A 1,153,433-nucleotide genomic window follows, 5' to 3' on the forward strand; every position below is an offset into this window, starting at 1 on the left:
CTCTAGTAGCGTGTAACCTACACTACTGGTCATTAAAATTGCTACACCACGAAGATGACGTACTACAGGCGCGAAATTTAACCGACAGGAAGAAGATGCTGTGACATGCAAATGATTAGCTTTTCAGAGCATTCACACAAGGTTGGCGTCGGTGGCAACACCTACAACGTGCTGACATGAAGAAGGTTTCCAACCGATTTCTCGTACACAAACAGCAGTTGACCGGCGTTGCCTGGTGAAACGTTGTTGTGATGCCTCGTGTAAGGAGGAGAAATGCGTACCATCACGTTTCCGACTTGGATAAAGGTCGGATTGTAGCCTATCGCGATTGCGGTTTATCGTATGGCGACATGACTGCTCGCGTTGGTCGAGATCCAATGACTGTTAGCAGAATATGGAATCGGAGGTTTCAGGAGGGTAATACGGAACGCCGTGCTGGATCCCAACGGCCTCGTATCACTAGCAGTCGAGATGACAGGCATCTTATCCGCGTGGCTGTAACGGATCGTGCAGCCACGTCTCGATCCCTGAGTCAACAGATGGATACGTTTGCAACACAACAATCATATGCACGAACAGTTCGACGACGTTTGCAGCAGCATGGACTATCAGCACGGAGACCATGGCTGCGGTTACCCTTGACGCTGCATCGCCTGCGATGGTGTACTCAACGACGAACCTGGGTGCACGAATGGCAAAACGTCATTTTTTCGGATGAATCCAGGTTCTGTTTACAGCATCATGATGGTCGCATCCGTGTTTGGCGACATCGCGGTGAATGCACATTGCAATCGTGTATTCCTCATCGCCATACTGGCGTGTCACCCGGCGTGATGGTATGGGGTGCCATTGGTTACACGTCTCGGTCACCTCTTGTTCGCATTGACGGCACTTTGAACAGTGGACGTTACATTTCAGATGTGTTACGACCCGTGGCTCTACCCTTCATTCGATTCCTGCGAAACTCTACATTTCGGCAGGATAATGCACGACCGCATGTTGCAGGTCCTGTACGGGCCTTTCTGGATACAGAAAATGTTTGACTGCTGCCATGGCCAGCACATTCTCCAGATCTCCCACCAACTGAAAACGTCTGGTCAATGGTGGCCGAGCAACCGGCTCGTCACAATACGGCAGTCACTACCCTTGATGAACTGTGGTATCGTGTTGAAGCTGCATGGGTAGCTGTACCTGTACACGCCATCCAAGCTCTGTGACTGAATGCCCAGGCGTATCAAGCCGTTATTACGGCCAGTGGCGGTTGTTCTGGGTACAGATTTCTCAGGATCCATGCTCCCAAATTGCGTGGAAATGTAATCAGATGTCAGTTCTAGTATAATATAATTGTCCAATGAATACTCGTTTATCATCTGCATTTCTACTTTATGTAGCAATTTTAATGGCCAGTAGTGTATGAAGAGCTGCCTATTTACGGTGATCCTCTCAACCTCACACTGACGATGCGACACAGAAATTGCCTTGTGATTAGATACTACAGGTTCCCTGCCGACGTATCTACAAAGAGTCTAATAACCCCCTCAGAACTGTAGTAGCTTGTAAACGATGAACTGCTGCACCTTTACGAAGATCCTCGCCCTCTCACAATAATCATGCGAGACAGAAACTGCTTCACGATTGCTCCCTGACAACGTAACTAAAAAGAGTCTAATTCCGCCGTCAGGACTCTAGTAGCTTGTAACAACTGTTAGTTTACTGTTATTGTCGCACCCTCACGTCGACAATGCGACACAGGAACTGCTTCGGGATTGCTTATTAAAAGTTCCCAGCTGAAGTATCTAAAAAGAGACTAATACGGCACTCAGGACTCTAGTAGCTAGAAAGCGATGACTGCTTCCTCTTTACGGTGATCCTCGCATCCTCATACTGACGATTTGACATAGCAATGCTTCGCGATTGCATACTACAGGTTCCCTGCCGATGTATCTGAAAAGAATCTAATACCGCATCACGACTATAGAAGGTTGTAACCGATGAACTCCTACCCCATTACGGTGATTCTCGCACCTTCTCACTGACGATGCGACAGACAAATTGCTTCGCGATTGACTACTTCCCGACGTACCGCCAAGATATTATTGCCGCACACAGGACTGTAGCAGCTTGTAACGGATTCACCGCTGCCCCTCATCTGTAGCACTCCCAACGTCACAGTAAAGATGCAACAAATAAATTGCTTTCCGATTATATACTACATGGTCGCTGCTGAACTATCTCCAAGAGAATAATACCGACCTCAGGGCTAGAGTGCTTTGTATTCGACGAATCGCTGCCTCGTTACTGTGACACTCATACCCTCACACTGCCGATGCGACGTATAAATTGCTTCGCGATTACATACTACAGACTCCCTGCGCACGTTTCTCAAGGAGACTAATACCGACCTCATGTCCCTAGTACCTTGTAACTGATGCACCACTGCAGTTTACTGTAATCCTCTCACCCTCACACTGACGATAGCACACAGAAATTGCATCGCGGTTGCATACTACAGGCTCCCAGACGAAGTATGTGAATGAGACTAATAATTCCCACAGGAATCTAGCAGCTTGTCACCGGAGAACGGCTGCCCCATTACTGCGATCCTCGCATCCTGACACAGACGATGCAACGCAGAAATGGCTTCGCTATTGTAGACTTTAGACTCTTTGCCGACTTAATTCCAAGAGGCTAATACCACCCTCAGGACTCCAGTAGCTTGTAACTGATGCACCGCTTTCCCTTTAATGTGATCCTAGCACCCTCACACTGACGATGCGACAGAGACATCGCTTCGTGATTGCAGACGACAGACTCCCTGCCGAGGCATGTCCTAGAGACTATTACTTCCCTCAGGACTCTAGTGGCTTGTACACGATGAACCGCCGCCCCTTTACTGTGATCCTCACTCACTCACACTGACGATGCGACACAGAAATTGCTTCGCGATTGCATTCCACAGGGTCCTCGCCGACGTATCTCCAAGAGACTAATACAGCCCGTATGACTCTAGTAGCTTGTAACCGATGAACGCTGCCCCGTTACTTTAAACTTCACACCCTCACATTGACAACGCAATGCATAAATTACTTTGCGATTGCATACAGAAATCTCCCTGCCGACGAACCTAAAAGAGACTAATATGTCCCTCAGGACATTAGTAATTTGTAACTGTTGCACCGCTGCACTTTACTGTGATCCCAGCACACTGACACTGAAGATGCGGCACAGAAATCCCTTCACGATTGCATACGGCAGCCTACCTCGGATGTAACCCCAAGAGACTACTACCGAACGCATGACTCAAGTAGCTTGTAACCGATGATCCACTGTCCGTTTCCTGTGATTCTCGTATCCTCTCACTGGCGATGGGACACTCAAATTGCGTTGCGAATGCATTCTACAAGGTCCCAGCCGACACAATTCTAAGAGACTATTACTGGCCGCAGAACTCTAGTAGCCTCTAACAGATGAACTGCTGCCCATATACTGTAAACCTCGCACCCTCACACTCACTATGCGAATGAGAAAGAGCTTCGCTATTAAGTACGACAGGCAACTTGCCGACGTATCTCCAAGAGACTAATGCCACACGCAGAGGTCTTGTAGTTTGTAAATGATCCACCACGGCCAATATACTGTAGCCCCTGCATCCTCACACTGACGACGAAAAACAGAAATTTCCACGCGATTGCAGACTACTGGCTCCATGCCGCGGAATTTCCAAGAGACTAATACCACCCTAAGGTCTCTAGTAACTTGTGCCTGATGCACCAATGCTACTTTGCTGTAGTCCTCTCTCCCGCACACTGACGATGCGACACAGAAATTGCTTCCCAGTTGCATACTACAAGGTCCCTGTTGATGTATCTCCGAGAGAGCAATACCACCCTCATATTCCTAGTAGCATATAACTGACGCACCACTGCAACTTTATTGCAGACCCCGTACCATCACACTGATGATGCGACATTGTAGTTACTTCGCGACGTATCTAAAAGAGCCTACTAGTACCCTCAGGTGTCTAGCAGCTTGTAATGGATGTTCCGCTGCTACTTTACTGCAGTCCCCGCACCATCACACTTTCGACGCGACACAAACTTTGCTTTCTGACTGCATACTACAGGATCCTTGCCGAAGTATCTCGAAAAGTCTAATACCGCCCTCAGGGCTCTAGTAGCTTGTAACTGATGCACCGCTGACACTTAACTGTAGTCTCCACACCCTCACACTGACGCCAGACACAGAAACTGCTACGTGACTGCATACTGCAGGCTCCCTGCTAATGTGTCTGCAAGAGACTGATATCGCCCTGAGGTCTCTTGTAGCTGTAACTGATTATTTAGTGCTACTTTAGTGTAGTCTCAGCGCACTCATACTAAAGATGCGACACAGAAACTGCTTTGCGATTGCATACTACAGGCTACCTGCCGACGTATTTCCAAGAGACCAATACAACCTCCAGGTTTCTCCTAGTAATTAATTGATGCATCGCTGTCACTTTACTCTTTGCCCCACAATCTCACACTTACGAAATGACACTGAAATTGCCTTACGATCGCATACTACAGACCCTACCGACTTATTTCCATGAAACTAACACCGCCATCACAAATCTAATAGCTTGCAACTGCATACCGCTGCCACTTTACTGTAGGTTCTGTACTCTCACAGTAAGCATGCGACACATAAACTGCTTCGTGATTACATACTGCAGGCTCCCAGTTGACATATCTCCAAAGCAGGACTCTAGTAGCATGCAACTGATGCACCGCTGTACACTTCACTGTATTCTCTGCATCCTCACAGTAAATATGTGACACAGAGATTGCAACGCAATTTCATACTACGGGCTCCCTTCCAATGTATCTCCAAGAAACTATCTCCGCCCTGAGTCTCTAGTAGCTTGTAACGGATGATCCGCTGCAAATTAACTGTAGTCCCCAACGCTCACCCTGATGATGCGACACAGAAATTGTTCGCAATTTGCATACCACAGGCTCCCTGCCAAAGTATTTGCAAAAGACTTTTACCGCCCACAGTTATGTTGTAGCTTGTAGATGATACACCACTGCCACATTAATGTTGTCCCCACATCCTCATGCTGACGATCGGACACAAAAAATTGCGCCGCTTTTGCGTACTACAGGCTTCCTGCCAACGAATCTACAAGAGGCTAATACTGCCTTCAGGACAATTGCAGTTTGTACCTGATGCGCCGCTGTCACTCTACACGATTGCACATGCATGCTGCCTGCGGATGTATCTCCAACAGACTAATACCAGCCTCAGTTCTCTAGTAGCTTGTAACTGATGCGCCGCTGCCACTTTGCTGTAGTCCCTGCAACCTCACACAGATGAAGCTACACAGAAAGTGCTTAACAACTGCATACTAAAGGCTCCTTGAAGACATATCACCAAGAGACTCATACTGCCTTGATGTCCCCAGTAGCTTGCAACTGATGCATCGCTGCCACATTAGGGTAGTCGCCGCACACTCTCATTAACGATGCAACACAGAAACGGCTTTACGATTGCATACTACAGGCTGCCTGCCGACGTACCTCCAAGAGACTGATACTTCCCTCATGACTCTGGTAGCTTGCAACTGATGCACATCTGCCACTTTGCTGTAGTCTCTGCACTATCACACTAAACATGCAACACAGAAATTACTTGGTAATTGCGTACCACTGGCTCCCTGCCGACGTATCTCTAAGAGAGTAATAAACCGTCAGGTATCTACTAGCTTGTAACTGGTGCATCATTGTCACTGTACTGTATTCCCCACACCCTCACACTGACGATCTGACACAGATTTTGTATCACGTTTGCATACTACAAGCTGAGTGCCAGTGTATCTCAAAGAGACTAATACCACCCTCAGGTGAGCAGTAGCTTGTAACTGATGTAACACAGCTTCTTTAATGAAGACCCCACACCCTCACACTTACGATGCGTCACAGAATGTGCTTCACGACTGTATACTGCAGGCTACCTGCCAATGTATCTCCAAGCGACAAATACCACCCTCAAGTCTCTAGTAGCTTGTAACGGACGTCCTGCGGCCAGTTAACTGTAGTCCCTGCAACCTCACACTGACGATGTGACACAAAAATTGCTTCATGATTGCATTCTACAGTCTTAATGCTGACATATCTCCAAGAGACTAACACCGCCTTCCGGACTCTATTAGGTTGTAACTGATGCACCGCTGTCACTTTGATGTAGTCCCCACACCCTCACACGGAAGATGCGACACAGAAATTGCTTCGCATTCACATACTACAGGCTCCTTGTTGACCTATTTCCAAGAGAGTAATACCACCTTCCAGAATCTACACTCCTGGAAATTGAAATAAGAACACCGTGAATTCATTGTCCCAGGAAGGGGAAACTTTATTGACACATTCCTGGGGTCAGATACATCACATGATCACACTGACAGAACCACAGGCACATAGACACAGGCAACAGAGCATGCACAATGTCGGCACTAGTACAGTGTATATCCACCTTTCGCAGCAATGCAGGCTGCTATTCTCCCATGGAGACGATCGTAGAGATGCTGGATGTAGTCCTGTGGAACGGCTTGCCATGCCATTTCCACCTGGCGCCTCAGTTGGACCAGCGTTCGTGCTGGACGTGCAGACCGCGTGAGACGACGCTTCATCCAGTCCCAAACATGCTCAATGGGGGACAGATCCGGAGATCTTGCTGGTCAGGGTAGTTGACTTACACCTTCTAGAGCACGTTGGGTGGCACGGGATACATGCGGACGTGCATTGTCCTGTTGGAACAGCAAGTTCCCTTGCCGGTCTAGGAATGGTAGAACGATGGGTTCGATGACGGTTTGGATGTACCGTGCACTATTCAGTGTCCCCTCGACGATCACCAGTGGTGTACGGCCAGTGTAGGAGATCGCTCCCCACACCATGATGCCGGGTGTTGGCCCTGTGTGCCTCGGTCGTATGCAGTCCTGATTGTGGCGCTCACCTGCACGGCGCCAAACACGCATACGACCATCATTGGCACCAAGGCAGAAGCGACTCTCATCGCTGAAGACGACACGTCTCCATTCGTCCCTCCATTCACGCCTGTCGCGACACCACTGGAGGCGGGCTGCACGATGTTGGGGCGTGAGCGGAAGACGGCCTAACGGTGTGCGGGACCGTAGCCCAGCTTCATGGAGACGGTTGCGAATGGTCCTCGCCGATACCCCAGGAGCAACAGTGTCCCTAATTTGCTGGGAAGTGGCGGTGCGGTCCCCTACGGCACTGCGTAGGATCCTACGGTCTTGGCGTGCATCCGTGCGTCGCTGCGGTCCGGTCCCAGGTCGACGGGCACGTGCACCTTCCGCCGACCACTGGCGACAACATCGATGTACTGTGGAGACCTCACGCCCCATGTGTTGAGCAATTCGGCGGTACGTCCACCCGGCCTCCCGCATGCCCACTATACGCCCTCGCTCAAAGTCCGTCAACTGCACATACGGTTCACGTCCACGCTGTCGCGGCATGCTACCAGTGTTAAAGACTGCGATGGAGCTCCGTATGCCACGGCAAACTGGCTGACACTGACGGCGGCGGTGCACAAATGCTGCGCAGCTAGCGCCATTCGACGACCAACACCGCGGTTCCTGGTGTGTCCGCTGTGCCGTGCGTGTGATCATTGCTTGTACAGCCCTCTCGCAGTGTCCGGAGCAAGTATGGTGGGTCTGACACACCGGTGTCAATGTGTTCTTTTTTCCATTTCCAGGAGTGTAATAGCTTGCAACTGAACACCGCTGCCGCTTTACTGTAGGTTCCGCACCCTCACAGAGTGGATGACGTAAACTGCATCTTGATTTCATACTACAGGCTCTCTCCCGACGTATCTCAAGAGACTAATACCATAATCAGAACGCTAGTACCTCGTAACTCATTCACCTCTGCCACTTCAATGATGTCTCCACAGCATCACACTGACGATGCAGCACGGAAATTGATTCACGATTTAGTACTGCAGGCTCCCTGATGCCATACCTCTAAAAGAATAATACCACCCTCAGGTCTCTGGTAGCTTGTAACTGAAGCATCTCTGCCAGTTTAGTCTAGTCCCTTCACCCTCACACTGACGATGTGACAAAGAGATTGTTTCGCAATTGCATGCTGCAGCCTCCCTGTCGATGTATCTCTAAGAGACAAATACTACTTTCAAGTCTCTGGTAGCTTGTAACGAATCACCATGCTTATCAATTGCATTCTACAAGATCTCTGCCGACGTACCTCCAAGAGACTAATACCATTCTCAGGTCTCTAGTAGCACGTTACTGTTGCACCTCTGCCATTTTACAGTAATCCCCGTACCCCAGAACTGATAATGCGAAACAGAAATTGCTTCACGATTGCACCCAACAGGCCCATGCCAACGTATCTTCAAGAGACTTATACCACCTTCAGGACTATAGCAGCTAGTAACTGATGCACCGCTACCACTTTATTGTAGTCCCCACAACCTCACTGAGCATACGAGACACAGAAATCGCTTCGCGATTACATACTGCAGGCTCCTAGTTGACATATCTCCAAGAGACTAATACCGCACTCACGTCTCTATTAGGTTGTGACTGATGCGATTGACGCACCGCTGCCATTATACGTAGTTGCCAAACCCCCACAGGGACAATGTGCCACAGAAATTACTTCGCGATTGTATACTGCTGAGTCCCTGCCAAAGTATCTCAAGAAGCTAATACTGCTCTCAGGACGCAAGTAGGTGAAAACTGATGCGCCGCTGCCACTTTAATGATGTCCCTGTACCCTCACACTGACAACGCAGCACAGAAATTGCTTCACGATTACATGCTACAGGCTTACAGCCGACACGTCTCCAAGAGACCAAAACCGCTTTCTAGGCTCTAGTAGCATGCAACTGATGCACCGCTGCCACTTTACTGCATTCTCACAGTGAATATATGATGCAGGGATTCCATCGCCATTTGATACAAAAAGCTCCCCTCTGATGTATCTCAAGAGAATAATGCCTCACTCAGGATGGTAGTAGCTTGTAATGGATGCACCATTGCCACTTTACGGTATACTGACAATGTGGCACAGAAATCGCTTCGCGATTCGTTAATAAGACTCCTTACCGTCGTATCTCCAAGAGAATAATACCACCCTCAGGTCTCTAGTAGCGTCTAACGCATGCACTGCTGCCAGTTTACTTTAGTCCCCACACCCTCCCACTGACAATGCGCCACAGAAACTCCTCGCAATTGCATAGTACTGGCTTCCTATCGACGTATGTCCAAGAGACTAATACCACTATCATATTTTTAGTAGCTTGTAGCTAATGTACCACTGACACTGTACTGTAGTGCCTGCACCGTCACACTGATGATGTAACAAAGAAATTGAATCGCAATTGAATACTACAGGATCCCTGCCAACGTATCTCCAAGAGACTAATACCACCCTTAGGTGTCTAGTAGCTTGTAACTGATGTACCACTACCACTGTACTGTTGACCCTGCACTCTCACACTGACGATGTGATACTGAAATTGCTTCGCAATTGCATATTACATACTCCCTGACGATGTATCTCCAAGAGACTAATACCGCCATCGCGTCTCTCATACCTTGTAACGGACGTTCCGCTGCCAATTAACAGTAGTCCCAGCATCCTCACACTGACGATGCATTTAGAAATTGCTTGGCTCTTCGATACTACAGGCTCCCTTCTGTTGTATCTCCAAGAGAATAATACCACCCTCAGTTGTCAAGTAACTTATAGCTGAGGTACCCCAGTCATTTTACTGTATACCCCGAACCATCACACAGACGATGCGACACCGAAATAGCTTCTCGATTACATACTACAGGCTACCTGCGGACGTTTCTCCAAGATACTAATACCACTGTCAGGCCTCTAGTAAGCTTGTACTGCAACTTTACTGCAATCTCCCTGGCAGCGTGTCTCCAAGAGACTAATACCACCATCATTTTTTTAGTAGCTTGTAACTGATGTACCGCTGACACTATACTGTAGTGCCCACACCCTACCAAACACGATGCGACACAGAAATTACTTTGCAATTGCATACTATAGGCTCACTGCCCACGTATCTGAAAGAGATGAATACCGCCCTCAGGTCTCCAGTAACTATTAACTTATGCATCCCTGCCACTTAATTGTTGTCCGTGTATTCTAACACTGACAATGCGACAAAGAAATTGTTTTGTGATTGCTTAGCACTGGCTCCTTGCTGACGTATTTCATTGAGACTAATAAAGCCCTCAGGACTCAAGTAGCTTGTTACTGATGCAACATTGCCACTTTGGTTTTGTTCCCGCACTCCCACACTGACAATGCACAAAGAAATGGCTTCGCGATTTCATACTACAGGACACCTGCTGATGTAGTTGAATGAGACTAATACAGCCCTCAGGATTGTAGTAGTTTGTAACTGTTACACCACTGCCACTTTACTGTGGTCCCCGCACCCTCACACTAATGGTGCAACACAGAAAAGTTCGCGATTGTACAGTAAGGGCTCTCTGCTTACTTATCTCCAAGAGAGTTGTTGTGTCTAGACAAGACAGCCTAGACACAATGAGAGGAAGCCGAAAGGCACGCGCTACGCTCACGCAGATGGGCGTGAGGTCTGAAACAGGATAAGTAATGAATGCTATAAAGAAAAGCCGGCCGAAGTGGCCGTGCGGTTAAAGGCGCTGCAGTCTGGAACCGCAAGACCGCTACGGTCGCAGGTTCGAATCCTGCCTCGGGCATGGATGTTTGTGACGTCCTTAGGTTAGTTAGGTTTAACTAGTTCTAAGTTCTCGGGGACTAATGACCTCAGCAGTTGAGTCCCATAGTGCTCAGAGCCATTTGAACCCTTTTGCTATAAAGAAAAGTACGTAGCTTCTGGAATACTTAACTTTAATCCATCCTTTTGGTACATCTGGAGATTGTGGCGATACAAGTGAGACTCTTTAGATACATGCAATGTTACTAATGGCGCGTTGCTAGGTCGTAGCCATTGACTTAGCTGAAGGCTATTCTAACTATCGGCTCGGCTAATGAGCAATGCTTCGTCCATGTAGTCGCTAGCAAAGTCGTCCGTACAACTGGGGCGAGTGCTATGCCGTATCTCGAGACCTGCCTTGTGGTGGCGCTCGGTCTGCGATCACACAGTGGCGACACGCGGGTCCGACATGTACTAATGGACCGCGGCCGATTTAAAACTACCACCTAGCAAGTGTGGTGTCTGGCGGTGACACCACAAGAGTAATACCGCCTTGTGGACACTTTTTTTTCACTAGCTGCTTATATTTTATGACCCACCGTCTAATTTCTTATGGTGGGTCGTATGTTGCCACTTAGCCGCTGTGACTGGGTCCGGGGTCCGGAGTAACTGAAAGTAACACCACCCCGGCTCCCGTCCCCACTCACACCGTTGCCCGTGTCCCGCCACGAGGACATGGGCTCTATTTGTTTGGATCCAATTTATATCATTTTTTTTTTGCAGCATTAGAAAAACTTATAACTAATACAAAATCAAGTAAGACATTAATAAACAAAACGAAATTAAATATTTAGAAATAAGGAAGGAAGAGAACTGAATAGTCACCTGGTTGTGGGCGGCGGCCCGGGTCTTGGAATGACCCTCAAGACGCTGGCCGTCGCTCACCATGCCTTTAACATCTACCATCCTAAAAATTAACTTAACTAGAAGAGATTAGAGTACATTAAAGCTAGAAACTAAGACTAAGACCTCCATGTCCAGCCTGTTAAACTATTTACGATATACAATAGAGAGGTAACTGATTTTGTGCTTGGCTCAAAGTTGCTAATGAAAGGGTACTTGTGGTAAAAGTAATAAGGCAATGACGCTACCGGTTTGTGTTGAGCCTACAAGGCTCCTAGTAGAGTACATCAGGCGCAAGCACCTCCCGGCCCCGCCGACAACACGACCTAAACGGTGGTTTTCCCCGATCTACCATAGGTATCCGTCGGGTTGGGCTCAAAAGAGAGGGACCACAATTAAGATCCTTCCATCCAGACTGTGCGCCGCCTCTTAACGGAAGGCGTAGGTCCCTTGAAGAGGTACCCAGCTTTAAGCTCTTATTAGACATGGAGATGCTGTTAACTATTCACATATAAGGTGCAATCTGTTTTTAGGATTGTGTGTGACTTGTGCACCTCTTGTCGGTTGTTCCACTCTGTTCTTTGAATTTGACTTGGTTGACACTATGGATCATCCGCGCTGGACGCTTCAATATCTGTGTTGCTGCCCTGGTCTGTATCTGTTTCTTCTTCATCACTCGTGGTGCTAATCATATCAGTGTCCCCCTGGGCATCGTGACGTCTGTTTGGACCGACTTGCCTTCGGTAGGGTCTGTTGCGCAAGTATTCTATTTGTTGGATCTTGGAGATTTCGTCCGTTAGTTTGTTCAGTTCAGTCCACCTCTCCGGGTCGCGTATTATGGCATATAGTTCGTTCTGTGTGTTCAGGCGATTTATGTGTACTGTGTGTCTTATGTTCGTGCGTTGTCCGCAGAAGAAGACAGTATGTTCAGGGGAACCTTCCTCCCCGCATGTGCATCTATTAGTCTGCTGCAGACTCACGCGGTACAGGTGCGTGGGATAAGGGCCACGTCCTGTGATGAAATGTACCATACCGCGGCTGGGATCAATATGTTTTAATTTTAGTCTTTCCCGGATGTCAGGGAAGAAGTTGTATACACGGCGGCCCTTATCGCTGTTGGCCCACTCGCTCTGCCAGGTATCCAGTCGCCATGCTCTGAGTTGGCGTGTTGTCTCAATCGGTAAACCACTGATCTGCCGAACCTGATCTATTCTCCCTATCCTAAGCCAGTACATTGCTGCGCGGTACCTAATGGTGATATCTATGGGGAAGATTCCCATGACGACACATAGTGCGTCATTTGATGTTGTGTTGAATGCTCCTATTAGTCGAAGTAGAACACTTCTTTGGCCTCGACGTACAATGGTTCTGTTGGTTGAGAGATTTAACCTGTGGGCCCACGTACTGGCAGCAAGGCATAGTACTGACTCGAAGAGAGCGCAATGGTATGTTCGTGTCACTGACAGGGGTAGTCTGAATTGTTCCGAATTTAGCCTAGCCAGTTTGTGTAGTATCTTTTCTGCTTTGTTTGTGCATATTCGCATGTGTTCGTGGAAGTTCAATCGTTCATCAATGTATACTCCTAGATAGCGTGTGACTGCTAGCTTTTTTATGTTTGTGTCCCCGATTTTGACTATTGGGTTCCTGCGCAGGATACCCTTTAGCAATGTGTAAGTTGTTTTGTTTCCTGCTATCTTTAATTTATTATCTGTGCACCATTGAGTTATTGTTCTAAGTGTTCCATTGGCTCTTTCTTCTAACTGGGCACGGTTGTTTGCTGAAACCACGACGAGTAGATCATCAGCATAAGCGACAACTCCATCTGTCAGGATGTGCTCCTCTAGTAACTGTAGGAGCGGTTCTATAACTATGTCCCAGAAGATGGGGCCGCAGATCGACCCTTGTGGACAGCCTTTTGTAATTCGTTTAATCACTTTCTGGTTGTCCACTTGCCAAACGACCGTTCTGTCTCTGCAGTAGCCCATGAAACTATTATACAGAGACTCCGGTACCTGCAGGTGTCTGAGCCTCTTGAACAAGGCCGGCCACCAGAGGTTGTCGAAGGCACCTGAGATGTTCATAATTGCAAGTGTGTATTTGGAGGGTGTGTCGTGTACTATTTGGAGTGCTGTGTTAATTGCGTCGTCTATACATTTCCCTTCCCTGAAGCCGTATTGGTGTGGTGTCAGTCCCCGTAGTGTTCGGTGTGCTTGTAGTCTTCTGCAGAGTAGTTTTTCTTGTACTTTACCGAGTGTATTGATAAGGCAAATTGGTCTGTATGACTTGGGGTCTGATGGGCCTTTGTCTGGAGCCTTTTTGATGATAACCACCTTCGAGGTCTTCCACACTGCAGGCACACGGCCCAGCCATAATGCATCGTTTAACAACGTTGTGAGAAACGGGGTGATCTGCGGTGCAATTTGTTTCAGTACCTCAGAGTGGATACCATCCGGTCCAGGCGCCTTTTTGTTTTTGAGTTCTGAGATCGCTGTCGTCACTTCTTCCTGCGCAAATGGACAGGTGACAGTTGGTGTGGTGTATACTGTGTCTACTTTTCGTCTCAGTGCTGCAAGTTGTGGTGTGTCTGTGTCTGCGATGTCGTCGGGCAGGAGTTTGCTCAGCAGGAACTCCGCTGTGCGTCTCCAGCCCTTAGTCATCTCACCATCCTCCTGTCGCAGCGTTCCCAGAACCAGTGGGCTCTTAATCTTCTCTGTCAAGATTTTGTATGGTTCCCCCCAAATGTTTAGTTGTGTTTGTGCTGCTACATGGCTGTTCCAATGGTCTTTCCTGGTCTTATTCAGCTCAAGTTTATATTTGTCCTTGGCAAGCCGGTAGTCGTGTAGTCGTAATTGTCTTTCTCTATCTGAAATTGCTCGTTGGTAAAGCTTACGTTTACGTTTTGAGTCTTGTTTGAGTCGTGTTAATTGTGTAGTCCAGGGAATATTTTGGTGTTTTGTCATTCTTTGTGTGGGTATGCAGGTGTTCAGTGTGTGTGTGATGATATCTGTCAGCATATGTGCTCTGTAATCAACACTGCCGGTGATGGCTTGCGGTATGTGCTCATGTATTTTTTGTCTGACCCTGTCCCAGTCTGTTTTGTCAAATAATAGTCTTTTTGGTAGTGTTTCAGTGTTGACATTTGGTGTACCACTTAAGGTTAGTGTGATGATGTTGTGGTCGCTAGGAGTGATCTGGTCATGTACGGTCCAGTCTCGTACGTGGTTGATGGCGGCATTATTAACGAGGGTGATGTCTATGTTTGATGAATGACCGTTGTGTCCGATGTGAGTCGGGTGATGTCCTTCCTTGTTGAGTAAGTGTAGTCTGTTTTCTTGGATGATGTCATTTATTATTCTACCTCTGTCGTCAGTTCTGTCTGAATGCCACAGGGTTGATCTGGCATTTATGTCTGCACAGATGAGAAGTTTTTTGTTGCCAGCGTATTAGCCGGCCGGTGTGGCCGTGCGGTTCTAGGCGCTTCAGTCTGGAGCCGCGTGACCGCTACGGTCGCAGGTTCGAATCCTGCCTCCGGCATGGATGTGTGTGGTGTCCTTAGGTTAGTTAGGTTTAAGTAGTTCTAAGTTCTAGGGGACTGATGACCACAGATGTTAAGTCCCATAGTGCTCAGAGCCATTTGAACCATTTTGAGCCAGCGTATTGCGCAACATCTCTGATGAGGTCTGCGTATGGTTTGATGCAATGACAGAATTGGGCGTACAGCGATGCGATGATCCAAGTATCCCCCTTGTGTGTGACTTCAACTGTAACTAGGTGCTCGGAACAGAGTTCTGTAATTTTGACTGGATGTATTTCTTTGTTTAGGATTATGACAGATGCCATGCAGCCTGTCCCCTCCGCAACTGTCACCGCACTTGGAGGAAAGTTGGGGATATGCCCTTGTCTAGTGTAGGGCTCCTGTATGCACAGAATGTCACTTTTTAGTTCACGTAGGACTCGTGGGAGCTCCGAATTTACAAGTATACTCCGCATAGCATTAAGCTGTGCTATTACCAGTTTGGGTGTTTAACGGTGATGTAGCACTTGCTGCCAGTTTGACTGTAATCGAAGTATGTTCTCCCATGAGCCCTTACGTGATCCTTGTAAAGCTTGCCCATATCGAATGGTTCCTCTCTGCGGGCGCACACCTGCGTGAGCAGATCTAGTAGGCTGTCTGGATCTGTTGGAATATTCTCCGTTTTGAGAATCAGTCGATCGGTTTGCTCTGATGTACGGAAACAAACAGATTGGCCGTACGGGTGTAGGGTGCGGATGAGCATCCGCTGTGCCGTCTCTAAGATGTCTCTTTTTTCTAGCCTACTTAATTTTACATTTATGTCTAGCTTGTCGTAACTAAAACTATCGGTGTCGATGGCGTGTGTTGGCGTCTCTGCAGCCGTGACGTGTCGTGATGGTGTAGTGGCGTTGCTGTGCGCCTCTGCGGGGGGCGCTGGATTGGCTTCCTCGTTGGTTGTTGTGGGGGTTTCCTTGGGCGTCGGCATTGAGGTTGTTGGTTGGGGGGCTGCGAAGGTGTTGGTATCATCAGGGGTATGCACTTTCGTATCACTAGGTTTTGAGGCAGCCTGCGACTGCCGCGATTGGTCGTCACACGCTTTCACTTTCTTGACTCTCATAGGCTGTTTGGGTTTTCTATGCGGTTTTAGTTTCTTAAAGGCTGTGATGATTCGTTTGTTTTTTGTGTGTGTTTCGTTTGTGCAGTCTTGATGTGTATCAGATGTGTTGGTTGTTTGTGCCTCCATTCTACATTGATTTGGTTCCCACCTGACTGCTCGTCTACGCTATCTGTGACAGACATAACAGCTTTTGGTATGTTATGCGCACTGTCGCCTCTATTGCCAGACCCTCCGTAGACTTTTGTTGCGGTTGTTGCTGCGGCTTTTTGTGTGGCATTCGTGGTGTCTGCCGGCACTGTGGCCTGTTCAAGGTCGGTATTACGGTTTCGAATATCATTGTTACGAACACTACAATCTCTGGCGTAAGGGCAGTAATAGACGTCGTCTTCTTCCTCTGTCAGTGAGTCAGAGAGAGCTATTTTTCGTTTGATTTGATTACAGTCTGAGGTGTCTGATTTGTCCATGTTTTCCGTTTCGGCTCCAGTTGTGCTGGCTTGAGTTACGGTTGTGTTTAGCACAGTTGGGTTCAAGGTCTCACCTTGTATGAATTTGATTGGTTTGACACGTCCTTCGCATTTTGTAGTGTCGTATGTGCGTCGTTGTGCTGGAGTGGACGGGTGATCTTGAGTCGTTAGCAACGCTGTTTTGTGCAGTTGCTTTGGTTGGTCATGTGTGGTATGGTTTTCTGGTCTGTCGGTATCAGGATTTTGGGTTATCATGTCTATTCTCAGTAGTTCGTCTATCCTGTTCATAAGGGTCGTCTGGAATGTCATCCAGTACATTATTTGTCTTTTGATTAGTTTGGCGGCTTCTGGTGACATTTGTCCTGTGAGTGGTAGGTCGTCTATGTATTCAGTGATTGCATGATGGCTGTCCTCCAGGTTTGTATTGTGTATCAAGCCTGGAATGTGACCATTGTTGGGGTAGTCGTCAGGTAATAGTTTTTGCCTCTTACGCCAGAGTATTGCACGTAGATGGTTTCTGTGCCTGGTGGATGGTGACTTGTATGATCTTGTTTCTTCAGGGGTTGATTTATGGAGCATGTTGGTTGACTCAGGGGGATGTTCAGTTGTCATAGTCAGTACTGTCAATTAGTCTATCAGGCAGCTGTTTGTATGTCTGGCAGACGCCACCCCTGCTCTTATTGCAGATTCGGTTTCTGTTCCTGCAGGGAATGCAATCGATGGGCTCTGATGCTCGACAGTCCGCGCGTTTGTGGCCCTTTTTACCACACCTTGAACAGGTCGTACCTGTGTCTGCGCAGGCTTTGGTTGTATGGCCAAGGTCACAACAGTTGTAACACTGGCTCACTGACGTAAAGTCTTTGGCAGATGGGGATGGGAAGTCTATGTACACCCTTCCTTTTTTGGTGAGGTACCAATAAATTCTGGGTGTGACTTCCAACACTTGATGGTTGTATCCCTTTCCTTTGGGCCATGTTTGGAATCTGATTTTCACGTCTTTGTCGAATTCGTCTTTTGTGAAATCGTCACTGAGATTTTGGTCGTATAGACACTCAAGAAATTATCTATCCGAGATAGTGTCTGTCACTCGATAGTCTATCACCAAAGGTTGCCGCTTTCTGGGCCCCTCACACGCGATATTCTCAATATCTTTCGTCTTTTCTATTATTTTCCTACAGTCCTCCTGTGTTGCGGCTTCGACAATCACAGCTGTCTTCGTGTTTCTTATTGACTTAATGTGTAGGTTGTCTTGTCTTGGGTTCATGTTTTTTGTCAACGTTTGTTTTATTGTTTTCGTGTCTTGGTTGTTGGTAGACTTTATGAAGAGAGTGGTTGCCTGCTTGGCTTTTGCCACCTCAGTGCGTTTATGTTCTTTGGGTGCGGTGGAGAGTGCCGCAGCGTATCTTAGTGTCTTGGCCTGTTGCTGTGCCTGTTCAGTAACCTTTCCTATCAGATATCTAATTTGGTCCCTGAGCTCTTGGTTTATTTCAGCGAGTTTTGTATTGTCTTCCTCGAGTTTGTTGACCTGTTCTGTGAGAGACTCAATTCTAAGGTCCTTAACTGGGTCAGCTGAGTGCTGAAGTTCGCGCAGTAGATCTTTGTTCTGCTCTTGCAGCAGCTCGACCTTTGCTTCTGCTGACGTGAGTTGGAAAGCCAAAGGGAATATTTTATTCCTTATCGTATTCAGTACACTACTCGATACGTGTTTGGCCTTTAATTCCGCCCCAATGTCATTTAATAGCTCGTCAATTTCAGCGATCTTCTGGCTCGGTGACATGACGGCATATTCGTGGGCACCAGACGCCATGCCTATAGGCGATACTTTGCAACTGGTGCTGCTCTGCGCTCTACTAAGCGTCCCTTTCAAGGACTTGGGTGTGGTGTTAGCACCACTTAGTTGGCGTGCTCGATCCAGGATTGCGGATCTGTGTTATTGTTCTTAAAGAGTGGCCTTTATTTGGTGTGTATTGCGTGTGCGGCACCACATTGTGACACGTTAAGTCCCAAAAGCGATACGTCACAGAGCGAGGCCGAATGTGGGCTGGGTGGCTGCGACGGCGATGTCCGATCGACACCGAGCGCCGCGGTCAGCTCCGCACGTCAGCCGGCCACATGGTTCGCGGGACCAGGTGGGGACTGTGAGCTCGCGTAAGCTGCTGACTCCGCGGTTGGGCGCGGAAACACGAGTCGTGCTAAGTAACACCGGTTCGCTGTGGCCAGCGCAGTTTGGCCTACTTGCGAAACTCACGCGTAGTGCGTGTCAGCTGGCGCACTGCGACCTACTCTCGGGACTTTGCGTTCCGTCGCTCGGCGTATCGCTTTACGTTACTCGTAATCAATTTTCCTCACTTTCGACAGTTTATGACTTTTACCTATAATATGTCTATAATTCAGAATTATGCTCGTTTCCCTTCACTGTATGGGTATTGTTCACACTGGTTTTCTTCATATTAAGCTAGTCTTTTCTGCGAGATTTGCTACCATATGTTAGTCTTCGTTTTTAGTCTAAATCCGTTATTATCAGTTTTTTTTTTTTTTGATTCGGGACACTTTTGGAAGCTACCCTTCACTGTGCTAACATGTTATCGTAAGTTTGGTGGATATTTACCGTCTAATTACGGAGAAAAATCCTACCATACGTTACTTTGATCATTCGTCACACGGTAACTTTCCTTTCATATTGTTTTTAACAGTTTCACAGCACTACGGTTAGTAATGTCAAGCGTTCCTAATCGTATTAGTAGTGTTTGTGGATGTTAGTTGTAGTGAAATACCTTTGATGAGGTACGACATGCTGTAAATGTGCCCGCGAAGTCACTAATTGCACTATTTCTCTAGTCGAAACACGAGAAAATTTTGTAGGACTGCTTCACTTCACTATTATCCATCACTGATCACTGTTTTTTCGTTCACTGGCGTGATTATTCCCAATAGAACCGACAAAAAGACCGTAGTTGCGGGACCGCGCGCGAGACACGTCCGTACGCGCTTGTGGTAGAACAGGCCAGTGTGGACACTACTAGCTTGTAACTGATTTACAACAGCCAGTTTATTGCAGTACCCGCACCCTCACATTAACGATACGACACAGAAATTGCTTCGCTATTGCATACTACAGGCTCGCTGCTGACGTATATCCAAAACACTACAACCACACTCAGGACTCTAATACATTGTAGCTGATGCACTACTGCCACCTTATAGTAGTTCTTGCACTCTCAAACTGACGACGCGACACAGAAATTGCTAAGCGATTTCATACTACAGGCTCCCTGCTGAAGGATCTCCAAGATCTAATACCACACTCAGGACTCTAGTACCTTGTAACTGATGCACCACTGCCACTTTACTGTAGTCCCTGCATGATAACACAGACGTTGCGACACAGAAATTGCTGCACAATTCTATACTACAGGCTCCATGCCGACTTATCTACAAAAGACTAATAACGACCCCAAGTTTCTAGTAGCTTGTAACTGATGCATCGCTGGCACATTACTGTAGTCCTCCTATCCTCAAACTGAAGATGCGGCACAGAAATTGCTACGCCATTGGATACTTCAGTCCGCTCCCGACGTATCTCCAGGAAACCACTCGTGTAAGGAGTGTGAGGGTGCAGGGACTACAGTAAGGTGACAGTGGTGCATCAGTTTCAAGCTACTAGAGTTCTGAGGATGCTATTAGTCTCTTGGGGATACGTCAGCAGGGAGCCTGTAGTGTGCGCCATGAAGCAATTTCTGAGTCGCATCGTCAGTGTTAAGGTGCAGGGACTACAGTAAAGTGGCAGCAGTGCATCAGTTACAAGCTACTAGAGTGCAAAGGGCGGTATTACTCTCTTGGGGATAGGTCAGCAGGGTGTCTTTTGTATGCAATCGCGAAACAGTTTCTGTGTCGGATCGTCAGTGTGAGTTTTGAGGTCTATAGTAAAGTGGTAGTGTTGCATCAGTTACAAATTACTAGTTTCCTGAAAGTGGTATTAGTCTCTTGGATAAACGTCAGCAGGGAGCCTGCGGTATGCAATCGCGAAGCAATTTCTCTGTCAATTCGTCAGTGCGAGGGTGTGGGGTCTACAGTAAAGTGGCTGTGGAGCATCAGTTACAACCTACTAGAGTCCTGACGGAGGTGTTAGTCTCTTGGAGATACGTCGGCTGGTAGAATGTTGTATACAATAGCGAAGTAATTTCTGTGTCGTGTCATCTGTGTCAGGGTGCGGGGAATGCAGTAAAGTGGCTGCGCAGCATTAGTTACAAGCTACTAGGGTCCTGAGTTCGATATTAGTCTCTTGGACATACATCAGCAGGTAGCCTGTAGCATGCAAACGCAAAGCAACTACGGTGTCGTATCGTCAGTGTTAGGGTGCGAGCCTACAGTGAACTGTCAGTGGTGCATTAGTTACAGGCTGCTAGGTTCCTGAAAGCGGTATTAGTCTCTTGGATAAACGTCAGGTGGAGCCTTTAGTATGCTATGGTGAAGCAGTTTCTGTGTTGCATCGTCAGGGTGAGGGTGCAGGGCTAAAATAACGTGGCAATGGTACAGCAGCTACGAGCTAATAGAGTCGTGAGGGCGGTGTTAGTCTCTCGGAGATACGTCAAATGGGAGCCTAATGTATGCAATCACGAAGCAATTTCTGTGCCGCATCGTCAGTGGCAGGGTAGGGGACCACACTAAAGTGGCAACGATGCATCAGTTACGAGCTACTAGGGTCCGCATTTCGGTATTAGTCTCTTGGAGATACGTCAACAGGGAGCCTGTAGTGTGCAATCGCGAAGCAATATCAGTTTTGCATCTTCAGTTTTAGGTTTCAGGGAGTAGAGTGTAGTGCAGCTGTGCACCAGTTACAAGCTATTAGAGACCTGAGGGCGATATTTTTTTAATGCAGATACATCAGCTGGGAGACTGCAATATGCAATCGCAAAACAATTTCATTGTCGCATCGTCAGAGCTGAAGTAAGGGGACTACAGTAAAGTGGCAGTGGTGCATCAATTTCAAGCTAGTGGAGTCGTGAGGGCGGTAGTAGTCTCTTGGAGGTACGTCAGCAGGTTGCATTTTAAATGCATCAGGAAGCAAATTCTGTGTCGCAATGTCAGTGTTAGCAACCTGGAGTACAGTAAAGTGGCAGCGGTGCACCAGTAACAAGCTATTAAAGAAATGCATACGATATTTTTCTCATGGAGATACGTCAGCAGGGAGCCTGTAGTATACCATAGCAAAACAATTTCTTTGCGCATCGTCAGTGTTAGGGTGCGCAGACTTGAGTAAAGTGACAGTGGTGCATTAGTTTCAATCTACTAGAATCCTGAGGACGTTAATATTCTCTTGGAGATACGTCAGCAAGGAGCCTGTAGCTTAAAATCGCGAAACAATTTCTTTGTTGCATCGTCAGTGTGATGCTGTGGGGCTACAATAAAGTGGCAGTGGTACATCAGCTACAAGCAAATAGAGTCCTGAGGGCAGTATTAGTTTCTTGGACATACGTCAAATGGGAGTCTATAGTATGCAATCGCCAAGCAATTTCTGTGCCGCATCGTCAGTGTTAGGGTGCAGGGACTACAGTAAAGTGGCAGCAGTGCAGCAGTAACAAGTTACTAGTCATGACTGCAGGAAAAGCCTTTTGGGTTTACCTCGGATGCGAGCCTGTAGAGTGCAATCACGAAGCAATTTTTGGGTGCGGGGACCACAGTGAAGTGGCAATGGAGCATCGGTTACAAAGTACTAGTGTCCTGAATTCTGTATTGGTATCTTAGAGATAAGTCAGCATGGAGCCTGTAGTATGCAATAGCGAAGAAATTACTGTGTCACATCACCAGTGTGAGAGTGCAGGGACTACAATAAAGTGACAGAGGTGCATCTGTTACAAGCTAGTGGTGTACTGAGGGCGGTATTATTCTCTTGGAGATACATCAGCATTGAGCCAGTAGTGTGCAATCACGAAGAAATTTCTGTGTCCCATCGTGATAGGGAGCTTGGACTATAGTAAATTTCAAGTGGTGCATCAATTTCAAGCTACTAGAGTCCTTAGGTAGGTAAAGTCTCTTTAAGATACGACCACAGATTGCCTGTAGTATGCAAACGCAAAGCAACTTCTGTGTCGCAGCATCAGTGCTATGGTGCAGGGACTACAGTTAAGTAGATGCAATCACGACTGAATTTAGTTGACGCATCGTCAGTGACATTGTTCCGGGACCGCAGTAAAGTGGTCACAGTGCATCAGTCACAAGCTACTTGAGTTAGAATTTAGCTATTATTCTCTTTGAGATACGTAAGCAGGGAGCCTAAAGTATGCGATAGTGAAGAAATTTCTGTGTCGCATCGTCAGTGTGAGGGTGCAGGGACTACAATAAAGTGACAGAGGTGTATCAGTTACAAGCTAGTAGCGTCCTGAGGGCGGCATTTGTCTCTTGCAGGTATGTCAGCAATGAGCCTGTAGTGTGCAATTACGAAGCAGTTTCTGTGTTGCATCGTCAGTGATAGGGTGAAGGAACTACAGTAAATTTGCAGCGGTGCATCAGTTACAGCCTACTACAGTCCTGAGGGCGGTATTAGTCTTTTGGGGATACGTCGGCTGGGAGCCTGTAGTATGGAATCGTGAAGCAATTTGTGTGTCACATAGACAGTGTGAGGTTGTGGGTACAACAGTAAAGTGACAGTGGTGCATCAGTTGCAAGATCTTACTGCCCTGAGTGCTGTATTAGTTTCTGGGAGGTATGTCAGCAGGGAGGCTGTAGTAAGGAATCGCTAAGCAATTTCTCTGTTGCATCTCAAGTGTAAGAGTTCGGGGACTACACTAAAGTGGCAGCTGTGTATCAGTTACAAACTACTAGAGTCCTGACGGCGGTATTAGTCTCTCGGAGATACGTCGGCTGGGAGAATGTTGTATACAATAGTGAAGCAATTTAAGTGTCGTATCATCTGTGTCAGGGTGCGGGGAATGGAGTAAAGTGGCTACGGAACGTGAGTTACAAGCTTCTATGGTCCTGAGGTCGGTATTAATCTCTTGGAAATACATCACAAGGTAGCCTGAAGTATCCAATGGCGAAGCAATTTCTGTGTCGCATCGTCAGTGTGAGAATGCGGGGACTACACTAAAGTGGCATTGATGCATCAGTTACAAGGTACTACAGTCCTGAGGGTGGTATTATTCTCTTGAGGATACGTCAGCAGGGAGCATGTAGTATGTAATCGTGAAACAATTTCGGTCTCGATTCGTCAGTGTGAGGGTGCGTTGTCAACAGTAAGGTGGCCATTGTGCATCAGTTACATGCTACTAGAGTCCTTAGGCCGGTAACGGTCCCCTGAAGAAACCTCGCCTGAGAGCCTGTAGTATACAATAGAGAAGAAATATCTGTGTCGCACCGTCAGTGTGAGGGTCTGCGGACGACAGTAAAGTGACAGTGGCGAATGAGTTACAACCCACTACAGTCCTGATGGCGATATTAGTCTCTTGAAGATACATCGCAAGGGAGCCCGTAGTATAAAATAGCGAAACAATTTCTGTGTCGCATCGTCAGTGTGAGGGTGCGAGGACTGCATTAAAGAGGCTGCGTTACATCAGTTACAAGCTACTGCTCACCTGAGGGTGGTATTAGTCTCTTTGAGATACACTGGCACTCAGCTTGTAGTATGCAAACGTGATACAATTTCTGTGTCAGATCGTCAGTGTGAGGGTGTGGGGAATACAGTACAGTGACAATGATGCACCAGTTACAAGCTAGTAGATACCTGACGGTTTATTACTCTCTTAGAGATACGTCGGCAGGGAGCCAGTGGTACGCAATAACGAAGTAATTTCTGTGTTGCATGTTTAGTGTGATAGTGCAGACACTACAGCAGAGTGGCAGATGTGCGTCAGTTTCAAGCTACTAGAGTCATGAGGGAAGTATCAGTCTCTTGGAGATACGTCGGCGGGGAGCCTGTAGTATGCAACTGTGAAGCAATTTCTGTGTAGCATCATCTGTGTGAGGTTGCAGGGACTACAGTAATGTGTCAGCAGATTGCAGTTACATGTTACTAGAGTCCTGAGGGCGGTATTAGACTCTTGGCGGAACTTTGGCTAGAAGCCTGTAGTATGCAATCACGGAGCAATTTCTGTCACGTATCTTCAGTGTGAGGGTGCTAGGACTACAGTAAGGTGGCAGCGGTGCATCAGGTACAAGCTACAATTGTCCTGAAGGCAGAATTAGCCTCCTGTAGATACGTTGGCAGGGAGCCTGTAGTACGCAATTGCGGCGCAATTTTTGTGTCGGATCGTCAGCATGATGATGTGGGGACAACATTAATGTGGCAGTGGTGCATCAGCTACAAGCTACAACATAACTGTGGACGGTAAAAGTCTTCTGCAAATACGTTGGGAGGGAGCCTGTGGTATGCAATTGCGAAAAATTTTTGTGTCGCATCATCAGTGTGAGGGTTGGGGACTGCAGTTAATTTGCAGCAGATTATTCGTTACACGCTATAGAGACCTCAGGGCGGTGATAGTTTCTTAGAGACACATTGGAAGGGAGCCCATAGTATTAAATCGCGATGCAATCGCTGTGTTACATATTCACTGTGAGGGTGCAAAGAATACAGTGAAGTGTGCAGCGGTACATCAGATGCATGCTACTGGAATCCTAACGGCGGTATTAGTCTTTGGAGATATGTCAACTGGGAGCCTGCAGCATGTAATCACGAAGCAATTTATGTGTCGCATGCTTACTGTGAGGGTACAGAACCTACAGTAAAGTGGCAGCGGTGTGCAGTTGCAAGCTATTAGGTTTGGGAAGGCGGTATTAGTCTCATTTAAATATGTCGGCAGGGTCTGTAGTATGCGATCGTAAGGCAATTTCAGAGTCGTTTCGTAAGTGTGAGTGTGTGGGGCAAACAGTAAAGTGACAGCGATGCATCACTTACGTCGCGAAGCAACTACAATGTCACATCATCAGTGTGATGTTACGGGGTTTGCAATTAAGTTGTAGCTGTGCGTCAGTTATATGCTACTAGGAATATGAGGGTGGTATTAGCCTGTTGGAGATACATCAACAGGGAGCTTGTAGTATGCAACTGGGAAGCAATGTCTGTGCCGCATCGTCAGTGTGCGGGAGAGAGGACTACAGTAAAGTGGCATCGGTGCATTAGGTACATGTAACTAGGGACCTTAGCGTGGTATTAGTCTCTTGGAAATTCCGCGGCATGGAGCCAGTAGTCTGCAATCGCGTGGAAATTTCTGTTTTTCGTCGTCAGTGTGAGGATGCAGGGGCTACAGTATATTGGCCGTGGTGGATCATTTACAAACTACAAGACCTCTGCGTGTGGCATTAGTCTCTTGGAGATACGTCGGCAAGTTGCCTGTCGTACTTAATAGCGAAGCTCTTTCTCATTCGCATAGTGAGTGTGAGGGTGCGAGGTTTACAGTATATGGGCAGCAGTTCATCTGTTAGAGGCTACTAGAGTTCTGCGGCCAGTAATAGTCTCTTAGAATTGTGTCGGCTGGGACCTTGTAGAATGCATTCGCAACGCAATTTGAGTGTCCCATCGCCAGTGAGAGGATACGAGAATCACAGGAAACGGACAGTGGATCATCGGTTACAAGCTACTTGAGTCATGCGTTCGGTAGTAGTCTCTTGGGGTTACATCCGAGGTAGGCTGCCGTATGCAATCGTGAAGGGATTTCTGTGCCGCATCTTCAGTGTCAGTGTGCTGGGTTCACAGTAAAGTGCAGCGGTGCAACAGTTACAAATTACTAATGTCCTGAGGGCCGTATTAGTCTCTTTTAGGTGCGTCGGCAGGGAGATTGTTGTATGCAATCGCGAAGTCATTTAAGCATTGCGTAGTCAATGCGAGGGTGTGAAGTTTAAAGTAACGGGGCAGCGTCCATCGGTTACAAGCTACGAGAGTCTTACGGGCTATATTAGTCTCTTGAAGATACGTCGGCGAGGACCCTGTGGAATGCAATCGCGAAGCAATTTCTGTGTCGCATCGTCAGTGTGAGTGAGTGAGGATCACAGTAAAGGGGCAGCGGTTCATCATGTGCAAGCTACTAGATTCCTGAGGGAAGTAATAGTCTCTAGGACATACATCGGCAGGGAGTCTGTCGTCTGAAATCGCAAAGAAATTTCTGTGTCGCATCGTCAGTGTGAGGCTGCGAGGTTCACACTAAAGTTGAAACGGTTCATCGATTACAAGTTGCTAGGTTTCGTGAGGGAGGTATTAGTCTATTAGAGATACGTCGGCAAAGAGCCTGAAGTCTGAAGTTGCGAAGCAATTTGATCGTCAAATCGTCAGTGTGAGGATGCGAGGATTAGAGTTAACGGGCAGCGGTGCAACTGATACAAGTTATTAGACTCCTGAAGCAGTTTCTTGGTCGCATCGTCAGTGTGAGGGTGGAAGCGTAACATTACAGGGGAAGCGGTAAACCCATTACAAGCTACAAGAATGCTGAGGGCGGTAAGAATCTCTTGGCGGTACGTCGGAAAGGAGACTTTAGTATTCAATCGCAAAGCAATTTTTGCGTTGCATCATCTTTGTCAGAATGCGAGGACCACAGTTCAGGGGCAGCATTTCATCGTTTAGGAACTACTAGAATTCTGAGGGTGGCATTGATGTCTTGGAGATACGTCGGTAGGGAGCCTGTTGCATGGTATCATGAAGCAATTTCTGTGTTGCATCGTCAGTGTGAGGGTGCTAGGATCACATTAAAGGGAAAACGGTGCATCAGTTACAAGCTACTGCAGTCTTGAGGGTAGTATTAGCCTCTTGGAGTTAAGTCGGCAGAGAGCCTAACGTATACTATAGAGAAGCAATTTCTGTGTTGCATCGTCTGTGTCAGGATGCGAGGATCGTAGTAAAGGGACAGTTGTTCTCCGGTGACAAGCTGCTAGATTCCTGTGGGAATTATTAGTCTCATTCACATACGTCATCTGGGAGCCTGTAGTATCCAACCGCGATGCAATTTCTGTGTGCTATCGTCAGTGTGAGGGTGAGAGGATTACAGTAAACTGCAGTGGTGCATCAGTTACAAGGTACTAGGGATATGAGATCGGTATTAGTCTCTTAGAGAAACGTGTGCAGGGAGTCTGTACTATGCAATCGCAAAGCAATTTATATGTCGCATCGTCAGTGTGAGGCTATGAGGATCACAGTAATGAGGCAGCGATTCGTCGAATACAAAGTGCTCTAGCCCTGAGGTCGGTATTAGTCTCTTGGAGATAGTTCGGCAGCGACCATGTAGTATGTAATCGGGAAGCAATTTATCTCTTGCATCTTTACTGTGACGTTCGGAGTGCTACAGTAGAGGGGCAGCGGTGAATCCGTTACAAGCCGCTACAGTCCTGTGGGCGTCAATAATCTCTTTCCGGTACGTCGGGAAGGAGCCTATAGATACGTCGGGAGGGAACCTGTAGCATGCAATCGAGAAGCATTGCTATGTCAAATCGTGAGTAAGAGGATGCGAGGATCACCGTAGAGAGGAAGCAGTCATCGCTTTCTAGCTACTAGAGTCCTGAGTGCCTTATTAGACAGTTTTTAGATACTTCAGTTGGGAAGCTGTAATAAGCAATCCCGAAGCAATTCCTGTGTCGCACTGTCAATACGAGGGTGCGACAACAAAAGTAAACTAACAGTTGTTACAAGCTACTAGAGTCCTGAGGGAGGTATTAGACACTATTTAGATGCGTTGTCAGGCAACCTGTGATATTCAATCGCGATGCAATTTCTGTCACACATCGTCAGTGTGAGGGTTCGAGAAAGATAGTAAAGGGACAGTAGTTACGAGCTACTTGAGTGCAGAGGGCGATATTAGACTCTTTTAGATACGTAGGCATCGAGCCTGCAGTATGCAATGGCAATGCAATTTCAGTGAAGCATCGTCAACTTGTGTGTGCGGGATAAAGGGTAGAGAGCGGCTCATCGGTTACAAGCTACTAGAAACCTGAGGGCGATATTAGACTCTTTTTAGACACTTCGGCAGTGAACTTGCTGTAGGTTTCCGCGAACCAATTTCTGTGTCGCATCGTCAGTGTGAGATTGCGAGGATCACTGTAAATAGGCAGCTCTTCGTACGCTTCTGGCCATTAAAATTGCTACACCAAGAAGAAATGTAAATGATAAACGGGTATTCATTGGACAAATATATTCTACTAGAACTGACATGTGATTACATTTTCACGCAATTTGGGTGCATAGATCCTGAGAAATCTGTACCCAGAACAACCGCCTGTGGCCGTAATAACGGCCTTGATACGCCTGGACATTGAGTCACAGAGCTTGAATGGCGTGTACAGGTACAGCTGCCCATGCAACTTCAACACGATACCACAGTTCATCAAGAGTAGTGACTTGCGTATTGTGACGAGCCAGTTGCTCGGCCACCATTGACCACACGTTTTCAGTTGGTGATAGATGTGGAGAATGCGCTGGCCAGGGCAGCAGTGGAACATTTTCTGTATCCAGAAAGGCCCGTTCAGGACCTGCAACATGCGGTCGTGCATTATCCTGCTGAAATGTAGGGTTTCGCAGGGATCGAATGAAGGGTAGAGCCACGGGTCGCAACACATCTGAAATATAACGTCCACTGTTCAAAGTGCCGTCAACGCGAACAAGAGGTGACCGAGACGTGTAACCAATGGCACCCCATACCATCACGCCGGGTGATGCGCCAGTATGGCGATGACGAATACACGCTTCCAATGTGTATTCACCGCGATGTCGCCAAACACGGATGCGACCATCATGATGCTGTAAACAGAACCTGGATTCATCCGAAAAAATGACGTTTCACCATTCGTGCTCCCAGGTTCGTCGTTGAGTACACCATCGCAGGCGCTCCTGTCTGTGATGCAGCGTCAAGGGTAACCGCAGCCATGGTCTCCGAGCTGGTAGTCCATGCTGCTGCAAATGTCGTCAAACTGTTCGTGCAGATGGTTGTTGTCTTGCAAACGTCCCCATCTGTTGACTCAGGGTTCGAGACGTGGCTGCACGATCCGTTACAGCCATGGGGATAAGATGCCTGTCATCTCGACTGCTAGTGATACGAGGCCGTTGGGATGCAGCACGGCGTTCCGTATTACCCTCCTGAACCCACCGATTATATATTCTGCTATATTCTGCTAACAGTCATTGGATCTCGACCAACGCGAGCAGCAATGTCGCGATACGATAAACCGCAATCGCGATAGGCTACAATCCGACCTTTATCAAAGTCGGAAACGTGATGGTACGCATTTCTCCAACTTACATGAGGCATCAGAAGAACGTTTCACCAGGCAACGCCGGTCAACTGCTGTTTGTGTATGTAATCGGTTGGAAACTTTCCTTATGTCAGCAGGTTGTAGGTATCGCCACCGGCGCCAACCTTGTGTGAATGCTCTGAAAAGCTAATCATTTGCATATCACAGCATCTTCTTCCTGTCGGTTAAATTTCGCGCCTGTAGCACGTGATCTTCGTGGTGTAGGAATTTTAATGACCATTAGTGTAGGTTACACGCTATTAGAGCGCTGAGGATGCTTTAGACACTTTTTAGGTACGTATTCTAGCAGCCTGCACTATGTTATCGCGAAGCAATTTCCGTGTAGCTTCGGCAATGTGAGGCAGTGGGGATCACCGTAAAGGGGCAGCAGTTCATCAGAAACAAGCTGCTAGACTCCTGAAGGCGGTATAAGACTCCTGGAGATGGGTAGGCAGTGAGCCTGCTGTATGGAATCGCGAAGCAATTTCTGTGTCGCATCGTCAGTGTGGTGGTGCGAGAAAAACGGTAAAGGGGCCGTGGCACATCTGTTACAAGCTACTAGAAAGCTCAGGGTGGTGTTAGACTCTTTTTTGATACGCTGGCAGAGCGGCTGTAGTTTGCAATCGCGAAGCTTTTCTGTGTAGTATCGCCACTGTGAGGGTGCGAGTATCACCGTAAAGGGGAAGTAGTTAATCGGTTATAAGCTTCTAGAGTCCTTAGTGCGATATTGGTTGGTTGGTTGGTTTGAGGGATAAAGGGACCAAACTACAGGGTCATCAGACACTTGTTCCTGACGCAAACAATGCTTTGGGTAAAACATCTCCGAAAGTACGATGCGAAAAGTAAAAGGGGTAAAACCAACGCATCAACACAGGTAAAAAAAAAGAAAAAGAAAAAAAATAGAAAACGGATGGAAGGAACTAAAAACGGGGAAAACAGACAACATAACAAAATGTAGAAGGCATTAAAACCATAGAGCATATGGCCCGGGCTGGCTGATCACAAGAATAAAAGAGGACGAATCAAACACTCAAAGATACCTTAAAATTTCCCCCGCAAATAGATAAGGCGAGATTAACACATGAAGGGAAAAGACAAACTCCAAAACAAACACATGCAAAGTCTAATTTGTTTTTGGTAAACATTTTTGGAATACAGTGATCAGTATATTATTATATTTTGACTAAAGTTCAGTCTTGATCACACCATTTATGTTTCAATGACATAGGTATACGAAGTCAACTGATCAGTTGGCCGGTCGCGGTGGTCGTGCGGTTCTAGGCGCTGCAGTCCGGAACCGCGGGACTGCTACGGTTGCAGGTTCGAATCCTGCCTCGGGCATGGATGTTTGTGATGTCCTTAGGTTAGTTAGGTTTAAGTAGTTCTAAGTTCTAGGGGACTAATGACCTCCGCAGTTGAGTCCCATAGTGCTCAGAGCCATTTGAACCATTTTGTTAAGTCCCATAGTGCTCAGAGCCATTTGAACCATTTTTTTGAACTGATCAGTTGACTTCGTAGCAGCTGAGGAGAGCTCCGCATACCATCCTAAGGGAGCCATGGGTCTGCTGATGGTTGTGTAAAAATAACCGAAACCGGTTACCTATGTCACTGAAACATAAATGGTGTGATCAAGACTGAACTTTAGTCAAAATATAAAAATGCAAAGTCACCGAGTTAAAATGGAGGGAGGGAGGAAGTCTCGGAGAGAATGACAGATGTCCACCCTTAGATGGTGCTATAATAAAAACCCTCAAGAATAATGCCTACGACTATATCTGCTGTTGAATTGTCGCCCAACAGCGAAGGTAGGGTGCTGGGAAGGTGAAAAGTCCGCCGCAGAGCGGCTAAAATTAGGCAGTCCAGCAAGATGTGGACCACAGTGAGAAGTGAGCCACAGGGTGTCTGAGCTGGATTCTTGCAGCAGAGGAGATAACCATGCGTTAGCCACGTATGGCAAATGGAGAGCCCACAAAGGACAACAGATTCCTTGGGAGTGGCTAGCATGGATGACCATCAGACATTCGTCATCTCCTTGATAGCACAGAGATTATTTGTTGTTCTCAGGGTACGTCATTCAGTGTCTCAGATCAAGAAAACTTTGCGGCGGAAGGATGCTCGCAAATCGGTCTCTGGTAGGACAATCTCTAGACGTGGTTTACTGGTGGCCTGTTTGGCCAGGCGGTCAACATGTTCATTGCCCGGTATCCCGACATGGCCTATAGTCCAAATGAAGGTCACTGAGCGTCCACTGGTGCAAAGGTCATAGGGAGACCCCTATATTAACAGTACCAAAGGATGCCTATGGAAACACTGGTCGAGAGCTTGTAGGCTGCTTAAGGAATCACTACAAATGACGAAAGACACACCAGAGCAGAAGCGGATATGTTCAAGAGCGCGATAGATGGCAACCAACTCTGCAGAGAAAACGCTGCAGCTATCCAACAAGGAGGTTTGTTCTCTATGGAAAACGTGACCATAAGCGAAGCCAACAAGGCCGTCGACCAGTGATCCATCTGTGTAGACTATTTCTGAGCGTTCAAACTCACCAAGAACAGAGAGAAAATTCCGGCAGAGGACCTCAGGTCGGACTGAGCCTTTGGGGCGTTGCTATAGTTCCTACCAAAGCTGTGGCCGAGGTATAGACCATGGAGGTGTACGGAAGTGGGCCTGCAGGGAAGGAGGTGACGGGGAAGCGTCGAGTTCATGAATAAGTGACCGGACACGGACAGCAAAGGGATTCCCAGTTCTGGACCGCTGTTGTGGGAGATGGACCACCGTGTTGGGGAAAAGAAGACGGTAATTTGGATGGTGAGGTGAACTATGTACGTGGGCGGTATAATTTGCGAGTAATATTTGCCACCGGAACCGCAATGGAGGAACAACAACTTCTACAATGAGGCTTGTCACGGCGTTAGATTGGAAGGTTCCCTTTGCAAGGTGAACTCCACAGTGGTGGATGGGGTCTAGGAGACTCAGTGCAGAGGGGGCAGCTGAACCGTACACCATGCTCACATAATCAACACGGGACTGTACAAGGGCTCGGTACATTTGTAATAGTGTACGTCGATCAGCACCCCAGTCGGTGTGGCTCAGGCATCAAATAAGATTAAGGTGCCTCCAGCACTTTTCCTTAAGCTGACGAAGATGGGGAAGCAAACTTAAGCTGGCGTCGAAGACCAGTCCCAGAAAGCAGTTAGTCTCCAGTACATCGAGGTAAAGTTCTGGATGGGGGTGGACGGTACGACGACGACAGAAGTGAATCACGCAAGTTCTGGCGGCCGAAGACTGAAAGCCGTGAGTGAAGGCGCACGACTGTGCTTTCCATATAGCTCCCTGCATACGGCGTTCAGTCACAACAGTAGAAGACGAGCAGAACGAAATACAAAAATCGTCAGCGTATAGGAGGGGAGAGACTGACGATCCTACTGATAATGTGAGGCCATTCACGGCAATTAAGAAGAGTGGGTCAGTCAGGACAGAGCCCTATGGGGCCCCATTCTCTTGTATATGGGGTCACCATGGGAAGCTCCGACGCGAACTCTGAAAGTGCGGTATGATAAAAAGTTCTGTATAAAAATCTGGAGTGCGCCCCCAAGACCCCACTCATGCACAGTAGCGAGAATGTGGTGTCACCTTATGGTATCGTAGGCCTTCGTGAGATCGAAAAAGAAGGCAATGACGTGTTGTCGCCGGGAAACAGCTGAGCGAATGGCAGACTCCAGATACACCAAGTTGTCGATGATGAAGCGTCTTTGGTGAAACCCACCCTGGGACGGAACCAGAAGGTCCCAAGACTCAAGGAGCCAACACAGCCGCCAGCGCACCATACGTTCAAGCAGCTTGCACAGAACGTTGGTGAGGATGATGGGACGATAGCTGTCAACATCTAGTGCATTCTTCCCAGGCTTTAGCACCGGAATTATTACACTTTCCCGCCACTGCGATGGCAAGTCGCCATCGCTCCAAATGCGGTTGAAGACAGCAAGGAGGCGGCTTTGGAAATCTACTGACAGATGTTTCAGCATTTGCGAATGGATGCGATCGGGATCAGGCGATGTGCCAGGATAGTCGGCAAAGGCACTGAGGAACTCCAACTCTGCCCGAATCTCGTGGTCGTGCGGTAGCGTTCTCGCTTCCCACGCCCGGGTTCCCGGGTTCGATTCCCGGCGGGGTCAGGGATTTTCTCTGCCTCGTGATGGCTGGGTGTTGTGTGCTGTCCTTAGGTTAGTTAGGTTTAAGCGGTTCTATGTTCTAGGGGACTGATGACCATAGATGTTAAGTCCCATAGTGCTCAGAGCCATTGAACTCCAACTCACTAAAGGGAGCGTTATAAGGCTCAGGGCGGTGTGGAGCAAAAGAAAGGATTTGTCGCTCCACCCACTTTGAGAGACGAAAGGTGGGATGATAATTTTCCGATACAGAGATGCGAGCATAATGCTCAGCAAGATGCTCTGCCATTACGTCGGTATCGCCGGATACGGCTCCACTTTTGTAAATTTCAGGTACACCTGCTGGGTCCTGAGAGCCATAAAGTCAGCGGAGCTTGGTACAAACATGGGAGGCGAAGGTTCCTGTTCCAAATGGTGGAGACATAGCGTTCCGAACACTCCTGCTTCCTTCGTTTGATGAGGAGGCGAATCCGCGCTCGGAGCCGTTTGAAGGCAATAAAGTTTTCCAAGGAGGGGTGGCGCTTATGCCGTTGGAGGGCCTGCCTACGATCTCTAATGGCCGCAGCGATTTCGGGCGTCCACCAGGGCACTGACTTCCGCCGGAGGCTACCGGATGAGCGAGGGATTGCTGATTGAGCTGTGGAAACAATGCTATTAGTGATGACATAGATCACTTCATCGATGGTCGTTCAAAAATGGGTCAAAAGGCTCTAAGCACTATGGGACTTAACATCTGAGGTCATCAGTCCCCTAGACTTATCTACTTAAACCTAAGTAGCCTAAGGAAATCACACATATCCATGCACGATTCAGAATTCGAACCTGCGATCGTAGCAGTAGCGCGGTTCCAGACTGTAGCGCCTAGAATCTCTTGGCCATCGATGGTGGCATGCAAGGGATATTTTATGTTGGTAGCGGATGTGAAAATGTTCCATTCAGCCTTGGGAAGAACCCACCTGAGCAAGCGTCGAGATGAGGACAACTGTAAATTACAACAAAAATGCACTAAATGCCAAAAAATACTCGAAATTGGGACTGTGCGTGGAATTTTACTGTATTTCCTTTATCACTTTCGGTCTGATAAATACGAAGTTAGGTCTCATCGTTTATTTTGGTCATGCGTAAATATTTTATCTTCATGTGACGTAAATGTTATGCTTTATTTGTAAAGTATATGTTCTGTTGTCTCATGAACATGTTGACTGGAATGTACCCCTGTATTTATAAATGCAGTGGTAGTTTTACGTACACGAATTTTATTTTTCGATGTATAATAAACGTTTCTAAGTTCTTTTCTCATGAATACACATATTAGGAAATTGTGATCAGATTGTGCTAGATTGTGATCGAGCTCCAGTATTGTTCCTTTCATTTTTCGAAGATGTTTACCGATAAGTATCCACACGTAAGTAAACGCTGCATTTAGTTACCCTACTGCTGGATGGTCAATCTTACGTACGATTGGTGTGGTGGTTCGAACAGGTGCGAATGTGTCAGGATGTATTTGTGTTATACAGTGTAGGTTGGCGAGAAGTACTTTTCCTTCTTAACACAATTTTTCAGATCAAACTGAACGGTTTCGCCAACTGAGTTAACGACCAACTAGAAAAAGAAATTTACGGATCAACGATACTAGATTTTACATACTGTATCATCGACTGGGCAATTTTATTGAAATAAAAGCTGGTAATTGAAAGCGTCGAAGCTGTGAGGTCTGTCTTCTACTTGTGGAACGTTAATATTCAGTCTAGTTACATGTTTGATAAGCAGGTTAGGAAACTTGATTCTCAAAGTACTTACAATTTCTGCAATGGAATTTGGGGAAACTGCGTAGAAACTATTACCATTTGCTATATAACGACACTGATTTAATATGTGATTTCTTTTCTACTGTATTGATTTGTGTACTTGTATGTAGTCCTGATCTTTACTGTGTACGGCGAGCTGCGTTAGTATCGGAGCAGACAGGACATTCCACCAGAAGAACTGTCTTACCATTCCCCCCCCCCCCCCCCAAAAAAAAAATCACCCCCAGGCTGAGGACGAGGGGAAGCTGCCGTGGCATGTACAGGTTGATCTCGATGGGTCCAGAGCCGCACTTTGCGCGCCACTTGCTTCCTGGAGAGACTCATGTCAGGCAGTTCAGTCTTACGTTTTACTGCTTGGACATCCACAAAACGTCTCTATTGCAAGGAGTATTCCTGGGCAGAATAGCGTGTTTTTTCTGAGTTACTCTAGAGAGCAACTTTCAATACTCAAAGATATGTACAGTTTCTGGAAATATGTTCACACAGTTCGAACGACAGATTGATGGTTAGCCCAGAATTTTCATTTTGTGTTGCCATGCTAGAAAATACACCAGAAGCTCTAAAATGTAAGACGCGCATAGGCTGGAACATCGAACTAGACACTATTGCAATAGCTTTTTTTCTAGCTTTTGTGAGAGTATAGTACCGTCAGTTTAAATATATCGTAGGGAGGAGACTAGGCCGGCCGAAGTGGCCGTGCGGTTAAAGGCGCTGCAGTCTGGAACCGCAAGACCGCTACGGTCGCAGGTTCGAATCCTGCGTCGGGCATGGATGTTTGTGATGTCCTTAGGTTAGTTAGGTTTAACTAGTTCTAAGTTCTAGGGCAGTTGACTCCCATAGTGCTCAGAGCCATTTGAACCATTTTTTGGAGGAGACTATATGCAACTTTTCTTAGTCGCAATCACTAACTGGAGGTGGAAAAACGTTCGCTCTGAGCTCTTGAGACGCTGAGCTCTGCTTTCAGGTGCAACACAGTTTGGCTCTCAGCAGACACTTTGGATTCTGTTCCGAGTTTGGGCACGTCGCTCAGGATCATTCAGACGGAGACTCACCACGTACTTCTGCTGCAGACCTCGTCCGAAGAAGGCGCAGCAGCTGTGCGCAAACAGGCGTCCTGCAGCGTCACAGACACCACCTGCAACCAGCACATTCGCACTTTAGGGATCTTTAAATTCGCAAGCAGTGCCAGCTGTATACTCACTTATACCGAGCATGATGATCACTTGTCAAGTTACAGATTTTAGAAAAATTTTAATATGTTCAGGAGCTGAATGTACGAAAACATATCTTTTCCTTGAACTTTGCCCGTCTCAGGTTATCCCAGAATTTCTTTTCTTGGTTTTATTGTGATTGTTACACCAGGAGTAAGCTTTCACTGAATTTGACAATGTTTAAAGCTCAAAGAAAGGCAGCACATTTTGTATTACCGTGAAATATACGAGAGAGAGTGACAGAAATGACACAGGATTTGGGCTGGACATCACTAAAAGGAAGGCGTTTTTCGTTGTAACGGAATCTTCTCACGAAATTCCAATCACCAACTTTCCATCCGAATGCGAAATTGTATGGTTGACACTGACCTACATAGGGAGGAATGATCACCACGATAAAATAAAGGAAATCAGAGCTCGTACGGAAATATGTAGGTGTCCACTCTTTCCGAGCGGCCGGCCGAGGTGGCCGAGCGGTTCTAGGGGCTGCAGTCTGGAAACGCGCGACTGCTATGGTCGCAGGTTCGAATCCTACCTCGGGCATGGATATGTGTGATGTCCTTAGGTTAGTTAGGTTTAAATAGTTCTAAGTTCTAGGGGACTGATGACCTCAGAAGTTAAGTCCCATAGTGCTCAGAGCCACTTGAGCCTTTCTGAGCGCTATATGAGTTTGGAATAATAGATAATTTGGAAGGTGATTCAATTAACCCCTTGCCAGACATTTAAACGTGATTTGCTGAGCATCTATGTAGATGTAGAAGTCAATTATAGTTAAAATTTAGATTTATTATATCTCAGAATTTTGATTTCTTAGTCGTACCTTTGCATAGTTAGCGAAAATTTGTGGTTATGCCCATCCATTAATCTATTGCTGGGACGAAAATTCGTGTAACTCTGCTGCGCACTGTGTAATTAGCATGTTTGTCAGAAATTAAGTAGGCAACTAGCTAGCATCTCTCCAACAGCTTCAATTTGACAATGGTTACTTTAGCGGAGGATTGGAATAGAGTGTCCGCTAAGCGTAGATTATTTGATGGGCTGAAACCACACAACGTTCAATCTTTCAGCGCAGGCACTGAAGGTCTAAAGACAACATACACTCCTGGAAATTGAAATAAGAACACCGTGAATTCATTGTCCCAGGAAGGGGAAACATTATTGACACATTCCTGGGGTCAGATACATCACATGATCACACTGACAGAACCACAGGCACATAGACACAGGCAACAGAGCATGCACAATGTCGGCACTAGTACAGTGTATATCCACCTTTCGCAGCAATGCAGGCTGCTATTCTCCCATGGAGACGATCGTAGAGATGCTGGATGTAGTCCTGTGGAACGGCTTGCCATGCCATTTCCACCTGGCGCCTCTGTTGGACCAGCGTTCGTGCTGGACGTGCAGACCGCGTGAGACGACGCTTCATCCAGTCCCAAACATGCTCAATGGGGGACAGATCCGGTGATCTTGCTGGCCAGGGTAGTTGACTTACACCTTCTAAAGCACGTTGGGTGGCACGGGATACATGCGGACGTGCATTGTCCTGTTGGAACAGCAAGTTCCCTTGCCGGTCTAGGAATGGTAGAACGATGGGTTCGATGACGGTTTGGATGTACCGTGCACTATTCAGTGTCCCCTCGACGATCACCAGTGGTGTACGGCTAGTGTAGGAGATCGCTCCCCACACCATGATGCCGGGTGTTGGCCCTGTGTGCCTCGGTCGTATGCAGTCCTGATTGTGGCGCTCACCTGCACGGCGCCAAACACGCATACGACCATCATTGGCACCAAGGCAGAAGCGACTCTCATCGCTGAAGACGACACGTCTCCATTCGTCCCTCCATTCACGCCTGTCGCGACACCACTGGAGGCGGGCTGCACGATGTTGGGGCGTGAGCGGAAGACGGCCTAACGGTGTGCGGGACCGTAGCCCAGCTTCATGGAGACGGTTGCGAATGGTCCTCGCCGATACCCCAGGAGCAACAGTGTCCGTAATTTGCTGGGAAGTGGCGGTGCGGTCCCCTACGGCACTGCGTAGGATCCTACGGTCTTGGCGTGCATCCGTGCGTCGCTGCGGTCCGGTCCCAGGTCGACGGGCACGTGCACCTTCCGCCGACCACTGGCGACAACATCGATGTACTGTGGAGACCTCACGCCCCACGTGTTGAGCAATTCGGCGGTACGTCCACCCGGCCTCCCGCATGCCCACTATACGCCCTCGCTCAAAGTCCGTCAACTGCACATACGGTTCACGTCCACGCTGTCGCGGCATGCTACCAGTGTTAAAGACTGCGATGGAGCTCCGTATGCCACGGCAAACTGGCTGACACTGACGGCGGCGGTGCACAAATGCTGCGCAGCTAGCGCCATTCGACGGCCAACACCGCGGTTCCTGGTGTGTCCGCTGTGCCGTGCGTGTGATCATTGCTTGTACAGCCCTCTCGCAGTGTCCGGAGCAAGTATGGTGGGTCTGACACACCGGTGTCAATGTGTTCTTTTTTCCATTTCCAGGTGTGTATTTGTGTTAACGGTTCCTGAAGAGACTGGCTAATGAAGATCCAATGAAGATCTAATTTCAAGTACTGGTCGGCTTTTCTAATATAAGGGAATGTACAACAGCGGGCTACAAAGGGCTGAAGCAATCGTTATCTATGTGGTTAGATCAATATTTTGATTCTTCTGTGTTGATATATTGGTATTTAATATCGTTTTTGGTGTGTCTTCCAGTAAATGACACTCAGGATCCATTCCAGACAGTTAATACCAGTGCGAGTGTGGTGGCAGCCGTGTTAGAAACTACTTCCTATTCTATATAAACCTACAACTTGCCAATCACTCGCTTGGTTAAAATCCTATTCCATACTTTCACCTGCTAGCGCAGTCTTACCTTCGGTTATGGAGACTATCTGAAAGCCAAAGTTTGAACACAGAGCCTTATCAATCGGTCTCGTCGCTAGGCCCCTTGATTACAGTTCAGCTGACTCACAGGCACCCAGACAAAGTAATTCCTTCCTAGGCTCTGAGCCAGTGAGGCTATCTACACGTCCCCTTTATGCTCAGGTTTTTGTAGAAGACCACACTGCATTGTGGATTAGATAGGCATTTCTTAGATGCAGCTTACAGAAAGTTTGGAGAACATTTGTTTTCGCTACATTTACACAATTACATTTTAACTATTTTCTGGTATAACGGTGTACCATTTGTAGAATGTTAGGCCTCAGTAGCATTCAGAGCTATCTAAACATGCAGTGATCAATAATGGTTCGTCATTGTCTTCCGTGCATGTAGGTCTACGTCAACGTCACTCATCCGTCGATTAGATTAGTACTTGTTCCATAGATCATGAATACGACACTTCGTAACGATGTGGATCGCGTACGGTTAATAAAAGGTGTCTATACAAGATACTACATTACACAAAATATTACATGACAATATTTTTAATTTTTTTGTGGGTTAGGGGAAATTACCCAGTTACTACATCCAAAAATTGATGAAAGGAGTAGGAGGAGTTGCCATTAAGAAATTCTTTTACTTTCCTTTTAAATGCTATATAGGTATCTGTCAGACTTTTGATGCTATTAGGTAAATTATCACAGACTTCTGTGGCAGCATAATTTACCCCCTTCTGTACCAAAGTTAGATTTAACCGTGAGTAGTGAAGATCATCCTTTCTCCTAGTGTTGTAGCCATGTACACTGCTAATACTTTTGAATTAGTTCGGATTGTTAATAAATTTCATAAGTGAATATATATACAGTATATTGTGAGGCTATAGAGAAGATCTCTAGCTCTTTAAATAAGTGTCTGCAGGATGATCTTGGATGAGCTTCATCAATTATTCTGATTACACGCTTTTGTGCAGTGAATACTCTTTTACTCAATGATGCGTGAGCCCAGGATATGATGCCATACGAAAACAGAATGAAAATGGTCGTGGTAAGCTAATTTACTGAGACGTGTATCGCCCAAAATTTGCAATGACCCTAATAGCATAAGTAGCTTAACTCAAACGTTTCGGCAGATCTTCAGCGTGCTTTTTCCAGTTCAACCCCTCATCAATGCATACAAGTAGAAATTTTGAATATTCTGCCTTAGCTACCGCTTTCTCATCGAAGTCTAAATTTATTAATGGTGTCATTTCATTTACTGTGTGGAACTGTATGATTGTGTTTTGTCAAAGTTTAATGATTGCCCATTTACAGAGAACCACTTAATGATTTTCTGAAAAACATCGTTTCCAATTTCACCAGTTAATTATTGTCTGTTGTGTGATAGCTATACTTTTATCATTGGCAAAATGTACCAGCTTTGCATCTTCGCGAATATAGAATAGCAAGTCATTAATATATATTAAGAACAGCAGAGGACCCAAGACCAAACCTTGCGGCACCCCATTCTTGATTGTTCCCCAGTTTGAGAAATCACCAGTTTATTGCATATTATGTGAACTGTTTATTTCAACTTTCTGCACTCTTCCAGTCAGGTATGATTTAAACCATTTAAGCGCTGTCCCATTCATACCACAGTACTTGATGAGCTTATCTAGAAGTATTCCATGATTTACACAATCAAAAGCCTTAGAGAGATCACAAAAAAATCCCAACAGGTGACTTCTGGTTACTCAGAGCATGTAATATTTCATTAGTGAAAGTATATATAACATTTTCCGTTGATAAACCTTTCTGGAAACCGAAGTGACATTTGGTTAAAAGTATTTTTACGAAGTTGTGAAGCTACTCTACAATACATTACTTTTCAAGAATTTTCGATAAGGCAGTCAGAAGAGAGATTGGGCGATAGTTTTTGACATCAGACGTATCCCCTTTTTTATGCAGTGCTTTAACAATCTGGGAAAATACCCTGCTTCAGAGAGCTATTACATACGTGGCTAAGAATCCCACTTATCTCTTGGGAACAAGACATATCCTGCTGGAAATGCCATTAATTTCACGTGAGCTTTTATTCTTGAGAGTGTTTATTGTCTTCCTAATTTCAGTAGGAGATATTGGCGGAATTTCAATTTTATCAAATTGTGTGGGTAAGGCCTTTTCCATTAAATGCCTTGCATCTTCTAATGAACATTTATATCCTATTTTCTCTACAACATTTAAGAAATGATTATTCAAAATGTTTTCGACTTCCGGCTTCTTGTTTGTCAAGTTTACATTTGCTTTGATGGTAATGCCGTCATCCTGTACTCTTGGTTGCCATGTCTCCCTTGTAATAATATTCCAAATTGTTTTGATTTTGTTATCAGAGGTATGAATCTTAGACATGATGCACATGCTTCTGGACTTTTAAATAACCTTTCTAAATGTAGCACAGTTTTTATAATATTTGGCTGTTTTTAGGTTATTACTCTTTGTCAGATACAGTTCCCTTTTGTGGTTACAAGATATTTTTATTCCTTTAGTAAGCCAAGGTTTTTTGCACGGTTTCGTATAATTAGATTTAACTACTTTCTTGGGGAAACAGTTTTCAAATTCTCTTACAAGTGTATCATAAAATAGCATCGGGTTCCTTGTACACCTCATCCCAGTCTAACTGCTGAAGATTTTCCCTGAAATTTGTAATTGTTGAGTCATTAATTAAACGCACAACTTTGGAGGGTAGTTTTGAGTAACTGAATGGAGCTATGTCACATACTACACTCCTGGAAATTGAAATAAGAACACCGTGAATTCATTGTCCCAGGAAGGGGAAACTTTATTGACACATTCCTGGGATCAGATACATCACATGATATCACTGACAGAACCAGAGGCACATAGACACAGGCAACAGAGCATGCACAATGTCGGCACTAGTACAGTGTATATCCACCTTTCGCAGCAATGCAGGCTGCTATTCTCCCATGGAGACGATCGTAGAGATGCTGGATGTAGTCCTGTGGAACGGCTTGCCATGCCATTTCCACCTGGCGCCTCAGTTGGACCAGCGTTCGTGCTGGACGTGCAGACCGCGTGAGACGACGCTTCATCCAGTCCCAAACATGCTCAATGGGGGACAGATCCGGAGATCTTGCTGGCCAGGGTAGTTGACTTACACCTTCTAGAGCACGTTGGGTGGCACGGGATACATGCGGACGTGCATTGTCCTGTTGGAACAGCAAGTTCCCTTGCCGGTCTAGGAATGGTAGAACGATGGGTTCGATGACGGTTTGGATGTACCGTGCACTATTCAGTGTCCCCTCGACGATCACCAGCGGTGTACGGCCAGTGTAGGAGATCGCTCCCCACACCATTACGCCGGGTGTTGGCCCTGTGTGCCTCGGTCGTATGCAGTCCTGGTTGTGGCGCTCACCTGCACGGCGCCAAACACGCATTCGACCATCATTGGCACCAAGGCAGAAGCGATTCTCATCGCTGAAGACGACACGTCTCCATTCGTCCCTCCATTCACGCCTGTCGCGACACCACTGGAGGCGGGCTGCACGATGTTGGGGCGTGAGCGGAAGACGGCCTAACGGTGTGCGGGACCGTAGCCCAGCTTCATGGAGACGGTTGCGAATGGTCCTCGCCGATACCCCAGGAGCAACAGTGTCCCTAATTTGCTGGGAAGTGGCGGTGCGGTCCCCTACGGCACTGCGTAGGATCCTACGGTCTTGGCGTGCATCCGTGCGTCGCTGCGGTCCGGTCCCAGGTCGACGGGCACGTGCACCTTCCGCCGACCACTGGCGACAACATCGATGTACTGTGGAGACCTCACGCCCCACGTGTTGAGCTATTCGGCGGTACGTCCACCCGGCCTCCCGCATGCCCACTATACGCCCTCGCTCGAAGTCCGTCAACTGCACATACGGTTCACGTCCACGCTGTCGCGGCATGCTACCAGTGTTAAAGACTGCGATGGAGCTCCGTATGCCACGGCAAACTGGCTGACACTGACGGCGGCGGTGCACAAATGCTGCGCAGCTAGCGCCATTCGACGGCCAACACCGCGGTTCCTGGTGTGTCCGCTGTGCCGTGCGTGTGATCATTGCTTGTACAGCCCTCTCGCAGTGTCCGGAGCAAGTATGGTGGGTCTGACACACCGGTGTCAATGTGTTCTTTTTTCCATTTCCAGGAGTGTATAAGTAGCTGAGCACCATGATGAGAAAGGCCATTCTCAACAGGACAAGAATTTATGTTTTTAAAGTTACCTTGGTCTATAAGAGTGTTATCTATCAATGTGCTGCTGTCCTTTACTATCCGAGTAGGAAAATTAATGACGGATGTCAAATTGAAAGAACCAAGTAATTCTTCCTATTATACTCTTTCAGTGAATCAACATTGAAGTCCCCACAAATAATAATTTGCTTTCCCCTATCTGACTGATAGCACAACAAGGCATCCAAGTTTTCCAGGAATAAATTTAAGTTTCCTGAAGGGGACCTATATACTGTTACAATTACAAAAAAGCCCTCCTTCAGTTTGACAGGCACATGCTTCTATATGTTGCTCTAGACAATACTTTTTGTATCCAAGCTTTTTACACGGTTCTAACTTAACATATATGCAACTCCACTCACCTTATTCGCTACTCTTATGTGCAGCTAGTTTATAACCACTGATATTTCACTTTACCGCATCAGACACAATGTGATTCTCAGACAGGCATACTGTGTCTACTACATTATCAGATTCAATGTAATTTAAACAAACCAGGAACTCGTCTACTTTATTCTTGAATCCCAGAATATTTTGGTGAAAAACGGTTACATTATTATTTACTTTCCTGTTGTGAGAATCTTTTGAGTTTTGGATCTCTTTAGCACCTGCCTTCTTATTGGACACCGATATTAGTCTAAAAGAAGAGGAACATCAATGAGTACGTGTCATCCCCCCCCCCCCCTTATGGATTTCGCTAACAACCCTGCCAGTTTACCCTTCACTTTCCTATTGAGGTGTAGGCCATGCCTCGCGAAATCCCCAGCATCAATAGCCTCGACAGGAACCAATCCAATGTCTGACGGAGTGGCCGCCCTGCACAACTGATCCAACTTCATATTTACCCTCCTGACAGTGGTTCAACTGGGGCTGGTCACGCTGCACGAAACCAGGCACCAGCCCAACGTTGATAAGGAACCCTGCAGAGGCTATTTTCAGCAGGTCACACTCAATACTGCAGCCCTGATCCCTATTGATACTGTTTTCCACTCCACCCACTACTATCACATGATCCTGCTTTCTGAAATCCTTGCACAAGGAACCTATATCCTCTACCACCTGGCTAAGACATTCACTTTGCTTGATAAAGTTTGTGACCTGGTACCTGTCACCTAATTTTTCCTGCAAAATCTGGCTCACCTCTTCCATGGCTGCAACCTAGCAACAGAATTCTTACTTTCCATATTTTTTTGCAACCGTTGCTTTCCTAGTGAGATTCTGTTGCATCTTAACTAGATATACTTCTACTGGAGCCTCTTCCTTACTTAACTGAGGTAGCAAGGCAAATCTATTGGTGGTGCCAATTGGGAAACTGTCAGACACTGTCCTCTTTCTGTGGCCCCTGTTCCCAGCTACCACTTCCTACCGCTGTTTACCCTCCTCCCCCCTTAACCTTTTCAGTTCCACCCTCGCTCTGTCCAAATCAGCCTGAAGGGCTCTAGTTTTCTCCTCCTGTTCAGCTATAATCCTATGTCTTGAGCGAACCCTGCAAAAGAATGGACGAGTCGTTTGCTTCCTCAATTCCCACGCCGCTACAATTTCCCCAATGGAACCACCTGTCACAACAGCTGCACAAAACGCCTGCACTAACTTTCCTACTGCAGCTCACACACTTAGTATCCATGGTAGTTTGGAAATTAGTTGAGAGATTTACTAAGTGGTAACGCTAATATATTAAATACAGGTGCAAAAGGACACTGAATATGTTTTGGAAACTAGTATGTAAGTAAACTATTACCAAATGCATTTAAATTTGTGGTATAACGCTAAACATGGACGATCGAAAATTAGGCCTTAACAGCCCAAAGTAACCAAAACCAACTTTTCGTGATTACTGGAACAATATGCAAATAAAAGAACTTTTAATGCAGAGCCTGAGGAGTACAATGAACGTATTAAAGTAGTTAAAAGTGTTCAACTACAATTAATTACAAACTAAATTACTTATCTTTCACGAGAGCTCTGCCTCCGTACGTGCGGCCTTGTGCAGGGCTACCAACAGCAGTTAGTATTACAGGTATTTTAGGGTGTATGTGATTTTCTCCTCTGTTAACGTTATATTTTATTTCCAAATGGTCCATCTGGTGACTTACCCGCTGTACTGGAAACCTTGTGAATATATCAAATTAATATTTCAAATTACTTCCCACCTGCAATGTTCAATTTACGACGTCTTGTTCTCAACATCACATGTGCTTCTTTGGTCTTCAGTAGCAGTAGCAGCTGGTGGTGGTAATATACCATACTACAAATAATTCGACTGCAGCAGAAATCCACTACGAACCGCGTTCAGCATGCTGTTTCTAACTTTCTCTAGAAATTGCAATCCAGTTCACAGAAGTCTCGAGTTGCAGAGAACAAGACTATACCCAGCGAATCCATCGGAAATATGGTTTAGTGATAAGCAAGCGAAGTCAGTTTTACGATGTTTCTAATTTTACCGTCTGTGTTTGCGTCCTTTATGAATCCCTTTAAGCTATGGTAGTTTCCTCATATTTCGTTCGCTATGAACATACGCGTTGAAATTTTACAGAGATCAATGTTTTCTGTTTATTTTTGCCGGAGTTACCAGCTATGCGTTCTTATGTTGAATAATAGCGAGAATTATGTACTTTCCTGTGGAACAGCCTACGTTCTTTGAAATATCTTATTTCATGGATTGATCTAGTACCGAGCTATATAACTACCGTAGGTTACCGTAAGTGTAACCTAGGGTAGTCTTCCTAGTAGAGCTAGGCAGTTACGTCGTATCCACGTTCCCCGCACGTTACGTGTGAGATACATATCGGGTAATACCTCGTATCAATCCCGTATTCTGTGTATGCGATTATTGTCGATAGATCTCCCTAAAAACCTGAAGCAGGTGACTGTCTAGGAACAGTGAGGATATATAAAGAACTGGGAAACCTACAGAACATTTGAATTCTGCATAGTTGTGTTACTTACAAGGGAACCTCCCCATCGCACCCGCCTCAGATTTAGTTATAAGTTGGCACAGTGGATAGGCCTTGAAAAACTGAACACAGATCAATCGAGAAAACAGGAAGACGTTGTGTGGAACTACGAAAAAAAAAGAAAAAGCAAAATATACAAACTGGGTAGTCCATGTGAAGTATATGCAACATCAAGGAAACTGTGAGGTGAGTAGTGCCGTGGTCCCGTGGTTAGAGTGAGCACCTGCGGAGCGAGAGGTCTTTGGTTCAAGTCTTCGCTCAAGTGAAAATTTTAATTTCTTTATTTTCGCAAAGTTATGATCTGTCCGTTCATTCATTGAACGTCTCTGTTCACTGTAATAAGTTTAGTGTCTGTGTTTTGCGACCGCACCGGAAAACCGTGCGATTAGTAGACGAAAGGACGTGCCTCTCCAATGGGAACCGAAAACATTTGATCGCAAGGTCATAGGTCAACCGATTCCTCCACAGGAAAACACGTCTGATATATTCTATACGACACTGGTGAGGGCATGTGCTCCACATGACAGGAATATGTTATCGACCCACCTAACTTGTGCACTTGGCGAATTGGTAAAAAGATTCTTCTACCTTTCCCGATTTAGGTTTTCTTGTGGATGTGATAATCACTCTCAAAAAAGTGATGAAAACAGAGTTTGTCACAAACTGCAACAAATGAATGCAACAGTTTCACAGTCTCACAGTTTTCCCTGTGCTCTGTCAAAACATATGTTTTCAACGTTTTCAAATTTTTCCGTCTCTAGACCGTCAAATCCTGCATACGTCCAAGCAAATCTGAACATGCCCTGGAATTTTGGAGGGCGAAGTTGATTATGTGCGAGTGCCTGAACTCTGATAATTGTCTGAAAACAAAAAATTAAACTTTTCACTCGGGGAAAGACTTGAACCGAAGACCTCTCGCTCCACAGCTGCTCACGCTAACCACGCGACCACCGCGCTTCTAAGCTCAGTGTCCCCTTGATGTTGCCTATCCTGCACATGGACTACTCAGTTTGTATATTTTCCTTTTTTTTCCATAGTTCCACAGAACTTCTTCCCGTTTTCTCGATTGATCCGTCTTCAGTTTTTCAAGGCCTATCCACTGTGCCAACTTATAACTAAATCAGAGGGGGGTGCGATGGGGAGGTTCCCTTGTTAGAAGTGAACAGTATTTGTAGCCAAATTCAGACTGGCCATGTTTAATACAGATTTTATTCTAAAACCTTGTTTGTAACAGACGGATGTTTCAAAAATACAGATGTACCACAGCGCTAGGAAATGCAGTTTTCTCAACCAAAATGTGAAACTAAGAACCCTGTAAAACAAATTTTTCAAATATCGCTTTAACAACTTGTCGAAGTGATTTAAAATATTTTTTTCTGTTACTCATACCTTTGATCATGAAGAAAGTTCTGCTGAGTAATGAACAATATTTATATACTTCATGTTTGTACGTGTAAGCTGTACGTAATTCAAAATTGATTACTCTGATGTCGAAGTGCAGAAGTTATGCCATCTAATTTTTATTGCTTACAAAATTAAGTTCATATTCTGTAAGGATATTAAATACACTATCGATTGTCCTGTGCAGTTATAATGTGAAGAAACTATACTTAAGTCTTCGGCTCTTTTCTCTTACACATTCATTTACGTTTCTTTCGATGCCAATGCTACCAGGAATTCTACCATTTACTGCGTCGTCTATGTAGTTTACCGAAACTACGAAACCGTAGTTTTGGTAGAGCTGAACTATTAGCGACATTGTTCAGACTAGACCACTGAGGAGTTATTAGTTATCTTATTTGGACAATTGTCATTTATTACAATTTCAGAAGGAAACAGGAGAGGGACTGCCATATAGCTTCTACTTAGCATTGTTCAATCATAATGGAAGAACGTTTCGTTTCTGTGAGTATGCATTGAGAAGTTTTAGTAATATGGAGTAGAGTAAGTTCACACCAAACGGCGTAACTAAAATTCTAAGTAACTTTATTGGACTAGAACACTAACTGTAATTAAATACATTGCCTGCAATGAATTGAGTTTTTATCTTATAATATGAAAATCAGAGCTAGTACTTACAGTATCACATCAGAGCTTAAAATTTAAATATGCAGAAGCAATTTTTAAAAATTAAAAATTCATTCAATTATCACTAATTATTCTCTATTACAGTCTTGCCATTTTACTCTTGTCAAAAGAAACTTGGGACCTTGTGTCGAAAGCACATTTAAAAAATAAATTTTAATAACTAGCACTTTTTCACACTGGGCACACGATGTTTGCCATGGGTTACGAGTCGTCGTCTCTCCTGGCGTTGGTCGGGGTCCACCGCAGGCCGAGGACGTCTCCATACTGCGCTGCAGTGACGTCACTTGTTGCTGGCCTCAGTGTTTCTGGCGCTGCAGATATCGTATGGGTTAGTATATACCTCTCTCAGTGTCAACACCATTCAAACGAACATTGCAAAATTTGAAAATACAGTTTTGTCTTTGTATAAGGAACTTTAACAGTTGATAAAACATCTTCAGCATTTAAAAATAACCAGTTTCTGATTTTAACAGGGCCGTTACTTATGTTCCTTGTTTCGCTGGTATTTCAGTATTTTCCTTATGCAGTGGCTTTTGCATGTATAACGAGTGTTACCTTGCAGGACATGTGCCGCTAAACAATTGTGGCTATGTAACCGTCGGTGGTATGAAGCAGTACACTGTGGGAGAAAGTATCTTACGTGGACTCGTTGGGGGATGATCAGAATTCTAAATAATGATACAGGAAGTGTCTGGGGAAGCAGCAGCGCCTGGTCGTAATCGTCGATTTATTGAAATGCAGTAAATTACAAGTTATGCTAAACGGAAGGCGCGTTTAGAGTCCCAACAACATCAAAAACAGTAATCAGTACAAGGTTCATCTATGGCGCTTAGAAACGATCGAGCCGATGTCTGTTTTGAGGAGAGTGACCTCCTCCGGTTTTGGAGCCTATCATGCCGACTGATATCGTAAGTGGATTAGAGTGATGTTCAATGAGTTTAATAATGAACAGCACTTGACAACCAAATTATGACTACCCACAATTTAAGAAGACACTCATTATGCAGCATAATGACACCAACAATCACCAAGGACTTCCTGATAACTAACATTGGAATTAATGCTTGGTCACAATGTTAGTTCCGAGGTGAACTAAGCTGAACTTACCTTACACTTAGAAGCAGATGGACGTGGGGAACTATTTCGTTCTGTCTAACGAAAGTATGGCATATCAACGAGACATACGCAGCAATGCCACCTCTTCTGACCCAGACAGGACATACCACTGCTATTGTCTGTCTCACGATCGTTTCGACAATTATGTTGAACAATGAAGTTTGCTCTCCATCTGTTCATTTTAAATAAACGATACCCGCAGAAATAATTAGGAGATATGAGTAACAATGTAATGAATACTGAATTAAGAAGCCTGGAGATACAAATTTCAGATAGATAATGGTACGACAGATTTATGTACCAGGTTTTAAATTGTAAGACATTTCCAGGGGCAGATGTGGACTCTTGACCACAATCTATTGGTTATGAACTGTATATTAAAACTGAAGAAACTGCAAAAAGGTGGGAATTTAAGGAGATAGAACCTGGATAAACTGACAGAACCAGAGGTTGTAGAGTTTCAGGGAGAGCATAAGGGAACAATAGACAGGTATTGGGGAAAGAAATGCAGAAGAAGAAGAAGAAGAAGAATGGGTAGCTTTGAGGGATGAGGTAGTGAAGGTAGCAGAGGATCAAGTAGGTAGAAGGACGAGGGCTAGTAGAAATCCTTGGGTAATAGAAGGAATATTGAATTTAATTGATGAAAGAAAATATAAAAATGCAGTAAATGAAGCAGGCAAAAAAGGAATACAAACGTCTCGAAAATGAGATCTACAGGAAGTGCAAAATGTCTAAGCGGGGATGGCTAGAGGACAATGTAAGCATGTAGAGGCGTATATCACTAGGGGTAAGATAGATACTGCCTACAGGAAAATTAAAGAGACCTCTGGAGAAAAGAGAACCACTTGCATGAATATCAAGAGCTCCGATGGAAAAACAGTTCTAAGAAAAGAAGGGAAAGCAGAAAGGTGGGAGGAGTATATAGAGAGTCTATACAAGGGCGATGTACTTGAGGGCAATATTATGGAAATGGAAGATGTAGAAGATGAAGTGGGAGATACGATACTGCGTGAAGAGTGACAGAGCACTGAAAGACCCGAGTCGAAACAAGGCCCCGGGAGTAGACAACATTTCATTAGAACTACTGACGGCCTTGGGAGAGCCAGTCCTGACAAAGATTTACAATCTGGTGAGCAAGATATGAGGCAGGCGAAACACCCTCAGACTTCAAGAAGAATATAATAATTCCAATCCCAAAGAAAGCAGGTGTTGACAGATGTGAAAATCACCGAACTATCAGTTTAACAACTCACAGCTGCAAAATACTAACGCGAATTCTTTACACACGAATGGAAAAACTGTTAGAAGCCGACCTCGGGGAAAATCAGTTTGGATTCTGTATAAGTGTTGGAACACGTGAGGCAATACTGACCCTACGACTTATCTTAGGAAAAAAGATTACGGAAAGGCAAACCTACGTTTCTAGCATTTGTAGACTTAGAGAAATGCTTTTGACAATGTTGACTGGAATACTCTCTTTCAAATTCTGTAGGTGGCGGGGGTAAAATACAGGGGGCTAAAAGCTATTTAGAATTTGTACAGAAACCAGATGGTAGATATTAGAGTCGAGGGGCATGAAAGGGAGGCAGTGGTTGGGAAGGGAGTGAGACAGGGTTGTATCCTCTCCCCGATGTTATTCAATCTGTATATTGAGCAAGAAGTACAGGAAACAAAAGAAAAATTCGGAGTAGGTATTAAAATCCACGGAGAAGAAATAAAACTGAGGTTCGCCGATGACATTGTAATTCTGTCAGAGACAGCAAAGGACTTGGAAGAGCAGTTGAACGGAATGGACAGTGTCTTGAAGAGGATATAAGATGAACATCAACAAAAACAAAACAAGGATAATGGAATGTAGTCTGATTAAGTCGGGTGCGCTGAGGTAATTAGATTAGGAAATGAGACGCTTAAAGTAGTAAAGGAGTTATGGTATTTGGGGAGCGAAGTAACTGATGATGGCCCAAGTAGAGAGGATATAAAATGTAGGCTGGTTGTGGCAAGGAAATGTTTCTGGAAGTAAATGTATGGAGAGTGGCCATGTATGGAAGTGAAACATGGACGACAAATACTTTTGACAGGAAGAGAATGGAAGCATTCGAAATATGGTGCTACAGAAATATGCTGCGGATTAGATGGGTAGGTCACAAATAATGAGGTATTGAATAGAATTGGGGAAGAGTTTGTGGCACAACTTGACTAGAAGAAGGGATCGGTTGGTAGTACATGTTCTGAGGAATCAAGGAATCACCAATTCAGTATTGGAGGGCAGTGTGGAGGGTAAAAATCGTAGAGGGAGACTAAGAGATGAATACACTAAGCAGATTCAGAAGGATGTAGGCTGCAGTAGGTACTGAGAGATGAAGCTTGCACAGGTTAGAGTAGCATGGAGAGCTGCATCAAACCAGTCTCAGGACTGAAGATCGCAACAACTGAAATAACAGATGTTCTAATGGTAGTCTTCGTAAGCCCTATTTAACTATTAATTTGCATCACAGCCGTGTCGTTCTGACCAACACTTCATGTCTGCCCCAAGTGAGGATATTCGCTAGTTTATTTCACTACTCTGTAGTATTTTTCATTCAAGAGTAAACCCCGTAGCAGTGGACGGCGGATGAGTAGGATACATATGCCGAAAAGCTGATTTAGCGGGTCCTTGGAACCAAACGATACCACCTACTACAAAAACACCTTCCTGCCCTTTGTGACTCACGTAGTTTTACTTCCAAGTAATACACGGACTCCAGCAGCGTACAAGTTGATTTCTTATAATGCTATTTAAGCCAGTGTATACCATTTAACATGTCGTGCTTGAAGTCAACCGATACCACAAACGTTGCGTCACTTCGATATCAACAAATGCAGGGACTCAAATCAGGTTTGTTGGAAAAATATTTGTCTGATACGATGTAAGTTGCTTTCGCTACAGACCAGGGGACCTACTGTTACAGGCAATCTTGCACATGCCCACTGTTGACGCCGGCGCAGCAATTCGCACTGTTTTTCCAATGCTCGAAGCAGCTGTGCAACAAAGAGGTAGCACCAATCTTGTTGCAGTTTTCTGTACATCTCCCACTGATTAACGATTAAGCCCATCGCACCAGTCAACTTGTTCACGAAAATGCCACATTGGATCAGGCAACCTGGTGGGTTGGAAATACTTCAGCCTTTGCTTACTGTCCTCTCGTTGCTGAATACGAGAAATGATTCAATGACGCAAGTGATGTGTACAATTTTTCAATCTCTCAGATAGTATTGCCTGTACCGATAACCTCTGCTGTTTAGAAAATGTTGTCAACGAATACCGTTATTTTTGGCTGCATCATTTTTATGATCGATTCATTACGCAGCTCAACTACGCAGCTGTGAATGGAAAGTCTCAGAGGAACTACGGGTTGTACCACGGATGTGAGAGCAAACTAGCAATACAGTTCGCTCGGGAACTGTTTTTCCCACGCTAGCGCGAAGGACTGCACTAACACACTTGCGTGAGAGCGTTCTGATGTGCACCTCTAATGTTACCGTGTGGAAGTATGCACCCACTCCACGGCAATATGTACCATCATGGCATTATCATGTCTATTTCAAATTGTGGCAAACATTGTCGATTCGACGAATTGTTACCTGGTGTAGTTTTCTACTCGGCTATTCATTTAGAATGTAGCTGACCGCCTCCTGGAGTACCTACCATACTAGTAATTTCAGCAAAAGGACTTTATACTACTTACCGAAAACTTCTCGCACCTAGATGGTGCCACCTCTAAACTACTGCCTTTACAGAATCTTAACAAATAAAAGCAGAAGTTGGAAAATAGAAGAATCTACTGATGCTCAACAAATTTCTGCCTGCCAGAGATTTCTTTTCCCGACTTGACGCTACTTCTGTGAAGTCTGTGCATATAGAGGCTGCATATCACACAGTGTTCTAGCAGCCAGTAATGGGGAAAGCAGATGTGGCCTTAAAGCAGCTGCGTTGGACGTCTCCCTTCTCTTCCGACAAGATCATCCTGCCTTTAAATTGCTGCAAAAAGTAACTGACCACACTGCCGTTCTATGTAAGCTTTTTAAGGGATTTTCTGTCGTCTGTACAATGCCTCCACTGTGACTTCGTTTGTCCACCTGCACTGAGTAGCAGCCTCGGATGCAATTAAAATTATATTTAAGTGGATGTAACTGGCCCGCGATGTTCCAACACCAAGGAAACTGCGTTACTGCCTTACCTGCTGGCCTTTCGTGACAGTTTTGTCGAAGTCGAGCGACTACATCTAAGGTTAAGTTACATCCTTATAAATTCCGAAGTGTTCTGTTCGAACGGTTTGTAGATATTCAGCCCTGTACCATGTGCCACTGTAGGCAGATTTCGAATAAATGTCATACGTTCAGAGCCTGGTGGATCCACTGCGTCACCTAAGCCAGGTGAGGAATTACATTATTAAATGCTGCTTGTGGTTTCTGAAGTGGTCAATCTTGTTCCGTGAGCTTATCGATTCTGTTTCAAGACCGAGGACTCGTGTAAATCCTAATGATGTGTGTTAAATTCAGTGCATTAATTACTACTTTTGCTTCAGAAGCTTTTTACACGAACACTGACTGAAGCCTGCCTACCACTCCTATGCAATAGTTTGTTTTATGGTAAAACAATCACGTATTAAGGAGACTTTCTTTGCACATACGTAAACAGCCTATATCACTTCTGTGGTAGTTGTTTGACAGTACAATTTTCAAATTATTTTCTGTTAGCCACTTTCTACTTGCTAGTCAGTAACAAGCAACGTTCAGATCAACTGAGTGATCATATCGCCACACAGCATTCAGATCAGTCTACGAGCCATGTGGAACCATTTACTAACTGGTTTTCCTTAAAACTTTAGATTTCGTGTATCAACATTTAACTTGCTCTCGCTCATTTTTACGGGGAGTTTTGATGTGGACATATGGAGAGAGAAGTGTCATCGTACATTAAATGGAGCTAGGTTGCTTTATGAACGACATATCATCGCATACAATTTGGTCAGGGCGCCAAAGGTGGGTGGTTGCTATGTTTATTACATAGCGTGGCTTGCAGCATGCACTAAAGTGTTACAAGCGAAATAAACAGCAGACATTTAAGTAGATGTTTGCCAAGTGGCTGCAGTAGAGTGCGGTAATCAATTGGGTCTTCTGAATGTGCTGTTCAACGGCAATGCAGAAGGGGGCAGGACGGCCGCGTCCCTTAGTTTTAATGACTTCCGAGGGACCGGCACTCACTAAGCTGATATGTAAAAATCCCGCCAAAAGTTAAGGAAGGCAGCGGATGAAAGTTGCACCTGCTGGAATACAGGAAAGGTGATGCTTTCGTTCCCAGGTTTCCTGTCCGCCAAGCACCAGTCCTTGCAAACGAGAACTTTCTGTATCAAACTTCCTCTGAAGAAAGGGCTGCTCAGGTTGTTAGCGTTCAGTAGCCAACGCCGGCAGTCTGGAGAAAATTCGAGACTTATCCTATCGAAGGAAGGAACGTTGCCCTCAACAGAGGTCAGTGAGCATAAGCTCCGGTAACGAGAGGGTGGAGAACAAAATCGGTCGTGCGCTTGTCCAAGGTGCCATCACGGGATTTGCCTGCAGAGACGAAGAAGCATCACGAAATTCAAACCTGGATGGCTGCACAAGGAATTCGAAGCGTCGTCGTCCGAAATGCGAGGCTAGTGTGCTAACGACTGCCCTACATCGCTCAGCCAATCTTATCATAGATAGGTTTCTTGATTACTGTTCTGAAATACTGAAGAGTGTGGCTTTAATTTTCTTATTATTCTCATTTTTCTTTGAGAATAAAGCAGCATGCTAAGTCAGACGGACATCGAAATATAAACAATGGAACATCCAAGTTTGTTTTAACTAAGTGATCGGTAATTTACAGCACAACACACGAATTTTATTCGGGTTCTTTGTAATATGAGGTCACGCGAGTATTCGCGATAGACGTCGAAATTCACGCTTTAAATTCCGTATCACAACCTATCCCGAGGCGAATGTACTAGTTTACTCATATCGCTCTATATCGCACATAGGGCAGCCACAGTTAGAGAAGTGCATTGTTAATATTTACGGCTCTTAAATGTTTTACTAAGAATGGTCTGATCTGATAGGTGTTTCCCATACCGGTTCCACACCCACCGAAGGGAAACTTTAGAGGAATGCTGTTACTTATTTTATGCGATAATTTTTTTTTGTTTTTTTTTTTTTTTGTGGTGGTTTTAGGGCGCACAGCTTCAATGGTCATTAGCGCCCTGACTACTCTAAGAATGCACCGCGAGGCACAAGTTGACCACAACAACTAAAAGGGAATACACGATAAAAGACAGACTGACAGGCATAGGATTAAAAAACAGCATCATCAAATGTCCTTAGCGAGGTGTGTCAAATTGATAAAACGAAGAACACGAGCAACTGCTCGTGGGTCATCCGCTAAAATGGCATCGAAAGTATTTGGCAGGTTAAGATCGAGGCGCAGTGTGTTAAGATCTGGACAGGACATTAAAATGTGTCTAACCGTCAGCAAGTGCCCACATGGGCAGAACGGCGCCGGCGCAGCCGTCAGCAGATGGCGATGGCTGAACCGGCAGTGTCCAATTCTTAACCGGGCTAAAACGACCTCCTCCCGCCGAGAAGGGCGTGAGGAGGACGTCCAAGCCACGGGAAGAGGTTTTAAGGCCCGAAGCTTGTTGTCGGTAAGTGCAGCCCAATCGGCATGCCACAGAGATAAGATGCGCCGACAAATCACCCTGCTAAAATCGGACGAAGGGACGCAACAAGAAGCTGTTCGAGGCTGGAGGACCGCAGCCTTGGCCGCGGCATCTGCAGCTTCGTTCCCAGGGATACCGACATGGCCCGGAACCCACATAAAGCTAACTGGAGAACCGACGTCCGCCAGCTGCTGAAGAGAGCGTTGGATCCGGTGTACGAAAGGGTGAACCGGGTACGGATCACTGAGGCTCTGGATGGCGCTCAGGGAATCTGAGCAGATGACATAAGCAGAATGTCGGTGGCGGCAGATGTAAAGAACAGCCTGGTAGAGGGCAAAGAGCTCAGCTGTGAAGACCGAACAATGGCCATGGAGCCGGTATTTGAAACTTTGTGCCTCGACAATAAAGGAACACCCGACCCCGTCATTGGTCTTAGAGCCATCTGTATAAATGAAAGTCATGTCGATGAACTTCGAACGAAGTTCCAAAAAACGGGAGTGGTAGACCGAATCGGGGGTGACCTCTTTTGGGAGCGAGCTGAGGTCAAGGTGAACGCGGACCTGAGCCTGGAGCCAAGGTGGCGTGCGGCTCTCGCCCACTCGAAAGGTTGCAGGGAGGGAAAAAGTAAGGTGTTGAAGGAGGCGACGAAAGCGAACGCCAGGGGGTAGCAGGGCAGAGACATACAACCCGTATTGACGGTCAAGAGAGTCGTCAAAAAAAGGAACGATAAGACGGATGGTCGGGCATTGACAGTAGCCGACAGGCATACCGACAAAGCAGTATATCGCGCCGGTAGGTGAGTGGCAATTCGCCAGCGTCAGCATGAAGACTCTCTACGGGACTGGTATAAAATGCTCCGATCGCAAGTCGTAAACCCCGATGTTGTATGGAGTTGAGGCGGCGTAAGATGGATGGCCGTGCAGAGGAGTATATGAAGCTCCCATAATCCAGCTTGGAGCGGACGATCGACCGATATAGACGAAGTAGGACGGTTCGATCCGCTCCCCACGACAGACCACTGAGAACACGGAGGACATTTAAAGAACGGGTACAACGGGCGGCCAAATATGACACATGTGGAGACCAGCTAAGTTTCCTGTCAAATGTAAGGCCTAAAAATTTGGTTGTCTCCACGATTGGGAGAGCAACGGGACCGAGTCTTAAGGACGGTGGGAGAAACTTTGTATCGCCAGAAGTTAATACAGACCGTCTTCTCGGCAGAAAAACGGAAGCCATTGGCGACACTCCAGGAGTAAAGACGGTCAAGAGAACGCTGAAGACAGCGCTCCAGGACACGTGCACACTGCGCGCTGCAATAGATGGTAAAATCGTCCACGAAAAGGGAGCCTGATACATCAGCTGGGAGGCAATCCATTATTGGATTGATCGCGATGGCGAAGAGAGCGACGCTCAAAACTGAGCCCTGTGGCACCCCATTCTCCTGGCGAAAGGTGTCGGACAGGACAGAACCCACACGTACCCTGAACTGTCGATCCATTAAAAAGGAACGAATAAAAAGAGGGAGGCGACCGCGAAGGCCCCATGTATGCATGGTGCGGAGAATGCCTGCCTTCCAACAGGTGTCGTAAGCCTTCTCCAAATCAAAGAACACAGCCGCGGTCGGGCGCTTCCGCAAGAAGTTATTCATAATGAAGGTCGACAAGGTAACCAGATGGTCAACAGCAGAGCGGCGCCTACGAAATCCACATTGTACATTGGTAAGTAGGCGTCGAGACTCGAGCAGCCAAACCAATCGAGAGTTAACCATTCGCTCCATCACTTTACAGACACAGCTGGTAAGCGAGATAGGTCGATAACTGGAAGGCAAGTGCTTGTCCTTCCCCGGCTTAGGAATCGGGACAACAATAGACTCGCGCCAGCATGCGGGAACATGTCCCTCAATCCAGATGCGATTGTATGTACGAAGAAGAAAACCTTTACCCGCAGGAGAAAGGTTCTTCAGCATCTGAATATGAATAGAATCTGGCCCTGGAGCAGAGGACCGTGATCGGCCAAGTGCGTTTTCGAGTTCCCGCATGGTGAATGGGGCATTATAACTTTCACAATTCGAGGAGCGGAAGTTAGGTGGCCTAGCCTCCTCTGCCTGTTTTCGGGGGAGGAAGGCAGGGTGGTAATGAGCAGAGCTCGAAACCTCTGCGAAAAAGCGGCCGAAGGCATTGGAGACAGCCTCAGGGGCCACAAGGACGTCATTCGCGACCTTCAAGCCAGAAACTGGTGAGTGGACCTTAGTGCCAGATAGCCGGCGCAGGCTACCCCAGACAACAGAAGAAGGAGTAAAACTGTTGAAGGTGCTTGTGAAAGCAGCCCAGCTGGCTTTCTTGCTTTCTTTGATAATACGACGACACTGAGCACGTAATCGTTTATAATTGATACAATTCGCCACTGTAGGGTGGCGTTTAAAAGTGCGTAAAGCACGTCGACGAGCACGTAAAGCGTCTCTACATGCTGCGGTCCACCAGGGGACCGGTACGCGACGTGGAGAAGGAGGGTGAGGGATGGAATATTCAGCAGCAGCGAGAATGACTTCCGTGAGGTGTGCGACCTGACGATCGCAGCTTGTAAAGGTTTGATCCTGAAAGGTCGCCCTGGAAGAGAAGAGCCCCCAGTCTGCCTTGGAGATGGTCCAATTAGAGAAGCACGGAGAGGGGGTATGCTGCAGGAGATGGATAACACACGGGAAGTGGTCGCTCGAATATGTATCAGAAAGTGCATACCACTCAAACCGGCGTGCAAGTTGGGGAGTACATATAGAGAGGTCTAAATGGGAATAGGTGTGAGATGTGTCCGAAAGAAAAGTAGGGGCGCCAGTATTGAGGCAGACAAGATCGAGCTGGTTGAAAAGGTCTGCTAACAAGGAGCCCCTCGGGCAGGATGCTGGAGAGCCCCAAAGGGGATGGTGGGCATTGAAGTCTCCAGTTAACAAAAATGGTGCAGGTAGCTGAGCAATAAGTTGCATCACGTCTGCCCTGGTAACGGCAGATGACGACGGAGTGTAAACGGTACAAAAGGAAAACGTAAAAGTGGGGAGAGTAATGCGGATGGCAACTGCCTGCAGGCCGGTGTGCAACGTGATGGGATCGTAGTAAATATCATCCCGGACCAGCAACATAACCCCTCCATGAGCTGGGATACCTACCACAGGGGGTAGGTCAAAACGCACAGAGGTGTAGTGTGCCAAGGCAATTTGATTGCATGGGCGTAGCTTCGTTTCCTGGAGGGCTACAAGCGGATGGTGCAAGCGGAGCAGCAACTTCAAGTCCTCTCGGTTGGAGCGAATGCTGCGAATATTCCAGTGAATAAGTGCCATCGTAAGAAAAGAAAGATGAGAGAAGTGGTCACCTCGAAGGCCGCTTAGGGCCTGGCTTCGAGCGAGCACTGCCGCCGCTATCAGTAGGCGGAAAGTCATCGTCCATTGGGTCTATAGGGTCATCGGCCATCTCGGGAGGATGGCCGGGAGGGGGAGCTTCCTCCGCCAGTGAACGGCCAGATGTACGGCGACCAGCGGTGCGGCCAGGCGAAACGGATGACGGCCTGGGGCGGCAGCCGCTGGGTGGCGCAAGAGAAGAAATGCGCCGTGGCGGGGAAGGAGAACTGTGCTTCCTATGCGCCTTTTTGGAAGGACGTGTAGTGGAAGTACCGGTCGAAGGCTGGGAGGTCGAGGTACGGAGGAAGTCTGCACGGGATGGTTCCTTCTTGAAGGCCCGTGCATCTGACTTCGGTGTCTTCGTCTTAGCAGAAGCTGAAGAAGGTGCTCGTGGCTGTGGGGTGATGGGAGGAAGAGGAGACGTCGACCGCGCGATCTTAGCACTGGCCGAACGGACGACCGTGGTGCTGAAGGTCAGATCGCATGTCTGGGTTGCTACCTCCCGGGTAGTCCGAGGAGAGGCGAGGACAGTACTGTATTTCCCCGCTGGGAGCAGCGTGGGCTTCCTACTAGCCAATAGCTTGCGAGCAGCCGAGGTGGACACTTTCTCTTTGACCCGAATTTCCTGGATACAGCGTTCTTCCTTATAGACAGGACAGTCGCGGGAGGATGCGGCATGGTCACCCTGACAGTTCACACAACGAGGAGACGGAGGTGGACAGTCACCCTCATGGGCATCCCTGCCACAAGTGACACATTTAGCCGCATTGGAACAAGACTGTCGAGTGTGATTGAAACGCTGACACTGGTAGCAGCGCGTAGGTGTCGGGATATAGGGGCGAACAGAAATAACCTCGTAGCCCGCCTTGATGCGCGATGGCAGCTTAACACTATCGAAGGTCAAGAAAATTGTCCGGGTCGGTACAAGGTCATTGTTGACCTTTTTCATGACCCTATGGACAGCCGTCACGCCCTGCTCAGCGAGGAATGATTGAAGCTCCTCGTCAGTCAATCCGTCGAGGGAGCCAGTATAGACCACACCACGAGACGAATTCAAAGTTCGGTGGGCCTCCACCCGGACAGGGAACGTGTACAGGAGGGTGGCCCGAAGCAGTTTTTGTGCCTGAAAGGCATTCTCAGTTTCAAGTAATAAGGTGCCGTTACGCAACCTGGTACAGGATTTGACAGATCCGGCTATGGCATCTACGCCCTTCTGAATAACGAAAGGGTTGACAGAGGAAAAATCCTTTCCGTCCTCAGTTCGAGAAACTACGAGGAACTGTGGGGCAGGCGGTAGTACTTTTGTCACTGTTGGCTGGTCACGTTTCCGTTTTTGGGTCGAAGTCGAAAGAGATGGAGTAGAATCCATTGCGGAGGAATCCCCCATGATTGCCAGCGTCTCCGATGGCGCGCTCCTTCCTTGTGGGGACCCTCTCAGAGGGCACTCCCGCCTTAGGTGAATGTTTACACCTCAGGTCACACCTCCCGAGAAACAGACGGAGGGACCAATCGGCATGGTCAGAAGGTATCAGCTCAGGCAATCACCCCTCCCCGGGCCTGGCCTTTACCAGGGGGTACGCGCGTGCCTTACATGTCTACCCAGGGCGGGGACTTACGCGTTACCCCGTCACCGGCTACGCGTGCGAACGCGTGGGTCGGCCTTCAGACACGCACAGGGAGGAAGGAAGAAGAGGAAAAAGAAGAGAGAGAGGGAGAAAGAGGACAGACTGTCTCAAACGCCGAGGCGGAGACCAGAGAAGGCAAGGAGAAGAAGGCAATGAGAAAGCAAGGGGAAGAAGGCAATAAGAAGGCAAGGAGAAGAAGGCAATGAGAAGGCAAGGAGAAAAAGGCAATGAGAAGGCAAGGAGAAAAAGGCAATGAGAAGGCAAGGAGAAAAAGGCAATGAGAAGGCAAGGAGAAAAAGGCAATGAGAAGGCAAGGAGAAAAAGGCAATGAGAAGGCAAGGAGAAAAAGGCAATGAGAAGGCAAGGAGAAAAAGGCAATGAGAAGGCAAGGAGAAGGCAAGGGAAAGAGTAAGGAAGACAGTGAGGTGGAGAAGAGCAAAGAAAGGAACCAACAAAAGGAAGGAAGAAACGAGAAGTGAAAAAACCAAAAGGACCACGATGATAGGTCGTGGAACCGTCCGTCTCCGGACGCAGGCGCGAACTACCCCCATGAGGGGGATGGACTCCTTTTAGTCGCCTCTTACGACAGGCAGGAATACCGCGGGCCTATTCTAATCCCCGGACCCGCAGGGGGGTTATGCGATAATGAGGGCCTCAGCAAAATATCCAAGTTAAGTAATGTACCTTTCAACTTTAATGGCAATTGATGTAAGTTTACCGTAACGATTGGCCGGGTGTATTTGAAGCGGTTCCTTGACATAGGCTCATTCATTTTCACCATTTTCCACCACAGAGAAACATGACTTGTTTTATAAAATTCGTGAAACAAGTGTCAATTTAAGCTAATAGATCACCACTAGTTACCCGCCCGTAGCATTTGCTTAACAACGTATCAGGATTTCTCAATTTGCTTAATGCTGATTAATGCTTAAATGTAGTAGTGCTTTTGGTATGTTCCCAATCTATTTCCGTAAAAAGAGCAGATGTTACGTAACGCAAACATTAAGTGTTTACACGATCTAGCCATAAATTTTGATGGCCGATTATTTATACTATGTTTGACGTTCACCAACTGGTGGTACTGAATATTTTACTATTGACTACATCCAGTAATATATTTCAGATGTAAGGTTTCTGAAAATTCCGTTTTTCGTTTAAAGCCCGTTTGACATTTGTTTGAAGGAATTACAACATATTCCCTTTTTATAGAATCATAAAAATTCCACTTGAGTTAACAGTCCATCACGTGAGGATGCACTCTGTAGTGTCTGCAATGAAGGATTTGTAAACTGCTGAAGCGGCTTGAACAGTACTCATCCACATTAGTAAGAAACTGGTTCAATATTCGTAAATATTAGCAGGGACTCATGTAACTTGTACTCCACACCCACACACCCACACACCCACACACCCACACACCCACACACCCACACACCCACACACCCACACACCCACACACCCACACACCCACACACCCACACACCCACACACCCACACACCCACACACCCACACACCCACACACCCACACACCCACACACCCACACACCCACACACCCACACACCCACACACCCACACACCCACACACCCACACACCCACACACCCACACACCCACACACCCACACACCCACACACCCACACACCCACACACCCACACACCCACACACCCACACACCCACACACCCACACACCCACACACCCACACACCCACACACCCACACACCCACACACCCACACACCCACACACCCACACACCCACACACCCACACACCCACACACCCACACACCCACACACCCAAGCCTTTCATTGATATTCGCCCAACACCTAAGCAGGTGCATAGATGCCTGCCACCAACAAGAAAACGCAGTTAAGGAATGGAACTAAGATGATTCATTACCTACAGGAAGCCGAGAAGTCTGCAGAAATTACATCCACTGCCGCGGCAAAATCTGTACGGAGGTTTGTTCAAACAGCGTCATCATCTGATCTTCTGCAGTCGTAGTTGTCTTCTCCACTCTGTGCTGCCTGATCACCTGGAACTGAGGGCTCGTAGGGGCGTTGAATCCCATTCCCTGGCACTGTCTACTCGAATTGTTGAGCGGCACGAGAGACATTTGTCGTACTGGTTCGAAGCTGAAGCGTGACTTCGAGCAACCGCAATGTGAAGGCGGTCCGCACTGCGAATCGCGACGGGAGGGCGATATCATCGACAGTTCGCACTGAAATGACGATGTTCTTGAGTGGCCGTGCTGAGAGAACGAACTGCGCGAATGATCGCAGTGCGAAGGCGATTTCCGCACATAACGACACTGGCAGCACGAATTCCGCCCTGAATCCGCCTGGGACAGCGCTCTCCACGGCGAATCGCACTGGCAGCACGATTTCCGAATAGGGCTGCACTGAAGGATGGAATCTCTCAGTGTTGATGACAATGGACTGCAAGCGGATGAATGCTGCATCTTCGATATCCTGTTGGGCTGACCAGTTGTCTCCTGGCGATGCGAATCTGGAAATATCGTACTTCGTTAATGGTTGCCTCCAATATAACAAAGAAGTAATTGTGAGGCATTGTCACAGTGCATATTTTGTTACGCATATCTGCCCACTTATCAAGAAACGGAAGGCATCTTAGGAACACCATTGTATTTTCCTTCGACCCGAACTATTATCACACTATCACATACACGCGAGAAAAACGAGAACGCTCATCTCAATGTAAAGATGAAGTCCGAAGTTTTTCAATCAGTCACACTAAGCCCTATTTCTGACCTACACGCCCGTTACTTTATTTTTGGTGTTACTTAGCTGTCAAAATAATTAAACTACTGGCGAAGGAGCTGACAAATCTTGGCCAATAATTTTTAAAGCTGGCCCGTGCAAGCAAATCCTGGATTCGATATTTTTTTAGCTCCATGATTACTTTAAAATTTACTCCGATACAGCCTGCACTATCAAAATTACCCTTGACTTGCAGTGTTTTTGATCAGGTTCTTAAATTTATGATTTAACTAAAGACTTCAGAAAACTACGAAACGAAGTTACGATGTTGCTGAACAATCTTAACATATATGGGAAAATTGTAACGCTGTGTCATTAAAAGCAGTTCTGTTAAATTGTCAGGTTTAGCTAAAGATAATAACATCTAAGTAGCTACTATGGTTCATCTTTTTATCCTCTCCTACTGCAGCAGCTAATTTTGTATTCACAGGGGCTGATCGAACGCCATTTAAGCATTACTATAACAGTTCATTATGTAACGTGCCAATACAGTGCTCTCATCAGTTGTCTATTCAGTTGGCATCAAATCTAATAGCAGGAGGACCGCTTTTTAAGTGAAGCGCATCTCAGTACATACACATTAAGTAGCACCACTACGTACGACCGAAGGACTAGTGCACTCCTTATGGCACCTTTGGACTGCCAAAATTGGTTCAGCATTAAGAACATACTTTGCATTAACGTTAAGTACGCTTTACTTTTGTTGCCATATTGATAGTGATCCTGCACCCCTTTGTTTCACATCAGTAACACAAGTATAGTAAATTTTATCTGCAAACTCTCGTTCGGATTTGTTTCCAGATGCTGTACCATCGAAGTCGCTAGGATACCCCATGAATCTCTTCAAAGCAGATATTTGCACAAGAAATTCCTGACAGTTTAGATGGCATCTTACATTAACAACAGACTCTTCCAGTCATGAATTCAGAATAATTTAATAATTATGCTATTGCGAAATTTACAGAGTATGATGTACCGACCAGTGTGTGCCCTGTGTTACTGAATTTTAGTGTTACTTTATTACACAGTAATTTATTACCAAGTAGCTTTAGCAATGATGATGCATGCAGGGAAGATTAAAATTACCTAGGGAAGTGACGTAACTAATTTTCTGAAGGATATAGGCTATCTTCAGGTGCATCAGCCTCCAGCTAAATCTAGTGTCTCGTGTTGAAGGCATTACCAACTTTTAGAAACGTTACCCAGAAGTGAAGATAAAATTAAGTTTTTCAAAAATTCTGAAGCGATTAGATTTTGTGGCTTTATGCATTCCAACAGTCCACATACTTACCGTTTTTTGAGCAGTGCTTGCATTTTTTCCATGGCAAATTATCATCTTTCTCGGAGCTTTGTAACACCATCATTGGGCAGCAGAATGACCAAATTCGTAGGATCACCAAATTGAAGCTATGTCGCTTAAGTACAAAACTGTCTAATTGATCGATTGATTTATTTCAAGTCTTCTCGATTAGAAAAGGAAATATTTTACGTGGTAGCATTAACGTTGAAAAGTAAGTAGTCTTGTGCAATAAGTGCATATTTTCTTTCAAGATCGAGAATAGATCAGTTTATCAAGATAATCTTTTCTGTCATTAAATTTGAATTATTGAACTGGGAGCAATTTCCATTTGAAGTGGTTGTGCTAGCACCCTACGATGATACTTTTCCCTTCCATACTTTCTGGACAGGCCTAATGTATAGGTTAAGCATTCATCCTGTGCATTCTTTTGTACAAACGCTCACTTTCCTAGTCTCAATACCATGTACGTTTTAAGAGACATGCAATACGTGGTTCAAATACTGAGCTTTCCTGACTGTTTAGCTCGAAGAAACCGATACTTCTGTCATAGCCTTTAAATAACTACGATATGAAAGAGCTGTTTCACTATGGTAACATATTTAAGCCTCTGTATCCAAATGCCAATGAATTGCAAAGCTAGCATCGCTTTTTTTTTTTTTAAATATTGCTTCGCAGGAGGTAGGTTCGAGGGAAAGAATTTAAAATTGGTAGAGTACCGCGACGTTTATAGAAGTCGATGGTGGAATGTTAATGTTTAGACACTGCTCTAAGATCGAAGCCTTAAGAATGCTTACGGGGAGAATGAAGCTGACAATTCACAATATTCACAATTTTTGAAGCAATTTGTCATGATTGTGAGCATGGCAGGATTTCACTGATGGAAGGAAGTTATCCACAGAAAAATTTTGCTTTCCGTCACACTGCTGCTGCTGCCGCCGACTTCGTTGAGCGTCGTAGGTACTGGCTGTTTCAGAGAAACATCCTTTTTGGAAAAAAATACGTATACTTATTTTGGACGAGATGGTTGGGACATACCATCAACTAAATGATTAAAGCTACATCTTCCATGGTAATTATTTGCAGCGTATGGAAAATTAAGGTACAGTGTCTTTCGCCGAAGTCTACGACACTGATTTGGCGTGTTTATGCTCGTCGTTGTGGAATCTGTAACGTTAAAAATTCAGCCTTACCAGAACTTTTAGATTTAGTAGTAGACAGCGTTTAAAGATGGAACAACTTGGCCGTTATTCCATTATTTGGCAGGCTATCAACACTGCTTAAAAAGCCAGTTGGACATATGAAGAGATTCTCAAGTATTAAGAAACCACGGCCAGATGATGTAATATCGATAACGGATAAGTTATGATGAACCCATCCAAGCAATGCTGTCATCTGTTTCCAATGTTTGGTTTGACAAAATCCTTTAAAGGGCATTTTTTGCTACGGCAAGCAGATCAAAGCCTTTTGCTTTTGACAGTGATACCTAATGAAGACCAGATACTTGATGGGAAGACTTCACCGTCTAAAACACCACACAATTCACTCCAGTGTTTCTATGCTGTGCCAATATTTTAATATATTTACAAGGAGAAAAATGATAAATAGCACAGAAAATATAACCACTCACTGAAGGATTTGCACCTCACAAAGTAGCTGATAAATGAAACATTTTACGTTAACTTTTAGAAAGCATGAAAGGAAAAAATCATTCCTGATATTTAGACAGAATTAGTCAAACGTAAATACACTTACGATTAAGGTAACCAGTTTATCACCTCGGTGAAACAGTATGAAACAGGCTTCTTTCCTCTATTCAGAAACGTTTCAACCAAAGAAAGCCAACCAAAGCTTTACGTTGTGAATTTACAAATTTAAGTATTTTGCATGTGCTCTTGTGCTGCGTTTTTTGTTTCCAAAGAGATTTGTTCTAATAATTACATATTACCTAAGTTTAAGATTACTTCATTTTAACTGTATTTTCGAAGTTCAGTAAACAATGTGTAGACGTTTTAACTCTCGATAAAGCTCCCAAGATCGTAGTAACTAATTTGAGACCGATGTATTGCGAACTACCATCACAGCATTCAATACTCTCAACTGCGGATTTCCGCGTTTGTGTTTATCTTTCGTTCGACAGTGACACCTAGGCAGGTAGTTAATTCGGCGGCATAATCACGTCACAGCACATGCGTTAAGGCTTTCTTTTCTGAATGGCGATGGCGGAACACAGCCAACTCCACAACATTTGCGTGCATCGCGACAGGAGATTGGAAACAAATCTTATACAAACTGCACTGCTTCATCACCCAAAATATTGCTTTCACAATCACAGATTGTCTTAGATATGCGAATGGACCGTCATAACCGAAAAGGCCGTTATTTGTGAATTGTACAGAAGACAACAGCCGATTTAGCGTTGAGCCGTGAAACTCAATCGGCTACTAGACAGTGGAGCCGTCTGGTAGCTATGTACATCTCGGGGGTTGCCGTCAAGTATTGTAATTCGTATGTTGGTTGAGGTAGTTACTGCGTATTTCTAGACTACGTAAAAGCTGTGATAATACGGAAATAACCTAACAGTTTCAGATTTCACTATCTGCTTTCATTTCGATGTTACTTGATAATATTTAGCACAATCGCTAACTACACCGACAATGTTTCATGAACAGGAATAGCAACGTGCTCTGAAGCTGCATCTTATTCCAGCAGGGACTACGGGAAATACTGGCCCTGTAACAGACTTCTGTCCTCACAGAAGTCTCCCCTGCAGACATCACGAACGCTCATCTACATCTGGGGCCAGGCAGAGGTGTCAATGAATGAATTACATCCGTCACTGATGTGTGATCTATAGCGTGTGTAAACGTGCAGCTACGGAGCACTGAATTATTCACGAATACCAACACTTCCTGCTGGATACTGTGGCAGCAGCTCCAAAAAAGCCCAGTAATGCCACGTGCTGTGACGTACGCACCGCAGTCTGCCTCGTGGGCCTCACGTTCCAGGTGGTAACTTCCCTTGCAATACGCGACACCTTGAGACGCATGGCGTCACCGAGCAATAGAGACTTAGAATGCACGTCGATCAGTGCCACAATAACCGAGTCTACTCGATGGTACTCATTACTGCAACATCATATTAACCCTTGACAGAAATTCTTAAGGGGATTGACGATATTTCAGACAAAATACCAGAAATAATTTTGATATAGTTTATGTACCCGGCTACGTTTGGGCTGTTTCACCTTCACGTTCTATCTTCACGAACATACCAATATATGGCATTCCTAGATGCCAAAGGAAGGTAGTGTGACATCCTTAACTATCGACCCATTTCACAATGAAGTTTCATAAATGTTTGTAGAAGGTAAAAATTTAGGATGGCGTAGCCCTGACGCAAGCTGAAATCGTTAGTGGATTCTGGCGGGTTTCTTTAGAACATGCCATTCACTGTTCTACCCGCTAAGTATTAAGACTTCGGAGTAATTGCTCACTTACCGAGAATTTTATGATCGGTGAAGCACTCTGCTTTTGAAGTTCTAAAATTCGTTTAGAGGCACGAACTATCTTTGGAAGCATCAACAGTAAGTCGTTTTCCATGTGCGTCGTCTGAGTGGGGAAAAATTCCTATTGGCGTTCCACACAGTTTAATGAAGAGACTACTTGTGTCCTTCCTGTGTATGTACGACTTCTGTAATAGAAGTTTTTATCTCTGCTGATCCTCTAACTAATAACAACAAATACAAGGCACAGAACTACACAAAGAATGAATTGTGTGTGACTAAGTTGTTCGCAATGTAGATGTAACTTGCCCATTCACCTCTGTGCAGTGCGGATTCGTTAGCAGTCTAGTATGGGGTAAAGGAAATTTGTGAAAATCTAAATGGGTGGATACTCATCGGAACTATATTATTGCACTTAAACCTGTATTACCCTTGTTTGCTCAAGGTGTAATAGCTGATTTTAGTGATTTAAGTATTATGTTGGCTTCCTCTTCCAAATTAGGGATTAAGTGCATCATCAGAGACTTGCGATGTTACGCGTTACTCATCCTATATGTAGCCCATTAAGCATATAACGAATCAGCGACTTTGCCAGTAACAGCATCCATAAATGTTAGGGGGCAAATAGCGACGACTATTACACGAACAGTACATTATGCAGGTACAACGCTGTTAGCCTCTTTAGGGAAGTTCTGGAAGACAAAAACGCATCAAAGTTTCAATTTGCCTTGGTTGTCATTACTTCCGTAATTTCGCATCTAGTATCGGTGTAGTGGTTTTCCATTTTTTGGAAATCATTATTGTTAAACATTTGTTTAACAATTGTAGGAATTAACTTCACTAAAACATTACCGTAATGGTAACCTAATAGTCTCATACGGAATTCTGCATATCCGTAGAACAGACAAGTATACTACGCAGAACGTACTTCACGTATTATTCAGTCACCAGCACTAAATAGATGGCTCAACACCACGTAACTGTGCGCCCGTTCTACATCACAGTGTAGATTTACTGTACCGAACAACAACTGCTCCTTTATCAGTAGCCTTATTTGTGTTACCATTGACAAAATTAACCCTTACTAATGCGATCTGTTTGCACATGCTGGTCAGAAATGCAGTGCAAATATATTCATAGCTACAGCCAACGACATAGGCTCATTACGTCGCATTCTACATAGTGGGGTTGTCTGGGTCAAGTGCTCGATGACGAAGGCGATGTTTTGATTTCCTTTACATGAGGCGATTTTAAACGAGTTCGCAGTAGGTTGCGTGTTGCTTAATATAGTAACAGCCCGTGTCTTACTAAACCAAGCTCCGGTAATCACGTAGTGACTTACGGTAAACGCGGAGAAAAAACCTGCTCCTTTGCAGAAACGTACCACGATTAAAAACCAAATCAGCATTGTTACACTGCGTCGTATCACCGTGTTGCTACCGGACAATCAAGGGAAACAGCCTTCACCGAAGTATTATCGATCAACATTTGAATTTTAACACTATGTTTAAACTTTTAGATACTAAGTTCCCTGCGTGTTCCTGCTCTGCCAGTGACCCGCAAACTGTTTCCTAGAATTCAATCCATCATTTACCGTCCTATAATATGTCACGGGAGGATCTCCAGGCTCCCTCAGTTAAGTCTGATTATAGTGACACGTTCCTCAGTTGCAAATTACCTGGGAATTGCTTTATACGTAAGATCTTTAATGTGTTGCTGAATCTTAAATGGAAGAAGTGGAAAGCCATCTTGTTTAATTTTCTATTTGTCTTGTCCAATTTAAATTCATTGAAGTAACTTAAAATAATTTTCAACCGAAGAAGTAGGCAGCTCTTCTAGGGAATAGAAGTGAAGGCCTTTTTAAACGGCAACCACAGGATAATATCTGTGCAAGTCAGATTGGACACGCAGTTTCTCAGTGTTTGTACAGTTCAAGAAGACTGATTAGTTATTTATTCTACGTCAGGTGTAAGATTCACCCCACGGAAGCAGTTACTATAGAAACCAGTGCCAGTGTTCGAAGAACGGAAGCTCTTCCTTGAACTATCGTTTTCTTCCTAATACAGAAAGATTTGCAGAGTTCGTTAGAACGTAAAGGTCTTACCAACAAAAGGCTCGAATGATTAGCGTTATCTTTGTGGGATAACGTGAATGAAAATTTGAGGAATATCTCAATTCCTGGAGACAACGTCCTCCGAAATGCTTCTGTTAGCAAGGAAGTAGAGCTAACCGTTTCAGCATCTACCATAATCACATTTATGAACTACCATATATTCCTAAGTATTTGTCTAGGAAACAGTTCACCGAAGGTGTTTGGTTTGGACACCTGGAGCAGCAAAAATTTCCCATCCGCGAAAATGCTGCGTAGATGTGTAAATGCTAACCACAGCAGTTAGAATTCAGTATTGTCAGTGTATCTGAAACATTTTTATGTCTTCAGTGCCAGTCCCATTGGAGAATGGGGACCACTTAGTACTTATTGGTTTCCACCTAACGCGATCTTTGGCCTCTTCTAACCAACTGATCAAATTCGGGTAGCACTAGTGCTTCGAATTAGTTGACCCTTACTACATATCTCCCAAAATCCCATTAATACAGTTTGTGACAATATAAGCCGAAACTAATCAGCTTACGCGGTACAGCTGATCTAGTCTAAAATGTTATTTTCACGATTCTCTCCCCATGTAGCCAGGAAAGGCTTATTGCTGTAACGATAGTTTTCTGAACACTGCTTCATGGAGGTAATGTCGAAAATTCTGATAAATCAGCAGTTCACAAGAAACTGCTAATCATTTTAACCTGTTAAAATTGTGTACCCGTTAAAAGTCAAGTAACTAACATTACTAATGCTGTAACTGGAAACCGTTGCTGAAGGCTACAGTACACGAAAACACGAGTTATCTGCCACGTGAAGCTCGTGAAAGAATAGCTTGAAACTTCTTTTCTGAATGGTCGTGTTATCCGAGCCGCTTCACGATTTTTGTCGGCTCCGCCAACCAATCTATAGCCTCTTCCCCAGACTACGATAACGACATATCTTACTTTCTAAATACAAGCGAAATTAATGTTTATGTCTAATCTATTCACTTTCAAATATCCGAAAAAAAAAGTATCAGGTTGACTGTTATTTGAAAGTTAACAGAATGTTGCATCACTGCCACCTAGTTTCTCGAACCTAAATCCATTTAAGTCAAAGGGACAGCTAAACCAACGAAGAAAAATTCAGTGTATAACAGTGGAAAAAGTCAGTTTGCACTGTTTCTGAGTACTACGGCACAAATTTTTAACAACTGTACATCCCCCTCAGTTCCACTGAACACCGCTGGTCGTTAAATTAACAGGTTACTACGACGAGCAAAACAGCGAGCGCCGCTTTGGATCCTTCCAGCGTGAGCTGACATTACGCTGCAGGGGTTCTAATTTAATTTGTAATTTATTAGATTTAAAAATAGTTATTAAGCGAATCATTTATGAAACACTTATGAATTAATGTACGAGTTAAGTGACTCAACAACAGTAGCCTTAATGTGGATTTTACAGTGATTTGGGTAAGGTTAATTCATATATACTTACTCCACGGTTACAGTAACTTCGCTTTTATTTGTCTGGTAAAGCCGTGTAGAAGTCTAGTCCTGGCCAAGAGGAGTTTATTTACGGTCCCTTAAAAAATCACTGCAAACGAAGCAGTGAAACAGGCCAAGAGTTTCTTGCAATTATCAAATCTTTTCTAGAACAGCCTTGCCTTCATGGAAAGCTATTACTGCAGACACTCTTGCTGCATGCCATGCAAAAATTAAGTCTCTTCACGAAGTAGAGAAAACGAAATCACTTACACCTAGAAACTACACTGCTTTACTTTCACATCATAATCTGCAGCTTCAATGACACTTTAAAATTGACACCACAGCGACGCCTTCCATTTCACGACCTAGAAACAACATATATATATACTGTAATTTAATATGCCTTTGAAATTTGTCAGGGTTGTCTCAATATATGGCTTCCTTTTCGTACTAGTATTCGCAGCAATCAGCGAAGGAAGAAAAACCATTTTTCAGGATTGTTACTGTAATACTCCCCACTGCATTAAAATTTCGTTAAATTGAACGCTGTTTTACCCCTGGTATTAAAATAAGAAATGCCTATGTTAGTTAAACATTTAAGCTACGCTACTTAATATTCATGACGGTTGGCACATCATGATACGTAATGAACATTTACTATTTATTTTTCCATTTAATGCTCGTTCGAATAATCCACGCAATTAACACGTATCAACGTAAAGGGCACCATTTCCATCGTTCACCTAAATAGGAAGATTAGTTCGAGAAATAACGCCGTCACTTAATGAGATACAAGCTTGTCCACAAGTACGTTCCCCTCGCATTCCAAAGGAATTATACAGCCTTACAATGAACAGCGAAAACTTTCTACCTGAAATAACACTAAACTCATTTTCCTGTAAACAGGACTTACCACTACAAATCCAACTTCCTCTCAAGTAAGACGAATCTCCAACACCGCCTCTGCAGTAACTGACAACGTCTCCCTTGTTGACTAAAGGAAGGTATTGCCAAAGATTACCTTAAGGAGGCGCCCTATGGCAAAGTTTATAGTTTGCTTTTCAACACACTTGATTTTATAGTTTAGTTTATCTTAGGGAGTATGATCTAATTCGTAATTACAAACAACGTAACTACTGACAAACGTACATAAATCAGATTACTTATTACTTCAGTATTACGGAGTAGATAATATTTGCCACAACCACACTGATATACCAATTTGCTATCAAAAGACTTTAAAAAGTCACTGGGAATTTCAGGAAAGGTTGTAAAGCTTTAAAAACATCCAGACAGTATTTTAGATTATTTACAGAAGTCGTTGTGACATTATTTCTTATGAAGTATAGCCTTCTCTCTAGCGATGGGTGATCATAGCTGTGCTTTCGGCCCAGAGGTGTTAGTAAGGGAGAGGGGCCAACCGACCGACCGAAAAACTGAACGAGTGTAGGCTTTTTGACCGACTGGCCGACCGACGGACATTCCGTAACTCCCCACTCCACGCAACAAATTGTAGTGTGGGTAGATCTGTCGTGCCAATCGCCCGACAAAAATTCATCTTCTGTCCTTACGCGCGTGATTAAATTGCTGTTCTACTATAGGCCAACAGTACATGACAAGGTGTGAGGCGGATGAAACCTGTAGGACAGAATTTCTGGAGAAATTTGAAGACTGCAGATTTTTGTGCGACATGTCGCGAGAGGAGTATAACAGGAGCATAACAATATAGATTCAAAATATCAAGCACTATTTTTAAATTTCTTAGCACATCCATAAAAATTTAGTGTGGCACGTGGAGAGAATTAAAGTCTGATCTTCTGTATTTCTATTTCTACGTTTTATTTCCAATACTTATCGAAAACTAAATTTAGAAACCGAAATATTGACGTTCAATGGACATTAATTATAAAACATACTTGCTTCTCAGTTATAAGTGTTAAATATGTCCAGCCTATACAACGTCCTCTACTAGGAGGAGCAAAGTGTGGCATTTAATTACAGCTCGAACAGTTGTTAAATGCTTCATTTCTTATGTATCTGTTGTTCTATTTATAAGATGATGTGCGCTACCATTGTGTGTGGTCTTTCTTCTTCGAATCCGAAATGCATTCCTTAAACTTACAGGTCATCTTTTATGCTACATACAAAAATAAATTAGTAACGTTTACATGAATGTCTGTTTTATTTATTTTGTTTACCGTGACATATTTCCTCAATGTACTATAAATCATGTTGCAGGTTTCAGGAATCTTTTTAGTTAATAATGTGAGGACACAACTCCACTGAATTTGAGGTCCTCTTAGCTTCTGCTATCCTGATAAATGAAGAAACCGCAGGATAGCTGCAGAATTCACGATCTTTTATTGTGTACACGACAAGTTTCACAACACTTAAAGTTCAACCGAATGATGTAAAACATAAAATCACTTAATCACCTGAGGTCATCTTCACCCCAATGTTGTCATGGAACCAAAGGTGTGTCAGAGTTCTGCCAATGTTGTCACGGAACCAAAGGTGTGTCAGAGTTCTGCCAGTGGTTAGAAATCATAATGTAGCTATCAGCCTATCCTCGCAGCCTACAGCCTCCGTCACGACAGCACTCTTTTTCGCTAAGAATGGTTTAATGACGTTCAGCAGTCCGAAATACATGATTCGTCCAAACCTAGATAATTACGAAAATCGTCGGATCCCAGCTGCTTAAGTAACAGAATGTGGGTCAACTTCTTTCCTTTCATTTGCCACATCTTTGCCCACAGATTACTCTCGGCATTTTTTGGCCTAGTTACCTCCAGAACAGTCAAGGAAAACCCGTTTTTGTTTCTGCCTAAAAATCAAGCAGGATCTCGTAGAATACAAACACAATGAACGTAAGATGAACAGATGACAACAGAGGGGCAGCGCTCTAATCGCTGAGAAAACAGTCGGTTGGCCGGTAAACTGTAGGGGCCTTATGAGTTTAATTCCCATCGACGAAAACGTTATTAGAGATGGAGCAGACGCTCACAGAGGACAATAATAGGGAAGGGAACAGGTCAACTCATTTTAATAAATAACGTCACGGAAGTCTCATTAACAGATTTAGGAATACCATGGAAAAATCTTAATATGTATGGTCACATCCGGATTTGAAATAAACTCCTCATGAATGTGATCACAGCACAACCCATTCTGCTGTCTCGTTAGCGGAAGACAGTATGATTATTCACGGTGGAGGGAATGTCCTGCTTCCAGAGTCGAGGAATGTGTAGCTGCAGGTGGCATCTGCATCTACATATGAATCCCGTAAGCCATTTTTTAGTGCTTGGTGGAGGTACTTCGCACCAATATTAACCAATTTCTTTCCTGTTAAACTGTCGTATGGCGCGAGGAAACATTGACTGTAGGCTTCCGAATGCGCCTTAAACCTTATTATCTTATCTTCATCCTATATGGAATAATAGCTGAAGGTAGTTTGATCTGTGCACAGTGTGCAACGATTACCGGTTTTCTATTTATTATGCAAGTTTTCATTGTACCAAATATTCTCAGTAGAGTTACCAGTTTGCGTGGGCTACACTTTTATTTCCTAGCTGTCCGGCCGCGAGCTCATTCAACGTCATTAAGTTCTCCGTTCCGTTACAATAATTCCGTGACACTACATTCCTACAAACAGCTGCATAGTCAGATAATAGTACTGGAGCGCTTCTGGCCCCATCTGAATATCCAATATTACTTTCGTTTGCGTTGAATTTCCTCCATTCCACGTTGCAGCTGTTAATAACTATAATTTTATTATATAATCACAGATTTTCTTATAACAGCAACTTGTTTATCAATAGCTGTCCGACACTTTTCTTATGAAAATTTTAGGAAGACCGAATTTAGCCCCCTACAATTACTATCTGCAAGATAACAAGTTGTAACTCATCGTATTACATCTTGCCATAGCGGTGTTGGTTATGTCAGAAACACTTCATATCCAGAATAATTGTTCTTGTGTTCAAACTTAATACATCCTTAGCAAGTTTGATCCAAGAAACATGCATTTTCATACCAAAACAGTCCAGCGACATTGGACTAAGGCGTATTGTGTAAGTCCTTTATACACAGTGACGTTCCTTTGGACGGCCGGTGTGGCGCCACGATCAGCCCGAAAGCGATAACAAAGTGGATCAACCTGGGGTCACTTAAGGCCAAGTTTTGACGACAGATTGTAAGAGGCTTACATATTTAATAGGCTGAAATCAGTTAGCTGATGTCGCTAGTTAAAGGAGGCCCCCTTAAGTGTGGAACACGGAGCTATCTTTCGAAGACCTAGAGAGATTTTTCCAGCAGAAATACGTAGAATTCCTAGTGAAGCACATGAACTGTTAATTCGCCTCGAATCTAACGGTATATACACTTACTCGTACATGTAATGTTTCATTTAAAGGGTTGGCTTGGTATCAAAACACTGAGAGGGCCAAATATTTAGGAGTTGTGTAGGATTGTATGAGTGCGAAATTAATTATTTTCATCTACAGCTCTCCCATTCCAGACTACAGACCCATGAACAGTTAGCACTGTGTTTAGCTCAGTCCTTTAAGGGCCAAATTGAGTTTGTGTTGTGCCTGCAATATTGATATCCTCACTGACCCTAAATGGAGAACATATTTTCAGTACGTCTAATTCAGTATGACAACTGATACAGATGGAGGGCTTTCAAACTACAATGCAGAGAAACATTATCATACTCACAGATAACAAATCCATAGAAATTCTTTAGACGAAACCATTGTGTGAAAAAAAGTAATAGTCCATCACATTGTATTGTCCAAACAGTTAAAACTTAAAGCAAATAATGCAAAAACAAACCCAAAATTGGAATAACAAATATTTCGAGATCTCAGTCCATCCACATTATGAAGGTCTGAGGGCAGTATCGAAAGGAAGACTTTGGCAGTAAGTCCAAAACACAAAAAACGTCGATGTCAAATGAGAAGGAATGAAATGGGGATTTGAGATACAAATTCACCTTTGATTTTTGGGTTGCTTACATGCAGGGCATGGCAACGATGTCACAGTCCAAGGCAGCAGTAAGCCACTTCTCCCTTTCTTAAGCCAATTGCCTTTTTTTTGGAATAGGCCAATTAGAGAGCTCCACACCCATAGATCTCATCACTGTACACTATTTTGGCCGTGATTAATGAAATACGCAATTACATACCAATCCTTTAACTGTCATTAAAGTAAAAGAGCCAATCACAGCTCAGTTTTCTGAAACAGAGAAGCACAATGTAACCCCAGAGCCACAGTCTGGCCATGTACATAACTGTAGGAATGTTCTGAATTTAGCACCATGTGCAAAAGTGTTTGAACGACCTGTAATATTTATCGAAAATATGTAATGGGTGTAGCGTACAGGCTAACATGCACTTATCAATGAGCATAGTTCAATTATTGTACCACACTTGTTGTAAAGCACAATGGACTATCAAATTAAATATTTTCACGTATCAATTGTTCTATAAAAACAGAAACACATGCATCTGAAAATAAAACGCTGTAGTAATTGTAAACATTTTGCTCCTAAGCCAAATTAAGCTGTGATACCAGTAGTACCAAAAATATCGATTATTTATCAAAAAATTTAACTAGGTCTAAAATTTCTGTATTACTGTTCTTTAAAACACATGTTTGCTAAAACGACATGTCAACAACAGGGAGAGTGTAGTTATTGTATAATTTACATTTGGCGCCTAAAAGATGACTGTAGACTCTCAAATTAATTTCACCAATAATATTTCCACAGTTACATTGTCCTCTAATACAAAAAAATACGTGCAGCTAAAACTAATGTGGTGCTGAAACAGTTGATACTCACTCCTAGGCCTAAATGAGGCTGTGTTACAAAAACTTACTGACTAAGGAACATTTTAGGAGGTTGGTGGAGGGGGGGCAGAAGATAATGCATCACGAAAAATCTAATGTCAATTGTTGCCATATATAAAATGTCAGTATTATTTTTCTCTGAATCTAATGTTAGCTAAGTAATGTGACAGCTACTGGGAGAGCGCTATTACTATATAACTTAAATTGATGCGTAAAACATTAATGAGGTCTCTCAAAATAAGTGCCTTAACAATATTTCCATTTCTTAAATTATATGTAAACATACAAATACACATACTCTGCTAAAATAACATTCTGCCTTGGACTGTGACATCGTTGCCATCATGTTAGGTCTACATGAGGTTATATTACAAAAAGGAAATCACTAAGCAACATATTAAGGGGGAAGAGGATATTAATAATGTTATCGACAAGCCAACATAGAAATATTTTTATTACTTTTGATCATGAACATACTTATGGTAACATCTTTAATCTCTGATGTTATACAGTCTGCCACTCTTATCACAACAAATTATACTATAAAAAAAGCATTTTACTGAGCACTTTCATAGGTTGTATCATTTATAATACATGTTTCCGTAATACGCGAGTATAACTTCGAAATGTATCAAATATGAAATACATATACAGTGTGGTCTTAGAAAAAGATGGATCAAACTTCCACACAGAGAAAGAAGTTCGATATCTTGACAACACTATCACTACACCAAAATTAAATTGCTTATTTAAATACAGGGTTATTACAAATGATTGAAGCGATTTCACAGCCCTACAATAACTATTATTTGAGATATTTTCACAATGCTTTGCACACACATACAAAAACTCAAAAAGTTTTTTTAGGCATTCACAAATGTTCGATATGTGCCCCTTTAATGATTCGGCAGACATCAAGCCGATAACCAAGTTCCTCCCACACTCGGCGCAGCATGTCCCCATCAATGAGTTCGAAAGCATCTTTGATGCGAGCTCGCAGTTCTGGCACGTTTCTTGGTAGAGGAGGTTTAAACACTGAATGTTTCACATAACCCCACAGAAATAAATCGCATGGGTTAAGTCGGGAGAGCGTGGAGGCCATGACATGAATTGCTGATCATGATCTCCACCACGACCGACCCATCAGTTTTCCAATCTCCTGTTTAAGAAATGCCTAACATCATGATGGAAGTGCGGTGGAGCACCATCCCGTTGAAAGATGAAGTCGGCGCTGTCGGTCTCCAGTTGTGGCATGAGCCAATTTTCCAGCATGTCCAGATACACGTGTCCTGTAACGTTTTTTTTCGCGGAAGAAAAGGGGCCGTTAACTTTAAACCGTGAGATTGCACAAAACACGTTAACTTTTGGTGAATTGCGAATTTGCTGCACGAATGCGTGAGGATTCTCTACCGCTCAGATTCGCACATTGTGTCTGTTCACTTCACCATTAAGAAAAAATGTTGCTTCATCACTGAAAACAAGTTTCGCACTGAACGCATCCTCTTCCATGAGCTGTTGCAACCGCGCCGAAAATTCAAAGCGTTTGACTTTGTCATCGGGTGTCAGGGCTTGTAGCAATTGTAAACGGTAAGGCTTCTGCTTTAGCCTTTTCCATAAGATTTTCCAAACCGTCGGCTGTGGTACGTTTAGCTCCCTGCTTGCTTTATTCGTCGACTTCCACGGGCTACGCGTGAAACTTGCCCGCACGCGTTCAACCGTTTCTTCGCTCACTGCAGGCCGACCCGTTGATTTCCCCTTCCAGAGGCATCCAGAAGCTTTAAACTGCGCATACCATCGCCGAATGGAGTTAGCAATTGGTGGATCTTTGTTGAACTTCGTCCTGAAGTGTCGTTGCACTGTTATGACTGACTGATGCGAGTGCATTTCAAACACGACATACGCTTTCTCGGCTCCTGTCGCCATTTTGTCTCATTGCGCTCTCGAGCGCTCTGGCGGCAGAAAACTGAAGTGCGGCTTCAGCCGAACAAAACTTTATGAGTTTTTCTACGTATCTGTAGTGTGTCGTGACCATATGACAATGAATGGAGCTACAGTGAATTTATGAAATCGCTTCAATCATTTGTAATAGCCCTGTATATAATGATTTCGAGTATAAAATACATGCAGGTTGATTTTCGAATACACAAGTGTATCTACAGGTCTGTGATCACAAACTAAAATGCGATCATTACACATAAATAAAAGTGTCTATATTATTTATCAAAATAAAGATTTCGAGTACAATTCGGTATGACACAGCTTATGTGTTCCATAACATACACATGGCTCCGATATTAACGCCACTGGTATAACTCACTGGTTAAGATACAAATCGTGATGAGCTTATTTCAGTTTTTTTACTACATTGTAAAGGAATAAAAAAATATGTGTGTTATTTACCATAGTATTTAAAAAATTTGTCTGCAGTATTAAAAGGCACACATGGCCCTACTGTCAATGTAACTTGCAGCTTAAAGTGCACTTGTGGACGAGACTAGTTCAGTCATTGGACTACACTTTAAAGCAACCACAAAAGTAGCTGTATTATCGCAGAAGAAGGTGACTAGCACAGTCAGCGTGGTGTAGTGGTTGTGGTACTAGACTGTTGCATGACGGATCGTGAGTTCAAAGCTCAGCCGGACAGTACAATTTTAGTATCTATATTCGGTTCAAGTACATTCTAGAAGTATCAACAAATGTCAAGAATCATTGCACTGGAATGTTCTGTAACTGTATGTATACAGTATGTGTTCTGGCCGGAGGCACTTCGCTACGCGCTTTTGTATGTTGTTAAGTGATGTTAGTGTTCGTCATTCATCTAATTACAACTTCTTGTACGTGACATTATTCTGGTGGAGACGCTGGGTATTGGAACTTGTGATGGTGCACATTATCTTCTACACAGTGGCTCCCATCAGGCCACGACGCAGCTGCCGTTCACGTGGTGAGAAACCCGAGTTCGAGCCAGATCGCAATCTATCGGTGACAGAAGAAGAGGAGGACGTTACGATGACAGCAACATCCTTGCGGGTTCTCTGGTGACGATGGCCAAGAGACAAACAAGTGGCCGAAAGTATATGAGCGTATAGCCAAATTTAACAAATGGGATGACACCGTGTGTTTGGCTAACGTATTTTTCCACTTGGAGGGCACGGCAGAGTAATGGTATGAGAACAACGAGGAGAAGTTCACAAGCTGGGAAGTATTCCAGGCGGAACTACGCAAGTATTTCGGCGGCACACAACGACAGAAGTGCAAGGCTGAAGATAAATGAAAGTGCAGGGCACAGCGTCCAGCAGAAACGACAACATCCTACATTCACGACGTCTTGGAGCTGTGCAAAATAGTGGATCCTAGAATGAAGGAGGAAGATAAGGTTGCACATTTCATGAAGGGTGTTGCTGAGGACAAGTATCAAGCCCTACTGCTGAAGGAGGTTTCGACAGCAGATAGCTTCATAAAATGGTGCCAGTATATCGAAACAATGCATCAAAAAAGAATTACACGCAAGACGTTTGAACGGCTTCCAAACGTCGTACCAATGTCTGTGATGGAGGAAGGAACTGATTTCACAATTGTTCTTCGTCAGATAGTGAGAGAGGAAGTTCAAAAGGCACTTGGATTGCACGGCGAGCAAAATGCGAGACGCTTCAAGAAGTCATAATGGAGGCAGTGGAACATACATTGAACCCAATCTCCTTCATTTCCATTTAAAACGCTGAAAAGTCGAGACCCAGGCGAAGTTACGTTCCTACAATGCCGTATGAGGAACCTCTTTGGGCACCAAGGAAGACTGACGTCTGGAGGCACCAGGATAACCAACCAGTATGTTTCCACTGCAGACGACCGGGACATGTGGTGCGCTATTGTCGAGAAAGGTACGGATATTTGATGACGCCCGCGCCAGAAGACAGCAGACCGATCTTAGTCGACGTCAAGTCTGCGACGACGAAGATGAACAAGAAGATGTGGGTGCAGGACGACGTAGGTCACCATCGCCGCGAGCTAGCCGCTGGAGAGGACGCTCCCCAACACACCGATCAAGGTCTGCATCGCCGTTTAGAAGCTCCAGCCGATCACCTAGCCGCCGCAACCTGGAAAATTAAAGGGTGCGACCTTCCTTGGAGGTGAGGCCGCCGATGAGAAAAATCTTCCGGCGTCGATCACTACAAAAATTATAGGAAACTACGTCGATATCCTCATGGATGGCCGCAGCTCTTGTGGACTCTGGAGCATCATATTCAGTCATTTAGGAGAAGTACCGTCGCCAGTTGCAGAAATCCGTATTCGTTGACAGCAAAACATCTCTGCTGAAGGTGGCTAATGGGAAATATGTGGTGTCACCGCCGGACACCACACTTGCTAGGTGGTAGCTTTTAAATCGGCCGCAGTCCGCTAGTATACGTCGGACCCGCGTGTCGTCACTATCAGTGATTGCAGACCGAGCGCCACCACACGGCAGGTCTAGAGAGACGTCCTGGCACTCGCCCCAGTTGTACAGCCGACGTTGCTAGCCATGGTTCACTGAGAATTACGCTCTCAATTGCCGAGACGATAGTTAGCATAGCCTTCAGCTAAGTCAATTGCTACGACCTAGCAAGGCGCCATTTATCCTTTGCTATGTATCTAATGAAGCATGTACATCAACAAGACCATTGTTCACCAATTGTGGATTAAAGTTATGTATTCCAGCAGCTACGTACTTTTCTTTATAGCATTCATTACGTATCCTGTTCCAAACCTCACGCCAGCCTGCGTGAGTTAAACGCGTGCCTTTTGGTTACCCGTCACTGTGGATTGGCTGTCTTGCCAGTCCACTACATTTTTGGCGACGAGTCTCAAAAGAGAATTTAGCGTTCGTATTGCCCTAATTTACTTGTGTCATGGCTTTGCCACAATCTCCAGATGTACTGTCCGAATTTTATCGCTTGCAGAATCAGCAGACGCAGGCGTTATTGGATGCCCTTGGACAGCTCGTCCAGGGTCAACATGCAATGCAAAACGATGCGGCAGCCGCCGCTCCACCGCTACCGCAGCCACAACACGCAGTTGCACCACCTTTCCGACAATTCAATAAGGCGATGGAAAGCTGCACGGAGTGGTCACGCCAATTTGGATTTCATCTCGCCGCCTACAGAATTCAAGGTAACGAGCGGCAGCCTCACTTATTGTCGTGTGTAGGGGTGCAAACGTACCGTGTGATAGTGAAATTATTTCCCCGACGCGACGTAGCAACTCTGTCCTACGAAGACATTTTGTCTGCTTTAGATGCGTATTTCAAGGAATCAGTTAATGCAGTTGCAAAACGGTATACGTTCTTTCGTACAAAACGTACGGCCGGTCAAACTAATCGGGAGTGGGTTGCAACTTTGCAAGGCCTTACAAGGGATTGTGCTTTTGAGTGTGAATGTGGACTCCCTTATTCAGATACTATGGTGCGTGATGCAATTGCACAGAACGTTTCTGATGTTCGTATACGGGAGAAAATTTTGAAACCAGTCAATCCCTCCCTTCAACAAGTGATAGACATATTGGATAGGCAAGAGACGCTTGACTTTGCTCAGGAATCGTTTGAAACTTCGCCAGCTGTGTGTCACATTAACCGGCCCGCCGGGCGAGCTGCACGGAACTGTAAACAGCCCTCGCGCACGTCCGCATAGCCACGTGTCCCTCGCCAGCATGCAAATGCAATACTAAAGTCATGCCCGCGGTATGCTACTAGACATTCGCGTGAGAATTGCCCGTCACGCCTAGCTATTTGCTTTTTCTGTAATAAAAAAGGACATGTTCAGAGTGTTTGCCAGAAAAAGCTCAGATCGGACACACACAACCATTCCAGGCCCTTTGCTTCGCGCCGGAATCGAACCAAGAATACTCCGGCTCGTGAACCTTCGCCCATGGACATTCATGTAGTTAATTCCACTCCGCCCAGTGCCACTCTCTCTAACAGTGACGGTGTTCATCCCACAAAAAGTGTGCGTCGACATCGACGGCAATCACGTCAGTTAGCAAGTGATTCTGTACCAGTGTCTGTTCAAATTGCACGAGATAGTCGCTCTTGTCGTCGGCAGGACAATAAACTTTTTGTAGATTTGGCCATACATGGCAACGTGATACCATTCCAGCTCGCGACCGGAGCTGCAGTTTCATTGCTCAATAAAGACACGTACAAACAACTGGGCACACCCCCGTTGCGTGCCGCAAATGTTACGCTAACTACATATTCAGGTCACAAGATCCCTGTGTTAGGACAGTGCAGCCTTCTTGCAACATACAAGGGACAAACAAAACTTGTGTCATTTTACGTACTTCGTTCTTCTTCTGCAGTGAACTTGTTTGGTTTAGATTTATTTCAGTTGTTTAACTTGTCTATCGTAAATCAGGTCCTATCAGTGAACCAGACTATGCCTTCAGCCAGTGTTTCTCGTCTATGTGAAGAATTTGCAGACATTTTTGCACCGGGCCTTGGTTGCGCTAAGAACTATGAAGCACATTTGGAACTGAAAGTAAACGCACAACCGAAATTTTTCAGAGCGCGCAATGTTCCCCACGCATTGCGTGATGAGGTCGCAAGATCATTACACGATTTAGAATCACAAGGTGTAATTGAACGTGTGCAGGCTTCTCTCTGGGCTTCACCCTTAGTAATTTTGCCAAAACCTTCCGGATAATTGAGACTTTGCGTGGACTTCAAAGCTACAGTGAATCCACAACTCGTGATTGCAACTTTTCCTTTACCCCGCCTGGAAGATCTTTTTGACAAACTGTGCCCGGGTAAATATTTTTCTAAGTTGGACCTAGCAGATGCGTACTTGCAAATACCAATGGACGACGAATCCCAGCGCGTATTGGTGGTTAACACGCATCTTGTTTTGTACAGATTCAAGAGACTGCCATTCGGGTGCGCATCCGCCCCTGCATTGTTTCAGCAGTATTTACAAACTGTTTGTGCATCGGTCCCTACTGCAGCCAACTATCTGGACGATATTGTGATCTCCGGAAAGACAGACGAAGAACATTTCGCCAACCTCCGAACATTATTTCACGTCTTGCGACAAAATGGTCTTCGTTTGCGGAAGGACAAATGTGTGTTTTTTGCTCGTTACTTACCATATTTGGGACACGTAATCAATGCACAAGGCATACATCCCAGTCCAGAGCACCTCCGTGCCATACAAGACTTGCCTTCGCCGCAGAATTTGAAGCAGCTACAGAGTGTGCTGGGAAAAATTAACTATTATCATAACCATATCCCACATGCCTCTTCCATTTCAGCTCCGCTTCATCGCTTACGCCGTAAAGGTGTTCCGTTCGTCTGGACGACGGAATGTGAACGCGCCTTTCGCCAGTTGAAATCGGCGTTGCTTTCCACTACTTGCCTTACGCCATTCGATCCCCAGAAACCCCTTTTGTTGATGGTAGATGCATCGGATTTCGAGATCGGTGCTGTGCTTGCGCACAAAGATGGTTCGCATGATCGCCCAATTGCATTTGCGTCCAAATTGCTCTCGTCCGCGCAAAGAAATTATTCACAGATCGAGAAAGAAGCTTTGGCTCTCGTGTTTGGTGTTACAAAGTTTCAAGATTTCTTGTATGGTCGTCCCTTTACCATCATCACAGACCACAAACCCTTGACGTCGCTTTTTCATCCGAACAAGCCTGTACCTCCCCGTACAGCGCATAAATTCATTCGCTGGTCTATTTTCCTCTCGCATTACCGCTACGATATCTTGTATCGGTCCACTGCTAAGCACGGAAATGCCGATGCGTTGTCCCGTTTGCCTGTTGCTGAAGATAGAGCATTCGATTCCTCCGAACTTGCTTGCATGTTCATTGATTCGGAAACCGATGACGTGGTCGAATCGTTTCCGATTGATTTTCGTCGTGTAGCTACAGCCACAGCTGCTGACCCTGTCCTTGCTACAGTTTTGCGTTTTGTTGCTACGCAATGGCCCTTGTCAAAGTCACGGATAGAGGATCCGTTGGTTCGCCGATTTTTTGCTCACAAGGAGAGACTTTTTGTACGACGTGGTGTGTTGTTGTTGCGTTCTGATAATGATCAGTCCAGGGTCGTGGTCCCACGTTCGTTACAGTCCTCTGTCTTACGGCTTCTCCACCAAGGACATTGGGGTATAGTGAGAGCGAAACAACTTGCTCGTCAGCACTGTACTTGGTTCGGAATCGATGCTGCGATTACGAATATGTGCTCTTCTTGCATGGCGTGTGCCGAACAACAATCCGCACCGCCGCGGAAATTCTTTGCATGGCCGAAAGCCACTTCGCCTTGGCAACGCTTGCACATCGATTTTGCTGGTCCATTCTGGAATGCTCGATGGTTGGTTGTGGTGGATTCCTTCAGTAATTTTCCTTTTGTTGTCCGGATGTCTTCCACGACGTCATCTGCCACCATCCAAGCGTTGTCCGCTATCTTTTGCATCGAAGGTCTTCCACAGACTATTGTTTCCGACAATGGCCCACAATTCATGTCCGCAGAATTTCAGTCATTCTGAAAGGCCAATGGTATTCAACATCTGACATCCGCGCCGTTTTCGCCTCAGTCAAACGGTGCCGCTGAACGATTGGTCCGGACTTTCAAGTCACAGATGTTGAAGTTGAAAGAGTCGCATTCTCGGGAGGACGCGTTGTTGCTTTTTTTGTCATCGTATCGCTCTCAGCCCCGAGATGGTCGCTCGCCGGCTGAGTTGCTCCATGGTCGTACTCATCGAACCTTGATGTCTTTGCTGCATCCGCCGCATCGGGTTCCTGTGCAGCGGCAGACGCCTGCTTCTGCTCCAGGCGACGTTGTATACTATCGCAACTATCGAGGTTCACGGCGTTGGCTCGCAGGGCGCATTCTTCGCTGCCTCGGCCGCGCTATGTATCTGGTTTTGGGGGCCTCTGGTGAGGTGCGTCGGCATCTCAATCAGCTGCGCCTCTGTCGTCGCCTGGGTTCTGCCGCTCCCCGTCTGCTTTCAGCGACGGTGCCGTCCGGTCAGCGCCCTGGGGACCCATCTACTGGCTCGCCTCATCCCCAGGTGTTCCCGACGCTTCCTTCCCTTTTGCCTCATGGCGACGCGCCGCCGCCGCAGCCGCCGCCGGCGCCGCCCGCAGTGGACGCGTCGCTGCAACCGCCGGGCGCCTCCCTGGGTCGCGCGCCGCCGATCGCTTCCCGTGACCGGTTGTCCTCCGACGTGGAACTCTTGCCCGCTCCGGACCAGATGTCGTCTTCGCCAGTCGGGTGCCCCGACACGATGGAGGTCGACCCGTCGGCCCCTCCTGACTATCTTAGGGCGCATACACCGCATGTTGGCGTGCACCCTGGACTAGGTTTTCAGGAGTTTCCTAGCTCCCCTCGGACCGAATGGCCGGGTGCGGGTGGCACAGCCTCGCCTGTTGTTAGGCTCCCCACCTCGTCGCATACGTCAACATGGGGTCCTCCCCACGGCGGGCGGAAGCCTTATAATACAACCGTTCGCCGATTTGCGGGGGAGGAATGTGGTGTCACCGCCGGACACCACACTTGCTAGGTGGTAGCTTTTAAATCGGCCGCGGTCCGCTAGTATACGTCGGACCCGCGTGTCGCCACTATCAGTGATTGCAGACCGAGCGCCACCACACGGCAGGTCTAGAGAGACGTCCTGGCACTCGCCCCAGTTGTACAGCCGACGTTGCTAGCCATGGTTCACTGAGAATTACGCTCTCAATTGCCGAGACGATAGTTAGCATAGCCTTCAGCTAAGTCAATTGCTACGACCTAGCAAGGCGCCATTTATCCTTTGCTATGTATCTAATGAAGCATGTACATCAACAAGACCATTGTTCACCAATTGTGGATTAAAGTTATGTATTCCAGCAGCTACGTACTTTTCTTTATAGCATTCATTACGTATCCTGTTCCAAACCTCACGCCAGCCTGCGTGAGTTAAACGCGTGCCTTTCGGTTACCCGTCACTGTGGATTGGCTGTCTTGCCAGTCCACTACAAAATATGTAAAACCTACAGGAAGATGTGACATTCGTGTGGGTGTAAGTGGCCATATACAGCCCTTAGAATTCATCGTCTTACAAGAGTGTAGTCATGACGTCATTCTTGGATGGGACTTTTTGAAATCTTCTCAGGCAGTTATAGATTGTGGTCGCTCGAAGAATATCCTAGACGAGACGAGATACTGTGGATAGGAAGTTGCGCTTCCGAGTGTGTGGAGACTGTGCTGGATGAAATTGGCGCTGCCACTACGAGACAAGATCTTCTAGCTCGACTGTCACCAGATCTCACTAAGGAACAACAGAAGAAGCTACTTGCAAATTAGACAAATCGACAGTGAAGCACCGGATTAGCACTGGAGGCCATCAACCAATAAGCCAGAGAGCATATTGTGTGTCAGCAACGGAACGTCGAATAATTCGCGACGAGGTAGAGAAAATGATGAAGACTGACATCTCTCAGCCTTCGCAGAGCTCACGGCCGTCACCAGTGGTTCTCGTCAGGAAGAAGTACGACAGTTGGCGCTTTTGTGTTGATTACAGGAAGCTTAATATAACTAAAACGGACGTTTACCCCCTTCTACGAATTGACGATAGACTAGATTGTCTGAAAAATGGTTCAAATGGCTCTAAGCACTATGGGACTTAACATCCGAGGTCATCAGTCCCAAGGACATCACACACATCCATGCACGAGGGAGGATTCAAACCTGCGACCGTAGCAGCAGCGCGGTTCTGGACTGAAGCGCCTAGAACCGCTCGGCCACCGCGGCCAACACGAGATTGTTTGAAGGAGGCTAAGTTTTTCTCAACCACGGACATGTACTCGGGATACTGGCAAATCGAAGTAGCTGAGGCTGATTGTGAGAAAACAGCATTCATCACCCCTGATGGCCTGTATGAATTTAAGGTAATGTCGTTTGGTTTGCGTAATTCACCAGCAACTTTTGAACGGATGGCGGGTAATCTTCTAAGTCACCTGAAGTGGACGATGTGTCTTTGTTATTTAGATGATATTATAGTGTTCTCAGAGACATTTGATGAACATGTAAAGACTTAGGGCCGTTCTTAAGTGTCTCCAACAAGGCGGGCTGAAACTTAATCCAAAAAGCAGCTCTTTGGAGCAAAAGAAATCAAAGTACTTGGACTCCTTGTGTCAAACGAAGGTGTGCGACCAGACCTCGAAAAGGTGTGATCTATAACGGAATTTCCTATTTCTAAAAGTAATAGAGATGTGAGAAGCTTCCTCGGATTATGTTCTTATTACCGTCGTTTTATCAAAGACTTTTGTATCAAAGTCAGGCCACTCCAAGATTTGTTAAAAGCCGATGATAAATTTATCTGCGGTGGTGCTCAACAAGATTCTTTCGATGTGTTGCGAAAAGCTCTGCCGATTGACCCTGTACTTGATATGTGTGACGAGAGAGCACCTACAAAACTACACACAGATGCCAGTGGGTATGGGATCGGTGTTGTTCTGGTGCAGATTTCGGATGGAAAAGAGAAGGTTGTAGCCTACGCATCTAGGACACTTACAAAAGCCGAGAAAAACTACTGAACTACAGAAAGAAAATGAGTTGCTGTGATCTGGGCCATGTGCAAAATTTGACAGTATCTGTATGGAAAGTCATTCACAGTTGTTACAGACCATGATTCACTTTGCTGGTTGACACGTCTTAAGGATCCAATAGGACGACTCGCCAGGTGGGCACTACGTTTTCGCCAGCCGTTGTGGCCGAACGGTTCTAGGCGCTTCAGTCCGGAACCGCGTTGCTGCTACGTTCGCAGGCTCGAATCCTGCCTCGGGGATGAGTGTGTGTGATGTCCCTAGGTTAGTTACGTTCAATTAGTTCTAAGTCAAGGTGGACTGATGACCTCAGATGTTAAGTCCCATAGTGCTTAGAGCCATTTGAACGACTACGTCTTCAAGAGTATCATATTACCATAGTGTACGAAAGTGGAAGAAAACACCAAGATGCCGACTGTTTCTCAAGAAATCCTATGCGAGACCATCAAGACTTCGATGAAGATAGTGACTGTCTCGCTGCACTTCAGGATCTCTCCGCTGAGCAGGAGAAGGACGCAATGATATCTCAAATTATGCTTGCCATAATTCGGTCAGATGATGTGAAAGGACAATTTAAGGTAGTTAATGGGTTACTTTGCAAGAAAAACTTTGATGCGATTGGAAAGAGGTGACTACCAGTGATTCCTAAACACATTCCCTTTGATGTTCTGCATAAATCCAATGACACACCTTACACTGGATATTTAGGATTTATTATGACATACAATAGGATCGGCAAGAGATTTTTCTGGCCAGATTTACTTAGGAGTGTCGGTCACTATGTATCGCACTGCCGAGAGTGCCAGAGGAGAAAGGCAGTATCTCAGAACCCACCTGGCCGACTCATACCAATTTCACCAGCCGAGCACTTTTCCAGCATGTTGGGATTGACTTCCTCGGACGATTTTTAACGTCTGCTAGTGGCAATAGATTGATTATTGTTTGCACTGATTATCTGACACGCTATGCCATTACAAAAGCCGTGAAAACAGCCGAAGCAATTGAGGTAGGATCTTCACTCCTGTTCAGAAGGTTGGTCCCTCTGAGAAGCTCCTCAGGCGCTAATAAGATTGTAAAACAATTGTTTAATGTTACTTATGAAGTTGAAGATTTCGACCCCAACACAAGACGACGAAAGATCACAGATACGGTCCACGTCCTTCGAATGAAGCCCTATAAGGATCCTGCAACCCAGGGTAAATTCGAAGCTCCCGTGACAGGTAAAAAGCGGATAGGTGACGAAGAGCGTAGCGGCAAAGGAAGTTCCAAGAAGATCATCGCCAGGGCGAACATCAGTCATCGGGAGTCAGAGTATGCAAGACCGGTGGCTCGTTCCCCGACTAGGAGGACGTAACACCGAGACGCTGTGTTCTTAAGGCAGGAGCAATGTCGCAGAAGAATAGAAATGGCACAGTCACCATGGTGTAGTGGATATGCTAGTAGACTCTTGCATAGAGGGTCGGGAGTTCAAAACTCACCTGAAGTGTAAAGTTTTAATTTCTATATTCGGATCGCGTACATTCTAGAAGTAACCACAAACGTCAGGAATCAGTGCACTGGAATGTTCTGTAACTGTATATATACTGTATGTGTTCTGGCCGGAGACAGTTCGCTCCGCGCTCTTGTATGTGCAAGTGCTGAATAAACCTTCGTTAAGTGAAGTTAGTGTTCGTCATTCATCTAATTACACCTTCTTCTGCGTGACAGTATTATTTATCCAAATGTGTATAGTTTTCTTGTGTGTCAGTGCAAAACACATATGGTTCCAAAATACCGTGTTTAAAGGGATTTGTACGTGCAGATGGTCTTTCTGCAAGGGTTACTCGGAGGGGGTAGCAAGGTTATAAAAATAACAAGCATCACTATAAAAAATTGTTTACTGATAATTGCATATAGATGTACACAAGTAAAAAATCTATGTTATTCACCTTTAACTATTTTTCGTACATTCTGATTTTTTTTTTTTAGCAAACACACTAGTAGTATCTCCTTTATACAATGCTGTTTGTAAGGTCTTAGTGTCCCAGCATATGGAAAATGGTATATGTTCATTTCTCGGTCCTTTATCAGTATAGTGCCTCTCGATTACTTCTTTGTATCTGGAATTCTTTCTGTAGTGCCTGGGTATCTTTAGAAACCACAGTTCTAGGAATTTCTTTCCAAGTTTTCCATCTTTTCAGAGTTGGAATAACGAGCTTCAGCTTTGCAACAAGTTTGTGGACATCCTATATTAGTTGACTTCTACCAATAGTGAACCAAGTTAGGAACCAAGTTTCTAATTGATCACTGAGTACACATGATGGCGAAATCTGTCCATGAACAGGGTATGGCCACAATTTTTATACATCACAGCTGTTTTGGGAGCTCTGCACTTGGCATGAGCATCTGCCCAAGATGGTAGCTCTGCAACTACAGTGTGATTAACTGTTTTGTTTTAATGGCTAGTACAGTACTGCAGTGCAATTGGCTGTTTAGTTTCAATGGCCGGTAAAATGATAGGCTGTGATCAGGAGATCTTAACATGGATGTGAAAGCTCTCTGACTCTCTTGCTTCCAAGCATAAGGGACAAGTGTTAGGAAAGGGGGACTTCTCTTAACGCCATTTCGGATTGTGATATTATTGCTCTCTCTCTGCAAGTAGGCAATCCAAAGGTCAAATATGAATTATTATCTCGAATCCACATTACATTCTTACTCAAATGTAAAATATTTTTACGAATTTCAGCACCTTCTCTGATAGTTCTTCTCCACACAAGACTTTCATTACTAATTAGCAATTTGTTTGTCCAACTAATGATTTATCGTGAGGTGCAGGGGGCAAGTTTTGTGCCATCTGGGAAAGTGTTGGTGCTGTGGAATGTATTTCGTTAGTCGGTAGACAGTGATATTCTGTGATCAAGGAGCTGTTTTTCCATTTAAGAAAATTTTGAAAAAGTACACATGTCTATTTCTGTCCATAGGTGTGGGTACCAGCTTAGTTGAAAATGGCTCTGAGCACTATGGGACTTAACATCTGAGGTCATCAGTCCCCTAGAACTTAGAATTACTTAAACCTAACTAACCTAAGGACATCACACACATCCATGCCCGAGGCAGGATTCGAACCTGCAACCGTAGCGGTCGCGCGGTTCCGGACTGAAGCACCTAGAACCGCTCGGCCACAGTCATTTTTCTATTTTCATGGAGTGTTTTGCAGTTCACTGGGCACATGTGGGCTTTGTAGGAAGTGGTTACATACAGAGCGTGAAGCCATTAGATATCTGGAGATTAAAATAGATCAGCGAAATGCATATAAAACCCATGCAGACGACAATCCATAAGTTTAAATCAGCATAATCAACAATGTAACTTAGGAAAAAATTTAATTTATTAAATTTTTCCAGGAATTTATTGACATAATAGGAGTGAACCATGAAGAAAGTCTTTAGTTTTGACTTGAAAGTGCTTGGATTACTGCTAAGATTTTTGAATTCTTGTAGCAGCTTATTGAAAATGGATGCTTGAGAATCCTGCACGGCTTTTGCACAAGAGTCAAGAAGTTGTGATCCAAATGCAGAATCGATTTCTGCCTAGTATTGCCTGAATAAAAGCTGCTAACTCTTGGGAATAATCTGATATTGTTAACAATGAACACCATTAATAAAAATATGTATTGAGAGGCCAATGTTGGAATTTCGAGACTGCTGAACAGGGATCGACAAGAGGTTTCTGAACTTACACCACACGTTGCTCAAAGTGCCCATTTTCAAGCCAAAAGTACCCTTTTTAAATCAGAGGAGTAATCAAAAGTGAATGAAAATAAACAGAGTAGAACACTTTTCATATTGAATTTTCAGTTATTTCAGATACAATGGCTGTTGCTTTTCAATTTATGGATGGAAATTTTGACTTCAACGCGTCGGAATCTTGGGTTCGTCGCTTCAAATCGATGCATCGAATATCTCAACGGCACGTAACAAAATATGTCAGCGAGAAAGACAAGAGAACTTTCGACGAGCTTCTGGAAATCGCTACGAAATATCAGCAGCAAACAAGCAATATAATCAGGAGATTCAACCCTGATTATATCATAAATACAGATCAAACAGGACGTGAATATAAAATAAGCAGCAGGCGCACTTTGTCCCACAAAGGTGAAAAAGTCACCGAAATTGCTGTGGGACAAGTAACTAAATTGACGCCCTCAGACACTGCTCAATATGCAATCACATTTTCTGGAAAACTGCTACCTAAAGTATTTGTTTGCCTGCAAGAAGTGACTGACGTCGACGGATACATGGAGAAATACCAGATGTTCACATCACATCGATAAAGTCTGGAAAACTGCATAAACAAACGTACGTAGAGTTTTGGGATTAATTCAACCATACGAGGAAAATATTCAATTCCTCTACATCGTTGACTCGTGGGGTGCACAAACCTCCACGGACTTGCATCAAATGAAATTCAACGATGAAGATGGCCTACCAACTTGTACTCTGTCAGTGATACCACTGCGATGTATACCGTTTTGTCAGCCATGGGATATATACTTTTATCGCCAAGTCAAGAATTACATTCGCCACTTCCAAAACACTCCGAACCTTTTGCAAAACAACGTAGAAATCACATCCAGGGAGGACATGGTAAAAATCCATTCGCTGGTACATGCCTAACTGCAGGCTCCGATATATACACTACTGGCCATTAAAACTGCTACACCACGAAGATGATGTGCTACAGACACGAAATTTAACTGACAGGAAGAAGATGCTGTAATACGCAAATGATTAGCTTTTCATAGCATTCACACAAGGTTGGCGCCGGTGGCGACACCTATAACGTGCTGACATGAGGAAAGTTTCCAACCGATTTCACATACACAAATAGCAGTTGGCTGGCGTTGCCTGGTGAAACGTTGTTGTGATGCCTCGTGTAAGGCGGAGAAATGCGTACCATCACGTTTCCGACTTTGATAAAGGTCGGATTGTAGGCTATCGCGATTGTGGTTTATGGTATCGCGACATTGCTGCTCGCGTTGATCGAGATCCTATGACTGTTAGCAGAATATGGAATCGGTGGGTTCAGGAGGGTAATACAGAACGCCGTGCTGGATCCCAACGGCCTCGTATCACTAGAAGTCGAGATGACAGGCATCTTATCCGCATGGTTGTAACGGATCGTGCAGCCACGTCTCGATCCCTGCGTCAACAGATGGGGACGTTTGCAAGACAACAATCATCTGCACGAACGGTTCAACGATGTTTGCAGCAGCATGGACTACCAGCTCGGAGACCATGGCTGCGGTTACCCTTAACGCTGCATCACAGACAGGAGCGCCTGCGATGGTGTACTCAACGACGAACCTGGGTGCACGAATGGCAAAACGTCATTTTTTCGGATGAATCCAGGTTCTGTTTACAGCATCATGATGGTCGCATCCATGTTTGGCGACATCGCGGTGAACGCACACTGGAAGCGTGTATTCGACATCGCCGTACTGGCATATCACACGGCGTGATGGTATGAGGTGCCATTGGTTACGCGTCTCGGTCACCTCTTGTTCGCATTGACGGCGCTTTGAACACTGGACGTTACATTTCAGATGTGTTACGACCAGTGGCTCTACCCTTCATTCGATCCCTGCAAAACCCTACATTTCAGCAGGATAATACACTACCGCATGTTGCAGGTCCTGTAAGGGTCTTTCTGGATATAGAAAATGTTCTATTGCTGCCCTGGCCAGCACATTCTCCACATCTCACCAACTGAAAACGTGTGGTCAATGGTGGCCGAGCAACTGGCTCGTCACAATACGCCAGTCACTGCTCTTGATGAACTGCGGTACCGTGTTGAAGCTGCATGGGCAGCTGTACCTGTACACCCCAGCCAAGCTCTGTCCGACTCAATGCCCAGACGTATCAAGGCCGTTATTACAGCCAGAGGTGGTTGTTCTGGGTACTGATTTCTCAGGATCTATGCACCCAAATAGCGTGAAAATGTAATCACATGTCAGTTCTAGTATAATATATTTCTCCAATGAATACCCGTTTATCATCTGCATTTCTTCTTGGTGTAGTAATTTTAATGGCCAGTACTGTAAAAATTTGATAAGGTACGTGAATAAAGCATTATTTTCAGTTTTCGATTAACTTGCTTGGATTTTCAGATATACTACAAGTTCATCGTTAATATTGTTACAGATATGCCTGGCGTGCCGCGAAGCTAGATCCATCTCAAAAGGAAGTATTCCATAACGTCAATGCAGTGGCGTTTGCTGCCGACTTGAGAAAATAGATGCGATTGCGACGAAAATGAACGTGCATTCGTAGCATGTTCGTGGTGTCGAAAGTACAAATGTTTTGACTGTTTTTATAACAAGTATCATCCGCCGGAATGTAGTTGTCAAAATATAGGAAATATCGATTAACTATCTATTAAATGAAACATTTTTAATCCCTCATTCGTTGGTATTTTTTTTTTTTTTTTTACTGTTCCCTATCTCAACGGAACAAAATTAAAAATACAACGAATAAATTGAATAATAAAATATTTCAAGAAATTACATTACGGTTAATTTCCTGTTAAAATAAGAAAACGCAAAAGATTGAAACAAAATTTGACAGTCAATGTTTAACTTTTATTTATAGAGGCTTGTAACTCTTTTTAATCAGTTCCTTGCGGAATTTTCATGATTAATTATAAATTAAAACAGGCATTTGAAAAAAAAGGAAACAAAAGTAGCATAGACAGGCTCGAACCAAAGTCGTCTGGACGGGAGTCTCGCTCACTTGCCAAAATAGTGAATCTTTTCTGTATATAAAGAGCTGCCCAAACTTGAACAGGCAATATTTCAAAAACGTGGGCGCATTGACACCTCCAATTTTAGGGTGTGATGGGTGCCTACCCACACTACAAGCAGGCGAAGTGGGAGCTCATAACTCGATGCACCTCCTAGAAGGTCCCCTCGTGGGCAGTCCAATAGCTATTACTGATTTCAAAATACTGAATTATATGCTGGCAGAGGGACCGCATGTTGGTTGGTAGCGCTGCAACCAATACTCCATACCCGCTCATTGGGAATAGTGTAGACGTAAGTCTTAAACGATTGAGGATATTAAAAAGAGGTGGTGCTGTGGTGCTTTTCTTTTTCTTCTCAAATTGTAGCTCATAAATAGTCACGTATTTTGTTGCATGATAAAGACAAACATTTTTTATCTATCGAGATATGAAATTATTATTTTTTTTTATAACGGATAGATGTACTTTTTAAATGGCATTTGAGAGCAAGTGAAATGAGAAGTACAGTGACATGGAACACAATATTTACAATATTTTGTTTAGGCATGCAGAGTTTAAGCCGAAACCAATTTGCTGATCTGTCATGACATGTACTTGCTAAGTACAAAGTCTTTAATTTTACCATAAGACATTTTGTGTCTTTGTAACATTTCGAATACTTTACAACTGCGTGTAATAACACTAACTTGTCAATTATTTTGCCGTGCATCACTAAAATATTTTTTTACAGAGATGATATATAGCCTCAGTATCTTTTACTGAAAGATTGTACATTCCTGATCGCAGCCTTGTGGAAAACAAATTGACAAAGTACCAAATACAATATTCTGTGCTTAGTCTTCAATATCCGTAAGTTCTGGAGGACAATACATCATACTAGATTTAGTTGTAAAGTGCAGTTCATAACCAATAAATTATCTTAAGCCTACATCCCCAACTTGGAAATGTCTTACAACTTATAATCTGGCTCCCAAAACTCTATCCCACAAACTTACCCTTCTGTCACAATACTTAGATAAAATGTTAGCAAAGATTAAATTATGCTCTGTGCAAAATACCCTCTGCTTTCTCGTTTCATTCCTTCCACAAGCCCATGTTCTCCTGTTGTCTTTTTCTATTGTTGCTTTCTAATTCCAATCTCTCATCACATTTTAAATTTTTGTCTCTTACTGTATGAATAATTTCTTTCACCGCACATTCTTTCAAATTGTTCATCTGTAGGGTCGTTAGGCATGTAAACTACCACTGGTTTGGATGGTTGTTGGGTATATGTCTTTCTCGGCTATGATGTTAGTGGTAATTTAGAGATCGAATTGAGTATTATGACTACTTCACTGTTTCTATAACGATGCCAGAGTGGTTAAATTATGTGATCTTAAGACAGATTCTGAGGGTCAACTTGCAGACATTTTCAGTTATAAATAAAATACTGCATAAAACGTTAAGTACTATCACAGTAAACTGCATTTAGATGCTGCAATACTGAAGGCTTTTATGAGAGTCACAGCAGGTTTTACATCTACATCTATCTACATCTATACTCCGCGAGCCACCTTACGGTGTGTGGCGGAGGGTACTTATTGTATCACTATCTGATCCCCCCTTCCCTGTTCCATTCACGAATTGTGCGTGGGAAGAACGACTGCTTGTAAGTCTCCGTATTTGCTCTAATTTCTCGGATCTTTTCGTTGTGATCATTACGCGAGATATATGTGGGCGGTAGTAATATGTTGCCCATCTCTTCCCGGAATGTGCTCTCTCGTAATTTCGATAATAAACCTCTCCGTATTGCGTAACGCCTTTCTTGAAGTGTCCGCCACTGGAGCTTGTTCAGCATCTCCGTAACGCTCTCGCGCTGACTAAATGTCCCCATGACGAATCGCGCTGCTTTTCGCTGGATCATGTCTATCTCTTCTATTAATCCAACCTGGTAAGGGTCCCATACTGATGAGCAATACTCAAGAATCGGACGAACAAGCGTTTTGTAAGCTACTTCTTTCGTCGATGAGTCACATTTTCTTAGAATTCTTCCTATGAATCTCAACCTGGCGCCTGCTTTTCCCACTATTTGTTTTATGTGATCATTCCACTTCAGATCGCTCCGGATAGTAACTCCTAAGTATTTTACGGTCGTTACCGCTTCCAATGATTTACCACCTATGGCATAATCGTACTGGAATGGATTTCTGCCCCTATGTATGCGCATTATATTACATTTATCTACGTTTAGGGAAAGCTGCCAGCTGTCGCACCATGCATTAATCCTCTGCAGGTCCTCCTGGAGTACGTACGAGTCTTCTGATGTTGCTACTTTCTTGTAGACAACCGTGTCATCTGCAAATAGCCTCACGGAGCTACCGATGTTGTCAACTAAGTCATTTATGTATATTGTAAACAATAAAGGTCCTATCACGCTTCCCTGCGGTACTCCCGAAATTACCTCTACATCTGCAGATTTTGAACCGTTAAGAATGACATGTTGTGTTCTTTCTTCTAGGAAATCCTGAATCCAATCACAAACCTGGTCCGATATTCCGTAAGCTAGTATTTTTTCCACTAAACGTAAGTGCGGAACCGTATCAAATGCCTTCCTGAAGTCCAGGAATACGGCATCAATCTGCTCGCCAGTGTCTACGGCACTGTGAATTTCTTGGGCAAATAGGGCGAGCTGAGTTTCACATGATCTCTGTTTGCGGAATCCATGTTGTTTAGATCTGGGGCGATCAGTTTTCTAAACATTATCAACCACATAATGAGACAGGGAACATTCATGAATAGTAATTCAACAAATCAGTTTGTGGTGCAATAAGAAAAGATGTATCCTGAAATATGTGAAAGACTATATCATAAAAAAGTTACAATTTGGTATATCTTCATCCTACTTCGTCTTTTTTCGTATGGGTTCATGGCATAGTTAACCAAATGCACCGCATGCTTCAGTGGGTCCCCACCCATATCTCAGCAGCAGTCCATCATTTGTTACCAAAAGCGTATGCCGCTTACGGGTGGGAACGCAAACTATGCAAGCCACCGCGTCACTATGGGAAATGCTTGCCGTTGAAGCTGATTCGCTCCTCACAGCCATATAGTGAGAGCCGACGTTAAACAATAGACGAGCGTCCGCGTGCGATGAGTGCGGAGCGTGGACCATTATTGTAAATGTGCAACAGGCCTCAGTGGATGTCATATTAGCAACATTCGTTTTCTACTGCCGTTCTGGCGTCACGATCAACACGAAATTGATAGCTCTGTAATGGCTGTTTATAGGCCATTGATTGCTGATGAGATTTTCATTCTGCTGGTTGAGAGAATACACAGGTCGATTTTCACTTCACACCATTGTTACCAGAAACAGGATGGGAAACAACATATGGTGACGCATGTAAGTGGTAGTGTAGTGAACAGATCTTCAGTCGCTAAAGGACAGATTTTGATGATGTGTTGTAAGATGATTAGGTATTTTGCAGAATAAAATCAGTTAAGTATTTCTGCTTGAAGCGGGTTCCCGGAAGAATAGAAGATGAGGAGTGCAGTCAGATATCTCAAAGGGAATTTATCAACAAAAGTGAATAAAATCAAAGCTGAAGGAGATGAAATATTGAAAGACCTGGCCACTATCAGTATTTGTATCTCAGAGCATCATTTATGTAGAGAAAAATACTAAGGTTTGCTATAGAGGAGAGCATCTATGTTGCTTTACATGTAAGGTACATTTCTGAAATGAGAGAAGGCCTTTACCCCACACAATGTCTCATCAAATTTATTGACATGGTATCTAAGAATCGTTTGGAATAAATATGTGAGGTCTGTGTAGGAGTATATGAATGATCGAGTAAAACGTATTTAATTATTGTCCTCTACAGCTTTTCCATAACAGGCTGTAGGGATTGGCTACGTAACTGGTGTGCTAAGTTAGATCTTACGAAATATATCAAGTTATTTTCATGCTCGAGTTACTATATTAACCTTTTAACCGCCTCACAGGGAGAATAAAAATGTGAGTGTGTCTTCTTGTGTCCGACAAATGATACAGGTGGAGTTCTTTCCATCTGAAGTCTATGGAAACAAAGGCTCAGTCGCAGGCAATATCTCCACAGAATTTCTAGATGAAATTCTTTAAAAAAATACACATGTCATCTGCTATGGTGCCATCCAATCTAAACAGGGGCACGCCCATGGGTGCCACCCAGCCACACGAAAGACTTCCTGGCCAGTAATCCATTGCTTGGAGTCCCCATGTGCCAGTCATGATGAGTCCATACCCCTTGACAAGGGGAGGTGTCAGCTCTGAAACCAACAGTCCGACCCTGCCTGTTCAGGGGGGCTACTACCATGCTGGATTTTCGGCATACCACCCTATTGGAGAGGAAGAGTGCTAGGGTGGGAGGGGGAAAAATGGAACAGACACCACATTGGACAACCTTCTGTACACGATCCACATTTCTGAAAAATTTGGAAAAGTGGTGGCAGGTCGAACCCAACAATGTCGACCCTGTATTTTCTAAAGGTGTAGAGACCGCTGGAAGTGAAATGGAAAACCTGGGTCCTAAATCATGTACCAGGTCAAAGCAGGGTCTACACTAGAAACTCCATCCAATGGAAAGGCAGAGAGGGTAGGGGTGGGGGGGGGGGGGGGAGAGGATTGTGGAAGTATAGGCCTTGAGACAAGCGTACTCACAGAAGAGTTGTATTCCTGACGTAAACAATTGTGGTCATTTCCAAAATCGATACACTGCCAGTATGTGTGCAGATACGGATTCTTCATCGCTTGGCGCAGTGAGTAATGAGCAATATAAATTCTTGGTGGACACAGTGTGCATGTGTCGATTGTCAGTCTGGACCTCTTGGGTAGGAAGAAACTAGTCTCCACAGCACAGGTTACGTGCAATGGGTAACAATGAGGTGGACTCAATGAGAGCGACACAGCTCGCGTTTAGCATTGGGCCTAAGAGTTTTAAGGAATATATGAAAGTTTTGGCACACGTTGGTGAGCGGTACCATGCAATTCTCTAACTATTTTCTGGACAACATTCAAGACTGGTGGAACTATTTCCATTGGGGATGAGAGCTGCCAGTGAGAATTTCGAAAGGTGCACCTGTCATGAAAGTGTTGCCAGCTAAATTGCGCGTAAGTACAGTAAAGATCAATTCGTGGGGTGACATACTAGCACGTCAGGAAAATTGCTCTGGGTTAATGTACTATGGACTTACCGAGGAAATTTATTGTGCTTGGTGTAACCATTGGAGTACAGTGAGGGATTAGACATACCTCATTGCGTGGTGCACAGGAGAGCAGTGCATAATGTGGATACAGATGGACACTTTATGGTTCCTGTGAGTCAGACAATTTTGGCATGGATGAAGTTACTCTACCGAAAAGCCTAAAATTTGTCGGTTTGAGTGTCTTAGAGGAAGACTATACTGAAGGCCTAGTGCACATCAAGACGTGTAGTTCTGTATTAGATGACATTACGCACTCAGAAGATAGGGAAGGCTTGAAAGCCCTATTGCTTAAACTTAGATTTGTTCAACACCACCTAGAACATAATAATGGATGCCGACAGGAAGCAACAATCTGGTGTATAAGAAGCCATACTGAGTCCCAAAAAGCATTAACATCCATTGATGGAGCAATCAATCGACCAGCAGTTCACTGAGTTATTGAACATAGTGATAGTCCCTGAAGTGAGTATTGTCATGCCCAAAAATATATTCAGATGGTATCAAGAATGTATTTTCGTAGCTATTACCACTACCTCAATGCATTGACTGTCACTGATGACTAACCTATACCTGACATTACGAAAACATTCGATTATTTGGGTCAGCGTAGATACTTCAGAGCCACAGTTTTGATGAGTGTCTACCTCTCGCTTGAAGCAATTCCAGAAGACCGGCTGATGACCGACTTTACCACACCTGGGGCATTACCGGTACCACAGCATGCTATTTGGACTTAATAATGCACTGGCTACGCTGCAGACTCTGATGGAGTGTTTCGAGGATTGAGACCTGAAAAATGTGTCTTCTACCTTAACGACGTAACCATCTTCAAATAACATGGATGAACTGTACGCCATGTGTGCAAAGAGTAGATCGTAACTACCTGTGTATTCTATTGCGAAGACTGCGAGAAGCATCGGAACTTTATGAAACACTCTGTGTATTTCCCGAACCACTTAACAGGGCAGCAACTGGAAACCAATATATTCTAACAGTGGTATGCGTGAAATGTTCTCGTTTCCGAATATGGATAACCATCAGCTGTACAATGAAATGACATTTGTGCAAGACGTTGACTCGAGCCCATATTTCCCGCTTGTCGCGGGCGGTCGCCTTACCATTTTTCTTTTCTCCGCAGTTTTTAGGGATGGACTTTATGACAGCCGTTCCAGCTGACCGTTGAATAATTCAGTCAGTTTTCGTTTTCTGTATTACAGAGACCAGCGAGCCCTCTGCCCGAACACGCTGAGGTACAAAGCCGGCAGCGATGGGCTATCCGAGCTCGACTCTGAGAAAGACCCAAACCACCTCATGTCGCCAACCATACCACAGCAACTTGCACTCTTACATTAATTTTCATTGAAAGTCGCTTGACTAGAGTCGGCAGTATTGCAGTAGCCATGTTGTTCAGATGTACGATACGCTGTTCCTAAGCTCATGAATGCACGTCAGAAGCAATATTCCATCATATTTCTGAAAAACAAAGTGGCTGCAGTATCGTATTCCTGGATGGCGTTTTGTACTGAGCCCGAGTCTAATCACATCGAAAATTTTAAGCAGTTGCACATTTAAATGTGTGAAAAAGCTATCAGATGATTGTCTTCATACCAATACTTCTATGTATCTGAGGAAAGTACTCTTTAGGCTCAGTATGCTACACCGATTGGAAGTTCCACTCTGACAGCCTTCACAGAGCCTTGTGCTTTTTGGTACCTGAAAACTCTTGAAATGTTACCAATGGTCACAAGATTCTGCACTCTTACACTATACATTACGAAGGGTCCACGTCGTAGTGAAGTAAGTGTCATGGGTAGACTGGCTAGTGGGCGTCACATAACCCACGGAAACGGCCCTTTCGACAGCACGCTAACTTCACTGATAGGAACATCAGCATTATCGTGTATAACATACTTCATGGTGCATTTAAGTGATGTGATTGTGTGCAGTTCTGCAGGGTTAAAGTACTAATTTTTAACACGAGTGGTTTCATAGTTAATGTAAAATCCAGTCGTTTCCAAACCCACGCTATTTAAATGAGAATTCATTTTTACGATTAATTCAGAATTTTATAAATGAATTATTTATTTAGAAATTTGTGGCTAAAATTTCTGTGACATTCGTCGTAGCTGTAAGGAGGAAGTTTAACAACAAATTCTCATTAATTCATCTTGTCATGTCGTGGATAAACCATCTGACAATTACCGACATATTGCTGGAAATATTCACCTTAACAGAGTTTGGTGACTAATGGAAATAGCGTGAAGTTTTGGGTTAATCTGTGACGTTGAGGAATTAGAACAAGTGAGTGCTATACACCTGCTTTTCACTATTACCCAGTCGTAATGGAGTAACGAACGCTTCTTTTCTTGTATGTGTTAAATGAAATTTTAACGTGGACCAAAATAAATTCACATTAAACATCTTAAAATTCGAGGCATTTTATTGTTCTAAAAACTTCGTGTTACTATAATAAAATACATTGCCTGCAATAAAATACATTTTTAGGTTAATTTAATTAATATGAGGAAATTATAAAATATACTAAATGAAAATATCACATTGAACTGTTTTAAAACATTACTTAGTTGTACATATTTTAGTTAGTCTCAAAATAGAAAAAAACAAACTTTACCATAAAATTTCAATATTAGACTGAATATTCACCACTAAAATCTTGCCGTTTCAACAGTAGTAGAAGCACAACACACAAGAATCCAAATTTCCGAAGCTGAAACATATTTTCATCTTCTGATTAGGTTGGTACAGTAGTTCCACATTGGTTCACGAGGTACGCATTGCATAGCGTTGGTAGCTGTCCCCCGCGGCTGGAAAGGAAGTGGTTGGAATGTTTCATCACAGTGCGATGATTTCCCTGTATGAAGGAGAAGCGGCATCGCCTGCAGCTGCTCGGCCTGTGGTGTTTTCTGGCGCTGCAGAAAAGGAATGGATTAGTAGTGACGTAAATGTGCGCGCAGCAGGACAATATTACTACATTACGACATTAAAATCAGGTAGTTCTTTCAAAATATTGGCTGCTAAGGGTGGCTGTTCTCACAGTCTCTCCCAGTCGCCCTCAGCCACAGCCATTTAAATTTAAATACGTATTTCATTCTGCACCAACACCACGTAAATAATGCACGTAAAAAATTATCTTATTTGTGGATGATCGCTTTAGTGATTGGCAATTGCGACTGCAGGCATACCTGAAAAAGTTTATGTTCATTTATCACAAGTTTCGCTGTCATCTTGACCAGAGCAAATGAGTTTCTGGCGTATCGCAGTTGTGTAGAGGATGCCTAGGCCAACAGCCATAAAGCACACTTTCCTATGAAGCCGGGACACTTCAAATATGCCTACAACAGCCATCTAAGCTATAGCACATGCGCGACAAGCAAGATTTTGAATATCCTCGCGCGCTCTTACGACACTGGCTTCGTCGGCTATTTTATCATTATGTGAATCTTTTCATGATGGTAGTGAAAGAAGAAACTTTTGTATAAGTTATGTAAAAACGAAATACATTTTTGGTTCGCTTTTAGCTTAACCCTTACAAGCAGACGGTCTTAGAAGGCCAGAGAAATAAGAATTGTTAATTTTATGGTATAAAAATCCACGGAATTCTAGGGTAATATTTACGCAAAAGTCATTTTTACCTTTTGTAAGTACAAGAAGTTGCGTTTAGTATTTCAGAACTATTTTAGCGAGAAAAAAGAATTTCGAATGGTAAAGAATGACAGGCGATGTAATAAGGAGGTGTATATTCAAAAATCACGCTGTGCTGCTACGCCGTATATTAGGTGGCTTTCGTAGCGTATTTGAGGTGGTTTCCAGGCTTCACTGACAAGTGTCGTGCCAGTTTGTGCCTCTACTTCACCTACAACACTGTGCTACATTATAAATAGTTACTGTGTACCACACTGTGGTCTAGTGATACCAACGTGGAAGAGTATCTACACATTTGCAAATCGTGGAATAGGCTGTACACGGATACCAACGATGTTAATTTTTGAGAAATGCTCTTACATGAAAACTCCAGTGCAGCTGTCCTCCCTCTTGAAAAATGAATTATTAGATGTCTTTTCGTAGTAGTCGGTTGAGGGAAACACTATAAACCCCATCCATGCTGGATGGTACACAAGCCCTAATCTTTAAAACGCCGAGCGAAATGTATCTGGAGTGCGCCATCCCCGAATCCCGAAAGCGGTGTGCTAATGCGCTCGGCTATCCGGATGGGTCTGAGAAAAACTAGCATTTAAACTCTAATACGGCTGAAGTTTTCAATAGCACAGGACATTTCTGGTTATATCCGTAGATTTTGCTATCTATGCAGCGAACAATTTAACTTTTGAACTGTGTTTATTTGCTGTCTACTTAGAGAGGCGGCCGTGTCTTTCTCGCGCAACACCTGCATTCTCGCCAGCACGAGAACACGAGGTCTTCAGGAGCCGTCAGTTGACTTTCCTGTCACCCGATTCTTCCCGATTTTTCTGTCTAACTTAAATTTGTTGCCAGAAAATTGTTCAGAATCCTACTGTCAACTTACGGCAGTAGACGATGCCGAGTCACTGTAAGGGAGTACTAGCGTACTCAACTCTATGCTAACATGTGAGACAACTGAGGATACTCAGATACTATTTACAATTGACGTGAAGTCAGTAGAGGTATTTTGCACTAACATCGTCAGTTTCCTTCCTGCTGCTTTAATAACTGTACTAATACATGTAGTGTCCAAATGGGCCACGTTTCAGTTCAGGTTAGATGGAAGGCTACAGGAAATGGGAGAAATTGTTACGTCAGTAGATCTCCAGAGTTGACTGAGTTTAAGGCCTTGTTGAGCTTCAGCCGCTGGCGAACTCAAAGCTGAGCGGAAAACAGACTGCGTCTTTTACCTAATTTGCCGTCCTCGCAAACGTTAGCTACAACAGCTACGACACAAATCAGTTAACAGAAAAATCAACATTTACTAAATACAACGAAATCAAAGATGCCAAAGACGGAAAGAAGAAACTTACCGCTGCAATGAACTTTACGACACAAAAAATTGGGATCAAATCGATCCTGAGGGCAAATGGCATTGTCCTAGGGGAAACGTTAACCACAAAATGGTTTAAGGAAGAGCTAAACACAAAAGTAACATTTGCTGTGAATCACGGATGGAGTGTACAATGTGTCGAACGATCTAGACAGCTCATACTAGCTTAACCTGTGGAAGTACATGCGAAACAAGTAATCTGAAGAAAATGTTCAAGGGGTTTTGCACCTGTGCCAAAGAGAAAATCCATATTAAGCACGTAATGGGAACCACCCCTCTTGTTCATAAGCTTTTGAAGAAAAATTTTGATGTCTCCTCCCCTCTAAAGATCAACGATTACAACATATTGTAGATGCAGTGACTCAGACAACACGAAGTTGTACAATTCCGAGCAGCGATGATGTTGATTGTGTGTTTAAAAGGCCTGAAGTACTGGATCATCAGTCCCTCCTTATGAGAGAAACACACAGAAATGTAAAAGTAAAAATTTAATTGGCTGCTCCTACCATGTAAGCAGTGTAAAAGGGTGAGAACGGTCTAGCCACGCGGTATCAGCCGAGCGGTCTGGGGCGCTGCAGTCATGGACTGTGTGGGTGATCCCGGCGGAGGTTCGAGTCTTCCCTCTGGCGCGCGCGCGCGCGCGCGCGTGCGTGTTTTTGTCCTTAGGACAAGTTAGGTTAAGTTGTGTGTAAGTTTAGGGACTTATGACCATAGCAGTTAAGTCCCATAATATTTCACACACATTTTTTGAACAACGGTCTATCACGATAAGTAGAAAAAACAGAACCTAAGCAGCATCTTGCACAATAGGGTCTAAGCACGCTAAGTTAAGGGGAAATAAAGTGACATGCGGTCGCACTGGGTGTACCCGCCAGAGGGAGGCCGCCCCCTCCTCCCCAGAAGTGCCTGTAACACTGGAAGTGGAGGAGTAGTATAGGATAGTGTAGAATCCACTCTCCTTCAGGTAATTTTAGACTTTGGTAGTGGCTGTCTTGTCATCCGCAAGTACCTGAGGAAATGAGGTAAGCAAATTGAGAGCGTGCCGCAAATCGGCCATCAGGGGGCACTCAACAACCTGTACAGTAGTCAGTAGGCTACCACAGCTGCAGAGGAGGCTCCTCCCGACGCAGAAGGAATCCGTGGGTGAGTTGCGTGTGGCCAATGCATAGTAGGCACAACTCAATGGCATCTTTCAGAGAGGCCTGGAAAAGATTTATTCCGAGCCTTAGTTTATATTTATTCGCTCTCAAATTGTTTTGGGTCCTAGTATCCTGCCATTCCAATTCCCTGGGCCTCAAAATATTGCGTTGAATTTGCAATCCTAAGTCTTCAGTATTCCGACAACAGGCTCATCTCCTGTAGTCGCGTCTTTAGCTATATGGTCAGCATGTTCATTTCCTGTAATTCCTACGTGGCTCAGTATCCAGACGCAGGTCATTTTCTTTCAATGAGCTGTAGTGGTTAAGTAGATTCTGGATGTTGGCGATCAAAAGATTTTTGGGATAGCACACTACTACACATTTTTAGGAACTCATGGAACTGCTACAGATCAGGAAGTTCGTCATAGCCTGGGATTTGACATACTGCAAAGCCTGAGATATGGCAATCAACTCTGCAGTGTATACACTGCAAGCACTTCGCAGATAGAGCTTCTTGTGGCCCTTTGCATGTGCAAAAGCGTAACCGACCCTGTCGTTTACTTTCGATCTGTGTATGTAGATGCATATCGAATCAATCATCGTGGAGGATCAATAGGAATAGGTTTCTGAGAAGGGTAGGATCAGCATCCCTCTTGGTGCCACATAAGAGGTCCAGTCGCATCAAAGGACAGTGTACAGACCACAGGGGTGTCGAGAGGCAGCTCTGGGAACATTAATGGAGGCTGCTGTAGGTCCTTCAGTAGAATATCGAGTCAGAACCCAGCTGGTCTACCCAGGTTTGGGCGATGCACAAACTGGTCTGAACAGATGGGGTCGTGGAACATAGTTGAATAACATGGGTGAGTAGGCATCTGACTGTGTGACTGCATAACTTGACAGAAGCTGCTGTCTAACCTGCGGCAGTGGGACACTGGCTTCCGCCAGGAGGCTGTCAACAGGGCCCATACAGAAGGCTCGATTGCCAGTCACATGCCAGTGTGGTAAACAGGGTTTAGCAAGCTCAGTAGACAGTGCCGCCGACCCATAGGCAACACATCCGTGGAGTACAAAAGTGGGATAAAATCAGCACTTTGTAAAATCTCATAAGAGCTTTGGTGTCCGCAGCCCACGAGGAGTGACTAGGAAAATGGAGACCATTCAGCTTGTCAGCTTCTTAATGTAAGTTGGCTTGAGCTGCCGGACATGCAGCAGGCAAGTGAGGTTAACAAGAGACATAAGAATTGAAAAGTTTCAACGACTTCAAGTAACAGGTCACCAAGATAAACTTCCAGGTGCAGGTGCAGTACAGAGTCGACAAAATCACTTAACTCTTGATTTTGCAGGAGAAAATTCATAGGTGCGGGTCAGTGTCCCGTCATGGACTGTCCAGAGCCCCCTGACAATGGCACTGAGTGGTTCACAGTGATGCACAAGCATAGTACAGGCAAAGATCACCCATGTACATTGATACACACACTAGGGCTCACCACTGATGGGGATGGCGAACCGTCACACTCAGAACCGATCCCTGATTGACGCCAGTTTCCTCTTCATATTGATTGCTGACAGTCTAACCTGCCTGAACCTGAGAAAGTTTGAGAGATAGGAAATTCTGCATAAGAATGGGTGAACTGGTCCGGAAACAAAACTCATGCAGTATAGAAAGAATGTGATGGTATCATATGCCTTCTGTACGTGAAAGAGCAGAGCCATCAGAGGTTGGCGACTGACTAAAGCATAATGAACTGCAGCTTCAAATCGAATCATGTGATCTGTGGTGTACTGGAAAGCCCAGAAGCCTCTTTGGAATGGTGATATACACCCCCAGACTTCACAGCACCAACGAAGATGGCGGTTGACCATTCGCGCAAATATTTCAGACTGGCCGGTAGTTAAAATATGTGGGTCCTCTCCTAGTCTCAGGACTGGAATAATACCTTCCCACCATTGAGAGGGCGGTACTCCTCCCTGCGAAATGCTATTAAAAAGGGGGCTCGAAGGTGTTTGAGCATTTGGTTGTGGACTTAGTCAGGTCCAGGGGATTTATCTCTACACACTGCCAAAGCACTGCGAAGCTCCCATTCACTAAAGTGGACATTGGATGATAAAGAGCCATTTATGGAAAGAAAGTAGACGCCGCTGAAAAAGGTGTTGGGTCAGGAATTGAGGATGGTAATTACTTCAAGTCGACCCTTCAGCTAACTGTGCCACATGATATTCGTAAAGAACCTTGGCATCATTGCAGATGCTACCAGTAATAAACCTTGCAGGTACCGCCATGGGTGGTAGATGGCCGCAAATGCTGCGGAGTTTAGTCCGTATATGGGCCGATGGGGTGTGGGATCACATAGTTGACACACATTTTCAACTAACTCTCCTGCTTCCTTTTCTTTATTAAAATAAAAACCGTGCTTTCGTCCGGAGTCCCTTGAATGCTATTAAGTTATCCATGGAGGCATGTTGCTTACGCCGTTGGAGCACCCAGCAGTGTTTCCTGATAACTGTTGCTATCTTCAGACCACCGTGGCACTGGCGGTCGTCGGGATGAGTTGGAGAAGTATGATATCGTGCCTGCTGTAGCATGAGTAATAAAATCAGTAACGTCTTGTACCAATTTGTCGATGTCCATCACACAACTGGCTGCAAAGGTGGATATAGAGGAGAAGGAGGAGGAGGAGGAGGAGGACTGCCAGTCAGAGTTATGAAGCTACCAACATGGAGCGTGTTCCAAATGTGAGTGGAGAGGGAGAGAACGATAGGGTAATGGTCGCTCTCACGAAGATTGTCATGCACACGCCACTGAATCAGAGTAAGATACTCGGGCTGTCAACTGCGAGGTCAATAGTGGGAAACGTTCTATGGGCCACACTGAAGTGGGCTGCACCTCCAGTGTTAATGTTTGGTTTGTGGGGCACTCAACTGCATGGTCATCAGCACCTGTACAAAGTCCCAAATTTTACACAGACCAATGTGTAACTCAATCCAGTATAGCCACTGTCGCGAATGATAAAATGATGAGGACAACACACCCAGTCCCCAGGCAGAGCAAACCTCAGCCTGGCAGATAATCGAACCCGGGACCCTGTGATTTAGTGGCAGCAATGCTAGTCAGACCACGAGCTGCTGACAGCTCCAGTGTTGAGTAGGCAGACGTCCAATTCTGGAAGGAGGTGATCCAGTACTCTGCCTCTGACAGTGTCACCGCCCGTCACTAGACTCTCAACATTGACATGATTGGTGCAGTATGCTTTTTAGTTTTTTCAGAGCAGGGCGGGGTGTTGCCATAAACCACGTTTCTTTAAGCACTATGCCTATTAGAGTAAGTAGCCATTAAATAATTGAGTTAAGTCAAATAGTGACGGTAGCTGTTATAATTCCATTGAAGGAGCGTTGGTGTGAGGTCTGAGAAAGTGGCGAGTGGAAAAAATGGGTGTGGTCCAACTGATTGCCTGATCCGTCGTCCATGTGCATAGGCTGGATTGCTGCAGGGCTGAGGAGTTGAACATCTGAAGCCTCACAAATTAATTTACCTTATTACATATCCTTCAGAGACTTTGATTTCTGAGAAGATTTCCCGAGTTTATCTTCCAGGAGCGAAGAGGACTGTACTTAAGCCCACAGCTTCTGGCTGCTGGTCCTTGTCTTGAGAGGAGAAGAACCTTAAGGTTGGTTGGTTGTTTTAGGGAAGGAGACCAGACAGCGAGGTCATCGGTCTCATCGGATTAGGGAAGGACGGGGAAGGATGTCGGCCGTGCCCTTTGAAAGGAACCATCCAGGCATTTGCCTGGAGCGATTTAGGGAAATCACGGAAAACCTAAATCAGGATGGCCGGACGCGAGATTGAACCGTCGTCCTCCCTAATGCGAGTCCAGTGTGTAACCACTGCACCACCTCGCTCGGTGAACCTTAAGGTGTCACCATTCCTGACGCCAGAGGATGCCTAGGCATCTCTGGCCGCACTACCCGTGTTGGAACCACCAGTGCTATAGCTGTAGGGAGCGAGGGAGCTGAAATTCCCTCGCCAAACTTTGGGGCAGGCCCTGGAATACGACCCGGGCTCGGAGGTGGTGTGAGACATCGTCATTGTGTGGGGTGTGGACTGTGGAGGAAGTCGCAAAATTAGAGACGATATTAGTTGGATGACGTCTTTCAAAATTTTTCCTTGCACCTTGGTAAGACAGGCAGTCAAGCGTTTTATTGCCTGTAATTTTCGCCCCCCTCTAGCTCTGAGCATTGCAGTGAACGAGGAGGGTGGAGTTCTGGACAGTGCACACATTTAGAGGGTTGGTCGTAAGGGCTGCCCGTCCATATGCCTGGCAGCTTCATTAGAGCAGGGGGAGGAGATGTGTCAGAACGTTTAGCACTTAGAGTATCTCATCAGATGAGGAAAATAAGGCCTGACATCACACCTATAAAACATGACAACCTTCTCAGGCAAATTGTTGCCGTCGAAAGCTAGTATAAAACATCCAGTCTCCAATTGTGTTATCCTTGTGTCCTTTCTGGGTGCAGTGAACAAAATGGACTCCACAACATGTCAGGTTAGGTTAGGTTAGTATGCAGCTCATCAGTTTCTAGCTTCGGGTCCTTAAGTTTATTGAGCTTCTTATGGGGAGGAATGGTGACTGGTCTATCTTGACAAAGTGCCCGTGATTGACTTACGAGGCTTTTTCATCAGGGAAGATCCATTTCCAATATTTTCTATTGCTGCTATATCCCCAGCCTGATCAGTGTTTCCAACGAGAAACTGGCTGCGTTTTCAGGGCTACCACCGAGAAGGTGCATGAAAACCACATCACAACGGACTGACTACCGCGATGGATTTCAGGTGCAAAGGTAGATCCACTTTCTTGGTAGGTGTAAATGGAGAGTTTTAATGCACCCCAGTAAGGCGTCCCCCAAACGGCCGGCACCTCAAATCTTTAAAGCGGAGGCGAAACCTACAACAGGGACCAAAATTTAAAAGACAAAAAATGTGTGGGGGAAAGCATTCATAAAAGCAGAAACAGTGAAAATTTTCAAAAGTCCAAAGAATAGTAGAAATACATAGGTAAAACCGTGAGCAAATATCTTTGCGTTGGCAACGAAGGGCCGCGGGACTATTATAGCTCTCGACATCGCAAGAGGGGAGTGTCGTCTTGGAAGACAGCATCACCATTGGTAAACATTGTATCATGAGATGGACCTGATCAGCAAAAATCGTCATGGGGCTCATGGACCACAACAATACAGCCCCCTTTATCATCACTAAAACCGTCACTTCTCACTCTTGAGACAAACTCTGCTAGAAGTTGGGAACAGCGTGAAACAACTCTCACACGATCGAATGTTCTTCCATTTGCTCCCTGCAGCACGTTTTCCTGTCACGGACATTTATATCATTGACGTATGGATTTTTAATTCCATTTCACACTGCAGTTCACAGCTAATGGAGCTCCCTTGTTTTGATGCTGACGGGATTCGCGAGTCCGACATTAAGTTCTGCAGTGTATTTTCCAGGTGTCGTCCCCGTATTTTTAGTCACATGCTTTTCAATGACCGTCCCTTAACGATCACTCAACACACCTTCGTCCACGTGGTGACTTAGCGGATGATGTTTTTTCCCGTTTCCCCTGTATGTGGAATGCGTCTTCGATATTGTGCTTCTTAACACTAAATGTTTGGGCTACCTTTGTTACGGAAGAATTCACAATACGAGCATCAGCAATTCACTCCCGTTCGGATCCACTTACCTCCAGCATATTTTACTCAACTGCACAGAACACTGCCGCTCCTGGTCAAATACAACAGCACAATGGCAGACTTGGCTAGCATTGGCATTTATGTTCAAGTATACATTCGTCACGGTGTTTCCGCATTTTTTGTCCAACCCATGTAGCATTACATTTTAGTGCTATAAACCGTGGTTTGCTAAAATCGCTGAACTTTTATGACAGGATGCACAATTTGAATATTTCCTACACCATCCTTGTTCGATACCCCTTCACCAACGTAACATACATTAACTCTCCAAGCAGAACATCTGATGTCAGATACTAGGGTGTAATCTCTCTGTGGCTCCGTATGTGGCCACGTAGGAGGGGAAGTTCCCACGTTGTATGTTAATCCATGTGACAGCACTCTATATCACCCTTTAATAGCTGTCATTTTCTTACAGTAGTGCGACAATACACGCTGAAACAGCAATTTTTCTAGCAGTATTAGTCTCTGGTACACACGTCACCGACGGTGCCGGTACAGTTCACATTCTGCCACTCACCATACGAATCTGAAGTGTATGAGCGTGTGAATATCGAAAATGCAGGATATCGAATGAGTCTGGGCCAAGAAACAGCATTTTCTGAAAGTTACCTCACATTCCTGCCAGGAGTTTGCAGAAGCGAAAGGTTTCTTGCCACCCCAAATTCATCCCCAAAGAATGTATCTTCTCTGAAGTCACCACGAATTGAACAGGATGCAACATGGTTAAGTAACAGTGCTTTTTCCACTACCCAAAATATCATTGAAAGAAATATTCAATTCGACCTGTATTTGGCTCTATGAACAGATTAACACAGATTCGTCTGAAATGAGATTCGACATGATCACTACCCTCTCCCATCCATTCTCCCAGTCTTCTGACATTGCAAGGCATCAAGGAAAAGCCGCTCACATCCACCGCCGCCTCACCACTGATTTCGAGGTCTGAAGGTCAGAGTTACGACAGGTTTCCTTTTACTTTTGTGTGTGTAATCTAAATTCCCTCCCCCCATGAACCATGGACCTTGCCGTTGGTGGGGAGGCTTGCGTGCCTCAGCGATACAGATAGCCGTACCGTAGGTGCAACCACAACGGAGGGGTATCTGTTGAGAGGCCAGACAAACGTGTGGTTCCTGAAGAGGGGCAGCAGCCTTTTCAGTAGTTGCAAGGGCAACAGTCTGGATGATTGACTGATCTGGCCTTGTAACAATAACCAAAACGGCCTTGCTGTGCTGGTACTGCGAACGGCTGAAAGCAAGGGGAAACTACAGCCGTAATTTTTCCCGAGGGCATGCAGCTTTACTGTATGATTACATGATGATGGCGTCCTCTTGGGTAAAATATTCCGGAGGTAAAATAGTCCCCCATTCGGATCTCCGGGCGGGGACTACTCAAGAGGATGTCGTTATCAGGAGAAAGAAAACTGGCGTTCTACGGATCGGAGCGTGGAATGTCAGATCCCTTAATCGGGCAGGTAGGTTAGAAAATTTAAAAAGGGAAATGGATAGGTTGAAGTTAGATATAGTGGGAATTAGTGAAGTTCGGTGGCAGGAGGAACAAGACTTCTGGTCAGGTGACTACAGGGTTATAAACACAAAATCAAATAGGGGTAATGCAGGAGTAGGTTTAATAATGAATAGGAAAATAGGAATGCGGGTAAGCTACTACAAACACCATAGTGAACGCATTATTGTGGCCAAGATAGATACGAAGCCCACACCTACTACAGTAGTTCAAGTTTATATGCCAACTAGCTCTGCAGATGACGAAGAAATTGAAGAAATGTATGATGAAATAAAAGAAATTATCCAGATTGTGAAGGGAGACGAAAATTTAATAGTCATGGGTGACTGGAATTCGAGTGTAGGAAAAGGGAGAGAAGGAAACATAGTAGGTGAATATGGATTGGGGGACAGAAATGAAAGAGGAAGCCGCCTGGTAGAATTTTGCACAGAGCACAACATAATCATAACTAACACTTGGTTTAAGAATCATGAAAGAAGGTTGTATACCTGGAAGAACCCTGGAGATACTAAAAGGTATCAGATAGATTATATAATGGTAAGACAGAGATTTAGGAACCAGGTTTTAAATTGTAAGACATTTCCAGGGGCAGATGTGGACTCTGACCACAATCTATTGGTTATGACCTGTAGATTAAAACTGAAGAAACTGCAAAAAGGTGGGAATTTAAGGAGATGGGACCTGGATAAACTAAAAGAACCAGAGCTTGTACAGAGATTCAGGGAGAGCATAAGGGAGCAATTGACAGGAATGGGGGAAAGAAATACAGTAGAAGAAGAATGGGTAGCTTTGAGGGATGAAGTAGTGAAGGCAGCAGACGATCAAGTAGGTAAAAAGACGAGGGCTAGTAGAAATCCTTGGGTAACAGAAGAAATATTGAATTTAATTGATGAAAGGAGAAAATATAAAAATGCAGTAAGTGAAACAGGCAAAAAGGAATACAAACGTCTCAAAAATGAGATCGACAGGAAGTGCAAAATGGCTAAGCAGGGATGGCTAGAGGACAAATGTAAGGATGTAGAGGCCTATCTCACTAGGGGTAAGATAGATACCGCCTACAGGAAAATTAAAGAGACCTTTGGAGATAAGAGAACGACTTGTATGAATATCAAGAGCTCAGATGGAAACCCAGTTCTAAGCAAAGAAGGGAAATCAGAAAGGTGGAAGGAGTATATAGAGGGTCTATACAAGGGCGATGTACTTGAGGACAATATTATAGAAATGGAAGAGGATGTAGATGAAGATGAAATGGGAGATACGATATTGCGTGAAGAGTTTGACAGAGCACTGAAAGACCTGAGTCGAAACAAGGCCCCCGGAGTAGACAATATTCCATTGGAACTTCTGACGGCCGTGGGAGAGCCAGTCCTGACAAAACTCTACCATCTTGTGAGCAAGATGTATGAAACAGGCGAAATACCCTCAGACTTCAAGATGAATATAATAATTCCAATCCCAAAGAAAGCAGGTGTTGACAGATGTGAAAATTACCGAACTATCAGCTTAATAAGTCACAGCTGCAAAATACTAACACGAATTCTTTACAGACGAATGGAAAAACTAGTAGAAGCCAACCTCGGGGAAGATCAGTTTGGATTCCGTAGAAACACTGGAACACGTGAGGCAATACTGACCTTACGACTTATCTTAGAAGAAAGATTAAGGAAAGGCAAACCTACGTTTCTAGGATTTGTAGACTTAGAGAAAGCTTTTGACAATGTTGACTGGAATACTCTCTTTCAAATTCTAAAGGTGGCAGGGGTAAAATACAGGGAGCGAAAGGCTATTTACAATTTGTACAGAAACCAGATGGCAGTTATAAGAGTCGAGGGACATGAAAGGGAAGCAGTGGTTGGGAAGGGAGTAAGACAGGGTTGTAGCCTCTCCCCGATGTTGTTCAATCTGTATATTGAGCAAGCAGTAAAGGAAACAAAAGAAAAATTCGGAGTAGGTATTAAAATTCATGGAGAAGAAATAAAAACTTTGAGGTTCGCCGATGACATTGTAATTCTGTCAGAGACAGCAAAGGACTTGGAAGAGCAGTTGAATGGAATGGACAGTGTCTTGAAGGGAGGATATAAGATGAACATCAACAAAAGCAAAACAAGGATAATGGAATGTAGTCTAATTAAGTCGGGTGATGCTGAGGGAATTAGATTAGGAAATGAGACACTTAAAGTAGTAAAGGAGTTTTGCTATTTGGGGAGCAAAATAACTGATGATGGTCGAAGTAGAGAGGATATAAAATGTAGGCTGGCAATGGCAAGGAAAGCGTTTCTGAAGAAGAGAAATTTGTTAACATCCAGTATTGATTTAAGTGTCAGGAAGTCATTTCTGAAAGTATTCGTATGGAGTGTAGCCATGTATGGAAGTGAAACATGGACGATAAATAGTTTGGACAAGAAGAGAATAGAAGCTTTCGAAATGTGGTGCTACAGAAGAATGCTGAAGATTAGATGGGTAGATCACATAACTAATGAAGTATTGAATAGGATTGGGGAGAAGAGAAGTTTGTGGCACAACTTGACCAGAAGAAGGGATAGGTTGGTAGGACATGTTCTGAGGCATCAAGGGATCACCAATTTAGTATTGGAGGGCAGCGTGGAGGGTAAAAATCGTAGAGGGAGACCAAGAGATGAATACACTAAACAGATTCAGAAGGATGTAGGTTGCAGTAGGTACTGGGAGATGAAAAAGCTTGCACAGGATAGAGTAGCATGGAGAGCTGCATCAAACCAGTCTCAGGACTGAAGACCACAACAACAACAACAATCTGAATTCGATGCTAGTAAGCAAGAATGCTCATACAATAGTTTGCTTGTGGTGAGGGCAAACCAAGTGGGTGAAATATTTTCAGTAATTAAGACCCTACTAATAATGTGCGTTGGTAAATTCTTAAATCATTTTCTTGGAAGAAAACGCTTCTATACAATATTTTTCCCTATTCCTGAGAGCTAGTCGGGCTCGTAGCCCCCTTTGCCTCCGGTATGGGCGTCCTTGCTATCAAGAATTTCATTCTTCAGTCGCACTATCACGACCACTATTTACTTAACACGCTATCATGCATATCCTGACTAAGTTAAAATTTCATCTCCTTCCACTATTTGTACAGTCGTTCGTCTTTTCCATTACAATTGGAGAATTTACTTATGTATCGTGACTCAGTTTTGCTTCTATTCTGTTAAGACACTCAGCTTCTCTTCGTGGTACACCTTAATGCTATGTGAATTCCTACCAACCTCGCGATCCTGGTGGGTATCTCGAGAGGAGATTATACCGTTCCTTGTTACATTTTCCTGTAGTTACTCCGAACACCTCGAAATCAAAGACGTCGTGCGGAGTACTTACGAGCATTGTTTTGGGACAATGGATTCTCGTAATTTCGAATCCGGCCAGCACAGTTTTATGTCTTACGTGATAACTTTTCAGCAGAGCTGAACCAACGTATGCAGCTTATGAAACGCTATTGACATTACTCCCAGAGCAGGCGTGAATACTTGAAATTAATTATGACAGTAAAGGAACTTGCTCTTCGTGTGACATGAGATAGCTAGTGGATCAAGTTACGTTAGTGAATTTTTGTCAGACAATAGCGCCTTATCTATCACTCACTTCCTTCGTCAGCATATTTTACTAGTGAAGGCTTACGAACCCTTTTAACGAATATTTTACCAGGAAGAAAGCTCAGTTCTAGGGACTGCGGAGCATGTTAGCCACTTCGTATGTGTGCTTTTCTAGTGTTCCAGTATGTCCAGGCAATTTATACGTACCTCATCTCAAAATATTGCTCTCAAGCCCTCCCAACTGAAAGAGGACACTGATCTCCGAACGAGACAACAGTGAATATTACCATAACAAGTTTGGGATTGAGTCGAGCGTCGTGGATTTAGATATTCGTTTATGTTATCAGGCGAGTGATTACCACCATTGTACTGCTCATACTGGCCCGTCTATGCAGACCATTTTGAAAACTAGAACCAAGTAACTGGCCAAAGCTGGAGGAAGGTTATCAGATCAGTTGGCGATGGTGCTGTCAGAGTAGCAATTATAAACCAAAGCTATTCAAATCTCATGATAATCACATATAATATAAGCTTCATTTGACAGCCTGAAAAACGCACGAGCCCACACGGTGGCAGAGGTTGTGCGTTCGTAACTACGAAATTTACCTAGACCAATTAGCTAGAATAACGAAGTGAAACTACCTCGACCAAGCAGTAAGCCACTTCCTACTTCAAGTTTACATTTCTAATGGAAGCCACCTTCAGGTACAACGTTGTCACTTATCACACTGTAATTGTGGAACTTTAATGGCTGCATAAGAGCCAACTTTAGCTACTGCAACTTCTCCATTGGAAAAAATCTGCACAGAACCCAAATTTTTGCTGTGGAAAACAGCAAAAACTCGGGTATGTACAGATCTGGCAGCCAGCTGATACCCCATTGCGATACACGTGGACCTAGAAGTGAGTTCACAATGCAATAACTACAAGAGAATCATTCTTGTGAGTCCCATCTGCTGGGCCGAGAAGGTTTCATGCTGCACTCTTGAGTAGCAAACAGTGGTAATACATGTCAACCATCATTTAGTGACACCTTAAAAGTCAAGACAATTACTGAACATTTAAAATTTATTACCACCAGAAAACTGCAGGTGCTGCAGAAGTTACAGCCATCGACGAGGCGGAATCAGTGCAATTGGCGAAATAGGCGTGTTCGGCGTGGTCGGACAGATAGGTGAGAGCAGAGATGGGCACTGTTGGATTGACATCTCTTGGTATTCTGCAGCCAGCAAATCGTTCTCTATTGTTATCAATGGACGCTGTGGGCTCGGATTTGGAACCTGTAAATGCAATGTATGTGATGCTGGTTTGAAGCTACTCTGATATTTCGTTGGACTGCGCTGCGGCGACAGCGCAGCACCCTTCGTGGAGTCGCGCTGCGGCGACAGCGCAGCACCCTTCGTGGAGTCGCGCTGCGGCGACAGCGCAGCACCCTTCGTGGAGTCGCGCTGCGGCGACAGCGCAGCACCCTTCGTGGAGTCGCGCTGCGGCGACAGCGCAGCACCCTTCGTGGAGTCGCGCTGCGGCGACAGCGCAGCACCCTTCGTGGAGTCGCGCTGCGGCGACAGCGCAGCACCCTTCGTGGAGTCGCGCTGCGGCGACAGCGCAGCACCCTTCGTGGAGTCGCGCTGCGGCGACAGCGCAGCACCCTTCGTGGAGTCGCGCTGCGGCGACAGCGCAGCACCCTTCGTGGAGTCGCGCTGCGGCGACAGCGCAGCACCCTTCGTGGAGTCGCGCTGCGGCGACAGCGCAGCACCCTTCGTGGAGTCGCGCTGCGGCGACAGCGCAGCACCCTTCGTGGAGTCGCGCTGCGGCGACAGCGCAGCACCCTTCGTGGAGTCGCGCTGCGGCGACAGCGCAGCACCCTTCGTGGAGTCGCGCTGCGGCGACAGCGCAGCACCCTTCGTGGAGTCGCGCTGCGGCGACAGCGCAGCACCCTTCGTGGAGTCGCGCTGCGGCGACAGCGCAGCACCCTTCGTGGAGTCGCGCTGCGGCGACAGCGCAGCACCCTTCGTGGAGTCGCGCTGCGGCGACAGCGCAGCACCCTTCGTGGAGTCGCGCTGCGGCGACAGCGCAGCACCCTTCGTGGAGTCACACTGGCAATACCATTCTGTGTCATAATCACACAGTGGGCATAGGAAGTCTGGTTCTATCTCCTCAGGTAACAGATTACTAGAGGCTGCAGGCTGGATATTCGACATCCTGTAGTTTCAGATGCCTCGTAATGCTGTGGATTTAGAAAGAATGTGTTACCATTACTTCATTGTCACATAAAATAGAAGTAACACGCTGCTATGGTGAGTACCCTAGATTTATTTTAACAACACTGGGCAATTGTTTGTATAAGAAAAATCATAATTATAAGGTGCTCAATGCCTTTGTTATGAGCGACTTTGCTGGGTATGAATGTCAGCATTATATTTACTGATCGAGTTCTTTCCTTACAAAGCATGTTATAATGGTGTATCATTAAAATATCTGAAAGTTTGTAGAACACAAAACGTCAGCTATTTTGGTATATGTGAAGGGCCACCCCTCATGTCAAGGTTTGTTGCAAGAGACAACACCCAGCAATACAGCTGTCAGCTACACTGAAGCACCACAGAAACATGCATATTCAAATACAGAGATATATATAAACAGACATACGACGCTACAGTCGGCAACGCCTATATAAGACAAGTATCTCTCACAATTGCGAGATCGGTTACTGCTGCTACAATTGCAGGTTATCAAGATTTAAGTCCGTCTGAACGTATACAGCTGACGCACTAACGATGGGACACAGCATCTCCGAGATAGCGATGAAGTGGTTATTATTCTGTACGACGATTTCACTTGTGTACCGTGAATATCCGGAGTCCGGTGAAAGGTATGCGACATCGCTGCAGCGGGAAACAGATCCTGCAAGAATAGGATCAACGAGACTGACGAGCATCATTTGAGGTTTTTTAGGGTGCAAAAACTAGTGTCATCCGTGCCTGTGTCAAAACAGTGGAACGGGGAAGGCAAAGGGGAATTAAAAGCGACTATACGTCAATCCCAATAAAAAATATAGCTAAAAACGGGGACTGAGGAAAGTCTATATATTACGCCATAGAGAAGCAGAGGTCCAGAACTAAAAATTAAATGGCCTTCGCAATATTGCTATGACGGATCAGAAGTGAAACGCGGTTGACAGCCCGCGCGTCATCCGCTAACACGGCCAGTAACTGACGGCAAACCCTGACGGGAACGTAAACTTTTTTAAAAAACAAGCATTCCATCAGGAAATGGCGGACAGTTAAAAGTTGGGCGCAATGTGCACGAAGTGGTGGGTGAGCGCAGCTGAAATGGCGATGGCTAAGAAGGCACCACCCAATACGCAACCTAGTTAAAATCACCTCCTCGCGGCCTAAAGACAATCTATCAACGTGACAGAAGTGCAACCCTCCTGCAAATTTCTGGGCCACCAACAAGTGTCATTGAACCATTCAACGAAACATTGATATGGGCTTTCAGATCCGAAGGCCCACTCGTGTACCCTTGACTACACAATACAAAGGTCTACACTTTGCTTGGGCCTGTCGACACCGACATTGGACCGTTGACTGGAAACATGATGCGAGGTCGGACGAGTGTCATTTCAGATTGTATCGACCAGATGGACGTGTACGGGTGTGGAGACAACCTCATGAATCCATGGACCATCCATGTCAGCAGGGGACTTCTCAAGGTGGTAGAGGCTCTAACGGTGTGGGGCGTGTACAGTTGGAGTGAAATGGGGCCCCTTCATTATGAGCATGAATATCCCAATGTCCCTCATTACTAATTTCAATACGATGACCACAGTATACTGCTGTTCTTTGATGGATTTGAATTGGAGGCACGTTTTCTGCGGTCAGGAACAATTACAGCACGCTGTTTCTCAAGCACTGAATTACGTTACACAGTGTCGTTTTACACACTGTTATTCAGAGACCTCTCCCGGCAGATGGCTGTAGCTCGCTTCAGCGAAACGGGAATATAGGCTGAATAATATGCGTATCTTTTAATACTTCGTGCGATATTGAGAATAGAAAATTCTGTGTCATTACGTTTCAGCATGCCCTCGTATATTGGAAGAGTTAATCTTCCACTGAAAAACTTTGGTTTCTTAATAATTACCATACATCATTCGAGGTTTAAGTATATCAAAACAATGAACGAAATATAGGTATGTGATACCACTAACACTGAAGCACAAGTACTCCATGTTAACATACAGTATTTCCTCCAGAAGTAATTAGTTGGATAGAAGAAATTAGCTTCTTGAGATTCCAGCTCTTCTGTCCTCGTTTTTGTCGAAAAGAAAAAATTTAGTTTTCTTAAGGCAGTCCCATTTTAAAAGGAACTTTCTGCTATCATAACTGGCTGACTGGTAACATAAAAAACGAAAAAGAGCCAGGCAATTATTCTGTTACACAGCAAATGGACATCTTTCATACTACACAAACCACTAAAGTTTGAGGCAAATGGTACTTCTGACTACCTGTTATTGTTTGTTACCGTTCCATTGAAGGATGAAGTGCAGGAAGGATGGTTGGTTCGTTTGACAGAGAGGGAAAGGGACCAAACTGGTTGGTCAACGGTCCCTTGTTCCGAATAAAACGGTATCACAAGGGGGAGAATAAAAAACGAAATGTACAACACAAAACGGAAAGAAAGGAAAAACCACAAGAACGAGGGGAAGTTAACGAACACTGAAAGGCACAAAAGACCACAAGAAAACAGACGCAAGAAAGAAGAGTAAAAAACATTACAGTGGTTGGCACACCACGAGAACAAAAATAAGAAGCCAGCCACCCCGAAACACATTAAAACCACCCTTAAAACACTAGGGTGGAGGGCACAGAGGGACAAAGGACATGCGCCAAAACAGCAAATGATAAAACCCACCCTCATGAATAAAATGTAAAACTAAAAGCTACTGTTGAAGTATTGTCAGCCAACAACAAAGGCAGGGTGCTGGGAAAGTTTAAAGTCCGCCGAAGAGCGGCTAAAAGTGGGCAGTCCAGCAGGAGATGAACCATCATTTGTGAGTCACAGCAACGTCGAGGAGGGCCTCGTGACAGAGGAGGTAACCATGCGTTAGCCTCATATGGCCAATGCGGAGCCAGAAATGGACAACTGATTCCCTGCGAGAGGCCAGCATTGAAGACTTCCGCACATTCATAGTCTCCTTAACGACACGCAGTTTGTAGAGCGTACTGTTACGCCATTGTCTCCCAAAGCCGAAAAACCCTGCAACATAAGACAGAACGCAATTCAGGTTCAGAGTAGCCAATCTCCATAAGCGGTTTCCGCGTGGGCTGCTTGGCCATCCTGTCGGCAGTTTCGCTGCATGGGAGTCCGACGTGACCTGGGGTACAGAAAAATCACCAATGAACGACCGGACGGTTCCAGGGCATAAATGGAGTCCTGGATGCTCGCTACCAAAAGATGTTGAGGGTAGTACTCGTCGACAGCTTGTAGGCTGCTCAAGGAGTCAGTACACAGAAGAAACGACTCCCCAGGGCACGAACTGATGTATTCAAGAGCACGAGATATAGCTACCAGCTCTGCAGTGAAGCAATGCTGTTCAATGTCCTCTACGGACATACGCGAAGCCAACGTGACCATCCGCCATCGAGCCACGGTGTAAACCAATTCATGGCCACAGTACATGTCGAGAATCAAAAGGAAGTGAAAGAGTCGCATGGTTAACTGAGTCCTTCAGCCAATGTGAAAGGTCCAGGCGAAACCGCGGCCTAGGTGTACACAATGGAGCTCTACGTGAATGGACCGCAAGTATAGGTGCTAAAGGCAAGGACTAGTTCAGAAAGAAGGGCTCGGACACGAACTGCAATTGGAAGCCCTGACCTGGGCCGCCGACGCAGGAGATGAAACACCGTGGGCGGGAAAAGGAGACGGGAATTCGTAAGCGCAGGAGAACTACGAACGTGAGCAACGTAACTGGCCAGCAGCTGTGCATGTCTAACCCGCAATGAAGGGACTCCAGCATCAACAAGGACGCCGCTCACCTGACTCTTACTACACGCTCCTATCGCTAGTCTAATGCTGCATTGGTGCGCTGGGTCGAGTAAACGCAACGCTGTGGGCGCCGCCGAACCGTAAATTACACTCCAATAGTCAAGGCGGGTTTGAACAAAGGCTTTGTAGAGCTGCAGCGGAGTAGAGCAATCTGCACCCCAGTTGGTGTTGCTCAGGCAGAGGAGGGCATTGGGGTGCTGCCAGCACTTCCGCTTAAACTGACGAGGGTGAGGAAGCCATGTCAATCGAACGCCGAAATCCAGTCCTAAGAATCAATATATCTCCACTATAGTGAGGGGATCGTCAGTAAGGCAAATTTTGGTTCTGGATGAACGATACGACGCCGACAGAAGTGCATAACGCACGACGTTGCGGCAGGAAACTGGAAACCTTGTGTTAGAGCCCGTAACTGCGCCTTGTGGATGGCTCCCTGTAGGCACCGCTCATACTGGTTAAGCAGTATGAAATGCAGAAGTCTTCTACATACAGAAAAGGTGAGACGGACGGCCCTACAGCTGCTAGACCATTAATGGCCACTAAAAACAGAGAGGCACTAAATACGGAGCACTGCGGGACTCCATTCTCCAGGATATGGGGGAGAGGAATATGGGAGGCACCAACTTGGACATGGGAAGTACGAAGCGACAGGAAATTATGGATAAAACTCTGAAGTGGACCTCAAAGATCCCATTCATATAATGTGGCAATGATATGTCGCCAGGTGGCGTCCTACATTCTGTAAATCAAGAAAGTCGGCAAGAAAGCGTTGGTGTCTGGAAAAGGCTGTTCAGATGGTAGCCTCGAGGGACAAGGTTATCAGTGGTAGGGCGACCCTGGCGGAAACCGCACTGGCACAGAGCCAGTAGGCCACGTGACTCCAGGACCCAATCTAACTGCCGACACACCATACATTCCAGCAGCTTACAAAGTTTGCTATGCTGACAGGCCCCTAGCTATCTACATCAAACGGGTTTTTGGCGGATTTGAGCACTTATGATGGTGCTCTCCCACCAGTGCGATGGAAAAATGCCATCGCACCAGATCCGGTTGAAGATCATGAGGAGATATCGCCTGCAGTCAGACGAGAGGTTTTATCATCTGACTGGATCTGATCTGGCTCAGGAGCTGTATCAGGGCAATTTGTAAGGACACTAAGGAGCTCCCATTCTGGAAATGGGGGGTTATAGGGTTCAATGTGGATTGTAGTGAACGAGAGGACTTACCCTCCCATCCACCATTTGAGAATGCGAAAGGCTTTGCGTCGGTAGATAACACGCCATTTACGTTAACACCGAGAACAGCTGTTGGGGCCTGGTACCCAATAACTCGTTTGACCTTTGCTCAGACTTGGGAAGAGGATGTATGGCACCGAATGGTCGAGACGTATCTCTCATAACACTCTTGCTCCGCCGTTTGATAAGCTGGCGAATGCGAGCAGAGCTGTTTAAAGACTATTAGGTGCTGTATAGTTCGCCGACGCTCTTTACTTGCCTCAGTGACTTCCGGAGATCGGAAGGTACCGACTTTCGCCGAGGGCACCCCAAAGAACGAGGGACCGCATTTTCCGCAGCAGAAACGATCGTTGCACCATTGTTACCTGCTCAACCACAACATCGATGGCACCATGTGGTGGCGGGAGGAAGGGGGAGATGGTTTCAACAGTGACAGCAGACGTGAAGGCTTCCCAGTCTGCCCCTTGTTGAAAGCCCACCTGGGTAGGCGTCCATAGGCATGACGCTGGGGGAGTGACAGGAAGATGGGGAAATGATCACTACCACTCAGGTCGTCATGTGCTCTCCAGCGGATAGATGGAAGAAGACCTGTGCAGCAAACTGATGAATCAAAGCGAAACCAATGGCCGAGGAACTACCAATAGTCACAATGAAATGTGTTGCAGCCCCTGTATTTAAGACGCAGAGGTCGAACGGACACTAAAGGTTAGACATCTCTGCCTCAGTCAGTAAGCACAGTGCCACCCCACAAGGCGCATGAGCGTTATGCTCTCCCAGAAGTAGGAAAGATTCAGGGAGTTGAGCAACCAGTGGCGCCAATGCGCTCAGGGGTACTACATCATCTGGAGCCAAATATATGTTGCAGACTATTTCCTGCATCGACCTTATTCTGACAGCCACAGCTTCTAGAATGTTTTGAAGGGGCATAGGTTCACTACAAATCTAGTTCAGCACATAAACTCCACCTGACACACTTATAGTCGCTACAGTTCTTTTAATATCCCCTGTAGCCACGAAGGGCAGGTCTGCATTGCAAAGCAGGTGTAAAGCTTAACAATTGCCATAGCTCAGCCAGGCGGTGGAAAAAACCGCAACCATTCCACTGGAAGATAATATGATCGTGAGGGTGGGAAGGCATCTAACATTCAATGAGGCAGTTTATGCCTCAGGGTCACCTTCCCCCACCGACTTATTGCCTGAGCAGTCTATATCCTTTGTATCTGAGCGTCTGGCGAGATCTAGGTCCTCAGATGCCGCCAGTATCTCCACCCCATCCTCAGATGCAGAGCCTGTAGGTAGCTGTGGTGTGGGTGCCACTACAATTCCCTTTATCTTGGGGTTCTCTGGTTGGGAGGGCTTCACTGATTCAGTCTCCGTGACTGAGGATGATCGTGAAGCCCTACGACCAGCTGCTTTTCGGCACTTCAGCCACTGGCGGGTGTCGTGGAAACCTGGGAAGGGAGGGACCCTTGGGACCCCTTCCTAGCGAGAGGAGCCAACGATGACTTACGCTTCTCCAGCTGAAAAGTGGGGACTGGTGTCCCAGATGGTTGGGGGACAGTGCTCCCAAGGTAGGTGGTGTGGGAGCAACAGGGGGGGAGGGGGAATTGCCCCCACATCAAGGGGGCAGGTGATGTCTTCAGGCTCTTAGAGCCGACTGGAATTCGTGTAACTGATGGGGCTGGAACTTCTAGTAGTTGCGGCGGAAGTGGTCATAACCACAGGATGGAGGCCCTTAAATTTCCTCTTAATCTCATTGTAGGTCAGTCCATGGTCTTATATTCCATTATTTTCCTTTCTTGCTGTAAAACCCTGCAGCCTGGAGAGCAAGGTGAATTATGCTCTCTGCAGTTGACATAGACGGGAGGCAGGGCACATGAAATATTGGGATGTGACAGGCATCTGCAATCTCGACATGTGATGCTGACGTGCGGCCAAACTTCCAGCATTTAAAGCACTGAATTGGGGGAAGGGTATAGGGCTGTACATCACAGCAGTAGACCATCACCTTTACCATCTCTGCTAATGTGTCACCCTCTAAGGCCACATTGGCACCAGTGGCCATTTGATTATTCTCGGACCCCAGTGGACACACCGAACAAAATTTACACCTCGATACTCTAAATTGGTGCACATCTCATCGTCACACTGAAAAAGAAGGTCCCTGTGAAATATGATACCATGGATCATATTTAAGCTCATATGGGGCGTGATTGTTACAAAAACGTGCCCAACTTGTCACGAGCGAGTAACGCCACTGACTGGGTAGAGGATGCCGTTTTGATGAAGACCGACGCATCTCATTTTGGACAAGCCTTCCACCTCCCCAAACTTGTCCTCTAAATGCTCAACACAAAAGTGAGGCTTCATCACGAAATATTCCCCATCAGCTCCCTAACATACAAGGTACTGGGTGAATAAGGGCCATTGCCATCCTTAGCCAGATGTTCCTCCCATGGTGTGACCTGGCATCATACTTCTATGCATTTAATTGAGCCTGTGATCACTTAGAGACTGCTGGTGTTTGACCACCAGCAAGAGATGATGTACTAAACTTCATGTGTCATCCACCCCGATGCCACCCACTCCGACCAGGGGCCCTCCCCACAGCCGCCACCCAGCTGCAGCGAAGGCCACCTGGCAGGATGGCCATTCCCGTCAGTCCCAATGCCCCAGAGTGACGGGCATCTACTCCTTGGAATATGTGGGGAGTTAACGGCACAGACGTCAGCAGAGTAATCCTTGTGTGGTCAGAAGGCTACAACCAACAGGGTACATGGTGGCCTCACCACAAGGGACTAGCTACTGTGCTGGATATCAGGTGCAACCAACCGAACAAGTCCATTGTCATCGTCGGAGTAGAAAATGATATTGCACAGTTGATGGAAAAATACGCACCCAGGAGGTGGACCTCGCCCAACAGCTGCAGAATAAGCAGAAGTGCATATCCACGCCGACAAAGGATGTGATAGGTCTCAGAGCATGATGGACATTATGCACCATGTAAGGTGCCCTACCCCAATTGGTTCACTCTGGGAAAATTTCGAAAAATGGAGGTCAGACCCTACAGGGGACCATCACATAAAAGTAGAAACCTCTGCAACTCCCTTTGGTCGCCTCTTCGACAGGCAGGAATACATTGGGCCTATTCTAACCCCTGGACCCGCAGAGGGCACAGTGGGGAGAACAAGGCGGAATATCGCCCTCGTGTGCATCCCTACCACAGGTTACAAATTTGGCTGGGTGTCGAGAAGACGTTCTATTGATGTTGAACTGTCACTGGTAGCAGCCCATCGGGTTCAGAATGTACGGACAGACTAATAATTTCATAGCAGCGCTATCGAAGGTTAGGAAAAGAGTGCAAGTGGGCACTAAATAGGAATCTACCTTTTTCATTACATGGACAGAAATGACACCCCGAACGGAGACGTAAAATTTGATTTTGAAGTCTGTTAAACCGTCAAAGAGCCTGATGTGAATGACACCACATGAAGAATTCAAAGTTCTATGGGCCTTGGCACAAGCAGGGTAGCCGTGGAGAAGCGAGGCAGTAAGCAGTTGCGCTCAAGAATCAGAAGTAGTCTAAAGAAGCTAAGTGCTATTCCATAAACGAGAGCAGAATTTCACAGGGCCCGGAATTGCATCAACACCTTTCTGAATAATAAAACGATTTACCATGGCAAAGGACTGACCATCTTCAGTAGGTGATACCATGAGGAACCGTGGTGCAGCGGGAAGTATCTTTGAACCATTAGCCTCATTACGTTTACATTTCGTAGATGTTGATTGTAAAGATGATTGAGTCATTGTGAGAAAATTCCCATGATTGCCACTGTCTCCAATGGCACACTCATTCCATCTGGGGGCTCCCTTCACAAGGGGATGCACCCACCTTAGGTGATTGTTCACTCCTCAGGTTACACTTCCGAAACACCTAACAGGGACCAATCGGTAATTTGGGAAGGCTGCAACTCAGGCAATCACCCCTCCCTGGGCCTGGCTTGTTCCAGAGGGTACAAGTAAGCCCTACCTGTCGACCTGGGGCTGGGAATTACGCAATTACCATGTCACCTGTTACGGATCAGACGTGTGGGCTGGCCTTCAGGAGCACACAGGCAGAAAGAAAAAGATGAACCTAAAACGCCGAAACAGAGGAATGAGAGGAGAAAGGAAAGGTGAGGGAATAAGGAAGGTGAGACTGTTCGTACATCAGCGACAGACAATGCAGAACATTCCCAGTAACATCCCAGACATGTTCCCCAAGGAGGGGAAATAGGATAGCAAGAGGATAGACATGTATGGAATGAAAAATGCTGCGAAGGTTGGGGCCCATGGTAACCAAGCATGCACTTTTTTTTGTTTTGGTTTTAGGGCGCAAAACTTCTATGGTCATTAGCGCCCGGTCCGTGACTTCGGAAACAGTATAAAGCCGAAATTTAAAACCAGCAGCAATGGGAACGAAAATAACAAAATTGGAGAAACTAAAAGCAGAAGGAAGGCTTAAAAATCCACTACAGAAAGGGGGTTGGTTGTCCCCAAAAAAAAGCTTCAAATGACTGACGTCATTTCACTGGCACTAAAACTTGAGAACGCGGTCGGCTGAGCGCGTGTCATCTGCTAAAATCGACGATATATCAGGCGATAGCTGTAGACGGGAGCGTAACAGATTAAAATAGGGGCACTCAAAAGGTGTCTTACCGTCCACAGCTGAGAGCAGTGGGGACAGAGTGGGGGAGGATCGCCGCTTAAAATACGGCGATGGCTAAAAAGACAGTGCCCTATCCGGAGTCTAGTTAAAATTACCTCCTCCCGACGACGCGTTCGGGAGGAAGAGGTCCAAGCACAAGGAAGAGCTTTCACGTCCCGCAATTTATTATGGGTAAGTGTCGACAATGCGTGTGCCATAAATGAACAACACGTCGACATAGAACGCTCCGTAGATCAGCGAAGGGAATCGATTGAATAGCTGGCCGAGGAAGAGAGACTGCAGCCTTGGCTGCAATATCGGCCGCCTCATTTCCACAGATACCAACGTGTCCCGGGAGCCAGAGGAACGCCACCGAGACGCCCCCCAGGTGGAGCAAGCGCAGACAGTCCTGAATCCGGTGGACCAGAGGGTGCACAGGATAAAGAGCTTGGAGACTGAGGAGAGAGCTGAGAGAATCTGAGCAGATAACGTACTGTATCCGCTGATGGCGGCGGATGTAGTGGACAGCCTGGAGAACAGCGTAAAGCTCCGCAGTATAAACCGAACACTGGTCGGGAAGCCGAAAGTGATTTGGGGTGTCGCCAACAATATAGGCACTCCCTACACCTAACGATGTTTTCGAGCCGTCGGTGTAAATCCATCCTTGGGAAATTGACAAAGGTCACGGAGCAGGCAGATCCGGGGACGGAGCCAAGGCGGTGCTGTACACCAAGTTGTCAAGAAGGTTTTAGGAGAGCGGAAGGAAAGAGAATTGAGCAGTTGACGGAAGCGGACTCCCGGTGATAGTAGGGAGGAGGGGCGGCCTGCACACCCTACATCAAAGGAGGCGTCGAAAAAAAATGTCATGGGCTGGATTAGCAGGCATTGAAGACAGATGGCTAGCATAACTACTCAGAAGGACTGCTCGCCGATTGGACAGTGGAGGTTCAGCAGTCTCAGCATAAAGGCTTTCCACAGGGCTGGTGTAAAAAGCTCCAGACACTAAACGTAATCCACGGTGGTGGATAGAGTCGAGACGCCGAAGAATAGACGGCCGAGCAGAGGAGTAGACTATGCTGCCATAGTCCAATTTCGAGCGCACTAAGGTGCGATAGGGGCGGAGAAGGACCACTCGGTCCGCTCCCCAGGAGGTACCATTCAAGACACGGAGGGTGTTGCGGGATCGCAGCCAGCCGAAAGATAGGAAACGTGGGAGGACCAGCACAGTTTTCTGTCAAACATAAGCCCCAAGAATTTAGCGACGTCTGAAAACGGAAGGTTGACAGGACCTAGATGTAAGGAGGGCGGAAGAAACTCCTTACGTCGCCAAAAATTAACACAAACGGTCTTACTGGGAGAAAAACGGAAGCCGGCTTCGATGCTCCAAGAGTGGAGGCGATCGCGACATCCTTGAAGACGACGTTCAAGAAGGCTGGTCCGTTGAGAGCTGTAGTAGATAGCAAAATCGTCCACAAAGAGGGAGCCCGAGACATGAGAAAGGAGACAATCCATAATTGGATTGATGGCAATGGCAAACAGTACAACACTCAGCACTGAGCCCTGGGGTACCCCGTTTTCTTGGGAGAAAGTACAGGAGAGAGTAGTGTTCACCCGCACCCTAAATGTGCGCTCTGCCATAAATTAGCGAAGAAAAAGGGGCAGCCGACCTCGAAAGCCCCAAGAGAACAGTGTGCGGAGGATGCCTGTCCTCCAACAGGTATCGTATGCTCTCTCCAGATCAAAAAATATTGCTACTTTTTGGCGTTTCCGGAGAAAATTGTTCATGATATAAGTGGAGAGAGCAACAAGATGGTCAACTGCAGAACGATGCTTTCGGAATCCGCATTGGGCAGGTGTTTAAAGACTGCGGGATTCCAGCCACCACGCTAAACGGTAATTCACCATACGCTCCAAAACCTTACAGACACTACTCGTGAGAGAAATGGGGCGATAGCTAGAGGGGAGATGTTTGTCCTTTCCAGGTTTCGGAACAGGAACGACGATAGCTTCCCGCCATCGTCTGGGAAAAGTATTGTCGGTCCAAATTCGATTATAAAGGCGAAGGAGGTAGCGCAGGCTATGGGTTGATAAATGCAGCAACATTTGGACGTGGATACCATCCGGTCCTGGGGCGGAGCGAGAAGAAGAGTGCATGTTGGAGTTCCCTCAAGGAGAAAACAGTATTGTAGCTTTCGCGATTTTGAGAGGAGAAAGCAAGAGGTCGCACTTCCGCTGCACGTTTCTTCGGCAGAAACGCTCGCGGGTAATTTGAAGAGCTCGAAATCTCAGCAAAGTGCTGACCCAACGAGTTAGAAATTGCGACTGGGTCCACTAATGTGTCACGCGCGACAGTGACCCCAGAGACCGGGGAGAAACTAGGCGCGCCTGAGAACCGTCGAAGCCGACTCCAAACTTCCGAGGAGGGAGTGAAGGTGTTGAATGAGCTAATAAAGAATTTCCAGCTTGCCTTCTTGCTATCGCGTATGACACGACGGCATCGCGCTCGGAACTGCTTATAGCGGATACAGTTGGCCAAAGTAGGATGGTGGCGGAAAACGCGGAGAGCACGTCGTCGCTCACGTGTTGCATCAGGGCATGCCTCGTTCCACCAAGGAACTGGGGGGGGCGCCGGGGCAATTCGGAGGTGCGTGGTATTGAATGTTCCGCAGCTGTAAGAATAACGTCGGTAATATGTGTGACCTCATCGTCGACGCTGGGATAGTGACGGTCATCGAAAGTCGCTAGAGACGGAAAGTGTCCAATCGGCTTGGGCAAACTTCCAGCGTCGCGGGCGCATGTAGGGCATTTAAGGCTGCAGTCTAAGAACACATGGAAAGTGGTCACTCGACTGTGTAGCATCAAGGGCGAACCATTCGAAGCGCCGAGCTAGCGGAACAGTACCGATCGCAAGGTCCAAATGAGATAAATTTGTCGTGGAGGCAGACAAAAATGTAGGGACCCCAGTGTTGAGGCAAACTAGATCTACTTGGTGGAAGACGTCTAGCAATAGTGAGCCACGTGGACAAGGATGTGGAGATCCCCAAAGCGGGTGGTGGGCATTGAAGTCCCCAACCAGCAAATATGGGGGTGGAAGCTGACCAAGAAGATGAAGGAGATCAGCTCGTGGCATTGGTGTGGACGATGGAATGTCTACAGTACAAAGAGAGAACGTGTATCCGGAAAGGGAAAGACGGACAGCGACAACTTGGAAGGAAGTGTTTAAATGGATTGGGTGATAATGGAGAGTTTCATGGAGAAGAATCATGAGTCCTCCATGTGCTGGAGTGCCTTCAACAGAGGGGAGATCATATCGGATGGACTGAAAATGAGGGAGAACAAAGCGGTCATGGGGACGCAGCTTTGTTTCCTGAAGACAGAAGATGACCGGCAAGTAGGAACATAAGAGAATCGACAATTCATCCCGATTGGTTCGAATACCGCGGATATTCCAGTGGATAATGGACATAGGGTGAACAGAAAATGGAGGAATGTGACCAAGGTCGCTGTCAACTCAACGACTGCTCAGAGCTTGCGACCGACAGCATGGAATGGCATTCAGCCGAAGGCAGAAGATCCTGATCCATAGGTTGGTCAGGAGCAGCTCCTGCCACCAGCGATCGGCCGGTTGAGCGGCTGCCAGCAGTGCGCCTCGGCGACACAGAGGACGGCCGAGGGCGATTTCCGCCAGGTGGTGCTGTAGATGGGACACGCCTTGGCGGAGAAGGAGAGGAACTGGGTTTCTTTGTAGCCATCTTGGAAGTATGATATTTAGAGGAAGGAGGAACCGATGGTTGGGAAGTTGCCGTATGTAAAAACTCTTCACGAGTATGCTCTTTTTTCGAAGTCTTGGTGTCTGACTTTTGGGCTCGATATTTAGCAGAACTCGACGAAGGGTGAGCCAGAGAATGGGCAGGCGAAAGTGGTGAGGTTGAACGGGCGATCTTTGCGCTGGCCGATCTGACGACCGTGGCACTAAAGGTGAGGTCGCAAGTCTGCGTGGCCGCCTCCTTTGTTGGCCGAGGAGAAGCAAGGACAGTGCTGTATTTTCCTTTCTGAGGCACGGTGGGCTGTCGACTGGCGAATAATTTTCGAGCAGCAAAGGTCGACACCTTTTCCTTTACTCTAATTTCCTGGATGAGCTTTTCGTCCTTGAAAACAGGACAATCTCGAGAGGAAGCAGCGTGGTCACCCATACAGCTGATGCAGCGAGGGGATGGAGGTGGACAAGCACCCTCATGGGCATCCTTGCCACACGTAACACATTTGGCCGGATTGTAACAGGACTGGCTGGTGTGATTGAACCGCTGACACCGATAGCAACGCGTAGGGTTTGGGACGTAAGGGCGAACGGAAATTATCTCACAGCCTGCTTTGATTTTCGATGGGAGTTGAACTTTGTCAAATGTCAAGAAGACAGCACGGGTTGGAATGATGTTCGTGTCAACCCTTTTCATAACCCTATGAACAGCCGTTACGCCCTGGTCAGACAGGTAGTGCTGAATTTCTTCGTCAGACATTCCATCGAGGGAGCGTGTAGAAACCACTCCGCACGAGGAATTTAAAGTACGGTGCGGTTCCACCCGGACAGGGAAGGTGTGTAGTAGTGAGGTACGCAGCAATTTTTGTGCCTGGAGGGCACTGACTGTTTCTAACAACAGGGTGCCATTCCGTAATCTGGAACAAGACTTTACAGGACCTGCAATTGCGTCGACACCTTTCTGAATAATGAAAGGGTTGACTGTGGAGAAGTCGTGACCTTCGTCAGACCGAGAAACAACAAGGAACTGTGGCAACGATGGAAGTACTGACTGTGGCTGAGACTCAGTGAACTTACGTTTGTGAGCAGACATAGTGGAAGGTGAGGAAACCACTGCGGAAGAATCCCCATGATTACCGGCGTCTCCGATGGCGCGCTCCTCCCTTGTGGGGGCCCTCTCTGAGGGCACTCCCGCCTTAGGTGATTGTTCACACCTCAGGTCACACCTCCCGACAAACGGACGGAGGGACCAATTGGCACTTTCGGAAGGTATCAGCTCGGGTGATCACCCCTCCCTGGGCCTGGCCGTTACCAGGGGGTACGTACGTGTCGTCCTACCTGTCTACCCGGGGCGGGGAATTACGCGTTACCCCGTCACCGGCTACGCATGGAAGTGCGTGGGTTGGCCTTCAGACACGCACAGGGAGGAAGAAAGAGAAAGGGAAAGGAAAGAAGAGAGGTCTCAAACGCCACATCGGAGAAAAGGGTAAAGAGAAGAGGTAAGGAAAAGAGAAGGACAAAGGAAGGATGAAGACATACAAGCAAGGAAGGCGAAGAATGCCGTACATTTACAAGCGTCCGTCTCCGGACGTAGGCACAAACCATACTCCCAGAGGGGGAGAAAGGGAAGGAAAGAGCCAGAGGTGAGGGGGGGGGGGCGAAGATGGGGGATGGGGAGCGATGCGGAAAGGGAAGGTATGCGGCCGGGAAGGAAGGCCACATTAGCTCGGGGTCCCGTGCTCGCTACGCACATATCCACAAAAGAGTTGTGGATCCCCTGGGGGAAGCATGAACCTGCCAACGAGTGGCAAGCCCCTGGGAAGGGGGAGGGGCGGGTGGTTTGATTTGAAGGAGGCAACCAAACGGCGAGGTCATCTATCCCATCGGATTAGAGAAGGATAGGGAAGGCAATCGGGCATGCCTTTTTAAAGGAACAATCCTGGCTTTTGCCTGATGTGATTTTGGGAAATCATTATAAACCTAAATCTGGATGGCCAGATGCGGGTTTGAATTGTTGCCCTCCCAAATGCGAGTCCAGTGTGCTAACCACTGCGCCACCTCACTCTGTCGTTTCACGCGTATGAAGGCGTCATCATAATGGACAGAGCTCGAGGTCTCTGCAAGCTGCTGGTCCAAACCTAGTTAAATGATTGAGCAACAAAGTCATCAATTACTTTTTATATCTGGTATTCACCGTCATTTAGAACTTAAAAGATATTTACGCCAGTGACACTACTTCAGGATTGCAATTTCGGCTTTAGGCCATTATCAAGTGCAGCTTTTTAGCTCGTTTTGCTGCCGTGGAGGTAGCTTTAATTTTCACGTTGATGTATTTTGGGAAAATATCCTTGCACTGTTTGTTAAACTTTATACATTCTGTTGTCTTTAGCAGTAGCACACGGGTTGTTGCTGCATTACCATCGAATGAAGATAAATCTACTAAAGACAACAGAATATATAAAGTTTAACAGACAGTGCAAGAATAATGAAGTTTTCCCAAAATACAGCAACGTGGAAATTAAAGCTACCTCCACGGCAGCAAAGGAGCTATAAAGCTGCACTTAATGGCCTACGGCTGAAATTGCAATCGTAAAATAAAGTGTTAATGTCACTGGCGTAAATATGATGTAACAAGGCCATCAGTTCCTCAGTCCAGAGCTAGTTCATCCAGAACTAGCTATTTCTGCCACAAACGTGTTCTGGAGCTTTAAGTACATTGGAGTGAAAAATCCAAGCATTAAGGGCTATACTGGTGTCAGACCTGTGAAATGATTTACAGACAATTAGATAGTGTCAGTACATACGTCATAGCTGACTAACAGCCTTCCAAGGCTCACTCACGGCGGGAATAAACCCATTCGCCTTTTATCCCCGCCAACCCGATTAAGAGCGTAGACGTCTATGAAATTTGTAAATTTGAATTCATTTACATTCGTGCACCTACCACCAGCAAGATCGTGAGGTGCTAATTTTACGCCAGAGCAATATCTGAACTAACTGACCTCTACATCCCCATTACGATGTGCCCCGGCCCCGTCTTTATTTGAATCCCGTACGCAGACACGACGGCAAACCTTTATTTTACTAACTGCAGTCATTAACTACCCTACGACGAGTAAATGATAAACGAAAAAGTGCTGTAACACTATCACTGCATAATCTTGCACGCTATGTAGAATTTGCGCTGAACGAGTGTTCCTGACAACGTGCAAACACACGAGACGTGGCCTGTGCTTATTTCCGACACTATCATGCACGCACTGGGAACGTTATGCACAGGGTATGGTAGTTAAATATTCCTTGCACTACGAGTAAACTGTAAAGCCATCATAGGTGCGGTGAAAGGCTCTTTATATGAAGTACACAAAGATCGTGAACTGAAAATATATAAAATTTCACGTTTCATAGCCTACACAATCAGGTAAGCAAATTTACAAAACAGCCACACAAAGCATTGCAGTTTATAAAACGAAAGAAGTCTAAAATCACAAAAAACTAGGAAGAAACTGAACAATGTCATACGTGATTTGACGAATGTGGTACATATAGTTTTAGATCACACAGTTCAGGAGAAAATCACGGCGCGGCGACATTAACTGATTTCCCCGACAGATAGGACCCAACATGAGTCTTTTACATGTAAGAAGGCGCTAACGCAACGTATCACATTATTGTACGTGACTATACACGGTATCAATTGATATGACCGCTTCCTAATACCATGAACATTTCCAACAGAACTTACGAACCACCATACTAAAATGTTTCGAGAAATTTATCAGTGCCACAAGGCCTACCGGTAGAATTTTATATGAAATGTTGGCACCTAGTTAACGAACAGCCTACGCGTATTTACTGAGCATTCTCGCAACGCATTCTACAAGTTACAGATTTGGGTATCAATAACAGTGCTAATATAATAAAACAGTAAATCTATGACGAACATCCTTAATTGTGACTGAACACTGCACAAAGTGTCTCGTATCGCCTTATATTTTAAATTCCTTTAAGTTTGTGACGTAAAAACGTAAAGACGATGTGATAGCTGAGTAGTTTGTTAGCTTCCTACACTCAAACGCCCCTTTGAGTAACCTTGACTTTGAAAGCCTTGTTATAGAATACGAATATATTTACAACAATACCATACATAGCTTTAGTTTCCACACTTCCTAGATATTTAGCCTTCCAGGTGCTCTAAACAGGATGACGTTAATGGAATATATTCCTACTCCACGGGCTTTCAGACAGGGCTGTCTCCAGTCTTGCAGTTGATACGCGATTGTAACGGAACTTATCTATGGTAAGATTACTCCAGACCAAGGAGGTACCAATTTGTTCAGTTTCAAGACTGATACACGCTAACGCGGACGGTATCTAAGTCAACTGCAACTGATGATACGACAGCAGCACATAGTTAGCAAATATCAAGTGACAGTGGAGCAACCTTAAGGAAAAACAAATTATCGCCTAATGTTGCGAACGGAGGATATTGCGTCCGACCTGCCGCCACGAAGTTACCTCGAGGACGCTGGACTGCAGTTCACATCAAATCCTCCAGAAACGCTTCCTTCCTAGTAGCACCTCGAGACAGAGCAAGCATACCCCCGAGAACATAATTTGCATCCCGACCTAACGGCTCCGTTTTAACTTTCTAGCGGAAGTGCAACATACTGCGGATGTCACCCAGTGCCATAGGCAACTGACCAATGACAGCTTGTTGCATTCTGAGCGTAAAATGTCTGGGAACTACTCTGCGCAAATAGGTAAAGAAATGGATACAGGTAGGGTCAACTCAAGAAACGATTAAGTTTCTCACGGTGAAAATCTTAACATTAACACACACTGAACCGCTCGAATTCAGAACGTTGAAACAACGCATAACACCGTCCACTAATTATACCCCAGAAAATTTTGTAGGCTACTGTATACCATCTACAGCCCAATTTTGTCTCGTCTTGGAATTTTTCTACATTTCCGAGAAACTAATTTCGCATAAGGAACTGGACTCAAATTTGCACTAAGGAAGACATCCCAAACGATATTCTTAAGATGTTCTGCTACAAGATTGGAAACATTTTAAATTCACGAAACCCTGCTGGCCATGACAGTTTTTACAGCAGCATTGAAGAGTAAGAGTTACACTGTAACTACATCACATAGCGAAACTTTCGTTTCATCCACTCCATGTTATATTTACTTTAATGAAAGAAAAAGTATTATCGACAGAATTAACAGGCCAATGAGAGTAATCAGAAAAGTGGTAGAGTAGAATTTAACACAAATTCGACAGTGAGGTCATAGACGGAGCGTAAGTTTTAATCACAGAACGATGAGTAAAGGAAATCGGCCGTGCACTTTTCAAAGAAACGATCCCTGCGATTGCTTGGAGCGATTTAGGGAAATCTCAGAGAACCTAAACCTGGATGAGCAGGCGGGAATTTGAACCGTCGTCCTTCCGAACGCAAGTCCGGTGTGCTAACCACTGCGCCACCTCGCTCGGTGGGAGTAACCCGTCTTCCACTTTCCGTTCATACTAACAAAGGTACCGTTTATTTGTAAATTAGTACTTGATTTGCACAAGTTATCGATTGACACTACCTTAATTTGGAAAAATATCCTAAGTAATTTTTACCTTTTAGTGACTTCACATTTAGTATATTAAATGGCGGAGAATGGTAAGGCAGAAAGGAAAAAGACGCGAGCGAAAGGAAGGGATGAAGGAGAGGAGACCATAGTTACAAAGTGGCTCATTGGTTACGTGCCAGGCGTTAAATCTAAAGGTGTAGGCTTCTAGTCCGAGTCCGTTCCGGTATATTCGTTACTTTTGGCTTCTTTCAATGTTCCACATTCGTGAGTGTGCAAATTGAGAATCTGGAAATCATATTACAAACTTATTCGTGAGATCAGCACTTTTTCTACATACAATTGCTGTGGCTTACTTTGGATATGTAATTGCACAATAGATTAATTATTTGCTGCAGTAATTCCATAATTAGATATTCATTGCATGGCATTACACTCATTACTTGATGCAAAGTCAGACTCTTTTACATTTTATACAAATGGCCGAAGAACATACACTCTTAATGTATCAAAGAACAAGTCAGTTTGACAACCGCCGTGAAATATAGCTCTACGGACAAAAATAGCTCCACTAGGGCACAGATGAGTGCGTTACGCAATTTTGCGTGCCTTCTCCCTTGTGAATTTAAGATGCTGGTAATGAAAGATAGCTGCTCCTAGAAAACTCAAATTTGTATATTTCACTTGTGGGTGTGATAGGTGTCCATTCGAAACAGAACTGCACTTTAAATGGATTCATACCGAACGTAAGTGCTCTTCAGTTAGGCAGTATACACTAAAGAAGTTTACGAAAAGAATTCTTTAAGAACTACGTTTTATTGTCCCATACAGTGAGTGGTAATGTAGTACTCTGCGCTTTCCCAGTTGCCTGTGGGTTAGTATTCCGGTCGGCCATAAACTATTTTATGATCACCCGGTTATTCGTAACAATTACGTCTTCCAATTTTTTCCACGTGCTGTTCCACAGAAGAACAGTCGATAAAATCTCTAAGTGGTTCTATAAAGTCCCTGTCAAACACAGGTGAAAGCTACAGAGTAATCGTGTACATGTAAGGAAAGCGCGGTAAATGTGGCAGAAAAGATGCGCACTCGGCTCAAAAAATTAAGTGCTGTTACCACTGAGTCATTTCATTCAGTGTTGTACAAAAAAACCTGATGAATACAGCACTGAAGTATTTGAAATAAGTTTTACAGTGCACCCAATCAATGATTAAGATGACACTAAATTCTTGTAATGGTAAGAGTTCAAAACAATGCAAAAACTTTACCGGTTATGCCAGGTGCTCACGTCACGAACTGCAGTGACGAAGTGGAAATTTGGGGCATAGTGCGGAAACACCCCTTGCGTGCTTACATCTTTTGGTACCTAAAGCGGCAAGATTTTGTCCCGAGTTTCCTCAATAGCAAATGGAACTGATTACTTTGCAGGAAGTGAAAGATACGACACACAGCGTGCAATATTTTAGAAATCTGTTTTTAGCATCTACCAACTGACTTGTCAAACACGAATTGTTTGAACTACGACTGATCAGATTTCTCCATGTTTCCTCAGTGTTCTCAAACCTGTGCCAGGGAAATCGTTCCATGATGTTACGGCAGGTACTTCGCAGACCTTCCAGAATCTGCAGATTAAGAAAGGAATCTTCCCAATGGAAAATGTGGGACCGATCATTGAGCACGATACTTTTACGATACAGGGAATAAAGCTAACACTAACAGCAAACAAACATTAGAAATAATAACATTACCAGTAACGCAAAAATGAAATACAAGTGGGTATTAAGTGCCAAATGGCATACCTGATGAGCCATGTATAACCGAAGGTACACTAAGATTTAATGAACTAAGTGACTTCAGCTCGTTTCTCAATGAGTAAATATCACAGCTACTGCATAATACTGTATTTACTGGATTTGCATTTGAACTTTAGATCTTGGGCTACGGTACAGCGATCATCCCAACCGGCATTCGAATAATACATAGGGGAAAATTAAGTTTGTTCTGTCCATCCTCTTTCAAACACTCGACAAGCATGTCTCAGGCAGACTATTTGAACTATTTTCTATTTTAAATTCTCGAGAGAAGACGTTATCACTGTCTATGGAGTAGCTAACATCCATTCCTTTCAGATTAAGGTCAGTTGACTTAACAAGGAAAAAAAACCAAGTGCTCAACTTATACTGACAGTATCGGCCATGTTTCCTCAACATTTCAACAGCATCGCAGACTTCCGACTGTATTATAGCTGGTGTAAGAAGTTTTCAATTGGCACTACTGAGCACTGGAACAGAAATAACATGCTATCTTTGTACAATCCCGTGGAAATTTGTTGGCCGGGAAACTTACAGCCGGTTAATTCGCCAAGCAGAGGGAAACAGCTTTCGTTCCTTCCAGACTAGAATTGTTTAAATTTAATCTCCATTCTACTAGGATGGAAAGTCGCGACTCGGTAAACAAGCGAATGACTTGTGGATAGATAGGCGACGCGAAGATCTAAATGCTGGATTTACCCCATATTTTAGAGGAAGAAGGTTCAAAGTCAGCCAATACGCTTTCTCCATAGATTCCATAAATAAATGCGTCTCAATCATATTTTCGGCACGGCTGATTAAGAACACTTCCCAGGATAGCGGAGTTCTTCCTTTCCTCAACAATAAGAGAGAGTATAACGGGCCCATAGCTGTTCGTCTTTGAAAATAATTCAAGAGTCACTGAATACATGACAACGCAGTATGCCACATACAGACTCCGATACCTGCCTACCGCAGTCTATTACTACACAACATGCTAAATGCGCTGGAATCGTTTCTTTCCCCAAGTTTATAACCAGTGTACAGAGTGACAGCAAGAAACGGAATGTACGATGCACTGATTTATAGTACAAGATCCAATTTCCGTAATTCAGAACAGGCATTACCAAAAAGAAACGTGCAAACACGCTCTCTAGTTGCAACAAGTGGGCAATACATGATTAAGCAGCAACCTTCCCGCAGTGCCTGAACAAATATATTTCTAATTCCTATTATAGTTCTCAGCCATCAAGCTAAGATTGAAAATCCATCTTTAAATTGATTGCAATTAGTGATACACTCGCCTTCTTCTAAATCCAAATTTAGTGTACCCACAGGCGACAGACTTTTACCCAGATAAGGTGAATTTAAGGCATTTAAGATTTTCCGTAATAGTTTCCACCAAGCGATAGATACAGGGTTGTAAATGAACGTATTTAAAAGTTAAAAATAATTCGCTCCACCATAAAGAAAAATATCTGCGACTTATTGAAGCATGAAGCTGATCACTGAAAATGACGCATAACTCTGGAAACAACATTACCTACAGGCCCTCTTACATTACACAGTACTTGCCAAACGTTGGATGCAGTATCCAGCACCGTTTTTGCATTTAATAACATTACACTCAATTCATACCACAGGGCGAACGTAACTTACCGTAAACAAGCAGTTACTTTTCGTCAACTGTCAACTGCTCCTAACGCTCCCTTACAAGCAACAGACAGGTTGTTGACAGCAAGAACGTATTGTCAAAGATTACTATCACCAGACACTCTGGAGGCAAAGTTTATAACTTGTCTCTTAAAGAGGTTCATGTAGTAGATCTGTTTATCTCAGTAAGCATGATACGATTCGTAATTATAAACAGAGCGACTGCGGAAATTTTACTTAAATCACTTCTTTTGTTTATTTTTAATGTTACACAGCAGACAATATTACCAGAACCGCACTGAAGTTTGGATTTCCTATTGCAACACTTTCGAAAGTTAGTGCGATTTTCAGAAATGGATACATAGCTTTAAATGCAACCAGAAACCATTTTTCAGCTAATTCACAGGGTCGGGAGAGGCATTATTTTAAGGTCTGTATTACACTATCGAAGTTCTTGGCTAGATCTTTTTTTAATGCTAGAATGACGCTCTAATATTTATAAAAGATACGATGAAAGTATGCAGACTCCGTCACAGATTTTATAAAACGTATTTTACAGAAGATATTTGACGAAGTTGTTTTGACGGTGTAATACGGGCCTAAAGAAAAATAGCAGCCTCAGTAGCCGTAATGGCGAAATCACGATGAGGTTGAGCCTTTCGATCCAGCAGTAACCGATATGAAAGGTCAAAGGAAAGAAGGTTACGGTTCAATTCCCGTCGACGACGAGGTTATTATAGACGGAGCACAATCTTATTTAGTACCGTTGAAGCGTGTCTTTCGGTGACGCATCTGGTTAGAGATCGGTGCTGGTGATGAAGATATCCATAAAAATGGGCTATCTATTAACATGGAAGGCAGGAAGACGATATCTGGACATAAATGAAAGAAAAACCTTTGATGTTGAGATGAACTGAGTTTGCCGGATCTGCACGTTTATGACAGTTGAATAAATATTAAATAAATAACTTGGCCATATTTACCTGCTGCACAATGGATAGCAGTAGGACGTAAAGTGGAAGCTTGCAAGGGAATTCGATAGCATGTGCTCTGGCAAAATATCACATTTATTCAAGAACAGCTGAACAAACTAGTACGCTAAACACTAATAAATAGGTGATGGATGCTGTTCTTCATAACATTTTCGGCTGAGTTACAAAATTACATTTTCAGCAGCTTGTTGGAGACCCTAGCACGATTTATCATTAATTATTAATTATGCAAGGGGCAGAGAAATCTTTCATTGGCGATATTTACACACAGATACACGGAATATAGAGATTGAGCACAGATATCAGAATAAAGAAAAATTTCACCAGTATGCACGTGGTTGGCAGACGGTCGTTCTCTTGGCTTGAGTGCACGAAGCAAGTAAACTAGAATTCATCGATAACAATAAGCTTTTAATACACTACTGGCCATTAAAATTGCTACACCAAGACGAAATGCAGATGATAAACGGGTATTCATTGGACAAATATATTATACTAGAACTGATATGTGATTACATTTTCACGCAGTTTGGGTGCATAGATCCTGAGAAATCTGTTCCCAGAACAATCACCTGTGGCCGTAATAACGGCCTTGATACGGCCTTGAGTCAAACTGAGCTTAGATGGCGTGCACAGGTACAGCTGCCCATGCAGCTTCAACACGATACCACAGTTCATCAAAAGTAGTGAGTGGCGTATTGTGTCGAGCCAGTTGCTTGGCTACCATTGACCAGACGTTTTCAATTGGTGAGAGATCTGGAAAATGTGATGGCCAAGGCTGCAGTCGAACATTTTCTGTATCCAGAAAGGCCCGTACAGGACCTGCATCATGCGGTCGTGCATTATCCTGCTGAAATGTAGCGTTTCGCAGGGATCGAATGAAGGGTAGAGCCATGGGTCGTAACACATCTTAAATGTAACGTCCACTGTTCAAAGTGCCATCAATACGAACAAGAGGTGACCGAGACGTGTAACCAGTGGCACCCCATACCATCATGCCGGGTGATACGCCAATATGGCGTTGACGAATACACGCTTCCAATATGCGTTCACCGCGATGTCGTCAAACACGGATGCGAGTATGATGATGCTGTAAACAGAACCCGGATTCATCCGAAAAAATGAACCGCAGCCATGGTCTCCTAGCTGATAGTCCATGCTGCTGCAAATGTCGTCGAACTGTTCGTGCAGATGGTTGTCGTCTTGCAAACGTCCCCATCTGTTGAGTCAGGGATCGAGACGTGGCTGCACGATCCGTTACAGCCATGCGGATAAGATGCCTGTCATCTCGACTGCTAGTGATACGAGGCCGTTGGGATCCAGCACGGCGTTCCGTATTACCCTCCTGCACCCACCGATTCCATATTCCGCTAACAGTCATTGGATCTCGACCAACGCGAGCAGCAATGTCGCGATACGATAAACCGCAATCGCGATAGGGTACAATCCGACCTTTATCAAAGTCGGAAACGTGATGGTACGCATTTCTCCTCCTTACACGAGGCATCACAACAACGTTTCACCAGGCAACGCCGGTCAACTGCTGTTTGTGTATGAGAATTCGGTTGGAAACTTTCCTCATGTCAGCAAGTTGTAGGTGTCGCCATCGGCGCCAATCTTATGTGAACGCTCTGAAAAGCTAATCATTTGCATATCATAGCATCTTCTACTTTTCGGTTAAATTTCGCGTCTGTAGCACGTTATCTTCGTGGTGTAGCAATTTTAATGGCCAGTATTGTAGTTGCTGCATAGATGAAGTTCTGAAACTAATTTGGAAATTTTGCCCTGAGAATCAGTAACTGTGACTTGTAACGGGAGGCGCGAGACAGGAGACACCGACCAAGTGTTAGTGTGCCTATTCATAGTTAATTAATTATCTTACTTTTGTAGATTTCAGCTCCAGTCAAAATTAACATCTTGCTCTCTTCGCTCATTGCTCGTTGAGTGGTATATTGATTTTTTCTGGTTATTTTCGGAACTTTATAACCAGTTGCACTCGACCACGCATGCAAGCCATTGTTATGCTCTACCTCTGTTCAAACATGTGGACTCGTGATGTATCTTCTCAGTACAGACTGATTTAGTTCGTTGATGATCTCACGAGTGTAGTATAATTGAACAGATTCCTGAAACGACGCTAATTTCGATTTCAGTTCGGAATCTAGTTTCCACATGTCTTTGTTGTCTCAGCACGTGTTAAGTACGCAGACTGTGACTCACAGTGCTGTATCCTGTCCAGTTTGGTCAGTTATTCCGAATTTTACCTCTCATTTTATGCAGAAATTTTGTTTGTGACGACCATATGTTCGCGGATCGTGAGAATCGTTACATGTCACAGATACTGATTCTCGTGGTAAAACTTCCAGATTAATTTCAGAATTTATTCTATGCTACAACTATTAACAGCTTATTCTTATCTATGAATTCTTGTTCTCTTGCTTCGTGCACTCAAACCAAGGGAACGATCGTTTGCCAACCACATGCTGGTGAAGTTTTTCTTTATTCTTATATTTGTCCAGAATATCTATTATACTAGGGTGTATCAAAAAGAATCATCCGATCTGGCACGTCTATATTTCTGAAACTAATAAACATATACAATGAATTTTGTATTTTGATGAACGGGAAACTCGAGAAGTTTCTTTTCATACCTTTTTCATAGGTGTTCAATATGCCTTCATTGAGATGCACGACATATGTCAATGCGGTATTCAAATTGTTCCCACACGGCAGCGAGCATGTCTTGAGTTACAACTTCCTCAGCTGTTGTTGTGCGATATCTCGCTTCATTCATTCATTGTAGTTGGTAAAGGAGACACATACACAGAGTCTTTTGTTAACCCCCACAAGAAATAATTACATATAGTCAGGAACGCTGACCTTGGAGACCAATAATGTAAGGTCCAGTGCGACCGATCCATCATTCAGTAATCCTTTGCTTTAAAAATTCCCGCACTTCCATATTCCAGTGTGGCGGTGCCCCATCCTGTTCGTTAATGAAGTCGTTCGAATCAGTCTCCAACAGTGGGAGGAGAAAGTTCTCGAGCATATCGAGATATGTGCTTACTGTAGCAGTATTCTCGGCAAAGACACCTTTTCTCTCGAAACTGCACAAAACACATTAAATTGTGCAGAGTCCCTCTTATGTTGTACAACTTCATGTGGTTGTTCCGTACCCCATATTCTCACATTATGACGGTTCACCTTTCATTTTAAATGGAATGTTGCCTCTTCACTATACACTAAGCGTGGAAGAAAACTGGCATCCTCCACCGTGCCACGAACGAAATTACAGAGCTCCACAAGTTGTTGTTTGTCACCTTCACGAAGAGCTTGGTATCATGTGTAAACGTCGAGGCAACACACGCCAGACGGACATCGGGGGCATGTTGAGCCGTAGAGCTGCACGGCGAACTTATTTCTGCGGACTCCTTGTGAAGCTATGGTGGATGCGTTCGACGTCTGTGTTAGACACTTGGGGATGGCTCGGCGATATGCCTTTACACAAACAATCCGTTTCTCGGAATTGTTCATCCCATCGTCTAATGCTCTGTGCTGTAAGAGGATCGCCACCATACCTAGTACGAAAGCAACTCTGAACAGTTATTACAGATCCGCACTGTGCGAAACGTAGAACACAAAACACTTTGTTGTCCCGACATTTTTACTAGAACTGAAGTGGGCGCACACTACTGCTACCTAGCGGGAACCATGTAAAACTCGAGAGTTTGCTCTTCCCAAAAGCGTGTTGTTCACACAGATATCTCAAATAACATAACAGTTATGACTTTTTTTTTTTTCCTTTTAATCGGATGATTCTTTTTGATACACCATGTATGTGTATACGTGCGTGAATGTCGCCATTGAAAGATTCCTCTGGCCCTTCCATGATTAATAATTAATGATAAATCGTCCTGGCGTCTCCAAGACGCTGTTGTAAATCCAATTTTGTAACTCAGCCGAGAGTGTTATGAAGAACAGCAACCGTCACCCATTTATTAGAGTTTAACTTACTAGTTTGTTCAGCTATTCTTGAATAAACGTGATATTTTTACCAGAGCACATGCTTACGTATTCCCCTGCAAACTTCCATTTTACGTCCTACTACTATCCGTTGTACAGCAGATAAATATTGCCTAATTATTTATTTAATATTTATTCAACTATCATAAATTTGCAGATCCGGCAACTCAGTTCATTTAAACATCTAACGTTTTTCTTTCATGTATATCGAGATACCGTCTTCCCACCTTCCATGTTAGTAGATATCTCATTTTTATGGAAATCTTTATCACGAGTACCAATCCCCAGACCCTTCACCGACAGGTACCCTTCACCGTCGTAAGAAACACTTTTAAACTGAGACGTGGCGTCGTTAGCCTTAATCGATTTAGGAAACCCTACAATACTGAGAAGACTATGGCCTTACGGAACCCACTTCTCACGAAAGGGTGAACAGTGCCTTACCCGCTCTCCCTTCTCGTTGTGGAGAAGCCATTCGATTATTGGTGTGGAAGACAAGTATGTTCCCACAGTTGAGGAAGGTGGGGCAGGTGGACAAATCCAAATTTACATCTGTACTCAGCAAGCCACTGTTCACTGTATGGAAGAGAGTATTTTCGATAGTTATTTGCCAATCTTTGTCCTATTCCGTCCGAGTACTGGATGTTTTCGTATGTCCTTATTCCCTATTAACTTATCATGGTCCTTTTCCGGAACATTCGTTTGAGCATAGTGTACCGTTATTACTGGTTCTCTGTTTACCTGTCAAGTGTAACAGGATCAAAATCGACATTCTACCACGTATTCTCATTAAACTTACCTGAGCAACAGCGCTACACTTTCGTATGGATGACACAAAACTTTTAGGATCCTAGCTGCGCGTCTCTGAAGTCTTTCGATATCTTGTTGTTTTGCAGTTTCTTACAATAATCAAGAAACGGCACTTCCCTGCAGACAACGACATAGTCAGAGGACGGTATGCGAGAGCTATTGACTCCATCTTGGTTCAAATGGCTCTGAGCACTATGGGACTTAACATCTCAGGTCATCAGTCCCCTAGAACTTAGAACTACTTAAACCTAACTAACCTAAGGGCATCACACACATCCATGCCCGAGGCAGGATTCGAGCCTGCGACCGTAGCGGTCGCGCGGTTCCAGACTAAATCGCTTAGAACCGTTCGGCCACCAGCGGCCGGCTGACTCCATCTCATAATGCGTTTGTGTACCGGTTGTTCCAGATACGGCGTTTTTCTGTAACTCAGAAATATTTAGTTAAAGCAGTACTTATTTCGATAGGCAAGTGTAAAAGATTTTAAGTTTTGTACAAAGATATAAACATATCCTATGTAGTTATTTTCCAAAGAGATGCAGCAACGAGGTGTAATATTTTAAATAGAACAGTATTCTTTTATATCATTCTGTGCATGTAATTCAATTCAGACATCAGTTTTACTTAGGGAACTAGAAACTTCCTACATTTTTGCAGTGGATACAACTAGCTGTATATAATTTGCAGAGTTTAGATGGCTGTCCTGTTGGCAGAGAGAGTCTCCATTCCTTCCAAGCTAATTATCTAAGTGTAGACCAGATATGGCTCAAATTCAGAGACACAGTATCGACAACAATAGATAGATTCATACTGCATAAGTTAATAACAGACAGGACTGATCCGCCATGGTACAAAAAACGCGTCACAACACTGTTGCAGAAGCAACGAAACAAGCATGCCAAATTCAGAAGAACGCAAAATCTCCAAGACTGGCTAAGTTTCACGGAAGCTCGAAATTTAGTGCGGACGTCAATGCGAGATGCTTTTAATAGTTTCCACAATGAAACATTGTTTCAAAATATGGTAGAAAACCCAAAGAGATTCTGATTGTATGTAAAGCACACCAGTGTCAAAAAACAGTCAATGCCGTCACTGCGTGATTGCGATGGAAATGTTACCGATGATGGTGCCACTAAAGCGGAGTTACTAAATACAAAAAAAAAGATGTTCAAATGTGTGTGAAATCTTATGGGACTTAACTGCTAAGGTCATCAGTCCCTAAGCTTACACACTACTTAACCTAAATTATCCTAAGGGCAAACACACACACCCATGCCCGAGGGAGGACTCGAACCTCCGCCGGGACCAGCCGCACAGTCCATGACTGCAGCGCCTTAGACCGCTCGTACTAAATGCAGTTTTCCGTAATTCCTCCACGAAAGCAGACGAAGTAAATATTTCAGAATTCGAAACCAGAACACCTGTTAGATTGAGTGACATAAACGTAGATATCTTAGGTGTTGCGAAACAACTCAAATCACTTAAGAAAGGCAAGTCTTCCGGTCCAGATGGTATACCAATCAAGTTCCTTTCAGAGTATGCAGACACTATAGCGCCTTTCTTAACAATCAAATAGAACCGCTCACTTGACGAAAGGTCTGTTCCTAAATATTGGAAAGTAGCACAGTTCACACAAATATTCAAGAAAGGAAATAGGAGTAACCCATTGAATTACAGACCCATATCACTGACCACAATTTGCAGTAGGATTTTGGAACATATACTGTACTCGAACATTATGAATCACCTTGAAGAAAATGACTTATTGAAACATAACCTGGCCCGCACCTCGTGGTCGTGCGGTAGCGTTCTCGCTTCCCACGCCCGGGTGCCCGGGTTCGATTCCCGGCGGGGTCAGGGATTTTCTCTGCCTCGTGATGGCTGGGTGTTGTGTGATGTCCTTAGGTTAGTTAGGTTTAGGTAGTTCTGAGTTCTAGGGGACTGATGACCATAGATGTTAAGTCCCATAGTACTCAGAGCCATTTGAACCATTTTGATACATAACCAACACGGATTCAGAAAATATCGTTCTTGTGCAACGCAGCTAGCTCTTTATTCCCATGAAGTAATGAGTGCTGTCAACAAGAGACCTCAGATCGATTCCATATTCCTTGATTTCCAGAAGGCTTTTGAAACCGTTCCTCACAAGCGACTATTAATCAAGTTGCGTGCATGTGGAGTATCGTCTCAGTTGTGTGACAGGTTTCGTGAATTCCTCTCAGAGAGGTCACAGTTCGTAGTGATAGACGGTAAATCATCGAGTAGAACAGAAGTGATATCTGGCGTTCCGCAAGGTAGTGTCATAGGCCCTCTGCTGTTCCTGATTTGCATAAATGATCTAGGTGATAATATGAGCAGTCCCCTTAGATTGTTTGCAGATGACGCTGTAATTTACCGTCTAATAAAATCACCAGAGGATCAATTCCAATTGCAAAATGATCTAGAGAGAATTTCTGTATGGTGCGAAAAGTGGAAATTGGCACTAAACAAAGAATAGTGCGAGGTCATCCACATGGGTACTAAAAGAAATCCAAAAACAATTTTGGGTGTACGATAAATCGCACAAATCTAAGGGCTGTCAGTTCGACTAAATACCCAGGAATTACAATTAAGAGCAACTTAAATTGGAAAAACCACACAGATAATATTGTGGGGAAGGCGAAACAAAGACTGTGCTTTGTTGGTAGAACACTTAGAAGATGCGATAAACCCACTAAAGAGACAGACAGCCTACGTTACGCTTGTCCGTCCTCTTCTGGAATATTGCTGCTCGATGTGGGATCCTTACCAGGTAGGATTGATGGAGGATATCGAAAAAGTGCAAAGAAGGGCAGTTCGTTTCGTGTTATGGCACAATAGGAGTGAGAGTGTCACTGATATGACACGCGAGTTGGGGTGGCAGTCGCTGAAACTAAAGCGGTTTTCTTTGCGGCGAGATCTATTTACGAAATTTCAATCACCAACTTTCTCTTCCGAATGCGAAAATATTTTGTTGATACCCACCTATGTAGGGAGAAATGATCATCATAATAAAATAAGAGAACTCAGAACTCGAACGCAAGGATTAGGTGTTCCTTTTTCCCACGCGCCATTCGAGAGTGGAATGGTAGAGAAGTAGTATGAAAATGGATCGATGAACCCTTTGCCAGGCACATAAGTGTGAATTGCAGATTAACCATGTAGATGTAGATGTAGATGCAGATCTAAATGAGGTGTAATGCGTGTCCATTACATTATGAAAATAGGAAGATCTCGGAACAGATTTAAAACAAAATTATCAGTCTTGAAAGAAGTATATGGCTGAAGGTGCATGTTCAAATAATTTATTTTCAACAATACCTGACAAGATGAATCAAAGCTGTAGTGGTACCGGCAAACACGCTGAAGTTTTGTTGACAGAGTGAGTTACGAGGGCATGCTGGAGAGTAATGTCTCCCAATTTTTAATGTGAAAAATAACATTCTTCATCTTTATTCTTCATGTCTACATATTTATTTCTCATCGTAACCACCCTGACGACGAACACGTTTCTCCCAACGAGAGACCAGTTTTTTGATGTCGTCCTGTAGAATGTTTCACTTTGTTGACAGAGCCACAACTCAATTTGTACTTGCACCACTTCATCACTATCTAAGTGAAGTCCTCGAACATTTCCTTTGGTTTTTGGAAAGAGATGAAAATCAGGGTGGAGGCAGGGGACAAGTCGTGAGTGTACGGAGGATGATTGAGGGCAGTGAACTCAAGGCATTACATTGTTGCAGACGTTGTAGCGTTCGTGTGTATTGTAGTCTTGTCATGCTGTAGAAGAGGGTACTCCAAGTTTGGACGAACTCTTTGAATTCGTGCTTCTAGTTTTCTGAGGGTCTCGCAGTACCTTGCAGAGTTTATTGTGTCTTTAGGCACCACACCTTGAACATTCCATAGCCGGCCGCGGTGGCCAAGCGGTTCTAGGCGCTTCGCTCCGGAACTGCGCGACTGCTATGGTCGCAGGTTCGAATCCTGCCTCGGGCATGGATGTGTGTGATGTCCTTAGGTTAGTTAGGTTTAACTAGTTCTAAGTTCTAGGGGACTGATGACTTCACATGTTACGTCCCATAGTGCTCAGAGCCATTTGAACCATTTTGAACATTCCATAAAACTGTGAGCATGGTGATGGCATGTTCTTGAACTTCTTTGGCGTCGGTGATCCTAAGTGGCAGACCTCTATTGCTGCTCATTTGTTTTCGGGATCAAAATGGAGAACCTAGTTTTCATCACCTGTCACAATGTTGTTAAGGAATCCATCATCTTCACGCTCAAAACGTAAAAGCAATTATTGAAAAATGTCCAATCTCTTCTCTTTCATATCAAGAGTAAGCATTCGAAGCACCCACCATGCACACAGCTTTCTGTACCACAGTCCTGCGATGATGGAATGCATACGCTCTCAGGACATGCCACACTTACCTGTGAACTGTGTCTGTGTTATTTCACGATTTTCTTTGACGAGTTCATCAAACCGTACTCGATGAGACTCTTCAGTTGGCGTATGCGGTCGTCCACTCAGCGCTCTCTCACACATGATGAGGTTGCCACCATCCTTTCCTTCGTTACGAGCACGAACAATCCAACAATCCAACGTCACCCATTACTGATGTCGGTACAATCACCACCATACACACAACTTCCGTTCTTCCATAGATCTGAACGGAGGCACGTATTCAGCGTTTATCATCTTGATCCTGCACACTACTTCTCGCGCACCAACATACACACACACACACACACACACATATATATATATATATATATATATATATATATATATATATATATATATATATAAATTTGCATCACCTCGGTTCCGAGAGTTTCGGAACCTGTGCAGAAAACTGGAATAAACATCATTTCCGCAATTTTTATTATTCATGAAAACCACGCATTGCATGCTCTATCATCATACAGCGAGACCTTCAGAGGCGGTGGTCCAGATTTCTGTACACACCGGCACCTCTGATACCCAGTAGCACGTCCTCTCGCATTGATGCATGTCTGTATTCGTCGTGGCGTAATATCCACAAGTTCATCAAGGCACTGTTGGTCCATATTGTCCCACTCCTCAATTTCGATTCGGCATAGATCCCTCAGAGTGGTTGATGCATCAATTCGTCCATAAACAGCCCTTTTCAATCTATCCCAGACATCTTCGATAGGGTTCATGTCTGGAGAACATGCTGGCCACTCTAGTCGAACGATGCCGTTATCCTGAAGGAAGTCATTCACAAGATGTGCACGATGGAAGAGCGAATTGTCGTCATGAAGACGAATGCCTCGCCAATATGCTGCCGATATGGTTGTACTGTCGGTCGGAGGATGTCATTCACGTATCGTACAGCCATTACGGCGTCTTCCATGACCACCAGCGGTGTACGTCGGCCCCACATAATGCCACCCCAAAACATCAGAGAACCTCCACCTTGCTGCACTCTCTGGATAGTGTGTCTACGGCGTTCAACCTGACCGGGTTGCCTCTAAACACGACTCCGACGATTGTCTGATTGAAGGCATATGCGCCACTCACCAGTGAAGAGAACGTGATGCCAGTCCTGAGCGGTCCATTCGGCATGTTGTTGTGCCCACCTGTACCTCGCTGGATGGTGTCGTGGTTGCAAAGATCGACCTCGCCATGGACGTCGGGAGTGAAGTTACACATCACGCAGTCTACTGCGCATAGTTTGAATCGTCATGTGGCTGTACGAAAAGCATTAATCAACATAGTGGCGTTGCTGTCAGGGTTCCTCCGAGTCATAATCTGTAGATAGCGGTAGTAGCCCTTGCGCAGCCTGAGCGAGGTATCTCATCGACAGTTCCTGTCTCTCTGTATCTCCTCCATGTCCGAACAACATCGCTTTGGTTCAGTCCGAGACGCCTGGACACTTCCCCTGTTGAGAGCCCTTCCTGTCACAGAGTAACAATGCGGACGCGATCGAACCGCGGTACTGACCGTCTAGGCATGGTTGAACTAAGACAACACGAGCCGTGTACCTTCTTCCTGGAGGAATGAAACTGATCGATGTCGGACGCCCTCCGGCGCTGCTCAAAAATGGTTGTCTACATCTTTGGGCGGGTTTAGTGACATCTCTGAACAGTCAAAGGGACTGTGTTTGTGATACAATATCCACAGTCAACGTCTATCTTCAGTTCTGGGAACCGGCGTGATTTGAGTAGCTCTGTGGTGTAGTGGTTCTCATACTAAACTGTTGCATGGAGGGTCGTGAGTTCAAACCTCACCTGGACTGTACAGTTCTGCCGGCACGGTAGCTCAGCGTGCTCGGTCAGAGGGTTAGCTACCCTCTGTAATAAAAGACTGAGTGAACGGTCAACAAAGAACCTGAACGGGTGTCATCATCGGACGTCCGCCCCGAACAAGATCAACGAACAATATAGAACAAAATGAGATCTAAAAGAAGAAGAAGAAGAAGAAGAGAAGTGGCTAGCGTTGCTGCCTCTGAATCACGGGGTCCTGGGTTCGATTCCCGTCCAGGTCGGGTATTTTCTCTGCCTGGAGACTGGGTGTTTGTGTTATCCTCATCATTCCATCATCATCATCATCATCATCATCATCATTCGTGACAGTGCATAATTGGATTGAGGTAAAAAAATTGGACTGTGTGAAAAATTGGGACTTTGTATGGGCGCAGATGACAGCGCAGTTGAGGGCCCAACGAAACCAAACATCATCGTCATAATTCTGAGTAATATAATTAGGTGAGGAATAGTCCTGTTAGTGTTTGAAGATTTCTGTAACCGACAGATATGAGCATGCCTCATTGGAAACGGCAACTGAAGACATTATCGTGTTTATAAATAGCCAGAAATGCAGAATCATCGTCACTGCCTCTGTCATCTGCTATAAACTAAAATCGCCAGCCCTGCATGCCCTTCCGGCAGCCGCACTGTTAGCGGCGATTTTGCACCCATGTCGCATCATAGGAATTTAATGTACTTCTGTACGCATTTCACTGAAGTTGTGGTTCAAGGTATGGGACGGCCTTCACACAAGGTGTGGTCTGACTTTCAAGGAACTACGGCTTCCGTTAAGGGGGTCACATGCAGGGAGTCAGAAGCTTAAGTGCAATTGTCGTTTATAAAGAGCATCACAGCCATGTTCACCTTCATGTACAGAATTTTACTGGATGGTTTATAATTAAAGTGCAGCTATTCACGGAAGTCTAGTGTGAACTATAGTTATCATAAGACAGCGAATCTCGGTAGATATGTTAATGCGTTACTGTGGAACCGATTTAGGCTGGGAAAGAATAGTTCCAGTATTGGCCACCAGGTGTAAATCTAGCACTCTACACAGTTTGTATGACAGTATGACATCTACGATGTCATTTGGCGAGCCATAACGTGAGTGAACAGATGGCTATCAAGAAGAGAGATGGTGCATTGTTAGTGAAACTGTTTTATGTGAATGGCAGTAATTACAGGATTGTATTGAAAGAGCATCGCCGATTGAAAGGTATGAGGAGAGACCCAATATCGCAAACGGTTTAAAGAAGATGCTAATGAAATTCGTATACAGGGTGGTCCATTGATAGTGAACAGGCCAAATATCTCACGAAATAGGAATCAAACGAAAAAACTACAAGAAACGAAACTCGTCTAGCTTGAAGGGGGAAACCAGAAGGCGCTATGGTTGGCCCGCTAAATGACGCTGCCATAGGTCAAACGGATATCAACTGCGTTTTTTTAAATGGAACCCCGTTTTTTATGACATATTCGTGAAGTACGTAATGAAATATGAATGTTTTAGATGGACCACTTTTTTCGCTTTGTGATAGATGGCGCTGTAATAGTCACAAACGTATAAGTACATGGTACCACATAACATTCCGCCAGTGCGGACGGTATTTGCTTGGTGGTACATTAACCGTGTTAATATGGACCGTTTACCAATTGCGGAAAAGGTCGATATCGTGTTGATGTATGACTATTGTGATCAAAATGCCCAACGGGCGTGTGCTATGTATGCTGCTCGGTATCCTGGACGACATCATCCAAATGTCCGGACCGTTCTCCGGATAGTTACGTTATGCAAGGAAACAGGAAGCGTTCAGCCACATGTGAAACGTCAGCCACGACCTGCAACAAATGATGATGCCCAAGTAGGTGTTTTAGGTGCTGTCGCGGCTAATCCGCACATCAGCAGCAGACAAATCACGCGGGAATCGGGAATCTCAAAAACGTTGGTGTTGAGAATGCTTCAACAACATCGATTGCACCCATACCATATTTCTATGCACCAGGAATTGCATGGCGACGACTTTGAACGTTGTGTACAGTTCTGCCACTGGGCGCAAGAGAAATTACAGGACGATGACAGATTTTTTGCACGCGTTCTATTTAGCGACGAAGCGTCATTCACCAACAGCGGAAACGTAAACCGGCATTGTGGTGTCACTGCCAGACACCACACTTGCTAGGTGGTAGCTTTTAAATCGGCCGCGGTCCATTAGTATACGACGGACCCGCGTGTCGCCACTGTCAGTGATAGCAGACCGAGCGCCGCCACACGGCAGGTCTAGAGAGACTTACTAGGACTCGCCCCAGTTGTACAGCCGACGTTGCTAGCCATGGTTCACTGAGAATTACGCTCTCAATTGCCGAGACGATAGTTAGCATAGCCTTCAGCTAAGTCAATTGCTACGACCTAGCAAGGCGCCATTTATCCTTTGCTATGTATCTAATGAAGCATGTACAGTAACAAGACCAATGTTCACCAATTGTGGATTAAAGTTAAGTATTCCAGCAGCTACGTACTTTTCTTTATAGCATTCATTACGTATCCTGTTTCAGACCTCACGCCAGCCTGCGTGAGTTTAAGTGCGTGTCTTTCGGCTACTTCCGAGTGGCGTGGCTGTCTTGCTACGCCACTACATGCATAATATGCGCTACTGGGCAACGGAAAATCCCCGATGGCTGCGACAAGTGGAACATCAGCGACCTTGGCGGGTTAATGTATGGTGCGGCATTATGGAAGGAAGGATAACTGGCCCTCATTTTTTCGACAGCAATCTAAATGGTGCAATGTATGCTGATTTCCTACGTAATGTTCTACCGATGTTACTACAAGATGTTTCACTGCATGAAATGGCTCAAATGGCTCTGAGCACTATGGGACTCAACTGCTGAGGTCATTAGTCCCCTAGAACTTAGAACTAGTTAAACCTAACTAACCTAAGGACATCACACACATCCATGCCCGCGGCAGGATTCGAACCTGCGACCGTAGCGGTCTCGCGGTTCCAGACTGCAGCGCCAGAACCGCGCGGCCACTTCGGCCGGCATTTCACTGCATGACAAAATGGCGATGTACTTAGACATGATGGATGTCCAGCACATAGCTCGCGTGCGGCTGAAGCGGTATTGAATAGCATATTTCATGACAAGTGGATTAGTCGTCAAAGCACCATACCATGGCCCGCACGTTCACCGGATCTGACGTCCCCGGGTTTCTTTCTGCGGGGAAAGTTGAAGGATATTTGCTGTTGTCAGCGCAGTGAATGTTATGCGAACATTACGGAAGGCGAACTACTCGCTGTTGAGAGGAATGTCGTTACACGTATTGCCAAATGGATTGAGGTGGACATCATTTTGAAAATTTATTGCATTAATGTGGTATTTACAGGTAATCACGCTGTAACAGCATGCGTTCTCAGAAATGATAAGTTCACAAAGGTACATATGTCACATTGGAACAACCGAAATATAATAATCAAACGTACCTACGTTCTGTATTTTAATTTAAAAAACCACCCTGTTACCAACTGTTCGTCTAAAATTGTGAGCCATATGTTTGTGACTATTACAGCACCATCTATCACAAAACGAAAAAAGTGGTCTAACTGAAACATGCGTATTTCTTTTCGTACTACACGAATATGTAATTAAAAAATGGGGGTTCCTATTTAAAAAAAACGCAGTTGATATCCGTTTGACCTATGGCAGCGCCATCTAGCGGGCCAGCCATAGCGCCATTTGGTTTGCCCCTTCAAGCTAGACAAGTTTAGTTCTTTGTAGTTTTTTCGTTTGACGCTTATGTCGTGAGATATTTGGCCCGGTCACGATCAATGGACCACCCCGTATACGGGTGAGCTTGGTGTGGCACTTGGAAGATGAAGGCGTCCTATCCCAGTAGAAGTTATTGACAAGCTTACAGTTGCTGTAACTGGTCAGGCAGTGCGTGCCCTGGATAGTGCCAGTGTTCGTGCAGTGTCAAGAGAATTGTCCATCACATGGTCAACAGTGCGGAAAGTTCTGTGGTGTAAGAAACACTGGTACCCAACAAGACCCAAATGGTGCAGCACCTGGAACCTCATGACCCGCACCAACGTTCTAAATTTGCTCTTCAGTTTCTGGCACGGATCGAAGTTGATAAAATGTGGCTGAGCAATATTTTGTGGAGTGAAGAGGCGTATTTTACACTGTAGGCTGCAGTGGATACACAGAACTGGCGAATTTGTGATACTATTAAACAGCGAGTTGAACACAAAGCGCCATTTCATTCGTCGTATGTGAATGTTTGGTATGAATTCACAAGCACATTTACTCTCTGGCACTTTTTCTCTGAAGAGACTAAGCCCAGAGGGTCTCCATGAACGTGTTATCTCCAGAGGTTTTCTCGATACATGACCTGCAAGGTCACCTGATATGAATACAAGTGACGTATGGCTCTGGACATACCTAAAAGGCCGCGTTTACCAGGGACACGTTCGGTTCCTATCTGATCTGAAGGCCAGTACCAGTATACAAGAACACATTGCTCCGATTCCACAGGAACTGCTACAGGCAACCGTTGATCACGTCGTTTTACTGATGCAGCACCTCGTCGACGTCTCCAGTGTTCATACTGAACAAATTGTGAAAGCGGCAGTTAATAATAAAACCAACTTTATATCTTCCTCACTTGTTTGGCCTTTTTTTGCCCACGTCTCGTTCCTAATCCATTATATATATGGAAACATTTTTATACGACTCTTTTGCATTCACAGCGCCATATTTGCACCTGGGGCCAAAATTCCAACTATTTTTTGCCAGCATAAATCGGTTCCGCATTAAAGCATTAGCATATCTACCAAGTTTCGCTGCCATACCATAACTACAGCCCAAACTGGTGTTCCATAAGTAGCTGCACTTTAATTGTAGCCGACAGCTACATGGGTGAGCTAAGTGAGGCGATTTGGGCATCTAAATCAGCAAGGATCTTCGTGTAGTCGGTGCATCTAAATTTGAAATAGTTGTTAATGGGACTTCATGCCATTCCTCGGAGAGGAACTGTGGCAATTCTTTGAGAGATTCTAGAGATTGTAAACTAAGCCTATTAAAGACAAGATGAAAAATTTTGGGCCTACTGTAGAGGTGGTGTTGATATCAATGCTTATTTTGTTATAATGGTACGAGCGGCGAAATACCAAAAATCGACTGACAATTTGCGGGATAGCTTCGTTTATATGTTTTTCTGAAGCAGACTAATAATATTTTGTGTGTTTCGACGAAAAGAACAAAGTGGGATACCACACCATCAAGGTAGCCTTAATTTTATGCGCATTTATCGCCAACGGAAATCCATTAAACGTTGGTAAGAGTCGGTAGAGAATCTGTTACCTCATTTCAGCACTTGCGAAACGGGTTATTCTATTGAAATGCAATTTTTAAGAACGTTCCTCGTGGGGAAACAGTAATCTGGCTACATGCACTTCAAAAATGGATTACAAAACAGTTTCGCCCTCAAAAACATTTATTTCGATGGTAACCGGTTCCGGTCGGTGTATGACCATCCTCAGACCGTCGTAACATGATGGGTCTGAGGATGGTCAAACACTGACCGAAGCCGGTTATTATCGAAATAAATATTTTGTGGTCGACACTGTTTTTTAATCCATATTTAAATTATTGAAACGTGCTCGTACGTATCGTGATGATGATCCAAGTTAAGTATCTACCTAAACTGTAACAGCTAATGAAAACAACGAGAAAGTTTTCGATATAGTACTGAACGGACTGAGTCTGGAGGCTGTTGTACGATTAGATGTTATTACTGGTAGCAGCTTCATTCTTAGTGTATCACTTTTACAAGGCTGTTGGACATGTCTTAATATCACAGTTTAAGAACAAAAACATAATTCATAGATACTGGCATTTACGCGGTTATAGGTCTAGTCTGACAAGAATGGGCAGGTAGTCGGTCGTTTCTGGAAAAGCTATCACAATAGGAGTATCAGATGAAAGTGTACCACATATTTTACCTGTAGAATACACTATGAGAATGAATGTGAGTGAGCTACATTCCAACAATGCTGACCAAAAGCAAATGCAAAATGAAATTTTTGCGATTATATGGCAGTTTTGGAAAGTGCCGAAGCTATTGTATACTTGTATGGTACTGTGGATTAGATATGCATACAGCACATGATGCCAGACATGAAACAATCATCGCAGCAGTAGATGAAAGGCAGTGGCCCGCCACCACAAATGGCCAATTAGAATTCATTTACCAGAAAGAAAGGCCGGTATTTTCCGGGATGCAGAAGGGATTATTTATACTGATCATATCGCAAAGAATACCATAATAACTGACAGACACTACTCAAGTATATCCACTGCCTCAAAATGTTATGTGAGATCAATATGAAAACATGAAACTTAGTGGCAGGTTAAAACTGTGTGCCGAACCGAGACTCGAACTCGGGACCTTTGCCTTTCGCGGGCAAGCGCTCTACCATCTGAGCTACCCAAGCACAACTCAGGCACCGTGCTCACAGCTTTACTTCTGCCAGTACCTCATCTCCTACCTTCCAAACTTAACAGAAGCTCTCCTGCGAACCTTGCAGAACTAGCACTCCTGAAAGAAAGGATATTGCGGAGACATGGCTTAGCCACAGCCTGGGGGATGTTTCCTGAATGAGATTTTCACTCTGCAGCGGAGTGTGCGCTGATATGAAACTTCCTGGCGGATTAAAACTGTGTGCCGGACCGAGAGTGGTTAGACACTGGACTCGCATTCGGGAGGACGACGGTTCAATCCCGCGTCCGGCCATCCTGATTTAGGTTTTCCGTGATTTCCCTAAATCACTCCAGCCAAATGTCGGGATGGTTCCTCTGAAAGGGCACGGCCGACTTCCTTCCACATCCTTCCCTAATCCGATGAGGCCGATGACCACGCTGTCTGGTCTTCTTCAATCAACCAACCAACCAACCAGACCGAGACTCGAACTCGGTTCGCAGGAGAGCTTCTGTAAAGTTTGGAAGGTAGGAGATAAGGCAGTGGCAGAAGTAAAGCTGTGAGGACGGGGCGTGAGTCGTACTTAGGTAGCTCAGATGGTAGAGCACTTGCCCGCGAAAGGCAAAGGTTCAAAATGGCTCTGAGCACTATGGGACTCAACTGCTGAGGTCATTAGTCCCCTAGAACTTAGAACTAGTTAAACCGAACTAACCTAAGGACATCACAAACATCCATGCCCGAGCAGGATTCGAACCTGCGATCGTAGCGGTCTTGCGGTTCCAGACTGCAGCAAAGGCAAAGGTCCCGAGTTCGTGTCTCAGTCCGGCACACAGTCTTAATCTGCCAGGAAGTTTCATATCAGCGCACACTCCGCTGCAGAGTGAAAATCTCATTCTGAATACAAAATCATGATCATGACAACACTTCTTGTTACCTAATGGCACTGACATATATGGATTGTCTTTATTGCAACGGCCCTGTTGGGCTATTTTAACAAATTAGACGTACACTGGATCGAAACTATTGTGGACTGGGGGCGTCCACTTCGATGACAATCCTGCTGCCGCTGAAAAAGTGTAATATAGGTGTCCAACAAAAGTAATACAGAATAGTGCATAGTAAAATACAGGGTGGCGCACGAAATGTGTTACCATTTTTTTTAATATAAACTTTATTGTCAATACAGGCTGAAAGGAACATATACTACAATGAAGAGTCGTCCATGGAGATTTGTTCTGACTCAGCAGATGCTCAATATGTCCACCATTTCGTTTCCTAACTTCCTTCAAACGAAGGCTGCAGTCAGTGATTACCCTACGGCACATGTCTTCCGTAATTTCACTGCAAGCTTGAAGAATAAGTCTTCTGAGCTCCATTAAATCACGTGTAAGTTTCGGGAAAAATTTTCCTTTAGGTACCCCCAAAGGAAAAGGTCACATCGATTGAGGTCTGGACTATTGGGGGCGCAATTTTGTCCGTCATTGAAGCGACCTGGAAACCTGAGTGAAATGATCCGCATGTCGAAATGCTCGTGTAAAAACTCCAATAGTCCAGATCTCAATCCATGTGACTTTTTTCTTTGGGGGTACCTAAAGGAAAAAAGTTTTCCCTAAACGACCACGTGATTTAATGGAGCTCAGAAGACTTATTCTTCAAGCTTGCAGTGAAATTACGTAAGACATGTGCCGTAGGGTAATCACTAACTTCAGTGTTCGTTTGAAGGAAGTTAGGAAACGAAATGGTGGACATATTGAACATGTGCTGAGTTAGAAATAATCTCCATGGACGGCTCTTCATTGTAGTATATGTTCCTTTCAGATTGTATTGACAATAAAGTTTATATTCAAAAACAAAATGGTAACACATTTCGTTCGCCACCCTGTATATTACTCAACTTCGGTAACCCTGGTTACAGTAATTGTAGAATGCAGGTTGAGCTGATCCGTCCTGCACTGACTGCAGTTCCATGAAGACAAACTAAAGTATGTTCTCGAAACTAAAGTCGGAAGAAACCTAATCTTCTGTCTTGATGTTCTGTTCGAAAACCAGTTTCAAACTAACAGTGCTTAGTTAAATCTCTAGGCCGGTGGCATCTGTCTATACACGATAATTCTATTCACTGTTGTGTTCCACTGAAGACTAGTCACTGTCTATCTATCGGACACTGTTTCTGTCACACTCGACGACTTAAAGATTTGTAGACATGACGAACGTTCTGCAGGAATCTCTAAGCAAGATTCGGAATAACTAACAACTTGGAGCTGACAACTCCTATTCGTGCACGGTTGCTTAAGCCGCGTCTCTCTTCCTGAGTGAGCTGCCGCTCCAGGAGACGTGATTCTCGCGGGCAACGTGGATGGTTTGTGCTCAGCGACGTTCCCGCTGCGGACGGACGTCCACGGCACTTGCGGTACTAAAGCCATCGGCACACGGACCGCGCTGTCGAACGTTAACGTTGAGCGTGCCAAGTTCAACGTGCTGCTGAACGCTCAGGAACGATGCGACTTGTGCACACGGTACGTGAGCCCCAACGTGGTATACGCGATCGCAATGCACTCCAGCGGCAGCTGCGGAATGTTTCTAGTTCGTAAATCACACTGTTTACTCAACGGGCGCGCGTAAAATTCCCACGTTAGCTCTATTAAAACGCACATTTCCTCCATCGTCCACGAAAAGGAAAGTACAATGTCCAATCAGTAAGGACACAGGCTTATAAAAGTTCGACTACAAACAGTGCGGGGCGAGCGGTTCTAGGCGCTTCAGTCGGGAACCGCGCGACCGCTACGGTCGCAGGTTCGAATCCTGCCTCGGGCATGGATGTGTGTGATGTCCTTAGGTTAGTTAGGTTTAAGTAGTTCTAAGTTCTAGGGGACTGATGTCCTCAGATGTTAAGTCCCATAGTGCTCAGAGCCATTTGAACCACAAACATTGCGGTACAAATTTGGAATACTTCTGCGCATGAGATTTACATTATTTCATCATTGCCACATTTTAGTAAAACCCCAAAGTCAGTCTTGCTTGATCACTGTTTCTACCTAGTAGCAGAATCTTTGCAACATGTGAATTACGAAGCGTAAAAGAAAAAGGAGCAAAACATACAAGTAGCGCAAGCTGTCCTGTAGATTAAGGCAATCGAAGAAAGTCACCGCTCAAAAAAAGGTGAAGCTGTATTTACATAACATCAAATATTGTAGCATATACTTATATTAAACTAATAATAAAGTATCAGAACCTAATAAAAACGCGAATGTTAGAAAAAAAAATTTGTAAAAGTCAAGACGCGAACCACCACCCCAACCAACAATTCTACGCTAAACCAACGTCACATCTTCTATAACTAATCATACTGTGTTACGCCATGTTGAAAAGCTTAATGGTAGATATGTTACTGATTGAAATTTAATTATAACAAATTGTACCAAGAACAATGCGTTTTGCGTGGATCTTCAGTGTGTCGCTGCCTTCTAATAGCCTACTCTCATAATACGCAAGTTACTGTAATTCTTCTGCCACGAATATACTGTTTCTCATTATTTTATTGGAACGAATCACACACGTAACAACCGGTTTTGCAGTGATTGTCAATTTGCTGGTGCTCAGAAACGGCATATATGCATATAGGCTTGAAATGAATGTCAATATGGCGCCTCACAACTCTGTGCTGAAGGGAGACGGCGTGCGTGTGACGTAGGTGGCGTTGTGCCATCTCGTTGGTCAACGTTCAGACGCACGCTCGGAATATCTGACATACCAGATACTGCTCTGCACGTTCGGAAAGACTCCCGAGCGTGATATTCCACGCTATGACGTCAGAAACTCGGCGCGCTCAACGCTCAACGTTCGGATGCACGGTCCGTGTGCCGACGGCTTAACTGTCGCAAACTCTTTTTGAGTGGTCTCTCAGTGCACCACAGAAACCACATCCCACTAACTCCAGAGTTCTCGGAGCTTATGTGGTGTCAACAATCTGATAGCTTGCAGAGCAGTTGCTGTGCTGTGTTTAACACATGACCAGAATGCTGTGATCTCGAATCTTTAAAGTACATAAGGACCCTTGGTAGCTACATCTGATCATTATTTTGTGGTATCGTGAAGTATTAACATTGCTTCCTCCATAGTGCTCAAGATCCCGCAGTTATTAGGTAAGAAGATGAGAGCAACTGACAATAACACCATTGTGGTTATTTTTAGAGAAACTGGACAGTTTTATCATTAACATTGGTCACATATGTTTCACCAAAAATTACATGCTCCTTAGGAAAAATGATATAAATGTGCTTATGACCTCTACAGAACCGTTTTGCGATAACTGTATGATGGGTGAAATCTGTGTATTGCCAAGACACCTAGAGAATGTGATATCACAACAAATATACTTGTGTAAATTAGAGAAGGAGTGGTCTGTAATTTTAAAGAATCAAATGTGTCGTTCATTTGATTGTTATCTACGTGATAAATTTTCCAGGTCTATCTCTGCGAGAAACATTGTTAGCATGAAACTACACTACTGGCCATTAAAATTGCTGTACCACGAAGATGACGTGCTACAGACGCAAAATTTAACCGACAAGAAGAAGATGCTGTGATATACAAATGATTAGCTTTTCAGAGCATTCACACAAGGTTGGCGCCGGTGGCGACACCTACAACGTGCTGACATGAGGAAACTTTCCAACCGATTTCTCATACACAAACAGCAGTTGACCGGCGTTGCCTGGTGAAACGTTCTTGTGATGCCTCGTGTAAGGAGGAGAAATGCGTACCATCACGTTTCAGATTTTGATAAAGGTCGGATTGTACCCTATCGCGATTGTGGTTTATCGTATCGCGATATTGCTGCTCGCGTTGGTCGAGATCCAATGACTGTTAGTGGAATATGGAATCGGTGGGTTCAGGAGGGTAATACGGAACGCCGCGATGGATCCCAACGGCCTCGTATCACTAGCAGTCGAGATGACAGGTATATTATCCGCATAGCTGTAACGGATCGTGCAGCCACGTCTCGATCCCTGAGTCAACAGGTGGGGACGTTTGCTAGACAACAACCATCTGCACGAACAGTTCGACGACGTTTGCAGCAGCATGGACTATCAGCTAGGAGACCATGGCTGCGGTTACCCTTGACGCTGCATCACTGACAGGGGCGCCTGCGATGGTGTTCTCAACGACGAACCTGGGTGTACGAATGGCAAAACGTCATTTTTTCGGATGAGTCCAGGTTCTGTTTACAGCATCATGATGGTCGCAGCCTTGTTTGGCGACATCGCGGTGAACGCACATTGGAAGCATGTATTCGTCATCACCATACTGGCGTATCACCCGACATGATGGTATGGGGTGCCATTGGTTACACGTCTCGGTCACCTCTTGTTCGCATTGACGGCACTTTTAACAGTAGACGTTACATTTCAGATGTGTTACTACCCGTGGCTCTACCCTACATTTCAGCAGGATAATGCAAGACCGCATGTTGCTGGTCCTGTACGGGCCTTTCTGGATACAGAAAATGTTCGACTGCTGCCCTGGCCAGCACATTCTCCAGATCTCTCACCAATTGAAAACGTCTTGTCAATGGTGGCCGAGCCACGGTCTCGTCACAATACGCCAGTCACTACTCTTGATGAACTGTGGTATCGTGTTGAAGCTGCATGGGCAGCTGTACCTGTACACGCCATCCAAGCTCTGTTTGACTCAATGCCCAGAAGTATCAAGGCCGTTATTACGGCCAGAGGTGGTTGTTCTGGGTACTGATTTCTCAGGATCTATGCACCCAAATTGCGTGAAAATGTAATCGTATGTCAGTTCTAGTATAATATATTTGTCCAATTAATACTCGTTTATCATCTGTTTTTCTTCTTGGTGTAGCAAGTTTAATGGCCAGTAGTCTACTAATTTTCCTATACGGGAAGGACAGTGAGACAGTAAGAGGAATATTGTAAAAAATCGTTAAGGAAGCACTGTAAACCATTCAGGAAATATAACAATCTTGTGGCTATACCATAATGTAAAGTGGAATTGTCTGTCGTTAAAATGGCTGTACTGACAGATGAACTGCCTGGGATATTGCAATAGCTCCGTGTAGACGACTGTTACTTTATGGATCTGGATATAACGCCAGGTTTTGCTGGGATTTTTAACAAAATGAGATATGTGATTACCTGACATCAGACCACGACTTCCGTGTGCAAGAAGCCTACCAAGAAAACAGCATCGCGATTTTGAATAACAATAAGACTGTTTGATTATACAATTGAACGCGGATGATTGGTTCAAATGGCTCTGAGCACTATGCGACTTAACTTCTGAGGTCATCAGCCGCCTAGAACTTAGAACTAATTAAACCTAACTAACCTAAGGACATCACACACATCCATGCCCGACGCAGGATTCGAACCTGCGACCGTAACGGTCGCTCGGTTCCAGACTGTAGCGCCTAGAACCGCACGGCCACTCCGGCCGGCCGAACGCGGATGAGCTGCAACTGCAGAATAAAGATATATTATAAACTTATACGTCAAATCACAAGCCCAGGAGTGAACTAGTGTATAGGTAACCATTTTATCTGTTTTATTAAGTGCCCTGATATGAGTCCACGAAAAAGTTTTATGTCTTCCGTGGCTAAAGAACAGGGTATAACCAAATTTGAAGCTACAATCTATAACTTGAGAACAGAGGGTGTGTTTGATCCTGTGGAAGATTGTCTAAAGTGTTAAATGCCGAAAGACACTATTTACAATGTGTCCCATTGTAATCTGTGGCAACTGCTTCTACGTGGCGCAATTTATCTGATAGTTTACAGATGAATTGCTGTGTGTTGTTTTACAGTTTGTCTCCTGGGGCCATACGAATGCACAAAAGTTGACTGGTGTATAAATAGACCTTCCAGACAATCAGGTCCGAGAAAAGATTGTAAACTACACTCCTCCGCAAAACTTAAGGACTAGCTAAATAAAGTATCGCAACATACTAGCAATTCGGGTGAAGCGAATGAAAGTGTGGGTGCATTTTGCCGGAAGTCTCCTAGTCATGGGCAGAGAGCTGGGCGTCACAAGGCATGAGGTCAGCATGACTACAGCGTCAAATTAGCGTGTGTCAGTCTGCGAGCAGTTACGATACACTGTGAAGGTGTTCTTCATCACAACATGGCATGGAGACAACACCTGGTTGACTTCACATGGGAAAGAATTATCGGGAAACAGGAAGAAGGACAAGGTGAGGCAAGTATAGCCCAGCCGTCATCTGTTGCTCACAGCTTTGTTTCGCGTGCAGAGGGAGTGTTCCGAAGCGCAGCACAACTGCGTAATGGAGAGGAGGTGATCGACGACGGTCACCTACAGCAGCAGATGATGTCTGAATTGTGCAACAAGCAAGAAGAGACCCTTTCCGAACAGCAGGTACAATTGCGACCACATTTAACAGTACTGCAAGGCATGCAATCTCACACTCCATGGTGGCTCGGCGACTCCGTGTGATTGGGCTCTATGCCTATTAATCAGTGTGATCTCTTCCGTTGACACTGACCTTTGGCAGTACCCTTTGCAATGGTGCCAAGAACATAGGGACTAAACCAACGGGTATTGTGGTCACGTCCAACCTTTGGATTAGAGCAGACTCAGTCTGTGTAGTCATTCTGGACATATCCTGGTATGGTGAGATGGGGAGATATACACCGAAGAGCCAAAGAAACTAGTACACTTGGGTAATATCGGAGAGGTGCCGCAACACGACGTGGCATGGACTCGACTAACGTCTGAAGTAGTGCTGGAGGGGATTGACAAGATGAATACTGTAGGGCTGTCCATAAATCCATATGAGTACGAGAGATCGAGATCTCTTCTGAGCAGCACGTTGCAAGGATGCCCAGATATGCTCAATAATGTTCATGTCTGCGGAGTTTGGTGGCCAGTGGAAGTGTTTAAACTCAGAAGAGTGTTGCTGGAGCAACTCTTAGCAATTCTGGTCGTGTGGGGTGTCGCGTTGACCTGCTGGAATTGCCCTAGTCCGCCGGAATACACAATGGACATGAATATAAGCAGGTGATCAGGCAGGATGCTTACGTACGTGTCACCTAAAAGAGTCGTATCGTCGTATCAGGGGTCCCATATCACTCCCGCGGCACACGCCTCACACCATTACAGAGCCTCCACCAGCTTAAACAGTCCGCTGCCGACATGCAGGGTCCATAGCTTCATGAGGTTGTCTCCATACCTGTACACGTCCATCCACTCGATACAACTTGAAATGATACTCGTCTGACCAGGCAACATGTTTGCAGTCATCAACAGTCCAATGCCGGTGATGACAGGTACAGGTGAGGCGTAAAGCGTTGTGTCGCTCAGTCATCAAGGGTACACGAGTGGGCCTTCAGCTCCGAAAGCCCATATCGATGATGTTTCGTTGAATGGTTCACACGCTGACACTTGTTGATGGCCCAGCATTCAAATCTGCAGCAATTTGTGGAAGGGTTGCACTTCTTTCATGTTGAACGATTCTCTTTAGCTGTCGTTGTTCTCGTTCTTACAGAAAATTTTTCATGCCGCAGCGGTGTCGGAGATTTGATGTTTTGCCGGATTCCTGACATTAACGGTACACTCGTGAAATGGTCGTCATCGCTGCATCGGAGATGCTGTGTCCCATCGCTCGTGCCCCGACTATAAAACAACTTCCAGACTTGCTTAAATCTTGATAACCTGCCATTGTAGCAGCAATAACCGATCTAACAACTGCGCCAGACATTTGTTGCCTTATATAGGCGTTGCCGACCGCAGCGCCGCATTCTGCCTGTTTACATATCTCTGCATTTGAATACGCATCCCTATACCGGTTTCTTGGGCGCTTCAGTATATAACGCAATCAACAATATAGTCAAACGTGACCGTTTTGGTGGTCCGAGTGTTATGGTCTGGGAGGCGTATGGGTGTACTGATCTCCAATCTTTGAACACAGAACACTCACTGGTCAACATTATTGTGGCCCTGTACTCCTTCTGCGATGTGCGTTTTTTCAAGGGTGCATTTTCCTCTGCCTTCATTTTTATGGCTGACACTGCGCGACCGTACCGAACAGCGCAGGTAGAGGAGCTCTTGGAATCAGAGGATATTCGACAAATGGACTGGCTGCCTGTTTCATGGACTTAAATCTCGTTGCGCGCATGTGGTATGCGTTGGGGAGACGAATTACAGCACGTCCACACACACCAGTGACGGTACAGTAGTTGTGAATCATGCTGGTGGGCGAATGGCACCCACTCCCACGAGAACTCCTTACGAACCATGTGATCTGCATGGGAGCTCATTTCAGCGTATGCATAGCCGCCGTGATGATCATACACTGTATTAAGAACCATGTCCTTCCTATTGTAATGTCCAGTGGACCATCACAAATAGCTGTGACTTCAGTCCAATTATCATCTTTGGAAAAAAAATGTCAGTTCTGTTTCTCTCGCTGCATATTTTTGCAACTACGTCCTCTAGTACACTGTAGTAGTTTTTTGTATGTAAGGTCCAAGTTTCATTGGGCTATGTTATTTGAAAGTGACACATCATGCAAAGTTACTTCGTCCTTAAGTTTTGCATATCTACAAATACACTGTATGCCTACAGGTTTGTTATTTACCTGTAAACTATGTGAAAATCGCCAACACAGACTTCGACAAAGACAATATAAATATTACACGTAAATGTTACATTAAGGTTTGAGAAACATGATTTTTCGAAATTCGGGACATTGTTCTCCACAACATCGTGAAATACAGGTACTGGTGATTGAGGATTGGTTCTCAGACCATAAGAAAAAGAACCAACGAATCACACAAAAAAATGGTTCAAATGGCTCTGAGCACTATGGGACTCAACTGCTGAGGTCATTAGTCCCCTAGAACTTAGAATCAATTAAACCTAACTAACCTAAGGACATCACACACATCCATGCCCCAGGCAGGATTCGAACCTGCGACCGTAGCGGTCTCGCGGTTCGAGACTGCAGCGCCTAGAACCGCACGGCCACTTCGGCCGGTCGAATCACACAGACATAAACCATTTCACATTAAAAGGTTATTACTTCAACTGTAGTTAATGCGTTATTTGTGTGAAAAAGAAAATTGTAAATCGAAGCGACCAAAGGCAAAAAACGGAAACTGAAGTATCTGATGGAAAAAAAATTGCCATGGAGGAATAGTATATACAGCTGTTGAAAAAAGGACATGCTACTGCATATGTGCAAGCAACAATTACAGGTTCCTTTAAATGCAGTATATGGAAAAGCAGTATATGACTGGGGAGTACAAGATATCAGAATTTACTGTAAATGCGAATCAAGTATATTAAAGGATAAATATTAAATGTGTGAACAAATGTAAAAATATTTAATTAAGAAAAAAATTGTACAATTTAAACGCTGAGTATCCCTTGTCATAGATAGAATGCATATAAATGTGCACAGTTAACCAAGTATGCATCTAACTATCTTTGGAACGTAATCTTTTTTTTTATAATTAATATTGGATCTAGAGTACCTTTCTTTGAGTTTTTCCTGTCCCATTCTCTTTGTAATATATTTCAAAGACAGAGATGAAATTTGCTGCTGATTAGGTCGTACGGTACTTGACATAAACAGTAAGAAAGAGAGAGAGAGAGAGAGAGAGAGAGAGAGATGAAGTATATTGATAATGAGATAGTACAGTATCTGAAAAACATTATCTGAATGTGAAAACAGAGAGAGAGAGAGAGAGAGAGAGAGAGAGAGAGAGATGAAGTATATTGATAATGAGATAGTACAGTATCTGAAAAACATTATCTGAATGTGAAAACAGAGAGAGAGAGAGAGAGAGAGAGAGAGAGAGATATGAAATTTACTGATGAAGCCGATGTGACATAAAATTTACTGCCAAGACAGTACAGTGTGTGTGCGCATGAATGCGTTAACTATGTGTTTTCGAACATGAGTTTTGGCAATAAAAATATACTGTGCTGTCATTGACTGTCAAAATTTTTCCTGCCACCGACATCTTGCACCTTGTTTTAAAATTTCCTGCCAACATGACATAATTAAGAAGAAAGTCATGACTTGTGACATCATCGCCATGACGTGGCTTCTAATTGTAAACAAAACTTTTGACTTGCAAACAAAGTGTACCAGGTCCTCACTGATATACTATCGAAAACCACTTTAGAAAAAAAGGAGAAAAAGCAAATAACAGCAGATATTTTCTTTCACTTGACAAAATATTTGATGGCATTGACTAAGTGATACAACTGCACTAGGTACAGCATTACAGAATGCATGTAGAAGTTCCCTAACAGTCACTTTTGTATTTAAGAAACTGGAGGCTGAAGTCTGTCCTTCAATGTAAAAAAGAAAAAAGAGACTTAGAACAAATGTGAATGTGAGAGGAGTGCTATAAACTGGCGCAGGGTTCAGCATTATCTCCAGTGCTCATATACATAGTGTAAACGATAACTGTTTACAATATACCACAATGGTATAGATGAAGTCGAGACGGAGAAATTAGTGTAAGACACTTTTGATATGTCAAGCCAAGGAACAACCTCAATTTAACTTATCTAAGCCACCTGGGCTGCAGCACATCAGCGCCTCGTGAGATTTCGAATATCGGGTAATTGGAGATATATTCGTGATAAATTAATTATTTTGCCATTTACTACTGATGTTTATGACATTAATCTTTTATGAATACTTGCCTGTTAGGAATCTAACGTAATAAAACGGTTTTAGACTGTATTTCTTATTTAAATAGTACTACTGAATATACATTGCTTTATCTTCCAAACGATAAAAATTATGTAATTTCGTGACGTAGGTAGGTAATTTTGTGATATTAGTAATCTAATTTCGTGATAAATCGTAAGTACGATAATTTCACAACAAATTTATTGGATTACTTCTTTTTTTTTCAAACTAACAAAACAAATGGTCATGCAGGTGAGAGTAGTCTTCATTATTTTTATAACATACTGCGAAGCATTGTTGTTTACAATGTCTGAATCCTTGAACAGTAGTCGCAAATATAAACGTCCTCCTCTGCGCCGGAATGCTGGCAGAGCACATTGTATGGTGTTAAGCAAAACGAGCATTCGATCCATTTAGCTCCATTCCTTTTGCGAACATCACTTGAGTAAAGCCTACACGCTATGATTACTTGAGTATGGTTTATGGTATGTACCACGAAGCCAATCATCTTCTGTCTTGTCTTTCTTGCGTGTGGTTTTTGTCGTCTCTGATTTCGATGTAGAGGCCCTTAGTTGCAGTTCTTCATTGAGACACTTCGCTCCTGAATCTTTTTTAATTCTTTTCTGATTCACAATAGGCCTATTGGATTCTATCGCTGCTGTTGGCAGTATCAGCAGATCGTTTTCCATGTCTTGTGCCATAGGCCTATTTTGTGTGGGTTGAACAGGCTTATTTGTTAGCTGTGAAGGAGCAACAGCCTCTCCAGAAATAATCGTTCTGTTGAAGGGATAATTTCCAGCTTTTCTGAAGGCGTTTTTGGTATTCTTCGCGCAAAAACTCTGAATAAATTCTGGATTTAAAATTGTATGAAAGTTGCTACTGTTCAGCTTACCAGCCGGATTTTCTTTTATGTATTGGTCCAATCTTTTGGCACAGTGAGTCTTCAGTTCTTTAGCACGTCGCTCCACCGAACTCCTTTGAATATAATCATAGGTGGAATCCACGTTCCATTGGCACTGAAGCAACCTAAAAGTGTATGCGATTCTCCACGATCTGCGTAAGTTCTCATGTAAACGTATCGCTTTCCTACTGACGTAACGACTTTATTTGCTTTCACGGCATAGGACGAAACAGTTTCGGTGCAATTCCGTAATCGATCAGACAAGTTCTGAATTTTTAAATCTTTCACCAATTTCTTTAATTTGGAAAAGAGGTGACGAATCATCTCTTCATTTGCTATAGAAGCCCTGTAAGCGGCAAGGTTGTTAGGAGGTCGCAAAGTAAGATAGTACCTCGTCTTGTAGCTCAACCACCACCATTCCTTTCGGAGTTCAAGAAATTTCCACGACCAGTTCGTTCCGCTAATTCGTATGCCACTTTTCTCACCATCATAACTCAACCCGAAACCCAGTTCGTGCCTCTTTATAATGTAGGTGTATAGTTATATCTCAAGATCTGGTGTTAGAGCAAATGGTCTTCCTAATTTGGGAGGGTCTTGACTGTCTTTCACATTTCTGTTGAGGTAGTGCCCCCCGGAAAATCCATTTGCTTTGAAGCTTGGTATATAGATACATTATTAACTTTCGCTGACTCATCAGCGGCTAGAAGTTGCTGAATAGTAGGCCTATACATATGGTATTTTAAATGCTGCTTGGCACTTTGTACGTGACCTGCAATAAAGTAGGTAATTTCGTGACATGTCAAAACATAAATTCAAAAGTACAGACGTGTAGAACACACTATTAGTAATAACTTTGCTTTAGCACACTAAGCTGATATCTAACTTACAATTTATGCAAGTGAGCAAAATACGAGAGCATGCAGAGTCACCATTCTGTTGAGTGGAATTTGCTAATAAATTCACTGTTCCCCTTAAGCATTATCACGCGTAACTTACGCCGCACGAGTAATTACAATGTATTTTTATGTTCACTAAATCACTGACTATAACATACCATAAAATAAATCGTTTACACACAATAGTTTCCACTCAGTATCAAAAATACACAGACGATGCAATAACCACCACAGTATTTCACGAAACGGCAAGTAGAATGAGAAAAAGTCTTGTATAGTTGACTTTAAACTTGGTGGAACAGAAACAGACATATGGTGCCCTCTAGTGGGAAGCACGGGACTGCCACAACACGAGACAACCTTCTCCTTGCATAAGGATGTCACGAAATTACTGATCTAGTACCACGAAAATATCTCCCTTTAACCTCCTCTTGCCCACTTACACCAGCAGCTTAATTATGCGATTAGAAATGGTAAAACTGATGTTTGTGTAAGTTTTACCTCACAATTTTGTAAATTTTAGCAACATGAAAGTAACAATTAAATCGCTTTATTTCGCTTGCCTCCTTACTACGATACTGTGTTTGTAAGCGTTAAGTTTAGATGGAACTGGAAATGTAATTACTTTTTGCGCAATGTGTTGAAAACCCTTTTCCTTTCATTATCCTCACAAGAATGGTTAACTTACTAATGTTAACGAATGCCTATGGCATAAGGGGGAACGTACATTAAAAATCTCGTGACAGCTTCCACTCACGCAGGCATACGTTGGATCAGGTGCTGGAAGATTTCTTGGAGAATGACAGCCCATTCTCCACGTAATGCTGCACTGAGGAGAGGTATCGATGTCGGTGGGTGAGGCCTGGCACGAAGTCAGCGTTCCAAACCATCTCAAAGTCGTGGGATTCACGTCAGGACGCTGTGCAGGCTAGTCCATTACAGGGATGTTATTGTTGTGTAACCACACCGCCAAAGGCCGTGCATTATAAACAGGTACTCGATCGTGTTGAAAGATGCAATCGCCATCTCCGAATTGCTCTTCAACAGTGGGAAGCAAGAAGGTGTTTAAAACATCAATGTAGGCCTTTGCTGTGATAGTGCCAACCAAAACGACAAGGGGTGCAAGTCCCCTACATGAAAAACACGGCCACATCATAACACCACCACCTCCGAACTTTACTGTTGGCACTACACACGCTGGCAGATGACGTTCACCGGGCATTTGCCATACCCACGCACTGCCATCGGATTTCAACATTGTGTACCGTGATTCGTCATTCCACACAACGTTCTTCCATTGTCCAATCATCCAATGTTTACGATTCTTACACAAAGTGAAGCGTCGTTTGTCATTTACCGCGTGATGTGTGGCTTATGAGCAGCTGCTCGACCATGAAATCCAAAATTTCTCATCTCCCGCCTAACTGTCATGGTACTTGCAGTGGATCCTATTGCGGTTTGGAATTCCTGTGTGATTGTCTGGGTAGATGTCTGCCTGTTACGTAGTGCGACCCTCTTCAACTGTCGGCAGTCTCTTTCAGTCAACTGTCGAGGTCGGCCTGTACGCCTTTGTGCTGTACGTGCCCTTAACGTTTCCACTTCACTATAAAATCGGAAACCGTGGACCTAGGAATGTTTAGGACTGTAGAAATCTCGCGTACAGACGTATGATACAAGTGACACCCAATCACCTGACCACGTTCGAAGTCAAGTCCGTGAGTTCCGCGGAGGGCCCCATTCTGCTCTCTCACGATGTCTAATGATTACTGAGGTCGCTGATATATAGTACCTGGCAGTAGGTGGCAGCCCAATGCACCAAATATGAAAAATGTATGTTTTTGAGGGTGTCCGGATGCTTTTGATCACATAGTGTAGAATAAAGGGAAGGTTGGAACAGATTGCGATGAAGTATCGGTGCCGCTTACGTCTGCAAGCTGTGCTGAAACATTATCACAATGTATCTGCATCTGTATTCTTAAACGTTTACTGTCGTGCGTGGCTTAAAGCGACCAACCACCTTTCGAGTGTTGAGTTCTGCAGGTGGTTTCTGAGTGAGATGTAATCAGGACCTTTTCGATACTAAAATCTTCATTTCTTCAGATGAGTCCTGGCTTAGCCTGTCAGGGTACGTGAGCTCACGGAACATGCGCCATTATGCGTAAGAAAATCCCCATCAGCGTTGTATAATCTCAAGATTGATGTTTGGCGTGTAATATCTCATGTTAGCATCGCAACACAATTCTCTCACCAGATTGTTAATCCTGTCTAGTATGTCTAGAAACTGTTATCCCATATGTGCATCAACTCACAGCAGGTCAAAGATTGTATTGACATTCCTAGCACACGGGATAACAGTATACGCCGCCTTGACAACTTTGTCGCGAGTGCATGGGGTTCGGCGAGGAGACGGCATTCAGCTGAGGCAGTGCATCTGCTAACCATCTCGATAGCTTCTACATCTATATCTACATCTACATCCATACTCGGCAAGCCACCTGACGGTGTGTGGCGGAGTGTACCTTGAGTACCTCTATCAGTTCTCCCTTCTATTCCAGTCTCGTATTGTTCGTGGAAAGAAGGATTGTCGGTATGCCTCTGTGTGGGCTCTAATCTCTCTGATTTTATCCTCATGGTCTCTTTGCAAGATATACGTAGGAGGGAGCAATATACTGCTTGACTCCTCGTTGAAGGTATGTTCTCGAAACTTCAACAAAAGCCCGTACCGAGCTACTGAGCGTCTCTCCTGCAGAGTCTTCCACTGGAGTTTATCTATCATCTCCGTAACGCTTTCGCGGTTACTAAATGACCCTGTAACGAAGCGCGCTGCTCTCCGTTGAATCTTCTCTATCTCTTCTATCAACCCTATCTGGTACGGATCGCACACTGCTGAGCAGTATTCAAGCAGTGGGCGAACAAGCATACTGTAAACTACTTCCTTTGTTTTCGGATTGCATTTCCTTAGGATTCTTCCAATGAATCTCAGTCTTGCATCTGCTTTACCGACGATCAACTTTATATGATCATTCCATTTTAAATCACTCCTAATGCGTACTCCTAGATAATTTATGGAATTAACTGCTTCCAGCTGCTGACCTGCTATATTGTAGCTAAATGATAAGGGATCTTTCTTTCTGTGTATTCGCAGCACATTACACTTGTCTACATTGAGATTCAATTGCCATTCCCTGCACCATGCGTCAATTCGCTGCAGATCCTCCTGCATTTCAGTAAAATTTTCCATTGTTACAACCTCTCGATATACCACAGCATCATCCGCAAAAAGCCACAGTGAACTTCCGATGACATCAGCAAGGTCATTTGTGTATATTGTGAATAGCAACGGTCCTACGACACTCCCTGCGGCACACCTGAAACCCCTCTTACTTCGGAAGACTTCTCTCCATTGAGAATGTCATGCTGCGTTCTGTTATCTAGGAACTCTTCAATCCAATCACACAGTTGGTCTGATAGTCCATATGCTCTTACTTTGTTCATTAAACGACTGTGGGGAACTGTATCGAACGCCTTGCGGAAGTAAAGAAACACGGCATCTACCTGGGAACCCGTGTCTATGGCCCACTGAGTCTCGTGGACGAATAGCGCGAGCTGGGTTTCACACGATCGTCTTTTTCGAAACCCATGCTGGTTCCTACAGAGTAGATTTCTAGTCTCCAGAAAGTCATTATACTCGAACATAATACGTGTTCCAAAATTCTACAACTGATCGACGTTAGAGGTATAGGTCTATAGTTCTGCACATCTGTCCGACGTCCCTTCTTGGAAACGGGGATGACCAGTGCCCTTTTCCAATCCTTTGGAACGTTACGCTCTTCTAGAGACCTACGGTACACCGCTGCAAGAAGGGGAGCAAGTTCCTTCGCGTACTCTCTGTAAAATCGAGCAGGTATCCCACCAGGTTCAGCGGCCTTTCCTCTTTTGAGCGATTTTAATTGTTTCTCTATCCCTCTGTCGTCTATTTCGATATCTACCATTTTGTCATCTGTGCGACAATCTAGAGAAGGAACTACAGTGCAGTCTTCCTCTGTGAAACAGCTTTGGAAAAAGACATTTAGTATTTCGGCCTTTAGTCTGTCACCCTCTGTTTCAGTACCATTTTGGTCACAGAGTGTCTGGACATTTTGTTTTGATCCACCTACCGCTTTGACATAAGACCAAAATATCTTAGGATTTTCTGCCAAGCCAGTACATAGAACTTTACTTTCGAATTCATTGAACGCCTCTCGCATAGCCCTCCAGATATTACATTTCGCTTCGCGTAATTTTTGTTTGTCTGCAAAGCTTTGACTATGTTTATGTTTGCTGTGAAGTTCCCTTTGCTTCCGCCGCAGTTTTCTAACTCGGTTGTTGTGCCACGGTGGCTCTTTTCCATCTCTTACGATCTTGCTTGGAACATACTCATCTCTCTTCCAGTGATTTTTACCTGTGGGACAAACTGGGGGTTCAGGTATCCTCTAATAATCCTACAACAGTGACGGGGTTACAGCTGAACGCTGAAAATGCTATCGCTGCTATCCCTCAGGCAGAGTTGCTACGTGTGTGTCACAGTTTGCTAGATCGTGTACAGCGCTGCATCGACGTCAGTGGTGGCCATTTCCAGCATCTTCTGTGATGTTCATTAATCAGGGCCAGTCTTGAGTCAGCCTAATTGTAAATGTTTTTCGGACTAGATTTGTAGACTCTGCCCCTGAATATGACTGATGATTCAAAAGTTTACGATTGGCAGATGACGGGAGTGTGGTGATAAATGATGTGGAATGTAATGCAGGTGACTAAGCGTTTGGATTTTGGTCACTTGATTACATCTGGTCGTGCCTCGCGATGTCTTCATCGCCATTAAGTTGTAAAAAGACATCGCAAGTTTCTGATGCGGAACTCCTGTAAAAATGAAGCTTTTCATTCACAAGTTGATCAAATAAACAGTGAAGTCATACGAACATTTTAAATTCCTAGCATCCACGCTCTCTATTCAAGTTCATTCAGTGGGAAATATATTCAGACATTCAGATTTTTTTGATTTGTATCTCGGTTAGGGGATAGGTTACTGTATTAACAAGAACGTGCTCTGCTGATTGTAGATGCTGAAATTTTTCTTTTACGTAGGAAAATAAAACATTGTGTCAAAATAAAATAAAAATTAAGGCAGCGATCATTTTCGCGAACAGAATTTCAGTTATAGGCCTAATCATTTCAGGGAGCCTAACATCTGTTGAATTCTGCACTATAGTTCAAATAACAGATACACTATCGAATCAGTTAACACAGAGGAAGGTATCAGTGATCATAAGGCTGTGACAGGATCTATGACGACGGGTCCTACAAGGAAGATATATTTACTGAGCAAGGGTTTCAGGATAAAAATTTCAGAATACCTTAGCAGTCAGCATCAAATATTCGGTAATGAGGACGAAGGTGTGGAGAACAAATGGAAAAAAAAAAACGAAGGCATCGCTCAATATGCCCTAGACAAGTATGTTCTGAGTAAGGTTTTAAGGAATGGGAAAGATTCATCATGGTTTAACAGCCATGTTAAAAAAGCACTACGTACACAAAGAGCACTTAATCTCAGATTCAAGAGAAGTAAAAACCTAGCTGACAAACAAAAGCTGAAATAAGTGAAAATGAACGGAAGGAGAACAATGCGAGAAGCGTTCAGTGATTTTGTAAGTAAAATGTTTTCAACCAACCTGAGTAAGAACCCTAAGAGATTTTGGTCGTATGTAAAATCAGTAAGTGGGTCGAAATCATCTATTCATTCTTTTAGTCGACCACACCGTCACCGAAACGGAAGATAACATAGATAAGGTCGAAATACTGAATTCGGTCTTCCGAAGTTGTTTCACCGCGGTAGATCGTAACACCGTCCCTCCTTTCAATCGTCGTGCGAACGTCGAAATGGCAGATAATGAGACAACCGATCGCGGAAATGAAAAGCAGCTACAATCGCTTAGTAGTGGAGAGGCGTCAGGACCAGATGAGATACCTATAAGATTCTATAAAGATTATGCGAAAGAACTTGCTCCCCTTTTAGCTGTAATTTATCGTAGCTCGCTTGACCAATGAAAGATACCTAACGACTGGAAAAAAGCGCAGGTCATTCCCGTTTTTAAGAAAGGCCGTAAGACAGATCCCAGAATTATAGACGTCAATCTGTTGTAGAATTATGGAACATGTTTTGTGCTCAAGAATTATGACGTTTTTGGAAAATGAACATCTCCTCTATAAAAATCAACATGGATTCCGCAAACAGAGATCCTGCGAAACTCAGCTCGCACTGTTCCTCCATGAGATCCACAGCGCAGTGGAAAACGGCGCCCCAGTTTGATACTGTGTTCCTTGATTTCAGTAAGGCATTTGATACTGTCCGACATTCCCGTTTACTGAATAAAATACGAGCTAACGGAGTATCGGAGCAGACTTGCGATTTGACTCAAGACTTTCTTGCAGATAGAACTCAACACGTCGCTCCTAACGCTACTAAATCGACAGATGTGAAGGTAATCTCCGAGGTACCACAGGAAAGTGTGATAGGACCGTTGCTGTTAACGATATATATAAATGATATAACAGAAGTCGTCGGATGCTCTTTAGGGCTATTCACAGATGATGCAGTTGTCTATACCAAAGTAGCACTGCCAGAATATAGTAAGAATTTGAAGAACAACCTGCAGAGTTGATGATTGGTGCAGGCTCTGGCAGTTGACCCTGAAGGTAAATAAATGTAACATATTGCGCATACATAGGAAAAGAAATCCACTACTGTACAGCTACACTATTGATGACAAACAGCGGGAGACAGCGTCTGCCTTAAAATATCTAGGTGTAACTATCCAAAGCGACCTTAAGTGGAATGACCATATAAAACAGATAGTGGAAAAAGCAGACACCAGACTCAGATCCATCGGAAGAATCTTGAGGAAATGTAACTCATCCACGAAAGAAGTGGCTTATAAGGCGCTTGTTCGCCCGATTCTTGAGTATTGTTCATCTACCTGGGATTCCTATCATGTAGGACTGATAGAGGAGATAGAGAAGATCCAACGAAGAGCGGCGCGTTTCGTCACGGAATCGTTTAGCTGACGAGAGAGCGTTACGGAGATGCTAAACTAACCCCACTGGCAGACGTTACAAGAGAGGCATTGTGCATCACAGAGAGAGTTACTTTTTAAATTTCGGGGCAGCACTTTTCAGGAGGAGTCGGACAACATATTGCTTCCCCCCACATACATCTCGCATATTGACCACGAGGAAAAAATTCGAAAAATTAGATCCAATACAGAGCTTTACCGACAATCATATTTCCCACGCACTATTCGCAAGTGGAACATGGTTGGAGGGATCAGATAGTGGTACCGAAAGTACCCTCCACCACACACCATTAGGTAGCTTGCGGAGTATAATGTAGATGTATATTCCAATTTACAACATAGTACTTGTAAAGAACAGCCAGAACATGCTACCAAACCTTCAATTCCTCGCCAATAGAAATCCGCTCCTTAGTCACGAAGCCGGTTGAGAACCGACGTGTGAACGTTCTCATTGTCGGAAAATCTGTGATTGCTGCGACTCAGTTCCTCTATGCCTCGACATTGTCGTCTGTGGATGATGTGGATGGCTCTCCTTCCTATTTGGCATTATCCAAGTCCGTCCGTTGTTATTCCAATAGTTGGCATCATTTCACTGTGGTTGCACGCGAAACAGCATTTGGTCCATATACCATCAAAATTTCACGAAGAATCTGTGGGCAGTTTATATGTTTTGTTTTTGTGCCGTGTAATTTAACTTTGGACTACGTTTCCGAGAATCTGTCCTCTCTTCCAATAATGCGCCACTCCTGTTGCGCAGTTGTCTTAGAGTAAATCGACGTCTATAACTAACTTTGAGTATCCCCTCATAGAAGCGCAAAAAGTTTTATTGTTTGGTTCCTGTGGTCGAATTCTCGTGTCTGCATCGGTTGAAAGTATGTGGAAACTTGGGATAAGTTCTCTAGCACGAAGGAAAATTGACACTGATTGTTGCATAGAGATTAATTATTGCGACAGTATCAGCACACAGAAAAGACTTGCAAATCTATAATCGTAATTTTTGTTAAAAAAACATGGAAGGTCTTCCTTATTGACCGAATGGTCAGTGCGTCCAAATCTCATACTGAGGACCCCTGGTTGAGTTCCTGGTATGGCCTTGGTGCCTGCCCGGTTAGTCGTGCAGTCTTAACGCATTGCTTTCCGGACGTGAAGGCGTGCCGGTCCCCGGCACGAATTCACCTGGCGGATTAGTGTCGAGGTCCGGTATGCCGGCCAGTCTGTGGATGGTCTTTAAGGCGGTTTTCCATCTGCCTCGGCGAATGCGGGCTGGTTCCCCTTATTCCGCTTCAGTTACGCAATGTCGGCGATTGCTGCGAAAACACTTTCTCCACTTACACGTACACCATAATTACTCTACCACGCAAACACTGGGGTTACACTCGTCTGGTGTGAGGCGTTCCCGGGTGGGTCCACTGGGGGCCGAACCGCACAATAACCTTCGGTTCGGTGTGGGGCGGCGGTTGGGTGAGTCGACTCCTGTAGCCTGTTGTGAGGTTGTGAACCACTGAGGGCCCAGCTGGGGCCAAAGCCACTCTGTCGTTTCTAGGTCCCCTGTTCCATACAATACAATGCAATACAATACAACGGCCTTGGTTGTTAAGTGGACTGGAACTAGATACTCTCTGCCTTGCGATACCAAATGACGAGCTACTAGAAATAGAAGTAGTGGCTCCAAGGTCTGAAAAGTCGACAAGGTTGGGAGGGCGCTGTGCTGAACCCACCGCCTTCCATGTCGCATCCGCATGACGCAACATGGATGAGGATTAAACGGCCGCCGGCCGACACCGTATGGTCTTCAGGGTCTGACATCATGGAATTTTGGTTTTTAGACACAAGAGACTAATTTAAAGAAAATACAGCGTACGTTACGTTGCAGTAACCGCTATCGACAGCAGATGCCGCTTCTCTTCCGTGCATGTGCTCTTTGAGAGCACTTATTTATTGATTCTTTTAGTTAAAAGTCTCCACTGCCAACATTTTGCCCGAAGCGGCTACAAGAGGGTTCCTTATATCACTTTTGTTTGCAATACGACTGATTTTAGTGTTGGAACGTCAGCTAATCCACAAATATTCAACACGTGACTCCTATCTTCAGCTTTTCTGGAGTGTTTACAGTAACCAGATATAATTTGTGGTACTGTTCTTAGTACCACAGTCCTTTAAAAAGATAGAATTGTTTTTGTTTACATATATACTCGGTAAGGTTTAAATGGCTCTGAGCACTATGGGACATAACATCTGAGGTCATCAGTCCCCTAGAACTTAGAACTACTTAAACTTAACTAACCTAAGGACATCACACACATCCATGCCCGAGACAGGATTCGAACCTGCGACCGTAGCGGTCGCGCGGTTCCAAACTGTAACGCCTAGAATCGCTCGGTCACGCCGGCCGGCCATACTTGGTAAGGCACCTTTTGGTTACTCCACATACTATTGTTTCCATTCCCAATAGTTTTACCAGCTTTCGCGCACGTTTGCTTTCAGCATATTGATTCATCATGTTTCCCATTCTTCCTTCAATGGAGTGTAAATCTCCAATACTATCCAACTCATTGCGCAGTCCATACAAGCAGTGACTTACCTTAGTGTCTTATGGTTTAAACTGTTGTTCGATTTTGGACTGTAGCTTCGGATGTGCTAGGTGTGACGTTCCAACTATGAAGGAAGTCGGTGATATAAATAAAATCGTCGATATATGAAAAAATTTAATGTTTTCATTGGGAGCAGAATAAACTGTTACTGAATTATTTCGTTCTGAACAGCACGAAAAACTGTTCAGCATTGTGTTTTGTTTAACTTAACTTTGGATACAACGTTTAGAACGGGATAAAAAACACTATTTGATGGAAAACAAAATTCATTTGTTGCTGAATACCTCCGCAGCTGTGTTGTTTTTTCATTGCTCCTAGAAAACGAAGATATTTTCACATTAACTTAGAGCAGATGTTCCTCGGATCAACCAAAAATACGTATACGGACGTTTAAACGTCGTATGGAAACGCGCAGATGGCGCGTGTGACTGCGCTTAGCGTGCGTAATAACCGCGTCTGAAGATGCGACAACCGCGCCTATGCGACAAGTGGATTAATTAAAGATTTGCTCAGAGCTTTAGAGGTAACAGGATGGCCGCACTCCTACTGAACACTTGTTACCCTAATAGCCCGTCGATTTGCTTGCTCTGTCGACAGAGAGCAGCACAGTTAAACATAGTGGCGAGCGAAATAAATTCCCATACGTATCTCTGATTTATCTAGTGCCGATTTAAGGTCCATATCAAGATCAAGATTGGAAATTTGTATTGTATAATACGCGCGTCCTCTCGCTGACATATCCGTGTACGGCGTAGCTCACTCAGTCACACGATTCCGTTCCACATAAAGTAATTACGTAACTGTGAGAGTGCAAAAGCACTCAAAGAGAGGAAGGTGTACATGATCAAGCGTACTACTGTGATGCAGCCTGTCAAGAATAAAATTTGACTAGGGCTTCATTTGATTTCCTTACAGAATGACATGTTACTAAACCATAAGTTCCCTGACCGCAGAATGGATCCCTCTATATTTTATGTATTTCTGGGTCTTCTGTATTGAACCTTATGCGTTTGTAAATTCTATTTGTCTGCGTGGTGGACGATGAATTGAAACTGCTTTGAAGTAACTGAAGCCTAAGAAAATAAAACGACCATTATTATCGAATTACACGAGGGCGCTATACTTACAGTTGTCAAAAATTATTTTCATATTTGTTTATTGACATTACAATACTGCTTAGTACTCAGTTAGCGGGCAGATTACCACGTATCAGTAGAAACAACGGTTCACCAAAAGAAGCATGTGTTCTACACAAAACACCAAACGCCGTGTGTGAGCAGTACAGACTTCGAGTTTCTGGTGTCCTACGTGTAACAGATGCTCCGTTTTGTGAACCACTGAATGTGCTGATATGTGGTGTGCTACCAGCCGTCTGCTGAGGGCTAATTGAAATGCTCTGTCTCAATAAAATAAAATAAATATGTGTCTGAACAGCTGTAAAGTAAACGACCATGTTTAATAACTACATAAAAGCTACGGACACACGTTTCACTACACTACTTACTATTTAAGCTACTAAGATACTTTACCAAACCACGTCAAGAGACGCTTGCGTCAGTTTATGTACCTTGTTTTTAGAAGCAGTGATTATTCTAAACTGAAGTATTAGGAACAAAGTGATCATTAAAAAAAAGTTATGTTTAATGTGTGCTAGTCAGAATTGTAGTACCAGTAAGAACACAGGTCACTGACCTACGTTAATGTCAGTAACAGAACTTTCGAAGACTTATTAGTCCATTATTGCTAATTTTCGTACTACATAGATTTTTTACACTATGAAAGTAGAGTTTCTAATAACCTTTATTGTGTTTCTGTACTGCATTGAGGACCGATGACCGTAGCAGTCTGGTCCCTTTAATCCCACAAACGAAGGTACTGTATTGAGACATACATCATGTGAACACCCATCCAAGCACTATCCGATGGTAATCTACGCCTTCCTTTGGACCTTTTTTTACAAATGTTACTTATTGTGTAAGGATTTTTTCCAACTGGCTTTTGTTACACTATGTGCAAGGTGGTCAGAAACAGCCCGAAAATCTTGTAAGATGGTTACACGGTAGGTTGTGCTGAGAAATAACTTAAAACAATTCGATACGTTGCGTCATTTCTGAGTTAATTAGCACTGAAATTAGCCAATCAGGCCGTTGCACGCCCAAATTCGAGCGGCCCGCCAGACACAATTAACGCCAATTCTCACAGCGTAGATGATAGTGGACGAAACTGTTCAGCCTTTTGCTCGGGGTCGTTCCTTACCATCGCCCATGTCCAGTTTTTGTATTGCTCTCTTGTTCGGTTTTAGGTAACCAAAGGGAAGAACACATTTGGCGGCACCGTTTCTGGCGAGCCGCGTGAATTTGCGTGCTCAACGAGCTCACTGGCTTAATTCAATGCTAATTAACTCTGGAACGGAGTAACGTTAGAAATTTTTTTCTTGACAATTCTTCAGAATAACCTTCCGTGCAGCACGCTTCCAAAGTTTTCATACTGCTTATGACATTCTTCTGTATGTAGCCGAGCACCATTGAATAGATACACATTAAACATTCTAAGATAGCGGTGGTGTACACGTGAGCAATTTAGAGAGACCTGCTTTGTTTCATATGGTGTCCTTTTAGCACCATGGTGAACAGAATTGTTTGGCATGTCACGTGACTCACCTGCCATGGACACTGTCTGGACAGCAGGGCTGGGCTACACGTGACGGCATCAGTCTGACAGTTGCCAAAGGTGAGATACTCCATATCCGATATCGAGAAGACAGGGGAACGTCTTAGTTGCCACCGAGTCTATGACGTACTCGGGGAAAACCGCTGCCGTAAGAATCAAGAGATCTGGACAGTTTTGTTCCCAGAGGTCGTCGCCAACTGTTAGACTGCAATAGCAGGTGGGCGAACAACACAGCAACTCGCCTTTCGCTAGTTCATTGCCGTGCAACCGCCGTGCTGCCAAACCATCCAAATCCGTCTATGACAGGGGTGAGCCGATAGCGACCACCGGCCCACATGCGGCCTGCCAAGATAGTCAGAAAAATCCGCCTTAAACCACAATTTCCGTCCCGAGTGTGACCAAAGTTTTCTACTAGAACGCCCACGCCATTACCAATGCACTATGTAGATACTGATCACGCAGAAAAAGTTGACATTTGGCGCGAGGTTGAGGGTAACAGCCCGCATCTCGTGGTCGTGCGGTAGCGTTCTCGCTTCCCACGCACGGGTTCCCGGGTTCGATTCCCGGCGGGGTCAGGGATTTTCTCTGCCTCGTGATGGCTGGGTGTTGTGTGCTGTCCTTAGGTTAGTTAGGTTTAAGTAGTTCTAAGTTCTAGGGGACTGATGACCATAGATGTTAAGTCCCATAGTGCTCAGAGCCATTTGAACCATTTGAGGGTAACAACCGGAACTACATTTCCCAGTTACCCTCTCTCCCATCAACTATGGTGCCGAATGTCAACTTGCCTTGCGCATGTACTACGATGCGGACAGTTTTTCTAGTTGTTCTGGTTTATACTTGTGTAGTAGGTGAATGAGGTTTCCAGCTCAAAACACATTTCCAAGTCAATTTCCGGGATATTGTTCAAGAATCTAACTTCTCAGTTTCCCCCAAACAAAAAATCTCATATCACTGTATCGGAAAACTATATTTCTATTTTCTCAATTAAAAATTTTCAAATCTAATAAATTTTAATCTCTATAAATAAGAACCATCAAAACTCGTTTGCCTGTACTGAAGACAAACAAATAAAATTTTATCATTTACAAATTTCCGTATTTAATTAATTTAATTCTTTCTAAATAATAACCATAAATATAAAAGGTACATTATAACAGTAAACGATTTAAAAAAAATTTTAAAAATCAAATTTCGTTATCTACTAATACAATGAAAAAATATGACAAACAAAGCTGAGCTATTTGAGAGCTTGGTAAATTTTTGTAAAGGAAAGTATGAACTGGATTTGAAAAATTTAGAAAATTATTGTAAAGATAATGGTTACTCAAATATAACTAGAGAAGATTTGTGGGAATTTATTGATTATTTTAATGTGAAAGAAATGAATAAAGAAATAAAGAAGACGGAAGTAAAACATAAAACCTTAAAAGAATTTCGTTCAGTTGTTAAAACAGAAAACTTGAAGAATTATTAAAGACTTAATATTCAAAAATTAATTGTTCTTATTTTAAATCCTGTTGAAAATGTTAATAAAAATCATAACGAAAATAAATTGAATAAAAAATCTGTAATAGAACTTAAACAAATCTGTAAAACAAAAAAAAAAACAATTATTCTAAATATGAAAAGGACAATAAATTGATGTTAACAAAGTTAAAATTAATAATGATAACGATTTGAGTAAAAAATCTTTAAGTGAACTTCGTAAAATCTGTATAACAAAAAATTTGAAAGGCTATTCTTACAATAAAAAACATCAATTATCGATCTTATAAATAGATCTGACAATAAAATTATTAATATCGACAGTAAAAATTATTTTCAAAAACTTCTAGTAGAATATAAAAAAATTTAACAAAAAAGTTATCAGATAAATTTACCAGGTTTCCATTATCTAGATGATGAGGATTTTTTCAAACAACTACACAAATCGATAGAAAAGCTTTTGATTTCGAATCAAGAATAATAACTTATGGAATTAATAATATAGATAACATTGAGGAACCAACAACAATTTTTTAATCAAATTAAAGAAGATATAGTCACCCAATTATAGAATATTTTAATTCAAAGACGAACAATTTAAGTTAATATGAAATTTCATTGTAATTTTGAAACTCAAAATAAAAACCAAGAATTTAATTTTAAAAAATCTAATCTATTCTGTGAACATTAGATAGAAAAAAATGATAAACACATGGATAATAATTCCTTAAGCATTGTAAGAAATGTGTGCATTATTCAGTAGGTCTCCAGCAGAAGTGAAAAAACTGAGTGATGTACCTTAAGTATTGAAATCTAGGCTGAAACACTGTACAAGAGTTTCTCACAGTAATTGAGAACTACCCTCTTCAATTTGTAATTTATTTCTGTACTCCCTTTTTCATGTTTTATTAATTATTTAATTCCTTGTTTATAAATTTTGTAATCAGCATTATGTAGACTATGCACTGACTTGTTCCATGACCAAGTTGCTTTGGATCACAGAATAAATGTCTATGTTACAGCAAGAATAAACACAATGTATGGAACATAGTACTTTATAGAACCACATAAGATACAATGAAGTACAGACTGCAAGTAGCACTGAACACACTGAATGAACCACAGAAATGCAGGGCCCAAATGTCTCAGCTCAAACCAGCTTAGGAAACAATAATGTATGTCTCAGTTGTTTCAGCTTATATGTGTTTTTTTATTGTTTCCAGTTTGATTTTGTCTCCTTTCTTCTGGCAGGGGAAGAGGCAAGAGAGAGGAGCTGGTGACTGTGCTGTGCCAAATGGCACAGCTATTTTCCTTACACCATGTTACACTTGTTTAAACATGGCTGAAAACTGATACCATGAATGTTCGTCTTGAGAATACTGCCCAGTTTGGAATAAACATTGTTTGTTCCTGCCCTCTTGTACCCATCAAAATTGGTATTACAGTTATCTACATAAAATGTGGCAATCTTGTCAACTACATTTAACTTTTTTTAAAACATCCAAAATATAGCTAGGTAATAATTCTACCAGTTCTCCACCAGTGTTATGAAGACAGATAGCGTTACCCTGAACACCTATGATAGGAATGAAGTACCTAGTTGGAACTGACATTAGCTTTAAGATTTTGTGATTTGAGGCATCATCTGTCACTGACATATACTTACCATTCTTAAGTTCTGACTGAACTTCATGCATTACATATGGCAATAAAATTTTCACTAAAATCGACTCACTTTTTGTCCTGGAACATGCGAAGTTCTTCTCAAACAGGTCTCTGATGAGAAGAGCCATGCAGTCCATTGAATGGAAATAATGATTGTGTTTTGTTGTATGGAATGCAAACAACCCTTCTTCTGCAATGGTATGTTTATCTTCCTCTGTGTGCAGTTTATTAATACTTACAAAGGAAGTTATGCTGCTAGAAGTTCTCACAGAAACTGCCAACAAGTGCTTCTTTTTCTTTATGCACTGTGTTATATCAGCACATCCTCCATGTTCAATGGAAAAAACTGATTGAAAAATGTACATTCTACCTTTGTACTTATGGTTTCCTACAAGAAATGGAACTCTTCTTGCATGGTTTTCAAGAAAGAACACTTTCTCTTCCCCACATTAATGGGCACAAGTTAGTTTCACACACCCAAATCGGTTTTGAAACTGCTGCCTACTTCTCATTGTTGTCTGTAACAACCTGAAGACATTGTGTTAGTTGCATCTACTGCAAATTTATGTCATCTAACAGTGAGTAGCTAATTTGTAGCTACAAATACAACTGAATATTGATAGCCCTATAACATTCTTTAATGAACCCTTGTTACATGCATGTGTCATTTAGACAGTAGAAAGTAATTGATACGAATTGCGAAGCTTATGCGTAAGTCACTGTTACTGAGCATTATGATGGAAAATCGTCTGTTCACACCCCTCCTCATCCCATGGCCATAATAATGCTTCTTTATTTTATATTTGCCTTCAAGAAAAAGCAAGACTCAAGAAAATGTTAAAAAACTATATATGTGACACTAAATTGACATAAGAAGAAAATTAAAAAAAAACTAGATAAAGTTACTGCTGACTATGAAAAAATGGGCCATTTCATGACCTGTTGAATGTTTTGTGGGACAATGGAACACAGAATGAAAATATAGGACAGTCTTGTTAAAAACGGCGCATCTGGTCACCCTAGTTTAGGAGGAACCTAAGGGGTTTATTGGTGACAAACTTCTACTCCAATGATTAATTTCTAATTAGTACCAACTTCTGTGTAAATGTTACTAATAATATTAAATAATTTGGCCAATAGTACTTCTACACAAATTCAGAACAATTATGTGATCACTGTAAATAAATATTTAAAATGGCTATTTGATGATGCTTAGCTGTGTATAACTGAACATTTACATGTTTTGTGATAAGTTATTTATTACCTTTTAAATTAAATGTGTTTAAGAGTTTTTGACTTCTTCCACATGCATGAGGACCATTTCACTTGTGATCTGTGGAAGATACCTCAGTGTATTTGTTTTTCATTGTAAATATTTACTGTGTATTCCTGTTTTTCTGACATGTGCTACATCCTGGAAGATCTCTTCACTATGAATCTATTGGCACAAAAAGCGCATCTAATCTAATCAGTAATTTTTAAAGTAGAGCAATTGTAATCTTCTTATTCATATTTTTTGTTGTAAAATTAAATTGGATGAGTGTTTTATATGTCTCAGTTATCATTAATTTCAAAATTTTTGTGTAATATGTCAATGATTAAATGTAAATGTTGCACTACTGTTCATTTTACATTGGATTATTGAGTCAGATATTTTTTGTACCTTTCTGTAGAATCCATGGCAGGTTGATAAAACCTACTAAAGTGGAAGTAGCTCAGTTTGCTACTATTCTACTACATTAGATAACTAATTTTACTTCTTTCAAATTGCTATCTAAGCAGCATTTTCTAAAAATTCATCGTTCACTAGATTATTTGAGTGGTGCCAGTTCCAATGATAATTTTAGTTTTACACAAAACCCCTTCTTTTAAGAGTAATTGGTAATTGACTATGCTCCCATGCAACAAAATCACAAAAATGTTGTGATCTAATAACTGTTTGTTCATGAAAATGCTTAGCAAAAATTCATTAAGTAAGAAATTATTCATAAGTAAAATTTTGACCCAATTGAAGTCACTTCTGTTATTTGAACTTCTGCACTTATTTAATTCCCATGTGTTATACTTTTGTCACCTAATTTTTGTGACCCTAATAGTAAATCTGATTGTCCAAATAAGTCACTAATTAAGAAATTGAATAAGTCAGGGAAATGATGAACTTGAAACTTTCACATGAAATTCAGTAAACCACTGAATAGGTATATCAATCAATAAGTTCATCACATTTTGCTACTTTTGCATTTAACCAAAACAGTTAAACCAAATTACAGCTTCATTCAATAGGATTGTATCACTACAAAATTTGAACCTTACATTATTATAAAGTAAAGTTTAATTACTGATTTCTTTAATTATTCATGCATCTGTCTTTATACACAACCACCAGACAATAATTAGGCAGCCAGGGTCTACATATCACCTAGGTAACATTTCTATGTCAGTTTGTGTAGTCACCAAACATCAGTCATTTATTTGGTGCATCTGAGACAAATGTTTTGGCTGAAGTCACTTGATTAGCATATCAGTACCAAACTCAGTACCTTAATACAAAAGTTTGTCAGAGTAATAGTTTGCATTTAGCTGCCAACTTCCAAACATCTATGAGTAAACATCTTTCGTGAAATATTTTTGAGTATGTCATCAGTATCCATGTGACTTAAAGATGGGATTATGTTTTGGACAAACTGACACTGTTTAAACCCACTATGACTGCTAACTAAATTAGGTTAGTAGTATTACTGTGACAGAAAGTGGACAGGTCAGAGCAGATTTAATAATTGCATTCTTACTGGTGAACTATCAACAGTATGATGACATTGATTGTGAACTGGTAATCAACAAAATGTGTTAATATAAATGAAAGTGAAATGACCTCAAACTTAAATCAGTGTGATTGTTAGTGAACTGAGAGACCGCCAATTAAAGCAATGTCAAGGTATGAAACTTCAGATCATAGTGTGCCCCCAAGGACTTGTAACAACACAACCAGGTTAGTACCATTCCTATACACAAAACCGAGATAATGTAAGAGTTCTTCATAGCACACCATCTTCAGGCCATGAGTGGCCTACTGGGACCATCCGACTGCCGTGTCATCCTCACAGGAGGATGCAGATGGGAGGGGCGTGGGGTCAGCACACCACTCTCCCGGTCGTTATGGTGGTATTCTTGACCAAAGCCGCTACTATTCGGTCGAGTAGCTCCTCAATTGGCATCACGAGGTTGAGTGCACCCCGAAAATGGCAACAGTGCATGGCGGCTGGATGGTCACCCATCCAAGTTCCGGCCACGCCCAATAGCACTTGACTTCGGTGATCTCACGGGAACCTGTGTATCCACTGCGGCAAGGCCTTGCCTTAAGAGTTCTTCATAGACACAAGTTAATTAAACTGATTGTCATTTAACTGTGAACGTTTTGAAATAACAAAAGAACAATAAATTTTGTTAAAAATAATTTTATTTCAAAATTAGTAAAAGAAAGAAAATTGCAAATTTCTGAAGTTTCAAATAGCAATTTAAAACTAACTGAAATGACAAAAAAAATCATATTACAACACTAAAATAGTTATTACAAAAAATTTGTATTTTTGATATAACTGATGCTTCAATTAGGAAATTAAAAAGGTGTAATTTTCTAAAATGTTCTTGCATATATAGGGAGGTTTCATTAAGGAATAAATATATTGGGAAGCAGTAGTTAGTATCCCCAGTTCCATAAACAGGCTTCTGCAGGATGTTCTTGAGTTCACACCACACATAACTCTTATTGAATGTTTTTGTGCCCAGAAAACTTTAGCTTGGCTTGATGAATTACCTCAAAAAATAATCCCATATGACATTATGGAATGAAGGTAAACATAGTATGCAAGCGTTTTCATTTTTATATTCCCTATGTCTGACACAATTCGCATTGCATATAGAGATTTGTTAAGACACTTCGGCAGTTCTGTGGTGTGCTCCTCCCAGTTAAAAATGTAAATGTCATGTGACTAGGGCCTCCCGTCAGGTAGACCGTTCGCTGGGTGCAAGTCTTTCGATTTGACACCACTTCAGCGACTTGCGGGTTGGTGGGGATGAAATGATGATGATCAGGACAACACAAGACCCAGTCTCTGAGCAGAGAAAATCTCCTACCCAGCCAGGAATTGAGCCTGGGCTCTTAGGATTGACATTCTGTCATGCTGACCACTCAGACTTCTAAGACTACACTTGATTTGCTATTTATTGCAATGTTTGTATCACCAGCAAACAAAACGAACTTGGCATCTGGTAATGTTACTGATGAATGGTCATTGATATATATACAAGAAAAAGTAAGGGCCCTAAGATGCAACCTTGTGTAACCCCACATGTAATTAGTTCCCAGTTGGATGATGCCTGATAGCTTAATACATGTCTCTTTCCTAATAACACCCTTTGTTTCCTGCCAGAGATATAAGATCTGAACCATTTCGCAGCATTTCCTGTTGCACCACAATATTCTAATTTACTTAAAAGGATATTGTGATTTACACAGTCAAATGCCTTTGACAGATCACAAAATATACCAGTTGTCTGCAATTTTTTGTCTAATGAAATAAGTACACTTTCACTGTAAGTGTAGATAGCCTTCTCGATATCAGAACCCCTTAGAAATCAAAACTGTGACTTTGACAGTATATTATTTGTATTAAGATTGTTATAAGGCCAGTTATACATTACTTTTTCTAAAATTTTTGAGAATGCCGGCAAGAGTGAAATTGGATGGAAATTTGATGCTATTTCTTTATCTCCCTTCTTAAACAGTGGCTTAACTTCAGCGTATTTCAACCATTCAGGAAATATTCCACTGATAAACAAATGGTTACACAGATAGCTTAATATGTTACTTAACTCAGATTCATGTTCTTTAATTAACTTTGTTGATATTTCATCATACCCACTGGATGTTTTTGATTTTAAAGATTTTATGATGGACATTACTTCTGTTGGGGTAGTGAGGGTCTAATTCATATTATGGAAGTTACTTGAAATGTCTGGTCTGAGGTATTCCACAGCAGCATCTACGGAATCTGACAACCTCATCTTTTCAGTAACCGTTATAAAATATTTGCTAAAAAGTTCAGCAACACTATACACATCTGTCACCAATGTATCATTTGTCCCTCTTCCTGTTTGGTTCTACTGGTCTCCTCCTTCACTTTATCCCATATTGTCTTTATTTTGTTATTTTATATTACTATCTTTTCCTTGTAATATATTTGCTTTGATGCCCATATTACAGTCTTTAATATTTTGCAATACTTCTTGTAAGGTGCTATAGCATCAACATCACAACTGTTTCAGATTGACAGATAAAGTTTTCTTTTTGTTTTGCAAGATAGCTCTATTCCTTGAGTAATCCATGGCTTCTTTGTAGACTTTGCTCTATTCTTGGTTAGTTTTGGGGGAAAACAGTGTTCAAATAAGGTAAGCACTTTATTAGCAAAAGTGTTATATTTTTCTTTCATGCCATGAGCACTGTAAACATCACTCCAGATCCTAAAATAATCAATTTTTGTCTTATTGACTACCCTCTTGAGCTCAGATTTAACAGATTTTATATCTTGTTTAGTGTTAACATTTAACAGAAGGAACTGCATGTCATGGTCTGAGGGGCCACTGACTATTGGTTTTGTAATATAATGTTGTTCATTGGACTCTTCTATAAAGATGTTATCAATGGCTGTTTGTGAGCAATTGGCTACCCTAGCGGGGAACTTTATAGTGGAAATTAAGTTGAATGATAGTGTTACTAACTCGAATAAGTTCTTATTGGGAGAGTCTTTAAGGAAATCTACATTGAAGTCACCAGCAACCACTATTTCTTTGTTTCTGGTTGTTAAATGGGCCAGTACAGCTTCGATGTGGTTCAGGAACAGATTAAAGTTACCTGTAGATGCTCGATACACACTTAATATTGTGAAGCATTTTTTGTGAAATTCTACTTCTGTTGCACACGCTTCCGTATGCTGTTCTAGGCAAAATTTATGAATGTCTGTGTTCTTAAATTTATGACAGTACCTGATGAATGCGGCAACTCCTCCTTTCTCCATTTCTGCTCTACAAAAGGGAGATGCTAACCTAAATCGTGTAACACTTAAAAGTTCAGTAACAGTGGTCACATGATGTGCAGAGAGGTAGATTATGTCAGCTGGGTTTGAGGACTAATTCATCTATGCAGATAATTAATTCATTAATTTTATTTCTCAGTTCTCGATTATTTTGATGCAATAAAGATAGCTGACATTTCACATTGACTGAGTTAAAATTGGGTAGAGTTGAAATTTCTGCTGATTGTTGAAAATTCTTAATGTTTTTTGGGTTCTTTCTCAAACTGAAAGTTTGTCTCAATCCTAAACTCTCTTAAAACTTGCTTTCTTTCTGTCCTCTCTACCCTAAAAAAGGCTCTTTTCTGAACCCTATAACCACTGGTATTTTATCAATCATAATAGTGCCTCCCCCCTTTAACTTTCCTGCTACTTTCCCAGCCAGTTTATCCTTGCCTTTCCTGTTGAGGTGAAGGCCATTCCTAGTATAATCCCCCCTACTGAGAGGATCAACAGGAACCACACCAATGTGTGACCATGCACCCGGCAAAGCAGTCATTCCAACTCCAAATTAACTCTCTTGACAGAAGAGTTCAAATGAGGTTGGTCGTGGCACCCAAGAACAGGTACAAACTCAACACTAGTATGCTTTGATGCTGATGCAGTCTTTCCAGGTCACACTATATACTGTTCCCAGGACCTCTGTCAATACTATTACCCGGCCCACCCACTATAACCACTTTTGTTAAAGTAATATATGTTACAATTGTTTCTTGGGACAAGTATTTTCAAGAAGAAGACTTAAGAAGAGCTTCAAAGAAAATTGATATCAAACAGTCAAAGAAGTAGTAAGTGTTCCAATCATAATTGAAGCAAACTTGCCTCACTAGACAACAACTCCTGTAGTTATCTGCAGATTATCAACAAGACAACATGTTCAGGTAAGTCCACATATGTATTATTTCCCACCATGCAAAGCTGGCTCTTAAATAAGTAAAAAATTCACCTATAAGCCATGTTGGATTTAATGCTATTTGGCTACATGACAATATGTGGAGCCCTTTGCAGAATGAGACATTATGATTTATGTAGCTAAGCTGGGAATAAGTATTACAACTCATATCTCTAAATCTTTTGTTGATTACTCTGGGACATGACTCTGTCTTGATTCCTTTCAGTTTTGTTATTGTGCATCATGATCTTATAGTCCATACTAATTTTTCTCTCTTTGTACCCATCAACTAAAGAATAATCTATGAAGATATTGTCTGTGATCATGCTGCTGTTTCCCTTAAATCTAGTTGGCAAGTATACTGTATGTACCAGGTTGTAAGGTTTTAGTAAATCCTTGAAGTTTCTTTTTTCTGGAGAATCAGTCTGAAGGTTTATATTCAAATTCCCACACAAAATCAACCACAGGCCTTTTTGTAAGAATTCAGCTGAGTGCAGTGTCAGGTCTGAAGATCAAAGCTCTGTAGTTTGAACTGGGGTATCTGTAGAGCCCTATAATGAAATTATTTTTCCCTGAAAACTTATAATCTTCTGCATAGTATTCAAATCTTTGACCTTTACAATACTTTGGTGTTAGTATTTCTTCACTGCATAAATAATGCTCCAAGATAAAAATAATGTCTTGGTCAAGATCTGATAGCAGTTCATCTACTTTACCTTTAGTTCCTCCAAGATTTTGATGAAATATGCCTACTGCACTGACTGATCTGCATTTCCCATTTACTGAACTATCTTCCAGCACCAAAGAAGCCTTCTTCAAGGTCTAGCCCTTTACATATTTTCACTGGAATTTGGCCTCTAGTGAGGCGAGATCTACCTATTGTATTGTCACCAACCATCCCTTCCCAGTCCTGTTTTGATGTAAACCATGTCTAGTATACTTGGCCTATGTGTACTCTCAACTGGCACTACCAAAATATGTGACTCATCAACAGTCATCAGCATCCTCCCAAGTCCCATATTAATTCACCTCACAGCACTGTGAAGATGAAGTTGAAGTTGATCATACAACTGGAACAGCTACACAAAGAAAAATTTAGTGGTCTGAATTGGAAGCTACTGAAGCTACTGCTACACAGTGCTTCTGTCACCAAATTGAGCCCAGTACTCCGTTTAAGAAAGCTGGGGACTGGTTACCTAACATCTCCTGAAACAGTGGACCTACACCACACCCACGACTACTACCTAGCAGCAGAATCCTCCTCTTATTAGCATTTTCCCATTTAACTTTTTCATCCTAACAATGTTAGGTGTGTATTGTATATTACCTACTCCTACAACTACTGGAAGCTACTCTGCACATGACTGACAGCTAGTTAAACATTCCAAAAGAAACTATTGGAACATGTTTTCTTCTTAATGACCTTACTACCAACTGCCAGTTCCCACTTTTCCACCCTCTCGACTGAAGCCTCTCCTATTCCTGTCTAACCTTCTCTAACCATGCCTGAAAGGTACTCTTTTTATAAATGTGTGTTCGTCTCTGACATTTGTCTATGTGCAAACACATCATATTCCATCATTTTCCTAGGGGAAACTAGGACAGATCAAACGTCAAGTACCATCCTTATGGTGTAGCAAGTATTCATGAATTAGAGAAAATCTGCTTTCATTTCGAAGTATCTCGCTGCAGTATTACAGGACAGACAATTCTGGGAAGCGGGTTGCTCAGATTCACAAGGCCAGTTGTAAAGATGCTTGAATAAGTACTGCTGTTATTAGTCACATACCATAAGTAATGTTATCACAGAACCAAACTAAGCCATTACTGAACTAAAAACCAGTTAGCCAAAATAGGTTACAGAAGTAATTCTTGTAATAAAAGTGATGATAATGATAAGAAATGCTTTTTTAAAAGGCTAAATTTGTTATGTATATCATGTTCATCATCAGTATGTCAACTCCATACATGTATACATATTCTGTGTACTAAGGAGAACAATTCATAGAATATAATGCTTAGCTTATGTAACAAAATTATGTAAAACAGGCTCATGAATTTAATTGGTCACATCTGCACTGTATTGGTAGGATTATCATATTACTGTTTGACACATAATGCTCTTTCAAATATTTAGATATTGTTCTATAATCGATCTTGATAACTGGAATGATATTGAGTGAATGAAAACAAACATTAGAAAACTCATTATCAAAAGAGTTTATTGATTATACACAGCACTTGGAACTAAAAAAATGCCTTTAACAATTAGTACCAATTTTTACTATGGTAATAACCATTGTGGGAGCACTATTGTTGCAGTACCAGTACTCTAGAAAATTAATACTGTCACCTAAGAATCCCTATGTATCACAAGATTGCCTTTTGGTGTGATTATAAAACTTTCCAACAATGATCTGAAGCAGTTTTGAAACATCCAGGGACTTTGCATTTTAGTTGCAGTTTGGAATCAGAATTTTAGGGATACCTGTGATAACTGGTACAATCAGCATTTTGCGACATAAGGTTGTGAACAATCTGTGTAGATTCATATATATTGCCTCCACAGTATGCAGAGAACTCAGTATGTCCCTCCACCTAAGATGATTTACACCTTTAGGATGTATTATAATTTACAGAAAATTTTAGAATTAAGATAAAAGTTTTCAAATAAAGTTTTACAAGGAAGAAAAACCACCAGAAAGGATGACTCTTACCAAAGTGTGGTCAAGAACAAGGCTGACCACCTAGCAGTACAACATCCAGCTGAGTACAACAAACTTGACTCCAATGTCTACCTCACAACCTGTGCCATCTGGATCCTTCCCTCCACCACCACGTTTTCTGAACTAGTTTGTAAACTGTTCGTGTGCAGCTGTAGTTAAAGTACACTATGTATGGCAAAATGGCACTATCCAAAGCAGGTGCTGAGACAAGTGTGGTGTGCTATGGACAATAAATGACAGAGGCAACCGACAGCTGTGGAGATGTGTATGGGTGAATAAACATGCAACTATTGCACAACTGACCACCCAGATGAGCCATGGGGCTGACAATAGCGTCTCCTCAATGGCCATTCAATGACTGTTGCTGCATATGGGCCTCCACGGCAGGCACCTGGTTCTTGCACACATGCTGACTGCTATTCATTGGCGGCAAAGGTTGGAATTTGCATGCCAGTACTGCATCTGGATGTCCACCAAGTGGCAACAGGTGCCTTTATAGATGAATCACATTTTACGCTGAATGAGACAGATGGCTGTTGGTATATACAGCTTGCAACAATCGCCCGAGGGTTCCCACGAGAGGACGGGGTGCTATGGTCTGGGCAATGTTTCCATGACATTCCCTGGGTGATCTTGTTATTGTGGGAGGCCCATACACAGCAGCAGTCATTGAATGGTCATTGAGGAGACACTGTCGGCAGCCCCATGGCTCATCTGGGTGGTCAGTTGTGCAGTAGTTGCATGTTTATTCACCCATACATTTTCTATGAAAGTACAAAGAGACAGGTTTCCTTATTACAGAACCGACATTGAAAGTTAAATTTTCTACCACCAGTGCATAATTTTTTCTGAGCACATCTTCTGCATTCAAATTTCTGATTTTCCACATATTTTTAATCGGAATTAGAATATAGTGTGGTAGCTACAAATTCAAAAAATATTTATAAATGTATCTACAATTTTCATAAAACTTAATTACAATAATTTCATAGGAAGAAAACAGTTTAAAGCACACTTGCATGACGTCACTGCTAAGATTGTGCTTTAAATTTCACACTCATTTTGCAGTGAAATCTTTCCTGCAATTTTATTGTAGTCTACATTTTCCTTCATACTGATACAAGTTCTAAACAACGCGTTACTGGACATTGCTTTATTAAGAAAAATGTTTAATTTCATGTTCTCTATTATTTCAGAAAACTACAAATATTTATTACAATATACCTTGTATAATGTACTATTACAGTCAAAACCATTTGGAATGGAGTGAAACAAAAAATAGTCATAATCTACGTCTGCAATTTCCCACTGTGGTTTTGAAAGAACACACCAATCAGATGAATCACGAATGAGTGTGCAAAGGTCAAATACAAGTATATCGAGAAATAATACCAGCACCATGATGCTTCCATGAAGTAAGAGACTGAAAGGATAGTAATAAATACTGGTTTCAAAAGTAGTGATGAAGGCAGTTATCAGGAACACAAGACAACAAAAGCTATAGAACTAGATATTAGCTCTACTGAGGCCTTCATGGCAAGAGAGAGAAAAAATATGAATGATGAACTTGACAAGTTTGACTTCAGATGCTACTCAATAATGAATTATTTTAAAATGTAAGTATGCTCTATTTAATTTTTTTAAATGGGTTTATTTTGCTTTATCTTCACTTTAAAACAAAAGGCTAATCATTATACTACTTTGAATATCAACAAATCGTCTGCTCCTAATGACGTTGCAATTGGAGTGTTCTGGTATGCCCACACATTTCTGTAGACAGACATCAGTGTACTTGCATGTAAACTGCAATGTGTAGCATACTATAATTTACTTGCTTGTTAACACTGTGAAGGGTGCTTTGTGAGTCTTTCATTCAGCAACTGTTTGAATCACAGCATAAACCCCAACTGTCATGTCAAAATATATTCAGTTGTCAAGATCCCAAAATCTGTGAGCCATTGATGCATAGTAGATATGACACAGTTTTTGAAAAGAACCAGAGTGTTGAATGACCTTTCTGTTTCAGGCACAGCCACAGAAGTGTATAAAAGATATGCATAGCTACCCATAAGTTTGGAAATGAGCTTGAAATCTTAAACTTGTGCATCTTATTCTAGGGGTCTAATTGTTTCAAACTGGTGTATACATAGAAGCATGAATAGTTTTCAAATATTTAATTTCTTCTTCTAAATCCATCATGAGCATTATGGTATTCATTGATAAATAGCTTGCCTGCCTCAGAGACCTAATCATCAGTCACCTTTGTGTATTTCCATAAAAACTCATGTGTTTCATCAGTGTTTCAGATCAGGTTTTCAAGTTGGACACTATATTGTCAGTTATGACATAAAAACATGTATTGTGAATAAATCCTCTGAATTTATATCTGTCGCTTCATACCTGGTTTCATCATGAAATGATTTCCTCTTCTTACTGCACACCTCTGGAAATTCGGGATTGGTGTTAATTTTACTGGAAACAACTTTAGATCCAGGGAGAATGGTGTTCCACCTTTTGTGAATATATTTTAAGTTATTTAACAAGCTCTCACAAGATGTCTTACCTCAATATGAATGGCAGTATTTCAAGCTTGTAGTGATCTGATTCTGTAGTCTGTTGGTACCAACAACTTTAGCCAAATTAATGTCATGACTCTTACTTTTGTCCATGCATTCACTGACATGATCTGAGTGTTTCACAATTATTGATGAATTAAATGTAGAACAGCAACTCATTTTCTGATAACAATATATGAATTATGAAGCCATTCATTTATTTCTTGTTTATACTCCTAAATTTCTTCATTGAAATAAATACAATGGCAGATGAATGTTGCCTGTTCAACATCATTTGAATCAGGAGCTGCATTAACGATAATTGTGTAACACTTCTCATTTCCTGCTGCTATAAGGTGGTACTCCTGATGCAATGGACACAACCAGAAACAAATTCATTCAGAGTATCACTTGACAGTTAATGCACTTTAAACATTTACCTGCTTTTTGTCGGTCTCTGACATGCTAATGTGTTTTTCGATAACTGGATCATAGTGACTCAAGAGCTCTAATATTCTTAGGAAATTTGTGTTATTTGGATCCCCTGTTTTCTGATGTTAACATCGGAAATTCAAGCTTCTTTGACCAAGAAATAATGTCACATCAAGCAACATGAGGTTTCCCATGCGAGTTAGCTATTCTATGTACAAAAAAAGAATATTACCTCTTTATGTAAGTCAACAGGCTTTTGTGGCCATTGTCACTGAAGTTGAAATCTTCTGTATTGTTAGGCCACATAATATTTCTTCAAATTATTGACATTTTTACCCCTCAGCTGGGAAAATCTTCAGGATCTTGTGGTGTCCACTGTAGATTGGACAATGTCCGAGGCCATTGTCATCTTTTCTTATAAAGGGGAGTTTTCCTATGCTTGAGCTGGAGAAGTGAGATTAATGGGTAAAAATCTTGTGGCTACCATCGTCATTGGATAGTAAGAGAAGTACTCCTGCACTAATGCTGAGGAAGGGGTTACTGCCAAAAACTCATGTGGCTACCTATAGTTGGCCAACATCATTAGTTAGAATGGGACTTTTCCTGCACTTATTCTGGAGATGAGTTATTGATTAAATTTACTCCAGCTGATATCAGTCGACCAACAGAATTTGCTTGAAGCAAAATGGGCAGAGCAAGAGAGGGAGAATGCTTATCCAAAATATTATTCCCCACAGAGGTGACTTCCATAGTGTTGTTAATATTGCTTGCACACCATGTCTTGATGACAGACAGCCACAATGCTGGAAGCCAATTCCCCATCCTCTCTATTGAAGTTACATGCATTCTTAGAAATTCTGATCTCTTCTCAGACTTTTCTCCTATAAATATTGATTTCCTTAGCCAGCACTTGTACATTATTGAAATCAGTGTTAAGATCACAGCAGTCATGATTCTCTGCTACCACAGATTTTATACTTTGTTTAAGGTACATGTACTGGTGTTCCTTAATACTTTCTTTAATAGTTCTTCCTGTTTTGCCTATATACACTTTGCCGCAGCCACGGATTTTGCAGGTGCTCTCAGTGCGGAGGTAATCAGATGCATCCGTTTTCCATAGGAAAAAGTATTTTATTTGTTTTGACAGAAGAATGTCGTCTGAATACCAGTTTTCTTCAGAATTCTGATTATGTAGTCAGTGAACCCAGAAGCAAATGGTAATTTAACAGAGTGAGAAGGCAATTACTCACCTTTCTTAGTAACAGAATTAATACAAGGGTCATCCACAAAGTAAGCTCTATTTCTATTTCTACCTGTGGCAGCATGACGATCACAGTTCCAAGCATGCGCAGCAGTTACTCTGACACAAGGAGAAGACATGTATGCCATTTTCAGATCGCTGCCACTGACTTGTGCTATGTAGTGCTTCTTTACAATGTCAGCCATAATCGAAAATGCCACATGTGAAATCAGATCTGTGATTCATTTTCTAAATGCAAAGAAAGTTAAACCATAGGAAATTCATTGGCAAATCTGTGAGGTTTAAGGACAAAATGCTGTGAGTGATTCAATAGTTAGAAGATGGGTCAGATTGTTCAATGACGGACGTGATCAAGTGCACAATGAACAACGAAGTGGACACCTGTCTGTGGTTGCTGATGAACTGGTTCACACAATTGAAGAGAATATTAAGCACAAACATAAGTTTACATGTAGTGCCCTTGCTATGGAAGTTCCACAAATGTCATGGTCACTAATTCATGAAATTATTACTGAAAAACTGAAATTTCAATTCTTACTGAACAGCACAAAAAACAACGGATGGGCAGTGCATTTCAGTTTTTGCACGCTACAATGAAGAAGGTGATGGTTTTCTTTCTCAGATAGTCACAGGGGATGGAACAAAATGGCAATCAATGGAATGAAGGCACACTTCATCCCCAACAAAGCTTAAGCCTAAGCTAATCTCGACACTTCGAAAAGTCATGTGCACAGTTTTTTTGGACGGAAAAGGCATTTTGCTGATTGATTTCCTACCACAAGGCCAAATAATTAATGCACATAGTTACTGCGAGACCATTAAGAAATTGCACCATGCAATACAGAACAAGTGCCAAGGATTACTTTCAAAAGGGTTGTTTTTTTTTTCTGGATAATGCCCGACCTCACACGGCAAATGTAACCAAAGAACTCTTATGTGGATATCACTGGGATGCATTTGATCATCCTCCATACAGCCCAGACCTCACTCATAGTGACTTTCATCTATTCTTACACCTAAAATCTGTCCTTGGTGGCCAACATTACAACGATGATGACGAGCTGAAAGAACATGTTACCACATGGTTGAATACACAGGCAGCCTTCTATGAACAAGGCATACAAAAACTTGTGCCATGCTATTACAAGTGCCTACAAAGTTTTGGAAGTTATGTAGAAATGTAGTTTAACAGTTGTAGATTTTTGTACAATAATTATTTTTTCTGTATCTGTACACATTTGTTTTATATAACCAAATGGAACTTAGTTTGTTGACATGCCTCATATTTTGTTTAAAAGCCCTTTCTATGGACTTCTCTTACTATCCAATGTTGATGGTTGCCACAAGATTTTTACCCAATAATCCCACTTCTCCAGCGTAAGTGCAGGAAAATTTCCTTTTATAAGAGAAGGCGACACTGGTCTCTGACACTTCCCAATCTACAGGGTGCACCGCAAGATCCTGAAGAAGTTCTGGGCACAGAGATGAAATGTTGATCATTTGAAGAAATACGATACGGCCTAACAACCTAGACAAGTTTAATGTCATTATCTTTCTACTTCTGAGCATTAGCATGGCCAATGCACCTCTCATATCATTTCATTTCTTCACTTTTATGGTTTTTCCAGGGAAACTACATACACATAGATATAATTTATTTTGTATTTACTCGTGAGTGCAAAATATTTTCTGCAGATTTCATGTAAAATCACCATGTGATGGAATCAGAAGTACCTTAACTTTGGAATTTATTGGCAATTCTACGAAATTGTAACAAAATTTCACAGCATTTGCCAATGGCCTTGCCACAGTGGTAGCACTGGTTTCCGGCAGATCAGCAAAGATAAGCGTTGTAGGGGCGGGCTGGCAGTTGGATGGGTGACCCTCTGGTCTACTGAGTGCTTTGGTATGCAGGGTGCCCTCAGCCTTTGTGAGGTAAACTGAGGAGCTACTTGATTTAGAAGTAGCAGCTCCAGTCCCATAAACTGGCATGCGGCTGGGAGAGCGGTGTGCTGACCACATGCTCCTCCATATCCGCATCCAGTGATGCCTGTGGGATGAGAATGACACGGCAGTCGGTTGGTACTGTTGGACCTTCCAAGGCCTGTTCGGATGGAGTTTAGTTTAGTTTCACAACTTTTGCTGAGTACATTATGTGTTGTGGGAATGTTTAACTAGGTTTCCCAACAAGGTTTAAAGAAAGCACAGTTTAGACGCCATCATAAGGTGGCTTTAATGCACAATGTCTAAAGAAAATGTTGTGCATTCAAGATTAAGCACCAAACAGAACTATATGCAACTGAGCTACAAGAATCAAAGTGAAAAGCAGGGGCTAGGCTAGCTATGCTGGTGCTGGGGTAACGTTCTTTTATTTATTATATGATACAAAATTTATTTTACAATAGCAATCTGATATTTGCCAACTGAGCTCCCTGTGTGATCAGAACCCTTGAGAGGCTTAGACCCAGGGGACTTAGCCACCCCCGCCCCCCCCCCCCCCCCCTCCCCACCTCTCTCATTTGGCCTGCATCTATCCTTGGCAATGATGTCCACTTCTACATGCAGTTTGTATTTCCTCAGCATGATGGCATCTACCAGCAGGACAGTGCAATGTGCAACACATCTCGCAGCATACATGTGCAGTTCAAAGAGTACCAGGATGTGCTTATCATACTCTACCAAACTCCCCAGATTTAAACCCAACAGAGAATCTGTAGGAATGTCTCAGTCTGGCTGTTCATGCTATAGATCCTCAACAGAGAAATTTGGTGTAGCTGGCCATAGCATTGGAGTTGGTATGGTTCCACATCCCTGTTGATACCTTCCAGAACCTCACTGACACTTTTCTTGCATACTGGCACTATGAAAGCTGGTTCTTCAGGCTTTGGCTAGTGGTCATGTTAATGTGATTGGACAGTGTATATTTTATGAGTACATGAATATGCTGCATGGGATGTTATTGTAAAGTGGGAAGTCTTGTTGTTTACATGAAAATCATGATATTTCCATTAATAATGAGTTAATAAATCTCTTGTACAGTAAATTGCAAAGTTATTTCTTCCTCATTCAGGGTAAATAAAAATACATAGTTCTAAGGCACTATTACCTCAGTGGTAGATTCTATACAGAACAGATACCCTTAATCCCATTTGCAGCATCTTCAAGTATGCTTCATTATGATATCAATTTCAGTCCTTTGTAACCCATGCACACATGGAGCAAAAGGGAAAATATCTATTTCAAAATATATAAACACAAATACATATTTATTTAAAAAAGTTAACTTCCATACAAAAATGGGAATTTATTAATAAAATCACACATGTCACAATAAAAGAAACAACATACATGGTATGAGGCCTTGCTAAGAAGTCCATAGTTGCTACTGATGTTACATTTGTGAATATGTTCAAGATGCATCATGTTTAAAGCTTTAGTCTTCCCAATTTACTCAAGCTAAGAAACACACTTATTTACATAACTGTTACATTTAAGTGAATTACAAGAGCAAAAGCTGACTCCATAAGAAAACTACAATTTAAATCCTCATTATATATTCACTATACATTATCTGAGACATAAATGCTATTCCCTGGTATTATGAACTTGAAGTGTATAATACATCAATGTGTCATCAGTTTGGAATTTGCTCAGCAGTACAAGATACAAGCAAACATTCCACAAGAAAATTACTGGTTTTCAAATATATATTAAAGTAATGCTTTTGTAACATAGATGTCCATTGACAAATAACTTATTTTCTCCTTTTTCCTCATTTCAGAGCTTATACACAGAAAACGTCTTTTCCTTTGGTGAACAGAAGTTACTGGTGTCACAAGTTGACTCTGCTGAGAGTTTGTTCATCTCTCATGGCTTCTTGTGACATTATTTTTCACCCTGAAAGGCAGGCAATTCTGATTCACTTACAAGCATTACAAAGATAGAAAAGAAATTTACATTATTATGAAACTACTTGTTTGCTATTTATGTTAAAAGTGATTTGAACTTAATGAAAATTCTTTCATTTCACCATACGTTACTGTGACTTGTATTCGCAAAACCTTTTACTGCAATCACTTTCAGTATCCTCAGTAAATATAATGAGTAACAAAGTGTGTGCAGTTGCTCATAGCCATCTATTTTACCAGTAAGGTGATATGGTAATGAAGCATAAAGTGCAAATAAAAAATTTTTGATTTAATGACTGAGATCTGGAGCAAGTACCACTTTACATTCTTCTTTCTATCTGAATGAAGTAATTTTACAGATACCATATTTATCATACTGTTTGGATGACATACTACATAATAATGTGTATTATATTGTAGCTGCAATTATGCCAAAAGCTTTCTACTGCTAATAATTTATCACCTATGTACCCTGTTAATTTTCACAGAACAACAACTTCATTCTAATATTATTTTTAATTATCATTATTACTCAAGGAGCATGCCCTATATTAATGTAGTTTCCAAAAGAAACACAAGAAAAATACAAGTATGTGAAAAATTGTGTTTGTGAAAAGGAATTAAAAATCTAACAGCACAAGCATGGAATGATAGTAATTGTACAGGATTCCATGGCTGTTTAAGCCCTGTTCAACTATTAGGACAAAAATCTTAAAATCAGATACAGTTTAAGGCACACTTAGATCGTTATATAAGAGAAGGAAATACTGGTGGACATACTGCAATTTTGTCCAGGAAACTGAAATGATCCAGTTATGAATATAGTGAAGTGTTTCCACATAATTTTTGTTTTAGTATCAACTTTAATTTTGTCCATTTAAGTATATTGCAACAGTATCTGTGTAATGAACATAGCTCATAGCTGGGGAGAACAAATATGAAGTTTCAAATTTGAACTTATTGTGTGGTTGTGTAAAAATAAAGATGAATTAGAAAGTTAACACTCTCCTATCAACAGATCTGTAAGTTATTGAAAGAGCTCATAATGAATCAATAATAATACTGATCTGCTGATAATAAATTAATGAGTAAGTAACCAATGTAAATAAAGAAATATTTAATGATGAATGAAGGAAGACTGCTTGAAATGTTCAAGTTATCTAGTTATAGTCTATCACATGGCTGTTGTATGCCACTCAACCTCTTCTGGGCTGATTTTTCCATTCTGTGAATCAAGTTTGTCAGCATCAAGTATTGCTGGCATTGCCATTTTCTCAAGTTCCCTTTTGCTCAAGTGGTTCACAATTCCAGCTCCAAGTGAATCTCCCAAAACATTTATGGTTGTACGGAAGCGATCCCTGAAATAAGAGTTTGCATTTAGAAAAGGAAGCTTCCATAACACTTAAAGTAAGCATATACTTAGATATTTGAAGTACCTACATATTATTATTTAAATGTAATAGGTAATTCCTACCAGTAACAAATGTTTGTCATCATGTAGTTACCAAAATTTGCATAAATAAACTATTTATTGCAATTTGATATTGCACATGAGGTAAAATATTTTTCACCCATCACTTTTACAGTGAAGCAACAATAAAGAAATAGTTGGAAAAATGTGCTCTGCATGATGGATAAATACATGATGCATGACACAAAAATTTTTATAATGTTTAATAATAACCCATTACTTAGTTCAGTATGCGACCATCTGGTTCTCTCATTTTCTAGAATTCACTGGAACACTGACAGTTATATTTAGAAATCAACTGTTTTTGTGTCTCCATTATTCTGCCTGAAGGTTTGTGGGACTTCAGCTGTTCACTTATGTAATAAAATGAAACACTGGCAGCTATCCTTTGGATGTTATTTATTATGTTGCAACCAGTTTCGGTGACTCAATATACCATCTTCAGGTCTAAACATATGCTGAGTGGGTGAACTCCATTATATACATGATTCCATCACTGGCCAATGCCTGTGAACTTGCTTCCATAGAGTACTGTAACAGTTATGATAGGTCTGCTTGGTTGCAGACACAACATCACTGTTACAGTTTTCTACAGGAGTCAGGAAAACATCAAAAGGATGGCTGCACATGTTTAATTTTATTACATAAAACCCACTGTTGTGCACTTCAGTTGATATATTGTATATGAACAGGAGGTGCCATAACAGTGATAAATATAATGCAGTTGGGGAAACATCTTCCCCACATCATTCACAAATCTATACCTCTTGTTTGTTCACAGGATAACTGTCTGCAGCTAAGAGCAAAGCAAAAATTCTGAAGATTTAAGGGTCAATACATATTCGGAGTAGGTATTATAATTCATGGAGAAGAAATAAAAACTTTGAGGTTCGCCGATGACATTGTAATTCTGTCAGAGACAGCAAAGGACTTGGAAGAGCAGTTGAATGGAATGGACAGTGTCTTGAAAGGAGGATATAAGATGAACATCAACAAAAGCAAAACAAGGATAATGGAATGTAGTCTAATTAAGTCGGGTGATGCTGAGGGAATTGGATTACGAAATGAGGCACTTAAAGTAGTAAAGGAGTTTTGCTATTTGGGGAGCAAAATAACTGATGATGGTCGAAGTAGAGAGGATATAAAATGTAGGCTGGCAATGGCAAGGAAAGCGTTTCTGAAGAAGAGAAATTTGTTAACATCCAGTATTGATTTAAGTGTCAGGAAGTCATTTCTGAAAGTATTCGTATGGGGTGTAGCCATGTATGGAAGTGAAACATGGACGATAAATAGTTTGGACAAGAAGAGAATAGAAGCTTTCGAAATGTGGTGCTACAGAAGAATGCTGAAGGTTAGATGGGTAGATCACATAACTAATGAGGAAGTATTGAATAGGATTGGGGAGAAGAGAAGTTTGTGGCACAACTTGACCAGAAGAAGGGATCGGTTGGTAGGACATGTTCTGAGGCATCAAGGGATCACCAATTTAGTATTGGAGGGCAGCGTGGAGGGTAAAAATCGTAGGGGGAGACCAAGAGATGAATACACTAAGCAGATTCAGAAGGATGCAGGTTGCAGTAGGTACTGGGAGATGAAAAAGCTTGCGCAGGATAGAGTAGCATGGAGAGCTGCATCAAACCAGTCTCTGGACTGAAGACCACAACAACAACAACATGAGACTAACAAGGATATGTCGGTTCAGCACAAAGTTTTCATCTGCCAGAAAGTTTCAAATCAGTGCCTACTCTATTTCAGAGTGAAAATTTATTCTGGAAGAGGATTCATTGTCTTCAGTTTTATTCAGTACAGTATTATAATTAACAAAATAACTGAAAATTTAAAAGGTATTAAAAGTGGCATAGGCTCTGCAACTGAAGAGCAAAATTAGTGTTCTCACATATACTGATAATATTACCCTATTAGATGACACTGGAAATGAACTACAAGCTCCTACAACACAAATATTAAATGTTATTAAAATCATAGGTTCTCAGTCAGAGAGAGATAAAACAGTATTTGGTACTTCATTTTTACTTCGCATAAAAACTAATGCACTGCAACTTAGGAATGAGAACATAGCTTTCAAGGATACCAATGAATTTAATTAGGAGGATGAGATTAGTGTCTAACATCCCACTGACCATTAGATTATTATGAATTTAATTAATTTGGCACCCTAATAACCTCAAAAACATCTAAAAGCCAAATAAAACCAGGAATGCAAAAAAGTCAGACAGCTATAACTATTATCACACAACTGTTTTCTGAAGCAGTTTAATTTATGGGAGATCTTAATTACACTCCCATAACTAATTAATTGCATCAGTTTCAATCTACAGATCTGACAGTGGTATTCTTCAAAAAAAGAATAAATAAAATTACAGATGTCTTAATCTGATGTCAAAATCTTATGAAAAATATTTGGACCACAAGTGATAGAAATACTAATGACTGTATAATACTATAAAATGTTGAACTCTGTAATTCATATGAAGAATCAAACATAGTTGCAGAGCTTAAAGCCAGAAGACTGCAATGTCATTAGAACACAAGCAAACAGGACTATCAAGATCAGAACACTAGTGTTTCCCACTGAAACTCAACCTCTTTGACACACACATAAAAGAAACTGTAACAATATTAAAATTGGTATGGGAAAGTTAAGGCAGTGTAGAGACTGGGAAATAACTTACGAAGACAGAACTAAGAGGCTCAGTGTTGATCTTTATGGAGAGGAGAGCCATATGGCTTGCAAAACTTACCAACAACAATAAAAATAACAGCTCTACCCATGATCGTGGACGAACTGTAAGATTTTTAACTTAAATTTTCCAAGGAAACAATAGATGAAAAATGGAAAAGAATGTTTTCACCATGGAATCAAATTGTACAATAAACTGCAGATCCACAATCAAGGGTTATTTAATTAACCCTTCAACTGCTCTGGATGTATTAACACACATGCCTTTGTACCTGTCCCTGTGTGCTCTGAACGTGTTTACACATGCCACCAGTCCTCCTAACTGGTACTCTGAACGTGTCTACATGGGAAAAAAATACAATTCAACAACAAAATCGATAATAAGGAACCAATGCATTTTCCCTGTTCTTACCAAGGCCTCTTTCCACATTAGGAAAACAAATTTCTTCCACATACCTATTTTAGAAAAAATTTCACTTGCTCTGTGCTGCTCATATAGAAGGCATGTGACTAGTTTAGTAATTATTACTTTCAGGGGAAAAGATATTAAGAAATACAATAATAAACTTGCTGTCAGGCATATACTTACAGCAGCCAGTCGACAGCTATGATAAGTGTCACATCTTCTGGAGGTAAACCAACTGTGTCAAGAACCATTACCATAGTAACCAGACCAGCTTGTGGAATTCCTGCTGCACCAATACTAGCTGCTGTTGCTGTTATGCTACAATTGCAAAAAAGTATTCAAGCTTATTATATGTACACTGTATAAAAATAAACTATATTTACTTTGATGGACCCACATTATACATCCTCATACAATAAGACGATTTCAGTATAATTATAATGACTACTCAAGGGATATGTATGTGAAAATAACAGTAACTGTATCACTAAAGAAGGAAATATAGAATTTTAACATGGTGTTAACCTGTTTTTATCAGTCTTCCTCATGCTTTCCTGTCATAACCCTCCTACTTTGTGTTCAACATTTTTATCCATATAGCCCACTCAGTAACAACATATCTAATTGCACAAACATTAGGATTACTTTGGTTTAATTTGCAATTCAGACTAAGATATTCACTCCTGTCCTCAACAGTAAGAGTTAGGAACGGTGCAGGCATTCTGCATCACTGTTCTCAGTAAGGTCCTAGTGGAAGGCATGTGCCTTCAGCTCCCTCTAACATCTTATGAAGTTGTAACTCTTCACGCTTTCCTGGTGATCTAATGACATCTTGGGTTGTCGCGTGTTCTGCCGGATATCAGCATCGTACTTGCACGATATTTCGGTCACGTAGCTCGTGGCCTTCATCAGGTGCAACCTGAGACTGCTCCTCGAGTGGACCTGGTCCAGTATTTATGCCTATGGCCTATGACCCCCCATGAGCGGGTTTGGTGGGCGCGGACCGCAGAGGGAACACCTAGAACTGCAGTGGACAGAAAACGGAGCAGCAACACTCCAGCAGGTCGCAGGGAATGGGCGCGGACCACAGAGGAAGCGCCTGCAGCCGTTGGTGGAGGGGGAGGCCATAGGCATAAATACTGGACCAGGTCCACTCAAGGAGCAGTCTCAGGTCGCACCTGATGAAGGCCACAAGCTACATGACCAAAATATCGTGCAAGTATGACGCTGATATCCGGCAGAACACCCGACAACCCAAGTTGTCTTATGAAGTTTCTAGTGTGTATCTGTTTTACATAGATGTTATATTTGTGTTGTATTGTTATGGACAGGTGTGGGGCACAAAAAAAGGAATAAGATGGACAAAGGCCAGCAGATAATCTACACAGTTTTAATAGAATTAAGAGGCAGCAGATTTTAACATCCCTCAATCATCCATCAAAATGCCATACACTCTCACGTCATGATACACTGTGGAGAGGTTTGGGATACTATCAGGTACTTGGTATATAACACAGTAAAATTAAAAGTTTTGCCACTCCATTCCCCAGTGGACAAATACTGGGGAATAAAAATTCAAACAAGCTAACAGAATATTTACATTAGTTCAGGAATTTCTTCCATGACCTCTTACTGCTCTCTTAACTAGCACATAAGTATCCTAGCTCCTACAATATTCTGCACAATTTGGTTTCCAGTTGAACCTCCTCACTGATGCATGTATGTGCTTGGGAACAAGGAAAGAAGGAAAACTACAGATTAACATCCCACTGATATCCAGGTCATTAGAGACTGAGCACAAGCTCTGTTTCAGGGATGGGTAAAGGAAATTGTCCAAAGGAACCATCCTGGCATTTACATGCAGGAATTAAAGGAACCATCCTGGTATTTACATGCAGGAATTTATGGAGATCACAGAAAAACTAAGGAAGCATAGCTGAACATGGATTTGAAGTATTGTCCTTCTGAATGTGAGTCCAGTGTGCTAACCACTGTGCCACCTCATTCAGTTGCCAGTCTGGTAACAAGCTGCATTTAAAACTGACCAGAAGAATGTAGAATGGATGCTTCAGTAGTGCAATGGAATACTCTTTGTAGCTACTAGATTTTATAGCAACCAGGTGATTGTATTAAGTATAAAATTTGGGGACTTCATTCTGAGATATATTTTGTCCGGAAGGTGTATTCAGACTGAGAAGTGGTGATGGGAAGAAAAATCATTTATCATTATCCACTGTGTAGCATCTGTGAACACTGGTGACAATAGAGATATCAGTGGTGGGGAACATCCCTGTAAAATTGTACAGTGCTCATTGCTGAGAAAACTTATGTCTTGTTACAGTGTGATGCTCCCAACAGCTCGACATTTGCATCAGGTAGTAAAAGAGAGGCTTCATAGCCTATTTAGAGAAGGCTGTATGCTTTGTCACAGATGTGCTTTTTGCAGTTTACTTGACTACACTTATGATATTTTCCTGAGGCTGGAACATTTAATGGCGATTTCTTACACACAGAACAAAATAAAGTCACTAACAACAAAAGATTTGTTTGTGTGACACTATTGATCTAAAGAAATTAATAGTTACATTTTCAGTGGGCACTGAGACATTGTGATTGGCATACAGACCAGTGGATATGAATTGCCTGGTAAAATGAATCGCATTTTATGACATATTTACAGCAGTGCAGTTCCACACATTCATCTGGGTATGCAGACAGAGAATTTATGGTAGTATTATGCTATGGGAGATTTTTATTTGGCGCCATCTGGAATCTGTGGTTTGAAAGATGGCACAAAGAGACCTGTAATTATCTAAGTATTGCTGCAACATTAAGGATGTGGTCAAAACTTCAACCAGGAACTTAAAAATTACATTAATTTATGTAATTTTATCAGTTAAATACAGGATTGGAGTTTTTATCCTCATACAGATTTAGAATGAATCACACTTAAGACCTGAACATAACCACTGTATTATAAATTTCGACCTTGATTTCTTATGCACTTAGTGCTTCCAGATAAAGAAATAAACTGTTGATACCTAGGTAATTAGAGACGTTGTATGTGAAATAGTGATAGGGAAATGTAGCAGCTCTGAGTAGTCAAGAACATGGCTGGGAATCAGTCATACCATTTTGAAGGAACTATACTCCCATATACTAAAAGGAATGTATGGAAAATATAAATCTGGAAGACCCCCAAAGGGACTTGAACCCTACTGTTCATGAGTACAAACTCAGTGTCTGAACCATTGTGCTATGTGCTTTGGTTGTGCTATATTTGGCATAATGTGTGCACTAAACTATTCTACAAGGAAAATTAAAAACAAACATCTTGAAAGATGTCAATGTCCACATACATAATCTGCACACTACTCTGAAATTTGTGACAAATGGTGCCACATGTTAAGGTTTTTTTTGTGTTCCTTGTATAGAGAATGCAGAAAAACTGATTGCTTAAATGCTTCTGTGCTTGCTGAAATTATTCTAACCTGGTCTTAATGGTCCCTATGGGTCCAATACTTTTGGGGATGAATAATATATTTAGTTCATTGATGTAATACAGTTTGTTGAAAGTAAGTAGGCTTTTGCAGAATAATTAGTATCTACATTCAAATGTGTGCCAGTTTGGGTTTTCCATCATTTCTGCAACACTTTCTTTTACTCAAGCAAACCTATAGCCAATCATGCTACCATTCCTTGTGTACATTCATAATAGCCTTTTAGTCTAGTTAGGTGCTGGGACTCAGATACTTGAACAATATTTTAAGATGGGAAGCACGGATAATTTGTAAGCTGTCTCCTTTGTGCACTAACTCCATTTTTTCAGTATCCTACCAAAGAATCAAAATCTGCCACCTATCCTACCTCCAACTGAGCTTATGTGACCATTGATTCAAATGCCAACAAAATGTTACACTCAGTTATTGGCATGAGTTCACCAATTTCAACTTTGATGTTCAAGTCATAGGATACTAGTTTTCTGCATTTTGTGAAGTGCACAATTTTATATTTCTGAACATTTTTTACCAAGTTACTGATCTTCATACCACAATGGTATCTTAACAAGATTGGACTGAATATGAGGAACTCAGGTTCAGAAGAGGCTTTGTCCACAAAATAAAAAAACAAAGAGTGAAGTACAGTTTTCAGCATATTAGATTCATTCTGTGGTCTCAGTACTTTGTTTGGCATCAAAAAATTTTTGTCACTGTCATATTGGTATCTGAAAGTTGACTGTTCATTAAGAAAGCAACTCTGACCACTGCTGTATTCATCAAAATGGTTCAAATGGTTCTGAGCACTATGGGACTTAACATCTGAGGTCATCAGTCCCCTAGAACTTAGAACTACTTAAACCTAACTAACCTAAGGACATCACACACAGCCATGCCCGAGGCAGGATTCGAACCTGCGACTGTAGCAGTCGCGCGGTTCCGGACTGAAGTGCCTAAAACCGCTCGGCCACCACGGCCGGCTGCTGTAGTCATCAAAGAGTACTATATAACCTACAGCCAATCTGACTACTACCATCATGCAGTGCATCATCAGCTATAGTAGAATCAAGTAGAAGCAAATATTACAGGATTATTATTCATGTGAACCTTATTAATATGGATTCTTGTGAACAGTAGTTATGTGGAGAATGCAGTAAAGGTACTAGAAAGACAATCAGTTTCATCAGTAAGATGAGCAGAAAAAAGAAAGAGGTAAGGAAAGGTTTTGGACAAACTATTCATTCCTTTTACACAAAACAAAAAAATCACAAATGTTTTTGTGTAAACAGTTCAAACCTTCAGATTTTTCCTTTGTAAGGAAAAAGTATCATTCCCTGATAAAGTCTTTCAAGATAATTTTATTGCATCCAAACTTATCATTGGATGAATTAATAGAAGATGACGTTGACAAACAGTAAATAAAGAACCACAAGCATACAATCTGAAATTTGTCTTATCAACAAAACTTGGAATGCCAGTGAATGCTTGCAAGAAATGTTTTATGTCTCTGCCTTTGGTATAACCAGAAGGACTAAGAAATATTGGACACAAGGTTAAATGTGGTGAATCTTTAACAGAGAAGTGAGGTGGTAACAGAATGTCTAGCAAGATTATACAGAAGAAGTAAAGTATGTATCATATTTGAAGAACCTTAAAGGCCATGAAAGTCATTACAATATCCAAATGTTGAAGAGAATCGAGGATATACTTAGATTGTTCACTTAATACAAGCAAACTGTACAAAATGTGTATCAGAGATTCAGTTGTTGTACTTAAAGACAGCTTTGTAATATTTCACCAAATTTTTTTATTAGGATTCAACCTTGGTTTTAAAACACCAGCATCTAATATTTGTAACTATTGTGTAGAATTAGCATTCTTTATCGAAACCACCGAAAATCCAGGAAAATCTAATTACATGATAGAAAAAAGAACATTTTGAAATTACAAAAACAAGTCTTGCACACACAATATGTAAAAGAGGTCACAGGGAGCACTGTCGTCTTCTTTTTTCCAGACTCAGAATACTTACAACTATATATTTAGACATTTGTGTGTCTGCACCCTATATCAAAAATATTATTTCAGAATTTGTTGCCAGATGGGAGATACATGAACACAAAACCAGAGCTAAGGGTAATTTAGACATGCCACGCCACAGATTAGCAAGAACAGGAAATTTCCACGAAGTAAACCCACTCAAATGTTCAATGAACTGAAAATTCATTTCAGTATATGGATACTTTTTTTTTATTAAGTGGTACAGATGGGTGTCAGATCGTCCATTTTATGACATTAAAGAATTCTTCGAGATGCCTGAGGAGGATATTAGCATTTATAAGTTTTCTGTAGTTGAACATATTATTTTGTGGTTTGGTTAAGTCATGTGCAATTACATAGTGTGTACAATACAGAATACACTACATAAAGGGTATACTATACTATACTACACTTTACTATATTATAATATAGCTTACTGTATGAACTTTTAGAAACTATCCTGGTGTAATTTAGTACACTGTCATGCTTAAAATGTATACTATAATGTATTGACATTAGTTTATTTTATTATTGTGTATGTACTACTACATCCTGTATGATGAAGCCAATATAATTGTAAAATGGTCTATGGTGAATAAAATTCTTGATTCAAGTAGTGACTTGGTGGATGTTGATTTTTCCATTTTTCCCTGTATGCAATAAATAAATAAATATATATATATATATATATATATATTTTTTTTTTGATTATTTGAGATATTTGCCATTCATTTGAAGAAGCTCTGCATCTTGGAAAGTATGGTAGCTGATATAAAACATTTTACCGGAGTAAATTATAGGAAACTTAATGCAACGCATGTAAAGGTCTAAGTCCATTTTGTCGTGGACTGCATGGGCAACAGTAATAGACAGAACACTAAAATACTTGCAATTTATTTATTTTTTTCACCTTAGTACAGGGTTCTAGATGTCGAAAACTTTGATTCTACACTACTGACCACGTGTATATAACATACAAAAGGTTCAGAAAATTCGGACTTTTGTGACCCTCTCCTCCACCTATCCCATCCCTTCCCCTTTTCGAATATCCGCCTACTGGACTATAAAGGCAGTAGGTATCAGCGCCGCGTTCCTTGACTTTCGGGATATTTTCGGTACAATTCCGCACTGCTACCTAATTAACGAAATTCGAGTATACAGAGCATTAGACTAGCTTTGTTATTAGGCTGTGGGGTTCCTAGGAAATAGAACACAAAATGTCATCCTCAACAGAGAGAAACCCTCAGACGTAAAAGTAGCTTCGGGCGTACCCCATGAGAGTGTTACAGGAACATTACTACTCTCATTATATGTAAATGTCATATCTACATCTAAATGCATAACTCCACAACATATCACATGATGCTTGGCAGAAGATACCTTGAGCCACTGCTGGTCTTTTCCTTTCCTGTGCCAGTAGCAAATGGAGGGAGGGAAAAACGACTATCTACATGCCTCCGTAAGTGCCCTATTTTCATACATTCTGCAGTCGATTTCAAATACCGGTTCCACAAGTTCTCTCAATAGTGTTTCGCGAAGGAACGTTGTCTTCACTCCAATGATTTCCATTTGAGTTCACGAAGCATCTTCAGAATACAAGCGTGTTGTTCGAACAGACCGATAGCGTATCTAGCAGCCCGCCAGTGAACAGCTTCGATGTCTTCCTTTAATCCGACCTGGTGGGGATCCTAAACACTGGAGCAATAATGAAGAATGGGTCGCACTAGTGTTCTATACCCAGTCTCCCTTACTTTCATAAAACTCGCCCAAAAACCCGAAGTCGACCATTCGCCTTCCCTACTAATGTCCTTGTGTGCTCAATACATTTCGTATTTCTTTGCAACTTTACACCTAGACATTTAACCGACCCGACTGTGACAAGCGGCACATTACCGATGCTGTGTTGAAGCATTAAGAGATTGTTTACCTTGATGATTTGCATTAACTTACATTTTTCTACATTTGGGGCAAGCTGCCGTTACAACTAGAAATTTTATTTTTACAGCTCGTATTCTCCTACAGTCACTCAACGACGACACCTTCCAATACACCATAGAGCCATCACACAACCTCAGATTGCTGCTCACCCTGTCCGGAAGGTCATTTAGGTTTATGGGGAGCTTCCATGGGGCACTCCTGATGAAACGCTTGTCTCTGATGAACACTCGCAGTCGGGGACCACATACGGGGTTTTATTGGTAGCCTTCAAGCCAGTCATATATCTGGGAACCGTACATGTATACTCGTACCTTCGCCAACAGTCTGCGGTGGGGAACAGTGTCAAACACCTTCCGGAAATCTAGTAATGTGGAATCTGCCTGTTGTCGCTTGTCGCAGGCTAAGGTGTGAGCAGGGCCGGCCTTAGCCATCCAGGTGCCCCGGGCGAGTCGTCTAGTTGGCGCCCTTTATTGTATAAATAGCGAACCTGGCAGTGCTTTGCAACACGGTATTTGACTGTTTTCTAGAAATCGTCTTAAGTGGTTAATGGCGTCGTCTTATGATCATAACATGGTTTTTTCCATCGTAAATTTGAGTATTTTATTTTTTTAAATGGAAATGAAATCCAAATAATCTGGAAGCCCGCTAAGACGCTCCATGTGAGTCTTGTGTAGCCTGTGACGTCAGTCCAGCATGCTGCTGTCGCTGCCGTAACAGTCAGTATAGCAGTGATATATTGTTTGGGCATTCACGTTTTGGGAAATTGTCTAAAAATATTGCGTAGTAATGCACTGTACCTCTACAACAACTCCAGAAAACTGTTTCTGCGTGTTCCAAACAAAGAAAAGATGCGTAAAATGTGGTTGAAACATGCTCGTATATCCCAAATATTTCTTTTCTTTTCTGAAGCACCCCTGTACTAAAGCGAACAAAACAAAACAAAAATTATTCAAATTGGTCAAGCCATTTCTTTGTTTTGGTGAGACTAACACACAACAATTGAATTTTATATATAGGAGGTATTATGTATAACGAAAAAACACTAATTTTGAATTGGGTACCATATTTTTATTGAATTTAATATAACTGTAAGCCATAAACCTATATTTTCTGTCAGTCATCTGAACACAAAACATATTACGCCTAATGAAAAACAATTATAAACGACTAAAATTTTACTTTTCTCGCTTTTCTGTCGGCAAAGTCTCTGATCAGATTAGCAAAGTCCAGGTTTTCTGCAACTTCATTTTCAATGGACAGTGAGGCCAAACTGGTTAGTCTTGTTTGAGACATCGTAGACCGCAAGTACGTTTTTATCAGCTTCGGTTTGGAAAAACTGCGTTCGCCGCTTGCGACAGTCACTGGTATTGTTAGCAAAATACGTAACGTTATCCAGATGTTGGGATATAACTCTTGAAGATTATGCTTTTTTATGAAGTTTAAGGCTTCAATAGGCGTTGCCTGGCTGTCTTCGAGATAGTGTTGCAGGCCTAAAATTTCGTCGCACAGCAAATTTCCATCAATATCTGACTTCATGTTGACAGTTAACTTTTCTTGTAATTTAGAACAGCATTGTATTAGTTCTTCTTTATTTTGATTTTTTTAATGTCAAATAAGAAACTCCACGTCGTAGAAAATTCTTGCATCTGTTCAAATCTTTCTTTCATGGATATGTGCACGGTGTCCAACAGTGCATTGAAAAACTCTACTTTAAACTTCTTTTTTGGGTCAGTTATTTGATCATCAACAGCCTCTTCACCCGGCCTGCGTTTAATACGTCTTAATCGCATTTGTGGTTTAAATAATGGCTGCGTATCAAGATCCGAAGCCAGTTCAGTTGTTGTTACAATAGCTTGTTCGAAACCTGTTTGTCTATATGTTTCCAAATAAGAGCAACATTTGTCAAGGATTCCCATAAACTCGACAAAGTTGATTGTGGGTGACTGACTTGCTTTACTCACAACGTTAATTTGAAACAGAACATCATACCATGTCACGAGAGAAACAATGAAGCTGAAGTCTTTTAATTGTCCTCCTAGTGTTGTCGCTTCGTGTGACACCGCAGCATCGCTTTGTTCAGTAGCATCGGCCAAGGAAACCAAAGCGTCATGCATTTCGCATAATTGATAACGAACCGCTTTGACGCTATCAATTCGAGCTTCCCAGCGTGTGTCACTTACATTTTTTAGGGTGTATATCTTCAAATGGTCGGTCAAAATTTTCCATCTATTTACCGATCCAGCGAATAGATTAAACATTTTTTGTAACATTCCGAACAGTGTCACGGATTTTACTGATGATTTTGCCGCATCACACAATACCAAATTATAACTATGGCATCCACATGGCACAAAAAAAGCTAGTGGATTTAACTTCTTAATTCTGTTCTGGACGCCTTTATTTTTCCCCTTCATGTTCGCGCCGTTATCGTAGCCCTGTCCTCTGCGGTCATTAATGTTAAGGTCAAGATCACTCAATGTTTTTAAAATTCTTTCTGTGAGGCCTTCACCGGTTGTATCATCTATTTGCAGAAATGAGATGAAATGTTCTTTTACACTTACGCCATCCTCTGTTATGTCGGCGCATCTTAAAGTTATCGAAAGTTGTTCTTTGTGGCTTATATCTGGAGTACAGTCAGCTATGATTGCATAATACTTTGAACCCTTTATGCGGGATACGATTGTAGACATAACGTGTGATGCCATGAGTTCTATTAATTCATTTTGTATATTGTTGCCGCAATAATGGTCAGCCAAATCACCATTCAATGCCAGTCTGACGTGCTCTTCCATGATTGGATCAAACTTTGCCAATAACTGTACAAGACCTAAGAATTTTCCATTATTTGGGGTAAATAATTTATCTGATAACCCTCTGAATGCCATATTATTTTCAGCCAAATACAAAGTAATGTGCATCAATGTTTGAAGCACATTGCTCCATCGTAAACTTTCTTTAGAAATTAGCTTTTGTTCTTCCTTGTCAATAGTTAATCCAGCTTTAAACCTGATTTCAGCTTCAGTCCATTGAGTAAATGCTTTTTTGTGGTTATGACTATTTTCATGCAGTTTCAGAGCTTCACTTAAATGTTTCCAATTTCTGAAACCCACAGTGGTAGTCAAATTAGTAGTTGACTTTAAATCAAACAGTCGACAACAAAAGCAAAAGACACTGTCGTTTGATACAGAATTAACTAGCCACCATCGTCTGATAGTTTCTTCGTTTGATAGTTTTCTTGTGTAATGAGTTGAAGAGAAATGACGCCCATTTTCATCTTTTGGAAAGTTATTTAGACATACTTGTGAGGGTCCACATATTATAATGCGATCTATATCTCTAGCATTAAGTACTTTTGGCCACGTACCTACATCAGAAACATTGTATTCTTTTATTGCAAGAACGTTGATACTTTCATCGACCACAGATGTCATGCGTTGATTTTGACTTGGAGAAATATCAGAGGATTCATGCAATGATGTACTGCGCTGGTCAATTTGATCACCTTCAATAGGTGATTGTATATTTTTTGTGTATAATTGTTCACAGTCTGAAGAAATATTTGCTGATACATGGACTTTTGATTCAATATCTGAAGTATTTGCCTTAGAATTTCCTTTAAGGTACTTAGAAATATTCATGTGCTTTTTAGTTTCTTCAAGAACTTTTTCTTTTTCAGCTTTTCTTTTCCGATTTTCTGAACCAGAAAGCTTTTTTTTAATCATTTCCTTCTCTTCTGGCATGATTTAATAATTTGACAAATTATTGCTTGGACACTGCTCTATTTCGCGACCACAATATTCGATCTATAACAAATAAAGAAATTCACCTATCAGTAGACGTAACTAGAAAAAAACCTGAACTGAAAGATAAAAATGTTTTTCGCACCTACCAGAAAATTAAAATGTTGACACAGTCACGACACTCGTTTCACTCACAATTATTCAGCCACGAAAACATGACCGCTGCCTCCGACTCTTACTGACAATTACTGACATGCGGGTGCAAATCGTAGCGCTGCCAACATATGCAGTCTAACAAACATTGTGTGGCGCTGTATTATTTCAGTAAGTTAGGGGAGAATTCTCTATGAATGCAGTGCACGCATTGCATGATCTATTAATTAATGTACACGAGTCATTAAGTCACAAATATTCGATATAAATACATTCGTATTAATTAAATCATAATGTAATGTATATTTCACAGTCTGTATTTTCTTTTATTTGGAGCGACCGGTAGTTTCTGTTGTAAACGAGAGATGGTGCGGCTGCATGGGCTCTTCCTTGTTGCAGTTCTTGAAACAAATAAGAGAGGCGCTAGCCCGCGTCAAACATGGATGGTTGCAGACAATACGAAGATTGCATTCAGCATGATTTCTCTTCTGCTACCCCGAATTCATCGCGCATTCGTGAGATTAGCGACGTATGTTGAATGAGACTGAATAATATTTTAGTTTCGCGAAATGGGTGATTGTAAATTGTAATTTTTTTTTTTACATGCGTTTAGTACGTGTCGCCCCTTGGGCCCCGGCGCCCTGGGCGACCGCCCGAGTCGCCACACCCTAAATAAAGCCGGCGCTGGGTGTGAGACCCGGGAATAAGTGTATGGAGTGACTTAATGTGGAACGGCCATATTGTAGGAAAGACAGATGTTAGACTGACATTCGTTGGAAGAATGAGGAAGTGTAGCCCATCCACGGAGGAGGTAGCTTACAAAACTCCTGTTCCACCGAAAGTTTAGTATTGCCATCAGTCTGGGAGACGCAAAACAAACAATTAATATAAGAAATAGAGAAGATACAAAGAATAGTAGCTCGCTTCGCCACAGCGCTACAGGTTCGTTCAATAAGCGCGAAACATTCACGGAGATGCTCATTCAGCTGCCGTGTCAGACTTACAGGAAAGGCGTTGTGCATCAGTGTTAAAATTCCCAGAATAATCAAACAACATATTTCTTCCTCTTACGTACTGGTGTATATCGCGAGAAGATAATGAAGATAGAATTAGAGAGAATCGAGTTCACACGGATGCTTACCAACAATCGCTCTTCTGTCGCACCATTCGCGACTGGAAGAGGAAAGGGAAAAGTGCCAGTGCGACACAAAGCGTCCTGCACCACATACCGTAAGTAGACTTGAGTAATATAGGCCTATGTATTGATGCAGAATCCGCATCATCGTTTGGGAAACCACAGCCTTTAACTGCCCTACACTTCTGTGTTTTTTTTGGATCTCTGAACAATTTGTGATTCACTGATACCGTCATCATTGTTAGCCTTTCTTCGAAGTCAGGGGGTCATGATCTTCTAGCAGAAGGATGCCCACGCGCTCACTACTTGCGTTACTCAACGAATTTTTCCAGATGTTTATCAACTCCCCCCAGTTGCACGATCACCAGACCTGTCTGCCATTTAGGATGAGAGACGTCTCAGGAAGGCGATGTATTCCGGTGACATCTAGCCAATTACGACAACACGTGGAGGAAACGTTAAACACCATCACCTTAGAAGACATCAGGTACCTCTAATTGTGTCGGAGGACAAGGGAACCACAACTTTGCAGCCAGAAGTGGTTTTACGGGATACGGAAATCATTGTCAAAGACAATATGTCCACGAGTCTGTGACCATAGTATTACGAATATACTGCATATAATCCGTACAATATGTAAACCAAAAGTTATACAGGTGGGATCATCGGTACAGGGTATCATTTTGCGCAAGTGTGTTTGCTGCCACGTAATGTTAAATGTCAATGACAAACGTACCTCTGCCTGAATGAACATAGAGAGCAAGATACCATTCTCATAAGGTTACGGTACTTTTTTCCTCACCAATCAACAACACCTTGATACCAGGCGTAAATGTGAGGGTGGTTTCGCCGCGCGGGATTAGCCGAGCAGTCTGATGCGCTGCAGTCATGGACTGTGCGGCTGGTCCCGGCGGAGGTTCGAGTCCTCCCTCGGGCATGGGTGTGTGTGTGTGTGTCCTTAGGATAATTTGGGTTAAGTAGTGTGTAAGCTTAGGGACTGATGTCCTTAGCAGTTAAGTCCCATAAGATTTTACACACATTTGAACATTTCTTTGAGGGTGGTTTCGTGCTTCTAAGTGGTACTGAGAATAATAGCGTAAATAGTACTGCTGTGTCCAAACTTGTTTCTATGGAGTCACGAAAAACCCATGAAAATAAATAATCAATTCAACCCTTACCGAGATAATTGTGGAAAATAGTCTCAAGTATTATTTCCTGCTAACATGTCAGACTTCAGAAAATTGCCCTGGCTGATCTCATATCATCAATCAAAGGATAACTCACATAATTAAAACTTTCAGCTACTCTAAGAAGTCATAACAATAACATTTACTCATCCACAGCTAAATTTAAATTGAAAGAAAAAGAAGCAACTTCCTCTCAAATTCGTTTCCGTCATTGCGGTGATGTACTTACCTCACTGCAATTAGCTGGCCAAGACTGAGTCCAACGTTTCGAACTTGTGAAATAAAAATGGCAGCAACTGCTTCATAAAGGGCCGTGCCGTCCATGTTTATTGTTGCTCCAATCGGCATAACGAAACGAGACACTCTAGTATCAACATCGTTCTTCGTCTCCAGTAATCGCATGGATACAGGAAGCGTTGCATTGCTGAAAGGTTTTTTGTGTAATTAATTATTTTGGTTTACTTACTCACTTGGTACTAGGTCGGAAAGTACTACAAACTCTATAGACTTCCAAACTAACATAAATGAATGTCATTTATCTCTGAAATTCCTCTGGTATTTCCTCTTACCTTGAAGCAGTACCAAATGCGGTGAACAAAGCCTGGCTAAGGTTTGCAATAAATCGGAAAGGAAGCTTCCTAGTAGCAAGAGTGTAGTAGATTGGCAAGATAATGAAACCATGGATAAACAGCCCAAGCATGACAGTCATGAAGTACATTCCCAACTGCCCAACAATAACTTCAAAGCTTTCCATTTCCAATAGTTTTCCAGCAATCAAGAAAAATACACCAATCGGTGAGATCCTGGGAACATAAAAATTTTTCATTTGGTAATTTCACTAAGCAACTTATAATTAGACCGTTAATAAAGGAGGTTCTGTGAAACATACCAGATAACCCAGTTTGTTATGATCATCATGGCAGCTCCCAAGGAACAGAAGAAGTCAAGAAGGGGTCTTCCTGAGTCGCCCATCCTGCTAAGAGTTATTCCCATAATGACAGAGAACACAACGAGACCCATAAGATTTGGTTGTTCTTCAGACTTCTTTGTTATTTTCCAGTCATACAACGTCAAGTTTCGACCTGTAAGTAACAAAATGTTTCTTTTATTAAGTTTTGAAAATAATTTTGTAACCAGAGAATAATAAACAAGAAAAAACAATTTAACAGCAATTTTTGTAACAGTTGGGAATTTTGGCTCTGCATGTCACTGTGCTTACTACAACAGAAGTAATACTGAAAGAAGTAAAGGTCATGTAATTACATACGTGTATCATTAAAGCTATTGCCGGCCGGTGTGGCCGTGCGGTTAAAGGCGCTTCAGTCTGGAACCGCGTGACCGCTACGGTCGCAGGTTCGAATCCTGCCTCGGGCATGGATGTGTGTGATGTCCTTAGGTTAGTTAGGTTTAATTAGTTCTAGGTTCTAGGCGACTGATGACCTCAGAAATTAAGTCGCATAGTGCTCCGAGCCATTTGAACCATTAAAGCTATTCATGTAAGATAACATGAACTATAGGCAAACTGAAAAGTCAAGGGACTCAAACTGGTATAAAAATGTTCCATCTTTAATTATAGACATCGCTAAGAAGTCGTCACAAAGGAGCAAGCGGGATTAGCAAGGAATTTGAATAAAATCCCATTTTGCCTTAGGCTGCGTTATTATGAAAACCTAATGACGCTGTCAAATACGATTTTATTCATATTGATAACGGACGTGGAAGCCTCCATACTTATAATAGCGAACAGAGTTTTTGGATAAGGCGAGGGAAACGACGGACTTCCTTGCGAGGAAATTCTCAGCGTAGTAAGCAGTAATGCGAAGGACGAAATTATGGAAGACCAAACGTTCAGTTACCCGGGAGAATAGAACTGGGTGTATCAGGAAAGTTGACACTGAAGACTTGGATCCGTGAGCTAGAGGAGGTGTACCAGTTAGCCAACAGCATCTGACCACTGACTTTGCTGACCACCAAAGTCAAGCACTTCACAACAGACATACGCCCAGAAGCTCTCCAACCCCTTGAACGTCTAACTTTGAACAGTAAAGGATTGGCAGGGTAAACTCCAGAAAGGGAAGATATTTAGGAATTTCCTGCAAACAATCAGGAGCCAAGGGAGTTTGGGAGACCACCCAACCGCGGTCCTACACGTGCACCGAAAAATTAACGGACAGTACCAGGAAGAATCGTATAATAGTATTAGTATTAGTAGTAGTAGTAGTAGTAGTAGTAGTGTGGCTCCGTGGTTGAGTGCAAGTATTGCAACTGCGTGTCTATAACCTACTCCAGTTACCCAGCCAGAGAACAGGGTGATCCAAACCACGTGCCGTTCCTGGCGACTCCTTACATCGTTGATAGACGAAGGTTAGATGAAAATCAGACTGAAAATTCCCGTGGTCAGACCGGGATTCTATCGCGCGACATATCTGTTTCCAGAGTCCGTTCCCTTAGCTGAGTGGCCAGGGTGTCTGCTTGTCTTGCAGGGGGCCAGGTTCGATTCCTAGCCAGATCGAAGATTTTCTCCGCTCGGGGACTGCGTGTTGTGTTTTCTTCATTACCGTTTCATCATCATCAAATCATCATCATCATCATCGAAGCATCATCGACGTGCAAGTGGCCGAATGTGGCGTCAACTGAAAAGACTTGCAACTCTGCGGCAGAACTTCGCCAGCTTGGGACTCCCGGCCCTCTACATCTTTATAGATACTCCGCAAGCCACCGTGTGGTGCGCGGCGGAGGATATCTTGTGCCACTAATTGTCATTTCCCCTCCTGTTGCACTCACGAATAGAGCGAGGGAAAAACGACCGTCTGTACGCCTCCGTTTGAGCCCTAATTTCTCGTATCTTATGTTCGTTGTCCTTACGCGCGATGTATGTTGGCGCCAATAGAAACCTTCGGCAGTCAGCTCCAAATGAAGGTTCTCTAAATTTTCTCAATGGTGTTTCTCGTAAAGAAAGTCGCCTTCCCTCCATGGACTCCCATTAGAGTTCCAGAAGCGTCTCCGTAACACTTACGCGTTGTTCGAACCTACTGGTAACAAATCTAGCTGTTCGCCTCTGAATTGCTACGATGTCTTCCTTCAGTCCGACCTGGTACCAAACACTAGAGCAGTACTCAAGAATAGGTCGCACTAGTGTCCTATATGCGGTCCCCTTTACAAGTGAACCACTCTTTCGTAAAATTCTCCCAATAAACCGACGTTGACCATTTGCCTTCCCTACCAGTGTTTGCATATCGCTTTGCAGATATTTAAACGACTTGACTACGTCAAGCAGGACACCTGTAATACTGTATCCGAACATTACAGGTTTGTTCTTCCTACTCATCCGCATTGACTTACATTTTTCCATATTTGTGTGTGTGTGTGTGTGTGTGTGTGTGTGTGTGTGTGTGTGTGTGTGTGTGTGTGTGTGTGTGTGTCCCATCAGACCTTACCACAAATTTCCAGTATCAATTACACCAACTGGAAATTTTGTCTAAGTCGTCTTGTATCTTCCTACAGTCACTCAACTTCGACACTTTACCGTACACCACGGCATCATCAGCAAACAATTGCAGATTTCCGCCCACTCTGTCCGCCAAATCATTTATGTGCATAGAAAACAACAGTGGTCCTATCACACTTCTCTGGGGAACTCCTGACAATACCGTTGTCTCTGATGAACGCTCGCCGTCGAGGACAACACAGTCGATTCTGTTATTTAAGAAGTATTCGAGTCACTCACATATCTGTGAAATTATTTCATATGCTCGTACTTTCATTAACAGCCTGCAGTGAAGCACCGTGAAAGATGTTTTCCGGAAATTTAGAAATATGGGATCTGCATGTTGCCCTTCATCCGTAGTTTTCAGTATATCACACGAAAGAAAGGGCAGTGTCATACTATCATTTTTCTTTTTGTTTCCAGGCACGCGCTTTACGACTAGACTGCCAGGCCCGACAGAACAAGTTGAATGACGCTTTATGGACAGATCTGAACGCTGAATCCCACCTACTAATCAAGGAGCTTCTCACTGACTGTAAGAATAAAAATATCAAAATACTATGATTCAGAAAACTGGCTAAAGGTACGTTCAAATTCTACATAACGGAAGGTTACATCAAAAACTGAATGCCACCATGAGAGTTCTCGGGAAGAGGAGGTTCCAGATCAAATTACACCGTAAGAAGACAGGCGCCCGCTGGACTCAAGAGAGAAATATACTACGTAGCTAGAGAATACGTGATTTCTGGGCATATATCGAAGCCCAATGCTTGCAAAAGCAGAGTGAAATGTCGCCATCGCTGAGACACTCTAGTTGAAAACAGGGGGAGCGAAGTTCAGATGTCCCTCTGTATATCCAAATTTTCTTATGCCGTTGTTTTTCATTAAATGGATTAAGGAAACTGACGACATAGTTTCCTCTTATCAAAACGAGGCCATTCTCCTTCCCCAAGCTTTTGAGTTTCATTTCACAAGGCCTCGTCGGAGAAGGAGCGTTATTTCCCTCCCTTCCTTATTTCCGAGCAAGAAACTTTAATATCATGAACCTTCGGATGATTACAAAATAATGAAATTAATAACTGGCTGACACAACGAGCTTCATAAAATGTCATGAAAGGAGTGCATTAAGGCTGGCTGCAACCAAAAATAAGGTTACCATCGTCGCTTTCCAGCTGGATTTAAAGCGAGCGATACACAAGAATCATTACGTGCGTGCTTTTAAATCGTCATAAATTTTAATCACACATGTTCCCCAATAGAATTGGCAGCGTTGTTCAATCCATTATCTCCTGAAGGGTCGTTATGATGATAAGATCGAGCAAGAGCAACACAAAAAAATTGCCTACAAACAATTTTGAATGAATTTTCAATGTATGTAACTGCGTTTTCGCTGGCTTCCAGCGCATTCCAAGCAATTTATGTAGAACAGCTAAGACTCGACCCTCACCCCCTTCTCTTTTTTAAACAGGTGTTTGGTTGTTTGGTAACTTCTAGATCTCTGTGTGAGGTATAGAAACTTTGTTTTGTTTTAGCGATGTCGAAAGGGAATTATACACTTAGTTTTTAAATGGCGATTAATGATACATGGATTGGAAAACGTATGAAAACTTACACTTTGTAAGTTTACTGGATCGCAGTGTGGCAGAAACCAACGGCCAATATGAAAAAAAAAATTACACGTACGGCTAGCTTCCTGTTAGTAACTTCGTCTCCATAGGTCACGGACGTTACGCTGCAGTAAGAGGCGGCACAACGACGACTTTCGTGTAGTGATATTTTTTTAGCGACCGTCCCGGCTTCACACGAGTAGCACTAAATCCACTATGTGATCAAATGTATCCGGACATCTGGCGCCCTCCATCGGTAACGCTGGAATTCAATAAGGTGTTGGCCCCACCCTTAGCCTTGATGACAGCTTCCACTCTCGCAGGCATACGTTCAGTCAGGAGCTGGAAGGTTTCTTGAGGAATGGCAGCCCGTTCTTCACAGAATGCTGCACTGAGGAGAGGTATCGATGTTGGTCAGTGGGGGCTTGGCACAAAGTCGGCGTTCCGAAACATCCCAAAGGTGTTCTATAGGATTCAGGTCACGACTCTCTGCAGCCCAGTCCGTTACAGGCATGTTACTGTTGTGTAACCACTCTGACACAGGCCATGCTTTATGAACAGGTGCTCGATCGTGCTGAAAGATGGAATCACCATCCCCGAATTGCTCTACATCAGTGGGAAGCAAGAAGGCGCTTAAAACATCATTGTAGGCCTGTGCTGTGATAGTCCTAAGCAAAACAATAAGGGGTGCAAGCCCCTTCCATGAAAAGCACGACCACAGCATTACACCACCGCCTCCGAATTTTACTGTTGGCACTACACACGCTGGCAGATGACTTTCACCGAGCATTCGCCGTACCCACACCCTGCCATCGGATCGACACATTGTGTACCGTGATTCGTCACTCCACACAACGTTTATTCCACTGTTCGATCGTCCAATGTGTACGCTCCTTACACCAAGCGAGGCGACGTTTGGCATTTACCGGCGTAATGTGTGGCTTATGAGCAGCCTCTCGACCATGAAATCCGTTTTCTCACCTCCCGCCTAAATGTCATAGTACATGCAGTCGATCCTGATGCAGTTTGGAATTCTTGTGTGATGGTGTGCATAGATGTCTGCCTATTACATATTACGACCCTCTTCAACTGTCGGCGGTTTCTGCCACTCAACAGACGAGGTAGGCCTGTACGCTTTTGTGCGGTACGTGTGCATGTTTCTACTTGACTACCACATCTGAAACAGTGGACCAAAAAATGTTAAGGAGTGTGCAAATCTCGCGTACAGACGTATGACCCAAGGGACACCCAATCACCTGACCAAGTTCGAAGTCCGTGAATTCCGCGGAGCGCCCCATTCTGCTCTCTCACAGTGTCTCATGACTAATGAGGTCGCTGACATGGAGTACCTGGCAGTAGGAGGAAGCACAATGAACCTAATATTAAAAACTTATGTTTCTGGGGGTGTCCGGATACTTTTGATCATATAGTGTATCTAAGAACAGATGACTTGTCAGGTGTAGTGGTAATCAACTACGTACATAAGCATTCCGCGTGAATCGGTCTATCTATTAGTGACAAAAGCGCTCCGTCCTCAGGCCACGAGTGGCCTACCGGAACCATCCGACCGCCGTGTCATCCGAGGAGGAGGATGCGGATAGGAGGGGCGTGGGGTCAGCACACCTCTCTCCCGGTCGTTATGATGGTATTATTGACCGAAGCCGCTACTATTCGGTCGAGTAGCTTCTCAATTGGCATCACGAGGCGGAGTACACCCCGAAAAATGGCAACAGCGCATGGCGGCTGGTTGTCACCCATCCCAATGCCGGCCACGACCAACAGCGCTTAACTTCGGTGTTGTCACGGGAACCGGTGTATCCACTGCAGCAAGGCCGTGTCTATTAGTGACAACCGTCTCAAAATCCCTACAGTAGTTCCTGAATAAGCCATCACACACAGGCAGAAATCGTGGCGGGGACTTTACACTGAGGTGACAACAACACTGAATACCTCCTAATATCACGTCGGACCTCCTTTTGCCCGGCATGGCATTGACTCAACAAGCCGTTGCAAGTCCCCTGCGGAAATATGGACCCATGCTACCTCTACATATGTCCATAATTGCGAAAGTGTTGTTGGTGCAGGATTATGTGCTCTAACAGACCTCTCGATAAGTCCCATAATGGGATTCCGGGCGATCTGGGTGGCAAATCCTTCGCCTGAATTGTCCACAATATTCTACAAACCAGTTGCGAACAATTGTTGTTCGGCGCATGGTTATGCATGAAAATTCCATAGGTGCTTGGGAACATTAAGTCCATGAACGGCTGCAAATGGTCTCCAAGTAACCGAATATAATCAGGACGCAATCCATTCCATGTGAACACAGCCCACGCTATTACGGAGCCACCACCAGCGTACCTTGCTGACGACTTGGTCCATGGCTTCGTGGAGTTTGCTCCGCACTCAGACCGTACCGTCAGCTCTTACCAACTGAAATCGGGACGTCGTACGTCCTACGTTTATTTCTGGGGTTATTTCACGCATTGTTGCTTGCGTGTTACCATTGTCAACTCTACGCAAACGCCGCTGCTCACGGTCGTTAAGTGAAAGCCTGCGTTGCCCTTGGTAAGAGTTAATGCATGAAATATGGTACCCTGGCACACTCTTGACACTGTAGACCTCGGAATAAGAAACTTCCTAACGATTTCCGAAATGGAATGCCCCATGCGTCTAGATCTAACTACACTCATGCTCATAAATTAAGGATAATTGCAGAACGTGGTGCCACATAACGTGGCACTACACAAAACTGGCGCTAATAGCATAGGCACATAAGGAACGCACACGAAACAGATCTGTAAGTCCACAGTATTGGTGATACGTTGAGAAAATCGTCCCGAAACACATGTGCTACAAAACGCCACTGTTTCCTGCGCATGTATCCCGACATCAATATGTGATATGATCACCATGTACACGTACACCGGCCGCAAAACGGGTTGGCACACACTGTATCAGGTGGTCGAGCAGCTGCTTGGGTATAGCCTCCCATTCTTGCACCAGTGCCTGTCGGAGCTCCTAAAGTGTTCTAGGGATTTGAAGACGTGCAGCGATACGTCAACCGAGAGCATCCCAGACGTGCTCGATGGGGTTTACGTCTGGAGAACAGGCAGGTCGCTCCATTCGCCTGATATTTTCTGTTTCGAGGTACTCCTCCACGATGGCAGCTCGGTAGGGCCGTGCGTTATCATCCATCAGGAGGACGATTGGACCCACTGCACCCCTAAAAGGCGGACATACTGGTGCAAAATCACGACCCGATACACCTGACCTATTACAGTTCCTCTGTCAAAGACACGCAGGGGTGTACGTGCACCAATCATAATCCCACCCCACTCCATGAAACCACAACCTCTATACAGGTCCCTTTCAAGGACATCAAGGTGTCAGTATCTGGTTCCCGGTTCACACCAGATGAAAACCTGGCGAGAATCACTGTTCAGACTATACCTGGACTCGTCCGTGAACATAATCTGCGACCACTGTTCCAATGACCATGTACTGTGTTCTTGACACCAAGCTTTACTGGCTCTCCTGTGACCAGGGTTCAGTTGAATGCACCTTGCAGGTCTCTGGGCGAATGAAACATGTCTGATCAGTCGTCTGTAGACTGTGTGTCTGGAGAGAACTGCTCCAGTGGCTAAGGTAAGGTCCCGAGCAAGGCTACCTGCACTACTCCGTGGCCGTCTGCGGGCACTGATGGTGCGATATCGGTCTTCTTGTGGTGTTGTACACTGTGGACGTCGTGCGCTGTAGCGCCTGGACACGTTTCCTGCCTGCTGGAATCGTTGCCATAATCTTGAAATTAGACTTTGTGGGACACGGAGGGCCCGTGCTACGACCTGCTGTGTTTGACCAACCTCCAGTCGCTCCAGTATTGTACCCCTCATAACGTCACCAATAAGTGTTCTTTGAGCCATTTTCAACACACAGTCACCATTAGCACGTCTGAAAACATCTGCACACTTACTCGCTGCACCGTACTCCGACATGTACCAACACACCTCTGCGTATGTGGACTGCTGCCAGCGCCACCGTGCGACGACCGCAGGTCAAATGCACCGCGTGGTCATACCCCGAGGTGATTTAAACCCGCAAACCGCCCACCAGAGCGTTGTTTCACCATGTATCAGCATTATCCTTAATTTATGAGCATGAGTGTACAATTCCGTGTTGAAAGTGTTTATTTACATCTTGCGTGCATAATCGCGTCGGAAACCTTTTCACACGAATCACTGGAGTACAAATGACAGCTCCGTCAACGCACTGCCCTTTTATACTTCGTGCCCGCCATACCACCGCCCTCTCTATATGTACAAATCGCTATCCCATGACTTCCGTCACCTCATTGTAGTAATATGTACAGATGAACAGATATGTCGAAGTGTTCACTCACCCACATTACCTCTGCGTCACAGTCGCCGAGTCTGCGTCCAAGCAAAGCCAGTTCTAACCCACAGGCAAACTAGTCAGTCACCACAGCGTCAAAATTCGGCAGCCCAACACTTTTGATGCATATCCAGAAATTTTCACACAATGGGGTTTCTGGCCACTCATGCTGTCCGCAGTTTTGTACCCTGCCCGGAACGCTACTTTAAAAAAAAAACAGTATTACGGTTGGCGTCTCTCAAACACCGAATGTATTTGACAGTGACGACACTGGCTCAACTTCAGTTCCGCCCTACTCTAAGAAGGCCTCAACTCTTACGGGGGACGAAAGATGATGACTTTAATTTGCGAATGGGCAGTTCCGGACATCCTGTATCCTTCCTTCCCTCCATTATATACGTATCCCGCCGTACATTGCACTTCTGTATGACAAACATGAAGTATCTACAGTTCAGTCACGGAAATTCTGTTATTTTGTTTGCACAAAAGTGTGTTTGCAGTGTGGATGTGATAGGATTTCATTTTTGTGGTGAAAATTATGTAAGAATATCTCTCATTTTCTTAGTCATACATCTGTTAACTCATTATAGGTTGTGCAACAATACAATCATGTTGGTGGGCTTCTCTGCGAGAATTTTATGGAGAGGCAAGGAATCTTTTTAACTACTTGCATAATATTCCCATTTATTGGTCGACCAGCCAAAAACGCTTGAGTTTATGGGGGCGCCAGATCACGATATAAAATCCTCAAATGAGTGCCTGCGAGATTTGAAAATAAGAGTTTGGTACTGTGGTTGGATCACATATTACATAAAGAAATTAAACTTTCACGATACAATGCAGTATTTTTATTTATCTAACGTAGGTAAATTCTTTGTAAATACAAGGATTCCCAGCAAGAATGATCAACATTCAGGGATATGAGAAGAACGGTCATTCGAAACGAGGAAGTCTAGTACACACAGGCTCTGGAATACATATCTTAGGAGCTCTGAGCACTACATCTTCAGTACTGTGATACACATACCCTCTATGAACAAGTGCTCAAATCAATGTAGGTATGTATTTCAGAGCCCACGTTTACTAGCCTTTTTTGCCTCGAATGATCGTTTCTGTCAAATTCCTGAATATTGACCATTATTCCTGGGTCACCCAGTATATTTGTATGTATTTCAAATGAATAAATTTTAGGAAAAATCCTAAATTAGGAGACTCGTCGAACTGCAGTTATCAGACTTTTACATCCATTAAATTTACAAAGAAACCAGGAATTCTGACGAGTTTGCAAACAAATTCTTATGTCAGAGTTAAGTTGGAAACATGGGTATTTTATTAACTGACACTTTGTTAATTTGCTATTGTGCTGCTATTCCGTTTCCTTTTAAGAAAATCTTGTAGACTGCTACTAAAGTAACTTCTGAGTTTGAAGAAAAGACATTTTAACACAAAAGCTGCTGTTCATCTACTTTCCGACTAATTCCCCGTTTAGCCCATTTTCTCAAGCGACAGAGAACAAAATTTGTCGTGAGGGTACGTGTAGAATGTGGATAATAAAGGTACCAGTGACGAAATGGTTCATCTTGTTCTACGTAATAAGTGGCGTGTGAAAATGGGCTAAATGCGAAATTAGTCAGCAACTAAATAAACAGAAGCTTTGGTTCCAAAATGAATTTCCTTCTGTATTTCAGAGCTGCAAGACGCGACGTTCTGGGAACGTTCTGACGTGTTACAACCGTTGTATTATCTATCTAAACAACAATGTAAGGTTTTGCTCTCGGTAAAGGTGAGGGGAAAGCCGTAAGACGAGATAAACAAACGTTATTTACCATATCTGAGAAAAGAGGAAGCCAGAAATTTAAAAAAAGGAAAGTTGAAATTTAAAAAAAGGAAAGTTGAAATTTAAAAAAAGGAAAGTTGCAGCCTGTATGGTCTTAGAACAGGCCGTCCTGTCACATACTGCGATTGTGAATATGTATACATTTTATATTACATTAATTGCAATTGAAAAACAAAAAAAGAAGTACACACAACGTCTCGTTGGTATCTTATGGTGTGAGGACATCACAAACATTCAGTGTACTTCATTTTCTGTTTGTAGCAAAAACATGACACTTGTAGCAAATAATTAAACTACCGCACGAGGCTGCAGTTGGTTGATTGTTTTTTTGGGGGGGGGGAGTGGACTAAACAGAGGGGTCATCAGTCCCATCGGATGAGGGAAGGATGGGGAAAGAAATCGGCCGTGCCCTGTCAAAGGAATCATCCCGGCACTTGCCTGAAACGATTTAGAGAAATCACGGAAAGCCTAGGTCAGGGTGGCCGGACGCGGGTATGAACCGTCGACCTCCTAAATGAGAGTCCAATGTGCTGACCACCGCACCACCTCACTCGGCGAAGCTGCATTATTTACAACAAAGTAATTGAACGGCATCAAATAAGACAATATCATCCGGCAATTTGTAACGTGTTTTCCCCCATGTTGCTTTGTCGCATGACAGAATGTTAGTGTTACGAATATTGCTGTTCTTACCTGAACTGGCTGCAATGGCAAGTTCCTCTTCAGTGGGAGGGATGAGAGCCGTTTGCGTCTGAAAAAAGAAATTGCAGTGATATTAGTACCATCAGAGATGGAAGCGCGAATGGCAAGAATTCTATAGTTGATACTAAAAACAACAAAAAATCTTGTTGACGGTACTATCGTGACACACGAAGGTGGCAATGTGGCATATCCAATGCTACGTGCACATGAATGAATAAGTCAAACCATGTGAAATAAACGCCACCTTCCACATCTGCATGGGCTTAAACACCAGCAGAATACACATAAAATACACATATCAAAAAAAGTTTTGCATCACCGCGGTTCCAAGAGTTCCGGAACCTGTACAGAAAACTGGAGTAGAGATCAATATAAACATCATTTCCACCTTCTTTATTGTTCATGAAAACCACACATTGCATGTCGTACAACCGCAAAGCGAGACCTTCAGATTGCTGTTCACACCGGTACCTCTAATACGCAGTAGCACGTCCTCTTTCATCGTTGAACGCCTGTATTCGTCGTGGCATACTATCCACAAGTTCATCAAGGTACTGTTGGTCCAGATTGTCCCACCCCTCAACGGCGATTCGTCGTAGATCCCTCAGAGTGGTTGGGGGGGCCACGTCGTCCACAAACAGCCCTTGTCAACCTATCCCTGGCATGTTCAATTGGGTTAATGTCTGGAGAACATGCTGGCCTCCCTAGTCGAGCGATGTAATTATCCTGAAGGAAGCCATTCACAAGATGTGCATGATGGGGGCGCGAATTGTCGTCCATGAAGAAGAGTGCCTCGCCAATATGCTGCCGAAATGGTTGCACTATCGGACGGAGGATGGCATTTACGTATCGTACAGCCAGTACGTGGGCCCCACATAATGCCACCCCAAAACAGCAGGAACCTCCGCCTTGTTGCACTCCCTGGACAGTGTGTCTAATGCGTTCAGCATATGCGACACTCATTGCCCACAGTTTGAGTCGTAACACGAAGTCCTTTGGCTGCACAAAAAGCGTTATTCAACATGGTGGAGTTGCTGTCAGGGTTCCTCCGAGCCATAATCCGTAGGTAGCGGTCATCCACTGCAGTAGTAGACCTTGGGCGGCCTGAGCGAGGCATGCTATCGACAGTTCCTGTCTCTCTGTATCTCCTCCATGTCCGAACAACATCGCTTTGGTTCACTCCGAGACGCCTGGACACGTCCCTTGTTGAGAGCCCTTCCTAGCACAAAGTAACAATGCGGACGCGATCGAACCGCGGTATTGACCGTCTAAGCATGGTTGAACTACAGACAACACGAGCCGTGTACCTCCTTCCTGGTGGAATGACTGGAACTGATCGGCTGTCGGACCCCCTCAGTCTAATAGGCACTGCTCATGCATGGTTGTTTACATCCTTGGGCGGGTTTAGTGACATATCTGAACAGCCAAAGGGACTGTGTCTCTGATACAATATCCACAGTCAACGTCTATCCTTAGGAGTTCTGGGAACCGGGGTGATGCAAAAGTTTTTTTGATGTGTGTATGTCTGTATATAGCAATGTATCCGTGTGAACGGAAAATTGCCAAGTGCTATAAAGACGTTCCTTGTTATGATACTTACACAGCAGTAAGTGTGTGCACCGGTTGTAAATTACAATTTCAAATAAGTCAGATTGAACAGAGGAATATTGTAACCGTGTTATGTATTTTATTTGTATATTTTCCACCTGTGAACAACTCTCTAAGCTTTAGATTACCTAGATATCTTATGAATGCAGGTCTTATGAAATCAGTAACACAGTTTTTGTGTACGATACGTAAGCGCCATTCCTCCGTAACAGAATCTATGCTTTTCAACAACGATAAGCAACAATAAGCCAGGAGGTCAAGTCTGATTATTTGCACGTCTGCCTCCAGTACAGCCGGCCGGAGTGGCCGACCGGTTCTAGGCGCTACAGTCTGGAACTGCGCGACCACGGTCGCAGGTTCGAATCCTGTTCCGGGCATTGATGTGTGTGATGTCCTTAGGTTAGTTAGATTTAAGTAGTTCTAAGTTCTAGGGGACTGATGACATCAGAAGTTAAGTCCCATAGTGCTCAGAGCCATTTGAACCGCCAGTACACTATCTGCTAAAAATTATCCAGACAACAGCATGTAATACGGAATTGACCAAGATGACTAGAGGCCACGAGAAGCGGCCATGCCATGTAAAAGGTGACAGCGAGTACTGTGTTTTCAGTCGAGAAGCAGTAATAGGAGAATGGGTCGGAGAGCTCAGTGACGTCAAATGTAGACTAGTCATTCGGTGTCATCTGAGTGTCCAAACTCATCAGGGACGTTTCAAGCGTATTAAAGCTAGACAAGTTAACTGTGATGGTGAAGTGCAAACGCGAAGAGGAAAACCGTAGCCAAGCCAAGACCAGGCACACCGCACGTACTGACGGACAAGGACCGTAGAGAATCGCCGTGGGTGTTTGAAAAAAATCGCACGAAACCAGCGAAAGGAATAATTCCTGTGTTCCGAAGTCCTACCAGCCGTCCAGCTAGCACAGTGACTTTGCGTAGGGAGTTAAAAGGAACGGGGAGCAATGGTCGAGCAATTTCTCATAAGCTACACATTTCTGAAGTCCATGTTAGGCGGTGCTTGAGGTGGTGTAAGAGTTTGGGACTAGCAAATTCCTGGATGATGTTACATGCGATCATGGGTACGGCCAACAGGGAAGTACAGAGAAGTTGGTGTTACGGTATGGGGGTGCTTTTCGTGGTCGGAGTGTAGTTTCCTTATTGCGCTTAATAAAATGCTAAGCGCGGAAGGATAGGGACACATTTTATAGTACTGTGTACTGCCTAGAGCAGAGGAGTATCTCGGAGACGACGATTGACTGTATCAGAGTGAGACTGCACCCTGCCGTAAAGCAACACATGTGAGGCAATTGTGTGTGGACAGTTTCCTGAAGTGGACTGTCCTGCCCAAATTCCCAACTTGGATCCAATGGAACACCTTTAGGTTGAGTTAGAATGTCAACTTCGTTTCAGGCTCTAGGGTCCAACATGACTTCCTCCTCTGGTTACGGCTCTTGAGAAAGAATTGGCTGCCATTCCTCCGCAAATATTAAGACAACTCATTGAAAGTGTACTCAGCGGAGTTCAGGCCGTCAAAGGAGAAGGGTGGACACATCCAGTGTCTTGGTTTTCACCTTATCATACTTTCGATATGAAATGTGTGTTTTCTTTGATACATTAAATTACTTCTTAAATCTACTTTGAAATTTGCTTTTGTGCACGGTTATCCGAGGACTGAAGTTTTCGACGTCGATGAATGGTTGGGACCATAAAATTGCGGGAAACTGGTGAATACGGTTCCAGTATGAGTTCCTAAGAACATTCTAAGAATCCAATTTCAGGTAGTAATATTCGTAAGACCCCTAAATATCGACTTCGTATCAGTCGTGAAGACGAAATTATACTATTGGTGCGTAAATTCGAAGCGTTTCTCCCTAAGTTTAATAGACACAACAGATACGCATAGCACAGACTCAGTATTTACAACAATCTGCCAACGCTGGGGTAACATTTCCATTCTTCGGCTGCAGAAATCACGTGGTTTTGAGGCCAAGAACTCGTCGAGCCATAATCGCAGCGTATTTTCATCCGGAAAGGAAGCTCCTTGAAGGTTGTTAGACAGAGAGCGGAAGAGATGAAATCCTGAGGGTGCAAGATCAGGTGAATAAGTTGGTGTGGAATGACTTCCAAACCTAATTCCTGTATAGTGTTTTTTTGTGAGTGTAGCAGAATGCGGGTGGCGTTTTCGTGGGGTAGCATCACTTCACTCAGTCTTCCTGGTCGTTGTTCTTGGACTGCGTCTGCAAGACATCTCAGTTGTTGACAATAAATATTAGCAGTGATTCCAGAATGAGATTTTCACTCTGCAGCGGAGTGTGCACTGATATGAAACTTCCTGGCAGATTAAAACTGTGTGCCCGACCGAGACTCGAACTCGGGACCTTTGCCTTTCACGGGCAAGTGCTCTACCAACTGAGCTACCGAAGCACGACTCACGCCCGGTACTCACAGCTTTACTTCTGCCAGTACCTCGTCTCCTACCTTCCAAACTTTACAGAAGCTCTCCTGCAAACCTTGCAGAACTAGCACTCCTGAAAGAAAGGATATTGCGGAGACATGGCATAGCCACAGCCTGGGGGATGTTTCCAGAATAAGATTTTCACTCTGCAGCGGAGTGTGCCCTCGGTCGGGCACACAGTTTTAATCTGCCAGGAAGTTTCATATCAGCGCACACTCCGCTGCAGAGTGAAAATCTCATTCTGGAAACATCCCCCAGGCTGTGACTAAGCCATATCTCCGCAATATCCTCTCTTTCAGGAGTGCTAGTTCTGCAAGGTTTGCAGGAGAGCTTCTGTAAAGTTTGGAAGGTAGGAGACGAGGTACTGGCAGAAGTAAAGCTGTGAGTACCGGGCGTGAGTCGTGCTTCGGTAGCTCAGTTGGTAGAGCACTTGCCCGCGAAGGGCAAAGGTCCCGAGTTAGAGTCTCGGTCGGGCACACAGTTTTAATCTGCCAGGAAGTTTCATTAGCAGTGATGGTTACACCTCGGTGAAGCAATTTGTGGTACACCACACTGTCACTCTTCCACCAGATGCATAATGTTATCTTTTGTGAATGCTCGCAGGTCTTCGTACGCAGGAATTGCTGCTTTGTTTGGGTTCACTCTACCCATACACCCGATTTCTGAACCTCCCCCATAGCATGCAAATGTCGCACGATGGTGGTTGATCACAGTTCATCACATGCGCCAATTTTCGAGTACATTTGCGTGGATCATTGTGGATTAATAGTTTAACAATCTTCCTGGACGTGGAGAGTCACTATTGTCAAAACGATCCACCTTAAAACGAGAAACTTTTCTTACCGTGCGCCGTCCAATGACATTATCCCCATACACGGCGAAAATGTTTAAGGTTGCCTCCGTTGCAGTCACCCCTTTATTGAGCTCAAACAGAAGAATATGCCGGAAGCTTTCGATTTCTCCATTTGGCACTCAGTTTCCTAGCATCCATAGCTCCACTCACTATTTCCAAATAACAAAATGACAGTATTTACCTCGAAATGACAAAATGGCCGTATATAAACTCAAATAGCAACAGTGAACTACAGTTAAAAATTAAAATCGATAAATAAACCCATAGCAACCGGGTACCAACATCTAAAACAAAAAAGTTACGAATATTAGCTCCCAAAGAGGTGTATAAGCACTCATTCTGCCCACGTTCTGTCCGTGAACTGTCCCTCAATATGTGGTACAAACAGAAGTAATCTCTACTGCACACTTCACAGACCACAGGCGTAGAAAAGGATCTCATAAATTTATCGACCAAGCCATTTCAGTTTGCTTGCATAAATGTATTCTACTGATCATACAGAAGGTGCCAAGGTGTAATAAGAGCGATACCTACATTTTGACATCCCATCGACGTCGTCAGTTACACAGCAGTAGCTTAGTTGATTAAGAACAGGAAGAAGAAATCGACACCGTGACCTTATTAAGAGTTCTATTACGGCAAATAACTGAACTGTTTGTGAGAAACTGAGGAAATGTTGCATATGAATATCCGGACGGAAGAGGAGTGGTTGTTTAATGTTCAACGTCCCACCGAACACGATGTCGTTCAAGACGGACCACAGGCTCGGATTGGGGAAGGAAATGAAGCATGTCGTTTTTGAAGGAACTCTTCTGGGATGTGCCTTAGCGGTTTAGGGAAACCATAGTAAAATCTCAATCTTAACCGGCGTCTATTTAAATGTGGGTCGAGTGTTTGACCACTGCGCCACCTCAATCAGTTGTCCTGAATGCGTTTCACCTCTGCCTTTGCGGACTACAGTTCCAGTCACTTAGCCAATGCATAATCTCACTTCAAATGCTCAAATTATAAAATAAATGGAAAAAAATCATGTAGATTATTATTTATCAATACATCTACGTATAATGCTAAATTCAAGTTCAGCACCGTTCAAATGATTCAAATGGCTCTGGGCACTATGGGACTTAACTTCTGAGGTCATCAGTGCCCTAGAACTGAGAACTACTTAAACCTAACTAACCTAAGGACAACACACACACATCCATGCCCGAGGCAGGATTCGAACCTGCGACCGTAGCGGTCGCGCGGTTCGAGACTGAAGCGCCTAGAACCGCTCGGCCACTCCGGCCGGCTTCGGCGCCGTGTTTTTCTGTCTGTATGTAAACGCTAATATCATGAACTATTGTAGGGATTTTGATGTGGTTTTCACTAATAGAGAGACTGAGGCACGGGAAAGATTGATGTGTATAATTTATTACCGCGACGTCAGACAAAACGTCCGGCCGTAGACACATTTATCTCATCAAAAGTATCTCGATACCCATTAGCAAACATTAATATGACGTCTGTCCATCCATTACCTTCATGACAGTTGAACTCTGTTGGGTACATTGTCAATGGGGTGTCAATGCCTTGGGAGGAATGACAGCCCTTTCCTACTCAAGAGCCGAAACCAGAGAAGATAATGACTTCGGACGCTGGGATCTGGAGCGAAGTCGACATTCTAACACATCCCAAAGGTGAACCACTGGTTTCAAGACGGGACTCTGGGCAGGCCAGTGCGCTTTAGGAATGTTGTTGCTCGCAAATCATCGCGTCACAGATTCTACTTTACGACAGTGAGCACTGTCGTGGTGGTATAATCATCGTCTCCGAACTATCGCTCTGCCTTACGCATTACACAATGCTTTAAAATGTATTCATATGCTTCCACGTTTGGTGTTTTCTTAAGCGCAATAAGTGTATCACACCCTAACCACAGTAAGCACCCCAGTACCGTAAGACTACCTCCTCCAAACTTCAATTTCAACAGTACCAATGATCGCATGTAGAGTTGTCTAGGCGTTTTCTGAACCCAAATCCTTCAATAGGATGGCCAAAGATCATAGCGTGATTCATCACTCCAGATCACTCGTTCGAAGTCGTCCGTTGTCCAGTGCCGTCGCTCTTTACACCTTTAGCACTGACTTCAGAACGGTATAACTTATGAGGCGCTGTTCGACCATTTCCCTCCATTCTTTTTAACTCCCTACTCACAGTCATTGTGCTAGCTGGACTGCTGAAACCAATTTGGAGCTCACGGGGGATTTCTACCACTGATTTTATGCGACTTTTTACAAACACCCTCCAAAGTGCTCGAAGCTCCCTGTCCGTCAGTTTGATCACATAGTTGATAAACGTGAACGTGGTCCGTAGTAGGCCGTAATGTTATGTTTATTTACTCGTGCGATTAGCTAACTTCGACTAAGCGTCATTGTCAAGCACATTTGTAACATCTGTATTTCATGTCATTTTCAGATCACTCTTAATTTCAAGTGAAACGTAGCCATATTTAGAATTAAATTACATGTAACTGTGAGTGATTTGAAAATGATATGAAATACAAATGCTGAAAATGTCCTTGACAATGGCGCTTGGTCGAAATTAGCTGCCGCGCAGGATTAACCGAGCGGTCTAGGGCGCTGCAGTCATGGACTGTGCGGCTGGTCCCGGCGGAGGTTCGAATCCTCCCTCGGGCGTGGATGTGTGTGTTTGTCCTTAGGATAATTTAGGCTAAGTAGTGTGTAAGCTTAGGGACTGATGACCTTAACAGTTATTCCCATAAGATTTCACACACATTTGAAAATTTTTTGAAATTAGCTAATCGCAAGATTAAATAAACATCGCATTACAGCCTACTACGTACAATGTTTACGTTTATTAAGCATGTGGATCCATACGAATACGACATTTTGATCACATAGTGTACTTAGTGCTACCCTTGCGAAGACGGGGCGTGTCGCTAGTATGTAATAAAATGAAAGATGTCCCTGGCATACTGACCTAAGCCAAGAAATATTATAAAGAATTTCCCAGAAAATATTTGTTTCTACGTTGAACACCTTAGAGTTCGATACAAAACATCATACGGCCAAAATAATTATAGTGATCAGTCAACAAAACACTACAGCCCTCCCGAACAGGCTTCACCCCGTTAATAATAATAGTCTGAACTAACTCCGTGCCTTAGAATTATATTAATGCCTTCAACTACTAACGGGCGATAATATACAGGGTGATTCACCTAACGCCCGCATCTCATGGTCGTGCGGTAGCGTTCTCGCTTCCCACGCCCGGGTTCCCGGGTTCGATTCCCGGCGGGGTCAGGGATTTTCTCTGCCTCGTGATGGCTGGGTGTTGTGTGATGTCCTTAGGTTAGTTAGGTTTAAGTAGTTCTAAGTTCTAGGGGACTGATGACCATAGATGTTAAGTCCCATAGTGCTCAGAACCATTCGAACCATTTGATTCACCTAACATTACCGCTGGATATATTTCGTAAACCACATCAAATACTGACGAATCGATTCCACAGACCAAACGTGAGGAGAGGGGCAAGTGTAATTGGTTAATACAAACCATACAAAAATGCACGGAAGTATGTTTTTTAACACAAACCTACGTTTTTTAAATGGAACCCCGTTAGTTTTGTTAGCACATCTGAACATATAAACAAATACGTAATCAGTGCCGTGTATTGCATTGTAAAATGTTAATTACATCCGGAGATATTGTAACCTAAAGTTGACGCTTGAGTACCACTCCTCCGCTGTTCGATCGTGCGTATCGGAGAGCACCGAATTACGTAGGAAGCCAAAGAGAACGGTGATGGACCTTAGGTACAGAAGAGACTGGAACAGCACATTACGTCCACAAGCTAACACCTTTTTATTGGTCTTTTTCACTGACGCACATGTACATTACCATGAGGGGTGAGGTACACGTACACACGTGGTTTCCGTTTTCAATTACGGAGTGGAATAGAGTGTGTCCCGACATGTTAGGCCAATATGTTCAATGTGGTGGCCATCATTTGCTGCACACAATTGCAATCTCTGGCGTAATGAATGTCGTACACGCCGCAGTACATATGGTGTAATGTCGCCGCAGGCTGCCACAATACGTTGTTTCATCTCCTCTGGGGTTGTAGGCACATCACGGTACACACGGTACATGATGACCACCACATTGAACATCTATTGGCCTGACATGTCGGGACACACACTATTCCACTCCGTAATTGAATACGGAAACCACGTGTGTACGTGTACCTCACCCCTCATGGTAATGTACATGTGCGTCAGTGTAAAAGACCAATAAAAAGGTGTTAGCATGTGGACGTAATGTGTTGTTCCAGTCTCTTCTGTACCTAAGGTCCATCACCGTTCCCTTTGGATCCCTACGTAATTCGGTGCTCTCCGATACACACGATCGAACAGCGGAGGAGTGGTACTCAAGCGTCAACTTTAGGTTACAATATCTCCGGATGTAATTAACATTTTGCAATGCAACAAACGGCACTGATTACGTATTTGTTTGTATGTTCGGATGTGCTAGTAAAACTAACGTGGTTCCATTTAAAAAAACGTAGGTTTGTGTTAAAAAACATACTTCCGTGCAATTTTGTGTGGTTTGTATTAAACATTTACACTAGCCCCTCTCCTCACGTTCTGTCTGTGGAATCGGTTCGTCAGTATTTGATGTGGTTTACGAAATATATCCAGCGGTAACGTTAGGTGACTCACCATGTATATCAACGGGGACAGGTGAAAATGTGTGCCCCGACCGGGACCCGAATCCGGGATCTCCTGCTTACATGGCAGACACTCTATCCATCTGAGCCACCGAGGGCACAGAGGATAGCGCGACTGCTTGGACTATCTCGCTCACGCCTCCCGCGAGACCCACATTCTCACCTTGTATGTCCACACACTACATTCGTAGTGTCCCATCCCAACACACTCATTACTCGTGGAAGACATTCTTTCCAAGTCCTGTAAGAGTTCGGGGAATATGTGTGCATCTGCACAGAAGGAGGAGGCACATGGCTGGTGTTGCCAGAAGTATATACTTAAATGGATATGGTGTCTGTTCTTTCGGACATGTCCGAAAGAACAGACATCATATCCGTTTAAGTATAAACTCTGTACCTTCGTCCATTGTTATGATAGACTATTTCGCAATCCGTGTAGCTTTCGCGGAGGGCTTTAATAAGAGCCAGACGCCTGGGTTGTCCATTCTTCGAGTGTGATGATGTTCTAAGGGCTAACGGTCTCTGGATGTACCGGTTTTGTACTTTTCTGAGACAGTAGTGGAGCTTCAGTACATCGGCAAAGTGTCATCGATGCTTACTAAGGTAGAAGTTTAAATTTTTTTTCAGAACCTGGACTAACTCGGGTACTGGGAAAGCCAATATTAACTTAGACGTTGCAGAATAAAATGAGTTGTCGTGTAAGAGATGTAAGCAGAGTTTGTCGTAGCGGAAAATTTACTAACCTACCACTCTTTTATTATCAAAGCCAATAATTATAGCCACTTTGTTACTAGTAGTTGCTTACAGAACCTAATAGATGGGTAAACAGCGAATCAGCGAATGTTTTCGTGTCTGTTCCATCTACTGTGCGAAATTTAGTTCTCCCATATTAAGTTTGTAAAGCTATTGTCCATTTCAAGTATCATCAGGCATACAGCTTTACACTATTGCGAGGGTCTACACGAATTTCTGTTGCGTACTGATTCTTTTCCGCTTCACTTACGCCTACGTTTCGTGTGTGACACATGCTCCTGACATAAATGTTTTCCAAAGCGGCGTTACGTCAGGCTGAATCTCCTCCTCCTCCTAGCCCTCAAACATTGTAGTGATGACCTTGTATGACTCAGACTTTTTGTTGCGAGTAAACGTCGCGTGACGCTGCTAAGCGGAGTACTCGATGTGATGCATCCACAGTTCATCACGCGTCACAGTTGAGCCCAAGAAATAGTCATCTTTAATCTCGCCACGCTTACAGCTAGAAGCAGACGGTATTCATTGATTGTTTATTGTCCAAAACGTTCATTAGCAGCCCATATTACACACAAAGGACATTTACTACAGCGACGTGAAGTTCGACGGGTAACTGCTTATTTGCTCATCAGCACGGGTAGTAACAGCGGCGCTCGTCGTGGTTACGGTTTTCCGTACATTAGACGGCCACTCACAGCTTGCAAGATTAGAAGCAGCTCCTTCACCGCCTTCTGATGATGTAAGCAGACCCGCTCACCGACGTGCAGTGTTTTTATATCTGGCCTTTATCCTGCAGTCGTTCTTCATACGTCGATGGACATCACAGATGTTGTCTTGTGACGGAAATGCGACTGAATCCACTTTCTTTTACTGGAATTTCAATCCTCTTTTCTCCAAAGGGAGCTACAAAATGATAAATAAAAATGAGACATATGTAGGATGACTGAAAATGTACCGAAATCATTAATGTACGCCGTTGGACATAGAAGATGTATTTACGTCACATGTTGATTGTGAGCTAAAAATAATAAATGAAAAATGCAATCACATCACAGTAAAAAACAAGAACTTCATGACACAGCATCGAGCTGTAGTAATAATTTCTCGAGTCTGATGTAAATCTACCAGGCTGTTTCAGTACCAGTCTGCATTTCACGGATAGTGAGTCCTGGGGGCCAGTGACGGCTATTTTCCATGTATAAAGGCAACAAGTAGGACGAGGAAGAACCGATATGCTGTGTTGCGAAGAAAAAATGGGTCAAATGGCTCTGACCACTATAGGACTTAACATCTGAGGTCATCAGTCCCCTAGAACTTAGAACTACTTAAACCTAACTAATCTAAGGATATCACACACATCCATGCCAGAGGCAGGATTCGAACCTGCGACCGTAGGGGTCGTGCGGTTCCAGACTGTAGCGCCTAGAACCGCTCGGCCACCCCAGCCGGCATAACGGAAGTTAACTATTGAATAAAGTCATTCAGGATAACTATGAAAACTTAACATCACAATTCTAGAATGATTCTCGCCCCCTTCCGAATGAGAGTCCATTCCAGTAACTATTGTATCACATCCTCTCAGTAGTTCATAATGTTGATTTATAACAGTGGTTCCCAATCTTTCTTAGACCATTGTCCGTGAGTTTTTCACAGTTTTGCTCATAAGGGAAGGCCACGACATTGGGATCAAAGATTTACTTCAAATTTTGTAACTTTTAGTAGGCTATAACATGCAATTAGTAAGGAGCATTTCTATGGCAATTCCGAGAAAATCGCGAGAGAAGTTTTACGCGTCTATTATGTATCTGTGAGTAGGTGCCGGACATTAGAGCTGATGGTGGTCCAGTGGAGCCGGCACGGTAGCTCAGTGTGTACGAGCAGAGCGTTAGATGCCCTCTTAAAAAAAAATTGAATAAATGGATCTACGATGAATTTGAAGGGGTTTCATGGTACGTTTGCCCCGAACATATCCAACGAACAATAACGAACAGAAATGAGATTAAAAAAAGTGGTTAGCGTTCGAGCTTCGTTAGATTAACGTGTATGACAAGAGGGTTCGACTCTTGCTCAAACTTAATTTTTAATCTATACTATCGGAACAAAGAGAAATTTTTCAAAATGCCAACGAGGTGTGTTTTCCCTTAGAAACTGTGAACACTCCCTTTAAATGCGGGACAACTGCATTCATTCGGTGTAGTAGATGCCGTTTCAATTTATGTTTACCATGTCAGTGTGACAAATGCCACCCTTTAACGTGTGATGTCGTGAGCACATCCGACGAGTAATTGTACATTACTCTTGTGGTCTAGCGCATTGTGACTTACTATATTACTGAATAACGCCATTCGCATCGTTATTTACCGAAGTTTGACTTGGAATATCCAAACCTGTCCCTCATCCTTGAAAATTTCTTTAAAAACAGTTATAAGATAAATAACGTATGAAATTCACTATAACTTAATGGAAATACAAGTGGGTTTTTTTCTTTCATTATATTACCTCTTCAATGTCGTATAAATTAATTAATGTGACCAATGATGAAAAAAATATATTAAAGAATAACTTTAGCAGGATTCGAATCTTACCCTCATATACGACCCTCTTACTTTGTGGAATCGCTAACCACTTGACCACAAAGACTACTTACAGCCAGCACCTTCGCACAGATAGATCAGTTACATAATAGGCGCGTAAAATTTCTTTTACGATTTTCTCGGAATTGCTATAGTAGTGCACCTTACAGCTAGCACATTATGATGTTTTAATGGCCTACTAAAGGTGTACAAAGTTTGAAGTAAATCCATGATCCCAACGTCGTGGTCTCACCTTGTCAGTTGGTGTACATAATAAAGTATACTCCATACTCATACATTCATACATTTCTTGTTTTCGTTTCGATTGTGACTATAATCAAAAATCTTCTTTCACATCCCGAGGCAATTCCTGGAGCGTTGGGAGGGCTACCTATAACGCCTCCTCAGATAAGAAAGCTAACTAACCACATTGAGGAAGAGACTTGTCACAAAAAATTCTTCCCCTACACCACACCTATCTCTAGTGGCAGCCTACATCCCCATCTAACATCAACCAGACTGAAATGTGCCACTTTACTTACTGTTTGTAATTCACTTGATTGCTGCACACATTTTGTGTGCAGGACTACAGTAGGCCTTATGTAGTTACTGTCTTGTCGTGCATTCAGTTTAGTTCATTTATTTGTTTCAAAGTAAACAAGCATTTATGGTCTACTGCAGGAACTATCCACGACTTGGAAAAGACATTTTCTTGAGATATTTAGCGTTTTTTGCGTATGCGTTTTACTTTTCTCAACATCACTGATGTGCGGCACAAAGCACAAAGTATGTGTGTAGTGGGTGGACTACGTGAGGAACCTGTAACGTCCGCCACACAGTGTCACGTGTAATGTTGGTAATAGAGAAAAGTAATTATTGATAATTTATATAATCAATATTAGAGTCTAAAAATGGTATCTACTAATGATATTATAAAAATAATTTAGTTTCGTAGCACACGTGAAACATAATGAAACCTTTTCGGTTTTTACCCGGCAGAAAATTTCCATGTACCCCTCAGGGGAGGGATTACCTCCAAGCTGGGAACCATGGCGTTAGATAGTAGTGCAGATCTGAAGTCTTGAGCTAGATTCTGAGAAACTTCCGTTGCTGTTTTGTTTCTTCAATCTCAAAACCAGCTTCCTTGCTGTTGCATTTAATTTATTTTGAATGAAGACAATGAACACAACCTTAAATTGTTTAGTTAACGGGGTAAGGCACGGTGGAGAATTTACGTTTAGAGCGGACAATACGTAGAGCTCTCTTAGAGACTTGGAAATAGCCGTTGGCATTCTGAATCAGAATCTAAGATCTGTCAGTTCAGCTGAACTAGAGAATTTATTAGCATTAAATAATCCAGACAATGTTATTTATAGATCGAATGATTTAAAAATTGTGTTGCAAATAACGCAACGAAGTGACCCTCCCGAGGCCCGCATTTTAGTCAGTTTCTTATGAAATACTGAAGTATAACCATCAGTCGTGTCTACTTTCAATAAATAGAGCCACGACGAAATTCTGAAAGGATTTTTTAGAGAATCTGCTCCACACCTTGTTTCCACACAACAAGGAGCTGAATTTAAAAGTGCACACGTGCTTCGAAACGCATGTAGTTGAATCGTATCCCAACAACGATGTCACTATTTGTTATGTACGATAACAGGTACAATAGGCAATACATGAACCGGGACGGAGTCTGGCTCTGTTGATATCAATCTAGACACAAAAAAACATCGATTGTCCCAGTCTTAACAAAAATCGTAAATGAGTTTTTAATACTAGGAAGAGTAACGGCCGTGTGAAAGACAGTTGGCTGCCATAATCAAGAAAACTGCTAACAAATTCTACTGAGCCAAAGACTTCCTTAAAAATTGTCTGACAAAGGTCCAAGAGAACCTTTGGTACCGCCGTTTTCAAGCACACTGACAGCTCCTCGAACTAAGAAAAACAAAAATTGGATTCGGAAAGCAATAGCTTTTTATAATGCCGACTCTCTCACAGGTGAAGTGGGTTATCGACGTTAACTGTAGCAGAGGCATTTGACAATTTGTGTTGCTCTTCTACTTTTCATATTGTTACATAGTCTTCGTTTCCTTTCTACCGCATATTATGGAGTTTCCGTTATTGCAGTTAACTTGTTGTTAAATGGAAAACATTTTCCAATGAAATGCTTCTCCTCAAGGTCCCATATCTGGACCTGTTTCATGGAACTTAGCCGTTGGCCATTTGCTGGAAACCTTGGGGTTGGCAGGGCACTGTTGTTCAGGTAAATGACATTCAGCTGATTGTCTCTGGAGACTCCTAAGCAAAGATGGGAGTCGACGGGGGGGAGGGGGGGGGGGGCAGGGGGTTCATTAGAAACGAAGCCAAATCTCGATTGGGACGAGCGTAAGTAACGAAATATACCGTGTCCATTCCGAAGGAACCAGTACGGCACGCCTTTCGCCTTACTCGACTTACAAAAACCACGAGAAACGTAAATATTGATGGCCGAGCGAGAATTTCAAGCCTTCTCCTCTTGAACGACAGTGCAATATGCTGACCTCTGTAACGGACACCTCGCTAGGTGTAAGCAGAAGATACAACTGCAGTGAAACTACAGAACTACGCAACAGTTTATAATACAGTTATTGTCAAAATATTTGCATAATATAGTACTATAAGTGATACAGAACATGTAAGACCACAGGACACACTTTGAAATACGAAGCGGAAGAACCGCATTGAAAGACAAAGAAATAAATGTTTCCAAATGTAGACGGAACGCTGTATTTCACGAGGACAAGTTAGTTTTACAAGCTGCTTTTGGGCTTTGAATACAAGGGAAATTCGACTGCAGTCCTTTCAGACGACTTCGGTGTACCAACCAACAGTGGTTACGGTATAAATTCGATTTTGACATATGTTCAGTAAGATATACCTGAGGCTGTATATAACAATCCTTGTACAATGCGCCTCCACAGATTCGCTGCAGAGGCAACAGCAGGCAATAAGCAGTGATCTTGGAACGCATAAACATTAGGCGTTGGCGTGGACTACAGCGGCTGAGATATTTTTTGTACGTAGTACTACTCATCGGTATAAACAGTCACATTAGGGAACACAGTGTTTCTGTATGCAGTACTGCAAGCTTCAGTGTGTCGCTCTTATAGATGATGATTAGAATTGCACGACGAAAAATCCGTCAAGTAATTGCAATTTAATGACATATTGTCTGCAAGCCTACTTACCCAGGCAGGGCGAATGTTCAAAATGCACTTGCTTTTCAGCTTTAACTAGGCACATTTCATCTCTGTAGCGTGATTGTATGTGGTCTACAAAATATCCATCTTCGACTGATAAAATCCTTTGGATGCTACGTGTTTCCCAGATTCATATTTCTTTAGTTGGGGTTAGAGATGTAAATCGGCAAATATCACATATGACGAAAAGATGGCTCTTCCGACAATTTGTACTTTAAATTCCTCACAATTTGAGTGCATTTTCGATATGAAAAATGCTTTCCGAATTTTTATATCTAGAGGTCTACACATCGTATTTTTTCACCCATTTGACAAAGAAACTTGCGTGGTTCAAATGGCTCTGAGCACTATGGGACTTAACATCTGAGGCCGGCCGGAGTGGCCAAGCGGTTCTAGGCGCTACAGTCTGGAACCGCGCGATCGCTACGGTCGCAGGTTCGAATCCTGCCTCGGGCATGGATGTGTGTGATGTCCTTTGGTTAGTTAGGTTCAAGTAGTTCTAAGTTCTAGGGGACTGATGACCTTAGATGTTAAGTCCCATAGTGCTCAGAGCCATTTGAACCATTTTTGAACTTAACATTTGAGGTCATCAGTCCCTTAGAACTTACAAGGGAACCTCCCCATCGCACCCCCCTCAGATTTAGTTATAAGTTGGTACAGTGGATAGGCATTGAAAAACTGAACACAGATCAATCGAAAAAACAGGAAGAAGTTGTGTGGAACTATGAAAAAATAAGCAAAATATACAAACCGATTAGTCCATGTGGAAGATATGCAACGTCAAAGTGAGTATGAGCCAAAGAGCGCCGTGGTCCCGCGGTTAGCGTGTGCAGCTGCGGAACGAGAGGTCCTTGGTTCAAGTCTTCCCTCCGGTAAAAGTTAATTTTTTTTATTTTCAAACAATTATCAAAGTTCACGCACTCACACATAATCAACTTCGCTCTCCAAAATTCCAGGACATGTTCAGATTTGCTTGGACATATGCAGGATTTAACGGTCTACACAAGGAAAAATTTGAAAAAGTTAAAAACTTACGTTTTGACAGAGCACAGGGAAAACTGTGCGACTGTGAAACTGTTGCATTCATTTGTTGCAGTTTATGTGACAAATTCTTATGTTTTCATCACTTTTTGGGAGTGATTATCACATCCACAAGAAAACCAAAATCGGGCAAGGTAGAAGAATCTCTTTACCCATTCGCCAAGGGTACAAGTTAGGTGGGTCGACAACATATTCCTGTCATGTGACGCATATGCCGTCACCAGTGTCGTATAGAATATATCAGACGTGTTTTCCTGTGGAGGAATCGGTTCACCTATGACTTTAGATCAAATGTTTTCGGTTCCCATTGGAGAGGCACGTCCTTTCGGCTACTAATCGCACGGTTTTGCGGTGCAGTCGCAAAACACAGACATTAAACTTATTACAGTGAACAGAGACGTCAATGAACGAACGGACAGATCATAACTTTGCAAAAATAAAGAAAGTGAAATTTTCACTCGTGGGAAGACTTGAACCAAGGACCTCTCGTTCCGCAGTTGCTCACGCTAACCACGAGACCATGGCGCTCCTGAGCACGGACGATCCTAGATGTTGCGTATGTTGCACATGGACTACTCAATTTGTATATTTTGCTTATTTTTTTCATAGTTCCACACAACTTCTTCTTGTTTTCTCGATTGATCTGTGTTCAGTTTTTCAAGGCCTATCCACTGTGCCAACTTATAACTAAATCTGAGGGGGGTGCGATGGGGAGGTTCCCTTGTTAGAACTACTTAAACCTAACTAACCTAAGGACATCACACACATCCATGCCCGAGGCAGGATTTGAACCTGCGACCGTAGCAGTCGCGCGGTTCCAGACTGAAGCGCCTAGAACCGCTCGGCCAACGCGGCCGGCAACTTGCGTAGCGCTCGCCCGTTGTCGTTATGTCTTTTACAAGGTAATTGACAACATGAATCCTTTTGCAGCCCAGAAAACACTGGCTATAAACACTCCAGCAGATAAAATAGACTAACCTGTTATTTGGTTCTGGGTACCGGGATTTAAGGTTTCCGATGATTGCTGTTTCGTTTATAGCGTCAAGTAGTGGAGCCCTGCCATACTAACACAAATCAGCACTGCAAAATCAATTGGATTCTTTTTAAAGAGCTCCAAATATTTCTGAAAATATGTTTTCACTTTTACTGTTGGTCAGTACTGAGCAACACGGCATAAATCTTGCACAAAGATTTCTCATACATATTTTTTTAAAATTATAACCGACAGTACTCTTTCTTATGTATGTATGTTGTCATCTATTGTACACATCTTTAACCACGAATTGTCCAGTACCGCAACGCGCACTTTTTCGAGGTTTTCGTCTGTGGCTAAGGTTTTGGGATTGCCTTCTCATGGATCTTCCTCAAAATAAAGACATCCAAGTTTCAGTTCAGCAACCCATTTCTTAACTGTTGAAAATGAGTTTTTGTTAGCTCGGTACTGCTGTTTATACATTTGAATGAAACAACACAGATAGTTTAAAAAGCCACCTAAGCAAAACCATTACACAGACTACGTTAACGTTTAACTAATTTTTTTGACAATATGTGGCAAGATATCAAAAAAAGTTCATGTATCCTAAACGTACTTGCAGTCAGGGCGGCTAGCAAACGTTACCAGCTGCACCTGTTTCCGAACAGACTAACAGTGGGCGACGGAAAAGCGATGTATATCCACAACTTGGCCAGTCATTGTCAGTGCCAACACCACCACCGAACAACAGAGGCGGCAACTGTCGCCGTGGAGACAAGTAATTATTAGAATTATTACCTTTCTGGTAGTATACGGATCACCTCAACGTCATCCCATCCTGGGAGATGCAAGCAGCCTTATGTATCCGTCTACACATATTACTAAATTATAGCCCCAACACCGTGTTTTACTGTCTGTATGTAAAGGCTGATCTCAGAAATTAAACAAAACTAAGCTCCACCCGAACAGGCCATGAAGGCCCAACAGTACCGTTACTGACTGGCTGTCGTGTCATCCTCAAGACCACAGGCGTCAATGGATGCGGATACGGAGGGCGTGTGGTTAGCACACCACTCTCCCGGCCGTATGTCAGTTTACGAGACCAGAGCCACTACTGAATCATGAAGCTCCTCAGTTTGCCTCACAAGGGCTGAGTTCACCCCACTTGCCAACAGCGTTCGGCAGACCGGATTGTCACCCATCCAAGTGATAGCCCAGCCCGACAGCGCTTAATTTCGGTGATCTGACGGGAACCGGTGTTATCTCAGGAACCAGTGTAGGGATTTTGATACGGTTTTCCCTAATGGATAAACTGAGTCACAAAGAAGGATATAATTTACTAGCATTCCAGGCCATACTTCATAGTTGGTAAATATGTATGGGAATAGGATATACATCCGGAACTCCTTCCCTCTTTCTCTCTGCCCTCCCTATCCCGTACTATCTCTCTCTTTGTCCATCTGCTGCTGCTGCTGCTGCTGCTGCTGCTCCTCCTCGACGTCCCCCCATCCCCCCGCCTCTCTATGTGCGTTCACCGCTCTGTCCATCTTCTCCCCTCCCTCTATGTTTATTTCCTCCCCGCCCCCTCTCTCTGATCTTCAGCCTATTGGGGTACGAGAGAGACCGCTACAACCGCTGGATCTGTGAAGATAGTAGCTTGAATGACAGTATTTCTCATAGTTTTAATCTGCGGGTAGATAGGATTACAAAGTTTCGGCCAATTTAGACTCTGTAGTAGTATTCTTATCAGAAGTCAATAACCCACAATTGCAACTTTGTTTTCTATAAAACCGACGACAAAGGGAAAAAAATTGTTATTTGAAAATATACGTAAGTAGAACGAATAATTTGGGCGAAACAATTTGTCTAATGATTTCCGTGACGTTCTATCATAGCTGAAGCCGAGTGCGAGAGATAAGTCGAAACCTCACATTGTCGTAGCATAACGCATTTTCTTTCTCGCAGTTGGTTTTAACAGAAAACCTGTGCATCGTTGTTATGGCCTATGTCCGTCTGAATTTTCATTGGAGTTCTGTGTAAAAACTTAAAGTAAGTCGATCGAGTACTTTTTGAAATTTTTAATAACCACGTTAAACAACGATTTGTCTTTATATAGTAGTATAGATTCAATGTGTGTGAATTCCTAAAAGATCAAACTGCTGAGGTCATCGGTCTCTAAACTAACACACTACTTAAACTAACTTAATGCTAAGGACAACACTCACAACCATGCCCGAGGGAGGACTCGAACCTCCGGCGGGAGGGGCCGCGGCCAGTATAGATTACTGCTGTGGCATCGGACCATATAATTAGTGCTACCCTTGCGAAGCCAGGACAGGTCGCTAGTTAATTACGGTGGAAAATGTGCCCTAGATGGTGACAGTGCGATCGCTTTCAGTGGCCGTACTCTCCTTTGTGGAACTGAAAGATCACGCGGTCTCATTTGAGCACTAGACGAACCTACTGTGCATCCAACGAGAGGTGCGACATGGGCAAAATCAAAGACATCCCTGAATATCACTCAGCTGATGTTGTCCATGAAGTTTCATATGATCACACCCAAATAGTGCTCGCCTCGAATACACAACAAATTATCATTCCAGGACGCCTTCAGACTGGCTAGACTAACTGCGACGTATAAAACCATAACTCATATGCGTCTAATTGTTCAGCTGCCAGCCGACGTCAACACCAACGTCGATGAAGTCACCCATCACTTTATTCCTGCAAGTCAAGAAGCAGTGATAACTTCCATATTATAGACATCACAGCAAAGAACCGAGAGACGTCATGCAGCATTACCTCTGAAGATCCTACAACTTATAAGAGAGAAAAACAGACTTAAAAAACAATGGCACCAAACAAGTAGAGGGCAACCAAAAATAAAGTAAAAATCATGCGACGGCAGATCGAAGCAGCCTTTGTGTCGTACCGTAACACGAGATGGTCAGAAAAAAATCACCTCGTGGCGAGCATGTGGACTGCCGTGGAACGCATGTGTTACCTCACTAAGAAGAAATCAAGACTGCCACCAGTTACTGGTCCTGATTGCTTTTTATGCATTCCAGGTGAAGGAGATTATGCAGTAACATAGTTCTGAAAGCAATTTCCGAGTCACTGAAGACTCATCGATCCCCACTAAGTGCAACACGTGGGATATCGGTTCAGGGTGTAACCTCGCTGCTCAGGATTAAGATGACGAGGTGACAAGGATAACCGGAGAGGAACTGGAAAAATACATCATGAATGTAGCCATCAAGAAGGCTCCTCGGCATGACGAAGTCAGTACGAAGATGTTTAAATTGCTACCTGCGGATGCCGTCACATATACTACATGGGCCTCAAAGCAGATACCTCACCAGAGGACCTAACCTACGTTATTGCTGTACCGAAGGCAGTAAAAAACATAGTAGACCCTAAGAATTACAACCCAGTCAGCTTTCTACGAATTATGAGCAAATTAATTGAACACTTCTTTTAAAGAGACTCAAACTGAAGACCGACACGGAACCAAAACTGCTCATCTGGTAAAATGACGTTCTATCTGGTATATCTAAGACTGTACCAGCCAATAATAGTTTCTGAGGATGTAGCAATGAGTTCAGACATTAGACAACACCACGGCATGATCCTATTGTATGTTGCTCGGACCTTTGACAGCGTTTGGGACCACGAATTTCTTCACAAACTCTTTCGTCAAGGAATACCAACTACTTAAGTGGGCGAACATTCGCAATGAGAATTGTAGAAAGTGAATTCTCTCACGGAGAGATTCGCGCAGGAATTCCCCATGGATTGGTGATACAGCTTAATTTTTTTTTATTTTGGTTGGTTTCTCGGTAGTGTAAATTTATTCAGGGTTGGTAACGATTTAGAAGGAGCCTATTCATCCATTTTCAACAGTTAATAAATGTACACCGGAGTGAGAATGTGATCACAGTTTCTCTCGAAGATTATAGGCGTGGTGGGTTTCCTTAATTGTAGCCACAGAGGAAAACATCGAGAACACAGGTATAATGTGGCATTGGACCATCAGCAGTTACTGACACTTGAAATATGAGACCCCAGGAAAATCAGCAGAAAGAATACATGAATTAAATACGAGTAAGTTCAGTGCAACATGGGCGCGCGCACACACACACACACACACACACACACACACACACACACACACACACACACACGCCAAATTCATTGTATCTGAATGGCTATGCTCAATGTTTTGTGGCAAGAGAATGAGGTTATTCTGAACAACAGACGGGGGGGGGGGGGGAGGGGGGAGGGTTATAACCACAGTCTTGTGGATCAAGCAGATGAAAGTAGGAGGCCTTGCTGAAAAGTAATGCCACCGAATTTTTTTATTTGAAAGCTCTTATAGTTTTTTAAATAAAACAAATGTTTTTAACATTCTGCATCTTTATTATTCATGTCTACATATTTATTTCTCAACGTCTTTTGACGGAGCTGCAACCTCATCTCAGCTTGTATCACCTCATTACTATCAAAGTGAAGTCCTTGAAGGTCATCTTTAGGCTTAAAAACAGATGAAACTCGGATGGAACCAAGTCAGGACAGTATAGAGGATAATCGATGGCAGTGAACCCAAGTCGTCGCATTGATGTAGATGTCGCTGCGCTCGTGTGCGGTCTGGCATTATCATGCTGAAGGAGAGGGTGCTTACAGCACGCTGCTTGTCACGCACCGACACAGTTACGTTACACACCGCCATGTTACACGCCGGAATTCGGAGCCCTCTAGCGGCAAAGAGCGGCAAATATGCAGACATAAAGAATAAAGGTGTAGAACGTTAATGAGGTTTTTCATTTAATGGTTTTTAGAGTTTTCACATATAATATTAGGAAGTATTACTTTTTAGCACACCCTCGTACGTATGATCAGAGGCCTGGTATAGAAAAGAAAAAGGTCAGTACAATAAACCTGTCCACAAAGGAGTTGGGGCAATCAGAAAGTTGAACTACTCTGAGTAGTATTTGTTAGACTATCGACCTATTTCATCTAGTTTAGCATCCTCAGACTTGCACATATTCCCACAGTTTATGAAATATATTGGATTGAAAGCGTTTCCGGTCCAGTGCAGAGGTTTTGTAGACCTGAATGGTTTCCCCTCGATGGTTGGAACCTACTGTCTATAAAAACGTTACACGAAGTATCTCATCCGAAAAATGGTTTACGCAAAAAAAGTGCATTTTTAGACTGAAATTGCAGCCTTTCAAAGTCAGTATGATAATGTTAACTTTTTCTTGCAGTACTTTATTTTACTTTGGATATAAAATTATTTGCAATTTTATGTTGGAGACTAAGTTAAGTCTCAGAAAGAAGTCTTTAGGTTGTCGGTTAGCCTTCAGTGTTACTATCAATGGGACAAAGACACGGCAATCATTTCAGGTGCGCGATATACTATGTCATGTGCCAGACAGTCACTTGAGGACTATAAATATAAATGCATTTTACTGCGTTACTGAATCATCACCGGAAGCAGCGCTATACAATGAATCATCTTTCGCGGGCTGCTGTCACTTTGCGTAAGCGTATTGATTCGGTGAATCACAGTCACGTAAATTCATTTACTGAATCTTTTGCGGTGTTAATTTTATTAACATATCCCTGCCCTAGTCAGACACAGTCGAAATCGCAGGAGTAGATATAGACTCTTTAAAACTGGGTATCACCATGTGTGCAAGAACATAGCCATCGAAAGTCATAACCATGACAAAAGACGAACTTGTGTACACACTGGTGCACGCCGAGGCTATGGTGCAACTGAGGAACCCGAACATCCATTAGTTCACACAGATATGAAGTATGTCCGACCTTCGCCTTTACGACGGACTGAATTCTGCTGGGGACAAAAATGGCTCCGAGCACTATGAGACTTAACTTCTGAGGTCATCAGTTCCCTAGAACTTAGAACTACTTAAACCTAACTAACCTAAGGACATCACACACATCCATGCCCGAGGCAGGATTCGAACCTGCGACCGTAGCGGTCACGCGGTTCCAGACTGTAGCGCCTAGAACCGACGGCCACACCAGCCGGCTGCTGGGGACACTTTCAATAATATTTCTGAATGTCTGTGAAGGAATGGCAGCCCATTCTTCCTCAAGAGCCGAAAAAGAGATGGTAGAGATGTTACATGGTGGGGTCTGGAGTGAAGTCGACGTTCTAACACGTCACATATGTATTTCATTAGATTCTGGTTGGGACTCTGCGCAGATTAGTTCATTTCTGGAATGTCACAGCCCACAAACAACTACCTCACAGGCGACGATTTATAACAGAGTGCATTCTTGTGCTGAAACCAACAATCGTCGTCTCCGAACTGTTCCTCTATTGTACGCGGTACACAATGCTATAATGTATTCATATCCATCCGCTTCTGACTTTTTCTTAAGCACAATAAGGCGACGATACCCAAACAACGAAAAACACCCCCTAACGTAACGCCACCTCCTCCATATTTATTCGCTGTCACATGGTATGACGTCATTCATCACTCCAAATCACTCGTCTCCAGTCATCCACTACCCAGTGGCGTCCCTTTTTACACCATCTTAAGAGTCACTTAGAACTTACTTCAGAAATGTGAGGACCTGTTCGACCATTGTAACCCATTATTTTAACTCCCTACCTACAGTCATTGTTCTAGCTTCACGTCAAGCGTCGGCACGCCAGGCACGACGGTAGAGCAGAGAGGGCTGTGAAGAAGACGTCAGCCAATGGTACGCTGACCGACCCCTCTCTAGGACGACAACGAGGCGACAGCGGCATCTACACGAAGAGTACGCAAGCGCCGCGCCGCCTGGCAGCGGCCCAGTTGAAGACTGGCCGTTCTACGAGCTCTACAGCAGTGACTTAGGAACTGTATAATTTCACTTGTATTGTATTGTAGTGTATGTTAACTGGGGACCTAGAAACGACGGAGAGGCTCCGTCCCCGCCGCAGCCGCAGTGGTCTACAACCCCACGACGACTACCGCAGTCCACTGCACCCCTTCGCCGCCCCACACCGAACCCAGGGTTATTGTGCGCTTCGCCCCCGGTGGACCCCCAGGGAACGTCTCACACCAGACGAGTGTAACCCTTATGTTTGCGTGGTAGAGTAATGGTGGTGTACGCGTACGTGGAGAACTTGTTTGCGCAACAATCGCCGACATAGTGTAGCTGAGGCGGAATAAGGGGAACCAGCCCGCATTCGCCGAGGCAGATGGGAAAACCGCCTAAAAACCATCCACAGACTGGCCGGTTCACCGGACCTCGACACAAATCCGCCGGGAGGATTCGTGCCGGGGACCAGGCGCTCCTTCCCGCCCGGAAAGCCGTGCGTTAGACCGCACAGCCAACCGGGCGGGCCTCACTTGTATTAGGCGTTGTCTATACTGATGAGATTTCTTATTTTGTCTGTCGCCCATTGCTTGCAACACAACATTGCAAATTCTCGAAGTACTGTCACTTATATTACTGTAATAAAAATTCATTAATACGATTTCCTTGAGCTGCTGTCTAGTGAACCGAGAAAGCAGGTTTCCTAGGTACCCCACATTCGACGAGTAGGCAGGACACAACAGTCCTTGTGCTTGCATGACTACTGGTACCAATCTGGAACTCACCAGTGCTTCTTTCCGCTGATTTCATGTGATAGTACATAGGATCTGTCAGGTCGTGGTTTAGATGTGGTTGTTCCTTCGCGTTTCTACTTCACAATGACATCACCAACAATCGACCTGGACAGCTTCAGAAGTGTTGAAATGTCCCCGATTGATTTATTACAAACAGCCCGAGGCAGTGCTACCAATTCGGCAACGAGGCGCCGTTTGGGAAGATGTTAGACGTGTGGTGATATTCAAAAAATGGTTCAAATGGCTCTGAACACTGTGCGACTTAACATCTGAGGTCATCAGTCCCCTAGAACTTAGAACTACACTCCTGGAAATGGAAAAAAGAACACATTGACACCGGTGTGTCAGACCCACCATACTTGCTCCGGACACTGCGAGAGGGCTGTACAAGCAATGATCACACGCACGGCACAGCGGACACACCAGGAACCGCGGTGTTGGCCGTCGAATGGCGCTAGCTGCGCAGCATTTGTGCACCGCCGCCGTCAGTGTCAGTCAGTTTGCCGTGGCATACGGAGCTCCATCGCAGTCTTTAACACTGGTAGCATGCCGCGACAGCGTGGACGTGAACCGTATGTGCAGTTGACGGACTTTGAGCGAGGGCGTATAGTGGGCATGCCGGAGGCCGGGTGGACGTACCGCCGAATTGCTCAACACGTGGGGCGTGAGGTCTCCACAGTACATCGATGTTGTCGCCAGTGGTCGGCGGAAGGTGCACGTGCCCGTCGACCTGGGACCGGACCGCAGCGACGCACGGATGCACGCCAAGACCGTAGGATCCTACGCAGTGCCGTAGGGGACCGCACCGCCACTTCCCAGCAAATTAGGGACACTGTTGCTCCTGGGGTATCGGCGAGGACCATTTGCAACCGTCTCCATGAAGCTGGGCTACGGTCCCGCACACCGTTAGGCCGTCTTCCGCTCACGCCCCAACATCGTGCAGCCCGCCTCCAGTGGTGTCGCGACAGGCGTGAATGGAGGGACGAATGGAGACGTGTCGTCTTCAGCGATGAGAGTCGCTTCTGCCTTGGTGCCAATGATGGTCGTATGCGTGTTTGGCGCCGTGCAGGTGAGCGCCACAATCAGGACTGCATACGACCGAGGCACACAGGGCCAACACCCGGCATCATGGTGTGGGGAGCGATCTCCTACACTGGCCGTACACCACTGGTGATCGTCGAGGGGACACTGAATAGTGCACGGTACATCCATACCGTCATCGAACCCATCGTTCTACCATTCCTAGACCGGCAAGGGAACTTGCTGTTCCAACAGGACAATGCACGTCCGCATGTATCCCGTGCCACCCAACGTGCTCTAGAAGGTGTAAGTCAACTACCCTGGCCAGCAAGATCTCCGGATCTGTCCCCCATTGAGCATGTTTGGGACTGGATGAAGCGTCGTCTCACGCGGTCTGCACGTCCAGCACGAACGCTGGTCCAACTGAGGCGCCAGGTGGAAATGGCATGGCAAGCCGTTCCACAGGACTACATCCAGCATCTCTACGATCGTCTCCATGGGAGAATAGCAGCCTGCATTGCTGCGAAAGGTGGATATACACTGTACTAGTGCCGACATTGTGCATGCTCTGTTGCCTGTGTCTATGTGCCTGTGGTTCTGTCAGTGTGATCATGTGATGTATATGACCCCAGGAATGTGTCAATAAAGTTTCCCCTTCGTGGGACAATGAATTCACGGTGTTCTTATTTCAATTTCCAGGAGTGTACTTAAACCTAACTAACCTAAGGAAATCGCACACATCCATGCCCGAGGCAGGATTCGAACCTGCTACCGTAGCGGTCGTGCGTTTCCAGACTGAAGCGCCTAGAACCGCTCGGCCAGAACGGCAGGCTGTGGTGATATCCACAGGAGATGAAATGGGGTACGTGATAATCTGCCATTCTCTCTCATCAATCAGAGGTTAATGAAGAACCTGCTGTTCTGTCATGCACATCTATTTTTTCGATTATATATCCTCACAGGTGGCCTGTGCCATCAACAGGACAGTGGTCTCGAATGGTGTCGTAATGGGCTGAAGAATGTTCCACGAACAGGAGCGTGTTTGTGTAATACCCCACATCACCTTACTTCAGTCAGGTTGGGGGTATGTAAAATACCATCCAGATTGATTTGCGCGTGTTTGTCCTTGTTCCGATCAATCTGCGTGACTTGTTAGCAGCACTTGGGTGGTCATGGATATGCCACGCTTTCGGTGTCTTGCCGAGTTCATGGACACGACTCGTAGCCAGTATCATCACGTGTAAATGAATTGGGTTTCATAGGCGCTCAACAATGTGTTTATTGGTTCGTTAGTCCTTATAATCACCGAATCATCAGGAGAATTTTACGAGTAATAGATGATGATGGTTGTGGTGGTGGTGGCGGTATGTATAGGGCGCTCCACAGAGAGGTCATTAGCGCCCAGTGAGTAATAGACTTATGAAGAAGGGTGGACAGAGAAAATCAGTAAAAGGTGATGTAGGCTCAGCACATCAGCACAGATGAAGGTACAGCACGAGTAAAAGGTTTGCCAGAACAAGAACTTGGGCAGAAGGTGTAACCCGCAACTCACTCACTCTCTCTCTCTCTCTCTCTCTCTCTCTCTCTCTCTCTCTGGATGATAAAGACAAATAGCACAGAATTATCTGAAGTATAGGGAGATAAGATTTGGATTTCGTCTGCCCAGACGTTAATACCAATTTCTTACCTCCCTATACCTAAAACATATCTACGCGTTATTTGTCCTTAGCATCCATAACACATTGAATGACTTTTCCTTTTTGTGGTAACCTCTCCTGGTGTCAGTGCTGAGGGGGGGGGGGGGGGGGGGGACGAAGTCGTGGATTACATCTCCCATCACGGCAGTTGTTCTGGGGGGGGATCTTTAGCAGCGCACTTGGCTGGGCAGAACAAGCGGCAGAGGGCATCCCCTTCCCAACCCCAACCTATAAGTCGACTACCAAAATCAGTGCTTTAAATCATGTGCTAATATCTATTTCCCGTAGGAAGATGAACGAAGCTAAGGAGGATTCTACACATTATGATATGTTATGTTACCCGGGGACCTAGAAACGACGGAGATGCTCCGTCCCCGCCGCAGCCGCAGTGGTCCACAACCCCACGACGACTGCCGCAGTCCACTTCACCCCTCCGCCGCCCCACACCGAACCCAGATTACTGTTCCAAGCCACATCTAGCGAACGCACATGCACAATGAAGCTGCCGGCGCTGGGGAACAAATGCGTGTGTAACAGATCTACGATGGCCAGAGCCGAGAGGTTACTTAGTTTTGGTGTTCCTAAGGCATTAGTTATCCATCTCCTCATTCATATGTTTGTAAGTCGGTCTAATTGGGCTAAGAGCATACGAGGTACTCGTCGAAAATTCTGTTTTCATTCTTTCACTCTCTTGCTCTAGAATCTGGATTCGTGAACTGGAACTCTGGGGAATCAGGCATGTCTTCTGCACTGATTTTATGAATATGCACAATCCCGTTATGGTCATGTTGTCTGTCGAAGGACTGCTTGTCCAAATTGTGCGATTTTAGAATTTTCCGGAATTTTCCGTGGATTTCCTGCGCCTGTTGTAATGTGTATCCTAGCTTTGAGCTCCTTTCAGGCTTAATTTCTGCTGGCTAGCCAGTTTGTAAGCCTAATGTCTGCAGGACACCTCTACTTCTGTCTCCTGTCCTTTAACAAGGCTTTCTCAATAGTAGCTTCTCAATATGTTGTGGAAAAGCTCTACTAGAGATAGTAAACGAGACTGGTGTAGTTTCCATGTAACATTCTTTTGTGACATGAACAAAGTAAGAGCATATGGACTATCAGACCAGCTGTGTGATTGGATTGAAGAGTTCCTAGATAACATAATGCAGCTTGTCATTCTAAATGGAGAGAAGTCTTCCGAAGTAAGAGTGATTTCAGGTGTGCCGCAGGGGAGTGTCGTAGGACTGTTGCTGTTCACAATATACATAAATGACCTTGTGGATAACATCGGAAGTTCACGGAGGCTTTTTGCGGATGATGCTGTGGTATATCGAGAGGTTGTAACAGTGGAAAATTGTACTGAAATGCAGGAGTATCTGCAACGAATTGACGCATGGTGCAGGGAATGGCAATTGAGTCTCAATGTAGACAAGTATAATGTGCTGGGAATACATAGAAAGAAAGATCCCTTATTATTTAGCTACAATAAAGCAGGTCAGCAACTGGAAACAGTTAATTCCATAAATTATCTGGGAGTAGGCATTAGGAGTGATTTAAAATGGAATGATCATATAAAGTTGATCGTCGGTAAAGCAGATGCCAGACTGAGATTCATTGGAAGAATCCTAAGTAAATGCAATCCGAAAGCAAAGGAAGTATGTTACAGTACATTTGTTCGCCCACTGCTTGAATATTGCTCACCAGTGTGGGATTCGTACCAGATAGAGTTGATACAAGAGGTAGAGAAGATCCAACGGAGTGTAGCGCGCTTCGTTACAGGCTCATTTAGTAATCGCGAAACCGTTACGGAGATGATAAACTCCAGTGGAAAACTCTGCGAGAGAGGCGCTCAGTAGCTCTGTACGGGCTTTTGATGAAGTTTCGAGAACATACCTTCACCGAGGAGTCAAGCAGTATATTGCTCCCTCCTACGTATATCTCGCGAAGAGACCATGAGGAAAAAAATCAGAGAGATTAGAGCCCACGCAGAGGCATACCGACAATCCTTCTTTCCACGACCAATACGAGACTGGAATAGAAAGGAGAACCGATAGAGGTACTCAAAGCACGCTCCGCCATATACCGTCAGGTGGCTTGCGGAGTATGGATGTAGATGTAGACATCAGTGGTACGCTAAACGGCCTTATTCATGTCATTCTTTGTGCAGAGTGGACGCACAGTGGAATGTTTTTCTGAGCCGTCAAGTTGAATCTGGTATGGTTTCTCTGTTTCGTCTACGTTTGTCGGTTGTCGTGGAGTCTTACTTCATCTACATCGACATCATTAGTCTTCAATTCACAATTAAGTACCTGGCAGAGGGTTCATCGAACCACATTTAAGCTACTTCTGTACCGTTTCACTCTGTTACAGAGTGTGGGAATGATGAACACTTAAATATTTCCGTCCTAGCTCTGATTTATTTTATTAGGGTGATCATTTCTCCTTATGTAGGTGGGCGCCAACAAAATGTTTTCACATTATGAGGAGAAATTAGGTATAACTTATGATGAATTTGAGCAGCTGTAAACTTCATAAGCAGGTCTCGCCGCAGTGAAAAGAGCCTTTGTTATAATGACTGCCACACCAATACGTGTATCATATCCGTGGCACACTCTTCCCTATTTCGCGACAGTACAGAACGACCTGCCCTTCTTCGTACTTTTTCTGTGTCCTTCGTCAATCCTATCTGATACCGATCTCTCTCACTACATAAGAGGGCTGACAAGCGTGGCGTAAGCAGTCTGTTTAGTAAACCTGTCACATTTTTTAAGTGTTCTGCCAAAATATCGCAGTCTTTGGTTTGCTTTCCTCACAACATTATGCATCTGATCGTTCTATTTTAAGTTATTCGTAATTGCAATCCGTAAGAACTTAGTTGAGTTCTCAGCCTTCAGATTTGTGTGATTTATTGTGTAACTTCAATTTAGCGGATTCTTTTTAGCGCCCGTGTGGATGACTTCACACTTTTCATGAGTTAGAGACCATTTCTACTTTTGGTACCATGCAGATGTCTTGTCTAACTCATTCTGCTATTCGTTTTAATTTTCTGACGACATCACATGAGGGCAGATGACAGCATCATCTGCAAACAATCTGAGAAAAATGCTTAGATTGTCTCCCAAATCGTTTACGTGGATCGAGAACAACAGAGTGCCTGTAACACTTCTTTGGCGAACACCAGATATTACTTCTGTTCTATTCAATGACTTTCCGTCAGCTATTACGAACTGTGACATTTCTGATAGGAAATCACGCATCTAGTCACAAAATTGACACGATCCACCATAGGCACACAATTTACTCAGAATTCGCTTGTAAGGAACTGTGTCAAAAGCCTTCGGGAATCTAAAAATACAGAATCAATTTGACGTCCCTTGTCGATAGCAATCATTACTTCGTGAGAATAAAGAGCTAGTTGTGTTTCACAAGAACGATATTTTCTGAATCCGTGTTGGCCGTTTGTAAATAAATCGTTTTCTTCGAGGTGATTTATAACCTTGGAGCACAATATATGTTTCAAAACCCTACTGCAAATCGACGTAAGTGATATGGGTCTGTAATTTAGCGGATGACTCCTATTCTTGGATATTGGTGTGACTTGCGCAACTTTTCAGTCTCTGAGTAGAGATCTTTCTACAAGCGTTGTATATGACTGCTAAGTATGGAACTATTGCATCAGCATATCCTGAAAGGTCCCTGACAGTTATACATTCCGCACTGGACTTTGTTTCATAGGCCTAGATTATTATTATATTTCATTTGATCGAAGAGTTTTTTTCGAACCTTTACCGAGTAAGAATATTTGAGAAAGGCATGCCCAAAATATTCGATCGACTCCTGGAGTTTAAAGGTAGTTTGTTGGCTGGAATTAAGATATAACTTGTGTCTAGATTTACATCTAGGAATGAGTGCAATACTTCCCCATTTGCATTTCTCGCTTTAATGTTGCGAGGACGATATTTGGAATTGCAGTTTTAGTGGTCATGTGAGTTTGAGTTATCGTTGCCTGTGCTGCGATGACTTGTTTAGAGCTAGTCTAAAAATGTTGGTTTGCTGCGGATAGTATTTTACATTCTATTTGGGATCCAGACACCGAAAACATCCAATTTCATCGCTCGCAGTGTCAGAAGAAAATGAATTGCCAATCACCGAAACATTGTGCACAATCATTTTTAACCTGGCAGTAAATACTTAAATACATCTTTGAAACTGAGTAAGTATAGAAAGGAATAGTACGGCGTTTATAGGTGTCTGCACTAGACTATTTAACGGTGAAAGTAGCTAAAAATTTCGGCCAAATTTGGTTCCACTTCCCTTGACTGCTTTATCGTGTTATACCACACATACACTGCTTTATGTTCTGAGTGCTCACTAAGCATTGGCGTTTCGGTTGCTTCAGTTGCACATGAAAAAGGTTTGATGGATATCGGCGTTGTGTGGGGAAACTGAAAGTCCTGTTACGAAATCCAGGCTTCCGCGTATTGAGAGGAAATCCTGCGCCGATAAAGAGCGTCTGAACTTAGTCACACGGCCCCAGTCGGCAGCAGCGCCCAGCATGAGGGGCTTCGTTCTCTTACTGGCTCTTCTCATACCAGGTAAAGCTCTCGATCAATTTATGCAAGTGAAAACATTAGTTTTAATCGCTGCCGACTTGCGAATACTCACTAAAATGTACTATTTCATGTGACTAATTTAAAAAATGGCAGGTCAGGGAACATCTGTGTTTTGTAAGAGCTTTGAGGTATTATTCAATATACAGTGACACACTGATTTGATGCTTCTACAAAGCAGGAAGTATTGATTAGCCACACGCAAACGAATGCACGAAGGGCACGGAAAACACTTCTCAGCGCACCAGTGACAGTGTTTATTAGGTCATAAGTGCATTTATTTTTAGGACGTAACTTCTTTTAAGTTGTTAACCTTTTCCAACCTTTTTCTGTGAGTGGATTTCATCCCTGAAACACGACTGTGAGACATCTGTACAATATTCTTCTACGACTGCGATTTCCAGTCACAAATTTCTTGAGACGTAAGAACGGATGGAAGTCAGAAGATACCTTATCTGGTGGACAGGACAGATATTACTATAATTCGTATTTCAGATCACTGTTTCTCCACTGTCAAACCGTATTTGTGGGCATAAGCATTGTCGCGATGTCATCTTTTGTTCCTTTTTTTTCCCAAGAAGAGTATTTTCTCTCTTAATTTTTCGTCCAATTGGGCCAAAAAACGTACGTAGTATTCGTAATTTATTATTTTTTACAGTTTTTTCTGCCGTGCTATATCAAACCAACTGTTATACAATTTTCGCAAGACGGCATATTCACATTAAACGCTTACTGGGAAGAAACAATCGAATGCGTATGACACCAGTACAATTCAAAACGCAATCCATAAAATAATCTACATGGGATAAGTTGACACTGACAGACGGTATGCTATTTGCGCATGTATTTCCACAGTTGGTTTTCCTGCACGGTAGCACAATCACAAGGAAATTAATTTCCTAGCCGTTTCACAAACTGTATAATTAAAAAGTTGTTCTACTTGGATATCAAATCAACGGTGTACGTTTTAAATATGCTGTGTGTGTGTGTGTGTGTGTGTGTGTGTGTGTGTGTGTGTGTAATAGAAATGATCATATATGCGTGATGTATATAAATAAGACAAGGGTAATGCAACCTTAGAGCGTGAAGAATATATGTAAGTATGGTGTGACAAAGAAATACTGTATGGCCTCACTTATGAAACACGGTTAGAAAAATGATATAAAATAAAACGAAAAATAAATCATCAACCAGTAAGTTTCAGTTTACAATTTGTGGAGCAGGCCTGTATCAGACGACAGTTTTCCACGAGGTCAATTTTGGATGGCACTTCTCAGTTTGTGCCTACTCTGAGGAATAAGTGAGAGCACCAATTGTCAATCAGATCGGTCTGGATACTAGGGCTTCCCCTCCTTACTTCATCATGCACATTTATACGGACACATTTAAAGTCTCGACAACATTGTCTAGCTTTCCTTTCACTCTTTATTGTAGGCTCATAAATTAGGTATAACTTATGATGAATTTGAGCAGCTGTAGTTCCTCTGCCACAAAAAAATCTAATTACAGTAATCACTTGGCATCTGACTGGCACAACATTTTCCGAAACCACTGTTGTCTGCTTTCACCCATATTGCGGTATCTACAGAATAAAAAAATTAGCTACATAGCTTCCTTAACAACCAACAGGTAATGATATATTCGTACAACTTTTTCTGAGCTTCCTACCTTTAAAGGTAAGAAATCTGCATTTAGTTTCCGAATGCGCTTCCTATATATCTCGTCTTCGGATCACCATGATTGCTCATTCCCTGAATATATGAATTCACTTCCTATCAGAGTATACCTTCGAATTCCGGGCGGGAAGGAGCGCCTGGTCCCCGGCACGAAACCGCCCGGCGGATTTGTGTCGAGGTCCGGTGAACCGTCCAGTCTGTGGATGGTTTTTAGGCGGTTTTCCATCTGCCTCGGCGAATGCAGGCTGGTGCCCCTTATTCCGCCTCAGCTACACTATGTCGGCGATTGCTGCGCAAACAAGTTCTCCACGTACGCGTGCACCACCATTACTCTGCCACGCAAACATAGGGGTTACACTCGTCTGGTAAGAGACGTTTCCTAGGGGGTTCACCGGAGGCCGAACCGCACAGTAACCCTGGGTTTGGTGCGGAGCGGCGGAGGGGTGAAGTGGACTGCGGTAGTCGTCGTGGGGTTGTGGACCACTGTGGCTGGGGCGGGGACGGAGCATCTCCGTCGTTTCTAGGTCCCCAGTTAAAAAAAAAAAAAAAAAAAAAAAATTGTTCAAATGGCTCTGAGCACTATGGGACTTAACAGCTGTAGTCATCAGTCCCCTAGAACTTAGAACTACTTAAACCTAACTAACCTAAGGACATCACACACATCCATGCCCGAGGAAGGATTCGAACCTGCGACCGTAGCGGTCACGCGGTTCCAGACTGAAGCGCCTAGAACCGCACGGCCACAAAGGCCGGCCCAGTTAACATACAATGCAATGCAATGCAATACAATACAATAAAATACAATACAACATCTTCGAAATTATCAAAGAAAATTCTGTGATTACATCCACCTTTCCATAACACAGCTGCCAAAAAACTTTTCTTTCTTTAATTGCTGCAGGGCATATTTTCTCATCTCTCATCAGAGGGAAACGTAATCGTCGACTCCCAGCTGGACAAGACATATGTGTCTCATAATTCACAGAGAAACATTCTGTTCTCTTCTACTTTTGATGACAACTGATTTAACCTGGAATCAATCCACATTGAGACAGAGGGAAACTGTTTAATTTGCGACACATGATAGCGCTGGAGGCCTGCACAGATGTTAGTAGAGTTATCACTGATGTCATTCCTTGCATCAAATTTTTTTCTGATATGAGGTGGGCTGTGGCAGAAACGCGTCAGTAGCGACATGCATAACCCTTAAGAGCATTCTCAGTTACTAAAGAGACACGTTGCAGTTCACTGTTTGTCTATCATGACAAATTATGAGTCAAAATTTCTGGTTTACCGTTATTACATTACATTTTAGGCGGCTACATTTAACAAATCTTCCCATTTTCCATTAACATTCTCTCCTCATGAATTATAACTAAATTTTTATTTTCACACCTGCACATTCATAATGTAACTCCGTTTTCAGTTTTTGCTACAAAACAAAAATGAACTACACTGTCTGACAAAACAAGTGAAGCCCTCAGAACAGAAGGAAAATTGGAAATGAAACTACAGGAGCTTAGAGTGTATGTTGTTGTTGTTGTTGAAGTCTTCAGTCCTGAGACTGGTTTGATGCAGCTCTCCATGCTACCCTATCCTGTGCAAGCTTCTTCATCTCCCAGTACTTCCTGCGACCTACATCCTTCTGAATCTGTTTAGTGTAATCATCTCTTGGTCTCCCTCAACGATTTTTACCCTCCGCGCTGCCCTGCAATACAAAATTGGTGATCCCTTGATGCCTCAGAATATGCCCTACCAACCGATCCCTTCTTCTAGTCAAGTTGTGCCTCAAACTCCCCTTCTCCCCAATTCTGTTCAATACCTCCTCATTAGTTATGTGATTTACCCATCTAATCTTCAGCATTCTTCTGTAGTATCAGATTTCAAAAGCTTCTATTCTCTTCTTGTCCAAAATAATTTCTCTTCTTCAGAAATGCTTTCCTTGCCATTGCCAGTCTACATTTTATATCCTCTCTACTTTGACCATCATCAGTTATTTTGCTCTCCAAATAGCAAAACTCTTTTACTACTTTAAGTGTCCCATTTCCTAATCTAATTCCCTTAGCATCACCCGACTTAATTCGACTACATTCCATTATCCTCGTTTTGCTTTTGTTGATGTTCATCTTATATCCTCCCTTCAAGACACTGTCCATTCCGTTCAACTGCTCTTCCAAGACCTTTGCTGTCGCTGACAGAATCACATTGTTGTCGGCGAACCTTAAAGGTTTTATTTCTTCTCCATGGATTTCAATACCTACTTCGAATTTTTCTTTTGTTTCCTTTACTGCTTGCTCAATATACCGATTGAATAACATCGGGGAGAGGCTACAACCCTGTCTCACTCTCTTCCCAACCACTGCTTTCCTTTCATGCTTCTCGACTCTTACAACTGCCATCTGGTTTCTGTACGAATTGTAAATAGCCTTTCGCTCCCTGTATTTTACCCCTTCCACCTTCAGAATTTGGAAGAGTATTCCAGTCAACATTGTCAAAAGCTTTCTCTAAGTCTACAAATGCTAGAAACGTAGGTTTGCCTTTTCTTAATCTAGCTTCTAAGATAAGTCGTAGGGTCAGTATTGCCTCACGTGTTCCAATATTTCTGCGGAATCCAAACTGATCTTCCCCAAGGGCGGCTTCTACCAGTTTTTCCATTCATCTGTAAAGAATCTGCGCTAGTATTTTGCAGCCGAGACTTATTAAACTGATAGTTCGGTAATTTTCACATCTGTCAACACCTGCTCTCTTTGCGATAGGAGTTATTTTATTCTTCTTGAAGTCTGAGGGTATTTCGCCTGTCTCATACATTTTGCGCACCAGATGGTAGAATTTTGTCAGGACTGGCTCTCCCAAGGGTGTCGGTAGTTCTAATGCAATGTTGTCTACTCCCGGGGCCTTGTTTCAACTTACGTCTTTCAGTGCTCTGTCAAACTCTTCACGCAGTATCATATCTCCCATTTCATCTTCATCTACATCCTCTTCCATTTCCATAATATTACCCTCAAGTATCTCGCCCTTTATATGTTATTTTAGGTATTACAAAATCGAGTCAAATGTACGAAGAACTGGACACTACGGATGCACTTATCAATACAATGTTGCACCACGTCTGGCGTGAATGCATGCACTGTTTCGGTTGCGAAAGGTGTTAGAAAGCCATTATATGCTGTTAGGAGGAAAGCTGGACCTCAACTGCTGTAAACAGTCCTCGATATACTGGATACTGGCACTGGCACGGATTTTACGTCCGAGCTGGTTCCACGCCTGTTCTATTGGGTAAAGATCTGGGCCTCATGCTGGCCAAAGGAGTACTTCAGTATCGTAAAGACAGTTCGGAGAGACAAGTGCCATGTGAGAATAAGCAGTCTCCTGTCGAAAAATGACAACACGATACTGTCGCATCAGAGGTAAGATACAAGAACAAAAAAATGGTTCAAATGGCTCTGAGCACTATGGGACTTAACAGCTATGGTCATCAGTCCCATAGAACTTAGAACTACTTAAACCTAACTAACGTAAGGACATCACACAACACCCAGATACGAGAACACAGAATATCTATTAGGTACTGTTGTTCCACTCGATTTCCTTCAGTAATTACATGCTGTGACCTGAAATCATACCTGACATCTGTGCACACTGTAACACTAGGAGTGACATCGCTGTACCTTAGAAAAGCATTGGAATAATGAGATCTCTCCTAGGTCGCCGCCATACTCGCTGGCGATGGTCATCCGAGGTATAGTGCGCACACAATGCCGTGGCCGCTAGATGCGCAGTTGGCTGGCGAAGTGTGGCATTGGTGGGGGGGGTTGCTCAGAGCTCTGTTGGGGAAATGCTGAGCGCTTGACGGGAAAGTGCCGATCCAAACTGAAGCCTACACTCACATTCTTTGTAAATATTAAGTGGGATCCCTACATGCCCACACTCGCTTGGTGACCATTCAAAAAGATCTACTGACACCTCTACTTTTGTTAGTATCTAAACAGAATTCCGCCTGGCTTGTTAGCCATTTGTAACTTTCAGAAAAGCACCATGAGTGGCGAATTTTGAATAAAACCTACTCATTTCTCTGGTTGCCATGTCAAAATTTGCTTCTTTTGCCAAAACACAGCGGAGATTACACTGTCTCACCTCACTAAGATGTTGAGACACAACTACGAGAGATTTCTGCAACAGTGGTTTATTAAGTTTAAGTGAGGAACTGAGGAAAAGTAAAGTCAGCAGCTTCTGAAAAAGCACATCCTCGGTACAAAAAAACGTGTAATGACTGCACATACATTCAATAACCCACATCATTTCTCAATCAGCTATCGATAGCCCTTAAAAAATTACATTCTTTGACCGAAAAAGCCTTTAGTTATTGGAATAATACGGTAGTTTTACACAATAACGATATGGTAAAATATTCTCCTCTTTGCGTGCTATCATTTGCCAAAATCTCATTTCGATGTACAAAACAGTTTATGACATATGAGAAATGTTGTGGATATTTCGCTCTGGCTCTATCGATGGCACAGCGCGATCGCCAATGAGTGTGCTTCATCAGATCAATTTTCTCGAGATTGGTGTCTGGCAGACCTCTAACCAAGTCTAAAGAAAAATTTAATATGTTAGCTACATTTAGTATGCAACAACATATTATGTAATATGCACCAAATGCAAAAGCATAGCGATCTCTGCTTTTTATTGGACACTTTTCCGAATTTCGCGCAGTGTCTTACTTTCACGTGAACATTACAATAACTGTGACCGTTAACAAAATGATGGGCACATCATTATGAACGTGACATATAAAGCTGTAAGTAAAGAGAAACGAAATTATTGTACCGAATAGTTTCTGTAAAATCGTTTGAGAAAGATTGCAGCGTGCGCGCCTCGTTTTTGCCATCGCTGACCGGCCGAAAGGTGAGGAATACTTATCGGTCTCCCCTTCTGAACAAACGAATGAACTCTCCTGGCATTTTGGACGAAACCTGGTCACTGCACATCGACCACCGTATCCTCCGCGAGCTGTAGTGCAGAATTACGATTCTTCGCTGAACACAATGTGACGCCATTCGTCAGCAGTCCGTGCTTCCTGGTCGTGGCACCACTCCAAACGTAACCATATGGTTTGTGGTGTTAACGGCAGCCGATATTTGGGAAGTTAATTCTCTAGTCCGGTTGCTGCTAGTCTCTGAGCTATGGTGGGTGATGACAGAGAATGTTACAGGGATCCATTATTTGCACTTGGATAGCAGGTGCTGATGTGAAGGGGCTACGATGTGCTCGGTGCACCGTACGGCGATCCTCTCTGTGGTCGATCGGGACCTTGACGATGAGTCTGCCTGCCATGAACTCCAACATCGAACCACTGACTCACCCGAATGCTTCACAAATCTGCATACTGCACGATTCGGTCAGCCACTCAAATGGAAACCCACAATGGGGTCCCTTTCAAGCTATCAGGTGGTGATAACGCTGACTCACACAAGCACGCAACATCTCAGTGTCCTTCACAGTAATCACTCATCTGATGCTATTCGCGCTCCTTATATGACCTACCAGGAGAATGATATTAATGCACTGTGTTGGCTGTTCTACGTCTCACAGAGAATTGCGTCTCCAATCCTTTACATACTGTGTACGTATACGGAATGCCATTGACCTATAATCTTTTTTTTCTGGACGTTTCACTTTTTTTGATACGCAGTGTATATAGTGAGAAACCTCTCTTCTTGAAAGATCGGTTCTACACTGAAGATTCCTAGGAATACAAGTAATGAGCTTATTTCATTGCACAATGGAAACACTATCAGCTCTGACATAGTAACGAATCTCATTTAATTACCAGGGCACAAACTGAGTAAAACAATCGCTTTACGAAAGACTGCTGTGTTGCACGAAAGAGACATTTGGCGCATGTTTGTTAAAAAATGCGCGAACTTCAAAGACGGAGAGCAAATGCAGCTGGCAAGCATTTCTGCAGGAAAGCTTCCTGGCACTCGCTTAACCAATTACTTGCCTGTCACTCAAAGCTCTTGGCACAACTCCAACACGCGCTGCACGTTCATCTCTCTATGCTTCCGTTTACTTCGGCCACTACTGCCGACGAATGGCCATCCCTTTCTCCTTTCTGAAGCGTTTAGCGTAGATCCGTGTACAAAGACGCCGCCAGTAACGTTCTGAGAGATTCTAAGTACGTAATACCGACGGTGTTGATGAATGACGTCTTAAAACACAGGAATGGGCCCTTTGGACGGCCTGTCGAAGAAGAAGGTGCATCATTAAGATGAACAGTCTTGCCTTCTTGAAAGCTGGTCTAGTAAGTCATGTACAAGGACAGCGTGGTTTTTTATGGTTACAGAGTCATACGAGGGCTTCCTGACAAGACGCAACCTGTAATCTTTGACAGTTTGTAAACATGAGACTTTTCTGTGATATGTAACATACAGGTGGAGAGGCTTCAGTGGCTGTCTAGCCCAGTCCGTTACGAAGGCTGAGTACTTAATTACTAAATACTCAATGTTTATAATCAGTTATTAATACAGAGAACTGAATTACATATCCAGTGATACCACTCACGGGCGGACTGTATAATTAATTTACAAGCTACAAAACATAATTAGCAAGTCTGTATTATAAAGACCTAAGTCGAAACAAGGCCCCAGTAGTAGACAACATTCCACTAGAACTACTGACAGCCTTGGGAGAGCCAGGCCTAACGAAACTCTATCATCTAGTGAGCAAGATGTATGAGACAGATGAAATACCCTCAGACTTCAAGAAGAATATAATAATTCCAATCCCACAGAAAGCAGGTGTTTACAGATGTGAAAATTACCGAACCATCAGTTTAATAAGCCATGGCTGCAAAATACTAACACGAATTCTTTACAGGCGAATGGATAAACTGATACAAGCCGCCCTCGAGGAAGATCAGTTTGGATTCAGTAGAAATGTTGGAACACGTGAGGCAATACTGACCCTACGACTTATCTTCGAAGCCAGATTAAGGAAAGGCAAACCTACATTTCTAGCATTTGTAGACTTAGAGAAAGCTTTTGACAATGTTGACTGGAATACTCTCTTTCAAATGGCAGTGGTAAAACACAGGGAGGGAAAGGCTATTTACAATTTGTACAGAAACCAGATGGCAGTTTTAAGAGTCATGGGGCATGAAAGGAAAGCAGTGGTTGGGAAGGGAGTGAGACAGGGTTGTAGCCTCTCCCCGATGTTATTCAATCTGTATATTGAGCAAGCATTAAAGGAAACAAAAGAAAAATTTGGAGTTGGAATTAAAATCCATGGAGAAGACATAAAAACTTTGAGGTTCGCCGATGACATTGTAATTCTGTCAGAGACAGCAAAGGAACTGGAAGAGCATCTGAACGGAATGGACAGTGTCTTGAAAAGAGGATATAAGATAAACATCAACAGAAGCGAAACGAGGATAATGGAATGTAGTTGAATTAAATCGGGTGATGCTGCGGGAATTGGATTAGGAATTGAGACACTTAAAGTAGTAAATGAGTTTTGCTATTTGGGAAGCAAAATAACTGATGATGGTCGAAGTAGAGAGGATGTAAAATGTAGACTGGCAATGGCAAGGAAAGCGTTTCTGAAGAAGAGAAATTTTTAACATCAAGTATAGATTTAAGTGTCAGGAAGTCGTTTCTGAAAGTATTTGTATGAAGTGTAGCCATGTATGGAAGTGAAACGTGGACGATAAATAGTTTGGACAAGAAGAGAATAGAAGCTTTCGAAATGTGGTGCTACAGAAGAATGCTGAAGATTAGATGGGTAGAACACACAACTAATGAGGAGGTATTGAACAGAATTGGGGAGAAGAGGAGCTTGTGGCACAACTTGACTAGAAGAAGGGACCGGTTGGTAGGACATGTTCTGAGGCATCAAGGGATCACAAATTTAGAATTGGAGGGCAGCGTGGAGGGTAAAAATCGTCGAGGGAGACCAAGAGATGAATACACCAAGCAGATTCAGAAGGATGTAGGTTGCAGTAGGTACTGGGAGATGAAGAACCTTGCACAGGATAGGGTAGCATGGAGAGCTGCATCAAACCAGTCTCTGGACTGAAGACCACAACAACATGTTATAAACTACCCTGAGCCTTCTTGACGTAACGATGCATTGCCTAGCACAAGAGCATCGGATCGCGAGGGTGGATTAATTTTAACGTAAAGTGTTCAATTTATTTAAGAAAGCTACAAGATACTATAAATCAGTAGAAGACGGGATTATTGCATTTAAATCTTGGCCCAATGCACGCCAGTTCGGAAGACGACGTTTTTCGCGCTGGAATCGCTCTTAAGGAACAATCACAGTGCCCAACCTAGCATCGAGGTGTTGTCTTGAACCACCGCCCAGAATGTCATAGAAACGGTCAACGCTGCACCTCGCCTGGAATAACAAGACTTCCATAATACTTCGCGGCTTCTTTACACGCTGATTCACATCAATGTTTCGTATATCGCATGTGCAAGCCGAACGAAAATCGTTTTTTAGTGTTTTATAGCGTGCCAAGGTTAGTCTTGCAAGAGACTATGACCTTCTGCAAGGAGAATTGATTGTACGCATTCTTTAGTTCATAATGGTAAATCATTCGACCACTATCACTCATGACAAAGTCATACAAGGACTCGAGCCTGGATCAAAGACTTTCGCGGGTTATGTTTTTCCAGCTGAGACAGATTTTTGTGAAAGATCAGTAGAGGTCACAAATACCTATGATGTATAGGCACACTCCAATGAAAACTGCACATATCAATTCGAAGTACGACAGTGATTCATTAAGTTAAGAGACGGAAATATATTAACATTCATATATGGAAAGCATTTTCGAATGTCTTTATGTAGGTACCCACGACATCGTTTTGAAACAGTGCGTTGGTCGTTGTTTCAGCATAAATACTATCCATCAACAACTTGTATTAAACACTAATAATTACAGTGTTACGCAGTTCGAAGACGCAGCACGCGAGAATCGGATCCAGTGCATCATATTAACCGCATTCTAATGTCTGTTCATGACACAGTGATTTATGACATAATTCAGACGTATATCCGAGAAGGTAGTGGAAACCGAGACCTCCATTTTAAGAAACAGTAATGCACTATCTATTACGTTATAGTTAAATAGCACGGAGTTCAGTATATGGGGTAAATGCACACCCACAGTGTCAGCTGGCAACCTGTCTTCATCCAAGTGATGCGGAAGTGAGAGGGAAATGCGAAGAATCTTCTGAAGCTAAGTCTGGGGTAAACTTCTCACTCATAAATCTGTTAGCGTGCAGAGAAATTACAGCGAGAAAGTTTTCTGAGAGTACGGGAATAACTTTGAGGAACAGAATGAAGTAAGTAAATTTTTCGGCCCATGGCGGAGGTGACATGTGTCTCAACAAAGTTTCGACCATTTCAAATATAATCTGATTAGGGCGCCTTTCTGTAATTATGGACGTGTCTTTGGTCTACTGCTTCACGCATTAAACAAAACAGCAATGTAGTTAGTGGGTTTCAGCAGGTGGCTCTTCAAGAAACTTGTTCGGAAACGTTATGGATAGCGTATAGTGGCATGAGAAAGGGTTTATACCTTTTTATTACCTTGGAAAAGATAACACATTATGCGGGCAGACGATGGTAGAATGTTTTTAGCTGGTTTAATATGATCCTTAGAGTGTCCAGTTTTACGATTCATTCATATGAAGTGTTCATAAATGTTAAGATATGTTAAAACCGCGATTTATTGCGTAGGGGCCTGGCGCACCCGAGCGCTCGAATGGAACCGCTGTAATACTCGGATAGTATCACAGAGGGCATAAGTATAAAGTAAAATACTATTCTCAACAAGATTTCTCTTCGTCACATGATTCGTTGGCGGTAAACAGTCTGAAAGGACGTGCTTGTCTCGCAACTTGTGGCTTACATGAAGTAAAACGTGAGTGCTTGCAAAGGAGAAATAAAACGTGAGTGCTTGAAAATGACAAACAAACGTATTTATAAGGACAGAAAAAATTCGTAAATTGATCTCAATCGTGCGAAACGCGCTTCGATTGGTAAGCGGAAGCTAGTTAATCGCTATAATTTCATCAAAATGAGAGAGTTCCGTCATTGGCGAAAAAGAGACCAACTGTACGGTGCTGGCATTGCCGGTTTGAATATTAAAAAACACAAGTTGAAACTGTAAAAGGTTGTTTATTCAAAACATCGTTTTTCAAGTTGGCAGGAGCTATACTTCATGAAATATACGTGCAATTATATTATAACGTTTTGTAGTTTATGAGTCTGCGTTTCTTCTTTGTAGTACGGAGGATTGTTGCGATATATTTTAATTTCGATTTTTGGTGCACGGTTTTGTAACGACTTTGTTGTTAAAAACCATTTTTAAAATATCTCTACGTATCACTTTAGACAATATCATCAGTTTCAAAGAAGTTTTTGTAATTTTGTTCGAAGTTGAAAATTGTGGCGTTGAGAGCTCCCACGTACCGCCCACGCACTCCGTGAAGGCCTTTCATCGCTGTCGTGTAATGTCCTCTGGGTATAAGATTTTTACTTAAAAAATACATAATACATTCTTAAGGGTGTACAATAAAGGTCTAAGGTCAGGAATATCGGTTCAAGGATCTAGCGTCATCCTGGTCTATTCCCCGCAGTGGCGAAAACCACGCATGCCTCCTTGACTAACTGGACGAACAAAATACTCGAAAAGAGGTCTGAACTTTAAATGAAAAATACTTTTCTATCGGGGCAATACACCTATTTACAAATTTCGTTTGTCGACGGAAAAACATGAAAAAATGGAGTTTAATTATTGGAATATCCAGCCTATCACCAGATCTGGTCTCAACCTACTTCAGCACTGATAGAAATTGGGGACTGGAAACAGTTCTGGATCGTCTGAAGAGTTGACGAAAGCTGTGGACGGGCGTTTTGTGGCTCGTGTATGGAAGAAAGGTAGATACAGCTCACTGACCTAAAAGGAGAAAACGTCCACAAACGTGTTCATTTTTAGCTAAAAAATGAATGTTTCGTAGATGGATAAAATCTACAAGTCGCACCTGTGAAGAATAGTCGAAAATAGCACTGTGCACATGCTATTGTAACATGGTAGGTGTACGAGTGTAGATGGCATTACGTTGTGCAGGAGATGTGGCGCGAGCGACCGCCGAGCCGGAGGTGCTGACGTGCTTCCACTGCGGCGACGAGGCGCAGGACGGGGAGCCGCCATGCAACACGCAGCCGCCTCAGGTGGCCACCTGCCCCGAGGCCAACTACTGCCTCAAGATACTCTTCCAAAACGGTAACCGTCAGTTCTACCTCATCTTCCTAAATTATTTCTGTCTTTAGTTTTATGTGGCATTAGGCCACCTAGCCAGATCATTACACTACTGGCCATTAAAGATGTTACACCAAGACGAAACGCAGATAATAAACGGGTATCACTGGACAAATATATTAGAACTTACATGTGATTACATTTTCACGCAGTTTGGGTGCATAGATCCTGAGAAATCAGTACCCAGAACAACCACCTCTGGCCGTGGTAACGGCCTTGATACGTTTGGACAGTCAAACAGATATTGGATGGGGCGTACAGGTACAGCTGTCAATGCAGCTTCAACACGATACCAACAGTTCATCAAGAGTAGTGACTGGCATGTTGTGACGAGCCAGTTGCTCGGCCACCATTGACCAGACGTTTTCAATTGGTGAGAGATCTGGAGAATGTGCTGGCCAGGGCAGCAGTCAAAGATTTTCTGTATCCAGAAAGGTCCGTGCAGGACCTGCAACATGCGGTCGTGCATTGTCGTGCTGAAATGTAGGGCTTCGCAGGGATCGAATGAAAGGTAGAGCCACGGGTCGTAAAACATCTGAAACGTAACGTCCACTGTTCAAAGTGCCGTCAATGCGAACAAGAGGTGACCGAGACGTGTAATCAATATCACCCCATACCATCACGCCGGGTGACACCCCAGTGTGGCGGTGACGAATACACGGTTCCAATGTACGTTGACCGCGATGTCACCGAACACGGATGCGACCATCATGATGCTGTAAACAGAACCTGGATTCATCCGAAAAAATGACGTTTTGCCATTCGTGCACCCAGGTTCGTCGTCGAGTACACCATCGCAGGCGCTCCTGTCTCTGATGCAGCGTCAGAGGTAATCACAGCCACGGTCTCCGAGCTGATAGTCCATGCTGCTGAAAACGTCGCCGAACTGTTCGTGCAGATGGTTGTTGTCTTGCAAACGTCCCCATCTGTTGACTCAGGGATCGAGACATGGCTGCACGATCCGTTACAGCCATGCGGATAACATGCCTGTCATCTCGACTGCTAGTGATACGAGGCCGTTGGGATTCAGCACAACGTTCCGTATTACCCTCCTGAACCCACTGATTCCATATTCTGTTAACAGTCATTGGATCTCGACCAACGCGAGCAGAAGTGTCGTGATACGATAAACCGCAATCACGATAGGCTACAATCCGACCTTTATCAAAGTCGGAAGCGTGATGGAACGCATTTCTCCTCCTTACACGAGGCATCACAACAAGGTTTCACCAGGCAACGCCGGTCAACTGCTGTTTGTGTATGAGAAATCGGTTGGAAACTTTGCTCATGTCAGCACGTTGTAGGTGTCGCCACCGGTGCCAACCTTGTGTGAATGCTCTGAAAAGCCATTCATTGGCGTATCACAGCATCTTCTTCCTGTCGGTTAAATTTCGCGTCTGTAGCACATCATCTTCGTGGTGTAGCAATTTTAATAGCCAGTAGTGTAGTTTTTTAGGTCCGGGTCACCTCTTACCTACGCATCCGACATCAATAAGAACATAGGACAAACGTTACAAGCAGGAGAAGCCACTGTAATGCCGTGAAACACCGCCTCTAGCCATTATAATGGCCTTAATTAGATAGCATCGAGCTATCAAGTTGCTGGGGTGTTGACTAGTACGTTTCTCCAGCTGTTACAAATAGCCGCGCAGAGTGGCCGCACGGCCTAGGGCGACCAGTCACGGACTGCGTGGTCCTTCCGCCGGAGATCAGAGTCCTCCATCGAGCATGAGTGTGTTTGTTGTTCTTAGCGCAGGCGCGAGAGACCGTACAGATGACAAACTTAGATGCAGCACCTACATGTACGCCATAGTGTGGAGGATGAAAACCGAGACAAAAAGAAGACAGACAGAAATGAATTAGTCTAAACATAACGTACAGGTAAAAAATGGTTCAAATGGCTCTGACCACTATGGGACTTAACATCTATGGTCATCAGTTCCCTAGAACTTAGAACTACTTAAACCTAACTAACCTAAGGACAGCGCACAACACCCAGTCATCACGAGGCAGAGAAAATCCCTGACCCCGCCGGGAATCGAACCCGGGAACCCGGGCGTGGGAAGCCAGAACGCTACCGCACGACCACGAGCTGCGGACAATGTACAGATATCACAATATATTACATATAACTAAAGCTCAACGTGAATAGATGTAAACAGTGTCGGCGCATCGTCGTAATTGCCACAAGTAAACACGGCACTTTAATCATGTCAATAGCGTAATTATCTTAGTAACAGCTTTAGTAGTTAGCATAGTAATTATAGATTAGCATAGATCTTCATGGTTAAAGGTAAGCAAAGGATTGAAGACTGAGGATCAATGACCTGGTGACTAATTCCAAGGCTTTCAACCTCAGTTCCCCAGGGTGGAGGGACTATAAACTTCTTCCTTTCCTATCTTCTTTCCTCTTCTTCATTCTAAACTATATTTTAGTATTTCTTTTTCAAAATTAAATTTCTTGTAAATTTTTGTTAAACGATTTGGGAAAGCTGCCATAAAGAAAAGAAAAGAAAAAAGAAAGACAAATAGCAAACAAAGATAACCAAGTAAAAGAAAACAAACCACGATCAACTATGACCCGCCTCCACGTGGCGGGGCATGGGCAAATGTGCGATCGGATGCGGGAACTGGTGTGGAGGTTCAGTCACATCAGCGCCCATATACCGATCGCAGCGGCCAAGTGGTCAATAAAAACCCACCTTAAGCAATTAGGTGGTGGGTCATAAAATCAGGGCGGCAAGTGAAAAAAAAGTGTTCTTAGCATAAGTTATTTTAAGTTAGTGTAAGTAGCGTGTAAGTCCAGGGGCCGATGCCCTCAGAAGTTTGGTCCTTTAGGAATTCACACTCATTTTTACAAATAAGCCCAGACATTTTGTGCGGGATTAAGATTAAAAGATTCGGTAAGCAGCCGAGGTACGAAAGGGCGTTAGAGTTTTCGCCAAATAAGGAACGTATGCGTGTAGCTCTAGAACATGGCTGGTCTTATCTTGAAAGTCGAGAGAGTGTACAGCATAATCATCATCGCTATTGTTGAAATAACTATCCTGGTTCATATTCACAGTAATGTCAATGAGTGACAACAGTCACGGATTGATAAAGCCCCCAAAACATTACGCAACCACCTTCGGCGTGAACTAGGCCCACCACACCTTGAGGGTTGAACGCCTCACTCGGCTGTCGCCGCATTCGCCGCCTTGCATAATTTTTAAAACAGGCAAAATAGCGATTCGTCGGACCACATTACACAACTTCAGTCAGGTGAAGTCCAATCATTAAAACTTCTCGAGTGATCAGCATAGTGGTGGCGTCTTCTTGCCACAACGTTTCAGTAAGATCCGTGCCCATCATCTACGGCTGAAGATCACTTCGAAAGTGCACTAGCCATTGAATATCACCTGAGTAAAAAATCCGTCCGGGACATTTCAGGCCCTATGAAGCCAACCTAGTCGACTGTCGATTGGTTGGTTCATTTGGGAAAGGGGACCAAACAGCGAGATCACCGGTCCCACCGCATTAGGGAAGGATGGGGAAGGAAGTCGGTCGTGCCCTTGAAAAGGACCGATCCCGGCATTTGCCTGAAGCGATTTAGGGAAATCACGGAAAACCTAAATTTGAATCTCCGGACGCGGGTTTGAACCGTCGTCCTCCAGAATGCGAGCCCGGTATGCTAACCACTGCGCCACCTCGCTCGGTAGTCGATTGTTGGTCATATGATTGTGAAATGCGAAGTAACAACCGCAGCTAACAAAGACCAGGCACACCTCATGCACTGACGCACAGGGACCGCGGAGAATTGCGTAGGGTGGCTGCAAAACATCGCACGAAATCAGCGAAAGTAATAATTCGTGAGTTCCAAAGAGATATCAGCTGTCCAGCTTATATAATAACTGTGCTAGGGAGTTAAAAATAACGGGGTGCAATGGTCGAGGAGCCACACATTTCTACAGGGTGGTTCACTGATCGTGGCCGGGCCAAATATATCACGAAATAAGTGTCAAACGAAAAAACTACGAAGAATGTGCCGGCCGAAGTGGCCGTGCGGTTAAAGGCGCTGCAGTCTGGAACCGCAAGACCGCTACGGTCGCAGGATCGAATCCTGCCTCGGGCATGGATGTCTCTGATGTCCTTAGATTAGTTAGGTTTAACTAGTTCTAAGTTCTAGGGGACTAATGACCTCAGCAGTTGAGTCCCATAGTGCTCAGAGCCATTTGAACCATTTGAACAAAGAACGAAACTCGTCTAGCTCTAAGGGGGAAACCAGATGGCGCTATGGTTGGCCCGCTAGATGGCGCTGACATAGGTCAAACGGATATCAACTGCGTTTTTTTAAATAAGAACCTCCATTTTTTATTACATATTCATGTAGTACGTAAAGAAATATGAATGTTTTAGTTGGACCACTTTTTCGCTTTGTGATAGATGGAAACGTCAAATGGTTCAAATGGCTCTGAGCACTATGCGACTTAACTTCTGAGGTCATCAGTCGCCTAGAACTTAGAACTAATTAAACCTAACTAACCTAAGGACATCATACACGTCCATGCCCGAGGCAGGATTCGAACCTGCGACCGTAGCGGTCCCTCGGTTCCAGACTGTAGCGCCCAGAACCGCACGGCCACTCCGGCCGCCGATGGAAACGTCGAAGTACGTGGTATCACGTAACATTCCGTCAGTGCGGACGGTATTTGCTTCGTGATACATTACCCGTGTTAAAATGGACCGTTTACCAATTACCGGAAAGGTCGATATCGTGTTTATGTATGGCTATTGTGATCAAAATGCCCAACGGGCGTGTGCTACGTATGCTGCTCGGTATCCTGGACGACATCATCGAAGTGTCCGTCCGTTCGCCTGATAGTTACGTTATTTAAAGAAACAGGAAGTGTTGAGCCACATGTGAAACGTCATCCACGACCTGCAACAAATGATAATGCCCAAGTAGGTGTTTTAGCTGGTGTCGCGGCTAATCTGCACATCAGTAGCAGACAAATTGCTTGAGAATCGTAGATTGATACAACAACATCGATTGCACCCGTACCATATTTCTATGCACCAGGAATTGCATGGCGACGACTTTGAACGTCGTGTACAGTTCTGCCACTGGGCACAAGAGAAATTACGGAACGATGACAGATTTTTTGCACGCGTTCCATTTAGCGACGAAGCGTCATTCACCAACAGCGGTAACGTAAACCGGCATAATATGCACTACTGGGCTACGGAAAATCCACGATGGCTGCGACAAGTGGAACATGAGCGACCTTGGCGGGTTAATGTATGGTGCGTCATTATGGGAGGAGGGATAATTGGCCCCCATTTTATCGATGGCAATCTAAATGGTGCAATGTATGCTGATTTCCTACGTAATGTTCTACCGATGTTACTACAAGATGTTTTACTGTATGACAGAATGGCGATGTACTTCCAACATGATGGATGTCCGGCACATAGCTAGCGTGCGGTTGAAGCGGTACTGAATAGCATATTTCATGACAAGTGGATTGGCCGTCGAAGCCCGCACGTTCACCGAATCTGACGTCCCCGGATTTCTTTCTGTGGGGAATGTTGAAGGATATTTGCTATCGTGATCCACCGACAAGGCCTGACAACATGCGTCAGGGCATTGTCAATGCATTACGGAAGGCGAACTCTTCGCTGTTGAGAGGAATGTCGTTACACGTATTGCCAAATGCATTGAGGTTGACGGACATCATTTTGAGCATTTATTGCATTAATGTGGTATTTACAGGTAATCACGCTGTAACAGCATGCGTTCTCAGAAATGATAAGTTCACAACGGTACATGTATCACATTGGAACAACCGAAATAAAATGTTCAAATGTACCTACGTTCTGTATTTTAATTTAAGAAAACCTACTTGTTACCAACTGTTTGTCTAAATTTGTGAGCCATATGTTTGTGACTGTTACAGCGCCATCTGTCACAAAGCGAAAAAAGTGGTCCAACTAAAACATTCATATCTTCACGTACTACACGAATATGTAATAACGCAGTTGATATTCGTTTGACCTATGGCAGCGCCATCTAGAGGGCCAACCATAGCGCCATTTGGTTTCCCCCTTCAAGCTAGACAAGTTTCGTTCTTCGTAGTTTTTTCGTTTGATGCGTATTTCGCGAGATATTTGGCCCGGTCACGATCAGTGGACCACCCTGTATAGAAATAGCTAAGCGGCGCTGGACATGATGTGAAGAGCGGTGGCACTGGACAGTGGATGACTCGAAAGAGTGACGAATCACTCTGTACCCTGTGACAATCCGATGGAACGTCGGGTTTAACGAATGACTGTGAAAGGTTACCTGCCATAATGCGTATTGCCAACACAGCGTGTGCAGCGCACGGTAGCCGCGCGGTCTTCGGCGTCTTGTCACGGTCCGCGCGGCTCGCCCCGTCGGAGGTTCGACTCCTCCCTCGGGCATTGGTGTGTGTGTGTCCTCCTTAGCGTTAAGTTAAAGTTAGATTAAGTAGTGTGTAAGCTTGGAGACCGATGACCTCAGCAGTTTGGTCCCAGAAGACCTTACCACGAATTTCCAACACAGGATGTTTTTCACGATTAGGAGGTGGTCCCCTTATTGCACTTAACAAAACGATAATTGCGGAAAGTAGTAAATATCTTCTACAACAATTTGTACTGCGTACAGGAGCACTATGGTGACGATGATTGAATCAGCATGACAACGCACCCTGTCATACATATACATCTACATGGATACTCTGCAAATCACATTTAAGTGCCTGGCAGAGGGTTCATCGAACCACCTTCACAATTCTCTATTATTCCCATCTCGTATAGCGCGCGGAAAGAATGAACACTTATATCTTCCCATACGAGCTCTGATTTCCCTTATTTTATCTTGGTGATCGTTGCTCCCTATGTAAGTCGGTGTCAACAAAATATTTTCGCATTCGGAGGAGAAAGTTGGTGATTGGAATTTCGTGAGAAGATTCCGTCGCAACGAAAAACGCCTTTCTTTTAATGATGTCCAACCCAAGTCCTGTATCATTTCTGTGACACTCTCTCCCATATTTCGCGATAATACAAAACGTGTTGCCTTTCTTTGACCTTTTTCGATGTACTCCGTCAGTCCTATCTGGTAAGGATCCCACACCGCTCAGCAGTATTCTAAAAGAGGAGGGACAAGCGTAGTGTAGGCAGTCTCCTTAGCAGGTCTCTTACATTTTCTAAGTGTCCTGCCAATAAAACGCAGTCTTTGGTTAGCCTTCCCCACAGCATTTTCTGTGTGTTGCTTCCAGTTTAAGTTGTCCGTAATCGTAATACCTAGGTATTATGTTGAATTTACGGCTTTTAGATTAGACTGATTTATCGTATAACCGAAGTTTAACGAGTTCCTTTTAGCACTCATGTGGATGACGTCACACTTTTCCTTATTTAGGGTCAACTGCCACTTTTCGCACCATTCAGATATTTCTTCTAAATCGTTTTGAAGTTTGTTTTGATCTTCTGATGACTTTATTAGTCGACAAACGACAGCGTCATCTGCAAACAACCGAAGACAGCTACTCAGATTGTCTCCCAAATCGTTTATATTGATAAGGAACAGCAAAGGGCCTATAACACTACCTTGGGGAACGCCGGAAATCACTTCTGTTTTACTCGATGACTTTCCGTCAATTACTTCCAACTGTGACCTCTCTGACAGGGAATCACAGATCCAGTCGCATAACTGAGACGATATTCCATAAGCACGCAATTTCACTACGAGCCGGTTTTGTGGTACAGTGTCAAAAGCCTTCCGGAAATCCAGATTCACTACGAGCCGCTTGTGTGGTACAGTGTCAAAAGCCTTCCGGAAATCCAGAAATACGGATACATCTGAAATCCATTCTCAATAGCAGTCAGGACTTCATGTGAATAAAGAGCTAGTTGTGTTTTATAAACCCATGTTAACTATGCTTCAATATACCGTTTTCTTCGAGGTAATTCATTATGTTCGAACACAATATATGTTCTAAAATCCTGCTGCACATCGACATTAACGATATAGGCCTGTAATTTAGTGGATTACTCCCACTACCTTTCTTGAATATTGGTGTGACCTGCGCAACTTTCCAGTCTTTGGGTACGGATCTTTCGTCGAGCGAACGGTTGTATGTGATTGTTAAGTGTGGATCTAATGCATCAGCATACTCCGAAAGGAACCTAATTGGTATACAGTCTGTACCAGAAGACGTGCTTTTATTAAGTCATTGAAGTTGCTTCACTACTCCGAGGATATTTACTTCTAGGTTACTCATGTTGGCAGAATCTGTGAGGCAACGGCTGTGGACAACAACATTCCTGAAATGGACTGGCCCACCCATAGCCTGGACGTGAATCCAGTGGAAGACCACTGGCATGAGTTAGAGCATGACCTTCGCTCCAGACCCCAGCGTCCTGCACGACTACCTTTCCTGGTTTCGGCTTTTGAAGAAAAATGGGTTGCCACTCCTCCTCAGGCCTTTAGACACCTCTCTGATAGTGTCCCCAGCGGAGTTCGAGCAGATAGTAAGGCGACGGTGGACACATCCTATATTAATCTCCACCAAAAGGTGTCCGGATAGTTTTGATCAAATGATGCAGATGATGCTGTCATTGTCCGACAGCAGTAGTATTGGAGAGAAGAATTGTGCAAGCAGGTTGTCGCTGGCTCAGGTGGACGTGCTATTTTCGGCAGGATCCGTCCAGCGCGGCTGCGCGCCACGGGCGACGGCGTGGGGGCGTCGCGTGCGGGTCGGCTGCGTGGAGCCGGTGCGCGATGACACCAGCGTGCTGCGATACTGCGCCTGCGACACGCACCTCTGCAACGGAGCGCCGCCACAGCCGACCGACAACTTGCTGCTGCTGGTTTTGTTATTCTGGGCCTGTCTGCTGTTCTTCACGGGCGGACAATAACCAACCGCGTGCAGTACCCTCCGTGTCTAATTACTGTGTAGCGGTTAACACCTCTGCTTGGAAACGTGACTCAAAGATTTCGAAGCCCATAAGGTAACTGAAAACCAGACTTTACCTACTGAAGTGCCAACGGCGCCATCGTCTAATAACAACTTTCTACAAGTACTGGGTGTCTCAGTGCTTATGTCATCACCAGAAATTTTTCTACATAAATGACAACTTTCAGGGTAGGTGGTGTTAGGAGTGTGAAAATCTTCCGCGCTAATACGCAATTGTTGCGTGAATTACCTTAGAAATCTGAACATTTGAGCCCGTCCACGGAAGGTCGACCGATGAATATTTAGCTCGATACTGACTGAAATGGCTTTTCGCTGCAGCGTACGTCTACATGGAAACGTGACTTCGTGCCAAGCTCCTTAAGTTGTCAGCAGGTTTACAGTGCGCCAGTATATTATCCCCCGCCTGGTACAACAGTGTTCATGTGGTTATGTTGGATTCCCGCTGAGGGGATCGGATTTATATCAGGAGAACTTCGGACAACACAACACCAAGGTCTTCTAACATATCGAAATTGCTCGTATTATAAACAACATTAGACACAACTAAGACGAACTCTGTTTTTTCTAAATACGAAAGCCTCACAAACGCCCTAATCGTTTTACATCAACATTCTCTCTCTCTCTCTCTCTCTCTCTCTCTCTCTCTCTCTCTCTCTCTCTCTCTCTCTCTCTCTCTCTCTCTTTTTCTCCTTTTTACACACACACACACACACACACACACACACACACACACAAACACACACACACACGCAGGTGAAACGCCAGAGAACTTTTATGCAAGACAGGAAATGAAGAGGATTTGATAAAAATCCTGACCCAGGTTTTATGACGACGAGGTCAGTGCCACTTAAAAACTATCGGTGGTGTTGAATGAACTAATGGAGGGAGAAAATGACAGCATGGGGTCTGCAATATGACCCTCTTTGTAACTACTGAAAGACGCACTGCATGGTACATTTATTGTGGCGCTATATATATATCGAATGGAGAGTGTTTTCTCTAGTGCAGTGTTGTCAGAGATAATTTATGTGATAGTGCTGAAGTAAAGGATGTTACATAATGTTTCCTCAGGATAAGTATTTTTGCTATGTGAATTAAATGCATTCTTTTCTCATGCTGAACGAGTAAATAAAAAATTTAATCTATCATAGTATCCTCTCATGCCTGTCGAAAATTTGTTTTCAGACAGATTTTTGTCTTTTCCTGGATGCAAAAGTGTTCCGCTACAGCAGATTTATCAAACTACTCCCGCTTTGCAGTTACCTTATGCTCCTGATTTTGTTAATGCAGCACTCTCGATGTTGTACCGACGCACATCTGACCAAAACTACAATGTAGTTGCTACTTTATCCACATGACTGTTACAAACCGTAAACATCCCTCTGTCTCATTTCTATATTACATGGATAAATCGTTTATGTAATGTGTTTTTTAGACAGTCAGTCATGTGGATTGTGCAGACGGCTAATGTGTTACTACAGAGTCTTCGTGATCATCGTAATGTACTTCTTACGTCAGAGGACCCCTACTCTTTCTTTATTAAGGCGTTCTTGAGACATTCCACTTCACTTCTCTTCCACTCTGGTTCATGCCTCTAAGCGGATGTACGCTGCAAGTCACTTCAGTCAGCGACTCTCAGTGTGCAACTATCCGGTATCAAGGGACTAGTCCCTTGAAAATGTCCTCCACAGACGGAGATACAAAGCTGAAATATTCAAATGTGTTCATTTGCCTACGACAGGATAGCTCGGAAAATTTAATCAAGTTCTGTCTCTATTTTTGATGTTAGCCTTTTGTCCGGACTGAAGAACGTCGTAGTAACAACCTTTCTTCTAATGAAGGTGTCATACAGACTCCTTTGCTACATTTTTCTGCTTAACACAGTATTGTATTGCATGTTAACCGGGGGCCTAGAAACGACGGAGAGGCTCCGTCCCCGTCGCAGCCGCAGTGGTCCACAATCCCACGACGACTACTGCAGTCCATTTCACCCCTCCGCCGCCCCACACCGAACCCAGGGTTATTGTGCGGTTCGGCCCCCGGTGGAATCCCCCTCCCTCCCCCCCCCCCCCCCACACCCCTTCCAGGGAACGTGACGAGTGTAGCTCCTACATGTGCTTGGTAAAGTAATGGTGGCGTATGCGTACGTGGAGAACTTGTTTGCGCAGTAATCGCCGACATAGTGTAGCTGAGGCAGAATAAGGGGAACCAGCCCGCAAGCGCCGAGGCAGATAGAAAACCGCCTAAAAACCATCCACAGACTGGCCGGCTCACCGGACCTCGACACAAATCCGCCGGGTGGATTCGTGAGGGGGACGAGGCTCTCCTTCCCAATCCGGAAAGCCGTGCGTTAGACCGCACGGCTAACCGGGCGAGCTAGCACAGTATTACACTCCTTCAGTGCCTCAGTATTTGATACTAACAGACCTACGTTTGTTGAAGAAAGCTCTGTGCGTTTGCAGCAGAGTGAATTTAATGTCTTCCGGATTCAAACATCGGCAATTTTTTCTTTTAAGATAGCAGTACGGTTTCACTTCTGATATGGGGTCTCTTCGAATTTTGATTCTTAAAAAATCTGTATTTGATTTCCTACTCTCGTACTTTTATTCATCTACTGGTATTTTCTTTTAATAGCGTTACTAACGCTTGGACACACAAACTATATTCACTGCAAGCCTCACTCTTGCCTTACACACTTCAGAGCACAAAGAAATCTCTCCGAATTTTCCACTTTCGCTACTCCCACTTCATTTTAGTAGAAATAAATTAGCGGTTCCCCTGCCCCCTCCTCTCTCTCTCTCTCTCTCTCTCTCTCTCTCTCTCTCTCCAGCCCCCTCTTTTACCTTCTTCTAAGTATACGGAATATCTTACTACCCTAGGAGTTTGTATTTATTAATATGATAAGAAAATATCTTAAAATGAAGGCTGCTGTGAAACTGAGGAGAGAATCACATGATTCCCTTGCAGCCATGGAACGCAAAAGTGCACAAAGAACAGAAAACAAACTGTAGACAATTGTATGTTCTCAAACTGCAAAATCATAATATAAGTACTCTAATACGTTTTGTGTGTCAAATCCTTTCAGGAAACACATTCATTCTATATTCTTCCTGAACAATGATTCACTCGTGTGTGTGTGTGTGTGTGTGTGTGTGTGTGTGTGTGTAGTAGATAGCAGTCACTTTCTCAATGCGTTTAAGTTTGACCTTTAATAATTACATATGTCACACTTTAAATGTATGTCAGTGTATAGAATGTGTGCCACGGATGCCTCATTTTATCTAAAATGTGATCGATGTCTGTGTAAAATATTGTAATAAAACGTAAACTATAAATAAAATTGTTTTGTGTAGGTTAGGGTATCATTAAGTGCAATACAGTTCGTAGCCTAACTGTGCATTTTCAATATTCTGTCAACAAGCAAATTTCTGCTTCAACCCTACTCAGTCTATGTAATCATTTTATTTCATATCCTATGTTCTTTCCCCAGATGACCTCTAGTCTAACTCCAGTGTTAACTCATGAACACCGTATTCAAACGCATATTTTAGTGAAGAAGAGAACTCTGCGTTACGCACTCCGAGTGTGCTGCTGATAATAGTTTATGTCTGGAATATTAAAGCTTGACTGTATATTTCTTCGGTTTTCTCACAACACCACGTCGTTACTGATTATTTCCTTATCTGCGACAACTGTGGAAAATACTAATCTGAGGCTACTAAACCTCTTGAGTTGACTAGAAGCGAAACAATGCAGTATTACTGACACTTTACATTTTCAATGAATGTGGCGTGATAAAATTTCAAGAATGGCAACTTTACGCCTGCCTTCCGATTTGCTAATTACAGGACCGCAACGTAGGCAGCGGACTATCTAGATGCTTTGATGGCGGAGTTTGATTGATTGCAGGCCACATCTAGTTAAATGACTGCGAAGCCGTACATCTCGTCATGCCAATTATTGTTAACTATGTTCCTTTCCTTAAAAAGCGATGGGTTTTCTGAAATGAAAACAGCTTACGCAAATATTAAACTTACTACCATAGCGCCCGCTCCTTCGCTCGCGTAGACTGTATGGTCTTCTTTAATCGAATTTATGTGGTATTCACATAATGCACATCTGCTAAACTATTCACTCTAATTAAGGTCACAGACACCTGGTCCACTATCGCATGTGTCCTTAGAAAAGTATTCCTTACCTTATCTTCGTCATAATTACTATTACGTATACCTGCAGTTCCGCGGGCAGTCATTTTAAAACATCACTGAATTGAGTACATCATTCCTCGCGTCTGCATACTTGACACATGAACGTTCACGACAGATGACAGCATGCGATTCACTGTTCTGCCCAAGCTCTACTGTACAATATTGAAAGCCGTCAAGAATGTTTTATTACATTAAAAGATGACGCTTAACCCATACAAGAACTTTCTAAAAACAACCACAAAAACGAAACAAACTAACCTACCCTGCAAAGAATCTAGTACCGCCATGTAATGTATTCTTACAAACTTTTGAAACGAAAACAATTTTTTTTTTCACTGTGATGACAAATGCTAAAACACCTGCTGTAGCTCTCATCCATTCGCTAGTGTTTCATACAAACGTTCATGAAGAACTTGGAAGAAGTAAACACGTCGCATTTCAGCTGTAGCTCAATGGAATTTGCCCTCTCTCAGATTCCTACTATTGTGTCCAGATATGGATTCTCAGTAAAACCTTGGCTATATGTTGCTGAAACCATTTCCTGATGGCAAAAAATGTGGAAATGCGGGACCTTGGAGCAGTTCGGCAAAGCTGAACGCGTTTTGGATCTTTTAGAATGTATATGGAGAAAATTTGCCAAGTTATCTTTGACTGAAATAAGGCACAACGAATAAACACTAAAATAAGTTGAAGATAAAAATACATTAATTGACAACACAGAGAAGAAAACGTAAATTAACTGCGTATCTAATTTGACATAACAGCTACATTAAAAAAGTGTTAGAAGTGAACATCCTGGAAAAAAAATCAAGACACAGACCCAGAACACCTGTGTAAAAGTCTGTTTTTAGGAAAATAAATTTCAACAACTGTAAGCAAATAAATTTTTTTTGAAAACATTATCAGCAATCTTATATTAATAAGATAATTAAAAAACAGTCTTAGATCGAAAATTTCTTTTGATTGGAGTTATTAAAAAACCGTCTTGATCGCAAATTTCTCTTAATCGGAGTTACTCCGATTAAAAGAAATTTGCGATCAAGACTGTTTTTTAGTTACCATATAACCAAATAGTATAGAGAGAGAGAGAGAGAGAGAGAGAGAGAGAGAGAGAGAGAGGAGTTGTGCCGCATCATCACTATCAAAATGAAATCCTCCAAAGTGTTCTTTAAGTTTTGGAAATATACGGGGCCAAATCGGGACTGTATGAAGGATAATCAGTGACAGTGACAGTTGCAGATGTAACAGCGCTGTTGTGTGATCTGGCATTGTCATTCTGAAGGAAACGGTGTCCATTTGTGGACGAACTCTTTGAATTCGAAACACTATTACAGCTCAATGTTTCTCACGCACCGACACAGTTACGTTACTCACCGCCATGTTACATGCTACAATTCGGAGCCCTCTAGCGGTAAAAGGCTGCAAATACTTAGACGTGAAGAATAAAGATAAGGAACGCTAATAACGCTTGTTTTATTTCAAAATCTTTAAGAGTTTTCACATGTAAAGTCTGAGTCATTACTTTCCAGAACGCCCTCGTACATCAATCGTGGAATCACTGGTAGAATAATGAACATGTATTGCAAACTCATTTATTCTCTACATTCTTAATTTCAAGAAAATCATACGATAAATTTTAATGGTCGTCACCGTCTACCTCTATTGCTAGACTCATTAATCCAGTATCGAATTCAAGATAAATTGCGTTTCATTATGGAAGCACATACAAAAATATCCAAACATCCAAAACACAGCACGTTGTTATGCCTAATAAGTTGTAAGAAAACCGTTGGTGCCCGCATCTCGTGGTCGTGCGGTAGCGTTCTCGCTTCCCACGCCCGGGTTCCCGGGTTCGATTCCCGGCGGGGTCAGGGATTTTCTCTGCCTCGTGATGGCTGGGTGTTGTGTGCTGTCCTTAGGTTAGTTAGGTTTAAGTAGTTCTAAGTTCTAGGGGACTGATGACCATAGATGTTAAGTCCCATAGTGCTCAGAGCCATTTGAACCATTTTTTGAAAGCCGTTGGCAATCGTCTACAAATGGATAAATACAGGCCCTGTATGGTTTTCAACGGAATCTTACATAATTCTTCCTGCAAACTACTGGCAACGATGATAGAGTTGGATAGCGATAACATACCCTTCTCTCCAAAGACCGAAAAGGCTCAATAATGTTGAGAACGGCGACTGTGGTGGCCAGGCCAGATGCGATATTTATTTCTAGTGGTCACAAAACCAGTTTTCGACGATTCGAGCTGTGCGAAAAGAGCTCCTCTCGTCTTGGAACACAGCGTCACCATTGAGGGATAGACGGCCCGGGTGGCCGAGCGGTTCTAGGCGCTACAGTCTGGAACCGCGCGACCGCTACGGTCGCAGGTTCGAATCCTGCTTCGGGCATGGATGTGTGTGATGTCCTTAGGTTAGATAGGTTTAAGTAGTTCTAAGTTATAGGGGAATGATGACCTCAGAAGTTAACTCCCATAGTGCTCAGAGCCATTTGAACCATTGAGGGATAAACAATATACCATGGAATGAACCCGATCAGCCAGAGCGGTCACCTAATTCTTGGCAGTAATGTTACTTTGCACATCAAGTATGGAGTCCATGCAATACCACGATATGGCTGTCCAAATCATCATCGAACGTGAACCACCACTAAGTTTCACTCTTGGGACGTCAACTCGGCCAGAAGTTGGAAACAGTGTGAAATAGGACACATCCGACCACACTATTTACTTGGTTTACTCCAGAGTCTAGGTTTTATGGTTTCGAGATCGCGTTTTCCTGTTAGGGGCCTTTGCATCACTGATGAGTGGTTTTGGAATCCCAGCTCATCCTACAGTTAACTTGTGGAGCTCTCTTCATGTTGTTTTGGTGCTGACAGGGTTCGCGAATGCGACATTCAGTTCGGCACTGATGTCCTCCTATTTTTCGTCACAATCCTCTTCAATGACCGTCAACACACACTTTCGTCCGCATTGTGACTTAGCGGATGATACTCCTCCGTTTTCCCCGTATACTGTATAAATCTTCGACAGTGCGCCCTTTGAAACACCAAACTCTTCGGTACCTTGGTTACTGAAGCACCCACTATATGAGGACCAACAGTTTGTCTGCATTCGAATTAACTGATCTGCGACATAATGAACTACACAGAACACTGTTCTGACTACGGCAGACTCTTTTACCATATTGAAGAGGTTGCACAGGGGCCGTTTTTGCCTAAGCACAACACTGCAAGCTGCAGGATTGGCTAGTGTCTGCATTTATATTCAAGCATGCATTTCTCGCGGTGTTCGCATATTTTTGTCCAACCCCTGTATTTATTCTAATTCAATAGTTGGTCTAGTGTAAGCTGTATTTGTAATGGTATCCTGTCTCTCTACATTTTATACTGAACATTTCGGATTCTGAGTTAAATCTCTGCATTATTTTCAACCCACTGCCATAAGCAGAAACGCGCCAGTCTAGGAGCAGCCGTATCAACGAGAACCCACGTTTTTCTTATAACAGTAAATCATTCTTTCTCCAGGAAGAGTGCAGCATATTCAGGCGTACTGTAATGCCTCCTGGAAAAATTTAGCGCAAAGTATAAGTGAACTGTGGTAAAAACAGAGACACAGGACATAGGAATTTTATCGGAGTTTGCAAATGGATATACAAGTTGAATCTGTGATGCGACCAAATCAACAAATACTTAAAGATCATTGTTTATTTTGTAATGTAGAGACTATAGCCTTCTTTGTGATCATTCTGCTTTGTGTCTTATCACTGCACGGACTCCTATATCTGGATTCTCTCATTTTGCTCTTTTGATAAAAGCTCTGTACTGCTGGAAATTAACAAAAGTAAGTTATACTTCAAAGATAACAAATACGTAAAGTGATATGGTAGTTTATTTATGTGAAAATTAACATCTTCTCTCTGAGTATTTGCAGAATTAATTTCAGCCGTAAATTTCCATTGTTGGCAGCCATTACTGCCTGGATTACTAATTTCTTTAAATATGGCAGCAGTGGCCAGCTTATTCAGAGAACAACTATGTCTTTACCCACGACCATTTATTACACAATTACTACTATTAAGATTTTCCAGAATTTCAGCAAATTTTAGGTGCACCAGATTGCAGACTGCCGAGTATGTTCTAGCACTGAAGCAGCTAACACATTTATCTTCTGTTAAAAGTATTAAATGTTCTATTTAGGCTCAAGCAAATCTGCATTACATCACAAACACGTACAAGGCACCATATTTTCTCTGTAAATAAAAGAACATCATGCTCTTGACTGAAAAACTTCTGTTATGTGGTGAGGGCAACGTATCACCTGGATAATTGCTAGTCATTTCTTAGGAAATCCTACTTACTGTGAGACGAGCAAGTTTACATTAGGAATTCATTTAACAGTGTTGCAATTCAATTTCTCTTATAGCTACGCGGGCACTAACTGTTGGCACTTCGTGCGTAGAAACCCGCAACTACAAATAACGTTAAACTATACTACGAATATCATTTCATATTATTATATTAGTAAAACCTTTTTTATAACTACAGTACCAAAGGGCAGACTCCTACGAACGTCAGCTAATCCGCAAATTTAACTGTCCAACTTACATTCGCCGGAAATTATGTGACCTCCAACTTCTCCTATAAGAGATAAAGATATCATACAAGATTTATTATGGTTCAAATGGCTCTGAGCACTATGCGACTTAACTTCCGAGGTCATCAGTCACCTAGAACTTAGAACTAATTAAACCTAACTAGCCTAAGGACATCACACACATCCATGCCCGAGGCAGGATTCGAACCTGCGACCGGAGCGGTCGCTCGGCTCCAGAGTGTAGCGCCGAGAACCGCACGGCCACTCCGGCCGGCCAAGATTTATTAACCCTCCTACAAATAAGAGCTTCTCAGAACAAAATATCTATTAAACTGCCTATGTGGAAGTCTAACAGCTGTAATAAATTCACCAAAATACGTTAATATCAGAAAATCTTATCACTTCTACCAATAACTAATCCATAAATGGCGAACATTGTAGCAGTAGGAAACCTTGAAGTCCTATCCAGGAACGCATCAGAAGTACAAGTTTCCACTATCGTATCTTCACCTGTCGTAATATTATTGAATGGAACTCACTTGCGACCTTCGGAAATTTTGAAAATCCTACGATTTAAATGCTACTTCACTGATAGACAGCTCCGACGATACGGCAGCACTGCCATTCTCGTCCGGCAAAACCTACAGCAATGGGAAATATTTTTGCTAGAGGCAACGGCTTTTAAGATACGAACCTGTGTGGACCTAAAAAAGCAGTAACAGTAGCGGATGATCTGAATTCTATACATCCACTGTAGAGTTCAAACACAACAACCCAGACAGGACTATATTATTCGACCCCTCTAATAACTCCAATTTAGCTGTTACTTCACCACATGAACTAACTATTATCCTACTAATATAGCTTTCTTGGTGGACTTTCTGAACATCGTTCAGTATATAAATGTACTGATCCTTATCACTGTAAATACTCTTCGCATTCTAAATTTCCGTTGTTAGTATCAGTAGGAGTTACATCGCCATCTTACTCTTCCAACACACTAATTCGTTAGGAGAAATGGAAAACCACATTTATAACTTTTACGGACATTTATAACTGTTCATCCTGCACCTTAGCACATAATCGCGTCATGTATCTAAACTTAGGTGGTAAGGTCTAGTTACCACCTGTTTGAAGATATCTGTGTTGGTCCATGTCACGTTCTATGTGAAACGGGAACTATCCAAATCTGGCTACAAAAATGTAACGCATCTATTTAGGAGAGATGCGAGACAAATGTCGAATGTTTTCCACGAATTAATTCTGATGGTAAAGTGAAGAGTTTATCTCGCTCAAAATCTCACGCGTAGGCGCGGGCGAGGATCGGACTGATGTGACCCTGCTGGATGTAATACGGGCGGCCAACAATAGCACCATCTATTTTTGTTTGTCCAACACTTCGGTCGTCCAATCGGAACGTTTGCTCACGTGTCGCGGCGTGCCGAGGAAGAAATTGGACGACATTCTCTACTTCACACGCATTATTCTGTATAAAAATCAGTGTTCACAGCCGTTAATAAGAACGACAGTACTCCAGGGATGAGGTAAGTACCACCGGCTTCTCCCAACTCGGAACGCAGGTACGAGCATATCTTCGCGTGAAGCTGACCAGACAGCAATGGTTAACTGCCAGACATGTTTGCCACATGACAATTACTAGCGTCGATTACATTTCGTCGGCCTAAAGAAATTTTACCTTTCGTTATAAATACGTACAAATGTAAGTAAATGGAAGGTGTACTTTAAAATTACATTAACGAATTTTCACTCTGCAGCTGAGTGTGCGCTGATCTGAAACTTCCTGGCAGATTAAAGCTGTATGCAGGACCAGAACACGGACTTTGAGCCTTTGCCTTTCGCGGGCAAATGTTCTATCTATTGAGCTATCCAGGTACAACTTACGACGTGCCCGCACATCTTCAGTTTCTGCTCGGCACATAGTTTTCATTTTCCAGGAAGTTTCATACTGTAAAATCGTTCAGAAAACTTCTTATAGAACCTGACGGGATATCCACTAGCCACTATATGATAAACACAGCCGTACACGTCTAGTGCGTACGTGCGTGTGTGTGTGGGGGGGAGGGGAGGCACAAAAAGGGAAAGGATGGGAAGAGAAGACATTAACTTTTACTACAATTAGTATTATTAATAACGTTTAACACAATTAGTTGCGTTGAACGAGCGTAAGAAGTGATGTCAAACTAAATGAATGAATGAAACAGTTGTAAATGAGGTATAAGAAGCTACTGTTCTTCGGGGGGGGGGGGGGGGGGGAGGGAGAGGGAGAGAGAGAGAGAGAGAGAGAGAGAGAGAGAGAGAGAGAGAGAGAGAGAGAACGAATTAATGAATCGCCAGCAATCTTCTCAATCTTCTTCAAGAACGTTGCAATTGCAAAATAATGTCACACTGACCGAGAAGATTCACTTAATTGCTTCACAGAATAAATACTTATTGCACAATAATACTGGCATTAGAGGCGCGCAAATTTCGTTAAGGCGTTTTCAAGTTTCAAATGCAAAATTGTTAAGGCTCTCGTGGCCACTTGTTGACAAACTGCCAGTAGGCAATTTTTCAAATGCAAACCGGTAGAAAATAGATAAACAGTGTCTTACGGACATACACATGTTCTGTAATGGGTCCGTGCCTGAATCAGTGGAAACGGAACTCTTATAGGATTAATTTGTTGTCTGTCTGTCCGACTGTTTGAAATCCTTTTGCTGAGGAACGGCTGGACGTATTAAGTTGAAATTTGTCTCGTACTACGGTCTATTGACAGTGTAATAAATGTAAGAATCTAAGCCAGTGCAATAAAAAGATACAGCGATTTAAGGTAACATATTTTGATATTCGCAAACTCACTCATCAAAACCTATAGGGTACTTCCCGTTGATCTAGAATCATGAAATTTGGCAAACAGTAAGCTTTCACTGGTAAGGTAAAGGAAAAATCTAGATAGTGTAAAATTGTAATTATAACACACAAAAACATTTCCTTTGTCATTTGTTAACCGAATTCCTACTTGAAATTAACATTCTAGAAAGTATTGGAATTCTTGGGACTGATATCTTTCCAATACCAATGTCGATAATAGGTAAAATTCGTCGAGATACTCGATTTCCTGTATGGGTGAACTGTCTATATACATGATTAAGTTTGTACGGAACCCTTCAAGAGCGAGTCCTACACTCATCTGGCCAATGTTTTTTGTTAAGGAAAAAATGCAGCTTATTTTTCACCATGATGGGTAGAATACTTGTATAAGTCTTCATCAGGTGCAGTACTTCCACGTTGTGTCTCTCAACGTTATGAAAATCGGTGGAAACAATTTGCAGGGAAACTGATGACAATCAGTTTTTGCAATGGCGGTGTTAATGTTGGGTTATAATATCGAAAAACGACCTCTTCAGATACTAGTTCAAGCCCTTTGATTTCACTGCAAGTCTAAAACTAGAACTTTTGGTGGCAGTATTCACTGTTTGCGCATATTCCTTTATGATAGCTCATTGTTCATCTAAAAATAGTCAGTCTACTTCGACATCTATGTATATACTCAATAAACCAACATATCGTGCGTAACAGAACATACCTTGAGCCACTGCTAATCGTTCTCTTTCCTGTTGCAGTCGCGAACGGAGCGAGGGAGAAATGACTGCCTATGCGCCTCCGTAAGAGGCCAGATTTCTCTTATCTTGTCTTTGCTGTCCTTAGTTGAGGTTTATTGAACGTTGGTGGCAGTGGGATCATTTTGCAGTCTGTCTCAAATGCCGGTTCTCTAAAATTTCTCAATATCATTTCTCAATATCATTTCTCAAAAACGCCGTCGTCTTTTTTCCAGGGATTCACTTCTGCGTTCACGGAGCATTTCTGCAATACTTGAGTACTGATGGAATCTACCGATAACAAACCTATCAGAACGCCTCTAAACTGCTTCCACGTCTTCCATTAATTCGACGTGAAGGCTATTCCAAATACTCAAGGAGTACTCGAGAATGAACCGCACGTGTGTTCTTTACGTAGTCTCCTTTATAGATGAGCTACACTTGCCTAGAACTCTTCAACTAAACCGACGTCGACCATTCAGCCACTCTAAAACCGATCTTGTGTGCTCGTTTCATTTTATCTCTCTTTGCAACGTAACGCCTAGATATTAAATCGACCTGATTGTGTCAAAAAGCTCTCCACTAATACCGTATTCGAAAATTACAGGTTTTTTTCTACTTATATTCATTAGCTTACACTTTTCTGCATTTAGAGCGAGCTGCCATTCATCACACAAAACTCTAATTTTATTCAAGTTATTCTGTATCCTCCTACAGTTACACAAAGACAACACCTTCCCACATGCTACGGCGACAACAGCAAACCGTCTCAGACTGCTTGCCGTAAGAACATTTGCTTTAGAGCGTTGATGTGTTCGAAACATCTTAGATCACTGTGACATTCTTTCATCATGCTGCATCTTTCCGGATCGTGAAACCATCCCAACTTTACGGTAAAAAATAAATAAAGAAAGAAAGAATCGTAGTCATATCTTACAAAAGCAGTAAAGGGATCACGCCGAGTAATACTTAAATTAATCAAATAATACGTAGTAGAAACAAATTCCCTATATAATGAACGTGAATAAAGTTGAAATTAGCTACAGTTTCATTTACATTTACTCGGCTGTTCCCCTCAAGTATTCGGTCAACTGCTGATGTGTTTTCTGGAGTGACAACTTAATGCTAATTCTAACAAGTTTCTTCTTACAGTGAATTCACTTCGTTTGTTAAAATGAAAAATCGCGTTACGTTATCCGTTAGAAGATACCATTGGCTACGTTCCAGAACCCTTCCTCCTTTCGCCAACACTGGCATATTTCCTTCGTGAAGTGCGGCCTTTGTATGACCTACGTTATGTACGATTCTTTAACTGTGTATGCAACGCGTCGTTGTCTTTGTATTGTTGATGACAACGCGTGAAGGTTCAAAATGGCTCTGAGCACTATGGAACTTAACTTCTGAGGTCATCAGTCCCCTAGGACTTAGAACTACTTAAACCTAACTAACCTAAGGACATCACACACATCCATGCCCGAGGCAGGATTCGAACCTGCGACCGTAGCGGTCGCGCGGTTCCAAACTGTAGCGCCTAGAAGCGCTTGGCCACTCCGGCCGGCCAACGCGTGAAGGGATGAAGATAAAAATCCGGTGGCAGGCTGTAGTCTAGTCTACTTGAACAGCTTCAAGGAGATAATCTTAACGTTACTCGATGGGAGGATGACCAGCGTTATGTGCTTCACTCCATGTGTACCGAGCGATATGGCGCAGGGGTTGAAGCACTTCACTCGTTTTCGGAAGGGCAGCGTTCAAATACCAGTCCAGAGCTGCAACTTTCTACTGTCAATGGCTTAAAGGGAATGTCGTGAGAGTTCTTTTGGAAACTACGCCTCCGATTTTCTTCCGACTATCACCTACACATGAGCTTGGGCTCTGTCTCTTGGTTGGTCGATTGATTTGGGGAAGCGGACGAAACAGCGAGGTCATGGGTGCCATCAGAGTAGGGAAGGATGAGGAGGGAAGCCGGCCGTGCCCGTTCAAAGAAACCATCCCGGTGTTTGCCTGAAGCGATTTAGGGACATCACGGAAAACCTAAATCGGGATGGCTGGACGCGGGTTTGAACTGTCGTCCTCCCAAATGCGAGTCCATTGTGCTTATCACTGCGCTATCTTGTTCGGTGCTCTGTCTCTGACGACCTCTTCTTTTATTTTTAATTTTTTTTTTTTCATTCCACGAGAGGCTAAGTAGGGTCTGTGGACGTCTGAAATACCCAATTAAAATCTAGTATTTAGTCGCACGATATGACATCACGTAACCGGGCATGACTTGGCGGGAAATTCTCTCATCACTGTATTATCTCCAGATGGTTACTCAAGCCAAAGACCAATACGTGAACCAGGGCGGTAGTGTTCACCGTGTATTGATAGCACGCTAACTAATCAGGTAACTTTCCGTCAATTTACGTCATATTACTTGTCACTACAGGACTGTGATTGTGTCCCAATCGACCTTACACGCCTTACAGTTTCACAGAACCTTAGGATTTTACCCACGATGTTGGTGTATAGCTTGGGGATCAAGTATTGTACGTTGTCATCTCTCATCCCCTTGTCGACAATATATTGGTGATTAGAACTTCCTCCGCCAAAAAGATTCTAACGGCTGCTTTCCATCTGGATGGGACACGAGTTTCTCTCACACACGTTAATTTATCGAACATCAGCAGAGTATGCGTGCATCACCGTCGGCCTATTTCCGGGACGCGTGACATGTCCAGTCTTGCATGCTGCACAGCTACCTGCAGCTATCTGGCACTCGCTCTAAACACGCGCTTACAGTTGCTACGTACTCGCAGTACGCTTCGCATGGAGAAACCAAAGTTCTTCCACCTCCGAAGCCAAATTTCGTCCTATTCGCCATTCCTTCCCTCTCCCCCCGACCCCTCCTGAAGTGCTGCGACCTTGCTAATAACTCTCATTGCTAATCTTACGCTATTGTGAAAGCTGTTCTTGCAATTTCTCTTGTAGAGAAACACAATACAACTGTGAAATACCTCAAGTGTCAGAATGTGAGGGAAGTTCCGCATATATAAAGTTAGAGAAACCTTTTGACAGTATTGACTGGAAAGCACTGTTTGAAATTTTGAAGGTGGTAAGAGATAAAATGAAGGGAGTGAAAAGTTATTTAATTCTTGTACAGATACTAGACTGCAGTTGTAAGACACGAAGGAATGAAAGGGAAGTAGGGATTGAGAACGGAGCGAGATAGGATTGCAGATTATCCACCAAGTTATTAAATCGGTACATTTAGCAAGCAGTAAAGGAAATCGAAATTTAGAAATACTATTAAAGTCAAGAGAGAAGAAAAAATAGCTTGAGATAACCTGTCACGGACGACGAAGGAATTGGATGCACAATTTAACAGAATGAATAATGTCTTGAAAAGCGATAATAAGATGAACATCAAATTTAAAACACAAGTAATGGAATACAGGGTGAGTCACCTAACGTTACCGCTGGATATATGTCGTAAACCACATCAAATACTGACGAACCGATTCCACAGAGCGAACGTGAGGAGAGGGGGTAGTGTAACTGGTTAATACAAACCATAAAAAATGCACGGAACTATGTTTTTTAACACAAACCTAGGTTTTTTTAAATGGAACCACGTCAGTTTTCTTAGCACATCTGAACATATAAACGAATACTTAATCAGTGCCGTTTGTTGCATTGTAAAATGTTAATTACATCCGGAGATATTGTAACCTAAAGTTGACGCTTGAGTACCACTCCTCCGCTGTTCGATCATGTGTATCGGAGAGCACCGAATTACGTAGGGATCCAAAGGGAACGGTGATGGACCTTAGGTACAGAAGAGACTGGAACAGCACATTACGTCCACATGTTAACACATTTTCATTGGTATTTTTCACTGACGCACATGTACATTACCATGAGGGTTGAGGTAAACGTACACACGTGGTTTCCGTTTTCAATTACGAAGTGGAATAGAGTGTGTCCAACTGGAAACGCGTCGATGAATGTGGTATCAGCATGATGGTGCACCTGCAGATTCCGCAATTAACACTAGGCTGACCCTTGACAGGATGTTCGACGGGCGTTTCATAGGACGTGGAGGACGCATAAATTGGCCAGCCCGTTCTCCTGATCTTACACCTCTGGACATCTTTCTGTGGGGTACGTTAAAGGAGAATGTGTGCCGTGATGTGCCTACAACCCCAGAGGATATGAAACAACGTATTGTGGCAACCTGCGGCGACATTACACCAGATGTACTGCGGCGTGTACGACATTCATTACGCCAGAGATTGCAACTGTGTGCAGCAAATGATGGCCACCACATTGAACATCTATTGGCCTGACATGTCGGGATACACTCTATTCCACTCCGTAATTGAAAACGGAAACCACGCGTGTACGTGTACCTGAATCCTCATGGTAATGTACAGGTGCGTCAGTGAAGGAGACCAATAAAAAGGTGTTAGCATGTGGACGTAATGCGCTGTTCCAGTCTCTTCTGTACCTAAGGTCCATCACCGTTCCCTTTGGATCCCTACGTAATTCGGTGCTCTCCGATACACATGATCGAACAGCGGAGGAGTGGTACTCAAGCGTCAACTTTAGGTTACAATATCTCCGGATGTAATTAACATTTTACAATGCAACAAACGGCACTGTTTACGTATTTGTTTATATGTTCAGATGTGCTAACAAAACTGACGGGATTCCATTTAAAAAAACGTAGGTTTGTGTTAAAAAACATACTTCCTTGCATATTTTTATGGTTTGTATTAACCAATTACACTAGCCCCTCTCCTCACGTTCGCTCTGTGGAATCGATTCGTCAGTATTTGATGTGGTTTACGAAATATATCCAGCGGTAATGTGAGGTGACTCATCCTGTATAGTGGAATTAAATCAGAAGATGCTGAAGTAATTAGATCAAGAAGTGAGACACTAAAGGCAGTCGTCGATTTTTGCTATTTGGTCCGGAAAATAAAAGGCGTTGGCCGACGCAGAGAGGATAAATAAAATGTGGTGTGACTAGGGGCCTCCCGTCGGTCAGACCGTTCGCCGGGTGCAAGTCTTTCGATTTGACGCCACTTCGTCCACTTGCTCGTCGATGGGGATGAAATGGTGATGATTAGGACAAAACAATATCCACTCCGTGAGCGGAGAAAATCTCCGACCCAGTCAGGAATCGAACCCGGGACCTTAGGATTGACATTTTGTCGCGCTAACCACTTTTTTTTTACCACTCAGCTACCGGAGACGGACGCAGAGAGGATATAAAATGCAGATTGTAAACAGGAAGAAAGTAATTAAAGGAGAGGAGGATTAACCAGATACGTCATTCTGACATCGAAATAGAGCGTAACGAGGCGGCACCCTTACGTGGTTAGATTACTTACATACTAGCATCGGGAGGAGCACTATGAGATTTCTTCCTCTGTATTTTTTCATTATCAAGGGCATGCGTCCATGCATTCCTAAGTGCATATCCAGTGTACCTCTAGTAGTTCTTATCACATGGTCAAATTTCCGTAACTTAACAAATTATACAGTCCCAATAGTTAGAAGTATGGGTTAGAATTCTTGTATGTTTTAAACATAACCTTGTGCTCCTTTAATAGGCTGTGCTCAGCCACCGCTGATATTTCAAAATTCCTGCACTTCACGTGATGCTGATTATCGATGCAATGATCCGCAATAGTCTGCATGGGCTTCCCCACACATCTGCAGCAACACTCGCAAGGAATATTATAAATCCTTGCCACTCTCACGCTGAGATTAACTATAACAGGTCGAACATTTCCTTAATTTTCCTGAATGAGCCAACACCGGTCTGCGTTATTAGGACTGCATCTATCTTAGTCGGTGTTACACCGTAGAATGGAAGCCGCGCCCGTGTTTCGTCCAACCAGAAAAATTAAAGAAATGTTGCGACCCGTTAAAGACAATCTCGGCCTAAGCGTGCCAAGGTTTGATAATACTCCTTACGAGTGCTATAGCAGTAACGTAGAGCAGCGTGTAGGAGCTGTTGCGCGCTTCTGTGTTGAACATGAGCGTCCCATGAAGTACAGGAATTCTGAAACATCAGAGGTGGCTCAGAATAGCCTCGTAAACAAACACAAGATTGTGCTTGAACATACGAGAATCGTGGCCCACACTTCGAACTATTGAGACCCTATGATTAGAGAAGCAGTGGGAATTAGACAACATGATGCAAACTTCAAGACAGACACAGAAATGCCATGAAGACGGGAAGCAACAAACTTAGATCTGTCAAGCTTCCATGTCCAAATTATTAGGATTTCAGTTCAACCAGCGGCTCTCTCATTGAGCAATAATTTCTTAATGTTGTTTGTTTGAGCAGATGGAGTAAGAAGAAGAAACATTCGCGAGCACATGTCATAATTCGTTAGCGGCTGGATTGTGGGCTATAGAAGCTGTTGTTCATTGTTTCGTGCTACTGCTGCAGTATGGTCGGGATCCGATAGCTGCCATGTGAATATGGAATCGAGTTTAGAAGGGCCGTACTGAAGGCCGTGCTGGACTCCAACTGCTCAAAAATGGCTCTGAGCACTATGGGACTCAACTGCTGAGGTCATTAGTCCCCTAGAACTTAGAACTAATTAAACCTAACTAACCTAAGGACATCACAAACATCCATGCCCGAGGCAGGATTCGAACCTGCGACCGTAGCGGTCTTGCGGTTCCAGACTGCAGCGCCTTTAACCGCACGGCCACTTCGGCCGCCTGGACTCCAACTGCCCAACGCGACTAGCGTACGAGAAAATAGACAAATTGTACGCTGGCCTCGGCAAGTTCGTAAAACTACCGAACTACCTTATGTACCTTGAGTTACGATATGTGCTCAGTTGCAGCAAGATAAGTATCCACAAGGGCAGTGCGACGTGGCATGTAGCGATACAAACTGATTGCACGGCGATCGTTTTTGCGGCTTCCCTTGACGTTCCAGTAAAAAGAGGTGTGGCGTTAGTGGTGCGCACAACATCTCTAGTGGAAATTGCACGCATACCATATTTCTATGCGCCAGGAATTGCATGGCGACGACTTTGAACGTTGTGTACAGTTCTGCCACTGGGCACAAGAGAAATTACGGGACGAAGACAGATTTTTTGCAAGCTTTCTGTTTAGCGAAGAAGCGTCATTCACCAAGAGCGGTAACGTAAACCGGAATAATATGCACTGTTAGGCAACGGAAAATCCACGATGGCTGCGACAAGTGGAACATCAGCGATCTTGGCGGGTTAATGTATGGTGCGGCATTATGGAAGGAAGGATAATTGGCCCCAATTTTATCGATGGCAATCTAGATGGTGCCATGTATGCTGATTTCCTACGTAATATTCTACCGATGTTACTACAAGATGTTACTACAAGATGTTACTACAAGATGTTACTACAAGATGTTACTACAAGATGTTACTACAAGATGTTACTACAAGATGTTACTACAAGATGTTACTACAAGATGTTACTACAAGATGTTACTACAAGATGTTACTACAAGATGTTACTACAAGATGTTACTACAAGATGTTACTACAAGATGTTACTACAAGATGTTACTACAAGATGTTACTACAAGATGTTTCACTGCATGACAGAATGGCGATGTACCTCCAACATAATGGATGTCCGCCACATAGCTCGCGTGCGGTTGAAGCGGTATTGAATAGCGTATTTCATGACAAGTGGATTGGTGGTCGAAGCACCATACCATGGTCAGCACATTCACCGGATCTGACGTTCCCGGATTTCTTCCTGTGCGGAAAGTTGAAGGATATTTGCTATCGTTATCCATCGACAACGGCTAACAACATGCTTCAGCTGATTGTCAACGCATGTGCGAACATTACGGAAGGTGAACTACTCGCTGTTGAGAGGAATGTCTTTACACGTATTGCCAAATGCATTGAGGTTGACGTACATCATTTTGAGCATTTATTGCATTAATGTGGTATTTACAGGTAATCACGCAGTAACAGCATGGGTATTCAGAAATAAGTTCACAAAGATACATGTATCTATCACATTGGAACAACCGAAATAAAATGTTCAAACGTACCTACGTTCTGTATTTTAATTTAAAAAACCTACATGTTACCAACTGTTCGTCTAAAATTGTGAGCCATATGTTTGTGACTATTACAGCGCCATCTATCACAAAGCGAAAAAAGTGGTCCAACTAAAACATTCATATTTCTTTGCGTACTACACGAATATGTAATAAAAAATGGGGGTTCCTATTTTTAAAAAACACAGTTGATATCCGTTTGACCTATGGCCGCGCCATCTAGCGGGCCAACCATAGCGCCATCTGGTATCCCCTTTCAAGCTAGACAAGTTTCGTTCTCTGTAGTTTTTCCGTTTGACGCTTATTTCGTGAGATATTTGGCCTGGTCATGATCAATGGTCCACCCTGTATATTGTACGTGCGATCAGTGTGTTTCCACGAAGTTATTCCGAGTTGTCGACCGCATCGTAATGAAAAACAAATCGACGTCTCAGTCAAAATTGTCGTGGCCAACATGTTAAATACTGATACATTCTAATGTCAACGTTAGTGGTGTTTCTCCTGTGCGTCAAGAGGTGTGATTTTAATTGTGTACTGCCTTGAGGTTCGCCGTCAGTGTTTGTTATGTGCTACGCCATCCGTCGATACCTTTTATGCTCCAGTCATACTGTGCCTTGTGTTCTTTTAATTGTCGCAGTGTGTGGCTTTTTGTGTGTGCTACTTTTAAACAGTTTTAACGGTTTTTATCTCCATTTTACGGTCACCCCGTTTTTTGTCTATTGCCTTCCATGATGTTCCCCTGTTTTATATCTATGTTCACCATATTCTCTCCTTTGTTATTTTTAAATGTCTCGTATTGTTTGTTCTATTTCTTTCGACTGAAGAGCAGCGCATATGCTGCTGCCAGCCCGCCCCGATGGGGAATTGAAATACAATAAAGAAAAAAAAAATGTCAACGTGTACTTGTGGTCAAAACTTCGGCTCGTGTCCAAGGCGGAAACGTTTTAGGTCCACAGAGAGTAACGACTATCACACTTCCTTGAGGATACATCGGACGTTACTGTAGCCTCTGACATCTTCCGGTTAGGACCGACATACTGATTCCTGTTTGCCAGGAAATCTCTAACGCAGACGAATACTTGTTCCGGCAGATCATAAGCACGTGTTTTATGTGCGCGACTTCGTGGCTTACATGAAGTCAAGAAATATGGCATTAACCTGCGCACCGCTATCTTACAGTCTTCTGCATATCGCAAACGAAAACATGAAACAGTTGCAAACAGTCTATGCTTGCAGACTCCGCCTCTAGTAATACACAGCAATTGTTCAGTGTCCAAAAAAAGAAAAATCATCATAGGCGAGTATAAGTAAGCACGCGGGAAGAAAAAGTCAGTTGTCGCTAATATCATTGAACACCTCTCCTAGCGTTGGCAAAGACCTCAATTCGGCGAAGAGGAGTGTAGACAAGTTTCTTCAGGTATTCTACTGAAACCAGCCATTGATAATACGATCCCCCAGATTCACTGATGTCGGGGATGTTGATTTTTACATTTCAACCACTGCTGCAAATATTTCCAAGCAGTTTCTGTAGGATTAAGATCGGGTGATTCAGCGGTCCAGTCGAGGTGCTATAGGGTGCCTGGAAACCCCGTGAACGGAGCTGTTACCTGGGAAAATGGAAGTGTCCACAGATTACCAGTAAGAAAAATGTATGAGAAAGGCCATCTTTTGATCAAAAAAATGGTTCAAATGGCTCTGAGCACTATGCGACTGAAGCGCCTTTAACCGCACGGCCACACCGGCCGGCATCCTTTGATCACTGTGGACATTGAAGTAACAACTGAGTCCAATTCAGTTGTTACTTCAATATCAACAGTGATCGAGGGATGGCTTTTCAAAACACACCAAAACATAATGTCACCTTCGGCCAGAACTACAGAGTCCACAGATCGCGAAAGGCCTCATTCGGTCGTCGGTGCTGTCGAGGTCTTGTATTGTTTGAAAAGATGCAAAATATCTTTTTCTCGGACCACCCTAATCGCCTCCAGTCAGCTACTATCTGTGATCTGTGTTGTTTGACCCACTAAAGACGTGCAGCTGTATGTGTCGCTGGAAGCAATGACCTTTTAGGAAATACCCGACCCGAACTGTCTATTTTATGCAGTTACCTCCGGTAATTTTCACTCGGAAACTGATGAAAGGAGCCTGCATTTACTGACAGCAGCAATTCCTGACAGATCTGATATCTATCACCACTGACAAGACGTGACAGTCATATTCTGTCCACCGAGCGAGGTGGCGCATGGTTATGACACTGGACTCGCATTCAGGAGGACGACGGTTCAATCCCGCGTCCGGCCATCATGATTTAGGTTTTCCGTGATTTCCCTAAATCGCTCTAGGCAAATGCCAGGATGGTTCCTTTGAAAGGGCACGGTCGACTTCCTTCCCCATCCTTGCCTAATCCGATGAGACCGATGACCTCGCTGTTTGGTCTCTTATAAAAAAAAAACATTCTGTCCGTAACAGTTAGGATCTTTCTACAACTGTTCTTATGCCGTTTTACATGACTGGATGTGGTACACCGTTCCTTGTAGGTACGCTGGACAGTCCACATTGACGCACGACCAAATCTGGCAGCTTCGTTCAGTCCGCGTCCACGGTCACGTCCGAACAGGATAGCTCCTCCATGATAATCTTTCACGTCTCCACGTCGATCATGTGCTATGCTGCTTCCATACAATCGACTGGCACGTACACTCCACTTTACAACATGACTTATGTCAGCGGTGGATATTTACATGACAGCCTAGTACTACGAGTATCACAGCACCATTTACTGCGTCGACTGCGCTCTTTTAAATGAGGGGGGGGGGGAGATTAATATTTTGTCCGGCGTGCTTATGTGTAATTGTACACAACTCTCGATGACGTAGGCGTGGAGAGCATGGGGGCTCGCACTGGGGCAGCAGGAAACATTCCATTCAGAGCGTTAGGGATATTTATTTCCTCTTTAGGGTATGGGATCTTGACCCAGTTGGGCGCACCTTAGCGGCTCCTGGCGGCCACAGCGCCGCGGCAACGAGCCACATCCGCACGGCTCCCATCCGCTCACAGGCCGAGCCGTCGCGCCACGCAGTCTTTCCCAACGCTGCGTGCAGCGTGCTCCTGCCTACTGCCTATTGCCTGCTGCCTACAGCCCGTGCTGCGACAGCCCGTCCTCACTGAAGCCTGCTTTACACCGATATACTAGGTAGCGAAACTCGTTTCTTGAAACAAGCGTTGCGAAACTAAATGGATGGCTATTCAGCAACATAAATATACACGTCAGATTCGACATGCTGTGAGTGTCGGAGCTCCATTATCATATCTGAAATTAAAATCGGATAGTTAAATTAGCAGTGGTGGAATTGATTGTTGTCTTTTTGAAATCATTACAAAAGAAAAAGAGCAAATGTGTTCTGATTCGTGATTGGTTAATGACAAGACATCAGCTCTGGGGTTCAGCGAGCTTTTTGAAAGAAACTAAGCTCTCCGGACAAGAAATTAGCCACCTCAGTGCGTGTGCGCAGATGAATATTTAAGCCTTTCCAGATGGTGAAGCGAACGAGTCATCTGCTCAATCGCACGAGCACTGCCTCTATGCGCCTCCGATGGGGGGTGCCGCGCTAACCGTCTCAAGGTGCCTTAGACCTAGCGGCTACCCCACACGGCACGAGCATAGGGAAGTACCGATCAGTGTGACATTTACACTGAGGTGACAAAAGTCACGGGATACCTCCTAACATCCAGCATCTCGATGTGACATGGACGAAACAAGTCTCTGGAAGTCACCTGCAGAAATACACTACTGGTCATTAAAATTGCTACACCACGAAGATGACGTTGCTACAGACGCGAAATTTAGCCGACAGGAAGAAGATGCTGTGGTATGCAAATGATTACCTTTTCAGAGCATTCACACAAGTTTGACGCCGGTGGGGACACCTACAACGAGCTGACATGAGGGAAGTTTCCAACCGATTTCTCATACACAAACAGCAGTTGACCGGCGTTGCCTGGTGAAACGTTGTTGTGATGCCTCGTGTAAGGAGGAGTAATGCGTACCATCACGTTTCCGACTTTGATAAAGGTCAGATTGTAGCCTATCGCGATTGCGGTTTATCGTATCGCGACTTTGCTGCTCGCGTTGTTCGACATCCAACGACTGTTAGCAGAATATGGAATCGTTGGGTTCAGGACGGTAATACGGAAAGCCGTGCTGGATCCTAACGGCCTCTTATCACTAGCAGTCGAGATGACAGGCATCTTATCCGCATGGCTGTAACGGATCGTGCAGCCACGTCTCGATCCCTGAGTCAACAGATGGGGACGTTTGCAAGACAACAATCATCTGCACGAACAGTTCGACGAGGTTTGTAGCATCAGGGACTATCAGCTCGGAGACCATGGCTGCGGTTACCCTTGACGCTGCATCACAGACAGGAGCGCCTGCTATGGTGTACTCAACGACGAACCTGGCTGCACGAATGGCAAAACGTCATTTTTTCGAATGAATCCAGGTTCTGTTTACAGCATCATGATGCTCGCATCCGTGTTTGGTGATATCGCGGTAAACGCACATTGGAAGCGTGTATTCGTCATTGCCATACTGGCGTATCACCCGGCGTGATGGTATGGGGTGCCATTGGTTACACGTCTCGGTCACCTCTTGTTCGCATTGACGGCACTTTGAACAGTGGACGTTACATTTCAGATATGTTACGACCCGTGGCTCTACCCTTCATTCGATCCCTGTGAAACTCTACATTTCAGCAGGATAATGCACGACCGCATGTTGCAGGTCCTGTACGGGCCTTTCTGGATACAGAAAATGTTCGACTGCTGCCCTGGTCAGCACATTCTCCAGATCTCTCACCAATTGAAAACGTCTGGTCAATGGTGGGCGAGCAAATGGTTCGTCACAATACGCCAGTCACTACTCTTGATGAACTGTGGTATCGTGTTGAAGTTGCACGGGCGGCTGTACCTGTACACGCCATCCAAGCTCTGTTTGACTCAATGGCCAGGCGTGTCAAGGTCGTTATTACGGTCAGAGGTGGTTGTTCTGGATACTGATTTCTCAGGATTTATGCACCCAAATTGCATGAAAATATAATCTCATGTCAGTTCTAGTATAATATATGTGTCCAATGAATAACCGTTTATCATCTGCATTTCTTCTTGGTGTAGCAATTCTAATGGCCAAGAGTGTATTTAGCAATGCTACCTCTCCAGCCGTCCACAATTACGAAAATGTTGCTGGTGCAGGATTTGTGCACAAACTGACCCTTCGATTATATCTCATAAATGTTCGATGGGATTCATGTTGGGCGACCTGGGTGGCCAAATCATCCTCTAGAATTGTCTGGAATGTTGCACAAACCAATCGTGAACAATAGTGGCCCGGCGACAAGGAGCATTGTCATCCACATAAATTCCATCGTTGTTTGCAAACATGAAGTCTATGCATGGCTCCAAATGGTCTCCAAGTTGCCCAATATAATCACTCCCGCTCAACGATCGCTTCAGTTGGACCACAGAACTCAGTCCATTCCATGTAAACACAGCCCACTCCCTTAAGGATTCACCATGAACTTGCAGAGTGGCTTGTTGCCAACTTTGGTTCATGGCTTCAAGAGGTCTGCACGACATTCGAACCCAACCTTTGGCTCTTTTCAACTGAAATCGGGACTCATCTGACTAGGCCACTGTTTTCCAGCCGTCTAGGGGCTAGCCAATATGGTCACGAACCCAGGAGTGTCGTTGCAGGCGCTGCCGTGCTGTTAGCAAAGCCACTCGTGTCGGCCGTCTGCTGCCATAGCCCGTTAACGCCAAATTTCGCCGCGCTGTCCTAACGAATACGTTCGCCGTACGTCACACATTGGTTTCTGTGGCTATTTTACGCAGTGTCGCTTGTCTGTTAGCACTGACATTATTTCACAAACGCCGCTGCTCTCAATCGTTAAGTGCAGGCAGTCGTTCATTGCGTTGTTCGTGAAATTTGGTATTCTCTGCATACTCTTGACACTGTCAATCTCGGAATATTGAATTCTCTGACGATTTCCGAAATGGAATGTCTGTCCCATGCATCTTGTTCCAACTACCCTCACGCGTTCAAAGTCCGTTACTTCCGGTCGTGCTGCCATAATAAGGTCAAAAACCTTTCAACCTAAATCACCTGACTACAGGCGACAGTGCGCTAATGTACTACCCTTTTATACCTTGCGTATGCGATACTACCGTCATCTGTATATGCGCATATTGCTATCCCATGAGTTTCATCACCTCAGCTCGTGTTTCAAGCGGATATTGTTCGTACACGCGGCTAAATGCAAGGACGAGAAAGAATGGCAGAAAGGAGCAATCAGGTCAGGCCGTGCCCATGTCCGGTGTGTGAAGTTGCTGGATTTTTTGGCGTTTCGCGCCGGACTGTTCAATGTGCAGCGGTGTAACACACGTGGCTACCGAACACAACCTCAACATTGTGTGGTCTGTAGAAGATCCTGACACAGAGATCGAAGACGCGTTTCATGGCTTGTAACTCAAAATCGCTTGCGAATCCGACAGGAATTTCTGCAGGCAGTGAGTGGAGGTCAATCTTTAGGATTGCACTGCAACGGTAGCTGCGTGCAACGAACATTTGGGGTCGGTCTTCTAGCATCGGCCATTGCTCACTCAGTATCAGCGAAGTTCATTGGGCCCGAAGAATATGAGATTTTATTTCTGAACACTCCTCGACCCGATTACATCTTTACATGCCTGCAATATTAACTGACTCGAACCCCATAGAAAAACTGTGGGACATGGTAGAACAGTGAGTAAAACGCGAACATCAGCTTCCCAGCAATTTGCGTAACTGCGCGATCAAATCGTTAGAGAGGGGCTTACCCTGGATGCGACGTAACTGCACAGCCTTGTGGTTTTACTTCCTAATCTAATCCAGGCACCTGTCAATTCCAGTCGTGGAGATAAAGGATATTAACCTCGTGAATGAAGCTTGTAATGATTTCTCTAGGGATGAGTAGCTTTTTTGTCCCGTGACCTTGTTGTTGTTGTTGTTGTTGTTGTTGTTGTTGTTGTTGTGGTCTTCAGTCCTGAGACTGGTTTTATGCAGCTCTCCATGCTACTCTATCCTGTGCGAGCTGCTTCATCTCCCAATACCTACTACAACCTACACCCTTCTGAACCTGTGACCTTATTATGCAATAATCCTAAAGCTACTTCAACCACCTACGAATGACGTCAGAAGAATTCACAGATCATCTTCACAGAATTCAAGACGAATTAAAAAATTAAGATACTGAATTCGAGAGGGATTGTCGTCGGAATGGAAGCTGCAAATCATATTGCGTTTATTTTGGTGAGTAGATTCTCATTCGTCTCTGAAGTATCCATATCGCATTCTAAACTACGCAATCGGCAAATTCGTTCTAGATGTTTGTGATGCCACCTGTTTAGGAAGTTTGTCTTCCTCTTTCGGACATCAAATTTTTCGTTTCGTAGATATTATATTTTGTATTTTCACCGCTAGTTGCACATTTTCTTCTTTGGGTAACTTCCCCATTTGTGCATCTGTGCCATTATCGAAGCCGTGTATTTCTTAAATATCTTCATGATTGCTTCATAGTGACATCAGAATTTTTTTCAACCGCATATAAGAATATTTTTTGATCTCTCATATATTACTTCTCCTAGAATGTATGTTGTACTGCATCTCCGACATCGTCAATTCTCAAATGTTTGTATCACGAAGATCCTGTCAATTGCAGTGCTATGTCGCACTTTATCCTGGGAATGATTGTCATTAACGTCCCTCAAGCACCTACCTAGAGTTTAATGCCCATAAGCCAATAACTTTCTTACTTTCCCACTTTATGTAGCGTTTTTTGAAACGCAACATAACCTAAACACACACACACAACTGAAATTGTCGTATCACAGAAGTTGAAAGTCCCCGAAATCGAATAGTTTCGCACAACTTTCGCGCCTGCGCGCCACGCTTGCGCAGTGGCTGGTATGGTGCCATGTTAGCACAAGAACGTCGCTTCGCTTAGCCCACTAGCCTACGGTGAATTATGAATTACCATCCGCGATTCAAAAACTCGGAATATGGTATCGGAATTAACGAACAAGGAATCTTGAAGTATGTTACTGGTCGAAACAAAGTTCATAATGGATGTTCTTGACGTATGTACGGTGAAGAGATGAGATTCTGAAGAATAAGGAAAGTGTTGTCCAGACGTTTGAAATCGTCCACATTCATTCTCTAGAGAAAATACATGTAGAAATACATAAAACGGTTTGTCGGAGGCAATGAACAGAGCTTTTTATCTGATACATTTTGTTTAGTTTTCTTTCGAAGCAACAAATAACATCAAGATTGCTAGTTTTTTCCTTTAATACAGCTGGCTTTTTATTGTTATAAATGATTGTTTCAAGGAAAATTGTTTCATCGGTGTGTGTTCTTATTTATGCTCAGTGTAGTAGTTCTCTTTGTACAAATGTTGTAAAATCTACACTCCTGGAAATTGAAATAAGAACATCGTGAATTCATTGTTCCAGGAAGGGGAAACTTTATTGACACATTCCTGGGGTCAGATACATCACATGATCACACTGACAGAACCACAGGCACATAGACACAGGCAACAGAGCATGCACAATGTCGGCTCTAGTACAGTGTATATCCACCTTTCGCAGCAATGCAGGCTGCTATTCTCCCATGGAGATGATCGTAGAGATGCTGGATGTAGTCCTGTGGAACGGCTTGCCATGCCATTTCCACCTGGCGCCTCAGTTGGACCAGCGTTCGTGCTGGACATGCAGACCGCGTGAGACGACGCTTCATCCAGTCCCAAACATGCTCAATGGGGGACAGATCCGGAGATCTTGCTGGCCAGGGTAGTTGACTTACACCTTCTAGAGCACGTTGGGTGGCACGGGATACATGCGGACGTGCATTGTCCTGCTGGAACAGCAAGTTCCCTTGCCGGTCTAGGAATGGTAGAACGATGGGTTCGATGACGGTTTGGATGTACCGTGCACTATTCAGTGTCCCCTCGACGATCACCAGTGGTGTACGGCCAGTGTAGGAGATCGCTCCCCACACCGTGATGCCGGGTGTTGGCCCTGTGTGCCTCGGTCGTATGCAGTCCTGATTGTGGCGCTCACCTGCACGGCGCCAAACACGCATACGACCATCATTGGCACCAAGGCAGAAGCGACTCTCATCGCTGAAGACGACACGTCACCATTCGTCCCTCCATTCACGCCTGTCGCGACACCACTGGAGGCGGGCTGCACGATGTTGGGGCGTGAGCGGAAGACGGCCTAACGGTGTGCGGGACCGTAGCCCAGCTTCATGGAGACGGTTGCGAATGGTCCTCGCCGATACCCCAGGAGCAACAGTGTCCCTAATTTGCGGGGAAGTGGCGGTGCGGTCCCCTACGGCACTGCGTAGGATCCTACGGTCTTGGCGTGCATCCGTGCGTCGCTGCGGTCCGGTCCCACGTCGACGGGCACGTGCACCTTCCGCCGACCACTGGCGACAACATCGATGTACTGTGGAGACCTCACGCCCCACGTGTTGAGCAATTCGGCGGTACGTCCACCCGGCCTCCCGCATGCCCACTATACGCCCTCGCTCAATGTCCGTCAACTGCACATACGGTTCACGTCCACGCTGTCGCGGCATGCTACCAGTGTTAAAGACTGCTATGGAACTCCGTATGCCACGGCAAACTGGCTGACACTGACGGCGGCGGTGCACAAATGCTGCGCAGCTAGCGCCATTCGACGGCCAACACCGCGGTTCCTGGTGTGTCCGTTGTGCCGTGCGTGTGATCATTGCTTGTACAGCCCTCTCGCAGTGTCCGGAGCAAGTATGGTGGGTCTGACACACCGGTGTCAATGTGTTCTTTTTTCCATTTCCAGGAGTGTACATCGTTTTCACTGTAAGATACGTGGCTCCTTTTGTGGAACAGCACTCGTTTGAAAAAACATCCAGGAGCTCATGGACCCTTTGCAATGCGTCACGAAAACAAATCAGACACTAAAATAAAGATTAGTAAGACACACAAGCACAGCATTCGTTACTGTAACAAGAATAAGCGTGGAGAGAGTAGATTAACGTTCAGTGTTAGCAGACGACACCACTCTCCCCTACCAACCTCAAGGTCAAAAACTTTCTTTCCGAGGACCTTTACGTTGACGTGCCGTTCCGTTCCGTTGACGGTTACAGAGCGAGGCAGCGCAGTAGTTAGCACAATTGACTCGCACTCGGGAGGTCGATGATGCAAATCCTGATTACCCTAAATCCTTCCTTCCGCTGACGATCTGTGTGAACCCTACCACTTGAAATGCATCTGTGGAATATTTTGACATTCCGTTAACTATGAATCGACTTAATGTGTCAGTCTCCGACAGTGCTATCCCAATAGATCAGTTGGTCGAGATGACTCACCGTTGCTGCCTGTAAGTCCTAGTCTTAAGAATTCAAAGTGGAAAGTTCTAGACTTAGCACAGAGGTGTGTTGACAGCAATGAAAATGTATTTTTGTAATTTTGGTAAACGTTGCAGAATAACGCATGCAGCCTGCCAATTTTATTTGCTGAATAATTTTATTTAAAAGTAATTTTAAAGTAATTACTTGTATTTTCTGTGAGTTTCGTTCAAATAAATGAATTGGAATATTGTGGTATTATGAAATTTATTGCCAATCAAAACAGATTTAACGTAGGTGAAGGTTAAGGAGTCTGTTTCTAAATTTCCAGCAATTAAAATGGGTGGTTGAATTAAATTGTAGCCTGGGACAGATTTCAGGTGGACGTTCCGAAACTACAGCCGCTGATGATAATATTGAGGAAGTGCGCTATAGGGTACTAGAGTATCGAGGTTCTTGTGTGTATACAGAGCTGACGCCATAGGTATACTACCCATTTCAACTATGTGAAAGCATTGTACGAGTTGGATGGTGACCAATAAGATAGCTAATTTGTCAGCAGTATTAGGAAGAAAATTTACTTTTCTCTTATTTTTATTCATTTATTATTTTTTGCATATGGGGCATGGGTCTGCGTCTCCGCACTATAAGTGTAATAGGTGGTCCTGTACCAAGATAGGCGAAATCTCTATCTTTACATCTAAAGGAATGGTATCACTTATCTTCTGCAGTGCAACAAGGATTCTTCTCATTGTGCTAATGGAAAAACACTACGCTACGAATATTGCACTGTCTTTTAGAGAACTGGATGAACCAATGCGTGAGCATAAGCTTAATTAGGAAAGAAGCAAAATTTTTCATCTAGCGGTGTACCTGCCCAGATAAATTTACTGCAGTTGGAAAGAGATCTGAACTACGAACTCTAGGAAGCTGCGCCATGCCCACTATCTTTCGCACCATCTGGATTCCGCACGAAGGGAGTGGACATTGATATAGTTTTCCTCGTTTTGTATTTATTGAAGGGATGGGGGGATGAATAAGTGTGTGTGAGTGTGTAAGTCACTCAGTCACTCAGTCACTTGGAAAGAGATTTCAGTTTTGAGGAGAAACGAACAAGAGACTGGGCTAGCTGGTCGTCTGGTGAGCGAAACAAAAAACGGGCGTGGCGAGAAGTTTCATATGGCTGTAGAAGATCGCAGTAGTTAGTGTTTTAATAAAGTTAAAAGAACTAAAGCACACATTTACAAGCAATATCGGCAACTAAACAACTTTAACATATTATTATAGTGACAGTATGTGATCATCTAACTCTGTTTGTGCGAGACAAGCCATCTCGTACAAAAGAAACCTAGGCGAAGAGGTAGATTCATTCTCTTTAGATTTCCGAAACGCGTCGAATACTGAACCGAACTATTATATAAACGATGAAAGGAATTTAAGCTTTAACGTCCGGTTGACGATGTCGTCACTGGGGACAGCGCTCAAGCTCAGGTGTGTGTAGGACGAGGAAGGAAATCGTCTGTGTAGTTTCCAAAGGATTTTTCTTGGCATTCATGACACGCGATTATGAAAACCGTATAAAACCAACATCTGTAGCACCATCCTGGGATATGAACCTCTTTCATCGAAATCAGAGACGGATATAACTACTGCTCCATCCCTCTCGACCACACACTCGAGTGCTAACAAGATGCGTTCATACAGAGTATCTTCTGAAAATTCAGGCTGGTGGATCCCAGTAAGTGTGAACGTGTGTCACACGAGACTTCTCCTAATTGAGAATAAATAAAAAATAATTCGCATGAAGCAAAAGAAGATTCCTATTCTGTAAGGTTATTACATTAGCAGAAAACGCTTGGAGTTTGTCATATATTTTACACAAACAGAGCTATCTCTACAACTAGCGTGGAACAGCAGCAGAGAAAGTCAATGGAAAACTTTTCGAATGATTCTGGGAAATTACGGTGCATTTTTAAGGTTCAAAATGGCTCTGAGCACTATGGGACTTAACATCTGTGGTCATCAGTCCCCTAGAACTTAGAACTACTTAAACCTAACTAACCTAAGAACATCACACACATCCATGCCCGAGGCAGGATTCGAACCTGCGACCGTAGCAGTCGCGCGGTTCCGGACTGCGCGCCTAGAACCGCTAGGTCACCGCGGCCGGCGCATTTTTAAGGAAATGGCATTCAAGGGCGTAATGCAACTTTTTCCTAAGTCCTCATCCACCATTTAGGGACCTTATAAAATATACATCGGACGGTTTCGGAGACTCGAAGTTAGGAACTGTGAAACTCATGCAAAAATGTAAGCGAAGCTATGGAGAATCTTTATCGGGGATCGTCTTAACAAAGCTGAGGTTGTCCAGGTGAAACCCAGTCGAATGAGTTTAAAGAACAGATTTTCGGAGTACACTGTGCATCAATTCTCCTGGCTCTTATCTGGGGATGGTATGAATAAGATGAAATGTAAGAAAGTATACTAAGATATAAAAACGATACAATTTTGTTTCCTTCATGAGCGAACGGAGTATGAGTTCAGATATAGATGACTAATATACTTTCTGGAAGCATTATCCTTTTTGTCATATTTCATCACTTGCAGATTTGTGGCCAGATAACTCTTGCCAATTAGCGCGAACCACTAAATGCAAGACACAAGGACAACTAAGTGCAGGAGTAAGAATTTTAAATGCCGGTTCCGAGTTCTCAAATCGATATGGTCGGAGTTACGGTTGTAAAGGGACTCGTGCGATGATGAGCAGGATTTTTCATACGGAATGCAACTGATGCCCTCTGACTAGTACCTCTTCATTTTCCGAAACACATATAAGATCACATTATTTTGAAAGATAATGCAATGCAAAACTGCACCACTGATTGAGGAGAAGCATAGGCCCAAGTGTAACGTGAAGCAGTAAGACGGGTGCTAGTGCACATGCTGACTGTCCATATGACTCTGTAGAAAAACAGACAACAGTGGCATTGAGCGTGTTATGTGCTTCACAGTCCGTAATTTAAGTGACGTAGAATATTTTCATTGCGTCTTATTTTTAACTGATTTTAACCCATTCTTTACGGTAAATGGTGAACTGCAAAGCGAGCACTACGATTAAAAGCGCAATGAGAAAGAGATTGACTTAGCATCTAGCGTCACAGCAACATGTTCGATACCAGAGTATTCTATATATGATCATTTTGGTAAAACCATAATGTTTTTGTTCTAAGTTGCTTATATAACGCTGAATGCATTTCTACTACTAAACACGAGACTTAGCCACCGGCGTTAACACGTCATAAATGTAACGGCTGCTGTACAAAAAAAACCAGCTATGTGAACTAGATATTTCTGTATTGTGTATCTAAACTAAAGGGCCAAAGAAACTGGTAGACCTGCCTAATATCGTGTAGGGCCCCCGCGAGCACGCACAAGTGCCGCAACACGAAATGGCATGGATTTGACGAGGGCTGTCAATAAATCCGTAAGAGTACCACAGGTGGAGATCTCTTCTGAACAGCGCGTTGCAAGGCGTCACAGATATGCTCAATAATATTCATGTATGGTGAGTTCGCTGGCCAGCGGAAGTGTTTAAACTCAGAAGAGTGTTCCTGGAGACGTAAATTCTGGACGTGTGGGGTGTTGCATTGTCCTGCTGGAATTGCCCAAGTCCGTCGAAATGCACAATGGAGTCACAGTCGTATCTAGACGTATTAGGGGTCCCACATCACTCCAACTGCACACGCCGCCTACCATTAGAGAGCTTCCACCAGCTTGAACAGTTCCTTGCTGACATGCAGGGCCAATGGACTCATGAGGTTGTCTCCATACTCGTACACGCCTATCCGCTCGATACAATTTTAACGACACTCGTCCGACCAGGCAACAAGTTTTCAATCATCAACAGTTCAATGTCGGTGTTGACGGGCCCAGGCGAGGCGTAAAGCTTTGTGACGTGCAGTCATCGAGGGTACACGAGTGGGCCTTCGGCTCCGAAAGCCCATATCGATGCTGTTTCGTTGAATGGTTCACACGCTGACACTTACTGATAGCCCGGCATTGAAATCTGCAGCAATTTGCGGAAGTGTTGCACTTCTGTCACGTACGATTCTCTTCAGTGGGCATTGGTCCTGTTCTTGCCGGTTCTTTTTCCGGCCGCAGCGATGTGGGAGATTTGGTGTTTACCAGATTCCTGACATTCACGGTACACTCGTGAAATGGTCGTACGGGAAAACCCCCCTTCATCGCTACGTCGGAGATGCTGTGTCCCATCGCTCGTGCGCCGACTATAACACCACGTTCGAACTCACTTAAATCTTGATAACCTGCCATTGTAACAGCAGTAACCGATCTAGCAATTGCGCCAGACAGTTGTTGACCTATACAGGCAACGCCGTTTTCTGCTTGCTTACATGTCTCTGTATTTGAATAAACATGCCTATAGCAGTTTATTTGGCGCTTTAGTGTAATATTACCAGATACCATAACGGTATGTGTTGTGCTCGTATCATGATAAATGTAATACCCTAACGTTTGTTCCTCTCAGACACTCCAAACATGGACAGGTCCATGTCGACGATGGAAGCAGAACCGGGACTCTTCCGATGAGACTACGTGATGAAACTCCAGTGTCCACTGGTGGTGTTGCGCGCACCACTAACGCCACACCTCTTTTTGGTGGAACGTCAAGGGAAGCCGCAAAAACGATCGCCGTGCAAACAGTTTGTGTAGCTACATGCCTCGTCGCACTGCCCTTGTGGATTTTTATCTTTCTGCAGCCGAGCACATTTCGTAACTCAAGGTACATAAGGTAGTTGTACAACTTGCCCAGGCAAGCGTACAATATGCCTATCCTTTCGTGCGCTAGTTGCGTTGGGCAGTTGGCAGTCCAGCATGACCTTCAGTACGGCCCTTCTAAACTCGATTCCATATTCACATGTCAGCTATCGGATCCCGACCATACTGCAGCAGTGCCACGAAACGATGAATAGCAGCCCCTATAGCCCACAATCCAGCCGCTGACGAATTATGACATATGTTAGCGGATGTTTCTTCTTCTTACTCTATCTGCTCAAACAAACAACATTAAGGTGTTATTACTGAATGAGAAAGCCGCTGGTTGAACTCAAATGCTAATAATTTGGACATGGAAGCTTGACAGATCTAAGTTTGTTGCTTCCCGTCTTCATGGCATTTCTACTGAAGTTTTTATCATGTTGTCTAATTCCCACTGCTTCTCTAATCACAGGATCCCAACAGTTCGAAGTGTGGGCCACGATTCTCGTATGTTCAAGCACAATCTTGTGTTTGTGTACCAGGCTATGCTCAGCCACCTCTGATGTTTCAGAATTCCTGTACTTCACGTGACGCTGATGTTCAACACAGAGGCCCGCAACAGCTTCTACACGCTGCACTACGTTACTGCTATAGCACTCGCAAGGAGTATTATCAAATCTTGGCACGCTTAGGCCGAGTTGTCTTTACCGCGTCGCAAATTTCTTTAATTTTCCTGGTTGGACGAAACACCAGCGCGTCTTCCATTCTACGGCGTAACACCGAGTAAGATAGATGCAGTCCTAAATAGGCAAAGAATCAGACCGGTGTTGGTTCATTCAAGAAAATTAAGGAAATGTTGCGACCTGTTATAGTTAATCTCGGCGTGAGAGTGGCAATGATTTATAATATTCCTTGCGTGTGCTGCTGCAGTTGCGTGGGGAAGCACATGCAGTCTATTGCGGATCATTGCATCGAATATCAGCATCACGTGAAGTGCAGGAATTTTGAAATATCAGCGGTGGCTGAGCACAGCCTATTAAAGGAACACAAGGTTATGTTTGAACATACAAGAATTCTTGCCCATACTTCGAACTATGGGGACTCCATAATTTGAGAAGTTACGGAAATTTGACTATGTGATAAGAACTACTAGAGGTACACCGGATATGCACTTAGGAATGCATGGACACGTGCCCTTGATAAAGAAAGAATACAGAGGAAGAAATCTCATAGTGCATCTCCCGATGCGAGTATGTACGTAATCTATACACGTTACGCACCATTTCTATGTCAGAATGACATATCCGGTTAATCAGATGCGTCCTTTAGGCTTAGAAGTGGGAGCCTCGCCTGTTTCACTCAAGGCCTTTCCTACACCGACCATCCCGGGTACAGTCTAGTTCGCTTTTTGCTGCTATCCTTTTCGCACAGGCTGGCAGCAGCACTCCCCTACGCTTCGCGTCAGTATCTCTTCGTCTGTGTAGTTGCTTGTGTCATCTGGGTGTATGCGAGTGTGCTTATCATTTCGTATGTCTCATCGTTATTGTCACCGTCTCCGTATTGCTGCACAACAACCGTCCCCGTCGCCGTTACAGCCGTCTCCCTGCTGCCACCGCCGGCGTCGTCGTCGTCGTCGTCGTCGTCGTCGCCACTGCCACCGTCGCATTCTACTCGCCGCCTCTATTTTCGTCGCCGCCGACCCGATACTCATCTGCTTGTCATTACCACTTCACACCGGCCGCCGCTGCGACTTAACCCTTTGCCCATCCCCCACACTGCCAACTTTTCCCCACACTGACCACTTCTACTGCCCATTGCAACTCCAGTTAAAACAACTGCCGAGGTATCGTGTCAATGCCTGAAACCACAAAATGGCTCTGAATACTATGGGACTTAACTTCTAAGGTCATCAGTCCCCTAGAACATAGAACTACTTAAACCTAACTAATCTAAGGACATCACACACATCCATGCCCGAGGCAGAATTCTAACCTGCGACTGTAGCGGTCGCGCGGTTCCAGACCGTAGCGCCTAGAAACGCTCGGCCAACTCAGCCGGCTCCTGAAACCACACTGCAATCAAAACAAAACTGAACCAACTAATGCCAACTGGAAGGACCTGCATATACCATATCCCACCTTCGTCAATTGCTCAACCGTCGCTACATTCCATTGTCTGCCCCCCCTCCAAAAAAAAAAAAAAGAAACCTCCAGAGCGCTGAGAGCGCAGAGCGCCCTAATCCAGACCCCACTCCCAGCACTTAAACGGAATACCCCAAACAAATCCCGATCCTACTGAATACATGGACACTGCTCCCTCCCCTGCACCTTCTTCCCTGACTGTTCACATCTTCATTCTATCCCACTCTGACTACAAATTCCTAAATGCGAAACACCTCACCATCGAAATCAGGAAATATGTCTATCGCATTCCCATCACCCAAATCATAACTAGCAAAGATTCTATCCTAATCAAGTCCGCAAATCCCATCTTCCATTCAGACCTCCTCCTAAAAACCCCATTCATTACCTTTGGCCCTCGTGCCTCCCTTAAACACTGCCCCTCCATCTAAACAACCCAAACCACCTACTTCCGAAACAAATTCCACTTCATTTTCACCCATCTCAACACATTCATTTAAATTTCTCCATCGCCTCACCCACACAACCCGCTCCCTACGCTCTCATCACCACAGCAATACAGCATCCTGAAACACATCATCTGCTGCCTACTCACCAAAAACCCGTTTTAATGCATACCCTGTCCCTCACTTCATCTGATCCTCCCCCCTCATCCTCCACTATACAGATAATCCCATTGCCCTAGCAAGAGGTGCGATTGCGATCGGCCACCACACAAGAAAATTCCTGTTTGGCCACAATCCCTACTTAATGATCCTGCCTAACACCTTATCCATAGCCTCTTCTTCAGAACACTCACAGTTACTCATGTTACCATCAACATATGACTTACTAATCCCTTCCCCTATGACATCTTCAGCGACATCGACTGTTCATTTTCCACCTTTATTATTACCATTGACCTCAACATCCATCTTACACCTCTTGCAGGACTCTGGTGGTGTTATTAGTTTACAGTATTGCTCCAAGGTGACATTGTTCCTATCCTACTGCAAATCCACAGTGAAAGCAAAACCACTCCAATGTCGTCCTAACCTCACCCAACCTTCTCATATATCTAGCTGATGAAGCTCTCGAACCAGCTGGAAGTGATCCCTTAATTGATCTCCTCATCATCTCTTACACAATACTACACACCATGCACCCAATACCAATCTCTGTCCAAAAGCTTTCCTGGACTACTCCCGTGCCAACTGGAATACCTACTGGGAATCCATAGATACCCAGACTGGAAGCCATCCCCTAACCTTCCAGCAACCTGATGATATCCCTCATGCTAAGACTTTCCTGCAACAGGCCTAATCGGTTGCTATATCTGTCCACAGCCCTATCAAGGCCATATATCCACATCGTCCCGCTCTCTTCCAACAAGCCATCCTCCTCCTACGAGAACCTCATCACTTCTACTGTTCTTTCCTAAGAACTCATTCCTGGGATACACTCAAACGCAAATACGGAGACACATCAGGAATTTACTCAATTCTAAAAAAAACTCTGGGACCGGCATAATACATGCAGCAGTCTCAATGCTACCCTCCCCATTAACTGTTTCAACTAGCGGAACACATTCCACCGATTAACTTACAATAACCCCACCAGGAAATATTCTCTCCCCCACAACAACCATCTCCTGCCTGACAACCTGAGAAAAACGGGTCACTTTGTGCACTATCAACGTCATTTCCATTCCCGATGACTGTCATATCAATTACTCCCTGTTCCCTATTATTCATTACGCACAAACACCGCTGTCCCACCCCTGCCTCCCAACTTCCAGTACTTGCACAAACCAGCAGAATTAAATACACCAATCACAGCACAGATCATAAAACAAATGCTCCATAAAAAACGCAACATTTCCCCAGACACAACTGCATTACCTGTCGATGGCTCAAAGTATGCCCTGTCTCCTTTCTCGTCTCCCTTGCAACCCTTTGTATCACTATCCTCTTTATAGAGTACTATCCTGAACAGTGTTAAACTTCCAAAATCCCCCTCTTCCTCAGCAAGCAAACCCCCTAAGGATACCTCATCCTGCCACACCATCTGCCTCACCTCAGTGATAACCAAGGTCTTCGAATCCATCCCCTCCCTGTGCATTCATCGACACCTGACAGCTTTCTGTCCCCCCCCCCTCCTCCTCCTCCTCCTCCTCCTCCTCCTCCTCCTCTGATGATGATGATGATGATGATGATGATGATGATGATGATGATCAGCTCTTTTACCCCACCCATTTCCTGTCCCATCAGCTCAACTCCCTCACATCCACTATTTTTGTCTCCCTCAACCTGGAGATCGCTTAAGACTGTGTGTGGCGTTCTGGTCTGCTTTTCAAACTCCAAACTTACGCACTTCCTAATAACTATGTCCATTGTATTGCATCCTTCCTATCTAACAGTTCATTTTTTGTCACAATTAACAATACAAATTCCCATATCTTCCATCCCACTTCAGGTGTGCCCAGATCTCTGTCCTTTCTCCTCTGCTTTATCTCCTCTACACCGCTGCCCAAATCACCTCCACCAGTCCACCTCTCGCAGTATGCTCATTACAACGCTTTCCTCACCCTCTACCCTGTACTCCAGAAATCCCAATGAACCTTCCAAATCCACCTCAATCAGTGTACCTCCTGGTGTAACTAATGGCTCATCAACATCAACCCTTACAAAACCCAGGCACAAATTATAGGAAGCACCACCTAAACATTCCAAAAATGGTTTAAATGGCTCTGAGCACTATGGGACTTAACATCTGAGGTCATCATTCCCCTAGAACTTAGAACTATTTAAACCTAACTAACCTAAGGACATCACACACACATCCATGCCCGAGGCAGGATTCGAACCTGCGACCGTAGCAGTCGCGCGGTTCCAGAACGAAGCGCCTAGAACCGCTCGGCCCGTATCTCAGTATTTGGCATCATATCTCCTGAACTGTGTATCGTACAACGATTTATTTTTGTGGGTATTAGGTTGGTGCATAAGTTCTTACGGTTTTAGTTTTTCGTGATGGTATTCCACTTACCATGGGTTTATTTATCGATTGTCATTTTATATTTGTGGATCACTGTTGCTATTTGAGGTTACATATGGTCATTTTGTCATTTGGAGATAGTGAGTGGAGCTGTGGACAGTAGAAAATGGAGTGCCAAGTTGAGAAATCTATACATTTCCGACATATTCTTCTGTCTGAGTTCAGTAGAGGGGCGACAACAGCGATGGAAATCAAAAACATTTGCACCGTGTATGTAGATAATGCCACTGGACAGATCACTGCAAGAAAATGTGATTTTCTCGTTTTAAGGAAGTTCGTTTTGATATTAGTGACTCTCCACTTTCAGAAAGACCTTCAGGATTTCATGATGATCGTTTGAACTCATTAATCCACTATGATCCACTTCTGTGTATTCGATAACAGCCAAATGCTTCCACCATCGAGCGAAGTTTGCATTCAGTGGAGAAGGTTCCAAAATCGGGTGTATGGGTACTGCTTGCCATAAGCTAAAATGACAAAAATCAGTTGGTGACTGCATGTGCATCTCTGCTTCCTAGTCATCAACTGGCTCGTGAACAACACCGACCATTCCTATACCGTATTCTTACTGGTGACGAGAAATGGTGTCTTTAGGCTGACATGAGGAAAAGAAAGGAGCGATTAAACCCAAACAAAGGGGGATGACGTACTACAGACGCGAAAATTAACCGACAGGACGAAGATGCTGTGATATGCAAATGATTAGCTTTCCAGAGCATTCAAACAAGGTTGGCGCCGGTGGCGACACCTACAACGTGCTGACATGAGGAAAGTTTCCAACCGATTTCTCATACACAAACAGCAGTTGACCGGCGTTGCCTGGTGAAACGTTGTTGTGATGCCTCGTGTAAGGAGGAGAAATGCGTACCATCACGTTTCCGACTTTGATAAAGGTCAGATTGTAGCTTATCGCGATTGCGGTTTATCGTATCGCGACTTTGCTGCTCGCGTTGTTCGACATCCAACGACTGTTAACAGAATATCGAATCGGTGGGTTCAGGAGGGTAATACGGAACGCCGTGCTGGATCCCAATGGCCTCGTATCACTAGCATTCGAGATGACAGGCATCTTATCCACATGGCTGTAACGGATCGTGCAGCCACGTCTCGATCCCTGAGTCAACAGATGGGGACGTTTGCAAGACAACAATCATCTGCACGAACAGTTCCATGACGTTTGCAGCAGTATGAAGTATCAGCTCGGAGACCATGGCTGCGATTACCCTTGACGCTGCATCACAGACAGGAGCGCCTGCGATGGTATACTCAACGACGAACCTGGGTCCACGAATGGCAAAATGTCATTTTTCCGGGTGAATCCGGGTTCTGTTTACAGCATCATGATGGTCGCATCCGGGTTTGGCGACATCGCGGTGAACGCACATTGGAAGCGTGTATTCGTCATCGCCATACTGGCGTATCACCGGACGTGATGGTATGGGGTGCCATTGGTTACACGTCTCGGTCACCTCTTGCTCACATTGACGGCACTTGAACAGTGGACGTTACATTTCAGAAGTGTTACCACCCGTGGCTCTATCCTTCATTCGATCCCTGCGAAACCCTACGTTTCAGCAGGATAATGCACGACCGCATATTGCAGGTCCTGTACGGAAGTTTCTGGATACAGAAAACGTTCGACTGCTGCCCTCGCCAGCACATTCGCCAGATCTGTCACCAATTGAAAACGTCTGGTCAATGGTGGCCGAGCAACTGGCTCGTCACAATACGCCAGTCACTACTCTTGATGAACTGTGGTATCGTGTTGAAGCTGCATGGGCAGGTGTACCTGTACACGCCATTCAAGCTCTGTTTGACTCAATGCCCATGCGTATCAAGACCGTTATTTCGGCCAGAGGTGGTTGTTCTGGGTACTGATTTCTCAGGATCTATGCACCCACATTGCGTGAAAATGTCAGTTCTAGTATAATATATTTGTCCAATGAATAACCGTTTATCATCTGCATTTCTTCTTGGTGTAGCAATTTTAATGGCCAGTAGTGTAGATCTCTGCACTTCGTTGGCAGGAAGCAACCAATTGCGATATCAGAATACGCATCAAGAACCGCTCCAAAGCTGTTGTTTACCTATTGTTCCTATCCACAAGTTACTGATTACACAGCCCCTGCCATTCTGCCGTGGGGTTAGACAGGGATCGGACTTCGAACCCCGGTTCAGAACACTCTTAACGAGCTGCAAATATTCATTCTAGTGGGTAATGTTGATAGCTCTGCGAGGCTATTCGCAAAAGTTGCAGTTGTCGATAGGGAGGTTGCAGACTCCAAAGGGCTGCAGTAAAGAAGACCAGCAGAACATCTATGACTGGTGCAGAGCTTGGCATTGGGCCGTGAACGTAAATAAAAGTGTTATATTGCGTATAAACAGGCAAAGAGACCAATTACTGCTCGATTACGCTGTTGGCGATACACCAATGGAGATGGTAGCAATTGAAAATTCCCTGGGAATAACCTACAGTGAAATGACCACATAAAATTAGTTGTAGGAAAAATAAGTGCCTGACGGATTTATTAGAAGTTCCACTGACAGACGTCCCAACAGATGCGGTGTGCATCCTCCCTATTAAGTCTCGTGACGACAAATTCAGATAAATTAGACGCATACTGACCATCCACCATCTGCGTGTGTAACAAGAAACCGAGAAACTGATAGTCTTACACTGTAAGGTGGCTTACACGTTGTAGATGAATCTGTTGCTGTTTTGGTGGCTATTTGCCTGGGAAACAAAAGTATGCGCTTCTCGTGGTATGTGTTTCATATCTGATGACTAATGGGGATAATGTACGCTAACGACCGTGGACACAATAGTTTCCAGAAATGAGTGCCGAATGGATCCAAACCCGAACGACGTGGAGTACAGTATAATACCAATAAGTAATTAAGTTCGCAGGAGAATGGAATATATGTATCCTTAGAGGCGCGCACATGTGTTTCATTGGGAAGGTCATTATAACCCCAAACTAACTTACTGAAGAGACATCCAATTGGAAACGTGTAATGAAGTGCCAGTATGTGTTGTCGAAGTCAAAGAATGAAAAGCAGCATGTAAGCAAAAGAGACAGATAGATGGGTCTCGAGGAAATGGGTTTTGGCTTGAACTGAGCAGGCTGCTATAATAGAGATGTCTGTGTAAAACGAAAAAAAGATTATCGTTTAAATCCATGTGAACGAGGAGGTAATTGGGAATGGAGCACGAACTCGAAATTGCGAAAGTTGGGAAAGGGAATCGGTCGACTCCTGTTTAAAGCAACCAAATTTGTATTCCTTCGATTACACTGAGGAAACCTAAATCTTGAGAGCTGGACAGGCATTTGAACCAAGGTCCTCCTGAATATGAGGACAGTGTCTTACCACAGTGTCACCTCAGTGCGATACATGTCCTACGCAAATGACAGAGTAGGGTTATGAACAGTGATACTCGCTTCAGTAGCTGAGGTCGCTAACTCGCGTGTGTGCGGTGACGCTCGATTTGGACGTAAGCCGGTTCGAATTCTGGTGGTAGATGAAATTTTCACTGTCAGTATTTGGCAGGCAAGGAGAGAACAGGTGGCAGCGTAATGCTGCTGATCACCAGTGTCCTGGATTAAATACCAAACCGCTTGGCAGTGTCATGATTTAGGGGCATGTGACGCTGTTGATATTGATCCGTCAGTCGGATTGGGACGATAAAATCGGTGGTCTCCTTGCTGCTATTCCAGAGTAGACAATGTGCCGGCACTAGATTTCAACGTCTCCCTTCTCTCATTATCATCGTCGTCACCACCACCACCACCACCACCACCACCACCACCATCACCATCACCACCACCACAAATACGAGGGTCACTCGAAAAGAAATGCACACTATTTTTTTTTTAAATCCGTCTTTTATTCTACATGTTTTAAAGTTTTACGGTGTGTAGATACATCGTTTAGGAACAATATTTTCATTTCTCCACTTAATTTCCATCCCTCTTAACTGCCTTACGTCATCTTGGAACCAGCGCCTGTATACCCACACGGTAAATTCTGGACCAACCTGTTGGAGACACTGTTTGGCAGCGTGCACAAGGGAGTCACAATATTCAAACATTGTTCCACGAAGAGAGTCTTTCAGTTTCCCAAAGAGACGATAGTCACATGGAGCCAGGTCAGGAACGTAAGGCGGGTGTTTCAGTGTTGTCCATCCGAGTTTTGTGATCGCTTCCATGGTTTTTTGACTGACATGTGGCCGTGCATTGTCGTGCAACAGCAACACATCCTGCTTTTGCCGATGTGGTCGAACACGACTCAGTCGAGCTTGAAGTTTCTTCAGTGTCGTCACATATGCATCAGAATTTATGGTGGTTCCACTTGGCATGATGTCCACAATTAAGAGTCCTTCGGAATCGAAAAAACACAGGAGCCATAACTTTTCGAACAGAAGGTGTGGTTCTGAATTTTTTTTTCCTTGGGTGAATTTGCATGATGCCACTCCATTGATTGCCTCTTCGTCTCTGGTGAAAAATGTTGGAGCCATGTTTCATCACCTGTCACAATTCTTCCAGGCAATTCATCTCCACAAAAAGTTCGCTGAGCCACTGTCAACATCCCTCGAACCCACTTAGCACAAACCTTGTTTAACGCCAACACTTGCAATATTCTGCAAACACTTCCTTCCCCTATCCCAACGTAGCGTGACAATTCGTTCACTGTGATGTGTCTGTCAGCAGTCACCAATTCGTTAACTCTCTGCACATTGTCTGCAATCTGTGCAGTACGAGGCCTGCCGCTGCGAGGACAATCCTTAATATTGCCGTGCCCGCTTTCATCACGTAACCTGCTTGCCCACCGACTGACTGTACTGCGATCGACAGCAGCATCTCCATACACCTTTTTCAACCTCTTGTGGATGTTTCCCACTGTCTCGTTTTCACAGCACAGGAATTCTATGACAGCACGTTGCTTCTGACGAACGGCAAGTGTAGCAGCCATCTTGAAGACATGCTGTGACGGCGCCACTCACGGGAACAGCTTGAACTAAGTTTGAAAGCAAGCGGGAAGGATGTATCTACACACTGTAAAACTTTCACACATGCAGAATGAAAACTGTATTTTTACAAAAAATAGTGTGCATTTCTTTTGGAGTGACCCTCGTATAACACTGCATTGTACATACATCCATATTTCACTCACCTACAATCCACGAACACACATACAGCACAATTCTCACATACAAGGAAAGGGACCAATGTGCGCGGATAAAGAACACCCTGCACCAACCCCTTTGGAAATCCCAGCCGACAATGCAGTAAGACATTTTCATTAATCCCAGCTGGCATCTACTGGTACACTTCATGTGAACGCAGCCTAGAATAACAGCAGTTTATCCGAACGGCCATGGTGGGTCATACAGCCTCTACCACACTGTTAGCTCGACAATGGAGTAGTGCAACGTGTTTGGGCCTGTCTGTGTCGACGAATGATATCCTCTGCTGTGTGCTGGTCAGGTGAAAAGCATGCTATTGCGTCGAACGGCAAGGCGAGAAGTCACAGATGTCTCCGACTTCTACGGGCAAGTCCAAGACGTCGGGGCGTGCTGAGTAACAGACTAGTTTTATCGCGCGAATCTTGTCTCACTCAGTCTGGCGTACAGCGATGGCCTCTCACGTTTTAGACGCTATCGTGGTGGTTGCAGTCTGGCAGCCTTCAGTTCTGAGCATCACGAAGGGCAAGCAGTAAGTGTGAAACACTGTAGCGTCATTCGGTACAATATGCGATTATGACACCCACAAATTTAAAGTAATACAAAACATTCCTGATATCATTGTAAAATGAAAACTTTCACGGCCGGAAATGTCACAGTGAATAAAATGTTCCGCACTATGTCGTGGCTGAATGGCTTTCACATTTAACCTAACGTTTCGTCCCATCTGTGGAGGTCATTATCAAGGGCGATCGTAGCTTCTTTTAGTGTCCAATTCACACCCTGACTCGCTGACAGTGGCGAGCCAGGGTGGGAACTAAAAGAAGCTACGATCCTTTTTGAAAATGTACTCCGCAGGTAAGGACGAAACATTAGGTTTAAATGTGAAATAAATTCGACCGCCACATAATAGCCTGGAACATTTTATTAACTGTGACAGTTCTCATATAGCAATTGGTTTTCAGAGCCCAAAACGGGACAAGCATTTTACAAACCTTCTACGGAGAGTGACAGGCACCAGAACTCCCCTAGTCTGAATGTTCGCCTAGGTATTCTTAGTTGACAACTTGATCGTCGCAGTCCTCGAACCGTCACTGCATTTAAGTGGACTTAATGTAGTTCTGAATACTCGAAGTACGAGTTCATTTACAGTTCTGTAAGCTTAAGCAGTTTTGTACTGTCAGATATGTAATCTGTGAAACAGAAGTGCGTTTTAGTCTCATGCATCGTTGTTGATGTTAACATTTTGACAAATCTGTACTACTGTATAAAGAAAAGACGATCTTTAACGTTGGTACTACAATCTCAAGAATTTATCGACCGATTTACTTCAGGTTTTACATATATACGTATAGGGTGGCCCATTGATCGTGATCAGGCCAAATATCTCACGAAATAAGCGTCAAACGAAAAAACTACAAACAACGAAACTCGTCTAGCTTGAAGGGGGAAACCAGATAGCGTTGTGGTTGGCCCGCTAGATGGCGCTCCCATAGGTCAAACGGATATCAACTGCGTTTTTTTAAAAATAAGAGCCCTCATTTTTTATTATATATTCGTGTAGTACGTAAAGAAATATGAATGTTTTAGTTGGACCACTTCTTTCGCTTTGTGATAGATGGCGCTGTAATAGTCACAAACATATGGCTCACAGTTTTAGACGAACAGTTGGTAACAGGTAGGTTTTTTAAATTAAAATACAGAACGTAGGTACGTATGAACATTTGATTTCGGTTGTTTCAATGTGATACATGTACCTTCGTGAGCTTATCATTTCTGACACCGCATGCTGTTACAGCATTACTGCAATAAATGCTCAAAATGATATCCGTCAACCTCAATGCATTTGGCAATACGTGTAAAGACATTCCTCTCAACAGCGAGTAGTTCGCCTTCCGTAATGTTCGCACATGGATTGACAATGCGCTGACACATGTTGTCAGGCGTTGTCGGTGGATCACGGTAGCAAATATCCTTCAACTTTCCCCACAGAAAGAAATCCGGGGACGTCAGATCCGGTGAACGTGCGGGCCATGGTGCGGTGCTTCGACGACCAATCCCCCTGTCATGAAATATGCTATTCAATACCGCTTCAATCGCACGCGAGCTATGTGCCGGACATCCATCATGTTCGAAGTACATCGCCATTCTGTCATGTAGTGAAACATCTTTCAGTAACGTCGGTAGAACCTTATGTAGGAAATCAGCATACATTGCAACATTTAGATTGCCATCGATAAAATGGGGGCCAATTATCCTTGCTCCCATAATGCTGCACCATACATTAACCCGCCAAGGTCGCTCATGTTCCACTTGTCGCAGCCATCGCGGATTTTCCGTTGCCCAATAGTGCATATTATGGCGGTTTACGTTACCGCTGTTGGTGAATGACGCTTCGTCGCTAAATAGAACGCGTACAAAAAAATCTGTCATCGTTCAAAAAAATGGCTCTGAGCACTATGGGACTTAACATCTATGGTCATCAGTCCCCTAGAACTTAGAACTACTTAAACCTAACTAACCTAAGGACATCACACAACACCCAGCCATCACGAGGCAGAAAAAAACCCTGACCCCGCCGGGAATCGAACCCGGGAACCCGGGCGTGGGAAGCCAGAACGCTACCGCACGACCACGAGATGCGGGCTCTGTCATCGTTCCTGTAATTTCTCTTGTGCCCAGTGGCAGACCTGTACACGACGTTCAAAGTCGTCGCCATGCAATTCCTGGTGCATAGAAGTATGGTACGGGTGCAATCGATGTTGATGTAGCATTCGCAACACCGACGTTTTTGAGATTCCCTATTCTCGCGCATTTTGTCTGCTACTGATGTGCGGATTAGCCGCGACAGCAGCTAAAACACCTACTTGGGCATCATCATTTGTTGTAGGTCGTGGTTGACGTTTCACATGTGGCTGAACACTTCCTGTTTCCATAAATAACGTAACTATCCGGCGAACGGTCCCCACCCTTGGATGATGTCGTCCAGGATACCGAGCAGCATACATAGCACACTCCCGCTGGGCATTTTGATCACAATAGCCATACATCAACACGATATCGACCTTATCCGCAATTGGTAAACGGTCCATATTAACACGGTTAATGTACCACCAAGCAAATACCGTCCGCACTGGCGGAATTTTACGTGATACCACGTACTTACACGTTTGTGGCTATTACAGCGCCATCTATCACAAAGCGAAAAAGTGGTCCGACTAATCGTATTTCTTTACGTGCTACACGAATATGTAGTAAAAAATAGGGGTTCCTATTAAAAAAAACGCAATTGATATCCGTTTGACCTATGGTAGCGCCATCTAGCGGGCCAACCATAGCGCCATCTGGTTTCCCACTTCAAGCTAGACAAGTTTCGTTCTTTGTAGTTTTTTCGTTTGACGCTTATTTCGTGAGGTATTTGGCCCGGTCACGATCAATGGACCACCCTGTGTATATCAATCAAGAAGTTTCCCTTTGAGGGCGTTACTGCAGCCTACACGCAACGAAGCGTGCCTCCGATGCGGGTACATAAGCACCGACATGTAGACAAGGGTTTGTTGTGGCATTCGTGTCTTTTCGAATTGCGTGTGGTGATGCAGAAACGTGAACTATGACGACGCTGTTACCGAATACGTCCAAACAGGACCGATGTGTTGCTATTCTTTTGTTGGCTGCCGAAGAACAAACACCGGTAGATATCCACTGGAGAATGAAGACCGTGTATGGGGCAGCATGTCTGTCGGAAACCATCGTTGTGAAATGATGTGCGACAAGGGATGCTGCTGTTCCACGGTAACGCACGCCCCCATATCGCAAACACTGTAACGCGGAAGTTCAGCCAGCTGAAGTGGGAGACATTCGAACACCCGCCCTATAGTCCTGGTCTTTCCCCAGGCGATTATCACGCCTCCAGTCTTTTGAAAAAAAACCTTGAAGGGTCAACAGTTCCTGTTGGACAAGTATGTGTAGCAGGAAGTTACGAACTTCTTCACGCAGCAGTCTTTAATCTGGTGCGTACCTGAGATGATTGCCACAATACTCACGGCGATTTTGCCTGATCGTCATACCGACTGTGAACTGCACGACCTTCCATCGGAACTTTCTGATCTCCCCTGGTACAAAAAGTATATAATGGATAATAAATAGTCCCATACGCATGATATGAGCAAAGCCCTAGTCGAAGTGTTAAATATCTCTGTCGTGTGGGCGACTGTGATGGTGTTTCTACACTATAGTGTTGGGTTTTTGTTGTGATGGTATGAAACTCAGAGCCGGCGCGTAGCCTACTACTCGCGGATAGTACCAGGGAGGCCGTCGAGCTTAATGTCACCATCTGGCGGATGGATGACCATCAGCAGCCTCACATGCCCTTACTTCATTGGACACTGCGGAGAGGTTTGGAATTTAATCCAGAACATAGACGGAAAGGCTGGTGATCACGAATTTTACGTCGCCACCTCTCCTCTCCTTGCCGGCCAAAATACTGGCTATGAAAATTTGAGCCACCATCGACTCTAGCGCCACACAGGCATGCGTCAGCAACGACGGCTGCAGTGGCGGGTATATATTATACAGGTTGAAGCGAAATTCGCGCACTCGGGCTTCGCAGCGCGACTCCTCACATGCCAGCGATAAAAAAAAGTCTCTCACAAAATTTCGTCCCGCGAGTACATGCGGCAGAAAAGGGCTGTTAAAGAGTAGCATTCTGGCAACACTGTAACCACATGTATCGTAACTACCTCTGACAGCACATTTTAGTTGTGCACTACAGTTGGTGCGGTGTATAGGGTTTTGGGTTAGCATGCAGGATATCGATGGTTCTATCCTGGGTCGAGGCATATGTTTTTTATTTGCTAAATGTAGCCCAGGTGGTATGGCATCTGGCATCTTAATCGTCAACAGCGATTGCAGCGGGTCCTCTAGAAAACAGTTGTACTTGCATACTACAATCGTGTAAATGAAGACTGCTCAGCTTTGAAAAGAGCTCTTTCCACTTCATCTACTCCATGCGAAACCTGTTTTCTTTGTACCCTCCTCCAGTGTTCCCATAGATTAGTACCAACTACTATTCTTGCCTCGTTCGGATACATTCACGTCGTTAGGGCCTTACGTTACCAATAGGACTAGTAACGTGCTTTGTGAGTAATGTCCAAACTCCATTACTAGTTGTATGTGTTATCACCATGGTCCCACTAATTATGCCTTTCAACATTCAGTCTGGTAATCGCGTGCTGTTTAGTACGTTTCTCAATGCATTGTTATTATTATTATTATTATTATTATTATTATTATTATTATTATTATTATTCTATCGATGGAATTGTGAAAACATCACGTCTATTACCACTAGGGAAACAGTGTAATTTGAAACTGAACATTTCACAATTAGCGGTGTCTGGATGAATCATACAGGACAATATCTGTCAGAGGGGTTATGCCGTTACCGCGCAGGACTGACGGCGTGTTTATACTATATGCACCGTACACCAGACAGGGACTAGTTGCGAGCGAAGTAATGCGCCCATGACAGATTGCAACGTACATGCGCACACGTATCGATTTTTCTCATTGTAAACCTCTAAACCAGTTTGGCAGACGTATGGCATACACAAACGATGAATATGTGGATATGCTTCTGATAACCGGGATGGTGTTTCCACTCGCGAATATGCTGCTAGATATCCTTGTCGACGCCAACCAGATAAAAATGTGGCCAGTCGCTGTGGCTGAGCGGTTCTAGGCCCTTCAGTCTGGAACCACGCGGCTGCTACGGTCGTAGGTTCGAATCCTGCCTCGGACATGGATGTGTGTGATGTCTTTACGTTCGTTAGGTTTAAGTAGTTATAAGTCTAGGGGACTGATGACCTCATATGTTAAGTCCCATAGTGCTTAGAGCCATTTGAACCATAAAAATGTGTTTCGTCGTCTGGAGCTGCGCCTTCGGGTGTCAGGTTCTCTCCTTCCACCATCGCGACACAAGTCGTCCACGGACTCGCCATACTCCAGCTACTGAGGAGGCTATTCTGGAGGTCATAGGCCAAGAACCTCAGCGAAGTACACGTAGCATAGCAAGCCAGCTGCGTGTCTCGCAATGTACGGTCGTTAACGTGGTGCACGAGCATGGGTTGCACCCCTATCATTACTCTTTCACGCAACTCCTTCCTCCTACAGATCGCCATCAGCGGATTCAATTCTGTGAATGGTTCCAACAACAACAGGAAGCCAACAATGGCTTCGTGAACACCGTAATATGGTCGGATGAAGCTGCATTCACTCGTGAGGGTGTCTTCGACACGCGCAATGCCCACCATTGGTGTGGGGTTAACCAGCATGTTACCCGGGACCATGGATATCAAGTTCGATTTAGTATCAACATCTAGGCCGGAATATTGGGCGGTAGGTGTTTGGGCCCCTACATGTTGCCAGACTGGTTTACTGCACGAACGTATCATGCATTCCTCTCAAACTATCTATCTGATGCTCTGGAAGATGTTACAGTTCATGTTCGGCCTAGGATATGGTTACAACATGATGGTGTAACTCTACACTCTGAAATTAATGTGCAACAGTATTTGGACAGAACATTTCCGGGGAAATGGCTCAGACGTGAAGGTCCAGTTGTATGACCACCACGTTCACGTGACCTAAATTCCATGGGTTTCTTCCTGTGGGAACACCTGATCAAGCACGTGTACTCTACTCCCCCTATGAATGTGGAAGAATTGGTACGGCCTGTTCATGCTGCTATTGTTACTGTGGATGCGCCTTTGGTGCGAATGGGCCAGAGCTGTATGATACGGGGTGTTGCGCAATGTTTGGACGTGGAGGGAGGTCGCTTTGAGCACTGTTGTTCTGACGACAACGCATTCTGTTGTGAAAGTAATACGGTCATTATACAGACGTTATTATTGTCACTGGTTTCTAATGTACATCTGAGCGCTCATATTACGTGTAGTGTAAATGACAAGTAGATATTGTGTTATTGTATTGTGCTATCACCTTTAACATCTCGAAACTGATATTGATTTTGTAGTTATTCTGACAGGTTATTTGTTTCAATTGTCTTTTTCTTATTTGTCTAACCACGTATTTGTTATGTTCAGCGGTTCAAAGTGTCGTAAATTTAGGATACATGTGACCTAAGAAACGGTGCATATAACAGCAGGAAATGTCAGTATGAAATAAGCAAATAAAAAAAAAAAAAATGCGCCCCAACGCAGGATTGCATCCTCACACAAAACTCTGTCCATTGCACCAACTGTACAACACAATTCAGATATGACAATAAAGATAGTTACCATGCATAAGGTTACAGTGTTGCCAGATTCTCATTCTTTAACGTCCTTTTTCTGCTGAATATACTCGCCGGACGAAATTTTGTGACAGACATTTTCTTATCGTTGGCCTGTGAGGAGTCGCGCTGCGAAGCCCGTGTGCGCGAATTTCGCTTCACTCTGTATAGCATGGTGAAAAATGTTGCCGGCCGGAGTGGCCGAGCGGTTAAAGGCGCTACAGTCTGGAACCGCACGACCGCTACGGTCGCAGGTTCGAATCCTGCCTCAGGCATGGATGTGTGTGATGTCCTTAGGTTAGCTCGGTTTAAGTTGTTCTAAGTTCTAGTGCTCAGAGCCATTTGAACCAATTTTGAAAAATGTTGTTACCGGAAATCTAGAAAAATTTCTTGATAGATTTACTTCATATTTTTGCACAGTGCTTAAATGAACACACTGACCGAAATAACTATGTATTTTTAAACATATATTATATATATTTATAATATTATGGGGAAACGTTGTTATCAAAAATCTCTTGACCGATTTACTTCAAACTTTTACGCGACACACTAATAAACATTCACACGAACACAGACTATATATTTTTTGAAGAATTATGTACAGTTTTTGTTAAAATCAACTACGGGAAAGAAAATGCTTTGCTGTTCTGAGAAAATGTGACATTTAATTCAAATGGCTCTGAGCACTATGGGACTTAACATCTGAGGTCATCAGTCCCCTAGAACTTAGAACTACTTAAACCTAACTAACTTAAGGACATCACACACATCAATGACCGAGGCAGGATTCGAACCTGCGACCGCAGCGGTCGCGCGGTTCCAGACTGAAGCGCCTAGAACCGCTCGGCCACACCGGCCGGCCCATTTAATTCTTTCTCGTAGTCACTTAACTACGATAGCAGGGCGTATATTACACAAATCGTTTCCCCCATATATTTTCTTTCTTCTTATTTATAACTTTAAACAAAAAATTGTATACATAACATTATGTTATTTTGTTTTCTTCCTCGCAGTCGGTTTTAACGGGAATTTGAGAAGTTTTATTGGTGGCTTATCGATTTATGATTTGAAAACCACTAAGGAACCTAAATCGTCCCAAACTTTGTAATCTTGCACATCTGCGAATTAAAACTATGGGAAATACTTGCACTGAAGCTACTATCCTCACAGATCCAGTAGCTGTAGAGGTCTCCCTCATATCCCGTTATACCTATAATACTCACTCATTTCAAGTGAGGAGAAGGAGGAGGAGGAGATGACGGCACCTATCTAGTTTCAATACATATTTAGTTATCGCAAAGCATTATCGGGATCGATAGCGTTAGCATAATTTGAATCTGTAGTTCTTCTTCTTCTTCTTCTTCATGTTGTTGTGCATGCCTTTCCATCTGTATGTAACTATTGCAGCTTACTTCCACTGCAGTCAAGTCTCTCTCTACAATTTTATCCCCCACACTTCTCTCCCACCGATGAAGGTGGCGCGGTGGTAATAGATAAATCTTACATCGGTTCGATTGCCCCTTCGGCCATCCAGTATTAGGTTATCCATGGTCTACACAAATATTTTAAGGCAAATGTCGGAAAGTTCCTTTCCGTAGGTCGTGGCCGATTTCGTCCCCCAATCAGAGCTTGTGGTCCGCTTCTAATGACCTCGTTAGCATGGGACATTAAACCGTAGCCATCTTGGCTTCCTTTTTCACTTCCATCCATCACCAGACAACGATTCCTTGATGCTTTGAACGCATCCTATCAACCTGGCTTTCCTTTAGTCGAGTAATGCCATAAAGCTCTTTCCTCTCCAATTCGACTTTGTGTGACTATCAGCTACTGGATCTAATCTTCAGCATTTTTCTGTAGCACCACATTACAATAGCTTCTAGCCTCTTCTCGTCAATACTGCTTATCTTCCGCGTTTAATCTCCGTACACAGCTACACAACAGGCAAATATCTTCAAAATGGCTCTGAGCACTATGGGACTTAACATCTGAGGTCATCAGTCCCCTAGGACTTAGAACTACTTAAACCTAACTAACCTAAGGACATCACACGCATCCATGTCCAAGGCAGGATTCGAACCTGCGACCGTAGCGGTCACGCAGTTCCAGACTGAAGCGCCTAGAACCGTACGGCCACTCCGGCCGGCTGCAAATATCATCACAAAATGCTTGCCGATTGCGGGGGATATTCGATTATTAAGGTCCGATTGGTGGTGAAATGGAAACCACAGTGAAAACCAAATTTTTTTTAGGACAGAAAGGAATTACATGACGTTGGGTGCGAGTGGCCATAAATTTAACCAGTCAGGAAGTTGAAAATTTGTGCCGGACAGGGAGTAGACTGCGGGCTTACTAGGCAGATGCTCTGACCATTGAGCCATGCGCACACAATGGTCAGCGCAGCTGTACGGACAACCCAAGCACGCCTCCCATCAGACCAAATTTTCAACTTATCCACACAGCCTCGAATGTAGTGCCTCTTGCCCATTATCTTCGTTACTCGAGGCATTTTGCCGATTCCCGTAAGAGTTCGAGCCTGGTGTGCATCTGCACTGAAAATATCATCGGCCTTAGCTATACACCGGGTGATCAAAAAGTCAGTTTAAATTTGAAAACTGAATAAATCACGGAATTCTGTAGATAGAGAGGTACAAATTGACGCACATGCTTGGAATGACATGGGGTTTTATTAGAACAAAAAAAAAAAAAAAATACAAAAGTTCAAAAAATGTGCGACAGATGGCGTTTCATCTGATCAGAATAGCAATAATTAGCATAACAAAGTAAGATAAAGCAAAGATGATGTTCTTCACAGGAAATGCTCAATATGTCCACCATCATTCCTCAAAAATAGCTGTAGTCGAGGAATAATGTTCTGAACAGCACTGTAAAGAATGTCCGGAGTTATGGTGAGGCTTTGGCGTCGGATGTTGTCTTTCAGCATCCCTAGAGATGTCGGTCGATCACGATACACTTGCGAATTCAGGTAACCCCAAAGCCAATACTCGCACGGACTGAGGTCTGGGGACCTGGGAGGCCAAGCATGACGAAAGTGGCGGCTGAGCACACGATCACCACCAAACGACGCTCGCAAGGAATCTGTCGGACATTTTGTGAACTTTTTTTTTTTGTTCTAATAAAACCCCATGTCATTCCAAGCATGTGTGTCCATTTTTAACTCTCTATCTACATTATTCCGTGGTTTATTAAGTTTTCAAATTTATACTGACTTTTTGATCACCCTGTATATGTGGCGTCTCTTCTTTCGGGCATGGGCACGGGTCACTACATTCGTAGCGTGTGGATAACTTGGGAATTTAAGTCTGACGGGAGGCGTGCTAAAGTGGTCCGTGCAATTGCGATGACCATTCTGTCCGGATGGACAGCATGGTTAGCGTATCTGCCTAGTAAGCAGCAGACCTGAGCTCGAGTCCTGGTCCACTACAAATTTTTACTTTTCCCTTTGATTTAAATCAATATCTTCGCAGCAAATGTCTCTAATCCTTTTGTAACTTAGTTCATAGAGGCTGTTGGATCACAATGGTCTCTGTTCTTTCCATCATGTTCGAAAGAACAGGCATCACATAAAAATGTTTTACTTGCAACAATTAGCTACAAAATTTGACAGTCAATGTGTAATTTTGATTTATAGGGGCTTGTAAATCTTTTTAATCAATTCCTTGCGGAATTTTAATGATTAATTATAAATTAAAACAAGCATTTGAAAAAAAAGAAACAAAAGTAGCACAGATGGGTCTCGAACCAGGGTCGCCTGGACGGGAGTCTCACTCGCTTGCCACTCGGTTACTCGCTCACTTGCCACAACAGTGAAACTTTTCTGTACGTAAAGAGCTGCCCAAACTTTAACAGGCAATATTTCAAAAACGAGGCCGCATTGGCACCTACAATTTTAGGGTGTGATAGGTGCCTATCCACACTATAAGCAGGCGAAGTGGGAGCTCATAATTCGATGCACCTCCCAGAAGGTCCCCTCGTAAGTAGTCGCCACTCCAGCTTAGACGTTTATCGTAGTGTGACGCCATCTTTCCAACACTCTCATCATAGAACTCAGCTTCCTGCACTTTCCACCAATTCTCTACTCTGGTCTGCAGCTCGTTGGCTGTGCTAAGACGTTGTCTTCATAGCCAGGGGTTTATGTGAGCAGAGATCAAACTCAGGGGGAATTAGGTCCGGGCTGTGAGGTGGATGATCAAACACTTCCAACCGAAAACGCTGGAAGAGCGTTTTCACTGCCTATGCAGTATTAAGAAGGAAACCAATGAGACTTATTGTGGGCTGCATGATATCTGGCGAAATCTCTAGGAAGGCTCTCATACCTGGCGAGGGGCAGTATTTTCTAGTCATCTTCGCCTGCTCACTGTGCTCTCAGAACTGAAAGAACGACGTGACGAGATCGATGGGTATACTAGAGACCTATCAAAAGCACCTGTGCAGAGCTTCATCGGATTTTCACTGTGGTTTCCATTTCGCAACCGATCGGATGTTAAGCAACAAATGGCCCTCGTATTTTCACTGCATTAGACATTATCGACTTAATGTTGCCAGAAAAGCTTTATTTACTCTTGCCAGTCAGCCTCTCATACACTGAAGCGCCACAGAAACTGGTACAGGAAAGCGTATTCAAATACAAAGGTATGAAAACAGGCAGAATACGGCGCTGCGGTCGGCAACGCCTATACATGACAACTACTGTCTGGCGCAGTTGTTAGATCGGTTACTGCTGCTACAATGGAAGGTTATCAAGATTTAAGTGAGTTTGAATGTGGTGTTATAGGGAGCACAAGAGTGATGGGACACAGCATCGCCAAGGTAGCAATGAAGTGGGGATTCTCCCGTACAACCATTTAACTAGTGTACTGTGAAGCTGGCCGGGATGGCCAAGCGTTCTAGACGCTACTGTCGCACGTTCGAATCCTGCCTCGGGCATGGATGTGTGTGATGTCCTTAGGTTATTAGGTTTAAGTAGTTTTAAGTTATAGGGGACTGATGACCTCAGAAGTTAACTCCCATAGTGCTCAGAGCCATTTGAAACATTTTTGTACTGTAAATAAGGAATCCGGTAAAACATTAAATCTCTGACATCGCTGCGTCCGGATAAAGATCCTGCAAGAACAGGACTGAGGACGATTGAAGAGAATCGTTCAACGTGACAGGAGGACCACCTTTCCGCAAATTGCTGCAGATTTAAATTCTGGGCCCATAAGAAGTGTCGGCATGCGAACCTTTCAACGAAACATCATCGATATGAGCTTTAGGAGCCGAAAGCCCACTCGTGTACCCTTGTTTGAGTATCCAATACAAAGTTTCACGCCTCGCCTGGGGCCGTCAACACCGACATTGGACTGTTGATCACTGGAAACATGTTGCCTGGTCGGACGAGTCCCGTTTCAAATTCTATGGAGTGGATGGACATGTAATGGTATGGTGACAACCTCATGAATCCATAGAACCTGCATGCCAGCAGGGGACTGTTCAAGCTGGCGGAGGCTCTGTAATGGTGTGGGACGTGTGCAGTGGGATCCCTGATACATCTAGATACGACTCTGACTGCTCACACGTGCGTAAGTATCCTGTCTGATCACCTGCATCCATTCATGTCCATTGTGCATTCTGACGGACTTGGGCAATTCCAGCAGGACAATGCGACACCCCACACGTCCAGAATTGCTATATATTGGCTCCAGGGACATTCTTATGGGTTAAACACATTGACTGCAACGTGAGTTAAATATAACTCACAGGAAGTGATCTCCTCGGGCCACGTGAAGTAAATACAACTCACGGACATTTTTCCATTTAAAGCTCCGTGGTGCAGTTGGAACTCACAGGAGCGTGCTGTGACTCAGTATTACAGTAGGTTATGGCCCCAGTAACAAATCATGTTCGTGGCCTACGGTTTTCAAGAGCTCAAGAGTAGTTATTGACATTTGAATTCGTGAGTGACATGTAACTCACATGGCTCAGTCGTATTGGACTTTTATTCTTTTTACTATTTATTTATTATTTAGTTTGACATATTACTTACACAGTAGATTGCAAATCACATAAAGTTTTCAGAATGAGATTTTCACTCTGCAGCGGAGTGTGCGCTGATATGAAACTTCCTGGCAGATTAAAACTGTGTGCCCGACCGAGACTCGAACTCGGGTCCCGAGTTAGAGTCTCGGTCGGGCACACAGTTTTAATCTGCCAGGAAGTTTCACATAAAGTTTTATTGACAGCCTTCACTTCTAATTGCAACAACAATGAAACAGAAAAATTTGGGTCATTCCACTTTGTTTCTCTAACACCTGTATGCCCTGTGCTTTATGAAAAGAAACACTCTACGCAAAAATATGAGTCACAATTCTTACATTTCCACGCAGTTTGTTTGTATTTCTTGACAGCTTGCTCTCGTCCAAATTCATTCTTCTTTTTTTCGTAGCACATTTTACACCTACGTCTGGTTCCTCCCATGTTCACAAGTGCACAATCTGCAGGTAACGTGGTGGCTTTGGTGAGAGATTTCTCAGGCTCATAGGCATCTTTTGTAGTCTCTAAGTCACTTCCTCTTTGGATTCTGTGATTGAGATCATCTTGTTGATGTATCGGTAAATCACATGAGCAATTCATTTGCAAGCTTCTTGTATCATTTCACACCCCGCCTTAGACAGCGCGAGTACGACTTCATTTGGTCAGGAAGATCTATAAAAGACTGACTGATTATAGTCAATTATCATTGCTGGTTTTTTCTTTGTGCCCTTCCTGGTTTGAACATCTTATTCTTCTTCTCCATGAACGGTGCCCAGGATCAGAGCATCCCTCTAATCTTTCCATTTCAGTACTACTACACCTGTGGTACTTTCCTTTGCTTTGTGTTCCCCCTTCTTCAGTTTTGCCTGTACAACATCTTGAGGATTCAGTTTTCTGTTTGATCTTAGAGTACCTACTAAATGTGTTGATTGTTCAAGAAGCTGGTGTGCTAGATTAACACTTGTGTAACAGTTGTCTGTATATAAGATTCAACAACAGAAGTGGCAAGAGGAACACCAGGATTCGCATTCTTCCCACAGTAAACTTCCATATTCCAGGTGTATCCACCCTTTAGACGAAGTTTGAACAATTTAACCCCGAATTTATGGCGCTTATTCCTTATATACTGAATGAAACTTAGTCTTCCTCGAAGTGGCACTAGTGTTTCGTCAGTGCAAACTTCTTTCTCCGGCACAACTGCACTTTGAAATCTCTGCTATAATTTATCAATAAGAGGCTTAATTCCGATTAAGTGGTTTCCGGGTGGGCACTGGTTGTTATCGGGAAAATACCACATACGTAAAAGCAGTTCAAAACGATTGCGTGACAACATTTTTTACATTGTTGTGATAGAGCATTTAGTGACATCCATAACAAAAATCCTAAAAATTGATCAATTTCAGTTTTTCTGACATAAGTACACTTTTTCAGTCGTGAAGCTACAGTTACTGAATGACTTTCTAAGACTTGTTTTGCGTACAAATTAGTTTGTTGAGTCACATATTCTAAAATTTCATCAGTTACAAAATATTTGAAGAAATCGTATGGTGTCTTACCTTTGAGAGTTAGTGCAACAGAAGTATTTACGCCGCGCGGGATTAGCCTTGCGGTCTAAGGCACTGCAGTCATGGACTATGCGGCTGGTCCCGGCGGAGGTTCGAGTCCTCCCTCGGGCATGGATGTGTGTGTTTGTCCTTAGGATAATTTAGGTTAAGTAGTGTGTAAGCTTAGGGGCTGATGACCTTAGCACTTAAGTCCCATAAGATTTCACACACATTTGAACATTTTTGAAGCATTTACACCAGAACTGGAATGAATAAATGTAAAGTTTTTCATATTTTTACCCGTAACGGATCCCCAGACAATCTCATTAGAATTTGTTCTAAGTGTGTCATATTCATCTTCAGAACTCTGATATTACACTTACTTCAGCTGAACCTGAACCAACTGCAGTAGTTATGGCACTAACACGGTTAGAGGTGCTTTGTTGCCTGGTTCCTACAGCTGTGAAGTCTGGTTCTTTGACTGAATATGGACGTAAAACTCTTCTTCCTACCTTCACTGACGTGATTCCATCATCAGAACTTTTGGTTTCGCTTCCGGTCTCCTCTGGTAAAAATTCGTCTGAGCTATCACCAAATAAAGACACAAAACCTTTAACACTTATGTCCATAACTTCATCTAAAACCTTTGTTCATCTTCATAACTTCTACGAGACACTTTCTTCTGCCACAATATCACTTTGTTATGGAGCAAACACTGAATAAAGACTGCAGCAACAATGCAGGAAAGCAATAACTAAACTGTGCACAAATTCATCGAAAAATCTCTCTTACTTATGAAGAAAAGTGTACCTATAGCAACAAATGCTGCCATTAGTAAGTGAAAAAAATGATGAAATTTCACATGTAAAAAAAATTTATTTTGTTATGTTTCCGAACTTCCACTGCTGTGAGTGTAAATTCTGAATCCTTTCTGGTCCTGCTGACAAAGTTTTATGAATATATTTGTAAAAGTATAGACAGTGGAAATTAAAATGTCCTGTGATGCCTCTCCTGCTCCAAGTCGGCCCGTTTGACGTCCTACACCCCTTAAACACGTCCGCTGGCCACCAGACATGAACGTTATTGAACATAGACAGCCCTGCAGGATTCATGGTGTTATTTCCATCCAGCACTACTTCAGACATTATTGGAGACCACGCCACGTCGTGTTTCGGCACTTCTGCGTGCTCGCGGGAGCCCTACACGATATTAGGCAGATGTACCAGCTTCTTTGGCTCTTCACTGTATATTAGTTACTTATTCAATCGTGTTTCTTTTTTTTTTTTTTTTTTTTTTTTTTTTTTGCCTGTATAGTAAGCTTGGTCGACTACTTTTGATGTCTCATTTCTTAATGCAATTTCCATACACTTCACAACCTTGAATGAGATTTTCACTCTGCAGCGGAGTGTGCGCTGATATGAACCTTACTGGCAGATTACAACTGTGTGCCGGACCGAGACTCGAACTCGGGACCTTTGCCTTTCGCGGGCAAGTGCTCTACCAACTGAGCTACCCAAGCACGACTCACGCTCCGTCCTCACAGCTTTACTTCTGCCAGTACCTCGTCTCCTACCTTCCAAACTTTACAGAAGCTCTCCTGCCAACCTTTAATCTGCCAGGAAGTTTCATATCAGCGCACACTCCGCTGCAGAGTGAAAATCTCATTCTGGAAACATCCCCCAGGCTGTGGCTAAGCCATGTCTCCGCAGTATCCTTTCTTTCAGGAGTGCTAGTTCTGCAAGGTTCGCAAGAGAGCTTGTGTTAAGTTTGGAAGGTAGGAGACGAGGTACTGGCAGAAGTAAAGCTGTGAGGACGGGGTGTGAGTCGTGCTTGGGTAGCTCAGTTGGCAGAGCACTTGCCCGCGAAAAGCAAAGGTCCCGAGTTCGAGTCTCGGTCCGGCACACAGTTTTAATCTGCCAGGCAGTTTCACTTCACAACCCTGTTTTACTTGTGTTGACATTTATGTTGCAACATCTTTTCAGGACACTATCCGTTCCGTTCCACAGATTTTTCACGTTCTTTGCCGTCTCAGCCAAAATTGCAATGTAACAGACGAAACCTGAAGTTTTTAGTTCTTTTCCGTGGACTTTAATTCCCTTTCCAAATGACTCCGTTCCGCTTACTGCTGGCTCTGTGTAACAGCACAGAATAGCATTAGGGGGATATGTTTCAACCCTACTCCACTTCCTTCTCGAGGACTGCCTCCCTTCCGTGTAATGGAGTGCAGTCTGGTTTCTGCTCGAGTTGTAGATAACCTTCGTTCCACAGTATTTGTTTTGTGACAGCTGCTTCCCGGAGAGCGCATTCCAGTCGACACTGGAATTTCAAGTGGCCGCCTCGCTAGGCCGAGGGACGCGCGGCGAGCAGCGGGTGGCTGTGAGCAGATTCCTTGGTTCGGGAGCGCGGCGGCCCCAGCGCGGCTGCTGGTGGGGCGTGCAATGAGGCTCTTCCCGTGCCGCCGCGCTTCCTGCCTGCTGCTTGCGCACCCTATACCAGTACCCACGCTGGCGCTCCAGCTGCCCGTGCCACGCATCTCCCTTCCTCCACTCCACGCTCTTCTCGTTTGAGGGTGATTTTCTGCTACGCTACTTCCGTGACGTTAAGCTGCTCGACCACCTGATCCGTACCCATTCAGTAATTTCATTGTCCTGTCTCCCATCGTCAACGAAGACGGCTGTTTGCTACACTTCCGCATTCTCCTCAGTTCAGAAACACATTACCCAATATACCGGGTGATCCAAAAGTCAATATGAATTTGAAAACTTAATAAAGCACAGAATAATGTAGATAGAGAGGTAAAAATTGACACACATGCTTGGAATGACATGGGGTTTTATTAGAACAAAAAAAAGTAAAGTTCACAAAATATCCGACAGATGGCGTCGTTTGGTGATGATCGTGTGCTCAGCCGCCACTTTCGTCATGCTTGGCCTCCCAGGTCCGTGCGATTATTGGCTCTGGGGTTACCTGAATTCGCACGTGTATCGTGATCGACCGACATCTCTAGGGATGCTGAAAGTCAACATCCGACGCCAATGCCTCACCCTCGCTCCGGACATGCTTTATAGTGCTGTTCACAACATTATTCCTCAACGACAGCTATTGTTGAGGAATGATGGTGGACATATTGGGCAGTTCCTGTAAAGAACACCATCTTTGCTTTGTCTTGCTTTGTTATGATAATTATTGCTATTCTTATCAGATGAAGCGCCATCTGTCGGACATTTGGTTGAACTTTTGTATTTTTTCGTTCTAATAAAACCCCATGTCATTCCAAGCATGTGTGTCAATTTGTACCTCTCTATCTACATTATTCCGTGATTTATTCAGTTTTCAAATTTATACTGACTTTTTGATCACCCAGTATTTCTTGAAACAATTAGCACTTGTAGGGTATTGATATTAAGAAATAACACATCAAAGGTAGTAGACGAGTCTCGCTGTTTGGGCAGGAGAAAGATATCAAACGCGAACGGAAAATAGCAAGAACTACATTTCTAAATAAGGGCAGTCTTTCCTGGAGCTATTTATCTGAAGGAAGTCTGCATCTACATTTATACTCCGCAAGCCACCCAACGGTGTGTGGCGGAGGGCACTTTACGAGCCACTCTCATTACCTCCCTTTCCTATTCCAGTCGCGTATGGTTCGCGGGAAGAACGACTGCCGGAAAGCCTCCGTGCGCGCTCGAATCTCTCTAATTTTACATTCGTGATCTCCTCAGGAGGTATAATTTGGGGGAAGCAATATATTCGATACCTCATCCAGAAACGCACCCTCTCAAAGAGTCAAGCATTATATTGCTCCCTCCTACGCGTATCTCGCGAAGAGACCATGAGGATAAAATCAGAGAGATTAGAGCCCACACGGAGGCATACCGACAATCTTTCTTTCCACGAACAATACGAGACTGGAATAGAAGGGAGAACTGATAGAGGTACTCAAGGTACCCTCCGTCACACACCGTCAGGTGGCTTGCGGAGTATGGATGTAGATGTAGAAGTGTTTCCTTATGCAGAAGTGAAACGTGGAAGATGAATCGTTCAGATAAGTAGAGAATACAAGCGTTTGAAATGTGGTGCTACAGAAGAATGTTGTAGATTAAGTGGCTATATTAGATAACTAATGACGACGAACTAAACCGATTTTCTGTTAAAAGTATTTTATGGTACAACTTGTCTGAAAGAAGGGATCGGGTGACAGACATATCATGAGAAATGAAGGAATCTTCAGTTTAGTAATAGAGGGAAGCGTGGGGGTAAATATTGCAGAGGGAGACGTAGACTTGACTACAGAAAGAATGTTTCAACGGATGTATGTTGCAATAGCTATCAAGAGATAAAGAGGCTTACACCGTGGAGAGCAGCACCAAACCTGTTTTCGGGATGAAGGCGACAATGGAAACAGGAACAGGAACAGCAACAACAGTATATTTCAGGCGGAACATTAAGAAAAAAATGGCTCTGCGCACTATGGGACTTAACATCTGAGGTCATCAGTCCCCTAGAACTTACAACTACTTAAACCTAACTAACTTGAGGACAACACACACATCCATGCCCGAGGCAGGATTCGAACCTGCGACCGTAGTGGTAGCGCGGTTCCAGATTAGCGCCTAGAATCGCTCGGCCAAAAGGGCCGGCCGGAACATTAACAGATCGAGGAGCTGTGGTGGAGGAAATAACAAATGAATGGAATTCCATGGTACGAAAACTGTAACATCCAGTGATCTACACTGCGGTGACAATAGTACGGGAATCGCCTAATATCGTGTCGGATCTCCTTTTATCCAGTGTAATGCAGCAATTAGACGTCTCATGGACTCAACAAGTCGTTCGAAGTCGTCTGCAGAAATATTGAGCCACTCTGCCTCTACAGTCGTCCGAAACTGCGAAAGTGTTACCGGTGTAGGATTTTGTGCACGAACTGACCTCTCGATTATGTTCCATAAATGTTCGATGCGATTACTGTCGGGCGATCTGGGTGGCCAAATCATTCGCTCGAATTGTCCAGAATATTCTTCAAACCAGTTGTGAACAATTTTGGCCCGGCGACACGACGCATTGTCATCCATAAAAATTCCATGGTTGTTTGGGAATGTGACGTACAAGAATGGCTGCAAATGATCTCCAAGTAGCCGAACATAACCATTTCCAGTCAATGACCGGTTCAGTTGGACCAGCGGACCCAGTCAGTTTTACATGAAGACAGCCCACGCCATTATGAAGCCACCAACAACTTCCACAGTGTTTTATTACATCCTACATCTACATCTAAGTGATTACTCTGCTATTCACAATAAAGTGCCTGGAAGAGGGTTCAATGAACCACCTTCATGCTGTCTGTACTGTTTCACTTTCGAACGGCACGCGGGGAAAACGAGCACTTAAATTTTTCCGTGCAAGCCCTGATTTCTCTTATTTTATCGTGATGATCATTTCTCCCTATGCAGGTGGGTGCCAACAGAATGTTTTCGCAATTGGAGGAGAAAACTGGTGATTGAAATTTCATGAGAAGATCCCGTCGCAACGAAAAACGCCTTTGTTTTAATGATAGCCACTCCAACTCACGTATAATGTCTGTGACACTATCTCCCTTATTTCGCGATAATACAAAACGAGCTGCCCTTCTTTGTACTTTTTCGATGTCATCCGTCAGTCCCACCTGATGCGGATCCCACACCGCACAGCAGTACTCCAGAATAGAGCGGACAAGCGTAGTGTAAGCAGACTCTTTGGTAGACCTGTTGCACCTTCTAAGTGTTCTGGCAATGAATCGCAGTCTTTGGTTTGCTCTATCCACAATATTATCTATGTGATCGTTCCAATTTAGGTTATTTGTAGTTGTAATCCCTAAGTATTTAGTTGAATTTACAGCCCTCAGATTTGTGTGACTTATCGCGTAATCGAAATTTAGCTGATTCCCATTAGTACTCATGTGAATAACTTCGCACTTTTCTTTATTCAGGGTCAATTGCCACTTTTCGCACCATACGGATATCTTATCTAAATCATTTTGCAAGTCCTGGGCCTTTGTATGACATTCTAACCCTACCATCAGCTCTTACCAGCTGAAATCTGGATTCATCTGATCAGACCACGGTTTTCGAGTCGTCTGGGGTCCAACCGATACGGTTACGAGTCCAGCAGAGGCTCAGCAGGCGATTTCGTTCTGTTAGCAAAGACACTCTTGTCGGTCGTCTGCTGCCATAGCCCATTAACGGCAAATTTCGCCGCACTCTCCTAACGGATACGTTCGCCATACGTCCCACATTGATTTCTGCAGTTATTTCACGCAGTGTTGCTTATCTGTTAGCGCTAACAACTCTACGCAAACGCAGCTGTGTTGTCCGTGGTGAGAGGTAATGCCTGAAATGAGGTATTATCGGCAGAGTCTTCACACTGTGGATCTCGGAATATTGAGTTCCCTAACGATTTCCGAAATGGAATGCCCCATACGTCTAGCTCCAACTTCCATTCCGCGTTCAAAGTCTGTTAATTCCTGTATTTTGGCCATAATCACGTAGGAACCCTTTTCACATGAATCACCTCAGTACAAATGACAGTTCCGCTAATGCACTACTCTTGCACTCCTCGTGTACACGATACTACCGCCATGTGTATATGTGCATATCGCTATCTCACTAGTTTTGTGAGTGTATATAATATTCATGTAGATTCTTAATAACACCGCACCAGTTTGGACCTCTCTCAAGACATCCCCTCACGGGTCATGAAATCGTTGGTGGACGAAGAGCTGGTCGTGAACACAGCGTGAAATATCACGTTCCACTATACCGTGAAGCATGAAAGCAAGAATTTGCTAAGTCAGATTTATGCCTTGTGGAGACTAACGCGGTCAGTGGGATGCAACATCATTTTTAAGTCACATGCAGAACTTAGGAACCACCATATTGGATTCAGTCAAACTGCGCTTAACTCCACATTTGGTGATTTTTATTTTACGAAGCATGTGCAATGAATATAAGTTATTTCAAAGCACCAGACGTCTTTAGTGGGTAATGATTGTTGTAATAAAATAACGGCAAACTACATATCAGTAGTTTCAGGCTTCTCGTATTTGATGCTTTTCGTATTATACCTTGCGCGCTATGAAAGTATGACGTCGCAGTGCTTCGGCACGTTGAGGATTTACCAGAAGCGCGTCGTTTTAGGTAGTTTGTTATAGTTAAATATCAAATAGCACATCTGTAGCTATCGATCTTAGACGTGCGGCACCATATGCTTAAGAACTTACTATCGCCTTAGAATCGTAACGTAGTAATTGGAGTCTTCAGATGTCGAGGGGAAGGTAACATGTTCGCATCTCACTGCTTGCATGTATATGTAGACACATTTTTTTCACCTAAAGTTTTCTAGATGATTATAGGTCTTTCTCATTAGTTTAACCGAAGTATCACCTGCAGTAGTATATACATGAGCGCTCTTGGGCCAGGAAACCGTTTATTCGATTTTGAGAAGGCAGTTCTGTGAAATTTTCAGATGAAAATTATATGGCGCATATGGGTAGTTAAGAACGTGGCTGGGTGACACATGATGAGCAATGTAATTTGCAGAGCTCTTTGCGTTCAGAAGATGGTGTTACTGCAAGGGGCTCCACCAGAAAACTAAAGAAAAATAACGAGTCACTTTAATGCAGTGCAAGTAATAGCACCAAATTTAAAGCAACGTAATAATGAAGTCGACAGCTTCGTGATCTTTTTTGCACTGATCCAATTATTTGAAATATACAAAAAACCTGGTGGTGGTCAAACAAAATTTGTTGCCATTAAATAGTGTTTATTTTAATTTTAAAATATGAATTGTTTCTCACAAAAGCGATTAAATCAAAATGCCAGCATCACAAGTCTTATACTGAGATGACCAACTTAGAAAAATTAATTACTATGCTGTCCGATTATGTTCAATAATGTGATTAATATGAGTGTACTATTCTGTAAGCAGTCTAATTACGTAGCTGAGCACTGTAACTGAATCACTTTTTACATGATTATTCTAAAGAACGGTGTACTAGGGTGTGAAGTGATTTTTCTGACCGCATTAGCATTATGATTACACCTGAATCAGTTCTGGTATTAATTCATCTTATACTTATACTGCTTTGCAGCAGTTGGTGAAATGCTATGTTTTAAACTAATATTCGGGAATGCTTTATCTTTTGTGTCAAAAATGGTTCAAATGGCTCTGAGCACTATGAGACTTAACTTCTGAGGTCATCAGTCCCCTAGAACATAGACCTACTTAAACCTAACTAACCTAAGGACGTCACACACATCCATGCCCGAGGCAGGATTCGAACCTGCGACCGTAGCGGTCGCGCGGTTCCAGACTGTAGCGCCTAGAACCGCTCGGCCACCCCGGCCGGCTTTTGTGTCATGCCATCGACGAGTCCACAGCCTTCCTCGCGATTTCTCTACTAATGATTCGGAAGCACGACGGTACGCTGATCGATATTTACACTCCTGGAAATGGAAAAAAGAACACATTGACACCGGTGTGTCAGACCCACCACACTTGCTCCGGACACTGCGAGAGGGCTGTACAAGCAATGATCACACGCACGGCACAGCGGACACACCAGGAACCGCGGTGTTGGCCGTCGAATGGCGCTAGCTGCGCAGCATTTGTGCACCGCCGCCGTCAGTGTCAGCCAGTTTGCCGTGGCATACGGAGCTCCATCGCAGTCTTTAACACTGGTAGCATGCCGCGACAGCGTGGACGTGAACCGTATGTGCAGTTGACGGACTTTGAGCGAGGGCGTATAGTGGGCATGCGGGAGGCCGGGTGGACGTACCGCCGAATTGCTCAACACGTGGGGCGTGAGGTCTCCACAGTACATCGATGTTGTCGCCAGTGGTCGGCGGAAGGTGCACGTGCCCGTCGACCTGGGACCGGACCGCAGCGACGCACGGATGCACGCCAAGACCGTAGGATCCTACGCACCGCCACTTCCCAGCAAATTAGGGACACTGTTGCTCCTGGGGTATCGGCGAGGACCATTCGCAACCGTCTCCATGAAGCTGGGCTACGGTCCCGCACACCGTTAGGCCGTCTTCCGCTCACGCCCCAACATCGTGCAGCCCGCCTCCAGTGGTGTCGCGACAGGCGTGAATGGAGGGACGAATGGAGACGTGTCGTCTTCAGCGATGAGAGTCGCTTCTGCCTTGGTGCCAATGATGGTCGTATGCGTGTTTGGCGCCGTGCAGGTGAGCGCCACAATCAGGACTGCATACGACCGAGGCACACAGGGCCAACACCCGGCATCATGGTGTGGGGAGCGATCGCCTACACTGGCCGTACACCACTGGTGTTCGTCGAGGGGACACTGAATAGTGCACGGTACATCCAAACCGTCATCGAACCCATCGTTCTACCATTCCTAGACCGGCAAGGGAACTTGCTGTTCCAACAGGACAATGCACGTCCGCATGTATCCCGTGCCACCCAACGTGCTCTAGAAGGTGTAAGTCAACTACTCTGGCCAGCAAGATCTCCGGATCTGTCCCCCATTGAGCATGTTTGGGACTGGATGAAGCGTCGTCTCACGCGGTCTGCACGTCCAGCACGAACGCTGGTCCAACTGAGGCGCCAGGTGGAAATGGCATGGCAAGCCGTTCCACAGGACTACATCCAGCATCTCTACGATCGTCTCCATGGGAGAATAGCAGCCTGCATTGCTGCGAAAGGTGGATATACACTGTACTAGTGCCGACATTGTGCATGCTCTGTTGCCTGTGTCTATGTGCCTGTGGTTCTGTCAGCGTGATCATGTGATGTATCTGACCCCAGGAATGTGTCAATAAAGTTTCCCCTTCCTGGGACAGTGAATTCACGGTGTTCTTATTTCAATTTCCAGGAGTGTAGATTTTCCGTGATTTCCTCCAACCGCTTACTGCAAATACTGAAATGCATCGTTTGAAATAACACAGAAAATATCCTGCCTCATTCTTCCCCCAATTCAGACTGTGTTTTGTCTTTAATTTACTCGTCGTCGACGGGATGTTAAGCCCTACTCTCCTTTCCTTGGTGCAAGCAAATATTACCATTTTCATAGAACGTCTCCGCTGATAAAGTCATATCTCGAGATTTACCAAGTAAATGTACCAGAATATTTCCACTACTCCTTTATTGTAGGCGAAAACAGGCGAAAACGATGGGTGTACACAGAAACACTAAAATGGAAAGCACTATTATATACATCGCGACGTCTGAGCATGAAAAATTATGGTTCCTGATTTTTTATGTGAAAACTCTTAAAGCTTTTTTAATGAAACAAATGTTATTAACGTTGTACGTCTGCATGTCTGCATATTTATTTCTCAAAATAGTCACCCTGGCGACGAACAGATTTCTCCGAACGAAAAAGCAGTTCGTTGGTACCGTCACTGTAGGATGTTTGACTTTGTTGCCGAAGACACAGCCTCATCTCTGCTTGCACCGCCTCACAATTATCGAATTCAAGTCCTCGAAGCTGTTCTTTATGTTTGGAAACAGACGGTAGTCGGATAGAGGCAAACTGGGACCGAATGGAAGATGATCGATGGCAGTGAAACCCAAGACGTCGAATTGTGGCAGATGATGTGGCGCTCGTGTGTGGTTTGGTATTGTATTGAGGATGCTCCATGCGTGTACCAGCTTTTAGAATTCGAAATTAGATTACAGCACGGTGTTTCTCACGCACCGACATATACTGTGTGATCAAAAGTATCCGGACACCTGCCTGAAAATGACTTACAAGTTCGTGGCGCCCTCCATCGGTAATGCTGGAATTCAATATGGTGTTGGCCCACACTTAGCCTTGATGACAACTTCCACTCTCGCAACCATACGTTCAGTCAGGTGCTGGAAGGTTTCTTGGAGAACGGCAGCCCATTCTTCAACGAGTGCTGCACTGATGAGAGGTATCGATGTCGGTCGGTGAGGACTGGCACGAAGTCGGCGTTCCAAAACATCCCAAAGGTGTTCGATAGGATTCAGGTCAGGACTCTGTGCTTCTCTGTCCATTACAGGGACATTATTGTCGTGTAACCACTCCGCCACGGGCTGTGCATTATGAACAGGTGCTCAATCGCGTTGAAAGATGCAATCGCCATCCCAGAATTGCTCTTCAACAGTGGGAAGCAAGAAGGTGCTTAAAACATCAATGTAGGGCTGTGCTGTTATAGTGCCATGCAAAATAGCAACGGGTGCAAGGCCCCTCCATGAAAAACACGACCACACCAAAAGACCACCGCCTCCGAATTTTACTACACACTCTGGCAGGTGACGTCCACCGGGCATTCGCCATACGCACACCCTGCCATCGGATCGCCACATTGTCTACCGTGATTCGTCATTCCACACAACGTTTTTCCACTGTTCAATCGTCCATTGTTTAGCTCCTTACACCAAGCGAGGCGTCGTTTGGCGCTTACCGGTGTGATATGCGGTTTATGACCAGCCACTCGACCATGAAATCCAAGTTTTCTCACCTCCCGCCTAACAGTCACAGTACGTGCAGTGGATCCTGATGCAGTTTGGAATTCCTGTGTGATGGTCCGTGTAGATGTCTGCCTATTACACATTACGCCTCAACTGTCGGCGGTCTTATCAGTCAACAGACGAGGTCGGCCTGTACGCTTTTGTGCTGTACGTGTCCCTCCACGTTTCCACTTCATTATCACATCGGAAACAGTGGACCTAAGGCTGTTTAGGAGTGTGGAAATCTCGCATACAGACATAGGCCTATGACGCAAGTGACACTCAATCACCTGAGCACATTCGAAGTCCGTTAGTTCCGCGGAGCGCCCCATTCTGCTCTCTCATGATGTCTAATGACTCTGAGGTCGCTGATACGGAGTACTTGGCAGTAGGTGGCAGCACAATGCACCTAATATGAAAAACTTATGTTTTTTGGGGTGTCCGGATACTTTTCATCAGATAGTGTAGTTGATTACACACCGCCACGTTACACGCTAGTTTTCGGAGACTTCTAGTTCCGGGGGGTTGCAACTTACGTCAGCGAAGCGGGAAAGTCGACCGACTATTATGCATGGCACGTAACACCTCAACCGATGTTTAGAATAGAATAAAAAAATCCGAGGCATTACTTTTCAGCACACTCTCGTGTAACACTAACAGCGGACACAACTTTCTTCTTCATCCCTATGATTCACAACCTGTCAGTTGACTGTGCGATTGGAGGCGGACGCATACTCATGCCTTGCGGGAACTTGGCACAGCGGCCGCGTTGCAACTCATGCTAGTGGCATTAATACACCAGCTGTTTAATCTCCGTGCCAACGAGCCTCCTGCTACTGTCTGCCAATGTATGAGCGCGCCAAACACGCCTCTGCCTCGTGCTCTGCGAATCTAGTCCATACTAGAAGACGACCATGGAGGCAGGCCCCTGAACGGACGACAGTTTTAGTTAACTTTTGTGAAAACTAACACAGCTGAGGATCAGTTATCGTCGAAGAAATCGATTTCCTTCCTAACGGGTGTCGGTAAAGCACCTATTTCTTAATTTAGCTCACGACGCACAAGTATCAGTGACGAGAAGCTAATTTACTCTGTACGTCCTCGATACATAAATCATCATCTTGGAACGAAAAACACTTTGAAGCTTAGTTTAAGTTTGTCCATCGTTGAAACAGAACGTAGAAAATAACTCCCCCGAATAGAAAATAATATAACTAAGACTATTATCAAAATTTTTAATTATATATTAAACAAATTCTGATCATGAGTAGAATTTTTTGTCGCTCATAACGAATGTCTCTTTTATAGAGCTGTAGCAATCTGAATTTGGGGAAGCCAAACAATTATTGTAGAATATTACACCAGGGTCGAGTGTGTTTTCATTCATAATGTATAAAATATTCTACCAAGAACCGACGGAACAGTTAATCAATTCAGTTATTGTTTCTACAACTTGCTCATGTTACTCTGGTTTTTACCTAGATTACTCCTTTCCACTTTTCGAAACAGTGAGAAAAGTAACTTATGTGAAGAAGCAGGATCGCCTATTTAAAACTTATTTCTGCTGTAAAAATAATATTTAAGAGCATACGTGCTGTTACTTTGTTAGAGACTCAACCGCTGAAGGGGAAGCTGCTTTGTGGAAATGAGTAGTCTCTCCACCATTATTTTACGGAACGACTGAGGTTCAAATGAAATGTTCTTGTTTGAGTGTCTTACCTGTGCAATAGCTGCCTGCACCAGATTTGGAGGGAACATGTTTCTGGAACAAGAAGATCATTCTGTGAAGCTGGCGCATTACGAAAACCTTGTCCTTAAAAATAAGAAATAAATGCTTATGCTATTGTGTATGATAGCTGCTTTAAATATTTCTTACGGGAATAATATCAAAGCCTTCATATTCAAACGAAGATTGGCACTGTGATGGTAGAACCAATGGCCTAAGAAACGACAATACACACATAATTACGTACTGTATTCCATTGCAAGGTGTCAAAAATGGAATACGATAAATTTTTACATTTTTGGTTTAGTGCGAAATGGAATTACAGCGCTCATACAGCATTACCGAGAATAAAAAATGTGCTTTTATTTTAATGAAGCAAGAATTCTAAGTGACTTCCTTCGATTTAATGATGAAAGGTGTATATATATATATATATATATATATATATATATATATATATGTATATATATATATATATATATATATATATATTTGTTTATTGAGCGCACTGATTATGCTGCAATATATCAGACTGATATCTAACTGGTGATGTTATTTTTAAAGCCAGTAATTAGACTATGAATCTGGGTTGTTTAAGCATGAAGTGGTTGACAAATTTGCTCCGTTACACTGTCATAAGGACTATCTAATCGCAAACGTTTGTTTAAGTACGTAAGACGGAACACCAGTTCCGAGACTTAATAAGGAAGTTGACTTACTTTATGTTTCTGTATGTTATATTGTTTCTTCTTAGCACAATGGTTCTGTCACTACAGTTTCAAGACATCTTCGGACATAAACGACTGTGATATTTTCCCCGCTAGTATAGTTTTGTTATCAGTGTCAGATTCGAAAAAAAGTCACCAATTTCACAAGTGTAACTTAAAATTTAGAAAATCCAGAGTGGGGAGTCACGGGCTGTCTTCTTTACTTTCTCGGAAGACACAGAAGCAGTATTTACTGTTTGTAGTCCCAGAAATAGCCGGAGCATCGAAGGTTTGGTGGTCTTTCTTTGTCTTCAAGTATGAAGTTAGTGAGAGCTCACATATTTCCCATCAGAAACTGTCAACCCTGCAGTGCTGTTGTCCGCATGTTAACAGAAACTGGCAGGCGCGTGTCCCCGCAGTGCCTGCTTCCCGCAACACTTGACGTAACAGTCGGCAAGCGCCAGGGCTCCTGCGGATGGTTACTCTCAAACTTTTCTTGTTCTACTACGGACTATAGGTAATGCGAAATTCCAGTAGAAAATACTTCGTGAATTAAAGTGGTTTAAAACTTGAAAATGAGCCGTTTATCCTAGATTACTCAGCGGAAAACATAAGGGTCCTATTGTGTTACTTAAACATTCAAAACTGAGAAGAAGACAGATCTTATAAAGGAAATAATTTTTCTCATAGCTTTGAAACCGCTCATTTTTCCAGCGTTGAACCAATCGGCAATATTCTTTTATTGCTCCTTACCCTGTATGTGTTTACAGGACCTATGGAACGCATGAAACAATACTCAGAGAGTGACAGAGACCACGTTCAGTTTAGTGGACATGTGAACACGTGACCGAAACCGTCGAGCCATTTTCCCAATAAATTTCCCCGTATAATCTGACTCACTGAGGTCACAAAGTAGAGCTGATAGATGAATGCACTTAACAAAAAAATCTGTATTTCTAGATAATGAGTGAACGCCTTTTCTTTTTGGCTGCTGTGGGTGAAGCAGAGGTAATGAGAGATTGAGCACAGGACATGGCGGTTACTGTGTCATTAGACTGAAGACAGAAGTTGCACTTTTCCACTGCAGAGACCAGCAAACGCGTAGTACAGGATAGAAGAAATATGTGATTCTATAGAGGATACCGAACGTTGAGGCGCAGCGCCAGGACTCGCTCGGGGGAGTTGGTTTGTTGGTTGGTTGGTTGATTGATTGATTGATTCGGGGAAAGGGACCAAACAGCGAGGTCATTGGTTCCATCGGATTATGGAAGTATGGGGAAGCAAGTCGGCCGTGTCCTTTCAAAGGAACCATCCTGGCATTTGCCTGAAGCGAGAAATCACGGAAAACCTAAATCAGGATGGCTGGACGTGGGTTTGAACCGTCGTCCTCTCGATGGCGAGTCCAGTGTGCTAACCACTGTGCCACCTCACTCGGTGCTCGCGGGAGTAAAGAGGTTCGTATTTCCTTAAGACATTTAGATCTACATTATGCAGGGGTTCTTCAAATCGCTTAAGAAAAATCCCTGCCAGGGACTACTTAATTTCATGATATAAATTCAATATTATTCATGAGCCTCTTCTCTTGCTTTAATGGGAGTAAATGAGAAAACAGTAATTTGACTGCCTCTCTTAAGAAAAGCAATAGAAAAGAACAAGCTTGTTGTTAAGAATTTTGCATTTCTAGTCATTCTTAGTCGAAGTCCAACAGCTGTTTCATCTGTCTTTCATTACTGTTGTCCACATTTACATGACCTGCATGCTTGTTGACTGAAATTCAATAGCAATCAGACGCAGTAACCTTTGCCAAACAACTCGTCATTTCTGTTTCTCCGAAACCGAAATCCGTTCTACTGTCTATGTTTAAGGTATGTTTACTTAGGAATTTCATACTTTATCACGAATAAGTAGATTTACTTGGGATATCCGACAATTTGACACACAAGAAATCAAACCTACTTCAAATACTCTGTAGTTTCGTCCACTTTCTGTTCAAGCGGAAGTAGTCTGAGGCTTTGCCATTGCCAAAGAGGAAATAATTTCATGAATATCTGCTGCTTGTGAAAAGAAAGGTGGATGCAAGCCTCAAATGTTGAGACATTCTCCATTAATATTACTGTTGTAGCTCACGATGAGGGCAGAAGTTTAAACATATCCTGCAAAATGTCCGAAAGGCCAACTGAAGGCTGAAGATATTTGTTGTTTCTAAATTTCACTTGCAACCTCGCTGGTCGTGAAGAGAGCATCGGAGAATAAATTGAGTAAAAGCCCGTATCTCCTGGAGACCTACCGTTCAGTGCTATAGGAAAAAACACGTGAAACGATGTGATCAACACATCCATGTCGGCTGAGAGAAAGTGCGACAGAAGTTTTGTGTGAGTATTGGAAGCTTTACACTTGCAATGAACAGAATATCAGCATTATACGGAATACTGTCGAAATAGCAAGTGTTCCCAAAAGTGAAAATTGAGTTTTTTGCTTAATGAAAGGCAAAAATTCCTGATCGATAGCTATAACATGTACATAATCAAAAATGAAACTGCGATTATGAAGTGCGGGGAAGGTGGACTTGTTGAATGGCTAAATCTTAAACTAGCACCACAGACTATCGAAAACTGAATGTATAAAGAAAGGAGACGCAAGATAAACATAGTGGCAATAAGCAATCAAGGTAAAATTGGTTTCTATGAAAAGAAGCAGCAGCAGCAGCCAAGATCCTAAAATACTGATCTTGAGAGTAGAGAAAGATTGACAAGAATCTGCTGTTGGGGAACATCTTTGTACGTGAGTTACAAATGAGCAATGAGGAAGGTAGAAATAAAATAATTTTAAACCTTTGAAATTCGTACTCTCAGGAGAGTTTGTTGAAGATCAGATAAATTGATCAAGGTTGAAATAAAGACAATGTGCCACTAGTCAATGAGAAAAATGCCTAAAACAGATCATATCCACTGAAAGAGACATACCTGTTGGGAACGTACATTATCTGCCAAAAAAGGAAAGCACCCAGAAAGAGAGGAAGAAACTAAATGCAGCTTCACAGGCTGAGAGGGTATCTGATGTTATTTCAGTGATTACAAAATCTAATCAAATTTACGAACAACAAGATAGTTTTAGCTGACTTATCGTTATGACGTAGCAATACATCTGGCTTGGATGCTTGCGCTGATTTGGTTGGGTAGAGTGTAGTAAAAACCGGTGCTCATTTCCTGGCCCACAAATATTTTAACTGATGCTTGATATCTTGGATACAGGCATTGGATCGAAGATTATGTCCAACCTGGTCTCTCACGCGTTTTACGGGGACACATCTGAGAATCTATCTGCTCACAGGAGTGCCTCAGCAACATGCAAACAGTTCATACAGGCCCGTCACACGAGCTGGCGAGCAGTGTCATGTTGAAAAATAACAAGAGGATACTGTCGCACGAAAGGTAACACATGAGGACTCAGAATGTTCGCGATGTACAACTGTGTTGTCAGAGTTCCGCCTATCTCAACCATCCGTAACGTGAAGTCATACCATCTCTGTTGATCCATGGTGGACGCGGGACAACGGCTGGTCATTAACAAGGCAAATCATCAAGCAGCCGTATATTTGAGAAGTTATTTTATTTTCTCAACAAGTTTCGGTAATTCAATGTGCCATCTTCAGGCCCCATATGCACCTCACATATAGGCATTCAAACGTGTGTTGTTATTTATGAAATCATACCCGATGGCTCCCCACACCGTTACCCGAGAAGTAACACCGGCTGTGCCTCTCAAAACATTGGAAGAATGGCACCTCTCCGCATGTTGTCGCCATACTCGCCGAAGATCGTCATCTGTAGTAATGCAGAACCGCGATTCATCACTGAACACAATGCAATGCCATTCATCAGCAGTTCATGCTTGTTTGTCACGCCACCGCTCCAAACGCAGCCGTTTGTGTTGTGTTGATTCTACCAGCCGGTTAAATGGAGACACACACTGAGGTCCCTTTCAAGCTCCGCCAGGTGTTGATAACACGGAACCTCCGTGTACTTCAGATTTCATTTGCCCTTCACTGTAATTCATGAATATCTGATGCTGTTCATCCCCTACCAGACTTGGTAACAAGACTAAACATGAACTACATTAAGGCACAACCACGACAATACTGCACGTTTCAGAGACTTGCAACTCTCAATCATTCACATTACCGCAGATGGCGTGCACCATGTCACACTGACATCGGACCACGTCTTCTAGGTGCCTCACTTTTGTCAAACTTTGTGAGTCGTCCCTCCAAACTGTAGTTGAAGGACTGGCAGCAGGAAAGAATCACAGCGGCAGATCTAATGGCCAGTGACGTTGGTTGCAGTACTTAGGATGGAAAGAGAGAGAACTGGCTGGCAAACGTTAGCGGTGGGTACCGCAGCAGATGATGAAATCAGCAGCAGCTTGCTAACTAGTGGAGCAACAATATTCAATACCCATTGCTAAACCGTGTAATAGTAACGAAAGAGGATGCGGACCGCCGGTAGAGGACGAGTCGCCTGCGTGTAATGTGACTTTTGAGACTGTACTTTTCGTATGTAGCTTACCGTTGTACACTTGCTACATTATCATCGATTACAAGCGTCATAATTATTAGGGCCACAGCAGTCTACTTTCTCTCTGTGGTTTATGTTGTTTGGAATACATTTCTTCTAGCAGTATCGAAACCACTAGTGTACCGATGTTCCTAATTTAACCATTATTTACCTGTCACCTTCTACACGCCATAATTTTTTCTAAGGAAAATTTAAAATCACATTACATATGGTCACCAAGATATGTATGCTCTCCAACATTACGTCTCTTGTATAACAACTTGCCAATGAATGTGTTCAGAACACAAAAAATAGATAAAATGTGTACTAGCTGTGTTTATACTGATCTTTACGCCTGATCCGAGGTTCGTAACTCGTAATAGTGTGTCGTAAAAGCCGGGTTGCTCCACAATAGATCTGAGATTCATCTGAGCTCATGGAGGAGACCCTAGCTCAACCTTCTGTAGCACTTAAGGGACAAACTTTGTTTTTCCGTGACTGTGTCTAAAATGAAAATAGAAACCCCAAAGTAATCAGCAGCAAACTTCGAGATTTTTACTTAATACGTGTTTCGCAGTCTTTGCTCCATTAGGTGGAGGATCAGGTATTCAGCTGAGAGGCACCGGTCCCGGGAAACCGTGGGTGTCAAATAACCTAGAACATTTCATCGCTTTGATTGCAGATGAATTTGGTATATTAATAAGAAATATTTAGGAACCGATGTGACATACTAGCAATTCTGTACGTCCTTGTTGCGTACCTTTCTTGACATTACTGCATTTGGGCTTTGTACTTAACTGTTTACAAACTTTACGAGAGTTGTTACAAGTATTTATCGTCTTCTGGCTTAGAGAGATATTATACTTCTTTTTTTCGTGTTGTGATGAACAAAGATTATATGAGAACGTAATCTTTCGCGACGGAGCTGTTGTATAAAACAGCCTCGGACTTCTTACCGCGTCAATTCAGGGTAAAACATCGAGTTTTCGATGATTAGCGCCATCGTTTACATTGGGAAAAACTGACAGTCGGGCCTGCTGTCGTGTGGTGGTCATATATAGTCCTGGGAGGACGAGGTATCAGATCTGCTTTCCGACCGCCTAAGGAGACAACGGAGATGCTACAGCCTGTTAAGGACAGTCTCGGTCCCAGGATCCCTGGGATTGACAGCATTTCTTGTAAGTGCGGAAGCTATTACATCGGCCAGTCCATCCGTATCGTTTCCGACCGTTGTGGAGAACACCAGTTCGTGTTAAAAATCGACGACTTATGAAATTTATAGTTGCTGAACACAGCCTCACAAACAAACATAAATTACTGTTTGACGAAACAAAAGTTTTTCCCAAGGCTCCTACATACTGGGTTCTGTAACTAAAGAGGCTGTATAAATAAGAATTTTTGAGAAAAGTTTTAATCGTGGCAGCGGGTATAATCTTAGCGGTGCATGGAAGCGAGCTCTCAATGCAAAGAAGAGCCAGAGATATTCGTCGCAATGTTTAAGCTACTGCAGGAGCGGTGACGCCACCAGCGCAGACGTTGACACCATCTGCGACAGCATGACGTAACTACCGACCAATCAGAAGCCGTCATTGGGTTGTATAAGGCTACCACAGTAGCAGTGTTGACAGCCAGTTGCTCCTGACGAAGGCGATAGAGGTAATCGTCGAAAGCTCTAGATTTAACCCTGAATTAGCATGGCAAGAAGTCCGAGAATGTTTTATACAACAGAGATTACAATAAAATTTTCATCATAGGATATTGTTCTCTATACACAGGGCTATTAAAGAAAAAAGGAACAAATTTCAAAAATTTATTGCTTCCAAACTACAAAACATAGAAACACAATTCCAAGGTTCCTGGAAAGAGAATAGTTAAAATGTTTATGCATTCAATGTGAGCACCATGTGTTACACGACAAATATCAAAACGGCGGGTGATTTCCTGCCATACGCGAAGCAGCTGGCCTCTCTTTATCGAATTCACAGCATTAACAATGCGACGTCGACGTTAATTGAGTGACACCATTCAGGGACGTTGGAATGGACGAGGAGGAGCAGAAGATGATGATCATCACCGGTGGCCTCCCATGTCTCCAGACCTCACATCTTCCGGCTTTTATCTGTGGGATTACGTAAAAGACTGCATTCTTATTCCTCTTTGCCTGACACTAATTGAAGTCTGCGACATCGCATTGTTGAAGCTGTGAATTCGATAACGAGAGAGCGGCTACTTCGTGTGTGGCATAATGTGTGTCACCCTTTTGATATTTGGCGTGTAACACATGGTGCTCCATAAATGAAACCTGCGCCTAATTTGTTTTACAAATGAGTTACATGGGTGACATATCTGCAGAATACACTAAGCACAGATCTCATGTACAAATACCGTGTGATCAAGAAGTCAGTATAAATTTGAAAACTTAATAAGCCACGGGATAATGTAGATAGAGAGGTAAAAATTGACACACATGCTTGGAATGACATGGGGTTTTATTAGAACCACGCCATATTGCTACACGCGTGAAAGATCTCTTGCGCGCGTCGTTTGGTGATGACCGTGTGCTCAGCCGCCACTTTCGTCATGCTTGGCCTCCCAGGTCCCCAGACCTCAGTCCGTGCGATTATTGGCTTTGGGGTTACCTGAAGTCGCAAGTGTATCGTGATCGACCGACAGCTCTGGTGATGCTGAAAGACAACATCCGACGCCAATGCCTCACCGTAACCCCGGACATGCTTTACAGTGCTGTTCACAACATTATTCCTCGACTACAGCTATTGTTGAGGAATGATGGTGGACATATTGAGCATTTCCTGTAAAGAACATCATCTTCGCTTTGTCTTACTTTGTTATGCTAATTATTGCTATTCTGATCAGATAAACACAATATACATAAATGAACTTGTGGATGACATCGGAAGTTCACTGAGGCTTTTTGCGGATGATGCTGTGGTATATCGAGAGGTTGTAACAATGGAAAATTGTACTGAAATGCAGGAGGATCTGCAGCGAATTGACGCATGGTGCAGGGAATGGCAATTGAATCTCAATGTAGTCAAGTGTAATGTGCTGCGAATACATAGAAAGATAGATCCCTTATCATTTAGCTACAAAATAGCAGGTCAGCAACTGGAAGCAGTTAATTCCATAAATTATCTGGGAGTACGCATTAGGAGTGATTTAAAATGGAATGATCATATAAAGTTAATCTTCGGTAAAATAGATTCTAGACTGAGATTCATTGGAAGAATCCTGCTTGAATACTGCTCAGCAGTGTGGGATCCGTACCAGATAGGGTTGATAGAAGAGATAGAGAAGATCCAACGGAGAGCAGCGCGCTTCGTTACAGGATCATTTAGTAATCGCGAAAGCGTTACGGAGATGATAGATAAACTCCAGTGAAAGACTCTGCAGGAGAGACGCTCAGTAGCTCGGTACGGGCTTTTGTTGAAGTTTCGAGCACATACCTTCACCGAGGAGTCAAGCAGTATATTGCTCCCTCCTACGTATATCTCGCAGAGAGACCATGAGGATAAAATCAGAGAGATTAGAGCCCACGCAGAAGCATACCGACAATCCTTCTTTCCACGAACAATACGAGACTGGAATAGAAGGGAGAACCGATAGAGGTACTCAAGCTACCCTCCGCCACACACGGTCAGGTGGCTTGAGGAGTGTGGATGTAGATGTAGATGTGGATGAAGCGCAATCTGTAGCACATTTTTTGAACTTTTGTATTTTTTTGGTTCTAATAAAACCCCATGTCATTCCAAGCATGTGTGTCAATTTGTACCTCTCTATCTACATTATTCCGTGATTTATTCAGTTTTCAAATTTATACTGACTTTTTGATCACCCGGTATATGGGTATTATTTAGAAATGAGTAGAAAACAGTATACACTTATGTGCAACTTATAATCTTCGTACACCGTGAGACGAAAAAGAATATTACAATTCGGAAAGCCAGGGACGCTAAGTTTCACGTAATGTTTGTAAACATTGAATACATAAAGCTCCAATGCAGCGCTGTCGTGGAAAGCATACACTGAAGACACAGATGACCGCAGGTACGCCACATCAGTTTCAAGCATTTCTTTAGTAACCTCCCAAAAGCATACTGCAATTAAAGTGACAAATCGTTCTAGATATTTAGACATCGTTAAGTTCCAGGGCTCAGTGGACCAGAACTAAAAACCTGATCTGCTGCCTAATGGAGCAAACTCTCCAAAACGCTTCATAAATAAGAAACTAAGTTCAGTCACTTGTTATGTTGTTTTTATTTATACGATTAATGCTTATTTTGGAAACAGTTAATCACGGTGCTAGCTAGAAAATGCACCTTTGTTGGTGAGACAATTGAAAGAAAACAGCCTTTGGTCACTGTTTTTTACGAGTTAGCCGGGTTTCAACACTGCTAGGAGTGTCTTCCTCAGATTTTAAATCAAAAAATGGTTTATAACATGGTCACAGAATTATGACCAAAAACGTATGCTACAGAGTCTAAGTACAGAATCATCGTGAAAGACTGGCAGTACTTATGTGTCATTTATAAAATAATAAATATGTCAAAAGGGCATTAGTCACAAAGATATTTAAGACAAAAATCGTGATGGCGAGCCACTAAGGGCTGCTCGTTACTTACGCGGTTACAGGTTGCAAACGGACTTATACGTTTTTAGTCATAATTCTGTGACCATGTTATAAACCATTTTTTGATTGAAATTCTGAGGAAGACACTCCTAGCAGTGTTGAAACCCGGTTAATTCGTTAAAAATAGTGACTGAGGGCTGTTTTCTTTCAGTTTTAACTATTCGCGGTATCTGAACGTGCAGCCATGTACAAAATTTTGATGGTGAGATTTTTCCGAACGATAGGACTGATAAGAGTGAGTGAGGCGTGCTTACCTTATGAGATCCATGAGGGTGTCGACGGTGGTGACGTTGCGGGAGCTGCCAGAGCGCGCGATCTCAGACGTGTCGCCCCTGCCCGGGTGGATGGCGGACGACAGAATCATGCCGAGGATCACAGCCGATACGGTCGTCGTGAAGTAGTAGCCGATGGCACGCGCGCCTATCTTGCCCGACAGGCTGAGATCCAGCGTTCCGATGGCGGTGATGATGGACGACATGATGAGCGGCAGGATGAGCGACTTCAACATCTGCAGGAAGATGTCTCCCACGAAGGAGACGTACATGATCTCCCTGGGAGTCCATTTCTCGGAGCGGGAATGCCTGAGGATGACGCCGAAGGCGACGCCCGAGAAGACGCCGATGACGGTGAAGATGGTGAGCAGGTTGCTCTTGAGAAAGGCGATGATGTGGCTGCGGAGCGCCCGGGGCGGCATGGCGAACTGGCTAGACGGCCGAGGGCGCGGTTGCTTGTCGGCGGACAGGGGGCTCCTGCAACACACGCCGCACACCGCTTTCTGCAGCTTAACGTCTCCTCCACATACAGATAATGCATCGCTTGTTATTGCATAGCAATGGAAAGGAAACACACTGCTGGTCAGCACCGTGGAGGCGGCGTGCAACAAATGTCATATCAGCATCGAGTGTACCACAGGTCTGCTGTGGCCGAGCGGTTGTAGGCGCTTCAGTCTAGAACCACGCGACCCCTACGGTCGCAGGTTCGAATCCTGCCTCGGGCATGGATGTGTGTGATGTCCTTAGGTTAGTTAGGCTTCAGTAGTTCTAAGTTCTAGGGGACTGATGACCTCAGATGTTAAGTCCCATAGTGCTCAGAGCCATTAGTACACAGCCATAGTCTAACATTCTTCCTCCAGACAGACTGCCACAACACAATGGTGAATTAGCGACACCGGTGCCTCTTTCTCAGTTAATATCAACCACCAACCGAACTCTTAAACCAACGCAGGCAGAACATACGTTGCTACCGCTAAATATATGATTCTGACTGACGTATTACATATTAATTATTTTGATATCACGAAAAAGGTTTTCCGTTTTTGTTATTTTTTATGGCTGTATTTTCGGCTTCAGGGATTCCCTTGTTACAAGTTTCGAGTACTGCATACTTGGCGCCAAATATCTTTTGATTAAATTTTGCTTTATTCTGCAAATCTCGCGCTATTCTCGGGATATGCTATCTAATCTCTTGTTTACTGCTAACTTTCGGCATTCGCAGCACTTTGGAGTTAACAGTAGATATCGTCAATGCAGCTGAAGGCCAAGAACGATCAAGTAAAAGTCATAACTGGGTTTAGGACATGCAACAGAACCTAAAATTTCCGTGTAGTTTTTGAGACAATAGAATCGTCTTCAAAATTCCCCATTTTTAATTAGATTTTCCACACTTTTCTATATCACTCCAGTTGAATTGCAATACTTCTTCAAATAGTAGAATAATTTGCCACCCTCGCTAATAACCAATGATGAACATTTTATTTCACACAGTTTCCCGTGTTGTCATAGGCAGGTGTATATACTCTCCAATCGCGCCTTTCTCATAACTGACAGAATAGTACCTATAAAAAAGGAATGACTATGGTGTTCCTGAAATTGCATCGAATTTTCCCATAATTACTCAGAGTAAAATAGGAATGAAGGACCTCCCGTTTGGTCATCTCTTATGACGTCACTTTAGATGAGGCGGTGAATGTTTAGCACTTTTCTGATTAGCAGCGCAGAGATTCATCTTTACGTCACCGCCTTCAGCCTACGCCTAGTCCCACGAAACATTGAAATGTACCTTTTTAATGAAGAGAGATTCACCTAAATGTTGCTGACTGAGAGACCGGGTGGCGGCAGGGGCGGGAGTGGGAGTGTTGGAGAAAACTTTGAATACCAAGAGAACCTGCCACTAGAAGAAATCCCTGTTCTTTGCCACGCCTTCTATGAAAGACAGAGAGACTCCAGAATGTTTCACAACAGCAACAGAAACATTAGGCACAGAGATCTGGCACTTTCACTACCGCATAACCCGCAAGATCCTACCCGGCATATCTCTCTGCTAAAATACGATACATAGAACAGAGAGCCACACAGTACATAGTTAAACGCAGAAATTTTACGTAAATATCATTCTAGTACATCTCGGTTAATTAAGGCTTCAGGGTGGGTTTATTGTCAGCATGAGCGTTTCTTTGTGGTTGATTGGATCGAAGAGGCGCAAAATTCCTGTGTAGTTATTACTGCTTTCATACTATAAAATCGTTAGTAAATTATACGACATAGAGTACAATACAGCTGGAGGTATTCGTGTAGCGTAGCAATAACACAGCGTTTTGTTATATGACGCAAGGGTCACAGTCACCCACGTGATATTATTACCTGAGAATGATAATGTGTAGACCCATGGCGTGAAACATCGTATAGTCTCAATTGAATGTAAACTAAATGACAGTATTATATTAATTAATTGCATAGTGGCAAAACTGTAGCTTGGAAAAAAAGTTTCTTACAGAACAGTTGTTCGACCCATAATGAAATATAGCTCATGTTTGCAGGATCCACTTCAGATAGGACTACCAGGATACACTGAGTGTATACCAAGAAGACTGGTGCGAACGGTTACAGGTCTGTTTTACTGCCGAGGGAAAGAGAAATATAAATGCTGAAATATATTAATTGGTGAACACTTACAAGCATTGCTGTGTATCTAGCGAAACCAAATGGTTCAAATGGCTCTGAGCACTATGGGACTTAACTTCTGAGGTCATCAGTCCCCTAGAACTTACAGATACTTAAACCTAACTAACCTAAGGACATCACACACATCCATGCCGTAGCGGTCGCGCGGTTCCAGACTGAAGCGCCTAGAACCGCTCGTCCACTCCGGCCGGCCTAGCGAAACCCTTCTTAGATAATGTCAAGAAACGGATTTCGTAACGCAAACTCCAAAATTTATCTGTCCACTATACGTCGACCCCGCAGTAATTGCAAAGATAAAAAAATGGCTCTGAGCACTATGGGACCCAACATCTTAGGTCATAAGTCCCCTAGAACTTAGAACTACTTAAACCTAACTAACCTAAGGACATCACACACACCCATGCCCGAGGCAGGATTCGAACCTGCGACCGTAGCAGTCCCGCGATTCCGGACTGCAGTGCCAGAACCGCTAGACCACCGCGGCCGGCGAATTGCAAAGATAAAATTAGAATTAGAGTAACAGGTGCTCACAAAGAGAGTACAGTCAATCATTTGTCAAATGCATCATTATCGAATCAAACAGAAAGAAACCGTAAAACACTGTACAGCTCTCTGCCTCATTGTCCGCAGCTAGTGGTCGTGCGGTAGCGTTCTCGCTTCCCGCGCCCGGGTTCCCGGGTTCGATTCCCGGCGGGGTCAGGGATTTTCTCTGCCTCGTGATGACTGGGTGTTGTGTAATGTCCTTAGGTTAGTTAGGTTTAAGTAGTTCTAAGTTCTAGGGGACTGATGACCATAGATGTTAAGTCCCATAGTGCTCAGAGCCATTTTTTTTCTCTGCCTCATTCTTTAAAGCACTGTCCAGTTTGTAGATGTAGACCAATACATTCGAGACGCTAGACGAGATCGGTACCCTGCCTGAGCATCTGCGTAGTAATCGTGTCACCTCATATCATTATACGTAGGAGTCCGCCCCCGGTAGCTGAATGGTCAACGTGACGTGCCACAGGGGAGCGTTATGGGACCATTGCTTTTCACAATATATATAAATGACCTAGTAGATAGTGTCAGAAGTTCCATGCGGCTTTTCGCGGATGATGCTGTGGTATACAGAGAAGTTGCAGCATTAGAAAATTGCAGCGAAATGCAGGAAGATATACAGCGGATAGGCACTTGGTACAGGGAGTGGCAACTGTCCCTTAACATAGACAAATGTAATGTACTGCGAATACATAGAAAGAAGGATCCTTTATTGCATGATTATATGATAGCGGAACAAACACTGGTAGCAGTTACTTCTGTAAAAGATCTGGGAGTATGCGTAAGGAACGATTTGAAGTGGAATGATCATATAAAATTAATTGTTGGTAAGTAGGGTGCCAGGTTGAGATTCATTCGGAGAGTCCTTAGTAAATGTAGTCCAACAACAAAGGAAGTGACTTACAAAACACTCGTTTCGACCTATACTTGAGTATTGCTCATCTGTGTGGGATCCGTATCAGGTCGGGTTGACAGAGGAGATAGAGAAGATCCAAAGAAGAGCGGCGCGTTTCGTCAAAGGGTTATTTGGTAAACGTGATAGCGTTACGGAGATGTTTACCAAACTCAAGTGGCAGACTCTGCAAGAGAGGCGCTCTGCGTCGCTGTGTAGCTTGCTGTCCAGGTTTCGAGAGGGTGCGTTTCTGGATGAGGTATCGAATATATTGCTTCCCCGTACTTATAGCTCCCGAGGAGATCACGAATGTAAAATTAAAGAGATTCGAGCGCGCACGGAGGCTTTCCGGCAAGTCTTCTCCCCGCGAATCATACACGACTGGAACAGGAAAGGGAGGTAACGACAGTGGCACGTACAGTGCCCTCCGCCACACACCGTTGGGTGGCTTGCGGAGTATAAATGTAAATGTAGATGCAGACGTATTGTCAATTCTCTGGGCCCGGGTTCGATTCCCGGCTGGGTCGGGGAATTTTCTCCACCCAGGGACTGGGTGTTGTGCTAGCATCATCATCATCATCATCATCATCCAATCACCCTCATCGACTGCAGGTCGACGAAGTGGCGTCAAATTGAAAGACCAGCACCCGGCGAACCGTCTGCCCGACGGGGGGCCCTAGCCATACGATTAAATAAATACATAAATTATACGTAGGACTACTTTGTTTCATTCTCTGTACGTCAAAATGGTTCTCATTTTATGTAGTGCAATGAGGACCCAGTGATTTATGAGTCATTTCATTTCGACAAGCCATCCCATTGAGAATAGATGGGGCCGGCCGCGATGGCCGAGCGGTTCTAGGCGCTTCAGTCCGGAACCGCGCGACTGCTATGGTCGCAGGTTCGAATCCTGCCTCGGGCATGGATGTGTGTGATGTCCTTAGGTTAGTTAGCTTTAAGTAGTTCTAAGTTATAGGGGACTGATGACCTCAGATGTTAAGTCCCATAGTGCTCAGAACCATTTGACTATTTTTTTGAGAATAGATGGAAATCGCTGCCAAAACGCTGGCTATACATCGTTTCAGTCGAGAGACATGTTCGCCTTGGCTGTTTACCGCTGCGTTACAAGTTCAGTGGGATTAAAGCCGCCGCTGATGAGACACAAATGTCGACTGTGCTGCCAACTTGCTGTCTAACTGTGGATCTAGCAAGTTCTGTCAGACTTTTGACTCAGTGGTTTGCTGCTGTGCTACTTACTCTGTGGGGGGCAGCAGGGTTTAAGCTTAAGCTACTGCTGACGGTGAAGCGTCTTTTGTATGGGGACTCAAGGCCTACAGACTCTTTGGTTGTTTTCCGGAGAAAGCACACTCACTGCCTTTTCTCTATTAAAAAAGTTACCGAGTAATTACATCTGAGAATACATCTTATGAGGAACTGTTGTACTTTGTGAAGGAAATGAGGTAATGGTGCACGTGTACTGTCTAATTTGATGGTCTAACTACCTGTACGCCGGTCAGTGTGGCCGAGTGGTTCTAGGTGCCTCAGTCTGGAACCGCGCGACCGCTACGGTCGCGGGTTAGAATCCTGCCTCGGGCATGGATGTGTGTATTGTCCTTAAGTTAGTTAGGTTTAAGTTGTTCTAAGTTCTAGGGGACTGATGACCTCAGATGTTAAGTCCCATAGTGTTCAAAGCCATTTGAACCATTAACTACCTGTACGACTCTCCCAGACAAAAATGTTACAGAACATTTCTACCTCCTTGGTAACGTACAAACGAATCTGGAAGAGAAATGAAAGACTGGAGCAGTTTAAAAGGATACGTTACGTTATCGCGGCAGCCTGCTCAATTAAACAGTTGTTAGTGAAACATTGAAATGAATTTTAGGAAAGTTTGGTTCACCTGCAAAGCAGACCGCATAGTCACCAGTGCGATTCCTTCTTGAGTACTGCTCGAGTGTTTGAGATCCGCACCAGATCGGGATAAAGGAAGACATCGAAGTAATCCAGGGGCAGCTGCTAGATTTGTTACCGGTACAACACGAAAGATTGAACAACACAAAATTATTTCGGATATGCTTCGGGAATTCAAAACGAGGATCTCTGGAGGGAAAGCGACGTTCTTGACGTAGATGAATTTTATTGGACATGTTACTGATGCCACACGGAGACTTCATTGTATCGTGGCAATGGCAGAATCACGCAGGCCACTGTGCGTGTTTCTTTGGGGAACAGCGCCGATTGCACTTTTTGGGAAAAATATTCATAAATGATGTGTGTGTCTTTTTGTAATGCATACTGACTCACTCTGTGTAACAGCTCATTTAAGGCTGTGAAATTCCGCGGTCCTGCTATGTTTCGCTGTGTAACTATTGTGTGTTAGAACTTTTTGCTCATTGTAAGTCACGAAAGTTCTGAGTATTAGAATATGTGCGTAGTAGCATTTTCGTTAGCATTGAAGCGTGAATGGAAGGGTCGCGTGTTTTTGGGCTACTTAGGATCACCGTGTCCAACAATGCGCACGAACCTAAAATCTGCGAACATGACAGCATTACAAATGTAGTAGTTTGGATCAAGTTACTGATAAATCACATGAAACGTAAAATAATGGCATTAGTGCCGAAGCAGATAGATTGTTTCTTATGGAAGACTATTAACGCTATATATACAGGGCTATTACAAATGATTGAAGCGATTTCATAAATTCACTGTAGCTCCATTCATTGACATATGGTCACGACACACTACAGATACGTAGAAAAACTCATAAAGTTTTGTTCGGCTGAAGCCGCACTTCAGGTTTCTGCCGTCAGAGCTCTCGAGAGCGCAGTGAGACAAAACGGCGACAGGAGCCGAGAAAGCGTATGTCGTGCTTGAAATGCACTCACATCAGTCAGTCATAACAGTGCAACGACACTTCAGATCCACCAACTGCTAACTCCATTCGGCGATGGCATGCGCAGTTTAAAGCTTCTTGATGCCTCTGTAAGGGGGAATCAACGGGTCGGCCTGTAGTGAGCGAAGAAACGGTTGAACGCGTGCGGGCAAGTTTCACGCGTAGCCCGCGGAAGTCGACGAATAAAGCAAGCAGGGAGCTAAACGTACCACAGCCGACGGTTTGGAAAATCTTACGGAAAAGGCTAAAGCAGAAGCCTTACCGTTTACAATTGCTACAAGCCTTGACACCCGATGGCAAAGTCAAATGCTTTGAATTTTCGGCGCGGTTGCAACAGCTCTTGGAAGAGGATGCGTTCAGTGCGAAACTTTTTTCAGTGATGAAGCAACATTTTTTCTTAATGGTGAAGTGAACAGACACAATGTGCGAATCTGGGCGGTAGAGAATCCTCACGCATTCGTGCAGCAAATTCGCAATTCACCAAAAGTTAACGTGTTTTGTGCAAACTCACGGTTTAAAGTTTACGGCCCCTTTTTCTTCTGCGAAAAAAACGTTACAGGACACGTGTATCTGGACATGCTGGAAAATTGGGTCATGCCACAACTGGAGACCGACAGCGCCGACTTCATCTTTCAACAGGATGGTGCTCCACTGCACTTCCATCATGATGTTCGGCATTTCTTAGACAGGAGATTGGAAAACCGATGGATCGGTCGTGGTGGAGATCATGATCAGCAATTCATGTCATGGCCTCCACGCTCTCCCGACTTAACCCCATGCGATTTCTTTCTGTGGGGGTTATGTGAAAGATTCAGTGTTTAAACCTCTTCTACCAAGAAACGTGCCAGAACTGCGAGCTTGCATCAACGATGCTTTAGAACTCATTGATGGGGACATGCTGCGCCGAGTGTGGGAGGAACTTTATTATCGGCTTGATGTCTGCCGAATCACTAAAGGGGCACATATCGAACATTTGTGAATGCCTAAGAAAACTTTTTGAATTTTTGTATGTGTGTGCAAAGCATTGTGAAAATATCTCAAATAATAAAGTTATTGTAGAGCTGTGAAATCGCTTCAATCATTTGTAATAACCCTGTATTTTAGGACTGTCTTGACAGAATCATATTCATAATTTCGATTACGTCCTCTTGAAATGTTGTATGGTGTTAGGTAAAATGTAATTAATTAATGTCACACGCCCATTATCCATATCTGAAAGGTCAGTAGTATTTTGAAAAATGATGGGATATCAAATAATTTCTAGTTGATGTAACTAGCTTTAATTGTAAGATTTCGCCGCTATAAGAACCAACATACAGTTCGATGGAAATTCCAATAAAAATTTCGTATCTTGTACTGTGGCCTTCGTATCACGTGCTGCTCCTGACTACTTTTAGCTGTAATACATAGCAAAAAAATCCTTTTTCTGAATTTTCAAACTGCCTTTGTAAGAGGTAAGCAACATACCGTGGTCATAAATGTAGATGTTTGTTTCTCGGTAACATAAACTCATTATAAACTTCTTGTCTGCTACTCAGGGAAACAGTCACATTTATATATCTACACTAAAACAACGATGGAGTAAAATCCCTTACTGTATTATCTACGTAACTTTTTAACCCGGTGCTGTATTCTCTGTTGAACTGAAAATTCTGTTTAATCGCATTTTTATTACACGGACTACATGAATTCAGTGGTGTCTACTGCTGGACCTAAGACTGTTTCGTGAGCCAGTAACGACTATTGTACTGTCGTGGTGTAGAGATCGAGCGAATGATCACCGGCGTACTCTATAGTATTTACCAGAAAGTGCTGGATCCATTTATGTTCCGACAACTACAGTTTTTTCCTCCTGGTTTCTGTGAATTACTGATGACGCATGGCGAGATTCTGTTTCACAATACTTATGCTAACTTTATCTTGACTAACTTAAGTCAGTGCAACATCTTATAGGAATTCAGCGAGAAAATTACGCATTGCACTGTACGTAATGAATGGAATTTTTACAGTGCGGCACAGCTAAATACATTGAAGTTCACGAGATACGAGATTTTCGAGATGAAAGGAAGTGTGTTTTCTGATGACAGTGAGAATAAATTATAGCAGGATAACTTGGAAAAACACGACGTACATTCCACAGTAGCAGGGCTGCAACAGTCCATATGGCCAAAATGATTTAACACCGTGGTTCTGGCTGCCTGTTATGTGCAATTGATTTACCGAGTCTGCGTCGAAAGGAAGCGGGACAGAATAGCGAACACATCTGAATGGCAGTGCGTCTATCCAATGCAGCGCATGCTCTGGCTAGAGACTTCGAGGTAGGTTCTGGACCGCACAGCCCTGGTCATCATTTGTTTCGAGAGATTTTACTGTATGATCGGCGCTCGGGCTGACTTATTCACCTCATACAAAGGCAGACCGCCACTCTGTGAAGGTACCTGGAATAAATAAATTTATTACATGAAATGTATTCGCAGCCTTGAATATGAACCACCATCGGCTGTTTACTGGAATAATGACAATGAAAATTTGTGCTGGACCGGGACTCGAGCCGGCCGGGGTGGCCGAGCGGTTCTAGGCGCTACAGTCTGCAGCCGCGCGACCGCTACGGTCGCAGGTTCGAATCCTGCATCGGGCATGGATGTGTGTGACCTCAGAAGTTAAGTCCCATAGTGCTCAGAGCCATTTGAACCATTTCTTTGAACCGGGACTCGAAACCCAATTTGCCACTTTACAAGAGCGGTCAGCTTAACCGCTTCTGCTACGAGTGCACGAATCTCCTCCAGACCCAATCTCCGATATATCGTCTTCTGTCACAATCTGCATTCGTACGTTACGTATATTTCAGTCTGGGAAGAACAGATTTATTGAGAGTCGAGGGCCTGATATTGGCTAATAAATGCAAAATAACAGTGCATGTCGGAAGGGACATTGCATCGTACTTCTTAATAACGCAGGCACTGCTATTTCGTACCCGTATATCAACTTTTTGTTTGGAGATACATGTCTGTAACTCTTGTACACATTGCAATGCCGTATCACACACAACAGCTCGTCGATAGATTACCAAATGAAAATGGCACAGCCCTATGATAAAGTGGTATATTGTGCGGTAATTTGTTTTCTGCATTTGAAATGGAACAAAGCTGCAACAAGATGGTGGAACTGTACAGTAGCGATACATCATCGCGTGACACAGTGGTTAGTTGGCGCAGACGTCTCCTGTGTGGTGAGACAAATGTGAATCAGACAGACAACGTCTATGAAGAGACGTGGAGACGCTGGTGCTCGAAGACCGATGTATCAAAATCGTAGCGGATGTGTAAATATTGAAAAACAAGCCATGAATCAGTTTTCAACCTCTTGCGCGTCATTTTCAACACGATAAAGGTCACTGCTCTCTGGGTTCCGTAGCTACTCAAAACCATTCAATGAGCCCGACGAACCTAGGTAGGTAGCAGAAAAACGCCAATCCAGATGACCTCTTTAGAGGCCTAATCACGCTGGATATATCACTATGACCTCGCGACAAAGGGGAAAAGCAACGCGTAGAAACATGTGGATCCACCGCCACTGAAAGTGGCGAAATCCACTCATGATCGGATAGAGCGATCTTTACTGTTGTTTTGCGACTGTCAGGATGTGACACCATCAGATTACGCTTGTTACGGGCAAGCCGTCACAGGAGTATACTACCGAAACCTCTTTGGGAGGTATCGGAAAGCTGACACGGTAAAGCGTCGTAGAAAGCTGCCCAAGAGTGTGTTTTACTCCACCTTACCCCAGCTCAATGCGCACGTGACACAGTCACACATGTAGCTTCTTTGGACAATAAGTCATTCACCGTTGCGAAAAATGTGTCGCACTGAAGGGTGAGTATGTAAAGAAAAGCTAACATCACCGTAAATTTCATTGTCACTACTTTTTCTCCCAGGTGATAGTAAAAACTTCACTCTCCCACTTTCTTCGCTACCACGACTGCTCCCAGGAACACTGAGTCAGGCCTGGAGAATAATTCGCATAGTCTCTTTACGTAGTGCCCCCTCCCCCCATTCCTTGGGACACGTTACAACCTTGCCAAGTTTGTGGACAAGGATTGACAGGGCAGCGACAGTGTTCTCTTCTGGGGCAGCATAATGTCAGTGACATATACGCCGTGTGTTTCATAAGGCAAAGCGCCCATCGGACTGCAGTTTTAAGTAACGTGGCGCGTGTCATTGCACTAGGTTGGTTGGTTTGGTTGTTTGGGGAAGGAGACCAGACAGCGTGGTCATCGGTCTCATCGGATTGGGGAAGGATGTCGGCCGTGCCCTTTCAGAGGAACCATCCCGGCATTTGCCTGGAGTGATTTAGGGAAATCACGGAAAACCTAAATCAGGATGGCCGGACGCGGGATTGAACCGTCGTCCTCCCGAATGCGAGTCCAGTGTCTAACCACTGCGCCACCTCGCTCGGTCCATTGCACTAGGCTTGACTGGAGCTTGCTACTACATTTACGTCTACATCTGCATCAGTACTCTGCAAGCCACGTGACGGTATGTGGTGGACGGTACTTCTGGTGCCATTATCTGATCCCGACCTTCCCTGTTCCATTCACGAATGGTCTTGGGAAAAATGATTGTTGGAAAACCTCTGTATTAGCTCTAATTTCTCGAATTTTCTCGTCATGGTCATTTCGCGAGACTTACGTGGGTTAAATTAATTTGTTGTCCGACTGTTCCCGATACGTGCTCTACCCGAATTTCAATAGTAAACAACCACGTGGTGCACAACGCGTCTGCCACTAGTTTACTGAACATATCTGCAACGCTCTCGCGCCCACTAAACAACACTGTGACGAAGCGGACTGCTCTTCGTTTGATCTCCTTTCTCTTCTGTTAGTATCCCGTCTCCGGCCATCCAGATTTAGGTTTTCCGTGATTTCCCTAAATCGTTTCAGGCAAATGCCGGGATGGTTCCTTTGAAAGGGCACGGCCGATTTCCTTCCCAATCCTTCCCTAACCCGAGCTTGCGCTCCGTCTCTAATGACCTCGTTGTCGACGGGACGTTAAACACTAACCACCACCATCTTCTGTTAGTCCTACGTGAAGTGGCTTCCAGAGAGACGTGCCATGCTCAAGAATCGGCCGACCAAGTGTTTTGTAAGCCTTTTCTTTCGTGCATTTCCTTAAGAATCTTCCTATGAATCTCATTCAAGTGTCTGCTTTTCCTAATATTCGTTTTATGTGGTCATTCCACTTAAGATCTTACCCATAGCTATTTTACGGTAGCTACTGTATCCAGCAATTTGTCATCAGTGGTGTAGTTGTACAGCAGTGGATTTCTTCTTCTACACTACTGGCCATTAAAATTGCTACACCACGAAGATGACGTGCTACAGACGCGAAATTTAACCGACAGGAAGAAGATGCTGTGATATGCAAATGATTAGCTTTTCAGAGCATTCACGCAAGGTTGGCGCCAGTGGCGACACCTACAACGTGCTGACATGAGGAAAGTTCACAACCAATTTCTCATATTCAAACAGCAGTTGACCGGCGTTGCCTGGTGAAACCTTGTTGTGATGCCTCGTGTAAGGAGGAGAAATGCGTACCATCACGTTTCCGGCTTTGGTAAAGGTTGGATTGTAGCCTATCGCGATTGCGGTTTATCGTATCGCGACATTGCTGCTCGCGTTGGTCGAGATCCAGTGACTGTTAGCAGAATATCGAATCGGTGGGTTCAGGAGGGTAATACGGAACTCCGCGCTGGATCCCAACGGCCTCGTATCACTAGCAGTCAAGATGACAGGCATCTTATCCGCATGGCTGTAACGGATCGTGCAGCCACGTCTCGATCCCTTAGTCAACAGGTGGGGACGTTTGCAAGACAACAACCATCTGCACGAACAGGTTGGCGTCGTTTGCAGCAGCATGGACTATGAGCTCGGAGACCATGGCTGCGGTTACCCTTGAGGTTGCATCACAGACAGGAGCGCCTGCGATGGTGTACTCTACGACGAACCTGGGTGCACGATAGGCAAAACGTCATTTTTCCGGATGAATCCAGGTTCTGTTTACAGCATCATGATGGTCGCATCCGTGTTTGGCGACATCGCGGTGAACGCACATTGGAAGCGTGTATTCGTCATCGCCATACTGACGTATCGCCCGGCGTGATGGTATGGGGTGCCATTGGTTACACGTCTCTGTCACCTCTTGTTCGCACTGACGGCAGTTTGAACAGTGGACGTTATATTTCAGATGTGTTACGACCCGTGGCTCTATCCTTCATTCGATCCCTGCGAAACCCTACGTTTCAGCAGGATAATGCATGACCGCATGTTGCAGGTCCTGCACGGGCCTTTCTGGATACAGAAAATGTTCGACTGCTGCCCTGGACACCACATTCTCCAGATCTCTCACCAACTGAAAACGTCTGGTCAATGGTGGCCGAGCAACTGGCTCGTCACAATACGCCAGTCACTACTCTTGATGAACTGTGGTATCGTGTTGAAGCTACATGGGCAACTGTACCTGTACACGCCATCCAAGCTCTGTTTGACTCAATGCCCAGGCATATCAAGCCTGTTATTACCGCCAGAGGAGGTTGTTCAGGGTACTGATTTCTCAGGATCTGTGCACCCAAACTGCGTGAAAATGTAATCACATATCATTTCTAGTATAATATATTTGTCCAATGACTACCCCTTTATCATTTGCATTTGTTCTTTGTGTACCAATTTTAATGGCCAGTAGTGTATCTATGCGCAACTTTTTACACTCATTTACGTTCAGAGCCAAGTGCCAGTTCTGTGCAGGTCCTTTTGCAAACTGTTACAGTCTTCTAACGTTACTGTTTTCTTCTAGACAACCACATAACCGGCAATCAGCCTTATGGAGCTGTCGATTTTTCCACTAGATCATTTATAAGTATTATATACCGTAATGCTCCTATCACAATACCCTGTGGTGTACCTGAAATTACCTTTACATCTGTCGATCTTGTTCCATCAAGAGTGACGTGTTGAATCCTCTCAGCATGATGTGGTCCGATACTCAGTAATAATATTTTTTTCGCTAAAGAGCAGTGTGGGACAGTGTCACATGCCTTCCTTCAGTCTAGGAACAGGGCATTAATCTTTAAGCGCTGATGTCTACAAGACTACTGCAGATAGGACATAACACAGTCTAATTGAGCAGCCCCTACCGGACTGACCACACGTATTCATATACTTATATGGATGTGGTGTCTGTTCTTTCGGACATGTCCAAAAGAACAGACACCACTAATGACCTGCAGCCGTCGAGAACGAAATTAGAATTATATATTAATACCTTCAGCTGCTGACGGGCATTGATATATATCAACGGGGACAGGTGAAAATGTGTGCCCCGACCGGCAATCGAACCTGGGATCTCCTGCTTACATGGCAGACGCTCTACCCATCTGAGCCACCGCGGGCACAGAGGATAGTGCGACTGCAGGGACTATCTCGCGCACGTCTCCCGCGAGACCCACATTCTCACCTTATACGTCCACATACTACATTCTTAGTGCCCTACCCAACATGTCCGAAAGAACATACACCATATCCATATATGTACAGGGTTATTACAAATGATTGAAGCGATTTCACGGCTCTACAATAACTTTATTATTTGAGATATTTTCAGAATGCTTTGCACACACATACAAAAATTCAGAAAATTTTTTTAGGCATTCACAAATGTTCGATATGTGCCCCTTTAGTGATTCGGCAGACATCAAGCCGATAATCAAGTTCCTCCCACACTCGGCGCAGCATGTCCCCATCAATGAGTTCTAAAGCATCGTTGATGCGAGCTCGCAGTTCTGGCACGTTTCTTGGTAGAAGAGGTTTAAACACTGAATCTTTCACATAACCCCACAGAAAGAAATCGCATGGGGTTAAGTCGGGAGAGCGTGGAGGCCATGACATGAATTGCTGATCATGATCTCCACCACGACCGATCCATCGGTTTTCCAATCTCCTGTTTAAGAAATGCCGAAAATCATGATGGAAGTGCGGTGGAGCACCATCCTGTTGAAAGATGAAGTCGGCGCTGTCGGTCTCCAGTTGTGGCATGAGCCAATTTTCCGCGGGCTACGCGTGAAACTTGCCCTCACGCGTTCAACCGTTTCTTCGCTCACTGCAGGCCGACCCGTTGATTTCCCCTTACAGACGCATCCAGAAGCTTTAAACTGCGCGTACCATCGCCGAATGGAGTTAGCAGTTGGTGGATCTTTGTTGAACTTCGTCCTGAAGTGTCGTTGCACTGGTATGACTGACTGATGTGAGTGCATTTCAAGCACGACATACGCTTTCTCGGCTCCTGTCGCCGTTTTGTCTCACTGCGCTCTCGAGAGTTCTGACGGCAGAAACCTGAAGTGCGGCTTCAGCCGAACAAAACTTTATGAGTTTTTCTACGTATCTGTAGTGTGTCGTGACCATATGTCAATGAATGGAGCTACAGTGAATTTATGAAATCGCTTCAATCATTTGTAATAGCCCTGTATATAGTTCTGGAAATACCGGCCATGACCTTCCTCTTCTGTGCGGATGCACACATATTACCCGAACTCTTATGGAACTTGGTAAGAATGTCTTCCACGAGTAATGAGCGTGTTGGGTAGGAACACTACAAATGTAGTGTGTTGACATATAAGGTGAGAATGTGGGTCTCGCGGGAGGCGTGCGCGAGACAGTCCCTGCAGTCGAACTATCCTCTGTGCCCTCAGTGGCTCAGATGTCTTCTACATCGATGTCTTGTACCTCGAACTCAGTTACGTTCGACTTGCCTTATCAGCGGCTCAACTGGCGACGGCAAAGAAGGTTTATCGGACCCTGCAAGGTGGATGACTCAATAACGTCGTGGAGAGGAGTGTGGAGGACAATTCACCACGTAACACTGGACACTGACGTCACGGCGATGTGGTATATCACCGTCAACGGTAAGCAGGTGACCAGATCAAGGCTACATGCGATCCATATGGTAGACTCACCCACGTGCACGAGCTGTGGTGTTCGAGAGAACGATGAACACCGTCTTAGCTGTGGCGAGTCTACGGCAGTGTGGCACTTAGTGAGGCAAATGTCAGCATACTTCCTTCGAAGAACGCCGAATCATATCGACCCCAATACTGTCTTATTCCCGGATGAGACGTATTACTCACGCACGAAAACTAATGCCATGACGAGGCTTCGTGGACATGCCGTGCATTATTTGTTTCAAGACGGCACTAAGGGCACTTTAGACTTTCGGAACTATTTGCAGGAACGACATTGCAAGATCCTCCGTAACCCAAAGAATCGAAAATATTTTTCCAATTATATGTGGAGTGCGTTCCTCGACCCTCCACGTAGCTGCCGGCCGCGGTGGTCTCGCGGTTAAGGCGCTCAGTCCGGAACCGCGCGACTGCTACGGTCGCAGGTTCGAATCCTGCCTCGGGCATGGATGTGTGTGATGTCCTTAGGTTAGTTAGGTTTAAGTAGTTCCAAGTTCTAGGGGACTGATGACCACAGAAGTTAAGTCCCATAGTGCTCAGAGCCATTTGAACCATTTGAACCTCCACGTAGCTGGAACATCACAGGTAAGAGAAACTAAAATTACAAGACGATGGTAGAACACTACACGGTACAACGTGGGATCTACCTTGGTCATTACGGGAAGTCATATCTGGATGATGCAGATGGAGAGTTTCGTCGTGAACCCTCGCACTCTATAGCAGTATTTGCCCCATTTTCTCTTTTTGTCCCCGGTGCGAAAAGGTCTTCGCAGTTTTTGTTTCCCATCCGGTGCAGGATGTAGCACCGGTTAATGGTGGTATGGATTCCACCCTTAGGTTTTGTTTCATGACTTCCTTAGCCCCGCACTTTGCTCTTTTTCTTTATGCCTTTTGCTACAACTATAAGCATGTTTTAGCTATGTGCGTCCCCAACTCGACGCAACGAGTGTACTTACTGGTTTTAAGTTACTTACTGAAAAAAAAATAAAAAATTAAAATAAATAAAATAACAAAACATTCACTATAATACACCAACTGCATCCTTTGTACCACATCTCCAGGATAGGAGGGAAGAGACATCGTGGCCAGGCCTCGGGTTGCGATAAAATAAAGAAAAAATGGATAGAGCGTCTGCCATGTAAACAGGAGATCCCGAGTTCGAGTTCCGATCGGAGCACACATTTTCACCTGTCCCCGTTGATATATATCAACGCCCGTCAGCAGCTGAAGGTATTAATATATAATTCTAAAGACGTAATTCAGTCGTGTGGCAGGCCACAGTCAGTGGCACACGAATGCGTCAACAAACACGTTACGTCGGTGCTAGTGATAGTTTACGAAGGTTCCTGCTTTGATAGACGATCGTGAGTTCGGTATTCATTTTGTTGGTCATGTGTAGAAATATTTATGTATTCAGAATCACAGCAGTACTGAATACACCAACACGAACGTCCAAGATAAAAAGTGGAAAAAATATCAAGTGCAATAACAGAGACAGGTAAAGTAATTGAAATTCATATAATTTGTGTGTGGAAGAGAGAGAGAATAGAAGTAAACAGAATTACGTAATAGGGGACAGGTCCCCTTAAAACATGCCTGCAAATATTTTTACAGATTTGCTGGGTGTCATGTTAACGTGGCTCTCTCTAAAAATATGTCTACAAATTTTTCACTGAATTCATGGGGCGTAACATGACATCACATCGTCACGGTATCTAGCTTCACAGTCTTTGTTCTGCCAAGATAATGGATCACTTGGGCTATGAATGAATTTACTGAGCCGATTTCTCAGCTTCACAGCATTGTTTGTGCGTCTTTGTTGGTTTACTGGGTTTTGATGTGAGTTATTCACGGAGTGGTCTACAATGTGCTGCACAAATGACTTTGCGTGCACTGAGACTCTCAGGATGGTAAACGGTTCCGATAATAATGGTTCAATGTTTCCAAACAATAAATCTGAAGTCTCCTTGCTCATGTTGTAAAATAACTGAAATCTTGCTCTTTACGCAATTTAGAAGTACCACGTTCGCTCACGTTTCCGTGCTTGTATGAATGTATCCATAAAGTCTTTTAGACTCCTGTTGATTACGGTTAATTAAGTTGACTAAAGCCTTAAAACCATCTTCCCAATACGCAAGTGTGCCACGTTATTAACGCCGAATCACTTCTGGCGTCGAGTAACACGCATGGCACGGTACGTTTCACGACAGTTGTCATGCCACGTCGGTTGGCCTGCGGCACATCGCTGCCTACGGAAGGCAACTTCAAAAAAAACACTGTTGCAATAGGTGATGTCGTAGGTCTGTTACTTCGAGATTTGGATCGAAACATAATTTCCTGGGACTTAACAGTCGATCCAACGGCCAATCCCAGCAAAAAACCGGTACTCTCGTATACCAGTTGGGAGTCATTCAGCTGACAGGGAACTGGAGAATCTGGCTGCCAATAGACACGTCAAGTGTGAATACCACATTGAATTACAGCTCGTGTGGAATATCAAGAATAATAAGCACACTCTAACCCGCAGGACTGTACACGCACAATAACCTGAACCGTTAAAATAACTGAGGATTGCCAGTAAAAACTTAGAAAACAGAAGGCAAATAAATGGTGACCGCTGTGTTAGAAATTACAAACAAAACGTCCAGTACTATTATGTGTAACTCGTATTGTAGGAGTATACGCTAGTCAAATCGATTTGTATTCTGAAATTGACTCTGAATCGTGTCATTTTCATCACACTATGCGACTATTCTGGCAGGTTATTGATCTGACGACAGCGTAACAAATGCTCAAAATTGTACTACTTTTGTTCTACCTTCCTAGGGTAAGCGGCTATTTTGTGTAAGACTACAACGCTGTCGTTCGTAGCACAGTTTTCTCTCTGATATACACACATCAAAAAGGCTTTCCGTCACCTCGGTTTCTAGAGTTTTGGAACCTGCACAGAAAATTGGAATAGAGATCAACATAAACATCATTTCCGCCCTTTTTACTGCTCATGAAAACCACACATTACGTGTCGTACCACCATAGAAAGAGACCTTCAGAGATTGTGGTTCAGATTGCTGTACACACCGGCACCTCCAATACCAAATAGCACGTCCTCTTGCATTGATGCATGCCTGTATTCGTCGTGGCATACTATTCACAAGTTCATCAAGGCACTTTCGTCCAGATTGTCCCACACCTCAACGGCGATTGGGCGTAGATCCCTCAGAGTGGTTGGTGGGTCACGTCGTCCATTAACAGCCCTTTTCAATCTATCCCAGGCATGTTCGATAGGGTTCATGTCTAGAGAACATGCTGGCCGCTGTAGTCGAACGATGTTGTTATCCTGAAGGAAGTCATTCACAAGATGTGCACGATTGTGGCGGGAATTGTCGTCCATGAAGACGAATGCCACGCCGATATGGTCGCACTATCGGTCGGAGGATGGCATTCATGTATCGAACAGCCGTTAAGGCGCCTTCCATGACCACCAGCAGCCTATGTTGGCCCCACGTAATGCCACCCCAAAATAGCAGGGAACCCCCACCTTGGTACACTCCGTGGACGTTGTGTCTAAGGCGTTCAGCCTGACCGGGTTGCCTCCAAACACGTCTCCGACGATTGTCTGGTCGAAAGCATATGCGACACTCATCATGCCAGTCCTGAGCGGTTCATTCGGCATGTTGTTGGCCCCATCTGAACCGTGCTGCTTGCTGTCGTGGTTGCAAAAATGGACCTAGCCGTGGACGTCAGGAGCGAAGTTGCCAATTATGCAGCCTACTGCGCATAGTTTGAGTGGTAACACGACGTCTTGTGGCTGCATGAAAAGCATCATTCAACATGGTGGCGTTGCTGTCAGGGTTCCTCCGAGCCATAACCTGTAGGTAGCGCTCATCCACTGCAGTAGTAGCCCTTGGGCGGTCTGAGCGAGGTATGTCATTGACAGTTCCTGTCTCACTGCATCTCCTCCATGTCCGAACATGGCTTTGGTTCACTCCGAGTCGTCGAGACACTTCCCTTGTTGAGAGCCCTTCCTGGCACAATGTAAAAAATTCGGACGCGATCGAACCGCGATATTGAACGTCTAGGCATGGTTGAGCGACAGACAACACGAGCCGTGTACCTCCTTCCTGGTGGAATGACTGGAACTCATCGGCTGTCGGGCCCCCTCCGCCTAATAGGCGCTGCTCATGCATGGTTGTTTACATCTTCAGGCGGGTTTAGTGACGTCTCTGAATAGTCAAAGGGGCTGTGTATGTGATACAACATCCACAGTGAACGTCCATCTTCAGGATTTCTGGGAACCGGGGTGATGTAAAACTTTTTTGAGGTGTGTATTAGACTAGGATTAGGCGCAAAGAGTAGTGTTTTGAAAGCCGATACAAAAACACGCGTTTACGGTCGATCTGGTAGCAGGGTATCCGAAAATATAAGCTGCCGAAGATGTCTATTTCCGTATTACATTCGTAACATTTAGCCGGCCCTACGTGACAAGAGTATATCTGTGTGATATCTTTGTATAAAGGGTTTTCCACGCCGTCTGTTACTCGCTACTCACTACTTATGCAATCACGCTACAAGTATCTTAAGGCGGAAGCTGCCAAGCGCTTTGGACGCATTTCAACTAAATGCGCGCCAAGTAAAACTCTAATTTATAGTCACTGTGGTTTTCATCTCTGAAACTATAAATCGTTCGTCATCCGTAGCGCCGTTCGTGGCGCACGGGCGTATCACAACTCAAGTCTATTTGAAGTCCTGGCAACGGCAAGACTACCGCTGCGTCGCGTTCTGCTTGTCCTTCAACGGTATCCTACTGCTTCATGTACATGTGGAGGTCAATGTCAAAATCTGATAAAAATGCAAAAATGCACATTTTAACGTTAGGGCCAACGTGAATGTCTAAAAAAAGATTATGAATACATATTTAAAGTCAAATTAGTCACAACTGATTTTATCATCATTGTACGAAACGGTTCAACATTTAATCGTTGATATGTGGTACGCTTGGTCTACGCAGTCTGTGCTGGTGTCCATATGGATGACGTTGTGTTGTATTCCATTTAAATATGAAGAAAGCGTGATAGCAGTAAAGATGTAAAACCCGCACAGTTGCTTTACAGAACCGTAATGTGGTGGTCTTCAATTGACTTCTTACATTCCCTAGATCCACAGAGCCAGTTCACAGCGGACTTTAGCTTAAAGAGCAATACAGGTCTCTGTAGGTTCAAACGTAGGTCGAAATATGTATGCGAACGTCACCAGAATTGAATAGCAGACAAGGTTTTCACTTCTCCTCTCCCTACCTACGTTCATAGTAAATGTGTTTCCAGACTAGTCGAGCACATAGTTATTAGGTAACACGTCACGCGGGAAACAGCATGGAAATTTTCAGAAAGAAAATTTTCTACAGTAATTTAGTGCTCTTCTTTCGAGATCTTCTGCACGGGTGTGGGGTACACATAATTCTGATAAACTGAAGTTGTAAAATCTTCCCAAGGTACGATGTATTCAGTATATACCATTCTTTGTGGTAACAGTTTATTATGTAAATAATATATCGCTAGAATATTACTGAACAACGTTCCGTAATTTCTAGACATCTGGTAAGCATGTAGTAGATTATTACCCTATCATAATATGGTTGTGTACTCTCAGTGAACATCTTACATGACCTACGAACTAAGTGCTGTTGACATTCACTATTTTATGAAATAAATATTCAAATTCAGTACGGAGTCTCTGTCTTAACGGAATGACAATGCGAAGATGTATTCCGATTTTTTTTTTTTTTTTTTTTTTTTTTTGTATCGTGCATTTTCAACGCCCCGACGACGAAGATGTCATAAGGGGGGGGAGGGGGGAGGGGGGCAGGGGGGGAGGGGGGAGGGGAGGAGAGGGAGAGAGAGAGAGAGAGAGAGAGAGAGAGAGAGAGAGAGAGAGAGAGAGAGAGAGACCATTTCTCATTCATTTCCGTCCAGTTGAATTAAGGCCATTGGAATCTTAGTCGGAAGTATTACGGTGCAAGGATGGAAAGACTGAGTTTAGCATCCATTAAAAACGACGGACTCAGCTTGAAGAAGATCTGACAAGAAACCTGCTGCAGAGGGACCACGCTGAGATTGACCTGAGACGACTTAGGCAAACCACGTAAAACCCAAATCAGGATGATCTGACTGGGAATCGATCTCACTCCTCTCGAATGGGATTCGAGTGCTTAACGTGTTGTTGGGTTTCAAATCCCCACACGGTGACACAAGTATAAGTTTTAAATACATCACTGTAAGCATTTGTTAAGAGGATTCGTTAGATAAAGCAGAAACCTATTCCCCTTCCTTCACCGCCCTCCTAATATATTCGGTGCTGTATCGCTAATAGTCTAGATTATCCGTTTTGCCCTGCTACTAGTCACATTATTTATATATTTTACTACGCCTTTCTAGCATTCTTCTCTGATCAAGTTTTTTGTTGCATGTATATGGAAACAAAAATTACTGAAATGATCTAAAAATAACTATTTGATAGTTTACTAACAATATCTGGTTTTCAAAGAACATACTGCAGGGAGAGCTAAATAAAAATACACTTTTGGTAAAAACCTCATTCAGAATAAGAATACGATACGAGACATTGGGAATACTCTTGAAGGTTTGCCTATTACGCCTAAGGCTCCGCTGATGAATATGTTAGAAGAGGCAGAAATCTGCAGTCACGTGAAAAGAATAGCGGGTAATTTACCCAGTGATTAAACAGAGCTTAGGAAAGGCAATTCCTTTAACTATTTATGAAATTGATATAAGGTGCTTCATCGTGCCTATTACTGGATCCACTTTTGATGCATAATTTATTAATCTTGTTGACAATCTCCCCATCCCTATCACCAACGTTTCATCTTTGACTTTTCCTGCCAAATTTTATCTGTTTCTCTTTCCCCTACACCACTCACACTGCACATTCCTTACGTCCTCTCCCGTTCACCCCTTACCTCCTTTATGACATAACCTATACAATATTACGATAACCAAATGTATGGTATTTAGTCTAATATGCCCCCTGTTTACCATGTTCTAAGTGATTGACTTCAAAAATGGTTCAAATGGCTCTGAGCACTATGAGACTTAACATCTACGATCATCAGTTCCCTAGAACTTAGAACTACTTAAACCTAACTAACCTAAGGGCATTGCACACATCCATGCCCGAGGCAGGATTCGAACCTGCGACCGTAGCGCTCGCGCGGTTCCAGACTGAAGCGCCTAGAACCGCTCGGCCACCCCGGCCAGCATATTGAGCTTAATCTTGTTGATTCTGGAACTGACAAAATATCTTTAAGCGCCAACACAGGCAATAAACAGCAAGATGCAGCCCAGCGAAACAACACCAAGAACAAAACTCCTCAAAAAAACAATTTACTCATAATTGGCGACTGTGTCAAGATTACGGTAGACATACTAGCAGTCCGTAAATAATGAATTAGTTAATTTTACATTGTATCAACAACTTTCTAGTTTCGTAAGCACTTAACAGAAACCTCTGATGGCTACGAAAACATGCTGAAAAAACGCATATCGCTGTATTAAACTACAATCATACATATTATAAAAATGGCTATACGTAAGTTTTATTTTATTTTATTTTATTTTTTACACACGTCTCCAAAACAACTGGACCGATTTCAACCAAACTTTGAACACAAGTCACTAATTGCCTGGAAAGAACAGCTGTGGGTAGGAACCACCGACCTATCAAAGTGGAGAGGGTGAGAAGACAATGTAGCCCACGAGGCGCGAATACTCCGACACCCTTTGCAGACAGTATTCGCACGTACCACTGAATATACCAGCAAAATGGCATCATTGTACGACTCAGTTCAGGAGATACGACGTCATTAAGAATGGGCTTCGTGACATTGAATTTACAGGACGAAATTCGTAGATATACTTGTGAAATGCGTGTATACATACGTGTGGAATATGTTAAATGTATGTGCAATAAGCGGGGAAAGCCTAGGGATAAAAACGCTCCTCCGGAACCCCTGAAATGATTTCAGCCAAATTTGGTACGAACGTTAGTTGTGATCTGGGACCCGCCACGGTAGCCGAGCGCGCTAACGCGCTGCTTCCTGGACTCGGGTAGGTGCGCCGGCCCCGGATCGAATACGCATGGCGGATTAACGACGAGGGCCGGTGTGCCGCCCAGCCTGGATGTGGTTTTTAGGCGGTTTTCCACATCCCGCTAGGTGAATACCGGGCTGGTCCCCACGTTCCGCCTCAGTTCCCCGCGTCGCAAGACATTTGAAACACGTCTGCACTATTTCACGATTTACTCTAGACGCAGACAGTTGGGGTACACTGATTCCGTCCTGGGGGGTACAGGGTGGCTGCAGGAAGGGCATCCGGCCATCCCTAACACTAACACTGCCAAATCCGTTGTAACCACGCCGACCCTGCGATCGCTGTGGGACTATGGCGTAAGCGAAAGAAAGATAGAAAGTTAGTTGTGATCTGGAAAGAAATACTGTGGGGGTAAGAACCACCAGCCTCATATTGGAGTGGGGTGATAACAGGGAAAAGAAGTCGAGAGGAGGAGAAAGAGACAGAGAGAGAGAGCGATGGAAGAGATGGATACAAATTGTGGGGAGGAGGTGGACAGAAAGGGAGTGGAGGAGGATACGAAGAGAAAAAGGGAAGAGGGGGAGATGAACAGAGAGAGGAGAGAGATGGTGGTGAACAGCGAGATGGGGAGGAGGTGATGAACACAGAAAGGGGAGAAGAGGAGACGGACGGAGAGGGGGGGGGGTTGCAATAGGTGGACAGGGAGAGAGGATGGAGGATATGGACAGAGAGAGGGGAGGAGGAGATGGACTAATAGAAGATGGAAAGAAATACATACCCTGCAACACCGGGGCTCGGTCGGCGTGGCCGAGCGGTTCTAGGCGCTACAGTCTGGAACCGCGCGACCGCTACGGTCGCAGGTTCGAATCCTGCCTCGGGCGTGGATGTGTGTGATGTCCTTAGGTTGGTTAGGTTTAAGCGGACTGATGACCTCAGAAGTTAAGTCCCATAGTGCTCAGAGCCAACACCGGGTGTTCAGCTACTAACAAATGAACATGGTAACTGATAGCAGAACAAAAGATGACTTATTCATAACACTGTACAGACAGTTAGCTGCTGCGGCCACAGTCGATTGTAATACTCTGGCTGTTGCTTAAGTGCTTGTTGTGAACCACCACTTGTATTTCCTTCAACTGGGCGAAAATAGGGATGCAATTCAGCCAGGGTATTGTTACAGGAACCATCCTCTCGCTGTTAGCAGCGACTTAAGACGACGAGAAACTGGAACAGAATATGTAGGTGGGTTGAAGCCTGGCGTTTCGAGTGTGTAGGAGCCCCTCACCCTACCTACCCATACCAGTCGCAGCCTGGAATCTGCACGCAGCAAGGTATCGGCCGACAAATTTGTTGAGCTCGCAGCAGTCGCTATGGAGCGAATTGGAAAACAACGGAAAACGTCAGTCACTATTACAGGAGGCAGAGAGGACCTGCGGTAGCGCGAGGTGCCGCCCGGCTGCGGACGGACGGTGCGCCGCTGCAAGGAAGCACGCTGCCAGGCTACGGGGACCACGATCTGTGCAGCACGGCGCTACTACAAATATAAGGAAGAGTGAGGAGAGAGCACTGGAAATTTACGATGCGCATATAAAAGTCATATTGTTGTCATGGTCTTCAGTCCATAGGCTTGTTACCTCTCTCCACGCTCGTCTATTCTGTGCAAGAATTGTCTTCTCTGCATACCTAATGCAGCCTACATCCATTTCAGCCTGCTGTCTGTAGTCAAGCCTTTCTCTCCTCTTAAATTTTTACCACCTCCCCCAAACTTCCCACCATAACCAAAGATTTGTCCAATGAAACATTCCCTTCATTTAGTCATGGCTATAAGATTCTTTTTCCACAATTCGATTCAGTACTCTGTCCACCCATCAAATCTTCTGCACTCTTCTGTACCACCACATTTCAGAATCTCCTATTCTCTTCTAATCTCAACTGCATACCGTCCACGTTTGCCTTCCGTGCAAGGCTAACTCCAGACAAATACCTTCAGGAGTTCCTAGATAACAGATCGCAGCACGTCATTCTCAATGGAGAGAAGTCTTCCGAAGTAAGAGTGGTTTCACGTGTGCCGCAGGGGAGTGTCGTAGGACCGTTGCTATTCGAATTATATATAAATGACCTTGTGCATAACATCGGAAATTCACTGAGGCTTTTTGCGGATGATGCTGTGGTATATCGAGAGGTTGTAACAATGTAAAATTCTACTGAAATTCAGGAGGATCTGCAACGAATTGACGCATGGTGCAGGGAATGGCAACTGAATCTCAATGTAGACAAGTGTAATGTGCTGCGAGTACACAGAAAGAAAGATCTTTTATCATTTAGCTACAATATAGCAGGTCAGCAACTGGAAGCAATTAATTCCATAAATTATCTGGGAGTAGGCATTAGGAGTGATTTAAAATGGAATGATCATATAAAGTTCATCGTCGGTAAAGCAGATGCCAGACTGAGATTCATTGGAAGAGTCCTAAGGAAATGCAATCCGAAAACAAAGGAAGTAGGTTACAGTACACATGTTCGCCCACTGCTTGAATATTGCTCATCAGTGTGGGATCCGTACCTGATGGGGTTGATAGAGGAGATAGACAAGATCCAACGGAGAGCAGCGCGCTTCGTTACAGGATCATTTAGTAATCGCGAAAGTTTTACGGAGATGATGGATAAACTCCAGTGGAAGACTTTGCAGGAGAGACGCTCAATAGCTCGGTACGGGCTTTTGTTGAAGTTTCGAGAACATACCTTCACCGAGGAGTCAAGCAGTATATTGCTCCCTCGTAAGTATATCTCGTTAAGAGACCATGAGGATAAAATCAGAGAGATTAGAGCCCACACAGAGGCATACCAACAATCTTTCTTTCCACGAACAATACGAGACTGGAATAGAAGGGAAAACCGATAGAGGTACTCAAAGTACTCTCCGCCACACACCGCCAGGTCGCTTGCGGAGTATGGATGTAGATGTAGATGTAGATGTAGAAAGTCATCCTAACACATTTATACACTCTTTAAAAAAAGAGAGAAAAAAGATGACGCACTACGAAGGAATTACCCAAACTGGATGGAAATCAGTAGATATGATGTATATGTATAGACAAAGCAGTGATCACAATTCCAGAAAAATTTAATGGTATATTCAAGAGAAAGAGCTTCACAAACTGAGCAGTTATTCAGCTTGGCATTGATTTATGGAGTTGTTGGATGTGCTCCCGAGGGATATCGTGCCAAACTCTGTCCAACTGGACCGTTACATCGTCAAAATCCCGAGCAGGTTTGGGGCACCCTGCCCACAACCCTCCAAACGCTACGGCCTACGTGGGATTTGGCCAGCGCGAAGACAAGCAGTAGAAACTCACTCCGTGTGCGGGCGGGCATTATCTTGCTGAACTTTAAACCCAGGATGGCTTGCCATCAATTGCAACAAAACGGGGCATAGTATCGTCGACTTACCGCTGTTCCGTAAGGTTGCCGCTGATGACTACCAAAGGGCTCCCGCTTTGAAAGAAATTGCACCCGAGACCATCACCTCTGGTTCTCGGGCCACATAAAACAATAACCGAGTATCGACTGTTTCTGAAAATCTCATTTCGATACTGAACAGTTGTTAACACTCCCATTCTGAGTCTCAAACTGTGCTTTTCTCAAAGCACTTTTGGGGTGCAAAGTCACTTCTTTGATTTGATTCAGTACGTGATTAACAATCACGCTGCCATTAAGGATGGACTTGCAAATCAGTTTTAAATCTTCACGAAGGACAGAAATGTAGTAAAATTTCCTGAAATATTAAAACTGTCTGCCGGACCAGAACTTGAACCTGCGCTCATGCCATTTTGATAGCGATGTGGGCTATTCAAGCACGGATCCCATCTATCCTTCACAGCTGCAATTCTACAAGAATCTCCTGCGAACTGATTGTGAGAGAAAAGAGATTCAGCAGAGTTCAGAACGTAGTGCAGAGGTACTGAGAGGACTCAGGTTACGAGACGGATAGTTAGTATTGCCTGGATAGTTCGGCCAATAGCAGCGTTTCTCGCCAATAACAAGAGTCCCGGTTCGGGACCCGTTCCCGCACGCTGTTTCAGTTTACCAGCAGGTTTCGCAGAAATGCACATTCCGCTGTGGAATGAAACATTAATTCTCTATTAACGAAGTACTTTTTATATCCAGAGTACATTTGTCTCATGGCAGGGCTACGGCACACGTTTATTTACAATCAAGTTACTGCTGACAGCGAACCACGGATCTCGAGATCAAGCTCAACACTGACATTCGACTGGAAACTTGATCATACCATCAACTCACTAGATGGATGCAAGTCTCCATTTTAATCGAAGCACAGAGAGGATATGGTCGGATATCGATGCAAATTCGTACACGTGCACACCAATGCAGGACATGTAAATGATTAGAGTTGCAATTCTCTGAAACATCTAGGACGGCCAACGGAGTGCATTAGAAGTGATAGTGTTTAGTGTTCTTACTAGACCTGGTACAGCATATAAGGGGGCGCGAACAGCGCCAGATTATTGTGAAGGACACCCAGAAGCCGTGTACTCTTGTGAGGCAGCGTTACCAGCGCGTAACAAGGTTGGAAGAGGCCTCATTTTAGGTCTCCATTTCACCGGCTGGTCAAATCGCGTGATATTATGATTTTTGGAGAATTCGGATGTGACGATGGCCAGATGTTGGCAAAAAATGGCTCTGAGCACTATGGGACTTAACATCTGAGGTCATCAGTCCCCTAGAACTTAGAACTTCCTAAACCTAACTAACCTAAGGACATCACATACATCCATGCCCGAGGCAGGATTCGAACCTGCGACTGCAGCAGCTGCGCGGTTCCAGACTGAAGCGCCTAGAACCGGATGTTAGGTTGCATGAGAACGTGGTATCAGGTACACTCTTCGTCCAGTCTCCGCTCGACCACGTCTAACCACAACAAGGGGGGGGGGGGGGGGGGGGAGAGATCGCCGTATTGTGCACCGAGCACATCTTAACTCCTTCAAAATCTGCGCTTTTCATCCGAGAACAAGTAATGGACTTCCTGAAACATTACGCGTCGTCCTTTTTTTTTTTTTTTTGGTAGGGTTTAAGGGCGCTCAACTGCTGAGGTCATTAGCGCCCAGTCACTGGTGTTAGAGCACAAGGAACCTGCTAAAACTCAAGGGGATGGGGGGACATCAAAAGGACCGGACAAAGAAGCAGATGAAATAAGTAAAAGGTTAAATGTCTTTGGTCAAGCCAGTTAAAGTTATAAAACGCAGAAGACGAGCAGCTGCTCGAGCGTCATCAGCTAAAACATCCGGTAAGGTAGATGGCAGGGACAGGACAACACGAAATTGACTAAAACGGGGACACGACAATAAAACATGGCGCACCGTTAATGCCTGACCACAAGGGCACTGTGGGGCTGGGTCACCAGAGAGCAGGTAGCGGTGGCTAAACCGGCAATGCCCAATCCGCAACCTGGTCAGAAGGACCTCCTCGCGCCGAGATGGTCGGGAGGAAGTTGTCCAAGCAGTTGGGAGCGGTTTTACTGCCCGGAGCTTGTTTCCTTGGAGGGATGACCAAGCATCCCACCACAAGGACACAAGCCTCCTACATACATCCCCACGAACGTCAGATGACGGGACACAATGGGAGGCTGGGCGAGGCTGGAGGACTGCAGCCTTGGCTGCAGCATCCGCAGCCTCATTCCCAGGCACTCCTACATGTCCGGGGACCCACAGAAGGCTGACAGAACCGCCATTATCAGCGAAACAATGGAGGGACTGCCGTATTCGGTGAATCAAGGGATGGACCGGATAGGGAGCCCCAAGGCTCTGAAGAGCACTGAGTGAGTCAGTGCAGAGGACATACGATGAATGGCGGTGGCGGCGGGCATACTGAATGGCCTGATGGAGAGCAAAAAGCTCGGCCGTAAAGCTGGAACATTGGTTGAGGAGCCGGTATTTAAAGGTGGCGGTCCCGACGACAAAGGCACAGCCGACACCATCGTCAGTTTTGGAGCCATCGGTGTAAATAAAGGTGTGACCAGCAAGTCGAGCACGAAGTTCGACAAACCGTGAGCAATACACAGCAGCTGGAGTACCCTCCTTCGGGAGTGAGCTGAGGTCGAGATAAATACGAACCGGAGCCTGGAGCCAAGGTGGTGTCGGGCTCTCACCCTCTCTGAAGGTGGTAGGGAGGGCAAAATCCAATTGTCGAAGCAGGCGACGAAAGCGGACTCCGGGGGGCAGCAGGGCAGACACATATAACCCGTACTGACGGTCGAGAGAATCAGCGAAGAAGGACTTGTAAGAGGGGTGGTCGGGCATAGACAACAGCCGGCAGGCATACCGACACAGCAGTATGTCGCGCCGGTAGGTCAACGGTAACTCGGCAGCTTCAGCGTAAAGACTCTCGACAGGACTAGTGTAGAAGGCTCCGGTCGCAAGACGTATCCCCCGATGGTGGATGGAGTTGAGCCGGCGTAAGAGGGATGGCCGAGCGGACGAGTAGACGAAGCTCCCATAATCCAGCTTCGATCGGACTATGGACCGATACAAGCGAAGCAGGACAGTGCGATCCGCTCCCCAAGATGAACCGCTAAGAACTCTGAGGACATTAAGGGAACGTGTACAACGGGCCGCCAAATAAGAGACATGTGGAGACCAACACAGTTTCCGGTCCAACGTGAGCCCTAGAAACTTAGTGGTGTCCACGAATGGGAGAACAACGGGACCAAGATGTAAGGATGGCGGAAGGAACGCTTTATATCGCCAAAAGTTGATACAAACCGTCTTCTCTTCAGAGAACCGGAAGCCATTTGCCACGCTCCATGAGTAGAGGCTGTCTAGACAACGCTGGAGGCAGCGCTCCAGGAGGCATGTTCTCTGGGCACTGCAGTAGATCGCGAAGTCATCGACAAAGAGAGAGCCTGAGACATTAGGTGGAATGCAATCCATAATTGGATTGATCGCGATGGCAAAAAGGGCTACGCTCAAGACGGAGCCCTGAGGCACTCCGTTCTCCTGGAGGAAGACGTCGGACAATACGGAACCCACACGTACCCTAAACTTTCGATCCGTTAAAAAGGAATCAATAAAAAGGGGCAGACGACCGCGTAGGCCCCACTTGTGCATAGTGCGGAGGATACCTCCTCTCCAACAGGTATCATAAGCCTTCTCCAAGTCGAAGAACACGGCGACCGTTTGGCGCCTTCGCAAAAAGTTGTTCATGATGAATGTCGACAAGGTCACAAGGTGGTCAACAGCGGAGCGGCGGCGACGAAAGCCGCATTGGACATTAGTAAGTAGTCGTCGAGATTCAAGAATCCAAACTAACCGAGCATTAACCATGCGCTCCATCACCTTACAGACACAGCTTGTAAGAGAAATGGGGCGGTAACTAGAAGGAAGGTGTCTATCCTTCCCGGGTTTGGGTATAGGAACAACAACGGCGTCACGCCAACGCATGGGGACCTCACCTTCGGTCCAGACGCGATTGTAGGTACGAAGAAGGAAGCTTTTGCCCGCCGGAGAAAGGTGGGCCAGCATCTGAACGTGAATGGCATCTGGCCCCGGAGCAGAGGACCGGGACAGTGCAAGCGCACGTTCGAGTTCCCGCATGGTAAAGGGGGCATTGTAAGTCTCCAGATTCAGCGAGTGGAAGGAAGGTCGCCGAGCCTCGTCTGCCTCTTTCCTGGGAAGGAAGGCAGGATGGTAATGGGCGGAGCTTGAAACCTCCGCGAAAAAGCGGCCAAAGGCGTTGGAGACAGCCACAGGATCAACAAGGACCTCATTACCTGAGGTCAGGCCAGGTACTGAGGAGTGGGCCTTAATGCCCGACAGCCGGCGCAGGCTACCCCAAACAACGGAAGAGGGAGTAAAACTGGTAAAGGAGCTCGTGAAAGAGGCCCAGCAAGCTTTTTTGCTGTCTTTGATGACTCTACGGCATTGCGCACGGAGTCGTTTGTATTCAATACAATTCGCCAACGTAGGATGGCGGCGAAAGGTGCGTAAAGCACGTCGTCGAGCACGGATAGCGTCCCTACAAGCCTCGTTCCACCAGGGGACGGAAACGCGACGGGAAGAAGAAGTAGTACGAGGTATGGAACGTTCGGCAGCATTGATGATAACAGCCGTGAGGTATTCGACCTGACTGTCACAACTGGAAAAATCGCGGTCCGGAAAGGTCGCCAGGGAGGAGTAAAGTCCCCAGTCAGCTTTCAGTATGTTCCAGCGCGAAGGACGTGGGGATGGGGTGTGGTGCAGGAGACGAACGACACAGGGGAAGTGGTCGCTCGAATAGGTGTCAGAAAGGACATACCACTCGAACCGACGGGCAAGAGTGGTAGAACAGATCGAGAGGTCCAAGTGGGAGTAGGTATGAGTAGAGTCCGAGAGGAAAGTCGGGGCGCCGGTATTGAGGCAGACAAGATTGAGATGGTTGAAGACATCCGCCAAGAGTGAGCCTCTTTGACAGGATGCAGGAGAGCCCCAAAGGGGATGATGGGCATTGAAGTCACCAAACAATAAGAACGGCGGGGGAAGCTGATCGATCAGGTGCATCAGGTCAGCCCGACTAACAGCAGATGACGGTGGAGTGTAGACGGTACAAACGGAAAAAGTAAAAGCAGAAAGAGTAATGCGGATAGCTATTGCTTGGAGTGGGGTGGTCAATGGGATGGGATGGTAATATACATCGTCTCGAACGAGCAACATGACCCCACCATGAGCTGGGATACCGTCCACAGGGGCGAGGTCATACCGCTCCGAGGTATAGTGGGAAAAGGCAATACGGTCAGTCGGGCGCAACTTTGTTTCCTGGAGACCAAGGACGAGCGGACAGTGCAGGCGGAGGAGCAGTTGTAATTCCTCCCGATTAGATCGAATACCCCTTATGTTCCAATGAAACAACGCCATTGCTAGTCAAAAAGTTGGGGGAACGAGACTGGGAAGAGCTGGTCACCTCGATGGCCGCGGAGGGCCAGGTTGCGAGGCAACAACGCTACAACTGACGGCAGGCGGATCCGGTTCCATCGACTCGTCGCCAGCTGCGGCCGCTGTCCCTGAGTGTGTAGGAGGGGCCGCATCATGTGCCGACAAAAGGCCGGCGGAACGCCTGGCAGCAGAGCGTCCCGGCGAAACTGAGGACGGCCGGGAGCAGCGACTCACGGATGAAGCGTCAGATGAAACGCGCCGGGGTGGAGAGGGGGATAGAGATTTCTTCTTCGAGGCCTTCTTGGAAGGCCGAGGAGGTACAGGGATGGTGGGCTGGACCCGAAGAAGGTCCTCACGCGCGGGGTCCGTGTTGGAACGCCGGACCTCGGAAGCCGGGGTCCGGAACGTTTCCCCGATGGACGCCTGAGAAGAGGATCGCTTCTCAGGTGGCGTGGGGGGAGGAGGAGGAGGAAGGGTGGCCCCTGGGGCAGGGGGGGTGGGGGCCGCGGGGGAGGAGGATTTGGAAGGGAGGGATTTGGGAGGCGGAGGCAGAGCCCCCTGACGGGCAGAGGAGGCGGAGGGGGGACAGGATAGAGGTGAGGATACAGCGGAAGGAGTGGACACAACGGAGGCAAACGCGTCGTCCTGCACCATTGGTCGGAGACCAGCAGCAGCCAGATTACGGAATTACCGTCTCATGCGTGAGCTGCGTTTGGAGTGGTGCCGTGGCCGGGAAGCGTGCACGCCTGATGAATGGCGTCACATTGTGTTCATGGTGAGTTGTGGTTCTGCATTACCTCGGATGACCATGGTAGAAGAGTGGCGGCGACCTGGAGTGCGGTCGCATTTTATCAATCTTTCAGAAATGTGTGTGTCGCACATTTAAACCTGGTTTAGTTCCCGAGGGGCCGGCCGCTGCGGCGGAACGGTTCTAGGCGCTCCAGTCCAGAACCGCGCTGCTGCTACGGTAGCAGGTTCGAATCCTGCCTTGGGCATGGATGTGTGTGATGTCCTTAGGTTGGTTAGCTCTAAGTAGTTTTACGTCTAGGGGACTGATGACCTCAGATGTTAAGTCCCATAGTGCTTAGAGCCATTTGAACCATTTTTGGTGCCCGAGGCGGAACTCGACACAGAGATCTCTGCTTCAGCAGGTAGCGGCCAGCGACATTACACCGAACCCACAGAATTTGACAAGTGAAATGATTTTTCCCTCTGCCTTCCGTCGTAGCGTATTTCCGCGTATATAGACTGAATACTCTATGTTTTTGATTTTTATTTCACGGACAAATTACGAGTACACACAGCGAATTATTTCCATAACATATTTAACTGCAGACATTCAGACAACTCACTGAAGGGATTGAGGAAATGCTGCTGATCTTTACTGTTAATCCCCACGATATCTTCTGTGATCGAATGTGTCCCTGAAAAGTGCAAGTCACAGGCGACGGAAAACCACAGCGGCGCACACGACTCAGGTTACAGGAAAATGCATCGCGAACCTGGCAGCACAGAGCAGTCAGAATATAGTAGTACAGTTGGACGGGAGTTCTGCACATTCTACAAATTACGAGAAAAAAACATAGTAACTTTAAACAGAAAATGAAGACTGAAATTAAACGAGTTGTTGAGCTTAGCGTCACATGACACAAACAGCAATAACTCAGCCGCCACTCGTGATCCAGCGCTTTCTTCGATGCGACTCGGTGATCATCGACAATGTTCGGATGATGACACGATACCCCACGACACTCTGACCATAGTGCGGTTATGGATAAACGGTTGTGCTATTTACACTATCTATACCTGTAAAGAGCTTCAAGTTATCGTATTTTGAAGCAGTAAACATCGCAGAATCTATTCATTCGTCTCCGAAAAAGCTCATTGTCCCTCACTGTAGAAGGCTCGTTAGGCACAAGATGATCAACTAAACCACGGCTAAACGGCCAAAAGATTGCAAAAGAAAGAAGAACCAGCCGTTATAACCTGAACTGTGTGAATAAATGCAATGTGAGTGTCGGCGACTGATGAATGCCACGAGAGTGTAATGTAAAGAATGCGCCGGCCGTTGTGGCCGAGCGGTTCTAGGCGCTACAGTCTGGAACCGCGCGACCGCTACGGTCACAGGTTGGAATCCTGCCTCGGGCATGGATTTGTGTGATGTCCTTAGGTTAGTTAGGTTTAATTAGTTCTAATTTCTAGGGGAATGATGACCTCAGAAGTTAAGTCCCATAGTGCTCAGAGCCAATGAGATGTTGATGAGGTGAGATAAAGTGATCTTCAACCCCGATGGTAGCTCACTGACGGTCACTTGTACTGCAGAGCATCGAAGGAGCCTCTTTGAGATTTTTGATGACACAGCGGCGAAAGTGTTACATGCTCCCATTTTGAGACGAAAATTTTTGAATTGTAACCATGTGATCAGAAAGTACCTCTCCTTCTTCTTGAATTGAGAATTCTTTACACGATAAGGACTCCCTCTGCATTCAGGCGTAACGAAGTAGGGCACATTAGCGAACTCGACTACGGGAGGCAGGTTATAATATAACGCTTTTATTCTGTGGAAGCATTTGAAATGTATTATGTAGCTCTATTTAAGACACTGGGAAGAAAATGTACAAATTATGCGACTATTCGCCTCTTTTGGGCAATCTTACCATAAACAACTGCTGTGGTGGTGTAATGGATTTAACCAGATTCAGGAAAGATGCTATAAAAATCTTTTGTAAACAGATAGCAAAGGTAATTTACGTAAATAAACGGATTCTAAAATTATTGATTGTGCCTGCGTACTGCAAACAGGGGAAAGCGACATCGTGGTTAAGACAACCGTCTTCTATTTGGTTTAATATCAAATTTGATTTAAGGAAGGTCTCTCTATAAAGTTATTTGATTTGCAGTGTTTGTGCACCTTTGCCCCCGTTCCTCTTACCTGTTACTTTTCCTACGAAGAGCTCACAAAAGTAGGGTTATTGTCTCGTCATTCATCGGCACAAGCTGCAGTGGTGGTGGTGGTGGTGGTGGTGGTGGTGGTGGTGGTAAGGGGGATGTTGCTGGAAGTAGTGTTCCGAAAAGTGTGATCCGGAAATCCTGGGAAATGTAATCCAAACGACAGACACGTCATCAGAAAACTGTCCTGACTGAACAAGAACGTCGAAACACATTGCAGGAAAGTTCGACAAAATCGTTTTACCGATTTACTGTACAAGTGGGAAATGAAAAATAGTTGGGTCAGAATATCGCAAAAAAAGTCCTGCATCTTTTGCCGTACAATTTTCTGTTGCTTACGATTTATACCTTCCAGAAGAAACTGCATGTACAGTTCTGTTGATGCTTTCTAAATGATATTCTGAGGGAACATTTGGCTCCCTGGCTTTTAATTTACGGAGACGGGACCTGGGTCAGTCTATCCGGGTAGATGAACTGACGGAATACGCCACCATTATGCATCTGACAACAGCAGAAGATTGAACAGTACTTGATAACGTTAAAATATGATTTTGGGGCGCAACTTCCGAGCTAGTTTTATTTGACCACACTTTATTATTATTATTATTATTATTATTATTATTATTATTATTATTATTAGTAGTAGTAGTAGTAGTAATTCTTGTTTTTGTGGTTGTTTAGAGCGCAATTCAGAGTTAGAATACGGACATTAGCTCAATCCGGTTGGTTAACGGTATCTGTTTACCTACAACAACCATTCTTACTTCCCTCATCATTTGTACACGAGAACACTATCTCACCAAACGTATCCAGGTATTCCTTTGTAATGCGGAATTGATGACTAAATGTCAGCAGCGGCGGATCCGCCAGAGGTGGCGAGAAGTCTCTTGTTCTGAGTAGAGAAGTTGATCTAGTACTCTCCTTTTTCCCTTGAATAGGGCTGTTTATCATAATGAAGTATGAATGACCGACGTTTCTGTTTCGGGGACAAGTAAAAAGTGACGGGAGGGCTTAAATCGGAAACTGTTTGATGAAACTGAAGTTTTTCCTAAAAAAAACCTGGAAACGTACCCACATTTGAATCTGTTTTCCTGAGCTCCATAAGCCACCACATGCCGTAGCTCCATATACAGAACTCGTTGCTGACCCCGTATCTATGTCGTATGGGAAATGTAGTTTTATCTTAGTAGTGTACGTCTAACTTGCTGCGTATAACGTCGTTTATGAACGACGGTTATGTAAATTTACGTAACATGCATACTGGGCAGCTGAAAATGCACGCTTGTCTGAGTTTATAGCGCAATAGCTGTCTCTGGCCACACTGCTTCCCAATTTTGGAACACTTCTCGGATTCTTTTACGAAGAGTTTCAACTAACATTAACAAGCATTATACCACTACATTCTTCTTTTCAAGAGCTTTCAGATGCCGTTAAAAAGTACATCATTCTATTTCAAAAATCTTATTTGCTTCAAAATCTATAACGATAAAAGAGTTACGACACTTTATCACATAACAAAGTACGTGCCCCTTAACGTATTATCATTTGTAGAAAACCTCGTTTCATTACCTCGAAGAGTTCAAAAGGGGTTTTACGTCTTACGTGACTCACCTTGTGTACAGCGGAATGGCCATGAATTGAAAATTAAATGTATACACATGAGTATCAACAACGCTACGTTGGGCGTAGTACTCCATTATTTCCAGTATAGCTAGGCACCGATGCGTCAAGAAATAAGGTAAATAAAACGAGGGAAATTAAACAGATACAGAGGGTAATTAAAAAGATACAATGTCTGGAAATATTAATTGAAAAAAAACGCTTACAATTTTTTTTGTTTTTTGCACCAAGTGCCCGAAGGCAAGAATACTCTGCCTGGGGCTTTTGCGAAAACAAACCCGAATCATGTTGTAGTGTGCCCATAAAAGAAGAAAAAAACAGTCAATTGCCTTAGTCCAAAAGGCAATGAAATTCATCCGTTCCACTTTTTCTCCCCCTTTACTAAGTCGCTAATGAGCACAGTGAGATAAAGTGCGTAGCCTCATTCACGCTAAATTAAAATGAATATTCGCCGGTTAAGCAACGTTAGCTGCGTAACTCTAGCCTGAATATCACCACTCGAGCAATTCCATATGTAAGAGGAGACGCGGCTGATTAACGATGACATCCTGACACTGTTGTTTGGAACAGAGACGGCATGATGTAAGAGCGAGCCGCCCTGCAGTTGTCAAAACGTGATGCAGGTCAGCTCAAACGAACGCCGCCGCTCTGGTCCACAAAGAAGGCACAATTAGATTGTATTGAATTGAACAGTCTATATCACTGTATGTATTTCAATTTTCTGTTCGAGGAAGGCTGCCTGGAGTTCACATGGGGCTTAACGCGATCTCGCATACACACAGCATTCGCAGAATTGGAGGGAAAAAAAGTTGGACATCTCATTCGTATAGTTCCTATATTTGCGATCCGTGTAAGGTTTTCTATGAGAACTCGACCTTAACTACAGTCTAGTGCATACCGTTTCTGGCTACTGACGTGGCCCCATGTACGATTGTACATGTCTCTCTTGAGTTTTCCCGAAATTGGAAGCTCTGAATCGGTGTCCACTACGTCTTTCGAGGCCAATGTAGAAGTTTCCTGAGTAAACAAACGGTGCATCTGATACGCAAAACGCCGGCCGCAGGGGCCGTGCGGTTCTAGGCACTTCAGTCCGGAGCCGCGTGACTGCTACGGTCGCAGGTTCGAATCCTGCCTCGGGCATGGATGTGCGTGATGTCCTTTGGTTAGTTAGATTTAAGTAGTTCTAAGTTCTAGGGGACTGATGACCTCAGATGTTGAGTCCCATAGTGCTCAGAGCCATTTTTTTGATACGCAAAACGACTGTCCCAAATGGGCGAAGAAAGCTTTCTGAAATGTAATTGTAGACTGGTTCTCTAGCACATTAATGAGCTATTGGGTGCGCTAATATGGAACTTACAATCAGATTAAAACTGTTCCGGACCGTGACTCGAACCCAGGTTTAGCACTTGCCCGCAAAAGACAAAGTTTCTGAGTTCGAGTCCCGTTCTGGTATATAGTTTTAATCTGTAACGAAGTTTCAATGAACCCGGGTTCGAGACCGAGTCGGACCACACATTTTAAGTCCGCAGCTCGTGGTCGTGCGGTAGCGTTCTCGCTTCCCACGCCCGGGTTCCCGGGTTCGATTCCCGGCGGGGTCAGGGATTTTCTCTGCCTCGTGATGACTGGGTGTTGTGTGGTGTCCTTAAGTTAGTTCGGTTTAAGTAGTTCTAAGTTCTAGGGGACTGATGACCATAGATGTTAAGTCCCATAGTGCTCAGAGCCATTTGAACCATTTTTTTGAAGTTTCAATACAACAGCTTATTTCTTAAGTGGTGGTGGTGGGTAGTGTTTAGCGTCCCGTCGACAACGAGGTCATTAGAGACGGAGCGCAAGCTCGGGATAGGGAAGGATTGGGAAGGAAATCGGCCGTGCCCTTTCAAAGGGGCCATCCCGGCATTTGCCTGAAACGATTTAGGGAAATCACGGAAAACCTAAATCAGGGTGGCCGGAGACGGGATTGAACCGTCGTCCTCCCGAATGCGAGTCCAGTGTGCTAACCACTGCGCCACCTCGCTCGGTTTATTTCTTAAAATAAGGCGTTTATCCAAGTCAAAATTTAGTAGTAGTATGTACCTATTTGGTTTTACTTCATTTTCATGGTTTCTTCAATCCAGTTTAAATGTTTATGTGAGTAAATAGTTCACAGTTACCAATAAACCGGTTTCAGGAAGTCTCATCATAGTCATCCATGTAATAGGTATTGCACTACCTAAAATCCATTTATTCGCTCCGTATGCTGTAAACATCAATTATGTGGATGGCAATGACACATCATACCACAGTTAAATGCGAACTCACGTTATATGCTTCACACACTGCTCATTTGATTACGATTTTATGACATTTCGGCCAAATTGTGTTTTTTCTGTAATCTCAAATACGAGGATTGCCCAGAAAGTAATGCACCGCATTTTTTCCTTCAAAAATTCATTATTAGACACAATGAGAATTACACGCGAAAGAATGGTGTTTCATTTACACACCCTATTTTTCCACGTAATCTCCATCCCGTTCTCTGGCCTTCCTCCAGAGCGAAACAAGGGCGTTTATGCCCTGACAGTACTAACCCTTGGCCTGGTGGCGGAGGCAGAGCTTCACTGTGTGAATCATGTCCTCATCATCCTCAAAATTTCCTCCACGAATGACGTCCTTTAATGGCCCAAACATATGGAAGTCCGAGGGAGCTAGGTCAGGGCTGTCAGGTGTGACAGCAGTGGATGGTCTCCCCGACCCCTGTAAATCATAGAGCTCCGCCGAACCACCTTCTGATGATGACCTCACCCTCCGTGCCCAGCGACTAACTGTACTTCTGTCAACAGCAGATGCTCCACAGACTTTGCACAAGCGTTTGTGAATGTTCGCCAGTTCCTTTCTCTGCAGTGACAAATTCAATGACGGCACGTTGCTTGTAACGAACACCACCTACAGACGCCATTTTGAGACTGTCCCGCAGCTACCCTATCTGTCGGAAGTGATGGAAACTTGGCGCGCTCACTTCAAATAATACATATATATCGTTTCGCAGTCATAGCAGTATTTCCGACTGAGAAAAAAGATGTTGTCCATTACTTTCTAGGCAACCCTCGTACTTAAGAGAAAACAGTGTTCGGGTCACCATAGAAACTAACTACACTTCTTCAGCCACATTTGTGACCTGTACACCATTTTCTGTCTTTTCCTTGGTAGTACGCATCAAATATATGCAATTTCGCAGATTTAAAAATTTTAGTCCCATAACATTGAAATATGGGATTGGGATTGGTTTAATAGTTCCTGTGAACTTTGATGAAATTTTAATGGGTAGTTTTATGTGATTGCAGGCTTCTTCGGCGTGTTCCAATGACAAAATCTTCTCGGGTGATCAGCCTAGCGGTCGCTTTGTCTTGTCGCAAGTTTCAACAAATAGTAATAAATGTCGTGTGAGTAAGCCCTCCCGTCGGGTAGACCGTTCGCCAGGTGCAAGTCTTTCGATTTGACGTCACCTCGGGGACTTGCTCGTCGATGGGGATGAAATGACGATGATTAGGACAACACAACACCCAGTCTGTGAGCGGAGAAAATCTCCGACCCAGCCGGGAATCGAACCCGGGCCCCCTAGGATTGACATTCTGTCGCACTGACCACTCAGCTTCCACGGGCGGACAACGTTTCAATGAGTTTAGTACGCGAAGATGTCGCCTTCAGATAATGGGTACGAAACTCATTGAAACGTTACACAAGATGACATCACCACTCGGCTGATCATCCGAGAAGATTTTATCCTTAATAGGTGGTTTGCTGCAATAATTTCTGACTTTCAGTCTTTGCAGCGCAGTTATCAGGTCATCTGAAATGAAAGGTATCTTATTTATTTCTAGAGTTTAATTTCTCCAAGACTAACTTCATGTATAGAAATGTTTCAGTTTAAACCACAACCGAGAGACAGACGACTTCAGGCTCTCGTCAAAACAGAGGTCACAGAAACGAAGCACTATGCATGGAGAGGTGTCTAACTCTTTCATCTCAAATGACGTATGAGTCGTTAAAGATATTTGTAATCTATTTTGAGCTAGGCAAAGAGTAACCAGGGACTTATGAAATAAATATCAACATTTCAGTTATTTCACTACCATACAGAACGTTACACAGCCGTAGGGTCATTTTGCCAGAATATCAGTGCACCATCCCGTCCTGAGGGAATTCTGCAGAAGTGGTATAGATCTCTGTTTCGTTCAGGAATCCAATAAATGTGACAGTGTTTAATGTAAATGAAAGAAAACTAATACAACCACGTAGTATGCTCTTCAGCTCGCTCTGCCTCGAAGATATTGCAAATTTTAGTAGCCTGTACTTCGGATTTGATTGTTTTGCCACTATCGTTCATATGATATACAGGGTGCACCAAAATTCGTACACACTGACGCCACAGCATGATAACAGGATAAAAATGTCTACGAAAATTACGTACCGTTCGTATCTTCAGTAAAAAATAGAGGACAAAGAAAGGCAATTTGGCCACTCTTTAATAACATGTACAATTGTCTTCATTCAGTTCTGTGTTGTGCAGTGCGTAAAGTTTTGTGTTAGAACACTAGAGTTCAGAGTTATATTTCAGGTGTAGGTGTATTTTTTCATTTTTATTTTAATCTGTGAATAATGTTGTAGTATACTATGCATATCCTACAAAACTACAGTTTTTTAACCTTAATATAACAATAATTGATGAGACACGTCATAAATATTTTTGAAGGGTAATAATCATTTGAAAAATAAATTGTGCCTCGTAGGACAGAAATAGCTACTAAGCTTATCAATGTGGAGATGTTAAAAATACTTACTGCATTCAGTAAGTGGGTTCAGTTGTAATAGTTTAAACTTCTAGTGAAAGCATGTAAATGGCCCAGAAAAGCATGGGGGGGGGGGGGGGGGTATTGTGTGAAACAGAACAGAGTGAACGCTTGAAGTCAAAACATGTCTTTAAAAGTGGGATAATAAGAACGACTGAACTCTAATTTCTGTGTTAGTATTAAATTATTGCATGTGTTTTGTGTAAGACCTGGTTTAATTTCTGTACAACGATTAATCACTCAGGTACATATCACACTGTTTAAAATTAGAAAGTAAAAAAATGCATTTAGATCCAGGCTCAAACTCTAAAATTCTAACGTAACACTCTACGCATTGCACTAACTATGCAGTGCAGCTAAGGTGTACTAAATGGCGACACTCGTCGCACATAATATTACAGCGTTGCCATATTGCCTTCCTTTGGCGTCCATTTTGCACTGAAAATGTGCATGGGACATAATTTTGGTAGATCTATACCTGCAATACTATCATGCAAGGAATCGCATTGTGGTGTCCCTTGCTCGAATTTTGATTCGTCCTGTTTAACACAATCGTTTCACTTTGGAAAAGTCTCAAAAAGAGCGTTATTTATCGATTTTGTTTCACCTAATTAACATTCAACAATGAGAATATCTACGAACATCTGTCGTATTCTTACAGACGCGATATTGTTTAAAAGACCCGAGATGTAAACAGGCTTTTGACGTTCTCCATAGAGCTTACAGTGAAAAGCAATGCACCAAGAAGATTTCGTTGTTGAATTCTACATTTCAACTTTTTCACGTGTGTCATTTAAAATTATCTTAATTAAAAATCTTGTATTGGAATGGTAACCCACTTCTCACGTGACCTCCTAAAGAATCAAGAACAAGCTACCTGCAAAATGCTAACAATCTCTCATGTATGTAAACAATGTCCTTATCTTCGTCAATCAGGTCAGCTTCAGGGTAGAAGTAGCAGGAGGAGGAGTGAAGCATAGTATGTTTACTGCAGTTTCTAGTGGGGGAAGATTTCCAAAGACTTACTTTTCTCTCTCTCTCTCTCTCTCTCTCTCTCTCTCTCTCTCTCTCTCTCTCTCTCTCTCTGTGTGTGTGTGTGTGTGTGTGTGTGTGTGTGTGTGTGTGTGTGTGTGTGTGTGCGCGCGCGCGCGCGCGCGCACGCGCGCAGCAAAACGTATCGTTTGCATTAGTGAAAAAGTCAGCTGTAACAGTGTTTATTCTGCACATTTATCAACAGGACTCTTCGAAGAGGATTTCAGTATAACACTAAGTTAAGCTGATTTCGACGCATTGCCAACCGAACCCGTGGTGAAACTTTTAGCGCTAGAGGACTTTCAAGCTTTATCTTCAGGTTGAAGATAACTACATCAACATAATTTTTTATGAACCTTTAGGTTTTAGTGTTTCAAATGAAGAGTGTAGCAGAAATAATTACAGGTATGGGACGATACTGATTAGCAAAACTCAAGGTCTTCTCAAATTTCTTCATGCAAACAAATTTCAGCATGTAAAGAGAAAACTTATACTTATGTGTCAATTCGGATAAAATCCTTCTGTGTTTTAGTTTAGTGACCTCGACGAGAGCCGCTGCAAAGAGGGTCCAAACATCGGACCCATGCTTGTTTTTCAGTGTTTCACAGTGTCATAGCTTAACACGCAAAATTTCTTCATAAAGCGTATGCGTGTGTGTTCTACTACCACTTACTCCACGTCTGCAATTTTGAGATATATTTGAATGATAACAGCGATGACGTGAAGTCTGGCCCTACTACCTTTATCTTTGCTACAGTTACTAACCCATCATTTATATCTGTTGTTTTTTTGTTGTTGTTTGTACATTTACTATTTATCCTTTGGAAACTAAAATGGGGTAAAATCTCCTAAGATGCATTCATTGCGTATTAACTCATACCTAAACGTCTGTACTATTTCTAGAAATGTATTTCTACTGTTAAAGGGGTTGTCTGTAATTCAGCATGTTTGTTTATGTATTGAAAGATTAACTGATGAGAAGCTCTGTAGTTTCAAATGGAACTTAACCATAAAGAAATATTTGGTGCCGAAAACTTGCACGATAACAGGACACAGAATTCTTAGAGTGGTTTGATAAAGAAAATTTTTTAAGGGGCAATGCTCGTATTTCAAAACTAAGAAGAATATAACTGGGAAGTAATATTTAACCAAATTAGTGCCCAGAAAATAACAGTTAAAGATCAAAACTGAAATTAGTGGAAGAAGAAGTATATTCGAATTTTATATACATGAAAAACGTGATGATCAATCAAAAAATGACCGCATCTTATCTATAATTATAGCTCTCTCACAGTATGGAGCAAAAATACAAAAGTTTGTTACTGGGAGATACTGGTTAGCAACTGAAATTAGAACAATAAGAAATTGCATCAGGAAGGGAACTTCTGAATGATAAAACTGGGAACCCAGAATAGAAGACGTTATAAGCAATAAGTGGACTAAGGCTACATGTTTTTAGGGAATCTATTTGATTCTTTTTCGAAGACTATAATAAGCAAGTAGATTAATCTTTCATTGCGTCGTCTAGACTCAAGCCTGTTAGCAGACCAAAAGAAAGACAAATGCTGCACAGCTCTGACGGAAGATATACTACAAAACTTGGCTTCCTTTCATATTGCTTTAATTTTTCACTGGTGATCTCCTGATACGTGTATTAGTGTCTGTAGACCTATCAGAGCGACAGTATACAAACTTTAAATCGTACTAAGTTTAATTTTTTCGTGCAGAGGCAATAGCTACGTACAAGTCTGACGAGAATCTCAAACTACTAGGAATCTAACGAATTTTCTGTTATTCATCTCAACTACGGACCACATACAACCAAAAGATTTCCCAGAGCATCAGGATGAAAACAGAATTACCATTCTTCGTTGAGGAGACAATACAGGAATATTCAGTGCAGGAAAGGTACTCCATCACCTAGTATATTCGAACTTCAGTATCATAAACATTTCCTAGAACCAATCAAGCATGAAATGAAACGGCATTGTATTGACAGTCGAGGGTAACATTTACCTTGCCGCATGGACAAAAATATTAATTATCAAGAAGAATTTTACAGTTAATTATTAGAACAACTCATCATGTAGAAACTTCCCACTACGGCAGTGGTGTCTCATACAGGAATTACGATCTTCCATTCAAACAGAAGCTTTACTATTCAATGGGTTATAAAAAGACACCACAGATCGCTTACAAAGTAGTTAATAAATTCTTCTCCGAGAAGTAGCTTTATTAGCATTGTCTGTGTGCGTGCAAGTGTAGCAGACAGTTGTACGTCCTTAAAGTAAATCTGTTGTCTGTCTGTCCACAACACTGTACACTCCTACAAATATCAGAAAAAATGTACAGTATAGGTATGTTAGAATAAATAGATATACAAAAGTAGTGTCTGCAATCATGTTGTAAGACTCACATCCATCCGTGCATGCACGTATTTCTGTGACTTGATGAGTCAGCAGCATTTGTGACTGTGCTCAGATAGTGACAACTCTTACAGCCACGGCCAGGGACAGTGCCATACACATTTTACTGTCTCCGTACGATGCAAGTCGCTGCAAACCTTCCTCTAGTCTTCAGAGTAATGTAGTCTTTCCACGGCCAGTTACCTTACAGATAGTTACGAATACTTTTTTAAGTTCTTTGTACTTTATTTAATATATTGCTAAATTTGGGGTACCCCTCTAAGAGTCTACCTGTGGAATTAGTCTCCAGGTAAACGCGTTTGGAAACCACGTACACACATACATATAAATTAACACTAGATAATGTCCGTACATAAGGGTAAGGGGAGGGGGCGGGGGGGGAGGAGAGAGAGGGAGAGAGAGAGAGAGAGAGAGAGAGAGAGAGAGAGAGAGAGAGAGAGAGAGAGAGAGAGAGAGATTGGTTTCAGGCTCTATCGTTAGTTTCTTTTCCTCTCCAGTAAACCAAGAAACTTTGTATGCTACTGTGACAGAGTTTCCACCAGAAGTTCTTCAAGGACATAACACAACAAAGCTTGAAGGACCATCAAATTTCTTCCCTTGCGAATTTATAGTGATAATACGTTATATTACCACGTTTCCCTATTTCTGTTGATTCGAATAAGTTTGCATAATACAGTGAACATAAAGTGTATTTTAATTTAGCACACACACATATATCAGCTACGAATCATTTATAGAGTATCTTTCTAAGTTCCTTGTGATGCAATATTTTTAGCGAAGATGATTCCTTTGTCTCTAGATTGGTTATCTTTGAGAGTTGTAGCATATACAATGGATCGTGATATGAAACACACTGGAGCACAAATGAATCACCCCAGAACATAGGTTCTAACAAGCCTGAGAGGACGTAAGAGGTTAAATGTCTTGCGTTAATAAATGAGAGCTGATCCTTTTATTGCAATATGTCTATTAAATTAAGTAAGTGGCCATTTCTCCTCTGGTCCTAGTTAAACTTTATTAGCCAAATTTGATGCAAAAGGAGAACAATCTTTCATATAACTCAATGTTTTCCACATCTCAACCTATTTTTCTTCAGTTCTGTAGGAATCTCAGTGGTCTACAACATATATGACTAATATAATTGTTTTATTGGTATAATTACTTAACATAAATGAAAAGTGAAGCCAAGTTCCTTCTAAGAAATAGTATATTTATCAGGTTGCCCTCCATTCAGAGGCTGTTGCACGCAGCGACCGTCATTGACTTGTAAATAATAGATTTCAGCTATCAGTCGTACTTTTGAAATTTTATTGGCAGATCTAGACTTCAGCTAGAAACTAGCCATTCTCAATACACTAACATTTTTGATCAATGCAAGTAATGCCTGTTGGTCAAGCTTCATTCAATGAGCTGTGAATGAAGCCCGACCAACAGGCATTACATGTATTGACCAAAAATGATAGTGCATTGAGAATGGCTAGTTTCTAGCTGAAATCTAGACCAACCAACAAAACTTCAAAAGAACGACTGACAGCTGAAATCTATTATTTACAAAAATAGTATATTTTCAAACTAAAATACTCAAAACAATAAATTTGTAATAAGGAGATAATTATAACCATCATCGCAACTGGAGACTACCGAAATATGTCTGTCAGAGCTGCTACAAGTTTTGTTAAGAAACAAAATTCTGTTGTAAAAGGCAGTAACGTCTACAAGATCAACAATATCATCAACGTCCGGTATCTGTGTATTTCGGCACTGAAACTACGATACTTTTTTGCCTCCAAACTTTTTCTTTATTTTTCAGTTCCCTATAATATGCCACTGTAGCAACGCATGGGCGACAGTGTATGCAACAGATTTGAAAGTGTTAGAAATTATTGCTATTATTGAGGTATTATACTGCGTTGAGCAACGCATGGAGCATTTTGCATTCATTTAGTATGGATAACTAATATATTATGGAAACTTAAGAGAAAGAATATTTTGTTACTTTATATATCATACACTCTAAGGCAAGAAAAACGCACCACAAACGAATTATCCGAGTGGGACGGAAATCTGTCAATTAAATAATCATAATTTCAGAAAAAATTATAATTTATTAAAGAGAAAGAGGTTCACAAACTGAACAAGTCAATAACGTGATGCCCCACCTCTGGCCCTTATCCAAGCATTTATTCGGTTTGTAGTTGGTTTATAAAGTTGTTGAACGTCCTCCTCAGGGATATCGTGCCAGATTCCGTCCAATTGGCACATTACATCGTCGAAAGCCCGAGCTAGTTGAGGGAGGAACCCCGCCCGCAATGGCCGGGGAGAGTGGCCGTGCGGTTCTGGGCGCTACAGTCTGGAACCGAGCGTCCGCTACGGTCGCAGGTTCGAATCCTGCCTCGGGCATGGATGTGTGTGATGTCCTTAGGTTAGTTACGTTTCATTAGTTCTAAGTTCTAGGCGACTGATGACCTCAGAAGTTAAGTCGCATAGTGCTCAGAGCCATTTGAACCAACCCGCCCGCAATGCTCCAGTCTTAGTTGGGGAGAGATCCGGCGACCTTGCTGGCTAAGGTAGGGTTTGGTAAGCACGAAGACAAGCCGTAGAAACTCTCTCCATGTGCGGGTGGGGATTATTTTGCTGAAATGTAAGCACAGGATGGCTCGCAATGAAGACCAACAAAATGGGGTGTAGAAAATTGTCACGTGCCACTGTGTAAGGGTGCAGCGGATGGCAACCAAAGGGGTCCTGCTAGGAAAAGAAATAGCACCCCAGGCTATCAAGTCAGGTTATCGGGCCTTATAGGGGTCGCCAGTCACATTGGTACGATATCGCAGTCCAGGGCGTTTCTAGACACGTCTTTGGCCTGAAATGTCATTTAATAGGGTAGAATTGTCTTCAGTGATATTTCCTCTTCGAAGTGAGCCCCGATGAACAGTGGAGACGTTTATGGAGACGACTCTGACAGTCATGGGATGCCATCCTGACTGTCGCTCGCCATATGGCGGTCTGGGGTGCCATTTCTTTTCGTAGCAGGACCTCTTTGGATGTCATCCGCGACACACAGCTGTACTCCACGATATTTTGCGCCCCGTTGTGTTTCCCTTCATTGCAATCCATCCTGGGTTTAGATTTCAGCAAGATAATTCCCGCCCGCACACAGAGTTTCTATTTCTTGCCGCTGTGCTTGCCAAACCATGCCTTTGCCAACAAGGTCACTGGATCTTTCCCCAACTGAGAATCTCTAGAGCAATGTGGGCAAGACCCTCCAACCAGTTCGAGATTTTGACGCTCTAGCTCACCAGTTGGACAGAATTCGACATTATATACATCAGGAGGGCATCAAATAACTCTATGAATCAATGTCAAGCCAAATAACTGCTTGGATAAGGGCCAGACGTGGACCAAGGTGTTATTGACTTGCTCAATTTATGAAGCTCTTTCTCGTGAATAAATCATCGGATATTTCTGAAATTGTTATCATTTGTTTGTCTGTACACGTACGTCAAATTTGAAGACTTACGTCCCACTCGGGTAATTAATTTATAATGCACAATTTTTTCTGACTTGGAGTGTATTTCGAATGTGGCAATAGATGGACTGAAACTACTTTCCACGTTGGCTCGCTGGCACATTGCTGCCAACTCAGTAGCTAAAAATAAAACAATGGCTCGATCTGTGCCAACGGCTGGTTACTACTACTACTATTACTACTGCCACCACCACCACCACCACCACAACTAGGTAGCGCTTAAGTTAATGTTACTCCCACAACCAACAAGACACGTGAGGATAGCATCGTGTACGTTAAGAACGAGAGAAGTTAACAAGAAATCCTTTGAACGATGCTGAACAGAAATGTTCATTTCTAGGAAAAGAGCGTAAACAGTCCATTCGCTGATAAATGATTTAAAAATTTTGTTTAATTTGAAAACGATGACGCATGGCAGGGCACAGAGCGCGCTCACGCACAGACGCCACACACACACACACACACACACACACACACACACACACACACACACAGAGCGGACAGAAGTGTGTGAATTGCCGCTAAGAGCTTGGCAGTACAACTGAATACAGAGATGAAGCAGCGCCTGTCATTTTGCGCTTCTTTGTGGAAGCACTCGCCTGTGATCCAGCGGACGGCTAGCAGTGACCTCGGCGCTGACCTCAGCAAATTGCAGCCGTCAAGTGAATCACTCCAGCAGGCGCCCACGGCTAGAGTCCGCAAAATTCACGATCTTGGGTGAAATCTGGAGGCATGTGTTATGTATGTCTGAGATGCTATTTGATATCTCAGTTTCAGCCAGTGCGTCTGCTAAAGATCAGCTGTCGCCAACTTAACACATCTCACCACGTCCGTAGGCATTTAAAAATGCTAGCTCGATCAAAGGAAACATACGTTAAATGCTTATTTCCATATACAACTAATGTGGCAAAATACTATTTCACAACTCGCAAATAAGGAAACTAGGTTTCCGTTAAGTGGTTAAATGCAATAAACAATGGTTTTTCATTAACCATTATACAAAGATTGCAGTAATGCTGTGCGTGTGTGAATCTGAGGTTATTTTTTATAGAAAATGAGTAAGTAGCGTTATTAATCATATCTTAATTATTGTATCATTTGGTTAAATACGTGTTTCTGGGATTCATTCTAATTTTGAAATACTTCATGCTTACACTTTTAATTTGGTCAGCGACGTGTGCTTTTCGTCCAAAGTGAGGTAAGAACTTCATGCTTTGGTTTGTTTTTGCTGCTCTGCAAGGTGGCAGATTACCTAAATGCATTTGCCAACTGAATTTCTTTGTGCTCTACCAGAAAAAAATAACTATTGCTTACTAACATCGCAAGAACCTACTTCTGATAATTTTTTATGGACTAAGGTACTGTATTTAGTGACATTAGAGTGTTATTGGCATGAGAAGAATGGCAACAATGTGTTTGTTAATTTCAGTAGAGGAAGGAAAAAAAAAAAAAAAAAGAAAAAGAAGACACGCTACGGCGATAGTAGCAAATGTGAGAACCACTGCTGCTGAGACGGCACAGTTTCAGCACCTCCACTGGCACGTAAACATATACTATTTTTAACTGGCTCTCCCAAAAACCTGATTTCGTAAAACAATTTCCCAATACCGCTCCTGGTTGATCATGTAAACATTTCAATACCGACTCTGGAAATGCGGTTCTAGCTCCGTATTTCCATTTCCACGATCTATTTTCGCTTCATCGTACATCAACATCTACATTTATTCTCCGCAAGCCACCCAACGGTGTGTGGCGGAGGGCACTTTACGTGCCACTGTCATTACCTCCCTTTCCTGTTCCAGTCGCGTATGGTTCGCGGGAAGAACGACTGCCGGAAGCCTCCGTGCGCGCTCGAATCTCTTTAATTTTACATTCGTGATCTCCCCGGGAGGTATAAGTAGGGGGAAGGAATATATTCAATACCTCATCCAGAAACGCACCCTCTCGAAACCTGGACAGCAAGCTACACCGCGATGCAGACCGCTTCTCTTGCAGTCTGCCACTTGAGTTTGCTAAACATCTCCGTAACGCTATCACGCTTACCAAATAACCCTGTGACGAAAGTCGCCGTTCTTCTTTCGATCTTCTCCATCTCCTCCGTCAACCCGACCTGATACGGATCCCACACTGATGAACAATACTCAAGTATAGGTCGAACGAGCGCTTTGTAAGCCGTCTCCTTTGTTGATGGACTACATTTTCTAAGGAATCTCCCAACGAATCTCAACCTGGCACCCGCCTTACCAACAATTAATTTTATATGATCATTCCACTTCAAATCGTTCGGTACGCATACTCCCAGATATTTTACAGAAGTAACTGCTACCAGTGTTTGTCCCGCTATCATATAATCATACAATAAAGGATCCTTCTTTCTATGTATTCGCAGTACATTACATTTGTCTATGTTAAGGGTCAGTTGCCACTCCCTGTACCAAGTGCCTATCCGCTGCAGATCTTCCTGCATTTCGCTGCAATTTTCTAATGCTGCAACTTCTCTGTATACTACAGCATCATCCGCGAAAAGCCGCATGGAACTTCCGACACTATCTACTAGGTCATTTATATATATTGTGAAAAGCAATGGTCCCATAACACTCCCCTGTGGTACGCCAGAGGTTACTTTAACGTCTGTAGACGGCTCTCCATTGAGAACAACATGCTGTGTTCTGTTTGCTAAAAAACAGACACAAAACACTTTTTGAAACGTGCTTGGGTTACCAGGATATGTCTCGTTCTTAAAAAAATTCAGCTAATCTCGACGGAGTGACTTTTTGTACAATGAAGAAGACGTGAGCATGTATTTGTCTGGCTCTAATATTTAACTGAAAAGAAACTGCCATTGTACTGGCTGAATCAGAAACCGGGAAATCTGAATCTCAGACGCTATATTTGACCTGTCCAGGAAAGCAGCTTCAGGCGTCGTTATATAAACATGACAGCGAAAATCTGTTTCCGATAGTCGGTTTTTGTCTCCGTATGTTGTATCGCATGTGAACCCAGTGGCTGCTGTCTGCTGTCCGTCTACCCATTTGCTGTATGTTTCATTGCGAATATTAATTTGAAGTGATATGTCAATGCTCTTGTGTTTTAAGTGTTCTCGATGCTGTTAGAAAAAGTATATTGTTCTAGTGTAAAAACATTGTTGCTTTATTGTCTCGATGGTTAAAAAATTATGGTTTTAACTATACTCAACTTTGTGTTCTGCCTCTAGTGGAAAAACTTATTTTGCCACCTTGAACAGTTTATGAAATCACAGTAGGTTTCAACGTTCTGATTACAGAATGCTCAAGATGTTACACTTGACAGGTATGAGGATAGGAATTCGGTTGTACCTTCTCAAAGTAAACGTCCCCGTCGATTTAGGTGAATCACAAAAAACTTTCATCGGAATAGCCAGACAGGGATTTGAGCTATGTTTAGAAAATAACTGTTGTGTCACCGGTATGTGTAACACACTGCCTAAATTTTGCTGCAAAATCGCCAAGTATTCTGACTTACGGAACTAAGGATTTCTAGTAAATTTCCAATAGTTTATTCTCAGAAGGCACTAAGAAAGGCCTGGAACGGTAATCACGTCGCAGAGTATGCTGTCAGGAGAATCGAGGAAGAATCGTGTGGAGCATCCCGTCAACGATGTGAAATAAAGGAGGGGCAGTCACGGTATTAGAATGAAGTGACTTACGGAAATAGAGGAATACAAAAATCATGGAATTGGTATCCAACTCCTATTGGCTGGGAGTCTAGTGCCTTCACCATCACAAAATAACGCTGTTTTTCGAAACAAGCCGTACATCAGCTTCTGTAACCCTGACGAGCCGCTGTCAGACGATAACACTCGCGACTAAGATTAAAAGAAATAATAAAAAACGAATAGCTCGTTTCCTCCGAAAAGGAACAAATTTATGTATCTATTACATTCTGTTCATACTTAACTTTCTTATTTATCTTACTTATCCGTTTCTGCAAGTACCATACAGATTTTCTTCACGCAGTATGTCGTCGGTAACTTTATTTTATACATCGGATATGAATTGAATTAGATAACAGGCACATAGGCAGTTGTCTCGTGCTTTCATATTTGCCCCAGTATTTACTATCTGAAAGGCGGCTACAGTGAAGTGTCTAACCACTACCGCTCGTATATATGGCTATGTAAGAGACAAAGAGACATACTTCTGAAGAATCCAAAAAGTTAAACTCTTATATAGAATTTCATTCAGTTCCAGTTAGACGTAAAGTACCGTGCCAATCAATATGTGAGTTTGCATTTCAGCTTTCCGTCAGTGAGTAATTACAAGATACATTCTGGTCAAAAGTGACGGCTTGACCGCTCCTGGGGACACTTTTGGTGTCTGAATGTCTGTGAAGGAATGGCAGGCCATTCTTCCTCAATAGCCGAAACCAGAAGGTCCTGTCTAATCCCGAAACTGTTCCATTGGGTTCAGGTCAGGACTCTGGGCAGGCCAAACCATTTCAGGTCTTTTATCGTCTACAATCATTGTCTCACAGGCGCTTTATTATGATACGGTGCATTGTTATGGTGATACAATAATCGTCTCCGAACTGTTCCCCTACCGTACGCAGTACAAAATGCTGTAAACAGTGTTCGTAGCCTTCCGTATTTAGCGTTCTGTTAAGTGCAATAACGAGATCGTGCCGTAACCACAAAAACCAATCCCACGCAGTAACACCTTTTCAGTACACTGTTGGCGCTACACAGAATGGGACGTACCTTCCTCAAGGTAATCGCCGAATGCAAATCCTTTCATTGGAATGCCAGGGGGTGTATCTTAACTCATCACTTGCTTTCAGTCCACCACGCTCCAGTGGCGTCGATCTTTACACCAGCTTCGAGCGTCGCTTAACACTGACTGCAGAAGTGGGTGGCCTATGAGGGCAGATCGACCAGTCTACCCCAGTCTTCTCAACTTATTATGCACAATCATTGTGCTATCTGCACTGCTAGTAACACTTTAGAACTTCCCAGCGATTCCGTCCGCCGATTTCGTGCGAATTTTCCGTTTCAAGTTACATGTCAGCAATATATATAATATGGACAACCCGTGTACCGAAATTTCGCGTCGGAGAAAAAGGTCATTATTCGCCTTAATTATGTCGGATCTTTAACTTTAGGATAAGAATGAAACGTCGTTCTGTAACCTTTATTAATAGATACCCATGCGAACAATATGTTACACGACTAATATTTACACATTGAACAAATGGTATTAAACGGAGTGCTGGAAATGCCCGTTCTATGGATAACGTTTACCAGATTAATTCTACACACTGTAGAACAAAATTCTTTGTGGGGTGACTGCTGAAACTATCACATTGTGGCAATGAAAAACTCTGGCAATGACTTATTTTTCCACTTGGGGAAGGCCTGTTATTAAAATGTAATGGAAAACAGTAATGTATCAGTCAGATTTACACTTTTGTTGTGACAGTTCTGCAGTTTCCGAGAGAAGTTTGCGATGTAATTCCACAAAGATATAACTTGGAGCCTTCTTTTTAGGGTAGAATCCTCGTACGTCGTTAAGCAGCTAAGAGAGAGTGCGCGCTAAGCTATGTTAATGTGTCACAAAGTGTCAGTTTTTGTTGAAGAGAATTTGCTCCACAATAGACCTTAGCAGCACTACGAAATCTGACAGTATTTGCAGTATTTCCAGTTGCCTCGGCGTCTGTATTTTCCCAAACAATCAGTGCGTGTACGTTAATGTTTGCCAGTTGTGTTCCCTGTACCTGGTAGTGCTGAGTCAGGTGCTTTTGTGTGTGTGTGTGTGTGTGTGTGTGTGTGTGTGTGTGTGTTCCTAAGGGACCGAACTGCTGAGGTCATCGGTCCCTAGACTTACACACTACGTAAACTACCTTACTCCAAGAAAACACACACACACACACACACACACACACACACACGCCCGAGGGAGGACTCGAACCTCCGGCGGAAGGGGCTGCGCAATCCGTGACATGGCGCCTCTAACCACGCGGCCACTCCGCGCGGCGCTTTTATTGTTTGTTTGGTTTGTGGGGCGCTCAACCGCTCGGTTATCAGCGCGCGCTTTTTTTGTGTGTGGGACCTACACCACAGAGTTTGGAGCGTGAATGAATGGGAACCTTTTCGTAGCTGACTACCGCTTCATTCTGAGAAATTATTTCAGGCAGGAATTGTTTTATGGGAAATTAGTCCCCAGCTCTATTGCAAGAACACCAAGGAAAGATACTGGTTATGTCGAGTGTTCCTTTTGTCTAGTGTTCCTTTTGTAGAGAGGCGGCATGGAGATTCACATGCCAGTGGGCGATCGGAGAAATATTGTAAAAGCAAAGAGATACAGAGACGAAGCACTGCAGCCACAAATGCGCCCTTCTAGAATTTTAGTTGGTCCTGATTTCCTCATCGAATTGCGCCGGTGGAAAATTTCTTGTCGATGAAGGCATATACTGCACAGAATGGACATCGTGAAGTACGTTATGAGAGGGCTTCCAAGCACGTGTCCCGAAGTAGAGGTGACCGCACCTGCGATCAATAATTTTGTTGTAGTAAACGAGATTTGTTAGGTATTTTTAGATGTGTGCCTTCGATTACAAACCTTTGCTGTTAACACACTTTAGACACCGCTATGTGTTAAATATCTTATAATTGATCTTTATCTTGTTCTCTAACTATAACGATATCCTGCTCCGGATATACACTGTTGTTGTTGTGGTCTTCAGTCCAGAGACTGGTTTGCTGCAGCTCTCCATGCTACTCTATCCTGTGCAAGCTTCATCTCCCAGTATCTACTGCAACCTACATCCTTCTGAATCTGCTTAGTGTATTCATCTCTTGGTCTCCCTCCATGATTTTTATCCTCCTCGCTCCCCTCCAATACTAAATTTGTGATCCCTTGATGCCTCAGAACATGTCCTACCAACCGATCCCTTCTTCTAGTCAAGTTGTGCCACAAATTTCTCTTCTCTCCAATTCTATTCAATACCTCCTCATTAGTTATGTGATCTACCCATCTAATCTTCTACATTGTCCGCCCCAGTAGCTGAGTGGTCAGCGTGACGGATTGCCGTCCTCTGGGCCCGGGTTCGATTCCCGGCTGGGTCGGAGATTTTCTCCGCTCAGGGACTGGGTGTTGTGTTGTGTTCATCATCATTTCATCCCCATCCGGCGTGCAGGTCGCCCAATGTGGCGCCGAATGTAATAAGACCTGCGATATGGCGGCCGGACCTGCCCCGCGAGGGGCCTCCCGGCCAATGACGCCAAACGCTCATTTCCATTTCCATCTTCTACATTCTTCTGTAGCTCCGTATTTCGAAAGCTTCTATTCTCTTCTTGTCCAAACTATTTATCGTCCACGTTTCACTTCCATACATGGCTACACTCCATACAAACACTTTCAGAAACGACTTCCTGACACTTAAATCTATACTCTATGTTAAAAAATTTCTTTTATTCAGAAACGCTTTCCTTGCCATTGCCGGTCTACATTTCATATCCTCTCTACTTCGACCATCATCAGTTACTTTGCTCCCCAAATAGCAAAACTCCTTTACTACTTTAAGTGTCTCATTTCCTAATCTAAATCCCTCAGCATCACCCGACTTAATTCGACTACATTCCATTATCCTCGTTTTGTTTTTGTTGATGTTCATCTTATATCCTCCTTTCAAGACAATGTCCATTCCGTTCAACTGCTCTTCTAAGTCCTTTGCTGTCTCTGACAGAATTACAATGTCATCGGCGAACCTCAAAGTTTTTATTTCTTCTCCATGGATTTTAATTCCTACTCCAAATTTTTCTTTTGTTTCCTTTATTGCTTGCTCAATATACATATTGAATAACATCGGGGATATACACTATGTAATCAAATGTATCCGGACACCCCTTTGTAATGCGGATTTTACCGCCACCTGTCAGGAGAGGCGGACCCGCTAGTATGACAGGATGTGAGGAGGATCGTATTGTCAGTACAGAAGCAGTAATCACACAATGGGTCGGTCAGGAGGCCTTAGTGGCTATGAACAATGAGTAGATATGGAGGAGTCCGTCAGGGAAATTCCAGCCATTCTAAAGTTGCCGAAGTCGATAGTTGGTGATGTGATCGTGAATAGAAAACGTAAAGGTACAACCGCAGCTGATCCAAGACCAGGTGGAACTGATGTACTGATGGACAGGAGCTGTTGAAAATTGTGGAGGGAATAAATCGAATGAAATTAGCGGATGCAATCACTCAGGAATTTCAAAATGGCACCAGCAGGTCAGCTAGCACAATGACTGTGCGTACGTAATCACGAAGAATGGAGTACAGTGGTCGAGATGCTGCTCGTAAGCCACACATGTGGGTGGTCAGGGCTAAGCGGCGCTTGTGGCGGTACAAAGAGCGACGCCATCGGACTATGGTGGAATGGAAACGGGTGATTTGGAGTGATGAGTCACACTATACCCTGTGGCAATCCGATGGAAGTGTTTGGGTTTGGCTGATGCATGGGGAACGTTACCTGTCATTGTACGCGCGACTGCTATGGTCGCAGGTTCGAATCCTGCCTCGGGCATGGAGATGTGTGATGTCCTTAGGTTAGTTAGGTTTAAGTATTTCTAAGTTCTAGGGGACTGATGACCACAGATGTTAAATCCCATAGTGCTCAGAGCCATTTTTTTTTTTTGTCATTGTATGTAGTGCCGACAGTGAAGTACAGAGATTGTGATGCTCGGTATGAGAGGCGTTTTCGTTGTATGTTCTCTGCTTGATAACAATGGAGATACTGTCGAAGACAGTGGTCGTTACGCAGAGTTACTAAACGTAGCCTTTCGAAATGCCTTCACAAAAGAAGACGAAGTAAATATTCCAGAATTCGAATCGAGAACAGCTGCCAACATGAGTAACGTAGAAGTGACTATCCTCAGAGTAGTGAAGCAACTCAAATCACTTAATAAAAGCAAGTCTTCTGGTCCAGACACTATACCAATTAGATTCCTTTCCGAGTATGCTGATGCATTGGCTCCATACTTAACAATCGCATACAACAGTTCGCTAGACGAAAGACCCGTACCCAAAGACTGGAAAGTTGCACAGGTCACACCAATATTCAAGAAAGGTAGTAGGAGTAATCCATTAAATTACAGGCCCATATCGTTAACATCGATATGCAGCAGGATTTTAGAACATATATTGTATTCAAACATAATGAATTACCTCGAAGGAAACGGTCTATTGACACACAGTCAACATGGGTTTAGAAAACTTCGTTCCTGTGAAACACAACTAGCTCTTTATTCACGTGAAGTGCTGAGTGCTATTGACAAGGGATTTCCGATCGATTCCGTATTCCTGGATTTCCGGAAGACTTTTGACACTGTACCACACAAGCGGCTCGTAGTGAAATTGCGTGCTTATGGAATATCGTCTCAGTTATGTCACAGGATTTGCGATTTCCTGTCAGACAGGTCACAGTTCGTAGTAATTGACGGAAAGTCATCGAGTAAAACAGAAGTGATTTCAGGCGTTCCTCAAGGTAGTGTCGTAGGCCCTTTGCTGTTCCTTGTCTATATAAACGATTTGAGAGAGAGTCTGAGCAGCCGTCTTCGGCTGTTTGCAGATGACGCTGTCATTTACCGACTAATAAAGTCATCAGAAGATCAAAACAAAATGCAAAACGATTTAGAAGAAATATCTGAATGGTGTGAAAAGTGGCAGTTGACTCTAAATAACGAAAACTGTGAGGTAATCCACATGAGTGCTAAAAGGAACTCAAACTTCGGTTACACGATAAATCAGTCTAATCTAAAAGCCGTAAATTCAACTAAATACCTAAGGTATTACAATTACGAACAACTTAAATTTGAAGGAAAATACAGAAAATGTTGTGGGGAAGGCTAACCAAAAACTGCGTTTCATTGGCAAGACACTTAGAAAATGTAACAGACCTACTAAGGAGACTGCCTACACTACGCTTGTCCGTCCTCTTTTAGAATACTGCTGCATGGTGTGCGATCCTTACCTGATAGGACTGACGGAGTACATCGAAAAAGTTCAAAGAAAGGCAGCACGTTTTGTATCATCGCGAAATATGGGAGAGAGTGTCACAGAAATGATACAGGATTTGGGCTGGAAATCTTTAAAGGAAAGGCGTTTTTCGTTGCGACGGAATCTTCTCACGAAATTCCAATCACCAACTTTCTCCTCCGAATGCGAAAATATTTTTTTGACACCGACCTACATAGGGAGAAACGATCACCACGATAAAGTAAGAGAAATCAGAGCTCGTACGGAAAGATATAGGTGTTCATTCTTTCCGCGCGCTATAAGAGATTGGAATAATAGAGACTTGTGAAGGTGGTTCGATGAACCCTCTGCCAGGCACTTAAATGTGATTTGCAGAGTATCCATGTAGATGTAGATGTTAAGGCGTGATCCCCTTATTACGCATAAGAAAACGCTAACTGCGTAAGGATGTAACGCATTTTGTAGCATTGGGCACTATGTATAGTACAGGAATAGTTCATAGGCGATGACTGATTGTATCAGCATGACGTGCACCTCGGCATAAAGCAGCTATCTGTGACGCAATGGATTGTGAACAGTAACATTCCTGAAATGGACTAGCCTGCGCAGAGTCCCCCCCTGAAGTCAGTGGAACACCTGTGGAATGAGAACGTCGAGTTCGCTCCAGGCCCCGGTGTACATCACTACCTTCTCTGGTTTCGCGTCTTGAGGAAGCCTAACCGCCATTCCTCCAGTGACGTTGAGACAGCGTCCACAGCAGAGTTAAGGCGTCATAAAAGCGATGAGTGGATACACCCCATATTAATTTTCATTAATAAGTGTCTAGCTGCTTTTTATCAATTATTAGACTATGTACTATTTCATCATTACCCTTAACGTCCGATAAAAATGTAAATAAGACAGCAATCTGCGATTTCGCGCTGTGCTGTAGTTTTCTCAGTTGCTGCAAGGAAATCATTTTTTACCTCACGTTTCATCCTCCTCGAGTCCTCAAGAATAACTGAGATGAGCATCCACGAATGACGCCGCAAATAGTCAGCGGGTGGCTTCGAAGCCTTAACGCTTGCGACTCCTATCAACTCTAACGCTTAGATGATGTGGGACTCATCACGTCCATCTTTACTACTCAGATGATGGGAATACGTAACGCGTGCTAAGTTTAGCTGTGAGCCATAACGACTGTTGGGTTGGGGTGGTTGGAAGATATAACTGGCCGCGGGAACATGTGGCGAACAGAACAGGGCCTGCCATGTTTATGGGTCACTGGGATGCTCTTGTTGCGCACTTCAGCCCAATTGCTGCCCTGTTCTCCCCCTAAAAGCTGTTTATGGCTCAGTTTCCACGTCACAACCTTTCAGAGTACTCACTGTACTGTTAATGAAAACGTTACTTTTGTATACACATATGCGTGATACAGCATCTGTCTTTAGAAAGCAGTCTTATTTTATCATTCACTCCACTCTTGTAAAGTCATCAGTAGGATAAAGTAACTACATACTAAGCCGGCCGGTATGGCCGAGCGATTCTAGGCGCTTCAGTCTGGAACCGCGCGACCGCTACGGTCGCAGGTTCGAATCCTGCCTCGGGCATGGATGTGTGTGATGTCCTTAGGTTAGTTAGGTTTAATTAGTTCTAAGTTCTAGGCGACTGATGACCTCAGAAGTTAAGTCGCATAGTGCTCAGAGCCAGAGCCAGAGAAATCCACAGCTGTTAATAACGTATTGGTGCCCTTTGCGGAGCGCATTATTATGGTTCCCAATACGTCGTAGAAGATGGCCCATACTTCTCAATACACTCTCAGTGTGTATGAGCTACAGGCCTCATGGAACATGTTGTCCGCGCCATATCGCAAGCTTACCGCCTGACACTGCAGCATGTCACGTGAAAGAACTTGAAAATAGAGGAAGTGGCCCAAGACACCCTTACGAATAAAGTTATTGTTTATGCAGACACAAATCACTATTATCCAATCGTCAGTTATAAATCATCAAGGATCTCGCGTAATTCACAATGTACGTTGAACAACTTTATATATCGTGAAATCGAACTCCTGCGACAAAATTTCGGTGGTTGTTCAGGATATTTTCTGAGTATTTTGGCAAAGGCACCCGTATTTTCCAGTAGTTCGTTTGAGATTAATTATGTAATCACACTGTATTCAACAACAAAAAATACAGAGTAATGCAATAACACTCACATGCAGAAGTGCTATGCTGTTGCTGCGTTACCGCCAAGTATACTGTCATCGTGCCGCCCCTTCTACTGCATTCAATGAACCCATTACACGAGACACATGTTGGCCAACACTTCGTTAGTTTATCTATCCATTGCGCTGTCTATCGCTGTTAGCGCATAACTAAGACCTAAGACTGCCGTAAAAAAAGAAAAGAGAGAGAGAGAGAGAGAGAGAGAGAGAGAGAGAGAGAGAACGAAACAGTATTGAATAGGAGTTTGAGGCCGAGGAGTAAATTGGACATTATTGTTGCCAACAGCAAATATTTCTAGTGAATGAAATCGCATACCGCCCCCATCTGCACTGGTATGCAGATATTTTCAGTGCAATGCAGATACAAAAGCAAATCGAATAATAAACAATAAAATGAAATTTCAGTTTAGCATGTCACGGGAGACCAAATGTCCCATATACCAAAATATTCAGCAAACATCCCAGAACAACCTGCACAGCGTTGTAGGTAGACTTCGGAATCGCTCTATAGGTAGCAATACTTCCCAGTCGTGGGGTAATTACTCCTTGAGGGGTAAAATGAAAGTTTATGAGGGATAGAAACGTAAGGGTTCGATTGTGCTTCGATCATGAAACTAAACTGTTTTTAAAAGATCATTACTATTATCACCATTTCATAAGATTGTGATATTGGTTGTATAAATTACCAATAACTACATTTTTCTTCAAATACTAGTATTAACATGTAGCACAGTATGGTGGAGGCTACAGCTTCTGAAACGAATGTATTGACATCATCTCCCTCACGTTGTTTACTCACGACACACATACCATGTACTTTGCAGCATGCATCTATGTCAGTAATATTGAGACATATACGTCACCTATCTTCGAATATCTGATAAAAATGCCTCCTCTAAGTTTTAGTTAATTCCTGCAATAGATTAGAAATTTGCTGCATTATTTACTTTGGTAAATTTACAGCACACCACAACAGTAACTGCGTAATGGCTCCTAAAACTGCTGCAAATTCTACGCAATGTCGTCACCGTCATCCATTATTATTATTATTATTATTATTACTAGCAGTGGTTAGACAGACTATTAGCACTGTAAAGTCTTTCAGTTTCTGCTATTATAGAAGTGAGAAGTCCAACATTCAAGTGATTTACAAACGGTAAATATAGTGCATAGATTTTAACTTGGTTGATTTTAAGTGGGGATGCAGGGTGTGGGCGAAGTAAGTGCTAGTAGAGAGAGAAGTGGTGAAAAGGAATCATGTTTTGTAGCAAATGTCCATCCTCAATGTGGATAGCTAGCTTTCTTTTCTGAGAAGTGTTTTAGGTAGCACTCGCGATACACTGGCAATTGCTTCGTAATCCTATAAAAACAAATTGTTAGAGAAAAGCAGTAACAATTGTCTCATTGAACTCATTAGCTCGCCATTTGATAAAACACCTACAAAAACTAAGTATCATTTGTTCTTTTAAAAATGAATGTTCTAAAAAATTCTCTCTCATTCTGAAATTTAGATGGATGCTAACACTGATGGTGGGAGGAGTGATGGGGAGGGGGGGGGGAGGTTAGTAGCTAGTATTTGATTACTCTCAGGAATAATTGTTTCAGAGAAGGTATGGAATCACTAATATGAGCTATACGCTCATCAACGTGCGGACGTGGGTGCCTCTTAATGACAGGTTAAAAAGGTTCATGCTCCTCAGTGTAGACTGCGTGGATGAGATCCCTGATGCTGCGGCTACGTGTGAAATTTGGGGACGGTGTAACCGTCTTTACACCATTTACTTGTGTGGATTTCCGCCGTCTCTGTTGTAGCCAGTTGCTTTACTGATGAAGACAAATATATTGTTTAAAACGTGGAATGATACGCTATACTGATGCCAACATTTCCACATAGATTTTTTTTCTGCAATAAATTCGCCGCGAACGAGTTCCTGGTCGCTAGCACAAAAGAGCCAACCGTAGGCATTTCTTAAATACGAATATACTTATGAGGGAGTTTGACTATGATCAGACCTGCAGGCCTATTAGCCTAATTGCTTTTCTCTACTGTGATGCCGGCCGAGGTGGCCGAGCGGTTCTAGGCGCTACAGTCTGGAACCGTGCGACCGCTACGCTCGCAGGTTCGAATCCTGCCTCGAGCATGGGTGTGTGTGATGTCCTCACGTTAGTTAGATTTAAGTAGTTCTAAGTTCTAGGGGACTGATGACCTCAGAAGTTAAGACCCATAGTGCTCAGGGCCATTTGAACGCTCTAGTGTGACTCATGGCGAACAGCCGGGTCTTAATCATCGTTCTGCCCTGGCGGCTACAGCTTCAACCATTGTGCTGTACAGCCAGATACGAATTCACCCACATAAATGTGGAAATCGCGCAAAACTCTCGCGCAACAGTAGCTTTTCTGTTAAGCCACAGGTCTAAGGCCACCCACGACATACTTCCTTGAAAGCAGGAAATGTTAACCACTTATTGCGCGCAGGCAAATGTTCAGATTCGTCGCACATGCGGCGTTAGAGAAGAAGGAAGTAGTTGAAGTTACGGTAACTGGAAGTGAATCGCAAAGATGTGTAGAGTTATTGTTTCAAGTAGCCTTATTTCAGGATGGTGTTGTAAATCAGAATCAACGGAACATCTAAAAGTAATAAGACAACTGATACATGGCAGAGGAGTAACCACTGAGAACTCTCAGAAAAGGAAATTGCGCTCTTTAAGTAAACAGCTTCACGCTGCACCGTCGATACACTCATCTGTTTGGCTTGTGTTGTAGCCGGACCTACCTAGATTAATGCGTCAGACAACGACCAGTTCTTTTTCGGTTTTGGACCTCTAAACAATAAGGAAACGTACCGAAGGTTTAGTGATAAAAACGCAAAGCTTCATAGAAGGTAAAGAATGTTTTCAGAAGTTTCACACACTATATCATCCACACATTTATTTTGTGGGGCTGGATGCACGAAGCACTTTGCCTGTTTGCTTAACATGGCAATATAACATTTTGACAACGAGTCACCATCGTCAATGCCAGAACTTGCCATTTAATAAGAGAGACGGTTTTGGTTACTATTGGGATAAAAACGCAAAGCTTTATAGAAGGTAAAGAATGTTTTCAGAAGTTTCACACACTATATCATCCACACATTTATTTTGTGGGGCTGGATGCACGAAGCACTTTGCCTGTTTGCTTAACATGGCAATATAACATTTTGACAACGAGTCACCATCGTCAATGCCAGAACATGCCATTTAATAAGAGAGAAGGTTTTGGTTACTATTGGGACATTCTGGTGTGGTAATTACTAAGTGAATTCTGTTTGGGCCAGTGTTTATCAGTCTTCTGATTGGTTCAATGCAGCCCTCCATTAATTCCTGTCCTGTGCCAATCATCATCATCATCATCATCATCATCATCATCATCATCATCATCATCTCAGAGTAGCACTTGCACCCTGCATCCTCAATTATTTGTTGGATGCATTCCAATTTCTGTCATACCGTACTGTTTTTCCCTCTACAGCTCCATGGGAGTTACTCACTAACGTCTTAAAAACGTATTATTCTGCCCTTTTTATTATCAATGCTTTCCACAATTTTTTCTCTTCCGATTCCGTGAAGAGCCTCCCTATTTCTGATCTTATCAGTCCCCCTACTTTTTAAGATCCTTCGGTAGCGACACATTTCACACGCTTCAATTCTATTATTTTCTGGTTTTATTGTAGTCGGTGATTCACTACAATACAGTACTGTGCTCCAAACGTACATTGTTAGAAATTTCTTCCTCAAATTAAGGCTTATGTTTGTTGTTAGTTGATTTCTTTTGGCAGGAATGTCCTCTTTGCCTGTGCTAGTCTGCTTTTTATGACCTCCTGCTTCGTCGGCCAAGCATTATTTTGCTTCCGAGGTAGCAGAATTCCTTAACGTCGTCTACTTCGTAGTCATCAATTCTCACGTTAAGCTGATAGATTTTTTTCTCTAACTCTTCATTGCTTTCGTCTTTCTCTGGTTTACACCTCAGTTCATATTCTGTGCTCATTAGATTGTTTATTCTATGCAACAGTTTCTGTAATTCTTCGCTTTTAGTGAGGACAGGAATGTCATCAACGAATCTTGTCATTGATTTCCTATCACCACGAATTCTTATCCCACTTCTGAACCTGTCCTTTATGTCCGTCATTACGTCTTAGGTGAACAGATTTAACAGTAGGGGCGAAAGACAGCATCCGTGTCATACACCCATTTTAAACAGAGCACTTCGTTCTTTGTCTTCCGGACTTACCGTTACATCTATGTTCTTGTTCATATTGTATATTATCCGTCTTTCTCAATAGCTTACTCCGATTTTTCTAAGAATTTCGAATATCTTGCAACGATTTACGTTGCCGAACATTTTTTCTACTTCGACAAATCCTATGAATGTGTCACGATTTTTCTTCATTCTTGTTGCCACATAAAGTGCAATATCAGAACTGTCTCCCTGGTGCTTTTCCCTTTTCGAAAGCCAAATTGATCATCACGTAACAGATTCTCACTTTTCTTTACCATTCGTCCTTTTGTTGTTCTTACCAGCTAGAATGCATGAGCCGTTACGCTGACTGTGTGATAGTTCTCGTACCTATCTACCTTCCTATCTTCCGAATTTTGTGGATCATATTTTTCCCGAAAGTCTGAAATTATATCCTCCAGTCTCATAGACTCTACCTACCAGCACGAATAGTAATTTATTGACACTTCTTCGAATGAGTACAAAAATTTGGAGAAATGTTACCTATACACTTTCCTTTATTTCATCGTAAGTCTTCCATAACTGTGTAAAATTTTGACTCTAATACGGGACCTCCTATGTCTTTCATATCAGTTCCCATTTCTTCTTCTACCACGTCATCACGCAGCTGCTTCCCTCGTAGAGGCCCTCAATATACTTTTTCCAGCAATATGTTCTCTCCTCTGCGTTTAACAGTGGAATTCCCATTGCAGTCTTAATGTTGCCGCCATTGCTTTTATTTCATCGAATGCTGCATTGGCGTTTCTACAGTATATGCTAACTCATCCGTTCCGATTACCGTTTCTTTTTCGATGTTTTCGCATTTTTTCTCCAGGCATTTCGCTTTGACTGCTCTGGACTTCCCATTTATTTCATTCCTAAGCGACTTGCATTGTTGTATTCCTGCCTTTTCCTAGTATTATAATATTTTCTTTTTCGTCGATCAGTTGAAGTTTTTTCTATCACCCAAGGTTTATTTGAAATTATCTTCGTTCTACTTATGTATGTCTGTCCAGCTTCTGTGATTGCCCTTCTTAGAATTGCCTATTCCTTTACAGCCGAACTGCCTGCTGTGATGTTCACTATCGCAGTATCTACAGCCTTTGACAACTTCCAACCCGTAGCAAAATTCGTCAGTATTTTAACATCGCACTTCTTTCCACATTTATTCCTCTCCGCGATTTTCTTGAATTTCAGTCTCCTCCTCATCATCACTCAACTGTGATATGAGTATGCAAACGCTCCTGGGTGCGCCTTCCAATCCAGGATCCCATTTCCTAATTCTGCCTGGTCATGATGAATTCCAACTGGAATACTACGTTACGTTGATAATTTTTACTTTTTCGACCGTCTAATTACAACTGAATTAAACACAATTTTTGTGCCATACGCGTTTCGTCTTTATTCTTTCCAAGGCATCTTCAGTGGCCTGGAATATGTACATATTTTTGTTTACACTGTTTAGAATAGATTTTGGGACAATGCACGTCGGTGATATAATCTTCCCCTTTCCCAGGCCCTTTTCGAGTATGCATTTTCTCTAGTAAGTCTTGATCAGTGCTTTCGCTATTACTAGCTGAAATTTATCGCAAAACTCAACTAGTCTCTCTTCTCTCATTCCTTCTACCAAACCTGCTGCAGGTGGAAAAAGTATGTGAGAACCAAAAATGCAGAACATTACCATGCCCAGTACGGTGCAGAAAACCTGTTTGCATTCGAATCAGCTACCAGGCGTCTCGAAATGGATAAATACAGGTCCTTTATGGTTTCCCAGGGAATCTGAGACCATCCTTTCTGCAAAATACTGGGCAGTTCAAGTAACGATAATGAAGGTGAATAGCTACTAGGCACCATTCTCTCCAAAGTAGACCATAAAGGCTCCATAATATTGAGACCTGATGATTACGATGGCGATGGGTGACGCAAAGATTCACCCTTGTCCTCACAAAACCAGTCCTGGACGATTTTCCGTTCGCTCTCCAGTTATGCCTTCATTGGAGAGATTCTCTACTGTGTTTTCCTAAAAAGAAAAATTCCGTTGTGCACTGTCAGTACTTCTCCTTCCCGTTTTTTGTGTTGCTTCAGGAACGGAAGTAACAAAGAAATGATGTATATCTTCGTGAAGTAAATTAAATTCAACGTATCCTAAGAAAATTGTAATCATCCTCCTTGTTAGATTTACAAGTTAGTCCTTCATACCGAATAAACCGATCTGTGTCTCTCTTCTATTAAGACAAATAACCCCTTCGTAAGACGAAAAAAATTTAAAAGAAAAGAAATTGTAAAATTTACGTCCTCTCGACAGTTTGAGTTTTTTTATCTTAACTTTTTCGAGCATATATATATTATATATACTGTTACTCGACAAAGCAAACTGTTTACTTGGAGAAATGCATGGTAAGCACTGTGCTGTCTTACTATATACGAGGATTGAGACTTTACTAGCCGCAACTATTTATTTACAGCTCGTACAAAGTACATACGTGTCTCAAAGTCTTACTGACTTTCAAAGTAGTCCTGAGCATAATGTATAACCCGTTGCCAGCGATGTGGAAGTCGTAGGATACTCTTAGCAGTGCCAGTTGTGTTGACAGTTCGAGTGGCGCGGTCTACTGCCCGACGAATTTGTAGCAGTTCTGATGCGAATGCTGTGAAGTGTTCCTTTCAGTTTAGAAATCTAGTTGAACTCACGAGGGCTTATGTCAGGGAAGTGCAGTAGGTGGGCCGGCCGGAGTGGTCGTGCGGTTCTAGTTCTACAGTCTGGTTCAAATGGCTCTGAGCACTATGGGACTTAACTACTGTGGTCATCAGTCCCCTAGAACTTAGAACTACTTAAACCTAACTAACCTAAGGACATCACACACATCCATGCCCGAGGCAGGATTCGAACCTGCGACCGTAGCAGTCGCGCGGTTCCGGACTGCGCGCCTAGAACCGCTAGACCACCACGGCCGGCTCTACAGTCTGGAACCGCGGGACCGCTACGATCGCAGGTTCGAATCCTGCCTCGGGCATGGTTGTGTGTGATGTCCTTAGGTTAGTTAGGTTTAAGTAGTTCTAAGTTCTAGGGGACTGATGACCTCAGAAGTTGAGTCCCATAGTGCTCAGAGCCGTTCTTTGCAGTAGGTGGTGTAGCACTTAGCAGCCCCATCAGTCAAACGCTACAAATTCGTCGGGCAATAGACCGCGCCGCTCGAACTGTCAACACAACTGGTACTGACAGGAGTATCCTACGACTTCCACGTCGCTGGCAACGGGTTATACACAATGCTAGTGACTACTTTGAAGGTCAGTAAAACTTTGAAACACGTATCTATTTTGTACGAGCTCTAAATAGTTGCCACTATCAAAGTTCCAACCCTTGTATTTCTTCACAACCGGTTTCGATCACTGATCATCTTCACAGCGGAAAAATATTGTGACAACCTCACATGTCATACATGCTATTTAACCAGATAAGATACCATAGCTGACTTGTAAACATCAGAAAGAGATACTTCACGCCATAGTACCGGCTTAAGCAAACATAAAACATTGCCTGGCTAATAGTGCTCTGCACTTATTGCTGTCAAATGGTTTCATTTTTCAATGTTTTGGGTTTTTTTTAGCCGATATTATGGCATGAAGTATCGTTTTCTGGTGTTTGTAAGCCAGCTATGGCATCTCTTCTGGTTAAATAGCATGTATGACGTGTGAAGTTGTCACAATGCTTTTCTACAGTGAGGATGACCAATGATCGAAACCGGTTCTGAATAAATGTACTGTAAGACAGCACAGTGTTTGTCTCGCATTTCTCCAACTATATTGATGCAGTTGACAGTCGCCTGAAAAAAATTTAAAATTGTATGCCCAACCTTAGGGTGAACTTAGATGATCAGGTGGCAAAATACAATCGCGTTCCAGTTTAAGTACCACGCCTTTTTACCTATCGCAACAAATAGGAAAGTGGTTGTGGAATATGTCTTCCCGAGCAGACGCAACCGCTCTCTATTTGAGTCATTAAATTTAGTGGAGCAAAGAGCGGCCTTGGATAAGGAGACTGTGATGGAATGTGTTTTGCATATGCAATCAGAAATTTTTGCTAGCGAAAGTGAAATCTGAATTCGTTTCCGGTGCTTTTCTGGTCGCAACCGTTGGTTCTGGACAAATTTTCGACAAAACCATTGATCTCGTCGACAAAACCATCGATCTCGGTAAAAAACGCGCAAAAATTTCGTATATATCGATTACTAAATACCAAAAAAAGTGCGAGAAGTTGATAAAGTAACCCGTCCGGATAACAGTGCGTGTTGATGCGCCGGTTATGGGACGGGGAGGTGTGCCGGCCCACGATGAACAACGAACATTGGTGTGCCGACCAACCTGTATGAGGGTTGTAGGCGGTTTCCCACATCCCACCATCCCACTAGGTGAATACATCGCTGATTCACAATTCCCACGTCAGTTGTACGATTCGCAAACATTTGCAGAAGTTTCGCCCACTTTTACAGGAATAACACCGTACGTAGGTAGTTGGGGAATACATATTCCGTCGGTGGGAGACGGGGGGGGGGGGGGGGGGGGGGGTGACAGGATGGGCATCTGATCACGCTTTAAATTTAAATTTACTATGCTAAATCTGTTAATAACCATGCCGATGCAGAACAAAAGCACAAGAAAAGGAAGTGCTTAGATAATAATCAACAAATTACGGTTTACGGAAGGGAAACACGAACGTCATCAGAATGTTAAGCACAAATGTACTACTAGGTACTAATTTCAGTGAATACTGCTGGTGTAAAGGAAGGATAACTCTGCGAAAAACGTACAGATCTCTTTCTGCACAGAACTAGACTCTTTATTGACGAACAAACTCTCTGAAAAATTACCTCTAGGGAATTCAGTTTTTTAACTGTCAGATTAAATTGGTTCAAATGGCTCTGGGCACTATGGGACTTAACATCTGAGGTCATCAATCCCAGAGAACTTAGAACTACTTAAACCTAATTAACCTAAGGACGTCACACACATCCATGCCCGAGGCAGGATTCGAACCTGCGACCGCAGCGGTCGCGCGGTTCCAGACTGAAGCGCCTAGAACCGCTCGACTACACCGTCCGGTTCAGATTAAATGAAAGATCATGTATGAATGACCTAACATCAGTGTGAACATTCGTTTTTCACGAAAAAAATTATACATCGCTTCTCACATGATCAGTGATTTATTGAGACGAGGCATGGGCGATGCACAGTGCACAGTGAATAAACCGTGTCACAGTTTTAGTTTGCGAGGAATATTGTCGAAGAGAAGTGACTTCAGTGATTAATTTGCAATTGACATTTAGCAGGTGACAATATTAAACTTAAAGAACATCTGAGTGTACGTTGTTGCCACCTCTCTCTCTCTCTCTTTTTCCAGTGGGCACAAGCAAACGCAACAGTGTTGACTTGGTTGACCAGAACGCCAGTTTTTCTTATCAAGGAATACTGTAGCTCGTGTTCTTGTCAACGTGACATTTAAACACGAGTTTTGTCTTCAACGAGCAGCTGTATCTAATACGTTTATGGCTGCAAGAACAGTGCATTAAGTTAATATAGAAACATAAATATTAAATTCTTTGAGAATTGCTTGTGCTTTAAAAAATTTGAATTTTTCCTTGAGTCTATGCATCGATTTATAAACCGTACAAGTAGGGATTATTGTAAGAAGCGATAATCCGCTGTAGATCCGTTAGGAGACAAGTGACTTCACAAAGTACGCAATTACCTTCTCGGGGATTTCCTCGTGGGACGTTACGAAAGACCGTCTCTTTGCACATCTTATTAGCGACTCAATGAAAAGTTTTCCTAGAATAGTAGAACTAAATACGTAGATATATAAATGAAGTGCGAAATGGGCAATCTTAAGCGTGAAGCAAGAATAGGTGAGAGAAATTTTTAAATATTAATAGAATTGTAGGATCTAATTATTGGCCTACACAGTGCCGAAATGACAAGATCTAGAGGCACGGACGTTGCCCAGCAGTTTCTGTTCCGTGAACTCCGTAAAAAATGCGTTGTGAGCATTCCACAGTACGCCTTTGCACAGATACTAGACATGTTGGTTGTCACATTTGTGGATCACTGCCATTACATATCAATGGCTGTATCCATCTACAGGCAACAATTCTGCGACCCTGGGGTACTTCTCAGCACTTCTCATCTCAGAAGTTTCACAGTGATGTTGAAAATAGAAAAAATTAAGTAGAAATTCTGTCGAGTAAGAGACCGAAATCTTCGGTTATATTTTAAAAAATACGAGTAACTGAGTGAAACATGTGCAGTGGAAATTTGTGAACTCATTCATAACTTAAATAAAACAGATGAGGAGGACAAGGATTTCCATTTAACGCCAGTCTTAATATTGCTCTCCTATGAAAACACTGCACACAAATTCAACTCATTATAGATTCAAATCCACTCGTATGATTTCATTTCTTCAGTTACATTTCATTTGCTGAATTTGAAGCAAGTGATTGTGGTTGATTCATGCTATTTCTGGTCTTACCGAGGCCATAGCTTGTACGGATGGTGGCAGATTTTCGTCTGCAAGACTATCCGTTTCGCGATCAATTACGAGGCCGTCAGCACTTGCCTGCCAGGTAGATGACCACATTTCTCAGCCTGAGGTGCTCAATGGTATCGCATGCTTGATCTGACAGTGTTTTGCAAGTACTAGATTCACTCTGTTGTATCTGCTCTCTGAAGCAGAAACACTACATAAGTCACTGCAGACGCCGCAAAGGTAGGTAGGTAGGTAGGTAGATTAGAGGTTCTACATCTATGTACATACTACGGAAGTCACGTCAAGCTGCGTGGCGGAGGTAGTGGTTGTAGGTACCACTACTAGTCATTTTCTTTCCTGTGTCACTCGCAAATAGAGCGAGGGAAAAACGACTATCTATATGCCTCAGTACGAGCCCTCATTTCTCGCATCTTATCGTGATCCTTCCGCGAAATGTATGCTGGCGGCAGTAGAATCGTTCTGCAGTCAGCTTCAAATGCCGGTTTCTTAAATTTTCTTAATAGTGTTCCTCGGAAAGAATATCGCCTTCCCTCCCGGGACACCCATACGAGTTCCCGAACCATCTACGTAACAGTTGCGTATTGATCGAACCTTCTGCTAACAAATCTAGCAACCCGACTTTGAATTGCTTCGATGTTTTCCTTTTATCTGATCGAGTACTGGTCCCAAACACTCGAGCAATAATCAAGAATAGGTCGCTCTAGCGTCCCATATGCGATCTCATTTACAAATGAATCACACTTCCCGAAAATTCCCCCAAAAAGTCGAAGTCGACCATTCACCTTCCCTACCACAATCCTCATATGCTCGCTCCATTTCATATCGCCTTGCAACGTTACAGACAGATGTTACACGACGTGGCTGTGTCAAGCAGAACACTACTAATGCCATACTCGAACATTTGGGGTTTGTTTTTTCCACTCACCCGCATTAAATTTTTGACTAAGTTATCTTGTATGCTTCTACAGATACTCAACGACATCTTCCAGTACACCACATCATCTTCAGCAAACTACTGCAGACTGCTGCTCACCGTGCCTGCCAGATCATTTACGTATATAGAAAATAATAGTGGTGCTGTCATACTTCCCTGGAGCACTCGTGACGATACCCTGTCTGTGATTAACACTCGCCATCGAGGACAACATACTGGGTCCTATTACTTAATAAGTCTTGGTGCCACTGCTTGTATCTGGGACCAGTTCCGTACGCTCGGACCTCTGTTAAGAGTCTGTAGTGGCACACCGTGTCAAATATCTTCCGCAAGTCAAGGAATATGGAATCCGCCTGTTGCCGTTCATCCATAGTTCGCAGGATACCATGTGAGAAAAGGGAAAGCTGAGTATCGCACAAGTGATGTTTTCTAAACCCATGCTGTTTCTTAGTCTCAAGAAAATTTATCACATTCGAACTGAGAACATGTTCAAGGATTCTGCAGCAAACCGATGTTTGTAATTTCGGGACCGTCCTTTTACCCTTATTATACAAATGAGTCACCTGCACTTTTTTCCAGTCGGCTGGAGGCTAAACAACGATATCATTAGTCCCTCGGTCAAGATATATTTCATCTGCTCTTAGGAAAACCCACCATAAACTTGATCAAATTATGGAAGTGCGTAGGAGCGGTAAAATCGAAACACTGAAACCAGTGTTGATGCCAGGCAAGAGAAATAATTTCGGGGAAGTAAAAGTATACGATTCGCACTGGTGCGTAATTCAGAGAAAACTAGTGGTCTCCCAGAGCTCGTCTGTCGCGAGAGAAAACCACCCTCATCCGAGTTCCAGCCAACCTGATTAAGGATGAACGCACTTACAGAGTAAGGAATGCCTTCTGGCCGGGAGATTCGTTATAGTAAAAGTGATAAGGCTAAAAGTAATGGACGTCAGTTGTATGGGCAATAATGGAATAAGGCCAGAGACAATCAAGTCAGTAGGTGGATGTGGTCAGGCGAGTGTCCCCGCGGATCCGCATGCAGCGGAGGTCGTTCACAGTCGTTTCACCCCCGATCCGTCATAATCAAAATTCAGTTCATCGGAGTGCTGCCCCTAGAACGGAAAATAGAGTGCGGCAGAAAAAGAGCGGCTAACAGCATCTAAAAACAAAACAGAGAAACAAGGTGTCAAAGGCAGCTGGAAGAGAAGGTCAAAGGGTGGACTTGGGAGGAGGGCGGACCGGGGGGGGGGGGGGGAGGAGGAGCTCAACGGTGCAACGGGCACTAAGCAGTATTTTAGTGGGAAGCGCCTCTGTGATGTAATGTAGAGTTAATCCTGTCAACCAGAAACGTTTATTAGAATAAGAAGAAAGTCATTTCCTCCAGTCAGTCTATTACCTTGCTATGACTATCTCTGAAAAGCGCCTTCAGGCCGCAAGTGGCCCATCGGGACCATCCGATCGCCGTGTCATCCTCAGCTGAGGATGCGGGTAGGAGGGGCGTGTGGTCAGCACACCGCTCTCCCAGTCGTTATGATGGCTTTCTTTGACCGGAGCCGCTACTATTCGGTCGAGTAGCTCCTCAGTTCGCATCACGAGGCTGAGTGCACCCCGAAAAATGGCAGCAGCACATGGCAGCCCGGATGGTCACCCGTGCAAGTGCCGGCCACGCCCGAAAGCGCTTAACTTCGATGATCTGACGGGAACCGGTGTATCCACAGCGGCAAGGCCGTTGCCTTGACTATCTCTGAGCACTCCATTAATTATAGCACGCGACTTGGCGTGGAAAGCGGAGTATTTAGAAGAATAATGACTACTCTCCTGTAATTGGGTAATTGGTGAAGTGAATGACTTATGAGACTCGTTAAAAAGACGAGCAATAGCTTTCGGATGAATGGATGCATTATTTCTGTAGGGCAGTTCCTCGTTAGTCAGCGAAAATCTGCACAGTAGGAGCCTCGAAGCCCACAGTCAAAATGAGAGGTTAGCATGCGTGTGCTGTGAACAGCAGTTATGAAGAACCTGTTGCATACAGGTTCAAGACGGTGAGTACAGACCATACCATGAAGAATGTGCTGGGGCATAAAACAATTCTGTTTCAGATTTTTCTTTAAACTGCCTTGCGGGTATTCAAATGTCAAGAAAACGAACAGAATACAAACAATTTATATGGGAAATTCCCCCTTACCCCTTATGAAAGGCACTATTAATTTATCTTCACTTTACTCACAGAAGTCTCTGTGCTCTCTTCGGTGGTTATGCTACATTTCATTTAGCTACCTGAAAATATTTGCAAAAAAAGTAGCGACGGATCATACACTTCGACTCTCAGTGATTTCTATATATCAGGTATAATATTTGTTGCTACAGTGTTACACGCCTTTGGCGTCGGGCGTCATTGCATCGCAATAACCGGGAGGCGTGTGGCTAGCAAGTGACCTTCAACATCCGCGACGGTTACCAACAGTGTGTCGAACCAGAGTGACCACTGTTCCCAAGTTGAGTAAACGACGCCTGGAGAACATTGCTCCAGTTACCTCCCGAAGGAAAATCCTAGGGTGTACTGGGAAAGTTCCTTGAATCGAACAAAGTTTGGACAATGAGAACAAAACTCTTTTAGCTATTCACATTTCGTCTATTTAGGCCAATACACACCTGCCATGAGAGACAGACTGCTAGCTAATGCCTAAAGATAACATTGCAGCTACGTTAAGAAAGGATAGATGACCATAATGACGTACTCAACAACTGGCACAGGTCTTCACGAGAAAAGAAACGAACAATGGCTTTCCATTACCTTTCCATCGCTTCTGGAGATGGCGTGACGTTTTAGTAACTGCTGGTGTCTGCCTTCCAACTGTGTCGATGCTTCGTGCATAGTTCCGTACAACTCACTGACCTCACTGGCGGTGGATCAACATTTCCTTAAACTACGCTAAAATATGTGTAAGTCTTCTGACAAAATAAAAGTGACTGATGCTGCAAGTTTGAGTAGTTACCAAATATGTTTAATAATGGTTCTCGCCTTCAACTTAGGAACGTCATGAGTTCACACACTCCCGTATTAGATAGATTTACTGTCCAGAACAAGTCTTCTTGTTCTGCGTCAGATATGCACGAACGCTGCGTTTTTTTCTTCTAGCGGAGAGCAGAAATCCGTCTGCAGTAAACTGCTCGTCCACTCCTACGTGGTTGATCGACGTTTATGAAAATTGTTGTGCCTGCAAGACGCAGTTCAATGTCCATAAATAGTCTGCCATCAATACATTATGGCAAGTAGATCCTTAGTAAAGCGAGAAGTCTCTTTCTCCTTTTGTCGGATACTGTTTATAAATGGTAATGACCAATAATGTGAACAGGTTGAACTGCACGTTGTCTTGCGGAATATGTACACTCTCTGATCAAAAGTAATCGGGTGCCTCTCTGTAATGCAGAATTGACCGTTAGGTGTCACGAGAGGCAGACCCAACAGTATAAAAGGAGGAGGGGAAACTAGCATTGTACGCACGGAAGTACTAACAGCAGAATGGCTCGGACAGAAGAGTTCAGTGACTCTGAACGTGAACTAGTCATTGGATGTAATAAATCCATTAGCATCATTTGTATCCCTCTAAAGCTGCCCAAATCGACTGTTGGTTATGTGATTGTGAAGTGGAAACGCGAAGGAACAACTACGTCTATACCAAGACCAGACAGACCTCACGTACTGATGGTTGGGGTATATAGAGCATTGCAGAGGGTGGCTGCAAAAAAAATCGCATGGAACCAGCAGAAGAGACCACTTGTGAGTTCCAAAAGTGTCCGCCCCCGGTAGCTGAGTGGTCAGCGCGACAGACTGTCAATCCTAAGGGCCTGGGTTCGATTCCCGGCTGCGTCCCCTAGACTTAGAACTACTTAAACCTAACCAACCTAAGAACACCACACACATCCATACCCGAGGCAAGATTCGAACCTGCGACCGTAGCAGTCGCGCGGTTCCGGACTGAAGCGCCTAGAACCGCTCGGCCACAGTTTTTTTGTCCAGACGCTGTTCGATTTAAGGAAAATTTCAATAGACCCTAGGAGTTTCCTTCACTGGATGATTCAAGCAATTTCCTCTTGGCCTTGCGTGCCCAATTCAGGAACAGTGGTCGTTCTGGTTTCTGCTCACTGTCATTAACCAACGCGGATGCTTAAGGTCATGTGCTAGCCAAATGCCTCTCCGGTATTGCGAATCAATGACGCTCCAGGCAGAGTATGATGAAGCAGATAGCGTTCGAGGAAAAGGATGGAGGGCGGGGAGGGAAGAGGAGATGTCCTGTGGGACAGGTTTATCAGTCACCCATCAGAAGACTTTTTCCGTCTATCTTCAACATCAGTAACAAATTCTTCCATGATGCTTTATCCGTGCTGGCCGCACTGACAGAACTGAACAAATGTTTTGGAACTGCCAGGAAGCTACTGTAGCTACAAATCTCTTGAGAAGTAGCAGGTGCATCGTGTTGACGTACAGAAAACTAAATATATCATCCTTCCACAGAAATATGGAAAAACATCTGTCAAAAAACTTGTTATTACATGAATGTTCGGCCAGGAATCCCACTGACTAGAATAGGATTGTCTTCAGTGATGAGTTGCGCTTCGAATTGAGCCTCGATGACCAGTGAAGACGCCTCTGGAGACACACAGGACAGCGGTGCGATACCAGCCTGACTGTCGCTCGCTATACGCCACGACAACCAGGAGTTACGGTCTGGAGTTCCATTTCATTCCGTATCAGGACTCCGTTGGTTGTCATCCGCGGAACCCATACAGCACAGCGTAATGTCGACGATATTCTGCACCTCGTCTTGTAGCCCCTTCATGGCAAGCCATTTCAGAAAGGTAATGCCTACTCATTTACGGTGAGAGTTTCTTTCTACTGCTCCTCTTACTGCTTCCCAAACCCTACCTTGGCCAGCAAAGTAGCCGAATCTCCCCCCAGCTGAAAATGTTCGGAGCGTTATGGGTAGGACACTCCTACCCACTCGGTATGTTGATGATCTAACGCGCCAGTTGGCCAGAACTTTGTACGATATCCCTAAGGATGACGTACAACAACTCTGTAAATCAATTGCAAGCCGAATAACAGCTTGCATAACGACCAGAGGTGACCATCGTGTGACTGAGTTGTTCAATTTATGAAGCTCTTTCTCGTAAATAAATCATCTGATTTTCCTGAAATTGTTATCATTTGCTTGTCTGTACAAGAACGTCAGCTCTACATATTTCCATCCCATTTACGTAATTCTTTCGTGGTGCGTCCTTTTTTTGTCTTAGAGGTTATTTCTTGTGGGATTAAATTTTGTAAGCGATAAGAATAGACCAAGGATTATTTGTGAAAGAACATAGGTTTTCAACTGATGATTTCTTTTTCGTAGAGAAGTACTCACGAAATACAAGGATTCGGACTCGTGTCCAGACCCTGCACGCAATTTTAAGGTGCCAGAAAGTTTGAAAAGCCGGCCGCAGTGGCCGAGCGGTTCTAGGCGCTACAGTCTGGAACCGCGCGACCGCTACGGTCGCAGGTTCGAATCCTGCCTCGGGCATGGATATGTGTGACGTCCTTAGGTTAGTTAGGTTAAAGTAGTTCTAGGTTCTAGGGGACTGATGACCTCAGATGTTAAATCCCATAGTGCTCAGAGCCAAAGTTTGAAAAATAACCAAGAATCGAAGTAAAAGTATGGTTAGGTCAACGTGAGTTTAAATATACAGGGGGATAATAATTAAAGCCACAATTTCAAAACGTTGTAGAAGACGTACTACTTACTGCTCACTGGAAACATTATGGAAAGACAAAAAAATAAAATAAAGAAATTAAAAAATACAAATTTTACCACTAGATGGCGTTGTAAGCGGCAGAACATGTAAAATAAAAGACTTAGGGTGCACGTGTGTTTCTCAGTTTATGTTCTGAGACGCTCGCCGTAAGTGTCTCAAGTAGGATCGCGCGCTGCTAAGGTGTTTTTGCAAGAACAGTGGCTGCGCGCCTGTAGCTCTGCAGAAGTACCGGACACTCATTGGCAGGAAAAAGAAATCATTGGTCCGATGTCTGCCAAAGGTCTGGAGAAAATAAGTACGAAATTGGAAAAGACAGGTCTTTTTCAAGTGCAGTGTGGCAGACGCAGGAAAACAATTGGAAATGGAAATGAGCGTTTGGCGTCATTGGCTGGGAGGCCCCTTACGGCACGGATCCGGCCGCCTTGGTGCAGGTCTTCTTACATTCGACGCCACATTTGGCGACCTGCGCGCCGGATGGGGATGAAATGATGGTGAAGACAACACAACACCCAGTCCCTGAGCGGAGAAATTCCCGACCCAGCCGGGAATCGAACCCGGGCCCTTAGGACGGCAGTCCATCACGCAGACTTTTTTTTAAAATCTCATTTTGTTCGCTCTTGTTCGTTGCATCTGCTCGGTGCGGACGTCGTAAGACATCCGTTTAAGTTCGTTGTTGACCGATTAACTCAGTTTTTTTTTTCTTTTAATTACAGCGGGCAGCTAACACAATGACCGAACACGCTGAGCTACCGTGCCGGCTACCATTCAGCTATCGGGCCGGACAGGAAAACAATTGGTACGACGTCAGTAGAAGATATGGCGACAGTGCTGCAGGACGGGTCTAGCGGTGGCGTGCATGCATGCATGCAATTTGATATCTGTGAGTACGGTGCACTCTACGAAACATCCTGCATTTCTATCCGCACAAAATTACCCACATTTAGGAGTTCTTTCGTGCTGACCTGTGTACAGACAAAGTCCTTTCCCCGGACGTGTCAATATATAAAATTAAAGAATATGGGCAACGAAAAATCCATTGGTAAAGGTAACTGTGTGGTGCGGTTTCATGGCATCGTTTACGTCGGGCCATGTCTTTTCGAAGAGATGGGTCCTCCAGGACCTATTACCTGTACCATCACTGGAGAACGCTATGAAATTCTTTTGCGCACCAACGTCATTCCGACCTTTCAACAGCAGGGATCATTTTTATGCACGATGGCGCTCTCCCGCATATTGCACAACCAGCGAAGCAGCTGCCGTATACACATCGTGGAAATTCTGGAATTATCAGTCGTCATTTCAATACAGCCTGGCCGTCCCATTCATCTGTCATTAATCAGTGTGACGTCTGGCTGTGGGGTCATCTGAAAGATGCTGTGTGTACTGGTCCGATTACAAAGGTAGCTGAACTGAAAGCACGCATTGCGCAGTGCTTTCTGAACGTGACTCCCGATGCACTCCGATGTGTTGTAGGAAATGACGTTTCTCGATTTCAACTTGTGACGAAAACCGGACCACAGGATATTGAAAATGTCATGAGCCAGCCTCAAGACAATTAAAAATCGATGTCATTGTTAGTTATCGTGCGGTTTTTCTGAATCAGGAAAATTAAAAACCGATTTTTCCACTACTGATGTCGTACGAGCTGGCCGTGATGGATGGGCATACAGAATTAATAGTGCCAGAACTGTTCAATGCGGAACTTGTGAGGTCATGCACATCGCACAGTACCGTTGGTTTATTGTGCAACTCTCACAATAGAGATCGTATTGTGATTATACGTCATTTGCAGTCGAGCCCATTTACTTTGCGACGTTTATATCGACATCTACTGTGAAAAAATTTCGTTAGTTTTTTTGTGTTTCCATAACATTTACCTCTTCTTCGATAATATTCTGTTCAAATTTGACGTCATTGTGAGCAGTGGCTCTTTTCCCATAACGTTTAGAATCTGGAAATTTAATCATAATCACATTATATTAGTGATTCAGAGTGGGCCAAGCGACAGAGTATGGAGTATTGCCAAACAACTGTACCAACTGGTCAACCACGAAGTCTGCGACATCGGTTTATTGCTGATAACCCTACACGATTCTGAAATGGGAACTTCAGAGAGTCACTAGGAATCGGGCATATAGAACAAATAACATAAAATAATCCACAGAAGCCCAGCTTCTTTCGGCGTCCTGTTTAAACTCAGAATTGGGTAACACCATCTCGGGAACAGTAAACTGCACTCTGGTTACGTACGTGATTAACATGTGTATACATGCCTTTGCGTCGCAAAAATCTTGTTGTACTACTGTTATTTAATAGAACAAGAACCTTTGGTGATGTTCTGCGAATGTATTATATAGCGTTTTGCAACGAAAAAGCTGTAGCACGCCAGCCATGGTACAGTGTTCTTTGAGATCACAGACTAATCAGTCAAAATCATTACGGAACGCAAGCTCAGATTGGACATAGATGGAACTATCCACACATTCGCCTTAAGCGATTTGCAGAAATTATGCGACACACAAATCTGGGCAGCCAGCCGGAGATTTCAACCCGCTCGTCTCGAATGCTAGTTTAGCGCTTTTATCACTGTGCCGCCTCCCTCGGGTTTCTGCAGCAATCCGCCCGTTACATCTGTGAGCATTTATTTGTCTAGCGGCGCGTGTTAGTGGTCTTACGGCCATCGGACCGTACGCGGGCTATATTGCTCTCTCTCCCTCTCTCTCTCTCTCTCTCTCTCTCTCTCTCTCTCACACACACACACACACACACACACACACACACACACACACACACAGTTATAAACACGCGTTACTGCCGTTGTGAATGGGGCCACTGTCGGCTTTGTCGGACACAGAACACAGCTGGCTTACTGGAGCGTCATTTCCGAATCTTTCGACTCAGCACTACACGTACTCTTAATATCGAAAATAAATCGTAAGGGGTATCAAGCGAAATTTAAGAATGGATTGAAGATTTCTTGCCAGGGACAATATAGTATGTTATGTTGGATTCGACGACAGATGCAGAAGAAACTTCAGGTGTGACCTAGGGAAGTGTATTAGGACTGATACGGTTCATGTTGCATATTAATGATCTAGCAGACATACTTTCTGTTGATGATGCAGTTATCCGTAATGAAGTACTGTTTGAAAAAAAAATTGCACAAACATTCAGTCAGATCTTAATATTTCAATGTGATGCAAACATTAGTAACTTACTTTACTGTGCCCATAAAAAAAAAAAAAACCTAGTATCCTGTGACAAAGATGTCAGTGAGTCACAGCTAAAACCAGTCAACTCATACAAATATCTTGGTGTACCATTTTGTAGGGATATAAAATGTAACGATCAGGTAGGCTCAGTCGAACGTAAAGAAGGTGGTAGACATCGGTGAGAAACTAGGAAACTACGAAGGACATTGATTACAAAACACTCGCTCGACTCGTCCTAGTACGCTGCTCATGTGTGAGAGGCCCGTGTCAGATAGGACCGAGAATGGATATAGAACTTTTACGAAGAAGGGCAGCATGAATTCTCACCGTTCGAATCGCCTTATGGGAGTGCACCGAGCAGATTCTGAACGAACTAAACTGGCAGCTGCTTGAAGATAGGTGCCGAAACTATGCCGTGAACACCTACTTACAAAGTTTCAAGACTGAGTGTCAAGTGAGTAACCACGGCATATACTGCAACACACTACGTGTTGTTGCTGTAGGGACCGTGAAGAAAATATTAGATTAATTACAGCGTGCAAAAAGGCGTTTAAATAATCAGTGTTTCCACACTCCATATGTGACTGGAACGTGAGATGCCCTAATAAGACGTGGTTGTTGTTGTTGTTGTTGTGGTCTTCAGTCCAGAGACTGGTTTGCTGCAGCTCTCCATGCTACTCTATCCTGTGCAAGGTTCATCTTCCAGTACCTACTGCAACCTACACCCTCCTGAATCTGCTTAGTGTATTCATCTCTTGGTCTCCCTCCATGATTTTTATCCTCCACGCTCCCCTCCAATACTAAATTTGTGATCCCTTGATGCCTCAGAACATGTCCTACCAACCGATCCCTTCTTCTAGTCAAGTTGTGCCACAAATTTCTCTTCTCTCCAATTCTATTCAATACCTCCTCATTAGTTATGTGATCTACCCATCTAATCTTCTACATTCTTCTGTAGCACCACATTTCGAAAGCTTCTATTCTCTTCTTGTCTAAATTATTTATCGTCCATGTGTCACTTCCATACATGGCTACACTCCATACAAATACTTTCAGGAACGACTTCCTGACACTTAAATCTATACTCGATGTTAACAAATTTCTCTTCTTCAGAAACGCTTCCCTTGCCATTGCCAGTCTACATTTTATATCCTCTCTACTTCTACCGTCATAAGTTACTTTGCTCCCCAAATAGCAAAACTCATCTACTACTTTGTGTGTCTCATTTCCTAATCTAATTCCCTCAGCATCGCCCGACTTATTTCGACTACATTCCATTATCCACGTTTTGCTGTTATTGATGTTCATCTTATATCCTCCTTTCAAGACACTGTTCATTCCGTTCAACTGCTCTTCCAAGTCCTTTGCTGTCTCTGACAGAATTACAATGTCATCGGTGAACCTCAAAGTTTTTATTTCTTCTCCATTGATTTTAATACCTACTCTGAATTTTTCTTATGTTTCCTTTACTGCTTGCTCAATATACAGATTTAATAATATCGGGGATAGGCTACAACCCTGTCTCACTCCCTTCCCAACCACTGTTTCCCTTTCATGCCCCTCGACTCTTACAACTGTTCAAAAATGGTTCAAATGGCTCTGAGCACTATGGGACTCAACTGCTGTGGTTATCAGTCCCCTAGAACTTAGAACTACTTAAACCTAACTAACCTAAGGACATCACACACATCCATGCCCGAGGCAGGATTCGAACCTGCGACCGCAGCAGTCTCACGGCTCCGGACTGCGCGCCTAGAACCGCGAGACCACCGCGGCCGGCTCTTACAACTGTCATCTGGTTTCTGTACGAATTGTAAATAGCCTTTCCCTCCCTGTGTTTTCCCCTGCCATATGAAAGAGAGTATTCCAATCAACGTTGTCAAAGGCTTTCTCTACGTCTACAAATGCTAGAAACGTAGGTTTACCGTTCCTTAATCTATCTTCTAAGATAAGTCGTAGGGTCAGTATTGCCTCACGTGTTCCAATATTTCTATGGAATCCAAATTGATCTTCCGCGAGGTCAGCTTCTACCAGTTTTTCCATTCGTCTGTAAAGAATTCGCGTTAGTATCTTGCAGCTGTGACTTATTAAACTGATAGTTCGGTAATTTTCACACACTTGTCAACACCTGCTTTCTTTGGGATTGGAATTATTATATTCTTCTTGAAGTCTGAGGGTATTTCGCCTGTCGCATACATCTCGCTCACCAGATGGTAGAGTTTTGTCAGGACTGGCTCTCCCAAGGCTATAAGTAGTTCTAATGGAATGTTGTCTACTCCCGGGGCCTATAAACGTAGATATTTCTCATAAAAATATCACGCTAACACCAGGCAGTATCGATGTGAGAGCCAGGCTAAGTACTCGCACAGCAGAAGCACGTGTAGCCACTTACGGCGTCACGCCTGCTGCTCCCGGCTGTTACGCCACACCGACGTTATCGCGCCACGCTTCACAACACAGATGGCGTATTTCTGCGACTTTTAGTACCCAACTTCAGGCAGAGAGACTGACATGTTACATACAACATATTTCAATCAGTGAAGTCTCCAAGTTAGTCTCCTTTGAGCAGGCAACTCCTATTTCCTACGTGGATTTAGCCCGTGGTCTAGGGTTAGCGTCTTTTATTCATAATCAAACCGTCTTAGGTCCCAGGCTCGATCCCCGCCACTGCCTAAATTTTGATAAATAATCAGCATTGGCGGCCGAAGACTTCCGGCATAAGAAGTCAGCCTCATTCTGCCAACGGCCTTGTCAAAGAGGGCGGAGGAGCGGATAGAGTTTCAGGGCACTCTCTTGCCCTGGGGGGGGGGGGGGAAATTGCCCCTAAAGGCGGAAGAATCAGCAATGATCAACGATATGAGGATGCAGAAGGCAATGGAAACCGCTGCAGACACGTAACGTGTATCCACAGGACATGTGGCCTGTAATTGAAGAAGTGTCATGATGATCTCTCCATTGGCAAAAGATTCCGGAATAGTCCCCCATTCGGATCTCCGGGAGGGGACTGCCAAGGGGGAGGTTACCATGAGAAAAAGATTGAATAATCAACGAAAGGATAACGTTCTACGAGTCGGGGCGTGGAATGTCAGAAGCTTGAACGTGGTAGGGAAACTAGAAAATCTGAAAAGGGAAATGCAAAGGCTCAATCTAGATATAATAGGGATCAGTGAAGTGAAGTGGAAGGAAGTGTGGTGTCACCGCCAGACACCACACTTGCTAGGTGGTAGCTGTAAATCGGCCGCGGTCCGCTAGTATACGACGGACCAGCGTGTCGCCACTGTCAGTAATTGCAGACCGAGCGCCGCCACACGGCAGGTCTAGAGAGACTTACTAGAACTCGCCCCAGTTGTACGGACGACTTAGCTAGCGATGCAACACTGACGAAGCCTCGTTTATTTGCAGAGAAGATAGTTAGAATAACCTTCAGCTAAGTCAATGGCTACGACCTAGCAAGGCGGCATAGCAATTGATAGTTATCGTATGAAGCATGTCTCATCAAGAACGATGTATACAAATGATGGATTAAAGTTAAGTACTCCAGCAGCTACGTACTTTTCTTTATAGCATTCATTACGTATCCTGTTTCAGACCTCATGCGTGAGCTTATAGCGTGCATTTCGGCCTTCGCTAGCAATATAACAGGAAGACAAGGATTTCTTGTCAGATGAGTATCGGGTAATATCAACTGCAGCAGAAAATGGTATAACAGGTGTAGGATTCGTTATGAATAGGAAGGTAGGGCAGAGGGTGTGTTACTGTGAGCAGTTCAGTGACCGGGTTGTTCTAATCAGAATCGACAGCAGACCAACACCGACAACGATAGTTCAGGTATACATGCCGACGTCGCAAGCTGAAGATGAACAGATAGAGAAAGTGTATGAGGATATTGAAAGGGTAATTCAGTATGTAAAGGGGGACGAAAATCTAATAGTCATGGGCGACTGGAATGCAGTTGTAGGGGAAGGAGTAGAAGAAAAGGTTACAAGAGAATATGGGCTTGAGACAAGGAATGAAAGAGGAGAAAGACTAATTGAGTTCTGTAACAAGTTTCAGCTAGTAATAGCGATTACCCTGTTCAAGAATCACAAGAGGAGGAGGTATACTTGGAAAAGGCCGGGAGATACGGGAAGATTTCAATTAGATTACATCATGGTCAGACAGAGATTCCGAAATCAGATACTGGATTGTAAGGCGTACCCAGGTGCAGATATAGACTCAGATCACAATATAGTAGTGATGAAGAGTAGGCTGAAGTTCAAGACATTAATCAGGAAGAATCAATACGCAAAGAAGTGGGATACAGAAGTACTAAGGAATGACGAGCCGTTTGAAGTTCTCTAACGCTATAGGTACAGCAATAAGGAATAGCGCAGTAGGCAGTACAGTTGAAGAGGAATGGACATCTCTAAAAAGGGCCATCACAGAAGTTGGGAAGGAAAACATAGGTACAAAGAAGGTAGCTGCGAAGAAACCATGGGTAACAGAAGAAATACTTCAGTTAATTGATGAAAGGAGGAAGTACAAACATGTTCCGGGAAAATCAGGAATACAGAAATACAAGTCACTGAGGAATGAAATAAATAGGAAGTGCAGGGAAGCTAAGACGAAATGGTTGCAGGAAAAATGTGAAGACATCGAAAAAGATATGAGTGTCGGAAGGACCGATTCAGCATACAGGAAAGTCAAAACAACCTTTGGTGACATTAAAAGCAACGGTGGTAACATTAAGAGTGCAACGGGAATTCCACTGTTAAATGCAGAGGAGAGAGCAGATAGGTGGAAAGAATACATTGAAAGCCTCTATGAGGGTGAAGATTTGTCTGATGTGATAGAAGAAGAAACAGGAGTCGATTTAGAAGAGATAGGGAATCCAGTATTATAATCGGAATTTAAAAGAGCTTTGGAGGACTTACGGTCAAATAAGGCAGAAGGGATAGATAACATTCCATCAGAATTTCTAAAATCATTGGGGGAAGTGGCAACAAAACGACTATTCACGTTGGTGTGTAGAATATGTGAGTCTGGCGATATACCATCTGACTCTCGGAAAAGCATCATCCACTCAATTCCGAAGACGGCAAGAGCTGACAAGTGCGAGAATTGTCGCACTATCAGCTTAACAGCTCATGCATCGAAGCTGTTTACAAGAATAATATACAGAAGAATGGAAAAGAAAATTGAGAATGCGCTAGGTGACGATCAGTTTGGCTTTAGGAAAAGTAAAGGGACGAGAGAGGCAATTCTGACGTAACGGCTAATAATGGAAGCAAGGCTAAAGAAAAATCAAGACACTTTCATAGGATTTGTCGACTTGGAAAAAGCGTTCGACAATATAAAATGGTGCAAGCTGTTCGAGATTCTGAAAAAAGTAGGGGTAAGCTATAGGGAAAGACGGGTCATATACAATATGTACAACAACCAAGAGGGAATAATAAGAGTGGACGATCAAGAACGAAGTGCTCGTATTAAGAAGGGTGTAAGACAAGGCTGTAGCCTTTCGCCCCTACTCTTCAATCTGTACATCGAGGAAGCAATGATGGAAATAAAAGGAAGGTTCAGAAGTGAAATTAAAATACAAGGTTAAAGGATATCAATGATACGATTCGCTGATGACATTGCTATCCTGAGTGAAAGTGAAGAAGAATTAAATGATCTGCTGAACGGAATGAACAGTCTAATGAGTACACAGTATGGTTTGAGAGTAGATCGGAGAAAGACGAAGGTAATGAGATGTAGTAGAAATGAGAACAGCGAGAAACTTAACATCAGGATGGATGGTCACGAAGTCAATGAAGTTAAGGAATTCTGCTACCTAGGCAGTAAAATAACCAATGACGGACGGAGCAAGGAGGACATCAAAAGCAGACTCGCTATGGCAAAAACGGCATTTCTGGCCAAGAGAAGTCTACTAATATCAAATACCGGCCTTAATTTGAGGAAGAAATTTCTGAGGATGTACGTCTGGAGTACAGCATTGTATGGTAGTGAAACATGGACTGTGGGAAAACCGGAACAGAAGAGAATCGAAGCATTTGATATGTGGTGCTATAGACGAATGTTGAAAATTAGGTGGACTGATAAGGTAAGGAATGAGGAGGTTCTACGCAGAATCGGAGAGGAAAGGAATATGTGGAAAACACTAATAAGGAGAAGGGACAGGATTATAGGACATCTGCTAAGACATGAGGGAATGACTTCCATGGTACTAGAGGGAGCTGTAGAGGGAAAAAACTGTAGAGGAAGACAGAGATTGGAATACGTCAAGCAAATAACTGAGGACGTAGGTTGTAAGTGCTACTCTGAGATGAAGAGGTTAGCACAGGAAAGGAATTCGTGGCGGGCCGCATCAAACCAGTCAGTAGACTGATGACAAAAGGGGCGCCACAACTGCTGACGTGACCGAAAAAAGTAATTTCTTTCTCTGCTTTAGTTAGTATCTTCACTTTTGTGGCCATAAGGAGGGAACGAATGGTGGAGACCGTAAATAAAATGCAGTCGTAAGTAACGACAACCATAAGGTATTTGGGAAATACAGAATTGTACCAGAACTCCATCAACAAAATTTCGGAACTTGTTCACGGTTATTTTCTGAATGTTTTGGCATCAACTGGCTCGTTAGAGAGCAACTGAATTTCGTTTGACGTCCTACCCCATTCACCATATCTGTATTTTGCTTAAAATATCATCCCAATAGTACAGATGTCTACGGTATTCGCTGTATATCTTTTATGGAAACCAAACTATTCCATTCGCTCACTCGCGGTACTTGCTCTTGAGAACCATAACGCGGACATCACCAAGCGCGCATTCTGCATTGCTCGGATCTGTCTCTGGTTTGTTTACGTCGTAGTGTTAGTTGTACCTTAACAGTGATACACAGCAGTATGGGTAATTAAAGCCGGCCGGAGTGGCCGTGCGGTTCTAGGCGCTACAGTCTGGAGCCGAGCGACCGCTCCGGTCGCAGGTTCGAATCCTGCCTCGGGTATGGATGTGTGAGATGTCCTTAGGTTAGTTAGGTTTAATTAGTTCTAAGTTCTAGGCGACTGACGACCTCAGAAGTTAAGTCGCATAGTGCTCAGAGCCATTTGGTAATTAAAGTGACGATGAGTTGTCCGATATGACCCTCGTATATGAATTCACTCAATGCAATGGAAGAGCGACACAATGACGCTATGCTGAGCTGTTTCCGTGGCGACGGCAACCACGTCATAGTACTTTTGCAACTGAAGTCTGTTGCATTACTACATTTACTGTTGTACGTTTTGGTGACACTATATTGCAGGCTCTATCACAGTTTCGAAGTTATTTCCGCAGAATGGAAGGGAATTGGTGTAATAAACCGAACAAATATAAATAAATTATTACTCTGTATCGAGCCAACGGACACCACGGGTCGCTTGTACAAAAATACTCGGAAAATAGCCGTGAACCACCTTCCAAATGGTTCAAATGGCTCTGAGCACTATGGGACTCAACTGCTGTGGTCATAAGTCCCCTAGAACTTAGAACTACTTAAACCTAACTAACATAAGGACATCACGCACATCCATGCCCGAGGCAGGATTCGAACCTGCGACCGTAGCGGTCGTGCGGTTCCAGACTGTAGCGCCTTTAACCGCTCGGCCACTCAGGCCGGCCCACCTTCCAAATTTTGTCGGTGTAGTTCAGATTCAACTTGCAGATGTTCAATAGGCCAAGCCACCCTTCGTAAAATTAGTTATGCCTGGTTTATCCGAACATTCTGTTTAATCAGCGAAAGTGGGACGAAAGAAAATTATCATAAGGCCTAACATCCAGTTTTTGCCTCGCGGTAGATGAACATAAATTAGTTTCTTCGCTGAATCAGCAATGGAGAGCCTGCTGTCTTAATAGTCTGCGCTAAACGGTTTGCGTATTAGTCACTTGCTCTGCAACTCAAAGGCTTGCTGAGTATGTACGCCACGTATGTATACAGTGTACACATTTGTCAAAAAAATTACGACATCATTCAAGATATCCTATATTAACAGGAAGAAAGCACGTGTATCTGAATGCTTGGAATATAATCGCTCAGTTATACCACTTGGAGAAAAAAGTAACTGTTCCGTTCGCCCAGATACTTCAACTAGACACCCAAACAGAAACTGCAGCATTCCTGAAGTTTTGTAAATCCAAGTGTCGTCGGTTTTGCTGCTTGCTCAGTAGTCGTAAAGGCGGAACAATGGTGCAGATTTAATAGAAACTGTGACATGCCAAGCCGTTGGTGGGATTCAAGCTTGTTTTACAGAGCACGAGATAAATTCCACTGGAGTTTACTTAATGATGATATCACTAAGGTGCACTCTCTTTCAGAAAAGGAGAGTTATTTCATGAAAACTACATAAGGAAAAAAGTCGAAAGCAGAGACTATTTACTTCTTTTTCTGTGCCAGTCGGAAAACATGCCAATAACCCCAGATGTTTAATGGACGTGCTTGCTTCGAATGATTGCCGAACAATTGTGTAATCATACAACAATCAATCTTTACATTTGTTTATGCGCAGTGTTTTACATTTTTATATGCTGAGGGCAAGTGCCAATTCTGCACAAATCATAGACTTGCTTAAGGTCTTCCTCAACTTCAAGAAAATTTTCTACTGTTGCGACTTATGTACATAAAATGCGACAGCCGGTATCAGCTTCATGGAGCTTCTACGTTATCCAACATGTCATTTATATACACACTATCTTATCACAAGTATCCAGACACTCCTATGTAATGTCCGCAGCTCGTGTTCTAGTGGCTAGAGTTGCTGACTCTGGATCACGAGGACACGGGTTCGATTTTCGGCCGAGTTGGAGATTTTCTCTGCCCGGGGACTGGATCATCATTCGCGACAGTTGCTGGATTGGATTGAGTTAAACATTGGACTGTGTAAAATTGGAACTTTGTACGGATGCTGACGACCGCGCAGTTGAGTGCCCCACAAACCAAACATCAAACTCCTATATAATGCGGGACTGACCACTAGACGTCAGGAGAGGAGGTGTATAAAAGGAGGCTGGGAGTATTGTGTTGCTAGTAGACAATCAGCTAACAGTATAATGGGTCAGCCAGAAGAACTCAAAGACCTCGAACATGCACGGCCGGCCGGAGTGGCCGAGCGGTTAAAGGCGCTACAGTCTGGAACCGCACGACCGCTACGGTCGCAGGTTCGAATCCTGCCTCGGGCATGGATGTGTGTGATGTCCTTAGGTTAGTTAGGTTTAAGTAGTTCTAAGTTCTAGGGGACGTATGACCACCGCAGTTGAGTCCCGTAGCGCTCAGAGCCAGTTGAACCATTTGAACATGCACGAGGCACTGGATGTCACCCGAGTAACAAATCCATTAGGAACATTACAGTCCTCCTAAAGCTGCTCAAGCCGACTGCTGGTGATGTGTCTGCAAAGTGGAAACGCGAAGGGACAGCCACAGATAAACCAAGACCAGGAAGATCTCAGATACTAACGGGAACCGCATTAACTCAGCAGCAAGAATCACTCGTGAGTTCCGAAGAGTTACCAGAAGCCCACCTAGCACATGACAGTGCGCAGGTAGTTAAGAAGAATTGGTTACAATGGTGTAGTAGCCCCCCATAAACTACACCTTGCTATACTCAAAGCTAAGTGACACTCCAAGTGGTATAAAGAGGGACGACACTTGATAGTGGGTAACTGTAAACGAGTGAGGAATCACTCTATACTATGTGTCAATCCGATGGACTTCGGTTTGGAGAATGACTGGAACGTTACCTGACATCGTGGATAGTGTCAACAATGAATTACAGAGGAGGTTGCACAGTGTAACGGTATGGGAGTGTTTTTCCACGGTTACAGATTGTTTCCTTTGTTGCGCTTAAGAAAACGCTAAAGGTTATAAACACATTTCACACCTTTCTGTAATGCTTACAGTATAGGAACATTTCAGGGACGACGACTGTATCAGCACGACAATGCAACCTGTCACAATGCAGCATTTGTGAAGCGGTAGTTTGTTGATAATAACATTCCTGAAATGGACTGATCTGTCCAGAGGGGTGTCTTCGCGCCAGGCCCCAGTATTACCATCACTACCTTCTGTGGTTTCGGCTCTTGAGGAAGAAGAGGCTGCCATCTCTCCACAGACACTTAGACACCTTACTGATATTGTCCCCAGCAGGGTTCAAACCGTCATGGAGACGAAAGGTGGACGTACACCATACTAACGTCACTTAATTGGTTTCCAGATACTTAGATAATGTATTGCGAACATTAACAGACCCTTCGCCAATCTACAATGCTATCACAGGAGGTGAAGCGTGAACGGGTAAGACGGTCACTTGACCTTTTCGCAGTAGACTGACACTGATTGTTCCAGAATACAGAGCGGTTATAATTAAACTTTCAGTACTTGAGAGGACCCACAAACAAAACGAATGCTCGTAGGACAAAGAAACTTTGCGTAAATATTTGACAGGACATGCGGAAGAGAAATAACGATAAAACATTGAAACAAAGACTTTTTTAATTACACATGAGAGAGTAAGATTTGTTAATTGCGTGCCAGGCTACAAACGTTGCTCAATGTGACTACCATCTGCATCCACGACAGCCTGGAACAGCACGATTGTTCAAATCACTTTTCGAACGGTGCACCGTGGAATGTTCAGCTGTCGTGACACACCACGTGCACTGCTTGAACATCGCACATTGCGCCCAGCATTCTAAGCCATGGCAACAGTAACTTCTTCAACAATTTGTGCCGCAACTGGTCCTCGGCCTCTGATAGGAGCAATCCCCAAACTGCCAGTTAATTCGAATTTCCGAATCATGTTCTTCAGCCCCGGTGCAGAAAGAGGAGCTCTCCGTATTCCTTTAATGCGGCGATACTCGCGAAGAGCAGCACACCATTGCTGAAGTCGCCATCCCAGTACGGCCGCCTAACGCAAATCATTAACACTACTAAAAATGAAAATCTTCTTCAGATAACTTACGGGTCTGCTGCCGGGTGACGTCGTCGACCACCGCCGATATTTCGACAGGAGCACACCCTGTCATTCTCAAGGTACAAATGCAAGGAGGAAGCAATGTGCAAGGGAATTTAATACCTCGGTTCACAGAGGAGAAACAAGGAAGATACCACACACAGAACAAGTGTCAGCACAAACAAAGATAACCAACATCAGAAATATCGAAGTGACTATTAATCAACAGGTGAGGTAGCACTAATTCTGTCCCTCTGTTTTTTGATGAGAGACAGAGCCGGATTCCAAGCAGCATTTAAACAAAATCCACGATCTCTGTTTATCAGGTTGCTTGATAGTTTGATTTCAACAGCTTCCTTAACAACACTATCCCAATAGCTGGATGTGAAAGGTAGAATCTCCGTATTGTTGTATTTCATAGGATGACCGGTGTTCAAAAATGGTTCAAATGGCTCTGAGCACTATGCGACTTAACTTCTGAGGTATTCAGTCGCCTAGAACTTAGAACTAATTAAACCTAACTAACCTAAGGGCATCACACACATCCATGCCCGAGGCAGGATTCGAACTTGCGACCGTAGCGGTCACTCGGCTCCAGACTGTAGCGGCTAGAACCGCACGACCACCCCGGCCGGCGATGACCGGTGTCAAGGCAATGTTCTGCATTAGCGGATTTGCTCGGTTGTTGTAAGCGTGTGTGACGCTTATGTCCAATACACCGGTCTTCCACAGTCCTGACTGTCTGACCAATATATGACATGCCACAACTGCAAGGGATACGGTAGACACCAGCCTTACGCAAACCAAGATCATCTTTTACGGACGCCAACAGGGCCTTAATCTTAGAAAGTGGTCGAAAAACACATTACACATCATATTTCATCACAACACGGCCAATCATGTTGGAAATGCTTCCTGCGTAAGGTAAAAAGGTCGTAGACCCTGAAAGTTTGGCAGTTGAGCTGTCACACCTCGATGTCACCTTTTGTCAGAATGGTTACAGTGAGAGGCAGATCAAACGTGCGTTGCGCTATCAGCCTTCTGTGCAACGCGTGAGTGACGATAGGAACGAAGTGGCACCTAAATCTACGGCTTTTTTGCCTTACGCAGGAAACATTTCCAACAGGACTGGCCGTACTTTGATGAAATATGATGTGAAATTTTTTTTTTCGACCACCTTCTAAGATTAAGGCCCTGTTGGCGTCCGTAAAAGATGATCTTGGTTTGCGTAAGGCTGGTGTCTACCGTATCCCTTGCAGTTGGTCAGACAGACCGGTGTATTGAACATAAGCGTCACACACGCTTACAACAGCTGAGCAATTCCGCTATTGCAGAACATTGCCTTGACACCGGTCATCCTATGGAATACAACAACGTGGAGATTCTGGCTTGCACATCCAGCTATTGGGATAGTGTTATTAAGGAAGCTGTTGAAATCAAACTATCAAGCAACCTGATAAACAGAGATGGTGGATTTTGTTTAAATGCTGCTTGGAATCTGGTTCTGTCTCTCATAAAGAAACAGAGGGACAGAATTAGCCCTACCTCACCTGTTGATGAATAGTCACTATCGATATTTCTGATGTTGGTTATCTTTGGTTGTGTGTTGACTCTGCGGTTACTTGTTCTGTGTGTGGTATCTTTCTTGTTTTTCTCCTCTGTGAACCGAGGTATTAAATTGCCTTGCACATTGCTTCCTCCCTGCATTTGTGCCTTGAGAATGGCAGGGTGTTCTCCTGTCGAAATATCGGCGGTGGTCTAGGACGTCACCCGGCAGCAAACCCGTAAGTTATTTGAACATTCAGTTCGCCGGGAAAAGTTAAGGTCTCACAATGGAAATCTTCCTCGCACAATCTGATCATCATTCCTCTAAAGCTGGGTACCCGTACAGACAACAGTTCTCTACTTACACTGGCTCAAATAGCCAAAGTTTAATTATAACCATCCTGTATTTCTTACACAAGGGCTTTATCTGTCCCAAATGGTCGCTGCAGAATCACGTAAAATTAACGAAACTCTGCGCAGGGGACGAGACAATGCCGACGACGGCCGGTGTGCCGGCCAGCCTGGATGTGGTTTTTAGGCGGTTTTCCACATCCTGTTAGGTGAATACCGGGCTGGTCCCCACGCCCTGCCTCAGTTACACGACTCGCAGACGTTTGAAACACATTCACACTATTTCACGATTTACACTCGACGCAACAGCTGGGGTACACTAATTCCGTCCCCAGGGGGGTATGAGGTGGCGGCAGGAAGGGCATCCGATACCCCTTAAAATTCACCATGCCAAATCCGTACTTAACCCTACCGACCCTGCGTGCAATGCGGGATAAGGGCAGTAGCAATGCTAAGAAACTTCGGCTGTGCACCCGGATCCCGTAGACATTATGTCACAATATTTCGGCCCAGAGACGTCCGGCCATCTTCTGGTGGGTAGAGAACTACTGAAGAGAGCAGGCGCATTCGCGACATTTATGCCGAATCTCGCTGGTGCGAAATGTGCCGGCGTCTTTCGTCGCATGCGTCAGATGATGACATGAGAGGGGCAGCCGAGTTGTGTGTGCTGCCCTCGGTGTTGTAAATGAGAAATTATCTATCGAATGTCCCCGCCGATTCCGTTGTGACTGGATAGTTTTAATTAAAAGATTCCAATTTTTAGCCAGTTATCAAGGGGCTGATATCGCACAGTGCAGTATTACCAATGCCATATGGTCTTTCCAAGATTCACAAGGATGATGTCCCACTACGATTAATAGTGAGTAATAATGGTGCCTCTACTGTGAAACATCTGGCCTCTCTACACAAGCCGTATGTGGGTAAATGTTATCACCATGTACGTAATTCTGTGGATCTTGTCAGTCGTTTGAAGACAGTTAACGCTTAGCAGTTCGGATTTACTAGTTAGCTTTGATGTGGTCTCAATTTTTAATACACTCGTTATATCTTATTGATAACTAATCCAGTGTTCTTAGTACTTTGATACATCGGGTGCACGTAATATCGGACGATGAAAACCTCCACGCTGAATTAGAACACTTGGAGAAGAATTTTAAAGAGAATGGCTTCACGCCAAATAAGGAATGCCACGCACAGCTATAATGATAAGAAGCAACGCACTGAGGATACGGATGATAATTAGAAATCAATTCCATTTGTCCCATATACCGGGAATGTGTCTTCTAAAATTGGCAGACTGCTTAGGGAAAATAAAACCAAGATTATCTTCCGTCTATCAGCTCTGGTTGGATCCGTTAAAGACGATGTACAACTGAAAAAGTGCGCGTTTACAAAATTCCCTGTTGAGTGTGGTGCTGCATATATAGACCAGACGACACGAACTGTCGAGGAGCATTCTACAGAACCGAAAGAAACACCCGTCTTTGGCGACCGCTAAAATCAGCAGTAGCAGAACACTGTGTTTCCATGAGACACTCAATGGTATACAACAGAACAAAAATTTTAGCTCCAGTTTCCGGTTTTTGGGATTCAGTAATCAAAATAATCTTATAAATCGTGACATCGGCTTTCAACTGGATAAAAATTGGAATCCTACAACTAAAATTACCCAGTCACAACGGAATCGACAGGAATATCGGACACTCGATGATTAGATCATTTCTCTCTTCCGCCACAGAGGGCAGCACACAAAACTCTTCTGTCTGGCGCAAGTCATTACCTGACGCATTCGCCGAAAGACGCCAGCACATTTCGCATGCGTGAGATTCGGCATAAATACCGTGAATGCATCTGGGCTCTTCATCATACGACCACCAGTATCAGTACCTATATTGTTGTGATACCTATTGCCTACTACCCCGCCACACCTTCAACGTACACTCCAATGTCATTGGAATGACATCGTTGTAGGATAGAACAAACTTAACCTTACACCAAGACAGTACGACCGAGATCCACCGGTGAAGCTGTATATCAACTTAAAAAAAAATGGGCTCTTCAGTGATTGTCTACTCACCTAAGGATGGTCTGACGTCTCTGGGCCGAAATATCGTGGCTGGAAGTGAACGGAAACCGGGTGCGCAGCTGAAAATTATTACAAGGAGAAACACGCCGGGAAAATTTCAGACGTTACAATATTGAAATGATGTTACACCCACAGTGAGTATTGCTAATGAAAACTGACTGACATGTTACTAGCCGGTGAATAATTTCATTATTCGACAACTGCTATTACGGGACTGAAATAATAAATAAGAAAATGATAAGATAATGTGACGAAAATCCATTTATTGAAATTTTATGAGCCGATTGTTCTATTCGGGCAACGGCCTTGCCGCAGTGGTAACACCGGTTCCCGTCAGATCACCGGAATTAAGCGCTGTCGAGCTTGGCTAGCACTTAGATGGGTGACCATCCGGTCCGCCGAGCGCAGTTGGGTGCACTCAGCTGTTGTGAGGCAAACTGAGGAGCTACTTGATTGAGAAGTAGCGCCTCCGGTCTCGGAAACTGACATACGGCCGGGAGAGCGGTGTGCTGACCACATGCCCCTCCATATCCGCATCCAGAGACGCCTGTGGGCTGCGGATGACACGGCGGCCGATCGGTACCGTTGGGCCTTCGTGGCCTGCTCGGAAGGAGTTTAGTTTTTTATTGTGCTATTCGAGAAAGTGAGAATACATTATCAATATCTCTAGCATGTCAGAAAGTACCTGAAATGAAAGAGACGTCTCATTCTATATACTGTTTTCCAAATAGTGAAGCAACCCCGTGACCACAGAGGCAGGTTGTCCCAGCCTCCGGAGAAATCGGTCCGTGAACAGCGCTACAGGTAGGTATTTTTATCGTGTCGCTTACAAATGAATATAATTATAGTATAATGATATAATGGATTATATTGCACTCCAAGTTAAGTGTCATTTTCTGCTTCGAGGCGTCATGAGGATACGGTATGGAGGGGCATGTGGTCGGTACACCGCTTCCCCTGGCCGTTTTGCTTACTTCCCAGACCGTGGAGCTGCTAGTACTCAGTGAAGCAGGTCCTCACTTGGCATCACGAGGTTGAGTGCACCCCTTACCAGTCGTCCCATCAAGGTAAGTTCCTTGGCAGTGCCGGTATTCCAGAACGGATCCTCCGCATGGCAGGCATCTATACTGACCACTAAGCTACGGTGGCGGAATATATATGTATCTGCTTGTGGTTGAATGGCCTTGTGCACGTCTTTCAATTAGATGCCACTTAAGATAATGTAATGTCCCTAAACTACCCAGAAATCCTACCTAGGAAAGGTAAATCACAGTTCGACTTAGAATTCCATCCATGTGTCGTTCCTACCCAATCTTTACAGCTGTGTGAAGTGAAGGTTAGGTTGAAGGCAGACTGTCCGGCTTTCATTTCCGCGGCCTTTCGGTTTGCTAAGCCCGGTAGTATACACTGATGAGCCAAAATGTTATACCCATCAACTTAACAGCGGGTTGGTCCACCTTTCGAGCGCAACGTAAGAGCACTTCTGAGGGACATTGATCCGACAAGTCCTTGGTAGATTTCCGGAGTCGTGTGGCACCAGATGAAAGCGCTCAGGTCATGCAACTACCGCAAATTACAGGTCGCTGGTTTGTGAGCGCTGAGCTGGAGACCAATGGCGTACCAGACGTGTTCCATAGGTGTCAGATCAGAGTAATTTCGTGGTTTAGACATCAACGTTAGTTCATTATCGAGCTTTTCGAAACACTGCAGCACGGTAACAGGCTTTTGACACAGGCAATGACCCCGCACGACGGTGCCATAGCAGCTGGAAAAAGACATCAAGCATGAAGAGATGCAGGTCGTCTGCAATGATGTTCACGTGATCCACAGCTCTCATGGTGTTTTCGACTACCACTACAGGCCCCGTTGATATCCAGATGAATGGCATAATACTGTCCCCATCACCCTGCGTATGTGGTACGGCTCATGCTTCCAGCAGCCGTCAGCCTGGGTGTCAGCATAACCGGACACGACGACCGACCTGGTGTAGCAAGAAATATGATTCATCCGGCAGGCAACACGTTTGCATTGATCCACGATCCTATCTCGATGATCCCGTACCCAGCGCAATAGTAACTGACTATGTCGTTGTGTCAACGTAGGATCGTACGCTACGGAACCAGATGTCCAACAACCTGCACTGAAGAGAGTGGTCCGAATTACTGGTGCCTACGTCAGCGTTGTATTCTGTAGTGAGATTTTCCACAGATTTTTTACGGAATGACTCTCTCAGAAAAAAATTATTTCACCTTTCAAAAGTAGGAAGATCTCTCTCAAAAACGTCAGTTTGTGGAGCAGCTATAGGGCGAGGAACACCTTCAGAACTGCGGAAAGACAGTGACAGTCTCACGACGTGAAATCGTGCATGAAATGCAACGGCCATCGCTCTGACACGAAAACAGAGAATAGAGACGCTGTGCCTTGTGAGTGAGAGGGATAGCAGCGTCTTCCAAAAACAGTGCGCCGCTGTATATGTCAAGGTATGTGAAGAAATCGAACACCGTTCCCTTTCGAAACGACTGCAGTCTCCTAATGTATTCGACAAAGCTTTCAGTGGGATAAACGATGTCTCCTTACCCATATTTGGTAAACTGATTTGCAGAGTACATCACCTAATAAGCATAAAAGTAGAAGAGACCTAATTGTTGAAGACTGGTACCTGGAGCCGAATATTAGTCTAGCACATGGTTTAACTTTTCACAAATATTAGAGTTCAACTGTTCTTTCGCAATGGTGGCTCACTTGGTAGGCATTATACTACAAATGCAAAATTTCGCCTTTCATCTCCTTGGTTCAGGTTGACCCGAATTATTTCTGATTATTTTCATCTTCGAAAGTGATTTAGTACGTCGGAAATACCAAGTTTCTCTATGATACAGATCGCATGCTGAACTATAGCTCTTACTGTTTAGACATACATTGCGTATGTGAGGCAAAGGCATGCCATTTCCAATGAGACGACAAACACAAAATCATGTACATCTACATGGATACTCTGCAAATAACATTTAAGTGCCTGGCAGAGGGTTCATCGAACCACCTTCACAATTCTCTATTATTCCAATCTCGTATAGCGCGCGGAAAGAATGAATACCTATATCTTTACGTACGAGCTCTGAAAAAAAAGTGTGTGAAATCTTATGGGACTTAACTGCTAAGATCATCAGTCGCTAAGCTTACACACTACTTAACCTAAATTATCCTAAGGACAAACACAAACACCCATGCCCGAGGGAGGAGGACTCGAACCTCCGCCGGGATCAGCCGCACAGTCCATGACTGCAGCGCCTCAAACCGCTCGGCTAATATCGCGCGGCACGAGCTCTGATTTCCCTTATTTTATCGTGGTGATCGTTCCTCCCTCTGTAGGTCGGTGTCAACAAAATATTTTCGCATTTGGAGGAGAAAGTTGGTGATTGGAATTTCGTGAGAAGATTCTGTCGCAACGAAAACCGCCTTTCATTATGGTATCCGAACACTCATTGCCGGTAAATTTGTTACATTTAGATAACCAACACCGGGAACGAACAGAATCTGTGAAATACTGTTCGGTCATGCGATTACTGAGTAAAAGGAGGATCCACATATCTGTCTTGTCAAAAATGACAAACACGTAGCGCGCTGTGGAGCAACAGGCGAGAAGCTTGGCGAGGAGAGCAGCTAGTAACTAGCAAAGCGTGCTTGCCAAGGTCCCTCGTCCAGTTTTGTTCTATTTGCTGTGTAACGTGTGGCAAGGCCCGTGCTATACTAACGCTCTTTCCGCGTCGATTACCTTTTGTGCTGCAGCTTAGATTTTGTAGGTACACTGTCGTACAGTCTCACAGTGGGAAAAACGTAAGTCAGGCAAAACGTTACAAACAACCGGCCCATCCCTGTTCCAACAAACTTCTCAGTAGACGCACCTAGTTGTTCTAGACGGCACTGCTCGTATCCACTGGCAATCAGCTGTCGAAAAATCGAATACATTTTTCGCTGGTTTTTTGGAGATCAGTCTTGTCTGTAACATTCAGTGTGGGGTTTCGCAGGCTAGTATGTGTAAAACTCAGCTTCCTATCTCAGATCCAGAAGACAGCAGATAGCGGCGTCCGGGTTTATTGTGCGTCTTTAACTTCTCGGAGGTATTCGATGCAGTTTGTGATGTTGTCTAATGAAAAAATTTCGACATCAGCAAATGCGACTGTGTGGAAGACTCCCTACCAAACAGAACTCAGTACTTCATTGAGACCAGGAAGAAAGTTTCAGATATGGAAGTAGCTTCGACTGCACCCCAGAAATGAGTTATACGGTTGATCCTATATATTACATACAAAGGAGATGGTAGGTAGCACCAGGTTTTCCATTTGCCTGTTCTCGAAGAATGATGTTCTGTACTGCAAGGTCGCGGCGCCAGAACATTGTACTGAATCGTAGGTGGATCTAATAACGATCGACTGTTGATTCATGGGATAGTAGATGACTATCACAAATCAAGACTTTAGCGCATTTAAGCAGAAGGACTGTGATATACATGTTGTGTGATAACAGATGGTTCAGATGGTTCTAAGAACTATGGGACGTAACATCTGCGGTCATCAGTCCCCTAGACTTAGAATTACTTAAACCTAATTACCCTAAGGACATCACACACATCCATGCCTGAGGTAGGATTCGAACCTGCGACCGTAGCAGCAGCGCGGTTCTGACCTGAAGCGCCTAGAACAGCTCGGCCACAGCTGTGTGATAACATTATTGATCCATTAACTGGAGCCGGCCGGGTGTCCGAGCGGTTCTAGGCGCTTCAGTCTGGAACTGCGCGACCGCTACGGTCGCAGGTTCGAATCCTGCCTCGGGCATGGATGTCTGTGATGTCCTTAGGTTAGTTAGGTTTAAGTAGTTCTAAGTTCTAGGGGACTGATGACCATAGCTGTTAAGTCCCATAGTGCTCAGAGCCATTTGAACCATTAACTGGAAGCCAACACAAATGGGAAAAAATTCTAGAATTATGCGACTGGAGTGATTTTAGGTAGCACGCCTACATAGAACTATTCATAGGAAATAGTAACACCAGAGTCATAGGAAGGATTATTCCATCATCCGCGTAGAAGACATCTTAGACCGATTCTTGACAGTCGAAAGTCTGGAGTCTTCACCAGAGCGTATAAATGGCTAATGTAGAGAAGATTCAAAGGTACTTCATCCTGCTTCGCGTGTTCGTTTATTAGAGTCTAGTGTCTAACGGAGACACTTATCGTGAAAATACGAAGAATCAGATTACCATGAAATTTAAGACTTAATATTACTTTCTGTGATATCCACTTCATAAAATAACAGTGAGTGTTAACTAGAGAGGTTATAGAAATGTTTCGCAAATATCGTTATTTCGACGTGCCATTCAGGAATGGATCAGGACTGGGTACACGATGTACCTCCAGCCACACACAATGTGTTTCGCGGAGCTGATATAGGGGGTGAACTACTACAGCACAGACGAACTTTCAGAGACGGTAGTATGGACCAGAACTAGAAAAAAATGTCCAGTAAACATGGGCTCTACTGTGTCTACCTTAGGAGCTGCGAGTACTTTTATGGTGGGCATTTCAGAGCACATGTTTGCTGGACAATTTTTTTCTTGTTTTGGTCCACACTACCGTACAGAAAGTTTCATGATGGAGTTCTGGTTCGTCTTGTATGTACGTGGTGCTTAACGGTAAGAATGTAACAGCATCTAGTACTAAGCATTTAGTGAAACCCTTATGCAGAGAATGCGAAAGTTGCTAATTTAAATTTGTTTCCTATGCAGAAAAAACGCAATTCCAGTATCTTACGAGAATATGGTTTGTGAGCTCTCAGTTCTACCTTTATATACAGTGTGGCGACAAAAGTCATAATTCCTAATATCTCCTTTTGCCCGGAGTAGTGCAACAACTCGACACGACATGTACTCCACAAGTCACTGGAAGACCCCACAGAAATACTAAGCCATGCTGCCCCTATAGCCGGCACTAATTGTGGAAGTGTAGCCGGTGCAGGATTTTGTGCACGAACTGCCCCTTCGATTATGTCCCACAAATGTTCGATGGCAAGTTTCGCAGCACTGCACTAAAGGATTCGTTCGTCGTACGTCCACATTGATTTCTGTGGTTATTTCAAGCAGAGTTTCTTGTCTGTTAGCACTGACAACTCCACGCAAACGCCGCTGTTCTCGGTCATCAAGTGAAGGCCGCCGGCCACTGCGTTGTCCCTGGTAATGCCTGAAATGTGGTATTCTCGGCACACTCTCGACACTGTGAATTTCGGAACATTTAATTCCCTCACGATTTCCAAAATGGAATGTCCCATGCGTCCAGCTCCAACATACATTCCGCGTTCAAAGTCTGTTACTTCCCGTCGTGCAGCCACAATCACGTCTGACACCTTTCCACATGCATCACCTGAGTAAAAATGACTGCTCCGTCAATGCTCTGACATTCTATATCTTGTGGAAGCAATTATAACGCCATCTGCGTACGTGCATTCGCTATCCCATGACTTTTGTCATCTCAGTGTAATGCATATTTTTCGAAGGGTTGATACCTGTAAAAAATGCGACTCACGACAACATAACAAATCACCACCCTGCAAATCATAATGCCGTAGACATACACCTATATTTCGACATGGAGAATCTTGCCTTTGGAAAATGCCACGCCCAGTACGAGACATCAACCACGAAAAGCAATAATACTAATTTAACTCACAATACCTTCCGTAACGACCTCATGTTCCATGGAGACACAAATAAACGTAGCCCATAGCGTAATATTTCCATCATCAGATTTGCTGGATCAGCTCCTTTTCGACGCACTCCTATTCCCCGTGCGATTCTGGATAGACACCGGTGCTAGCATGCGATATCCACGAGAAATTACAGCTCTTGAAAGGAAATGGGTGATTTAGTTAAAAAACAGAAAGAATGAGTCAGTGGCCTTGGACTCAGTGGCGTAAACGACAAAAGTATACATAAAATAACGGAAAAAATCGTAACACCAAAAATAATAAATGTAGAGTAATAATATTTCGGGAATACATTGGTCTAGGTAAAATATTGACAAGCACTCCGTCTACAAGCCACGAGTGGCCTACCGGGACCATCCGACCGCCGTGTCATCCTCCGTGGAGGATGCGGATAGGAGGGGCGTGTGGTCAGCACACCGCTCTCCCGGTCGTTATGATGGTATTCTTGACCGAAGCCGCTACTATTCGGTCGAGCAGCTCCTCAATTGGCATCACGAGGCTGAGTGCACCCAGAAAAATGGCAACAGCTCATGGCGGCCCGGATGGTCACCCATCCAAGTGCCGACCACGCCCGACAGCGCTTAACTTCGGTGACCTCACGGGAACCGGTGTAGTCACTGCGGCAAGGCCGTTGCCCAACATATTGACAAGGGTGAGAGTTATTGAACAATTTGAAATAAAATCGTTGTAACCTCTGAACCGTTTGCGTTAGGACGTTCGAGCTGCACGGTTGGCCGCGGGCATGATGGGAATTAGTTTGAGCATGGTATGGTTTGGTAAACGACGATGCCCATTTTCATTGGGATGGGTTCGTCAACAAGCAAAATTGACGCATTTGGGGGACTGAGAACCCGCGTTTCGCGAACGAAAAGTCGCTTCACCCTCAACGGGTGAATGTGTGGTGCGCAGTGTCCGGGCACGGAATAATCGGTGCGATATTCCTTGATGGCACGGTGAATACCGAACGGTACGTGTATGTTTTGGAAGATGATTTCATCCCCATTATCCAAAGTAACCCTCATTCCGACAAGATGTAGGTCACGCAAGACGGAGCTCGACCCCATCAAAGCAGGAAATGAACAATGAAACTCCTTCTTGTGGGACTATAGTAAAGAAAAGGTGTACAGCGATAGCTTCAAAACCACTGCTGAGCTGAAAACAGCCATTCAGGACGTCATCGACAGCATCGATGTCCCGACACTTTAGCAGAATTCCGCTGTTCGTCTGCGCCACATCATCGCCAATGATGGCAAGCATATAAAACATGTCATAACCTAAATCCGAATATCTATGGTGACGTTTACATGTTGAATAAAGTGTGTGCACTCCGTAATTTGCAAATAATTTAAGTTTTTTTTTCATGTAGCTCAATAATTGTCACCGTGTAAGCGATTAACATTGCAAGATTACAGGTTAATGTAAGTGTGAGATAAGCCCTTGGAAATCTGAAATGCCAGTATATTAGTAACTGGTGTAACAGCCAGACTGTTGAATGCATATGTGCAAACGGGCATGCGTTGTGTTGTACTGGTGCCGGATGTCAGTTAGTGAGATGAAATTCCATGCCTGTTGCACTTGGTCGGTCGATAAAAGGGACGGTTAATGCTGTCTGTGGATGTCGCTAGAGTTGTCCCCCGATGATTTCACATATGTGCTCGATTGGAGACAGATGACCGAGCAGGCCAAGACAACATGTCGATACTCTGTATAGTACACTACTGGCCATTAAAATTGCTACACCAAGAAGAAATGCAGTTGATGAACGGGTATTCATTGGACAAATATATTATACTAGAACTGACATGTGATTACATTTTCACGCAATTTGGGTGATCCTGAGAAATCAGTACCCAGTACCACCACCTCTGGCCGTAATAACGGGCTTCATACGCCTGGGCATTGAGTCAAACAGAGCTTGGATGGCGTGTATAGGTACAGCTGCCCATGCAGCTTCAACACGATACCACAGTTCATCAAGAGTAGTGACTGGCGTATTCTGACGAGCCAGTTGCTCGGTCACCATTGACCTGACGTTTTCAATTGGTGAGATATCTGGAGAATGTGCTGGCCAGGGCAGCAGTAGAACATTTTCTGTATCCAGAAAGGCCCGTACAGGTCCTGCAACACGCGGTAGTACATTATCCTGCTGAAATGTAGGGTTTCGCAAGGATCGAATGAAGGGTAGGGCACGGGTCGCAACACATGTGAAATGTAACATCCACTGTTCAACGTGCCGTCAGTTCGAACAAGAGGTGACCGAGACATGTAACCAATGGCACCCCATACCATCACGCCGGGTGATACGCCAGTATGGCGATGACGAATACACGCTTCCAATGTGCGTTCACTGCGATGTCGCCAAACACGGATGCGACCATCATGATGCTGTAAACAGAACCTGGATTCATCCGAGAAAGTGACGTTTTGCCATTCCTGCATCCAGGTTCGTCGTTGAGTACACCATGGCAGGCGGTCCTGTCTGTGATGCAGCGTGAAGGGTAACCGCAGCCATCGTCTCCGAGCTGATAGTCCATGCTGCTGCAAACGTCGTGGAACTGTTCGTGTAGATGGTTGTTGTCTTGCAAATGTCGCCATCTGTTGACTCAGGGATCGAGACGTGGCTGCACGATCCGTTACAGCCATGCGCATAAGATGCCTGTCATCTCGACTGCTAGTGATACGAGACCGTTGGGATCCAGCACGGCGTTTCGTGTTACCCTCCTGAACCCACCGATTCCATATTCTGCTTACAGTCATTGGATCTCGACCAACGCGAGCAGCAATGTCGCAATACGATAAACCGCAATCGCGATAGGCTACAATCCGACCTTTATCAAAGTCGGAAACGTGATGGCACGCATTTCTCCTCGTTACACGAGGCATCACAACAACGTTTCACCAGACAACGCCGGTCAACTGCTGTTTGTGTATGAGAAGTCGGTTGGGAACTTTTTCTCATGTCAGCCTAGTATGAATGCTCTGAAAAGCTAATCATTTGCATATCACAGAATCTTCTTCCTGTCGGTCAAATTTCGCGTGTGTAGCACGTCATCTTCGTGGTGTAGCAATTTTAATGGCCAGTAATGTATTTTGAGTTATAACGGCGGTATGTGACGGAGCGTTATCCTATTGAAAAACACCCCCTGGAATGCTGCTCATGAATGGCAGCACAACAGGTGGTATAACCAGATTGACGTACAGATTTGCAGTCAGTCTGCGTAGGATAGCTACGGAAGTGCTCCTGCTGTCATGCGAAATCGCATCCCAGACCCTGATTCCACGTCCAGTGTGTCTAGCACGCAGACAAGTTTGTTGCAGGCCCTCAAATGACATTCTTCTAACCAACACACGGCCATCACTTGCACAGAGGCAGAACCAGCTCTCATCGCAAAATACAACAGACATCCGTCGTGCCCTCCAATGAGCTTTCGCTTGACACCACTGTAGTCGCAAATGGCGGTGGTTTGGGGTCAGTGGAATGCACGCTACAGGGCGTCTGACTCGGAGGTGTCCTTGAGGAACCGATTTGTAGCAGGTGCCATTGGGGTGCCAACTGCCGAGCAGATTGCTGCTGCAGATGCAGTACGATGCGCCAGAGGCATACACCGGAAACGACGGTCTTCCCTCCCGGCAGTGCAACGTGGCCGTCCGGAGCCCGGTCTTCTGGCGACAGTACATTCTCGCGACTAACGCTGCCAGCAATCATGTACAGTGGCTATTTTCATGCCAAGTCTTTCTGAAGTATCACAGAAGGAGCATCTAGCTTCTCTTAACCCCATTACACGACCCCGCTCAAACTCACTGAGGTGTTGATAATGGCGTTTTTGTGGGCTTAAAGGCATTCTTCACTATCAACAACTCACCACTTCCAATCTCAAAGATAACTATCGCTCTCGACCGTTACAGCGTGTATTTAAAGCAAACCTGATTTACATCGTCGTAATGGGGCTACTAGCGCCGCTCTTATGCAAAATCTGAATAGACATCTTTTAGACGTAGAAACACGCCTACCAACTTTCTTTTATGTCGCAGAATTCCTTCTTGGTGTTGTGATTTTTTTCTGTCAGTGTGTTTATGTTATTTGAAGAAGGAAGGAAGGAAGGAAGAAGATTAAACTTTTAAGTCCTGTCAATGATGAGGACATTAGAGATGGAGCACGAGCTCAGACTGTGAATAATGGGGAAGGAAATCGGTCGTACCCTTTCAAATAAAGAGGTGCGGTATTTTTCTTAAGCTGTTTAGGAAAATCACGGAAAACCTATATGTGGCTAGCCGGACGGGAACTTGAACCGATTAATGGGTTAGGGGGAAGGGGAAGTAAGCAATATCTTTGCTGTTTCAGGTAAACCCACCGAGTGGGACAAGGCTGCCATCAGTTTTTGATAAATTAGTCGCTTTTAGCGTCTCTTGATTAAAGAGAAATATGACTGATTATGCTGGAGTTCGTACACAGATCTGTAATTAGAATGAGATTTTCACTCTGCAGCGGAGTGTGCGCTGATATGAAACTTCCTGGCAGATTAAAACTGTGTGCCCGACCGAGACTCGAACTCGGGACCTTTGCCTTTCGCGGGCAAGTGCTCCACCAACTGAGCCACCGAAGCACGACTCACGCCCGGTACTCACAGCTTTACTTCTGCCAGTACCTCGTCTCCTACCTTCCAAACTTTACAGAAGCTCTCCTGCGAACCTGCAGAACTAGCACTCCTGAAAGAAAGGATAAGCTTCGCAGGAGAGCTTCTGTAAAGTTTGGAAGGTAGGAGACGAGGTACTGGCAGAAGTAAAGCTGTGAGTACCGGGCGTGAGTCGTGCTTCGGTGGCTCAGTTGGTGGAGCACTTGCCCGCGAAAGGCAAAGGTCCCGAGTTCGAGTCTCGGTCGGGCACACAGTTTTAATCTGCCAGGAAGTTTCAGATCTGTAATTATTAACTATAAGAAATAAGCTTGATGTTCAAGTTTATATTTCCGATGAAGGTATTGTCTTCTAGCAGGATGTTCTTGTTATAGAGTAGCCAGATTGTAGCAGTTATCTCCTTTGGCAGGAAGCTAAGTTAGTTTCTCAAAAATTGGTTCAGATGGCTCTGAGTACTAGGGCACTGTTCAGTCGGCCAATGTTTACGCTCCTTACACTAAGCGAGGCGTCGTTTGGCATTTACAGGCGTGATGTGTGGCTTGTGAGCAGCAGCTCGACCATGAAATCCAAGTTTTCTCACCTCCCTCCTAACTGTCATAGTACTTGCTATGGATCCTGATGCAGTTTGGAATTCCTGTGTGATGGTCTGGATAGATATTTGCCTATTACATATTACGACCCTCTTCAACTGTCGGCCGTCTCTGTCAGTCAACAGACGAGGTCGGCCTGTACACTTTTGTGCTGTACGTATCCCTTCACGTTTCCACTTCACTATCACATCGGAAACAGTGGACCTAGGGGTGTTAGGAGTGTGGAAATCTCGCGTACAGACGTATGACCAAGTGACACCCAATCAACTGACCACGTTCGAAGTCCGTTAGTTCCACGGAGCGCCCCATTCTGCTCTCTCACGATATCTAATGACTACTTAGGTCGCTGATATGGAGTACCTAGCAGTAGGTGGCAACACTATGCACCTAATATGAAAAACGTATGTTTTTAGGGTTTCCGGATACTTTTGATCACATAGTGTATCGTAATACTGTGGCGGACAAAGCAGTGGCTCAAAGATTGGCACAGACACAAGGCAGGACGTGTGTAGTCTTCTTTATTTTGAAAGACGTGGGGTTTTTATAAGGCGCTAATTTATGAGTTTCGAGATATGACCGGAGAACTTGGCACTGGTTTGTTTTTCCTTTGAAGATACCGGCGGTTGAAAGCGTAGAACCGCGATGCAAATAATGCTCTCGTTATTTAGACAAACGTATCTCTAACTTCACATCATTACTAAATCTCAGTGCTTAGCAAGTACTGGCGTTGTAAGGAGAGTTAATGACATCTTCTGTCCATTGAATCTATGTAAAGCCTCTAATTTACTTTTAATACCCTTTTGTTTGTTTGAACACTGAATTTTTGGGAAAATTCCATTACGCAAGCTGTCAGCGAGTCACATTTCGGCACTCTTAGTTAGTTTATTGTTGTTTGGCTTTATTATTTTTGTTACAAGAAACAAGAGAACAGCGTCAAAGTTAACAGCCACTGCTATGTAGTAAAAATAGTGTTTTATATCGTGTATTATGGGTGTGAAACTACATCTCAAGCGGTAACGTAGACGAATCCTAGCAGCTGGCTACGTCTTCTCCTCTGCAGTGCTTCTTGTATTTCGTTTGTTTTTAATTGCCTCATTCGTCGACGTACGTTCGGAGGGAAGTGTTGTGTGCCATCTGTTGGTGTAGTATGTTACGTATTTTTTAATTTAGTTTGCATGTTATGTATTTGATACAGAAATTGGGAAATGTATCGATCGTCTAAGAGGGTATGGGAAATCTCCGGAAAGCAACATTCTTTTTCGGTAATGCATAGGAGCAACAATCGTAAATCCGGTACGAGGCTAGGTTATGTGTTTACTTCCATAAACTGTGAGCAGATGGTTCCCGCACTTGCTTATTTGCGTATGAGTTTGTGGCAAGCGAGCTAATAGCTACGTGTTATGGAAAGTGCACACGGGGAGTGATCAGGACACTCCTTAGTCTGCAGACAAAGAACTTTGCTAAATTTGCATCCTTGAGAAATCCGAGATACATGGTACGCATTGTAGCTTCATACAACTCTGTGTATCTGGTGTTATTTCTCCGGAATATTAGTCGCGACTGAAAACCTAATGGCCAAGCGGTTCTAGGCGTTTCAGTCTGGAACCGCGCGACCGCTACGGTCGCTGGTTCGAATCCCGCCTCGGGCATGGCTATGTGTGATGTCCTTAGGTTAGTTAGGTTTCAGTAGTTCTAAGTTCTAAGGGACTGAAAACCTCAGACAAGTCCCATAGTGCTCAGAGCCATTTGAACCATCCTGCTAAGTGAGATACATAATTCTGACTGCTGCTAAGAGAAGTAACATCTCAGTCAGAGGATGGATTAACGGTGTTTGACTTATTTAGCACCAATATCCACAACTTGTCTCCTCTGCGGAATGAGGAATCCACGTTTTTTCTTGGACTTTTTTTCCCCAACTGAAGTAATTACAAGGTCACCTCTTCGTGGACATGTTATCGACGCTCCTCGTGTTGTTTTGTGGATCTTGAAAATCTCTTGTCTTACGGACACCAGTATACGTAACCTCGGTGACAGCAATGCAACCCAGTTTTATAAACCTGATCTTCTTCTTTCCTTTGTATTGCACTTTGTACCTTTGGCACAGAGTGTAGTTACATCGCAGATCGTTTCGCTGTTTCATTAAGACATTCGGATCGCTGTGTTGATGCTTTGAATGCGTCAACATTACTTGGGTCAGTGCCTCAGGTTATCGAGTGGAGCGTCCGAATGGCAGATGCAAGACGAGCGCCCCGACACTCTTGCAGGGAGAAGTGACAGCAGCCTTCTTCTGTGGCAGAGTTCCGTACCTAACTCCAAAGGATACGTATCTACGTGTCAATTATGAGGGTATACAAAACAGCAAGGATAATGTGTGTTTGCTCGTAACTCCTTATGGGAAAAGCGTCTCAGACGGGAAAGTAGCAAATGATAGTTTTGGAATGAAAGTAACGTTCCTAAATATAATTTGTAGATGTGTGAACAAAAATTTAAGTTTTTAACCATGGAAATGTCGAAATAACGGTGGGAAAAGGGATTTATTTTTCAGGCACTACGAATATTTTTCAGCCATAAATTTATGTTACACTTCTTCGGTATGTGCATCTGTCAAGGAAAATGTCTTGCTAACGATTAGATCATAGCTTACTGCTGTTGTGGAGGAAAATACTCTGAGGTCTAGTTTGTGTAGATTTGCAGGTAATTTGGTGCTGGTGTTCAGACAGCAACCGGCCTCCGAATTTACTCTATAGTTTCAAAAACTCACTGTAGCCGTTATTGTTGCTGAAGGTAAGGAAAATGTCATTTCGAAAAGGAACTTGACTCACAGAATTTAATTTGGCGGTGACTTCAATCTACCTTTGATATGTTTGAGAAAATATACGTTTAACATCGGTGATAGGCGTAAAACATCGTCCGAAATAGTGCTAAAGGCTTTCGCCGAAACATGTTTTGAGCAGTTAAGACGACCTACACGAAGTGCAAATTGGTGCGATAGTACAGTAGACATCTTAGCAACCAACAATCCTGTTCAAACAGAGAGCGTCATGACGGATAAAGGGTTCGGTGACCGTAGGTCCGCTGTACCGAGACAATTCCGTATCGATCACACTCACCAAAAACAATTGCAAAATGGATCTATTTAAAGAGGCAGTTAAATATTTGCTTGACATATTGCTAAGGGACACTCTATATTCCTACAAAACTGTAAGCATAGACCAAATGTGGCGTAAATTCACAGAAATAGCATTGACAGCAGTTGTGAGATTCATGTCAAATAAATGAATAAGAATGGACAAATTCTCCGTGGTACACAAAACAGGTCAGGCCACACTCGCAGGAGCAAAGATTTAAAAGTAATCAAAATCTCCAGGAGTGGCGATGTTTTACAGAAGCTCGAAGTATAGTGTCGAGTTCACTGCGACATACTTTTAATAGTTTCCGCAATTAAACACTGTCTCGGAATCTGGCAGGAAACCCAGAGTTTCTCGTCGTATGTAACATACAGCAGCTTCAACGCACAATCCATACCTTCACTGCGTGACAGCAATGTTAATGTTGCTCATGGCAGCGCCACTAAAGTGCAGTTACTAACCATGGTTTTTAGGAAATTCCTTCACAAAAGAAGGTGAAGTAAATATTCCAGAATTCGAATCAAGAACAGGTGTCAACATGAGTAACAAAGAAGTAGATACCCTCAGGGTAGCAAATCTGCTTCAATTACACAGTATGTCGGGAATATGTTAAATCACTTGATAAACTCAAGTCTTCCTGCCCAGACTGTACACCAGTTAGGTTTCTTTCGGAGTACAGTAGGCACATGTAATAATTCCATATTTAGCAATCATATACAACGCTTCCCCTATGAAAGATCCGAACGTAAGGACTGGAATGTTGCACACGTCAGACCAATACACGGGGAAGGAAATAGGAGAAATCCGCTGAATTACACACCCGTATCACTGTTATCAATTTTAAGTAAGATTTTGGAGCATATTCTAGTTTTGTGTATCTCGAAGAAAACAATCACTTTACATATAGCAAGGACAAAGAAAATATTGTTCCTGTAAAACCTATATGAACGATTTGGTAGAAAATGTGAAGCAGTTTTCTCACATTATTTCCAAAATGATTCTGTCGTTTGCTGCCCAATAGAGTCACCACAAGATCAGTGAAAGTTTAGACAAAATGTTACTGTGACAGTTGACCCTAAACGATAAAAAGAGAGACGTCCTCCACATGAGTTGTAAGAAGAATCCGTTGAATTACGGCTACACGATAATTAAGACGTTGTAGATTCAAGTATTTACCTACGGTTTATAATGACTAACAACTTGAACTGGAACGATCACATAGATAGTAATGTGGTGAAGGCTAATCAGAGAATGCGTTTTATTCGGAGAATACTCAGAAAATGCAACAACTGTACTAAAGGGACAGCCTACACTATGCTTGTCCGTCCTCTGCTAGAGTATTGCTGAGCGGTATGGAATCCTTACCAGACAGGATTGACGGAGGACATTGAAAGAGTGGAAATAAAAGCAAAATATAGAAGAGTGTCACGGATATGATGGGCGAGCTGGGGTAGCATCATTAAAAAAAAAAATAAATAAAAATAAAAGGCATTTTTCGATGCGGCGACATCTTTTACAAAATTTCGGTCACTACCTTTCTTCTCCAAATACGGATGTTTTATTCACTCCCATCTACATAAGATATGTGTAAGGACGTTGATAAATCTAGCCCTTCAGTGCCTGTAAGCTCCAAACACACACACACACACACACACACACACACACACACACACACACACACACACACACAAGCAGCCAGCTAATAAAATAAGAGAAATAATAGCTCACGAGGAAAAATTTAGCTGTTCATTTGTAAATCGCACTGTTCGAGAGTGGGAAGGCTGAGAAATAGTCAAAGTGGTTTTGTCAACCCTCTGCCAAGCATTTAATTGTGAACTTCAAAGTACTGATATACTGGTTTCGAATATCAGACATTCCATCGTCTGTCGCAACCCATGTCGGTGCTTGCTGTAACTGAAGATCAAGTACACCGAGCTTCGGAAGAACTGTCTCATATTCGCATTGCTTCGTATTACATGTCACTCAACATTAATAAAACTTTGGCGTCCGTTAAAGGAAGCCTGCTTCTGAGAACCGTACGTTCCAAATTGTTCACTTTAGAAGCGATGCCGTCAGTCACCGCACCGGATGTGCAGCGAAGTAAATATTTGTATCGAGCAGTCTACATCCCATTATAGCAGACTGTGATTTATGACAGTGTACGGGAAAAAGATGATTCTGTAGAATAGTTTTGTTGACACTAATGAAGGAGTGGTGCACAAATCCGGCAGGTAATGATTATCTGAGTTTCATGAAGCAGTTTGTGGTGTCACCGCCAGACACCACACTTGCTAGGTGGTAGCCTTTAAATCGGCCGCGGTCTGGTAGTATACGTCGGACCCGCGTGTCGCCACTATCAGTGATTGCAGACCGAGCGCCGCCACACGGCAGGTCTAGAGAGACTTCCTAGCACTCGCCCCAGTTGTACAACCGACTTTGCTAGCGATGGTTCACTGACGAAATACGTTCTCATTTGCCGAGACGATAGTTAGCATAGCCTTCAGCTACGTCATTAGCTACGACCTAGCAAGGCGCCATTATCATTTGCTATTTATCTTGTGATGCATGTACCGTCAGACCGATGTTCACCAATTATGGATTAAAGTTAAGTATTCCACAGCTACGTCCTGTTTTTGCTAGTTCATTTCCGTGTCCTGTTCCAGACCTCACGCCATCCTGGGTGAGCTTAAACGCGTGCCTTTCGGCTACCTGTCATAGTGGATTGGCTGTCTTGCCAGTCCACAACACAGTTAATTGTAAACTTCACAGTATTGATGTAGATATATTGGATTCGAGTGTGAGACATTCGTCGTCTGTGGCAACACATGTCGGTTCATACAAAGAGTACTAACCTTCCACCCGGAAAAAAAAGAAATGTTTCTTTTGAGTGTGCAGCCGCCTCCGTAGGGCGCAATAAACGGCCTCAATTGAAACAAAACACTCTTTGCCGTGTCGTTCATTTGGCCAAGAGCAACCGGATGCAGCGGTGTATACAAACAATGCGACGTGCCAGAGAAAAGAGACTTTCTAGCACTCGCCCCAGTTGTACAGCCGACTTTGCTAGCGATGGTTCACTGACAAATTACGTTCTCATTTGCCGAGACGATAGTTAGCATAGCCTTCAGCTACGTCATTAGCTACGACCTAGCAAGGCGCCATTATCATTTGCTATTTATCATGTGATGCATGTACCGTCAGACCGATGTTCACCAATTATGGATTAAAGTTAAGTATTCCAGAAGCTACGTACCTTTTTTGCTAGTCTCTATTCCTTTAACTGTTCCAGACCTCACGCCAGCCTGCGTGAGCTTAAACGCGTGCCCTTCGGCCTCCCGTCCTCGTGGATTGGCTGTCTTGCCAGTCCACAAAAATACATTTAATTCACCACTTGCTGTTCAGTTTGGAACGAAGGGAGTTTAGCGCGTAACTTATTACTGACGATCTGTAACATAACAAATGATTCAAATGGCTCTGAGCACTATGGGACTTAACATCTGAGGACATCAGTCCCCTAGAACGTAGAGTTACTTAAACCTAACGAACCTAAGGACATCACCCACATCCATGTCCGAGGCAGGATTCGAACCTGCAACCGTAGCGGTCACGCGGTTCCAGACTGAAGCGCCTAGAACCGCTAGGCCACACCGACCGGCAGACTAATAGTGTCTACAATCATTTGTAATCTTTCTGATTTGCTGATAATTTATTTTACATTCTGAAGCAATCTTCCTGCATTGCGTTTACCTAGCTCTTGATATCGGAAAAATTATTTACATTATTTTATTTGATTGTATTTCTGTTTTCGAGCGACAGCTAAAGCGGAAGATTAATTTAAAACCTCCGTTATCCTGTAATCCTCAGTTGCAAGTAATTTTATACTGATAATTTCCAGGGTAAGTACGTCTATGTGCAACTGACAAAACCAATTTTATGACGCCATACGCTTTTCGCCTTTATTTATTGAAAGACATCTTCAGTGGTATGGTTTGTAGCTGCTGCTCTACATGTGTACTTGATTTGTTGTTTCTAAAACTGCTGTTCTGTTTCAAGTTTTGCTAGTGAAATTCGAAAGACTGGAAACAAAAGAATAGCTAAAAAACTGGCAATATTCAGTTGTAGGGGAAGGCGGGGCAAGACGGGGAGGTGGGGTAAGACGGGGAAGGGCTATACGCTACAGTTAGAGTGCTGCCATTTGTGGATAGCTACGTCAACATCATCAATACACAGGTCCCAGTGTGTTGACATTGCTGAACCTTAGTTTCGCGCGGCGGTTTCTGTGAGCTTTGCAAGGTACGTACAATTGTTATACTGATTTGCAATGGTTTATACCTTTCTAGGTCCTAAAACATGTGCTTCGTGAACATTTGTCCAGACCCTATATATTAACAGTAAACTGCTGTGTCAGTAGTCAGTGTTCAGTAAATAGTGTTCATGTAGGCGTAACATAACCTGACAGCATGGTAGGGGGCAAGACGGGGTGGGGCGAGATGGGGAGCTTCCCCGATTGCCACTACTATTTGTCCAACCATTACGTTCTTATCGTCTCATGTGTTTACCTCGCTGCGGGTTTTGAACACGTACATTATACGTTGAATACAATTGTAAAGAGAATGGTATTCGTTATTCCAACGTTTCCTAATTAATTACAAAATATGCCTTAGGCTATATGGTGAATAAAAATACACAAAACGTGCTAAGTCAGTATTCTTGCTATGCTTTAACGACTGACTATTGGAAATATGGTATTTAGTATATAATATAGATCACCAGGAATGATCTGACTCAATAGTACTTCCACGCGTTTTATTTCAGATGGTTCGCAAGTACCGTCGACAAACGTCTAGGCAAGATTGGTCACTGAAGTCAATGGAAGGCGCTGTAAATGCTGTTATTGAATGTCATATGGGTTCTTTCAAGTCTGCTCGACAGTTCAACGTGCCACAGACAACGATTGAACGACATGTGGCAAAGAAACATGATAATCCTGGCTATACAGTTGTTAAAAAGGTAGGACCAATCACTAGTGTGTTTACCCCAGAATAAGAGGCAGAACTTAAAGACTACTTAACACAGATGGAAGGACAGTATTTTGGCCTAACATAATACTGCAGCCAAATCTGTTAGAAGAGACTGATTAAATGGGTTTCTTGCACGAAAACCTACCTTAACAATACGAAAACCAGAGGCCACATCAATCGCACGAGCAATGGGGTTTAATCGAGTTGCTGTAGATCGGTTTTTCGATCTGTTAGAAAGTTAATTAGACACATTCAAGTATACGGGAGACAGAATTTTCAATTGCGATGAGACAGGTTTAACAGTCATTCCAAAAGGTCATACAAAGATGGTTGCCTTGAACGGGTGCAGACAGGTGGGAGCAGTTACTTCCGCAGAAAGAGGCCAGACTGTGACTGCAGAAATCTGTGTTTTAGCGTCGGGGTGCTACGTACCACCTATGTTAATTTATCCTCGAAAACGAATGCAACAAGCGTTTGAGACTGACCTGCCCCCTGGTACCTGGGCAGAAGTCCAAGAAACTGGTTGGATGCCGAAAGAACTATTTTTGACTTGGTTTAAGAAGTTTATTGCATTTACTGGAGCGTCAAAGGAAAGACCAATACTTCTCATATTGGACGGCCACAAAACGCACACCAAGAATTCAGACCTTATAGATGTGGGCCGCGAAAATTGGGTAGTCTTGCTGTATTTGCCGCCTCACTGCTCACACCGTCTTCAACCATTGGACGTGGCATTTATGAAACCTCTCAATGAATTTTACGAAGATGAAGTAAGATCGTGGCTTCGCACCCATCCTGGAAAAGTTGTTACGCTGCATCAGATCGCAAGTTTATTCGGCAAAGCCTTCATTCATTCAGCTAGAATGTCCACAGCAGTGAACGGGTTTCTAAAAACAGGCATTTGGCCTGTAAACAGAAATGTGATTCAAGAAAGTGATTACCTTCCCTGTACAACTACAGACATTCATCAAACTCACACATCTGAAGTTACAGAAACGGAAGACCAAATACTAGAAATGTTGTCAAGACGTAAAACACCTGAAAAATTAACAACTGACGATCAAGTCTCTGTTTCGTCTAACTTTCAGGTTACCAGCCCTGAAATGGTTCTAGGTATTCCAAAGGTGAATAAAGAAAACAAAAGGAAACAATCTAACAGGCGTGTAAAACACGTTGTTTTAACCGAATCTCCTTATAGGAGTGAACTATCTGAAGAAATTAAACGAAAAGGAGTTCCCAAACGTGCTGCATGTAAACGAAAACTCTTCTCAAAGACGTTTAATAAACCTGGGATACAACCAAAAGGACATAATGACAACGAAAAAGTGACGAACGTTACTGACGTCTTAACCACCCCTTCATGCTCAAGGGATAATAAAGTGAGGTCGAATGACAACGAGGAAGAGAGTGAAGAATGTTTATACTGCTATGACTTCTCTGAAGGAGGCTGGATACGGTGTATTAGCTGCGGACGCTGGGCCCACGACGCTTGTGCAGGGACAGAGAGTGATGATGACGAGGCTGTCCACACTTGTGTACTATGTGAAAGTAAGAGGCCTGAATAAATCGTAATACCTTATTATACAATTCGCAGAACCATGTTTCGAAACCTTATCGTCACATGATTTCGTTATTCCAGTCCTTATTTAAGCTTTAGAGATGAATACATGCTAGTTCCCCATCTTACCCCGCATATGGGGCAAGACGGGGAATTGATAGTTTTTGCTTGAAATCGAGATATTTCTAACTAAATGTAACAAGTTTGGAGGTTTCTTTGCATGCTATTGTAATTCAATGGTTAAGTAAACAAATGATAATCAAACCTACTTGAATTTGTTTTTTGTCCCTTTTGTAAGGGTTTACAGTTAGCTTCCCCATCTTGCCCCGCCTTCCCCTACAGAGACAGACCTAACCTGTTAATTAGAAACATAATAGAAGATTCATCACTAGCAAAATAAACAGTATACAAATGCCCTATAATTTATTTCATGAATTCCGTCCATACACCTACAAAATTGCAGCTGAAGATACAATCACGCTACATAGTTTTACACTGAGTGCTATATGAACTGAAAGATAAATTTAACTGTTTTTACTTGACGGCAAAACTTTTCTGTGGATAGAATGTAATGGACTATGTTGATCTGAAATAGTTTTGGAGGAAGAAAAGTCACACCTCCCCTGATTGAATGAGAACAGCAAATTAAATCGGTCGTGTCCGCTTCAAAAGACCTATCCCGACGTTTACTTAAGTGAATTAAGTGAAGCTTTTCCTTATCTATATAAACTATTTGGGAGACAATCTGAGCACCCTCTTAGGTTGTTTGCAGATGACGCTGCCGTTTATGGACTAGTAAGGTCATCAGAAGATCAAAACAAATTGGAAAACAATTTAGAAAATATGTGTGTAGGGAATGAAAAGTGGCAATTGACCATAAATAACGAAAAGTGTAAGATCATCCACGTGAGAGCTAGAAAATATAACAGGTCTACTAAAGAGACTGCCTACATTAAGCTTATCCGTCCTCTTTTAGAATACTGGTGCGCAGTGTGGGATCCTTACAGATTGGATTTTTTCGATGTACTCCGTCAATCCTAAGAAGGGCAGCGCGTTTTGTATTGTCCCGCAATAGGAGAGAGTGTGTCACTGAAATGATATAGGATTTGGAATGGACACCATTACACAAAGGCGTTTCTCGTTGCGGAGGAGTCTTCTCACGAAATTCCAATCACCAACTTTCTCCTTCGAATGCGAAAATATTTTGTTGACGCCGACCTACATAGGAAGGAACGATCACAATAACAAAATTAAGGAAGTCAGAGTTCGCACGGAAAGATATAGGTGTTAGTTTTTCCCGAGCGCTATACGAGATTGGAATAATAGAGAATTGTGAAGGTGATTCGATGAACCCTCTGACAGGCACTTAAATGTGATTTGCGGAGTATCCACGTAGATTTATATGGGAAACAGAAATCTGAATGTGAGTGGGCAAACGTGGATTTAAACCTCGCTCGTTCAACTTTGTCAACTGTGTCACCTCTCACTATTTTCGCATGTAGTACATAGACTGTCAAAGAATATTTCCGATTTAAATCTTAAATTTGGTCGTCTGTCTCATTTTTACATCTATGCGAAGGCTGTCAAAAAAGTGAAGCTCCAAGAAGATATGGTCAGATGTCAATGAACCTTCGTAGACGAACGCACCATCGACAGGTACATAAATGACTGGAGTTCCAATTGAAACTGAGTGTCGGACCGAGACTCGAAATCGGGACCTTTGACTTTCGCGGGCAAGTGCTCTACCAACTGAGCTACCCAAGCACCACTCACGCCCCGTCCTCACAGCTTTACTTCCTCCAGTACCTCGTCTCCTACCTTCCAAACTTTACAGAAGCTCTCCTGCGAACCATGCAGGACTAGCACTCCTGAAAGAAAGGGTATTGCGGAGACATGGCTTAGCCACAGCCTAGTAAAGCTGTGAGGACGGGGCGTGAGTCGTGCTTGGGTAGCTCAGTTGGTAGAGCACTTTCCCGTGAAAGGCAAAGGTCCCGAGTTCGAGTCTCGGTCCGGCATACAGTTTTAATCCGCCAGGAAGTTTCGTATCAGCGCACACTCCGCTGCAGACTGAAAATCTCATTCTGTAGTTCCAATTCTCTGTGACATATGTAATGGCCACCATAGTGTATTAATGTTGTTCGTGTTTAGTCTTGTTACCAGGCCTGCTAAAGTAGCTAAGGGACATGAGAAGCGTCAGATAATGAGTAATCGCAGAAGGAAACGGTAGGTGCCGCGTACTCGTGGGATACAGCATTATCACCTCCTGACAAACTTTGAAAGGGGCCTCATTGTAGATCTCCATTTGGCCGGCTGGTCGAATCATGCAGTACCCAAATTTGTGGGGCATTCGCATGTGACAGTGGCCCTATGGTGGTTTGTATGTCCATTATCCGCTCGACCACGTCTGACCACAACAGGGGAGGGGGATTGCCGTATTGTGCACCAAGTACATCGTGTCCCCTACAAAATCTGTACCTCTCACCCGAGAGTATGTAATGGACTGCCTTCAACAGTCTGTGTCATCCTTAATCATTTGCAAGAGACTATCAACAGCCGTTCTAGGTACTTAGTGTCCTTCACGTAGGCTGCCATTAACACAACACGAACGGCTACGTTTGGGATTGGTATCGTGGCTGGGAAGTGCAGACTGCTGATCAACGAGTCACATCATGTCTAGCGATAAAATTGTGGTTGTGCACTACTTCAGATGATCATCGTCGCCTAGTTTGGTGAAGACATGGAGAGATGTCTCATTCTTCCTATGTTTTGAAGAGGTCCCGAGATGTTACTCCTGCTGCCATGGTGTGCGGAGCCATCGCGTACGTTCAGATCAGTGCTGGTTGTGACTGAGTTAACTGCGACGGCGCAACGGTACGTCACAGACACCCTGCATCCTGATGTATTATCTACATCTACATGATTACTCAGCAATTCACATTTAAGTGCTTGGCAGAGGGTTCATCGAACCACAATCATACTATCTCTCTCCCATTCCACTCCTGAACAGCGCGCGGGAAAAACGAACACCTAAACCTTTCTGTTCGAGCTCTGATTTCGCTTATTTTATTTTGATGATCATTCCTACCTATGTAGGTTGGGCTCAACAAAATGTTTTCGCATTCGGAAGAGAAAGTTGGTGACTGAAATTTCGTAAATATATCTCGCCGCGACGAAAACGTCTTTGCTTTAATGACTTCCATCCCAACTCGCGTATCCTATCTGCCACACACCCTCCCCTATTACGTGATAATATAAAACGAGCTGCCCTTTTTTGCACCCTTTCGATGTCCTCCGTCAATCCCACCTGGTAAGGATCCCACACCGCGCAGCAATATTCTTACAGAGGACGAACGAGTGTAGTGTAAGCTGTCTCTTTAGTGGACTTGTTGCATCTTCTAAGTGTCCTGCCAATGAAACGCAACATTTGGCTCGCCTTCCCCACAATATTGTCTGTGTGGTCTTTCCAGCTAAAGTTGTTCGTAATTTTAACACCCAGGTACTTAGTTGAATTGACAGCCTTGAGAATTGTACTATTTATCGAGTAATCGAATTCCAACGGATTTCTTTTGGAACTCATGTGGGTCACCTCATACTTTTCGTTATTTAGCGTCAACTGCTACCTGCCACACCATACAGCAATCTTTTCTAAATCGCTTTGCAACTGATACTGGTCTTCGGGTGACCTTACTAGACGGTAAATTACAGCATCATCTGCGAACAACCTAAGAGAACTGCTCAGATTGTCACCCAGGTCATTCATATAGATCAGGAACAGCAGAGGTCCCAGGACGCTTCCCTGGGGAACACCTGACATCACTTCAGTTTTACTCGATGATTTGCCGTCTATTACTACGAACTGCGACCTTCCTGACAGGAAATCACGAATCCAGTCGCACAACTGAGACGATACCCCCCTAGGTCCGCAGCTTGATTAGAAGTCGCTTGTGAGGAACGGTGTCACATGCGACAATATCGTGGTGCCATTTTTCAACAGGACAAGGATCGTCCACACGTGGCACGTGTCTCTATGAACTGCCTGCGTGATGCTGGGGTACTCCTGTGGCCCGCAAGATCCCCCAGATCTGTTCCCGACCGAACATTCGTGTGAACACCTCGGGCGTCACCTCAATCCCGGTGCCTGTATCCAAGATGTCAGGGACCAGTTATGGACCTCTGAGTACTATGGGACTTAACTACTGAGGTCATCAGTCAGTTATGGACCACCTTGCTTCAAAAGATGATACTGTGGCGTTATATCACCATTCTCAAACGAATCAGGCATACATGCAGACCAGAGGGGTTAATCGTCATACTGACGATGGACTCACAACGCCAATTTTTTTTTTTTTTTTTTTTTTTTTTGTAAATTTGACTTAATTTTGCCATCGCTGAAATAACATTCCATACCCTCTCAAACCCTGAAATTTCATTTCATTTAGTTTCTCACTCCCCTTCTGCGCGCTGCACTAATTTTAGTCAAGGAGTGTTTTTTTCAATATTACGGAAAGCAGATAGTGGAGGGTAATGCAGTTCTATCTGTGTTATAACAATAACAATTTCTCGTTCTTCCTTCTGTCTTATCCCTAATGGCCGAGTTCTACAAGTATTTATGAACAAATTCATACTACTGAAATCAGTGTTATGGAAGAATATGTATGTTGAAATGTCAGTTACTAAATTTCAATCTTGGAGCTGAAACTTTATTTCGTGTTTTTCACCGCATTGCTCTGATGGTCCATGTTTAGCTTAAAAGGATTGTACATGGAATGGATTCGCAGATACGAGTACGGACAACGCCAGCTGTTTAATGGAATGACGGCTGCGTAAATTTGTGCCGGACCGGGAACCGAACTCGAATTTCCCGCTTATAGCGAGCGGGCGCCTTACCATTAGGCTATACAAACACGACTCGCGACCACACCCAAACTTCCATATCTCGTCAACCATGTGTCAACAAGGCTGTAGACACATGGTAGGTATGTATACCCCGCACAGGGGAGACATTTTACTTTAAAGTCGCTTGCCCGCTGTTGGCGGGTAAATGCGATATTGCAGTATGTGTGTGTTACTCCGAATTACGAAGGAACTTTGAATCGTAATGCGGGATAAAACAGGCACTGCAACATCGTGAAAGGATCGTTGTTTACTTGGACTAAGTCACTCCAACGTGTAGCAATATGAAACTGGTTAATGCAGAGCATTAATGTCGCGAACGGTTGATCTCCTAAAAGACGTACCAGTCCTCACTTTCAATGAACTGGAACTGCCAGGCATTGAACACACCCTTCGCTGTGCACAAGTTTCAACAGCCTGCACGTCGGCCCAGAAAAAAATCCTTAACATTTATTTCACCTTATGGTCCTTTTACGTTTACAGCAAGGGACCTGGAAGAGCAGTTGAATGGAATGGACAATGTCTTGAATGGAGGATATAAGATGAACATCAACAAAAGCAAAACGAGGATAATGGAATGTAGTCGAGTTAACGCCGGTGATGCTGAGTGAATTAGATTAGGAAATGAGACGCTTAAAGTAGTAAATGAGTTTTGCTATCTGGGGAGAAAAGTAACTAATGATGGTCGAAGTAGAGAGGACATAAAATGTAGACTGGCAATAGCAAGGAAAGCGTTTCTAAAGAGGAGAAATTTGTTAACATCGAGTATAGATTTAAGTGTCAGGAAGTCATTTCTGAAAGTGTTTGTATGGAATGTAGCCATGTATGGAAGTGAAACATGCACGATAAATAGTTTCGACAAGAAGAAAAAAAAGTTCAAATGTGTGTGAAATCTTATGGGACTTTACTGCTATGGTTATCAGTCCCTAAGCTTACACACTACTTAAGCTAAATAAGCCTAAGGACAAACACACACACACCCATGCCCGAGGGAGGACTCGAACCTCCGCCGGGATCAGCTGCACAGTCTTTGACTGTAGCGCCTTAGACCGCACAAGAAGAGAATACAAGCTTTTGAAATGTGGTAGATCACGTAACTAATGAGAGGGTATCGAACAGAACTGGGGAGAAGAGAAATTTGTGGCACAACTTGACTACAAGAAGGAATCGGTTGGTAGGACATGTTCTGAGGTATCAAGGGATCATCAGTTTAGTATTGGAGGGCAGTGTGGAGGGTAAAAATTGTAGAGAGAGACCAAGAAATGGATACAGTAAGCAGATTCAGGATGTAGGTTGCAGTAGGTACTGGGAGATGAAGAAGCTTGCACAGGATAGTGTCGCATAGAGAGCTGCATCAAACCAGTCTCCGGACTGAAGACCACAACAACAACGTTTACTGGGGGCTAAATAGGAAACGCAAACGCTGTGAGTTTTGATTACATAATGTTTTAAACCATCAGGTTTAGTTTAATTAAAATAGGAATACTATCGTTTAAATGTTAAAAACAAACAACGACGCTTGTGCTAAATATCTGAAGATAAGTTGCTCAGGCGATATTCGCTTATTCCACTGTCGATTGTGACCCAGACTTAAACGGTGAAGGAGGCAACTGCCAAACGATCTCGAGGCTCTCACATCTCTTAGGCTCACAAATATGTATTACAAGGAATCTAAGTTTGAGCCCGTTATGAAACCAGAGTGCTACTAACGTTATCAGAAGAACGAGGTGACCGTTAATTAGAGTTAAAATCTTTGGACTAATCGCAATGACCAGAGAAATGAAGACTGCCCGATCGTGAGATGTAACGGTGATGATAAGTCAGGATGGCACTTCCTGGAACCGTAGACCTTAACATCGGACATCTATTTCAACCTGAGGCCTCTACCCTTTCATGGCAAAAGAGAGAACGTAACAGACGGACAGACGAACGGAGAACAAAGCGAACTATATAAGGGTTTCGTTTGTACCGATTGAGCTACGGGAAATAAGATAGTTCAATTTTTTTTTTTTTTTTTTTTTTTTTTTTTTACATTTAACTCCTCCTCGCAAAATTTATAAGCTTTACATTCTAAAGTTTGCTGCCGAGTTAAAGTTCACAGTTTTCCCAAGATTCATCTTTTGAATAGAGTCCAGAATGCTATTAACAGCGGCATACCTCAAGAAGATAGCTGTAGAAAAACCGTTAAGGAGAAGAACAAAAAAAAATGTTCAAATGTGCGTGAAATCTTATGGGACTTAACTGCTAAGGTCATCAGTCCCTAAGATACTTAGCCTAAATTATCCTAAGGATAAACACACGCACACCCTTGCCCAAGGGAGGACTCTAACCTCCGCCGGGATCAGCCATACAGTCCACGATTGCAGCGCCTAAGACCGCTCGGCTAATCCCGCGCGGCGGAGAACAACATTTACTCGGCTAGAAATTCAGGTTAGTAATGAGTCGATATAAACTTCAGATTTCGAAATTTTTAGTACCATCTTCCAGTTGTTTCGTTAAAAGGGTCTTAAAACTAGTGTAGTTATGTAACAATCCAAACCATGTAGTTCACTACATACTACATTTGGAACGGAAGTCAAGTTTTCATGCCATGCAACACACCCACGGAAAAAATATGCTGTCAACAGCTTCGACTCAAACATCTAGTTTCTGAATTAACGGAAAAATAAAGAGAGATTGTAGCTGAATATGTACCAGCAGCGATTTACTTCAGCCAAATTACCCTTGACCCACTGAACGAAGAAACTACGTAGTATACTGACAAACTGCCAGACAACGCGAAGAAAATGGGCTTCGGCGCAACGGCTAGACTCACATAATAGCAATATATGAGGCTGTGTAGCGAAACACTATAAATATTCCAAAAGGCCCCGGCGACCGCCTTTCTATATTTACTTGCCACCTGCTAGCGCTTCGTTAAGATAGCTCGGGGGAGTCGATGATGACGCCGTCTTCTTCGTGCCTCAGACAGTGTTCTTCAGTGGGAATTCCTGGCTGAGAAAGACTTTGTCGTGATTATGCACACGCAGTTTCATACCAGCAACTGACATCGGTAGAATCTAGTGTCGCCACTGTTGAGAGTGATGTGAAATGGAACTAAAAGTATATCTTGTATTGACGAAGATAAACTCGCATGATACTTATTCCAGACACTTTTTTTTTAATTACTGCTATGCGTGTGTCATATTAAATAAGTCCGAGAGACAGGAGGAGGTCGAAAAGAAACGCAAAAAATTTTAACTGATCAGTTTGGCCTACCTAAGTCTGTTACAGATAGCTTTGGAAGAATTGGATACAACACATCATCAAGCGTCGTTAATTGTCTGAAGAGCTATACTTTAAATACAGAAACCTTGTAAGGCTCTCAGTGTTGCAGTAAGAGAAACTAGTGAACATATATGAAGGTAGAGGGTTTCGGTTTACCATTCCGTATTCGTAAATAGGAGGGCCTGCTGAAGAGTAATGCCTCAATTTTCTGTCTGGAATCCCAAAGCTTTTTACATAACACAAACATTTTATTTTTCATGTGTACGTATTTATTTCTCAATATAGTTCTCCTGCCGACGAATACATTTCACCCAACCAGAACCAGTTTGTTGTTACAGTCACTGCAGAATGCTTGTTGACAGGGACTCAGCCTCACTTCTGCTTGCACCGCATCATCAGTATCAAAGAGAAATCCTAGAAAGTGTTCTTTAAGTTTTGGAAACAGACGAAAATGTAATGGGACCAAGTCGGGACTGTGTGGAGGATGATCGATGACAGTGCACCCAAGGTATCGGACCGTTGTAGATGTCGCAGTGCTCGGGTATAGTTTGTCATGCTAAAGGAGAGGGTGCAGACGAACTCTTCGAATTCGGAGCTGTATTGCAGCACGCTGTTTCTCGCACACCTATTCGCACTGGTGTCAGGGCGATTCGTCCCAGTTTGATTCACTGTGATGATACGTTGGCAATGAAGAGGTTTCAACAACGTTACTGAAGCTGAGACAGGAGAGCGGTCAAATAAAAAAAAAATTACATCCGAGAGAGAAACTTGCCGGCCTGTGTGGCTGAGCGGTTCTAGGCGCTTCAGTTTCGAACCGCGCGACTGCTACGGTCGCAGGTTCCAATCCTGCCTCTAGCATGGATGTGTGTGATGTCCTTAGGTTAGTTAGGTTTAAGTAGTTCAAAGTTCTAGGGGACTGATGATCCCAGATGTTTAAGTCGCAAAGTGCTCAGAGCAAGAGAAACTTGAGTTTAGTTCCGCATCCGTCCATATTTCTTTAGAATTCCCACTATTAACTCACACTTGTATCTTGAAAGACCTGGCTTCAACACTGCATCCTGTCCTGCTTATTTATATATTCCACGTTTTATTGACAGTCGCTTGATTTAACTCCGTAATAATTGATTCTGTTCATCTCACTTGTGCGGCAGCAAAGTTGGTTTCGTTGTTGACTAAGAAAAAGGACAAACGGAGATTAGCATTTAAAGTCCCGTCGACAAAGAGGTTGTTAGGGACAGGGACGGAAATCGATCGTGTCATTTCAAAGTAACCATGGCGGAATTCGCCTCAGGCGGTTCAGGGGAATCACGGATAACCTAAATCTGAGCCTCAGGACGGGAATTTGAACAGCCGTACTCCAGACTACAAGTCACGTTTATTAGTGCTGCGTCATATCACGCGGTGGTGGCTAAGTGGTGGACCATTCAGCAGTCAATATCTTAGTGACAAACTGTGAGAAGGAAACTGTGGACATTCTCGTACCAGAAGCTCCAAGTTTGTTACAAAAGACTGTGGTGCTCTCTCGGAGAAACAATGGCAAATGTGAGGGCAAAGTGAAAATTTCTCGGCGTGGGACAGAGAACACGTTAATATCAACAACATTTTATAGGGTTATGCTGATATATTTTGCCCAATAACTAAAGTCAAGTACCAACTACATTTGCAGAATAGTTTTGTTTATATGTCTATAAGTAGTCGTGTAGTGTATGCTTCCTCCAAATGGATGAACTGAAATATAATCATGAATGCCGTCATAAATTTCTTTGTGTGGGTGGTTTGTCGTCCGTGACATTTCATTTCATCAAATGTTGGTCTATTCCTCTATTCTGAATCTGTTAATGAAAAGGTGGCTGATCTTAAATATGGCTATACATCTCCCGAAGATGATCCACACAAACGATGTCCCAAAACATCGAGAATGTGCTCATTATGTTACTGTACAATCTTGGACCAAAGTTTTACGAAAATCTGTCGTGATAGTCATATCGTATGAATGGGATGAACGAGTACGGCACAGTTTATATGAACTAAGAGAAAACCTTGCGCAAGATTGATATTGGGTATGTGGAAATACTAATAAATTGCAAATGCAGAAATTAATTTCTCAGCGGTGGTTGGAACCTTTTATAAAGAACACAACTCATGCATTTAAGGTGGCTTCTCCACTTCACACGAGAAACGAAATAGTCATAAAAGCAAGGAAGTCATTTGCACTGCACCAAAATAAGAAGTGAAGTTGATTTACAGTTGATTTACTCAGCATCAGCAAAAGAGGTGAACCAGATTTAATCAGGTAGACAGATTGCAGCCAGTGTGTCCTGAATGCAAAAAGGAACACACTTACTACTGTCCTTGCAAAGGATAAAATAGAAATTTCTGAGTACTAAGCAAGTCTTCTGAAGCAACCAAACAAAACAATAAAACATAAAATAAAAACCGGAGACTATTCCAGGAATACAAAAGAAAATCCAGCTTTGTGGCTGCAAAATGCTTTGAATCAAATGAGGAGCGTTATGGCAGCTACAGATCAGTATTTTGCAGAGCTCTCAAAACCTAACTTAATTCATGGAATCTACTCATTGGAAAATCGTTGGATGTTATGCCTGGACTCAAACGGAGGCACCTCGAAGACCGAGTACAGTTTCAGAATTATAAAATCGAATCTTTCGTCGCCCGGTCTAAAGTTTCACCATGCTCTGGCGTCACTCTCATTTCTTGGCTTTTTCTGATGGGTTTTCAGGACTAATTGTATCATCTGTTCAACTAGTGCTACGCCAGTACTGAGCTTCCGCAGTGAGATAGCGGATTTGTTTCATTCACGTTACAAAGACAAATATACTATCTGGAGACGTGGCAGAAGGTGTTGCTGAGGATTTAGTAAGATCGGAGTAATCTCTACGACTTCGAATATCGAAGGTAACAAAGTAAGCGCTCAAACACTCTTTTCTTTGTGTCCTTGCTAGTGCGGATCTCGCAGCCCATTGTCCCTATGGAAAACATCCACCATAGCCTTTCTTAATATTATGTCTCATCTCTATGGAAAAAACTCTCCAACATAATTTTTGGTACTTTCCTATTTACGTCCGATTGCCCCTCATAATTTCTAACATTAAAATAATAATCTGGAATTGCATTTCTCTGAAAAAACTTTAACATCGAGTTCAAGTCGACAGAATGAAACGTACATTCGTCTACTTAACAGTTTGACATTAATGGACTTACAGGCCAAGGGATAAACCTATTATGTTTCGCTTATACATATTCAAAGTATGTATTACAACTTTAATCAGCTGCTAAGATAATCGATGTAGACAGAAGGCATTTTGAATTCGCTGTACTGTATTAATATCCATTGCACCAGTTGTCACAATGCTAGCCACCATCCACATCCACATTCAGTGCCTCCAGTTCTCCTCTAGCTTAAACCATCTTCTTTCCTCAGTTGAGCCACTAATTTCCCACCAGAAGTATTTATATAATTTTGTAGTTTTATCACCCACAGCAAAGGATAGGGTGCGTAACTCTTCATTTACTCATTAATATGTAATGCACTGCTCACTACAGTGTTTCCATAGATTGAGTGCGAATTCTTAAAACGTTATGTCGGGGCTAAAGTTGGTGGCTTCCAAGAGAAATCTGAAAAAGGCGGTGCACAGATTACTTAGTGAAAAGATTAATTAGTTTGTTCACAGCATTAGTTCCAGCGCTGTTTGACAGATTATTTCGATGCAAACTGGAAACCTAGTGCCAACAGATTGGATTGAAATGATTCAGATTATCTTCGTTAATTTTCCCGTAGTTTTTCTGAAGCACTTGAGGAGGATTTCTGGGTAGTTTTTACGATAACATCAGGGCCAGTATCCTCGATTTCCAATTAAGTTATTGTCTCGTCAGTAACTAAACCCAAATCAAACGTAAACTCCTACCTTCCTTTTTTACTTTCAAGCACAATCTTAGCCGAGCAGATCTTCGACAGGCATATATGATCCCTTAATGCCCTACCCTGAGACGAAAATTCAAAAAAAAGTTATCAGAGTAAACGATCTAACGAGTATCGTGGTCAAATATCTGAATTCACGACTGCGTCGTGAGTAAAAAATATTACTTCTGTAGGCAATCATTATGTAATTATTTAGTTCCTTTTGACACGTTTTTTAGTTGTTATCCTGTCCACTTAACGGAAATAAATGTTTTGAAGAACACAGCCTCGGAATATATCGTATGTACTCCATACAGTAGGGTACACAGAGTATAGACATATCATCTCTCTCTTCCCTATTCTATTCGTGGATGCTTAGTGAGAGAAAGCGTCTCGCTGCTTCTCTGTGTTTGCCTACATTACAGCGCCTAGATCCTTGTGGCAATTAATCTAGATGGGTGTTGGCGGAAGCAAGATGTTTGTTGACGAGGGCTCTCGGATTTTGAAAGGAAGACTCCCCGTGACGCACAGTGCCTTTCTTATAGTGTCTACTAGTCGAGTTTACCATTTCAGTGACAGTCGTAATACCTAAAGAAATAAAAATGACTAACTCAGTTTTCATTTGAATTTTTGTGTATCTCCTGGTAATCCAACTTGGTGAGGGTCCCAGGCCGTCAAAAATTGTCGGCAATTGTTCCTCTGCTTGTAGTGTAAGTAGTCTCCGATTGAGATTTACACTTTCCTTAACATCCCACCGACACTTTTCAGTCCACTATCAGCCTTTTACACTACTAGATTTGCTTGATAGTTGCATCTTAAATAGCTCCAGATGTACACTACTAGGCGTTCATTATCTGTAAATTTTCCTGCATTTCGTAATAACTTTCTCAATACGAGGGTTCCCAGCATACAACTGCTTCGTTTGTTAACAATCTTAGGGGATGCGAATGTCAGTGAAGCGTTTCATACAGATACATATCGCGAACAGAAATCGGTCTTGATGCACGACGGTGGTTGCATCCGTACCAAGTCCTGTTGTTATGAAGTCGCAAACCTGTTCCGTTATTCCATAAACACGTATTTTCTTTAAAAGGTGACTATGTTGAGCTATATTAAGGGCTTTGAAAGTCACGAAACATTCCGAAAGCGTCTATCGCCCCAGTAAGGAAAATCGTCTGCGGCAAAGGTGAGTTGCGGAAGCAACAGGTTTCACCAAGCGACGCCGCAGCGTCCCCTCGGTCACGCGTGCACTGTCCGTCTGACAGCACTTTAAGAGCATTCCTTGTTCTGGTTCATTTTTTAAAAGTGAGTCGAGAGAGGATATTCTCTAGAACCGTTCGTCGGTATAAAATAGAAAACATTGGAAATAAACGTAGATAAACACGTCTTTAGGGGTGCCATGATTATGCAGCACTATTTCATTACAAACTGCTGTGGACATTAAGTGAAACGTGAAGACAACGTGCTGTATTATCGTGCTGTTACACCGAACTTTAAGCTGCTAGTGCAATTAGGAATTTAAATGGGAAACATGATAAGAATAAACTCGTAGACGTCGATGTACAGCTTTAGTCAGTACACATCCCGTACACCGAAAGGGATAAATCTCATCACGACGTGTAAGATACGTTTGCCTCTCCGTTGCAATCTCAAATAATACTGACGATTGTGAGGCCTCTGCAGTGATTTGTCTTTCGTAAAAATCAGTGTGAATTTAGTGGAAAGATTATTATTGTTAGTAACAGCGCTATGTTTTGGGATAGGCGAAGTGGCGTAGCCCATTGTCTCTAGTAACCAATGGCTTTATATAATTAAAATGAAAAAAAAAACACTAAGAAAAACCAAATATTTTCAATTACGGAATAATTATACCGCTTTTCTCTCGTAAGACGACATTGTTTCAGCCGAATTTAGCTATCTGTGAGTATTTAAACCCACTATTGTCTAATTTCTGCTGTACAATCATTTTCAAGGAGTTAAGTCCAACAATATGCCATAGGACTTCCGAAAGTCGCCAATAGTAGTTCAAGTGTACAGTGGTGGCGAAAATAACTTACTCTTGCATGAAATTTCAAAAGACCGTGGAACCAAACTTGAGAAAAGTAATGTAATCCTCTTGTTTTACTAACAGTTCTGTATGATGCGATAACTGAGAGCTCATGCCGCGGAAAAATTTGTGCTCGATGGGTGGCCAAACCTCTGTTTGGCGACCGTTACACCCACAGTAACGGCTGGTCTCTCTCGTTCCTGCCAGAGGCCGCAGACGAATGTGATGGCCTTCTCGATGATATAGCTACAGCAAATCAGACACGATTTTCGTACGTGAATGTCGAGGCAAAATGGTAAGGTATCGAGAGGGCTTGCCACAGATACCTACGAAATACCGCCAAATGTTACAGTCACTGTCTTGGGACATGTAAAGCGTAATACCGGCTCAATTCGTAGAATGGGGCACAAGCGTTATCGCGACAGCGTGGAGAGGAACTTTAAGAAAGTAGCGAAGGGCGGTTTAAAACAAACGTCAAGAGAGGGTTAGTCTCACCGAGGTTCCTGAGTACGACGACGCACATCTTCATATCGCCACGGAAACTGGAAAATCTTTGACAAATTTTGAATATAGCCATCGCAAATATTTTATGATGAAAGAGATAATGTATCCAAATACTGAAACTGGCCTAAGGCTGTGTATATAACAGCACAACAATAATAATGATTTACTGTAGCAGGCATCAAGGAGCCGTAACAAAATCATCCGTACAGTGTTTATATTATTTTCTGTTTTCACCTCTCGCTTAACACGAAAATACTGGCCACATCGCAAACGATGAAGACGCCGTCGAAGCACGGTTAACGTCGATAGCAGCAGAGGATGTACACAACACTATGTTAAGTGAGTCGACATCACAGGAAATTACATCGACAAGTAGCTTACGGCTGTAGCTTGAACATGCATAGCGTAAAATGTCGTTAGATGCGTTAACATTTCCTCAATAAGCGTACGGAAGTTATTGGCGCGGTAGAGCTGCAGAGAGTGGGAAGCGCGGTTGGTGACAAACCTCGTCCGTAGCGGCTGAGCTGTCGGCGCTGGCGCGGCGAAGCGACTGACTGACTGCCAGCGGCAGAGCAGCTGGCAGGCTCGGTCGGCGCCCCTCCCTCCCCCACCTCCGCCATACGGGAAGCCGCCGCCTCGGGGGGGCCTTCCGCCGTTTGCGGCACACCCCCGCTTCGCGAACGGCACCCACCGTGCGCTGCGGGTCACATACCCACAGCCTACAGTAGGGGCGGCGCGCGCCGGACAGGGCTGGATCTGCGAGCTGTTGACAGCTCAGTAGGTCCGTTTCGTCACTTAGCGATAGCAGGAAGCCGGCCAATGACGGACGACTCTCGAGCCACGCTGCCGCGCCCCAAACAGACGCGACAGCTTATCAAACATAATAGTCGGTTTCCTGCTCGTCCAGTGCGAGGAGCGATGAACGTACAACACGTGAATCATACGGCGGAATGAGAGTGTGTTACACAGCCTGGACAACTAATGCGTGTTCGGTACGGCTTTACTTTGAGAACGAAAGGACGAATGGAAAGCGTTTAATTCTCGTTTCTCAGGACGTAAAGAGAACTGTAACATCTTTGAAAATCAGTAATTTCACTATTATAACCGGTAGGAACAGAACATCTCAGTGTACAACGTAACGTGACTGGAACAACTAAGTTGTAGACACCGGGTAAAAAAACAGGCCGAAGAGGAGCACGTGACAGCTTTGAACGATAACGATTCCCAAAAAGACGCCATCTGCTGTCGTATACGTAGCTTTTTGAAGGAATAGGAACCTCCTACGATTTCAGAACTTTTCGTATCGCTCCAGAAAGGCGATCTACCGGGTGATCAAAAAGTCAGTATAAATTTGAAAACTGAATAAATCACGGAATAATGTAGATAGAGAGGTACAAATTGACACACATGCTTGGAATGACATGGGGTTTTATTACAACCAAAAAAATGCAAAAGTTCAACCAAATGTCCGACAGATGGCGCTTCATCTGATCAGAATAGCAATAGTTAGCATAACAAAGTAAAACAAAGCAGAGACGATGTTCTTTACAGTAAATGCTCAATATGTCCACCATCATTCCTCAACAATAGCTGTAGTCGAGGAATAATGTTGTGAACAGCACTGTAAAGCATGTCCGGGGTTACGGTGAGGCATTGGCGTCGGATGTTGTCTTTCAGCATCCCCAGAGCTGTCGATCGATCACAATACACTTGCGACTTCAGGTAACCCCAAAGCCAATAATCGCACGGACTGAGGTCTGGGGACCTGGAAGGCCAAGCATGACTAAAGTGGCGGCTGAGCACACGATCACCACCAAACGACGCGCGCAAGAGATCTTTCACGCGTCTAGCAATATGGGGTGGTTCTAATAAAACCCCATGTCATTCCAAGCATGTTTGTCAATTTTTACCTCTCTATCTACATTATTCCGTGGTTTATTAAGTTTTCAAATTTATACTGACTTTTTGATCACCCGGTATTTAAAGATCGAGAAGGAGCAGTAATATTTCGGAGAGTGTCGAAGAAAACGGTTCGCTATCAGAAGTTGACAGCGATGTGAGAACAGTTCTTCCATCATCATAATACAACGCAGTCAAATTTATGAGCAGAGGGTGCCATCGAAATATTATGAATTAGAAGTACTTTTTGTCAGAGTGTACAACGTAACGTGACTGGCACAACTAAGTTGCCGACACCGGGTAAAAAAACTGAGGCCGAAAAGGAGCACGTGACAGCTTTGAACGATAAAGATTCCCAGAAAGATGCCCTCTGTTGTCATATACGTAGCTATTACAAGGAAAAGGAACATCCTACGATTTCTGAACTTTTCGTATCGCTCCAGAAAGGCGATCTATTTAAGGGGGGTAGGACGTCAAACGGGTTGACTTGGAGCAGGAGAGGCACCACAGGACATTTTAATTTCTACTGTCTATACTTTTACAAATAAATTCATAAAACTTTGTCAGCATGACCAGGAAGGATTGAGGATTCACAGTCATAGCAGTGGAAGCTAAAAAACGTAGCAAACTACCTTTTTTTTACATGTGAAATTTCATCATTTTTTCACTTACTACATCTACATGATTACTCTGCAATTCACATTTAAGTGCTTGGCAGAGGGTTCATCGAACCACAGTCATACTATCTATCTACCATTCCACTCCCGAACAGCGCGAGGGAAAAACGAACACCTAAACCTTTCTGTTCGAGCTCTGATTTCTCTTATTTTATTTTGATGATCATTCCTACCTATGTAGGTTGGGCTCAACAAAATATTTTCGCATTCGGAAGAGAAAGTTGGTGACTGAAATTTCGTAAATAGATCTCGCCGCGACGAAAAACGTCTTTGCTTTAATGACTTCCATCCCAACTCGCGTATCGTATCTGCCACACTCTCTCCCCTATTACGTGATAATACAAAACGAGCTGCCCTTTATTGCACCCTTTCGATGTCCTCCGTCAATCCCACCTGGTAAGGATCCCACGCCGCGCAGCAATATTCTAACAGAGGACGGACGAGTGTAGCGTAAGCTGTCTCTTTAGTGGACTAGTTGCATCTTCTAAGTGTCCTGCCAATGAAACGCAACGTTTGGCTTGCCTTCCCCACAATATTATCTATGTGGTCTTTCCACTACTGGCTGCATTCGTTTCTGTGGGTACACTTTTCTTCGTAAGTAAGAGATTCTTCGATGAATTTTGCACAGCATACAAGCAGTACTTACAGATGTATGAAACTCTAGAAGTTTCCAAATCTAGTAAAAACTGTGGTAAAAATTGAGATAATTAACTATAAACGTATTATGACGTTCTTAGATAATACAAATCTCCTTCATCATAACCAACATGGATTCCGCAAACAGAGATCATGTGAAACTCAGCTCGCCCTATTTGCCCAAGAAATTCACAGTGCCGTAGACACTGGCGAGCAGATTGATGCCGTATTCCTGGACTTCAGGAAGGCATTTGATACGGTTCCGCACTTACGTTTAGTGAAAAAAATACGAGCCTACGGAATATCGGACCAGGTTTGTGACTGGATTCAGGATTTCCTAGAAGAAAGAACACAACATGTCATTCTTAACGGTTCAAAATCTGCAGATGTAGAGGTAATTTCGGGAGTACCGCAGGGAAGCGTGATAGGACCTTTATTGTTTACAATATACGTAAATGACTTAGTTGACAACATCGGTAGCTCCGTGAGGCTATTTGCAGATGACACGGTTGTCTACAAGAAAGTAGCAACATCAGAAGACTCGTACGTACTCCAGGAGGACCTGCAGAGGATTAATGCATGGTGCGACAGCTGGCAGCTTTCCCTAAACGTAGATAAATGTAATATAATGCGCATACATAGGGGCAGAAATCCATTCCAGTACGATTATGCCATAGGTGGTAAATCATTGGAAGCGGTAACGACCGTAAAATACTTAGGAGTTACTATCCGGAGCGATCTGAAGTGGAATGATCACATAAAACAAATAGTGGGAAAAGCAGGCGCCAGGTTGAGATTCATAGGAAGAATTCTAAGAAAATGTGACTCATCGACGAAAGAAGTAGCTTACAAAACGCTTGTTCGTCCGATTCTTGAGTATTGCTCATCAGTATGGGACCCTTACCAGGTTGGATTAATAGAAGAGATAGACATGATCCAGCGAAAAGCAGCGCGATTCGTCATAGGGACATTTAGTCAGCGCGAGAGCGTTACGGAGATGCTGAACAAGCTCCAGTGGCGGACACTTCAAGAAAGGCGTTACGCAATACGGAGAGGTTTATTATCGAAATTACGAGAGAGCACATTCCGGGAAGAGATGGGCAACATATTACTACCGCCCACATATATCTCGCGTAATGATCACAACGAAAAGATCCGAGAAATTAGAGCAAATACGGAGACTTACAAGCAGTCGTTCTTTCCACGCACAATTCGTGAATGGAACAGGGAAGGGGGGATCAGATAGTGGTACAATAAGTACCCTCCGCCACACACCGTAAGGTGGCTCGCGGAGTATAGATGTAGATGTAGATGTAAAATTTGAGTTTTTTTCTAAACATGGAGTTTAAAATATAACAGTTCACTCATTTTTTCATAAACTAAATAAACTCTTGAGTTTCATCCACATGTAACTATAGTTTATATGCTGTGCAAAATTCATGGAAGGATCTCTCTTACTTAGGAAGAAAAGTGTACCTATAGCAACAAACGCAGCCAGTAGTAAGTGCAAAAATGATGAAATTTCACATGTAAAAAAAATGTGTTTTGTTACGTTCTCGAGCTTCCACTGCTATGAGTAGGAATCCTGAATCCTTCCCGATCATGCTTTCAAAGTTTTATGAATTTATTTGTAAAAGTATAGACAGTGGAAATTAAAATGTCCTGTGGTGCCTCTCCTGCTCCAAGTCCGCCCGTTTGACGTCCTACTCCCCTTAAAGACCGAAAAGGAGCAGTAATATTTCGGAGAGTGTCGAAGAAAACGATTCGCTATCAAATTCAAATGGTTGAAATGGCTCTGAGCACTATGGGACTTAACAGCTGTGGTCATCAGTCCCCTAGAACTTAGAACTACTTAAACCTAACTAGCCTAAGGACATCACACGCATCCATGCCCGAGGCAGGATTCGAACCTGCGACCGTAGCAGTCGCGCGGTTCCGGACTGAGCGCCTAGAACGGCTCGGACACCGCGGCTGGCGATTCGCTGTCAGATGTTGACAGCGAAGTGAGTGCATTTCTTCCATCATCATAATGCAACACAGTCAGAAATTTATGAGCAGAGGGTGCCATCGAAAGATTATGAATTACAAGTACTTTTTGTCAGATTGTAATTGTAAATATGCTCATACATTCTCTCATTGATTATAAATATTGGAAATATTTAAAATACTTAACAATTAAAACAAAAACTGCAGAAATATGAAAAATTACGAAAATATTACGCTTTGCTTTCCCGCTCTGAAGTGTTAAAAAGTAATTTCAGGATAATGTGAGACCTGAGTTGCTCCCGGCGTATACGATGTTCAAATAGTGCTGCCGGATGACGTCGTCGACAAGCGTCGATACATCGACAAGAACACACCCTGCCAGTTTCAAGACAGTTTTGCCTTGAAAATGGCATGGTGTGCTCCTTTCGGAATATCGGCAGTTGTTGACGTCATCCAGCTGCTTCCTGTAAATTATTTGAACTTCATGATAAAATGGTTCAAATGGCTCTGAGCACTATGGGACTCAACTTCTGAGGTCATCAGTCCTCCAGAACTTAGAACTACTTAAACCTAACTAACCTAAGGACATCACACACACCCATGTCCGAGGCAGGATTCGAACCTGCGGCCGTAGCGGTCGCGCGGTTCAAGACTGTAGCGCCTAGAACCGCGCGGCCACAACGGACGGCGAACTTCATGATACTTTAACGTACTACACAATGAAAGGTTCTTTGCAGTTTTTCGAGCCCATATGTTAAAACTAGTAACTGTAAATAAACTAAGGCATATATATACAACCTGCTTCTTGTCGTATTTATCTCTTTTCCCGCTATATTACACGAGACTTAGTGACCGGCGTGCCCTACCCCACCTGTGTCAACATTGCACTTCGGTCGCCTAAATTGTCAATACTAGTCATTCATCTCACGGGCTATAGTCGAACTTTCGAATATCCACGTACAACAACTGTGACAGCATACGAATTCCACCTACTGACAGATCTAAAGTGATACTGGTCCAGAAAACACTTTCAGAGCAATGAAGAAATTGTTCTGCGGCGTTCGTCAAGAAGGCATTGCGGAGGTGCTATAAATCTAATCATGTCAACTGTATCACGATCTGTGTAGGAACAGGAATTCTAAACCATCACTTCTCCTGTTCATTCAGTTTAGGAAACTGATATAGTCCAATAGTCCAACTTCGTTTCTAACACAGTTTTGAATTCCTTTAATTCGTCTTTAATGGTATTATACCAAAGAGTACCTGTCTTAAGAAAAACACGTGGCCAGGGGGGACAGATTTAAGAGACTGTATTGTTATCGGCAAACATTTTTAACAAACAAAATTAACCGCGACAATGCACTCTTGATTTTCGTGTATCACTTGTAACGAGTTCCAACGTCATGCTCCATACTTTGTGAAATGAGCTAGCACCGAATCTCTTGTCACCATGACTTCGAATGTGCGTAGAACCACAGTCAAATTCGTGGGTACCGCTTCTCTTGTAATAGCTCCACTTTAATTTTCTGACAACATATAAACTGAGTTATCCCGCGTATTAGGAGGCGTTCTGAGAACGAGTGTTATCTGGCTTACGCTATCGGCGTCATTTCCTAGAGTGAATGGCGCTTCTCGTAATACAGAGCGTCTGACTACTGATTTGAGCAATAAAAGTTTCCTCCCATCAGTATACCCGCTAGCCGTATCTCTACCCGAAACAAAAAGTCTCTGAAGACATCCCTTGACCTGACCTCACTCCTACGTCACAGTAGCGACGGAGGCGATACCGCTCATAGACGCTAACGCATTACGGAATGGAACTTCCTACTGCCGATAACGAAGGATACCTACGAGAATAGTTGGCGTAACTATTTCTTGAGCTGGGTGCTCAGGCTTCAAAGCCACCACTAAAGCCACTGACAATATTTTACATTTTTCAGTCCGTGGGAACGTCAGGTAAAAATTCGGAATATAAAACCGAAATATTCCTTTGCTTCAGTCTACAACAGCACCTTTATTTTACAAAATGTTTGCCTATTTTAGTACTAAGTATCGTGATAAGGCATCCTATGTTCAGAAAATGCTCATTACGCGGTACAATGACATAAATTAAAGCCAAAAGTGCCGAGGCGGTCTTTTAAAAACCTAAATGTGCGACTGTAGACTAAAGGAAATAAATACTTTCTCCTTGTGTTGGTTGCTGCTCCAGTTCCAGACTTTTCGGGAATATGTAGCATACAAAGAAGTTCGAAAGACTTGTATCTGGTATCTTATGAATTATACCAGCTTTCTCAACAAATTATCTGATAGTCCCTCCTGTGATTCCTCGGTGTGGTTATTCTACTCTCTTGTATTTCTTTCTTTCTTGACGAACTACGAAATGAATTATGAAAGACGAGAATGACGAACGTAAATGAACTCCGGACTTAAAGCTGAAAAACCGCTCCCCTCCACGTCCTCCTGCGAGCAACAATTCAATGTACACACAGTTTTTCAGCCTCAGCGATCACTCTACTTTCTCCAGTTGTATTCAATTCCTTCGATGTCCTACATAATCTAACCGATATAATGACCTTGGTGGACCTCCTACACTTTTCTCCCTCCCAAACCTTCCAGTACGATGTGTGGTAGTCTTTTCTGCCACTAGCGCAGAGCACATCGTACACTACTGGCCATTAAAATCGCTACACCACGAAGATGACGTGCTACAGACGCGAAATTTAACCAATAGCAAGAAGATATTGTGATATGCAAATGATTAGCTGTTCGGAGCATTCACACAAGCTTGGCGCCGGTGGCGACACCTACAACGTGCTGACACGAGGAAAGTTTCCAACCGATTTCTCATACACAAACAGCTGTTGACTGGCGTTGCCTGGTGAAACGTTGTTGCGATGCCTCGTGTGAGGAGGAGAAATGCGTACCATCACGTTTCCGACTTTGATAAAGGTCGGATTATAGCCTATCGCGATTGCGGTTTATCGTATCGCGACATTGCTGTTCGCGTTGGTCGAGATCCAATGACTGTCAGCAGAATATGGAATCGGTGGGTTCAGGAGGGTAATACCGAACGCCGTGCTAGATCTCAACGGCCTAGTATCACTAGCAGTCGAGATGACAGGCATCTTATCCACATGGCTGTAACGTATCTTGCAGCCACGTCTCGATCCCCGAGTCAACAGATGGGGACGTTTGCAAGACAACAACCATCTGCACGAACAGTTCGACGACGTTTCCAGTCATGTAGACTTGAACTGTACTGTAGTCGCCTAGTGTCATCATATTAAATAATTCTAAACTCATCAGTCTATCGAAACAAATTCAGAAATTACGCCTTTCATAATTCACACAGTCTGCTGAACTGCGAGTGTGCTGTTACCAACGTTACAAATGTCACTCGGAGACCATGGCTGCGGTTCCCCTTGACACTGCATCACAGGCAGGAGCGCTCCGATGGTGTATTCAACGACGAACCTGGGTGCACGAATGGAAAACGTCATTTCTTCGGATGAATCCAGTTTCTGTTTACAGCATCATGATGGTCGCATCCGTGTTTGGCGAAATCGTGGTGAATGCACATTGGAAGCGTGTATTCGTCATCACCATACTGGCGTATCACCCGGCGTGATGTTACGTCTCTGTCACCTCTTGTTCGCATTGACGGCACTTTGAACAGTGGACGTTACATTTCAGATGTGTTACGACCCGTGGCTCTACCCTTCATTCGATCCCTGCGAAACCCTACATTTCAGCAGGATAATGCACGACCGCATGTTGCAGGTCCTGTACGGGCCTTTCTGGATACAGAAAATGTTCGACTGCTGCCCTGGCCAGCACGTTCTCGAGATCTCTCACCAACTGAAAACGTCTGGTCAATGGTGCCCGAGCAACTGGCTCGTCACAATACGCCAGTCACTACCCTTGATGAACTGTGGTATCGTGTTGAAGCTGCATGGGCAGCTGTACCTGTACACGCCATCCAAGCTCTGTTTGACTCAATACCCAGGTGTATCAAGGCCGTTATTACGGCCAGAGGTGGTTGTTGTGGGTACTGATTTCTCAGGATCTATCCACCCCCATTGCGTGAAAACGTATTAACATGTCAGTTCAGGAATAATATATTTGTGCAATGAATACCCGTTAGTATCTGCATTTCTTCTTGGTGTAGCAATTTTAACATCAAGTAGGGAACTAGGCCATTAGAGCTCCTGTTCGAGAGGTTGTATACCAGACGTGAAATGTGATCACCTATAATTTACACAATTATTAGTCGCGGTTCAACCACTGAAAGTAGTATCAATGAAGAGGCGTCGGCGATATTATAAACGCTGATACAATACTGCTGCAGGAAATCAAGTGCTTTTCGTGGTAACCTACCTGTTATTCATATTAAGTGATTTAGTAGAACCTGAAATGGGACACCCGGAAGTGTATCTCAACCCTGCTCGTGCCGAACGAGACACTAGAGTGTTCACGACTGTGCCATTTTGGTTGACGATTAACAATAACAACCACGCGTTTCGGCAAATACGCTCGTGTGATCAGGGTTACCACCAAAGAACTTGTTTCTTTCTGAAACATAGGTTTTCCGTTATTTCAGTAATCATTTGTGAATCTCTGATTAGAATCACTATATTAATACAGTTACATGTGATAGAAAAATAAGCAAACGTTTTTATCGTAGAGCTATAGCTGTCGAACAATGGGTGAGACGTTGTGGGCACAGTAAATTACTGCCAAATTGGCAGACAAAATTCCAAAAATACACCAAATTTACTTCGATTCGATGTGATGTATGAGAGAAGCTTGGGGTAACTTCTAGGAAAGCACATTTTGTGCCATGACTGAAGAAGTGACCAAGTGTAAACTCTTTCATAGCTTCGTATCATTTAATTTCGTGTGACGCCAGTTGCCGGACTTTCTCATGATCCGTTGATGATTTGGCAGTTTCTGTGCCAGGCTGTGTAATGGGATGATTCAGCTAGAGTTGCTGACTAAATGGTGGAAGTTGCCTTAAATGTAGCTCATCCATTTGTAGCAACAGACACGTGGACCAGAGAAGGTATTAGAATGCGCTGGCTATCCTTATACGTCAACACCAGCAGCACTTGTTAGACGAGGTGAATCCTTGCCGAGAAGCAGAATTCCGGTCTCTGAAGAACGAAACAGTTCTAGAATTAATTATAATTAAAAGTATCAACGATGGTGCTAATTAAACAAAAACAGCTTTCTGAGCCCGAAATGCAGATACATAATAATGTCTGCATTGTTTTAAGCACGGCCTCTCGCAAAGAAACACTGCTCTGCTGTCAATCAAGCTGTATTGTACAACTAACAAGTTAAGTGAGTCCACTGTTACACAAATGGAGTAATGCCGCGCGGGATTAGCCGAGCGGTCTGAGGCGTTGCAGGGATGGACTGTGCGGCTGGTCCCCGCGGAGGTTCGAGTCCTCCCTCGGGCATGTGTGTGTGTGTGTGTGTGTGTGTGTGTGTGTGTGTGTGTGTGTGTGTGTGTGTGTGTGTGTGTCCTTAGGATAATTTAGGTTAAATGGTGTGTAAGCTTAGGGACTGATGACCTTAGCAGTTAAGTCCCATAAGATTAAAAAAAAGAAAAGAAAATTGAGTTACAACTCCATTGAAAACGCCGCAACTATTTACGAATTCTTAAAAGTTTCGTAGCACGATGTGGGTTACGCATAGTACACCCAAATAGGCCGTGATATTAAAAAGGATGTTTTTAGTTTGTCTTATATTGTGATTTGGTTTTAAATTGGACTAAACAAATGGCATTCTAAGTGTCTACTAAACGTGGTTCTCCATTCCGTTTCTGAAGCATCTTCGGTGGATTCCAACAAATAATTTGACTCTATACGGTTTTTGGAGACGTGGAAAAATTTCGAATATTTACATTAGACATTTTACGTTGTCCTCTTTTTGGGTTATTAACAATTTTTGGCACGCATTCTTCTGCCATTTGTATGTCTTGTTAGCTGTATATACGGCTTTTGTGTACATTTTCGTATACACGTGATGCTGTGGAGCTATCAGAGCTTGGTTTTTCAGTCCAGCGGCTCTTCTTTGAGTATTTGCACGCATATTTAAACTGTATGTTCACGTTACTCTTTCTCTGTTGTAATGTGTGTTGTGGTGTCAGTGTACTGTTCTTTTTCTGTCTGATTCTGGTGTGCGGTGCGGAAGGGGGAAGGATGCGGACTAAAATCACGAATGTGATTCGATGGCGGTGGGAGGCGCAAACGGTACCATCAGTTGTACGGGGGAAAATCGCTTAAACTGACTCTGTGTGTGTGTGTGTGTGTGTGTGTGTGTGTGTGTGAGAGAGAGAGAGAGAGAGAGAGAGAGAGAGAGAGAGAGAGAGAGAGAGAGTCGTACTACTGGACGAACGGACCAAGAGCAAATATTCTGAATTCTGTACTTTGTGTTAATAAATCTTCTATACTAAAGATTTTCCTTCAAGTCATCAACAACTCATGTAGCTGCTTGTAAGAAGTCTGCCTGTATGAATTTATTTCGTATTTGTACTAACTGATGATAACATAAAATAAGGAAGGACAGAACGTAATTATCTCAAGATATGAGATGAAACGTCAGAAAGAATTCTTGAAGGTTTCAAGCTTTACATCAAAGTACTTTTTTGTTATTACGTCCAGATTAACACATTTAGGACCGAATTTCAGTGTGGAAGATCTTCGGTGATGTAACGTAACGTAGATGCAGCTTAAATGCAAAAGCTATAAGCGTTATCAAGGAGCACGCTCAGTAACGTTTAAGTAGCCGATCGTCTGTGCAGCTGACTACCGAATCATTCTGGTTACAGCAAGCCAGAACCTACAAGAAGCGGAGTCGAGAAACCTAGTTTTTACTGGACTAGGCGGCGTACACAATGCTTACGAAATGTTGTTCATAGCAACTGATAAATAATACAATATTGCCGATGGTATGAGCGTCTCGCCACTCAAATCAGCGTTCAGCACAGACGTATGAACAGGAGGGAGCTGAAACTGATACCTCCTGGGTCTTCGCACAATATCAAAACTTCGGTCTTCTGTCCGCTCCACACGCATCCATGCTAAACGATATAGCACAGCTATGACAGTCGACATTTATTCAACAGGAGAGTTGGAACCCAGGTCCGGCAACCCTGATTCTGATTTTGCGTCGTTTCTCTAAATAGTTTAAAGCGAATTCCGAGATGATTCCTTTGAAAAAGGCTCTTCCTATTTTACTCCCCATTCTTGTCGAACAAGAGCTCATGTTTCGTATGTCATTAACTCCTCTTAGGCGAGCAATTATTTCATAATCTTCCTCCTTTCACATGCAGTCCGGTTGATTTCAACAATGTTTTGTTCACTGGTGTTCAGAGATACACTGATGTTAAACACCGCCAGTAGTTGTGAATACGGCCTAGAAGATCTTGTTGCTTCCATAGTACTGGAAGCAATAGGGATGTCAGACTTATTACGGAAAATACAAACTATCCATTCCTTTACATTACTATTTTTATCTCCAACCAGCTGTTTTTATTGTTTTTCGCCACATCCCTGTAATAAGAGAGTATGTCATCTTCAAAATTTGTATATTTTCTGGTTACGATTCAAATTGACTGAATTTAAGGTGTTTAGAAACGACTCACAATTTGACAAAAGATCAAGACGCATTCGTGCTTTCTTGTTTCTATATTTAAGTACAGAATCAGAAAACTGTAGTCTCTCCTTCGCCCCATCCCAAAGCTTGCGTAAATAATTATGCTACTGATTAAGAAAGCGCTTAAGATACCAGCATATAAGGCGGCTAGTAGGACAAAATTGACGGCGATGAGATGTTGCCTGTTGGAAGATATTATTTATTTGTTGATTAGGAATACAAGCAAACAACGCTGGCAGCGTGATCCACAGTCTGTTTTGCTACACTTTCGAAGGTCATCACTACCCTCTGCTATCGACTCTCACAAATTGCAGTCTGACAGATGACAGTTAAGTAGGCTCACTAATCAGAATTATTCAAAATATTGTCTGTTACTGTCATTATTTAGCACTGGCACCTCCAGATACGAGATCAAAAATCTCCAAGAAGTTTGCTGCACTTTCGCTCAAGTTCTTGACGCTTCTGTTACATTCTTTCTTCTTCCTTTTTCATCATGTTAATTAATATAGGTGAGAAGCTGCGTCAATATTGGTCACAATTTGTTACTTCGGTTCGTGCCAATATTCCAAATATTGTAAAATACCAACCCAGATAAGTACTTTATTTCACCTCATTTCAATAGGTGAATGTCTAATTTATTCTACATACCTAAAAACAGCGTATGATGGTTCCCGAAGTCACTCCGTATAATGTACAATTGACAGTAGTTTCAAAACCTTTTATTTCAATACTTGTGCAGTGAAGCGTGTAGTTAGACTTCGTAAGTTATGCATCCTGTCATTTCTCCCAGTGACTGGGCGGGTGCTATTCTCCCTTATGTACTACGGCCGACGCTTCTTTCGCAAAAGAAGGGGGGGGGGGGGGGAGAGGAAGGTTGAGGAACGATTTTTGCCTATGTGATGAACGTTATTTTGCTGTGTAGCTTTCGGGTTGTAGGCCAGCTGAAGTAATTCAGAAGTTGGCTGAATCGATTTACAATAATTCAGGAGAATATCAAGATTACATGAGCTGTTGTCGATGTCACCGATAAGTTCACTGGGTTTCCTCGTGTATAAACTGGGGAGTTCTGTGGATAATAGTGTTTTGTACATAACGGGTAAAGGGTAGCAATGCGCAAGATTTTGTTTTGTATTATTTGTACATTTCGCAGCCATATTTAATTAGCGCATTAAATATTTTTGAATGGTTACTGACGCTGAGCCATTCTCTCTTATCAGTGGACAAAAACGATGTACCAGATCGAACTCATTTGTTCCAGATGTATTCAGAACGCTTTTCGTTGCTACGTCTTATATCAGTATTGATCCTAAATATTTCATACTCGTTTGCCATGGTACTGCACTTTTAGTTATATCCGGACTGGATCATATATTCTTTCATCTGCGAAGAGGATGGCTTTTGTTTTGTTAACACTGATAGTCATTTTACAAATCGAAACCCATTTCTGAATGTCCTCAAAATTCTATTCTAATTCACTGAAGATATATTTTAAAATGGATCTGCTCCTGTAGAAACGGCGACGTCAACAGCTTCCGGGTACATTAAGAATATCAAAAATGGTTCAAATGGCTCTGAGCACTATGGGACTTTACATCTGAGATCATCAGTACCCTAGAACTTAGAACTACTTACACCTAACTAACCTAAGGACGTCACACACATCCATGCCCGAGGCATGATTCCAACCTGCGACCGTAGCGGTTGCGCGGTTCCAGACTGAAGCGCCTAGAACCGCTCGGCCACACCGGCTGGCCATTATTGTGGTCTCTTGAGTGGTTATCAAGTGACTTCATAAAATATATCGAGTCTCCCTGAATAACTTCACTATTTTACAAACGAAAAAACCCGAAGATCTTATTCCGATTGATATTAATGTGGAAGGCGACAGCGTTTTACGGCTAAATGGAGGATTGAAAAGACCGGTTTCCTGTTACGGACAGTGAAGTGTCAAATAGCGGTCCGAACTTCCTGGCATATGGTCCACATAGTTTTCAACAAGAACTCAAGTCTTCAGTTAGCTTATCTTTATCGTTGTCATTGTCTAGATCCTACATTTTCATCTTTATTTTGCTCCCGAGCAAAGCGACCTTGGCTGAGAGCTGTGGTATATGATCCCTGGGCTGAGCCAGATGGTACCAGTTATCGTTTGTACACAGCACACTACTCCCGTCCATTAAGCAGCGCTTGACATTTACAGCCCCTCTTAACGTATGTAGTGGGTGTGGCCTGGAGCATCGACCTCATTGTTATCTACTAGGTACTCTAGTTAGCGTGCCTAGTTCACAGTAATCCCATCATTATAGGCTGAAGTTTATTTTTCGGTTCTACATTTACATACATACTCTACATACTACTGAACAATGCATGGCAGAAGGTACTCCGTACTCTTAGGGCTATTTCATTCGCATATGGGAAGAGGGAGAAATGAGTTATTCCTTTACACCCAACACAACATAATTTTATCTTCACAGTACCCACTGCAGATATATGACAGATACATTGCAATTAGCGCTCTATCTCCGTCGCATACTAGTTCTCTGAATTTAACTAATGGGAATTGACGTTATTTCCAAAAGTCTCCACCTAACTTCTCCACTCAACTCGTACATTTTTATGAAGATTGTGCCGCTTTGTTACGAACCTCGCGGGGCATATCTGAATTTCTTCGATTTCCTTTAGAGACGAAATGGATTGTCACCGTCTATGTTATTATACTCTAAAGTATTACGCTAGACATTTAAGCAAAGAGAAAAGATCTAAAAATTACTCGAAACTTGTAATCGCATGTTATCGAGTTCTCTTTATTATGTGCCATAGGTTGCATTTCTCCAAACTATTTAGTGTATGAACTAGAAAAATACTGTCGTTCGGTATTTCCTGGAAATTTGCACTGGCGACACTTTACTGCGAACATTAGCATCTACAGCGAATAACCCGAGATTGCTAGTATCCCATAAATTGCGTATTTATACTGAGAGTATTAGCGGCCATTTTAAGCTTTTTTCGGGTTTACAAGATACTGTTTTCAGTTCTGTCACAAATTAGCCGCCCAATACAACGTACATCGTTCAGTTAGTCGAAATACATCATTTACATGTTTGTACGATACAGAGAGGTTGGACAAAATTATGGGCCAGCCACAAGAAATGCATGGCTGAACATACACTACTGGCCATTAAAATTGCTACACCAAGACACAATGCAGATGATAAACAGGTATTCATTGGACAAATATATTATACTAGAAGTGACATGTAATTACATTTTCACGCAATTTGGGTGCACAGATCCTGAGAAATCAGTACCCAGAACAACCACCTCCGGCCGTAATAACGGCCTTCATACGCCTGGGCATTGAGTCAAACAGAGCTTGGATGGCGTGTACAGATACAGCTGCCCATGCAGCTTCAACACGATACCACAGTTCATCAAGAGTAGTGACTGGCGTATTGTGACGAGCCAGTTGCTCGGGCACCATTGACCAGACGTTTTCAGTTGGTGAGAGATCTCGAGAACGTGCTGGCCAGGGCAGCAGTCGTAAATTTTCTGTATCCAGAAAGGCCCGTACAGGACCTGCAACATGCGGTCGTGCATTATCCTGCTGAAATGTAGGGTTTCGCAGGGATCGAATGAAGGGTAGAGCCACGGGTCGTAACACATCTGAAATGTAACGTCCACTGTTCAACGTGCCGCCTATGTGAACAAGAGGTGACCAAGAAGTGTAACCAATGGCACCCCATACCATCATGCCGGGTGATACGCCAGTATGGCGATGACGAATACACGCTTCCAATGTGCGTCACCGTGATGTCGCCAAACACGGATGCGACCATCATGATGCTGTAAACAGAACCGGGATTCATCCGGAAAAATGACGTGTTCCCATTCGAGCATCCAGGTTCGTCGTTAAGTACACCATCGCAGGTGCTACTGTCTGTGATGCAGCGTCAAGGGTCTCCGAGCTGATAGTCCATGCTGCTGCAAACGTCGACTGTTCGTGAAGATGGTTGTTCTCTTGCAAACGTCCCCATCTGTTGACTCAGGGATCGAGACGTGGTTGCACGATCCGTTACAGCCGTGCGGATAATATACCTATCATCTCGACTGATAGTGATACGAGGCGGTTGCCATCCAGCACGGCGTTCCGTATTACCCTCCTGAACCCACCGGTTCCATATTCTGCTGACAGTTATTGGATCTCGACCAACGCGAGCAGCAATGTGGCGATACGACAAAACCACAATCGCGATAGGCTACAATCTGACCTTTATCAAAGTCGGAAACGTGATGGTACGCATTTCTCCTCCTTACACGAGGCATCACAACAACGTTTCACCAGGCAACGCCGGTCTACTGCTGTTTGTGTATGAGAAACCGGTTGGAAAGTTTCGTCATGTCAGCACGTTGTAGGTGTCGCCACCGGCGCCAAGCTTGTGTGAATGCTCTGAAAAGCTAATCATTTGCATATCAAAGCATCTTCTTCCTGACGGTTAAATTTCGCTTCTGTAGCACGTCACCTTCGTGGTGTAGCAATTGTAATGGCCAGTAGTGTATATCATTTACATGTTTGTACGATACAGCGGTTGGACAAAATTATGGAACACCCACACGAAATGCATGGCTGAAAATAAATGCAGATACTAACCAAGGCTGCAGATTGCGCCATTATTTTTTACCATGAACGGCACCTGTGCAATTGTCTCAATACGTTGAAAGCGTCAGTGATGGTGAGAACAATGCTCCGTGTGGTTGTGAGAGCTCTACGTTACAGCTAAGTGAATTCAAACGTGGGAAAAGTGTTGGTGCTCGTATGGTGGGTGCATCCGTTATCCAAGCAGCCACAGCGTTTGGTGTTCTAAGAGGCAATGTATCGCAGATTTATACTGCAGATGGGGAATGCGGGAGACATAATCCGGTAAGTCACAACGCGGACGAAGGTGTACGTATGTTGACTGATCGTGACGGACGGTCATTGAAGATGATTGTGACTAAAAATAATGGGACGACAGCTGCAAAAGTCACTGCAGAACTGAACATCGCACTCGTGACCACTGTCAGCACCGTAATCTGGGAACTTCGGGGAGAGTTGGAATTCCAAAATCACTTATCAGTGATACAAGTGCCCGCAATAGGAAAACGTAGAACCAAGGCCATAAACATTTGGTCGGATGGGTATTGCTTCACACTGTTTCCAACTTCTGGCCGAGTTTACTTCCGAAGGGTTCGGTGATGATTTGAGCAGCTATATCGTGGCATTCCATGGGCCCCATGGTTTCCCTGCAAGGTGGCTTTACTGCAAAGTATTGTATGACCATTTTGGCTGATCAGGTCCAGCCCAGGGTACAGTGTTTCTTCACCAATGTAGGAGCAGTGTTCCAAGGTGACAGGTCCCCTGTTCACACAGCTCGCATAGCAAAGGACTAGTTTTTGAGCATCAGGATGAGTTGTCGCGTCACCCATGGCCATTACAGTTACCAGATCTCAATTATTGAGCCCTTGTGGTCTACCTTGGAGAGAAGTGTACGCGACCGCTATCCATCTTCTTCATCGTTGCCTGAACGAGCCACTATTTTGTAGAAAGAATGATAAGACCCCTTGAAAACCATTCCGAGACGACTGGAAACTGTATTGAAAGCCAACGGGATTCCCATACCGTATTAGGCACGGTAACGTGTTGTTTCCGTATTTTTGTCCAGTCCCTGCATACGATCGTATCTTGGTTATCAGTAAACGACGTATTCGAGTAATCTGAGCAGAAGGAATCTGCTTGCTAATCTTCATCTACTCTTTACAAAATATCTTGAATTACAAGGCGAGCTGTGTACGATAAGAGTGGTGTCTCACGAACCAGCGTTGTGTGTGAGAAGTGTCTTTATCGCCGAAAATATTATAGCTTATATTATATACAATCCTCCAGAAGGCGAACATTGAGGATATCCTACGCAGCCATTCCCTAGGCTTTTCGCGATCAGGGCTTTGTTACGCTCATTTTGAGACACTGGAGTAGTTGAGAGTTAACTGATGCCTGTTTGTGCAGTGCACAGTTATTTTCCCCAGTACTCTGCTATAGTTGACTGTGGGCACAAAAGTAAATTAAAAAATGTTAGCCAATTCGCATCCATTAACACCAGCGAATATCGCCAGCTCACTGTTCGATTAACCGATCATCACATACTGTGTCACGCTCTCGCTCCGTAAGACATTGCGGAGCGACATTTGATTCAATCAAGGACACTGGTGGCATATTGTGTTCAACCATCCTACAAATTTTCTTGGTGGCACTGTTTTACACCACAAGAGCTGCATGGTGTTCCGGATGTAAAGAACGTCTCTCGGAAGTTTCGCAGTACCTTTTGTTTCACTCGTTTTGTGTACATTCTGTCTCGCGAATTAGATTTCATTCAAGTAATACCATTGTCTAAGGCTTCTCATTTTTCATTTTCGACCAGTGTACGTCTGAAACTTTTGCAGCGTTGAACATCAGTTCCTGCAGTTTAGTCTTTACGTTGAAGACTAGCTTCATAGTCATAAAGAAAGAGCTCTCAGGCGTTTGGAAGGCAGACAAAAACCGTCGTCCTGTCTGTCTTCTGTACAGTATTGGTTAAAAAAGTCTTGGTTGCAATTTTAGTTTTTTTTTTATTTTTCACCGACGCGTTTCGCCTTATTTAAGCATCTTCAGGTTATCTTAATTTGGTATTTATTAAGAATCCTTTAGTCAGTGTAGCCAAAGGGCATCGTCGAATATATCAGGCCAACATCGCCTTCGTTAAACTCTGTACTTAACCAATACTGGTAAGTACTGGTTTGCTGTTATGCCACATATGGACTGGAAGAATGTCTTCTGTACTGTTCTACGGTACGTCAATGTTTCTTGTTCAGGTGCTGCACGTCGTTGTCGCCTTAAGTCTGTAAACTGGTTTTATGCAGCTCATAACACTGGTGTATCCTGAGCAAGTTCCTTCATATCTGCGTGACTCCTGCAGTCTACACACATTACAACCTCCTAGCTGTAGTCAACCGTTGGTCTAATTCTACATATTTTACCACCTACATTTCCCTCCACTTTCAACTTCACGGTTTCTTGATGCCTCAGATTGTGTCCTGTGAAGTAATCCCTTCTTATAGTCGAGTTGCTCCATAAACTTCTGTTCTCCCTAATTCGATTCACTACCAGTACCTTGTCAGTAATAACACAATCCAGTCATCTAATATTCAGTATTCTTCTACAGAACCGCATTTCAAAAAAATCCCTGTATCTTTTTGATTGAATTGTTCGTAGTCCTTCATTTCACTAACCTAAGTATTCACGCCACACAAAATCCTTCAGAAAAAACTTGCTAACACTTCAATTTGTATTAGATGTTAGCAAATTCCGCTTTTTCAGAAATGTTTTTCTTACTGTTGACTGTCGGCTTACTTCCTCTCTACTTCAGCCACTGTCAATTACAGTATTTTTCTGCTCAAATAGCAAAACACATCGACTTATTTTAGTGTCATCTCCTATCGAAATTCTCTCACCACTGCTTGACTTAATTCGACTATATTCTATTACGCTTGTTGATATTCATTTTGTAACCAATTTTGAAGACACTGTCCATTCCATTGAACTACTTTTCCAAGATCTTTGCCGTCTGACGGTACTACTATGTCTTCGGCAAATATATGTTTTCTATTTCTTCTCTCTGAACTTTTATTCCACTTCCAAATTTCTCTTCGGCTTTCTTTTCTGATTTCTCGGTTAATAGAGTAATTAAGCCAAAATAAATCAACAGGATCAGAGCGGGACTTGAGGTAGGGACCTTCCATCTCAGATCCTGGCCTTGCACCGATGCAACTGTTTGCCCTGATTATGTAACAGTTAACATACATTCTCAGTGCGGAGGAACACACGAGAAGAATCCAGAATCAGGCTATTGTCCTTATAGGGTTTAATTTTCTGTACTTACTGGAAGTAGCGAAGAAAGGTACTTAGGCAGCAAATACTCACCTGAAACAATAAAAAAATACTTAGAGCGACATAGTCAGTAGACACTAAAACTATATTAATTGATCTGTTGCTTAGTGGCTATGCTACGGAGATTGCCAGCTCACACACACCAAACCTGGCTGACGAAAAAGTAGTTGCAGCATTAGAAAATTGCAGCGAAATGCAGGAAGATCTGCAGTGGATAGGCACTTGGTGCAGGGAGTAGCAACTGACACTTAACATAGACAAATGTAATGTATTGCGAATACATAGAAAGAAGGATCCTTCATTGTATGATTATATGATAGCGGAACAAATACTGGTAGCAGTTACTTCTGTAAAGTATCTGGGAGTATGCGTACGGAACGATTTGAAGTGGAATGATTATTTAAAATTAATTGTTGGTAAGGCGGGTGCCAGGTTGACATTCATTTGGAGAGTCCTTACAAAATGAAGTCCATCAACAAAGGAGGTGGCTTACAAAATGTAGTCCATCAACAAAGGAGGTGGCTTACAAAACACTCGTTCGAACTATACCTGAGTATTTCTCATCAGTGTGGGATCCGTACCAGGTCGGGTTGACGGAGGAGATAGAGAAGATCCAAAGAAGGGAGGCGCGTTTCGTCACAGGGTTATTTGGTAAGCGTGATAGCGTTACGGAGATGTTTAGCAAACTCAAGTGGCAGAGTCTGCAAGAGAGGCGCTCTGCATCGCGGTGTAGCTTGCTGTCCAGGTTTCGAGAGGGTGCGTTTCTGGATGAGGTATCGAATATATTGCTTTCCCCTACTTATACCTCCCGAGGAGATCACGAATGTAAAATTAGAGAGATTCGAGCACGCACGGAGGCTTTCCGGCAGTCGTTCTCCCCGCGAACCATACGCGACTGGAACAGGAAAAAGAGGTAACGACAGTGGCACGTAAAGTGCCCTCCGCCACACACCGTTGGGTGGCTTGCGGAGTATAAATGTAGATGTAAAATTTCATTGTGAATATTTGCGAGGAACAGTTCCCTTACTTGACATGAAATAAGAAATGGAGAGCGGAGAGAAAGTATACCACACTGTAGGAAAATTGCATATTTTTCTTTGCTTGATGGATTCCAGGACGTAATTATTGTACGGGAATATTAGAATGTAACATATATTTTACACAGTAATGCCAAATGTGGCCCAGCTACTTCGTATACAGAACGACACTAACTGTGATCTTAAATTTAACATTTTTCTTTCGGTATTCCTAGGTCCTGCTTATGGAGATAGAGGATACAATAATCCTGTGTAAGTCATTTAAAGAGAATTTATCCATGTTTTTTGTTCTTTCTTTCATCGTCCATTGATTATTTTCCAGCTCTGGCATTCATCTCACGACTGAAGACTTGCTATAATGTTATTGAGATAGTGGCTATTGAATATTTTCTTCTTTCTCTAAAATATCATCTTTGGTTTCTTCTTTAACTGGCCGTCTGTTGGCGCCCCTATTTATTTCACAGAAGAGTACTTTGACGTAATATATGCTCACCGAACAAACTACTAGTCACGCTCTTAAAAGAGCACGTTTTAGTTCTAGTGATTTTGCAAAACTGGTACGAAGTACATATGCTGCCCTCCAGCGCTGACTCAAATCATGGCAGTGAAAATACCGATCGGCTGTAAAATGTAGGAAGGAAGGGCCAGTCGACGGCGCGGTGATATTAGAGCCCGAAAACAAGCTCGGATTATGAAAGGATGGGGAAGGAGATCGGCCAAGCCTTTTTCAGAGGAACCATCCCGACATTTGTCTGTAGCGATGTAGGGGAATCACGCCAGCCGCTTGTATGCAATCAGAGCAATGAGATGGGCCGATATGAAGGTGTGAGAGAATGGAGAGGGAGGGCGGGGGGTGGAGGAGGAGGAGGAGGAGGAGGAGGAGGAGGAGGAGATGAGTGTTTAACGTCCCGTCGACAATGAAGCCATTAGAGACGGAGCACAAGCTCGAATTAGGGAAGGACGGAGAAGGAAAGCGGCCGTACTCTTTCGAAGAAATAATCCCAGCATTTGCCTTGACCGATGTAGGGAAGTCACGCATAACCTAAATCAGGATGGCCGGACGCGGGTTTGAATCGTCGTCCTCCCGAATGCGAGGCCAGCGTGCTAAACATCGTGCTAGCCCTCTCCGTGAGAGAGAATGGAGCTATCGTGTTGGGACGAAACCCACGACCACGTCGTAAACGTTGCCATTGCTGTTGTCTTCAGTCCGAAGTCTGATTTGGTGCACATCTCAGCGTTAGTCTATTCTGTGCAAACCTGCATCTCTACGTAACTACTGCAACCTACATCCATTTGAATCTGCTTACTGTATTCATGTAAAGGTCTCCCTCTACAGTTTTAGCCGTACAGTTCCCTTCATTAGCAAACTGACTATTTCTTGATGTCTCAGGCAGTATTCTGCCAACAGATACCTTCTTTTAGTCACGTTGTGCTTTAAGTTTCTTTTCCCCCAATTCAGTTCAGTGCCTCCTCCTTCGTTATTCGATCTGCCCATCTAATCCTCAGCATTCTTCTACAACACCACGTTTCAAAATATTCTACACTTTTCTTATCTGAAATGATTATCGTCCACGTTATATTTGAGTGCAAGGATACACTCGGGACGAGTACCTTGTGGAAAGACTCCCAAGCGTACAAATTTTCATTACTTGTTAACAAATTCCTCTTCTTGAAAAAATGTGCTTCTTGCTGTCGCCAGTCTGCATTTTATATCTTCTCTACTTCGACCATTATCAGCTATTCTGATGCCTAACTAGCGAAACTCGTCTACTACTTTCAGTATCTCATTTTCTCATTTTATTCTTCCAGCATCACCTGATGTAATTCGACTAATTCAACAATCCTTGTTTTGCTTTTCTTGCTGCTCATCAAGTAACCTCTTTTCAATAAACTATCCATTCCACTGAACTGCTTAATGACAGAATTGAGTCACTGGGAAACCGAAAAGTTTTTATTTCTTCTCCCTAAACTTTAATTCCCTTTCCAGATTTCTGCTTGCTTTCCTTCACGGCTCACTCAATGTACAGCTTGAATAACACTGGGCAGAGGCTACAACTCTGTCTCACTCCCTTCTCAAGCAGTGCTTTCCTTTCATACCCTACGACACCCATAATTGCAGTCTGCTTTCTGTACAAGTTGTAAATCCTGTCCTCTAAGACAAGCCTTAGGGCCACTACTGCTTTACCTGTTTCTACACATCTCCGGATCGCAAACTTATCTTCCTCAAGATCGGCTTCTCCCAAATTTTCCATTCTTGTGTAAATAGCTCACGTCAGCATTTTGAAACCATGACTTATCAAACAAGCAGTGGCCTCATTTGGAATGGGAATGACTGCGTTCTTCTTGAGTCTGAGGGTATTTCAATATCTCGTGTATTTTGCATCGCAGGTGGTATTGCTCCCTCAATGATCTCAACAGTCCTGAGGTGCTCCATAATTTGGAAAGCTAGGTTTAGCACGTAGATACTCGTCAGCCACGAGTCAACAGTTTATTAAGCTTGTGACAACTTTGTTAAATAACAACCTTTAGTCCATTTCTGCAAGGGCAAGTTATAGTGAACATACAGGGTGTTACAAAAAGGTACGGCCAAACTTTCAGGAAACATTCCTCACACACAAAAAAAAAAAAATATGTCATGTGGACATGTGTTCGGAAACGCTTACTTTCCATGTTATAGCTCATTTTATTACTTCTCTTCAAATCACATTAATCATGGAATGGAAACACACAGCAACAGAACGTGCCAGCGTGACTTCAGACACTATGTCACACGAAATGTTCAAAATGTCCTGCGTTAGCGAGGATACATGCATCCACCCTCCGTCGCATGGAATCCCTGATCCGCTGATGCAGCCCTGGAGAATGGCATATTGTATCACAGCCGTCCACAATACGAGCACGAAGAGTCTCTACATTTGGTACCGGGGCTGCGTAGACAAGAGCTTTCAAATGCCCCTATAAATGAAAGTCAAGAGGGTTGCGGTCAGGAGAGCGTGGAGGCCATGGAATTGGTCCGCCTCTACCAATCCATCGGTCACCGAATCTATTGTTGAGGAGCGTACGAACACTTCGACTGAAATGTGCAGGAGCTCCATCGTGCAAGAACCACATGTTGTGTCGTACTTGTAAAGGCACTTGTTCTAGCAGCACAGGTAGAGTATCCCGTATGAAATCATGATAACGTGCTCCATTGAGCGTAGGTGGAAGAACATGGGGCCCAATCAAGACATCACCAACAATGCCTGCCCAAACGTTCACAGAAAATCTGTGTTGATGACGTGATTGCACAATTGCTGCGGATTCTCGTCAGCCCACACATGTTGATTGTGAAAATTTACAATTTGATCACGTTGGAATGAAGCCTCGTCCGTAAAGACAACATTTGCACTGAAATGAGGATTGACACATTGTTGGATGAACCATTCGCAGAAGTGTACCCGTGGAGGGCAATCAGCTGCTGATAGTGCCGGCACACGCTGTACATGGTACGGAAACAACTGGTTCTCCCGTAGCACTCTCCATACAGTGGCGTGGTCAACGTTACCTTGTACAGCAGCAACTTCTCTGACGCTGACATTAGGGTTATCGTCAACTGCACGATGAATTGCCTCGTCCATTGCAGGTGTCCTCGTCGTTCTAGGTCTTCCCCAGTCGCGAGTCGTAGGCTGGAATGTTCCGTGCTCCCTAAGACGCGGATCAATTGCTTCGAACGTCTTCCTGTCGGGACACCTTCGTTCTGGAAATCTGTCTCGATACAAACGTACCGCGCCACGGCTATTGCCCCGTGCTGATCCATACATCAAATGAGCATCTGCCAACTCCGCATTTGTAAACATTGCACTGACTGCAAAACCACGTTCGTGATGAACACTAACCTGTTGATGCTACTTACTGATGTGCTTGATGCTATTACTGTATAGCAATGAGTTGCATGTCAACACAAGCACCGAAGTCAACATTACCTTCCTTCAATTGGGCCAACTGGCGGTGAATCGAGGAAGTACAGTACATACTGACGAAAGTAAAATGAGCTCTAACACGGAAATTAAGCGTTTCCGGACACATGTCCACATAACGTCTTTTCTTTATTTGTGTGTGAGGAATGTTTCCTGAAAGTTTGGCCGTACCTTTTTGTAACACCCTGCATAATTGTTCTAAAGAAGCAGTTCAGGAACCACCGCATTGTTTCAATTCAATTGCGAGAAAAATCGCTGCAGCTCTATTGAACCACTTTGATAGAAGAAATGTGATACTGAACTTACTGTTATCCGAAAAACATGAAAATTTATGAAGGTTCACAAGCTTTCATATCGAGCTGAAAAAAAATATCACTACCTAGTGTGTCTATATAAAAACCTACTAGTCGTCCAAGTCATGGCTCCTGACATAGCGAACGAGGGACGAGGTTCATCCGTTAGAATACTGGGCAGTTCTTTGAGATAAAGGATATGAAGTTATCAATCAACCATACGAACTTCAGTTGTTTCGCCAATTAGCTTTTGGCGAATGCCAGGTTTCTTTCTTCGACATGAACACTGATAACTGCTTCCTTTCCATTTGGACACATGAGTCGTTACCTACAAATATACAGTAACCGACCAAGCACGCTAACCACCACCATTGTCACATCCTTGTTGCCTTGAGATTTATTGACAATGTTCCTACCTCTGGTTACAGGAAGAGTGGCGGGTTGCCTATATCTATACCCGATAGTTACGCCAGATCGGACTTTGCAGCGAAACATTACTAGTAATTCCTCATGATGATGTCAGTATCGAATGAGGAAACGTTATAAATTACAATACTTGATTAACCGAGATGTATTGACCCAGAACATGGATCAAAGCAGCGTGCTATAATTATAATAACAACAATAATTCATCTGTCAGGTTGTCATCACAGCTACAAAGTTTTTAAAATACTTACTGAAACAGTGTCAGCTGAAATTTGTCTCTCATGGTAACTAATTTCTATCCTCAAATCTGATTCATCACAAGTGAGGAAAAATCAAATTTTTATAAAAGAAGAAAGTCATTAGCCGTAAAATAAAAGGAATAGCACACTTGCGATGGCATTCAGCGAAGTACTACACTTTTTCCATGAAGTAATATAAAAATTAAGAATAGCAAAAATGATAAATGCTTTTTACTTCAGTTCAGTCAAAAATTTCACTGATAACATAAAACAAAAAAAATTACGGAATTTAGAAAACAAACATTTATTCGTTAACTTTAGCCGATATACCTGTTAACATCAAACTGAGTAAAATAAGCGTAATTACATTACGTAATCCATCTCCAGAGGTCAACAAGTATTTTCAAACTTAGTGAAACCATTGGCAAACAGCTAAACCGCTCTTCGAGAGCTGTACACCTGTCACTTTGCTTACGTGCCAAACTTGTAATCTCTCCTCCTCCTCCTACAGCTAATCAAGGATAGCAAATTCAACTGAAATGATGGAAACAGTCATTATTCGTAACAAAATGAGGTTATGAGGTTATAGGTTGATAAGTTTCTGGAAGATTTTCTTAGGATAAATTTTGACCAACACTGAATATAAAGACATGTCCTTATAACCATCTGAAGGAGTAAGTTTAAGATTTCTAAGATGACATTGGATGCAATCTGGCGGGTAAGGGGTTGGAGGAACTAGGTCGGGGAAGGGGGGGGGGATGTCATGTGGGGAGGGGTGGGTATCTTTGGGAGGGGGAAGAGGAACAGATTGCATCTGATGGGTGACATGGCGTCACTGACCGAAACTGGTTTGCGCCTGAATATGGCGAGGGAACATCGTTGTTGCTGTTTAGTGACTATTTACACTTGGCGCTTCTCATGTAACGTCAGTCCAGAACTCTTGCAAGCAACGCCTTGACAAGTTTGCATCTGTGAAAGAAACGCATGCGCTGGAAGGTCAAGCGCACGTGCAGACGTAATCCTCAAATTACGATGGGCGTTAAAGATACGGGCGGTTTCGAGAGAATTTTACGTCAATTATCGGAAAGCTTGAAAGTTTACCAGAAACAAGCTTTGTCACTAAATGTCATTTCAGTTACCTGACAAAATAGTGTTGCACGATGTACGGATATGCCGGTCCGAGAAAACGCACGCTGTCACTATAGGAGAAAGTTAAAAGCCTGCGAAAATGCATTTAGAATCTTTCCCAAACGACATGTTTTGCCCATTTTTCTGCGCCGAAAGGGGTATTACTAGCCATATAAATCTGAATCTAGAGCCATACTTCACACTACAACCAAAACTTGTTGGGTAGTAGCCTGTGTTTAGTATCGAAAAAATAAAAAATAAAAAAATACTAGTCGCATCGAGGTCTTAAGAGACAACGTAAGAATAAGCGTAAGGCAGTACCTAAGTCGACACCTATACCCTATTTCAGAATGATTACTCAGTTCAGCATCAGTAATCCAATTTGTCGTTCCCGTCTTTAAATTTAAAATTGTGCTTATAAACAGTGTTTGTAAATTGCGTTAAACACACAAAGACTTCACCAAGGATTTTGCAGTGATTGTATTATTATTTTCACTGCAAGTTTCGCTGAATATGTACAAGAAAGCAACGAAATCCATTTGGTTCCGAACCGTAATTTTTGGTACCTATTGTACACCTTTTATAGCTTGATTCTATAAGTATATCGTACTGTTGAGGCGAAACACAATGATTAATGAATGAGAATATCAGGAAAACGTGTTTAATATGGTATCTGGTTCATCTTTGGAACACAATACAGTAGCACTTCTGGGTTGCATACATTCGTCAAGTCCTTGGATTTCCGGAGGCATATGGCAAGAGATGTCTACTCACAGGTCACCCAATTCCCGGAAATTACCGGTCGGTGGTTTGTGGGTGCGGAGCTGGCGCTCGATCGATCTGGTTCACATCAGGCATCAGCGTGAGGCCAATGTCGTGCTCCTTAAAACACTCTAGCACGATTCCGACTTACAAGGGGAGGCCACGACGTTTGGAACGCGGATTTACTGCAAACTTCTTACACTCGTAGTACTCCATTAGGACAACAAAATGTGTAAGCAGTAGCGCCTACTTCTCAAACGTTATTGAGAAAATCGCAAGATAATTTCGGTCGTCAAATATATATCTGTGCGTGGCCATTTTTACCATGAAGCGCCTACAGCCGAGTGGTGATGCCGCACAAGTACGTGGTTGGCATCATGGTGGATATCAGTGGCGCCTCCGACAACCTGTAGTGGCCTTCGCTCTTCTCCTGCTTGCGGGAGGATGAGTGTCCAGGGCCGCTATACGATTGCCTGAGGAGCTATTGTAAGGATCGGGAGGTCTGGCTATCATCCCCTAGCGAGAGAGTTGTAAAAGCAATCACTAAAAGATGCCCCCAAGGATCCGTTTTAGGTCCCCTCTTCTAGGACAGCCGCATGGAGCCACTACTGGACACCTTACAACAAAGCGAAGAAGTGCTAGATGTGATAGCCTACGCAGATGACCACCTCCTGTTGGTCGGCGGCCGCAGCCGGGAAGACATAGAACCGAAAATTGAGAGAGCCATAGACAAACTCCAACAATGATGCCACATGACTAAAATGACAATCTCACCCAGAAAATCCACATACCTGCTGTTAAAAGGACATCTAATTAGAAATCCCACTGTCAGAATTAACGGCTCACCAGCTCTCCGGCGACGTGAGACACGCTTCCTAGGAGTCATCATTCATGAGAGGTGGAACTTCGGGAAACACATTGACACCGTAACCCAGAAAGCTCTCCAGATATTAAACAATCTCATCTCGATATGACACAAAAGATTCCATCTCCCCCACACCTCATTAAACTTTACCATAACAGCATCCTAACCACAATAGTGGGTTACGGCTCGGGAGTCTGGGCGCACAGGCTCACGAGGGTTGTGCCCGCCATGACAGTGAAAAGGGTCCAGAGGAGTATGATATTGAGACCTGTGGGGGCCTACAAAACATCTCCAGGGGGGCGGGGGGGAGGCGATTAGTCATAATGGGGCTCTGCCCTCTGGACATCAAAGTAAGGGAACAAGCGGCTTGGTACTGGGCAAAAAAGGGGAATTATGAGAAAATTGTAGACATCATGGGTGTAAGGGTGGAGGACAAAAGGGAAATAATGAAAAGAGGGGAGGAACTATGGCAGTGGTCTTGGGAGGTAGAAGAAACTGGACGTAGAACTTTCCAGTTCATAACAGATGTGAGGGAGCGCTTGGACATGAAATATTTTGAGCCAACACGAGGACTGATCCATTTTCTCACTGGCCATGGACCCTACCCGACATACTTATGTCGATCTGGGAAGAAGGGCTACACCCGCGTGTGACTGTGGCGTGTCAGAGGGTACTCCTGACCATGTAGTTTACGAGGGCCCCCTCTTGAATGATGTTGCGACTACATTTCGAGACAGACTTCCAAACCACGACACATATCAACTGCTTAGACGTGAGGACACTTTTCAACTGCTAAATACATTGGCCAACGAGGCCAATTTTTACAGAATACTTGAGGGACATGAACAGAATAACTGAGACAACCAACACTGATTGCGTCCAGAGCCCTATTCCCTTACCGCCTGTGCGTGGACTGGCCGACTTTCCATCATAGCTGGAATCCGCCACGTGCAGGATTAGGGGGAGTGGGGGTCAATGCTACCGATAAGGACATGCACCGGATATGACGTAGGATAAGTTAGTTTGTAGGACTTAGTTTAGGAAAATTAAGTTAGGGAACTGCAGCGAATCAACATCGTGGCCTGCCCAGTCCCATGGGCACTCTCTTCGGGTTTAGCTCGATGAGCAAGGCTATCAAAGTAGGTTTATATCTCTCACTGGCACACATGTGACGCTGCAGGTGATAGGAATTAGTTATAAGAAACAGATGTAAGTCCTAGGTACTACACATTAAATGCCCATTGTATGTAATACTAACTGTAGCTCACCTGAAAATTGTATCTAGCTGCAATATAAGTACCAGTTGTATAATTATTATGACCCACTAATCAGGTAAGGAAGTGGGTTAATATTATATAATTATGATGGTTTGTAATAAAGAATTTAAAAAGAAATAGAGCCAGAGGTCAAGTAAATTCTTGTGGCCGTCACGATAGAGGTAATGGACAGCATCCAAGTGACGGAGTTGGTCCGAGTCTTGGGGTAAAATGTCTCATCCGGAAACAATAACGTGCGTGCAGATATATGCTACGGCCTAACTCGCAAGAGATAAGCCAGCATCTGCCGCACTAGGTGCCAAACCCGTTCCGCCTCTCCACAGCTGAGGCGGTGCACGTCAGAATCTACTGTATTACAACCCATACAATTGGGAGATTCTGCCATGTGGATATTGTAGAGACGTTCTTGTGTTACCAGCTTCCCATTAACGACTACGTACGATTGGGAAACTACATCGAAATCAAGCATGGCATCGTGTACTGCCTTCCACACCACGTACACCGTACGTCTAAAAAATGATGATGGACAGACAACACCCAGTCCCCTGCCGGGAATCGAACCCCGGTCCCCTGCGGTTGGCCAAGCACAGGTGTATATTTTATATATTTGACGACCGAAATTATCTTGCGATTTTCTCAAATAACGCTTGAGAAGTACGCGCTACTGCTTACACATTTTGTTGTCCTAATGGAGTACTACGAGTGTACGAAGTTTGCAGTAAATCCGCGTTCCAAACGTCGTGGCCTCCCCTTGTTAGTGACATGAATAGTTATTCCGCTGGAAGTTGCCCTCGCCTTCTGGGAAGACATCAGGCTTGAAGGAAAACAGGACCTCCGCAAATAATGTTCGCATAGTTCACAACTGTTACGATGCCTCCGATTCTCCGATTACTGGTACAGATTCTATGGAAGCCCATACGAACGCCGCCCATAACGTAACACGGCCCCATCTACCTGCATCCGCCGCGCGATGCATGTTTATAGTAGTCGTTCGCCTATACAACGGCGAACCTGCAAACTACGATCCGTCTGGCGTGATAAGAAACGTGATTCATCCGAACGGGCGACACGTTTCCACTGATCTACGGCTCTGTCTCAATGATGACGTGTAAACTGAAATCTTAAATGACGGTGTCGTGGGTTCAACATGGGAACATATAGGGACCACTTGCTGCACAGCCACAAGTTTAGCAACACGCGCTGAACGCCGTGCCCCAAAACTCTTGTGCATGCACTACCAGTGTGTTCTGTCGTCAGATTTGGCACAGATCGCCGCCTAGCCTGGTTTACAGAACTGGCAAGCTTCCGACCACCATGTTCTGTGATGGGCGCGGACACCCAACGAATTATTGTCACCGACTCGCGCTTTCGCCGTCCTTCAACCTCTTTTCATAGATGCTCACGATACCAACACGCAAACAACGCACTAGCCTCTCCATTTCCGAGATGCTCTTGCCTGTGCCATAATAATCTGTTCTGTGTCAAAGTGACTTTTGTCGCTGAATTTTCTCATTTGCGACCCGTATCGTCACTACAATGATTCTCCATTCATCTCTCCACCGCTTGTATATCTTCCATACCGCGTGACGCTCCCAAAACGCCTCCAGACAGATTTAGTTTAGCCGGCCGGAGTGGCCGTGGGTTTCTAGGCGCTACAGTCTAGAACCACGAGACCGCTACGGTCGCAGGTTCGAATCCTGCCTCGGGCATGGATGTGCGAGATGTCCTTAGGTTAGTTAGGTTTAAGTAGTTCTAAGTTCTAGGGGACTGATGACCACGGATGTTAAGTCCCATAGTGCTCAGAGCCATTTGAACAACAACCTCTGGCCGTAATGACGGCCTTGATACGCCTGGGTTTGGATGGCGTGTACAGGTACAGCTGCCCATGCAACTTCGACATGATACCACAGTTCATGAAGAGTAGTGACTGGCGTATTGTGATGAGCCAGTTGCTCGGCCACCATTGACCAGACGTTTTGAATTGGTGAGAGATCTGGAGAATGTGCTGGCCTGGGCAGCAGTCGAACATTTTCTGTGTCCAGAACTGCCCGTACAGGACCTGCAACAAGCGGTCGTGCATTATCCTGCTGAAATGTAGGGTTTCGCAGGGATCGAATGAAGGGTAGAGCCACGGGGCGTAACACATCAGAGATGTAACGTCCACGTCAATGCGAACAAGAGGTGACCGAGACGTGTAACCAATGGCACCCCATACCATCACGCCGGGTGATACGCCAGTATGGTGATGACGAATACACGCTTCCATGTGCGTTCAGCGCGATGTCGCCAAACACGGATGTGACCATCATGATGCTGTAAAGAGTACCTGGATTCATCCGAAAAAATGACGTTTTGGCATTCTTGCAGCCAGGTTCGTCGTTGAGTACACCATCGCAGGCGCTCCTGTTTGTGATGCAGCGTCAAAGGTACCCGCAGCCATGGTCTCCGAGCTGATAGCCCATGCTGCTGCAAACGTCGTCGAACTGTTCGTGTAGATGGTTGTCGTCTTGCAAACTTCCCCATCTGCTGACTCAGGGATCGAGACGTGGCTGCACGAACCGTTACAGCCATGCGGATAAGATGCCTGTGAAAATGGTTCAAATGGCACAGAGCACTATGGAACTTAACTTCTGAGGTCATCAGTCCCCTAGAACTTAGAACTACTTAAACCTAACTAACCTAAGGACATCATCACACGCATCCATGCCCGAGGCAGGATTCGAACCTACGACCGCAGCGGTTGCACGGTTCCAGACTGTAGCGCCTAGAACCACTCGACCACTCCGGCCGGCAGATGCCTGTCATCTCGACTGCTAGTGATACGAGGCCGTTGGGATCCAGCACGGCGTTCCGCATTACCCTCCTGAATCCACCGATTCGATATTCTGCTAATAGTTATTGGATCTGGACCAACGCGAGCAGCAATGTCGCGATACGATAAACCGCAATCGCGATACGATAAACCGCAATCGCGATAGGCTACAATCCGACCTTTATGAAAGTCGGAAACGTGATGGTACGCATTTCTCCTCCTTACGCTAGGCATCACAACAACGTTTCACCAAGAAACGCCGGTCAACTGCTGTTTGTGTATGAGAAATCGGTTGGAAACGTCCCCCATGTTAGCACGTTGTAGGTGTCGCCACCGGCGCCAAGCTTGTGTGAATGCTCTGAAAAGCTAATCATTTGTATATCACAGCGTCTTCTTCCTGTCGGTTAAATTTCGCGTCTGTAGCACGTCATCTTCGTGGTGTAACAATTTTAATGGTCAGTAGTGTTTATGTCCGCAGGTTCCTCATCGCCTATTCAGCCAGAATCTCGCACCTTCATACTACCATCTGTTTGGTCCAATGAAGGATGCATCTGCGGGAAGCGTACGTGAATAATGGGGAGGTTATTGATGCAGCAAGACGTTGGCTCCGACGTCGGTCAGTAGAGTGGTACCCTGTGGGCATACAGGCCCCCCTACTAAGGTAGCGTAAGGTCGTCGCACTGAAGACACATTATGCTGAAAAATAGGGATTGGTAGCCAAATGAGTGGGGAGTAATATGGTGTATTGGAATCCTGAATACAACCAACCTGCGTTCGTAAAAAATGATTGCTGCATTACTTACTGAACGCCCTCGTATATACGAAAATAAGGAGAAATGAATTGCAGCTTGGTTGGAGTCCTTATGCATTTCATGCACCCTGTGGTTTCTTTCTGTGGGATTACATCGTGTTTAAATCCACCCAACTCCAACGACGTTGTAAATGTGGAGTACTACTTCTATTTAGAGACTTCCGTAACACGGACATCAGAGAGCTTGAAGAAAATTCCGACCTCGATGATGTCCGTAGTAGTACCCATGCGACCTCTCACAGAATGCATCGAAACTCAGTGTAAAAAACACTTTAATTTTATCCTTTGACAGGGTGGTAAGGTCATGTATTTATCTTCATTGCTGGTCAATGTATAGCCTTCTTCCTGCCTCCATGATTTCTGGTTAAAGCCGCTTGCCTCGTAAAGCAGAAGTAGTGGGTTCGAGTCCTGCTTTTGGCATGGGTGTGGATTCATGTTGTCGTTGTTGTTGTTGTTTGGTGCAGCTCACCACACTAGCCTATTCCGTGAAGACCTATTTCTGCGTCACTGCTACGTCCTTTTTAAATGTACCTTTTAATATTAAACGTCCCCCCCCCCCCCAAAAAAAAAAAGCGCGCGCGCATACACACACACACACACACACACACACACACACACACACACACCACTTACCGAGGCAACGCAACTTCGAGGCCCAGAAAACCGGCAAACTTGAGATATGCGACCGCGCATCTTTTTCCGCGTCCAGCTATATGCTTCCCCTGGGATGCTATTTGCTGGTCTGCAAAGTACGTCATTTGTTACGGTCAGTGATGGATAGCCGTCACCTACATCCTGGCGTAGTTTGTGTCGTTTTCATATTCGGCTATCTGTTATGGCGTAAGGTGCCAAACGCGGTCAGCTGACTAAATGTGCTGTCTGTCGTACAGAGTCATTGTGAATTATTGGATAATTTCGTAAGATTATACTTTTTGAATATGTTGACTTTTCCCAGCAAAAGCCCAAAAGCAATCAATTGAGTTGCTACACACGATACATACTTGCATATTAAAACTGATTTTCCATAGTTTCATTCAACTGGATATGTCAATGATGGATTCAACATAAAGTCAGTTTGGTAATGGAGGGAAGTGTATTTTCTGGAAATGAGAGTGCAATGGACGATTTATTTCACCAAACGTTTTTAGATAACAGAAAGATACTTTGCTCTCATTCGGAATGTAAAATTCATTCAGGTACTGGCGAACTTACTGCATGGGAAAGCATTGATTTCCGATACTAATTTAATGAAATGCACAAAGCACTGAAAATAATAATCTGAAAATCAATCAAAACTACAAAAAAGTTGAAGCCTTGTCCATACTCTGCTCAGAATTTATAGACTATCTTAGAGTATCGCATCAGTCGGCATCACACTTGAGGTGAAGAAATGAAAATTAATGCCGCAGGGAACACTAACTCGGAGTATCTGTATCAGTTACTAAACTTTCCAGGCACTGATGGCTAGGTGACTTATCACGAATCATAAATGTGTGTTTGCTGTGAAGAATATGCAATGTTTTTGAGAAAGAATATACTGTCAGAAACAGCTATTACGTTATTTTTTCTTATTTTCCAACCCTATTTCTCATAAATGTTACACGGTCAGCAAAACTTAGGGAGCGGCTTTCACAGTATTTGACAGTCAGTGGTTTCATTTCAATAGAAGGTACCGTCAGCAGTGGCTCGTATAAGTATTCGGGTTTATCGTTTCGTAGAAAAACGAAATGTAGCGTTACAATTAAACAAATCTTATTTCTAACCTCACGCAATGAGTAACTGACTGATGCATATACGATGTCCACTCGAAAAGAAATGGACACTACTTTTTTTTAAAATCAATCTTTTATTCAACATGTTTGAAAGTTGTACAGTGTGTAGATACATCCTTTAGGAACAATATTTTCATTTCTCCACATAATTTCCATCCCTCTCAACTGCCTTACGCCATCTTGGAACCAGCGCCTGCATACCCGCACGGTAAAATTCTGGAGCAACCTGTTGGAGCCACTGTTTGGCAGCGTGCACAAGGGAGTCATCATCTTCAAACCTTGTTCCACGAAGAGAGTCTTTCAGTTTCCCAAAGAGATGATAGTCACATGGAGCCAGGTCAGGACTGTAAGGCAGGTGTTTCAGTGTTGTCCATCCGAGTTTTGTGGCCGCTTCCACGGTTTTTTGACTGACATGTGGCCGTGCATTGTCGTGCAACAGCAAAACATCCTGCTTTTGCCGATGTGACCGAACACGACTCAGTCGAGCTTGAAGTTTCTTCAGTGTCGTCACTTGTGCATTAGAATTTGTGGTGGTTCCACTTGGCATGATGTCCACAAGCAAGAGTCCTTCTGAATCGAAAAACACCGTAGCCATAACTTTTCCAGCAGAAGGTGTGGTGTTGAATTTTTTTTCCTTGGGTGACTTTGCATGATGCCACTACACTGATTGCCTCTTCGTCTCTGGTGAAAAATGATGGCGCCGTATTTTATCACCTGTCACAATTCTTCCAAGAAATTCATCTCCGACATTCTCGTACTGTTCCAAAAGTTCGCTGCATACTTGTTTTCTTGTTTCTTTGTGAGCCGCTGTCAGCATCCTGGAAACCCACCTGGCACAAACCTTTTTTAACGCTAACACTTTCAGTATTCTGCAAACACTTCCTTCCCCTATCCCAACGTAGCGAGACAATTCGTTTACAGTTATGCGTCTGTCAGCAGTCACCAATTCGTTAACTCTCTGCACATTGTCTGGAGTGTGTGCAGTACGAGGCCTGGCGCTGCGAGGACAACCCTCAATAGTGCTGTGCCCGCTTTCATCATCACGTAAACTGCTTGCCCATCGACTAACTCTACTGCGATCGACAGCAGCATCTCCATACACCTTTTTCAACCCCTTGTGTATATTTCCCACTGTCTCGTTTTCACAGCACAGGAATTCTATGACAGCACGTTGCTTCTGACGAACGTCAAGTGTAGCAACCATCTTGGAGACATACTGTGACGGCGCCATTTACGGTAACAGGTTGAACTAAGTTTGAAAACAAGCAGGAAGGATGTATCTACACACTGTAAAACTTTCACACATGCAGAATGAAAACTGTATTTTTACAAAAATTATGTCCATTTCTTTTGGAGTGACCCTCGTAATTAAATGCAAAATCCTAACAGTGTCCAAAATCACGACCGAATTCCCATTACACACTATTCCTGTCAGAGCGGGTATCGTTTTATATACGGAGGTGTTGTTAAGAAGCCCTTAATTTGTGTAATGGGTATTTATAAACTTGATATGTACGTATATGAAAGAGATTCAAAACTCTGTGTCTTCTAAATGAATGAATGAATGATTGTAGAACCTTGTAAAGTTTGAGTTACGCATACAACTATAGAGTTATTTTCAGAAGAACTATCCAGTTTTACTACGGTACACCTTTTACATGCTTGCACATACAACCTTGAGGAATTCCACGGTCAGAATCAATTCAAAAAATTCTACATGTCGTTTATCACAAGCATGAGTACTCTGTAAAAATTTAATGTTATTTATTTTCTTAAGTACCAGAAACGGCCTCGTCACCGCTGTAAAAGTACAGTATCACTCAGTAGGAAATGATGTGGTGAGCGATGGAACAAGTTGCAGTCCCGAGTAGTCGTTAATGACTGAAGGTGCATTTGCATGGGCCATATTTTATGGTGTGTTTGCTTGCGGTGGTGGTACCATCAATATTGCTGCAATGTGGCTTCGGCACACGGCAGCATTATAGTGTGGCCCGGCATTACTGCTGATGGAGCAGTTTCTTGTAGATAGTTACCGAAATGTTGCCGTTGTTGTCCACCCCAAGCAGAGAATATTTCGTGTGGCCGGGGAGCATCAGCGTCTGTTCTTGTCTATAAATGCTTCCTGTTACTCGCTCTCTTGCTGCTTCTTTGTCTCCCCGAAAGCGCTCCTGTGTCATGTCACGTAATATGAAGAGTGAAACAAAATTATTTGTCTTCAGTTTGAAAGCTGGCACTCTTACGTAGAGGCAATCTATTTGTTTATTGTCTGAAGAGATGTAGAAGAGGCCAAACGAGAGAACCATGAATTTCATAAATATGATAAATCTACGACTAGGACTATGGAACATAAACGTAGTATACAGAAAAAACCACAACCTGGATACAGATATTCTCTCTGCTACCGTCGTATTAAAAGATCTGCAGCAGTGAACTATGTAGATCCTTAAGATTTCAAAAATCTGTAAGATTCAAGACGTGTATTTCCGTGCTCATGGACAGAAATTTGTGAACTGCCCTATTTTTGATTACTGTCTTTTTATACATTAATTTCCACATTTCGTAGCTCTCATCTTAGTAATGCATTTACGAAATCAAAAGTTCTTTCACTATACTGGTTAATTACAATAAAATGTTAACAAAGACTTGTTATCGCACATTTATCCTAATGAACTCCTGGAGTGCTTCTGCTGAAGCATTTACAGCTTCTGGAAACAAGAGGCATATTGGTGAGAAGTGCGCTTTAGATGCTGGCCTGCTAGTAAATCAAATTTTAGTGTGACGCCAAAAACTCAAGGGAGACCGGCAATCTGGTTGTAACTGTTAATACAATATTTCATACTTTTATTGATCTCACCAATTAGCAGATCAGTTATTATACAGAATTTGGCCAATCACAGACCGCTTAGAACTTCCTTACGCGTTGATTGATGGCCTGCCTCTTATCATTTGACATCACCCACATACGTCGTGGTTTTTGTTGTTTGACAGAAATTTCGCAGTGTTGATCAGTTTGATCAGTAGCCTGAAATTTTCCGTGTCCTATATAGCGTATTTTGTGGCGTTAAGTTTCCTCAAACTCATTGCCTCTTTCAGACCTCACGTGGTGTTCTATAATTTGGAAATGCAATTAAAAAGTTTAGGACTAAGCCTTGACGTGGAGGGGAGCTCACTACTCAATGATCCAGATGACCAATACAGGACGCTCTGGTGTTACTGTGGAAAAGGTGGTTATCTAGCAACAGTTCACTCGATAAACTTTCAGAAATAGTTTACTCACTTAAAAAAAAAAAATTCAGACACCCGGTTTCTTTTTCTTTTCCTCCACTAAAGTTTTGCCTAGTGGAGTGCAAAGCCAGGAGTGCCGCATTCTCTTTCACTAGTTCGCTCTCGCCCATGCCCCATTTAAACACTTCAGACCCAGAAATGTACTGCCGCAAGCACTGCCGGGAAATAGCGGCTGCCAATGTTGCAGAACATGTGGCTGCAATTTATGTAATCGGAAATGTTGCAGGAGAACGTTTCCCAGTCATACTGTCGGCAACATGCAATGTCTATTTTCCGTGTAAATGTACCTTTTGTTTACGCAATGAATTTCTGGATAGAAACGGAGTCCGAACCACCGTTAGGCCTTTGTAAGCTTACAACATAAATCCAGAGTGAATGCTGAAAGACAGAAACGTATAACAAGCCTCTATCAAAGGGAGCATGATGATGATGATGATGTTTGGTTTGTTGGGCGCTCAACTGCGTGGTTATCAGCGCCCGTACAATTATCCAATCTTTGCTCAGTCCAATTTCGCCACTTTCCTGGATGATGATGAAATGATGAGGACAACACAAACACCCAGTCATCTCGAGGCAGGTGAAAATCCCTGACCCCGCCGGGAATCGAACCCGGGACCCCGTGCTCGGGAAGCGAGAACGCTACCGCGAGACCACGAGCGGCGGACTCAAAGGGAGCAGTCCGCATGCTTCGAGAGATAAGAGGCAAGTGTCTGTAAGCGTACTGAAGCGCAGGACTCGCGCCTTCTGCTTGCACCGTCTGCGGGGTTGCGAGTTGCCTATATTGCCGAGCAACTTACCAGGAACGAGTTGCAAATTGCCTGTCCAAGCAAAGCCTTCTAGATACAAGGCCTCCGCACAGCGGCCATACAGGCACGTGACGTCACAAACAGTTGGCCATCTTATCTTTAGTCAGCAGTCCTGTTGGCGCGTATGTTGTGTTGAAAGTGTGTGCCACGTGAAACTGATATAGATTTCATACAGTATTCGCCTACAGTTCTTCGAAATATGGGACACAAGTGTTGCGTTACCTTTTTGCCAGGGAAATTATAAATCCCAAAAAGGCATGAAAGTGCACATGTTTCGATTTCCCAAATGTGTGAAGTTGAGAAATCGCTAGATTGCAGCTATTCCCAGACAGGAATTTGTGTCTACGCATCATTCAAGGGTAAGTAAATGACAAAAAATTTATAGCGCGTTATTTGTTTCCATTGCACCAAATTTGCCAATTGTTTTTAAAAGCAGTTACGTATCATATACCAGTATAATTTGTTTCTTAATTCTGGACCATTGCTGCGGGATTAATACGAAGCTGGCTGTGAAATGTCTCTCATATTTGCAACTATTGTCACACAGAATAGTTATATTAATTAGTGTGGCTCGAAAATGTTTAGTATTCCTTATCATTCCTACCATATTACTGAGTTTCCAGTACTTTTATTTGGAAGAGCTACAGAATGATTTTGTTCAGTTTCACATATACAGCTATTCGGAAATAATTTCAATTTGAGTAAGCCAACTTAGAAAATTGTTTTAATGAATTCAGTGTTCGACAGATTAAGCAGTATATAAAGCAGAATTTCGAGGTAAGTGCATTGTGATTAAATTAACAGCACTCTGTGACACGAATTTCAGTCAAGGATATAAGAGAAACAATTTTTTCATGTTTAAGGTTCTAAAGTTCTGGAGAAACAGGGAAATAAAATATTTTTTCGGGTTTTTTGATTTATTGAACATTATGTCAGGAGGTGCTCCATTTCGTTGAATGATCTGAGTTTCGTGTGAGGTCAGCAAATTTTGAAATGCAGAGGAAAATTTACGAAAGTAACCGGAGAAACAAAATCTTAAATTCTGTAGGAGCTCCAGCTGCTTTATTTAAATCTGAAAACATCTGCTTCTTGTTGCATATTGCCGAATTTTTACTGCAAGAAAACGTAGCTCCTGAGGTAAAAGAATTTAAAATTACACTTTGTATTCAAGCCTATAAACGCGTATTTAATGCAAATCGTCAAAATAATTTTACATCTTGAAATAACATAGGGCAGTTTTGTTCAGTTACTTTACGCAATGATACAAATTTCCATACTTCCATTACAAGGCCATGTAAAAGAGGAAAGCACGAGAATCCCTGTGCAGTCTCAGCTCTAAAACTCGTAAAGTTCATATAGCTGCAGAGTGCTTAACAGGAGCGTTCCGATACAGACCCGGCCATCAGTATGCGACGTCACAAGTGTGCGCGCGGGCCTGTAGTCTAGGTGGTGGTGGTCTAAGGCCCGTTTCACACTGAGACACTGGTGACGTGTCACCAGCGACGGTCACCGACAGAGATACCGTACATTCGTCTGAACTGGAGCATTCGCACTGGGAGACTACACTGCCTCACCAAGCCACTGTGACGCAGCAGTGATTCACCCTCGCCACATTTGACGGACAAGGTCACTGTGTTCACAGCAGTCACCGCCGGACATGCATTAGTATGAATTGGAGTGTTCGCACTCGGACCCAGATCACAGACACTGTGCTGCAGATTTGCCAACAGGCGGCTGTCATTTTTGAGACAATGGCGCGAAACATTCATTGTACATTATTCTGTACACAATGTAGTCATGAGTTGAGATTTGATTAACACGGAAGATTTTATAAGTGAAGTGGAAAGTCGTCCTGCTACTTGGGACGTCAAAAGCGATGACTATAGCAACAAAGTGGTCCAAACTAATGCTTGGCAAGAAATTATAACGAAGTTTATGCCTGATTTCAATGAGAAGAGCATAGATGAAAAAAACTAAATTGGTATGTTGTATGTTCTTTTTTCAAATTCAACACCTTATTTTTCGGACCATAAAATACTAGCGAAATTTAGTTGCTACGCCTGTAAAGGCTAGGAGGGTAGTAGCCTTCAAGCACATTTGCATCCCTCACCCCCTTTTCTTTTGCATTTACCGGTATCAAGTGCACCTTTATGCAGTCTTAATGCGATAAGAAGAGACAAAATGGATGAGCGTGGAAGCCACCAACTCACCCCTATAGCGAGACTGAAGAAGAAATCTAAAAAAATACTTATATCTCTAACTTTTCTTAACAAAATTAAGGGTGCGTCTTATCGTTGTCATAAGGTCAGAAAAATACAATTAAAATATTATTGTCCATTCCTCTTTCCTTCTTTCACTTCTCTTAGCAGTTCATCAAATGAAGTTTTCGACATTCGAAAATACCGAAAAAACTACTTATCTTGTCTCAGATCGACATAAAGAGTATAAAACAATCCTTTCTCCATCCGATCACGTAGCAGTGGATTTAAGTGTAATGAACGTCTTGTCTTCATTCTCTTCTTCCACCTCCTCCTCTTGCTTAGGAGTACTAACAAAAGTTCCTCCTCGCTCGAGTCCATTTCACCAACTAATCAGTTCGCAATAACTGCGGTGTCGGACACCAGTGACTGAGGAGTGTTTATCAAAATTACCGGTGAACGTCACTGGTGACCATCACCAGTGTCCCAGTGTGAAACGGGCCTAAGGACTTCCACGGGCCTAAGGACTTCCACGGGCAACAAAAGTTTTATTTTTAATACTTCTCGTAATTGTTGATCGAATTTAAAAAACAGCTCACTCTTTAACAGATATACCCTGAGATGACAAAAACCAGCCTCCCTCTACAATTTTTACCCTCCACGCTGCCCTACAATACTAAATTGGTGATCCCTTGATGCCTTAGTACATGTCCTACCAACCGATCCCTTCTTCTAGTCAAGTTTTGCCACAAAACTCCTCTTCTCCCAATTCTATTCAATATCTCCTCATTAGTTATGTGATCTACCCATCTGATCTTCAGCATTCTTCTGTAGCACCATATTTCGAAAGCTTCTGTTCTCTTCTTGTCCAAACTATTTATCGTCCATGTTTCACTTCCATACATGGCTACACTCCATACAAATACTTTCAGAAACGACTTCCTGACACTTAAATCTGTACTCGATGTTAACAAATTTCTCTTCTTCAGAAACGCTTCCCTTGCCATTGCCAGTCTACATTTTATATCCTCTCTACTTCGATCAACATCAGTTATTTTGCTCCCCAAATGGCAAAACTCATTTACTACTTTAAGCGTCTCATTTCCTAATCTAATTCCCGCAGCATCACCCGATTTAATTCGACTACATTCCATTAGCCTCGTTTTGCTTTTGTTGGTGTTCATCTTATATACTCCTTTTAAAACACTGTCCATTCCGTTCAACTGCTCTTCCAAGCCTGCTTCGTGTCTCTGACAACATCTTGCAAATGAGTTGGGGTGTACTTGCAGGCCAGGAGGTTGTAGAAACCCTGCTCCCAGAAACGTATAGGAGCAAACGGGTCCCCGTACGATAACGAAGATACACAGTAATGTCACAAAAGGAGTAACGACCGCTGTCCGGAAACAGTTAGAAGTAGTGGTCGACACGATTGAGAGGCTTCACGCTACTACTCTAAGCTGTAACGACGTTTGGGCACCAGTGGGGGAAGCTGGGACACTTCTGTTGCCGTTAGAATCCCCTAAAAAAAGGAGGGCGAAAGGTGGAACTTGCCCCTTACGCCTAAGTTACAGGTAGAGGTGCTACCTATTATTGATAACACAGCCAGCACGGTGTAATCTGTTGGGTCAGATGTCGATTTTCGTGACAAGCCCAGATAAGTGAAGAGGGCTGGTGTTCTGGTCACTGAAAGTTCCAATGATAGGCAGGTGATGGAGCTCATGACAGAAACAGCAGGCAAGTTCTAGAAAACGGACCATGTGCACTACGGAGCTGTCATTCGAACTCAAGTGATTCATTCCGACGTCATTATGGCTGCAAGACTGGAATTAACAGACTTTGAATGCGGAATGGTGGTTGCAGCCATTTCAGAAATCGTTAGGGAAGTCAATATTCGAAGAGCCACAGAGTAGCGAAATCACCAACAGCCGATGCAGTGGTCGATGGTCTACACTTTACGACCGAGAGCAGCGGCGTTTACGTGGAGCTGTTAGTACTAACAGACAAGCAACATTGTATGAAATAACCGCAGAAATCAAAGTGGAACATACGACGAAAGTATTCGTTATGACAAAGCGGCTAAATACACTCCTGGAAATTGAAATAAGAACACCGTGAATTCATTGTCCCAGGAAGGGGAAACTTTATTGACACATTCCTGGGGTCAGATACATCACATGATCACACTGACAGAACCACAGACACATAGACACAGGCAACAGAGCATGCACAATGTCGGCACTAGTACAGTGTATATCCACCTTTCGCAGCAATGCAGGCTGCTATTCTCCCATGGAGACGATCGTAGAGATGCTGGATGTAGTCCTGTGGAACGGCTTGCCATGCCATTTCCACCTGGCGCCTCAGTTGGACCAGCGTTCGTGCTGGACGTGCAGACCGCGTGAGACGACGCTTCATCCAGTCCCAAATATGCTCAATGGGGGACAGATCCGGAGATCTTGCTGGCCAGGGTAGTTGACTTACACCTTCTAGAGCACGTTGGGTGACACGGGATACATGCGGACGTGCATTGTCCTGTTGGAACAGCAAGTTCCCTTGCCGGTCTAGGAATGGTAGAACGATGGGTTCGATGGCGGTTTGGATGTACCGTGCACTATTCAGTGTCCCCTCGACGATCACCAGTGGTGTACGGCCAGTGTAGGAGATCGCTCCCCACACCATGATGCCGGGTGTTGGCCCTGTGTGCCTCGGTCGTATGCAGTCCTGATTGTGGCGCTCACCTGCACGGCGCCAAACACGCATACGACCATCATTGGCACCAAGGCAGAAGCGACTCTCATCGCTGAAGACGACACGTCTCCATTCGTCCCTCCATTCACGCCTGTCGCGACACCACTGGAGGCGGGCTGCACGATGTTGGGGCGTGAGCGGAAGACGGCCTAACGGTGTGCGGGACCGTAGCCCAGCTTCATGGAGACGGTTGCGAATGGTCCTCGCCGATACCCCAGGAGCAACAGTGTCCCTAATTCGCTGGGAAGTGGCGGTGCGGTCCCCTACGGCACTGCGTAGGATCCTACGGTCTTGGCGTGCATCCGTGCGTCGCTGCGGTCCGGTCCCAGGTCGACGGGCACGTGCACCTTCCGCCGACCACTGGCGACAACATCGATGTACTGTGGAGACCTCACGCCCCACGTGTTGAGCAGTTCGGCGGTACGTCCACCCGGCCTCCCGCATGCCCACTAAACGCCCTCGCCCAAAGTCCGTCAACTGCACATACGGTTCACGTCCACGCTGTCGCGGCATGCTACCAGTGCTAAAGACTGCGATGGAGCTCCGTATGCCACGGCAAACTGGCTGACACTGACGGCGGCGGTGCACAAATACTGCGCAGCTAGCGCCATTCGACGGCCAACACCGCGGTTCCTGGTGTGTCCGCTGTGCCCTGCGTGTGATCATTGCTTGTACAGCCCTCTCGCAGTGTCCGGAGCAAGTATGGTGAGTCTGACACACCGGTGTCAATGTGTTCTTTTTTCCATTTCCAGGAGTGTATAACTTTAGTGGTCTATGGCAGCGGACGACCGACTATAGTGCCTTTGTTAACAGCACAACATCGCCTGCAGCGCCTCTCCTGCGATCGTGAAGATACCGGTTGGACCCTACACGACTGGAAAATGGTTGCCCCGTCAGATGAGTCCCAATTTCAGATGGTGCGAGGTGATGATAGGTTCAAGTGTGGCGCAGAACCCACGAACCTATGGAGCCAAGTTGTCAACAAGGCACTGTGCAAGCTGGTGGTGGCTCTATGATGGTGTTTACATGGAATGGACTGTGTCCTCTGGTCCAACTGAACCGATCATCGATTGGAAATGGCTATATTCAGCTACTTGGGAGTCCATTTGCAGCCATTCGTGGACTCCATATTTCCAAACAACGATGGAATTTTTATGGATTACAATACGCCGTGTCACTGGGACACAATTGTTCGCGATTGGTTTGAACAACATTCTGAACAATATCAAATTGCCTTACATTAATCCCATCGAACATTTATGGGATATAATAGAGAGGTCAGCTCCTGCACAAAATCCTGCACCAGCAAAACTTTCGAAATTATGGGTGGCTATAGAGACAGCATGGTTCATTATTTCTGCAGTGGACTTCCAACGATTTGTCGAGTCCACGCCACGTTCAATTGCTGCACTACGTCGGGCGACAGGAGGTCAGACACGATGTTAGGATGTATCACATGAGTTTTGTTACTTCAGTGTATGTGTAACACGTGTCGGATGGTCTATAAATTGTTGTTGTTGTTTTTGTTATTATTATTATTATTATTATTATTATTTAAACATGAATGACTATGTAATTTGATAGAAAATTAACAACAGAAACATCAATACATTTACAGCAGTCAACGAGTTATTGTTCGATTATCTTCCTGAAACGCCATCGATTCTCATACGTGAATCTACTAAACAATTAACTATCTGCTTGCGTATATTTTTATTAATGTACCTTGTTAATTATTTCATTGCTGGTAAAAAAATTGGCACTGTTAAAAATGCATCATCAAATAACTGTTTTAGTGCTTATCTAGAAGCTGATAATATTGTGTTTATAAACGCACGAAATTTTATGATTCAGTGACATTACTGGCAAACGGGGCAACTTACCACGATTACGAACGTACCTGATGAAAGAGAACGGTAGGAGTAACTTACCATAAATTTATCCCATATTAACTTTGAAATGTTTTCGTATGTTGCAACGATATGTTAGAGGCCACGAAAATTGTATTTATTTCCATATGATCAAGTTTGACACATATTTCATGGTTTATATCGTTAGATGGTTCAAATGGCTCTGAGCACTATGGGACTTAACATCTGAGGTCATCAGTCCCCTAGAACTTAGAACTACTTAAACCTAACTAACCTAAGGACATCACACACATCAATGCCCGAGGCTGGATTCGAACCTGCGACCGTAGCAGTCACGCGGTTCCGGACTGAAGGGCCTAGAACCGTTCGGCCATCGCGGCCGGCTTATATCGTTAGAATCTGCATCTGTAGGTGCATATTTTAGTGGTTTTTAGTTTTTCTGCAGGAGGTAAGAAATAAATATTGTAATAAAAAATGCTATTGCGGTACGAATAAGACTGTGATGCCTGATTGGAAGAAACGACCAGTGAGAGCAGAATTATAGAAGTTTATCAACTATCAATTCTGAGATGCTTTGATTGCCATGATAAAATGGTGCAGTCTACACCATTGTGACCAGATATGACATATGAATAAGAGGAAACCTGTACAGTGAGTACAAGGTGAGCAAGGCCGCCGCAATTGAGAGGTCATTGAGACGCAGAGTGTAGGTGGGCAAGTCAGGCGTCGGTAGGTTAAACAGTCTGAGGACTCCGGCACTCAGCGGGTACGAGGGCACCATGACCGTCAGAAGGGTGTACGGCGGGAAGACTGCGGCGTGCAGTAGCCCCAGTGGCAGAATGGATCGTTGGAGGAGTGAACTGACAGAGGAAAAACACGCACATCGTAAACGGGGCGGGAAGACGTCTGATGACAGTACGGCCAGATAAGAGCGAGACGCAGTTACTACGTGTACAGCACGTCTGTCTGAAGAGTGCACGACAAGTAAACATCGAGTCTATCCACGTATGAGAGCAGCGGAAGCGTGGAAATAATGAGCGAGTGGCAGTAAGTACAAGGGCAAGACGGACGCCAGAACGAAGAGGATGACGACTCGCACGTAGTACGAGGGGAAGGTGCACCTCTAAACCGAGTACGGACTAAAGACAGCGAATCGTTGTAAGTACAAGGGCAGGACAGCCTTCATAATCGTGCGTGACCATACACAGCGAGTACTATTGCAGAACGCCAGCTGACTGGGAGTATTACAAGAGCACTGAGGGATCCATCTAGTGCGAGGGATCGGGAATCGGTCAGAGGACACAGATGTAGGGCGCAGGTACTCAAGGCCGAAGTCACAGAGAGGGCAGCTGGAAGACACTGTGACCTAACGACGGCTGTCACAAAGGAGTGCGGTTAGAAGGACGCGAAGTTCAGTGACTACGAGAACAGCACGTCCGTGTATTGTACGACGACTTATATGGCAGTTTCTTAAGTTTTTGTTTGGTTTCCCCCAGTGTGGTTCTATTCCATGTAAAAATGAGCATCGTGAAAGCTGGGCTTAATAGTACAAGGAGAAAGGGTGCCCCACGGCCTTCAAAACCACAACACCCATAAAAACGAGGAAACCAGTTTCGAAAAATTTTATTTCTGTATGATTGGATCATTCTGTGCCAAATGTAACTAGGCTATTTGCTCCAGTTTCCTTAAGTGAATGCGTTAGTACACTGCTCACTCAAACCAGAGTCTTTCCATCCTCATTTAAGTTTTCCGTGATTTCCCTAAATCGAGTCGGGAAAACGCCGGGATGATTGCTTTGAAATCCGATGGGGCCAATGACCTCGCTGTTTGTTCCCGTCCCCCAAGTCAACCAACACAGCTCACACTGGTCGGATGACCAACGACCCCAACATAGGGACAGGACGGGACGAAATGTGTCGTTCTTATTTACAACCAGCATGGACCACCTCTGCAGCCTATGAGGTCAGAGGGACAGCACATGTCGTAGCAAGTATAATGTTCGTTTGCGGAAGATAACTAGAAATAAACCGAAACCTGTCAAGCAATTTGGTGGTGTAAGTTAACTGTACATCAGCATACCAAACTAGCTAGAAGGTAAGTTATGATTTGAGGGGAAGTGCATGAATTCTCAGACAAGAGCTGAATAATTACGTATCAATATTGAAGATTTTATCAACTATAAGTCCAGCTAAAGATTAATAAATAAATTCCGGTGGTCGTAGGAGGTTCAAAAGCGATATTATACAAATATTTTTTTCAAAAATTTAAGGACACAGCACATGTTATCCTTAGATGCTCATTACTATTGAAGAAGCTAGCCAGTTTATCATCAACCAGACGTTGAAAGGAGAATCAGAGTTTCATTGCTTACCAGTTACGTGAGAAGGGGAGCTTCTGAGCGAGCAGAGGCTGCCGTGAAGAAGCGAGAGTTAAGTAACAATGAAATCAACAACTCAGTAAATTGTGTATTAATTAATTATAATATGCATTTTCCACGTAGAAGTGTTTAAAAATCAAGTAAAAGAAAAATCCACTACTTACTGAATTCTGATAATTTTATGTACATTTCTATCATTTAACTTAGAAAGGAATTGCAATCTTTTTTCCGACTTCCCATCTCGTGGAGTATCTTTCCGTTCTCCAGGGACTACCCACCACTTAGTGTGGAAAGAGGAAGCAATTTGTGGCTTAAAAATATTTGTGTTCATCATAAATTTGATTTATTTTTTTACGGCTTATTAAGCCTGACCAGATTAGGATCTTAAGGCCCTCGCACACATCTGACCATAACCAACACATACAAAAGCTATTACAAAAGTTCCCGAATGAGAAGAATGATATAGATTTTATTAGCGCATTTGAAGCCATGCTTATTACTGAATAAAGCCGAATGGGTGAAGGAAGAGGATAAGACTGAAGTGACAGTGGCAGTGGGTGTTACAAAACAATAGGGTATAACATAGACAATTTTGCCGACAAACGGTAGGGACAAGTTCTGAGGGAGGGGGACTGACGAGAATGAGCTGCACAGAATGTAGAAGAGATGGCTATTAATAGAAGATGGACCATTAGCTCCCTTTTGAAGTTTGGAAGGAATTTAGTTTCTCTGATATTTTGAGGAAGACTGTTCCAAAAATGTGTTCCCTATACAGAAAATGATTTGAGAACCATGGCAGTGCTATGTGATGGTACAGTCAGAATTTTACTTTGTCGGGAACGAGTATTTCTGCGGTACTCTTTAGACAGTAGAGTAAAAGTTGAAGACATACAAGGAGGAGTGCAATGATTAAGAAAACGCTGCAGCAAACCGGGTATGATGGTCTCTACACTTATCGGCAAGTAGCCATTGTAGCTGTTCGTAGGCTGCTACGATATGGTCGAAAAAGCGTATGTCGCAAGTGCACAGTACACAAGCATTCATCGCCAGTTCCAACCTGTGTGAGCTTTCGTACTTAATTCCTTGGAGAATAGTATTATCTTAGTCGGGCAATATTATTGCCCCTACGAGCTTCTTTTTATGCTCGAAAGAAAATCCTTTTTTTTATTTTTCTGTAGTGAGTGAAGTGACTGATACCAGCCTCCAAACTGCAGTTGTGTTTTGAGCCCAGTCTAAAAGATGGTCCAGAATTCTCCACAAGTTATTTGCAGAAGAAGAAGAGGAGGTTATGTCGGTGCCGTTTACGATTAATGGTGGACGAGATTCTCTGAAATGATGAAATGAGGGGTAATAAGGCTCTTGTTAGCGACTAAGATTGTTTGCATTTTAGATGGGTTAAATTTTAAACCTACGCTCTGCGCACACGCTCACAGACACGTAAATCGGCGTTTATTTGCTTGACTTACACTTAGAGATAACTTAATGTAGTCAGCGTGTGTGTGATATCTGCAGCGGGGAAGAATAGTTGACACACCATTAACATGTAATGATTTTTTTTTTGTGGTTTTAGGGCGCACAACTTCAATGGTCATTAGCGCCCTGACTACTCTAAGAATGCACCGCGAGGCACAAGTTGACCACAACAACTAAAAGGGAAAACACGATAAAAGACAGACTGACAGGCATAGGATTAAAAAACAGCATCATCAAATGTCCTTAGCGAGGTTTGTCAAATTGATAAAACGAAGAACACGAGCAGCTGCTCGTGGGTCATCCGCTAAAATGGCATCGAAAGTATTTGGCAGGTTAAGATCGAGGCGCAGTGTGTTAAGATCTGGACAGGACATTAAAATGTGTCTAACCGTCAGCAAGTGCCCACATGGGCAGAACGGCGCCGGCGCAGCCGTCAGCAGATGGCGATGGCTGAACCGGCAGTGTCCAATTCTTAACCGGGCTAAAACGACCTCCTCCCGCCGAGAAGTGCGTGAGGAGGACGTCCAAGCCACGGGAAGAGGTTTTAAGGCCCGAAGCTTGTTGTCGGTAAGTGCAGCCCAATCGGCATGCCACAGAGATAAGATGCGCCGACAAATCACCCTGCTAAAATCGGACGAAGGGACGCAACAAGAAGCTGTCCGAGGCTGGAGGACCGCAGCCTTGGCCGCGGCATCTGCAGCTTCGTTCCCAGGGATACCGACATGGCCCGGAACCCACATAAAGCTAACTGGAAAACCGACGTCCACCAGCTGCTGAAGAGAGCGTTGGATCCGGTGTACGAAAGGGTGAACCGGGTACGGATCACTGAGGCTCTGGATGGCGCTCAGGGAATCTGAGCAGATGACATAAGCAGAATGTCGGTGGCGGCAGATGTAAAGAACAGCCTGGTAGAGGGCAAAGAGCTCAGCTGTGAAGACCGAACAATGGCCATGGAGCCGGTATTTGAAACTTTGTGCCTCGACAATAAAGGAACACCCGACCCCGTCATTGGTCTTAGAGCCATCTGTATAAATGAAAGTCATGTCGATGAACTTCGAACGAAGTTCCAAAAAACGGGAGTGGTAGACCGAACCGGGGGTGACCTCTTTTGGGAGCGAGCTGAGGTCAAGGTGAACGCGGACCTGAGCCTGGAGCCAAGGTGGCGTGCGGCTCTCGCCCACTCGAAAGGTTGCAGGGAGGGAAAAAGTAAGGTGTTGAAGGAGGCGACGAAAGCGAACTCCAGGGGGTAGCAGGGCAGAGACATACAACCCGTATTGACGGTCAAGAGAGTCGTCAAAAAAGGAACGATAAGACGGATGGTCGGGCATTGACAGTAGCCGACAGGCATACCGACAAAGCAGTATATCGCGCCGGTAGGTGAGTGGCAATTCGCCACCGTCAGCATGAAGGCTCTCTACGGGACTGGTATAAAATGCTCCGATCGCAAGTCGTAAACCTCGATGTAGTATGGAGTTGAGGCGGCGTAAGATGGATGGCCGTGCAGAGGAGTATACGAAGCTCCCATAATCCAGCTTGGAGCGGACGATCGACCGATATAGACGAAGTAGGACGGTTCGATCCGCTCCCCACGACAGACCACTGAGAACACGGAGGACATTTAAAGAACGGGTACAACGGGCGGCCAAATATGACACATGTGGAGACCAGCTAAGTTTCCTGTCAAATGTAAGGCCTAAAAATTTGGTTGTCTCCACGATTGGGAGAGCAACGGGACCGAGTCGTAAGGACGGTGGGAGAAACTCTTTGTAGCGCCAGAAGTTAATACAGACCATCTTCTCGGCAGAAAAACGGAAGCCATTGGCGACACTCCAGGAGTAAAGACGGTCAAGAGAACGCTGAAGACAGCGCTCCAGGACACGTGTACACTGCGCGCTGCAATAGATGGTAAAATCGTCCACGAAAAGGGAGCCTGATACATCAGCTGGGAGGCAATCCATTATTGGATTGATCGCGATGGCGAAGAGAGCGACGCTCAAAACTGAGCCCTGTGGCACCCCATTCTCCTGGCGAAAGGTGTCGGACAAGACAGAACCCACACGTACCCTGAACTGTCGATCCATTAAAAAGGAACGAATAAAAAGAGGGAGGCGACCGCGAAGGCCCCATGTATGCATGGTGCGGAGAATGCCCGCCTTCCAACAGGTGTCGTAAGCCTTCTCCAAATCAAAGAACACAGCCGCGGTCGGGCGCTTCCGCAAGAAGTTATTCATAATGAAGGTCGACAAGGTAACCAGATGGTCAACAGCAGAGCGGCGCCTACGAAATCCACATTGTACATTGGTAAGTAGGCGTCGCGACTCGAGCAGCCAAACCAATCGAGAGTTAACCATTCGCTCCATCACTTTACAGACACAGCTGGTAAGCGAGATAGGTCGATAACTGGAAGGCAAGTGCTTGTCCTTCCCCGGCTTAGGAATCGGGACAACAATAGACTCGCGCCAGCATGCGGGAACATGTCCCTCAATCCAGATGCGATTGTATGTACGAAGAAGAAAACCTTTACCCGCAGGAGAAAGGTTCTTCAGCATCTGAATATGAATAGAATCTGGCCCTGGAGCGGAGGACCGTGATCGGCCAAGTGCGTTTTCGAGTTCCCGCATGGTGAATGGGGCATTATAACTTTCACAATTCGAGGAGCGGAAGTTAGGTGGCCTAGCCTCCTCTGCCTGTTTTCGGGGGAGGAAGGCAGGGTGGTAATGAGCAGAGCTCGAAACCTCTGCGAAAAAGCGGCCGAAGGCATTGGAGACAGCCTCAGGGGCCACAAGGACGTCATTCGCGACCTTCAAGCCAGAAACTGGTGAGTGGACCTTAGTGCCAGATAGCCGGCGCAGGCTACCCCAGACAACAGAAGAAGGAGTAAAACTGTTGAAGGTGCTTGTGAAAGCAGCCCAGCTGGCTTTCTTGCTTTCTTTGATAATACGACGACACTGAGCACGTAATCGTTTATAATTGATACAATTCGCCACTGTAGGGTGGCGTTTAAAAGTGCGTAAAGCACGTCGACGAGCACGTAAAGCGTCTCTACATGCTGCGGTCCACCAGGGGACCGGTACGCGACGGGGAGAAGGAGGGTGAGGGATGGAATATTCAGCAGCAGCGAGAATGACTTCCGTGAGGTGTGCGACCTGACGATCGCAGCTTGTACAGGTTTGATCCTGAAAGGTCGCCCTGGAAGAGAAGAGCCCCCAGTCTGCCTTGGAGATGGTCCAATTAGAGAAGCACGGAGAGGGGGTATGCTGCAGGAGATGGATAACACACGGGAAGTGGTCGCTCGAATATGTATCAGAAAGTGCATACCACTCAAACCGGCGTGCAAGTTGGGGAGTACATATAGAGAGGTCTAAATGGGAATAGGTGTGAGATGTGTCCGAAAGAAAAGTAGGGGCGCCAGTATTGAGGCAGACAAAATCGAGCTGGTTGAAAAGGTCTGCTAACAAGGAGCCCCTCGGGCAGGATGCTGGAGAGCCCCAAAGGGGATGGTGGGCATTGAAGTCTCCAGTTAACAAAAATGGTGCAGGTAGCTGAGCAATAAGTTGCATCACGTCTGCCCTGGTAACGGCAGATGACGATGGAGTGTAAACGGTACAAAAGGAAAACGTAAAAGTGGGGAGAGTAATGCGGATGGCAACTGCCTGCAGGCCGGTGTGCAACGTGATGGGATCGTAGTAAATATCATCCCGGACCAGCAACATAACCCCTCCATGAGCTGGGATACCTACCACAGGGGGTAGGTCAAAACGCACAGAGGTGTAGTGTGCCAAGGCAATTTGATCGCATGGGCGTAGCTTCGTTTCCTGGAGGGCTACGACAAGCGGACGGTGCAAGCGGAGCAGCAACTTCAAGTCCTCTCGGTTGGAGCGAATGCTGCGAATATTCCAGTGAATAAGTGCCATCGTAAGAAAAGGAAGATGAGAGAAGTGGTCACCTCGAAGGCCGCTTAGGGCCTGGCTTCGAGCGAGCACTGCCGCCGCTATCAGTAGGCGGACAGTCATCGTCCATTGGGTCTATAGGGTCATCGGCCATCTCGGGAGGATGGCCGGGAGGGGGAGCTTCCTCCGCCAGTGAACGGCCAGATGTACGGCGACCAGCGGTGCGGCCAGGCGAAACGGATGACGGCCTGGGGCGGCAGCCGCTGGGTGGCGCAAGAGAAGAAATGCGCCGTGGCGGGGAAGGAGAACTGTGCTTCCTATGCGCCTTTTTGGAAGGACGTGTAGTGGAAGTACCGGTCGAAGGCTGGGAGGTCGAGGTACGGAGGAAGTCTGCACGGGATGGTTCCTTCTTTAAGGCCCGTGCATCTGACTTCGGTGTCTTCGTCTTAGCAGAAGCTGAGGAAGGTGCTCGTGTCTGTGGGGTGATGGGAGGAAGAGGAGACGTCGACCGCGCGATCTTAGCACTGGCCGAACGGACGACCGTGGTGCTGAAGGTCAGATCGCATGTCTGGGTTGCTACCTCCCGGGTAGTCCGAGGAGAGGCGAGGACAGTACTGTATTTCCCCGCTGGGAGCAGCGTGGGCTTCCTACTAGCCACTAGCTTGCGAGCAGCCGAGGTGGACACTTTCTCTTTGACCCGAATTTCCTGGATACAGCGTTCTTCCGTATAGACAGGACAGTCGCGGGAGGATGCGGCATGGTCACCCTGACAGTTCACACAACGAGGAGACGGAGGTGGACAGTCACCCTCATGGGCATCCCTGCCACAAGTGACACATTTAGCCGCATTGGAACAAGACTGTCGAGTGTGATTGAAACGCTGACACTGGTAGCAGCGCGTAGGTGTCGGGACATAGGGGCGAACAGAAATAACCTCGTAGCCCGCCTTAATGCGCGATGGCAGCTTAACACTATCGAAGGACAAGAAAATTGTCCGGGTCGGTACAAGGTCATTGTTGACCTTTTTCATGACCCTATGGACAGCCGTCACGCCCTGCTCAGCGAGGAATGATTGAAGCTCCTCCTCAGTCAATCCGTCTTGGGAGCTAGTATAGACTACACCACGAGACGAATTCAAAGTTCGGTGGGCCTCCACCCGGACAGGGAACGTGTACAGGAGGGTGGCCCGAAGCAGTTTTTGTGCCTGAAAGGCACTCTCAGTTTCTAGTAATAAGGTGCCGTTACGCAACCTGGTACAAGATTTGACAGATCCGGCTATGGCATCTACGCCCTTCTGAATAACGAAAGGGTTGACAGAGGAAAAATCCTTTCCGTCCTCAGATCGAGAAACTACGAGGAACTGTGGGGCAGGCGGTAGTACTTTTGTCACTGTTGGCTGGTCACGTTTCCGTTTTTGGGTCGAAGTCGAAAGAGATGGAGTAGAATCCATTGCGGAGGAATCCCCCATGATTGCCAGCGTCTCCGATGGCGCGCTCCTTCCTTGTGGGGACCCTCTCAGAGGGCACTCCCGCCTTAGGTGAATGTTTACACCTCAGGTCACACCTCCCGAGAAACAGACGGAGGGACCAATCGGCATGGTCAGAAGGTATCAGCTCAGGCAATCACCCCTCCCCGGGCCTGGCCTTTACCAGGGGGTACGCGCGTGCCTTACATGTCTACCCAGGGCGGGGACTTACGCGTTACCCCGTCACCGGCTATGCGTGCGAACGCGTGGGTCGGCCTTCAGGCACGCACAGGGAGGAAGGAAGAAGAGGAAAAAGAAGAGAGAGAGGGAGAAAGAGGACAGACTGTCTCAAACGCCGAGGCGGAGACCAGAGAAGGCAAGGAGAAGAAGGCAATGAGAAAGCAAGGAGAAGAAGGCAATGAGAAGGCAAGGAGAAGAAGGCAATGAGAAGGCAAGGAGAAGAAGGCAATGAGAAGGCAAGGAGAAGGCAAGGAGAAAAAGGCAATGAGAAGGCAAGGAGAAAAAGGCAAGGGAAAGAGTAAGGAAGACAGTGAGGTGGAGAAGAGCAAAGAAAGGAACCAACAAAAGGAAGGAAGAAACGAGAAGTGAAAAACCAAAAGGACCACGATGATAGGTCGTGGAACCGTCCGTCTCCGGACGCAGGCGCTAACTACCCCCGTGAGGGGGATGGACTCCTTTTAGTCGCCTCTTACGACAGGCAGGAATGCCGCGGGCCTATTCTAATCCCCGGACCCGCAGGGGGGAACATGTAATGAGAAGAGTAACCATCAGAAGAGAGTACCATGATATATTTGTATTTTTCTGATCACTGTGTATGACGAAGCCGCTGCTGATGCTCCTGTGTTTCCTCTGAAGCCAGATAATTTTAACAAGATTTCTGTATTTTTCAAAACATTTGTAATTGGTTGGTTCTAATGGCTCTGAGCACCATGGGACTTAACATCTGAGGTCATAAGTCCCCTAGAACTTAGAACTACTTAAACCTAACTAGCCTAAGGACATCACACACATCCGTGCCCGAGGCAGGATCCGAACCTGCGATCGTAACGGTCGCGCAGTTCCAGACTGAAGCGCCTAGAACCGCTCGGCCACATCCGCCGGCTTGTAATTGGTTCTCGATCGTAATCTCTCATGTGGCTCTATAAAAACTGAAAAATCTTTTACGATGCCTACATCCTTTTGTTCTACCTTGGCCGTCTTCGATACTAACTAGTTTCCTGAACCAAAAATTAAAATGGTCAATGCGCTTAACCGTGTGGCAGAACCACCAGATCCAAGGAGGTATCCGTCCGGTCTCAGAAATTACTCATCAACGGTTTGAACAGTTTATTTCTAAATGACTACTTTTAGCAGACTTTATTTTATTGAGAAGCTCCCCAAGACAGTGGAATGAATATGACGATTTCATTAATGATCTACGTCTACTTATTAAACATAAAATAGTAAATCGTCCGGCTGAGGGGGCACAAACCTTGTGGATGACTACAATTAATGAATTGCAGAGAGAGAGAGAGAGAGAGAGAGAGAGAGAGAGAGACTCCTATGGGCTCTGTGAAGGCCCTGTGAAGGATGGCTTGATTCTACGGAAGGTAGGCACGTGTAAGACTCCCTGCCAGTGTGACTTCGCATACATTGGACGAATTTTTACGAACACTTTAAGAATATGTCGTGGAATTTTGATGCTATGCCTACCTGCTACGGCCTGATAAATCTGCCGTGGCCGAGCAGAGTATTCTTTCACGTCTCGTTATGGACTATGAAATCTTCCGGAATTATCTCCATCGTTCTTCTCAGATTCGGTTTTCAGGGAATCCATCGAAATATGTCTGACGAGTGACGTAATTAATCGTTATGATGATTTCAACCTTACAAACTGTGTAATCGGCAGTGGCAGTGGTGAGCTCTCACATAGAACGGTATTGTTCTCTGTGGACAAAAATTTTTGACATTCTTTACAGAGGGCGTCACGGCAACATTTACCGGTGCCGCCTGTGTGTGGTATTTCTTCCACTATAATCTTTTGTGTATACATGTGCAACACGTTCGACGATATAAGAAGGTGTGTTTTTAGTAGAAAATTACTTCCGCAAGTAACTTCTACAAGTACTTGCTGAAGCATTCATATCCAAAAAAATAAACTTTTTCATGTTTATTTCCGCAGATCGCTTGGGCAAGTTAATTTCAGAGACTTACTGCAGGAGTTAGAAGTGTTTACACTTCAGTCGTGTTGTGAAATAGGTAAGTGGAAATCTACAATTTCGTGCTTTAAAATTTAAAGAGCTGCCATCGTTGTTGCATTATAATAATAATAATAATAATAATAATAATTATTATTATTATTATTATTATTATTATTATTATTATTACTAAACAAAAGCTGCGCAGTAAAACAAAAAGCTAAGAAAGAACGAGTATTTCTGCAGATGAAACGGATACATAGGCGCAAATATTTAAGTTTTCAAGAAACTGGGAATCTTTTTGGTATTTGGCTTATGATGTTGCCGAAACTCCTAGTTTTTTCTAGTGTATCCTGTCTTAAATTTTAGCGACTAGCAAGTTCGGCAAGTAACAGCAACAAGATGCAAGAAACTGTTTCCACTAACTTGTCGAAGCTGCTTCTGGACGTTGACGAGCTTTGAGGAAGTCGACTTGCTAGGGGTGCTTTCATGTCAAAGGACTTGCGGAAGTTTATTTGCTCTGTCGTTCCGACGCTTGCTTAACGGTTTACACCCGAAATATTAGCAGAAGTCCTAGTTCGGTTGCGTCTGAGTTAAAAAAAATGGCTCTGAGCACTATCGGACTTAACATCTCAGGTCATCAGTCCCCTAGAACTTAGAACTACTTAAACCTAACTAACCTAAGGACATCACACACATCCATGCCCGAGGCAGGATTCGAACGTGCTACCGTAGCGGTCGCGCGGTTCCAGACTGAAGCGCCTAGAACCGATCGGCCACCAGGGGCCGGCGTCTGAGTTCCTGCTGTTTTACGGATCAAGTACTATGCCGTGGGAACATGAAGATTCAGAACAAGTATCATGTTTCCAACTTTTATTTGAACGTGAGCTATCTGGATTCTGAGAGTAAACCTCTCTCCGAGGCACAATAATTTTCTAGCAGCGTCTCTGTGATGAGCATTTCCACGCTCTCGCACAGAGTAAATAAATCAGTGACAGTTCTTGCACCCATTCTTCGAATCGTCTATAACTTTTCAGTTGATTCATCTTGAAAAAGATCCCAGACTGATTAATGATATCAAGAATTGGTTGACAAGCGTTTTATGATAGGCATATTACTTCATGCGCGAATTACAAATCCCTAAGATTAACTGCTTGTATGGTCGTAATCCATGAAGCTATCTACTTTCTAACATTTCGCCCTGAAGTGCGTTGGACATCTTCAGATGTGCTCGTGGTTCCATGGATCTTGCTGACTGGCAGGTCGAACGTCGGAGAGCAACATAAATTCTGTGAAAAAGAGGCAAGGTAGAAACTTACTCTTGATCAGCAGAAATAATTCTTGTCAAGGATGAAACTTATCCAATTCAGTTCGTCCGTCAAAAATAAAACTTGTCTATCGAGTCCGTAGGGTTACTTTCCGTATATCACTTAGTTCCTTGGCTGCTGCTCTTGTGTTAAAAGTTCCGCCGTGTTTATATATTTCAATAGCTTCTCTACACAGAGTGTGACAAAAAAAGGTGCGCCCAAACTTTCAGGAAAATGCCTCACACAGAGGAATAGAATGTGTTATATGGATCCGGAAATACTTTGTTTCCATGTAGGAATTCATTTTCTGCCTCTCATCATGATCACAATTATAGAAACACACACAAACAGAACGTATCAACAGTACATGAAACTTTTTTTTTAAATGGAATGGTCAAAATAACATCTTTGTTACATTTAGTTCAGTGTGCAGTAATTTTTAGTCCTCAGGTTTACACCAGCGTCGAAATGAACGAAGGTAATGTTGACATGTGACTCACTTCGCTGTTCTACAAACATCATCAAGCACATCAAGCACGTAGCATCAACTGCTTAGTGTTCATCACGGACAGTACAGTACAGTGAGAGTGTACTCGAATACGGACTTGGCAGATGCCCATTTACTGTACGGTGCTGATTTCCTCTCCCTTCCCACAGTCGTAAAATTCTACTCCTCGCTTAGTAAGTATCTCCAACCTTCGTATGTCATAATGACATGCGCTCATCGCTAGACGCTGTGTCAAGAACGACCGGGTCTTAAGTCGTAAAAGACTTATCGGCTAGTGTGTCGCCGTGGCGTACACGGTAACGTGTAATAACTGTCGTGTTTCCGTAGTGGCTGTCAGTCTCTTGTTGATCTACAACACAAGGGTAACCAGTAAATTCCTCGACCTGGCAGTGAAGTACTGCGTAGAGCTGCAGAGGTAGAGACAAATTAAAACCTATCGACGTAGTCCCCTTTCCATTCACTACTTTGGCTCCAACGTTTATCCACTTGGTAGATTCCACCCCCGAGATGATATTCTGCTTTTCCATCTATGGTTGTCATAAGTCCGTCGGGTACTAAACGTTTTCCATCAAAAAACTTTTTAGTTCAAGTCGAAGGAACAAGTTGCAAAATGTAGTGAATTTGGGTCATGTTCTAAAGAATGGTATTTTGTTTTTAGATTAGTACGTTGTCCTGATAATGGTTTATTTATTTCCGTTGCGTTCCAGATATTTTATTTATTTATTTTTTCGTTCTTTGAGTCTAAAATGTCTGTATAGTACCCATCGATTATGGTTTTCCCATTTGCAAAAGAACCGAAATGGATAATTCGTTTAGCATTCCATAGAACTGCTTTCCCAGTTTCACGATACTTTTTTGTTGGAAGTGCCATTGTTTTGGCATGTGGTCTGAACATTGCTGAAAGATTAAAGTGAAATGTGAAATACGAAAATTAGTCAGCAATGAATATATGAGGCACTCCTCTTGCACAAAGCCTTCCTATAGATAATATGTCACATAAAATGTACGTTACTGGTTCTTCTGAGTGGCCAATGGCGTCAGCTAATTCACCCATCCTTAATACCGAGCATAGACTTTCAGAATATGCTCTTTTCTAAGATTTCATCTATGATTACACTTTTGGGATGTCCACCACAGGCATGAACTTGATCAAAATCATAGCCATGCTCTAATTCAGTCACACATTCCTGAACTGCTAAAAATTATGTCCCAAACTCATTACAAAGCTTCACCAACCTCTCCAGTTTTATATTACATACTATCCTATTCGTTTCTAGCGCTCGTACAATCGATGTATCAAATTTCTCTCACTATATCTGCGGGATTTTAAAGAAAAGTCACACTGCACTTTTATCCTCATGCTTCGGATTAACATTGTTTCTGTGTGCCCAAGAAAATTTGACTAATGGTGACTTTATTTGACACAGGGCTTTCATTGGCGTATAATATATTCGTAGCCTGGATTATTATTATTATTATTATTATTATTATTATTATTATTATTATTATTATTATTATTATTATTTCTTTACTTTCTCAGACGTTAAGTCTGGTTAAAAATGGGACGTGACGCGGATCTTGATCAAGCGTCACTTCCTTTTAACTGTACGGTATGTGTTATATTGCATTTAGGAACTTTCGGGTAATTGAACATGTATCAATAATTACGGATTTCTGTGATTGTATATATAAGTTTGGATGTAGCTGTATTGTATTGATGTAATGGTGGATATTGTGTGGTATGACTCCTGTAGTTGATAGTATGATTGGTAAGATGTCAACTTTAATCTGATGCCACATGTCCTTGACTTCCTCAGCCAGTTGGATGTATTTTTCAATTTTTTCTCCTGTTTTCTTTTGTATATTTGTTGTATTGGGTATGGATATTTCAATTAGTTGTGTTAATTTCTTCTTTTTATTGGTGAGTATGATGTCAGGTTTGTTATGTGGTGGTGTTTTATCTGTTATAATGGTTCTGTTCCAGTATAATTTGTATTCATCAATCTCCAGTACATTTTGTGGTGCATACTTGTATGTGGGAACATGTTGTTTTATTAGTTCATGTTGTATGGCAAGTAGTTGATGTATTATTTTTGCTACATTGTCATGTCTTCTGGGGTATTCTGTATTTGCTAGTATTGTACATCCGCTTGTTATGTGATCTACTGTTTCTATTTGTTGTTTGCAAAGTCTGCATTTATCTGTTGTGGTATTGGGATCTTTAATAATATGCTTGCTGTAATATCTGGTGTTTATTGTTTGATCCTGTATTGCAATCATGAATCCTTCCATCTCACTGTATATATTGCCTTTTCTTAGCCATGTGTTGGATGCGTCTTGATCGATGTGTGGCTGTGTTAGATGATACGGGTGCTTGCCATGTAGTGTTTTCTTTTTCCAATTTACTTTCTTCGTATCTGCTGATGTTACATGATCTAAAGGGTTGTAAAGGTGGTTATGAAATTGCAGTGGTGTAGCCGATGTATTTATATGAGTGATTGCTTTGTGTATTTTGCTAGTTTCTGCTCGTTCTAGAAGGAATTTTCTTAAATTGTCTACCTGTCCATAATGTAGGTTTTTTATGTCGATGAATCCCCTTCCTTTCTGCTTAATGTGAATCTTTCTGTTGCTGAATGTATGTGATGTATTCTATATTTGTGGAATTGTGAACGTGTAAGTGTATTGAGTGCTTCTAGGTCTGTGTTACTCCATTTCACTACTCCAAATGAGTAGGTCAATATTGGTATAGCATAAGTATTTATAGCTTTTGTCTTGTTTCTTGCTGTCAATTCTGTTTTCAGTATTTTTGTTAGCCTTTGTCTATATTTTTCTTTTAGTTCTTCTTTAATATTTGTATTATCTATTCCTATTTTTTGTCTGTATCCTAGATATTTATAGGCATCTGTTTTTTCCATCGCTTCTATGGAGTCACTGTGGTTATTCAATATGTAATCTTCTTGTTTAGTGTGTTTTCCCTTGACTATGCAATTTTTCTTACATTTGTCTGTTCCAAAAGCCATATTTATATCATTGCTGAATACTTCTGTTATCTTTAGTAATTGGTTGAGTTGTTGATTGGTTGCTGCCAGTAGTTTTAGATCATCCATATATAGCAAATGTGTGATTTTGTGTGGGTATGTTCCAGTAATATTATATCCATAATTTGTATTATTTAGCATGTTGGATAGTGGGTTCAGAGCAAGACAGAACCAGAAAGGACTTAATGAGTCTCCTTGGTATATTCCACGCTTAATCTGTATTGGCTGTAATGTGATGTTATCTGAATTTGTTTGAATATTAAGTGTGGTTTTCCAGTTTTTCATTATTATGTTTAGAAACTGTATCAATTTAGGATCTACTTTGTATATTTCCAATATCTGTAGTAACCATGAGTGGGGTACACTATCAAAGGCTTTTTGGTAATCAATGTATGCGTAGTGTAGCGACCTTTGTTTAGTTTTAGCTTGATATGTCACCTCTGTATCTATTATCAGTTGCTCTTTACATCCTCGTGCTTCTTTGCAACAGCCTTTTTGTTCTTCATTTATAATTTTGTTCTGTGTTGTATGTGTCATTAATTTCTGTGTAATGACTGAAGTTAATATTTTGTAGATTGTTGGTAGGCATGTTATGGGGCGATATTTAGCTGGGTTTGCTGTGTCTGCTTGATCTTTAGGTTTCAGATAGGTTATTCCATGTGCAAGTGTATCAGGGAATGTGTATGGGTCTGCAATGTAACTGTTAAATAATTTAGTTACATGTGAATGTGTTGAGGTGAACTTCTTTAGCCAGTAATTTGCTATTTTATCATTTCCAGGGGATTTCCAATTGTGTGTAGAATTAATTGCTCGGGTGACTTCATGTTGCAAAATTATCACTTCAGGCATTTGTGGTATCATCTTGTATGTGTCTGTTTCTGCTTGTATCCACCGTGCATGCCTGTTATGTTGTACCGGGTTTGACCATATGTTGCTCCAGAAGTGTTCCATGTCTGTTATGTTTGGTGGATTGTTTATTTCAATGTGTGTGTTATCTATTGTCTGGTAAAATTTCTTTTGGTTTGTGTTGAATGTTTGGTTTTGTTTCCTTCTATTTTCACTTTTTTTGTATCTTCTGAGTCGTTTGGCGAATGCTTGTAATTTCTGCTTCTTTTCGTCTAATTGCTCTGTCGCTTCTTCTTGTGAGATTTTACCTAACCTTTTTCGTTTTTTTTTCTGAGATTTCATTTCTTATAAACTGTGTTAGCTGTCCGATGTCTTTTCTCAGTTTTTCTATTTTGATCTGTAGCCTGTGTTGCCATGCTGGTTTTGTGGGTTTCTTCTGTGTGTTGGTTGGTTCAGATGTCTGCCTAGTGTGTTTATTTAGTGTAGTGAGTGCTCCTATATATACCAGTAGTTGTAACTCTTCCATAGTTGTGTTTTCATTTATTTTGTTGTGTATGATTGTGTTGATAGTTTTTATTGTTGTTTCGACTTGTGGGTTATTTGGTGGTCTATGCAAGAATGGTCTAATGTCTGTATTTGTGTCTTTGTATTCTATATATGTTAGCTGAAATTTTTCTTCTATATCTAATATCTGTGTCACTTTGTGTTCTATTTGTGCTTGTTCTGGTGGCTGCCTTAAGATTTCGTTTTCCTCTGATTGTTTAATTGGTGTGTGTTGTTCTCTGTTTGTTTGCTCTGGGATGTTTGAGTCCATTACTGTATTTTCTTCTTCTTCTGATTGCACATTATTTTGTTCCAGTATTTGTTGTACTTGTTGTTTGATGTTATCTAATTCTGACTGGGGTATCTTGTTATTTTTTATTATTCCACGGATCTGATCAGCTAGTCGTTGTTCTGTTAAAAATTTTAATTCTGGGTATCTGGTAATAAATGTTGTGTATACTTGTGATCTGTATCCAGTTGTGTTGGTTCCTAGGTTTGTTGCTTGGTAGTAACAGAACATGAGGTGTCGATTAACTTCATCTGACCATCTCATCCTCTGTCTTTGTTTTCCTTCTAGGGTGGTTGCAGGAAGCATATCCTGCAAAACACCTCTATTTGGATTTAAATCATTTTCCAGTTGGCTAGCAGTGTCGTTACCATTGTGGGCGGGCATAGGGTTCAAGCGTCGTCCCCGACCATGACGGCGCTTGTCCGAGGCTTCATTAGTTCTGTCCTGAACCAACTAATCACACTAGAAGGGGGGTTAGCCCTATTAGTGGTTTGTTCTTTTCGTCGCCTTTTACGACTGGCAGAACATACCGGAGGCCTATTCTTTTCCCGGGCCTCCATTATTATTATTATTATTATTATTATTATTATTATTAACAAGCGAGGTATGTGTACGCGAGCCGCCCTTGCTCCTTCGTAACATTTGTTAACTTACCTATCTTCTACTATTTTGCTATACTCATCACGAAGTATTACATAATAATATATTCTGTAATTGTGCTACATTACACATTAATTTTGATGAGATGCAGTTAACTTATTAATGCCAAACAAATATTCAGAAACAATCAAAATTCCCAGTTGTACGTAACTTCTTAGTCAGTACAAATCTAACCTGAACAACCTAAGTGAACTGAAACGAAGACTCAAGAGTATATACAGGATGTTTAAAAACGGTGTTCCACATTTTGAGAGGAGGTAGTACGAACCAAAACAAGAATAAAATTGGGCCCTAAAATGTGTATCTGAAGAACTATGAGCACTTGTTCATACGCGCTACTGCGAAATTCAGCTCGTCTAATGCAAGTAGGGCTACGTAACTATCAATCCTAGAAAAATACAAAAACGTTATATTAAATAATACGACGTATGAGGAAATAAAGAGCGGTGATATGTAATAGGTACATTCTAGAGACTAGAACGTCTGCGTGTGGCTCCCCTGAGGCTGTTATTACTACTGCACGCTCTAACCAGTTTTACAACGTTTTGTTATATTATTCACGAAGTACTACATAATGATATATTCAGTATTCGCGCTACACTGCATATTAATTGTGATGAGATGCAATTAACTTCTAAAGCCTGAAATATTTTTACTTAACATTAACCTCGAAATACGTTTTGAAGTCGGAACAAGAGGCATATCTAGTCTACGTACCTATCAGTTATACTACAGTATATCTTCCTTTCTCTTCGCCATTACCACGGATAGTATGAGAATTTCTAATATCGTTTGAATTAAGTAAACTATTGGTTTGATCGGAAACGATAAGCGGCGTATAATAAAAATACTGCGTTCTGCAAGGAATCTGCGATTCTTTTAACCGTTACACAATCGTCACTTCCGTCATTATCAGTAAAAATGTACTTAATATTCTAGGTAGAACAGATGCTGGCACCTGTCCAGTTTTTTTCTAATCAGTATGACGGTGCTAACGTTGATTTCATGACTGTGGCACTAAAAACGGTTTGGAAAACAAAAGAGTGTTTGATTAGGTTATTTCATACTGCAATAGTCAAGGTTTTCTCACCACTTTCGTGAGTTCCAACGTGTTTAGGACGCGGCTCCACACGTTCCCGACATCAAAAATGAAGTCACAAATCAGTGACGAGATGCTACGAACGGCAATTATTGCCCCACATTGTAAATTACTGAAGCAGGGTTTGCTCTGTAAACGAGTGCCTATCACACACCAGACAATTCTTTTTCCTCGAGCACATTACATCATCACTAATTCATATGATAACTGCATATTAACGTACTGTAGGCAGTCTAAGTAATGCCTACCATCTTCTTTTGTAAACAGCTGCCTCAGTTTCTGCAATCCTTGCGTCCGAAGAAAGTAAGAGCTCTTTTAGGTCCTCGCTGCGTGTACCATGGGCTCCAAGATTTTTCTTATGAAAAAAGAAAGACTTCTCTTTTTGCTACTAGCCGATGTAGAGATTATTTAATATACAGAACTATTTCAATTGGCCAAGGACTGTGTCTCTAACCTTTATAAAGTAAACATCCCAGAATTCGCCAGAAGTGAACTGAGAACGCCGAAGGCAATCTAAATTTGGATGGTTGAACGAGGATTTGAATCAATCTCACCCATAATACGAGTGTAATACACAATACCGCTCGCTACATGCCGTCGAAAACTGTTTACAATACTTACGATCTTCGATGAGTGTTTACTGTTACTGTGGAGAAATTCTCTGTCAACAATGTTGCGCGGAATTGTGACTACATCACTTTATTGTAGGATCCTTGACCATCATTTTCTTAACTCATACAGGTGACCAGAGGAATCGTAAATTTAATTTACGTACGGGCGATCTACATGTTTAATATTTTACTACCGGTGGAAGCAAGGTCAAAGGCTTTGTAGGAACTTGTGGACCCTCTGCATCCAAAGCTACAGCCATCTCCATCGACCTTAGAACCCTGCCAGCGTTATTTCCATACCACGTCGCATTCTTCAAAATTGTAAAGGTGAAGATAATGGTTGACGATTGCATTTGCTTGTTCAGAAATTGTGCTGGAGGTAGCAGAATGTTCTTAGGTCAGTTAGGTTTAAGTAGTTCTAAGTTCTAGGGGACTGATGACCTCAGACGTTAAGACCCATAGTACTCAGAGCCATTTGAACAAACGTCATTCAAGTTATTCGCTCTCTTTCCTCAGACCGACTTCGGAGAAATTCGAAACAATGAAATATCATTTGAAATATGGGAGTGATTTAAGGAGTTTCTCTTTTATGTTTTCTATAAATCCCGGATTGACTCTCCGGCAGTTTCACTTAACATATTCATGTCATGAATTTGGTTATCCATAGACAGGGCTTTAATCTGTGTGCAGAGCTGTATTTGGAAACTATCAAATTCTTAAAAGACAGAACTTGTAGGATGCCTACAAGAGACTTGCGTTGAGTGAACAGCTACGGGCTGCACAAGAAGAGGTTTGATTAAAAAAGGAAACGTTGGTAATTAGTTGAGTGTACATGCTTTTGATGAGGAAGCAGCTTAATACAGAGATACAGAAATTCCTGAACTACTTACAAGCGGAAAGGAAGGAGTGACGATCAAGATAAGGCTGTACATGATATGAAGACGGAACAGGCAGAAGCATAATCCCTGTATGTAAGAAGGGGAAGGAAAGGAGGTGGAGGAGGAAGAAGAAGAAGAAGAAGAAGAAGAAGACTACTTCGGCATGCATTTACTCACACATCTAACACAACTGATGTGTTCATGTGAAAACTAAGATTTTTAGTTTTTTTTCATTATTAAACGTCCTTGAGGACCACTTCACTGAATAAGTGTAGAATGAAGATAAGCAAATTAATTCTTGCATGAAATATATTTATATTATGTTTTTATGACATTTCCTACCTAAGAAATTCTCCTTACCGTGCATCTATGGAATGAACAACGCATCCCACCTAATATGCTATAAAAGGCTGAAACTTGCGCTTTTTGTCAGTCAGAAAACACGTTATAATTCCATCTTTTTTTCCGTTGTCAGTGGTGGCGAGCAACTTAGAACAGACGAAAAAGGAACACTCTACAAAACAAGTCCACTCTCTACATGCACCGTTAATGTGCCATTATCCTTACTGTTTTCGTTAGCATAAATTGTATCCTCATGCACGCGATAGAACAGCGCAAAACCACACCCCATCTTCTGTTCAGCTTCTTAGCGCTGGTTGTCGCTAATTACAAGCTGTCAGCACTTGTAAAGAACGGCACGCCTTCATTCCAGAAGGGAGCATGTTTGTTTTGCGAGAAGCGAGGAAAATTAGCGGTCTGGGAAGCTCTCGGGAGGTCAGCAGGCAGCAGTGTATCAGTTGTCGGCTCTGTGGAACATTGCGTAGTTGAGCGCCGCTTCCTCTGCTCTTCGCAACGTCCTCGTAACCGAATCTCCCATTACGACGGCATATCCAACAACTGCATACATTCCTACACGCGTTTCGCAAATCTAACTTTCCACAACTATAAAAGTTTAATTTACACATGTTGTACGACTACTGTTGGAGTAATGTATAAATGTGCCGTGCAAAACACGGCCTAGAGATTAAAAACAAAACAAAAAACTATATATTGTAATTACTGGGATTTCATCGCAGCAAATCGACGACTGATTTGTAGATTCTGTGAAATTGAATGCACGATCTAAATATCTCTGGCAGTCCATAATGAATATTTTAATTTGCAGGGGAGTATACTGAAACTTCCTGGCAAATTATAACCGTGTGCCAGACCGCAAGCATTGCCCGCAAAAGCCAAGGGTCCGGATTCGATTCCCGGTACGCCACACGGTTTTTTCTGCCAAAAAGTTTCAGTTCAGCTCACTCTTCACTGAAAACTGAAATATTCATGCCCGAAACAATCCCCTAGTATGCGGCTAACTCATTTGTCTGCGAAACCCTTAATTCCGGGAGTGCTAGTTCTACTACATACGTGAGAGAACTTCCATGAAATTAGGATGGTACGAGAGAAGTACTGGCGGAAATACAGCTGTGACGGCTGGTAGTGAGTTGTGCCAGTATAGTGCAGCCAGCAAAAGCACTGCTCGTACAAGCAAGGATCGTCAGAGAATATTAATCTGCTAACAACTTTCATCATTAGCAGCCATTGCGCGAAAGAAGAATACGGCCACAAACTGATAAATACGCAAAGGAATAAAGAAGATCCTAAAGACTTTTTTCGTACATTATGCACAGTGTAGCAAAAAGGAACTTCGAAACTATCAGAACCGCTCGGCCACACCGGCCGGCTGTAAACAACAGTCTACGACAGAAATCTGCTCCTTGATCACAGAGCCACTTGAGAACCGTTGTGTCAACGTCCTCATCATTGGGAAATCTCTTTCCCCTAGGTAGCCTTTTACATTACAGAAAAGATGAAAATACCATGGCGCAAGTTCTGGACTTCATGATCATTATCACCCACGGCTTTGGTCAAATTGTTGTCACCATTTAATTATGTCTGGACGCGTCATTGTATTTAGTCCACATACTGCCAGAATTTCACGATGAATGTGTGTGCCGCTCAGACATTTTATCCTCAATAATCGTACTGTCGCGCCCACTACAACTTTTTAGTACGTTTCCAGCTGTCGCGCTGTTTCAATCGCACATTCTGGCACACCAGTCATTCGCACCACAGGAAAACTGTGTGTGCAGGAAATACTGAGGACCAACTCTCTTTCGACAATGCGCTAATACTGTTGCAGAATCGCCTTAGTGTGGGAGGACATGTATACCTGACTTTCTAAGTCTCTACGTACTTGTGCTTACCTAATAGCATCAAATGCCACAATAAATAAACAAAACTTCTCAAGGAGTATACTTTTATGTTCGTTTATTGATATAGAGTAAAATTAACCCTAACTAAAATACTGCCTGAAACACAAAAAACCAAGATGATTAGATATACTCACGTGTATTATTTTGTTATAAAATACGAGCACCCGTCAGTAGGTTCTCAAATCCCCAAGTCTCAAGATATACACTACTGGCCATTAAAATTGCTACACCAAGAATAAATGCAGGTGATAAACGGGTATTGGACAAATATATTATACTAGAACTGACATGTGATTACATTTTCACGCAATTTGGGTGCATAGATCAAGAGAAATGAGTACCCAGAACAACCACTCTGGCCGTAATAACGGCCTTGATACGCCTGGGCATGGAGTCAAACAGAGCTTGGATGGCGTGTACAAGTATAGCTGCCCATGCAGCTTCAACACGATACCACAGTTCATCAAGGGTAGTGACTGGCGTATTGTGACAAGCCAGTTGATCGGCCACCATTGACCAGACGTTTTCAATTGGTGACAGACCTGGAGCATGTGCTGGCCAGGGCAGCAGTCGAACATTTTCTGTATCCAGAAAGGCCCGTACAGGACTTGCAACATGCGGTCGTGCAATATCCTGCTGAAATGTATGGTTTCGCAGGGATCGAATGAAGGGTAGAGTCACGGGTCGTTAACACATCTGAAATGTAACGTCCACTGTTCAAAGTGCCGTCAACGTGAACAAGAGGTGACAGAGATTTGTAACCAATGGCGCCCCACGCCATCATGCCGGGTGATACGCCAGTATGGCGATGACGAATACACGCTTCCAATGTGTGTTCGCCGCGATGTCGCCGAACACGGGTGAGACCATCATGATGCTGTAAACAGAACCTGGATTCATCCGAAAAAATGACCTTTTGCCATTCTTGCACCCAGGTTCGTCATTGAGTACACCATCGCAGGCGCTCCTGTCTGTGACGCAGCCTCAAGGGTAACCGCAGCTATGGTCTCCGAGCTGTTCGTGCAGATGGTTGTTGTCTTGCAAACGTCCACATCAGTTGACTCAGGGAGCGAGACGTGGCTGCACGATCCTTACAGCCATGCAGATAAGATGCCTGTCATCTCGACTACTAGTGATACGAAGCCGTTGGGATCCAGCACGCCGTTCCGTATTACCCTCCTGAACCTACCGATTCCATATTCTGCTAACAGTCATTGGATCTCGACCAACGCGAGCAGCAATGTCGCGATACGATAAACCGCAAGCGCGATATAGTACAATCCGACCTTTATCAAAGTCGGAAACGTGATGGTACGCATTTCTCCTCCTTACACGAGGCATCACAAAAACGTTTCACCAGGCGACGCCGGTCAACTGCTGTTTGTGTATGAGAAATCGGTTTGAAACTTTCCTAATGTCAGCACGTTGTAGGTGTCGCCACCGGCACCAACCTTGTGTGAATGCACTGAAAAGTTAATCATTTGCATATCACAGCATCTTCTTCCTGTCGGTTAAATTTCGCGTCTGTAGCACGTCATCTTCGTGGTGTAGCAATTTTAATGGCCAGTAGTGTACTCATCTTGGGGTCGTTCATTTGTCCAAAGTTGCGCTTGCACGTCTCCATAAAGAGTTTGATGCAATTTTAAAACTGTAAATAAGGAACCATAAACATTTGTGGTTTTCAATAACTATTACTCCTCTTCAATACGGCGTCGTAAGCATTTCCACACATTACTTATTAGAATCTAATAATCGTATGATACTGTTACTCCCCTCTCTCTGTTGCTATACTTGGAATAAAATGAGTATGTGGTTGACAGACGGTAGTGGTGGGGGCAGAGGGTGGGATTGGGAGTGGTGTACAATGTTGCCGGCATGCAGCTTGCCAAGCTTGGTTCCGCTGAACAAAGGGCATTCCTTCTGAAATAATCAATTACGAACAGCTGGGGTGATGCTTAAATAATGTGACGATCAAATAAAGCAAACGTTATTAGCGATCTATATATACGTCTACATATTTGCCGCCCTTTGCCGCTACAGGGCTCCGAATTGTAACGTGTAAGACGTGGCTATGTCCCTGGGTGAGAAACACAGTGTTGCAATCGAGCTTCGACTTCGAATTGTTCCTCCACACATGGAGCACCCTCTCTTTCAGCATAACAATGCCAGATCGCACACGAGCGCTGCGACATCTACAACAATCTGACGCCTTGGGTTCACTGTCATCCATTATCCTCTATACAGCCCTGACTTGGCTTCATTCGATTTTCATCGGTTTTTAAAGCTTAAAAACCGCCTTCGAGGACTACACTTTCATAGTGATGAAGCGATGCAAACAGAGGTGAGGCTGTAGGTCCGTCAACAAAGTAAAACATTCTACAGCGACAGTATCAACAAACTGGTCTCTCGTTGGGAGAAATGTGATCGTCGCCAGGGTGACTATGTTGACAAACATGTAGACATGAAGAATAAAGATGCAGAATGTTAATGGAGTTTATATTATTTGAAAAGCCTTAAGGATTTTTATACGAGGGTGAGTCAAATGAAAACATTAAATATTTTTTAAAATGTTATTTATTGTGCCAAAGTGGTACAAAGCTGTATCACTTTTCAACATAATCTCTCCCACGCTCAATGCAAGTCCTCCAGCACTTACAAAGTGCATAAATTCCTTTAGAAAAAAATTCTTTTGGTAGTCCGCGCAACCACTCGTGCACTGCGTGGCGTGCCACTTCATCAGAACGGAACTTCTTTCCTCCCATTGCATCTTTGAGTGGTCCAAACATATGGAAATCACTTGGGGCAAGGTCTGGTGAGTATGTTGGATGAGGAAGACACTCAAAATGTAGGTCTGTGATCGTTGCAACTGTTGTACGGGCACTGTGGGGCTTTGCATTGTCATGTTGCAAAAGGACACCTGCTGACAGCAATCCACGTCCCTTTGATTTGATTGCAGGCCGCAGATGATTTTTTAGGATATCTGTGTATGATGCACTGGTGACAGTGGTCCCTCTAGGCATGTAATGCTCCAAAAGTCGCCTTTTTCGTCCCAAAAGAAAGTCAGAATAACCTTCCCTGCTGATCGTCCTGTTCGAAACTTCGTTGGTTTTGGTGATGAGGAATGGCGCCATTCCTTTCCCGCTCTCTTCGTTTCCGGTTGGTGGAAGTGAACCCAGGTTTCGTCCCCAGTAACGATTCCTGAAAGAAAGCCAGCACCTTCTCGTTCAAAGCGCCGAAGAAGTTCTTCACAAGCATCAACACGTCGTTCTCTCATTTCAGTAGTCAGCTGCCGTGGCACCCATCTTGCAGACACTTTGTGAAACTGGAGCACATCATGGACAATGTGGTGTGCTGACCCATGGCTAATCTGTAAACATGCTGAAATATCAGTGTCACTCGGCGGTTTTCCTTCACAATGGCTTCAACTGCTGCAGTGTTCTGTGGAGTCACAACTCGTTGTGCCTGACCTGGACGAGGAGCATCTTCCACTGAAGTCACACCATTTGCGAACCTCCTACTCCATTCGTTGACTTGCTGCTGTGACAAACATCCATCACCGTACTGAACCTTCATTCGCCGATGAATTTCAATAGCTTTCACACCTTCACTACGCAAAAACCGAATAACAGAACGCTGTTTTTCCCTGGTGCAAGTCACAAGTGGGGCGGCCATCTTTATACTGATACTGCGACGGTATGTATGCATCTGCACTATGCTGCCACCTACAGGCCATTCTGCACGCTGTTTGTAGCACGCTTACCAATTTACAGGATAACGGTGCGAAATTTCGATTTCTTATTACAAATTTAAGATTTTCATTTAACTCACCCTCGTATAAACAGTTCGGAGGCATTACTTTTCAGCACGCCCTCGTACAAGCACGTGACACGTATGTCCAATGGATAATAAAGATGGTGATCGAGTTGGCTTCGTTTAAGAACGAGGTTGGTACAGTGAGAAGTGTTAACAAGGTCATTTTCCCGTTGGAAGAACGTTTCCCGGCCATCATCATCACCATATAATCACCCATTTGACCTCTGCTACCAGATACAAACCTCCCATAGACTTCTCCATGCATTACTGTCTTCATCAGTACGGTACGAACAATTCACTAATTTTTTAAAATGTTATCTACCCACCATCATCCGTATGTCTTCTTCGTTTCGTTTTTAACTTATTTCTTGGAATGCATCACGACATATACACCGTATACCACCTAATTCCAACACCTACAAAAACTATTTCATTTGGTGTCAGAATGAAACTGTTCGTAGTCCTATCAGCCTACACTACCGAAAATCACACTTTAAACAAACAAAAGAGACAGTAACATTTCGTGAACGGAATTGTAGTACTTTATGTGCCATAATAGTAGATCTTTATCAGCAAAAGTGGGTAAAATAACTGTTGTTGAACCGACAATCGATTACTGAGAAAAAATGTGCGCATATCGACACTGGCCAAACACACACACACACACACACACACACACACACACACACACACACACACACACAGAGAGAGAGAGAGAGAGAGAGAGAGAGAGAGAGAGAGAGAGAGAGAGATTGTGAATTTTTTTTCGGAAGTTTCATCCAAAGTAACAGTTTGAACATAGGAAGGACGTCGCAACGTACAGCCAGCTCTGTAATCAACATAACATTAACCTTGCTTTCTCAGCGCATTTCAGCAGTTCCACTTGTGAACGGGACAATGACACTCGTGTATATTGTCCTGTCTGCCAAAACGCTTCGAAAGCTCATTTCATGCTTGGGTCGTGCGTTCATTATCACTCTACAGTGAGGACTGCCAGCAGATAAATTTCCCGCTGGAATCGCGTACACCACAACGCCATCAACCGCCATCGTTAGGCACGATACACAGGATCTGCCTGCGGGTTTCGTCCGCAGCCATTAATACCACCTGATGACGGCTCCCTGTAAATCACGACTCGCAGGTAGCCAAAGGCTAATACAACAAAACTTCGTGCTGCGTTTTGCGAAGATACTAGGAGGATTGTGTCGATCCCAACAGTACCCAGCCCTATCCTCACTATCAGCTAGGCCTCTAGGTGTCCAGTAAGAATAACATTAACCCAGCTGCAAGGCGAAGGAGGACAAGGGAACATCTGGAATTAAGCCTAGACCAATGACTCAGGTATCTCTTTACCGAGGAGTGTGGTATTGGTGTGATGCCTGATGATCAACGAAGAGGAGGTTGGAGAAGGCAAGATACGAATGCACTAGGATTGGGGAAATGACCGGATCCTTCTGGGACGCGTTCAGTTCTACTGACTCACTGTTCCTTTTTTATCTTATTTTGCAGTTCTCTAGGTCTGTGTAAAATTTTACCTTTTTTCAATTAAAAATAAAAATACATTATTTTTATTAAAAACTATAAATCAATATTTGTCAATTGTCATTGTCATTATTTAATATCCAGCTGCGTGCAAAACGTAAGGGCTAAAGTGGATTTTTTGTTATTCGTCACCTTCAAGTAACACAGCTCGATGAAACTTTTAACTTACATAAGAATAACTGCTACGATGTAGTACAGGAGGCAACTAAAAGAAATGATACTTTTATTCAAAGACAATAACCACGATTCGTGATGGTCCCCTGAACATTAAAAAAGCGGAATATTATTCTTTATAGGGTGTGTTACCATCACGGACAGCAACGCATGTTCTGCAATGCGCATCCATTCTGTCCACAACGTCGGTAAGAAGTTCTGGTAGTAGAGCGTTCCATTCCCATACCAGCCCGGTTGACAGCTGCGTGCTGCAAAACGTCTCCCCAATGCATAGCACCCGTGCTCTATGGGATCTAAATTGGTGAAACGTCGGGCCCAGTCCATACGTGAAATATGCTCTCTTTCCAAGAGCTACTCTACCTGCGCAGTTCGGCGCGTGGAGTGGCCGTGCGGTTTGGGACGCCATGTCACGGAGTGCGTGACCCCTCCCGCTGGAGGTTCGAGTCCTCCCTTGGGCATGGGCGTGTGTGCTGTTCTTAGCATAAGTTAGTTTAAGTAGTGTGTATGTATAGGGACCGATGACCTCAGCAGTTTGGTCCCTTAGGAATTCACAATCATTTGAACGTTTTTGAACCAGCGCAGTTCGATGCAATCACACATTGTCTTCTGTCCAATGCACTCCTGGAAAGATGCACTTGGGGAAGGAGTACAGTCTCACAATGACGTTGACTGATGAGCCAAACACTCAAAGGCTTCCCTAGAGCACACAGGTCACAGCTCATTTTCTCTGCTGTGTGCGTGCCATTAAGCGAGAGATTTTAGGTGATCCGATCTTCAAACCAATTTTACATTTCTTGGCACGCGTTGCTTATCCCCTCTACAAACGTGGGACGAGTATTGTGAAACACCCTGTATAACTATATCAAAGGTTAAAATTGCCGGTGGTGCAAGAATCACCAAAGAATATTGTATACGTGGAGGAGGCCTGGAGACACTGGAATTTTTCAGATAGATTATATAATGGTAAGACAGATATTTAGGAACCAGGTTTTAAATTGTAAGACATTTCCAGGAGCAGATGTGGACTCTGACCACAATCTATTGGTTATGAACTGTAGATTAAAACTGAAGAAACTGCAAAAAGGTGGGAGAAACAAAGAACCACAACGAAACTGCTCAGTGTTTGGCTCGGGTTCGATCCTTACTGCCGCCTCATGTCGAATTTTTGTATCGCTCTCTTGCTCAGTTCTAGGGAGTCTCTGCGGGCCGCTTGAATCTGCGCGCTCATTGGCGTGATTATCTAACGTCAACGCTAACCAGCTCGGAAACGTCGCAGCGTGACAAATTTTTTCTTAACAATTATTTCTCAGCACAACCTACCCTACAACACCCTTAGAAGCTTTGCAGACTTTCTCTGACCACCCTGTATATGACGATTTCAGGAGGCCCATCATGGGGAGTGGTACAGGGTTGAGAAGTAATGTCACTTTTGTACAGGATCCACTATGTTACAAGGCACAGGGAAGAGCAATACAGTGTTGAATGGTACACAGGAGCAGATTTAGACTTCATAGACGGGCGAGGACAGACAGAAAAACACACACACACACACACACACACACACACACACACACACACACACACAAAAACAAACAAACAAACAAAAAAGGTTTTGTATCACCCCAGTGCCCACAACTCCTGAAGATAGACGTTGACTGTGGCTAATGCATCACAGACACAGTACCTTTGGCTGTTCAGAGGTGTCACTAAACCCGACCAAAGATGTAAAGAACCATGCATGAGCAGCTCCTATTCCAAGCATTCCAAGTCGGATCCAAGGCACAGGGAGGAGCAATACAGTGTTGAATGTTACACAGCAGCAGATTTAGACTTCATAGACGGGCGAAGATACACACATACACCAAAAAACGTTTTGCATCACCCCGGTTCCCAGAACTCCTGAAGATAGACGTTGACTTTGGATATTGCATCACAGACATACTGTCCAGCAAGTGCACCAACGTGGAGGTTCCCTGATGTTTTGGGGTGGCAGTATGTGGGGCCGACGTACGCCGCTGGTGGTCATGGAAGGCGCCGTAACGGCTGTACGATACGTGAATGCGATCCTCCGACAATAGTGCAACCATATTGGCATTCGTCTTCATGGATGAGAATTCGCGCTCCCATCGTGCACTTCTTGAATGACTTCCTTCAGGATAACGACATCGCTCGACTAGAGTGGCCAGCATGTTCTCCAGACATGAACCCTATCGAACATGCCTTGGGTGGATTGAAAAGGGCTACTTATGGACGACGTAACCCACCAACCACTCTGAGGGATCTACCCCGAATCGCCGTTGAGGAGTGGGACAATTTGGACCAATAGTGCCTTGATGAGCTTGTGGGTTGGGTTGTTTGGGGGAGGAGACCAGACAGCGAGGTCATCGGTCTCAAGGATTAGGGAAGGACGGGGAGGAAGTCGGCCGTGCCCTTTCAAAGGAACCATCCCGGCATTTGCCTGGAGCGATTTAGGGAACTCACAGAAAACCTAAATCAGGATGGTCGGACGCGGGATTGAACCGTCGTCCTCCCGAATGCGAGTCCAGTGTCCTAGCCACTGCGCCACCTCGCTCGGTGATGATGAACTTGTGGATAGTATGCCACGACGAATACAGGCATGCAGCAATGCAAGAGGACGTGCTACTGGGTATTACAGGTACCGGTGTGTACAGCAATCTGAACCACCACCTCTGAAGGTCTTACTGTATGGTGGTACAGCATGCTGTGTGTGGTTGTCATGAGCAATAAAGAGGGCGGAAATGGTTATGTTGATGGTTCAAATAGCTCTGGGCACTGTGGGACTTAACTGCTGTGGTCATCAGTCCCCTAGAACTTAGAACTACTTAAACCTAACCAACCTAAGGAAATCACACACATCCATGCCCGAGGCAGGATTCGAACCTGCGACCGTAGCGGTCGTGCGGTTCAAGATTGAAGCGCCTAGAACCGCTCGGCCACATCGGCCGGCGTTTATGTTGATCTCTACTCCAGTATTCTGTACAGGTTCCGGAACTCTCGGAACCGAGGTGATGCAAAACGTTTTTTGATGAGTGTACTTTCGGACAGACTACCGTTATTTCGGTGTTTGAATTTTACTTTACAGTACAGGTAACTGTCAGTTTCATGAGTCTTATTCTTTCGTTTCATGCCCCCATTGCTTGATGTCCACACACGTTCATAGATATGTTGGTGGCTCCACAGTTTGTTTTTAGCAGTTAATATGCTGAACGCCGTAATGTGGGTATGATACTCGACTACCTGACCGCAGCGTAATACCGACATTCGGGTACGCTCGAAATAACTATTACAAATTGGGCATGTGGAGCGCGAGTTGGCAGCGCCACGTGGCGCGCCATTAACGCCGACTGGCCCTCCGCCAGCCCCGCGCCCTCCAGCTGACGAAGGACAAAGCCGCGCTCGCTGTCCATCCCCATCCAGGCTGAATGCGGCGCCGGCCTTGGCACACTAAGCCACGCCGAGGGCCCTCGCGTTCGCCCGGGCTTACAGCCGCCTCGCACACTTACCAGCGTCTGCGGGCCCACACCAGCCCGCGGTCTTCCGGCGAAGGAAGACAGCGCGCTGTGCGGACTTACCAGAGTCCAGCTAGACGTCCAGAGGCAGCTGTCTGTTACCACGATAACATAAATCAGTGCTCCTACAGAAAACGTGACACACCTCGTGTGATAGAATCAGCACCGAGAAACTGATATATCGACGAGGGGTGAGACGCAATCTGACAAAGAAATGTGTAGTAACAGGCTATGTACTTGCTGGACCCACGACTTCTATACACAATACAGGGTGGTCCATTGATCGTGACCGGGCCCAATAGCTCACGAAATAAGCGTCAAACGAAAAAACTACAAAGAACGGAACATGTCTAGCTTGAAGGGCGAAACCAGATGGCGCTATGGTTGGTCCGCTAGATGGCGCTGCCATAGGTCAAACGAATATCAACTGCGTTTTATTTAAATAGTTGGTAACAGGTAGGTTTTTTAAATTAAAATACAAAACGTAGATACGTTTGAACATTTTAGTTCGGTTGTTAGAATGTAATACATGTACCTTTGTGAAATTATCATTTCTGAGAACGCATGCTGTTACAGCGTGATTACCTGCGAATACCACATTAATGCAGTAGATGCTCAAAATGATGTCCGTCAACCTCAATGCATTTGGCAGTACGTGTAATGACATTCCTCTCAACACCGAGTAGTTCGCCTTCCATAATGTTCGCACATGCATTGACAATGCGCTGAAGCATGGTGTCAGGCGTTTTCGATGGATCACGATAGCAAATATCCTTCAACTTTCCCCACAGAAAGAAATCCGGGGACGTCAAATCCGGTGAACGTGCGGGCCATGCTATGGTGCTTCGACGACCAATCCACCTGTCATGAAATATGCTATTCAATACCGCTTCAACCGCACGTGAGCTATGTGCCGGACATCCATCATGTTGGAAGTACATCGCCATTCTGTCATTCAGTGAAACATCTTGTAGTAACATGAGTAGAACATTACGTAGGAAATCGGCATACATTGCACCATTTAGATTGCCATCGGTAAAATGGGGGCCAGTTATCCTTTCTCCCATAATGCCGCACCATACATTAACCAGCCAATATCGCTGATGTTCCACTCGTCGCAGCCATCGTGGATTTTCCGTTGCCCAGTAGTGCATATTATTCCGGTTTACGTTACCGCTGTTGATGAATGTCGCTTCGTCGCCAAGTAGAACGCGTGCAAAAAATCTCTCATTGTCCCGTAATTTCTCTTGTGCCCAGTGGCAGAACTGTACACGATGTTCAAAGTCGTCGCTATCCAATTCCTGGTGCCTAGAAATATAGTACGGGTGCAGTCGATGTTGATGTAGCGTTCTCAACACCGACGATTTTGAGATTCCCGATTCTCGCGCAATTTGTCTGCTACTGATGTGCGGATTTGCCGCGACAGCAGCTAAAATACCTACTTGGGCATCATCATTTGTTGCAGGTCGTGGTTGACGTTTCACATGTGGATCAATACTTGCTGTTTCCTTAAATAACATAACTATCCGGTGAACGGTCTGGACACTTGGATGATGTCGTCCAGGATACCGAGCAGCATACATAGCACACACCCGTTGGGCATTTTGATCACAATAGCCATACATCAATACGATATCGACCTTTTCCGCAATTGGTAAACGGTCCGTTTTAACACGGGTAATGCATCACGAAGCAAATACCGTCGCAGTGGCGGAATGTTACGTGATACCACGTTTCTGACTATTATACCGCAATCCATCACAAAGCGAAAAAAGTGGTCCAACTAAAACATTCAAATTTCTTTACGTACTACACAAATATGTAATGAAAAATGGGGGTTACTATTTAAAAAAAAAACACGGTTGATATCCGTTTGACCTATGGCAGCGCCATTTAGCGGGCCAACCACAGCACCATCTGGTTTCCCCCTTGAAGCTAGACGAGTTTCGTTCTTTGTAGTTTTCTCGTTTGACGCTTATTTCGTGAGATGTTTGGCTCGGTCACGATCAATGGACCACCCTGCGTAACACAGCTATACGTCTGACATGCAGTACATCTGACGTCAGACTGTTGTACAATTTCAGACGATGTTTTATTTCTTTTCTGGAGATCGGATACCTCTGAAGAAATAAACATGAATTTCGCACACAATGATCGAGTGAAACCCAACTCGCACTGTTCGCCCAAGAGATCCCAAACGCACGAGATATTGGTGCCCATGCTGATGCTGTCTTCCTCGAGTTCCCGTAGGTGTTCGATTCAGTTCTGCTCTTTCGCCTAGTGAACGAAATACGAGCGTGAGGATTATTCTGTCAGCTCTGCGGTTTTATTGAAGAGTTCCTAGGAAATAAAACACAGGTCGTCATTCTTAACGGAGATAAATCATCATACTTGGAAGTAGCTTTGAACGTATCTCAGGAGTATGTTACAGGTCCATTACTTATCACAGCATGTACAAATGATCTGGTAGATAAAGTCGACAGCCTCATGAGGCAGTTCGCGGATAATTCTGTTATATACAGGTAAATCCTAGTGGTACAGAACTGTAGCGAAGTAATTGGAAATTTGTGGTAAGATCCTATGGGACCAAACAGCTGAGGTCATCGGTCCCTAAGCCTACACACTACGTAATCTAACTAAACAAACTTACGTTAAAGACAACAGACACACACCCATGCCTGAGGGAGGACTCGAACCCCCGACGGGGGGGGGGGGGGGGACGCGCGAACCGTGACAAGGTGCCTACGACCTCGCGGTGTAGCGAAGTGCAGGAAGACCTACAGAAGATGGATGTTTGGTGCAGTGACCGGCAGCGTAAACAAACGTATTATATCGTAAACAGGCGGAAAACCCGCTATATCCAAACAAATGCTTCAAATGGCTCTGAGCACTATGGGACTTAACATCTGAGATCATCAGTCCCCTAGAACTTGCAACTACTTAAACCTAACTAACCTAAGGACATCACACACATCCATACCCGAGGCAAGGTTCGAACCTGCGACCGTAGCAGTCACGTGCTTCCGGACTGAGCGCCTAGAACCGCTCGTCCGCCGCGGCCGGCCATATCCCAACAATCACAGGAACCAGCTACATGCATTAAATACACCATCTGATCAGAAGGGTCCGCACACACTGTGTAATATGGAATCGACCATCAGGTGGCAGGAAAGGTGAGCCCACCAGGTATAATGAGGCGAGGAATATCTTGGTGTCAGTTGAGAAGCAATAAGAGAGAATAGGTCGGGCAGTAGAGCTACCTGACTTCGAACGTGGACGAGTGATTTAATGTCACCTGAGTAACAAATCTATCAGAGATGTTTCAGTCCCCAAACATTGTCCAAGCCGACTGTTGCTGATGTAATTGTGAAGTGGAGAGCGAAGGAACAACCTCAGTTAAACAGAACCAGGCACATCCTTGGTACTGATGGGCAGGTATCGCCTAATATTGCAACAGTGACAGCAAAAAAATTTAGTAAAATATACCGAACGAATCCGTCTTGAGTTCCACAGTGCTACCAGCAGTCCAGTTATCACAATGACTGTCCTTTGGGAGTTAAATGAATGGGGTAGAATGGTCGAACAGCTCCTCGTAAGCTACATCTACCTATGGTCAATGCTAAGTGACTCTTGAGTTCGGGGTGTGTGGATGACTGGAAACGTGTGGTTTTGGGTAATGATTCACGTTACGGCAATGGCAACCCGATGGAAGGGGTTAATTTGGGAATGTGGGTCTCACGGGGAGCGTGCAAAGGATAAATCCCTGCAGTCGCACTATCCTCTGTGCCCGCGGTGGCTCAGATGGATAGAGCGTGTGCCATGTAAGCCGGTTTCGAGCCCCGATCGGGACACACATTTTCAACTGTCCCCGTTGATGTATATCAATGCCTGTCGACAGCTTAGGGTCTTGATTTAATTATCATTTCATAGGTGCCTACTAGTCACTGTCTACTCAGACAATGCTACAACATTCTATGCGGCCAACTCAGAACTGTCAGAGCTTTTCAAAACCATGCAGCATACTGACGTACAGCTCTACTGTGTCCACCATGGAATCACTTGGAAATTCAGACCAGCACGTGCGGCTTGGTAGGGAGGCTGGCGGGAACACGTGATACGCTCTGACAAGCGCTGTTGGAGACAAGTTCTTTGTCGCTCCCTGGTTGATGAAGAGAGGTTGACCTCCACCTCGATCAGCATAGAAGCAGCACTAAACTCACGATCCATCACTCAAGGAGAGAGCAATACTGCATTGACGCCAGCCCACTTTCTAAATGGTGGGAAATTAGTAACAATTCCATATGGGCCAGAGTCAGCAACTAAAAGGGACCTTGCCAAGGAGTTCCGACTTAGACAAGAGGTCAAAGAGGACATTTGGCGTAGGTGGAAGACCGAATACCTCCTGCTGCTAAGACAGTATCATGAGGTGAAGGGATAACCTTCGCAAATGAAACCGAGATTTGGGGAGGTTGTTCTGCTCCAAGAAGACAGCAAACGATGGCACTTGTGGAAGAGGGCTGTGGTGGAAGAAGTGCCGCACGACAGAGACTATCAAATGCGGTGTACCGTCCTCCACCAACCAGTTGGTATGAAGATCTGTCGACCGATCCAGCTGGTCCAGTTGGTCATTCCCCTCGAGATTGATCAGCGTGCGGAGGATGTCGGGGAACGAAGACTCTTAAGCCATCTGTTGGTGTTAAGACTAGATTGTGCTGCCCTCTGCAGCGGATATACACTCCTGGAAATGGAAAAAAGAACACATTGACACCGGTGTGTCAGACCCACCATACTTGCTCCGGACACTGCGAGAGGGCTGTACAAGCAATGATCACACGCACGGCACAGCGGATACACCAGGAACCGTGGTGTTGGCCGTCGAATGGCGCTAGCTGCGCAGCATTTGTGCACCGCCGCCGTCAGTGTCAGCCAGTTTGCCGTGGCATATGGAGCTCCATCGCAGTCTTTGACACTGGTAGCATGCCCTGACAGCGTGGACGTGAACCGTATGTGCAGTTGACGGACTTTGAGCGAGGGCGTATAGTGGGCATGCGGGAGGCCGGGTGGACGTACCGCCGAATTGCTCAACACGTGGGGCGTGAGGTCTCCACAGTACATCGATGTTGTCGCCAGTGGTCGGCGGAAGGTGCACGTGCCCGTCGACCTGGGACCGGACCGCAGCAACGCACGGATGCACGCCAAGACCGTAGGATCCTACGCAGTGCCGTAGGGGACCGCACCGCCACTTCCCAGCAAATTAGGGACACTGTTGCTCCTGGGGTATCGGCGAGGACCATTCGCAACCGTCTCCATGAAGCTGGGCTACGGTCCCGCACACCGTTAGGCCGTCTTCCGCTCACGCCCCAACATCGTGCAGCCCGCCTCCAGTGGTGTCGCGACAGGCGTGAATGGAGGGACGAATGGAGACGTGTCGTCTTCAGCGATGAGAGTCGCTTCTGCCTTGGTGCCAATGATGGTCGTGTGCATGTTTGGCGCCGTGCAGGTGAGCGCCACAATCAGGACTGCATACGACCGAGGCACACAGGGCCAACACCCGGCATCATGGTGTGGTGAGCGATCTCCTACACTGGCCGTACACCACTGGTGATCGTCGAGGGGACACTGAATAGTGCACGGTACATCCAAACCGTCATCGAACCCATCGTTCTACCATTCCTAGACCGGCAAGGGAACTTGCTGTTCCAACAGGACAATGCACGTCTGCATGTATCCCCTGCCACCCAATGTGCTCTAGAAGGTGTAAGTCAACTACCCTGGCCAGCAAGATCTCCGGGTCTGTCCCCCATTGAGCATGTTTGGGACTGAATGAAGCGTCGTCTCACGCGGTCTGCACGTCCAGCACGAACGCTGGTCCAACTGAGGCGCCAGGTGGAAATGGCATGGCAAGCCGTTCCACAGGACTACATCCAGCATCTCTACGATCGTCTCCATGGGAGAATAGCAGCCTGCATTGCTGCGAAAGGTGGATATACACTGTACTAGTGCCGACATTTTGCATGCTCTGTTGCCTGTGTCTATGTGCCTGTGGTTCTGTCAGTGTGATCATGTGATGTATCTGACCCCAGGAATGTGTCAATAAAGTTTCCCCTTCCTGGGACAATGAATTCACGGTGTTCTTATTTCAATTTCCAGGAGTGTATAACTTCTTCACTGTAAAAAATCGACGCTTTGAAAATAAATGTGTGGGAGAAGAAGTTTTACTGTGCCGATTCCTTGATTTCACTGCTGTGTAGTAACAATTACAGCACGAACAAGGCATTTAAACAATCGTTCTTCCCACGCTCCACACGAGAAAGGAACGGGGAAAGAACCCTGATAATTGGTACTATTCGACGTAACCTCTGCCATGTGTTTCACAGTGGTTTGCAGCAAATAAATGTAGATGTAGATATTTGTTGCAATAGGCCATCAAGATGCTGGGGTTTCTGTCATTCATCCTAATCACAGAAGAGGCTACCTTTCACAAAGGATGGTGTTGTCAACTTTCAAAATATCCACCTTCGACCAGCAGAGAATCCCTGTTGTATGGTGACAGCGAACCATCAGCACTGGTTCATCCCCTGTGTATGGGTAGAGATTATTGGCAACCGCCTCGTGGGACCAGCCTATCTTCCACTGCACCTCACAGGCAAGGCATATCTGCAGGTGACTCTGCCTCCCCTGCTGGAATATGTGCCTTTCGTGGTAGGACTGTTAGTGTAGCTACTATATTATGGCCCTCCAACTCACTACCTTCTTTCGTGTGGAGCTAAACCTATAGTATAGACAAAACATTCCCAACTGCTTGGTGAATTCCTATGTGTGGTTTCACTAACTGAAACCTCTCCTATCAATGTACTTCTGTCTCCACCTATGGGTGTACTTTCCTTGGAATACATTGAGTGGATCCGACTCACTCGTTTGGAATAAAGCAAGTAATCTCTCGTGATTTTGTTTTCCCTCAGTACCTACATCTCTCTCCATCCTACGACGAGTGACATACACAGCCGCTAAGCTCGGTATTCTGCTTCGTGCAAATTTTCCTGCTGCCATCAGGCCACGCCTGTGCAAAGCGGAAAGGTTGGTAAAATCTGCATGTTGCAATGATACTAGACATAATACAATTATTTCATCATCAAAGAAATTACATGAACAGCACTATACGAAGATTTATGCAACCCAATCATATCCCCGAGAATTGCAGTCCCAGCTCAGCGAACACTTCGAACAAGAAACAACGCTTTGTGGTGACCTATGGCAGTCCGATGGAAGGGTGTGGGTTCAGCGCATGCTTGGAGAACATTACCTACCATCATCTGCAGAGCCAACAGTGAAGTATAGAGGAGGTGCTGTTACGGTATTGGGGTGTTTTTCGTGGTTAGGATGGAGCCCCTTATTGCTCATAATAAAAGAATAATTGCAGGAAGATATGAATACGTTTCACAGCACAATGCACCATGTGCAATAGAGAAACAGTTTGGAGAAAACGATTGATTATTTCGGCAAGACAGTGCACCCTGTCATACAGTATCATAACATTCCTGAAACCGACTGGTCTGGCCACAGTCTTGACATGAAACCAGTGGAACACCTTTTGAATGAATTAAAATGTCGACTTAGATCCAGAAACCTGTGTCGAACATCACTATTTTCTCTGATTTCGACTCTTGAGGAGGAATGGGCTGCCATTCCTCTACATACAGTCAGGCACTTCACTGAAAGTATCCTCAGCAGAGTTCAAGCTGTCTGAGGTGAAGGGTGAACACACTTCATCTTAATGTCCGTTTATAGGTGTTCCGATACTTTTAATCAGATAGTGTATGAAAAATACATTATGGTCAAAACAGAAATTTTTTATTACTAACAGCATTATTTACTACGTGCCATTGACACTACCACCATTTCAAATGTCCTTGTTATTTTCACTCAGACAGAAAAGCGAGGCATCTGGGAGCCCTCCGTATTCTGAATGTTGGTCCTGACCACTACAGTGTGTCCTGTATTAATGCATGCAGTGATCTCGACAAATGAATGAAGAGAGGAGGGTCGGGTAGTACGAGAAAACGGACGGTATCGGGAAAGAGCTGTTTCCTAACTGTAGCGCCAATGAAAGCACCTGTCGCACCATTTCCAGCGTGAACTGTGAAGGACCGAGACCATTCCAACGGTTTTGAATCGTAACAACAATACGTTTCGGTGAGGGAACAAGTTATCTGTTTCTAGTGAGTTTTTTGGTGAACGAACTTAACTTTGGAATACTATGTTTAGTTAGCAAGTAAGTAATATAACATTTTTATTGCGTCTCTAGATAGAACTAATATTATCCTGTATATGGTAGTAAGTGACAACGAATAGCCCAAACAAGGACAATGGGAATGCTGACCTACCACAGCAGTATATTCGTGTTGTACTGGAGAAAGCGATTTCTGGTTGTACTGAACAACACAGATAGCATAAAAACTTACATTTTTACAGTTTTTCCTTCTTTTAAGAGTCCGCCTGCTTAGCTGAGTGCTAACGTCCCATTAAAGCGCGCCCCGGTTAGAGTCTTGGCAGGGTTGGAGATTTTTTCCGCTCGGAGATTGGGTGTTGTGTTATCATCATTTCATCCTCATCACCGGCGCGCAAGTCGCCGCATGTGGCGTCCACTGAAATAAGACTTGCACTTGGCGGCCGAACTTCCCCCGGTGGGGCCTCCCGGACACCGATGCCACACGCTAATTTAAAAAAAGAAAATAGGAGAGAAACGTGGAGAAATCAGGACATAAATGGGATGGCAATAGCATCTACATCTACATAGATACTCCGCAAGCCACCGATCGCTGCGTGGTGGAGGATATCCTGTTCCACTACTTGTCATTTTCCCTCCTGTTCCACTCGCAAATATAGCGAGGGAAAAAACGACTGTCTGTACGCCTCCGTATGAGCCTTCATTGCTCGTACCTTATCTTCGTGGTCCTTACGGGCAATGTATGTTGGCTCTAAATTTTCTCAATAGTGTTTCTAGCAAAGAACGTCGCCTTCCCTCCAGGGATTCCCATTAGAGTTCCCGAAGCGTCTGGAACACTTACGTGTTGTTCGAACCTACCGGTAACAAATCTAGCAGCCCGCCTCTGAATTTCTTCGATGTCTTCCTTCAATTAGACCTGGTGTGGATCCCAAACACTCGAGCAGCACTCAAGAATAGGTCGCACCAGCGTCCTATATGCGATCTCATTTACAGGTGAACCACTCTTTCCTAAAATTCTGCCAATAAACCGAAGTCGACCACTTGCCTTCCCTACCCCGGACGCCATAGATAAAAGTTTCACTTATTGCAATACCAACTAGTTTAACAAGAGAAGTATTCTGTTCCAAGAAATGCAATAAGTGATAGACTTAAAGCTTTCTGGCAAAACAAAGGGGCAGTCATGCAACCTATTTCGGGAAATTTAGAGAAACGTACTTCAGCGAAACTGACAAGCATGTAATACCAGTTAAATATGATACTTGTTATGTGAATGTGTGTCGACGCATTCCTTTTTTTTTCCTTTGCCAGATGCGCATGCCGTTAAGAGCGAGCGACCGCTAATAAGGATGACATCACACGTACTGTAATAAATTATGCAAGCCGGTGACCTAAGATATCAGACAGGAAAAAAGGCCGCGCTGATACCGAATAGCACAGCTGCAAAGATGCAGAACAGCTGGTGATTTTGTTTCGTGGCCACCATTCGACAACGAGAACGCAACGAAATACTGTCGTGTTCAATGGATGTAAAGAGCGTTGAATAGACTTGCATAGGAAAGGTAAGCGCTGTTCTCTTTCAGACGGGTGTTGTGAGGGTAGCCATAGTTTACTGCATTCCTATTCATGCAAGAACTTTCTTTTTTCTGTTGTACTGCTACGATTGAAATGCAGGGTAATATCATCAGCGGATGGCTTTATCTTTTTTTGCTTCAGGAAATTTTATTCATTCATTCGTTATTTTATTTTAAAAAAATAAATTGCACGGATGTGGACATTCTATCACTTTTAACAATACTCTGTCTACAAAATCATCCGACATTCACAACTAAAAGCCTACGCCGAAGGAGATGACCCACAAACTTAAATCATAGATATTTAGCCGTAGCCGACCGCGGTGGCCACGCGGTTCTAGGCGCTGCAGTCCAGAACCGCGCGACTGCTACGGTCGCAGGTTCGAATCCTGCCTCGGGCATCGATGTGTGTCATGTCCTTAGGTTAGTTAGGTTTAAGTAGTTCTAAGTTCTAGGGGACTGATGACCTCAGATGTTAAGACCCATTGTGCTCAGAGCCATTTAGCCATAAATACACGGACGTTTTAATGGATAAAAGTACTTTTTGGGTAAAACACACGTTTTAATGACGAATAATTCTAATAGAAAACAATAAAATTTAATTTAATATCGATCTTCAAGTACTGTATTCAGCATGTGACAGATAACGGAGAAAAGCCAAATACTTTAACCTATAAACAGGCACCGTGTTCATTGTTAATCAAAAACGTTTGAAAAGTTGATAAGACAAAAGCAAGGAAAAACTCTTTCATATAAAGGTTTTCCAACACCCATTTATATTAAGGGCCAATTGCAGGACAAAGTTAGTAAGACAATACTAAAGACCAAGGATTCTGACAAAGATGATGAAGTTCGACACTGTCCTTTTCAGAAAACCAGCCCAGCAATTCTCATCAGCGACTTGAGGAAACCCACGAGCAGACTAAATGATGCTGTTTAAGACTTTCCAGACGTAGTAACTGCTTCCTTGGGTCACGGGAGTCGCGTTGTTGTCTGATCGGATATGTGGACCTTGTTCCGAAGTGCGTTCTGTGTCTTATCAGGGAGCAATTTCGCTTGGCACTAAAGGAAACATTCCATTCGTCTGATACATAAAATTTCTAAAGGCAAACAGGGCTAAAATATTGACGGCAAAATTGGGGTCAAGGAAGTCTGAAGGAAAGTCTTCATTAAATCGTAAATCTGTTTTGATAGTATGATTGGAACAGGTTACAGACTTTAAAAATATTATCCATGTTGTTAACCACTAACAACCGAGACGTTCAATTCAAAGTAACTGTTTTCTCAAAAACCTGTGTCACAAACAGAAGACATGAGAATGCACAGCAAGATAGAAATGCCACTTAAATTAAACGAATGTAGAACTGTGCTTCAGCACTTGTATGGTAGTAAAACATGGGTTCTAAAACGCTGAGCTGCGTCCCAGAACCACGCACCAGAAGTGAGATACCCAAGAGCAGCAAATTGATGCTTAAGAAGACATCAAATAACAAATATTTCTATTGTCAAAGCACTAAATATAAAACTGGTAAGGCAAAAATATATGATTGCTGAAACAAATGTACAAAACAACCGAGGTCAGTCTAAACTGCTGCTCACACACACACACACCCCACACACACACACACACACACACACACACACACACACACACACACACATTTCCAGTGCGTAATACTGAACTTCAGTAGAACTAATCATGTTCTCTCCCTCTCCCATTAAACTAATTAATCTATTGATGCATACCTCCACTACTTGTTTAATGGGTCTATAGGTAAGTTGGCTGTATAATGTTACAAATCGAAAATTTTAGTGTAACATCTGCTTCTCCGAAAGTTTGTATACGTGTCAATATCACTGTCTTTCAGTGATTATACGCGTATATGTGTTAAGCTGAAGGCATGCTAGTGTAGTAAGACTGATAAGCTTTTGCATAGAACAATGTAATTAGTGAATCAGTGTTTGTATTTTGAATGTGTGTTTATTTTCTTAAATGCATTGGCCACGCTTCAATGGAAAGAAAAAGTAATTTACAATGTCACTTCCTTGTTCTCGTTCCTTTACCCACATCCGCTTAAACTTTCGTTCTCAGCGCAACGATCTGCCGTGGAACTACCACCAGCCTTCATTTTCACACCAAAAGGAAGCTGCCTGTGTAAATGTTTTATAATGTCAATTGCAACTTTCTTTAACGTTACCCCAGTCGCAAATAGAAACATATTACATAACCATAATGATCCCAATGAGTATTAGAGAGGGACCACTCACTGCCTCCTTCCCCTTGCGCTAAAAACGACTTTACTGTGACTCTAAAATTTGTGCAGAAATCTATGTAACTGACAGTGGTGTCGATATATATATATATATATATATATATATATATATATATATATATATATATATATATATATATATATATATATATATATATATATTCCAATTACGAGATTCTGTTCCAAATCGAATGTGCATTTTGTGGCACATCGGATCTACATCTACATGTATACACCGGTAGTCACCAAGTGGTGTGTGGCGGAGGGCACAATTCAGGCCAAAGTCGTATTTCCCCCCTACTATTCCACTCGCGGATCGCGCGAGGGAAAAACAACTGTCTGAACGCCTCAGTACGAGCTCTTATTTCCCTTATTTTTGAATGGTGATCATTGCGCGATTTGAAAGTTGGTGGTAATAATATATGCTCTATATCCTTGGTGAAGATCAGATTTCGGAATTTAGTGAGCAGCCCCTTCTGTTTAGTGCGCCGTCTATCTGCAAGTGCGTCCCACTTCAAACTTTCTATGAGATTTGTAACGCTCTCGTGATGGCTTAATGTACTAGTCACGAATCTTGCCGCTCTTCTCCGAACCTTCTCAATCTCTTGAATCAGACCCAACTGGTAACGGTCCCATACAGACGAACAATACTCCAAGAGTGGACGAACTAACGTATTGTAAGCTATTTTCTTTGGTGAAGCACTGCATCGCTTCAGGATTCTACCAATAAACCGCAATCTAGAGTTCGCCTTACCCGTTACTTGTGTAATCTGATGATTCCATTTCAGATCATTTCTAATAGTCACACCCAGATACTTGACGGACGTTACCGCTTCCAAAGGCTGGGCATTTATTTTGTACTCTTAAATTAATGGGGATTTTCATCTTGTTATACGCAGTAGGTCACAATTATTAATACTGAGAGATAACTGTCAGTCATTACACCACGCATTTATTTTCTGCAGATCCTCATTGACTTGTGAACAACTTTCGTGTGATACTACTTTCCTGTAGACTACAGAATCATCGACAAACAGTCTAAGGCCGCTGTCAATACCATCAACCAGATTGTTTATGTAAATCGTAAAAAGCAGAGGACCTATTACGCTGCCCTGGGGCACACCTGAACTAACGCTTTAGTTACGACACTTAATTTATTTAATTATGTATGCACTAAGAAGTTTTAGAATAGTAAGTGTGTAGAGAAACAGGGTGCTCCATTGATTTCGGATTACCTTAAGAAGTTGGTTTGGGAAAAGAAGTATTTACACAAATAATGGTTATCAACTGAATCACCTCAAGATAGATAAAATTACTATACAATAAATTAGGAGATAAGTAACGGAATTAAATTAGGAAATACCAAGATGTGGGAACAGTAATGGATACAGAGAGATTAATAGGTGGATCACAAACGATAGAATTCTGGAAGAAGGTAACACCAGTAAACAAAGCAGTAGACAACTTAATTCCTTTAAGGTAATGGGAAAAGCAGTATACAGATTTTGTAATTGGAAACAGACCCCAGGACACGAAACAGGAAGAAGCTATGACTGAAGAGACTTCGAAATATGAACGTTACGGCAGAGGAAGTGAACAGCGCATCAGCTGAAAAGAAGAATGGCAGATCACCTAGTCATGGAAATACTCCTGTGGTATTACTGTAAGCTGGAGAGCCCATTTGAAGAAAAGAATAATGCACTTTATAAACAACTGTTATCAATGGACTGAAATTCCATCAGAGTGGATAAGATCATAGGCTCTATATGCTTTCCAATTTCAGGAAGGGGAATGTGAGAGACACTAGTTGCGACAGGAACTGCACGATGCGGAGCTTATTTGGCAAAATTGTGGATGAGAAAGTAAGGCAGAATTTTGGACACCATACTAGAGAAGAACAGATAGGGTTCAGACAAAACAGTTCCTTCTATATTTTACGACAGGTAATGGATTATTGCACTTCGGAAGGAGTTACATATTGTCTTTATAAATTCACCGAAAGCTAATGACGTTTGAAGTGCACAGCAATGACGGAGCAGTTATGAGAAAAACAAATATCTAGAGACATATATTGACAGAAGTAGATTGGGCAATATGTAAGTAAGACACAGAACAAAACAAAGCGGAAAAGTAGAAGGGCATATGAATTATTTTTGGTGGGACAAGAACATTTCTAAGAACTATAAGGAAAGAGTGCATAGGAAATTGTTGAATCTGCCCCATGTTACGGTACTACGGATCAGAATTGTGGATTTTAAATGCTGACCTCAAAAGAAGACTAATAGCTGTGGAAATCGATTATTTGCGAAGCAGCACTAGAATATCAATCATAGAAAAAAATTAATAATGGAAAAGAGCTAGAATGAGGGTAAATGAAACAGTGCTTGATAGAATAGAAAGAAATCATTAAAGAATGCCAAATCGTCAGTAGCCAAAGAAAATTTTTGAATGGATAAAAACCTGGCAGACGACGACATCCTTGGAGAGACCACATCAGTTAAATAATGAAGGACTGCGATGTAAGCGAGGATGATGTCCTGAATAGAGAAGGTTGGTAGAAGATAAAAGAACTACATGAAATGGTGAGCATTATGGATAAGTATCTAAATTAAGCAAAATTTAACTTGAAGTGAAGAAATACCTAACTAAAAGTACTCCATACGTATCGAAGACACAAACGCTAAAATTAATAACTTCATGTGGTATATCGTATTAAGAGAATTTTGTCCGATTCACAGTTAGCAAAGTAACTATCGTGAATACTCAAAGTAAGACAGACATCACCACCAACCAAAAAATATTCGTTTTTCGTTGTACTTCATACATACTTAGAGCCATCTGGGTTTAGCATTTCTTTTTAAATGATTTACCTTGCTCCTCAGTAAGTTGAATTAGTACAAATGTGCGCTCCGAAAAAGTTGCAACATTTTACCGGCGACTGCGGTACTACTCAATAGCTCACAACTTTCGTTGAAGCGTGCAGTGCAGTACACACAATAAAACTGTAAGACTGAATACGGTGTTTATTATGCTTCCTGCGTCTAAAATATCCTTCCTTGCCGTTCCAGGAGTACATTTACACAAAGTTTGGTCTTAGACTAGAAGTTACTAGTTAACAGCCAGTTTGCTAGGATGCAACAGCCGGCTACTTCGACTTATTCCAACTTTACCATGACCATGTCTGACAAGATGATTCTAAAATAGTTTTTCTTTCTTCCAGTGTCATTGCAGTAGCCAATACTGTAACGCTCTGAAAATCATACCTACACTTTCTGTGTAACATCACAAAAGCAGGCAATTTCCTACCTCGTCCCTTTGGACGATTACCTCACGATTTTACTGTATTTGACCCATTCAGTCGGAGATGGTCAAGATAGTAGAATGAAAATCTTAATCACTGCGGCCGGAGGATGATGTGATGCCTGCTCCCGCTCAAGAAGAAGATGAAGATGAGGAAGAGGAAGAAGAAGAAGAAGAAGAAGAAGAAGAAAGAACTACACTAATGGCCATTAAAATTGCTACACCATGAAGATGACGTGCTACAGACGCGAAATTTAGCCGACAGGAAGGATATGCTGTGATATGCAAATGATTAGCTTTCCAGAGCATTCACACAACGTTGGCGCCGGTGGCGACACCTACAACGTGCTGACATGAGGAAAGTTTGCAACTGATTTCTCATACACAAACAGCAGTTGACCGGCTTTGTCTGGTGACACGTTGCTGTGATGCCTCGTGTAAGGAGGAGAAATTCGTACCATCACGTTTCCGACTTTGACAAAGATCGGATTGCAGCCTATCGCGATTGCGGTTTATCGTATCGCGACATTGCTGCTCGCGTTGGTCCAGATCCAATGACTGTTAGCAGAATATCGAATCGGTGGGTTCAGGAGGATAATACGGATCGCCGTGCTGAATCCCAACGGCCTCGTACCACTAGCAGTCGAGATGACAGGCATCTTATCCGCATGGCTGTAACGGATCGTGCAGCCACGCCTCGATCCCTGAGTCAACAGATGCGGACGTTTGCAAGACAACAACCATCTGCACGAACAGGTTGGCGTCGTTTGCAGCAGCATGGACTATGAGCTCTGAGACCATGGCTGCGGTTACCCTTGAGGTTGCATCACAGACAGGAGCGCCTGCAATGGTGTACTCGACGACGAACCTGGGTGCACGAATTACAAAACGTCATTTTTTTCGGATGAATCCATGTTCTGTTTACAGCATCATGATGGTCGCATCCGTGTTTGGCGACATCGCGTTGAACGCACTTTGGAAGCGTGTATTCGTCATCGCCATAATGGCGTATCACCCGGCGTGATGGTATGGGATGTCATTGGTTACCTCTTGTTCGCATTGACGGCACTTTGAACAGTGGGCGTTACATTTCAGATGTGTTCCGACCAGTGACTCTACCCTTCATTCGATCCCCGCGATACCCTACATTTCAGCAGGATAATGCACGACCGCATGTTGCAGGTCCTGTAAGGGTCTTTCTGGATACACAAAATGTTCGACTGCTGCCCTGGCCAGCACATTCTCTGGATCTCTCACCAATTGAAAACGTCTGGTCAATGGTGGCCGAGCAACTGTCTCGTCACAATACGCCAGTCACTACTCTTGATGAACTGCGGTATCGTGGTGAAGCTGCATGGGCAGTTGTACCTGTACACGCCATCCAAGCTCTGTTTGACTTAATGCCCAGGCGTATTAAGGCCGTTATTACGGCCAGAGGTGGTTGTTCTGGGTACTGATTTCTCAGGATCTATGCACCCAAATTGCGTGAAAATGTAATCACATGTCAGTTCTAGTATAATATATTTGTCCAATGAATACCCGTTTATCCTCTGCATTTCTTGTTGGTGCAGCAATTTTAACGGCCAGTAGTGTACATGAAATATATTAGCAATTGTAAATACGAAGAACGATCAGCTGTATAAGGAACAACGACAGTGAAAATTTGTGCTGGAAGTAGCCCCAACCTGGATTTCCCGCTTTATGCGAGCTGTCGCCTTACCCGCTTTGACTACCCGTGCTCAACTCACTTTCATGTGTGGTGGTTATGTGTGTACTCGTACACAAATTATGTAATTCCCGTACAGCTGAGGATATTGTAATTGAAAGTCACTGCTGGTATCGGCGGATAAATACAACACTGCAGTGCCTGTGTTGTTAAGAAGAAGGATGCTATGTTATTTCAGACATGTATGCAGAAACCATCCTGAAATTTGTTTTAAGAGATTTAGGGAAACGGTGGACAACCTAAATCTGAAAGAGGGGACGGGGATCTGAATAGCCGCGCTCCCAAATGCGAAGTGAGTGTCAAACACTGCGGAGGAGGAGGAGGAGGAGGAGGAGGAGGAGGAGGAGATTAGCGTTTAACGTCCCATTAACAACGAGGTTATTAGGGACGGGGCACAAATTCGGGTTAGGGAATGTTTGAGAAGGAAATCGGCCGTGCCCTTTCAAAGAAATCATCACGGCATTTGCCTCAAACGATTCAGGGAAATCACGTGAAACCTAAATCAGGAAGGCCGGATCCGGGTTTGAACAATCATCCCCTGGAATGCGAGGTTAGCGTGCTAATCACCACGCTACCTTGCTCAGTCAAACATTGCGCTCGGTCGCGCAATATTCCAGTCTTTAATGTTACGCCGCCTCAGTAGAAGCAGGCAAGAGTCTTGAGACATAACTTAAGGGTTACTATTTTTTGAGCAACACGCATAACGATCTGAGTGTTTGAATGTGTACGGGAAAGTGGTTCGTTGAGAGTTGAGTGACGCGCAGTGACGAGGGGAGGATAATTTCCCACGGCGTCACGGCGACTGTTGCCGATCGGGAGGGGATTTCACGCAGGCCAATGTTTGCATGGTACCTGCATCCACTGTTACTGCACATTTAAAAAACTTAAATTCGCGAATAACTAATCTGTGCAACACGGTCTTGTTGATTTTACTGACTTCTGTATTTCATAAGAAGTCTACCTGAAACAGCCACGTTTCGTGTAAACGACTTCATGCATCGCTCGTTTGTCAGGAAGAGGTCACACTTTATTTAAATTTTTGTTTCTGCAGACCCCAAGTATTGATTTTCTTCGAGTGTGATGCTAAGGTCTACCTTCAACAACTTGTTTCACCTTTATCGCAAAAAAGCTTAAAATTTAATATCTCGTGAACCTTATACTCAGTCGAATTAAACTGCTCTAACACACATTTGCAAATCAGGTTAAGAATATAAATAAATTAACAAATTTAAGTATTGCTTCCGACACACTTCCTATTCGGCGAGACTGAGCGAACTATATGAATCCCCCAAAAATCTATATATAACTTCGCAATATAAAATACTGACGTAACAACTAAGCATACCAACCGGACAACGTAACTTTGTTATGGTTTATTTCATTTACATCCATGAAATAACAATATTCAGTCTTATTCATCCATTAAAGTCTTGCTGAAACGAATGAATTGTAATCCAGTTAAAGAAACATTGTCGTTGATTTTATCCATGCTGGACTTAAGGTCGTGTTTGATAAACAATGTTAAAATGTAGGCTCAGTCACCGTTCACAATGGAAAAGTACTAGGATTGACATTTCGATGGAGCAAGCCTCCGACATCAGAATTACTGCACAATAATCTTGCAAAAGCAATAAAAGCATTTTTTAATTTTCTTATTGAACAACGAGGATCACGTAACAACTTCAGTTCATCTATTTTCCCAGCACTCCGTCATCTCCCCATGTTGTCTTTTCCTTTCTTCTCTTCATGTTGTTCCCGAATTCTTATTTCTTCTGCATTGAAAGCCTTCTCAATTTAGTACTTTATTCTTAAAGAGATTACTGTCTGTTATTTCCGAGTTTTTGATGTTTCTTCCTCGATCTTTCCTTATTTCTGTAATCGATGCTACTGTCGATTTCTTCCAGAAATACATCAATGTTTATCTCGCGAGGCTATTCTCGGTCATTCGGTAGAGATGTCCAAAAAATATTAATCTTCTTTTAGACATTACCTCTGATATTTTCTCTATATTTTGGTAGATCTCCAACCATCTATATTTGGATTGCACTCATTACTTTACTAACTATCCATCTTTCAAGTACCACTATTCTATCCAGCTTATAATTAATTTTAGGTATTCACATCCATACAAATATTCTGGTCGTACCACAGTGGTACAGTGTTGTAGTTTTGTTTTTCTGGATATGCATTTCCTGTTGCAAATATTCTTTGTCAAGCCAAATGTTCTCTACATTTTATTAACTCTTACATCAACTGCAAATTTTTTTTAGTCCATTCTGTTGTATAGTTTGTCCAATATATTTGGATTTACTTACTCTCTCTGTTTTATCTATTTGTGTTTCTGTGACTTTTGATGCTTTTTTTTATATTTCTCATGAATTTTATTTTCAGCTGAAAATTTAATACCAGTTCTATTTGGGATTTGTTCCACAAGATTTATTCAAATTACTGCGTCTGTCAGTTTTTCTGAAAGTATTGTATCATCCTCAAAAGCCAGGCAGTTCACCCTAATTCCATTTGTTTTCCTTCCTAGAATTATTGGTTAACCTGGTTCCTAAAAGTTCCAAGGTTGTCTGTCACAAGCCAGGATAAAGGAGTGATAGAGGAGGAACACCTCTTTAGAAAACTTGGTTCACCTGGCCCCACTGACAGTACCATGCAAGGGCTCCTTGCCTGGGTTACGGTGAAGACCTCAACGGCAGCGAAGACGGGGACGATGGACTTAGGAGCGGCGGAGCAGGTGAAAAAAGCAGCCTCTTGTCCAACGCTAAAGTGGACAAAGGGCACGACGGTTCCACAAGTTACTGACTGTACCCCGGCGGTGCCTGTTCCAAATGTAAGTGGTGGGTGAATCAGTAATATTCCAGGCTAACAACGTGGTCTTACTTTGGGATTCAAGGACGACTCTAGATTTCCCACTCTCTACAACTTACAACTTCAAAACAAAACTATTTTATTTTTATCACTTTTATAAGATTCTTTTAGGGTAATTATGATGAAAGCTTTTACCTACGAAACTCATCAATACTAGTGCTTTTGCATTGTGAATGGTGGCTGTGCCTACACTTTAACAGCAGTCGGGATCGTCTTGGCCCAAGAGTCTCACCAGCTCTTATGTAAAACAAAACTGTTACTTATTTTACTGCGAAAAATTAGCCAGGTGCTGACAGCACGAAGTTTACTCTCGTGTGTGATAGAAATGTGGTCCGATGTTTCATTGCATATATCCATGGCGGGGTGCCTAATTATAACATGGCTTCTGGTTGTGTTGCATTCTTTGCTAAATTAATAAACTATATTACTGTGTGCCTTTTAGCATTTGCTTAAATGTGAAATAAATTCTGATTTCTAACTGGATTTTTTCTACGAGCAGCACTGTAAGTTTCAGGGTAATTCAACAGACGTCGGCAAGAGAACAAAAACCATCATAATTTTTTTTAAAAGCCCTCACCCGATTAATCATATACTTTTCGGATTTCTGTAATGTAGAACAAATACGAGATATTATCAAAATTTTAACCATCATCTACAAAACAGAGTTACGTAATTACTTTTGTTGTTTGAAGGTACCTGCTGCAGTCCTGTACTGTAGCACGCCCCTAGATGAGCCAAAACAAAGCGGCTTGTAGAGCGGCGTTTTGACCCCGTGCCCCTTCATATCACATCCAAATGAAGCCCCTTTTGCAGAGGACGGCACGGAGGCCGGTCGCCATCGCCTTATTCTCCCTGCTGGCTGTTACTTTACCTTCTTCTCTTCTAGAACTCACCAGCTCACGACCACTACCAGCCAGATCTCCATCGTTTTGTTTCTCGTGATAGCGGCTGAGTATTCTCGGACGTAGTCGCTATGGTGTACGCCAAATCTACGAGAAACTCCCAGTGTCGACAACCCTTTCTACCGTAAAGTGACAACGAGTCCAAGCTCAAAATTTTAAGGCGTGTTAACAGATTGAATACTATAGATACACCACATTGTCCCGTTCACAAAAGGACACAGCGGACACTCCACTGAAAACGAAGGTTTTCTTTTATCTCTAATACGTGGATGACTGTAGGTTGCGATTTTCCAGAATCAAAACAATATTGAGGAACAGATTTCTGGTCGTAAAATCGGAAACTATATAAGTCACCAGGATTACTTGAGTAGTTTAACGAAAAATATTAACTTCCTTGAATTACCGAGAACGACGAATACATGGGATGATCGACATCCCGTCTATCATTCTGGAACGTAACCCATTTGAAAATGACTTCTAGCTACTACTATTACGATGTGTGTGTTGTTGCTATTAACAACCTACATTCTAAATGTCGTTTGAACTTTACATTTGCTTCAACAACATATCAAGCAAAGGAGGATCACACAGGCGAGCAAGATTAAGACAGTACAACAGAAAATTTTATGTAGTTGCTAAAAATGTGTTAGATATTATTGTCACCAATCCAACTACGGCACTGCGCCACAAAATTTAGAGTTGGCTTATTTATTTCCGAGCAGGGCAGTAAATGAGTGATCAACGTTTAACAAGTTAAGTAGCATAATGATAACGATCTGCAACTTTTGTGATTATGCAAATGAAAAATTGGTTTCACTTCTCAGATGTCGGAATTCGTATTTACTAAGCTGCAGGTACTTTTCGTTAACGAGAAATAGATAAAACATCGCAGTACTAGACCACTTCGATGTGTTACTATCCAAATTACCTATCAGTCCTCAATAAATGAAATTGTCTTTTAGATTCATACTTCATACGAAATGCGAGTCTAGATCCAACTAAATTTATTACAATTATTTCAATATTATCACACATATAATCAGAAATAACTTACAATTAACTGTCGTCAAAACCACGTATGTCAAAGGTCACATGCCAATTACCTTTCAATAGATACTCACATCTTGCTAAACAAAAAACGTAACTGTAAGAATACTAATTTATACTCTGTTCTTGTCTTTCAATTACAGACTTACATTGTTATTTAAACCATAGCTTTCCAAATAAGTTTAACGTCACTTTCTATCTCACTTCTTGATCATTTTCATCAGAGTGTCGTTATAAGTTTTATCACAAGCACTTCAGCACTTTATGGAGCTGAAGTTACTATGTTCCCCGAAGGACTTTATCTTTAATGGTAAGCTATCTTTTCGGTATCTGTGTCTAATACGATACGCTAAATTCTTTTTAGGGGTAGTCTGCTGACAGCGATCGGCTCTATAGGCAGTGGCGACTGTCCAGTGAAGTTCACCGCGCGAATATCTAACTTAATTTCGAATCAAACATTTGAAGCCTGTGTCATGAAGTGAACCTATAAAAAAAGAAAGGCCTGTAATTGTTCATCCCATAACGGAGGACACTTGAGTCATAGTCAACACCGCTGCCTGAATTAGATCTTCTACCTGCTGGCCACCTACAAACTAGAGTTGGGCAACACTATTCTTTTTCCCGATTAGATTCCTAGGAATCAATCTCACATGGTGAATCGATTCCTACGGTTCGTTCACGATTCATTCTAGTCTGCGATGGCACGATTCTTACGGCTATGCAAAAAGTTGTACATATTACTCACAGTTGGCAGGACATGTCTGAAATTGTCAATGGGGTTACAATCGAACTGTGTCATGATACGATATGCCAGAAATAGTTTATTTATGGGTAAACATGCCTATGACGTTACAAGTGTGATTCTCGATTTATACGTGTAATGCCTTAATTGACGAAACGTCACGTTTGATTTGATTGCATCTATTGTTTTATTGCAGTATGCCAGGAAAGAGGAGTCGATTTGTGCGAAAGGTGGTGCAAAATTACGTGGTATGCCAGTTTGGTTGTGTTGCTTGAACGTATCTAACTACAGACGTCTGTTTTATAGTAACAAAATCTAGCAGTGAGGCAGACGTGGTTTGGCTCATACCATCCTATGTTTTTCTGTGCTAAGATGTCTTTCCAAGTCCACATCACCCTTGAAATTCATAACGCAGCTGACAGCCATTCCACACAGCAAATTTAGCTTAACTTTCACGATACAAAGCATAGGTATTTTGCTTTTAATTTGTCTGAGAACTTGCCGCTGTCACTACTATTTACGTGAGACGACGACATACTTCTAAACAGTAGGATTCAATCGTATACAGCAACATTACTTCACTAAAATTTACTAGCACAAACTAAGCTGATGTCGGCGCGGTGGCTGATGGTAACGATAGTAAATGGGAAATGCCTTTACGCTCGTTCCCGTCATCCACCGCCAAGTGTCAGCTTGGTTTGCATGAGTAATATTACGGCCCACGAACTTCGTTTGTTCGTCCTGAGCTTCCTTTGTTCACACGCATCCTACACTCGACTGCCATCTGGCGGTCGTAATCATTCGTCACGACTCGGCATGATTCGGAAGTTGCCTTCGAAGCATAGCGTACTAACAAGGGGAGGCCGCCAATTGTGAAATTCAGATTCGATTCATACTGCGCATAATAAAAGCTCATGGCCACAGGCGTAATGTGGCAAAGCACCAAGATGCACTTCTCAGCCGTTGTCGAGAAAATCGACAGTTAAAAGAAACCGTTGCCGTGAAATACTCTCTACGATTAAAGATTAAGTACAGCGTCGTGGTGCAGCGGTAAGCGCTCGGGTTAGTAATCCGAAGGTCGCATGATCGAATATATATATATATTTCCCGGCAATCAGTTGCAACAATTATGCATACAATAAGTTGTTGAAAGTCGTTTGTCGTGGAAAAACTGGCGACTTCGAACATCATTATGTTTTCCGCAAACAAAGTTGTATTTCACAAATGTTATTAATTGTCTTCATAATGTTAACCACGTATAGTTAACGGAAGACGTAGAAACGATATTCCGAAACGAATACGTATAGCGTAAGTCAAACGTTCGAATTAGAATAGAGACCCCACGAACACAAATTCGCTATGGCAGGTATGAAATATAAACTCCGTTACTCGCTCGTTACACTTGAAGGACAGATGTTGAATGGGCCGAAACGAGCCGCCGCATAACAGAGTAGTTGCCTGCCAACTTTGAAAGAAGGTAGATGCGGTCCCTAGCGCAACTTATAACATCGTCGAAAATCAGTGCGGACGGGAGAGCTTTGGTACACCCTGTTAAAAAAACGGAAAAATGGAGGCGGTACAATTGGAGAGCGATCCGCCTTCACCAACATGCATAAGCAATTCATTAATAGTATATATATATATATATATATATATATATATATATATATATTTGAATTACAAAAAACTATTAAAAAAATGGCATAGCGCGAGATTCGATTCGGCGACCTTCGGATTACAAACCCGAGCGCTTACCTCTGCGCCACGACGCTGTAGTAAACCTTTAATCGTAGAGAGTATTTCACCGCAACGGTTTCTTTTAACTGTCGATTTTCTCGACAACGGCTGAAAAGTGCATCTTGGTGCTTTGCCACATTACATCTCTGGCCGTGAGCTTTTATTATGCGCAGTATGAATCGAATCTGAATTTCACAATTGTAAGAATCGATGAAACGTTGGAACTTAAATCGTCACGACTCGGAAACACGCAATCGTTCTTACGATCCTTTTGAACGACGATTCGTACGTATCACGATTCGATTCTTACGATTCTTTATTTAGAGTCGTTCAAATGAACGACTCATTCACGAATCGCCACAACTCTGTTACAAACTATCTAATATGCTGTAACTCAGTACAAGCCCATCTGTTTTCATCGCGTACTTTAGCTGCCTACTGGACATGGCGGTAACTGCCAACATGTGCCACGATTTGCAGCTTCCGTTCATCCGACTTAGCTCGTAGCAGCAAAGTCACTGCAGCATCTCTGACATGCCGACTCCATACACACAAACACTACAGTAGGGTATACAGATTCTCTCTGCACTCATGACTGTTAGCTCCATTAACTTCCGACAACTGGACCTCTCACTAACTGTAATAAACAGTAACTTTAAAGATGTTTTCCCACATACAAGTTTGGAAACCGACCGAGAAAAGTGAGGTTGTGGTAAAATACTAGATCCGTCGCGGCAAATAGTGGGGTTCAAATCCCTGTCCCATCGTCCAAATTTATGTTTTTTGTGATTCTGTCCGACCACTGAAGATGAGTACTGGGATTGTTCGTTTGGAAAGGACATGGGTGATTTCCTTCCACATGGCTTCATCATTAATTCCTCGCGCATCTAACAAGGCGAACTCCCCAACGCACCAAAATGTCTCGGAGCACTATGGGACTTAACTTTTGAGGTCATCAGTCCCCTAGAACTTAGAAGTACTTAAACCTAACTAACCGAAGGACATCACACACATGCATGCCCGAGGCAGGATTCGAAGCTGCGACCGTAGCGGTCTCGCGGTTCCAGACTGTAGTGCCTAGGACCGCTCGGCCACACCGGCCGGCTCCAACGCACCTCCCTCAGATTTATTGGAAATATGGCCCAGTGGATAGCCCATCAAAAACTGAACACAGATCAAAAATGGAAACAGGAAGAAGACATACTGAACTGTGAGAAAGAAGCAAAATAAAAACAGTGAACGTCCCAATCTTAACAAGTGCATTATTGAGAGATGTTAAACAAGTGTGGCGTGGCGCACGCCGGCACGGTAACTCAGCGTGTTCGGTCAGAGGGTTAGCTACCTTCTGTAATAAAAACTGAGTGAACGGATCAACGAACAACCTGAACGGGTGTCACCGGTCGTCCGCCCTAAACAAATTCAACGAACAATATAGAACATGAGTTCACAAAAAAGTGGTAACGGTGTTGGACTGTAAAACGGACGAGCTCTGTTCGAAACTCCCTCGTGCCTTTTATGTTTTTAATTTTTTTCACTTTGTGAGCTCTGAACAGGTGTGAACTATGTTATAACAAAGTAATTCAAGAGCCAAAACTTCCTAAACGGAACACAACTTCAAAAACGTTAAAAACATACGTTTTGATAGAGCACAGAGAAACTGTGTGATTGTGAAACTGTTGCGTTCAATTCTAGCAGCTTATCTGACAAACTATTTTGTTTTCATCATTTCCTTCGGAGTGATCACATTCTCGTTCATAAGAACACATAAATCGGGAAAGGAGGCATATCTCACTCACCAGGCGTACGAATTAGTTGCGTCGATAAGAGTTTCCTATAATATGACACACGTACTGTCCCTAATGCCGAGTATGACACACCAGACGTTTTCCGGTGGAGGATTCGGTTGACTTGTCGCCTTGTCATCAAACGTTTGCTGCCCTCATTCGAAAGCCACTTCCTTTCGGCTGCTAATAGAGTAGTTGTGCAAACGGACGTTACGCCACGACACAGACACAAATCTGAATACAGTGAACAGGGACAAAATTGTGACAAAGGAGGTTTCAATATGGCTCGCCAGCTTGGTTGTGATCACTTAGCCACGGCACCACAGCCTGTTCTATATTGCACTTCTTGTCCTTGGACCTTTCACTGTATCTATTTTGCTCTTTGTTCACAGTTTAGTAGACCGTATTCGTGTTTTCATGCTAGATCCGTGTTCAGGTTTTCGACGTGTTATCCAATGGACCCTCTTACCACTAAATCTGAGGGTAGTAAGATGGGGAATTTCCCTTGTAGGGACCTCTTTGAGGGACATTGAAAGCATCCCCCCCCCCCCTCCTCCCCTCAACTGCTAATGTAAGTTCCTGCTGAATCAGTGAACAACGTCGGAGGTCAGTTGTTTCCATGACACATTGATGAATACTCTCGAAATCCGCCCTCTGTTACGAGTGGGCCACTTAGATTACTCACCATTCAACAAGCGATTTGAGTTAGAGTACGTGCGTGAATTAGTCACACTAGGAATGTGTCATGAGGCTTCCTGGTTCTTCTCTGCCGCCTACACACAAAGCTGATTCATTGTGAAAGACGCTGATTCCTATTATTTGCGAGCTGCACCCATTTTTGATTGTATAGTCACACAACATCGTACACAGTCCCTAGTTTCCGGCCTACAGTATCATACAATCACCCTCTGTGAGGTTTTCTGGCTTTTTTTATCGGAAATAGTGAGAACTACAACCAGGAAAAAACCATAGAATAAATGACAGTCAAATCTGTTTACTAATATTTCAGTTTCATAGTGTTTTTTTGCGTCGTTATTCCAACTGGTTTGATGAGGCCTGCCACTAATTCCTGTCCTATGTCTGCTTCTTCATCCCAGAGTAGCACTTGCAGCCTATGTCCCCAGTTACTTGTTGGATGCGTTCCAGTTTTTGTCTTACACTACAGTTTTTACCCCCTACAGCTCCCTCAAGTACCATGCAAATTATTCCCTAATGTCTTCACAAAGGTCATACCATCGTGCCCTTATTCTTATCAATGTTTTCCACATGTTACTTCCACGCCTATTCTGCGAAGAACTTGCTAATTCCTTTTGTTATCAATCCACATAATTTTCATCATTATTTTTAGTATCGCATCTCAAACGCTTCAATCCTCTTCCGCTTTTGTTACTGCCCATGTTTCCACTTTCATACATGCTATACTCAGAGCATACAACCTCAGAAATTTCTTTCTCAGATGAGGGTACATATTTGATAACAGTAGACCCTTCACCATAGTCGAGGTCGCTAAAGCACGCCTTTCCGGTGGCGCTCGACTCGGAGGTAAACCGGTTCGAATCCTGGTGCTGGATGAAGTTATCACTGCCAGTATTTGACCGGCAAGCGTGGTGGTGTAATGTCTCTGATAACCAGTCCTTGCTCCAATGCCCTGGATTAAATTCCAAACCTCTCCACAAAGTCTCTTGAAGTGAGGGCATGTCGCACTGTTGAAGATGAACCGTCTGTCGGTTAGAGACGTTAAACTCGTGGCCCCTTTGGTGCTTTTCGAGAGGAGTAGTCACCGCATTTCACCTTCTCCCGTCCCTTCATTCAGAACGCAAACCCAACACTTCACTGTACAAGCATCCATAACTGCCATCCACACGACACGGACACACATAACAGGTCAGAGGAAGACAATGGCAAACCACCTATACTAGGACCGCGCCATGAACTGCGGTGTAGGGTTTCTACATCTGCTCCCTCTCAGCTCACACCGTAAGGGAATGTTTATAATAATTGTTGTTACCGTTATTGATACCAGTAGACTTCTCTACGCCAGGAAAGACCCGTTTTCTTGTGCTAGTCTCCTTTTTATGTCGTCCTTGGCTTGTCCGTCCTATTTTGCTTCCAAGATCGCAGAATTCCTAAACATCGTCTACTTCGTGATCCTCAGTTGTGATTTACGTTTCCTGTTAGCCTCATTTCTGATGCTCTTTATTAATTACGTCTTTCTTCGGTTTATTCTCAATTTATACTATGTGTTCAAACTGTTCATTCCATTCGAGAGTTCCTGCAATTATTTCTCACTTTCAATGAGGATAAAAGTGTCATCAGCTAATCTTACCCATTCTTACCCTTTCGTCATGAATTTTAATCCTATTGCCGGCCGAAGTGGCCGTGCGGTTAAAGGCGCTGCAGTCTGGAATCGCAAGACCGCTACGGTCGCAGGTTCGAATCCTGCCTCGGGCATGGATGTGTGTGATGTCCTTAGGTTAGTTAGGTTTAAGTAGTTCTAAGTTCTAGGGGACTAATGACCTCAGCAGTTGAGTCCCATAGTGCTCCGAGCCATTTGAACCATTTTTTTAAATCCTATTCTTGTATCCTCGCCGCGCGGGATTAGCCGAGCGGTCTAAGGCGCTGCAGTCATGGACTGTGCGGCTGGGGATGATGTCCTTAGCAGTTAAGTTCCATAAGATTTCACACACAGTTGAACATTTTTTTCTTGTATCCTCCTCCTATTTCCTTCATTGTTTCTTCAGTGGCCGGCCGGGGTGATCTAGTGGTTTTAGGCGCTACAATCTGGAACTGCGCGACCGCTACGGTCGCAGGTTCGAATCCTGCCTCGGGCATGGATGTGTGTGATGTCCTTAGGTTAGTTAGGTTTAAGTAGTTCTAAGTTCTAGGGGATTGATGACCTCAGATGTTAAGTCCCATAGTGCTCAGAGCCATTTGAACCATTTCTTCAGAGTGTTAGTTGAGTGAAAGATGACATTGCTGTCTCATATCCTATCTAATCTGAATATCCGAGCACTTCCCTCTTTGTCCTGCATTCTTATTATTTTCCCCGTTTGGCTTTTGCGTAGGTTGTATGTTTTTCCCCTATAGCTTAAACCTGTATTCCTGAGAATTTCGAACGTCTTGTACCAATTCAAACTGCCGAACGTCTTTCCCAGTTCGACAAGTCCTAATGATGTGATCTATACAAACAAAACAAAATAAAAGTAATAAAATAAATTTAATTATCTCGCAAGAACTGACGAAACAGAGATACCGTAGCTCCGGGAGGGCCAAACCAACAAAAAGACTGTCTGATAAATGAAAATACTTTGTGTCACCGGATTCCCGTTAGCTATAGGAAGAAAACAGTGTCCAACGCCTCGTCGACACGGACGATACTGCACATGAAACACTATCTATCGACAGTAACGTATACAGAATAACTGGCGCCAGTGTTACTTTGAATGGACTGGATTTGTTCTTACTGCTTTGGCAACGAGGACATCAGCCACAGTTCTCACCCTTACCATTAACGTAATGTTCTTCAGTTTTTAAAATTCGGCGTCAATACATGCCATCCATGATTAACTTAGAGAGCGGTAGGAGAGATACGATCCATGACTGGTATTAGCTATTACAGAATAAGTGGAAGCAACAAACTGACAAACATGAAAGAAAGGTTCGACTTGACATTGTCATTGGAGCCTGAGCACAAACTTGGATTGCAGGATATCGACAGTGTTCTTTTAGAAGGAGTCATCATGAGCTTTGTCTTATGTGATCTCGACAAACCATGGAAACCCTAAATCTCACACCGGGCGGGTGTTTGAACTGCAGTTCACCAGAATGCAAGTCCACTGTCTTCCAAGTGTACAACCTCTTCTAACATTCTGCGTGGTGTCTGTCTGTTCTATATCGTGTCTCCCTACCACTTTCGCGCAACGACGCTCTGAGCGTGTTTTTTAGGGAATTGACTAGTTTGAACCTGGGACCTGTTGCTGGTGAGGAGACGCCAGACCACACATGACATGTAGAGTTCAGAAGAGTTCAGTGAGACTAGCGATGATATAACCAAATACTTAATGATTTCAGCGTCAGCTCCACTGCACTCACTGTAAAAGAATCTTAATACTAACTAAATTTAGTGGAAGGGGTTCAAGGCTTTCCCATTTTTAGTTAGCTGGTAAAATAACGTCGAAAAAGTAGTTAAGTTTACCATTGGAAATTTTATTCTACTCACAAAACATTGTTTATAAATTGCACTATTGATAAAAGGAAATGTTTTAATACAGGATGATAAAAACCAACTGCGTTCAACAAAAATGTGAACGAATATTCCCTGAGTGAGTTTCCAAGTTCTACAATGGATCGAAGGATGGCCTATGCCATATCACATCTATAATCTAGGTTTAAATTAAGTTTCACAAGAGAGAAAACTATCAAAATGGTCTACAGTGACCCTCAATTATCTTTAATTACTTATCTAACTTGTCGTAAATTACAGTGGCTGATGTGGCTTCTCAATAACTATATAACAGAAAAATCATCGCGTTTCAGATTTTTACTTCAAGTGGCAAATGTGAACACCATGAGCTGTAATTGACGATCTACAGTAGTATTACGCAAAAAGGGGGTGTAACAGATGAGTCTTCTGCAGTTCTGAGTGAAGCTTTATGCGCTGTTATGCGGCATCGCGTGCGTTCATTACCTTGTCGGTGTTCGTCAGGGGGCGGCGGCCAGCACAGCTCCGCTCACCTCGCCGTCTCGGAAGCAACTCTCTCCAAACTTCTCCTTACTACAATTTACCGAAGTTGGTTTAAAAAAACTATTTGGCTGTGTTTTCATCTGACCAATCAGGGTCTCAATGTTAACCTTAAGCTCCGCCTACAAACATTCTGTCTGTCCAATGAGAAACGTTATACTTTTCGTGGTGGGGCAATGTTTTTAAAGTTTGCAACGTAACAGAGACGCGAAAAAGTCACACGCTAAAACTTGCAGCTGGTGTAGGCCTTTTAGTGTTATCGTAAGATCTATACTGTTCTTCTGGAGGGCTCTAGCTTTTAACATGGGCTGGGGGGTGGTGCTAGCGGTTAACTGGTAACGTGGGTGTCCGTCCCTTATCGTAGGGCCTTCCAGCTTAACACGGTTCTACTCTCGGCTTCTGTTCTCGTTTCTCCCCTCGGAAATGCATCTGTCTCACGGTGGGAAGGTATGACATGCATTTAGGCATTCTTGTGTTAGTCTGTGGTATTCCATTGCCGGCCGGAGTGGCCGTGCGGTTCTAGGCGCTACAGTCTGGAGCCGAGCGACCGCTACGGTCGCAGGTTCGAATCCTGCCTCGGGCATGGATGTGTGTGATGTCCTTAGGTTTAGTTAGGTTTAATTAGTTCTAAGTTCTAGGCGACTGATGACCTCAGAAGTTAAGTCGCATAGTGCTCAGAGCCATTTGAACCATTTGGTATTCCATTTGCTCACTAGTTACTCGTATTACTTTGGTTAATTTAATGTCACGATTTATTCGGAGCTATGTGACATACTACTGAATTTCCTTATCATGTCAGGGTTTTCATGGAAGGTGTTGGATTTGCCTGACACACTCTCTTAGCAACAAGACAGAAGTGTGTGAATAAAAGGTTATCACAGACAACTGGGCAAAATTGGACCATCGACTGGATCTGACTTAAGCTTTCGTGAATTTTTCTGGTTAAATCTAGTTATACTCATGCTTAAATTTCAGTCCAGTTGTGCAAATGTCTTCGTAAAAATAGAGCATCACACCCCGTTTTGTCCTTTCCTTGAACTCTGCGAGGAGAAAGCCATAAATAATGCACGTGTGCACATGAGGTCACTAGCCTAAGTTATTTTAGATAGGCATCGCAGTGCTTACTAAGTTGCCAGGCAAAAGCGTTTACAGTGCGCCCACTTACAGCTGTGCGTCGACGGACAGCATTACATTTTGCTTGAACCTTTTTTTCGTTCCTCCAAGAACTTCCTCCAGAAACGTCATGAGTTGGCCGTTCAGAGTCTGCAGGGACTCTCCGGAAGGCAGAAAAAGAAGGATCTGTGTTGCTTTGTAGTAATCCGTTGGCTTAATTTGACAGTAATGAGAGGGCTCTGCAGGATTACTCAAGAGTGTTTACACTGGGGCAGCTGCTGCGCTACTACTCGTGCACTGCTACTATTACTACTAGCAACAGCAGCATTAACAACATCGTACTACACGCAAAATATCTTCTACTTTAAAATGTGTTTCTGGCAAATGTATGGCTGAAAATAACAAATCTGTGATTATTTTTTGCCTACCGCGCACCATTTTCCCAAAAATGCCCGTTTGAATGTTTCCTCTATAAATTTGTATGCTTTCTTAATTTAAATTCTAATCAACCTGCTTGTTCTATTCAAATTTTCCACTGCAGGTATAGACGTACACAGATTTAGCAATAGAGATCACTATCATTCATTCACTGCCAGCTTGATCTTTCACCTATTCACAAAAGAAGACAGCCCGCATCTCGTGGTCGTGCGGTAGCGTTCACGCTTTCCACGCCCGGGTTCCCGGGTTCGATTCCCGGCGGGGTCAGGGATTTTCTCTGCCTCGTGATGGCTGGGTGTTGTGTGATGTCCTTAGGTTACATAGGTGTAAGTAGTTCTAAGTTCTAGGGGACTGATGACCATAGATGTTAAGTCCCATAGTGCTCAGAGCCACAAAAGAAGACAGAGTAAATATTCCAGGATTCGAATCGAGAACAGCTGCCAACATGAGTAACGTAGAAGTAAATATCCTCGGAGTAGTGAAGCAACTTAAATCACTTAATAAAACCAAGTCTTCTGGTCCAGACTGTATACCAATTAGGTTCATGATGCATTAGCTCCATACTTAATCATATACAACCGTTCGCACGACGAAAGATCCGTGCCCAAAGACTGGAAAGTTGCACAGTCGCACCAAGATTCAAGAAAGGTAGTAGGAGTAATTCACTAAATTACAGGCCCATATCGTTAACGGCGATATGCAGCAGGACTTTAGAACATATTTTGTGTTCAAACATAATGAATTACCTCGAAGAAAACGGTCTATTGACACACAGTCAACATGGGTTTAGAAAACAACGTTCCTGTGAAACACAACTAGTTTTTTATTCACATGAAGTCCTGAGTGCTATTAACAAGGGAGTTCAGATCGATTCCGTATTTCTGGATTTCCTGAAGGCTTTTGACACTGTACCACACAAGCGACTCGTAGTGAAATTGCGTGCTTATGGAATATCGTCTCAGTTATGTGACTGGATCTGTGATTTCCTGTCAGAGGGGTCACAGTTCGTAGTAACTGACGGAAAGTCATCGAGTAAAACAGAAGTGATTTATGGCGTTCCCCAAAGTAGTATTATAGGTCCTTTGCTATTCCTTTTCTATATAAACGATTTGGGAGAGAATCTGAGCAGCCGTCTTGTTTGCAGATGATGCTGTCGTTTATCGACTAATAAAGTCATCAGAGGACCAAAACAAACTGCAAAACGTTTTAGAAGAAATATCGGAATGGTGCGAAAAGTGGCAGTTGACCTTAAATAACGAAAAGTGTGAGGTCATCCACATGAGTTCTAAAAAGAACTCCAACTTCGGTTACACGATAAGTCAGTCTAATCTAAAAGCCGTAAATTCAACTAAGTACCTAGGTATTACTATCACGAACAACTTAAATTGGAAGGAACACATAGAAAATGTTGTGGGGAAGGCTAACCAAAGACTGCGTTTTATTGGCAGGACACTTAGAAAATGTAACAGATCTACTAAGGAGACTGCCTACACTGTTCTTGTCCGTCCTCTTTTAGAATATTGCTGCGCGGTGTGGGATCCTTACCAGCTAGGACTGACAGAGGACATCAAAGAAGTTGAAAGAAAGGCAACACGTTTTGTATTATCGCGAAATATGGGAGAGAGTGTCACAGAAATGATACAGGATTTGGGCTGGACATCATTAAAAGATAGGCGTTTTTTGTTGCGACGGAATCTTCTCACGAAATTCCAATCACCAACTTTCTCAACCGAATGCGAAAATATTTTGTTGACACCGACTTACATAGGGAGGAATGATCACCAAGATAAAATAAGGGAAATCAGAGCACGTACGGGTAGATATAGATGTTCATTCTTTCCGCGCGCTATACGATATTGGAATAATAGAGAATTGTGAAGGTGGTTCGATGAACCCTCTGCCAGGCACTTAAATGTGATTTGCGGAGTATCCATGTAGATGTAGATATGCCAGCATTTTACCGGTAAAATTGTTTATTTTCACATGTTTCCTCTGATGCTGACTGAAATGTTGCTGGTTGGAAAATCCCAATGACGAAGTGTGACGCGTATATGTGTTTTAAGGACAAGCCTATATTATGTTCGCCGGCCCTGTCTAACTCTCTTCTCAACCACTGCTACCCTTTCATGGCCCTCGACTCTTACAACTGCTATCTGGTTTCTGTTCAAATTGCAAATAGCCTTTCGCTCCCCGTATTTTACCCCTCAGCCAGCCGCGGTGGCCGAGAGGTTCTAGGCGCTTCAGTCTGGAACCCCGCGACTGCTCCGGTCGCAGGTTCGAATCCTGCCCCGGGCATGGATGTGTGTGATGTCCTTAGGTTAGTTAGGTTTAAGTAGTTCTGAGTTCTAGGGGACTCATGACATCAAATGTTAAGTCCCATAGTGCTAAGAGCCATTTGAATCATTTTATATTACGCTCAGTGTATTACAATGCCCCTTCGTGTAAAAATACGCCTGACTTATTTTGCCATGTGTTGGCGAACTTACTCACGTTGAAGACTCAGAAATGCAGTTTGTCAGCATTAGTTAGAAAGGTTTATGAACAGTGTTTTGGATGTCGACTTACGGAGCTGGGTAAGTCCTGGGCTCCACATAAATGCTGCATTTCATGTTCCAACAATCTGAGACACTGACTAGAAGGAGAACGTAGTGGAATGAAATTTTCTGTACTTATGGTTTGGTGTGAACCGACCAATCACGTACCGGATTGTTACTTTTGTTGAGATATGTCATGAGGTTCTCTTCAAGATCTATACATTGTACTCAGTATCCAAACTTACGCTGCGCTATGCGACATAGTCCTCATTCTCAAGATCTTTGGTTCTCTATTGTTACAGGTAAACATACTGTTGATACACAGGAAGACGCCTCCGATGCCCCAAACCATCTAGATGGTTGCATCTACGTCTATGACATGTTCACATCAAGAAATCACATAGGTAGAGCTTAACGGTCTAGTATGGAACATAACACTCTCTCAGACGGACTAAGAATTACGGGATTCTAGCCTACAAGGTTGTAATCTATTACATAATGATGTAAAAATACACTACTGGCCATTAAAATTGCTAAACCACGAAGATGACATGCTACAGACGCGAAATTTAACCGAAGGGAAGAAGATACTGTGATATGCAAATGATTAGCTTTTCAGAGCATTCACACAACTTTGGCGCCGGTGGCGACACCTACAACGTGCTGATATGAGGAAAGTTTCCAACCGATTTCTCATACACAAACAGCAGTTGACCGGCGTTGTCTGGTGACACGTTGTTGTGATGCCTCGTGTAAGGAGGAGAAATACGTAGCATCACGTTTCCGACTTTGACAAAGATCGGATTGCAGCCTATCGCGAATGCGGTTTATCGTATCGCGACATTACTGCTCGCGTTGGTCGAGGTCCAATGACTGTTAGCAGAATATGGAATCGGTAGGTTCAGGAGGTTAATACGGAACGCCGTGCTGGATCCCAACGGCCTCGTATCACGAGCACTCGAGATGACAGGTAACGTATCCCCATGGCTGTAACGGATCGGGCAGCCACGTCTCGATTCCTGAGTCAACAGATGGGGACGTTTGCAAGACAACAACCATCTGCACGAACAGTTCGACGACGTTTGTAGCAGCATGGACTATCAGCTCGGAGACCATGGCTGCGGTTACCCTTGACGCTGCATCACAGACAAGAGCGCCTGCGATGGTGTACTCACTGACGAACCTGGGTGCACGAATGGCAAAACGTCATTTTTTCGGATGAATCCAGGTTCAGTTTACATCATACTGGTCGCATCCGTGTTTGGCGACATCGCGGTGAACGCCCATTGGAGGCGTGTATTCGTCATCGCCATACTGGCGTATCATCCGGCGTGATGGTATGGGGTGCCATTTGTTACACGTCACGGTCATCTCTTGTTCGCACTGACGGCACTTGGAACAGTGGACGTTACATTTCAGACGTGTTACGACTCGTGGTTCTACCCTTCATTCGAACCCCTGCATAACCCTACATTTCAGCATTATAATGCACGACCGCATGTTGCAGGTCCTGTACGGGCCTTTCTGGATACAGAATATGTCCGACTGCTGCCCTGGCCAGCACATTCTCCAGATCTCTCACCAATTGAAAACGTCTGGCCAATGGTGGCCGAGCAACTGGCTCGTCACAATACGCTAGTCACTACTCTTGATGAACTGTGGTATCGTGTTGAAGCTGCATGGGCAGCTGTACCTGTACACGCCATCCAAGCTCTGTTTGACTCAATGCCCAGGCGTATTAAGGCCGTTATTACGGCCAGAGGTGGTTGTTCTGGGTACTGATTTCTCAGGATCTATGCACCCATATTTCGTGAAAATGTAATCGCATGTCAGTTCTAGTATAATATATTTGTCCAAAGAATACCCGTTTATCATCTGCATTTCTTCTTGGTGTAGCAATTTTAATGGCCAGTAGTGTATAAATTCACTAAATTCACTCCACGTCGTCCTGTATTCTCCTGCAGTCAATCAGTGGCAACATTCGCCAATACACTAGAGCGTCCTCAGACAACACTCGCAGATTGCTGCACACCGTATCAGTCGCACCGTTTAGGTGTAGTGTGTTACTGCCACACTCTCCTTGTCCCTGAAGAAGACTCTGCGTCCAGAAAAACGTAGTGGGTTCTATTAAATAATGAGTCTTCAAGCTACTCATATATCTCAAAACCTGTTCTGTATGCTCAGCTCTTCGTTAACGATCTGTAATGGGACGCTGTGTCGGCAGATACCCCATGTCATTCCATACAGTTGATTCCTATCCGCTGGAGAAAGGAATTATCAAGGTGGGCGCGGTGCGTTGGTGCGTTATCGTTTAGAAAGACGAGCCCATCGCCAAAATGCTGGTTACAGAGCTGGACAGTGGTCTCGATGGTCCTATCCCGAGACTGCACAGCCCTCAAATTACCTTAGATAGCGGCAAGAGACATCAGACATCTGAGCTCGACATGGGCCCAAAACGTGAGTGGCCGAACTAACTGTATGCCTGAGACGTGCATTTGTATCTGGTCGCCTCCACACTCTTCTACGACGATCATCAGGCGTCGGGCAAATCCTACGCTCGTCTCCCTAGGGAAACAGAGGCCACTGATCCAGGTTTCATTCCAGGTGTTCCACATCCAGCTTACTGCACACCACGGTGCTCGCGGGTTTGCACTGTTGCTCGTAATGGATGCCTAGAGCTGCAATTGATCGCGTGGAAACGTTTGTGTGCTGTCTGGGTCGAAGTAAACCTCTTAGTTACTTCCAAAAAGACAACACGTAATTCTGTTGCAATCATCGCGGATTCTCCACGAGCCACAATTTGTAGATAGCCGTCATCAGCTGGTTTTGTTGGCTTGGTGCGACCACTTCGAAGCTGACCTTGAACGGTTTGTATTTCACGATAGTGGCTGAATATTCACACTATGTCACTGTAGTGCACTCAGATTCAACCATAAAGTCAGAGTGCCAACACCACTTCTTGCGGAAAACTGACAACATTCTTAGGATCGAAACCTGAAATGACCCTTCGAAGCGTCTTGACAGATTAAATAATGTACACAAGTCGCACTTCCCGCTTCACGACTGGACGTACAGCGAGTTCTTAGGGAATGCACTGAGAACGCACCTTAATTTTTCCTCCAGTACGCATGTGGCTATACGCAACAATTTGCTGTGGTCCAAGGAGTATTCGGAAGTAAGTTCCCCCTTCCTTCCGATACTCCCCCCCCTTCCCCTCTCAATAAAATAAGATTTAGGAGCCGGTAGTTTGGAGCATTTTCCTATCCCGTCAGGAAAAATGGGCAGGTAACTATTAACCTATATATCCTTCAAGAAATATAATGTTAACTGAGGCTGTTAAAACTGTCCCGACAAATACAATACCCATATGCTACCAGTACAACGGTAACGTATATACGATCCACAGACAGTACTCTAGCACAAAGATTGCGGCAGCAGTTAGGCTGTGTGGACCGAATGGAGACACAAGAGGCAGCTATTAAGCCAAGGCGTCCGCCCGCTGAAAGGAGTTCCGTTACGGTCATGGCCTCTTAAGGACGAGGTACGCATCGCGACGTGTTACAGCACTACACAGCTCCAGTCGTTGTTTAAAAATTAAAGCCCTCTGCATCTTCAGATCCATATATGAAGACGAGAACGTAGTCTTAAGAATGAAGCATAGACCCAGAATGTGCATTTTCAGATTTTTATGCCGTAATTAACAATCCATAAAATTTCGTATATCCAGTCATGAGGTTTATCTCGGCTCCCTCCAAGAAAGGCCGGAAGATACGGGGCCGAAATGTTAATGGGAGAGTTACAATTCACAGAGCTGCGTGCCCCAAATGCAATCGATGGTCACACATTGTCGCACTGACTTTTAGGGGGGAAAAAATCCAAGAATAATTGCGTGCCTCTTAGACGTTTCACTTTCCAATCTGTTGCCCACAAGAAAGCTTTGTTGTGGTGCAATTGTAGGGAAATTATGGGCGTCGCAAACAGAACTGCCACTGGGTGGAGTAAATTACAACTCTTCTCAAATGTATATATACGCAAATTAACGCGCACAAAAAATAAACACTATCGTATAAATGCCTGTGGGCAACATTAGGAAGAAATGTGAAATTATATGAAGAAAGATCTGTAGTAGACTGGAAGACAAATTTATTGGGAAAAAAGCAATACACATATAAAGGAGACAACATATAAAATTCTGTTGCGACCTATTCTAGAGCACTGTTCTTGTATTCGAAGATCGTATCAAGTAGAACTAACAGCAGATTTTGAAGGGATTGAGGGACAATTCTGCGATAGTAATTTAATAACGATATCTGGAGCAAATGTGGCGTCGTTCTCGCAAAATCCTGTTTGTTAAATTTATGGAACTTGTATCCAAAGTATACAGTTTTGTCTAATAAGAAAAGCAGTTCTTTTTATCTCCTCTGGATATTTTTATAATGTTTGATGTGCACTGGCTTGGAAACAGTCATGTTCGAAAATTTTCATGGATGCATTACGTGGCGAGACGTGGGAACAAGTAATGCACCCAGAAGCATTGGCTAACATGATTCACTTGGCAGTCCAAGTGTCATAGTGTGGAGAGGCATAATGTTGCACCAGCATACTGAACTCCGCATCTCTGAACACGGTACTCTCCACGGTCAACGTTATTGTGACACTGTTTTCCCTCTCCATGTGCGTATCTTCAGGCGTGCATTCGGCCGTGACTTCATTTTTACAGATGACAACGCGCGACCGCATGGAATGGCGCAGGTGGAGAAGCTCGTGGAACGAGAGGCTATTCGGACTGGTCTGCCGGTTCCCCCAACTTAAATGCCATCAAACAGAAGTGACGTGCGTTGGGGAGACGTCCACACACACCAGTGCCTATCCTGCAGTCGTCAACTGGTGGAGGAAAGGAGCGCCTTATCACAAGAACCCCTCACCCACTTTGTGGTTAGCATGGGAGCAGGTTGCAGAGCACGCATTGCTAGCCGTAGTGATCACACATCCTGTTAAGAACCATATGCTGCCTTTTGTGGCGCGCCGGGTAGCCGATCGGTCTTGAGCGCCTTTTCACGGTCCGTGCGGCTCCACCGTCGGAGGTTGGAGTCCTTCCTCAAAAATGGTTCAAATGACTCTGAGGACTATGGGACTTATCATCTGACGTCATCAGTCCCCTAGAACTTAGAACTAATTAAACGTAACCAACCTAAGGCAGGATTCGAACCTGCGACGTAGCGGTCGCGCGGTTCCGGACTGAAGCGCCTAGAACCGCTCGGCCACAGCGGCCGGCCGAGCCCTCCCTCGGGCGTGGGTGTGTGTGTTGTCCATAGTGTAAGTTAGGTTAGATAAGTAGTGTGTAGGCTGAGGGACCGATGACCTCAGCATTTCGGTCCCATAAGACCTTACCACAAATTTCGTTTCCCGCCTTTGGTAATATAAAGGGGACCATCATGCATCACGGCGAATTCAGCGCAACTATTGTCTTTTATTCGAAGTGGCATATCTGTTCGTCTCACCGCCTAATTATTTCAGCATTGTCTGTACTACACTGCACCTGTTCTTGCTACGTGTGGTCCACGTTTCATCGAGCTATGTTCCACTACCGGCTATTATAATTGCTACACCACGAAGATGACGTGCTACAGACGCGAAATTTAACCCACAGAAAGAAGATGCTGTGATATGCAAATGATTAGCTTTTCGGAGCATTCACACAACGTTGGCGCCGGTGGCGATACCTACAACGTGCTGATATGAGGAAAGTTTCCAACCGATTTCTCATACACAAACAGCAGTTGACCCGTGTTGCCTAGTGAAACGTCGTTGTGATGCCTCGTGCAAGGAGGAAAAATGCGTACCGTCACGTTTCCGACTTTGATAAAGTTCGGATTGTAGCCTATCGCCATTGTGGTTTATCGTATCGTGACATTGCTGCTCGCGTTGGTCGAGATCCAATGACTGTTAGCAGAATATGGAATCGGTGGGTTCAGGAGGGTAATACGGACCGCCGTGCTGGATCCCGACGGCCTCGTATCACTAGCAGTCAAGATGACAGACATCCGCATGGCTGTAACGGATCATGCAGCCACGTCTCGATCCCTGAGTAAACGCATGGGGACGTTTGCAAGACAACAACCATCTGCACGAACAGTTCGACAACGTTTGCAGCAGCATGGACTATCAGCTCGGAGACCGTGACGGCGGTTACCCTTGTCGCTGCATCACAGACAGGAGCGCCTGCGGTGGTGTACTCAACGACGAACCTGGGCGCACGAATGGCAGAACGTCATTTTTTCAGATGAATCCAGGTTCTGTTTACCGCATCATGAGGGACACATCCGTGTTTGGCGACATCGCGGTGAACGCACATTGGAAGCGTGTATTCGTCATCGCCATACTGGCGTATCACCCGGCGTAATGGTATGGGGTGCCATTGGCTACACGTCTCGGTCACCTCTTGTTCGCATTGACGGCACTTGGAACAGTGGACGTTACATTTCAGATGTGTTACGACCCGTGGCTCTACTCTTCATTCGATCCCTGCGAAACCCTACATTTCAGCAGGATAATGCACGACCGCATGTTGCAAGTCCTGTACGGGCCTTTCTGGATACAGAAAATCTTCGACTGTTGCCCTGGCCAGCACATTCTCCAGATCTCTCACCAACTGAAAACGTTTGGTCAATGGTGGCCGAGCAACTGGCTCGTCACAATACGCCAGTCACTACTCTTGATGAACTGTGGTATTGTGTTGAAGCTGCATGGGCAGCTGTACCTGTACACGCCATCCAAGCTCTGTTTGGCTCAAAGCCCAGGCGCATCAAGGCCGTTATTACGGCCGGAGGTGGTTGTTCTGGGTACTGATTTCTCTGGCTCTATGCACCCAAATTGCGTGAAAATGTAATCACGTGTCAATTCTAGTATAATAGATTTGTCCAATGAATACCCGTTTATCATCTGCATTTCTTCTTAGTGTAGCAATTTTAATGGCCAGTTGTGTATTTCGCACTTGCACAACAAAAAAAAAAAAATAGTTCAAACGGCTCTGAGCACTATGGGACTTAACACCTGAGGTCATCAGTCCCCTAGATCTTATAACTACTTTAACCTAACTAACCTAAGGATATCACACACATCCATGCCCGAGGCAGGATTCGAACCTGCGACCGTAGCGGTCGCGCGGTTCCTGACAAACGCCTAGAACCGCTCGGCTTCACCGGCCGGCCACTTGCACAACATGCTGAAGTTACTTTCGTCCTTAAGTTTCTCAGACTCAAGCTTTCTTGTTCTGAATATTAGCGACCATTGGTTCAGAAAATAGTATCAGAGTCTGCTTGCCCCCCCCCCCCCCCCCCACACACACACACACTAATATTGTCGAAATACAGTGGGAACGTCATGCGGAGCGGTGAGCTGAGGTACCTGCTTGGTATTTTAAGTGAAAACAATCCACTCCATCCCATATTTGAAATATAACGACGGAAATTCTAAATTCACGTCTAAGAATGCTGACTGTTACAGAATTCAGTATCTCGCTGTTCGCTTCTTTCTTTTGCTAGACTCGCCAAGTTGACAAAATGTTATCAAGAGGGCAGCATTATTACTAACAGATGAGAGACGTTAATCAAAATGAGTCGCCACGACAAGAGTTGTTTGTTGTTGTTGTTGTTGTTCTCCTTCCGATCAATGTTTCCCCCCATCTTTTCGTCTTCTTAGTTTACTTACTAGCTGCTTTGTACGTTGCATACTACCTGCTTTCGACAAACTATCAAAAATTTGCAACATACTTTTACAGTTGTACGCTATATATTGAGGTGAAGCGTAGTGGAAGGTTATTAGTCGCTTGTACTGGTTTCTGTAAATAGTTTGTTCTACTTAAGGTCCTCATGATCCTCACTTGGTACATTGAGAATACTGAGAGTTTCGGCTAAAATCTAATTAAGTCATGCATGATACTAACTCTAGTTACTACGAGTAACAGGGTTCAAAAGAACCTATTTGCTGGTGACAATGTTCCGTCCTCTGATTCCGTTAGCTGTCAACCCGACGAACGTATTTGAATAAGGCTTGCTTGCAAGAAGTTTCTGAAACATATCTTTCGATCTCGAGTCATTCGCCGACTGTTCAAGGTTATGTTGAAATACTTTCACGATGTTGAAAATTCAAGATCATCTTTTGTGTGCATCATGTGAGGTCTTACAAGGTCACAAACTCAAGTTATGGACCACCTCCTGTACAGACATGCTGATTACTGTGAACTGGTTAGAGAACAAAATGTGCCATCACCCGTCGGAAATATCTAACGCCATCCCAAGAGACATGTCAATAGATCATGATGATTGAACGGCTTTTATTCTGAGGGTACGATATGGATCCAGAGCAAAGACCCAATGAGTCTATAACTACAATTCTACTCGTTAATCCATGACCACTGGACAGCTTTAAAGTAACACTGTAGTTCGAAATGAAGGACTTCACTCGTTCATGGCCTTCTTGAATGAATCATACCGTCAGTAGTCTTAAGTGAAGCAGCAACGAGAACCTACATATGGTTAACTGCAGCCAGATTTGAGGGCATCTCATCGTGAGTACGAGTGTATTTTCTCAAATACTTGGATGGTATGTTTCAGATCATCTAAAATTTATTTTACAACACTGTAACAGAAGGTTCAGTAGTTACATAAGTTTTAGGTTGGATGGTACAAGTCTGCTTCTCAGGGCAAAACAAGTACTTTCCATTTAGCAGCTAGAAATTCGTTCCACATCCCGCTGTCTACTTATTTGCCTATCATCTTTAAGTAGAAGGAGCTTAATTAGGCCGAATCAGAAATACAAAAAAATATAAAGCCACAAGAATATTTTTAGATGCACTGGCAGCCATCTTCAACAATTACTACGTGATCGTTCTTACAACAAACACTTCCACACTAGATTCAGAACTGAAATGTAGTAAGTACATTACACTCGTAAATCGAAACTGATTCCGAAGTCTGCCCCTAGATTAAAAATGTTTATTCTGAAACTGTGCTTAATTAGCGTGTTTAGAAGTCTTCCCTTTCATTAATTGAAGGCTACTCATTACATTTTAGAAAACCATTTAAAAGTTCTCGAATTTCAAGGGAAACGAAATTAGAGGTTCTCGGCACTAAGTATAGCATGAAAAACCCAAATTCATCTCGTATGATATTCTGTTATCTTGTAACTACGATCTATGTGAACAAAATAATCGGTGTATCTATCGTTGAAAAGTCAGTGCGCTAAATTGTCTGCTGTCCTCTGTTGCAAATTACGGTGATGAAATTAATCGCTGGAATGACGAAAAAATGGTCTGCATTTGGCGCTTTACTTGTAAATCAGATTTTTTTAAATTTTACGGTTTGGAAATAGTGCAATTTTTGTTACACAAATATATATTGAAGTTAGCCGACAACTGCGAATTTAATGTTTGCAGTGTTGTCATGGTTTAATTACTACTCGCCGTACGAATAGATTATAAGGATTACACTCATGTAAAATGACTTATGTAAATATCAGTTGTTGATGCAGTGGTTAAAGCTCCGCTGCAAAAAGAAGCATACTTTGTGCTTGTATTAACGTCCGAATACACCTCCAATATGAAGCCTGTGTGAAGCAACCCGCTCACCACACCTGCCGTGTAGGTGCTCTAAGGTGGCAGGCGGAATCTGAACTGTCGAATCTAAAACCACACACAAAAACGATACCTGAACGACCCAATTCGGAACGGTTGACTGTGAGTACGTATTCAATACCCCTACAGGAAGTGTGCCGCAGCTTTCAGCAGGGAGTATGTGTATCAAATATTCTGCTATACTAGCCTCATGCGTTATGTAAATTATCTTTCATTCCTGGTCTGCTGTACATTTATACCTCAAGGTATTCGGAAACAGTCCGAAAAGCTTGTAACGGGGTTTCAGGGTAGGTTGCTCCGAGAAATAAATGTTAAGAAAAAAAATTCGTTACCTTCTTCCGCTACCGAGTTAATTAGAAGTTAGCCAATCGGGCCATTGCGCGCGCAGATTCAAGCGGCCCGCCAGATAAAATTAGTGTCAGTTATTCTCATAGCATGGATGATTAAGCACGAGACTGCTAAGCCTTTGGCTCGGCTCTGATCTACGGTGCCATGTCCAATTTTTGTAACACTCTTGTTAGGTTTTAGGAAATGAAACGAAGAACACGTTTGGTGACAGCGTCTCTGGTGGACCGCTTGAACTAAATTAAAGCAAAACGCCTAACTAAAGCAAAACGCCTAACTAAAGCGAAACGCCTAACTAAAGCGAAACGCCTAACTAAAGCGAAACGCCTAACTAAAGCGAAACGCCTAACTAAAGCAAAACGCCTAACTAAAGCAAAACGCCTAACTAAAGCAAAATGCATAAAACTGACGTAAAGAAAAAAATAAGGATTTAGAAATGAATGGGAGATTGAGCAGCAACGAACTAAAAACAAGGGAAACACAAATCCCTATTTTTCAAAGATCCATCGTCGATTAATGATTAAAGCTATCACCTTTAATGGAAAACTAAAAGCCTATTATAAACGCTTCAAAGTAATTCAGGGCGCACTGTGCCCATGTCATGGAGGAGTCCTAAATATTGACCGACGGCTATTAGTCTCCAGTAATTTAAAGAAAGAAAGAAAGAAAGAAAGAAAGAAAGAAAGGCACACTCTCGGAAGCATACAATTACAAAAGCAGAAGATGGCATATCAATAAATAAGGTATAATTTATATATTTACAAAAACTTACAACTTTTACAATTCAATAAGGCACTCAAACATATGATGGATCCACTGCCGTTATCTTCATACCTATATTGAAAAACTTATCTATATGCTGTAAGGGTAACACATTGCGCTATAAGGATGGCAGATTGCTTCTCACAGCTCATACAGTCAATAATACTTTTTATATTATATCGCAGAAGAGAAATTCACATATTCATACTCCAATGTTCATTTGAATTGTAAATATCTTATGTATTACTTCCCTGAAGACAAAGAATGTGTGTGTAAGCTGGTGAGAATTTATGCATTCTAATTTTGTATTATAAAAGTAAGGAGAGATAAATCAGGTGCTTTTCTTAAATAAAAATTAATAATAATAATAATAATAATAATAATAAATATAACATGTACGTCTTCTAATTTGACTTAAGTTAATAGGGTTTGTGCCGTAGCTGTTGCGAAATGAAGCATGCATGCGAGAGTGGGATTTAGCAGCATGTTCTCTCAAATTTTCTGGATTTTTTTTCCTTCAGAATAAGCCTTTGATGTTGTACGGCGCCTTTCTGTTAGTGTTTCCCACTACAGTTCCAAGAGTGTTTCCGTAATGGCACATGTTGACTACACAACCTGTGAAAAATTTTCCTATACTATATCAGTTTTATTTGGAAGCAATTCAAAACACAAAAGGAAGCTAATCTGACATTTGTCTTCTCCCTGTCATATTTATGTAAACAGTCCCGAATCCGCTTAAATTATTTTTTCTCTGTGACTGGATATTATTGTATCATCAATACTCTCCAAAATATAATAGTAATATTTACTGAGGTATACACTCGTATAAGCAATATGAATAGCCATGCTACTGTCACTCGCTGCTGAGCCGAGGGTAATGTCTCGTTCACCCTAGTGATGACCTGCTGCACTTAAGCTCAACTGTATGTGGACGAAGGACTCTGGGAAGCTTGCTGAATGGGCTGTGAGTCATCAGACAGCCCGTCAGAGGGTTATTTGAGTGACGCACGATGCGCCAACATCGAAGACGCTTGTGTAGTGAGAATTAGTCAGAGAGAGTAATTGTCAGAGTCCGAACGAGGCATAATTGTAGGAAGTAACAAACAATAAAATATTTCAAGAGTTATATGTACCAAGGCCCACAGTTCGAGACGTTATTGGGCGGTGGAAGCTACTTAAGTCAGTTATTGCACTGGTATGTTCAACACATGAATCTACCAGTATGCATTGGCCCAGTCCAGGAGCGGACAGTCCACTGTGAGTGCTGACCTGAATCCGTGAAGACTTCCTGAGAGACAGTAGTTCTCGTTGTAGTCTGCGCCCTTCTCCAAGCACGCAAAACTATTCGCTATACGAAACGTTCGAGATAAACATGAACTGGGAAAGGGGCAAAATCCGCAGCGAGCTCACTGTAAAATGTAATTGGAATAAGGAGCCGGCCGGAGTGGCCGTGCGGCTCTAGGCGCTGCAGTCTGGAGCCGAGCGACCGCTAATGTCGCAGATTCGAATCCTGCCTCGGGCATGGATGTGTGTGATGTCCTTAGATTAGTTAGGTTTAATTAGTTCTAAGTTCTAGCCGACTGATGACCTTAGAAGTTAAGTCGCATAGTACTCAGAGCCATTTGAACCAGCCATTTTTGGAATAAGGAGCTTGTTTCTTACTCGCTTTTAGATATTTGGATTGTTTTTCAAAACTAGGATGTATTAATTTCATTATTATTTCAAGTGTGCATGGTGATCGAAAATAGTTTGGTAGTATCCTCATACAAATGTAATATTTCAGCTCTCTTCAATCTCAGCATCTATTGATTGCAAGATTTTGATCCGTTCATTGGCTTTACCTATGACCAGAATTTCCTAGGAGTTTTTGATAGAGCTTTTGCGAGGATCTGACTGTCAAAAGAATTACAGCCTTTAAGCAGAGCCCTTCTTTCAGACGCAAAAGACGCCTTTTAAGTTTTCACTACGGTCTTCCCTGCAGTCTCTCTTGTGGCAAGTGTGCAGTGGACCCTGATCTCAAAACGTCCTCCGAATAGTGACAATAAGGTTCAAATAGCTCTGAGCACTATGGGACTCAACGTCTAAGGTTATCCGTCCCCTAGAACTTAGAACTACTTAAACCCAACTAACCTAAGGACATTACACACATCCATGCCCGAGGCAAGATTCGAACCTGCGACCGTAGCGGCCTCGTGGCTCCAGACTGTAGCGCCTAGAACCGCACGGCCACTCCGGCTGGCAATAGTGACAATATTTTAATAAAGCTTTCTTCAAGGGTTATCTACAGCCGACAAATATTTGTTGTTGGCACAAAAAAGACTTTTCCGTAATAATTTAAGTTGGGCTCACCCATTTTTCGTTATTTTACTTGGTGCATATTTACCTAGACTGCACTTTGTAAGATTTTTTAATTTTAGCCACAATTATTGAGTGATTTTCGGATTTAAAGTAAAGATTCTCATTAACAATTTTCCACTAGTGCTTGATATTAAAAAGAAAAACATTTACTAACTTCCTGCACAATTATATTTCTTTGGTCACGAACCGGCTTTCGTCTTACTAGGCGATCTTCAGATGATACAGATAAACAGGATGTGATGTAATCTGTACAGAAGATACAAAAATGACCGAGTGTTTAGAGCGTTTCTAGTCACAAAGATTTAATTACATTAACTGTTGTAACAGACTAAAATACACTCGTCAATAAAAAAATTAAAAAAACAGCGGGTTCTTTGGTTTACTCTGGGAGGAGACTAGTGGATGCTATAGCACATACAATATTAGTTCACTTTATTACAACATAGATAAGTTGAATTACTTGAATTGAACAATCCTTTTGCACTGAGTCATGTCATGAGTATCTACAAATGTATCTGGACATTAACATATCACTTGATACAGTTAAAGTACAAGTCTCCGATGCACAGTACATTTAACAGTAACTTTCACGTTGATTTCTGGCCTTTTAGAAGACGATGTTGGCGTCTCTCTAGATGATCGCGCGCTGGGGTCGGCCTGAAGTAGCAGATCCGTTGCAGCGTCATAGCGAAACATTTCTGGGCGTAACTGAACCATTGTAGCTCATTCGTCGATGCGTCTTGCGGCGATTATCTTTTCTTGTGTGGCATTGCTTTGATACCTCGCTCTTCGGACGACACGACATTAACTAAGAAAGAGTGCCGGGGAACAATATTTTTATGTCGAGATACATTTTATGTCGAGATACATTTTATGTCGAGATACATTAAACAATTGCTGAGAAATACGATGTGTTGACAGCTTGACTCTAGTACTTGTAATGAAAACTTAATTTAACGAAGGGGAGAAAGGAAATTGAATCTCAGCAAATAATACTACGCTGGCACGCAGCGGCATATGCTTGTTCATTTCTATTAGGGTGATCTTTCCCCTTTTCTTAATAGACTGTAAAACTTCACATTCTACATCGTATGAATGGTTTTCTGTTAAGAGATGATAAGCAATGGTTGAATCTTTTTTCCTTGATCTTTAGTTTCTCTCATGTTCAGATATTTTTATCACCTCAGCTCTGCCTGACGGATCAATACACACTTTTTCACACTGCTTCCGTATGATTTTAGACATAGTACTCTGTGCCAAGGGTGGCAATTTGTGGGTAGAATTACCCGACTCATTCAGTGCTACTCAAATGCGTGTAAAACAGAACCACTTTCAGTTTCAAAACAAGTATTACTGTCGGTCTGATGGTGTAGCTATGGGTTCACCTCTTACTTCGTTCTACGCTGTTTGAAATTTTCATGGACGATTTCGAACAAATTTTCTTATACCAAGAACCACTGAGTTCCAAAATTAAGTATTGTTTCAGAGATGTGGATGATATGCTGGGCCGGCCGGGGTGGCCTAGCGGTTCTAGGCGCTACACTCTGGAACCGCGAGACCGCTGCGGTCGCAGGTTCGAATCCTGCCTCGGGCATGGATGTGTGTGATGTCCTTAGGTTAGTTAGGTTTAAGTAGTTCTAAGTTCTAGGGGACTGATGACCACAGAAGTTAAGTCCCATAGTGCTCAGAACCATTTGATTTTTTGATGATATGCTGCGTTTATAGACCGGTGCCACAAAGATACATTACTACAACATTTAAACTAGAACATAAGAAAATTCAGTTTACAGTGCAACTGCGATGCTCTTCGATACATTTCTTGGATCTTAAAATAGATATTTGTAAAAGAGTGCATTTAATATTTACAGTAAAAAACATCGGCACAGAAAGCTTCCAGCATCCACACAGCCACAAACATGCACCTTTCTATTTGATGGTGCATCGCTGCATATCTGTCCCATTATCAAAATCACCCTTTCAAACAGAACCGCAGATCAACAAATATATCGCTTCCAGCAGTGACTATATCACTATCCTGATTGATAATATACCACAAAAAATACATAAAATTATACCACTTATGTATGTTGGCCAACAGCAATCAGTCAGTAGTTACAACGCATAGTGCAAAATCCCATATATTGGCAACATTTCAGACAACCTCATAAAAAATTTTAAGTCTCGCAACTACGTACATGCATATTACAATACCAACATCACATCAAAAATTTTATTCATTAGTAAGGACAAATTGAAACCCTTAGCACAGACTTGTGTGCTTAAATCACATGTAGGTAGAGTGAAACAGTCTATATTGATCCGTCAGCCAGGGTTGAGGCAATTAGACTCTCTGAACATGAGAGAAGCTGTAGATTAATGGAGAAAGATTCAATCTTTTAACAGAAAACCATTCATGTGATGTAGAATGCAAACTTTTACATTCTATTAAGAAAAGCAGAAAGATGCCCATAATGGAAATCAACACGCACAAGCCGCTGAATACCAGCTTAGTATTAAATAATCAAACTTAGTTTCCCTTTTCCCCTTTGTTAAGTTTTCATTACAAATACTAGATTAAGAGTGTTATTTCATCGTATTTCTCGTCAGTTGTTTAATGTGTCTCGACATATAAACTTTTTTCTCACCCCCTCCTTTTTTTTAGTTAGTGTAATTATTTCTGTGTGACGAGAAACGTCATGTTTTCAATATAATCGGTTTCATTTTTATATCTTCTGTACAAATAATATCTGTGGAAGCAGAAAGCCAGTTAGTGACCAAATAAATATAATTTTGCATAACGTTATGAATTTTTTTTCCATTTTCATACTGGATGTTCAGTTTATGTTTGAAGTTAGTTATTAATGATAATCCCTTCAACGAAAGAGAAATATTCTTCTAGCTTTCTATATTACAGTTTTGCCTTTGGTGACCATCTTCCTTGTAACAGCTCTATCGTAGAGATTCCCACTCTCTCTGGTGACACCTTTCGAGTGATTATAGCTATAAAAAATAAGATCTAAAATACTTCTTTGTCATATGAGCTGTCGGACTAATTGTTCGATGTAGTTGTTAGAGACAGTGTGTTCAGTATTATTTCACAGTTACGATTGTCGTGATCATAGGCAACTTAAGTGACATTTTTTTCAATCGCCTCTGAATAAATTAAAATCGCTACCTACTTCTACTGTGCGCTATAGAGTTTAGGCATTGTTTAAGTGATTCTCGATCGATGTGTTTGAATGAGGGGGACGATGGAGACATCCAATAATTAATCTAAATTAAACGATTCAGATTAGTTCCATTACTTCACATGACTTCATGGTGAAATAATGTCTGGACTCCGCTAAAACTTGCGTTCCTGTTCGTTGCTGTAAACAGTCCTAGTGAGAAACCCAGTCTAGTTTTCTGATTGTGGTCCACGTGTTATGAAAAATTTCTCCATGTTTCAACCAAGACTCAATTCCTAATATGACGCGGGAGAAATTAGGTGAGACGCGAGTTCTGATACTTTACTGCTATTAACACGACAGTTAACTATTAATATTTTACAGGGTGTCCATAAAAGGGCTCCCTGATTTCAAAATTAAATATCTCGAAAACAAAGATCGATAGAGGAATGCAGTAAACGGTATGTTTATTGTGAAAGCTGTAAGAAGTTTATACAGCAGTTTGAAATAATAGTTACAAAAGCTGCTAACAGATGGCGCTGTACGCTGTACAGCTCATATCAGCATACATAAGTGAAATAATCCTATGAAAACAATCTTTGCAAACCATCTCATCACAATGTTTTCAAAATGTTCACCATTGGCATTACAGAGGTGGCGCAAACGAAGAATGAAATTCGCCATCACATTTCGTAGTGTCTCAACCGAAATGGATTCACATGCCACAGAGATCGCCGATTCAAGCTCGTCCAGCGTGGCTGGATGCTTCGGGTAGACCATGTCTTTCACTGTGCCCCACAAAAAAAAAGTCACAGGGAGTCAAATCCGGCGAATATGGAGGCTAATCCATGCCTGCACCAGTAAATTTGGGATATTCCAAAGCAATGACTCGATTCCCGAAGTATTCCTCAAGAAAGCGAAACACTTGTTCAGTCCGATGTGGTCGGGCTCCATCTTGCATAAACCATTCAGTACCTGGTCGATCCTCTAACGCTTGCTGTTTGGCGACAAATTGTTCCGAAATTGCAACGTAACGTGCACCAGTGACGGTTTCTCGAATGAAAAAATGGCCAATAATGCCTCTGCTGCATTCAGGTGGAAGTGTGCTTCATCTGTAAACCAGATGCAACCACCATCAAATCCTTCACTATCAATCATTGTGAGCATCTGATTAGCAAAGGCAACCCTTTGTTGCACAGCTCGTACGGGTATGGCCTGGTGCGTTTGAATTTTGATTGGAAACATGTGTAGGCTCTTTCTCAGTATTTTCTGCGCGCTGGAACGCTTCAAACCAGTCTCAGATGCAATTCTACGGACGGATGAAATTGGATTTCGCTGAATAATTCCAGAAACTGTGGTGATATTTTCAGGCGTAACTGCGGTTTGCTTGCGGTCAACATGCCCCACTAGATCATCAGTTACGCTGCCTGTTCGTTGAAATTTTGCGAAGAGCGTACGAATGGTTTTCGCATCGGGTCCTTTTGGGACATTAAATCGTGCTTGAAAACTTCGCCTTGTTGCCGTAGGACTCTCTTCTAACCTGTGGTACTCCAGCACCAGAAAAACGCGTTGTTCAATGGAGTGCATGGTTTTAATCTCTTCCTTCAGTACGCTAACCTCCTTTCACGTTTCAATAGTGGAACTGATCGCTCTGGTCTTCGGATCACTATTTATACTAGGCATTACGTATGGCGATTGCAGCGCCATCTGTTAGTAGCTTTTGTAACTTATTTCAAACTGCTGTATAAACTTCTTACAGCTTTCACAATAAACATACCGTTTACTGAATTCCTCTATCGATCTTTGTTTTCGAGGTATTTAATTTTGAAATCAGGGATCCCTTTTCTGGACACCCTGTAAGACTCTCATTCTCCGAATTTTCAATCGAGTCTCTTCTAGTAACTGTTTTACCTGATAACAGTGTCTCATCTGTGGCTCTCGGAGTTTCCCTCTAACCTGATACCCCGTATGCTTTTTATACGTACAGTACCACCCCACGTGTTTGTGTCTAACATATAATGATCCGCTGACCAATCCAAGGGGACTCTACTGCATTGCACACCAGATCGAGGAATCTACAGAAGAGTTATTCAAGCAACCGACACGGTTTCAGACCAAAGGACGCCGATCAGCCCTCGAATTTACAGATTTTGAACGTGAAGTGGTAGTTGGAGCTAGATGCATGGAACAGTGCATTTCGGAAATCGTTGTAGAATTCAATATTCCAAGATCTACACTGACCAGTGTGGGCCGAGAATATGAAATTTCAGGCATTACCTCTCACCGTGGACAACACAGCGAGGTTTGTGTACAGTTGTCAGTGCTAACAGACAGGCGACACCACGTGAAATATCTGCAAAAAGCAATGTTGGACGTATGACGAATGTATCTGTTTGGAGAGTGGAGCAAAATTTGGTGTTAAATGGGGTTTGGCAGCTGACGACCGATGCGAGTGCCTTTACTAACAGTACGGCATAGCCTGCAGCACCTCCCCTTGACTCGTGACCATATCTGTTAGACCCTAGACAACTGGAAAACAGTAGCCTGGTCAGATGAGTCCCGATTTCACTTGGTAAGGGCTGATGGTGGAGTTCGAGTGTGGCGGAGACCCTACGAAGGCATGGACCTAGATTGTCAACAAAGCACTGTGCAAGGTAGTGGTGGCTTCATAATGGTGTGAGCTGTGTTTCCGTGGAATAGATTGGGTGCTCTGGCCGAACTGTACCATAGACACCATTTTCAGCCATTTGTGGACTTCATTTTAAGGATGACAATGCGCCATGTCGCCGGGCCACAATTGTTACCGATTGCTTTCACATACATTCTGGACAATTCGAGTGAACGATTTGGGCATCCAGACCGCACGACATGAATCCCACCGAATATTTATGGGGACGTAATTGAGAAGTAAGTTCGTGTACAACATTCTGCATGGGCAGCACTTCCGCAGTTACGAACGGCTATAGACGCATAATGGGTCATTATTTCTGCAGGATCTTGCAACAACTTGTTGAGTCCATGGAACATCGAGTTGCTACACTACGCCGGGCAAGAGGAAGCTCGACACGATTTTAGGAAGCATCCCATACGTGTCACTTCAGTGTAAATCGACAGCTGTGCTGAGGATACACGAGGGAAGGTGGTTGAGATCACCACATTGGGGATGCCACAGTCTGCAGGGGTGGTGAACTACAGGGTGGTCCATTGATAGTGACCAGGACAAATATCTCACGAAATAAGCGTCAAACGAGAAAACTATATAGAACGAAACTCGTCTAGCTTCAAGGGGGAAACCAGATGGCGCTATGGTTGGCCCGCTAGATGGCGCTGCTATAGGTCAAACGGATATCAACTGCGTTTTTTTTAAATAGGAACCCCCATTTTTATTACATACTCGTGTAGTACGTAAAAAAATATGAATGTTTTAGTTGGACCACTTTTTTCGCTCTGTGATAGATGGCGCTCTAATAGTCACAAACGTCTAAGTACGTGGTATCACGTAACTTTCCACCAGTTCGGACGGTATTTGCATCGTGATACATTACCCGTTATAAAATGGACCGTTTACCAACTGCGGAAAAGGTCGACATCGTGATGATGTATGGCTATTGTGATCAAAATGCCCAACGGGCGTGTGCTATGTATGCTGCTCAGTATCCTGGACGACATCATCCAAGTGTCCGGATCGTTCGTCGGAAAGTTACGTTATTTAAGGAAACAGGAAGTGTTCAGCCACATGTGAAACGTCAACCACGATCTTCAACAAATGATGATGCCCAAGTAGGTGTTTTAGCTGCTGTCGCGGCGAATCCGCACATCAGTAGCAGACAAATTGCGCGAGAATCGGGAATCTCAAAAACGTCGGTGTTGAGAATGCTACATCAACATAGATTGTACCCGTAACATATTTCTATGCACCAGGAATTGCATGGTGACGACTTTGAACGTCGTGTACAGTTCTGCCACTGGGCACAAGACAAATTAGGGGACGATGACAGATTTTTTGAACGCGTTCTACATAGAAACTAAGCGTCATTCACCAACAGCGGTAACGTAAACTGGCATAATATGCACTATTGGGCAACGGAAAATCCACGATGGCATTGGTGGGTTAATGTATGGTGCGGCATTATGGGAGGAAGGATAAGTGGCCCCCATTTTATCGATGGCAATCTGAATGGTGCAATGTATGCTAATTTCCTACGTAATGTTCTACCGATGTTACTACAAGATGTTTCACTGCATGACAAAAGGGCGATGTACTTCCAACATGTTGGATGTCCGGCACATAGCTCGCGTGCGGTTGAAGCGGTATTGAGTAGCATATTTCATGACAGGTGGATTGGTCGTCGAAACACCATACCATGGCCCGCACTTTCACCGGATCTGACGTCCCCGGATTTCTTTCTGTGGGGAAAGTTGAAGGATATGTGCTACAGTGATCCACCGACAACGCCTGACAACATGCGTCAGCGCATTGTCAATGCATGTGCGAACATTAGGGAAGGCGAACTACTCGCTGTTGAGAGGAATGTCATTACACGTAATGCCAAATGCATTGAGATTGATGGACATCATTTTGAGCATTTATTGCATTAATGTGGTATTTACAGATAATCTCGCTGTAACAGCATGCGTTCTCAGAAATGGTAAGTTCAGAAAGGTACATGTATCACATTGGAAGAACCGAAACAAAATGTTTAAACGTAACTACGTTCTGTATTTTAATTTAAAAAATCTACCTGTTACCAACTGTTCGTCCAAAATTGTGAGCCATATGTTTGTGACTATTACAGCGCCATCTATCACAAAGCGAAATAAGTGGTTGAACTAAAACATCCATATTTCTTTCCGTACTACACGAATATGTAATAAAAAATGGGGTTCCTATTTTTAAAAAAACGCAGTTGATATCCGTTTGACCTATGGCAGAGCCATCTAGCGGGCCAACCATAGCTCCATCTGGTATCCCCCTTCAAGCTAGACGAGTTTAGTTCTTTGTAGTTATTTCGTTTGACGCTTATTTCGTGAGATATTTGGCTCGGCCACGATCAGTGGACCACCCTGTATTTTCTCAACATCACGATTAATAACAAGCCTCTGAAGCTAGCAATGATACTACTACACGAATAAATTTTTACTGTAATTTGACTCTAGATTTTATGTATTTTGCGAGGGATGAACGGAGGTATCAAATAGACAGTAAAGAACCCGGTATAGCTGTATTGCTGATCATTTTTTCTGCTTGTAATTTCATTAAAACAAGAATCTTGTAATTTTCGCCAAGACGGCGTTCTCCACTGTAAAATAGCCCTTTTGGCTACTTGGAAACAGTGTTTAGCGCCTGACAATTCAGTGTCTGGCAGTTTATCGGAACTAAGTAGCCTGCCAAAAGCTGTGCAGATGGGTACAGACAGATGGACTATGAAAAGCAAAGCCCTTCGCACAGTTGGCCGTTTTCTACGACAGATTAAATTTTCTGTAATGCTCTCCGCTAGAGCTGTGCCTCACTAGGACCGGAGCTGTATTGCCGTAAAGACGCATTTACGGCGGCTGGCACAGTTACAGGTCGTCCTACCGTTTAGACGTTGTGTTGACACAATTTAATTGACAGTGCTACAGGCACCAGAAGATCGATAAAATATTTCCGGTTAGACTTGGAAACAGTCAGTGCTCTTATTTCCTGCTAGTTGCGACGGTCAGGTCATCTGAAATTCCGATGGCAACTTGTAATTACAATAACATCCGGACCACTGCCGCCCTGAAGTACTCTGCCACTTTCTGACATGAGGCGTCTCCCCCCCCTCCCCCCTCCCCCCCTCTCTCTCTCTCTCTCTCTCTCTCTCTCTCTCTCTCTCTCTCTCCAGCCATGAGATTAATTTTTTTTTCTTTTTGTACATGTCCTCTGATTATCTGTGTGTGTTATTTTTCGTGACTGGCCGATCTTGGTCTCCAGGTCAAGTAGATGGGTACTTCAATGACGACTGTGACCTAGAGTAAAACTAGAGGAACCTGAGTTGACTATAAGCAACTTTGTCCTATTTAAAACGCTCACAGGGTCTGAGAAAGCAACAGGGTCTTCGATCTGACACTGCGGTCCTAGCTCCTGCTTTCGCCAGGCTTGCGTCTACCAGTGGTGACAGGACGGCTGCTATTTCTGGACTGTGTACTCTGCGGTTTCTGGTGTATATCAGCAAATTAAAGAGCCATACAGCACGTGCCCCTCTCCGCAACTCCAACAGAATGAATGACCACGAGAGTCCGTTCGCCGAACGCCTGTCATAACGACTCAAGAGAATTATCTCCCGTGCGCCCTCTAAATGTGCGCGGCGGCTATTCTTGCTGCAACAGTTCACAGATCTGAAGAGAAGAGTCAGTGACATTTTTGGATTTGGATAACGGGGTAAAACATTCACAAATGGTGAGAGTTGTTGCACATCTTACGTAATGACAGCACTCTTTGCGGATGATTCAACAACGACATGGTGTTAATGATAAAAAAAATTAGAAACTATTGGTAGCTACGAAACTGTCCTTTACTGATGCGCAACAGTTTATATACAGGGTGTCCCATTTATCTTGACCACCCTAAATAACTGTTTGTCCAAATACAAACTACAAAAAGTTTCAAGCAAATGTTCTTTAGCCGTCAGGGGGACATCAATCAGCATGATTGCCTTTGTTGTTGCTTAGTTTTTTTTTATACAAAGATATGAACAGCGGTATAATTTTTTAAATTGCACCCTGTAGTTTTTATTCGGTAAGTCATTTCCTCTACTAAAGACCTACTCAAAAATGCATCACAGTGTACCATTCACTGAAACACAACGTTATTAATTACATAACACAACACTGACGTCGACGTCTCCAGCGCTTAGTGCAGGTACTCGGGGTAATGGAACACATCCATGGGCTGACGTTGACAGAGGACAAATGTAAACATAAATAGAATGCACACCCGTCATTCCGTCGACCATCGTCAGTTGAAGAGTTGTGTGAGTAGAATGTACACCAACAAAGGTAGAAATGCTACTCATTTATGGGCAATTTAAGTTAGCAAAACAGTAATTGCAATACTGTTTTCTTATGTAAGGGTACATTTAGTACAGTAGTTTAGTCCTTTTAAATATTTTTGTGTAGAGTAGGCATACAGTAAAGGCTGTCCTTCCTACGAACTGCATCGACATTACGTTTCCTTTATTGTTGTTATTAAAGGTAGGCGAAATGCTACGCAGGCAGCGCAACTGTACAGAGAGCGATATCCTGACAAGAACCCACCTTCCCGACGGATGTTTTGTCGTCTTGTTGCGACGCTTCACGAAACGGGAACTTTTAACCCACGACAATGCAATCGTCGTAGCACTCGCACAGGCGAAGCTGCCGAAGTTACTGTTCTCGCTTCCGTTGCTGTGAATCCACATGTGAGCACACGACAGCTTGAACTCGAGATTGGCATTCCCAACACCAGTGTACATCATATTATTATACGTCACCGGTTCCATTCTTACAATGTACAACCTACATCAAGAATTGCATGGGAATGATTTCCAGAATCGTGTGCAGTTCTGTCAGTGGACACAGCAGCAAATCCTCGCCAACCCGCACTTCTCCAATGTTCTATTTACCGATGAATGTTCCTTCTCAAGCAAAGGACAGGTAAATACAAGGAACATGCATTATTGGTCCAGCAACAACCCACGGTGGCTTAGACAGGTGGAACATCAGCGTCAATGGAGAGTTAACGTCTGATATGGATGCTTGGCACTACAATTATTGGCCCTTATTTCATCAATGGTAGTCTAAACGGCACAGCGTATGCCAACTTCCTCAGACGAATTCTTCCTCCTCTTCTGGATGAAGTGCCGCTAAGAAACAGAATGCTTATGTGGTAACAACACGATGGATGTCCAGCACATAATGCCTTGCGTGCACGTTGTCTTCTGAACCGAAGGTATCCTGCCAGATGGACTGGTCGAGGAGGAACAGTTACTTGACCTGTGCTAGGTCTCCTGATTTAAATCCTAGGGACTTTTTTCTTTGGGGATGCATTAAAGACGTTGTCTATCGCGATATGCTAACAACTCCAGAGGACATGCAGGAACGTATCGTGCTTGCTTGTAATTCTCCTCGGCAGGCAACACTGGAAGCAGTAAATAATTCTTTCTTTCAACGAGTGCACCAGTGTATCGGTGTCCAGGGTCACCACTCTAAGCACTTTTGATGAATGTTCTACTCCTGGGCCATGGTACAGGAGAGTCAAAGTCAATTTTGTGTTATGATTTTACTTTGTTTTCATTTTTTTTCTGACTACTCCAGTAAGTGGACGAGTTTCTGATCCGGGGCTCAAAGTCAGTGTTGTGTTATGTAAATAATAACGTTATGTTTCAGTAAATGGTACACTGTGATACATTTTTGAATGGGTCTTTAGGAGAGGAAATGAACTACCGAATAAGAACTACAGGGTACCATTTCAAAAAGTTATACCGCTGTTCGTATCTTTGTAAAAAACAAAGCTACAACGAAGCCAATCATGCTGACTGATGTCCCCCTGCCGGCTAAAGAACATTTGCTTGAAACATTTTGTAATTTTCATCTCGACAGTTATTTAGGGCCGTCAAGATAAATGGGACACCCTATATATATATATTGAAACGTCCTTTCAACAATTATACATGACTGTGCTTAAACTGACACACAATATTTTGTTAGCGCAACGCAATCTGACTTTCAAAATTCCCTACAAAAGAATGGCCCTGACTAACATTAAACTATACCTTTCACAAATCACTTACCTCACAAAAATCTTCACTGCTCAAGCTACTGCAATACAGCGAGCGCCACTATTGCCAGCTAAATAAAAGATTCAAACTATGGAAGGCACTAACTACTGATAGGGATAGTTAGCAAATGAAAGATATTAATAGAGAACAAACAATGTATTTACCTTGATATCATCATATATAAATATAGCAGTTCATGACAAATTACAAAACTCCGCCATCTCTCTCCCCACATCCACCACTGCTGGCGGCTCACTTCCAACTGCCCAACGCTACGCGCTGTTCAAAGCCAGCTGCCTAACACTACAATGGCGAGTAATATATAAATGGTGTCCCATTTATCTTGACAGCCCTAAATAACTGTCCAGATGAAAATTACTATATACACAATATTAAAAAATACCTGTGTTGAACAGGGGAGAGTTTTTAATTATTTTTTAATATTGACGGTTTCCTATCACCTCAAATATTTATAGTGTACACACGCTTAATGTATGTAACAAAAATTATGGCTAAAATTCCTTCCAAACAACAAGCTACTAAGCGTATAAATTTTAATTTTCTGCAGACGTTATTGATGTAATCATGAAACCGGAGGCGAAATTTACGAGAAAAAATAAATACTCTAGTACACTGATAAAAATTGTGCCTCGCAAAATTTGATTTTAGATGACTGTCATAATCTTAATTTTTTTATAAAAGGGTGTTTGTTGTTTTGTTCTGGAGTGTGGAACAACTTTGTCATCGGCTTCCTCACATGGAAGTCAGAGGCGAATGAAGAATTCTCTGGGACACATTGCACGAAAAGTGTATTAAGTATGGAAGAGTTTCAGTAAAAAAAATCATTCTTGAAGGACGGAACAAGTTCTGATATAACAACATCTTAAAAACCTAAACAAACATAAGTGGCTATCTGATCGCTATCGAAAGTAAAGAATGGGTTAGCTAGCCAGTGTTTAACACACTAAAATCTCCTCCTCCTTCACTTAGGATAGTTTCCTCGCGCTACACGGAACTTTTTTTCTTAAAGTGCCACACAAGCTTCATCATCAACGAAAACGGAGGCGATGTCCACCATCAGCGTAAAAGCGGTCGTGACAGCTTTATTATAGCTGGATGAAAACAAGTGAATCAATGAGATGGCTGTAGACATTTCTTGTCATCTGCTGGCGAATGTTGTATTCGGAAATTTGTAAGTAAATTAACATGTGACATTCTACTGTCTGGTATTAACTAGAGGACATGGATTTTGACAATCATAAGACAGAACGACGAATTTTATAATGTCAACTTTATTTCAGTGTGAGGTTAGTGACGAAGGTTGGAATTTACTGTCTCATCGAGAACGAGGTGAAGTATCAGTTCAGATTGGGAAGGCATATTCTGCGACCTATATGAAGAAACTGACCCCCTATTCACAAAAGTAAGAAAAGCTACAGAAAAGCTAAAAAAATGAAGGGCTCTTATTCCTAGTTCTCCACAATATGAGTTTAGTGCTTTCGACAGTGCAGCACCTCGCCCGTTAAACACACACAGTATTCGCACAGAGACGAGTGTCAGCAACTGGCCAGATAGCAATGTTCCGGGTTTTGCAGAGAGGTGAGCTCCCACGGCAGTTAGCAGCAGGATGGGGCTATCAGCTTACATCTGACGTCACGTACTCTTGCAATGATAAATGTGTCACTTCTGCATTGCCGCATTAACTATGAGCCTAAGTAAAACCAAATATGGTGGAAATTCCAAACGTATGGACTCCTGATACTTCAGAATACGTCGAAGAATACAGCAACGATAAGAGAAGCATCATCACACGAATGAAATAAGCATTCATTCTGAAACAATAACACTTTCACGATTATACTACTTTCTCATCGCTCAAAACCTGTTCAGATGTCGTGCATGACAGCCAAATATTTATATCATCGTAGTAATTAGGCTGTGTGTATATTATAACAACACATTGAGGGGTTATAATGGAGCCTGAGTAAGCATCAATGTGAACAGAAACACTTCTCGGGAGATGTATAACTGTTGTATTCCACTCTTTCGCAACTAATGGATGCACGAGTCATTGTAATTACTGTGACTCCGGGAATTATAAATAATTTGGTAGCAATTCCCAATTATAAGGGACTAACAACGAAACTATAAGCACGCACATCTCTGACTGTACGCTCAGTGTGTCTTCTTCCACTGATAATACACATCCTATCCCACCACACCAGCAGTAGCAGCAATTACTACTGAATATTGTCAATATAATAGGTAATTAGCCTGTTATGATGATGATCATCATCATTACAAGAGTCAGAGTGAAATACTACCCCTTTATTTTTATCTCGGCACAAGCATGACATCATTTTCCTGTTTGTTCTGTAGCATGAAAACGATGTGTTTCCGGAAATGAGTTCCTATTCGAAGGAGGTCTATTCGGGTCACATTGCTATCCAACAAAGCGTGCAGTGAGAATTGCGGGCATTGGTGCAACAACCATATCAGTCACGTTTACACACTTTCGAGTAAAACGCAAAAAACTTTCCAGAAATTACAAAACTTTATTAATCGGTCTTGTCTTCTCCCAGCCTTGATTTAGGGTACCAACACACCGTAAGAAGCATATTACATAACCAAAGACTTATTATAATACTTATTGAATTTTTGAAAACTGGACTTGTCTCGCTCTTGCACAAAAGAACTTTGTGTTTTGATTGTTATTAAGTGTTGCACTGTGCTGCTTCTGATGAACTGTATGTATCATCCCTATCATTTCTGGCACATAATTCTTAGTAAACTTCATGACTTCTTTATATTTCTCACATTCTTCCTCAGGAGAAGTCAATTTACTTGATGCTTTCTGAAAGACGAGCTCAAGACAGGTACGTCGTGATAGTGATGCAGTATAGCGAAATACATGTTTGTGTTAAGTGTAGTCAAAGAATCCGGATTTTGAAACAGTACACTTCTCATTATCAGCACTTTTAATGTTAGACCGAAACAGCTTTTTCTGGGTGCAACAAGATGTCCAAAAGTAGATATCGTGTAACAACTACAGCTAATTTCTTGGACGTATTTCACACGCCTCAATCCGACTACTGTTTGGTGCAATGACAAAGCAAGCCCTGTACAAGTTTGGTTCTTCCTCCAAAAATCCGTAGTCGACAAGTGCATTGCCTATTTTATTCTGAATTATTTCCATGGCCAGTGCACATTCATCACACGATAGAGCAGTTTTCAAACCACGCAATGGTAGTAAAATCTCATTTCCTGCCAAAAGCAGACATATCCGGTTAGTGCAGCAACGCCTTCCGTTCAGTAATCTATAAATAGAAAAAAAAACAATGTCCTGACTGACTCATAATCGCCCAGCCTAAACCCCTACCAATAGAAACTTTAAATCCGGAGAGGGTATTGATCTTATGCTGTTGGCGTCTTTTAAGAAGGGATTTTTCGAAACTCTACCTCTAAAGGCGTGAAATGGGGGATGAAGGGTTTTGTGAAAATATGTCGCTATTAGGACAATGTTGAAGCTAGACCTACGAATATTAGTATTTGGTTTCTCTGACAGAAATAAAGATACACCGCTGTTCAGCATTTTTCGGAGTTCAACCACTACGGGGATATAATAGAACGTTAAAGTTATTTTGGAAATATGTCCTTATTAAAGAAATATTAAAGCGTTATTAAAGCTACATCTGTGCTATTTGGCATTGGTTTCTTCATTAGAAACAAAAAAATACCTGTTTCACTTTTTTGGAAATTCAACCCCTAAGAGGGTGAAATAGGAGATGAGAATTTTTAAGAAACTATTTCGTTGTATTAAAAATTTTTTAAAGCTGCGTCTATGAAAACTGATATTTACTTCGTAGTTTGAAATAAAGAAATGTGTTAGGGGATGGAAGTTTCTACGGAAATTTCTCCACAAGAACGCAAAAGGTATGATTAATAAGAATCTTTAACTCCAGCTACCAGAATCGCTTTTTGGTCAAAAATACATTCTGAAAAGATCATGCATCTATGGTTTAACTAGCGTGAAAGGTTTAGAACGTGTTGCAATTAGTGAACATCATAAAAATTCGATTAAAGAAAACAAATAAAATAATCTGTGCAGATCATACAGTCTACGCGAGCGAAGCAGCGGGCCCTATATACATGTAAAATATTCTTCTGGTCAAACTTATGTTCTTCCAAATTAAATCTAATTTCGTAGTTTCCTTTTACATAGTCCATTTTGCTTCTTTATATTGTGAAACTTAGACTCAGTGTATCTTCAACATCCATACCCCACAAACCACCTTTGGACGAGAATATCTATGTTAACACTATCACTTCCCATTTTCCCTTCCTGTTCGTTAATTATGTGTGGAGATCGTTAAGCCACAATGGCGTTACAATTTCTCTGATTTTCCCATTGTCGTAATTTTGCTAGATTTGTTCTCGAGGAAGTCATACACTCCTGGAAATTGAAATAAGAACACCGTGAATTCATTGTCCCAGGAAGGGGAAACTTTATTGACACATTCCTGGGGTCAGATACATCACACGATCACACTGACAGAACCACAGGCACATAGACACAGGCAACAGAGCATGCACAATGTCGGCACTAGTACAGTGTATATCCACCTTTCGCAGCAATGCAGGCTGCTATTCTCCCATGGAGACGATCGTAGAGATGCTGGATGTAGTCCTGTGGAACGGCTTGCCATGCCATTTCCACCTGGCGCCTCAGTTGGACCAGCGTTCGCGCTGGACGTGCAGACCGCGTGAGACGACGCTTCATCCAGTCCCAAACATGCTCAATGGGGGACAGATCCGGAGATCTTGCTGGCCAGGGTAGTTGACTTACACCTTCTAGAGCACGTTGGCTGGCACGGGATACATGCGGACGTGCATTGTCCTGTTGGAACAGCAAGTTCCCTTGGCGGTCTAGGAATGGTAGAACGATGGGTTCGATGACGGTTTGGATGTACCGTGCACTATTCAGTGTCCCCTCGACCATCACCAGTGGTGTACGGCCAGTGTAGGAGATCGCTCCTCACACCATGATGCCGGGTGTTGGCCCTGTGTGCCTCGGTCGTATGCAGTCCTGATTGTGGCGCTCACCTGCACGGCGACAAACACGCATACGACCATCATTGGCACCAAGGCAGAAGCGACTCTCATCGCTGAAGACGACACGTCTCCATTCGTCCCTCCATTCACGCCTGTCGCGACACCACTGGAGGCGGGCTGCACGATGTTGGGGCGTGAGCGGAAGACGGCCTAACGGTGTGCGGGACCGTAGCCCAGCTTCATGGAGACGGTTGCGAATGGTCCTCGCCGATACCCCAGGAGCAACAGTGTCCCTAATTTGCTGAGAAGTGGCGGTGCGGTCCCCTACGGCACTGCGTAGGATCCTACGGTCTTGGCGTGCATCCGTGCGTCGCTGCGGTCCGGTCCCAGGTCGACGGGCACGTGCACCTTCCGCCGACCACTGGCGACAACATCGATGTACTGTGGATACCTCACGCCCCACGTGTTGACCAATTCGGCGGTACGTCTACCCGGCCTCCCCCATGCCCACTATACGCCCTCGCTCAAAGTCCGTCAACTGCACATACGGTTCACGTCCACGCTGTCGCGGCATGCTACCAGTGTTAAAGACTGCGATGGAGCTCCGTATGCCACGGCAAACTGGCTGACACTGACGGCGGCGGTGCACAAATGCTGCGCTGCTAGCGCCATTCGACGGCCAACACCGCGGTTCCTGGTGTGTCCGCTGTGCCGTGCGTGTGATCATTGCTTGTACAGCCCTCTCGCAGTGTCCGGAGCAAGTATGGTGGGTCTGACACACCGGTGTCAATGTGTTCTTTTTTTCCATTTCCAGGAGTGTATATTGTCTGAATCTTCCCGGAATGTACGAATTTCGAAAGTTATTCTCTCATTGTTGGGCAACAACACACCTTCATATGCCGCTGAAGCTTCATGAGTACCTTTGCAATGAGCTCACGTTTACTGAATGAATTCGTGAAGAAACTTGCTGCTGCTGTTAGGAGTTTCTAGCCCTTCTATATTAATAGTAACGGGTAAACGTCGTACAATGACAAGCAGTACTCGACAACCTGCAAAACACGTGTATAATAAGCCATTGTTATTACGACTGATTGATATTTCTTTAGGATCCTCACAATGAATCTCATCCTGACATCTGCTTTCTTTTATGTAGTGAATCCACTTTCGGTCGCATCAGGTAGTTACTCTTAGATATACACTACTGGCCATTAAAATTGCTACACCACGAAGATGACGTGCTAGAGACGCGAAATTTAACCGACAGGAAGAAGATGCTGTGATATGCAAACGATTAGCTTTTCAGAGCATTCACACTAGGTTAGCGCCGGTGGCGACACCTACAACGTGCTGACATGAGGAAAGGTTCCAACGGATTTCTCATACACTAACAGCAGTTGACCGGCGTTGCCTGGTGATACGTTGTTGTGATGCCTCATGTAAGGAGGAGAAATGCGTACAGTCACGTTTCCGACTTTGATAAAGGTCGCATTGTAGCCTATTGCGATTGCGGTTTATCGTATCGCGACATTGCTGCTCGCGTTGGTCGACATCCAATGACTGTTAGCAGAATATGGAATCGGTGGGTTCAGGAGGGTAATACAGAACGCCGTGCTGGATCCCAACGGCCTCGTATCACTAGCAGTCGAGATGACAGGCATCTTATCCGTATGGCTGTAACAGATCGTGCAGCCACGTCTCGATCCCTCAGTCAACAGATGGGGACGTTTGCAAGACAGCAACCATCTGCACGAACAGTCCGACGACGTCTGCAGCAGTATGGACTATCAGCTTGGAGTCCATAGCTGCGGTTACCCTTGACGCTGCATCACAGACAGGAGCGCCTGCGATGGTGTACTCAACGACGAACCTGGGTGCACGAATGGCGAAACGTCATTTTTTCGGATGAATCCACGTTCTGTTTGCAGCATCATCATAGTCGCATCCATGTTTGGCGACATCGCGGTGAACGCACATTGGAAGCGTGTAATCGTCATCGCCATACTGGCGTATCACCCGGCGTGATGGTATGGGGTGCCATTGGTTACACGTCTCGGTCACCTCTTGTTCGCATTGACGGCACTTTGAACAGTGGACGTTACATTTCAGATGTGTTACGAACCGTGGCTCTAACCTTCATTCGATCCGTACATTTTAGCAGGATAATGCGCGACCGCATGTTGCAGGTCCTGTACGGGCCTTTCTTGATACAGAAAATGTTCGACTGCTGACCTGGCCAGCACGTTCTCCAGATCTCTCACCAACTGAAAACGTCTGGTCAATGGTGGCCGAGCAACTTGCTCGTCACAATACGCCAGTTACTACTCTTGATGAACTGTAGTATTGTGTTGAAGTTGCATGGGCAGAAATACCTGTACACGCCATCAAGGCGTTATTACGGCCAGATGTGGTTGTTCTGGGTACTGATTTCTCAGGATCTATGCACCCAAATTGCGTGAAAATGTAATCACATGTCAGGTGTAGTATAATATATTTTTCCGAAGAATTCCCGTTTAGCATCTGCATTTCTTCTTGGTGTAGCAATTTTAATGGCCAGTAGTGTACTATGTTCTGGTTCGTTTCCTGCCAAAAGCATGTCAACCAAAGTTGTTCGAAATTTGCTAGGAAATCATTTTTCAACTGTTCAGAATTATCCGCCAGGATTCAACTGAGCTTAGTTACGAGCGTCTCAAAATCAAACAGAAGGGAACGTAGAGTAAGCGCTGAAAAAGTTACTGGACAATCGGTGATTAATAATGTATCAGATACTGACACCATAGGTACATCAGAAGAAGAGGTATGGCACATTTTCCATGAGGGCAGTAACAAAGAGACCTTTCTGCAACACGACTGCCGCGTTTGTCGAAATAAGAGTAGGTGTAAATATGTACACAAATTCCATAGCAGTTCTTGGAAATTTTTAAAATAATCAAATTATTTTTCGTCAGTATCGTAGTGTGGTCTAGATGTGAGTCCACCATTTCAGTTTCATTTAACGGGATAATTATTGCAAGTGTTTTGTCTTACTGGTTGTTGGTATTAAAGGAATCAAACTGCAAGGTGATTAGTCCCTTCATCCTGTATGTATCGAACCACAGATAATTCTCGGAAGAAGGATACAAATGGCAAATTTTGGGAAGCCCGACTGTAAGCAAGACACAATACGACAAAGATAAAATCAAAGTGAAGTAGGATGGGAGTGAGAGGGGATAAGGTGGGCGAGCCCCTCTGCCAGGGTTTTCACGGATGTAAAACTAATTATTGCTTACGATTGCATTGGAAATGCCAAAAGAATAGCTGGGGAATAGTATTGAAGGCCTTCCGCACCAATCGGATGACAAGCTGGATTTCATACACTATGTGATCAAAAGTATATGGACAACTAGCTGAAGATGACTTTCAAGTCTGTGGCGCCCTCCATCGGTAATGATGGAATTCAGTATGGTCTTGGCCCAACCTTGGCCTTGATGACAGCTTCCACTCTCCAGGCGTACGTTTAGTCAGGTGCCGAAAGGTTTCTTGGCGAATGGCAGCCCATTCTTCACGGAAAGCTGCATTGAGGAGAGCTATTGATGTCGGTCGGTGAAGCATCGCACGAAGTCAGCGTTCCAAAACATCCCAAAGGTGTTCTATATGATTCAGGTCAGGACTCTGTGCAGGCCAGTCTATTACAGGGATGTTACTGTCGTGCAACCACCCCACCACAGGTCGTGCACTATTAACAGGTGCTCGATCGTGTAGAAAAATGCAAACGACATCCCCGAATTGCTCTTCAATTGTGGGAAGCAAAAAGGTGCTTAAAACATCAGTGTAGACCTGTGCTGTGATAGTGCCGCGCAAAACATCAAGGGGTGCAAGCCCCCTCCATGAGAACCAAGACCACACCATAACATGACCGCCTTCGAATTTTACTGTTGGCGCTACAGACGCTGGCAGATAACGTTCACCGTGCAATCGCCATACTCACACCCTGCCATCGGTTCGCCATATTGTGTACCTTGATTCGTCACTCCATACAAAGTTTTTTCACTATTCAATCGTCCAATGTGTACGCTCCTTACACCAAGCGAGGCGTCGTTTGGCATTTACCGGCGTGATGTGTGGCGTATGAGCAGCCTCTCGACCATGAAATCCAAGCTTTCTCACCACCCGCCTAAATGTCATAGTACTTTCAGTGGATCCTGATGCAGTATGGAATTCCTGTGTGATAGTCTGGGTAGATGTTTGCCTATTACACATTACGACCCTCTTCAACTGTCGGCAGTTTCTGTCAGGGCCGGCCGCTGTGGAAGAGCGGTTCTAGGCGCTTGAGTCTGGAACCGCGCTGCTGCTACGGACGCAGGTTGGAATCCGGTCTTGGGCATGGTGGATGTGTGTGATGTCCTTAGGTTTGTTAGATTTAAGTAGTTCTTAGTCTAGGGGACTTACTGCTCAGAGTCATATTTGTTTCTATCGGCCTGTACGCATTTGTGCTGTGCGTGTCCCTTCACTGTAACATCGGAAACAGTGGACCTAGGTATATTTAGAAGTGTGGAAATCTCGCATACATACGTATGACACAAGTGACACCCAATCACCTGACCACGTTCGAAGTCCGTGAGTTCCGCGGAGCGCTCCATTCTGCTCCCTAACGATGTCTAATAACTACTGAGGTCGCTGGTATGGAGTACCTGGCAGTAGGTGGCAGCACAGTGTACCTAATATGAAAAATGTCTGTTTTTGGGGGTGTCCGGATACTTTTGACCACAGTGTACCTACATAAAAAGTAAGTATTCAGAGCATGCATGTGCCCACGAGTGTGCTTTGGCAGTGTGAAAACTCGCTGATATCAGTTACGGATTGTTAGAACATCCGTCCCATTCGCCAGCTTGGCAACCTCTGATTTACAACTATACCCTGTATTTTTTACGTACCACATGACCGCAGGTTTACGAAGTGTTTACAAAATGAAGATTAAGCAACTACGGCGCTCCTGTGAGCTGCGCTTGGCACGGTCGATGTTTACGCAACACCAGACGGTTGCCACTGAGAAGGCGTTTCTGCTGGGGGAAGGTCAGGGTACACCACCGTTGAAAATGATTCTTGATTGTCCTGTAAACATCTCCCACTGGCACACGCCTACAATTGTTTCCACACTGCCCTCCAGCTCCCTGCAAGGGGAATGACGTGACTCCTTGGTATCTTCAGCTTCTGCAGTCCTGTCTTCCTCAGTTGCGTGTAATATTACGGTATATTGATCATTTTTACTTTTTGGGAAATGTGACAGTACTCATGGACAAAGAGCAATACATCACAAAAACCAAGGAAAACGTAAATACCATAACCATACAAAAACTGAAGTCAGAACTAACTACTCGAGTCCCGGCAATCCTGAAACGGACATTGAACACACACTCGCAGATAAACAGAAATACTACATAACACAGGAAAACCCACAGGTACCAACACTTAGCAGCCAACCAAAGAAACAAAGATGGTACGCCAACGCCAGCCGTTATTAACTTCAAGAAAGCCCCAATATATCACATAGCTAAACATCTCCAAAAGTTAATTACAAAACACTATAAAATAAAAAAATTCAGAACAGTGAAACACAGAAAACCTAATAGAAACATCCAAAACATACAAGTACCACACACAGCATCACTGATTTCATTCGACATAGAAAATGTGTATATCTCCATCCCTATCACAGCAACAATAGAAATCATAGAACAAAATCTCAGATCCTACAGCAACCTCACGATAGAAGCAATAAAAGAAATAATAGATATGCTCAGACTGACAACGGAACAAAACTACTTTCAGTTCGAGAATGAATATTACCTACAAAGCGATGGACTGTACATGGTATCCCCAATATCATTAGCAAACATTTTCATCAGTCATCTAGAACATCATATATTTGAAAAGATAACCACTAATGAAAGTTTTAAAATCATATATTGGTACAGATATGTGAATGACATTTTTTGTCTGGTAGATGAGCCAAATGAAAAAAGTAGTTGAACTCCACTCGGAAATCTACAAATCACATCATAACATAAAATTCACACTTGTAAAAGAAAAAGAAAATCAAATAATTTTTCTTGACATAACAATAGAAAAGAAAATGACAAACATACATTTAACATCTTCAGAAAACCAACAGCCACAGAGACAATTATACATTCCATATCTAATCATCCCCACAACCAGAAGCCTGCAGCACTAAGACACATGTTAGATAGATTAAACAGGATACCACTCAACAAGAGAAACTATGAAAAAGAAATGAATACAATCATACAAATAACTAGGAACAATTGGTATGACACATGTAGTACACAGGCTCAATCAAAAAATAAAAACACAAGTACAAAACAAACACAACACTTCCAAAATACAAGATAACTCGCAAGCTGCAAACTTACACACACACACACACACACACACACACACACACACACACACACACACACACACACACACACACACAAAAGGAAGACACACAATGGCAACATCACACAGAAAAGAACCAGATGGTACACTATGACCTACACACAACTTAACACACATGGTTGTCAACATACTAAATAGACAGGGCTTCCAGATAACATATAAGACTTAACACACCCTCCAATCACACCTAATCCAGCCAACTACCAAGGGGATAAATTTTATGGATATGGAAAATATAAACTTGATTGTCAACATTGTGATGCAGTATACATAGGCATGTTGTGCAGGAATTTTAAAACACGGCACAAAGAACAAATCGGGTGTTGGAAGCACGAAACAAGCCATTCCATATTTGCAGAGCATTTAAAACACCATGACCACCACCCCACTAACATGGAACACGGAATGAAAATAATGAGAATAAACAACCGTGACAAATACCTTGTACAAATGCAAGAAAACTTCCATATTCAGAAAGCCATCGCTGCAAACAAGTATGTGATAAATGAGCACAGCAAAATAAAATAGCTCACCAAAATAAATATTATTTCACACACACACACACACACACACACACACACACATATCCAGAGAGAGAGAGAGAGAGAGAGAGAGAGAGAGAGAGAGAGAGAGAGAGAGAGAGAGAGAGGTACCACAGATACTTCGAAAGTTGGCAGTAACATTCGATCTTTGACAAGAACATCCGACAGTCGGCAAGACAAACCAAAACACCGCATCGAAACAAGTGTTCAGTTTCCAATGCTGCGAAATGTGGAAAAAAGCCCCAAGTGGCAATTACAATAAGAGGAACGGTACCAAAAGTAGAACAGAAATGTAATACGTAGAAAATCATCCACACAACCTGTAAGTAGAATTTAAAATATTACTACATCATGGTAAAATACCAGCCACCAGAACTGTTTATAACCTATAGGTACATTGCCCCAGAATGTAAACTAAATAGTAAAAATATATACATATTCCAAGCCACTGAAGATGCCTTGCAGAGAATAAAGGCGAAATGCATATGGTACGAAAATTGTGTTTCGTTCAGTTGAAGTCAGACGGTCCAAAGAATAAAAATTGTCAATATACCGTGACTCCTTGATAGTCTATTACAACTTTTTTCTCTTGAAGACGTAGGCGAAAGACATGCTCTACTCCAGGAAAGCGCTAACAAAAGAGACCACGTAGTTTCAGCCTTCTTTCGGTTAACTCCTGTGACCTGTAGTAGATATCTAACTACTAAAAGGGCAGGGGGTGGGGGTGAGGAGGCTAGGATATTTGGTGTATTAAGTGTCGACAACGGCTGTTTGTAAAAAGACAGGCTTAATAACAAAACCCAAAGTCAGGTCTCGCAGTGGTCAAGACACAGTAGTCATATTCGGCAGGAATGGGATTCAAAACCCTGTCCAGCCATCCAGATCTTTTTTCTATGGAGTCCCTAATTCTTTTCTGATTAATTCAGCGATACAGACAGACAACACCATGGCCAATTTCCTGCCATATCGAGATATAATCCAAGCTTCTGTTCCATCTATAATTTCCTCTTCTCTACGGGAACTTCAACTGAAACGTTCCCCCTTACGTCATTTGAAAATATAATAATTATTAAGTATTTCCAGGCTACTAGCCGGATGACAGCATCTTGTTGATGCAACACTTCAGCATGTTTCCTAATGGGCATCTTACAGCGAAGACGAGTAGTAAGCGTGTCTCGATGTTGCTACTTGGCTGATAATGCAAGACTTCAAGAGTGAAATTCTATGAAAATGCCTGCATTCACATATTAAAGAAATAGGTCTTAAAATTATATCCGTTTCATAGATGACCTGGTATTTGACGTTTCTCTCGCTATAGTCTTAACAATTTTTTGTCTCTAAAAAAGGGACGTCATTCGATACGAAGCACTAGCTCAGATGTGGAGGACTGTGAGAGGCGTTGGCAGTGATTACTTAAAAGAAGCCATCGAAGTGTTCACTTACTATGAAACAGATAAATCGCATAAAATCTTCAATCAATGTCTTCATAAAGAGCTGCTACCCTAATATACAATGTCAGTTTTATTACTGTCCCAAATTACTTGGTAATTTTAAAAAATGTGTACTGTGGCTGTCACTCTTTTTTCCAATCGTCTCTTACAAAGCTGGATGTATGGAAGTTTACAAAATATTTTATGCTGCCTTGCTTAGCTGAGCCCGATCCTACAACACGTGTAAATGCACTGAAGAGCCGAAGAAACTGGTAGACCTGCTTAATATCTTGTAGAGCCCACGCGAGCACGCAGAAGTGCTGCAAGCATGGATTCGAGTAATGTTTGAAGAAGTTCTGGAGGAAATTTACACCATGAATTCTGCAGGCCTGTCCATAAATCCGTAAGAATAACGGGGAGTGGACACCTCTTCCGAATAGCACATTGCAAGGCATGCCAGATATGCTCAATAATGTTCATGTCTGGGGAGTTTGGTGGTCAGCGGGAGTGTTTAAACTCAGAAGAGTGTTTTTGGAGACACACTGTAGCAATTCTGGACGCGTGGGGTGTCGCGCTGTCCCGCTGGAATTGCCCAAGTCCGTCGGAATGCGCAATGGACATGAATGGATGCAGATGATCAGACAGGATGCTTACGTACGTGTCACCTGTCAGAGTTTTATCTAGTCTTATCAGGGGTCTCATATCACGCCAACTGCACACGCCCCACGCCATCAGACACCGTATACTAGCTAGAGGATTCCCCTGCTGACATACAGAATCCATGAATTCGTGAGGTTGTCTCCAATCCGGTACACGTCCATTCACTCGATACAATTTGAAACGAGACTCGTCCAACCAGGCAACATGTTTCCAGGCATCAACAGTCCACTGTCTGTGTTGACAGGACCAGGCGAGGCATAAACCTTTGTGTCGTGCAGTCATCAAGGGTACACGAATGGGCCTTCGGCTCCAAAAGCCCATATCGATGAGGTTCCGTTGAATAGTTCGCACGTTGACACTTGATGGCCCAGCATTGAAATCTGCAGCAATTTGCGGAAGGGTTGCAGTTATGCCACATTGAACGATTCTCTTCAATCGTCGTTGGTCCCGTTCTTGGAGAATCTTTTTCCAGCGCAGCGATGTCGGAGATATTATGTTTACCGCATTCCTGATATTCACGGTACACTCGTGAAATAGTCGTACGGGAAAATCCCCACTTCATCGTTACCTCGGAGATGCTATGTCGGAACAACTCGTGTGTGACTATAACTCCATGTTCAAACTCACTCAAATCTTGATAACCTGCCATTATGGCAGCAGTAATCGATCTAACAACTGCGCCAGACACTTGTTCTCTTACGTAGGCGTTGCTGACCGCAACGCCTTATTCTGCCTGTTTACGTATCTCTGTATTTGAATACACATACCTGTACCAGTTTCTTTGGTGCTTCAATGTATATCTTATTTGGGAACAATGATCAGTTCCTTATAATCACTTCGGCAGTCACAGATGTTAACGAGTTATGCCGTACTGCTTAATAGGAGACCCCCAACACAAGTGATTGTTCGTAGCCCACACCTTTGCAGAGTTGGTTCAAATGGCTCTGAGCAGTATGGGACTTAACTTCTAAGGTTGTCAGTCCCTAGAACTTAGAACTACTTAAACCTAACTAACCTAAGGACATCACACACATCCATGCCCGAGGCAGGATTCGAACCTGCGACCGTAGCGGTCGCGCGGTTCCAGACTGTAGCGCCTAGAACCGCTCGGCTGAATTCTGGTCTATGTGGTGTCACCGCCAGACACCACACCTGCTATGTGGTAGCCTTTAAATCGGCCGCGGTCCGTTAGTATACGTCGGACCCGCGTGTCGCCACTATCAGTGATTGCAGACCGAGCGCCGCCACACGGCAGGTCTAGAGAGACTTCCTAGCACTCGCCCCAGTTGTACAACCGACTTTGCTAGCGATGGTTCACTGACAAAATACGCTCTCATTTGCCGAGACGATAGTTTAGCATGGCCTTCAGCTACGTCATTTGCTACGACCTAGCAAGGCGTCACTATCAGTTACTATTGATATTGTGAATCATGTATGGTCAAGACCGACGTTCTTCATTAACGGATTAAAGTTAAGTATTCCACCAGCTACGTCCGTTTTTCTAAATTCTAATTTCCTTGTCCTGTTCCAGACCTCACGCCAGCCTGTGTGAGCTAAAACGCGTGCCGGGTCTAGTAACCCGGTGTTGGCTCTCCTGCCAACCAAAACAGTCTAGTGCCTTACCACTATTCCAACTCATTGGGTATCTCCTTGCAGAAAGTAGTGATTTCTTGAACGTAATAAAGGTGTTCGTCTATTGGGATTTCTCACTCTAGAACGTACGACTACGATGCCCATTTTTACTGATGATGCTGACCCCTAACGTTCTTGTCAAATGTCATAACTTCTCACAAAGAAATGTTCAAAATGTTGTATGCACAACTGAAATAATTTGCTTTCGAACTCCATTACTTGCGCCAAACACAACAGCACTGAGTTGCACGAAATACATTTGATAGCCGCTACCCTTAGTGAACACATTCAAACGAACCTATGTAAACTTTACTCCAGCTTGCAGCGTGCAATTAGAGGAGTATCTTAACGTAGTCGCACACACAAATTTCCCTTATACACAAAGCAATATGTATTCAATGGATAGTTGGGGAAACGTGCAATCGAGAGCTACTTTTTTAGAACTTGGCCGGAAAGGTACAGGGGATGGATCTCTACACAGCTTTGGTTTAAGGACCAAACCCAGATTCGTGTTATACGCCTTAAGAAAACCACAAAGGGTACGATGGGATTTGAGCACATTATGTTAATAGTCAAGTGTCAGTTGCTTGACGAAGGGGACAAGAAAGTAAACTTAAACCCGTTAAATAAATACGTGTTCTTACAAAGAGCCAAATTTGCTCAGTACCTAGAAGAAAAGTAAAATCTTCGTCTGTCGTAATTCACTTTTGTTCCCCACAGAGTCTGTGTATCATCTCACACAAATTCTGTACCTCTCTTCAATATATATCATTCATTTCGTAATTTCTGTCGAGCTGGACATGTGTCATTCCTTTCGTAATTTCTGTCGAGTTGGACTGATATTCTACCTATAATGATTTTATTATTACTACCTTGTACACGCCAGACATCATGGTAAATAAATACGAGTGATACAAATAGACGAAATCAGTGGAATCAATATTTTTCAAAACAAGTACTTTTGTCAACGTAAGGTACTGATAAAGGGCTCTGAAGTCAGTCAGAGAAAAATAATGTACTTTTTCAGAACAGAAACAGAAAGATATGTACTCTTTCCTTTGAAACTACTGAATGTTGAGAATTGTGCTTAAAAATTACTGGTAGCCAGTGAGGTGAACTTTTAATGTTGGGCCGGCCGCGGTGGTCTAACGGTTCTAGGCGCTCAGTCCGGAACCGCGCGACTGCTGCGGTCGCAGTTTCGAATCCTGCCTCGGGCATGGATGTGTGTGATGTCCTTAGGTTAGTAAGGTTTAAGTAGTTCTAAGTTCTAGAGGACTGATGACCACAGATGTTAAGTCCCATAGTGCTCAGAGCCATTTTTTTAAATGTTGACAGCATTTTAAAACTATGATGGTTTAGGGGTATTCAAAATAAGGATTACTTTTTATGCTGGTGATTAGTTTCGATAGTGTTAGGTACGTGAGCTTCATGACAAGTATATGTTTCCATAAATGTTTTGCAGTATTCTTGTCTGCTAAGATTAAGCTCTATCGAAAATTAGGATATTAGGCACGATAAGAGTTCGAATGAATGTGCTCTATAAATCTCTACAATATTACGCTTTCACATGGTAGTCAATCAAGTTGTAGTAGTAACTAAATGCACACCCAGACTATGACCGATGTTACCGATTCGACGGCCCCCGTTCCTTTTCCAGTGTGAATTATGAGTAAGTAAAACGTAAAAAAAAAAAAAAATACCCGTTTTGAAAAGTTTTGAATAAGTAAACTTCGTATCTGTTCAGTTCCTGTACTGCAACCACCAAACGTAAAATTATGCTACAGGACAGTTTCATTATACAGAGCTACCAACACCACCAAAACAGGTAACAACCAACAAGTGTGTTCAGTGGTGAATATATTTCACCAGTGTTACATCCAGACACAGCAGGTGATACATAAAAAAATTTCTTAGCCTGAATAATAACAAAAATAGCTCTAAAATTTTTCTCGGCGGTGTTTCGAAGTGATATACTATGTGATCAGAAGTATCAGGACACTCCCAAAAACATACATTTTTCGTATTAGGTTCATTGTGCTGTCATCTACTGCCCGCTACTCCATATCAGCGACCTTAGTAGTCATTAGACATCGTGAGAGAGCAGAATGGGGAGCTCCGCGGAACTCACGAACTTTGAACGTGGTCAGGTGATTGGGTGTCACTTGTGTCATACGTCTGTACGCGAGGTTTACACACTCCTAAACATCCCTAGGTCCACTGTTTCCGATGTGATAGTGAAGTGGAAACGTGAAGGGTCACGTACAGCATAAAAGTGTACAGGTCGACCTCGTCTGTTGACTGACAGAGACAGCCGACAGTTGAAGAGGGACGTAATGTGTAATAGGCAGGCATCTGTTCAGACCATCACACAGAAATTCCAAACTACATCAGGACCCACTGCAAGTACTATGACAGGCGGGAGGTGAGAAAATTTGGATTTCATGGTCGAGCGGCTGCTCATAAGCCACACATCACGCAGGTAAATGCCAAACGACACCTCGCTTCGTGTAAAAAGCGTAAACATTGGACGATTGAACAGTGGAAAAGCGTTGTGTGGAGTAACGAATCACGGTATATAATGTGGCGAACCTATGGCAGGGTGTGGGTATGGCGAATGCCCAGTGAACGTCATCTGCCAGCGTGTGTAGTGCCAACAGCAAAATTCGGAGGCGGTGGTGTTATGGTGTGGTCGTGTTTTTCATGGAGGGGGCTTGGACTCGTTGTTTTGCGTGGCACTATCACAGCACAGGCCTACGCTGATGTTTTAAGCACCTTATTGCTTCCCACTGTTGAAAAGCAATTCGGGGATGGCGATTGCGTCTTTCAACACGATCGAGCACCTGTTCATACTGCACGGCCTGTAGCGAAGTGGTTACACAACAATAACATCCCTGTAATGGTCTGGCCTGCACAGAGTCCTGACCTGAACCCTATCGAACACCTTTGGCATGTTTTGGAACGCCGACTTCGTGCCAGGCCTCACCGGGCAACATCGATACCTCTCATCAGTACAGCACCTGACTGAACGGATGGCTGCGAGAGTGGAAGCTGTCATGATGGCTAAGGGTGGGTTAACACCATATTGATTGCCAGCATTACCGATGGAGGGCGCCACGAACTTGTAAGTAATATTCAGCCAGGTGTCCGGATACTTTTGATCACATGGTGTATCTGTAGTTCTACGATTCACACCTGGATGAGAACACAATGTAACAGCCTCAAGGTCATCTATAATTGAGTAATCTTCCTCTTGTTTTCAGACTATTCCGCCAGATTATGAATGCCATAAGTCGACTAAATTTAGACCCTGTAGAGAAACGTCAATGAAGCTTAGGTTCAGAAGGTAAATAGTTGCTCGAATTAGGAGGAAATGGCTGCTATGACCTTTGCCTCCATACCTATGACATACTACCGTAGGTGAAAGCCCAAATTAGCTCGTTGTCTCTAAAATGTTTCCCGACAACATAGCCATGGACTCTAAAGTAAGGGAAAAAATTATATTTCTAATTTTAATAGTGCAAATTGAAACTCCGGTGTGTTATCATACACCACCAGGTATTCCGGATGAAGTTTTGCCTAGTTCTCTGCTTCCCGTGGTACGCAGAAAGGGCTATTCTTGCCTTTTTTTTCTTTTTTTTTTTGCAAAACAGAAGGAGCGCGACACATACGTAGTTGTGGAAGAAACGCTATCTCCTGAAAAATGAGGGGGACTGGTCGTACAAATTGGGGGAGTCGATTAGTCGCTTGGCTGTGAGATAACCCCTGAACTGGCACACTTTGGCTTATCGGGAGGGACAACACGGGCGCGACGAGTGGTCAGCATGCGCTCGACACAGTCGCTCGCTGTCCGAATACGCGTAACTGGATTAGTCGCCCCCTTTTTATGCCTGTTGCTGGTGCCGACTGCCACACGGAAATATCCCGATTAAACCGGTTTGCCCGTGTGATGCAATATTCGTGATGTAATCGCTGGTGTCAGCTCTCGCATTACTTGAGCCCGAGGGCACAGACTTCTCGTGGCTACTCGTGCGTGGGAACCGTTACCCAGTGACCACGGCGTGTCATATATTCCCGCCTCTTGTGGGAAAGCCACCAGCTATTCTGTAGCTTCGTCCCGAATATTACGAACCGCTTATTCGCTCTGCAAAATTCAGCGGGGTTACGCATAGTGCGTCATTTTTATATCTGAGCACTACAGTTTCAGTTCAAATTTTTAATCTTCTTCTTAAAAGGAAGTAACAAGACAAAATGAACACTCACGCGGCCCACTATTAAAAAATTGTTGACTTCCAGATTCCATACTGCGGACCTCACTTATATTTTACCAAGGAAAGTGGGGGTAGGGAAGGAACGGGGGGGGGGGGGGGGGGCACGAAAGTCTTTTCCCCTAACTGCAGTTGCAAGTAGACGTGCAATCTGACGAAACATTTCATCGTCCAGTCAAGGTCCTCCAGGCACTGACCGACAATGTTTAATTTTCCACGCAATCACGGTCTCCATCCCTTAAATGAGTTGCTTTAAAGACCCCACTCACCCACAAAATCTTTTAAATGTGGAAATAGATGGTAATGATAGGATATAGGGTGAACCCTAACTCCATGGATAACCTTTAGGAGGTGGTAGTACGGACCAAAGTAAGAAAAAAATCTACGAGGGGCGTTCAATAAGTAACGCAACACTTTTTTTCTGAAACCGGGATAGTTTTGTTCAGAATTGCAATACAGCATACTATTCCCTACTCTTTTCGTTACAAGAAACTATTTTTCAACATAATCTCAGTTCAATGCGGCGGTCTTGCGCTACCTTACTGGATGGGCCTGTATACTCGCATGGTACTACTCTACTGGTCGATGTCTGAGCCAATGTCTTGCTACATCAATAACCTTCCCATCATCCACGTACTGATTCCCACGGAGTTCATCCTTTATTAGGTCAGACAGATCGAAGTCGGAAGATGCTAGATACGGGCTGTAGGGTGTATGAGGAAGAACAGTCCGATGAAGTTTTGTGAGCTCCTCCCCGGTGCGCACAATTGTGCGAGGCCTTGCGTTTTCATGGTGAAGGAAAATTTCTTTTGCATTTCCATGGCGATGAACACGATGAAGTCTTTTCTTCAATGTCCTGAGGACTGGACAATACACATCGAAGAGTTGCACCATGAAGGAGGACATCAAACAGACCCCTTCATAGTCGCAGAAGACCGTCGCCAGGACTTTACCGGTTGAGGGTGCGACTTTGAACTTTTCCTTCGCAGGAGAGGTAGTGTGGCGCCACTCCGTGGATTGAAATTTTGTTTCCAGTTAGGTGGCGAGGAAACCAGTGGACACACTCAGTTTAGTACCCCAAGTGGTGGACGAATGTGTCAGTACCACCAACAGAGACATCCAGTAATGTAGCGAGTTGGTTGTTTGCGATCCGTCAATCACCTCAAATGAGAGTGTCCGCACGTTCAAACATTGCGGGAGTCGTAGCTGTGTGCGGCCGGCCGGCAGGCGTGAGATCGGACAGGTCTGCACGACCCTGTTGCGATGATGACAGCGGCCTCTAGCAACGACTCAAAATGCTTTTGTTCACTGCCAGGTCACAGACATTCCGCAAGCGACTATGAATATCTGCGATGCTCTGGTTTTTCGCCAGAAGAAACTCCGCGATAGCTCTTTACTTGGAACGCACCTCCGTTACAGACATTTTGAAGACTCCGCATAGCGCCGTCACTTATCAGAACTTCATGAAACCGTAGGGCCTGAAGCAGTAATATTCCACGATGTCCCACACAAAATTCCGCCTTTCTTCAGTCGACATTGGCTGGGGAAAAAATGTGTTGTATTACTTATTGAACGCCTCTCGTAAAAAACGAGTTATAAAATGCAGATCTTCAGGGCTATGAGCACTTTTTCCATCTTCGATACGGTGAAACACATCTCTTCTACTGCAATCTCTTTGATTTCCATATGTTAAGAAGAGGTAGTATAGATCAAAACAAGAAAAAATGTAAAGTAAATATAGTTTCTAAAATGCATACCTTAAGAGCTACGAGCAGTTGTTCAGTACATGAGATCTGTTCCACAGAAGCGAAGATGAACAGATGCTCATAGACATTATGGTATGCACTTTAGAGCCTATGTTTGCTATACATTTTTGACTTGTTTTTGTCCGTACTATTACCGATAAAAGTTTTTCGATGCAGATCTGGTGCTCCCTGTATAATGAATATGGTGAATTCGTACATCAAATTCCTCAGTTTTCCCAATGGCGATGCTCCCTTCATAATCCTCCAGAAACGTTTCGCATCTTTCATTTATCGCTAAACCCCTTGCGGGGTTATCACTAACGCGAATTCCCCTTGCCTCGCAGGAAATTGCAGTCACAGCCTTCCCGACAGATATAATAAACTTTTCCATACTTTTTGTGCACGTCACCCACTTTTATCCCCTCTATTGGCCATTAAAATTGCTACACCAAGAAGAAATGCAGATGATAAACGGGTATTCATTGGACAAATATTTTATACTAGAACTGAAATGTAACGTCCACTGTTCAAAGTGCCGTCAATGCGAACAAGAGGTGACCGAGACGTGTAACCAATGGCACCCCATACCAGCACGCCAGGTGATCCCCCAGTATGGCGAAGACGAATACATGCTTTCAATGTGCGTTCACCGTGATGTCGCCAAACACGGATGCGACCATCACGATGCTGTAAACAGAACCTGGATTCATCCGAAAAATGACGTTTTGCCATTCGTGCACCCAGGTTCGTCGTTGAGTACACCATCGCAGGCGCTCCTGTGTGTGATGCAGCGTCAAAGGTAACCGCAGCCGTGGTCTCCGAGCTGATAGTCCATGCTGCTGCAAACGTCGTCAAACTGTTCGTGCACATGGTTGTTGTCTTGCAAACGTCCCCATCTGTTGACTCAGGGATCGAGACGTGGCTGCACGATCCGCTACAGCCATGCGGATAAGATGCCTGTCATCTCGACTGCTAGTGATACGAGGCCGTTGGGATCCAGCACGGCGTTCCGTATTACCTTCCTGAACCCACCGATTCCATATTCTGCTAACAGTCATTGGATCTCGACCAACGCGAGCAGCAATGTCGCGATACGATAAACCGCAACCAGGATAGGCTGCAATCCGACCTTTATCAAAGTCGGAAACGTGATGGTACGTTTTTCTCCTCCTTACACGAGGCATCACAACAACGTTTCACCAGGCAACGCCGGTCAACTGCTGTTTGTGTATGAGAAATCGGTTGGAAACTTTCCTCATGTCAGCACGTTATAGGTGTCGCCACCGGCGCCAGCCTTGTGTGAATGCTCTGAAAAGCTAATCATTTGCATATCATAGCATCATCTTCCTATCTGTTAAATTTCGCGCCTGTAGCACGTCATCTTCTTGGTGTAGCAATTTGAATGGCCAGTAGTGTACTTCTGTTTTTCCGTCGTTCTTAATATGATTAGGCGGACTCAAGACCTTCACAATAACAAACAGGTACACAATAAAAGTTGTATTCTTTTTACAATACACTGAAGACCCATAGAAATTGGTACACCTGCCTTAAGATCGTGTAGGGCCCCCACGAGCACGCAGAAGTACCGCAACACGACTTGGACTCGAGTAATGTCTGAAGTAGTGCTGAAGGGAACTGGCACCATGAATTCTACAAGGCTGGCCGTGAATTCGGATGCTTAAGTACATGTCTCCTGTCTGAATCGGATCTAGACGTATCAGGGGTCCCGTAACACTCGAACTGCACACGCCCCACACCATTACAGAGACTCCACCAGCTTTAACAGTCCCCTGCTGACATAAAGGGTCCATGGATTCATAAGGTTGTCTCCACACGTCTCTGTAGACATCCATCCGCTCCATACAATTTGAAACGAGAGTCACCGGACCAGGCAACATGTCTCGAGTCATCAACAGTCCTATGTCGGTGTTGACGGGCCCAGGACAGGCGTATAGCTGTGTCGTGCAGTCATCAAGGGTACACGAGTTGGCCTTCGGCTCCGAAACCCCATATCGATAATATTTCGTTGAATGGTTCGCACGCTGGCACTTGTTGATGGCTCAGCACTGAAATCTGCATCAATTTGAGGAAGGGCGGTACTTCAACATGTTGAAGATTCTCTTCTGTCTTCTTTGGTCCCGTTCTTGCATGATCTTTTTCCGGCCACAGCGATGTCGGAGATTTGATGTGTTACCGGATTCCTGATATTCACGGTACACTCGGGAAATGGTGGAACGGGAAAACCCCAACTTCATCGCTACCTTGAAGATGCTGTGTCCCATTGTGCGCCGACTGTAACCTCACGTTCAGACTCGCTTAAATCTTGATAACCTGCCAGTATAGCAGCAGTCACCTATCCAACAACTGCGTCCGACAGTTGTTTGTACAGGCGTTGCCGACTGAAGTGCCGTATTCTGTCTGTTTACGTATCTCTGTATTTGAATACGCAAGCCAATACAAGTTTCTTCGCTACTTCAGTGTAGTTCAAAGATTTGCTGAAAAGTTCGATTTCCTATTTGCTTTCTATCAGCATTCGACAAATGCGGCACACGTTTTGCCCTGATATATCACATAAAATATGTCATACGTTTCCTTACGGTATACTGCTGGCGCAGTCTGTTAGGAAAAACTTTAATCAGCGGTCATCCAACACCGTGTTGACCGTTTCTCGATGTTTTCATCTGTGCTGCAGTTTTTGGTCTTCCATCGCAAGGGGTGTACTCAAGCCGCCCAGTTGTGTAATATCATAACTAGGACACATACTTTTACAAACGTCAATGAAGTTATGTAGATTTTTCGTTGGTGATAACCTATCCAAAAAAATTATGAAGACAGTTTATTTCAGTTTACCTATTTGAATCAAAGAGACACACAACGCCCTTGCTTTAAAAATACGTGGAAACCAAATTGTTCTTCAGATTGTGTTGACACATGACTTACGTTAATGAGCAGCATGTATCAACATCAGAGGAACAGATATCCATTGTAATCAAGTCTGTCTGTCTGTCTGTCTGTCTCTCTCTCTCTCTCTCTCTCTCTCTCTCTCTCTCTCTCTCTCTCTCTCTCTCTGACATAATCCAAAAACATTTCACCTTGCCCTTGTAGCTTGACGCTTGGCGGGACGAGAAGGTGGTCCAGCGAAAACCTGAAGGAATTCCCGCAACGTTTAATCCTAGGTTAGTAAATCCTCGTGAAATTTACGATTGCAGTCGGTGCCAATTCACGGTTTTCGCGTATCTCGTACTGTCAGTATAGGGCGTAGAACAGGCATTTTGTACTTATTTTGTATGTGACAAACCATTGCTGACCTCACAATTCTAATTAATTAGAGCGTGAACTGCAAATTACGGTTTCCCTTAAATAAAATACGGAGTAGCAAAATCGACGATGGTTTAGCAGCAACGTAACATTTCCCCCCTGTGATGTTCTAGGGCTAAACAACCATTGCTGTGATACAGCGGGAAGGCTGTGATTCTTATTCAGTTTGATGCACATTCATCTGGGCAAATACCAAGTTTGTGGCCCATCTCGATACCAGCAACGAAACATTCAACAGTAAAAGCGCATTAATCACTCCGCAAGCCACCTTTTAGTGTATGGCAGAAGCCAAGCTTCCCAGTTTAGCAGACAGGTTGCGTATACGATACGCCCTCCCATGGTTTTGAGACAGAAATGGTATCCAACTACAAAAATAAACATAACAGCAAAATGAAGGATGATATATTGCCAAACATCTATGGACCCCGAAGAGATATGATTAACGCTCAGGTAGAGTGTGATATCTGACGGTAGGTACTTAGTAGTTCGCGAGTGGCATTTCATGTGAATCATAGCGGCTTCCTTACAGTATCTATTACTGCACTTTCAAAGTTATCCGAATGGCTAGTAAGGCAATTTTCGTTCCCTCCTCGATGATATAAGCCACCCCCCCCCCCCCCCAATCAACAGTAATAATCAGTGGCTGATGACTATTACTGATGATGTATCCGTAACAGTTTGTCGAAACACTACCGTGACTGTTTCATTATGCGCATTACTTTTTATCTGAGAACACTTAACAGCAGTTGACAATAACGAAATGAAGCATCGGCATCTGAGAGAAGAAAGCATGACTGAATTTCATAACCTTTTCTCTTTCTGCGGCACAATGAGGCGGTCTCAATATTTCACGCCATTGTGTGTTCATTCGTTCATATAAACAAAGACTAATAACTGGGAATAACTGATCTCCAGAACAGACAGTCTCTGAGACACACCGTGAAGGAAGTCCGAGGATTTCAGGGAAAGCGCCGAAGAAAAGGTAACCTATGGACAGAAGAAAGGAAGGAGTTACACCGACAGATGAAGCGACAGTAATAAGTAAAGATCAAAGCCCAACAGCTGAACAAGAATGGTCCAAAGTAGACCCATTCGAAACAAGAAGAAACAGCTAATACTACTGCAGAAATTAACAAATTTTTCTCCTGTTTTTGAGAATGGAGGGAAAACCCGATTTACGTAGGCCCCTGCACAGTCTACGAAACTCAGAAATTTCAAGTGGTGTCGGCTGCAGTACGATATGAATGCTGCCCTAATATTTCCCTGCTGCCTTCCACTTTCGGTGCCTGGTGATCAAATTCCAGTTGTGTCTAGCACTGCTGGAGTGTAGCTCTGAGTATTATTCGATTATTTTGTTAATTCACCTGATAGTCGGTCGACTGATTCTGTTACAAGCATCAATTCACTTTTACGGCCGCTCTCAAGCAAACAGTTACTCACTCCGATTCTGTTCTAGCTCCACCGTAACTGATAGTACTGTTTCCAGTGGCATATACGCATAGTGAATTACCATCTACAAGCTGTCTTTCAAATGGCTCTGAGCACTATGGGACTCAACATCTTAGGTCATAAGTCCCCTAGAACTTAGAACTACTTAAACCTAACTAACCTAAGGACATCACACACACCCATGCCCGAGGCAGGATTCGAACCTGCGACCGTAGCAGTCCCGCGGTTCCGGACTGCAGCGCCAGAACCGCACGGCCACCGCGGCCGGCACAAGCTGTCTTTCCGACTAGCTTCAGACTGAGTAATTTTATATTTTGTACGCATCCATTTTTCAGTGATATGTGGACTTGCACAGATGTTTCGAAGCAGAAAATAAAAACCAAGTTGCAAAAGTAATTATAAATTTTTCTGTTATGTTTTATGTTGTTGATTAATATTACTTTGATACAGTTTTAAAGTACTTTGCTATTGGAAACATCTGCCTTACATTTAAAATAATGGGACTTAAGCACAGAACTATATCCCCAATTAGGAAATATCCAATCTTCATGTCCAACAGTTTTGGAATACCACGTCAAAAAAATCATGAAGGTAGGAATATGAATTTATTCATCGCTCTTGAACGTAAGGGAAGCATTTTACTCTTAAAAGACACAGCTAATCACAAATATTTGCAATTCACTAACTTTCGTTTATGTAAGCTACTACACAGATTTCGGCGACTAAAGGTAGATATTTTTGGGCGGCGTTAAAGTAAAAGAATTGTATTTACTACAAAAAAAAAACGATCAGATAAATTAACAGGAACGATTATACACTGACGGAAAAATAGCAACACCAAAAAATAAATAATATAGAGCAATAAAATTTCGGGAATACGTTAAATGATTAACATGGCAAGATCATAGGTTAAGTGCGAGATAATCCATTTTAAATGGAAATGCTGGTTCATTAGTAACCGGTGTAACCGCTAGAATGTTGAATGCGAGCAAGCAAACGTGCATGTACTGAGTTGTGCAGGTGCCGGATGTCAGTTTGTGGTATGGAGTTCCATGAGTATTGCACTTGTTCGGTCAATATAGGGTCGGTTAATTCTGTTTATGACGCTGGAGTTGACGTCCGCTGATGTCGTATATATATGCTCGATTGGAGTCAGATCTGGTGATCGAGCAGGCCGAGGGACGTGTCGAACCTCTCTAGAACACTTATTAAAATTCTTCTTTATCCTGCAACTGTTTAGCTGTTATTATTTACCGTGAAGAATTACAACAGTTGCTGTTTCTGCCATGTTTAAAATCTTGAAATATGTACCTGCCCAGGTTTCAAAGGCGGTTTCGAAATACATGGACATCTTATTTAAAATCTTGAAAACAGGTGTATTTTACTTCTGATGAAGGTATATTTAGATATACCGAAACCGTGGTCAAGAATTTTAATAAATCTTTATCCTGCAACTGCTTGGCTGATATCATTTACCATGATGAGTGAAAAAATATTTTTAAAACATGGCCTAATAATATCATTATTATAATCGACTAGTGAGTGATGTTAGCAGTTATCAAAATGTAAAATATGTTTTCGAATCTATTTCCTGAACTCACTGATTTTTAGCTGTCTGAGCATGTCGCGGCTTTCCTCTTCCTTATGGTACTAGTGGAACTGTAATAGTAACCCCAAACACACATTTTAAGCTATTGGAGCATCTTAACTTTTAGATAAATGCCTGCGAATTGCTTTTAACGTAGTCTTAGCGTGGCAAAACGTGGCGCTGGTATCAATGACATTTTGCTTTTTTTGAGTTGAGCGACGATGCATGTCAGTTGTCTACTTAATCTATGGAAAAGTTTTGTTTATACTGATTTTTAAAGTGGCCGTGCTGCGTGTGCTTTATCCGATATGATAATCTTGACACTATTTTTTTGTTTTGGGACTTATCGCTTATGGTGCTCCTCAAAAAAGAAATAGTATTTATGCATCGGTGGTAGTTCTTTAACTTAGCGCTCATTACGATAAATGCCACGTTAGTTATATGGAAATCTGTTGTGTAGCACACTACGTACGTCAAGCAGTCATTACGTTCGTACAGTATTTCTTAACAAATGATGCTCTACATCAAGTCTCTCGTAGCACTGCGACCGCTGCAGCTTTTATAACACATCAGACACATTTTAGGTAGTATGCGCAGTGGGCAAAAATTATCTTTTACATTCCAAGGAAGAAAATGTCATGCAAGCTAAATTTACGTGGATAAACAAACATGTAACAACAGTTAACGAGAGACGTGGAAAAAGTATTACCGACTTAAATTCTGTTGTTACATTATACACTGAAGAGCCAAAGGAACTCTTACACATGCCTATCATCGGGTACGACCCCCGCGAGCACGCAGAAGTGCCCCAACACGACGTGGCATGAACTCTACTAATGTCTGATGTAGTGCTGGAGGGAACTTACACCATGAATCCTGCCGTGCTGTCCATAAACCCATAAGAGTACGAGGGGGTGGGTATCTCTTCTGAACAGCACGTTACAAGGCATCCCAGATATGCCCAATAACGTTCATGTCTGGGGAGTCTGGTGGCCAGCGGAAGTGTTTAAACTAAGAAGAGCGTTGCTACAGCCACACTGCAGCAATTCTAGACGGGCAGGGTGTCGCATTGTCCTGCTGGAGTTGCCCAAGTCCGTAGGAATGCACAATGGACATGAATGGATGCAGATGATCATACAGGACGCTTACGTACGTTTCACCTGTCATATTCGTGCCTACACGTATCACGGGTCCTATATCAATCCAACTGCACACGCCACACACCATTACAGAGCCTCCACCAGCTTGAACAATCCCCTGCTGACATGCAAAGTCCATGGATTCATGAAGTTGTCTCCATACCCGTACACGCCCATCCGCCCGATACAATTTGAAACAGGACTCGTCCGACAAGGCAACATGTTCCCAGTCATCAACAGTCTAATACCGGTGTCGACGGGCCCAGGCGAGGCGAAAGCTTTGCGCAGCGCAGTCGTCAAGGGTACACGAGTTCGCACGCTGGCCCTTCTTGATGGCCCTTCATTGAAATCTGCAGCAATTTGCGGAAGAGTTGCACTTCTGTCACGCTGAACGGTTCTCTTCAGTTATCGTTGGTCCCGTTCTTCCAGGATTTTTTTCCGGCCCCAGCGATGTCAGAGATTTGATGTTTTATCGGATTCCAGATGTTCACAGTTGTTTGTTGTAGTGGTCTTCAGTCCTGAGACTGGTTCGATGCAGCTCTCCATGCTACCCTATCCTGTGCAAGTTTCTTCATCTCCCAGTACCTACTGCAACCTACATCCTTCTGAATCTGCTTAGTGTATTCACCTCTTGGTCTCCCTCTACGATGTTCACAGTACACTCGTGAAATGGTCTTGCGGAAAAATACCCACTTAATATCTACCTCGGAGATTCCGTGTAAGAACCGCTCGTGCGCCGACTATAACACCACCAATTAAATCTTGATAACCTGCCATTGTAGCAGCACTAACCGATCTAACAACTGCACAAGACACTTGTTCTCTTATATAGGTGTTGCCGACCGCAGCACCGTGTTCTGCCTGTTTACATATCTCTGTATTTGATTACGCATGCCTATATCAGTGTTTGGCGCAGTGTAAGTGAATAGAGTATGCAAACATTACTAAATTTAGCTAATTTTATTTTTCTATACGTGACTTCCTTGTTCACTCAACAGCACATAAGGATTTTTTGTGCCGTATTATATACTGCTGGATATAACGCTATGTTTAGTTCAGACAAGAAGAAGATAGATGCTTTCCAAAAGTGATGTTGCAGAAGAATTCTGAAGTACATGGATGGATCTGATAAGCAATGAAAAGGTACTGAATGAAACTGAGGAAAACCGAAATTTATGGCACAACTTGAGCAACTGGTGGTTGATGGGACACAAATGATTAGTTTGCTAATAGAGGGAAGTATCGGTAGTAAAAAAAAGTACAAGAAGATCTAGGCTCGAATCGATGAAGGTTGCAGCAGTTTTATGAAGATGCTTGCACAGGACTGACTAGATTTGCTAGTCTTCAGACTGAAGACAACAGCAACAGCACGATATTCAGCTGCCACTCACAGGCAACCTTTCTGCGCCACGTGCATTGTACCTGATAGTAACCACATTCAAAGCAAGAAAACTCTGAGCCCATAACAACTTGTTTGACTTTCTCAATGGGTCATCTATTGATTCGAACATCGCAGTGCTTTAATAAAAGTGTAGATGTGCCATAACAACATCGACAAATAAAATTCAAGCAATTAACTGAAGTTTATCAAGGTAATATGGGCATGCAGGAGGTCGCACGGTTCTTCCAATTAACAGCTCAACAAATTCCGTGCGCGGTGTGAGCTGCGTATCAATGTTCGTGTCGGTTTTGTTTCGCGTGGCTGCGGCGTTCAGATTCACTTAATTATTTTATTACCTAACAACAAATTTCATGCCCGCATCTCGTGGTCGTGCGGTAGCGTTCTCGCTTCCCACGCCCGGGTTCCCGGGTTCGATTCCCGGCGGGGTCAGGGATTTTCTCTGCCTCGTGATGGCTGGGTGTTGTGTGATGTCCTTAGGTTAGTTAGGTTTAAGTAGTTCTAAGTTCTAGGGGACTGATGACCATAGATGTTAAGTCCCATAGTGCTCAGAGCCATTTGAACCATTTGAACAAATTTCATCTTTTCGCGCTAGACCGGTTTCTTCAAAACTTCGCAAATATTGTAACATATCCTTTCTGCACAAGTTATGCGTAGTCACAGTTTGTGTTGATTCTGTGACACCCATAAGAGACCGTATTGTTATCTACTTTCAGTAATGTAGCATAAATAAAAATTTTTTGCTTAGAACCTGCAGCGACTGCACACACACCCACATATGGAGGCGGCAAAGTACTTCTTATGTCTGTCACTAGATGCCAGCGCTGTTCAGATTTGAACCAGTTTGGACATTAACCTACTATTCGGTACTCTTCGCTAAGGAAGCCATGGCAGGTATTCCAGCAATACCTGTGAATCATATCGTATTGTAAACTTTGTGTAGCCATCCAACCCTGCGCTTTATCTATGAGCCTAGTGCAATAAAAACCAAAGGCACACCGGTTTGAGGCCCAAGCGACACATGCCGCCGCTTGGGGGTGCCATAGGCACCACAAGTGTACGATTTGTATGCGTATGCAGGACGTATCAATTGGTTGTGGCTGCTTGGGGCACCAGTGTGCCCGAGTGCAAGATTTATATATAGTACGCTTCATAATTAGCAACGAAAACTAACTCGAGGAATATGGCGAGGGGGTTGAGGGGTGCAAATAACAAGTAGCTTGTGGGAATTTTTTTTCGAACTGGCACTGACTCCAGACGCAATTTCTGTCCCAGATATCAGTAATACAAAAGGACTTCTTGAAACGAAGAAATACAACAAGGAAAAAACTAACTTTGTCGCTATACATTGTGCTGTATTAAAAGATTCGTGCGAAAGAAAACTGAGGCGTGTGAGTGTGTGAGTGTGAGTGTGAGTGTGAGTGTGTGTGTGTGTGTGTGTGTGTGTGTGTGTGTGTGTGTGTGTGTGTGTGTGTGAGTGTGTGTGGAGAGAGAGAGAGAGAGAGAGAGAGAGAGAGAGAGAGAGAGAGAGACCACTCGAAGAAGTTTGTAAGAGTAGGACACGCAAACAGTTGCTTTGAAGTCGAGCTCTACAGCAAAGCACGTTGTTCGATCAATATGTGACGCAAGTAGTAGTGTTCAAGAAACGGAAATTAGGATTTAAGTTCCCATCGCCAGGTTTGATTTACCGGGTGATCAAAAAGTCGGTATAAATTTGAAAACTTAATAAACCACGGAATGATGTAGATAGTGGGGTAAAAATTGACACACATGCTTGGAATGACATGGGGTTTCATTAGCACAAAAAAAAACAAAGTTCACAAAATGTCCGACAGATGGTGCTGGACAGCAAAACGTCAGTGGCTGCGCATGACAATCGTGTATAAAAGGAGCTGTAATGAGAGAGAGAATCAGATGCGCCAGCAGTCGCAGCATGTTGACGTTACCTGAAAAGGCGCTTTTAGTGAAGCTGTATTATCAGAATGGGGAATGTGCTAGTTCAGCCTTACGATCCTATCGCCATAGGAAGGGGATTCGAACGGGTAAAGGTCCCTTGACAAATGCAGCTGTGGCGAGAATGATTTCGAAGTTCGAAGCCACAGGTTGTTCAGACGATAGACCCCGTAGTGGCCGACAGACCACAAGGCTGCGGAGACAGTTCAGGAAGAAATGGAGACTGCAGCGGGTTCGTCTATGCACGGGGAAGTCAGCGCTCGTGCAGTCGCACGTCGCACCGGCATTCCATACACTACTGTTTGGTTGGCACTGAGACGTACCCTCCGATGCTATCCGTACTAAATCCATCGACATCATGAACTGTTACCTGGCGATTTAGTGAAGCGGAGGGCATTTGCCGTGTGTGCGTTTCAAAAGGCGGAAGATGACGATTGGTTGATTAATGTGTTGTGGACCGACGAAGCTCGTTTCAGGCTCCGAGGGTCTGTCAATGCCCACAACTGCGAATTTAGGCTACCGAAAATCCTAGAACTGTCGTGGAAACTCCATTGCACGACGAGAAAGTCACGGCATGGGTTGGATTTACCACATCTACCGTTATCGGGTCTTTTTCTTCGAGGAAATGCGTGATTCTAGTTTTGTAACTGCTACCGTGACGGGTGATAGGTACGCCGATATGTTACAGAATCGCATCATCCCCAGCCTGGCTGATGAACACCTACTGGAACGTACGATGTTTATGCAGGGTGGCGCTCCACCCTATATTGCTAGACGCGTGAAAGACCTCTTGCGCGCGTCGTTTTGTGATGATCCTGTGCTCAGCCGCCACTTTCGTCATGCTTGGCCTCCCAGGTCCGCAGACCTCAGTCCGTGCGATTATTGGCTTTGGGGTTACCTGAAGTCGCAAGTGTATCGTGATCGACCGACATCTCTAGGGATGCTGAAAAACAACATCCGACGCCAATGCCTCACCATAACTCCGGACATGCTTTACAGTGCTGTTCACAACATTATTCCTCGACTACAGCTATTGTTGAGGAATGATGGTGGACATATTGAGCATTTCTTGTAAAGAACATCATCTTTGCTTTCTCTTACTTTGTTATTCTAATTATTGCTATTCTGATCAGATGAAGCGCCACCTGTCGGACATTTTTTGAACTTTGTATTTCTTCGGTTCTAATAAAACCCCATGTCACTCGAAGCATATGTGTCAATTTGTACCTCTCTATCTACCGGGTGATCAAAAAGTCAGTATAAATTTGAAAACCTAATAAATCATGGAATAATGTAGATAGATATGTACAAATTGACACACATGCTTGGAATGACATGGGGTTTTATTAGAACCAAAAAAATACAAAAGTTCAAATAATATCCGACAGTTGGCGCTTCTTCTGATCTGAATAGCAATAATTAGCATAACAAAGTAAGACAAAGCAAAGATGATGTTCTTTACAAGAAATGCTCAATATGTCCACCATCATTCCTCAACAATAGCTGTGGTCGAAGAATAACTTTGTATTTTTTCGTCGTGCAATGGAGTTTCCACGACAGTTCTAGGATTTTCGGTAGCCCAAATTCTGCAGTTGTGGGCGTTGACAGACCCTCGGAGCGTGAAATGAGCTTCGTCGGCCCACAACACGTTACTCAATCAATCGTCATCTTCCGCCATCTTTTGAAACGCCCACACCGAAAATGCCCTCCGCTTCACTAAATCGCCAGGTAACAGTTCATGATGCCGATGGATTTTGTACTGATAGCATCGGAGGGTACACCTCAGTGCCAACCAAACAGTAGTGTATGGAATGCCGGTGCGACGTGCGACTGCACGAGCGCTGACTTCCCCGTGCATAGACGAATCCGCTACAGTCTCCATTTCTTCCTGAACTGTCTCCGCAGCATTACGCCTTATGCTCTGTCGGCCACTACGGGGTCTATCGTCTGAACAACCTGTGGTTTCGAACTTCGAAATCATTCTCGCCACAGCTGCATTTGTCAAGGGACCTTTACCCGTTCGAATCCCCTTCCTATGGCGATAGGATCGTAAGGCTGAACTAGCACATTCCCCATTCTGATAATACAGCTTCACTAAAAGCGCCTTTTCAGGTAACGTGAACATGCTACGACTGCTGGCGCATCTGATTCTCTCTCTCATTACAGCTCCTTTTATACACGATTGTCATGCGCAGTCACTGACGATTTGCTGTCCAGCGCCATCTGTCGGACATTGTGAACTTTTTTTGTTCTAATAGAACCCCATGTCATTCCAAGCATGTGTGTCAATTTTTACCTCTCTGTCTACATTATTCCGTGTTTTATTAAGTTTTCATATTTATACTGACTTTTTGATCACCCGGTAGATAAGCTTGTTTTCCAGCGTTATAATGCTTTATTTGATTGAGAAAGTCTCATTTTTTCAGATTCCATATTTAACTGAAAGATTTAATTAAACGCCGTATGGCAGAGTTGGCTGCGATATCCCACGGGGTAGGCTCAGACGCTTTGCGGAAAAGTGTGTTCTTCCTCCGCGCACATTGGCCCTTCTCATTCTGGATATGGGAGAGGTGTGTCGTGCGCATCTATCGGGGGTGCAGCTAAGTGTAATGGATTTGTGTACAGTGTAGTGTTATGTTTGGAGGACGATGATGATGGTGATGATGATGATGATGATGATGATGATAGACGGGAGAGGCTGAACTCTGTGCCGTCACAAAGAGTATTCCTCCCTAGTAGCACCAACGGAGCCGCCGAGCTTTAGTTCCCCCATCCGAAGGACGGATCACCATTACAGAGTCACATGACCTCACTTCATGAGATACTGCATAGAGATTTTAAATTTAATCTACGACATCACAGCAGCACTTCTCCTCCCCTTGTCGATGGAATACTTGCACTGAAAATTTCATCACACCACCATGATTCGAAGCGGCGTACACCCGAGTGAAGCGCCACTACAAAGGCGTGCATTAGTGACCTCGACTACGGAACAGCTATTTGACTTAAGGTTTTGTATCACTGACACAGTGAGTCCACAGGTGGTTAGAACTATTATCATAATCTTAGCTAACTACTACTGGAAATTTTCGAATGACTGCCATGCTTTTGATTGTCTGTAGCAATGTAAATTACCTCCTCATTCCTGAATGCATAAACCGTTTAAATCTGATGTGGAATAGGACTACCTTGCGTTAGAAACCATCTGTCTTTATCTCACAACCTGTTTCAAATAGTCATTTTTCAACTCAATTTGTACGTTAACACTAATTGAATATATGAATTACCTTTCAGCTGAATCGTGTTCGAAACCAGTTACGAAACATGTCACAGCCATGTGGAACTCTATTCCATTGTCGCAAAGTTCATCTGATGCCGAAAGATTATTCTTTGCAGAATGATTACCCAAAATAAGGGAATCTTTTATTATGTCATTTTGTTCCAGCTTGGAAATATATTAACTATGGCGAAGAAATTTGAAAAGATACTTTCCACATTTTTCTTTAAAGCCATAGCAAAATGTGCCATGTTACCTAGAAAAATGATTTAATTTGCATTTATATTTATACTCTGCAAGCCACCTTACGATGTATGCCAGATGTTATATTCTGAGTCAACAAACTTTCATATACGTGTTATTTAACTCACTAAGATCACGGAAACAAGCTGTTGGAAAGTTTCAGTACGAGCACTAACTTCCCTGGTGTTAACGTCAGGGACATATTGCGAGATAAATTTCGCAGGAAGTAACGCGCTGCTTTACTTTTCTTGAAAGGCACGTATTTCATATTTTGAAATTCACCCTCTGTGAGAAAGGTTTTGGTTGAACATCTGTGACACTCCCGTGCTGACAAACTGAAGATGTGCATGATTTAAAAAATACATATATATTTTCCCTCTCTGTTTCTACTACCTGATGATGTCCAGATTGACATTCACTAATCGACAGAATGAGGTTTTCACCAAGTGCCTCCATCGTGGGTGACTAAAATTCACATAGGATTCTTCTAATGAACTTCAGCCTTACAGCCGGTTTTACATGATGTCCTATTTGAAATTACAATATGAAATATAATCAAAATATGAAATACGTGCCTTCCAAGAAAAGTAAAGTAGCACGTTACTTCCTGCGAAATGTATCTCGCAATATGACCCTGACGGTAACAAATGGTTCAAATGGCTCTGAGCACTATGGGACTCAACTGCTGAGGTCATTACTCCCCTAGAACTTATAACTAGTTAAACCTAACTAACCTAAGGACATCACAAACATCCATGCCCGAGGCAGGATTCGAACCTGCCACCGTAGCGGTCTTGCGGTTCCAGACTGCAGCGCCTTTAACCGCACGGCCACTTCGGCCGGCCCTTGACGGTAACACCAGGGAAATTAGTGCTCGTACTGAAACTTTCCGACCGTTTGTTTTTGTGATCTTCGTGAGTTAAATAATCACAATGACAGTTCCTGTCATCGGAGGGAGGGAGAGAGAGAGAGGCCTTGGATTTGTACAGTACAGTGCAGCGAGCCGGGGCGGAGCGAAGTGAGACGTCAGCGGTGACCGGTCATACTCGGTTATCCGCGTGTCCGGAATCCTGACATCAGACATGGGGCGAGTACGTGACCGAGCCGAGTCGTGTGGGGCCGGACACGAGCGGCTCGGTCCCCGCGTCAACAGGCGAGCCGTGACCGGTCAAACACAGAGCGCTGCAGCACTCTAGTACTCACCACACGCCAGTGTATGCAGCGCCCGTTTCATATGCAGTATGACCAGTACTTTTAGTGGGGTCCGCTGCAACATGCTCCAGCACCACATCGTCAAAATCGGGTGAGCGAGTGGTCCTCATGTTGCCAGGTCCCTCGTTTCTTCTTTCCAATGAACCAGCCCTCCACATTCGTCGATCGAGAGAAAAACAGTCGTCGTGAAGGATGATGCTTGTTAGGAAATGATTCGTTGTACAGCCTTTTAGCAGCGAGAGCTGCCGCATACACAAGATGTATGTCAGGGAGTCCTGCGAAACTCCCTGCGAAACTCCCTGCGAAACTCCCTGCGAAACTCCCTGCGAAACTCCCTGCGAAACTCCCTGCGAAACTCCCTGCGAAACTCCCTGCGAAACTCCCTGCGAAACTCCCTGCGAAACTCCCTGCGAAACTCCCTGCGAAACTCCCTGCGAAACTCCCTGCGAAACTGTACCGGCATTATTCCATCGTATAGTACTGTTCGTCTCTGCTCTGAATAGCACTGAGTAATGAATGGGTCTGTTGTTGGTTCATAGCACGTTCTGTCATGGGACAACGCAAATACGATAAAACAGAGCCACCTTATGGACAAGTAAAGTAAACAAAACCTGCATTATGACTTCCTAGTAATCAGGCTCATCGTCCTTGTTTCCTTGTAGGAAAAAATGGTTCAAATGGCTCTGAGCACTATGGGACTTAACTTCTTAGGTCATCAGTCCCCTAGAACTTAGAACTAATTAAACCTAACTAACCTAAGGACATCACATACATCCATGCCCGAGGCAGGATTCGAACCTGCGACCGTAGCGGTCGTGCAGTTCCAGACTGTAGCGCCTAGAACCGCTCGGCCACTTCGGCCGGCGTCCTTGTAGGAAATAAAGAACGCACACGAGAATAAACAGCACAGTACGTGTAAACTTGTAAGCATGGAAAACAGTAATTCTAGACAAAGCGGTCGGCAAGTTAATTTCCATATCTCCTTAAGCTGGCTTTTCCGGCCCCCGGTTCCCTACCTCAAATTGTTCAGTGGAGCATTCTCTATGTACTGTTACATTTTCGCCACGCTCTTACGGAGGCGCACTGTATGTCACGAGAGCTGAACACGTCTGTATAAAACGAGGCAGAGAGTATTGTGTTATCAACATAGAAGCAAGAATAGTTGAATGTGTAGATCGGGAGGGTAAGTAACTTGGGACATGGATTAGTCACTGAATGCCACCTGAGTAACATATCCATCAGGAATATTTCAAATCTTCTAAAACTGCCCAAGCCAACTATTGATGTGATTATGAAGTAGAAGGCGAAAGAATAATCACTGCTAAAACAAGACCATATAGACCTCTTGTACTGATCGACAGGGACAGTCGAAAGTTGCTGAAGTTGGTTGTAAAAACTCTAGTCAAATTAGCCGAAGGTATGACTGTACGTAGGAAAATAATGGGATACAATGGTCGAGCAGCTATATATTTCTGCAGTTAATGCTAAGCGATGCTTGAGATGGTGTAAAGATCAACGCCAGTGGACAGTGGGTGACTGGAAACGAGTGATCTGGAGTGGTGAAACACACAATATGGGTGGTTTTTGTGGTAAGGGAGCGGTCCCCTCATTAGGCTTAAGAAAACGTGAAATGCTGAAGGATATGAACACATTACGCAGAACTGTGTACTGCGTATGGTATAGGAACAGTTTAGAGAGGATGACTTATCACCATGACTAAGTAACCTGTTGTAAGGCAGCATCCTTGAAACAATGGTTTGTGGGCTGTAATATGGATTGAAATTGACCGGCCTGCCAGAAGAATCCGAATGAAATGGAACGATTTTTGGATACGTTACAACGTCGACTTCGCTCCAGACCACAACATCACTACCTTTTCTGGTGAAGGCTCTTGGGGAAGAATGGGCTGCAGTTCATTCATAAACCTGACAAAGTGTCCCCAGATACATTAAGGCGAAGGGGGGACGCACATTGTCCACTAACTGGTGTCTGGATACTTTTGACCAGATAGTGCACGTGAAAACGTGCAGTCTGATCATGTTCAAACGACGCTTCAACTCTGAACAGCAGAGTTGCGCTAAGATCAGTGTTTACCAATCGTTGAACAGACAATTCACGAAAGTGTGTGTGTACAAAAAAATCACTGCTGATAGTGGTTGCGCGCACTGTGTTATGGATACAGCACAGTATCGCTCACCAGACAGCCATGTGGTCCGCACTACTTGCTGCTCCTGTTTGTCTTACAGAGACATTACGGACATCTTCACTGCATTAAGAATTGCCTCCTCCAGATGCTATTTCCCCATTCTCCTACGCCTATCCCAAGTCGTATGTAGCACTCTTGTACATCCTGTGCTTCCCAAGGCGACGACCAATTGCTTCGAATTTCATTCTGTTGGTGCAGCTTGCTTCCTGAAATCTCTTCCGAAATATACTCATTACCAATTAGTAAATGGTCATTGCCAACTCCTGTGTATATACCCTTCCACTGCCTTGTACTGGCATCGCTACACAGTACTTGGTAGCTATGTCCGTAATGGCCCCTGAAAGACCTGATACTACATGTAAGGCAATGAAGTGACTAGACCTAGAGCATCAACAAAAGCAAACACACGAATTCGATGTCCTTACCTTCGATGAAACTAAACAAAAAACACTAGCGGTGGTTCTAACTTTTAGGACTTAACCAGAAGTAACCAAAAGTGTCTTGTGAACATCTCACGTAAGAAAGTTTCACGTGGTACTTTGGTATGTTCTACTCCTGTGTGTGTACCATTTTTAATTTACTATAAAGAACAGTAGAAAATCAGTATTAACATAGAAACAATGTGCTTCCCTACCAATGTCTAAACTGGACTACTACTACTACTACTACTACTACTACTACTACTACTACTAATCTGAGGAATGTATCTCGGAAGATTATCCTCAAGCTTTTGTTGCAAACTGTACAAAATAATATCGTCTTGTAACAGACTCACGAACCTTCCGCACGATTACTTGTGTACTGCGTTAATGTTAATGGTCATGGCCATGTATCAGCCGCTTGGGGTAAACCTGAAGAAGCTCTAGCCCGTGACCATTTCTTATCGTTGAGAATAACGCAATAGGTTCCCTCCAACAGGACGTGTTGCAATAAAGTTTAAAACAGTATATTAGCGTTGTACTTTCGTTTCACAATCAGTGACAATTCTGTTGATTGCATAGACAAGGAAAGGTCTTATCAATGTAGAATAGTTAGCAATTAAAGAACGTCATTCCCATTCACCAATTGGACGATAGTACTTCAAACCTGTCGTGGAAACCTAAGTTAACAACAAAACAATAGAAGCTTAGAAAACCTGACAACTACATATAAGGTGCGATCAAAAAGGTACCGTTAGAAAGCCGTACAGTCCAGAATAGGTATGCCAGTCGGGCAAAATGGCCCTGAGGACTGACGCAATCATCCCTCTGAAAATGGCTCTGAGCACTATGCGACGTAACTTCGGAGGTCATCAGTCGCCTAGAACTTAGAACTAATTATACCTAACGAAACTAAGGACATCACACACATCCATGCCCGAGTCACATCCCTCTGAAGCATCAGATTGAAGATCCCCGTTTGATAAAACATTGTGTCCTGCTGCGTAAGGAAATCCACAAGTGCCTGCTGCACATCCTCGTCCGGAATCTCCGACCCTTCAAGGCCTTTTTTAAGAGACCGAATACGTGATAATCTCATGGGGAGAGATCAGGGCTATAGGGTGGATCCTCGAGTGTCTCTCACATGAGTTGGCTTGAGATCCGCGTTACGACATTTGGGACATGCGGACGTGCGTTATCATTAAGCAGCACCACCTCTTGTCTCACCTTTACACAAATGTAGTTTTCGGAAGACATACTGCCCCATACACATAATTCACTCCCTGATGGATGTCTGTCGGTGTTTGTCCTTTGAGAGCTACGAAAAGAATTACAGTACGTTGGACCTGTTCGGACGCATTTGGTAATAACGTCGCCATAGTTCGCGTTTCCGCTTTTACCGCACGTGCGTCAGAAAGATACAAATCTCACATTGATCCCTTGCCTACATCTTTCTTTCTTTCAGTTGTGCCTTTATCCCGCGATGTCGCAGGGTCGGCACGTTTAGGCCCGGATTTGGCAAGGTTAATGTTAAAGGGCGCTGGATGTCCTTCCTGCCACCATCCCATACCCCCTGGGATGGAATTAGTGTACCCCAACTGTCTGCATCTAGTGTAATCCATGGAATAGTGTGAACGTGTTCAGATGTCTGCGAGTCAGGTAACTGAGGCGGGACGTGGGGACCAGCCTGGTATTCACCTAGTGAGATGTGGAAAACCGCCTAAAAGCCACATCCAGGCTGGTCGGCACACCGGCCCTCGTCGCTAATCAGCCGGGCGGACTCGGGCGCACCTACCCCAGTCCAGGAAGCAGCGCATTAGCGCTCTCAACTAACCTGGCGGGTATTGATATCTTGCCTACATGTCAGTGTTTATATACCTGCAGCGGAGTTGCTCTACGTTGTACAGTATATAAGCTGCAGCAACGCCCTTAGACGGAAGCATTTCTATTGCCGCATATATTTAGCAACAAAATTGCAGACACATGAAAAGGAAAGGGTGGCAATATACTCAGTAGGTGTAGGGTACGCGGCACCCCATGCTGTTCACTTAATGATGGCTGAGGGAAAGTATTTTACGACTGATAAGTCGGGTTGATGCAAAATGAAGCCGGATAAAGATGACAAAGGACGCATTATTTGTGAAACTATTACAAGACGGGTTGTCAATTTTTATTCGCGGAATAAACATTGAACGCAATTTTATATTCACGTCGCGTATATATTCAAGTGAGAAGATTCTAAATTGTTATCTACAGTAACTATATGTAAGCAGTCTTGTCCCAAGGAAAAGCTTCTCTGTCCACAGCTCGTGGTCGTGTGGTAGCGTTCTCGCTTCCCGCGCCCGGGTTCCCGGGTTCGATTTCCGGTGGGGTCAGGGATTTTCTCTGCCTCGTGATGACTGGGTGTTGTGTGATGTCCTTAGGTTAGTTAGGTTTAAGTAGTTCTAAGTTCTAGGGGACTGATGACCGTAGATGTTAAGTCCCATTGTGCTCAGAGCCAAAAGCTTCTCTGATATGAAACATTCAGAGAACTGTGACCACACCAGTGTCAAATGTTATCAGTAGCGTTCTTGACAGACAACCAACGAAGAAAGTTAGAAGTGCTCGCCTCGAAGGTATTGTGGTAGGAAGGCACGATAAGCTATCGATTGTAGTAGAAGGCCTTATGCGAAATCAGGAAAACTGCTACATGTAGGAAGCTATTGCACAGAACACATATCTGAACACACACATTCGATAGTCAACAGCTGACAACGACATCCAAAACATAAGGTGAAGTAAATCAGTGTTCATTTCCTAGTGCTGTGCAAACGAAATTTCGTGTAGCAGTAAGCAGAAGAATGACAGATATAAAACAGGAAAAGTGACACGTGTAGTGTACCATCAACAAAATTTGTAAGCAGAAATTTTAAGGAGTATTACGTCATACAAAAGCAGAAAGTGTTCAGAACTGTTTATAACCGCACTGTATTACGTGCAATATGTAGAACAAAATACCTTAAAAAACATTCAAGTCACTGAAGAAGTCATGAAAATAAGAAAGGTTAAACATGTACGACACGAAAAATTCGTTCTACTCCGATGAGATTAGTCGGATCCAAAGCAATAGTTGTAACAATTTTTTTTTTTTACCGCAAAGTTTGGTTAACTGACTTTATTGGGAATAAGAGATCAAAATATGAGGCCATCATTTCGCAAAAGAAATCAGTGGAGAGCGACGATGTTAGTTAAAATCAGAAGCCGCCTTCATGTAGTGTATTTACTCTGGCATACTGAAAGCAGTTGGACAGAGAAGTCCGGTACTTGATAACGTTTAGAGCTAAAAGCACTTCTCCCTCCCTTTTGCTTGTGCCTTTGTCCTGGAGTTTCCACAGGGTCGGCATGGTTACAATCGGATGTGGCATGGTTAATTTGAAGGGATGGCCGGATGCCGATCCTGCTGCCACCCTGAACCCCCCAAGATAGAATCAATGTAGCCCAGCTGTCTGCATCTAATGGAAATCATGAAATAGTGCGAATGTGTTTCAAATGTCTGCGAGTCGTGTAACTGAGGCGGGACGTGGGGCCAGACTGGTATTCACCTACTGAGATGTGGAAAACCGCCTAAAAACCACATCCAGGCTGGCCGGCACACTGGCTCTCGTCGTTAATCCGCAGGGCGGATCCGATGCGAGGCTGGAGCGTCTACCCGAGTCCAGGAAGCAGCGCATTAGCGCTCTCGGCTAACCTGGCGGGTAGTTAAAAGCACTATCAGGAAACATTTAAGAAGGCGCAAAAGCGAACCGGTGTGTAGGCCCTCTGTGTTCATCTGCGGCAAGTAGCATCTCCCCCATCCCGAATGGTTCAAGGCCGACACGAGACATACTTGAAATAATAATATAATGATATAAGAAATTACACCCTTCTAAACGGTCGCATTTTAATCGCCACTTGAGATGTCTTAGCTACTCACAAGGAGTAGCTTGAAAAATAGAAATTGATATTTGCGATGTCATTTCTTCCATCAGTCATCATTCATTCATAGCCTACGATGTATTCTTCGTAGGGTAACAGTATCTGCGTTGTGCGTGTCGGGCCATGTCGTGGTCGTATTGACAAACGAAAGGAGCACTGTGAACAGCGTTCATTCCCTCACTCAGATGCTGCGAGAAGATTTGGATTGCAGTCCAGTATATTGGTGAAAGCCTTGTGGTTAAGAAACTTACTCCTATATCTCTCCTTGCGACAGCGTCGAGCCAATTCTGTCGACGAATTTGCACTGTCTTACAGTTTTAACGAACAATCGGAACTAAATACCCACCACTGTCATAAGAACATTTCTCTTACTAGCCCAAACGTGACAGTATGAAAAAGCCATTTTCTAAGAATCGATCAGTCTGCCCCGCCAGATAACTCTCTCACATGCTGGTTTGGCGCTAGTGAAGCACACTGACAATTGCAGTCAGGTTATCGCTTCGTTGGACGGCTCTTCGCTGTCTATGCATGTGAAATGCTGGCATTCCGGTCGCTGTTGACATCATATGTAAGCATTCGCTCAGCAGGCATAATCTCTTATTGCCGACGAGCTGTTCCACACGTTCGCCAAGTCTGAATCAATTAAGAACGTTCTTTCTAACTGCTGATTTCAAAACAGTTTCTGTAGTTGTGGAATAATGATAAATGTAATCCCCCATTATACTCTGAACTTCTGATTAAACTCAGGAACACGTGCCACATTTTATTTTCAGATCTTAGATTCTGAGACACATACATAGGCGCCAGAATATAAGGTCACTGGACAAAATATTAGCCATTCCACACAAGATCACAGTGGTACGTTTGGAACGCTATAGGACTGATACCAGGTGGTCATGTCACCATACGACGCTGACTAAAGTCATGGCACTGAAAGAAAGAAAGAAAGAAAGAAAGAAAGAAAGAGAGAGAGAGAGAGAGAGAGAGAGAGAGTATACAGGGTGTTACAAAAAGGTACGGCCAAACTTTCAGGAAACATTCCTCACACACAAAGAAAGAAAATATGTTATGTGGACATGTGTCCGGAAACGCTTACTTTCCATGTTAGAGCTCATTTTATTACTTCTCTTCAAATCACATTAATCATGGAATGGAAACACACAGCAACAGAACGTACCAGCGTGACTTCAAACGCTTTGTTAGGAAGTGTTCAAAATGTCCTCCGTTATCGAGGATACATGCATCCACCCTCCGTCGCATGGAATCCCTGATGCGCTGATGCAGCCCTGGAGAATGGCGTATTGTATCACAGCCGTCCACAATATGAGCACGAAGTCTCTATATTTGGTACCGGGGTTGCGTAGACAAGAGCTTACAAATGCCCCCTTAAATGAAAGTCAAGAGGGTTGAGGTCAGGAGAGCGTGGAGGCCATGGAATTGGTCCGCCTCTACCAATCCATCGGTCACCTAATCTGTTGTTGAGAAGCGTACGAACACTTCGACTGAAATGTGCAGGAGCTCTATCGTGCATGAACCGCATGTCAACACAAGCACCGAAGTCAACATTACCTTCCTTCAATTGGGCCAACTGGCGCTGAATCGAGGAAGTACAGTACATACTGACGAAACTAAAATGAGCTCTAACATGGAAATTAAGCGTTTCCGGACACGTGTCCGCATAACATCTTTTCTTTATTTGTGTGTGAGGAATGTTTCCTGAAAGTTTGGCCGTACCTTTTTGTAACACCCTGTATAAGAGTATAGAATGGTAATTCGAGGGCGGTGGGGTGGAGTCCCTATGTCGAAACATTTTTATTTTCAATTTTTACGTTACTTGTACTGCAAATAAACCGAAATACAGTTCAGTATACTACATCTGTTAATATTTTCGTAAAATGCATCAAAAGGAAAGGCAAAAAAAAATTTGGGGTTGCAAATAAATTTCCAGGAAGGGATCGTAAGGCGTACACGAGAACTTCGCATACAAAATTAGATACTTTTAATATTTTATACCCTATGGTTTACACGTGCTGAGGTAATACTCATTATACAAAAGGGGAAGCAGTAATTTGCTCGCCAGCTTTAACACTTTATAAACGCCACATTTTTAGAAATACAAGGTTGTTTCAAAGTTTCCACACAAAAACTAACTTTGTTTACATTTATAAAACGTTGTCTCTCACCGCACAGTTTGGCAACAAACCACGCGTAATATACCATTTCGCCAAAAACTGACGAAGGTAGCCGATGAGGTACTAGAAAGTATTTTGATGCAATCATCTCGGGATGTGATTTCTTTTGCTCTCTTGACGAAATCAGAGCAGTTTGAAACTTTTTGAGCAAATTCTTTAGCTGTAACTAAGAACAGACATAGCAGAGTTGCACTAGCTGAGAATATTTGAGGGGAATCATTCTAATACTGCACAATGGCAATCTCTTTCATCTTGAAAATATCCCATCGTATAATTACGGTTTGTTTGTCCTCCCCAACAATTAATTAAGAGAAGAATTTTCTTTTCCTCCGCATCGGGTTTCATCACATCCATTGCAGTGTAATGAACATTATCTCGGTTTATCTGCAGTGTAAATATTGAAAGTAAAAAAATAAGTTCCAGAATACAATCACAGGAACACGTCATCACCGTTCTCTACTCTTCCCATTACCTCGAAACTATGCTAAGTTAGTTGTTCATGCCTCGACCGGCCTGCGACGAAAACACTACTTTTTGTAAACGATTGACCATCTGGAGCTACCATTTTGCGACTTTCATTTCCAAGCCCTGCGCATATAATAAATTTGGATGAAGTAGGTCACGAGGTGTAGGAGCGGTCCCACTGTGAGTTGAGTTAACGTGGATACGTGAAAGCAATGCAGAAAAGAGCTATCCACGCACCCCGTCCCATGCTTTCTATCGCCCAGGAGAGAGTTAGGAAATGAGTACTGTGTGTAGATTTCGATCTGCTAGGGGCAGGCACGATTTCGTGCGAGGCTGTGCAGACCAGATCGCGCAGGAACCGAATGCAAATGTGAGCTCGCAAGCCCAAGGCCAGCCGGCGCCAGCGTAGGAGCAATAGCACGGCACGCCCCGCCTCCCGCCTATCCCAGTTCGGGACACTCGCTGACTCACCCACTGTGGGATATATATATATATATATATATATATATATATAGAGAGAGAGAGAGAGAGAGAGAGAGAGAGAGAGAGAGAGAGAAAGAGAGAGAGAGAGCACTATCACCGGCGCAACCTGTCCTTTGGCAAGAGCAGGATTCGAATTCAGTCTTCCAGTCCCATTTGCTTTCTTTCCATGTTTCCCCGACCTGCTTCTGAGATGAAAATCCGCGACAGATTAAAACTTTGTGCCGGAATGGGACTCGATCCCAGGACGCAGACGTTCACCGGCTTGAGATACAGATACACACTATGTGATCAAAAGTATCCGGACACCTGACTGAAAATGACTTACAAGTTCGTGGCGCCCTCCATCGGCAATGCTGGAATTCAATATGGTGTTGGCCCACCCTTAGCCTTGACAGATTCCACTCTCGTAGAAATACGTTCAGTCACGTGCTGGAAGATTTCCCGGGGAACGGCAACCCGTTCTTCACGGACTGACGCACTGAGGAGAGGTATCGATGTCTGTCGGTGAGGCCTGGCACCAAGACAACGTTCCAAAACATCCGAAAGGTGTTCTATGCAATTCAGGTCAGGACTCTTAGCAGGCCATCCTATTACAGAGATGATATTGTCGTGTAACCGCTCCGCCACAGGCCGTGCATTATGTACAGCTGCTCGATTGTGTTGAAAGATGCAATCGCCATCGCCCAATTGCTCTTCAACAGTGGGAAGCAAGAAGGTGCTTAAAACATCAATGTAGGCCTGTGCTGTGATAGTGCCACGCAAAACAACAAGGGGTGCAAGCCCCCTCCATGAAAACCACGACGACACCATTACACCACGGCCTCAAAATTTCGCTGTTGGCACTACACACGGTGCAGATGACGTTCACCGGGCATTCGCCATACCCACACCCTGCCATCGGATCGCCACATTGTCTACCGTTATTAGTCACTCCACACAACGTTTTTCCACTGTTCAATCGTCCACTGTTTACGCTCCTTACACCAAGGGAGACGTCGTTTGGCATTTACTGGCGTGATGTGTGGCTTATGAGCAGCCGCTCGACCATGAAATCCAAATTTTCTCACCTCCCGCATAACTGTCATAATACTTGCAGTGTGGTCCTGATGCAGTTTGGAATTCCTGTGTGATGGTCTGGATAGACGTCTGCCTATTACACATTACGACCCTCTTCAACTGTCGGTGGTCTCTGTCAGTCAACAGATGAGGTCTGCCTGTACGCTTTCGTGCTGTACGTGTCCCTTCACGTTTCCACTTCACTATCACGTCAGAAAGAGTGGACCTAGGGATGTTTAGGAGTGTGGAAATCTCGCGTACAGACATATGACACAAGTGACACCCAATCACCTGACCACACTCGAAGTTCGCGAGTTCCGCTGATCTCGCCGTTTTGCTCTCTCACCTTGTCGAGAGGCTACTGAGGTCGCTGATATGGAGTACCTGGCAGTAGGTGGCAGCACAATGCACCGAATATGAAAAACTTTTTTTTTTTTTTTTTTTTTTAGAGATGTCCAGATACATTTGATCACATAATTTACATACGTACTCTGCATGCCACCATACGGTGCACGATGGAGTGTATACTGCACCACACAGTCACTCCCTTTCCTGTTTCATTCGCGAATGCAGCGAGGCAAAAAAACTGTATCCTTATCTCCATACAAGCCCTAATATCTCTTATATTTTTTTCACGGTCTACATCTACATCTATATCTATACTCCGCGAGCCACCTTACGGTGTGTGGCGGAGGGTACTTATTGTACCACTATCTGATCCCCCCTTCCCTGTTCCATTCACGAATTGTGCGTGGGAAGAACGACTGCTTGTAAGTCTCCGTATTTGCTCTAATTTCTCGGATCTTTTCGTTGTGATCATTACGCGAGATATATGTGGGCGGTAGTAATATGTTGCCCATCTCTTCCCGGAATGTGCTCTCTCGTAATTTCGATAATAAACCTCTCCGTATTGCGTAACGCCTTTCTTGAAGTGTCCGCCACTGGAGCTTGTTCAGCATCTCCGTAACGCTCTCGCGCTGACTAAATGTCCCCATGACGAATCGCGCTGCTTTTCGCTGGATCATGTCTATCTCTTCTATTAATCCAACCTGGTAACGGTCCCATACTGATGAGCAATACTCAAGAATCGGACGAACAAGCGTTTTGTAAGCTACTTCTTTCGTCGATGAGTCACATTTTCTTAGAATTCTTCCTATGAATCTCAACCTGACGCCTGCTTTTCCCACTATTTGTTTTATGTGATCATTCCACTTCAGATCGCTCCGGATAGTAACTCCTAAGTATTTTACGGTCGTTACCGCTTCCAATGATTTACCACCTATGGCATAATCGTACTGGAATGGATTTCTGCCCCTATGTATGCGCATTATATTACATTTATCTACGTTTAGGGAAAGCTGCCAGCTGTCGCACCATGCATTAATCCTCTGCAGGTCCTCCTGGAGTACGTACGAGTCTTCTGATGTTGCTACTTTCTTGTAGACAACCGTGTCATCTGCAAATAGCCTCACGGAGCTACCGATGTTGTCAACTAAGTCATTTATGTATATTGTAAACAATAAAGGTCCTATCACGCTTCCCTGCGGTACTCCCGAAATTACCTCTACATCTGCAGATTTTGAACCGTTAAGAATGACATGTTGTGTTCTTTCTTCTAGGAAATCCTGAATCCAATCACAAACCTGGTCCGATATTCCGTAAGCTCGTATTTTTTTCACTAAACGTAAGTGCGGAACCGTATCAAATGCCTTCCTGAAGTCCAGGAATACGGCATCAATCTGCTCGCCAGTGTCTACGGCACTGTGAATTTCTTGGGCAAATAGGGCGAGCTGAGTTTCACATGATCTCTCTTTGCGGAATCCATGTTGGTTATGATGAAGGAGATTTGTATTATCTAAGAACGTCATAATACGAGAACACAAAACATGTTCCATTATTCTACAACAGATTGACGTAAGCGAAATAGGCCTATAATTATTCGCATCTGATTTATGACCCTTCTTGAAAATGGGAACGACCTGCGCTTTCTTCCAGTCGCTAGGTACTTTACGTTCTTCCAGCGATCTACGATAAATTGCTGATAGAAAGGGGGCAAGTTCTTTAGCATAATCACTGTAGAATCTTAAGGGTATCTCGTCTGGTCCGGATGCTTTTCCGCTACTAAGTGATAGCAGTTGTTTTTCAATTCCGATATCGTTTATTTCAATATTTTCCATTTTGGCGTCCGTGCGACGGCTGAAGTCAGGGACCGTGTTACGATTTTCCGCAGTGAAACAGTTTCGGAACACTGAATTCAGTATTTCTGCCTTTCTTCGGTCGTCCTCTGTTTCGGTGCCATCGTGGTCAACGAGTGACTGAATAGGGGATTTAGATCCGCTTACCGATTTTACATATGACCAAAACTTTTTAGGGTTCTTGTTTAGATTGTTTGCCAATGTTTTATGTTCGAATTCGTTGAATGCTTCTCTCATTGCTCTCTTTACGCTCTTTTTCGCTTCGTTCAGCTTTTCCTTATCAGCTATGATTCGACTACTCTTAAACCTATGATGAAGCTTTCTTTGTTTCCGTAGTACCTTTCGTACATGATTGTTATACCACGGTGGATCTTTCCCCTCGCTTTGGACCTTAGTCGGTACGAACTTATCTAAGGCGTACTGGACGATGTTTCTGAATTTTTTCCATTTTTGTTCCACATCCTCTTCCTCAGAAATGAATGTTTGATGGTGGTCACTCAGATATTCTGCGATTTGTGCCCTATCACTCTTGTTAAGCAAATATATTTTCCTTCCTTTCTTGGTATTTCTTATTACACTTGTAGTCATTGATGCAACCACTGACTTATGATCACTGATACCCTCTTCTACATTCACGGAGTCGAAAAGTTCCGGTCTATTTGTTGCTATGAGGTCTAAAACGTTAGCTTCACGAGTTGGTTCTCTAACTATCTGCTCGAAGTAATTCTCGGACAAGGCAGTCAGGATAATGTCACAAGAGTCTCTGTCCCTGGCTCCAGTTCTGATTGTGTGACTATCCCATTCTATACCTGGTAGATTGAAGTCTCCCCCTATTACAATAGTATGATCACGAAACTTCTTCACGACGTTCTGCAGGTTCTCTCTGAGGCGCTCAACTACTACGGTTGCTGATGCAGGTGGTCTATAGAAGCATCCGACTATCATATCTGACCCACCTTTGATACTTAACTTAACCCAGATTATTTCACATTCGCATTCGCTAATAACTTCACTGGATATTATTGAATTCTTTACTGCTATAAATACTCCTCCACCATTGGCGTTTATCCTATCCTTGCGGTATATATTCCATTCTGTGTCTAGGATTTCGTTACTGTTCACTTCCGGTTTTAACCAACTTTCCGTTCCTAATACTATATGCGCACTATTTCCTTCAATAAGAGATACTAATTCAGGAACCTTGCCCTGGATACTCCTGCAGTTTACCAATATTACGTTGACTTTTCCTGTTTTTGGTCTCTGAGGACGGACGTTCTTTATCAACGATGATAATGTCCTCTCTGGTAAGCCGTCAGGTATTTTATCGTTTCGCCCAAGGGGGGGTCCCTCTAACCTAAAAAACCCCCGTGTGCACGCCACACGTACTCTGCTACCCTAGTAGCTGCTTCCGGTGTGTAGTGCACGCCTGACCTGTCTAGGGGGGCCCTACAGTTCTCCGCCCAATAACGGAGGTCGATGAATTTGCAACCATTATAGTCGCAGAGTCGTCTGAGCCTCTGGTTTAGACCCTCCACACGGCTCCAAACCAGAGGACCGCGATCGACTCTGGGCACTATGCTGCAGATATTAAGCTCAGCTTGCACTCCGCGTGCGATGCTGGTTGTCTTCACCAAATCAGCCAGCCGCCGGAAGGAACCAAGGATGGCCTCACAACCCAAGCGGCAGGCGTCATTCGTTCCGACATGTGCTACTATCTGCAGCCGGTCACACCCAGTGCGTTCAATAGCTGCCGGAAGGGCCTCCTCCACATTACGGACGAGACCCCCCGGCAAGCACACCGAGTGCACACTGGCATTCTTCCCCGACCTACCCGCTATTTTCCTGAGGGGCTCCATAACCCGCCTAACGTTGGAGCTCCCTATAACTAATAGGCCCTCCCTCTGTGACTGTCGGGACCTTGCCGGAGAATCGGCCACTGGCCCAACAGGCGAGGCATCCTGTGGTGGCTCGGAAACGATGTCATCACCACTAGGAAGCACCCCGTACCTGTTGGAAAGGGGTAAGGCAGCTGCCACGCGGCCAGATCCCACCTTCGCCTTTCGGCCAGGCACGCGCGAGCCCACCACTGTCCGCCATTCACCCTGGAGTGATAGCTGACCGGTAAGATGCTCACTGCCGGAAGACGCAGCGACATCAGGGGTTCCATGCGATTCCAAGGCCACCGAAGTAGGCATAGGTCTCACCACAGTTGCTCCAACGCCACTACGAGCCGACGCCTGCGCCTCGAGCTCGATGAGCCTAACAGACAAAGCCTCCACCTGCCCCCGAAGAGTGGCCAATTCTCCTTGCGTCCGCTCACAACAACCACAGTCCCTACACATGACTATGTTTACCCTACAAGCGTTGCCGAGATGTACACTGGCAGTAGAATCTTTCCATAGCAACCGCAAATACTAGTTCTCTACATTTTCTCAGTAGTGAAGAAATGTATTCGTAGACTGTAAATACGACGGTACTTAAGTCGTCCAAGTGATTAATAACTTAAAGTAATTTGTGTCGGACCGGTACTCGAACACACATTTCCCGCTTATAGTAAGCGATCACCTTAACGGATTTGGCTATCCGTGCACGCCTCCCAGACCGACCAAAACTTACATGTCACAGTGTCCATGTCCTATGATCGCAGACCTTGTCATGTAATCCCAGAAGAGGGAAAGATACAGTATAATTAATGTCGTTTTTGCCTTCCTGGTCATCCCACATAGGTTTGAAATGTCTGTACTTACAGGTTCTGCGCAACAGTACACTATGTCCTTCGGACCCGCATAATGCTATCCAGACACTGTAAATACAAACACTGAAAACCTGATCTCAACAGTGTCTTGCGAAAAAGAACGTCGTCTTCCCTACAGGTATTACCATTTGAGTTCACAAAGCATCTCCGTAATACACGCGTGTTGATCGAACCTACGGTAACAAATGTAGCAGCACGCTTCTGAATTGCTTCGATGTCTTCCTTTAATCCGACTTCGCCGGAATCCCAAATACTCTAGTAATACTGAAGAACGGGTCGCAGAAGTGTTCTATGCGCGGTCTCCTTCATACATGAGAAACACTTTTGTAGAATTCTTCCAATAACGAGAAGTCAACCATTCACTTTCCCTACTACCGACCATACGTGCTCGTTCCATTTCAGCCTGCTTTGCTTCGTTGTGACTAGATATTTAATTGACGTGACTGTGGCGAGCTCCACGCAACTAATACTGTTTTCAAATATTACAGGATTGTTTTTCCTGTTCATCTGCATTAACTTCAATTTTTCTATATTTAGAAAAAGCTGGCGTACAACAGAAATTCTGTGCAACATGGGGACCACGCCTACTCTTCATTATCGATTTCGTACACATTTATGGTATATCCAGGGCTTGGCCAGAAATGAATATGACAAGAGTGGAGACACAGACAGCGAAACATTTGGAAAAAAAAGAATAGCATTTTTGCCTCAGTTTCCTCGAGGCATAAGTCTTTTATATTTGGGAAGCTTCCAGGCTGCGGCTGACGCTTCGAGAGAGAACAAAGCGATAATCCGTGGGTGGTTGGATCGAGTCACCAGGTGGTAACATTTTTATATTTTTAATTTTTACGTTCCTTACACTGCAAATAAACCGAGATAATACTTTATATATACTGTGCTGGATGTGATGAAACCCAGTCTGCAGGAGAAAAAAATTGTTAACTGATTCACGAGGAGGATAAATAAATTCACAATATTATTCGACGAATTTTTTCCAGATCAAGAAGGATTGCCGTCGTGCTGTGTTAAAGTGACTTTTCCAAATGCACCCAGCTAGTCCACCCATACAGTACCCAGTTTTATCGCCAGCTAAAAAATTTGATCAAAAAAACTTCAAAACTCCTCGTATCTCGTCTAGACAGAAAAAGAAATGATATATGGAGAAGACTGCATGAAAATACATGCCATAGTATATCACCAGTTATCCTCGCTAATATTTGGCGGAATGGCTCGTTACGTCTTATTTGCTGTCGAACTAGGCGATGAGGGGAAACCTTTTATGAATTGAAACGAAGTTTGTTTGCAAAAAGACGGCGTTGTAGTGTTCAGGATGCCGAGAAAATAAATGCTTCCACTGTTTTTACGACGACTATTACACCAATATGTGTAAATCATCACCTGTATAACAATGAAAGTATATACGAAAACGTGTTTAAAATAATGCCAACAAATTTTTATGTGAAAGCTCTTAAAGCTTTTTAAATAAAACGGACGTTATTAACATTCTACACCTTTATTCTTCATGTCTACATATTTGCAGCCATCTGCCACTAGAGAGCTCCGAGTTGTGGAGTGTAAAATGGAGGTGTGTAACGTAACTATGTCGGTGCGTGAGAAATGGAGTGTTGTAACCGAGTTTCGAATTCCAAGAATCACACATAGCATAACAAGGCCAGACCACACACACGAGTGCTGAGGCATCTGCAACAACTCCACGCCTTGAGCTCACTGTCGTCGATCATCCTACATACAGTCCCGACTTGGCCTCATCCGATTTTCATCTCTTTCCAAACTTAACGAACACCTTCGAGGACTTCTCTTAAATAGTCATGAAGTGGTGCAAGCAGAGATGAGGTTGTGGCTCCGACAACAAAATCAAACATTCTTTTGTGACGGTACCAACAAACTGGTGTCTCGTTGGGATAAATGTGTTCATTGCCAGGGTAACTATGTTGAGAAGCAAATGTGTAGATATGGAGAATAAAGATGTAGAACGTTAATAACGTTTGTTTTATTTAAAAACTAACAGTTTTAACATAAATTCGGAGGCCTTATTTTTCAGCACGCTCTCGTATTTTTAGTAACTAAATTCTCGTATATTCCTTATAATCCCTTCCTGGAAATTTATATGCAATTCTAAGCCATCCTTTTCCTTTCCTTTTACTGAAATATTAATCAATAAAATATATTGAGCATTATTTCGGTCTTTTTCCAGAACAAATAACATAAAAACTAAGAATGATAAATTTAGAAAGTTTCCACTCAGTGACATTGCTCCACGACCCTCACATTACCGTTCTGCACTCTTTCCGCTACGCCAGCCGGTGTCTGGTACCTGCGCTAACATGAACGGCTCATGCCTCGCCCGTTCCGAGCCGAGCCAAAAATGCTACTGTTTTCTAAGCGTTTGGCCATCGAGAACTGCCACTTCGGTCACTTTCATTTATGAGCACTGCTTTAAGCCAGCTCTCCGCGATAGTATATCCTGAGCAATCCTCCTCATCTCTGCATACATACTGCAACCTACATCCATCTGGACTTGCCTACTGTAGTCATGCCATTATTTCCCTGTATAATTCATTCCCTCTCTCTCACTCACTCACACACACACACACACACACACACACACACACACACACACACACACACACACACACACACACACACACACACACACCTCTTCCCTTCATTACTAAGCTAACGATTCCCTAAGGCGTCATGATATGTACTGTCAGTCCATCCCTCCTTTCAGTCAAGTTGTGCCATACATTATTTTTCTCAAACTCCATCAGTTTTCCGATCTCACCATCTAATATCCAGCTTTATTCTGTACCACCTGATTTAAAACACAACTGCGACTTATCCCTAGGATAACGCGGGGGAAACTGTGCTGAACCGGCAGTCTGCAGTTCGCATTTCGTGCGCTTTCCACCTCTTTCAGCGGAAAGGTTCACTGACTGCATTACCAAGCCATTCATCACTATACTTCTCTTTACAAAATGTCATTCTATAAAAAACGCTCGTTGCTTTAATGTACACACAGATAAAAAGTTACAAATTTTAACAACAGAGTAAGGTACTCCCCACTCTTACCATACTCTCTTGCTGCCATCTTCTAGTGATTTCTCGAACTATTTGCAAAATACTGGCTTTATCCACAATATCCTCACACAGTGTATCATTCTTGTCGCCAGTGTTGCGCCTTTTAATTCTGGTTGGTTGGTTTGGGGGATTAAAGGGACCAGACTGCTATGGTCATCGGTCCCTTTTTCCAAAGACAAAGAACACCCACAGAGAATAAAAACAAGGAACAGAAGAGATCACAGACGATACAGAACAAGAGATACTGAGACAAAGACAAGACAAAACAAACTAAAACCACACAGAGTGTGACGGTGGTTGGCCGACCATAGACATAAAAAAGGAAAAGCCAACCACTTAGAAACACATTAAAAATCAGTGTAAAACCATAGGCCAAAGGCCAGAATCAACACAAGACAATAAAATAAAACAGAAACCCTCAGAGTAAATGATAAAATCCCCCTGCCCGAATAAAACGTAAAACTAAGTCAGCCATAGTGGAGTCGTCTGTTAAAAGGGCAGGGAGCGTAGCAGGCAGCGCAAATGTCTGCCGGACCACAGCTAAAAGGGGGCAGGCCAGCAAAATGTGGGCCACTGTCAAAGCTGCCCCACAGCGACATAGAGGAGGGTCCTCCCGGCGCAGTAAATAACTGTGTGTCAGCCGGGAGTGGCCAATGCGGAGCCGGCAAAGAACTACTGAGTCCCTGCGAGTGGCTCGCAGGGATGACCGCCACACAGCCGTCGTCTCCTTGACAGCACGGAGTTTATTGCACATTGTCAGTTCGCGCCATTCATCGTCCCATAGCGCCAAGATTTTGCGGCGGAAGACTGCCCGCAAATCAGTCTCTGGGAGGCCAACGTCCAGAGATGGCTTACTGGTGGCCTCTTTCGCCAGGCGGTCAACATGTTCGTTACCCGGGATACCGACATGACCGGGGGTCCACACAAAGACGACAGAGCGGCCGCAACAGGCGAGAGTATGCAGAGACTCGTGGATAGCCATCACCAGACGAGAACGAGGGAAACACTGGTCGAGAGCTCGTAAACCGCTCAGGGAATCGCTACAGATAACGAAGGACTCACCTGAGCAGGAGCGGATGTACTCTAGGGCACGAAAGATGGCGACCAGTTCAGCAGTGTAAACGCTGCAGCCATCCGGCAAGGAACGTTGTTCGGAAAGGTCCCCTAGAGTGAGCGCATATCCGACAAGACCAGCAACCATCGAACCGTCAGTGTAAACAACACCAGAGCCCTGATACGTGGCCAGGATGGAATAAAAGCGGCGGCGGAAGGCCTCTGGAGGGACTGAGTCCTTAGGGCCCTGTGCCAAGTCGAGCCGAAGGCTAGGGCGACGAACACACCATGGGGGTGTATGCAAAGTAGCCCAGAAAGGAGGTGGAACAGTGAAACCCTGGAGCCCAGAGAGAAGCTCTTCGACGCGGACCGCTATTGTACAACCAGACCGGGGCCGACGTTCTGGCATACGGACGACCGACCGCGGGAACAGGAGGCGATAGTTTGGATGCCCGGGCGAGCTTAGAACATGGGCAGCATAAGCGGCCAGCAAACGTTGGCGTCGGAACCGCAGTGGAAGTACACCTGCCTCCACTAGTACGCTGTCCACAGGGCTGGTGCGGAAAGCACCAGTGGCAAGGCGTATCCCGCTGTGGAGAATCGGGTCCAGCACCCGTAACGCAGATGGGGATGCTGAGCCATAAGCCAGGCTCCCATAATCCAGACGGGAGTGGATTAACGCCTGGTAGAGCCGCAACAGTGTAGAGCGGTCGGCGCCCCAGCGGGTGTTGCTCAAGCATCTCAGAGCGTTTAGATGCCGCCAACACGTCTGTTTCAGCTGCCAGATATGAGGCAGCCAAGTCAACCGGGCATCGAAAACCACCCCCAAAAACCTGTGGGTCTCCACCACAGCAAGGAGTTCGTCGGCAAGATAAAGCCGCGGCTCAGGATGGACTGTTCGGCGCCGGCAGAAATGCATAACGCAGGTCTTGGCTGCCGAAAACTGAAACCCATGCGCTACAGCCCAAGACTGCGCCTTACGGATAGCGCCCTGTAGCTGACGTTCAACAGCTGCAATGCCAGTAGAGCTGTAATAAAGGCAGAAGTCGTCAGCATACAGGGAAGCGGAGACAGAACTTCCCACGGCCGCAGCAAGCCCGTTAATGGCTATTAAAAACAGACAGACACTTAAAACAGAGCCCTGTGGCACACCATTCTCCTGGACGTGGGAGGAGCTATACGAGGCCGCGACTTGCACGCGGAAGGTACGACACGACAGAAAATTGCGGATAAAAATCGGCAGAGGACCCCGAAGACCCCATCCAAGAAGCGTAGAAAGAATGTGATGACGCCATGTCGTATCGTACGCCTTCCGCATGTCGCAAAAGACAGCGACCAGGTGCTGACGGCGGGCAAAAGCAGTACGGATGGCCGACTCCAGACTCACCAGATTGTCGGTGGTGGAGCGGCCTTTACGGAACCCACCCTAAGACGGAGCCAGAAGGCCCCGAGACTCCAGTACCCAATGCAAGCGCCGGCTCACCATCCGTTCAAGCAACTTACAAAGAACGTTGGTGAGGCTAATGGGACGGTAGCTGTCCACCTCCAGAGGGGTCTTCCCAGGTTTCAAAACGGGGATGACAATGCCTTCCCGCCATTGCGACGGAAACTCCCCCTCGACCCAAAGGCGGTTGTAAAGACCGAGAAGGCGCCGCTGGCAGTCCACTGAAAGGTGTTTCAGCATCTGACAGTGGATGCCATCTGGCCCAGGAGCGGTATCAGGGCAAGCAGCTAGGGCACTGCGAAATTCCCACTCACTGAATGGAGCATTGTAAGATTCCGGGTGGTTGCTGCGAAACGAAAGGCTCCGACGTTCCAGCCGCTCTTTAATGGAGCGGAAGGCCTGGGGGTAATTCGCAGAAGCGGAATTCATAGCGAAATGCGCTGCTAAGCGATTTGCAATGACGTCGGAGTCGGTACAAACGGCTCCATTCAGTGAGAGCGCAGGGACGCTGGCAGGGGTCCGATAGCCGTAGACGCGTCGAATCTGGGCCCAGACCTGCGAGGGAGTGACATGGAGGCCAATGGTGGACACATACCGCTCCCAGCACTCCTTCTTGCCTTGGCGGATAAGGAGGCGGGCCCGCGCACGCAGCCGTTTGAAGGCGATAAGGTGGGCTAAGGAGGGATGTCGCTTGTGACGCTGGAGCGCCCGCCGGCGATCTTTAATCGCTTCAGCGATCTCAGACGACCACCAAGGCACAGCCTTCCGCCGAGCGGACCCAGAAGAACGGGGAATGGCAGATTCGGCGGCAGTAACGATGCCGGTGGTGACAGATTGAACCACCGCATCAATGTCATCAGGAGAGAGAGGCTCAAAAGCGGCAGTGGAGGAGAACAAATCCCAGTCAGCCTTATTCATAGCCCATCTGGTAGGGCGCCCAGAAGAGTGACGCTGTGGTAGTGACAAAAAGAGCGGAAAGTGGTCACTACCACACAGGTCGTCATGCACACTCCATTGGACAGACGGTAAGAGGCTATGGCTACAGATGGAAAGGTCAATGGCGGAGTAGGTGCCATGCGCCACACTGAAGTGTGTGAAGGCGCCATCATTTAACATCGAGAGATCGAGCTGCGACAACAAATGTTCAACGATGGCGCCTCGACCTGTGGCCACTGACCCACCCCACAGAGGGTTATGGGCGTTGAAGTCGCCCAATAGCAAGAAAGGTGGCGGCAATTGGGCGACCAGTGCAGCCAGGACATGCTGCGAGACATCACCATCCGGTGGAATGTAAAGACTGCAGACGGTAACAGCCTGTGGCGTCCATACGCGTACAGCGACAGCCTCTAAAGGCGTCTGGAGAGGGACAGACTCGCTGTGCAGAGTGTGAAGGACATATATGCAGACGCCACCAGACACCCTTTCATAAGCTGCTCGGTTCTTGTAATAACCCCGATAGCCACGGAGGGCGGGGGTTCTCATCGCTGGAAACCAAGTTTCCTGGAGAGCAATGCAGAAGAAAGGGTGGAGGCTGAGAAGTTGGCGGAGCTCAGCTAAATGGTGGAAAAAACCGCCGCAGTTCCACTGGAGGATGGTATTGTCCATGGCTGAGAAAGGCGTGAAAGGACTGGGAAGGCAATTTACGCCGCTTGTTCACTCACTGCCACCGATTCAGTACCCGTACGAGAGGCATCCATGGCGTCTGAGGGACCAGCGAGATCAAGGTCCTCAGCGGACGCTAGAATCTCGACTTCATCCTCAGACCCAGAGCGCGAAAGGTGCGGTGGGGTTGGTGCCACCGCAAGTTCTTTGGCCTTAGAGGTCTTTCTCTTGGACTTCTCTCGCTGAACCTTGGGTTTCACCGGCTGGGAAGGCTTCACCGATTCAGTCTCCGAGACAGAGGAGGATCGTGAAGCCCTACGCCCGGCCGCTGGTGAGGACTTATGCCACTGGTGGCCGTCATCCTTCCCGCTGGTGGAACCCTGGGAAGGGAGGGTCCCAAGGGAACTCTTACGGGCGAGAGTAGTCGAAGAAGTTAGACGCTTCTCCGGCTGAGAAGCGGGGACGGACGTCCCCGACGGGTGGGAGGAGGTTGCTCCTGAGGTAGGTGGTGCAGGAGCAACCTGTTGGGTAGAGCCCCCCACGGGCAAGGGGGCAGGAGGAGTCTTACTGCTTATCGAGCTGGCTGGAAGTCTCGAAACTGATGGAGCTAGCACAATTGTTGTAGCAGCTGCATAAGATGATGTCATTCTCACAGGATGGAGTCTGTCATATTTCCGTTTGGCCTCAGTATAGGTCAGCCGGTCCAGGGTCTTATATTCCATGATTTTGCGCTCTTTCTGAAAGACTTTGCAGTCAGGCGAGCAAGGTGAATGGTGCTCCCCGCAGTTGACGCAGATGGGAGGCGGGGCACATGGAGTATCGGGATGAGATGGGCGTCCGCAATCGCGACATGTGAGGCTGGAAGTGCAGCGGGAAGACATATGGCCGAACTTCCAGCACTTGAAGCACCGCATCGGGGGAGGGATATAGGGCTTGACGTCACATCGGTAGACCATCACCTTGACCTTTTCCGGTAACGTATCACCCTCGAAGGCCAAGATGAAGGCACCGGTAGCAACCTGATTGTCCCTCGGACCCCGATGAACGCGCCAGACGAAATGAACACCCCTACGTTCTAAGTTGGCGCGCAGCTCGTCATCAGACTGCAAAAGGAGATCCCTATGGAAAATAACACCCTGGACCATATTTAAACTCTTATGTGGTGTAATAGAAACGTTAACATCCCCCAACTTGTCACAAGCAAGTAACCTGCGGGACTGGGCGGAGGATGCCGTTTGTATCAGTACTGACCCAGAGCGCATTTTAGACAAGCCCTCCACCTCCCCAAACTTGTCCTCTAAATGCTCGACGAAGAACTGAGGCTTTGTGGAGAGAAAAGACTCCCCATCAGCTCTCGTGCAAACTAAGAATCGGGGCGAATAACTGTTACCTCCATCCTGAGACTTACGCTCTTCCCACGGCGTGGCCAGGGAGGGGAACGTTTTCGGATCGTACTTCTGAGCATTAAATTGAGCCCGAGAACGCTTAGAGACTGCTGGCGGCTGGCCGCCAGCGAGAGATGATGTACCACGCTTCATTGCGGGTCATCCGCCCTGATGCCACCTACTCCGACCAAGGGCCCTCCCCACGGGCACCACCCAGCCACAGCAATAGCCACCTGGCAGGATGGCCATTGCCGGGAGTCCTGATGCCCCAGGGAGATGGGCATCTACTCCTTGGCATACGTGGGGAGTGAACGGCGCAGGCATCAGTAGAGCGATCCCTGTGTTGTCAGGGGGCTACAACCAAGAGGGTACATGGCGGCCCCACCACAACGGACTGGCTACCGTGCTGGATGTTAGGTGACATGTGGTCCATGGGCGTCGTCAGTGCAGAAAATGGCCCTGCACAGTGCTTGGCAGAAAGTGCACGCAGGGGCGCATCGATGCCCAAGAGATGGAGAGCGGGCAAGACTGCAATGCAACGACGAAGAAGATGGCGAAAGTTCTCAACACAACACGGACACAATGCACCAAGTAAGGCGCCCTTCCCCAATCGGCTCGCTCTTCGGAAAAATTTTGAGATATGGAGGTCAAACCCGACAGGGGACCATCACATAAGGCCGAAACGTTTGAGACTCCTTTTAGTCGCCTCTTACGACAGGCAGGAATACCGCGGGCCTATTCTAACCCCCGAACCCGCAAGGGGGCAGTTTTAATTCTGTTTGCTAGTTAATAACTGCTTCTCCATATTAGTAGATGGACTACAACAGAACGCTAGAATAACGCTGTCTCAAGAGAGAAAAATCATCGATCTCAGGAAAGCACACACTTGTCATTTGAATTTTTCAGCTAGAGGGCAATATGTACAGTTCTGCGTAGCGCCGTTTTGGTATATGTGTAGAAACGATGCACCGTCACCGTATTGTTATCCCGTCTTACACTGGGTAAATGTCAGCAGCAGTTATACACGGGGTTTACGTACTGCTTGGTTGGTTTGTGGGATTGAAGGGACCAGACTACTAGGGCCATCGGTCCTTTTTCCCACGAACTTTAAACAGCCACAAAGAATAAGAACAAACAATGGAGATTACAAGAGACGACACAGGCCAAGAAAGACACAGGCAGACACCAGAAAAAAGGAATTAAAATCACACCGAGTGGCAGCGGTTCGCCGACCATAGAAACAAACAAGGAAAAGCCAACCACCGAGAAACGTACTTAAACCCCAGTCTAAAATCGTAGGCCAAAGGCCAGACGCAACACAAAAAAAGGACAAACACTTAGATCAAGCGATAAAAAAACCCTGCACGAATAAAACTCAGAACTAAATCCGCCATCGCAATGACATCTGATAAAAGTGCAGGACGCGTATCAGGCAGCGCAAACGTCTCCTGAGCGGAGTTAAAAGAGGGCAGTCCAACAAGATGTGGACCACAGTCGAAGCTGACCCACAGCGTCATAAAGGTGGTTCCTCGCGGCGCAATAAAAAGCTGTGCGTCATCTAGGTGTGGCCAATGCGCAGCCGGCAGAGGACAACGGAGTCCTTGCGAGAGACCTGCAAGGAGGAGCGACACGCACCGGTAGCCTCCTTGATGGCTCGAAGTTTGTTGGATGAAGGAAGAGTGGGCCGTTCTTCGCCACAGGTGCGAAGTACCTTCTGCCGCAAAACTGACCTGATGTCACTCTCCGAAAGGCCAACCTCCAAGGCTGGTGCACCGACAGCCTGTTTGGCCAGTGTGTCAACATGTTCATTCCCCAGGATGCCGACATGACCTGGGATTCACACAAAAGACCACTGAGCGGGCGCAACGGGCAAGAGTATGGAGGGACTCCTGGATAGCCATCACCAGAAGAGAGTGAGGGAAACACTGGTCTATAGCTCGGAAACCGCTCAGGGAGTCACTACAGATAACGAAGGACTCATCTGAGCAGGAGCGGATATACTTTAGGGCGCGAGAGATGGCGACCAGCTCGCCAGTGAAAACACCGCAGCCAGCCGGCAATGAGTGTTGTTCATAATGATCCCCTAGAGTAAGAGCATAACCGACACGACCAGCAACCACCGAACCGTCAGTATAGACAACGTCAGAGCCTTTAAACGCGGCAAGGATTGAAAGAAAGCGGCGGCGCAGGGCCTCAGGAGGGACTGAGTCCTTTGGGCCCTGTGCCAAATAGAGCCGAAGGTATGGGTGGGGCACACACCACGGGGGTATTTGCAGAGGGGCCCGTAAAAGAGGTGGAAGAGGGAAAACCTCAAGCCCAGAGAGGAGAGCTCTGACGCGAACCGTGATCATACACCCTGACTAGGGCCGCCGTTCCGGAAGATGAACGACCGACTTCGGGTACAGGAGACGATAATTGGGACGCCCAGGCAAGCTACAAACGGCCCACTCTTCCTTCATCCAACAAAGTTCAGGCCATCAAGGAGGCTACCGGTGCGTGTCGCTCCTCCTTGCAGGTCTCTCACAAGGACTCTGTTGTCCTCTGCCGGCTGCGCATTGGCCACACCTGGATGACGCACAGCTTTTTATTGCGCCGCGAGGAACCACCTGTATGTCGCTGTGGGTCAGCTTTGACTGTGGTCCACATCTTGTTGGACTGCCCGCTTTTAACTCCGCTCAGGCACACGTTTGCGCTGCCTGATAGGCGTCCTTCACTTTTATCATATGTCATTGCAATGGCAGATTTAGTTCTGAGTTTTATTCGTGCAGGGGTTTTTTATCGCTTGATCTAGTCTAAGCGGCCAGTAATCGTTGGCGCCGGAACGGCAATGGAGGGACACCTGCCTACGCAAGTGTGCTGTTGACAGGGCTTGTCCAGAAAGCTCCAGTGGAGAGTCGGATCCCGCTGTGAAGGATGGTGTCAAGCAACTGCAATGCGGAAGGTGATGTTGAACCGTAATCTAGTCTCTCATAATCTAGACGGGACTGAATTAACGCCTGGTACAGCCGTAGAAGGGTAGACCGGTCGGCATCCCAGCTGTTGCGATCTTTAATTGCCTCAGGAATCTCGGGCGACCACCAAGGCACAGTCCTCCGCCGAGGGGACCCGGAAGAACAGGGAATGGCAGATTCTGCGGCAGTAACGATGCCGGTGGTGACCGAGTGAACCACCGCATCAATGGCGTCATTGGTAAGAGGCTCAATATTGGCAATGGAGGTGAACAAGTCACAGTCAGCCTTATTCATAGCCCATCTGCAGAGGCGCCCAGAGGAGTGACGCTGTGGCAGTGACGGAAAGATCGGAAAGTGGTCACTACCGCACAAGTCATCATGCACACTCCATTGGACAGATGGCAATAGACTAGGGCTGCAGATCGAAAGGTCGATGGCCGAGTACGTGCCATGCGCCACACTGAAATGTGTGAAGGCACCAGTATAAGATCGAGCTGTGCCAATACTTGCTCAATGATGCTGCCTCAGCCTGTTGCCACTGATCCACCCCACACAAGGTTGAAGTCGCCCAGTAACAGAAAAGATGGCGGCAATTGGGCTATCAGCGCAGCCAGGACATGCTGCGGGATATCACCATCCAGTGGAAGATATAGACTGCAGACGTAACAGCCTGAGGCGTCCACATCCGAACTGCGACAGCCTCTAAAGGTGTTTGTAGAGGGACAGACTCACTGTAAATGAAGTGAAGGACGTAGATGCATACACCACCAGATACCCTTCCTAGTTCATATAATAACCCCTATAGCCATGGAGGGCGGGGGTTCGCATCGCCGGGAGCCAGGTTTCCTGAAGAGCAATGCAGATGAAAGGGTGAAGGCTGAGAAGTTGTCGGAGCTCAGCAAGATGGTGGAAAAAACCGCTGCAGTTCTACTGGAGGATGACATTGTCCATGCTGAAAAAGGCGTGAAGGGACCGAGGAGGCAGATTACGCCTTTGGGTCACCTGCTGCCACCGATTGAGTACCAATGGGAGCAACATCCATCATGTCTGAGGGACTGGCGAGATCTAGGTCATCAGCAGGCGCCAGAATCTCCACCGCATCCTCAGCTGCAGAGCTTGTAGGTAGCGGTGGAGTGGTTGCTACCGCAATTTCCTTGGTCTTAGGGGTCTTCGATTTCGATTTCTAACGCTGTTCCTTTGGTTGCCCTTGCTGGGAGGGCTTCTTTGATTCAGCCACCAGGACTGAAGAGGACCACGAAGCCCTACGACCAGCTACCTGGGGCTTCTTCAGCTCTGGTGGGTGTCTGGTTTGGCACTGGTAGGAACCTGGGAAGGGAGTGCCCCAAGGGATCCCTTCCTAGCGAGAGAAACCGAAGAAGACTTATGCTTATCTGGCTTAGGACTGGTGTCCCCAATGGTTGAGCAACAGGGAGGGAAGTGCCCCCCCCCCCCCCCACACACCATCAAGGGGGCAGGTGTCGTCCTTCGGCTCCGAGTGCTGACTGTATGTGGTGCAACTGGTGAAGCTGTAACAGGAGAGACAGTGGCGGCGTAAGATGACGTCATGTGCACGGGATGAAGCCGTTCAAATTTCCGTTTAGCCTCAGTGTAGGTCAGTCGGTCCAGGGTCTTGTATTCCATTATTTTCCGTTCCTTCTGTAGAATCTTAGTCCGGAGAGCAAGGGGGATGGTGCTCTCCGCAGTTGACACAGATGGGAGGCGGGGCACACAGAGTATCGGGATGGGACGGACGGCCACAATCGCGACCTATGAGGCTGGAAGCACAGAGGGGAGGACATATGGCCGAACTTCCAACACTTGAAGCAGTGCATCGAGGGAGGATTATATGGCTTGACATCACAGCGGTAGACCATCACTTTCACCTTCTCAGATAATGTGTCAACCTCGAAGGCCAAGATATAGGTACCGGTGGCAACCTGATTATCCCTCGCACCCTGGTGGACGCGCCGGACGAAATGGACACCTTGTCGCTCTAAGTTGACGCGCAACTCGTTATCGGACTGTAAAAGAAGGTCCATGTGGAAGATAATGTCCTGGACCATATTTAAGCTTTAATGGGGCGTGATAGTAACAGAAACATCACCCTGCTTCTTACAAGCGAGTAATGCCCGTGACTGGGCAGAGGATGCTGTTTTTATGAAGACTGACCCGGACCGCATTTTTGACAAGCCCTCCACCTCCCCAAACTTGTCCTCTAAAATGCTCTACGAAGAACTGAAGCTTCATGCAGACAAAGGATTCCCCATCATCTCTCGTACAGAATAGATACCGGGGCGAAACGTCTCGTTGTCATTCATAGCCTTTCGTTCCTCCCATGGTGTGGCCAGGGAGGGGAACGATTTGGGATCATACATTTTTGCATTAAAGTGAGCCCTCGAACGCTTAGAGACTGCTGGTGGTTGGCCACCAGTAAGAGAAGATGTGCCACGCTTCACTGCGTGTCATCTACCCTGATGCCACCTACTCCGACCAAGGGCCCTGCCCACAGGCGTCACCCAGCCACAGCAAGGGCCACCTGGCATAAAGGCCATTGCCGGGAGCCCCGATGCCCCAGGGAGATAGGCATCAGGACTGCAATGCAACAACAAATAAGCTGGGTAAAGGTCTCAATGCACGATGGGAACAATGCACCAAGTAAGGCGACCTTCTCCAATTGGCTCGCTCTTCGGAATAATTTTGAAATATGGTGATCAAACTCAAGAGGGAGCCGAAACGTTTGGACTCCTTTTAGTCGCCTCTTACGACAGGCAGGAATACCGCGGGCCTATTCTAACCCCCGAACCCGCAGTGGGAGGTTTCCGTACTGCTCTACTGGTTGTCAATGAAGAACGATATATGCCAGCGGCTGGGCTACATCTAAGTTTTATATACTTTATTTTTTACGCAAGCCCATCATGTACAACGACAATGGACAGCAGAAATGGCTTACAGTGGAAACGATTCGGAAGTTCTCTCCTAGCCTCTCGAGGAGTCTAAATGTGAACGAGGTTACCTTTCACGTCGCTGGCTACGAAAAGTAGTGGCTACAGTGTCTGCCCTTATCCCATGTTCTTTCATAATATATTGACAACGGCCTTGCCGCAGTGGTAACACCTGTTCCCGTCAGATCACCGAGGTTCAGCGCTGTCGGGCTTGGCTAGCACTTGGATAGGTCACCGTCGGGGTCTGCCGAGTGCTGTTGGAAGCCGGCTACACTCAGGCGAGACCAACTGAGGAGCTACTTGATTGAGAAGTAGCGTCCGGGAGTACGTGTGCTGACTATGTGACCCCTGTACCGGCATCTGATGACACCTAAGGACTGGGGATGACACGGCGACAGGGCGGTACCGTTGGGCCTTCATGGACTGTTCGGACGGTGTTGGTTTGTTTTTCATAATGTTTTGCTTTATGTTAATTATTTTTGTTTTGATTAAGTCTACAATTCCCACAGTTCGAGTCATGTACGCAGACTCGTTAGTTAACTAACTAAAGCTGTTTTTAACCAAGATGTGGATGAGGTACAGATGGACAAATAATGCGTTCCGTTTGATCTTTGCAGCCGATTCATAGAAACAAGCACTTGTCAGTTTACAGCCATAGTTTTGAGGGGAAAGAACGGTGGGGGAACGCAGGTATGGGATTCTTTTGAGAGAAGAACTAAAGCTTGGTATTATGTTGACACACTCTGACGGTTGATTTAAATGGCTCTGAGCACTATGGGACTTAACTGCTGAGGCCATCAGTCCCCTAAAACTTAGAACTACTTAAACCTAACTAAACTAAGGACATCACACACATCCACGCCCGAGGCAGGATTCGAACCTGCGTCCGTATCGGTCGCGCGGTTCCAGACTGTAGCGCCTAGAACCGCTCGGCCACTCCGGCCGGCACTCTGACAGTTTAGATTCCACTGACTAGTGAGTCTCAGAGACTAGGCATTCTTTTCATGTGATGCTACTGAACATTCACGATTCAATTTAGTTTTATTTTAAACGCTACGACTGCTCTGCCTTTTTTACGATAGTGAAAGTTTACATTCCATTCAAATTCAATAACATTTACACTGTACACCATGTGATGAAATCATCTTCTGTTTTATACGAAACAATACCGAATAGTGTAATCATTTACATCACGTGATATTGGAACAAAAATAAAGCAAAATACGAGCAACATATTTAAAATGCAATTTAAACAGCGCAATACACACACACACACGAGGCAGCAAACAGAAACAAATTTGCATAAATCTGTAGAATACCAGCTGCTGTTTTGTACGAAAAAAACTCAATTGACACCAAGCAATAATAAAACAATATGATAACTTGCATCTCTCCAGACTGCCTGGCAACGATCCAAGTTCATGTTTTCCGAAGTTCCTGCAAGTGTTACGCCTCTTGGGAGAAGACACGACGAGAACTGGAAGACTGCCATCGTAGCTTCATCGAGATAGCGAGTCCATATATGCACCCCACTCGTCAGTGTGTAAGAAGCTACGAATCAGTGAACCAAGGAACTGAATTAGATGAACAATTGTCAATTCAATTGAGAAAACCCATGTAACTTCAAACAAAATATTGTGAAAGAACATGTAGCGTTTCCCAGATTGGATATTTGTACGTCTATTCTATCTTTATAGAAATTGTATCTCGAAAAACAATCGTTATTAAAAGTTTTATCTGAAATCGTCTATTCAACATTGGTGTTCGATTGGTTTATCATCACGGCGTAGAATCAATGGATGGAGCTGATTTTAATTTTTTTTTACTCCGTTACACATCATTTTTCGTAAATTTATGTCAATAACACAACTAAGCTCTACAATCTTATCCTGATGAATAAAAACTACCAATTAATTTGTTTGGGTAGGATATATAAATTTAGTAATTTCACTTTGTGTACTGAATCTTAACGACATTGCTTTGCTTCTTTCTATAGATTTTATTTACATTCTTTGCTATGAGAAACTAATTTATTAAGTTCACTTTGTGATTTGGATACCTGCACATTACATTTTCATTTAGTTTTCTTTAGAAATAAAATTACCTAGAAAACGGTTGAGTCTTTCTGAGTACACCAGAACGGCTAAAAGACAGTGTAGTATTCAGGCTCAAGAATCCCATAAAGATCATGAGGTGCAACTTGCTGCAGCTAGAGAACATCAAGCTTCAATTCGAGCTTTGGTAATTCCTTCCAAAAGTGAAGCACGACGTAACTCTGACGACGTCATGCATTATCTCGCTACTCAGAACTCGTCACTCACACAAGCTTAAAGTTACTTCTCTCCTACTTAACACCATAGAAGCAAATATTTTCACGGGAATTGGCGCAGTACAGCTACCTGTTTCATCCCAAAGCTTTCTTATTTCTAATATTTACCATTTCAGTTTGAACGTGTACAGTTCTTGGTGAACTCATGCCATGACCACAAAGAAAGCACTAGGCCAGAAGCTGCTTGTTGTGGAACTAGACCTTAGTATCAGTGGCTTTTTCACATATGTGGATCTGTCCCGTGTTAGTGAAGCAAACAAGCTCTTCGTTCATGTCCCAAATCTTACTACTTCAAACGTCGTATATAAAGAAGCTTTGTAAGCTGAAAATAAATAGCGCATTTATTAAGTCTCAAGTATTTCTATACATAAATACCCAGTCAATTTCGGGTTTTTCAGCTAGTTGTAAAGGAAAGTTTGTAAATTTTACCCATGTTTGTAGTTTAAAAGGTCTACCTTGTATCAAACACTTACAAATGCAGACACAACGTCTTTTGATCTTCTTCAGCAAATTACATCTATGTTTGTACTTGTCGCTTAATGATGGCATCACCACTGACTTGAATGACTCCTAGACACACAACTGCGTTATATCTAGTAGCACAGGTTAGACAGTAGGTCACATCGTAACAAAATCTGCCACCTAGAGGATCCACTGCAAACAGCGATCAGCATCAACAGCTGGAAAATACCATGGGCTGATTAGAATGAAGGTCAGAACTTAATGCTCAATTTATAACAAGGTTATTGGAGACGGACCCTTACATCAACGAGACAAGGTTGAGAAATGATATTGTTCGTGATATTGCTGGTGAAAATTTAAAGTGACAGCACGGGAAGCGGTGAGTATTTTGCAGTATAGCAAATCCTCTTAACATTATCAGCACATTCGAGGAACTTATTTGAAATTTTATGGCCAATTTTTCTTAATGGTCTTTCATGACCAACTGCAAAATGTTCCGTATCATAGTACTCATCTTTGAAAACTACCTTTCATTCTATCACTGGAGATCCAGATAGCGAGAAAGCGTGCTATACAGTACCTATAGACATACGTAGTATGCCGAGGTTTCCTCATTCGATGTTAGCCATTTTCTACTCGACTAATACGCCGTCCTCATGTGCCAAGCAAATTTAAGTCGGCGACTAGAAATGTGCGCCCTAAACACAAAACTCAAATGAAATGCATCCATAGTTAGTCCACAGCAAAAATGGTAATAAATCTATCTCTTAACTTTAAAGGAAGACTCCCTGTGTTCTGGAGCCCATTTTAGTAGTTAAGAAGCCAGTCGAATTGCTTCCCTAATTTTTTCATACTGTAGGTGAGATACGGACCCTGTAGCTGTAACACAGGATGGTGTTACTTGAAACTATCGATGAATTAAGTCTGGAAGATCCACTTCCCATTGAACGTAATCGGATGCAGCAGACCATAAAATAGGGCGAATTTCAGTGGCATCTAAGTAACTGTCAGAGTGTATCAAAATAATACCAAGCTTTAGTTCTTCCTCGCATAAAGACTCCCCTACCTGTGTTCCCCCACCGTTCTGTCCCCTCAGCCCGTCTCTGTTAGTTTGGCGACACAATGGCTCCAATTCACTAAAGTAAAAGAACTAATAAATTTGCTTGCTCTTCTGATGAGACAAAAGCCAAACACACAACTTCATCGAGGCTGCAATCATAATCTGATCGTCTTTGCAACTGTGTTACGTTTATCACAAATTATTATGTAAGTCAATAGACAAAACAACTCCATTTATAGTGTAAGAAAGCAACACTTCCTTCCAAAGATTGTTGAAACTGACTGAAGGTAATTTTAAACGAGGCAGATGAATAAATAAGGCTATTCTCTGTGGGAGCCTGCTTCGACAAATGATAGAAAAATAGTCCAATGGACGAATTGACATTCTTCGATGAGAAACAAGATAATATCACGCAGAAAAGGAATTTTACCGTAACAAAAACTGGACACTATGCGTGACATACGTAAAATTAAAATTTATTACAAAAACTGCATGCTGCACTTAATCACTTACGCTAAATATTATTTTAATCACCAGAAGGGAACTACAGAATACGGACTCGTTTCGCGTCATTAGTTCCTGTAACGTAACCGATGAGGGATTTATTGATTGCCAATAGTGCTAAAATACTGTTCTAATGCGCTCTTAGGTAACACGAGAGCTGTTTCCCTGTCAACTTATTCCTCGACTATTTTTTTCCAATGTTGTTCACATCATTCGTCCGCTTGGAACTGACTTAGACACACCATTTACCTAAGACCCTTTTAAATTATGTCGCTAACTGTTACAAAACACACAGCAGTCGCTCTTATGATTTAGTAGCGTCAAAAAAATTTGCTTCCGAAGAAAACTTGCGTTTCTTCAGATGATACATTATGTTTATAAAGTCAGTGAATGCTGAAACACTTTATTATAACGATGCACTATGTTTTGATAAAGGTATCTAACGTACTAAATAAAATTGTAAATAATATTACAAGAAGTTCAGGAGTTCGACCTCAAATACGATCCGATAACCCGAAATATTCATTTTTTATTTGTTTTAGTGTGCTTACAAATATCGCGAGGCTGTTTTGCAGGCACCGATTCGGTTGTGTTTAATATTGTTATATTTTTGTCTCTGAGTTTTATGTAGTCTATAAAAAATCATACATACGGTTCAATCATAGACTACTTCCACTATTGGCTATTTTTAAAACAATTTTGTCTACAAAAGCAATCATTTGCTAAGTGCGTTCAGAGTGTTCTCAAACGATTCTGATTATTAATTTGCTCTTTCACCAGTAGCGCCCATTTGCGGAATATTTTCCAAGTATAAGATTGCTGAACGTAAAACCGGAATAAGATATTTAACCACAAACATTTAATGTAACACAACTGAATTTGGTTTGGGATTACGGTCCCGGTAAATTTTGTAAACTACGACACATTCGCTATCGACTTATTCTGTAATACTGTGTTATTAATGTCGACAACTGCTGTGTTTTCAGCACCTTACCTGTTGATAATAACCTAACGTCGAAGTTTGCAGTCGTGAAAATTGTTATAAAGAATACAGTCGATGACGAACATGACGTCATTTAAAAAAAATAGAAAAGCTAAAGTACCATTGGTGTCAGGAAGCATTGGGAAGTAGACCTACAGTTACGCTGTATCCATATAGCTTTATCTTAACAAAAAGATAATGTGAACCAGGGCATTTGTCCGCAGAGGTATGTGGGGTGCACTAGTGGAATTATAGCTACGAAGGCGGGTGGAGGGGTGTGTCTGGTTATCTCAGTCTGTCTGATAGCTGTATAGAAAACATTCTGACCACTAAACAGCTTGAATTTCAAAAATATCCATCAACCAAACACGGTATATTCATATTGACAGATATTACTATATTACTAAAGTAGGAATTTTTACCAATAGGAATATTTTTTTCATTATTTTAAGTCATCTGATTGCGTGAACCACGGTGTCATGGTGCTGAAGTTAAAATGTTTTTGAATAGTAGACACTTCGCGTCGGTTTTAGCTTATCTGCATGATAGAAAGCAGAGCCTATTAGTTCCATTTCGATCAAATAACATAAGCGCACCATGATTGCATCCAAATTTTTCATTTATTATTAGCAGTTCCATGCAATTCTGTCAGGAACGACACTTCATTAGTTTACGACATGACACCGCCGCCGGCTACGAGTGACGTCACCAGAGGGAAATGCCGGCCGGAGTGGCCGAGCGGTTCTAGGCGCTACAGTCTGGAACCGCGCGACCGCTATGGTCGCAGGTTCGAATCCTGCCTCGGGCATGAATACGTGTGATGTCCTTAGGTTGGTTAGGTTTAATTAGTTCTAAGTTCTAGGGGACTGATGACCTCAGATGTTAAGTCCCATAGTGTTCAGAGCCATTTGAACCAGAGCAAAATGCAACACTGAGCAGATTGGACAGGCTAAAATGCATGCTCGGGAGGTTTTTTCACGAACGAGCTAACCTCATTTTCCTTCCCTCAGTGAAATTATTTTGCCCATTTTATCTGTAAGGCTCCAAGTTCATTGCTGAAGGGCTAAGCTTCTGTCAGCTGTCGCCGGTCGCCATCCTTCGCAACAAAGTGTCGAACTTAGGACGTTGACCTACAGAGTACGAGCCATATCGGATTCAGACAGCTTATCCGGTGAACTACGTCGCCTCTGTACCGTATTCCTGCAAAACGGATATTTCGAACGGGAGATTTGCCGTGCCATGCACTCTGTGCATGTTAAGACAATGTGAGGAACAAGAAGAATGTTAAACACAATGAGGAATGGTCGTCTTCCCATACGTCGTCGATGTTTCTTCGGAAGTAGTAAACACTGTAGAAGAATTCCCTGTGCTGCCCCCCCCCCCCCCCCCAAACACACACACACACACACACACACACACACACACACACACACACACACACACACACCTCTTCAACAGAAACCATCTTTTTGTTCTGCTGTCTGGATATTTAAAGAGTTTGGATGACGACGCAATGGCAAGACAGAGGAAAACGTATAAACCTGTCACCTGATGGCTGGCCTTCCAGATGGCAGCGCAACAAACGGGAAAGATTTTGGCACGTCGCCTATTGTCTGCTAGGGTTCTAGCCCACCGAAGGTTACCTTCATGTTATTCACCCACGTTCATTTCAGCTTCGGTAGACAACCAGGGACAAATTTTCACAACTGTTGCTGACAATTTCTTGCTTGTAACAGGTAAAGGAAAATTGTAATCTGCCTAGATAACCGCGTGTTAGCAATTCGCTTCCAATATTCGGAGAGGCGCGCCGGTCTCATAAGGAACCAGGCCGGTGGGTTAACGGCAAGGGCCAGCATGGATGTGGTTTTTAGGCGGTCTCCCACATCCGACTAGTTTAATACTGGGCTAATACCCACATCTCGCCTAAGTTACACGCTTCGCAAACATTTAGAAAAGATCTCACAAATTCACATAGATAACACTAGACGCAAATAGGTGCACAGTATCCGTCACGGAGGCGGCTGGAGGGGGGGCATGAGAAATGGGTGAATGGGTGATTGGAAGAACATCCGGTCAATCTGTACTACTAACACTGGCAAAAACTGATTAACATGCTGTCTCTTCGAAGACAGGAGATAAAGGCCAAGAAAAAGAAGAGGTCAAGGATGATTGTAATTAACCGCTGTGCTGCTATAAGTTATAATTTCAGAAGGATTTCCCGTCAGGAGTGTGCGCGTTACAGTGAATTTAATTTGAATGGGATGTAAATATGTCCACAGTTGGTCTAATTTAACTCTTATGTAGTGAGATAAGGAAGAAGTGAAGTTTCTTTAAAAATGGTGTACTTTAATAACAGTATATGAACGCTCTTGAAAATAGCCTGTTGATAAGAGGTTTAACTTTGTGAAACAACCTGGTATCTCAAAAATATAAAAGCAAAGATTGCCGACTTTTTAGTTACACCTCTGTTTCCGTGCCATCATCAGACAAAGGGCTTGGAAACTGCACGTTGGAAACAGACTTGGCCTTCACATTTGCCAAAGGGATTGAAAAAAATCTCAAAACAAATGTTAACAAGCATCATATCTGTGTATCATCATCGTCATCATCATCATTTACTATCATGAGGTATTTAATGTCGTTAAAAAAGGAGCGTAGCTCCATTATAAAACATATTTCCTTCATTACCTCTGCAGACAGTATCGAGAATTAACCACACAGGAAATTATTTGCCCTCTTTTTCCCGCTGTTCTTTGTCGTACTGTATGCCAACAGTTGGTGTCCGTCTGCTTAGCTGAGTGGTAACGTGTTTGTCTAACATGCAACGGCCCAGGGTTCGATTCCCGTCCAGGTTGGGGATTTTCTCCACTCGTGGACTCAGTGTTGTGCAGTCATCGTCATTTCATCATCACTGACACGTAAGTCGCCCTATGTGGCGCCACCTAAAATGATACCTGCAACCCGGCGGCCGAACTTCCCCGGGCGGGGCCTCCCGGCCATGATCATTTCATTTTTTACCAACAATTGGTGTATCGACTTTTCGCAGATCACTCTGTACGTTTCAAAGCATAGAAATTCAAGTGTTAAGAATTACCTTTGGAAACCAACAAGAGCGCAGGCAAGGGCTGAAACAATGATATAGATGCAGATTGTCTGCGACGTCCTCAACACAAGGATTACGACATCGCAGTTTACAGCGTGGTCAGAACAACAATGGAAAGCTTGCAAGGGCGTTGCAGGGTAGGTCGCGCTCAAAAACATTAAGGAAAAAAATCAATACGTTGCGCCGTTTCCGAGTTAATTAGCATTTGAGTTACCAATTAGGCCGTTGCGCGTGTAAATTTAAAGGACCTGCGAATGACGGGTGTCGCCAAATGTGTTCTTCGTTTGATTTCCTAAAACCAGACAAGAGAGTGATACAAAAATTGGACATGAAACGGAAGCAAACATCGAACCCGAGCCAAAGGCTCCTGCTTTATTACTTACACTGTAAGAACAAGTGGCACTAAATCTGGCGGGCCTCTTGAATTTTTGCTAATATTAAATCGGAATCGAATTTTTGAGAGAGAGGGCGGGGGGTAGTGGGTTATTTGTTGAATTACAGTATATGTACAACCGTATGCGTATCTGCTACCCGAATTAAAGCAGAGGAGCGATTTTAAAAAAAAACAATGAACTTATCTTTCACTGCCACGGTGGAAAATTTTTACTCTTTGCTTACTAGAGAGACGGCAAATGTAAGATCAACGCATTCCGACTATCAAGGAAGTTCACATATATCCACAAACTGAATGGTCAATGCAATAATACAACTGTGTTAAAACCATTCTTAGTCATATCTACTACGTCATTACTGCTACGTGACACAGAAGTAGCTTGCCCGATACGAGTATATGTGATATAAGTGCAGATCATAATCAGTTGGTAAGTTGATCCTTTTTAGAAGAATTCTAGAGAAAGTTTCGAAAAATATTTCGAAGGAACTTGGTATCCAGGACAGGTAGCTAAAGAGAAGACAAGAATCATGACCTACGTCTTCACTAACAGGCTCGTCAAACACAGAAGTTACTACCCAGGACTTAAAACAATCACCATTGGGAATATTAGACAACTACCACACCCACTCATCACTTGGAGTGTGCTATGCAATGAAATTTTACATAATTAAATGGTATCTCAGTTCAGCCACTGCAAATAAGTATTTGTCTATTACACCATCGATCTAATGTACCTTCTCCGCCGGCCGAAGTGGCCGTGCGGTTAAAGGCGCTGCAGTCTGGAACCGCAAGACCGCTACGGTCGCAGGTTCGAATCCTGCCTCGGGCATGGATGTTTGTGATGTCCTTAGGTTAGTTAGGTTTAACTAGTTCTAAGTTCTAGGGGACTAATGACCTCAGCAGTTGAGTCCCGTAGTGCTCAGAGCCATTTTTACCTTCTACGGACTAATCACCAAGCGTACGGCTAAGTAAATCTATACTATCATGGTGATATGGCTCACTAAACCAGCAAAAACAGTACATAGTATCGTAGCGGTAGAAGCAGAAACTATAAATGAGACAGGTAGAAAAAAAATAATACTTACATAAGATCACTTCGGTGTCCGGCTGATAAGACCCCTTTTTCTCAAGAACGGGAAGACGTATCATGTTGAAATTTATGTCAAATACTACGGCCTTCGGCGGTGTAAAAACTAAGCTTCTAAGTCAATGTAATCAAAAAATATGGCCATTTATGTCACATATATTGATAATCGCAAACCCACTCATCAAAGCCTATTGATGAACTATCTATATACAAAGTTCGAGCGGAACCCACAGAGCGCGGGTCTTACTCGCACTTTTTTTTTTTTCCATAACCGGGCACTATTGTTATGGCAGTGTTTCATCTATATGGAGGAGGTTTCATCTCACTTTTTGCAAAATTTTTACACTATATTAAAAACTTTTATCTTGGGGGAGGCATATTCGTTTCAGGTGTATTCAGTCATTCGAGAAATATGCTCCCGAAGACGATAACGGTGTGACAACGGAAACATTGGAGTAAAGATGGTATGAATAATAATACTAATTACAGCGCAGATTATTTTTGATGTAATAATTATTCGCTGCTGGTAAATCGAAATATCTCGCTACTGAATGCACATCAGCTTCGCAATACTAGAGTAACGGAATTTTAGGAGACAACTAGGTTTATCAGTTGGAGTCCTTACTGCATACGGTTAACTTGTTTAGAACAATGTGTGATGCGAAACAGTTACGAAAAAGAAGATAGCAATTTAAATATATTTGAAAGGATATAATATTCTATGAGATAACATCTTAAATTACATTACCGTCTCCTCATATTGTCTACCTAGCTCCATAATCGCTACTGAAGTGTACACAAGTTAACGCGATTATTATATATACCACCAGAGAGATAAGTTGAAAAGTGCAAAACCTAATTATAATTCAGGAGACTTTAGCTGCTGTTTAACCGAATTCAGCGACGTGCAGCACTTGATTAGAATTTCTTGTACCTCACGCGAATAGCAAATGCGAACGCATGTTATCTCTTTATGGACACACAGTTTAGAAATAGTCATTGATGAAGCGAATACTGCGTAAAGACCCGTATCTCTAACGTGACTTATTACTTGGATCCTCTGATAATCCAGGAAGGTACTTTTCCCATGTTTTAATTAAAAACCGCATTGCCTTCATAAATACACTGAACTTGGAATACTTACGTGATCCAATGCCTAATTCTCTGCCTAAAGCAGTCAGCTGCTGTAGAAATCACCATATTTGTAGAATACAGTACCCAAATTTAAATGCTTCTTGGTGAACTGATTCGCTAACGTTGAGGCCCTTAAGTAACTACCGGACTATACGTGTTATTGTCTCGGGCAGACACCGTGAATCAGACGGTTGCATCCAAAATGTAAACAAACCGTATACACCACGCTGGCTAAAGGGAAACTTTCTGCTAAAGTCGATCAATCCCTTAAATTCGTGTCGATTAATTTGTATCATGGTTTACGTCTAAGAATGGTTACACAGTTCTCGATTGCATTCAGTACATGGAAGAAAAGGTATTTTGATTTGTCAAAATTTTCCATTATAGCCAGGAACACTTTAGAAATAATGTGATACTCATTTGAAGGAAACATTATGACACTCAGTACACAATATCTTTGCTCGAACCGAAACAAGTGAGATCTTCATTCAGAGATCGGGTTGTGCATCATACCTTCTGCTACTTTAAAACATGCACACTTTCGTAATTTCTTTACCGAATAACAAGAGTGATTACAACCATTTTCTAGAATCTTGGAATCAGCGTACCACTACATTCTGTACAATGTGATTTTGCTTGCTCTTCGTTCTTTATTTCAGGGAGTGGATGCTATAAATCTATACACATTACTAAATTAAAGCCCTCCGCCTCGGATAATTTCGAAATTTGTTGTAAGTCCCATGGGACCAAACGACTGAGGTCATCGGTCCCTAGGCTTACACTCTACTTAATATAACTTACACTAAGGACAACACACACACGCATGCCCGAGGGAGGACTCGAATCTCCGACGCGGGGAGCCGCGCGAACCGTGACGAGACGCTTCAGACCGCGTGGCTAACCAGCGCGGCCTCTCCGCCTCGTTTTTATGTTTGTATGTGAAGGCTCAACTCGAACACTACTGTTGAGATTTCAATATGGCTTTTAATAATACACAGACTGATTTACAAGTAAGGTTTGTGTATATAATCTATTACCGCTACGCCAGACAAGTCGCCTGGCCTTAGATACTTAATGCTAGTTAAAAAATAAACAAATAGGAACACTTTTCCTCGGATCGATTTAAGCGCGACCAGAAAAGTTGTGAACGTCACCTTCGTCTTCGCTCACCCTAATTTTTCAGCAGACGATCAATTCCCACACCTCGTCGACCTCCCTACATCAACAACATTCCAACGGCGTTGTCACGGTTTCCGTTCTCACCGAAGTTAATCTACGTTGGCCGCAGCTAGTACTTGGATGGGTGACCGTCCTAGGGAAACCGGGTGCCACTGGTTTCAAGGATGCGTAAGGCACCGAAATGTCGTCCAATTGAAAGGCTTACACCAGGCCGTGGTGCCACACGAAATTATTATTACCAGAAACATAGTGAGCATCGTACCTCATTCTTGCTAGAGTGCTGGCTGGAGTAGTGACGAGACACTGGACTCGTACTGGGGAACAAAAGCTGGTACTTTTTGCCGATGACCCAAGTATAGCTATCACACCCGACAGACAAGAATTAACTGGTGAAATTGTAAACGATGTTTTTCAGAAAATCATTAAGTGGTTCTCAGCAAATGGGCTCTCATTAAACTTCGCCAAAACACAGTACATACAGTTCCACACAGTAAATAGAAAAACCCCATTAATAAATACAGACTTCGATTAGAAATTGGTAGCTAAGGTAGAATATTCAAAATTTCTAGGTGTATGCATTGATGAGGGATTGAACTGGAAAAAACACATTGAGGATCTGCTGAAACGTTTGAGCTCAGCTACTTATGCTATTAGGGTCATTGCAAATTTTGGCGATATACATCTGAGTATATTAGCTTACCACACCTACCAGTGAATTTTCCTCCCGCTCTGGCCGTGCGGTTAAAGGCGCTGCAGTCTGGAACCGCAAGACCGCTACGGTCGCAGGTTCGAATCCTGCCTCGGGCATGGATGTTTGTGATGTCCTTAGGTTAGTTAGGTTTAACTAGTTCTAAGTTCTAGGGGACTAATGACCTCAGCAGTTGAGTCCCATAGTGCTCAGAGCCATTTGAACCATTTTTCCTCCCGCCCTCATGGGTGCTTTTCTTTCTTTGTCAGGAAGTATATTAACTTCTGTACAGGGTGTTTGCGTAAGAGCGTTCAGAAATGTAACGGGACATAGAAAATGCCCCACTGAACAGTTTGATGTAGGGAAGAAGCCAGCTTAAGGAACTTGTCTCCCGCTTTGTCTAGCATTACTGTTTTCCAGCTTATTTACAACTAACATGTGTAGAAGTTTACACGTACTGTGCTATCTATTTACATGCACATTCTTGGCCGGCATCTTCTACCTGGCCGGCTGAATAGCCACCTGTACTTACAGGTTCAAAGATTTCTACCACAGCTGTTGGAGAACATGCTCTTGGATGTTCGTGAGAAGATGCGGATACGACATGACGGTGCACCGTCTCACTTCAGTGAGGATATCCGCAACCATCCCAGTACTGTCCAGAATGAGATTTTCACTCTGCAGGGGAGTGTGCGCCGATATGAAACTTCCCGGCAGATTAAAACTGTATGCCAGACCGAGACTCGAACTCGGGACCTTTGGCTTTCGCGGGCAAGTGCTCTACCAACTGAGCTACCCAAGCACGACTCACGCCCCCTCCTCACAGCTATACTTCTGCCAGTACCTCGTCTCTTACCTTGCAAACTTAACAGAAGCTCTCCTGCAAACCTTGCAGAACTAGCACTCCTGAAAGAAAGGATACTGCGGAGACATGGCTTAGCCACAGCCTGGGGGATGTTTCCAGAATGAGATTTTCACTCTGCAGCGGAGTGTGCGCTGATATGAAACTTCCTGGCAGATTAAAACTGTGTGCCGGACCGAGACTCGAATTCGGGACCTTTGCCTTTCGCGGGCAAGTGGTCCCGAGTTCGAGTCTCGGTCCGGCACACAGTTTTAATCTGCCAGGAAGTTTCATCCCAGTACTGTATTTCCTGGTCGCTAGACTGGAAAGGGAGGTCCTATTCCATGGCCTGCGAGGTCACCTGACTTCAATCCCCTTGATTATTTCCTATGGGGTTATCTAAAGTCACTTTTGTATGAGACCCCAGCGGATACGGAGATGGAATTAGTGGAATTAGTTACCAGAACTGTAGCTGCCTGTGATGTGATTCGAAATACACCAGCGATATTTGTCAGTGTGCGTCAGAACCTTGTTCGCCGGTGTCATGCTTTCATTGAGGTTGATGGCCGTCAGTTTTAACACATTTTGTAAGATACAGTACAAATGGTACTTTCATTGTGTCATTGATGGTATTTGCGGTTAATTGCAACTAATGTAAATAAAAAGAAGCAACGAAAAAAGCATACCAAATTTAAAAGAACGCAAAATCCCCAAGACTGGCAAAGTTTTACAGAAATTCGAAATATAGCGCGTACTTCAATGCGAGATGCTTTTAATAAATTCCACAACAAAATTCTGTCTCGAAATCTGGCAGAAAACCCAAAGAAATTCTAGTCATACATAAAGCACACCAGTGGCAAGACGCAATCAATACCTTCACAGCGCGATAACAATGGTGAAGTCACTGATGACAGTGCCACTAAAGCAGAATTATTAAACACGGTTTTCCGAAACTCCTTCACCAAAGAAGACGAAATAAATATTCCTGAATTCCAATCAAGAACAACTGCCAAGATGAGAAACACAGAAGTAGATATACTCGGTATAATAAAGCAGCTTAAATCACTTAATAAAGGCAAGGCCTCCGGTCCAGATTGTATACCAGTCAGGTTCCTCTCACAGTATGCTGATAAAATAGCTCCATATTTAGCAATTATATAACCATTCGCTCACAGAAAGATCCGTCCCTAAAGACTGGAAAATTGCTCAAGTCGCGCCAATACCCAAAAAGAAAAGTAGGAGTAATCCGCTGAATTACAGGTCTATATCACTAACGTCGATTTGTAGTAGAGTTTTAGAACATATACTGTATTCGAACATCATGAAGTACCTCGATGAAAACGGTTTATTGACATATAGACAGCACGGATTCAGAAAATATCCTTCTTGTGGAACGCAACTAGCTCTTTATACTCATGAAGTAATAAGTGCTATCGACAAGGGATGTCAAACTGATTCCATATTTTTATACTCATATTTCCAGAAGGCTTTCGACACCGTTCCTCACAAGCGTCATCTAACCAAACTGCGTGCCTACGGAGTATCGCTTCAGTTGTGCGACTGGATTCGTGATTTCCTGTCAGAAAGGTCACAGTTCGTAGCAATAGACGGAAAGTCATCGAGTAAAACAAAAGTAATATCTGGCGTTCCCCAAGGAAGTGTTATAGATCCTCTATTGTTCCTGATCTATATTAACGACATAAGAGACAATCTGAGAAGCCGTCTTAGATTGTTTGCAGATGATGCTGTCATTTACCGTCTTGTAAAGTCATCAGATGATCAAAACGACTTGCAAAATGATTTAGATAAGACATCGGTATGTTGCGAAAAGTGGCAATTGACCCTGAATAAAGAAAAGTGTGAAGTTATTCACATGAGTGCTAAAAGAAATCAGCTAAATTTCGATTACGCGATAAGTCACACAAATCTGAGGGCTGTAAATTCAACTAAATATTTAGGGATTACAATTACAAATAACCTAAATTGGGATCACATAGATAATATTGTGGGTAGAGCAAACCAAAGACTGGGATTCATTGGCAGAACACTTAGAAGGTGCAACAGGTCTACCAAAGAGACTACTTACACTACGCTTCTCCGCCCTATTCTGGAGTATTGCCGTGCGGTGTGGGATCCGCATCAGGTGGGACTGACGGATGACATCGAAAAAGTACAAAGAAGGGCAGCTCGTTTCGTATTATCGTGAAATAGGGGAGATAGTGTCACAGACATGATACGTGAATTGGAGTTGCAATCATTAAAACAAAGGCGTTTTTCGTTGCGACGGGACCTTCTCATGAAATTTTAACCACCAGCTTTCTCCTCCGATTGCGAAAACATTCTGTTGGCATCCACCTACATAAGGAGAAATGATCATCACGATAAAATAAGAGAACTCAGGGCTCGCACAGAAAAATTTAAGTGCTCGTTTTTCCTGCGTGCCCTTCGAGAGTGGGACGGTAGAGAGACAGTATGAAGGTGGTTCATTGAACCCTCTGCCAGGCACTTCATTGTGAATAGCAGAGTAATCACGTAGATATAGATGTAGATGTAGGTGAAAGGCACGCAGTAATGTGATCTTATTCCTGTTATCTCCCAAGTCTAGCTTTCCGACCCCAGGATCCCTACCTCAAATCGTTCAGTGGAGCATCCTCTATGTGCTGTTATATTTTTGCGCGCTCTGACGGAAACACCCGGTAGAATGCAAATGTTATGCACATATCAGGAAGAAAGAAGGAAGATTATTGTTTAACTTCCTGTATGCGATGTGGTTATTAGCAGTAGAGCACAACCTCGAATACGACAAGAATTGGGGTAGAAAATAGACAGCATCTGAATAAAGAGAATCGTACGGGCTACCACTTAATCGAATTATATCTTGATGACAGGACAGCGATTTGAGTCCGTTCCTCCAGAAAGAGAGTCCAGTACCTTAACCAATTCCTGAACACTTTGAAGGCACCACATATTTGAGGGACTATCAATAACATATTCATGCAGCTGTCAGTGGAGGTCACCTGACGCAATAAAATTTTTAGTGACAGATATTAAGGCCTAACCTAGACAATTAGAATAAGCGAGACATTATTGACACCTTTGTCGGAAACTGAAGGAAACGAGAGAAGATGACTTCTCCTTCGTACTTCTACTGATCATCCAAGTCTGCGCACTTGAAATGGAGAATCTTGCGTCCAGACGTGTGCTCCGGACTTACATGTCAAGCTACTGCACTGTTGCACAGCAAAGCTTGTTACCTGGAGACCATCGGCGCTTTTTGCACGTTAATCGACCCTTTAGATGCTATTTATGTTCGGCAAATGTGTTTCGCCACCGCGCACAATTCTCATATCTATGCGAAGCGACCCTGTGAAGTTTAACTAAGAGTGAAAGTTTAACTAAAACTCGATTCATTTCAAATTAAATTTCTTGTTCCTTGTCCTTAAATGTTTTGAAATGGCTATCAAGCAGGAATTAAATCTGGTAGCTGAAAAAAATGTGTATTTAATCGTGGTTTAATAACCATATCAGAGTCAGATATACAAATTGTTCCTACATCTACATCTACATCTACATACATACTCCGCAATCCACCATACGGTGCGTCGCGGAGGGTACCTCTTACCACAACTAGCATCTTCTCTCCCTGTTCCACTCCCAAACAGAACGAGGGAAAAATGACTGCCAATATGCCTCTGTATGAGCCCTAATCTCTCTTGTCTTATCTTTGTGGTCTTTCCGGGAATTATAAGTTGGTGGCAGTAAAATTGTACTGCAGTCAGCCTCAAATGCTGGTTCTCTAAATTTCCTCAGTAACGATTCACGAAAAGAACGCCTCCTTTCCTCCAGACACTCCCACCCGAGTTCCTGAAGCATTTCCGTAACACTCGCGTGATGATCAAACCTACCAGTAACAAATCTAGCAGCCCGCCTCTGAATTGCTTCTATGTCCTCCCTCAATCCGACCAGGTAGGGATCCCAAACGCTCGAGCAGTACTCAAGAATAGGTCGTGTTAGTGTTTTATAAGCGGTCTCCTTTACAGATGAACCACATCTTCCCAAAATTCTACCAATGAACCGAAGACGACTATCCGCCTTCCCGCAACTGCCATTACATGCTTGTCCCACTTCATATCGCTCTGCAGTGTTACGCCCAAATATTTAATCGACGTGACTATGTCAAGCGCTACACTACTAATGGAGTATTCAAACATTACGGGATTCTATTTGCTATTCATCTGCATTAATTTACATGTATCTATATTTAAGGTTAGCTGCCATTCTTTACACCAATCACAAATCCTGTCCAAGTCATCTTGTATCCTCCTACAGTCACTCAACGACGACACCTTCCCGTACACCACAGCATCATCAGCAAACAGCCGCACATTGCTATCCACCCTATCCAAAAGATCATTTATGTAGATAGAAAACAACAGCGGACCTACCACACTTCCCTGGGGCACTCCAGATGATACCCTCACCTCCGATGAACGCTCACCATCGAGGACAACGTACTGGGTTCTATTACTTAAGAAGTTCCTGATGCATGTGTCTTCCCGTACGAAGCAGCTGGTGTAATTTATTCGTTGCCGCTGCGGTCAGTGCACTTTTTAACTATATCGCTATATAATAAACGGAGCTCAAGCCATATCAAGTCTGTTGTGATTGACTGAGTAATTACAGGACTCTACTGACTATGTCGACTGAATACTTAACCAGTGTTCGAGAAGTGCCGTGTTGCATTTGTGTTGGAATGGTTCAAGGTGTGCAAGGAGGGCAAAATTTAATACCAACCTTTCCATAAAGGGCAAACTGCGAGAGTAGTAGCAGTGATTAAAACATTGGATTCGTAGTCGGGAGGATTAGGATTCAAATCTGCATCCAGCTACCCTTATTTGGGGGAATACTGAGGTGGTTGATCAAAAGTTCCACGTCCGAATCCTTTCCCCATCCTTCTATAACCGAGATAATGCAGCATCTGTAATGACTGCATCGCAGAAACATTCCTCATCCTCTGTAAAACCTGAGCGCAGATCCAGGTAAGCATCAACTGAACGATTCCAGTCCTCCCATTGTCGGACAAATTCTCTGATAAAATGACTCTGCGAGAAGAAGCCGGTTTGGCAACGTCACCATCTCAGCGCAGTTTAACGCCCTCGGCTACAGAGGCTTGTCGACAAATTAAATTCTAGCGAAAGAGACTTGCTGGACCCCTTAATCACTGTGAAACAAGCCCAACCGGTTTTTGGCCTGTTACGCTTTACATATACGCTCGATGTACAGAAACACAATTACGTACTGAAATGGCAGTAACCTGTTAAAACTGGATCATTACATCGTTCTCTCTTATGCAGCTGATTGCGTAATAAAGATAATCACCATCCCAGGCGAACATTTACTCTGAGTAGACATAATCGTTTACCTTCTATAGAAACTGGGGGACTAAAATTGGTGGAAACGCTGTTTATATCTTGGGCTTTCTTTGTAACTTCAACTTTCCGTTCGTATCCTTGAATTTACTGACTGGATCAGTTCTGGAAAGGCGTTCGGTGACACAATCCTAAGGGATTCCTTAATTCAAAACCACGAGAATATTTCATGAAGTCTTCGAAGAAACTCTCTTATGCTGTTCGGGTGTACCTAGAAAAAGGAGAGAAATCGACGACTTGCTATCAGAAACGGGGCTCAAGTTAGGACTAGGAGTGAACTGGATAGTAAATCGCCCACGTCATTCTCAAAGGAACCATCCCGGATACTGCCTTAATAGATTGAAAGAAACCACAAAAGCTGTTACTGTGTGATGGAACGAGGAAATGAGCCTAGGTCTCACCGAATAGGAGAGCAGTGTCTTAAATGATACGCCGCCTCACTCGGTGCAAATATTAACCAATCAAGAAAAACACTAATATTCTCCACTGATGGGTTATTTCTATTTAAAGTGCACAAAAACATGAAATAATTTCATGCAAAACTGAGTCGGTGCTGCTCCTATTAAGGTCTGAGCTGCCCGCCCGGTTGGCTGTGCGGTCTAACGCACGAGTTTCCGGGCGGGAAGGAGCGCCTGGTCCCCGGCACGAATCCGCCCGGCGGATTTGTGTCGAGGTCCGGTGAACCGGCCAGTCTGTGGATGGTTTTTAGGCGGTTTTCCATCTGCATCGGCGAATGCGGGCTGGTTCCCGTTATTACGCCTCAGTTACACTATGTCGGCGATTGCTGCGCAAACAAGTTCTCCACGTACGCGTACACCACCATTACTCTACAACGCAAACATAGGGGTTACACTCGTCTGGTGTGAGACGTTCCCTGGGGGTGTCCACCGGGAGCCGAACCGCACAATAACCCTTGGTTCGGTGTGGGGTGGCGGAGGGGTGAAGTGGACTGCGGTAGTCGTCGTGGGGTTGTGGACCACTGCGGCTGCGGCGGGGACGGAGTCTCTCCGACGTTTCTAGGTCCCCGGTTAACATACAATGCAATACAATACAAGATCTGAGTTACATGACTTTCGATTAAGTATCAAAAAATTTCGATCTGGTGCGACTGGTAAGCCAAGAATAAACAGTGAAAGGGTTCAGAAGTAATCAAAAACTTCCGAAACATTATCGTAAACTGGGAAAATGAAATACGACTATAACAAAGAGAGTTTCGTGTACTGAATGTTACCCGTAAAGAGGTAACGGATGAGTTCCAAATTACCATCACCCACGTAATATTGGATGGATCCTCAGGTGTTCCCATACAGTCCGTGCTGCCTTCTTTTTCCGATGAAAATGGTGAACTTATTTTGCTTGCCTTCCCATAATATCGTTTGTTCAGTATCACTGAGATCTAGTGGATCTACTCGTAAAATTTGCCCATTGTGATGTAAGTAACCATTCCTGCACAGGATCTGTGTTCTCATCTTGGAAGCCGCCGACATCATTTGGGAAAAAGTGCAATATTGACAAAGTGCCTGTTGATTTCTGTCTCGGGTTCTTCAGCCGACGGTCGTCTGATGATTTTTCTGACGTTTCGCCAGCACGAGTGGCTGGCATTGTCAACGTTTCACCCTCCATTGCTGATGGTGGACTGGAGCCGAGCTCGCGGCCGCAGACTATATGTACCTGGCACACCAACGTCCGATGGCTTCTCCGCGGTAATTTCCGGTGCGGTTCTCCTCTTGCTACCTGGGACGGTCGTTCGCTGCAGCACGGGAAGCCAGGATCCGTTTACCTTGAGGCTTTCCTCTTTCTTGTTGAAGCTGTTCTCGTGTATGTGTATTTTTACAGCTTCTCTGAACAAGCGCATGTGACAGTTCTTCTCTTCAGCCAGAAATTCCGTGTAGGCGAATTTTACTACGTGGTCGGTCTCACACAGCGCGTGCTCTGCCACTGCCGATTTCTCCACCTGCCCCAACCTGCGATGTCGTTTATGTTCTGTAATCCTGGTGTTTGATCGATCGTCCAATCATTCCAACATAAACTTTTCCGCATGTGCCTGGTATGCGGTATATTCCTGGCATTGCAAGTGGGTCCCTTTTCTCCTTTCCCGATCTGAGACATTTTTTTATTTTCTTTGTCGATTTGTAAATAGTCTTTACGCCGTGTTTGCGCAATATACGGCAGATTCTGTCCGTTACTTTGGGCATGTATGGCAGAAATGCCGTACCCGACATTTCTTTTTCTGATTTCTCACTTCACCTAGTGTTTGGCTCTGTTATGCTTCTAATATCACTCGTGGAGTAACCGTTGCTCTTCATAACACTCTCCAAGTGTTGTATTTCGCGTCTGAGGTGCTGTGTCTCACTTATTCGTGTTGTCCGCGTTACGTCGGTGATCTCATTTTGGAAGGCACAATGGATCAATACAAGTATGCATCTATACTTGGTGACTATGTCCACACCTACATGCAATTTTTTTCCGTCGAGACGATGCCATCTACCAGATGGACAACGCAACACGTCACACAGCTCGCACTGTACATGCATGGTTCGAAGACCACCAGGACGGGCTTACCGTACTACCCTGGCCACCATACTCCCCAGTCGAGAATCAGTGCGAGAACATCGATCGGAGTGTTCGCGCGTTGGATTCTGAACCGAGAAACCTAGCGCAGCTGGCAACGGGACTAGAGTTGACATGGCTTCACATTCCAGTCGGTCTCTTCCAGAACCTCACTGACTGTCTTCCAGTACATTTAGCACCGGTCCCCGCTGTAGAAGTGGTAATTCCGGCTTTTGACATGTGGTCACATTAGCGTGACTGAATAGTATATTTGCATACTGGTTCAAAAATGGTCCAAATGGCTCTGAGCACTATGGGACTTAACATTTGTGGTCATCAGTCCCCTAGAACTTAGAACTACTTAAACCTAACTAACCTAAGGACATCACACACATCCATGCCCGAGGCAGGATTCGAACCTGCGACCGTAGCGGTCACGCGGTTCCAGACTGAAGCGCCTATAACCGCACGGCCACACCGGCTGGCCTGCATACTGGCGAGGAATCAAAAGTGTTATTGATAGGTATCATTGTTGGAATAGTAAGAGAGCATGGAGCCATGGAAGACGGGGTACGTGTACAACTGGCGATCTGAAGAGAATAATTAAAGGTTGTAGTACGACTAAGTGATGAATAAGTAACACTCCAATAAGAAAGTGACGATGTGAAGAATTTTAATTCTTATATGGACAAAATCAAAACAAGGCCCCGGGAGTAGACAACATACCATTAGAACTACTGACAGACTTAAGAGAGCCAGTCCTGACAAAACTCTACCATCTGGTGAGCATGATGTATGAGACAGGCGAAATTCCCTCAGACTTCAAGAAGAATATAATAATTCCCATCCCAAAGAAAGAAGTTGTTGACAGATGTGAAAATTAACGAACTATCAGTTTAATAAGTCACGGCTGCAAAATACTAACGCGAATTCTTTACAGACGAATGGAAAAGCTGGTAAAAGCCGACCTCGGGGAAGATCAGTCTGGATTCCATAAAAATATTGGAACATGTGAGGCAATACTGATCCTACGACTTTTCTTAGAAGATAGATTAAGGAAAGACAAAAACCTACGTTTCTAGCATTTGTAGACTTAGAGAAAGCTTTCGACAATGTTGACTGGAATACTCTCTTTCGAATTCTGGAAGTGGAAGGGATAAAATACAGGGCGCGAAAGGCTATTTACAATTTGTACACAAACAAGAAGGCAGTTACAAGATTCGAGGGACATGAAAGGGAAGCAGTGGTTGGGAAGGGAGTGAGACAGGGTTGTAGCCTATCTCCGATGTTATTCAATCTGTATATTGAACAAGCAGTAAAGGAAACAAAAGAAAATTTCGGAGTAGGTATTAAAATCCGTGGAGAAGAAATAAAAACTTTGAGGTTCGCCGATGACATTGTAATTCTGTCAGAGACAGCAAAGGACCTGGAAGAGCAGTTGAATGGAATGGACAGTGTCTTGAAAGGAGGATATAAGATGAACATCAACAAAAGCAAAATGTAGTCAGATTAAGTCGGGCGATGTTGAGGGAATTAGATTAGGAAATGAGGCACTTAAAGTAGGAAAGGAATTTTGCTATTTGGGGAGCAAAGTAACTGATGATGGTCGAAGTAGAGCGGATATAAAATGTAGACTGGCAATGGCAAGGAAAGCGTTTCTGAAGAAGAGAAATTTGTTAACATCGAGTATGGACTTTAGTGTTAGGAAGTCGTTTCTGAAAGTATTTCTATGAAGTATAGCCATGTATGGAAGTGAAACGTGGACGATAAATAGTTTCGACAAGCTGAGAATAGAAGCTTTCGAAATGTGGTGCTACAGAAGAATGCTGAAGATTAGATGGGTAGATCACATAAGTAATGAGGAGGTATTGAATAGAACAGGGGAGAAGAGGAGTTTGTGGCACAACTTGACAAGAAGAAGGGACCGGTTGGTAGGACATGTTCTGAGGCATCAAGGTATCACAAATTTAGCACTGGATGCCAGCGTGGAGGGTAAAATCGTATAGGGAGACCAAGAGATGAATACATTAAGCAGATTCAGAAGGATGTAGGTTGCAGTAAGTACAGGGAGATGAAGAAGCTTGCACAGGATAGAGTAGCATGGAGAGCTGCATCAATACAGTCTCTGGAGTGAAGACCACAACTACAACATGGACAAAAATGAATGAGGTATTTATGCATATAAGACTACGAACTGCTAGTTTTGCCTGCTGTTATTACGCTGCTCTCACAATTTCCAAAAAGTGTCATGGACTGTGATGGCAATGAATGACAGCACGAATAATGAAGAGTAATTTCAGTGGGTCAATTGGTTTCAATGTATATAAGACTGAAGCTATTTAAGAAAAAACTTTCAATACCTTGATCGCGATTAGACACTTAGTAGCTGTTTGTCTGAAATTCTGTGTGAATGACTATCGGCAGTGGTGATTCATTTGCCTGGCGGAGCGGTTCTAGGCGCTTCAGTCCGGAACCGCGCTGCTGCTACGGTCGCAGTAGTTCTAAGTCTAGGGAACAGATCGCCTCAGATGTTAAGTCTCATAGTGCTTAGAGTCATTCGTTTGCCAATTTAAATTAAACAATTATAGTGCTGGAATTTCTTTGACTATTTGTGTATATTTGCTTTTTTTTGCTCAGATATGGCGCATTCCGTTCACTATATGGGAGCAATCGATCTGCTGGAAAGCAACTCAAAAGTGACGTGTAACCATATTTATATTGTGCATAAATGATGTTTTCTATAAAACAGGGTAATGAAGTATCATCGTTTTATTTTGTAGCGAGTGAACCAATGAAAATTACAAGCAATTTTATGGACACAACAGGGTGGGCAAAGTTAAACTGGCCTGGAAAATATTTATAAGGCTGATGCAGAATTGGCCCTAGTTAAGGGACAGTAGCACTGCCCATCACAGAAAATACTGAACAGTGGTTTCGATGCACTAGTCGGTTATACCTCGTGCCCGCGCATGTGGATCGCCCGCATGCTCTGCCCCGAGGACTTCGCTGTGTCATTACGTTTGAGTGGGTGAGAATACTAGATGTGTTTAGTGACCAGTTGAATGCAGCACAAAGTGATTCTCACGATAAAATATCGCGTGCTCATTGTCGAGTTTTACGCGGAAGACAATTTCTGGAAAACGTGTTTAGAATTATTTGAACGAATGGTTCAAATGGCTCTGAGCACTATAAGACTTAACTTCTGAGGTCATCAGTCGCCTAGAACTTAGAATTAATTAAACCTAACTAATCTAAGGACATCACACACATCCATGCCAGAGGCAGGATTCGAACCTGCGACCGTAGCGGTCCCTCGGCTCCAGACTGTAGCGCCTAGAACCGCGCGGCCACTCCGACCGGCTTTTGGACGAATGTTTAAGACTGGAAGTGTTTTGGCAAAAAAAACGCAGAAACGTCTTAAATGCAAAACTTGAAGGCAATATTGCGTCAAATGAGGTCTGTAGCAATTAAAAGCTGCACCTGTCCGCAATGGCTTCGAATACCAGAAATACTACTCTAGTGAATGAAAGACGTGCTCATTTCCAGCATCGTCTGTAATGTTCATTAATGAGAGTTATTCCCGCGTCAGTCTTATTGTAAGTATTTTTCGTATCAGGTTTGTTGTGTACGACCTATATCCCGGTTTCACATTTTACATTATTATGAGAAGATTTTATTCCTTTACCGGTATATTGATTTTTTTATGCAGTGGTTCTCACCATGATGACAGTTGTGACACAGTACTGATATTCACAAGGACATATGTTTATCATTTGAGTGTTATTTGCTGTTGATGTATTTCACTGCACTGATTTTGCAGGATGAAGTGATTTTAATTTTCATTTTCGCAACATGAATTGGCTTATTGTTAAAGTCGTATTGGTATTCTTTAACGTATGATAACCAAAACAGTATGTTAGTCTAGTAACTAAATAGTTCACGATAGTCATCACTGTTTATTAGAGTCCGCAGCTCGTGGTCGTGCGGTAGCGTTCTCGCTTCCCGCGCCCGGGGTCCCGGGTTCGATTCCCGGCGGAGTCAGGGATTTTCTCTGCCTCGTGTTGACTGGGTGTTGGGTGTTGTGTGCTGTCCGTAGGTTAGTTAGGTTTAAGTAGTTCTAAGTTCTGGGGGACTGATGACCATAGATGTTAAGTCCCATAGTGCTCAGAGCCATTTTGTACGCGTACCACATCTGTTTCCGGGTGGGTGAGAATTTGTCACCCCATTCAGGTTTAGTGTTTACATGAAACCCACAGAAGGGTAGGTTGAAAAAGTGTCATATGACGTGATGTTAGGTGGTCGCTTTGATTTTGTTCAAGAGGATCTAGATATCTTCGGGCACCAGGAGTCACTCAGTATTCTTCTTTCATCATGGGGCAACACAGAAATGGTACCTACACGTACACTCAACTGACAAACTTAATACAGCACTCACACACCGCGAGGGAAGGGGTCACAGCGCTCAGAGGGTTAGTTGGCTGAAACCACTCATCAGAGTCTCCTGTCGATATCATTCATTCATTATAGAGGGTGATTTTTTCCACCATGTACAAACTTTAGGGACTGATCGATGAGACAAAACGGAACAAAAAAGGTCTAATGAAATTATCTCTGGAAATGCATGGTTTCCATGCTAGAGACCATTTATTAAATCATACACTGTTGCAGAGACTGACCCACCAGGGTAGCCGAGAGCACTAACGTGCTGCTTCCTGGACTCGGGTAGGCGTGCCGGCCCCAGATCGAATCCGCCCAGCAGCCTGCTGGCCAGTTTGGATGTGGTTTTTAGTCGGTTTTCCACATCCCGCCAGGTGAATACCGGGCTGGTTCCCACGTTCTGCCTCAGTTACACGACTCGCAAACATTTAAAAATGTTCGCACTGTTCCATGGCTTCCACTAGCCGCAAACAGCTGGTGTACACTAATTCCGCCCCAGGGGATTCGGAGTGGCGGCAGGAAGGTCATCCGGCCGCCCTCTGCAACTCACACTGCACAATCAATAGTAACACGGCCGATCCCGCGTGACGTGGGACAAAGGCCCCAAGAAAGAAAGAAAGACAAAACACTGTTGCACAGACTGCGATCTACACTGCAGACCATTAAAATTGCTACACCAAGAAGAAATGCAGATGATAAACGGGTATTCATTTGACAAATATATTATACTAGAACTGACATGTGATTACATTTTCACGCAATTTGGGTGCATAGATCCTGAGAAATCAGTACCAAGAACAACCACCTCTGGCCGTTATAACGGCCTTGATACACCTGGGCATTGAGTCAAAGAGAGCTTAGATGGCGTGTGCCCATGCAGCTTCAACACGACACCACAGTTCATCAAGAGTAGTGACTGGCGTATTGCGACGAGCTAGTTGCTCGGCCACCATTGACCAGACGTTTTCAATTGGTGAGAGATTTGGAGAATGTGCTGGCCAGGGCAGCAGTCGAACATTTTCTGTGTCCAGAAAAGCCCGTACAGGACCTGCAACATGCGGTCGTGCATTATCCTGCTGAAATGTAGGGTTTCACAGGAATCGAATGAAGGTTGGAACCATGGGTCGTAACACATCTGAAATGTAACGTCCACTTTTCGAAGTGCCGTCAATGCGAGCAAGAGGTGACCTAGATGTGAAACCAATGGCACCCCATACCATCACGCCGGGTAACACGCCAGTGTGGCGATGACTAATACACGCTTCCATTGTGCGTTCACCGCGATGTCGCCAAACACGGATGCGACCATCACAATGCTGTAAACAGAACCTGGATTCATCCGAAAAAATGACGTTTTGCCATTCGTGCACTCAGGTTCGTCGATGAGTACACCATCGCAGGCGCACCTGTCTGTGATGCATCGTCATGGATACCCGCAGCTATGGTCTCCGAGCTGATAGTCAATGCTGCTGCAGACGTCGTCGAACTGTTCGTGCAGATGGTTGTTGTCTTGCGAACGTCCCCATCTGTTGACTCAGGGATCGAGACGTGGCGGCACGATCCGTTACAGCCATGCGGATAAGATGCCTGTCATCTCGGCTGCTAGTGATACGAGGCCGTTGGGATCCAGCACGGCGTTCCATATTACCCTCCTGAACCCACAGATTCCATATTCTGCTAACAGTCATTGGATCTCGACCAACGCGAGCAGCAATGTCGCGATACGATAAACCGCAATCGCGATAGGTTACAATCCGACCTTTATCAAAGTCGAAAACGTGATGGTACGCATTTCTCACTCCTTACACGAGACATCACAAGAACGTTTCACCAGGCAACGGGCCGGCCGAAGTGGCCGCGCGGTTCTGGCGCTGCAGTCTGGAACCGCGAGACCGCTATGGTCGCAGGTTGGAATCCTGCCTCGGGCATGGATGTGTGTGATGTCCTTAGGTTAGTTAGGTTTAACTAGTTCTAAGTTCTAGGGGACTAATGACCTCAGCAGTTGAGTCCCATAGTGCTCAGAGCCATTTGAACCATTTTGAGACAGGCAACGCCTGTCAACTGCTGTTTGTGTATGAGAAATCGGTTGGAAACTTTCCTCATGTCAGCACGTTTTAGGTGTCGCCACCGGCGCCAACCTTGTGTGAATGCTCTGAAAAGCTAATAATTTGCATATCACAGCATCTTCTTCTTGTCAGTTAAATTTCGCGTCTGTAGCACGTCATCGTCGTGGTGTAGCAAGTTTAATGGCCAGTAGTGTACTGCAAACTGTAAATGCAGCTACAATTACAGTACATACTGGAAATGGTTTCCATGTGCCTCAATGAATGCGTATACGCTCCGTAGCATGTTCTATCTCACACGTTCACATCGTCCGGGCTGCATCCGAACAGTGTCGAAGACAGCATGAATACACTGCTCCAGGCACCATAACCTGAAATCGCAGGGGGTTGAGATCCGGAGAACGAACTGGCTATGCCACTGGACCCCTCGTCCGATCCATCGACTAGGGAAGACACGTTTGAGATGCGTCCGGACGTTAATGCGCGAAGTGGGATGTGGGATGGAGCTCCATCATGTAGCAGCCACACAAACCTTCGAACCATCAATGGCCCTTCTTCCAGCTGGGGAGGCAACGTGCACCCGCAAGAAACGCCCATAGCCTGTTAGCGGACTTGGAAGGAAGACTGATCCGAAAATTCAGTCGCCAGTTATCCCGGCCCACATTCTGGCTCCACGGATGCTGATGATTCTCTGTCACCACACCATGGGGCTTCTGCATACTATCCCACAGATGACTGTTATGAAAGTTGAGGATACCACTCCGAGTAAAGGTAATCTCATCTGCGAATAGGATGTGTGACACAAATCCCGGAATCGTGGTTGCCTGATGACGAAACCAGTGACAAAACTGCTCCCGATGTGGAAAGTCTGTCGCCAGTGAACCCTGCACACGCTGTAAGGGATAAGAGTAGTAACAATTGTCATGGAGAATGTTCCACACGGTCGTATGGCTTAACCTGTGCTGGTGGGCCAACTGCCTGGAACTGACACGGCGGTCGCCTTGCACATTGTTAATCACATTTTCTTCCAAGTCTAGTGTCCAAACACTTCGGGTACGACCTTCATGATTTCCTGCTTCCTAAAACGACCCTGTTTCAGACAAACGGCGAAACACTGTTGCGAATATTGAATGCTGTGGTTGTTGTCGGCGGGGATAGGTCTCCTGTTACAACCTTGCTGCCCGCCGCCAGTTGCCATTTGCCTTTCTGTAAGTAAACACATTGTCGGCAAGCTCTCGATTCGAACACTAAGCGATTGTGTGCAACGCTGTATCACATCCACTACAAGGTGAGTCAGAAAAAGAAGGATCGGACATAACATTACCGATTACTTTGGCAGGGGAGGGCGCTATGGCATGACATATGAGGAACAGTACCACCCTCTCGGAGGAAACTATGCATACTGTAGCTGTGGCTGCATGGTATTGCGCGTATTAGACAGCAGTTTCTGTAACACAGTATGATTGAATAAATGGTCTCTAGCATGGACATCATGCATTTCTGGACATAAATTCATTAGACGTTTTTTGTTCCGTATTCTCTCATCAATCAATCCCTAGAGTTTGAACACGGTGGAAAAAATTACCCTGTATGGTTCAAGTGGCTCTAAGCAGTATGGGACTTAACATCTGAGGTCATCAGTCCCCTAGACTTAGAACTACTTAAACCTAGCCGAGCGGTTCTAGGCGCTACAGTCTGGAGCCGCGAGACCGCTACGGTCGCAGGTTCGAATCCTGCCTCGGGCATGGATGTGTGTGATGTCCTTAGGTTAGTTAGGTTTAAGTAGTTCTAAGTTCTAGGGGACTGATGACCTCAGATGTTAAGTCCCATAGTGCTCACAGCCATTTGAACCATTTGAACTTAAACCTAACTAACCTCAGGACATCACACACATCCATGCCCGAGGTAGGATTCGAACCTGCGACCGCAGCGGTCACGCGGTTCCAGACTGAAGCGCGTAGAACGGCACGGCCACACCGGACGGCCGCTGTATTAGAAAGTGACCACACCTCTAGTCGACATGATGCCGATGTAGGACTTCTGAAAACAACGACTGCAATTAAAAACATTGAAAAAGTGAATAAATGGTACTGGTTAGTCGGCGATGAAAAGTTTATGAACTATCTGACAACGTTTTAATTAATTTTATGCACCAGAATGCTGCCGTGGATGACAGATCGGTCAAGTATTTCTCTAAACAACAGTGATAGTAGTTTTCTCCCTGGGATGCAAATCAGTTTTTCCTTAATTATTACCTTGGTGAAAGTAAAACAGTAACTAGTGAATATTACGTTAGTATTCAGTACAAAAAACACTAAAATGTGTGAAGGGGGCCTCGTATTAATAAATCATTTTTTGGGCAATGGACGTACCCCGAGAGGTGCTTGGGTCACGGAAAACTGAGGGATTTGAAGTACGAATTGTTTGAACATAAACACTACTCCCAGTTTTAGCAGCCATTGTCTACTCATACATGTAAGAAACTTGTTCCCGGAAAACATTTTTGTCAAATTTAAGTGTTTACGGCAGCCACAGATAAGTATTTTGCAGTTCAACGGGAATTACGCTTTTGGTACCGAACGAATTGCGTAGAGAAACGGTCGACAAAGTATATTGATATAAAAAAGAGACTACGTTGGAATTTAAACGTATTTTAATGAAAAAAGTATGATGACGGAAACGTTTTACTTTTTCCTGAAGATAGTCTTCGTTATTACCGTTGTCGTAGTGGATGTGCAAGACGTTGGAAGAAAATATACTTAACTGTGTTAAAATACAGTTGACCCACCATCGGCGCAGGAAGCGCGTCGATCGACTAATCAAAACAGAACTCGTCCTCTTTTCACTTTTTCAGAAGTGTGCTTGCCGTGATTTACGACAAACGGCTGCCGTATGTCTGTAGGCGCTCTGCTTGTAAACACTGCGAACCGGTCTCTAACGTGCCTCGGCTTCTCCACCGTCGGAACCAAGCCGTTCTGTATACTCAACACCTCGTAATGGGACCAGCTGTTATTCAACGATTGCGAGTGTGACTCGTCACTATTCGCCATCAAAGAAAGAAGGTAGAAAGATTCTGGTTTAACGCCCCAACGCCGACGAGAACGTACGAGATGGAGCAAAAGCTTGGATTGAGGAAGGATGGGGAAGGAAGTCGACACTACCATTTCAAAGCAACCATTCTTGTATTCACTGCAGTAAAATATACGGCGGGGACTTGAAAAGCACACGTCCAGTGTGCAACTAGTGGTATATAGCTTGGCACTCGCCATCGCGAGTTGCAAAACGAGAGGGATTGCATTACTGTACTATGCAGATGCAAGTGTAAGTGGTTCGCCGTAGCCTTCCTTCTTTTCTAAGTTGTGTCCAGTTTGTTTCTATCATGAGTTCACCCGCACATTAGAGCAGTAAACTTGTTTTTAGGAATAAATACAGAATAAAAGCAACAGAGAGAGTGAAAGTAGAATCAAGGGAGCGGCTGAGGTCCCTATTAGATGAGTAGATTGATTGATTGATTCATTCGTAGAGCAATATACATTTTATGGATTTCGTCAAATGTTTGTACAACAATTCTTATTGAAATAAACACTCCTCTTACAGTATTTATAGCTCTTATGCTTTTCTAAACATTTATAAATTTTTACATATGACAATGTTCATGAACATTAAGTTACTGTCTATAGTTGTGTTAAATATTCATTTACAGTATAATACCTATTATTTAGTAAATATTGTTCCAGGCTTTCACTAAAGGCGAGTGGATCATTTGTCTCTTTTATTTCTTGTGGCCGTCTATTGTACAATTTTATTCCATGGTACTTTGAGTTTTTGACTTATTTCTTTTGTTTATATGTAAACACTATCCCGATTCGGTTCCACTATCATGTACTCTGCAGCTTGTGGTGAACAGATTACGTTTTTTGATGTATAATGTTGTGATAGATGTTTTCATGCGGAGCAGTCAGAATTTCTACCTTTTTGAACAATTCTTTACAGTGTGCTCTCTTACTACTATCTGCTATTATTAGTACAGCTCTTTTCTGTATCTTGAAAACAGTCTCTATGTTCCCAGCACTTATTCCTTAAAACATTATCCCATAACTGAGTATTGAAAGCATATAAAGTATGCTACTTTGCGGCATGAAAAATTGCAAACTGGTGCAAGGATTCGCAGGCATAACAAGCTGAGGACAGACTCTTTGCAAAAATTCTCCCATGTTTTGTCCATTTTTCCTGACAGTCTACGTTCTCCCTCAAGAATTTGGTATCAGTTACACAATCTAATACATCATTGTTTGCTTTCAATGTAATATCTTTGGGCTTTCTTTATTTTCAAATGTGTGTGAAATCTTAGGCGACTTAACTGCTAAGGTCATCAGTCCCTAAGCTTACACACTACTTAACCTAAATTATCCTAAGGACAAACACACACACACCCATGCCCAAGGGAGGACTCGAACTTCCGCCGGTACCAGTCGTTTCTTTATTTCTTAGGAAGTTTATACAGTTTGTCTTTTTCACATTTAAAGTTATTCTATTCTTTAATGACCAGCTTTAGACGCCTATGAGACCTTCATTGGATTTTTCTGTTAACTGAGTTGAATTTTTGTCCGTAATCACTACAGTGCTCTCATCATCAAATCGTATGTTTTCTCCATATCTGACATTCTACGGGAAATCATTTATATATACTCATGTTCGGAAAAAAAAACAGAACACTTTCAACGACTAGAGATAGTCCGTTCATATTCACAGAACACGTGCAGTATGTTCTGCAGAAATGATTAGCATTTCACTCACATCTGTCAGCATGTGTGCTGTTGCCTAGTAGGCACAGGGTCAGTCATAGGCCTTGACAACTTGTTCCATGCGTGATGTCATCGACGCGTATAAGGCGCCAATGTCGTCCTGTGGTATAGCCATCCATACTGCATTCACTTGGTTCCCAAGTTCATCTGTGGTGGTTGGCACTGTGTCACAGCGCTGCGCTCGTCTTTTCACCATGTCCCACACATTTTCGACTAGCGACACGACTGGTGCTCTAGTGCACCAGGGCAAAAGGCGCCAAGAAGGTACGTGTTCGTGCAGCAAATGTGGTCATGCATTGTCTTGCTGAAAAATGGCGCTTGGGGTGTAGTGCAGAAAGGGTACGGCTACGGGTCGCACGATGTCATTCACGTAGGTCACACTGGTCACAGTGCCCTGGACACCCACCAGCTGTGATTCGTGGTTATACCTAATAGCGTCCCACACTATAAGCCCTCGAGTCAGCGTTGTATGTATTGTGCGAATGCAGTCACTGTGATGCCGCTCCTCCAACCTACAGCTAACCAAAATGCGGCAATCATTTGCAAACAAGTAGAACCCGGATTCGTCCCTAAACTCTATCTGATGCCATTCCTGACCCCAGTGACGTCGTGCCATACACCATTGCCGTCTAGCATTTTTATGCACATTCATCAAACGTAGGCGAATAAGTGGAAGACGATTTTAACCCATTCCGTAATGGTTCAAATGGTTCTGAGCACTATGGGACTTAACTTCTGAGGTCATCAGTCCCCTAGAACTTAGAACTACTTAAACCTAACTAACCTAAGGACATCACACACATCCATGCCCGAGGCAGCATTCGAACCTGCGACCGTAGCAGCAGCGCGGTTCCGCACTGAAGCGCCCAGAACCGCTTGGCCACAACAGCCGGCCATTCTGTAATAAAAGGCGATGGACTGTCGCCCCTGATAGTGTACTATGTATTACGGTGTTTCACTGTTACGCCAGAGCCGAGGAGGACTTCGATCTCTCCTCCCAGCAATGCCATTCGGATGAGGTATCAATCTTCTCGGGGGGTGGTCTGGGTGGTGTGTCCTGACCCATCTCGTCGCGTTCTACGGCCTTCCCTGAACCATTCTGCACACACTCATTTCACTGGCGAAAAACTTCGTCCACACAAGCCGAAATTTCCCGGATGGATGCATCACGTCCCCTCATGCCAATAATGTGCCCTCTTTGAAAGCCACTTATTTTACAGTACGGTTTGCGCATATTTCCGCAACGCATCCTATACGTCTGCTCAAGTCGCACTTATTCATTAACTTCGGTTTATAACGACAACGAGAGTCGCAGGCACACTTTACCAGCAGGTGATTTTGCGCCGCGATATCGGTGATGATCCTGAACCCGCGGGCCAACATGGTACAAATGCTAAAATTTCTGCAGAACATACTAACGTACATGTCCTGTGAATATGAAGGTCCTATCTCTAGTCGTTCAAGGTGTGCTGTCTTTTTCTGAACACGAGTGGAGGGTTGGACCTAATACATTTCCCTGGGGGACGCCGATATTTGGATAAGTGTTTTACTACTAGTCTTTTAGAAATAGGTGTGATTTCAACTCTTTGCACCCGGTTTTCCAAGTACAAGTTAAACCATTTCTATGCCATACCCATTATTACTAATAGTTCTAATTTGTGGAGTAAAATTCTGTGGTCACCTGTGTCGAATGCCTTTGACAAAACCCAAAAAATGCCTGTTGCATTCTCGCCCTTGTCTAGCGCTTCGAGTACGACTTTAGTAAACTGTGCTATAGTTGATTGTGTACGTCTTGTGAGCCTGAAACCGAACTGTTCATTGCAGAGAAGGTTGTATTTATTTAAGTACTTCATTAGTCTATTTTTCATTATGGTTTCTATTGTTTTGGAAATGCAAAATAATAAGGAAATTTATACTTATATTGATATGGTGTCTGTTCTTTCGGACATGTAGCTTAGCATGTGACCAAGCAGGAAGTTTGTACGGGCCAAGCTGAAGTCCAGATGAGAGGTAATTGCGTGTTTTTCTCTTGAATATCACCGCTGTAGATTTTTCGGTCAAGAAGGCAGCTGATTAAGATCACCTGTGTTATTTACATTACGTTTGTGTAATGTATAATTACACTTGCCTCATTAGTTTATTTTAAATTATTTGGTTCAAATGGCTCTGAGCACTATGGGACTTAACTGCTGTGGTCATGAGTCCCCTAGAACTTAGAACTACGTAAACCTAACTAACCTAAGGACATCACACACATCCATGCCCGAGGCAGGATTCGAACCTGCGACCGTAGCGGTCGCGCGGTTCCAAACTGTAGCGCCTAGAACCGCTCGGCCACTTTGGCCGGCTTTAAATTATTTATTTGAATATTCCTCGGATTGTCTTTGTGACGTGGAGTTTTCGGTAGGGTAACAAGTGTTTCCTTAGTGAAAAGACGGCTTATTGCTAACGATTTACAGAACTGAATTTTTACTTCAGTCTTAATCTACAATAAAACCTAAGAAATGCGACACAATCACATACAAATAGTTTCGGAAATTCTATGTGCAGAAAAGTTTTCAAGCAGAGATGATATCAATTACTTTTTTTTAACTTTCATTATATGTCAGCACCTTTATTTTACAAGTTAAGAGGGTCAAATTTTTCTGTGGCTGCATAATTTGATCCTTTCTGCGCGAGAGTAATGTTAAGTTGCGGATAGTGGAGCGCAGTTTTATAAATAGTGTTACATTTACTAATTTTCAAAGTTTTGCTGGTTCTTCACAACGAACGTCATAAGAGATAAATTTATTGTAAGGTTGTTGTTAGTATACCTAGTGCTTTTAAACCATATGAATTTCGAGGATGGACACCAGATAGTAGTACCCTTACGGCGTCTTACTTTTTTATGTGTGGAATTGTCTCAGAAAGTTATTCCTCATTCCACCAATGAACGGAAGTGTGCAAAGAAAGCTGATTTCCTCATACTTTCATCACCAAAACGGGCTCACACATCAATAGCAGAAACTTTGAATGTAAGCGCTGGAGAGAAGGTTTACTCCATTATCAAACAGTATTTTCGAATCATTTTTAGTGATCAGTCATCGGCCGCTTCTGCGTTAGCAGAAGAGGCGGGCCATGGATAGACCCTTGAGTCTGTCCACAGTTTACAGTGTCCCACGCAGGGGCTGCAGTCTTATTGACTGTTTTGTGGCAGATGCAATTAATCACCCTACACAAATGCCGCCATGGAAGGGGAGTAATGGTTCGGACAATATCTGGGAACTTGTTGAACTGGAGTGCTGGAGAACATTTACAGTTTGCACTTTAAATATATTTGACTCGATCGCAGTATAAAGAAGCAAGTGGACAACCTCTTTCGGTTATTGAACAACGATCTTCAGATCTGCAAAAAGTAACGAGAAATGGTTATCAATGAGGGAAATCACATTAGTGAAAGTTCGATGTATAAAAATTAATATTTTTAAAATGACTTGAAAATTGCGGTGGATAACGTACTACAGCTCACAATGAGCGTTCAGTCTTATGGCGCCTGCTGGTAGGGACTGGGCCCATTTTCAGATGCATGACAATTTTTGGTTTGTAATGCAGGCTCATAGGTTACGCCTCACAATGTGCTTTGTGATACCAGTTGTATTAAAAGCTATGGTACGTTATCCTGTCTTGCTTATTAAATGTCTTTAAAAATTTTAATTTTCTGTGTATTTAACTTTCAACAATGTACCTTCTTACTGATAACTGTTTCCTTTTACTTTTTGTATATCTGGAGATGGTTATTCAACAACTGAAATCTCTTATCTAACTGCTTCTTTATATTGCGATCAAGACAAATAAACCTAGGCCTTATGAATCACTACGAGGTTTACATATGTTGCTTACTCCATATAGATCTTGTGGAATGACCACAACGAGCAAATGAGAGATATTAGAGCGAATAACTGGAGATCGCATGTCGCCTTAACTGACTATGGGAGATCTAAGAAATTTACAATATAATCTAAAAGAACATTTTAATAGTTTTTGTCAGTCAGTTTCAGGCCATTTAAGCATTATAAAATGGAGCGGATCATTCATAGAGCCTCGAGGCAGACCACAGCTTGGAGCGGAGTTTTATTGGTTGTTTTCTGGCAGCGGAGAGTAATGACCCCGTTTAAATGCCGCCCTGGAAGTTAAGTAGCGGCTCAGCTCGGACGGGATTCCGGAAGAGGGGGTTCTGCCGAAGTGGCGGTGGTGGTGGTCGATGCGAGGCGGTTGTGTGAACTGAGCGCCGACACGCACTAGCTTCAATCTTGGCCGGACCGGGTCGCTCCAGCACCCACCGGCTACAACTGCCCACCACCCGCTGGCCTCATCTCACAACCATGACCTCCGCACTCCACACTCATATTACACCACCAACAATGGACCGAGGGAGGTGGCGCAGCCGTTAACACAATGGCTTCGCATTTGAGAGGGCGACGGTTCAAATCCCCGTCCAGCCATTCAGACTTAGGATTTCGGTGATTTCCTTAGATCGCTCCTGGGGAATGCTGAGGTGACTCCTCTGAAACGGCGAGGCCGTAATCAGCGCTTGTGTTCCGCGTCTAATGATCACGCTGTCGACAGGACATTAAACTCTGACCCTTCTTCTTCCCGGCCACGAAGAAAAGATATTTCAGGTATTCTATACAGTCTCTCATTATCTCTTACTGATCAAAATGTAAGCTTATCGAGAATAGGATCCGATGTGTGGCTGGATTCAGGACTTCCTTGCTATTAGACCTCAATTGGTTTTTCTTAGCGGGTCAGAATTGACAGGTGAAAATGTAATTTCAGGAGCATGCCAAGCCAATTTTACAAAGTCGTTATTGCTTACAGTTTATATTAATGATCTACTGGATGATAATGGAAGTTGCGTGCGACTATTAGCGGGTAACACTGCCGGCCGAAGTGGCCGTGCGGTTAAAGGCGCTGCAGTCTGGAACCGTAAGACCGCTACGGTCGCAGGTTCGAATCCTGCCTCGGGCATGGATGTTTGTGATGTCCTTAGGTTAGTTAGGTTTAACTAGTTCTACGTTCTAGGGGACTAATGACCTCAGCAGTTGAGTCCCATAGTGCTCAGAGCCATTTTTTTTTGGGGTAACACTGATGTCTGTAGGAAAGTAACAACGCCACAAGACTGTAGCGAATTGCAGGAAGACCTGCTGAGGATCTATGACTGTTGTAGGGACTGGCAGTTGACTCTGAATGGAAATAAATGTGAGGTATTGCGCGCAAGTAGGCGAAGAAATACACTGTTGTTCTATTGCACTATTGGCGACAAATCAATGAAAACAATAACTATTGTAAAATACCTAGAATTACTACCATCCAGACCGACCTAAGTTGTAACGACCACATAGAACAATGAGGAAGAAAAGGAGACGGAAGGCTGGGATTCAGTGGGAGAATTACTGGGAAATGTATTCATCCACGAGAGAAGTGGATTACATAACAACCACCTCTGGCCGTAATAACGACCTTGATACGCCTTGGCATTGAGTCAAACAGAGCTTGGATGGCGTGTACAGGTACAGCTGCCCATGCAGCTTCAACACCATACCGCAGTTTATCAAGAGTAATGACTGGCGTATTGTGACGAGCCAGTTGCTCGGCCACCATTGACAAGACGTTTTCAATTGGTGAGAGATCTGGAGAATGCGCTGATCAGGGCAGCAGTCTAACATTTTCTGTATCCAGAAAGTCCCGTACAGGACCTGCAACAGGCAGTCGTGCATTACCCTACTGAAATGTAGGGATTCGCAGGGATAGAATGAAGGGTAGCGCCACGGGTCGTGACACATCTGAAATGTAACGTCCACTGTTCAAACTGCGGTCAATGCGAAGAAGAGGTGACCGAGACGTGTAACCAATGGCAGCCCATACCATCACGCCGGGTGATACGCCAGTATGGCGATGACGAATACACGCTTCCAGTGTGCGTTCACGGCAATATCGCCAAACACGGATGCGACCATCATGATGCTGTAAACAGAACGAACCTGGGTTCATCCGAAAAAATGACGAGGCCGTTGGGATCCAGCACGGCGTTCCGTATTACCCTCCTGAACCCACAGATTCCATATTCTGCTAACAGTCATTGAATCTCGACCAACGCGAGCAGCAATGTCGCGATACGATAAACCGTAATCGAAATAGGCTACAATCTGACCTTTATCATAGTCGGAAACGTGATGGTACGCATTTCTCACTCCTTACACGAGGCATCACAACAACGTTTCACCAGGCAACTCCGGTCAACTGCTGTTTGTGTATGAGAAATGGGTTGGAAACTTTCCTCATGTCAGCACGTTGTAGGTGTCGCCACCGGCGCCAACCTTGAGTGACTGCTCTGAAAAGCTAATCATTTGCATATCACAGCATCTTCTTCTTGTCGGTTAAATTTCGCGTCTGTAGCACGTCATCTTCTTGATGTAGCAATTTTAATGGCCAGTAGTGTATTATTCTTTCTGCAAAATAGTGACAAGTTCAGGTAACGACGATGGAGTTGGAGAGCGATCACACACCCTTCTCTCTAAAGTAGACCACAAAGGCTCAGTAATGTTGAGCTCTAGAGACTGTGGGGGCCAAGGGAGATGCGGCAATTCATCCTTGTGGTCACAAAACCAGTCCTCGACGGTGGGACCCTGTCAACAAATGCCTTTGGGACACGGAATCCCTATTTGGGAACACTGCACCACTAGATGAACTTTATCACCAAAATGATCACATAATCCTTGGCAGTAATTCGACCTTCCAGAGTAACCATGGGCCCATATGGAGTTCCAAGATATGACCCCGCAAACCATGACCGTACACCCACCGTGTGTCACTCCAAGGACGTAAACTGGGCCATTGGTTGGAACAGTGTGAAACAAGACTCACCCAACCAACTTCCATTGCCCCACAGTCTACGTTTTGTGGCTTGGACACCGAGTTTTGCTGTTGCAGCCATTTGTGTTACTGATCAGTGGTATTAGAATTCCAGCTCACCCTGCAATTTCCAAATTATGGAGCTTCTTTCGTGTTGTTTTGCTGCTGCCTGGGTCCGAGAGCGCGCATTTCAGTTTTGCAGTGACTTTTGCAGCTGTCGTCCCATCTTTTTTCGTCACAATCCTCTTCAATGACCGTCCGTCACGATCACACAACACACATATTCGTCTGCGTTATGACTTAGCGGATGATGTTAATCCGCTTTCCCTATGTGCGATGTAAATCGATACGGTGCTTCTTGCAACAGTTACACTTGTGCTTTCTTCCATACGAGCATCATTAATTTGCCCACATTCGAATTCACATAGCTCGGACATAATGCACTCACAACTACACAGGACTATGTTGTGACCACGGCTGACACTTACAACGTATTGAAGACATTACACAGGTGCTGCTCATGGTCAAATACAACAGAGCAACAAGTAGGATTGGCTGGAATCTCCATTTATATTCAAGCGTGCAGTTCTCTCGGTGTTTCCATAGTTTTGCCCAACACCTGTACATCTCGCGAAATGATCAAGACGAGGAAATCAGAGAAATTAGAGCTCTTTCGGAGTTCTACTGTCAATCATTGTGACCCCACGATATTTCTTAATTGAACAGAGACGGGTGAAGGCAGTGGTGCTAGAAGTACTCTTCGTTCGCGGAGTGTAGATGTAGAGTCATTGGGAAATAATTACAAAATGGTTCAAAGGGCTCTGAGCACTAAGGGACTTAACTGCTGAGGTCATCAGTCTCCTAGAACGTAGAACTACTTAAACCTAACTAACCTAAGGACATCACACACATCCATGCCCGAGGCAGGATTCGAACCTGCGACCGTAGCGGTCGCGCGGTTCCAGACTGAAGCGCTTAGAACCGCTCGGCACATCGGCCGGCGAAATAATTATATTACGCCTACAGTGCTTATGGATTACAGCAAGAAACACGTTCGACTCTGATCTTCCATTATTTTAGTCGCTTATTGCATATGATGTTGAATAATTGGATTTCAGAACCACAAAGTATTTAAATCGAGTTGACCCAGTTTCACTGGAACCGATTTCTGTAGCCATAAAGGAGTTTTTCCAAACACTGAACTGGGATAAGGAAGGAGTGCTACTGGCGAATGATATTGGAATTATCCTTAATTTCCAGATGATACTCTTTTTTCGTTTCCTTGAATGCAGTAGAACACAGAAGAAGTTAATACAGTAATTGAAGGGCTTATTTCAGTAGTGGTATAAGTCCATTACCTCCAGTTTTCTGCTTATAATGCTTCTGAACTTAATGATCCAAACAAACAGAAAGAAAGGTTCATCTCTAGCAAGAAGCCATATGCTTGACCATTTATGGTATCTCAAATGCAGATTTTTCAGCGCTCATTTAACTTTAGGACTCTGTATCTCAAAATGAACAAAAATGAACTTGTACCACTATTGAAATAAGCCCTTCAATTATGAGAACTGTTTCGAAAAATAACTACTGTCAGTGGAATCAGTGGTCATAGTCAAGTACCCAAGAGCATTTGTTTTCATTCTGGAGACGCGATGAGTCAATGTTTCGACACCGCATGCAGTAAGTGACTAAAATAATGGAAGATCAGAGTCTAACGTGTTTAGAGACGGAGCCATTACAAGTCCAAATGGCTCTGAGCACTATGGGACTTGACATCTGAGGTCATCAGTCCCCTAGAACTTAGAACTAATTAGACCTAACTAACCTAAGGACAGCACACACATCCATGCCCGAGGCAGGATTCGAACCTGCGACCGTAGCGGTCGCGTGGTTCCAGACTGTAGCGCCTAGAACCGCTCGGCCACCCCGGCCGGCGCCATTACAAGTATTATAAAACAAAGCTTGTTGAGTCAATGCGAGAGTGCAGGAGAAATTTTCTAAGGATGTAACTTGGGCACTCGAAATTTTGAGAGTAAGGCTTTCCGCGATGCAAAACACCTTTATACGAGGGTTGGAACTTAAGTAGTGGAAACTATTTGTTCACAACCGATACAAAAGAGTTACGTGTTTTTACCTGTTACTGTCCTTCAAAGTAGTCACCGGCGTTGTGTAGAACCCGTTGCCAACAATGTGGAAGGCGTAGTATACCGTTAGCAGAACCTGCTCTTTTGATGGTGCGATTGGAGCGGTCTACTGCCTGTCGAAAATCTGAAACAGTTCTGAAGCGAATGCCACGAAGTGGTTCCTTCATCTTCGGAGTCAAATCCAAGTCACAAGGACTTAAGTCCGGGGCGTATGGTGGATGGCACCCATCGACCGAATAGACAATAGAGCAACCACAGCTTGCGCTGTATGTGCCCGCGCATTGTCATGCAAAATGATGGGTGGGTTGGGCAGAAAGTGTCGCCGCTTCTTTCGCAAAGCTGGTCGCGAGTGATGCTCCAAGAACGAACAGTAATACTGTGCATTGACGGTCTGCCGTGGAGGAACGTAATGCGTTAGGATAACACCATCATACACGTACACGAGAATCATCATAACTGTCACCATACTGGAGCTTTGACGCACTTTCGACTTTGGCGGCGACCCATAATGACGCCATTCGTTGGATTGGAGTTTCAGTTTTGGCTTCGTGGCATTCGCTTTAGAACTGTTCCAGAGATTCGACAGGCAGTAGTCGGCTCCATTCGCACCATCAACAGAACAGGCTGTGCTAACGGTGTACTAGGCCTTCCACATCACTGGCAGTGGGTTCTACACAACGCTGGTGACTACTTTGAAGGACAGTAAAGGGTGCAAACATGTAACTCTTTTGTATCCGTTGTGAATAAACAGTTGCCACTATTTAAGTTCCCAACCTCGAATAATTTCTGCCACTAGCGTTGTGTAATTTTGTGCCGCTCTCGGCCTGACAGAGCTCGTATTCCACTTCCACGTATAGAAACAACTTGAACCTGCAGCCTAATTTGATTCGGACATCATAGTAACGAATCCGAGTCATTTTTATCAGGCTAATGCGCACATCTGAACTGTATGCATCAACTTAAAACGGTTATTTTCTCTACATCCACTGAAAACTGAATTCATGTTCAAATGAACTTATTAAAGCAACATTGTCCATTCCTTCGCATCTTTAAATTTTAACCGTTTGAATGAATCGAATATGATAGATCCTTCGCCGTTTGCATTTGCTACAATCGAACGCCACAATTTTATCTCGATACAAATAAGGTTAGATATTCTTTATTTTTATACAAGTCAAGCATCTCAGCCAATGAATGATTTTGGTTTGTAGCATGTCATACACCTCCCACAACTTTTACGTCGGAATGGTTTCCCTTTGTGCCATCATCATCCAGCAGAAACAGGAGGAGGGAGGTGGAGTTCATTCGAATGATTCTAAAGTACTGTTCTTTGGTATAGGATGCTTACTAAATGAGGTCAATGAGAGACCTACAAGAGACTGAAAGAAGAGTTTCATGATTCGCAGCGACTTTGTTCAACAGAACAAACTTGGAATGTCCTTAGTCACGTTAAGCATCATACTTGTTTACTGATTCAAGCACCTTTCGTATCTCCACAGCCAATGGAAATGGATACATGTGTGTATAACCATTATAGCCTGCAACTTTCCGTGTTGTTCCACTTTTAAAACGAGCTACTGGTAGAAGTTGCTGATACCTACGTAGTAACTGTGGTCTTGATGATATAGTGCACCGCAGCCGAGAAGCATTGAAATAGAACAGTCACTGGTTTGTCGCTGAAGACCTTGTCAAATTTGCAGGTTTCTTCAGTCGACGTGAGAGTGTCAGAGAAATACCTTCGTTTGACCAATTATTAAATGCTGTTTGGCGATGTGGGATCCCTAACAACTTGGACTAATGGAAGTGGTAGAGAGCATCACAGAATTACTCAACGCCAATGGCAGACATTATATAAAAGCGTTATGGAACGCGGCAAGCTTTACAACTCAAAATTTCGAGTGGCCAAGTTCAAATTTGACGTCTTCAACGACAAACCAGTGACTATTTTATATCAGTGCTTCTCGGCTGCGGTGCACTATATCGTAGGTATCAGCAAAGTCTACCAGCGGCTCGTTTTAAAACTATAACACCATGGAAAGCTGTGACCTATGAAGCTCACACACATGCATCTATTTTCAGTGGCTGTACGGATGCGACAAGTGCTTGAATCAGTAAACAAGTACCATGTGCAACGTGGATAGAGATATTCTGCGTTGTTTTAAATACTTGCACTGGCACAGTCAATCAACTTGAAGCTACAGCCCAATGTGATTGGACATTAGAGTAATGAGTTCAAAAAATGTTCAAATGTGTGTAAAATCTTATGGGACTTAACTGCTAAGGTCATCAGTCTCTAAACTTACACACTACTTAACCTAAATTATCCTAAGGACAAACACACACACCCATGCCCGAGGGAGGACTCGAACCTCCGCCGGGACCAGCCGCACAGGTAACGAGTTCGAGACATTTGTTTCAGGCTAATGCGCGTTCGGAAATGCACGCGTGAACCTCAAACATCTGTTTTCTCTATATCCGCTAAAAACTGAATTCTTGTTCAAGTGAACTTATTAAAGTAACATTGTCTATTCCTCCGCCACCTCAAATATTGACAATATAACTGAATCGAATGTGAAACATCCTTCACCGTTCTCAATCACTACAATCGGATGGCATGTAGATACGCGCTACTGATGAATAAATGTTAACAGCATTGCGATGCAAGTACAATTTTCTACGAAAAAAGAAAATATTGTTACAGAGACGCTGAAATCTGCTTCTCTTTTGTAAAAGGTATTTATAATCCTAATTTCTTCGTTTGATGAACTGATATACTCTGCTGCCTAGTACGCTATCACACCACGTGAGGAACTTTAAGTTCTACAGTTTCAGCCAAAATACATATTGGCATTCACAAAATGTAGACCACAATTTTACCTCGTTGTACGTAAGATGATATATTCTTGATTTTTATACAAGATTCGGCTTTGGTATATGAGGACACGATGAAAATGCAGTGACGTAGTCTGCTATATTTTTGAAAATGATCCAAGCGAACGACGTTCTAAAAATATTATCATACAACATTAAAACTAGTTTAAACCCTGTTCTATAATACTGAATAATTAGCGATTAAAACAACACCCTTGCGTACGGCTATAGCTGGCTCTGAGCTCTATGGCTCTAAGCACTATGGGACTTAACATCTGAGGTCATCAGTCCCCTAGAACTTAGAACTACTTAAACCTAACTAACCTAAGGACATCACACACATCCATGCCCGAGGCAGGATTCGAACCTGCGACCATAGCGGTCGCGCGGTTCCAGACTGAAGCGTCTAGAACCAGTCGGCCACACCGGCCGGCGTTAGAGCAGGGAGAGAAACTAAAAGAAGAGAATAAAACCGAATTTGTGCGCCGACATAGTACTACGGTTGAGATGCCTGTCCAGCAAGTAATGACAGAAAACAGTGAGGCAGAACAGAGTTCCTGCCCCAAAAATGGCGGAGTCGACATTACCTGCCGGGTGGAAAAAATATGTGAAAAGAGGCCCGATTTGCTAAATAAAGAAATGATCATCATTTATGAGAATAATAAAACTGTGCAAAAAAAGTACTTTCCAAAGGCAAAAAGTACGAATTTTTGGAGCACCCACCCTGGGATTTGGCTCTCTCCAACTACCATTTATATCACATCTAAAGAAAAATAAAGCGGTAAGACGTTTTAAGTACAATGGAGGGTTTATGACAACAGTGAATGGAATGAAACAGTAAAATTAATTGTAGAAATTAGCGTTTATTGAAAGTTAGAATCACTAGTTTACGTGATCCAGTTCACAGTAAACGCATATTTAAAACACGCACTCGTGCCTGAAACTGAAGTAGGAGCCGCAGTGTGCGCTTTAGGAGGTAACAACACTAGAGCTCACAGAGTGCCAGGATTCGTGGCTTCAGTGGTGCGAGTGAGTAACCAACAGGCGCTGCGCATCATAAACATGCATAACGCGCCGGTGCACAGACAGTGCGGTGCCGTGCCGTCATGTCCTTGACACAGATGCTGCTGCAAACGATAGCGCCTTCACATACAGGAAACAGCCAGCCACCTCTAGCTGAACAAGTACAAACCACTTCAGTGATAAAATATTCCATACGAGACCACACCGCAATCTATATTCATTTTCATCAAGCTACATCCCCTTCTACTTCGAATCGAAAGTACTGGCAGAAGAAAGTGCCTAGGTATCTTAGTACATGTACTCCTATGTTGTCCCCATGAACCTTACGAAAATCTGGGATGGAAGCAGTAGATCTGCGCTAGATTATGTCTCAACCACTGATCTTGATATCTCTGGATGCCGATCAGTAGGAAGAACAAACCTATAATTTTCGATTACACTATCACTAGTGTCAAGTAGTTTAAATACCTGGGCGTAACGTTGCAAAGCGATATGAAATGGAACGAGCATGTGTGAACTGTGGTAGAGAAGACGAATGGTCGACTTCGGTTCATTGGGAGAATTTTAGGAAAGAGTGGTTCACGTGTAAAGGAGACAGCATATAGGACGTTGGTGCGACCTGTTCTTGAATGCCGCTCGAGTGTTTCGGATCCGTAGCAGATGGGCCTGAAGGAAGACATCGAAGCAATTAAGTGGCGGGCTACTAGATTTGTTACCGGTAGTTTCGAACAACACGTAAGTGTTCGGAGATGCTTCGGGAACTCACATGGAAATCATTGGAGGGAAGGTGACGTTCTTTTCAATTACCGCTATTGAGAAAATTTAGAGAACCGATATTGAAGCTGACTGCCAAATGATCCTACTCCCGCCAACACGCATTACGCGTAAGGATCACGATTCTAGTAATTAGAACCCGTACGGATGCATATAGACAGTCGTTTTCCCTCGGCCTATTTACGAGTGGAACAGGAGGGGAAATGAGTAGTAGTGGTAGAGGATATCCTCCGCCACGCACTGTACGGTGGCTTACGTAGTACCTATGTAGATGTAGATAATTCTGCAGGTATACTTCACTCGTAAGATCGCTGAGCAATTTTATGATGTCCTCTTACCGACTAAAACGGTCCGTCAAAAATGTAGCACCGCTCTTTGAAAGGTTTCAGTACCATCTTTCAGCTCGTATCCGCAGATATTTACAACATTTGACGCTTTTTCATGAATGCTTCGAACGACAGGTATGTTTCCATAATGTTTTTCAGATAAAGATGTCTTCCTTCAGATTTCGACGCAGTTCATTTTGTGTGTTCATTTCATTTCGTACAGCTGTGGACCGTCATCCCCATACATTAGATATAGCCGGCCGAAGTGGCCGTGCGGTTAAAGGCGCTGCAGTCTGGAACCGCAAGACCGCTACGGTCGCTGGTTCGAATCCTGCCTCGGGCATGGATGTTTGTGATGTCCTTAGGCTAGTTAGGTTTAACTAGTTCTAAGTTCTAGGGGACTAATGACCTCAGCAGTTGAGTCCCATAGTGCTCAGAGCCATTTGAACATTAGATATATGTGAATACTCTCGAGTCCTACCAACTAATGCTTCAGAAGGAAACTAATTGAGTAACTTCGAGTACTGAAATTATTTCCTCATAATGTGTTGCATCCAGTCTGATTATTCTTCATAGTTCTGACACTTTACTGTATTTCATATTATAGTCGAAGACAGACTCATATAACAGCTCCAATAGTGATAGTTTCGAACACGTATTACATTATTACGAGAAGAGAGTATGTGGGAAGGAATTTGTTAAACATCATTATCAAATGAACATTTGTAAACTGGTTTTACCTGTGTTTGATAACGCACAGAATTGTCTGTAAGTAGCTCACCCATTGTCAGCGCATGCTGAAGCATCCACCCTGCTGGTCTATGATTTCCCTGCCTTTCTACACTAGCACTCCGTGTAGAAATAACCAATGTTATTCAGCTTTCAGATTTGCCTCGAAAACTGAGAGCAGTTACACAGTGTTTAAAATACTGAAATTTCATTTCGAACGTGTGGAGTGTTTTGACATAGAATCCCTAAGCTGCTTGAGACGCTGACCATGGTCGACAGGCTTCACGCTACTACTAGAAGCTGCAAACATACACTATGTGATCAAAAGTATCCGATCATCCATAAAAACATACGTTTTTCATATTAGGTGCATTGTGCTCCCACCTACTGCCAGGTACTCCATATCAGCGACCTCAGTAGTCATTAGACATCATCAGAGTGCAGAATGGGGCGCTCCGTGGAACTCACGGACTTAGAACGTGGTCAGGTGATTGGATGTCACTTGTGTCATCCGACTGTAGCCTACGCCAGATTTCCACACTCTCTAAACATCCCTAGGTCCACTGATTCTGATTTGATAGCGAAGTGGAAACGTGAAAGGACACGTACAGCACAAAAGCGTAAGGCCGACCTCGTCTGTTGACTGACAGAGACCGCCGACAGTTGAAGAGGGTCGTAATGTGTAATAGACAGACATCTATCCAGATCATCACACAGGAATTTCAAACTGCATCAGGATCCACTGCAAGCACTATGACAGTTAGGCCCGAAGTGAGAAAAGTTGGACAGCTGCTCATAAGCCACACATCACGCCGGTAAATGCCAAACGACGCCTCGCTTGGTGTAAGGAGCGTAAACATTGGACGATTGAACAGTGGAAAAACGTTGTGTGGAGTGACGAATCACGGTACGCAATGTGGCGCTCCGATGGCAGGGTGTGGGTATGGCGAATGCCCGGTGAACGTCATCTTCCAGTGCGTGTAGTGCCAACAGTAAAATTCGGAGTCGGTGGTGTTATGGTGTGGTCGTGTTTTCGATGGGGGGGGGGGGGGCGCTTGCATCCTTGTTGTTTTGCGTGGCACTATCACAGCAAAGGCCTACATTGATGTTTTAAGCACCTTCTTGCTTCCCACTGTTGAAGAACAATTCGGGGACGTCGATTGCATCTTTCATCACGATCGAGCACCTGTTCATAATGCACGGCCTGTTGCGGAGTGGTTACACGGCAATAACATTCCTGTAATGGACTGTCCTGCACAGAGTCCTGACCTGATTCCTACAGAACACCTTTGGGATGCTTCGGAATGCCGACTTCGCACAAGGCGTCACCGACAGACATCGATGCCTGTCCTCAGTGCAGCACTCCGTGAAGAATGGGCTGCCATTCCCCAAGTAACCTTCCAGCACCTTATTGAATGTATGCCTGCGAGAGTGCAGCTGTCATTAAGGCTAACGGTGGGTCAACACCATACTGAATTCCAGCATTACCGATGGAGCGCGCCACGAACTTGTAAGTCATTTTCAGCCAGGTGTTCGGATACTTTTGATCACGTAGTGTATTGGAATACCAGTAGCGAAAGCTGCGGCATCGATTATATTTAGCAACAAATTCGCGATTTTGAAGTCGAGGAGTACCATAAAAGGAACCAGAAACGCTGTCCGTATTGCCGTGACAGTGTGGATGACAGAAATGAAGAAGTGATATGTGTTATATGGTAATGCATGTTTACGTTTGAATGTTGTTCACATGGCAATTACGACTTTCCTACACCCTTGTCGTGTTCGTTGTATTTGATAAAACAGTCCCAGAATATTCACTTCCCATAAAAAAACCTGATGCACCGCCGCCAGTAAGCTGAAATAGAACACTTATCTAAACAGAAACCTGCTCCTACATCCACTAAACGTTAACAGTTTGCAAAATGTGTCATAAATTTATTTGATGGTATATTTGTCTTCTGTAGAAGTCCGAATTTTAAATAAGGGAATTAAATATGCTCCGAAATTCATTATTTCCGAGGAACAGCTAGATATACTGAAAATGCATTTGGAATATTCTTTGTCAGACGTCTTGGCAAAACACTTGGTAGCACACGAACTAAAAGCTGTAAATACAGATACGTCGAATGCCAGTTTTAGGGAACAAAGAGTGTTGAACACATTAAACTAATACTATCTACTCATGATGTAAACAATTTAGTGTTACTTAATAAGTAAGAATATATTCAAAAGGTATTTACATTCCTCAATCCTGCAGTATACCCTCAGTTATTTAAAGACACCATGATGAAACATTCTATGGAAGTGAAGAACGTTATTAAAACCCGCCAGTCCAAATTCATTGATGGTCACTCAAAATACCTTATAAACATTAATCTAATAGAATCCAGATTGTATAGGTTACCTAAGATTTACAAATTAAATGTTTCGGCAAGACCAGTAGTGTCTTTAGTTCCAGCATCTTGCCGTAAATTAGGCAAAGAGTTAGATTCACATATTAAAACGAAAACTAAATTTAAGACTAACAGTTAGAAAATTAATTCGCTTCCATTAGGGAAAAAACTAAAAGACATACCTATTTAACCCAGTGCTAAGCTAGTCTGGTATGATGTGAGCAGCCTACTTTCCAGTATTCGTGTTGGAGAGGTTTCGGTCATTTTAACGGAATCGTTATATAAAACCACAACAAATCCAGTGGAGACCGAGGATAGAAAATTGGCAACCGAGACATGCTTAAAGTAAAATAATATCCAACTTCAACAGACTCTGTACAGTCAGTCAGATGGGTTATCAACGGAATCGCCTCTATCGGGAAAACCTCAAGCCACTCACCCTATACCTATACAGGAAGGAGTTTATGACTGAGCCCCAAAACCCTCATACAGCATAGATAAGAAATGAAAGATTATCCAGCTTACAATGTCGTTCTTTGACAGACACAATTGCGAGTACTAAATTTCAATTCATCTGTTGCTGCGTAACCAACTTTCCATGCTTTTTATGGTTCAAACGGCTCTGAGCACTATGGGACTTAACTTGTAAGGTCATCAGTCCCCTAGAACTTAGAACTACTTAAACCTAACTAACCTAAGGACATCACACACGTCCATGCCCGAGGCAGGATTCGAAACTGTGACCGTAGCAGTCGCGCGGTTCCAGACTGTAGCGACTAGAACCGCTCGTCCACCCCAGTCGGCATACTTTATAGCTATGATACAAGTGCTTTATATGTCTGCATTACAACTGAGGCATAATTAGGGCTCTGGAAACTAATTTATGATGACAGTAAATAATTGAAAGTTGCATATCTATACTATGAGCACAACTGAAGTACACTACTGGCCATTAAAATTGCTACACCATGAAGATGACGTGCTACAGACGCGGAATTTAACCGACAGGAACAAGATGCTGTGATATGCAAATGATTAGCTTTTCAGAGCATTCACACAAGGCTGGCGCCGGTGGCGACACCTACAACGTGCTGACATGAGCAAAGTTTCCAACCGATTTCTCATACACAAACACCAGTTGACCGGCGTTGCCTGGTGAAACGTTGTTGTGATGCCTGTTGTAAGGAGGAGAAATGCGTACCATCACATTTCCGACTTTGATAAAGGTCGGATTGTAACCTATCGCGATTGCGGTTTATCGTATCGGGACATTGCTGCTCGCGTTGGTCGAGATCCAATGACTGTTAGCAGAATATGGAATCGGTGGGTTCAGGAGGGTAATACGGAACGCCGTGCTGGATCCCAACGGCCTCGTATCACTAGCAGTCGAGATGACAGGCATCTTATCCGTATGGCTGTAACGGATCGTGCAGCCACGTCTCGATCCCTGAGTAAACAGATGGGGACGTTTGCAAGACAACAACCATCTGCACGAACAGTTCGATGACGTTTGCAGCAGCATGGACTATCAGCTCGGAGACCATGGCTGCGGTTACCCTTGACGCTGCATCACAGACAGGAGCCCCTGCGATGGTGTACTCAACTACGAACCTGGGTGCAAAACGTCATTTTTTCGGATGAATCCACGTTCTGTTTACAGCATCATGATGGTCGCATCCGTGTTTGACGACATCGCTGTGAACGCACATTGGAAGCGTGTATTCGTCATCGCCATACTGGCGTATCACCCGGAGTGATGGTATGGGGTGCCATTGGTTACACGTCTCTGTCACCTCTTGTTCGCATTGACGGCACTTTGAACAGTGGACGTTACATTTCAGATGTGTTACGACCCGTGGCTCTACCCTTCATTCGATCCCTGCGAAACCCTACATTTCAGCAGGATAATGCACGACCGCATGTTGCAGGTCCTGTACGGGCCTTTATGGCTAGAGAAAATGTTCGACTGCTGCACTGGCCAGCACATTCTCCAGATCTCTCACCAATTGAAAACGTCTGGTCAATGATGGCCGAGCAACTGGCTCGTCACAATATGCCAGTCACTACTCTTTATGAACTGTGGTATCGTGTTGAAGCTGCATGGGCAGCTGTACCTGTAAACGCCATCCAAGCTTTGTTTGACTCAATGCCCAGGCGTATCAAGGCCGTTATTACGGCCAGATGTGGTTGTTCTGGGTACTAGTTTCTCAGGATCTATGCACCCAAGTTGCGTGAAAATGTAATCATATGTCAGTTATAGTATAATATATTTGTCCAATGAAAACCCGTTTATCATCTGCATTTCTTCTTGGTGTAGTAATTTTAATGTCCAGTAGTGTACAAGATTCCCTTGAAAACCATAGGTGTATTTATCCATTTCGAGGCTGCTGAGAGCTGTTTTGAATGGCAACAGTTTTCCTACACCGTATTAGGTATAGAAATGTGTAGAAAAGCTGTAGTAAACTGCCGTGTTTAATGGGCCCTGAGATGTGAACGAAGTGTCATATAAGAGTAGCTGAATACATGAAAAAAATCACAATACTTAGAGTCACGTTTCCAATATTTTCCAAGTAACAGCAGTTGTTCAGAGCTTTAATACACGAATACAAAGGTTTGTTTTATTCATGTTTAATGAACCCTCATAAAGTCTATTTAATTTAAAAACGTTTGCTGGGTTGGCGGGTTCCACGCTATTAAAAGAGATGATTAATGAAAATCCTGCTGCACTGGTGACTTTTCATTGTGTCTAGTTGACTAGGCCGAAACGTGGATACTGCCCGATATGGGCTGGTGGATAAAATACTGTACTCCTAGTCCAGAAGAGTCTAAATCAGGTTCTGTTATCACCTTAGGACGAGTGAGAAAGGTCAACATGTGGGAGGTGAATAATACTTTGTGACAATGCTCGCAGATAAACATAAAAGTGAACTGGTAACTCTGCTAAACGAGGATCAAAATCTGATGACACAGCGTAGTTGAAGCTCCACGTCCTTCTAAACAAGGATTAATAAGACAAACTCAACTGCGCCCATAGATTTCGATCTCACATTTAGCAGAGTTTGCAGCTTCTATTTTTATGAAAGTTCTAGTACTGTTACGAATTTGTAATTTTTCACTGAACCATATTTTTCAAGAAATATCAAATGCTTTTAAAGAGCACCTAGTTTTATTAAAGTGTGTCTTCAGTGTTTTGGCACATAAAAAATTTATGAGCTAGCCATACAGCTGAACACTCGGCCTTTTCCGTCCCATCACTAGTCGGAAACCTGTCATATGCTGAGCCGCTTATGACATATTATGAATGCTATGAGATGAGAAGATTCAGAAGGATGTAGGTTGCAGTAAGTACTGGGAAATGAAGAAGCTTTCACAGGATAGATTAGCATGGAGAGTTGCATCAAACCAGTCTCACGACTGAAGACCACAACAACAACAACATGAGATGGAAAACTCAGAATTATACACACTTGTTGTTTTAAGACAACTGAAACACGTAGAGAACATACGTTAAGGATCATCCATTGCATCAAATAATTACCGTCGTTTCTGTAAAAATACGTATCTGATACCGCCGCAAGATTACGAAACACTCCCGTACGCAAGTGAGGGATAACAGAAACATCTATTCGTTGCTGATTTTCTAAAATAAAATATTAACATAACCTCTGAATGACTCCGAGATAGCAAACAAAAAGGGGAAAGAAATGTTTACTTTTTAGCGGCGAGGGACTTGTCTGCAACGTCCTTGAATGGAACCAGCTGCAGCCGGCCGATGCTGAAGGAAATGCGCCCACTGGCTGTGACTGCGCCGCCTGCAACCAGATTTGGATGGAGGAGCGACATAAGATCGGCCTGCTTAGCGAACCGCCCGCTACCAGCGAAAGCCACCGCCCACTGACGTAGACAACCAGTATCTCACGGAAGAACCAAGCTTAGAGGTTAGTGTCCCTTCGACATCTAGGTCTTTAGAGACGGAGAACAGGGTCACTTGGATAATGATGGGAAAGGAAACCTGTCTTGGCCTTACCTAAGGAACCATCCTAGCTTTCGCCCAATGTGATTTAGGGAATCCATAGAAAACCAGAATTGTGAATATCGGCCGATGTCACACAAGAATGGCTCCGTGACATGATTCCTTACGATACCTTCTCTTGCTCTAGATTTTGAGAGCTTTTCACGCAAATCATTTGTCACTCCCAATAAATTTGTTTCTTGTTATCGGATCAACTTTTACACCTCAGAGGAAGTAACAACTATAATTTTTGATATATTCATTACAAATAATAAATTCTTATGGTGCTAGCCTCCAGATTTTCAAGCTCTCAGTCAGTTTGAGCTTTTCATTTCGACAACTTCCCTGTCTGTTTGCCAATAGTCTCTATGCTTCTAATAATTTCCGGGTATGCAGCCGGATCCCGTCGACATTCTGCCACGATATTTCGGCCCAGAGACGTCCGGCCATCATCAGGTGAGTACACAACTACTGAAGAGCCCAGGTGCAGTCGCGGTATTTATGCCGAATCTCGCGCATGTGAAATGTACTGGCATCCTACAGCGCATGCGTCAGGTGTTGACATGCGCAGCATAGCCGAGTTGTACGTGCTGCCCTCGGTGGTGGAAATAAAGGTTCATCTAGTCATTGAGTATCGAATGACACTGTCGATTCCGCTGTGATTGTATAATTTTAATAACAGGACTGGAAACGTCTATGACTGCTTTTCATACCAGCGATTGTTTTCTAGTTCCAAGATTGCTGTTTCGTTTCTACACTTCGCCCACGAGGCATTTTCCACTGATCCGGTTTCCGCGACAGTAAAGCAAATTAAGAGCTGACTCCCGCGCTTTACTTAAGTTAAAGCCTTTGCCTTTGTTGATCGAATCACGCAGCAGTCCAACAGCCGCCTCCTCCACTATTGCACTGTCCCAGAGGATCGGCGCTTTGGACACGAAACTGGAGTCTTAGTAGATCGTCTCAGGTTCACTGTTGAAGCAGCCCTCAGCTGTATCCCTAGAAAACAACGAAGCTAGTGCGCTGCTCTTGTGCCACTGCCGTGAGAGTCTATGGCATGTGGCTGAAGGGCGGTGAAACCACGAGTAGGCGACAAGATTTTGGGCGTCCAGTCCTAATCACAGAACGTGAAGGTCGGAGGCTTCTGTAAAGCGGCATTGTCGATGAGTGGTGATAGCGACTGACTGCCATGCGGAGGACCCGGCTTCGATTCTCTGTACCACCAGGGATTTTTCTTTGGTGAGAGGATTGGTATGGGGTGCACTCAGCCTCGTGCGGCCAACAGAGGAGGTACTGGACCGATTAGTAGCGGTTCAGAGATGACGAGACACGAGAACGACCGGGAGAGCGGTGTGTTGACCACATGCCACTCCATACTGCATCCAATGACGCCATTGGCAGAGGATGGCACTGCGGTAGGTCTGGGCTCGAGTGGCCCGTCTAGGGCCAGAGCGAGGAACTTCTCTAAAGCAGGACAGGCAGCGGTCTGTGGCAGATCTACAACAGAGTACAATACTGGTGCAAGCACAAATGTTTCGGAGAACATCAGCGCACATTGTTGACGTGGGGTGTACGTTTCTTGTTACACCAAGCTACTGATAGTCGTCTTCCAAATGAACGGCTGCTTGAAACATGCTCCGCAGCCGGCCGGTGTGACCGAGCGGTTCTAAGGGCTTCAATCTGGAACCGCGCGACTGCTACGGTCGCAGGTTCGAATCCTGCCTCGGACATGGATGTGTGTAATGTCCTTAGGTTAGTTCTGTTTAAGTAGTTCTAAGTTCTAGGGGACTGATGACCTCAGATGTTAAGTCCCATAGTGCTCAAAGCCATTTGCACCACGCTCCGAGCCGGCCAGGGTGGCCGAGCGGTTCTAGGCGCTACAGTCTGGAACCGCGCGACCGCTACGGTAGCAGGTTCGAATCCTGCCTCGGGCATGGGTGTGTGTGATGTCCTTAGGTTAGTTAAGTTTAAGTAGTTCTAAGTTCTAGGGGACTGATGATCTCAGAAGTTAAGTCCCATAGTGCTCAGAGCCATTTGAACCATGCTCCGCACCACGGACACAGGTCGATGGGAGCAGTGTAATACAATGGGAGATATTCACCAGGACTTCCACCGGACTTGTGGTCGTAATCGAAGGCACCACGATAGCTGTGGACAACGGAACGTTATTATGGACCACCTGCGTCCCTTCGTGGTTGACGTCTTCCGCGGCGGAGATGATGTATTCTAGCACGATAACTGTTCGTGTCAAAAGACCAGAATCGTGCTCCAGTGTCTTGAGGAGCACGACTGTGAACTGACGTTCATATCTTAGCCACCAAATTCGCCTGATGTGAACCCGATGGAATACACCTAGGGCACTAGTTCCGCTTCCAGAAGCCACCACAATTTACGAGAATTGCGTGATTTTTGCTGTGACATCTGGTGCCACTCTCTTCTGGAAACCTACAATGGACTTGTTGAATCCATGCGACACACAAGCAGATCGTTGCTGTTTTGCGTTCCGAAGGTCAACCTTCAAGCTATTAAGCTGGTGGTCATAATGTTTTGACACATCAGTGTATATCTCAAAAATGATCATGACTGTAAACTTGGAGGTATTAGATCCCATATTGAGGCTTGCCACAATCATTCCTGTCGGTTAGCACACTAGACTCGCATTCCGGAGGACGACGGTTCAATCCCGCGTCCGGCCATCCTGATTTAGGTTTTCCGTGATTTCCCTAAATCGCTCCAGGTAAATGCCGGGATGGTTCCTTTGAAAGGGCACGGCCGACTTCCATCCCCGTCCTTACCTAATCCGATGAGACCGATGACCTCGCTGTTTGGTCTCTTCCCCCAAACAACCCAACGCAACCCATTCCTATCGGACAGCACTCGCGAATGAAACATGAGAAGCAAATAGAAAATCACAGGAAGTTAAGATGAGCAGAAAACACAGGGATCTCATTACTGAAGTCATATCCTTATTAGATCAGAAATGAAAAGTTTTCTGTCTGATACAAATCAGTGTATATCTCAAAAATCATGATGACTGTAAAACTGAAGGTATTTGATCTCATATTGAGGCTTGCCACACTCATTCCTCTCGCACAGCACTCCTGAACAGAACATGAGAAGAAAATTGAAAATCACAATAAGTTAATTGAAAATCACAGTAAGTTAAGATGAGCAGAAAACACAAGGATCTCAATACTGAAGCTATCTCTTTATTAGGTCAGGACTGAAAAGTTTTCGGTCTGATACAAATAAGGCGTTGACATCACTTCAATATTGTTTCTGTTACTCTGATACATTTTCCCACCTATGCAAGTCAAGTGAAAATTAGTTTTGTTTATGTGGCTTTTCAAAGTAGTCATGTGCTATTGGTTTTGTTCTGTTGAATAAATTAGAAAACGTTACCGTCATAATATTTATTGTTTTGGCCTTTGTAACGTTGGTGAACGTTTATAAGGGCTCTGCTTCTTCGTTTTCAGAATTTAAAAACATATTTCGCGGTGCAATAAAGTGCATTAGCTCTAACAGTTCAAAGAAGACAGTATGCTAACAAAACCTTAAATTACCTCTATTACTCATAGACGGAACGAAGAGCTGTGACAGCAGGCAGCCCTGTTTGCTAGCTTCAATTACGAAGCTCAAACAGCTCCTGGCGAAAACACAAAATCACGTTATGTGACGGTTTACGGTAGACGCGAGAAGCAGCCGTGCCAAGCCCACGCTAAATTTCAGAGTTCTTCTTTCACGGTACAGGCTATAGGTGTGTCTTTACAGTCAGAATAGACTCTTTCGTCTGTGCAGTTTCTTCAAATAGCTCAGTGCACACTCGGGGATCTAGTGTTCCAATAGCTGCCTAGTGGAACTTTAACCGGAAGTACAAAACTACACTGTTTCTACTTTTAAGCAGCCGTGTGGTACGATTGGGCTAATTTCCATAACAGAATAATTGTTGCTGGGACAGTGCACTAAACGCCGTAACGATTATTGGAAAATGTCGACATTCTTTTTCATCTTCTGGTTTTGCACGTTCAGGCTAAGAGAGACCAGTTCCGGATTCAACGTCTTGACCTCGGTCTGCCAAGTGTCTTGCTCCCCAAAGATTTCTAACGTGAAATACCCAGAAATTCTCCTTCCATTAATTTCTGTTTTGCGCAGCTTCCTCCGCTACAACAGACTTCACACCTAACCCTGCCCTTGTGTGTGTGTGTGTGTGTGTGTGTGTGTGTGTGTGTGTGTGTGTGTGTGTGTTCTTGATTTGGTTTTCTCTTTTACAGATATAAAGCACTACATTTCTGATGTTTCCAATTACCTACGATGTTCTTTCCTTGGAGTCTAGCACTCTGATCCCTACAGCAAGGTGGGGACATATTTTATAAAACGTCTTTTTTATTATCCGTATCCTCTTTATAGTTTATGTTATAGCCGAGATTTCGGGAACGCAACACATGCTCCAGAGTTTTAACATAGATGTTATTCTTTTATATCACTTGTTCCTCTCTTAGAAAAGCCATTAACTTGTTGAACCTGCTAAATTATAAGCAAATAGGAAGAGCTTTAGCTTATACACCATCCTTTGCAATTCGTCTCCCTTAAATAAGTACTTCATCATCAGCAAAAAGTCAGGTGTTCGACTCCCAGCGCAGTACTGTCGCCATTCCTGGTTCTTGTAACGTCATCTATGTAGAATTTAAACAGCTATTATCAATCTTAAATTCATTTAGATTACTCACTCTACTAAGGATATCGGGAAAGATAGGCAAATACATTAAAACTTTTATTCCTCTAATAACAAAGATTTGCATGATTTAAAACACCTTTGAATATTGCATGGTGCTCGGTGATGACGTAAATAATTGCTCCGCATTGGTGAGGCGGGTTCGGTCAGTTGTAAAACCTCAGAAGTCAAGAAAAAATTCTACAGTGTCCGCTATAATAAATAGCCTGCTCTATCAAATCGGCTGGTTGTTATAATAACCAAACACAGTGAAGATTTCTAAACATCGATTTCAGACTGTTTTTGCCACAATAGAGATGCGATTCCTATAACTTCAGAGGAGGCGTCATCAGAAAGTAGTAACACAAGTGAGGTGTCTGCCTGCAGACTGATTAATGCTCACTTCCAGAGCGTGTCCTCCTACAACGGACGAGAACTGACTCCCTCCACAAAATATGCGATGCTGTGGCGATCCATCCAAGTAGAAAGCGACCACATGAAATAGGTCACCGGCCTAATCCTTGAACTGAGAACAACGAATATTAATAACAATTTCGCTCGTAACTCTACCATGTATATTACGTCTTAGAAATTCCACGTAATCATTTATGACACATAAATGAAATGGAAAATAACCTCATTACGTCAGGCAGGGGCGTGTGTGCAACGGCCTTGGCTGGAACCAGTTATAACTTGCCAAGTTCTGTAGTAAATTGCGCCACCCGTAACTATTTTTCACGCTAAAAATGGACGAGCGATACTGTGTTAACGAAGTAACCTCTGTTGCTTTCCGCCACTGACTTCTCACGCTACGAATTCGAGTCTCACATCAGGTATATATATAATTTAGCCCTTACCAAACAGCCTCTCCCTGTCTACTTATCGGTCCTATCCTAGCCTAAATGTTTTCTTCTTAATGACTCTGCGTCCAGTTAGCGAAATAATGTAAGATATGAAATTTCCTGAGATTAATACAGTGTGCTCGACCGGGACAGCTCAGTCGGTAAAAAGCATATTCAGCGAAAGGTAAGGTTCCGGGTTCGTATCTCTGTCCGGTACTCAGTTTTAATCTGCCATGAAGTTTCAAAACAGTGCACACTGCGCTGCAGACTGAAAGAGTCACCCTTTAAATTGTGACATGTCTTTTCCGTACCTAAAAGAGCGTAGTCAGCTTTTTAAACATTTGAGCATACAGCCAACATTAATCTATGGCATTTCGAAAACAACAATAACATTGATAAATATGACATTAAAACAATAAATAACATATGAAATCCGTAGTCCATCCTTAGTCTAGCAGAGGAAGGAGTCAGGTATTCTACCGTTAAAATCTTTTACCGCTTACCCAGTGACGTCAAGAATCTTATAGATAATGAAATTAACCGCTAACACAAAGTGAAATCATATCTGTTTGGCTACTCCATCTATTAAATAGGAGAATTTGTAAGTGTGTAATAACATAATGTGTGTGTGTATGTGTGTGTGTGTGTGTGTGTGTGTGTGTGTGTGTATGAACATAAATACTTATAAATAACTGTACTTAAAAAGTTAAAGGTAGCTTAATAACAATGTAAAAGTTTTCGTTTTAGGATTTCTGTTTTTTTTCTCTATTTTATGGCTGGCTTCTCGCGCTATTTCTCTACTCCCCTTCAAAGTAATATAACAATCATGGCTCCTCTTCCATAGAAAAATTAAAAAATATCTTTTTCAAAACTCAAAAATGATACCTCTTCCATAATAAACAGAACTCCTCTTGGGATGCAAATAAAACTTCTCCTCCAAAGTAAACAAGATTCCTCTTTTACAATAAACAAAATTCCTCTTCCAACAGCAAACAAGTCTCCTCTTCTGAAATGAACCTTTCTCCTCTTCTGGAATAAATCGGGCTCCTCTTCTTTGTCTAGAACTAACGAGTCTCCTCTTTTAGATAAGAGCTTCTTTTTTAACGCAAGCAAGGCACCTCTTCTAACACAAACAAGGTTCGTCTTATAGCACAACCAAGACTTCTTTTTTAAGACTATGACTTTCCTCTTGTAAAAGAACAAATCTCCTCTTCAAGAACAAACAAACAAATTACTATTATAAAATGAACCTTTCTACTTCATTTAAAACAAAGGCATCCCTTCTAAAACAAGTGAACTTCCTCGATTAATACCAACGAAGCTATTCTTCTAAATCAGACAAGCATGTCTTCCATAACATACAATATTACACTTCTAAAACAACCAATATCTCTTATCTTAAAACAAGGGTCAGTATTGTAGTGAGCGGTCAAAAATCGGGCAAAGTTATCCTTATATTTCGTGTACTGTAGTAATTTGTTGTGCTCCACTGGAAGGTAACACCAGCAATCTTCGAGTCTGATCTTGGTTATCTTGCTAACTGAGCATCATTTTTTGATAAAAGGACTTGTCCTGCAATAGAATGTCTTCTGAACAGTACGTTGATGGTGGGGTTATAATTGCAAATTGTTGTGTCGTTCACTGCCAAATTTCAGGCTTTTTACAGCAATGATATTGCAGGGAGTACACGTTGGCGAGGGGCTAAGATCTGTATTATGTACCTTGCTGTTTGTGGTAATCTTTTGGTAGATAATCCCGCGCCACAGAGATCGCGCATCTGAACTGATCAGAGAGTTGTGGACATTTGCATAAATCTTTTCCATTTCTTGCAGTTATTCTAAGTTTCAGCTTCGCTCGAATATTATTGGCATATTGCACTGTATATCTTCCTTGTTTTGGATTCCCTTCAATTGATTTTTCTGTATAGCTGTTGGCTACGAAGAATGTGCATAGGTGTTTAAGACGAGGAATTAAGGCGGCTTACATCAGTTGGCGGTTCTCTTCTTTTTGGATCTATCTCGTTGGTTATACACCGTGTGAGACTTCTTCGAAGGTGTTGACTATGATGAAGCATGTTTCGGTGGCGATGGCAATACATTTAACTCGGATATTTACAAGTTGTAATCCTCCTCTTTTACTGGACATCTGCATTATACTATGCTGCATTTAGAATGTCTCGCTGTGCTGCACAAACTACCTAACATCCATTTCCATTCTACGTCCTATTCACGCTGGAATTGGAAATATGTGTGCTACACACCATATTTTGGTAGCGCCACATTATATATGCACTGTACTTTTGCATGGCATTGAATGCTCTGTGAGAGTATCTTTGTAAACACCCTCTTTTAGCTTTTAGCCCTGTTCCCCAGCTGACCGCGGTATCTCGATGTGGATGTTTTACGAAATGCAGGCCTAGTATTTACATAGTGTCAGAGCCTTCTGTCCAGTCAATTACAATGCATTTTGCAGATTTTCTTATGTTTATTGTGGTATTGCAATTGCTGTCAACTAGCTCCGGGATCTTTTCCGTATCAGTGGTTAGACACTGGAGTCGCATTCGGGAAGACGACGGTTCAATCCCGCGTCCGGCCATCCTGATTTAGGTTTTCCGTGATTTCCCTAAATCGCTCCAGGCAAATTCCTTTCAAAGGGCACGGCCGACTCCCTTCCCCGTCCATCCATAATTCGATGAGACCGATGACCTCGCTGTCTGGTATCCTTCCCCGAACAAACCAACCCCCCAACCCCTCTTTTCCGTATCTTCGTTCTGTGTTGTTATTAGACTGATATCATCCTCGTAAGCGCACGCTATATCCCTTCTTGATTTGGCAGCTTATTAGTTTATCGGTGAATAGCTTCAAGTATTTCCTCCAATGCGCAAGTGAACAATACAATGGACTATGGAAAGCCCTGTGTGACCGAACAGTTGATCTTGATCAGTTTGCTTATGATTCTGAATTACTGACGGGTTCATCATATATTACCACGCGGATTACATTGTAGAATTCTTCACATAAACTCATTTATTTCACAGTCTTATTTAGATAATGATGGTTCACACGATCTAGTTCTTGTGAAAAATCGAGCGGCAGAACTGCTGTTTCAGCGTTAGCAACATATAAAGCTGCTACCACATCCCTCACATTCGTGAGGATATGAACAATGGATCTTCCGTTTCCGGCACAGACCTGATATTTGCCGACAAGTTTTTCGCTAGGCACTTCATTCTTCCCTTAGTTACTAGGGTAAATATATTAAAATCAGAATTAAGTGAAGATAGTTGCATATTATTTTCAGCGTTTTCTTTCCCAGCCCGTTTAGAGATCATGACTACCAATCCTTCTCGAATTTCAGCAGGAAAATGAGCCGTTTGCAACATCTTATTACACATTTCTGTAAGAGGATCTGTAAGTTGGCTGTTTAGGTTTTCTTATTGGTAACGCCACGTAGCGCTCTGTATGAAAAATGACTGGCTGTGCTATGTGCAGTCCGTGGCTAGTTTGCATTGTTGTCTGCCATTGTAGTGTTGGGCAGCGGCAGCTGGATGTTAACAGCGCGTAGCGTTGCGCAGTTGGAGGTGAGCCGCCAGCAGTGGTGGATGTGGGGAGAGAAATGGCGGAGTTTGGAAATTTTTAAAACTGATATGTATATTATGAGTTTTCAACATTATTAAGGTAAATACATTGTTTGTTCTCTATTAAAATCTTTCATTTGATAACTATGCCTATTAGTAGTTAGTGCCTTCCGTAGTTTGAATCTTTTATTTAGCTGGCAGTAGTGGCGCTCGCTGTATTGCACTAGTTCCAGTAACGAAGATTTTTGTGAGGTAAGTGATTTGTGAAAGGTATAGGTTAATGTTAGTCAGGGCCATTCTTTCGTAGGGATTTTTGAAAGTCAGATTGCGTTGCGCTAAAAATATTGTGTGTCAGGTTAAGGACAGTCTTGTATAATTGTTCAAAGGGGGACGTTTCAGATCTTTCAGCAGTTACCAACATCCCGCATAAATTTCTATGGGCAGGTCAACAGGGCCTGGTGCCTTGTTCTTGGGGCTCCTCTTAATGACATCAAACACCTTTTGCTCAATAATTTGCTCCGTCAAAGATGCATTTTCGTCTTTGCTGGCATCAACTTGAAGGAAGTTAATCAATTTTTCGGCATAATTTTCGTCTGTTGATATATTTAGATTAATGTTCAGTCTTGATCACGTTATGTCTGTTTTAATGAGTAACCGGTTTCGGTTTTTTCTATAAAACCATCATCAGACCTGTGAATAAATTTTAAGAAATACTAGATACCAATTTTTAAATGAATGAAAAAGTCTAATGATGTCAAAATTTTTAACAAAATAAAATAAAATTAGTTATACCCATTGGTCCCTTGGGTTGGTAGGTGGAGCTCTCCTTGCTGCTGTGCAGTCAACTGATGGTTATGAGTGCTGAGCACGAGCTTAAATATGCAGAGGCTCCGCCTACTTCCTGTCACACTACTTCATAACTGCCAATCAGCGTTCATAATATGACGCCATCGTCAAAATATAAAAGTAGGAAATACACTAATAACGTAAAATTGATTCATTTAAATATCTGATTAACATATAATAGTTGTGTCTACAACTTATTTCTATTTTTGGATAAAAACAGTGAATTACGATGTGTGATAGCTGTGCCCTCTATGGACAACCTTAATATTATTACAGTGCCAGTTACATCAAAGATGTAAAATCCTTGGCGTTGTGGTATATATCGATTCTACCAAGTCGCCTACATCACAATTGCATCTTTGTTGGATGCTGCAGAATCGTCTTGTTTTAACTGTAGTTTTTATGGCAATGTTCTTTATAGCATTAGGTTAGCAGCCAATAGTACGTTCCACATTATGTATATCTGAATAACTGATGAGACTGCTGATGCAGCATATTTTACATACATTACTTTTGCCATGGGTATAACTAATCTTATATTTTTAAAAAACAAAAGAGTAGATGCTTTTATTATAAAATTTCGTCAAAAAGGTCGTAATAATATTTTTCGCGAAAATCTAATTGTTCATTGAGCAGCATTGATGATTTGGTTTTCTGTTGATATTTATGCGTGTAATCTGAACAGATGCTCTAACATCGTCACCAGTATTACTTGCTGGGTCCGGACACTTCTTCAATCGGTTGTTTTTACTTCAGATATTAAATTTCTGTTTGCGTTACACCTTCTTGGACTAGCTGGTAAGTAGAAGAAGTTTCGGCTTGCATCATGGAATGTTCTCGGGCTTTCACCTGGTATCGTACTGTTTGCTACCCTAGAAGTCTCATTATTTTCGCCTTTATGTTCTTAACATCTTTAGAGTATTCTGTTACATCGTTTTTCTTGTGTTAACTCTCTCACGACATAGAACGTAAAGTCGTTTGTGCTGTTTCCCCATTCGCGTGTGGCTCTAGCTGAATGCATTAACGTTCTTCTGAGCTTTGGCTTCTCGCATTTTATCCTCCAGTGCCATATGCTTGTATAGCTACTCATTTGCCTTCTGCGTTGTTACCAGTTACTATCATGCGGTAGCGTTCTCGCTTCCCACGCCCGGGTTCCCGCGTTCGATTCCCGGCGAGGACAGGGATTTTCTCTGCCTCGTGATGACTGGGTGTTGTGTGATGTCCTTGGGTTAGTTAGGTTTAAGTAGTTCTAAGTTCTAGGGGACTGATGACCATAGATGTTAAGCCCCATAGTGCTCAGAGCCATTCGAACCATTTTTGAACCAGTTACTACGTATCTCATCGTTTACTTGCTTGCTTTTTAAGACTGATATGTTTAGTTTCTACAAACTCCGACATCTACAAATAATCTGACGGTATAGATTTGTTTAATAGCAGTATAGTTTTAACATAGTGAGCAAATTTCTGTTGAAGTCAGTTTGGGCATAATATCGTGGTATGTGCAAATGCTGTCTTATCTACTTGGTGATTGGTCTGTTACGAATGAGCACCCGGGGGTGGCGTCGTGACATACTTCCCAGGTACCAGGCCTAACTAGATTTTTAATGAGATAGCAAAGTTCTTCGTTACTCTTGCAGTTCGGCGACGGATCTTTCGGTAACAAAAAACAGTTAAAATCTACTATAATAAGGACGTCACCAGTGGATCGTAGTAAACTGAGTATTTCAGTTTTAGAGAAATGTTTCAGAGACGCCCTATTTAGATTTCTGAATGGAGCGTATGTTTTAACGAAGCGTGTTCCTGCTATTAGAGAAGATAAACCACGACCCCTGTCAAGCATTTTAATTTGCTTCACTTCGATACCTTCTTTTGTCATTATAGCAGTTTCAGTAGTGCGGCCATTCCTGAAGTTATGTATTGCCTCATATCCATTTATTTTATCTATCGGTCCTGGAAGCACTTCTTGCACTAGCGGTATATCGCCTGTAAGGATTTTATTTTATATGCGCTTTTCGTTTTCCACATGTTTAGCGTTGCTATGTAGTGCATCAGTTGTTACTGTCTGGTGACATAACAGTAGCACTATGCGCGATTTAAAGTGGGTTTATGCACTTTTTCGGTTATTATGGTGCAAAATATCCGATTTGGTAATAGCGACACCGCTACTGAACCGATATTGAACTTGTCTGTCTTTGAAAGTTGGATAAAAAGCGACACTGAACTTATTCCTTGGTTTAAAGCTTTCTGTGGAGTGGATGCTAATGACGTTGTCTCTCCACATCACCTGCCCAACCGAACGACAGCTGACTGATCTAGACGGGGAGGGGGGAGTCCCTTTTACTATCTGCATTTCCTACTATGACTTCTATCCTGTTACTGGCTTCCCTGAAACGCCTCTCCCTTGTGGATATGCTTCCACGATCCAGAACTTTTACTTTCGTTTAGCGAGGATCTTCTACGGAAAGTTCATCACTTCGTTTGGGATTTCGTTCTTTTCGGAATTTTTTCTGTAATCTTGTCTTTGGCTCTGGCAGTTGTATGTGGATCTACATCTATATCTGTTGCTCTTGCTTTTTTATCGGTATTTGGAGAACCGTTGTCATCTCTGTTAGTTGTCTCTACTCATTTAGGATTTTAGAGTTCACTGTTGTTACTGTCGGGTGCTGCGCTAACAGTGCTTGCACCAGTTGTATTCGAGATGGACTCATCCACGGTCATAGGGTCGGTACTGCTTCTTCATTTTGCATTATTTTGCGAACAGTTTCTTCCTCAGTTGCCTTAGGTGCAAACGTAGAGGCACTAGCAGATGCAGTGGTTTCTGACCCTCCGGCTACTAAACCGGCGTAGGTATTGGCATTTCCAGGCGGGAGCTGCACGGGCTGTTCACGGGGGCCGTTAGGCTCGATGCACACGAGCGATTTACACTACTGGCCATTAAAATTACTAAACCACGAAGATGACGTGCTACAGACGCTAAATTTAACCGACAGGAACAAGATGCTGTGATATGCAAATAATTAGCTTTTCAGAGCATTCACACAAGGTTGGCGCCGGTGGCGACACCTACAAAGTGCTGACATGAGGAAAGTTTCCAACCCATTTCTCATACACAAACAGCAGCTGACCGGCGTTGCCTGGTGAAACGTTGTTGTGATGCCTCGTTTAAGGAGGAGAAATGCCTACCATCACGTTTACGACTTTGATAAAGGTCGGATTGTAGTCTACCGCGATTGTAGTTTATCGTATCGCGACACTGCTCCTCGCGTTGGTCGAGAACCAATGACTGTTAGCAGAATATGGAATCGGTGGGTTCGTGCAGCCCCGTCTCGATCCCTGAGCCAACAGATGGGCACGTTTGCAAGACAACAACCATCTATACGAACAGTTCGATGACGTTTGCAGCAGGATGGACTATCAGCTCGGAGACCATGGCTGCGGTTACTCTTGACGGTGCATCACAGACAGGAGCGCCTACGATGGTGTACTCAACGACGAACCTGGGTGCACAAATGGCAAAACGTAATTTTTTCGGATGAATCCACGTTCTGTTTACAGCATCATGATGGTCGCATCCGTGTTTGACGACATCGCAGTGAACGCACATTGGAAGCGTGTATTCGTCATCGCCATACTGGCGTATCACCCGGCGTGATAGTATGGGGTGCCATTGGTTACACGTCTCTGTCACCTCTTGTTCGCATTGACGGCACTTTGAACAGTGAACGTTATATTTCAGATGTGTTACAACCCGTGGCTCTACCCTTCATTCGATCCCTGCGAAACCCTACATTTCAGCAGGATAATGCACGACCGCATGTTGCAGGGCCTGTACGAGCCTTTATGGATACAGAAAATGTTCGACTGCTGCCCTGGCCAGCACATTCTCCAGATCTCTCACCAATTGAAAACGTCTGGTCAGTGGTGGCCGAGCAACTGGCTCGTCACAATACGCCAGTCACCACTCTTAATGAACTGTGGTATCAAAAAATGGCTCTGAGCACTATGGGACTTAACATCTATGGTCATCAGTCCCCTAGAACTACTTAAACGTAACTAACCTAAGGACAGCACACAACACCAAGTCATCACGAGGCAGAGAAAATCCCTGACCCCGCCGGAAATCGAACCCGGGAACCCGGGCGTGGGAAGCGAGAACGCTACCGCACGACCACGAGCTGAGGATCGAACTGTGGTATCGTGTTGAAGCTGCATGGGCAGCTGTGCCTGCACACGCCATCCAAGCTCTGTTTGACTCAATGCCCAGGCGTATAAGGGCCGTTATTACGGCCAGAGGTGGTTGTTCTGTGTACTGATTTCTCAGGATCTATGAACCCAAATTGCGTGAAAATGTAATCACATGTCAGTTCTAGTATAATACACTCCTGGAAATGGAAAAAAGAACACATTGACACCGGTGTGTCAGACCCACCATATTTGCTCCGGACACTGCGAGAGGGCTGTACAAGCAATGATCACACGCACGGCACAGCGGACACACCAGGAACCGCGGTGTTGGCCGTCGAATGACGCTAGCTGCGCAGCATTTGTGCACCGCCGCCGTCAGTGTCAGCCAGTTTGACGTGGCATACGGAGCTCCATCGCAGTCTTTAACACTGGTAGCATGCCGCGACAGCGTGGACGTGAACCGTATGTGCAGTTGACGGACTTTGAGCGAGGGCGTATAGTGGGCATGCGGGAGGCCGGGTGGACGTACCGCCGAATTGCTCAACACGTGGGGCGTGAGGTCTCCACAGTACATCGATGTTGTCGCCAGTGGTGGGCGGAAGGTGCACGTGCCCGTCGACCTGGGACCGGACCGCAGCGACGCACGGATGCACGCCAAGACCGTAGGATCCTACGCAGTGCCGTAGGGGACCGCACCGCCACTTCCCAGCAAATTAGGGACACTGTTGCTCCTGGGGTATCGGCGAAGACCATTCGCAACCGTCTCCATGAAGCTGGGCTACGGTCCCGCACACCGTTAGGCCGTCTTCCGCTCACGCCCCAACATCGTGCAGCCCGCCTCCAGTGGTGTCGCGACAGGCGTGAATGGAGGGACGAATGGAGACGTGTCGTCTTCAGCGATGAGAGTCGCTTCTGCCTTGGTGCCAATGATGGTCGTATGCGTGTTTGGCGCCGTGCAGGTGAGCGCCACAATCAGGACTGCATACGACCGAGGCACACAGGGCCAACACCCGGCATCATGGTGTGGGGAGCGATCTCCTACACTGGCCGTACACCACTGGTGATCGTCGAGGGGACACTGATTAGTGCACGGTACATCCAAACCGTCATCGAACCCATCGTTCTACCATTCCTAGACCGGCAAGGGAACTTGCTGTTCCAACAGGACAATGCACGTCCGCATGTATCCCGTGCCACCCAACGTGCTCTAGAAGGTGTAAGTCAACTACCCTGGCCAGCAAGATCTCCGGATCTGTCCCCCATTGAGCATGTTTGGGACTGGATGAAGCGTCGTCTCACGCGGTCTGCACGTCCAGCACGAACGCTGGTCCAACTGAGGCGCCAGGTGGAAATGGCATGGCAAGCCGTTCCACAGGACTACATCCAGCATCTCTACGATCGTCTCCATGGGAGAATAGCAGCCTGCATTGCTGCGAAAGGTGGATATACACTGTACTAGTGCCGACATTGTGCATGCTCTGTTGCCTGTGTCTATGTGCCTGTGGTTCTGTCAGTGTGATCATGTGATGTATCTGACCCCAGGAATGTGTCAATATAGTTTCGCCTTCCTGGGACAATGAATTCACGGTGTTCTTATTTCAATTTCCAGGAGTGTATATTTCTCCAATGAATACCCGTTTATCATCTGCATTTCTTCTTGGTGTAGCAATTTTAATGGTCAGTAGTGTATCATCGGAAGCTCGAAGAAACAGTTTTTCGCACATTTGAGCAGTGCACGTGAAAACAAGGAGCCGCGCACACTAAGGCAGTCACGCTGCAGAGGACGCAGCCATAGAATGGGGCTCGCCACCCACTGCAGCATCGCAGGGATTTCGCCGATTGCCTGGAAGCCGCGGTCGTTGTAAGTAAATGGGGCAGTACACACGTGTTCCCAACTCTAGCAGCAGCTGCCGTCAGCCGCGACGTATGCAGTCGGTTTGGACGTGAAATTTGTTTATTGAACAGGTGAAGAAATACATACTGACAATTACTGAACTACATGAAATAAAATCGTCATTCCTTCTGGGTGGTTAGCGTTAACGTTCAAACTACAAGGTTGGCCGTGGGGAATTTTGGGAATTCATATGCGCATGTGCATGCGCCTTGTTGCTGTTGGCCATTTGCACTTGATAATGTTATGGTACAGCGTCCCTGAGCGATAGTGCTTGTAAATGCCTACTATGCTAGCAATAACAGCCCAATTGCGGCTCAAAGGAAGCTTGCGCCTCGTGGTGACTGGGTGTTGTGTGCTGTCCTTAGGTTAGTTAGGTTTAAGTAGTTCTAAGTTCTAGGGGACTGATGACCATAGATGTTAAGTCCCATAGTTCTCAGAGCCATTTGAACCATTTGAAGCTTGCGACCGGTCCGAATGAGCTAACAATCAAAAATTTGATTCGCAAGTTCGAGAGAACCGGTAGTGTTCGTGATGACAGTGTTGGCAATTTCGGTCGTCCAAAAAGGATAAAAAACGCCTGAAAACATCGAGAAGACACGCGCTGTGTTTCAAACCAACCTCAGGAAATCGGTCAGACGAGCTGCACAACATGTGGGAATCAACCGGTAGACACTGCGACAAATTATTTTGATGACCTGCTTCTCTTCCTATACAAAATTCAAACCCACCAGCCATTAAGCCGAAGGGCCATGGAACAGTGGTTGTGTTTCGCCAACAGTGCTGTGCACAGAATTGACTAACAGGACTCTGGTATGAATATAGTTTGGTTTAGTGACGAAGCCCACTTTCATTTGAATGCGTTCGTCTATAGGCAAAATTGGTGCGTTTGGGGGACTGAGAATTCGCATTTCGCGATCGAGAATTCTCTTTACCCTCAAAGGGTGACTGTGTGGAGTGAAATGTTCAGTCATATCCTTGACGGCACGGTTACTACCGAGCGGTACGTGAATGTTTTGGATGATGATTTCATCCCCATATCCAAAGTGACCCTGATTTCGACAAGACGTGGTTTGTGCAAGAGCTCGACCACATCGAAACAGGAATGTGTTTGATGTCCTGGAGGAGCACTTTGGGTACCACACTCTGGCCCTGGGGTCGCCAGAGGCCACTGGCATGGGTCTCGATCGGCCGCCATATTCTCCGGATCTGAACGCATGCTACTCCTTTTTGTGAGGCTATATGAAAGACAAGGTGTACGGCAACAAACCCGAAACCGTTTCTGAGCTGAGAACAGCCTTCAGGACGTCATCGACACCATCGATGTTCCGACAGGTCAGCGGGTCTTGCTGAATTTCGCTATTCGTCTGCGCCACATCATCGCCAATGATGGCAGGCATATCGAACATGTCATAACCTAAATCCGAACATCTGTAGTGACGTTTACATGCCGTATAAAGGGTGTGCACGCCGTAGTTTGTAACTAATTTACATTTTTTTCATGAAGTTCAACAACTGGCAAGCTGTACCTTGAAATACGGAACACATATTGCAAAGACTACGGGTGATCAAAAAGTCAGTATAAATTTGAAAACTTAATAAACCACGGAATGATGTAGATAGAGAGGTAAAAATTGACATACATGCTTGGAATGACATGGGGTTTTACTAGAACAAAAAAAAAAAAAAAAACAAATTTCACAAAATGTCCGACAGATGGCGTTGGACAGCAAAACGTCGGTGACTGCGCATGACAATCGTGTATAAAAGGAGCTGCAATGAGAGAGAGGATCAGATGCGCCAGCAGTCGCAGCATGTTGACGTTACCTGAAAAGGCGCTTTTAGTGAAGCTGTATTATCAGACGCGTGAAAGAACTCTCGCGCGCGTCGTATGGTGATGATCATGTGCTCAGCCGCCACTTTCGTCATGCTTGGCCTCCCAGGTCCCAGACCGCAGTCCGTGCGATTATTGACTTTGGGGTTACCTGAAGTAGGAAGTGTATCGTGATCGACCGACATCTCTAGGGATGCTGAAAGACAACATTCGACGTCAATGCCTCACCATAACTTCGGACATGCTTTACAGTGCTGTTCACAACATTATTCCTCGCCTACAGCTATTGTTGAGGAATGATGGTGGACATATTGAGCATTTCCTGTAAAGAACATTATCATTGCTTTGTCCTACTGTGTTATGCTAATTATTGCTATTCTGATAAGATGAAGCGCCATCTGTCGGACATTTTTTGAACTTTTGTATTTTTTTGGTTCTAATAAAACCCCATGTCCTTCCAAGCATGTGTGTCAATTTGTACCTCTCTATCTACATAATTCCGTGATTTATTCAGTTTTCAAATTTCTGCTCTAATGTAGCCATTCAAAACCCGAAATAGCGTTAAGCAGCAAATACTTTTCTTTCTGGCAAGAGTCCTTTCAGCTAAATGAAACAAACTTCAGTTTATAATAACAGTTTAAAGTAAATTCTGTTCAAAACTTCAATGAAATCAATGGTTTATTGTATTGCAGCCACAAAATACGTAATTACGCCTATTGCAATACCGATACAAATTAAATAGCCTTCCACATTCCGGAATAAATTTAGTCACTGTTCACTACTATTGTTATTAACGACCAGATTTAGATACATTTGCCTTGCCATGATACTTTGCCAGCATTGCCTTTAATCAGCGAAAATATTACTTCTAATGACAACTGAACTTCTTTCTTCGGTTGAGGGGACTTCACTGCGCAGATTACACAGCCTCTGTATACTTAAAGTGTCTTCAATGTTAAAACTGTCTCTGGAATGGCAGTAGTGAAGGGCACCGCAACATTTGATACTACCAACAGTAAAGTTTAGCTTAACATTGACAGATCTGTCAAAAGCGAACTCCTCGTATTCCGTACATATCGTAGTCAAGGATCAGTTTCTTGAAGAAAAGGAAATTTCCAGTGTACGGACTCATGGTAACGAGATTAGACAAGGCGGTACTGAAAGCCTCATCGCATAGATTTTGCTTTTGATGGATGATTACAGTTGTACTGTTAACTCACGAAACTACTGTAAGCCAGTTGAAAATAATTAAAGAATTTGCTTTCCTCTTCTCTCAACTCTATAAATGGGACCGATGACCTCTGCAGTTTGGTCCCTTTAATCCTCAAACCAACCAACCAACTCTATAAATAGTGACACGAACGCTGCTTTCAGCAGCAGTAATACAACCAGGGCGTGGGGGAGGAGGGGGGGGGGGTGGAGTCCAAAACCTACTAGTGCGTTTCCTAATATATTCGTAAATGAAATAAGCAAAAAATGCCTGTTTTCTTCTGCCGACGTTCATACTGGTTGTCTTATAATCTTGTACTACTGCGCGATTATCGCTGTGATGCCGCCGTGTATGCACGGAAACGATTTCTGACTCCGCGATCTCGGTGCGAGCAGCAAATACTTTTCTTCCTGGCGAGAGCCCTTTCAGTTGCATGGACAAATCTTCAGATAATAACAACAGTTTAAAGTAAATTATGTTCAAAACTTCCCGTGCTGTTAAAGGCGCTGCAGTCTGGAACCGCAAGACCGCTACGGTCGCAGGTTCGAATCCTGCCTCGGGCATGGATGTTTGTGATGTCCTTAGGTTAGTAAGGTTTGACTAGTTCTAAGTTCTAGGGGACTAACGACCTCAGCAGTTGAGTCCCATAGTGCTCAGAGCCAGTTTTTTTGTCCAAAACTTCAATGTAATCACTCGTGTATCCTTATTACGCAGGTTATCGCGCAGTCCACAGATACAAAATGTGCACGACTGGCCGATATACGATACGAAATCCCTATGTACTCTTGTGATCACAAAGAATGGCATGTGCATTCTCACAACGATTATAACGTTTCTTACACCTGAAACGATGCAGAATGTATACGTGGAGGACCAATTGTCACACCCAGTGCACTCTTATAGTCACGCAATATCCAGTTAATTTCATCATTTGGACAGTCAAAAGGCAGATTATGCATCTTAATGTTCTTGACACGATATGAAGTGTGGTGTGTAACTAAATCACTGATAATTCCATTATCGTGTCTAAACTTACTAATGCCTCCAATTCATTCGCTTATAGCACTACTAATCGGTCTCAAAAACGGTAGTGAAGCCGTGAGAATGGGTCGTGAGTCGTCCTTGAATTCTGAGTCAGTAGATCACTTGCCCGCTAAACGCGAAGCTCCTAGATTCTAGTCCCGGTCCGGCACGCAGTTTCATTCTGCTAGGTTCAAAAATGGTTCAAATGGCTCTGAGCACTATGGGACTTAACATCTATGGTCATCAGTCCCCTAGAACTTAGAACTACTTAAACCTAACTAACCTAAGGAATTCACACAACACCCAGTCATCACGAGGCAGAGAAAATCCCTGACCCCGCCGGGAATCGAACCCGGGAACCTGGGCGCGGGAAGCGAGAACTCTACCGCACGACCACGAACTGCGACCATTCTGCTAGGAATTTGCACATTAGTGGAGAGAAAATTCATTCACGAAATACGATGCAACGTGGCACTTACCGCCATAACAGAATGGAATTAGGTGGGTAGTGCCATCCAAAGGAATGAACTGCACTGTGTGCAGCTTGTTACTAATAAAACGTGCTCTAAGATGAGAACCATACATTTCCGTAAATCCGTTAATTAGGCTCAATTTGTTCCAGAAACCCTCAGAGACTGACTCCATCATGTTGTGCACTTTGTTCAAGAGCCCTCTGCACGTACATCAGAACGTCAGGTTACAATGTGTAATGTACTGTATTTTGACAGTTATGTACCGACATCATACGCAGATAGCAGACATAAGAATTTTTTGGTACAGAAACTCACACGTTAAGCATTAAAATTAACAGGCGACTATTCGCTGCAACAGCAAACCCTCAGCCGCGCGGGATTAGCCGAGCGGTCTCTGGCGCTGCAGTCATGGACTGTGCAGCTGGTCCCGGCGGAGGTTCGAGTCCTCCCTCGGGCATGGGTGTGTGTGTGTTTGTCCGTAGGATAATTTAGGTTCAGTAGTGTGTAAGCTTAGGGACTGATGACCTTAGCAGCTAAGTCCCATAAGATTTCACACACATTTTTGAAGCAAAACCTCAGCTACAGACCATTTATTTAGTTTGGGTCCCCTACCTCACGAGTAGAACACGGCAAGGGCCATAACCCAATTTCCCAGAAACTTTGCTGAATGGAAGAGGGATCATAATAAGCGAACAAGTGTCTCGACTCACACTGACAATGTTGAGTGTTTATGGAAAAAGTTCAAGGCAATCGTAAAATGCGTTTTAGACAGGTACGTGCCGAGTAAAACTGTGAGTGACGGGAAAAACCCACCGTGGTACAACAACAAAGTTAGGAAACTACTGCGAAAGCAAAGAGAGCTCCACTCCAAGTTTAAACGCAACCAAAACCTCTCAGACAAACAGAAGCTAAACGATGTCAAAGTTAGCGTAAGGAGGGCTATGCGTGAAGCGTTCATTGAATTCGAAAGTGAAATTCTATGTACCGACTTGACAGAAAATCCTAGGAAGTTCTGGTCTTACGTTAAATCAGTAAGTGGCTCGAAACAGCATATCCAGACACTCCGGGATGATGATGGCATTGAAACAGAGGATGACACGCGTAAAGCTGAAATACTAAACACCTTTTTCCAAAGCTGTTTCACAGAGGAAGACCGCACTGCAGTTCCTTCTCTAAATCCTCGCACAAACGAAAAAATGGCTGACATCGAAATAAGTGTCCAAGGAATAGAAAAGCAACTGGAATCACTCAATAGAGGAAAGTCCACTGGACCTGACGGGATACCAATTCGATTCTACACAGAGTACGCGAAAGAACTTGCCCCCCTTCTAACAGCCGTGTACCGCAAGTCTCTAGAGGAATGGAGGGTTCCAAATGGTTGGAAAAGAACACAGATAGTCCCAGTCTTCAAGAAGGGTCGTCGAGCAGATGCGCAAAACTATAGACCTATATCTCTTACGTCGATCTCTTGTAGAATTTTAGAACATGTTTTTTGCTCGCGTATCATGACATTTCTGGAAACCCAGAATCTACTATGTAGGAATCAACATGGATTCCGGAAACAGCGATCGTGTGAGACCCAACTCGCCTTATTTGTTCATGAGATCCAGAAAATATTAAATACAGGCTCCCAGGTAGATGCTATTTTTCTTGACTCCCGGAAGGCGTTCGATACAGTTCCGCACTGTCGCCTGATAAACAAAGTAAGAGCCTACGGAATATCAGACCAGCTGTGTGGCTGGATTGAAGAATTTTTAGCAAACAGAACACAGCATGTTGTTATCAATGGAGAGAGGTCTACAGACGTTAAAGTAACCTCTGGCGTGCCACAGGGGAGTGTTATGGGACCATTGCTTTTCACAATATATATAAATGACTTAGTAGATAGTGTCGGAAGTTCCATGCGGCTTTTCGCGGATGATGCTGTAGTATACAGAGAAGTTGCAGCATTAGAAAATTGTAGCGAAATGCAGGAAGATCTGCAGCGGATAGGCACTTGGTGTAGGGAGTGGCAACTGACCCTTAACATAGACAAATGTAATGTATTGCGAATACATAGAAAGAAGGATCCTTTATTGTATGATTATATGATAGCGGAACAAACACTGGTAGCAGTTACTTCTGTAAAATATCTGTGAATATGCGTACGGAACGATTTGAAGTGGAATGATCATTTAAAATTAATTGTTGGTAAGGCGGGTACCAGGTTGAGATTCATTGGGAGAGTGCTTAGAAAATGTAGTCCATCAACAAAGGAGGTGGCTTACAAAACACTCGTTCGACCTATACTTGAGTATTGCTCATCAGTGTGGGATCCGTACCAGATCGGTCTGACGGAGGAGATAGAGAAGATCCAAAGAAGAGCGGCGCGTTTCGTCACAGGGTTATTTGGTAACCGTGATAGCGTTACGGAGATGTTTAATAAACTCAAGTGGCAGACTCTGCAAGAGAGGCGCTCTGCAACGCGGTGTAGCTTGCTCGCCAGGTTTCGAGAGGGTGCGTTTCTGGATGAGGTATCGAATATATTGCTTCCCCCTAGTTATACCTCCCGAGGAGATCACGAATGTAAAATTAGAGAGATTAGAGCGCGCACCGAGGCTTTCAGACAGTCGTTCTTCCCGCGAACCATACGCGACTGGAACAGGAAAGGGAGGTAATGACAGTGGCACGTAAAGTGCCCTCCGCCACACACCGTTGGGTGGCTTGCGGAGTATCAATGTAGATGTAGATGTAGACTCATCCGTAAATACTCGACCGCTTCTGAGAAAATGATGATCTGAGTTTTCGACGTACTTTATCTGGCTTTTAATGAGTAAACAATTCAGCCGAAGCGATGGCACAGTGGCGCGAAGATAACTACAAGAAAGTTTTCTAATGTGTACTTTATCCTTATTTTTCTACTAGTTGTATGTTTGGTGAACGAATTTAAGAAAAAAATAGATGAATGATAAAATTATATGAATTCGTCTTCGGTGAACTTTCTGTAGTGTATCTTGATTCATAATCAATTTGCAAGCTCCAGTTTTCGCTTGTGATCCGTTATACGTGGTGTGTGGCGAAATTCTTTCCAACGCCTGAAATCTTCAAAAGTATTAACGACGTTTCTTTCCAGAGTGTGATTTGTGGCAAACCTGCCTTCGCGCGATGCTAGTGGTGTTCGGAATTTTTGTTTCTAATGTTTCTGCGATCAGTATCCAATGGAACGCACCACATGTTTCTGAAGAATAAGCATAAGAATAAAATATAAGAATCAATGTAAACATTGATATAAGAATGAAATATAAGAATATGCCAATTTAAAAAGTTCGTAAACCCTAAACGTATATTATATGTGTAAAGTTCCTTCAAATGAAACCTCGTCAATGCGTCTACCTCTGCCTTACACGTAAGGTGGCACCACGTAACTGCGGGTGTGGTGGCGCTATCTGTTGGTAGAGAGACTGGCGCGTGCGCACCGTTTGATGTTGCATAGCGCCAGTGTGGTTTGACGCCGAAGAGAAGGTGGTCACACAAGTTATTGTCCACTACCGAACATGCAGGCGAGTAAGCAGGAACAAAGCCCGCCCGGTTGACCGTGCGGTCTGATACACGGCTTTCCGGGCGGGAAGAAGCGCCTGGTCCCCAGCACGAATCCGCCCGGCGGATTTGTGTCGAGGTCCGGTGAACCGGCCAGTCTTTGGATGGTTTTTAGGCGGTTTTCCATCTGCCTCGGCGAATGCGGGATGGTTCCCCTTATTCCGCCTCAGCTACACTATGTCGGCGATTGCTGCGCAAACAAGTTCTCCACGTACGCGTATACCACCATTACTCTACCACGCAAACATAGGGTTTACTCTCGTCTAGTGTGAGACATTCCCTGGGGGGGTCCACCGGGGGCCGAACCGCATAATAACCCTGGGTTTGGTGTGGGGCGGCGGAGGGGTGAAGTGGACTGCGGTAGTCGTCGTGGGGTTGTGGACCACTGCGGCTGCGGCGGGGACGGAGCCTCTCCGTCGTTTCTAGGTCCCCGGTTAACATGCAATACAATACATACAAGCAGAAACAACGAGGAGTGATCCGATTTTTGGCGGCGGAGGGAGATGGAGGCTGTGAACGGTGAGTACAGTCTGAATCGTTCAAGTGTTGTGGAATGGCGCAAACGATTCCTTGAGGGGCGCGAGTCACTGGAAGACGATGTTCGTCCTGGACAGGCCCATCGTGTCATCACACTGGAAATGGTTGCGGAAGTGAATGCTTTAGTCATGGACAGCCGCAGAATCACCGTGGACAAGATCCATTGGTTACTGGGCATTGGCGTGGGCACCGCCTACACCATAATGCATTAACACTTGAACTTTCGAAAAATCTGTGTGCAGTGCGTTCCCCACCAACTTACTGCCGAACAGCACAATACTCGAATGGCGCTGTCTTTGAGTCATCTGCAACTTTATCATGAGGAGGAATACAGCTTTTTGTCGCGTATTGTCGCAGGTGACGAAACATGGTGTTACCATTTTTAAGCGGAAATCAAGCGTCAGAGTAAGCAGTGGAAAGATGCGACTTCACAACTTCCAAAGAAATCAAAGGCCATGCACACCAGTTCTGGTCAGGTCATGATGTCCTTCTTTTTTTACCACAAGGGCTCACTGTTTGTCGAGTTCCTGGAACGGGAAACCACCATCAATGTCCAGCGCTATCAAGCCACTTTAGAGAACCTTAGACGAGCCATCATGTCGAAACGCCGAGGCCTGTTGTGCAATGGTGTTATCCTCCTGCATGACAATGCCCGCCCACACACGGTCAATGCGGTGAAGACGGGATTGCAGCAGTTTCGGTGGGAAACGCTGGAACATCCACCGTAGAGTCTCGACCTTTCACCGTGTGGCTTTCATGTGTTTGGATCTCTAAAACAAGCTATTCGCGGACATCTATTCACAACGGACGACGAAGTGTGTGACTGGGTCCAGGCCTGGATCCGACAGCAGACTACTAGCTTCTTCAAGGATGGAATCGACCGGCTAGTGTCGCAATGGGATAACCGTGCCAACAGTTTTGGTGACTATGTTTGAGTATGTTTACTGTGCAATAAAATCGCTACCGTTACTTTACACTAGTGACCGGGTTTCATTTGAATGCCTCTTATATAACAAATGTATGATACTCATTGTGAGACCCGGCCGTAATTTTACAGTTCATATAACATCCTTGTATCCCCTCATTTGATAAGAAACATTAGTGTAGTAAACTTTTCCGGATATAGGTAGATAAATGAAAAAATAAATAAATAAAAACAATAATCGGGTTTCGGGCAAAAGGCGCAAAGCTGAGACCGCGACGCTAGCCGAAGTGACAGCGCTTCGGCTGAAATTCTCGCCCGTTAAAAGGCTTCTAAGATGCGGTGAAAAGTTTGATCGTTGTTGGCTGGTTGGTTTGTGGGATTAAAGGGACCAGACTGCTACGGTCATCGGTCCCTTTGATCGTTGTTATCTACGGATAAGCCGCGACACGTTTTCGCTTATTTTGACTCCTCTTCCACTGTGGAAGTCTCTCGACAGCTGGGTTATGGCACTTGCCGTGTTCGCCTCGTCAGTTGTGGAGAAATGGAGCATAGAAACCAACACAGACTGATGCATGCATGAGGTGAAGACGAATGTGGACGTTGTACTGACTAGTTGACGTATGTTCACAAACATATAAAAAAGTGTAAATCTACGTATATACTCCACTAGCCACCAAGCGGTGTGTGGCGGAGGGCACAGTTCGCGCCAAAGTCATATTTCTCCCCCTCTTTTCCACTCGCGGATCGCGCGAGGGAAAAACGACTATCTGAACGCCTCAATACAGGCTGTAGTCATCCCTCGTCTTGTCCTATCAACATTCTCAATGAGTTACGTTCAAGACAGACCAGCGCGTGTGCGTGTTTTATGTATGGGCTGCGTGCTCTTGCCCAAGGACATCAGGTTGCTACGTTTAATCTCCGCGTTTAGCAAGGGAAGCAGTTCAACGAGTAGAGAAGGGCGACTGGAGCGTTAACCTCTCCTAAGTACCAAGCCCATTGTTTTAAGCGTCTACGTGAGTTCTGCATTCAATTTCATAACGCCATTACACGATAAGCAGGGCCAGACTTCGGACTACCATCTACAGCCGAACTAAAACAGAGGTCACTCGTCTTTTTCTCTGACGTGAACAAGTCTACATTCATGTCTATAATTAAAGAGACCTTCGAGAACCATGAAAAAGCAGCTGGGTTGAAATGAGATGGTGCGGACTAAACTACGATGTGACTAATTGTAACTATAAAGATAGTGCTTCGTAGCAACTTACGATATTCTCAGAATGACAGTTTTTGAATTTTCTTAGAGCACCGAAGACATGCGCTGACGGTTGTATTGTTTCATTGTGACAGATCACTGAGCCTTGTCGACACAAAAGGCCTCCATGACATGGAGTTCAAACTAGGGGCGAACAATCAACTTCATTAAATGCAATCAGTCGTACAGTTAAATACCAGGGTAATGAACCGTAACGCCATTAGAACAGTGCAAATGTGGCAGTCTGGGAAAGAACACTGGAATGATGTGAAACATAGCAAGGACACGAAATGTGACGGCGTTGTAAAACACTCTACACAAGAGTACAGGAGTAACGGGACTTAACCCTTAAATGCATGATATTTTATTTCAAGCTGTAAAAATTACCACGTTTGGTTTATAGTGCCTACATTACGAAAAAAAATATTGAAAAAAATTTTTGATTAAATTAACAAAGCATTGTTTTTGACAATCGCTACAAACACAAAAACAGACCTAATTTGTCATTGAGCTCTCTGCCAGAATTCATCAACCGCAGAAGGTGACGACTGGTGACGTGCCGGCCTCTCGGTAACCCATGACCAGATGTTTTAATTGGATGAGAGACCAGGACAACAGTCGAATACCCTGTGCATCCAAGTCATCAGGACTGCATGGACAACCTGCGAGAGCACAACCACAGCCAATAACACGTCAGAAAAGTAACAGCTGCTGGCCTTATTTCTGGGTACGCTAACAAAAGGGAATCTTGTTGTGTACCCATTGGCAACCCATACCGTCGTGCTACATGTACGAGGGGGTACCCAAAAGACCCAGAATTATTTTTTAAAAGCTGTATTTTTCAAACTGTTTAAAAAACAACCTTTGTTGTTGTGGTCTTCAGTCCTGAGACTGGTTTGATGCAGCTCTCCATGCTACTCTATCCCGTGCAAGCTTCTTCATCTCCCACTACTTACTGCAACCTACATCCTTCTGAATCTGCTTAGTGTATTCATCTCTTGGTCTCCCTCTACGATTTTTACCCTCCACGTTGCCCTCCAACTCTAAATTGGTGATCCATTGACGTTTCAGAACATGTCCTACCAACCGATCCCTTCTTCTAGTCAAGTTGTGCCACAAACTCCTCTTCTCCCCAATTCGATTCAATACCTCCTCATTAGTTATGTGATCTACCCATCTAATCTTCAGCATTCTTCTGTAGCACCATATTTCGAAAGCTTCTATTCTCTTCTTGTCCTAACTATTTATGGTCCATGTTTCACTTCCACACATGGCTACACTCCATACAAATACTTTCAGAAACGACTTCCTGACACTTAAATCTATACTCGATGTTAACAAATTTCTCTTCTTCAGAAACGCTTTCCTTGCAATTGCCAGTCTACATTTTATATCCTCTCTACTTCGACCATCATCAGTTATTTTGCTCCCCAAATAGCAAAACTCCTTTACTACTTTAAGTGTCTCATTTCCTAATCCAATTCCCACAGCATCACCCGACTTAATTCGACTACATTCCATTATCCTCGTTTTGCTTTTGTTGATGTTCATGTTATATCTTCCTTTCAAGACACTGTCCATTCCGTTCAACTGCTCTTCCAAATCCTTTGCTGTCTCTGACAGAATTACAATGTCATCGGCGAACCTCAAAGTTTTTATTTCTTCTCCATGGATTTTAGTACCTATTCCGAATTTTTCTTTTGTTTCCTTTACTGCTTGCTCAATATAGAGATTGAATAACATCGGGGATGTGCTACAACCCTGTCTCTCTCCCTTCCCAACCACTGCTTCCCTCGATTCTTATAACTGCCATCTGGTTTCTGTACAAACTGTAAATAGCCTCTCGCTCCCTGTATTTTACCCCTGCCACCTTTAGAATTTGAAAGAGAGTATTCCAGTCAACCTTGTCAAAGGCTTTCTCTAAGTCTACAAATGCTAGAAACGTAGGTTTGCCTTTCCTTAATCTTTCTTCTAAGATAAGTCGTAAGGTCAGTATTGCCTCACGTGTTTCAACATTTTTACGGAATCCAAACTGATCTTCCGCGAGGTCGGATTCTACGAGTTTTTCCATTCGTCTGTAAAGAATTCGCGTTAGTATTTTGCAGCTGTGGCACCCTTCAAATTACTCTCCATCACAACTAATAAATTTGTCCCACCGGTGCTTCCACTGTTCGAAACATGTTTCGTAGTCACCTTTAGAAATGCCTGACAGCTCTTCCCTCGTTATTTTCTTGACTTCTTCAATGTTGTCAAATCGGTGTCCTTCCATGCCCCTTTTCATACATGGAAATAAGAAAAAGTCGCATGGAGCCAGGTCAGGCAAGTAAGTTGCGTGGGACAGCGGAACCATGCCATTTTTAGCCAAAAACTGGATAACACAGATGGTTGTGTGTGTGCAGGTGCGTTGTTGTGGTGGAAGAACCAGTCTCCTGTCTGTCACAAATCGGGTCTTCTTTGATGAACACTTTTGAGCAATCTTCTTAATACTTTCAGATAAATGGTTTCATTGACGGTCTGACAGTTTTTCAACATTTTCATTGAATCAGGCAGTTGATGGACGTCCAGAACGAGGTTTATCATCAATCGATATGTCGCCATTTTTAAATAGAGAAAACCACTTGTGCACTTGTATTTTTACCATAGCGTCACCTTCGTAAACTGTTTTCAACATTAAAACAGTTTCAGCAGCGTTTTTGCCGAGTAGAAAAAAACAATCTGCACATAATTCGCTTAAGCTTGACATAATAGAAAACGAATCAAAAGAACAAATAGTGCTAGTAAAAACAATCACTGCAGATGAGCACAAGAAGCCAGGTCGACAACGCAGGTGGTACTGAACTGACAATGCGTTGCGCTATAGACACCTAGCGGCAGAAATGCGTGCTACACAAGCTCCGCCCACGGCAATGTTATTCCGGTTTGTTGTTGTTTTTTTTTTTTGGGGGGGGGGGGGCGCCCTCGCATGGCAATGACACATGCTGTCTGCCAACGTTCGGTTTCTTCACAGCCACGGTGGACGGATACGTAGTGATGCTCTACGCGGAACCAGCAGTCGTCTGAAAACATGACATGCTGCCACTCGTGTGACGGCTGTTATCCCTGGGCGTCTCATTGTCGCCGTACCTCACTGACGGGTCAAGGGGAATACGGAATGATGGTTATTTACCAAGATATACTTAAGTGGACAGATATGCTGTTAAATGGCATTTTATAGCTTCTAAAAATGAAACTAGAGCGAAATCGTACTTAATAATGTTTCCGTTGAAAATTATCACAGAATCAGCCGTGAAATTGCGTAAATAAAACGATGAAGTCTGCTGACAAGCGAAGTTTGTCATGCGAAATAATCACGGCTACTTAAATGATAAAACGCATTGTCCAGCCAAGCATTTGGCACATTTCCAAGCTCTAACACGAAACATTGTTGTTGTTGTTCTTGTGGTCTTCGAAGACTGATTTTATGCAGCTCACCGTGCTACTCTGCCCTGTGCATCTCCGAATTTGTGCTTGATTACTGTATTCGTCTCTACCTCTTCCTCTAGAATTTTCATCTCTCCCCCCTCCCTACCACACACACACACACACACACACACACACACACACACACTTTCCTCCAATACTAAACTGATGATTCGTTGATGTCTCAGAACTTGTCCTACCAATCGAGCCCTTCTTTCTGTCAAGTTAAACTACAATTTTTTTTCCTCCCCAGTTCTATTCAGTATTTCTATATCGTTACGAGATGTACCCATTTAATCTTCAGAATTATTCTGTAGCACTACATTTCTAAAGTTTCTGTTCTCATCTTTTCTGAAATAATTATCACCCACTTTTCACTTCCGTACAAGGCCACACTCCAGACAAATATCTTCAGATAAGATTTCCTAACACTTAAATTTATATCGCATTTTAACAAATTTCCCTTCTCCAGAACCACTTTTGTCGTAAATCTCATCTGCTGCTTCTAGTGTTTCATTTCCTAATCTAATTCCCTCCGCATTACCTGACTTAATTCGACTATATTCCATTACCCTTGTTTTGCTTTTGTTGATATTCATATTTTACCATCCTTTTAAGACACTGTCCACTCCGTCCAGCTGCTCTTCCATGTCTGCTGACAACTATCATCGGCAAACCTGGTAGCTTTTATTTTTTCTCCCTGAACTTTAATTCCTGTTCAAAATTTATCTTTGGTTTCCTTTACTGCTTGTTCATTGTTCAGATAGAATGAAGTCTCACTCCGTTCTCAACCACTATGTCCTTATCATGCCCTTCGACTCTTATTCGACATTTTTATATTACTACACAACCCGCCTCCTTAGCCGAGGTCGCTAACGCACGCTACTGAGCAGGCGACTGACTCGGAGGGACGCCGGTTCAAACCCTGGGGGTGGATGAAATGTTTACTGCCTGTGCTTGGCCGGCAAGGGTAGGCGAGGTGGTGGTGTAAGATTCCCAATCACCAGCCCTTATGCCAATGCTCTGGATTAAATTCCAAACCTCTCTACAGTGCGCCTCGAAGTGAGGGCACGTGACACTGTTAATGGTGGCCCGTTCGTCGGCCTCCTTGGTGCTGTTCGAGAGGAGCAGCCTATGTGCCGGTACCGGGTTTCACCTTTTCCCTTCTCTCATCGTCATCATACAGCACAAACATAACACTACACTATACACACATCCATCACGCTCACCTTGTAATATTTCTGGCTTATTCAGCCATCATATTAGGCTCCAGGAAGCTATTCCCAGGGCAGTGGAGATGCAAGAAGTATAGAGATGACGCAATGTGGGATGAGGTACCGGTGACAGATGTTAGATTCGGTACCATTCCCGTGAGAAAGTCCGCCTGCATGATGCAGCCTGCACGATGCTGCTGCTCTGTGATTGGCTGCTGTGTTCGGCAGTAGGGCGCCAAAACGTTAAACTTTAGTTGCTATTATTAATTATGTAAACCTGTCATCCAAATTACTTCATTTTTTTAAATAAACATCTCTCAACAGCCAGCTATTCAATTTCAAAATTATTAAAATCAAAGTATTACTAAAACAAAAGACTGACGATATTGCTGCCGATGCACTTCGGTGGCGTTCGGGTCACGCCTTGCTGGCTTGGCGCGCGAAGTGTCTCAGGCAGTCCGGCTCTCCAGTTCTGACCGTTACAGTAGACAGACATGTTGTCTGTTATAGCGCTATTTGTTTCATGCAATTTTATTTCCCACAGTTCCGACCGTCGCTAGGTACAGACATGTTGTCTGTAATAGTAGTATTTGATTAATGTGATTTTATTCTCCAGTTCTGACGGTTCCAGTAGACAGACATGTTGTCTGTGGCAGGATGTATTTCATGTTATTTTAGCCAGAGATAATAACTGTGGAAAGATATGTTCAATACGTTGTGATCAAGAATAGTTTCTCGTGTCTATATCAATAAAAACGCGAGTGGCATCCCAAATGAGTTATAGTTTATTCGTAGCAGCAGTCCCTTGCGAAGTTAATTTCAGCCTCAAGGAAGAGAATACACGACCTGCGTGCTGTTTTCTGCGCTGGGGACATCATCATCATGAAGACAGCAGGTTAGTGAAGTGTACAAGAACTTATGTATTCCACACAGGGCAGCGGAAACAACTAGACGCCTCACATATACTGCATGCAAAATACAAATGTGCTCAGTGACACGTCATCTGTAATGCCGAGGAGGTAAAGAAGGATGAAAGTATTAACACTATCTCACTTTTATTCCTTTTTCTTGCCGTAACCTACACTTCACTAACACACACGACACATCTCTCGCATGTCCGCAGCTCGTGATCTGGTGGCTAGCGTTGCTGCCTCTGGATCACGGGGTCCCGGGTTCCATTCCCGTCCGCGTTGGGGATTTCCTCTGCCCGAAGACTGGGTATTTGTGTTGTCTTAATCATTTCATCATCACCATCATCATTCGTGACAGTGGCTAGATTGGACTGGGTAAAAATTGGGACTTTGTACAGGCGCTGATGACCGCGCACTTGAGCGCCCCACAAACCAAACATCATCATCATCTTCAGTCACATAACCGCAAGGGAAGGGGCAAAAACTATAGCTCAAAAGTTTTCAAACGCCCTGAAACTAAGATACATAAAAGCTAGTTGTCAGATTAAAATACGAATTAGCTATATTGTTACCACAGTGTTGTGCTCAATATAACGTTTAAGAGTAGTGTTCCACGTTTTTAAAAACGGAATCGTTCAAAACATAACTTTCCGTTATTATGCTGTTCAGGTTGGAGGCATTGCATGCCACAAATTTTATGCTGTTGTGGCATAATGTAATATTTCCGCACTAGATGGCGTTTATAGGACCTCAACAGCCGGCCGGTGTGACCGAGCGGTTCTAGGCGCTACAGTCTGGAACCACGCGACCGCTACGGTCGCAGGTTCGAATCCTGCCTCGGGCATGGATGTGTGTGATGTCCTTAGGTTGGTTAGGTTTAAGTGGTTCTAAGTTCTAGGGGACTGATGACTTCAGATGTAAAGTCTCGTAGTGCTCAGAGCCATTTGAACTATTTTTAGGACCTCAACAAATCTGTAAACACGGTTACAGGTGAGGAAGGAGCATGTAGTTATGCACGGGACGTCAAAGAGTGGACTTCAGTGACTGCTCAGTGCAAACATCGATAATGGGGCGAAGAAAGGAGCTTTCAATACAAAAATGTTCTGCATTTGTGTCTTTATGTGCAGCTGGTCTCACTATGCGACGAATAGCACGTTAAGAACATATTTCCATGGGATGTGTCCATTATACCTCGCAGAAGCATGCGGATAGTGACCATAATATGAACCGACCTTGAAAGGGTTACGTCAAAAAGTGATGACAAATATATAGTAGTCACAAGTAAACGTGATCGCTTCAAAACAGCGCCAGTTTTACCAGCAGAACTCAACCGTAACAGAGAAAATACGGTGAATGTAACTACTGTGAAAAGACCTCTTCAGGTAGTGAACCTTAACGGGCGTGTGGCGGCTAAGAAACCGTTACTGACGGCTATAAATAGGCAGAAGATGCTACACTGGGCAAGACAACACGAAAGTTGGGCAGTCAATTTGTGGAAAAAGGTACTTTTCACTGACGAATCCAAATCTGAGGTCTTTCGCACAAAGCGTCGCAAGTTTGTTCGCCGGTTGCCAGGTGAACGAATGTTACACCAATGTGTATCTCCAACATTAAAGCATAGAAGGGGTTCCCTTATGGTCTGGGCATGTTTTGGAGGCGGTAAGACTGGTGATCCTGTACAAACAAACGGAACAATGAAGAAAGAGGATTGCCATTGCATTCTACAGTATCATGCAAAGCCATGTGGAAGACGTTGGATTGGCAACGGATTCGTCCTACAGCAAGATAAACACACATCGAAACTGTGTAAAGCGTATTTGACAAATTTAGAAGAAAAGAAGGAACTGAAAAACATCATCCGGCCGCCCCAATCCCCCTATTGTAATGTTACTGAGCTGCTTTGAGATCACTTGGGTAGAGCAGCTAAATCAAGGCCTGTTACCAACGTTCATCACCTCTGGACCAGACTACAAGAGAAATGGCGGCATATCACAGAGGAAACCCTGATGAAGCTGACAGCAAGAATGCCTCCCACATGCAGAGGAGTGATTAAAGCCAAAGGAGGTTACTTTGAGGTGAGTGAAATTAGACTGCATGTATTTAGTTTCAATAAAAGATTATTCCAAATGTGACTTATGAGTATTTCTAACATTTCTGGATCCAGTTTGCAACTTTTTCCTCAAAACCGCTGATGTTCAAAAACTTTTGAGCGATAGCGAATGTGCGTGCAGGAAGAACGCCCTTTACGCTAGGCGGCTGAACCCGCCTCGTGGGTGTCCCCATCCATCAATGCCATACGAAGTTTACATTTTCTTATCCCTATACACTTGTTTTCACGCGTAATTAAGTGATGTTCAAGGAAGTACGTCATTATATCGAGGAAAACGTAGTTGCCTCACTATCTAGGCGGATAAAAAAATTAAAGTGTTAAATCTACCAAAAAAACTCAAATTTGCGTATTATTACTGGTTAGAACGTTTGTTTTCTGTAATCTGTACTTTTTCTCATAGTTTACCGTAAATATCAACACTCACGCTACAGATTCTTCATTATCTACAGTTTCAGGAACAAATAAATATGTTATCGATTTATAACAGTCGCAACATGTTTAGTGTGTAAAAAAATAGCTCATCAATCTGCAGAATCAATCTAATAATGATCGACAATTGTGCGATATGAGTCCCATATCTTTACCTCAAAAAAGTATTAAATTTTTGGTGTAGCTTGCCCTTACCCGTTTGGATGTTTCTACTTTAGCTGAATCTAATTGCATAATTGCGTAAATAAGCCAGCAGATACAAAAAAAATCCCGTCTGTTTTTCTTCGAATCTTGTGATGTTCGGTGTCATTCTCGGCACGTTTACGAGTCTTCACGTCATTGATAAGTATGCAGATCTTGTATTTTTTATTATTTAAAACTTATTTACATATACCCTCCGTGAAGAGGTAGGCGCCACAGCGGTCATGTTGCCCCCTTCAGCCATAGCTTTACAAAAGAAATCAAATTAAAGTATAACATTTTACCAAGTTAAAATACAGATGATTCTTTGCGAATTAATACTGGACAGCATACCCCTCTCCAACAGGTGGCCCAACAGCATATCTCCAGAAGATATGTCGCGGCCTTTGGTGAGGGGACCTCTGATTGAATGGAGGAGGGTCCGAGCATCGAGTTCAGCGGTGGCCTATGTATTCCGCTCGCTGCCTCCAGCGTTTTCAGACTGGTAAGTACAAAATAAAAACCATTTTCCGTTCAACGGTGAAATTCAAGAATATACTTGCTCATTCAAAGACTGGCACTACAGGCGCCTGGCGCCTGCAACATTAGTTGCGAGTGTGGCTGATACTACATTGGTCAGACATAGCGATGTACAGGGGATAGGCAAAATAATGTGAACAGTGGTACTGATGGGGTGGTTTTGCTTGACGGTCAACAACGCAGGTAAGACATGTGTCGCGCTCGGTTGTGCGTGTTCAGTACGGATAGGCATCAGCGCAGGTTGTTAACGAGTAGTGCACACTTTGTATTTGCATTCAGAGGCCGAGGTCGACTTGCAAATCTCCAAAGAGGGCAGATTGTAGGAGCCCGATTAGCTGGAGCTTCAGTAACCAAGACAGTCAACTTACTGAATGCTTCAAGAGAAACTGTTTCAACAGTCATGAGCCGCGCGGTGTAGCCGTGCGGTTTGAGGCGCCCTGTCGCGGTTCGCGTGGCTTCCCCCGTCGGAGGTTCGACTCCTCCCTTCGGCATGGGTGTGTGTGTTGTCCTTAGTGTAAGTTAGTTTAATTTGTGTGTAAGCGTAGGGACCGATGACCTCATCAGTTTGGTCGCATAGAACCTTACCATAAATTTCAAAAAATTTACACAGTCATGACAGCCTACACAAAACGTGCAAAGACATCATCGTGTAAACGTAATAGTGGGTGCAAATCAAAACTAAATTACAGAGATCGTCGTACGCTAACACGAATTGTGTAAAAACAACGCAAAACTACGGCGGTTAAAGTGACTGTAGAGCTCAACAGCCATCTTCGACACCCCGTATCTATCGACACCGTCCGCCTAGAACTCCATAAAGGGAATATTCACGGATGAGCTGCTATACAGAAACCATTAGCGACGACAACCAAGGTAAAGAAGCGTAAAACATGTTGTCAGGAGCAAACATCCTGGACGGCTGATCAGTGGAAACACGTCATACGGTCCGACGAGTCAACATTTTCGCTACTTCCAACATCGGGCCGGGTTTACTTCTGGAGAACGCCAAAAGAATCCTACAATCCTGATTGCTTGATTCCAACGGCTAAGCATGGAGGTGGAAGCGTGATGGTGTGGGTAGCCATATCATGGTATTCCGCTGGTCCCATCATTACTCTCAAAGGCCGTGTTACAGCCAACGATTATGTGAACGTTTTAGGTGATGAGGTGCATCCCCTGATTCAAATGTTGTTTGTCAACAATGATGCATTATTTCAGGACGATAATGCACCCATTCACACAGCCAGGACAGTACAATCGTGGTATGAGGAGCATGCAAGTGAACTGCAGCGTCTTCCCTTGCCAGCACAGTCCCCGGACTTGTACATTACCGAAATATTGTGGGCGGTATTGGAGCGCAGACTCCGGAGAACATTTCCGCCTCCCTCGTCACTACGGGAGTTAGAAGAGGTGCTTATTGAAGAGTCTCATAACATTCGACTGGAGACTATACAATCATTATACGTCAGTATTCCAAGAGGAATCGCAAAAAAATGGTTCAAATGGCTCTGAGCACTATGGGACTGAACATCTGTGGTCATCAGTCCCCTAGAACTTAGAACTACCTAAACCTAACCAACCTAAGGACATCACACACATCCACGCCCGAGGCAGGACTCGAACCCGCGACCGTAGCGGTCACGCGGTTCGACTGAAGCGCCTAGAACCGCACGGCCACACGGCCCGCGAGAAATCGCAGCTGTATTATAGGCAAATGGGGGTCCAGCCCCTTATTAACAAACCATTCCCAAGTAAGTACAGGTGTTCACATTATTTTGCCTATCCCCTGTATCTTGCAGCACTGTTTAGAACATTTGAGGTGCTTTCGTCTCTGACAAAATCAAATGGTTCAAATGGCTCTGAGCACTATGGGACATAACTACTGAGGTCATGAGTCCCCTAGAACTTAGAACTACTTAAACCTAACTAACCTAAGGACATCACACACATACATGCCCGAGGCAGGATTCGAACCTGCGACCGTAGCGGTCGCGCGGTCCCAGACTGTAGCGCCTAGAACCGCACGGCCACCCCGGCCGGCCCGTCTCTGACAAACCGACAAGTCTCTAGTTGCAGAGTACAGCATCAACAAGGGATACATGTTTGTATTCGAACAGAGGTGATGTGCCACGCCAATTGGTTTTGGGATTCGATCGTCAAACAGGCAGTGGAAATAATTGTCAGGGTTGTGGCGCTAGCAAAAATACGTCTGGAAAGCTGTGATACGAAAGCGGCTGAGACAGCGAGCAGAATACAGAGGACTCGTTCGGACCTTCCTTCACTCTGCAGGGAACAGGGGTTCCCTCAGCGTGGACTGCGACGTCTCTTCCAGAGGCACTCTACTGACCCACACGTTCAGCGCTTGCCAGATGAGCTTGTGCCCCAGAAACGAACAGAACACACAGACGACACTTCGCCTGGAGATAACGCTTAGGAACCTTGTCAAAACGTTACGACAACACGATGCAATGACTCCGCCGATAGCCGAGAAGATTTCATCAAGAGATGTTATCTCTATGAAAAGACGATGATAATTTCATGTACATTCAAAATTACAGTAATGAGGATGTGAGGTGGACTCCTGATAACTGTGAGTGAGGATTGGGAAGTGGTAGGTATTGCGATGGTTGGGATGAATGGTGGATAGAAAAGAGTCTGTATTTTTGGGAAAAAACAGAGTGGAGGTGCAGATGTTAGAATCGAAGTGTAGTGCCAGCTGGACGAGAAAAGGGTGTGTTTGAGCCTTTACTGGAATGGTATTTGTATGGTAGGTTACGGTTGAAAGCAGGATTTGTCTCAGGGATGAATTCATGGTTTGGGAGAGGAAGGCGACTGAAACACATTTGGGAAAGGAAATGGAGAGCATGGAAATTTACATCTACATCTACATCTACACCCATACTCCGCAAGCCACCTGACGGTGTGTGGCGGAGGGTACTTCGAGTACCTCTATCGGTTCTCCCTTCTATTCCAGTCTCATATTTTTCGTGGAAAGAAAGATTGTCGGTATGCCTTTTGTGGGCTCTAATCTCTCTGATTTTATCCCCATGGTCTCTTCGCGAGATATACGTAGGAGGGAGCAATATACTGCTTGACTCCTCGGTGAAGGTATGTTCTCGAAACTGCAACAAAAGCCCGTACCGAGTTACTGAGCGTCTCTCCTGCAAAGTCTTCCACTGGAGTTTATCTATCATCTCCGTAACGCTTTCGCCATTACTAAATGATCCTGTAACGAAGCGCGCTGCTCTCCGTTGGATTTTCTCTATCTCCTCTATCAACCCCACCTGGTACGGATCCCAAATGGTGAGCAATATTCAAGTAGTGGGCGAACAAGTGTACTGTAACCTACTTCCATTGTTTTCGGATTGCATTTCCTTAGGATTCTTCCAATGAATCTCAGTCTGGCATCTACTTTACCGACCATCAACTTTATATGATCGTTCCATTTTAAATCACTCCTAATGCTTACTCCCAGTTAATTTATGGAATTAACTGCTTCCAGTTGCTGACCTGAAATTGAAGGAAGGTGGGACGTGTTGACAGAGGCGCAGTGCAGTCGAGGGTTGTGAAGGACAGGGAAGAATATGAGGTATCGGTACACAAGTTCACGGAAGATGTGGGTGAGACATTGTTGTTCTAAGTGTTGAAGGATCGGAGAAATTTGACCTAGTGTAGAAGATGGGAGGGCAGAGGTAAATGGGTACGCAAAGCAAGTCGGAGTGCATGCCAGCTCCAGGATTTGGAGGGAGAGCTAAAATTTTGGACGGGAGGATGCATGTTGTAAAGTTTTAAATGTTTACAGAGACATTCTCAGCACGTTCTGGGACAAGGGTATCTAGACAGCATCCTGGACCTGTTGCAGTATTCATGCAAGCTTCTAATTCCTGTTTTGTGCAATTTGTCACAAGTAGTTTCCCACATACAATATAGCCTGTGAATATTCGCAGCACCCGGAAGAAATGTGTCAAATGAATGAAACTTGTGGCGGACAGTGTTACGAGCAATAAGTGAATGAGACTGCACAGAGGTGGCGCGAATTGCACATAATCCTAGCAGCGGCTTCGCTTGTGGGCCCAGAAAGCTGAGTATGATGCCACACTCGCCACTACCGAGTCACCGCTCGTAGTGGAAAAGTGAAAACAAGCTCCAGTACACCTCATCAACGAGAGATGATGCGATATCAGCAACTGAGTCAGTTCTAGTGGGTAAGATATAGGTTTCTGAGAAATGCGTTCGTCATACCGTGATATTTCAGTGAAACGTGTGTGGAACCAACAGGGTCGTACCCACTGATTACCGGGTAATGGACCACGAAATGGTATGGCCGCCACACTGTCCCCAATGTTGCAACAGGACATTCATTTGTGTTCAGAGTGTTACCTTGATGTTAGAGCATTGGAACGGGTGTGGACCTGTACGCGTGTACGGTTCTGTTTCATCTGCTGTGGTCTGTACTGGCGGCACCTATGCAATTGTGCCAGCGCACATCCTCCCTGGCGACTTAAGTAGTTAATGCAGTAATGAACAGTGCAAACAAGAATTCAGCTGATTTTGCACTTCGATTTGTTACTGTGGCTAGGATGTGAATCCCCACTTCACGCCAGAGACGTATCTACAATCAAAGCCGATAGGCCTGCACTAATAAATACACAATGAATTTCATCTGTTGGTGAGGCTGCGTCTAGTGTTTTCTAAGATGTAAAACGAATTCTCCTCATTGAATACCTTAAAGTATAGGATATAACTGGGATCGTTGTTGTTGTGGTCTTCAGTCCTGAGACTGGTTTGATGCAGCTCTCCATGCTACTCTATCCTGTGCAAGCATATTCATCTCCCAGTACCTACTGCAACCTACGTTCTTCAGAATGAGTTTAGTGTATTCATCTCTTGGTCTCCCTCTACGATTTTTACCCTCCACGCTGCCCTCCAATGCTAAATTGATTATCCCTTGATGCCTCAGAATATGTCCTACCAACCGATCCCTTCTTCTAGTCAAGTTGTGCCACAAATTTCTCTTCTCCCCAATTCTGTTCAATACCTCTTCATTAGTTATGTGATCTACCCATCTAATGGGTTCTGACCACTATGGGACTCAACTTCTGAGGTCATCAGTCCCCTAGAACTTAGAACTACTTAAACCTAACTAACCTAAGGACATCACACACATCCATGCCCGAGGCAGGATTCGAACCCGCGACCGTAGCGGTCGCTTGGCTCCAGACTGTAGCGCCTATAATCGCACGGCCACTCCGGCCGGCATACCCATCTAATCTTCAGCATTCTTCTGTAGCACCACATTTCGAAAGCTTCTATTCTCTTCTTGTCCAAACTATTTATCATCCACGTTTCACTTCCATATGTGGCTACACTCCATAGAAATACTTTTAGAAAAGACTTCCTGACACTTAAAACTATACTCGATGTTAACAAATTTCTCTTCTTCAGAAACGCTTTCCCTGCCATTGCCAGTCTACATTTTATATCCTCTCTTCTTCGAACATCATCAGTTATTTTGCTCCCCAAATAGCAAAACTCATTTACTACCATAAGGATATCATTTCCTCCTAATCTAATTCCCGCAGCATCACTCGATTTAATTCACCTCAAAGATTTTATTTCTTCTCCAATGGATTTTAATTCCTACTCCGAATTTTTCTTTTGTTTCCTTTACTGTTTGCTCAATATACAGATTGAATAACATCGGGGAGAGGCTACAACCCTGTCTCACTCCCTTCCCAACCACCGCTTCCCTTCCATGCCCCTCGATTCTTACAACTGTCATCTGGTTTCTGTACAAATTGTAAATAGCCTTTCGCTCCCTGTATTTTACCCCTGCCACTTTCAGAATATGGAAGAGTATTCCAATCAACATTGGCACAAGCTTTCTCTAAGTCTACAAATGCTAGAACGTAGGCTTGCCTTTCCTTAATCTATTTTCTAAGATAAGTCGTAGGGTCAGTACTGCCTCACGTGTTCCAACATTTCTACGGAATCCAAACTGATCTTCCCCGAGGTCGGCTTCTACCAGGTTTTCCATTCGTCCCTAAGGAACTCGTGTTGGTATTTTGTAGCCGTGGTTTACCAAACTGATAGCTCGGTAATTTTCACATTTGTCAGCACCTGCTTTCTTTGGGATTGGAATTATTATATTCTTCTTGAAGTCTGAGGGTATTTCGCCTGTCGCATACATCTCGCTCACCAGATGGTAGAGTTTTGTCAGGACTGGCTCTCCCAAGGCTATAAGTAGTTCTAATGGAATGTTGTCTACTCCCGGGGCCTTGTTTCGATTTAGGTCTTGCAGTGCTCTGTCAAACTCTTCACGCAGTATCATATCTCCCATTTCATCTTCTTGTACCTCCCCTTCCATTTCCATAATATTGTCCTCAAGAACATCGCCCTTGTATAGACCCTATATATATATATATATATATATATATATATATATATATATATATATATATATATATATATATATATAAAGCAATTACTATGGTCCAACGAAAATAAAAAAAGTTATGAAGAGACTGAATTGAAAAACAAATCATCTTTCATCAGTACAGTGCACACCTAATGAAATTTGTCTCTGGAAAACGTTTTTAGTTCAATGAACATGTTACGACAGCCACACTGAGGTACTTTGCGGACGCTGCAAAATCTCTCTGGTAGGATGGAACCTATTCATTGGAAAAACTTGGGAGATAACGATTGACCTGAGAGGAACTACTACGAACAGCAGGCAGAGAGATGCATTTTCCACTTATTTCCGTAAATATCAGTTTCTAAAATGTTCCTAACGTTAACAATCCCAATATGAAGCATAGTGTATATCAACAAAAAAGGCTCCTATGAATCTTGCAATTTTTAGTTTTAATTTTGTTTTATTACTGACGTTAAGGATTAGGGTCTATGAATAAATGCTTATGGATGTCTAGTTACATTACCTTCGTGTTGATTTGGACTTGAATCTATTTGCTACACTACTGGCCATTAAAATTGCTACACCAAGAAGAAATGCAGATGATAAACGGGTATTCCTTAGACAAATATATTATACTAGAACTGGCATGTGATTACATTTTCACGCAATTTGGTTGCATAAATCCTGAGAAATCAGTACCCAGAACAACCACCTCTGGCCGTAATAACGGCCTTCATACGCCTGGGCATTGAGTCAAATAGAGCTTGGATGGCGTGTACAAGTACAGCTGCCCGTGCAACTTCAGCACGATACCACAGGTCATCAAGACTAGTGACTGGCGTATTGTGACGAGCCAGTTGCCCGTCCACCACTGACCAAACGTTTTCAATTGGTGAGAGATCTGGAGAAGGTGCTGGCCAGGGCAGCAGCCGAACATTTTCTGTATCCATAAAGGCCCGTACAGGACCTGCAACATGCGGTCGTGCATTATCCTGCTGAAATGTAGGGTTTCGCGGGCATCAAATGAAGGGTAGAGCCACAGGTCGTAACACATCTGAAATGTAGCGTCCATTACTCAAAGTACCGTCAGTGCGAACAAGAGGTGACAGAGACGTGTAACCAATGGCACCCCATACCATCACGCCGGCTGATACGCCAGAATACACGCTTCCAATGTGCGTTCACCGCGATGTCGCCAAACACCGATGCGACCATCATGATGCTGTAAACAGAACCTGGATTCATCCGAAACAATGACGTTTTGCCATTCGTACACCCAGATTCGTCGTTGAGTACACCATCGCAGGCGCTCCTGTCTGTGATGCAGCATCAAGGGTAACCGCAGCCATGGTCTCCGAGCTGATAGTCCATGCTGCTGCAAACGTCGTCGAACTGTTCGTGCAGATGATTGTTGTCTTGCAAACGTGCCCATCTGTTGACTCATGGATCGAGACGTGGCTGCACGATCCTTTACAGCCATACGGATAAGATGCCTGTCATCTCGACTGCTAGTGATACGACGCCGTTGGGATCCAGCACGGCATTCCGTATTACCCTCCTGAACCCACCGATTCCATATTCTGCTAACAGTCATTGGATCTCTAACAACGCGAGCAGCAATGTCGCGATACGATAAACTACAATCGCGATAGGCTACAATCCGACCTTTATCAAAGTCGGAAACGTGATGGTACGCATTTCTTCTCCTTACATGAGGCATCACAATAATGTTTCACCAGGCAACGCCGGTCAACTGGTGTTTGTGTATGAGATATCGGTTGGAAACTTTGCTCATGTCAGCACGTTGTAGGTGTCGCCACAGGCGCCAACGTTGTGTGAATGCTCTGAAAAGCTAATCATTTGCATATCACAGCATCTTCTTCCTGTCGGTTAAATTTCGCGTCTGTCGCACGTCATCTTCGTGGTGTAGCAATTTTAATGGCCAGTAGTGTATAATATAACATACTGTATCATGAGTCGTATGTTAGTGACGTATGCAGCCTTGCTCTGAAACCATGTGCAGCGTACGTAGGCGTAGTAGTGGTGTGACAGGCTGAGATAATGAGATTAAGCTTGACGCTGCAGTTTCATACAATTCTCCGCACACAACAGCTAACGTGCATTCTAGCAAGATGTGGCACATTAAAACAAAGAAGCAGCATTTAGTACAGTTGCGCAACTCGGCAGAGTTCAGACACATAGACAGTGTAAACAAGCTGATGAAGATTGCATCATGTGGAATGCATACTACACCTTTACATTCTTCATCCATTTATTGTAGCTACCGATGCAGTCTAACCCGTCTCCCGACAAATACCAAAATGAGGCCTTCCAGCAGAGATTACAATGGAGTGACGTAAATACCCAAGTTGTTGATGTTAAATCTGATCAGTTAGTGTGATAGTTCGGTATGGTAGACCTCGAAACAGTCTAAATATAGAGCAGCGCTACACGTTTTACACTGCAGTCCACTTTCCCTTCTTTTCCCCCTTGAGTAGCACACAACACACTTTTTGTGACATTTTTTTTTCTTTTCAGTTGGGGGCTATTGCATGGAGAAATGAACCCATGTTTTCGTCTCAAACCTCATTTGGGTGGTACTCGTTGACGGTAGCCCAGGAGCGGAGTACTCCGCTGGCTGTGCACTCTCTACGGTTGTTGTGCAACGCTGGTGCTGAAGCCTTTATGGCAGGTTTTTTTTCTTTCCACTGATCATGTGATACACAACGAAGGAGTTGAAAATACACATATCAAGAAGATTAAAAAATATCTTTCTACATCAAAAATGGTTCAAATGGTTCTGAGCACTATGCGACTTAACTTCTGTGGTTATCAGTCGCCTAGAACTTAGAACTAATTAAACCTAACTAACCTAAGGACATCACACACATCCATGCCCGAGGCAGGATTCGAACCTGCGACCGGAGCAGTCACGCGGTTCCAGACTGAAGCGCCTTTAACCGCACGGCCACACCGGCCGGCTCTTTCTACATCATTTCACTTTGCTGTACACGATTTGAAAGAGAGCTGTCATCTGGTCTTCAGAGTGTGTGCCACCCATTCCCATCCGATATTCAAGGGTACATTTAGATGTTATTACTTACTTTCTTGGCGTTTAATGTATCGTTCTTCTTAATTTGGCAGTTCACTTTATATCCACAGATTCATGCTTGTTAGACAAGCATCATTTTATCATGCCACTTCATATACGATATACTGTTAGAAGACCATTCTTGTGACACACATGGCCTATACTTCGTTTTAGAATACATCTCCGATCCCTCTATTAGCTAGCAACTGAACTCCATGTGCACAGTGAAGCGCACTTTCGCGACCCGAGCTCGTCATACGATTTAAATGCCATGGTAATTTCATGTGACTACAGCTCGTCATTTGATGCGATTAGGTTAATCACAGGGGAGGTTGTCAGAATTATCTGGGGTTGTTGCGGTTTCGCCGTAACGCAGATCTGCCCTTCATCTTCTGTTCTTCCAATACGATTTTACACTACTTTGCGCTGTATGCCGATAAGTATTTATTAATTTGTCCTACAACATGGTTGACAACTCTTTTGCCTTAGCAAACGTAGGCAACGCCTGCAGTGGACACAACGCACGGAGTTTCTGTTTAACGATTTTGCTAAGCGTAGTTCTATAAACCTTCAACGTGTTGCCACTAGGGTGACGAATATCTGAAGATAACCTCACTCGTATAGTGAAATTTCTAATTTAAAAAAGGCAAAACAAATACACAACAACCTTAAAAGACTGCGATCTGTGGTGGTCTATCTGTACATTAGTTTTCAGGTAGTTCGTTCTGTAAGTCAACAAAAAATCATCCCAGGGCGTATGAAGTGCTACTGTGAGTAGGAGGCGTTACTCATATTATCAACTTCATCCATGCTGTTTTAAGGGGCTTACTGTTTTCCTTAATCCCTTTACGGGAATACCGGAAAATTTCCATCAACAGAACACTTCCACTTCCTTTCCAAATCTCCTTTCGACTGAGGTCGAATTTCGTCCCTGGTTGCTCCGATGTCGACGGAACATTTAAATCTAACGTCTCATCCTTCTCCAAATATCACATTTTCGTTGAGACAAGGTTGAAGGAAGAAAGATTACGTTATAACGTCCCGACGACGACGTGATTATTAGAGAATGAGGACAAGCCCCGACTAGGAAAGGAAATGGACCCCACCTTTTCGCCTTAAACGCTTTAGGGAAACCATGGAGAAAGCTAAATGTGGAAGGCCAGATGGAGATATGAACCACCTTTTTTCTGAATAAGAATCCAGTATCTTACCACTGCATCGCCTCTCGTTGATACGTATTTGAACCAACCGCTCGATATATCCATTTCCATTCGTCAGACCACTTAGTTTCCATAGACCATAAAAGCACAGGTTGGCCGGGATAGTCTAGCGGGTAGAGCACATGATTCCGGCCCTTAAAGTGCCGGCCTTAATTTTGATAGGGGTGGGGATTCTTCATCGTTCCAGTCCCTCCAGATCGACTCCACATCCACTCAGCCTGCTGTCTGAATGAATACGGGGATAAAAGGTGCCCGGGACGAAAGGCACGCCACCCCTCCCACTCCTAGTGCCGCCGAACCGCCGAAGATAGAACAGCTGAACCCTATGTGGGATCAGGTTGATAGCCCAATCACATGCTAGAGTCTCCACAGACTTTGCTGTTTTATAATAGTGCAGAATCAACGATCGTAAAGGAAGTTGTTGTTGTTGTGGTCTTCAGTCCTGAGACTGGTTTGATGCAGCTCTCCATGCTACCCTATCCTGTGCAAGCTTCATCTCACAGTGCTTACTGCAACCTACATCCTTCTGAATCTGCTTAGTGTATTCATCTCTTGGTCTCCCTCTACGATTTTTACTCTCCACGCTGCCGTCCAATGGTAAATTTGTGATCCCTTGATGCCTCAGAACATGTCCTACCAACCGGTTCCTTCTTCTTGTCAAGTTGTGCCACAAACTCCTCTTCTCCCCAATTCTATTCAATACCTCCTCAGTAGTTATGTGATCTACCCATCTAATCTTCGCCATTATTCTGTAGCACCACATTTCGAAAGCTTCCATTCTCTTCTTGTCCAAACTATTTATCGCCCACGTTTCGCTTCCATACATGGCTACACTCCGTACAAATACTTTCAGAAACGATTTCCTGACACTTAAATCTATACTCGATGTTAACAAATTTCTCTTCTTCAGAAACGCTTTCCTTGCCATTGCCAGTCTACATTTTATATCCCCTCTACTTCGACCATCATCAGTTATTTTGCTCCCCAAATAGCAAAACTCCTTTACTACTTTAAGTGTCTCATTTCCTAATCTAATTCCCTCAGCATCACCCGACTTAATTCGACTACATTCCATTATCCTCGTTTTGTTTTTGTTGATGTTCATCTTATATCCTCCTTTCAAGACACTGTCCATTCTGTTCAACTGCTCTTACAAGTCCTTTGCTGTCTCTGACAGAATTATGTCATCGGCGAACCTCAAAGTTTTTATTTCTTCTCCATGGATTTTAATACCTACTCAGATTTTTTCTTTTGTTTCCTTTACTGCTTGCTCAATATACAGATTGAATAACATCGGGGAGAGGCTACAACCTTGTCTCACTCCCTTCCCAACCACTGCTTCTCTTTCATGCCCCTCTACTCTTATAACTGCCATCTGGTTTCTGTACAAATTGTAAATAGCCTCTCGCTCCCTGTATTTTACCCCTGCCACCTTTAGAATTTGAAAGAGAGTATTCCAGTTAACATTGTCAAAAGCTTTCTCTAAGTCTACAAATGCTAGAAACGTAGGTAACGAAACGAAATTGATAAGTTTATCAGATTTCGAGCTTCCTGGTACTGAATTATACAGGCGGTTTGACTATTATGGGTACAACTGAATGCGAAGGGTATAGGACAAAAGAAACAAATAATGCTAATAAACGTAAGTTCAGAAACCAATGGTTTCAACGATACGACGTTTGTAGAAGTGCAATCATGAATGTGTTACAACACTGTTAATGTCTAAGCCTACATTTCGGATTATGTCCCTTAGGCCGGTGTTACACTATCATTTTTCTTTGTCAAAGTTGATATGTCAAATATTTATGTCAAATAAATTTGACAGTGTAGTATGGAACTTTATCAAATCTCGCTATTCGTCAAACAAATATGATCAAATCTAGAGCCTCGCCATAGATTCCACCATAAAAGGAGTTCGGTTTTTGTTCACTGCCGACCTAGGTGGCCGAGCGGTTCTAGGCGCTTCAGTCCGGAACCGCGAGACTGCTACTGTCGCAGGTTCGAATTCTGCCTCGGGCATGGATGTGTGTGATGTCCTTAGGTTAGTTAGGTTTAAGTAGTTCTAAGATCTAGGGGACTGATGACCTAAGATGTTAAGTCCCACAGTGCTCAGAGCCATTTGAACCATATTTTTTGTTCACTGCAATGTGAGACTTACCGCTTGGAGCGCTGGCAGCGCTACAGCTATTTGATGTCTCTATAGTGTGTTTGTACACATGGCTTCAAAGTTGGAACCAGTGATGGTTATGACTCTCTTTTTAACAACCTTGCTTCGACTGGGCTGGGGGATGAACAAGGGGTTAATTTACGCTATTAATCGTGGCCCGATGGGCAGGTAGAATATGCTGTCGGTGACTTCATATCCACAACCACAGCTACAAGCATCCACCTCTACATCTGGAAACATCCAGGCAGCTTTTCAGCAAGCCTGAACAAAGGAGGTGGTCACACCCTAAAATAAATAAATAAATTCTTAGCTCTCCATTTTACTTGTCTATGTTGGAACTCTGGATACCACAAGTTAAAAAGCGCTTCATCTGTTTCGTAATTTTTATTAATTTCGTAGTTGTTGGAACACTAATTCTATTAATTAAATTACTCAAAAGTTAAAGTAGTTCTTATTGCACCTTTAGTGAACTAAACATTTATTTACCTTCAGATATTCCCCCTTCAGTGCTTTATAAATCGAGTCACACATTCCTGGAATTACTTTTGATTAATGTGCAATGTGGTATTCGATTGCTACTACACCAGATCTCTCCTGTATTAAGAAATTGTAGTATCACGATGAGGCTGTCTTCTGCACATATAGTGTAGAGAGTATTCTTTTTTGTAATATGAGAAGCCACTTTAATGAGAAAATTGTGACATGCACTCTCATCCATTCGTAAGAAATTTATATAAGACTTGACGTCCTCCACTTGCAGCTTTCGTAACAAATTTTGCTGAATGCTTTTACTATCTCGACGTAATACCCATGGCTTCACCCAAGTATGTTTCCTTTTTTTCCGCCACTTTTCTTGCAAATGCACACACAATGCAATTGTGGTACAACCAACAGCAGCGCATAATAACAAGTAGTTGCTGTGCGCCATCTTAAAATTTGACGAAAAATGTATGACAACAGTGTAATCCCATTTTTAGCGCCACGTCAAAGATCTTTGTCAAATAAATTGGCAAATATTTGATCACATTTCTTTGTCAAAAAAATATGATAGTATAATACCGACCTTATGGTGAAAAGATGCGTATCTGGTTCATGCATGTTGATGCACCGGCACATTTTCATGTGGCTGTTGGGGAATATGTAGCACAAATTTTCGATAGGTGTATCGGCCGTGGCTCGCCAACACCATGGCCTCTCAGGTCTCCCGACTCTAACCCACTTTCGATGAACTCCTAGAACGCATTTTGGATGGTTTTCAATACATTCGGAACAAGCCCGGGATTTTTGAACGTGTATGGGCATCGATGACGACACTATCTGAAGCTTGTCTTCACATGAACAGTGGCCATATGGGACACTTGTTGTAACGTGTTTGTCCTCAAGAGCATATTTGCAGTTTGGATCCTCAAATGTTCAAATGTGTGTGAAGTCCTAAGGGACCAAACTGCTAAGGTCATCGGTCCCTAGACTTACACACTACTTTAACTGATTTAAACTAACTTACGTTAAGAACAACACACGCACACACACACACGCATGTCCGAGGGAGTACTCGAACCTCCGGCGGGAGGGGCAGCGCAATCCGTGACATGGCGCCTCAAACCGCGCGGCCACTCCGCGCGGCTTGGATCCTCAGGATCTCTGTTATAAGGTGTCCTTGTACTCAGTCGTAAGATGTATTATTGGGAAAATCATTGGTTTCCGGATATACGTTAATGAGAATTACTTGTTTGTTTCATTGTCTTCTACTCACCCATTTCGTTTGTGCCTATAATAGTCAAACACTGTATATATTATGTGGGTTGCGTTTTCTGCAAAACTTTCTCTTCTTTAAAAAAAGAAATTACCTCCCTCAAATGTTAGCCGCCCAGGATACATGTCCGCCTTGCTCGCGCGATTATACCAGCTTGATAAAAGGCCACGTCAACTCACAGGTATTCACACTGTGAGTTTCCAAATGCCAGAACGCTTGCACAAGGCGAAATACACACATGCGCAGTTGAATTAGACATATCTGCTTGTCAGAAATTACACCAGCAGAATCTTTTATTAAGAAAAACATTTCGGGGGGCATACCGTTCCGTATGAACTCGAATATGGCGAATTTTATCGCTTATTGCGCAAGATACGTCTTGGAGGAAGTAATATGTTTTCAGCTCATTTTGGAACGTGGGTTCTTGGAATATTGAGAATAAGGTTCTCCGTGATGAGCAACATCTTGCCTAGAAAGTCTCTCACTGCAGTTTATTGAGCATTTCTGTAACATTCTTACATTAATCGAGAGATTAGGAAAAAAACGTGAAGAAACTTGCAGTTCATCTTTGGATTTTCTACTTATTCCAGTTATTTAATATTTTAAATTCTCCCAACAAATCTGAGTTTGGCATCTGCCTTCCCAACGACTGGATTTATGTTGTCATTCTACCTTGAAGGTCTACAGGGAAGTCGCAACGCTAAAAAATTATAGCGAAATCTTGGGTTGTCGCATGGATTGGCAGTAAATTCTCAAAACGAAGTAATTAACTTATTGCGCCTAAATGGGTGGGCTGACCCGTCATTATTTGATCACACCTTTGGAGAAAAAGCAGTTGAAGTAGTCACATCTGCTAAATATCTGAGAGTATGCGTAACTACGAAAGACAGATGCCAGACTGAAGTTCACTGGGAGAATCCTCAGAACTGCGATCTATCCACGATGGCTGCTTCCATGTACATACTTCCATGTTGTGAAATTTCTTGGTGTGTGAGTGGCACTTCAGATTTTGTGTATAAATATACTTAAAAAAGTCCATTATACAATTTTCACTGCAGTCAGATCTGGAACGGAATGGAGCGGTTTTTTCAACGACACCACCACCCCAAGGATATCGCATAATTTGGGAAAAAGCTAATGTAAAATGTATCGTCACGTGACCTAGCCGTCTGAAGATGAACCGGTAACGGCGATACTTAAATAAATAAATAACATGTCAAAAAGTGGCCAGTTGCTGTTGTCTTCGATGAAAGAGTCAACCTGCATCTTCAGTAACCTGTAATATGTACATGTTTTTGTTTATAATACTTAATTCACAGTTTTTTAAAATTTTGGAACGTGCCCATAGAGCCATCAAAATAGTGCAATGTCAGTGATGACGATACGAACGTCAGGATAACACAACACCCATCCACGAGGCAGAAAATCTGAGAACCAGTTAGGAATCGAACCCTGGCCCCTTCGGATAGGAACCCACTGTGCTGACTGCACAACTACCGAGGCAGACAAAGTTTGGATGTAGGACGTTGTATGTACAGGTTATAAACAGTTCTGGCACTTTTTGCTTTTCTGTGACGTAGCAATAATTTAAAGTTGCACTTACAGACTTCGTAGACGCTCATCTATATGTTTTCTTGTTCCTTTGTTACGGTTATTCTCTGTCCGCTTACAGTCAATTGAAATTTCTTTTTCACACTTCACAGCACTAAGAATTGAACACTCGTTTTCATGATTCGTTTTGGACATTGTTGCCAACTGTCGAATGTCGTTCCCAACTGTTGAATGTGTTTTGTGAGTGGTAATCTCGCCATGGGGGCAGCACCGTCGTGTTTACTGTCGAGGAAATAGGAGGCGGAAGTGGAGTACAGCAGTTCTGAGAAGTGCACCGCCGCCACACGCTTCACGTCCATCACCACGTCTACACAAGACACAGTTTTCGAAAGACGAAAATATAATTTCGTAATCCGAATGCGTTGTTAACTACCCTATTTTCAAGACTAACCTGATCAAACAGCGGCTTCCGACTGTCACTTGTCTAGCTCGAATAGATAATGTAAATATCCTGTCCCGATTTCATTAACTGTATGATGTGATACTATCAGCGCCTTCGTATTTTCTTTTTATTTAATAGAGAGAGGAGTTTCCCCAGGAAGAGATTTTTAAAAATCTTATCCATGTGCGACAGATTTGTTACATCCGCGAGATCACGCATATTATGGAAAGTAATTGCGAAGTAATCATTGTTTGAATATTACTTTAATGAAACATTTTGAACATTTACAATACCTAGAAATATCCCGATAGGATATAGAAATTGCGAGTAATCAACAAAATGTATTTCGTATGATGCTCTGGAGCATTAAAATTAGTAATGGAGTAGCACAGAAGTTAAGACGTTGTCGTCTCAATCGAGAGGCTGTGAGTTCAAGCCCCTACAGTAATTTTGAAATTTTTATTTCTGATCATTTATCGAAATGATTTTATTCATTGGTTTTTTTCAGTTAATTGTATGTATTGTATTTCTTATCTTTTGCCGAATCAGGTTAATCATCGTACTAACTAAAACATTTAGCATTTGCGTATCTCGATTCGTCAAAGAAACATAAAATGTGTTTCTCTTCAAAAAAAAATAAAAATAAAGAAAGAAAACACTTCATGGTCCATTTCTGAGTGATAGTCCAATGTCTTGGTTTTTGAGTCGTACGTGAGAAATGAACCCTTCATGAAACCCATGTCACCACCTGCATGCTACATCTACATCTACACGAGTACTCTGCAATTCACATTTAAGTGCCTGGCAGAGGGTTCATCGAACCACCTTCACAATTCTCTATTATTCCAATCTCGAATAGAGCGCGGAGAGAACGAACATCTATATCTTTCGTAGGAGCTCTGATTTCCCTTATTTTATCGTGGTGATCGTTCCTCCATATGTAGGTCGGTGTCAACAAAATATATTCGCATTCGGAGGAGAAAGTTGGTGATTGGAATTTCGTGAGAAGATTCCGTCGCAACGAAAAACGCCTTGGTTTTAACGATTTCCAGCCCAAATCCTGTATCATTTCTGTGACACTCTCTCCCATATTACGCGATAATACAAAACGTGCTGCCTTTCTTTGAACTTTTTCGATGTACTCTGTCTGTGGTGTCACCGCCAGACACCGCACTTGCTAGGTGGTAGCTTTTAAATCGGCCGCGGTCCGGTAGTATACGTCGGACCCGCGTGTCGCCACTGTCAGTGATCGCAGACCGAGCGCCACCACACGGCAGGTCTAGAGAGACGTACTAGCACTCGCCCCAGTTGTACAGCCGACTTTGCTAGCGACGCCACACTGACAAATACGCTCTCATTCGCCGAGACGATAGTTAGCATAGCCTTCAGCTAAGTCAATTGCTACGACCTAGCAAGGCGCCATCATCAAGTTATATTGAGATGATAATACTGTATCAACAAGACCAATGTTCTACAATTATGGATTAAAGTTAAGTATTCCAGAAGCTACGTACTTTTCTTTATAGCATTCATTGCGTATCCTGTTTCAGACCTCACGCCAGCCTGCGTGAGTTCAAGCGCGTGCCTTTCGGCTTCCTCTCGTTGTGACTTGCCTGTCGTGCTAAGTCACAACACTGTCAGTCCCATCTGCTAAGGATCCCACACCGCGCAGCAGTATTCTAAAAGAGGACGGACAAGCGTAGTGTAGGTAGTCTCCTTAGTAGGTCTGTTACATTTTCTAAGTGTCCTGCCAATAAAACGCAGTCTTTGGTTAGCCTTCCCCACAACATTTTCTATGTGTTCCTTCTAATTTAAGTTATTCGTAATTGTAATACCTGGGTATTTAGTTGAATATATGGCTTTTACATTAGACTGATTTATCGTGTAACCGAAGTTTAACGAGTTCCTTTTAGCGCTCATGTGGATGACCTCACACTTTTCGTTATTCAGGGTCAACTGCCACTTTTCGCACCATTCAGATACTTTTTCTAAATCTTTTTTCAGTTTGTTTTGATCTTCTGATGTCAATTAAATGCTGACAGACACTTCCATTCTACAAAACTTCTCTCACACTGTCACCTTGGCAACCTATATTTACGGTGTAATGTGCGGGAATCCATGTTTCATCTCACCGCTTTGATTCTGATGCCTCATTCTTCTGTAAAAGCCCTTTTTGCAATTATGTCCTCTCAGTCTCCCATATTTTGGCACGTTTGAAACTAAATCCCATAGACAGAACAATTTTTCTAAGATTTTCCTTCCTAGCCTTGAAGTTCAGTTGCGCGACAAAAGCTGTGTGGTGTTAACAAGGTTGGTACTTATTCATATTGCTCGTAATATACGTTTATCCATATCGCCAATGGAACGTTTAGTGAGCACCTCCTTCTTTGGCGTACGAGTAGAACCCTGAATTCCACACTGCTGGGCTTTGTGTCCCTCCTTCCATATTTCGCAAATTATCCTGTCGCTCAACTTAAAAATTTTGGCCCCATGCTCCGTCGTCTTCTCCGCCGGAACAATAAATCCCTTTTCTTTCTCATCGCCAACAAATCTAATTATGTGAAAAGAAATTTGTGGTTTTGAAACGTTTTGAGTAAAATGTAGATAATTTGTATGCCTCTGTAACTTAATAAATGGTATGTGGCTGGGATGTTTATTCATATTGGTCGATATAAGAAACGTTACACATTCTGCGGTGTTGTGAACATAGTTTATTGAGTTATTTTCCAGACAGTTGTAGCAATGAGACACAATTCTTTAAGTAGAACGTTGGCCTTTCTATCATATAGCTGATTCTGGTTGTACATCACTGCGCGATAACAACTGTGAAGTCACTGATGGCAGTGCCATTAAAGCAGACTTATCAAACACGGTTTTCCGAAACTCCTTCACCAATGAGGAAGAAGTAAATATTCCTGAATTTCAATTAAGAAAAACTGCCAAGATGAGAAAAATAGAAGTAGATATCTTCGGTGTAACAAAGCAGCTTAAATCACTCAATGAAGCGAAGGCATTCGGTCCAGATTGTATACCATTCAGGTTGATGTATGTTGATACAATAGCTCCATATTTCGCAATTATATACAACGCTCGCTTACAGTAAGATCCGTACCTAAAGACTGGAAAATTGCTCAAGTCACACTAATACCCAAAAAGGGAAGTAGGAGTAGTCAGCTGAATTACAGACCCATATTACTAACGTCGATTTGCAGTAGGGTTTTGGAACAAATACTGTTTTCGAACATTATGAAGTACCTCGAAGAAAACGAGTTATCGACACATAGCATGGATTCAGAAAATATCGTTCTCGCGAAACACAACTAGCTCTTTATACTCATGAAGTAATTAGTGCTATCGACAGAGCATGTCAAATTGATTCCATATTTTTAGATTTCCAGAAGGCTTTCGACACCGTTCCCCAGAAGCGTCTTCAAAACAAACCGCGTGACTATGGAATATCGTCTCAGTTGTGCGACTGGATTCGTGATTTCCTGCCAGAAAGGTTACAGTTCGTAGTAATAGACGGACAGTCATCGAGTAAAACAGAAGTAACTGTGGTGTCACCGCCAGACACCACACTTGCTAGGTGGTAGCTTTAAATCGGCCGCGGTCCATTAGTACATGTCGGACCCGCGTGTCGCCACTGTGTGATCGCAGACCGAGCGCCACCACAAGGCAGGTCTCGAGATACGGACTAGACTCGCCCCAGTTGTACGGAAGACATTGCTAGCGACTACACTGACGAAGCATCGCTCATTAGCCGAGCAGATAGTTAGAATAGCCTTCAGCTAAGTCCATGGCTATGACCTAGCAAGGCGCCATTAGCCTTACATAGCAATTGATAATTATCGTCTAAAGCATGTCTCAACAAGAACGATGTATACCAAAAGGATGGATTAAAGTTAAGTATTCCAAAAGCAACGTATTTTTCTTTATAGCTTTCATTGAGCGTCCTGTTTCAGACTTCACGATATTCTGCGGGAGCTTATAGCTTGCATATCGGCCCCCTCAAAATAACACTGTGTCGGCACTTCTGTCGACACATCACATGGCGACGAGTTAAAAAAGGGTCTTGTTCTTTCTCCTTGCTTACATTTACTTGTGTCATGGCTTCTCCAGATGTACTGTCTGAATTTTATCGCTTGCAGAATCAGCAGACGCAGGCGTTATTGGATGCCCTTGGACAGCTCGTCCAGAGTCAACGTGCCATTCAATCCGATGCGGCAGCCGCCGCTTCACCGCTACCGCAGCCACAACATACAGTTGCACCGCCGTTTCGCAACTTTGACGCGGCGCAGGAAACATGGACCGAGTGGTCACGCCAGTTTGGATTTCGTCTCGCCGCCTACAGAATTCAAGGTAACGAGCGGCAGCCTCATTTATTGGCGTGTGTAGGGGTGCAAACGTACCGTGTGATAGTGAAATTATTTCCCCGACGCGACGTAGCGACTCTGTCCTACGATGAAATTTTGTCAGCATTGGACGCCTATTTCAAAGAAACAGTCAATGTCGTTGAAAAAGGTATACTTTCTTTCGTACAATACGTACGGCCGGTCAGACTAATAGGGAGTTGGTTGCAACATTGCAAGGCCTTACAAGGGATTGTACTTTTGAGTGTGAATGTGGACTCCCTTATTCAGATACTATGGTACGTGATGCAATTGCACGGAACGTTTCTGATGTTCGTATACGGGAACAGATTTTGAAACTAGTTAATCCCTCCCTTCAACAAGTGATAGACATATTGGATAGACAAGACACGCTTGACTTTGCTCAGGAATCATTTGCAACTTCGCCAGCCGTGTGTAACATTAACCGGCCCGCCGGGCGCACTGCACGGCCCGGTAAACTGCCCTCGCACACGTCCGAGCAGCTGCCGCCACGCTCTAAACCAGGTGTGCCGCGACAGCATACAAATGCAGTGAAATCATGCCCGCGGTGTGCTACTAGACATTCGCGTGAAAATTGCCCGTCACGCCAAGCTATTTGCTTTTACTGTAATAAGAAAGGACATGTTCGAAGTGTTTGCCAGAAAAAGCTCAGATCAGACACTCTTAATCATTCCAGGCCCTTTGCTTCGCGCCGGAATCGAACCAAGGACACTCAGGCTCGTGGACCTTCGCCCATGGACATTCATGTAGTTAATTCCACTTCGTCCAGTGCCATTGTCTCTAACAGTGACTGTGATCGTCCCACACAAAGTGTGCGTCGCCGTCGCCGGAAATCACGTCAATTAGCAAGTGATGCTGTACCTGTATCAGTTCAAATTGCACGAGACAGTCGCTCTTGTCGTCAGCAGGACAATAAACTTTTTGTAGATTTGGACTTTAATGGCAAGGTCATACCATTCGAGCTCGATACCGGAGCTGCTGTTTCATTGATCAATCACGACACGTACAAACAACTGGGCAAACCTCCGTTGCGTGCCGCAAATGTTAAGTTACATAGTTATTCAGGACAGCGTATCCCTGTGTTAGGACAGTGCAGCCTTCTTGCAACATATAAGGGACAAACAAAACTTGTCATATTACGTTCTTCGTTCTTCTACTGCAGTGAACTTGTTTGGTTTAGATTTATTTCAGTTGTTTAACATGTCTATAGTAAATCAGGTCCTATCAGTGAATCAGACTGTGCCTTCAGACAGTGTTTCTCGTTTGTGTGAAGAATTTGCAGACATTTTTGCACCGGGCCTGGGTTGCGCTAAAAACTATGAAGCACATTTGGAACTGAAAGTAAACGCGCAACCGAAATTTTTCCGAGCGCGCAATGTTCCCCACGCATTGCGTGATGAGGTCGCAAGAACATTAAACGATTTAGAATCACAGGGTGTGATTGAACGTGTGCAGGCTTCTCTCTGGGTCTCACCCTTAGTAATTTTGCCAAAACCTTCCGGAAAACTGAGACTTTTTGCGGACTTCAAGGCAACGGTGAATCCACAACTAGTGACTGCAACTTTTCCCTTATCCCGCCCGGAAGATCTTTTTGATAAACTGTGCCCGGGTAAATACTTTTCGAAGTTGGACCTAGCAGATGTGTACTTGCAAATCCCAGTGGACGCCGAATCCCAGCGCGTCTTGGTGGTTAACACACATCTTGGTTTGTACCGATTCAAAAGACTCCCATTCGGGTGTGCATCTGCCCCTGCATTGTTTCAGCAATATTTACAAACTGTTTGTGCGTCGGTCCCTACTGCTGCGAACTATCTGGACGATATTGTGATCTCCGGAAAGACAGCCGACGAGCATTTAGCACATCTACGGACATTATTTCAGGTATTGCGACAAAATGGTCTTCGCTTGTGGAAGGACAAATGTGTGTTTTTTGCTCGTGACTTACCATACCTGGGACATGTAATCAATGCCCAAGGCATACATCCGAGTCCAGAGCACCTCCGTGCCATACAGGACTTGCCTTCGCCGCAGAATGTGAAGCAGCTACAGAGTGTGTTGGATAAAATTAACTATTATCATCGCTTTCGGCGCAATGCCTCTTCTATTTCAGCTCCGCTTCATCGCTTACGCCGTACAGGTGTTCCATTCGTCTGGACGACGGAATGCGAACGCGCTTTTCGCCAGTTGAAATCGGTGTTGCTTTCAAATACTTGCCTTACGCCATTCGATCCCCAGAAACCCCTTTTGTTGATGGTAGATGCATCGGATTTCGGGATCGGTGCTGTGCTTGCGCACAAAGATGGGTCGCGTGATCGCCCTAATGCCTTTGCGTCAAAATTGCTCTCGTCTGTGCAAAGAAATAACTCGCCGATAGAGAAAGAAGCTTTGGCTCTCGTCTTTGGTGTTACTAAGTTTCATGATTTCTTGTATGGTCGTCACTTTACCATCATCACAGACCACAAACCTTTGACATCGCTTTTTCATCCGAACAAGCCTGTACCTCCGCGTACAGCACAGAAATTCATTCGCTGGTCTATTTTCCTCTCGCAGTACCGGTAAGATATCTTGTATCGGTCCACTGCTAAGCACGGAAATGCCGATGCGTTGTCCCGTTTGCCTGTTGCTGAGGATAGAGCATTCGATTCTTCCGAACTTGCTTGCATGTTCATTGATTCGGAAACCGATGAAGTGGTCGAATCGTTTCCGATTGATTTTCGTCGTGTAGCTACAGCCACAGCTGCTGATCCGGTCCTTGCTACCGTTTTGCGTTTTGTTGCTACGCAATGGCCTTTGTCAAAGTCTCGGATCGAGGATCCGTTGGTTCGCCGATTTTTTGCTCACAAGGAGAGACTTTTTGTTCGACGTGGTGTTTTGTTGTTGCGTTCTGATAATGATCAGTCCAGAGTCGTGGCCCACGTTCGTTACAGTCCTCTGTTTTACGGCTTCTTCACCAAGGACATTGGGGTATAGTGCGAACGAAACAACTTGCTCGTCAGCACTGTACTTGGTTCTTCTTGCATGGCGTGTGCCGACCAATAATCCGTACCGCCACGGAAAGTCTTTGCATGGCCAAAAGCCACTTCCCCTTGGCAACGCTTGCACATCGATTTTGCTGGTCCATTCTGGAATGCTCGATGGTTGGTTCTGGTAGATGCCATCAGTAATTTTCCTTTTGTTGTCCGGATGTCTTCCACGACGGCAACTGCCACCATCCAAGCGTTGTCTGCTATCTTTTGCATTGAAGGTCTTCCACAGACTATTGTTTCCGACAATGGCCCACAATTCATGTCCGCAGAATTTCAGTCATTCTGCCAGGCCAATGGTATTCAACATCTGACATCCGCGCCGTTTTCGCCTCAGTCAAACGGTGCCGCTGAACGATTGGTCCGGACTTTCAAGTCACAGATGTTGAAGTTGAAAGAGTCGCATTCTCGGGAGGACGCGTTGTTGCTTTTTTTGTCATCGTATCGCTCTTAGCCCCGAGATGGTCGCTCGCCGGCTGAGTTGCTCCACGGTCGTCCTCATCGAACCTTGATGTCTTTGCTGCACCCGCCGCATCAGGTTCCTGTGCAGCGGCAGATTCCTGCTTTTGCTCCAGGCGACGTTGTATTCTATCGCAACTATCGGGGTTCACGGCGTTGGCTCGCAGGGCGCATTCTTCGCTGCCTCGGCCACGCGATGTATTTGGTTTTGGGGGCCTCTGGTGAGGTGCGTCGGCATCTGAATCAGCTGCGCCTCTGTCGTCGCACGGGTTCTGCCGCTCCCCGTCTTCTTTCAGCGACGGTGCCGTCCGGTCGGCGCCCTGGGGACCCATCTACTGGCTCGCCTCATCCCCGGGTGTTACCGACGATGCCTTCCATATTGCCCCATGGCGACGCGCCGCTGCCGCCTCCGCCGCCGCCTCCTGTCTTCCAGCCGGCGCCGCCCGCAGTGGATGCTTCGCTGCAGCCGCCAAGCGCCTCCCTGGGTCACGCGCCGCCGATCGCTTCCCGTGACCAGCTGTCCTCCGCCATGGACCTCTTGCCCGCTCCGGACCACATGACGTCATCGCGCGTCGGGTACCCCGACGCAATGGAGGTCGACCCTTCGGCCCCTCCTGTCTCTTTACGGGCGCATACACCGCATGTTGACGTGCACCCTGGACTAGGTTTTCAGGCGTTTCCTAGCTCCCCTCGGACCGAATGGCCGGGTGCGGGTGGCACAGCCTCGCCTGTTGTTAGGCTCCCCACCTCATCGCATACGTCAACATGGGGTCCTCCCCACGGCGGGCGGAAGCCTTATAACACGACCGTTCGCCGATTTGCGGGGGAGGAATGTGGTGTCACCGCCAGACACCACACTTGCTAGGTGGTAGCTTTAAATCGGCCGCGGTCCATTAGTACATGTCGGACCCGCGTGTCGCCACTGTGTGATCGCAGACCGAGCGCCACCACAAGGCAGGTCTCGAGATACGGACTAGACTCGCCCCAGTTGTACGGAAGACATTGCTAGCGACTGCACTGACGAAGCATCGCTCATTAGCCGAGCAAATAGTTAGAATAGCCTTCAGCTAAGTCCGTGGCTACGACCTAGCAAGGCGCCATTAGCCTTACATAGCAATTGATAATTATCGTCTAAAGCATGTCTCAACAAGAACGATGTATACCAAAAGGATGGATTAAAGTTAAGTATTCCAAAAGCAACGTACTTTTCTTTATAGCTTTCATTGAGCGTCCTGTTTCAGACTTCACGATATTCTGCGGGAGCTTATAGCTTGCATATCGGTCCCCTCAAAATAACACTGTGTCGGCACTTCTGTCGACACATCAGTAACAACCGGCGTTCCCCAAATAGGTGTTATACGCCCCCTATTGTTCCTGATCTTTATTAACGACATTGGAGACAATCTAAGTAGCCGTCTTAGATAGTTTGCAGATGATGCTGTCATTTATTGTCTTATAAAGTCATCAGATGACCAAAACGAATTTGCAAAATGATTTAGATAAGATATCTGTATGGTACGAAAAGTGGCTATTGACCCTTAATAAAGAAAATTGTAAAGTTATTCACATGAGTACTAAAAGAGATTTGCTAAATTTCGATTAAGCGATAAGTCACACAATTCTGAAAGCTGTAAATTCAACTAACTACTTAGGTATTATAACTACAAATAACCTAAATTGGAACGATCACATAGACAACGTTGTGGGTAGAGCAAACCAAAGACTGTGATTCATTGGCAGAACACTTAGAAGGTGTAACAGGTCTACTAAAGAGACTACTTAGCCACGCTTGTCCGCCCTATTCTGGAGTATTGCTGTGCTGTGTGGGATCCGCATCAGGTGGGACTGACGGATGTCATTGAAAAAGTACAAAGAAGGGCAGCTCGTTATGTATTATCTCGAAATAGGAGAGATAGTGTCACAGACATGATACGGGAATTGGAGTGGCAATCATTAAAACAAAGGCGTTTTTCATTGCGACGGAATCTTGTCATAAAATTTCAATCACTAGTTTTCTCCTCCGATTGTGAAAACACTCTGTGGCACCCACCTACATAGGGAGAAATGATCATCATGATAAAATAAGAGAAATCAGGGCTCGGACAGAAAAATTTAAGTGTTCGTTTTTCCTGCGCGCCGTTCGAGAATGGAACAGTAGACGGAAAGTTTGAAGGTGGTTCATTGAATCCTTTGTCAGGCACTTTATTGTGAATAGCAGAGTAATCACGTAGATGTAGATGTGTTTAAGGGGAGGTACCGGTGAAATTTCAGCTAGGTCGTAAAAAATCGCAGAGAGCTTAACATATCTTGGCATGCTGAATTCGATGGGTAAATACAATTTGCTAAACAATTTTTTTCATCATTTTCGAATTTTTGAGTTTTGAAAAATCATTATGTTTTCAAACCCATACTTAGAGTGTTGGGTTATCACGGAATGTATTCACAAAAAACGTTTGAATCAAAAATGTTTAAAATGTCGGAGGAGTAGCATTTTTTTATTGTGGCCATTTTGATTTTTTGCAAAAAAAGTCGAAGTATAGTTAGTTTTCTATCACCAGATACATATATACAGTGCAGAAACTTTATTGAAACACTAATTTTATATAACTATTCTTGTATATGTGCATAAATAGTACGTACATCCGTAATCGTGTATGTGTATGTGCCTAATCTGTATGCACATCCGAAATCGACGTAAATAAATAAGTGCAACTACAATTTCCCTTTTTATATAATTTAGAGACTTGCGGGTTTATGTTCGCGGTGGACTCAGCTTTTAAATGGAAATTAAATATTTATAAAGGCATCTAGTCCAGAGTCAGTGGCGGTAGTGTGTGAAGTTCTTAGGTCGAGCAGGTGATCAATATTTGAACACAGCTCAGTTCCTTTACATAACTTTATTCACACAACGATACATACATACGTTCTAGCGGTAACGATTCGGGATGAAATTATAGTTCCACAGTACTTCGTAGGTGCACTGATAGGTGAGGTATGTCGACCTTTCATTGTCGACAGTTCAGGTGCTCCCGAGCGGTCTAAGGCGCTGCAGTCGTGGACTGTGCGGCTGATCCCGGCGGAGGTTCGAGTCCTCCCTCGGGCATGGGTGTGTGTGTTTGTCGTTAGGATAATTTAGGTTAAGTAGTGTATAAGCTTAGGGACTGATGACCAGTTAAGTCCCATAAGATTTCACACGCATTTAATATAAAAAAAAGCAAGTTTAGGTGCTCTCCTTGAAAACATTAGCCTAGACATTAGAGGCTGCATGCAAATGCAGCACGATGGTCACCCAGCCCATTCTGCATATGATGTTGCGCAAGAACTGAACAACAGATTCGCTGAAAGACGGTTTGGGCCCCGTGGTCCTCATAAATGGCCATCACGGTCGCCTGATTTAACACTAGTAGGTTTCTTTTTGTGGGGATAATTAGACAATCGCGTGTATGTCACTGAACCCACAAAGCCAGATGAGTCCAAACGGCACATCGAGGACTCTTGTCGCTCCGAGACACTCGTAATTTTATGTTGCATTGTGCGTTCACGAACATAGGCACACACATTGGAACACTTCACTTATATTAACATTCCGCCACTAGAACATCCACCTGCACACAGCCAAGTATTATGTGCAGCATGTTGCATCCACCACTAACATTTTGAAGGTTTCTACCTCACAAAATATACGTGACAGAAATGTGGTTTAGACTGATTAGTACACAGCTTGCTTAAATACATCAGCTACATGATAGAAACGAACTAAGTTCTATTTAAAAAGTTTCACTATGTGATCAAAAGCCTGGCAGAAAATAACTTACAAGTTCGAGGCAACCTCCATCGGTAATGCTGGAATTCAATATGATGTTGCCCCACCCTCAGCCTTGATGACAGCATCAACTCTCGCAGGAATACGTTCAATCAGGTAGTGGGAGGTTTCGTGGGGGAATGGCAGCGCATTCTTCACGGAGTGCTGCACTGAGGAGAGGTATCGATGTCGAAGGTGAGGCCTGGTACGAAGTCGGCGTTCAAAACATCCTAAAGGTCAGGTCAGGACTCTCTGTAAGACAGTCCATTACAGGGATGTTACTGTCGTTTAACCACTCCGCCACAGGCCGTGCATTAGGAACAGGTGCTCGATCGTGTTGAAAGATGCAATCACCATCCCCAAATTGCTCATCAACAGTGGGGAGCAAGAAGGTGCTTAAAACAGCAATGTAGACCTGTGCTGCAAAACAACAAAGGGTGCAAGTCCCCTTCATGAAAAAATAACACCGACGACTCCGAATTTTACTGTTTGCACTACACACGCTGACAGATGACGTTCACCGGGCATTCGCCATACCCACACCCTGCCATCGGATCGCCACATTGTGTGCCGTGATTCGTCACTCCACACAACGTTTTTCCACTGTTCAGTCATCCAATGTTTAAGCTCCTTACACCAAGCGAGGCGTCGTTTGACATTTACCGACTTGATGTGTGGCTTTTGAGCAACCGCTCGACCATGAAATCCAAGTTTTCTCACCTCCCGTCTAACTGTCATGGTACTTGCAGTGGACCCTGATGCAGTTTGGAATTCCTGTGTGATGGTCTTGATAGATGTCTGCCTATTAAACATTACGACTGTCTTCAACTGTAGGCGGTCTATGTCAGTCAACAGACGAGGTCGGCCTGTACGCTTTTGTGCTGTACGTGTCCCTTCACGTTTCCACTTCACTATCACAGCAGAATCAGCGGACCTATGGACTTTTAGGAGTATGGAAATCTCGCGTATGCCACAAGTAACACCCAATCACGTGACCACGTTCGAAGTCCGTGAGTTCCGCGGAGCGCCCCATTCTGCTCTCTCTCGATGTCTAATAACTAATGAGGTCGCTGATATGGAGTACCTGGCAGTAGGTGGGAGCACAATGCACCTAATATGAAAAACGTATGTTTTTGTGGTTGTCCGGATACTTTTGATCACATAGTGTATATCTCATTGCTCTCTGGAAAATAACTTAGTAAACTATGTTCGTAGCCCCACAGAAAATGTAACGTTTCTTATGTGGACCTATCTCAATAAATTTTCTTGTCACCTATTATTTTGTAAGTTATAGAGGCTTACACCTTATCTGTAACACTCTGTAGATGATATTATGTCAGACGCAGATGGCTGTTCTGCAGTCATTCCATCAATCTTCAGCGATACAATCAATGCACTGGGAAAGCATTGTGGAATGGTTCAAATGGCTTTGAGCACTATGGGACTTAACATGTGAGGTCATCAGTTCCCTAGAACTTAGAACTACTTAAACCTAACTAACCTAAGGACATCACACACATCTATGCCCGAGGCAGGATTCGAACCTGCGACCGTAGCGGTCGCGCGGTTCCAGACTGAAGCGCCTAGAACCGCTCGGGCACACCCGCCGACTATTGGGGAATGGCCATTGCCAAAAAAATTGTACTACGTAACGTGCAAGCGCATTTTTTCTGTCCGAAACATACAGTCTTTCACTGCTGTGAAGTGAACATTTCTCGTTATCTCCGTACAGCGTTTAAGGATGCAAAGGCCAGCCGGTAGGTCGGCGGCAAACTGGCGAGTCCTTGGCCGCCGCCACCTTATGCAAGCTAGGCGCCGCTTTTTTGCTCCAGTACTCGAACCTGTCCGCAAGCTGCTAGCTAGCTGTTGAATGGAGCCTTAGCCAGTCGGCGATCAATGGCGGCCACTCGTCTGTCGCAGTGGCTACGCAAGAACTAGTTCTTACGTAAGTGCGTGATACACCGTTGCTCGGCCATATATCTCCAGGAATGACTGATCGCGCTCGAGGCACAGATACTGTCCCGGCGCTAGCTTTATGCGCTCCGAAACACACACGTTTCTGTGCCAAAGTCTATTCTGATATTCGTGCATGACGCAACGTCTAAGATTACAAAGCCTTTCTCCGCTTTCGGGAACTCCCGCTTTGTTTATTGCCGCAAATGGAGACAGCAGTAACACACTGACGGTATCTGTCTTTACCAAATCGTTCAGCTAGGAAGGCCGTATTGTCTGTAACTGCTCTCAGCATTTTTTTAAAATAACCATGTAATGAAGTAATTCAAAGAACAAATCAGTGGGAGGCGAGAATAGCAAGAAATTTCTCTGAATACGAGCGAAGAATTGAGTTTTCTAAATCAAAATGCTCTTGTTTCATGACATAGGCGCTTTTAGGTCAGTGAACTTTGTCGAACGTTTTTCCAGGGGATACCTTTGATCCCTGTATAGTGAACATCACAGGTCTATAAAACCGTCCCCTACAGCTGCTGTAATTTCTATATTGATCTCAGAAGGCTCCCCACTCACCAATTTCTTTCAATGTGGGAATAAGAGGACATCAGATGATGTCATATCTAGTGAAAAGAGTGGATATTTCAACAACTCTCTATTCAAATGCCTCGGTTTCAGCGCTATCTAACGACGTTTTTCGGTAGGTGCATTGCCCTGACAAAAAGTTTTTTTTCCACAATCTCCTGAAGTTTTCCATCACATTATTCCAGAAGTCTTTCGTAGTATTCGTGAGTTATTATTTTACCCTTTCAATGGCAACAGATCGCAAAACATCCGTTTTTCACCCTTTAAAACACTAGCCATTGTAATTCCGGCAAAAAATCATCTATGCCTTTTTTAATTTCTGGGCGCTGCTTTAAGGGCTTCATCGTTTCTGGCAGTGGACCCATGTCTCAACGATAGTAACACATCGGTGCACTAAATCACTTCGGTAATTTTTCAGACGATCCAAAAGTTGCTGACAAAATTCATTTACACATTTAATTTTGGTGAGCATTTAACAAACTCGTGCTTGCACGAAGATGTTTTATTGGTAAAGCTTCATGCATTGTAGCGCAGTCTTTATTCTGAAATGCCAACTGGGTCAATAATGCGATACACCTTTAATCGCGGGTCGCCTGATAATCAAACTGTGTTGTGAATTTTCTCTATGTTTTCGTTGGAGAATGCAAATTTGATACATTCTTGAGTTCCGTTATTTCACAACATATATTAATATTAAAAAAACCGGACAAGTTCTAGTAGGACTCCTGCTCTGAGGGTGTCGTACAAACTTAATCATATATCTAGATCAGGGCCGGCCAAACGCTGCACAGTGTGCAGACGTGCGGAAGTGGTGCACATGTGCGCACGTGTGCGACAGCGAGCGACAGCGACATCTGTTATTAGACATGTGTCCTAAATGAACGGCGGCGGCTCGACTTCCCTGTATACGAGGTACGGCTAGAAAAAAACCGGACTGATGCTGGAAAAAACATTTATTTACAATTATTTACAATTTCATGTTATCTCCTTCAATGTACTCTCCTCCTCGGTCTTTACACCGCTCCATACGAATTTTCCACTGTTCATAGCAATGCTGCAGATCATTTTCGGTAAGTCCATACATTACTTCCGTCGCTTTTTCTTTTACTGCTTCAACAGTCTCAAATCTAGTTCCTTTCAAAGCTGGCTTGACTTTAGGGAAAAGAAAAAAGTCACAGGGGGCCAAATCAGGTGAGTAGGGTGGATGATCTAAGATGGGAATGTTGTGTTTTGCCAAAAACGTCTTCACTGACAACGCACTGTGAGCTGGGGCATTGTCTTGGTGAAGGAGCCATGACTTTTTTTCTCCACAAATCGTTCCGTTTTCTCCGTACTCGCTCACGTAGGGTAGCCAAGACGCTAATGTAGTAATGCTGATTCACTGTTTGTCCCTCTGGTACCCAATCAATGTGCACAATCCCTTTGATGTCAAAAAAAAAACAATCATCATTGCCTTGAATTTCGATTTTGACATTCGTGCTTTTTTTTTGTCGTGGAGAACCAGGAGTTTTCCAATGCATCAATTGGCGTTTAGTTTCGGGATCGTAAGTAAAAAACCACGATTCATCGCAAGTAATAACATTTTGTAAGAAGGTGGGATCACTTTCAATGTTTTCCAGGATGTCAGAACAAATCATTCTTCGGCGTTCCTTCTGTTCAATTGTGAGACACTTTGGAACCATTTTTGAACACACTTTGTCCATGTTGAAACTTTCATGGAGAATCTGCCTAACACTTTCCTTGTCAACTCCTGTTAACTCAGACACTACTCTGATTGTTAAACGGCGATCTTGTCGAACAAGTTTACCGATTTTTTCAATGTTTGCATCAGTTTTTGCTGACAATGGTCTGCCAGTGCGAGTGTCATCACTGGTGTCTTCGCGGCCATCTTTAAATCGTTTAAACCACTCAAACACTTGTGTTCGCGATAAACAATCATCGCCGTACACTTGTTGTAACATTACAAACGTTTCACTTGCAGATTTTCCTAGTTTGAAACAAAATTTGATGTTAACACGCTGTTCTTTCTGTACACTCAACATTTTCCGACGCACAGACAAAACGTCAACTACTTAAAACAGACGCCACGGGCAGACTGAGTGCAGGAGGCAGATGAAACTCAAGCAGTAGGCGGAGCGAGAGTCACGTGACAGGCCACGCGACTTTCAGCCTTATTGCATTCGTTTTATTGTTTCACCAGTACTCGTCCGGTTTTTTTCTAGCCACACCTCGTATGTGGTGCAAGCAAGAGCGGAACATAACCAGTCTCGTTTACCCCTGGTAACCGTAACCTTAACAGAGAAGTACTGAGAAATGCCAGGTACTGTGAAAAAGCAAAGGACGGGAGATCTATGTTCTCAGTCGTTTAAAAATGACTGGGAACTGCAATTCTTTTTTGTATCCGTTGGTGAAAACTCACAATGTTTGCTGTGCCGCCGAATAATAGGCGGCCAGCGTAAGTTTTCAATTGAAAGACACTACAATAAATATTACAAAGACGAATGTAGTGTACTCAACAGTGAAGAACGGCAAGCAAAATTAAATGTCCTTAAGAAAATGGATGAGACACATCAGCTCGATTATCAATTCTCATGACCAGTGGTAAACGTGTTTGGATTTATTCCTTTCATAATTAAAAATTATTGTTTACTAACTGTGCATTATTGTCTCATTCTGCTCCACGTTACATTATTATCAGGAAAGTAGGTCATTAAATCGATTGTTCCAATGTATACTTACATTTAGGGATTTTTTTTAATGTGTGAAGGGCTACGCTCAGCTGAAGTCGATAAAACATAACATTCATCTAATTGTCGGTTATTATGCAGATTTCAGACGTAACTGATGAAAGATATAGCAATAATGGTACAGGTGATCATCGAGAGGTCTGCGGTTATTGTGTTCAGAGGTCAGTGAGACATAAATTATGTGGGTGTAACTGAGGGCACCGAGAATTAGTTATAGGAAACCTTGCATTAGTTTAATGTTATTTGAAATCATGAATAAGGTTCGTTGGAAGTCGGTAAGTGCTCTCTTTCTTAAATACTAGATCGAAAACATTACGCGTATTTACGTGCCGTCAGTCAAGCTGCCTTTAAAAAAAACACGGTTGTTAACTGGGGGTTAAACTGTTAACATAAAAGTAGACGTCTCAATGAGTAGACTGTGACAGTATTTTAAATGTTTAATACGCGAAATTCCTTCCCATGGTTGGCTTGCAAGCTGTGGAACGAGCACTAGAATGCGCCGGTACAGAGTATCCCAGCAAGTGGATAAAGCGACATCTGTGGGTAGAAACATGCACTACATGAACGCTGACGGCTGCGGCGTGCACGCTGTGACCCGGAAGTTGCACACGTGCAGGAGCACCACCGCACGCGTGCAGAATTTCTGGCCGGCCCTGATCTAGAAAGTTCATCCATCCCAAGAATCGGGAGTGTAAACGATTTTTGCCTGTTATCGATATCGATACTGACAAGGCATCAGTCCCGAGAATTCCAAAACTTACGAATATGTTTTAATTTTAAGTTTAAATTTTTTTGTATAACTTTGCATTCGCTGCTGTAATTTTTCCTTTACTTTATTAATTTTGGAGTTTTGTTAGCATACTACGCGAATTGGCAACTACAGATGCGTTGACTTCATATACATCCGTCCCTGTTGCAATTACTGGTATTATTTGACGGAAGTCTCCAGAGAAGTAAACGGTATAGCCGGCCAAAAAGCTATTGCTGTTACGCGAATGTTGAATTGTTCTTTGGAATGCTTCAGAGGACATTTTCTTGGATATCGGAACCTCATCCCAAACAACTGCAAAGTATTACTTTGATTTGAAGCATTGCAGGTGGTAGACTGTCAGGGAATGTTTATTCCAGCGGGGCGCGACAGTCAGGTAGACCGAGCGAAGTCATGCTGTCATTAGTACACTAGACTCGCATTCGGCGGGACGACGGTTCAAACCCGTGTCCGGCCATCTAGATGAAGTTTTACATAGTATCCCTAGATCGCTCCAGGCAAATGCCGGAAAGGTTCCCTGAAAGGGCACTGCCGCCTTCCTTCCCTATCCTTTACACCATCGGACTTGTGCTCCGTCTCCAATAACCTCGACGCCGACGGGACGTTAAACCCAACCTCCCTCCTTACACACTCAGGCAGCCTTACATCTATCACGACTAGATGGCAAAGGCATGGTTTTCACAGTGACAGGGGATTTCACTTCATTTCATCCTATCTCAGCCGATTAGCACTAAAATTTGTAAGTTATATACACAAATCTTCCTCGTGAATCACTCTACCCATTACGGAAAATCAGATCAAAAGTCCTACAGTAGTTACTGAGATTTTTGGTGGATTGCGAATAAATGTAAGTTTGTAACCTAAAAAAGAATTACACTACAGGCCATTAAAATTGCTGCACCAAGAAGAAATGCAGATGAATAACGGGTATTCATTGGACAAATATATATTATACTAGAACTGACATATGATTACATTTTCAGGCAATTTGCATGCATAGATCCTGAGAAATCAGTACCCAGAACAACCACCTCTGGGCCGGCCGGGGTGGCGGAGCGGTTCTGGGCGCTCCAGTCTGGCACCGCGCGACCGCTACGGTCGCAGGTTCGAACCCTGCCTCGGGCATGGATGTGTGTGATGTCCTTAGGCTAGTTAGGTTTAAGTAGTTCTAAGTTCTAGGGGACTGATGACCTCAGAAGTTAAGTCCCATAGTGCTCAGAGCCATTTGAACCAACCACCTCTGGCCGTAATAACGGCCTTGATACGCCTGGGTATTGAGTCAAACAGAGCTTGGATGGCGTGTACAAGTACAGCTGCCCGTGCAACTTCAGCGCGATACCACAGGTCATCAAGAGTAGTGACTGGCGTATTGTGACGAGCCAGTTGCTCGGCCACCATTGACCAGACGTTTTCAATTGGTGAGAGATCTGGAGAGTGTGCTGGCCAGGGCAGCAGTCGAACATTTTCTGTACCCAGAAAGGCCTGTACAGGACCTGCAATACGCGGTTGTTCATTATCCTGCTGAAATGTAATGTTTCGCAGGGATAAAATGAAGGGTAGAGCCACGGGTCGTAACACATCTGAAATGTAACGTCCACTGTTCAAAGTGCCGTCAATGAGAAAAAGAGGTGACAGAGACGTGTAACCAATGGCACCCCATACCATCGCGCCGGCTGATACGCCAGTATGGCGATGACGAATACACGCTTCCAATGTGCGTTCACCGCGATGTCGCCAAACACGGATGCGACCGTCATGATGCTGTAAACAGAACCTGGATTCATCCGAAAAAATGACGTTTTGCCATTCGTGCACCCAGGTTCGTCGTCGAGTACACCATCGCAGGCGCTCCTGTCTGTGATGCAGCGTCACGGGTAATCGCAGCCATGGTCTCCGAGCTGATAGTCCATGCTGCTGCAAGCGTCGTCGAACTGTTCGTGCAGATGCTTGTTGACTTGCAAACGTCCCCATCTGTTGACTCAGGGATCGAGACGTTGCTGCATGATCCGTTACAGTCATGTGGATATAAGATGCCTGTCCCCTCGACCGCTAGTGATACGAGGCCGTTGGGAGCCAGCACGGCGTTCCATATTAGCCTCCTGAACCCACCGATTCCATATTCTGCTAACAGTCATTGTATCTCGACCAACGCGAGCAGCAATGTCGCGATACGATAAACCGCTATCGCGATAGGCTACAATCCGACCTTTATCAAAGTCGGAAACGTGATGGTACGCATTTCTCCTCCTTACACGAGGCATCACAACAACGTTTCACCAGGCACCGTCGGTGAACTGCCGTTTGTGTATGAGAAATCGGTTGGAAACTTTCCTCATGTAAGCACGTTGTAGGTGTCGCCACCGGCGCCAACCTTGTGTGAATGCTCTGAAGAGTTAATCATTTGCATAATACAGCATCTTCTTCCTGTCGGTTAAATTTCGCGTCTGTAGCACGTCATCTTCATGGTGTAGCAATATTAATGGCCAATAGTGTATGTCATATAATTACGAATCAACAGTTTTCGGATTTTTTTCTCCTTTACATGTACTGTTGAACCTCGCTTCTGCCCATATTTCATAATTCTAGGTCCATGGAACGTCGCGAGTAACAGAAACTAGCCGTATCCTGTGATTGCATTGACGAAATGGTTTAGGCCGCCAAGGTACCGTAGACCTCAGTAAGGGATATAAATCTCAACTTGTTACCTCCACCGTTCCTAAGAAAAATTTGTCTTCACAGTTGGTCTGGCAGGCAGTCGGATCACAAAGTGGTCCCGTAAGGGTTTCATTTTTACCGACTGAGGTGCGGAATCGCTAAAATGACATTCATTGATAACAACACTGCCTCTGTACCGTTCAATTCTTCACTTTGCAGTCGTAAAATATGTCCATTTTGTAGACAAAGATTTCTTCACTAATTTATTTCTTTGAAACTACGTATAACAACCAAACTTTGCAGTGACGACCAGAGGACCAGGAGACACTTAACCATTCCTGCCATGTGAACGTCATTGCGAATGGGCGTGTGATCAATATGTCGCTCTACCGGCAGTGAAAACACGGTACACGTTCCTTATTTACCATAACAGAGAAGGTTCAAATGGCTCTGAGCACTATGGGACTTAACATCTGTGGTCAGCAGTCCCCTAGAACTTAGAACTACTTAAATCTAACTAACCTAAGGACATCACACACATCCATGCCCGAGGCAGGATTCGAACCTGCGACCGTAGCAGTCGCGCGGTTCCGGACTGAGCGCCTTAACCGCTAGACCACCGCGGCCGGCTAACAGACGAGTGACTTGAAGATCTGCATCTCTTGTGCATTGTTACATGTCCGAAAGAACAGACTCCACGCATTCATATAACTGATTCGCCTCGGTGAGCAATTAATCCTCAAATTCATTACGGATGCACAGGATCATTATACATCCTCCGGGAATCTAAAATCAGCGAGCATGGAGGACATGGATGGTGACTGGGGATATGTGGCCTAGGTGGGAATGTGGAAGCGCGTCGAGATAGTCCGTGTATTTACACTGAACACGGTGTGTGGATGGTGCAGCGATTAGAGCAACTGCCTAGTACATAGGAGATCTTGGGTTCAAGTCCCAGTCGGACACGAACATTTTCACTCGTAACTGCCGATACCTGATGCACTTGATATCATCAGTTCCTTCCCTTTCTACCCACTCCACCTTCAACTTAAATAATAACTTTCATGTTGTGACATGCTTAGGACCAAATTGATAACCGTCTAGGCACCTGTACTGTCAGTCAAGTTGTCCATACACATCTACAACATCTGGATGAGGAGCAACCTCATTTTTGGCAACAATCTCGTGAAATACACAACCAAACATGAAACACATAGACAACAGACTTAACAGGGGCCTCTATCGTTGCATACCACTGCGGATAGTACATGCCAATTCAATGCAAAATAAACGAGCTCATTGTATATTATTAATGCTACGTAATTGGCCTGCGTATAAATTGCCATCTATCCAGCAGAAATTAGACTGTACCACCAAATACAAACCCCTTTAAATCAGGACACTACTGCCGAAGTTTTGTATACTATAAGTGAAATTGGAGTGTTTACTATGGCGTAACAAAACCGTCAAAATTTTCATTGAAGCATTAGTTGCTAGACAGTCTTCTGGTATCCACTGTTTCCTTGGTTCTGCCGGACCTCTCCAGCCGGTGGTTCAGCATGTGCATGTTTTCACACGAGCCAGCTCTGCAACATATGGGTTCTTCGATCGCTCCCATCTATTACACTGTTTACGTATTTCACTATTTTCGAATGTCTTCCCACGAGCCAACCCTTAATAGCCCCAAGAAGCTGCATTTCAATGGACACTGAGAGTGCACTCCACTGATTCGTTACTGGGTTGTTACAACACAACTTTGAGAAATACGGCCGTGATTCCTCGATAGCTCTACCAGCAAATCCTACCCTCACGTCCACAAAGGGAAATGTTATTGTGGTCTTCCAGTACCTACTGCAACCTACATCTTTCTGAATCTGTTTAGTGTATTCATCTCTTGGTCTCCCTCTACGATTTTTACCCACCACGCTGCCCTCCAAAACTAAATTGGTTATCCCTTGATGCCTCAGAATATGACCTACCAACCGATCCCTTCTTCTAGTCAAGTTGTGCCACAAATTTCTCTTCTCTCCAATTCTATTCAACACCTCCTCAGTAGTAGTGCAACACTTAGACAACATAACAGAAGGAAACAAGTGACGACAGAAGAGAAGGAAATTAATGTTCTTGCTAATGTTACAGCTGATCCACACGTTAGCCCCCTCGCAATCGCACAAGAAAGTGGAATGAATCAGGCAAGTGTCCTACGCATTCCTCACCGACATATGTTCCATCCCTACCACATCTCTCGCCATTAACAGCCGCATGGAAACGATTATGAGAAACGTGTTAACTTCTGTACATGGGTGTTAAGACAGGGTACTCCAGATGCGTCATGTACCTTATATAGTGACGAAGCCACATTTACCAACCATGCCAGATGAAACACCAAAAGATGCACTACTGATCTGTTGACAGTCCCCGTGAGCTTCGTCAGGTGGAACGTGAACGTCCATGGAGTGTAAACGGGTGGTGTGGAATAGTAAACCATCAACTCATAGGCTCGTTTTTCATAGACGGAACACTGAACGCGCACAAGCATCGCAGCCTCCTAAAAGACCATCTTGCAAGGAAGGCATGAAATGTATTCGCAATTGCGAATATGGAATACCATCAGCTGAATAACGGAATAACGACAATGCAAATTTGTGCCAGACTGGGACTTGAACGTGGACTTTCGGCGTATCACGAGCGATTCCTTTACCATGTGGCTATCCGAGAACGACCAATGCCCAGATGCAAACTTTCGTATGTCGTCAACCATGTGTACACAATCTGTTCTCGTACATCCATTATGTATATTTCCGGCAGTGGAGACATTTTACTTGGAAGTCGCTTGCCCGGAGTAGACGTATAAACACATTATTGTTGTGGCTGTGTTATTCCGAATTACGATGAAAAGTTCCTTCTGACATGCATAAGACGTTCTTCTGCATACAAGGAGGAACCTGTGGTACCAACATCTACATCTACATCAACATATATACTCCGCTAGCCACCAAGCGGTGTGTGGCGGAGGGTACAATTCGCGCCAAACTCATATTCCCCCCCCCCCCCCTCCCCCCCCCCATCCCCCCCCTCCAACTGTTCCACTCGCGGATCGCGCGAGGGAAAAACGACTGTCTGAACGTCTCAGTACGAGCTCTTATTTCCCTTATCTTTGAATGGTGGAAAGTTGGTGGTAAAAACATATGCTCTACATCCTCCGTGAAGATAGGATTTCGGAATTTAGTGAGCAGCCCCTTCCGTTTAGCGCGCCGTCTATCTGCAAGTGTGTCCCATTTCAAAGTTTCTATGAGATTTGTAACGCTCTCCCGATGGCTAAATGTACCAGTCACGAATCTTGCCGCTCTTCTTTGGACCTTCTCAATCTCTTGAATCAGTCCCAACTGGTAAGGGTCCCATAAAGACGAACAATACTCCAAGACTGGAAGAACTAACATATTGTAATCTATTTCCTTTGTTGAAGGACTGCATCGCTTCAGGATTCTACCAATAAACTGCAATCTAGAGTTTGTCTTACCCGTTACTTGTGTAATCTGATCATTCCATTTGAGATCATTTCGAATAGCCACACCCACATACTTGACGGACGTTACCGCTTCCAAAGACTGGGCATTTATTTTGTACTCGTGCATTAATGGGGATTTTCGCCTTGTTATACGCAGTAGGTTACACTTACTAATACTGAGAGATAACTGCCAGTCATTACACCACGCATTTATTTTCTGCAAATCCTCATTGATTTGTTCACAATTTTCGTGTGATACTACTTTCCTGTAGACTACAGCATCATCGGCAAACAGTCTAAGGCTGCTGTCAATACCATCAACCAGATCGTTTATGTAAATCGTAAAAAGCTGAGGACCTATTACGCTGCCCTGGGGCACACCTGAAGTTACTCTTGTTTCTGTTGAAGTCACCCCGTTCAGGACGACACACTGCTTCCTGTCTGTTAGAAAACTTTCTATCCAACTACATATGTCATCGGATAGACCATAAGCGAGCACTTTTTGGAGCAAGCGACAGTGCGGAACTGAGTCGAACGCCTTTCGAAAGTAGAGAAATATGGCATCAACCTGGGAGCCGGTATCTAGAGCCTGTTGTATATCATGCGCAAAGAGGGCCAGCTGTGTCTCGCATGACCGCTGTTTCCTAAAACCGGGCTGGTTTCTGCAGATAAAAAAAATGGAAATGTCGTGGGGCTAGGGCCCCCCATCGGGTAGACCGTTCGCCTGGTGCAGGTCTTTCGATTTGACGCCACTTCGGCGACCTGCGCGTCGATGGAGATGAAATGATGATGATTAGGACAGCACAACACCCAGTCCCTGAGCGGAGAAAATCTCCGACCCAGCCGGGAATCGAACCCGGGCCTTTAGGATTGACAGTCTGTCACGCTGACCACTCAGCCACCAGGGCGGACATTTCTGCAGATGAGATTCTCAGTGTCTAGAGAGGTCATTATACGTGAACACAAAATATGTTCCATGATTCTACAACAAATCGATCTCAGTGAAATTGGCCGGTAAATTATGTGCATCCTATTTTCTACCCTTTTCACATGATGGCTTTCCAGCCCATTGTGCGCGAATCACTACAGAATTCCGTCACGAATAGCTTCGAAGTCGTTGGTTTGGACGCAGAGGACCTGTACGTTGGCCGGCTCGTTGCCCGGATTTGACACGTGCTTACTTTTTTCTGTGAGGAAGCCTCAAAGAGCTGTCTATAAGGAAATACCCACTACATCCGATGGCATGCAACGACGTATTACTGCAGCCCGCTCAGACATCTCCGCTGAATGCAAGCATGTGTGCAGCAGTCGTTCCATATCAGACAGGAAGCGCGTATTGCCGTTGGCGGTAGTCATTTTGAGCGTACTCTGTTAGAGTCAACTGTCCCGTTACTGGTCAGAATCCACATACCTACTGTATGCGCTTGTGTTGTTCTCTAGTGCGTACTATCACAGATATTGTACAAGTGTTGTTGTGACCACTTTCCAAAATACGATGTCTCGTAAACGATTCGCACTAGAATCGAGCAACAAACATCACTGACATTCTATTTTTTTTATAGTGGCCAATTTCAGGAAATCATTCACAGTGAAAGTAGGCATACCTAAGTTATTGTAACGTAATCTTGAGTTTGTACTTCTGATTTTGCAAGTGGTTTCGAAATCAAACCACTAAAGCAGTACGTAGTTTTGATACAAAATTTATTAAATTTTATTGCCATTTTTGCTTGTTATTAGGGACTATAGTTTGCTTTAGGCATTATGAGATAACAGAAGTTCCGAGATGTGGGATTTTGTCCAAGAAAAAAAGGCGAATTTGCTTTCAGATATATCACATAAAATGATGGGTGGTTGGAAACTATGTGACCCCGTGGTTCCAAAGTAAAACCACCTTGTTAAAACAACTGATTGTTTACTTTTTGCTATGTTCTTCTTGTATTCGTTGCTTACTACGATAATAAAGGTTCATTTTCAGAACAAAATTTAAATTTTTTCTCGTAATGTTGAGACTCAAAGGGATAAGTGTACCCCGAAATACAGGTTCAAACATTTGGCACATTATAACTCTTTTTATTCGCAGAAAGTTGTGACCTTAACGTATCTGAATAAGTAGTTCAGTTAGGACATCGTCAAGTAGATTAGATGTACTTTGTTTTGCACACGTCTCGTTATGCAGACAAGTTGCTGGGTATTGCATCATGGCCGCGCGAGGACGTATGCAAATCATCTCAGCAATGAATACTGCATAGACTCGCAGCAGACGCATGTGCTGCACGTCGCACACACCTAACTTTATCCTCTACTCACTTGCCCTTTTCGTATAAATGTTGAACGTATCTGCTAACTATATATCATCAGCAAAATGAATTTTATAAAAACATACCGCGGAAAGACTTGAAAACTCGTGACGAAGTATCTCCATCGTAAGGCTGTTTTGACAACGCACGCTTGTGCGGTGGGGCTCACGAGGGGATCTTCTGGGAGGTGCATCGAGTTATGAGCTCCCACTTCGCCTCCTTATAGAGTGGGTAGGCACCTATCACACACTAAAATTGTAGGTGCCAATGCGGCCTCGTTTTTGAAATATTGCCTGTTAAAGTTTCGGCAGCTCTTTGTATACAGAAAAGTTTCACTATTGGGGTAAGTGAGCGAGTAGCCGAGTGGCAAGCGAGCGAGACCCGGCTATGCTACTTTTGTTTTCTTTTTGTTTTTTAAATTCTTGTTTTAATTTATAATTACTCATTAAAATTTTGGAAGGAATTGATTAAAAAGAATTACAAGCCTCTATAAATCAAAATTACAAACTGAATGTCACATTTTGTTCCAGTCTTTTGCGTTTATTTTAACAGGAAATTAACCGTAATTAAACCGTCGGCATACATAAATTTGCCTATTTACCTGAAAATTGAGAGAAGTTGTTAAAATATTTCTTCAAAAACAGTCATAAACTCGTCATACAGATGTTGGGACAGACTCCTAGAAAGTTTTATACCTGTCAGATCGTTGACGCGTCGTCGCGTCTAATCCTGTTTATGGTCTGTGACCGTTGGCATTCCCCTATTTGTACCTGCCGTTCCACGAATAAAGGGACTCTACTGTCTGTGTGCGTGAGTAGCGAATAAACGTTTCTCGTCGGTTGAAAGCTTGGCTTTGAAGTGTGCAGACGTTTATCCTTTAAAATGGAGCAAAGTGCAAGTTGCTCACGAGTTGTCAGTCACTGCAATTTTGACAATATTGAACATTTGGTGGAAGACCAAGGAGATCTTTTGTGGGCTCCACCTAACAATGAAGAACGGCAGGAGTTAACAAATTCTGGCAAAATTCGACATTCAATGTGTAATTTTGATTTGTAGAGGCTTGTAATTTTTTTAATCAATTCCTTGCGGAATTTTGATGATTAATTATAAATTAAAAAAGGCATTTGAAAAAAAGGAAATAAAAGTAGCATAGACGGGTCGATAAGTAGGGTCGCCTGGACGGGAGTCTCGCTTCCTTGTCACTCGGCTACTTGTCACAATGGTGAAACTTTTCTGTACATAAAGAGCTGCCCAAACTCTAACAGGCAATATTTCAAAAACGAAGCTGCATTGGCAGCTACAGTTTTAGGGTGTGGTAGGTGCCTACCCACACTATAAGCAGCCGAAGTGGGACCTCATAACGCGATGCACCTCCCAGAAGGTCCCCTCGTCAGCTTCGAATCCAGATGGTCCAAGAAATTTTCATCACCAGTATGTGGGTGGCTAGGGGAGGAGATGTTATGACTTAAAGTTTCTGACTACGAGACTGAATCAGTGTCTCGTGGAGTGAGGGCATATGACACTCTCGATGTTGCAGACGTTAATCTGGGCAGCCACCTTGATACTACTCGAGAGTAGCTAATCGTGTACCAGCATCCGTTGTCACCCTCACCCTTTGTCTTTCATCAACAATACAAACACTATACTAAAATCGCCACGGACTCGCCTCAGACACCTACAATCTCTTACTACGCAACAGGCATTTTGCCAAAGAAAAGTGCCAACATGGGTGCAGAAAGATAATCTTTCCAATTTAGCGACTGAACGTGCCCCTCGAGGCCACCCAACAATATCAACAAACAACACTCACATTTACACATTGTGTCGAAATCTGTGGTAATCATGTTTATAGCACTCTTCAGATGCTCTATTAATATGGAAACTAATGGCAATAAGCCACCTAGCATTTTTCTCGCTGTTTAAAGTTCCGAGTTTTACGGCATATTCAACTTTGTCACCGCTGCGATGACAACAGCCTTCAGTACACATTTTGAGCCATATCGCTCTCATTCCACCCGATGACATTTCGAAATAAATCTTTCGCAATGGAATCCATCTGCGAAGTGACACAGTTGTAAGACGCTGAATTTGGGGGACGGAGGTTCGAATTCCCGTCCGGCCATCCAGATTTAGGCCTTCCCTAAATCGCTTAAGGCTTTACTAAGATGGTTCCTTTGCTCGGGTACGAGTTCCTTCCTCCTTCCGTCTAACGGATAACACTTCCCTTAGAAGAAAAAAAAAACACATACGGGATGAGCCAGAACTTCACCGACAAACTTTCAGAAGTTGGTCAGCAAAAGGAATCCACGTTCTCAACCGCCCGTTACAGAATAATAATACAATTACTGTTTATTCGGTTTGTTACTACGATCACCCCTGTAGGTGCGGAAATAGCTTCACACTGTGAAGAAGTCTGTAAAACGCAACGATCGAAGCGTACAACACAAAACACAACGCTCATGCATAAAAGTTCTGTGAAGTGGCTGCCGTTGGTGCGGGAACAGCTCAGCATACTGTCGTTGTGCCACTCTCCACTGCATTCTGTGAACTCAAACACGAGGTACATATGGCCCAACTCTTCATCAGTTATCGTATCTATAGTACTGCTGTGTACCACTATTTTAATGCACAACTGACATTGCTGGAAAACAAAACCCTAGACAGAATCGAGCACCCCTGAAAACAGTCTTGAGGGCAATGAAGTAGAGAGGGCATTACTGTTGTCGACAGCGGGTACCGTCAGCGAATGGAAACGAGACCAACAGTGGATATTGTCTACATTTGCACTATTATGCACTGTTTTCAATGCAATGCAATGCAATGCAATACAAATACAAAGCTCACTGGGGCAAGAAACTAAACTGTTTATAGTAGCCGGCCGCGGTGGCCGAGCGGTTCTAGGCGCTTCAGTCGCAGGTTCGAATCCTGCCTCGGGCATGGATATGTGTGGTGTCCTTAGGTTAGTTAGGTTTAAGTAGTTCTAAGTTCTAGGGGACTGATGACCTCAGATGTTAAGTCCCGTCCGCAGCTCGTGGTCGTGCGGTAGCGTTCTCGCTTCCCACGCCCGGGTTCCCGGGTTCGATTCCCGGCGGGGTCAGGGATTTTCTCTGCCTCGTGATGACTGGGTGTTGTGTGATGTCTTCAGGTTAGTTAGGTTTAAGTAGTTCTAAGTTCTAGGGGACTGATGACCATAGATGTTAAGTCCCATAGTGCTCAGAGCCATTTGAACCATTTTGTTTATAGTGTAACGAGGCACCACAGACCCTAAGTCTTTGATAACAAAATACTCGGAAGGTATATAAACAACCTCTAAAAGTTCGACGGTGGAGTTCTAGTTCACCCTGGCCCTGCACCCACAGGTCGTCCTTCTTCCTGAATCCCGCCGCCTCTACCGCTCTTTTCTCCGCACTCGTGACCGAGTCACACTAACCCGCCACCGGCAATTACAACGACACGTCCGCAACATGCTTACTGCGGAGATACGCCGCGCTTGGTGACAGACATGTATACAACCCAACACCACGCTCCCACTAAACACTTCCAAGTCTTGGACTGCTTTCCACCGCCTTACTGGGAACCACCCTACCTCCCAGTACCCTCTCCTCCTTGACAACCGTCCCTTTCCTGACAACCTCAGTAAGGCCAACCACTTTGCCTCCCACCTCTCCCATGTTTTTCCATCCCAAATGATCCCCAATTTGATTATTCGCTCTTCCCTGATGTCGTAGACTGTACGGATACCTCTGTTTCCTCCCCTTGTTCCTAGCTTCCAGTACTTGGGCCACACACCACCATCCGAACTTAGCACTCCCATCACTACACAGGACATCAGCCTCACACTCCGCACTAAACGCAACACTGCTCCCGGCCACGACCGCGTTACCTACCGCCCCCTCAAACACTGCCCTCCCTCCTTCCTTGCCGTCCTTGCCGCCCTCTACAACGTAATCCTTGCCACCAGCTTCTACCCCGACGTGTGGAAAACCTCCCGTATGCTGATGTTCTCCAAACCCAACAAGCCTCTATCTGATGCCTCTTCCTATGGCCCTTATGTCTCACCTCGTTGTTCAGCAAGCTCTTGGAATCCATCCTTACCCGGCACGTCCATAACTACCTCCACCGACACCACCTCCTCCCCAACACCCAATGTGGCTTTCGACCTTCCTTCTCTGCCGATGACCAACTCCTATGCCTCACTCATCTCCTCTCCCTCCAGCTTAACTCCCTTCGCTCCGCCATTTTTGTCTCCCTCGACCTCGAAAAGGCCTACGACCGTGTCTGCCATCCTGGTCTCCCGTTTGAACTCCAGACCTACGCCCTTCCTATCAACAATGTCCATCTGATTGCCTCCTTCCTCTCACGCCGCTCCTCCTATGTTACCATCTATAAGGCAGATTCCCGCACCTTCTACCCCTACGTGGGTGCGCCCTGGGTCTCTGCCCTCTCCCCTCTCCTCTACCTCCTGTACACAGCAGATATGGCCCAACCACCCCCTCCAGTACACCTCCTGCAGTACGCCGATGACACCGCATTCCTTGCCATTGCTCCTACCCTCCGACAGTCCCAATGCCTTCTCCAGAATCACCGTGACCTTTTTGCTGCATGTTGTAACCAGTGGCTCCTGAAAATCAATCCTTCCAAGACCCAGACAATCATCGTAGGTCATACCACTCGCTCCTTCTGGCTCCTTGATTTCACCCTTACCATCTGCGCCCATCCTGTCCACCTCTCCTCCAACCTCACCTATCTTGGCCTCACCATTGACCATCACCTCACCTGGATCCCTCATCTCCGCTCTAGCCAATCCAAAACTCACAACCGCCTCCGACTCCTCAAACTTCTCTCTGGCCGAACATGGGGATTGAACCCTCTACCATCCTCCACACCTACAAATCCTTTATCTGTCCCATCCTCTGCTATGCCAGTCCTGCCTGGATACCATCCCTCCCCCCTCCCAAATTGTAGACTCTCCAGATCCTTGAGCGCCATGCACTCCGCCTCACCTCCCGTATACACGTACCGTCCCCCACACGGATCCTCTATGACCTGATTCCTTTCCCCCATCTGCTCATTTTCTTCAAACATATCTGCGTGCTCTACACCTCCTGCTGCCTTGATTCCCCTCATCCCTTGGTTGCTCCTCCCCTCTCCAACCCCCGCCCTCTGCCACGCCTTCACCATTGTGTCCCCCCTACCCTTCACCTTTACATCCTTCATCTCCTTTCCATCAACTCCCACTCTCGGATGATGCCCTCTCTCCCTCCATTTATCCCTCCTATCAACTCTGATCCTCACCTCCCCCTCCCTTCCTCTGTCCCTTTCCCGGGCTCTCTCTTCCCTCCCTCCCATCCTGTTTTTTCCCCACCTACACTCTCTGCCTCCCTTCTCTCCCCTGAGACCTTTTTGCTCTCCCATCCTCTGCTTTTCCCCCTCTTTCTCGCGACCGTCATGCTCCCCCTCTTCTATGTCTTCTCCCTCCATCGGCTCCCCCTTTTATCTTTTCCTCTCCTGCCCCCTTCATTTCCCTCATCGGTCCAGGTCCTTCCCCCACCCCCTCCTCTCATCTGCCGCCCTGTCACCTGTATAGTGCTGTTTTAAGTGAGTATTCAGTGTTGTGCGTCCCCTGTCAGTGTTGCCAACAGCCACGATACTGTCGCTAGTTATGTTTCTTATCTCGTGGGAACAGAAACCAGACTGTCGCCTTGTTTTTTTAATTGTGCCTGTCTACTTATTGTGTGTCTTCTCCTACATCTTCACCCTCCCTCTGGGAGAGGGAGGGGGGGGGGGGGAATCGAAATGCAATAAAGGAAAGAAAAAGTTCTCCCTGTATACTCTGGGAAAAAATAAAAACTTATATTTGTTAGTAGTTACAAGAAGTCTCTCTACAACAGCAAATAAACGTATTGTGCTTCGTTTAATGGTAAACATCAATTCAGAGTAGCATAAGAATAAAGATAAAACACCAAAATAAGAATTATACACATAACTCTGGAATCATTATCTAAAAGTCCACTGCGACTACTTCGGGATATTTCGTCTATTCTTTTCTCAATTATTCTTTCATTTGGAGTCCTACACTAGTTTCCATGATTATGTCTTTTAATGATATCCTTGAGCTATCTCAAATTTTATAGGAATCTGCGTTTCGTTTCTCAGGCTGATGTAGCGATCTAAGGCGGGTCTAGAATGACGGTTTCGTGATCATAAATTCTAACTCAGAAAAACAAAATTTTATATGGGAGTGATCCAAACAGTACTTTTTAGAAATCCGTATACGTTATCTATCATTGAGACATCATTAGATTTCTGTAGAATTTGATCACACCCCAACTTTGATTCGACCGAGAAATAATTAAGGCCACAGAAATTAAATACAAAGAAATTAGTGAAATATTCTGGCTTTTTGAAGATATTATCCATCAGTTACCGAGATTTTACTGTGACTTAATTAGTTGTAATGAAACAGTTGATCAGTGTATTATACGAATGAAACCTTAGTCTCTCTTCTGTTGGATTAGCGTCTGATTATTCGCCATAGTGACCTAATCATACAAGGGGGGCAGTTAGCCAACATATGCCACAGGTGAAATTTATTACGCATCCATAGCTTGCAGCAGATGTGAGAAAAGAAAAGAAGGCGTGGGTTAGAGTTACCACCCAGTTGCCATAGTGGGTAAAAGCAGAACACTATCCCACATGAAGTATGGATCAGCAATGGCACACAGTGATTTAGTGAAACCTGGAAACCTGCAAAACATAAATCCCTATCGATTAATATTAATTTGAACCTCGCTACTTTCGAATACTCGTTTATACTGTGCTGTACTGTTATCAGTTCACACATTTCCTAGTTTGGATTCTACTCACGAACACTTTGAAGAATTGCACTCGAGAACATATCAAGCTGAGTGCGCCTTGCTTGTCGGTCTCTCGCCCGACTACTGTGTGCTCAATCGTATTTTGAAACTGCACCAAAAGAAGTATTCGTCTTTTTTTAAAAAAATGACATCATAATTGCTTTTAGCTGTTACTTTTTTTTATATTGCCGTTCCAGTTTCGGCATTTTTGCCATTTTCAAGCCTACGATTTTTGACATGCTTTGATGACACAGCCCCTGTAACAATGATCAACGCTTCACAAGTGGAACTTCTTGTGCCTGTTCCCTTGGACATGGTAATAGAAAGGCAAAAGCTTCGAGATACATTCAGGTAGAACAAAAGTGAGAGCTTAATATCACCTGAACAGTTTGATGAGTGCATTGTGATGATTTTGATCTGAATAAACTCACATTTATCCCGGCCGCAGCACAAGGTATGCGTCAACAAATTGATGGATTCTCGACTGACAGTATCACTTAAGAGAATAATGACAAAGAGGTATTACAAAGCTGAACATGTATACTGGCAATACATTATTATTGGATAAAGTCGAACGGCCTCTTTTTCTAGAAACACTGGGAACTGCAGAGAGGGAGAAGAAGCTAAGACATCAAGACAGAAATATGCGTCGTATGCAAAGGTTTGCAAATGTAACTCCAGACTAGTGACTGAGCAACTTTGTAGAATTCATTGGAATTGCCAACGAAAATTTCAAACGAAATATCAATGTATCCTTCTGAGTCATAAAAATGTTTCATTACAAACTACAAGAAAATTGTGAAATATATTTCCACATGTGACGTACTGCACGTTTTTATTTGGTATGCCACCGGCATTTTGATGTTTGCTTCAAAATTACAGCAAGTAGTTTTTAGATAAAGAACGATCTGTGAGATATACAGTGTAATCTTGCTACACGTTTTATACTTGCGTTTCACTGAATCTGTAACGCTGTTCTCTACATAGTACAGTGCCCCATATTACGGTACTTTTGTATAAACAATTTTATTGCATAAATAAAGCAAAACATTACCTTGATGTAACTGGTACGTTACATACAATTCTTTTGTATATTATTTGAGGTTAAAATCGAAAATCGCTTTCTAATTCTTCCCACACATCCAGCATGTCAAAAATCTTATGCTAGAAATTGGCACAAACGCCAAAATTGCAGTAGTAAAATAAAAACAGTAACGACTAAAAGCAAACATTACGTCATTTCAGACAATTATAGAAGCCGTGGATCCATATTACAAGACAATAAATATTCGTCTGCCTAAGAGTCTGACTTAAACAACCGCATGGCTAAGTTATTCACCTATGTCCGTGAAGAAAGTCGCTAAACCAGTGTGAGTCGATTGTATGTGGCTCTCAGGTTAGTGAAGTAGAACCCGTTCGTGGTATAAATATTTATTACTGTAAAGTGGTCGACAAATGAAGGCAGGATGATCACGTTATTCGAGTACACGTCCGTGTGCTGGACTTAAATCCAAACTGCTCGGCACTATCCCGGCTGATCGCCTTACAGGATGGATGCAATACATTCGGCGTCCATGGCGCTCTTCACACGAAAGTGTTCTGAGTCGACATCGGGCTTTTCGCTCTTAATTTTGGTCTGATGGTCATCCAGTAGAACATCTCACGTCACAAGCACTGAGCACTTAGATTCATGGATGAAGTATCAGTTCTGAAACACTACAAAGGCAAGAATGAAAAGCGTTGCACCATGAAGCACCAGTATGATGTTTATCAAACTCTTTGGAGATGTTCAGCACATAATAGGTATCAAATGACTAAAATTTAATTCAATTCACGACTCATGTCCATCATCAACATCAGTATGACGTATGGCACCAGGGACACGAATACGCTCTTCTATTCGTTGTGGCGTGAAATCAAACAGTCTTCCAATGTTGTCTTGGTGAATTTCTTGTCATTTCTGAAACACATGCTGTGTCATTTCACAAAGATTGCTGGTTTTAGGCTATTATGAAGGTATACGTCTTCTCGTCGCATCCACTCACATGCTTTATGGGTGAGAAGTCAAGGGCTCGCACACTGCTCAAGTCATTCATGGTGTGACCTGCAATGTGGGGGAATGCACTAACTTATTACAATATACCGTTTCATACCGTGATCGTTAATGGTATGGCAACACGATTTACAGCTCTTGCCACATACTAGCCAGCATCGACTCTCCCTTCAACAATTACCAAATCAGACATGTTGTCATATCCAATAGCTCCCCAATTTACGATTCAAGGTGCTGGAGAGGTATAGATCTCCGGGAACTATACTTCCAGTGACCTTTCATCAGGTCGTCTATGAACAAGTTGGTAGCGATCTGACCGCCACAAACAGAAGCGAGACCTATCGCTAAACACCGCAGAAGGCCACGCAATATCCCAGTTAACTCTGTCTCTGCACTAAGCTCTTTTCACCCGTCTATACGCCAGAGCCAGTCAAATGATCCTACTATCTTCTCGTCGTGTAGTCCTTCTGGAGATAGCCGTGCTTACTCTTCCGGCCACACTGTTGTTCTCAGTACACCTCCTCATCGTTCGTTCTGCATTATATTAGGCATGCTAATGTGTTGTGTCTTTGGTGTTTCCATATTTTGTCTACTACTTTACTTTATAGGTTGTGAGGCGTGCAAAGAATAGAAAAAAGATTTCTGCTGACTGCAGTTTTGCCTGGCACTGACGAACGTTTCTGTTGAAGGCTGGATCCTGATTAAAATTTGTTTTTGAAATGAAGAACAAATAGGAAAAGAAATGGAAAGGCGCGTAGACAATCACATTCTTGTGCATGAGTTTCATCAGTGACAGGGGAATGTAAAGAACTCGTACAAGCCTTAGTCAAATAATTTACGACAATTAAGACTCAATTCATAACCATTAATATCTGAAATATTACAACTATCTGGACGTGCACCACACGCCAGTCACGGCTACCACACAAGAAATAACTGGCCAAAGAAAAATTCTAGATGCGTCAGAAAATCCTGAACACATTCAAATAAAGGAGAGTGTGATGTAGTCAATACGCCTTCCTATAGATGAACTGATGAAAAATGGACACTGTGTCGGTGCAGAACAGCTGACTGTCCCACCGAACATCTGAAGTTAAGTTTGAACACAAATGAAGGAACATTTAAGAACATGAAAATACTGCGGACAAATATTACGCGAAGCTACAAAATGCAAGCTGCAACCTCACCGTACTTGTTGTCGCTGATTTGATGAGAATGGTAATGAGAAAGTAACCTTAAAGCAAGCTGCCACACCAGTCTTCCGCAGCAAAAACGCGGAAGCAAAAACAAGAACACGATCAGAAGCACAGCAGCTCGCGGAAAACCGGCCGTAAACCGAGCCAAGAACAGAAAGCTTTGTTCCTCCTTCAACGGGACTCACCAGCATTGACACTGTGTCGGTGCAGAACAGCTGACTGTCCCACCGAACATCTGAAGTTAAGTTTGAACACAAATGAAGGAACATTTAAGAACATGAAAATACTGCGGACAAATATTACGCGAAGCTACAAAATGCAAGCTGCAACCTCACCGTACTTGTTGTCGCTGATTTGATGAGAATGGTAATGAGAAAGTAACCTTAAAGCAAGCTGCCACACCAGTCTTCCGCAGCAAAAACGCGGAAGCAAAAACAAGAACACGATCAGAAGCACAGCAGCTCGCGGAAAACCGGCCGTAAACCGAGCCAAGAACAGAAAGCTTTGTTCCTCCTTCAACGGGACTCACCAGCATAGCACAAATCAGACACAGGCCCCTGATTCGCTCGTACCTACTGCTTCCAAAGCATTTCCTAGCACACGTGCTTTTACTCGACCAGTTAAAAACTGTGGTCCCTTACGTAACCAATCACATGGTACAGAACATCTTTGCAACATGTTAGCGATACAGAATTCGTGGCAGAATGAATAATTTGAAAGACAACATTTTAACGATCAACTTTCAAATTTCTGTGGAGTTCAGATAGTAGGAGAGAGACACAGACAGAAGTAAAGCTGTGCGGGCAGGCTGTCTTGCCTGGATAGCTCAGTTGGCAACAGCATTTCCTGCAAAAGGCATGGGTTCGGTCTCGAGTTCCCGTCCGGGACACGGTTTTAATCTGTCAGAAACTTTTAAAACAAACCTCTCGTTCAGCAGTCACGTACAGTTCTTATGGCCCCTGTGTTTTCATATTAAATACGTAGTCCCCACATCGTCCACAACACGGGGTTTTGGGCTTTGAGCCATTGCCCTCCGTGAGTGCCTCATGGTGTTCCTAAACCATTCCTTTAAAAGTGTTCATTTCTCATTTTCCAGCACTGATCAGACATATAACATAACAACAGACTATACAGAGATTCACAGAAGTGATGTTTATTTATTTATTTATTTATTCAAGGGTAGTTGAAGGTCGTTTATGTTTTTAACGTTCAGCGCAATCAATCTCGAGGTCCCTAGAGACGAAGCCTAAGTTTGAAGGATGTGACTCCAAATCGGCTATGGATTTTTTAAAAATTAATCGTCGCAATATTCACGTGAAATTATTTAGGTCGACTAAGTAAAACCTAAATCAAATTCGTCGAATCTGCATCAGATCGCGTCCTATGTTCAGTCATGATTCGTATAAGCGAGTGAAGTGGCGCTGTACTCTGGCGACTGGACTCACATTCGGGAGGAGTGGAATCCAAATTAGGATTCTGTATATTTCCTACATCAATTGGGGCGAATGATGGAATGATTCCTTTGAAACAGATACGTCAGGTTTCCAACCCTGCCCTTGTACTTTAGTATGAGCTTGTGCTCTCTCTTTAATGACATCCTCGTCGTTAGGATGTTAAATCCTAATCCTCCTTCGACACATATATTCAACAGATTTCAAATTTTCTTCTGCAGTGTGACATTATTGAAATAATTCGCAAGAGCAAGCAGAGGTCCCCTAATGTGTTCGCCTGATAACAACCTAAGACGATCGTATAGTCCTGTATAAACTTATTTGAGACTAATAAAACCTGTTTTATGGAGTTAACTAACATGTAAAACCCTTTCGTGGTAATTTTTTTTGAAAATATTGCATAAACTCCTCATATTTTTGCCAAATTAAAGCGATGAACGTGATAATTGCATAGCTCATGTAATTTTTTTCAAATCATCCATTTAAAACATTTGATTGCAAACCTAATCTCCAAAAGCTAATATTCAGGCAAATGAAAGATGCTTGTATCGAAGTGCGTGCTCCTAACTTCAAGAGTCGCAACCAAGGCGTTTCAGATCATTAACATATAGTCCTGTATAAACTTATTTGAGACTAATAAAACCTGTTTTATGGTGTTAACTAAGATGTAAAACCCTTTCGTGGTAATTTTTTTGAAAATATTGCATAAACTCCTCATATTTTTGCCAAATTAAAGCGATGAACGTGATAATTGCATAGCTCATGTAATTTTTTTTCAAATCATCCACTGAAAACATTCGACTTCAAACCTAATCTCCAGAAGCTAATATTCAGGTAAATGAAAGAAGTGTATAGCGCGTGCTCCTAACTTCAAGAGTCGCAATCAAGGCGTTTCAGATCATTAACACTAGTCCTTTATAGGACGACCAGTGCGTTTATTCTTTCGAAAAGTTAAGTATTGGTCTTCCAAATCCTTTAACCGCACGAAGGGATGGAACAGTATGACACTAGACTGGTATTAGAGAGGAGAAGTAGTCAGATCTCCGTCTGGCTAGAGCAATTTAGGTTTTGTGTTCCTTAAATCACTGAAGATCAATGCTGGATTGTTTCCTTGTACATGACCACTACGTATTTCCTCCGCTACCCTTGTACACCTGTTCTCCTCTGCTGTCTCGCCTGATTCCTACAGGACCGTACGTTAGACTCATTTACTTCTTGCTTCATATGCTGTAGCTGTGTCGCGATTGGTACACTTAAGGCAAGGTGAGCAACAGTGTGTGATTGCCACATATTGCACGACGGCCTAAATTCTCATTTCCACTGAAAGCTATGAACAGCTCCCGGAGAAATGGCCCTACAATTCCACTTAAAGGCTTACTAATTTCTACGAGAATGTATATTCACTCAAGCATGCGAAGTCAGAAGCAAATCTGACAGAATACACGATCTTTTGATTCAAAATCAGAAACGTTTGCTTCTCAACAAACGACGAGTGGAAATGTCAAACGTTCTAGGGGACCCTTTTTCACAAAACACATTTTCAGTGCTATTCTGTTCTCTAGATCTGGTTCATATCCCTAGACTTGAGTCAAAGTGCCAGATTGTGGAGAAAATTTTTCAGATATTCATTATTACATTATGCTTAGTCTTTTTGCCAAGCAGTGATTCCTTCCGGAGTTCCAAGTGCCACGCGTCAACATTTCTTCCATTTAGTCTGGGGTGGTTTGGAGGGATTATACACAAGTTTTTGGTGCGTGGGTGTAGTCTTTTTGAGCTGCAATAGAGATGTCGCACTTATAGAGAAATGAAGAAAGCTAAGCAAGCCCTTTGTACCGCAAGATTTACACAAGATTGTTGAGTCAGCTAAACCCCATCTATGACCCCATTCCATGTAATTCCAATGAATACAACTCATTTCTTCGATTTTAAGGATATGCTGAAACACTGTTGCTAATAAGGCACGTAAAATCTCCAAATTCAGTATGATCAAAGTGTTTCATATTCTTTCAGTTCAAAAAAGCTGGCAGGAATTTTTACTCTGGAACAGAAAAATGAAAAAAATGTCGATGTATTCTAAAGATCACAGCTGAGTCCGCGGCTCGTGGTCTTGCGGTAGCGTTCTCGCTTCCTGCGCACGGGGTGCCGGGTTCGATTCCCGGCGGGGTCAGGGATTTTCTCTGCCTCGAAATGACTGGGTGTGTGTCTTTCATTATCATTTCATCCTCATTCACTCGCAAGTCGCCGTAGTGGCGTTAAAGAAGCTCCCGGCCACCAATGCCATACGCTCATAATTATTATTACCATAGCTGACGTATGCCACGATGTACTTCACCTCAAAGACCAGCCAAGTTTATCAGTTGCAAAACGGAACGACCTGTCGACTATGTTACCATTTCTTCCTCGACAGCACAGGTAGCTCCACAGTAAACATTGCAACATTTGATCCCAAGAATGGAGCTGTGGAAGAAACATAAATCAATACCGATAGATTTTTTATTCAGTCTAATTTTGTAACTCTCTTGTAAAGAATTTAAAACTACATGGCGGATACTGGGCTGTGTTTATGCAAAATAGAAGTAAAAAATTGTTTGTGTCACACCCATAAACGCCTTCTCTAGATTGTCGCACAGATGACAAGATGGTAGATATCGAAATAGACGACAGAGGGACAGAGAAAAAATTAAAATCACTCAAAAGAGGGAAGGCCGCTGGACCTGATGGGATACCAGTTCGATTTTACACAGAGTGCGCGAAGGAACTTGCTCCCCTTCTTGCAGCGGTGTACCGTAGGTCTCTAGAAGAGCGTAGCGTTCCACAGAATTGGAAAAGGGCACAGGTCATCCATGTTTTCAAGAAGGGACGTCGAACAGATGTGCAGAACTATAGACCTATTTCTCTAACGTCGATCAGTTGTAGAATTTTGGAACACGTATTATGTTCGAGTATAATGACTTTTCTGGAGACAAGAAATCTACTCTGTAGGAATCAGCATGGGTTTCGAAAAAGACGATCATGTGAAACCCAGCTCGCGCTATTCGTCCACGAGACTCAGAGGGCCATAGACACGGGTTCCCAGGTAGATGCCGTGTTTCTAGTCTTCCGCGAGGCGATTGATGCAGTTCCCCACAGTCGTTTAATGAACAAAGTAAGAGCATATGGACTATCAGGCAAATTGTGTGATTGGATTGAAGAGTTCCTAGATAACAGAACGCAGCATGTCATTCTCAATGGAGAGAAGTCTTCCGAAGTAAGAGTGATTTCAGGTGTGCCGCAGGGGAGTGTCGTAGGACCGTTGCTATTCACAATATACATAAATGACCTTGTGGATGACATCGGAAGTTCACTGAGGCTTTTTTCGGATGATGCTGTGGTATATCGAGAGGTTGTAACAATGGAAAATTGTACTGAAATGCAGGAGGATCTGCAGCGAATTGACGCATGGTGCAGGGAATGGCAATTGAATCTCAATGTTGACAAGTGTAATGTGCTACGAATACACAGAAAGAAAGATCCCTTATCATTTAGCTACAATATAGCAGGTCAGCAACTGGAAGCAGTTAACTCCATAAATTATCTGGGAGTACGGATTAGGAGTGATTTAAAATGGAATGATCATGTAAAGTTGATCGTCAGTAAAGCAGATGCCAGACTGAGATTCATTGGAAGAATCCTAGGGAAATGCAATCCGAAAACAAAGGAAGTAGGTTACAGGACGCTTGTTCGCCCACTGCTTGAATACTGCTCAGCAGTGTGGGATCCGTACGAGATAGGGTTGATAGAAGAGATAGAGAATATCCAACGGAGAGCAGCGCGCTTCGTTACAGGATCATTTAGTATTCGCGAAAGCGTTACGGAGATGATAGATAAACTCCAGTGGAAGACTCTGCAGGAGAGACGCTCAGTAGCTCGGTACGGGCTTTTGTTGAAGTTTCGAGAACATACCTTCATCGAGGAGTCAAGCAGTATATTGCTCCCTCCTACGTATATCTCGCGAAGAGACAATGAGGATAAAATCAGAGAGATTAGAGCTCACACAGAGGCATACCAACAATCCTTTCCACGAACAATACGAGTCTGGAATAGAAGGGAGAACCGATAGAGGTACTCAAGGTACCCTCCGCCACACACCGTCTGGTGGCTTGCGGAGTATGGATGTAGATGTAGATGTAGAAAATCGAAACAATAAGCAGACTAGAAAGGTAGCTGCAGCATCCAATTTGCTATCTATGTTGTAACTATGCACTTACTGAAGAGCCACGTACGTTTTGCACTAATTGAAGATGGGGTGAAAGCCCGAAACGCGTATTAGCTCAAACAAAAATACATAACAAAGTGGCTAGTTGCTGTATTTATTAAAATAATGCAGCCCACAGCTGTGGAGCTCAGCAGTCAATACCATGGGTAAATTATTATTCCCGGGTTCCCGGGTTCGATTCCCGGCGGGGTCAGGAATTTCTCTGCCTTGTGATGACTGGGTGTTGTGTGATGTCCTTAGGTTAGTTAGGTTTAAGTAGTTCTAAGCTCTAGGGGACTGATGACCATAGATGTTAAGTCCCATAGTGCTCAGAGCCATTTGAGCCATTTTTTAAAATTATTATTTAAAAGATATTAGAAATGGTTTTTGTTGACTACGGCTCTGTTAGTTAAAACATTATTTTTGTATTTCTGTACTTATACGGTCACAAATAAAATTATTACCCCAGTATTAATGGCACTTGAGACAAAAATCTCCTGGTTGGCACTCCCTGTATGGGAGTTCCGTGGTACAGCACCTAGAACGTCCTTAGTAAATTATTTCTAATTTCTCTCATTATTTTTTACAGTGATGAAGTGAGCAGCGTATTTCTGCGGTATCAGAATACCTTCTCAAGTTTTTTTGGATAGAAATGAGTTACGAACAAGAAGAGATATACTGGGTGAGTCACCTAACATTACCGCTGGATATATTTCGTAAACCACATCAAATACTGATGAATCGATTCCACAGACCGAACGTGAGGAGAGGGGCTGGTGTAATTGGTTAATACAAACCATAAAAAAATGCACGTAAGTATGTTTTTTAACATAAACCTACGTTTTTTTAAATGAAACCCCGTTAGCTTTGTTAGCACATCTGATCATATAAACAAATACGTAATCAGTGCCGTTTGTTGCATTGTAAAATGTTAATTACATCCGGAGATATTGTAACCTAAAGTTGACGCTTGCGTACCACTCCTCCGCTGTTCGATCGTGTGTATCGGAGAGCACCGAATTACGTAAGGATCCAAAGGGAACGGTGATGGACCTTAGGTACAGAAAAGACTGGAACAGCACATTACGTCCACATGCTAACACCTTTTTATTGGTCTTTTTCACTGACGCACATGTACATTACCATGAGGGGTGAGGTGCACGTTCGACATGCGTTTCATAGGACGTGGAGGACATAAATTGTCCAGCTCGTTCTCCTAATCTTACACCTCTCGACTTCTTTCTGTGGGGTACGTTAAAGGAGAATGTGTACCGTGATGTGCCTACAACCCCAGAGGATATGAAACAACGTATTGTGGCAGCCTGCGGCGACATTACACCAGATGTACTGCGGCGTGTATGACATTCATTACGCCAGAGATTGCAATTGTGTGCAGCAAATGATGGCCACAACATTGAACGTCTATTGGCCTGACATGTCGGGACACACTCTATTCCACTCCGTAATTGAAAACGGTAACCACGTGTGTACGTGTACCTCACCCCTCATGGTAATGTACATGTGCGTCAGTGAAAAAGACCAATAAAAAGGTGTTAGCATGTGGACGTAATGTGCTGTTCCAGTCTCTTCTGTACCTAAGGTCCATCACCGTTTCCTTTGCATCCCTACGTAATTCGGTGCTCTCAGATACACACGATCGAACAGCGGAGGAGTGGTACTCAAGCGTCAACTTTAGGTTACAATATCTCCGGATGTAATTAACATTTTACAATGCAACAAACGGCACTGTTTACGTATTTGTTTATATGTTCAGATGTGCTAACAAAACTAACGGGGTTCCATTTAAAAAAAACATAGGTTTGTGTTTAAAAACATACTTCTGTGCATTTTTTATGGTTTGTATTAACCAATTACACTAGCCCCTCTCCTCATGTTCGGTCTGTGGAATCGATTCGTCAGTATTTGATGTGGTTTACGAAATATATCTAGCGGTAACGTTAGGTGACTCACCCTGTATAGTTTTTTCTGTGTGTTCTCTCTGTGCAGTCCTAAAGCATAGACTGCACACCGAACAGCGGAGCGGAGCGAAACGACATCAAACAGGCGCTGGGTGATCCGCGCGCCAATGGAAAAAACACCTCCAGGAAGACAGAGTTCAACGGCCGCTGTTAACGCTGGTTTAACCACCCGCCCATCGCTGGCCAGCTCAGTTCGGTCGCAGACTTCCAGAGGCAGATCATTTTGGGTTCTCGCCACTGGCTATCGCAACTTCTCTCCTTACTTGTTTGTGTCTGTGCTGTCTTCCACTGTAGCCGACACAACACTCCCATAGTCAAGTCAGAAACTAAAAATCCATATCACTTATTACAGACTGAACCTCTGAATCTTACGAAACCTTTCACGACACAAACGATGTCGCATTTTAATTTCCCTAAATGGTCATAAGTTACTGTCTTCATCTCTCGTACACTAAATCTAGTCGGAAACGTCGAAAGAGCAGCACTTATTCTGTAGCTACGAACCGTCGAAGGTGGACAGGTTCATTGGCTCCTGTAGATTCATTATTTACTTCCGCTGGCTTCACAAGAAAAAAATACTATTAATGTAAGGGCGGGCTATCTAGTGGAACAGTGAACAGATCCTCGCCTTGCTATTTACTTACCAGTATATGGGGTATCGGTGTATATGAGTCTAGATGACCACAGCAGAGTGTGGTGGAGCGCTGTCAGTACGAAACCGAATTCTGAAGCAAGTCATCAGCGCCACATTTTCTGGGAAACTGCCTCGGAGAAGCTACAGTTCTCGCACGCTCAACGACAGCATGTTCTTCTTGCTCGTCCAGTTAATTGACCACCGAACTCATCACTTGAGGAAACGATGTTATGAATGGAGACCCCTGAACCATTTTCTTACCCACATATCTTCAGTATTTCTGAAGTAGTGATAATACAAATAGGGATAATACAAATAAATGCATCAGAATTTTGGAAGATATAACGTGTACACCTCATTATCAGTCATTTGCGTCGTTCACTACAGTTTGTGGTTTTCAGAAAATATTTATGTATTCAGTTTATGATGGAGTGATATAGTCCTACCAAAGCAAATTAATCCGTCTTCAATCACATAGGAGCTCACATTTACATTAGCCAGTTGTGTGTCATGTAATCATTTCATATTCTCTCAGGATACGACACACAAAGAACCATAACTGATCGACAGAGAACGCCAGAGAGGGTAAGGTACCATTACCATGTAAGGTAAGGTACCATTACCACGTATCTGCGCGCTAGATACCAGAATTCGCATTATCTCATGTGGCAGAGGCGAGCTCCAGATTAACGTGGTCGCAAATCACGTAGATATTTTTCTGTTCATGTCATTCCCGCCTAGTGGCTCGCATGGTATGGTCACGTACCTACACTACTGGCCATTAAAATTGCTACACCACGAAGATGACGTGCTACAGACGCGAAATTTAACCGACAGGAAGATGATGCTGTGATATGTAAATTATTAGCTTTACCGAGCATTCACACAAGGCTGGCGCCGGTGGCGACACCTACAACGTGCTGACATGAGGAAAGTTTCCAACCGATTTCTCATACACAGACAGCAGTTGACCGTCGTTGGATGGTGAAACGTTGTTGTGATGCCCCGTGTAAGGAGGAGAAATGCGTACCACCACGTTTCCGACCTTGATAAAGGTCGGATTCTAGCCTATCACGATTGCGGTTTATCGTATCGCGACGTTGTTGCTCGCGTTGGTCGAGATCCATTGATTGTTAGCATAATATGGAATTGGTGGGTTCAGGAGGGTAATACGGAACGACGTGCTGGATCCCAACGGCCTCGTATCACTAGCAGTCGAGATGACAGACATCTTATCCGCATGGCTGTAACAGATCGTGCAGCCACGTCTCGATCCCTGAGTTTGCAAGACAACAACCATCTGCCCGAACAATTCGACGACGTTTGTAGCAACATGGACTATCAGCTCGGAGACCATGGCTGCGGTTACTCTTGACGCTGCATCACAGACAGGAACGTCTGCGATGGTGTACTCGACGACGAACCTGGGTGCACGAATGGCAAAACGTCATTTTTTCGGATGAATCTAGGTTCTGTTTACAGCATGATGATGGTCGCATCCGTGTTTGGCAACATCGCGGTGAACGCACATTGGAGGCGTGTATTCGTCATCGCCATACTGGCATATCACCCGGCGTGATGGTATGGGCTGCCGTTGGTTACACGTCTCGGTTACCTCTTGTTCGCATTGACGGCACTTTGAATAGTGGACGCTACATTTCAGACGTGTTACGACCCGTGGCTCTACCCTTCGTTCGATCCCTGCGAAACCCTACATTTCAGCAGGATAATGTACGACCGCATGTTGTAGGTCCTATACGGGCCTTTCTGGATACAGGAAATGTTAGACTGCTGCCCTGGCCAGCACATTCTCCAGATCTCTCACCAATTGAAAACGTCTGGTCAATGGTGGTCGAGCAACTGGCTCGTCACAATATGCCAGTCACTACTCTTGATGAACTGTCGTATTGTGTTGAAGCTGCATGGGCAGCTGTACCTGTACACGCCATCCAAGCTCTGTTTGACTCAATGCCCAGGCGTATCCAGGCCGTTATTATGGCCAGAGGTGGTTGTTCTGGGTACAGATTTCTCAGGATCAGTGCACCCAAATTGTGTGAAAATGTAATCACATGTCAGTGCTAATATAATACACTCCTGGAAATGGAAAAAAGAACACATTGACACCGGTGTGTCAGACCCACCATACTTGCTCCGGACACTGCGAGAGGGCTGTACAAGCAATGATGACACGCACGGCACAGCGGACACACCAGGAACCGCGGTGTTGGCCGTCGAATGGCGCTAGCTGCGCAGCTTTTGTGCACCGCCGCCGTCAGTGTCAGCCAGTTTGCCGTGGCATACGGAGCTCCATCGCAGTCTTTAACACTGGTAGCATGCCGCGACAGCGTGGACGTGAACCGTATGTGCAGTTGACGGACTTTGAGCGAGGGCGTATAGTGGGCATGCGGGAGGCCGGATGGACGTACCGCCGAATTGCTCAACACGTGGGGCGTGGGGTCTCCACAGTACATCGATGTTGTCGCTAGTGGTCGGCGGAAGGTGCACGTGCCCGTCGACCTGGGACCGTACCGCAGCGACGCACGGATGCACGCCAAGACCGTAGGATCCTACGCAGTGCCGTAGGGGACCGCACCGCCACTTCCCAGCAAATTAGGGACACTGTTGCTCCTGAGGTATCGGCGAGGACCATTCGCAACCGTCTCCATGAAGCTGGGCTACGGTCCCGCACACCGTTAGGCCGTCTTCCGCTCACGCCCCAACATCGTGCAGCCCGCCTCCAGTGGTGTCGCGACAGGCGTGAATGGAGGGACGAATGGAGACGTGTCGTCTTCAGCGATGAGAGTCGCTTCTGCCTTGGTGCCAATGATGGTCGTATGCGTGTTTGGCATCGTGCAGGTGAGCGCCACAATCAGGACTGCATACGACCGAGGCACACAGGGCCAACACCCGGCATCATGGTGTGGGGAGCGATCTCCTACACTGGCCGTACACCACTGGTGATCGTCGAGGGGACACTGAATAGTGCACGGTACATCCAAACCGTCATGGAACCCATCGTTCTACCATTCCTAGACCGGCAAGGGAACTTGCTGTTCCAACAGGACAATGCACGTCCGCATGTATCCCGTGCCACCCAACGTGCTATAGAAGGTGTAAGTCAACTACCCTGGCCAGCAAGATCTCCGGATCTGTCCCCCATTGAGCATGTTTGGGACTGGATGAAGCGTCGTCTCACGCGGTCTGCACGTCCAGCACGAACGCTGGTCCAACTGAGGCGCCAGGTGGAAATGGCATGGCAAGCCGTTCCACAGGACTACATCCAGTATCTCTACGATCGTCTCCATGGGAGAATAGCAGCCTGCATTGCTGCGAAAGGTGGATATACACTGTACTAGTGCCGACATTGTGCATGCTCTGTTGCCTGTGTCCATGTGCCTGTGGTTCTGTCAGTGTGATCATGTGATGTATCTGACCCCAGGAATGTGTCAATAAAGTTTCCCCTTCCTGGGACAATGAATTCATGGTGTTGTTATTTCAATTTCCAGGAGTGCAAATTTGTCCAATGAATACCCGTTTACCATCCGCATTTCTTCTTGGTGTAGCAATTTTAGTGGCCAGTAGTGTATTTCGAAAGACTTTTATTTACTTGGCACTGAAAGGAGCCTTCTACGACCTGTCATAGGTCATGGAGCTGGACTCGAACAGGATGAAAATTTTATGCCTTCTGACAAAGAAACACAGTAAACGACGTTGCATTTGTTACGCCGTTTAATGCAGCTCCCGCTCGAATTATGCCTTACGTGGTTCATGTAAAGATGCGTACGACGTAGTAAGGACAGATTGTCACGTTGCCACTTGCCTACGAGCCGCCGAAGGTGGACAGGGTTCACTGGCTCCTGTAGGTACATTATTTACTTCCGCTGACTTCACAAGAAAAAATCCTATTAATGTAAGGGCGGGCTATCTAGTGGAACAGTGAACAGATCCTCGCCTTGCTATTTACTTACCAGTATATGGTTCATCGTTGTCTATGAGTCTAGATGACCACAGCAAAGTGTGGTGGAGCGCTGTCAGTATGAAACCGAATTCTGAAGCAAGTCATCAGCACCACATTTTCTGGGAGACTACCTCAGAGAAACTACATTTCTCACACGCTCAACGAGAGCATGTTCTTCTTGCTCGTCCAGTTAAGTGACCACCGAACTCATCACTTGAGGAAACGATGTAATGAATGAAGAACCCTGAACCATATTCTTACCCACAGATCTTACCAATAGGTATAACCTTTGTCACTATGCAAAAGAAACTGAGAAGGTGCTGTAATAAATAAAGCTATTTTGGAAACGACTTTGGGACCGTCTCACAAGGTAATGGGCTATACAAACAAAAGAAACATTGCCTTTGTGGAACAAAAATCGGTTTAGACTTGACTTCTGTCGATTACAGTGTCCTGGAGTGCACAGCTAACAAATGGTCTATTGCCAAGCCTGGTTTCCAGAGGGCAAGTCCTTGGAAATACAGTCCCTCTTCCTAGTCTTTGTGTCCGCTTCCTTGTTTAATGTACGTGTTATCCGAAATTTTCTTTTTTTCCATGAGCTCGAGAATGCACAAAAACTAACTAATGACTGACCTAGTGGGTCAGAAATAGAATCAGAGTATGAGCAACTTCGGTACGTTGAACCGAATATAGTAATTTTTAACCAAACGGGACAGTTTCCAACAGAAATAATGTGCACGGAAGTCAGTGAAACGCCACCTGAAAGACGCGAACAGCAAAATTTACATCAAATAGTGACTGGTGAAGATGGCGAAGAGTCAGATAGTATGTTCGCATTATTGAAGCAGCTCTCTATGGTCGTAAATCAGACAAATGCACGGTTAGCAGACTTAAAAACAGAAACGGCGGATTTAAAAACAGAAACAGCAAATTTAAAAATAGAAACAAACGCAGGGTTAACGAATTTAAATGATGCAACAGATACGGGGTTAACGAATTTAAAAACGAAAACAAATGCAAGGTTAGAAGATTTAAATACCGAAACGGCGAAGTTGAAAACAGAGACAAATGCTGCCTTAAGTAGTCTGCAAGCTACGCAGAGGATCCGGTTTCGATTTCCGGCACTGCCAGGGATTTTTCCGTGCTATAATGAAAGGAACGGTGTGCACTCAGCATCGTGATGCAGTTGAGGAGCTACTTGAGGGACAAGTAGCGCCTCCGAGGTCTTGTGAACTGACAACGGCAGAGAGAGTGGTGTGCTGACCACATGCCCTTCCATACCACATCTGAATGATGTTTTTGGCAGAGGGAGGCACGGCGGTCGGTCGGTTCTGTATCGGCCATTCACGTTCAGTACGTGTCGCTGGTAGTAGATCCTTTCCATGCTGGATTGTCCCTCGCGCTAAAGCCCCTGGTTTCAGTCCATGATACGTCACTGTACTAGCTGTCGTCATTATGCAGGTCGATATTTCCAGCAGGGCCCGTGCAGAAACGGTTCTGATCTTTTATGCACTGCACAATACGGCAAGATTGTTTTTAAAGTTTTCTGTTGATGTACATATATATAGTATGGCACTACTGTCGGCGTTCAGGGCGTGGTGGTTGAAGAGACAAGAAAGCACAAATAACCACGTTGAAAACTGCAGGTGTACCATGATTCAGTCCTCTCCAGATTCACAGTGTAGTACAGTGATAAAGGTAATAAGGGTAACGAACCGAACGAATAATCACATAAAGAATCACTCGAGACAAAGGGGAATTCTTGAATCAAAATTCTTTGCGAACAGCCTTAATCAGTTTTAAAGTTTGTCGGTATTTTTCTTAATTGCGCTGTACATTTGTTTTCCCGTGTGTTTTTATTGTTTCAATATATCCATATCGATAACAACTTTTATGTACTTAAAAGCTTTTACTCGTGTCATTTCATCGAGAGGAAAATGAACAACTCACGTAACATTATCAAAACTGCTTAGTACTCGAAGGAACAGACGTGATCCGGTCCGGTACATCACATGCTAATCTTGGAAACTTCGTTTCAGTTCAAGCTTATGACTCATGTTGCAGATTTTATCCAGTAGCGTGCCATAGCTGATTATGTTATACTTCTAAAAAAGAATTAGCGTATAACATATTAAAATTGCACTTTCACAGTAGACGGAATCCCACCAGAAAAAGCTGTCCAAATTTGCTCATGGCCCCATCTCTTAGCTGCATGTGATAGATATGTGCTCATCCTTTCACGTTCTCTAGTCCTCAAATACTAGCTGTTTTCCAAGTAAACAGGATCGCTTTCGCTAACGAAAACTGCAGAGATGACAGTCATCGTCGTAGTGGTCTGATGCACAAGCATTCCGTAGCATCCACATATTTCATTTCACGCTTTATATTAAGATTATGATAGGACTAATACATAAACGCAATAATTTTGAGGGCTAGGGGTGGTAGAACACCATCCTCCTTCAAACCACGGAGTATGAACAAGATCTCTAACATGTTTATATGTTGAATTGACATACTAGAACTTATGATCAACAGTTGGCAGCAAGAAAGCTGTCAACCTACCCTCATGGCTCATGCACAGCTCATCAAGACGTAAAGCAACAAGTAGCTGGATCGCATAGCCACATCACTCACTGCCAAATTTTACTGAATAGTATCCGCCAAACATTCTCCAAATATTGACACATTCATCAGAAGATCATAAGGTGCGCCGCGATTAATCGCTACACCAAAGTCTCTCCTGTATCGGATGGAACTGTGACGTCACTTCACACGCCATGCAAGGCAGCGTCTACAATTTCGGGAGCTCCCGAGCAGAAAATGAGCAATGTCAAACACGTTTACGTCTTCCACGCCAGTAATTGTGGAATTAACCTCTGTCTCTCAGTCTGGTATTTTTAGTGCAGATGGTAGTACAATATAGATTATGTATCAGAGCCAAAATTCGTTGACAGTTTGTGATGCCTGAAGGTCAAATTCCATTTCCGTCTTGGTCCTATTTTGCCTGCGGATATTCATGTTGCAGTCCTAATACGAATTTGGTAAAAGCTGATTTCATTGCTTTGAAACCTTCCACACTGACTTACACTGGTGGAACGCAATCTTTCAACCATTCTAAAAGTCCTTGAACTCCCCAGAATGGTCTATTCTGGTACGTAATGCAGCCTGTTTTAATGTAATATACGTGTCTTTCTTTTTTGCTGCAGATGACTGTGACCGTTCTAAGGTCTAACGTACCAATCTCCGCTTATGCCTAGATATTTCCTTTGTGTTATTACGTGTGTAAATCTAAAAATACAGATTCCAATTTTAAGACTTGGTGACAATATTCAGAAGTATACCAAGACAACCTAGATATCGGATAGATCCAATATCGTTTGCGATGCTTGACTATATCATCGTTGACGAATAACTTTATTGTCGTTTAACATCACCACGGAGATGTTATGCATATTTTAGCTATGTGTGACTCCAAGGACAGCAGATGAGGCTCATAGTGGTTGACGTGTGCAGTCACTTTCACCTGGTCTCGCCTACACTGCCGCTGGAGTGTCAAGGGCGACCGCTTGGCTGTACACCGCTGCTCTTCTAAGCAAATTTTGGCGTGGTAGGGGCCTCGTGTCGGACAACAGCTTTGTTCTACCGCTATGTCTTCGTTATCTCGATACGTCTGAGATATCGTCGAGCAGATGTGCAAAACTATAGGCCTATATCTCTGACATCGATCTGTTGTAGAATTTTAGAACATGCTTTTTGCTCGCGTATCATGTCATCTCTGGAAACACAGAATCTACTCTGTAGGAATGAACATGGATTCCGGGAACAGTGATCGTGTGAGACCCAACTCGCTTTATTTGTTCATGAGACTCAGAAAATATTAGATACAGGCTCCCAGGTATATGCCATTGTCCTTGACTTCCGGAAGGCGTTCGATACAGTTCCGCACTGTCGCCTGATAAACAAAGTACGAGCCTACGGAATATCAGACCAGCTCTGTGGCTGGATTGAAAAGTTTTTAGCAGACAGAACACAGCATGTTGTTCTCAATGGAGAGACGTCTACAGACGTTGAAGTAACCTCTGGCGAGCCACAGGGGAGTGTTATGGGACCATTGCTTTTCACAATATACATAAATGACCTAGTAGATAGTGTCGGAAGTTCCATGCGGCTTTTCGCGGATGATGCTGTAGTAGCCGGCCGCGGTGGTCTAGCGGTTCTAGGCGCTCAGTCCGGAACCGCGCGACTGCTACGGTCGCAGGTTCCAATCCTGCCTCGGGCATGGATGTGTGTGATGTCCTTAGGTTAGTTAGGTTTAAGTAGTTCTAAGTTCTAGGGGACTGATGACCACAGATGTTAAGTCCCATAGTGCTCAGAGCCATTTGAACCATTTGATGCTGTAGTATACAGAGAAGTTGCAGCATTAGAAAAGTGCAGCGAAATGCAGGAAGATCTGCAGTGGATAGGCACTTGATGCAGGGACTGGCAACTGACCCTTAACATAGACAGATGTAATGAATTCCGAATACATAGAAAGAAGGATCCTTTATTGTATGATTATATGATAGCGGAACAAACACTGGTAGCAGTTACTTCTGTAAAATATCTGTGAATATGCGTACGGAACGATTTGAAGTGGAATGATCATTTAAAATTAATTGTTGGTAAGGCGGGTGCCAGGTTGAAATTCATTGGGAGAATCTTTGGAAATGCAGTCCATCACAAAAGAGGTGGCTTACAAAACACTCGTTCGACCTATACTTGAGTATTGCTCATCAGTGTGGGATCCGTACCATGTCGGATTGACAGAGGAGATAGAGACGATCCAAAGAAGAGCGGCGCGTTTCGTCACAGGGTTATTTGGTAAGCGTGATAGCGTTACGGAGATGTTTAGCAAACTCAAGTGGCAGACTCTGCAAGAGAGGCGCTCTGCATCGCGGTGTAGCTTGCTGTCCAGGTTTAGAGAGGGTGCGTTTCTGGATGAGGGATCGAATATATTGCTTCCCCCTGCTTATACCTCCCGATGAGATCATGAATGTAAAATTAGAGAGATTCGAGCACGCACGGAGGCCTTCCGGCAGTCGTTCTTCCCGCGAACCGTACGCGACTGAAACAGGAAAGGGAGGCAATGACAATGGCACGTAAAGTGCCCTCCGCCACACACCGTTGGGTGGCTTGCGGAGTATAAATGTAGATGTAGATGTAGATCTCTTCAGGTTTTATTAACAATCAAGGTACGTGCAAGACGGCTGTTTGTAAGTAGTTCACACCGACAGCCGACACCTTAATAACAACTGGTAACGTTAAACAGTATATCTATTACATAGCTAGTTTCCGACAGTCATTTATATTTTTTGATCGTTCTGGTTAGCACAGTGCCAGAAACTCTAGAACCTTACCAACCATTTTTTTTTTTTTTCAAAGTTCATATGTTAAAGTTTGGTAGCATTCAGTTAAAGCTAATGTTCAGTGCATGTGTGCAGCAAAATAACTTTGTAAAAATCGAGGTCTTCTTCATTCTAGTTCTGCAATTTGGAAGGGTCTGTTTTGAAACCCCAGGAGTGCAGTAACAGAGTGAGGGTGTATTTTTTCCACGTAAATGTTCCTTTGTTGAAATATTGTCAGGAGTCTGACAGAAGACAATGTTGTTCTCTATAGACGGCGTGCAGAGACTGTTCAACGATGAAAACACTAATGGAGATGCAACAGAAAATTATATGTCTCTGAATGATAACCATGAGCTACGGTTTATAAATGTTTCTTTCTCTTGTAGCACGGGATATAGATACGATGCAAATTTCAAATTTCTAACACAAACTCACTCCTTCGAAGTTTCAGATTAACCGTCAAATCGCTCTATCGGATTACCAATATCTCTAATTTTTTCCAGTTACAGGAGTGTGTAATACCAAGGTTTTGCTGTCTGAATTCTAGAAGATGCTGTAGAAACTACACTGTCTGATGAATATGTGAAGCACATGGAAGGGGACGGGGAAACGAAACGAAACTTCACGGGTTGAGAGGGCTTGTGGTGTTGCTACAAACCCGAATTAAATTTGGACTGGACCCTGCCATATTGGCCCACTTTTCAGTATGACGTTCCATTTATTCTGATATAGATTCATGCGCTGATTCGGTTGGAAAGGGTATCATAAAGCCGTTGCATCCTCTCCCGAGGCAAGATAGGCCACAACTATTCCACTAGTTCTTGATATTCTGGCACTGCGACGTAGTGGTTCCACTGTTGTTCTGTGGGAGACAGATACGGGGACCTTCTTGGCCACAGAAATACGTCGACATCAAGAGTACAACACGATCAATGTCCTGTTGGAAAATGGCACCACGATAATGACGAATGTGTGTTAACACATATAACACAAGCCGGCCGGAGTGGCCGAGCGGTTAAAGGCGCTACAGTCTGGAACCGCACAACCGCTACGGTCGCAGGTTCGAATCCTGCCTCGGGCATGGATGTGTGTGATGTCCTTAGGTTAGTTAGGTTTAAGTAGTTCTAAGTTCTAGGGGACTTATGACCACAGCAGTTGAGTCCCATGGTGCTCAGAGCCAAGCCATATAACCCATGAGGAACCACTGTACCGTCAGAGTTCCCTCAATCAATACCAGCCGTGACCTGAAGTCGTAACCGATGGTTCACCACACCGTGGCCGCAGAAGTCATACCTCTTCGCCTCTCCAAAACATTGGCCGAATGGAACATCTCCCCTTCTCGCCGCCACACTCGCCGAGAATGGTCATCCGGGCTCGTACGAAACCGCGATTCATTCTGAACACAATGTGACGCCATTCATCAGCCCAGCTACAAATACAGCAGGTAATGTTGTGGTGTTAACGCCCAGGTTTCCGACCAATAGTGTGGGATGACACAGTGTTCCAGGGAGTTCATTACTTGTTCTCCGATGTCAGGTGCAGATGTGAGGGCATTATGATGTGCTTGGTGTACGATACGGCGAGCGTCCCTAGTGATGCCCAGACGAGGTCGACCAGAACCTTGACGGCGAGTATGCCTGCCCCGACGTTCCCATAAACTCTAACGTTAGATCAGCATAACATCCGAAGAGCCCAAAAATATAGATATTGCACAATTCTACCAGTCGACCAAGTAGAGACCCACAATGAGCTCCTTTTAAAATTACGTCAGATGCTGATAACGCTGTCTCGCACGATTACGTACCGTGCCCTTGTCCTTCACAGTGATCTCTCAAAATACGACGCTGTTCACGCCTCATTTATATCCTAACAGGTCTGGTAAGAAAACTAAACACGAAAATCATTAACGTACATCTTGGGTTGCCGGGTGTTCCGCCGGGTATTAGCGTCGTACTTGCACGATATTTCGCTAACGTATCTCGTAACCTTGACCAGGTGCGAACTGAGACTGCTCCTGCAATATTTAAATACTGGACCAGGTCTACTCGAGGAGCAGTCTTGATTCGCACGCGATGAAGGTTACGATCTACGTTACCGAAATATCGTGCAAGTACGACACTGGTATCCGGCAGAACACTCGACAACCCAAGATGTCATTAGATCGCCGGGAAAGCCTGAAGAGCAATATTAATGTGCTCTCGTGGCCGTTTTACCTGTTCACAGAGAAATCGAATGAAACTTCATGCTTATGCACAAAAAGGTTCCTAGGCAGGCCATACCTTGTAAGCACATGATGACTTCCTCATATCATGACCAATGAATACTTCATAAACGTTAAGACAGTCGATCTAAGCACGTTCTGTACAGGTTAACGTATATGCCCTTTTCCTCAGCTATACCTTTTATTTCACTTTACTAGTAAATTCAAGGTCAGGAGTTAAGTTCACGTCTTGTCCCAACAGGTAAGTATCATGACGTTTATGCGCAGGCGCAAGGTATTGTGTCCGCCTAAGCAGGCCTCATGACGCTACGGTCAATTCCAGTACAGCACTCGTGGCTGCCGCATCGCGGCCGCGAAGTGGGGCCGAGGCAGTGCCAGATAAGTTTTACAGTCTGACGATAATTTATGGATTTGTAGTTTTAGCTTGACGATGTCCACTATGGACAAAATGGCTCTAAGCACTATGGGACTTAACATCTGAGGTCATCAGTCCCCTAGACTTAGAACTACTTAAACCTACCTAACCTAACGACATCACACACGCCCATGCCCGAGGCAGGATTCGAACCTGCGACCGTAGCGGTCGCGCGGTTCAGACTGTAGCGCCTAGAACCGCTCGGCCACCCCGGCCGGCCACTATGGACAAACGTTAGATATTGTTATTCTGACGAAGGTTGGGTTACCCTGACTGAAACCTAGGTAAATTGTAGGTAAACGGTGCAACTGAGGCTGTTCATTATTAAAATTAATATTTATACAGTTGATGACAGTGCAGAGAAATGTTGAAGATATTTAAATCCAACTCTAATCATTTACATACCCGCCTATAGTAGGTACGTCTAGAAGTTAAACAGACATCCGATCATGTCTTCTAAGTGCTTCATTTTTTTATGCCAGGCAATGCATTTTGACATCGTACTTGCTAATACAATGTCAGAAACACTAGAGCTTCCCTAACCGTAAACTATTTCTGTGTTCGTGTGATAAGGTTTGGCAGCATTCAGCTACAGCTAACGCTGACACCGTGTGACATTTTGCGGGATAGGTGTAGGCAACATAACAAATTAGTGAAAAACGTGGTCATCTTCTTCTCGTTCTGCGGTTTAGAAGTGTCTATTTTGAAATACCAGGAACCCAATTTCGGAATTGGAGTGTATTTTGTTTTCGTTGTAAACGTTCCTCTGCTGAAATATTCTCAGGAATGTGACGAAAACAATGTCGACAAGTACCGACGACGTGTAGAAATTGTTACTCGATTAAGATAATCTACAGCTCGTGGTCTCGCGGTCGCGTTCTCGCATCCCGAGCCCGGGGTCCCGGGCTCGATTCCCGGCGGGATCAGTGATTTTCGCCTCCCTCGAGATGACTGGGTGTTTTGTGTTGTCCTCATTATTTCATCATCATGCCTGAGAGTGGCGAGATTGAACTGAGCAAAGGTTGGGAATTTGTACGGTCGCTGATAACCATGTAGTTGAGCGCCCCACAAACCAAACATCATCATCACCAATTAAGACAGAAATGGAGATCCAGCCGCAAATTGTACGTTTCTGAGCGACAAGTATGTGAGAAACATAAGCTGCTCTCTAAGCACGTTCGACGTTACTACAAAGACACCGTTCCAGGGGATAGGATTCGAAGAGGAGGTATAGAAGGTGAACTTCATCGCCGGTGGCTTCCCAGGTCTCCAGCCCTTACACCTCGTGACTTTTATCCGTGGGGTTACGTAAAAGACAGCGTTTTTATTCCCCCAATGCCTCACGCTCTTGAAAGTATGCGACATCGGATTGTTGAAACTGTGAATTCGATAACGAGAGACCAGCTGCTTCGTACGTGGCAGGAAATGAGTCATCGTTTTGATATTTGTCGTGTAACACATGATGCTCACATTGAATGCAAAAAGATTTGAACTTTCTCTCTCCAGGAACATTGGAATTGTGTTTCTACCTTTTGTAGTTTGCAAGCAATAAATGTTGGAAATCTGTTCCTTCTTTCTGAAAAGACCTCTAAATGGAAAAAATTTATTGAAGAAGAGAACGGTCATGGAATCCAACGATCTCACATACCGTTGCACATCCTAGAGAACCACTTTACTAATTATTGGTGGAATGAGTGAACAATAAAATCGTACTAATTCCTGTGGAAGATAAATAGTTCGATGTATCCCACATCCACTAGGCTCTTCTCACTGTGGGTCTGAGTAATGAACACTTAATCTATTCTGACCTCTAGAAATTGTACTACGACGGCTTGCAGACGGGATATGAAATTGGCCGTGTCATCAATTAGAAGTGTCTGGCCGGGAGAGTGAGTGGAGAGGAGCTAAGTGGCTGTGCGCGCTCCCCTAGTACGTCCGCACGTGGGTACTGCTCCCGGCGCTGCTAATGGTGCGCAGTTAAGCTGCCTGGCCTTGGGACCCCGCCTGCCTCAACTCTGCGAGTGCGCTGTTTAATTTGAACACCTGCCTGGGCCGCTGAAGGAGGCTGTCATCACTCCGTTCCGCTAGAACAGTTCAGTAGACGAAAGTGACGAACAGTCAGTACCATAAATTCGCTGGATACCCACTCCACTTTTGAAACTGCTCAGAGTGAATTCTTTTACGAATGGAGCGCTCTGTACGGTAGATCGCGTGTTTCTTTTTCACACAAAGTAGAGAATACAACAGATTTCTGTTTGCCGTGTTGTGCTAACAGTGTACCATCCATTTACTCGTTCTCATTACTTTTCAGACTTTATACAGGGTGTTTCAAAAATGACCAGTATATTTGAAACGGCAATAAAAACTAAACGAGCAGCGATAGAAATACACCGTTTGTTGCAATATGCTTGGGACAACAGTACATTTTCAGGCAGACAAACTTTCGAAATTACAGTAGTTACAATTTTCAACAACAGATGGCGGTGTAAGTGATGTGAAAGATATAGAAGACAACGCAGTCTGTGGGTGCGCCATTCTGTACGTCGTCTTTCTGCTGTAAGCGTGTGCTGTTCACAACGTGCAAGTGTGTTGTAGACAACATGGTTTATTCCTTAGAACAGAGGATTTTTCTGGTGTTGGAATTCCACCGCCTAGAACACAGTGTTGTTGCAACAAGACGAAGTTTTCAACGGAGCTTTAATGTAACCAAAGGACCGAAAAGCGATACAATAAAGGATCTGTTTGAAAAATTTCAACGGACTGGGAACGTGACGGATGAACGTGCTGGAAAGGTAGGGCGACCGCGTACGGCAACCACAGAGGGCAACGCGCAGCTAGTGCAGCAGGTGATCCAACAGCGGCCTCGGGTTTCCGTTCGCCGTGTTGCAGCTGCGGTCCAAATGACGCCAACGTCCACGTATCGTCTCATGCGCCAAAGTTTACACCTCAATCCATACAAAATTTAAACGCGGCAACCCCTCAGCGCCGCTACCATTGCTGCACGAGAGACATTCGCTAACGATATAGTGCACAGGATTGATGGCGGCGATATGCATGTGGGCAGCATTTGGTTTACTGTCGAAGCTTATTTTTACCTGGACGGCTTCGTCAATAAACAGAACTGGCGCATATGGGGAACCGAAAAGCCCCATGTTGCAGTCCCATCGCCCCTGTATCCTCAAAAAGTACTGGTCTGGCCCGCCATTTCTTCCAAAGGAATCATTGGCCCATTTTTGAGATCCGAAACGATTACTGCATCACGCTATCTGGACATTCTTCGTGAATTTGTGGCGATACAAACTGCCTTAGACGACACTGCGAACACCTCGTAGTTTACGCAAGATGGTGCCCGGCCACATCGCACGGCCGACGTCTTTAATTTCCTGAATGAATATTATGATGATCCTGTGATTGATTTGGGCTATCCGAAACAGACAGGAGGCGGCGTGGATTGGCCTCCCTATTCGCCAGACATGAACCCCTTTGACTTCTTTCTGTGGGGACACTTGAAAGACCAGGTGTACCGCCAGAATCCAGAAACAACTGAACAGCTGAAGTAGTACATCTCATCTGCATGTGAAGCCATTCCGCCAGACACGTTGTCAAAGATTTCGGGTAATTTCATTCAGAGACTACGCCATATTATTGCTACGCATGGTGGATATGTGGAAAATATCGTACTATAGAGTTTCCCAGACCGCAGCGCCATCTGTTGTTGAAAATTGTAACTACTGTAATTTCGAAAGTTTGTCTGCCTGAAAATGTACTGTTGTCCCAAGCATATTGCAACAAATGGTGTATTTCTATCGCTGCTCGTTTAGTTTTTATTGCCGTTTCAAATATACCGGTCATTTTTGAAACACCCTGTAGTAACATTTTCGTTACGGTTGCTACGCTAAATATTTTCTGAGATTTCTAATATACAGGGTGAGCCGCCTCACTCTTTCAGTTCAAATTACTTTTGAACCGTTAAAGGCATTTGTATTCTGTTTTAACCTGGACAAACAGTGACCAAAGGTTCACGAAGCAAACTGCAATACGTTGTCGAAACTTCCTTCGCAACCGAGAAACCTATATCAACTTTTTTTTATGGGATTCAGTAATTTTTTGTCGTCAGAGTAGCACATCTCGATGACAGATAATTACTAACCTAACAAGAAACCATGGAGTAAAAATAAATTGACGAAAAACAATCGCAACACCAAAAAATAGCTGATGTAGAGTAATGAAACTCGGGAATACATTTGTCTAGGTAACATACACTACTGGCCATTAAAATTGCTACACCAAGAAGAAATGCAGGTGATAAACGGGTATTCATTGGACAAATTTATTATGCTATAACTGACATGTGATTACATTTCCACGCAGTTTGGGTGCATAGATCCTGAGAAATCAGTACCCAGAACAACCACCTCTGGCCGTAATAACGGCCTTGATACGCCTTGGCATTGAGTCAAACAGAGCTTGGATGGCGTGTACAGGTATGCAACTTCAACACGATACCACAGTTCATCAAGAGTAGTGACTGGCGTATTGTGACGAACCACTTGCTCGGCCACCATTGACCAGACGTTTTCAGTTGGTGAGAGATCTGGAGAATGTGCTGGCCAGGGCAGCAGTCGGACATTTTCTGTATCCAGAAAGGCTCGTACAGGACCTGCAGCATGCGTTCTTGCATTATCCTGTTGAAATGTAGGGTTTCGCAGGGATCGAATGAAGGGTAGAGCCACGGGTCGTAACACATCTGAAATGTAACGTCCACTGTTCAAAGTGCCGTCAATGCGAACAAGAGGTGACCGAGACGTGTAACAAATTGGCACCCCATACCATCACGCCGAGTGATACGCCAGTATGGCGACGACGAATACACGCTTCCAATGTGCGTTCACCGCGATGTCGCCAAACACGGATGCGACCATCATGATGCTGTAAATAGAACCTGGATTCATCCAAAAAAATGACATTTTGCCATTCGTGCACCCAGGTTCGTCATTGAGTACACCATCGCAGGTGCTCCTGTCTGTGATACAGCGTCAAGGGTAACCGCAGCCATACGATAAAGCACAGTCGCGACAGGCTACAATCCGACCTTTATCAAAGTCGGAAATGTGATGGTACGCCTTTCTCCTCCTTACACGAGGCATCACAACAACGTTTCTCCAGACAACGCCGGTCAACTGCTGTTTGTGTATGAGAAATTGGTTGGAAACTTTCCTCATGTCAGCACGTTGTAGATGTCGCCACCGGCGCCAACCTTGTGTGAATGCTCTGGAAAGCTAATCATTTGCATATCACAGCATCTTCTTCCTGTCGGTAAAATTTCGCGTCTGTAGCACGTCATCTTCGTGGTGTAGCAATTTTAATGGCCAGTAGTGTATTTAAGTTAGGAAAATTGCAAGATCACATGTTAACGTAAGCGCGAGATAAGCCATTGCAAATGTGGAATGCTGGTACATTAATAACCAGTGTAACAGAGAAAATGTTGAATGCAAGCACGCACACATGCCTGCTTTGTTTTCTACAGTTACTGGACGTAAGTTTGTGAGATGGAGTTCCATGCCTGTTGCACTTGGACTGTCAATACAGGGACGGTTAATGCTGTTTGCGGATGACGCTGGAGTTGTCTGATTACATCCCATATGTGCTCCATTGGAGACAGACCAGATGATAGAGCAGGCCAAGGCAACATGTCGACAATCTGTAGAGCATGTTGAATTACAACAGCGGTATGTGAGCGACCGTTATCCTGTTGGAAAACTCTCCTTGGAATACTGTTCATGAATGGCAGTACAACTGATCGAGTCACCAGACTGACGTATGAATTTGCATTCAGGTTGCACGGGATAACAACGAGAGTGCTCTTGCTATCACACGAAATCGCTCTCTGGACCATAATTCCAGGTGTAGGTCCAGTGTGTCTAGCACGCAGACAGGGTGCTTGCACGCTCTCAACCGATCTCCTTCTCTCCGTCACAGAATCATTACTGACACCGAGGCAGAACCAACTTTCACTAGACCTCCACGCTGCCCTCAAATGAGCTCTCCCCTGACCCTACTGAAGCGGCAAATGACGGTGGTTTTGGGTCAATGGAATGCGCGCGAAATAACAGATTTGTAACAGTTCGTTGTGTCACTTTGATGTCAACTGCTTCTCATATTCCTGCTGTAGATGCCGTACGATGCCCCAGAACTCCAAGCCGAACACGATGGTGGCGTCTCTCGGTATTGCCACGTGGCCATCTTCTTGCAACCGTACATTTTTGTGACCACGGCTGACAGCAATCATGTACATTGTATTGTTTCACTGCTTGCTGATGTTATAACTTAATTATATTTGTTACTACTGACAGTTCTGACCGTTAAGTTATTACAAAACACAAAAACTAGGGTAGTCCATGAAGTTTTGCGATTGTCGCCGGATGACGTCGACATCTTGCCACGATATTTCGTCTGACAACCATTCAGCCATCTGCAGTTGAGTGTCTTACACTGTAGATTGTTGATGCATGTCACTAAGTTTATACAAAAACTTGGAAAAACTTGGACCAGATGCGTTTGCGCATCTGTTACCGCTGCATGATCCCCTCTGTCGAGTTTAGCGCCCCCTGCGAATACTGCTCCATTTATGGCACGCAGGTGCTTGCGTAATGGTAAATTCCATGCATGCTCTTTCTCGGATTGCGGGCCGACGTGTTTAAAATTGAGATATCAAATAAATAAAATTAACTGCCGGCAGACGTGTCATTAGGGGCAAAATGTTTTTTTTTTTCCCGAAGGCATTAAAGAAATCAGCGGATCCTACGCCTTCTATTTCTGAAAGCAGCCACCACGATTATTAAGATTTTCCGCCAAACGTATTTCCACAGATTTGTTAATAAATGAATCGCAGAAGGATCCCGTCGGGGCCAAGATTTGCATGTCAGGATAATCCATAGACTGTCATGTGGAGATGCAACGCTCTGCAATGTCTGACGTAATGGGCTGCGAAAGCGAGTGTGACGAACATTTTCAATGCACCATTCACGTACCGCGCGTGTGGTCTGGTCAATTAATGTAGGCTTTGCCACACTGGCTAGGTATTATGTAGATTCCAAACTTCCGCAATCCCAGATCAGCTTTTACCGAAGCGAAAAGGGCACATGTCTTTGTAGATGTTTCCTTAGGGTTTCGCCTAATTTCGGCAAAATATTGCACACACACGGCAGGAACGCCCTGGACTTGAATAGCCCTCTTGGCTCTCGATCTTTTTTGTGTGCGCACGTTTCTACATCCTTAAAGTTTGCTGATCTGATGTGGGGAATACCCATTATCTTTGAACACGGATTGTAGATGTTCCAGCTCCTTTGCAAGGCTGTCTCTGTCAGATACATCATGCGCCAGGTGAACCAACATTCGAAGGACGCCCATAGTTTATGAAGGGTTGTGGCAGCTAGATGCCTGCAAATACAGCTCTGAATGTATGATCTTACGGCAAACTGAGTGCTTGAATGACCCATCTACTTTCCGACTGACCAAAATGTCCAGAAACCGCAGGCAAACGTCCTTCTCCACTTCCATCGTGGATTGAATTAAGTTGCTGTAAACATCGCGACGGCTCTTCTCCAACGTGTGACCACACTGCAGCTGCCCTTACTGATGCCATTTTTCCTTTATTGTAATTTTAAACACCTATACAGCCGGGCTGTCAGCAGCATAGTACGCTGCTCTTCAGCCTTAAGTGGAACAATAAACATGACAGAGAGGTGATATATACAATACAAAAAACGGCGGGCAAAAAATGGAGATACAAAAAAACAAACAAGAAGCCGTTCACGTTGGACGAAAAAAACACTAACACTTGGAGACACGGCGCACAAAACACGGAGAACGGCGACGGCACATGTGAACAGTTGAGTTGTAACTGCACGACTGATGCCATTTCATACAACCCGGAATGTTATATCTGGACCTCAAAAACAGTGCGCGAGATTTTCATATTCTCTCGCTTGCTACGCACAACCTTTTAGTCGTTTAGTAAAAATGAACAGGAGCTTTTTGTAGGAAATTTAATATATAGGGTGGTCCATTGTTAATGACCGGGCCGAATATCTCACGAAATGAGCATCAAACGAAAAAACTACAAAGAACGAAACTCGTCTAGCTTGAAGGGGGAAACCAGATGGTGCTATGGTTGGCCCGCTAGATGGCGCTGCCGTAGGTCAAACGTATATCAACTGCGTTTTTTTAAAATACGAACCCCCATTTTTTATTACATATTCGAGTAGTACGTACAGAAATATGAATGTTTTCGTTGGACCACTTTTTTCGCTTTGTGATAAATGGCGCTGTAACAGTCACAAACGTATAAGTACGTGGTATCACGTAACATTCCGCCAGTGCGGACGGTATTTGCTTCGTGATACATTACCCGTGTTAAAATGGACCGTTTACCAATTGCGGAAAAAGTCGATATCGTGTTGATGTACGGTTATTGTGATCAAAATGCCCAACGGCCGTGTGCTATGTATGCTGCTCGGTATCCTGGGCGACATCATCCAAGTGTCCGGACCGTTCGCCGGGTAGTTACGTTATTTAGGAAACAGGAAGTGTTCAGCCACATGTGAAACGTCAACCACGACCTCCAACAAATGAAGATGCCCAAGTAGGTGCTTTAGCTGCTGTCACGCCTAATCCGCACATCAGTAGCAGACAAATTGCGCGAGATTCGGGAGTCTCAAAAACGTCGGTGTTGAGAATCGATTGCATCATATTTCTATGCACCAGGAATTACATGGCGACGACTTTGAACGTCGAGTACATTTCTCCCACTGGGCACAAGAGAAATGACGGGACAATGACAGATTTTTGGCACGCGTCCTATTTAGCGACGAAGCGTCATTCACCAACAGCGGTAACGTAAACCGGCATAATATGCACTATACGGCAACGGAAAATCCACGATGGCTGCGACAAGTGGAACATCAGCGACCTTGGCGGGTTAATGTATGGTGCGGCATTATGGAGGAAGGATAATTGGCCCCCCTTTTATCGATGGCAATCTAAATGGTGCAATGTATGCTGATTTCCTACGTAATGTTGTACCGATGGTACTACAAGATGTTTCACTGCATGAGAGAATGGCGATGTACTTCCAACATGATGGATGTTCGGCACATATCTCGCGTGTGATTTAAGCGGTATTGAATAGCATATTTCATGGCAGGTGGATTGGTCGTCGAAGCGCCATACAACTGCCCGCACGTTCACCGGATCTGACGTCCCGGGATTTCTTTCTGTGGGGGAAGTTGAAGGATATTTGCTATCGTGATCCACCGATAACGCCTGAGAACATGCGTCAGAGCATTGTCAATGCATGTGCGAACATTATGGAAGGCGAGCTACTCGCTGTTGAGAGGAATGTCGTTACACGTATTGCCAAATGCATTGAGGTTGACGGACATCATTTTGAGCATTTATTGCATTAATGGGGTAGTTACAGGTAATCACGCTGTAACAGCATGCGTTCTCAGAATTGATAAGATCAAAAAGGTACATGTATCACATTGGAACAACCGAAATAAAATGTTCAAACGTACCTACGTTCTGCATTTTAATTTAAAAAAACCTACCTGTTACCAACTGTTCGTCTAAAATTGTGATCCATATGTTTTTGACTATTACAGCGCCGTCTATCACAAAGCGAAAGAAGTGGTCCAATTAAAACATTCATATTTCTGTACGTACTACACGAATATGTAATAAAAATGGGGGGTTCCTATTTTAAAAAACGCAGTTGATATCCGTTTGACATATGGCAGCGCCATCTAGCGGGCCAACCATAGCGCCATCTGGTTTCCCCCTTCAAGCTAGACGAGTTTCGTTCTTTGTAGTTTTTTCGTTTGACGCTTATTTCTTGAGATATTTGGCCCGGTCACGATCAATGGACCACCCTGTAGTTAAATTTTGTACTAGCACGCGTTTCCACTAGACGCCGTTTTTTTCTGGTTATCAAATAAAAACTTCCGAAAGTGACCTTCAAATGCGCCCCCACTCCCACACTTAGCTCCCACCGGTCAGAATTTATGGTATGATGTTCAATAGCTCTCTCTCCTACCACCGTATAAAATTCCTGACCGCACGAATTATTTCCCATGTTCGACCTTTTTTGGTCTTCATTGACTGGCGTTATTACGCCACTGACTTATCCGATCACTTACGAATTGTACAAATGACGGTTGCGTAAATTTTACCTAACGGTTTCGTGAATTTTAACAGCATAAAATACATCCCTGCTTTCGTCAGGCCTTCTGACTACGACCACCAGAAGGTTAACGAAGTAGCCAACTATGCTGGTGATGTAATGGATTAATCAACAGAGATCAAATAAGGTCGAATATCGGGAATAGTTCGTGTAGTTGGAAATTTTCATAGAGCGGGAGGTGTGTCACAAACAAAAAGTTAAAAATTCTGACTGGCGAAGGATGATTGTGGGGGTGGGGTGCATTTGAAGGTAATTTTTGTGCTTTCTTATTGAATAACTCCAAAACCGTGGCCTCCAGCGGAAATTTATCTCAGTGCAAAATTTAACTACATTAAATTTCCCACAAAAAAGCACTGTTCATTTTTTTCTATAGGACTAATAGTTTGTGCGTAGCAAGCGAGAGAATTTTAATCTCGCGTCTGGTTTTTGAAGACCACATGTAACACTGCGCCTTGCATAAAACGACATCGGTAGGGGTTGCTGAATCAACCAGTACATCGCCAAAGGACTCTTGGTTTACGTTTTTTGGTATCGAATGCCGTCTCTTCAAACTCATTCCTTCCAGTAGAAAATTATTTTATGGAACACTTCGAGGTGTGGGTACTGGATTTCGCCGAACTTAAAAGTCTTCTGGTGATTCGTAGATGACACTTATTTTTATGTGGCCACACGTTGAAGAAGAGCTGTCACGATAGTTGCAGCCTCTGAAAGCCCTACACGAGAATATCTAATTTACGATGGAAGTAGAGAAGGGCGGTTGTCTGTCGGTTCTGGACGTCTTCAAAACGGTTCAAATGCCTCTGAGCACTATGGGTTAACTGCTGAGGTCATCAGTCCCCTAGAACTTAGAACTACTTAAACCTAACTAACCTAACGACATCACACACATCCATGCCCGAGGCAGGATTCTACAAAATGGTTCAAATGGCTCTGAGCACTATGCGACTTAACTTCGGAGGTCATCAGTCGCCTATAACTTAGAACTAATTAAACCTAACTAACCTAAGGACATCACACACATCCATGGCCGAGGCAGGATTCGAATCTGCGACCGTAGCGGTCGCTCGGCTCCAGACTGTAGCGCCTAGAACCGCACGGCCACTCCGGCCGGCGCAGGATTCTACATCTACATTTATACTCCGCAACATACACAACGGTGTGTGGCGGAGGGCACCTTAACTGCGACTGTCATTACCTCCCTTTCGTGTTCCAGTCGCGTATGGTTCGCGGGAAGAACGACTGCCGGAAAGCCTCCGTGAGCGCTCGAATCTCTCTAATTTTACATTCGTGATCTCATCGGGAGGTATAAGTAGGGGAAAGCAATATATTCGATACCTCACCCAGAAAAGCACCCTCTCGAAACCTGGACAGCAAGCTACACCGCGATGCAGAGCGCCTCTCTTGCAGAGTCTGCCACTTGAGTTTGCTGAACATCTCCTTAACGCTATCACGCTTACCAAATAACCCTGTGACGAAAAGAGCCGCTCTTCTTTGGATCTTCTCTATCTCCTCTGTCAACCCGACCTGGTACGGATCCCACACTGACTCTCCCAGTGAATCTCAACCTGGCACCCGCCTTACCAACAATTAATTTTATATGATCATTCCACTTCAAATCGTTCTGTACTCATACTCCCAGATATTTTACAGAAGTAACTGCTACCAGTGTTTGTTCCGCTATCATATAATCATACAATAAAGGATCCTTCTTTCTATGTATTCGCAATACATTACATTTGTCTATGTTAATGGTCAGTTGCCACTCCCTGCACCAAGTGCCTATCCGCTGCAGATCTTCCTGCATTTCGCTGCAATTTTCTAATGCTGCAACTTCTCTGTATACTACAGCATCATTCGCGAAAAGCCGCATGGAACTTCCGACACTATCTACTAGGTCATTTATATATATTGTGAAAAGCAATGTTCCCATAACACTCCCCCGTGGCACGCCAGAGGTTGCCTTAACGTCTATAGACGTTTTTCCATTGAGAACAACATGCTGTGTTCTGTTTGCTAAAAACTCTTCAATCCAGCCACAGGGCTGGTTTGATATTCCGTATTCTCTTACTTTGTTTATCAGGTGACAGTGCGTAACTATATCGAACCCCTTCCGGAAGTCAAGGAAAATGGCATCTGCCTGGGAGCCTGTATCTAATATTTTCTGGGTCTCATGAAAAAATAAAGCGAGTTTGGTTTCACACGATCGCTGTTTCCGGAATCCATGTTGACTCCTACAGAGTAGATTCTGGGTTTCCAGAAATGATACGATACGCGAGCAAAAAACATGTTCTAAAATTCTACAACAGATCGATGTCAGAGATATAGGCCTATAGTTTTGCGCATCTGCTCGACGACCCTTCTTGAAAACTGGAACTACCTGTCCTCTTTTCCAATCATTTAGAACCAAATGTGTGAAATCATATGGGACTTAACTGCTAAGGTCATCAGTCCCTACATTTGGAACCTTCCGTTCCTCTAGAGACTTGCGGTACACGGCTGTTAGAAGGGGGGGCAAGTTCGAACCTGCGACCGCAGCGGTTGCGCGATTCCAGACTGTAGTGCCTAGAACCTCTCGGCCACTCCAGCCGGCCCGGACGTCTTGGTCACCCGAAAAGTAGATAGGTCACTGAGGCATTGCGTCAGCCAACAGTTTCCTATTTGTATGCATCTTGACTCCTAGTTAAAGCTGTATCACTCGTAAATTGAAAGAATTTTACAAAAGGCCTACGAGTGAGGCATTTACGCTTCACATAAAGTAGCATCTCGTTACCCACATACAAGTTACTGAGGCTTTACGCTAGCATACACTAATTCATCTATGAATAGTCTGAGGAACCGAACCGAAAATACACTACTGTAGCCCCGTATAGTACACACCAAAATGCCGTACAAGCCTACGGTCACAGCCGCAGGACGTGCGAGAAATTGTGCGTATCATGTTGAATGCTCTCTCACAGCTCTTAGCTGTCTATCGGATATGTGGCGAGCACGTGGGCTTCTGGTTCAATAGCCATCGCCTAAAATTTGCACCTACGTCTCACTCTTTGACACTGACGTCTCGTTATTTCATCGTTTTACCTTCCACGACTGTTGTAATGATAAAGCGCGAATTTCGGACGAAGAGTTAAATAGTGAATCTTCACACATCGTGTGCAACGTAACTTCTGAAAATACTCACAACTGAAATACGGTATTACAATATGAAATTACAATTAGTTATCTGTCTTTGACGTGTTGATCAGTGCCACAAGACGTCATTTTACTGCCAACACGTATGAAAAAGTATAATTCTAGTATGTATCATGTAGTGACAGCCATACAAACTTTCATTGATTACTTCTCGCTCTGGCTGCCCCCGTTCTGTTACTTGAATTTGTCAACCAGTTTCTTGACTTGGGGTAAGGGCTAGACTTTTCGTCTATGTCCATTATAACATATCTTCCAGAAACAAACGGAAATTAGTTCAAAAATAATTCTTTCATGAATTAGTTATTTACGCGTTCTACACACATCTTCAATGAATAATGTAAAAATGTATCAACTAATCAAATGTTTCACAAGCTTATTAACAATTAGTGGCTAGTTATAGGTCTATAAGTGATGACTTACTTTCATCGAATACGTACTCAATGATACAGAAGGTGTTGTTAAGAAGAAAAATCTGTACTCTGTATTTGAAAAAAAAATATAAAAAAAAGAACTTCTGCCGAGAGTTAAACGATGTATGTATATTCATGGGTAGACCGCCAAACGCTCTGTAATTTCATATTTAAGTCATTCATGTAGCAAAGCTAAGTTCACTGCCAGGGTATTTTTCCTCCAGGTACTGTATTTGTGAATTCTCAAACAAATGTGGATTGTTGACAACAAATCACATCTACGAATAAGTGTACTGTACAACTGCGGTGTTTTTTTTATTCTTTTCTAGCGGAAGCCTACGATATGTACATTTGTGAAACCCACGCATTCCAATTATTTACCTCTGTGCCATGAATATTTTTTGTTTAAGTTAGGAGTTATGCCAAAGAATTATCGCATAGTAGATCATTGAATGAAAATATCCAAAGTACATTAACTTGTGATTCTAATGTCATAGTGGCACAGCAGCTCAAGATAAACTTTTAGTATGAGCATTATCTGTTTTTTCTACCTTACGCTTCCATCCAAGACTCTAGAAAATTTTTATCTGGTTATTTGTGTCTGTTACACTGCGTTAATGGGAAGTCGGATATTTACTGCCGTACAAACATGGGTGACCTGGGTTTTCTTTATTAGGAAATAAGCTTATGGCCGGCGGATTTGTAAAAAGCTAGTTAATGACTGTCAAAAAGTGTAACGTACTACTGTTTCTGTTGATATTTGTTACTCGGCTTGATAGCAGTAGGCCTACTTGTATCACCAATAATTTATCCATTTCTCTTGCATCACCTCAGAAAAGGACTGCTTATTCATTCCTATTCAAATAAAATTGTAGATCATTATCACAGAGCAAGTAGAGTAATGGGCCCATTACAAGACCTTGCGAAACGCTTGTTATCAATTCTCTCCAGTCAGCTGATGTAGAGTCCATCTGTAAGCTGTTTGAACAGCATCTGTACTTTTGTGCAGCCGACAAAAGTGTAGATGTAAACAGCTCCATCCAAAGCTACCAGTAATTTATTTTATGCAATACTAAAGTGTTCCTTCCAATTCTCTACTAAAATCTTTGTCTTTAAAATTAAATATTTAGAAGAGTGATACATTAACTTTCATCTGGCAGGTGCCACGTGATGCCAGAAACAAATTACAAGGTATCGAAACACTATTTTTTTAAAAACACTACGTTCAAAATGGCCAAGTGGCAAGAGTGTGGATTAACTTTCTATATATCGAGATACTGCTGCTACTCTATTTTAAACTGAACAATTTAATTTTAAAGACTCTAGAGAACATTTGAAAAGATGACAGTGACACAACGTTTGATAATGTATACGATGGAATCTTAACGAAATAACTCTGGATACATCAGTTTCACACAATTATGCATTGTGTCGCCCTCTTCTTATCAGGAACTTACATGTTTCCTGCTTCATGGTCATTGTGCGCAGACATCCCATCCGTGTGTGGTGACAGACGATGGGTACTTTTCATTAAAAATAAACACACTACTGTGGACCACATTAATCCACACTGTAAGTTGTTGACTCAACTAATATATCACCTGTTGGTGTGTAACAACGACTAGCCAGACGATAAATTATTTCATTACCTTCAGAAACCATAATAATGAATACTTCTATTATTTTGTAGTAGAAAAATTTCATATATAAAGAACGAAAGCATACAAATCGTGTTTCGCTCCACTTGCATTTAGTTATTTGACCATTGTCAGGTGACAACTGAGGAGCACTCAGAAAGACGCTAGAGTGAATAAGCTAAAGGTATTACATAGTGCAAAGGTAGCCATTAAAGTGTTAGAGCTTGAAGTATAAACAAACAGAGACGAGGAAAATAGTTTTTTTACACCGTAAACTTAGTTCAGTATTTACATCTGCATCTGCACCTACATGGCTACTCTGCAAATCACACTTAAGTGCCTGACAGAGGGTTCGTCGAATCACCTTCACAATAATTCTATATTACTCCACTCTCGAACCGCATGCAGAAAAAACGGACACCTATATTTTTCCGTGCGAGCTCTGATTTCCACAATTTTATTATGATGATCGTTTGTTCCTATATAGTTTGGCGTCAACAAAATATTTTTGCATTCGGAGGGAAAGTTGATGACAAATTTCGTGACGAGATTCCGCCGCAAAGAGAAACGCCTTTGTATTAGTGCTGTCCACCTAGAATCCTGTATCATGACCATTACACTCTGTTCCCTATTTCTCGATAACACAAAACGTGCTGCCCTTCTTTGAATTTTCTCGATGTACTCTGTTAAATCTACCTGGTAAGGATCCCACACCACGCAGCTGAAACACCTTTTCAAATCAGACAAGAAATTAAGTGTGAATCGCAGAGTAATAATGAAGATACAGATGTAGATGGGAAATCACGTAGACCTAAAACTGCCGACCTTGTATGTCGACATTTTGTATGGAGTAAGTAAAGTAAGTAAAAGACCTCTGGTTGTTTATTGCTTTAAGTCTGGAACCGCGCGACCGCTACGGTTGCAGGTTCGAATCCTGCCTCAGGCATGGATGTCTGTGATGTCCTTAGGTTAGTTAGGTTTAAGTAGTTCTAAGTTCTAGGGGACTGATGACCTTAGATGTTAAGTCCCATAGTGCTCAGAGCCATTTGAACCATTTTTTTGTTTATTGCTAAATGTCTCCGTTCTGTACGCAACTGTAACTTTCGTTTCGAACGATCATGTTGTACAACTTCGTCAGTTATTCACTACCGCAAATAACCCTCATATACTAGGGCTTAGTCGTGTTGCAAAAGGCATTCAATTATTAAGTAACACGTCAATTAAAAACTTCCAACACAAAATACGTACTTTACCCCTGAAGAGTTAATAATTACCCTTATCGCTACGTATACCTTGTATGGCTCTGGTCAAAAATCTTGATTCAAAGACTATCTTTGAAGAACAACTACGTGGACTTAGAAAACATACAGAAGTGTTTTTCATTTACTTGCGTACAGAATCCTACAATATTTTAGAAATGACAAACAGTTTCCCTTGAAACATTATTATTATTATTATTACCATTATTATTATTATTATTACCATTATTATTATTATTATTATTATTACTATTGACTGTTCTTATAACAGTTCAGGCAGAGAATGTTGACATTCCTAAAATATTTACAGTACAATTGTGTTGTGTACATAGTTCCATGTAGTCAGCGCGTACACAACTTTCCCACTAGAGCGCACCCCGCTAAGCACAACAGCGCAGGCGCAGCGCTCATCCGTCTCCGCACTACGAGATGGCGCTGCCTTAGATACGGACCAAATTCTGCTTCTGCCGATCCGCGTATTAATATGTAACGCAGCCAATGAGATTGCTGCTAACGTAGAACCTTTTCTCCTCGCAGATCACACTCGCACAGTGATACATGAATGCATGAGGTATTATAACGAATCGGTCAGTCTGCATTAGTCTGTACGAGTCTGCATTTATCTGCATTTGTCTGTACCAGTCTGCATTAGTCTGTACTAGTCTATAGTCAAGTTTCAGTCTGCACCTAAGAAGATTATCATATTCCTGTACATTGCCATGAAGAGAAATGTATAGACACTTTGTCAAGTATCAGAGATATGTGAGAATAAGATTAACGTACCAAGACCAAAGAAACTTCAGACTGTCAATTGTAAACAGCATCCAGAATCAAGTTATATAATGTCTATGCTTTTTATTATTTTAATAAATGTGTGTGAAAATTAATCAAGTTCTGTTTAAAGTTGGTCACCGTCACTCTGCTACTCTATGCGTGCAAGTGGCATTTCTATCGTCTGACCTAACGGCAGAAGATAAACATGCCACAATAAGACCACGAGACATATTGCTGACACTTGCCTACTTCGTTAGAGCGACAAGTCAAATAATCTGATGGTGTGTGTACCGAAAGTCTTACAGTATGCACACCACAAATGGTATCATTGGTATACAGTAGTTGCTGAGAATTAAACTAAAATCTGATTATTTCCGTATCTCTGTCAAGTATTGATTCATGGAGCTAATGGTGAATGATTCAGACACGCTTGCTTTTCTGTGGGGCTCCCGCCGTACCACTAGTAAGTGAGAGCGTTTTGTGCCAACAAAGCTCACTCTCATTCGCCTTGTACTCGCTGACGTACCGCGCCTGAAAAGACTGTTTATGTGCTTCCGTACGTGCCCTATTTCTCTTATCTTGTCTTTACGGTCCTTACGTGAAAGATACGAGACGGGGTAGAAAGTGTTTCCAGGATCCTTAGCAAATATTAGCTCCCGAAATTTTGCGGGCCGTCCCTTCCAGAGCTACATAATCTCGCGTTTAGCTTCCGCATATATCACCCGCGACACCATTTCTGTCATGTGTTAATCGTACATTAAATTATGCATTTCGTCCCCTCCTTGAGTTCCACACATACACTACTGGCCATTAAAATTTCTACACCAAGAAGAAAAGCAGATGATAAACTGGTATTCATTGGACAAATATATTATACTAGAACTGACATGTGGCTACTTTTTCACGCAGTTTGGGTGCATAGATCCTGAGAAATCAGTACCCAGAACAACCACCTCTGGCCGTAATAACGGCCTCGATACGCCTGGGCATTGAGTCAAACAGAGCTTGGATGGCGTGTACAGGTCCAGCTGCCTATTGCAGCTTCAACACGATACCACACCACAATTCATCAAGAGTAGTGACTGGGGTATTGTGACGAGCCAGTTGCTCGGCCACCATTGACCAGATGTTTTCTATTTTTTAGGTTAGAGGGACCCCCCCTTGGGCGAAACGATAAAATACCTGACGGCTTACCAGAGAGGACATTATCATCGTTGATAATGAACGTCCGTCCTCAGAGACCAAAAACAGGAAAAGTTAACGTAATATTGGTAAACTGCAGGAGTATCCAGGGCAAGGTTCCTGAATTAGTATCTCTTATTGAAGGAAATAGTGCGCATATAGTATTAGGAACGGAAAGTTGGTTAAAACCGGAAGTGAACAGTAACGAAATCCTAGACACAGAATGGAATATATACCGCAAGGATAGGATAAACGCCAATGGTGGAGGAGTATTTATAGCAGTAAAGAATTCAATAATATCCAGTGAAGTTATTAGCGAATGCGAATGTGAAATAATCTGGGTTAAGTTAAGTATCAAAGGTGGGTCAGATATGATAGTCGGATGCTTCTATAGACCACCTGCATCAGCAACCGTAGTAGTTGAGCGCCTCAGAGAGAACCTGCAGAACGTCGTGAAGAAGTTTCGTGATCACACTATTGTAATAGGGGGAGACTTCAATCTACCAGGTATAGAATGGGATAGTCACACAATCAGAACTGGAGCCAGGGACAGAGACTCTTGTGACATTATCCTGACTGCCTTGTCCGAGAATTACTTCGAGCAGATAGTTAGAGAACCAACTCGTGAAGCTAACGTTTTAGACCTCATAGCAACAAATAGACCGGAACTTTTCGACTCCGTGAATGTAGAAGAGGGTATCAGTGATCATAAGTCAGTGGTTGCATCAATGACTACAAGTGTAATAAGAAATGCCAAGAAAGGAAGGAAAATATATTTGCTTAACAAGAGTGATAGGGCACAAATCGCAGAATATCTGAGTGACCACCATCAAACGTTCATTTCTGAGGAAGAGGATGTGGAACAAAAATGGAAAAAATTCAGAAACATCGTCCAGTACGCCTTAGATAAGTTCGTACCGACTAAGGTCCAAAGCGAGGGGAAAGATCCACCGTGGTATAACAATCATGTACGAAAGGTACTACGGAAACAAAGAAAGCTTCATCATAGGTTTAAGAGTAGTCGAATCATAGCTGATAAGGAAAAGCTGAACGAAGCGAAAAAGAGCGTAAAGAGAGCAATGAGAGAAGCATTCAACGAATTCGAACATAAAACATTGGCAAACAATCTAAACAAGAACCCTAAAAAGTTTTGGTCATATGTAAAATCGGTAAGCGGATCTAAATCCCCTATTCAGTCACTCGTTGACCACGATGGCACCGAAACAGAGGACGACCGAAGAAAGGCAGAAATACTGAATTCAGTGTTCCGAAACTGTTTCACTGCGGAAAATCGTAACACGGTCCCTGACTTCAGCCGTCGCACGGACGCCAAAATGGAAAATATTGAAATAAACGATATCGGAATTGAAAAACAACTGCTATCACTTAGTAGCGGAAAAGCATCCGGACCAGACGAGATACCCTTAAGATTCTACAGTGATTATGCTAAAGAACTTGCCCCCTTTCTATCAGCAATTTATCGTAGATCGCTGGAAGAACGTAAAGTACCTAGCGACTGGAAGAAAGCGCAGGTCGTTCCCATTTTCAAGAAGGGTCATAAATCAGATGCGAATAATTATGGGCCTATTTCGCTTACGTCAATCTGTTGTAGAATAATGGAACATGTTTTGTGTTCTCGTATTATGACGTTCTTAGATAATACAAATCTCCTTCATCATAACCAACATGGATTCCGCAAACAGAGATCATGTGAAACTCAGCTCGCCCTATTTGACCAAGAAATTCACAGTGCCGTAGACACTGGCGAGCAGATTGATGCCGTATTCCTGGACTTCAGGAAGGCATTTGATACGGTTCCGCACTTACGTTTAGTGAAAAAAATACGAGCTTACGGAATATCGGACCAGGTTTGTGATTGGATTCAGGATTTCCTAGAAGAAAGAACACAACATGTCATTCTTAACGGTTCAAAATCTGCAGATGTAGAGGTAATTTCGGGAGTACCGCAGGGAAGCGTGATAGGACCTTTATTGTTTACAATATACATAAATGACTTAGTTGACAACATCGGTAGCTCCGTGAGGCTATTTGCAGATGACACGGTTGTCTACAAGAAAGTAGCAACATCAGAAGACTCGTACGTACTCCAGGAGGACCTGCAGAGGATTAATGCATGGTGCGACAGCTGGCAGCTTTCCCTAAACGTAGATAAATGTAATATAATGCGCATACATAGGGGCAGAAATCCATTCCAGTACGATTTGCCATAGGTGGTAAATCATTGGAAGCGGTAACGACCGTAAAATACTTAGGAGTTACTATCCGGAGCGATCTGAAGTGGAATGATCACATAAAACAAATAGTGGGAAAAGCAGGCGCCAGGTTGAGATTCATAGGAAGAATTCTAAGAAAATGTGACTCATCGACGAAAGAAGTAGCTTACAAAACGCTTGTTCGTCCGATTCTTGAGTATTGCTCATCAGTATGGGACCCTTACCAGGTTGGATTAATAGAAGAGATAGACATGATCCAGCGAAAAGCAGCGCGATTCGTCATGGGGACATTTAGTCAGCGCGAGAGCGTTACGGAGATGCTGAACAAGCTCCAGTGGCGGACACTTCAAGAAAGGCGTTACGCAATACGGAGAGGTTTATTATCGAAATTACGAGAGAGCACATTCCGGGAAGAGATGGGCAACATATTACTACCGCCCACATATATCTCGCGTAATGATCACAACGAAAAGATCCGAGAAATTAGAGCAAATACGGAGACATACAAGCAGTCGTTCTTCCCACGCACAATTCGTGAATGGAACAGGGAAGGGGGGATCAGATAGTGGTACAATAAGTACCCTCCGCCACACACCGTAAGGTGGCTCGCGGAGTATAGATGTAGATGTAGATGTATTGGTGAGCGATCTGCGGAATGTGCTGGCCATCGCAGCAGTCGAACATTTTGTGTATCCAGAAAGGCCCGTACAGGACATGCAACATGCGGTCGTGCATTATCCTGCTGAAATGTAGGGTTTCGCAGGGATCGAATGGAGGATAGAGCCACGGGTCGTAACACATCTGAAATGTAACGTCCACTGTTCAAAGTGGCGTCAGTGCGAACAAGAGGTGACCGAGACGTGTAACCAATGGCACCCCATACCATCACGTCGGGTGATACGCCAGTATGGCGATGACGAATACACGCTTCCAATGTGCGTTCACCGCGATGTCGCCAAACACGGATGTGACCATCATGATGCTGTAAACAGAGCCTGGATTCATCCGAAAAAATGACGTTTTGCCATTCGTGCACCCAGGCTCGTTGGCGAGTACACCATTGCAGGCGCTCCTGTCTGTGACGCAGCGTCAAGGGTAACTGCAGCCATGGTCTCCGAGCTGATAGTCCATGCTGCTGCAAAAGTCGTCGAACTGTTCGTGCAGATGGTTGTTCGTCTTGCAAACGTCCCCATCTGTTGACTCAGGGATCGTGACGTGTCTGCACGATCCGTTACAGCCATGCGGATAAGATGCCTGTCATCGCGACTGCTAGTGATACGAGGCCGTTGGGATCCAGCCCGGAGTTCCGTATTAGCCTCCTGAACCCACCGATTCCATATTCTGCTAACAGTCATTGGATCTCGACCAACACGAGCAGCAATGTCGCGATATGATAAACCGCAATCGCGATAGGCTACAATCCGGCCTTTATCAAAGTCGGAAACGTGATGGTACGCATTTCTCCTCCTTACACGAGGCACCAGAAAAACGTTTCACCAGGCAACGCCGTTCAACTGCTGTTTGTGTATGAGAAATCGGTTGGAAACTTTCCTCATGGCAGCACGTTGTAGGTGTCGCCACCGGCGCCTACGTTGTGTGAATGCTCTGAATAGCTAATCATTTGCATATCACAGCATCTTCTTTCTGTCGGTTAAATTTCGCGTCTGTAGCACGTCATCTTCGTGGTGTAGCAATTTTAATGGCCAGTAGTGTACGTAGCGTTCGGCGTAATTTATCCTGGACTGTACTTAACACTGGTCTTTTTATAACTACTACCAACTATACTCTCTAGAAACTGACTTAAATTTGCAGTACAGTTTCCATTTGGCTACCGATTTCGTAGTACTGAATTCTTTTTTACCACTTTTCTGGCGTTATTATTTTCCTCCCTGCTCACTAGTTCAATCGTTTCAACAAGTTCTGTTAATTTCATTTTCATCACTGAGGTTTATAATCATTTATTGAAACTTACAAGGGGAGGCCTCGACGTTTGGAACGCGGATTCACTGCAAAGTTCGTACACTCGTAGTACTCCATGAGGACAACAAAATGTGTAAGCAGTAGCGCGTACTTCTGAAGTGTTATTGAGAGAGTCGCAAGGTAATTTCGATCGTCAAATATATACCTGCACGTGGCCGTTTTTACCATGAAGCGGTGGCAGCCAAGTGGTCAGGGGCGCCGTGGTCCCGTGGTTAGCGTGAGCAGCTGCAGAACGCGAGGTCCTTGGTTCCAGGCTTCCTTCGGGTAAAAAGTTTAATTTTTGCCGGCACGGTAGCTCAGCGTGTTCGGTCAGAGGGTTAGCTGCCCTCTGTAATAAAAAAACTGAGTTCATCATTACAACAACGAACTAAAACGGGTGTCTTACGACGTCCGCCCCGAGCAGATGCAACGAACGAAAGCGAAAAAAAAAAAAAGAGGTGGTTAGCGTTCAAGCACCGTAAACGCTGGATCGATGGATCGAGTCCCGTTCGTCAGTTTCTTTTTTTTATGTTCAGCACAGTCAAAAAATGGCTCGTAGCACTATGGGACTTAACATCTTGAGGTCATCAGTCCTCTAGATCTTAGAACTACTTAAACCTAACTAATCTAAGGACATCACACACATCCATGCCCGTGGCAGGATTGGAACCTGCGACCGTAGCGAACGTGCGGTTCCAGACTGAAGCGCCTAGAACCGCTGGGCCACACCGGCTGGCAACACAGTCATTTTCTTTACTATTTATATTACAATTGATAGAATGGGAAAAATACGTGTAATCGGATGAACTTTTATTAAATTTACAATGTTATTTGACTGCCTACAAATTTTTATTATCACAAATAATATAATATTCATAACTATCGACTAGTAAACGACCAAACGCATAAAGTGATACTGAAAATGTATACTTGTCCGTGATTTGAGAAATTCCTTATACCTGGAAGGAGCCCGAAACTACCTGTTACCTGCAAGTTTTGACCGGCACGCACGGCTTTCGAAAGATGTACAATTAATCGTCGCTTTCGACATTACGAGTACAAGTTGCAGGATGGTATTTTTCGTCAAAACATGGAAAACATAAAGTTATGAATATTATGTTATTTGTGATAATAAAAATTTTATAGACTGCCAAATAACATTGTAAATTTAATAAAAGTTCATCCGATTACACGTATTTTCTCATTATATCAATTGTAATATAAATAGTAAAGAAAATGACTGTGTTGAAAATAAAAAAACTGATGATCGGGACTCGATCCAGTGATTACGGTGCTTGAACGCTAACCACTCGGCTGTCGCAGCTTCGTGGCAAAAATGGCTACGCGCAGGTATATATTTGACGACCGAAATTATCTTGCGATTTTCTCAATAACACTTGAGAAGTACGCGCTACTGCCTGCACATTTTGTTGTCCTCATGGAGTACGACGAGTGTACGAAGTTTGCAGTAAATCCGCGGTCCAAACGTCGTGGCCTCTCCTCGTTAGGCTTTGGATTATAGGTAGGATGGATCTCAACAGCTTCCAGTCTGTAGATATCAAGCAATTTCTGTATTCTGTTTGCTAAATATTTCTAGAACATTGCAATGAAGAGTTATTCTAGACCTCATTCAATTTCTTACAAGACGTTCTTCTAAATTGACGTCCGTTAGACGTCAGATTCTTCACACAGCAATTTTTGTCACGGATTCTGTTGCTCGCAACGTGAGCCCTGGCGGTTAACAACATGGTTTAATGGCATGGACAAGCGCGAAATTAAGACCGCTTCGATTACTTTGTTAATGTCTTCAGATCTGGCACCTGATGATTAAGATACTGTGTGACTTTTGGGAAGTATACGTGTGAAAGAGCTTCCTGAGATTTCGAGAACTCACAGAGTGAACTGGGAAGTCGATGCCGGTTTGAGGTCATCTGTGCGAAGCGTTCATCCTCCACGGAATTGCCAATCCACGCAGGCAATAAGTAATCTGGGCCGTATCGACAGAGTAACGCACCAACCTCTGGCGCGAAGCGAGTACGGGTTCAAGGTCCTACAGGGAGGCATTAGCAGAGACAACCGGTTGAACATGGAAGACAATGTTTTGGTCCATCTAAAGGCGTCGCATTAAATACTTATAACCGGCGTTAAAACGTTCAGTAATAAAGCCGTGCCTAACTGTAAACGCAATTTGTACTGAAAACTTCCTGACCTTCTGTAAAACGCTTCCAGTAACCCCTGTACCTGCAACATATTGCTTTTTAAAAAAGATCATGCATTCTTATCTCGTTCAATTTCTGTTCCAGCTTGTACTTAAACAAACAGGAAACCGACGTCACGTACATACCAGTCATCCGTAAGATGCAAGTGCATAACATCCCCACTTAGAACTCGTAAACTCAAAATTAGGATACACACATTTTTCTATTATTTTTACTGCTGCGTTTCTATCCGTTACTGTATCGAAAAATTTGGATTTACATCAAACATTAGCCGGTCGGAGTGGCCGAGCGGTTCTAGGCGCTTCAGTCTGGAACCGCGCGACCGCTACGGTCGCAGGTTCGAATCCTGCCTCGGGCATGGATGTGTGTGATGTCCTTAGGTTAGTTAGGTTTAAGTAGTTCTAAGTTCTAGGGGACTGATGACCACAGCAGTTGAGTCCCATGGTGCTCAGAGCCATTTGAACCATTTTTTTGTTAAGTCCCATAGTGCTCCGACCCATTTTTGAACATCAAACATTCTGCTATTAGGTCCATGGTGACAACATGTTTATTGTTTACTATTGGTTTCAGATATCCATCCGTCGCTGGTAAAGTCACATACAGGAAATAGTACTTGAGGCTAGTGAAATAATTAAGAACCGTGACAGACGCTGAAATGTTTCATAAGAAAAGAATTACGTACTGCAATGATGCTAAATTTTTGCACTAATACACAGACGTTTTAGTTTCGCTTTAATGTAAAATTGCAAGCTAAGTGTGTCTGTTTATCAAAAAATTCTTTATTTGTTACTAGCTTCAAGAGTTTTAGAAGCCTTAAAGAATAATTTCGTGTACGTAAGTGTACATGATGCAAAACGAAGGCCTGGAATTAGAAGCATAGCCTTAAACTACAACCATGAACAATTTTTTAGAGACAGATGGCCTGCTGAAGAGACAGTGTCGCTTTTGTCAAGGCAAAGGGAATGGACTTGTCTTGTGACTGCGGCGTCGCCGGATTTCGACTGCATTTCTCGCGGCGGAGAGGCACTACTTTTCTTAAATTCACAAGCGGGCTGGACAGATACTAAATGAGACAGTGTTATTGTTTAGACAATGGAGTCGTATTTAGCAGTAATGGGACCTAAAAATCTATCTATCAATTCTGACGCAAGCCTTAACGGTTTTTTTCCGCTAAATCATTTCAGGTGATTACGGTGATGATACCTCAAACAAGGCACAAACTTCGCGTCCAGGTGAGCTTTTTTTCAGTGTCCAAAGTACCGTTTATCGATCGTTACTGAACTGTTATCTTTCTTTTCCATACATTTAATCGTGGAAGTTGCTCTGTTATGTTGTTCCTCGTAGGTTCACATTAGTCTGGTGTCATTCATCTTCACGGATGCAAAATAAGGAGCGTACAGCAGTATTTCGTTCATGTACAGTTACTGGTTAATCCATTCAGTCATTTTATTAGTGGTATTTAAATATCGTCACTAACGCAGCTAACTGGACCGTTCATTAATAGGATATTAATTCGTGGTATTCCATTGGTCCCATGAATAGCTTTCAAAGAATAATTATGACCGAAGATCTTGATGGTCTTTTTACTCCATCACTGGCAGAAACGCTGATTCCTAGTCTGCCATGACGCCATAGTTATCTTCAAGTGCTGTTTGTCGAACATGAGGATGAAACTTAACGGTTGAGTCGCACACATCCAACTGAGAAAATTTTCACTCTCTTCGTGTTTTAACGTTGTCACACAGTTCGTGTTTAACCTTTCTCCTTTATCTTATGGGCATGGTTTACTTCACTTGTCCAGAAAAAAATTGTCGACGCTCTAAACTATTACCTTAACGCTCTGTATGTCCATCTTTTCACAGACTGTTGCGGGAATTCGGCTGTTCATTATAGAATGTCAAATCTAATACATTTCAGCATTTATTGGGCTGCCAGTTTCGGCGATGTATTACGCCATCTACACACTCCCCGACCGGCGTGTAGGAGGATACCCACCTTTGGTCCAGTCAGAATAGGAGCCAGCATTCAACGCCTAGTATCTATAATTTTTGAAACAGCGATTACTTCAAACATCACCTGCCGACCAACCCGGGTAAGCCTAGTAAGCAGGAGATCCTGGGTTCAAATCCTTGTCCGGTACAAATTTTCGTTCGTCGCCGCTGATTTTGCTTAATGTCCCGCTGCAGCTGATAGCAGTGATCCCCCTTCAATTTACATACAGTGTTTCACAGCTTCTGGATTTGCATGGTGTCTGTTCCTTCGAAGGAACAAGACACTGTGCATTCAAATAAACAATTTAGACAGCTGAAAGATGTTTAATTAGAAATTCTATTCTCTTAATAGCTCGCTTCAGTGAACTGTGATAGATGATAACAGTAAGTAAAATACGCTACTGGCCATTAAAATTGCTACACCACGAAGATGACGTGCTACAGACGCGAAATTTAACGGACAGGAAGAAGATGCTGCGATATGCAGATGATTAGCTTTTCAGAGCATTCACACAAGGTTGGCGCCGGTGGCGACACCTACAACGTGCTGACATGAGGAAAGTTTCCTAACGATTTCTCATACACAAACAGCGTTGACCGGCATTGCCTGGTGAAAAGTTGTTGTGATGCCTCGTGTAAGGAGAAGAAATGCGTACCATCAAGTTTCCGACTTTGATAAAGGTCGGATTGTAGCCTATCGCGATTGCGGTTTATCGTATCGCGACATTGCTGCTCGCGTTGGTTCAAAAATGGTTCAAATGGCTCTGGCACTGTGGGACTTAACTACTGAGGTCATCAGTCCCCTAGAACTTAGAACTACTTAAACCTAACTAACCTAAGGACGTCACACACATCCACGTCCGAGGCAGGATTCGAACCTGCGACCGTAGCGGTCACGCGGTTCCAAACTGAAGCGCTTAGAACCGCACAGCCACACCGGCCGGCTGCTCGCGATGGTCGGGATCCAATGACTGTTAGCAGAATATGGAATCAGTGGGTTCAGGAGGGTAATACGGAACGCCGGGCTGGATCCCAACGGCCTCGTATCACTAGCAGTCGAGATGACAGGCATCTTATCCGCATGGCTGTAACGGACCGTGCAGACACGTCTCGATCCATGAGTCAGCAGATGGAGACGTTTGCAAGACAACAACCATCTGCACGAACAGTTCGACGACGTTTGCAGAAGCATGGACTATCAGCTCGGAGACCATAGCTGCGGTTACCCTTAACACTGCATCACAGACAGGAGTGCCTGCGTTGGTGTACTCAACGACGAACCTGGGTCCACGAATGGCAAAACGTCATTTTTTCGGATGAATCCTGGTTCTGTTTACAGCATTATCATGGTAGCATCCGTGTTTGGCGACATCGCGGTGAACGCACATTGGAAGCGTGTATTCGTCATCGCCATACTGGCGTATCACCCAGCGTGATGGTATGGGGTGCCATCGGTTACACGTCTCGGTTACCTCTTGTTCGCATTGACGCGACTTTGAACAGTGGACGTTACATTTCAGATATGTTACGACCCGTGGCTCTACCATTCATTCGATCCCTAGATAACCCTACATTTTAGCAGGATAATGCACGACGGATGTTGCAGGTCCTGTGCGGGCCTTTCTGGATACAGAAAATGTTCGACTGCTGACCTGGTTAGCACATCCTCCAGATCTCTCACCAATTGAAAACGTCTGGTCAATGGTGGCCGAGCAACTGGCTCGTCACAATACGCCAGTCGCTACTCTTGATGAACTGTGGTATCGTGTTGCTGCATGGGCAGCTGTACCTGTACATGCCATCCAAGCTCTGTTTGACTCAATGCCCAGGCGTATCAAGGCCGTTATTACGGCCAGAGGTGGTTGTTCTGGGTACTGATTTCTCAGGCTCTATGCCCCCGAATTGCGTGAAAATGTAATCACATGTCAGTTCTAGTATAATATATTTGCCCAATGAATACCCGTTCATCATCTGCATTTCTTCTTGGTGTAGCAATTTTAATGGCCAGTAGTGTAGTATCCGGTCGCCTAATGGTAGACATTAACATGGGGAATGTCCAAGCTTCTCCTTTTTGAGGGCTTGATCTCGGCTGGGGACAATTTAATTGAGGTGTCTGGCTGTCTGTGAAGAAATGGCCGTCCATTATTCCTCAAGAGCCGGAACAAGGGAAGATAGTGAGTGATTTTGGACGCTGGGGTCTGGTGTGAAGACGACGTTCTAATTCGTCCCAAAAGTGTTTCACTGGGTTCAGGTCGGGCCAGTCCATTTCGTGAATGTTATTTTCCACAAACCATTGCCTCACAGATGCTGCTTTCTGAGAGGGTGAATTGTTATGCTGACACAATCAACCATTGTTTCCCAACTGTACCTCTACTGTACGCCGTACTCAGTGCTGTCAGACCTGTCCATATCCTTCCGCATTTAGCTTTTCCTTAAGCGCTATAAGTGGAACACACCGTAACTACGGAAAACACCCTCAAGCCGCAACACAGCCTCCTCTGCGGTTCACTGTTGACCCTAAACATGAGGGCCGCTAATGTTCTCATGCCATTCGCCAAACCCAGACTCTTCCAACGGATTTCCACTGGATATAGCGTGATTCATCACTCAAAATCGTTCGTTTTCAGTCACCCACTCGCCTGTGGTGTCTATTTATACCAGCCGAAGCGCTGTTTAGCGTTGGATACAGATATTTGTGTGTTCGGAAGAACTGCTCGACCATTGTACCACATTCTTTAGAGGATCCTACGCACAGTCACGAGTGATTTCTTCTGCTGGAATGGAAAGATGGCCCTGTCGGGAGTAATTCACCAGGCTTGATATTAGACGCCACTTCGGGGACTTGCTCGTCGATTATGATGAACTGATGGTGAGGACTACACAACACGAAACTTCCTGGCAGATTAAAACTGTGTGCTAGACGGAGACTCGAACTCGGGACCATTGCCTTTCGCGAGCAAGTGCTCTACCGTCTGAGCTACCCAAGCACGACTCACGACCCGTCCTCACACCTTCAGTTCTGCCAGTACCTCGTCTCCTACCTTCCAAACTTCACAGAAGCTCTTCTGCGAAACTTGCAGAACTACCACCCCTGGAAGAAAGGATATTGCGGAGATATGGCTTAGCCACAGCCTGCGGGATGTTTCCAGAGTGAGATTTTCACTCTGCAGCGGAGTGTGCGCTGATATGAAACTTCCTGGGAGATTAAAACTGTGTGCCGGACTGAGAACTCGGGACACGGTTTTAATCTTTCAAGAAGTGTCATATCAGCGCACACTCCACTGCAGAGTTAATCTCATTCAGATTAAAACTGTGTGCCGGACCGAGACTCGAACTCGGAACACAATTTTAATCTTCCAGGAAGTTTCATATCAGTGCACACTCCACTGCAGAGTGAAAATCTCATTCTGAACAGAATACGCGATCGCCGAGCGGAGAAAACTTTCGACTTGGCCGAAATTCGAACCCAGACCCCAGTGTTTAGAGGCAGCAACACTGACCACTAGACCCTGAGCTACGGACATTCCTTCCGCTGATTTCATGCGATTTTTTACAGTCACTCTCCGCAATGTGCTTCCGATCTTGTTCGTCAGTACATGAGGTCTGCCCGTATCTGGTTTCGCCGCGGTCGTTCCTCCGCGTTTCTACTTCACTATCACATCAGTAGCAGCCGACTTGGGCAACTTCAGAAGTGTTGAAGTATAACTAATTGGGTGTTTTACTTATGTGACTTCCTATGACTAGCGCACATTCCCAGTCGTTGAGTTCTTCTGACCGACCCAGTCTGCTGTTCAAATGGTTCAAATGGCTCTAAGCACTATGGGACTTAACATCTGAGGTCATCAGTAGCCTAGAATTAGAACTACTTAAACCTAACTAATCTAGGAACATCACACACATCCATGCCCGAGGCAGGATTCCAACCTGCGACCGTAGCAGCAGCGCGTTTCCGGACCGAAGCGCCTAGAACCGCTCTTCCACAGCGGCCGGCCCAGTCTGCTGTTACTGCTTCAACTGACAATGAAATGTTCTCCGCCTCGTTTTGTACTGGCAGAGCCGCCTCTCGGAACATCTAATGCTGACTTCCGCATTACATAGGTGTATTGCGATACTTCTGATCTCACAGTGTAACTAGTGCGTCAAACAAGCGAGTCCAGTCCAACTGGTGGCCGGCTGTAAAGAGATGCATCTGGAGTCAGATGGCAGTGTATAATAAAATTACTTCTTGCGCTAAAATTTTAGAAAGAACTCTAGCTTAGATTACAGTAATCGCGTGGTTTCGCTAAGACTCCTGCGTAGTTCGGACCCGTGTCTGTTTTAGGTTTGCCTCAATTCCGGCGCCGAAAGTGTGCCACGGTAGTGTTTTTACGACTCGGAGAGGCGTGCAGAAGGGCGGGCACGGGCAGCGTGCAGTTTGCACGTGCCGCGTTGAGAGCCCGTGACTGACATCTGGTCTCAAGTGAGCTTTCCAGACGACAGCAGCGTACACACTGAACCCACTGTCTCTCCCGGAATAAGCAATACTATGCAAACTTGCCCTGCTGACAGCAGATTTGCGAGTAAAAGTCGCGGAATGCTCTCAAATAACCGCAAACCTTAAAATATCTCTACAATTTAGTTATGTGAGAACATTCACTAGCAACTGACCCAAATAGCAAAGTAGAGCTCTTTGTCAGTATGGACTTTTTTATCTTGTAGGCTCCGTAAATCATTGTTGTAAAGGTACGATCCTTCTGTGGAAGTATTAAAATAAAACAAAGAAGCTGGGCAGCTGGATTCTATTTTTCCTGTGCTGGGCAGGGTGGGAGCCACGAGTGACAAGTAGTGCCAGTGCAGATCAGAGGCACCGTAGATTCTCGAAAACGATTACATATAAAGTCAGAAAATTGTTGCAGGTGGGCTCCTGCGATCAACAAGGTCACAAAAAGGCCGTCCCGGGGGTTAATAGCAAAGTTAATTTTAATTTTAATAATCAACAGCCTCAGTTGCACCGTTTACCTAGACTTTACCTAGGTTTCAGTCGGGATAACCCAGACTTCTTCAGAATTACAGTAACTGCCGTTTGTCCGTAGTGGACATCGTCAAACTAAAACTAAAATGTTTCAAATGGCTCTGACCACTATGGGACTTAACAGCTGAGGTCATCAGTCTCCTAGAACTTAGAACTACTTAAACCTAACTAACCTAAGGACATCAAACACATCCATGTCCGAGGCAGGATTCGAACCTGCGACCGTAGCGGTCGCGCGGTTCCAGACTGAAGCGCCTAGAACCGCTCGGCCACACCGGCCGGCAAGCTAAAACTACAAATCCATAAATTATCGTCAGACTGTCAACTCATCTAAAACTGCCTCGTCTCCACTTATTTTAAGTGTGTTGACCGGAATGATGTTCGCCAAGTCACACTTTAGCTTTGAGCATAATTGACCTCTGTTGGTCAATAGTTTTAAGTGTGTTGGCTGGAGCGATGTTCGCCAAGTCACACTTTAGCATTAAACATAATTCCGCTGTCATTCCCTAAGTTCAATGGCAGTGGTCACCAGGCCCGAATTATGATGACAGTGGTCCACACACAGTTTTTACAGTATGTGTGTGGATCACCTCCATGAAGGCAAATTGAGTACCCCACTGCCGCCACATTATCCCCTACTATAGTGGTTTCTGCAACTCATAACCATAACTTCGCCAAGAAGCTCAATCAGGCACGTGCATTAGTTTTTGACTTGATTCTAGACCATTTCAGGTCAAATATAATAATCTTGGATAATGACCATCTATTTTATGTGACCCGTATTGCCGGATGTTACAGATTAGATATAGACTTCTTCACAAGTTCAATCATGACCATTTGTGTAGTAAGTCAATAGGATGTTCATGCGTTGTAACCATAGCTAAGCAAGTGCTTAAGAATTACGTCTTAAAAAATCTGCTTGCCGGAGTGGCCGTGCGGTTCTAGGCGCTACAGTCTGGAAGCGAGCGACCGCTACGGTCGCAGGTTCGAATCCTGCCTCGGGCATGGATGTGTGTGATGTCCTTAGGTTAGTTAGGTTTAATTAGTTCTAAGTTCTAGGTGACTGATGACCTCAGAAGTTAAGTCGCATAGTGCTCAGAGCCATTTGGCACTATGCGACTTAATTTTTTTTTAAATTCCTAGACCTAGTCATAAAAATGACGATGTTGGCTTTATATTATCCTTCCCACTTCTAAGTTCTTTTTAGGTGATTAAACTTCGTGCTTAAGCACAAAAATTTTCCTAGATAGGCCATACCTTATAAGCACATGATGTGTTTCTCATAGCATGACCAATTAATACTTCATAAATGTTAATACAGTCGATCTAAGTACGTTCTGCACAGGATAACATATACGCCCTTTTCCTCAGCTATACCTTTTATTTCACTCTACTAGTAAACTCAAGGTCAGGAGTTAAGTTCGCTTCTTGTCCCAACAAGTAACTATCATACAGTTTATGCGCAGGCGCAAGGTATTGTGTATTATGGCCAGTAGTGTAGTAGTGCTCGCACTCCTGGCAACCCAGTCGTAATCATCATTATCATCATTTATTGCATTAATAGGCCTTTGAGGCCTACAACAGGAAAACAAAATAAATAACCACACTACAAAAGGAAAAAAAACAACGTACTACATAAGATTACAAAATAACACATTTGCAAGAGCAGTCAGTCACAAGAGAGGAGATGTGTACTGCAGACACATCGCTGCCGGTCTCCATCTTCATCTTCCACCGCTGTCGGCTCCACTTCCTTAAGTAATTTTAATACGCTATCGTTCCATCACGTCCTTGGACGTCCCACTGGGCGTTTTCCAGCAGGTTGGTAATGCAGGACTCGGTGTGGGAGGAATCTATCAGCGCGAAGGATGTGGCCAAACCACTGTAGCTACTTCTGCCCTAGTACACGGTCAGTTTGTGGCTTTCCAAACCCCTGGCATGGGTTTTATTTCGTTCTACGCTCAGATTTACCTTCTGTTTTAATGTAATTGTCGTACTTGCAGCCAACGCTGACTCGTTGCGTGCTGGTCGCTACGTATAGGGCCCCGCCTACATATACGCAGATAAACTGAATCTTCTCCCATGTATATTTATTGTGTTCAGGAAAGAGTGTAAAAGAGCCACGCTACTAATTCCGTTTCAATTTATCAACATCTGTAATCCCATCATCCGCTATGCCTTCCTTCGAGCCTTCTTGTCCACTTTGGGCTAGCATTTCACCTAATCTCCTTAGCTGAGGCAAAGATTGTGATATAATTCTCAACTCAGAGGTAGCTTTTTCGCCTTCTGGTGGTGGGAAAAAAGTTTCATCGCCAGTTCGAGTATGATGTGAGCATGTACTGTCTTGGTGTTACAGGTCGGCTACTTGGTTCTGCAGGCTGTGAAACGAATATGGTACTTCCAGGTCGAGAGTAGCAGCATAATCGCACAGTTTGTGTCCTCAGATATGGAGAGAAAGTAGAATATAGTGAGGATGATAGATATCACAGGCAGCGTCTGCTGCACACCGTCAAGACTTTAGCAGCCGTTGCAGAGTTAGCTATCAACCTCGCCATTTATTAGATCTGAAAATCGGCTAATTCGGACACTTTTATAGAAACACATGTTGTAGAATGTGCTTCTTTTATAAAATCTCTAACCTTATAAGCTCAAGGCTAAGAAAATCGTTTCATTTAGTTAACACATTATAAGCTCAGGTTTGACCAGGGCTCCCTAAAGAAAGACCGCTTCTCAGACTCAAATCGTGCTTTCTCATCACATGACGCTTATCAGCTGACACAGTGTGCTTTTTGTTTTGGATACAGAAGTTTCACATCTACAGGTTACTGTTTTCGTTTCATTTATTTATATTTCAATCTTTGCTACTAGTTACCAAATAGCAGCCCATTTCCAGGCAGTCGTTTTTGTAATCAGCCAAGCAGTCTATTAAGAACCTGACAACATCGAAAATAATGGAGTAGATGCTCAAATATTGTGTATCTTACAAATAACTGTCGTTCACATACGTACCTTGATTTTTAGGCTCAAACAGCGGCTATCTGCCGTCTGGAAAACACGACCAGCCTTCGGCACTTCGGCTGTGGAACCAGCGGCCACCTACTTCGGCTGTTACAAATTATGCGTTTCGTTACTGAGCAATGAGCACTCCACGAGACTCGAAATGCAGTTTCGTTACTGCCTGTAACGTTTCGTTACTCGCATGCTTTGATCCCCGCACGCAGTTCGTGCTCGACTCGGACCGAGCGGGTAGCTTCTCATTCCTCCTGTTCGTTACCCTGTGAGGACTCATATTTTTTTTTTTTTTAGAGTAACGGAAAACGTTTGTGCCGGTTCGGTAGTATTCGTGATCCTCGAATTTCTTATTCCCAGCGCAGCAAGTCGTGAGTGCAGGACACATTTTATCACCTGTCATTTTATCTTTCCCGCATGCAATTTCGGTTCGGGCGGAGTCAGCTGTGTACGTAATGCTTCAATTTCTTCTCTTCCCACGCCGCGGTTTTCACCGTATGGCCAGTTGCTGCCATTTGGACAGCCCAAGGCATTAAACGGCGGTTTTAACAGGGCTACGGCAAGTGGTTGGAACATAGATACTGCTTAAATACAATGGTGTCCAAAATTAAAGCAACAAACGAAAAGATTATAAGATTGTGCTTATTTTGCCATAAAACAGCGTAAACAGGTGATAGTAAAGTAGAAAAAATGTAAAGAACACAGAAAGTAAACAAATGCAACAAGCATAACGGCACACAAAAATTTTCTTCGTTTTTTACATCTCAACGGATTTGCACACACTTTCCGACAATTGGTTAATGTGCATAGGGTGTTAGCACGTCTGGTTGTAACACAAGCGTGACAAGTACGGGGCGTGCTGTGAGTGATCTCATCAGTCTCATGTTGAGGCAATAACGCCCATTCTTCCTGCAGATTTGCTTGCAAGTCTTGGAGAATGGTTGGTAGACTTTAATGTGATGCAGCTCGTATCCCTAGTGCATCCCAGACATGCTCTATGGGATTCAAATCGAGAGAGTGAGCAGGCCACGCCATGCGTTCAGTATCTTTCATTTCCAAAAAAACATCAACCGCTCGTTCTCTATGGGAGCGAGCACCATCGTCCATCAAAACGAAGTCTAGGCGCACACCCCCTCACAACAACTCCACATGGGAGTCCCAACCACGTCACGATATCTGACAGCAGTTAAACCTTCCCGATAGTAGAATTTTGGAACACGTATTATGTTCAAGTATAATGACTTTTCTGGAGACTAGAAATCTATTCTGTAGGAATCAGCATGGGTTTCGAAAAAGACGATCGTGTGAAACCCAGCTCGCGCTATTCGTCCACGAGACTCAGAGGGCCATAGACACGGGTTCCCAGGTGGATGCCGTGTTTCTTGACTTCCGCAAGGCGTTCGATACGGTTCCCCACAGTCGTTTAATGAACAAAGGAAGAGCATATGGAATATCAGACCAATTGTGTGATTGGATTGAAGAGTTCCTAGATAACAGAACGCAGCATGTCATTCTCAATGGAGAGAAGTCTTCCGAAGTAAGAGTGATTCCAGGTGTGCCGCAGGGGAGTGTCGTAGGATCATTGCTATTCACAATATATATAAATGACCTTGTGGATAACTGTCGTTCACATACTTACCTTGATTTTTAGGCTCCAACAATCCAAGTTCACTGAGTCTTTTTGCGGATGATGGTGTTGTAACAATGATGGTGTTGTAACAATGGAAAATTGTACCGTAATGCAGGAGGACCTGCAACGAATTTACGCATGGTGCAGGGAATGGCAATTGAATTTCAATGTAGACAAGTGTAATGTGCTGCGAATACATAGGAAGAAAGGTCCTTTATCATTTAGCTAAAATATAGGTCAGAGCAGTTAATTCCATAAATTATCTGGGAGTAGGCATTAGGAGTGATTTAAAATGGAATGACCATATAACATTAATCGTCGGTAGAGCAGATACCAGATTGAGATTCATTGGAAGAATCCTATGGAAATGCAATCCGAAAACAAAGGAAGTAGGTTACAGTACACTTGTTCGCCCACTGCTTGAATATTGCTCAACGGTGTGGGGTCCGTACCAGATAGGGTTGATAGAAGAGATAGAGAAGATCCAACGGAGAGCAGTGCGCTTCGTTACAGGATCATTTAGTAATCGCGAAAGCGTTACGGAGATGATAGATAAACTCCAGTGGAAGACTCTGCAAGAGAGACGGTCAGTAGCTCGGTACGGGCTTTTGTTGAAGTTTCGAGAACATACCTTCACCGAGGAGTCAAGCAGTATATTGCTCCCTCCTACGTATATCTCGCGAAGAGACCATGAGGATAAATTCAGAGAGATTAGAGCGCACACAAAGGCATACCGACAATCTTTCTTTCCACGAACAATATGAGACTGGAATAGAAGAGAGAAGCGATAGAGGTACTCAGGCGGCTTGCGGAGTATGGATGTAGATGTAGATGTAGATTCACCTGTACAATTTCATGAGGACGTGATCGAGTGGTCAACATAATCCCTGCCCATACCATTAGTGATCCTCCTCGATATCGGTCTCTTTCCACAATGTTCGAGACACGAAATCGTGTTCCACGTTCCCTTCAGATGTGAATCCGTCGAGAATCGCTCTACAGACCAAATCGGGACTCATCTGTGAAAACAACATTGGTCTGCTCTTCGACTGTACAGGTGGCATGTTGAAGACTTCACTCTAGACATTCCTTTCTGTGAAGACGCGTCAAAGGCACACATACACCAGGTCTCCGACAATAAAGGCCAGTCTGTGGAAGCCTTCTCTACACCGTTTGTCTCGACACAACACGTCCAGTGGATGCTGCGAGGTCAGATACCAGTTGCTGTGCAGTACTCAGTCCGTACCGTCGTGCCCTTACAGACAAATGACACTCATCTCTTTGTGATATCACACGTGGTCGGCCCTGTCTTGATCATCGGGATACTGTTTCGGTCTCTATAAATTGTCACCACATCCGAGAAACAACAGAACGATTGACATAAGCTTCGCGCTACATCACTTTGCGACTGTCCTGCTTCTATTCTCTTATGGCCGTCCACAGCAGAGAGTCTGGTAGGTCTCTTCTTAGGGCCATACTGCACCGTCTGTGACTGTATACACAGCGACTGTGAATGTGTGACTACCCGGCAAACTCTACCGCGTTGGTAGGAGCCTTGACGTCATCGTTGACGTGGTTGTCCATTGACCGGAATACCATCTTCCGTGAAGTACACAATTGTACTGACATCTGATCACATTTTGTATGATTATACCATTAATTAGACACAACACGAGGAAATAACGTTTTGTTGCTTTAAATAGTGTAGTTCTTGTTCGTTTCGTTCCGCAGCTTTCATAAATCGTAGAAATGACACCTTGTAACACTTGAAGCAGTTGTATAGTTTATTTGATTTTTTTATACGGCAGCTCCGCGTGTTACAATTTGTCATTACTGCAGTTACTGTCGTCCGGGAACCCACGCAGCGGCTGGCCACCTTACGTCTGTAGAGGTCGGCATGAGGCTGTAGCGTTGCAATTCAATTTCGTATCGTGGTGTCACCGCCAGACACCACACTTGCTAGGTGGTAGCCTTTAAATCGGCCGCGGTCCGTTAGTATACGTCGGACCCGCGTGTCGCCACTATCAGTGATTGCAGACCGAGCGCCCCCACACGGCAGGCCTAGTCTAGATAGACTCCCTAGCACTCGCCCCAGTTGTACAGCCGACTTTGCTAGCGATGGTTCACTGTCTACATACGCTCTCATTTTCAGAGACGACAGTTTAGCATAGCCTTCAGCTACGTCATTTGCTACGACCTAGCAAGGCGCCATATTCAGTTCCTATTCTGAACAGATAATCTTGTGAATTATGTACCGTCAAGAGCGACGTTCTTCATTAATGGATTAAAGTAAAGTATCAACTAATTACGTCCGGTTTCCGAATTCTAATTCTTTGTCATGTTCCAGACCTCACGTCAGTATAGTTCTTCCCTCCTCACGCCAGCCTGCGTGAGCTAAAACGCGTGCATTTCGCCCTCCTCTAGAAACACGGTGTTGACTCTTATGCCAACACCATACGTATTATTTCTATACGATAAAGTCTGCTCTTGCAATTTAAGCTGCTATCATTAACGCCAGTACAGCCATCGTGACTGTTCATTAGTCTCTAGAAGTAAAGTCTGTTGCGCAAGCTCATGACCGGGCCGTTGACCTGAGTGTAGGTTGAATACAGCTTTGTTAGCCAGGGCACTGAGGGCGGGGTTGTGGCTGCCCATCACCTTGGCCACCTTTTATTCCGAGGAAACATCACCAGTACTCATTTGAGAGCAGGCTAAGTGAACCTGGATCCGTCCTGAAAGAACTGAAACGAGGAAAAATCCCCACTCCCATACGGGACTGAACGAGAAGCGTCTATGACAGGAGCATAGTGCTCAACCAAGTAGATCACCACGGCCACTCATAACTGTATAGAACAGAAAAATCTTTTCAAGAAAGGGAAAAACTTACACGGCGCACTCACGAGAACGACTATACCCACAACTTACTAGCTTAGAAAAAAGTACCTCCGTGTAATTGCTACATTAGTAATCACGTTCAGCGTGGTAAAATGGTATGATTAGAAGCACTTTTCAAATTCAAAAGGAAAAGTTGATAATTTAAAAAAATACAAAAATCAAAATTACTTGAGTTTATAGGTCATCTTTTTAACTTTAATTATAAGTTTAAATTTGGGACCTAGCCCATGCTTTTATAACATAAAAAAATAAAAGCTTGGTGTTTCCATTCACTCCGCAGAGAGAGGTGAATAGAAAGAGCAGTGTTAATCTTATAAATTTTTTCTATTTACTGGTCTTTGTAGCAAACATGCACATGTCAGAATTTGCTCTGGATCTAGGAGAATACGAAATAAAATTTATCTCGTTCGACACAAAACTGCAAATATGGCATGAATTGTACTTTTTATTCTGTTTCCCATGTACAGATTGTTATCTTTATAATCACTTGACTCTAACATTAAAATGCTGAACTTGGTTTGTTAGTTAATACATTAAGTGACTGACATCATATCTTACATTTACCCCCAGAACTAACGAAGAGCTTTGGAACACCCCTTTGACTAAAAAAACGACGTTCGCTTAAATAAACGTGTTTTATCGGCCCTGTTTTGTTAAAAAAACGTCAAAATAATCTTTGTCTTCTAAACAAAAAATTTTAGATACATACTGTCGAAATGACTGCTTACTTTTCCCATAGACTTTATTCACAGCATAATCTCCTGGCTTCAGAATACCGACATGAAGGTCTTCATTTCCATCGAATTTTTGGTCTTCTTCTGAAGAAATACCGATGATTACTGGTTCTACTAACCCCGCAAATTTGAAAACACCGACCTATATTTTCAATTAGCCGAAACACAAGTCAGGTTAAAGTGTACATTAAAATTGAACTTTTGGTTAATGAAAAGGGATTGTGAATTTGCTTATCATATGCTTAAATAAAAACAACGCAATTTAGATTAGTACTTACAAATAAAGTTAGAAGTAAGCAAATTCACTATCTCATCCGATATTTATCATAGACTGACCGAAACATCAACTGATAGTGTCACCAACTTTGAAATTCATAATTTCCTAGTTATATTGGTTCACTACCAAACTAGAGAAATAAATTTTTGAATTATATACTCATAAGTCTTCCGACACGATAGCATAGCTGTGAATCGTGCTCATGGGCAACAAGGCAGAGAGCTTCACAACAATATGGAAGAAAGGGAGGGTAATGTTAGACGTTTTTGTCGCAAAGCGGTCACTAGCAGTCTCTGTGGTAACGCAGTAACGGAATACCGGGTAGACAGGAAAGTTCCCGGTGAAAGGTTAATACCTTCCTCTGTAAGCAGAGTCATGACGATTGGTAACGTGTAGTCGCGCAGTCATTTATCGAGGTATGGTGGTCGGAGACGGGTTCGAAGAGTTCTGAGCACTACGGGACTTAACTTCTGAGGTCATCAGTCCCCTAGAACTTAGAGCTACCTAAATATAACTAACCTAAGGACATCACACACACCAATTCCCGAGGCAGGATTCGAACCTGCGACCGTAGCGGTCGCGCGGTTCCAGACTGTAGCACCTAGAACCGCTCGGCCACCCCGGCTGGCTTTGGGTGGGTTTAGTGACATCTCTGTACAAAGGGACTTTGTCTGTGACACAATATCCACAGTCAACGTCTGTCTTCAGGAGTTCTGGGAATGGGGATAATGCAAACCTTTTTTTGATGTGTGTATATTACAGCACAAAGGAGTGTTTCGTTTATATATGACGTAAAGAAGCACAAGATAGACTAAAGATAAGATGTTGGACACTTGTGTTTACGTCTGACGTTACGCCAACTAATTATTTGGTTGGCTGCATCAAAGAAGTGGTACAGTAATGGAATACCTCTACAGCTATGAAGTGTATTATTGCAAATATTTTTGATCTTAGCCCATATGAGGATGAAAGCTATTTATTTGATTTTTTCAAAGAGTGGCCCTATCAGCGACGTTTCTTTCCAGGACGATGGTTTTCCTTTTTGATTAACGTATTAAGCTACCTATAGCAGTATACATGTTCCCTATATCAGTACAAAATTATAGAGGGTCAACGAAATTTTTCCTCGATATATATGAGTAAATCTGCTATGGAGATCGGGACGTCTCAACGAAGCATCACATGCGCTCTCCTCCCTGCAGGAAATCTGGCACCAGGAAACTCTCACAGTGGCACAAAAGCGCAAAATCCAGAAGCTGTAAAAGTTGCACGTGTCTCTGTGAACAGTAGCTCACTCTTATCGTGCCACAGGCATTCCCAGCTGATAACGCAAATGTGCAGCACGTAGCGTATTCCGAAATACGAGAGTCTTCTTGTTATCACCCTAAAGTAAACAAGCGCGCGCCACTACTGTCCGGAAAGCTCACAGTCGGCTGAGACGTACTCAAGTACCCCACTCCGCTATCGGCCGACTTTCACGCCTTGAACCTGCCTTCGTCCGTTCATACACTTGGCCACCACCGAAAATTAGCCTCACTATGGAAATAACATACAGCCTTAAATATCGCAGCGTACGCTTCAAAAACTAAGGTGATAGATTAGTAATCTAGTCGTAATAATGGTTGTACATTCAATGATTAGGACACTTCATAAAACGATTTAATAGTTATGGGTAAGGAAGATAGAAAAAGGAAATGATTTGCTTTCCGTTTTGTTCTAGAGTCAGTAAGAATTTGTTCAAAGTCGACTATAATTCCAGCGGGGCCATAAACTTTTGCTCAGAATTAAAAATTTATAATCATTGCCGACCTTTTTCGGCTTTTAAGCTGTTCGCAACCAGCATTATATGTACTCACACTTGCGCAACATTTCTGTTCTGACCAAGTTTTCGTTTTGGCATACACATGCATCAACATCTACATCAGCACAAGTACATTGGTGGGTACACTATACGATCAAAAGTATCTGGACATAAAGGAGTGGGTATTCTACGTTTTCATCCACATAGATACTCTGCAGTCCACCGTACAGCGCGTGGCGGAGGGTACCCCAACCACCACTAATCATCTCCTTTCCTGTCCGCCCCCGGTAGCTGAGTGGTCAATTCAGTTTCATAACACATTAAAAACAACAACAACAACAAAAAGTGTGGCATTGAAGCTCGCCGAAGAAGGCGCATGAAGGAGAGCGAATGGAAGGGCTAGAAGGGGAGATGGGAGGCCCTAAAATTTAAAAAAAATAAAAAACGGAAACAAAAAACTAAAAAAATTTTAAAAAGTGGTCAGCGCGACAGAATGTCAATCCCAAGGGCCCGGGTTCGATTCCCGGCCGGGTCGGAGATTTTCTCCACTCAGGGACTGGGTGTTGTGTTGTCCTAATCATCATCATTTCATCCCCATCGACACGCAAGTCGCCGAAGAGGCGTCAATCCGAAAGACCTGCACCAGGCGAACGGTCTGCCCGACGGGAGGCCCTTAGTCACACGATATTTTTTTTATCTCGTTTCCTTTTCCACTCACAAACAGAGCGAGGGAAAAACGACTGTCTATATGCCTCCCTATTAGCCCTAATTTCTCGTGTCTTACATTCAACGTACTTACGCGCAATGTATGTTGGAGGCAGTAGAATCGTTCTGCAGTTAGCTTCAAACGCCGGTTCCCTAAATTTTTCAAATAGTGCTCCTCGAAAAGAATGCCGCCTTCCATCCAGGTATTCTCACGTGAGTTCCCGAAGCATATCCGTAACACTTACGTGTTATTCGAACCTACCAGGAACAAATCTAGCATCTCGCTTATGAATTGCTTTGATGTCTTCCTTCAATCAGACCTAGAATGGATCCCAAACACTCTATCAGTACTCAAGAATAGGTCGCACCAGCACCTTATTTGCGGTCTCCTTTACAGATAAACCACACTTTCCTACAATTCTACCAATAAACCGAAGTCGACCCTTCGCCTTTCCTACCACAGTTTTCACATATTCGTCCCACCTCATATCGTTTTGCAACGTTACACCCAAATACACTCCTGGAAATGGAAAAAAGAACACATTGACACCGGTGTGTCAGACCCACCATACTTGCTCCGGACACTGCGAGAGGGCTGTACAAGCAATGATCACACGCGCGGCACAGCGGACACACCAGGAACCGCGGTGTTGGCCGTCGAATGGCGCTAGCTGCGCAGCATTTGTGCACCACCGCCGTCAGTGTCAGCCAGTTTGCCGTGGCATACGGAGCTCCATCGCAGTCTTTAACACTGGTAGCATGCCACGACAGCGTGGACGTGAACCGTATGTGCAGTTGACGGACTTTGAGCGAGCGCGTATAGTGGGCATGCGGGAGGCCGGATGGACGTACCGCCGAATTGCTCAACACGTGGGGCGTGAGGTCTCCACAGTACATCGATGTTGTCGCCAGTGGTCGGCGGAAGGTGCACGTGCCCGTCGACCTGGGACCGGACCGCAGCGACGCACGGATGCACGCCAAGACCGTAGGATCCTACGCAGTGCCGTAGGGAACCGCACCGCCACTTCCCAGCATATTAGGGACACTGTTGCTCCTGGGGTATCGGTGAGGACCATTCGCAACCGTCTCCATGAAGCTGGGCTACGGTCCCGCACACCGTTAGGCCGTCTTCCGCTCACGCCCCAACATCGTGCAGCCCGCCTCCAGTGGTGTCGCGACAGGCGTGAATGGAGGGACGAATGGAGACGTGTCGTCTTCAGCGATGAGAGTCGCTTCTGCCTTGGTGCCAATGATGGTCGTATGCGTGTTTGGCGCCGTGCAGGTGAGCGCCACAATCTGGACTGCACACGACCGAGGCACACAGGGCCAACACCCGGCATCATGGTGTGGGGAGCGATCTCCTACACTGGCCGTACACCACTGGTGATCGTCGAGGGGACACTGAATAGTGCACGGTACATCCAAACCGTCATCGAACCCATCATTCTACCATTCCAAGACAGGCAAGGGAACTTGCTGTTCCAACAGGACAATGCACGTCCGCATGTATCCCGAGCCACCCAACGTGCTCTAGAAGGTGTAAGTCAACTACCCTGGCCAGCAAGATCTCCGGATCTGTCCCCCATTGAGCATGTTTGGGACTGGATGAAGCGTCGTCTCACGCGGTCTGCACGTCCAGCACGAACGCTGGTCCAACTGAGGCGCCAGGTGGAAATGGCATGGCAGGACGTTCCACAGGACTACACCCAGCATCTCTACGATCGTCTCCATGGGAGAATAGCAGCCTGCATTGCTGCGAAAGGTGGATATACACTGTACTAGTGCCGACATTGTGCATGCTCTGTTGCCTGTGTCTAAGTGCCTGTGGTTCTGTCAGTGTGATCATGTGATGTATCTGACCCCAGGAATGTGTCAATAAAGTTTCCCCTTCCTGGGACAATGAATTCACGGTGTTCTTATTTCAATTTCCAGGAGTGTATTTTAACGACGTGACTGTGTCAAGCAGGACGCTACTAATGCTGTTTCGAACATTACGGGTTTGTTTTTCCTACTCATCACACCACTAGAAACTTCGTCTACGTCATCTAGCATCCTACTACAATCACTCAATTTTGACACCTTACACCGCACACCACAGCATCATCAGCGAACATCCGCAGACTGCTGCTCACTATCCCGCCAAATCATTTATGTACACTACTGGCCATTACAATTGCTACACCACGAAGATGACGTGCTACAGACGCGAAATTTAACCGACAGGAAGGAGATGCTGCGATATGCAAATGATTAGCTTTTCAGAGCATTCACACAAGGTTTGCGCCGGTGGCGACACCTACAACGTGCTGACATGAGGAAAGTTGCCAACCGATTTCTCATACACAAACAGCAGTTGACCGGCGTTGCCTGGTGAAACGTTGTTGTGATGCCTCGTGTAAGGAGGCCAAATGCGTACCATCGCGTTTCCGACTTTGATGAAGGTCGTATTGTAGCCTATCGCGATTACGGTTTATCGTATCGCGACATTGCTCCTCGCGTTGGTCGAGATACAATGACTGTTAGCAGAATATGGAATCGGTGCGTTCAGGAGAGTAATACGGAACGCCGTGCTGGATCCCAACGGCCTCGTATCGCTAGCAGTCGAGATGACAGGCATCTTATCCGCATGGCTGTAACGGACCGTGCAGACACGTGTCGATCCATGAGTCAGCAGATGGAGACGTTTGCAAGACAACAACCATCTGCACCAACAGTTCGACGACGTTTGCAGAAGCATGGACTACCAGCTCGGAGACCATAGCTGCGGTTACCCTTAACGCTGCATCACAGACAGGAGTGCCTGCGTTGGTGTACTCAACGACGAACCTGGGTGCACGAATGGCAAAACGTCATTTTTTCGGATGAATCCTGGTTCTGTTTACAGCATTATGATGGTAGCATCCGTGTTTGGCGACATCGCGGTGAACGCACATTGGAAGCGTGTATTCGTCATCGCCATACTGGCGTATCACCCGGCGTGATGGTATGGGGTGCCATCGGTTACACGTCTCGCTTACCTCTTGTTCGCATTGACGCGACTTTGAACAGTGGACGTTACATTTCAGATGTGTTACGACCCGTGGCTCTACCATTCATTCGATCCCTATATAACCCTACATTTTAGCAGGATAATGCAGGACCGTATGTTGCAGGTCCTGTGCGGGCCTTTCTGGATACAGAAAATGTTCGACTGCTGACCTGGTCAGCACATCCTCCAGATCTCTCACCAATTGAAAACGTCTGGTCAATGGTGGCCGAGCAACTGGCTCGTCACAATACGCCAGTCGCTACTCTTGATGAACTGTGGTATCGTGTTGCTGCATGGGCAGCTGTACCTGTACATGCCATCCAAGCTCTGTTTGACTCAATGCCCAGACGTATCAAGGCCGTTATTACGACCAGAGTTGGTTGTTCTGGATACTGATTTCTCAGGATGTATGCACCCAAATTGCGTGAAAGTGTAATCACATGTCTGTTCTAGTATAATATATTTGTCCACTGAATACCCGTTTATCATCTGCATTTCTTCTTGGTGTAGCAATTTTAATGGCCAGTAGTGTGTGTAGGGAATAATAGTGGTCCTATCCGACTTCCGCCGGCCGAAGTGGCCGTGCGGTTAAAGGCGCTGCAGTCTGGAACCGCAAGACCGCTACGGTCGCAGGTTCGAATCCTGCCTCGGGCATGGATGTTTGTGATGTCCTTAGGTTAGTTAGGTTTAACTAGTTCTAAGTTCTAGGGGACTAATGACCTCAGCAGTTGAGTCCCATAGTGCTCAGAGCCATTTGAAGCCATATCCGACTTCCCTGGAGCCCTCCTTACGATACCCCTGTCTCTAACGAACACTCGCTGTAGAGGACAACATACTGGGTTCGGTAACTTAAGTAGTCTTCGAGTAACTCACATATCTGTGAACTTATTCCATATGCCCGTACCGTCTTTAACAGCTGGTAGTGGGGCGCCGTGTCCAACGCTTTCCAGAAATTTAGACATATGGAATCTGCCTGTTGACCTTCAGTCACAGTTTGCGGCGTATCATGTGAAAAAAGGGCGTGCTGAGTTTCACATGAGGGAAGCTTTCTAACACCATGCTCATTCATGGACATAAGATTCTCGGTCTCAAGAACATTTGCTATATTCAAACTGAGATGTGTTCAAGGATTGTGTAGCAAACCGACGTTAGGGAGACTGGTATGTAATTTTTCAGTGCCCTTCTTTTGTCTTTCTTATATCCGGGATTCACCTGCGCATTTTTCCAGTCGCTGGGGATTGTGTGCTGGGCGAGAGGTTCGCGATAAATGCAAGCTAGGAGGAGGAGGAGGAGATTAGTGTTTAACGTCCCGTCGACAACGAGGTCATTAGAGACGGAGCGCAAGCTCGGGTGAGGGAAGGACGGGGAAGGAAATCGGCCGTGCCCTTTCAAAGGAACCATCCCGGCATTTGCCTGAAAGGATTTAGGGAAATCACGGAAAACCTAAATCAGGATGACCGGAGACGGGATTGAACCGTCGTCCTCCCGAATGCGAGTCCAGTGTGCTAACCACTGCGCCACCTCGCTCGGTGCAAGCTAGGTAAATGGCCAATGATGTAGACTACTCTTTGAAAAACCGATCTGGAATTCCATCCGGACCTAGTGACTTATTTGTTTCCAACTCTTTCAGTTGTTTCTCTATGTCAAGGATGCTTATTACTACGTCGTCCATACGGGAGTCTGTTCGATGGTCAAACGATGGTATATGGTTCAAATGGTTCAAATGGCTCTGAGCACTATGGGACTTAACTGTTGAGGTCATCAGTCCCCTAGAACTTAGAACTACTTAAACCTATCTAACCTAAGGACGTAACACACATCCATGCCCGAGGCAGGATTCGAACCTGCGACCGTAGCGGCCGCGCGGCTCCAGACTGTAGCGCCTAGAACCGCTCGGCCACTTCGGCCAGCAAACGACGGTATATTTCTACGATTTTATGAGTGAACGATTTCTTAAACGTGAAATTTACAACTTCGGCTTTCATTTTGTTATCTTCAGCTGCACAACAGACAGGTCAACAAGTGACTGGATGGAAGCCTTAGACCCACTTAGCAATTTTACGTAAGACCAGAATTTTCTCCTGTTCTCTGCCAGATCTTTTGCTAAGGTATTACGTTGGTAGTTGTATAAGCTTCGCACATAGATATTTACACAGACGCACGAGTCTCTACTGACCTTTCCTTGTCGTCATTTGCGTGTTCTCTTTTGAACTGAGAGTGCAACAGCCTCTGCTTCCTCGGCGTTTTCCGAATCTCGTTATTAAACCATGATGGATATTTTCCATCCTTAAACCAGTTACTAGGCACATAATCTTCCAGACCACGATTTACACTCTGCTTAAACTTTGCCCATAATTCATCTACGTTCATCTCACTGGAACCAAGTGATGTCAATTCACGGTGTAGGTGAGATGCTAACAACTGCTTATCTGCTCTTTCCAGAGGAAACACTCTCCTTGCTTTCTTAATTGATTTATTAACTTTCGTAACGGAAGTTGCTGTTAATATACGGTGCGACCACCCTTCACCTTTATAACTGCTTGAACTCTGCTGTGGACACTGTCAATGAGGTGCTCAACGGCTGTCGAGGAATGGCAGCCCATTCTTCCTCAAGAGCCGAAACCAGAGGCGATAGTGATGTTGGTCGCTGGTGTCTGGAGTGAATTCGACGTTCTAGTCTAGCTCATCCCTCAGATGTTCCATTGGATTCAGGTGGGGACTCTGGGCAGGCCAGTTCACTTCAGGAATATTATGGTCCACAGTCCATCGTCCCACAAATGCTGCTTTATGGTAGGGTGGTTGTATGTTAACCGGGGACCTAGAAACGACGGAGAGGCTCCGTCCCCGCCGCAGCCGCAGTGGTCCACAACCCCACGACGACTACCGCAGTCCACTTCACCCCTCCGCCTCCCCACACCGAACCCAGGGTTATTATGCGGTTCGGCCCGCGGTGGAACCCCCAGGGAACGTCTCACACCAGACGAGTGTAACCCGTGTAACCCCTTTGTTTGCGTGGTAGAGTAATGGTGGTGTATGCGTACGTGGAGAACTTGTTTGCGCAGCAATCGCCGACATAGTGTAGCTGAGGCGGAATAAGAGGAACCAGCCCGCATTCGCTGAGGCAGATGGAAAACCGCCTAAAAACCATCCACAGACTGGCCGGCTCACCGGATCTCGACACAAGTCCGCCGGGTGGATTCGTGCCGGGTACTAGGCGCTCCTTCCCGCTCCGGAAAGCCGTGCGTTAGACCGCTCGGCCAACCGGGCGGGCTTATGTCATGCTGACAGAAACAAACATCCTATCCGAACTGTTACTCTACTACACAGTAGACAATGCGAATGCTTGGTTGGTTAATTTGTTGATTTGCGGGGGGGGGGGGGGGGGGGGACCACACAGCGAGGTCATTTGTCCCATTGGATTAGGGAAGGAGGGAAAGAAGTCGGCTGTGCCCTTGCAAGGGCATTTGCCTAAAGCAGTTTAGGAAAATCATGGAAAACTAAATCAGGATGGCCGGATGCAGGTCTGAACCGTTGTCCTCCCGAATGCGAATCCAGTGTGCCAACATCTGCGCCACCTCGCTCGGTAGTGTGGATGTATAAGTACGTGTGACCTCCTGCGGGAATCTCAGAGTTGCGAGCATGGAGGAAATGGGCAGGGACGGTGCTGGGTGGGAGTGTGGGTCAGTAGTCAGGCGTGACGAGATTCGCGTAGCTGCGGTAACACTGTCTCCTGGATGGCGCACTGGTTAACACACCTGCCTTGTAAGCAGGAGATCCTGGATTCGAATCCCGGTGCGGCACACTTTTTCACTCGCCACCGCCGATTCAGCGTAATGTCCCGATGCAGCTGACAGTAATCCCGATCCTTTCCTTTCTCCCCTCCTCCACCTTCGATTTACATATAATACAGTGAGTTAATTACAGGTCGAGCATAGATGGTTCAAATGGTTCAAATGGCTCTGAGCACTATGGGACTTAACATCTATGGTCATCAGTCCCCTAGAACTTAGAACTACTTAAACCTAACTAACCTAAGGACAGCACACAACACCCAGCCATCACGAGGCAGAGAAAATCCCTGACCCCGCCGGGAATCGAACCCGGGAACGAGCATAGATGTATACGACTACATTCACCTACTCATTTATCTATGTGGTGCTTCCAAACGTTGTAATAAACGTTGTTAGAAAGAGGGTGAGGTATGATTCCCGTGGTCAGAACAAAACGAAATTTTATTGCATACCGAAAAATTAAGGATAAATAATTAGTAATGTCAGCTCACGGTCTAGATATCACATCAAAATGTTTCTTCTACCTCTTCTCGTGTAGTTTAAACCTTCTAATGACAGTTTTGCACATATCTATAATTGAAATCAACACTCTTCCGATGCTTCATTAGAATGGGAAGGAATGTATCCTCTGCCACGCACTTAAGACTAATTTACAAAGTATGGATTTCGATGTAGATGCAAAGAATTTTTCTAAAGCTCGTTTCATTTGAAGAGAAACTATGTACAGAATTATAGTTCAACATCCTCGCGAATGCTTTTACAATGTCTAGATACACTGCATCTAAGAGTGCCTTGCGGCGTTTCTCAGGGAATATGAGGTTGTTTCACAGATTTATAATAGTGACAGATGGGGGACTTTCGTACGGGACAATATGATTGAAAAATTTTCTTAATCTAGTAAAAAAAAGTCCTGTAGTTACAAAGATTCTTTAGTAATCAAAAAGCCGACCGGAGTGGCCGTGCGGTTCTAGGTGCTACAGTCTGGAGCCGAGCGATCGCTACGGTTGCAGGTTCGAATCTTGCCTCAGGCATGGATGTGTGTGATGCCTTTAAGTTAGTTAGGTTTAATTAATTCTAAGTTCTAGGCGACTGATGACCTCAGAAGTTAAGTCGCATAGTGTTCAGAGCCATTTGAACCATTTGAGCCAGTAATAAAAAAAAAAAGACAAGGAAATGCAAACAAAGAGAATGCAGAGAACAAAGTAACATTTTCAGTTCCTAGTGTATCTAGGCATTTATTAGTTCAAAACAGTTTGTTGATCAATGTTTTAGTGTAAACTAGCCTTCTGAAGATGGCTTTACCTGCGTACACGCTCTAAACATGTATTGTATACATCTCCTCCTACCCTGTGTCTCTGTCCACTTCACCTCCCTGCTCTCTCACTATCTATCTTCCGACTCCCTCTCTCTGCTCAGCCGTGTTTATCCACCCATGTAGCCCCTGAAAGGCACGCCAATACTATCTCTACAGCCCTCTGCCTTGTAGCGCAGTCTTATAATGGGTAGCAGACCCTGTTTTTGCTCCTATGAGAGTGAGGAGGCTCTAATCTCCATCTGGCTGATGTTCATATACCAAGCAGTATGTGCACCAAATTTTGTTGAAATCTATCCAGTGGTTTAGAAGGAGACGCTGCACAGGCATACAAGCGATAATGTATAATCTCCGCCACTCTTCCACCAAAGGTCCTAGAAATCTGGAGAAATGTTAACGTCATGTATCTCATAGCATATCTCTAGCCTTAGACGTAGAGGACACCAGGCCTGTACCTTTTTGGAAAGGCACATTGTGGCCAATAATCAGTCGCACAGGGCCAAGGCTACAACTTTGTAAAAATTAGTGTTTCTTAAAGAAGGAAAGGTTACCCACGATTTTCAACACTCGTCTGAATACCGAAAAATCAAGAAAAGTAATTAGTACTGTCAGCTCATAGTCTAGATATCACACCATGATGTTCCTTCTACCTCTTCCTGTGTAGCGCTAAGCTTCTAAGCTGTTTCTAAGTTTACTTTTAATTGGCCTTGTAAATACTTAATAATGATTCGTGCAATTAATTTATATTTTACGCTGTAATTAAATTTTTATTATTTTCTTATTTTGCAGCAAGCACATCTAAAGCAGGCTACCAATAGTGTATACTTCGCCACTGCACATCAAGTAGCTAGTAGTCTTTGGCAACAGCAATCATGTAGCATGTTGCTTAAAAAAGCACTAGGTATTTACAACAGTTCATCTTCGGTGATTTTTTAAGGAAGTAAAATCGTTGCGAGCCTGATTGAAGATTGCTTACAGTTTCCGTTGTTCTCAAAGCTGTTGTTGTATCTAACAGCAGTTCATGCTCTTAAGTGATCCAGAAGTTACATAATGACTGAAAAATTACCATTTTTAATTGCATGACACACAACTGTATTAAAAATCTTTTATTACAAGCCGTTTCGGTATTGTACCGTCTTCTCGGTATGAAAAAGGTTAATATTGATGACATGTCATATCAGTAACTGATATGGAAAACCATGTAATACATTTCATATCCCCACAGACACAGGGGTACATTAAGTAATAATTGTCTTAACACAGAAGATGGTTTGACCCACTAGAACAGGATACAACTGGTACACTATATGACGGCCAGTTGTGTCCGCTATTCAAATGGGTCAAATTATCTTCCGTGTTAAAAAATGGTTCAAATGGCTCTGAGCACTATGGGACTTAACTTCTGAGGTCATCAGTCCCCAAGAACTTAGAACTACTTAAACCTAACTAACCTAAGGAAATCACGCACATCCATGCCCGAGGCAGGATTCGAACCTGCGACCGTAGCGGTCGCGCGGTTCCAGACTGTAGCGCCTAGAACTGCTAGGCCACCCCGGCCGGCTCTTCTGTGTTAAAACACCTTTTGCCGTTCTGTATATGTGTCACTGTTGAACTCTGATATGTATCATACGGTTTTCCATATCGGTAAATGATATGACATATGAGTAATATTATTCTTTTTCGTAACGAGAAGACGGCGCAATTCCAAAAACGGCTGTACTAAAAGAATATTAATACAGTTGCGTGACACGCAATTCAAAAATGCATTGCCGCTGTTGGAAATCACCTGCAAAAATGCAAAATTAGTAATACAAAAATTGCTGGCAACAGAAATCACGGCTCTTACTGAAATGCCCCGACAGACACGGAATGCTTTCTAAAATTGGAAAACTCTTTCTCAGAACAATTACACCTGTCGCCAGCATATGGCTCATAGCACAGTACAACAACATAAAAAAGCTGTGTAATCAAGATTATTCAACCAGATTCCGTTGACAGTAAATGTACGTTAGGGACGTGTAAATAGAGTCCAGAAATATTTAACCAGTGTAGAAGATGGTCATTTCGTAGTGAATCAGTTGTAAAACCCAAAAACGTGAAATGGAGCTGTAGCACAGAAACGCCTTGGAATTAAAAAGAAAAAGAAAATCCTGAGAGAGAGTATTACTTGCAAAAATATTTCTAATGTCTAAGCTACAATTCTGGACAGCCTGTGGCGAAATATCTGCAAATAACGTGATTTACGTTATTAAGCAGCACAAACTAACAAAACACAAACAAAACTTTATTGACGTCAACGACATCCATGGACCAACCTAAGACCTTTTCATCTCGCCCTCATCTTTATCGATTTTCTAGTAGTTATCGTGTGACGATCACGAGATCGGAGGTACCGAATTTTGCCGCGTAACATAGGTCCAGTCACTGATTAGCCCTTCCGCCCGCTAACAGAAGAAGACAGAGGGCAAATACGAATGTGGCGAGTAATTTCGCAGCACAGCAGGGCGGGACGCCCTGGGGCGCGAAAGAGCGGACGACTTACTTGTGCGCGTGCTCGAAGCCATCAGGGTCAAGTGGCATGTAAATGGATTCACTCATCATCCGAAAACCGCCAGCGAAGCCAAGCCTCAAGCACCAATCCTAATGAAGGGCACGAGCCGGGAACGAGCACAGCTCGCGTGATCGAGGGACTCACGCTGCGATACGGTACAAACACCATAGTCAGTACCCCATTCGTTACAACGTCGCACGTTAAGTTCCTACATTAATTCTCAGTCCCATCTTCGTCCCCTTTACATCTACATACGTACTCCGCAAACCACAACACGGTGCATGGCGGAGGCTGCCTTGTAGCGCTACTAGTAATTCCCTTCCTGTTCCACTCGGATGTGGAGCGAACGAAAAACAACTGTCTGCATACCTCCGTACGCGCCCTAATTTCCTTTATCTTGTCTTCGCAGTCCTTAGACGTGATGCGTGTTAGAGGCAGTAGAACCGCTCTGCAGTCAGTTTGAAATGTTGGTTCTTTAAGTTTCTCCAATAGCGTTCTGCGTGAAGAATGTCGTCTTTCCTCCAGGTATTCCTATCTGAGATCACTTAGCATACTTGCGTGTTGATGGAACGTACCTGTAACCAATCTAGCAGCACACCTCTGAAGTTCTTCGATATCTTCCTTTAATCCGATCTAGTGGGGACCCAAACACTCGAGCAGTACTCAAGAATGTGTCGCGAAAATATTTTGTACGCGGTCTCCTTTACAAATGAGCTACATCTTCCTAGAAATCTCCCAACAAACCAAAATCACCCTTTCGCATTCCGTACTACCGGTCTTACGTGCTCGTTCCACTTCATACCGCTTTGCAACGTCAGAACTAGATATTTAACCACAGTGAATAGGTCAAGCAACAGACGACTCATACTGTATTCAGATACACTACGGCCTTTAAAATTGCTACACCACAAAGATGACGTGCTACAGAGTCGAAATTTAACCGACAGGAAGAAGATGCTGTGATATGTAAATGATTAGCTTTTCAGAGCATTCACACAAGGTTGGCGCCGGTGGCCACACCTACAACGTGCTGACATGAGGAAAGTTTCCCACCGATTTCTCATACACAAACAGCAGTTGACCGGCGTTGCCTGGTGAAACGATGTTGTGATGTCTCGTGTAAGGAGGAGAAATGCGTACCATCACGTTTCCGACTTTGATAAAGGTCGGATTGTAGCCTATCGCGATTGCGGTTTTTCGTATCGCGACATCTCTGCTCGCATTCGTCGAGATCCAATGACTGTTAGCAGAATATGGAATGGTTCAAATGGCTCTGAGCACTATGGGACTTAACATCTATGGTCATCAATCCTCTAGAACTTAGAACTACTTAAACCTAACTAACCTAAGGACATCACACAACACCCAATCATCAAGAGGCAGAGAATATGGAATCTGTGGGTTCAGGAGGGAAACAGGGAATGCCTTGCTGGACCCCAACGGCCTCGTATCACTAGCAGTCGAGATGACAGGCGTCTTATCTGCAGGGCTGTAATGGATTGTGCAGCCACGTCTCGATCCATGAGTCAACAGATGGGCACGTTTGCAAGACAACAACCATCTGCACGAACAGTTCGACGACGTTTGCAGCAGCATGGACTATCAGCTCGGAGACCATGGCTGCGGTTACCCTTGACGCTGCATCACAGACAGGAGCGCGTGCGATGGTGTACTCAACAACGAACCTGGGTGCACGAATGGCAAAACGTCATTTTTTCGGATGAATCCAGGTTCTGTTTACAGCATCATGATGGTCGCACCCGTGTTTGGCAACATCGCGGTGAACGCACATTGGAAGCGTGTATTCGTCATCGCCATACTGGCGTATCACCCGGCGTGATGGTATGGGGTGCCATAGGTTACACGTCTCGGTCACCTCTTGTTCACATTGAGGCACTTTGAACGGTGGACGTTACATTTCAGATGTGTTACGACCCTTGGCTCTACCCTTCATTCGATCCCTGCGAAACCATACATTTCAGCAGGATAATGCACGACCGCATGTTGGAGGTCCTGTACGGGCCTTTCTGGATACATAAAATGTTCGACTGCTGCCCTGGCCAGCACATTCTCCAGGTCTCTCACCAACTGAAAACGTCTTGTCAATGGTGGCCGAGCAACTGGCTCGTCACAATACGTCAGTCACTACTCTTGATGAACTGGTATTGTGTTGAAGCTGCATGGGCTGCTGTATTTGTACACGCCATCCAAGCTCTGTTTGACTCAATGCCCAGTTATACCAAGGCCGTTATTACGGCCAGAGGTGGTTGTTCTGGGTACTGATTTCTCAGGATCTATGCACCCAAATTGCGTCAAAATGTAATCACATGTCAGTTCTAGTATAATATATTTGTCCAATGAATACCCGTTTATCATCTGCATTTCTTCTTGGTGTAGCAATTTTAATGGCCAGTAGTGTATTACAGGATTGTTTTTCCTTCTCAGCTGCATTAACTGAAATTTTTCTACATTTAGAGCAAGCTGTCATTCATTACACCAAACAGAAATTCAGTACAAGATATTCTGTATCCTGCTACAGTCACACAACGACGGCTCTACCACAGAACCCTGGGGCACTCCTAACGATACCCGCGTCTCGGATGAACGCTTGCTGTCCAGGACAACGTGCTGCAGTCTGTTACTTGACAAGCCTTCGAGCCACTCACAGAACTGAGAACCTACTCTACATGTTCGGGGGGCCCTCATTAACAGCCGGCAGTGGGGCACTGTTTCAAACGCTTTCCAGGACCCTAGGAATATGGAATCTCTATGTTGTCCCTCATTCAAGGTTCGCAGGATATTGCACGTCAAGAGGGCAAGCTGAGATTCATATGAGCGATGATTTCTCAAACCGTGCTGGTATGTGGACAGAAACTTTTCTATCTCAAGGAAATTTCCAATATGCCCAAGAATCCTGTAGGGAACTGATGTTCAGGTTAGGTCTACTGTTCTTTTGTATGAGTAAAATATTTTAATAAATTAAAGTCAAACACTAACCAAAATTAAAAATCAGCACGGTGAAGCAATCCCTCTACATAAATTACAAGGGTAGTAGTCATCAAGCTTTAATTATCAAATGGAAAATAGTGTTGCAGCCGTTAAATTCGGTCATGATGTTAGTCCGTCTCGGGATACTCATCCTTCAATCCGACACGTTCTTCCCAAAAATGGCAGACTTGACGGAAACGTTGGTTGTAAAAGACTGCATTTTGGCTATTTTGGAAACGTTCCGCCTCGAAAATCACTCCGTTGTCTTTCTGGAAATGCTTGTCTCGCAGTGATTTCTTCACCCGAGATATGCGCAAGGAAAACTGCGTCTCATGACAGGAGAATACAGAGGGTGACACAAAGTTTGTTAGCCCATTGAGGCAGCAAGCATACCTGTATCCCGTACAGAAAGACCTAGGGCTTTCTGGTGGAGCAGAAACATCGCTCTTAGACAGCTTTCCTCAACTTGTTTCTTTATAGTATCCAGTAACCTCGTTTGGACATTTCAATAGCACGCTTCGGTGATGGTTTGCCCCTTACGAGCATAATCTGTTAGCACCACACCATGGCAGTCCCAACAGTAAGCATCGCCTTTATCAGCGATGGTGTATCATCATGTTTCCATTGCATGGCTTCTTCCCTTGTCTTGAGGTCTCAGTGTTACACCCAGCAATCGTCCTTTACGATTAGGCAACTAATGAAGCCATCTGGATTGGCCTGACAGAGCTAAAGCATTTCTGTTGCTGCCTCGCCTCTCCAGACTTCTTCAGTGGTTGTCAAGAGTCGCGGAACAGAGTAGGTGGTAGCCCATGTCCTGTTCAAAAGTCTTCCAAAATGTTCAAAACTAATCCCTTCTTTTCAACTTACTACAGTATCACCTCGACTCTCAAGCTCCGATTTACACTTAACAGGGTGTCCAATTCTCTTGCGATTCCCGCCGGCCGCTGTGGCCGAGCGGTTCTAGGCACTTCAGTCTGGAACCACGCGACCGCTACGGTTGCAGGTTCGAATCCTGCCTCGGGCATGGATGTGTGTGCTGTCCTTAGGTTAGTTAGGTTTAAGTAGTTCTAAGTTCTAGGGAACTGATGACCTCAGATGTCAAGTCACATAGTGCTCAGAGCCATTTCATTTGGTTCAAATGGTTCAAATGGCTCTGAGCACTATGGGACTCAACTGCTGAGGTCATTAGTCCCCTAGAACTTAGAACTAGTTAAACCTAACTAACCTAAGGACATCACACACATCCATGCCCGAGGCAGGATTCGAACCTGCGACCGTAGCGGTCTTGCGGTTCCAGACTGCAGCGCCTTTAACCGCACGGCCACTTCGGCCGGCTACGCCATTTCATTTCTTGTGATTCCCAGTTCTTCGCAGAGAGATGGTAGGTCACTTCTTTCCACGCCATTTGGACTTGTTTGCCAATACTGAAAGTGTCTGCGCCACCTAATTAGTATGGCGTACGACGGAACATTGCTGCAATACATTTCCACTATCTTAGCATGGGTTGCTGCGTTGTTCTTCCCATTCAAATGTGTACAACAAATTAGAAGACGCTACTCGTGGGCGTGTTCAGTAAGCTCATCCGTAGGATGATGATAATCATCAAATGGAGTTTTACTTCATAACACTGGTGATTCTTATATACAATGAAGAGCTAAAGAAACTGGTACACCTGCCTAATATTATGTAGGACACCTGCGACCACACAGAAGTGCCGCAACATGACGTGGCATGGACTCGACTAATGTCTGAAGTAGTGCTGTAGGGAATTGACACCATGAATCCTGCAGGTATGTCCATAAATCCGTAAGAGTGCGAGGGGATGGAAAGCTCTTCTGAACAGCACGTTACAAGGCATCCCAGATATGCTCAATAATACTCATGTCTGGGGAGGTTAGTGGCCGGCGGAAGTGTTACTGGAGACACTCTGTAGCAATTCTTTACGTGTGGGCTGCCGCATTGTCCTGCTAGAATTGCCCAAGTCCGTCGGAATGCACAGTGGACATGAATGGATGCAGGATGCTTACGCACGTGTCACCTGTCAGAGTCGTATCTAGACGTATCATGGGTCCCACATGACCCCACCTGCACACGTCCCACACCATTACAGAGCTTCCACCAGCTTGAACAGTCCCCTGCTGACAAGCAGGGTCCATAGATTCATGATATTTTCTCCATACCCATACATGTCCATCCGCTCGGTAAAATTTGAAACGAGACTCGTCCGACCGGGCAACATTTTCCAGTCATCAACAGTCCCATGTCGGTGCTGACGGGACCAGGAGCGACGTAAAGCCCTGTGTCGTGCAATCATCAAGGGTACACGAGTAGACCGTCGGCTCCGAAAGCCCAAATAGATTATGTTTTGGTGAATGGTTCGCACGATGACATTTGTTGATGGCCTAGCGTTGAAATCTGCAGCAATTTGCGGAAGGGTCGCACTTCTGTCATATCTGGGGAGGTTGGTGGCCGGCGGAAGTTTTTAAACTTAGAAGAGTGTTCCTGAAGCCACTCTGTAGCAATTCTGGACGTGTGGGGTGTCCCATTGCCCTGCTGGAATCGCCCGTCAGAATGCACAATGGACATGAATGGATGCAGGTGACCAGACAGTATGCTTACGTACGTGTCACCTGTCAGAGTCGTATCCAGACGTATCAGGGGTCCCATATGGCTCCAACTGCACATGTCCCACACCATTACAGAGCCTCCACCAGCTTGAACAGTCCCCTGCTGACATGCAGGGTCCATGGATTCATGAAGTTGTCTCCATACCCGTACATGTCCATCCGCTCGGTAAAATTTGAAACGAGACTCGTCCGACCGGGCAACATTTTCGACTCATCAACAGTCCCATGTCGGTGTTGACGGGACCAGGAGCGACGTAAAACCCTGTATCGTGCAATCATCAAGGGTACACGAGTAGGCCGTCGGCTCCGAAAGCTCAAATAGATGATGTTTTGGTGAATGATTCGCACGATGACATTTGTTGATGGCCTAGCGTTGAAATCTGCAGCAATTTGCGGACGGGTTGCACTTCTGTCATGTCTGGGGAGGTTGGGGGCCGGCGGAAGTTTTTAAACTTAGAAGAGTGTTCCTGAAGCCACTCTGTAGCAATTCTGGACGTGTGGGGTGTCCCATTGCCCTGCTGGAATCGCCCGTCAGAATGCACAATGGACATGAATGGATGCAGGTGACCAGACAGTATGCTTACGTACGTGTCACCTGTCAGAGTCGTATCCAGACGTATCAGGGGTCCCATATGGCTCCAACTGCACATGTCCCACACCATTACAGAGCCTCCACCAGCTTGAACAGTCCCCTGCTGACATGCAGGGTCCATGGATTCATGAAGTTGTCTCCATACCCGTACATGTCCATCCGCTCGGTAAAATTTGAAACGAGACTCGTCCGACCGGGCAACATTTTCGACTCATCAACAGTCCCATGTCGGTGTTGACGGGACCAGGAGCGACGTAAAACCCTGTATCGTGCAATCATCAAGGGTACACGAGTAGGCCGTCGGCTCCGAAAGCTCAAATAGATGATGTTTTGGTGAATGATTCGCACGATGACATTTGTTGATGGCCTAGCGTTGAAATCTGCAGCAATTTGCGGACGGGTTGCACTTCTGTCATGTCTGGGGAGGTTGGGGGCCGGCGGAAGTTTTTAAACTTAGAAGAGTGTTCCTGAAGCCACTCTGTAGCAATTCTGGACGTGTGGGGTGTCCCATTGCCCTGCTGGAATCGCCCGTCAGAATGCACAATGGACATGAATGGATGCAGGTGACCAGACAGTATGCTTACGTACGTGTCACCTGTCAGAGTCGTATCCAGACGTATCAGGGGTCCCATATGGCTCCAACTGCACATGTCCCACACCATTACAGAGCCTCCACCAGCTTGAACAGTCCCCTGCTGACATGCAGGGTCCATGGATTCATGAAGTTGTCTCCATACCCGTACATGTCCATCCGCTCGGTAAAATTTGAAACGAGACTCGTCCGACCGGGCAACATTTTCGACTCATCAACAGTCCCATGTCGGTGTTGACGGGACCAGGAGCGACGTAAAACCCTGTATCGTGCAATCATCAAGGGTACACGAGTAGGCCGTCGGCTCCGAAAGCTCAAATAGATGATGTTTTGGTGAATGATTCGCACGATGACATTTGTTGATGGCCTAGCGTTGAAATCTGCAGCAATTTGCGGAAGGGTTGCACTTCTGTCATGTCTGGGGAGGTTGGGGGCCGGCGGAAGTTTTTAAACTTAGAAGAGTGTTCCTGAAGCCACTCTGTAGCAATTCTGGACGTGTGGGGTGTCCCATTGCCCTGCTGGAATCGCCCGTCAGAATGCACAATGGACATGAATGGATGCAGGTGACCAGACAGTATGCTTACGTACGTGTCACCTGTCAGAGTCGTATCCAGACGTATCAGGGGTCCCATATGGCTCCAACTGCACATGTCCCACACCATTACAGAGCCTCCACCAGCTTGAACAGTCCCCTGCTGACATGCAGGGTCCATGGATTCATGAAGTTGTCTCCATACCCGTACATGTCCATCCGCTCGGTAAAATTTGAAACGAGACTCGTCCGACCGGGCAACATTTTCGACTCATCAACAGTCCCATGTCGGTGTTGACGGGACCAGGAGCGACGTAAAACCCTGTATCGTGCAATCATCAAGGGTACACGAGTAGGCCGTCGGCTCCGAAAGCTCAAATAGATGATGTTTTGGTGAATGATTCGCACGATGACATTTGTTGATGGCCTAGCGTTGAAATCTGCAGCAATTTGCGGAAGGGTTGCACTTCTGTCATGTCTGGGGAGGTTGGGGGCCGGCGGAAGTTTTTAAACTTAGAAGAGTGTTCCTGAAGCCACTCTGTAGCAATTCTGGACGTGTGGGGTGTCCCATTGCCCTGCTGGAATCGCCCGTCAGAATGCACAATGGACATGAATGGATGCAGGTGACCAGACAGTATGCTTACGTACGTGTCACCTGTCAGAGTCGTATCCAGACGTATCAGGGGTCCCATATGGCTCCAACTGCACATGTCCCACACCATTACAGAGCCTCCACCAGCTTGAACAGTCCCCTGCTGACATGCAGGGTCCATGGATTCATGAAGTTGTCTCCATACCCGTACATGTCCATCCGCTCGGTAAAATTTGAAACGAGACTCGTCCGACCGGGCAACATTTTCGACTCATCAACAGTCCCATGTCGGTGTTGACGGGACCAGGAGCGACGCAAAGCCCTGTGTCGTGCAATCATTTGATGTCTTACCGGATTGCTGATATTCGCGGTGCACTATTGAAATGGTCGCAGGGGTTAATCCCCACTTCATCGCTACCTCGGCGTTGCTGTGTCCCATCAGTCGTGCGCCGACTGTAGCGCCACGTTCAGACTCACTTAAATCTTTATAACCTGCCATTGTAGCAACATGAACCTATCTAACAGCTGCGCCAGACAATTGTCTTTTATAGCCATTGCCGACCGCAGCACTGTATTCTGCCTGTTTATATATCTCTGTATTTGAATACGCATGCCTATACCACTTTCGTTGGCGCTTCAGTGTATATCTCGACTGAAAGCGTTTCCATGATACGGTATATCCGGGTGAAAAAGGTTTCGTCAAAATTCCTTGTCACTACGTTAGTTATCTCTAAGCTTTCCAGTGTCTCTATCTTTTTAGGCTCTGAAATACAGATTTCCTGAGCTACGATTAAACTCCGCAAATACAGAAACACAATTTGCCATCTTCGTTAATTTTGTGATCATCAGGTCATATGTTATCGTCTCGTCACCAAAGATGTTGTTTGACATGGAGCACTGTCACGAACAGGGGAAAAGTGGTGGCAGAGAGAGGGTGCGGAGGAGACGGAGGAATCGGACTGGTGGTTTCGAATGAACCGCCTCACTTTTAACCAGCAGCGATTTACGTGAAGCACAGAAAACGTAAAATCTGTTTGCTTGAACAGGGATCTGAAGCGCGCTCCTCAAGAAATTGTCATTCACTCTTCTGCCTCTTGATTTTCCGATCAAAACTCTTTTGGCAGTGTGGGACAGGTGAGAGTGCATGTATATACTTCGCAAACACTTTCTAACCGCAAGATTCGGTGCAAATGACGTGAACAAAGATCCAGAAGCTTCCAAGAACAATAAAGCGCGAAGTAGCGTAATATTTGGTTGTGCTTAACCCATCGCATATGACCGGAAGATTCTTTAGTATTGTTTTAATCAGCGAACGTGGCGGAAGCAAATTTCTTTTTTTTTTTTTTCACTCCAAATTTTTCCACGTTCATGCATAACGGCACAAAGGCAGCGTAAAACTTTCCAGGCTCTAACATATCATTACACAGCCAGGAAACCGCAACGGCAAGTTATATGTAGTGATCGATGAGCGCAGTGACTGATCCAATCAATGAGTTTAGGTCGCCATTTGAACATAGCGTGGCTGCGTTGGCGGAAGGCTCTGCAAGCGGCGGTAGTTGCGTAGCTGTGCAAGCGTGTGTGACATCGTGCTTGATTTTCCGTCACGCAAAGAGCCATTTCATTGATCGCTTGTTTTATATCTGTTTTATATCGTCTGACTTGTCACACACCATTACGCTGCCATGGCAGCATCGAATACTTTTTGATTTTTCAAATATATATTTTCCCTTGCGACTACATTCACGAGTGCAGAACCTCTAGGTCCGTCTCTCATCACTGTTAGTATTTTTTCAGTAGGATATTGGTGGTACCTTCTGAACGTTCGTAATTTCGACGTCGAGTCACTGTCGAAGATTGGACGACTATGAAGCTCTTCCCCGCCCAGGTTCATGTCCTCTATCAAACTTTTGTGGTACGACTCCCATACTAACGAACTGTGTTCAAGTGTCAGTCAATAAGTTTTATATCTGTTTTATATCGTCTGACTTGTCGCACACCATTACGCTGCCATGGCAGCACCGAATACTTTTTGATTTTTCAAATACATATTTTCCCTTGCGACTACATTCACGAGTGCAGAACCTCTAGGTCGGTCTCTCATCACTGTTAGTATTTTTCAGTAGGATATTGGTGCTACCTTCTGAACGTTCGTTATTTCGACGTCGAGTCACTGTCGACGATTGGACGATTATGAAACTCTTCCCCGCCCAGGTTCATGTCCTCTATCAATCTTTTGTGGTACGACTCCCATACTAACGAACTGTGTTCAAGTGTCAGTCATTAACGGTTTAGTGAGCCACCTCTTTCACAGGTTGACTAAACGTGACGAGGACACATCCAGTGACTCTGTCTGCCATCTGCCTCTCCTGCGATTAGTTTTATGTGGTCAGTCCACGTTAAAGCACTCCGTAGGCATACTGCAAGATATTTAATGGCAGTAGCTGCTTCGAAAGCTTAATCGACAATAACGGGTTTTCCGCCTATATATGCGCAATATGTTACATTTGTTTATGTTGAGGGCCAACTGTCAATCTCTGTACCAAGCGTCGATCTTTCGCATATCTTCCTGCATGTTTTCAAGCGTTGCGACTACTCTGTATAAAATAGCATCATCCATCAACAGCGTCACGGAGCTATCCACTACGTCATTTGTTTGTACGAGGCGTGTTTTTTAAGTAAGTACCGTTTCGAAATTTAAAAAAAAAACGTGCTAAGATATCTCAATAATTTTATTTTTACACGAAAGCCTGTACCTTAATCTACTTTTATATGTAATTTCCGTCAGTATTGAGGCTCTTCTCATGATGTTGAACCAGTTTTTGAATACCCACCTCATAGATGTCTGCCACCTGACTTGTTAACCACTGCATCACCACTGTTTTGACTTCATCATCGTCTTGAAGACGCTGACCGCCCATGTGTTTCTTGAAGTGCAGCAATATATGGTAGTCACTGGGCGCAACATCGGGGCTGTACGGAGGATGATCTAGACTTTCCCATCGAAAAGTTGTGATGAGATCTTTGGTCTGATTCGCCACATGCGGACGGGCATTGTCTTGCAGCAAACGATGCCCTTACTTAACTTCCATGGACTGTTGCTTTGATTCTGGTGTGACGTAGGCCACCCATGTTTCATCACCCGTAGCAGTTTGGCTTAAGAAATTATCACCGTCGTTGTGGCACCGCTCAAGGAAAGTCAATGCACTGTCTAAACGTTTGGTTTTGTGCACATCCGTCAACAGTTTCGGTACCCAACTTTCGCACAATTTTCGGTAATTCAAGTGCTCGGTCACAATGCCATACAAAACACTACGAGAAACATTAGGAAAGTCATCCTGCAAAGAGGAAATCGTAAAGCGTCTGTTTTCTCTCACGTTATTGTCCACTTGCTGCACCAAACTTTCATTAACAACAGAAGGACTCCCACTCCGTTGTTCATCATGCACATTTGTGCGGCCATCTTTAAATGCTCTCACCCAGTTTCTTACCATTGCATCACTCATAATGTTTTCTTCGTAAACTGCACAGATTTCACGATGAATATCGATCGCTTTTAGGCCTTTAGCACTAAGAAATCTTATAACAGCCCGTACTTCACAGTCGGCGGGACTCACGATTATCGGAGGCATCTTAAACACTCAGTACGCAACGTAAACAAGGAAGAATCAGACTGTAATGGCGTCAGTGCGTAGATTAAGGTACACGCTTTCATGTAAAAATAAAATTATTGAGATATCTTAGACGTCTTTTTTTAATTTCAAAACGGTACTTACTTAAACAACACGCCTCGTATTATCAATAGTAACTGTACTATAGCACTCCCTTGGGGTACGCCGCAAGTTTCTTTTCTGTATATTTGTCCCCGTTAAGAATGAACGTTGTGTTCCGTTTTCTAAGAACTCATCAGTCCGTGCGCTCATATCCTTTTTTCCACTATGCGACAGTGCGGAATTGTATGCAACGCCTTCCGGCATCAACGTGGGCGACGGTAACTGCTGTCTTTTGGGTCACGTGGACGAACAGAGCGAGCTGTCGTATGCAAGGTTCTATAACTCTCCTAGCATTCTGTACTTTCGTGTGGACGCTTAACTGTTTGAACACAATTAACGCCAACCTTATCAAACTTATTCTTGTTCATTAGTAAAAGACATATTAAAGTGTATTAAATGACTAATTATAATAATTGTAAGCAGTAGCATTAACGTACGAAGAGCTGAGGGAAAGTGCAGAGATTCGGCTGTAAAGGAAAGTACGTATACACCGGTTCATCGGAGAGTGCCAGGTTGCTTAAATGGACAGGGTGTGCACGTCTACGTCTCTTCAGCCAATGACGTAACGTCCAGGTAGCACAGTTAGAGGTGCGCTGCGAGCTCCAAACCAGCTGACAATAACAGCACTTGCTAATTTCAAAATATTGCGCCGTGAACCACAACACGCCGTCAACTAATGTGACGCTACAGTACCAACATTTATTCCCCGAAGAGTCGAGTTCTAACTGAAGAGAGGAATTTTCTTAATGTTTATAACTCACTAAACGTTCTGTTTTAATTGCGCCGTAAATATTCCATGACAAAAGTAACTTTAATCTCAGTCAAGACCTGATCGTTTACTTTTTTATTCTCTCTTTCTTTCTGTGTGATTTTGTTATACATACTTTCGTTTATTTATAAATTTTAACGTTAAACTGACTTGATTTGCTGTTTCATTAACAAGTTGACATACAAATAAGGAAAGTAGCGAATCCATTACAATAAGCCATCAATTGCTTTTCAACAATAACGATGAAATCGTTTATCTGGGATGATCACACGAATATGGCATGTAAAAGGAAATTATTTTCATAGCTATTTAATGAGATGTAGCTTTAAGTTACACGCAGATATATGTGTGGTCAAGAGCGAGCAATGCACAATATTTCATTTCTAAACGGTTTTCAAAACAGAAAGCTCATGAAGACGCTAGCTGACGAAGAACCACTGTAGCCATTGACATGAAACTTTTACAGGACATTAAACTGTATGTTCTGAGTCTACTGAACTACAATAACTGTATTTCAGACACTGCTTTCGGAAATACAATTTTTTAATCAAGCGGTTAAAATTTTGTGTACTTTTTTGTACGTTATCCTAAATTATTTTAATTATACATAACATTATGTTCTTCTTTCAGTTCAGTAAACTCACGATATGTATTTTATTACTCACTTAAAATTTGAATACCCTACTCGAAGTGGTTTCTAAGATTTATGGAAAAATGCATCAGAAAATGAAAATTTTCAGGAACCGCTTCTAAAGTTTCAAAAGACTGAAACTCACTTAATATATGCATATTTTTTTATTTTTAGTCACTCAGAAGCACCCTGCACCATACTGTATATCATCCTCTTGATCTGTTTCCAAGTTTTTTCTTCTTTTCTTCTTTCTGGATTCTTTAGTGGCCAACTGTGCTGCATACTCTGCTTTATCAATGCGAACCGTCTCCATCCATTCAAGTTCTCTAATGCAGTTTGCTCCACGTTCCCATATGCTGTAGCACTTTCTCCCTACCAATGCTGCCATCATTAAAATCAATAACCGCATCACTGCCCCCGCCCCCCTCACTTTACTGTCTTCATTCCAACAAAAATATTTTTTGGTAAGCGAGTCCATATAAGATTATTGAACGACTCGTTGGGATTTTGAGTCTGACCATGCAGACACTTCTTCAGTAATTGAAGATATGCCAGGTGTCTGTAAATAGGTTTTATGATGTCCATGACTGCTGCTGGGATGGAATGTTTATGGCTGTATGAACTGTTTGAGTACTGGGCACTGCGGTAATTGTACCATGAATCAGGCGCAGGAGGGCAAAGGTGGTGTACTGGTTTTTCATCAGTTGACAGTCTGTGGAAGAAGGTAGCACATACTGCCTGCTTCATTCTCAAGAAATCCTCATATTATTTCTAATGGCGATCCCATAATACTGCTGTAATTCATCAATCACTTTGTCTGTCAGCCTGCCTCTTATTGTTTTACCATCACAAAGTTTCTTGTCTCTCAAACTTAGTTTCAACTTCCTCAACCTGGTGCCCATCCTCTTCTGGACATGACCAATACAAACACGTAATTTAACCTTTATAATACAGCAATCCACAGCCTTCTGTACAATAAATTACAATGCATGTAAAAATTTTAACATTTTCAACCAGTGTAGATTGTATTTAAAAAAAATACTTCGCGTGTGAGTTTATAAGTGATACATACTTTTATTCGGAAAATTGAAAATTTTATAATGAGATAAAATCCGAAAATGTGAAAACACGTTTTTCCGTTCTAACTCCTCTTAAGATCACCGTCCGACGGACGAATCACCATCACAGTGTCACATGCCCCCACCTGATGAGACATTGCAGAGACATTTGGAATTTAGTCCAGGACATTGGCGCAAAGACTGGCGATGACGAACTTGACGCCACCATTTCTCCTCCGCTTGCCGGACAACGAAGCGGCTTATCTCCGACTCGAGAGCCACCTTACTGGTGTGGCCGAGCGGTTCTAGGCGCTACAATCTGGAACTGCGAAACCGCTACTGTCGCAGGTTCGAATCCTGCCTCGGGCATGGATGTGTGTGATGTCCTTAGGTTAGTTAGGTTTAAGTAGTTCTAAGTTCTAGGGGACTGATGACCTCAGAAGTTAAGTCCCATAGAGCTAGAGTCATTTGAACCTTACAGGTGGCAACGGCAGTTCTAATTACTCGCAGCTGCAGCCAGTAATTTTCTAATTTATTTCTTACATTATTCATTATTATTTATTTAATACCCTATTATTACTGAAGTATGAAGTACTGTACTTATTGATAAATATTTCCTGACGAGTTTCGTCTGTACGAAAGCCAAAGATCATCCAGCTATGTAGTTTTACAAGACTTTTCAATATTCTGCTAACAATCTTACGTTGGTGTATGGTTCCTCATACGTTACTTGTATAGGCCAAATCGTCATTGTACCACGGCGTAAAACTCATCTTGGAAGAAATATAACCGTCAAAAGTATGGGGTGAACCAGACTCCAGCGACAAACTTCAAGAAGTTGTTCAGAGATCCTTCTCAGTATTTGGACATTAAGGGATCTCCTGTCTCCGGCGGCTCGTTACAGAGTAATAATGTAATTACGATTTATTCGGGTCTTACTCCATTCACGTGTGTCTCCGTGAAAACACAATAATATCGATGAAAATCACTGTAATATGCAATAGCGGGAGGATCCGGTTTCTGACAGGTGCTTACGTACAGATGCAAAAGTACTGTGATGGGGTTGCCGCCTCTGCAGGAACAGCTCAGCATAGCGTCTTTGTGGTGCTCTTCCATTGCATTCAGTGAACCCATACACGACTCCTACCCTTCGTCACTAAATCTATCCCTATTGCTGTGTATCACTGTTAACGTAAAACTCACATTGCCGGAAAAACAAACCCGAGACATAACCGAGCAGTGCTGAGTGCAAGTTTGAGACCGCAGACTGAAGTGGGCGTCAGTGTTGTCACTCCAAGCAGCGTGATTGATTGGAACAACTTCTTTCCGAACGAGACAGGGAGCACGTACCGTCGACATTTGCGATGTTGTGCATTATTTTCAGTTCAATACAGATAGGAAGCTAACTGGGGCAAGAAATCAAACGAGATGCAGTAACTCTGTGGCAAGCCTCCAGACATCCTGTGCACCTTACGTCAAAATACTAAGCAGGGATACCTGGATAATCCCTGAAAGTTCGTCAGTGGAGTCGTTGTCCACCCTACGTTTAGTAACTAGCTTTGTATTGCTTCACGTTCTTTTGTGATGTATGTATGCATGTATTTATTGAACTGGGGACGTAGAAACGATGGAGATGCTTCGTCCCCGACGTAGCCCTCAATAGTACACAACCCCACAACAGGCTACAGCAGTTGACTCACCCCACCGACGCCTCACACCGAACCTAGGGTTATTGTGCGGTTCGGCCCCAGTGGACCCACCCGGAAACGTCTCATTCCAGGCGAGTGTAAACCCAATGTTTGCGTGGTAGAGTAATTATGGTGTCCGCGTATGTAGAGACAGTGGTTGCGCAGCAATCGACGACACAGTGTAACTGAGGCGGAATAAAGGGAACCAGCACGCATTCGCCGAGGCAGATGGAAACCGCCTTAAAAACCATCCACAGGCTGGGCGGCACACCGGAACTCGACACTAATCCGCCGGGCGGATTCGTGCGTTACATCGTACGGCTAACCGGACGGGCTTTGTGATGTAACTCCGAACGGTATCAATAGTGTTCAGATTTGATCGGCTTTGCACAGCTGTTCCCCATCACTTTCTTTTGCTAACCTGCACGATGGGTGAACAAGACGTTCGCATTTATGCTACCCAAGGCGTTATTATACAACTTTTACGACTCGAATATGTCAAGCCAGCAAACATTTTGCAAGAATAACGCGTATACTTTGGCAGTGGGACACTTTCAGCGTAACAAGTGCGCAGATGATGGTTTAAATGGTTTAAATGCCTCTGAGCACTATGGGACTTAACTTCTGAGGTCATCAGTCCCCTAGAATTTAGAACTACTTAAACCTAACTAACCTAAGGACATCACACACATCTATGCCCGAAGCAGGATTCGAACCTGCGATCGTAGCGGTCGCGCGGTTCCAGACTGTAGCGCCTAGAATCGCTCGGCTACCCCAGCCGGTGCAGATGATGGAAGTACGGAATTACGCTCAAAAAATTATACACTGGAATTGATGGTAAAATCCAGACTGGCTGCTGAAAGGTGCAAACAAAAGATTTTCAAGGATGGGACGATTGCCATCAGTATAATTCACCACCATGTATCTCTTGGGAAGGTGAAAGAAGCGTATGAATCCAAAACACGCACGATTCCAAACCGCACCGCCCTGCTGATTGAGGACATAGGGAGACTACAAGTTTCTACGGCTGCATTCTGAATGTGCTATGCAACGCGTCACTGGCAATTCATAAATAGTTAGATTTATCGCAACAAAGATTACAAAATGTGTAATACTTTGATGTATAGTTAATACTAGAATTTTTTCTTTTTACTGGGGTAATGGACTTACGCTGGGTCTTTTAAACTGACAATGCACTTCTTTTATTGTATGAATACGTAGTGTCCGTTCTTTCGCCCATGTTTGAAAGAACAGACACCATGCGCATTTCGCAGCTGTGATACATATTGCCTAAGTTGTAGGTGGAAGCGGAAGAAAGGAAAGGAAAGGTAAGGAATCAATAATATCAGCTGCATCGGGAGTTCATGCAGAATCAGTGGCGACTAGTGGAAATGTGTGCCGGACTGGGACTCGAACCCGGGACCACCCGCTTACTAGGCAGCTGCGTTGAACACTGTGCCACACAGTTTATGGCAAACGAACAGACTGTCTAGACACGCTCCCTGGCTGACCCACACTCCCACCTAGCCCCACCTATCGGCACTTAGTAAGGGCATTACAGACTCTTGAAAAGAATAGTGGAACGATCCAGTGATCGCTCTCAGCAAAATGTTTCATAAAAATAACCAAGATGTGCTGTAAATAATCTCTATAACGATCTAAACATGGCGTAACGGTGGGAGAATCTACGTGTTGTTCCTCACGCTTACAATATTTTTCGGTTACTCTCGTTAACTGGTTGACTGCAGATTACCACTGCGACTCTCATTCCAGCAGCTCACGTAAGCCTTTTAGAAGTGCGTTGTTGCATTTAAAAACTAATAGTTCCTTCGGTCTATAACTGGATATTAGTGAAATACTTGCCTTTTTGCATACTGCGCTTCGTTTAGTACCTCGTAACGTGTGTGAGTTATTAGGAGTGCCCACACTATGTCGTAACCAACACGTACACAAAACTGCCAAGTGAAATAAAGCTATACATGAAATCAAAAGGAAATAAATCCGTAACAACTGAATTATTATTCTAATATTTTTATTCCAGTCTATTTTCGCAGTGCAACAGATTGCAAATAAAAATATTAGTAACTGAAAATAATTTGCAGAATTGAGTTAACTTGTCACAAATCGGATTCGTCGTATGGTGAGTACGACGTATTTAGTCAGTTAGGGAAGTGGTTTTTATTCGGAATGGATTCGTATTCTCAAGGGACAGGGTTGAAAGCTTTGTATAGCCATCCCGATTTAAGCCTACAGTGTCTTATCTAAGCTGCTTCAGGTGAATGCTAGGTCGTTGCTTCAGTAAGGTGACAGCCGTTTTCCTTCATCGTGCCTACATAACTAAGAGACTGATGACTAAACTATCAACGAAACGTTCAATCTGAAGCTGCTTTCTTCGTTCATACTTGCACGTAGAGAAGCGAAGGAGGAATAGCTAACTTCGTTGCTTCAGTTTAAGTAGTAGTCCATAGACTTTTCATGGTGATAATGCGGAAACTACATACGAGAGTGTTTTCTCTCCAGTTTTCATTTACACTGTGGACCACTGAATTACAAGAGAAATGTTGCTGTCGTTAAAGCATTTAGTCACATAATATGAAGGAGTGTGGCTAGAATTCCCATCCGACCATCTACATTTGGGTTTTTCATTATTTTCTAAAACAAATTCGAGGATGACGGAAAATGGTTCCTTTTAGGAGATTACAGCCGATTTCCCGTTGTCATACTTTGTCTCTAAAGACGTCATGATCGACCCGACATTAAATAGCAGTCATTCTCGCTTTCATCCGTCTGTTCATTCATAAATATAAGCTCACCGTACAAAATATTAGTATTAATGTCAAAAGGCCCCAGTTGTCGCTTTGGAGCATTGTAGATGATGTATAACTGGTACCTAGCGGTCACAGTAGTCCCACGGCTGAGGTAAGTAATGGCAGTGAAGTGGTGTATCCGTACTAGTCAGAATGGTTCAAAATGTCTCTGAACACTAAGGGGCTTAACTTCTGAGGTCATCAGTCCCATAGAACATAGAACTACTTAACTAACCTAATGACATCACCCCCCTACCCATGCCCGAGGCAGGATTCGAACCTGCGACCGTAGCGGTCGCGTGGTTCCATACTGTAGCTCCTAGAACCGCTCGGCCACAGAGGCCGGCGTACCAGTCCGATGGATGGGTAATGAGCGGGAAGGTGGATCGAGGTGGAGACGTGACAGAGTAGCACAAAGGAACTATCGTGTTTGGACGTGCCTCTGATTACAACAAGCATGAAATTGCCTGATGTTTGGTGTCCTACTTATCTCCAAGGAATTATACGCGTCACTTGCAGCCGAGTAACACGGATTGTGAACAGTGATAGTAAAAGATCTTACCCAACAGAGACCAGAGACTAGACTCACGGCTTGTCAATGACAGTCAGTTCCACTCCGGACAAGAATTGCTGCTGTCAGCAAATACACATCCAGCTCAACCAATCTCCAAGCGAACGTTGCAAAAGGCATTGTATGCAATACACATTTGGAGACGAGTACCTCTCAAAAGGCCGTTTCTCACAGCAGCACATAAAGCTCCACGCCTTCAGCGAATCACGCGACACAGAAACTGGACACTAGCCAACTGGAGAAGGTTAGCTGCGTCCTTCGAAGCGCGATTTTGCCTCTTTTCAATTTATAATAGGCGTCCAGTGTACCGGCGGCCCCATGACGTCTTTAATCCAAAGTGTGTGGAAGATGTACACTATGTGATCAAAAGTATCCAGATAACCACAAAAACATACGTTTTTCATATTAGGTGTATTGTGCTGCCACCTACTGCCAGGTACTCCATAACAGTGACCTCAGTAGTCATTAGACATCGTGAGAGAGCAGAATGGGGCGCACACGGAACTCACGGACTTCGAACGTGGTCAGGTGATTGGGTGTCACTTGTGTCATACGTCTGTACGCGAGATTTCCACACTTCTAAACATCCATAGGTCCACTGTTTCCGATGTGATAGTGAAGTGGAAACGTGAAGGGGCACTTACAGCACAAAAGCGTACAGGCTGATCTCATCTGTTGACTGACAAAGATTGCCGACAGTTGAAGAAGATAGTAATGTGTAATAGGCAGACATCTATCCAGACCATCACACAGGAATTCCAAACTGCATCAGGATCCACAGCAAGTACTATGACAGCTAGGCGGGAAGTGAGAAAACTTGGATTTCATGGTCGAGTGGCTGCTCATAAGCCATACATCACGCCAGTAAATGCCAAGCGACGCCTTGCTTGGTGTAAGGAGCGTAAACATTGGACGATTGAACAGTGGAGAAACGTTGTTTGGAGTGACGAATCACGGTACGCAATGCGGCGATCGATGGCAGGGTGTGGGTACAGCGAATGGCCGGTGAACGTCATCTGCCAGCGTGTATAGTTCGGAGGCGGTGGTGTTATGGTGTGGTCGTGTTTTTCAAGGAGGGGGCTTGCACCCCTTGTTGTTTTGAGTGGCTCTATCACAGCACAGGCCTACATTGATGTTTTAAGCATCTTTAAGAGCAATTCGGGGATGGCGATTGCATCTTTCAACATGACTGAGCACCTGTTCATAACGTACGGCCTATGGCGAAGTAGTTACACGACAATAACATCCTTGTAATGGACTGGCCTGCACAAAGTCCTGACCTGAATCCTATAGAACACCTTCGGGATGTTTTGGAACGTCTAATTCGTGTCAGTCCTCACCGACCGACATCGACATCTCTCCTCAGTGCAGCACTCCGTCAAGAATGGGCTGCCATTCCCCAGCACCTTATTGAACGTATGCCTGCGAGAGTGGAAGTTGTCGTCAAGGCTAAGGGTGGGCCAATACCATATTGAATTCCAGCATTACCAGAGGGCGCCATGAACTTGTAAGTCATTTTCAGCCAGGTGTCCGGATATTTTTGATCACAATGTAGTTTATGCCGGAGGTGATTATGTGATTTTTGGGGGTGTTTCAGTATCATGAATTGGGCCCAATCACTCAGGTTACCGAGAACATGAACCAGGATGTTTATTTCAACGTTCTCAGCGACCAAGTGTCACCCTGTCTTTTACATCTTCATGAAGAATATGCTGCTGAACTCTAGATTTCCAAGAGGAGAATAACAGTATTCACAGGTCTGCACGCATACGTTCCTGGTTTGATGAATTCTCAAGGATCCTAATTACTTCTGCTGGTCCTCTAAATCACCCTTTCTTAATCCTACAGAAAATGGCTGGGACTACACGGCACAGCGGGTGAAACTTAGGATTCAACATCCACGCAGCCTGGTAGCTGCACGGAATCTAATCATCAATTAACTACTGCAGCTGGATATGGCGCACCTGCGGAGACTTGTGAACTCTCTTTCCCGCCGAACTGAAACCATTATCAAGACTATAAGCGGCGTTTCACGACGTTATTGCGATGTCTGGAGCGGGTAATTAATTTACTATCCGTTGTGCTCATTCAAAAGACTACGCCAAAATTTTATTTGTGGCAAGCGGTATTCGCAGCGTATCACTACACAACTCTATATACCGTAGTGAAGGGATCAATTAGTCAGTAACAGTGAGTGTTCCAGTGTGATGGGGAAAAACAATTAATTTGTTCTCTGTACATCGCCAGGAGGAAGATACATGTCACCTACAGGAAAATGGAAGATAACTTTGGAGAAAAGAGAACCACCTATATGAATATCAAGAGCTCAGATTGAAAACCAGTCCTGAGCAAAGAAAGGAAAGCAGAAATGTGTGAGAAGCACATAGAGGGTCTATACAAGGGAGATGTATTTGAGGGCAATATTATGGAAATGATAGAGGACGTAGATCAGACGGGAGATATACACTGAAAGACCTAAGTCGAAACAAGGCATTAGGAGTAGACAAAACTCCGTTAGAAGTACCAATGCCGTACGAGAGCCAGCCATGACAAAACTCTTCCATCTGGTGAGCAAGATGTGTGAGACAGGCGAAATACCCTCAGACTTCAAGAACAATATAATAATTCCAATTCCAAAGAAAGAAGGACCTGACAGGTGTAAAAATTACCGAACTGTCAGTTTAGTAAGTCACGGTTACAAAATGCTAACACGAATGTTTTTACAGCAGAATGGCTGCGCTGAGTGGCCACACGGTTACAGGCGTCATGTCACAGATTGCGCGGCCCCTCCTGCCGGAGGTTCGAGTCCTCCCTCTAGCATGGGTGTGTGTGTTGTTATCAGGATAAGTTAGTTTAAATAGTGTGTAAGTCTAGGGACCGATGACCTCAGCAGTTTGGTCCCTTAGGAATTCACACACATTTGAACAGTAGAATTTGAACTTGCAGAAGCCAACCTCGGGGAAGATCAGTTTGGATTCCGGAGAAATGTAAGAACACGCAAGGCAGTACTGACCCTAAGGCTTCCCCTAGAAGATACACTCCTGGAAATTGAAATAAGAACACCGTGAATTCATTGTCCCAGGAAGGGGAAACTTTTTTGACACATTCCTGGGGTCAGATACATCAAATGATCACACTGACAGAACCACAGGCACATAGACACAGGCAACAGAGCATGCACAATGTCGGCACTAGTACAGGGTATATCCACCTTTCACAGCAATGCAGGCTGCTATTCTCCCATGGAGACGATCGTAGAGATGCTGGATGTAGTCCTGTGGAACGGCTTGCCATGCCATTTCCACCTGGCGCCTCAGTTGGACCAGCGTTCGTGCTGGACGTGCAGACCGCGTGAGACGACGCTTCATCCAGTCCCAAACATGCTCAATGGGGGACAGATCCGGAGATCTTGCTGGCCAGGGTAGTTGACTTACACCTTCTAGAGCACGTTGGGTGGCACGAGATACATGCGGACGTGCATTGTCCTGTTGGAACAGCAAGTTCCCTTGCCGGTCTAGGAATGGTAGAACGATGGGTTCGATGACGGTTTGGATGTACCGTGCACTATTCAGTGTCCCCTCGACGATCACCAGTGGTGTACGGCCAGTGTAGGAGATCGCTCCCCACACCATGATGCCGGGTGTTGGCCCTGTGTGCCTCGGTCGTATGCAGTCCTGATTGTGGCGCTCACCTGCACGGCGCCAAACACTCATACGACCATCATTGGCACCAAGGCAGAAGCGACTCTCATCGCTGAAGACGACACGTCTCCATTCGTCCCTCCATTCACGCCTGTCGCGACACCACTGGAGGCGGGCTGCACGATGTTGGGGCGTGAGCGGAAGACGGCCTAACGGTGTGCGGGACCGCAGCCCAGCTTCATGGAGACGGTTGCGAATGGTCCTCGCCGATACCCCAGGAGCAACAGTGTCCTTAATTTGCTGGGAAGTGGCGGTGCGGTCCCCTACGGCACTGCGTAGGATCCTACGGTCTTGGCGTGCATCCGTGCGTCGCTGCGGTCCGGTCCCAGGTCGACGGGCACGTGCACCTTCCGCCGACCACTGGCGACAACATCGATGTACTGTGGAGACCTCACGCCCCACGTGTTGAGCAATTCGGCGGTACGTCCACCCGGCCTCCCGCATGCCCACTATACGCCCTCGCTCAAAGTCCGTCAACTGCACATACGGTTCACGTCCACGCTGTCGCGGCATGCTACCAGTGTTAAAGACTGCGATGGAGCTCCGTATGCCACGGCAAACTGGCTGACACTGACGGCGGTGGTGCACAAATGCTGCGCAGCTAGCGCCATTCGAAGGCCAACACCGCGGTTCCTGGTGTGTCCGCTGTGCCGCGCGTGTGATCATTGCTTGTACAGCCCTCTCGCAGTGTCCGGAGCAAGTATGGTGGGCCTGACACACCGGTGTCAATGTGTTCTTTTTTCCATTTCCAGCCCGCGTCTCGTGGTCGTGCGGTAGCGTTCTCGCTTCCCACGCCCGGGTTCCCGGGTTCGATTCCCGGCGGGGTCAGGAGGAGGAGGAGATTAGTGTTTAACGTCCCGTCGACAACGAGGTCATTAGAGACGGAGCGCAAGCTCGGGCGAGGGAAGGATGGGGAAGGAAATCGGCCGTGCCCTTTCAAATGAACCATCCCGGCATTTGCCTGAAGCGATTTAGGGAAATCACGGAAAACCTAAATCAGGATGGCCGGAGACGGGATTGAACCGTCGTCCTCCCGAATGCGAGTCCAGTGTGCTAACCACTGCGCCCCCCCGCTCGGTGCGGGGTCAGGGATTTTCTCTGCCTCGTGATGGCTGGGTGTTGTGTGTTGTCCTTAGGTTAGTTAGGTTTAAGTAGTTCTAAGTTCTAGGGGACTGATGACCATAGATGTTAAGTCCCATAGTGCTCAGAGCCATTTGAACCATTTTTTCCATTTCCAGGAGTGTACATTAACGAAAGGCAAACCTACTTTTATAGAATCTGCAGACTTAGAGGAAGCTTTCGACAATGTTGACTGGAATTCTTTCAAATTTTAAAGGTGGGATGGGTAAATGGCTCTGAGCACTGTCGGACTTAACATCTGTGGTCATCAGTCCCCTAGAACTTAGGACTACTTAAACCTAACTAACCTAAGGACATCACACACATCCATGCCCGAGGCAGGATTCTAACCTGCGACCTTAGCAGTCGCGAGGTTCCGGCCTGAGGCGCCTAGAACCGCTCGGCCACCGCGGTCGGCTGAGGGGTAAAATACGGGGAGCGAAAGGCTATTTACAATTTGAACAGAAACCAGATAGCAGTTCTAAGAGTCGAGGGCCATGAAAGGGTAGCAGTGGTTGAGAAGAGAGTTAGACAGGGTTGTAGCCTATCCCCGATGTTGTTCAATCTGTATATTCAGCCAGCAGTGAAGGAAACCAAAGAGAACTTTGGAGTAGGAATCGAAGTCCAGGGAGAAGAAATAAAAACTTTCAGGTTTGCCGATGACTTTGTAACTCTGTCAGGGACATCAAAGGACTTGGAAACTTGGTAAAGCAGTTGAATTGTATGGACAGAGTCTTGAAAGGAGGATATAAGAAGAATATCAACATAAGCAAAACGAGGATAATTGAATGTAGTCGAATTAAATCAGGTGATGCTAACGGAATTAGATTAGGAAATGATACACTTAAAGTAGTGGATGAGTTTTGCTATTTGTGTAAGAAAAGCTTTTCTGAAGAACAGAAATTTGTTAACATCGATTATAGATTTAAGGGTCAGGAAGTCTTCTCTGGAAGTATTTGTATGGAAGTGGAAAGGGATGATAAACAGTTTAAACAAGAAGAGAATAGAAGCTTTTGAAATGAGGTGCTATACAAGAATACTGAAGATCAGATGAGTAGATCATCTAACTAATGAGGGGGTACTGAACAGAACTGCGGAGAAAAGAAATTTGTAGGACAACCTGACTAGATGAAGGGATCTGTTGGTAGGACACATTCCGAGACATCAAATGGTTCAAATGGCTCTGAGCACTATGGGACTCAACTGCTGTGGTCATAAGTCCCCTAGAACTTAGAACTACTTAAACCTAACTAACCTAAGGACAGCACACAACACCCAGCCATCACGAGGCAGAGAAAATCCCTGACCCCGCCGGGAATCGAACCCGGGAACCCGGGCGTGGGAAGCGAGAACGCTACCGCACGACCACGAGATGCGGGCCCGAGACATCAATGGATCACCAGTTTAGTACTGGACGAAAGAGGGGTGGGGGTAAAAATTGTAGAGGAAGACCAAAAGGTAAATACATTAAGCATATTCAGAAGAATGCAGGTTGCAGTAGTTACTTGCAGATGAAGAGGCTTCACCGGATAGAGTAACGTGGAGAGCTGTATCAAACCAGTCTCCGGACTGAAGGCCACAACAACCACAACAACAACAACAACGGCCTCCATCTTCCGATATATCATGGGACGACAGTTGAATTTTGTACATTTATGACAAAATATGCGAGCAAATTTCCTATATTCAGTTGCCTGAAGATGGTGTATCCTAGCAGCGAAATTGATTGCAAATAACGGAAGACTTATAACTTGAGCTGAAGGTGTCATCTCTTATACACGTAGAAATAATTTGAAACAGCTACAAAGAGATAGGGCGTGAGAGCTATAGAAGGATCTCGCCTCGATTTCGCAAATCAGTCAACGTGTGAAGTGTTCGAGGGTACCGTAGTTAACCCGTATCGAGGATCGTGTAAACACAATAAACCAACCCGTCGTTATCACGTCTCTGGAAGATAGCAGGAGGTTAGCAACTGAGGTGTGCGCCATTATTGGTGACTAATATACCTAGCCCTGCAAGGTAGCTGAAAAACAGTGGTCAGCCCATAAAACCTATATTGATGACCATGCACCACACACACGCTCATAAGGAGTCCAAGTACACTGATGGGCCAAAATATTGTGACCACCTGCTTAACAGCGGGTTATTCTCACTTTTGGAACGCAATGCAGGAGCGATCCTGCTTGGCATGTATTCGACGCGCTCTTGGTATATTTCCAGAGGTACGTCTACGTACAATTACCGTGGATTAGGGACCAGTGGTTTGCAGGCGCGGAGTCGTCGGCCGATAGTATCGAGATGTTTTCCATCGGGTTCAGATCAGGTGAATAATTTGGTGGCCAAGACCTCAAGTTGAGTTCATCAAATTCCTCAAACCACTGTAGTGTCATGAACAGTAATCCTGCTAGGGGATACCATCGCCGTCGGGGAAAACACCAAGTACAAGGAAAGCAGGTGGTCTGCAATAAGGTTCACGTAGCCCTCGATTCCTACTACTGGTAACATGGAAGCTCAGGTGTATGCCCCCCCTCATACCATAATAGTGGCCCCAACGGCCTGCGTCCCACGCAGCATATTTAGAGCAGTTGCTAGACTGGATGACAGCGTACCAGGTTAGTCCCATCGACCTGGTGTAACAAGAAACGCGATTAATCCGACCAGGTGACATGTTTACATTGATCCGCGTTCGATTTTGTTGATCCCGTGCCCAGTGTAAGCGTGAATGTGATGTCGCTGGGTGAACGTGGCAACACCTGCTGCAGAGCAAAATGTCCAAATGTGTGTGAATTCCTAAGGGACCAAACTGCTAAGGTCATCTGTCCCTAGACTTACACACTACGTAAACTAACTTAAGCTAAGAACAGCACACACACCCATGCCCGAGGGAGCACTCGAACCTCCGGCGGGAGGGGCCACTCAAACCCTGACATGGCGCCTCAAGCCAGGCGGCCACACCGCTCGGCTGCTGCAGAGCCCCATGTTGAAAAATGTCCGCTGAGCAGTGTGATTTGAAGTATTTCAGCACTGTACTCTGTCGCCATATGTGCCACAGTTTACCGTCTCTCCTCCTTCACAGCCTCCGACTTCCATGTTCTGTAATGAGGCGTGGACGGCCAACATCATGTCGCCTATTCGTGGTTTCACATTTCTTCAACCACATTCTCATTCCCAGACGCAGGGCCACAACTACCCGCCCTTTGTTAAAATCTCTTACGTAAAATCCCTCGTCAAAATCCCCATCCGCGGCCCCTGTAGTCATTAGAACGATTCTTCATCCTCGTCCACACCACTTATATACACTCTAAGACAAAAATAAAGCCGCACACCATGAAGGAATTCTCGGAATGGTACGGCAATCAGTAGATGTGATGTGCGTGTACAGACAAACAAATGATTAAAGTTTCATAAAAAATTGAAAGATTTATTCGAGAGAAAGAGCTGCACAAACTGAGAAAGTCATTAACATGCTGATCCAGATCTGGCCCTTATGCAAGCAGTTTTTCGGCTTGGCACTGATTGACACAGTTGTTGGATGCACTCCTGTGGGATATCATCGTGCTAAATTCTGTTAAGGGGGGTAGGACGTCAAACGGGACGACTTGGAGCAGGAGAGACACCCCAGGAATGTTTAATTTCCACTGTCTATACTTTTAAAAATATATTCATAAAACTTTGTCAGAATGACCAGAAAGGATTCAGGATTTACACTTATAGTGGTGTAAGTTCAAAAATATAAGAAAATAATTTATTTTTTTTACATTTGTATTTCACCTTTTTTTCACTTACCATTGGCTGCATTTGTTACTATAGGTACGCTTTTCTTCATAAGTAAGGGAGATTCTTCGATGAATTTTGCACAGCATACAAACCATACTTACAGGTGTACGAAACTCTAGAATTTTCTAAATCTATTAAAAACTGTGGTAAAAATTGAGATAATTCACTATAAAATTTGAGTTTTTTCTAAACATGAAGTTTAAAATGTAACAGCACATTCATTTTTTCAAAAATTAAATAATTTCTAAAGTTTCATACACCTGTAAGTATGGTTTGTATGCTGTGCAAAATTCATCGAAGAATCTCTCTTACTTATGAAGAAACGTGTACCTATAGCAACAAACGCAGCCAATAGAAGTGAAAAAATGATGAAATTTCACGTGTAAAAAAAATTTATTTTGTTATTTTTTTGAACTTCCACTGCTATTATTGTGAATCCTTAATCCTTCCTGGTCATGCTAACAAGGTTTTATGAATTTATTGGTAAAAGTATAGACAGTGGAAATTAAAATGTCCTGTGGTGTCTCTCCTGCTCCAAGACGGCCCGTTTGACGTCCTACCCCCCTTAAACTGAACTGACACGTTATATCGTAAAAATCCTAAGCTGGTTTGAAAGACTCTGTCCATAATGCTCTAAACGTCCTGAATTACGGAGATATCCAGCGACCTTGCTGCCAAGGACAAAGACAAGCAATGGAAAGTCTCGGCGTGTGCTGGAGGGCATTATCCAATTGAAATGTAAGCCCAAGGTGGCTTGCTGTGAATGGGAAAAAACGAGGCATAGAATATCGTCGATGTACCGCTGTGCTGTAAGGGAGTCGCGGATGGCAACCAAAAGATTCCTGCTATGAAGAGAAATGGCACCCCGGACAATCATTTCTGGTTGTCGGGCCGTATAGCGGACGACAGTGGATTGGTATCCCGCCGCTGTCCAGGCGTCTGCAGGCATGTCTTCGCTGGTGATCAGGGCTCTGTTTGAAGCGGAACTCATCACTAAAGCCAATTCTCCTCCCATTAACAAGATACCGGGCCGAAAGGGTGTCTGGAGATGCCCCAGACAGCATGGAGACACCACCCTTACTGTCGCCCGACATATGCCCGGCAAACAAGTGTATGGTCTAGAATGACATTTCTTTTCATAGCAGGACCTCTTTGGTTGTCATCCGCGACACCCTTACGGCACAGCGGTACGTGGACGATATTCTACACTCCATTTTGTTGCATTTCATGGCAAGCTATTTTCGACCTACATTTCAACGACGTTATGCCCATTCGCACACAGCGAGAGTTTCTGTTGCTTGCCACACCCTACACTGGCCGGTAAGGTCAACAGATCTCTCCCCGATTGAGAACGGTTGGAACATGAAGGTGGTATGATATCCCTCTGGAGGACATCCAAAAACTCTATCAATCAAGGCCAAGTCGAAAAACTGCTCGCATAAGGGCCAGGGGTGGACCACGGCGTTACTGACTTTCTCAATTTGTGAAAGTCTTTGTCTCGAATAAATGATCATTTTTTCTGATATTGTGACCATTTATTTGTATGTAAAGTACTTGCGTCCCATTCAGATAATTCCCTCGTGGTGCGTCGTCTTTTTTTGTTTAGAGCTTAATGTATTGACTCGTCAGTGTGTATTTGCGTGGTATACCAATTATACCGTTACCTGCAGGAAATATAGGCGGTTTACCTGACTCGCCACAACTTTACTAGTCTCCTACATGAATGGGTGAGTCCGCCTTTGGTGTTATCCCTGGAGGCTATGGATCCATCATACATGTTATTTACATGCAGACAGGGAGCGGAATGGTGTTTCCCACATTTAAAAGTAGAGAACTTGCACTTCTGCTTGCCACAGAGAAAGGCACTACTCGCTGCGAATTAGATTCATAGAGTAATGTGGCACATTTCGCGTCTTGCAAGACAGCACTGTTCCCAGTCATCACACTGAACGAGGTGGCTCACTGCTGAAAGCAGTTGGCTCGCATTCACGAGGCGGGGGCTTTCAGTCCCCGTCAAGCCATTCTGATTTAAGATTTCCACGATTTTCTCCCTTCAAAAGGTTTCTACGGGCTCCTCTGCCCTCGTTCATTTGGATCAGTTTATCCCAATCTTATGTCCTCCTTTCTGGCAACTTAGGCAGCAACCTTCCTGTTCAATCATCCATCCTACCTTTTCACCAAAGATACCACATACTTTGTATTTTAATACAAGGCAAGTACCCCTCTTCACACTCCTATCCTGCAGACATAGCTTACAACACCTTCCAGTATGCTGACGACACTCTGCGTTTCAGAAATCGCACCCATTTCTTCAGCGCCAACTTCTAGAGAGCACTCCAGTTGATTCTTTAAATGTTCACTGTCGAAACGAACCATCGGCCTTTTTCGTCTCCGTAACTTCTATCTTTCAGTTTTCATTCGTTCTATCCAATGCTCTAAAATACTTAAGATACACTCTCGATTGTAAGCTGACATCGAGCTGCAAGCCCACGTAGATTACAACTACTAATCGGCCAAATATGGGGTTTCCATTTCTCCACCTTCCTCCATACCCATAGAGCCTGGAAAGGACCCATTCTCGTCTGATCAAATGTCGTCCGATCGCCCTCTCCGCTAAAATTGCATCACGTCGTTCAAATCCTTAAACATCACACACCTTGTGTCACACTGCGCATCCCTTCCCCCTCCCCAATACTTGTTCATGAATTGCCTAACCTGCTGACCCACATTAAGTATTTGCTGCAGTTCTACAGGTTTCGCTGGATCACTGCCAACAACCCCATCATTCTATCCCCAATTTCTAATGCTTACACGATACTGTACCTATACCAGTCATACCCCTCCCCTTCCTGTACAACACCCACATACACTTCTTTTCTTCTCCCAACGCACTTTTAGGCAATCCACACTTGAAGACCAGAAATCCACCTTAGCACCTCCTTTTCCATAACATGTAACCCACTTATGACCTACCTACCTACCTGCTCTTCCTGCCGTTTTCCTTCCTCCCCATTAACAACGCCTTGCTTCCTACCAGTTACACTTGTTCCCAGCTCTCACTTCTGCCTAATGATGAACCCTTCACATCACATCCCAGTCCGCGAATTCCAATGACACTCCACACCACACACGTTCTTGATCTTCTCTCCCACTGATCATCCATTGTAAGTACAAGTTCTTCTGACAACTTCAGCGTTTTGTCTACCACTTTCGCCTCAATTGTTCATCAGTATCGCTTTAAAAACTACAACAGTGGCATAATTCAGATTTTCTTAATTTGTAGTTTTTATACCAATTAAATATCTGTATTTTTAACTACAGTTTATTTATTTTCTTTTTAATTTTTTTGGACAAAGAGCGGAAACTTCTAGTAGCGTCTAAAGTCCCTCACTCGTGAGTTGTGAGGCAATAACATAACAAGGTAATACAAACGAATAGCAAGCAAGGCATTAGTGAGAAAACGCTTTGTGCGTGAAAGAGCCTGTTGCATTGTTCAGGTTTTCGGGTCAGATGTTTAAATAAGCAAATTCTTGTTACTTGGTAAGAGGAAAATAGTACTTATCGACCGTTATACGCAGAATGAAATGTTCCAAAGAAGTTCGCCTTTTATTCGTATATTTGAGTGCCCATGCTGTAGTTGAGAACTACGCCTGGTATCAACATTCTGGTGTTCTGTAATCGTGACAAAAGTGATCTATCGCAATGCTGATTCCGATTTTATTTTCTTTCACACAACTAGCCTCTTATATCCAGTTTGCATCTAAACAATTTCGTATACAGAAGGTTTCAGTGGAATCTCTACGTAGTAATTAGATATTGATAGCTCTCTTCTTACCGATTAAGGTCGCCACAACCCTCCAAGTTACAGCCATAAGAAACATGTGACCATCGAGTTGTTGAGATTTGCACTACGTTTTAAATTTCTCTATTCCACATTCCACTTACTTCAATTATTTATAAATATTTTGGGTACTTAATCTGGACATACTAAATCTTTTGCACCAGATCAGATACCAAAGAATTATACAAGATTGCTAGTAAGTTAAAGGAAAAGAAAACAAGAATGGAACTGCGACTCGAGAAACATGCTTTAGAATCTAGGTAATTAATAACGAGATACTGCAGCTATATACATTCAGAAGCTTTATGGGAAATCGAGCTACGTCATTTTCAATTATAAGGCATTGGTTTATTTCCGATGGATGAGAAATGTGTATGTTCTCTCATGCTACGGAGCGTACCATTCCGTACCCGAGTCGAGAACGTCTGATGTAGATGCTTATTTTGCGAAAGGAACTGGGAATAATTCAGAATGTCTCCCGAATGTTGCAGTAGATATCCTACGTTTCACTGTATGACCACGACAGAGCTCCAAGACCATAACCAGTAGAACTCTAAAGATGCTATTGTTGCTCGGAAACGTGCGGATGGCTAGTACAGGTATATATCTAGTTAAAAGTCTAACATCATCACCTTCCTCGGTTTTCCAACTGGCAATCATGCACGCCTGGAACGAGAGGGTGTTTATCATTTTGAAGGAAAGATGTCGTGGACGCGTTGTGGCTGTGATCTCGAAGATAGCTGCGTCACACCACATCATTATAAGTACATCTCTCTTTTCCAACCAATGAACCTAAAAGACGCCATTTCCCTAAATCCCACATTCATTTTCCTTCTAATAATTTCATTTTATTCACCTATTCTACTCTTAGTTGTTTGTTACCCTTAAAGGAGTTGCCACCATTCGACACACTATGATACAAGGGCCACTCCAAAAGAAATGCACACTGTTTTTGTAAAAATGCAGTTTTCATTCAGCATGTGTGAAAGTTTTACAGTGTGTAGATAAATCCTTCCCGCTTGTTTTCAAACTTAGTTCAAGCTGTTCCCGTGAGTGGCGCAGTCACAGCATGTCTTCAAGATGGCTGCTACACTTGACGTTCGTCAGAAGCAACGGGAAAACGAGACAGTGGGAAACATCCACAAGAGGTTGAAAATGGTGTATGGAGATGCTGCTGTCGATCGCACTACAGTTAGTCGGTGGGCAAGCAGGTTACATCATGAAAGCGGGCACGAAAATATTGAGGATTGTCCTCGCAGCGGCAGGCCTCGTACTGCACACACTCCAGACACTGCAGAGAGTTAACGAAATGGTGACTGCTGACAGACGCATCACAGGAACGAATTGTCACGCTACGTTTGGATAGGGGAAGGAAGTGTTTGCAGAATACTGAAGGTGTTGGCGTTAAAAAATGTTTGTGCCATGTGGGTTCCCAGGATGTTGACAGTGGCTCGCAAAGAAACAAGAAAAACAGTATGCAGCGAACTTTTGAAACAGTACGAGATTGGTGGAGATGAATTTCTTGGAAGAATTGTGACAGGTCATGAAACATGGCTCTATCATTTTTCACAAAAGACGAAGCGGCAATCAATGGAGTGGCATCATGGAGATATGCAGATTCATCCAAAAAAAAAAATTCAAAACCTCACCTTCTGCTGCAAAAGTTATGGCTACGCTGTTTTTCGATTCCGAAGGACTCTTGCTTGTGGACATCATGCCAAGTGGAACCACCATAATTTGTGATGCATTTGTGACGACACTGAGCCGGCCGCGGTGGCCAAGCGGTTCTTGGCGCTACAGTCTGGAACCGCGCGACCGTTACGGTCGCAGGTTCGAATCCTGCCTCGGGCATGGATATGTGTGATGTGCTTAGGTTAGTTAGTTTTAAGTAGTTCTAAGGTCTAGGGGACTGATGACCTCAGACGTTAAGTCCTATAGTGCTCAGAGCGATTTGAACCATTTTTTTGACGACACTGAAAAAACTTCAAGCTCCAACGAGTCGTGTTCGACCACATCGGCAAAAGCAGGATGTTTTGCTGTTGCACGACAATGCACGGCCACATGTCAGTCAAAAAGCCACGGAAGCGATCACAAAACTAGGATGGACAACACTGAAACACCCGCTTTACAGTCCAGACCTGGCTCCATGTGACAAGATGGCGTAAGGCAGTTGAGAGGGATGGAAATTATGTGGAGAAATGAAAATATTGTTCCTAAAGGATGTATCTACACACTGTAAAACTTTCAAACATGTAGAATAAAAGATGGATTTTAAAAAAATAGCGCGTATTTCTTTTGGAGTGACCCTCGTATTAACATTATTAGCAATAAAGCATCAACACGACGACGACCACTACTGATGCAATCACATCGAAATGTTCTATTTTCCAATAAAGGCATCAACTTTTGTCGTTTTTAAACAATTCTTTACGCTATGTGGTCGGATAGCAGCGACAGTGCTGTTTGTTGCCAGTGTGGCGCACGCTGTCATACAATTAAGGGGGAAGCGCCGTAGCTAGCGACTTGTTGCAAGGGAAGCGGAGCGCCAGGCGCTCTGCGGTAGCGGCGGCGGCAGCAGCAACAGGTGAGACTTACGCCTCCGTGAGCGCGTCGGCGTTGTCCATGGCTGCAGGCTGAGCTTGCGGTGGCGCGGCCGCGACTGAGGCACCTCTGCGCAGCCCGCCGGTACATGCTGCCCCCCCCCCCCCCCCTTCCTCCCGCGCACCTGCCCACCAGCCGCAGTAGCCAGATTGAGCCAATTGCGGCGCTTCCTGCCGCTGCTGCCCACGCCGCCGCTGTCTCCGCAGACTGGACTAGCCTCTCGCGAAGTAATTACCCTACTGCTGCGCAGCCGATTTGCACGCGGCTACAGCCTGTTCGTGCCAGACCCGACAGCTTTACCATCTCGCTACTCGTTACCGCACCAGAACAGGAATGCTCAATGCGAATTGGGATCGCGTTGCCCTATGAACGAACAAGTGAACAATCGTATAGGCCGCATTTGGTTAGCACAACTTCTCTATAAACTACACATAATACGCGCAGACTCTTCTAACAGAGCCGAACCGGGGGGATCGTATGCCCCTGGCCAAAATCCCCCCGCTCAAAAGTGCAGCTATCTACATAGATTTAGCAAATTTAATAATTTTGTGCAGGGCGTCCCCCATAAAACAAATACACCTTACGCCCGAGATTGAAGTAACAATTAATTAACTAAAAAGATCTGCGAACAGTAATGTTGTTCAAATAACTTACGGGTTTGCTGCCGGGTGACGTCGTCGACCACCGCCGATATTTCGACAGGAGCACACCCTGCCATTCTCAAGGCACGAATGCAAGGAAGAAAAAATGTGCAAGCAAATTTAATACCTCGGTTCACAGAGGAGAAACAAGGAAGACACCACACACAGAACAAGTGGCATCACAACAAAAGATAACCAACATCAGAAATATCGATAGTTACTATTAATCAACAGGTGAGGTAGCACTAATCCTGTCCCTCTGCGTTTTGATGAGAGACAGAGCCGGATTCCAAGCAGCATTTAAACAAAATCCACCATCTCTGCTAATAAGGTTGCTTGATAGTCTGATTTCAACAGCTTCCTCAATAACACTATCCCAATAGCTGGACGTGCAAGCCAGAATCTGCGTGTTGTTGTATTCTATAGGATGACCGGTGTCAAGGCAGTGTTCTGCAATAGCGGATTTGCTCGGCTGTTGTAAGCGTGTGTGACGCTTATGTTCAATACACCGATCTTCCACAGTCCTGATTGTCGGACCAATATATGACATTCCACAACTACAAGGAATACGATAGACCCCAGCCTTAAGCAAACCAAGATCATCTTTTACGGACGCCAACAGGGCCTTAATCTTAGAAGGTGGTCGAAATACACATTTCAACTCATATTTCCGCAAAATCCGGCCAATCCTGTTGGAAATGCTTCCTGCGTTCGGATTGGCCGGATTTTGCGGAAATATGACGTGAAAAGTGTCTCATTTCCTAATCTAATGCCCTCAGCATCGCCCGACTTAATTAGACTACATTCCATTATCCTCGATCTGCTTTTCTTGATGTTCATCTTATATCCTCCTTTCAAGACACTGTCCATTCCGTTCAACTGCTCTTCCAGGTCCTTTGCTGTCTCTGAAAGAATTACAATGTCGTCGGCAAATCTCAAAGTTTTTATTTCTTCTCCAAATTTTTCTTTTGTTTCCTTTACTGATTGATCAATATACAGCCTGAATATCGAAGATAGGCTACAACCCTGTCTCAGTCCCTTCTCAACCACTGCTTCCCCTTCGTGCCCCTCGACTCTTAAAACTGCCATTTGGTTTCTGTACAAATTGTAAATAGCCTTTGACCCCTGCCACCTTCAGAATTTGAAAGAGAATATTCCAGTCAACATCGTCAAAAGCTTTCTCTAAGTCTACAAATGCTAGAAACGCGGGTTTGCCTTTCCTTGATCTAATTTCTAAGATAATTCTTAGAGTCAGTATTGCCTCACGTGTTCCAACATTTCTACGGAATCCATATTGATCTTCCCCAAGGTCAGCGTCTACATGTTCATAAGAGATGCTGGAAGTCGTGGCATGGGCATCTTGGCAAGGCGACTTCCTCTCATGACGTTACCAGCAACACGCTGTAATTCTGCAGGCGTGATATTAATTTCTCTAGTAATGTTCGAGGATTGTGAGCATTTACTTTGCGTTTTAATGTATCACATAAATAAAAATCACACTATGGTAAGCCTGGAGACTTAGGAGCCAGAGACAACTATGTCTTCAAGGATCACATTGGTGCTGTGGGCCATAAAATTTGATTACATACGTGAGCGATTGCTCCATCTTCTTGAAGCACTGCATACATCTTCTCTGCATCTGTTAATCGTGCATAGAAAGAGTCAAATATCTCTAGATATCTGGCACTGTTTAAGGTTTAACTGAAAATTATGGGGCCAATAACACGCATGCCAGACAATACACACCAAATTCCTGTCTTCTCTGAGTGGAGAGGTTCTTCACGCAGAATATGTGGGTTGTCCTGCACCCAGTATCTGCAATTCTGGCAGTTTACATAACCTGACAGGAAGTAAAGCAAGGGGTCCAAGATACAGTTAGCAATTGATGTTAACAGCCGGATAGAATAAAGAAATCTTTATTCCTGATCCTCAAATTTCAACTCTTTCACCACATTCGCGCGATGGGCTTAGATTTAGCACACGATAACACGATGTACGAGATACTCCAACCTGCTGCGATAACCTTACCAGTTTGTGAGGACTTCTCATTATGTCCATGCGAATTCTGTCTGTAGTTCCAGGGGTCCTCGCTGGTATTCTGCTATTCCCCTGCACATTCTGAACGGATCGTACAGCCCTCCATTTCTTGTACAGATCTTGAATAGTACAGGGCAGTTTCCCACCGGGATACTCCGCTTTAAACATTTCTTTACATTCCTTGAGGGAACCTGTCTTTATGTAACACTCCACAATATCAATTCACTGTTCTAATGCAAACTGCCCCTGTATGTAATAACTTAACAATACGAGCTTCTCACAACAACTGACGCACGAAGACACAGGTGCACTCAACTTTCCGATAATATGCAGTGTAGCCAACTTTCGAGACAGTGTTGCCACTTCACAAGCAATGCGACTAAAAACATAATTAACGGGTACGCGAGTCGTGCCGGTTTTTTGCGGGACTTCCTCTGTAATAAAAAGAAGGAAGCAAGTACCACCTTTCTGGCCACAGAAGGACCAATTGGGGCCGATGAACGCCGTGTCATCCTCAACCAACGGCGTTATCAAGATGCGTGGTCTGATCACACTGCTCTTCTGGCCGTCCCAGGGTTAGCAGACCTGATACCGCTACTACTCGTTCTAGTAGCTCCACAACTGTCATCATGAGGATGTGTTCAGCCGGTTCCATTACTCCCACAAGGGAAAAATCCCTGCCAGTGCCGGGAATCGAACCCGGATCCGCTAGATAGCAGTCAGCAGCTAAGGAGGCGAACATAATTACAGTGAACCATTATTGACAAAATAACAAAAAAGAGCTATATTGATGAAAATTTTTGCACTCAACAAATTAAAAATATCACTGTTGTAAATTAACTGCAAATTGTCTAAAATATCGTGAAAAATTGAAGGTAAAACAAAATGCATGTTTTATTGTTTGTGGCGGCTATTATATCTTATTTAGAACGTGTATAATGGTGCCAGAACGCGGGCGAGAAGCGGTATAGGGCTAACAGGCAAGCTCCTTGGCGTATGATGTAGTGTCACGTAGCTCCAACAAGGATGAGCTGTAAATGAGATTGGAAAGCTGGAGAAAAGCTTTGAAAGACAGAAAGATGAAAATCAATAGCACGAAAACAGATTAAATGTACCTTGGAGGTCAAGGGAAAGAAAATAGGACAAAACTTATAGAAAATCTAGAGCTTTAGCTAGTTTATTTAGTGTTTAGTGATGACATATCAGGTATGGCAATAGCTCGTAGAGCGCAGATATGATGGACAAACAGGAAAAGTTCGTCTGGTGTACTGTAAGACAGAAAAATAAAACTAAATCCCAAAGGAATGGTGTCTAAGTCAGTAGTGACATCTGCAATGCTCTGCAGAGCAGACGCATGAGCGTCAACTGACGTACTTAGTAAGGTAATGGACGTGCTGGGAATAAGAATGTTTTAAGAATAATTTCTGGCGTCACCATAGTCTATAGGATCAGAAACGAGAAAATAAGAGGCAACGTGAGAGTAACGAAAATATGAAAGAAGGTTCAAGAGAGAAGGCTGCAATAGTATGGACGCGTCATGAAATGGGACGACGCCCATGTTGGCAGGAGAATGGTAGAGATAGTAGCGGAAGGTGGCATTGGAAGAGGAGGACCAAGAAATAGATGGATGAACTGCGTACGCGAGGACTTGAGGGAGTAACACATAACGGAAAGTGGAGTTGGGGAGCGAGGAAAATCGAGAGCACTTGCCAAGAACGTAGACTCCGCATGAGTGGGAAAAGACGAAGGAAAAGAAGATGGCATCTGTCTAACATTGGTTTAAGTATGACAAATTATTAATTGTGGATATTATTATTATTAAAAAAATCAAAAAAGTGACTATGATTAAGAGTAGAGATAATGTTCCTTTGCAGGAATTACGTTTTATTATAATCTACATTGCATATGCTTGGAATGCAAATTCGCTGGTTATTTCATTAACGTCAAGTTTAGAAACTGTGTCGTATAGTATAGGCAAGTTAGCTAAAGTTATCAGTGTGATTTCACCAATACCCGGCCTTAAGTAGTTTTTTTATTACATTTAATTTGCTGGAAACGCGTTTACAGGATGATATAGTGACTGGCACTGTTGTAAGTATCCTAAGAGTTATATCCCCTCCACCTTGTTTGCTTGTTTCCGCCACCGTCACGTCTTGCTCCAGTCCGCAGTCGGCAGAAACCAGCTAAAATCGGTAGCCTTTAGTTTGTTTCAGCATACGTACACCGACCTTTGAGAAACAATGCTGCAGGGCAGTAGCAGCAAGAACTACTTTTTTGAACACGGCCAATCTGTGTAGGAGGAAGTTGTGTGAATCAAATTCAAATGGCTCCAAGCACTATGGGACTTAATGTCTGAGGTCATCAGTCCCCTAGACTTAGAAGCACTTAAACCTAACTAACCTAAGGACATCACACACATCCATGCCCGAGGTAGAATTCCTATCTGCGACCGTAGCAGCAGCGCGGTTCCAACTGAAGCGCCTAGAACCGCTCGGCCACAGAGGCCGGCTTGTATGAATCGAGCGTACTGTTACCGTGTAAACCATGTTAGCGATAAAGGTCTGTGCGATAGTAGTCGTTTCTTTATGAAATGACGCAGTGACAACAGCTTGCGTTTACAGTAGCGGACCGAGTGTACGCTAATTCCTGTAGGCAGAAAATAGGAACACTACAGTATGGGCTACATACTTAACTTTGCCGACTAATTCTTGTCTTTTTTCTCGTTCAGTCCTATCTAGTGACTCCTGTGTATCTGCGTTCTTGATTGGAGCCTATCCAGCTACCCCTTCGGTCGGGCCTTGTTCTAACATACTGTGCGTCTATTCACTATCTTTCACGCCAGGTTCAATCGAGAGAAGCGGTCAAGACAATCTTCATTAGCTTGTTCGCTTTGCAAAACAAAAGGAAGAGCCGTTAACTACATCGCCCACCTGGAACCTAAGCTGTATAATAGTCTCGAAGAGATTTGGAAGGAGCAAAAAGTAATATGTTGGCCAGGTATACTGCCCAAATTCTGGCTAGAATATCGCTGACTCTTTCGTTTGCCGTGTAACGTTGGTTTGATGCGGGCTTTACAGGGTGGTCCATTGGTCGTGACCGGGCCAAATATCTCACGAAATAAACATCAAACGAAAAAACTACAAAGAACGAAACTTCTCTAGCTTGAAGGAGGAAACCAGATAGCGCTATGTTTGGCCCGCTAGATGGCGCTGCCATAGGCCAAACGGATATCAACTGCGTTTTCTTAAATAGGAAATCTCATTTTTTATTACATATTCGTGTAGTACGTAAAGAAATGTGAATGTTTTAGTTGGACCACTTTTTTCGCTTTGTCACAGATGGAGCTGTAATAGTCACAAACATATGGGTCACAATTTTAGACGAACAGTTGGTAACAGTTTAAATTAAAAAACAGAACGTAGGTACATTTGAACATTTTATTTCGGTTGTTCTAACGTGATACATGTACCTTTACGAACTTATTTCTGAAAACGCACGCTGTTACAGCGCGATTACCTGTAAATACCACATTAATGCAATAAATGCTCAAAATGATGTCCGTCAATCTCAGTGCATTTCGCAATACGTGTAATGACATTCCTCTCAACAGCGAGTAGTTCGCCTTCCGTAATGTTCGCACATGCATTGACAATGCGCTGACGCATGTTGTCAGGCGTTGTCGGTCGATCACAATAGCAAATATCCTTCAACTTTCCCTACAGAAAGAAATCCGGGGACGTCAGATTTGGTGAACGTGCGGGCCATGGTATGGTGCTTCGATGACCAATCCACCTGTCATGAAATATGCTATTCAATACCGATTAAACCGCACGCGAGCTATGTGCCGGACATCCATCATGTTGGAAGTACATCGCCATTCTGTCATGCAGTCAAACACCTTGTAGTAACATCGGTAGAACATTACGTAGGAAATCAGCATACATTGCACCATTTTCATTGCCATCGATAAAATGGGGGCCAATTATCCTTCCTCCATAATGCCGCACCATACATTAACCCGCCAAGGTCGCTGATGTTCCACTTGTCGCAGCCATCGTGGATTTTCCGTTGCCCAATAGTGCATTTTATGCCGGTTTATGTTACCGCTGTTGGTGAATGACGCTTCGTCGCTAAATAGAACGAGTGCAAAAAATCTGTCATCGTACCGTAATTTCTTTTTTGCCCAGTGGCAGAACTGTACACGACGTTCAAAGTCGTCGCCATGCAATTCCTGGTGCATAGAAATATGGTACGGGTGCAATCGATGTTGATGTTGCATCCTCAACACCGACGTTTTTGAGATTCCCGATTCTCGAGCAATTTGTCTGCTACTGATGTGCAGATTAGCCACGACAGCAGATAAACCACCTACTTGGGTATCATCATTTGTTGCAGGTCGTGGTTGACGTTTCACATGTAGCTGAACACTTCCTGTTCCTTTAAATAATGTAACTATCTGGCGAACGGTCCGGACACTTGGATGATGTTGTCCAGGATACCGAGCAGCATACATAGCACACGCCCGTTGGGCATTTTGATCACAATAGCCATACATGAACACGATATCGACCTTTTCCGCAATTGATAAACTGTCCATTTTAACACGGATAATGTATCACGAAGCAAATACTGTCCACACTGACGGAATGCTACGAGATACCACGTACTTATACGTTTGTGACTGTTACAGCGCCATCTATCACAAAGGGAAAACAGTGGTCCAACTAAAACATACATATTTCTTTACATACTACACGAATATGTAACAAAAAATGGGGATTCACATTTTAAAAACGCAGTTGATATCCGTCTGACCTATGGCAGCGCCATCTAGCGGGCCAGCCATAGCGCCATCTGGTTTCCCCACTCAAGCTAGACGAGTTTCGTTCTTTGTAGTTTTTTCGTTTGTTGATTATTTCGTGAGATATTTGGCCCGGTCATTATCAATGGACCACCCTGTATACGAGGGGCGTTCAGTAAGTATTGCAACACATTTTCTCGGCTAAATGCGGTTGAAAAAAAATACGAAATGAGTTCTCGGACATCGTGGAATATTCCTGCTTCAGCCCCTAAAGTTTCATGAAGTTCCGATGGATGGCGCCTTCAAAATGGCAGAGAGATGTTACTGAATGTCTTTTGGCGGAAAAGCAGAGCATTGCAGATATCCATAGGCGCTTACAGAATGTATACGGACACATAGCAGTGAACGAAAGCACGGTGAGTCGTTGGGCGAGGAGTCTGTCATCATCGCAACAAGGTCAAGCAAACCTGTCTCACTGTCCGGCCGGCCGTCCATAGTTATGACTCCTGCAAGCTTGGAACGTAAGGACACTCTCATTCGAAGTGATCGACGGACCACAATCAAATGCCTCGCTGAAAAATTTGACGTCTCTATTGGTAGTGCTGACACGCTCGTCTACCAATTGGTGTACTCGAAGGTGTGTGCCCGCTGGTTTCCTCACCGCCTAACAGAGGACCGTAAAAAGCAATCGTCCGGAATTGTTTGCGCGTTACGAGGCTGACTGCGACGATTTTTGTTCAACATCGTGACTGGTGATGAAATATGGGGTTCATCACTGCGAACCGGAAACAAAACGGCGACCCGTTCTCCTACGAAGAATAAGTTCAACGCCGCACCCTCAGCTGGTAAAGTCATAGCGACAGCCTTCTTGGGCTCTCAGGGGGTTATTCTGTTACATTTCCTCCCTCATGGTGCAATAATCAACTAGAAAGTGTATTGTGCTACCCTCAGAATATTGAAGAGAAGACTTCAGAGTGTTCGTCCCCACAAAAACGCAAACGAACTCCCCCTTCTCCGTGACAATGCAAGGGCTCCCTCAAGTCTGCGTACCAGAGAGGAGCTCACAAAACTTCACTGGGATATTTTTCATCATCCACCCGAGTGCCCAGATCTCGCACCTCCCGACTTCCATATTTGTGGCACAATAAAGGCTATTGACGCAGCAAAACGCTAGCTTCGACGTCGACCACTAGAGTGGTACCCTGCGGGCATACAGGCCCTCCAAGTAATGTGGCATAAGGCAGTCACACTGAACGGAGGTTATGTTGAAAAATATATTTTCGTAGTCAAAAGAGTAGCGAGTAACGGGATAGTATGGTGTATTGGAATCTCAAATAAAACTACTATAACCGACATGTGATGACATTTTCACACAATTTGGGTGCATAGATCCTGAGAAATCAGTACCCAGAACAATCACCTCTGGCCGTAATAACGGCCTTGATACGCCTGGGCATTGCGTCAAACAGACCTTGGATGGCATGTACAGGTACAGCTGCCCGTGCAGCTTCAACACGATACCACAGTTCATCAAGAGTAGTGACTGGTGAATTGTGACGAGCCAGTTGCTCGGCCACCATTGACAAGACGTTTTCAGTTGGTGAGAGATCTGGAGAATGTGCTGGCCAGGGCAGCAGTCGAACGTTTTCTGTATCCAGAAACGCCCGTACAGGACCTGCGGCATGCGGTGTAGGGTTTCGCATGGATCGAATGATGGGTAGAGTCACGGGTCGTAACACATTTGAAACGTAACGTCCACTGTTCAAAGTGCCGTCAATGCGAACAAGAGGTGACCGAGACGTGTAACCAGTGGCACACCATACCATCAAGCAGGGTGATACGCCAGTATGGCGATGACGAAAACACGCTTCCAATGTGCGTTCACCGCGATGTCGCCAAACACGGATGCGACCATCATGATGCTGTAAACAGAACCTGGATTCATCCGAAAAAATGACGTTTTGCCATTCGTGCACCCAGGTTCGTCGTTGAATACACCATCACAGGCGCTCCTGCCTGTGATGTAGCGTCAAAGGTAGCCGCAGCCATGGTCTGATAGTCCATGCTGCTGCAAACGTCATCGAACTGTTGTGCAGATGGTTGTTGTCTTGCAAACGGCCCCATCTGTTGACTCAGGGATCGAGACGTGGCTGCACGATCCGTTACAGCCATGCGGATAACATGCCTGTCAACTTGACTGCTAGTGATACGAGGCCGTTGGGATCCTGCACGGCGTTCCGTATTACCCTCCTGAACCCACCGATTCCATATTCTGCTAACAGTCACTGGATCTCGACCAACGCGAGAATATGTAATAAAAAATGGGGATTCACATTTTAAAAACGCTGTTGATATCCGTTTGGCCTATGGCAGCGCTATCTAGCGGGCCAACCATAGCTGCTGCTGCAATCGTCGTCGAACTGTTGTGCAGAAGGTTGTCTTGCAAACGGGCCCATCTGTTGACTCAGGGATCGAGACGATAAACCGCAATCGCGATAGGCTACAATCCAACCTTCATCAAAGTCGGAAACGTGATTGTACGCATTTCTCCTTGTAACCTCCTCCTCACTTATCGACCTTAATGACAGTGAAAAATTAAACCTCGTGTACCTAATGGAAATTTGGGAAAAGCAATCGTCACCGAAGTTAATCTGTCGGTAAAGAGGGAGGAAAGGGTTACATCTAAATGAAAGGAAAAATGCAAATGAAACTGGTGGAAATTAGTTTTGAAAAGGGGTAAAGTTAATAAAGAAAGCAAATGTGCGGCCGTTACGTTAACAATTAACTAGTGGTAATTAGATATTTCAGATTTGGGGGGAATTACGATCGCCAGTCCTATGGACAATTACTATAGTAACTCAAAAGAAAGGTTATTACACATATAATTAGCACTAGAAGCGTGGCAACTGAAGGTTGACACGTGTAGTGTGAAAACTGAAAGTTTGTCAGGAGTAATAAATTTCGCTACACTCTGACTTAATTTAGCAAAATAATTAATAAAACCGGAAAATTGAAAGTTAATTTAGTGACTGAAATTAATAGTGAGCTTTGTTTCTGAAGCACATCGAAATTCAGTAAAATACGGTTAGTCTTGGGCTATCTCAACAATCATTTCAAAAGCTTCTTGAATCTACGCAATTTAGAAATAAGAGATTTAACTTTGAACTTGAATTTAATGATTCTGAACAATTAACAATAGTAAAATTTAGTACGTACCAAGCTGAGCTGTAGTCACAGGTAAGCTAAAATATGGTATGCTTGTGTAATCTAAATATTGTAGCCAGCTATGAATACTTTAACTGAACTTTGAAATTAAAGCAGTGAAATGGAATAATATTACTTTAATGCTGGCGTTTGAATTTCAACGACACTCGGGTTCATTCCGGAAAAGGAAGGGACCCTGCTTGGTAATGCAATTGGGGCAATGAGCAACAAATGTTTATGCTAAGTTGCTGTAATTATAGTTACGAAAATGGAACAGTTTGAAAAGCTGAGGTCTGCCATACAGTTCTAAAACTTTACGTGCTTCCAGTCTTCCTTGTTGGTTGATTGAAGGTTTGAAGCCGTCGATCGAGGAGGTGCCGACAGTCACTCATTGTCGGCCGTCGCTGTTGCAGAAGCTGGATGTTGGCGCGCCTTCTTCTCGACAAGGTCGCCAGGCGAAACGGGCTCTTGATGCGTGCCAGCTAACGCTTCCCGTCTGCGACACCGTGTCAGAAACTATCATAGCAATTCGAGCGCAATTGCATGCTGCCAAACCCCGAAAGCGCGGCAACTCGCGGGAATGTCACACAACACACCTGCTCCACTCCACTACTCCAGCCAGACTCCCCTCTGCCCGCGCTCCACGTGCCAGAGTTAACACTACCAAAGATCCTAAACACTTTGGTTCTCCACACGACCAATCGATGTATTCGTTCGATAACATAGTTTTCCCTCGGCCAGACCCAGCGTATAAATACAAATAATATTCACAAAACAAACCAATTATACATCGACATAAATGCATATATATATATATATATATATATATATATATATATATATATATATATATACACAAATAGTAAAACAATTACAATATACAAAGACACAGAAATGTTATATCTTCAGGTAACAAAATAAGGAAACAAATTTGCAGTGCAATAGATGGAAATAGGACGATATGCATTTGCGGCGTTACATCCTCCTTACACGAGACATCACAACAACGTTTCACCAGGCAACGTCGGTCAACTGCTGTTTGTGTATGAGAAATCGGTTGGAAACATTCCTCATGTCAGCACGTTGTAGGCGTCGCCACCGGCGCCAACGTTGTGTGAATGCTCTGAAAAGCTAATCATTTGCATATCATAGCATCTTCTTCCTGTCGGTTAAATTTCGCGTCTGTAGCACAACATCTTCGTGGTGTAGCAATTTTAATGGCCAGTAGTGTAAATATACGTTTCACTTATTATTTTGAGTTACAGAGGAAATTTCCATACCGGAAACACCCTGCATAAACGACCAGCCAGATAACGTCTGTAGCTATGTGAAAAAGTTCGCCTATCGCTCAACCAGAAAACGTTTAGGACATATAAGTAGTCTCGAGTATGAGACGATCGTTTCGTGTAGACCTGTCAGCTGACCCTCAAAATAAATAAATATGGTGTAATGCTAGTAAATCGTCTCAACGAAAGTGTTTTCTATTACTGCATAATAGACACCAGTCATTGGTATAACCTTCTACTTCCTAGGAGTAAATGTAAGGAACAGTGTAAGAGGAGACGATCACACAAATCTAGTTGTAGGAAAGGCAGGTGACAACGTGAGAAAAAACTGTAGTTTACTCCCGAAGGTGGTCACTTCCGCACAGTTCATGAATTAGTATCAACACTGCCGCATAAGGGAAACTTGTGATTCACTGAATCTGCATAAACATAATCATATGTAATAGAAAAGAACAAGTATCCCAGTGGCTTTTGCACTGTCAAGAAGCCAGCTGGAAGTTCACACTGTTGTTGTTAATAGGAAGATGGTTCAAAGGTAGATCCAGTAGAGAAGTCGGAGTGATAAGAAGAAATCGTTACTAATGGTGCGCAACAGAAATGTAGCGTCATGAATACAGGAACGGATTGCAGGTGGATAGCTGCTGCCGGTGTTACAAGAGCTTCCGATGGTTTGTTGAATTGTCCTGTGGTGAGGTGCTTGATACCCACCTACCTTCACCGCCACCATCGCCATCACAGCTCTGGCTGTGGCAGCTCGCTCCACTAGAAAAGCACCGCCGCCTGCTGAGTTTATCATATATATGCTGGTCAGTACCTCATCGCTGGCTACAGATGACAATTCATTTACCAACCTGGGGCTACGTAAGAAATAAGGAAGGTTTGAATACCACTGCCGTCGTCAAGCACGATCGCCATAAATTGGTGTAGGTGGTCTGCAACCAGTGTACAATACTCCTTGGCCGTCACGGTGCCATGCATGAGCTCAACTGGACCTAGGGATGCCCACATGAATGTGCCCCAGAGCATAATGGAACCGCCGCCAGCTTCTCTGCGTCCTGGACTACGTGTGTAAAGGAGCTGTTCCCCTGGAAGACGATGGATTCGCGCCCTCCCATCGGCATGATGAAGAAGGTATCGGGATTGATCATGCAACGCTCTGCCACTGCGCCAGCGTACAGTGCCGATAGTTACGTGTCCATTTCAGTCATAGTTGCCGATGTCGTGGTATTAACGTTGGAACATGCATGGATCGTCGGCTGCGGAGGCCTATCGTTAAGAGTGTTCCGGGCGCTGTGTGTTCAGACACACTTGTGCTGTGCCCAACATTAAAGTCTGATGTTAGTTCAGTCGCAGTTCGCCGCCTGTCCTGTTTTACCAGCCTGCCTAGACTACGACGTCCGACATCCCCAAGACATCTGAAGGTGAGTTCAAGTCGTGCTGTTTCCAAAAACATCAGGTCATCACAACAGGCCCTCGGTCAAACTCAGATAGATCGCTCGCCTTCCCCATTCTACACACGGAGAGAACGCTCATTGATACTACGAAGAGCGTTCAAAAAGTTTTGCACAGTCGTCTCTATTTTTTTTATTTTTTGCAGGAGGAGAATGAAATTTTTTGTGAACATGCTTGGAACATTTAGCCATAAGTTGGTGTATAAAATTATTTTCTTTTATTTACAAGTGAGTCATAATGGACCGTGAAGTAGATATCAAGTTGCGACAACAGTCGGTGATGGAGTTCCGCTTCAAGACCGGCGATGACTCTGCCACATCGATTTACAGGAAGTTGCTCCTTGGGGAGGACACAGTGGATCGCAGCAGTATGCAGTGGTGGTTGCAGAGGTCTAAAGAAGGTGATTTCTCTCTACTGGACAATCCGCGATGCGGTAGACCATCGACGACAGTGAGTGACGTGAATAAGGAGACCATTGATCAAATAATCCAAAATGACAGATGTGTGACGACACGAGAGCTTCCTGAAATGACTCATTTGTCATTGGGTAGTGTGGTATCTCTGGTACAGTCACTAGGGTACAGAAAAGTCTGTGCACGTTGGGTGCCTAGATTATTGACAAGAGAAATGAAAACGATGAGGAAGAATGTGTGCGAGAGTCTCATGAAGAGCCTTACTGAAGAGTAGAAACAGTGTTTTGACGCCGTCATTACCCAGGATGAAACATGGTTTTTTTGTCCGAACCTGAGAGAAAAACCCTATCCATGGAATGGCGTCATCCGGGTTCCCCTCGGAAGAAGAAACAAAGACTTTCACGAGCCGCTCGGGGTAGCCGCGAGATCTAGGGCGTATTGTCACGGTCCGCGCGGCTCCCCCCGTCGGAGGTTCGAGTCCTCGCTCAGGCATGGGTGTGTGTGTGTGTTGTCCATAGCGTTAGTTTAAGTTAGACTAAGTAGTGTGTAAGCTTAGAGACCGATGACCTAAGCAGTTTGGTTCCATAAGATCTTACCACAAATTTACAAGACTTTCACGAACACCAGACCGAAAGGTGATGGCCTTCTTCTTCTGGGATATGTGTGGTGTCCTTTTCATTGACTTTTTGGAACCTGGCTCCACAATTAACCGAGACCGTTACTGTTTGTCATTGGACAAACTGCGACGTGCCATCAAGACCCACAGACCACAGCTTCAGGGTCAGCTCATCAGACTACACCATGACAATGCCAAACCCCATACAGCCCTTATGACGCAGGAGAAATTCAAGAAAATGCGTTGGAAAATTGTTCCTCATCCTCCCTACAGTCCGGACTTGGCTCCGTCTGATTTTTACCTCTTTGGCCGTCTGAAGGCTCACCTGCGCGGTAAAACATTTTATAGTGAGAAAGACCTTATTTCCTGTGTCACGCGATGGTGTAAAAGCCAATACCCAGAACTTTACCAAAGTGCATTTACATCATGGAAAGAACGTTGGGCCAGATGCGTCACAGCTGATGGAGGCTACATTGAGTAGGCTCGTTGTATAGCTAAGTGTTCCAAATATGTTCACAAAAAAATTCATTCTCCTCCTGTAAAAATAAAAAACTTAGAGACGACTGTGCATAACTTTTTGAACGCCCTTTGTACATGCGCCATACGTGTGACTGACCAGCAGTCATTCCTCGCGAGGTGACGCTGCTATCGCCTGGACGGGCCTATATCGATAGCACGTCAGTGGTCATAATGCTCTGACTGATCAGTGTAGATCGTAAATACTACAATGAGGTTTACTAGGAACAGGGAATTTAGAATTACCGCAACTTAACATAGAGGCTGCTTGTGCAAAAATTGTTACTAGCTTGAATTGTGAACAGCTCCAAAATTATTCTCCTCAATAAAGATAGCAATTTAAATGTAAAATATGTTAAAATTCAACACTCAATCAAATATCCATCCATTTTTACTTTGTTGATACCACTCTTCCAAACACCCCCCCTCGCGCCTCTCCACCTCTACATATGCCGCATGTGCCTACTTCTGACACTACATTTTCTGCTTTTCATCTCACCAACTGTCCTCTATAGTTGGACGCCCTCACCTTCCGACCGCCAACCCCCGTCCCCTCTCACCCTCCCAACAATACTCATCACCTTTTTCTTTTTCTTAATCTTAATCTTAAATGCCCTTCGCATAACAATATCTCCCCCTCCCCCCTTAACCCCAGCTTCACTCTCCCCCAAATTCTTTCACTCCTACTGTCATATGTATTATTTCTTTTGTGTTATTACTGGCGCTTACTGTATCATTATGTGTGATTCATTATCTTCTGTATTTTATTTCGTCTCTTTCTTACAGACTTAGGTTTCTTCATACTACATAACGTGTGTTCACTTCATATTATTAACGATTTGATGTTTACATGTAAATGCAAATGTGGTACGTCACAACGCCGCGTTCAAAGCTAAGCACGTACGGTCCGATGACACCTAACACGAGTAAGCTCATATCTGTGACACTTCTTCATTTTAATGTGCCAGGTCTTCTACAGTCTATATTCTATGACTTTCATAGATAAGTCTTAAGAGTATGTTCTAGTCTTGGTGTTTACTTGGTTTGGACTGATTTTCCCGGATGTGAGATGCCTGTACAATAATGTGCTGCATTACTACAAGACGTTAATTTTGTACCGTATAAATCATGTTAAAAAATGTGTTGAATTGTGTATACGTCGTCCTGCGGCAAAATGATGTAAATGATCTTAGAAAAACGTGCTTTTGTCCTAACTGTGTATCAGCTAATAGTTCTTACTTTATGGCCTATTATTTTCATTTTTTTTACTTTTCGGACTGTACTCGGTAATGGCGTGAAATAAAGTCATCATGCACAGTACACAGGAAAATACGTTAATGGTCGAAGATGTAAATGCATATCTCGTAATTTTATACCAGCTTTTACTTCATATTTTTTCAGTTTTTCAAATTTTTACTTTATGTCTTACTATATGCGTATTCTTTTACCAATGTCCTCCATAATCTGGATTTTACACATGAAATATACAGAAATATATAGTCAAATGTCTATGTATTACTCCAAAAAATTCTGTATGGCTGTGGCTAAGCACCCTCGAAAACTTTTTGTCTGGTACTTTGTATTTACTCGCTGGGTTTCCAGTTTTAGATGCCTCACGCTGGATGGTGTAGGCTCATGTTAACGTTTGAAGAAGTGAATAGCATTAAGGTTGTAAAGCATGCGGCCCTGAAGACACCATACCTCAAACTGTTCTTGTTGTACTTTCTAAGCCAGCGGTTTCTGTACGTGGTGTGGATGTACCGCCTGTCCACGGATAATACGCGTCACGTTTCCGTGACATACCACACAGTATGTACCGTCCGTGCAACATGAATATGACAAGCAAAGGAAAGTACTTTTACTGTGCGTTCACTTTACAATAAGGAGAAAACTGCAAGCGGAAAATACTTGCATTAAGTTTCTAGAGTCTTTTCTGAGTAGTTGCGAAAGTCGACCGGTCTGAAGTATGTCTGTTAGGCAATGTTTTCACGTTCAATCGTGCAGCAGCTTTGTCGCTTCCACTCGGTTTACCACATACAGAATTCATCATAAAGAGTTTTATAAACTTTGGACATCGGTTTCTCTCATATAAAAAAAGGAATGTACCCCGATATACGTAACCCCGAAATTGCCATCTTTTTTAGTTATTAATAAAAGAAAAACATACTCAAGTCAGAAAGTCGTAACAAATGTTTAAAATGAGATATGCATGCACTCATCGAATCATTAATTGTTATAGTCTTTCAAATCCAGATAGTTTAGAGTGGTTTCTCAGACTTCCAGGACACGATGATTCAGCGTCGGTGGATTAAGAACGTCTGCTACCTAAGCCAGTTTTTTTTAGGTAGTCCCATAAATAATTAATCAAAGGATTCTGGTTGGGGGAATGTGCAATACATGGAACTGGATCTCCCTACCTATACATCGGTCGTGGTAGATATCATCCACTGCAACTCGAACAACATAAATGAAATCTGCTGGAGTCCCATCTTGGGGAACGTCCTGCAGATTTCTTGAAGTGTCGTCGATTAAGTTCATGTTGACAACACCTGGGAGACTATATGGACCTACCGGAGAGTCACGTGAAATTCCACCCATACATTAATTTTAAATTGCTTATAATATCACGATAAAATGCTTCCATAACAATCTTCATCCGCTCACAAATTCTGGCTGTGAAAATTTGCTATCGTGTCTGTTCCAAATTTAATTTTGTTCTATTTCTCAATAAGGTTAAATCTGTAAACAACGAATCGACATATTGCATGACAAATCATTGATGTTGCTTGTCCCATGTTCAGTGATCAACAATCTTAATGCTGTGCACATGTTGAAGCTGATACAAATGTATGAACGGCCCGCAAAGTATCATTCCTGCGGTATTATGAGATCTATTACAGGCTGTTTATGTACCGTGTACTGCTGTCTGGCCGTTCAGTATCCTTAATTCTAAGTTATGAGCGCCATCACATGCTACTCTGACGTGTTGGGTATTTTGCGACAATCAGTAAAATTCGTTTTTCGTAATTAGACGCAGGAGTAAATCTTGGCATTCTTCAATCCGCACCGTTTGTGGTACTATGGATCGTGTTGAGGCAGCAAACATAGGATGCTTCGGTTATCATCTGTTTTGACGCTGCCGTACTGTCTCGCGTCCATTACCGTGCATGAAAATCTTATCTGATCGCTCACGAAACGAATATGCTGTCCTTTCTGGTGGCTAACTACAATGACACACCTTAAATGTCCAGGACAAACTAACCTCAAATATACACAAATGTTAAATAAGAACATGTCTCCATAGCAATTCATCGCTTAAGAAGAAACAGTGAGTGTATCAGCAGACTGACTTGTATAGATAATATCACTTCACTATCCAAAAAATGAATTTTAATTATTGGCTACAAACTTCATTTCTTGGTTTTTACTTCAAAAGCAATGAACCTTGACATTCAGTAATAACTGAAAAAGGAAATATCTTCGGTTAAATGTTGTCGCGTCTTCCTTAAAAGCGTTACTACTCTTTTAAAGAAGAATGACAAGGCAGTTCTGAGATGTCTTATAAGATTTATTTTAGTTAGCAATTTTCAGTCTTGACAGACAGACTTATAGAGAAGGTGTAATCACCATTTTTAGTTGTTAACTTAATTTTTTTTGTATCTCAAAGAGGAGTTCTGTACAAACGTACTTGCACACATTTTTGTAAATAAAAATGTAATTTATAATCCTGTGTTTTTAAATTAATTTTTTACTAATACTGGTGCAATATCGTTTAATTATATTCAAGTAATATATTAATTTATACGTTTTAAAAGTCAGTTTTTTGTAATCGTTTATGACTAAATAGTGTAATCGTTGAAGGCTAACTTGTGTAAGTGTTAATAGCTAAATAGTGTACTTATGCTTAAGGTCAAATGGAAAAAAAAATAAAAAGCTCCTATGTTGGTCAGATGGTTCGCTCCAGCTAGACGCCGCTAAGAGCGTCTACTTAAAAAAGATTAATAATGGAGAAAAATTTGATTTAAAACATAGTAATCACTTTTGGCTAAATGAGGTTGGACAGACACAGTAACGCAAATGACGTGGCATCTAAGGATGATTCACGAGTTAACTACCGTAACAGTTCTGCTATCGTTTCTTCCGGAGCCTTGAAAGAAAGTTGCACGTCAAAATTGAATGGATTTGTAAAACAGGGAACTGGCGTATAATATTTTAAGTAATAACCTTACGTCATAAGTTTAATGTCAAGATACAGCCCTACATTCTAAAATTACGTCTTCAACAGCAACAAAAAGAGAATCACAAAACAAAATGGTCATAAGCACTTCCTTAAAATTCCATTCATGCCATCAAGTGTTCTAAATGCCAACCGTCTACTGCAATTCTCTTTCGTAGCTGCTGATACAAGAAACACTGGACTGACTGAAGTGATTCCTTCAAAATCACTGCGCATACTGGAATAATGTTATGTTTTGAATATTCTTTGGTAGTGTGAACTTGTGCATGCACCTCGTCTTTGAGTTTACATCAGAGAAAAATTTCCAGTGGCATCAAATCAAGAGAACGTGCTGGCCAATTGATAACGCTATCATATCCTATGCAGCGACCAGGAAAGGAACAAGTGAGTGCTTTCTTAGCCACAAGTCAGTAGCGAGCCAGGCACCCAACGTCCTTGAATCACATACATCCACGTATTACAAGTGGCATTTCCTCTAGGAGAGCCAGCACCACTTCAGTAAGTGTGCTTATCTTTTAGCCTTTCACATTTCTTCAGTGAGTAAGGACCAGTCACTTAGTTTCCAATACTCCGAGACCAAACGTGTACACTCCACTGTCTCTGATGTTCATACTGCCTCAGGCAGAGTGGATTCTCAGCAGCCCAGTAACACATCTTTCCTCCATTCAGTTTTCCACGATTTGTAGAGGTAGCTTCATGGGTAAAGAGAATTCTTTGAAGAAAGAACCTGTTGTCGTGATATCGCAACAGAATCGAGCGACAGAATTCCATGTGTCTTCAGCAATCGCAGTGGTTAATCTGTTGGCGAAGTGACACAGGATACGGATGAAAGCTGTTTTCATGCAGAATGTGAACAACGCAGGGCTGACTTATTTCAGAGGAACTAGCAGTTTACCTGGACCTAACATGTTGAGTATCAACAACAGCTGCCAGAACATCTATTTAGTTCGCTTCGCTCATTACAGGCTTGCATTTTACCATCTGTATAGGACTCCAGGGCATTCCAATGAAAATGTTTTAGACATTCACTGAATTGCCATTCTTATCGGAGACTGTCTGTCAAGATACCTTTGAGTGTACCATTCAGCTGTTCTCTCTGCGTTCTTCTCCGTGAAGAAGTAGCATACCTAGTTTATCTTGGTTTTTGATAGCCATTTATTTTTTCATGCTAACTGGCACTCGATATATGTGAATGACACATACAGAGTGAAAGCTATATATTATCCTCTGTGCTCTTTCTACACCGATTTTGTGGTAGTGAAACACTTCGTTTCCTCCGTATTTGATGTGACGTATTTCCTTATTCTGGTACGAAATTACGAACTTCCCAAAAAGACTGCACATGGTTTCATGTTCAAAACAGATAATCCTAATTTTTAAGTGTTGTAATTAAATGGTCCAAATGGCTCTCAGCACTATGGGACTTAACTTCTGATGTCATCAGTCCCCTAGAACTTAGAACTACTTAAACCTAACTGACCTAAGGACATCACACACATCCATGCCCGAGGCAGGATTCGAACCTGCGACCGTAGAGGTGGCGCGGTTCCAGACTGTAGCGCCTAGAACCGCTCGGCCACTCCGGCCGGTGCGATGGGTTGTTCAGACCCTTTAGCATTCCCGTGAGCAGACATGGTCCCCATACCATACTGGGTGACATCACGTGCCAGTACGAATTCTTCCTCAGGTGTAAAGATAGATCGACATGGCGACTATTTTAATAGTGTTTTTTGTTGGTTAAACACAATGTCGCATCCTGCTGACCTTTCGCAATGAACATAATTTTTACATAATTTAGTCAGTTGATTTGAGTGATTTCTGCTCTTTTGGGGATAAATGTGAAATAATAGCCTACTTCAATCAGAAAAATCTGCAGCTCTTTTAAATCCCAGTGTTATGACCGGTAATCGACCACCACTACGCGTTGTATCGTTGGTTTGATGACTTTCTCGAAAGGGTATAGTATAAATATTCTATTTCTGCCCGAACAAATTTTGATTTAAGCAAACTGTATTTGAGATCTACTCCTCGCAGTTTGATGAAGAGAGACCTGATGTTACCGAGTTGTTTCTTGTTTCCGTTGTAAGCTGTTTGTATGTGTGTGTGTGTGTGTGTGCGTGTGTGTGTGTGTGTGTGTGTGTGTGTGTGTGTGTATGTGTGTGTGTGTAAAACTGGACTATTCCCATAAGGAGTCAAAATAAAACTTTGAACTTTTAAGCTTGCAGTAAGTATAAATCTTCATGGCACAGAAAATAATTTGGAAACGCAATTTGATCTCATATATTGATATTAAACAGATTAAAAACATATACACAGAAATTTGCATTATCTAAGCGCAAAGAAAAAGGATCTTGCATAGATTCTGGTCAAACATTAAATCATAAACGATAAATCAAAAAATGACCAAGAACTGAATAACTTGTTTGCTTTCAGCTTTTAGCTTCCAGCAGGCACATTAGGATGTACCCTTTGACATGTAATCTTTGACTCTAAGCATGAAGAAATAATTGCACCACAAAAATCAGCCCACAAGTTATGAATACTATTTCCACTTAATATATTAGTAAAGTGCTAGATCATTCCATAGTACTTTGACTAAGAAGAGCTCATCCGTAACAGTGACCGTTAGCTTACCTGTATGCATCTGAAACCTAGTTTCATGCAAAGAAGAAATAATTATCGCTAATGTTGTGCAATTTCATACCTAAAGTAGCGAGTTGTCTCTGGTGCGCCGGCCGCTGTAGCCGAGCGGCTCTAGGCGCTTCAGCCCGGAACCACGCTGCTGATGCGGTCGCAGGTTCGAATCCTGCCTCGGGAATGGATGTGTGTGATGTCCTTAGGTTAGTTAGGTTTAAGTAGTTCTAAGCCTAGGGGACTGACGACCTCAGATGTTAAGTCCCATAGTACTTAGAGCCAATTGAACCCTTTTTGTCTCTGGTGCGTCAAAATATTTGCAGTGAACCTCGCGGCTCTGAGCACTATCGGACTTAACATCTGTGGTCATCAGTCCCCTAGAACTGAGAACTACTTAAACCTAACTAACCTAAGGACATCACACACATCCATGCCCGAGGCAGGATTCGAACCTGCGACGTAGCGGTCGCGCGGTTCCACACTGAAGCGCCTAGAACCGCTCGGCCACAACGGCCGGCAGCATTCCGGAGGACGACACTTAAAATCCGCGCCCGACCATCCTGATACAGGGTTTCCGTGATTTCCTCAATCACCCGGGCAAATGCCGTGATGGTTCCTTTGAAAGGGCACGGCCAATTTCCTTCCCCATTCTTGAAACAATCCGAATTTGTGCTCCATTTCTAATGACTTCAATTTCAACGACATGTAAATCCCTGCTCTTCCTTCATATAATCAGCTTCTGTTTAATTAAAAATGGGCTACTTGTGAAGATCCATCTCGCCATGCGGAAGAATAGTGTCGCAAGCCTGAGCGCAGAATAGTCACGGACAGAACTGTGGAGAAATTCAAAATACACTCTCGAAGTAACCTAACCAGTCGCTTAACATTCATCACGGCAAGTAACTGCAATGATCTGACTCGCTCTCTTACCGAGCGAGGTAGCGCAAGGGTTAGCACACTGGACTCCCGTTCAGGAGGACGACTGTTCAATCCCGCGTCCGCCCATCGGGATTTAGGTTTTCCGTTATTTCCATAAATCGCTTCATGCAAATACCGGGATGGTTCCTTTGAATGGGTACGGCCGACTTCCTTCCGCATCTTTCCCTAATCCGATGGCACCGATGATATCGCCATTTGATCCTCTTCCCCCGAATCAACCAACCAACTCGGTGTCTTCATCACTGTAGACACTATGATGCATCTCGCACCAACTAGACAAAGCCAGACCTCCTTCTCACCCAAACAGAACTGAACTTGACGAAAAATATCACCAGAATGGCGAATGCACATCCAAACGGCCGGCCGAAGTGGCCGTGCGGTTAAAGGCGCTGCAGTCTGGAACCGCAAGACCGCTACGGTCGCAGGTTCGAATCCTGCCTCGGGCATGGATGTTTGTGATGTCCTTAGGTTAGTTAGGTTTAACTAGTTCTAAGTTCTAGGGGACTAATGACCTCAGCAGTTGAGTCCCATAGTGCTCAGAGCCATTTGAACCATTTTGAACATCGAAACAAGGAACACCTTGTGGCTTCAAAACCACGAACGCTTGCCAAAGGCTGATAGACAAACCGACCCCCTATAGATGAGAGTCGCGCGAGATTAGCCGAGCGATCTAGGGCGCTGCAGTCGCGGACTGTGCGGCTGGTCCCGGCGGAGGTTCGAGTCCTCCCTCGGGCATGGGTGTGTGTGTTTGTCCTTAGGATAATTTAGGTTAAGTAGTGTGTAAGCTTAGGGACTGATGACCTTAGCAGTTAAGTCACATAAGAGTTCACACACATTTGAACATTTTTTTTATAGATGAGAAGATGCCTCAGTGGCCATAGAAAGATGTTAATCAAAGAGCTTATTTCGATCATCCTATTCTGAGAATTGCAGAAACACACTGCTTATGGGTTTAAGAAGACTGAACATCTAAAGTCATCAGTCTCTAGTCTGTTATACCTCTCCCCCCCCTCCCCCCCAATATTGAATCAGTGTACCCCATCTGCCTGCGTCTAGAATAAATTCTGTGTGCATGTGTGAGAAAGGTTTCGAAATGTTTGCGTAGTGTGTATCTGAGGCAGGGAGTGGGTACTAAACCGCCTAAGAACCACATCAAGGTTGACCGGCACACCAGCTCTCGTCGCTGATCCGCCGGGCGGATTCGAACGAGGACTGACGGCTATCCGGGCGAGTCGACGTATAGCAAAGAAGCTGTCGCGGTTTATGAAAAGGAGATACAATGGAGTAAAATGAAATTGCCAAATGAAGATGCAACTGTTAGTGTCGTTTGGCACCTATTTACGATTATATTGTAGAGATGATTTAAACAGGAGGAAATTTCCTGAGTCAGTTACTCTAACAAGGGAACCTCCCCATTGCACCCCCCTCAGATTTAGTTATAAGTTGGCACAGGGATAGGCCTTGAAAAACTGAACACGGATAAATCGAGAAAACAGGAAGAAGTTGTGTGGAACTATGAAAAAAATAAGCAAAATATACAAACTGAGTAGTCCATGCGCAAGGTATGCAACATCAAGGAGATTGTTAGTTTACGAGGGCCGTGGTCCCGTGGTTAGCGTGAGCAGCTGTGGAACGACAGGTCCTTGGTTCAAATCTTCTATCGGATGAAAATTTTAATTTTTTATTTTCAGATAATTATCAAAGTTCAGGCACTCACACATAATCAACTTCGCTCTCCAAAATTCCAGGACACGTTCAGATTTGCTTGGACATATACAGAATTTGACGGTCTACGCACGGAAACATTTGAAAACGTAAAAAAACATGCGTTTTGACAGAGCACAGGGAAAACTACGCGACTCTGAAACTGTTGCATTCATTTGATGCAGTTTATGCGACAAACTCTTATGTTTTCATCACTTTTTTTGGAGTGATTATCACATCCACAAGAAAACATAAATCGGGCAAGGTAGGAGAATCTTTTTACCCATTCGCCAAGTGTGCAAGTTAGGTGGGTCGACAACATATTCCTGTCATGTGACGCACATGCCGTCACCAGTGTCGTAAAGAATATATCAGACGTGTTTTCCTGTGGAGGAATCGGTTGACCTATGACCTTGCGATCAAATGTTTTCGGTTCCTATTGGAGAGGCATGTCCTTTCGTCTAGTAATCGCACGGTTTTGCGGCGCGGTCGCAAAACACAGACACTAAACTTATTACAGTGAACAGAGACGTCAATGAATGAACGGACAGATCGTAACTCTGCGAAAATAAAGAAAGTAAAATCTTCGCTCGAGGGAGGAGTCGAACCAAGTACCTTTCGTTCCGCAGTTGATCACTCTAACCACGAGACCACGGCGCTCATCGGTTATCATTGTCCTTTATGTTGCTTATCGCACATGGACTACTCAGTTTATATATTTTGCTTATTTTTTCATAGTTCCACACAACTTCTTCCTGTTTTCTCGATTGATCTGTGTTCAGTTTTTCAAGGCCTATCCACTGTGTCAATTTATAACTAAATCTGAGGGGGATGCGATGGGGAGGTTCCCTTGTAAGTAACTCGGGCGCTCAGGAAACTATCCCAGTTAACTGATTCTTCAGCGTTGTTTTTTTCTCAGATGTGTGTCATGCTTCGTGAGTCACAAGAAAAAATAACATTGTGGTATCCCGTATAGATTTCCATCAGCAACAAGAAGAGCCGAGACAGTATTATCACGCTTGGGTAACTGTCTTGCACGAATTAAGTCGAAAATGCAAATTCTCTTGTTTAAACTGTCAATAGTCGTCTACGGTCGCAGGATCGAATGCTGCCTCGGGCATGGATGTGTGTGATGTCCTTAGGTTAGTTAGGTATAAGTAGTTCTAATGGCTCTGAGCACTATGGTCATCAGTACCCTAGAGCTTAGAACTACTTAAACCTAACTAACCTAAGGACATCACACAACACCCAGTCATCACGAGGCAGAGAAAATCCCTGACCCCGCCGGGAACCGAAGGTAGTTCTAAGTTCTAGGTGACTGATGACCTCAGATGTTAAGTCCCATAATGCTCAGAGCCATCTGAGCCATCAATAGTCGTAGCGTACTCAGTACAGGACGTTATTGTCCATTATGCTCCAGACGGAGAGGTACGCCCGTGAGAATTACGAATACAGTAGAAGATTCCACAGGAGACGAAGTCCTTGCCCTAGCGTAAGCGTTCGAAGTGTCACACGTCACAAACGAATAATTTGAGGAAATATCAGAGACAGCTGCCGTGTTTTCTGTATCACAGCGACGGCGTTGTTCACCTACACAGTCATCCTTATTCGGGGCTCCAAATGATGGCACGCCGATGCTAGTTACAATCATCCCATGCTGTTTCAGGACACACGACCTCAGTCGTACCCGCAGGCAAACAGTATGCACGTACTGCACCAAACAAGGGTACATAGCAGCTGTTTGTCACAGACGACCGCTCACCCAGCAGAGTTCCTGGAAGTAGATAGTCTCACGCTTAACCAGGAAACTGGTATTCCAAGCAAATTAGACATTACGTTGCACATACAGTAGCAACCTACCCATTTATAGTGAATGCACGAGCCTCTGTGTCCGTTGCAAATCTAGAAACTTACGGTCACTGAGGCTGTCTATCATCACGTGTAATGGCGCGTCTAATTAGCTACAACAGTCAACCTACTCCTGCAAAAGATCAGTTTACAGCCGACGTTGAGTGTAAGCACGTTACTCGAGGAGCCGCCTTTCTAGCATTTGATATGGCGACACTCAAAAAGATCTTAGGATTCGAAGCCTTCATGAGTTTTCGTTTCCAGGCTCAAAACAGGGTGAAAATCATGTCGACCTCCTTTACGTTCTAAGCGTTGGACGATCTCTTCCACGAGTTCTAGATTTTTTTTCGGTAAGTTTATGTTACACTCAAGATTATGAGACCTTTATCACAATGAAACAACCGCAACACCAAACTTTTCTCGTGGTCGTCCTGTTCAGTTCTGCGGCTAAAACCAGCAGTAAGGGAAGAACAAGATAGGCAGCAAGTCCAAGCAGTCACTGGATGCGCCTAAACACCAGACAGTGGGCAATGCCACCGGTTGACATTCCTAAATCGATTGGAGCGCTTCGGCTATACGGGGATATTAAGACCACAATTATGCCCAGTCAGTGACAGATTGCTACCTCATTACCTGCTCCTCGCGAAACTAGCAGGGCGTGTATTCTTTTCCAAATTAGAGTTGGCTGATGCTTATTTTCAGGCACTTCTTGATTACACCCCGCAATAGATAGTGGTAATAAATACGACGTTCAGCTTACACCGTTAGAAAGCTCTGCCTACAAGAAAAGTATTTTTTGCAAATATGGCTCTACGAGAGGACTTCAAAAAGTAAGTCACGCATTATTACGGCAGGCCAAGTAATTTTCGTTTGACACTGCACTACGCTTCAAAGTGAAACAGACACGTGGCACTGTTTTCCAACATAGTCACCAAGACTCTTAGAGGCCAGGTTCTCATTAAAATGAGCAAAAAATAAGCAAAGTTTGGAAAAATTATTTGAGACAATGAAAAGACATGCAAAGCGTCTGTTTGGGGATTATGATTGATCATACTTTGAACTTTATTTTAGATTTTCGATATGAAAAAACAAAATGGCGCCTGTAATTATGGTTTGATCAATGACCTGCGAGTCTGAAGTACGCTGACTGCGAGCAGTGTCGCCCCTCAGGAGTTATCTGAAATAAAAAATGGATAACATCAGTCGATACTACATTAAATTCATGGCAGCTTATACCTAACCAAAAGGAAATAATATTGACTTCAAGGATATGTTGCTAACTCGAACTTTGAGTTCGATTTTTGGGGGTTTGTTTCACTCTTTATGACTCTACAAAAAGTCGTTAATACTAACAAACGTCATATACAGGTATAAGCTCCCAACAAAAGTGATTACTTTTCGGCGGTCAAGGTAGAAATTAATAGGCTGAAAGTCTTTATTTTATGCTGCACGCAGTTTTGAAAAATCGTTTCTCGAGAGAAACCTCTTTCCAGTTTAGCGAAAGCCTTTATATGTATTATTAGTTCAACCAGTATAAAAACAACATGTTATTACATATTTTTGCCGTGGTGGCCGAGCGGTTCTACGCGCTTCAGTCTGGAAGCGCGCGACCGCTACAGTCGCAGGTTCGAATCCTGCCTCGGGCATGGATGTGTGTGATGTCCTTAGGCTAGTTAGGTTTAAGTAGTTCTAAGTTCTAGGGGACTGATGACCTGAGATGTTAAGTCCCATAGTGCTCAGAGCTAGTTTTTTACATATTTTTGTCGGCCGATGTGGACGAGCGGTTCTAGGCGCTTCAGTCTGGAACCGCGCGACCGCTACGGTCGCAGGTTCAAATCCTGCCTCTGGCATGGGTGTGTGTGATGTCCTTAGGTTAGTTAGCTTTAAGTAGTTCTAAGTTATAGGGGACTGATGACCTCAGATGTTAAGTCCCATAGTGCTCAGAGCCATTTGAACCATTTTTTTTACATAGTTTTGATGTCACTTAACACAAATCTGAAGTTAGATATTCAAAGTGTCTAATACAATATGGCGCACCAAAAATTACGTTTTTGTCCAATTTTGACCAAAACATGTCCAGAAAAAGCGTTTTCCTTACATACGTTTAGTCCGCAGTTTCAGGACCGTATGTCTACGCTTCCTCTAACTCGTATTGTTCCCGGTGAGCAAAACCCTCATTCTCCTTGGCGAGAAAAGCCGATCTGGCTGAGACGGATATGCTGCGTTCGGCAGCCTGCACACGTTGGTCGTCAGCTTTTTCGACGAATATGTTTGCATGCATATTGCAATATAAACCACTTTGTGAACGTGCGTCACTGCACTGCACGACAAGTTTTCTAACTGAATCCGGCTGAGCCGGTCGAAGTGGCAGAGCAGTTCTAGGTTAGTTAGGTTTAAGTAGGTCTAAAGTTTAAATGGTTCAAATGGCTCTGAGCACTATGGGACTCAACTGCTGAGGTCATTAGTCCCCTAGAACTTAGAACTAGTTAAACCTAACTAACCTAAGGACATCACAAACATCCATGCCCGAGGTAGGATTCGAACCTGCGACCGTAGCGGTCTTGCGGTTCCAGACTGCAGCGCCTTTAACCGCACGGCCACTTCGGCCGGCAGGTCTAAAGTCTAGGGGACTGATGACCTCAGATGGTAAGTCCCATAGTGCTCAGAGCCATTTGAACCATTTTTGAATCCGGCTGAGAGCGTCACACGGTAGCCCTGACAGTGCTTCGAGCAATGGGCTGTAGAAGCTTTTGACTTTTGTAACCCACGGGTTAATAACCCTTTTCGCCTCAACAATCTAGACGCATATACTTCTCAAAAACTGCAATTAAATTCGAATTTTGGACCATTTTGAGTTTGAAGCTGGCATTCAATAACGTTTGGAACGTTCAACCACTCGCTCAAATCCTCAACGATAGGATTCCGTTCATTGGTCAGAAGCGCTATGTGAACGTCCTCAGCATTGGAAAATCTCTTTCCCTCACATGTTCTCTCAGCTAGCCGGAATATGAGAATCGCGTGTGCAAGATCTGGACTCACCGGTCCGCATCACCCATGTATGTGCGGCCTTGATCAAATGGTTGGCACCATTTCACTACGGTTGGAAGCGACATTGCATTTTATTTATACAGAGTGTTTGGGGAGGAAAGGTCAATATCTTAAACAGTGATAGTATAAGTAATCATGAGCAAAAAATGTTATATGAACATAGGTCCGCAAATGCTTTGTTAGGGAGGTATGGGTATTAAAAGGAGCTTTAATTCTGCAAAATTGATGTGCACAACGTGTACGTGTACGCAATACAACTGGACCGTAACGTGATTTTCTTGCAAACAATCCACGGGTACATGCCATATTTACGCTATGTAGCCTAGCACGTGTTATGGTCATGTGACGTACGTAGTACTATCACCCGTTGTTTTCGCATTTGTGCCATGTAAGCCGCATTGTGTAATGAACCATTGACGGATCGGTTAGCTGTGTAGTGTATGGTGTTAACTGTGTTCGTATAAGCGCTGCTAACAATGCCACACGTGTACAGTAATGAGGAATACGCAGATATGGTGTATGTTTGTGGCTTCTGAGACGGTAGTGCTACTGCTGCAAGAGAAGAATACCAAAGGCACTTTCCGACTTGACGATTACCTGATCTCAGGTTGTTTTCCAAAGTGTTATCACTTTGCGTGCAACACACTCTTTTCCAAGTAGACATTTTTCAAAAAATGGTTCAAATGGCTCTGAGCACTATGGGACTTAACATCTGAGGTCAGCAGTCGCCTAGAACTTAGAACTACTTAAACCCAACTAACCCAAGGACATCACACACATCCATGCCCGAGGCAGGATTCGAACCTGCGACCGTAGCTGTCGCGCGGTTCCAGACTGAAGCGCCTAGAACCGCTCGGCCACATCGGCCGGCCAGACATTTTTCGTCCGAGCGTGCACGTCAAAAAAAAAAATTTGCAAGAACAGGAAGAAATTATCGTTAACTGAAGTCCCAGTACAAGCATACGAAGAATGAATGTCTCACAGACACGTGTATGGGAAACTTTACATGCGAAAACCTGTATCCATTTCACATACAGCGTGTCCAAAATCTCCACGTTGGCGACAATGCTCAACGACTTTAATTCTGTCACTGTGTAATTGAGAATAGTCACTTGACTCCCTAGATACTGTTCACTGACGAAGCCCAGTTTTCGCGACATGGAATAAACAAAACACGCAATAATCATCGACTGTCACGGGAAAATACACACGCTTCAATGGATAGCAATTTTCAAGTTCGTTTTGCCATAAATGTTTGGTGCGGCATGATCGGTAAGCTTTTGATAGGTCCATCTAGTATCAATCAGCGACTGACGGGAGAGAGGTACCTGCACGTTTTGGAAAATTCATTTGTGGAACTATTGGAAGACGTTCCTTTAGTCAAGCGAACTGGAATGTACTTTCAACATGACGGTGCCCCTCCACATGTTACCGTATGTGTGAGGGACCATCTCAACCGTACGTACCCTAATGGATGGATTGGCCGTGGCGCTGCTATTAACTGTCCTGCAAGATCACCTAATATTACACCTTTACATTTCTCAAAAAATGGTTCAAATGTCTCTGAGCACTATGGGACTTAACATCTGAGGTCATCAGTCCCCTAGAACTTAAAACTACTTAAACCTAATTAACCTAAGAACATCACACACACCCATGCCCGAGGCAGGATTCGAACCTGCAAGCGTAGCGGTCGCGCGGTTCCAGACTGAAGCGCCTAGAACCGATCGGCCACACCGATCGGCGTCTTTAGATTTCTGTTTATAGGATTGGATTGCATCAGAGGTGCACATAGTGAAGGTAAATACGCGAGATGAACTGCTTCGTTCCATCATGGACCCTGCTGAATTGATCAGGAACCAACCACAGGCAACTGAACAAGCAACACAACATATTATCGCTAACGCGCTAAAGTGCATTGACGTTCATGGTGGGATATTCGAACCTGTTCTGTGAACTGTACAACATCTGTACGATAAGAGTTAAAGCCGTTTGTAAAATACTTGTTCGAGTATAATGACTTTTCTGGAGACTAGAAATCTACTCTGTAGCAATCAGCATGGGTTTCGAAAAAGACGATCGTGTGAAACCCAGCTCGCGCTATTCGTCCACTAGACGCAGAGGGTCATAGACACGGGTTCACAGGTAGATGCCGTGTTTCTTGACTTCCGCAAGGCGTTCGATACAGTTCCCCACAGTCGTTTAATGAACAAAGTAAGGGCATATGGACTATCAGACCAATTGTGTGATTGGATTGAAGAGTTCCTAGATAACAGAACGCAGCATGTCATTCTCAATGGAGAGAAGTCTTCCGAAATAAGAGTGATTTCAGGTGTGCCGCAGGGGAGTGTCATAGGACCGTTGCTATTCACAATATACATAAATGACCTTGTGGATGACATCGGAAGTTCACTGAGGCTTTTTGCAGATGATGCTGTGGTGTGTCGAGAGGTTGTAATAATGGAAAATTGCACTGAAATGCAGGAGGATCTGTGGCGAATTGACGCATGGTGCAGGGAATGGCAATTGAATCACAATGTAGATAAGTGTAATGTGCTGCGAATACATAGAAAGATAGATCCCTTATCATTTAGCTACAAAATAGCTGGTCAGCCTCTGGGAGCAGTTAATTCCATAAATTATCTAGGAGTACGCGTTAGGAGTGATTTAAAATGGAAAGATCATATATAGTTGATCGTCGGTAAAGCAGATGCCAGACTGAGATTCGTTGAAAGAATCCTAAGAAAATGCAATCCGAAAACAAAGGAAGTAGGTTACGGTACGCTTGTTCGCCCACTGCTTGAATGCTGCTCAGCAGTGTGGGATCCGTACCAGATAGTAGCGTACTTCATGTCCCATTATGATCACAGGTCACCTACTTGCACCATCTAAGGAATCCAATCCCCTACAAGGACTGCTTCGAGGAACAACTTCAAAGAGAGATTCACAGGAAAGAGATAGGAGGAACCCCTAAGAGCTTTTTCATTAAAATAATGCAAAAAATGGTTAGCTGAACTAGCACGGTGTCGGGTGGGTGGGCTTGACCAGTTATACTGTATTTCACCTACACCACTTTCGCCGGACTCGAGGCTACACCGAGAAACTTTTATAGAAGTTTGGTACCAATATGGGATTTTGCAAGATCCAGTGAATACAGCGGTGGACTGTGCGACTGGTCCCGGCGGAGGTTCGAGTCCTCCCTCGGGCATGGATGTTTGTGTTTGTCCTTAGGATAATTTTAGTTAAGTAGTGTGTAAGCCTAGGGACTCTAGATGGCTCTGAGCACTATGGGACTTAACTTCTGCGGTCATCAGTCCCCTAGAACTTAGAACAACTTAAACCTAACTAACCTAAGGACATCACACACATCCATGCCCGAGGCAGGATTCGAACCTGCGACCGTAGCGGTCGCGCGGTTCCAGACTGAAGCCCCTAGAACCACTCGGCCAGGCTAGGGACTGATGACTTTAGCAGTTAAGTCCCATAAGATTTTACACACATTTGAACATTTGAATACTGCGGTACTGGGATTTTCGAATTATGTAGGTCAAGTGAAATTTACGATTCTTATGGGTTTAGTTTTTGTAGCGTTCGGGATGTTGAGCATTCTTTGTGCTAGCTTTTGTGGTTAATATTTGTTTTGTGATTATTAGTATCATCGTTTATTTATTTTTCTCCGCCCTAAAAAGTCTACTTCCTGTGGTTGTCCCGTTAGTTTCATTTTATGTCACAAGTTAAGCATTTTGAGTATTTTTTGTCTTTTTTTGCAGGTGTATTTTTTGACGTTATGGTCGCCATACTGTATACTCTTGAAATAGATCTGTTCACCATCTTGATGGCATCACAGATCAAAACAAATGTGTGGAATCTGAGCTTTTGGTACAGCTATGTTTATTTGATATGATTTGTTCGTAGTCGGTTACATTATTCTGTGTGTCGTACTTTTATTCCCAGTGGCAAATTTATGGATTTTATTATCTGACACCATTGATATTATTTCACATAATATTATGCAAATGCTTTTATGTGAGTGTGTGAATTTTGTTATGCGTGGCTTTTCGTTAACGTTTACACCAATTTACAGGATTGTGACAGTTTAACACAGTAATGCTATTTATATGTTCTTTCAGTAGGTACACAGGAACCTGATGATGGTCCATGGACTAAAACTGGGTGTTACATAAAGAAGTCGTATTAGCAGTTATTGGTAGTAATCAAGAAATTATTCAGAAGTTGAATAAGATAGGAAACATTTTGCTACCAGTGGTGGAGATTTTATGATGCTTAGGCACAGCCTATTTTGTTCTGCAGCAGTCCAGCACAAATTCACAATCCCAGGTTCAAATTCTGTGAGGGTTGCATACTGCCTTGTGTCTGTTAAAAATTTCCCGATTACATTTCCGCTCACGTCGCTACGAATGGACTCCAACTACCTTCGAATTGGCCATGATTTCGGTGGGCTGTCCTTAAACTACACAACCCATGTTTTAATATGCAGGTTTCCACCTGTAGTGTAAGCGACGATCTTCTTCAGTGAAAAGAGGCGCTTGTCATCGAAGTCCTGGACATTGACGGACGCATACTCGGATGCCGCACACGATTCTCTCGCAATAGCCCTGCTTTGCATCGACGAAGGTGCGCCGCTAGGCTGCACACTCTCACGAATGTTGCAGTCATTATTACCTCTCAGAATGCTCTCTGCTCCAGACGTTAAAGGTCCTGCGACTCGCGGTCGTTCAGTAACTCTCCGTAGCTTTCTTTAGATACCATCTGAGGAAGGCAAACACTTCAATTTCTGAGAACTGAGCCGGTTCTGTATTCAAACACACAGTTCGCTCCTCCTCAACCTGGACTCTTTGATATTGAAGTGGTAGTTTCCTCTACAGGCTGCATTCCTTGAGAAAGCGTGGTGTTTGTTGCCTCTACTTTCTTCACATTTGACACAGCCTGAAGCAGTTTGGTTACACTGCTTTCTACCATTTTTGTAGTTCTGCCCAGCGTTTCGTCAGCTGATCTCAATCAGGAATCGAATTTTCTGTGTGGTTCTGCGAACTCTTTCTTAGTTTGCTTTCTGTTCTCCTGTGCTTCGTTCCTATCTGCTTCAGCTTCTTTCTGTCTGTTTCGGCCTATAATAGCGTCTGTATAACCCAGAATGGCATGTCCCCCAAGATTATACACCATGCACCACGGTCGACTCCATTTCGACAGCCATTTTATTTTCGTTTGTCGGTGCAGTTTCCTGGGTTAGAGACAGCGAAGTTGCTACTGACGCCTCCCACTCAGAAAATTCCGACATGACTTCGTCCTATTCCATTGAATTCTCCTAGTTAAAAACTTTCCTTGTCTCTCTAGATCGTGCTCGACTAGCGCTATTCGCGTTTTAAGAATGGAATCAGAGATGTACCACACATCGAACTATCAGCGTCACAAATTTAAAATACACTCCTGGAAATGAAAAAAGAACACATTGACACCGGTGTGTCAGACCCACCATACTTGCTCCGGACACTGCGAGAGGGCTGTACAAGCAATGATCACACGCACGGCACAGCGGACACACCAGGAACCGCGGTGTTGGCCGTCGAATGGCGCTACCTGCGCAGCATTTGTGCACCGCCGCCGTCAGTGTCAGCCAGTTTGCCGTGGCATACGGAGCTCCATCGCAGTCTTTAACACTGGTAGCATGCCGCGACAGCGTGGAGGTGAACCGTATGTGCAGTTGACGGACTTTGAGCGAGGGCGTATAGTGGGCATGCGGGAGGCCGGGTGGACGTACCGCCGAATTGCTCAACACGTGGGGCGTGAGGTCTCCACAGTACATCGATGTTGTCGCCAGTGGTCGGTGGAAGGTGCACGTGCCCGTCGACCTGGGACCGGACCACAGCGACGCACGGATGCACGCCAAGACCGTAGGATCCTACGCAGTGCCGTAGGGGACCGCACCGCCACTTCCCAGCAAATTAGGGACACTGTTGCTCCTGGGGTATCGGCGAGGACCATTCGCAACCGTCTCCATGAAGCTGGGATACGGTCCCGCACACCGTTAGGCCGTCTTCCGCTCACGCCCCAACATCGTGCAGCCCGCCTCCAGTGGTGTCGCGACAGGCGCGAATGGAGGGACGAATGGAGACGTGTCGTCTTCAGCGATGAGAGTCGCTTCTGCCTTGGTGCCAATGATGGTCGTATGCGTGTTTGGCGCCGTGCAGGTGAGCGCCACAATCAGGACTGCATACGACCGAGGCACACAGGGCCAACACCCGGCATCATGGTGTGGGGAGCGATCTCCTACACTGGCCGTACACCACTGGTGATCGTCGAGGGGACACTGAATAGTGCACGGTACATCCAAACCGTCATCGAACCCATCGTTCTACCATTCCTAGACCGGCAAGGGAACTTGCTGTTCCAACAGGACAATGCACGTCCGCATGTATCCCGTGCCACCCAACGTGCTCTAGAAGGTGTAAGTCAACTACCCTGGCCAGCAAGATCTCCGGATCTGTCCCCCATTGAGCATGTTTGGGACTGGATGAAGCGTCGTCTCACGCGGTCTGCACGTCCAGCACGAACGCTGGTCCAACTGAGGCGCCAGGTGGAAATGGCATGGCAAGCCGTTCCACAGGACTACATCCAGCATCTCTACGATCGTCTCCATGGGAGAATAGCAGCCTGCATTGCTGCGAAAGGTGGATATACACCGTACTAGTGCCGACATTGTGCATGCTCTGTTGCCTGTGTCTATGTGCCTGTGGTTCTGTCAGTGTGATCATGTGATGTATCTGACCCCAGGAATGTGTCAATAAAGTTTCCCCTTCCTGGGACAATGAATTCACGGTGTTCTTATTTCAATTTCCAGGAGTGTATATAAAATACACTTATCACGAAAAAAATCTTCACACGTAGGAAAAAATCTCCACACGTAATATAAAGTTACCACAGCTAAATCCCCCAAAACTCGGACACACAAAAAGACACAAATTATAAATAACGCACACTTCACATGCACCATGACAACATGTGCTGCAGCTGCAGATTAATGCACAAGCAAATACAAAAAATAAGACAGCAAAATGGTGGCCTCAACGTTTTGCACCTCGTGATGTGTCCCTTGTGCCGTCCTAATAGCAAGATATTAGAATAAATAAAAGGTAAGATCCTTGATAAGGGTCACCATCAAACTCGACAGGACTCTCTTTAACTTCAAACAGCAGTTGTACACAACGGAAACACCATCACAGTGCGAACAACAAGTTCGGTATACGAGGGTCACTCCAAAAGAAATGCACACTATTTTTGTAAAAATACAGTTTTCATTCTACATGCGTGAAAGTTTTACAGTGTGTAGATACATCCTTTCCGCTTGTTTTCAAACTTAGATAAACCTGTTCCCGTAAGTGGCGCCGCCACAGCATGTCTTCAAGATGGCTGCTACACTCGACGTTCGTCAGAAGCAACGTGCTGTCATAGAATTCCTGTGCTGTGAAAACGGGACAGTGGGAAACATCCAAAAGTGGTTAAAAAGGTGTATGGAGATGCTGCTGTCGATCGCAGTACAGTTAGTCGGTGGGCAAGCAGGTTACGTGATGAAAGCGGGCGTGGCAATATTGAGGATTGTCCTCGCAGCGGCAGGCCTCGTACTGCACACACTCCATTGTGCAGAGAGTTAACGAATTGGTGACTGCTGATTGACGCATCACAGTGAACGAATTGTCACGCTACGTTGGGATAGGGGAAGGAAGTGTTTGCTGAATACTGAAAATGTTGGCGTTAAGAAAGGTTTGTGCCAGGTGGGTTCCCAGGATGTTGACAGTGGCTCACAAAGAAACAAGAGAAACGGTATGCTGCGAACTTTTGGAACAGTACGAGAATGGCGGAGATGAATTTCTTGGAAGAATTGTGATAGGTTATGAAACATGGTTCCATCATTTTTCACCAGAGACCAAGAGGCAATCAATGGAGTGGCATCATGCAAATTCACCCAGGAAGAAAAAATTCAAAACCTCACCTTCTGCTGGAAACGTTATGGCTATGGTGTTTTTCGATTCCGAAGGACTCTTGCTTGTGGACATCATGCCAAGTGGAACAACTATAAATTGTGATGCATATGTGACGACACTGAAGAAACTTCAAGCTCACCTGAGTCGTGTTCGACCACGTCGGTAAAAGCAGAATGTTTTGCTGTTGTACGACAATGCATGGCCACATGCCAGTCAAAAAACCATGGAAGCGATCACAAAACTCGGATGGACAACACTGAAACACCCGCATTTCAGTCCTGACCTGGCTCCATCTCTTTGGGAAACTGAAAGACTCTCTTCGTGGAACAAGGTTTGAAGATGATGACTCCCTTGTGCATGCTGCCAAACAGTGGCTCCAACAGGTTGGTCCAGAGTTTTACCGTGTGGGTATACGGGCACTGGTTCCAAGATGACGTAAGGAAGTTGAGAGGGATGGAAATTATGTCGAGAAATGAAAATATTGTTCCTAAAGGATGTATATACACACTGTAAAACTTTCGAACATGTAGAATAAAAGATGGATTTAAAAAAAAAGTAGTGTCCATTTCTTTTGGAGTGACCTTCGTACAAGAGGCTATAGTTGCTATTTGCACGTACCCTAATCATGGGAAAATATAAAACAATTGAAGTATCTTCAAATCTAAGTTAAGTCTGAAAATAATAGATTTTTATTTGCTATTCATGATGAACACAGTTCATATAAAAATGACACATAGAAAAGTTCCCTAAAATCTGAATAGAAATTACACAAAATGACATTAATATTGTAGGGAGTACCAAATTATACGGAAGATTGTACGGAGAAAAAGCAGCAAGATTTTCTCATCTGGGCAGCTCATGATTTGAAAACCAACGACATGAGATAGACCAAAAATTATAATCAGACTGGCAACACACGTTACATGGCAGAGCAAATAAATTGTAACCCGCTCAGAATATGATGATGCTACCGCAGGTGTGACACATTCCCCAAAATTCATCCACAGTGTGCCAATCAGTACCAAATCGCGGCCAAGAAAAAAAGTTCCTTCTCTGTCCTCAACCGTCAGCTTTAAAAAAACTCTCAACTTGGAGAGGACGACTTAACGCTACTGCCAACGTGAGAAACCAGAATATCGCTTATTTCGCGAAAAAACAGGGAAAGGCAGCAGAAAATTCTCACTCTTGGCGCACAAAGCGCCCATCCCCAAACAAGAGGTTGATACTGGCCTGGAGAAGTATCTCACAGATTCAAAATTGTTAAGGCTTTCGTGGCCACTTGTTGGCAAACTGCCTATTGGCTTCTGTCTCGGGTTCTTCGGCCGACGTTCATCTAATGATTTTACTGACCTTTCGCCAGCACGAGTGACTGGCATTGTCAAAGATTCACCCTCCACACAGTTTACCATCAGCAATGGAGGGTGAAGCTTTGACAATGCCAGCCACTCGTGCTGGCGAAACATCAGTAAAGTCATTAGATGAACGTCGGCCGAAGAACCCGAGACAGAAGTCAATAGGCAGTTTGTCACAGATTGCTCAAGGTCTTTTCTAAAAGTACGATGGCTGGGGTGACTCAAATGCAGTGAAAGCAATCGACTTTCTAACACTACCCGGATGGTCCTAAGATGTCTTGTCCTTTGAAGTCTGTACAGAAAAGGTAAAATTACCAAGCTCAATTGATCTTTGGGGACAGCAGTGCTGGTATGGTGGCCTCTGCCTCAGCGAGGACAGGCGACAACTCAAGCCAACAAAAGCACAGACTGGAAGACGGCCCCATCCCTGCGAAACTGCTCAACTACCAGGGACTGCGCGCCTCTCCTACTGAGACCCACTGATTGCCTTTGGCCGACAAACAGGAACCAGGGACCACACCAGGCGTGCACCTTACCAGGGAGAAAAACGCAGAATTTTATACCGAAGCAAAGACAATCAGTACACTAGATAAAATAACAATGAAATCGCTGTAGAAAAATGAATCAATATCGCCTAGCTGTCTGTGAAAGTCATGTCATACAACGTTATTACCACAGACATCAACATAATTTCTGGTAGTATAAGGGAGTTCTGTTAATTAGTGACATAGGTCTCCACTACATACACGGACCAACTAAATAACGTACCTAAACGCCTACTGCAGTCTCCTAACGGTAACGATGGAGGAAGTCGTCAGTAGTAGAGGGTTGGGGTTACGAGGACACTTTTGATATCAAATTGAAATTCAAATCAATTAAACTGATCAATTAATCACTCCCACCCCTGCCCTACCCCACTCACCCCCGTCTCCGAGCACGCCCACCCGGCGGAAAGCCCAAGAGCGCCCCCCCTCCCCCCCACAACACAATTAAACCACCAGAGGCGCTTGGAATTGACGGGAAATTAAAAATGGCAGTGCCCCTTCCGGGACTCGAATCCCGGTTCTCTTGGATGGAAAGCCCAAGTGCTCTCCCCCCCCCCCTTCCCCAACACATCGAAACAGTCCAAATGCTGGAGAGGAAGGTTAGGTTAGTGTACTTTATTTATTTGGGTAGCGAAATTGACGCAAAGATCGACCCTAATTATCTAATTCATCATAAAGATTGGGCATAATTACACTACTATATGCATAGCGCTACACAAGGGCGGCATAAAAGCGCAATACAGCTCAAAAACTGATGATACCATACAACTGGTGTTATCGTGCTGGGAAAAAATTACACAGTACCACTTGAAACTAGCGACAGGCACACTCAAACTCGCCACACCTACAAGCTGGCGGGAAAAAGGCAGGGTGTAAGGCACTATCTTTATTATTTTTGGCAGGAGCAATGTTCAACTGACGAGATTCTGGTGTTGGACTGAGAGGAGTTTAAAAAGTGCATTAACCTGTAAGCATACAGTTCCTCTCGTTGTTTGACCTCAGAGTTCGCTACAGACGCCTGCTAAAACTACCTACAGCCTAGGTAACCGATGTCAATACACGACACCACAACTGATGGGGAAAACAATGAGTCACAGTTTTAACTACACTTCGAAATCGTTGTGAAAAAACCAGCACTCACAATGAACAGGTCATGATGCAGCACATTTACTGGGGAAAATCGTCGTCCTAATAGACTCCAAGCGGGGCGGTAGTTGAATGTGCGTTCTCGACAGGCGTCCGCATACTGCCGAAAATCGAGGCTCTCTTCCTCCCTCCCTCCACCCCTCCTCCCTCAATCCACCTATGGGGGGGGAGGGGGTGTCAGGCTTCTTGAAACGGCCAGATGCTCTGCTGAGCGTCTTGTGCCTCTGCTACCACCACTCTAAGGCCGCTGCCCGCACTTGGTTTTCCACCATCTGGCCGCCACCTTGGGGCAACGCTCCTACGCCAATACAATCGTGTGTATAGTCAACTAAACAATAGGAGATAAAAGGACGACCGCCTCAAGTGCAACTTCTTCGTCTAAAGTATAGTGACAATGCTGCCCCTAATGGTTAGAGAGCGCACCTGCAGTGGCGACTTGGCACAGAATATGATTCAAATGGCTCTGAGCACTATAGGACTTAACATCTGGGGTCATCAGTCCCCTAGAACTTAGAACTACTTAAACCCAACTAACCTAAGGATATCACACACATCCATACCCGAGGCAGGATTCGAACCTGCGACCGTAGCGGTCGCGTGGTTCCAGACTGAAGCACCTAGAACTGCTCGTCCACACCGGTTGGCCTGACACAGAATAAGCAGGCCCTCAACGTCTCCCACAAGCCTCTCGTTCTGCAACGGAAAACACTTTAACTTTGACTATTTTGCTGCAAAAATTACCGATCAACGCAGACTGTTTTCGTTATCTCGAAACCGTCATTGGAGTAAAGAAAAAGCATGAATATAAACTCTAAGGGGAAAAAAATCTACACTCATGCTCATAAATTAAGGATAATGCTGATACATGGTGAAAAACGCTCTGTTGGGCGGTTTGCGGGTTTAAATCACCTCGGGGTATGACCATGTGCTGCATCTGACCTGCGGTCGTCGCACGGTGAAGATGGCAGCAGTCCACATACGCAGAGGTATGTTGGTACATATCAGAGTACGGTGCAGCGAGTAAGTGTGCAGACGTTTTCAGACGTGCTAATGGTGACTGTGTGTTGAAAATGGCTCAAAGAACACATATTGATGACGATATGAGGGGTAGAATACCAGGGCGACTGGAGGCTGGTCAAACACAGCAGGTCGTAGAACGGGCCCTCCGTATGCTACAGAGTGTGATCTCAAGATTATGGCAACGATTCCAGCAGACAGCAAACGTGTCCAGGCGCAACAGTACGGGATATCCACAGTGTACAACAACACAAGAAGACCGATATCTCACCACCAGTGCCCGCAGACAGCCACGGTGTACTGCAGATAGCCTTTCTCGGGACCTTACTACAGCCACTGGAACAGTTGTCTCCAGACACACAGCCTACAGACGACCGAACAGACATGGTTTATTTGCCCGGAGACCTGCAAGGTTCATTCCACTGACCCCTGGTCACAGGAGAGCCCGTAAAGCCTGGTGTCAAGAACACAGTACATGGTCATTGGAACAGTGGTCCCAGGTTATGTTCACGGACGAGTCCAGGTATAGTCTGAACAGTGATTCTTGCCGGGTTTTCATCTGTGTGAACCAGGAACCAGATACCAACCCCTTAACGTACTTGAAAGGGACCTGTATGGAGCTCGTGGTTTGATGGTGTGGGGTGGGATTATGATTGGTACACGTACACCCCTGATTGTCTGTGACAGAGGAACTGTAACAGGTCAGGTATATCAGGACGTCATTTTGCACAAGTATGTTCCCCTTTTCAGGGGTGCAGTGGGTCCCACCTTCCTCCTGATGGATGATAACGCACGGCCCCACCGAGCTGTCATCGTGGAGGAGTACCTTGAAACAGAAGATATCAGACGAATGGAGTGGCCTGCCTGTTGTCCAGACCTAAATCCCATCGAGCATGTCTGGGATGCTCTCGGTCGACGTATCGCTGCACGTCTTCAAACCCCTAGGACACTTCAGGAGCTTCGACAGGCACTGTTGCAAGAATGGGAGACTATACCCCAGCAGCTGCTCGACCACCTGATTCAGAGGATGCCAACCTGTTTTGCGGCCTGTGTACGTGTGCGTGGTAATCATATCCCATATTGATGTTGGGGTACATGCGCAAGAAACAATGGCGTTTTGTAGCACATGAGTTTCGGCACGGTTGTCTCAACTTACCACCAATACCATGGACTTACAGATCTGTGTCGCGTATGTTCCCTATGTGCCTATGCTATTAGCGCCAGTTTTATGTAGTGCCACGTTGTGTGGCACCACATTCTGCAATTATCCTTAATTTATGAGCATAAGTGTACATTAAGCAATTTCTTTCAGCTTGTTTAACGAATTACATGACCTGTCAGCGTCTCTTGCGTTCAGTATCTGTAAATAAACTGTCATGAACGTGAAATAATATTAGACAACACAATGTTTAACGTCATTCGCTCACATATCGGGAAAAAACCACATTCCTTTTACGTTTGATAACAACAAGCTATAATTCAAGAGAACACAGCTGTTTTGTACACTACGACAGGTCCTCTTTTGCCAGTGCAGTGCTATATCATACTAGCGTTTACGAAACAGACCGTGACAGCTTGTCTCACCCTGTGAAGGTGGGAGATTGAAATTTCGTTAAAAGATATCGTCGCAACGAAAAAAAAGAAAAAAGAAACGCTTGTCAACAGTCATTCCGTGGCGCACTAGCTACCTCTAACACCCGGCAGCCGGCACATCATCGATATCAGTTCGATAGGCTCGTTAATTAAATTGATCATGAGAGTCACTTCGCATGGCGGTAATTTCTTTTTTTTCTTTTTCGGCAGTCGGATTACACTTCCCAAGTAGAACAACTGGGAATCCATGGAGGGAACACGATGTTCTTCTCGAGGAATACTATTGAGAAATGACATCTGAAGCAGACCACAGAGACATTCTACAGCCCACAAAATAAATTTCGCGTAAGGGCCGCGCTATTAAAAACACGATCCTAACGCCTGTGTTACCACCACCCTGAATAAAAAGCGGTCTTGAGTCTACAGGCACGCACGGGTCGCTGACACTGCTGCGCTTTTAGCAAGAAATGCTGTCCGAAATGCGGTCCGCAATTTGGAATCAAGACTATCCATTCAACCACATATTTGCGTTGGATCCTGTAGAGATGTCTTTTAATGATTTCAGCCACTGGTGAATCATATTGGTGCCACTCTCGTATCTTGAATCTCTAGCCCTGTTTTTAGACAGTCCCTCTGCATCTTGTAACTGCTCGTAAGTCTCTGCCCTACCCTCCCTGCAGCTTAGTCCATGCGATAGTCCCAATTTAAGTCGGACCTGCATGGAAGTCAGAGATCACTATATTAAGACCTTCTGCATCCTGTGGGGAAACAGGACGAGCCGAATTAATACGACAGGAGCGCGTTTTGACCACTCGGTGAAAATGGGAACATGGTGTCAAAGCTCTGCCAACTGTGTACAGTGTGTAAGTCCAGAGCCAAACGAAGGTTTCCCCTGAAACACGAGGTAGTGGAGGAGATAGTACGAGCAGTTACGGTGTTGTTTCTTGTCGGGAAAGTTAGGAAGACTACACATCATACATGGCATGGAGGAAGGACGAAGATTTTGCTATTACATTGCGACACATCTCCAAACTACATACAGGTACTGCAGTCCGAAGGGGATCTGCGTCTCTCGGGATGCATTCACATCTATCACCCAAACAAATGTGGCGATCCTATTAAATATACAATTATTTGTTCACTGGAGCTGGTGGTTCGTGATCGAAGTCGCTTCCACAGACCAGTGTAAGGTTTCATCACCTGTACAGTAGGTTGACCATATCCAACAGACTATCAGTCACACGAGATGGTTCCTGTATAGCTCCTTCATAAGCAGTTTAATACATTGCGTTTTTTTTGTAACACACGCAATCAGTGTACACCAGTATACGCTTTGTTTTTTCTACCATAACTTATATGTCGGTGTCAGCTGCTCCTAAATCGACATTAACACGTTTCGGTTCTCTGGCTCTCACAGTAAACTGAACATCGCATGGCATAAACTATACAGCCACCACAACTGTTCCAGTGTTGACCATCGCCGGAAGGTGCTGTGAGGCAGCACAATTAAAAAGAGGTACTGTTGTCTTACTGGTGAAAAAAAATTTAAAAAAATAAAAACATGGGTAGGGCATCGCAGTATATGGAAATAGGACGAGTCTGTAGCAATGAGGAACGCTTCCAAATAACCGTATTAAAGTCGTATTAAAGTGATTACCTCTACATTTAATCCCATGTTCCACAGCAACAAGTAGCCAATAGCCAGCGTTCCGCCAAGGCTCCCTCCATCTCAACGAAGTGGTGTCAGTCAATCATTGTGCGGCAATCAACAGGGTACCCAGTGGAGGTTGGGATGGTAAAGATACCATTGATACGGAGCGATGTGCTGTAATACACACTGCAAGTGATATCGAAAACGAATACCGTCTATGTGCTGGCATCGAACATATGCGGCCGTCCTATTAAATTTACAGGTGTTTATCCATTGGAGCAGGTGGTCGGTGATCGATGTCGCTTGCACAGACTGGTGTAAAGTTTCATCGCCCGTACTGTATTAGAACCTTCTCCCACAGGTTATCAGTCGCAGGAGAGGGTCCCTGTTTCGTTGTTTGATACACCGCTTTTTCTGCAGTAACCTGCTTTGTACACTGCCATACATTTTGGTTTTTTTTTCGCCACTACTTCGACGTCTGTGTCAGATTCTAAACTGATATTAACACGTTTTGGTCCATTGGCTCCCCCCAGAAAACTAGACATCGCATGGTGTAAATCATGCTGGTGCTGCTGAACCCACAACATACCCACACACTGGGTCACAACATAAGGAAACTGGAAGAGTTTTGAGGCGTCATGGAGCGTTTACAAACTGCTGTCTGAAGGTCATTGACGACCTCTACATTTCAACTCATCATTCACAGTGATGGGATAGCTGGTGGCGCTGTGTTCCGTTTGACTGATTCCTCATTTGGCTGCCACGCACGCGATCACTGTTTTGGTGTTAGCAATCCCCAGAAGGTGTTGCTTCCTCCACCAAGACTCTTTCTCCATCTCAAACAATCGCTGTCAGTCAATCATTATGTAGTAATCAATAGCGTATCAGTAGACTGTTGCAATGGAAAAGACACCGTCCACGTACTGTAATAATAAGCATCGTAGTTGATAGTGCGATCAATTTTAGCACTTTTATCGTAATTTCAACACTGACCAGTGCCGCGGTAGCAAGCTTACCAGTTTACTGCGTTCCCGTGCACCTCGGTCGAAAAAAAAAAAAAAAAAAAAAAAGCTTTATAGTGTATGAGCAGAGTCAGGCTTGAAAGGACACACAACGTATTTTTTAAAAAAAATATTCATTGCCTGGTTACATACATTGTCACCGTCACTACCGTCGTCCTCCTCCTCGTCGTCGTCGTCATCACCACTTTCTACATTAATAACTATGGCGTCTATTATTTCTTCCATAACCCCATCCTTAACCTAGTACTCTCTTTCAAGTTTCCCCACGTTGAGGCAGTATGCACTCCAGTCATCTTGAGCTATCGTTTCAAAACCTATAGCAATTGGGACAAGTGTTTGTATACACTCTATTTCGGTTATGGCAAAATTTAGTTCGGAATAAACAATGGAAGCTCAGAAAATGGCTATAAACCTTCTTTCACCAACTGCAGCAATTTCGTCATGCAAATATCTCCAAGAATATTTCTTCCTCTGACGAAATTCTTGAGCTTTGCCCACGCCGTTTCAATTGGATTTAAGTCACAGTTGAATGGTAGAAGTCGCAGCACAGTGTGTCCATGAGCTTCAAGTATTTTATTTATTTCAAATACTTTATTTCCGGCTTATGTTGTTTAATTAAATCAAATAATTTTGTTTTTCTCATTGTCAAATCAGCTTCCACCTTATTTTTTAATAACCATTCAATCATTTCGCTTTTATTCGAGGATCTAGTTGAAGCTTTGTTGTGCTCCTTGTTGTGATATCACTGTTCGACATGGGTTCTATTTCTGATATTAAAGTATGTGCTTCTAGACCATTTTACCGTGGGAAATTCAAGTATGTAAACAAAATATCGTTGTCAGGGATACTTTTTATGTAATATGTATATATACGTATATTCACAATTCATGGCAAACACAGAGACGTTATAGAGAAATACGGGTATGTTGCCGCATCCAGTAGTGATAGAACGTGATAATTTCTTGTGCAACAGCAGGTGGGAAAAATCAGACATCATTGAGTTATCCCCTGCCACACCTATGTCATTAAGACCACCTTAAACATCTCATTAACTCGAACGGTGACAGCCGGTCGCTGCCTCGGCAGTAAAGCTTCACGCCTCCTAGGGGCAGGTGCATAGAGTTTACAACAGTGGTGTTAGCCGCAATTTGTGTCAGTCTTAACGAGTGGGTGTTTGGCTGCCAAGTAACTGTCTGTCATATTTTCGAGCACGGTTGAATTTTTTTAGTTCCTGTGTGTAAACTGATTGAGCCTGGTGCTGAAGGTAAAACGACTGCTTGTTTTTACACATCAGCGTTCCTCTAGTTCCCTACTATTAATTTAATACAGGTGTATCACCAAAGTGGTATTTTTAAATTTGCAGAAATGCCACGTCGTCGTGGATGTCGATATAAGCCGGACAACGTCTGCTACATCTGTGGGAAGTTCACTTTTGCCAGAAATAGGAAGAAAATTTCTTCAGTCATAAAGAAAGCATGCAAACATTGCTTTGGAGTAGAGGTAGGACACCAAGATAAAAAATGGGCACCACATTTCTGTTGTGCTACATGTTACTGCAAACTAATTCAGTGGTGGAAAGGTAAAGAGAATGTGGCGTTGTTTGCTGTTCCCATGGTGTGGAGGGAGCCTAAGGACCACGTTACTGATTGTTATTTCTGTCTAACAAAAATTCAGGGTTTTACGATTGTTATTTCTGTCTAACAAAAATTCAGGGTTTTACAAACAAAAAGTCAAAGAAGCACATTGTTTGCCCAGATCTGCCTTCAGCGAGAATGCCAGTGCAGCATTCCGACAATCTTCCAGTACCTTCAAGAGCTCGAGGTCAAATTCCGAGTGACAGTGAAATAAGTAGTACTGAAGAAATCACAGATGATGATTCTTTATATCACTGCACAAGTGAGTCATCACCACATTTGTTAACACAAGCAGATTTAAATGATTTAGTACATGATCTACGACTAAGTAAACAAATGGCGCAACTGCTTGGTTCAAGATTACAAGAGTATACTCTACTGCACCAAAGTACTAAAATCAGTGTGTACAGGCACAGAGAACATGCCTTTATTTCTTATTTTTCAACTGACGAAGCACTGACATTTTGCAATGACGTTGCTGGCCTGATGAAAGGGCTGAACTTCACTTATATTTCACAGGAGTGGAGACTTTTCATAGATGCATCGAAAACAAGTCTGAAGGGTATTTTGCTCCATAACGGAAATAAAATACCCTCTGTTCCAGTAGCTTATGCTAGTTTGACAAAAGAAAATTACGAATTCGTACAAAGGATGCTAAATTCATTAAAATACAATGAACACAAATGGAAAATATGTGCAGATTTCAAGGTAATTGCTATGGTACTGGGAATGCAACAAAGTATGACTGTTTCCTTTGCGAGTGGAATAGTCGAGACCGTAATTCTCACTACGTGAAAAAGAAATGGCCTAGGCGAAGATGGAAAGTTGGCGAAAAGAATGTACAGCGTGAAAGTCTGGTAGCTCCTGAATATATACTACTTCCACCGCTTCACATCAAACTTGGCCTGATGAAACAATTCGTGAAGGCCATGGATCCAACAGGCTGTCGGTTTGCATATCTAGCTACCAAATTCCCCCGTCTTTCAGCTGCAAAAATAAAGGAAGGTGTATTTGTGGGCCCACAAGTGAGGGAGCTGCAGAAAGATGCAAATTTTGAAGCATGTTTAACTGATAAAGAAAAAACCACATGGGACTGTTTCAAGATGGTGTCGGAAATCTTTCTCGGAAGAAGAAGAGCTACTAACTACAAAGCAATGGTGAAGGATATGATCAAAGCATATCAGGATTTGGGGTGCAATATGTCTTTGAACGTACATATGATGGACTCTCATCTGGACTACTTCACAGAGAGTTGTAGTGACGTATCGGATGAACATGGGGAAAGATTCCATAAAGACATTTCTACCATAGAAAGGCGCTATGAAGGGAAGTGGGTACCTTCTATGTTAGCAGATTATTGCTGGAATATCATTCGAGAGAAGAAAGATTCACAATACAAGAGAAAAAAGTGATGTGCACTACAAGGCAGTGGCTCATTGTTTGACAATTTTCTGTAATTTCTCATGTCAAATAAATGCTTCAAAGTGTATACACAAAGGTTACTGTGTTATATGTTAGATCCCACCCTCCATTAATGTGATGAACTTATAACATCATAAAGATGTGCATTTGTTAGTCGAATTTCACCTCACGTTTGCTGCACTATATCAGAAACTGAAAGGAGAAATAAAATTGCGATTACTCGTAAACTATCCCTGACAGAAAAAAACCAAAAACAGTTTTCAATTCAGCACTCAAAATACAACTAGGATCACAATATTTTTTATCAGAAATAAAAGAAAAGGTTTTTTTTGTAGAACAGTGTATGAAGCGTTGTCCATAACAATAACACAGTTCGGTGGCAGATTCGGAATTACTTTATTCGATATCCAATTAGAAAAATTTTCGTAGTTCATTTGCCCATGGTAGTCTCCTGTTGCAAATCCCGCTTTATAAATCAACTGTGCGTTGGGTAAGAACCCATCTTTGGACCATTATTGACCACTATAATCCTATTGCTTCCTCTAACATTGTCCATAATGCCATCAACGCCAGGGCCCTGCCAACATTTTCTGTAAGTAATGTTGTTGTCCACCCAAGTTTCATCAATATAAAAGAATTTTCTGCCTAGCTCCCTTAATTTCCTCACTTGGATCAGGTACTTACATCGCCAGTCAATTATATTCGTTCTTTCTACGAGAATCTTTCGTTTACTTACAGATCTTTTCCAGGTAAATCCCATTTCACGCAATGTCTTGTGTAAAATATCTTTCTGCCAAGGAAAATGTATTTTTTGTTTCACGGCAGTAAGTAATTTCCGTAATGTCGGCACTATTTTCTGGTTTATGTAAAAGTCCTCCATCGTTTGTCGAATGACTGATTTTGTGAAACTGTCTATAACGATGGGCTTCCTCCCAAAATTATTAGTTTTCCTTCGCGGCGATTCCCGTAAACCATGCGGCTTGTTTTCGCGATCCTTCCTTATGCGTCCTACTGCGGCGAGGCTGACGTTTGCATAAACTGCAGCCCTTTGATTGGGACAGGTAATATTAGCCGACATTTCTTTTTGTGTCGCCTCCTTAACACACACTGTAATAACGTTAGAGACGATCGAACGCTCGTTGCTGCGCAAATACCTCCTCTTCTTCGTATTCTGCACATTTTCTTGCAATGCAGGGCGATTATCCATCACTTCCGGATACTGAAGCGTATCAGTGAGTACACAAAGTCAACTGACTGACACTGGCAACTAAGATCCCACGCCCACGCCAGGGTTCCCGGGTTCGATTCCCGGCGGGGTCAGGGATTTTCTCTGCCTCGTGATGACTGGATGTTGTGTGCTGTCCTTAGGTTAGTTAGGTTTAAGTAGTTCTAAGTTCTATGGGACTGATTACCATAGCTGTTAAGTCCCATAATGCTCAGAGCCATTTGAACCATTTTTAAGATCCCACGAACAGAAGCGACGTATATCAGTATATCACTGCGTGCCGAACGACACCGCTAGACAGGTAACGGGAAACTGATTTTGGGTGGCCCTGTAGGCCAGTGGCAGGGTTCTTCCGGGAAAGGCCACTTCCTCCACCAAAAGCGCTGCTCGCTCTTGAGTTTACAGACAGACTGTTAATATGCTGTCTAAGGCGAGGCGATGTGTCCAGAGACGTACGCAAGATTAGACTGACTGGCTGCTGCTGCTCTCATCTGTTACTTTCCCCTCTTTGGGGAAGTGTGAGGGGGAGTTTGTATCCTTTCGGCTTTTACTCTCCTGTGTAAGTGTGTGTATGATTTTTTCTGTACTTTTTTGGTGTCTGTGATATGTGATGACTGTTCTGTATGTGTCTGGTATTTGCCTGGGGTTGGCGACATGTTTGGTGTTATATGGGCAAGGAGCAGGATTTGGGATTTGGTATTGGGATTTTCTCTTCGACTTAATCGTCGAAGATCGTCATAGGGCGCTTGTGCTTGTCGCGGGACATGTCATGCCGACCTAGGGAGTGGACGAGGGCGTTTCCTGATCTGGAAGAGCCCTCATAGAGGGCCCTTGCCAGATCTTGGAAACGCTCTCTCAGGAGCGGGATTTCGGCTGCGGCGTGCAGATCGTCTGTGGGGAATCCAAGAGGTAAATGCAGTGCCCTCCTGAGGGCGCGGTTCTGCAGCCTCTGGAGTTTGTCCAGGTGCTGCTTTGCCACGTACCCCCAGACAGGGCACGCACATTCCATTACTGGCCGGATCAGGGCCTGGTACACATTTACTGATACTGGGCAGGGAAGGGAGCTGGTTGAGTTCAGGATAGGGTATAGGATGGACATTCTGCCGCAGGCCTTCCTGTGGACCTCGTCTATGTGTGGTTTCCACGTAAGACGAGAGTCCAAGGTTACGCCAAGGTACTTGGCGGTTCTACGCCAGTGGAGTTGGGTTCCGTTTAGGTGAAGGTGGAGGAGGAGACGTTGAGGAGGTTCACGCCTTCCTAGCCTGCGGGTAATCAGCATTGCCTGCGTCTTTTCAGAGTTGATGGTGATGCTCCAGCGTCGGGCCCAGGTTTCTGTGTCGTCTAAAACCCTTTGTAGCCTACGGATGACCAGGGCCTTGTTCGCATTTCTCGTGTAGAAGGCTGTGAAGTCCGCGTACTGCGCAGTGTGCACCAGGGGGGCCGTTGGAGTGTCCACAGTGTACAAACTGTACAAAACGGGCCCCATGACCGATCCCTGTGGCACCCCAGCACGAATACGCCTTTTGGTGGAGGTGGCAGTTTCTGCTTTGACGGAGAAAGTCCTATTCGTCAGATAGCTTTTGATCAGCTGAACTATGCTCCCAGGAAACCCTTGTGTGTACAACTTGTAGAGTAGCCCTCTATGCCATACTGAATCATAGGCTTCGGCTACGTCTAGTAGCACTACCCCGCAGTAGCCTCTGTGGTTGAAGCCCTCTGTGGCTGCTTCAACCATTCTCATGACCTGTTGTGGGGCAGAGTGGTTCTGCCGGAACCCGAATTGGAAATCCGGCGGAATTTGCTCTCTGGTAATATGTTCTTGTATGGGTCTTAGCAGGAGGCGCTCATAGATCTTGCTGAGAGTTGGCAAGAGGCTAATATTCCTGTAGTGCTGCGGGAATAGAGGGTCTTTCCCTGGTTTGTGTATCGCGACCACTTCCGCATGTTTCCAGCAAGCTGGGAACTCGCGGGAACGAGTAATCTCGTTGAGGACGTTCGCGAGGAGTGTGATCTCTGTGGGTGGCAGTTTTTTGACTAACTGGTTTGTGACACTTTCGTGCCCTGGCGCCTTTTTTGTAGGGAGGGACCTGATTACTCTTGTCACGTCCTCGGGGGCAAAAAGTATGGGTTCGTCCTCTGGGTCCTCCTCAGCATTGAGGAAGACAGCCAGTTGACGACTGACTACCTCTTCATGCTCTTCATCCTGGGGTTCTGCCGCTTGGAACTGCTTCTCGAAGGAGTCGGCGAGTGCGTTGGCCTTCCCAGCATGGCTGTAGACCAGTCCCCGCTCGCCGTGCAGTGGCGGCATCCTAGCGCGTCTTTTTGTGAACTGTTTGGTTGCTTGCCATAGTGTATGATCGTCTACTTTGAGAGCTGTGAGGCGGTTTTGCCATTGCTGGTTTCTGTGCTCACTGAGCGCTACCTTCAGTTCTCTCTGTAGACGATTGAGCAGCCTCCTGGTGGCCTGATTTCTGGTGAGCGAGAGGCAGGCTCTTAAATCCATGATCGGGAGCGCCGCTATTGGCCGCTGGGACCACGTGTTCCACTGTGGCGCCCTCACACTAAATGCGTGCCAGGAGGAGCGCGCTGCCACGGCTTACGGCGCAATGGTGCAGAGACCTCTGGGGGTCTTCGACGTCCATGACGTCTGGCGCGGATTCAAATTCCGCGGCGCGCGGTACCAGAGTATTACATTTTGGAATAACTCTTCCCTTTCTCAAGGGGTATTTTTGGATCAGAAACGGGAGGTTCAGGCAGTAAGTGTTGCAAGTTCGTGAACCTCTCGTTGACCCCTGTTCATTAGTCTGTGTATTATGAGAATGGCCTCTCAATATACGACGTATATTCTTTAATGTCGTTTCTTGTTAACAATATTAGCTTATTCCCAACAAATATGAGCTTTCACTCAGTTAATACTAGACAGAAGGGCAAACTGCATTTGGATCCCACCTCCTTGACCCTTGTGCAGGGAGGAGTGCAGTATTATGCTATATTTATTTTCAGTAAGCTACCACAAGAATTGAAAATCTTTGCAGTAATCCACGCGCATTCAAATCCAAGCTGAAGAGTTTTCTCATGAGTCACTTCTCCTGTTCTGTCGAGGAGCTCCTTGAAAAATTAAGCTGATTTCTGTGTTATCTTGTTGACTGTGTTCATTTAAACTTATTCCTGGTCGTTATTTCAGGATTCATAAACATTTTATTACTTTTCCATTGTAATATTGAGTACTCACACGTTGGTCCTACGGAACAACACTATAAAATAAAAAAAGAACTAGCATCCGCACTCAACTAAGAAGAACCATATGTCCTAGGCGGCATTTCCTCTATTTTTCGAATAACGTATGGCACAGTTTCGGCAACCTATCGTGCTCCGACTGCTTTTTAGCGTACGTTCTGGTCTCTTGCCCATTACACCTAGAAATCTGCAGCTGCTGGCTTACACAGTCTGTGGCCCACTCAGGCTGTTCGTAGACGATGCAGCTCGATAGAGGGACGTGGCATCGTTGGAAACTTCTAAACACAAGCAAAGTGACTTTAACACAATCAGCGCTAGCCCAAAGATTAACAATTGACCCTATATGTAAATAAAATTAACTAAATACTCGTAAATGGACGAAAACATCCGATACTGTTTGATTGCTTCATCAGTATTCAGTCAATGGAATGACTGATAACAAGTGTCTAGGAGCATCTAGTCACAGTGATTTAAGATGGAAAGAGCACATAAATCTAGCCATATAAGTTATCTGTCTCATAATTGTTAGTAAGATGCTAAAGTAGGCCGGGCGCTGTGGCCGAGTGGTTCTAGGCGCTTCAGTCGGGAACCGCGCTGCTGCTATGGTCGCAGGTCTGAATCCTGCCTTGGGCATGGATGTGTATGTTGTTCTTAACTTAGTTAGGTTTAAATAGTTCTAGGTCCAGGGGATGATGACCTCAGATGTTAAGTCCCATAGAGCTTAGAGCCATTGGAACTATTTTGCTAAGGTAGAGTAATTCACCCACGAAAATGGCAGTCACAGTACCGTCATTCGATCGATTCTTGAGTATTGGAACCCTTACCAAGTTGACCTAACAAATTAAATAGAAAATATTCAAAGCACATCTCTACGAGTCGTGGAAAGCTTCACAGAAATGTACTGGGGGAGCGATGAAAGAAAGATGCTGTGCACCGCAGAGAGCCTTATTTACAAAATTTCGGATCTCGAGCGCCAGACTGAGTCAAGAAACATACTAAACTGCGAAACACAATGAAAGAATCACTGTTTTGAAACCCCATGATTGTTTCCTTCGCGACACATAAATTTGAAATTTGGCTCAAAGGTGCCTACAACATTTCTTAGTAATGGTACAAAAGCATGGCGCCCCCCAACGTCACCCTCGGGCTGGGTGACACTTCATCAGCAAGGTGTCGACACATGCGAATAAAAGGCCACAACTCAGAAACTCATGTGAGGTGTAAGGTGAGTTAATGATGTCTCATTGCCTCTACATACCCCACAATTCTGCCCAACATTTCACCCCCTCTTTTGACTCCTCTGCAATGTAGGTCACAACTGCATAACCAGTGTTGAAATCACGCTGTGTTTTTACGGGTGGCCTAGGAAAACATTTCAGACACATCTCCGCTCATAATGGACAAGAAAAGGCTTTAGGAGGTGGCATAAACTCTGTCCGAACAGGCCTTGGAAGGCCCAAGGGAACCGAGTGGCCACCATGTCATTCTCAACCCACAGGCGTCACTGGATGTGGATATGGAGGGGCATGTGGTCAGCACACCACTCTCCCAGCCATATGTCAGTTTATGATACCAGAGCCGCTACTTGTCAGTCGTGTAGCTCGTCAGTTTGCCTCACAAGGGCTGAGTGCACCTCGCTTGCCAACAGCATTCAGCAGACCGGATCACCCATCCAACTGCTAGCCCAGCCTGACAGCACTTAACTTCGGTGATCTGATGGGAACTTTTTTTTGTAACCCTATTTATTTATTAAAATTATTAACAACTATATATTTTAAGCATTTCTTTCTATTAAGCTATTACATTCCTGCAGTTGGTTAACATTGCTGTCGATTTTATAGTTTTTCATTTGTACATTCTTTTCTTTTTTGATTTTACCCTTATTGTTGTTCCTCAAACCAGTTTCCATGGCTATTTGTCGTCTTCTTTGTGGATAAACCATTGCAGGACAGGTATAATAATATTTGTCTAGTGTCAACACATCATTGAATATGGGTTCAGATTTGTGTATGTGATGCACTTTATGGTGCCACGGGCACATTATCCATGCTGGTTTGATATCTGTCTTTAGTCAGCACTGTTAGGTGGAACAGAATGAGAGAAAACATCAGCATAACAGATGGAGCAGAAGTGGAAGAAAATTTTTTACATATACTACAAACTAAAATTTAAATTGAAGATGAAAAAAATATATCATATTATTTGAGGCATGTTTTTTAAGTAAGGTCCGTTTGAACATAAGTACACAACAAAAGGTTATTTCAAACAAGTAAATTTATTTTCAGAAAGTACATACTCTATTTTTCGACATAGTTGCCAAGTTTGTTCAAACACTTATCATACCTCTCAACCAATTTTAAAATACCCTCTTCATAAAAACTTGCCACCTGCTCTGATAACCAAGAGTTCACTGCCATTTTCACGTCATCGTCATCATTGTAACAGTTGCCACTGAGGTGTTGTCAGAGGTGGAGGAACGTATGGTAATCGCTCGGCGCAAGATAAAACTTCCCAGCCAAAACTGTCCAATAAATCTCGGGTCAGACCTGCAGTGTGAGGTGTTGCATTGTCATGGAGAAGGACAATTCCCTTTGTCAGCATGCCGCATCTTTTATTTTGAATCGCTCTGCATGGCTTTCTCAGGGTGTGGCAGTATGCTTCTGCATTGATAGTGGTTCCTCACTGCATGAAGTCGACCAACAAAACATCATGCCTATCCCAAAACACCAATGCCATGCCATGATTTTGCGCTTCGACAGAGTCTGTTTGGCCTTCACCTTTGCAGGCGAGTATGTGTGTCTCCATGCCATGCACTGTTGCTTCGATTTGGGCGTGATATGCGAAACCAATGATTCGCCTCCAGTTACGATCTGACTCAAGAAGCCGTCACCTTCTTCATGATAACTAGTCAGGAACTTCATCACACACTCAAATCTTTGGTTTTTGTGGTCCTCTGTTAGGACTTTCAGGGCCCGACAGGAGCACAGTTTCCTAAACTTTAGGTGTTCAGAAACAATGTTGTAAAGCACTGATCTCGACACGTCAGGAAATTCGTTTGAGAGACCTGTTATTGCGAAGCGCCTGTTCTCACAAATCCTCGTTTCAACTGAAGCCACTAAATCGTCTGTAATCAAAGTTGGGCGACCGGAGCGGTTCTCATCATGGATGTTGCCACGGTCATCTTTGAATTCTCGTACCCACTTACGCACTTTGATTTCACTCATAACAGTATCACAGCACACTTCGCGAATCTGTCGATGAATTTCTGCAGCAGACAGGTTCCTGGCTGACAAAAACCGTATCACTGAGCGAACCTCACACGCGGCGGGAGAGTGACAGTCTTAAACATTTTTAAAGCACAGAACAGAATTGTACAGGTTAGCCACAGAGCTGAAACTGAGCACAGTTGTTCGCGAGGCATGCCGGTACACGATGCACGCGCTCGTTGTGGTGTGCGCGCGAACTACTAGTGTACAACAAAACGGACCTTGCCTAAAGAACACGCCTCGTATAAGAGAAGCAGAGAGGAGAGTGTGAGTAAACAATACAATTATTGTACAGCACTTAATAAAGGAAACCATTTAATTTTTATGAGTAATAGGCACTTTTCACTAAGTGGGGGAAGGCGGGTCAAAATGGGGAGGTGGGGTAAGACGGGGAAGGGCTATAAGCTACAGTTAGAGTGCTGCCATCTGTGGATAGCTACGTCAACATCATCAATACACAGGTCCTAGTGTGTTGACATTGCTGAACCTTGGTTTCACGATGGTTTCTGTGAGTTTTGCAAGGTACGTACAATTTTTATACTGATTTGCAATGTTTTACACCTTTCGAGGTCCTAAAACATGTGTTTCGTGAACAATGGTCCAGACTGTATATATAGCACTGAATAGTACGTCTTATTAACAGTAAACTGCTGTGTCAGTAGTCAATGTTCACTAAATAGTGTTCATGTAGACGTAACATAACCTGACAGCATGGTAGGGGGAAAGACAGGGTGGGGCAAGATGGGGAGCTTCCCCGTCTTGCCCCTACTATTTGTCCAACCATTACGTTCTTATCGTCTCATGTGTTTACCTCGCAGCCGCTTTTGAACACGTACATTATACGTTGAATACAACTGTAAATAGAATGGTATTCGTTATTCCAACGTTTCCTATATAATTACAAAGTATGCCTTAGGCTATATGGTGAATAAAAATACACAAAACGTGCAAAGTCAGTATTCTTGCTATGCTTTAAAGACTGACTATTGGAAATATAGTATTTACTATATAATATAGATTACCAGGAATGATGTGACTCAATAGTACGTTCTACGTGTTTTATTTCAGATGGTTTGCAAGTATCGGCGGCAAATGTCTAGGCAAGATTGGTCATTGGAGTCAATGGAAGACGCTGTAAATGCTGTTATAGAAGGTCATATGGGTTCTTTCAGGGCTGCTCGACAGTTCAACGTGCCACACTCAACGATTGAACGACATGTGGCAAAGAAACGTGCTAATCCTGGCTATACAGTTGTGAAAAGGTTAGGACCAATTACTAGTGTGTTTACCCCAGTACAAGAGGCAGAACTTAAAGACTACTTAACACATATGGATGGACAGTATTTTGGCCTAACACTTAAAGAACTTTGTGAACTTGCCTTTCAGCAAGCTGAACGAAACAAAATCCTACCTTAACAAAACGAAAACCAGAGGCCACATCAATCGCACGAGCAATGGGGTTTAATCGAGTTGCTATAGATCGGTTTTTCGACCTGTTAGAAAGTCAATTAGACACATTCAAGTTTACGGGAGACAGAATTTTCAATTGCGATGAGACTGGTTTAACAGTCATTCCAAAAGGTCATACAAAGATGGTTGCCTTGAACGGGTGCAGACAGGTGGGAGCAGTTACTTCAGCAGAAAGAGGCCAGACTGTGACTGCAGAAATCTGTGTTTCAACGTCGGGGTGCTACGTACCACCTATGTTAATTTATCCTCGAAAACGAATGCAACAAGCGTTTGAAACTGGCCTGCCCCCTGGTGCCTGGGCAGAAGTCCAAGGAACTGGTTGGATGCCGAAAGAACTATTTTTGACTTGGTTTAAGAAGTTTATTGCATTTACTGGAGCGTCAAAGGAAAGACCAATACTTCTCATATTGGACGGCTACAAAACGCACACCAAGAATTTAGACCTGATAGATGTGGCCCGCGAAAATGGGGTTGTCTTGCTGTGTTTGCCACCACACTGCTCACACCGTTTTCAACCATTGGACGTGGCATTTATGAAACCACTCAGTAAATCTTACGAAGATGAAGTAAGATCGTGGCTTCGCACCCATCCTGGAAAAGTTGTTACGCTGCATCAGATCGCAAGTTTATTCGGCAAAGTCTTCATTCATTCAGCTACAATGTCCACAGCAGTGAACGGGTTTCGGAAAACAGGCATTTGGCCTGTAAACAGAAATGTGATTCAAGAAAGTGATTACCTTCCCTGTTCAACTACAGACATTCATCAAGCTCACACATCTGAAGTTACAGAAACGGAAGACCAAATACCAGAGATGTTGTCAAGACGTAAAACACCTGAACAATTAAAAACTGACGATCAAGCCTCTGTTTCGTCTAACTTTCAGGTTACCAGCCCTGAAATGGTGTTAGCTATTCCAAAGGTGGATAAAAAAAACCAAAAGGAAACCATCTAAAAGGCGTGGAAAACCCGTTGTTTTAACCGAATCTCCTTATAGGAGTGAACTATCTGAAGAAATTAAACGAAAAGGAGTCCCCAAACGTGCTGCATGTAAACGAAAACTCTTCTCAGAGACGTTTAATAAACCTGGGATACCACCAAAAGCACATAATGACAACGAAAAAGTGACGAACGTTACTGACGTCTTAACCATCCCTTCATGCTCAAGGGATAATAAAGTGAGGTCGAATGACAACGAGGAAGAGAGTGAAGAATGTTTATACTGCTATGACTTCTCTGAAGGTGGCTGGATACGATGTATTAGCTGCGGACGCTGGGGCAACGACACTTGTGCAGGGATAGAAAGTGACGATGACGAAGCTGTCCACACTTGTGTACTATGTGAAAGTAAGAGGCCTAAATAAAACGTAATACCTGATCATACAATTCGCAGAACCATGTTTCGAAACCTTATCATCACATGATTTCGTTATTCCAGTCCTTATTTAAGCTTTAGAGATGAGTTCATGCTAGTTCTCCATCTTACCCCGCATATGGGGCAAGACGGGGAATTGGTAGTTCTTGTTTCAAATCGAGATATTTCTAACTAAATGTAACAAGTTTGCAGGTTTCTTTGCATGCTATTGTAATTCAATGGTTAATTAAACAAATGATAATCAAACCTACTTGAATTTGTTCATTTTTGTCCCTTTTGTAAGGGTTTAATGTTAGCTTCCCCATCTTGCCCCGCCGTCCCCCAATGCTGGTAACCTAAACAATATACCGAGCGAGGTGGCGCAGTGGTTAGCACACTGGACTCGCATTCGGGAGGACGACGGTTCAATCCCGCGTCTGGCCATCCTGATTTAGGTTTTCCGTGATTTCCCTAAATCGCTTCGGGCAAATGGCGGGATGGTTCCTTAGAAAGGGCACGGCCGATTTCCTTCCCCATCCTTTCCTAATCCGAGCTTGTGCTCCGTCTCTAATGACCTCGTTGTCGACGGGACGTTAAACAGTAACTTCCTCCTCCTCCTAAACAATATAGTACAAATACTGAAGTATACCTGGATGCTATGCAACACCACATGACAGGAAGTGACTTTTACCTTTTTTAACAAACGCACGTTTAGAAGACACTGGTAGTACTATTGGACGTGTTTTTGACTCTGATTTGAATGTGAGCATGACAGATGTTTAGTGGGGAGCACTTTGTAACACTGATTTCACTGAGAAGGAACACTTTAGAATACTCTACATGACTATTTGAGGCGATAAGAGAAACATTTTATCTTTTCTGTTGCGCTTATTCACCTTCACTGCACAATTTCTTCTTGTGGTGAGATGGCTGGTGGCGGTGCTGAGGGTCACAGGCTGGGGAGGTCTCTGCCGATTGCTGTCTGCAGTGGAATCTGCAGGAAGTTTTTAAAGTTCTCGCGGTAGCGCCTGTGCTGCTGGGCCGTCTTGGTCTCCTCCCAGAGGTCTATCAGGAAGGCCAGATGTTCCTCTGCCTTCTCGCTACGATGGCGTGTGCCGTCACGGCGACGATCCAGAGAGTCGCCCATCGCTTGGGTCGTGAAAAAGTGTTGGAGTCTGGGGCGGTGATTGCTTCCACTGTGATGCTTCCCGGCGACGTTCTGTTGATGTGGGCCATCATCTGCTGGCATGCTTCCCACATGATAGTGGCATTCCCGCAGGTGAAACATTGCTCGAGGGTGTCCGTCATGGTACATACGTCACATTTGTCACTTGCGACGTATTTTATCTAAACTTCCTCGTAGCACCGACGGCAAGTAGCCATGAAGTCGGTAGTTCAGAGCAGCCGTCGCAATTAAATTTGTTCTGGTGTTTAGTAACGTTGACTATGTCTCTGACTTTTCGTTTAGAGTGATACGGTGCTTTTGCTAACCGAAAAAAGTCGAAAACCTGTATCATGACCCTATTTTTCACTATCTTCAGCTACGCCTGACTTGTTAGGTTGTTGCAGGCGCAAACTAGGTTAAATATCTTTCACACACTCTTCAACTGCGCGACCTGTCTCCCCCAATGTACACTTTATTACAGTTACACCTACTTTTGTACACTACAGCAGTCTGTAGCGATTGTGATTATTCTTTCGTCTATCTTAAAATGTATTTTATTCCACATTTCTGAAAAAAGTTATTGCGTCGAGGATCTTTCCGATTCGATCTGTCACGCTCTTTATTCACTATCTGAGCAAAAGTATCCAGGCACCTATAAGTGGACATTAATATAACGTGTCTCCACCCTTCGCTTGAACTACGCAGGGGACAATTTCAGTGAAGTGTCTGAGTATCTGTGGAGAAATGGCAGCCCTTTCTTCCTCAAGAGGCGAAACCAGAGAAGGTGGTGAATTTGGAGCCAAGTCGAAGTTCTAACTCATCTCAGAGGTGTTTTATCTACATTGGGTTCAGTATGGGGTCTCGGTAGGCCAGCCCATTCCAGGCATCTTATTGTCCACAGTCCACTTCCCTACAGAAGCCGGTTTTTTACAGAGTGAACTGTTGTGCTGACACAAACAATCAACGTCTCCTAGCAGTTCCTCTACTGTACACAGTACGCAATTCTCTAACACGTGTCCGTATCCCTTCGAATTTAGCGTTTTCCTAAGGCCAGTAAGAAAATCAAGCCCTAATCGTGTAAAACATACCCATATAGTAAAACCACCTTCTCTGTACTTCGCAGTTGGCAATGCATATAATAGCAGGTAACATTCTCCAGGCATTCGTCAAATGCAAACCGTTCCATCGCCTCACCACAGGTATACCGTGATGATGATGACGATTGGTTTGTTGGGCGCTCAACTGAGCGGTCATCAGCGCCCGTACAAAGTCCCAGTTTTCTAACAATCCAATTTTTTCACATTCCAATCTAGCCAATGTCACGAATGATGATGATGATGATGATGATGATGATGATGATGATGATGAAATGATGAGGACAACGCAAACACCCAGTCCCCTGGCACACAAAATCCCCAACCCGATCGGGAAACGAACCCGGGACCCCGTGATCTAGAGGCAGCAACGCTAGCCACTAGACACATGTGATTCATCACTACAAATCAACCGTTTCGAGTTATCCACTGTTCAATAGCGTTACTCTTTACACCATTTCAAGTGTCACTTAGTCTTGACTATAGAAAGATGTGGCTAATGATGAACTGCGCGACCATTATACGTCATTATTTCTATCTCCCTGGGCTCAGTCATTGTTCTAGCTGGACTGCTGGTACCATTTTTTACAACTACCCACCGCAGTGCTGGACGCTCCTGTCCGTCAGTACATGAGGTCTTATTGATCTTGATTTAGCTGTAGTTCTTCCTTCGCGTTTCCATTTCTCAATCACATCACCAACAGTCGATCTGGTAGCTTTATAAGGCTTCAAACGTCCCTGATGGATTTGTTAATTCCGCATTACATAGGGATTTCCGAGTACTTTTGATACCATAGTATATATGGGAGAAACACGACATGTTGTACTGTTGTGACCTTTTCCTTTCTGGCCTGATAATTTTTTCCGGTTCGAAGCTCTTTCTACGACTTTGCGTAATAGGCATTTGTTATCAGTCCTTAGATAACGTAATAAACTGCTGTTGTCAGAGTTTCTCTATGTCCACCTCCGTAGCTGAGCAGTCAGCCGTCCACAGGACCCAGATTCAATTCTCGGTACTGCCAGTGATTTTTCCATAGCAGGAGGGCAGGAATGGGGTGCACCAAGTCTCGTGAGGCCCACCGAGGAGCTTCAAGGACTGGAAAGCCGACAACGGCTGGGAGAGCAATGATCAGACCCCATGCCCCTCCACACCGCACCCTAACCATGCCATATGGCAGAGGACAACACGGCGCCCGATCGGCATCGCACGTCCCTCCGGGCTTGATGACAGAGATACTTCTTTTTATATACTGATTCATTATGTCTTTGTTGCCAGAGTGCTGAGAATTGCCTGCACAAACACAGGGCCGGCCAGAGTGGCCAAGCGGTTCTAGGCGCTTCAGTCTGGAACCGCGCGACCGCTACGACCACAGGTTCGAGTCCTGCCTCGGGCATGGATGTGTGTGATGTCCTTAGTTAGGTTTAAGTAGTTCTAAGTTCTAGGGGACTGATGACCACAGATGTTAAGTCCCATAGTGCTCAGAGCCATTTGAACCATTTTGAACCACAAAGAAAGCACTACTTATAACTAGTACATCGATGCACAGTAACGCCAATCACAACAACGTTATGCAGTAGCCAATTATAAATAAATGTGTCGGTAAAGCTCAGCTATACTATCCTCAAATTAGCGCAAGTTTGCTAGTGCATTGCAGTGTGCATCTACATGGCGGTACTTTTTTCGCTTTGTGCTAGATGGCACAAACACATGGCTCACAAGTTTAGACGAACAGTTGGTAACAGATAGGTTTTTTAAATTAAAATACAGAACTTAGGTACGTTTTAACATTTTATTTCGGTTGTTCCAATGTGAAACATGTGCCTTTGTGAACTTATCATTTCTGAGAACGCATGCTGTTACAGCGTGATTACCTGTAAATACCACATTAATGCGATAAATACTCAAAATGATGTCCGTCAACCTCAATGCATTTGGCAATACGTGTAACGACATTCCTCTCAACACCGAGTAGTTCGCCTTCCTTAAGGTTCGCACGTGCATTGACAATGCGCTGACGTATGTTGTCAGGCGTTGTCGGTGGATCACGGTAGCAAATATCCTTCAACTTTCCCCACAGAAAGAAATCCGGGGACGTCAGATCCGGTGAACGTGCGGGCCATGCTACGGTGCTTCTACGACCAATCCACCTGTCATGAAATATGCTATTCAATACCGCTTCAACCGCACGCAAGCTATGTGCCGGACATCCATCACGTTGGAAGTACATCGCCATTCTGTCACGCAGTGAAACATCTTGTAGTAACATCGGTAGAACATTACGTAGGAAATCAGCATACATTGCACCATTTAGATTGCCATCGATAAAATGCAGGCCAATTATTCTTCCTCTCATAATGCCTTTAACCCGCCAAGGTCGCTGATGTTCCACTTGTAGCAGCCATCGTGGATTTTCCGTTGCCCAATAGTGCATATTATGCCGGTTTACGTTACCGCTGTTGGTGAATGACGCTTCGTCTGTAAATAGAACGCTTGCAAAAAATGTGTCATCGTCCCGTAATTTCTCTTCTGCCCAGTGGCAGAACTGTATACGACGTCCAAAGTCGTCGCCATGCAATTCCTGGTGCATAGAAATATGGTACGGGTGCAATCGATGTTGATGTAGCATTCTCAACAACTACGTTTTTGAGATTCCCGTTTCTCGCGCAGTTTGTCTGCTATTGATGTGCGAATTAGCCGCGACAGTTTCGTTCTTTGTAGTTTTTTCATTTGGTGCTTATTTCGTGAGATACTTGGCCCGGTCACTATCAATGGACCACCCTGTATATGGCAGAAACACGACATGTTGTACTGTTGTGACATTTTCCTGTTTGGCCTGATCATTTTTTCCGCTTCGAAGCTCCTTCTACGACTTTGCGTCATAGGCATTTGTTATCAGTCCTTAGATAACGTAATAAACTGTGGTTGTTAGAGTTTCGCTATGTCCGCCACCGTAGCTGAGCAGTCAGCTTGTCTAACTGCCGTCCACAGGACCCAGATTCAATTCTCGACACTGCCAGTGATTTTTCCGTAGCAGGAGGCCAGGAATGAGGTGCACCCAGTCTCGTGAGGCCAATCGAGTAGCTTCAAGGTCTGTAAAGCCGACAACGGCCGGGAGAGCGATGATCTGACCTCATGCCTCTCCACACCGCACCCTAACCATGCCATACGGCAGAGGACAACACGGCGCCCGATCGGCATCGCACGTCCCTCCGGGCTTGATGACAGAGATACTTCTTTTTATATACTGATTCATTATGTCTTTGTTGCCAGAGTGCTGAGAATTGCCTGCACAAACAAAGCACTACCTATAACATCATGGCACAGTATCACCAATCACAACAACGTTATGCAGTAGCCAACTATAAAAATGTGTCGGTAAATCTGAGCAATACTATCCTCAAATTAGCACAAGTTTGCTATTGCACTGCAGTGTGCATCTATTTTCTGGAAGAAGGCTTAAGTTATCATGATTTAAGTGAGTATGAACGTGGTGTTATAGTCGGCGCACGAGCGATGGGACACAGCACTTCCGAGGTAGCGACGAAGTGGGAATTTTCCCATACGACCAATTTATGAATGTACCGTGAATATCAGGAATCCGGTAAAACAACAAATTTCCGACATCGCTGCAGCCGGAAGAAGATCCTTCAAGAACGGGACCAATGACTACTGAACAGAATCGTTCGACGTGACAGAAGTGCAACCCTTCCGCAAATTGCAGCAGATTAGAATGCTAGGCCATCAATAAGTGTCAGCGTGCAAATCATTCATCGAAACATCATCGGTATGGGCTTTCGGAGCCGAATGCCCACTCGTGTACCCTTGATAACTGCACGACACAAAGTTTTACGCAGCCCGTCAACGCCGACATTGGACTGTTGATGACTGGAAACGTGTTGCCTGGTCGGACGAGTCTCGTTTCAAATTGCATCGAGCATATGGACGTGTACGGTTATGGAGACAACCTCATGAAGCCAAGGACCCTGCATGTCAGCAGTGGGCTGTTCATCCCTGTGGAGGCTCTGTAATGGTGTGGTGCGTGTACAGTCGGAGTGATATGGGATCCCTGATACGACTCCGACGGTGACACGTATCCTGTCTGATCACCTGCATCCATTAAAATCCATTGTGCATTCCGACGGACTTGGGCAATTCCAGGAGGACAATACGATACCCCACACATCCAGAATTGCTACAGGAACACTCTTCTGAGTTTAAACACTTTCGCTGACCACCAAACTCCGCAGACATGAACATTATTGAGCATACGAGGTGCGGCTAGAAAAAAACCGGACTGATGCTGGAAAAAACATTTATTTACAATTATTTACAATTTCATGTTATCTCCTTCAATGTACTCTCCTCCTCGGTCTCTACACCGCTCCATACGAATTTTCCACTGTTCATAGCAATGCTGCAGATCATTTTCGGTAAGTCCATACATTACTTCCGTCGCTTTTTCTTTTACTGCTTCAACAGTCTCAAATCTAGTTCCTTTCAAAGCTGGCTTGACTTTAGGGAACAGAAAAAAGTCACAGGGGGCCAAATCAGGTGAGTAGGGTGGATGATCTAAGATGGGAATGTTGTGTTTTGCCAAAAACGTCTTCACTGATAACGCACTGTGAGCTGGGGCATTGTCTTGGTGAAGGATCCATGACTTTTTTCTCCACAAATCGTTCCGTTTTCTCCGTACTCGCTCACGTAGGGTAGCCAGGACGCTAATGTAGTAATGTTGATTCACTGTTTGTCCCTCTGGTACCCAATCAATGTGCACAATCCCATTGATGTCAAAAAAAACAATCATCATTGCCTTGAATTTCGATTTTGACATTCGTGCTTTTTTTTGTCGTGGAGAACCAGGAGTTTTCCAATGCATCGATTGGCGTTTAGTTTCGGGATCGTAAGTAAAAAACCACGATTCATCGCAAATAATAACATTTTGTAAGAAGGTGGGATCACTTTCAATGTTTTCCAGGATGTCAGAACAAATCATTCTTCGGCGTTCCTTCTGTTCAATTGTGAAACACTTTGGAACCATTTTTGAACACACTTTGTTCATGTTGAAACTTTCATGAAGAATCTGCCTAACACTTTCCTTGTCAACTCCTGTTAAATCAGACACTGCTCTGATTGTTAAACGGCGATCTTGTCGAACAAGTTTACTGATTTTTTCAATGTTTGCATCAGTTTTTGCTGACAATGGTCTGCCAGTGCGAGTGTCATCACTGGTGTCTTCGCGGCCATCTTTAAATCGTTTAAACCACTCAAACACTTGTGTTCGCGATAAACAATCATCGCCGTGCACTTGTTGTAACATTACAAACGTTTCACTTGCAGATTTTCCTAGTTTGAAACAAAATTTGATGTTAACACGCTGTTCTTTCTGTACACTCAACATTTTCCGACGAACAGACAAAACGTCAACTACTTAAAACAGACGTCACGGGCAGACTGAGTGCAGGAGGCAGATGAAACTCGAGCAGTAGGCGGAGCGAGAGCCACGTGACAGGCCACGCGACTTTCAGCCTTATTGCATTCGTTTTATTGTTTCACCAGTACTAATCCGGTTTTTTTCTAGCCACACCTCGTATCTGGGATGCCTTGCAACGTGCTGTTCAGAAGAGATCTCCACCTCCTCGTTCTCATAGGGATTTATGGACAGCCCTGCAGAATTCATGGTGTCAGTTCGCGCGGCTTCCCCCGTCTTAGGTTCTAGTCCTCCCTCGGGAATGGGTGTGTGTGTTGTCCTTAGCGTAAGTTAGTTTAAGTTAGATTAAGTAGCGCGTAAGCTTAGGGACCAATGACCTCCGCAGTTTGGTCCCTTAAGACCTTACCACAAATTTTCCATGGTGTCAGTTCCGTGCAGTACTACTTCAGACATTAGTCGAGTCCATGCCACGTTGTGTTGCGGCACTTCTGATTGCTCGCGGGTGCCCTACACGATATAGGCAGGTGTACCAGTTTCTAAGGCTCTTCAGTGTATGAGGCGTTAGCAATATACAAAAAATTTTAACACCGTCGACAACGGCAGCGTAAGCCTACGTTCTTACATAACCACGAAAGCTGACTAGATCTGGCAAGGTTCCGACGGAGATTTTCCTTTGGCAGCAGACTATAATCTTGTTCAGGCTGCTGTCTCCGCAGGAACAACATCAGCGGTCGCAAAGTGCTCCACGTTTTCTCACTGTACGCCCTGTGATGCCTAAGACGTAGCGGAGACGTCCAGGGTGTAACGGCAAGCATGGTTAGTGGCTTTATGCATGCCGTTCCACCAAGGAGGGAAAACGCGAGCGTCAAACCAACTAACAAGGGCAGAGCACCTACTCGCCATCACCGATTTCTTGTTCGCCCCCGCGACAGAATGTCAATCCTAAGGGCCCGGGTTCGATTCCCGGCTCAGGGACTGGGTGTTGTGTCATCCTAATCATCATCATCTGCATCGACACGCAAGTCGCCGAAGTGGCGTCAAATCGAAATACTTGCACCCGGCGAACGGTCTACCCGCCGGGAGGCCCTAATCACACGACATTCATTCACCGATTTCTTGCAAATTTATTGTATATTCAGGGTTTGGGCAGAAATGAAACTGATAGAAGTCGGAGCTTCAGATGCCCAAGGGTTTAGACAGCATTAATATTTTTGTCGCTGGTCGAGAGAGGCATGAGTCATTTGTGCTAGAGTAGTTCCCAGGTAGCGTTTGGCGCAGCGGAAAGGGTACAGAACTGTAATTCAAGGTTCATTGGCTAGAATCCCAATGCAGAAACTTTTTTATTTTCAGTTTTTACGTTATACTGCAAATAAACCGAAATAGTGCTCTGTATTATGCCTTTACTAATATTTTCATAAAAGTCACGGAAATGAAATGCAAAGGGGAATTTGAGACTGCAAATAAATTTCCAGGAACGGATTGCAAAGCGTACACGAGAACTTTCTATATAAAGTCAGATACTTTTATTATTTTATGGTTTATGATTTACTCGTTCTGGCGTAATATTCATCGTAAAAACAGGGGCAGCAGAAACTCTCTCGGCATCTTGCACACGTTATGAACGCCGAATTTTTACAATTACATGGTTGTTTTAAAGTTTCTGTAGAAAGACAACTTTGTTTCCATATAAATGGTTCTCTCTCATCGCACACCCTCGCAACAAATGATGCGCATAGCGCCATTTCGCCACATATTGGCGAGGATAACTAGTGATGTAAAATGGAACGTATTGTCTCGGGATATGATTTCTTTCTCTCTCTCACAGACAAGAGCAAATTTGAAGCCTTTCGATCAAATTCTTTACCTAACGGAAAAAAAGGAAACAGGAGCGAGGGGAGGGTGGGTGGGAGGGGAAGGAAGGTGTCACTTAAATACTGCACGATGACAGTCCTTCTCCAGCTTGAAAAATCTCGTCGTATAACGGTGAATTTCTATGACCTTCCCTCGAGTCAATTAACAGAATAAATTTGTTCTTCTGTACGTAGTCGTTCATCAAATCAGTCAAAAGCTTTTTGCACAAAACAGTTGTAAGCTTCCCATATTTCAATGGAGTAATGACGGCATTCCTATATTTTTCCGCTTACTCATCGACAGTTTTTTCAATCTTCGGTCCATAATTTTCCTTTGGCTTTTATGAAAATATTAATAAAAACAATATATTGAGAATTATTCTGATTTATTTTCATTACAAGTAACGTAAAAATTGAAAATAAAAAAGTTTCCGCAGAGAGACTCGACCTGACGAACCACGGATAGCCGTTCTGTACTCTTTCCATTATGCTAAGTCCTCCCAGGAAGGTACGCTAACATAAATGGCTCATGCATAGCCCGATGCACGCAAAAAAGAGTTAATTTTTCTGAAAGCTCGGCAATCTGGAGAACTCAGTTCTGTCCCTTTCATTTATGGTCAAGTCGTGCATAGACCACAAAAAATGTCTGCAGCTCGTGGTCTCGCGGTCGCGTTCTCGCTTCCCTAGCACGGGGTCCCGGGTTCGATTCCCGGCGGAGTCAGGGATTTTCACCTGCCTCGAGATGACTGGGTCTTTGGTCCTCATCATTTCATCATAATTGATGGAAGTGGCGAGATTGGGCTGAGAAAGGTTTGAGCGCCCCACAAACCAAACATCATCATCATAGACCACAAATTTGCAGGAGATCGGTGATGACGAGTAGGCGATGTCTCGTTGTAAGTCCACCTTGGCCGAAGTAATGACCATCACCGCCGCCACTGCCGTCGCCTCCACCAAGCTTCGAGACCGTACCACATCGCCCACAAATAATCGAGATACAATAGTACGGAATATCTTCACAGACATGTGAGTAGCTCGATCATTACTTGACTAGCAGAACCCATTACGACCTACTGGATGGTAAACGTTCTATAGAAATGAAAATAATATCGGTTTAGTCACAACGAAGCATTTCTCAGTACACATAAACAATTTATGCATACTTATCAGCAACAGTGTAAGAACGTCCGCTGTCTATGCAGTTATATGCATGGAAGTATCATCGTCGTACCATGATAAGGAAGAAATGCAGAAAGCGACAGCTCTATTTAAACGTGGGAAAACGTAAGAAAATTGCTATTACAAAGAGACTCGACCCGATACTATCCGACTGCAGGATCAGTGGTTAGCATTCAGAACTCTTCACATCGTATAAGAATTTAGGAGTGATATCAAAGACCAATATGAAATGGGGCGATCACGCAAACTTAGTATTAGGGGAGGCCAATGAGAGACTTAGATTTGTTGGAAAGGTTATGGGAAAGTGCTGTGAATCTTTAGAGGAAATCGCATACAAGACGCCAGTGAGACTAATTCTAAACTATTGTTACAGCTTTCGAAGCTCTGGTCAAGTAGGCGTGACACCAGACATCGAGGTAATTCAGTGACACGCTGCTAGGATCGTAACAAGTCTGTGTAACTCATACGAATATGTCACAGTAATGCTTGGGGAACTTAGATGAGAATCTTTGGAAGAGAGACGACATACTTCACCCCAAACCCTTATAATGCATCCACTACCACATCTGAGAATCAACCAGGCGGTAGTAAGTCCCGCCACGCGGGATTAGCCGAGCGGTCAGGGGCGCTGCAGTCATGGACTGTGCGGCTGGTCCCGGCGGAGGTTCGAAACCTCCCTCGGGCATGGGTGTGTGTGTTTGCCCTTAGGATAATTTAGGTTAAGTAGTGTGTAAGCTTAGGGACTGATGACCTTAGCAGTTAACTCCCATAAGATTTCACACACATTAAGAAATTAAGAAGTAGTAAGTTCCTGTTAAGGATGAACCGTCAGGGTCGTTCTTGTGAAGTCCCTACACCAAACGCTGTTATCTGCATGGAACTTACTGTTAGGCGTCTGCTTCAACGCTCTGCAACCTATCTGTATAAGCAATACAAGAACAGATATCTTTAATTGGGATTCGTGTAAACAAATAGCGTATACTGTCTTTAGAACATTGTATTCATTTGGCACCACATTCTATGCTATTTCTGCGTAACGTTCAAGCCATTCGCTATTACCTTCCACAAAAACGGATAAAATGACGTTCTGATATCATCTTATAACTTTCCGAACACTTTAGGACCGCCGACCGGAGTGGCTGTGCAGTTCTAGGCGCTACAGTCTGGAGCCGAGCGACCGCTACGGTCGCAGGTTCGAATCCTGCCGCGGGCATGGGTGTGTGTGATGTCCTTAGGTTAGTTAGGTTTAATTAGTTCTAAGTTCTAGGCGACTGATGACCTCAGAAGTTAAGTCGCATAGTACTCAGAGCCATGTGAACTTTAGGACCTGATACTAACTATGATTCAGTTACATGACCAAATACTTTGCTTCACGAATTCTGGCCACTGCGATTAACAGAATAGGAAGGGTCTGCACAATGCCTCTTCGTCTCCAAAATCTGTATCCTTGCGATTTCAAATTGAAGTTCGTACAACCTCATCTACATTTGTGAATGATGGCGTCACTTTAAGTAATAAAGGGAAGTTCTCTGAGAGATTCATTAAATTCTTTAAGCTGCTTCGATTGTACCGTAAAATATGAAACATCTATTTTGGTGCATGAAGTGATCGCATTGCCATGTCTATTACATGTCGGTTCCCGCGTTTGTCCTCACGATAAACCACCCATCTGCCGCTGTAACATGTAAAATGCGTATGCTATGGCTTGTAATTATCGTGGCATCGTTACCTGCAACTCACCCTTGTACACTTCACCAGATAAAACTTTCCTAAGGTGCTGAAGACGGCTTTTTCCGATTCAAAATAAATTAAGTACAGCAGCAATGAAATAAAGGTAAATATGGATAAGCTATAATCGAAGAAGACTGTGTGACAGTTACGCTGCCACTGTAAAAAATCTCACGTACTGGTCATGAGAATAAGATAAAGAGATTACGGTGCTTTCAGTCATATACACATCTTTCCCTCGCTCAATACGTGAAAGGAATATGTCAGAAAATCGATAACATTCGAAGGAATATCCTTCACCGGGCACTGTGCAGCTACTTGCGAAGTATAAATATAGAATAACGAGAATTAACGTAAAAGTAAAGAGCGTTTGTTTCTCCAGACATTCTTACTCAAGATAAAACGTCCCCTTAGAAAAATTGATGAATTACTGTGCTGATAAACCTCTTACGTTATTTGATTTTCAAACAGCTGAGCAGAACTGAACATACTCAGACATTTCTCTCTTTACTTATTCTGATCAACACTAAACTGACACACAATATTTTTAGCGCAACGCAATCTGACTTTCAATAATCCCTACAAAAGAATGGCCCTGACTAACAATAACCTATACTTTTCATGAATCACTTACCTCACTTACCTTCGCTACTCGAACTACTGCAATACAGCAAGCGCCAATACTGCCAGCTAAATAAAAGATTCTAACTACTGAAGGCACTAACTACTGATAGGCATAGTCAGCAAATGAAAGATTTTGATAGAGAACAAGCAATGTATTTATCTTAATAATGTTCAAAAGTCATAATATATATATCAGTTCACGATATCCAATATTACAAATTTACTCTTTCTGATGAACACACGTCCAGATCGTCCGCTCTCAAAATTCTGCTATATCTCTCCCCTCATCCACCACTGCTGGCGGCTCACCTCCAACTGCGCAACGCTACGCGCTGTTCACATCCAACTGCCCAACACTACAATAGCGAGTAATCCAACAATGCCAACCAGCCACAGACTGCACACAGCACAGCCAGTGATTTTCGTACAGAGCGCTACGTGGCGTTACAAACACAAAAAGCTAAACAGCCTACTTACGAAGATAATAGAAGAAAACTTATTTTACAACATAGTTTGATATCTTAGCTATCTTTCTACGTAGTCGCTGTTCAAATGTAAACATTTGTCGTAGCGCTCCACAAGCTTTCTTATGCCTTCTGCTCATTCAATTGCCACGAAGTTGTTGAACCCGTCACTAACGTCCTCTTTCAATTTGTTGTCATTTCCATAGCGCTTTTATCCCGAAAACATCTTTCAATTCGGATAAAAATGGTAGGGGAACGGTGTCTGTACTAGCCGATGGGAAGTATGGGCCATCTGGTATATATCGGCTTTGCCGATAGACAGCGGACGCAACCTGCGCTTGGAATAAAGTGCAGATATCACTCTGCCATTTGATGAAACTTGAGTGATCATAAAAGTGTAATCCCGCTCGCTCAAGCCGGTTTCTGTTTCCTCCGTGTTTTAATGTGCAATGTCAGTCGGATAGTAGGGGTCGTATCAAAGTCGAGTGGTATTGGCTACATAAGTAAATCTTCTTTTGTTTTTAGGGCAGAATTGCAAGGTTCGAGAATAAGCCTAGCAGTGAGGATCGGGGGGAGTGGTCTGAGACTCCAGTGAAGCAAGCGGTTTCACGTGAGTTCGAAGGTGAAATGACAGAAAAGGCTGCTGTTGATCATTTTAAAGTTCCTAAAACTACACTGACTGCAAAGGAAATTAAAATCATTTGTAGCGAAACAGCAGTCTTCTATGATACTTTAGATGGGGTTTTGAAGTCATTATTTGTGGGGAATTTTTCGAAGAAAACGGGATGTGAAAGATGTGAGTACTGGGCACATGAAAATCCTACAGACGTTGAGGATTCATTGTACTACATTGAAAACTTTTGTTTTACTTTCGACTTTGAAAATTAGACATGTATTTTTTGGCTAAATTGCGTCGTATGAAGGAACGAAAATATTATTTTCCACAGTAAAATTTACGTTTCTGTTGTAATTTTTTGCTTTGATTTTCTTATTATATTGCACTTTTGATACATAAACATATTACATTTTGTTTGTGAATCACAAAAAACGTTTTTTTAATTTAAAACCTATTGTATGGTCTGGAACCGCGCGACCGCTACGGTCGCAGGTTCGAATCCTGCTTCGGGCATGGGTGTGTGTGATGTCCTTAGGTTAGTTAGGTTTAAGTAGTTCTACGTTGTAGGGGACTGATGACCTGAGATGTTAAGTCCGATAGTGCTCAGAGACATTTGAACCTATTGTATGGCCCATACTACCCGACACTTTCCTTAACATCTCGGATTGTATGGCCTAGAAATCTATTTTTTCAACATTTACGCCGAAATAAAGGTCCAAATATAGGTTTGAAGCAGCTACACCTCGAAACTTCCTGGCAGATTAAAACTGTGTGCTGGACCGAGACTCGAACTCGGGACCTTTGCCTTTCGCGGGCAAGTTCTCTACCATCTGAGCTACCCAAGCACGACTCACGCCCCGTCCTCACAGCTTTACTTTTGCCAGTATCGCGTCTCCTACGTTTCCTATGTTTCATATCAGCGCACACTCCGCTACAGAGTGAAAATCTCATTCAGCTATACCTCATTTCGAAACAACAACAAATGTTTCAAATCAATTTTGAGTTAATTGGTACACACTAACCGCTGTTCCCCTAATTACCAAGAGCCAATGCGGATGTTCAAATACTTTCCATTTGAACTGTCCAATAAATCCTTCATTAATGGAGCAGAAAGCGGACGAGAGTTATCGTGGAGAAGAACAATGCCCCGTGGCGTTATCAGTGAATGGTCTAACTGTAGGTAGCTGCATGTGTGGTCTCTCCTCTAGGCGAAAGGTCGATGAGCAGGACGTCGTTTGGATCCCAAAACACTGTAGCCATAACGATTTTGGCGCTCAGAATTTGTCTGGCCTTTTTATGTTTCAGGCAACGGCCTTGCCGCAGTGGATACACCGGTTCCCGTGATATCATCGAAGTTAAGCGCTGTCGGGCGTGATCTGTACTTGGATGGGTGACCATCCAAGCCGCCATGCGCTGTTGCCAGTTTTCGGGGTACACTCAGCTTCGTGATGCCAATTGAGGAGCTACTCGACCGAATAGTGGCGGCTTCGGTCAAGAATACCATCATAACGACCGGGAGAGCGGTGTGCTGCCCCACGCCCCTCCTATCCGCATCCTCCTCTGAGGATGACACGGCGGTCGGATGGTCCCGATGGGCCACTTGTGGCCTGTAGACGGAGTGGTTTCTTTCTGTTTGTGTTTTGGTGGGGACCGTGAATGATACCATTCCATTAACTAGAACTGTGTTTCTCGATGGTTATTAGAAACCTAGGCCTCGTCACAATGTGTTTCAAAATCTCCTCGACATTCTTGTCGTCAGCCGTAACTGAAGGTCGGCCTGATCGTCATTCTCGTCCGACATTAAACATGATGCATGACTTTCAGAATGAAGCTTCATTCATCACATTTCCATAAACAACTTTGGTTATCAAAAAATGGTTCAAATGGCTCTGAGCACTATGGGACTCAACTGCTGAGGTCATTAGTCCCCTAGAACTTAGAACTAGTTAAACCTAACTAACCTAAGGACATCACAAACATCCATGCCCGAGGCAGGATTCGAACCTGCGACCGTAGCGGTCTTGCGGTTCCAGACTGCAGCGCCTTTAACCGCACGGCCACTTCGGCCGGCACTTTGGTTATCTGTCTGTAAATTTCCACAGGGTGGCCTTTTTTTGCATCCGGAAACGGTACTACACTAGGAACTTCGCACTTGACGAGATCATTAATTTTTATCACACACTGTAAAATCGTACAAATAAACAGTAAACGACCATTCGTGCGCGCTGTTCGCGTCACACTGGTGCCAGCGGTTAGGAAGGTCTATGGCACGGCGTAGGGGGTGGAGACAGAGTTGCGCCGCTCGTCAGATCAGAACGTTCTTCATTTTGAGAGCGATCATCCTAAATGTCCGTGACCACTGCCACTTCATCCACAGCTGGGGCGCAGTGCAGCTATCTGCAACGCATAGTCGGCACATTGTCGACCGCAGCAACCGTCGCCCAAGCTCTCTGAAATATTTGCTAGTTTCCCTTTTGCCCCGGCCGCCTCTTGGCAAACTGCCACCGGCCGGAGAGATGCCACATGCACTGGCACCATACGGTTTGGTCACCCCGTCCTCAACGTCGTAGACGAAGAGCATCTCCCACGCACCTCTACGATCTGCCTCTTGTGGAGCGCACATTAGGTTTTTTTTTTTGGCTAGGCGGTAGTTTCAGGTGCTCTGATGAACACTCGCCAGTCGATTCACAGCAGGGGAAGTCAAACGGCGTTCAGAATAAAGAATAAAGACACTTCTACCGTCACAATGATATCAGTTAACTGTGGAATTGTTCGTAATAACGTTGCCGAATTTACTGACCTCCAGGAAAGTTCTCGCGTTCAAATTCTTCTTGGGACCGAAGTACACTACTGGCCGTTAAAAGTGCTACGCCACGAAGAGGACGTGCTACGGATGCGAAATTTAACCGACTGGAAGAAGATGCTGTGATGTGCCAATGATTAGCTTTTCAGAGCATTCACACAAGCTTGTCGCCGCTGGTGATACCTACAACGTGCTGACACGAGGAAAGTTTCCAACCGATTTCTTATACACAAACGGCAGTAGACCGCCGTTGCCTGGTGAAACGTTGTTGTGATGCCTCGTGTAAGGAGGAGAAAAACGTACCATCACGTTTCCCACTTTGATAAAGGTCGGATTGTAGCCTATCGCGAATGCGGTTTATCGTATCGCGACATTGCTGCTCGCGTTGGTCGAGATCCTATGACTGTTGGCAGAATATGGAATCTGTGGGTTCAGGAGGGTAATACGGAACGCCGTGCTGGATCCCAATTCGGAATGACAGGCATCTTATCCGCATGGCTGTAACGGATCGTGCAGCCACGTCTCGATCCCTGAGTCAACAGATGGGGACGTTTGCAAGACAACAATCATCTGCACGAACAGTTCGACGACGTTTGCAACAGCAAGGACTATCAGCTCGGAGACCATGGCTGCGGTTACCCTTGACGCTGCATCACAGACAGGAGCGCCTGCGGTGGTGTACTCAACGACGAACCTGGGCGCACGAATGGCAGAACGTCATTTTTTCGGATGAATCCAGGTTCTGTTTACCGCATCATGAGGGACACATCCGTGTTTGGCGACATCGCGGTGAACGCACATTGGAAGCGTGTATTCGTTATCGCCATACTGGCGTATCACCCTGCGTGATGGTATGGGGTGTCATTGGTTAAACGTCTCGGTCACCTCTTGTTCGCATTGACGGGACTTTGAACAGTGGACGTTACATTTCAGATGTGTTACGACCCGTGGCTATACCCTTCATTCGATCCCTGTTATACCCTACATTTCAGTAGGATAATGCACGACCGCATGTTGCAGGTCCTGTACGGGCCTTTCTGGATACAGAAAATGTTCTACTACTGCTCTCACCAATTGAAAACGTCTAGTCAATGGTGGCCGAGCAACTGGTTCGTCACTATATGCCAGTCACTACTCTTGATGAACTGTGGTATCGTGTTGAAGCTGCATGGGCAGCTGTACCTGTACACGCCATCCAAGCTCTGTTTGACTCAATGCCCATGCGTATCAAGGCCGTTATTACGGCCAGAGGTGGTTGTTCTGGGTATTGATTTCTCAGGATCTATGCACCCAAACTGCGTGAAAACGTAATCACATGTCAGTTCTAGTATAATATATTTGTCCAATGAATACCAGTTTATCATCTGCATTTCTTCTTGGTGTAGCAATTTTAATGGCCAGTAGTGTAGAAGGCTGTGATGTATTTAGCGAGGCGTGGATTAAAGGCCATAGGAGGGAGAGTGTTCATTGCAGGTGACAAAAATATTGTCCCTATTGAGGTCGATGTTGAGTGTGACAGTTAAGTCATCTGGTCGCGTATAACAGGTGTAGGTGAAACTACGTTAATTGTTGAATGTTTTTACCGGCCACCCGGTTCCACTGTGACAATTCTAGAGCCATTCAAACAAAGTCTACGGTCAGTAGCGCGTAAATACCCAGTTCATGCAATACTAGTTGGAGTCAATTTTAACCTGCCGAGTATAGACCATGGACTCATTGCGGGTTATACAGACAGTCATGCGAAATACTTTCGAATACATTTTCTGAAGATTGTCTCGAGCAGCTAGCTCGGCAGCTCACACGCAGTGGGGGTTAGCGATCGTGATGTCATTACAGCAACAATGATTACGAAAATTAGTAAATCAGTCAAGAAGGTTGGTTGGTTGGTTTTTAGGGAAGGAGACCAGACAGCGTGGTCATCGGTCTCATCGGATTAGGGAAGGATGGGGAAGGAAGTCGGCCGTGCCCTTTCAGAGGAACCATCCCGGCATTTGCCTGGAGTGATTTAGGGAAATCACGGAAAACCTAAATCAGGATGGCCGGACGCGGGATTGAACCGTCGTCCTTCCGAATGCGAGTCCAGTGTAGTCAAGAAGGCTAGGAGAGTGTTTCTGCTAGATAGAGCAAGAGAACAGTTATTAAAACCTCACTTAGACAGTGAATTGACATCACTTGCTTCCAGTAAGATGGATGTAGAGGAATTATGGGCAAAGTTTACACAGATTGCAAGTCGTGGTCTGGAGAGTCACGTGCCTAGTAAGCGGATAAAGGATGGTAAAGATCCACCATGGTTTAATAACTAAATTCGGTGGATGTTGAGGAAGCAGTGGCTGATGCACTCTAGGTCCAAAAGGGGACGCACAAATGACGACATGAGAAGGTTAGTAGAGATTCATGCGTCTGTGAAAAGATCTACGCGCGAAGCATACAACTACCACCGTCACACCTTAGCAGAACCTGAGAAAATTCTGGTCCTATGCAAAATCGCTAAGCGAGTCTAAGGCTTATATTCAGTGCCTTGTTGACCAGTCTGATGCGGGAGTTGAAGATAGCAAAACGAAAGCCGAAGTGTCTAATTTCACGTTCAAGAAATCGTTCACACAGGAGAGTCATACAAAGATACCGCCATTTGGCTGTCGGGCAGACTCCCGTATGGACGTCATAGAAATAAGCGTACTTGGCGTAGAGAAATAACTGAAAAATTTGAAAATAAATAAATCACCAGGTCCGAATGGAATCCGAGTCTGATTTTACCGAGAGTATTCTTCTGCATTGCTCCCTTATCACGCTTGCAGTTACCGTGAATCTCTCGCCTAGCACAAAGTCCAAGCGACTGGAAAAAAACACAGGTGTCTCCAGTGTATAAGAAAGGTAAAAGAACGGACCCGTAAAATTACGTACCAATATCCCTAACTTCCGTTTGCTGCAGAATCATTGAGCATATTCTCAGTTCGAATATAATGAACTTTCTTGAGACTGAGGAGCTTACGACCACGAATCAGTTTGATTTTAGAAAGCATTGCTCGTGCGAAACTCAGCTTGCCCTTTCGTCACATGATATACTGAGAGCCATGGATGAAGGTCAACAGGTAGATCCCATATTTCTAGATTTCCGGATAGCATTTGACTCGGTGCCCCATTGCAGGCTTTCAACGAAGGCAGGAGCCTATGGAATAAGCTCACAGATATGTGAGCGGCTAGAAGACTTCTTTAATAATAGAACGCAGTATGATGTCCTCGACGGCGAGTATTCATCAGAGACAAGGGTATCATCAGAAGTTCCCCAGGGAAGCGTGATAGGACCGCTGTTGTTCTCCATGTACGTAAATGATTTGGCGGACAGGGTGGACAACAATCTGCGGTTGTTCGCTGATGATGCCGTCGTGTACGGTAAGGTGCCGAAGTTGAGTGACTTTAGGAAGATACAAGACAACTTAGACAAAATTTCCAGTCGGTGTGATAACGGCAGCTAGCCCTAACTATGGAAAAATGTAAGTTACTGCAGATGAGTATGAAGAACAATCCTCTAAGGTTCTGATACAATATTACTATTGTCCTGCTTGACACAGTCAAGTCATTTAAATATCTGGGCGTAGCGTTGCAGAGCGATATGTGAGGGAACGAGCATGTGAGAAGTTTGATAGGGAAGGCAAGTGGTCTACTTCGATTTATTGGAAGACTTTTGGGAAAGAGTGGTTCACCTGTAAAGGAGACCGCATATAGGACGCTGGTGCGACCTATTCTGGAGCACTGCTCGAGTGCTTGGGATTCGTACCAGGTGGGGTTGATGGAAGAGATCGAAGCAGTTCAGACGCGGGCTGCTAGATTTATTACCGATAGCTTCGAACAACATTGATATGTTTCGGTAACTCAAATGGGAATCTCTGGAGAGAAGGCGACGTTCTTTTTGGGAAATACAATTTAGAAACTTTAGAGAACTGGCAACTGAAACTGACTGTTGAAAGATTCTACTGCCGCCAACATACATCGGACGTAAGGGCCACGAAGATAAGATGTATGTTGTATGTTAACCGGGGACCTAGAAACGACGGAGAGGCTCCGTCCCCGTCGCAGTCGCAGTGGTCCACAACCCCACGACGACTACCGCAGACCACTTCACCCCTCCGCCGCCCCACACCGAACCCAGCGTTATTGCGCGGATCGGCCCCCGGTGGACCCCCAGGGAGCGTCTCACACCAGACGAGTGTAACCCCTATGGTCGCGTGATAGAGTACTGGTGGTGTACGCGTACGTGGAGAACTTGTTTGCGCAGCAATCGCCGACATAGTGTAGCTGAGGCGGAATAAGGGGAACCAGTACGCATTCACCGAGGCAAATGGAAAACCGCCTAAAAACCATCCACAGAGTGGCCGGCTGACCGGACCTCGACACAAGTCCGCCTGGCGGATTCGTGCCGGGGACCAGGCGCTCCTTCCCGCTCCGGAAAGCCGTGCGCTAGACCTCTCGGCTAACCGGGCGAAGATACGAAAAATTTGGGCTCACACGGAGGCGTACAGACAGTCGTTTTTCCCTCTCTCTATCTGCGAATAGAACAGGAGGGGAAATGACAAGTAGCGGTACAGGATACCCTCCGCCACGCGCCGTACGGTGTCTTGCGGAGTATCTGTGTAAATGTAGATGCCTCACAGCCACAACTTACTGCCGCTTCACAGACAGCCCACCAGTCTAAGATCGGATCATTTTCGAAACTAAGCGACAGTTTGTCAGGGTCAGTGCATTCGAAAGACTTCTCTCAACCGTAGCTGCTCGCATCAGTTCATCAATGCACCTAACTGTGAAAATTCGGTTTGTTATCAAAAACAAAATGTTATCTGAATCTACCTCAACGGTCTGGTGAACTGTCGTAGACCTTACGTGCAAAACTACTTTATTCTGCTAGCAAACAATTCCTGTAGATCGGGGAAAACGAGAGCAACTATTACTCGACAGAGCGAACAGTGGACCCGGTTGCAGCGCAAAATGAGTTGGTCACGTGACTAGTGGCAGCCATAATCCTGTTCAGAGTAGCGCGTTCGGTTACCTGACAGCAAATGTATGGCAAAAAGTCTTCGCGTGTAGGCTCTACGGCGTGCTGCCAGCGTCATTAAATTTCTGATGACCAGGAAGAGACAGGAGCATCAATGCTGACGGAAAAAAACTAATTAAACCTTGAAATAAAATATTAATCTTCAGAAAGTCAATGGTGCGACAGATTATACACTAAGTAGGATTGCCCATCCTCCATATTTCTCGGACATAAAGGATACGGTGTTGTTACCCTAGCCAGCTCTTCAGTTTGCTTTACCCAGTAAAAAGTGCGAATTCACTAAACATCTCAACGTTGACAAGCCTATAAACCTTAAGCGACAAAATGAAAAATCAGCCGTAGCTTCCATCTGTGGGACTTACTGCATATATCGTTTATCGTTTTCTATGAGTTAGTCTTTCTAGAATATTTAGCAGCTCGGCGGGGTCAGGGATTTTCTCTGCCTCGTGATGACTGGGTGTTGTGTGACGTCCTTAGGTTAGTTAGGTTTAAGAAGTTCTAAGTTCTAGGGGACTGATGACCATAGATGTTAAGTCCCATAGTGCTCAGAGCCATTTTTTTTAGCAGCTACTTCCCGCATTCATTCATGCCTCATTGCGAGGTAACCTACTTACAATTTCGTTTCAACGCTGACTACATACCTTTATCGAAGTGGAAATGAAGATTATAATTTAATGTCCCGACGACGACATTACCAGTAGTGACGGAGTTCAACCTGTGGTACTACCAGAATGGGATAGGAATTCCGCTGTGTCCTTTTCAAAGAAACCATCCCGGAATTTACCGTAATTGATTAAGGGAACAAACAGATAATCGAGACCTGTAGGAACGGGCAGGAAGTTTGAACCCTAATCCTACCGAATGCAAGTCTTGTGTCTTACCCACTGTAACATCTCGCTCTGTTTTACAAATAAGCCATCATCATGATCTATCCAATTTCTGTACTGCAACAGCATAAAATCTCTTTCTTCTTCTGCTGACACTTCAGCTGTAGCCGACAGACTGAAGCTACAGTATACTGTCTGTAGTTTTAAACTGAAAATACACAAACAGTGGAGATGTTGATCGCCAGCAAAGAGTATGCATAAATTCAATCTGTGGCTATGAGGCCGATCCATTCTGGGATATCGCTGCATCATTCTTAGCTGCATTGTAGCGATGTCTTTGCGACCTTTTTTTTTTTTATAAAGAAAAGCGCCGAATTCGATGATTTCTCCAGGTGTGAACCGCTCTCTTTGATAATTAAATTATTCCCCGAACGAATTTCAACTACTTCCTACATTGCCGAGTCACAAAAAGATGAACTCGACGCTAGAGTTTTGGTTCAAAAATGGTTCAAATGGCTCTGAGCACTGTGGGACTTAACATCTGAGGTCATCAGTCCCCTAGAACTTAGAACTACTTAAACCTAACTAACCTAAGGACATCACACACATCAACGCCCGAGGCAGGATTCGAACCTGCGACCGTAGCGGTCGCGCAGTTCCAGACTGAAGCGCCTAGAACCGCTCGGCCACCCCGGTCGGCTAGAGTTTTGGCATTTTTATACCACGTAGAGAGGCCAATGTCGATGAGGTTTTCTGGTATAGCCGCAGGAGCCGAAAGAGGGGGGTAGAAAGAGAAGGGTGTACCCAGGGTTTTCCATCCATTTCTCATGCACTGTACGAGTCAGTAGTAGGACAAACTTTGTGTCACCCCACATTCCATTTTTGCCAAATTTATTCAAGATGGAGCGATGACGTCATCCAAGATGGCGGATTTTGGCGGAAAAATAGGCCATTTTGGCTACGTCCACTAACCAAACCCTCCAGAAATAATTGCCGCCAAATTCAAATTTCAGCACGATAATGCCTGCAAAACTGTACTTGTCTTTATTACTATTCATTATCATTTATTATCATTTATTATTACATATTATTATTCATTATCATTTATTATCATTCATTATCATTCATTATCATTTATTATTATTTAGACAATGCATGTGTGTTCACTACGATGTCCGGAGTCCAACTGTGTTAGTTCATACCCCTGCCACCAGAAAGCTCCGCCGTGGCATCATTCAAGATGGCGGATTTTGGCAGGAAAAAAGCCAATTGGGCTACCTCCATGAACCTAACCCCCAGATAAATTGGCGCGAAATTTGAATTTTGGCAGGAAAATAGGTCAATTGTGCTATGTCCACTAACCTACCCTCCAGAAAACATTTGCGCCAAATTCAAATTCCAACACGATAATGGCTACAAAAACCATACTTATCTTTATTGTTATTCTTTATTATACATTATCATTTATTATCATTCATTATCATTTATTATCATTTATTACTATTATTATTACTTATTATTATTATTGGCCTACCTCCACTAGAAAATTGCGCCAAATTCAAATTCCAACACGATAATGTCTCGAAAACTGTACTACTAATTATTATTATCATCAATTATCATTTATTATTTATTCAAGATGTCAGATCTCGGTTTAAAGAAAGCCATTCGCCTTACATCCATAGCAAAAAATCTCTCTAAAGTTCAGATTCCAACACCATAATCGATCACACCGATCACACGTACGAAATGGTCCACATCCTACGAACTATGACTGTCACTTATCTTTTTTAACTGCTAACCTATCAAAATCGCGTCAAATAATAAACTGCACTTGTACTAACGTAATTCACATCCTCTCATTTTGCAAGCAAAAAGGACTGAAGTCTTTATTTCAAGCAGTACAGTCATCATTTGCCCTCCAACAGACTTAGTACACATCTTAGAGATCGCAGTCCAGTCGCCACGAGGCCCCCAGCCCAACTGAATTAGTTCATATGGTCGCCGACGATTATGGAAAAGGAAATCGACCGTGCCCATTTCAAAGACACCTTCACAGTATTGGATTTAAGTAGTTTAGAGAAACCAAGGAAAACCTAGAACTAGAATGAAAAAAGTAGAATATCTTCGCGTGAAGAAACGAATGGTTGCTTCCCTTAAATGTGGCCAAATGTAATATAATGCTTATGAATACGACGAAGGAATCCTCATGAGGGGATGTAATTAGATCGTATATTGATATCAGAGTGTTACATACAGAAATGCTCAGGAGTCATGCGGTCAACGTCCAAGAACAATTAAAAAATGTAATGGAAGGGAGACTGGGGTGTAATTTCCCGTCGACGATGTGATAGTAACACAAGACAGAAAAGGGGGGGGGGGGGGGAGGAATCTGCTGTGCCTATTCCAAAGGAATCATCCCGACACATTCCTTAATCGATTTAGGAAAACAACAGAAAATATGAATATGGATGGCCAGGTAATGGTATAGACCGTAAAAAATGGTGCTCCTTGCTCCAGTTGCTGGTAGAATGCAAAACGCATGTATGAACAGCCGTACTACACTCCTGGAAATTGAAATAAGAACACCGTGAATTCATTGTCCCAGGAAGGGGAAACTTTATTGACACATTCCTGGGGTCAGATACATCACATGATCACACTGACAGAACCACAGGCACATAGACACAGGCAACAGAGCATGCACAATGTCGGCACTAGTACAGTGTATATCCACCTTTCGCAGCAATGCAGGCTGCTATTCTCCCATGGAGACGATCGTAGAGATGCTGGATGTAGTCCTGTGGAACGGCTTGCCATGCCATTTCCACCTGGCGCCTCAGTTGCACCAGCGTTCGTGCTGGACGTGCAGACCGCGTGAGACGACGCTTCATCCAGTCCCAAACATGCTCAATGGGGGACAGATCCGGAGATCTTGCTGGCCAGGGTAGTTGACTTACACCTTCTAGAGCACGTTGGGTGGCACGGGATACATGCGGACGTGCATTGTCCTGTTGGAACAGCAAGTTCCCTTGCCGGTCTAGGAATGGTAGAACGATGGGTTCGATGACGGTTTGGATGTACCGTGCACTATTCAGTGTCCCCTCGACGATCACCAGTGGTGTACGGCCAGTGTAGGAGATCGCTCCCCACACCATGATGCCGGGTGTTGGCCCTGTGTGCCTCGGTCGTATGCAGTCCTGATTGTGGCGCTCACCTGCACGGCGCCAAACACTCATACGACCATCATTGGCACCAAGGCAGAAGCGACTCTCATCGCTGAAGACGACACGTCTCCATTCGTCCCTCCATTCACGCCTGTCGCGACACCACTGGAGGCGGGCTGCACGATGTTGGGGCGTGAGCGGAAGACGGCCTAACGGTGTGCGGGACCGTAGCCCAGCTTCATGGAGACGGTTGCGAATGGTCCTCGCCGATACCCCAGGAGCAACAGTGTCCCTAATTTCCTGGGAAGTGGCGGTGCGGTCCCCTACGGCACTGCGTAGGATCCTACGGTCTTGGCGTGCATCCGTGCGTCGCTGCGGTCCGGTCCCAGGTCGACGGGCACGTGCACCTTCCGCCGACCACTGGCGACAACATCGATGTACTGTGGAGACCTCACGCCCCACGTGTTGAGCAATTCGGCGGTACGTCCACCCGGCCTCCCGCATGCCCACTATACGCCCTCGCTCAAAGTCCGTCAACTGCACATACGGTTCACGTCCACGCTGTCGCGGCATGCTACCAGTGTTAAAGACTGCGATGGAGCTCCGTATGCCACGGCAAACTGGCTGACACTGACGGCGGCGGTGCACAAATGCTGCGCAGCTAGCGCCATTCGACGGCCAACACCGCGGTTCCTGGTGTGTCCGCTGCGCCGTGCGTGTGATCATTGCTTGTACAGCCCTCTCGCAGTGTCCGGAGCAAGTATGGTGGGTCTGACACACCGGTGTCAATGTGTTCTTTTTTCCATTTCCAGGAGTGTATGTTCACTCAGCTATACGCTATAAATGGACTTGTGTAATATTTTTGTGTTTATCAGATGAGCCCTTGCCACCGACATTTGAGGGTAAGATGGTGTCGATGATAGAAGCTTATTGTATAACGCCTCCTTGAGATCGAGATAATTTAGAGATGAATTATTAGCAGGTACAGACAGTTACGAGGGAGACATTGGTTTTGGCACTGCCGAAAGATCCCGGCATTCGATTGAAGTGAATTGGACAACTCTCTGAAAACCTAAATGTGAATGGCTGGAGTGCGATTTGATATTATGCATTCCGAATTCGCACTGCTCTCGGATTTCCTCATTAAGTGACAACAGTTATCCTGCAGTACATGGAGATATTTATTACCTTTTAGTGTGTGATGCCCTATCTCTCTCTTGGTGTATGTAATACAAAGCAAAATATTGTGACTGTGACGCACTGGTGTGTACTACTCAAATCTTGATGACGCAAAGACAGGGAAATTTACTACCTCTTTGTTCGCCACCCTTAAATAAAGGGCTACATTTTCTATTGCGTATTTATCGTGCACGTGTTCTTCGGGATTTTCACATGAGTTGACAGAGGCTCAGAAGAGGCCATGCCGATACTGCAGCAGTCAAAACTATCTTAGAATAAAAGACACAACTTTAGGTGTCTATTGATATTGAGGGGGTTGTTAGCGCCATCAGTCGCAATGTTCTTCTGCAGCTGAAGTGGAAAGTGCATAAATACAAAGTCCAAGTTGAACAAAATTGTCATGAACTTAGATGAATGATTCAGTAGAACTAAGGTTAGGGTTTAAAATCCAGTCGACGGAAATGTCATTAAAGACGGATCACAAGACACGATTGGGAAAGAATGGGGAGGGAGGCGGCCGCACCATTTCGAAGAAACCGTCCCGGCATTGGACTTAAGTGATTTGGGGAAGACCTGAATTTGGATGTAAATAAGGAGATTTGAACACATGTCCTCCCAGTGTCTTACCACGGAGCCACCTCCCTTGCTGCGCCTTCATCCGAGGACCTGAAGCAAGTCCTCGTACGAATTCATACACCGGAAGCAGGTAGAGAAACAAACGCCATATGAGCTCTCACAGACTAGTACAGAAAATCACAAGAAGCAATTTGATGAACTATAGATTTGCCACAACCATGAAGTGGGCGACAAGTACTCTGAAGCGCTATTTGCTTCTGGCGTCTGTTTTTTGCTGTCGATGTAACTAATGGGTTTTATTTACGCGACCTTTTTACCTTCCCTGCTGGGAGCGAGACGCGCTATGGTCGCGCTGCGTCGCACCCCGTTGCTGACCCCCGTCTATAAACTCCGACGGACTCTCGACTTCATCTAAGGAGTAACATTGGTAAGTAATAATTTAAGGTACGAGCTGCATTCGGTTAACAAAACAATTTGCTGAGAATGATTGACCTCGGAGGGAAAAATTTCAGTGTGATGAGGTTACAATAGAAATTTCAAAATCAGCACAGCGCAGAATAAAAGTAATATGTATAAGGTAAAATGCAGGCTGGAATGTTTTAAGGATATCAGACGAAACTAATTCCTATGTACAAGTTCTAGACATGACCATAAAAGAGGAAACAATTAACAGTACTTGAGCTTATAGAGGTAACTCACAGGGAATGGTAAGCATATCAGACAAAAAGTTAGTCACCTCAGGGCGACATCACACTAGTTCCACGTAATGCCACCTCTAGGCTTGTAGTAGCCAGATTCGGCGATGAAGAGAGTCCGTAAGCTATTTCAGTTGTGCCATATTTAGCTGGAACCAATAGCTGATGCTTAAAACCAGCAGAGCTGAGAAACTGAGGGTTTGTTTATTGATACGTTTCATTCGCTGTTCCAAACAGTGCTAACAATTTTTTATCAGGACAAAGTATTTGTTTAAGACTATAGTCACAAATTATTTATTTCCTGTGGTCAAAAGATCACAGTACATACTTAAAATAATATAAGAAACATTTTCAAAATATTTTCTCTCTATGATAGCAACCTTAAACTCTATAGGTAGCCCTTTACCCCTGGCACGCAGTTTATACGTGTGTCAAATACTAAATGTAAAGCTCACTGGAATACTTTAAATAAATAAAAAGTAGGGTCAGCTGTGATAAGAGTGCAACCTATGTACAGAATTTCTTTTATCTCCTTAAAAAATGACTAGAAATACACTACTGGCCATGAAATTTGCTGCACCACGAAGATGACGTGCTACAGACGCGAAATTTAACCGACAGGAAGAAGATGCTGTGATATGCAAATGATTAGCTTTTCAGAGCATTCACACAAGGTTGGCGCCGGTGGCGACACCTACAGCGTGCTGCCATGAGGAAAGTTGCCAACCGATTTTTCATACACAAACAGCAATTGACCGGCGTTGCCTGGTGAAACGTTGTTGTGATGCCTCGTGTAAGGAGGATAAATGCGTACCATCACGTTTCCGACTTTGATAAAGGTCGGATTGTAGCCTATCGCGATTACGGTGTATCGTATCGCGACATTGCTGCTCGCGTTGGTCGAGATCCAATGACTGTTAGCAAAATATGGAATCGGTGGGTTCAGGAGAGTAATACGGAACGCCGTGCTGGATCCCAACGGCCTCGTATCACTAGCAGTCGAGATGACAGGCATTTTATCTGCACGCCTGTAACGGATCGTGCAACCACGTCTCGATTCCTGAGTCTGCAGATGGGGACGTTTGCAAGACAACAACCATCTGCACGAACAGTTCGACGACGTTTGCAGCAGCATGGACTATCAGCTCGGAGACCACAGCTGCGGTTACCCTTGACGCTGCATCACAGACAGCAGCTCCTGCGATGGTGTACTCAACGACGAACCTGGGTGCAGGAATGGCAAAGCGTCATTTTTTCGGATGAATCCAGGTTCTGTTTACAGCATCATGATGGTCTCATCCGTGTTTGGCGACATCGCGGAGAACGCACATTGGAAGCATGTATTCGTCATCGCCATACTGGCGTATCACCCGGCGTGATGGTAAGGGATGTCATTGATTACACGTCTCGGTCTCCTCTCGTTCGCATTGACGGCACTTTGAACAGTGGACGTTACATTTCAGATGTGTTACGACCTGTGGGTCTATCCATCATTCGATCCCTGCGAAACCCTACATTTCAGCAGGATAATGGACGACCGCATGTTGCAGGTCCTGTACGGGCCTTTCTGGATACAGAAAATGTTCGACTGCTGCCCTGGCCAGCACATTCTCCAGGTCTCCCACCAATTGAAAAGGTCTGGTCAATGGTGTCCGAGAAACTGGCTCGTCACAATACGCCAGTCACTACTATTGATGAACTGTAGTATCGTGTTGAAGCTGCATGGACAGCTGTACCTGTACACGCCATCCAAGCTCTGTTTGACTCAATGCCCAGGCGTATCAAGGCCGTTATTACGGCCAGAGGTGGTTGTTCTGGGTACTGATTTCTCAGGATCTATGCACCCAAATTGCGTGAAAATGTAATCACATGTCAGTTCTAGTGTAATACATTTGTCGAATGAATACCCGTTTATCGTCTGCATTTCTTCTTGGTGTAGCAATTTTTAAGGCCAATAGTGTATTTAAAGAATGAAAATAGCACATAATACAAAATTGACGAATTAACATAATACAAACCAAATCACTCATCTTACCTCTGGTCAACACGCAACTTTCCTTTCTTTTTTTATTGAATCTGTCGAATCCTATTTCACAACAGCGCACTTTATCCCTCAGGGAACATTGATATACCATCACTATTACACAGCTGAACCAGCTCGAGCCTTACCATTACAATAGTGCATTTTCTACACCAATCACTTCACCCAGTTTGCAAAACCCACCTGACCACCACTAAAACCTCTCACTTGTTCAAACAGTATCCAAACCTCTCTCCCACAATTTGCAATGCCTGTAATCATTACCATCTCACCTACTCTGCAAAGTGAGCAAAGTGCAAAACCGCCTACATACCACTAGTTAAGTCATAATCCTTTTCCTAAACATTGTTTAACAAAATATCGACTACTCAAAGGACCACACACCCTCCAACAAACCTCTTTTGGAGTCTGTTCCATATTTCACCTAAATACTGAAGTCACCATCTCCCACAAAGAAATACATTTCGTCCTCAACAAACTCGACACTTTATTCTGAACACTGTAAATAGTTCTCGGCCAACTTAAAACCAGTTCATTGCTTTCAACCTATTTCGAAAGCAATGAAACATCCTGTTCCGCAATAATTGCTCTTTCGTTGCAAGCAGAACCTCCTTTGCACACACTCTCTGCCAACACCAAGTACAAACTTCACTGTTAACGAAACATTCCTTGAATCCTACCATCCCACCCTCACTTTTCCTTATACCCTACACTGCACTGACTGCTGTACACAGCTCGGATGATGGCTGCAAAGGGTGAGACGGGGTGAAAGATAGTGACTCATCTCCTCGACGGCCTCATTGCCAAAGGGGCTGCCAATGGTCAGTGGTATTGGTCAGATGTTGCCCTACGGGTAGACGTTATTGTCTGCTTTGAGGTGGCTTCTTTCATTGTTCTCCAGTTGTCTTCATTAGTGTATAATATTTTCTAGTATTATTACACATATCAAAAAAAGTTTTACATGATCATGGTTCCCAGAACTCCTTAAGATAGACATTGACTGTGGATATTGTATCACACACACAACCCCTTTGACTGTTCAGACATGTCACTAAACCCACCCAAAGAAGTAAACAACCATGCGTGAGCATGGGTATTTTCATCAAATTCCAGCAACAGACGCTTCAAGAGAGGAATTGTGTATCATCGAGAAAGTAACTGTTAAAATTTCTAGAGCGGACGTTCCAGGAAGAGTCACCCAAAACTATACTTCCTCCCACAAACGTATCATTAAATGACCTTGACGAGAACAAGCGGGAAAGGCGCGGCCTGTAAGCGGGAGAATATCATACAAGATAGAATGATGAGACCAGATGTTCTGGATGAAACAAAAATATAAAAACAAACATCGAGGGAGCTTAGACAGTGTCTTGAGGAACAAACTGAGGACGGACACTCATGTTCAGAAACGTTACCTAACGAAGCTACAGACTATCGTAGTTGTAAGGGACAGCGCCTGCCACTGGGATAAATCGTCAGCAGTAAATGTGTTTGTACGCTAACGGACGGCAAGCACAGCTTCTCTCAACGGGTCTGACACCACTCACGGCGATGGCGTCGGACGCGCCAACTCTATCACAGCGACATGGTACTTAGAAACTTGTAAGGGCGGTGGCGGCAACTGCGGCAGCGTACAAACTCACATTTGCTGCTAAACGGGTGGTCTGCAGACAGGCGTTCACCCTATACCTTCGACACCCTGGTAGCGTCGTTGAATGACGTTCCCGGACATAGGTTCCTATCTTCAAGTTATTTCTCAAGGATCCCTCTGCAACACCTCAACATTTGTCACTGTAGCTTTCCTACACCTAGTATATAGTGGTACAGCAAATGGTAAAAGTTTTAAAGAAAAGGGTGAAGATGAAGTGCCTTGGAGGAAGTACTGTACTGGGGCTACGGCTGAAGAGGAATGTTGTTTCCGTTGCGAATTTGCACTGGCTTTTCCAGCTCTAAAAATCAGTTCTGCTCTAATGATAACCTCGACATTAACTGGTATAAGTCTGTCTGATGAGATCATATTTGTAGTTACACCCATAACACTATCGCTTTTCCAGGAATTACTAAATGTAAGATTAATATGCTTCCAAGTTTCACCGAAATAAGCAACGACTTTTGAATCCTGGAAACGAAAATTTCTGGTCCTAGACAAGTATTACGCTCGTCGAGCGACAATGCTTGGGTGCTCAATCGAAATTTTCCTGTTGGCAACATATCTTATCCATTTGAATCCTATGGCATGCAACAGTCTCCTTAATGTGTCGACTGACCATGGAAATTCTACTGTTTTCCTGACTGCTGTAAAAAGTTTCTCCCATAACTAGAAATATCTTAGAGAGTCTTGCATCACGTCACTATCGGAACTATCACAGTAAAACCTGTACTGTTCTGATCTTGGATGCTTTTCACTATGAGCACTAGGAAAAGATTTGGTGACGTAAATGCCCTGTTTTCGAATTTTTGTAACAGTTCTGTCAGATATGCCCGCATAGTTGGCAGCTCGCATAATACTGCATTTCACAATGCAGGATGTTAGGGGTACAAATGCAGATATTTTAATTAGTGACTGAGGACAGTGTACTGAATAACACAACATTACTATTTACTTCACTTGCAAATAAAAATAAAATTGGCTCTGACCACTATGGGACTTAACTTCTGAGGTCATCAGTCCCCTAGAACTTAGAACTACTTAAACCTAACTAACCTAAGGACATCACACACATCCATGCCCGAGGCAGGATTCGAACCTGTGACCGTAGCCGTCGCGCGGCTCCAGACTGTAGCGCCTAGAACCGATCGGCCACTCCGACCGTCTACTTCATTTGCAGACTAATATTATTGCAATTAGGAGTAGTATAGTTTCAGGTTGGTTACTATTCCCAAGTACATGTAGCAAGAGCATGCCATTAATGGTTTTCTTCCCCGGGGAACCATGTCAGATATGGACATGTGGAAGCAAAACGGCCAGTCTATACTGACAGGCGTAGTCCACTAAGTTTCGCAGTTACAACAGTTGCAGAAAATCTCAGGTAGTAAATTCTGTGACGAGTTTGCAGGAAGACTGTTAGACTCAGGAAAAAATCAATTTACATATTGAAGTGGGTACACATTATGGCACCAGCTATCACAATATCTACACTTATACACCCAACACCCCAGAAAACTAAAAGTTTTTGCAATAGCCTTCTCATCACATGACATTTATAATGTTCCTTATTATTTCCTTACCCTCACTATGCACCGTTTGACCATTCTTGCGCTGAGAAGGCGCTGTAGAGAAGTGGAAGTAATCGCGATGACTACCGATCCAACAGTTACCGATTTAAACACTCTTCTATGCAGATGAGAAATAACAACGAAACAAAACAGCGGAACAACACAGATATACACACATCAAAAAAAGTTTTGTATCACCTCGTTTCTGAGAGTTCCGGAACCTGAACAAAAAATGGAATAGAGATCAACATAAACATCATTTCCGCCCTTTTTATTGCTCACGAAAACCACACATTGCATGTTGTACCACCATACAGCGAGACCTTTAGAGATGATGGCCCAGATTGCTGTACACACCAGAACCTCTAAAACCCAGTAGCAGTTTCTCTTGCATTGGTGCATGCCTGTATTCGTCGTGGTACACTATCCACAAGGTCATCAAGGCACTGTTGGTCCAGATGGACCCACTAATCAACGGCGATTCAACGTAGATACCTCAGCGTGGTCGGTGGGTCACGTCGTCCATAAACAGCCCTTTTCATCCTATCCCAGGCACGTTCGATAGAGTTCATGTCTGGAGAACATGCTGGCCACACTAGTCGTGCGACGTCGTATCCTGAAGGAAGTCATTCACAAGATGTGCACCATGGGGGCGCGAATTGTCGTCCATGAAGACGAATGCCTCGCCAATATGCTGCCGATATGGTTGCACTATCGGTCGGAGGATGGTATTCATGTATTGTACAGCCGTTACGGCGCCTTCCATGACCACCAGCGACGTACGTCGGCCACACATAACGCTAACCCAAAACAGCACGAAACTTCCACCTTGCTGCACTCGCTGGACAATGTGTCTAAGCCTGACCGGGTCTCCTCCAAACACGTCTCCGACGATTGTCTAGTTGAAGGCATATGCGACACTCGTCGGTGAAGAGAACGTGATGCCAATCCTGAGCGGTCCATTCGGCATGTTGTTGGGCCCATCTGTACCACACTGCATGGTGTCGTGGTTGCGAAGATGGACCTCGCCATGGAAGTCGAGAGTGAAGTTGCGAATCATGCAGCCTATTGCGCACAGTTTCAGTCGTAACACGACGTCCTGTGGCTGCACGAAAAGCATTATTCGACACGGTGACGTTGCCGACGGGGTTCCTCTGAGCCATAATCAGTAGGTAGCAGTCCTCCACTGCCGTAGTAGCCATTGGGTGGCCTGAGCGAGGTATGTCACCGACAGTTCCTGTCTCTCCGTGTCTCCTCCATGTCCGAACATCATCATTTGGTTCGCTCCGACACGCCTGGACACTACCCTTTCTGAGAGCCCTTCCTCGCACAAATTAACAATGCGGACGCCAGCGAACCGCGGTATTGACCGTCTAGGCATGGTTGAATTACAGACAACACGACCCGTGTGCCTCCTTCCTGGTGGAATGACTGGAACTGATCGGTTGTCGGACCCCTCCGTCTAATAGGCGCTGCTCATGCATGGTTGTTTACATCTTTGGGTGGGTTTAGTGACATCTATGAACAGTCAAAGGGACTGTGTCTGTGATACAATATCCACAGTCAACGTCTGTCTTCAGGAGTTCTTGGAACCATGACGATGCAAAACTATTTTTGATGTGTGTAATAATACTAGAAAATATAGTGCACTAATGAAGACAACTGGAGAATGACGAAAGGGGCCACCACAAAGCAGACAATAAAGTCTACCCGTAGGGCAACGTCTGTTTGATGACCATTACCACTGACCATTGGCAGCCCCTTCGGCAATGAGGCCGTCGAGGGGAAGAGTCACTATCTTTCAACCCGTCTCACCCTTCGCAGCCATCATCCGAGCTGTGTACAGCAGTCAGTGCAGTGTAGGATATAAGGAAAAGTGAGGGTGGGATGGTAGGATTCAAGGAATGTTTCGTTAGCAGTTCAGTTTGTACTTGGTTTTGGGTGAGAATGTGAGCAAAGGAGGTTCTGCTTTCAAGGAAAGAGTGATTATTAAGGAAAAGAATGTTTCATTGCTGTCGAACTACGCTTAAAGTAATGACCTGGTTTTAAGTTGGGAAAAAACTAGTTACAGTGTTCAGAATAAAGTGTCGAGTTTGTTGACGACGAAATGTATTTCGTTGTGCGAAATGGTGCTTTGGTGTTTCGCTTCAGTATTTAGGTGAAATATGGAACAGGCAGGTTTGTTGGAGGGTGTGTGGTCCTTTGAGTGGTCGATATTTTGTGAAACAATGTTTAGGAAAAGGATTATGACTTCACTAGTGGTATGTAGGCGGCTTTGCACATTGCTGAATAGGTGGGATGGTAATGATTACAGGTATTGCAAATTGTAGCAGAGATGGGGTTTGGATACTGTTTGAATAAGTGAAAGATTTTCATGGTGGTCAGGGCAATTTGGGTGAAGTGATTGGTGTAGAAAATAAACTTTTGGTAATGGTAAGACTCGAGCTGGGTCAGCTGTGTGGTAGTGATGGTATATCAATGTTTCCTGAGTGATAAAGTACGTTGTTGTGAAATAGGATTGGACAGGTTCAATAAAAACGGAACGAAAGTGGCGTGATGACCAAAGGTGAGATGAGTGATTGTGTTTCTATTATGTGAATTCGTCCATTTTATATTAAATGTTATTTTCATTCTTTAGATATTTCTAGTGTGATTTTTTAAGGAGATAAAAGAAATTCTGTACGTAGGTTGCACTCTTATCACGGCTAGCCCTACTTTTCATTTATTTAAAGTATTCCAGTGAGCTTTACATTTAGTATTTGACACACGTATAAACTGCGTGCCAGGGGTAAGGGGCTACCTATACAGTTTAAGGTTACTATCATGGAGAGAAAATATTTTGAAAATGTTTCTTATATTATTTTAACTATGTACTGTGATCTTTTGACCACAGGAAATAAATAATTTGTGACTATAGTCTTAAACAAATACTTTGTCCTGACAAAAAATTGTTAGCACTATTTGGAACAGCGAATGAAACCTGTCAATCAACAAACCCTCAGTTTCGCAGCTCTGCGGGTTTTAAGCATCAGCTATTGGTTCCAACTAAATATGGCATAACTGAAATAGCTTACGGACTCTCTTCATCGACGAATCTGGCTACTACAAGCCTAGAGGTGGTATTACGTGGAACTAGTGTGATGTCGTCCTGAAGTGACTAACTTTTTGTCTGATATGCTTACCATTCCCTGTGAGTTACCTCTATAAGCTCAAGTAATGTTAATTGTTTCCTCTTTTATGGTCATGTCTAGAACTTGTACATAGTAATTAGTTTCGTCTGATATCCTTAAAACATTCCAGCCTGCATTTTACCTCATACATATTACTTTTATTCTGCACTGTGCTGATTTTGAAATTTCTGTTGTAATCTCATCACTGTGAAATTTTTACCTCCGAGGTCAATCGTTCTCAGGAGATTGTTTTGTTAACCGAATGCAGCTCGTACCTTAAATTATTACTTACCAGTGTTACTCCAAAGACGAAGTCGAGAGTCGGTCGGAGTTTATAGATGCGTGTCAGCAACGGGGTGCGACTCAGCGCGACCATAGCGCGTCTCCCTTCCACCGGGGAAGGTAAAAAGGTCACGTATATAAAACTTGTGAGTTACATCGACAAGTAAATAACAGACGCCAGAAGCATATAGCGCTGTGTAGTACTTGTCGTCCACTTTCTGGTTGTGACACATCTATAGTTCATCAAATTGCTGCTTGTGATTTTCCATTACTAGTCTATGAGAGCTCATATGGCGTTTGTTTCTCTGGGTGCTTCCGGTGTATGAATTCGTACGTGGACTTGCTTCATGTCTTCGGGTGAAGGCGCAGCAAGGGAGGTGGCTCCCTCCACATTCTTCCCCAATCGTGCCTTGTGATCCGTCTTTAATGACGCTTCCGTCGACTGGACATTATACCCTAACCTTAGCTGCTCTGAATCTCTCATCTAAGTTCATGACAACTTTGTTCGGCTTGGACTTTGTATTTATGAACTTTTTACTTAAGCTGCAAAAGTACATTGCGACTGATGACGCTAAGAACAACCCCTCAATATCAATAAACACCTAAAGTTGTGTCTTTTATTCTAATATCTAGATCTACATCTACATTTATACTCCGCAAACCACCCAACGGTGTGTGGCAGAGGGCACTTTACGTGCCACTGTCATTGCCTCCCTTTCCTGTTCCAGTCGCGTATGGTTCGCGTGAAGAACGACTGCCGGAAAGCCTCCGTGCGCCCTCGAATCTCTCTCATTTTACATTCGTGATCTCCTCGGGAGGTATAAGTAGGGGGAAGCAATATATTCGATACCTCATCCAGAAACGCACCCTCTCGAAACCTGCACAGCAACCTACACCACAATGCAGAGCGCCTCTCTCGCAGAGTCTGCCACTTGAGTTTGCTAATCATCTCCGTAACGCTATCACGCTTACCAAATAACCCTGTGACGAAACGCGCCACTCTTCTTTGGATCTTCTCTATCTCCTCTGTCAACCCGACCTGGTACAGATCCCACACTGATGAGCAATACTCAAGTATAGGTCCAACGAGAGTTTTGTAAGCCACCTCCTTTGTTGATGGACTACATTTTCTAAGGACTCTCCCAATGAATCTCAACCTGGCACCGACATTACCAACACTTAATTTTGTATGATAATTCCACTTCAAATCGTTCCGCACGCATACTCCAAGATATTTCACAGAAGTAACTCCTACCAGTGTTTGTTACGCTGTCACATAATCATACAATAAAGGATCCTTCTTTCTATGTGCTGTGTTGGCAGAAGAGCCAACACCGTGTTGCTAGAGGAGGCCGAAATGCACGCGTTTAAATACACGCAGACTGGCGTGAGGTCTGGAACAGTTAACTGTAATTAATATAGCTAATAAGGTACGCTGTTGCTGGAATACTTAACTTTAATCCATAATTGGTGTACATCGCTCTTGACGGTACATTAATATGCTCAATATAAACTGGTAATGGCGCCTTGCTAGGTCGTAGCAAATGACGTAGCTGAAGGCTATGCTAACTATCGTCTCGGCAAATGAGAGCGTAATTTGTCAGTGAACCATTGCTATGAACGTCGGCTGTACAACTGGGGCGAGTGCTAGGACGTCTCTCTAGACCTGCCGTGTGGTGGCGCTCGGTCTGCAATCACTGACAGTGGCGACACGCGGGTCCGACGTATACTAGCGGACCGCGGCCGACTTAAAGGCTACCACCTAGCAAGTGTGGTGTCTGGCGGTGACACCACACTATGTATTCGCAATACATTACATTTGTCTATGTTAAGGGTCAGTTGCCACTCCCTGCACCAAGTGCCTATCCGCTGCAGATCTTCCTGCATTTCGCTGCAATTTTCTAATGCTGCAACTTCTCTGTATACTACAGCATCATCCGCGAAAAGCCGCATGGAACTTCCGACACTATCTACTAGGTCTTGACTGCTGCAGTATCGGCATGCCCTCTTCTGAGCCTCTGTCAACTCATGTGAAAATCCCGAAGAACCCGTCCACGATAAGGACGCAATAGAAAATATAGCCCTACATCTGGTGGCGAACAAAGAGGTAGTAAATTTCCCTGTCTTTGCGTCATCAAGATTTGAGTAGTACACACACAGTGCGTCACAGTCACAATATTTTGCTTTGTATTACATACACCAAGGGAGAGATAGTGCATCACACATTAAAAGGTAATAAATATCTCCATGTACTGCAGGATAACTGCTCTCACTTAATGAGGAAATCCGAGAGCAGTGCGAATTCGGAACGCATAATATCAAATCGCACTCCAGCCATTCACATTTAGGTTTTCAGGGAGATGTCCAATTCACTTCAATCGAATGGCGGATCTTTCGGCCAATGTCTCCCTCGTAATTGTCTGTCTGTACCTGTTAATAATTCATCTTTCAATTATCTCGATCTCAAGGAGACGTTATACAATAAGCTTCTGACACCATCTTACCCTCAAATGTCGGTGGCAACGGCTCATCTTATAAACACAAAAATATTACAGAAGTCTATCTATAGCGTGTAGCTGAGGGAACATAGCACGGCTGTCCATATATGCGTTTTGCATTCTACTACCAACTGGAGGACGGAGCACCATTTTTTACGGTCTATAACATTACCTAGCCATCCATTTTCATATTTTCTGTTGTTTTCCTAAATCGATTAAGGAAAGTGTCGGGATGGTTCCTTTGGAACAGACACAGCAGATTCCCCCCACCCCGCCCTTTTCTGTCCTCTGTTACTATCTCATCGTCGACGGGAAATTACACCCCAGTCTCCCTTCCATTACATTTTGTAATTGTTCTTAGATGTTCACCGCATGACTCTTAAGCATTTCTGTATGTAACTCTCTGATATTCAATATGCGATCTAGTTACATCCCCTCATGAGTATTCCTTCGTCGTATTCAAAAGCATTATATTACATTTGGCCACATTTAAGGGAAGCAACCATTCGTTTCTTCACGCGAAGATATTCTACTTTTTTCACTTAGTGCTTGAGACTCTGAGCTCGCATCCCTGAGCAGTAAGACTCAAACTCCGTAACAGCCATCTAGTTCTAGGTTTTCCATGGTTTCTCTAAACTACTTAAATCCAATACTGTGAAGGTGTCGCCGGCCGGAGTGGCCGAGCGGTTCTAGGCGCTACAGTCTGGAACCGCGGGCATGGATGTGTGTGATGTCCTTAGGTTAGTTAGGTTTAAGTAGTTCTATGTTCTACGGGACTGATGACCTCAGAAGTTAAGTCCCATAGTGCTCGGAGCCATTTGATTATTATTATTTTTTTTTTTTTTTTGAAGGTGTCATCGAAATGGGCACGGTCGATTCCCATCTCCATAATTGTCCAATCCGACCTTGTGCTCCTTTCTCTAATTACATTCAGCCCTAAGTTTCATTTCTCCCTTTATTTAAGCCAGTCCAGTCGGAATTTTCCATGTTACTCGAAAATGGAAATTCCTGACACACAACTTTGGTATCAGAGAGCACCTGAGAGTGGCATTTACACTATCCAGTGTATCGATTAGAAACAAGGTGGTTTTTAACGGTGACGACCAGCTGTAGGAGTCGCCCTGGCAGCATAAGGTACAAGAAAATTACATAGGATATATGCCCGAAATATAAGGTCTGAAGACTGTATATTGCAGAAGACATTTCTTTCGCAGCACGGGGCGCCTTAAACAATGCATTTCAGTGGGCGACTCACTGTCGACCCTGCCAGAGTGCGGAATAAGATTCGAGCGTCATGGTGTGGAAGCCATATGAACCTTCGCACCATCAGAGGCACCTCTTCCATCAGAGGTGGCAGTGTTACCTGTGGGAACCGCAGGTATCCTTTCTCTGTGAGGAGTTATGCAAGGAAGACATTCCTCGGGGTAATAAGGACCAAATGAACAGTGCTGTCGTGAGAACACCACCGCTCTCTCACTGGGAACGACAACATGTCAGATATTGGTGCTGTATACCAGAAAAGGGAAGGAACATTAACGACTAACATCCCGTCGATGATGAGATTGTTAGAAACGGTACACAAGCTCGGGTGGTGGAAGGATGATTATGGCAATGGCCTTAAGCAGTTTAGAGAATCACGTAACCCCTAAATCTCGACTGGCGGAAGGGAATTCGCACTGTCTGTAACGTAGCAAATTATTACGAGTTGTCACCTTGCATTGAAAGCATAGTTCGCCGTGGAGCACGGAAGAGAACAGTTATGTTAGTTCTCACGCCGGCACAGCTGACGCTGACTCTAGGCCGCGCGAGCTATGTACTTGATAAATGCTGCGTCCAGTACGTTGCGGATACTCGCTATGAATCTGAAGTAGTACTGTTAAATGTCAGTCGATCTTTTTCATACTTAATATACCAAATTCCATGGATAATACAAATATACTGTTAAAATTACAATTCAATAACTCCAGCACTTTCCGAAATATAATTTTTACCTAAAACACGTAATAAGTGTCCCGGCACTGTGGAACCGAGTTATGGACTGTAATGTATTCATCTATAGTATCTATTGAAACTACAACCAAGAGGATACGTTCATATAACCTAATTTTCTGGACTTTGCGTTAGTTTCATTACTACAGATTTGTGACGTCATAAAAAGCATTTCATCATGCTTTGGTTGTTCGAGTGTTTTGGAGAGACTCAGAGAGTGAATGAAGGATATGCACACATAAAAAAAAGTTTTGCATCATCCCGGTTTCCACAACCCAAGAAGATAGACATTGACTGTGGATATTGTATCACAGACACAGTCCCTGTGACTGTTCAGAGACGTCACAAAACACGCCCAAAGATGTAAACAACCATGCACGAGCAGCGTCTTTTAGACGGAGGGGGTCCGACAGCCGATCAGTTCCAGTCATTCCACCAGGAAGGAGGTACACAGCTCGTGTTGTCTGTAGTTCAACCATGCCTAGACGGTCAGTACCACGGTTCGGTCGCTGCCGCATTGTTACTTTGTGCCAGGAAGGGCTCTCAACAAGGGAAGTGTCTAGGCGCCTCGGAGTGAACCAAAGCAATGTTGGTCGGACATGGAGGAGATACAGACAGACAGGAAATGTCAATGACATGCCTCGCTCAGTCCGCCCAACTGCTACTACTGCAGTGGATGACCACTGCCTACGGATCATGGCTCAGAGGAACCCCGACAGCAACGCCACCATGTTGGATAATGCTTTTCGTGCAGCCACAGGACGTCGTGTTACGACTCAAACTGTGCGCATTAGACTGCATGATGCACAACTTCACTCCCGACGTCCATGACGAGGTCCATCTTTGCAACCACGACACCATGCAGCGCGGTACAGATGGGCGCAACAACATAGCGTATGGACCACTCATGATTGGCGTCACGTTCTCTTCACCGATTAGTGTCGCATATGCCTTCAGCCAGACAATCGTCGGAGACGTGTTTTGAGGTAACCTGGTCAGGCTGAACGCCTTAGACACACTGTCCAGCGAGTGCAGCAAGGTGGAGATTCGCTGCTGTTTTGGGGTGGCATTATGTGGGGCCGACATACGCCGCTGGTGGTCATGGAAGGCGCCATAACGGCTGTACGATAGGTGAGCGCCATCCTCCGACCGATAGCGCAACCATATGGGCAGCATATTTGTGTTGCTTGTCCGTTAGTACTGACAAGTCTTTCCAAACGCCATTGGTCCCGGTCGTTAAGGGAAGGCCGTTGGCCGCTACGTTTTCCGTGGTGAGATGTGATGCCAGAAATTTGGTATTCGCGGAACACTTTTGACACTGTGGATCCTGGAATGTTGAATTCCCTAACGATTTCTGAAATAGAATATTCCACGGGTCTAGCTCCAACTACCGTTCCGCTTGCAAAGTCTGTTAATTCCCTCCGTGTGGCCCTAATCACATGGCAGCTCTTTTCGCACGAATCACCTGAGTATGAATGACAGCTCCGCCAATGCACTGCCCTTTAACACCTTGTGTGCGCGATACCACCGGCATGTGCATATGAGCGTTTCGCTATCCCATGATTTGTCACTTCAGTGTAGAACTGGCCTGAAAAATAATCCATGCACCTTAAGACAGCCAGCCAAACATACAAGGTTCGCGTAGGGGACAAATGATTTACGCTGGGTTGCTTATCTAAAGTTTCAGGAAATATTTTCCTTCCTAGTTTTACGTCTCTTGCTCACCCTGTAGTTGACAGGCACTGCCGACAGTACATTTATGGGTGTGGAAGATCTAATACGAATTAGGTACAGTTTGATTCGTACTATTCTAGTAGACAATTGAGTTCCACCATGGTGCATACTCACCGAGTGAAGTCGCAATGGCAAGACGCGGGCCGTTAAATCGGGAGGACAATGTGCGGCAGGGCGGGTTGGTCGTTCATTCACTATCCTTTAAACAGTGAGTCCTCCTACCTGGATAGGCTTCAGGTTGTCCGTCCCTTCAGTCCGTGATGGCAAATGCGGGCTTAGCCGACAAAAGCAGCGTTGACGAAAGTTCGACTAAATACCTGCTACGCAAAGGCCATATAACACCAGTCCACGAGTAATAGCGGAAAGTTAATTAAGCTACCGAGCGTTCGGGAGTCTTGGACGAGTCGTTTGAAAAATATGTCAAAAATTTCTTTTTAGTTTGTTTATTGTCATTAAAACACAAGAAATAGCTATCAAGTCGGTTTTTAATACCCCGACATGAATTACGCAGCCGGCTGGAGTGGCCGAGCGGTTCTAGGCGCTTCAGTCTGGAACCGCGCACCCGCTACGGTCGCAGGTTCGCATCCTGCCTCGGGCATGGATTTGTGTGATGTCCTTAGGTTAGTTAGGTTTAAGTAGTTCTAAGTTCTAGGGGACTGATGACCTCCGCTGTTAAGTCCCATAGTGCTCAGAGTCATTTTTTCAATTATGCAATGTTACTCATTGTCTGTGCTACAATTTCACGCCTGAAAGCAGCCAGAAGATATTTAGTATGACCTGATATTTTAAACGTCCTAAAGAGTTACTGTCCCACGACTACTTGCGAGTTAACATTTTAGTTATTCACTAGGCTTGCTGTAAAGAAGTGCTCGCTATAATATCTCGTAATCTGTTCGAAACATGCCACGCGGAATTTATATACGACTTGAAATGTTCACACGCGAATATCTCCTAAATTGAACCACTCACAAAGCTTAAATTTTCACAAAATACTGAGCACTGAGTCACTTTTCGTTAGCGGTACGAGAACCGATGACACGCGCGAGTTTCTTCATTTTGGCACAATTTGATCAGCGCAATTTAACATGGGTGTTTACAAGACGACGGATCCTTGCCGACTGTTATCGACACGTAGCTCTCAGGCACAAAGCCCTACTCAGACACGCGGGAAATGCTAAATTCCTATTGGCTAGCACGTTAACCAGACAATCAGAACATCTCGGTATTTCTAATGTCAGGCAATCACATTACCACAATTAATTTAGACTAAAAATCTCGTAATTCCGAAACTAAACAAAATTTAATGAAAACAAAATACGATTCCTTTCCACAATATAAATTAGTAATAAGTTTAATACTCAACGCCACCTCCAGCTGCCGTTTACAAAATCAAGCTCACTCTGACGTACGTCAAAAATTCCCCTATTGCACAGTAACTTTCTTACGCATACATTAACATAGTTTTAATACAATATCACATTCTCACTTCACAAACACACATCAAATAAATTTTGCATCACGTCGGTACCGAGACTTCCGGATCCTGTACAGTAAATTGGAATAGAGACCAACATAAACATCATTTCCACTCTTTTTAATGCTCATGAAAACCATACATTGCATGTTGTATCACCATACAGCGAGACCTTCAGAGGTAGTGGTCCAGATTGCTGTACACACCGGCACCGCCAATAAACAGTAGCACGTCCTCTTGCATTGATGCTTGCCTGTATTATTCGTGGCATACTATCCACAAGTTCATCAAGGCACTGTTGTCCCACTCCTCGCCGGCCGGAGAGGCCGAGCGGTTCTAGGCGGTTCAGTCTGGAACCGCGCGACCGCTACGGTCGCAGGTTCGAATCCTGCCTTGGGCATGGCTGTATGTGATGTCCTTAGGTTAGTTAGGTTTAAGTAGTTCTAAGTTCTAGGGGACTGATGACCTCAGAAGTTAAGTCCCATAGAGCTCAGAGCAATTTGAACCATTTGTCCCACTCCTCAACGGCGATTCGGCGTAGATCCCTCAGAGTCGTTGGTGGGTCATGTCGTCCATAAACAGACCTTTTCAATCTATCCCAGGGATGTTCGATAGGGTTCATGTCTGGAGAACATGATGGTCACTCTAGTCGAGCGACGTCGTATTCTGAAGGAAGTCATTCACAAAACGTGCGCCCATGAAGACGAATGCCTCCTCAATATGCTGCCGATATGCTTGCACTATCAGTCGGAGAATGGCAGTCGCGTATCGTGCAGCCGTTACGGCGCCTTCCATGACCACCAGCGGCATACGTCGGCCCCACATAATGCCACCCCAAAACAGCAAAACCTCCACCTTGCTGCACTCGCTGGACAGTGTGTCTAAGGCATTCAGCCTGACCGGATTGCCTCCAAACACGTCTCCGACAATTGTCTGGTTGAAGGCATATGCGACACTCGTCGGTGAAGAGAACGTGATGCCAATCCTGAGTGATCCATTCTGCATGTTGTTGGCCCCATCTGTACCACGCTGCATGGTGTCGTGGTTGCAAAGATAGACGTTGCCATGGACTTCCGGAGTGAAGTTGCGCATCATGCAGCCTATTGCGCACAGTTTGAGTCGTAACACGACGTCCTGTGGCTGCACGAAAAGCATTATTCAACATGGTGGCGCTGCTGTCAGGGTTCCTCCGAGCCATAATCCATAGATAGCGGTCATCCGCTGCAGTAGTAGCCCATGGGCGGCCTGAGCGATGCATGTCATTGACAGTTCCTGTCTCTCTGTATCTCCTTCATGCCCGAACAACATCGCTTTGGTTCACTCCGAGACGCCTGGACATTTCCCTTGTTGAGAGCCCTTCATGGCACTAAGTAAAAATGCGGACGTGATCGAACCGCGGTATTGACCGTCTAGTTATGGTTGAACTAGACAACACGAGCCGTGTACCTCCTTCCTGGTGCAATGACTGGAACTGATCGACTGTCGGACCCCCTCCGTCTAATTGGCGCTGCTCAGGCATGGTTGTTTACATCTTTGGGTGGGTTTAGTGAAATCTCTGAACAGTCAAAGTGACTGTGTCTGTGATACAGTATCCACAGTCAACGTCTGTGTTCAGGAGTTTCGGGAACCGGGGTGATGCAAAACTTTTTTTGATGTGAGTGTTACATTATGTTCCTGCGCCTAGTAACTATCATCACATTGCATAACCCGCAGTTATTCATAAAAAATATTTAACAAACGTCACACCGCACCAAGAAATGCGCTCCTGTTACTCTATCATTATAGTAACTAACAATGGGATAGGTCAACTGTGCACTTTCTTATCCATCTCCTACATACCGACACTGACACTCACAAACAAGTGGCTCTATTGCATGATCTGCATCTTATTCAACGGGCTTATAGACTTGCTGCACAGTCAGTATGGTACTTGAAAATAGAAGAAAGGGAGTGCCCTTCCCCTCCATTACCAACTAGTTGTGCTAAATCAGTTGTTCGTTTTCTAAGTAAAAAATCAGAAGACGTATTTAAAACTATTTATTTTTTATTCGTTCTTCTTTTTAAAAACTTCACATCGCAGTGTAATAGGAGGTGGGCCTTCATCCTTGAATCTTCATTTAGTAGTCATAGTAAAGTAGCCATTAATGCGAAGATTGTTTTGAACAGCACAGTGCTTAACTAGGCATGGCCCGGCTGGAGGTGGTACGCCGTTGCCTTCCTCCATCTGTTGAGCTGACTTACCCAGCCAGTTACAGGAGGACCTACAGTTTAACGTGGATTCTGAACCATGCCGCAACTCAGCATCTTTCACATCAACAAACAATGCCAGAGTTGAAAGAGTTGATAAATGACAGACAAAAACCCTTGGACTGGCTTGGGATCGAAACCGAGAACTACATGTCTTTAGTCTGGCACTTTACCACATAGCAACCAACGCACACAACAGTCGTACTTGGAAACAAGCTCATCACTCTAAAACACCAGTAATAGGTTGTGAAATCAGTGTGCAATATTACCTAAAGCGGGCATCAGTCCTTTAGGAAACATATAGTAATCTAGTGTATTCAAATTACAGCACTTGTCAATAAGATTTTTAGAAATATAATCGTCTTACACACACTTTTAGATTTAAGCTATTTGAACATATAGTATGCATCAATTCTCCCTGTCTTTTCCAATCCATAGTCTTCTAGTTGCACCATCGTCATGTATTTTGTTATAATTTGTTCCAGAATATTTAGAATGGTTGGACTTAGCAGATTCCCCAAACACAACAACATTCTTTAATCACCATTCTTCATTAACGGCATCTTAATAGTTGACTGCAGGGTGTTCAAAGACGCTTCGGTGCTGATAACTTGCAGATACACTCGTTGTTTTCATGTGAATTAGCGACTAATACCATTACGCTCTTCTTATCGCATTTAGCGTCCATTATAATCATCTTATTCATTATGTGTCATGCAATGAACTGACTGTGGAGCTACTTCTGTGATTCTTCTTATCCACCTGAAACCAAAGATTATATACACTCCTGGAAATGGAAAAAAGAACACATTGACACCGGTGTGTCAGACCCACCATACTTGCTCCGGACACTGCGAGAGGGCTGTACAAGCAATGATCACACGCACGGCACAGCGGACATACCACGAACCGTGGTGTTGGCCGTCGAATGGCGCTAGCTGCGCAGCATTTGTGCACCGCCGCCGTCAGTGTCAGCCAGTTTGCCGTGGCATACGGAGCTCCATCGCAGTCTTTAACACTGGTAGCATGCCGCGACAGCGTGGACGTGAACCGTATGTGCAGTTGACGGACTTTGAGCGAGGGCGTATAGTGGGCATGCGGGAGGCCGGGTGGACGTACCGCCGAATTGCTCAACACGTGGGGCGTGAGGTCTCCACAGTACATCGATGTTGTCGCCAGTGGTCGGCGGAAGGTGCACGTGCCCGTCGACCTGGGACCGGACCGCAGCGACTCACGGATGGACGCCAAGACCGTAGGATCCTACGCAGTGCCGTAGGGGACCGCACCGCCACTTCCCAGCAAATTAGGGACACTGTTGCTCCTGGGGTATCGGCGAGGACCATTCGCAACCGTCTCCATGAAGCTGGGCTACAGTCCCGCACACCGTTAGGCCGTCTTCCGCTCACGCCCCAACATCGTGCAGCCCGCCTCCAGTGGTGTCGCGACAGGCGTGAATGGAGGGACGAATGGAGACGTGTCGTCTTCAGCGATGAGAGTCGCTTGTGCCTTGGTGCCAATGATGGTCGTATGCGTGTTTGGCGCCGTGCAAGTGAGCGCCACAATCAGGACTGCATACGACCGAGGCACACAGGGCCAACACCCGGCATCATGGTGTGGGGAGCGATCTCCTACACTGGCCGTACACCACTGGTGATCGTCGAGGGGACACTGAATAGTGCACGGTACATCCAAACCGTCATCGAACCCATCGTTCTACCATTCCTAGACCGGCAAGGGAACTTGCTGTTCCAACAGGACAATGCACGTCCGCTGTATCCCGTGCCACCCAACGTGCTCTAGAAGGCGTAAGTCAACTACCCTGGCCAGCAAGATCTCCGGATCTGTCCCCCATTGAGCATGTTTGGGACTGGATGAAGCGTCGTCTCACGCGGTCTGCACGTCCAGCACGAACCCTGGTCCAACTGAGGCGCCAGGTGGAAATGGCATGGCAAGCCGTTCCACAGGACTACATCCAGCATCTCTACGATCGTCTCCATGGGAGAATAGCAGCCTGCATTGCTGCGAAAGGTGGATATACACTGTACTAGTGCCGACATTGTGCATGCTCTGTTGCCTGTGTCTATGTGCCTGTGGTTCTGTCAGTGTGATCATGTGATGTATCTGACCCCAGGAATGTGTCATTAAAGTTTCCCCTTCCTGGGACAATGAATTCACGGTGTTCTTATTTCAATTTCCAGGAGTGTATATATTTGTTTTTTTAATGTTTCATACACTGCCGTGAATGGTATATATTAACAACAGTTTAAAATAGCGTTATATTAGAACTATTAAAGAATCAAGATGTCGAAATTCGCATCGCAGCTCGCCGCCTCCTCCTCCTCCTCCTCCTCCTCCTCCTCCTCCTCAATGCAGACAGAAAATAAGTATTAGTCACGGTGGAATTAGCAAAATATTGTGGCCATACATGTGTGTATCCAACACATTTCTTCGTCTTCCCGCGGGTGAGACGTAGCACTCGGATATTGTAAATATATTATGCAACATGACCTACAGTTTAAACATCAGTAACAGGAAACATACTAGTGCAGTGACGAGCCCAGATCGCGAGTTTTACCCAATGCTGATTTTTGAAAACCCTTTGTACCAAAGTCATAATGACCCAAGATGAGTGGATTCGCCTATGTGAAACTTCGATGTAGATTACTGCCATGTTCAGTGTAACTGGTCAAGCTCCCTCAGTGATATTAGTCGATCTTACAGTTGCCTCAGGGGACTTCCCAGGCACTATTAAAATGTATAACGAAGAGAAGTGCACTCATTTACAGGGGCAGACATTCAAGAACTTAATGTGTCAGTTATACAATTCAGCACGCCCTATACAGGTGGCTAAGCTTACAACCAGATTCTACAGATTCTACAAGAAAATCTGGCCCAATTTGATGGAGTTCATGTACCAAACTCTTAATCCACCAGAAGAAATCATCGCTCAACTCATCGATACATGCTGTGCATTGACATGTGGGAATATCTATGAACCAACCATACCTGATATGGGCACCGAGCTACGAACATACTTAAAACCTGTATATTTATTTACACTGGGCAAGGTGGTGCAGTGTTTAGCACACGAGTCTTGCATTCAGGAGGACAATGGCTCAAATCTATGTCCAGCCATTCAGATTTAGGTTTTCCGTGATTTCCCTAAATCACTCCAGGCAAATGCTGGGATGGTTCCTTAGAAAGGGCACCGCCGATTTCCTTGCCGATACTTTAAACAGCCTGAGTTTGTGCTCCATCTCTAATCACCTCGATGTTGGCAAGATGTTAAACCCTAATCTTCCATTTTTCTTTTTCGTTTATTTATCCTCTCGTATGCAAAAATATATAAATGAATAAAAGTCTAAGAGAAATGTGTGTTTTATTTTTCTATCAAATCCTGTGCATGCTAATGTAGACCTGTGGTCATCACCAAAGCAGAGTGGACGAAATATCCTATTCACAAGAACTTCGCAGCAGCTGACTGGTTCTACAATGATGCCAAGAATAAGAATAAGAAGAAAGAAAGGAAAGGGTTTCCTGATAACATATGTTTCAATTATTGGGCCTTCTGACTGTGGGAAGAGTAATTTTGTTACAACACTGCTAACCCGTCCTGAGGGTGTCCACTTTGAGCACGTTTATATATATACAAAAACGTTATTTCAGTCTGAGCATCAGCTACGACAGGAGAGTCTACGCAGCATCAAGTGCGTAACGTACCTGACGCTCAGTGAAAAGAGCAGTGTTCCACCACCTGGCTTATGATATTGAATAAATACTACAGGTTATAAGAAAATTAAATACTGAGCAAAGAAATTCACAAAAAGAAAGCATCTGAACAGTTCTGATGTTAATCAGTGTTTTAAATGCAAATGTTGATGATACTGAATGAGTTTTAAACATGTGAAAGTAAAATCTATGCCTTAACATTTATGTAAGATGTTCACTACCTCAGAGTAACGTCAGTAAGCAGCAGCATGTCAACAAAACTCAAAATCATCGAGGTACATAAGGCTATTTGCTGCAAATTACCAATGCTAAAATTTGGTAACTCGCTTTCAGAGATGTTTAGGCCATTAATTGAAAGACTGAAACGCCTCTCACACGTGAGGGATGAGATAGAAGAGGAGGAGAAAAAGGGAGGAGGGGGAGAAGGAGGAGGACATTGATGCAGAAGAGGGATATACTATTACCAGTTACATTAACAAAAATTTTCAACTGTGTGTGAAATCTTATGGGACTTAACTGCTAAGGTCATCAGTCCCTAACCTTACACACTACTTAATCTAAATTATCCTAAGGACAAACACACACACACACACCCATGCCCGCGGGAGGACTCGAACCTCCGCCGGGACAAGCCGCACAGTCCATGACTGCAGCGCCCTAGACCGCTCGGGTAATCCCTCGCGGCAGTTACATTAACCATCATAGTGTTAGCAAAATTGATATGACTTATGGAATCACAAGGGATAAGCCATACATGTTTGGAAGGCCTCTTATCGGCTTATCTAGGCATTTATTGCACATTGGAGAGAAGGAGTTTGCGCGCCCAACTAGTTTAGTGGATCTAATATTCTTAAAAACTTCAAATACTAGCACATATTTCCCAAAGAGATATGAGAGTATACTGAAATACTACATATGACTAGCACACATAGGCTAAATAACACCACAGATGACCAAATGAAAATCTGGGATAGCAAGGAATAAGTGAATATTATTAGGCAAGTGAATATTATTAGGCCTCTTTTAGTACCTGTATATGGTGTGGGTAAAGGTATAAAAGAATGAACAATCGACCTGTGGAGTACAAACACTATGATAACTCTAACAGAATTATTACGGCTGCTCACAGCATTGGGGAGTATTTGTGTACATAATCGAATTTATATTAATTATATCGAAACTTTAATGAAGATGTATTATTAATAATTATGGAGGCAGTCATTGGAGAGGTCCATGAACCAACACAAAAAACATTCTCACACAGACATGTTATACATGGTTTGGATTATTTATGGCACGCAGGTCTTGTGGATATGAGACAATATTCACGAGCAAATAAAGGTTTCAAGTATATTTAATGGTCACAGACACATATTCGAAATACACCTGGGCTTTACCTGTGAAGATGAAGACTGATAAGCAAGTTTCAAATGTCTTTCAACAGTTGCTGCAGACAGGGACAAACCGCTGTTCAGATAACCTTTAAAACCGATCATGCTGGTAAATTCTAGAATCGACATTTGACAGTACTAATGCACTGGTACAGAATACATCACTACTTGACATTCACCCACATGAAGGTGTCTATTGTAGAATATTTGAATAGGACAATAAAAACCATATGTGGGCAGCTGACTCTTCGAGGATGCTACCAATGGCTCAGTTTTCTCCCAAAAATAATTGCACATTACAACAGCTCTTGACCTAATACCATTAAAATGAGAACTATTGACGTCCATGATAATGAACTTCTAAATACAATACACAGTTACATTAAAATGATGGATCCAAGCAGGCACGTATTTAATGTAGGAAATTTGGTGTGTATTTCAAAATACAAGACAGCATTTGAGAAATCATACCTACCAAACTGGTCTAAGAGATATTTAAAGTTTCCAAAGTGTGACGACCTATCCCAGTAACTTAAATCTTAAAGGTTAGTGAAGGTGAAGAAATTCCTGGTAGTTTATAGACAGAGGAATTACAGAGCAACTCAAAACCTGACGTATTCCTCACAGAGTGCGTCATAAGACGTCGAGGGAGCAAACCTTTAGTGAAATGGCTTGGATTTCTGTCAGAGTACAACAAAAAATGGCTCGGAGCACTATGGGACTTAATTGCTGAGGTCGTCAGTCCCCTAGAACTTAGAACTACTTAACCCAAACTAACCTAGGGCCATCACGCACATCCATGCCCGAGGCAGGAATCGAACCTGCGACCGTAGCGGTCACGTGGTTCCAGGCTGCAGCGCCTAGAACCGCACGGCCACACCGGCCGGCTGAGTACAACAACTGGGTGACTGCTAAAGACGTGGTATATAATAATTCGTGAAAACCCTGCAAGCATACATTATTGTAACGTGTGTTGTAGGATGTGTATCACATATTGTAAAGGTAGTATTCTGAATATTACGGCAATTAAATTATACATACTGGGGAATAATTATTGTGGACCTCGAACAAAGCGGCAGAAGTGTCTGGCGCATGTTTATAAGGGATTTAATCTGCTAAACGATGCATATAAGAAAAATGATTTAGCGTACTGTACGAATAAAAGTTTAGCAGACCGAATTTTAGCCGGTAAAGCAAAAAAAAATGTGATTCTGTGGAAGAAGAGATAAGGCCACAGATTGACGTATTGCCGCATTTACAGTTGATAAAGCAGTGTAAGCTAGATTTAAATTTGGTGCTGGGATAAATTTCAAACAAGTAATGAAAGGCCCTTGTCGACTGCTTAAGAAGGAACTTGTGAGGCATTTAAAAAAATTAAATCCAGTCGTTGTTTTTGGCGGTCAAAAGTGTTCTGAAGTGGAAAGAAGAAAAAGAAGAAGGGTTCTACCAATACCTATGACATCAGGAGGACTTATCCCATTTTTAATCCCAGCCTTGATCAGGTTATCAGCACTTTGGTCAGAGGAGCTGTGGCCATAGCGCAGATGGTAAAGAACGCACAGAGCATGGAACAGCAACTTTTTGAAGCGAAAGACATAACAAGCTTATGGAATCTTTCGCTATCAGGACAGGACTATATTTAAAAGTATACAGGGAAGGGCTCTTCATCAGGAAAAAAGCTCATGGTCATGCTACCTGACAGACCATATCTGCTTAATTCCTCAAAAAATTCCTCATCTCAAGATTCCATAGAGTGTTTATGAGGGAGACACTTACAACGACGTTGCGGAAATGCAGAGAATGTGACACTGAGAACCTAAATGTTGCAGGATGATCTGGGACTCACTGGGCTGCGTATGTTAAGCAAAATGGTAATAATGTCCACTACTTCGACTCGTATTATGATTTACGTCCGCCAGAAGAACTGCGACTTTACTTTATTGACAATAACCGTGTATTCTACAATTTTCGACGCAACCAAGACTCAGGTTCATATCTCTGTGGACATTTCTGTCTAAGGATTCTCCTGACGACCACATAAAAACAAAATTCATATACCTCAATGCGTCAGTTGATACGCAGATGTGATGTCATACACTTTAACTTTGAAAGAATGACGCTCAGTAATGCTAATTACTTCCCACCAATTGATCTAACAAGGGAAACTCCCCATCGCACCCCCCTCAGATTTAGTTATACGTTGGCACTGTGGATAGGCCTCGAAAAACTGAACACAGATCAATCGAGAAAACATGAAGAAGTTGTGTGGAACTATGAAAAAAATAAGCAAAATGTACAAACTGAGTAGTCCATGCGCAAGATAGGCAACATCAAGGACAGTATTACCTCACGAGCGCCGTGGTCCCGTGGTTAGCGTGAGTAGCTGCGGAACGAGAGGTCCTTGGTTCAAGTCTTCGCTCGAGTGACAAGTTTACATTATTTATTTTCGCAAAGTTATGATCTATCCGTTCGTTCATTGACGTCTCTGTTCACTGTAATAAGTTTAGTGTCTGTGTTTTGCGACCGCACCGCAAAAACGTGCGATTAGTAGACGAAAGGACGTGCCTCTCCAATGGGAACCGAAAACATTTGATCGCAAGGTCATAGGTCAATCGATTCCTCCACAGGAAAACACGTCTGATATATTCTATACGACACTGGTGACGGCATGTGTATCACATGACAGGAATATGTTGTCGAGCCACCTAACCCGTACACTTGGCGAATGGGTAAAAAGATTCTTCTACCTTGCCCGATTTAGGTTTTCTTGTGAATGTAATAATCACTCCCAAAAATGTGATGAAAACATAAGAGTTTGTCACATAAACTTCAACAAATGAATGCAACAGTTTCACAGTCGCACAGTTTTCCCTGTGCTCTGTCAAAACATATGTTTTTAACGTTTTCAAATTTTTCCGTGTGTAGACCGTCAAATCCTGCATAAGTCCAAGCAAACCTGAACATGTCCTGGACTTTTGGATAGCGAAGCTGATTATGTGTGAGTGCCTGAACTTTGATAATTGTCTGAAAATAAAAAATTAAACTTCTCACTCGAGGGAATACTTGAACCAATGACCTCTCGTTCCGCAGCTGCTCACGCTAACCACGTGACCACGGCGCTCCTGACGTCGCACTGTCCATGATGTTGCCTATCTTGTCCATGGACTACTCAGTTTGTATATTTTGCTTATTTTTTTCATAGTTCCACACAACTTCTTCCTGTTTTCTCGATTGATCTGTGTTCAGTTTTTCAAGGCCTATCCACTGTGCCAACTTGTAACTAAATTTGAGGGGGGTGCGATGGGGAGGTTCCCTTGTAAGCAAGGGGGAATGGAGTATTGCAAAACGTTCAATAGCAATTCAAACATCACCAAGGTGAACTATAAGCTACATCTAGCAACCGGTGAAGTTTCGTAAATACCGCCCTCACCCCCGATCATACGTTGTTGACGATCTGCAAAAGGGTTTCAGTTATGTGCAAATGTCAGCGCGTTGAAAACGGAGACAAAAACTAAGGAACAGGCAGTGGACTTCACCTAGAAAGATTCAATAGGACCACTACTTGGTTTCTCAAGAAGTCAAGTTTTACAGAATAAATCCGATAAATTTTTCGAGCCAGCAGAAGTTGTAACTACACTAAGTCCTAAAAGTCGTGAGAGATCTCCTAACACAGTATCGGACCTCCTTTTGCCTGTCAGAGTAGAGCAACTCGACATAGCATGGACTCAACAAGTTGTTGAAAGTCCTCTGCGGAAATACTGAGTTAACTTTCCTCTACAGCCGTCCATAATAGCGAAAGTCTTCTCGGTGTAGGTTTTTGTGCATGAACTGACCTCTCAGTTATCTCCAATAACTATTCGATGGCATTCATGTCAGGCAATGTGGATGGCCAAATCATTCACTCGAATTGTCGAGAATGTTCCTCAAACCAATCGCAAACAACTGTGACCAAGTGACATCTTTGGGAACATGAAGTCCATGAATGACTGCAAATGGTCGACAAGTAGCCGAACATAACGTTTCCAGTCGATGATCGGTTGAGTTGGACTGGAAGATCCAGTCTATTCCAAGTAAACACATCCTGCACAATTATGGAGCCACCACCAGTCTGCACAGTGCCTTGTTGACAACTTTGGTCCATAGCTTCATGGAGTCTGCACCACACTCAAAACCTACCTTCAGCTCTTACCAACTGAAATCAGAACTCATGTCTCCAGGTCACGGTTTTTGAGTCGTCTAGGGTCAAACGGATATGGTCATGAGCCCAGGAGAGGCACTACAGGCGATGTCGTGATGTTGGCAACAGCGCTCACGTCGGTCACCTGCTGCCATAGCCCACTGACGCCAAATTTCGCCACACTGATTTCACGCAGTGTTGCTTGTCTGTTAGCACTGACAACTCTACATTACGTGGAGGCCGTCAGCCACTACTGTGGTAAGAGGTAATGCCTGAAATTTGGTATTCCCAGCACACTCTTAACACTTTGCATCTCAGAATATTGAATTTACAGCACTGTCCTAACGGCTACGTTCGTCCTACCTACGTCCTATATTGATTTCTGCGGTTATTTCACGTAGTGTTGCTTGTCTGTTAGCACTGACAACTCTACGCAAACGCCGCTGCTCTCGGTCGATAAGTGAAGGCCGTCTTCCGCTATGTTGTCCGTGTTGAGAGGTAATGCCTGAAATTTGGTATTCTCGGCGCACTCTTGACACTGTGGATCTCGAAACACTGAATTCCCTAACGATTTCCTAAATGAAACGCCTATGCGTCTACCATTCCACTGACTTTTTATACTTTGTGCACATGATACTACCGCCATCTACATGCGTGAATATCGTTATCCTATGGCTTTTGTCATCGCAGTGTATACTGCCGGTAAGCGCAATCTGTGTCGAGTGTAATACTGTGATGAATTCATGCATGAAAGACCGACTAATGCATGGCATTGACGGGATCTAATCTACAGTAGGCCCAGGATACAAGACTGTTCAGGTTCAGCACAACCACACATGCCTTCCAGTGACATTCCGGACATTAGACCATCTCGATATTAATATTCTAAATCATGTAGTTGATTTTCGTGACGAGGTGGTAGTTAGACATCTCCACCTGAAACAATGTGGGCATTACGTACAGAGCTGAGTCACGCAGTCGTCAGTATATCATATTGCAGCGGAAGCACAATGTAATAACGCTGAAGACTTCCAAGTTTCTCAAAGCTATAGGTTTGAAACCACACAATGATGTCGCTCGGTACAACAGGTCCAGTTCAATACGACAAACGAATCATCCGTCAGAAATATATTTCCCAGAAACGACTTACTTTGGTGATATTTAACAGTGACTAGACACCAGGATACGTTGAAATCTACAAGCAACAACTTTCGTTCCCTATAAGGGCGGTTACTGAAGAAGAATGGAGACCCTACATCGACTTTCCGACTCACCTGTAACACGTCCACTTTCCTGTTTCCAGGAATAAGATATGAACTGAATGGCATCGACATCTATCGCACCAATAATGTGTGAATCACATCAGTTCGTAAAACATATGTTCCACGTCTACGTCTGACATGAATTGTCTGCGGAATACAGGATCGATAAATTAATACGATCGCTTTAGTTTATGCTTATCATTTAAGATGCTTATGAGATTTTTTAAAGATATGCGACGAGTGGTTATGAACAAGAACTGATTTTAGTGAGGTTGCAGATAATAAATTCAGAAAGAAACTAATCCCAAAGGGAATAAAATAGTGTTAGAGAGGGTCATCTAGAAAATACAGCATGTTTCAATATCGGACGAATAGCACCTGCGATTCCTGAAGATACTGAATTCCTCTGCTATGCTAGCATTATCTTTCCGTTCAAAGGAACTGAATATCCAGCTCTTCCAACCACTGCACGTCATTGTTGCGTAGTTGAAGCAGCTATGAAAATAAAAACACGTCCATTTATTACATTGGTGCTGCAAGTCAAGAGGAAAGGAAATTTGAAGAAGTATTCGAGTGTATTCAGCAACTGCAAATCAATAAATGCTAAAATTTTTCTTAAATTGAGAATTCTAGCCAGATGATTACATATAGCTGTACTGAAAGAATACAGTGTAAAGCGTATTAAACAACGCGTATCCGAAGTTTCGTTTCTCCTGTTAAGGATCGAACGGTAGATCTGGATGCGTGTTGGGCCCACAGAGGTTTAAAAATTAGCATCTATCGTCGTTATAGACATCTCAAAGCATAACTGGCCTGTTGATATTCGTATAGAATTCAGTCATCAGGCGGCTTCCCTAATGCCACAATCGCATCGTTGTTTCGTTGTTGCATGATAGGATCGTGAATTATTGTCCGCTGACTGGAATAATGCGACAAGCAGCATGATTTATCGAACGATGTCTCACATTCGTGCCATTTCACGATGGAGTCTCGGACTCCGAACATTATTGTTGGTACAGATGTCCGTTTGGACGAATTCGGACAGTTTGTTTATAAAGACCTGGCATTTACTGTCTTCATGGACATTCCACTTTTAATAGCAACATTCTCTGCGGGTACTGAGGTTCCTAAGCCATTCAGAAGCATTAAACGTGTTAAAACTTGGAGGCTGACGCGAAATCACCATTCAGAGGACTTGGATAAATCTGGCTTGTCTCTGGAAAATATGCTGATCCAGTTTCGGAATTTCGATCACATCGACAGTGCACTTTACATCAAAGGCAGTGACGAGGTGTATTGGATGAATAAAATATTCGAGAAAACTTCAATATACAATCTCAATACATACGGCTGTCCAGCGACCCGTCAGCTAACAAGATGTATGGAGAAGAAGAGGAAGGAAGTAAGAATGCTTTTATTTCTTATTCAAATAACGTGAAATTACTTTTAAATTTGAATGGATTTTTAAAACTAAATTATGCGTTTGACTGATTCCCTTCTCCCTCGTACACCAATAGATTTTTGGTGATGAGTGTGCAATTTCCTCCACATCAACCCTTGTGATTATGTTCTAGAACTGGAGACAGAATTTCTGACAGTTCCCGGATTGTTTTATGAAGCAGTGTCGGGCAGTTGCATTTGTCTCCCACTTCACGACTAGAGTAGCCCGGTAGGCATATGGCCACGCAATCGTTAGGTGAACCGCATTTAGTTCTCCATCAATCTGCACCCACTTCTCCACGACCATGACGGCGGGTTCCCGCTGCGTCAACTCACGTCCCCCCGCCGAGGTCCATGTGCAAAATGGTGAGTGAGAATTCGTACTGGGGAGCCCTTCTCCAGCTACTTCAGTGCTAGAAAAAAATGCAACGAAGGGCTGTGTGCTACAGAATTAATACATATAATACATATACCACAACACTGTGACTGTGGTGTAGAGCAGCATCTGCTTCAGCAGACGGTGTTTTTGTATGTACAGAAAGTTATTGGAGAACTCTGACGGTATCACTGTGCTCTGGTGAACTTTACAACATTTATTATATATACAGCACAGGGCTCTGCCTTGAAGTTGTGTCCGCTCTGGCAGAATTGTATGGTGCCAGTGTTTATCATATAGTGAAAAGTACTAACTGTGCCATCTACTATAAAAATTTATTATATAGCGCACAGGACTTTATTCTAAAGTGTCTGCTATGAAATTTATTATGTACCACACACCGTATTGGAGCCAGATGCATCTGCTATTCCAGATAGTATTTCTGCGGTATAGAAATTTACTCTGGCTGTATCAAAACCTGCTTGTGAGGTAGAAGAAGCAGTAGGTCTACACAGGCATCCAGTGTTCGTTTATATATTGCATCATGTCCATACAGGAGTGGGTTCTTTGAAACAACGGGTCTAGACACACATACGGCTTGTGTGTCTGGTTTATATTACGTCGTCTCCGTACCTGCTTGCAGCGGCGTCGACGTCTTCCCGTCCTGATTAGTGGATCAATAAGACGTGAGCAGTACCTGTTCTGATTAGCTGAAGAAAAATACAGCAGCAGCGTTCTCTGCTCTGACGGGCTGAAAATATTGTGGTAAGTGGGCTCTATTGCCCAGATCTGACGCTAACTAGAGCCCACCAGGAGACTATTAATAGGCCACACTATGTGCCCAAATAATCGTTCATTGCTGTATATGGTAGTCGTAATCTAATTTTGATTTTCTGTTGTTGCAGGTGGTAGTAATATAATAATGTCGCCATTAATGGCAAGCGACATGCTTAATGTATGCGGATTGTCCTCAGCGTGAAGTGAGCTGTTTCGGACCTGTGGCTCCGGAAATGTTAATGGGTTTTTTGTGAAGGTGAGTGCCCAACCATATATAGGGTGGTCCATTGATCGTGACCGGGCCAAACATGTCACGAAATAAGCGTCACACGAAAAAATTACAAAGACGGAAACTTGTCTAGCTTGAACGGGGAAACCAGATGGCGCTATGGTTGGCCCGCTAGATGGCACTGCCATAGATCAAACGGCTATCAACTGCGTTTTTTTTAAAATAGGAAGCCATATTTTTAATCCATATTCGTGTAGTATGTAAAGAAATATGAATGTTTTAGATGGACCACTTTTTTCGCTTTGTGATAGATGTCGCTGTAATACTCACAAACATATGGCTCACAATTTTAGACGAACAGTTGGTAACAGGTAGGTTTTTTAAATTAAAATACAGAAGGTAGGTACGTTTGAACATTTTATTGCGGTTGTTCCAATGTGATACATTTACCGTTGTGAAGTTATCATTTCTGAGAACGCATGCTGTTACAGCGTGATTACCTGTAAATACCACATTAATGCAATAAATGCTCAAAATGATGTCCGTCAACCTCAATGCATTTGGCATACGTGTAACGACATTCCTCTCAACAGCGAGTAGTTCGCCTTCCGTAATGTTCGCACATGCATTGGCAATGCGCTGACGCATGTTGTCAGGCGTTGTCGGTGGATCACGATAGCAAATATCCTTCAACTTTCCCCACAGAAAGAAATCCGGGGACGTCAGATCCGGTGAACGTGCGGGCCATGGTTCAAAAATGGTTCAAATGGCTCTGAGCACTATGGGACTCAACTGCTGAGGTCATTAGTCCCCTAGAACTTAGAACTAGTTAAACCTAACTAACCTAAGGACATCACAAACATCCATGCCCGAGGCAGGATTCGAACCTGCGACCGTGCGGGCCATGGTATGGTGCTTCGACGACCAATCTACCTGTCATGAAATATGCTATTCAATATCGCTTCAACCTCACGCAAGCTATGTGCCGGACATCCGTCATGTTGGAAGTACATCGCCATTCTGTCATGCAGTGAAACATCTTGCAGTAACATCGGTAGAACATTACGTAGGAAGTCAGCATACATTGCACCATTTAGATTGCCATCGATAAAATGGGGGCCCATTATCCTTCCTCCCATAATGCCGCACCATGCATTAACCCGCCAAGGTCGATGATGTTCCACTTTTCGCAGCCATCGTGGATTTTCCGTTGCCCAATAGTGCATATTATGCCGGTTTACGTTACCGCTGTTGGTGAATGACGCTTCGTCGCTAAACAGAGCGCTTGCAAAAAATCTGTCTTCGTCCCGTAATTTCTCTTGTGTCCAGCGGCAGAACTGGACACGACGTTCAAAGTCGTCGCCATGCAATTCCTGGTGCATAGGAATATGGTACGCGTGCAATCGATGTCGATGTAGCATTCTCAACACCGACGTTTTTCAGATTCCCGATTCTCACGTAATTTGTATGCTACTGATGTGCGGATTAGCCGCGACAGCAGCTGAAACACCTACTTGGGCATAATCATTTGTTGCAGGTCGTGGCTGACGTTTCACATGTGGCTGAACACTTCCTGTTTCCTTAAAGAACGTAACTATCCCGCGAACGGTCCGGACACTTGGATGACATCGTCCAGGATACCGAGCAGCATACATAGCACACGCCCGTTGGGCATTTTGATCACAATAACCCTACAACAACACGATATCGACCTTTTCCGCAGTTGGTAAACGGTCCATTTTAACACGGGTAATGTATCACGAAGCAAATACCGTCCATACTGGCGGAATGTTACATGATACCACGTACTTAAACGTTTGTGACAATTACAGCGCCATCTATCGCAAAGCAAAAAAAGTGGTCCAACTAAAACATTCATATTTCTTTACGTACTGCACGAATATGTAATAAAAATGTGGGTTCCTATTTTAAAAAACCCAGTTGACATCCGTTTAACCTATGGCAGCGCCATCTAGAAGGCCAACCATAGCGCCATCTGGTTTCCCCCTTCAAGCTAGACGAGTTTCGTTCTTTGTAGTTTTTTCGTTTGATGCTTATTTCGTGAGATATTTGGCCCAGTCACTATCAATGGACCACCCTGTATATGTCATTGCATTTGTAAATACTACTACGATTATCTACCGTTTCCCACTTACTTGTAGATTTTTTCAGGATATTGCAGGACCACATGCGGCCCAGTTTGAATACAGCCCTCCTATAGTTGTATACTCCCAGGACATGTTTGCCACACAAGCTGACGCCTGGGCCGTAGTCAGTCCACTGGCTCCACAACATGGTGAGTGCTAATGCGATCTTTTTTCTGCGTGATTGAGTTTTATTCTTACACAAGGTACTTACACAGTATTGTCCGTCTTCCGGAGTGCGCATCTTTATAACTCCGTGTGTGTGAATACTACTACGGTTATCTAACGTATTTCCTCTCCTTGGTAGAAATTTTCGGACATTTTTCGAGGTCAAATGTGGCCCAGTTTGCACCCAGCACTTTTATGTCAGTGTGCTCCTCGCACACTAACACCTAGGCTATAGTCGGTCCACTGGCTCCAGAACATGTTGAGTGCTAACGTGATATTTCTTCTGTGGGTGCTTGAGCTTTTTTCTTGCACACGGTACTTAAAAGATACCGTCTGTTTTTTTTATAGAAATATCTCATGTAGATTATGTTGTGCACGCCATGACGCTACTTTCGAGTCTGAGTGCCCAGGGATTGACTCAGCTTGTCAACAGGTCCATACATATGTAGTAATACATATTTCTTCTACAATTAGACTACTGTCCATTAAAATTGTTACACCCAGAAGAAATGCAAATGATACACGGGCATTCACTGAACAATTATATTATACTAGAATTGACATGTGATTACATTTTCACGCAATTTGGGTGCATAGATCCTGAGAAATCAGTATCCAGAACAACCACATCTGGCCGTAATAACGGCCTTGATACGCCTGAGCATTGAGTCAAACATACCTTGGATGGCGTGTACAGGTACAGCTGCCCAGGCAGCTTCATCACAATACCACAGTTCATCAAGAGTAGTGACTTGCGTATTGTGACGAACCAGTTGCTCGGCCACCATTGACCAGACGTTTTCTATTGGTGAGAGATCTGCGGAATGTGCTGGCCAGCGCAGCAGTCGAACATTTTGTGTATCCAGAAAGGCCCGTACAGGACCTGCAACATGCGGTCGTGCATTATCCTGCTGAAATGTAGGGTTTCGCAGGGATCGAATGAAGGCTAGAGCCACGGGTCGTAACTCATCTGGAATGTAACACCCACTGTTCAAAGTGCCATCAATGCGAACAAGGGGTGACCGATACGTGTAACCAATGGCACCCCATACCATCACGCCGGATGATACGCCAGTATGGTGATGACGAATACACGCTTCCAATGTGCGTTCACCGCGATGTCGCCAAACACGGATGTGACCATCATGATGCTGTAAACAGAACCCGGATTCACCCGAAAAAACGACGTTTTGCCATTTGTGCACCCAGGTTCGTCGTTGAGTACATCGTCGCAGGATCTCCTGTCTGTGATGCAGCGTCAAGGGTAACCGCAGACATGGTCTCCGAGCTGCTGCTGCTGCAAACGTTGTCGAACTGTTCGTGCAGATGATTGTTGTCTTGCAAACGTTCCAATCTGTTGAGTCAGGGATCGAGACGTGGCTGCACGATCCGTTACAGCCATGCGGATAAGATGCCTGTCATCTCGACTACTGTTGATACGAGGCCGTTGGGATCCAGCACGGCGTTCCGTATTACCCTACTGAACCCACCGATTCAATATTCTGCTAACAGTCATTGGATCTCGACCAACGCGAGTAGCAATGTCGCGATACTACAAACTGCAATTGCGATATGCTGCAATCCGACCTTTATCAAAGTCGGAAAAGTGATGGCATCTATTGCTTCTCCTTACACGAGGCATCACAACAACGTTTCACCAGGCAACGCCGGTCAACTGCTGTTTGTGTATGAGAAATCGGTTGCAAACTTTCTTCATGTTAGCACGTTGTAGGTGTCGCCACCGGCGCCAATCTTGTGTGAATGCTCTGAAAAGCTAATAATTTGCATATCACAGCATCTTCTTCCTGTCGGTTAAATTTCGCGTCTGTAGCACATCTTCGTGGTGTAGCAATTTGAATGGCCTGTAGTGCATTATTACTACTAGGTCTGCATGCTTTGGTTATGAGTTTTTTCTTCTTACTGGATGCTGTTGATACTCAGAATTATCGATCCCAGGCCATGATGCCATAATCGTCCATTGCCTCACAAGGATGGATACCGATAACAGACGAACAGATTCGTATGTAGTATTAGTAATTCATTCTTATTCTACTATAGTTCACACTTAAGTGCGTTGTTTATGAGATATTCTTCTTGTTTCTAGGTCCTATCGATAACAGTGAGACCAGGGGGGAATGACTCAAGGATGCTGCAAAGATGGCGATCGAGGTGTCATAGCCCATGGCCGCACTCTCCTCTATCGGGTCCCTGGGGTGGATTCGTCCCAGCATAGGCAAGCAGATGAGTGAGTACTGCGTCTTCTGTAATAACTTTTTGTAATACTTACGTGCAATGCTTATGACATGTCTCTTTGTTTCTAGGTGTGCTTGATAACGATAACAATGATGTTGGTGATCTGGAGATGCTGCTGAGGGGTCACCCACAAGCAGACGACAATGACATGAGGGCTATATTCGACGTAAATGAATGTATGAGTAAGTACCATTAATTAATATTATTGTTGACATACAGTAAACTATCGGTTTAATAAGCCACGGCTGCAAAATACTAACACGAATTCCTTACAGACGAATGGAAAAACTGGTAGAAGCCGGTCTCGGGGAAGATCAGTTTGGATTCCGTAGAAATGTTGGAACACGTGAGGCAATACTGACCCTACGAGTTATCTTAGAAAATATATTAAGGAAAGGTAAACCTACGTTTCTAGCATTTGTAAACTTACAAGGGGAGGCCGCCAATTGTAAAATTCAGATTCGATTCATACTGCGCATAATAAAAGCTCATGGCCAGAGGTGTTATGTGGCAAAGCACCAAGATGCACTTCTCAGCCGTTGTCGAGAAAATCGACAGTTAAAAGAAACCGTTGCGGTGAAGTACTCTCTACGATTAATAATTTTCTACAGCCTCGTGACGCAGCGGTAAGCGCTCGGGTTCGTAATCCGAAGGTCGCCGGTTCGAATCTCGCGCCATGCAATTTTCTTTATTATTAGTTTTTTGTAATTAATATACATATATATAAACTATTAATGAATTGCTTATGCATGTTGGTGAATGCGGATCGCTCTCCAATTGTACCGCCTCCATTTTTCCGTTTTTTTAACAGGGTGTACCAAAGCTCTCCCGTCCGCACTGATTTTCGACGATGTTATAAGTTGCGCTAGGGACCGCATCTACCTTCTTTCGAAGTTAGCAGGCAACTACGCTGTTATGCGGCGGCTCGTTTCGGCCTATTCAACATCTGTCCTTCAAGTGTAACGAGCGAGTAACGGAGTTTATATTTCATACCTGCCGCAGCAAATTTGTGTTCGTGGGGTCTCTATTCTAATTCGAACGTTTCACTTACGCTATATGCATTCGTTTGGCAATACCGTTTCTACGTCTTCCGTTAACTGTACGTGGTTAACATTATGAAGACAATTAATAACATTTGTGAAATACAACTTTGTTTGCGGAAAACATAATGATGTTCGAAGTCGCCAGTTTTTCCACGACAAACGACTTTCAACAACTTATTATATGCGTAATTGTTGCAACTGATTGCCGGGAATTATATATATATATATATATATATATATATATATATATATATATATATATATATATATATATATTACAAAAAACAAATACTAAAAAAAAGGGTTGCATGGCCGCGAGATTCGACCCGGCGACCTTCGGATTACGAACCCGAGCGCTTACCGCTGCGCGACGACGCTGTAGAGAGTTACTAATCGTAGAGAGTATTTCACCGCAACGGTTTCTTTTAACTGTCGATTTTCTCGACAACGGCTGAGAAGCGCATCTTGGTGCTTTGGCACATAACACCTCTGGCCATGAGCTTCTATTATGCGCAGTATGAATCGAATCTGAATTTCACAATTGCCGGCCTCCCCTTGTTAGAGAAAGCTTTTGACAATGTTGACTGGAATACTCTCTTTCAAATTCTCAAGGTGGCAAGGGTAAAATACAGTGAGATAAAGGCTATTTACAATTTGTACAGAAACCAGATGGCAATTATAAGAGTCGAGGGGCACGAAAGGGAAGCAGTGGTTGGGAAGGGAGTGAGACAGGGTTGTAGCCTATCCCCAATGTTATTCAGTCTGTATAATGAGGAAGCATTAAAGGAAACAAAAGAAAAATTCAGAGTAGGAATTAAAATCCATGGAGAAGAAATAAAAACTTTGAAGTTCGCCGATGACATTGTAATTCTGTCAGAGACAGCAAAGGACCTGGAAGAGCAGCTGAACGGAATGGACAGTGTCTTGAAAGGAGGATATAAGATGAACATCAACAAAAGCAAAACAAGGATAATGGAATGTAGTCGAATTAAATCGGGTGATGCTGAGGGAATTAGAGTAGGAGATGAGGCGCTTAAAATAGTAGATGAGTTTTGCTATATGGGGAGCAAAATAACTGATGATGGTCGAAGTAGAGAGGATATAAAATGTATACAGGTTATGGCAAGGAAAGCGTTTCTGAAGAAGAGAAATTTGTTAACATCGAGTATAGATTTAAGTGTCAGAAAGTCTTTTCGGAAAGTATTTGTATGGAGTGTAGCCATGTATGGACGTGAAAAGTGGACGATAAATAGTTTAGACAAACAGAGAATAGAAGCTCTCGAAAGGCGGTGATACAGGAGAATGCTGAAAATTAGATGGGTAGATCACGTAACTAATGAGGAGGTATTGAATAGAATTGGGGAGAAGAGAAATTTGTGGCACAACTTGACTACAAGAAGGGGTCGGTTCGTACGACTATCTGGACTGAAGACCACAACAACAGCATCGATTTTAGTGTTTGTTCCTGAAATGGTTACAGGCACAAGATACTTACCACTGTTGTTCTTTTTTTCTTGCAGGACCCTTGAGGGAGCTGTCCACAGGCTGACTTAAGGCAACAACACCACCACCTCCTAACGGACACTGATGTGTCTGCTGCCGCCACCACCACCACTCCACGTCCCTCATGGTGCAGGCCTTACATATACAGCGCCTTCACATTACTAGGGACCGTCGTGGCTTTGTTCAAATGGTTCTGAGCACTATGCGACTTAGCTTCTGAGGTCATCAGTCGCCTAGAACTTAGAACTAATTAAACCTAACTAACCTAAGGACACCACACACATCCATGCCCGAGGCAGGATTCGAACCTGCGACCGTAGCGGGTGGCTTTGTTCCCCGCATGCGGGGCCTTCATGGATTGACTCCCTGAAGGTGGGGTCATCCAGCTGTCACCTCAACCGGGACCATCATGGATACAGTCCCCACCTACGACACAGTCTAGAGGGTCGTCATGGGATCACGCCCATCTGCAGCGTCGTCTGACTGAGTCGATTAGCAGCACTTCTTTCGCCCATCCATTAGGACTGGGACTGGACCAGGTCAGTCGCACGCCACCAATATGCTACTCATTGATTGGTTGGTTGGTTGGTTTGGGGGGGGGGGGGGGAGGGGACCAAACAGCGAGGTCATCAGTCCCATAGGATTAGAGGATGGGGAAGATAGACAGCCGTACCATTTCAAAGGAATCACCCCAACAATTGCCTGAAGCGATTTTAGGAAAACCTAAATCAGGTTGACCGGACGCGGGTTTGAACCGTCGTCCTCCCGAATGTGAGTCCAGTGCGCTAACCGCTGCACCACCTCGTTCGGTACAAACTGTCAAATCAGTGATTCCATGGAAATTTAGGGAGAGGATCCTTGTAGGTCCACATAGACAATTCTACAGCAAGATACATAGATCCTAATTTTTTTCTTAATGTGTGCATACCCATTCTAGAAAGGGAGCTCCCTACAATCTTAAAAGATTCACATTATCCCGTCACTCAGAAGCTGATTGTAACAAGTTTTGCACTGGTTATTCAAGCAGAGACATAGCAACTAGTCTGGCTGAACATGAACAAAGCTGATGATTGCAGAATTCTGACTCCATATTTGCTGAGCACGTGCTGAGTGAGGGACATACAACTACCTGTCAGAGAGCCACGTCCTTCACTTAGCAAACAAAGGCCAAAAAACTCAATCTGCTGGAAGCCCTCAAAATCAACAAACAGCTAACTCACAGTCCAGATTTAATCTTAAATGATCAGGCACAGCTTAATACTTCCCCTCTTCTAAACTTCACATAATCCTTTCAATTTTCCATTACTTCCTACATTGTCTGTTCTCTCATATTCCCCCATTTTGTTTTATTCATTGAGTTATTTAATTTTACCAAAACTGCCTATGTAACCCATATAGTCTCTAGTTACAACTGTTAAGCCTTTCTGTTAATTCGTTCTTGCATTACTTTTCATGCTTACTACTGAAACGTCCCCTTTGAACAATTATACACGACTGTCCTTAAACTGATACACAATATTTTTTTTTTAGCGCAACGCAATCTGACTTTCAAAAATCCCTACAAAAGAATGGCCCTGACTAACATTAAACTATACCTTTCACAAATCACTTACCTCACAAAAATCTTCGCTGCTCAAGCTACTGCAATACAGCGAGCGCCACTACTGCCAGCTAAATAAAAGATTCAAACTATGGAAGGCACTAACTGCTGATAGGGATAGTTAGCAAATGAAAGATATTAGTAGAGAACAAACAATGTATTTACCTTGATATCATCATATATAAATATAGCAGTTCATGACAAATTACAAATCTCCGCCATCTCTCTCCCCACATCCACCACTGCTGGCGGCTCACCTCCAACTGCGCAACGCTACGCGCTGTTCACAGCCAGCTGCCTAACACTACAATGGTGAGTATTACAACAATGCAAAGCAGCCACAGACTGCACACAGCACAGCCAGTGATTTTCATACAGAGGTGGCGTTACCATAAAAAAACCTAAACAGCCTACTTACATAGAGAAAACATAAACAGCCTACTTACATAGCCCCCACGCTCCCCACAAAAAATTTTACAAATTGGTTTGGGCAGTGCCCAATACAGATTTGAAAAAATTTTTCATAATTACAATAACAAAGATATCAAATGCACACACTTATTGATACAACGTTGGTCAAAAGCTAAAATTTTGTCACAGTCCATAAAGACAGTCCTGATCATTCATTACGGTAAAATATAGTGTTTTTCTCAAAGTCTGAGCAGTAGAAGAAAATGCACACGGAAGTAGTGGATTTCCATGCAGTCTTGAAGAAGTAGTGTTGTCCTTCCAACGGAAAGACAGTGCTGACTCTCGACATGCAGACAAGTATTGGGTCACAACAGAGCAAACCCACAGCAGAGTCATTCGAAGTTTGGAAGAATATTGGTAGGTAGGTCATCACAGAGCAGACCCACTGTAGTCCTGGTAGAGATTACGGTATTGGTGGGCCACCAGAGGTGCAGACCCACTGTAGTCCTTGTAGAGATAATGGTAATGGTGGGCCATCAAAGATGCAGACCCACTGTAGTCCTTGTAGAGATGGCCAGCAGCCATCTGTTGCGATTGTGGAGGTGCACATTCACCATCGAAGAGTCTTGCGGAGAATATAGCAAGTCCATAAACCACCACTTGTGCACTCACAAAGTTTTCGGAACTGTCCTTAGAACCAACAATGCTGTTATCCAGTCCCTTGCTGAATTATTAACACACGTGCAAACACTAACAGTCCCTACTTCTCACATATTGTCCATATACTATGACCAACAGAAACGTGTGCAGTGAAATGTAACTTACAAGTTAATAATATCATGAACTGGTGACAATTACAATTTTATAACATAAGAATACAATTACAAAGGTACAAAATACATCATTAAAGAACATAATAATACAGATAACATTTGTAGTATAGGCTTTACAAAAGAATAGAAATAGACATATACATCAGTGTTACAGGAATTATGACATAAGTAAATACATAAAGATCACAAGAACTTTTGAAACATCACCTTCACATGTGAGCAACAAACCAGAATAAATAATGTCTAAGCATATTTACAAGGTAAATAACATATTATTAATGCAAATTATATTTGAGGATAACAGTATTCCTCATCATAGTGAATGTAGCTTAATATTAAAAGAAGAAAAAATTCTATGAAACTACACAGAGACAGGAAGAAAACAAATACACAAGGGTACACAAACATATAGTGGGATAACACAAAAGGAAAGGACAGGGTTTGTTGTACTGCAGTATTTTGCAAACAAAACTTTCTTTACTTCTTGGAGATCTCCATTCATTCATCATTATTCCCAAAAAGTCCTATCTATACCTGCTTTCTGTATTCTATTCATATTTCTTTCAATATAATTATTTCTCAGTGTACAATACTCATTTTGGCCCAAATCTTTTTCATATTGTCCATAGTCAGTTTCTTATATAGTCTATCTCCTCTTAAGCTAACTTAAATCTACTGAGCTCAGATGCTAAACTAAGGAATGAGGCAATGCAGCAGCACATAAAACAATTAATATAAACAGCAATAAAAAAATGGAAAATCGCAAAGCAAGCTACAGTAAATCTAAATTACCAAGCAATTCAACATTACAACTAATATGAGGCAATGCGCAGCAAACAAAAAATAAATCTGGCTTAGCAGAGTAACACAAATTAAAATTCAGTAGCACTATGCCTGGCAAACAGCAGCTTATATCTAAACATGACATAGCTCAAGCAGAAAAAATAGTACACTAAAGATACAATGCAGATAAGGGAAATGTATAATCACATCTTAATGTCTAAGTAATTAAAGTGGTGCACCACAACAACTTACTGTAAAAAAAATTTTACCATGTACTTGAAAAGAAAATTATGTGTTACTGTTACTAGTTCCTTCTTATTGTTCTTTCCTTTCCAAGTGCACCTTTTTTGAAGAATATGGATCACAAAATTATTATTTAATAGATCTGTTGACAGAAAGTGTTCACATTAGCAAATGCATTTAATTTTATTTTATGAAACCAATGCTGCAACACAGCTGGAAAACAGATGTCAAATGAAATAAGCAATTACGCAAACCAAAGCATAAAAACATCATTAATAGCTATGTGGCATTTCGTAAATCAGTAGCTCTCAACTCTCGTAGAAAGACACTTGTCATTATCAGGTTTGCAGATGTAAGAATATTTCCCATCAATTCATAAGCATTTCAGTAAATATCATAAATTACGAGCTCCACAGTATGCTTTCGACAAGGAAATGTCAATAGCGAGTATAATGGCTCCCCCTTTTGTTTTTTGTTTTTTTTACCTGTGCCGCTGAAAGGCTAATGGCTTTTTTTCGGGCGGCTGTCGCCCAGGTGGGTGCCCGCGACCCATTACGTGCAGGTGGTCACTTAACTTTCTTACGGAAATATTTACGACAGCAGTTTCCGCTACAGTGACAGTCATATACACAAAATTTCACAGGTCGAGAATTTACGTTGCAAATGTGTAGAAACAAAATCCTATGAATATAACAGTGTCCAAAAAAATTTTCAGTGGCATTGTGATACATTCACACATGATTCACACATGTACACATATTTCATAATTCTAAAGTATGATTCTTGGTTTCCAACATCCTTTTCCATAAGTCAGAGTCCCTAATCACTATTCATTACTCCTTACCTTATTACACATATACGTATCCATCGACACTCGTCAATATTTCGTCATTATAAATATGAAGCATAATCAAATAACTCATATAGCCTCAGCCTATTAATCATAAACATACCTCAGCAGCATAATACACATCGTCGTCGTAAAAATAACATCATAACACCTCAGTCAAATCTCAAAATCGTAGTAGCTTCCTCCAATAATTAAAAAAATTCTCTGCTCATGTCAAAAGTGTCATCTGCCACAAATGTACTTTAAAAATCATGAATCCATACCAAATACATCATTCAAAGCTCTCATAGTATCACAATGGTTCCGAAAAAATATGAAGAGTTCACACAGTACAGACAAAATACAATTTCGTAAGTGTGAAGTTATCCAACGGTGTAATTACGTAAACATGTGTCTCTGACGTAGTAAAAAAACATGTTTATCTCTCAGTTAAATGATCAGATAGCTGTGTAATTTGTGTGTTAGAGAAATATGGTACCGATGTGTAAAGTTGTATAAGCAAATACCATATTAGCTAGGGTTCCTTGTGGTTGCCACACACATGGTACACAAAGTAAGCATGTACCCCCCTGAGGATTAATGTAATTATACCCTCAGGTGTTACAGATTACAGCAATGGAATGAAATGTATCACTGAAAACCTTTGTATCATTGTACTTCAAAAATCTTTAAAAATAAATGTTTTAAGTACAAAATTAATCACTCAAATGCGTGTCCTGTAGCGCTAAATGTGCGTCTTGCTGTAAGATAATTCTGTGGAAGTGTCGTACTTATCGTCCTCCGAAAGCTAAGTTCTGCAGAAGTCAATGTACTTACCTCATGATAAACAAAAGTGAAATGCTTTATGTATAGATATCTTAGTTTTTTACGCTTATTGCCATGATGAAGAAAGTACTGTGCTGTAACGTATTGTTGTGCTACGGAAAAGGCAATCTCATTGTAGCTATACCACAAAAGTTACTACTAAAACACGTTTTACTTTGCAGAATAAAACAGAAAAACTGTGCAGAAATAAAACAGAAACACTACAAAAGCAACATTGTAAATTGTCACTCATTAGAAGCGTCGTGATAAAACCGTGTAGTTGTCACTTAAACTAACCACTGTGTCGTCTGGTATCTCACAGAAAGTACATTAAACCCAGAATTTATTTTCAAGTAAAAGAAATGTTGCATTAAAATCTCATTAGCAGTACCAGTATGTGTCCTAAGCATGTAAGCCTGATAGTCGTTACGTAATCGTGCAACTAACAAGCAAGAATGTACACTGTGTCGTCTGTTCACTATAACAATGCATTCGTAATTTCTGTTTAAAAATGTTCCCTAGGTTCTTGACTGGATATTTAACTTCAAACATTGTTGCATGTTAACAGATTCTAAGTCTGACAAGCATACTAGTAATGTAAAGTGAAAAGTTTTATGGCAATGACAAAGTTAAAAAGCAGATTATCTTTCAATAAACGGTTTTACATGTGAAATGTGGTGTAAACCTTTACTCTTCCTAGTACGCAGAGTTTCAACCGGAACGCAATTATCATGCGGTATACGTCGGTAAGGAATGCTAAAATTTGCTCAAGGTTAGCGTCTATGTTATTTTTCCCTGAGCCAGCAGGCGCACGTGGGTGCCTGCGGCGCGAGTCATTGTCTGTCTCTTTGTTGGCGCACGTTGTTATTGGGATTAGGAGACCTAACTTCTACAAATTCGCCTTGCCGAGAGGGCCCAGCTCTGTTAGAATCCCGCCAGTTCTGATGAAATTCACGTCTGTCGTTTTGTCGGTAGTTTACATAGTTTCTTGTTTGTCGGTCATGTGGTGGAGAATTTCTCCCTGAATCGTAACTCTGCGCCGAACTGTTGCGTCTGAAGTTATTCTGCCTCCCTTGATAATACTTGTTTTGGTTCCCATATTGTCTGTTTCTCTGATTGTCTCTGTGATAGTCATTACTACGGAAATGCGATCTTTCTCTGTAACTATTATTACTCTGCCAACGGTTGTCGTACGGGTGGTGTCTATTTTGGTCACGATTTGCGTTGTAAGAATAGACCAGTCGTGTCCGGTTATTGTTTCTGTCGTCACGGAATTGTGACGGATGTGACCTGTAATTGTTGTGTCCTTGTTTTCGCGTTCCGCGATTATCAGTGTCAATTTCTAGTTCTTGTAACAGTCCCTGAAAAGCTTCAATGTCGTCTTTGCAACGTCCTGCTAAAATAATATGCCGTAAATGTTCAGGTAATTTGATTAAGCAAATGCGGATGAGTTCTGAGGGGCTGTATGGGTTTGACAGGTACTGATTCTTGTGCAACATGTCTTCAAAATATTTCACGAGACTGGAGAATTCCGATTGTTCGAAACGTTTCATCATTATGATGCTATGTTTTAGTCGGTCTTGTGTAGCTTGAGACCAGTACGCTGAGAGGAAGGCATGGTAAAATTCTCCTTCACTGTGGCAATCGTGAATGACCGATCGCATTCTTACAGCTGGTTCATTCTCTAAGTAGCCACACATAAATTCTAATCTGTGTTCCAACGACCAGTTGGGAGGAAAACAATGAGAGAATTGATGGAGCCATGCTTGTGGATGAATGTCGTTGCCAGAATTCTTAAATGTTTTGAATTTACGTGTAGTAATGAACAGCTTATAGTCAAAATCATCATGTTGGCGAGTCGCATATCGGTCATTGTTAGGTCGTGTCGGCCGTTCCATCTCAAAATTCGGTGCACATTGCCAATTCCTTTCATAACTTCCGAAATGCCCTGTGTTATTATTTTGCGGCTTTTCCGTGTTTCTAAGTCTCTCTTCCCGTGTTGGAGCGCCAGTGTCCTCTGAAATACGTAATTCTTGTATTACCTGTGTCAGCTGATCTTGTACTTCCCGGATTTCTCTTTGGTGTTGTGTATTAATTTGATTCTGGTTTTGTTTCAATTTTCTTATTTGTTCATACTCTTCTGTGTCAGTGAAGGCTACGGGTCTTGTGTCATTCAGATCATCATCTACCTTTGTAGATAAGTTAGTGACCTGATCCGAAAGTTCGGCTACTTTCTCCGATAGTGTACTTATTTCCTCAGTGTGTTTTTCTGAACCAAGTTTCAGAGTATCTACTGTGTCCTTAAAGTTTTCCTGAGTTTTTGCAAGTTGCGTAACCGAATCGGTAGATGCAACTGAGTCAAATTTAGCTTGCAAGGTCTCATGATTTTCATGAACAATAATTTGCAGTTCTTTTATGGCTGCTTCGTGATTCTGTAATGCATTTTCATGCCGCGAAAAAATAGGTTGAAAATGCTCACAAATTTGTGTTTTTACGTCATTACAGACTTTTTGACATTTCGATTCAATGTTATGTAACTCAGTAGTTAAATCTTCACGTGTTTGTTCAAGTGTTTGTTCCAATGAGTCTAACTTTTTAAGATTTTGTTCCACTGTGTCTAACTTTTGAAGCTTTTGCTGTGTTTGTCTCTGATTTTGTTCCATTGTGTCTAACTGTTGCTGTGTTTGTCTCTGATGTTGTTCAATTGTGTCTAACTTTTCAAGCTTTTGTCCCATTTGTTGCATTAATTGTAATAACAATGCACTGGTGTCTGAAACATGTTCCTCAGTGCTTTTCGGCAGTGAAGTTGCACCGGCAACATTCACATTTTGAAAAGTGGAAAATGTGTCTTGACTCATTTGAGAAAACGGTGGGAACCCAAAACCTGAGTCTGCAGTATTTGCAATATTGTGTTCTGTCATTCCCGATTCCTGAGGCGAGCTGTTGCCGACCAATCGATCGATAACGCTTCCCTGTTCACTACCTGTTTCACTGTCTACACCATTGTTTGCCGCCCGCTCCATTTCCCTATGCGCAATTACCAAATTACTACTTTGAACATTAGTTAATTCATTACTCTGCGGCGCTAACACACTGCTTTCGTCTTCACTGTCATTTCTCAGTTTACTTTGGAGCCTAGTATTACGTTTTTCACACGCCATTATTGTCACAGTATTTCACACGATAACACAGAAAAGCGCAATTTGAAGAGCAAAATAAAATAACATAGCAATGGAAATAATGTCTACTTAATTGCCAGCGCAGCTGCGAAATACTTGGTGCAAATCTACATGCATGCCACAACTGTTTTACTGTACAACAATGAAAAACTACAACTACAAAGGAAATTCTCTCTATAATTACGCGCTAGCAATAAACAATAGCTACACTAATTACACAAACTACAAGAAAAAGATCAGAAGATTCCAGTGAGGTATCCTAGGCTAAGGGTCGACATATGAAACGTCCCCTTTGAACAATTATACACGACTGTCCTTAAACTGATACACAATATTTTTTTTTTAGCGCAACGCAATCTGACTTTCAAAAATCCCTACAAAAGAATGGCCCTGACTAACATTAAACTATACCTTTCACAAATCACTTACCTCACAAAAATCTTCGCTGCTCAAGCTACTGCAATACAGCGAGCGCCACTACTGCCAGCTAAATAAAAGATTCAAACTATGGAAGGCACTAACTACTGATAGGGATAGTTAGCAAATGAAAGATATTAGTAGAGAACAAACAATGTATTTACCTTGATATCATCATATATAAATATAGCAGTTCATGACAAATTACAAATCTCCGCCATCTCTCTCCCCACATCCACCACTGCTGGCGGCTCACCTCCAACTGCGCAACGCTACGCGCTGTTCACAGCCAGCTGCCTAACACTACAATGGCGAGTATTACAACAATGCAAAGCAGCCACAGACTGCACACAGCACAGCCAGTGATTTCCATACAGAGGTGGCGTTACCATAAAAAAACCTAAACAGCCTACTTACATAGAGAAAACATAAACAGCCTACTTACACTACCTCTTGAAGTTGTCTCAACAATTACTGTTTAATTTCACTTGGTTCATTTATTTAATGCAAACTGTTATATAGGAGCAGTTTTTGAGTATAGTGCTAATGTTTTTTCCTGAATGTCCCTTTATATTTGTTGTTGTGGTTGGCAGGAGAGCCAACACCGTGTTACTAGCGGAAGCCGAAAGGCACGCGTTTTAGCTCACACGGGCTGGCGTGAGGTCTGGAACAGGACAAGGAAATTAGAATTTAGAAAAAACGGACGTAGCTGGTGGAATACTTAACTTTAATCCATTAATGGTGAACGTCGCTCTTGACGGTACATGATTCACAGTATCAATAGTAACAGGTAATGGCGCCTTGCTAGGTCGTAGCAAATGACGTAGCTGAAGGCTATGCTAACTATCGTCTCGGCAAATGAGAGCGTAATTTGTCAGTGAACCATCGCTAGCAAAGTCGGCTGTACAACTGGGCGAGTGCTAGGAAGTCTCTCTAGACCTGCCGTGCGGCGGCGCTCGGTCTGCAATCACTGATAGTGGCGACACGCGGGTCCGACGTATACTAACGAACCGCGGCCGATTTAAAGGCTACCACCTAGCAAGTGTGGTGTCTGGCGGTGACACCACATTTGTATATTGTTCAACTTTTTATTTTTTTCAATGCAGACCACCACGCTCTCAGAGATGGCGTTTACTGTATGTTCCCTCACATTCCTCGATTTTCCTGTATTTATCCATTTCTGGTTATTTTACTGATATTGCTTAGTTTCTTCATATATTCTGTAGTTACAATTGGTAATTCTTTTTTTAATTGGTTTGTGTATCACTCTCCGTGATTTATACGTCTTGAAGTAGCTTTCTCAAGTACTGCTGAGTGAGGTGGCACAATGGTTAGCACGCTGGACTCGCATTCGGGAGGACGATGATTCAAACTTTCGTCCTGCCAACCAGATTTAGGTTTCCCACGATTTCCCTATTTCGCTCTAGGCAAATGCCAGGATAGTTCCTTTGAAAGGGCACGGCTGATTTCCTTCCCCATCCTTGACACAATTCGACCTTGTGCTCCGCCTCTAATGACCTCGATGTCGACGAGCCGTTATATCTAATTTCCTTCTCTCCTTTTTGTCTAGCACTTATTTTATTTTATTGATTTTGTTTATTAACGTAAACTGTAACGTAGCCACGCTTTTCAAGTTTTGTGTTAAAGTATTTTCCTGTTTACTCCCTTTATATTTATTTGTTGTTCATTTTCTTACTTCTTACATTGCATTACCACTACACTGTCAAAGTGTGCCTTTGTGCTTCAGTCTAGATGTGTAACAACTCTTCCAGTGTCGTTTGCAAACACTGTAACTTCTTTGGCGACCATAGTCCGTAAATGTCTTGTTATGGCCTTGTAAGCCGAAAACCAGTTAAAGCAATAAATTAATACTGTAGAACAAAAGCAGACTAGCGCTTTTTTTGAGCCACTGCAAGTAAGGTTCGATGTGGCGACCACTAAGTTCGGTGCACACATTGTACACGCGAATGATGTTCTGGTATACACACTCTATCACCTGGAAGCATCTCCTCTTGCGATTTCCGTGTTTTCACAGGGAGACGGTCTGTTACTTTGTACTATGTCATTCAGATTTACTTGACCACATTGGAAGCATCCCTTACTTTGTACTATGTCATTCAGATTTGCTTGACCACATTGGAAGCATCTGTGCCAAATAACCGCTGTTTCATACAGTGGTGCATCGTTGCTATACACTTCCGCCAAATCTGCATGGCCTGTTGAAACGCTCTGCCCCTTATAAAGGAAAAAAACTGGAGATATGTTCCTGCGAACAACCGAAAAATCATTTATCGAACTTTATTTTTTCGAGGTAATAAATAAAACTTCGTGATTACACTGCTGTTTGCTAGAAAAATATTCCTTCTAGTCAAAACACTGGTCTGGTCTGATATGCCGTAATTTCCGTTTTTGTTCCCTAGGCGAAAGTGGAAGAGATAACCGACAATGTATTATAAAGAGAGGCAGTGCTGACAGTAGTTACAAATATAGGAAAACTCTGGTAATGTACATCATGCTCAAGAACCAAGTTATAAAAATAACAAACGGAAAACGTAAGACAATGATGCAGTCTTTCTGCTCTACTGTTCAACCTGTACATCGAAGAGGCAATAACAGAATTAAAGGAATGGTTCAGGAGTGGAATTAATATTCAGGGTGGAAGGTTATCAGTGATAAGATTCGCTACTGACATTTCAATCCTGAGTGAAAGTGGGGAAGAATTACAGTACTAGCTGAGTGGAATGAAGTCTACCAAGCAGAGAACGTGGGCTGTGGGTAAACCAATGAAAGACGAATGTATTGAGGATTAGCAAAAATGATATTAGCAACAAACTTAAAATAAAAACTGAGGACGACATCGGTAGACGAAGGGAGGGAATTCTGATACTTTGGAAGCAAATTAGTACACGATGGACCAAGCAAGGAGGATATAAGAATCGTAGTAGATAGACAAAGAGAGCATTCCTAGAGAAGTCTAGTAATATCAAACGTAACGTTTATTTTGAGGAAGAAATGTCTGGGAAAGTACGTTTGTGGCACAGCGTTGCATGGTAGCGAATCGCGGACTGTAGGAAAACAGAAAATGAGAACTATAGCATTTGACGAGTGGAGTTACGGAAGGATAACTACTTTCATGCAACCTGATAACATAATAAATGAGTAGGTTCCCTGCAAGGGCCCAGGAAATGACCTGGGGGGGGGGGGGGGGGACACCATGAGACTCTGGCATAAAATGGGGGTGATACGCGATTACAAGAACTCAGCAAGAGAGTTCTCACAGCCTCTGTCACCTCAATTCTCCAACTTCCTACCTACACGTGGTGCCCGCCCCTGTTAAGCCGAGCAACGCAGCGGAAGGTTGGGTAACCAACCCCAGCGGGAAACTGAGTCGGTGAGCAGATAGGAGTTGGAGGACAGTGGATGGCGGCAGGAAATCACCACTGAACTATCCCAAGAAAACCCCATGGCTTCGCTCAGCTCAAAATGTTCCGGAGTTTCAAGTTCCCCGTCGGATCTCCGGGGGGAACCAGGTTGAGAGGAGCTTCATGAAGAGTAAGATGGTGCAAAGAGAAGCACTGCATAGAAACATGGAATGTAAGATCCATATATCAAGGAAAACTAGACATAGTGAAAAGAGAAAAGGAGAAAATTAACATTGACAAATTGGGAATAAGTGAAATGGGGTGGACTGGCATGGGAGAATTTGCTTCGGATGGCCATATGGTGTATTATTCTGGACACGATAACAACAGAAGTAATGGAGTAGCCTTCATAGTTAGCGATAAAGTGAGAAAAGTTGTAATGGGATGCAAATATAAAAATGATAGAATGATGTCCATCACACTTCAAGGTCAGCCCCTCAACATCACAGTAATTCAAGTTTATGCACCAACAACCGATGCTGAAAAGGAAATTATTGACCAGTTCTATGGAGATTTACAAGAATTACTACTGTCAACACCAAAAAAGGATATCGTCTTCATAGTTGGAGATTGGAATGCGAAAGTGGGAGATCAAGCTGTAGAAGGTATAACAGGGAAATATGGTCTTGGTACAACAAATGAAGCTGGACAGAGACTCCTAGAATTCTGCCAAGAAAACTCATTGATAATTACTAATACACTGTTTCAACTACCAAAACGACGCCTATATACCTGGACTTCACCAGATGGCCAACACCGGAACCAAATTGATTACATACTCTGTAATCAGAGGTGGAAGAGCGCGGTTCAGTCAGCTACAACAAGACCTGGGGCTGACTGCGGATCAGATCATGAGCTCCTGATTGCAAAATTTCGGCTGAAACTTCAGAATGTAGCAAAAAGTATCCCAACTTGCAGATACGACCTTAACTCTATACCCTCCGACTACACTGTAGAGGTGCAAAACAGATTTAATGTATTAGAGCTGGAGGACAAAAGCTCGCAAGAGATGTGGACAGAAGTAGTTAATACTGTCAAGGAGGCCGCAGAGAAACACATTCCCAAGAAAAGGAACAGCAAGAAGGCTAGATGGCTATCAGTTGAGGCACTGCAAGTTGCAGAAGAACGAAGGAAAGCAAAAATCAAGGGAGATAGATTAGCTATGTTTGAATTAAATAAAGATTTTCAGAAATTAGCTAGAAGAGATAAAAATACATTCTTTAATGAACAGTGCAAGGATGTCGAAGATAGTAACGGAATGGGGAAGACAAGAGATCTTTATAAGAAAATTAGAGAAATTAAAGGAAAATTCCAGGCAAAAATTGGAATGATAAAAGATAGAAACAGGAAAGATCTGAGTGAAGCAGAGGATGTTAAGGAAAGATGGGCAGAATGTGTAGAAGACCTATACAAGAAAGAACTGCATAATGACAGGGCTCCTACTGCTGATGTTAATGTTAATTTAGAACTAGAGCCAGATATTTTGGTGAGCGAAATCCAGTGGGCCCTTGAAAATATGGTTGATAACAAAACTAGTGGACATGATGAAATACCAGCAGAATTGTTTAAAGTCACTTGAAAGGATGCAGTGAAAGTGCTGCACTCAGTATGCCAAAAAATATGGATCACGCAGCAGTGGCCAGAAGACTGGAAAAGATCAGTATTCATCCCAATTCCAAAGAAGAGAAGTTCTAAAGAATGCTCAGATTACCGAACAATCGCACTTATTTCACATGCTAGCAAAGGTATGTTGAAAATCTTACAAAATAGACTTCGCCAATATCTAGATCGAGAGCTACCAGAAGAACAAGCTGGATTTAGGAAAGAAAGAGGAACTAGAGATCAAATTGCTAACATTCGGTGGATTATGGAAAAAGCTAGAGAGTTCCAGAAAGATGTATACCTCTGATTTATTGACTACGCCAAAGCCTTTGACTGCGTCGATCACAACAAATTATGGAACGTACTGAAAAACACGGGTGTACCAGATCACCTCATTCATCTGATACGAAGTTTATACCTTGACCAAGAAGCCACGGTGAGAACTATGTATGGAACAACGAAATGGATAAAGATTCAGAAAGGAGTCCGGCAAGGCTGCATACTGTCACCGTACTTATTCAATCTATATGCAGAACATGTTATGAGGAATTCGAGGCTAGATGAGGGAGAAACAGGAATTAAAATAGCTGGAATAAATGTAAATAACCTCAGGTACGCGGATGATACGATCCTGTTGGCAGAAAGTGAAGAAGAATTGAGAACACTCTTGCTGAAGGTGAAAGACGAAAGTGAAAAGGCCGGTCTTATGCTGAATGTGAAGAAAACGAAAATTATGGCAACAACACCTACCAATTCGTGGGATATAGCAGGAGAAACCATGGAGGTAGTGACCGCATTCAGTTACCTCGGATCCCAGATCTCTGCTGATGGCGACTGCAGCCATAAAATCCGGAGACGCCTGTTGCTCAGTAGGCAGGCGATGTCAAACCTTGACAAGGTTATAAGGTCCAGAGATATAACACTAGCAACAAAGTTCCGTATTGTGAGGGCTATGGTCTTTTCAGTTGTGATGTATGGATGTGAGACCTGGACCATTAGAAAGGCTGAACGGTGAAGAATTGACTCCTTCGAATTGTGGTGTTGGAGGAAACTTCTTAGAGTTCCATAGACTGCAAAGAGAACCAACAGATCAATATTGGATCAAATAAAACCAGATTTCTCCCTGGAACGTCTAATGTTAAAACAAAAGCTGACCTACTTTGGACACACAATGCGAAGGCGTGCCTCGCTGGAAAAAACATTAATGCTGGGGAAGATTGAAGGAGCTAGAAGAAGAGGACGTCAGAGGATGAGATGGATCGATGGCATCACAGAAGCAATGTGTTCCAACCTGGAAGGTTTACGGGAGAAAGTGCAAGACAGGAAAAAGTGGCGTGATTTGGTTCATGGGGTCACGAAGAGTCGGAACCGACTAAACGAATAGGGAGAGAGAGAGAGAGGTTCCCTGCAAAGTCGGAATATGTAGAAACCACTGACTAGAAGAAGGAATGGATGATAGGATATGTGTTAAGGCATCTGTGAATACCTTCCATGGTACTGGAAGGAGCTGTAGAGAGTAAAAGCTGTAGTGGAAGACACATACTTGAGTTTATTGTAGTCTTTGTTGTCGTTGGTGTTGCTGTCCTCTTCATTCCTAAGACTGATTTGATGCAGATCTTCACGCTAGTCTATCCTAGCAAGCCCCTTCATCAGCAACCTACACCCTTTTCAACACGCTTATTGTGGTGATGCCTTGGTCTCCCTCTACAATCATTATTACCTACCCCACTATTTTCCTTCCATCACCAAATGGACGATTTCTAAATGGCTAAGGGAGTGTCCTGCCAATCTGTCCCTTCTTTTAGTCAAGTTGTACCATAAATTTCTTTTCTCCCTGATTTGATTCAGCACCTCTTCATCAGTTATAAGATCTACCCACCAAATCAAGCGGGATGAGGCAGGACGTTACAGCTTCAATCGTGGGACTGGTGATTGCAATAAAACTACAAGTTAAGTAAATATTACAGTACAGACGGAGATAACGTGTTTGTTAGGTGTTTTCTCGGCAAGGGCTGCTTTTAAAAACCTGAGCCTTTCCTTCACTTTATCCTTGGAGCTATATTCCACTGCAGCAGTTTTCATCAGCATGTGCCCATAAACGTGCAAGAGTTCTTGGCTGCACGACGAAGGCCGCGTATTCCTCTGGATGCTAAATCTGTGACACTACTGTCGTTGGGCATGTCAGAAAATTTGTTGGTCAGCGACTCAACGGAAGCCACTACAAGTGAACTTTGGACCGAGATAGGATATGTGGAGTACCATTTCTCAAGGACGCACTCAAGGCCTGAGTGATTCGCACCTTGGCGTGTTCTTCTTATCGCGGGCCGTGGCGGCGTCATCAAATATTGATTTCGGGCATGTAAGTTTGTTTTATTGCCCAGTGACCACAATCGTTTACTTTATCACTGAAAGACGAACGTGCAGTTCTTGAAGGTCTGCCAAATAACTTTGCCGTGTTCTATTCCTGGGATGCGAAATATTTCACAATAACAAATTCTTTTCGTATTTTTGGAAGTCCTTTGAGATTGGATTGAAAGCTTCCTACATAACGAAACACGAAACGCAGTATATCATTCTTAATGGGGGGACTTAATCATAAGCAAAAGGAGCCTCCTGTGTGCCTCAAGAAAGTGTGAGTGGAGCATTGTCACTCACAACAGACACCGAGTGAGTCCCTGAAGTGGTCCCCAGGCGAAGCAGTAGCAGAATATGGAATCGGTGGGTTCAGGAGGGTAATACGGAACGCCGTGCTGGATCCCAACGGCCTCGTATCACTAGCAGTCGACATGACAGGCATCTTATCCGCATGGCTGTAACGGATCGTGCAGCCATGTCTCGATCCCTGAGTCAACAGATGGGGACGTTTGCAAGACAACAACCATCTGTACGAACAGTTCGATGACATTTGCAGCAGGATGGACTATCAGCTCGGAGACCATGGCTGCGGTTACTCTTGACGGTGCATCACAGACAGGAGCGCCTGCGATGGTGTACTCAACGACGAACTTGGGTGCACGAAAGGCAAAACGTCATTTTTTCGGATGAATCCAGGTTCTGTTTACAGCATCATGATGGTCGCATCCCTGTTTGGCGACATCGCTGTGAACGCACATTGGAAGCGTGTATTCGTCATCGCCACACTGGCGTATCACCCGACCTGATGGTATGGGGTGCCATTGGTTACACGCCGCGGTCAGCTCTTGTTCGCACTGACGGCACTTGGAACAGTGGACGTTACATTTCAGATGTGTTACGACCCGTGGCTCTACCCTTCATTCGATCCCTGAGAAACCCTACATTTCAGCAGGATAATGCACGATAGCATGTTCCAGGTCTTGTACGGGCCTTTCTGGATACAGAAAATGTTCGCCTGCTGCCCTGGCCAGCACATTCTCCAGATCTCTCACCAATTGAAAACGTCTGGTCAATGTTGGCCGAGCAACTGGCTCGTCACAATACGCCAGTCACTACTCTTGATGAACTGTGGTATCGTGTTGAAGTTGCATGGGCAGCTATACCTGTACACGCCATCCAACCTCTGTTTGACTCAATACCCAGGCGTATCAAGGTCGTTATTACGGCCAGTGGTGGTTGGTCTGGGTACTGATTTCTCAGGATCTATGCACCCAAATTGCGTGAAAATGTAATCACATGTCAGTTCTAGTATAATATATTTGTCCAATGAATACCCGTTTATCATCTGCATTTCTTCTTGGTGTAGCAATTTTAATGGCCAGTAGTGTACCTATGCACATTGATGGCATGCACATGCTATGTCTCCACCACTCCTCTCCATAGCGACACTTGCTTCACCGAGACCCTGCATCCACATTTAAAAACAATCAAGTCAAAATGTGTGTACTATACCTACTGTTTGTAAATCACTTGATTGCTCGCCCGCTTGCTACTGAACTAGTAGAAATTGGATGCCAATGCTTTGTGTTCTGACCACTGTCACAAGCAACAACAACAATAATAATAATAATAATAATTACACTGTACGGGCCCTGCAGCATTTTAGTAGCAAATATATAGTTTCTGTAGTGTTGCGCTGTTGCTTAGTTCATTCATCTGTTGCGAAGTGAATAATGAAGCAAAATGTGGTCCGTTGAAGGAACTACCTACAACTCTAAGAAGACATTTTCTTGGGGTATTTAAGCATGTGTGACATATATGTCTCAATTTTACTGTCAAAGATGCAAGGTACAAAGTGTAAAGAGTGTGAGTTGTGAGTGGACTATGTGAGGAAGGTACTTTTCGTACATTCGTTTCACAAGCTGTAACCTCCCCACACTGTCAAGCGTTAATGCTCGAATTTTTGTTAAAAAAATGAATTATAGGTAACGTACGAAATTAATCTTACACTGTTACGCAATACTGTAAATATTAACGACCCTTTTGTTTTTACCACTCAGAAAATTTCATTTGGCCCCTCAGAGGGTAATTCCCCACAGGTTGAGAACCACTGCACTACGTGAATACGGAGTCCCACCTCAGTTACATGGAAATTTTCGCTCACTTCCACATGAAGAACACTACACGCGGACAGTTTAGGTTACACATAACCCATCCTTGGGGATAACGGTGTGGCAACAGGAAGGGCACTCGGCCATCCCATAAACTAAACGTGACAAATTCGTCAACAGCCACGCCGACCCTGCGCTGATACGGGACGATGGAAGGAGAAGAAGAAGACGAAATATTTCGGTGATTTGTGACGTTTGGGGTTCAGGCTGTAAAACCACAGAGAGTGAATTTTCGTTTCTGTCTGGTTGAGACTTTCTGTGAAGCCAGACTTGCGATAATGTATTGCGTAATTTAGACTGGCGACTGCACTTTCGTGAATGTGTTGACAGAAGGCTTTTGCGTGAATCAAATCACACTATATTTACACTTGTCGAGTGCATGAGATAACAGCACTTAAGCTTGTTACGCGCAGATGATAACTGCATCTCAAGCGCACTGCAGAATCTGCTGATCTGATGAATCACTTAGGTAGCTCGTCGAAAACAGCATTTCTGCTGCTTTAGAGCTCCTAATCGAACTTGTGTTTTTGTAGATTCTATTTCCACGGCACATAGCTTTTCAGGTGGAACTTTCCCTCGTGCGAGTTTTAGTCTTTGGGCAAACTTATTTATGTGTACTGATTCACTTCTTCAATTAAAGGCTATAGATTTCAGGGAAGTTGTCTACCGATCACATGTCCGTTAGAAGCGCGTAATAAAAGTTAGATACCGATAAGGACAAGTTCACGTAGAGAAGCACATAAACCAATTTTGTAGCTTACCGCCACTGTTTTCCAATGTGTCCCAGAATAGCGAAGGTATTAAAAATTCGTTCTCTTACATAAATTTTCCAACATCTAATGTCTTTAATCTGGAATCTTCCTAAAGCTAACGGGTTAAGCAGTGCTTAAGGAAAGAAACATAGCTTTTGTAGGAAATTATGTGTAAGATGTTCCATTTATCTTGACCACCTCAAATAATATTTTGTCCAGAAGCAAAATAAAAAATGTATCTAACCAGTATCGTTCCGCTACCAGGGGGACGTTAGCTAGTATCACTCCCGTGCCTGTAACTTCGTTCGATGCCAAGGTTAAGCATTGGGTCTTTTTTAAATGGCAGCTTACATTTTTTATTTCGTATTCCACTTCCTCTCCTAAAGACCTGTTCACAAACTATCACAGTTCACCTTTCACTTAAACATGACTTTATTAGCAACGCAGAACTGCCTTCGACGCTCCTGCAGTAGCACACAATGCACATACCAGGGGTAACATAAATCGTCTACTCGCTTGAAGCGACAGTAAACAAAGGAAAATGCACACCAGTCATTAAGTCAACCGTTTCAGGTCAAGGCCTGTGTGAGTACAATATATACCAATGAAGACAAAGTATGACTCGGTAAGACGAAGTACTGGGTGGTTATAATTAAAATGCAGCAATTCGTAGAATTCCAGTGTGGGCTGTAATCACCGTATGGCAGCGCAGCTTGGCAGATATTCTAATGCATTAATGAGGAACTAATTTATGCTTGTAAAAAATTAGTTCCAATTTTGACCACAAGGTGCAAATCTGGCGCTGTACAGCATCTCGTCGACCTATCCGGTGCACATATTGAACAAACTGTGTAAGCGACGGTTAACAATAACATCAACGTTGTCCCATTCTCCCTTATTTTACCTTTTCTGCACACGTGCCGTTTCTAATCCAGTATATATGGTAACATTTATGTACGTCTTTCTTGCATTCACAGGGCCAGATATGCGCCTGATGGCCAAAACTGGAACTAAAGTGCTCGGAGCCATTTGAACCATCGGAGCCAAAACTGGAACTAATCTTTTTCCAGCGTAAATCCTTTCCGCATTAACGCATTAGAATATCTACAAAGTTTCGTTGCCATACGATAATCACAGCTCGCACTAGACCTCTGCTTGTAGCTGCACTTTGATTATAACCACCCGGTAGTTACCTGGCCGTTGCGGAAACTGACTTGGTTGTGTGACGAGGTACTTTTTTCCCTTTGGAGTGGGCTGTTCGAGATCCGGTCCTTTAAGAGTCGCGGTTCTATTCAGCCAATTATCAAACAAGCTAATTGCAGGGAAAATGGGGGATCCTAATTGGGAATATATGGAAGGGGGTTACCAGTTCCGGCAGATACCTTAAAACCAAAGGAAATCCCCCGAAAATCTTGGCCGGAAACGGGGGCTGGAATCATATTACTTTATTTCTGGGACAGCAGCCCTTGTAGAGGATGTTGTCCCAGGGCAAAATTAAAATGTTGTGTATGTATGAGGAGTGCCCTTGAGAGGTAAACTGAGGAGCTACATCATTGAGAAGTAGCATCTCCAGTCTCGTAAACTGACATAAGGCCGGGAGAGCGGTGTGCTGACCACATACCCTTCCATATCCTTATCCAGCTGACGGACCTGGGCTGAGGATGACACGGCGGCCGGTCGGTACCGTTGGACCTTCATGACCTGTTCGGGCGGAGTCTTTTTTTATAAATGAGGAGTGCAAGTGTTGCATCTGTGTGTATGTCTTAGTGAACAGTGACGTGTGTACGACGAGGTACATTCCCGTTCTGGTTCAAAGTAGCACGGATTGTTATCTAGCAACTCGAGGGCGAAAAGTGATCGCATGAAATACCTTCGCAGCAAGCTGCAAAACCTGCTTTCAACGCCAGTAATTCTAATGACACTGAGTACGAGAAAGGTGAGATAGTACCGACAGAAAAGGCGACGTTAGATGCAAGCAAATGCTGGCCACCAAAAGTAAGACAATGTTGTGCAAATTACAGAACGAGGCACGATGCCGAGTTGTGCTAGAATCAAGTGACTGTCCCAAAGCAGAATAAGTAAAATACACACAATAAATATTTCATGAGCCGGCCGGTGTGGCCGAGCGGTTCTAGGCGCTTCAGTCTGGAACCGCTCGGCCGCTGCGGTCGCAGGTTCGAATCCTGCCCCGGGCATGGATGTGTGTGATGTCCTTAGGTTAGTTAGGTTTAAGTAGTTCTAAGTTCTAGTGGACTGATGTCCTCAGATGTTAAGTCCCATAGTGATCAGAGCCATTTGAACCATTTGAAATATTTCATGCTTATGAAGCAGCGATTTTTGCGATATTGCGAACAATGTAAGGAAACACCATCACTGGAAAAATTTAGAAGCTTTTGCGCATGGAATTCGAAATTTCATGTTAGTGAAGAATATCTGACAACGACCCGTCAGCATAGGCGTCCGTGTTAAAGCTCCGCTTCCAGACGAGCAAACGCGCTGGCGCAGGACGAATCCGGCCGAAATATTGACGATGAGGGGCGGTGTGTCGGCCAGTCTCCATGAGGTCTTTAGGCGGTTTTCCACATCCGAGTAGATGGATAGCGGCCTATAACTCAAACTCACCACAGTCAAACGATTCGCAAACACTTCGAAAAATTTCGCACGCTTTCACATGACTGATACTACACGGAGATAGTTGGGGTAGACATAGTCCGTCCTGGGGGGATGCCGTTGTGGTGAGAGAAAAGGCATCCAGCCACCCGTTAAATTAACCAAGCCATATCCGTCATGAACCTGCGTAGAGGTGGGAGAAAAGCACAAGAAAAAACAGCAGAAAGGCTCTCTGAGAGATAACTGTGGCATCGATGGGATTTGATTTTAACACGTGCGAGAATGAACAACTCTTAATGTGAGGATGAAATAAAATACTTGTGAAAGGAGTATACAACATTAGATATTTTTACGAAAAAATGAAGCACCAGAACGAGAGTAGCTAGAAGTTTATTTAGATGAGCCATAGATTCATACACACTACACTGTGAGTAAACGTTACACACTGACAGAGTACGAGGACTATTGTCAAACAACATTGCCGGTCAGTGTTTCATTGTTGTAAATGCGAAGTTAAGGTTCGTGTTCACATCTCTTCCATGGTTGATACAAGAATACGTCGGACTATCATGTAGAAATAGAGAGACAAAATGGAAATATACCGACGAGAAAAATATTGCTACACCAAGAAGGAGTTGTGCGACATAAACGGAAGTGGGTGGGAGTGTATTGACCGACCAAGTTCAACAGGCATGGAACTCCATCCCACAAACTGACGCCTGGCACCTGTACAACGCAATGCATAACGGTTTGCGTGCTTGCATTCAATATTCTCGCGGTTACACAGGCAATTAATGTACGAGGGTTACTCCAAAAGAAATGCACACTGTTTTTGTATAAATACAGTTTTCATTCTGCATGTGTTTTACAATGTGTAGATACATCCTTCCCGCTTGTTTTCAAACTTAGTTCAATCTGTTCCCGTGAGTGGCGCCGTCATAGTATATTTTCAAGATGGCTGCTACACTTGACGTTCGTCAGAAGCAACGTGCTGTCATAGAATTCCTGTGCTGTGAAAACGAGACAGTGGGAAACATCCACAAGAGGTTGAAAAAGGTGTATAGAGATGCTGCTGTCGATCGCAGTACAGTTAGTCGGTAGGCTAGCAGGTTACGCCATAAAATCGGGCACAGCAATATTGAGGATTGTCCTCGCAGCGGCAGGCCTCGTACTGTACACACTCCAGACAATAGGCAGAGAGTTAACGAATTGGTGACTGCTGACAGACGCATCACAGTGAACGAATTGTCACGCTACGTTGGGATAGGGGAAGGAAGTGGTTGCAGAATACTGAAAGTGTTGACGTTAAAAAAGGTTTGTGCCAGGTGGGTTCCCAGGATGTTGACAGTGGCTCACAAAGAAACATGAAAAACGGTATGCAGCGAACTTTTGGAGCAGTACGAGAATGGTGGAGATGAATTTCTTGGAAGAATTGTGACAGGTGATGATACATGGCTCCATATTTTTCACCAGAGACGAAGAGGCAATCAATGGAGTGGCATCATGCAAATTCACCCAATAAAAAAAAATTCAAAACCACACCTTTTGCTGGAAATGTTATGGGTATGGTGTTTTTCGATTCCGAAGGACTCTTGCTTGTGGACATCATGCCAAGTGGAACCACCATAAATTCTGATGCATATGTGACGACACTGAAGAAACTTCGCCGGTGTGGCCGAGCGGTTCTAGGCGCTTCAGTCTGGAACCGCGCGACCGCTACGGTCGCAGGTTCGAATCCTGCCTCGGGCATGGATGTGTGTGATGTCATTAGGTTAGTTAGGCTTAAGTAGTTCTAAGTTCTAGAGGAATGATGACAGCAGATGTTAAGTCCCATAGTGCTCAGAGCCATTTGAACCATTTTTTGAAGAAACTTCAAGCTCGACTGAGTCGTGTTCGACCATATCGACAAAAGCAGGAAGTTTTGCTGTTGCACGACAATGCACGGCCACATGTCAGTCAAAAAACCATGGAAGCGATGACAAAACAAGGATGGACAACGCTGAAACACCCGCCTTATAGTCCTGACCTGGCTCCATGTGACTATCATCTCTTTGGGAAACTGAAAGACTCTCTTCGTGGAACAAGGTTTGAAGATGATGACTCCCTTGTGCACGCTGCCAAACAGTGGCTCCAACAGGTTGGTCCAGAATTTTACCATGCGGGTATACAGGCGCTGGTTCTAAGATGGCGTAAGGCAGTTGAGAGGGATGGAAATTACGCGGAGAAATGAAAATATTGTTCCTAAAGGACATATCTACACACTGTAAAACTTTCAAACATGTAGAATAAAAGCACCAACGCTAGCCTGTTTATTTCACTGGCGAAATTTTGCAAAAAAAAAAAAAAATCCTTCTTACTTCTGGCATATCACCTAGGCCCAAATTCTATAGAACGTATCTGTAAGTTTGCAAAAACCACACGATCAGTTTGTTACTAGTGTTGTGTCATGAGAAAACTAGAAATGCCACGTATCATATCAGAAAAGTGTGTGATGACGACGGGAGGAGGGATACATTGACGAACGAGGAAACTGAAAGTATAACAGCACCAGTGGACATAGATTTGAGCAAATAATCGCCATTATCATCCACGACAGGTAAAGCAAGACGACGAATCAGCATAGACTGCTGTGGAAAACAGCGACATCACTGGGGAAACTAGTTTTACGGACATCGCCTGCGAAGTGTCGTAAGCAGATAGGGCGAGACATGCTGTACGTGGCGTATCTGTTTTTGTTCTAAAAGGACACTTTATTTAGTGCCGCGTACAGACGTGTAACAGCACTCAGCTTGTGAGAGTACTGCCCTATAGGCTACACTGTTGCTACATCCTCCACCTACTTCTCGGACATAAACACAAACCGAGCGAGGTGGCGCAGTGGTTAGCACACTGGACTCGCGTTCGGGAGGACGACGGTTCAATCCCGTCTCCAACCATCCAGATTTAGGTTTTCCGTGATTTCCCTAAATCGTTTCAGGCAAATGCCGGGATGGTTCCTTTGAAAGGGCACGGCCGATTTCCTTCCCAATCCTTCCCTAACCCGAGCTTGCGCTCCGTCTCTAATGACCTCGTTGTCGACGGGACGTTAAACACTAACCACCTACCTACCTACCATAAACACAAGGATGTTGCCGTCCTGGGCCAGCTAACCAGTTCGCCTTGAACGGTAATAATAATGTTACTCATCTACGAGCGACGTGCGTTTTCCTCGTGTTCCCGTTTGTTTACTGTCATCTCCAGCACGTGCACGAGCTGTGTTATCCCCGGTATCCGCACTATGCGCTAGTACAAGAGAGTTGAAATCAGTTTTGTGTCACGTTTTTAATAACGTCATGTTTACGTTACTAGTACTCTGTGATACGCTTCTGAATAAGTCCTGAGGAGAGGAAGTGGGTTAATTAATAAACATATACGATGTTATGCTGATCAATGCCTCTCTGGTAGCTAAACAATATTTGCTTGATACATTCTTTTTCTGGAAAAAAGTTATATGGTGTAGTCAAGATAAAGGAACACCCTGTATGCTTACGAACTTCCCTGTTTTCGCACTACTGTAATAGATAGTTTGGAAATTTGTGGTAAGATCCTATGGGACCAAACTGCTGAGGTCATCGGTGACTAAGCTTACACACTACTTAATCTAACATAAACTAACTTACGCTAAGGACAACACACAAACCCATGCTCGAGGGAGGACTCGAACCTCCGACGGGGGGAGCCGCGCGTAATAGATAATTAGAATGCTAACTGCCATTTCTTAAACAAAGTGGTGGTTTTTAAAAATGGCAGCGAATGGTATGCTTTCCAAAACGGTTCTTTCATTCTGTTTCTTGTTGTGGGGCTCTATTTTCACTTTGTATTGTTGTTTCGTTCCAAAAAACCTTAATCAAGGCGAGTGGAGTTCGTTCTCCTTCTTCCGATCCATCGAACGGTAGATCTTTTAGTTGAAGTAATACCGGCAGCCTACGAAAAGAGAGCAGCGTGCGCCAAGGCGGAAATAAAAAAACGCAGTCTTTTGTAATCAATTCATAACGAAAAGTTTATATCCACCTTTTTACTACCAAAGCGGCAAAAAGTGTAAAACATTCTTTTCCTCTGTTGAAAATAAGAGAGATCTTTCAGCGGAGTGTGCGTTGTTTCGAGACTTTCTGACAGATTAAAACTAGACGGCCGCTGCGGTCGAGCGGTTCTAGGCGCTTCAGTCCGGAACAGCACTGCTGCTACGGTCGCAGGTTCGAATCCAGCCTCGGGCATGGATGTGTGTGATGTCCTTAGGTTAGTTAGGTTTAAGTAGTTCTAAGTCTAGGGGACTGATGACCTCAGATGTTAAGTCCCATAGTGCTTAGAGCCATTTTAACCACTTTGTAGATTAAAACTGTAGACGAGACTGGAACACGAAACTCGAACCTGGAACCACGCCATCCGCAGACAATGCTCTTACCGATTCTTTTTTATTTTAAAAGGCTCCAACGACGCCTTATAGCCCTTCCCCCCACTCTCCATAATATGCTTTCTATGGCGAGCTTCGTTTCTATGTCCAAAAGAGATGAACTTCCGTAGAAAAATATGCTCAAAACAGACTGAAGAGACGAATTAAAATTTATACCAACGCCAGGATTCGAACGTTGATGTTCTGCTCAGTAGACAAAAGTGCTAAGCACTACGCAAGCGGGCCACAGTGCCGTTGTCCAACAGCATCGACTGCCCTTGCACCACATCCTCCTCAATCTAAATTTTCTTTTGCGCCACAACTCACTTCCTATTTCCCCTAAATTCGAATACATACATCATAGATGTTTGAGACTTGAAAAGACCTCTGGAATGATATAGTTACATCTCATTAAATTCAAAACAATTATCTTCAATTGGACATTCTTCACACTCAAATTGAAGGAAAACTTAATTAGAATTAAAAATAAATTAATTAATTAAAGCAATAAATGTATGAGAATGTTTACATTCTTTTATAACTTTGTACTATGGATAGTGTGTGGCACATCTATGAAACATTTAACTGGAGAGGATGTTTATACACACTGCAATGATTCCACGTCATCTTATACCTTCCTCGACAAATACTATTTGTAATATGTTACCAAATTCTTTAGTGTTAATCTTTTTGTTGAATAGTTCTTAGAATTCTATCGCAATGTAGCGATTGTAGTTTTCAATGCTGTCCGAACTTCTTTTATGAACGACGAAATTAACGAAGTTTCTATATGGCCAACTAATTGTTTTATTTGTATTTGTTTGTTTCGGAAAGTATGTCACATCTGGAGCAATTAGTTCTTCTGTTGTGATGAATCTATCGTCTTTTCTTCTGAGAAATGCTGCCTGCTTCTTTATCCTTGGCCAAGTGTCTTTATAACTTGTGCAAGGAAGCCTATGGATTTTCATGTCAACAAATTCACATCTGAGGCAAAAGTATGAGTCAGACAGGCCTATAGGGTTCAGCCTCTCGCTTCTTGCTACACTATTACTGACAGCTTGAGATTGTGTCGACTGTACGTTTATACACTCCTGGAAATTGAAAAAAGAACACATTGACACCGGTGTGTCAGACCCACCATACTTGCTCCGGACACTGCGAGAGGGCTGTACAAGCAATGATCACACGCACGGCACAGCGGACACACCAGGAACCGCGGTGTTGGCCGTCGAATGGCGCTAGCTGCGCAGCATTTGTGCACCGCCGCCGTCAGTGTCAGCCAGTTTGCCGTGGCATACGGAGCTCCATCGCAGTCTTTAACACCGGTAGCATGCCGCGACAGCGTGGACGTGAACCGTATGTGCAGTTGACGGACTTTGAGCGAGGGCGTATAGTGGGCATGCGGGAGGCCGGGTGGACGTACCGCCGAATTGCTCAACACGTGGGGCATGAATTCTCCACAGTACATCGATGTTGTCGCCAGTGGTCGGCGGAAGGTGCACGTGCCCGTCGACCTGGGACCGGACCGCAGCGACGCACGGATGCAGGCCAAGACCGTAGGATCCTACGCAGTGTCGTAGGGGACCGCACCGCCACTTCCCAGCAAATTAGGGACACTGTTGCTCCTGGGGTATCGGCAAGGACCATTCGCAACCGTCTCCATGAAGCTGGGCTACGGTCCCGCACACCGTTAGGCCGTCTTCCGCTCACGCCCCAACATCGTGCAGCCCGCCTCCAGTGGTGTCGCGACAGGCGTGAATGGAGGGACGAATGGAGACGTGTCGTCTTCAGCGATGAGAGTCGCTTCTGCCTTGGTGCCAATGATGGTCGTATGCGTGTTTGGCGCCGTGCAGGTGAGCGCCACAATCAGGACTGCATACGACCGAGGCACACAGGGCCAACACCCGGCATCATGGTGTGGGGAGCGATCTCCTACACTGGCCGTACACCACTGGTGATCGTCGAGGGGACACTGAATAGTGCACGGTACATCCAAACCGTCATCGAACCCATCGTTCTACCATTCCTAGACCGGCAAGGGAACTTGCTGTTCCAACAGGACAATGCACGTCCGCATGTATCCCGTGCCACCCAACGTGCTCTAGAAGGTGTAAGTCAACTACCCTGGCCAGCAAGATCTCCGGATCTGTCCCCCATTGAGCATGTTTGGGACTGGATGAAGCGTCGTCTCACGCGATCTGCACGTCCAGCACGAACGCTGGTCCAACTGAGGCGCCAGGTGGAAATGGCATGGCAAGCCGTTCCACAGGACTACATCCAGCATCTCTACGATCGTCTCCATGGGATAATAGCAGCGTGCATTGCTGCGAAAGGTGGATATACACTGTACTAGTGCCGACATTGTGCATGCTCTGTTGCCTGTGTCTATGTGCCTGTGGTTCTGTCAGTGTGATCATGTGATGTATCTGACCCCAGGAATGTGTCAATAAAGTTTCCCCTTCCTGGGACAATGAATTCACGGTGTTCTTATTTCAATTTCCAGGAGTGTAGTTAGGATCTCGTTATTAATGTTCTTCCACGCATTACCCCAGTATTTGGACAGATATTTCTTCTCTATTCTGTTCCTGCCGTTACTCCTTCGTATTGTATTAGTAACAGATGATTTTTTTACTGTTTATATTGCTGTGTATACTCCTCTTATAACTTTCTCAGTGAAGTAATTTTCAGCCGAGCTGTCTAAGGCGCTGCAGTCATGGACTGTGCGGCTGCTCCCGGCGGAGGTTCGAGTCCTCCCTCGGGCATGGGTGTGTGTGTTTGTCCTTAGGATAATTTAGGATAAGTAGTGTGTAATCTTAGGGACTCATGACCTTAGCAGTTAAGTCCCATAAGATTTCACACACATTTGAACATTTTTTTGAAATAATTTCTGACATGATTCAGCTTGAAATTTATGGGGACAATATTTAAAGGGGGATCTAATTTCTTCGGGTCTGTCATTTGAAAAAGAAGCACCACACTACTGTCTCGGTGACGGCAAAGAATTTCTTGAGTCATCTTTGTAAACAAAGCTTAGCCCATCTGTTAGTCCCAGGCCGCCTTCTTCATACCATAAGGTCGCTTTATTAACTGCTGCTTTAAAGACACATCTTTGACAGATCAGCTGCCTCTTCTGTAATGCCCAAGGGGATAGGCAGGCATGCCCCAGGTAGAGTGCTTTACCGACTGAGCTATCCTGTTTCCATTCCTTTGGCTCGTCATAATCGCCATTTTCAACAGTTGTAGAAACTAAAGAAAAATTCATCTCCAAAAGTTTTCACTTATTGATCGATAAATCTGATGACGTTCTCCTACACTAAGAATCTTCTTGATGAGTAAATATTCGTTATTGGTGATGTAAATAACAGATTGAGCAACACATATAATAGACTTCAATACTACAGCCCTTCAGTTTTATGCAACGTCGAAATAAACAAATAAAAGAAACTAGATAAGGATAGAAGCTGAAGCAATGAACTTTATCGAAGATGAAGTTAATATCCATATGTTTCTGGAAGAAACTAATTCCATCAGCTCAAACGAAAGAAAGCAATTATTTGTTTGCTTTCGTTAATTTTGGTAGCACCGTATTTCGATTACTCCTGAGAATATCTTTTACGATGGCGTCGTTTCACGCCCTCCAAAGCTACAGTAATTTTTCTGGAATCCTTAAGTGACTGTGATACCTAGGATTTCATAACTCCTTGCCCTGTGTTCTAGCACGAAGTCTTCGCCAAGAACTACATTTCAATTATAACGAATCAGTTGTTCGTAGCTGCTGCCTGCTTGCTTCCTGATGCTACAAGATGATCGTGTGGTGCACATTCCGCATGAAGAAATCGTACTTTTTTTTGTTGATTTCCAAATGGTGATGGTTTGCTTGCATAAAAATATATAGGCTACTGTTCCCTCACAACCTTACTTCTGTCAGACCTGCCTCCTACCTTCCAAACTTCATACGAGCTTTGCTGCACTAGCACTCCCAGAAGGGCGCTACAGCCTGGAACCGAGTGACCGCTACGGTCGCAGGTTCGAATCCCGCCTCGGGCATGGATGTGTGTGATGTCCTTAGGTTAGTTAGGTTTAATTAGTTCTCAGTTCTAGGCGACTGATGACCTCAGAAGTTAAGTCGCATAGTGCTCAGAGCCATAGTGCTCAGAGCCCACTCCCAGAAGAAAGTATACTGTGGAGAAATGGTTTCACCACAGCCCATGGTATTATTTCCAGAATGAATCTTTCTGTCAACAGATGATTCTGCTCTGGTTTCAAGTTACTCGAAGGAGGCCATTGTGCCCGAAGAAAATCTCATATAGCATAACTTGTGGCTGACATTACACACGATAAAGGAACAATGGTTTAACTTCATACACCATGCACAGTTTTGAAAACTCTAATAAGTTATATTAATTTTGTACTATCCCTCCATTTTAAATGCTAAAGCTGACTGCGTCTCCTCCAGTGTCCAGCAGTTTACTGCCAATGTCAAGTTCACCATTCAGCTCGCGCTTAAAGAATTTCCCAAAATGCATTTCAGCGTATAAAAGCTCGGACGAGCCGTTTTCGTGGAAACAGACTGGGACATCAGGTGTAATATGTATCTCCAAGAAGCAATGAAGGGAGTGAAAGAAAACATGAGGGGAATAAAAAGGCAAGGGGAACAGTTACAAATGATGAGCTCGCAGACGGCATTGTTCTTTTGGCTGAAAGTTAACAAGACTTAGAACCACGATGGTTTACTATTTGGTTCAGTTTACAAAAGGCGAGCCCCCATTAGCATATTGTCTAGTCCACAGCTTCTGTGGATATAATTCTCTTAAGGTCTTTGGTTGTCAACGGTACCACTATACATGAAAAAAAACGAAAAAAACTAAATTCCACGATCAGGCCCTGAAGACTACGCGATGTCGACCGGACATTGTGTCATTCTCTGCCATGTGGCGCCTTGCGGATGAAGTATGGAGGTTCTGCGGTCCAGTCCTCACATCAAGGAAGAAACCTTGGCATTCCGGGAATCGAACCCGGGTCTTCAGCATGGGAGCCACCTCCAATGACCACTCAGCGCTGGAGGCAGACTCCGTTGTACAGGGTGAATCAAAATTTCATGTCAAAGCGCGATTCCACTGTATACGCTATAGGCCAGTTGCGTAATCGCTTTGCTCCGTGTCTTCGTTTCCGTTTCGACGCTGGACTTTTTAGGCTTCTGGGATTTCTTTTGAGACGAGCTTTCCTCTGACTTGTATTTTCTATAATCCCGAGCACATCTGCAGATTATATTAGGCGGCATCGTTCATTATCTTGAAATTTTTTCACACGAAGCTAATTCGTTACCATCACGCGCTTAGTACCATAACGTTACAGGCAAAATAAATGCTGCGTAACAAACACGTGCAGACATAATCTATCCGTTGTGAGGTCAACCATTGTTTACGCATTATTAGCCCCGTAGTTATAAGCCATTAAAACTTAATGATATTTTGTCACACAAAAAAGTTTGACCGACGAGCGAATAGGCGTTTTCAAGTTAAGTAAAGAGCTGTATACCTTTTTTCGGGAAACGGCACAAAATAATGAATCTTTGGAGAGTCTCTCTAGTGCCCGACTGCGGTATGTGGCTTCTGCAAGTCCCACAGTCTTACGTTATGGTGGTTCACTTTCTCATTTAAATGATACGTAGCCTCTACGTTGTTGTTATGCACCATCGTGAAGCGCTAGTCGCCGGCCGAAGTGGCCGTGCGGTTAAAGGCGCTGCAGTCTGGAACCGCAAGACCGCTACGGTCGCAGGTTCGAATCCTGCCTCGGGCATGGATGTTTGTGATGTCCTTAGGTTAGTTAGGTTTAACTAGTTCTAAGTTCTAGGGGACTAATGACCTTAGCAGTTGAGTCCCATAGTGCTCAGAGCCATATGAACCATTTTTGAAGCGCTAGTCGCAGCTGAATTCTGTATGGTTTGAAACACAAATATCGTCGCTATACCAGGTAAGCAGGCACATGATGGATGGCTAACCCTCCGCTCTCGACTGAAACGACGAGCAGACATCCGTGGAGTGCGTGCAAAACTCTTTTGTTGCGGTCTACGTTCCGAACAAGCACACGGGGACGACCTGTGGCTTTCCCCTTTAACAAGACCAGTACCTTGAAATCGTTGCTGGCGTCGTCAAATGCTTTGAGCTGTACCAGGTGAAGTGCCATAGTTTCGACGAAAACCACGACACCCAATTGTAAGTGAAATGCCCCTGTTCAGATGAAGTAATCAATACTGCCTTTGTTACTATAATATCGTTATTTCGACTCGACCTACTTCGAATGACTAACAAACGAATGATCGAAACAACTGGTCCAGGGAGACCCCTGCCGGCGACCACATGCTTCAAATGGCTCTGAGCACTATGGGACTTAACATCTGAGGTCATCAGTCCCTTAGAACTTAGAACTACTTAAACCTAACTAACCTAAGGACATCACACACATCCATGCCGAGGCAGGATTCGAACCTGCGACCGTAGCGGTCGCGCGGTTCCAGACTGAAGCGCCTAGAACCGCTCGGCCACACTGGCCGGCTCGCGACCACATGGATCAGATCTTAATAGGACCAGTCACTATTTACACTACTGGCCATTAAAATTGCTACACCAAGAAGAAATGCAGATGATAAATGGGTATTCATTGGACTGACATGTGATTACATTGTCACGCAATTTGGGTTCATAGATCCTGAGCGATCAGTACCCAGAACAACCACCTCTGGCCGTAATAACGGCCTTGATACGCCTGGGCATTTAGTCAAACAGGGCTTGGATGGCGTGTATAGGTACAACTGCCCATGCATCTTCAACACGATACCACAGTTCATCAAGAGTAGTGACTGGCGTATTGTGACGAGCCAGTTGCTCGGCCACCATTGACCAGACGTTTTCAATTGGTGAGAGATCTGGGGAATGTGCTGGCCAGGCCAGCAGGCGAACATTTTCTGTATCCAAAAAGGCCTGTACAGAACCTGCAACATGCGGTCGCGCATTATACTGCTGAAATGTAGGGGTTTCGCAGGGATCGAATGAAGGGTAGAGCCACGGGTCGTAACACATCTGAAATGTAATGTTCACTGTTCAAAGTGCCGTCAATGCGAACAAGAGGTGACCGAGACGTGTAACCAATGGCACCTCATACCATCACGCCGGGTGCTACGCCAGTATGGCGATGACGAATATACGCTTCCAATGTGCGTTCACCGCGATGTCGCCAAACACGGATGCGACCATCACGATGCTGTAAACAGAACCTGGATTCATCCGAAAAAATGACCCAGGTTCGTGGTTTAGTACACCATTGCAGGCGCTCCTGTCTGTGATGCAGCGTCAAGGGTAACCGCAGCCATGGTCTCCGAGCTGATAGTCCATGCTGCTGCAAACGTCGTCGAATTGTTCGCGCAGATGGTTGTTGTCTTGCAAACGTCCCCATCTGTTGACTCAGGAATCGAGACGTGGCTGTACGATCTGTTACAGCCATGCGGATAAGATGCCTGTCATCTCGACTGCTAGTGATTCGAGGCCGTTGGGATCCAGCACGGCGTTCCGTATTACCCTCCTGAACCCACCGATTCCATATTCTGCTAACAGTCATTGGATCTCGACCAACGCGAGCAGCAATGTGGTGATACGATAAACGGCAATCGCAATAGGCTACAATCAGACCTTTATCAAAGTCGGAAACGTGATGTTAGGCATTTCTCCTCCTTACACGAGGCATCACAACAACGTTTCACCAGGCAACGCCGGTCAACTGCTGTTGGTGTATGAGAAATCGGTTGGAAACTTTCCTCATGTCAGCACGTTGTAGGTGTCGCCACCGGCGCCAATCTTGTGTGAATGCTCTGAAAAGCTAATAATTTGCATATCACATCATCTTCTTCTTGTCGGCGGTTAAATTTCGCGTCTGTAGCACGTCATCTTCATGGTGTAGCAATTTTAATTGCCAGTAGTGTAAGTCTCTAACCGGGACAAGGGTATCAGGGACGCGTGTACCAACCAAAAATTTATTTTCCTTTTCAATAAATTCCATTGTAAACTTATGCTATCGCTTGAAAAGCATAGAATTCTTGTGGAGCTTTCCCATCCAACGAGTGACCTCTCAAGATATAAAGGGTGACAATTATTGGACTATATGAAATAAAATCGTCATACTCGTAACTTCTGAACGGTTTCGGTTCGGTTTAGCGACGAAGCCCGCTTTAATTTGCATGGGTCCGTCAATAAGCAAAATTGGCGTATTTGGGGGACTGAAAATCCGCATTTCGTGATCGAGAAGCCTCTCTTTACCCTCAACGAGTGACTGTGTGGTGTGTAGTGTCCATTCACGGAATAATCGGTGCGATATTCCTTGATAGCACGGTGACTACCGAAAGGTACGTGAAGGTTTTGGAAGATGACTTCATCCCCACTATCCGAAGTGACCCTGACTTCGACAAGAAGTGCTTCATGCAAGACGGAGCTCGACCCCATCGAAGCAGGAGAGTGTTTGATGTCCTGGAGGAGCACTTGTGGGACCGCATTCTGGCTCTGGGGTACCAAGAGGCCACTGGCATGGGCCTCGATTGGCCGCCATATTCTCCCGATGTGAACACACGCGACTCCTTTTTATCGGGCTATGTTAAAGACAAAGTGTACAGCAATAACTCCAAAACCATTGCTGAGCTGAAAACAGACTTTCAGGAGGTCATCAACAGAATCGATGTTCCGAAACTTCAGGGGGTCATGCTGGATTTCGCTATTCGTCCGGCCCACATCATCGCCAATGATGTCAGGCATGTCGAACATGTCATAACGTAAATCTCAATATCTGTATTACGTTTACATGTTGAATAAAGTGTGTAAACGCCGTAGTTTGTAACTAATTTACGTTTTTTTCCTGTAGTTCAATAATTGTCACCCTCTAACAAGTTTATTTGGTTCCTTAAATATCTGAAACCCACAAGATCGATGTGTCCTGGGGGTAGCGAAGTATCCCTAAGGAGATAAATAATGTGCCATCCATTGGTAACCAGAACGGCCAGGACGCTCCTTGTTTGTGTTTTTCTTTTGTGTGTGTGTGTGTGTGTGTGTGTGTGTGTGTGTGTGTGTGTGTGTAGTTTTTTTTTGTTCTTCACTGAATTCCTGTATCCAATTGAATAAAAAATTTCTTTAAAAACAACCATGTTGTTGTTGTGGTCATCAATCCTGAGACGGGTTTGATGCAGCTCTCCATCCTACTCTATCCTGTGCAAGCTGCTTTATCTCCCAGTACCTACTACAACCTACATCCTTCTCAATCTGCTTAGTGTATTCATCTCTTGGTCCCCCTCCACGATTTTTACCCTACACGCTGCCCTCCAATGCTAAATTCGTGATCCCTTGTATACTAACTATATACGGGACGAATTTCGCTATGAACGTGTTCTACAGACAGTCCCCCGGCTTACAAAAATCGAGTTGATCCAGTCGAGTACACACTCGTAGGACTCTTGCCATCTTGGTCTGACTGCTGCTGCCATCTTGTAAATACGTATAGACGTGAAATTTAAAACGATATACCGTATTCAGACGTCTGCGTGACACCAAAGTAAACTTGCAGTTTTGATGCGAAGTTACAATGTAACCCAAGTTAAACCCTCATTCAAGTAGAAAATATAGTCGTGGGAAATTGGATAAATCTTTTTGAAACACGTTGTAGAATAACTGGAAGCCTTAATTTTGTAGGTTTCAGTGGTATGAACCTACATTTTATTGTTTACCTGTAGAACTACTGAGAATGCTATCCCCTCAGGCACCTCAAAATTGCTAGTGTTGCAAGAAATCGGTTCTCCCACACAACTGCGCAGTAACTTTAGAGGCCTCTCCACTAAATCGAAAATTATAAAAGTTGAGCTCTGTAATAACAACAAACTAATAGTTTCGAAAAGTTTGTATTCTGTTTCCTCTCAGTTTACATTTGTTCTCTCAGCCCTATACGAAAATAGAATAATACGATAACTTGAGAATGAGCTGATCTGGCAGCCAGATGTATTTAAGGACGTAGAAGATCAACTGTTGGCTACTGCCTTCCGACAGCGGTTTTGAAGAGTGAGGAAAACTGAGGAGATGGTTCCTGACAGGATAGGGAAGAAATTATGTCTGATGAACTATGTCATGCTCCGCTTCGTTTAACGTACACGGGACATTACAGTGGGCCGGCCGCGGTGGCCGTGCGGTTCTAGGCGCTTCAGTCCGGAACCGCGAAACTGCTGCAGTCGCAGGTTCGAATCCTGCCTCGGGTATGGATGTGTGTGATGTACTTAGGCTAGTTAGGTTTAAGCAATTCTAAGTTCTAGGTGACTGATGACCTCCGATGTTAAGTCCCATAGTGCTCAGAGCCATTTGAACCATTTTTGACATTACAGTGGGCGTCCCACTGCCGTTCTCTGATGAAGGGCAACACTGTTTTTCCGATTTGCCAGCACTACTGCCCTTGTCCTCTCCACAATGTCTGATAACCGAAGCGTACCCTGTCGGACACAATAGCCCCCTGCAGGAAGAATACAGAGTGAGTCAAAAGTCCTTGGACACCTTCATAAGTTGGAAGATAAAAGGTAAAATTGAAATGTGAGGATGGGAACATAGTTTTGATGTGGGGCCGCAACTTTTGGAGTGAATGTCATTCATGACCGCCATCTTGAAATCCGCCATTTTGGATTCAAGTGTTTTTTTTTTTGTTTTTGTTCTTTTTTTAATGGGAAGGGGGGTGTATGACTCATCAAATAACACTCGCTTGAGCTCTGGAATTGAGTGGTGTAATTTGTTTTTGTCTATCTTGTACAGTTTAGAGGTTATTAATGTGTTCAAAGTTGGGAAATTTCCTTCATACCATTTTAGATCAGCAGGAACAAAGAGAGACATGAGTCAGTATCAAGGTAACTTTGAACATTAATAACTTCTAATCTGTACAAGATAGACAAAAACAAATTACACCACTCAATTCTAGAGCTCAAGGGAGTGTTATTTGATGTGTCATATACCCCCCTTCCCATTTAAAAGAAATGACTTGAATCCAAAATGGTGGATTTCAAGATGGCGGCCATGAATGACATACACTCAAAAGTTGCGGCCCCACGTCAGACCTATGTTCCCACTATCACATTTCAATTTTCCCTTTAATCTTCCAACTTATGAAGGTGTCCAAGGACTTTTGACTTGCCCTGTATTGACTTTAGGTGTACGAATGATCAAGTGGTGGAAACTTGATGAAACTGCAGTCTACTTCCAGCCCCTGTCAGGGAACGACAGTATGTCGTCCACTGGAAAGTGTTGTAAAGGTCGCTGCGTGGTATAAATAAGATCTCCTCTTGTATGAAAACCATGTACTTTATCTTATCCTTTCAGGGAGTGTCACTCAGAGTTCGTCATCATGGTTCAAAACCACATCGTAAATTACCGAATATGGATTGTTTCTACATTTGGCAAAAGTAATTAAATTCGAATGAAAGGAACCCGGTTAATATACATCCATACATACTGGCGATCGCGGGCTATGAGGTCCATGAGCCGACCTTACATCGTTCCTCCGTAGACGGTGATCTTGTGCACTTTGGATCCAGTTCTCATGGACACTCGGCTGCTGAAAGTCCTTCGGCAGTTCATCCATCGCTTCATCGCTTCCTTCATCTTCCAATTGGACGCGTACCATCAGGTTTTCCCGCAAGCACAGCTTTGGTTCGGAAACTGTACGGCCTTCTAGCAATGTGCTATGTCAGACTTATTCTCCACGCTTTCATTTCCCGCCCGAAGTTCGGTTATTTCATCAGGTCGTACACTTCATGATTCTTTCTACGTCTTTAGGTTTTCTCTTCGTGGATTGGTCCAAAACATCTTTCTCACGATTTTACGTTCAAAGATCAACAATTTCTCTGTACTTTTTTGTAATGCGCAACTTCTCCGGCCCAGATAACAACACTGGTACTATCACTGCATTATAGACTTGACGTTTGAGCTTAAATAACAGACTTTTTTGATGACATTATCTGCTTCAGACTGAAATAAATTTTAGACGCATTGACAATACGTTGATTGATCTGTTGTTTGAAGTTATTGTGCCAGTTAAACCACGTGCTAAGATATTTAAAATTTTCCATGCTGGCTATGTTCCACATTCCTACCCATATTGGGTCATTATTAGCGGCTTCTCTGGATATTTCTGTCATTTCAGTCTCCGCAGGATGAATCCACAGCCCAATCTTAATGGCATCCTTTGCTACGTCCTCTCCAGATCCTGCCATCTCTTCCTCTGACTCCACTATTGTTTCACTGTCGTCTGCATATCCTAATAAATGTGCTCTTCCATTTAACTTTACCCCTTTGCCTCCTCATTTCATGTCTCGAATTATTTGTACTTTCTTCAGGACCAAAGTGAAAAGCAATGGTAAAATGACATCCCCTTGTCTCGCACCTGTTCTGATGCTGAATTTCTTGGACAACTCCACCTGGTATTTCATCTTGACTTATTTTTCCGCTGTACACACCTTCACCATGTTAATCAACTTTCTTGGTACGTCAAGCTCCCCCAAGATGCTGTATGTACTTAATCTGTGTATACTATCATAATTCTTTGAGATATCCACAAACGTTAACAAAACCAAGTTCCTAGAACTTCTCCCAGAATTGTCTCCTGATGACAATTTCAACAATTCTTATTCTGCCTGGTAGTCTCTAGTAATATCTTCAGCTAATGACCTGGTATTTCCAAGATTTGCTGGCGATAGCACTTTGTATGGTAGACTTATCAGAGATACGGCTGTATTGTTGCGTCAGTTCTGTTACTGTTCTTTTTTTGGAGTAGGGTAATGGTAGCCTCTCTCTTTTGGGATCTCCCCCTTTCTCCTTACTCCAGTTTCTGGGCTTTTACCTCCTGCCTTGAACATCACTGCCGTTATCTTTTCTTCTTCTGGTATCTTATGGTTTTTTCAGTTTCTTAGTTGCTCTTTCTAAGTCCTGTCGAGTCACTTCAGTTTCTTCTTTCTGCATACCCTTTGAAATTCTCGCTTCTGTGAAGGCATTCGCGGGACCTTCAGCGTTGAGTAACTTTTCAGGATAGTCCTTCCACGTGTCCAGAATTTTTTCCTCGCCTGCTAGCCGATACAAATGCACTTTCAAATCTCAGTTATTCGAGTAGCCTCCTCCCACTGTGTCAATTTGATTGACTAATTAATTAAATCGATAAATTAATTAACCCCTGCCCCTTTGGGAAATCTCCCAGCCCTCCTCTCACACCCTCTGCCTGGAAACTGGCGGGTCTGTGCTGGAGAGGAGGGACCTCACGACTGGAAATTCAATTACACAGCAAAGGATAGACTGTTTATTTACAAAAAAATTCAATTTGCAGGGGTAGGATCTCTCTTGCTTATCATTCACTGCTGTTTGGGAAGATGCTGGTCTTGTAAAATACATCGAAAAGAAGTAATTAAATCGATGCCTTTTTATTTTTATTCTGATCCGCGCAAGGAATACCGTTAACATAACTCATCGCAGGACCGCAGGACATTCTGAGCCCACACCCCAACCGCATCGACGGGCTCGCCGCTTCGAGTATTCCCGCTCTATCCCCGCCGTCGACTGCCGCACAGCCAGCCGTCCCATTTGACGCATAAACAACTTAGCAAAGTATTTGACGTCTCAATATATTTGTAAATGTTGCTTTAAACAATTTGTTTCAAATACACTTGCACACAAAGCACTTCACTGTAGCTGAAAAGTGTTATATGCCTGTGCTGGAAATCGCGGCGCACCGAGCAGGCTTGGAACACTTGCGCGAAGTGACAATTTCACGGAGCCCTGGGCTTTTGCCGGGCTAACCGGCTTTTCGCTTGTACAGACACACCAACAAGGGAAACACTCAATCGCACCCCTCAGATTTAGTGGTAAGAGAGTCCAGCGGCAGCCCGTCAGAAACAGAATACAGATCAAGCATGAAAACAGGAAGGTGTACTGGACAGCGAAAAAAAAAAGCAAAATAGGAACACTGAATGGTCCAGCAACAAGATGTGCAGAGGAGCCCGGAAGAGAAAATGTGTTGTGGGTAAATGTTCAAATGTGTGTGAAATCTTATGAGACTTAGCTGCTAAGGTCATCAGTCCCTAAGCTTACACACTACTTAACCTAAATTATCCTAAGGACAAACACACACACACCCATGCCCGAGGGAGGATTCGAACCTCCGCCGGGACCAGCCGCACAGTCCATGACTGCAGCGCCTAATCAGTCTGGAACCGCGTGACCGCTCCGGTCGCAGGTTCGAATCCTGCCTCGGGCATGGATGTGTGTGATGTCCTTAGGTTAGTTAGGTTTAAGTAGTTCTAAGTTCTAGGGGACTGATGACCACAGATCTTAAGTTCAAAAATAGTTCAAATGGCTCTGAGCACTATGGGACTCAACTGCTGAGGTCATTAGTCCCCTAGAACTTAGAACTAGTTAAACCTAACTAACCTAAGGACATCACAAACATCCATGCCCGAGGCAGGATTCGAACCTGCGACCGTAGCGGTCTTGCGGTTCCAGACTGCAGCGCCTTTAACCGCACGGCCACTTCGGCCGGCAGATCTTAAGTCCCATAGTGCTCAGAGCCATTTGAACCATTTTGCAGCGCCTAAGACCGCTCGGCTAATAACGCGCGGCGTGGGTAAATGGTTACGGTGTCGGTTTACAATGCGGGCAATATTTTTTCCGCTGTTCGCTTTATTCAAATTTGTGTCTGTCTCGTGGTGTAACATTCGTTTGCAACAGCGAGGTATAATGATAGTTGATTGTGTAGAACTACTCTATTAGCAGCAGAAAGGAAGTGGCTTTCGAATTGAAACCACAAACGTTTGATGACAAAGTGACAAATCAACCGAATCCTCCACCGGAAAACACTTGTGGCGTGTCATACACGGCATTAGTGACAGTACGAGTGTCGTATGATAGGAATTCCCTATCGGCGCACATAATTTGTATGACTGGTGAGTGAGATATGCCTCCTTGCCCGATATGGGTGTTCGTATGAATGTGATCACTCCCAAGGAAATGATGGAAACATAATAGCTTGTCGCATCAGCTGCAACAAATGAATGCAACAGTTTCACAATCACACAGCTTCTCTGTGCTCTGTCAAAACACATGTTTTTAAAGTTTTTGAAGTTGCGTTCCGTTTTGGAAGTCTTTACTCTTGAATTCCTTTGTTGTAACATAGTTCACACCCGTTTATTTGCTGTTTTCATTTCTGTGTTCTGACGGTAACGTATTCTTACCACATGACTCATATTCTACAGGGTGAAAAGTATTTAAACCGACAAACTCTGGAAGGTTGTAGGGGACATCAAAACAAATATTTTTCCCTAATGTCATTTTTCCTATGAGGATTATCTAAACCGGTGGAGGCCGTATTACGGTCTTCAGTTGTTAGAGGCCGTATTACGATCTTCTGTTGTTAGAGCGCGTATTACGCTCTGCAGTTGTAGGCAACTGCTGTCCACCATTGTAGTAGTGCATTGTCTCTGTTTATTAATGGAGTGATACACCTGGAGTGAGTACACTGATATGGTTGGTGCGTACTACGTAGCACACCACAACTGACGAGCTGCACAGCGGGTTAATCAACAACAATATTCTAATCGCCGTATCCCGCATCATACGACCTTTGCTGCTGTGTAGCAAGGTCTGCGTGAGACCGGGTCATTTAGCAGATTACCTGGACAGGGACGCCGTCGCACTGTAAGAACGCTGCAATTTCGGGAAGCTATCTTGCAGCAGGTGGAGCGGGATCCTTCAATCAGCACTCGTGCAATAGCACGTAACATGGGGACGAATCAGACGAATGTAAGAACAGTCCTTCGAGAGCAATTATTACGTCTATTTCACTTACAGCATGTCCACAACCTGGAACCAGTTGATTATCCATCCAGAGCACAGTTTTAGCAGTGGTACCTGGAACAGTATGAAATGCATCCTACATTTCCATCCTCTGTGTTGTTTACCGATGAAGCAACGTTCGGGCGTGATGGAGTCAAAAAAAATGGTTCAAATGGCTCTGAGTACTATGGGACTTAACATCTATGGTCATCAGTCCCCTAGATCTTAGAACTACTTAAACCTAACTAACCTAAGGACATCACACAACACCCAATCATCACGAGGCAGCGTGATGGAGTCTTTAACATGCACGATTCGTATGTTTGGAGTGAGGATAACCCACATGCCACAGGTACTAGCGCTCATCAAGTGCGGTTCTTCGTTACTGTGTGGGTCGGTGTTGTTGGGGACTGTTTAATTGGGCCGTATCTGCTACCTAGGCCATTAAATGGCAGGCACTATTAGAATTTTCTCGCCAGAGCATTGCCAGAATTACTGGAATACGTCCCTCTCCCTACAAGACAACGCATGTGGTTCCAACATGACGGGTCGCCGGCACATTTCAGTCGTCGTGTGCGTCGATTCCTGGACCGACGGTTCCCAGAAATGTGGATTGTCAGAGGTGGTCCTGTACCATGGCCTGCTCGATAACCAGATATGTCCCCTCTGGACTTTTTGTGTGGGGAGAGATGCGCAACCTTGTTTATGCAACTCCTGTTGCATCAGAAGAGGATCTGGTTTGTCTGGATAGTAGCAGCAGCAGGAACAATTCAGGATACTCCTGGGGTTTTTACCCGTGTCAGACAGAACATAATCCGACGGTGTAACGTTGGTTTACGTGTCAATGGAGGCATTTTTGAAAATCTACTGTAATGAAAATTGGGTTGTGTTAATGTGTTGTCTCTTGGTCATAAAAAAATGGAAAAGTGTTTGTTGGTTTAATTAATTTGCCGCCAGAGAAATCTTCCTGTACCCGTTTAAATACTCCTCATAGGAAAAAATGACATTAGGGAAAAATATTTGTTTTGATGTCCCCTACAACCTCCCAGAGTTTGTCTGTTTAAATACTTTTCACCCTGTATAACCAATGTATAGTATGACAACTGTCAAGACTACAGAAAGAGAACAAACATTTCAATGACCGAATGGGCAGTTCATAATGTTGTGGGGAAAAAAAGGCACGAGAGAGTTTTGACCACAGCTGGTCCGCTTGGTAGAAACACAATGACCTCTTACCACGACGCCCTTGCTATTTCAGGCTGTTCTTTATTGGACTTCATGTTTTTGGACCGTTCACTGTTTTTATTTTGCTGTTTTTCACAGTTCAGTATGCCTTCTTCCTGTTTTCATGCTTGATCTGTGTTCAGATTTTGACGGGCTATCCACTGGGCCATGTTACCTCTAAATCTGAGGGGGGTGCGATGAGCGTTTCGTTTATAAGAAGTCTAGCAGGTCAGCAGACCTGCTTCTGCGAGGTGGTTCGCACCCACACCACAGCGGTGAGCAACCATTTATCGCTTCAGAGTGGCTCATTGACGCGTTTCATGGCAAACTTATTTTTAAGACTGTTGTATTAATTAGAAATGACAATGAAATTCAACATAATGAGAACTGACAATGGCCGGCCGCGGTGGTCTAGCGGTTCTAGGCGCGCAGTCCGGAACCGCGCGACTGCTAGGGTCGCAGGTTCGACTCCTGCCTCGGGCATGGATGTGTGTGATGTCCATAGGTTAGTTAGGTTTAAGTAGTTCTAAGTTCTAGGGGACTGATGACCACAGTAGTTGAGTCCCATAGTGCTCAGAGCCATTTTTTGAACTGACAATGAAATTCTCTCTTTTAATATTTTGATTATGCAAAGAATGGGGGTCAGCTAAGTAAGAAATATGGTATTTGTTACAACTGTTGTAGCCTTACTATGTCTACCGTTTTAGGACGAAATGTAAATCGACAGATTTACATTTCGTTACCATTTTATTTAAACGTTAAAAGTAAATAACGCTAATTGGAATACACGCTCTTTAGATGAAGTCTGCCAGTGAGATTCTGTGGGTGGATTTAGTTCTCATCACTGAAAAAAAAAAGAGAGAGAGAGCGAGAGCATATACTTGTAATTCTAAACATCGACACAATCGTAGCTGTAGATCTGTAAAGTCGTGAAAATTTACATCGAGGAGTCTACGAGACTAATTTTGCTGTGAAACTTATCATGCAAACGTCAGACTACCGGGTGAGTCACCTAACATTACCGCTGGATGTATTTCGTAAACCACATCAAATACTGACGAACCGATTCCACAGACCGAACGTGAGGAGAGGGGCTAGTGTAATTGTTTAATACAAACCACACAAAAATGCACGGAACTATGTTTTTAACACAAACCTACGTTATTTTACATGGAACCACGTTAGTTTCGTTAGCACATCTGAACATATAAACAAATACGTAATCAGTGCCGTTTGTTGCATTGTAAAATGTTAATTACATCCGGAGATATTGTAACCTAAAGTTGACGCTTGAGTACGACTCCTCCGCTGTTCGATCGTGTGTATCGGAGAGCACCGAATTACGTAGGGATCCAAAGGTCACCGCTTTCACCCGTTTCACGTGTCGCTACATCAGCAATTACATGGTGATGACTTTAATCATCGAGTGCAATTCTGTCAATGTGCATTAACAGAGAATGTGTTGCAGTTCTACCCGTTTACCGATGAAGCGGGTTTCACAAACCACGGGGCAGCGAGTCTACGGAACATGCATTACTGGTCCGTGGACAATCCTCGCTGGTTCAGACAGGTAGAGCGACAGCGACCGTGGACTGTAAATGTATGGTGCGGAATCATTGGCGACCACCTCATTGGTCCTCACTTCATTGCAGGGGCCCAAACAGCTGCAACATACATCGCGTTTCTACAGAATGATCTGCCAACGTTGCTCGAAAATGTCCCACTGGAAACGCGTCGATGTATGTGGTATCAGCATGATGGTGCACCTGCACATTCCGCAATTAACACTAGGCTGACCCTTGACAGGATGTTCGACGGGCGTTTCATAGGACGTGGAGGACGCATAAATTGGCCAGCCCGTTCTCCTGATCTTACACCTCTGGACTTCTTTCTGTGGGGTACGTTAAAGGAGAATGTGTGCCGTCATGTGCCTATAACCCCAGAGGATATGAAACAACGTATTGTGGCAGCCTGCGGCGATATTACACCAGATGTACTGCGGCGTGTACTACATTCATTACGCCAGAGATTGCAATTGTTTGCAGCAAATGATGGCCACCACATTGAACATCTGTTGGCCTGACATGTCGGGACACAGTCTATTCCACTCCGTAATAGAAAACGGAAACCACGTGTGTACGTGTACCTCACCCCTCATGGTAATGTACATGTGCATCAGTGAAAAAGACCAATAAAAAGGTGTTAGCATGTGGACGTAATGTGCTGTTCCAGTCTCTTCTGCACCTAAGGTCCATCACCGTTCCCTTTGGATCCCTACGTAATTCGGTGCTCTCCGATACACACGATCGAACAGCGGAGGAGTGGTATTCAAGCGTCAACTTTAGGTTACAATATCTCCGGATGTAATTAACATTTTACAATGCAACAAACGGCACTGAATATGTATTTGTTTATATGTTCAGATGTGCTAACAAAACTAACAGGGTACCATTTTAAAAAACGTAGGTTTGTATTAAAATACAGACTTCCGTGCATTTTTTTATGGTTTGTATTAACCAATTACACTAGCCCCTCTCCTCACGTTCGGTCTGTGGAATCGATTCGTCAGTATTTGATGTGGTTTACGAAATACATCCAGCGGTAATGTTAGGTGACTCACCCTGTATAGCTGTATAATTTGTAGCTGAAGAACGTCGAAGAGATGTTTGAAATACGGACTGTGTAAGGTGCTGTGGCACACCGAAAGATGCCAAAAATAATTTTTGATTTCTGTGACCGTCAAACAGAATCATCTCTACTCTGGACTTGGCATAAAATCAATATGCGAAAAACAAGTTGCAAGATTTCAGGAAAACTGAAGCGAAACAATTAGCAGCCAGTCTTTGGAAATCAAGTACTTTGCCTGTCGACTGTTTAAACATGAATTTAGGCAATACACTGCAGCAATACACTAGCTCCAGGGAAACAGGCATTGGTTCAAATGTTCAAATGTGAGTGAATTCCTAAGGGACCAAACTGTTAAGGTCATCGGTCCCTAGACTTACATACTACTTAAACTAACTTATGGTAAGAGCAACACACAGACCCATGTCCGAGGGAGGACTCGAACCTCCGGCGAGAGGGGCCGCACAATCCGTGACATGGCGCCTCAAACTGCACGGCCACCCCGCGCGGAAAATAGGCATTGGCTTACAATCAGATATCCCTACCATTGCACCTCCTCACGAATGCTGTGAGTAGGTGTTTGCATACTTTCAAGCATTAATATTATCGAAAACGCCATTTGTTTGTTTTATTATCACGTTCATGTACCGATAATTACAGAAAATTTAAGCTTGAAATTTGAAATAAACACTAAAAACAAATTATTACGATTTCTCATAAAATGAACGCACAGGACCGTTGAACTACCTCTTGTGAATGTACGTGCAAAATCTGGCGCATAAAAATTGTGGTTTGAGTACCAAAAGTTGGTTTTCAAGAATACCATTAATAACATATTAAAAATTCAAAACTCGAAAACCAGTGAAGTTATGGACTTCAAAAGTTGAGTATCGCTACATCTGTACAAAAAGCCAGGCGGCGAGCGAGCGTGAGCGCACTTGCTTGCCTAGCCCCATCCTCAACAGGCCTGCTGTAGTCTACGACGTGTTACTACAAATCAGTTTCCAGATACGTTGAAACGTTGTAAAACTGCGACCAGTCACTTTTATATGATAATTTCTTTCGACTTTACCAGCTTCATTCTGGTTTGATCATTTTCTAACGGAGAGAGAAAAAATGGTTCAAATGGCTCTGAGCACTATAGGACTTAACATCTGAGGTCATCAGTCCCCTAGAACTTAGAACTACTTAAACCTAACTAACCTAAGGACATCACACACATCCATGCCCGAGGCAGGATTCGAACCTGCGACCGCAGCGGTCACGCGGTTCCGGGCTAAAGCGCCTAGAACCGCTCGGCCACTCCGGTCGGCAACGGAGAGAGAAAGTATGTATATAATTGCACGTCATTTGCTTGCGTTTCCGTTGCAAAGATTTTATATTCGGTGCCCGCCCATACAGATTTTGATTCTATGAACCTCTCAACGTCAATGCTGCAATTATTCAGACAATAAGAAATTCAGCCTTCAGTTGCAACTGAAGGCTGAATTTCTTATTGTCTGAAAAATTAACAGTTGCTGAAGCGCTGCATTATGTTAAAGAGCTGCAATTATTCCCTAGAAAAGACTTAGCCTTTGAAATAGTCTTGTTAGTCTTCGTTGGGGAATATTTTACAAATTTCAAGAGACATTTAGCCGACTTTGTATCGTTTCCAGGTGGCACAGAGGGGAGGTAGATTGCCAATAATTACATTTAACTACTTTTCAATTTTTACAATTTTTACAATGATTATGACGCTTTTCCGTCACTGTAACTTCTACTGTGTGCCACACAAGTCGGAAATGATTGTAAGTTCCCATCTGTTTGGAGTTTTCTTAAAGCCTTTGCAATTGTTTCGTTAGTGTTCATGGCTGATTTTTTTTTTTTTACCACTAAAGTTTAAAATCAGCCGACCAAACTGATAGTCATGGTAGTCTGCATCTTCTCGAAGATTTTTCAGTAATGAGTAAACATTTGGATAAACTTTTGATAGTAATGTATTTATTCTTCGCTTACATCCTTCTGAGACTTTATTAGTGCGATGGCGCCTTCCACTGCTATTCCACATCTCTCTTGGAATATGTTCGTTATTGAGCCACTAGTCCCCAAAGTAGTCATTAAAGGCCTGAAGCTTCTGGTTGTCAGGCACGCTCTCCTGAATACACAGCCAACCATCATCCAATGTTTTCACAGGAAGATGTGCCAAATTAGAACACATTCTTATGTGACAGCGTATTTCCTCGTTTTCATTATAGGCTGGAACGAGGCCGCAACACTGAACTTGTTTCCACAAACTTTGATTAAAATGATAATTGCAACCAGTAATCCCTGTTCCAGGAAAGGAACAGTTAGCTGCTTGGACGATGGCAATTTCGAAGTCCATCACCAGGGTTCCAGCCAGGCCCTTTAGCTCTAATGGCTTCAAAGAAAATGTTCATATGTTTCTCGCTTTGTATTTGGCAGCAAATCGTAAACAACTGGAATGGTGTTTGTTTCCTCTCAAGAACTATTAAGTTCGACGTGGGGTATAAACAACTTTCCAGACTGCTTACACGACGTATAAACAACTTTCCAAACTGCTAGCCGGAACTGTTGAACGTCTTTTCGCTGGCAAGCACCAGTATTCTGTCATTCCGCCCTCTGTTGTCATCTACAAGTAAAAAGTTGCTACCATCATTCATCAGTAAATTATTTTCTTGGAAGAATATTTCTCAAGAATCAGTGGGATCTTGTATAGTTCCCATACATTTTCGCCTAATGCGATGTAACGATTGTTTCGCACTTCTGTGTGATGGTAACGACGTTAATTAGTCGTAGCCTCGGTTGAAGAGCTGTCCTACGTCTTCAACGTAAACTGACGAAACTATAGCGTCTGTTTCTTTTGCGGCGTTTCTTTGCGCTGACAAAATGTTTTCGCGCTTCATTTGCTTCTTCATCTGGAATACAAACACGGCTACCTTCCCCTAAAACTGTGTCATTTTTTGTGGATAGTCTTCCACTGCATTTATTCTTTTTAAAGTTTACAAAACACCAGTAATTCATTTTTGGTTTGTTTGTGTAGTCCACTATACTGGGTGGTCCATTGATCGTGAGCGGGACAAATATTTCACGAAATAAATATCAAATGAAAAAACTACAAAGAACGAAACTTGTCTAGCTTGAGGGGGGAAACCAGATGGCGCCATGGTTGGCCCACTAGATGCCGCTGTCATAGGTAAAACGGATATCAACTGCGTTTTTTAAAATAGGAACCCCCATTTTCATTACATATTCGTGTAGTACGTAAAGAAATATGAATGTTTTAGTTGGACCACTTTTTTCGCATTGTGATAGATGGCGCTGTAATAGTCACAAACATGTGGCTGACAATTTTAGACGAACAGTTGGTAACAGGTAGGTTTTTTAAATTAAAATACAGTACGTAGGTACGTTTGAACATTTTATTTCGGTCGTTCCAATGTGATACATGCACCTTTGTGAACTGATCATTTCTGAGAACGCATGCTGTTACATCGTGATTATCTGTAAATACCTCATTAATACAATAAATGCTCAAAATTATGTCCGCCAACCTCAATGCATTTGGCAATACGTGTAACGACATTACTCTCAACAGCGAGTAGTTCGCCTTCCTTAATGTTCGCACATGCATTGACAATGTCCTGACGCTTGTTGTCAGGCGTTGTCGGTGGATCATGAAACCAAATATCCTTCAACTTTCCACAGAGAAAGAAATCCGGGGACGTCAGATCCGGTGAAGGTGCGGGCCACGGTATGGTGCTTCGACGACCACTCCACCTGTCATGAAATATGGTATTCAGTACCGCTTCAACCTCACGCGTGCTATGTGCCGAACATTCATCATGTTGGACGTACATCGCCATTCTGTCATGCAGTGAAACATCTTGTAGTAACATCGGTAGAACATTACGTAGGAAATCAGCATACATTGCACCATTTAGATTGCCATCGATAAAATGGGGGCCAATTATCCTTCCTCCCATAATGCTGCACCATACATTAACCCCCAAGGTCGCTGATATTACACTTGTCGCAACCATCGTTGATTTTCCGTTGCCCAGTAGTGCATATTATGCCGGTTTACGTTACCGCTGTTGGTGAATGACGCTTCGTCGCTAAATAGAACGCGTGCAAAAAATCTGTCATCGTCCAGTAATTTCTGTTGTGCCCAGTGGCTGAACTGTACACGACGTTCAAAGTCGTCGCCATGCAATTCCTGGTGCAAAGAAACATGGCACGGGTGCAATCGATGTTGATGTAGCATTCTCAGCACCGACGTTTTTGAGATTCCGTATTCTCGAGCAATTAGTCTGCTACTGATGTGCGGATTAGCCACACAGCAGCTAAACCACCTACTTGGGCATCATCATTTGTTGCAGGCCGTGGTAGACGTTTCACATGTGGCTGAACAGTTCCTGTTTACGTAAATAGCCTAACTATCCGGCGAGCGGTCGGGACGCTTGGATGATGTCGTCCAAGATACCGAGCAGCATACATAGCACACGCTCGTTGGGCATTTTGATCACAATAGCCATACATCAACACGATATCGACCTTTTCTGCAATTGGTAAACAGTCCATTTTAACACGGGTAATGTATCACGAAGTAAATACTGTCCGCACTGGCGGAATATTACCACGTACTTATACGTCTGTGACTATTACAGCGCCATCTATCACAAAGCGAAAAAAGTGGTCCAACTTAAACATTCATATTTCTCTACGTACTATACGAATATGTAATAAAACTGGGGATTCCTATTTTAAAAAACCCAGTTGATATCGGTTTGACGTATTGCAGCGCCATCTAGCGGGCCAACCATAGCGCCATCTGGTTTCCCCCTTCAAGCTAGACGAGTTTCGTTCTTTGTAGTTTTTCTCGTTTGATGATTATTTCGTGAGATATTTTGCCCGGTCACTATCAATGGACCACCCTGTATGCTAATGCCCGTCGTAAATCAGTAAAGGGTCCCCTAAGGTAGTCTCAGTGAACTCCATTATCTCAGTACTAATACATGGAACATTAGTTGTCAGTCAGAGGTCAACTGCAGTATTGAACCCTGGAAGAAAGTCACGCTCACTAGGAACTGGTGCGGAGCAAGGAATTTTGTGCAGGAAATGAGGTTTGGCCTTCCCCAGAATATGTAGCAGGTAGTGGGGGACAGGCTGGTGTATTCTAATTCTGAAACACGTTGTCCATTACCTACAGTGTCCTAGGTCCGATGCCAATGCCAAACTCCACCGAGAGAAGGCCGGGCGGCTTGGAATACGTGGCTGCCCTCTCTAGTGTGTAGTTCCGGTACCCATTTCCTCTCACGGCTGGCGACCATAGCAGTCCTCCCAGATGCACGTGGTACGGAAATACACTACTAGCCATTAAAATTGCTACACCAAGAAGAAATGCAGATGATAAACGGGTATTCATTGGACAAATATATTATACTAGAACTGAAATGTGATGACATTTTCACGCAATTTCGGTGCATAGATCATGAGAAATCAGTACCCAGAACAACGACCTCTGGCCGTAATAACGGCCTTGATACGCCTGGGCATTCAGTCAAACAGAGCTTGGATGGCGTGTACAGGTACAGCTGCCCATGCAGCTTCAACACGATACCGCAGTTCATCAAGAGTAGTGACTGGCGTATTTTGACGAGCCAGTTGCTCGGCCACCATTGACCAGACATTTTCAATTGGTGAGTGATCTGGAGAACGTGCTGGCCAGGGCAGCAGTCGAACATTTTTTGTATCCAGAAAGGCCCGTACAGGACCTACAGCATGCGGTCGTGAATTATCCTGCTGAAACGTAGGGTTTCGCAGGGATCGATTGAAGGGTAGAGCCACGGGTCGGAACACATCTGAAATGTAACGTCCACTGTTCAAAGTGCCGTCAATGCGAACAAGAGGTGACCGAGACGTGTAACCAATGGCACCCTATACCATCACGCCGGGTGATACGCCAGTATTGCGATGACGAATACACGCTTCCAATGTGCGTTCACCGCGATGTCGCCAAATACGGATGCGACCATCATGATGCTGTAAACAGAACCTGGATTCATCCGAAGAAATGACGTTTTGCCATTCGTGCACCCAGGTTCGTCGTTGAGTACACCATCACAGGCGCTCCTGTCTATGATGTAGCATCAAAGGTAGCCGCAGCCATGGTCTGATAGTCCATGCTGCTGCAAACGTCGTCGAACTGTTGTGCAGGTGGTTGTTGTCTTGCAAACGTCCCCATCTGTTGCCTAAGGGATCGAGACGTGGCTGCACGATCTGTTACAGCCATGCGGATAAGATGGCTGTCATCTCGACTGCTAGTGATACGAGGCCGTTGGGATCCAGCACGGCGTTGCGTATTAGCCTCCTGAACCCACCGATTCCATATTCTGCTAACAATCATTGGATCTCGACCAACGCGAGCAGCAATGTCGCGATACGATAAACCGCAATCGCGATAGGCTACAATCCGACCTTTATCAAAGTCGGAAACGTGATGGTACGCATTTCTCCTCTTTAGACGAGGCCGTGCCGTGTCCTGGGAAGGAAGGCGGCCTGGAACGATTTAGGGAAATCACGGAAAACCTAAATCAGAGTGGCCGGAGCGGGATTGAACCGTCGTCCTTCCGAATGCGATGTCGTGGAGACGGAGCTTCTCAATCAAGGTTGTTAATGATCCGCTGTACCCCACTCCATTAAATGTGGAGCGGTACTGTGCAGCGAACTGTCGTACCCCCCCCCCCCCCCCCGAAAGTAGCCTGTGGCGTAGAAGAGACAAGTCTTCATTATCTTTGGGGTGATAATAGCGCGTTAGCGCGGAGCACATCAATCACCGAGCGGTTTTGTGAATCCACTTTGAGAGCTATGTTGGCCTGGTTTTCCGAGATGGAACTTAGGGGTTCAGCTAAAGCACTCAGCTGAATAGTACGCCTGACATCCATACGCATGTCTAACTTCCAGTAAATGGGGGAGTGGGTGTGGAGGGTCCGGCTGCATCAAGCTTCCTAAGGATATAGCGGACAAGAAGGCATGTATTAATGTCCAAAATAAAACCGATCAGGCTTATTTTGCGTGGTCAACCCTTGCTTGTGAAAGAGATGTTAAACAGAATCCAGAGTACACGTCTCGATAGGGTAGATACCCTGACATTCATATGTGTTATACCTTTGACGATATGGAATTACTCGTCAAGATCCAGGACATACCTAAATTTGAGGCGCAGAATACCGGAATATCGGTTCATGTTTATGCCCTGGAGAAATGCAACTCAGATGAGAAGGACGAGCATATAGTCGTTGGCCTCCTCCATTTCTCAAAATTGGCCGGTGAGTGTAAGATACATGTAAACATGCACTTATTCTCCGATAAGAAAACTAAGGATAAAGGCAATTACATTATGTTTGGATCAAAGACATGTCCTGAATCTTTTCCTCCCAACTGCCAACCGAGTTATGTAAAGCCTTTTAAAGTCTTTGCTTAATGTGTCTGAATTATTTCTCCTCAGACAATTTATTAGCAGTGCATCTAGTAGACTGCACTTCCAAGCACCCTGTATGTGTTATTATGCCTGCTGAGGAAACCAAATTCATAAAGTTTAAAAATGCTCACCATCAGGAGCGATGCCCATTTGTAGTGTATGCCGACACTGAATGCCTCCTCACTCCGATGACCCGCTGTGAAGGTGACCCTACCGCCTAACATACTACCTTTACAGAAAAAACATGGTTTTAGTCAGTCATTGCACTAGTTGTCTTTATTTCAGAGTTAAGTATACTGATGTTTGTAAGTAGCGCAACCCCATTTCCAAACCGTTTTATAACTTCGTTTAAATCGTCAATATCGCGAGCACCAGGTTCTGCTTCCACAATTTCTTTTTCACCAGTAATTTCCAGATGAAGTTTTTGTTAACCTCTGTGATATTCGGAGTGCTGTTGTAAGTCTCCAGTCCAGTGAGCGCAATATTCCACTCCCCGTTGCTTAAATCAATCTGTGGGAAGTAATTGACGTGTAATAGTGACGATCGTTCTTTTAAAGTCAGAATACATGGTATCGTATCCGAACCTCGACTGACGGGTCCTTAGGTATATGATTCTTCGTAAACGTTAGGAGGAACATGATGCACAGATGCATGCATAAGTAGGTATTAAACTCTTGGTAGCGATGAAAACTGTAGAACACACATCTTCTGTTGGTGAAGTATTCTGACGGCTGCAAGTCTCCAAATGAGTCAAAATAGTAGACGCTATTTGTATTATTCTTAACATACGCCCCCCAGTGGGTTCCTGGCACCCCAGCAACATCTAAATTCACAATTCCAAATTCTCTGGATTTCCACATAGTCTTTGGTAATGAATCCCGCACAAATATACCACATAATCTTGGAATGCGGATTTACTCCTAAAAAACTTGAGCAGATCTGTATTTGCAAGCGGTCTCTCCAGTAGGATGGCTAATGGGCGTTTTTTATTTATGAAAAGGCATAGTCTTTTCTTGTACGGTTTCAGGTATAGTATTTTTCCGATGGCTGCTGATTCCATAATGCGTTTATGTCTTCTTGTTTCCTCTATCTGCCCCAGGAAGTTCTGTCTATTCTTCACTGTTCTGGCAATAGCCACAGC

General features: G+C 43.9%; 3 protein-coding genes, 2 non-coding genes and 1 pseudogene across 6 annotated transcripts; 1 reads left to right on the forward strand and 5 right to left on the reverse strand.

Moving 5' to 3' along the window:
• Positions 1-120,802: 120,802 nt before the first annotated feature.
• LOC124555886 (mRNA decay activator protein ZFP36L3-like) lies at positions 120,803-121,900 on the reverse strand. The gene has a single exon (XM_047129947.1). The coding sequence runs from the start codon at positions 121,898-121,900 to the stop codon at positions 120,803-120,805; it is 1,098 nt and encodes a 365-aa protein (XP_046985903.1).
• Positions 121,901-209,288: 87,388 nt separating this feature from the next.
• LOC124554795 (excitatory amino acid transporter 1) lies at positions 209,289-971,785 on the reverse strand. Of its 2 annotated transcripts, XM_047128448.1 has the most exons (10): positions 971,725-971,785; positions 379,664-380,158; positions 369,495-369,537; positions 240,232-240,289; positions 229,105-229,297; positions 228,785-229,018; positions 228,445-228,639; positions 214,709-214,843; positions 211,149-211,305; positions 209,289-209,936 (listed from the first exon to the last, which is right to left on the reverse strand). In XM_047128448.1, exons 1-10 carry the CDS (start codon positions 971,751-971,753, stop codon positions 209,925-209,927), a joined length of 1,551 nt encoding a protein of 516 aa, XP_046984404.1. In that variant the 5' UTR covers positions 971,754-971,785; the 3' UTR covers positions 209,289-209,924. The 2 variants fall into 2 exon arrangements, with proteins under 2 accessions (XP_046984404.1, XP_046984403.1); XM_047128447.1 differs by having other exon boundaries at positions 209,289-211,305.
• On the reverse strand, positions 244,196-244,270 carry Trnas-uga. The gene has a single exon. It is a non-coding gene; the product is annotated as a tRNA-Ser (tRNA).
• LOC124554797 lies at positions 273,341-295,776 on the forward strand. Its single transcript, XM_047128449.1, has 3 exons — positions 273,341-273,398; positions 286,236-286,391; positions 295,126-295,776. Exons 1-3 carry the CDS (start codon positions 273,359-273,361, stop codon positions 295,341-295,343), a joined length of 414 nt encoding a protein of 137 aa, XP_046984405.1. The 5' UTR covers positions 273,341-273,358; the 3' UTR covers positions 295,344-295,776.
• Positions 469,593-469,676, reverse strand: Trnas-gga. Its single transcript is given in 2 exon segments — positions 469,593-469,627; positions 469,637-469,676. It is a non-coding gene; the product is annotated as a tRNA-Ser (tRNA).
• Positions 484,258-484,375, reverse strand: LOC124557236 (annotated as a pseudogene).
• Positions 971,786-1,153,433: the final 181,648 nt, after the last annotated feature.

This window comes from Schistocerca americana, chromosome X (genome assembly GCF_021461395.2).
Source record: "Schistocerca americana isolate TAMUIC-IGC-003095 chromosome X, iqSchAmer2.1, whole genome shotgun sequence".
Classification (NCBI taxonomy): Eukaryota; Metazoa; Arthropoda; class Insecta; order Orthoptera; family Acrididae; genus Schistocerca; species Schistocerca americana.

Coding starts and splice junctions, on each gene's coding strand:
- LOC124555886 (XM_047129947.1), bottom strand. CDS start 121,900: ATGTCGAATATCCAGCCTGCAGCCTCTAGTAATCTGTTACCTGAGGAG.
- LOC124554797 (XM_047128449.1), top strand. CDS start 273,359: ATGAGGGGCTTCGTTCTCTTACTGGCTCTTCTCATACCAG. Junction 273,399..286,235: donor ACTGGCTCTTCTCATACCAG/GTAAAGCTCTCG, acceptor TACGTTGTGCAG/GAGATGTGGCGCGAGCGACC. Junction 286,392..295,125: donor CAAGATACTCTTCCAAAACG/GTAACCGTCAGT, acceptor TATTTTCGGCAG/GATCCGTCCAGCGCGGCTGC.
- LOC124554795 (XM_047128447.1), bottom strand. CDS start 971,753: ATGGACAACGCCGACGCGCTCACGGAGGC. Junction 240,290..369,494: donor TGCAGGCAGCTATTGCACAG/GTAAGACACTCA, acceptor TTCTTTTTTCAG/ACGCAAACGGCTCTCATCCC. Junction 228,640..228,784: donor GCATTTGGTACTGCTTCAAG/GTAAGAGGAAAT, acceptor AAAACCTTTCAG/CAATGCAACGCTTCCTGTAT.